We start from the raw sequence: 1153433 nt of genomic DNA, 5'->3' as shown, positions 1-1153433 counted from the left end.
AAAAGTAATGATACATGAATATTTGTATTATTGGTTCATTAGACATAAAAAGTACAAAATTCAAAAAATGTGTTTCATTTATGTACACTCATTAACATCTACTGCCATTTGGCCCATTCCTACCTAGAGCGAATGTACAGGACAGAGCATAATGACGCCATAGAACTTCGAAGGCTATAAATCTACATACAACAAGATCGCTTCATTTTTCTGCCACAGAGAAGCTGGTGGGTTTGAACCTCCAACCTTTTGGTTAACAGCCCCACCCTTAACTCACACCAGGGTTCCTTCATCTGTCTACCAAGAAGTGCAATATTTAACCCACTGAATATGGGTTCTCCTGGCACAGTGACAGATATAGACCTTACCTAGAGCAGACATGAGCAATAATCCTGGCACGTAGGTGCTCTGCTGGATAACTTATGAAAAATTAAAAAGGTATATCACTAATTCATTAAACTCCTATTGCGAACACTTAAAATATAAGGATAATTACCACTGAACAATTACAAGCGATGTTTTATGAAAATAGAGATTGCCATGACTTTTCAAATATTTTTTCTTATGAATAATATTAATATTTGTAGAATCTGATGAAGAGCACACTCTGTCATTGTCTTGAGCTGCTAAATCTTAGCCATTGAGAAAAAGAATCATTAAGCATATAGGTTTGAAAGTCTAAGTCCTCTTTTATTTTACAACCCACATCTTATATTCTTTTTAGCTTTTTGAAGTACTTGACACACATTGTCACAATTTTAAGATCAGAAACTTCTCGATTAGTTGTGAATCAGCTAATTTGCGCATTACAGACCCGAGATAACCAGTTTGTGGCTCAATTAATTTGGCTCATAACCAATCAGTCATTAAAGGCAAAATGCTAATTAATGTGCATTTTAAAATCACAAGATCCATTTTTGGCAAGCAGCGCTGCCTGTAAGTCAATGTTGATATTGGGGATGAAGTGAAAAGTTGCAATCCACGCCTCGTTTGTGCATCGGAATTAAATGAAAGAAAGTATAGAGGAAAAACACAGCGGCAGCTCCGAGGCGAAATGACAGAGGCATTGTGGGGGGGCGGCTCATTGATCACAGCTAATAAGACAAGATGCAGAAACGGGTGCACACCTCGTTTCCCCTCTGCTTAGTATTCATGCACTGTGACCAGACTATGAAAACAAAGGGCATAATTTCTAAGTAATTTATACCTTCACAGAGATGCAGTGTAAGAGCTGGAGAATTGAACAGCTAGACAACTACACCCCCTCGTGTTTTTTAATCAAAGCACTTATGGTTGAGAGGGCGAGGTGGGAGGAAAGAAAACAAATATTAATTGGACTTTTTCCATGTAATGGACCTGGGCCAGACACTTTGCACGCATTACCTCACCAGTTACCCCTCTAGTCTCAAGTAGTTATCCCCATTTTACAGGTGAAGACACTGAGCCTAAGGATGCTAATAAATCACACTGGAATGAGAATCTATGCCTTGTTCTTACTTATATGGCGGTTGTTACCTGTCAGTGCCCTTGCAAACCCCGATTTGTGGAAGGTGAGACTAACATTAAGTTAACCAATAAGCACTGCCATTGAGCCACCTGCAATTCAGTGTCCTGAGAGAGTTTCTGAGGCTAAATCTTTATAGGGCAGCCTCATCTTCCTCCCTGAGCAACTTGTGTGTTTGAACTGCTGGATAGTCCAAAGCTGGCAAGGGGAGAAGAGGTGGTGGAAGGGATGTGGTGGAAATGGTAACACAGAGGAGAGACGGAGACATGTTTCTGCACAGATCTCGCCAGCACAAGGGAAGGTGAAGGGCAGAATAAAACACATTTTCTTACCCATGGAAGAGACCTAGATCAAGGAGGGCACGAAGTGGCTGGGTGGAGAAAGACAGGATGGTCACAGGAGCCCCACAAGGACTGCAGAGAAGCTTGAGTTTGGGGTCTGAGACAAGGGCACAGCATGAAGTCTGAGGTGCTGGCATGCACATACCTTGAAACGGGTGGCCCACTACAGCGGACCAGCCCATAGCAGAAGATCCCCCAGAAAGCCTGCCTATTTGGGAAGTCTACCATTTCTTACAGTTCAAACCCTTCCTGATTATGGTCTGAATTGTGTCCCTGGCCTGAAATCATTCTTGGAAGGAGACCAAGAATCAAGGAGTGGAGATTCTTGAGGAGAACCTTGAATCAAGGAGCCTGCAAGCCTCCTCCGGGTAACAGAAGCACCAAGCTTGAGGTTAGCAGCCAAACGCCTAACTCACAGCGACACCAAGATAAAAACAAAAAACAAAGCCCACTGCCATAGTGGGTTCCTAATCACAGGGAAGCATGGGCTAACTTGTGCTTACTGCCTAATCTGCAGTGAACCATGTCAGAGTTCCCCCACATCAAGAAACTGTCTCTAGGCATATCTGGCATATCTCTGCCAACCACAGCTCCTTACTAGAGAATCAAAGCCGACTCAATTTTACAACCCCTGACAGGAGTAGAGTACTCAGAAAGCAAGGTAAGCACAGACTTACTTATGCTTATTGACTAATCTGTAGTGGACAGCGTCACATGGATTTCACCCAATTCAATTTTACAAATCAATGGTTCATTATCAGTTAATTGGTAAGCACAAGTAAGCCTATGCTCACCTGACTTACCGGGTAATTCACCCCGGGATGAGGATGCAGTTACTAAATCAGGAACCAGCAGAATTCCTGTTCTACATGACCCACAGCAATAATTCCCACTTCTCATAAATGACCCCAAACCTTACAACATATATTTTGGCTGCCATCATTGTTTCCCGCAACTCTGTCTGCGATGTCTAGAGGAGAGGGTTTCGGCAATGGATCTGTTAGGTTTCCAAGTGGGAAATACCTCGGTTCTTGGCTTCACATGATAAAGAATTCATGCCAAAGCCTGGTTTGTGATCCGAGTGGATATTTTAAAATAATTTTATTAGGGACTCATACAACTCTTGTCACAATCCATACATACATCAATTGTGTAAAGCACATCTGTACATTCATTGCCCTCATCATTCTCAAAACATTTGCTCTCCACTTCAGCCCTTGGCATCAGCTCCTCATTTTCCCCTCCCCCTCCATCATGAGCCCGTGATAATTTATAAATTATTATTTTGTCATATCTTGGCCTATCTGACATCTCCCTTCACCCACTTTTCTGTTGTCCATCCCCCAGGGAGGAGATCACATGTAGATCCTTGTAATCGGTTCCCTCTTTCCAACCCGCTCTCCCTCTACCCTCCCAGTATTTCCATTCACACCCCTGGTCCTGAAGGTCTCATCTGCCCTGGATTCCCTGTGTTTCCAGTTCCTATCTGTACCAGTGTGCATCCTCTGGTCTAGCCAGACTTGCAAGGTAGAATTCAGATCATGGTAGTGGGAGGGGGGGAGGAAGCATTTAGGAACTAGGGGAAAGTTGGTATTTTTCATTAGTGCTACATTGCACCTTGACTGCCTTGTCCCCTCCCCGAGACTCCTCTGCAAGGAGATCTCCAGTGGCTGACAAATGGGCTTTGGGTCTCCACACCACACTCCCTCCATCATTCACTATGGTAAGATTTTTTTTTTTTTGTTCTGATGATGTCTTATACCTGATCCCTTCGACACCTCGTGATCACACAGGCTGGTGTGCTTCTTCCATGTGGGCTTTGTTGCTTCTGAGCTAGATGGCCGCTTGTTTACCTTCAAGCTTTTAAGACCCCAGACGCTATACCTTTTGATAGCCAGGCACCATCAGCTTTCTTCACCACATTTGCTTATGCACCCATTTGTCCTCAGCGATCGTATCATGGAGATGAGCACACAATGATATGATTTTTTGTTCTTTGTTGTCTGATAACTGATCCTTTTGGCACCTCGTGATCACACAGGCTGATGTGTTCTTCTATGTGGGCTTTGTTGCTTCTGAGCTAGATGGCCGTTTGTTTACCTTCAAGCCTTTATGATCCCAGACGCTGTATCTTTTGATAGCCGGGCACCATCAGCTTTCTTCACCATATTTGCTTATTCACCCACTTTGTCTTCAGCGGTTGTGTCAGGAAGGTGAGCATCATAGAATGCCAATTTAATAGAAGAAATTATTCCTGCATTGAGGGAGTACTTGAGTGGAGGCCCAAGTGGGTTTTTATGAAGGACAGAAGTTTCAGGTTTTACAGTCACTGAACACAGGAACCTCAGGGAACTGTACACCCACACTTGGCAGCCTGAAGCCAGAGAGAGAGAGAGAGAGAGAGAGAGACCTCTCGAGAGCAGAGCAGAGCAGAAAGTAGAGAAGCAGCCGCAGGGAAAAAGGAGCACTGGTCTCCAGGTTCAGGCCTTTAGGGCCTTTGCTGGGAGGTGTGGTCGACAGTACTGATTGACCCCATTGGCTGAATTAAGCTCACCTGGCCCAGTTTGGGCCCATCCAGGTGTACCGCCTCCCTGGCTCAAGAGTCTGAATTCGGAGCATGCCCTTTACACATCCCTGCTTCTTGCTACCTAACAGATCTACGTATGGTTTCGCTAATGTCCCCTTCCTGCAGCGTTCCTTTCACGTCAACCTCATTTGTACACAAATGACACCACATCATACCTAGTCTTTGCTTAAGAAGTGCCTCAACCTGAAAATGGATAAGCCAAAGCTATTTATCTCTCAGATTCACATCCCTCTTTCTGAGAAAATTACCATTCCTCATGAAAGTTAAAGAGCCAGTTGACTGTAAATTACAAACTGGAAAAGATTTTGAAATACTTGTAAGAGACACTGGGTTAATATCTATTATATAGAGAACTTTTCCAAATCAGAAAGTTACAATATAAAAAAGCTACAAATAAAAAAAACTATCAACAAAATAGTTTTATAGGAGAAATCCAGAAATAGTAATTAGCATGTGACAATATGCAAAATCTATCTCGCTCACTGACATCAAGTTAACGTCAACTCATAATGACCCTATAGGGTAGAATAGAACTGCCTCTGTAGGTTTCAGAAAATGCGGCTCTTTATGGGAGTAAAAAAATCCTCATCTACTAACAAAGAACTATAAACTAAAACAACAAGCCAGTTTGTTTGAAACCAGTATGTATTACAGACCTTTAAAATGAGCATGACTCGACCAAGAAATTCTAACTGTAGGAATGTTTTCAGGCGTGCACACAGATGTTATTGCAGGAGAGTTGACCACACCATGTGTGAAAGCTGTAAACTACCTAATTATCCATCCAGAAAATCTGACACCAAACACCCTGCCATTGAGTCCATACCAACTGATGGCAAGCCCAGAGAACAGAGTAGAGCTACCCCTGGGAGCTTTGGAGACAGTAACGCCTTCAGGCTGTAACTCTGTCTCCTAAGGAAGAGCTGGTGGGTTTGGGGTCAACCCTGTAGTTAGGTAGCAGCCCAACACATGACCCACTCTGCCAGCAGAGCTCCTTGCCCATCTATAAAGCACTGGTACAATAAATGCATCTGGAGATCGAGATACAGGGCAGCCCTAAAGTTAATGTCTGGCATGGGGAGCATGCATGATCTACTTTGAATAAATAAGTAAATCTCTTTCATATCAAACTCATCTAAGCCAATTTAGACATGTGTATTCCATTCAGAGATGACTCTGAGGAAAGAAAACATAAATGTAAGCAAAATAGGATTTAAAATTGTTAGACAGTGAGTACTGGCCTTTTGGGCACTGGCACAAAGACGGGCCTCGCCTACAGCAGATAAGAGGGGCATTTTTGGCAGTTGGGTGCTGTGTGCATTTGGGTCTCTGTGAGTTAAACTCACTCCGTGGAAATGAATTACAACAATTCATCATGAAGGGATTTTCTTTCATCCCCTTTTCTTGGCTCTTTCACTTCATGGCAAGATGAAAATGTGAAAATAAGACCAGAAAAACTGCATGAGTTGAGGTGGGGAGCAGTTGCAATATAACGAGTCTGTCTCCTCAGATGTCTCCAGTCAGGGAGAGTGATCACACAGGTGTCAGCCAGGTGGAAAGTCCACTACCCTGTTGCCATTCTGAGAGAAGGCAGCTGGAGGCCCTGTCTGGAAGAGCGAGAGATTACAGAGCTCCCTCTCTAGCCAGGGTGCCAGGAATGTACTAAGGAGATAAGCCCCACATCTTCAGACTTGGTTTCCTGTCCCCAGTGATTTGCACCTGGACCAGCAAAAAGGACAAAGGAATTTTCTTGGCCACCTAAATGGATTAAGGCAAACCCTCTTGCTAAGGCCTGAACAAGTCACATTGTGATACAAATCATTGCAAATTCATGCGATTGCATTTCTATTCTCCATGCCCCATCTCCACAGAGTTACTGGATGCATCTAGCACCTGATTGGTTGGTGGGATTTCATTATGAAATCCCTAAGGGATCCTGTTGTGGTGTTCCACTTTTGCGTCCCTCAGAGATAATGGTTCGGATCCAACTTCTAATTTAAAAGTGAACACGCCTTGTTACGAGGCAGAAGAAAGGGCAGGTGATCTGTTTCTGTAATGAAACCCCGAGAGAGCTCCGTTCTACTCGGTAACACATGGGGCCACCAGGAGTCAGAAACAGCTCACCTGCTGCAGGACTGTTTTGCTTTTGTGGGTTGTGAGGAGGGGACAGTCCAGGCTAGCAGGGGAAGTGGGAGACAACTCCATCCAGGCCTACTGGTCCAGTGTGGCCAGACAGCTATGTTGGTCTTTAAGGCAACAACACAAAAGCCACATCCTAGCGCAGGGCTTGATTAGAATCCTTGCAAGATGTGCCCCGACACATCCCGATAAGCAGGGACTCTTCACTGCTCCCGCTCGGGAATGCTGTCCTTGAGTTCAGAGAGCCACTTCTTGGTGCGTGTCCCTCAGGAGGAGATCGCAACAACCAAAAGCATCATACAACCATAGTCCCACACCGTGCGCTTCGCCTGAAGGAGAGGAATCCTTTCCAAAGCTAGGAAGACGTCTTAGTTTTCATCTGAAAGGTGCCTTTGTTTCTGAAAGTGACTACTCGTGTGGAAGCAGCTGTGTTTGGAGCCGGAACCTGGGCACACCTGCATGGGGAAGACGGCACCAAGGAACACTTTGGCGTGTCTCCTTAAGCAGGCGTCGTAGTTCTGTCATTAAAGTATGCCAGCGCTGCATGATCACATCAACATGTTGCCAGGGCTTACACATTAGGGACCCATCCTTTTTCTTTCTTTAAAGACAATCAAACCATTTTCATTTCTATGAGAGCAAGTCAAGCTAATAGCCTGGGCACTGCCTCATGTTATTGCTAACACCTAGCAGCCCTTCATAATAGAAATATCTATAAAAACAATCACACTAAGTGGTTTTTACATCGGGACAGCATGGTACAGTGTTCGCCCGGTACAGTCATGGTTTTCAGAAAATGGCTCCAAAATACTCATAAAGGGTGATAGGGAATTAGCTGAAGACTGTGGATTGACAGGCTATCAACAAAATCACACACATTTTTTCATGGCTAAATCACTATTTACTTGATGAACCGAAATGTAATGGCTCTGAAGGAGCCATTTTGCTCTATTGGCTAAATAATGCATGTTTACCAAAACTGGGTAATTATAGAGTCATCATATAAAGTACTGTCTGTGCCTGCCAAGGAACGAGATGGACCTGCGACAGGGTGAGACCTTGAAATTCAGCTACAGTTATTTCTAACTCTGGTGCCACGGACAGCAGTGATTAACTACTCACTGAAGAAAAAACAAAAGGAGAGAAGAGTTCCTGTGTCTCTCACTGTTCAATACTCCCCAGGAGATGAGGCTGCCTGCCAGCTGAATCTGTGATTACAACAAAGTATTTTACTGAAAAGAAGCCGGGGTACCAGCCTCCTTCGTAATACTTGCAGCATATTGATGATCACGGAAGTTCTACCCATGACTTGTGGGGAAAACACAGCATCAAAATAAATCAATTTAGCTGGAAACAAGAACTTTCTTCACTGTAATTTATTGGGAAGTCTAAAAAACATATCCCAATTTCTGCAGCAAAGACAGATTTCCCACATAGGGGAAGATGAAGTAAGTAAGAGGATGAGAGAAAAGGGGGAAAGAGACTGCCAATAGTTGGCAATTTTGACCTATAAAAACTGCAATTTCACATGGTCCCAAAATATTAAAACATGCATGCTGAACATTTAATTTTGATAAATGGAAGTATCCAAATGTAAAAATATAACTGTAAAATGTATAAACAATAACACTCTTAGAGCATTTGGGTAAAAACAAAGTATTACTGGAGAAATTGAAAACACTAAGTTACGAGCCTTGGTTAAGTCCCTATTTAAGGTGCCCTACTATGCACCTACTACGGGTCAGAATCTGCTCAGCAGAGAGGTATATCTCCCATCCCCAAGGGAAAAAACTTACTGGCCTCAATTCCAACGCCTAGCAGCAACCCTCTAAGACAAGTCGGAACTGCCCCAGAGGGTTTCCAAAGAGGTAAGTCTTTATGGTCGCATTCCCTCACAAAGCACGGCAGATGGATGCAAACCACCAACCTTTTCCATTTGCTGTTGAGTCCCTAACCACTGCACCACCAGGGTTCCTGTTTCGGAAACATCATGAAAAAGATAAGAAGCATCCCACTCTGTGTTCCCAGATGGAGGGACACGCATTGGTGCTAAACATTATTGAAAGCGAAAGGAACAAGACTAAGAAAATGTCATTGGATGTAAAGGTGGAGGGCACCGAGGGTGACCTCACGCTATAAACATCCTGGCTGGCTTTGAGTAGTATCACCAGTTTTCCTAAAGGCAAGGAACGCATCTTTGAATCATTCGCTTTTGCATCAACACGTTGCATCCGTAAGTACTTGGATTACCCATGAAAAGAAAAGGTACTTAAAAAATCCAATATTCAGGAAGTACATTCCACAAATCACTAGAGATCCTTAAACTTCTTTTACTGCAGATTAAATAGGTGTGGGAGCTAACGGTTTGTGTCAACTTGGCTGGGCCAGGATTCTAAGTGATTTGGAAGTTCACAACTAGTAACTCCTCATCACTGACCTAACATAATACCATCATAGCCGATCAGTTGTAAGCCCCACAATGGGATCAAATTAGGGCGAATGCAACACTCAGCATCAGATCACAGCCCTGACATAATAAATTGCTCTAGAGATGCGGCTGGCTTCCAAAATAAGATGCTGTAGGGAATTTTTCTTGCTTTGTGTTGAGCCTGAAGCAGGCGTCTATCTTTTTTGGACTTGAGCCAATGCCCGTTCTATTACCTGTTGATCCCAGGAGTCATCTGTTGCCTGCAATCTGATTTGCCGAACTTGGATTCGCTCGCCTCTGCAGTTATAAGTCTAACGGGCTGGTCTTGGGCTCATCTGCCTCTGCAGCCACCACTCTGTGGTTTTCCTGCTTGACACTGGGTTTCTTAGCAACCACAGCTATGTGAGTCAGGAGAAGCCTCCAGCTTCACATCTGACCCACTGACTTAGAACCTCCTGGGACTTGAACTCGCCCATTTCTACAACTGTGTGGACCATTTTCTTGGTATCTAGCTAGCTAGCAATCACTGGGTGGGCTTCTCTAGTGAACCCACTCTGAGACAGTTAGTTATCACCAAAGGATTGGGAGAGGAGCACAGCTTTATGCCAGCATTGGGCCCCACAGCACAACCAAAGCCCCGCACTGCATACAGTCGGAGACCTGTGGTGCTGGATATACAGTCAAATAACGAGGGGCAAATGGTTAGAAAGGTGGGCTCGGGACCCAGATGCAAAAAAGAATGACACGTTTCCATATTGCTCCCAGTGTTGCATCATTTTCCTTTCTGTGTTTCTGAAAGTGAAAACTATATTACCGGTAGTATGAGTTAATCCGAGCACGCAGGTTTATTGCGCCCTGATAGGAAAAAAACGCCAGTTGATAAAATCTAGCTAAGAGGTAGATGTGAGATGAGGGGCAAATAAAACTGCTACACCTCTACGAGGAGCTTTGATGAGGCTCCTGTACCTGAAGGATTCATAAACACAGAAAGAGTACATGCAGCAACTTCCCATGATCTATCGGTGGCCAAATCTCTAATGGTTATGTTGTTAGCTTGGCTTCCCTACCCCACCTTCCCCATGTCATGCCGGAGACCATTCCAAAAGATCAGACAGCAGAAAACACAAACAGAACTGCTTTCCCTTAAGTCAGTTTCTACTGAAAATTACTTTTCAAGACCAAAGAAGTTTTCTTTTTGATTTTGGGGACAATTCCCAGGCCTGTTGAGGAAAGATCATAGAAATTGACCTACAAGGTATTTTATCAAAAAAATGTCATGCTTTGTACAATTACCCTGTGTCTCTGAGAGAAGACACTGGCTAATAAACCTTTCTGGCAATAAGAACAATGTCTTGTAACACTTGACTTTCATTAGCAGCTCCTGCAGAAGATGAAACATCCTGCTTTTGAGGTCAGGGTTAAGAGGCTCGGATTAAATCAAAGGACCGAAAAACAGTGCTGGCTCTCTCCTTGCTTTGCTGATATTAACCTGCAAGAGAGAGATTAAGAGAGGTGGGATTGGGAGAGAGGGAGTATCAGTGTGTGAAGCACCCTTTAAATGACACATAAAAGAACAAAAATTAACTGTTCCTAAGCCCTGAATCTTCAACTTGGCTTAGGTACACATTTGATTGTTGAAAGTCAAAAAAAAAATTTTTTAAGATCAGGCACCTGGTGAGAAGTCTGGCCATTTTGGGTCTTGCTTCCTTAGACTTCCTTAAAATAAATGCAGTTACTAAAAAAGGACGAATTAACTCTAGGGGCAGGGACAATTTCTAAAATGTATGTGTGTTAGTCTGGGTACTTTAGAGAAACAAATCCACAGAAACTCATGTATAAGAGAGAGTTTTATATAAAGGTCAAGGGCACATCAAGAAAACATCCCAACCCAGTGCTGCCCAAGCCCACAAGTCCAACATTAACCCTTATGTCCAACACCAATCCACAAAGTCCTCCTCCATCTCACAAAGCAGACGCAATGACACCGACTGCAGGAGGAAAGCCGAATCAGTGAACGTGTAAGCATCTCAGCTCTGGCAGAGGTCTCCACACGGCTGCTACAGCACTCAGGGCTGCATTGGGGTAGGTCCATGTGGCTTCTCCTCAGGGATGTCTTGTAGGAAGGAAGCCTTGCCAGCTAAAGCAGGGAACTGGCTAAGGCAGCTGCACCCTGGCCTCACCGAGCCATTTATCCCTCAGCCCTTCAATTAACCCCATATGTGTTTATTGGCCAGGTTGGCAGTGTGAGAACATTGATCGATGGGATGATAAAAGTGTATGGAACATTGACTGTGTGCCAGACTCTGTGTTCAGCGTATTTAACCCTCACGCCCACCCTCTAAGTTAGATACCCTTAATAGCCCCGTCTGAATATCAGGAAGCAAAAGATGAAAAAGATACATAACAACTTGTCCAAGGACATGCCTAGGTCAGATCAAGGAACTCTGATACATACACTGAAACCTGTGTAGCGGAACTTGTGGAATTGATTTTTCTCAGTTCCTCAAAACACCAATCTGTGCTTTAATAACATCAGGCCCTTACGTACTGCTTGTAGCAAATACACACACAAAGTTCCACATAGACACGTCTTGGCAAGGTGGAGGGTGGAGGGAAGGTCGGGTAGAAAGGGAGAACCTGTCATAAGGATATATCTATAACCTCCTCCCTGGGGGACGGACAACAGAAAAGTGGGTGAAGGGAGGGAGACGTCGGGCAATGTAAGACATGATAAAATAATAATAATTTACAAATTATCAAGGGTTCATGAGGGAGGGGGAAGTGGGGAGGGAGGGGACAAATGAGGAGCTGATACCAAGGACTTAAGTGGCGGGCAAATGTTTTGAGAATGATGAGGGCAACGAATGTACAAATGTGCTTGACACAATGGATGGATGGATGGATTGTGATAAGAGTTGTACGAGTCCCCAATAAAATGATTTAAAAAACCCAATCAAACAAAACATGCCTACTCAATGGCAAGCCTCAGGTCAACAAGAGAGCTCACACCAATGAACAATCCCATTCCTACCCCAAACCCAACCAACCCTCCTTCACTTCCTTCCTGCCAGCCTCTACTTACGATCCCATAAACTTGTCACTGTTGTTGGGTACCTTCAGGTCAGCTTTGACTCATGTCCATGCTGTGAATAACAACCAAGCACCACCCAGTCCTGTACCATCCTTGTAGTTGTTGTATTTGAACCTGTTTTGCCAGTTATGGTGTCACTCCATCTGGCTGAGGGCCTTCCTCTTGTCCTCTGACCTTCTGCTCTACTTGTGGTGAATTTTTGGAAAAGAACAATGCTAACATGATCGACGTTTTGAAACCAACACAGTGAAAGCACTCAACACCTTCCCAATCTCATTCAACACAATCCATATGCAAGTCTCTGCAAAGACCAAGGAACGGCTTCTAGAACGCACACCAAGTAGGTGTCAGATAAAATTATCCTCAATTGGAGGGATTTCAGAGCAACCACAGCCTAGCAGTTTTGTAACTGACACATGCATATTATTTTTAACTGACACAACATATTATTGTCCTGACAACACAACACCCCACTCCCCGCTGTTGGCTTATCATCTATGACCATGTTTATATGCCCGGGGACATTCTGAATAGGTTTCCTTCGATGAATTGTGAAGTCTCTTTGCAGGCACCTCATAGCTCTCAGTGGCAACTTCCTGTTGTCTGTCTCGCTACCTGGTGACTGAACCACACCTGAGAAGGGAAACTCGATACAAGAATCCTGTTGCTGAGGAAGGAAGTACTCAACTGTGGGCTGAATGATGGCTTCCGACCCTCTGTAAAAGGCCCAATCGTTGTATTAATTTGCAAACAATCCGTATTACATGATGCTGATCAGTGACTTCTGGGGGATTCATACTGCGTTAATCTCGATCTCAGTTCAATCAATCCATCGAGACGCTAGATTTTGATAAATCATCTATATCATCATCATTTCTGCTGCCCTCACTGTATACTCTCCTCTATCACTCAGTTTTCAAAAAGGAAGAAACCCATTTTTCTTTTGCCAACCACTGAGGAGCACGCCCGTGCTCAGTTGCGCTGGCCACCAGCAGGAAGTGCAGAGATGGCCAGGCCATTGTGGCAAACCCCGCTGTACAGACATAGTGTCAGAGCAGAACTGTGCTCTGTGGGCTTTTCAGGAGCTGGCTTTTTCAGAGCAGAATGCCAGGTCTTTGCTTTGAGGCGTGTCTGAAGATTTGAACCTGCAGCCTTTCAGTTGGCAGGCAAACACATTCACCGTGTGTACCAGCCAGGGATTACTGGATATTGTTAGGATGACTTTAATCTGAATGGAGGCCAGGTTGGTCATAGAGAGGGTGTGTGTGGGGGGGGGGGGGGGAGCTCCCAGGCTCCGCACAGCCCTCTGACCAGGGCACTAGATTCAGAGCCATTCAGAAATAAACAATTGTTAGTTAAGCCAAAATATCTGGGAATTTCCTCTACCCCTTTGGTTCTGAAGGCTTCTGAGGGTTGGTTTTTTTTCCCTAGTTAATATAAAAGGTCTTTTTTAATTCTAGGCACTGTTTGAGACATTTGTCCTAGCTCTGGATGGTGGATAGTGGGGAGAGGAGGCAAGCAGGTTCCAATATATCTAACGGCTCTGTATCCTTGTGTGCTAATGGCCTGTCACAACCTAAGAGCTCATAGGAGGACACAGAAATGGATGTCATAGCTTGGCAACAATGGCCACGGACTCTTCTGGCTATGAATTTATTACACTGTGTGCCATCCACTGGTGTGTTGGCAGGGGCTCAAGGAGGCTAGTGCTGTGCGGTGCTGTTCACCCTGGAGACAGGCTTACAGCTCCATCTTGCTTGTCTTCCATCCTCTGTCGAGGCTACACAAGACCACACGATCTCCCAAGTGTCTACCAACCGCACTGCTCTATATTTTCTTCATCGTCCGAATCATGCTTTCTAGAAGTGAAATCCTGAAATGGCTACCAGTGGGCAGGTATAAATTACTACTATTTTCTGAAAAGAGCTCTAGTCAACGGGGGAGATTCAGGGTGTAATCAATCACTACTCACAAAACCACTTATCACTACCACTCCCATTCACCAAAAGCCCACTGTCAGCAAGTCTGTCCTGACTCATAGCAGATCCTACAGAGAGTGTCCAAGGCAGTACATCTTTATGAGAGCGGGAGAGCCTCGTCTTTCTTCCCACCAAATAGCCGGTGGGTTTGTCAGTGCCACCAAGGTTCCAAATGAGACCTCCAAACATTGCAAAAATTAAGGATTAGATTGAAAATCAGAATCTGTTACGGTAGGAGTTCAACAAGGTCCAAAGCAAGGAAGCCTTATTCTTTGGTCTTTTCCAGCACGGGAGAATAAGAAATGATCTCGGGCAGCCCCAGTGATCTATTAAAACAACATTCACCACCCAAAGCCCAGCCGTTTGCCAAGGAGACACTTTAAAGAGGCATAATGTGTTGCCAGAGAGAGCAAGCTTTAATAAACACACAATTAAATAATCTAACAAAACATTGTCTGGTCAGATGGCACCCAGCCTGCAGAACCATCTGGCTGAAGAATGTTCCGAGAATCATCAACCTAAGAACCCAGATTCTACCCAGAAGGCCGCAGGTCAAGGCTTCTAGATACAAACGGCTTCAGGTGAAGAACACAGTGGACAATGCTCCTCTGCGTATTTTCTTCCAGGTTTTGTCGCCTTTCCTCCCTCAGCCTCCATTACTTTCCCATTCAGTTCAATTAAAACAGATTATCACCTTCATGTCACTGTCTATCTATATAGTAGTGAAATGGAAAAAGAATTACAAAAAGGCGAGGTTTCTCTTAGGAGACTTGAAGCAAATTACTTTTCTGACTGAAGGAATTAATTTCCATGCCATTGTGAATAAATATCCTACAAGCGGATGCCCAGTCTTCCCGGGGATTGGTGGTTAATCCAGATCATCTCACCATTCCTTAGAAGGAAAGCCCGCTGGAGCAGGCACTCTATAACAAGCAGGCTGTCTCTGCGGGGCGATTCTCCCTGAGTTCTAAGCCCACCACCACGCAGTCGACTGACTCACTCATGACCATGCTGTACAGGGTGTGTGAGGCTGTCGATCTTTACAGGGCTTCCTCTTCACCGCATTCGACCATCTCTGCAATAACAAGTGCCACGCGGACAGAAGCCGGAGCCCAGAGAGAAGAAAGTCAATAAACTGCCCTCCTTAATCTGATGAACTACGTAACGAGAATCCTGAGAGGAAGTGTAAACTGCTGGCTAATTGCCATGCACTTGCTTGTATGTGTATTAGCTATATGGAAATTTAAATTACTCAGCGTTTTCGTGCCTCTTCCTATTAAGCCAAGCTATAGAAACTGCTGTTTTAGTAAGCCAACATTTCTATGGTCCATTGAATATCAGGGCTCATCTAAGACGCTACGGTTGACAAGTTTATGATTTGGTCTATTGATCCTGTATCCTGAAACTAACTTATTTGTTCTAGTGCAGTTTTTTGTTATGAGGTGGTTGTCATGATTTTGTTAGAAGTTTTAAGCAAAACAGCATGTTACTTATGAATAGGGACATTTATACTCCACTCTTTTAAATTTTTGTTTTATTTCTTTCTCTTGCCTCAACTGAATTCACTAGGACCTGTGTTAGGCTGGGTACATTAGTGAAACAAATCCACAGAAACATATGTATAGTGGAAGTTTTATATAAATGGTAAGTGCACATCAGGAAAACATCCCAACCCAGTGCTGCCCAAGCCCACAAGTCCAACATTAGCCCATTTGTCCAACAACAATCCACGAAGTCCTCCATCTTACAAAACACGTGCAATGATGCCGGCTGCAGGAAGAAAGCCCAATCAGTGGATGTGTAAGCATCTCAGTGCTGGCAGGGGTCTCCACGGCTGCTCCAGCACCCAAGGCTGTCCTTGAACTGGAGACTTGATTTAGTCTAAGCTTTCCAGGGAAAGCAATCCACTGTCCTGGGCAGTAAGAGGTGAGCCCCACCTACAGTGGACCAGAGAGTTGTCTAACAGCTCTGGATGGCTGATGCCAGCAGGGAGATAACTTGACAATCATTTACCTTCAGTTGTAAACAATGTCCTAGGGTTGACATATTTTGGGAAGACAAGCTGGGGACTAGCCTTTTTATATCCCACAACCCATCTTAGGCCTCAAAGTAGCACCCTTGCTTGTCAACATTTTAAAGAGGTTTTGTGCAGCAGATTTACCCAATGCAATGCATCCTTTGAGCTCTGGACTGCTGCTTCCATAAGCATTGATTGTGGGTCCAAGCAAGAAGAAATCATTGACAATTTCAACTTTTCTCCATTTATCATGATGTTACCTATGGTCCAGTTATGAAGACTTTGGGTTTCTTTACATTAAGTTGTAATTCCACAATGAAGGCTGCAATCCTTGATCTTTATCAAGTGCTTCAAGTCCTCCTTTCAGCAAGCAAGGTTGTATCATATGCATATTGTAGGTTAATAATCTAATACTGCTTTCTTCTTCATGTAAGTTAATTTCTCTTATGGTGAGAAGATTCAACCCTGACATACATCTTTCCTGATGTTTTAAATCATTTTATTAGGGGCATTCAACTCTTATCAAAATCCATATATACATCAATTGTGTCAAGCACATTTGTACATATATTGCCATCATCATTCTCAAAACACCTGCTTTCTACTTGACTTTTCCTGATTTTAAACCAGGCAGTAAACCCTTGTTCTTTTTGCTCAACTGCTTCTTGATCCATTTACAAGTTCCCCGTGAGCGCAATGAAGTGTTATGGAATTCCCATACTTCTCAAGGCCATCCACAGTCAAATGCCTTTGCATAGTCAATGCAACACAAGCAAACATCTTTCTGGTACTCTCTGCCTGCAGCCAAGGTCCATCTGACACCAGCAATGATATTCCTTGTTCCATGTCCTCTTCTGAATCCAGTCTGAATCTCTGGCAGCTCCCTGTCAATGTACTGCTGCAACCATTGTTGAATGATTTTAAGCAAAATTTTACTTGAATGAGATATCAATGATATTGTTCTCTAGTCTACACATTCTGTTGGGGCATCTTTCTTTGGAATCGGTACAAATATGGCTGTCTCCCAGTTAGGTGGCCAAGTAGCTGTCTTCTAATTTCTTGGCATAGACTAGTTAGTGGTTCCAGTGCGTCATCAGCTTGTTGAAACATTTCAATGGGTACTCCATCAATTCCTGGAGTCTTGTTTTTGGCTAATGCTTTCAGGGTAGCTTGGACTTCTTCCTTCAGTACTATTGGTTCTTGTCCATATGCTACCTCTTGAAACTGTTGAATGTCAAGTTGTTCTTTTTGGTTTGGTGACTGTGAATTCTTTGCATCTTCTTTTGATGCTTTCTGCATTAGTCAATGTTTTGTCCATAGAATCTTTCAAGGATTCCACTGGGGGCCTTAATTTTTCCTTGAGTTATGTCAGATGAAGGTATAATAAGGGTGTTCTTCCCCTTTGGTTTTCTGCACAGTATTTTTAAATAGGATTTTTGTTAATTTCCACATCTTCAATTATAATAAAAATATTCATTTTTTATTTTGCCTTGAGTCAATTTTGGCAATTTGTATTGTTCTAAAGATTATCCATTTCATCTAAATTGTTGAATTTATTTACATACACTATTCATAATATTCTTTAATTATCCTTTTTAATGTGTAGAAATGAGAGTAATATTCTTCCCTTTTCTTTTTAATGTTAGTAATTTGCATTCCCCACCCCCTCTCTCTTTGTTGAATCGCCTGGTTAAAAAGTTATAACTTTGTGGATATTTTTAAAAAGAACTTTTGGCTTTTGTAAGTGTCTGTATTATATGTATTTAATTTCATTGTTTTCTCCACTGAGTTATTATTTCCTTTCTCCTACTCTATTTTGAGTAAATTCACTCATATTTTTGTGCATTTTTAATCAGAATATATTAATTTTAATCCTTTTTTCCTTTATAATATAAGCATTTAAAAATATAAATCTCACTGCAAACATGGCTTTAACTGCATCGCCAAATTTTTGTTTGTTTGTTTATTTTTAAATCATTTTATTGGGCCTCATACAGCTCTTATCACAATCCATAAAACAGCCATTGTGTCGAGCACATTTTGACATTTGTTGCCATCATCATTCTCAAAACATTTGCTTTCTACTTGAGCCCTTGGTATCAGCTCCTCATTTTTCCCTTTCCTCCCTCATGAACCTTTGATGATTTATAAAAATGTTCATGTCTTAACTAGTGTCTCCCTTCACCCACTTTTCTATTGTCCGTCCCCAAGGGAGGGGGTTATATGTAGACCATTGTGATCAGTTCCGCCTTTCTCTCCCCACCTTCCCCAACCCCTCCTCGTATTGCTGCTCTCATTGGTCCTGGGGGTTTCTTTGTCCTGGATTCCCTGTGATTCAAGCTCTTATTTGTATCCATGTACATGCAGTGGTCTAGCACGATTTGTAAGGAAGAATTGGGGTCATGATAGTGGGGTGGGGGGAAGCATTAAAGAGCTAGAGGAAAGTTGCATGTTTCATCGGTGCTATACTGCATCCTGACTGGTTTGTCTCTTCCTTGTGACCTTTCTGTAAGGGGCTATCCAATTGTCTACAGATGGGCTTGGGTCTCCACTCCACACTCCCCCTCATTCACAGTGACAAGATTTTTGTTCTGGGTCTTGCCTCTCAACATTTTAAATGGTGTATTTGTAATATTATTTAAGTTAAAATCATTTTCCTTAGACACATATTACACTTCAAACATGAAACTCATAAAGAATTATTTTCTGTGAGATATCAGAGAATTATGTGCTACAGTGAATTAATAATTTGGTGAGAAGAGTGCTTTTGGAAGAAGTATGCAAATATAACAAATGGTGGGGCAACTTCTTTTATGAGTATATTTTAAATGTAAATCTAACATAAAGCTACTGGGGAGCACTGCATGAAAACCCATTCACTGCACCGTCAAGCAGAGGCAGCAGACAACAGAAGCCACAGTGCAGAGGGTCAGAGGATCACCAATGTGGCTAAATTTCAAGCATCTTTTAAAAGTAGCACCTGAGAGAATCACTGTAATACTTTCAACTAAGATCGCTGCCAACTATAAACATTACTGTATTGCTCCTGCCTTGTGCTACAATATATGATTTAAGAGAGGAGTCAAACTTTTAAAACGCTGCACATTTTTTTGGTAAAAGACAAGTGTTCTAAATTGGCTGAACTCTGTGGTGAAAAAGGGTATATATTTTGAGGGGGGGAAATCACACATAATCTGTGTGATTTCTGTGTGAACCAAACCAAAACTCCCCCCGCCCCCACCCCACTGCTGCTCATGAGTGAATTCAGAATCACGGCGACACTGCAGGATGGAGTAGAACTCATCCATGGGATTTCTAAGACTGAGAATATTTCTAGAAGCAGAGAGCCTCATCTTTCCTCTTTGGAGTTGCTCATGGGTTTGAACCACTGACTTATCAGTTACAGGTCAACACTTAACCCACTATGACTCCAGAGTGCCTTCTTCAAAGTAAATGTGTCATTTTTAATAGAGTCGAAATCATTTGAAAGATAAACATAGGAATATGTTTCAATTTTCTGTATATGAAACTAAAGTCTCCCACCATTTTAAACCTTTCAAAAAATCTTTCAAACAAAGAATTTTAGTGGGAACTATTTGATTAAAACATAAAAATGCAACATCATCTAGTTAGCAGATCTTAATGACATCAGAAATAGAAATCTATGAGATAGAAATCTACAAGCTGCATTTCAATAAAAGCCCTTGAATAATTAATTGTTGGAATAAAAACGGAGCATCATGAATCAGTAAGAGCAATCAATGATGCATTTTTTCTTATGGATGTAGATATCACTATAAGGTATATAATTTGGCCATGAGAGCCATTAAATGCATTCCATTCCTTTAAAAATCAATGAGACCTTAGAATTTCTATATCACAAAGTAAGGAACCAAGACCATTACAAATAAGAAGCAGATTAATCATATCGCTGTCCTCGGTGTCAAAAAGAACTGATGTGATGTGCTATTAAAAAGGCTGGCGTTCACGGGTTAAAAGCATAAACCGAGTTTGTGTATAAACTCTGCATCAGTAAACACAGAAAGCGTTTTTATTCTCCCTGATGATCACTGGTTTTTACCTATGAACAAGGAGGACACTAAATATACCATGCCCACGGACTTGATGATGGCACCTCGCAATGCCCCTCGTACAACAAAGACTAGAGAAACAGGTTAGTTGGGTAGAGATGGCAACTCCGGAAGCTTGAGCATCAAAGGCAGGACAGAAGAACTATACAGAGTGCCAAGGGGAAGGAGAAACTGTACCAAGAAAGCAGACCTGGAGAACTACTGATCGCCGCTACTGTGCACAGCCAAATGTGCATAGCAGAGTCGAGCAAGCATTCTCAGCCACAGGCCTCATCGCCTGGTACAGATAAGTAAGAGCAACCCTGCATCAAAGCCCTGAAAAAATTGAATGCACTCATTATTCCCCTCCCGCCCCGACACCCACCCCAGTCCTCCATGCACTGGCACCACCGGTGAAAAAACAAGGAATGGCAATGTTCCAACAAATTGATGCGGGGCTGGAAACACTCCCGTGTCTAGGCCGAGAAAGTGAATGACAGCTACCTGGCCAACTAACTAGAAGAGATTCACATTTGTGGCCATTTCAAAGAAAGGAGACATAACAGGATGCACAATCTTATCAACAGCACATATGACTCAAGTGTAACTTTGCTGAAGATGATGTTTCACTGGTGGCAGCAGTACATGAACAGGCAACTGCCAGAGACCAAAGCTGAATTCAGAAGAGGACGTAGACAGAGGAATAAGATGATTAGGATCAGACGAACCTTGGCTGAAGGCAGAAAATGCCAGAAAGATCTTTACTATGCTCTATTAACTATGCAAAGGAATTTGATTGTGTATCATTAAAAAAAACTATGGATAGTAGTGAATCAGGGATGTATATATATACATATATATATTCAAAAGGTGTCATGCTTGGTAAAGTAGAAGGTCAGGACCCTCGGCAAGATTGGCTGACACAGTAGCTACGACAGGCTCACACATAACAACAGGGTGGTGAGGATGGTGCACACAGAGCAGGTTTTCGTTCTCTGTACATAGGTCCCTCTGAATAGAAACTGCCTGTCACCTAACAACGACAGCCGGTTAATACAATAGCACAGATACTCATGCAACAATGTTAGCAAACAGTAATTTACAAGCACATGCATCGGTAATAGGTATGGTAAATAGGAGTAGGAGGGCATAAGGATTCACCCAGCCATAGATCAAGTTTGCTTGGGGACATTTCTACTCACATAATTGTAGAGGCTGTTTGTATTTTGTTGTTGACAATAGAGCACACAAAGGACACTATTATGGAAATTTATTTGACATAAACACTTCATAGAACCAAGTCCCTAGGCTGGAAAGCAGAGGACCACAGACTAGAGGGGTATCTATGCTAATGTTAGTGCCTGGAATCTTAAAAGCTAAAGAGCAGCCAACTACAACTATTGGTCTCTTCCCATCTGGAACAAAAAAGAGTGAAGAAAACTAGCTCTCAAGGGAACACCTACTCTAAAGGTCCCGCACACCACATGAAGCACAGTCCACACAACCCCAAGACCCGAAGAACAAGATGGTGTCAGGCTGCCACTACCAACCATTCTGACTGGGATCACAATAGAGGATCCAAATAGAATGGGAGGGGAAAACAGAATGCAAAAGCACACGCATACACACACACAACCAGAATTACTGGTGTGACACAGTTTGGAAAAACGCCTCCAATGACTGTCATCTTAAGACATCATTCTGACCTGGAACTGAAGCCATTCCCACCTTTCACTCAAATAATAGGCCCATTAAATAAAAATAGCATCTGAGAGGAGTGTGTTCCTTAGAATAATCAATTATATGTCAGATAAATAGAAATAGAGACCTTAGAGCAGAAATGGAAAAAGGAACTGTAAGGAACGCAGCCAATGTCATGAACACTTTATGTACAAATGATGGCTTGAGAAAACAAGAAGATACATCTCTTGGAGGACTGACATGAGAATTAAACAACTCAACATGCATGCCTAATAGAAATATAATGCAAGCTATTAGGTAACTTTAAAATGTGCATTGCCCCATTTTAAAAAGTAAAAAGAAACAAGGAGAAATCAATTTAATAGTATTTAACATAATTTATGACTATATTATCAATGATCGAAAATCATCATTTCAGCATGCGGCACGGGTTGCATTACATGGGCTCAGTAGCTATCTGTGACTAAGCGCCATGTTGACCAGCACATGTCTGAACAGAATGAACATGGGTAATAGTGATGACTTTTACTAGTTTTTACTATTACCACTACTCCTATCACTTCCAGAACATAATATAGTTTCACACTCAAATTCAAACCTGAAATGTATTCCAAGGTAAAACATAATTGTATTATCTTTGCCATTTCTATTCTAGAATCTTGGGAATGGCCTTGAAGGAGGTGGGGGCAGGGAGCGATGAGCAAACAACTCCATAGAGAGGGGAACAACTAGGGAATTAAAAGCAACAGTGAGGAGGACATAGAGGTTCCAGTGGTGTTGGAGCAACAGCAATCTAGCTGAGAGGAATGACTGAGAGGCAGAAGAAGGGCGAGCATGATGGTGGGGCAGGAGGAAGGTAACAGGAAACAGAGGAAAGATCTAGGAAGCAAACCTATGGATAGAGGTATAAACATAGGTGTGTACATATATAAACACATTAATTCATAAAAATAGAGGTATTGGCCTATGTACTTTTATTCATATGGCAATACACCGAGGTGGTGGATGGACTTCGGGCCTCTGCTCATGCCCTCCCTCAATGCAAGAACATTTTGTTCTAATAACTTGGCATCTGGGTGATGCTCACCCTCTGGACACAATTCCTGGAGACAAAATGGGTGCTAAGCAAATATGGAGAAGGAAGCGGATAGTGTCCGGCTATCAAAAGAAATACCAACTGGGGCCTTAAAGGTTTGAAGGTAAACAAGCGGCCACCTAACAGAGAAGCAACAAGTCAACATGGAAGAAGCACACCAGACTATACGATCATAAGGTGTTATCAGAAGACCCCAAACAAACCAACAAAAACTATATTGTTGAGAACAAGGGGGGTTGGAGCAGAGATCCAAAACCCATCTGTAGACAAGGGGACATGCCCTCACAGAAGGGTCACAAGGAAGGGATGAGTCAACAAGTTTGCAGTAAAGTACCAATGAAACACACAATATTTCTCTGGTTCTTTGAGGCTTCCTCACCCTCCCCCCCCCCCACTATCATAACCCCAGTCCTGCCTTTCACTGTGGGCGAGACTGGAACATGTGCACAGGTAGAGATGAGAGGTAAGAGCTCATGACAAACAGAATCCAGAACAGAAATGAGAGTAGTAATTCCAGGAGGGTAGGGAGAAGGTGGGGAGAGAGGAGGGAAGTAAGGGGGAGAACCAATCTCAATGATCAACACATAATCACACCACCCCCCACCCCATGGAGGACAAACAACAGAAACCATGGGGGAAGGGAGACAGTGGTCAGTGTAATATCTGAAGATAATAATAATTTACAATTTTATCAAGGGGTCATGGCAGGGGTGGTGGTAAAATTGGAGCTGATACCAAGGACTCAATAGAAAATAATGATGGCAACATATACACAACTGTGCTTGATATAATTGATGTATGGATTGTTATAAATCCTCAAAGCTATAAGAGCCCCCAATAAAATGATCTTTTAATAAAAAATTAATACTTAAAAAAATTAAAGGAACCAAGGTAGCCTTACTAGATCTAAGCACAGTCCCTGAGGTTGGCTGCACAGACACGATCAGCTACCCCCCAAAGGAAACAAGTGTGGGAACAGTGTGCACTCTGACAGGAGTGCAAAAAGAAATCACTTTCTTGAGCTGCACTTTTGAATTGCTGTGGTTGGGTTTTATCGAGTCAGCTCCGACCCTGTGCACAACAGAATGAAACACCGCACAGTCCTGCTCCATCCTCATAATTGTTTCTGATTTTAAACCATTTAGTATTCCTTTGTTCTTTTTGCACAATTGCCTGTTGCCCCACGTGTAACTTCGGAATGAGCACCATGAAGTGCTCTGGAGTCCCCATTCTTCTCAGAGTTATCCACAGTTTCATATGATCCACACAGTCAAATGCCTTCTGCATAGTCGATAGAACACAAATAAACATCTTTCTGGTATTCTCTGCTTTGATCCAGGATCCACCTGACATCAGCGATGGTGTCCCTTGTTGCACATCCTTTGCTGAATCCAGCCTTAACTTCTGGCAGTTTCCTCTCAATGTACTGCTGCAATCATTGTTGGATGATCATAAGAAAAAATTTATCTGTGTGTGATATTAATAATATTGTTCTATAGTGTATACATTCTGTTGGGTCACCTATCTTTGGAATAGGCACAAATATAGATCTCTTCCAGTTAGTTGGCCAAGTGGCTGTCTTCCAAATTTCCTGACATAGCCAAGTGAGTGCTTCCAGGACTTCTTATGCATAGCTTTGAAGAATCAAACTTTGAGAGTGGAGAAAAAAGCAAATATGTCAACAATCCAAATAAGGGATGATTGGTTGAGAATATTTTATGCTCTAATAAATCCAGAGGACGTCCTACCATAAAGAGTCCCACCAGTGTATGTATAGTGGATATATACAGTGGGAAAAATTTAAATTAAATCTGGAAGGAAAGATATAAAAATCCAATGGATTTTAAGAAGTATTTTATTTTATTTTTATTTTTTAATCATTTTATTAGGGGCTCATACAACTCTTACCACAATCCATACATACATCAATTGTGTAAAGCACATCTGTACATTCATTGCCCTCATCATTCTCAAAACATTTGCTCTCTACCTAAGCCCTTGGCATCAGCTCCTCATTTTTCCCCTCCCTCACTCCCCCCCCTTCATGAGCCCTTGATAATTTATAAATTATTATTTTGTCATATCTTGCCCTGTATGACATCTCCCTTCACCCACTTTTCTGTTGTCCATCCCCCAGGGTGGAGGTCTCATGTAGATCCTTGTAATCGGTTCCCTCTTTCCAACTCACTCTCCCTCTACCCTCCCAGTATCGCCACTCACACCGCTGGTCCTGAAGGTATCATCTGCCCTGGATTCCCTGTGTTTCTAGTTCCTGTCTGTACCAGTGTGCATCCTCTGGTCTAGCCAGACTTGCAAGGTAGAATTCAGATCATGATAGTGCGGGGCGGGGGTGAGGGGTGAGGGTTGGAAGCATTTAGGAACTAGAGGAAAGTTTTATTTTTCATCAGTGCTACATCACACCTTGACTGGCTCATATCCTCCCCTAACATCCCCCCCACCCCCCCACCCCTGCAAGGGGATCTCCAGTGGCTGACAAATGGGCTTTGGGTGTCAACACTACACTCCCACCCTCATTCACTATGGTAAGATTTTTTTTTGTTCTGATGATGCCTTTTACCTGATACCTTCGACACCTCGTGATCACACAGGCTGGTGTGCTTCTTCCATGTGGACTTTGTTGCTTCTGAGCTAGATGGCCGCTTGTTTACCTTAAAGCCTTTAAAACCCCAGACGCTATACCTTTTGATAACCAGGCACCATCATCTTTCTTCACCACACTTGCTTATGCACCCATTTGTCCTAAGCGATTGTATCATGGATGTGTGCACCCAATGATATGATTTTTTTGTTCTTTGATGCCTGATAACCGATCCCTTCAGCACCTCATGATCACACAGGCTGGTGTGTTCTTCCATGTGGGTTTTTAAGAAGTATTTTAAAGAGAATTATTTAACTTATTCATAAATTTTCATTTTTAAATGTTGATATTCCCTTTATTTTGATGTTGCAGATCTATCCCAGGTGCAAAAAAAAGTCCACTTAATAACAACTTAATCGATAAGATATTAATAAATTAAGGATTAATTAAATACAATAAATGAATATAATTAATAACTATCTCAATGAAAACATTTCCATTAATATTGATATGGTTTTCCTCTTTCTGGCTAACATAACTACTTTTTTAATTAAAGAAATTACTGTGGTAAAATATATATGTATATAAATATGTACCACAGTTTTAACCATTTTGTGTACTGGATACATTTGAACTATTTTGTTGGCAAAGAATATTGAAAGTACCATGGAGTATCCAAAGAACAAATAGATCTGTGTTGGGAGAAATACAGCCAGAAGTCTCCTTAGAGTTAAGGATGGCGAGACTTCATCTCACGTGCTCTCAACATGCTATTGGGAGAGGCTAGTCCGCCAAGAAGAAGGGCATCATGCTGGGTAAAGGAGGGGCTGTGAAAAGGAAGGCCCTCCAGGGGGCACACTGGCATGGTGGCTGCCACCATAGACTTGACAGAGGAACAATTGGGAGGAGGGTGGAGATGGATACTAATGGCGTCCATCGTGTTATGCTACCATTACTACTACACAATCCCCAAAGCTTTTCATTACCTCGAACAGAAACTCAGAATCTCTTCAGTAATAACGCCTCTTTCAAGCATACTTTCAATATTGACATGTTTTTTAAAGTGTCTATAGACTGGATCAGAAACTGAAATGAAATCTTACAAAATAGCTGTCTGATCTAAGGCTACTTTAAATGCAATGTATTAGAAGTAGCCTGACATTTTTGCCCTGAATTTACCTTTAATCACTTTCTGAATCCGCCTGCACAATAGCGATCTGATTTTGCAAGACTCACATCCTCAGCGGTTACATTACATGCAGAAGAGAACTCTACAAGTTCAACAAAGGATCCCCACAGAGTCATAGTCCTTTGTGAAATGGAGCTGGAACACTGATTGAACTTGCACCTAAGTTCACACTTCACAAAATTAAAATAGCCCATTGCATGCTGAAGCCAATCTATTAATGGTGGAGAGGTTCTTTTACTTTTCATAATCATATACCCTTTTCCAAGATGAAAGCTGAGAATTTCCTTCTCACTTTTGCAAGATCTTTTGCATATAATTTCCAGAATTCTTGTCCTCTTGGGTCCTTGAATCATTGGTTAATCTATTCTGTCCTAAAAGGTAGCCCACAGGCAAATATACTGTAGGTTAATATGGGCAAGAAAGTAACCTCACTGCCATCGAGTCAATTCTGACTCAGAGAGACACTAGAAGGACAGGGCAGAACGGCCCCTGGGAATTTCTGAGACTGTAACTCTGCACCCATAACGAGTAAAGAGTCACAGTCATGGAAACCCACAGAGGCAGTTCTACCCCGTCCAGAAAGAAAGCCTCGTCTGTCTCCCATGCAGCTGCTGGTGGTTTTGAACTGCATACTCTGTGCTTAGTAGCCCAGTGTGTAACCACTCAGTCCACAAGGCTCTAAGCAAGAAAGTCAGCACACACCAATACAGTTGCTTCTCCTGTTCACACCGTAGCCCCACCACACCTCTTTTCTGGTTGGTGTGGTAAAGAGAATCCCTGCGTGGGACAAATGGTAACTGTTCTTGGCTGCTAACTGGTCAGTTGGAGATTCTAGGCCACCCAGAGGCATCTCAGACAAAAAACTTTTTTATCTACTTCCAAAAAATCAGCCATTGAAAATCCTACAAGTACAGTTCTACTCTGAGCATGATGGGATCCTTATGAGTTAGAATCGAATCGACTTGTTAATGGTAAAGAAACAAAAACAACAACCCCACTTTTGTGTGTGGAATCCGACTTACACATTGTTGTCAGTGCCATCGAGTTGGCTCACACTCATAGCAACCCTACATTCAAAAGAACACAAGGCTGCCCGGGCCGCACCCGCCTCCCTGGTCCCCCACCCGCCTCCCAATTGTTCCTCTGTCAAGCCTATGGTGGCAGCCACTGTGTCAGTGCGCCCCCTGGAGGGCCTTCCTTTTCACAACCCCTCCTTTACCCAGCATGATGCCCTTCTTCTTGGCGGACTAGCCTCTCCCAATAGCATGTTGAGAACACGTGAGATGAAGTCTTGCCATCCTTAACTCTAAGGAGACTTCTGGCTGTATTTCTCCCAACACAGATCTGTTTGTTCTTTGGATACTCCATGGTACTTTCAATATTCTTTGCCAACAACATAGTTCAAATGTATTGATTTTTCTTCAGTCTTATTCATATATGTGTGTGCATATACATATATGTATATATGCATATATTTGAATATATGTTCATATGCATGAATTATCTCTTTGTTAGTGGAGGAAAACTTGCCATTATAAAGCCAATACTTCCAAAACATAGAATCAACTAGTTGCCCTCAAGTTGGCTCTGACACATGGTGGCTCCATGTGTGTCCGAAGATAACTGTGCTCATTAGGGTTTTCAATGGCTCAATTTTCAGCACCGGAGTGTCTGGTCTTTATTCTAAAGCATCTTCGGTTAGGCTCAAATTGCCCACTGAGTATGGAAACTGCCTACCCCACCCAGGGAATCCAAGTTATATATGTAGACTTTAACATAATTGTGGACAGATAGCTGCAAAATGCCTGCCATTTTAGAGTATTATTAAACAAAGGCTACATAATATAATTGTTTTTCTAAGTGGCTAAATTATCATTTCAAAACAATTTGTGCAAGGTGAAATGTTCCCATTATATACCTGATGCATTGTGACACTGAGGTATTTCCTGATTTATTAGAATAGCACTTTCCATCCAGCTTAATTAGATAATTTCTATGCTGGTGTATGTTATATAATGTTGGCATTTCATGTTTTGAATAAGCAATTGGGACTGCTGATATTTTTAATTTCTGATGTTCATCATCAGTAAAAACTGATGCATGAGGTGTTTCCAGTTGTGATTTCTTGAATTGAACTATCCACAAGTCATTTTGCCCATGACCCTGCATATTAAAATGTTAAGTACTTGAATAACTATAGGATTCGAATTTGAAATGGGATTTGGAGTTGCTGATTCCACAGGAAACACTGGTCTGCTTATAAAGGCAAGTGGAGAGAGGGCAAATTACTTCTATTTAGAGCAAAGGAAATACCTAATGTCGACTGAATCAGTCAAGGAACTGATGAGTCTGGCTCCATGCAAAGTCTAGTCATAGAACATGTTTTTAAGATAATAGGACACCCTTTTTTCACATTCACCCAGGAATTCAAACTACATGTTGATAACAGACTTTTAAATAAAGGCCCTGTTCAGGCCTGCTGTACAGGATAATCTAACACCTTGTTGTTGTTGTTGTTGTTGTTATTACGTTCCATTGAGTTGATTCTGATCAGAATGAACCTATAAGACAGGGTAGGACTCTCTCCATGGGGTTTCCCGGGCTGGTATCTTTGAGAGCAGATCTCAAAGGGTTTTCTCCCCTGGAGCAGCTGGTGGCTTTGAAAAAACAACCTATTAGCTACTAGTCGAATGTTTAACTATTGCTGCACCAGGAATCTCAATCTGAACATCTGATTTTCAAACAAGTGATTAATGGATTAGAGAGAATAATTTGTATCCTTTATGGAGAAAAGAAGCTTGATAATCATGTCACCTATAAATTTATTAGCAGACCGTGCTAGATAGATAATTTAGTGTAGACCACACTGTCATAAATGTCAAAAGAATGGATTTAAGGTTAGTGACATTTTCTATTCCACTAAGCCAGCTTGACAATTTTTTTTACAGATTTCACTTGAGAGCTGGGCTTGTTTCCATGAAGCTATTCAAGTTGATGTGTTTTCTTTCTCCCTTCCTCCATTCTGCCCTCAGTCCTCCACAAGCATGTCCTGAGTGCTGACGATAGACCCGTCTTTGGGGATATGATTAGCTCTCCCACTAAGCTGTGACCACTAGGAGATAACTGTGTCTTTGACTCCCCATAGCTGCCTTCATAGGGTTTCCCAGACTGTAAACCTTGAAGAAGACAGAAAGTATACAAATGTTTACTGCTGTTAGCTGCTGTCAAGTCAATTCTGAACCCATGTCTGCAGAGTAGAGTTGTTCCTGGGGATTTTCAAGGCAGATCTGAAGGCCTGTCTTCCCAGGTGTTCTGCGTGAATTTGAACCATCAGTATTTCAGCTGAGCATTTAATCGTTTACATTATTATTCAATAAGCATTACTTGCGTGCTGTGTTAGGCGGGGTTCTGTAGAGAAATAAAACCAGGACACTTATGGATGGATAGATAGATAGATGGATAGATGGATAGATAGATAGATAGATGGATGGATAGATGGATAGATGGATAGATGGATAGATGGATAGATGGATAGATGGATAGATGGATAGATGGATAGATGGATAGATGGATAGATGGATAGATGGATAGATGGATAGATGGATAGATGGATAGATAGATAGATAGATAGATAGATAGATAGATAGATAGATAGATAGACAGATTTGTGCCTAGAGAAGGAATGTAACCGCTAATTGGTCCACACAGCAGTACAGAGGGCTCAGTTCAACTCACTTTCATGGAACAATGAATGTACTGGAAGTCCTTCAACTCAAGTGGGCTGCCAGGTCCAAGGTCAAGGAAGCATATAGCAGAGTCTTCCCTCGGGCAAAGTAGGCAGCGTCTGCCCGCAGGCAGCAACAGCATAGTGAGTCAGCAACAGTCAGTAGCTCAGAAGCTTAGTGAAGCAAGCCTGGATGAGATATAGAACTCAAGCAACGCAAGGCGACATGATCCACCAGCCTCAAGCTGAAGTGAAGTACAAGCCAGTAGTGTGAGGAAGCAGGTCTTGAAAGAGCCTCAAGCTCTAGCAACATGATCCATAGATTGGCTTGGCCCAAAGGGAGCATAGCACACAAGTTGAGGCAGAGAACTAGCTAAAACAGCAGCACACTGGTCCAATCACCAGAGAGCAATAGAGAGATGGGGCAGACCTTCCAGAGCCATTTATCTCCTTGCCCTCCAATCAAACTGAGACTTGATTAATCACACATGTTCCTATTGGCCGGGTTGGCACAATAAACCTAACTACCATGCGTGCTTATGTGGCACACATTGTGCTGGAGAGTGGGTGGGTAATGAAGATGTGAATAAGATACAAGTTCCTCTTTCTCAAGGAACTGTGTTTAGAAAATGAGAAGGATGATATGTGCCCATTATAAAAACCCAAATCCACTACCATCAAGCCGATTCCAACTCATAAAGAGTCTGCAAGACAAGAGTTGAACTGCCCCTCTGAGTTTTCCATGACAGTAAATGTTTATGGGAGCATAAAGCCTCGTTCTCTCCCTTGGAATGGCTGGTGAATTTGAACTGCTGACCTTGCAGTTGGCAGCCTAATGCATAGCCCACCAAAGCACCAGGGTTCCATATAAAACAATTTAGAAATTCAATACTATTTTGCTCTTTATATCTGTTAGTTATGTTTTTCAAATCATGTGATGAACATATGTATTGCCATTGGACGTCCATGTGAAGACTCCTGAAATGGTAAGTGTGCTGCTACCTTCACAGGAGTGCTGGTAGTGCAGTGGTTACAGCACTTGACTGCAAAACAAAAGATCAGAAATTCCAGCCTATTGGCTGCTCCAAGGGAGCAAAGTGTGGGAGTCTGCTTCCATAGAGATCTATAGTCTTGGAAACCCCATGGGGGCAGCTCTACTCTGTCCTTTAGGGTCACTACAAGTCTGCATCAACGCAATGCACATCCCATACTTAAATTTTTGTGACCACTTGTAAATTGTAGCCCAATCATGAACATGAAAGCATAAAGTTGATCTAAAGAAGAAAGTATGTCTTGAGGAAAGAAGACTCTCAGCAAAAGATACTGAAGGGAGAGAACTATCAGCGAAAAGTCATCTGCAGCTCCCACCTCTGTATCCATTTTCTGGTTTGCTCCAAGCTTGGCACCTTTCATAAATACTGACTCAATATTTGAAAGAGCTTCACTATATTTTAGAACATAGTATAGGAGAATAAAAAATCCAATTATGAGCCAACAAGAAATTTCAATGATTAACAAGCAAGAAAAAAAAATCTCCCACCATGGTCAAAGTAAATGCAAAAATGGCTTAAAAAGGACAGCGCAGAAAATGCTAGGAGATACCTCAGTGCTTCACTGCATTGGTTGGGGAAGGGCAATATTTTACATGATTAGGCAGTTATATGGCTGTTAAGCTATAAATTTGCCATTGTGAGGTGGAACTAGAGTTCAAATGACATAGATTCTTCTCTGAAATTTATCTTTGTTGTATAGTTCAAGAGTATTCATCTCTATCTGGGAGAGACACGGAAAGGAATAGGAATTTACCTATTTTTTTAAGTAAATGGTTAAAAATGAGAACACAAAAAATACCTGAGTGGTTACATGTTGGGCTGCAATCCAGAGGTCAGCAGTTCAAAACCACCAGCCACTCTGTGGATGAAAGAGGAGCTTTCTACTCCCATAAGGAGTTACTCAAAACTCACAGTGGCAGGTCCATAAGGTCACTATTGACTGGCACTGACTCGATGGAAGTAAGTCTGAATCTATATGAAAAAAGATCAGAAAAGTCTTGTAGGGAATAACTTCAGTGACTCATTTCCCCCTGCAGTTAAGAGATTGCCTCGGACATTCCCAACAGCAAAATACAAACACAATTTCAGCACTAAAAATAAGAAGTCCCCTGTAATTAAGCACCTACAGATGAGATATTAGAGCTAAGAAGAAAGACAACTCTTCTTCCCTATTTCTCTTATGTCCCTCCCTCCCCTTTCTGCTAGCTGACAGTACCGTAAATGACCACAGAGATTTTCTGTGGTCATCACTGCATTTGTGAAAGCATCCAAAATCGATTGAGCATCTAATATGTGTCAAAGAACCTTGGTGATCCTGTGGTATAAAGGGTAGGCAGCTAACCAAAAGGTCAGCAGTTCAAACCCACTAGCTGTTCCCAGTGAGAAAGATGAGGCTGTCTGCTCCTGTAAAGATTTACAGTCTTGGAAACCATATATAGGGTCACTAGGAGTCCTGGTGGTGTAGTGGTTATTCACTGGGCTGCTAGCCACAAGGTCAGCTGATCGAAATCACCAGCCACTTCTCAAGAGAAAGGTGGGGTTTCCAACTCCCATTAAGAGTTACAAAGTCTCAGAAACCCACAGGGGCAATTCTACCCTGTCCTCTAGGGTCACTATGTGTTGGCATCGACTCACTGGCAGTGAGTTTGGATTGGGTTTGGAGTTGTTAGAACTGAATTAATAGTGTGTATGGATTGTGATAAGAGTTGTATGAGCCCTAATAAAATTATTTTTAAAAGAACTTCCAGAGAAGAAAACAGGCACCCTGCAGCTGTCCAGCAGTCGAACACTCGTGTCCACATCTATGAGGGCATGCCGTGGAAACACTCTCCCATTCGCAATGACCAGAGCATCCCTCCTCCAAAATCACCAGTCCAAGTCTCCCCACTGTCCAACTGCACATTGCGTTCCACTCCATGCCTTCTCCTACTGGAACTGTGTTCTCCCTTTCCTGGGCCTGATGAGCTACGGAACTGAGTACTTTCTCACATTCTCTCCTGGAACACCCACCTTCACTTATCCCTGTTCCTGTGGTGAATCCATGCTCTATGCCAGGCCTCCTCGGTTCATCACCACTGCCATTTGGGATTAGATCACTCTGCATAGGAAAGGTCGTCCTGTTCCCAGTACCTTGACCTCTACCTACTAAACATCAGTAGCCTCCCTGGTAACAGCTGTGACAACCAAAAATGTCTCCAGACCTGGTTGGTTGACCTTCTAGATCATAGGCTCCCAAATCGACTTGATCTATCACTCCCTTTTCAGGAACAGTAAAATAAACATTACTCAGTGGCCCTCTGGAGGGGCCTTGGTAACAGAGTGAGTTATGCTTTGTCCTGCTAATGACAAGATTAAAAGTTCAAATGCACACGCCACTGTGGAGGAGAAAGATGAGGCTTTCGACCACTGTCAGGAGTTACCATCTCGGAAATCCACAGGGGCAGTTTTTCCCTGCCCTTCCCTCTGGGTTGGAATCAACGGAATGGCATTGAGTTTGGAGTTTTTCATCTGCTTTTTTCAGTCCCCTGGGATCCAGTGCCACCCACTCACGTTGGGAAACACTCTGTTACATTAAACATTACTTGGATTCATTGATGGGGGGGGGCAACAATGGTATTTATTCAGTTGGTCTCCACCGGTATTATTCTGTGCTTCTTTGGTTTTACATAACCGCCTCTGTAATGTGAGAGCAGTGAGCATTTGGAAATGAATCGAGAGGCTGTCTAGTTCCGTGCAGAGCCTCTAAGAGCGCCTCTGTGCTTCGATGGAAAGCCTTCCTTCTTTCTGTCTGCACACAGAGCTCTCTGTGACTTACAACAGACAGCCCTCTGATGCGCCAGCAAGAGACCGCGAGCCAAGGGGGGGCTCTGCCACCTCGTGCACCAAGAGTGCCTATCAAGAGACAGCTAGATCAGAAAACCCATTTCTCTCTGATAAAACCAGTAAATCACACACTCGACAAATGAGCCATAGTCTCAAGAAACTTAATATGGAAAGCACCGTAACCACAGTCCCTTTTTTCTCCTTTCATTTTTTAAGGGAGAGAAGCATTTACAGGATAATTTCGTCTCTAAAGCACTAGTTGAGTGATTTTTTTTGGCTGTCTTGTTTCTATTAAGTTCTGTCTTAGAAGAGCACGTTAGAGAGCATCATCTTGTCTCCTTTCAGAACAAAGCTAAAAGCTTTACAGATGCCTTCTCCTACCCCCACCCCAGCCCCCACTCCCTGTCCACTGTTGGCTGCAAAGTTGATTCCCACCTACCCCTTCTCAAACATCCCATTGCCTGGGAACCCTTGCTGGGGAGATCTGCATCTTCTCCCATAACCAGCCCAAGTTGTATAGCCACCTCTACTTCCACAAACTCACTGGCCTTGAGTTGCCTTTACCTCAGCCACCATAGCACTGTGTTTACAAATGCCCCAAGCACTTTGCTCAGCGAGGCCTCTCCTACCTTGCTGTTTTATCTTGCACCCCCCACTTCTTTTTTCTTCTTTTCTAGACATTTATTTTTATTGAGCCCTTGGGATCAGCACCTCTTCCCCCCCCCTCCCTCCCCGCCACCGTGGCCCCTTGATAGATTATATATTGTTATTATGTCCATATCTCACACCTACCGCTAGCTCCCTTCCCCTCTGGTTTCTGTTGTTCTTCCCCCCTGTAGGGGGTGTTTGGGTTATGTGTCATTCGTTGGAATTAGTACCCCTTTCTTCCTCACTTCTCCCCCCACCCCTCACTTACCCCTACCCTTTTGATATCACTATTCCCATTCCTGTTCCTGGGCTCCGTGTGTCCTTTTTATCTCTTGCCTGTACCTATGTACATGCTCCAGTCCAGTCCAGAGTGGGAAGCAGCACTGGGGTCATGGTAGTGTGGGGCGAGGAAGCTTCAAGGAACCAGAAGTATATTGTGTGATCCATCGGTGCTCTACTGCACCCTGATTGACTCATCTCCTCCCTGCGACCCCTCTTTGGGGGGAATGTTCCATTGTCCACAGATGGGCTTTAGGTCTCCACTCCGACCCCCTTCATTCTCACCAACGCATTTTTTATTATTTGCTTATTGTTCGTTTATGAATCTTCTGGCGCCTGTTACCAGGTCTCAGTGACACCTCCTAATCGCACCAGCTGGTGTGCTTCTCCCAGGTGGGCTTGTTTCTTCACTGTTGGATGGCGGCTGGTTTAACTTCAAGCCTTTCAGACCCCAAAGCACCCCCACTTCTTGTGTCGCTGCGATGTCCATTGCCCTTATTTTGTTCTCCTTTCCATTCAAAGACATATCACCCCCAAACAGAAGGGACTTCTTTACCCCATCATTTATTTTGTAAGCTCTAGAAGGATGGGGATGTTAGCATGTCCCGCTCACTAATGTAGTCCCAGCACCTAGAATAGAACAGTGCCTGGCTTATTGCAGTGCATAATAACTATTTGTTGATTGATTCATCTTATCATAATTGTTAGTTCATATGAAAGTATTCATAACTCTCTGGTAGCTTCTGAGTTCCTTGAGGACAGGAATTCTATCTTATTCATCTATGAATCTCGCAGCTATTTTCTACCATCACCATTGTCACAGTACTAAGCAATAGCTAATGACGACACAGTCATTGTCAGCTGTGGCCCCTTTTGGTTGCGACCATGCACATGAGTCTCATCACGTAGGAGACATGCCCTATTAAGACAGCCTTTGTACCAACGCTGAAACTGATCCTAAGGCAATCGACTAAGTAACGTGCTCCACTCACACCACAGGCTTTGCTTTCAAATCCAGGAAGTATCACTTCAGAGCTCATGCCTAACTATTTTTACAACAAAAGTTAGCTGAAGATAAGTGGATCTCTTTAAGCCACAAGACTGCAACCTTTATTTATTTGGACAGGGGAGAAGAGAAGAAAATTAGAGGGACTATCATTAAGCGGCTTTGTCGACCTTTTCTTTGTAAGTCTGAACAATTTCCAAGTGCATCTCTCTGTCCTCTCGATCTTGGCGACTTATGCTATCCCCCACCCCTTTTTTCTGCAGAGCTTTCTCTTTCCCAGCGCTTTAAGTAATCTCCACTCTGACAGCCGTAATCTCTCTGGCTTCCCTGACTGCGCCTCTCCAACACTCAGTGAAGACTTCATTTCTTCTAGCTCACAAACACCGCAGATGGGGTCGGGGAGGGGAAACCACCCCAAGAAGCCTGTTCAGAGACGTGCTCACACTGTACTTTATACTTGTCCTCCTATCCCATTTTCGATCCATTTGCTTCGCTCACCTGGGTCTTCCTTTCTGGCCCTCGTTCTGTGACAGCATCTCCTACAAATCAGCTGCTAAGACGTGACCAGTCGCAGCATGCCCCCTTGTCTTACCACAATGCCTTGCATCATGGTTAGGCTCTACTTTGCCATTTTCCTTCTCTACTCTCACCCCCAAATCTGCCCACATCGTGTCTTACTTTCTACCTTTGGCACTTCCTTCTGGCTGTCCCCCTTGTCCCTCAGACAATAAACAACATCTACTACAACCTTTTCAGTCTGGCCAACTGCTTGACTTGCTGGCCCATCTTTCAACCCGGCGTACCGCTGAGTTAAAGTCAACTCATGGAGACGCGGCGTGGGTCAGAGTAGCACTGTGCTCCAGACGGTGTTCGGTGGCTGAGTTTTTTCAACTCAATCACCAGCCCTTTCTTTCTGGGTGGATTCACCTCTCCAACCTTTCACGGAGCAGCCAGGCACATCAACAGCTACAGTCTATGTTAATTCTCTTGTCTGCATCCTGTCGATTTGGTTTAAATAAAAGACTCCACTGAATCTGTTATTTAGAAAGCCACCAGCAATGATCTAAAGCTTATATCCCATCACCTTATTTCAGCATCACCTTCCTCCACCCTGGCTCATCTGTCTCTAAGCCTCTCCTCATTGAGAAGTCTCCTTCAGGTTCTCCTCCTGTCTATCTCTTTGTGAAATATGTGCCAGGGGAAAATCCAGATGTTCTATGTCCTAGCCTCTCCGCTCCATCCTTAATGGGGTTGAGGGCTTCCCTGCAGACTTGATTAGGCACTGGGTAGGGCCCTTGAGTGTGGCCGGATGGTTCTCTCCCTCCAGAACTGCCAAGAAGACCTGGATTTTACTTCTGGAAGTTCCAACCACGTGCCTTCCATCTTGCTTGATTCTGGGAGGCTTACTGGGCCTGGGTAGTTGACTACGTATGGGCCCTGAAATGCTTCATGGGGTTAGAAACACAATTCTCTAGTATAGCGGTTCTCAACCTGTGGGTCGCAACCCCTTTGGGGGTCTAACGACCCTTTTGCAAGGGTCGCCTAAGGGGTCCTCTATCGATCTTCAGGCGGGTCCGCCCACATGCAGATACACCCACATATGAGTGCCTGGCATGAAGACTGTTATCCATGTTACACCATGCTTCAAGACAAAATTTCATTTATTTATAATTAGAAATAACTATTTTACAATATATTATTACATATTGTTTTGTGATTAATCGCTATGCTTTAATTATGTTTGATTTGTAACAATGAAAATATATCCCGCATATGAGATATTTACATTATGATTCATAACAGTAGCAAAATTACAGTTATGAGGTAGCAACAAAAATAATTTTATGGTTGGCGGGTAGGGGTCACCACACCATGAGGAACTGTATTAAAGGGCCACAGCATTAGGAAGGTTGAGAACCACTGCTCTAGTGGAAAAGAGCCTTTCCCACGTTTGCCTCCATTTTGCTTAAAGACAACGGTAACAAACAACACTCACAGGCCCCGAGGAAGGGAGTAAACTTGTCGAGAACAAGTCTGGTGTGCTTCTGCTGGCCCAGGCTGGTGCTATCATATTGACATCCCACTGTGACACCGAGGAGACAGCTATTCCTCTGTGGGCCTCTCTGCCCCTTTCTTCCTCCTGCTCCATCAGGGGGTGCTGAGCTTCCCGCCTCCATCTACAGAGAACATTTCTTCTCTTCTGTGTTTTCTTCAACCAGTGCTTATGGCCAACAACTTCAAATGCTTCCTCTGCTCAGAGGAACCCCAGGCCCACCACATCATCTGTCTGCCAAACTCTCCTCTAAGATCTTGAATGTTTAATGAAGATTCTACCTCATTTTGGCTACTCTAAAATCAAGCTTGTAAACTCCTTAGATCTACTCCCCTCCTTGTATCTTCTATCGATCTATCTCTATCTACCTATCTATCTATCTATCTATCTATCTATCTATCTATCGTGGCATAATCTTCAAGTCTTTCAGATCTAAAAACATAGATACATGTTTTACTTCTCCCTTTCCCTTCTTTGTTCCCATGTTCCATGTGACAAGATATTAAAATCACTAATTTTAGAAAAGTCTCACAAATTAATCGCATCCGCTTTAGGCTCTCAAATGTACTTCAGGGCCTTGTTACCTCACTGATGCCAATTTAACTCCTTAATGGAGTTCTGTAATACTAATCTCACTTTCTAATACTTTCTATTCAATTCCATCAGAATAGCCTGCCATGGCAATACTGTGAACCTACCCCTCTACTGCCCAGACTGCCAACAGGAGTCGAGACCTCCACTCCGCTTCACCTGGCCTCTAAGTCCCTCTGTAGATTTTCATCAGTATAACTCATTTCACTTACCATTCCTCAATATCTACTTGTGTTCTAAATTGCCACCAAATTGGGCGTGCTGGTTTTACTGCATGATACACTTCCTTCAGATGCAGTGACGAGCTTGGACTCTAGAATCAGAATCAGACAAGGAGCTAAAAGCTATGAGCTGTACTACTCTGGCTGCGTCATCTTGGGTGAGCTACATAACCTTTCTGATCTACAGGCTACACGCGGGTACTCACCTGGCAGGATCGCTCTAAGGCATACATTTCAAAAATTCTGAAAGCAGTAGGAAGGGGAAAAAAATCAATGATCCAAGATTATTCATGACTTTCTTAGTAGGAATGTTTACATGAATATTTTCAGGAAGGGATTCTATATATGGTATGAAAGAATAAATATCAGTCATAATTTACAGATAAGTTAAGTACCGGCCAGTATTTAACCAAGCTCTCATATCAAACTGTCTTGAATATTTTGTTTCTGTAAGGTATTTCTACCCTATCTTCTAGGGTCACTATGCATTGACATCGACTTGGTGGCAGTGAGTTTTGTTTCTGATTTAGTGCCCAGTATAAAATATCACAGAGTGTGCTCAGCAAATATTGTAAAGTAGTTAAATTATTAATAATTGCTTGGATAAGCAGGTATCCTTGATAGAGGATTAAAAATACATTCCATTTTTCTGTTTCTATTTCCAATTTCTTGGCTCTGTTCACAGCGACATTAGTTGATGATAAAATTTATGCTCTTAAATCAATTTCTGTACTCATTGTTCTTCATCATGATCTCAATTACATGCTCACTGGAGTGAACATTTACGGTAGTAAACTATAGGGAGCCATTTGTTTTCCTCTCAGGCTGACCCGTGAATGAATGCTAATTACCATGAAATCCAAACTCATCCTAAGCCATGCTATTATTAAATATTGAAAGCACATTCATTTGGAATGGTGGCTAAAATTTTTAGATGACAATGTTGCCCGTATTTGTCAAAGTCTTTTTTTTAAATCAGCAGGAGAATTCAGCACTTAAAACTGAACTGTTAAGCCCGTTGGTCGGCAGCATGAAACTGAAAGCAATGAGCCTGTTTCGGATCACTGCTTAGCTACTAAGGTCAATAAGACCTTGTTTGTGCCATCTACAGTTTATGCATAAATCTAACAGCATAAACAGATACTTGGCCAATTTACATTCTCTACAGCAACTCTGCATTTACAAATTGTTTCTGTCTTCTGAAAAGAGTGGGGGGCGGGGCAGGGAGAAGGAAGAACAATCTAATTGATTGCCCATAGTGTCTCCCTTACAATTTTCTTAAAAATATCAGGACAGCTGTGTTTCCTTTCAGAGTTCCCTGTCCTCAGATCTGAGTACAATCATGCATTGCTCTGGATACAGAGGCTCCTAAGAAACTCTGTGAAGAAATGAACAACGTTTGCCTTCTGCAGGATGCTTTTTTTTTTTTAATCCACACAGAAATTGCTCTGCAAGGGATCCTGAAAAACTCATCAGCTGCAATTTCCTCTACTTATTCCTGAAGCTCTGTGTGTTTCTTCAAAAGCAAAGGGAAATTCTAATTAAGAGGCATGTTTTTTCTACAGAGATAAAATACGAAAGCTGCTGTGACTGACGGCTAATCATTTTCAGCGTGACTTTGATTCTCCATCTACTATTCATACTAAATGCCAATGAACAGGTTTCAAAGAAGGGGGGGGGCTTTTGTGTGATACAGTTCTGCTTCCCTGAAATAATGCAGAAATATAGGGCTAGCTTTAGAGGGAAAAAATAAGGGATTGAAATTAAATATCCCATCTCTATTATAATATTATGCTTTTTGAAAAGCTGCTTCTTCTGTGAGCAAGAGCTGGCCTATCTTTAAAATCAACTTTTCTGCTGAAAATGAATTAATCTAGCCGGTGGGTTAAATGTAGCGTGGAAATAGGGTTCCTGATCTCACCCACACTCCACCAAAAAAAGTGATTTCAGACATTCATTCAAACATGGGGTTTGTTTATAATGAGAATGATAAGAGCCATAATTGATGGACCTAGGAATACTGTAAACAGTGATATACGTGAGATGGTATATCTCCAAGTAACCATTAATGTTTGTGGTACAGAACACACACACTACAACGGGGAGCAGGGCAGAAAGGTCTCACCGGAGGTGAGGGACAGAAGCAGGAGCACAGTGGTCAACCACACACGCCGGAGCCAGATCAGCCGGGTTCCAGTTTCAACTCAACCTCTGACAGGCTTTGCAAGTTATCTCACTGCTCTCCTGTGAAACCGGCAGAATAATAATACCACTCCTATAGGATCGCGGTACAGATTATATGAGCTAATAGAAAAAGACCTTGACACAGTACCTGACAAAGTATACATGCTGTATAAGTCTTAGCCAGTAATTATACAGCTTATGAGCAGTTAGCGTTCAGAGAAGCAGAGCCAAGAACGAGGGCCTACTAGGGAGCAGGCACATCCAGGGAACTGAAAAACCTGGAGGGACTATGGCACCTACATCACGGCCCTGATCTCACGGTTGATTCAACAACTTCAAACCCACTTAAAATGAAAGACATGAGTCAGTACTCCCTGAGGCTTCACTGATGCTTGCCAGCAACTAGACTCTGGGATTTTTAAATTTTTATTTTATTGGGGGCTCTTACAGCTTTTATCACAATCCATACATATATCCATTGTGTCAAACATATCTGTACATATGTTGTCATCTTTTTCAAAACATTTCTTTCTGCCTGAGCCCCTGGCATCAGCTCGTTTTATGTTCCCTTCTTACCCCCACACTCCCTCCCCCACGTCCCCTTGATAATTTATAAACTATTCTTTTGTTGTTGTTTTCATGTCTTACACCGACCTTCTGTCTCCTTTCATCCACTTTTCTGCTGTCCGTCCCCCTGGGAGCGGGGGCCACATGTCGATCATTGTGATTGGTTACCCCTTAATACCCTCCCCCTACCTTTACCTTCCTAAGATTGCTGCTCCCCTTATTGGTCCTGAGAGGGTTATCTGCTCTGTTTTGCAAGCTCTTCCATAACACACACGATCTCTGAAGACAAAATGGGTGCATACACAAATGTGGTGAGAGCTAATGGTGACCGGCTATCAAAAGATATAGTGTCTGAGGTCTTAAAGACTTGAAGATAAACAAGTGTCCATCTAGCTTAGCAGCAACAAAGCCCACATGGAAGAAGCACACTGACTCGTGTGATCATCAAGTGTTGATGGGATCAGGTATCAGGCATCAAAGTCCCAAAACAAAACAAACAAACAAACAAAAAGCATATCAATGGGAATGAGGGGGAGGGCAGAGTGGAGACCCAAAGTCCATCAGTAGAAAATTAGACACCCCCTGCCAGAAGGGCCACAAGGAAGAGAAAAGCCAGTCAGGGTTCAGTATAACACTGATAAAACACACAACCTTCCTCTAGTTCCTCAGTGTTTCCTCCACCCCCCACCCCCTCACCACCCGCCAACCACCACCATGACCCCAAATCTATCTTACAAATCTGACTCTGGGACTTTTGTCTGGTTTTGGATCCCATAGGGAAGGAATCTGCCTGGGGAAGGAATAAGCCAGGTTTGCCCCCTTTCCTTCCCTTTATCTGACTGTTTTCAAGCTAGTAGCTAATTTTGAAAAGAGACCGTCAGCTCTTCCAGTCCTGGATGCTTTCAAGAAGTAAATTGTTAAGAAGTAAGTGTGCAGTCTAGCCTCCCCTTTTCTTGCAGGGGTTGGGGGTAGGGGTAGATGTACATAAAGCACCGGGAAAAGAAGGAAGGCAGGTTATTGGTTTCAATCTCCAAGGTAAGCATCCTAGCGGCAAACCTGCCCCTCCCCCACCAAACAAAAAGAATGGGGCTTGTTCGGAGAAGAATGTGTATCTACAGAATGCTTTTAGTAGGGTGTATCCAGTCTGCCAAAAGAACAAACAACTCTGGCTTGGAAGAAGTACAGCTGGAATGTTCCTTAAAGGCTAGAATGGCTTTGTCTCACACATTTTGGACGTGTTATCAGGAGAGACCAGTCCCTGTAGAAGGACATCATGTTTGGTAAAGTTATGGGGCAGCAAAACAGAGGAAGACCTTTGACAAGACGGATCAACACAGTGGCTGCCTCGATAGGCTCAAACAGAAGAACAATGGTGAGAATGGCTTAGGACCAGGCAGTGTTTTGTTCTGTTGTGCAAAAGGTCGCAATGAGTCGCAACCGACTTGATGTCACTTAACAAAGGCAACATCTGGTCTAGCGAGAATTGCTAATAACAAAGAATCGATAGATTTATGGGATATAACATGAAAAATATATAGAAAATGTCATATGAGCTATTTCACGCTAGTTCAAACTAGAGATTCTTCGGTGTAAGTGATGCAAACAGTCATCACTTTACTGTTGCTGTCTTGTTCGGTGCTAGTGAGTCCGTTCTGACCCGTGGTGGCCCCACGTAAAAGAGAGCAAAGCACGGTCCGGTCCTGCACTGCCTTCACAACTGTGGCTGCCTTGGAGTCCACTGTGGCAGCCCCTGTGCCAAGCCACCCTGTCGAACAGCTTCCTCTTGTTTGCTGACCTTGTACTTCACCAAGTATGATGCCCTTCTCCGGGGACTGGTCCTCCCTGAAAACACATCCAAAGTGCATGACGGAATCGTGCCACTCTTGCTTCTAAGGCGCATGTGACCGGACTTCTCCCAAGGCAGATAGCAGTCCATGGTCCTTTCAATACTCCATTCTTCAATCTTCCTGATTCATTGTCCATCTTTTGGATCCATGGAAACGGAATTAAAATACAAACGGAAAATGCCACGGTTTGGGTCAGGCACACCTTCATCCTCAAAGTGAAGCCTTTGCTCACTCGCTCAATTCCAGCTTTGTTCTATTATTTAGGCGAGAGCTAAGGGAATCTGAGATCAGTAGCTTTTGGGGGCATCAAAGCGAATGGAGACAGACAGTGAGAGGAGAAAGAGGTGATTCCCTTCCTCTTGCTGTTCCTTAACACCTGGCTACAAAGAACACACAATCCCTGGAAAGGTTTATGCACTTTCTGAAACGGATTTTTTTAAACACTGTAAAATATTTCTGTTTGCTTTGTGTATGTTATTGTGAGCTAGCAAGTCCAGTTCTGCATATTGCTACCACTTTAAAGAAATATTTCTCTGTTTTTATACAACTAAGTTGCACTATTACATAAAAGGAAAATATTTCTCGAACTTGTTTTCAATACCACTCTCGTTTCAATTTTGTGTGGGTGATTAAGTTTCCTATTTGCTCCACCTATTTTCTCTTGGATTATCTGATTACTTCCAATTGCAATGAGAAAAAATTAAGGAATTAAAAGAGGCGAGCACTCTGTTGCTGTTCTATTTCCATTGTTCTGAAACAGTGACTTCTAAGCCTCAATTAGATATCTGATGAACAACTTTAGGGGGAATGCTATCTTTACGTTACAAATAATTAAGACTACTGATTTTGAGCTGGTACAAAACGCCATATACTCTCTTTATCTTCTTATCATCGCTTATCAAAACTTGATTCAACTAAATCCATCTTGCTGGTCTATTGCAAAGAATATCCAGGTAATGTAATCTGCCATTCTAAATAACAACTTCCAGATGTTTAAAATAGTTAATGAACACCTTGTTTATTATGTATTTCACATATAAAGATGAATAATCAATATTATCACCAATAAAAACTACTGGAAACTAGAAATACATTTTTTTAAAGTCAGATGTTAACATTCTCAAAACCAACCGATCGCCAGCAAACACAGGCACAGGGGATAGCCTGTCCCACCAGTCAAGCTCACTTTAACTTTTAATTAAAATATCCCCAGTGAAACTAATCCAGATACAAAGAATAGACATCATAGGTCATAGTCAATGTACTTTTTTCAATTCTGTAGTATTTACATCAAAGAAGAAGGTGTGTTCTCCATCAAAATAATTTCTGGTTGGGTCCCACGATGCTCCCTAAGTCCCAAGTAATTTGAAACTCTTGCACTTCTGAAAAATCACTCCACACTGCATTGAGCTATTAGAGACTTTTGGCATTAGGCCTTTTGCTTTGCCAATTTATCCTTCAAATGCTTCGTTTACATGTTTGTCAACATCCTTCTTAATGCCTCCTTTGCTCAGGTAATACGATCATGTGGTGATTATCTTTGGATGATCGACATTCATCAAAAGCACGTTACTGCACCTATTCTTGTCACTGCTGCAAAACAATGCGCTCTGGGTGCCCTCCGTTTGACTGTGCTTGCCTCTTCGATAAGATGATCTATAACGCACAGATATTGCAGCAGGCTAGTGTGAGGGTGAAAGTATTTCAATTTGCAGGTTGTTATTCTTTTTTCATCAGACCTATATTGACGTTAATTTTTAACTCATTTTCACACCGTTATGCAATGGACTCTCACAGCAATCCTGTGAGAGAGGTATGCTAAGTTCTTCAACAGATAAGGGAAATGCACAGGCTAATAATTTGTCTGGTTAGTGAAGAAATCCAAATCAATTCTCCTGGTTTGGGTTCAAGTATTCTTTCTAATGTACCAAGCCAGTTCTAATTTCAGACAAAGATTAAACTTAAGAAATAGTAATGGAAGATATCAAAATTCTATTTGAAACAGTATCTGTCCACAGTCTCTGATTCTACTTCTTTCAATGTACCACTAAGATACCTAGAAAGACACTCATTTAAATAGGTTAAATATTTTATTGGGGGCTCATACAATTCTTATCACAATCCATACATACTTCCATTGTGTTAAGCACATATGAACATTTGTTGCCAACATCATTCTCAAAACATTTGCCTTCTACTTGAGGCCTTAATATGGGCTGCTCATTTTTCCCCCTCCCTCCCACTCCCCCCTTGCTCATGAACCCTTCATAATTCATAAATTATTATTTTGTCATATATTACACTATCTGACATCTCCCCCCATCCTCTTCTCTTCTGTCCATCCCCCAGAGAGGAGGCTATATGTAGATTCTTGTAATCAGTTCCCTCTTTCTACCCCACATTCCCTCCACCCTCCTGTCATCGCCACTCTCACCACTGGTCCTGGAGGGGTCATCTGTCCTGGATTCCCTGTGTTTCCACTTGCTATCTGTATCAATGTACATCCTCTGGTCTAGCCAGATTTGTAAGGTAGAATTGGGATCATGATAGTTGGGGAGGGGAGAGGAAGCATTTAAGAACTAGAGGAAATTTATATGTTTCATCATTGCTACCCTGTACCCTGACTGGCTCATCTTCTCCCCACAACCCTTCAGTAAGGGGGTGTCCAGTTTCCTACCGCTGGGCTTTGAGTCTCCACTCTGCACTCACCCACATTTACAAAGATATGATTTTTTTGTTCTTTGATGCTTGATACCTGATCACTTCAACAGCTCGTGGTCACACAGGCTGGTGTGCATCTTCCATGTGGGCTTTGTTGCTTCTGAGCTAGATGGCCGCTATTTATCTTAAAGCCTTTAAGACTCCAGACACTATATCTTTTGATAGCCGGGCACCATCAGCTTTCTTCACCACATTTGCTTATGCACACGTTTGGCTTCATTGATCGTATCAGGGAGGTGGGAACCCATTGATATGATTTTTAGTTCTTTGATGTCTGATAACTGGTTCCTTCTACACTTTGTGGTCAGACAGGCTGGTGTGCTTCTTCCATGTGGGCTTTGATGCTTCTCAGCTAGATTGCTGCTTGTTTATCTTCAAGCCTTTAAGACCCCAGATGCTATATCTTTTGATAGCCGGGCACCATCATTTTCTTCACCACCTTTGCTTATGCACACATTTTTCTTCAGCAATCGTGTCGGGAAGGTGTGCATCCTGGAATGCCAATTTCATAGAACAATGTGTTCTTGCATTGAGTAAGTGCTTGAGTGGAGGCCCAATGTCCATCTGCTGCCTTAATACTAAACCTATAAATATATGCATGTAGATCTATTTCCCCACACTCTTATATAAATATATTTACATATGTACATTCCAGTCTTTAGAGCTCTATAAATACCTTTTGTCACCTAGTTCTTTGCCCTATTTCCTTTTACTTTTCTCATATCCGACTATCATGCTCAGCCTTCATTTGGGTTTCAGTAATTTCTCTCGGTTACATTGCCCTTGCTGAATCCCTACCAGACCTCTCACACCCTCCTTGTCACTGATTTTGGATCACTTGTTGCTCCCCTGTCCCTGGGTTGGTCAGCACCACCTCCTTACCCCCACCTACTCCTCTCCCATGACCCCCAGAAAAAATGGTCCCATTGTTTTCTCCTCCAGACTATTCATCCAGTCTATCTTATCAAGAAAGATCTGTAGAGATAATAATATGCAGCAAAAATCAAGCCATAGCAAGATGGGTGATGAATGAGAACACAGCAATGACAACAAAAAAGAAAAACAATTACCCATAGAAGAATAAATTAATTAAAAGAAAAATTTTAAAAAGAAAGAAAATCCTGTAAATAGATCAAGATCTGATTTTTGATCTCTAGGCACGTCCTTCAGTCAGGTCCAATGGGGTACCATGCTCTGGCCCCAGAGTCTGTCCTTTGTACTCCCTCGGAGGCTCCCTGCTCTGCTCCCATGGTTGCTCTGTTGCCAGCTTTTAGTGGTTTGCCTCTGTGTCACAGGGTCAGTCTGGACCAGTCCCGACACTGAGTCTCCAGTGTTGTCCCCCTTAGGGCCCTGGGTCATCAACGGACGGCATGTCTCATAGTGGGATCAGCCATATTGTCCACTCTGTCCCTTGGCTTTTCAGAGCGGGGAGATCGTCCTCCAGGCCTGATGGGCCAGGATGTGCTCCACTCTCTCTTCCTCCCCCTTCATTTTCTCCCATTTGCTCTGATCAGACATGCCCCTCTCCTCTAGCTGCAGCCTCACTGCTGTCCTCTCAAGTAAATTCTTTTGGAGTGAGGGGCAGTTGTCCATGAAGCTGGTATGGGGGCCAAACCCTCAGGTCCCTCCACTGGCTCCCCACTCCTTGCCGGAACGCCGCATTCGTCTGGCACTGGCTTTAAATCTGGTCCCTCTTTCCACAAAGGTAACTTTTTACCAACAACAATTTAAAAAAACCTCTGGTTCCACAGTGGAATTTGAAGGAAATGCTATGGTTCCAATTCCACTGGACTGAGAATCTGAACTTGAGGCTGCTGTATACTTTTGTTACTGTAATGAGATCAGCAACTTTCAGTAAACCTCTAACCCAGGCCCTCGCCTTAGCCTCAATAATCCAGACCTGCACCAACTCAAAACCTACACTCTCTCTCTCTCTGCTGTATATTCTCACTAGATATTGAGATATCGATTCCACTTTCCCTCTTTGGGTAATTTCCCTCTACATTCACTTAAACTCCGTTGTTGTTCTTGGTAGGGGCCATTGAATGGGTCCCACCCCAACAATCCTATGTACACCAGAACGGAACACACTGGCACCCAGACAGTGCCGGGCCCAGGAGGGTGGTGTGATGTGTGTCGAGGGGAAGGACGAGGAGGTCTCAACAACAACAGATGGGATGTGAGGGGGACAGCGCATTTAGAGTTCATTCCACCAGATCAGACTGTTAAACAAGCTTGATATTTAGAGATTCTGAAAGGATTGTGCAACCTGATTTGTGGCAGATGGGGAACTGGTTTGCCACCATGAGAAAGCACCTGTTCAAGTAGCCATCTCAGTGTGCCAGTTTTTGGAAGAAAACAGCATGCCACTCTTGCCCACCACCTTACTCATTTGATGTTGCTCCACGAAGCTTCTTTTTATTTCTGTAAATGAAGAGGGACATGAAAGGACAGCGATGTGACAACATAGAAGAAGTGAAGGAAGAAAAAAAAGGGGGGGAGGTTCTATCAGCCATCCAAACAGATGAGTTTGACAAATGTTTCCAAGAATGGAATCGCAGATTTGACAAATATTTTAAGTGTAATGGAGAGTACGTTGAAGGTGATAAGGTTACTTTGTAAAAAAAAATTAATTACATAGCTTTAGGAAAATCTGGGGGTTTTGGTGGGCACCCCTCGTATACTAGGAGTGCTTCTGAAAGATGCATATCCTAAGAAAGCTGTCATGAGAACAATGTGATAGCATTTTTCTAAAAGGAAACTGTTGACCTGGAAAGAGAACCTCTTCATGCATAATAGTTCTTAACTAATTTCATTTCTGAGAAGCAAAAGAAATAGTCAGACTTGCAAGCAAAAATTATATTGACAGGCAAAATTTGAAATAGTAATAGCATAAACATTCAGAAAGAAAATGGTTAAATCTATTAAAATCATTTGCCTACAAAGAAACAATAGGCACTCTTGTGCTTGCACGACTGTTGTTTAGTCTAACGTGTGACTGCTGTTGTTGTTGTTGGATGTGGAGTTGGCTCCAACTCATCATGACCCCATGTACAACAGAAGGGAAGTTATGATTAGTTTATCTCAAATGGCAAACTCGTCACAAAAGACATAGATGAATGTATTCCTTAATGTGCTCATTACCTAGCCCTAAAATCCCAGGACTGTGGGGACACTGAGTCAGAACTGACTTTCTCTGGCAGCGAGCATGGCGGATAGTATGACATCCAGGCCACGCCCCTTGACAACAAGAGGGGCTTCCCCATTTCCAAGCTCTTTTGCTTCAGAAGACCCAGGCAGCACGTGTATGTGTATGTGTGTGTGTGTGTGCGTGTGTGCACCTTTATTATAGAATGTATTCTATCTACAATTTAAATTATTTTTGTTCTTAGCTGTCCCTCCCAAACAATAAAATCTATACAGGCACAGATTATCTTTTCAAATCCACAAACTCAGAATCTAGCAGGGTGGTAAGGTTTATAGAGTATAACACCTACCCTTAAATTAGCATTACGTGAGAATAATCCTCAAGCGGAGGAGGGGTATGTCCTGCCTCCAACAAGGGGTCAAATATGGCCACATGGTCTCTGATTTACTCCTCACTACGCTTCTATGAGGCAAATGCTCTAATCCCCACTTCGCAGGCGGAGTAACTGTAGCACAAAGGGGTTCCCATTGGAGAGGGGTCCCAACATCATACAATTAGGAAGTAGTCAGGTAAAAATCCAACCCTGTCATGGTCTCCATAAACTATCAAGTTCAGACTTACAGAAAGTTCCACCATGCAGATACTCTGGAATGTCCGCTAAATTATAACTGCCTTGAATGAAGGGCATGCATCTTATGCCCTTTAAAAAATAGGTAAAACATGGAACAAATGTTTTTAACATTTCAACTAGATAGGTTTTTAATTCAATGACATTAATCATATCCACATGATATACAACCATCACCACTATTTACAAACTTTTATGACTCTTAATAAAAACTCAGTACTCCTTGAACCAGTGGTTCTCAACTTTCCTAATGTTGCAACCCTTTCATCCAGGTCCTCATGTGTGGTGACCCCCCCCCAACCATAAAATTATTTTCACTGCTACTTCCTCACTGTAATTTTGCTGCTGCTATGAATCAGGCAACCCCTGTGAAAGGGTCATTTGACAGGGACTGAAGGGGTCGCGACCCACAGGTTGAGAAGCGCTGCCTAAGCAATCGTTCCTACTTGTCCTGCCCCCTCCTCCCTCCACAGCAGCTCCTCTACATTGAACTATTTTAGGCATAAAAATGGAGTCATACAATATTTATCCTTTTGTGTCTACTTACGAAGTGGCTTCAAGACACTTATGGAAAAACAAAATTGAAAGACTGTTCTCTGAGCTGCGTGAGGGCCAGGGTTTCACGGAGAACAGCGTTTGCAAGCTTCATCCGTGTCGCCAAGGCGCAGACCTCTCCATCGCAGCGCAGCACTTTCCTGCCCTGCGCCGGTACTGTCGCTGTCACAGCTGCAGGTTGTGGCTAGCCCGCAGGAAGTAAGTCTACTGATACCGTGATTCCAATATCAGGTGCTCGATTCCTGTCTCCGTGTCACATGTTGGTAATGTTGGCACTATTGGCCACTTGGTCATATGCTAATGCCCACATTATAGACTGTGGTATCGTGCAGACATAACTTTGACATGCACTGGAAATCCAGTAAGTCATATGCCTTGGCTTACTGTAGTATTTACTTTATTGTGGTGATCTGGAACCACAGCCACAATATCTCCAAGGTAGATCTGCCTCCAGACTTCACTTGTCTGTATGGTTCACTAATGCTCCATTATGGGATACTTCACCTTGTTTACCTATTTATCTGCTCACAGAGTTTTCCCCACCATTTGCCTTCATGAATAATGCCGCTATGAACAAGTATCTCAGTCCCTGCTCTCAAAAGAGAATCACTGGGTTCGCACACCCTTTAGATCCCACCAGTGTATTGTAGGTACGTTGTCTAATTTTCCACAGGAAGTGATCACAGAATGCCCACTGGGTCCATTGAATTCCCTGTCAGGCACCGAGGTACCTGGTCAGAGGCTGTCTATCGCATAACAACAACACCAGGGACATGTTCGCCCTGCACACCGCTCAGCTCCTCCTCCGTGAAGACAGCATTGGACACCGTGAAAATGCTCTCAGGTCAGAGGAGGGTTACTCATCCTTTTTTGAGGATCATTCAACATCAGCACACAAGGAAGGTTATAAAACAACCCCATGAGACTCGTGGGGAATCAATGAGAGTAACATACGCATTTCCCAGCAAGTGGTAGATAGACTGGCTATCCCAGTTCATTCTCTCATCTCTTTGTCCTTCTTGGATATCTTCCTGATAGTGTCAGCTTTGACACGGTCCTCTTGGAAACCCTGCCAGCAGTTTCAGGTAACATACTCCCTCTGCTTCCTTCTTACATGGATACCTTGCAGGCCAAGTCCACGATTGTTGGCCTCACGGTCATGAATGTGCTTGCACCTCAGTTACATCTCCATTCATTCCGATCGGGCTCAGGAGGAAACTGAGTTGGTAAAAGATTCTAGGCAACGAGTGGCTGGGTTATTAATGGAAAGCTGTGCATTCGAGCGATTGGCTAGGACTTGACAGCACACTTGTTAAGAGTTGTGAGTCCTTGTGGGAGGATGACAAGGGAAAGGGGATGCTCTTCCAGACGTGTCTGGAGACGAGTTACTCAGAGTCGGAATTCCAGCGGTCACTTATTTCCTGCTTAACCCAAGGAAACTTGTAATTTCCTGAAGCGTCCGTTTCCCACCTCATAAGCCAGGAATAATGTATCCTTCATGTCAACACCCCTGTGAGGAGTAAATGAAGGTTCAGGAAGAGAATGGCCCTGGCCTAGGGTCTAAACACATAATTACCAATGAAGAGGTCTCCTCAAGCCTTCCCAAAGGAGAGTCTTCAAATACCCCATTCAGCCTCAATGTTCTAAACAAAAGCCACAACTTGCAAAAAATGTTGATAAGAAGATAATGATTGGGAGGGAGTTGAAAGAATGGATTTTGATGTAAACAATCTGAATTTGAAACCTTTATCTCCTCTTACTGCGCGACGGTAGACAACTTATTTACCATCTCTGTGCCCCAGTTTATATAACGAGGATAATCACAGCCACTACCTCGCTGGACTGTTCACAGGATGCAAAGAGAAAACCGCTCTGAACACTCAGGAGCATGCCAGGCACATGACAACTCCCTAGTAAAAGGCTAGCTGCCATTATCTCAGGAATATCTTGGGTTTTTTTATACTCTGCCAGTTATCTGATAAATTAAGTATTAACTGCACTATTGAAGTCAGCAATGGAAAACATGGTCCTTCCAGCCAATTCTACATTATTAATGAGCAAAAGTGCAGGAATGAGAAACATTACACTTTTATGCCATAAAATATTAATTCTGAAAATATCTCAGATGTTATTTTTCACTTTGTTCCATAATTTTGTAGCACACTGATGTTATTTTGGTTACGCTTAGAATTTTAATCATTAGAAAAGTAGAGTGGAAAATTTTATTCTGATTTTCCTAAAAAGGAAATATCTCATGAGTATAATCAACACTATTTGGGAAAATTACCTATCTGTATTTATTAGAAATAAAACAATTTTAAATTGTGCACACACACACAGACATCTCTCCTTTCAAACCCAAGGAACTAAAGTAAATGTAAAAAAAACAAACCTCTGCCAGCAAGTCCATTTCGACTCATCACAAAAACAGAGTAGAACTGCCTCTGGGTTTAAGAAGCCTCGTCTTTCTCCATTGCAGTGAATGGTGGCTTCACACTGCCTACCTTGAAGGTATCAACCCAATGGGTAAGCCACTATGCCTGACGGCTTAATTTTCAAGTCTCAACAAAAGACCTAGTAAAATAACAAATTTCAGCAGAACCTAATTTCACCTTATTTATATAGGAAGGAGTCCTGGTAGCATCATGATCTGAACACTGGGCTACTAAACAGACACCTGGCAGGTCAAGGCCAGCCCACCATCCGTTCTGCGGGGACAAGATGCGGCTGTCTGGTCCAGTACAGATTTACAGTCTCGCCAACACTACGGAGCAATCTCTCCTTCATCCTCTCTGGTCACTGTGTGTTGGAATGGACTCCGGAGCAGTGGGCTGGGGTCGGTTTGTTTGTTTATATTTTAAGGAACTGGGCGGTGTTTTCGACTATTGTAGATAGGGTTACTGAATCGGAACACACTGATGGCAGCTAGCGAAGGAGTCCTGGAGAGACAGTGGTTGCGTGCTTGGCTGCCAACTGGAAGGTTGGCAGTTTGAGCCCATCAGTTGCTCTTGGGGAGAAAACGATGGTACTCAGGTTAATAAAGATCAGCATCCTGAAAAGCCCCGAGGGGCGCTCCCATTCTATTACATCACCAGCAATTGGAATCTACCCAGCAGCAAGGGTTGGAAGTTTTCTGCAGGTCGTTCTAGAAAGGCGTGTCCCCTTTTTTTTTTCTGGGACTATATCAGTTTTTAAAACTATGAAATCAAGGACTTTCGAGGCCTATAAGGTAGTATGAGAAAAGGACACAAAACAGTTTAACAAATATTTAGCCAGGGTCTTAGATGTCTAGTTGCCAAGAAAGGTACCATCTACTCATCGGAGTTTTCTAGATCAGAATTGTGGAGCTCAGCTCTGCTTCCTCCTGAAAGATGTTCCTCCCTGATATTGTGAGAAGAAAAAACCACAATGAGAGAACTACCGATTGGAACAAGTGTCATCTGCCCTCCACACGCGTGGGCCAACTCTTCCTTTTATCGTTGGAGAGGAGCCATGGTGATTTAACACGGCTAACCAGAATCAAAAGTCTGTGAGCCTGGTGCCCAGACCAGACTTTACCTGTCAAAGTAGAAGTGTGCCTTCAAGAACAGCACAAGCAGAGTCTATTGACAAAGCCCTGGGCTAAGCAAGGCAGACACTACATTCTATTATGTTTACTTTAATTAGCTTGTGGAACCCTTCCTGTCTCCCAAGTTTTTGTATCTATGAATGGTGGTGGATTAAGAAAAGGGGCTAAAAGGAATAACCAAAATTATCCTTCATGTTTTATTTGTTTGGAATGTCCCGTGGTGAAAATGTGCGGCAGCACTTCCAGTGGGAATAAATAAATACTCGGCCAGACAAGAACTCGCTGGTTGGAAGCTGTTTTTGATAACCTTTTTAGTTTACCCTATTGTTTCTGATTATGCCCACATGACATCCTGCTAAATTCTTCTTCGTTCTTTGCAGTGTTCGACACCTTTTAAATGTTTGTAGACTTTTATTATGACTCCCCTGAGTCACGTCTATGCAAAGCTAGATGCTCTTTGCTCTTTAATCCTTCCCCGTAAATGAATCCGATTTTCCCCTTTATAATTTGCTTTATTTGTTTCTCTTCACTGGAATCTTCCTTTAGTCTGTTTGAGTCTTGTCCTTAATGAGAGGCCCACAGCTGAGCCGCACAAATACCAACAGCAAAAACATGAAATAATTCATAACCTGGTTTTCGTAGGAATTTCATTTGCCTTGATTATTTTCTAAATATTCTCTTTCCCAAATTGAGGCTCTGAAAACATCTGGCACTGGTTACCTCTTTGGCGCCCTTAGATAAAGCGCATTTGTGCTTTGGATTTCTGCTTTTGATTTTCAAATTCTAAGTCTTCCCAAAGGTTATACTCGGATTTGGGGTTTTGTTTTGTTTTGTTTTTTCTTCTCTATTGGTCTCTGTCCTTTTCTACTTGGTAAATACAAATTACTTTCTGGTCTTCTGAACACTGTTGAAATTGACTTGGCTGTTTTTATTTAATGAAAACGTCAGCTTAAATGTGATGCCAAATTCATTTTCCAACATTGCATCCATGGCTCATGAGACTCACATTCGGTACAGCCTTTGAGAAGTGCACACAGACAACATTTTTCTCTCACTTTTTCTTCCCTCCAAGACTCTCAAGGCTCTCTACAAACTAATTAGAGATAAGTATTAGCCAGAAGGTTGGTGAGGTTTCCCACTCACCCAGAGGCACCTTGCAGGGCAGCCTGGTGACTGCTTCTGCAAAGCTGGTGAACACCCTGAGGGGCAGTCCTGTCTGCCCCATCGGGGTCACCAGCAGCTGAACCAGCTTGTTGGCAGCTAACAACAACACTGTGCTCACAAGGCTACGAAAGAGAATCTCACTTTTCCTCCCATTTAATTCATTGTTTGTGCTGCTAACAAACAGGGAGTAAGGGGGGGGGGGGAAGTAACCCAACAACCAAGTGCAGGACCAGGGCCCATCCCCAGGAGAGAAGTCATCTTGGGGCTTCCTTCCATTCAAGAAACAATAAAATCATATGCACTTTATTACTATCAGACTGCGGTGTGGATGAAGGCTTCCAAAGGTTTGTAGAAAACACCAGACTTGACCGCTTAATGCACCTGGTGACAGGTGAGGTGTCAGGGACATCTTGCTGAAGGAGGTAACAATACAAGTCTGCCAGTGAGGAGCAGAAGAGCAGGGTGAGGAGCTCAAAGTCGCCCGAGGAGACTCTCATGTGAAAGGCAGGAAGGTTGGGCTTGAGTTCTTCGCTTATGGCTACAAGAGAACAGGAAGCCATCGTACCTCTCTGGGTCGCACTTGCCTCTCCTGTGAAATGGGGATGACGTAAACAGGGAGAATGTGAGCCATCAACTGAGGCACTCTGGAAGGAAACGTTGTCCCTCTGCTGATCCTGTAGCAGTGCAGGGGGTTCGCCCACTGGCCACTTTTTAAATTGCAAAGCATGTCAAATGAAAGTCCCTGCCTTTCCTGGGACAACTTTACATCTTCTTCCCTGTCCTGATTTCACCGCAGATGAATAGGAAATCGACAACACCAATCTTCACCGGAGCCGAAAACCTCACCTTCCTCCCGAAGAGCGGCTGTGTGTTCAAACTGCCGCCCTTGTGTTTTGCAGCCCACCTGGAAGCCACGACGCCACCACGGTCTCGAGGGGAGCTGTGAGTCTCTCAGCCGGATGGCAGACACACAACGCACGTGACCCACAGAGCACAGCAGTTAGGTGTTTAGCTTGAACGAGGATCACTTTTGGCTATGTGATAGCCATCTTCCCTCGGGTCAGGAAATGGATCGAGCCCTGACACGCTTCCTTTCCTCATTCTTTATACCAAGAAGACAATCCCATTGGGGGTGGACGTAGCATTCAACAAATGCAAAGAGTAGTGTTCATTTTTTACAAGCTGATGACTCGTTCACTTCTGCAGTTCATAAGAGAATTTTGTACAGACCTGACCTTCATAGTAAAAGCAAGCTGAGTTCAGATGGAACTGGGAAACCTATCTAAAAATAGTGACATGAATAAAAAGGAATATCCCTACGGATGCTTTTTGGGCCATCTCCATTTCCCTCCCATCCTTTCAGCTACAGCAGTGGGTCTTGGGTAGCCATGTTCTATAGTGTGACTATAACATCGGAGGGCAACGGAAACACTCTGGACCATTGCCCGTCTCTGGGAATCTTGAATAGGTCCAAGAAAGTTGGTCCTTCTCTGTGTTGTTGAAACCTGTAACACATCAATTCCTAAGACATAGAATTGCATGTTCTCCACCAAGGGGGCCAAGAACAGGGACAACGAAAGAAGAATGAAGAAAAGCAAAAAGTGGTCTTGCTGGTTTTCCGACAGGTCCATCCCTCGATCACACATGGTCTCCTTGTCCTGGGAACCAGAGAAATTCCGCTTTGAGGCATGGCTTTACTTAACCCAAAGAGTTTTATAACTGAAAGAGTCATTCATCATAAATGTGCATGTACAGAAAGGAAAGTTTTATTTCTGAAGTTGTCATAAAATCTAAAGCTGGTTGAACATCATAAAATTAGGAAATAAAAATAAATGTCACCATGGTTTAAATTATTACCTGAAATCACCCAGTGCTCTAGAAGAACCCAGGCTGCGGAGCTTTAGTCTCATAAAGTATTGGCTATTTAGGACCTGGCAGGAATCGAGACAGCAAACACAAAAGAAAGTCAGTATCTCAATGGAGGCAATTGATTTCTTCCACCGGTTACACAATTACTCTCGCCTCTCACTACTGCTAGTCCCCTCAGTCAGCGGGTCCTTCCGAGCACCAAGCGGATAAACTCCTTGGAGAGAGTCTCTACGGTAGAAGTGGAGAAAGACTGAGGGTAGTGGCCAAGAAACTGGCTGCTAGTTTCAAGGGAAATCTAAATGAATGCCTGCAGCGGGGTAAGTGATGTTAAGTGGAGACATGCTGAAGCACTGGATGCGCTGAAAGAACGTAGAAAATATGTGCGCAAACGAAGCTTCCTCCAAGGAAATACAACCGAACCACTGCGAAGCAACGAACCCCTGGGCTTTTCTAACTATGGGCACGTGGACACAGGACAGGGTGAGATTTTTAAAATCTTCTTGTTTGTAACCTACCCTGGAATGAGCCTGGTTACTTAACAAGCTATGCAGTATGTAGTGAAATCACTATGCCTAAAACAAACAAATTCATCGATATCTAATCCATTTTGACTCCTCGTAACCCGCTAGAATAGACTACAACTGTCCCCACTGGGTTTCCGAGGCTGTAAATCTTCACAGAAGCAGCTGCTACGTCGTTCTCCCACAGGGGAGCTCACGCTGCTGATCTTCCAACGAGCAGCGCACACTTGGCCCACTGTGCCCCAAGGCCTCTTGGACCAATTCTGAGCTTCTGTCAAGGGGATCTTTAGAACCTCCTCCTCCTCCTCTGTGTCTTTCAGAGTACAGCTTGGGTGAGCGAGGTGTCAAAATTAGCTCGTCGAGCAAGAACTAGTTACAGCATATGGCAATGTTGCTCCTTAGAATATAATGACTAGTAATTATAACTAATTAATCTCAATTGCCTTATTAAAGCTAATAAGAATTTCCAGGAAATATAAAATCAATCATATGAATACATATATTTTATATTTTCATCTATAATTTCTTTATAAAATCAACCTTCCCAACTAAATTTCCAGATAGAAAATGAACATTAGCCTAAATGTTCAGCATGCCTGCAGAGGATTTTTCTTTTTTTTAAATGGCTATTTTGATAACTTGGTTTTTGTGTATGTTTAAATAGGGTTCTTACAGCAGCAACAAAAACTCTTCTCTGAAGCCTTCTCTTTTAGAACAGCAGTGGTTCTGAACCTTCCTAATGCCGTGACCCTTTAATACAGCTCCTCATGTGGTGGTGAAACCCTCCCAACCATAAACTTATTTCCGTTGCTACTTCATAACCTTAATTTTTCTACAGTGATGAATCGGGCGACCCCTGTGAAAGGGTTGTTCGACTGCCCAAAGGGGTCGCGACCCCAGGTTGAGAACCGCTGATCTACAACCCTAATCTGTGGAGTCCATCATGTTATGATGGATTTACACTGTGAAACCTCAGAACATTAGGTTAGCATTGGTGTTTTGACCTGGGCAAACCGGTTCCTCAACACCATGCGACCGTGGAGTTCTATTTAGGTTTGGATTCATCTGTGATGCATACAAATCAAAGCTACACACGTAAATGTGAAATTGTAGCAATAAACCTGGGGAAGTAAACTGAATTTTCATTTTAAACATTGGTCTCAATTTCTCTACTGGATGAACGCATTTAAACTAAGTCATTTTACTATCTTCCAGTTCAGCGAGGTTAACTCTAGCCTTTTGCTTTATCTTTCTTCCCTCACTCTCCCCATGAAACCCAAGTAACTCTAGTCGTGCGTACTATGAGGCTTACATCAAAAGCAGCATGCGCAAAGGTGTGTTAAGACATAACAAGGATTACTGTGTTCAGCAGTATAAATGGCTTCTTGGCACCCACAGTGAAAATACATAATCCATGTATTTGGACATCACTGCTCCCTGGAGACATTTACCTTTGGAGTCATTTTGCATAAAGCAACAATAAAGATCTCTCAAGTTTGACATTAAAAAAATGGCTATTTCTGATTACCAAAATAAGAAAAAAGTGAACTTGTAAAATTTCAGAGAACTTTTAACATTTTAAGAGAAAATTTAAATTGTCCAGATTTTACCTGGGTTTTTTTTTTTTTTTCAGAAATACCAAATTCCAAACCCCTATTCAGATTAAATCAAATCAGAATGTGCAACTTAATACAATGTATCTAGGACAGCAGTTCTCAACCTGTGGGCCGTGACCCCTTGGGAGCGGGGGAGGATGTCAAACAACCTGTTCACAGGGGTCACCCAATTCATCACAGTAGCAACGCAAATAATTTTATAGTTGTAGGGTCCCCACAACATGAGGAACTGTATGAAAGGGTCGCTGCATTACGAAGGTTGAGAAGCACTGTTCTAGGAGATTTTGAGGTACTTTAAAGTTGAGAACTACTGTGATAGCTAGATAGCCTTTCAGTTTGTCTGCCAAAATATTTAGCCAGAATCGTTGCTATATAATTCACATACCATATGACTCTTCCTTTTTAAACAGTGTGCAAATCCATGGTTTTAGTGTATTTGGAGAAAGGTTTAGCAACTGCTATTATCTTCAGTCTCTAGTCCTTTTATTTCTCTCATTGGATAATCCCAGTTGAGCTTCAATCTCACCGATTCTTTATTCTGCCGGCTCAAATCTATGTTTGTGCGTGTGCGTCTCAAATGAAATTTGCTTTTCAATGATTGTACTTTTCAATTCTGAATAGAACTTCTACATGGTTTTATTTAAAAAACAACTTTATTGATAAGGGACTTTTTCCATATCTTCCTTTAATTCTTTAGCTGTAATTTATTTAGCTTAGCTCTTTGATTTTTCAAAATTTGATTTTAAATCACTGATTTAAAGTCTATCTAAGAAGCCAACATCTTGGCTTCCTCGGAGATCATTTGTACTGGCTCTTTTCTGGGTACAAGCCATACTTTCTTATGTCTTCCTGTGTCTTAGAATCTTCTGTAAATATGTGAACATTTTAAGTAATATGATCTGACAATTTGGCCTATCAAGTTCTGCTTACCCCAGGGTTTGTTGTTCCTATTCTTTCTGGTTTTGTTGTTAGCTTTCATTATAGATTATGTGTAGCCAATAAAGTCTCTCTTCGATTAACTTAGTGATCAGGTAGTGGTTGGACAGAGGTTTCCTTAATTCATTAAGCCAAAAGAATCACACCTCCTCTCTGGGGGGTCTCTGTGTGTATTATGCACATCCTCGGTGGGTTCTCTGTGTGTATTGTGCACATCCTCGGTGGGCTCTCTGTGTGTATTATGCACATCCTCGGTGCTCTGGCAATGTGTAACTTTGACTTAGTGTGATGGTTAATGCTATGTGTTATCTTGGCTAGCTCGTGGGTTTCAGTATTGTGTGTGTGATAGGTAGGTTTATTGTGGCAATCTGGCCAATAGGGACATGTGGGATTAATCAGGTTGCAGTTTGATTGGAGGGTAAAGAGATAAATGGCTCAGGAAGTACCGCCCCTCGCTCTTTTGCTCTCTGGTGACTGGTCCAGAATACAGGTTGCTGTAGCTAGTTCTCTGCCTCAACTTGTGAGCTATACTACCTGCGGGACAACCAACCTGTGGATCGTGTTGCTAGAACTTGAGGTTCCTTTGAGACCTGCTTCGCCACACGGCTGGTGTGTACATTGCTTGAGCTTGAGGCTGGTGGATCCTGTCATCTTGTATTACTTGAGTTCAGTATCCCATCTGGGCCTGCTTTCCTAAGCTCCTGAGCTGCTGACTGTTGGCGATGGGCCCTGCTGTTTGCTGCCTGTGGGCAGACTGCTGCATTGCCCTCGGGAAGCCCCTGCTGTCTGCGTCAATTCACTCATTTAGTGATCTGCTATGACTAGCCTCCATTTTGTCACTGCCAGTCCATTTTAATGAGGAAGGATTAGTGTGGAGTATATCTTTTTTTTAATTCTTTTTTTAAACATTTTATTAGGGGCTCATACAACTCTTATCACAATCCATGCATATACATACATCAATTGTATAAATCACATCTGTACATTCTTTGCCCTAATCATTTTCTTTCTTTCTTTTTTTTCTTTTCTTATTTTACATTTTATTAGGGGCTCATACAACTCTTATCTCAATCCACACATATACATACATCAATTGTATAAAGCACATCCGCACATTCTTTGCCCTGATCACTCTCAAAGCATTTGCTCCCCACTTAAGCCCTCTGCATCAGGTCCTCTTTTTTTTCCCTCCCTCTCCGCTTCCCCCTCCCTCATAAACCCTTGATAATCCACAGATTGTTATTTTGTCATATCTTGCCCTATCTGGAGCCTCCCTTCCCCCCTTCTCTGCCATCCATCTCCCACTTTCCAACCCACTCACCCTCCACTCTCCCAGCCTCGCCCCTCACACCCCTGGTCCTGAAGATATCGTCCACCCTGGATTCCCTGTGCCTCCAGCTCCCATATGCACCAGTGTACAATCTCTGCCCTATCCAGTCCTGCAAGGTAGAATTCGGATCATGGTCTTAATCGATACTACATCGCACCCTGACTGACCCGTCTCCTCTCCTAAACCCCTCTGTGAGGGGATCTCCAGTGGTCGACACTTGGGCCTCGGGTCTCCACTCTGCACTTCCCCCTTCATTCACTATGGTATATATATATAATATATATATATACACACACATATATCTTGAGTAACCACCTTCAAGAAGGCAGGACTCAAGCCACACCTTAACCATGTCACGGGGGTGGGGGGGGAAGGCATGATCTGCATCAAAGATACATATGTAGATACCCTGCCACGGGTCGCACTTCTTCTGTACCCTGAAGGTGGCACCTTATCATCTAGCCTCAAGTTTTTAGGACTTGAGCTAGCAGTCTATCGTCAGGCCTGCCAGTTCTAGTATTCACTTGCTTCTGCAGATCTGTGAGACAAAGGCCTGCCACCGGAACTGCCAATTTTGGAATCTGCCAGCTCTGACAGCCAACAGCCTGCTGTCTCACCTGCTGATTATGGGTTCATCAGCCCCTACAACCACACAAGTTAGGGGAAGCGCCCACGCTGACACCTGACTCATGGATTTAGGCTTCGTCAGCTTCCATAGTCATCTGAGCTATTTTCTTGAGATTGAGCAATCAATAAATTTCTCCCTAAATACACATACACACACACACACACACACAGGATATTCAAAAGATTCATGAAAATGGAGTTAAAAGATAAAGGGGACAATCCATGAACTTCTGTAGGCCCCTAGTAGATATCCGATTATGTAAAGAACTCGTCCTAAATTATTCGGATTTTACCTCCTTTTTGTATATAGTCTCAAAGTCAGCTAGGGTGAGAGATTAGAACTATCTTTTAGCATTAGACTTTCCTGGTAATCCTCAGAGCCCTGTACATAATAAACAAGACTGGAAATCTCCAAAATATTTATGAACATCTTGCTTATTATATTGGTCTTTTAAATTTTGGCCAAATTCTTTGTTTACTCTAAATGGTAGTGCAGCCTCAGGCAACTGTGATATTATTGCCAAATGTTGGGGTTTTTTTAATAAAAAAAAAAACCACCTCTCTGGGAAGGGCAGTGTTTATTTCTTCAGAGTAAGCTCCAAGTCATGTCAAATACTGAAAATACTTTGAGAATAAGGTTTTTCCAGGGACCTGTGAGACAGTCAACTCTTCCAAACCTGGTAGGTCTACGTAAGTGACGTCTATACGGCTCCCACTTACAACTACTGTTTCCAGGGCTGCTAGTACCCAAGGCCACTGCAGAGCAAGAGGGTTGGCTGGGGATGGGGGTGGGGTGGGAAATGGAAATAGGGCAAGGGAAAATGCCACAAAGCTCATGGCTTTTACTGAGATTTATCCACTTTTCTTGTGTAAATGATTGTAAGATTATTGCAATCCTTTACCTAGTTTCTCGAGTTCTGAAAAGGTGATTTCAACAACTTTTTGCCAATGTTCTATTGCTTTTGTGGAGGAGAAAGTTGTATGGAGGGAGATTCTCACACCGCCATTTTGGAAGTGCTCCCTCTGTCCAGTCTTCTAAAACAATAAATATTCAACAAATGACTTGGGCACAAAAAATAGAATGTGACATCTGATCCACATATCATCCACCATACATGCATGCTTTGTTGCACTTCACTTCAGTACTCTTCGTAAATGTAATTTTTATAAATGGAAGGTTTGTGATAGCCGTAGGCTGAGCAAGTCCATCGGAGCCATTTTTTCTGTGTCACATTTTGGCAATTCTCACAGTATTTCCAATGTTTTCATAATGCTAATGCATACCTACTAGAATACCATATAGTATAAACAGAACTTTTGTTTACACTGGTAAATTATTTTAAATCATGGGACTTGCTTTATTGCCATATTTGCTTCATGGGGGTGGTCTGGAACTGAACCCACACTATCTTCAAGGTCGGTTTGTATTAAAATGTAGGTAAGAAAGTTAAGTCACTTTAGTTTATCCTAGCATTGGAGTAAAAGTTACTCTATTTAATTCTCTGCATTAGTAGGTGAATCAGTAAGCAGATGACTGAAGGAATGAGCAGAGTCACACAGGCATAAATGTACATCCTTCCAGCGAGGTCACGTGTCACTAAGAGCAGCAGAATGACTGTCTACCAGGAGACAATCATTATCATGGTGATTTTACCCTAGTAACAAGGCTGGCCTTCAACTTTGCCAATTCAGCTGAAAGCCAGTCTGTCAGCACCTAAGTGGGGCCGCATCTCTTTGACAGCTTCTCATTAACCCAGCTCACAGAGATCAGTGTGTCAACTCATTAATTTACAATAAAGATTAGAAATGCCATATAGACCACACTCGGGGTAGCCACAGGTCTAGTGTAATTTCTCTATACAGGTGTCTTTGTGGGAAGACAAATTCTTTGGAGAAGTTTACTAGGCAATCATAGATTCGAGACAGGAATTGTTTTAAAATTAGAAAATTTAATGACTTTGAGTTATGGAGGCTTGATAATATGGTAATGTCTCCTTCCATGTGCCTGTTGCTCTAGCATAGACTGGAAATAGTAAAAAGATTACCTTACCACATAAGCTCTAAAGTTCTTCTTTGCTCGAGATGGGAGAAGGAGATAGAAGGAGTGGCACTTTTTTGTGCCTCTTCCAGTATTTATAGAGGTGGTTGAACCAGCAAGAAGTTAAGCTGACACAGCCCAGGAAGTGAGGAGAGGGAGGGGGAGTCCTAAAGAGGAAGAGGAAATGGCCCAGTCTGGGAGAATATGGTTCCCTTGAGATTGAGAATGGTGAAACGGGGACACCCTTTGGAAGAATGGGTTCACAGAGAAGTCTATAGTCTCACCCTGGAAACCTTAGAAATCTGATATCTGTTTAGAAGCCCCAGGTTCTTTCTGACCAGTCTAGCTATGCAAATGAAAGTCATGAAAGGCAAAATCCCAGACATCCAATTGCTCTGGACTGGGGAGGCTTTGAGGACTAAGATGCACCTGACCCAAGCCATGGTATTTTCAATCACCTTTAGGCATGTAAAGTTGGACATTGAACAAGGAAGACTGGAGAAGAATTGATGCATTTGGTGTGGTTCTAGAGAAGAATATTGAACGCACCTGAAATTGCTGAAAGGACAACCCCATCTGTCTTGGAGGAAATATGGCCAGAGTGCTCCTTAGAGGCAAGGATGGGGAGACCTCATCTTAACGGGAGAACTCATCTTAAGACCTCATATTGTCAGGAGAGACCAGACCCTGGAGAAGGATGTCATGTGTGGTAAAGTAGAGCGACAGCCAAAATGAGGAAGGCCCTCAAGGACATGTGTTGATACCAAGGCTGCATCAACGAGCTCAACCACAGGAACAATTGTGAGGATGGAGCAGGACCAGACAGTGTTTTGTCCTGTCATGCATAGGGTTGCTACGGACGGGCTCCAACTTGATGAACACTGACAACAACCCCAAAGGGGAAGGCTAGAATGCTTCACCTTTAACGTGCTCAGATCCAACACCACAGCCTGCAGTATGCATCACACCTCAATCTAAAGAAAACAAAAGAACTGAGAACGTGCATAAGTCAGAGGTGGGAAGAAGGAGGAAAAAAGAGTATTCATGAAGTTATTTCCAAAATGATTCATTAAAGGGATCCTCCAGACTTGTGGCAATGTACAACCCTCACAAAAAATCTCTCCGGGTCTAACTGTTCATGTCATTCCCAGGAGGCGTCGTGACACGGTGGTCAGGAGCAGGGGCTGCAGAAGTAGAATATCGGGACTTGTGCTGTGCCTCCTTTTCCTCACCTATGAGAAGGGGCGAAAGGTGTGTCTAGCTCACATAGATCATCACTGCAAATGTTGTTGCGGAGTCCCATCAAGGGGGTTCCAACCCCCAGTTAACCTGTGTTGAACAGAATGCAACACTGAGCAGTCCTGTGCCATCCTCAGAATCTACGTTGGGCACCCACTGCCGCAGTCACTATGTCCCTCTCTCTCGTAGAGGGCCTTCCTCTGCCTTGCTGACCTACTTTATCAAGCACGAGGTCCTTTCCCGGGGACTTATCTCTCCTGACAACATGTCCAGAGTTTGTGAGACGAAGACTCCACATCCTTGCTTCTAAGGAGCCTTCTGGCTGTATTTCTTCCCATGATTGCACATAAGCAGGTTCATCGTTGCTAGCACACAGTAAGGGTGTGACAGGTGTTTGGGTTGTTATTCTGCAGACCTGAGAACATAGTTTTAAGGAGGTTAAGTAAGTGCTGACATCACACAGCAGGTAAGTGCCAGAGCCCTAACGATAATCAGGACCATCTGGCTCTGAGGCCCAGATGTGCACTTTGTGCACCATCTCAGCACAAGAATGCATCTGCTGTTTTTTTATGAGAAGTCTTTGTTGAAATGAGACACAAACCAAAAAAATCCCTTCACGACAGACTCTGACACATATCGCACTGATGGGACAGAACAGAAGTGCCTCATGCGGCCCTTCTTCTAAGGCTGGAAATCTTGCCAGAAGCAGACCCTGCGTCTTTCTCTGGCAAAGCAGCTAGTGGGCTCAGACCACTAACTTTCAGCAACCGATCACTTAACCAATGATCCACCAGGACGCTTTCAAATGAGACACTTCATAAAACCAAGCTCACTGACTTGTGCGGACCCTATAGGACAGCGAGGGGTGGTCCTGTAGGCTTCTGAGGCTGGAAACCTTTACTGGAGCAGAAAGCTTCATCTCTCTGCCTTGTAGGATCTTGGGGTGTTCCAACCGGCGACCTTGCCCAAGGGGTGACCCACCAGGGATCCCTCTTGAACTGGGATATAGAATATGCAAATGACATCCCGGTGTAGGGAAGAAGCGCAATGACAGTCTGGAAAGATCGCGGCCAGGGGCACTCAACGTGGGCCGCACAACGTCCAAGTTCCTGTCGCTTAGGCCACACCCAAGAACAATTAAATCACATTTCCTGGGGCGGGGGGGGGGGGGGGGGAATCCAGGCTTCCATAGTTGTCTGAGCTGTCCAAATGATGCCAAGTTGTAGCTGACCTTGAAAACCATGAGTCAGGGGTCCTAACCCAGTGCACCAAGCCAACTGGAATGCTAGTTTAGCCCAGCTGGCTGGGTCACCCTCCCAGAGTTCTTGACTCAGCAGGTCTGTGGTAGGGCCAACAATTCATAATACAAACAAAATTCATGGGTGATGCCAGGCTTTCTGGCCTAGGAAACACACTTTGAGAGCCGGGACCCTAGACAAACAAGCATACCCTCGTTATCAGATTTACGGGAACAGGTCTGAAGAACCAAGCTGTCCTAGAAGGATATGCATGGAAAATCCATCTGCTGTAAACCTTCTTCACCCAAGTCGCAATGGAGAGGTCTTTTCTTAAAGAGAGTGATTGCACAGTGAGGTGAGAGGGAGTCGGTGAACCAGAATGGAGTCAAGGGAAACGGCGAGGAAGCAGGGAACAAACACACATCTCTCCACGTCACAAGATTTTCCCTAAGGCTAATTCCAACGATGAGCAAAATTTGCATTTCTATGCAAATCTTTGACAGTTTTAATCAAATTGATGTCTCTCATCATTCCAGTCTATCTGTTCCAATGGATGCAGTCATATTTCACCCAAGACTAAGCTTTTAGTAAAAGAGATTGGATTTTTTTGAAAATCAACTTACCATTATTTATTTACCAAAATGCTTTAAAGTCAGTGGCTGGATAGAGGTTCATCAGGCAAAGAAAAACAGGTGTCACAATCTTCATTTTTCATTAATTTTTGTAATCCCATGAAAGCGGTGACTCTATCTGGTTTTCTTACTACTTGGTGCCCAGGGCAAATGCAGCGCCCGCGGCTGTGAACACTCTGTCACTGTGTGCCAGGAGTCCTCACCGTGAAAACAGAGACGAGAAAAATGCTGTGATCTATCAGAACCTGGTAGAAGCACCATACTTGAGTCGCCGTATTTAAGATCTGTTCTTATACACAGTCTTCTCCTAAACTCCTATTTTTAAAGATATTTATAAGTCATTTTCTGGGGGCTCTTACAGCTCTTATAACAATCCACACGCCAATTGTATCAAGCACATTTGTACATATGTTGCCATCATCCTTTCCAAAACATTTTCTTTCTATTTGACACAACCTGCCATTCTTGGCCAGCGCACAGAATAGCATCCACTTTACCGTAGAGTCATGAGTGAATGCCCGGTCTTAACTTTCTCATCATGCTTCATGCTTTTTATTGTGCACAATAGTTAGGTTTTTCCTTGCACTCTGTCTTTTGCAACATGGACTATATTTTGTCTTTTCGATGCTTTCTTTTTGAAGGTTATATTGAAATATAATTTACATACCTTAAAATTCACCTACTTTACACATCCATTTGTAGTCCCTGTGCATTCCGGGAGGTATTGTTTTCTTTCTAATTCTACCTAGAAGCATCTTTCAGCCCATGAGAAAAATGAAGTCTTGATACATGTTACAGTACAGACGGAGCTTGAAGACATCATACAGCCAGAAAGACAGCAATCGCAAGAGGACATATATTGTATGACCTCACTTATGGAAGAAGACAAGAAAAAGCAAATGCATAAAGACTACAGTGCGGAGAGGGGGCTGTGGGAGAGGGGCTGTGGGAGAGGGGGCTGTGGGAGAGGGGCTGTGGGAGAGGGGGCTATGGGAGAGGGGCTGTGGGAGGGGGGAAATAGCACTGAGGGTAGAGGTGCACCGTGATTTACTGTCATTGCTGTCAGCAAGCTAGCGATGTGCTTGTACAACTGAACACTCCATGGAACTCGGTTCCTGGCTTTGGAGGCTTAGGGCCATGGTTTCATGGGGCATTCCACTTAATGCTCCACCTATGGTTAGTGCTCCTGCTCTACTTCCAACTGGTGCACAGTGCATTTGGGGTCCTAAAATCTCACAAATGGAAGAACAAGTGGCCTCTATTCACCAGGAGCAACAGAGGAAGGAGAGTCAGGAATATGAGGGGGCGGAATGTTGAATGTCTGGCCAATAACCCCAATGAACAACTGACTCTGCCATGAATCCAGAAGAACAGGATGGTGCCCAGCTACCATTACGGAGCATTGTGATCAAAGATTCCATAGACGAATCCTGCTCAAAAGCAGAACGGTGGAGGGTTCACGAACTCCTGAACTAGTGCTCCGAGAGCATCTTTAAGCCTTAAACCAAAAATACCTCCAGAAGCCATCTTAAAACGAAATGATAGTTTAGCTTAACTAGTGCATTAGGGGTCTGCCTTGAGCATTGTGATCTTTTGTTAGCTGCCGTGGGTCAGCCCAGCAAGCGTGGTGACCCATGTTGTAACCTACAGTTTTCACTGGCTGATTTTTCAAACGTAGATGACCAGGCCTTCCTTCCATCAATATTAAGTACCATTCTCCCCATGGCAGGCTGAACAAATTGATAGAATCCAAACCAAAACTTCCCTGCCCACTCCCAGAGGCTGACCAGAGTCTTCCAGAGATGAGAAAGGGGGATACCTCACAAGCTTATATTTCATCAGGGCAACCATCATAGAACTGCACACAAGGCGGGGACAGGAGTCCTGCTGCTGAGCCTGTTTAATTCCACTGGCTCAGGTCAAGTCCATCTTAGCAGCACCAAATACACTAGATGTCAGCTCACCTGAGAGGCTAATTGGACTAACACCTTGAAAGGTTACTGCCTTCCACTTTCCCCAGGTAGTGTAACACCTACATCAGCCCCAGTCATTGTCAAAGCATTCTTTATCCCTCCTACACCGGTCCACCATCTCATCTGTAAAATGGGTATGCCCCCCACTGCCATCAAGTCCACTCCTGCTCAGAGCAGCCCTATAGGATGGAGCAGACCTGCCCTCTTTGGGTTTCCCAGGGTGTAGATCATCACAGAGCAGAAAACCTTACCTTCCTCCCATAGAGGTCGACAGATGCAAATTGCTGACCTTCTGAGCCCAATGCATACCTCATGTCACCAGGGCTTCTTAAAATGGGTGAGGTTACTTTAAAAACGTGGAACCAGCCACCTCCCTGTCCACTCTCCTAGGGCACTGATCTGGTTAAATATACACCTCCTGGAGGGAGCCATCAATCTTTGGGATTTCGAGTCAAGTTTTCAAAACATCCAGCAGTTTAATGGGTTTTCCCATGGGGCCATAGCCAGGCTGGGCACAAACAGTCCTGCGGAGTCGACGTCCATTACTCATGCTGCTGGGGGAGTGCAACAAGTGATAGGGCACTCACCACTAGGGGGTGAGGGGCAGCATCAGTGTGTCCACAGCAACTGTACCTGGAAGGGAGAATTAGGAAGACAACATGGGGCTAGACCAGAGGAAGGAGAGGCATGAAGTGGAAGAGGGGAGCCCCACCCAAAACTTGCATCACCCCTACATTGACAACAGCAGCCTGGGACTTTAAGAGGCGGGATGGGGGGGTGAGGGGGGAGTAGAAAGGAGGGTGTGAATGGCTGTGCAGCTCTGGGCCTGCGTCCAAGGTCACTAAATTGGACTGGTGAATTGAGGCGTGAGGTTTTGTATAAACTCAACAACAAAGTAAAATTTAGAAGTAAAAAGAAATGAGCCTATAACACTATCAGCAGAAGAATGAAACCATTTTTCTTAATTCCCCTCCTGAGTTAGAAAATATACATTTGCTATTTTTTTCTCCCTAGTCTTCCTCATACTTGATATTTTAAAAATACTCTCCAAAGTTTACATGTTGTTAATATTTATTATCTGTTTAGAATTAATATGAGTGCATTCGGCTCAATAACCAAACGTACCCGTTCTTAAGACTTAAACGTATGCAATGGTGCCGAAGCCCACGAGGTCTTTCCGACAGAGGAACCTCTTTGTTTGCTTTCTTGGCTTTCGTTCTTGTCTTTACAGACCAAAGAATGTCTGAAGTAAAATTTTCAGAATTGCATATAAATGACATATTTCCTAAGCCATTCCCAATTTGAGAATGTCTTTCTGCTTCCTTCAGAGATAGATGTTTTAGAATTTTTTAATCACAAACGTTTCTCTTAAAGTTCTGTTGCTTAACTTGGTTTTACCTTCATTGTGAGATACCTGTTTTCTTCCCTTATTCGTTACCAAATGATTGGCAGCTCAACTTCTCCTAGGGGGTCCACAGGAGAAAGGCCTGCCATCTACTTCCAAAAGACCACAGCAGCCCCTGAAAATCCTATGGGCCCAGTTCGCTTCTGAAACAGGGGGTTGCCGGGAGTCAGAATCAGTCTTCTGCACTGGTCTTTGACGTTGTGACGATGATAACCCTGCCTATTCCCATGTCAGGATTTCTCTTTCCTCATTAAATTCGCACAGATCCTACTGATATCTTTAGATTATAGCTATTTTCATTATTTTTCCCCCTGAAACATAGTAAACCCTTTCCATCTGCAGACTCAGGTCTTTCTTGAGCCCTGGAAAGTTTCCTTCCATTTATACCTGAGTACGGCCTGTGTTCCATTTGTTCCCGAGTCTGTTTCTTCACAAACACCAAAGTGGTAGGTACTTATTTCTCATTTTCCACAGCTAACATGCTACCTCGTAAGGTGTGTTTACACACACACACACACACAAAGTCCATACAAATACAATATTTTAAATAAAAATACAGTTAATATTGACTTGAGGCTCGCCATTTTCCAGGCACATGGCTTACCTCATTTGATTGTTACAAGATAGCATTGACATGAGTTCCATTATACCCTGTTGTACAGGAGGAAACTTGAAGCTCAGAGAAGAAATAATGACTTGTCCCAGGACGCGCAGCTGGCTTGTGATAAAATTGTGATGACGGACAAGCGGTCTGACAACGGTTATGTGTACTAACAACATGATGAGCATCATGCTGAAACAGCTACTCCTTCGTAGAAAGCACATGTTCCCCACTAGACTTTTGCTAGGGGGCTAGTGCATTATTTCTTCTCTGCTTAGGGACTGTATTCCTCAAATAAGGTCATGATAAGCGGGAAATTAAATTTAGTCAAAGTGGGACAGCACTGTTCCTGCCTATCCCAGACTACGACCACACCTCTCATTAGGAATCTGTCAAGGCAACAGAAGTGTCTGTGCTGAGAACCCCCTCCCCCCTTTAAAGGCCAAACTGAATCTGTGTGTTTACTTGTGACATACTGCCTGCAGGTCGTTGGTGGTGTTCTGCTTAATGGGGCCTTCCCTAGAAGACGCAGGAAGCGAGCCTCCACTAGCCTTGTGTCTGCTCCGCCATCTGCTTCTGCAGGTGCTCTGGGTCCTTGGCTGGGAACAATGAACACTTTGCTCCGAGAGAAAAATCAGTTTTACTACTTCGGGTAGGTCGCATCGCTCTGCTTATCACTATCCTCAAGGGTCCCCTTTACTAGCTTCTTGGCATGAAGGAGGGACTCAGTGGCGAACTTACAAACTTGTGAGGACAGCTTGACATCAGTCATCTGTTTGTTCAGGTTCACACTGGCCTGGAGGAAGGAAAGCCCAAGAAGTGCGGAGTGTCCCTTCCCGACATTGAATTCCCGGGCCAGCCGACCTGGAGGCCCCACTCTGTCCCAGAGCGGCACGCAGGATCTGACAATCAATACAGATTTCCAAATCGGCTGAGATGCGCACCTCGGTGAACTGAAGTTGGCTTGAAACAATAAGCTCCGTATCTCTAGCCCATCGGTCACGATTCTTTTCAAATCCTCTGAGCCAAGATAACAAAATAAAAACAAAAGCCAGCATCCTCAACTGAAATGACTGGTTCCTGGATTAAAGATTTAAGAACAGTATCTTGGATCAAGTGTTTGGAGACTTAAGAATAGCTTGAGCCTAAAATAGAAAGGGAAAACAAAAGATAAACTAGACTCTTGGAAGGCCTCTGCTAAGAAAAATGAAAAGGCAAATTATAGGATGGGAGAAAATATACCTATATAACAAGACTGCTATCAATTTGTATAAATAACTCACAATAAACTCTAAAAGATTTGAGAAGATATTTCACAGAAGTAGATACACTAATGGACTATATTTATAAGGATGTTCAATATCATCACTAGTTATCAGAGGCATGCGAATTAAAATGATGCGAGACCAGTCTACACCCAGACGAATGGTTACAAGCAAAAGGACAGAGGACATCAACTGTTGACAAGTAGACGGAGAAACTAGACTCACATATATTGCTGGTGGGGATATAAAATGGTAGCATCTCTTTTTAAAATAATTCAGCTGTTTTTCTTTAAAAGTTAAATAGGCACTTACTACATCCCCCCCCAAAAATTACATTTCCTTGAATTTTCCCAAGAGCAATGAAAACATGTCAACACAAAGACCTGTACAGAATGTTCAAAGCACTTTATCCGCAATAGCTAAGAACTTAAAATAACATAAATGCCCAAATGTGAACAAATGTGGTACGTCCAAATAAGAGACTACTAGTCAGCAAAGAAAAGACACCAACTCTTGATGAAAACAGACTTGGATGAATCCCAATAACTTCAGGCTCGGCAAAAGAAGCCTAAGACTGCACACACCGCAAACTTCATTTCTATGAGCGTCTCGAAACACACACACAGACCATTTCCTTTGAGTTGATTCCAACTCACAGCGACCTCTAAAACAGGGGGGTCGCTCTCCTCCAGCAGCGTGGCGTGATTTCAGACAGCTGACCTTGACGTCAGCAGTCAAGTGAGTAAGCACTGTGTCTCCAGGCTTCTTCAAATAGAAAGTAAGTTATCTGTATTGACACAAAGTACGTCGCTTGTTGCCTGGAGTCAAGGACCAGGTGACTGACTGAGAAAGTGTGGAAGGGAAGTTAGGTGGGTGATAAAAATGTTCTATTTCTGAGGGCAGGCGGGCGGGCGGGGGAAGGACAGGGAAGAAATGGGGAGCTGATATCAGGGGCTCAAGTGGAAAGAGAATGCTTTGAAAACGATGATGGCGGCATATGTGCAAATGTGCTTGACACACTGGAGGAATGTATGGATCGTGATAATAGATGTAAGAACCCCAAGAAAAGTATTTTTAAAAACAAAAATCAAACTTGCTGCTACGGAGTCAGTGCTGACTCGTAGTGACCCCCTGTGTGTTTTCAAGACTACAACTGATCAGCTGCCTTGATCCCAAGCCAACAATCACTCACCAAACCTGTCCCATTTTTTATTTTCCAGGATCACTTTATTATGTTTCTCCTGTTGTTGGCTTTATATAGAAATTTAATTGAAACTCTTGTTCTGAACATGTGTAATGATATATAGTAAAGGTCAAGAAATGGGTTAAAAAATGTTCTATTTCTTGATGATCCTAGTGTTTACTCTGGTGTGTATATTAGCCAAAACTCAATGAACTGTATACTGGAAATGAGTACCTTCAATGGTATCTAAATTGTACTTCAATAAGGTTGTCTTAATAAAATGGGTTTACAAGAAATTTTATTTGGGAGAAATTCAGACCCGAAAGCAGTTCTGCATCCCAAGTGCCACCAGAAGGATATCTTACCAAAAATTCCAGCAAGTAAACTGTAAGTTTCAAAATAAAAGACAAGTAAAATTATTTTTCATAAGTCACGGGGAGATTTAGAAAGCGCCCTGAATTTCTGCTTTGTTTTGTTTCATTTTCAAAGATATGAAAAAGATTTGCCCTTCCTAGGGGTTATGTAATGTTGAGAAGACACTGTGATAATTCGAGGTGGGGGTGGGTGGGAAATTAAGCAGTCCCTGTCTTGTCAAAGGCCACAGAAAATGGTGAGCGTCAACTTAGGTTAATTGACCCAGTTCCTCGCAGGTGCAAGCTGGTATTTCAGAAAAGCCAATCGAGTTGGCGGCCTTAGACAGGTTCAAGTACTCCAAGCGAGTCTCTGTCATTGCTTTAGAAATCGATTCCAAAGACTGAAAAGGTATAAAGAAGATGATTTCCTAAGCACTCGGTCTGAAATGCTCCCTTCCCCACGCTCTCCCCTTTCCGGAGTGTTCTCGTGAAGGAGCACTGCAGTGAGTCCCCTGTTCCTTTTGCACGGGGGTTACAATCGCCCCCAAGGCTCAAGAAAGCAGAGAGATAAATATAAGTGTTAACAATTAAGTGTGCCTGGGAAAAGGGACTCAGCATCTTCCAGAGTCCCGATGATCTCTTGTCAGTCACCTTTCATAGAGAGGGTTTAACTCAGGCACCTAGCTGGACGACAGGTGAGTCAACACGTGCTTCCCTTTCGTCCTGTGATTAAACAAGGCAGGGAACTTCACAAGATGTCAGAAGGCATCCAGAATGCAGCCTCCTGCCACGCACAAGGAAGAGATTTTTGACCTTCCCACAGACCTAAGGGAGACAGTTGGGGACTGGAAGCCATCCAGATATGTGGGGAAATGTAGCTAATTCATTCTGTTTCCTAATGAAAACCAAGCTTCACATGACATTATATATCAAAACTTTACAATGAACCCAGAGGTACAAATCAAGGTAGCTTACTCTGAAGGACTTCAAGAATCTTCAAGGAAAGGACTAAATGCTCTGAATCTTAGATGGATAATTACTTTTGTTAAAATCGCCAACTTAACCATGCAATCCACCAATGGCTGCTGGCTGGGAAGGATGAGGAGGAACGTCGCCAAGGAGGAATCTCCTTGAAGGTCCAAAGTCATAGAAACTGGCCGGCAGATATGTTGCCAATTCTACTGGCTGCCCAATGCCCAGCTACTTGAAGAGTATACATCTCTTCAAATTTCTGTAGATCAAAACTGTGACTTAGAATGCAACTTTTCACACACCCCTGACACCCCGTTTTATAGCCAGTAAAATCCTACAGCCCATGAAAAGCAGCCAGGCACAACCAGGAGAACAAAAGAGAGGACATTTCCAAGGTTCTTCACCGTTTGGAAATGGCTCGTCGTGAATGATTTCATCTGGCATCTCTGATGCACCGAGAGGTTGTGCGGTCGTCCCTAACTGATGATGTATTTGAGCTACAAGCCACACTAACGACCATTCTTTTTGGTCTGTGTGTATGTTTTGATGTATGTATGTATGTAAGAACTTAAATGTATCGTTGAGTCTATATGTAATGTTTCTAACTTCCAACCCCAAAGACAAATAAAAAATAGATTTATAAAGATACTGATAATAAAAAGTAATAATAGTAAAAAGTTTTTTTTAAAAAAGAGGTACTAGCTTACTTCAGATGTGGGACCATGACGTACTTCAGAGAATTCTTTTTCTGTTTTAATCATTTTATTGGGGCTCTTACAACTCTTATCACAATCCATCCATACATCCACTGTGTCAAGCACATTTGTGCATTCATTGCCCTCATCATTCTCAAAACATTTGCTTTCTACTTGAGCCCTTGGTATCAGCTCATTTTCCCTTCCCTCCCCACCCCCTCACCCTCATGAACCCTTGATAATTTATAAATTAGTATTTTTATTTTTCATGTCTTACACTGTCCAACATCTCCCTTCATCCACATTTCTGTTTGTCCATCCCCCAGGGAAGGGATTATATGTAGATCCTTGTAATCGGTTTTCCCGTTCTACACCACCTTCCCTCCACCCTCCCAGTATCGCTACTGTCATTATTGGCCCTGAGGAATTCATCTGTCCTGGATTCCCTGTGTTTCCAGTTCCTGTCCATCAGACTTCTTGAATGAGAAAAAAACCCTTACATCCCGCTTTCCTCACTGCGGTATCACTACCTGAAAATGTAAAACTTGCTCACAGTCTTTCCTACGTAAAAGGTAACCCTCAGGAGGGCAGGGGCTTGGTGGTACTGACCACCATATCCCTGCCCGCCACCCCACCGGAGCCTAGAAGACAGCGGGACACATAATAACACCCTAAACCAAGCCAGCTGTCAGTGACTCCATCCCAACGCATAGCAAACTCCATGTGTTGCCAGTAGATGCGTACAGCTTTGGAGGCAGACAGCCAGGTTGTCTTTGAAGGCCTCTCTAGCTAGAGTTGGACTTCGAACCCACCTGTTAGTAGTTGAGTGTTTAATCACCAATGCAGGGATTCCCTGATGCGCAGTATATGTCCATGTTGAGTGATTCAAGAAGCTAACGAATGATTAATGAGTGATTTTGTGCTGTACTAATTACCAATAGTATTATTCATGTCCTTCTGCAAACCTAATGTCAGAGTAACAAAAAGGGCATGAATCTAACATTATCAACTGTCATCTGCAGAAGGGTTACCTGATATGTTTTAATGATGCAGGTTCCTAAGGCACACCCTTCAGATTAAATGGAGACTTAGTAAGTTAGAGGTGCCTGGAATTTGTGCAAATATTCTGACATATTTGGGGGAACTGTCAGCTGAGGAAAATGAGGCAAAACGGTTGTGTATAAAAGAGGAAAGTAGGCTGCTATGATTAAGACGTAAGAATATGCAGGTGCTATCATCGCACAGGAATAATGCCTTCCCTGGAAAATAAAGAGATGTCCGGCCATGCAGGTGTCCACCTCTACCCACTCCCATTGAGTTGATTCTGACTCAAGCGGCCAGGGGACAGTGCAAAACTAGTGCATCGCGTTTCCGAAGTTGTCTGTCCCATCTTTTTCGTCAGGCAGGAGTGAGCAAACTTTGGCCAGAGGTCATTGGATATTTATAACATCATTCACACGCCATACAAAATTATCAACTTTTAAATTAACCTGCTATATTTAGGCAAACATGTGATTAAGTTGACCCTTAATGTGATGGCTGGCACGGCTTTTTTTTTCTTTTTTTTTTTTTTGTGAGGCACGTGATGTTAGCTGGTATTGATAACTTTGTGGGCCTTTTACAGCCCACGGGTTGGACGTTCCTCACCCCTGACCTGTGGGCTCCGACACCTCTCTTTCCATGAGCTGTCCAAGGATTCACCTACGCCTCCGAATGCCAGGAGACAAGATGGTGTCTGCGAGGTATCTATGCAACCATTGTTTCTGCAAAACTCTCTTTTTCCTCTCTCGGGTCAAATTTTGCCAACTTAAATGTTAAGATTTTGTTCTTATGTGAAATGTTAACCAATAAAAAAATCAAAACATAAGCAATTTTAAATCTTGGTAGTTTTAGATTGTTTTGATGATATTCATCAAGTACGAATTTTCCCAAGTCAAAGTTTTACAAATTTCAAATAGGTTTAACAACTAGTTGTTTAAACACATTCAATTTCGCCATGGCATTTTTATATTGCACTACTATTTCTATAAACAAACAACCAAAATAGCCAAACTCGCTGCCATAGAGTCAATGCTGACTGACAGCAACCCCGTGGGTTTCCGAGGCTATAACTGTTTGCGGGAGTAGAAAGCCCCGACTTCCTCTCGTGCAGCTGCTGGCAGTTTTGAACTGTTGACCGTGAGGATTGCAGGCCAACAGGTAACCACTATACCACCAGGGCTCCTATAATAAGATAAACTTATAGTTGGTATCTACTACATAAAGCAAGTATCATTAGAAAGACAATGAAATATCTAAATGACAGTAGGGTTAAAACTTTTTATACCAATTCTACTACTTCACTGCACATTTGAAAATCTACCCAAGAAGCTCACAGTGTGGTAGAGGAACCAGCCTTCTAGTAGGTCCCAACATTGCTCACACAGCATTGGTCTCTCACATTCCAACCACAGGGAGCTTGGTTCCTAAACTATCCCATGAGATCAAGTCAGGGCTCTATATGTTTCTAATACCCCTGTGGAATCCTCAGAGAGTACTTATAGTACCGATTTAATTTCCATTTTCATTGATGACTTCTATCCCCTACTCTCCAGTCTGTAAAGAAACTTTGAACCCATTCATAGATAACAGATTCATCTTCAAGGTCCAGAAAGCTCTAAGACATGACTATCCCTGGTTTAGGAATTGAAGTGATACCAGATTGTAACTACAGTCCAAATTAAAAAGCAAAATTAGTTTCAAAAATATTTTAAATGTATGTAATACTTTTGAACCAAGGTTTTCCTAGGTTCATCCAATTAAAATCACATTTCCTTTATTTCACAATTTTCTCCAAACAATGTCCCCTTTTATAATAATGGGTAAAGAAAGACTGTTACAGCTTATTTGATGTTTCTTCAAATAAAATTTAGGTACTGTGTTGTCCCAAATATTTTCCCTACACTAGGATATACCTAATGGATGTGTATATATCATTGAATGAATGGATACACCGAGCTCTTGAATATCAAACTTGGGGTACAGGTCAAGTAAGAAGGAAACATTGGATTCATAAAGTTCATCAGAATTATTTATTGAGACTGTTTTGAACCTTCAATATGTTAATATGCTTTGCCATCAAACATGTGGCATTTCACAAACTTATTTGCCCATGGGACTCATTTTTAAAGAAGGATCTTTTGGGAAATGCATGCTTGAGAGAGGCATTTTCCTTTATTTAGAATTATTATCATCAATGACATATAGAGTGTTTTATTTGGATTAATTAATTATTCAACTATCCACTGGACAATAGATAATAAAATCATTGAATGACATTTCCATAAGCAAACCAACAATGAAGACAAAACAACAAAAACTACCATCGAGTCAATCCCGATTCCTGGTGCTCCTATAGGACAAAGTAGAACTTCCCCAGTGGGTTTCCAAGGCTGCAACTGTTTATGGGAGTAGAAAGCCTCATCTATCTCCTATGGTAGTCTCAAACTGTTGACCTTTCGGATCACAGCCCAACTCTTAACCACTACACTATCAGGGTTCCCAACAAAGAAGACAGCAATTTATGTATTGCCCTTGTCCTTAACAGCTGAAAATTATCACCAAGGACATTGTGGCTACATTTACTGTAGTACTTTGAAATTCATAAACTAATGTTACAACATTACCTCATTGGGGTCTCACACTGCTGTAAGTATTTTTGTTCCTGTTTTACAAATAAGGAATCTGAGACGCCATCACATAAAGTTGTTGCCCAAGTTGTCATCACCAATGAGTGGCAACCCTGAGATTTTAATCACCAGACTTTCTGTCTCAAAGCCCAGAACTTCCTCCTCCATGGCACTTTGTCTCCTCATAATATGTTTTAAGAAGAAATCTGAGCTTTGAGACCAACAACTGTTCCAATGTTTATCACAACCACCTGATGGTGAAAATAATAGGATGTGAGCCATTCTGGACACAGAAGGCACCGATGAATCAAGAGCTATGCTAATTCTTAGATGCAAGTGTAAGATTTATTGCTTCTATTGGTACCACATCGGCAGCATATCTTTATAACTGCAACTCTGAATTTTTATTTCACAGGGTCCCCAACTAGAAAAGGACAAGAACTTTAAAGCCAAACTGCATGGGAAAGCAGCCTCCTCACCAGCATCCAGGCCGCGAGAAGCTGAGTTTTAGTTTTATGTGGGTGACTCTGGTGGGGTAGTGGTTATGAGTTGGGCCACTAACTGAAAGGTCAGCAATTCGAAACCACCAGCAGCTCCATGGAGAAAGCCAGGGCTTTGTGCTCCCCAAGAGGATCACAGTCTTAGAAACCCCTGGGGGGCCTTCTACCTCATCCTATAGGGTCACTATGAGTTAGAATCAACTCAATGACAGTGAATATGGGCAGACACATGTGAGCAATGCCAACTCCCAGAACGAAATCATGTTTGGTGCCGGACACAATGGCTAAAAGCATAGAGTTTTGATTCGCTGTTTGGAAGAGTCATAAATTACCATCAATGATTCTAAAAGGATTAGAATCAGAGTCAATGATTCTAAAGGATTAGACTATACTTAAATGGATGGTAACTTTCATCAGAAAATTCTAATTAGCCTCTACCCATCCACTAACCAACACACACACACACACACACACACACCTTTCAGATTCTCTACTTACAGTGAGATTCTGGTCCAGACTACTAGTATGGAAAATAACCCAGGGAAAATATGTATTTCCTACATGTATATAAAGAGATGAAGGGACATACATATTATATGCATATCCCAGACAGCTTATTCATTAGAAGCACTACTTGTCTACTCAAACGACGCTTCTATATTGTTGTAAGTATACTAAAATGTCACTTCCACATGCTAAACATAGCTCACAAATACCACATAGCCTACTGAACTGTTTATGCATGTGTAACAGCCACACTATGACTCATCTTGGGGAAAAAATGTTGGTCCAATTTGTCAGTTGGGGAAAGTCATGGTAATACTGCCTCAGAGTCTGCAATGAACACATCAAGTCCAACGTGAGAACAGAAAGTAAATGGGAAAAAACAAGCAAACGTGGTGTCATTGGGTGCCATGGCGTGGGTTCAAGGTCACAGTGAGCGTGTGGATCACAGAAGGAAACACTGGCCCATCCTGCTCGAGTGTCACACTCGTTGCTATGGTGGAGTCTACTGTTGCAGCCACTGTGTCGAGCCATCTTGCTGAGGAGCTTCCTCCTTTTCTCTGACCACCCTCTGCTTTACCTTACAAAGTCTAGCCATCCTCTCTTCTAAGAAATAACCTGGTTATACTTCATCTACAAGACAGATTTGTCTGTGTTTCCAGTAGTCTGTGGTACACTCAGTATTCTTTACCAGCAAGACAGAGACACTGATGCTTCTTGCATTGTCCATACTTACTGTCCAGCTTTTGGGTGCACAGGAGGCCAGTGGAAATGTCAGGGCTTGAGTCAGGCTCAGGAAAGTGGTATCTCTGCCCCGCATTGTTTTAAAGAGAACTTCAAAGCTATCCACTGCAGCAGATCTGCCCAACATAAGATATCATCTGCTTTCTTTAACTGCGGATTCCATGGACATTGTGGATCTAACTAAAGTGAAATTCTTAATATCAATCCCTTCTGTGCTGGTCATGCTGCTGCTTTGGGTTTTCTTTGCCTTCATCACTTCCAGCAAGCATGGTTGTGGCGTGTGCATACTGCAGGTTGTTAATGGGCTTCCCTCCTGCCATGATGTTGGATTTTCTTCACACAGTCCAGCTTCTGGAATAATCTGCTCAGCATATGGGGTGAATAAGCACGGTAAAAAATGATAAAAGTCTGATGCATGTCCTTCCTGGTTTTAAACAACACAGTATCACCTCTTCTTTTTGAATAATTGCTTCCTGGTCTGTGGACAAGTTCTGCATAAGGACAAGTAAGTGTTTTGATACTCCCATTTTTTGCAATGTTACCAATAATTCATTATGAGCCATACAGTCCAATGATTTTTGTAGAGTCAATAAAATGATAGTTCTGGTATTAGCTGCTTTCAGCTAAGATACATCTGACAGCAGTAATAATATCTATAGTTTCACACCCTTTTCTAAATTTCACCTGGATTCCTGACAGTTCCATGGCCATGTGCTGCTGCAAACATTTTTAATTACCTCCAACAAATTTTACTTGCAAGGGACAGTAATGGAGAAGCCCTGATGGCATAGTGATTACAAGTTGGAATGCTAACCTCAAGGTCAGTAGTTCGAAACTACCAGAAGCTCCTCTAGAGAAAAATGAGGATTTCTACTCCTCCAAAGAGTCACAGTCTCAGAAACCCACCAGGGCAGTTCTACACTACACTGCCCAAGACATTTGCTATGAGCTGCCATTGACTCAATGGTAGTGAGTTATATTTTTTTTCCGGTGATAGTAATGATATTGGAAAGTCATTTCTGCACTCTGAAGGAGCATCTTTCTTTGGAATGGGCCCAAATATGAATCAAAGTACATAATCAATTATAAAATGCAAAATCATGGGATTACATATACATTACCCTCTTACCTTATAGAGAGTCATGCCCAAACAATTCTGTCCTGATGCCCTAACAGCTTAACTCCCAACTCCTAAGACTAGACTACTGGGGAAGAAAAATGTAAGCTACCTAGTCAGTGAAACTCTATGCAGCAGTGAAAGGCAACTTCTTCTACATGCGACAGCATGGGATGTAACCCAAAAGCCTTACCCGGACAGAAGCTAGACTTTGCCCTACCACTAATTCAATATTGGGTTATAAAGTGCTTTTCGCAATATGTGGTACATAGTGCATACTTAACAAATAATAGAACCAGCACAGAACAGTCTGGCCCAAAGGAGGCACAACTTGGGAACCAGAGAACTTTCAGTCTACAAGGATGCCTTGCAAAGAAAAAACAATACAGAATATGCACTTACAACATATATACACTCTCTAGATGCAGGACAGAGATGCGAGGGCTGGGAATCAGGACCAAAACTGAAAAAGATTTCGGCCGAGGCAGGAACAAAGAAACGAATGGGAGTTCAGGAGTGAGTTAGGCTGCAGACCTGAAGGATGACTATGGGCCATCCGCTTGCGGGTTCCACTTAGAGTCTTTATGAGTGCAGTCGCTATCCAACCAGTAAGTCTGGTCCCCATTAGGACTTTGAGTTTTGTTCTACGTGTTTCTCCAATGGGCTAATGGACCACACAAACATCACTCTGCACAACCCCAAGATCAGAAGAATTAGAAGGTGCCCAACTACCAAGACCAACTGTTCTGAAAGGGATCCTGTGAGAAAGTCCTGGATAGAGTGGGAGGAAACTGAACAGGGCTTTAAACCACCAGCGCTTTTTAAATTCAAATGGTCCTACTGGGGAAAATGAAGTGCAGCCTCCTCCCTGGAAGAGCTGCCTGGCTCGGCTCCTCATTCAGTCCTCCTGAATCCCTCAGTCCACCTACCAAGTTGAAATCACATTCTCCACTGTAAATGAGCTGACAGTTTCACTCAATACAGCTCTCTATGGATAAACAACTCAGCCAGAGCACTGAATTCCCAATGAGAGGAAAACCGGCTCACGGGCACGAAATGCTAGCCAAAGAATTACAAGGACAAATTTCTAAGTGCTTCTGGACTAAAGGCTTAAAGTTCAGAAGTATGAGGGAAAAGTACGCCTTGGGGAATAGCTTCTTCTAGTAAATGAACCATTAAAAAGATGTAATTTATTCCCTGTGTCCTCAGACTATTCGTTACTGTAGCACACCCCTCGCTTCTCCAGTCACACCAGATCCTCAGGACCAAGCGCCTGTATCCGCCAGTCCTGACAACTCTAATTCCATTTGCCTGCATTGTCTAAACCAAAACAAAGTAAGCCAAAGCCTCACACATTTTCGAGTAGGATTGGGAGACGGGGGCAGGGGGTATGTGGCAGTCGAGTTCATCCAGATTTTCCACATTGAAAATCATACATTCATTGTGTTAATGTTTCTGAGCCAATTTCATCTGTAGTCATCAACAAAGCAGCACTCTCCCTATTCTGTCTGCTTAAAATCTGCTTAGCTACAGCCGAAAGGCATACACAACCCATTTCATCTGGCTGAGGAGTAATATGAGAGGAAGGGTTAAAGTTGGATGCTATCAGCATGTAGAAGGCTGGGGTACAACTACAGTGAGTGTGTGTGTTGAGTCATTTCAATTTACGGCACCCCGACATGACAGGGTAGAATTGCCCCACATGGTTTGCTTGGCTGTAGTCTTTCTGAGAGCAGACGGCCAAGTCTTTGCTCCTGCAGTGCAGCTGGTGGGTTCGAACCACCAACCTTTGGGTTAGCAGCTGAGAACTTAACCACTGCACCACCAGGGTTCCTTGGTTGGGTACTCAAAATCAAAAACCAAAACAAAACCCAAAAAACCCTCACTGCCATCAAGTCGCTGTCAGCTAATAGTGACCGTATAGGACAAGGTAGAACTGCCCCTGTGAGTTTCTGAGACTGTTCGTGGGAGTCATTCTCCCATGGAGCGGCGGGTGGTTTCAAACTGCTGACCTCTTGGATTGCTGCCCAATGTGTAAACACTGTGCTCCTAGTTGGGTATGAGTCCTTTAGAAAGAGGAAAGTAAGGTGCTCACTCAGGCTTCCACTAAACATGGGGTGTCTGCCGCCTAAACTGGGGCTTACAGGGCTTCCCTGGTGTTTATAGTTGATGAGGGCCTTCAGAACTTAACCCTTACATAGTTTTGATAATCAAGTGCATAACTCATACTCAATGAATACAGAAAATGTATAGAATTTCTCAAAACATTAAGACTGTCTCTCTGGAATTTTAGTTTGATTCTTAAAACCCACTAAGTCTCACCCCAATATACTAATCAACAAATTCTATAGAAAGTTAAACTACTTCTGAGGTGAAATTCAATCGTAGAATAATGTAGAAAAAGAGCCCCATGTAGCCCAGCCTTCGTGAGGCTAAGATGACATGCTTAAGGACATTCACAGGTGAGCTATGCAGTTTATCATGAGTGTGTAACTAACAGCTATCTAGACTTGGTGGGGGGTGGACGGAGAATACCTACCTTTGGCGGTACAGATTATAGATTTTTTTGTTTTCTCTTCCTTGGCTATTTTTCAAAGTTCAGCAATCCGCAAATAGACTCACCCATTGCAAATACAAATTACCCAGACTATTTTCTGTTTTATTTTCTCTGCATTATATTGAGAATATAATCAAAGCCATAAGCATAATATCGATTCATACAGGCAGGGAATCACGCCCACTATAATGGAGTTAATGCCTCCAACTCCACTTATAAGATAAAGTAGAATTGCCCCCCATTGGGTTGCCAAGGGGGTGAATCTTTACAGAACATTCCCGTGGAGTGGCTGGTGGATTCAGACAACCCTGCTTTCAGTTAGCAGCTGACTCGGGGTGGCCCTTATTTAGGGTTTCCTAGTCTGTGAATCTTTGTGGGGGCCTAAGCCTCATCTTGAACATTAGGATATCATGACGTATTAGGAGGTCAGAAAATGCCTTTGCACGAGACACAGCTGGAAACTAGCCGACCGGTGTGGATCCAGTCATAAAAAGAGAAAGGTAACCCCTGGGTGGGTGTTTGACAAGAGAAAATGGTTCACTTCCTCCGAATTAGATGAGGCCTGAGCATGCCAACCTTGTCTACACCCTGGCCATCACCGTTTTCTTCCGGATTCGACCTTAGTAACACCCTTAACATCACTCTTAGTAACCTTCAGCGTGAGGTCCTTCAATAAAGATGCATCCAGCACTCGCTCCATCCCTGAAAGCATGCTAAGAACTGGGGGAACCAAAATAAAGGAGACCTTTGGTACTGTCCTTGAGCTCAGAGTCTAGCACACTGCTCCCCTCTTCCAAATGTTCTGGAAAAGAGGATGCACCTGTGACTCCATGTCAATCACTCATCAGTCTTGGTATACATCTTGGGCTTGGGCTTCACTGAGTATTTTTCTACCTCCTTGATGTCAAAAACCTCCTTCCATTGTCTCCACACCTTTGGGCCTACTGAACTTTTTGTTCCCTTGGGAAGACTAGAGTAAACCTCAACCCCTCCTGTGATCTTCTCAATCCAATTGGCCCATGGCAAGTCGTTCACAATATGATTCTCTTATTGACTTCACCCTGTTCCTGGGTGTTCAATGGTAAAAGCACCTTCCAGCGGGGTCCATCACAACTATTGCTGTTCAGTTGAGTCCTCCCAGTGCTCCAAAAATGTATTCCTTTCTGCATAACTTGGGTCAGCCTTCACTCAAGTGTTCCGTGAAGGCCATTCCCGTCCTGCCCATATATACCAGGGAGATGATGGAAATTGCCCAGAGCTTTTCTTCTCCTTGACTCTACCTTGTACTCTCCTCCCCTTAATGACCCCTGGAATGATGCTGGCCTTCAATGAGCACGCGCTCTCTGGATCCTAGGCTGTCTTAGAGGGATCCTGAATCTTCCCTCTGGTCGGATGTCTCCTGCCTCTTTCATTGCCTGGTTACAGCAGAAGTCCTCTCTCACCTGGATCTTAAGCATGTTTCTCTTGACTGGCATTTCTCAATCTCAGTACAAAAATTCTGAAGGCCCTTCTAAGACCAAATAGAAACTGCATCAGTCCTGCAGTTGGTCTCTTCTGACGATCCCTTCCTTTACGCCCATGGGCAGATTTCCCCAGAGTCCGCCTCATGCATTCCGTGTGCTTCCACAGGGTGGTGCGCATCCATTCCTCAGCCTTCGGGGTGGCATCGCTGCCCTAGACTCCATGGAGTGAACCTAATCCTTTCTCAAAGCCGCCCTTGACTGACCAGAAACCTCACGCACAGCCCTCTGGCTGCTCGCAGCAGCCTTTGCCCCTCGTCAGCGTTCGGGACAAGTTAGCACACCTCCTTTATTCTCACAGTTCTCATGATACCCCCTTCTGTCTCTGGGGTAGGCATTTTTTGGTGTTAGGTTCTTGGTCGTCTCCTCTTTTCTCCCCACAGTCCCTTCCTTAATGGCTTCCGGTTCCGTTTTCCCATCGCTCCCTCGCAGGGCTTGGTGTCCTGCTGCACAGCTACGAATGCCCTCACGAGGGACCCCTCCCTCCCAGCAGTCACCAACCACTGCACCTGCCGCCAAGCGAGTATCTAACCCCTCTACCAAACCAATGATTTCCGTGACATCATTTTTCTGTCAATGTTGACCCAAATTTCTATACCCTAGGCTCAAACCCATGGCAAGAGTACATTTCAAGCACACGATTTTACATGTGCGTGTGTACCGTGGCTGGGAAGCTGGCGGTGCTCAGCGCATGTTTGTGAGGCGCACTGTGTTTGAGGAAGCAGGTCTGAGGAGTCAGGTGGCTTGTCAGAGGCCTTGCATCCGGACAGAAGGGAAGATGTGTCTCCTGAAATCGTCCTTTGTGGAATTCACTGCCACCTCTGTGATTCAAAAAAACGACTCCACACGGCCATGGAGTCCACCCCAGCTCGGTGACCCTCAAGGACAGGGCAGAACTGCCCCAGTGAGTTTCTGAGACGGTACCTGTTAGTGGGAGTAGAAAACCCTCATCTTTCACCTGAGGAGTGGCTGGTGGTTTCGGACTGCTGCTGACCTTGTGGATCGCAAGCTGACCTTCATCATTTCAGGTCTGGATTGTTATGATACTTTCCTAAATGGTCTCTCAGTGAGGAATAGCAGATGTATACAGAGACAAACACTCTCTCTTTTCACAAATCTTATAATCCAGTCATACCCTAGAGCAGTGGTTCTCAACCTTCCTCACGCCACAACCCTTTCATACAGTTCCTCATGTTGTGGTAACCCCCAACCACAAAATTATTTTTGTTAATACTTCATCACTGTCATTTTGCTACTGTGATGAATGGGCAACCCCCAAGCTCTAAACCATCATCAGTCACCCCAGCTTTGCTCACAATTCTTCTCTCTGAGAACATTCGCCATTCTCTCTGCAGGTCTCTCTCCTCGAGGTCTCCATGCAATGCTAGCTAGCTCTTCTGCCTCACTCGTGAGTTTCTCCCCATTGTTTCAGAAGACCCCTGAGGGTCTCACCTGCTCTCACAAACTCTCCTCTCAGGATCTTCCACTCTGTCAAGAGGTCATTTGAAACAGACTCTGCCTCCTCGCCCCCAGTCAGTATGCTGGGCTCTGTCCAGAGACCTCCGCAAGCTGTAAGTGGCCCGAGTTCCCTTCTGCAGTAGCGGCACTAGAATCTCAGTGAATTCTGAACAGAAGAGAGAAGAATGATGCTCTTTTTGATTCCGTGTCTTGTTTTGTGTCCTAGGATAACAACAGAAACAACATGTGCATTCCCCATAATCTCATAAGGCCAATTGCAAAGACTCGCCCCCTGTCGGCTTACCACAGGGGGTGGTTGACATGTTGCGATGATGGTAGAAGCTATGTCCCTGGCACGTCCACTATCAGCACAGTACCTATCATGGACAGATTTCAGCAGAGGTCCAGACTGAAGCAGATGAGAAAAGCCTGGTAACGACTTCCAAAAAGGAACCATTGAAAAAGGCCAAGGAAAAGTTCATTACCTTTGCCTCCCATTTTCCCGCCCTTTTCAAGGACCCCCCCCCCCTGGCTGATATAGAGCTAGAAGATGAGCCCCTCTGTGGGGGGTCACTCCAAATATGCAATGGCTACAAACACAGACTTGAACATGACCGACATGCGTGAAAAAGGCACCAGACTGGACGTTTATTCCATCATGTACCCATGATCACCGTGAGCCAACGCAATGGCAATGAACAACACTTAGTCCTTAGCCTCGTCATCAGCCGAGGTTGGGAAACAGATACCTCACTCTCCTCTTCATCCCAAAACCTCCTCCAGCCCATGACCCTGTTACAAGCTTGACACACCAGCCCATTCAGCCGACGCCCAGGAGAGCCATCCCTGCCATCAGACACACCTGGACCCCGGCTCTCATGTAGAATTCAATTAAAATCTCCCCACCATCCAGTAGGAGCCATTCATTGTGTTATTTCAATATTCTTAACTAATGGCATCATTTCTGGTTCACTGTGAGCCACAAAAGCAGACATTTTAAAAACTTAGTATTAACTGAGAGTCAATAATTATATCATTTTTAAAAACTTAGTATTAACTGGGAATTAATACATATATCATTCCATAGTTCAATAACATCAAGCAGTATGAGATCTGCTTCCTTTACCCACCCACCCCCATCATACACTCCCCCAGCCCCAAACCCTTATTCTACGTGCTGTTCCTATAGGTTCATCAATCCTGGGTTTCATATATCCAAAATGAGAAAAACATAGCACACAACTTCAAGAGGATGACCCCCGATGACATACACTTCTGGGATAAACCCTTATATGAACAAAAATATAGAAAATGTTGAAAACCAGATCAAGTCCAGTGTATGCCAGAGGGGGATCAACGGACAAAAATCCGTTTAAGTCAGGTTTAGCCCTTCGATCATCTCTCCCATGCACTCTGTTTCAGTACACATTTTCCTCCCGCCCTCAATCACGGATGTAGGGCCCACAAATGAACCTTGGACGCCCCCTGTCATCGACAGCCGCTGCGAACCAGATTCTCACAGTTTAGACTCTGATACCATTCCCTCCTTCTACTTCAGATGAGGTGACTTACACTCCTTCAGTGACTGACAATGAGGTGCTCCTTCCAGGTGGACTGAAAGCAGGCATTATTTATTATTACTTATTTGAGGTACTTAATAATAACAATAATACCTTTTATGTGCATTTTTCCTGTTAAGTCTAACCTTTCTCTAACATCTGCCAGATTAAACATGGGCTGAATTTATAAAGATTTGGTCAGCTTGTGCCTCAAAGCATATCTATCTGTGATAAAGGAGAGAATCAGGCAAGCACGCACACAAACACACACTCAAAGGACTGCCAGAAAATGTTCCTCTATAACTGTCAATATTGCTAGGTGGCTTACGGAAGCAAAAGGACCAATGCTATGGTGCATATTCATTCAGATGGAATGTTGTTTAATTTTCTTTTAGACATTGCAAAAGGTAGCCCGAGAGAGAGAAAAACTGGATCTCATATGTCCCTGATAGTGAAAAACAGAAATCAAATCAACTACTGAAATCCACAAACGAGTGCTCAAATCTCATTTTGGATGAAGCATCAGTAGAAGCATCAACTTCCTACCTTCACTGAAATGCTGTCTACATCTGATCGCAAACGGAATAAACTGATGGGTAGACAGTGGCTGCTCCTTTTAGTTCCCAGCCAATTGCTAACTTGGAGCGCATAAATTAGCACTCGGACCCAAAAGGAGCACTTGTGAAAAATAAAAATGATGGATGGATGGTGATAACAGTTGTATGTGCCCCCAATAAAATGATTAATTAAATAAATAAATTAAAATGAAAAATCCAGGGACGACAGGAGCAACATGACATTAAGCTTGGCATAAATCATAATGACAACAATCAGATTCCCAAGCCATTCTCCTGTGGCCTTCCCCTCACACCTCAAGGATGACGGTAGGCGTGCCACACTGACTTGCAACCTTGCACACTGTCTTGCCCTGAGAGACAAAAGTATAATTTCAACAGAAGAGTTTGGGCCTTTGGACAGCTGAACAGGGCTACACAGAAATAAAAATCTTGGATCTACTCTGAGCTGTGCTCATACTTGATCAAAGCCAGTTCTCTTCTGACAGTGGCTCTCTGAAGCGTGTGTGTGTGTGTGTGTGTGTGTGTGTACGGTTATGCTTTTTTTACATTGATGTTGTTTGGTGGTGTTCCCAGCTCCCAGAGGAACAGCAACCCACGACAAAGAGGTTAGTGGACCACACGCTGAAAAAGACAACTACTCATCAACCAGTCCTCACTGCCACCATCACACTGCACAATGTTTGCCCTGTGCCAACCGCCAGAGGCTCTTCTTCCACATGGAAGAAGGAACTACTGGGCATTGCCTGCCTATCTGTCTCCTCGGCACCTCGGGTCTTCCGAGAAATGGCTGTGTCCTAAGAGACGGCTGATGTGAGCGTGGAAACGCTGCAGAGCACCTCCTTGTCACTCAGCTTCGGACTCCAGGAGACCCGTCCTCAGCTGCCGTCCTTGGTGACTCTGAGTCTTCCTGGGAGCACATAGCACAATCGCCGTTTGAATGAAACACACTCCAAGCCATGAAGATCTGCTTAATAGCTTAAACTTGTTAACTTACTAACAGCAAGAAGAGGAGGCTTGTCAAAGGACTAAAATCAAACCTTCCACGGACGATGACATTGCTCCTCACCAATATCAGGTCCCTTCCCCGGCTTTTCCACTGCAATGGGACAATATAGAGCACATGAAGCCTGGGGGGCACGTGCTCCTGTGAGCAGGGCCTGGGCTACGATGGGGCCAACAAGACGCCCGAGTTGCAGCAGTTAAGAAGTCACTCGTACCCAGGTTCATTGGAATGCAAGTAGGGTTAGCACTTGCCTGACCTTGAGGAGCGCCGTGGGAGTCTTGCTTGCCTCACCCTAGAACCAGTACTACCAGGCAGTGGCTGCCCATCTGCCAGGATTCTCAAGCGAGGACAGAACACAGACATGGAGCCACGGAGCCACTCGTGATGGTGTGCAGTGAGAAAAATAAACTGTGCTTAAGCCACGGAGACAGTGTGGTTTGTCACTGCTGCGTAACCTGCAAACATATGCCCATCTTCTCAACGCTACAAATTAAAGCCTATTTTAAAATGTTACAAACCACCGAACAGGAGGCACCTGCCTTCGAACGAGGCATGGAGGAAGGGGCCAGCCCTCTGCTGGTAGGCAGACCTGAGTCAGCGCGGTTGCCTCAACTCGCAATGGCTAAGAGCCCACACACAACTGGTGCTAAACTCTCTGGTTTCCAGTCTGTGAATTGCAACGCCTGATAGCTACTGAGATTGTTCTTAGAACAAACCAGGCATCTGAGACAAAACCCTTAACACGTCAAACCGGGTAATGATTGTTTCAATATTATGTAATGAGTCTACTCATCCCAGTCCCCTCCTGAAGGACAAGCTGAGGCGTGCTCTGCATATTCCTCAGAGGGTTCCCAGTGACAGGACCCCAAGGGCCCCCGTTGCCCACCCTCTATTAGCTTTCCCTCTCCCCCTCCTGCTCTCCTTGTCCCTTCACCTCTTCCTGAGAACCACCTGCCAGATAAACTGCTTGTCCCCGAGTCCTTGTCTCTGCGACAGCCCTGCAGAGACCCCAATAGTAACTCTGGGAAAAAGAAAACTTGGTGGCATCAGAGAGCAAAGCCCAGGAATGCATCTGCCTCATACTTGGGGCTTTAAAAAGTCCTAGATTAAAACGCATGATCTCTTCATTCCATTTTTCTACAAACTCCATGATGCTCTCTCCTATCTTCCCCCTTGGCCCTGAAGAGCCGAGGTGTAGGCAGGGCCGTATGGTCTGGGCCAACCCTTTAACTTAAGTGGATCCCAAGTTGATTTCTGACCAACGATCAGCTCTTACAACATCAAATCCTACTTCCATTCAGGAGAGGTGCAAGGGTTGTGATGTTTTGTTTTATTTTGTTTTGCTGTTCTCTCTTTTTTATAACCCGAGACATTCATGTATCTCTGATGTCAACATGGTTTCTCTCATTGCTCCAGCATTTGCTTGTTCCTAACCCTTTGCTAAGGAGCCCTGGTGGTGTAGTGAGTCATGGGTTGGGTTGCTAACTGCCAAGGTGGGCAGTTTGGACCTACCAGTCGTTCTGAGGGATGAAGACGAGGCCGCCAGAAATAGGTACCATCTTGGAAAGCCTAGTCACAGAGCCCTGGAGTACAAACCAAGATGTTGGTGGTGGGTTGACCTCACCGCCCTACGCCATAGGCGCAATGCCTATCAACCTCCTGCTGCGAAGATGACCTCAAAGGAGATCCACTGTGTTCGACTCTGTGACACAGAAACTTGACGAGTAGAAAGTGACTCAGTGGCATTGAACTACGACCCTTTGTTACTTTGGCCTCTATTGCAAACGTAGATAATCTTCAAATCTAATTTGTTTGAGCAGAAGCCTATTATTTTACAAGTCAGAGGTGAAGATCATTACCTCCAGGTCCTTTGTGTTATTAATGTGCTAAGGGAGTGTTTACATAACACGTTTCATGAAGAAGCATAAGACACTGTCCACACAGTTATCTTCCAGAGCCCCGCAGAAGCCCATAGAGTGAGGCCAAGGGCTCTTATCCCCTGCATCTACCCTTTCTCTTTGCCCCCACTCCTACGTGGAGAAGCTTAAAAGCAATTAAAAAATTAAAGCTTCTTTACCAAAATCAATCTTGAGAGGTTTTCCAGACGCGATCAGGAATGTGCCTTCCCAATCGACAGCAATGACTGCAGGCCCTTCACACCAGCACAGATTAAAGAAACCCCCAAATCACTAAGAATCTGCGCACTGAATCAATATGCTCTGCTAGAGGCTTCGAAACATGGGCACGATGTATTGTTCTGCATCTTTGAGGGCCCTGAATAATGCTAAGGGGCTTCCTTCCAAAAATTCACAGCAAATTCCATTATGTTTTCTCTCCATCTTTTCCATGAACTTTGTGAGGCCTCCTGGGACAAGAAGGGCCCTGCCCGCACAGAGTTCTGGGAGAGGCCAGTGCACCCAACTGGACAACGACAAGGGCAAGCAAATGGCACGCCTAGCACCTGACTTTGTGATCGTGTGAACCCTTGAACTAGTATTAAAAACAACCTTCTCCTCATAGATGAGGCATGTTCTTTTCTGGTTCTCCTGTTTGTAACCTTGCAAGTCAACACTAAGCTTATAAACCTACACCCCATACCGGCCAGCACCAACTTCTACCCAGAAACCTTGGCACTTTGCTGTTGATCATGGGACTCTTGATTCTAACCTCTGCCTGTAAGTACCCTGGTTATGTCTGGAACTGACCAGCCTGGGATCTTTGCACCTCTTCTTTTGGAATCTGTTCGGTGCCTCTTGGAGTCACTCCTGCCACTGGTGTTCGGGTTTTCAGTCATCACTACTAAGGAGATGGCATCAGCTATGGCTCTCACGGCTAATTTTATGTGGCAAGTGAGCTAGGCTATGGTGCTTAGCTGTTTGGCCAAATGCTAGTCTAGATATTGCTACGAAGACACTTACATGTGGCTAGTAGAGCTGATGTACCCTCCCCAATATGGCTTGGCCACATTCAGTGAGTTGAAGGCATTACTAGCAAAGGCTCAGGCTTACCAAAAGAGGAACTGTCTGCCTCCACAATGTTAACAAAGACCACCTGTACACACACACACACACACTCACACATGGTCACACACTCTCTCTCACATGCACACTCAGAGACATCAAAAAGTTTGTGGAAAACCCCATTATCTCTTAATTCCATTTTTCCATAAACTTTGTGAAGCCCACTCGTATGTATGATATGTATGTATATGGTATGTGTACATATGGTATGTATGTATATGGAATATGCTTGTGGTATAGTACAAGGAGCCCTTAAGCTGCATTACTTAGGAGCTTAGCTGCTAAGGAAAGATTAGCAGGTCAGTCCCACCAGCCGCTCCTGGGGGGCGGGAAGATGTCACGCTTAGTAAAGTCAAAAGTCATCAAAGAAGAGGAAGACCTTCTCCAAGATGGCCTGGCACCATGCTGCAACACGGGCTCAAGCACATCGGTTGTAGGGCTGGCACAGGGCCAGACAGCATTTGTTCTGCTGACTCCATGGGACCTAGCAGCAATCTGTTTCCATAATGGTGACACCCTAGGACACCCCGTGGGACTCTGGCTCCTAGGGTCAGTGTGAGTTGGAATTGACTGGGTGGCACACAACAGCAGCAACATATCGTGTCTGCCATGTGTTAAAAGAGGAGGCTTCAAACAGCTAGTGGGAAAAATTCCATTATATTTTAACTTCATTTTTCCACAAATATCTAGAAGCCCCTTCATATAAATATGGTATTTTTTTTCCACAGGTGGAAAACATATATGGTGTGTGTATATATGTATGTATGTTTTCCACAAACATCTAGAAGCCCCTTCATACATATGGTATGTGTGTATATATACGTATCCCCAAAAAAACGTGAAAAATCTCTACTAGACCGAGCTTTTGTAGGACGTATTTTTCCTGCTGGTGAGCATCGAGCCACTCGCTCTGAGTTAGTGCACCCAGTGGTGTTGCCAGGGAAGGGTCCCTCCGGTCCCAGTGAATTTTTTTGTAAAAGCGCTTTCACTGGAACCTTGTTCTTTGTGACGGCTAATTTAAGAGAACAGTGTGTGGCTGTGAAATTTTGTTTCCTGCTTGGGAAAATGTCACAGAAACTGCTGTAATGTTGAACACAGCTTACAAGGAGAGTGCTAAAGGAAAAACTCAAGTACACGAGTGGCTTTCTCATTTCAAAAAAAGGTGAAATGTCGACTGATGACAAACCTCATGCTGGACGTCCATCAACTTCCTGAATGGACAAAAATGTCAACAAAATCCATGCACTTGTGCTCGAAGACCAATGATGGACCATTGAAAAGATAGGGACGTTATCTGGACTATCTCAGAGCTTGGCTCAGTGGACTTTAGTGGAAGATTTGAAAATGAGAAGGGTCACTGTGAAATATGTGCCTTGTGTTCTGGCTGACCAGGAAAAAGAACATCAATGGGAAACATGCCATACTTTGAAAGAACCGCTCTGAAGTGATCCAAACTTTTTTCCCAAGGTCGTTACTAGTGATGCGACATGCTGCTATTCTTATGACCCCCAAAACGAACATCAATCAAGCCAGTGGAAGACGCCATCGTCACCTTGCCCCCCTTCAAAAAAAAAAGCTCATCGAGTGAAATCAAAGATCAAAACACTGTTCACTTGTTTGTTTGATGTGAGGGGAAGAGCGCATTTGGAGTTTGTTCCACCAGGTCAGACAATCAAGCTTTCTATTTAGAGGTTGTGAAAAAATTGTGTAACAGTGTGCGACAAAAACAGGCCTGATTTGTGGCAGATGGGGACCTAGTTTTGCTACAGTGGCAATTCACCTGTTCACACAGCCATCTCAGTGCACCAATTTCTGGCAAAACACAGGATGCCTCTCTTGCCCCACACACTTTACTCACCTGACCTTGCTCTGTGCAGCTTCTTTTTGTTTCTGCGAAGGAAAGGACAGTGATTTGATGATGTGGAAGAGGTGAAGAAAAAAACAAGGGAGATGCTGTCAGTCCAAACAGATGAGTTTGAAAAAGGTTTCCAAGAATGGATCGCAGATTTGACAAATGTATTAAATGTAATGGAAAGTACTTTGAAGGAGATAAGGTGGTTTTGCAAAAAAAATTAATACAAAGCTTTGAAAAAAATCCCAGTTTGGGGGGACCCTGTGTGTGGGGTGTGTGTGTGTGTGTGTGTGTATCATATTGGTTCTGTTTTTCTAAAGAATCCTGACTAATAGACATTGCTCAGAGCAGCGTTGGCAGACATTTACTGCAAAGAGCCAGATAATTTCAGCTTTTTTGACATAGTCTCTGCCATTGCAGCCAAAAAGCATCCACAGACAACACACAAATGAACAGAAAGGGCCAGGTTCCAATGAAACTGTATTTATGGATAAAAATGTGTCTCATATCATTTTCACATGCCATGACATATTCTCCTTTTGACTCGTGAAAGCAAGTATAGTAGCTGGTCTGTAAATGCTGAGTTTTTCGAAGACTGTACAAAACAGGTGGCAAGACTGATCGGGACATTGGGCTGCAGCTTAATGATTTCAGGATTAAAGGCTAATCAGGGGCTTTTCTTTTTTTTTTTTCTCCAAGATTTCAGACCAGATGATCTCGCCACTTTTAATCTCTCTCAAGTCTTTCTCCAAATTATTCCTCCCTAAATTCGTCTTCATTTTTATCTGGGGCAGGAATCCATATAAATATATAAATGTAAACATACACACCAGGACGCATTTACTTAAAAAAAAAATAAACCCACTCTGGAGATCAACTGTGTCACAGTAGAAAATAAGACCATGAACAGAACAGCCTGGATATGATCACCTACAAGTCTGCCACTGCATGTATATTTCAGGGGCCAGCTGGTCTACCCTCAAGTACACAGAACGCGGTGGCCGCTCTGCCACTCGAGCTAGTTCCTCCCTGGGCCCTGCCTCACATGCCTCGCCTCCCTCTGGGCCTCCCGCTCACTGAGATGAATCTGTGCGCTCTAACCTGCTTCCTTCAAGAGACTCACTTCAAGTTCTTTCCCAGGTTCCTTGCCAGGCACGGCCAAGTGTGACAAGCACAGCTCCCAGCACGCCGACAGGTGGCCGGCAAGGCTCCAGAGAGGAGGGAAAGGGAAGCTGCATTCCAGAGCACAGGGGAGTTCTCTATGTGGGATGACTTGCAGTTACCTAGGTCTTCCTACCAGGAAGCTTTCCTGGCTCAGTCCGTCTCCTCCCAACGGGGCGATATCCTGTGCCTGTTTCTGAGTGCCTCGCTCCGAGGTTCACCATCCCGATGCTCTTCTTTGTGCCTTAGTGGGTGAGACAGTGTGGCATCATGGGAAGCCAACGCTGCCACTGATTGAGTGACTTTGAGCAAGTTACTTACCTTTCTGAGCATCAGTTTTATATGACACGCACACTGCACAAAATGGTTGGCAAAAAGAAAACTGTGATATGGAATGCCTAGCACGTATCCACTCAATGGGTTAGGGGCGTTTCATTCATAAATAATTTTGTTCCCATGAGTGGCTCCTGGGGGGAGGGGGGCATAAGTTCCAAGGTGGCATAAATGTTTTGTGGATGACTATTACCCTAAAAGTTGACAGTTCAAACCCACTCACTGACTCTGGGGAACAAAGGCCTGGTGGTCTAGCGCCGTAAGACTCAAGAAAACTGTGTGGAGCAGCTCTGCTCTGTAACGCTTGGTGTGATCACCAGTCAGGACAGGCTGGTGGCAAGGCATGTCATTAGAGAATGGCCAGCATTAAGACAGGACCCCAACCGTGGCCAACTGCACTCTGCTAGGCTGTGAGTGGATGCAGCTCATCTTTCTCCCGAGCAGCAGCTGGTTGGTTTGAACCTTGGGGTTCGCAGATCGATCTATAGGGCAGCACAGAGCCCAGCATGCCATGGGGGCTTGTTGTTAGCGGGTATATCAGTGGGCAAAGTTCTTTATGCCTAAACCATTACTGTTGCCCTAGGTCCCACATGCAGGACCTGAATGAATCAAAGGATGCCTGAGATTGTGTGTGGGCAGGTGCCATTCTGTGGAATGGACCACATTATACTGTGTTTTTTTTATTTATTACATCATTAACAATGGGAAGATTCATACAAAAAATTTATTTCATCCAAAATCTATTTTCTGAAGGTCGAAACCGTTAACAACGGCAAACAGAATGGTGTCTTCATTGTCTCGTCCTGTTGTCACTCACAGAAATGCTGCAAGTGGGGCCCCTACCAACAGAAATGGAGTTCCACAGGAGGTTACAGAAGCCCTGGTGGCTCACTGTGCAAAGCGCTCAGCTGCTAACCAAAAGGCCAGATGTACAAATGCACCAGCCACTGCCAGGGAGCAAGATGTGGCAGTCTTGGACACACTAAAGAACGGCTCTACTCTGCTCTAGAGGGTCACTATGCGTCAGAATCAACTCGGTAGCAGTGGGTTTGGCTCGGGGGGAGGAGGCTAGACGTGTGAATGGCAGGCACTGGCTGAAGGACAGGCTCTCTCTCACTACAGACTCCAGGGGAAGATGCCCTTGACTGTTCTGCGCTGGTGTTCCTTGGCGGTCTGCTCTGGCTCCGCATCTGTCTCCTCCCATCTCTGTGTCTTGCTGCTGGCTTAATCTACTTGAACATCACAAAATGAAAGACTTCAGATACCCGCTACACTGGTCATAGCCACTGTAACATAAGAAAGAAGACCTATCCCCAAATTGGATTTTAAGTAGAGATATTTTAAAAATAAACAACTTCACTGACATCGAGTTAATGCTGACCCACAGTGACCCCTGTGGGTTTCTGAGATTGTATCTGTTTACAGCACTAGAAGGCCAAATTTTCCTCCCTCGGAGCTATTGCTGGTTTTGAACTGCTGACCATGTGGACCACAGCCCAATGTGTAAACAAGACACTACCAAGATGTCTTCAAGCACAGGAATAGGGGTTAAAAAAACCAAACCCACTGCCATGCAGTCAGTTCCAACTCATAGCGACCCTCGAGGGCAGCTAGAGCTGCCTGTGAGTTTTGAGACTATAACTCTTTACAGGAATAGAGAGGAAAGCCCCGTCTTTCTCCTCCGGAGAGGCGAGAGGTTGTCAATGACCAACCTTGCAGTAAAGCAGCCCAGTGCATAACCACCAATGCACAAGCCAGGCTCCATAAGCAGGCATAGGAGTCAGAATTTACGATATACTTTTGTGGGTGTACAATTTAAACTATAACAAACAGATAATGCTTTTTTTTCATTTAAAAAATTGAATTCGTTTCCTTTTATCAATATGACATCAATGAAGCCCACTTTTGGAACTTCCAACAGTTCTTTCAGGTATCTGAAATCCTGCTTATGCCAATAAATAGCTCGTTCCTAGTGGCTTCCAAAATGTAATGCTGCTCCCCAAAGAGCTGGGAACACTTCCAAGGAGAAACGTCTGTACTGAGGGTGTGTCCTGCATCCAGGTGAGAAGCCTGGACAGAGAGGACATTCCGTGCACCTGCTGCTAATAGGGGCCCCACGCAGCCTCCGCCAGGGGAGGTCCTTTTTACTCTTGGCTGTGGGGCCCTCTCAGCGCCCCTTTCCATGCTGAGCCATAACTCTAGCTGGGAATTCGTCTCTGCCTGTCAGTAGCAACAGATTTGAAAATCATTTCTCCGAACTATCACCAGCGCTAAAGGATCGTCATGCTGACAACCCCTGAAACTGAGCGAGCACTCAGGCTGCCCACAGAGAACAGGACCCACACATCTCGGCTCTCTGTCAAAGGTGAGTCTGAAAAGCATCTATCGGGAAGATAAGAGCCACGGCAGCCAAACTATTACCCTGGAAGCCAAAGACAGCAGCCCAGTTAAACCGGGTTTTCTTCTGGACAGGCCATTCACAACTGGTCTACCCACCCATTCCCACCCCACCCAATCTCTGTGAACCCCACCCAGTCCTCTATTGACTTTATTACCCAACACACTGTCAGGTCCACTTGTAAGCTGGGGATTCAGTACAATAGGCTTGCACACTGTCCACCTCCACTAGGTAAGGGAGCTGAGGCAGGCACTTGTCAAGGAGAGCTGAATGCTCTGCAAAAGCTAGGTAAACACATTCAATTGGCACTTTTAAATTACACCCTACTGCCCACAGTAAGAGGGCTGTTCCAATTTGGGGCCCACTGCAGCCTTTTGTACAGAGAACCACTTAATGATAACTACATTAGATTCTGACTGATTCCCTCTTCCACTGCATTAAGTTGCCTGGCCCCAAAATGTATTTCAAGGAAACATTACTCATGGTGTTGTAATAAAGGTATTTTGTAGATGTGTCTATGACCAGGTGAAAGGCTTTTGTTTGGGGTGTGTTTTTAAATTAAAAGATCATTTTATTGGGCGCTCTTACAGCTCTTATAACAATCCATACATCAACTCTATCAAGTATATTTGCACATATGTTGCCATCATTATTTTCTAAACATTTACTTTCTATTTGAGCCCTTGGTATCATCTCCTCTATCCCTCCCTACCCCCCTCTCACCCCCATGACCCCTTTATAAATTATAAATTATTATTATTTTAACTTACATGTCTTATACCAACCGCTTCCTCCCTTACCCCATGGTTTCTGTTGTGCATCCTCCTGGGTGTGGTGTGTGTGTACATGTGGGGTATGTGTCCATCATTATGATCGGTTCCCCTTCCTCCCCTCTACTCCCCACCTTCCCCCTACCCTCCTGGTATCACTACTCCCATTCCTGTTCCTGGGCTCCGTGTGTCGTGAGCTCTTATCTCTTATCTGTACCTGTGTACATGCTCTGGTCTAGCCTGAAGTGAAACGCAGGACTGGGGTCATGATAGTGGGGGGTGAGGAAGCCTTAAGGAACCAGAGGAATATTGTGTGTTTCATCAGTGCTTTACTGCACCCTGGTTGACTCATTCTTTCTGTCACCCCTTCTGTGAGGGGATGTCACATTGTCTACAGATGAGTTTGGGGTCTCTGCTCTGACCCACCTCATTCTCCACAAGATGGTTTTCTGTTTGTTTGTTTGTTTGTTTGTTTGTTTGTTTGTTTGTTTTAGGTCTTCTAATGCCTGTTACCAGATCCCATGGACACCTCATGATCACACAGCCTGGTGTGTTTCTTCCATGTGAGCTTATTGTTTCTCTGCTAGATGTCCACTTGTTTAACTTCAAGTCTTTTAAGACCCAAGACACTATATCTTTTGATAGCCAGGTACCATCTGCTTTTTTTTTTATCACATTTGCTTATGCACCCATTTTATCTTCAGCCATCAAGCCAGGAAGGCGAGCATCACAGAATGCCAGGTTGTTAGAACAAAGTGTTCTTGCACTGAGGCAGGGCTTGAGCAGAGGCTCAAAGTCCGTCCACTACCTCAGTGTGTTGCCATATAGATGCATGTACATAGGCCAATACCTCTATTTTTATGAACAGTCTTAAGAGTAGAATTAGAAGAAATTCCAACTGTATCCTGATTATGCCAACGTGCCAGCCTGCCCTTCACAACAGTCTAGGCAGTCCTCGCTGTCTCCTCAGGCGACTCATTGGAATAACTCTCTTACTCCATTTCTCCTGCTGGTTCTGTCTAGGGAGGGAAGAGAAACTTAAACACAAAGTACTCGAGTTTTTGACTCTAAGAACATAGACTACAGAAGCCCTGGTGACATAGGGGTTACGAGTTGGGCTGTGATCGGCTTGGTTGGCAGTTCAAAACCACCAGTAGCTCCGTGGGAGAAAGACTGACTTTCTACTTCCATTTACAGTTACAGTCATGGAAACCCCAGGGAGTCACTATGAGTCAGCATTGACTCTATGGCAGTGAGGATGGTTTTGAGGCACAGAAGTAGCCAAAACCAAACCAGTTGCCACTGAGTCAATTCCCACTCCCAATGACCCCAGGAGTGTGTCAGAGAAGAACTAGATGGTTTTCAATGGCTATGATCTTTTAGAAGTAGATCAGCAGGCATTTCTTCCAACGTGCCTAGGGGGAGATTCAAATCACCAAAATTTCAATCAATAGCTGAGTGGTAAGCCTTTTCCATCACCTAAAAGTTAATGCCTACAGATTCCTTGTCTTCAGTTTCCCCAGATGTCTCAGGCTCAGTAACCACTCAGTGTTGAGAGGAGAATAAAAAGCCTGTGTGTCTCTATCCTGAGTTCAGCCTCCTAATTACCGACCTGGTGCGTCAAAGAGGCAAATTCTACCACACAGTTCAGAGACCACTCCGGGTGTTCATCACAGTGCTGCGAGCCCTGGGAACACCAATACCACTGAGGGCTTCCATCTGAAGGCCGGTGTAGGGTTTGGGTTTTCCTGCTCACTTTTGCCTATGAAAATCCTACTCATCCGTTACCGTTCATGTCAAAGATCAGCTACTCAACTGTTTGCCCCAAATCCCCAGTGAAATGACAAGGGCTTCTTTTTGAGCTCCTAGAATTCTGTGTTTCTCTCGCTCTGCTCTTGGTTTCAGTTATCTGTGACGTGGGGCCACCTCCTCACCAACACGAGTTGGCCATCATCTCATCTGGGGGCTCCTGTAATGAGCAGTACAACTTATGGCAGAAAGTGGCTGACTGAGTGGATTAAGTCTTGGCGTCTGGAAGAAACGGGCACCATAGTGTCCATCTTAAATTCTCCTGGGTTAGAACTGGTTTCTTCTGGGCTTCCTTTGTTGTCTGATCTACCACCCCCCACCCCACTCCCCTGGCCGCTCAGATCTGAAAACGCTAATGAATCACCTGAGCTCTGTGGATGCCATAGTCTAAGTGAAACTCTTCCAGACACTCGTGGACTCTGGGAGAGGCAGGTGAGCATGACGTTAGGTGTACCCATCTTCCCAGTCCCATAGATCTTCCCCTCCCATCCTGTATTTCCTAACCTGTGGCTCTGGCCAAATTCAAAAGTGTAGGTTGTTACCCCTTGGTGTCGAGATAGGCTCAAGGACGAGCTGTGGCCAAGGAGAAGAGAAAGCAAAGATGGTTGTTTTCCTGTTTCACGTCTGGCTTTTGTTCCATATTCATATCTCCCTTGGACTGAGCAGTGGCCAAGTCTGGAAACACGACTGTCAGGGGCAAGCCACCCTGTTTGTCATGCCTTGGTCACAGCATGTGTCTTTCTGTCGTGAATGTTATATCCTAATAAGATCACTTTACTGCCACTATATTTGTCCTGCAATCCTGAACACAGACTCTGCTACTAATGCCTGCCATATTGCATATCATTAGCTCCTAATTTGGTACATCTGTGTAATGTATAATATAGTACCAAGATGAAAATGTATCTTTCTGCATTATACAACTTTTCCTATTAAGATGAGAGCGTCTGCTGGCATTGCCTTTGCAGTAAAGCACACTTACTAATCTTTATGTCAGATTAAGGAGAGATTTAAAAATTATTCTAGCAATTTGTCCTGGAAAAATGCTGGTGAGAAGAAATGTCTCCACTAGTTTAGGCCCAAGGAAATCCTCTAGTCAATTAAGATCTGTCGCGGCTATTTGGGAGGATGGGTTTTTTAGGAGATTTTGTTGGAGTTTACAGGGAAGGGTAAATTAATATTTTACTCCAAAGGATCCTGCTTTACAAGCTTGATTCTCCTTGCTTAGAAAGTGTTGAGAATAGGGAACCACATCTGATCTATATTTTTCCAGATATACAGTGGGTGCCTGAAAAAACCCGCAGATCAATAGCCATACCTGAAGCAGTCCTTAACCAATTCTAAATGAGACTGCTTCTAACCAGCTCCTTTCCTTTCAAGGAATCCCACTGGCGGCAGAGAGCCTGTGTCAGAGGAGCATAGACTTCTCCCAGGCACCGCCCCATGCACAGGTTCCATCCATGAGCAGTGCTGGCTTTCGCGCCCTCTCCTGTGAGAGATGGATGCAAGCAACCCTGGGACCCAAGGTGACAGACAGAAGGAACTAGGTCATGTGAGGTACAACTGAGGGAAGTGGGGATGTCGAGGGCCACGTAAACATCATAGGAAAAAGGACACTTGTGAACAATAATCCAAGATAACTTACACGTGGTTCATAGGGCTGTGGAAAGCAGGACCGTGATGGAAGAGTTCAAGTCCGAGAGGCAGTTTGGGGCTCAGAGTAAGCACTCGCTAATAATTGAAAAGTTTAAAGACTAGGTAAAATATTTTCCATTAAACACAGCTTTCTTGCTTTGGTAGGTGATGGAAAATTGACCACACAAACTGAGATATGCTATAATTTTAAACTACTCAGTAGATTTTGAAGACAGTACAGAAAGTTCTGAAATATCTCATTAATAATTTTATACTACTGCATTGGGAAATGACAATATCTTTGATCTATGAAATTTAGTAAGCCCTACTATTGAAATTTACTTGTGATTTAAATTTATTTCAGCTCTCTCATACCTTCTAGAATATTTGAAATTACATGCATAACTTCCTTATGTTTCTTTTTGGACGGTGCTAGTCTAGTAAAAAGGCGAGGGCCCTGGCCGCCATCACCTTTCTTCCCTGAAACTGAGCACACAGTAGCAGTAGACAACATAGAGCTTTCATAAGCATATGAAGAGATTATTTTAAAAATGAATAATTTATAGAAATATAAAATAAAACCAGAGGCTATCATCTTACATAATTAGACCGACCAAAAGGAGGAAACTGGAAGTGCCAAGGACTGGCCAAGGTGAGGGCTCTGGGGGCATTCCTGCATTGCTGGGGGACCTCTGGACTGGAGCAGAGAGGCTGGCTGGTGAACTGGGCCTAGGTGCTCAGCTAGCTGACATGTTCACCAGGGTTCAGCCGGGTTCATCGAGGCAAATGTGCAAAATGCTCATTGGGCGGTTATTCGGTGTGGTGGAGATGTGGAGGGAAGCTACCTGCTAGGTCAATGAGCTGGGCAGATGCTATGCTCTCTGGAATACTATGCACATAGCAGGAACGAGAGAACACATGAACATTCAGCCACCCGGACCTAAGTGTTGCATGTAAAATCCTTAAATCAATAAGCAATGAAAGCAGAACACCACTTAACAGGAAATAGAAAGATACCTTTATGAGAATTCAGACAAGCAAGGGGATGCAGACCAGACCTTAAAATGGTTTGTCAATGGGGAGAGAAAGTATGGGGCGTGGGAAGAGCAGATAAAAGGATGAACCAGAAAACAAACAGAAAAAAGGGAGAGAAATGAAACCCTGCTTTTCTACTCATGAGGAATGGGACTTTGGACAAGTGGTGTAACCTCTCTGAATTTCCCCGCATAAGAAATCCACACGGAGGGAGCAGCAGGAAAGGCACTGTATAGAAAGCCAAAAGCAAACAAACAAGAGAAGCCCCTTACTGCTATAGAGTCGATTTCAACCCCTAACTCCCTGTAGAACAGTATAGAGCTACTCCTATCTGTTTCCAAGAACATAACTCTCAACAGGAGTACAAAGCCTGTCTTTCTCCCAGAGAGGGGCTGGTGGCTTCAGACTGCCAACTTTGTGGATAGCCCAGTGTGTACCCACTACTCTACCAAAGCCCCTTTCAAAGCACCGTGCTTTGACGAAGGCTTTTTTCATCTTCTATTAGACGTTGATGCTCAGTGTTTATCTAACTCCAGGCTAACAGACAATCAACAACCACCACCAAAAAACTTCCATCATTCAGATGCTTGGTGGCTGTAAAGGGTGGCCCTTTACCTTACAGGATTTACTCTCATTTTGCAAATACTTCTTTCCAGAATCTGCTATCTTTATTTATGTACAAATCAATAATTTATCTCTGTATCAGGAACTCAGGCCCAGACCAAGGCATGAGAAAATGTAAAGAAAGACACCTAACACATTTCAATGACAGAATATTAGGAAGTCACGATCCCTCACGTACCTCATCTTCCTCCTTTCGCCCCACCTGACACCATGCTCCAGGAAGAGGGCAGGCCCTGCTTGGTGCCTATTCACAACAGCAGCCTATAATCTTACTTGAAAGCCCAGGTAGTTTTAAAATGTGAACTTGTTGAACATCGGCTACTGACAAGTCTCTTTCTTAACGCTTCTTCAGTGAATGGCCCATAAGCTATCTGGGAGTGATGGGGGCAAAGGGTTATGAACATATTCAGGGTTTGGGGTGCTTCCTGACAAATACACTGCAAATACTCCCACGTGCCCTGCAAATACCAGTCACTACCGATTCACTGCACTGTGAACCTTTGGGGCCTGTGTGACATATGGAGAACCACAGGTGAAGAACGACATTCCCATGTTCCCCTCATAGGCTTCCCACTAAAATTAGGCACCTGACCACTCCAAGGGAAAAAGATAGCTATCTACTTCCATAGAGATTACCATTCTCCGAAACCCTGTGAAACTGTTTTACACTGCCCTAGACTATAGGGTCTCTAGGAGCCCTAGTGGCATGCAATTGGTTATGCATTGGCTGCTAACCACAAGGTCAGCAGTTCAAATCCACCAGCCACTGATGGGAGAAAGACGAGATTATTGCTCCTATAAACAATGGCAGCCTTGGAAACCCACAGCAACCGTTCTCTCCTGTCCAATGGGGTTGCTATGAATCAGAACCGACTAGGGTTTTCTGTGTCCCAATCAACTTGAGGACAGTGGGTGAGCCCAGTTCAGCTGGAGACTCCCTCATGCTCAGCGGTCCATATTGAGCTTTTCTAGACTCCTTTTTTCATAGAATTGGGGGTCCCCAGTTCCTGCAAGAGCATCAGGAGCCTGTGGCTAGTGTCTTCTTCCACTGGTGAGACTAAGGACTCTTGGCTAACGGCTTAGGGTAGGTTATGTGATGTGCCCCACAGAGTACAGAGAAATGTCCGTCCAGTGTAGAAACAGGATTATTGCCTTGAAATCTTTCCTTTGTGTTATAAAATGCCCCCTGATTGTGGTGGACAGGCGAATTCTCAACACTGCTTCATTCAGTATCTCAACGAGTTGGGGGAAGAAGAGAGACTCAGATTTGCAACACAGATTAGGAGACGTATTGCTCTCCAAAGAAAATATACACTATATATGTATGAGCTACCTAAAAACTAGAAGAGACAGGTGAGAAGCAGCAAAGGATCCATTGGAGCAAATCTATATTTTATTTATACAGATAAATAAATGAGTGCTTCAATACAAAGGGATTAAAGCTTTGGGAATAAAAATGAGAAGGGCTAACATTTACATCATTCCTACAATGTACTCCATACTGTTCTGAGGTCATATATAAAATGCTTAAGTATAAATTTTAGAGACATGCTCTGGTATATATTAACTCATTTCCTCATCAGTGAAGAAGGCAAAAGGAAGTAGAGACCTAATTGTACTTAACGTTCCCAAAAAGATGGATTTAGACTCAAGGGGATGTAGAGGTAATAGGAGAAACATTAGTAAGGCCAAGGGAGTATATAGTGGAAACTCCTAGCAATTTTCACAAGAATCAAATCTTGCCTACTGTCAGGCAGATGAGGCTTTATCCCAAGGGGTGTCAATGGAGCCTCCATCTGAAACTAACATAATCACGGATTCATGATTCATTTTCCATAATTGTTCAACTGAACAATTAAAAATGAAATTCATAAGGCTGTTATGTGAGTCTGCAAGTACAATGCTAGACTGCAAATAAATTTTTTTTTCTTTTCACTTCAGTTTTCTTCGAAAGACGTTCTTATCATCCTGACTTGGCACCTACTACCTTCTGATCTGAATGGCCAGCTTCTCCTAGTGCGGACGGGGGCTGCGAAAAGCAGAAGGACTTTTCAAACACTGTGATCCTCTGATCCCTTTAAAAGGAGCCCCGGCAATGCTGAGGCTCAGCGCATGTCCGCTGTCCCTTTGTGCTTGCCCACAGAAAGAGGTTCCTGCTGAACCACTGTAAAGACTGCAGTCTTGGAAACTCAATGGGGTAGTTCCCCTCTCACCTACAGAGTCACTTTGAGTTGGAATTGACTCAACAGCAATGGGTCTGGGGTATTAGAATCTCTTTCTAGACAAAGTTAATCATAAAGACTGATATTGTCAAGAATTTCATTTTACTGTGATCTACAAATATAAGATTTGTTCTTTTACCACAAATTTACCAACTATATAAAATCATAACATTTGTAGAAGAAATTAAATAAGCCCTAATAACCCAAAAAGGGTGTGGGGGCATTGGGAAGGAACCATGACATCAGGCCAATGATGAAGGCTAAAGAGACAGGCACAGCAATCACAAGAACAGGAATTTCCTTGGTTTCCTGCATTTTTACACAGTACTAAACACATATGTCAGATGTCAGGTGGGTATTGGCTGAGAGCAGTGAATACCAGAAAGATATTTGCCTAGTTTTATTGATTATGCCAAGTCATCCAACTGAGTAGGTCAGGAATACCAGAACACTTAATTGAGCTCATGAAGAACTTATACATAGACCAAGAGGCAGTCATCCTAACAAAATGTGCATAAAGCGACTGGGTTAAGTGGCATAGTGGTTACACGTTGGGCTGCTAACAGATAGGTCAGCAGCTCCTGGGGAGAATGATGGCCTTCTCCTCTGAAGATTGACAGTCTTGGAATCCCATGGAGACAGTTCTACCCTGTCCTTGTAGGGTTTCTATGAGTCAGAATCAACTTGATGGCAATGAGGTTTTTTTTTTAATGGCTTAAAAATTAGGAAAAGTGTGAGTCAAGATTATAGTCTTCAGTAATACTTATTCCACCTGTTGGCTGAGCAAATGATCACAGAAGCTGGTCTACAGCAGCATCAGGATTGGAGGAAGGCTAGTCAACAATCTAAACTATGCTGTTGACAGTCTTGCTGACTGGAAGTTCAGAGGACTTACAGCACTTAGTGATGAAGAGCAAAGACTACAATCATCAACGTGGATTACATTTCAACATAAAGAAAGCTGAAATCTTCACAACTGAACTAATAATTAGCTCATGATAAATGGAGACGATGGTGTCAAGAATTTCATTTTACTGTGATCTACAATTAAAGCCTATGGAAGCAGCAGCCGAGGAATCAAGAGACATAATTCACTGGGCAAGTCTGCTGCAAAAGACCTCTTAGAAGTGTTTCAAAGCAGAAATGTCACTTAAGGACAAAGGCGTGTCTGACACAAAAGCCCTGATATTTTCAGTTGCCTCATATGCATGAGAAAGCTGGATCATGAAAACGGAAGGGAGAAGAGGAATTACTGTCGTTGAATCATGGGGTTGGTGAAGAACATTCCAGGTACCATGAACTGTGGGAAAATGAATGAACCTTGGAAGCTGTACATCCAGTATGCTCCTTAGAAGCAAGGGCGGTGTGATTTTGATCAGTAAGACCAGAAGGAGAGTCAACAGAAAAGAAGACTCGCAGTGAGATGAATTAACACGACGGCTGCTGACAATGGGCTTAAACACAGCAATGCTGGTGAGGCGGGGGCAGGACTGGGCAGGATTTTGTTTTCACCGGGGCCACAGTGCCTCAGATCTAACTAGACCACACGTAACAACGACACAACATGGGTGGGGAGTGTTTAAACCATTTGCCTGGGAGGTGCAAATTGTTAACATGCTCGGCTGCTGATCTCCAGGTTGGGGATTCGAGTCTACCCAAAGATGCCTCAGAAGAAAAACCTGGTGACCAACTTCCAAAATATCAGCTATTGAAAGCCTATGGCGCACAGTTCTACTCAGATACACATGGGACAGACAGGAGTCAGGGCGACTGGTCTTAAAGAGGCTAAGTGAATTTCACGTTCTGTGCTTCCGGGGCTCTGCACTAACTCTCGTCACAGCAGGGAAGGCTCTCATCTCACTTACCTGCGTGCCTGCCTCCTCTGAGGTCCCAACTTCTTACACAGTGGCATCTCAGACCTTTTCATCAGCAGGCCCTGCTTTGCTGTCCCTATAATACTTCCCACCCCTCGACAGAGTCTGTGTCTAATTGTTTATGCCTTCCGGTGGAAGTTCGACTCTGCAATGGCAGGAAATCTGCCCAGTGTCCTTCCATATAAACTGCATCTAAACCAGTCAGGCGGTTTTATAGGGGCTCAATAAATATCTGGGGGCAGATGGATCAATGGTTGCATGGATGGATGGATGGATGGATGGATGGATGGATGGATGGATGGATGGATGGATGGATGGAGAGATGACAACTATCCCATTTGGTTTCCTTTCATCAGTCTGGACCTTTATCCTCAGGTTAACATAAGCAAGATTTCAGCACCAGCCCTTCCACCGGAAGGGATGAAACAAGACATTGTGGTAATAGTTATGAATGTAGACCCTGTCTGGATTCGAACCTGGCTTTATCTCTTTCCAGACAGTCACCAATAAAACTGTCAGCACTCATGGAAGATGTGCTAATCTATGCTGTGCAATATGGCAGCCACTGGCAGCCACTAATCACGTGTACATATTGCCTCTTGCAGGGTGGCTGACGTAACTAAGGTACTCAATTTTTAATTTAATTTTAATTTGAGGAAGCCAAAGCACACTACACTGGTCAGAGACACTCTAGTTTTATAATCCAGTCAACATTTCTGTACCTCTTTGTGCTTCTCTTCCTCATTAGTGAAGTGGGAATAACAATAGTATCATGTCATAGGACATTGTTGTGAGGATTAAATTATAAAATACATAGAGTACAGGAACACCTGCCTGGTGTGTATTGAACTCTTGGTAACTAGTTTTATTGTGAACAAAGAGAGCTGGCTTTGCAATAACACTAAACCTTAACTCAGGCATTACAACAATCTAGAGGCAGGAAAAAGAGCAGAAGAAAACATAAGCACTTACTCGTCCATAAAACTGCTTCAAATATGTGATAAACTAAAAAATGGGATAAAGGAGCTCTGAAATGTAAGGAAATGTAAAAGGACAACTGGAATAGAATGTCAACAATTTGGCAATTTCAGTTGACTCTAGATGTTACTCTTTAATAAATAGCAGTTGCCATAGCAGCCAGACATCACAAAGTCATTTCAAAATCAAAGACAAAGAACATCTTCTTAAAGAAACCTTGCGAACAATGTAACCAAGCAAAATCATGAAAGGGTTCCCTTCTATGCCTGCAGTTTATCATAGGGAATAATTCATTTCCCAGCCCTTTCTCCAGCTTTTAATATCTACTTTACAATCGTACCCAAGATTCTACAGTTTTCTTGTTTCGGGTGGCTTGTTTTTGTCTGTGTGTTTTACAAAAACTCACAACAGTGAAAAATGTACAATAATGATTTTGAAAGAAGGGACAGAATGATTATGAGCTATCGCTTCTGACACCTCTTTATTATTGCTCTGGGAAACAGCACACTAAGGTGACTGTATTTTGAAGAAAGCGTAACTGAATTTTTGTATTATTGTGTATTGTCTTTTTGTAAGCTTCTAAATAAAATGCTCTTTCCCAATCAATAAAAGGTTTTTTCATTTAGAAACTTCAGTGGGATTTATCTGTTCCAGAGAATTTGAACATTAAGCCAAATTCACTACGTAAAAAAGAAGAGGAAAGAATATTACTGGACTCCCTGATAGACTGGAGTTTACCTGAGCAGCTTCTCGCCAGCAATCATTACGTACTTGTCAATAATGGAGCAGGGCTGGGGTGACGGCACAAGCTCAGGGCTGCGTCTGTCACGTGCCAGGCCCATCTGTTCAGCTCCTTGAACTCAACGGCTCTCTGCATCTTTTTCCTTGGTCCTCTTTGCCCCCTTCTCCGATGTGACGGTCCTTACCTTGGAGGTTGAGCACTAAAAGCATTTCCTTGGGAAAAAATAATCTATTTACAGTGTTTCCAATATGTTAGCACTCACTTGGGTCTCTAATATGTCTTATTCTTGGGGTGAGGTCAGAAATGACCCATCATCGGGCCTGCGTACTCTGCTGTTAGCAACACCTGCATTTTGCTGAGCTCCTCTGCTCTGGTTGAGGCCATCCAGGATCTCAGTCACTCCATATTCATACACTCAGGATATTACAGCATAAACAAGTTTGGTTCACAGTTCATCATTTTGAACTTTGAAATAAAAATGCAGCCTGCTTTCTTCAAGAGAGCTTAAATCACACAGAAATGATAAGATCTCAAGTTCCACTAACTCCGTGAGAGAAATTAAATAGCTTGATGTTGACTCTTTACTTCTCTGAAAAGAGCCAAGTTCCTGGGTGAGTTCCTGGCCGGGTCCCAGGATGGAGCTTTAAACAGGTGGCATTAATGTGGTGTGTGGGGATGTACGGTAAACCCAACAACAAGCATCCCTGGCAGTGTTTAAATGTCCAGTGGTGTTTCTAACACCCATTCATTCCGACACTAATAAGAGCACCCACGGAGCTGTAATCAACACTGCTACACTGCTTTCTTGTGCCCAGATTATATCATGCTACGGTCCGCAACCCCCCAGCACCAAAAGGAAGGTCAAAAGGGTATTTTCCACAGGAAGGTTCCACAACGTCCTCTGTCCTCCCCTCGTTCCTCCCAAGTCCCCACAAAGGTCTGCAATGCAAAGGGCTGATCTCACATAACACAATGGGACAGCCATGGATTGAACAGATGTGGATCTATTTTATAAATTCAGAGAGAAATAAAATATTGAGGTCTCGGGAGCTTTACAAAGCACCATGGTGGCACGCTGGGTTAGGTGCTGGGTTGCTGAGGTTCAAACCCACCAACTACCGTGCAGGATAGAGATGAGGCTGTCTGTTCCGGCACAGACTGTGTCACTTTGCGTGAGAAATGATGGCAGTGGGGTCGGTTTCGGTTTGGGGAGCATTCATTGTCGTCAAGCTGATGCTGACTCGTGGAGAGCCCATAAGACGGGCAGAACGCCCCCCCCCTTGGAGTTTCCAGACTGTAACTGTATACCTCTATAGAAAGCCCAGGCTTTCTCCCAAGAGGCAGCTGGTGGGTTTGAACTGCTGACTTTGCCCAACTCACAACCACAGCGCCACGGAACCCCTTCCCACCACTTTGTTCCTGACTGACTGTGTATTTGGGATGAGTGCTGACGGTGTTGTAATGGCTAGCATAGGGAAACGAGGCCAGAGAGGCTAATCAACTGTTCTAAGATCAGCCATACCCCTGCCAGGGACGCAATTCAGACTCACAGAAACCCTATAATAAACTTCTCAGGGCTAAAAAAACTTTACAGGAGCAGAGAGCCTCATCTTTCTCCCCAGGAGTGGCTGGTGAGCTTGAACCACCAACCCTGTGGTCAACAGTGCAAAGCTTACCCGGCACCACCACCAGGGCTCCTTAGAGCATATTACTATCTTACGATGAAGGTGCCAGTACACAAACCAAGAGATTCCGGCACCAAAGTTGCCTCTACATTTTTAATACAAATTCTTTCCAATTGCAAGAAGAAAACAACCACAAAGAGCTTCTCAGCATTGAGAGGTGTGTCATCCTACGTGTCCTTTCTAGTCTGCTTAACAGGCACACAGTAGAGTAGGGTAAATTCATAAAAGAAAGAACAAGAAGACTGAGAACTCAGGTACCATGTTTCTGGGATTTCATTTGGTGTTTTCATATTAAAAACTAAGGCATCTACTTCATCACATGCATAAGTCATTGGAAATGAAGATATCTGCCCTTCACGTCTTTGTCACAAATATACAGTTCACCATAGGGGAAGAAAATCACACTGAGTCACAGTGGGAGGCTCATGAGTTTTGAGTAGTTTGTTCAAAGATTCATTACAGTTTTCTGTTTTATACCATTAGCTTTTATGAAATCATTTGCATACATCAATTCACACTTCTCCGACTTTAACTATGGCACTAATTGGTGACTTAGCACCTTGGGGGTAATGGGGCTATAGAGCTAAGTCAAGTCAATGGAATATCATCATCACTTATATTTGGGGGAAGCATGACAGGCAAGATGGCCTCAGAACCCTCCCAAATAGAACATCTAAAGTACTACATAAAAATTCCAAACATCTTTTGAACATGCATGGCTATGCTGATAGGAAAGTAAGAGAACTCCTTAGAGGTAAGGAAACAGACAAAGCCAAGACCAAAGAAGTAACGGAACACTGGAGCTGACATGAACCTGAGGACACCAGCTGATCCCAAGTGAACAAGAGCAGTTCCTCATAGCTTGTGACACGCAGGCAATCATATCATTAGGACATGATTGCTGGGGGGCAAATGAGCATGATTGTGGGAGCACCTCTATGGAATTTCAGGGAGCCCTGGTGATGCAGGGGTTAAGCACTCAGCTGCTAAACAAAACATCTGCAGTTCAAACCCCACTAGCTATTCCCAGGGGAAAAGGTGAGACAGTCTGCCTCCACAGTGGATTTCCCACGTCCGTGGAGTTGATTTGACTCAAAGTACCTCGTGTAAGATGTCTGAGAATGGAAGTCTTCATGGGAGCAGAGAGGCTCATCCTTCTATGCAGCAGCTGGTGGACTTCAATTGCCGACTTTGTGGGTAGCAGTTTCTATAACAGCACCATACCCACCTACAGCCTTGGAAGTCCTAGGGAACAATTCTACTCTGTCCTAGGAGTTGGAATTGATTTGATAGCAAGGGGGTTATGAAACTTAGTAAAAATAACTATATGCTACTGTGATTGGTAGGTTTGTTGTGCCAACATGGCCAATGAACACCTGTGACATTGGTTGTAGGGCAGAGATAAATGGCTCGGCGAGCCTCATCTCTCTCTCTCTCTTGCTCTTTGATCATCAGACCAGTGTGCGTCTGCCTTGCTTGTTCTTTGCCTCCATTTGCAAGCTACACTACCTGTGGGACACCTAACCCGTGGACTGTGTCACTGTCCCTTGGGGTTCCCTCAAGACCTGCTTCACCATGCTACTGGAAGGTACATCTCTTGAGCTGAGGGCTGTCAGACCCTGTCATCTGGCTGACTGTCGGTGGCCTGCTTGCTGTTTGCTGCTTGTGGCTGGATAGCCTGTATTGCTCCACAGAAGACTACCCAGCGGCCCTCAAGACTTGAAGGACTGCAGGTGTACTAGCTGTCTCATGGGAGTGAGTTGCACTGAGCATCTGTACTGCTTTAAAGATTAGTTAACTGTTTATTTCTTATGTTTTCTATCTATATAAATATATATACAAAATTATTCGTGTCCTGGTTTTGTTTCTCTAGAGAACACTGTCTAACACAACTATACTTTTTTTCATGGAAGTGTGTAATGGCTAAAAATTAGTGATATCGATAATAAAATAAATATGTTAGAAAAAGAACCAGAATAAACTTAATGAAAGCAAAAGGAAGAAAATAAAAATAAATATAAAATGCAATGGCATAAAACAGAAAACTGTAAAAACAAACAATTAAACCGGTATATGAAAATTGATAGAGCTTTGACCAACTTTAGGCAAAGCTGATGTCATATTACAAGCATGCCAGTTCTCCCTAAATTGATCTATTCGTTCAAGGCAACACCAATGAAAACCCCAACTGGTGTTTCTGAGTCATGGAACTGATTCTAAAATGCACATTGTTCTTGTTGTTGCTGCCTCGGCTGTTCCTACTCATAGGAAGCCGGGTACGACGGAAAGAAACACCCCAGTGCTGTGTCATCCTTGATTTGACTAAAGCAGTCTTCATGTGATTTCTGGACTGTCGCTTCCACAGGCATTGGTGTGGCTTCCAAGTGAAATGAACTATTTGGCAATGTCACTATTTCCTGTTTATGGTGATGAGGTGTATTGGTCCAGTTGTGACAGGAGTTTGGTTTTCTTTCTGTTGAGGTTTGATCTCCACCAGCATTTCCAATCTTCTTCACTTGCAGTAAGCAAACTGTGTCATCTGCATGCCACAGGTTGCTAATACCTCTTCCTCCATCATGAGGGCTCACTCATCTTTAGAGAACCCTAAAGCGTATCTTTCCTGATTTCAAACCCAGCAATATCCTCTTGCCATGTACAAAATGACTGCCTCTTAGCCTATGTGCAGGCTCTACATAAGCATTCGTGTGCTCTGGAATTCTAATGCTTTACAATGGTCTCCTTAATTAGCTCTGATTCACGCAGTTGAGTGTCTTGCATAGTCAGAGCAACACAAGTAAACCTCTATTTGGTGCTTTCTGCTTTCAACCAGGATCAACTTGCCTTCAGCAGCACTACCTCTCCTCCTAATCCTCCTAGAATCCTGCTACAATTGTTTTTGAACTATCTTCAGCAAAATTTTAATTGTGTGTGACGATAATGATAATGTTCAACAGGTTCCACATTCTTTTGGATCACCTCTCTCTGTAATGGGCACAAATGTGCATCTCTTCCAGGTAGTTAGCATATGGACCAAAATGCACTTGGAACAAAACGATTCTCAAAAATTCTACAGAAGAAGAAGACCAGTATATCTATCCTATCAGATATCAAGATTTACTTTAAAGCTAAAGCAATTGTGATTAAATTTACAGTAAACAAAATATCACACAAATTAAAAGTATAATGGATGGAAGTTTTCTGAAGAAAGAATGTATTTTTCAGTAAGTGATAGTGAAAAAAGAGGTTATCTAAATAGAAAATCCATGTAGAACCCTTCCACATCAAATATGCAAAAACCTACCCTGATCAAGAAAATAAATATGTTAGTTAACGTCTTTAGGAGAAAATATAGGACAGCATGTTTATGAACTTTAAGTAAGGGCAATTTTCTAAATCAAGATAAAATATGCATAATTAAAATGGAAAACAGTGATAAATTTAGCCAATTTAAAGTAAAGAACGTTTGCTCAATTCATCATACAACTCACTTATGGGGGTTTAAAAGTAAGTCATAAAATGGAACAAAATATTTGCCATACATGTAACAGAGAAATTATTGATATTCACAATACAAGGGGATTTCAAAAAGTTAATTCCATGATCTTTCATTTAACTTGTCCATGAACTGTTTGAAACCCTCTTGTATCTAAGGAACTCCAATAAATCAAAAAATAATTTAAAAGGACAAAAGATTTGTCCATACTATGCTTAAGAAGTTATCTGAATAGATCACAAATTTATTTTTAAAATGCTTAGCCACCTTAGTAATTAAGGAAGGAAATGCAAATGAAAAACAATGAGATATCATTAACACATAGTAGATTGGCAATTTGAAAAAGTAAGTGTATTAAAGTGTTGATAAGACTACAGAACAACTAGAACACTCAGACTCTGCTTGTGGGAGTATAAACTGGTACCAAAAAATTGGAAAACAATATGTCATTATCTAGACATAACCTACAATCTAGCAGTTCATACCTAATTATATAGAAAATTGTTAAACAAATACACCAGACTATATATATTTAATTACTATTATTTCATCAGGAAGCTTTTCATAGCAAATCACACACACATACATACACACACACACACACACACACAAAAACAAATCTCTAAGTCATAGGCTACAGTAAAAAGTAAAAAGCAAGCTATTATAATCAAGACAGCCCCAAACTATAGGAATTTCAATATAATTGAAGTTTATTTCTATCTTGTCACATCCTGGCTTAGCGTGGTGGGGCAGTTCCAGAAAATTATTTAGGAACCCATGTTCCTTCCATGTTATTGTTCCACCATCCACCAGGATGCTGTCATCCCTGTATAGTGGAAATTGGATCCCTACCATATACAATTTCCTGTTGCTCATAAGTGGATAAAAGACAAAGCACAGGAAAAAGGTGCAGTATGGGTTAGATGACCCCGAAGTTAAACCCATCACTCCCATTCACTTTCTACTCACCTAAGCTTCACTAGATGGTTACACTTTAGCTACCAAAAAGCCAGGATAGGAAATAAGAGTCTCTAGCCGGGCTGCCATATGCCTAGGGAGAAGGCAGAATATCTTGGGAAGTGAAGGTAATGAGTAATTAGTCAAATAAAAAGGAACTAAGCAAAATAACCCCTCATCAGTAGTTACATGAATATAACTCTAGTCCAAGAATATAACTCTAGTCCAAGACAGAACCATGCAGCAACAAGAGTGAATTGCCGCTGTGTACGTCAGTCAGCATGGATGAGCCTCAAAGCCAAAATATTTAAGAGGAGCAAAGCAAGTTCCCAGAAAATCCATGTATAAACATACAGAAAATTTAAAAACAGGCAAAGCAAAAGAATATGCTGCTTAGAAATAGGTGTGTAGTGAGAAAGCTATGAAGACATTTAGGGTACTATATAACACCGAATTTAGAAATGGCTGCCTATGGTGGGGAAAGAGATAAAATCAGGAAGATGTGTACCAGGTTACTCAAAAGGTGATTTTATTATCACCCTTTAAAACACAAACACACATACATTAAATATCCATAACATGTCTACAAATGAATGAGACAATTCCTTTGGCAAATATTAAATAAAACCAAAATGATGGCTAGTCTAAATAGCATTGTAACTGACAGTAGGGATTATAATGACCTCCTATGCTATTATACAAGTTCAAGCTCTCCTTCCTGTAAGTCACATTCCGACACGCACCTGAGATACTGCTTTCATCTATTTGGGGAATAAATTGCAAATGACTTTTACTGCCATGAGACTAAGAGAAGAAGAATTACACGAGAGGCTCAGTCTTTATTCTGAATAAATCTATCGCAATTAAAACTTTAGTCGTTAGGGGCTCCCTGTTGTAAACATTGGGTTGGTTTTTCAGCGACCTGTAAAAACATCAATTCTTTACTAGCACACACAGGAATGGAACGGCCCTGGTCAACCGAACTCGCATTGATGGTGGAACTTTCCCCCTTGCTTGTCAGCCCATTCAATTTAAATGCAACGTGGCGCCATCGTCAGGCGAGCGTGCTGTCTAGTAAACTACGGTATCCGTACAGATCTGGATTTTGCCTGGCCTGTTTGGGCACACGATGCAGCAATGGGCACTGGGATCAGGCTGAGCATTGGGGTTCAAGAGGGGAAGTCTGGAGAGAATTAAAAAGAACGGCCTCTGACGGCGAGACGGAAAAAGAGCTTGACGCTGATCAGAGAAGTGCGCTGTGCAAGTTTGCTGGTGAACTGTCTGCCCTTCGGGTTTGCAGAGCTGAGCTCATCAGAGCCCGCTCAAACGTGAAGAGGAGAGAGAAGGGAAGAGATACCGTGTGTGCTTGCGAGTAGCTTCCTGTGAGGAAAGCAATGTACAAGTACACCAGAAATTAATACCTTGTCTTTTCTTTTGTTCTGTTTAAGGAAATGAAAACTGAAATCTGTAGGTAGGATTAAGTGGGCCTAAAATCATGCCTTAAAACATAACAGGAACTAAATAATTATAAACAAAAACACTAGGGATGCAGAAGGAGACTTCAAAAAGTTCATAGAAAAGTATAACTAAAAGATCATGGAATTTTTCTACAAACTCTTTGAAGCCCTCATATATATATATGAAACCTACACCCCTAATTCCTTTACTAATATTACTAGTATTACCATGATAAATAAATACAAATATGTCTAATAAATATACTACTAGTTTTAATACTAGTAAAGGAAAACATTAAATCACCATTTATTTTGTTAAGGCAAAAATTAAAATTCAAGGATAATATTGAGGAACCTAATTTCAAAATATTATAGCATTATTTTGTTGGAGATTAAGAATATTCTGCTTTGCTTCTCTAATACTTATTAATATTTCTCTGTCATTTGTAGATTGTCTGGTCCATTCCTATAAGCATATCTCCCAAGTTTTCAGTCTGATCGTGTCAATCAATATTTGCCTATGGCCAAGGTCCATGTTCTGAGTTATCTAAGCATTATTTTAAACTCTGGAAAGTTCTTAAAGTTTTTGCAACAAATGGAATTTCCATATTTTTTAACTTTCAGAATACCCTGGCTGTTGCATAAACCAACCATAATGCATAGTGCATGACCACTAAGATTAAACAACATCAGCATTTCCAAAAATGGGCTGTATTTCCCCCTGAGGGGTTCTGGAATGGTCCACAGGGAGCTGCAAAAGCAGATACCTATACTTTATCCTGGGCTATGGCTACAGTACAAAAGTCTCCAATTGCCAAGGGGGCGCTGAGTAATTTTTTTCTGAAAATGGGGCAATAGGTAGGCCAAAAAAGTTTGGGAACCTATAGTTTAGAGACTTCTGGTACCAGATTCCTACAATAACTTTGGCCTGTCCAAGCTATTCCAAAATGTCCTTCCTCCCCATGTAAGAACAATTCACTTTTACAGCGTGGTCCCGCTCAATACACACCCTCATGAAGGAAACACAGCAGATACGAGTGCTACAGCAAAGTTGGGTGAAAAAACTATATGTTGCCCAACTGTCAGAAAGAAGAGTGTCTGAGGTCTTAAACTCATCTTTTCAAGTGGCCTTGTTCTCTGCCTTTCTCTGTGGTAGCCGCTGACACCTCCCAGTTCTCGCCAGCCTTGGGCCCGCCGCCTCCCGAAGAGAGCTCACCATGCCTTCAATTAAGTTGCAGACTTCTGATGGAGAGATATTTGAAGACAATGTGGAAATTGCCAAGCAATCTGTGACTATCAAAACCATGTTGGAAGATTTGGGGATGGATGATGAAGGAGATGATGATCCGGTTCCTTTACCAAATGTTAATGCAGCAATATTTTAAAAGGTCATTCAGTGGTGCACCCACCACCAGGATGACCCTCCTCCTCCTGAGGATGATGAGAACAAAGAGAAAAGAACAGATGATGTCCCAGTTTGGGACCAAGAATTCCTGAAAGTTGGCCAGGGAACACTTTTTGAACTTATTCTGGCTCCAAACTACTTAGACATCAAAGGTTTGCTTGATGTTACCTGCAAGACCGTTGCTAATATGATCCAGGGGAAACCTCCTGAGGAGATTCGCCAGACCTTCACTATCAAAGACGACTTTCCTGAAGAGGAGGAAGCCCAGGTGCGCAAAGAGAGCCAGTGGTGTGAAGAGAACTGCGAGGTCATGCCTGACACTGTAACACTACTTCTTTCAGTGCTACAGTAGAAGATGTGATCTCTGGACTCTTGAGAAGCCAATGGCTAAAGTGGGAACTAAACGCTTTTCTTGAAGGGTGTGTGTTGGGGAACATGGACAGCCCTTTTTCTTTGGATTCAGGCTATGTACAGTGAAGAAGTACAAAAAAATCAATAAAATTAAATTTTTTTAAATGCATATTTTCAAACCAGCAGTTAGCTAACAGAGATGTCAACTAAGCCCACATGAAAGAAGCACACCAACATGCACGATCCAATGATTATAAATAATAATACCCAAATCCGAAGGACAGAATGGAATCAGAACTTAAATTGTGAAATCCTGGTTGGCAGAAGGCTATGGGTGACAGTGGAGCCCAAAACACATTTGCAGGATCTACACACGGAAAGAGCTCCAGTGAATCCCCTCTGACCATCACCCAGGGATGGGAGCAGCCTGGTTATCAGAGAGTGCTGTAGGGTTGATTATAGCAAATTAAAATGGAAGATTTGACATGAATGATGAAAACTTTGCACCTGGTCTCCCTTTTGGCACACTGAGCTTGATCTTAATACTTTGAGCTTGATATTTTGTTTCTTTAAAAAAAAAACATGGGGTTTATCTCTGTTGTATTTTGTTATTGCTGGTAGCCTTCTTGACTCTGTTATGTATTTGTCTATGTTTTTCGATATATGAAACCCAGGATGGGTGGATCTGTAGAGACAATAACTAGATTCAGGGGTCTTGGGGGCTGCAGCAAGGGGGGTGGAAGGTAATGGGGAGCGAATGCCAAGGAGTACAAGATGGAAGAGAAGGGTTGTCACGGTGATTGCACAACACTGTTTGATATGACTTAACTATTGTATGGTATGCTGTCTGGAGTACAGCCTGATACAATAGTTTGAAAATAAAAAATCCTTCCTCAGATTAAAACCAATGTCCATATTCCTGGTTGGAAATGGCTATGCCGTGTCCCCTTAAAAAAACAGATTCTTGGAAAAAGCCAGTTTAGTTGCAAAGAGTTTTAAATCAGTGGGCCACAGAATTGTTCAATGGGGTTGACGTTTTCTTTGTAGGTAAAGGAGCTTTCCCTCCTAAGGTCTGTGTTCTGTCTCAGTACCTTTCCTTGTTTGCTTTTAATCTCCTATCTTCTCCTACCAGTAGCCTAAGTGAGGAGACAACTCTGGACCTGACCCTGTAAACAGCAATGGTCTTCGAAGCACAGGACGACAGGGCTGGAGCTCCCTCTAGAGCCCATCCTGCTGCTAATGAAGGGGTCTTCTGTACCGTGAACTAGAGCGGGGTAGATCCTAGCCAATTTCCCCGTCCTAGGTCTCCTACTAGAGGTTCTTCTCCGCAGGCTGGGAGGTGTAGGAGCGTATGGGCTGTTCACTAGCACCTATGGACACAGTTGGAAGACTGTGTGACAATTTTCACCAGCATTTCCAAATGCAATGGGTCTGACGCACTGTGCTTACATTGTAAATCCTCCTGTGAACATTAACCTTGGTAGGCATCCTTAAAATAGGATTTGCAAACGTGTACCAAGAAAAGAATCTGTCACCCTCAGGTAGCTTCTGCCTCGTAATGCACCCATTGTACAGAGTAGAACTGCCCCATGAGGTTGTTGAGGCTGTAAGTCTTGACTGAAGCACCTCGCTTCAGCTTTCTCTCACGGAGCAGGGGCAGCCATTGGTTAGCAGCTCAATGTTTAAACTAGTGCACCACCGGGACAACTTAAAAATATTCTTTTGTTTGTTGTTCAAGTCAATGGTTTGGGCCATTGTCATAGATGTCGCTACAGCAAACTTACAGTATGCTGATGACCAAATCTGAAATGAAAACATGCACAAGAACTCGTTTGGGATTTTTCGTTTGTTTATGTAGAAAGGCAAAAGAAGTATAACAAATTTGCATGTTAATGAAACAGAGCAACATAATCTTATTTTAACATAAATTTTAAAATATTAAATGACCACTTTCTTTGCTACAGCAGCAAATATAAAAACTCACCAATATAACATAATACTATTAGAGATTAAGATTACTGTCTGTTGCTTTTGAAATATTTGATAAGCTTTCTCTATCATTTGGAGAACTGAAGAATACATAGATGCTTAAGTCCTGACACAATTAAATGATTATTTGGTCCATGCAGTCATCAAAATATGGCTCCTATTTTTTTTTCCACAAATTTTTTTGGCTGAAGTTATAAAACAGTTAAGATTTATCTCTCAAATAAATTCTTGTTACTTAAAACCACCACTCTAAGCAAATGAAATGGAGAGACAGGACCCTATGAGCATAAAATTAAAATCAATTATAGTTTTGTTAATGATGTTTAAAACCCATTAAGGGAATCATAATGGCATATGTACAACACTGCAACTTATAGAAGGCTCTTACTTTATCTTTCTTGATCCTCAGGTTACTCCTATAAGGTAGGTCTTGAATGTGTGAGTGTGATTCCCAAACTACAAACTGTCCTTCAGCTCACTGTGAGTTCACCTCTTCTGTCTACTGAATTTGCTAACGACTAAACAGTCCTCCAGCCTTCTCTTCAGTAGTAATTAATGATAGCAAGCATGATTAGCATTTTCATAAATGCTTACTATCTGAGAAAATTTCAAAAAATTGATGAACATTTTTCATTGTCTTTTAATTCCATTTGTCCACGAACTTAATGAAGCCCCCATTATATTTGCTCCACTTTAGTTTATATATATCTTCATTGAATCCTCAGACTCAAAAATAAAGTGAGGCTTTATTTTAAGTCTCACTCTACACTGAGGAATTCTGTTACAGAAATCTGCAACACAGCAGTGGTACATTTTGCACTGTGACCTAGTCTCCCACCATATATATATATATATATATATATATATATATATATATATATATATATATATATATATATATATACTGAGCATGTAGATATTTTAAGAAATGAAGGTTTTATTACATTATTTTTCTATCTGTTGACCCAATTGTTATTATCTATTAAATTGGTATCAGGACCATGGTTTGAGAAATACTGCAGTTCTGGCCAATACTATTCCTTGCCCAATCAACAAGAGTGTACATATTCAGCTAATATCTCACATCACATAAATCCAATTAGCTTGTCATCATAAATTTTCTTAAGATGTCCTATATTTTTTCTTTAAAATACACACTGTAACTTCCCTTTCTCCATTCAAGTCATTACAGAAATTCATTTTACTTTACAATCCATAACTAGATTTTCCAAGAAAAACTATAGGAACATGTTCTATCCAAGTTCATAATGATCTTTTCTTTCTTAGGTTGGCTTATCTCAGTCTTGCTACATATTGCCTTTATAAAAGATCCAGTAAGTTCTTGTGGTGAGTGGGCATCGTGACATGATGTTTTTACCCCCATACCTGGCATCTGCACCCAGCTCTACAGAGCAATGCGAATTCTGGCGCTCTACTTGGCCTGCACCGACACTTATGGAAGCCATGTTGTTGTTAGGTGCCGCGGAGTTAGCTGCAATTCCTACTGACCCGATGTGTAACGGAAGGAAGCGATGCCCTTCCTGGTGCCAGCCTCGCCCTTGCTGTCGTTAGAGCAGCCACCGCATCAATCCACGCCACTGAGGTCTTTGTCTCGCTGACCTTCTCTTTTGCCAAGCATGATGTCCTTTCCCAGGGACCGGTCTCTCTCGATGGAGGGACACTGGTGGCCTCGGCTTATGAGTTGGGCTGCTGACCACAAAGTCATCACTTGGAAGCCAGCAGCCACTCTGCAGGAGGAAGATGCGCTTTCTACTCCTGTAAGGAATTAAGTCTTGGAAGCCCACAGGGGCGGGTCTCCCCTGTCCTACTGAGTTCCTGTGAGTTAGAATAGACCTGACGGCAGGGAGGGCTTGGGGAGGGTGGGGGGGGGGGTTGGTTTGTTTGGTCTCTCTTGATAACACGTCCAAAGTAAGTGAGATGAAGTCTTGCCCTCCTGATTTCAAGGCGCACCCTGGCTGTGCTTTCTTGAAGATGGATTGGGCTGCTCTCCTGGAGTCTATGATTCTTTCAGTATTCTTCGCCAGCACCGTAATTTAAGCTGTGGATGATATCAAATTCAACAAGTCTTTGATTTTCTATCAAATTTCACAAACTTTCAACCTTGAGTTTCATCATGTCTTTTCAACTCATACTTCGTTTTACTGCCCCTCTCTAGGGCCCTGCCATGCTTCACAGGATCTGTGTGACTGGTTTTCAAACACTAAGTCACCTGTCAGGTGATGGTACAAGTCTCTTTCTGCTTTACAGCTTACTCTTTATCCTCCCCGAAACCCACGAAGACTCCTGCAGAGCGCCCCGACAGACCATCTCAACAAGAAGCCCAGGCTTTTAGGTAAATGGTTCTATGCTTGAGGCACTCCGCCAAAAGCTAAGGGTGTGTTCCCTTCAAACTCCCATCATCCATTGCTTTTTAATAAGGCACAGAAGGGGAAGAAGCCTAGAGGAGCTCAATTCTACATGTCTGCTTCTGAGTTAAGGCCCCTTTTTCGAACCCAAACTGCCTTCATCCCCACTATCCACTGATCTCCCACCAGCTCTCTCAGCGATTCATCATCCTCTCACAACCCCAGGCATCCAGAAGACTCACTTCATCCAGTTTGTCATTGGGGGCCTTTCTTCTTGAGCGCACAGTCCTCTCATCCTGCTGCAGAATTTGTTTCATTGTGCTGGGCAAGATGGTAGAACGCCGTACGCAAAACCAACCAACGCTGGCTGTTTCACACTAGCAATTCCTATTTTAGAAAGGACGGCTTGCTTTCCGCATTCTGCCTAACGGTAGTCGGATACGGCACCTATCTGATTACCCTCAAGAAGCTATCTTCTTACAAGCTGCTCATTTTTTCTATTTTATTTTAGAAGACAGGCTGCGAGGGCTGTTCATGATTACCCGGAGGACACTTTAATCTATGAGTTGGGCCACGACTTTGTGCACTTGAAGTGGCATAGAAGAGTCGTCAATGATTCTGAGAACGCCATGATATTGTGCAAACATTCTCTTCCTTTCGGTCATTATTAATATCTTCTTGTTATTATTAAGAATAAGGTTGGCTCCATGGTTCTTTTCTCATTTCAAATATCCAGTTGATTCATTAGGATAAGGAAAAAATCACATTAATTAAAGCTGGTGTGACACCCCCCTCCAAAGATCAAATATATTACAGACATTACACTTTAAAACTCTCCCACCTATCATGTATCAAGCCCCCAAATTAGAATTCTCCTGGAGTTTTCTTTGCTTCACACCGGTGTGATCTGCAGTTCTCCCCACTCCTCGCAGTCTCTCTTCTCACCTCACACGCAGAGGTGCACTGAGCCACGTACTGCAGCTAACGCTGTCTGTCAGCTGCTCCTTTATCCATTTAAAATTTGCTCGCTTTGAAAGATTTCTAAGGGATGAGGGTAAGATGTAATACTTGTCTATTGGCCAGGCCATCTGGACCCTGCTTATCAGGTCACTGCATCGAGCCACACAAAAAGAGCCTCGACTAATCACTGTTTCCATGCAGAGCACCTGATGCCACCTTCTGGTCGGGCTTTCATCTCTTACCATTTATTTATAGACGTATTTAAACATTTAGCTAACATTTGTTAACATTTTTTTCCATAGTGGGGAAAGCTGTTGCGTGTACAGCTTGGCTCTAAGAGAAGGGGGCAAAAAGAGAAAAGAAAATGGAACAACTGTACTGTGCCGTATGGGGTGTATGGGCCCCACTGTTTTTCACAGATGTTCCTTTAAAATCTCAATGCTATAAAAAGAGTTCATTTTGACATTTATATTAATATATTTTCCAACATCTCTTCAATTGTCACATTCCTTGTCACGCTACATAAAAGCAAAAAGAAAGAAGTTTTTAAATTCTACTAATCAATTCCAAGTTTGGCATGAAAAAAAAAAATATATATATATACACACACAAACACGTACAATCTGTTGTTAGAAAATGAAAACTGCTTCCCAGTAACCACACACATTCTTCTCACAGCACCTGGCAGTGTTGGAAATGGTCATTTCCGACCTCCTCCATAACTCTGAATTTAAGGTAGAGGATGTAGGGGTTACCCACTGAACTGCTAACCACAAAGTCAGCCGTTCTAAGCCACCAGCCACTCTGTGGGAGAAAGATGGGGCTTTCTACTCCCATAAAGATTTGAAGTCTCAGAAACCCAAAGGGGCAGTTCTGCCCTGTCCTACGGGGTAGCTATGAATCAAAACTGACTCAATGGCAGTGAGTTTTTGGACTAGATCTTGAACAGTACTGTTTACATGCTCAAGTGCTAACCCAAAGTCTTCCTCTCTAACCCACCAGCAACTCCACAGAGAAACATGCGAAGATCTGCTTTCATAAAGATGACAGCTTTGGAAATCCTATGGAATCGTTCTACCGGAGTCCTCCGGGCGTGGGTCCTCCAGGGCAGTGGATTCAGTATTTTATTTTGACAGCTTTTGGAGGAAACGCTCTCACCATTCTGCTCCATACTGGCTACTGTCCTGACCGCTGAGCCTGATTTTGAGTAAATCTCAGCCTTACACCCTCTTGAGCTCTGCACACGCAGGCTGTCCTGGTCCCTGGCAGTGCCAAGGGGAGCATGTCCAACTCTGCCCCAATGCCCCATAAGGAGAGATGGACAAATCTGGAAAATGCATTCTCCAATCCAGGTCTGGATCAGTCCTGAAGGTATGCAAGAAACCAACCAGGACCCTATGCTCCTACTGCTAGGAGGTGGACCCGACCATGTGATTTCTGTGTGCATCAAACCTTGCCTTTAAGGGTGAGTTCTTTTTTGAGAAGTCAATGTCAAAGGAAAGGTTAATGAATCTTCAGATAAAAATTGTTTATCCTTAAGGTTGTGATAAAGACCGTTACCTGTGCATGGGGGAAAGCCTTCATTTGGGAGAAGAACATCACAACTCAGGTTCTCAAGGCACAACCAAGGCCAGCCAAGGATTCCAAAGAGTTCGGGTGTGGTTCACTGCTGCTGCCACCAGCAGCTGAGAAGTATGAGCACCACGTCTTTCAAAGTGTGGGCATCCTTTTTCACCACGGCATGGAGGGAATTTATAACCACTCTGTGCATCTTTCTTCCCCGAATTATTTATTCTGTTTTATTCATCCCCTCTAGAGAACGTATCTCTCGCCTACTATGTGTCAGACACACACCTACGACTGTGCATCGGAACACTGCGGTCCTAACACCACCACCAAGCAGCAGTCCCAGGGCACACAGCGTGCTCAGCGAGTAGGCACCAGACACTGTTCTGGGTGCGCTGGTGGTGTCATGGTTACGTACTGGGCTGCTAACCACAGGTCAGCAATTCAAAGCCACCAAGGAAAAGCGGGCTTTCTATTCCCATAAAGAGTTACAGTCTTGGAAACCCACCAGGGCAGTTCTACCTGGATTTAAAGAGTCCCTGGTACCCTAGAAGACACTGACCGATGATTCTTTCACCGATCTTTTGAAGCACGGGGCGGGGTTCAAAAAGTTTGTGGGAAAATTCCATCGTCTTTTCATTCTATTTTTATTTTCATGAACTTCTCGAAGCCCCTTCAGAGGGATGATTATGTCATCAGTTTGCAAATGAACAACTGAAATAGAGAGAGATTGCTTCCCATGATGGCACTGCTGGCAGATGCGAGAGTCAGGTTGCAAACCTGCATCTTTAGACTGCCCTGTCTCTCGATCTCCATGCTCTATGAACAAAAGCAGACATGGCTTTATGGGTTCTCCAGTGTAATTAGAGAAGACAGACATCAAACAAGCCCCCAAGCACATTTCTAATTTCAAGTGCTGATGAGTGCAATAAGGAAGGGGCAGGGTACCAATGAGTGAGGGGTTCTAACAGGGCAAAGGCTCTCCTCTAGTCTTACTTCTGCGATTCTCACTCTCCACAGAAACACAAGAGTTGGGGGAAACTGACTGGGAGAATGGAGAACGTGACTAAACAATTCATTCCTTCCACAGACCCTTAGCACCTTGGTGGCCCTCCTTTTTGGTACACTCACAATTAATTACAATAAAGGATGGGGATATACACCTTTGTCTAACTGTATCCCTCCTGCCAGGAAGCTTAGCCTTTCTTTACACATAAAACCAAAATTCAGACTCACTGCCCTCAAGTCAATGCTGACTTCCAGTGACCCTATAGGGCAGGGTAGGACTGCCCGGTGCCTTTCCAAGATTGTAACTGATTATGGGGGTAGACAGCCTCGTCTTCCTCGGAGGAGAGGCTGGTGGTTTCTAACTGCCAACCATGCAGATGCAGTCCGACTCATAAACAGGTCACCACCAGGGCTCCATGGTGGACAGGCGTCTACAACAGTTTAAGGTCCACTTTAGTTTTAAGATTATTTTAGTTTAATTTAGGAAAGAAAAAATGTCTTTTGATCTATAATGGTGTAAAAAATTCACCTAGTAACAATGCAAAATAAAGTTTATAGTCAGAAAAACACACATGCAAACCAAACTTAAAATTTCTATGAGACTGATAGACTTGCAAACAGAAATATTAATCTAAAGTACAAGAATATGAGGACAATGAGCCAAGTTCCCAGATGGACATAATTTCCTTTCCATCTTACTGGGTAAAAATGCTTTTTTTCCTTTTATGGTTACAGAAATCACATAGGAAGAAGAAAAACATCTCTATAGATGTGGGGAATTTTGAATCTCTTATTGCTATTGTTTATTTTTGCCTTTACTCATGTATTAACTATTGTAGATAAGTACAGAATTACATCCAGAAGTCTGTGACATATTAGCTTCTAATTCTGTGTTTTCCTGGTTTCACACCCCTGAGACTGTCATGATTTAGAGAGAAGAGGGCGATAGCAAGGTGTTCAGAATAGCAGCATTAATTATGTGTTCTCCACACATCTAAACAGAAGGGAAAAATCATTTTCAAGTCCAATACTTTTTCTGGCCCATTGTTCAGGATCATTTTAAAAAGCATCTTGGTGGTATATTGCCAGAAGAATGTTTCCTGCTTCCATCATTTCAGGATATTATTTCACAGAGGATTTTATTTTACCTATGATTTGTGATACTGTAACATTAAAAGGCATGGATAACCAAATTCACAAGTTAATCATCTGATTCCCAAGGAGGGCTAAATAGCCTTGATAAGGAAATGATACATTAAGTCTCATCTTTCATGTTTAGCAAATTACACTCACCATGAATCTATATGCAGTTAAACTGCAAATATGCAAAAGCTACTTAACACTGAAGAGAGAGCCTAAAATGTGGAAGCTGGACTTGCGGAGCGCAAGCCGTAGCACATTATGTAAAGTTTATTGGTGTCACAGACTCAAAAGAAACACTCGAGTAAACGCAGAGGCACTCTTCGGAAAGAGCTTCTGTCTGCGATGCCTTCCAAATCTCGATACAATCAACTGTGATTCTGATTGTCATGAATGCTTCTTTTATTAATCTATTTATCAGTGCTCTTCTATAGGAACTCGATTGCATACTTCTGTGGTTTATCTAGAGGTCAAATATGAAAGTTTAAAAACTGTGCCTACAACTTAAGGAGCTACACTTCTCCAAAATGGGGGGGGGGGCCTACATCTTCTTTAGTACAAAGTGATCATCACATTTTATAACACATGAAACAGGATATTTAGGCCAAAACCTAAACAGTGACAGTGTATGTAACGATCCACGCACAATTCTTTTTAATTTGAAGATGTGTGTGCCCTATCCCAAGAAGAGGAAATAATAAAATATTGTAATAATTACCATTTTATTAACTTCAAAGCTCCCCCAAAACAGTTTTCTCATTCTTTGTTTTTAAAAGTTAGGTTTAGAATATCAACCAACCCCATTGCCAGTGAGCTGATTCCGGCTCCTAAGAACGCTGTAGGAGAAAGCAGAAGTACTCCCACAGGGGTTCCACGTCTGTAGATCTTGACAGAAGCAGACTGCCTTAACTTTCTCCCGCAGAGAAGCTGGGGGTTTGAATTTCCAACCTTTGGGCTAGCAGCGCCGTGCTTAACCCCTGGACACCTGGGCTCGGATTTTAGAGCACAAAGCCTCATAGAACCAAAAATACTGAAGAATGCGTTGTTAAGAAATCACCTGCAAATTATTTTCAGACCTTTGAAAGAAAAGCTAGTTTGAATCACCGGCCTAAATAGGTCATTTAACTTAGAAAAATTAAAATTAGCTGTGCAGGGTCAATTCTTTTTCTAAAACACCTGCATCCTGCGTGTCCTGTTCTTTTCAAAGTCAAACCAGGGCTACGGACGCATCGAGAATAGCCATGATCCCTGAACTTATATTTACAACCTCACAATTGTTTTGAAGTTGAAACAGACGGAAAAGTTCACTGTATCTGTGAAACCACAGTGGGAGCAGTGGAAGTCAGGGGTGGAAAGACAGACGGAAAGGCAGACATCTTACTTTGCAGGAGGATAATTGGCTGTGGAGAAGGGGGCGGGGGTCTCTACCCACATCCACTCTTTTCAGTCTGCGCTCCTCAGGATCAGCCAAGGCACCCTTACTTTATGCATACACTGCCGTACATATTGTCTCCCCCAAACAAGCTTCTCTCACATCAGACCAGCCCTGTGAGATGACGAATCTTAAAGCTGTCCTCCCAGCACCTTTAAGAACTTAATCATCCAATTAGCACTCTGGTAAACTCAAGGATTACATTTCTACTCCCCAGAAAACCTTCCCAGGCACAAGATAAACGATGAACTCAAGTCTTCCAAACACCAGGACGATCAAATAAGACAGTGTGACGGTCTGAGGCACCCCATACCCCTTTCCCCAGAAGCAGGCCATCCATCAATCAGCCCCCAACGGCGCTGAAACAGGAGAGGGTCAAGACTCCCAAGGTCAAAACCTGCCTCTGGAAGGGAGGGCACCCAAGGAGACTTGGCAGTGAGGGAATCAGCGTCAGGGGCGTTAGAGGAAGGAGTCCGTTTTTGTTTCCGAACTCCTAGGACACCAGAGGAGGTACCCTAGTCCCTCTTCTGGGTTAAGAATAACTTTGCTGCTGGGAGGGGGTGGGGGAGGACTTTCCTGAATCTGTCATTCCAGCTATCCACAATCTATGGTCCACGGGCAAAGTAGGGCTCTCTGCTCACCTCCCCAAAGTCGTTTCCCAAAGAGAGAGCTTGAGAAATCTGGACTCCCTCAAGTCCACTCTCCGGGCACAGGATTACATGGAGGGAGCTTTGCTCTGACAGGGAAGCAAAGGGAAGGCTTGACGTTGGGGCAGTGCTAAGGAACATCCTAAGATGTATTCGGCCCCAGATGAGCAATGACAGGTTTATCATTGCCCCGGGACTGTGGGCACCACGCCCCCTCCAGCCCCTCCACCAAGCCACCCTCCTCCCAGTCCCAGAGAGGAGCCCGGCAAGCGGACTACGCCTTCCAGGTTAACCTCTGCACATCCCACTCTTCCCGGGATCCTTCCCTGGCCCCCTTTCAGCCCCCTCGGAGCGGCCGATTACACCCACGCACACCCACACACCCCTGTCCACACGCGCACACACGCCCTTCTAGTTCGGGGCGGACCTGGCCCAGCCAGCGCCCGGCGCGTGCCTCTGGGGGCGTCCCGGGCGCTGGGAGGTTCGCGCCCGCCCCGGGACCCGGCGGCGGTGCCCTGGCGGGGGAACCCCGGGGGTTCCGGCCGCCCCGAGCGGTTCCAGTGGCCGGGCGCTCGCCGCGCGCCCCGCCGGCGTCCCTCCCACTGGCGCCCCTCCCTCCCTGGCCCGCTCGGCGGAGGTGAGCGCGCACTCACCGGAGGTGAGCTGCATCCAGGCGCAGATCTTGTACACGGTGGCCGTGTTGCAGAAGAAGAAGAGGGTGAAGCAGACGATGCAGGCGATGATGAGCATCATGGAGAGGCCGATGAAGAAGGAGGCGGCTTTGAAGGCGCCCGAGGGCAGCGTGGAGAAGTCCGTGAAGCTGCCCCTGCAGGTCAGCTCCCGGGAGAAGCCGTTGCCGATGCAGTAGTGGAAGAGCCCGAAATAGCCGGCTTGCGGGGTGTCCACGCCGTCGCCGATCCAGTAGGGCTGGATGAAGCACACCACGTTGACGATGGCGAAGCAGATGGTGAAGATGGCCCACAGCACGCCGATGGCCCGCGAGTTCCGCACATAGTTGGTGTGGTACAGCTTGGCAGCCTCCTGAGCCGGGAGCATCGCGGCGGCAGCGGCGGCAGCGGCGGCGGCTCCGGGCATTCTCCCCCTCCTCCTCCACCTCCTCCTCCTCCTTGGCCTCCTCCTCCTCCTCCTCTTCCTCCTCTCCCCGCCTCTCGGCGCGCAGGAGACACCCTCGCCGGGCGGCGCGCGCGGCCAGTGCCCGCTCTCCGCCTCAGCCCGCCAGCACCAGTTTCAGAGTCTGCACCCCGGCTCCCGGAAGGAGGGCGGGGAGCGCCGAGCACCCCTCCGGCTCGCCTGGCCCAGCCTCCCGGCCCCCCTCCCGCCCGCCCTCCTCTGCCCGCCGGCCGGGCTCCAGCCCTTCTCGCCACCCCCCACCCCTTTTCCCGCCGCCGCCGCAGCTGCGGCAGCGGAAGGCGGCAAATCCGGTGCGGGGCAGCGCGGCGCCCGCCCACAGCGCCCCCAACCCCGCCCCCGCCGCCACCCCCCCGCGCCCGAGTTGCCCGGGGCGCCTGGAGGACGGTGACCCCGGGACCGCTCCCGGTGGCAGGCGGGGGTTCTAGTAGCGGCCTTGGAGTTGGGGAGGAGGTCCCTAGGGAGGGAGTGGGGAGCACCTTCAGGGATGCTGGAGGGGCCGGGTTGGGGCTAGGGGCGGGAAGAGGGGTGCACGCGGGGGCGGTTGACAGGGAGCTGATTCCCAGAGCCTTCAGCTCCGCACAGCAACGTGCTTGAACCTCGATTCTCCGCCCAGGCTCCAGAGGCAGCGGCAGGTGCAGGCGAGGGACTTGGGTGCTGGGGGGCAGATAGGGATGGTGAGCCGGCCGAGTAGAGACGTACTGTGCCCCCCAGGGACTGCCTGGTTACAACCACCGAGCTGCCCTCTCCAACACCCCACCCCCCACCCAGCTAACGCCTCCGGTCCAGTCAACTAGGAGGAGCCTAGCAGGCAATAAAGTAAAAGACTGACCTCTGGGGTGGGCTCCAGGCTGCTCAAGGAAGCTGAATCGGGGGTCCCCTTGGCGCTGTGTGTGTGTGTGTGTGTGTGTGTGTGTGTTTTGTTTTGTTTGGGGATTTCCCTCCCCCCATACAGCCAAGTGAAGTGTGACCAATCGATGCCACACACTTTAAGATAGGCCATGGTCCCCACAAATCTTTCCAGAGCTAGGGCCTGTGTGGGCGCCGGGCCACAACACGCCATGGTTTGTTTAGAAACATGAGTGCAGTTGGTTTATTGTCACGTTTATGTCACAAATACTCATTGGCATCTGTGTGTCCAGGCTAAGGACGCCAAGAGGACAACGAGCCAGTGGTGCTGTAATTTTCCAAGCATCTCTACCACTCAAAGCACCGATTCACCAGAGGGTTTGACTAAGGGAATTTTCCCTCAGTAATCCATGTGAAACTCCTTTACAGTTTCATGTGACATTGCTGCTAAACACCTGTCCTCTGGGCTGTTTTCTTACCTGAATATTTTCCCTTTTCCAAACTTTCTATTGCTTTTATAGAGGTCCCTGCCTATCACATCCCATTCATTTCATTCCATTGTTCCTTCAAGAAAGAAACCCAAACACTCAACAGTACTGAAGTGGGCTTGCTCAAGGGCAGTGGCAGGCGTTGGTCACAACCCATTGTGAATCCTGTGGCCATAGGCTTCTCTGGGAAGAGGAGTGAATCCTGCTGAAATTTGACCCCTCCCTAATGCTACACTTATTGGACTCTCTTAATATAATGCAAAAACCAGATAACACAGCCCAGCCCTCCCCCCAAAAAAATCTCCCCCCAGTGGTGGCTTGGTTTGTAGGCCTGTTCCTGGGGTTATTTGGGGCACTGATTCAGAAAATTGCGTTGGCTGGTTGGCATCAGCTCTAGTTTAGTACAACGCAAGCTAGTTTAAATAAAGCCAGCGGCTCTGTTGCAGGCTACCTACTGCTACATTAAAATATCCTGATTTTTATATGGGCGGGCAGAGTGGAGCGTTGTATACAGTGTATGTTCTGCATCTCGAGACCTAGACTTGGTAGGGGAAACTGCTGTCATTTTTGGAATCAGCAGGTCAAACATACCCAGAATCAAGTCTCACATTTGAGGCACCAAAAGGTGTGTTGACTCCTTGATACTTTGGTGACAGTGTATGCAATCTGTCCACTTCCTTACTAGAGGAGTGAGATCAGTGAGATTCCAAGTGGACTATGAAACTGGGATACTTCTGTTTGGGGGCTGGGGGTTCTCAAGAGGTTTGCGGTGCATGCTTGGCTTTTAAATGAAAGTGACCTCATCCCTGAAAATGAAGAAGCCTGGTCATGCTCTATGGCCTTCACCTGATAGCTTGAAAACTTGAGACTGTGTGGAGAGGGAGAAGGTAGAAGGTGTATTAGAGCTTAAATTCTGAGCTCCCTGGTTTGCAAAGAGGCATGGATGGCAGTGACAGCCCCAAATCCATTTGCAGAGTCCCCACATAGATTAAGCCTCCGTTGAATACTTTCTGATCCTTAACCCATGATGTAGACATTCTTGCCCTTGCAGAGTCCCTTGCCTCCTCCCTTCTCTGACCAGCCCAGGAAGGGCCTGTCTCTTATGGGCTGGCCTAGGTGTATCCTTGAGGGAAATCACCATACTGGGGACGGTAAGCATAGTCCAGAGTCATGCCCTATCAGTCTCATACTGACTGCCTTGATCAGAAGGCCCTGGACCAAGTCTTATATGTCTTTCTAGCTTAACAATGTACATATCCCAAACATGACCCCATTCCTGCTTCTGTAGTCTCACTTGTAATCGACGTCTTGACCTGACACCAAGCAGACTTTTGTGAGCGTGTCCTTCTCCCACTCACCACACTGCCCCAAGCCCTATTTATCTCGAGTCTCAATTGTGAACCCTTGGACTTCATTTCCATGCTGATGGTGGTCTCCCTCATCTGAATGTGGGGTCTGTGTCCTTGTCTCCTTTCGGAGCCAATGAACATTCTCATTTGAGACGGGGTCTTTTTTGTATCCTAAAACACAGGGAAAAGCACAAGACACCCTCAGCAATGAAGGAGCTGTGGCTGAAAGTGGGGAGGATGTTCCTAGATGGTCCTATAGGCATGACCTTTGGGTTGCAGTGTTCTTGTGGTAAAAAAAATAAATAATTTTAAAAAAAAAATCAAGCGGATGCTGACTCGGCGTTCCTGTGTGCAACAGAAGAGAGTGCCACCCCGTCCGGCACCGTCCTCACGATTGTCCCTATGCTTGAGATAGTCAGTCCATCTCCGTGAGGGCCTTCCTCTTTCCCTGTCCTTCCACTTTACCAAGCATGAGGTCTTCTCCAGGGACTGCTCTCTCCTGACAACATGCCCAAAGGATGTGAAATGAAGCCTCTCCATTCTAGCATCTAAGGAGCATCTGGCTGTACTTCTTCCAAGACAGATTGGTTTGTTCTTTTGGCCGTCCCAGTACTTTCACTGAGGTTCGCCAGCGCAACAATTCAAAATGTCTCAGTTCCTCTTCTATCCTCTTTATTCAAAGTCCAACTTTCACATGCATATGAGGCCATTGGAGGGGGGGAAAAACAAAACATGGCTTGAATCATGTGCATCTTTGCCTTCAAAGTAGCATCTTTGTTTTTTCGACACTTTAAAGAGGTCTTGGGCAGCAGATATACCCAGTGTAATGGGCCATTTGATCTCTTGACCGCTGCTTCCATGAGCATTAATGGTGCATCAAAGCAAGATGAAATTTGAGTATTAATGATAATGTCTATTAGGCCCAAGCTGTCTAAACTCTGCCATGAGTTGATTGCAATGCATAGCAACCCTATAGAACATGGTAGAAGTGCCCCCGGTTGGTTTCTGAGACTGTCACCCTTGACAGGAGTAGAGAGCCTTTCTCCTGCGGAGAGGTGTAACCGCTACACCATCGGGGCTGCTTTATTCATTAGGCGGGACTTTGAACATCACAAGAGTGAAACAATACCTTGAGACACGCAAATTTGGGTGAATAAGAATGTCTACCAGGTGTGACTGTAGACTCTCAGATTGTCCTTCAAAAATCAGAGGGATTTGGTAGAGGTGGAGAGAAATGCCAAACTATGAGGGAACTCAATGTAACACCTGCAGGTCTCTAATAATATAATCTCTGGTGATGCATCATGAATGCATGGGGGACAGGGAAAGGTCAGAATGTCTGTTAGGTTTCCTTTGTCATCATTGCTCCTGAAGTTGCAGTAAAACCAGAGTCTCTGTACGGAAGGATGAGGAAGCGTGAAGGTAATCAGAGTTATGGGGCCATTTGGCAGGCGTGCATGCAAGAGTAAAGATAGTTTTACAAAGTGAAGTGTCAGTAATTTCCAGTGACTCATCCAAGCCCTCGGAGCACCCAAACTGCTCGTGTGAAGGGGTCGTCCTTAAAATCCATGCCTCAAAGGGATCTCACTGTTCCCATGGAGGCTGGAGATGGAAGGTTGCTGGGAAGAGAGGGCTGAGAATCAAAAGCCCTAGTTTAGCCTTCCATGGTGAAATTGTCTTTGCAGGACAAAGAAAAGACTGGCGAGTGACTCAGATCCACATGTTGTGATTCAAAGACCTTTCTCTATTTGAGTCATCCCCAAGGAAAGTTTTGTTCTTATTCCAGGTTTGGAATTGCCTCTGGGTTGTGCTCAGAACCACTCTGCTAAGGAGCACTCTCTGAGTGTCTGCTATTGACCTCAGCAACCAGATGAATTTCTGATCCAAAGTGTTTCGAGAGACTCTTCCCCTACCCAGTCCTGACCCCAGAACATTTGGGAGGTTGCTCGTTAAGTCGGTCAGGGATGAACTGTACCTTGCCAATGCCCTCTTCCCTCTCTCACCCTGCCCTGTACCTCAGAAGATGTCCCCAGCAGAGCAGTCTCCCAAAAGACTGGAACTAGGCATGAGCTACAATACTCATAAACTCTTCATGTGCCACCAGTGAGCACAGATGGTCCGTCTACCCATCCCCGAACCTCTATCACCAGCGCCCAGCCTTGCCCTTGGCAACTAGGAATCCCAGAGATAGTGCTTTCTACCCTCATCCAAAGCATTTGGCTGACACCATTCAGACTTCAGGAGTTCAGAAAGCTAAACATCTGGGCAACTGATTGCATTAAGCAAATATGTGGCCAGGAACACTGTTTTAGAGGAAGAACTAATAAAATCAGCCTGATTCATACTAAGAAGTTGCTATTGATAGAAAAGTATTTTGAAACCATAACGTGATTCATATGTGCTAAATAACTAGTAGAAGGCAGTGTCATCGACAGCATAGAATTAGAAACACCAAATAAATCTCAAACTTCACTATTAAACATGATCTTCTCCAACTGCCAAAACGCGTCAGTAATGAGATCCATTGCTTCCCCAAACTGTCTCAGTGAATGTTAGAACTAGAACAGAGAAACAACCAAAGAAGTATATTTGGGCCCTACATTCGAATAAAAGATCCTGCATGAGTTAAAGGAACACGCATAGGGATGGCACAAAAGTCCTAGAGGCCAAGATCTAGTTCAGACCCAGGGCCTCTGCTTCACTAAGGGAGCCCACCAGGAGGTCCTTGTTTCCAAAGATGCGTTTTGCGGTCTCCAGAATGATGATGAAGGCAAGGGAGCCGCAGATAAATTCTAAGGTCTTTTTCAGCAATAAAATTCTATTCTCCAAAGGCTCTTCTAAGGTGATGTTATAAAAAAGATAAAAGCCAATACTTAAAAGAAAAAACAAAATTATATGGAACCTATGATGTATCCAACCCGGACGAGAGAGACATTGTATTTCACATTGATAGCACCCTCTGAAATCCCATTGTTAGCATTTTCAGTCAATGGATGCTTAGAATTTTCGGTTGAGTCATTCCTGTGACCTTGGAAAATGGAGAAAGGAAAGCTTTCTAAAAATCCTTACTTAATCAGTTTTTAGGGTTATTATCAAAGTCAGTATCAGATCCCATTCCAGAATACAAAGATTCTTATAATGAAGCTCTTTGTACCCAAGAAAGGCCTCCTTCGTTTTCTTTTAGGGCTTTCGGAAATCGAGAGTTACCTCTTATCTAATCAATCACTAGGTTACCCACGGCAAGGAGACGGATTGAGTGGTTCAACATCTCTTGCAAATCAACATCAAATTGATCGCAGGGCTCTGATCTCATTCCAGCTTGGTCTATGCCACTTTGCAATGAGATGCAGAAACGCCACACAGGGATTAAAACGTATCCAGAAATCCCAGAGTTAATCTGTTATTTTTCCAGTTTGTTTCTGATTTGAACCAAATTCCATGTAACAGTCACCTGTTGTCCAAGTTCCTTGCTAGCATTTTTAAGCCCTTGATGATTTGAGAACAATTCATCTGAGAGTCGATAGTGACCTCTGTCCAAGACCATGACCATCACCCGAGGCATGATGTTTATCATGGAAGGATGTTATGTTCAATTTTAACATTCAGTGTGCAGGTTTACTGCCCTTTAATTATGTATCTGTTTGTCTACACGCTGGTTAAAAAATAGAAATTCTTTCAGCTACTTATTCTAAAACATACTTAAAAGTTTCTTGCCCATGGTGAAACTAGACTGAAAATCAACACTTTCAACTTGGAACGTCTGCCTTTGTACCCTCACTTGTGAGCTCACACATGAACCACTGTTCGGATTCTCTGCTAAGGGCATTTTTATTCACAAAGCTCCCAAGAAATCACTTGGATTCTTTAAACGCCAGACTTAGAAATCTTCCTAAAGTCACATAAACTATAGTTTAAGTCTTATTTCAAATACTTCTCTAAAATAAAGGGGGAGCCACTGAGATGCTATTACCACTGAACTATGCCAGAAAATGTAACCTTGATAATGCATTACTTTTGTTGTGATTGTTAGCTGTACTTTACATCAATTCTCACTCATGACCTGATGTGTGCAGACCGTAATGGGGCCATTGGGTTTTCAAGGCTTTGACCTTTTGAAGGCCATTATCAAGTACCTTTAAATGGCACCACAAGAAACTGCTACCTCTCAGTGACCTCGTTGGGCTGCAGTAAGAATGGTCGGCAGTTCAAAACCACCAGCAGCTTCTAGAGAGAAAGACTGGAATTTCTACTCCAGTAAACAGTTACAATCTTGGAAACTCACAGGGGAGGGACATGAGTTAGGAGTGAGTGACAAAAGGAAGGCCAATCAAGAAATAAATTACTCAAACGTACACACCAACTACTAATGCCAAAGATAAAGCTTTTTACCAGCTTCTGCAGTGGGAAATTGATCAAACATGCAATCAAAATGTACTGATAATTACTGGTGATTCGTGTGAACAATGGAAACAAAGAAGGATCAGTAGTTGGAAAATATGGCCTGGGTCATAGAAACATGATGGAAATTGTGTGAATAAAAATTCAAAAGACTAACAACTTATTCATTGGAAATTCCTTCTATCAATAGCATCAATAGCAACCATTCATGTGGACTTTACTGCACGGAATACACAGGAGTTCAATCAAGTCTAGAGATGAAGAAGCTCATTACGTTCCATCAGAACAAGGTCTCCGCCTGACTTCAGAACATACCATCACTCGTTCATATACAAGTTCAAGTGGAAGCTGAAGAAAATTAAAACAAATCCTCCAGATCTAAAGTATGATCTTAAATAAATCCCGCCTGATTTTACAGACCATCTCAAAAATAGATCTGACATATCAGACACTAATGAGTAAAGCCAGAGGAGTTGTTCAAAGACACCAGAGACATCAAACGTGGAGAAAGCAAGAGAAGATAAAGACAGGGAAGAGATAAAACCCAAATATGTATGTCAGAAGAGATTCTGAAACTTGCTCTTGAATTTAAAACAGCTAAAGCAAAAGGAAGAACTTATGAAGGAAAAGAACTAAGTAGAAGATTTCAAACGGTGGCTCGAAAAGACTAAGTAAAGTATTATAATGAAACGTACAAAGAACTAGAGTGAGAAACCCAACAGTGAGCGTGCTCAGAGTTTCTCAAGCTGAAAGAACTGAAGGGAAAAAAATCCAAGCTTCAAGTTGCAATATTGAAATGGGGCAAGTTGTTGAATGGTGCAGAAAATATCATAAGAAGATGGAAGGACTGCATGGATCCTTGCCCCGAAAGAACTGGTTGGCATTCATTCATTTTTCAGGAGGTAGCTTGAAGACAGAGGCCCAACCTTCAGCGAAGGCAATGGTGAAAAGTAAGGCTCCAGGAATTAACGAAATGTCCATTGAACTGCTTCCACAAACTGGTGTAGCTCTGGAAGAGCTCACTTCTCTCTGGCAAGATATTTGGAAGACATCTACCTGGCCACCTGCCCATTTCAAAGAGAAGAGATGCAACAACATTCTGAAACTTTTTCATATAATATTAAGATCACTTGTAAATAATATTTTGCTAACAGCAATTCATAAACCATTGCAGCAGGACACTGACAAGAAACTACCAGAAATTCAAGTCTGACTTAGAAGCAATTGTGGGCTGATACCAGATGGATCTTGAGTAAAAGCAAAAAATACCAGCGTGATATTTGAGTGTCTTTGATTGACTATGTAAAGGAATTTGTGTGGATCATGAGAAATCCCAGTTAATGTTAGGAAGAAGGGGATTTCCTTCTTTGAAGTGTTCACTTTGAGGGCTAAGGAACGCCAGGCCCAAGCCAGGACACAGTCAACAGCCTCGTGTGCAAATGGAATGAAGAAGCACCATGAATAAAGAAGACTGAAGAACTGATGGCTTTGAATTGTGGTGTCAGAGAAGAATATTGACATGTATTCATGGAGTCTTGCAGTGTGAGCAGATCCTGAGTGAAACAAGGAGAGCAAAAGATGAGGGGAATCTTGGGGAAGAAAGTGCGACAGGTGAGAATGCTAATGACCACAGAGCTAAGAGAGAGCCAGTGAAGGGGGGCGAAGCAACTCACTAGTAGAAAATTCTAGTTGTGTGGATTGAGGGCCCACCCAGAAGGTAAGCCTGTGTTGTAATGGTTGGAGAAGCTGGACTCTGGGCATCCCCCACCCCATTTGAGTAGGGGCAGGAGTCTGGGGAGGAACTAGATGATTAGTTGCATTTATCCAAAAGCATATCAAGAACATGTTGGAAAAACTGGGACCAGAGAAATGTTGCCTTCTCCTGCTTTTTCCAGCATACCTTCCCCATAAATAAGAGTGAGACTCCTCCATTTCTACCAATCTTGTTGCTAGAGACTACCCCCCACCACACAGAAGTCACCCCACACCTGCAAGGTTTGCTCAGGCTGCCTTCTGACACCAAAGCACCCATTACATAGAAACTCAAGCAGACCGTCTGCGGTCCCCATGTGATTGATAGGTCAGTTCTTGGTCTCAGCTAACTCCAGACTCCTGACTACATCTTCCATGAGAAGTACTTCCAGGCATGTGCCATTCTCCTGCCTTACCCTCTGGCATGTATTCCCAGGGCTTGTACCATTGGCAATATTACTATATCACATTTCAGTTTTGTCGTGTTTGTGTGTTTGTGTGTGTGTGTATGTGTGTTTACTTTGGTTTTTGTTAGTTCTTTTTTTCACTTTTTCCTTTTTATTGTATTATTCCCCTCCTCCTTCTTCTTCCTCCTTGATTTTTATCTATCTTGTCACCCTCCCTTTTTTTCCAGTAGAAAATGATTTATTATGTATTTACATACTATTATCTCTTAATATCTCTCTATTTTAAATTCACACAACTATACAACAAAATGTTCAAATCTAACTGTTTGTCACAGAAAAAATAGGATGATTGAACATGAGTCAGTGATTTTGGGTTGAACAAAGTGCCCATGGTCACAAGCAACCCTATATAGACTCTTTGTGAGCATATTGGAAGATTATGTGCATATCTCTTTATTTTCCTTGTGTCACTTTATGAGCTCAGTACTATTGAGCAGAATGATTCCCGTGAGCTAAAAGGAAAAGATGCACTAGAGTCTTTCAGGCCAATGTTTCTACTAGAATATTTAGTTTCTTCCTTAACTAAAGAAGAAACTAAAATCTCCGACAATTTTATCAATGTTAAAATATAGCAGCAAAGAATAATCTGCATGCACCAATCCTTTTTCATGTACTTATGGTGGCTTGTAAGGTGCAGAGATCCTCGAAGCCATGCCACCAATGTTTAAATACCAATTGGGTCACCCAGGTGGACAGGTGTCAGCAGAGATTCAAACCTAAGAACTAACTATGAAGAAGAAATTGGCTGTTCACTTCTGAGAGATTAGTCACTAAAAGCATCATGACTAGCACCAAAGCACTGTCAGATATAATGTCAGAAAATGAGTCCATCATGTTAGAATGCGTTCAAAGTCTGATGATATTTTTATGTAACTATCAATTATTCTTTTTTTGTGGTGGTGCTGTGCAGTAAGTTTTGGTTCAAATCCATCAATGTCACCCTCCTTTTTAAACCTGATTTCCACTTCTTATTTTTATTCTGCCCATTGATAAAAGGATATTATTACTAATAATAGCCTATTAGTCAGCCAATCATATCACACATGCCACTTGCCACTTACCACTCTACCCCATGGACAAGTACCTCAACTTGTTTCTGCACATTGGATCAAAGCTAGATGGTAGACAACCTACCTGCAGTTGCTTTTCACAATCAACAAGCTGAGACTAGTGCCCACACTCCCACCAGTCACGCCACCCAACTGCAGACAGCAGGGGTGCCAAATGGGCATCTAAAATAGCCTAATTGATCCAGTGCTGCCAAATGGGCATCTAAAATAGCCTAATTGCCTCACCTACACAGATGAAGAAGAAAAAAATAGATGTACAAGTCCATACATATCAACAAACGAAACAATATTTCAAAAATGTTCCAAAAACCATAGACATACTTTAATCAAATAAAAAAAAAGCAAGGTGGTGTTTGTAAATGATCCGAATAGAAAACCAGGAAATCTCATTGATAAGGAATTCAAAAGACATACACACACATATTCTTCTTAAAATAGCTCAAGGAAATCACAAACAAATTTAAGAAAAATATAGATAAGACCCTTAGATGAATTCAAGAAAAATCCACAAGAACAAAGTGATAAAATTAATGACAATTAGAAACCACACAAAACAGCAATTAGATATCTAGAATATTTGCAATAAAATGTCAAGGAGAGATGTTGTGGTAATAACTTTTTAAAAAGAATTAATAAAAGACTTGTCCTAGGTTGTGGAAGATGAATGATGTCTCAACTGTTCAACTCTTCTAAGATGCTATTCTGGTCCATTTCCCCCCACTCCTTCCTTGTGTATAGTCCCTCACATCCTTGGGTCCTGAAATTCGCCGTAACGGCTCACAGAAACTCACAAAACTTTGAGGGAATGTTTCATGTGGTGGTGGATGCTGTTCAATCCCAAATCCAAAAGTCAGTCAGAGGTAAGGCGAATGCAGGTTCCAGAACCATAAACCAAAAAATCACAGCAGGTCTTCTTACTTCGACCAAAGTTCAGTGAAGGAACAGAGCCATGGCTTTCCAGGTGAAGCTCTGTGTGCTAGAACTGTTGGTGGTCCCAGGATATACAGCTCATCCAAAGAAAACAAAAGTTTGCATCTTTAGCACACTTTCTACTGTTATTGTCAAACATGCCCCAGTGAAACAAAGGACGTGGCTGGGTTCACACCTTTCACTAAGGTAGAGTCCTACAGATATTCCCAAGGAAACAAAGAGCATGGCTAGGTTCATACCTTCTAATAAAGCCAGGTCTTAATCCTACCCTAATCCTGCCCATTAGAGGATGTCCTGCAAAATGGTTCTGGCATATTGAGTCTAGACTATGATATATCACACAAGGAATTATGGTTAGAAGAGCCATATTAATTGCCTGCCACTCAAATATCACATTAAAAGACTAGAAATACAGACCCTAATCAACTGAAGAATGGTGCCATAAATTGCAAGAGAAATTCCTCGATGCCAATTTGTTTGAGAAAAATTTCAGAAAAGAAACAAAAGAAGAACGTCTAAGAATGATGTGGGACAGAGTAAGGGGAGCCCGGTGCCTGTGATGGGAAGGCCGCACCAGGAGGAAGCAAGCACGTGCATCAAAACAGAGAGAATTGTTGTCAAAGCTTTGCTAGCAAAAAAATTCCCAATAAAATAAAAGACAAAATATATTTACCCAAGAAGTCCAATAAATCCCACACATGATAGACACCAAATGAAAGTCACAAATAATAATCAAACTTTCTACAATAAAAGAGACATACAAAATCTTGAGAGCAGTTCAGATAAGCAAAATGTTACTTACAGCAGGGAACCAATAAGACTAAACTCTGATTTCTCCGTAGGAACCATGCAGAAAAGAGGGAAATGGGATGCATAAGAGGGGGCTTCAAAAGCTTTGTGGAAAGATTAAATTAAGAGATAATGGCATTTTCCCATGATGTTTCTGAAGCTCCCTGATATATAAAACCTTTAAAGAATATTCATGTCAATCAAGAATTGTATGTTCAGCAAAACTGTCCATCAAATACATTGGTGAAATTAGAGCATTTCTAAGTAAACTTAAATTAAGAGAATTTGTAAAAACCAGACTAATCTTACAATAAGAAATGCTAAAGGAAGTGATTTGAACCGGGAACCAATAACATCAGACACCAACCAAGGTTAAGACACATGCAAGATCACCCAGAAGCCAATTCAGGAAAAGAATTCTCAAAATCAGCTTACAAGAGTGAAAATAGAGAATCAGAGCCATCAATCTGCGAACAAGTACATATCAAAAAGAGGGACTAAATGATCTAAGTTCTAAATGGATAGAAAGTCTAGGAGATAACAAGTTGAAAACAAGCTGTTTTAAATGTAAGGAGATAAAAGGAAACCACAAGGTAATTTCAAAAAGAATTCATTAGTCTTTTGAACAAAAATAAAATTATAAGGACTTAGTAAACACAAAATGAACAAAGAAACTGAAAACAATTCTGATAACAAATTGAACTCAATACAGAAAAATTATACAAAGAAATCATCACCACCACAATAAAAAACCAAAAAAAAGTGACAGCAATGAATGCATTCACTTCATTAAATACACTGAATTTGAACAGATTAAATGTACCAGTCAAGAGAAAAGGCAGTAGCAAATAGGATTCAACACACTGTTGCCTACAAGAGACTTATGTTAGACACAAAGTTAAAAAAAATTACGATCAAAAGATGAATAAAAGATATCAAGCTAAAAGCAACTAAAGAAGAGCTAGAGCAGCAATATTAATACCTGGAGAGAAGACTGCAAGGCTATCTGCATATGATGATTAAGGGGCCATTCTACAAGAGTACATGACCATAATAAATATCATGCACTCCATGAAAGATTCCCACAACACATCAATCAGACATTAACAGAATTTCAAAGATAGACAACTCCACAAAAACAATTGGAGACTTTAACTCTGCACTTTTATTCTAAATAATTTTATTGGGGGCTAGTACAACCCTTATCTCAATTCATCCATTGTGTCAAGTACATCTGTACATTTGTTGTCATCATCATTCCCAAAACATTTGCTTTCTGCTGGAGTCCGTTGTATCACCTCCTCATTTTCCCATCCCTCCCCGCTCCCCTCTCCCTCATGAACCCCTGATAATTTACTAAGTATTACTATGTTGTCATATCCTACACTGTCCAACGTCTCCCTTCAACCACTTTTCTGTTGTCCGTCCCCCAGAGAGGAGGTTATATGTAGACCCTTTTAATCGGTTCCCCCTTTCCGCCCCACCCTCCCGGTATCGCCACTCTCACCATTGGTCCTGAAGGGATCATCTGCCCTGGATTCCCTGTGTTTCCAGTTCCTGCCTGTGCCAGTGTACATCCTCTGGTCTAGTCAGATTTTTAAGATAGAATTGGGATCGTGATAGTGTGTGTGGGCGGGGTGGTTAGGATCATTTAGGATCTAGAGGAGAGTTGTATGTTTCATCATTGCCACACTGCACCCTGCCTGGCTCGTCTCCTCCCCACTCCCCTTCTGTAAGGGGATGTCCTGTTGCCTACAGAAGGGTCTTGGGTCCCCACTCTGCACTCGATGATTTGATTTTTTTTGTTCTTTGATGCCTGATACCTGATCTCTTCGACAGCTTGTGGTCACACAGGCTGGTGTGCTACATTCATGTGGACTTTGTTGCTTCTGAGCTAGATGGCCGCTTGTTTGTGTTCAAGCCTCCAAGACCCCAGATGCTATATCTTTTGAGAGTCGAGCACCATCAGCTTTCTTTACCACATTTGCTAATTCACCTACTTTGTCTTCAGCAATCCTGTCAGGAAGGTGAGCAACATGGAATGCCAGTTTAATAGAACCAACTATTCTTACATTGAGGGAGGCCCAATGTCCATCTGCTACCTTAATACTAAACTTAAAAATATATGCACATGGATCTATTTCCCCATCCTCATATAAATATATTTACATATGTACATACCTTTATTTAGACCTCTATATATGCCCTTTGTGGAGGGAGGTCAGATGCTTACAGATATCCTCCCTGAAGGCAGTCACTGCCAGACTGCTGTGTCCCCCACCACAGGGTGGGCCTGTTCCCTGCTGCTGGTGACAATGGACTATTTCTCTCTGAAGCTTACAACCATTAGCTTGGTTCCTGTAGGTGGAGTTCACACCCTACTGATAATAGTCTCTATCCTTGAGCCAAGGAACTGGCCAAACCTGCTCTGTGACATCCGGAGTTAGGCTGCCATCCTGTATCTAGGATCCACCCATCTTGTCACATGTATACCCCAAATCCCTCCTCTTCCTATTGCGTGGATACCCCTAGATCACCCCCTCCCATTACTGTATTACTTATAGCACAAGCCCTTCCTATGACATATGTCTTCCGCTGTAATTAGGGGGCTTGCATGTCCCCAGGGAATATAAAAGCCTAGGTCAGCATTAAATATTCTCTCTCCCGCTTCATGTGGACCACTAAGCAGGACTGAGGTGAGCATGCTACCATGAATTGTGTCTGACCCCATTTATTTCAATATTTCTCTTCTATCTCTCATGCTTTCTATAACTTTTTTTTATTAAAAAACATTTTATTAGGGGCTCATACAACTCTTATCACAATCCATACATATACATACATCAATTGTATAGAACACATCTGTACATTCTTTGCCCTAATCATTTTCTTTTTTTTTAATCTTTTTTTTAAAATTTTAACAATTTATTAGGGGCTCATACAATTCTTATCACAGTTCATACATATACATACATCAATTGTATAAAGCACATCTGTACAGTCCCTGCCCTAATCATTTTTTTCTCCTCTTTTCTTTTTTTACATTTTATTAGGGACCCATACAACTATTATCACCATCCATACATATACATACATCAATTGTATAAAGCACATCCATACATTCCCTGCCCCAATCATTCTCAAAGCATTTGCTTTCCACTTAAGCCCCTTGCATCAGGTCCTCTTTTTTTTTTCCCCCTCCCTCCCCTTTCCCCCCTCCCTCATGTGCCCTTGGTAATTTATACCTCGTTATTTTGTCATATCTTGCCCTATCCGGAGTCTCCCTTCCCCCTTCTCTGCTGTCCCTCTCCCAGGGAAGAGGTCACATGTGGATCCTTGTAATCAGTTCCCCCCTTCCAACCCACTCACCCTCCACTCTCCCAGCATCGTCCCTCACACCCTTGGTCCTGAGGGTATCATCCACCCTGGATTCCCTGTACCTCCAGCCCTCATATGTACCAGTGTACAGCCTCTGCCCTATCCAGTCCTGCAAGGTAGAATTCGGATCATGGTAGTTGGGGGAAGGAAGCATCCAGGATTTGGGGGAAAGCTGTGTTCTTCATCAGTACTACCTCGCACCCTAATTAACCCATCTCCTCTCCTAAACCCCTCTATGAGGGGATCTCCATTGGCCGACACTTGGGCCTTGGGTCTCCACTCTGCACTTCCCCCTTCATTTTTTTTTTAATTTTAACAATTTATTGGGGCTCATACAATTCTTTTCACAGTTCATATATATACATACATCAATTGTATAAAGCACATCTGTACAGTCCCTGCCCTAATCATTTTTTTCTCTTTTCTTCTTTTACATTTTATTAGGGACTCATACAACTCTTACCACAATCCATACATATACATACATCAATTGTATAAAGCACATCCATACATTCCCTGCCCCAATCATTCTCAAGGCATTTGCTCTCCACTTAAGCCCCTTGCATCAGGTCCTCTTTTTTTTCCCCTCCTCCTTCCCCATTCCCCCCTCCCTCATATGCCCTTGGTAATTTATACATCGTTGTTTTGTCATATCTTGCCCTATCCGGAGTCTCCCTTCCCCCCTTCTCTGCTGTCCCTCTCCCAGGGAAGAGGTCACATGTGGATCCTTGTAATCAGTTCCCCCTTTCCAACCCACTCACCCTCCACTCTCCCAGCATCGTCCCTCACACCCTTGGTCCTGAAGGTATCATCCACCCTGGATTCCCTGTACCTCCAACCCTCGTATGCACCAGTGTACAGCCTCTGTCCTATCCAGCCCTGCAAGGTACAATTCGGATCATGGTAGTTGGGGGGAGGAAGCATCCAGGATCCGGGGGAAAGCTGTGTTCTTCATCGATACTACCTCACACCCTAATTAACCCATCTCCTCTCCTAAACCCCTCTATGAGGGGATCTCCATTGGTCGACACTTGGGCCTTGGGTCTCCACTCTGCACTTCCCCCTTCATTTAATATGATATATATATACATATATATACATACATATATACATATACACATATATACACATACATACACACACTTATATCTTTTTTTTTTTTTGCATGATGCCTTATACCTGGTCCCTTGGCACCTCGTGATCGCACTGGCCGGTGTGCTTCTTCCATGTGGGCTTTTTTGCTTCTGAGCTAGATGGCCGCTTATTCACCTTCAAGCCTTTAAGACCCCAGACACTATCTCTTTTGATAGCCGGGCACCATCAGCTTTCTTCACCACATTTGCTTATGCACCCATTTGTCTTCAGCGATCCTATCATGGAGGTGTGCAGTCAATGATATGATTTTTTGTTCTTTGATGCCTGGTAACTGATCCCTTTGGGACCACTCGATCCTACAGGCTGGTGTGTTCTTCCATGTGGACTTTGTTGCTTCTGAGCTAGATGGCCGCTTGTTTATCTTCAAGCCTTTAAGACCCCAGTCACTATCTCTTTTGATAGCCGGGCACCATCAGCTTTGTCAGTGGTTTGTTTTTGTTGTTTTGTTTTCTGGTTGTATACTGTTGCTTTGTTTTCCTCTGTCTTGTTTTCGTGCATGTTAGTGACTCCACAGGTATGTCTGAATAGGACAGGCTGGATGAACTATCTGGAGGAAAAACGGCGGGACTGACAGTTCCGGGGGGACTTGGGGTGGGGGGATAGGGGGGGTAAGGAAGTGGTGTTGACAAACCCAGGGACAGGGGAAAAACATGGGACCCCAAATGGTAGAGAAGGGGGAGTGGCAGGCATGGTGGGAAATGATCAAGGGTAAGTTTGCTTAGAGAAGAGGTATACTCTAGCCCAGGTGGCAATGAAGCATGGTAGTGGGGCAGGAGGAAGGTCAGGGGAGATGGAGGAAAGAGCTAGGAGTCTAGGGGCATTCATGGAGGTCTAGACAAAGACATGTACATGCAAATATATATAGGAAGATGGGGAAATAGATCTATGTGTCTATATTTATAGGTCAAGTATTGGGGTGGCGGAGGGACCTTGGGCCTCTACTCAAACACTCCCTCAATGCATGAATACCTTCTTTTATTAAATTGGAACTCTATGATGCTCACTCTCCCGACACAACGGCTGGAGCCAAAGTGGGTGAACAAGTAAATGTGGTGAAGAAAGCTTTCTATAACTTTACTATATCTTTACTTATTATCACTGTACAATTGCGCTTACTGGGCCCGTAATGTTGTGTTATGTGCTGGCTTCCGCTGGCAGGCCATTACCTCCTAGCTCTTTCATCTATTTCCTTTGACTTTCCTCTTGTCCCACTATCAGGCTCAACCTTCATTTGGGTTTCAGTAATTCCTCTCGGTTACATTACCCTTGATTACACCCTACCAGGTCTCCTACACCCTCCTTACCACCTATTTGGATCACTTGTTATTCCCTTGTCCCTGGGTTTGTTAACACCACTTCCTCTCCCCCACCTCTCCCTCTCCCATGTCGCCCCAAACCATCAATCCTGTTGTTTTCTCCTCCAGATTGTTCATCCAGCCTATCTTATTTAGACAGACCTGCGGAGATAATAACATACACAAAAACAAGACAGAGCAAAACAAAACAACAAAAGAAAATAAAACGTCAACACCAAAAAGCCAATGACCAAAAAAATCAACAGTCACAAAAAAACAAAAGCCTGTATTGGTTCAAGGACTGTTTGTTGCCCTTTAGGAGTGTTTTCCTGTCAAGTCTGATAGGGCTCAAGCCCTGGCCCCAAAGTCTATTTTTGGTATTCCCTGGGGACTTCATTGCTCTGTTCCCTTGCTGTTCTGTTGCACGCCCTTAGTATTTTGCCTCGGTGTGGTGGGATCAGATTGGGTGCAATATCCACACTGTGACTCCAGTGTTGTCCCCTATAGGGCTATGGGTCAGTGAGGGATGTCTGTCTCATAGTGGGACCAGCCATATGGTCTTCTCTGTGGATTGGCTGTTCTGAGCAGGGATATCGTCCTCAAGGGTTGGTGGGCCAGGATGTGCTCCACTTTCTCTTCCTCCCCCTTCATTTGCTCCCATGTGCACTGATCAGACATGTCCCTCTCCCGGAGCTGCATCTTCAGTGCTGTCCTCTGAAATAAATTCTTCTGGGGAAGGGGACAGGTGTCCACATAGTTGAGATTGGGGCCGGCCTCTCAGACCTCTCCACTGATTTCCTGCTCCATGACGGTATGTTGCATTCACATCTTGGAGCACCGAGTTAAAGTCTGGTCCTTCTTTCCCTGTGGAGATATAAACAATACCCTCCCCTTGGGTGGCCTGTGCCCCTGCTACCCATTTCTTTTCTTTTTTCTTTTTTCCTATTCTTCCCTCCTTTTTAGTTGGCTACCATATGCATTCCTGAATTTGGTCCGGCCCCTGCCATACTACCTGGTCCTGACCCCAAGGTCTTTATCTGATATGTCATTGCTAAAAATGTTTTCCCAGGCCTTGGGCTCCCATATTACTCTCTTGGTAAATTCTTTCGATGTACACAGGTGTTTTATCTTCAGTATATCCCACTTGTCACTTTGTGCCTCCTCTGTGTTTGTGTCCTTCCCTATTTCTGATGTCCTATGTATTCTCTGTGCCAAAGTTCTCAATTAGGTCCCAATTCCCTCATTGATGGCCCTAATAGTTTGGGGTTTAACTTCAAGGTCTGTGATCCACTTTGAGTTTATTCTTGTGCATGAAGTGAGATAAGGGTCTTGCTTCATTTTTCTGCAGGTAGATATCCATTTTTTCCAGCACCACTTATTGAAGAGGGCATTTGCTTCCCATTGGATATTTTTTGGGTCCTTATCAAAGATCAGTTGTCTGTATGTTGATGATTTTATTTCTGGGTTTACAGTTCTTTTCCATTGATCTGAGTATCTTTCATTGTACCAATACTATGTAGTTTTGATAGTGTGACTGTATAATATGCGCTAAAGTCAGGTAAAACCAGCCCTCCCACTGTTTTCTTCTTCTTGAGGAGTTCTCTGCTAATTCTGGGCGTCTTCCTTCTCCATATGGAGTTGGTAATCAGTTTTTCTATTTCTTTGAAGAAAGATGAGGGTAATTGTATCAGGATTGCATTAAATTTATATAGTGCCTTGGGCAGAACTGACATCTTTACTATATTGAATCTTCCAATCCACCAGCCTGGTATATTCTTCCATTTGTTGAGGTTGCTCTTGGTTTCTTGTAATAGTGTTCTGTAGTTTTCCCCATATAGATCTTTTGATCTTTTAGTCAGGTACATCCCTAGATATTTCAATTTGTGCTTGGCTATTGTTGAGGGCACTACCTTTTTTTATCCTCTTCTGTGGTATTATGTGATATGTATAACAGTCTAATGGACTTCTGTTTGTTGATCTTGTATCATGCCACTCTGCCAAACTCCTCTATTGCTTCCAGTACTCCCCTTATGTAGCTTTTGGGATTTTCCATATATAAAATCATATAATCTGAAAATAATTATAATTTCACCTCTTCCTTCCCCAGGCGAATACATTTGATGCCCTTTCTTTGCCTTATACTCTTAGTTAAAACCTCCAGTATGATGTTAAATAAGAGGGGGGACAAGGGGCATCCTTGTGTGGTCTCCTTTTCAGTGGGATTGTGTTAGTCTTTTCTCCATTGACTACCACATTGGCTGTTGGTTTTTCATACATAGCGTGTATTGTCTTGAGGAATTTTCCTCCCATTCCTATCTTCTCAAGTGTCTTAAAGAGGAATTCATGTTGGATGTTGTCGAATGCTTTTTCTGTATCTATCAATATTATCATGTGGTTCTTACAGTTTTTCATGTCAATGTGGCGAATGATACTAATGGTCTTTCATATGTTGAACCATCCCTGCATCCCTGGTATGAAACCCACTTGGCCATGATGAATTATTTGTTTTATATACTTTTGTATTCTACTGGCTAGTATTTTGTTAAGGATTTTTGCATCGATGTTCATTAGGGATATTGGCCTGTAGTTCTCGATTCTTATGGGATCCTTTCCCGGTTTTGGTATCAGAGTTATACTAGCTTCATAGAAGGAGTATAGGTGTTTGCCGTCTTTTCCTATGTTCTGGAAGAGTTTGTGTAGGATTGGTGTTAGTTCTTCCCTAAATGCTTGGTAGAATTCCCCAGTGAAGCCATCTGGTCTAGGGGATTTTTTTTGTTGGTAATCCCTTGATAACCTTGTCTATTTCTTCTATTGCTATGGGTCTGTTGAGATTCTTGACATCCATTGGGGATAGTCTAGGAAGGGATTGTTTTTCCAAGAATTTGTTCATGTCTTCCAAGTTGTTGAATTCTATGGAGTCCAATCCTTTGTAGTGCTGTGTCATTATTCTTTTTATTTCATTAGGGTCTGTTTTAATGTCTCCTCTTTCATTCCTCATTCTTGCTATTGAAATTTGTTCCCTCTTTTCTTTGGTTTGGTTTGCCAGCGGTCTGTCAATTATGTTTATCCTTTCAAAAAAATCAACTTTTAGCAGTATTAATTTTTTCCATAGTTTTCTTATTCCTGAATTTCAGCTCTGATTTTTATTATTTCTTTTCCTTTGTTATTAGTAGGACTGTCCTGCTGACTCTGCTCTAGTTGTTGTAAATTTTATGCCAGTATATCAATAATGAGTCTCTCTTCCTTTTTCAGGTGTGCATGTTTGCTATCAAACTTTCTCTGATAACTGCCTTTGCTGTATCCCATAAGTTTTGTTATGTAGTGTTCTCATTCTCATTGGTTTCTAGAAATTTGCTAATTTCATCTCTGATCTGTGCCAGTACGCACTCCTTTTGCAATGAAGAGTTATTCATTCTCCAATTGTTTGCTCTTGTTTTCTTAATATTCCTTTTGGTGATGTTCAGCCTATGGCACAGTGGTCAGAGAGCGAGGTCTGTATGATACCAATATGCTTAAATTTATGTAGATTCACCTTATGCCCCATCATAAATTCTATCTTCAAATATGTGCCATGCGGGCTTCAAAAGAATGTGAACTTATTTGTATTTGGATGAAAAGCTCTGTAAATGTCTACAGGTCAAATTGTCTAATTGTGGTGTTTAGATCTCTAGCCTCCTTGTTGAGTTTCTTTCTCTGTGATCTATCTTCTCAGAGAGTGGTGTATGGGAGTCACCAATTATAATTGTTGAGGTTGTGATTTCTTTTTTCATCTTTTGGAGTTTGGGGTTGACCTATTCAGTGGGTCTCTCAATCAGGGAATATATGTCTAAAATGCTTAGTGGTACTTTGTCTACGAGTCTCGTGAGCATTATATAGTTTCCCTCCTTATCTCTCTTTATGCTTTACACTTTGAGGTCAATTTTATCCGAGATTAAGATCGCAAGCACTGCTTATTTTGAATTGCTGCTTGATTCTCAGCCTAATTTTGTCTGTAGCCTTGAGATGTGTATCTTGTAGGTAGCAGCTTTATGGGTTGTGTTTTCTAAGCCAGTCTACTAGCCTCAGTTTTTAATACCTGAGTTAAGTCCATTGATATTCAGGATTATTAAATCCATCTGTGGACTCTATGATGCCATCTTATACCTTTTGTGTTGGGTGTTTTCCTACCTTCCTTTCTTATTAGTATGTTGTGCATGTGTGTGGATCATTCTTGACTTCTTTCTTCCCTTATGCCAATGCTATTTTGTGGTCTGTTTCTCTTTGTTTACCCTCTCGGTGAGGTTGTTCTTCTATATGATTGTCTCTTATTTATGCTTGGTGAGAGATGTTCTTCTGCCCTACTGGTTCAGCAAGGATCTTTTGTAGGGTTGGGTTTCTCCTAACGTATTCTTTGAGTTATTCCTGTCTTTGGAGACTCTTACTGCTCCATTATCATGATTAATAATTTGGCTGGGTATTCTTGGGTTTGCATTACTTTGCTTCAATTTTGGAATGTGTTACTCCACTCTCTTCTCTTTTTCAGAGTTTCTGCTGATAAGTCTGAGCATATTCTTATTTGGGAAACTTTATATGTGATTGCTTGTTTTTTCCTTCTTGCTCTCATGTTTTTCTCCTTTTCCTCAAAGTTGGATAGTTTAACAATTATGTGCCTTGGTGACTTCTTGTGATTCAGTCTAGCTGGTGTTCTTTCAGCCTCCTAAATGGTTGCATGGTTTTCATTCATTAAGCTGGGGACGTTTTTCTCCAAGAATTCTCTCACTATTGTTGCAGATGACCTCTTTGTTGTGTCTTCCTCTGGATATCCAATTATTCTAATATTGTTCCTCTTCATGGCATCAGACATAGCTCTTAGGTTTTCTTCAGCTTCTCTGATGACTTTATTAGATTTTTGTTCACGTTTGTTAAATTCTGCTTGGCTATCTTCTAGGTCAATAGTGTGGTTCTCTGCTTCCTCCAGTCGATTCTCAAGGTCCGTGTATGCCACTGTTTTGTGTGTGTGTGTGTGTGTGTTTTAATCTCCTCCCTAAGCTCTTGTATTTCCCTTTGATGTATGGACGTTATCTCCTCTATCATTTCATACTTTTTCTGTATTGTTATCCTCATATCCTGTATTACTTCAAGCAGCATTCTGAAAATTTCTTTCTGTGGTAGCTCAATGTCTGCTTCTTCTATGCACGTTGTTAGGTTTAGGACATCAGCCATTGCCTTTTGTTTCTCCTGTTTTTTCATTGAGGTCGTTGGGACTGATTGCTGTTTGCTTTGTGTTGTTTTAGAGGAGCCAGGTGCCATTTTCCAGGGATTCGAAGAATATTGGCTCTCTCTGGGAGACTCATGGGAATTCTTCTTCGAACTGTCTGCAACTAGTTTCACTATGGAATTAGCCTACCACTTTATCCTCCTGTGGCTTCACTCAAGGGGAGTAACCCAGAAGGCTTGTGGGTTGCCTGCTTTAGTGTGAACACCACAAATGGTGGGCGGAATTTTCATGGTCAGGTAGATCACAGAAGAGGTTGGACAGAGGTTTCTGCAGCAGCATGGAATATAGGCGAGTGTTGGCCGAACTACCTTAGGCCATGTGAGGCACTAAGGTAGGCAGGAGGAAGTTCCTTCAGTCACATTGGCCCTCAGAGGACAAACAGAAGCTCCCCCAGTCACACAGGCAGGAATTCACAAGGAAGAAGTTGGGCAGAGTATCCCCTGGTGGAGGGCAGGCAGGCTTTCCTCAGCCTCAGGCTACACTGCACAGGGTGCTCACATAACTGGGTGGAGGGAAGGCATAAATGCGCTAAGCTAAGGGGAGTGGTCTTGAGGTTGGTAGTAAGAGAACAGGAAAGAGACAAAGGGAAAAAAATAACTAAGCCCACTGAGACTGTGGGTGGAAAGAGAGAAGAGAGGGAACCAAATGTAATTATATAGCTGAGACATGATCCCTGTCCTGGGGACTGCAAGGGTTTAATCTCTGTCCCAAGGTTGCAGCAAGCTGTGGCTGTGTTGAGAAAAAGCCCCTGCACCTGCTCCAAATGGTCCTGGCTCTGGTCGAGACAGTGGCAGGGCTAAGATCAATCCCTAGCCAGCCTCCACTGTGGTAAGCCAAAAGTCCTCAGCCCCTCAAAACCTTGTGTGTCTGTGCCTACTAATCTTTATATTGCTCCTCCTGTGATCCAGCAGTGTTGAATTTCCCTCTTAGTAACTCTCCTGGGCTGATTTCTGCGGAGTTCCTCTGGTATGTGTTAGTCACCAACTCTGCACTTTTGATGAATGATAAAACAGTTGGGGGGGGGGGGAACTCAACAAAGAGTTATAAAAGCTCAACAACATAAACAACCAACTTGACTTCATAGACAGAATATTTCATCCACAAATACACAACTCACATACTTCCCCAGTAAACGTGACTTACTATCCAGAATAGACCCTTTGTAAGGCAACAAAGCAAGTGTCAGTAATTTTTAAAACACCAAGATAATATAAATCATCTTTTCACAATGCTACAAAATTAGAAATCAATAAGAAGAAAATCAGAGAGGGAATCAAATACATAGAAACAATAACATCTTGCTAAAAAGAAAACACCTGGCAAATAAGAGAAATTTAATACTTCCAATAAGCAAATGAGAATGAAAACACAACATACCAAAATCAGTGCCTACAGGTCAGCTTATAGAAATAAATGCATACAACAAAAAGAAATAGTGAACAAAAATCAATGCCTCATCCCAACAACTCCAATGATTAAAAAATAACAACAAAAATTAAAAGCTTAAAGTTTCTAGAAGAAAGGTTATCATAAAGATTGCAGCTGAAATAAATTAAACAGAAAATTAATAGAATACTGTCCAATCTGACTTCACCACACCGAGGCAAAACACTAAGGGCCTGGAACAGAACAGCAAGGAGAACAGAGCAATGAAGTCTCCAGGGAATACCAAAAATAGACTTGGGGGCCAGGTCTTGGCTCCCCAACAGATTCAACTAGAAAACACCCCTAAAGGTCAACAAACAGTCCTTGAACTAACTACAAGCTTTTCTTTCTTGTTGTGTTTTGTTTTGTTGTCATTGGATTGTTGTTGTTGCTGTTCTGTTTTATTTTGTTGCTTGGTTTTGCTCTGTCTTGTTTTTGTGCATGCTATTATCTCCGCAGTCTGTCTAAATAAGATAGGCTGGATAAACAATCTGGAGGAGAAAACAACTAGACCAAACAGTTCCGGAGGGACATGGGAGAGGGGGAAGTGGGGGAAAGGTAGTGGTGTTAACAAACCCAGGAACAAGGGAACAACAAGTAATCCAAATTGGTGGTGAGGAGGGTGTAGGAGGCCTGTTAGGTCGTAACCAAGGCTAATGTAACCGAGAGGAATTACTGAAACCCAAATGAAGGCTGAGCATGATAATGGGACAAGAGGGAAGTCAAAGGAAATAGAGGAAAGAGCTAGGAGGCAAAGGGCACTTATATAGATCTAAATACAGGCATGTACATATGTAAATATATTTATATATGAGGATGTGGAAATAGATCTATGTGCATATATGTATAGATTTAGTATTAATAATTGATGATCATTGGACCTCCGCTCAAGTACTCCCTTAATGCAAGAATACTTTGTTCTATTAAACTGGTATACCATAATGCTCACCTTCCCTACACAATCGCTGAAGACAAAGTGGGTAAATAAGCAAATGTGGTGAAGAAAGCTGATGGTGCCCGGCTGTCAAAAGATATAGCATCAGGGGTCTTAAAGGCTTAAAGGTAAACAAGCGGCCATCTAGCTCAGAAGCAACAAAGCCCACATGGAAGAAGCACACCAGCCTGCACGCTCACAAGGTGCCAAATGTATCAGTTATCAGGCATCAAAGAACAAAAAAATTGTATTATTGTGAATGAGGGGGAGTGTGGAGTGGAGACGCAAAACCCATCTGTAGGCAATTAGACATCCCCTTACAGAAAGGTCGTGGGGAGGAGATGAGCCAAGCAGAGTGTAGTGTAGCAATGATGAAACATACATCTTTCCTCTAGTTTTAATATTCTCCCACCCCCCACTATCATGATCTGGCTAGACCATAGGATGTACACTGGCACAGGTAGGAACTGGAAACACAGGGAATCCAGGACAGATGATCACTTCAGGACCAGTGGTGAGAGTGGCGATACTGGCAGGGTGGAGGAAAGGTGGTGTGGATAAGGGGACCAATTACAAGGAACTACATATAGCCTACTCTCTTGGGGGTGAACAACTGAAAAGTGAGTGAAGGGAGACATTGAACAGTGCAAGATATGACAAAATAATCATTTATAAATTATCAAGGGTTCATGAAGGAGGGGGGAGAGGAGATGGAGTGGAAAAAATGAGGACCTGATGCCAAGGGCGTAAGTGGAGAGCAAATGTTTTGAGAATGATGAGGGCAATGAATGTACAAATGTACTTTACACAACTGATGAATGTATGGACTGTGATAAGAATTGTATGAGCCCCTAATAAAATGATTTTTAAAAAGAGAATAGCATGCTTAGAAAAGTAAATAATCAGTGAAAAAGAAGACTCTCAAGAGCTTGAGGGATTGACATAGCGGCTGCAAAGAGGGGGCTCAAACATAGCAATTGTGAGGACGGTGCAAGGCCAACCAGGCCGTTTCATTCCACTGTAGATGGATCACACAAAACGGTGACAGACCAATTGACTTGATGGCACCTAATGACAAAACCATGAGAAAATCCACTACAATAAATTTGAAAACCTAAAAGAAATGGACTATCTTTCTGAAGTCACACAACATATATAAACCAATACAGACTGGGATGAAATTTTTGAGTAACCCAACAACAGAAGACAAAATTTGGGGAGAAACCCTCCCAACAATAAAAAGTCCTGACCCAGATGTTTTCACTGCAGAATTCTACCAGAGAAGAGGTGACACCAATAATTCTACTCAAACTGCTCTACTTCCCAGAACACGATGGAATATTCCTGAATCTATTCTATGAAACAAGCAAGTGTCATATTTTATGACACCCAAACCAGGCAAACCAAACTTGAAAAGAAACCCCACTGTCATCAGGTTGTTTCCAAATCATTGTTGCTGCTGCTGTGGTTGTTAGGTGCCCTCCGGCTGGCTCCCAGTAGCGACCCTCTGTACAACAGAATGAAGGATTGTCAGGTCCTATGCCATCCTCACGCTTCCTCTTATGGTTGAGCCCATGGCTGAAACCACTGTGTCAAGCCATCGTGTCCAGGACCTTCCTCTCTGGCCCTCCTCTTTAGCAAACATGATGTCCTTCTCCAGGAACTGGTCTCTCTTGATAATATGCCCAAAGCACATGAGATGAAGGCCTGTCATCCTTGTCTCTAAGAGGCATTCTGGCTGTACTGCTTCCAAGACAGAGTCCAAGTCACAGCCACCCTGTAGGCCAGTGGTTCTCAACTTTCCTAATGCTGTGATCCATGAAATTATTTTCACTGCTACTTCATCACTGTCATTTTGCTACTGTTATGAATCAGGTAACCCTGTGAAAGGGTCGTTCGACCTCCAAAGGGTTTGCGACCCACAGGTTAAGAACCACTACCATAGGGTTTCTGTTGCCTGGTTAATCTTTATGGAACCAGGTTGCCTCATTTTACTCCCATGGTAGATCTGAACTGTCAACCTTGTGGTTAGTAGTCCAACACTTACCTGATAGTACCATAAAGCCTCTTTAAAGCCAAACAAAGCACTGAAAACAATTACAACCCAATACCCTTCATGAACATAAATGCAAACATCTTCAACAAAATCCTAGTTGATAGAATCCAACACAATATCAAAGTAATGATACATCACAACCAAGTGGAATTCATATCAGATATGCAAGGATGGTTCTACATTTAAAAAAAAACCAACCAATCAATATAGTCCACTACATAAAAAGAATGAAGGAAAAAACCAGATTATCAGATCAATCAATGCAGAAAAACACTTGGTAAAATCGAATGCCTTTTCCTGATAAAATAACCTCTCAGCAAGCTAGAAATAGAAAGAAATTCCTCAACATATTTAAGAGCATATATGTAAAACCGAGTCAGCACTATTCTCAATAGAGAGAGATATTAAAGCATCTCTTTAGCGAATGGGGATCTGACAAGGATGCCCTCTATCCCACCTCTATTCAACATTGTATCATAAGGTCTAGCCCGGGCAACAGGGCAGGAAAGGAAACTAAAAGGCATCTGAATTCATAAGAAAACAGTGAAATTGTCCCTATTTGCAGGTGATATGATACTATATGAAGGAAATACCAGACTCAGCAAGACACTAACACAAAATATCTGGATTACTTTACACCAATAGAATTCTGAAAAAGAACTATGGATGCGGTCGGGGGCGGGGGGGAGATAATTTACAATAGCTGCCCCAAAACGGTAGGCATCTCTGTATTGTTTATTAAGGCTGTATATAACTATATCAAGCAAAGATTTGGACTTTTTAAATTGTATGTAAAAATAAAGTAATATATGCTTAAAACTCTAAAAGCAGTAAATCAAATGAGCTGATTACACTAATCAAAAAACAGAGATTGTCATACTGGCTAGACAACAGTTCAAATGTCCATTAAATGGCAAAGGACAAACAATGTGTTTTATCTATACAGTGGAAGATTATTGCACCATCAAAAGCAATAAATTACTGACACATGCTACTAAATGGATGGATCTCAATAGCCTTAGGTTAACTGAAAGAAAATCCTATAGACAATAGCTCAGTGATTACTGGGAGCTGGAAGTGGGGGCAGGGATGAGCTTGAAATAGACACAGAAAACTTTTTTGGATAATTGAAAAGTTCTCAAACTGAATTAAGTTGACAGGTTGAGCAACTGTAGGAATTAACTGAAAATTATTTAACTACACGTTTATAATTGTGAATTTCATTATACTTAAGCTATCATTTTAATATAGCTATTTTAAAATATAAACTTAATAAATTAAATATATATCAAGTCAACCAAAAATTCTAATGAACATTTACAGGTTATCTTAAAAATATTTTAAAACCATCTTTTTCTTGTATATTATTCATTAATTTATACTAAGGCTACATAAAGACAAGATCAGATCAATAAAATCATTGCTCACTGGAAATTTCACCATGGTTGACAATGCACAGTTTCTTAGAAGCCTTTAATGTCTACGCTACAATATGCCATCTGGTGGCTACATTCGCTCACCAATTGTTTCCCTTCAAACTACTGCAAAACTTATCCTGGAAAAGTTGGCCCGAAATGGGCTTTGACTTTCCTTGGTGCCTAGAATGTAAGCTCCAAAGGAACAGTAATTTGGTCTGATACCTTTCCATGTCCTTAAATGCATGGCATGTGGCCCCTGCCATCTAGCCAGGATTGAGAGAACAAATGAAATTACATATAGTGACCGCTTCTACTCTGTGTTATTGCTTTACAACATTGCTTTGATACATGATAACAGTTCAAGTGATGCTATAACTCTCATTAAATAAGAAATTAATACTCTATAAAAATAACTTCCAAGTACAAGTTAACCCAGGTCCCTACTCCTCACAGAAATGGTGTGTGTGTGTGTGTGTGTGTGTTGTTATTGTCTTTATAACTGGCAAATTAGCTTAGCATGTGTACAGTGGCAGGTGTGGGGTATTCTCATTTTGCCATTTAGTGTGTAGGGGAGCCAGTTGTTGCTTTCCGGTGTTATCAAGTTGGTTTCGATTCATAAGGACAGTGTGTCCAATAGCTGAGACACTGACCTGTTCTGTGCTGTTATCATTATGCTGGAGTCCATTGACAGCCACTGTGTCAGTTCATCTTGCCAAGAGCTTTCTCTTTTTCACTGCCCTTCTAGTTTACCAAGCTTGATGTCCTGCAGGGTTTGACCTCTCTTATTAGTAACTAAGACAAAGTCTCACCAGTTTTGTCTTAAGGAGCTTTCTGAGTGTACTTCCTTCAAGATAGTTTTGTTTGTTCTTCTGAAAGCCTATGGTACTTTCAATATTCTTCACCAACACTGTAATTCAAGTGCATCCATTCTTCCACAGTCTTCCTTAATCAGTGTCCAGCTTTCATGTGCATATGAGGTGATTGAAAATACCAGGGCTTTGTCAAGGACCTCACAGTCCTTAAAGTGACATCTTTGCTCTTCAGCACTTTAAAGAGGTCTTGTGCCATAGATTGCCTAATGTAATAAGCCATTTGATTTTTTTTAGCTGCTGCTTCCTTGGGTGTTGATTGTGGATCCAGATGAAATGAAATCCTTGACATTTTCAGTCTTTTCTCTGTTTATCATGATGTTATCTACTAGTCCAGTTGTGAGGATTTTGTCTTCCTTTAGAAGGAGTTGTCATATTGAAAGATACAGTCTTTGACCTTCATCAGTAAGTCTGTAAGTCCTCCTCCCTTCTGCGAGCAAGGACATGTCATCTGCATATTGCAGAGGCCAGGTATGCCATTCAGTCTTTGATAGTTCGCTCAGCATGGGTGTAATCATAGAGAGCCCTTCCCTGCATCTAACACTGTTTGTCAACACCACTTTCCCATGTGATTTTTCCCCACAGACAGTATATTAGGTAGTCTGAAATATCTCTATATTAATTTAAAATTAACATTTAATTACAACAAAAAATCTTGTAGAAGAATCACAAATGCTCCATGGATCTCAGCTTTAGAAGCAGTATCATAAATCATTGTGTATTTCACCTGGTAATGTTTATCATTATGAATTTTTATGAGTAATTAATTTTATTAGTATCATCACTAAAAACAACATATTGTTTCAACTAATTATTTATTCTATTGGGAGAGATATTCTATTTATTAAATTTGTATGGAATACATCTGCTCTTACATATTTTTTTGGTAAATGTATTCCTGTTTTAGGGTAGAGTACGTCTTTAAAGCTAAAGGGGATTTTTGCCAGGGCTGAAATCTAGGATTCAAAAGAGGGAAATGAAAGATATTCACCAGCAACCTCCTGGCCCATCTCCAGGCAAGGGGGGTGGCAGCTCTTTGGTGAAAAAAGACAGGTTGAAATTCTGAATTCCCCCTTTAGACTGCCAGCTCGGATGCCTTTGCATTTGGGAGTGGAGCATATGCTGAATTCTGATTAATCAACCACATGGATAATTATAGTCCAATTTTTTCCCAGAAGATTCCAAAACGATTTGATTCCCCAAAGTCCTGATATATCAGATAAAGTTGAAAAGACAGACATATTATTCACAGGTATCCAGGTTTGGTTTTTGGTGATCAAGGTTTCATTTATTGATATAAAAATACTCACAATTGCCTGTGAGAGGTCATACACTGTGCTGGTTGCTGGGGTTACAGATTTAAAAGAAAGGCATGCCCTACCTGCAGGAATCTAGTCAAAGAAACAGACAGATCAATTATCCAATGCAATGTGGTAAATCCTCCGGTAGACAGGTTCTTGGAGAACATAGAGGGCAACATCTAGCTAGCCTGAGATCCAAGAAGCCTTTCTTGATGGAGGAGGGGGCTGAATTGATGCAGGCTAGCTGAGGTGAGGAAGCTTCCCCAAAAAGAGGGGCCAATTACACCAAAGACACGAAGGCAGGAGCGAACGAGGGAATTTGGAAATGTACATTGATTCTCTTTCATTCATTCATTCATTCATTCATTCTCCAAGCAATCATTAGCATCTCTTAAATTCAGATGCTGGGCATACTGGATTCAAAGGTAAAGATTCGAACTCAAATACTTTCAAGAAACCAGAATCCCAGCGATTCAGGTGCTTCCTAAATCTACTCATTTCTCTCCATGTACACCACTGGGCTAGTCTACATTATCAATCACCTCTTGCTTGGCCTGCTGCAGTGGCGACATCATCGTTCTTCTTGCTTCCACCTTCTCCTGTTTATCCTTCACACTGAGCACAAGGTACTATTTAAAATACAAATCTGATTATGCCAAGTGCTTACAACACTTCAAAATCTTCTCTGTGCTCTGAGATTAATGGCAAAATGCCTTCATATGCCCCTGCCATGTCTGGACACCAGCCTTTTTAACCTCAACTTATTCTACTCATTCTTTCCCACCCACATCTGCAGCCACACAAATTTTCTGTCGATCCATCTTCTCGCTCATTCCTTCCTTCTGCCATAGACCTTGAGCCGGCTTTGCTCAGCCTTCACATCAAGTTAATTTTGTTTGATTGATTTGGAAAGAAGCTTTAGATTTCTTGGACCTCTTCAAATTCCATCATACCACCAAGGAACTCTCATTTGCACTTTTTGTCACTGCAAGAATCATACATGTTGATTATTTGATTGATGTCTGCTTGCCCACACCATATAGTATTGTTGTTCACCTCTGAAACCTTATCCTATTACAGTGTTCAATAAGCATTTGCGTGAATAAGTGCATATAAAATGGCAGGCTAAATTTTCTAAAAGGGGCCACAAGGATACCTTCCATCCCACAGACTCTTGTTAATACATGTATGACTTTAATGCTTCTCATAAAAAATGCATCACCAAGTTGATTCTGCCTCATAGCAACCCTATAGGGCAAGGGAGCACTACCTCTTTTAGTTTCTGAGGCTGTAAATCTCTACTAGAGAAGAAAGCTTCATCTTTCTCCTATAGAGTAGCTGATGAGTTTGAACTGCTGGCCTTTGGATAGAAGTTCAATTTGAGAGATAACTGGGCCATATAGTAAAAGAAATTCGTAGTGACAAAATATGCAGACTAGGTTATCAAGTTAAGTGGATCAGACTGGATATTTGGTCACAAATGGCTTTTCCATCAGTAATTTCAATAATTCAATAGAGCAGAAACAACCATTAAAATCCACAAAGAAATCATGTTAACATAAAAGTTGTATTCCTTTTCAACTGGTCTAGAACCCAATTCTGCTTTATTTCTTACTTCCTGGCCTTTTTTTGCATCCTTTCTTTTCTATTTCATTTCCTTTTCTCAAACTACTTAAATTTGGAGAATCATACCCTTCCAATCCTAACTAATATAAGATTGAAACCAATGATAATTCTGTGACTGGCAGAGAAGCAGCTTAAAACACGGCTACAGGGGTAATAGAAATACCCAATCAAAGGAATTTACAGCGACGTCTTTCTGAACAGAAGTGCCAGGAATGGTTTATATTCTTGATTTTACTTTTGCATGATCTGTGGCATGTGCCTTCCTGAATAAGGAAAAATTGAGGGATGTTGTAGATTCAATGCAACATGGCTGTTGATTAAGCTGGTGAGGTTTGCATGATTGAGAGTGGGGGGAGTACAGTTTGCTTCTCTCTGCGGTTTGCCTTCAGTGCCACTGCTTCCATCTCCCTATAAAAGGTAAGTGAGTGTCTGCTAGTAGGATCTCAATAGAATATGATCTATGGATAAAGGGACCGGACATTGGGTCTGACTGCCTGGGTTTGAATCCTGGCTTATCATTTATTGGTTGTGTCCCAAGGGTCAAGCAACTTGTTCTTTTCAAGGCTCACTTTCTTTAGCTGTACAATGGGTACAAAATTGTAGCCCCATGTAGAGGGTTAGGAGAAGCACCAGAGGTACACAAGTTACACACTCATCTGCTAACTGGAGGGGAGGTAGTTCAAACTCACCCAGTTGCTCCCTGGGAGAAAGACCTGCCAAACTGCATCCATAAAGATTACCGCTGTTACATGCTGTCAAGTAGATTTGGATTCATAGCAGCCAACCCTCTGTGATGGTGTAGAACTTCTCCATAGGGTTTCTAGGCTGCTGCTGACCAAAAGATTAGCAGTTGGTGCTCTATATGTGAAAGACTTAGTGATTTACTCTTGTAAAGAATTTAGACTTACAAGGAGGAGATAGGGATCCGAGGCAGGGAGGGCGTGTGGGTGTTGGAGCAACAGGAACTAGCTAAGAGGAGGCACCACGAGGCAGAAATAAGGGGAAAGTGACAGTGGGGCAGGAGGAAGGTAAAAGGAAATAGAGGAAGGACCAAGGAAGCAAAGCAATGGATAGAGGTATAAATATAGCAGTGTACACATGTAAATACATTAATCTACAAAAATAGAGGTATTAGTCCATGCACATATATTTATACAGCAATACACTGAGGTAGGGGATGGACTTTGGGCCTCTGCTCTTACCCTCCCTCAATACGAGAGCACTTTGTTCCAAGCAATCAGCAGTCTGGGATGTTGACCCTCCTGATACAATCGCTGAAGGCAAAGCAGGCACATAAGTAAATGTGGTTAAGAGGGTGGATGGTGCCCGGCTATTTAAAGATATAGCATCTGGGGTCTTAAAGGCTTGCAGTCACATAAGCCGCCATTCAGCAGTAAAGCAACAAGTCCACATGAAGAAGCACACCACCGGTGCGATCATGAGGAGTCACAGGGACCAGGTAATAGGCATCAGCAGACACATGAAAATTGTTGAGAACGAGGGGTGCTGGAGTGGAGATCCAAAGCCCATCTGTAGACAATGGAACAATCTTCCCACAGAGGGCCCACAGGATGGGAATGAGCCACCAGGCTGCAGTAAAGCATCAATGAAACAAACTATATTCCTGTTTCCTTGAGGCTCCCTCACCCCCCACTATCATGACCCCAGTGCTGCTTCCCAGTTCAGACTAGACTGGAATATGTACACAGGTATAGAAAGGGATGGGAACTCATGATACACAGAATCCAGGAGTGGGAATGGTGATGCCGGAAGGGTAGGGGGAAGAAAGGGTGAGGAAGGGAGAAAGGGGTAACCGATCGCAATGATCAACAGATAACCATACACCCCTCTACAGGGGGAAGAACCACAGAAACCATGGGGGAAGGGAGACAGCCGTCGGTGTGAGAGATGAAAATAATAACAATGTATAGTCTATCAGGGGCTATGAGTGTGTTGAAGGGGGAGAGGAGGGAGGAAAAAGAGAGCTGGTACCGAGGGTTCAATAGAAAGTAAATGTCTAGAAGAGAATAAGGGCAACATATGTACAAACATGCCTGATTCAATTGATGTATGAATTGTGATAAGAGTTGTATGAGCCCCAATAAAATGATTTAAAATAAAGAATTTAGACTAAAAAAGAAGAAGAATTTAGATTAGAAAGTCTATGAACCAGTTGTCCTCTGTCACATGGGGTTAATAGGAGTTAAAATTAGACTCATGAGCACACTATAACAACAGCTATGGAAGGCTTTTGTGAAGAGTAAAATATATATCCTACATGAGGCATTGAGCAGCCACTTGTCTGTGGAAAGTGTCCAGTAAATACCAGGTCTTAAATTGTATTCATTTTATGACTCATTGCATCTAGTTTCATCCTAGAAGGCCAGTCTCCATGACCTCTATAGAAAGGTGGTGTTTGTGAAACAACCTTGAAAGAAGTGAGTCCATTTATGATTTTCAAAATTTCTTCTCTAAATACTGCTATAAGACAATGTTCTACATCCTACATTGGTGAGTAGCAAATGGTGAGTAGCATGTAATGGCTGTTCAGAGTAAAGAAGTGTGAAAAAATGGAAGATTCATGGGAACAAACAGTGTAATGATCTAATGGACCACTTGAACATCAGTATCCACAACCATGAGACCAGAAGAGTGCCTGGCTACCACACCCAAATGTTGTTACAGGGATCGCATTAGTAGGTCCTGGATAGAATTGAGCAGAGGGATAATGTTGAACTACTCGAAATCCTAAAAGAGACCAGGCTATGATCCCTAATCATCTTTCATATCCATAAATGAACTCACCCCCATGGCTCAACTTTCAGTCCAATAATAGAGAGGTCTGTAAGGGAACAAAAACACTAGTGAGATTGCTCACTAAGATGGGCGGGGGGGGGGGGGGTTAGAAAGGTGGTGCCTTCTTCTCCCTTACACAGGTAAGGTGATGACACCTTAGCGTCATCAACCACTTGAGATCAAAAGAGCAGCTTTCGCCCAAGAACAAGTCAAGAAGTGCTCAGAAAGAAGGAGCGAGGGAAACAGAAATCACGGGGAGGAAGTGGGATAAGTGGTGGTACATTGTGGAAATTACAAGCAGTGACATGAAACAACTCACTGACATCGGGTCCATTCTGACCTATAGCAATCCTTACGGGCTTTTCTAGACATCAAACAAAGTGTAGATGACTTGTTGAATGGAAAAATGATCTGCTCTTCAAACCTTCATCCAATTCACAATGAAAAGGTTTACTGCTGTTGTTTTAAAAGATTGCCTCTCTTTATATATATCTAAATACAGGCATGCACGTATGTAAATATATTTATATATGATGATGGGGAAATACATCTATGTGCATATATTTATAGGTTTAATATTAAGGTAGCAGATGGACATTGGGCCTCCACTCAAGTACTCCCTCAATGCAAGAACACTTTGTTCTATTAAACTGGCATTCCATAATGCTCACCCTCCCGACATGATCACTGAAGATAAAGCGGGTGCTTAGGCAAACGTGGTGAAGAAAGCTGATGGTGCCCAGCTATCAAAAGATATAGAGTCTGGGGTCTTAAAGTCTTGAAGGTAAACAAGTGGCCATCTAGCTCAGAAGCAACAAAGCCCACATGGAAGAAGCATACCAGCCTGTGTGATCACCAGGTCTTGAAGGGATCAGGTATCAGGTATCAAAGAACAAAAAATCATATCATTGTCAATGAGGGGAAGTGTAGAGTGGGGACCCAAAGCCCACCAGTAGTCAACTAGACATCCCCTTACAGAAGGGTCGTGGGGAGGAGATGAGCCAGTCAGGGTGCAGTATAGAAATGATGAAACATACAACTTCCTCTAGTTCTTTAATGCTTCCTCCCCGCCACTGTCATGATCCCAATTCTACCTTACAAATCCAGCTAGACCACAGGATGTACACTAGTACAGATAGGAACTGGAAACACAGGGAATCCGGGACAGATGATCCCTTCAGGGCCAGTGGTGAGAGTGGCAATACTGGGAGGGTGACGGGAAGGTGCAGTAGAAAGGGGGAACTGATTACAAAGATGTACATATAACCCCTCCCTGGGGGACGGCGAACAGAAAGGTGGATGAAAGGAGATGTTGGATGGTGTAAGACATGACAAAATAATAAAAATTTATAAATTATCAAGAGTTCGTGAGGGAAGGGGAGCGGGGAGGGAGGGGGAAAATGAGGAGCTGATACCAAGGGCTCAAGTAGAAAGAAAATGTTTTGAGAATGATGATGGCAATAAATGTACAAATGTGCTTGACACAATGGATGGATGGATGAATTGTGATAAGAGTTGTATGCGCCCCCAATAAAATTATTTTAAAATAAAAATAAAAGATTGCCTCTCACCATATCAAATCACCTCTTTTCCTACTTCTGATGCTGCTTCATGGTGGTTGCAGTTGTACTACAAGTTCACCAGACAAGATGTAACCTTGCCTCAGTTGGTTCTAGCAAGTCACCAAACTAGGATATCATTGAGAAAATGAAGGCTACCGTACACGACATGGCACCATAGTCTTTCCAACAAATTCCCAGAATCACCTGATTTCCTTTCAAGGAAGTATTAAATAAAGCTCCAGGTAAGTGTTTTAAATGTGATCGCTTTCCCTGTGAGAATAAATGGAATATGTTTCTTTACTCAAAGGCTTTGTCTATGCAGTGTGGTGGAGTTTTACCATCTTAAGGCATAACTATCGGATCCGATATAAAAATGAATTAAGGCAAATGAAGACTCAAAATAAATTGTGCTGGGAGACCCAGGACAGTGTAGTCATATAGACAATGAGAACATTTTCTTCAACTCCACTGCCTGACTCGGGCCTGCAATAAGACGTCAGGCTAGAAAAGCATCATGTTTCTATATAGAAGTTAATATAAACAAGTTGACTATTTTTACCACATGATGCAAGCCTATTGGAAGGATAGCGTTAATAAATGTATGATTTAATGTGGGAATGAGGTAATCAGAATTACATTAATAATGAGACTGAACATAGTAACATTCAGCATTATTTCAAGTGCTTCACACACAGTCCTATTTAATCTTTATCACAGTATCATGAGGCAGGCAACATGACTTCCCATTGTACAGATGAGAAAATTGAGATTTAGAGACCTCAAATAACTTACACAGGCCGAGTAGGAGCAAAACTGGGGCTTTTCACATAAGCCTGACTAGGAGCCCTGGTGTCCTCGTGGTTAAGCATTGGGCTATGATCCGCACTACAAGCAGTTCAAAACCACCAGTTGGTTTGAACTTAACTGCTATGTTAGTCTGCCTCCTGAATGATAAAAGCATGTCCTGGACACATATCCATTTCCACGTGCACACTGAGCGGTGGTATAAGAAAAGTATCAAGAGTCAGATGACCTGGATTTAAATTCTGACCCTCTACTTACTAATTGGGGGATCATGAGCAAATTATTTCTTTGGGCTTAACTTTTCTGTAGCTGTGAAAAGACAAGCGTGGTTTAAAGAGCAGGGAGGTCAAGTGTGGCACAAAGTGTCCTTTGCAAATTGGGTTAGGTCTGACTCTATTCCTGGAGATGCTCCTGTGGACAATTTTCTCTCCAGTTCCATTTCCACACAAAGGTGGCCCTTTCCACCAAAGTCCGTTTTAGTTACTGTTTTGTAAAAAGTCTAATTATTTGCACTTGTGACTCTCCAATAATAAATTCTTTTTAAAATTACAGCATTAAATCTATCAAAAAGTTCAGGAATAAATGTAAAGGTTTTGAAATAATCAGCCAAGTTGTGTGCTATTGTGAAGTCAATCAAAATGATTTTACTAGATCAAGTAGCTTTCCACTGAATGGTGAATGACACATAAACATAGTTTTAGTGTTTTCAGGTATACCTTATATCTCCTAGGCATTTTTTTTTTTACCAATTCAAAGCCAATGGAAGTTTGGGGTAACTTCTGCTGGATATCAGGGAGAGGCTTATTGCATATAGGCTCCCACTGAGAATCACTAGGAAAGCATAATTTTTAAACGCATATATTAGTTTTGAAAGCTCTAAGAAGCTGTTAGGGTAGCTAGTATTTGAAATGGTAATGCTGCCAAAGATTTGAGAATTAAAGGAGGCAGAATCATAGAAAACAGGAAACACAAAATCTGCATACTACTTTCCCACCATGATGCTTCTCAATTAAAAAAAGAAGAGGTGGAGGATAAAGGGCTAACAAGCCACCACCACCACCACCCCCCACATACACACAAAATGACTGCAATATTAAGCCAGCTTTTCAGTATTTTCACAGTGATGGGAGACAAACATTAATGTTTACTAACCAAGGATAAGAAACCTAGAAAACTTCTAGGCTTTTAGTAAGCACAGGATCCATAAAAAGACCAAGATATGTAAAATGGTAAATATGCCTTGGATTATCTTGATCTCTTATGTTTTTATGATGCTCTGACTCTGTGACTACCAAAGAACCAGGTAAAATTATCTTTAGAGGAAGATAATATAATCCAAAATAATATACATAGTAATACAAAACCTCCAATAATGTTAGTATAATGTCTGGCATTCAATAAAAATTACTAGAGATTAAAAAAATAGAACCAATCATTGTTCTTGTATGTGATTGTTTTTGTCATAGTATAACTTCCAAAGTAAATCAGAGTCATTCATAATCCATGGACAAGCAGATGGATTCTGGGCTCCACTTAATTCTAGCCCCAATCCAAAAACAGTGCCTATAACATGACCCCGCTCAATACTCGCCTTTGTGAAGAGATCACTGAAGATAAAGGTGCTACGGCAAGATGTGGTGAAAAAGCAGATGGTGCCTGGTGTCAATCTGAATCGTGTCTGGGCTCTTAAAGGCTTATATTCAAACAAGCAGCCACCTAGGGGACCTGTCAACTGAGTCCGCATGGCTGAAGCACGCCAGCCTGTGTGCTCTAAAGATGATGATAACCCAATCCAAACATGATGAAGGGAAGAGGATCTGAGCTTGAAGTGTGGACAGCCAATTTGTGAAAGGCTATGGAGGACAGTGGGGACCCAAAATCCTTCTGCAGAATATCTAGTCTCTGGCAGACCCCCTCTGACCACTGGCGAGGGTCTTGAAAGCTTTACTATCAGATAAATTTTTGTAAACTTGATAATGGTGGATTAACCATGGTATAATATGATACTTGATCAATTACCTCCCTCTTGACCCAACCTGAATTTGCTCTAGGCTTAAATATCGCTTGTTTGTTCCATGGCAGAATTTTCTTCTCTGGTTTTTAAAATATTGTTGATGGTCATTTCTTTTTCACTTTTTATATTTATCTTTATATCATTATAATGATTTTTCTTCTCCTTTCTGTTTCGCTTTGTTTTTACTTCTTAGGCTTTCTGTCAGGTGTACTAGTTTATGAAACAGAGAAGTGGATGCATAGAATGTTTATGGGGAATGGGGTGCTGTGGGGAGGGGAATTGGGGAGCAAACAATGAATGTGGAAGAGGGGAGGGAGCACTGGAACTGACTGTGATGATGTAAATAAAACTTTTTAAAGTGACTTATCCTATGGAATTGTATATGTGTATTTTTTTATATCAAGAAAGCTCCTACTACTAAAAAGAGAAAGTAAATTGACCGGTGCTTACCCTGGAAGAAGGAGACAGAGTTTTGCTTGGGAGGCACTGAGTTTCTGTCAATGATAATGGCATAGTCTGGGAGAGGAGCTCAGTGACGGTTGCACGACACGAAGAGCATAGCCGACGGCACGGAAGTGAGCATGCAGAAGCTGTTTCGCGCTGTGTATTTTGACCCAACTTAAAACAATACTAATTTCACTTATCAAATTGGGTAAAGGAAGAAGAAAATATTCTAAAATTCATTGTGGTGGTGATTGTACAACTCTTCTTGTTATGATTGAACTACTGAATTGTATGGTATATGGAAGAAGGGCCAATAAGACTGTTAAACATGAAAATGAGTAAATAGAACCAATATGACGATGGGGATAGAAACAGAGTTAGTGATGCAGGCATGAAGTCGCCAGGTTTTTCTCTTGTGGAACCGCTGGTGGTGGTCGGGGGAGGGTTTGAGCCGCAGACCTTGCTGTTAGTAGCCATGCATTTGACCAGTGTACTACTCTAGGCTATGAATCCATTGTGACTAGGTTGTGGCGAAAATGTTCCTGTTTTAGGATCAAGAATATAACCCTTTGTTCTTCCAAATCCTACTCGCAGAAGCTTAGGCATCACGTGAGGCCCAGGTGATCTTTACTGGCCTTCTTGACTGAGAAGAAACAATAAACCTTAACATAATTCTACTCTGATTCATCAGGCCTTTTTTGCACATTTTTGGCTAACCCTTGCTATAGGAGTTTCATCTCATATTACTGTTACTGATTTGAGCTTTTGCTGTTGTTGCCCAGTATACTACAGGCATGGCACACTTACAGCCTTATTTGACTCATTCGAAAAATTATAGCCAATCTAGGAAATAAACAGAATCTTGTTTCTTATGACTTTCCACTCTTTGTTATGTTTAGGAATGGAACCCAGAATATTAAAGTAGTAAATATGACAGAGGGAGGCTGGTAGAGTGGTATTTTGATAAAGCTCCCAAATATTCATTGAGACAGGTCAAATGCCAAGAGAGAAAGAAACTACATCGTGTCAGGCAAAACCAGTGATGCATATATGTATATGTGTATAAAAAGAAATTTCTATCAAGAAATGGTTCACACAGTTGTAAAAGTGGGTAAGTCCAATCCAGTTCAAGTCTGTGGGTCAGATGTTAGGCTGGAGGCTTCTCCTGACTCATGTGTCTTTGAGGGGTGATGAACTAGGAAGCATAAAGATAAAGCAGGAATCCCTCAGGCTGGTGGAGGCAAAGTCAAGTGAATCCAAGATGGGCATCCTGCTCATGGCTCCTGGGATCCGCAGGCAATACAGAAGGAGGTCAACAAACCAGATGCAAGGACCAGACCCGGTAGCAGTAACAAGCTTTCCCACAGAGTCAGCTGAAAAAGGAGCAGGACACACCTCCAGAGAGTCCCTCTTCTAATTGCACCACAGCTGTGACCACATCAAGGAGGCTGCACTCCACCACAGCTCCTGGCGGCTCAGAGTTGACTGTGGTGTGTTTGATCACATCATTGGAAATTACTGCAAACTACTGAGAACCCTGTCCTCAGCACGTTGGTACAAAACCTCACCAACACCCACACATCAACTGGGGAACAGGAACCCCAGAATTAGAATAAAATTGAGAATTTCATAAAATAGAAATAATTCTGTTTTACTAGTGATAGAAATTTCTTCAAATATCGATGATCATAGGTCACAAGTGGAATCTATTTTTAATAATAATGAATTAGCATTGATATGTGCTTAATACATGTTACATGTGTCATGGGTTGAATTGTATCCCCTCAAAATAAAGGTCACCTTGGCTGGGCCATGATTCTCCTTGAGCTAGTAGTTATGCAATGATGCAATTCAACAGTTATGTGATGATGTAACCACGCCATGATGCTGTGTAATAAGGCCAGCCAATCAGTTGTACCAGGATTAGGGTAGGATGCAGCCTCCTGAATAGGGTCACAGTACTGATCCAATGGACGGGAAGTATCCTTGAGTATGACCTCCATCCCCTTTTATCTTAGAAGACATCAAAGGAAAGACATGGCAGCAGAGAAGTGGTGATCTGACCACCACCAAAAAAAGGAGTAGAATGTGTCCTTTGGGCTCTGTATCCCTACACTGAGACCCTCCTAGACCCAGGAGAAGATTGATGCCTAGACACATGCCCATCTCCAAGGAATGCCAGCCCCACAGAGGTTGAAAGGAAACAAAGATGTTCCTCCAGAGCCAGGACAGAGGCATTTCTGCCTTTCCCTATTGCTGGCACTATTTCACAGAATTCATACTTCTCGCACCCCAAACTTGTTGAATAAACTTGTGTTTGTTAAAGCCGTTGATCTGTGCCCTCTGTTACGGCAGCAGAAGAGAACTAAGAAAAGGTATTATGCTGATTGCTTTAAGTCCTGTAGCTACCCTAGAAGAGGTGCTGTAATTACAGGTGTCTCCATTTCACAGATGCAAAAATGGAGATTTGGAAATACTGAGTCACTCCCCCATGATGTCTTAGCAAATATTTATCAGTATTGGAATTGGAATTTGGTTCTATTTGGTCCCCCAATCTGCTATCCTAATCAGCATACTTATTACCCATTTAGGAGATGCTAGATACATGTATACTGATTGACTGCTAGAGCTTGAGATGAAAATCCATGTCTGACAGATGAACTGAGATGTATCACTGTAAAATAGCATTAAGGTGGAACAAATATGAGAAATTGAATCGACACGTGATGCTAATCAAGTTTGCGACAGAGATCATCAGTAAGCTCAGCCATGTGCCGTGTTATTTTATGTTTATAGGACCTGAATGTATTGCACATTCATCAAAGATGTCTCTACCCTCTTAACATTCATCAGCATGTTATTTGTTTAGAAACTGAAGGTTGTTGTATGTGCTAACTGAGACTAATTTATAAACATTATGGGTTTTACACATCGTCTGGGACCATTCTTTACTATTTAGTGCCAAGATTAGGAACGAGAGAAAAGGAAGACTGGGAGGCTAGAGGCTCACTTTCCTGTATTACTGTTGCCATGACAACTCCCAGGCTCTTCTCTGATGAGCTGTTGCTATCATTCAAAATAAGAGGGGAAAATCCCTACATTTTGCATTTCTATTTTCTGTAATTAACTTTTTAAGGTGTGTTTGCTGCTTTTACCAATGACCAGACAACGTACAGAGTATGAACAATTCGAGATTGCATTTATTGCTTTCTATAATTTATGCTTTTAAAAAAACACATGAAACAATTGATGCTCTCTCCATTTAAATGCGTCATGTGTTATGGATGAACAAACAAAAACATTAGTTGGTTCTGAAAGTTTATAACAAAATCAATAGGCCACTGCATAAGTGACCAGGACAATGTTTCCTATTTTAGTGCAGTAGATGGTGGAAAGCCAGCTTGCTTGACTGAGTGGCAAAGTAAACAAACACTTTTGTATGGAGTGCGGCTGAAGGGACCATGGGTCTGGCCATCTGACCCTAAATTATCTGTCCTGCTGCGGCCAAACGCAGGATCTAAATGGATACTATTATAATTGTGTTTCTATGGGTCTTGAAAGATTATTTTTTTCTTTAAAAAATAGTTTTGGACTGAAACATACATGTGCAGTATTTGGAATTATATAAATCATAAAAAATAGCAACTACCATAATTGTGAAATGAGCACCCAAGTGTTATTCTTAGTCGCCATCACGTCAATCCTGACCCAAGGACGATGCTGAAGAAGAATCTTTTTATTGTGTTTTTGGTGAGTGTTTACCCGACAGTTTAGGTTCGCCTTTTCCAATTTCCACTCACATCGCTCAATGGCGTTGGTTGCATTTATCCCAATGTGTCACCATTCTCTGTCATTGTGTTTTCTCTGTTCCCTTTCCAGTGTTCCCAAGTCCCTTCCCCTCTATAGACCTCTTTTTACTTTGGAGAAATTCTTGACCTGTTTGTCTTCAGTTGATGGTTTCGAAGGACAGCACTGATCTTCTAGGTAATACACCTTATTTTGTGTCACTGTGCTCTTTCTCTTAAAGGTGATCTCAGAGCACAGGCTGGATTCTAGGTTGAAAGAATGTCTCAGGGGTGGGGGTGGGGAATCTTTTTTTTCTTTCACTGTGTCCATTAGTTTGGTTTGCTTTATAGTTATTTAATAAGAATTTGAGTTCTGTTCCATTATTTCCTCCCATTCGATTCCAGACTAACTATCATGGCCCTGGTCCAAATGGTCAGTGGTAGTACCTGGATGCCATCTACTGCAAGTTCCAGGACAGATGAAGTTGTGGCTCACGTAGATGTCTTTTCCTTGGCATGTTTGATTTCTTTCTTATGGTTTTGCTACTGGTGAGTCCAGCCTTGTGGTTTTGTCTTACGTGGCCACTCGCAAGTTTTTAAGACCCCAGTCTATTTCACTTCGCTGGGATGCAGTTCATGACTTTTGTGAATTTTGCTATGTCACTTGCCCAAATTACCCCATGTAATGATGGTCCTTAAGGCTTCAGACCCAGAAAACTAATGCTGTAAGGTGTTATGTCATCAAGGAATATATGTGCCTGCCTCCCACATATTAATATTTGTGCCTACCTGGAGATCCTGCTTATATCCACTCTCAAGTTGCTGAGTGTTGGAATTGACTCACTGGCAGTGGGTTTGATGGATAGACACATCTACCCATTCTCACTTTTGCATACATCTGTACCTACCCACATTCCAATTTGCCGATACACACCCATAGGTGTGCAAACACTCCTGACTTTGGTTGTGTTGTACTCCTCACATTCACGCCCTTCCCCACCACCCAAAATAACTATAGTCTCTACTGTGTAAAGCACGCTTTGTCCACCTCGTCCCCTCTTCCTGGGAACTGTCAACGAACTTGGTCTCTATTTACCGATTCTTGTCCTACAAAAGAGGGATCTTATAATATTTGTTCTTATGCTTGACCTATTTCACTATGAAGTATGCCCTCCTGGTCTATCCATGCCACAATATGTTTCTCAGACTAGTTGTTGTTCTTTACGATGGCATAATAGTCCATTATATGCAAAGGTCACAGTGTGCTTATCCATTCAAATAATTCTTTGGTTGTTTCCCTTTATTTGCTACTGTGAATAAGGCAGCAACTAGTATATGTGTGTCTATGCCATTATTTTAGGACTCTAGGATATATACCAGGGGCCCTGGTGGTGTAGTGGTTAGGCATAGGGCTGTTAATCACATCGTCGGTAGTTTGAAACCACCAGCTGCTCTTCAAGAGAAAGACGAGGCTTTCTATTACTATAGAGATTTAGAGGCTTGGAAACCACAGAGCTGTTCTACTCTGTTCTATAAGGTCCCAATGAATTGGAATTGACTAGATGGCAGCAAGTGTTTTGGTGGCACCAGGGGTTAGGCAGAACAATGCTACTTGGGAGTCGTTGGTTGGAATTCATGGAATGGTGGCCAATTTCCTGCAGGCAGTGTTTAGGCAAGTCATCTCACCCGGACCACCACAAACGCTTGGGCTCCTTCTTAACACTTGCATGGGGAAGAGGCAGTCTTCGTTCAACTGAGAACATCTAGTTTTTATAAACTATTGTGAGAATTGCTATATTATACTTGTACTTCTAACAATCACAACAGACAATAGTAAAGACCAGTTTATGCCCCCTATCATAAAATGTCCCATCCCAATCGCTGATAGAGCATCAATGATGCTTTACTAGGAAGCCTCAAGACAAAATTGTCATTTAAAAATGTCCATGCTAATTTCAGTTCCATTACATATACACACTTAAAATGGGAAAAAAAGCTGCCAAGTGGGAAGAATAAAATTATAAAGGAATTAAAATATTATATGTTCATGTTTGTAAGAAGCTGAGATGGGGGTAGGCATGGAAAATGAGTGACTGAAAACTAACCCCAGTGTTCTTCCCTATAATGAAAGTGCTTATGTTTGGTATTTGGAAACACATTCCTTCTGGCAATTTCAGTGACTGTTAAATAAAGCCTTTCCATTTTGTCCAAAGAATTGATCGACTGCTAGAAAGAAAAAGCTTAAATCCAAACTTATTTTTATCCTGCGTAACCTTGGACAAATCATCGTTTTATGCATTTATTCACAAAACAAATCTCCAAGCGTTACTAGAAACGCTTGGGGCATCAGAAACCCATAGGATTATTTCTTCCCTGTCCAAAAGGGTCATTATGAGTCGCAATTGACTCCATGGCAATGAGGGTTTTCTTGCTTTTCAATGTACTACGCTCTGACTCATAGCAACCCTATGGGACAGAGTAGAAATGCCCTTGCGGTTTTCAGAGACTGTAAACCTTTACAGGAATAGAAAACCTCCTTGTCAGTTCATCTTTTTCTTGCAGAGCAGCTGGTGCTTTCTAACTGGGCGAGCAGCCCACCGGATAACCCACTTGGCCAGCAGGGTCCCTATGAGTTGGAATCAACTCAGTGGCAGTGAGTGTTTGAGTTGAGTTTGATGTGCTAAGCAGAAACCCTGAAAGCATGGCGGGCTATGCACTGAACTCCGAACCACAAGACCAGCTGTCCAAACCCACCAGCCCCTCGACAGGAGAAAGATGAGGCTGACTACTGCCTCCTGTAAAGTCTTAACATCTAGGAAACCCAAAGAGGCAGTTCCACCCTGTCCAATGGGGTCAGCACGGCTCAGTCCATCCACAGCAGTGAGTGATGTGCCAAGCACGCAACCCTGGTGGTACAACAGTGAAGTGCTCAACTGTTCACCCAAAGGTTGGTGGTTTGCGCCCCCTCGGCAGTTCTGCAGGCACTCTTCTCCAGTGGAGATTACAGCCTAGAGAACCTGGTGGTGCTGTTTTACCTTGTCACATGGCAGCACCAGGGAGAGGAGGGTACTGTGAGTTGAAAATGATTAAATGGCGACCAATAGCAATATATGTCAATTACTGAACAAACATCCTGGTGACAACATTATAATCCTTTCTCTCCATAGAACTAGGGTAAATAGCTGGGTGCAGACAAGTGAAGTGACAAATACAGTGCGCTAAGGGCCAATGACTAAAGTACAGGGTTTCTGAGGCCACCCAAAGGGGACGTCTTCCTTAAGATAAGTGGGAATTAGAGTAGTGTCGTGATGGAAGGAAGTTCCAGGCAGAAGCAAACACCCTGAGATCGATCCAGGGCCCAAGGCAAGGGATTGATCCACCCACTGCCACCTGGTCCTTCCCATTCATGATGACAGTAGATAAGGTTTCTGAGGCGGTCGATCTCTTGTTTTCAACAGCTATTGGCATATAATCCACATATCATATAATTCAATCACATCGACAAGAGTTGTACAATCATCATCACAATCAGTTTTAGAATATTTTCTTCATTCTTGGACTTGTCCTTATTAGCTTCCCATTTGTCCTCAATCTCCCCTGACATGTCCCTAGGGAACCATTAATCCAGTTCCTGACTATAAATTTACCTATCCTGGATTTCATATGTAGAAAAAAACAACAAACCCAAAACTAACAACTACCGGTATGTTAAAATGTTAAAGTTAAAAAAATAAAAAAACTCAATCAGAAACAAAGCAGAAAATATTAAAAATGAGAACAAATTTAAATGGGTCATAAAAGAGATCAAAAGATAGGGTGCTAAATTTTAACCTGACTGTATTTTCAACAATCCACTTTCCAATAATTCTGCATGAGAGCAAGGCTATTACATACCTGGTCCATGGTCAGGTGCTTCACCCACCTGTATTTCCCCTTCACTTTTCCTTCTTTTCTTTTCTTTTCTATTATTTCTTTCTTTCTCCTATCTTTCTTTCTTTCTGTCTTTCACGGAAGCAGCTTTAAAATGGGCCAACAGGGAGATCAAAGGATAAGATGCTACACTGTAACCTAATTATGTCTGCCATGCTGCGGAAGCAGATAGACTCCTGTTCTCTAAAGGTACAGCTAGTGGATTGGAACGCCTGGGGAGGCCTTTCACTGTCCACTCACGGGTTCCCTCCAGACAACCTTGACTCGTGGCAGGGAGTCCATTCACTTAGCCAACAGCATGAGCAGGTGCCTCCAGGCAAGGGTTCACTCAGCACAAAGGAAGTCTTGAGGGGTGGAGCAAGAGGTAAGACAGGGGGAGCAGGTTGGGTTGCTGCAGCAGGTAAAGGTGTTTCCCTGTTAGCGTGGGCCTGCAGCTTCCATTTGAGAAAGACCGTCTGGCTGTGTGTGAGAAAGGGGCCCTGACGGGTCAGTGGTCTGATGCTCCTCCAGGCCCTCCTCTGGAGAGAAATGACACTCTGCCCGGCCCAGGAGATGAGGAGGCAGCTCTAGTCCAACCTGCAGGGCTGCTGTGCATCTGAATCAGCTCAAGTGCATCAGGTCTCTCTCCCTCTGAGCCTCTGTCTCTCCTATGCACCCCCCACCCCGGTCTCTTTTACTCTGTCTCTGTCGCCTTCTCTCAGTTTTTCTTGGTTTGGGTTTGGTGGCACAGCAGTTGAGCACTAGCCGGCTAACTGGAAGGATTGAGGGTAGGAACCTGCCCAGCTGTTCTAAAGGAGAAGGGATCTGGTGACCTGTATCGGGAAGGACACCAGCTTAGCCAACATGACCCGGTAGCTCTGCTCTAGCATGTGTGTCAACAATGGGTCCTATGGCCCCTGACAACAGCAATATGGGAAAATGATGGATTGGAGCAAATATTGCCTAAGTATCACATGATTTGATGAGGCAAATCAAATAAAACATTCCTAATTCTCTAGGTCATTCAGAACAACCACAGATTATAATAATGAGGATAAGCAAGTGTGTATTAGAGGTCAAAGGTAGAGCAGTCCAAGGAGAATGACCAGGCTTTCCACTCCTGTAGGCAGTTACAGTCTCAGAACCTCACAGAGGCCCTTATCCTGTCCTATTGGGTTGTTATGAGTTGACGTCAACTCGATGGCATTGAGTTCTTTTTTCTTCAGTAGCAGAGGCTCTGGTCTCAGCACATTATATCTATCAGCGCATTTTAAACCTAGAACAACTCTGTGCTGCATATTCAGGTATATTCTAATCACTGCTCTGCTTCACAGACAAGAAAGCTGAGGCACAGTATAAAGGTAATACCTAATTTGTCCAAAGTTAATTTGTAAGTGGCATTTTGCCCAGGATTGGGCTATAATTTATTGACTACTGTCTTTTTCATTTTCCAGAAAGTTCCAGAAAGATCTTGTCTGATGGGAAACATTTAAACAAAATGATATCCAACTGTATCTGTATCCAACTGTGGGATGTACTCAATCACAAAGTAGAAAATGTCCAACCTTCTTTCCTTCAGCAAAAACATTTTGTCAGAAACAATAAAGACTTCTAGAATGGGTTATAAGAATGTTGTGAGTTAAAACCTCCCCCAGCCCCCATATTTGAAATGGTTACCCTAATATCTCCACTTTTAGAGTAACAAAATCAGATGGGGGTAAAAAAGATGTAAGCGGTAATGTGAGCCTATGATCATGTTCTTCAGAAATAATTAGGGCTTTCCCCCCTTCTTCAACTCAGAATAATTATTCCTGATTTTTCAACAGAGTTGAAAGTGACTGAGTTCATTGAAAGGATTGAATACACAACAGATAGGAAGTTCGACTTTGATGTTGCAGCTTTGGTAGCTGGAAGTATTGCAATTCTTGTCTGAAATTGCTATCAATAAGCGTTTAAGAAATCAAGTTTCTTGGTAGTGTGGCAATTGAAATGAATAAATTCCTCACATTTATGGTTCTCAGATAAGAAATGGTCCCTGCATATTGGGAGTCATTACTACTAGAATATCAATTCATTAAAACCACCTATATATTTTAATCTAGCAACATTTCCAGCTAATTAAGTAAAGTCATACATGTGGATTCAATTTGGGGAAACTTATTTAATGGAAACTGAAAATATCTCTTATTTTTAAAATTCTTGGGTGAAAATTTGCTTAAGTAAGTTCCTTAAGAGTCTATTTTTCTTTCATTCTTGGTTTTAGGAACTTTGTTGGCACTGTAAAAATCCGGTGACATAGTAGGTTGGTTACGTGTTGAGTGGCTTACCCCCAAGGTCAGCGGTTGAACCCCTTAACCACTCCTCCAGAGAAAGACGATGCTGTCTACTCATTCTAGTCTGTCCTATCGGGTTGCTATGAGTTGAAACACACGGGATGGCAGTGGGTTTTCCGGTGACTCTGTGGGCTAAGCAGTGTACCGCTACAGGACGGGTCATTGGTTCAAACTGAGCAGCCACTCTGACGGAGAGGGATACGGTTGTATACTCCCCTATAGGTGGACCGTCCCAGAAAGCGAAAGGAGCCGTTCTACTGGGTTTGGGTTTGGATTTGGGTGACGCAGTGGCTACGCTCTTGGCTATTTGTTAACTGAAAGGTTGACAGTCCAAACTCACCAGCCACTCTGCGGGACAAAGACGAACATTCTGCCTCCCTGAAAATGACAGAATGACAGTCTGGGAATCACTGTGTGGTCGTTGAAGTCTTTCCTACAGTAGCTATGAGTAGGAATCAACTTGATCACCAGTGAGTCATTTTGACTTTCTTTCTTTTTGTTCTGTCTTCTCTCATCCACTCTCCACATTCCCATTGTTTGTTTGCACCAGGGGAGCAAAGCATCTCTCTGCAGACACGACGTGCACACATCACACTGCACGCCACTGCATTTAGTGTAGGACCCTTCACATCCACTTTTCAACCTGCTGAACTTCTGTCCTGTATATCCTGTATGGGTCCATTGATTTTCATTGTTTAAGTTAATGAATTTACTGCCTTTGGCATAATCCGTAACAAATGGTTACTTGGTCAATAATTAGACCATTTATTCATTTTCTAGTGAACAGTTCGTGATGGGAGTGAGGCGGGTAGCACTTCCGTATCACTTCCCTCTTTCTGGCTCCCTCTTTGTCTCATGTCCTCACCTCAGATGAAGCAGGTTGCCTCGTATGAGCTCTCCTTTAGGGATGGGAAGGTGGCCAGAAACGGAGGGAATTCTCTAGCTATCAACAGGTAAGAAATGGAGGATACTCCGCTCAATAGCTGACAAGGAACTTAACCCTGCCCACAACCAGGTGACTGAATTTGGAAGCGGATCCTTCCCTAGCAGAGTCTTATGATTGCATCATGTCACAACACATTGACTAAACCTGTGAGAGCTCTTCAGCTAGAGAATTCAGCTAACCCATGTTCAGATTCCTGATCCACAGACATGATTAGATGATAAATGTTGTCTGAAACCACTAAAATTTGCGAAAATTGGGGAAAATTTTTATGTAAGTGCTACATTGCTCAAAAAATGCTTAGAGAGATACATTTGTGGAATGGATGTGTGAAATTAAGATATAATTAAAGGGCTGGAGTCTTTGATGAGGAGAACTATAAGGGAGGCTCCATAGAGAAAGGTAAAGGAGCCCTAGTGATGCAATGGTTGTGTGCTGGGCTGGGATCCACAAGGTCAGCAGTTCAAAACCACCTGCCATTCCTTGGGAGAAAGACAGGGCTTTCTACTCCCATTAACAGTGACAGTCTTGGAAACTCACAGAGACCCTGTGCTATAGGGTCCCTATGAGCCAGCATCAACTTGACAGCAGTGAACTAGAGAAGGTGAGACCTCAGCTGAGGCCTGAAGTACCACCGGGAAGGTGAGACTATGGCCACCAGAAGGACTGGCATGTAAAAGGCAGAGAGAAATGTGGTGTCAAGGAGTCCGGAGTGAAGAGAGAGCTTCAAGATGGAGGTCAATGGGGTCACTCCTACATTGAGACAAATGACAGAAAAGTAGTGATTTTTGCAGGTTTGAGGCCACAACTGCTCTGCATACAGGAGATAAGGCCTGGCGGTCTGCTCTGTAAAGATTACAGCCTGGGAAACTCTGGGGGTCAGTTCTTTTCGGTCCCATCGGGTTGCTCTCAGTCCCAACGGGCCCATGGCACACAACCCAACTGGGGTTCTAAGGAAGCATTTTCAATAGCGTGGCTGCCTGTTGCTAGTACCTGCACCAAAACTTAGAGAAACCGAGGCAACGAATGCACACAGCTCCTTCTGGCCTGTGGTTGGGAATGAAAGGAGACTGATGGGAAGGCCTGTCAAGAGGACGCGGGATTCAGCTAAGCCTTTCCTTATTTAAAAGTCACGGGGATTTGAGCAGAGTTCTGTGCTGTGAAGGACTCAGTCGCCAGGGAGAGGAGGCGGGTAGATGTGGAAGAAGGAGATTATTGATGGCCATCAGGTGACAAGCAGGTATCAGAACCTGTAGCGGGATGACAGCATCTACCTCGTTTTCCAAATTTAGTATCTGTGTGACCAGGCATAATTCTTCTTTTGCTCTCATGAAGGCAACCTGTGTGGTTCCATTAGCCTTGATGTTTGCTCTTGAAAACCGAACGTGAGACCTGGAAAGCTCTATTCAGAATCCTGCTTCTGAGACGCACCCCAAACGCCCCAGAGAAGTTCTCGAATCAAAATTTCCAGCTCTGCTGCCAAGGTCCCGTGTGACCCAGCTGCCTTGTTTCTGCTCCTTATCTTCTTAGATCCCTGAGATATTAAATGGACTCCAGAGATCATTGTATTCTCTCTATCGCCTCCAGCTCAGGATAGTTTCGTTCACCTGGTGAGTATGGAATAAACGCGTTGATTGGCTTCTGCTTGATTCTGAGACAAACTTTTTTCTTCTCACACAGGAGAAATGTATCTAAGGGTTTAATCCCTGCAAACTGTAAGCCAAAGATGAGGTCATATGCTAGTATCTAAGAAACCACTTAAAGAGCCTTTGTTCTGTTTCTGGGCAGGTGAAATTGCTGTGGCAACATCTGTGGTTTATGGTAAACAGCACCTCTTCCAGAACATGATGGTGGGTCCCGGCCTTTCCGCAGGATGCAGGGAGAGAAGATGGTCATTGTTCATTCTCTGTGCGTCACTCAGTTGTTTGCAAGTGATCATTAACAGCATGAATAAATTAAATACTAAAATTACGATGGCTAGTTGATGAAGAAATTTGACCTAGAGACAAATCCAGTAACATGTTTCTGCTTGGTTCTAATTTTAGAACTCTTATCGGATGGAGGCAAAACATTGCTCACTTCCATATAAATTGCCGTCAAGCACGTGGCTAGTTTCTTTCTGTGGAGCATTTTTGCTCCACACCTGAATCAATGCCACGTAACCGTCATCCCGTCGGTCCATAAAGGATGATCAAGCCAGCCTGGGGGTGCAGAGGGCAGGCAAACATCTGGAAGAAGGGGGGGCGCACTCAATTCTCCGCGCAGGCACGCTCCCCTCTAGTGGCCAGGCCCTTCGTTGCCCCTCTTCATCCAACTCCTTTCTATCCCGGAGTCTCTCTTCAAAGAACATCCCTGCAAGAAGAAACCCGCCCCGCATCCCCTTCAGCAGCAAAGAAGGGCTTACAAGGCTTCCCCTCCGTCCAGATTCGGCCTCAAGTTACATATCAGTAAAAACCATATATACTCTTGACAACATGGTCTGCCACTGTTTCCCCCCATCGGCAGTCTGGTGGGCAAGCCCTTCTTCCTGAGCCCAGAGGCAGGAGACTAAGGAGTGAGGGGCTGCCTCTTTGAAGTCCTGAAGAACCTAGCTAGCTTCGTTGTGAATTCTCATCACTGAAGGACTCGGGCCCAGTGCCTGCGGGAGCTGTCCATCAACCGAGCCAGAAAGCAGGATTCTTGGCTGCATGGGATCAATAAATATCCCTTGGCCCTTCTGTGAATAGCGGAGATGGTGACCTTGGTGTCACAGAAAATTTCTAATTTGGATAATTACATTCTGCTTCTCCCTGTGGCTCCTGGAAATGGGATTCGTCATTTTCGTCCACCCACCACTGCTGAAGCTGCGCTGGTGAGGGGTCGCCGTGAGTTGTTAAACATCTGCTGCACCCCACTTCGGAGGTGGTTGCCTTTTAATTGAATTTTACTTTAATTGACTCGAACACACCGGCTAGGTAATAAATCTGTTTGCAAAATGTTTTGGAGTCTGTTGTGATAAAATGATACACATAAATATTACAACACAATAATTAGTTTGGTGAACGCTATTTGGGGGGGGTGGGTCTATTTTTGTTAGGATAGATGTTGTGAAGCCAAGATTGCTCCGGGTGTTTTTCAAATGTGTACAATAAAAATGAGCCTGGTTTTTGCTCCACTAAGCTACGTGCTCATTGAACAAACCATTCAATCAATGTGTATGTGTGAACACCTGGTGAGAAAGGAGTGGGCTCTGCCTTTCTTAAAGAGGCGCTAGCTGAGCAGATCTGAGGTCTTGTTTCCACCAGAGATCAGGCCTACTCCTTTGAGGGAGGCCCTGCTGAATACGGAAACACGGGATGAGTCACAAGGTTTTCCTCCCACAAGCCCCCCCCCCTCTTATCAGCCTCATGCAAATACCAAACACCCCACTATAAAATTCTGTGGATGACCCCTTGGCCTGCAAACTTTTGTCTCAAAAGAGACACCAAACTATTTCATATCCTTACCATTTCGTCTTTGAACATTTACCAGGCGCTTCGCCTACAGGATCATTGGCACTATTAAGCCTGTGAGGAAACCCTGATAGATACTAAATTGTCTGTGGTCGCATAGCTAATAAATCTCAGAAATGGGAGTAAATTCTTGCAAAGCATTGCTAATTCCACCTGCCCAGATGTCCTCCTTGGGGATGAGTTAGATAGAGGCCTTATCCCACAGACGAAGGGAAAGGCAGACCCAAAGATTGCTACAATTCCATGGGAATAAACTATCGCCGAGTTGTGTACTCTGTGATGCTAGAGCTCAGGAGACGGATGGACCAACTCTACCTGGAGGCGCCAACATAGGCTCTGGAAAGGTAGAGGGCTGATGAGCCCCAGCATTCAGCATGATTTGATGGAAGGAGCTTGGGGTTCAGAGTCAAGCGGATTGGAGTTTGAATCCTGGTCCTGGCCTTTCATCATTCTATGGATTTGAGCGAGGTTTTTTTTTATATTTAGCATAATTTCTATCATTTTCAGAAAGAGAAGAATAGCTGATATCTAGGAGTATTTGTGTAAGAATAAATAACACAATGCCCAGAACACAGTAGACACTCAGTAATTATTGGAAACACATCCCAAGGTTTCTTAGCATGAGGGTAAAAATTTGGTTTGACTTGAGTTGAGGAACAATGGTGTATTCTGAGTAGCGAGAAAGAAGATTTACACAGATTCTGAAAGGCCACAGGTGTCGAATGAAGAGTTGGAACTATACCCTATGAGAAACCAGAAGCCATTGGCCATTTTTAAGCAGGAGAATGCCAGCTCAGATTTATGTCTGAAAATAGTGCTCATGCCCATGTGAAAGATGAATCAGAGAGGAGCAGGGAGATCAGATAAGAGGCTGCTGTCAAAGGACCGCTGGCAAGCTTTGCGATGCAAAACCTAGATCGTAAATGTAGGAATAGAGAGGAGACATCCCAGAAGTGAAGTAGATGGACATTTTTGACTGATGCAAATTAAAGGTGATTAGAGGTGTTTAATTAATGGGTGTATATAGGTTGTATGACTACTAGCCAGTTCAGAAGGAGAGATTATCTTAGGAAGAAAGGCTATTAATCTTATTGTAGATAACAGAATTTAAGGAGCTTGTGCAACATGCCAGCAGACATTTGTGGCCTAGGTAGAAGTTTGGTGTGATGCTCAGGATGGAGACACTGGCATGAAAGTGAATGTTATATGGTAGGACTTAAGGTCATAGAATGGCCATGGGAGAAAGGAAGTCCAGGGAGGGAGGATCTCTAGGATAGCAACACTGAAATAGTGGGGTGGGGAGCGGGGGCCAAGAATGTAGGGTCTAAAAAAGTCTGATGAACTTTTTGGAAGTGACTTAAAAAGAACAATTCATTGAAGCCAAGGAAACCCAGAAAATCCACACACACACCCCCCCCACACACACACACACTTAGATGAATATTGCAGGGAGGTAGAGATTTTTGTTTTTAATGTGTTTTATTGTTATTTATTTCAGCTTCAGGACCGGTGCATAGCACATAATTCAGTAGATTACATTCTAAATTGAGGTGAAAGAGGTGAAGGAGAATATAATAAATGCAGACTGACAAGACATTTGGGAGGTGAGGACAGAGAGAGTGGTGGCAAAGGGCATATTTTGAGGAGTATCCTTATTAACATGTCTGCAAACAGAAGTAAAGACGTGACTAGAGAGAAAGAAAGGGGGACTATGAAGAAGAGGGGTGATAAGAGGTTTAGAATCCCAGGAGAGGGCTAGGTTGTAGGGGAGAAAGGGATAAAAGTAATGAGAAATCACTTGGGTATTTCAGTGTTTTGAGGTGGAGAGAAAGAAGGTTGGGGGGCGGCTAAGAGGCAAGGTTGTCTGATGAATTTAGAGGGGTTGAGGGTTGGGTTATGGTTAAGCAAAGGGAATAAGGAATAGCTAAGGTGAATCAAGAAAGCAAAAACAAAACTAAAACTAACGGAAGCCTGCCACAAATTAGGGTACCCCATTACTTAGTGGGGCCCTCTGGCCTCAGTAAACACGACTCAGAAGGAGTTTTGAAAAACAGCTCAAAGTTGGGAGGATTGGGAAGTTCAAGGAGGAAATGGTAACTATCTTCAAAGGACAAAACTTTGCGGTGGTTAGGAATTGGGAGACCATTGAGTCAAAAGCCTCATTCAGGGAAGCGGAGTGGTGCTTATTATAAGCTCGGGATCATTGAAGCATTTAAATGTGTAAACTGTTTAAGATTATTTACCATATCAGGAAAGACTCCGAGTCCACTTCAGTTTTACTTTCCCTCCTTTTTTAGCCACTCAGACCAATGTTTAGCTCTGAGGGGTAAGGAATATGAAGAGTTACTAACAATAATTTTTCATGTTTTTTTCTCTTTTGCCCTCCTGGATTCTTGGTCTTAATGCCATTGAGTTTAGCAATGCAAGTGTGGGGGGAAAGGATGTGTCTGAGAGACCAAGAGTATTAAAGAAGAAATGCAGAGTCAAATTAAGTAACATTGTGAGATTCAACTTCTGGCATGCAAAATGAAATAAGGTAAAATGACATTTCTGAAATCTCCCTATTCCTCACATTAGAAAATCAATTGTAAGCTATGATTATGAATGGACACCTGACTTCTGCATGTAAAGTCTGTGATAGTAAAAATCAGCTATACATACAGTGGTTTGTAATAGCAAGTGCACACACATCAAAATCTTATGATCATGATTATTGTACCATTGTGTGAAAGGACTCTTGGTCATGCTTCTGGGTGGATATTGAATTGCTAACCCCAAGGTTGGTGGTTCAAAAACCATCAGTCAATCCAAGGGAGAAAAAGTAGGCTATCCACTAGGTAAAGATTTATAACCTTGGTAACTCTGTACAAAGCCATTATGATTTGGAAGTGATTTGATATCAGTGGGCTTGGGGTGGAGAGGGGTTAATGTTAAAGATGGTTTTGAATATCTCGAAGTATGTCTTTCAGTGTTTTGTTTTGGGGGGATTTGTTTTGTTTTGTTCTAGTGTACAGTACCTATAGATAAGACAAACATTTAACCAACATTTTTAAAATATGAATTATACCTAGCTATTTCAATTTATGTGCAAATTTGACTTCAAGACAGATGTAGGAATAGAACTTGCTGGTAATCTGGCCACTACTCTACTGAGTTGGCGTACTCATCTCAGGGTTGTACCAAAATATAACTGACATAAGACATCCTCCAAAAAGACCCAAGGGCTAGATAGGACCAGTACCAGAGACTCAGGGGTTCTCATCCAATGAGAGATGAAGAAACATCATGTCAGGATGGCATCCCAATTGGGACTTGACCTAGTCCAAGGAGACCAGCCTATGAATTCATTAAACATCACTGAAATAACACTTGTTTAAAAAGAAGAAAATCAACTTTTATTATGAGTGAAGAGTTGATATTTTCTATCACTTCCATTAAATTGTATACATTATTTAAAAAAAATACTAGCCACAGACCAGAGGATGTACACTGGTGCAGATAGGAACTGGAAACACAGGGAATCCAGGAAGGATGATCCCTTCAGTACCAGTGGTGAGAATGGCGATGCCAGGAGGATGGAGGGAGCGTGAGGTAGAGACAGGGAACCGATTACAAGCATCTACATATAACCTCCACCCTGGGGGACAGACAACAGAAAAGTGGGTGAAGGGAAATATCAAACAGTGCAAGATATGACAAAATAATAATTTATAATTCATCAAGGGTTCATGAGGGAGGGAATAGCGAGGAGGGAGGGGAAAATGAGGAGCTGATGTCAGGGGCTTAGGTGGAGAGCAAATGTTTTGAGAATGATGAGGGCAATGAATGTACAAATGTGCTTTACACAATTGATGTATGTATGGATTGTGATAGGAGTTGTATGAACCCCTAATAAAATGATTTTAAAAATACTGGCTACAACCTACTAAATTGGAATTGGATTCACAATACACAAATGGCTTTGATTCTGTTTAAAGAACATTGCTCTGGGATTTTTAGTGAGGATCTATACATGTTTGGTTTTCAGTAGGAGCCCTGGTAGCAGAGTGGTTATGCACTGGACTGCTGACAGAAAGATCAACAGTTCACAAGCACCAGCAGCTTCAAGGTTGAAAGATGGGGCTCTTGACTCCCGTCAAGAGTTACAGTCTCAGAGACTCACAGGACAGGGGCACTTCTACCCTGATCTGACAGGGCCACTATGAGTCAAAAAACATATTGCAGTAGGCAGATGCAGATGGAGGTGGAAAAATTAATTGAAAAACAATGTCTCTGGGTGAAGACCCCCATCATAGCTTTCTGTCCACCAAAGCAGGAGCCTAGAAGATGGAAAAGTGCGAGAGGGAGCTTGAGAACCCAAAAGGCTGTGGGAGAAGCCAAAGCTTTGGAGGGGTTCACCTGGACTCTCACCACAGTGGTTTTCACGACATCTCTGAGAGGAAATCTTCTATCGAAGCTTGACCGGTGCGGTTTGTTGGAGGGAAATAAGCAGGAACCATTGCTGAGAGCAGCAGAGACCTGCAGAGGGCTCTGGCAGTGTGCCAGGTGCTTATTTGAATTGCTGATGGTCGATGATGAGCACCTTTATTTGAATTGTAGATGAGGTAGGATCCAATTTTGGTCTATCAGGGGTGCAGATGTAGAAGGTAGTACATTCAACCCTAGGAAAAAAGGGATCTCACAGATCAAATATTAGTTATTAAAACCCTGGTCAGTTCCCTTCTCTGCCCACACTGTATTTTCCAGACAGGTCTCTACTAAGAAATCCAGCACAGCATTAGGGATTGTCAATTAGGGACTATGAGGAAAGGGATGCAAATGGAGAAGGTCTGCCCAGAGGCCAGGTATTCCAGAGAGAAAGCTTTGGAATAGCTCTATGTTCTAGGGCATTTTTTTTGTAAACTAGAGAAATAAAATGAACACATATTAGCAAAAGAAAAGCCAGAGCCTAATTACTGGGGTAGCTTACAGATTCAAGCAAGCAATTCCACACAGAGAACAAGGCCCAGAAGAGTCTGGGGTCTCAATAACCCGACCAAATAGATGCTCCCTTCAAAAGAACCATCATCGGTTTGGATGAGTTCCTGTATCCTCTGAGCACAGGAGTCAAATTTCTGGAGAAGAGGCTAATGACCTTACTTGGGTCATGCTCCTATCCCTTGGCCAGGGGCCGGCCAGCCCTCTTGCTTGATATACCCACTAAGTCTGTATTCAGTGAGGGTGCAGGAAGAAATTCACCGGGGCACTATTAATAGACAGAAGAAGGGTTGGATTCTGGGCAGGAGGAGACCACGGTGCCCACTGCTTCTGCCTTTGGGGTGCCAGGCTGAGAAAGAAGCCCCAGGAGGCCTGCTTAGACCTGGATGGGTCAGAGCAGCTGACACGAGTTCTGAGAGGGCTGGAATCTCACAGGGCGCATGTCGAAGACAAGTGCGCTTGCCTGTCCGCATTCTTTTCTAGGACTGAATTTGGAATTCAAATCCAGCGTTGTTTGGATGGGAGGAAGATGACTTGACTGGGCTGCTTCAAAAAACGCATCAAAGAAGCGCTTGGTAAACAAATCATACTGTTATTCGGAGGACGTAAATTTTAAAGCTGGAACTCCTCTTCAATACACAACCGGAATAAGTCACAATTAATGGCAAATGCCAGGACATTGCTGAATCTTATTTTTCCCCCTTTTCCTTTTATCCTTTCAAGAGGTGGAAATGTTGATTTCCATGCCTTTGAGCATTAGATCTCACCCCACTCAATTCTTCTGCTCATCGCCTGGCAGGTGATTCCATATTTTAATACTCTAACAATGCAGTTTTGGCTTCCCCCCAAACAAATACAGGTCCTTGTTGGGAGCACTAGAATATTGTAAAATCAAAGCAGAACACAGATTATTAGAAGATAAATACTCCTAAAACGTCACTTTCCTAAATGAGTGAACTTCATACACAATGGAGATAGATCTCTTCAGTAAGATTAAGTAATGTAACACGCAGGCACCAGCATACAAGCCCACACATTCATTTTAGGGCCGTTGCTGTGCGGTGACAGACACAGCAACTAACGCTACCTCCTGAGTGCGGGACCCCAGCTGAGGCTGGAAATGTCCTTTTGTCGTCGGCTGCTCTTCCCCTCAGGACAGAGGCGCACCCTAGGGAAGACTGCTGTTTGCGCAACTGGATTCTTATTAAATCTGTGCTCTTTGCCTCAGAGTCTATTTTTACCACAAAAATTTAAATGCGATTCTGATTGCCACCCACCTGTGATCCCTGCTCCTGCTATTTCCCAATAAGCCACAACTTTGGGTCAAAGACATTATGGATTTATAAGCAAGGTCAACACTATGTGATCTGGATGCTAAGCTGGAATTGCCAAAATATGCAGTTACTTACCCAAATGATCCTTGGAAATTTGAGAGTTAAGAATCTCAGTTTCCAATTCCTGGGCCACTTGGTTTTTTTTGTAGCACAGAGTTCTCTAATGTTGCAGAAGCGTGTGTGACTCTATTTGAGCCAAACCTTATCCACCCTTATAGGAAGAACTATCCCCTTGCTGAAGGCTGATTTCCGCAAATCATGTGAAAGAAGAAAGTGAAAACGCTAATCCCATAGCAACAGAAAGCGTTTAAGAAGGCCGCCATCTTTCTCTACCTGTGATGTTAATCCTCACAGGGATGAGGAGGATAGCTGGAGGATAGGAAAGGGCCTGAGATGACCATCTGCTGACATAAGTGGACTGTCAACAAATCATTCATTCATTCACATTTGGTCACTAGATAATCTTCTACCTTCTGACAAAATACCAATTTAACTGCAAACTGGACTTGAGGGTTTGGGTTTTTTTAATATATATAAGACATGTCATACCTTTCCCTGATTTCAATTTCCTTGAAAAACATGTCAGTGTCATTGAATGAAGGTTAACATGTCAAGGTATGCTGCTCCTCCCTATCATTCTAGAGACGGCTTTATTCCAAAAGACATTTGTTCAAAATGTCTAAGTAGAAAAAATGTGTTGACCTCTACAGAAATTCAAGCAATCTGAGTTTTATCTCAGACTGAAAACAAATCAATCAAACATAAATTTCTCAGATATCCCTGTCTCACAAAGGAACGTCATGTACTTGCCCATGTATTGTATTTAATGCTCATGAATCCTCAGGTATGCGTCCGATTATACTTTCTGCCTTCCGTTTTGTTTTCCAGCTGAGAAACCATGCCATTCTGTTCCCTCTGTTAGCCTTACTTAGATACCAACTCTTCAACATGTTGAAGGTTCAAATTAGAATTTTCCAGATGAAATACGGCATTTGGCATGACTTGAACTAATTCCTGGATGAGGCTCATTTTTATAAAAGGAAAATTACTTTCATACTTCCTGGCTTTCACGTTCCTGAATAAGATTGGTCTTGCATGGGGAATTATAGATGGTTGGTCACTACACAGAACGCTGTAGTGGAACCATAAGATTGGGGTGGAAGCTGTATCTTTTTATCTCCTATATGACTATGTGCCAGAGGGAACAATATTTCCCTGTCTCCACCAGTCTTACTAAGTGCCATGATTTTATCACTTTCATCAGAAATTACAATTGACTTCATGTGGGACTTGTTCTTCCATCGATCTCATGGATCAACTTCAGTCGGGTGCTCTCTCCATGCTTCTCTGTAACTCATGATAGCCCACGAGGCACGTAAAACAAAATACAAATATAACTTTGCAGTGAATTGAAATTACTTGGCATGGCTTTTCTAGTCTCTGTAACACCCGCCTAATGACAGGGTGAGAGTATGCAGAGAAGGTGTCGAGGGCTCTGGGGAGGGGATTAGTCAGTTTTGCCATGCCACGGAGTATTAAAGGAACCAGCTCAGCAGCAGGAACCGAGGAGCTCAGGAAGAGTCACGAGCAGGTGCGATCCCTGTGTGGGGAAGCAGCAGCAGCAGCAGCAATCTTGACAAAGAAGGGGCAGCAGCAAAGACCATAGGGCAGAGCGATGGGCTTCCCCGCCCTTTGAAGGAGTAAAGCTGAGTGCCTGGCAGCTGGAGGCTGGCCTGCAGAGAGCGATGCCCATTGGGCCTTCAATAGTACTACAGTGGCTGTCTAACACTGACCTGAGCAGGGTAGAAGCCAAAGGGTCCAATGGCTGAGAGGCTAAGGAATGAGAGGCATACTAGGGCAAAATGGGATTTCTCCGTCTCCGGAGAAGGTCAGGTGTGCGCCCCGTGCCATTTCCTCAAACTTCTATACAGTTATTAAGAGATGAAAGAAGGCAAACTCCTTGCTGCCTAGCAAACTTGGAGGTAGAAGACTGAAATATTACAAGACTTACAAGACTGAAATCTTACTGGGATCACATAGTCACCTCTTTCCCCCATGGAGCAGTTCCTGGATTTGAACTACTGACTTTGAGGTTAGCAGCTGAGTGCTTGAACCACCAAACCATTGGGACTTTTTCTTAAGAATTAGAGAGCTCTAAAATGATGAAGGCAGTGTCTGGTGTTTGATGCTGTTTGGGCTGTTCCAGAGCTTGAATGGTCACTCGTTGGTTATCCTGCAGTAGGCTTTGATTCATAATGATCTTAATAGAAGAACAAACTCTTGCCTACTCCTGTGCCATCTTCAACGTCGTTGGTTTGTTTAGCAATTCGCTCGATTCTGGAGAGCATTCATGATTCCGTGCTGGACTTTTTTGTAGAGCAGCAGTTCTCAGCCTGTAGGTCACGACCTCTTTGGGGGTTGAATGACCCTTTCTTGGGGGTCTCCCGAATCATAACAGTAGCAAAATTACAGTTATGAAGTAGCAACAAAAATAATTTTATTTTGGGCAGTCACCCACAACATGAGTAACTGTATGAAAGGGTCGTGGCATGAGGAAGGTTGAGAACCGCTGCTGTAGAGAAAGGTAGCTGCCAATCCAAGTATTACAATTCATCAAACCAGCTGATGTTGAGTTGATTCTTTCACTTGGCGACCCCACGGGCCTAAAGTAGAATGGTGCCATAGATGTTACCACCAATCCTTTCTTCTGCCACCCTTTTGCACTACCCAGGGACTCACAACTAAATTGGTTAAGGGACAGAGTGCTTTTTTTCCTGTCTCCCTGAGATGTTGTCCTGTGGTTTTCCTGAAGCACTGGTCCTAAGGGACTATCCCAGACACTTCAATGTCCTTTGATCCCAGCCACCCTGAATAAATGGCGACAGGAACTTGACCTGTAGGGCTGGCCTTCGGTGTCATCTACCTAATTCAGGAGCAAGGAGAAAATAGCCGAATTAAAGTGCAGAATTCTCTTACCCTCAGTGTGGCCTGGAACTCTTTTCACAGCAAGCAAAGTGTCTCACTTCACATCACAGTTAGAAATCAAGGGTAAACACCTGGAAGACTTCAACTTCCATGCGGCTGAGATTCAATCTAGCTGCAAATGCTGCCTGCTCTGGGGGATGGCTTCTGTAGCTTGGGGAAGGCACAAGCTGGACCGGCAGTGAGGATGGCAAGCTGGCAGTGCGGATGCGATACAGGACAAGAGGAGATCTGAGGGAGCTGCATGCTGAGTCAGTGGACAGAGAGGCGAGGCCGTCTGATGAATGTAGAGGTTTGAACGTTGAGTAAGAGTTAGGGAAAGGGAATGAAGAGTGTTGAAGGTGAGCCATCAACGCAAGAAAACTTAGGAGAGGATGGCTTCGGTTAGTTTAGCCCATTACTTAATGGGGCCTTTTGACAGCAGAGAGCAAGGATTAGAGAAAAAGTGGCAATGTTTTTTTCTAGGAGGGGAGGTTAAGCACCCAGGAAGGCAAAATCAGCAAACACAAAGAATTTGAGAGAGGAATAAGGTGTGCCTGGCCCAAGCCATGGTGTTTTTAATCATCTCTTACACATGTGAAAGCTGGGCACTGAATAAAGAAGCCTGGAGAAGAATTGATGCCTTTGAATTACGGTGCTGTCAAAGACTACCGAAACTACCAGAAAACAAACAAATCTGTCTGGGGAAAAATATAGTCCAATGGTTCTTAAAAGCATCGGTGATGAAACTTTGTCTCATGTACTTTGGATATGATATCTGGAGAGACCAGGCCTCGGGAAAGGACATCGTGCTTGGTAAGCTGTAGGGCCATTAAAAAAAAAGTAGACAGGAAGGAAGGAAGGAAGATAGGCAGGCAGGAAGGCAGAAAATGCTCCTCAACAAGATGAATTAGAAAAAAAAATGCTGGAGCAGTGGATTTTAAAAGACCAAGATGGATTGATGCAGTGGCTGCAGAAGCTCTACTATCATGTGCATGGCGTAGGACCAGACAGTGTTTCCTATGGTTATCCATAGGATTGCTGAGAGCTAGAACTGACTCAATGGCACTTAGCAACAACATTGTTATTGTACACATTTAAATATTGTAGACCATACAAGGGTAATTTCCATGTTCTCCGCCGACACCATAATTCAATTGCCTCTATCATTCTGCAGGCTTCCTTCATTGTTCAAGTTTCAATTGCACCTGAGGCACCTGGAAAGCCCCTGGCTTGGGTCAGGCGCACCTCAGGCCTCAAAGTGCATCCTTGTTCTTCAGCACTTCAAGTAGGTCTTGGGCAGCAACTCTGGCCCATTCAATATGCGGGTTGATTTCTTGACACCGCTGCTGCTGTAGTTATTGATTGTGGACCAAGCAAAATGAAATTCTTGACAACTTCCATCTTTCCTCCATTTACTCTGATGCTGTCTATTGATCCCGTTTGAAAATGTCCTTTTCCTTTGTATTCGGTTGTCATCCACACCGAAGGTTGCAGCCTTTGATTTTCATCAACAAGGGTTTCAAGTCCTCCTCCTTTTTCAGCAAGCAGTCTGGGCCATCTGCAGGCTGCCTGCAAGTTGTTACTAAGTCCTCCCCCCATCCTGATGCCAAGCTGTTCTTCATCTCACACAACTTCTCATATTACTTGTGTAGTATGCAGATTGAATATGTACAGTGAAAGGCTAGAAGCCTGACACACCTTTCTTTCTTTGAAAGCACACAGTACTCCCCTTTGCTAATGGAACAACTGTCTCCTGGTCCATGTACAGTTTCTGCACAAGTGCCATGATGTGTTCTGGAATTCCCGTTCTTCCCAATGTTATCCATAATTTGCTACGGTCCCAGTCAAATTCCTTTGTGCAGTGAATAAAACACTATAGAAAGTAAACTTATTTCTCTGCTTCTCTCCAAGATCCACCTGACTTCAGCAACGCTCTTCCTCCCTCTCTGTCTTCTTCTGAACTTGCCTTGAATTCCTGGCAATTCCTTGATCACAGACACATATTTAAATATGTTCTGTTTGGAATAAGCCTCTGCTTATTGAACTGGAAACATAGTAAAAAAACAAAGTACTTTTTTTTTTACTCTCATACCAAGCGCATAGTATTACCAGTAAAACTGGAAGGCAAAAATGTAAAGGCTATTATTTAGATCATGGCGATCTAATTTGTTTGCAAAATAGATTTATGGGTCGCAAATACATAATTTTTAAATTGTTGCGAGGGACAGGATTGGCTCTTGTATCTCAAAAGTTTGCTGACCCCTGCCCTAGAGCAATAAAATACTTCATTATGATACATATGTTTGTGTGTGTGTGTACGTTTGGAATGAACCTGTATGTCATTCAAGACTCCAGTCCACTTCAGTTTTACTTTTGCTTCTTTCCCCCAGCCACTCAGACCAATATTTAGATCTTAGGTGCAAGGAATTTGGGCAGGAATTCTCTCTGGCCAGGGATCTTGGCTTACCTATTTAAAGCAAGTATACAAATGAGAAAGTAAAGGGAAAAGCAGATTATAATTTGACTGAAAATTAAAATAAAATTAAGATAAGGTAAAAAGTTTTGAACAAAAGACTAAACACATTATTTAATGAAAATAATGGTGCTTATTGGCTTCCAATATGAGGTCATTGTAAGGAATTATGGTTTGGTAAAACACAAAAATGACATTAAAACCTTATCACATCCTAATTTTCATAAGATTTTTTATGAAGACTTCCACAATACCTTCATGGTTTGGCTGTAGATATGACAGCCATGAATTAAGCTGTGTGGGTCAGTCATTTCCTAAGCAAATCCTCATAAAGCACACAGCACCACCAGTGGGGAAGCATCCCCTCATCCTTGAACTCATTCTATCCAACAGCATGAAAAGTCCTAAGAAGGCAGATGAACCGCATTTCGGCAGACAAAATTACGAATAACGATGTATGCAACAGGAGAAATTATGTAATGGATTACAATTATAAGAACATAATTCAATACCTCTATGAGCTAGAATACAGGATTTAAATTGTAGGCTGAAATGTAATAGAATTGATGCCAATTAATTATCACAAATTAGGTGATTTAGAACAACAGGCGTGTATTCTTTCACAGTTCTCGAGGCTAGAAATGCAAAGTGAAGAGGTTGGAAGGGCCATGCTCTTGTTGAGTGTTCCAGTGAGAGGTTTCCCTGTGGCAGCTTCACCCTGATCTCGGTTTCCATCTTCACAAAGCTAGTTTTCTCGGTTACTGCCTGTGAGTCAGCCTGTGTCTTCTTTCAATGATGACCCCAGATATATTGTTTTAGAGCCAACCCTATTCCAACATATGACCTTGACTTACCCAACTGCATCTGCAAATACTCCGTTTTCACATAAGGTCACATTCACAGGTACTGGGAGTTACAACTTGAGCATATCTGTTTGGGGACATAAATCAACCCCTAGCAGAGGCCATGTGAGATTGGCTTGGAAACCAAGGGTGCTGGGGAACAGCAGAAGGGAGCGTGGCTGCTAGAAATGAGTAAAAGAGTGCTGCGCGATCCCAGCATGTTGTTGTTCGATGCCACTGAGTTGGCTCACACTTCGGCAACACGACATACAACAGAAGGAGACACTGCCCAGTCCTGTACCGTCCTCACAGTGCCGTACGGGCATCCCTGCGCTAACCCTTGCCAATCCATCGCAGTGAGGGCCTTCCTTTTTCTGCTGCCTCCCAACCAAGCAGGATGCCCTTTCACAGAACTGCTCTCTTCCGATAACACATCCAAAATGTGCGGGATGAAGTTGCACCGTCCTCCTTTCCCAGGAGCACCTGGCCGCCCTTCTTCCGAGACAGTGTTGTTTGCGCTTCTGGCAGTCCATGGTACTTTGAATAGTCTTTAACAACACCTTCATTCAAATGCATCAATTCTTCTGAGTCTTCCTGACCCATTGTCCAGCATTCATATACATGAGGTGATTGAAAAACCAAGGCTTGGGTCAGGAATACCTTAGTCTTCAAAAGATGTTACATCTTTACCTTTTACCACTTTCAGCAGGTCTTGTGCAGCAGATTTGCCCAATGTAACATGTCATTTGATTTCTTAAGGAAATAAAACAAAAAAAGATTATTTTTAACAATTTCACCTACCACTCGCATACCATTCATTTCAATCACATTCATAAGAGCTGTGCAAACATCACTCCATCCAATTCCAGGACATTTCTTCTTCCTGGTACTCATTATTTTCATTATTAGCTCCCCATTTCCTGCCAGCCTCTCCTATCTTGTGCCTTTGAATCTACCGATGCAGTGTTGTCTCTGTAGGTTGACCGCATATGCACCATAACCCAAAATCATGAGAGAAAGCAAGCAAACAGCCTAACCAGGACACCATGAAACAAAGGAGACCTACTGAAAACAACAACATTGGTAACAAAGCACAAACTATTTTAAAACTGGAGCAATCATACATTGGGTCAAGATAAGGTGTCGTATTTGGACCAAACCACAATGGCAGTAATCTACTCTGAAATATCCTTTGTCTTCTGACCAGGCCTTGCCCATCTCTGGTCCATACTCAGAGGAGATTCACCAGTGGTTCTACCCACCTGGGGGACCTTGCAGATGGGTCCTTCGCTGCCTCTGCAAAGCATGTACTCAGATTTTAAGTTCTAATACCATTCCCTTCTCTGGGTTTGGATTTTTACTGTTTATAATTCTTGCACCACACGTTGGTATGCTTCTTCTGAGTGGACTTAGCCGGTGCCTCGTTTAGGTAGTTGCTTGTTTTAAGAGAAACCTTGAAGACCCAGACACTATATTTCCTGGTAGCCAGGCACCCTCTGCTTTCTTCATCACACTTTGCTACAGCACCCATCTCTTCAGAGTAGGTATTGATGCGGGCCATCATTTCTTAGTGTTGATTGTGATCCAAGTAAAATGGAATCCCTAATCATTTTATTAGAGAGCTCTGGGGGGGGGGGGTAGTGGTTCTGTGCTGGGCCCGCAGGTCGAAATCACCCAACAACCCCTCAGGAGAAAGATGGGTCTTTCAACTGCTGCCAACAGTTATTGTCCCAGAAATCCACAGGGGCAGTTCTACCCTGTCCTGGATGACTGCTGTGAGTCAGCATCAAATTAAGGTTTTCTCCACTTATCTGGATATCGTCGAAATCCCATGGTAGCAACTTTAATATGGATTTAGATAGTTGATGTTTTATCCTGCAGAAGTAAGAGTAAATTTGTTTTACATTGCTGCCAATGAAAAAACAAAATTATTAAGGGAACAAATTCCACTTCTATCTTAGAAAGTGCACATCAAGAAGCTCCTCTGCATCAAGGACAGAGGAGTCTGTGGGAGGTCTACATCAGCTTGCAGGCCGTAAGTAAGATATGAAAGTGACACGAAGCCCTAAGGAGAACACAGATTTAGCAGGTAGGAGGATAGACTCATGGTCCCTGAGGCTGAGGTTGCTGAGGAAGACAACCCAAAGGTGACTTAGAAGAAACTCTAGAACCAGGCTGAACCTGGCCTTGTATCTTGGAGGAAGACAAGAAGGAACAAAATGACCAACTGCACCGAAAGCCAAAGAAAGGCCAAGTAAGATGGGAACAGAAAAGCAGCCTTTAGTGACGCACAGGTTTAAGTCATGTGATGAGGACAGAGCCCAATTGCGGACCGTGGTTCAAAAATGAGCCGTGGGAAGAGGGGCAGAGAGTGAAGGGTCAGTTCTCTGAAAGGTCCAGAAGAGGACATGTGGGGCTACAACCAAAATGAGCCTCCGGATCAAGGGGAAACCCTGACTGTTGAGAAGGGACCAATGAAAAGGGAGAGACAGGGAGGACAGAGGATCGGCAGAATAATTCACAGAGCCAGCCCTCCAAGGAAACAGAGGAAGGTGGATCCAGCAACATGACATTAGGATTGCTCTTAGTTAGGAAAAATTCAAACTAGCATGTGAAGCAGAGTTCCTAGAATCATCTTTCTTGGCTGGTTGTGGAAATGTCCGCTAGCCTGCATTTGGACATGGTTGGCGGAGTCTAAAACCTGGTTGGAGAATGATGGGATTTACAAAATGCTTAGTCAACCGGGCTCTGTGTAGTTTACTACCACTCTCTAGAACTATTTTCTTCCAGGTGGAAGAAACTCTACCTCGTTTTCAGAATGAAGGAGAAAATGTTATTTGCATGGCAGCTCTAGGGTAAAAAGAGACATCGGTGGTGGCGGAGGCAGCAGGGGACTTACATAATTGCTTGGGGGGCACAAAAGCTAGGGAAGTGTTGTGTTAGAAATAGTCAATGAAATAAATTACATATTACTGAGGCTTAGCTCAAAGCAATTTTTTCCTAAAGATTTCCAATGCAAATCTGAGTGTCGGAAATATTTTTCAATGGAAAGAATAGTAATTTCACCTCTCCTAGGGTTACTAAACCCTGGTAAATTAGTTGCAAACCTGTATGTCAGTATTGGGTTATTTTTTTAAACCACATTTGTCATGATCTGAGATCTATGAATCTCTGCTGACGACCAGTTTTAACACAATTTAACCTTGGACTTTCCCGCTACTGTGGCATAGGGGAAACCCAGGTACTCCCCAACTCTCACCGACACAGGCCTCAAACTCACAGCCATCAAGTGGATTCCAACGCATCGTGATGCTCATCCAAGTCTCCTGGTCTTTCAGCAGTTACTCAGGAAGTAATAAAGCACGAGTCAGAGCATGGCTGTTTTATAGAGTCATCTACATGTAATATAAATAGCCTGATTACAGACAATCATCCAGATTTGCAAAGGGAGGAAGTTTTAAAACACTGCCATCTACTGTGCTAGCTCCAAATTACATGGGCTTTTTATGAACTATGAAAGCAGACACTAGAGGAAATACCTTGCCAAGTTATACCCAGCTAACTCATTAAACCGTTGAAGATGATTTGAAGTTTTCATTGAATAACTGGTCTTCTTAAGCTTACACTGGAAAGGGCATTTTATACATGTGTTTTTAGGACAGTATCTCAAGTCAGCAGGTTTGTTCGAAGGCAGGATTGAGGAGTTGTATGGACATACTGCTTCTGTCATGGGGGCACTCACTAGGCGTCAGAGTCAACTGCACAGCTGGGGGTCTGGTTCTGGTAGAGCAGGGAGTTCTGGCAGCACAGTAGACTAAGTGCTGAGTTACCACCCATAAGGTTATCTCGTCAAGCCCTAGAGCTTCTGCATGGGAGAAAGATGAGAACTTGCTTCGATAAAGATTTATAGCCTCAGAAACCAGTTCTACTCTGTCCTACCGGGTCACTGTGAATCGGAATTGATGGGACTTTAGTGTTTCTATTAGAGGCCAAGACCTCTAGTGAATCATTGCCTTGAGCACCAAATCCAAGCTTGGTTTACAGAGGAAAGCTGTTAACACAGCTTTCACTGCAACTATGTGTCTTTTTGTCTCACATTCAGCCCTTGAAATGTTCAGTGGAAGGAAAAGCGAATAACTATATCATGGTGCACAAAGTTAATTCATCTTTCTCTGCAGATTTTTATGATAAGAAGTTGCTTCAACAACTGATTTAATTCACCTATTCTATCCAATGGGGTGTGAATACATATATTTGGCAGAGAAATTTTTATGAGAGTATTATCTGTAGGGCCTCTATCATGCTAACATCATGAAAAAGTAAACTTGACTGAATTAAATAAAAAGAATATACGTTCATTGTTAAATCTCCATTCGTCTAGTGATGGGGGTAAAAAAAAATCTCAGTCGTTTTATCTGTTTGCCTCTCACTGAACTGTGTGATCTGTTCTTTGATTTTGTAGTTATTGTCTAATAATACATATTAAGGTGACATATCTCCTGGTTCCCATTTGCAAGACAAATACAAACAAGCAAGATCAATAGCTTGATGACCCCCATGGATCAGAACGTTGGCATCTTAGTGTTTACCCAGTATCTCTCACAGGCTTTGCGGTAGCTGTGTGCCATGAATAGCAAGTTTGCCTTCTTAGAATCTCTGAAAAACCCATATTGATGGAGACAAAAAAAATTAGGCATGACAGGGTGGTGCCCACCCATTCTAAATGTCAATCATTAAACGGCCCATTTTAAAAGTATATAGTAAATTATTCCATAGCATGAAAAGTCGACATTTTAAAAATGAATGCAAACGTCACATAATTGAAGGCTTTACCACTAAGCTAGTAATAAAAAGATTACAAATAATCTATAGTAATTATTTTCAGTTTATAGGGCAAATTAGAATATTCTTTTGATAAAGAGCTTCATTGATTTAGTGTTTAATTTCTGAAATTAAAGATACAAAGTCTTCAGTTTTGATCAACACTCTGACTCTAATTGATTCACTGCTGTTTTCATGAGTCCATTAAGCAAACCCTGAACCAACAAAGGAGGAAGGTAACTGACCTCCTCAGGTCGGGTCGCCTTGTTTACCTGCTGTTCTGGGCATCATGGGAAGGGCCCTTTGGTCAGCACTCACATTAGCCACTGCTGATTCTAGGTTTCAGTTAACTAAGTGAGCAAACAATGCCAATCCAATTTGCTCAAAAACTAATCTAGTTGTTCTCTAGTGTATTCATATAGGCAAATTTAACCCAATCTTTAGAATCTGTTCTTACACATATTCTTTGTCTCATCAGCACAATTTAGAATACTCTTGCAATTCTTTCGGTGTGTGAGTCATTGATTCTTGAGTTTGACTTTATATTTGCCTGTCTTGATCTTGCTAGAATCTGATTCCAGGTGATAAATAGTCTGGAGATAACTGAGGATGATGGAAGTATGGCAGGAGGAGAAACCCCTTCCCCATACAAGGTACCCGAGGTGACAGCATCACAGGGACTTTAAGTACTCTGCCAGAGGGAAGGCATTCTATCTCCTAAGCAGGGCTTGGAGATATGCGTAGGGGCTTAATGCACTCTGAATCATTCAAATCCTTCCAAAAGTTCTCATTCCAATTTTTAAAAAATCTCTATTGTGAATTAGGTGAAGGTTTACAGAACAAATCAGTTTTCCATTCAATAATTCATATACATTTTATTTTCACATTATGCATTGTAATTCTCACGCCATAACATCACATCCCATTTTCTGTTCCCCTTCCTCCTTTCCTAACCTTTCCTGCCCTCTGAACTTGGACCTGGGGCAAATACTTCCCTTTTGAACTCAAATGTTCACCTTATCGACCATTGTTTGTCTGAAAATTGAGCCACCGTCAGTTCAACTCCAGGCCTGGAAGGTGAGCAGGACCATATTCTCAGCGGTTCCAGCAGTCTTTATGACCAGTAAGCTTTGTCGCTTTACCTTTGATTTATGAGTTTTGTTCTGCATCCCCCCTCCTGTCACTCTAGTCAGTGGCGGTAGCCAGGCACGATCTAGTTCTTCAGGTCTCAGAGGGATGGAAGCTGAAGTTCATGTGGTTCCTTGGACTGTTTCCACGCATCTTTGATTTTGTGTATGTGAATGTGTGTGCCATCTGGGGGGAAAGCAATCGTTCCACTTAGATGGCTACACAAGGGTTAAAAACACTAGTCCCAGCTTATTAAAGTGGAGTTTCAAATATTGTCTTTGTGAACTTTGCGTGCCCCCAAGAGCATGGAGGCCCAGGAACTCATTGCCTTGAGGTGTTTGGTAACAGTTAAGAAGTGTTAGTAACGTTGCCCCCTGTATGCTCTATTATACTCACTAATGTATTTGCCAAGACATATAGAAATACTCTCTGTCAACCCTATATGTGCATTTGTGGGATAGTCTCATTGTAATTATAGGGGTCCCATTATTTTCTCTGATTGTCTTAGAAGAAATGGCTGTGATTCAGTCGATGCAGTCAAGAAGTCTAGGTAGGTTACCTAAGGTGCTATCCTGCAACTACCTTTGATGAGAACGTTTCCCTTGGCATAATTATAGGTGCACCACCATTTTATCTTTTTTTAATTAATAAATCTTTTTATTGGGGCTCATACCGCTCTTATCACAATCCGTACATACGTCAATTGAGCAAAGCACCCTTATACATTCACTGCACTCGTCATTCTCATAATTCACCTTCCACTTGGGTTCCTGGAATCAGCTCGGTTACCATTTTCTCTTTTTTTGTGAGCTGAGAAATTAGAAGTTTCCGCCTTTCATTCTCATTTTTGCTTGGAGTTATAAAGTGCAGTGAAAAGCAGTCAGCATAGTCTTAAATTTCTCACAATTTTTTTCCTATGGGCGTCACTTAAAGCATTTCTTTCAATGGCCACTATATTCCATGTGACCATATGCATTAATTTTATTGGCTATTTTAATTAGGTCTTTTGTCACCATGTGCCAGGTGATGCCAGAATTTGTACCTTAATGTTAGCTGGATTTAAGGGTCTCCAACCCCCACTAGACCAGATAATCAATTTTAAGTCTTTCTGAGCCTCTGTTGCCCAAAACCAACTCAGAAATTTATTTCCATATGAAGACTTCATAGCTGAAAATCCTTGTGCTTTAAAATGTTCTCAATACTAATTTCTATTATGACAAATGTCAATAGATATAAATAAGAGGGTAATTGAAGACCAAATGTATGTGTCTTGATGAAAAGTTAACATGATGAGAACAAACTAAAGTTACTATAGGAAGGAAGTGACAGAGTAACACCCACAAGACTAAGCTGGAGGTAGACCCTGAGGCATTATCAGAACAAAAAGTCAAACCATTGTGAATGAGGGGGAGTGCAGATTGGCAACCCAAGACCCATCTGTAGGCAACTGGACGTCCCCTTACAGAAGAGTCTCCTGAAGGACACGAGCCAGTCAGGGTACAGTGTAGCAATGATGAAACATACAACTTTCCTCTAGTTCCTAAATGCTTCCTCCTCCCCAAACTCATCCCAACTATCAGGATTCCAATTCTACCTTACAAATCTGGCTAGAACAGAGGATGTGCAGTGGTACAGATAGCAACTGGAAACACAGGGAATCCAGGACGATGATCCCTTCAGGACCAGTGGTGAGAGTGGCGATACTGAGAGAATGGATGGAAGGTGAGGAAGAAAGGGGGAATGGATTACAAGGATTTACATATGACCTCCTCCCTGAGGGATGGACAACAGAAAAGTGGGTGAAGGGAGACATCAGACAGTGAAAATATGACAAAATAATAATTTATAAATTATCAAGGATTCATGACGGAGTGGGGAGAGGGAAGGGAGGGGTAAAAATGAGGAGCTGATACCAAGCACTTAAGTAGAAAGCAAATGTTTTCAGAATGATCAAGGCAACAAATGTACAAATGTGCTTGACGCAATGGATGTATATGTGGATTGTGATAAGAGTTGTACGAGCCCCAAATAAAATGATTAAACGTTTTTAAAAGCTCTCGATGTGCCAGTGTCCTTAACCTCAGAGTCACCTCTCCTGGCTGTGGCAGGCCACCTGGTGCAGGTCACCAGCTGCTTCTCCAGCCTCTCACTTCGCTCCACTTCTCTGGAAGCCTACTGCTTATAATGACTGGCAGAGTGACTTCTCCATATAACCAACTTGGCAGCTCTATTGGCACGGGCAGCCTCACTTTTGCAAATCTCCCAGGCAACAGGTGGATAATGTAGAAAGAACTGGGGGGGGGGGGGAAGGAAAACACGCAGACTGTGGTGAAGCAGCCAGAGAACTCGCTCCCACACTCTGAAGTGAAGACTCACCTGCAAAATGGGGTGACTGGTGAAACTGAACGTTTAAACACATGACATCCTTTGCCAACTGAGATCATTCGACCACTCGATTCTGCTGGTTGACTTTGCTGTAATGTAGGTCTCCTACTGGGTGCTTTTTTTTTTTTTTTGCATAACTATGAAGTAAAAGTAAGTTGATTATGTCTAGCATGGTGCTGAATTTTATTTTTAAAAGGCAAGAAAAAACGTATCTACATGTTTGTGTGTGCATATATATTTTTAACACAAGCACGCACAATTTCTGCATAGTCTGCAAAGTGCTTGCTCAGTGCTGGGGAGGCTGAGCTCAGTTTCTCATTAGTGTGATCAGGTGCCAGAGCTCCTCCTGACTTCTGACGCTGAGCACCGAGGACAACACCCACGACGCCGGATACAAGAACCTCACAGCCAGAGGTGTGTGCTCATGGTTTCCTCTGAAACATTCCTAACATTCCCAATGGCAGAAAAGCTATGCAAGGTTTGGGAGCTTTCTAGGAATATCAAGAGTCATCATATGTAACTATGGCTATCCACCTGTCTGTGTGTGTGTGCGTATCCACACATGCATGAGGAGGATTCAGAAGGTTTATGGGAAAGTGGAAGCAAAACATAATAGAAAATTTCCATGAACTCTTGGAAGCAGCCGTGTGTGTGTACACATGTGTTGTTATGTGCTAGCAAGTTGGCTCCAACTCACAGCGACTCTTTACAGAACAGAACAAACACTTCTTGATCTTGCACCATCCTAACAATTGCTGCTATGTCTGAGCCCTTTTTTTCTTTAATTAAAAGAAAATGTATTGACAGTGCAATGCTCAATTCTTGGACGTATCCACATGGCTAACATCCCCTCGAGACAGAGAAGATTTTCAGCATGCAGAAATTTCCTTTATTCTTTCCCAAACAAGCCCCGCTCCCATCACTTCTCCTGAGGCCACCAATCTTACAATGTTTAACAAAATTGCTTAATTTTTGCCTTTTTGCTAATATCACCTAAATGAATTCAAATTATGTTTTTACAAATAATGATTATGAAGGAAAGCAGTCAAATTGTGATAGCTAACATATGTTTAGATAGAAATGACTGAAGATCTGAGTGAGAAAATGAATACCTGTCCCCAAAACGGAGGAAACTGAATAACACTGCAATACCCTCGGTGGTGTTCCTAAAGGGAGCAATGAGTAGCAAATGTTTTTTTAATTGCTAAATGTAAATTTCGTTGTTAGCTGTGTTACAGGATGATGCTCTTTAGTTGGCTTAAGCTTTGAGTATAGTGACTATCTAAGTTAGAAGAATGGAGTGGGGAGATGATATCTAAAGCCACGCACAGAGCAAGTGTTAAGGCTGTACATAAATGAGAAACCATACACACATTCACATTTCTCAGAAACTGTTCAATTTTCCACTGTAGAAGATATAAGATTCTGGAACTAATTGCATTAAAAAATTAGAGTTGCCAAAGCAGTCGGCAGGAAATGGGGATATTCATGTTAATGATTTTTAATAAGCATCAGGATAGAATTTTTCCTTACATTGAGCCCTTTTGTTTTAGCCAGTGTGCCAATCCATGCCATTGAGGATCTTCTTTCCTGTCCCAATACTCCACCAAGTGTGATGTTCTTCTCCTGAGACTGGTCTGTCCTGATACTATGTCCAAAGTACTTGAAACGAAGTCTTGTCATTCTGCCTCTTAAGGAGAATTTTGGCCATACTTCTTCCAAATCACAATTGTCTATTCTTTTTGTAACCTATGAGATCTTCAATATTCTTTGCCAACACTCCAGTCCAAAGTATCATTTCTTCTTCCCGCTTCTTTGTCCACCATCCAGCTTTCGCGTGCATGTGAGATGCCTGAAAAGACCGTGACCTGGGCCAGCTGCACCTGAGTCTTCAAAGTGACGGCTTACTGCTGAGCCTGTTAAGGAGGTCCCGCTCAGCCTATGTGCCCGATGCTTCAATGGATTTCATGACTGTCGCTTCCTTGGGTGTTGATTGTAGATCCAATTAACATAAAATCCCTGACAGCTTCGATGTATTTCCCCACCAATCATGACGCTATTTGTTGGTCTAAGGGTGCAGATTTTGGTTTTCTTTATAGCAAAGGTATGAAGCATCTTTGATCTTCATCTGTAAGTGTTTTAAGTCCATTTCCCTTTCAGCACGCAAGGTATTGCGGGTAATATTCCAGCCTTCTTCCCAGTCCCATGCTGCATTCCTTTTCACACACTGAAACTTCTGGATACTTGCTCAGCATTCAGATTGAATAGACAGTAAAGGAATGCAACCGTGGTGCACACCTTTCCTTATTTTAAACCGCCAGTAGCCCTTTGTTCTGTCTGAACAACTGCCTCCTGGTGCATGAACAGGTTTCACTTGAGCACAATTAGGTATTCTGGAAGTCGAGTTTTCCTCTCTGAGTTATTCATAACTTGTTGTTATTCACAGAGTTGACTGCATTGCTTTGTCAGTAAAATTCAAGTCAAGATCCATCTAATATCAACAGTGATCTCCCTCATTCCATGCCCTCTTCTGAATCCAGCTGGGAGTTCTGAAAGTTCCCTACTGATACATATACATAGTAGACTACAGGATACCTAACTTTTATATGCAAAAATAAATAATCATATAAATTGCCTCTTTGTGATAATTATTTGTTGCAGTAGTCTGGGACCAAGCGCAAAATATCTCTGAGCGACACTTGGATATAGGAAAACCCCAAACCTACTGCTGTTGAGTCTATTCCAACTCATGCAGAATCCAAATAATTTATTAAAACCATATCCATCTAAAATCTTTCTCCTGTGGAGCAGCTGGTGGCTTTCAGCATCTGACCTTTGAGTGAGCAGCTACATCTCATAAAAGGCACAGACTCTAATTAAGAAAGATTCCTTCGGGAAATGTATACATGTACAAGTATCAGTCAGAGAGTTTTATTATAAAATCATAGAAATCTCTATTCAACAAAAATATCAAAATGGGATGTGATTGGTCCATATGGTCTCTATGCTTTCGAAGGCGGTGTTTCCATCTCTTTAACCCTCCTCTGGAGAGGTCTGTGCTCTGTGAGGGACACTACATCCAAACAGCGGTTTAGGAATCCCGGGAAAGCTCAAATGGTGTTTATTTTAAATGTTCTTTGAACAAAAAGGAGTCTGAAGGAGCACGGTCAGGGTACAGTGTAGACGGAGCTACTTTTCTACAAGATGCTCAGCGGCCAGCCCTTGCTACGCTCACAAAATGAGCAGGGGCCTTGTTGTGATGGGGTGGGGGTGGGGGGAATCATTCTGGGTACACCTTTCCTTGCCTCTGTCCATTATCACTGTCCTCAATTTCCTTTATACTCCTCATAATAAGCCGCTGTGCTCATTCTGTGTTCTTTGAAGGACTCTAGCAAGATTACACCTTTGGGATCCCAGAATACAGTCACCGTGATCTTCTGAGCTGATTGCTGCGCCTTGAATTGAACTCACACAGCAGATCACTTGGAAGCCACTGTTGTGGTTTGACCTTGGTTTTGAAGTCACCCTGGCAACACTAAGGTAGGTGTATTACTGAAAGAACGCGCCTGCAGGCAGCGACTGATTGCTGCTGCAACTGTCTCAGCTTAAACATGTTTTGTTGAGAGTAAATCATGCATGTATCAATTGAAACCCAATAGCAATACTTTCTGACTTACCGTTTGGTGTCTGTGTGTGTCTAGGTCTATCTGTATGTATAGATAGATTGCATATGCTAACTTTTTCAAATTGGTTAATAATATTTACTTATTTTGAAATGTTATGAAATTTATATAGATTTTAGATGAATATATTTTAAAACTAAATTATTGAGATTTAGATATTGTCATAGTTATAGATTAATAATGCATTTCAAAGTATTACTAAATGCTTAATTAACTTTTGCTACTTCATCAAAATTGTATCATCTGGGATCAGAGAAATTTGATCAGCTCTGATTCTATCATTTTTCAAATTAGGTAACTAAACCCAGAGAAGTCATTCCAGATTATATGACTGGTAAGTGGCACTTGGGACTTGACCCCAGATCTCTGAATTCCTTGTTTTGAGGGCTTCACTTCATTAAAATGTCCTCTGGGCAAGTATAACTTGGCATTGTATTTCGTTTTTTCATTTGACGGGGTGTATAGAAAATAATCCACTACTTGTCTGTCAGTTTGTTGCACTTGGTGGCTTGTGTGATGCTGGGGAAGCTGTGCCGCTGGTATTTCAAATACCAGCAGGGTCCCCCAAAGTGAATGGGTTTCAGTGAAGCTTCCAGACTAAGAACAGACAACGCAGAAGGACTTCCCCACTTCGGAGGAAAGAGCTGCTGAAAACCTTAAGCACAGCTTCAAACATTGTTAGATACAAAAGGCCCAATGAGTGGAAGCAGACCGTGTCAGGGACCGTGCCAGAGGAAGGGCCCCTGGCTCCAAGGGCACTCTGAGGAGGGCTGATTTCTCGGAGTGAAATCGACCATAGTGACAAGAGTCGGGTGAAGTCTGTGGGAGTGGGGCGTTCAGTCTTCATCTGCTGATGGGGCCTGACTCAAAAGAGGGAGGACTCGCTACACAGATCTACTCATCGGAACGTGGAATATGCTAAGTATGATTCTATGCAAATTGGAAGTGGTCAAAATGAAATGGAATGCATTAAGGTCAATGTCCTGAGCACTAATGAGCTGAAATGGACTCATATTGGCCATTTTGAGTCAGAAAATCTAATGGTTTACTAGGCTAGGAATAACACAATCAAGAAGAATGGTATGGCATTCATTGTCAGAAAGGACATTTCAAAATCAATCATGAAGTACAATGCTGTCGGTGATAGGATTATATTATCTACCTACCTTCAAGGAAACCCAATCAATACAACTATTATACAAATGTATTCACCAACCATAAAAGCTAGTGATGCAGAAATTGAAGAATTCTACCAACTTCAGTCAGAAATTGATCAAGCATGCAATCAAGATGCATTGATAATTACTGGTAATGGAATGCAAAAGTTGGAGACAAAGAGGAAGGAAAAGTAGTTGGAAAATATGGTCCTGCTGATAGAAACAAAGCTGGAAATTGCATGACAGAACTTAGCAAAACCAATGACTTTTTCATAGCAAATGCCTTTTTTGCAACGACACAAAAGGCGACAGCACAAGGACTTCTCCAGATGGAATACACAGAAATCAAACGGACTACAGATGTGGGAAGACGTTGGAAAAGCTCAATGTCAGTAGCTAAAACCAGTCCAGGGGCTGACTGTGTAACAGACTATCACTGGCTCAGACGTAAGTTCAGTTTGAAGCTGAAGAACATTGAAACGAGTCCACAGGAGCCAAAATGCAACATTGAGTGTATCCCGCCTAAATGTTGAGAACATCGCAAGAACAGATTTACTGCATTAAACACTCAAGACAGATGGTAGTGCAACCAGAACAAGGGACGGCTGTGTGGCTTAAAATCAGCAAGAGTGTGCCCCGGGATGATATCGCCACCAGACTTCTTCAATGTGAACACTGAGCAAATCAGCAGAGAAGCTGGCAGAGCTGCAGAAGAATGTGGCATCAGGATTGGAGGAAGGCCTACTCACAACCTTCCTTGCTGAAAGTGAGGGCTTGAGACACTTGCTGATGAAAGTCAAGGAATGCCACCTTCAGTCTGGATTATGACTCAATGTAAAGAAGACCAGCATCCTCACAAGTGGGGCCAAAGGTAACATCATGGTAAATGGAGAAAAGGTTGAAGCTGTCAAGGGTTTCATCTTGCTTGGATCCACAGTTTACATGGAAGCAGTAGGCAAGAGCTCAAAAGACACGTTGCAGTCGGCAATCTGCTGGGCAAGACCTCTTCAGAGTGTTCAAGAGTAAGGGTCTTCCGGTTGAAGCAGCAAATAAAACACGACCAGTCATATGCGCTCTAATGTTTATTGCGGCACAATTCACAATAGCAAAGACTTGGAAACAGCCTAAGTTTCCATCGATAGACGAGTGGATTAGCAAACTTTGGCACATACACACAATGGAGTATTATGCAGCACTGAAAAGCACCGATGAGCACATGAAACACGTTATTTCATGGGAAGAGCTGGAAGGAATTATGTCAAGTGAGGTAAGCCAGACCCAAAGGGACAGGTACAACATGAGTCCCCTGAGGTAAGTACAATCAGCATGACAGAAATAGAAGAATAAACATCCATCCCACAATAAACGGGAGGAAGCATAGATAGTTGGAGGGAGGACAGGCCACACCTAGGGAGGTACATGAGAGCCCAGCATAAAGAAGGAGTAGTGGGGTAGAGAGAGGGAGAACCGGGAGGGGGAGAATCTGAATGGATGGTATGGGGGGGGGCAGGGTACTAACCCACCCGGGGGAAAGTATCGGTTGTGTCCCCACAGATCTGGAACATGCATACGGACCCCAACACGACACACCAAACAAGGAGGGCAACGCAAAGTACAGAGGTCTACACAAAGAGGCTGGATGACAAGCCGGCCCAAACCAGAATTAGACCGACCCCCACACTCGAAGGGAATACCACAGAAAACAAAAATAGATCGTCTGGAGTGGGAAAGGAACTGACCCACCACACCACATCCAGAAGGAAGCTGAAACAAAAGAAGGAGAAAGGACGTAGTGGAGTACACCTGGGTCCACCAAGCCCAAAGTCGATAGACCAGCTAGAAGGGCCCGTCATACAGAGAGGACCATTCAGCTGACCACACTACGAGATACGACATCCTGCACCAACACATGGCCCTACATGGGACAGCACCTGAGACACAATGGGGGATGGGCGACTGAGCTGACCCCGCCACACTGAGGCAAACACTGGGGGCGTGCAATGGAGCAGCGGAGGAAGCAGAGCAAAGGGAGCCCGAGGGAGTATAAAGGATGGTCTAAAGGCCAATGAAAGGACCTTGAACTACTAGCAATTTTTCTTTTAATATTTGCTATCTTTTTGCTTAGTCTTTTTTAATTTGTTTTGTTTTTTACCTTGTAAATTTTGTATGTTAGTGGCTTTTCTGCTTATCAGTGTGTCAATGTTGCTTCTGTCAAAGCCATGTTCTTATGGGCCACTTGGGTGCAGTCAAAGTCATAACCATTTGTATGCACATATTACTATGTCAGCAGGTCCACCTAGACAAGATAGGCTGGACAAATAATGAGAGAAGAAAACAACAGGACCAACGGTCCTGGAGGGACATGAGAGTGTGGGAGGTAGGGGAAGGGAGGAGGTGTCGCCCAACACAGGAACAAGGGAACAGCGAATGGTTCTAAACCAGAGGAGGGAGGGGAGGGGAGGACTGGAAGGGAGTGACCAAGAGCAAGGTAACTGAGAGGAACTACTGAATCTAGAATGAAGGCCAAACATGGTAATGGGTTGGGAGGAAAGCGAAAGGAAATAGAGGAAAGGAGTGGGAGGCAAAGTGCATACAGAGAAGCCTAAATACAGACATGTACATATGTAAATATATTTATGATTATGGGGGCAATAGATTTATATGCATATATTTATAGGTTCAGTAATAGGGTAGCAGATGGACATTGGGCCTCCTCATGCATAATCCCCCAATACAATAGCACCTCGCCCTGCTAAGCAGCCATTGCAGGATACCCATCTTCCCGACATGATCACTGAAGACAGCCATGTGTGTAAGCAAATGTGGTGAAGAAAGCTGATGGTGCCCGGCTATCAAAAAAAGATATAGCGTCTGGGGTCTTAAAGGCTTGAAGGCAAATAAGCGGCCATCTAGCTCAGAAGCAACAAAGCCCACAGAGAAGAAGCACACGGCCTAAGCGAACACAAGGTGTTGAATGGACCATGTAGCAGATACAAAGGAACAAAAACAATCATTGTGTGATCACCTTCTTCACATAATGGCTGAAGACGAAAGTGTGCATAAGCAAGTGTGTTGAAGAAGGCGGATGGTGCCCGGCTACTGAGAGATATAGCATCTGGGGACTTAAAGGCTTGAAAGCAAACAAGCGGCCATCTAGCCCAGAAGCAACCGAGCCCACATGGAAGCAGCACACCAACATAGGTGACCATGAAGGACAGAGGAGACCAGGTCTCCAACATCAAAGATGGGGTGGCGGTGAGAATCACATCACCGGGAAAGAGGGGGAGTGCATGATGGGGACCCAATGCCCACCTGTAGAGAGCTGAACACCCCTTCCAGAGGGGTAGTGAGGAGGAGATGGGCCACACAGGGTTCAGTGTAACAACAATGAAACTCAAAACCTTCCTCTAGTTCCTGAACGCTTCCTCCCCTCCCAATCATCATGACCCCAATCCTACCTTGCCTTGCGGACCTGGTTGCACCAGAGGATGTACAGTGGTGCAGTGGGGATCTGGAGGCACAGGGAATCTAGGACAGACGAACCCTTCAACACCAGCGGTGGGAGTGGCGACACCAGGAGGGAAGGGCATGTAGAAAGGGAGAACCGATCTCGGAGATCTATGTGTAACCTCCTCTCTGGGAGATTGTCAAGGGGGAGGCGGGTGAGGGGAGACGCCGGGGAGTATAAGATAAGATATAATAATTATTTATAAACTATCAAGGGACCAGGGGTGGGATCAGGGAGGGAGGGGGATGGGGGGAAAAAAAGGGAAACCGAGCTGATTCCAGGAACCCAAGTGGAAGGTGAATTATGAGAGTGATGAGTGCAACGAATGTATAAGGGTGCTTTGCTCATTTGATGTATGTACAGATTGTGATAAGAGCCTTATGAGCCCCAATAAAAAGATTAAAAAAATAAATTAAAAAAAGAAAATGATTAGGGCAAAGAATGTACGATGTGCTTTATACAATTGATGTATGTATATGTATATGTATGGATTGTGATAAGAGTTGTATGAGCCCCTAATAAAATGTAAATAAATAAATTAAAAAAAAAAAGAGTAAGGGTCTTGCTTTGAGCACTAAGGAGCACCCGACCCAAGTCAGGATATTTTCAATTGCCTCATCTGCATGTGAAAGTTGCCTATTGAATAAAGAAGGCCCACAAAGAAGAATTGATGTATATAAACTGTAGTGTCAGAAAAGAAAAGATTATCGAAAGTATCCAGGACTGCTAAAAGGACAAACACATCTCTCTTGGAAGAGGTACATCCAGAGTGCTCCTTAGGGGTAAGGATGGCCAGACTTTGTTCACAGCCTTTGGACAGACTGTCAGGGGAGACCAGTCCCTGGAGAAGGACATCGTGTTTGATAAAGTGGAGAGGCAGCAATAGAGGGAGGCCCTCGAGGAGATGGATGGACACAGTGGCTGCAGCGATGGCCTCAAGCACAGGAACAATTGTGAGGATGGGGCAGCACTGGGCAGTGTTTCGTTCTGTTGTGCAAAGGGTCGCTATAGGTTGAAACCAACTTGATGACACCTAACAACAACAATAACACAGAAAACAATAAAATAACCTCCAAGTGAGAAAGGAAGTTCACTACTTAAAATATATCGTTTACTCCATCCAATCAACTCAAAATAGTCTCTAGCTAGCTCTTAGAACCTGGGAATTTGCTTTGCCTTTTGAGACTTTTCTTTTATGTGTCCTCCATTCCAGAAAGCATCGTATAGATTATTTTCTTGTTAACAGCTATTTCTGCAGTACCAACCTCTGCTGTTTATATGACGCTTCAGTACCACAGCTTAAGGAGCCCTGGTGGCAAGTGCCCTCAGTTATGCATTGGAGCACTGCCTGCAAGGTTAGCTGTTCAAAGCTACCAGCTGCTTCACTGAGAAAGATGAGTGTTTCTGCTCCCATACAAGATTTGCATCCTTGGAAACCAAACGAGCTGTTTACTGTGCCCGATAGGGTCACCATGGGTTGGAATTGACGAAATGGCAGAGGGGGATGGGGCGGGTTGGTTTAGTATAACACCTTAGTCAGTACTTCATTTTCCATTAAGTTTTTACAATTCTGACAGAACTATGTGATAGAGAATTAGATAGGACCCATTTCAGTTTAATAAAATGGAAAATGTAAGTAAATGGCTTCATATTTTTCTGGTGCAAATTCTCTTTTTATTTAGGCCAGCATGATTATAGTTCTATAAAATAATTTCAGACTATAAAGGCATTACTATGCTAATCCCAAGGAAGTCAATTGGGTTTTATATACTAACTATAACAATCAGTAGTATTTTATAGCTATATGATAGTTGTTATGAATATTAATTGCCACTATCAACTGTTCCTGGCTGCTACCATTTGTTTTCCAGTTCTTTGGCTTTACAGTGAAGGTTCTATAGTGAAAACTGCTGCTTACGAACTTTGCAAGGCAATCTGAAATGCGTCCTTGAATCTTTTTTATTCTCTCTAATCTCATCATTTTATTTTTAATGAACGAGCACTTAGAAGGGTATTTTGGAGTTGAGGACTGATTTTCACACTTCTACTATTCATAAAACACAAGACACGTGCTTTATGTTTCATGTAGTTAACAAATAAAATATACTAATCAGAAAATTCAGATTATTAGGTAAATTGCAGAATAGAAGCCTTATGTTTAGATTAATAGGTACAAATGAATTAATTAATAGGTACAAATTAATCAATACAGTGATTAACAGCTATATATGATCTAAAGAAGTCATGGTGGCACAGCAGGTTAAGTGATGAGCTACTAACTGAAAGCCCACCAGCCATTCCATTGGGCAAAAATGAAGCTGTCTGCTCTGGATAAGATTTACAGCTTCAGAAGCCCAAAAGGCAGCTCTACTCTGTCCTGTGGGCTCACTAGGAGTGGGACTGCCCTCAATAGTAGTGGAATGCATGATCGGTGCCAGGGCTTCTTGACTTTCTCCATTTAGAAAAGACCAGATTCACATTGAATAAGGAAGACCAAAGAAGAATCAATACATCTGAAATGTAGTACTGGAAAAGAATATTGAAAGTCCCAAGGATTGCTGAAAGAACAAACAGATCTGTCTCGGAAGAAGCACAGCCAGACTGTTCCTTGAAGGCAAGGTTGGCAAGACATGGTCTCACATCCGTGTCAGGCGAGACCAGTCCCTGGAGAGAGACACCGTGCTTGGTAAAGTGGAGAGGCAGCGATGGATTGATATGGGGCTGCCACCATGGGCTGAAGCAGAAGAACTATTGGGAGGACAGTGCAGGACCAGGCAGTGTTTCTTATAGAGAAAATAGCTTATTCATCTCCTCCTTCCTGTCCCTCGGTGCCACTAAGAATACTCGGGCCTGTGGCAAAAACAATCAGAACTTGCACCTTCGAGACTCGAAGCCCTCGGAGCTGCAGACAGGGAAGAACTGTGGAAGCAGGCTCTGCTCAGACCTTCCATTCTCAACCATTCTGAAATCAGCGGGGATTTGTTACTTTGAGGAGCTGATAAAAACTGAAGACGCCCTCCCCAGGAAAATGCACCTTAGCGTGTATACACTTTCCAGATCCCTTTATCCAAGAAATCCAGGTTTAGAAGATAGGTAAGGAATAGCTTTCCAGACAGGATCAACAGATTTCAAGGGTGAAAGCGTAAGGCTTTTTCAAGAGGAGAAGCGGACTGGCCCTTCCTCCCCAGTTGTTCTTCTGGTCGCTGTGGGTCACACCTCAATCGATGGCACCTCACAACAGCAACCAACTCGAGACTGAAGACGCTCCTGGAGAGGATCTGCCCGCCGGCGCAAGGGAGAGAGGCCAGCTCTGCAAATGATGCTGAGTGGTGTCTTGAGATTCCACAAGGATCATGTGGATAGATTTTCTCCAGGGACATAGGACAACCAGTGTGTGTGTGGGGGGGGGCGGGGGTTGTTATGAAGAATTTTTTTTAAGAAAATGGATAGGTGCATTAGGAAGACAAAGGCCAGGATTGTTGGCTCTCTCTCATCTATCTCTGTCTGTTATGGTAATATACCAGCTCATGCTTCAAGAGCAGCATTGGCGATACCAAATCCCATCAGAATTTAATCCCGTCCACCCACATCCCTGGTCTTACTCGTTCAGGCTTTTTCTGTTCCCTAGACCCAAAGAACATTTCAAAGGGACACGATTTGAGCCCCTCAAGGGTGCTGCTGCGAGTGCTGGGTAAGTCAGAGACGAGAAGTCTTTGGGGAAGGCTTAGAGAGACGGAAACGTCCCTTTCAGAAGTGTACAGACCTAGACGGAGGAGATGTCAAACAAAAACAACATCACATTTTGATATTTTTGTTGAATAACTATCATTGTATAATGAAACTTCCTGAAATTTCCCCTCATATTGAAATTTCCCAACAATTCTGGTATAACTTAGCCTTCTTTTTCAGATTGAAAACCAACAACCAAAACAAATCAGCCAGGTTTGACGGATGCTTTCCTCCAAACAAAGTTCAGTTTGGTTTACCTAAAATCTACCCATTCCTTATAAGAATCTTTCCATGAGGAGAAGTAGGTAAAAGTCCTGACTTGCAAATAAATTCTAAAGCACATCATGTTTGTCTGGAGGCCGCCTGTGTTCATTTTGATCATAATGCTGTCATTTGCTAGGGGAGGGGTTGAAATGTGATGTGTGTGGGGAGAGGGGGGCAAAGGGTTACCTCACAATGTACAGAGTGTCTGATGGGGCCTTTCTATCGATGTTTGCTTTAGAAACTATCTCCCAGTAAATATGCTGGCATTCTCCAAGCAAACATATGCCTGGGTGTTATTTAATTAACCATGGAGCTATGAACATTGTGAAAATCAAGTTTACATATGTTTTCAAACAACATATTTTAAATAAAATTATTTGCAACCAGAAGAGGAAGCTCATTTATTTATCATTCCTTCAACTATTATCTGTCGAGCAGTTCCCCTGTGTGCCAAGCACTGCACGAAGGCTGGGTGGAAGCTGCAAACCTGGGAGGCCTTTCCATCAAAGAGCCAGTGTCTCCTTAAAAAGTCTTTTTAAAAAGTTGGAGTTCTATTATTATTATTATTATAGTGCCTCTGTGGAATAAACTTTTAATAAATCAATATACAGCATTGAGAAGAAAAGACATAGAAATAGCCTTTCCACTATGTAAATCATTTCTAGATTTTTGGCTGCTCATCTGGTGCATTTAAAAATCCTTCTTGGATAAATGCCTGTCATTCATTCAGAAATTCAACTTTTTCATCGTATCAAGTACATTATGAGATTCAGCCAAAGAAATAGCATGGGTATATTTTTAAGCAGCTTCCAATCTAGTGGAGAGGATCAGAGAGGCTCAAATAAACAGGAGAACTCAAGGCGGTGTGTCAGAAAACTTTCAAAAAAGGGAACATATACTGGATTTTAATTTTAGCCTTTAGGCATCATATCGATTCTGTTGCAAGAACTCAACTTTACCCTTTGAGGTAGTTAGTTCATTGTGCCAACCTGGCCAATAAACACATGTGGGATTAATTGAAGGGCGGAGAGATAAATGGCTCAGCGAGCCTCGCCTTTTTTGTCTCTTGCTCTTTGATCATCGGACCAGTGTGCGGTTGCCTTGCTTGTTCTGTGCCTCAATTTGCAAGCTACCCTACCTGTGGGACACCTAACCCATGGACGGTGTCGCTGTAACTTGAGATTCCTGCAAGACCTGCTTCACCACACCATTGGAATTTACATCTCTTGAGCTGGGGACTGTCAGACCCTGTCATCTGGCTGACTGTGGGTGACCTGCCTTGCTGTTTGCTGCCTGTGCCAGGATAGCCTGAATTGCTCTACAGAGGAGGACCCAGCGGCCCTCAAGACTTGAAGGACTGCCAGTGTCTCACAACTGTCTCACCGGAGTGAGTTGCACCAAGCATTTTGTACTGCTTTATAATTTAATTAACTGTTTATTTCTTATGTTATATATCTATCTGTATAAATATATATATATAATTATTAGCATTCTGGTTTTGTTTCTTTAGAGAACCCTGTCTAAAACAACCTTGTAGCAAGGAACCCTCAAACCAAGCCCATCGCCGAGTTGAACCCTAGAGTTCTGAAAAGGGGGTTGTAGGCCAGGTAAGTTTGAGAAACTATGATCTCAGTGGAGGCAATTTTTCCAAGACACCTATCCTGTTGATGGTAAACATCGTGGTGGATGTAGGCATCACCTTCCTTCCTCCAAACAGTACACAGATCTTTCCCAAAATTATAGTCATCTTCCTAGACAGAGAAGCTACTCTTGAGGCAATGATTTTTTTTAAATCATTTCATTTCTCTGCTGGAACATTCATAAAATCAAAAACAAGCTCCATATTTCCAAAACAAAAATAAACCACCATTCAAATTGTTAATGATCACTGGAGAAGAGTGGGGAGGTCGTCCCGAGGCGGGAGTGGAGTAGGTCGTCTTGGAAGAAAGGCAGTGTGAGAAAGGCCCTAGACGGAAGCAAGGGCAGGGACAGGGGCAGGGACGTAAGAGGATGAAGATGAATCCTCGGAGTTGTCGTTTTAATTTCGTTGGAAACAAGTGTGGCTCATGTAAGGGAGGGGTGAACTCAATGTAACAGGTGTGCAGTAATATAGTCCAGTCAAGACTGGGGTCTATGCTGAAGGAGGCCAAATCGCTCTTGTGAGCCATTTGGCTGTGGTGAGTCATTGAGTGCTGACTCCTAGTGACCCTGTGCACGAGCTAAGGAACCACTGCACCATCCTGCACCAGCCCCACAATTGTCCCTACGCTCGGGCCCATGGTCGCTGCAGCCACTGTGTCAATTCGTCTCCTTGAGGGCCTTCCTCTCTCTCACTGCCCCTCCACTTCACCAAGTTTGAGGTCCTTTCTCCGGGAACTGGTCTCTCCCGACATGTCCAAAGAATGTAAGACCAAGTCTCCCCATTATTGCCTCTAAGGAGTACTCTGGCTGTGCTGCTTCTAAGACAGATTGGTCTGTTCTTCTGACAGTCCATGGTATTTGCAATCTGCTTCTCCAGCACAATTCGAATGCATTGATTATTCAGGCTTCCTTACTCAATGTTCAACTTTCACATGCATAAGAGGGATTTGAAAATATCATGGCTTGGGTCAGGTGCACCTTAGTCCTCAAAGTAACATCTTTGCTTCTCAATGCTCTAAGGAGGTCTGTGTAGATTTACCTAGTGTAACTTGTCTTCAGAACTCTTCACGGTTACTTGAACATTGATTGTGGATCCAAGCAAGACATAATCCTTTATGACTTCAACCTATTCTCCATTTATCATGAAGCTACCTATTGGTCCAGACATGAGGAGTTTAGTCTTCTTTACATCAAGTCATAAATTGAAGAAGAAATTGGCTTTGGAAGAAGTAGCTGATAAAAACGTATGCGTATCATGGAAACATTGTGAGCTACTGAGGTAGGTCGAAGACCTGGTTGTGAATGTCAAATGGAAGTAGAGATTGGAGGGTGACAATTCCTGACCATGCCACCTAGTTGGCTGACAGCACTGCACACAAGACTGGGTGCCTGAGTCCCAGGGCCGGCACTTCGCAGGTGAGCAGAACATCAGAATCTGGAAGCAGGCCTCTCAGCAATAGAGCAACTTGATGTCATAATCCTACACCAGACACTGCTCCCACATCTAGCATATCACCTCTAGTCACCGAGCATCATCCAGGCTATAACCTGTCAATTAACAATACTCGGGCGCTTTGTACTCAATTGTACTCAAATAACAATACTCAGAGACAGTTCAGTGATTGAGCTTTAGAAGACGTGCGCTACTGTTTCTTCCCCCAACTTCATTCCCTGGAGCCTAGACTCCGTCCTGGATCCATGTCTCTAGGTTCACTTGCTGTTTAATCAGTAGTTTTCCTTTCCCTTTCATGGGGGGGAAGTGTAATTTCTACTATTTTATTTTTATTCTTTCATTTCCAGGCCCTGCTTCTTTCTTTCCATCCATTCTGTTGTAATGACTCCTTTCCCCATCAGTTGATTCAATTCAGACCAACAACTTATTGGGAATTGCAATATTCCAGACACTATTCTAAGGTTTGGATATATAATGACGAAGACACAGCATTTGGCTTAGTGAGCTCATAGTCAATGTCATAGTGGGAGTATTTTTTAAAGCATTGATAATACTAATATCTTACATTTGCATAGGAATCTCTGAATGATACAAACAGTTAACATATTTGCTTGCCAACCTAGAAGTTAGAAACATGAGTCCACTCAGTGGCACTTGGAAGAAAAGCCTGGTGATCGATTTCCAAAATACAAAACATTGAAAATTCTATGTAACGCAGTTCTACTCTGATGCACATGGAGTTGTCTTGTCTGCATCGTATTGGTGCATTTGCATAAGCAGGATTACAAACTTAAAAGCCATCAAGGTCTGACAATTCATGTAAATTAATGAAACCTGCCAGGAGTTAAACCTGTTGGAGATTGTCATTTATCAGAAGGTAATGAAATTTTAAAACGCTAAAAACATGTCTATTAAAACCCAATAAGTTTCTGGGCTGTAAATGATGTCAATGGCTTAACATTATACTTTTACTAAAGCAAGCTGTTTTTTTAAAAATTACATTTGACCAATATAAGAAACCGTGAGACAATCTGGGACAGTGGTATCAACCTGTTTATAAACAAGGAAATAGAGGTTATAGTCCCTCTTCTAACTACGTGAATGAAATTGTAATTATTATTCTAGTAAATGATCTAAGATACTTTGTCAGTATAGTAACTCATCTCAGAGGAAAGCTTCCTGTGAGGTTGGGCCGTTTAGAATGCAATGTGTGTAATCGTGTATAATGCCGAATATGACCTTGCTTGTCTGGAACTAGTATTCACTGCCTTGACCTTAATCACCACACTTAACTATCCCAAAGTGCTCTGCATTGGAACAGATCCTGACTCCCAGTGAGCCTGTGGAACAGAGGAGTGCTGCCTGTAGAACTCCCAAGGCTGGAAAACCTTTACTGAAGCCAACGGCCACATCTCACTCCTGTAGAGCCTCTGGTGATTGGAAGCGCTGATCCTTCTGGTTCTCAAGCAAATGCTCTAACCATTGAGCAACCAAGACCCCTTATGCTTAAATGTTGCTGTTATTGTGAAGGGCCTTCCAGTCCGTTTCAACTCATTCATCATAGGATGTACAGCCAAAGAAAACCCCACCAGGGCCCGTCACACCTTCACAGAAATTGCTATGTCTGAGTCCCTTGTTGCAGCCCTGCGTCAATCAATCTCTGGGAGAGTCTGCTTCTTTGCTGCTGCCCTGCTACTTTACCAAGCATGCTGACCTCTCCAGGAACTAGTCCCTCTTGGTAACATGTCCAAAGTCTTGTCCTCGTCAGTCATCAGGAAGTATTCCAGCTGTACTTCTTCCAAGACACAGTTGTTTGTTCTGGCAGTCCATGGTATGCAATATTCTTGGCCAGCACAACTCAAATACGTCAATTCTTACATGTTCTTTATTTACTGTCTAGCTTTCACATACATTTGAGGCAATTGAAAATGCCATGCTCGAGCCAGACACACCTTAGTCTTCAAAGTGCTTTTTAGTACTTCAAAAAGGTCTTTGGTTGAAATTTTCCCAGTGCAACACATTATTTAATTTCTTGCTTAATTGCGTTCATGGTCATTGATTGTAGAATCAAACAAAATGAAGTCCTTGACCACTTCAATATTTTCTCTATTGCGATGTTCATTGGTCCAGCTGTGTTGATTTTTGTTCTCTTTGTGTTGAGGTGGTACAGTAAGTTAAGTATTGGGCTGCTACCCACAAATCAGTTGTTTCAGCCATTTGCTCCACCGGAGCCTCAGAAACCCTGCCCTATAGGGTCACTGTGAGTCAGTATCAACTGGATGGTTATGTGAATATGAATCTCTTCCAGTGGGTTGACCATGTAGTGGTCTTCCAAATTTCTTGCCATGGACCAGTGAACATCTCCAGACTACATCTACCTGTTGACACATGTCAATCAGTATTCGTTAAATGCCTTGTTTGTCTTCAAAATGCCTGTACTTCTTCCAATACCATAGACCATTAGTCATGTAAAACCTCCTGAAATGTCTGGATCTTAATCCATTGGCTTTGGTATCATGGCTCTCTGAATTACTTATATCTTCCTTTGATGCATCCTGTGTTATTCACTGATTAGATTCTGTCAATATTGCAACTTGATGCTTGAAAATATTCTTCAGTTTCTTTCAGCTTAAGAAATGATGAGTGTACTAGTAATTGTTGTTTTTCAAGCTCCAGGTCTTTTCACATTGCATAATATTTTGTCTTCACAAGCCATCCTTGTAAATCTCCTACCCAATTCTTCCACTTCCTCTTAGAAGTGCAAGACACATGGTTCAACTAGAATTTCTTTTCTGTGCGATCTCACGAAACAGGTGTAACTCCTGGCCAGAATAGTAAGATGTTCCAAGATTCCACTTTCCTTCTTTCTTTTTATTTTATTAAAAGATCATTTCATTGGGGGTTCTTATAAATCTTATAACAATCCATACATCAATTGTATCAAGCCTATTTGTACATATGTTGCCACCATTATTTTCTAAACATTTACTTTCTATTGATCCCTTGGTATCAGCTCATTTTTCCCCTCCTCCCATCCTTGCGACCCCTTGATAAATTACAATTATTTTACAATTACAAAAATTATTATTTTCTTATCTTACACTGACCGCTGTCTCCTTCCCTCATACTTTCTGTTGTTTGTCTCCCTGTGGGTGAGGGTTTGGCTATGTATTGATCACTGCAAACAATTCTCCCCTTTCTTGCCTCCTCAAGGAGAAAGCAACAGGACTAACAGTTCTGGAGGGACTTGTGGGGGGAAGGAGGCTGGGGAAGGGAGAGGTGAGCAAACAACACCATAGGCAGAGGAACAACTAGGGAATTAAAATCAACAACAAGGAGGACATAGAGATACTGGGGGTGTTGGAGCAACAGCAATCTAACTGAGAGGAATTACTAAAAGGTGGAAGGATAAGTATGATGGTGGGGCAGGAGGAAGGTAAAAGAAAACAGGAAAGATCTAGGAAGCAAAGCTATGGATAGAGGTATAAACATAGGTGTGTACATATATAAATACATTAATTTATAAAAATAGAGGTATTGGCCTATGCACATATATTTATATGGCAATACACTGAGGTAGTGGATGGACATTGGGCCTCTGCTCATGCCTTCCCTCAATGCAAGAACACTTTGTTCTAACAACCTGGCATTCTGTGATGCTCACCCTTCTGGAATAATTGCTGAAGACAAAATGGGTGCATAGGCAAATGTTGTGACAAAAGTTGATGGTGCCTGGCTATCCAAAGATATAGCATCTGGGGTTCTGAAGTTAAACAAGCAGCCATCTAACAGAGAATCAACAAGCTCACATGGAAGAAGCACACCAGCCTGTGGAATCATGAGGTGTCAATGGGATTGGTAACAATCACCAGAAGACTCGAAATAAAACAAACAGAAAACCATATAGTTGAGAATGAAGGAGGTCAGAGCAGAGACCCAAAACCCATCTGTACACAATGGGACATCCCTCACAGAAGGGTCACAAGGAAGGGATGAGTCAACCAGGGCACAGCACCGATAGAACACACATTTTTCCTCTGGTTCCTGGAGGTTTCCTAACTCTCAACTATCATGACCCCAGTCCTGCCTTTCACTGCAGGCTAGACCAGAGCATGCGCACAGGTATAGATAAGAGATAGAGCTCATGACACACGGAATCCAGAAACAGGAATGGGAATATCAATACCAGGAGGGTAGTGGAGAGGGAGGGAGAAGGTGGGAAGACTCTACTTTCTGACAACAGTAGTGCCAAGTAAAAAATGTAGATTATGGAGATTTGCTGAGAGAAGACACCAGTTCAAACAGTCTTCCACCGGGAAGAGAATCCCAGGAGCAAAAGACCCACTGAATGTAAATCAAAGGCTTGAGAGTCCAAAGGAAAATGCTAATGAAATGACCACTAATGATGAGATATAAACACTTCTCATCTAGAAACTGTATCTGACTAATCAGTGGGGGAATGTCACAGTTTGAGTTTCCTGAGGAGCAAAATTTGAATTTAGTATGCAGATGTTAATAACAAGCATCCTTGAGATCAATACCTGTGGAAAGGAATTAGAGGAAGCAGGCTTGATTGAGGAAGCAGTAGCACTGCAGTTTAGGCTCAGTGACAATTTTGGCTGACCCTAAAAGAAGTTCTGTACTTAAAATGGCAGATTTCAACTTTCCTAGCATTTATAAAAATTTCCATGTCTAAATTTAACACACATATGTGCGTAAATATCTTATTTGGGGCTTCTTGACTCTAGAGACCATTCTGTTGCACTTACTCAGCACCTCAGCCTCAAAGTCTAGAAACTTAGTATTTAGCTTAATAAATATTTCAGGAATGAATGCTCTTTTTGATACTTAGAGACATGTTTGCAGGTGGGAGAATCTTGCAGTTATATTGAGTTCTCTATAGAGATAATTTCCTAGCTTCTGAATGAGATGTCAAGTCTATAGAAATGGAGCATACCTGAGGTTCTTTGAGCTGAAGACCTCTCAGATACTAATTATAATAATTAATAAGATATAATCTAATGTAAGGTAAATTATAATTATTAATAAGAGAATAATGAAAAAAGAGAATAATGATAAATGACACTATTTTCACTACTTTCTTGAAAAATAATTAATCACCAGTCATTAAAGTCCACTGAGAGGAGAAAAAAAAGTAATTAACCAATAAATGAATAAATAAAAGTAACTAACCAGAATTACTATTTAAACTAGAAATGTTATTTTTTTAACCAAATCATTAGCTTTTAACAGTTTGAGCTTCTTTTATACCCTGTTTAAAATGACAGTCATAAACTATCATTTTACCATTAGTAATGTCCAACTCAAGGAGCCATGTTGGCTCAGTGGGTTAAGTACTGGGCTACTGACCACAAAGTCAGAGGGCCCACCAACCACTTCAAAGGTGAAAGATGGAGAAATCTGTTCTCACGAAGATGGATAATCTAAGAACCCCTATGGAGCAACTCTTGGTCCTCTCAAACCTAACCCAACCCAACCCACTGCTGTCAAGCTGATGCTTACAGCAGCAACCCGATGGGACAGGCTTGACTCGCCCTGTGAGTTTTGGAGACTGTAACTTCAGCAGGAAGCCCCATCTTTCTCTCTCAGAGAGGCTGGTGGTTTTGAACTGCTCACCTGGTGGATCACAACCCAACACACAACCACTACCCAACCAGGGTTCCTTGGAGTCAGTTGGATAACAGCAGGTTTGGTTTTACTCTCTTTTTAAATGTCCAATCAGCTCCCTCTGGACCTCCTAACAGGCAGCCCTATCCTTGGACCAAGTTGAATGTTGGCTGTGGTACCACTGACTCAGGCACATACTGGACTTCATTAGAGTGAATGTTAAATGAAAGGGGGAAAGTTACATAGTGAGCAAATGCCTTTATTCTTGTTGATTGGAATCTTAATGCTTTGGTTTCCTTTAAAACATGACTTTTTAAATTATTCTTACATCCAGATGGAGATGTGGTGTTAGTATTCAAAGATCACATCTATTTGTGGCTGATGAATAATGCTTTCTTAAGCAAAAGTCCATTTTAGCCTAATTTTCACATACTTCTCACATTTTCTGAGAGTCATTTCATATCCTAAATATAAAATGCAAAGGAAAGGGGGGGGGTGGTAAAAAGAGGAAAAGGAAATAAGGAGACCATATCACTCAGTTTTGTAGGAAATTTAAATGTCTTTGAACTTTTCTTACATTCTTAAAATATTTTTAAACCAGTGATTACATCAAAAGCCAAAGGTCTGTAAGTTGCTGCTTTGGGCGTGGTAAGAATAGGAGTGATATTTCTAGACTTGAAACGGTCATTCCATGATACCCACCTTCCCGACATGATCGCTGAAGACAAAGCGGGTGCATAAGCAAACGTGGTGAAGAAAGCTGATGGTGCCCAGCTATCAAAACGATACAGTGTATGAGGTCTTTAAAGGCTTGAAGGCAAACAAGTGGCCATCTAGCTCGGAAGCAACAAAGCCCACAGAGAAGAAGCACACAAGCCTAAGTGAACATGACGTGTTGAAGGGATCAGGGAGCAAACACCAAAGAACAAAAACCATCATTGTGGGATCACCTTCCCCATATAAACGCTGAAGATGAATGTGTGCATAAGTAAGTGTGGTGAAGAAGGCTGATGGTGCCCGGGTATTGAGAGATATTGCATCTGGGGTCTTAAAGGCTTGAAAGTAAACAAGCGGCCATCTAGCCCAGAAGCAACAAAGCCCACATGGAAGCAGCACACCAACATGTGTGATCATGAAGGGTTGAAGGGACCAGGTTTCAAACAACAAAGGCGGGGGGGAAATTATATCATCATGAATGAGGGGGGCACGTGATTGGGACCCAATGCCCATCTGTAGACAGCTGGACATCCCTTGCAGAGGGGTAGCGGGGAGGAGATGAGTCATTCAGGGTTCACTGTAGCAACAATGAAACTCAAAACCTTCCTCTAGTTCATGAACGCTTCCTCCCTGCCAATTATCATGATCCTAATTCTACCTTGAGGACCTGGTTTGACCAGAGGATGCACAGTGGTGCAGTAGGGATCTGGAAACACAGGGAATCTAGGCCAGATGAACCCCTCAGGACCAGTGGTGAGAATGGCGACATCGGGAGGGAAGGCGTGTAGAAAGGGGGAACTGATCTCGGGGAGCTACATGTAACCTCCTCTCTGGGAGATGGGCAACAGGAAAGTGGGTGAGGGGAGACGCCGGGCAGTGTAAGATAGGATAGAGTAATAATTTATAAGTTATTAAGGGTTCATGAGGGTGTGGGGAGCGGGGAGGGAAGGTGAAGGAAAAAGGAAAATGAGCTGATTCCAGGAACCCAAGTGGAAGGTGAATTTTGAGAATGACGAGGGCAACCAATGTATAAGGGTGCTTTACTCAATTGATGTATGTATGGATTGTGATAAGAGTTTGTATGAGCCCCAATAAAATGATTTTTTTTTAAAAGAAAGAAACTAAACAAAATAAAATCACACATAAAATGGCAGTACATCAGTTATTCTGACCTTGAGCCTTTATTAGCATTCAGGGTGCCTCTGTGGGCACTTATAAATCAGAGCCAGCTGCCTGAAGACAGTTGTTTCCAACCACTTCTCATGTTTACAAAATAAATGATGAAGATTATGTCCCTCTAAGTAGCATCTTCCTTCTTACCCAGTTGCTTACAGCTTCCTTTCTTGGGTAAGAGAGTCCTAATTTTTCCAAATCGCGAGGTACTGTATATACTCTAGTATAAGCCACCCCAAATATCAGCCAAGGCTCCCGATTTTACCACAAAAACTGCATTAAAATGTGTTGGAATGGCAGGAATAGAAGAATAGACACTTATCTCACAATAACGGGTGGAAGTCAGGGGAGAGCAGGCCACACCCAGGGAGGTACATGAGCATCCAACATAAAAAGGGGTGAAGGGGGAAGAAGGAGGGAGAAGCGGGATGGGGAGAAACTGAGATGATGACATGGGGGAACAGGGCACTAATCCACCCAGGGGGCGAGTATTGATTGTGTCCCCACAGAACTGGAATGCACATACAGACCCCACCATGAGGTGCCAAACCAGGAGGGCAACGTAATGTGTGGAGGAATCCACAAAATGACTGGACTATATGCCCAGCCCCAACCAGAACCAGCCTGACCCCCACCGTGGAAGGGAGTGCCACAGAAAATGAAAACAGATCTTCTGGTGAGGGAAAGAAACTGAGCTACCACACCCAGAAGGAAGCTGAAGCAACTGAAGGGGGAGGAAGGGAGTGGAGCACACCAGGGCCCACCATGCTCAGCGGATGATAGCCCGGCTTGGAGCGGCCAATTCACAGAGAGGGCCATATGGCCGGCCCCACTGCAAGATGCGACATCCTGCACTGATAGATGGCACTAAACGGGCCAGCACCAGAGACACATTGTGGGATGTTTGACCGAGCTGACCCCACCACACTGAGGCAAAACACTGGGGGCGTGCAACAGAACTGCGGGGGGGGGGGGGGGGAAAGAAAGCAAGGAAGTCCAGAGTATCAAAAATAGACGTTTGGGCCAGGGCGTGGCACCCCATCAGACTTGGCCAGAAAACACTCCTAAAGGTCAACAAACAAACCTTGAACTAATGACAGACTTTTCTTTCTTTCTTTCTTCTTTTAGATTTTGTATGTCATTGGGTTTTTGGTTTGTTTGTTTGTTGTTCCTGCCATTGTCGCCTTGTTTTTATGCGTCACTTTGTTTGGTGCTGTCGAGGCCATCTGCAATTTTATGTGCATATTATTATCTCTGCAGGTCTATCTAGATAAGATAAGCTGGATAAACAATGTGGAGAAGAAAACAACTGGACAGATGGTTCCGGGGGGGACATGGGAGAGTGGGAGGTGGGGCAAGGGAAGAAGTGTTAACCAACCCAGGGAAAAGGGACCAACAAGTGATTCAAAACCAATGGCAAGGAGGGGTGGGAGGACTGGTAGGGAGTGATCAAGGGTAATGTAACTGAGAGGAATTACTGAAACTCAAATGAAAGCTGAGCATGGTAGTGGGGCAGGAGGAAAGCAAAAGGGAATAGAGGAAAGAAGTAGGAGGCAAAGGGCATACATAGTGGCCTATATACAGGCAAGCACATCTGTAAATATATTTATTGTTATGGGGGAAATAGATCTATGTGCATACATTTGCAGGTTTAGTAGTAGGGCAGCAGATGGACACTGGGCCTCTACTCACATACTCCCTCAATACAAGAACACTTTGCTCAACTAAACTCTCATTCTATGATACCCACCTTCCGGACACGATTGCTGAAGACAAATGTGTGCATAAGCAAATGTGGTGAAGAAAGCTGATGGTGCCTGGTTATCAAAAGATATAGCCTCTCAGGGCTTAAAGGCTTGAAGGTAAACAAGCTGCCATCTAGCTCAGAAGCAGCAAAGCCCACAGGGAAGAAGCACCCCAGCCTGTGTGATCACGAGGTATTGAAGGGATCAGGGAGCAGACCAAAGAACAAAAACCATCGTTGTGTGCTCACCTTCCCCATATAAACGCTGAAGGCAAATGTGTGCATAAGTAAGTGTGGTGAAGAAGGCTGATGGTGCCCCGCTCTTGAGAGATATAGCATCTGGGGTCTTAAAGGCTTGAAGGTAAACAAGCGGCCATCTAGCCCAGAAGCAACAAAGCCCACACGGAAGAAGTATACCAGCCTGTGTGATCACAAGGGGTCAAAGGGACCAGGTATCAAGCACCAAAGAATAAAATATCATATCATCGTGAATGAGGGGGGGGTGTGTGATAGGGACCCAATGGCCATGTGTAGACAACTGGACATCCCTTGCAGAAGGGTAGTGAGGAGGACATGAGTCACTCAGGGTACAGTGTAGCATCAATGAAACACACAACTTTCCTCTAGTTCTTAAATGCTTCCTCCCTCTCTCCCCACTATCAGGATCCCAATTCTACCTTACAAACCTGGTTAGACCAGAAGATGTACAGTGGTGCAGATAGGAACTGGAAACACAGAGAATCCAGGACAGATGAACCCCTCAAGACCAGTGGTGAGAGTGGTGATACCAAGAGGGAGGAGTGAAGGTGGGATTACAAGGATCTACATTACATATAACCTCCTCCCTGGGGGATGGACAATAGAAAAGTGGGTGAAGGGAGATGTTGGGCAGTGTAATATATGATACAATAATAATTTATAAATTATCATTGGCTCATGAGGGAAGGGGGAGCAGGGAGGGAGGGGGAAGAAAAAAAGAAAAGAAAAATGAGGATCTGATTCCAAGAGCCCAAGCAGAAAACAAATGTTTTGAGAGTGATGAGGGCAACAAATGTATAAGTGTGCTTTACACAATTGACGTACATATGGATTGTGATGAGTTGTATGAGTCCCCAGTAAAATGATTTTTTTAATGTGCTGGGAAAAACTTGGCTTTTACACAAATATATATGGTAGTTAAAATTTGAACTTGCTTATTAAACAATCACTGCTTAGACCCTCTGATGCCTTGCTAAATTATGTCATTAGATTCACACACGAGTTAAAATGGATTGCATCTACAATAAAATCTAAACAAAAGATCTTGCTTCCTCCCCCTCAATCCATATCTATCTATCTATCTATCTATCTATCTATCTATCTATCTATCTATCTATCTACCTATCTGATTCCATACATTTAAAAGAGCAAAACATATCTTTTAAAATCTGACTAGTGAGAGCATGGCACTTTGGTTAGACTTTCCCCTCTGCCCTCTGTTCAATGGGTTGCCTATTCCCAGCTCCATTTGTGCTCCCAGATTTGCATTCCAGCAAAGCTTGTGTTTTCAGCATGACAGAGTCCGCTCCAATCACGGACATGGCCGCAGCCTTCTGCCTCAGCACCATCGCCTGACGGGTCCGATTTCATTAACCTTTTCTAACTGATGGCTGCCTCAGGGTCTGTAGATGAGGTGCCTCTAAATGAGACATATTTTGTGTTTCTCTAATTACAGAACTATCTTGACAATGACAGTCACTGCCTGAAATTACTCACCCCTGTTTCCTTAGAATCTGGAAGAGGGAAAAAAAAATTGTCAAGGCTGACAGTCTACTCTAACATTTCAAAAATAGTGATTTCCTTAGCTGCAAATTGCCTCCTATTTTGCTTTGTCCTTTCTGCCTATTAGGTAGCTGTCCTCCTGCAGCCTTCTTACCCCTTCCCCAAAGGTCTTCACCAATCATTCCAGAACAATATGACCACTGCTCCTTCCCTCTGTGGCCATGGCCCACCTGGAGCCCCCAGAGCATAAAGCGAACATCAGCTTTTGAAAGCCCACTGAGGCGCTGCAGCCATCCCACGACTCTTGCGGGATGGGCCTGGGGGCAGCATAACGAGACCAAGTGACCAAGGCATCAGTCTTCTAGACAAAGATTCCAAGTCCACTCGTCTGCTTAGTGCTCCCATGGAAAACAATTAGCAGCCTAATGAATTCCCTGTGCCGCATACTGAAGGGGGAATGTAGGGAATGAGATCGATCTCTGTGGGCTTTTTTTTTTTTTTTTTAGTGAGAGCAAGATACCCTTTCAATGCAGAATAGAATCTTTGGGAAAGAAGAGGTGACTTAAGGAAAGTCACTGAGGCCACTGATCTTGTGTAAGATCCCTAATTTACATTTAGGCCCCGACGCCAGACAGGACTGAAATGTGCCGCCTCTGGTGGCTACACACATTTGCAAGGACACAAAGCAAATGGAGGCATCTGACTTTTTATACGCTTCTTTTTTTAACAGTCACACTCTTCCTTTCAACAAGTCCGTCTCAAGAAAAGCAACAGTTTGTTATAATGGCAGATCAGCCCATGAGTCTCTGCATTAAGAAAATTGATTGATGCATTAATGAGTAGTGCTTTACTGTAAACCCAATTATTTATAGTGATGGCACATCTTTATTAGCCCTTATCACCACAAGCACAGCATCAACTACTTTATGTCAGTTAACTAAACACTGTAAATCCAGATTCTGCATCTGTCACTAGGTTGGCTGCTAAAAATTCAATCCAGCTGTGATCCTGAACTAGCACAGATGACTGACTATTAGGGGTAGAAAACTTCTTTATTATGAAATACTTTTATTGAGGGCTCTTACATCTCTTAACACAATCCATACATTCATCCAGTGTGTCGAGCACATTTGCACATATGCCACCATCATCATTTTCAAAGCATTCTCTTCCCACTTGAGCCCTTGATTTCAGCTTCCCATTTCTTCTCGGAGATGATCAAGGTCAACACTTACATATCCTGGTTGTGCATCAGGATCATCTACAGTCATTTCAACCCTTTTGTGACACATGGGGCACATGTCACCACCAATATTTTCACCCTCTCAAGTTTCTTCAGAAGCTCCTAGCCCGGTCGCAGCACAGCACATGCTACTGCCTGGTGAGGAGCTGTATACTGCCTGAATTAGAAGAGAAGCTTCATTCTACGAATCCTCCCACCAGTGCCCCTCATAATTCTATCAAAATCTAGATTTCAGCATGCCTTCCATTATTGAAGAGGATCCCTGGTGGCATAGAGCTTGCGCATTGACCTGCGATCATCAAGGTCAGCGGTTCGAAACCACCAGCACCTCTGCAGGAGACAGATGGGACTTTCTACTCCCATAAACAGTTACAGTCTCAGAAACTCACAGGGCAGTTCTCCCCTGTCCTATAAGGTCACTATGAGTTAATAGGGACTCGATGGCAGTGATTTTGGGGTTTTCTATGATCAAAAGGAGACCTGGTGCTACAGTGGGTTAGACAGTGGAATGCTAACCATAAGTTCAGCAATTCAAATCCACCAGCCACTAGGTGGGAGAAAGATGAGTCTGTCTGCTCCTGTAAAACTATACAGTCTCAAAAACCCTTTGAGGTACTTCCACCTTTCCTATGGGGTCACAATGAGTCAGAATCAACTCAATGGCAGAAAGTAATTTGTTAAGAGGGTTAAAATGTACAATGTACTATGTCAGAAACTAATTTGTTAAGAGGGTTAAAATGTACAAGTGCCTGCCTGGCCCTACCCCTGTAGATTTTTTACTCAGGAAGTCTACGATGGAGTTCAGGCAACTGTATTTTTAGAAACTTGACAGGAGACCATGATGGCCAATAAGGACTGTGAGTGACGGATCTTATACGCTTCTCTTATTTCACAGGATGAGCAAAACTGAGCTCTTAAAACAATGTTCCCCACAGTTAGACATTGGCTGTGCAATATTTGTTGTCGTTTGGAGTCATCAGTCAGCGTCAACTCATAATAACCTGATGTCCAATGGAAAGGAACATTTCCCAGTCCCCATCTTGCTCACAATCACTGCTGTGCTGGAACTCTCTGTTGCAGTCACTATGCCAACCCATCAGGAGTGAGCATCTTCCTCTACTTCAGCAAGCATGGTGGCCTTCTCCGGGGGTAACGTGTCCAATGTAGGCAAGGCAAGGTTTTTCCATTCACATTTATAAGGAACACTCTGACCATACTTTTTCCAAGACAGATTTGTCCCGCATAATAATGGTCCATATCGGCAACATTGGGAATAGCCAGGACTGCCACACCAGTCTGTCATAGAGGAGAAATAGCCAGAATGCTCTTTAGAGCTGAGAATGGCAAGACTTCCTCTCATGACCTCTGAGCATGTTACCAGGAGAAATCAGTGTCTGTCTGGTGAAGGACAGCATGCTTGGTAAAAGAGAGGGCCAAAGAGAAGCAGGACGGCCTAACGAGATAGATTGACAGTGACTGCAATAAGGGGCTCAAATACAACCATCACTGTGAGCCTGGTGCAGGGACAGGCCGAGCTGTGTTCTGCTGTGCATGGGTTTGCTGTGAGTCTGAACGAACTCGGCGACACCGTACAGCCACGGGGCAGTCCATGGTATAGTTCAGTCCATGCTCTTCTGGTTGTAAGGGGCAAGCATTTAAACTACATCAATCCAAGAAGAAACTGCATCACCTCGCGTCCTGGGCAAATTCAGGGTAACAATGGGACCAGAGAGCTTCCTTTTTCTCTGAGCTTCTCCATTACGTCCACCAGGACTTCGTATTCTAGCAATTTAGCAACGGCAGTGGAAAGAAAGAGCTTTCCCCCTCTTATCACTGGCACACACAAAAACAATAACAGGGAAAATTCTGACTGGATTAGCTGTTTCATATGTTTCTTCCTCAGACAATCACTATGAACAGAGGATGGAGTTCTCTACTGATGAGACCTCAGTAGTTGAAGTCAACCTTGTATATAAGCATGGTAAAGAGTGGTTCTATTGCCAGAAACAAAGGCTAGAGAAGGCGTTAGACAAGAAACATAATATCTAGTCCATCCATCTACTCCAGTTTCACCTCTAAAACATGCCTCCCCAGGGCTATGTTGTGTTCACTTTCAAGGTTTTAAACCATGTCCTTCAGTGATGACAATAGCATTTTCCTAAGGTTCCTGCCACAAAGCTCTGCTTTCCGACTTTCAACATGTATCGTGAATTGTGTAGGTAGAGCTTTACCTACACGTGTACTTCATCTCACCCATTGCCATCCCCTCCACGAGCCAACGCTTATTCTGCTTTCCCCCGTTACTCACACCCACTCCCTGTTTCCTAACCCTCGGAACTTGGTCACTGGGCAAATGCTACCACTTGGGTCTTTTAAAAAGTTGCTTATTCTACTACAGAGGCATGCTCAGTTCCAGACCTGTACAAAGTTCTGTTTTGCTATGCTCTCTGATAGCTTCCATTCTAGCAAATCTTACTTCATTTTGTAGAAATTCCAAGTCCAGGCTTATTTAAGTATTTTCTTTAAAGATACGTGTGTCTGAATTGGGTGAAGATGTTTAGAGCAAATCGGCTTTGCATTCAACAATTCATACACATTCTGCTTCACGTCACCTATTATAATCCAAATAATGTAGCCTGGGTTATTCCACTTCCTCCCAGTGTTCGCCATTTTCATTCTTCCCTCATTACTACTCCTTCCTGCTGGCTGAATTTTGTCCTCAGAAAAATGCTTCCTTCTTGATCTCACGTGCTTGATTATTCTAAGACATGCAAACTCCCCTGTTGTTACAGTTGGTTCACTGTATACTATTTACTGAGCCACAGGGATGAGTTCATTTCTAGATGTAGAGGGAGCCTCATCTCAGGGTCTCTACCACTGTCTTTCAGACCAGTAATTCTGGTCCTTTGTGTGATTTTTAGTTTTGTTTCACAGTTTTCTCCTACTCTATACAGGATCCTCTATTGCAGTGGTTCTCAATCTTCCTAATGCCATGACCCTTTAATACAGTTCTTCATGTTGTGGTGACCCCAACCATAAAATTATTTTCGTTGCTACTTCGCAAATGTAATTTTGCTACTGTTAAGAATCATAATGTAAATATCCAATATGCAGGATGTATTTTCACCATTACAAATGGAACATAATTAAAACCTAGTGATTAATCACAAAATAATATGTAACTATATATTATGAAATATTTACTTCTAATTACAAATAAATGAAATTTTGTCTTGAAGCATGGTGTGGCATGGGTAACAGTCTTCACACCCGTTACTCATATGTGGGCGTATCTGCATGTGGGCGGACCCCCTCCTGGATAAAGACAGAGGAGCGGTGTCTCGGTTCCTAAGACCATCGGGAATATGTGTTTTCAGATGGTCTTAAGTGACCCCTGTGAAAGGTCACTGGACCCCCAAGGGCGTCGCAACCCACAGGTTGAGAACAGCTGTTCTATTGTGATCCATTTCGGTGTGCTTAGCAGTTGTAGTTCTTCTGGTGTCACGGTTGTGGAGATAGAGGTTCACGCAGTCTATGAGACCTTTGGACTAGTTGACTAAAGATAAAAGAAGAAAAGAACAACAAAAGCCTACCATCTCCAGAAAAGGAAAGGATAATCATTAGAGCAGAAACAAGTGAAACAGCACCAGAAAAACTATAGAAAGAATAGGCAAGTCTAGAATTAGTTCTCAGGGAAAAAAATAACAATATTGACCGACCACAGGCAAATTTATCAGAGGAAAATAAAGAGAAGATGAGAATAACATGAATTAGGAGTAAAATGAGTGATGTTACAATGGAACCAATGGAAATATATAGAATAATAGGAGAATACTGTGAGGAATTGTACTCCACCAAATTTGAAAATCTAGAAGAAATAGGCAAATTTCTAGAATCGCACAACCTACCTAAACTAACACACCCTGAGGTCAAAAATCAGAGCAGACCAATAACAACAGAAGCAAGTGAAGAAGTCATAAAGCTCCAGCCACGAACACTCCTGGTCCTGATGCCTTCGCTGGTAAACTCCAGCAACCCTTCAGAGACTAGCTGACACCAATCTGATTCCAGCTTTTAGATAACACAGAAAAGGAAGGAATATTCGTGGATTCATTCTATGAAACCAGCATAAACCTGACCCTAAATTCAAACAAAGTGCTAAAAAAGAACATTATGGATGAATATCCTTTGTGAACATAACCATAATAATTAACAACAAATCTTAGCCAATAGAATTGAACACCATATCAAAAAAGTAATACATCACAACCAAGGGGGATTCAAACCAGGTATGCAAGAATGGTTCGACAATAATAACAATCCACTACATAAATAAAAATTAAAAGAACCATACTACAACATTAATCAATGCAGAAAAGGCATTTGATAAAATCTAACACACTTTCCTGATAAAATTCTCAGCACAAAATGGGCATTGGGCCTCCACTCAAGTGCTCCCTCAATGCAAGAGCACTTTGTTGTAATAACCTGGCATTCCATGATGTTCACCTTCCCAACAAGATTGCTGAAGACAAAGTGGGCATAAGCAAACGTGGTGAAGAAAGCCGATGGTGCCCGGCTATCAAAAGATATAGTGTCTAGGGGCTTAAAGGCTTGAAGATAAACAAGCGGCCATCTAGTTGAGAAGTAGCAAAGCCCACATGGAAGAAGCATACCAGCCTGTGTGATGATAAGATGTTTAAGGGATCAGGTATCAGGCATCAAAGAACAAAAAATCATATCATTGTGAATAAGGGGGAGTGTGGAGTGAGCAACTAGACATCTGTAAGCAAATGGATATCCCCTACAGAAAGGCCGCAGGGAGGATATGAGCCAGTCAGGGTGCAGTGTAGCAATGTGAAACATACAACTTTCCCCTAGTTCTTTAATGCTCCCTCCCCACCACTATCATGATCCCAATTCTACCTTACAAATATGGCTAGACCAGAGAATTTACACTGGTACAGATAGCAACTGGAAACACAGGGAATCCAGGACAGATTAACCCCTCAGGACCAGTGGTGAGTAAGAGTGATGAGACAGGAAGGGTGGAGGGAAGGTAGAGTAGAAAGGGGGAACCGATTACAAGTATCTACATATAACCCCCACCTGGGGGAAGGACAACAGAAAAGTGGGTGAAGGGAGATGTTAGACAGTGTAAGACATGACAAAATAATAATTTATAAATTATCAAGAATTCATGAGAGAGGAGCAGGGAGGGAGGGAAAAATGAGGAGTTGATACCAAGGGCTCAAGTAGAAAGCAAATGTTTGGAGAATGATGATGGCAACAAATGTACAAATGTGGTTGACACAATGGATGGATGTATGGATTGTGATAGGAGTTGTATGAGCCCCCAATAAAATGATTTTTTAAAATTCTCAATACAATGTAAGAGAGAAATACCTCAACATAATTAGGTGCATATATGCAAAACCAACAGCCAATAATATTTTTAATGGAGAGAGAATGAAATTATTCTCCTTTTGAACAATAAATAGATAGTCTATCACTGCTCCTATTCAAAATTGTATTAGAAGTCCTAGCCAGGGCAATAAGACAATAAAATGGAAAAATAACATCCAAATTATTGAGGAAGAAGTAGCATGATTCCAATTTGTGAATTATATGTTCCTATACCTTCAAAGTCCCACAAGCTGAACAAGGAAACCATTGAAACTAATGGAAAGATACTTCAATTGGCAGGGTACAAGATGAAGATGAAAAAATTAGATTCCTTTACCCCAATAAAGGGAATTCTAAAAAGAAAATAAGGAAAACAATACGATTTATAATAGCTACCCAATAAGTAAAATACTTAGCAATAAACCTAAAGAATAGTTACTAAAATATTTTCAAGACTATGATAATGACTAGTTTGAAAACTAATTTAATTGATAATCAGTTCTACAAATATTATTAATGATCCATTACATAATGCCCATGAATATGCATAGACTTTACAGAGAATTCAAACTGTATGGCAGTTTCTGGCCTCTAACTATCTCCGTAATCCCGGAGAGCCTGCATAGGACAGGGTGGCATAGACGGAAGGAGCTAGAGCCGAGAGCAGAGGAACAGAGCATCCCTGAGAAAGAGCTTTGAGTGGGTGGAGGATACGGAATGGAGCCAGAGATAAGCTCTGAGAACCAAACAAGGGAGTAAGTTGGGTGACTTTCCAAAGCCAGGAAACGAAAAACAAACCAAGGGTAAACAGAAGATGGTCCTAGGTGGCAGCCAGGAAAGGTGAGATAACAACAGTCAGAAGCCTAGTGTGAAGACAATTAGCAAAGAGCTGGAGGAAAGGTCAGAGGAGAACCCAGCAGCAGGTGAAAGTAGGCCAGGGGCTCCTTCGGCAGCTTGTGCGTGGACCCCTGGTGTGATAGAGAGGATAGAAGGCCCATCCTGCTACCACACCTTCTGGAGAGAAAAATGGGAATTTTCCCTAAATATTGCCATGACTTATTGAGTAAATCAGCCGGTGAGCATCGCACCTCCTCCTCAGCCTGCTTCATGAAAATGTGCTCTATGGAGCCAGCATTCCACTAATAATACTGTTAGCAAAAAAGTCTCTGTGGATTAAATTGTGTACACACACACACACACAGGCATGCACACACCCCCCAAGAGCTAACCTGTGAGAATGAGACCTTGATTGGAAAGAGGGTCTTGCTCTGAAGATGTTATCAGTTAAAGTCAGAATGGAGTTGGGTGAGTCCTAATCCTTTCTGAGTAGTGTCATAACAGAGGGTCCCAAAGAGGGATGACACCAGGTGAAGAAACACCTACGGAGAAGCCATCGTGGCACACTGGTAAAGCACTCAGCAGCGATAGCTGAGGAATGGCAAGAGACACTTGGGGCCACCAGAAGTTGGAAGGGACAAAGACTCAACAGAGAGAGGGTATAGCCCTCCAGACCCCCTTAATTCACACTTTTAGGTTTCAAACTGTGAGACAATAAATGTCCATTCTTTGAAAGCGCCGACTCTGTGGCATCTGCTATGACAGCCTGAGGCATCTATGGCCAGGGCACAGAGATTTCAGTTCTCGGATGATGACGAAAGATTCCAAGGTGGCGGTGAGTTCCTACAAGTTTACAGTAACTCCAAGCTCATTGCCATTGAGTCGATCCAGATGCACAGATAGTGGCCTTATAGGACAGGGTAGAATTGCTCCTGTGAGTTTTCAAGACTAACTCTTCATAGAAATGAAAAAGCCTCATCTTTCTCCCATGGACCAGGAGAAACTGCTCACCAACTGTTGACCTTGCAGTTAGGAACCCAATTCATAACCACCATGACACCAAAGTTCCTTGGTGTAAAAAGCATACTGAACATCTCCAAGATAAGCATGTTTTGTGTGTGTGTGTGTGTGTGTGTGTGTGTGCGCGCGTGCGCGTGCGCGCATATACCAGTTGGCATCAAGTAGATTCAGGCCATGGTAGCCCCTTATATCACAGCATAGGAATGCGATCAGTAAGATTTTCATTAATTGCTTATTTCTAATTAGCTCCCTAGGCTTTTCTTCTGAGGCACCTCTGGGTGGACCTGAAGCTCCAACCTTGAGGTCATCAGCCAAGCATGTTCACCATGTACACCACCCAAGACTCCACCTGCACATTGTGCTTGTTTATGTACTTATCCACACTTCACTTGTTCATCAATGCATTTAAAGCAGCTCACATGAACATTTTCTTATACAATAAAGTCCTCTTGTTATGGATGCTTCTTCAAGCTGTGAACATAACCCCAGATGTCTTTCCCACTGTGAAATAGCCGCAAGGAGATCGGCACACATAAGCGCTTTGTCTCTTGATTTTTTTAGACCCTTGTCTGCATCTCTAGGTGCATTTTCTCGTAGGGCATTTCCTTTTGGGAATTAGCTCTGGTCTTCTCAGATAAAGAAATACATTTCATATTGAAATGCCTCCCCATTTCATTTGCTTCCCTGCTTCCTTTTCCCCAACTACATCTTCTTTTTTCATATAAAACTGAGCTCTAATTAGCATGTGGTCTCTACGTGGCAAAACCCCCTTGGTGAGTTGCAAGGCCTGGATAAACGCCCTCCCAACAATCCTTTTCTGTTAATGAGCTGCAGGATGGGAAGCAGGGTGGTAACACTCTGCCTTCCCTACTCTCACCTTTATCTCAAGGACACAGACAACATCCTCACCTTCCCCTTCTGTTCTCAATGTGTGAACAGAGCCCAGCCTAAGGAAGGAAGCTGCTGTTATCCTGGATTTATTGCTTCCTCGTGCAGCAGACTTAGACAGCAGGGAGAGAACCCGTGGGTCCCAGCCTCTCCTTGCAGTTCATTGCTCCTGGCAGTCTCAAGAGAGAGCAGGCCTTCAGATTAAACAACCTCAATAGCAATTCCTCTGCCTGCCTGCTGTGGTCTTCTAGTTCCCCGTGGTTGGGAAGAGGTGACCTGGGTCTGTGAAATGGTTCTCTAGATGAGCCAGTAGGCTTGAAGCGCAGTTCCACAATGACTTTTCCAAAACCCTTGTGTTTGGATCTTTGGGAATTAAAAAGTGTGTAGATTTTCCAAAGGTAACAGGTATATGGAAGAAAAACAAGGTTGTCTACTCCCATACAAGGCTCGAGTCTCAGGGGCCATCCTACCCTGTCCTTTAAAGTCATTATGAGTCTGAATTGACTTGATGGCAGTGAGTTTGAGCAAGGATAAGGTCACCCTCCAGAATCAGATACATGAATATTTCTCTGCTAACACAGGTTCACATGACATAAGACACACATACAAGAGAGGCGATTATTTTTTGGTTAACTCAAGCCGATTTTGCTGCCAAATAAATACCCCCAAAATTACAGTTTTCAGATTTTCACTTGTGGATGTGTGGTCAAGACAGTAGGAGCCCTGGTGATATAGTGCTAAGCCTTTGGTTGCTGCCCGAAAGGCTGGCATGTTGAACCCAGTGCTCTGCAGCTGCTCTGCAGGGGAAGGAAGTGGTATTCTGCTTCCTTAAAGATTCTACAGCCTAAGAGACCTTGTGGAACAGTCCCTCCCGGTCCTATAGAGTCTGGATGTATTGGGATTGACTGGGGAGCCACAGCTGCTATGCATATTAGCTAATAATGGGTTGTTGGAGGAGGGTGGTGCTGGTAGGGTGTTTGGTTGTTTAATCCAGGATTGACCAATCACCTGCTGAGCATGTTGCTTTGCTCTTGGGCCAGGAGTCCTTAATCATACAGGTCTGTTTTTTACTCTGGGAAGTAAAAGCATCTGTTTCTCTGTGATGCGTTTGTTGTCTTTCAGGGTTCTGAGCCTGGCTAAGGGTATGCAAGCTTCTTTGATTTAAATGAGAAAGGATCATTTGTGGAGATAGTTATTTATTCCTCCCCCCCCCCCCCAAATAGAGTCTCCTTATCCCCCAGTTCCTCCCTCTCCGGCATTTGTTTTCCAAAAGCCTGACATCCTTAATGGAGTTTTATTAGAAAGGGAGCGTAAAGAATGACTTTGAGGAATGAGAGATGAGTAGAATGAGAGAGGTTCCGTTTTTCAGGGATTTAGAAGAGGATAGAGGTCAGCAGGTTCCACGGACAATAGGAAAATAAAGCCAGATCTGGGAAGTTGGTAGAATTTGAGTGAGGGATTGGTTCATGGACATCTGGTTTAAGCAAAATTTCACTTGCTTCCTGTGTTAGGTGGGGTTCTCTAGATAAACAAAACAAGGACACATGTGATTAGATAGATAGATAGATAGATAGATAGATAGATAGATAGATAGATAGATAGATAGATTTATACAGCACAAAGGAAAATAACAGGTAATTAGTCACATAGCAGTACAGAGAGCTCAGTTCAACTCACTTCCATGGGACAGTCAATATACTGGAAGTCCTTCCACTCACAAAGGCTGATGGGTCCAAGGTCACGGAAGTAGACAGCCGAGCCTTCCCTCGGGCAATGCAGGCAGAGTTCACCCACAGGCAGCAAACAGCAGGGTGGGTCACCAACTGTCAGTAGTTTAGGAGCTCAGTGAAGCAGGCCCAAATGGGATATCCAACTCAAGCAATGCAAGACAACAGGATCCACCAGTCTCAAGCTCAAGTGATGTCCACACCAGCAGTGTGGCAAAGTAGGTCTTAAATGAACCTCAAGCTCTAGCAACACGATCCACAGGTTGGTGGTCCCACAGGTAGTGTAGCTCACAAGTTGAGGCAGAGAACTAGCTAAAGCAGCTTATTTTGGTCCAATCACCCGAGAACAAGAGAGAGAGGGGCGGGCCTTGCCCAGCCATTTATCTCTTTGCCCTCCAATCAAACTGTGACCTGATTAATCCCACATGTTCCTATTGGCCAGTTGGCACAATAAACCTACCTACCACACTCGCCAAATTGAGAGGAGTCCAGCAAGAACAATTGCATCTGGTGTGAACTGAAGATGGGAGGTTCTAATAATGTCTGTGCTGTGTCAGTTCCTTGGATAGAGACAGCGATTTTCAATATAACTGAGATTTAACATTTTTTCAACCTGATCATAAAAAGGTGAGACTGAAGTCCCATTAAATCTGATTTAAAAAAATAAAAGTGAGGTGATTATTTGGTATGCGTAAGTGTAAAAATGCATATGTGTGTAAATTCATATCCACCTTCATGGGTTTTCTAACCACGCTCTCTCTCTTTTTTGTCTCTTGATTTTTAAGCTGTATTTCCACTTTGCGCCCGATACCTACAGTTTGTATATATCTTTCATTCCTTCTAGGAGCAGAAACTGGGTATGGCAGTGGGAAAACTCTGAACATTCAGTAGTTCTGTGCTCTTTGGTGCTTGGCTGACAGCAAGTGGCCGTGGGAAAAATAAGTATAAATATATCGGAGGCACCTTGGACAAAATCCTCCATAACTGTCAACTATCTGACGCTGCCATCCCTATGGATAGCGTTGTGTCGTTGAAAATAGAGGAGGTGAGAATGACCCTCAGTAACTGCATGACCAGGATGTTTAGGGATGACCTGTATGACTGGAAGGCTTCCCAAATGTCAGAAGATGCTGCTTATGAAGAAGTCGCTAGCAGAGTCTTATGCTATCATTTCACATCTTGAATGGACCACAGCTCTCTGGCTGGAAGCTACAGTCCTCAGTACCCTGCCTCCCATCCCCGAGGGTCTTCTGCAAGAGACCTCGAGGACTTTACAGGCTCTTTTCTCTAGTGACCATTTTCTATATTCCTCTCTTCTGGTCTCCATTGTCCATCAGTTTATTTGTGGTTTCTGGTCAGGAATCTGACATTCTCGTGGACTGGTTTTTGAAGATCTTTTGTTTGCTTTTGGCATTCTGTGTGGTGAGGTAGACAGGGGTGACTTCTACAAGACCACATGGCATGGATAAACTTTACTGGGGACAACTCACAAGTCAAAGGCCCAAAGCAAAGACCTGAAAACCTCAATTCTTTCTCCAGCCACAGAGAGAGACACCGCCCTGGGACGAATGTCGTGAGGGGCTCACCTTTGCCCACCCTTTCTTTTCTTGGGGAAAACAGAACAAACTTGGCAGCGAGGCATCTGCAGATCACGCGGCCTGCAGGAAAAACCTGTCCACTGCTGACATGAGCCCGGTGGAAAAGCGCAGTGTCTTGGAGCCTTGGATCCAAAGAGGTTTCAGCCTCTCGCTGTTGGAGGTGTAGACAGCTCCTGGCCCATCTAGTTTCATTGCCCAGGAAACTAGTACTCTGGGACTCATGTGTATGTAATTCAATTATTGAACTACAATCTCACTGCCCAACTTCCACACTTCTCAGATGTCCGAATGTGAGAGGGTGCAGTCATTTTTACCCACCCCAGCTGCCCTTTTGTGTGCGGGATAGACGGTGCTATGGAACTGAGGGCGGGGCTGAGCCTGCATCCCTTCCTCCGCCTGCGCCCGGAGCTTTGCCGGCCCCGGGTTATTCTGACTCCGCGGGCGACATCTAGAGGCAGAGAGGGTAACTGCAGAGCTAACGGGAGCCATCCTCTCCGGACTCCACTCTTGTCCTTATTCCCAGGTAACCAGCGCTCCTGCTGGAGCTGTGACCGCTTCCTTCCTTCATGTCCCACCCCCTGGGACCCATTCTAGTCTATATTCTGGCTTGCCTTGACCCACTATTCTAGAAGTGTCAGAGGGGCACGTGATAAGCACAGTGTAGACAAACCCAACCCTCTGAAATTCAGTAACTGGAGTTTCTTCCTCCTTTGAGCATCCGCAGTGCCAGCGGGTGGAGACTGCGTGGACCGCCGCATTCCGCGCCCCTGCAGCTCTCTAGTCGCAATAGATCACACCAGACCACTATTCTCGGTGGGCGCCCGATGGGCCTGGTGGTGCAGGGAGGTAACCGAGCTGGATGGATTGGGCCAGGGAAAGAATGTTGTGAATGGGTCACCCCCACTTTCTGGATCCGGAAAACTAGGTTTCCAAACCCTTAGGACCAAAGGGCAAGATTTCTAAAGGACATTGTCCCCCTTTACTGACCTTCCAAAGGGGTTTTGCCCCTGGAAAAAACTGCCCTGGCGTTTCTCTTCTCCATATGCTCCGCCCCTGTTGATGATGCGGATGCCTTGAGTGGTTTTCTGGCTTTGTCTCTCTACTCGACAGCTGCAGCTGCCTGCAGAGACTCAAAAGACTCGGCCCAGAGCCAGAAACTCATCACTGTCCAGGACAAACCCCTCTGCTCAACTGAGGGACTTTCCTAGCTCGGCATGCCATGCCAGAGGGTGCAGCCTCAGGCACAGAGAACGCTCCTTCTGCTCCGGCCAACTACTGAAAGATGGGGCAGGGAAGCCGACTCCCGATGGAGTCACCACCTGTGTGGTGGGTGCCTCTTTTCTGTCGAGGATGTGCAGTTGTTCCTGTCCCTAATCAAGTTCTCTTACTGACTTGGGGTCACCCTTTCCTCTCTTAGTCTCCCTGGTTTCATCCAAGCCCTGGCTTCAGCTAAATTGGAAGCAATTACTGAAATGAAAAAATTAGTGTCTGTTACCGTCCAGCGGTGTGGACCTGCAGTGAGTGACGGCCTGAAGAAAGAGTGGCCAGTGGCCTGATGGTCCAAAGGCAAATTTTATTTCCAAAGTACAGCTTTATATGGAATGAGGCAAGGTAGTATAACAATGACACCATGATAAATTGCTCTAAGGCAGTGGTTCTCAACTTTCCTAAAGCCGTGACCCTTTAATACAGTTCCTCATGCTGTGGTGACCCACCCCCAAACATGAAATTATTTTTGTTGCTACTTCATCACTGTATTTTTGTCACTGTTATGAATCAGGAAACCCCTGTGAAAGGGTTGTTTGACCCCAAAAGGGGTCACGACCCACAAGTTGAGAACCACTGCTCTAAGCACAAATGCTTCCTTGGGACTAATCTTATCTTTACACAGTGTACTCAGGGCATCTCAGAATGGGGGGAAACAAGACCATCATTGCAGCATTCCGGGTTACACAGTGTCCCCAAGCACCCCAGAGAGTCATCAGTAAAACTCAGTGACTATAAGTGTCTAAGTCTAGGTAAGATTTTTCAGCTGAATTTGCAGTGAAGCGTGGGAACAGACGCATCTGATTCTTATTCAAGCTCACATGAGGGCAAAAGGGGCCCTGGCGGTGTGGAGGTTGTGTGTTGGGCCGTGAGCTGTGTCGCCGCAGCTCGAGACAGGAGCCCCTCAGGAGAAAGACTGGGCTTTGTACTCCCAGGAGCCGTCTCGGAAACCTCAAGGGGATCACTATGAGTCAGCACTGGCTCAGTGGCAGTGCGGTTTTAGGGCAAGCAAGGACCCCTGGGGGCACTGTGGGTGAGAGATTGGGTGATGCAAACCCACCAGCAGCGCCTTGTGAGGAAGATAAGGCTGCCTGCCTCTACAGATGGACAGTCTTGGAACCTTAAGAGCATTTCTACTTTAGGTCACTAGGAGACAGAATTGCCTCGATGGCAGAGGGTTGGGTTGGGTTGGGTTTCTTGTTTTGGCTAATCCAAGAAGGGAAGCTGGGTACCATGGTGGTAAAGGCCTCCGGGTGCTCAACCCACGATGTGGCGTGCTGCATTCATAAAGAGTCAGGGCTTTGGAAACCTGGGAGCTGGTCTGCTCTGCCCTCTGGGTCGCTGTGCCTCAGACTCCACTCAAGGACAGCGGCGGGCTCCCTGTCAGAAAAGGCCTGCGACTTCTCAGTGCTTGATCAGCTGCACACGCAGCTGGGGAAGGTAACTGTGATGACGCATGTGCTCAGGGACGGGCGATTTAATCATGTCAGAGTGAGGGCAAATTGATGTCACATTAAAGGCAAGGACCAGGTGGAGCCGTCCCAGTCGTCAGTGCCACCATTCATAGGCCAAGGACTGCCCAGGTATCAAACTAGCCTTTAAGATCTGTCAATATGTTTTACCTAATCACTTCAATACTAGAATTTTCACCTAAGGTAATAATGGAACACAATCAAAGGTCTATATACAAAGGTATTCATAAAAATTGTTATAAAAACCAAAATGGATAATATTTTTAATGTTTAGCTGGCGACTTGTTAAATAAATTAAAGTGGAACCACACAATTAAATATATGTAAATATATAGTCACTAAATAAATTTTTTACACATGTATATTTAGTATGTATCTATATTTGGTAACTATAGCCCTTCATCTCTATATCCATATCTATCATGTTCACAAGAGCCCGCAAGGAGAAAGTCTACCAAGCAGCCCGCTGTGTGATTCCAGTGTGTGGTCTCCTCTGGGCTTCGGCAGCATTTGGCACAGGACGGCCCCTCTCCGTGGTGCTCTCTTGGTTTTCACGACGCCACTTCCCTCGTGTCTAGTCTTCCTGTAATCTCTCTGGCTGCCTTGGTCTTTCCAATCACCTATTCACTAAAAGTGGCTGTTTTTGCAGGTTTCCATAGCCCCCCTTCTTTTATCTCCTGATTCTATCCATACTCCTTGAGTTACTTCACCAATTACCTGAATTTAACAACTATCTAAAAATTAATCACTCTCAAATCCAAACGTTTGGTTCAAATGGTTTCTCTGAGCTCCAGAACCATTTAGCCCACTTGGCATCTCCCTTTGGATGTCTGCCAGGACCCTCACACACTGGCAGTTCCTAACAGAAATTCAATTTCCCTTTCTTCCTCTAACCACACCTAATATCCCTGGTCTCAGGAAGGGTCACCACCTCCATCCATAGCCGAGGCGACATCACTGTCTTCTCCCTCTCCACCCAGACAAGGCTCTCAATGTCACCGTGTCAGCAGCTCTCCGACAGTGGGGTCACGAGTACTGGTGGTGCGAGTCTTTCCATAACCTCCCTCCCTGACCAGGCCGCACACTCCTTAGTAAGGTCCAGCATCCATTGAAATAACGGAATAGTAGGTGATGAAGATAGACATTGATTGAATATACTATTCCTTAGATTATGTAAATAACGTCATTTTCCCATTCCCCCCTTCTGTTCCGCAAATTGCTAATTCACCCTCAAAAAATGTAATTGATATAGGTTCACAAACACTAAACACAAAATTGTAACTAAAGCCCCAGAAGGTCTGACGCAATCAGTGACCATGAAAAAAACTGGCAGTAACAAACCCAGTGATGTGTGTTTGTAGCATGTGCACAGAGTGATGGGGACGCTAGATCTGAAGTGTTATCGTATTGGGTAATAGGGCAACTCTGACGGGAGCACATTAACAACCGGGCAAACCCGCTGTCCTTGATTCACAGCTACCCTGTAGGCGAGTCCATTCAGAATCCCAGGGATACTGTGTGTGTGTGTGTGTGTGTGTGTGTGTCTTTGTAAATCTTCACGGGTGCAGAGAGCCTCATCTTTCCTCCCATGGAGTGGCTGGTGGGTTTGAACTGCTGGCCTTGTGGTTAGCAGGCCAACAGTGCACCACTAGGACAACGCATAAGATCATTCAAAAGGTAAATAAGTGAAGAGTTTTAGTCTTATAGGCATATTGATATGTGTAAACTGGGCTTATATAAACATTTTTAAATTGTATTAGCTAAGAAATATTGTTACAAAACAATAAAATGTATGCTAAAACAGTACACGAAAATGGTACAGGTGGATATTTCAGTATCATTCATCCTGCTGACAATATCACCTAGTATGGCGTGCACCCTGTGAACCCCGGACTCAAGTCACCGCTCTTGGGCCTGATTTTCCTTCTCCGTTTGTTCTCCCTGATGTTGGATTCTTAATCGGCACACCACCGTGTGGCTGAGACACTAGCACAGCACGCATTTCAGGGAGCCTCGGAAACACTCACATGTTTGCCAACACTTTGGGCTGTTGGCCATGTCAGAATTCAGTTCTCATCTGAGGAAGACATAATTTGATAAGAAATACTACGGCGCTAAGACCATCAGACTTCAAGGTTCCAGTCTCCAAAAATAATTGAGAGAAAGTCTATTGCGTGGAGGGGGCACATTAGATTTCCTAAATTTTTTTTTATCTTACCTGGTGGTCATGAGCATTTTTGCTCATGTGTTATTTTGTAATATTTCTCTTAAGAGGAAAGGAAACCTATCCTAAATGCCCCAAACAAGATCACAGATGTAAAAGTGGGAGGCACTTAGTTTGCTTCCAACTCCGTGGGCAGCATTGAACGGTCTCTGTCCACAGACTTTAACTGTACATAGACACTATGCCATGGGGAAAGTATTCACTGTAAAAGAATTATGAAGCTGCTACAAGAAAGAAAGCTCAGCTGCGGAGGACTGGGAACCCAGTAGCGGGATGACATCGGATTATTATTTAATAAGTATGTTAACAAAAAAAGTGCTTTGTGTAAAAGCCTTTGGACTCATGATGTCTGTCACTTAAAGTTCTGAGTCTTTAAATCAAGGAATTAATTTACACCCTGGCAAGAAGGAGAAAGTCTTGCATGAATTTTAATCAATAACTTATCTAAAACAAAACAAGGCCAGAAAATAATAGAAAAGAATTTAAAAGAAATTAATATTTAAAAAAAGGAACCTTGTCAACATGAGAGAAAAATCACAATGTAATTGAATTTCCTTACAAATACAAGTACTTTTATGAGTCAATATATTTTGTGTGTTTGAAATGGGTATGGGGTGGTTGCATACATCTTGGCATGATTTGTCACCTTACTCTGATCCTGCCCTGCCATTCTCTATTTGAATTCTTTATAAGCTCTAAACTAGTTTACTGGCTCAAAGATTTAAATAGTCTCTGCTTCCAACCTTGCCTGTTTCAATGTTGTAATTATTGATCTGCTCCTGTAAAGACTTACAGCAGAGACCACGAAGAAGCCTAAGTGCCTTGGGTAGGAAGCTAGTTTGCAGAATGGGGTGCCCTTTGGGCATTTTTTTAGATATATAGGAACTTACTCATATTTGCTGAAGCAAGACAGAGGTCATGGAGCCACATGGCTGACAGACGGAGGACCAGAGAGAGAGAGATGCCTGCTAGCATAACTACAAAGAACACTGGACAAAAGTACCACATTCTTAATGTTGATGCTTTATCTTGGTTTGTAACCTGTTAACTTTCCTACTAAGTATTGTCTGTGAGTTCTTTGTGGCCACTGCAATGGGTTATCAAACCCAGCAGAGAAATAGAGTGCCATGGGAGAGTTTGGGACGTCACAGTAAAGGAAATTGGAGGTGGGAGCCATGCCCATCCCCTGCCTCCTAAGAATCATCTTTGGGGAGATGTGGAGCTAGACTCTTCTTCCCCTTTGGGTAGCCAGAGGTGGTCAGACATGGTCTCGTGCCATTTCCTCAAATGTCCTACTTGACCTTTACTCTCCAGCCCACTCGGGCTTCTCTAATTTTATCTTTTGGCATTCTTCTCCAACCTCCTTCCTTCCTGTCTCTTCACCTTGTGCCGACCTCCAACACCCTACAGAAATACTTGCAGTTTTTCTAATGTTTTCATTCGTAAACTCTGACTCCCCGCTATAGCTGACCACCCGCCCTCTAGGACGTCTTACATGATCTGTGCATTTCCTCCAGGCTCCCATGGCAGCACTGTTTGGTGCCAGTTCTCTAAGCCCAGTCCCCACAGGGGGAGCCAGATAAAAGGAAATGGTACCTGTGCATGTAGTGAGTCTTGTCACAGGAGAGAACTCTCTGAGTTTATGGAACCTGAATCCTTGGAATAGGCAGTAATCATGCCAGCATCTTGCTACCAAGGGAAACATTATCTTCACTACACTGGACAGAAAGCACGTGTCTGTGCTTCGGAGGAAGACGCGATCTCTGCTTCCAAGACAGTTGGCAACTGTGGCGGGAGGTGGCACCTCTGTCTTCCAAGGCCGAGTTCTGTATGAAACTCCATGAAGAGACCCCATCTGATTTGGGTGGGAGTAATGTCTTCCTGGAGATTCAGAGATGCCAAATTTATAAGGTAGATCTTTTTTCCCCCTCCCCATTTACACATGAGGAAATAAAGCCAGAGAAAAGTAGCATGCCTAAGGTTGTAGTTAACAAATGTTTGAGCCAAGATTTTAACTCGTCTGTTTAATTCTAGAGTCTTTATTTCATTATTTATCTTTGGAATAAGAATAACTCACGAATATTCATGAATAAAGTGAATGTAATCTCTTTCTAAAGTGTTCAATTAGTTTGTCCAATAAATTTTCTTTAGCGATCCAATACTGAACATCCAAAAAGAAGTAATGTAAAAATAATTGATTTTTATGTTGCAGTGGAAAATTTAACTGAATTGCCTTTTCAATTTAATATTGATTTAATTCCACTCTGATACTGGGTTTTTAAAATATTTTACTACATAAATCACTTTTGGATATAGTTCTATTATACTTCTTTATTGCTTTTGTGATATAATTTTAAAATTCTATCTACCAAAAATATATTTGAGTTGAGGTAAATTTCAAAATATTTGTCCTATTTAATGTCATATGTGATTTCTTTTTTTAATCATTTTATTGGGGGTTTGTACAATGCTTATCACAATCTATACATATATCTATTGTGTCAAACACATTTGTACATTTGTTGCCATCATAATTCTCAAACCATTTTCTTTCTACTTGAGCCCTTGGTATCAGCTACTTATTTTTTAATATGTGAATTCTAATATATGTTAATAGCTCTTAGGAAGTATGAGACATTATGAACTGAGGTCCTGTAATAAAAATACATTTAGAAAGCTACTGCTTGATCATTTATCAACTAAAGACAAACTTTAGAGAAAAACTTCTTTGGGCTATATAGAGTCAAAATTCTTTTAAAAAATGTGACAGGAAACACTGTTTCAGAATAAGTATGAGATATAACTTATAGAAGAAAGGATTAACAGTACATTAGCACATAAGCATCAAACACTACTTAAAATAGCAGTTTTAAAAATGAATTATTTCCAGGCTTCTATGTAGCAAACAAAAGGTATACACTCCCAGGGCAATCTTACCCAGAGGACTGATGTAACTACCCAGCCATAGATGACTTTGGCATTGTGTGATGCAGCCCTCTCAAACTTCAGATCTCATTTCTGCAGGGCGTCTGCACCTGGTCATCCTCTTAGTGTTAGGTGTTGCTGAGTGTGTTCAGATTCACAGCAACCAGGTGTTCAACAGAAGAAAGCAGTGCCCCCATCTTCACAATCGCTGTTGTGTTGGAACCCATTGTTGTAACCACTGTGCAAATCCATCTCATTGAGACGCTCTCCTCTAGGGCCTCCTAGCAGACAATGCTCCACTGCTATGCATAGTTTTCTGCTGCTGATTTTTCAGAATTGGTTCCTCTTACTTCCTCCTGTTCTCACAGTCTGGACGCTCCAACGAAACCTTCCCGCAGCAAGGCTGACCCTGCTGGTACTTGAAGTACTGGGGACAGCGCTCCCAGCACCACAGTAAGAGACGGGTCTGAAATGTCGCAGCAGAACAAGGCCTTCTCTTTGAACAGCTGACCTCCCGTTAGCAGCCCAGCACCCACCCCGCAGTGCTACCAGGGCTCCTGCGTGCGTCTGGAGACACTTAAACCTGAATATGACAAAATCGTTCTGTTCATTTCTCAGTCCATAAAGATGAAACTAAATCAATGAACCTGATCTTTGCCCTTTCATTTTTTAGTCCATTGCAGATGAAACTTAAAACAACCTAAGTTAAAACATCTAAATATTATTCCCAGTAAACCCCCGTTCCCTCTTTTCTGGCTCAGTCGTCTTACGAACTGTACTTCTTCTAGAGCTCTCTCGGACTTAGCCCCTTCCTGGTACAGTCAAATGAAACAGAACAAATAAAAACCGACATCCTGGCCATTAGTGGGGGAGCCCTGGCATCGTAGTGGTTACTCATTTGGCTGTGATTGGCAAGATCAGACGTTCAATGTGACTAACAGCTTTGTGGGAGAAAGATGGACTTTCTACTCCCATAAAGTGAGCAGCACTACCCTGCCCTCTAGAGTTGCTATGAGCCTGCATTGACTCGATGGCAGTGAGTTTTTGTTTTGTTTGTTTTTAGGCATTAGTGATCTGAAATGGACTGGTATTGGCCATTTTGAATCAGAAAATCATATGGTTTAGTATGCTGGGAATGAAACAATAAAGAGGAATGGTGTTTAATTCCAAAAGGATTTTTTAAGATATATCTTGAAGTACAATGCCATCGGTCATAGAATTTTATCAGTCTGCCTTCAAGGAAATCCAATCAATGCAATTGTTACTCAAATCTATGTACCTACCACAAAAGCTAGTGATGAAGAAATTGAAGAATTCTACAACGTCTTCAGAGTGAAATCAATCAAACATGCAATCACGATGTATGGATAACTACTGGTGATTGGAAAACAAAAGTTGGAAACAAAGAGGAAGGAGCAGTAGATAGAAAAGAAGTTGGAGATTGTGCTTGCTTCGGCAGCACATATACTAAAATTGGAACAATACAGAGAAGATTAGCATGGCCCCTGCGCAAGGATGACACGCAAATTCGTGAAGCGTTCCATATTAAAAAAAAAGAAGAAGCTGGCGAGCACATGATAGAATTTTGCAAGACCAAAGAGTCCTTGATTGCAAATGCTTTTTTTCAACAACACAAAAGGAGATTGTATATATCTCCTTTTATATATATCATATATATTATATATATTATATATATATATATATAATTTCTCCAGATGGAATGCACAGGAATCAAATTGACTCCATTTGTCAGAAGAGGCGCTCCCTGCTCACTAACAACACAACAGCTAGAAGGAGACCAGGGACTGACTGTGGAACAGACCATCAATTGCTCATATGTTAGTTCAGTTTGAAGCTGAAGGAAATGAAAACAAGTCCACGAGAAAACAAATATGTCCTCGAGTGTATCCCACCTAAATTTTGAGAACATCTCAAGAATAGATCTGCTGCATTAACCACCAATGACAGAAGACCCGATGGGCTGTTGTATGACATCAAGACCATCATTCATGAAGAAAGCAAACGGTCATTAAAAAGACAGGAGAGAAAGTATCAAAATGAGTATCAGATGAGACGGAAACTTGCTGTTATTGAAGAATAGTGAAGTCAAATGGAAGAAACGAAGTCAAGGAGGTGAGCAGAAAATTTCAAAGGGCAGCTTGAGAAGATAAAGTAATATATTATAATGAAATGTGCAAAAACCTAGAAAACCAGAAAAGACAAACACACTCAGCACATCTTAAATGAAATAACAAGAAAAAATTCAAGCCTGGAGTTACAAAATTGAAAGATTCTATGGACAAACTACTGAATGATAGAGAAAGCATTAACAGAAGATGGAAAGGAAATACAGTGTCACTGTACCAAAAAGAATGTCAACATTCAACCATTCTAGAAGGTAGTATATAGTAAGAACCAATGGTAGTGAAGGAAGAAGTTCAAGCTGAACTGAAAGCATTACCCAAAAACAAGGCTCCAGGAATTGATGGAATGCCAATTGAAATGCTTCATCAAGCTGATGAAGCACTGGAAGCACTCATTCATTCGTGTCAACAAATTTGGAAGGCAGTTACTTGGCCAACTCACTGGAAGAGATCCATATTTGTACCCATTCCAAAGTAAGTGACCCCCCAAAAATGCTAAAATAATTCATCTTCAATATCATATGCATGTAATATTTTGCTGAACATCAACCAACAAGGGATGCAGCAATACACTGACAGGGAGCTGCTAGAGGTTCAATCTGAATTTAGAAGAGGATATACAGCAAATGATATTGCTGATGCCAGACGGATCTTGGCTAAAAGCAGAGAAGATGGGAAAGATATTTACTTGTGTTTTATTGACTACGCCAAGGCATTCAAGTCCATGGACTGTAATAAACGATGGATAGCCTTGAGAAGAATGGGAATCCCAGAATATAACATTTGATCATGGGGAACTTGCACATGGACTAAGGGACGGTTGTGGGAACAGAACAAGGGAATACTGCCTGGTTTAAAATCAGGAAAGGTGTGCGACAGGGTTGCATCCTCTCACAATATGTACTCACTCTGTATGCTAGGCAAATAATCAAAGAACTTGGATTGTATGAAGAAGAATCAGGATTGGAGCAAGGTTTATTCACAACCTCTGATAGGCAGATGACCTAACCTTGCTTGTTAAAAATGAGGACTTGAAGCACTTGCTGATCAAGACCAAAGATTGCAGCCTTCAGTATAGATTACAACTTAATGTGAAGAAAATAAACAGCCTCACATCTGGACCAGTAGACAACATCATGATAAACGGAGAAGAATGAAATTGTGAAGAATTTTGTCTTGTTTGCATCCACAATCAATGCGCATGGAAGCAGCAGTCAAGCGATCAAAGAGCACAGTACACAGTAAAGACCTCTTTAAAGTATTGAAAAGCAAGGCTGTTACATTGAGGACTAAAGTGCACCTGACCCAAGCCATGGTATTTTCGATTGCCTCCTATGCACATGAACGTGGGGCATGTCATAAGGAAGACTGAGGTGGAATGGAGCGTCTGAACTGTGGTGCTGGAGAGGAAGACTGAAAATACCATGGACTGTCAGAAGAACAGCCCAACGTGTCTCAGAAGGACAGCCCGAATGCTCCTGAGGCAACGACGGTGACACTGTACCCCTCGTACTTGGCACACGTTTTCAGGAGAGCCCAGACCCTGGTTGGTAAAGCGGAAGAGCAACACAAAGAGGAAGACCTTCAGCAGGAAGGCTGCCCGGAGGGGCGCACACACACAGACAGACAGTTGAGGAAGGAACAGGATCGGCCAGGGGGTCGCTCTGCGTTGGAACCGACTCGACAGCAGCTAACAATAGGGTGCTGTGAGAAGATGGTCGAGTTTTCCATCTTTGTGGAAGCGCCTGGGGCTTTAAACCCGGGACCTCCAGGGGGTCGGGGGAGAGCGGAAGGCGGGGGTATTCCCGGCGGCCCTTTCCCGCGTCCTGCTCTGGGGTGAGGGCGGGCAGGCCTCCGGTGGCGAACCCCGCCCTCCAGCCGCGAAGCACCGCCACGAGAGACGCGGGATAGAAGAGTTTCGGGGCGCGGGAGGCTAGAGCGGCCGTCACGCGCCACGTGCGCGCTGACGTCATAACCCCGCGCCGCCGCGCCGGCCCCGCCCAGCCCCGCAGTCCGGTTTCCGGCGGGAGAGCGGAGCCGGGCCGAGGCCGCGGGACTCTCGGACACGCGGCCGACGGTGGACCGCGGCTTCCCAGCCGTTCTCGCCACCATGCCTCATCTGGAAAATACGGTGCTTTGTCGCGAATCCCAAGTGTCCACCTTGCAGTCCTTGTTTGGAGAGGTATTGTCAGGCCGTCTGCTTTTGGGCGGTCTCGCCGCGTTACGTTTTGCCTTGTTTTACCCCCGTGTTAGCTTGAGGGGCAGCGGGCCGCGTGTTGCAGGGAAGATGGGGGCTATTAGGTTTTTCGCACACCTTCACCTGAGTAACTTCTGATTAGCCCCTTTACGAGAACACTGCGAAGAAGCGCTGGCCTGTAACAGCATAGGCGGGCTTTGGCCCAGAACAAACCAGGGGACTTCAAAAAGTTCGTGGAACAGGGTATTTCCCCACAAACCTCCTCGCCTTGTACACGGATGGAGTTGGTGGGGGTAACCCGGCTGAGCAGCGTTTTATATCGCGAGTGTGTCTGCGGGGTGTTATTCCCATAGAAGTTCACATTCCAGTGAAGTAGTCGGTGCTATTCAAGTGTACGGAGGTGGTTTTAGGAGAACAGTGATGGGCCAAACAGTACTTGGGGGTTAAAAATTCAACAGCGTTGCCAGAACTGCAGGAGCTTGGACGAGGTCTGGTGTCTACTTCTCCCATTGATCTCCCTCCCATAGGTCAGATGAGACCAAGTCAGGTGAAGTGAACACAGCTCCGGAGCCCTTGTAGCGTTCACTTGTTCAGTACATAAGCTACCGGAATTTGGTGGCCTTTGTTTCAGGCTCATTATTCAAATTTAGAATAAGCCTCAGATCTGATCTGTAAGGAGAGTAAATAAGAGTTCAGGGTCAGACTCATTTGTTCTTCCCATTCCCCCAGCACCCTCACCCCTACCCACCATCTTCTTCCATTATCCACCCCAAAAATGGCAGAAGGAAGTCTTAAGGTGGCTTGTGAGAATATTAATGTTCAGTTATACTTATGTATATAGTGTTACTGAGTCATTTTCTTGGTGGGGTACAAATGCATTTCTTCCCTGGAAATGGTAAACCGGGATTCTGTACCATAAGTGCCCCTCCTAAAAATAATATACTTATTAATCACTTAACTGCCTTATCATCTGACAGCTCTGAAAAAAATCATCAGGCAGTGCCTCCTGGACCCTACGCGGGGCTGCATGTGGCCCTTAGGTTCCCTCTATGGGTCACCCCAAATGGTAGACGTGAGGTCCAGTGGTAACCAGGCCACATGTGGGATGGCAGCTGGGTTGCTCATGGAATGCCTTCCCTTGTTCCTCCTCAACATCTCAGTCCTGCCACAGAGGGCACAGGCTGCTGGCAGGAGGGCTCAAGGTCACAGATGGGCATGGCAAGGCCAGGTGAGCATCTGAAGAGACTGGGGAGGTGTATTGGAGGAGGGGACATCAGCATGGAAGACTGGGCATGTCCCTTGACTCGCATTGAGCTTCTTTCCCACAGTGCCCTGATCTTTGACACCTCACCATGTCAATAAGTGAGGAGTACAATGTTTGGGGAAAGTAGGGATGACTACTGTTGATTTAAATGGCTGCTTTGAGCTCAGCAATAACATTTATGAGGATGGCACAGCGGTATGTTCTGGTGCACACAGTTGCTGTGATTCGCAACGGACTTCATGGCACCGAGCAGTAGCAGCAGCATTGACTGAATGGTCCTAGGTTGAGCCAGTGGTTAAATGCTGGACTAACAGAGAGGTTGGTGTTTCAAACCCACCTTGGAAGACAAGCCTGTGGATCTCCTGCTGAAAGGTCACCTCCTAGAAAGCCCAATGGGACAGTTCTCTTGTACACACACACCTGGGTCACCATGAGTTGGAAAGGACTCCATGGCGATGAACAAAAACCACAGTATTGATTTCGTGGTCACACACAGAGAGAGCATTTTGACCTTTGTGGTATTGAATCATGTTTAACATTATTCATATCTTCCCATGTGTGTCAGAGTAGATGTATGTTTCATAGGGTTTTCACTGGCTAAATTTTCAGAATTCGCTGTGTTTTCCTCTGAGGCACTGCTGCATACACGAAAACCTCCAGTTTTGGGTTAGCAGTCAAGGGCGTCAAGTTTATCCTGAAAGTCCTAAGTATCTAAGGTACAGAAGCAGTCTTCCACGTTTTCCCTGTGGAGCAGCTAGCGGGTTTGAACCACAGCCCAATGAGCCCTGTGCCACCTTTGCACCTGTACATGAACAAGCATAAGTATATGATGTATATCAATGTGTCCCCCCCAAAAGGAAAACATCTGAACCTATTGCTGGGTTATTTAGTTGATGCCTGCTCATATCAACCTTTTAGGACAGGGTAGAACTGGCCCCTGAGGTTTCCTAGGCTACAGTCTCTATGAAAACAGACTGACCGGAAGCTTTGCACTGCTAAGTGCAGAGTGGCTGAGGGTTTGAACAGCCAGCATTTTGGTTAACAGCTGAGCTTCCTTTTATAGGAACAGACAATTCATCCTTCCCCTGACCTTGAGATCAGTAGCCCAGCATTTAAGCCACACCATCACTGGGGTTCTTTCTAACAGTGGTGTGTAACCTTCCTAATGCCATGACCCTTTCATGCAGTTCCTCGTGTGGTGGTGACCCCCCCAACCATAACATTATTTTCGTTGCTACTTCATCACTGTAATTTCGCTACTGTTAGGAATGGGGCGACTCCTGTGAAAGGGTCATTCCACACACACCCCAAAGGGGTCACAACCCCCAGGTGAGAACTGCTGCCTTACAGTAATGTATAATGAAGCCCAAACCACTTGCTGCCATCAAGTGGATGCCAACAGTGGCAGCCCTATAGGACAGGGTAGAACTGCCCCTGTGAGCTTCCCAGGCTGTAACTCTATGGGGGGAGTAGAAAGCCCTGTCTCTCTCCCTCGGAGCAACTGGTAGTTTTGAACTGCTGACCTTGCAGTTAGTGGTCTGATGTAACAACTACGCCACCAGGGACTCCTTATAATAATGTATCGTTTGTGATTTGTAAAATCCCTTTTGTAAAAGTTCTATTTGTAAAACATAATTACAGATATTTTACTTACATAAAAGGAAATTCACCTACGGTCGAATTAAGTTTAAATGATGAATCCACTGTATGCTAACTATTGAATTAATTTGGATTGAATGCTGTGTTGTGTTTAACTACATAAAATGTTCTCACGCAAGTTCATAAGTTTCTGTTCTGTTTTGCATGTGTAGACTGATAACAATCTATTCTATCCTAGAGACACCATTTCAGCTTTCCATCCATTTTTATTTATGGACATACAGCCAGTGGAAAGACCTATGTAACACAAACTTTGTTGAAAACCTCAGAGGTAAGAATAACCCAACTAATGTGAATTGACTCAGAATGGAAAGGATATGGAGATCCTTCCAATTCACTTGTTTTCTGAAAGAATGTCTTCTGCATGAAACATTTCTGATCAACTTTTATTTGAATACAGCTCTAGAGACTGTAAAGGTATTCCTTCTCTCTAATTTTCATTCTGTGTATTTAGAAAGAACACCCCAAATAGGAATGCTGTGTTAAAAATATTAAACTTGACGTCTTTTCTATTGTTTCATTTATAATACTGATCATGAGAATTCTGAATGTCCACAAGTCCAAAACCAAACCCATCACCTTTACTCTCTCTTTACAGGTTTCCTATCTCAGTGTATGGCCTCACCATTCACTCAATTGTCCAGACTTACTCTTTCTTAATTCTTGTTGTCTTTACTCATCCAATAAATTGAGGCAGTAAGCGTGCTCTACTATATATCCTTATATCCTTAAAGTCTGTTGCCATTAATTATAGTTAGTGCTGCTCTCTTAGTTCTATTTACCATTATTTCTTTCCTGTAGTTCTGCAACGTTCTCTTACCTGCATTCAATCCATTTTTCACCCTGCAGCCAAAAAAAAAAATGCTCCGCTGCCTTGCTGGTCTTACAAGAAAGACTCTGTATGAGCCAGATTCCGTTTACCTTTCATAGTATAATGACAAATTGGGGACTGGAGAGGCTTAGATTCATGTTCTTGTTCTGGCTTTACCACTTAGTGCCTTCCCCATCTGCAATGCAGGGCTAACAGGGACAGCACTTGGGATTGTCGTGAGAATTGCATGAGTCGAGTGCTTACCGTAGCACCTAGCATATAGTAAGCATGCAATAAAGATGAGTTACTAAAAGGAACAATCATTGCCACTCCCTCTTTGATATCTTAAGTTAGGTGTTGGCAAACTTTTTTTTAAATCATTTTATTGGGGGCTCTACAACTCTTATCACCATCCATCCATCCATCCATCCATCCATCCATCCATCCATCCATCCATCCATCGTGTCAGCACATTTCTACATTTGTTGCCATCATCATTCTCATAACGTTTGCTTTCTACTTGAGCCCTTGGCATCAGCTCCTCATTTTTCCCCTCCCTCCTCGACCAATTCTCCATCTTGAATCCTTGTTAATTTATTTTTTAAAAATTTGTTTCATGTCTTATGTCTGATGTCTCCCTTCACCCACTTTTCTGTTTTCCGCCCCTCAAGGAGGGGGTTATATGTAGATAATTGTGATTGGTTCCCCCTTTCCACCCCACCTTCCCTTACCGTCCAGGGAACACTACTCTCATTATTGGTCTTGAGGGATTTATCTGTCCTGGATTCCCTGTGTTTCCAGCTCTGATCTGTACCAGTGCCTGTATTTAAACCTATAAAACCCTTTGCTTCTTAGTTCTTTCCTCTATTTCACTTTTATTTCACTTTTATTTTCCTCCTGTCCCGCTATCATGCTCAGCCTTCATTTGGGTTTCAGTAATTCCTCTCAGTTACATTGCCTTTGATCAAGCCCTACCAGGCCTCTTACACCTTCCTCACCATTGATTTTGGATCACTTGTTGTTCCCTTGTCCCTGGGTTTGTTAATACCCACTTCCTTTACCCTGCCTCCCCCTCTCCCATATTCCCCTTTCCTCCAGCTTGTTTATCCTGCCTGTTTTTTCTAGATAGACCTGCAGAGATAATAATATGCACACAAAACAAGACAGTGCAAACAAAGCAACAAAAGAAAAACAACAAAACCAATGACAAAAAAGAAAAACCTGTGACTAGTTCAAGGTCTGTTTGTTGACCTTTAGGAGTGTTTTCCAGTTGAGTCTGCTGGGGTATCACACCCTGGCCCCACAGTCTGTTTTTGGTATTCCATGGGAACGTCATTGCTCTGTTCCCCTTGCTGTTCTGTTGCACGCCCTTAGTGGCAAACTTTTTCTTAAGGGCCGGATAGTATTTGTGACCTCTCCAGTCTGCTTGCAACTACTCAGCTCTGCCCTTGCAGTGTGAAGGTCGCAACCGAAGATACGTAAACAAAGTAATCATGACTGTATTTCAGCAAAACTTTATTTACAAAACAGGCAGCCCACACTATGTGCTAACCCCAGTCCTGAGCTCCGAGAATGCGCATTTAGTGTGCCATACTGAACTGCTTTAAGAGTTCCTGCTCTCTTACCTCCTAGCTTTGGCATGTACGGTGCCCTCTGCTTGGAATGGCTTTTCTGTACTTGTTTCTCCTCTGTTACCCCTTTACTTGCCAAATGCCCCTTAATTTTTCCAGATTTCCTTATACCTACACTCGGGATACCTTTCCTGAGTTCACAGTGCTGTGTTAGATGCTCTCTGTTGTACACCCTGTGCACGATCTGTCACAACAGATTTATGTTTCTCTTGGCTCTGACTTTAGTGTGTGCGTTTCGCATCTCCAGGTTGTAAACATTTTTGAGACGATCTCCAGTACCAAGCACAATGTTTGTCACTTCTAGCTTGTGATCCTCCAGAGTACCTATGCATTTTAAAAGCCCAGATGCCAAGAGCCATGCCAGACTCCAGGGTCAGAGTGCACACGAGCCTTGCCCAAGCTTGTACACTGGAGAATGTCCTTCAGGAAGTTGAATAAAAGAATGCAAGCACAGTAAGGAAGTCCTGTATTTGGTGGCCGAGTTCTGTTTTTGAATTTCTCCTGCTGCTTCATCAGTGTGATAAGTGATCATTATCACTGTTTGTGGTACAGGTACACAAAAAGATTTGCCCCTGACACTTAGATTATGCGTGCATTACAGGTCATGATGAGCACAAATATAGGAAGCCAGGCACTTGTGGTGAGATGTAGCCTTTGGTTCATAAGGCAGTGAGGGGAGGTGGTCAGTAGATGCTGGTGAAACTGCCCTAGGAAGTGTAATGCAGCCGGACTGGTACTGTAACTTTGAGAAAGAAATGCCTCCCAATTCACTACAAATAGCTGTAAGTTTTTCTGTGTCAGATGCTACAATTTTCTTCCTCTGATGATTAGTATATCTTTTTAAGGAAAATAGCCTATGGTCTTGAACAAGTCTTTTGCTTTCTTAGTACTCTTAGAATTTTCTCCATTTTGTTGGTTTTCTAAATGAATTATCTCCCATAGTAGAATACTATGGTTTCTGTCCCCAAGTCTCTTGATGTAGAATTGTTTATCCTTTAAGGATATAATCTTAAAATTATAAAAATGACATTCATGCTAAGAATTTTAACACTCAAATGTACTTGCATTTCTGTTGCTGTAAAACTATAAATAACAACCTTTGCCAATTGAACATTGTTCCCGTACCACTCATTCAGAGGGAAAGGCAAACTTGACTTTGTGTGTCTACAGGAAGTGAACAGCAGCCCCAGAAGGGTAGTTGAAGTCAGTTCCATGACGGAGCTACGGAGCATGCAGGGACCGGTAATGGTGGTGCGGCACCCGGACTGACAGCAGTAGGAAGCTGTCCCTGCTGCTAGGCCTGCAGAAGCCATGGGGAGGAGCTGGAACCTGTCTCAGCAGCACTCGTAGAATATAGATTCACAAACGTACCGTATATACTTAAATATAAGCCGAGTTTTTCACCACCTTTTTAATGCAGTTTTTGTGGTAAAATTAGGTGCTTTGGCTAGGGTCCGCTTATACTCGAGTATGTGTGGTACTGACTTACCACCTTCTTTTCATTAAAAAAATTTTTTTTTACAGCTCCCCACTAGCAATGAAAACCCTTTGTTCTGTAGCCCATAGTTCAGGATAAAGTGTAGGTATCTGTTTTTGCAGCCTCCCTGGATTATTTCAGCACTCCCCGGGGGGCAGTGTCGCCCACTTTGGGAAATGCTGTGTTAGAAAAATGGCTGCTCACCTGGAGCTGTCACCTTTGGTGGGAGAACACCAGCACTGTTGAACCATGGGCCATCATGTGGGCAGTCAGGAGTAGATTGACAACTCTTCTCCCTGCCAGCTTCCTTCAGTTGCCTACTAGTTTCTGTTAATGCTGGAGTCCTCCCGGAGCCAGCACATAGGAGAGTCTGAGTGAGCCCTGTGCAGAGCTCAGCCTCCAGGGTCAGAGAGCCGGATGGTGGCGCAGAGCTCTAGAAGAGCGGAAGAATTGCATCCAGCACAGCCCTCATTGTTGACGTGCGCTTTCTTTGCAGTTAACTCTGTTGGTTTTTCTTTTCAGCTCCCACATGTCTTTGTGAATTGTGTTGAATGCTTTACCATACGACTGCTTTTAGAACAAATCTTAAACAAGTTGACTCATTATTCTTCAGAAGATGATTGCTCTACTCAAATGAGCTGTGATACATTTAATGACTTTGTTCGCCTGTTTAAACAAGTAACGAATGTTGAAGGCCTCAAGGATCAGACGGTATATATTGTAAGTAACTTAATGTGGTTATATCATCTCCGACTTGAAAACAGTTGTTTGCTAGTCAATTGCCATGCGTTTGCTTTAAATCCTATTATGTACATCTCAAGGTACTGTTGGGATGCCAGAACATCCCAAATAGATCCCGATCCAAAGGGATCTTCAGGAGAACTTGTGATACACGATGTTGTCAGGTGCCATCAAGTCGGTGGTGACTCATAGTGACCACACGTACAAAAGGATGAAGTACTACCCAGTTGTCAAGCAGAGTGTAGTGTGGGATAGCCACGCGAGGCTGAGTACTGACTGAGCAGCTTCAAGACCTAATAGCTTGGGAGATTGACCTTAAAGAATGCTTAGGGTTTTCTGGGAAGAAACTGCAGAAGACAAATTCACATGGAAGGAATTTTTGTAACTAAAAGGTATGAAGCTAGGCATGAAGGCCAGCAAATGCTAAATAGCCAAGTTTTATAAAGTATAAAAAGAGTAAAACGACTGGGAAGGCAGACTGGGGCCCATTCACTCTTTTAAGTCTCAAATTGACACCAGATTATGTAACTACCACATCTGATATATGCTTTTGCAGAAGGAGCAGTCATTAGCATACCATAAAGTCATTAATTACAGTGAATTAACTATCAAATCAGAAAAATGAACTATTAATTTGCTGCTTCAGCTTTGTATTTCATATGAAAATGGACAAATTGTGGAACAATTTATTAAATTAATCTTTTTGGATTAGAATAAATGGAGATTGATGGGAAAATTGCATAATGGGAATGCTTAGTGGAGTAGCTAATATATATCTTTAGCAGTAAATAATTTTCACTTAATTTTGTCTAAACTGATTAGAAATGAAATATCTTAAGTATGATTACTCTTGTACATTGTCGCAAGCTGTCTATTAATTATAAAACAGGCACAAAACAATTTGGATTGTTCAGGGAAATAATCTATTCCTTGAATTTTAACTTTACTGCTAATTTGAATGATTAAAATTTTCAACTAGGTTTATTAATAAAGTTTGGGGAATTTTTTTATATGTTTGTGTGTGTGTTCTTAAACCCGAGTTCTTTAGAGAAGTGGTTTCAGTTGAGGCCGGAAAATGGACAAGACAAACCTAGGACCTCTGATCTTACTGGAGAGCGTGTTTGGTGCTGACTCGTGGAGGCTCTGTGTTCAGGAGAGGGAAGCACTGCCGCGGTCTGTGCCAGCCTCACAGTTGTTGGTTTTTGAATGCATTGTTGAAACCACTGTGTCTTTCCCGCTCATGGACTGTTTTCCCTTCTTTTTGGTCGATCCTCTACTTTACCAAGCATGTTGTGTTTCTCCAGGGACTGGCTCCTCCTGGTAACATGTCCATAGTTAGTATATAGGAAGCATCTCGCAAGCCACCACCATATGTCAATATAAGACGACGTAGAACTAACTGCCCCTTGAGTTCTAAAACTTTAGAAAGCCCTATCTCTCCCTTGGAGTTGCTGCTGCTTTCAAACTGCTGAGCTTTCCAATTGTAGTCCAGTGCATAACCACTAAGCCACGGGGGCTCCTTGAGTGACACACTAGCAAACTATTAAAGATCACTGATCATTTCAAAAGGGGCAAAGGATAATTTGAAGGGACTTCCACTGGCCAAAGATGAGACAGTTTTATCATCCAAAAGTATAATAAATCCAATAGATGGAATATTCGATTTGATAAAATTTATAAGTATATAACTATAATAAACATTCATATGAAATATTGGGGTTTCGAGATTGAGAATTTATATAACAGGTCAGTACACTGCAGTGTGCTTGAAAATGACCACTGAAAATAACAGATTTTAATCACTGGAACTGTAAATTTTCCTTATTTGGAAAAAGGGTCCTTGTAGATGTTATTTAAGATTTTGAAATAGGGAGATTTCTTTATCCATTAAATAGGGGGCCAGTTCACTGTCCCTCAGAACCGTTGGAAGGCCGGACTATGGTTTAAAAAAAAACCAACTATGAACAAATTCCTTTGCACACTGCACACATCTTATTTTGAAGTAAAAATACAGACGGGGCAAAAACACCCAGCGGTCCCCATAAATGTCCTCAGTGGGCCAGCGGACCGCATGTGGCCCGTGGGCGGTAGTTTGAGGACGCCTGCATTAGACCATAAATGGAAATACAGGTATGTTCATAAGAGATAAAGAGTGAAATTTGACAGCATTAATTACACAGAGAGAAAGCCGATGTGGAGCCAGAGAGGAGAGAGATTTGAAAATGCTTCCCTGAGGATTGGTGCCTTGTCCCCGAACTAGGGAATGCAGGCAGCCATCAGAATCTGGAAGAGGAAGATTCTTCCTGCAATGTGTGTGGTGAGCCTGCTGACACCTTGATTTAGCCCAGTGAAATGTGTTTGGAGCTTGGCCTTCAAAACAGAGAGACTACATCTGTGTTGTTTAACCCTCAATTTGTTACAGCAGCCACAGGATCTTTAGTAGGCACCAACTCGTTATTCTAAAAATTGAAAATTAAATGGAAAGAGTCACATTTATTTATCCCTTCTGCCTTGTGTGAACTCCTTTATTTCTGATAATCAAATGAGAGAAAGTTCTTTTTATAAAAATTCCTGTCAGTATATTTAGAAATTATGATACAAGCTAGTGATTTTGCACCCCTAATGAAATCATGAGAGGATCCCTGACGGTGTAATGGTGACGTGTTGGGCTGCAATCTGCAAAGTGCACAGTTCAAAACCACCAGCTGCTCCACAGGAGAAACACAAAGCTTCCTGCTTCCAGAAGCAGTTGCACATCTCAGAAATTCACAGGTGCAGTTCTGTCCTGTCCTATAGGGTCATTATGAGTTGGCATTGACTTGACAGTGAGTTTGGTTTTGGATGAAATAGCACAGATGCCTTTCTCAGTGGTTAACTCTTTGCCTGTTTGACCCCATCAACCACTTTGTGGGAGAAAAAGATATGGCAGTCTCCTTTGGTAGAGTTGACAGTCTTAGAAACTAGGTTCTACTCTGTTCTATGAGATTACAACATGAGTTGAAAGTGACTCAATGACAATGGATTTTAACAGAAGAATGAACTGTCCCCAGTGATGCAAACATGTAAGTGCTCATTCACCAGCCAAAGGTTGCTGGTTCAAATTCACCCAAAGTACCTTGGAAGGAAGGCTTGGCAACCTGATGGCCACTAACACCAATAACAAATGAAATAATGCATCTCGGCAATGATCCTCAGCCGATGCTGAATCAGAAAGCCTGCCAAGGCACTTTACAATGACTGAATCAGCCTGATAACTTTGGAACCTAGCTTACTAGGGTCCTCAAACTTTTTAAACGGGGCCATTTCACTGTCCCTCGGACCCGTTGGATGGCTGGACCATAATTAAATTAAAAAACTATGAACAAATTCCTATGCACACTGCACATAACTTATTTTGAAGTAAAAAAATAAAACGGGGCAGAAACACCTGGCGGGCTGCATAAATGTCCTCGGCGGGCCGCATGTGGCTGCGGGCCGTAGTTTGAGGGCGCCTGCTCTAGAGCTACATATCGTGCAGCTGTAGTGTTGAAGCAAGAGAAGTTTGTTTTTTTATCATAAAACTCGACATTTTATTCTCTTTCTGGTCCATCCAGTTTGTGGCTTTTTTTTTTGTAAGCACATGATTGACGTTTATTTTTTAATGGAATAAAAATGGTTGTTCATTTATACATAAGAACATTTGGTCAGAGGGTTTTTGGTTGTATGCCTGTAAATGTAGTATGCCTTTTGAATGTAACTATGACTCATTTACTGTAGAAAGACTTGCTGTAAGGAGAAACTTTAAAAAAAAGTTTTTACTCAACCTACTTGAAATATGTTTCTATAAATGTAAAAATCCTAGGGTAATTAACAAATTAGAAAGTAAAATTAACTAGAAATTTAAATGTTCTGTATTATACAGAAAACTTCAAATTGGGCAGTATATTATGTAAATGTTTTATAAAGGACTTTTGGTCAATTTTGAACCTCCATTTCTGTGTTTTGATTTGTTTTTAAGGTTCTAGATAAGGCTGAGTATCTAAGAGATATGGAAGCAAATCTTTTGCCTGGATTTCTTAGGTTACAAGAACTGGTAAGTAAACCAGATGAGAATAGAAGTACAGGTGCTTACGTACTGTTTGTTTTTAAGTGTTCCTATGTGTTTAGTGAAAACAGTAAATGATTTTTATCCTCTTGACACTCATTTTTTTTCTTTAGACTTTGTGAACATTTTCACTGATGCAACCAAAAATGCCTTGAACATTAATAGTTTCCAAACTTCTCTTTGTTATCAGGATTTGGTTAACCCTAATAACTTGATGTAGATAATACAAGGAGGCTTCAAAAAGTTCATAGAAAAATGGAACTAAAGATATGGAATTTTTCCATACATTTTTGGGGATTCACAGATTTTCAAGATTAAGCTCAGAATCTTTTGTAGACTCATTTTTATCTATTATTAGTCACTTTATTCATAGTACTCGTTCAACCCACTGTTGTGCAAAAATGAAATGAGCATGAGCAAAAAAGATTGTAGTAGGAATAGAAAAACTTGTCAAGGAGAACCCAACAGCAGGGCTGCAGGCAGAGCTAGAACTAGAAACAGGACTGCTCAGCCTCTCCAGCTGTCATTGTGAAGTCTGTGACTTAGCTTTGCCTCTCGCTTTCGTTCACATGGCAGCATGAGCAGACCTAGCGCCTCCAAGTTTAATACTGTAATCATCATCGCCCAAAGTGGTGGGTGAAAGCTAGATAACACAGCAAAGCCAGGTTGTACTAGTTTGGCTAAAGCAAACTGGTGAGAAACTTCAGTCTTACCTGCCACAGAGGAACAGGAGCAGGAATACCAAACAGAGAGCTCTGGCTACCTGCTGTTGCTGTTACGGCGGTAGTCACAGAGGGATCTAAGGTTTTGCTTGACAGAGCAGCTCTGTAAGTGTTTTGAGCATAAATAGTCCCTGTATCTAAGCTGAGCTTCCAGGAGGGGCACACAGCAATGCTTTACTGCTAACCGAAAGGTGGGCAGTTCTACCCAGAGGCGCCGTGGAAGGAAGGTCTGGCCATCCACCACTTGACGGTCACATTTATGGAGCACAGTTACACTCTGAAATACATGGGGTCACCACGAGTTTGAATAACTCGGTGGCAGCTTTTTTTTTTTGATGTGTGATTTGAGTGCCAAGTAACATCAGGTAAACTCTTGAGGAGATCAGGTCGAGAGCATTTCTTCCTTTAAAACATTAAGTATATTACTCAAATTTGGGAAACTGGTAGAGGTGTCTGGGAGCCACTGGGATAATTGTGTGCCTAAGACTGCCTCCCTCTTAGTAAGAGTCTGGGGGAAAGTGAGGGCAGGGCAACCAGCACATTAGTCTCAGTCTGGACTTTGATGCCCGAGCCCAGGGATCCTTCTTTCCCCAGGAGTGAGCATATTTCTCTGCCTCCCTTTCCTTTCTGTGTTCCCTTGTTTTGTGTACTCTCCCTCACTATTTCCCATTGTTTTGCTCTTAGCTTCCTTTCCGAGATTCAGAGTACATTCTTGTAATGTTCTCTTGCCCTTCCAGCGCACCAAAGCAAATGCACTGCCACTGAGTCTGTTATGACATACACTCACCCTACAGGACAGGGTAGAAGTGCCCCCTTAGATTTCTAAGACTCGTTCTTTACAGGCGCAGCTACCTAGTGGTTTTGAACTGCTGATCTTGTGGTTAGCAGCCCTATGTATACCACTAGGCCATCCGGGCTCCGCTTTCCCCTTCTATCCAGAACTGAACTGTTTTTCTTATATTCCTTCACAATAGTCTGGCCTGCTGCTTTTAAAAACTTTAATTAGGGACACTGTTTGAAACAAATATTTTAATTCACAGTAATCTCAATTCTGACAGAGAAAATAAGCCCTGTTTTGACACTTCTAAAAACATACTTGATGTTTTAAAATGGATTTCATTTCAGGGAATTCTAGCAAAAGCATTTTTTATATTTATTTGAATAAGAAGTATTTTAAATTATGAATAAAGGGTTCATGTATTGAAAATACTTTTATATGATAGAAGAAAACATTGCCAATATAAAATCTTTTCCTTTCTGCCTGATAAATACCCACTATATGTACCTCACTAATTTGCTGATTTTTTGTTATTGTTTCGTTGGTATTTTGCTGATTTTATAAAATACTTTTGAAACGTATCTTATAGCAAAATCAATCTAATACTTTGTAATCAAGCATTATATTTTTACACGTAATTTTATATGTAATTACATGTCTAGAGCATACTGTTTTATCTCTACAGAAATAAATGAAAGAATTCTTAAAAGTTGATACATTTTAAAGCTGGCTTTAAGAAAGCATTTGAGAGTAAAAGATGTTTTTGATACAGATGGGAAATTTTCTGAGGATTATTAATTTATTGAACTCTGCTGTCTTTGTTAGCCAAAAAGGGTTTTCTTAGTAGTGAAAATTTGTTTGTAAGAAACTACATACAAATTTGAGATTTATAAATTATAAATCACCATGAAAGTATGCTGTAATTTATGAGACTGTATCCTTAGAATATTTGTAGACCAAAACAGCTATCGTGTTTGCGTTGACATCTTGGGAGATATGAAAAGGAGGCAGAGGTTGTGGAGAATTAAAATGTGTGTGGAAAATAATACAGAGGTGTCTACAGGTAATTTATAACTTAGCAAAATTTGGCCATTCTGTAGGATAACTTACACATTGAGCTTGTCTTAATGTTATTTTTGGTTTCATAGTTTTAATTTTTAAATATGCTTTAAAATATATTATAAATATACTCTGAAAGATATTATTTCTGGGACGTCTGTTTTATCCTTGGTAGTTTAGATACTCAGTTATTTGCATATTTTATATGTATTCAATATCAGTTTTACTTAATTTGTGTAAAATAATTGCATGTCTATGTGTTTCTTCAACTCCTGTTCTGAGTTTATGCAGCCATTTTAATGAATGATGCTGAGTTTTGCTTTTTGATTGATTGATTAAAAGCTATGCTTTATTTAAAAATTTTCCAAAAATCTGTTATTCAAGCAAATGTGTTCCTTAATTTCTTTTAAGTCCTTGTGTGACTGTCCTAATGTTGATTGGTATCTGAAATGTCACTTAATCTACACATCTAATCCCCAGTAATTGCGTACAAAAATTTGCAAATGGATAAGCTCCTTGATTAAGTTTTCTAAATATGGCTTATTAATATGCAAAGAAATGAAATGCAAATAAAAGATTCATTGAATCTTTGCTGTATTTCTTTGAAAGAAAAATTCAGTTTGTTCTGCTTAAGAGTTTTAAATGGAAAGTTACTTTTATTTTTCTTTATTTTACAGACTGACAGGAATGTGACTGTTCTCTTTCTCAGTGAAATTGTTTGGGAAAAGTTTCGTCCAAACGCTGGATGCTTTGAGCCTTTCGTTTTATATTTCCCTGATTATAGCATAGGTAAGTTTTATAAAATTGTTTTGGCAAATAACATTCCGTAAAATAGATTTGGTTACACCAAAAATTAAATGAACTTGTTCATACTAGAATACTTGAGTGGCTTAATCTGTCTGGATTGCTGTCAGTCATAAAAAGTTGATTATGTCCTGTACTGATAGAGGTTTTACACTAGAAATATTAGGGTTATTCTCTATGCATAATCATTAAAATATTTTGGTTGAGAAACGTTTAAAGTTGTGCTAACAATGAATGTTTACATTTTTTCAATCAATGCAGTAAGATTTATATAGTAGGGCAAACCTGCATACGAATAAGCATTAGGCTAAACTGGTCAAGTATTTGGGGCTTCAAACAGTTCACAGAAGAATACAATGAAAAATAATGGCATTTTCAAACAAACTTTTCGAAGCTCCCTGTATATATAAATTGTATCAGAATACAATCAGAAATTGTATCATGTACATGGGTTAAATACAATGTGAAAAGTAACTAATCAATTTTATTTGTCCTTTAACACTTAGAAAAACTTTATCATTTTGTATAGGGGTTGTATTTAATCTTAAATTACAGAGATCCTGGTCATTTTTGTTCTTAGATGAACAGAGTAGCTTTTTTTGTGACTAAATAATATTCTTCCTTAGTAATTAGATGTCCAATTTAGAGATTGTGACCCTGAGCATAAGGCACATCGACTGCCATCAAGTCAATCCTACCTCATAGTGACCCTGTGGGACAGAGTAGCATTGTTCCTTACTGTTTTTGAGACTAAATCTTTATGGAAGCAGACAACGTCATCTTTTCTCCTGTAGTTGAAGTGCCTGGGTGGTTTTGAACTGCTAACCTTGCAGTTAACAGCAGAGCAGACAACTGTTCCACCAGAGCTCCTTTGAAGGTAAATAACCAAAAAACCCAGTTGATTCCAACTCATTATATTCCTGGGTTTCTGAGACAAAACCTTTTTGAAGACATACATCCTCATTTTTCTCCCACAGAGCTCCTAATGGATTTGAAATGCTGACCTTGCCGTTAACAGCCTTATGCCTAACCCACAGTGCCACCAGGGCTCCTTTATAAGGTGGACAGCAGGCGATTAAAAAATAAGAAATTACATTTCCTGACCTTGGCCTCATGAACACCAGCCCTCTGAACTAATCAGCTATAAACATTCTTTGCTAAGATTAACACATTTTTCCTGCTTTTAACAAGAACAGCAATTAAGTAACACTTCCTATTATAGCAAATTAGCTGATAGGGGGGAAAAAAAGACAACTCAAAATAGAGTAAGGGAGCCCTTAATTTCAGTAACTTTTTTCCCATGAAAATTAAATAAAAGAAAAATTCAAAAGCAAAGGGCTGAATCACTTTTTACTCATAAGACAACAAAATATACTGTGTTTACTTGTACTTATATCACTCCTGTTCATAGGTAAACATTGTCATGACTCCTTTTGGGGGCTAAGTATTGAAGAAAATTATTTTGTATTTAAGGAAAATTGTAAATGTTGGTTTTGTATATCTTCGTGAAGGTGAATTAAACTATGGTGTATTGAATTAGAGAATTTGATTACAAATTTAAAAAGTAAAGATATAAAGCAGCATAGGTAGAAAGACAAATAATCAAAGTGAGCTTGCTAATTTTAAAAAGTGTAGACTGATAGATTGTTGAAGAGTATGAAGTAGTGGGGTCTAATATTACTAAAGCTTAGCCTCCTTTGAGCGTTCTCATGAAGAGTTACGGTCTCAGACACCCACCAGGGCGGTCCCTGTGAATTGAAGTGGACTTGATGGCAGGAATTGAAGTGGACTTGATGGCAGTGAGTTTGGAGCTTTTTATATCAAATGTGTGTGTTTAAAAAACATACAAAAATTACTGTGATCAGACCCAAAAGTTCAAAAGGAGTCATTTGATAAGCAAAGCAATAGCCGGAATGATCATGGAGCCAGTGATGATCTCAGTGGCGAATGCCATGCCGTCAGACTAAGTCGGTGGTGAGTTCCCTTTAGGAAGCTGGTGCCTGTGGCTCAGTGTGCGCTCCCCTCAGCATCGGCGGGTAAGGCCAGCTTAGAATGAATGCGTGTTCTGGATTCCGCCAATGCAGACGACTCGGCTTTTTGCGGGGGGTGGGTTTTGTGGTTGTTTTTCTTCAACTAGAGTGTAGTACCCTTGGTAAGTTTCTTGGTTTAGTTGTTATGTCAGTCTGGGTTGGTTAAATTATGCTGTGGTAATAAACAACCTGAACACCTCAGTTGCTCATATTTCTTCACATCCGAACCTTTGTGTTATTGCTGCTCCATATTTTCCTGGTACATCTGTAATAAATCCTGTAATACATTATTATTATTTTGAGTTTAAACAGTTGACTCTTAAATAAATACAAAGGTGAGAAAGTAAATGTCATGTTGTTTATCTTGGGATTTTTTGAGCTGCATGATTTGTAAACATGGTCTTCATCAATTTCAATATTGATTTGGACACTAATAAGCTTCTTGACATTTTCTTTAGATGTCATTGTTTTAATTGTTTAGACCAATATACTGTATATACTCGAGTATAAGCTGACCTGAATATCTGCTGAGGCACCTAATTTTACCACAAAACTGCATTAAAATGTGCTGGAAAATGGCTTATATTTGAGTATATACATTGTGTATATATATTTTACATTGAATTTCCTTTTCCTCAGTTTTAAAGTTTGTATTACTTTTCTAATTTTCTAATAATTTCATCATTCCCTAATTATTTCTCATCCTGGATTTATTGTTTGAAACCTTTTTAGTAAAACATTAGCAGTCTCCATGTATAGTACACAGGAGAAGAAAGGCATTAAACTCATATTTTTCCTTCAAATGTATACTGTTGCTTCAAAGTATTTAGTGGTATGTGAAAGATTTTTTCAGTTATCTTTTATATGTGTGTGCTATAAGAAATATGTTTTAGGAGTTTGAATTTTTATACTGGGGTGCTGTGTAAATTAATGAAATTAAACTGTGACAGGGAACCTTCAAAAGATCCTGTCCCATGATCATCCTCCAGAACATTCAGCTGACTTCTATGCTGCCTACATTAACATCCTTCTTGGAGTTTTCTACACAGTCTGCCGGGATTTAAAAGAGCTCAGGCATCTGGTGAGTTACCATGTTGCTTTAAAAATGATATATCTTTAATATTTTCCATTTAGAAATAGTGTGAGATAGGCTAGGAGCTGAATTTTTATCTGGGAAATGTGGGTATGACTTAGTACCATCAAGTTGATTCTGACTCATTGTCACCAGATAGGACAGAGCAGAAATGCCTCGTAGGGCTTCTGAGGTTGTGCATCTGTGGAAGTAGACTGCTTCATCGCTCCCTCAGAGCAGCTGGCGGGTTGAAATGGCTCGTCTGTTGGTTAGCAGTCTAATACTAACACTTAAGAGGACAGTAAGTCTGTGGGTTAGTGTTCATTTGACCTGATCAGAGAACTAACTCATCTGTATAGTGATGTCATTTTAACTTCTTACGTGTTTTCTTCTGCTGCTTTGTACCTAACTACAATAGATGCAGAACTCTGTTCTACATACCTAACTACAATATATGCAGCAACAGAAAAGAAATGTAAAGACCTAATAAGCTATCTTATGTCACTTGGTTCTTTTTTCCTTAACAAATTTCTTTCAGTATTTAGTGATTGTGGTCTTGAATCTAGACAATTTCAGTATGAGCAGATGCTTAAATTGTAGGTCTTTCCTTCGCCACTGACCATGTGTGAATATCTTTATATAAAAGGTTCTTTTTATTGAAAAAAAATTATAATGACTTTATATTCCAAAGACAATTTGGAAACTGATCCTTTTTTTGCTTCAATTGTGGGGCTGTGAAAAGGAAGGTGACAAGACTATCTTTTAGAATATTCCCTTTAAGAAAATATCAGATACTATTTAAGATATTTTGGTTCATGTGACAGAAGCCACCCAAACCACTGCTGTTGGATCCATTCCAATTCATAGCGACCGTAGGCAGCGTTTCTGAGGCGGTACGCCTTTACCGGAGCAGACAGCCTCATCTTCATCCCACAGAACAGCTGGTGGGCTTGAACTACTGCCCTGTGGTTAGCTCTCCAACACTTTCTACAGGACCACCACAGTTCCCTTATGGAGCAGAAAACAGCAATAAAGCTAATATGCCGAAGCCTGGAAAACAGTGACTTTAGAAGTGAAACCTCCTTATTTTTTTTAGCACTTGTTGCTTTTCTTTAAAGTATTACTTAAAAGAACTCGGTGTCTATTTAGATACGTGGTGCAGCAGAGAGCATAGAAGATGCTTATTTTAAATTGTGGGCAGTTAGTACCTTTTTGGAAGTGTAGACTTCAGGCTTCTAGTTTAGATGACTATTTCAAACATCACCTGAGTAGGGAAAAATATAAGCTGTTTTGTTCAAGCTCATTGCTAGCATCGTGGCAGAAGTTGCCTTTGTGGGTTTGATAGCATGGTATCCAAGGATCACTTGAGGTGCTTACAGAGAGGCGCGGGGTCCATGAAATGCTTCTGCGAGAGTTGGAGTTGGGACCAAATACTCACCCTCTCACTTTTCCTGGGAGCTAGCATGCAGTTACCCCTTCTTAACATCACTGCCCATGAGTCTTGTTGAATCTGTATTGGCAGCCATTTCAACGTGTGTTATAAAGCACAAGCAGGATTATTTGGAGAAAGTATTTCTAAGAAAAGAATGTACAGGGAGGAGTAAACTTGGAGACATACCTCGCTTCGTTGAGCTTCGCAAATCCTGTATTTCACTAATACGAGGTTTGAGGTACTCGACGCCTGTCGACAAGTTTTTGGCACCATTCTTTCGATAGCATATATGCAACTTTTAAAAAACATGATATTCATCAACTTGAAGTACAGTTTAAACCTCTACTAGCCCTCTTAAGAAATACAGATATTAAAGAAGATGTTTAAGCATTGGAGAAAAAAATAGCATAAACTTTTAAATTTTCTCCATATATAGTACACAGGAGAATAAAGACATTAAATTCATTTTTCCCTTCAAATATATATTGTTTCAAAGTATATTTTCCTTCAAATATAGTTTCAAAGTATATTAGTGGCATGTGAAAGATTTCTTTAAGTCATCTTGTATATGTGTATGCTTTAAGAAATTTGTTTTAGGAATAAAAATTCTTATAGTAAAACCTTTGAAAACCAGAACCTTTGCAAGGTGGAAACCTGTCAGAATTTTTTCCATAAGTAGAGAATGACAGAAACGTACTAAGGAGCTCTGGTAGTGTAGTGGGTTGGTTATGTGTAGAACTGCTAACCACAAGGTTTTCTGCTCCTCAATAGTTTATGGCCTTGGAAACCCACAGGGGCAGTTGTACTCAGCCCTATAGGGTCACTCTAAATCGAATGAATGTCATGGCTGTGAGTTTGAGAGGAAGATGCTGGCTGCGCCCTGCCAAAGGTGGAAAACTATTGAGACCCAGAGATAGAAGGCATTCAGTTAAGTTTCCACCTCTGGCAGCACGTTTCGCTCAGACTCACTGCCATTAAGTCATTTATAGGTACTTATACTCAAATATAAGCTGACCGGATATCAGCTGGGGCACCCAACTTTACCATAAAAAATGTGCTGAAAAACTTGTCTTACCTGATGCCAAGGGCTAAACTGGAGAGCAAGTGCTTTGAAAATGATGAGGGCAATGAATGTACAGATGTGCTTTACACAATTGATGTATGTATGGATTGTGATAAGAGTTGTATGAACCCTTAATAAAACATTTTAAAAAAAAGAAAAACCAATTACATACTGAAAATTTTAAAAAAAAGAAAGACTATAGAGCAAAATCAGTCTTTCATACCATGGCACTTCCTGTGTAACACCATTAAAAGTCCCATTACCAACACAGTTTAAAAAAAAAACTCGGCTTCTATGTGAGTATATATGGTATTACTTTTTGGAGATAATATTATAAAGTATTATTTTATGGAGACTGTCTCTTTAGGTGGGCATAGTAGGAGGAAAGAAGATACTTCTTTGAATATTCATTTAGCTTCCTCTAAGACAATCCTTATGATAGAACTAAAAAATAATAGTTAAAATTCTTGAAAAGGTCAATTGAAGAAGTTATTTTTATACTGATAAAAGGCCAAACACAGAATAGTTCGTTTTCTAAAATAGACTCTAAGCATGTCATTGATAGTGTGATTTTTTTTTTTTTAAGAGCATCTGTCACATACTGAATTTAGAGGTTACTCAGGGAAATACTTAGAGCTTCACAGACTTTTAGAGTTTAATGCCAAATTTCTGATACCTCTTTATTTTGGGAGCTTGAGGGCTAGTAGCAGTGACTACTAGTAACTTAGTGAACAAGAAAACTCAAAACTAAAGTCAGTGCCATCGAATCTGTTTTGACTCATAAAGACTACAGGACCGGCCAAAACTGCCCCTGGGCTTCTGAGAGCACAAGCCTTTGCAGAGTGGAAAGCCTCATCTTTCTCCCGCCAAGTGCCTGGTGGTTGCACATCGGTTGCCTTCGGTTAGCAGCCCAGGGGGTAACCCACTCTGCGCCCAGGGCTCTTAGTGACTACGAAGGGGGTAGACACATAATAATTAAAGTTTGCCTAGGAGAAGGAGTGCAGGATTTAGTATTAAACTGGTCAAGTGCTGCTACTTCTCAACCAGTCGGTTGTGTCTAAGACCAGTCATGATCTTTGTGTACATTTCTGTTTCCTCATTTCTAAAAGTGGCCCTAAGAATGCCTGCCACAGATGGCTTTGATGAGTATAGAGTGAGATGATCCATGTTAAAGTGCTTGTGAACAACGTCTATAACCTTAGATGGTGTGACTGATAACCCCAACAATATTCACTGGAATAAACTTTTGAAATATTGGTACTTTCTATTTTATTTGTGACTAATGTAAATACTATAGCTGCTTTTCATCTAGCTAGGGCACAACTTTAAGGAAATAAACGTTTTGACCTCAGTTTTGAGGCTGGGGCTAGGTAGAAGGCTGAGAATGTTTGGAGAGCAAGAGGAGCAAGTCCTGGGTTAGGGCGGTGAGAGGTGCTGGCCCCAGGAACCGGCTCCTAGCAGGACTTCCACCTCCCGAGCTGTCACTCTGCAGCTTGGCAGTGGAAGGCCAGACTGCAGGCAGGGTCATGGCGTCTCACATCTCACAGCCTTCGGTGGATGCTTCACACCGTTTTCTATATTTCCTTTGTTAATGAGGGACAAATTGTAAGCGTTCCAAAATGGGTATGCATTTGATCTCTAGCTCTCATGTGAGTACTCAGCATATTTGTAAAGACAGTATGCACTAATGTTTCTATGCACATGGACTGTTTTAGCTTATTTTCCATGTTATCTGTGAGGCATAGATGGTCTCCAAGAAGTAGAATGCAAGATTTCATGATTATAACTTTCATACTCATAACTTCTACACTACACTACCTTTTAAGTATTTGCCCATCTTTATTGAATACCCCAAACCATCTTACATTATTGAGTTAGTTCTGACTCATAGCGACCCTGTGGACAGAGAACTACTCCTGTGAATATCCAGGGCTGGAAACCTTTATGAAAAGCCTCATCTTCTATGGAGCAGCTGGGTGAGTTTGAACTGCTGACCTCATGGTTAGCAGCCCAAAGTGTATGTTCACTTAATTAAGTGGAATTCACTTAAATTAAGCCTTTTATGCAGTTCACTTAATTAATACTTTATACATTTAATTCTTAAAAAAACAAAACCCTATGAATGAAGGTAATGTAAAATTTAATTCCAACTCAAAGGGACTGTATTAGAACAGAGTAGAATGCCCCAAGAGGGTGTCCCAGGCAGTACCCTTTATGCGCGCAGGCTGCCACATTGTTCTGTAGAGGTGCTGATGCGTCACACTGCAGAACACTTTGAGCCCTGTGCCGGCATGGCTTCTGACACCCACCGAATCCCTTCAGAATACATGAAATAGGATTCATTCGGACAATCTCGTCTTTAGGTGCTAGTCAAGATTTGCCACTTACCCAGTGGTGTCACAGCAGTAGAGTCCAGGTAGAAACACACTGCATTTGGCTTTATGTCTCTTGAACTTTCTCCCTGGGAAGTTTCTGACTCGTAGGACCCTGAGACCTGTGAAGCTTAGGGAGCAGTTATTTACTCCATCGCTGTAGACACGTCTGATGTTTCCTCATGGCTAGGTTCAAGTTCTGCCTCTGGCAGGAGCGTGATTCGGTGCTGTTCTCTGCATCCTCTGGTGGCCACAGTATTGCATTGTATCCCGTGAGTGATGTTCACTTGCTGAAGGTGGTGTCTGTTTCTCTTCAGAGTGAATGTGTATTGTACGGTAAAATTTCGTAAAAATCCTGTGCCTCGGCATTTCAATTTATACTCATTTGTGGTTTCCTGTCAGTGTAGAATATTATTCCTATTTTTAAACTAAGGATTACCTGATGGGGTCTGAATGAATCACATGGACCCTATAAAAGCAGAATACGTTTCTCTGCCTAGTCACTAGGGGAAGTTAGAGATTTGAAGCATGGTTTAACTCATCTTTAAAAGGGATTACCCCTCGGGGCAACAAGGAGAGCAGAGATACCAGGAAGGTCAGGGGAGGGTACAGGGAGAAAGGCCAGGAGGATCAGGAGAAGGTTGGGGGAAAAGGAATCAATCACAGGATCAACATAAAACCCCCTCCCAGGGGGACAAATAACAGAAAAGTGGGCAAGGACGATGTAAAATATGGAAAAAATAATTTATAATCCAGGTTTTGTGAGGGAGGGCAGACGGGGGATGGAGGGAGAAGAAATGGTGAGCTGATATCAGGGGCTTAAGCGGGAAGAGAATGCTTTGAAAATGATGGTGGCGGCAGATGTGCTTGTCACACTGGATGAATGTATGGATTGTGATAGATGTATGAGCCCCAATAAAAGCATTTTAAATAAAGGGGATTACAATAATGGCTGCGTCACAGAGTGGTTTGCAGGGCTAAACGACTGGGCACTTAGTAAGGCTTCCCTGCGTGAGGAAGATTCCTGTTAAAATTAGTGTTAATACAGTGTTCTCAGTATTTACTTTGGTTTCTCCAAAGTGTAGGAGGGAAAATGGTTATACTCTAAAAGGCAAAACCGTGCAGGCTTTTTTTTCCTACATGGCTTTGGAGTATGCTTTTATATTTATAGTTAAGTATGTATGTTAGTCTTCTATTCTTGCATGACAAATCGCTACAAACTTAGCAGCTTAGAACAGCACATGTTTTTGTGGGTTTTTTTTTTTACTCTGAGCTATTGCAGGTACTTATTATGTTGCTAGAGTCTCTGCTCAGGGTACTCAGTGGCTAAAATTAATGTTTTGGCTGGACTGAATTCTCTTCTGGGGGTTTTAGAGAAAAAATTGCTTCCAAGCTCTTTCAGATTGCTGACAGAATTTAATTCCTTCTAGTTGTAGAAATGAAGTCCCATTGTGTCAGCCAGCCAGGACCCTCATTCTTTCTATTTGGTCTTCTCTAGCTTTGAGCTAACAATACCCTATAAAGTCCTAGAATCTCTGACTTCTTCATTGAGCAGTCAGGGAAACCTGCTCTCTGATGGGTCCTTCTGATTAATCAGACCCCTGGGATGCTGTCCTTGTCTTGGCGGTTATGCACCATTGAATAGATTCTGACTTGTGAGGACCTAAAAGACAGAATAGATCTGTTCCATTGCATTTCCTAAGCTTAAATCTTTACAAGAGCAACTCGTCTGGTCTGGCATATAGGCTGTAGCTTGAACACCAGCCTTCTGAGTGGCAGCCACGCACTTCACCAGAGTGCCACCAGAGTGCCTTCTCTGTACTCTCCCAGAACCATTTTCCTCTCTGGGATCTTAATTGTATCTGCAAAGTTCTTTCACGGCAGCGCCTACATTAATGTTTGATTGAATAAATAGCAGAAGGTTTATATGACAGCAAAGGCCAAGAATCTTAGGAGCTGTCTTAAAGATCTATTTCTTCACCATACTGGCATGAGATTTGATTCTAAGAAATAATGCAAATGGAATAGTGGAGCCTCCCTGAAAATCTCAGAGGAAGAGCTGGAGAAGCTTTCTGAATTGCTTGGATGTCAGTTGTCTTGCCTCTTTGAGTAAGTAAGGGAAGTAATGCCTTCATTTTACCTGTACAGCTATTGAGGGCGTGGTATCCTTATTCCCTTGTGTGGGGTTTGTATTAACTTTATTTAAAGACTTTGGCCTGTATCTCCTGTTCCCAAGATATCATCTCTTCAAAAACCCCTTGCAGTTGAAGTGTCTTTGGTAAGTACTTAAGACCATACCTAATTAACAAGGTAAGCAAGGTGATGAAATGACTTTGAGGTGGGGACTTGGACAGGCCAGAAAAACCCCATGGCATAATACCTTGTGATCTTTTGGGCTTGATCACGCTTAGGGCAGAGCCCCAGTGAAAGCTGATAGTTGAAGCTTCATGTGTGTCCAGGCTGGTGAAAGACATCAGTGCACGTGGGAGCCTAGTGTATCCTCTGAAATGGGGAAGCTTCATGCTGAGAATCCTCTCTGGTCTCCCCCTGTGTGTTTTTCTTTTTGTATCTTTTTTTTCCCTACAGTAAAACTGTGGTTGGAAGAATAGTACTTTCCATGAGTTCTGAGTCATTCTAGTGAATTATTGCACCCAAAGAAGTAATGGGAGTGAGCAGGTCAGAAATAAAGGCGTTTTTAAAAAGTTGTGTGGAGGGGGGTAAGATAAGCATACAAAGGGTAAACCAAAGCAAACAAAAGAAGAGAGGGTGCCCAGGGAGGACCTGGGGCCGGCGTCCTGAGAAATGGAGAGAAACCTTCTATTTGTGGCCAGCGGTCAGGAGAGTTTGTCCTGCGGCCTGCTGAACTGGCAGCTGGTACCTACTTAGAAGTCTGAAGGACAGTCACTTTTTTTTTTGAATGATTACATTAAAATATATTTTTTACATTAATGTGAGTCTACCCTTCTGCAGTAAAACAACTCAGACTCACTGCTATTAAGTCAATTATGACTCATAGTGACCCTTTAGGACAGAATAGAGTAGTCCCTGTGGGTTTCTGAGGACAGTCACCATTTAACTTGGGACATCTGGCCCAGCTCTGACTAGGGTCCAAGAGATCCTGCATGAACAGCTGATGTCAGAATTGAACAGAGAATAAATAGTAGGGATTTAATTTATGTTGATTATTAGCCTCATAGCTTGGAAGTAAATTCCCAGGTTGTCTCACAGATCCGCAGTCATAAATTCAGTCAGTAGACTCTGGGTCATTGATAGGTTATACTTCCTTTCTTCTCAGCTGTCAAAGGAATGAGTGGTGGTGGTCAGGAATGAAGGATCTAAAAAGTGGTCATATTTGCTTTGCTTGATGCTGCTGCTCCTGGGCTCCAGTGAGCATGCACAAATGTTCATTAAGCACATAGTCCCTGTTTAATATAATTGTGCCTTTCTACCTCTTTCCATTTCTGTGAATAGTAAAGAGCCAATTATGTAATTAAAAGTTAAGGAATAATACGGAAATATGCAGTGGTAGGAGAAATTAATAACATCAAAAATTATCTCAATTCTGTGCAGGTTTTGGAGCTGTTTTGTGATTTTGTTAGTAGCCCATTATTTTCATCTGTGGACAGTCTGGGAAGACTTGACTTTGGATTTTGCTGTAGATAATCATCATATACAGAAGGGAGAATTTTCTTGTATTTAAGAATTAATGTAGAAAGACATGATATTGTAAAGTGCATTGAATAATAGTCAAAATTGTGACTTGTGAGTGTGGTGTGTGTGTGTGTGTGTGTTTAGTACTCAATTGGATTTATGTCTACCTCAATAGGAATTGTGTTTGAACTACTAAATGTACTCATTACATCAAAACATATACCAACACAATTTCTACATTTATAAACAAGGATAGCTTTATATGCTTACAAAGTTCTTGTACAAACACATGAAGAAAATACTCTTTCTTCTCACAGTAATGCATTAAATCTGAAAGATAATATAAAATTATTGCCTTTTAACTGCTCTTTATAAATTACTAAATATTTCAAACAGAGACGAGTTCCCCAGGGAATGCTGAAGGTGGACTTTGGGGCCAGGGCGTGGTGCCCCAACAGACTGGACTGGAAAACACTCCTAAAGGCCAAATGATCTTTGAACTAACTACAAGCTTTTCTTTCTTGTTGCGTTTTGTTTTGTTGGTTTTTTTGTCATTGGCTTGTTGTATATGGTTGCTTGGTTTTCCCCTGTCTTGTGTTTGTGCATGTTATTATCTCTGCAGGTCTGTCTAATAAGATAGGCTGGATGAACGTTCTGGAGAATGAATCAGCGGGGCCGACAGTTCCCAGGGGGACATGGGAGAGGGGAAGGTGGGAGAAAGGAAGTGGTGTTAACAAACTCAGGGACAAGGGAACAACAAGTGATCCAAATTGGTGGTGAGGAGGGTGTTGGGCATGACCAAGGGTAATGTAACAAAGGAATTGCTGAAACCCTGATGGGGACTGAGCCATGATAGTGGGACAGGAGGAAAGTGACCAATTATCAAGGGTTCATGAGGAAGGGGAAGCAGGGAGGGAGGGGAAAAAATGAGGACCCGATGCCAGGGGCTTAAGTGGAGAGCAAATGTTTTGAAAATAATGAGGGCAATGAATGTACTGATATGCTCTACATAATTAATGTATGTATGGATTGTGATAAGAGTATATGAGCCCCTAATAAAACGATTTTTAAAAAATTAAAAGAAAAACTATTTCAGACATGAAGAAGCTAGTATGCTTTTGTCATACTGTTTGTCACAACAGCATCTTAGTGTTCTTCATCAGTGTTTACAACTAAAAATTTGTAGCTGAAGTAAGCAAATTGGCTGAGATGCAAACTTCATCCTTCCCTCTCTGTACACTTAATATTAGTATTAAGCAGATATTCTTTCTGAAACAGAATTGGGGAAACTGTTTGAAGGATTTGGTTTTCAGTTCTCTGTTATACTCTTGGGAGCTGTTGTGGATTAGTGATTATGCGATCCGCCTGGTTTGCAGTTTGCAACCACCAACCGCTCCCAGGTCAGAGAAGACGGCTTTCTGCTCCTGTACACAGTCTTGGAAACCCACAGGGGGTCACTAAGTCAGCATTGACTCGATGGCAGTGAATTCGGTTTGGTTGAGTATTTTAATTTGTGATTGTACTATGTGTAGGTACATCTTTCTTCGAGGTCTCATCATTGAGTCATTTCATTATGAAACTTTGGGGACCAAATTCGTATTAACAAATGGTAATGGTGCATCTTTGCCAATATGTTTTAGGTTACCTTTCAGTAGAACTTCAATTTTGATATATAGACAACTACTAAGTACTTATTTGGTGTTTCTCAAACTTTAGACTTCATAGAATGTCCAGAGAGCTTGTTAAAAAATAAATCCTCGCCCCCAGAGATTTCTGATTCAGTATGTATACTGCTGAGCACTGGGTCTCTAACAACCTCAGGTTTTGCTGCCAATTCCAATACTCGGGGGTGTACCAAAGTACGCAGATCTTGTTCAATTTGTGACAGTGTTCAGACCCTTGGAAAATAAAAAAGGTTCATTCTTTAGACTTGAGGAACTTTTGTGGGATGTTTTATAGTCCTTTGTGACCTATAACCTAAAAGTATATATTATGTTTTATGAGTATTTTATTTATGTTCAGAGGTCCTTCGGAGAGGTCTTCAAAAAGTTTGTGGAAAAATGGGATGAAAAGATAATGGAATTTTTTCCAAAAACTTTTTGACACCTCCTTATATATTACACAGGCTTTAACCAATTTAGAAATCCTTGACATGTTACACAATAACTTTTAGTAGTGATATATTTTTATTTTTGTCTTACAGTAAGCCATAGTACCATTTTATTTTGACAATTGTATTAAAGTGAAATTGTTTGAATTGTAATAAAATTTTTACTTGAAAACCAATTTCAGATTGTGACAGATTGGTTTTTTGTTTTGTTTTTTTGCAGGCAGTACTTAATTTTCCTAAATATTGTGAACCTGTGGTTAAAGGAGAAGGTAATTATATAATTTTACTTACTAATATTTCTTTTGAGGAAACCACCTTATTGGATCTAAATTACTGATTTTTTCCCCCTCCCTTTTGGAGTAGCAAGTGAACGTGATACTCGCAAACTGTGGAGAAATATTGAGCCTCATTTGAAGAAAGCCATGCAGACAGTTTACCTCAGGGAAATATCGAGGTAATTTCCTTCTATATTTTGTGTGTTTTATGTCTGTCTTTTTAATGGGAGGTTTCATCTACTAAAGTGTATGTGTTTTCCTTTACCTTCTCCTTATGAGAGGGGAGGGGGCGTGTTATTAGACTTTAGTAGGGTTGGCTCCTTTTTATTTTAGGGAGGACAGATGATTTTTAACCAATATGGTAATACAGTTTGAAACTAGAGCTATACCTAACAATCACTAATTCTTCTTTAATTTGAAAAGCAAAGGGAAGATCGGTCAGTAGTAGCTTTATTTTTCATCTGTGTTAGGTATTTAATGATACAATGAAACATAGATTATTAAGGAAATGTATAGGGCAAGTCATAAATCTGCGTTTGTGTAATGTGAGAATTCTACAGAGTGAAACTGCTTGGGAGACAAGTGGCAACAGGCTGTGGTGGGAAACGCAGGGTTTGATTTTCATCTCGGCCACTTATGACCACTTTGTTCTTGCAAGCCCCTGAAAGAGTGAAGATATGTGAAAATGATTTGTGATTAATAAACTCTCTTATTACTTTAAACCTATGTTATAAACTGTTTGGAGAAGTTTTTAAATCAGCATGTTTTTCTTGATTTTTGGTTAATTGCAACTTCCCTTCATAAATAACTATAACTTTTTTAGCCACCTCTTACTTTTCATATAATTACCTGATTTAACTATGGAGCAAACCTGACAGTTTCTGGATGAGTAGAAATCATATTGTATTACAATGATACTGTTACTCCTTTCCCATTTTCAGCAACAAAAATTAATTTGATAAAGGTTTTTAGAAATCACAGATGGGCAGCCTGTGATCTGCTCTTCCAGTTTAGTCTGAATTTGGATTCTTGTTAAAATGAAGCTTACATAATAATGAAAGGACTTCTGATGTCCTAGAGGAGAAAGATCAGTGACCTCTCCTCTCTCTCCTCCAGCCCAATACAGCGAGCAAGTAAAACTGCTTCTCCCCTTGCCTGCAGTGTAATTGTTCATCAGAGACTACTGCCTGTGAGTGGTTAGTGGACATGGGACCCAGCAGAGCACCGGTGACTCTTGTGCTGAAGTGAGAAGTCACTGGGAGAGGACAGCGGGAGCAGGGCTGACTCATAGTGTTGGAATGCGGACGCAAGCGGCTCCAGAAAGGGAACCTTGTGCTGAGTGGGGAAAAAAGGCAGACAGCTCAGCCCCGCAGGGTCCAGGCACTGATTTCTAGAGAATCAAAGAAAGTGTTTTTTAAGAGCACATAGGCCTGAGTAAGCATGGCAGTCTTGGGACAAGGAGGCGATTTGGGAAGTCATGACATCCCTTGTAGACTTGGCAATGAAGAGAGAAAAAAGAGCATGAAGTGAAAATGAATGATCTGCCATCCTCTACCCCCCCCAAAAAAAGCAAAATAAAAGGATAAGCTAATTTCTCCCCCTTCAAAATGGTACTTTTAAAAAAAATCATTTTATTGGGGACTCATACAACGCATCACAATCCATCCATCCATTATCTCAAGCACATTTGTACATAATGTTGCCATCATTTTCAAAGCATTTGCTTTCTACTTGAGCCCTTGGTATCAGCTCATCATTTTTCCCTTCCCCTCCCTCCCTCCAATCCTCCCTCCCTCATGAACTCTTGATAATTTATAAATTATTATTTTTTCATGACTTGCACTGTCCGATGTCTCCCTTTACTCCCTTGTTGTCCATCCCCCTGGGAGGGGGTTATAGGTAGGTCATTGTGATCAGTTTCTCCTTTCTCCCCCCCCCCCCCCATCTTCCCCTTACCTTCTGGTATGGCTACTCTATATTGGTCCCAAGGAGTTTATCTGTTTCATATTCCCTGTTTTTCCAGCTCTTATCTCTATCCATGTACATGCTCTAGTCTAGCCAGATTAGTAAGGTAGAATTAGGGTCATGATAGTTCGGGGGAGGAAGCATTAAAGAACCAGAGGAAAGCTGTATGTTTCATCGGTGCTATACTACATCCTGACTGACCCTTCTTCTCCCCACGACCCTTCTATAAGGGAATGTCCAAATTGCTTACAGATTGGCGTTGGGCCTCCACTCCACACACACCCCTCATTAACATTATGATTTTTTTGCTGTGGGTCTTAGATGCCTGATCCCATTGATACCTCGTGGTCACATAGGCTAGTGTGTTTCTTCCATGTGGGCTTTGTTGTTTCTCAGCTAGATAGCTGCTTGTTTATCTTCAAGCCTTTAAGACCCCAGAAGCTATATCTTTTGATAGTCGGGCACCATCACCTTTCTTCACCACATTTGCTTATGCACCTGCTTTGTCTTCAGCAATCATGTTGGGATGGTGAGCATCTCAGTGCCAGATTATTAGAACAAAGTATTCTTTTTATTAAAGAAGGCACTTGAGAATTAAGAAATCTAAGCACTCTAAACCTTTTGGCCTAACTTCATAGAATCACTTATTATTGATCTAAGAAAACAGTAGGCATTTCAAATTAAAGAGAGAAAAATAGAAAAGCTATACAAAGGTATTATAAAAAGAAACAAAATGTGCAAGTTGTGGTTTGAATTGTGTCCTTCCTCCAAAAGATAGTCTGAGTATGACCTTAATAATAAATAAGAATTTGAAGATAGAATCAAGTGGCGATGAGGTATTACTGGGTTAGAGTGAACCCTAAACCCAGTGGCTGACATCCTTATAAGAAGGTTTTGTGGAGTTGGAGGCAGAAATTAGATTCAAGTGTCTACAAGTAAGTGTCACAACCATCAGAATTTAGGAGAGAATCTTGGACAATTTCTCCCTCTGCCCCTGAATCATCTCAGAAAATTGGTAGTTGAAACCCTGGCTCCACCATGACCTAGAAGCTTTGCAACCTTGGTCAGATTGGTTAACCTTTTGAGCCTGCTCTTTTTCGTGTGTTTGCTTTTATAAAAGCAAGAATCGGTACTGTGAGGTTTTAATGTAGTATGTTAATAGCCTTCTCCCTTCTCATTAAAGCTGGTCAGGTTTCCCCTGATATCTTTTGAGATCTTGTTAGATAAGACACCCTATCAACGGAAACTGTTTAGAAGTCTGAGTTATGACAATAAACCTAATTAAGATTTATTTTTATTTACATTCACGAGAAATGAGTGTGGAAATGCTTTAGAATCTGTGAGCACTGTTCATCTGTAAGGGGGAGGAAATGACCGATTTTGGAAGCTTCTCCTCCTCCCTTGCTCCCCACAGGTTCTAGCCACACTTGCGTGTGTGAGAAACATGTGCAGTGTGATTTTGACCTTCTCAGTGTTCTGATCTCTCACTGCAGCGCTGGCCTTTTAAGGGCTGTGTAGAGGTTTTAGAGTTGGATGGCTTCCTTATAGATTGCTGTGTCTAACTGCTTTATTTTTTTTGGTGAGAAGATTATGGACTTATTCAAGGGCATATAACTAAAATTGTCTTTTTCAGTATACTATAGTGTGCTTTCTTATGAATCTTCCATATCATAGTCACTTCATTTTCTTAACTTTCCATACTCTTTAATAGTTCCAGGTGCAAGTAAGGGCAGGGTCTAGGCACATTCAGGATTCAGCCCCACGACTGCCTAGCTGTGTATCCTTGCACAACTAAGCTTTGCGGTTTCTTTTCTGGTATAATGGTGACTAAGGGATGGTTATTGAACTTAGATATCCTGGATAAAAGTTACGTATATCTGATATGGTAACTGGCAGATTGAGAAGTCTTGATAACTTTTAAATTATAATCAGAGAAAGAGATATCAAATAAAAACTACTACCTCGATATTGATTTAAGTTTATTTTTTATATATACAAATGACTTTGTACAAATATAAGCATGTATATTTTGTTGTACACTGCTTTCCTTTTCTTTAAGGAAGCGAATTTATTTCTTCAATAAATCAAGATCTCATGTCTTTTCTGGGATTGTTTTCAGTATAGTTCACCCTCTCCTCACCAATTGACATAGATTCAAAAGACTCTAAACATCGTCAGTATGTGAAAATAGGAGAAATCCACTTCAGGTCACAATAGAAGAAAACTACCACATTACATAACTGTCGAAATGCATAATTACCTAACTGCCCACACACTGAAAATCATGGTCCAGCCAAGTTGACACATAACTTACATACTGGGATTTGCCACTGCCAGGCGTACATTGTTAATGTGCACACTTGAGAGTTGACATTTTAAATGGGAAAAGTCAAGTAACAGGTTGTGGATAAGTAAGGAGTAGGAGTATATTGTTTCATGTATTTTCAGCTCATTTCTACTATTCTATTTTCTTTCAGTTCACAGTGGGAAAAGATACAGAAAGACGACATAGATCCAGGACAACTGAAAGGTATCAAAGGAAGTATTGAGACAAGTTAACCAGAAACCTTATTTAATTGGTTATTGATAGTAAAGATACTAAGATAATACTGTAAGTACCATTTAGTCAGCAAACAAAATTATAAAAGAGAAATTTACTTTTCAAGCAATGATTTTTAGATGAAAGATTTTCCTTTAAGTGAAACTCTAATGGAGAAAAAATAAAAATTCAAATACTAGTGTTGTGTTTTCCGGTCCTATGAAAAGCAATCGATTTCTGTTTTTTCCAAATGCTGGGTTTTTCATTACAGTAATAAGTTACATGACAACTTTATCTCTCATTAATTTTAGGAGAGGAAATCCACTTTTATGTTAACTCACTATCTAAGAAGCAGTATATATTCAATAAATATTACTCCTTTTCCCTTTTATGAATTAGAAGAATACAGAAATACTTATCAGATATGGATCCTTCAGTTAACAATATAGCTGACTAGTGATACATTTATGTATATTAACTTTTACCTTAGATAGAAAGTTATGTGGGCCACAAGTGAAACACATCAAATAGAAATTCATAGTAGACCCCAAATTTTCCATTTTTCTCTGCTGAAGGAAGATAATTGGGGAAAGATTCATAGATCCTTGATGGGAAGGATGGGCAAGATTTGGATGTGAGAAAAGTAATAGATGGAGCAAAGCATGCTCATCATAATGTTTATATTGTTCGTAATTACTACTACCATCATATCTTGTTGCTAGTTGGTGTCACTCTTCGGGCACTCTCTGCTCAGAGGAGGCTATTTTGAGTAAAGAGTGCTCTGAGAAGCCAGAAGTTCCCAAGAGGTACTTCAGTGAGCCTGGTAGTCTAACATGCTTTCTGAACGGCACTCTGTTTTGTAGGTCTCTCAGCATATACTCATGTGGAACTTCCTTATTACTCTAAGTTTATTCTAATTGCTGCCTACCTTGCTTCTTACAATCCAACAAGAACTGATAAACGATTCTTCCTTAAGGTAATAGTAACATAAATTGGTGGGTGGTTTTCTTTTTTTAAAGTGTATTTTTTTAGATTGTTTCTCATTAAATACTATATTCCCTAGCTATCTTTAGATACTTATTCTTGTTACAAATGAGTTTTACATTCCTTGTAGTTAGTTAATTCTCTTTGGTTCTGGGTACTTCTGTTGTGAATTACAGAACAATGTGAAGATCAGTTTTATTTCTTTTGTAGTTGTAATAAAATGATCAGTTACTCAGTAGAGACTATTTCTTTAGTCTTCACCGACTGAGACAGGCATACCAGTATTTTCTCCATTCTGCCGAGCAGGAAACTGAAGCTCAAAGGCATGGTTACTTGCCAGTGTTGGCACGGAGACTTGAGAGTTGCCCTTGTCCATCTGGCATTTGCCGTTGCTGCCGTCATGCTCATCCAGGATGCCTTTTTCTGTTGCTTCATGTGTGCAGCAGCCTCGCTCCATTCTCCGCGTAGCAGCAGGACTATGTGACCATGTCCGTCAGATCGCCCCCTTTCTGGGGCTTCTAACCAAAGGCCTTGAGATAACCTTAGGCTTGTTACTGCTTAACGTGACCTCTGTGGCTCTGTGCTTTCCCCCTGAGCTTTTTCTCCGGCTACAAGGGCGACTACATTCTTCCCCAGTCTCTGTGTTGTGTTCACACTGTCCTTCCCTCACACTCCCAAAATGCTTCCAGCTCTTTCCTACCTTCAAGTCTCTGTTCTTCTGGAAAGGTCCTTCCCCCTTTCAACAGTTAAGTTTTAGTTTAAATGTTTTTGGAGAACCCTTCCGTGAACACTAATTTATAAACCTATTTCACATCACGCTTATTTCCGTTGGGGGCATCAAACAGTTGGTAGTACATTTCAGTTTATAATTTGTCCCTTCTGTTTTTAGTGTCATGAGGACAGGAACCATATCTATACCCAACTCTCCTACCGCCATTGAGCCTCCGGTGCCTTTCAACTGGTTTCTGTGTTAATTACCAATCTACTTTAAGGAATAAATGAAACCCATTTGTCTTACATTCCTTTTTTATAGCATTAAATATGCTGTAATAAATCAACACAGATTCTTTTCCAAATATTGCTATTTTATTTTTGCAAACTCTTTCTGTGCAAAAGGAAAAAGATGAGACTTTCTACTCACGTAAAGAAAATTATAGCGTCTCAGACCCCAGGGGCAGTTCCAGTCTGACGTACGGGGTTGCCATGCGTCAGTGCTGACTCAATGACAGTGAGCTTTTGGGTCTTATGTGTAAAAAGGAGTCCTGGTGGTGCGTGTTTTATATGTTGGGCTGCTAACTGCAAGTTCAGTGGTTCAAGCCTACGAGCCACGCTGCGGGGAAACTTTGAGGCCTGCTGCTCCTATACAGATTTATAGTCTCAGCGATTCTACATGGTCACCATGAGTCAAAATCTATGTGAAGGAAATGGGTTTGATGGTGGTTTTATATGAAAATGTAGTATTATACCGGTCCCAGGCAGTACGTGAAACCAACTTATGTGGACATCTTGTGCACACATGAAACAAAGACTCACATACAACAATTGGTACCATGGCAGCCACATTTTAAACAGTTTGGTTTTAATATAGTACCTTTTCATCTTAAAAATTATTTTCTTGCAGCATCATGGGAAAATCAAAAAAACCAACTTTCTAAAGAAACATGAAAAGGTATTTACATTTTATTTTCTCTAATCGGAAAAATTAAGGACTTTAAGTTACTATCATTAATAAATGTATAATTGCGTCAGTCATTTGGATATTAAAGCGTACTTACTGTGATATGATGTCTTTATTCTGTTGCAATAATTTTTTGTTATGCTTAGTACTGAGATAGAAGCGCATTCCACTGAGCTGGTGTTGGAGGTAAAACTGAATTGACACTCAGCATTCTCTCCTCACCCATATCCCTGGTCCCCACCACAGCTTTTAGTGTAGTTTTACTTTTTCTGATAAAATCTCCATATCTTTCCATTTGTCTATGCTTCTGTCTCAATTTTTCTCAGTTTATCTCAACACTTCGTTTTGACTCCATTTTATCCCCTTCGAACTTTATTTTATTAGATTTATTTCTTCCATTCTTTGTTCTTAATGGTTTTCATTGTCTTTCAGTAGAGGCCATTGAGGAAAAGAGTCCAGTGAGGAAAAGAAATGTAATCTGCTCCACCTGTTGCTAGAACACTTTGATTTTAAGTTGGGATTAAGTTTTTTAGTCATTAATTAAAAAGTACAAAAGCAGAAATCTGCAGAGTATCAGCAGCTTCCTAAACACGTTTTTCACTGATTGCCTCCCTTACGATTCCCAGCACTTGAGCATATGGGTAATTTTTACTCACTTGGTCATTTTGGACTGTCCTCAACGTGATAGTGAAGACAAGACACTCTGTTCTGTCCTGATGTTACAACACCGACCTCTATTTTGTGTGTTCCTCTTACCATGTTTCTGCTCACACCAGGTCATTCATCTTTCTACCCATTGTTATTTACTAACAAGCCCAAGTATTAGGGATAGAAAGGTGAATGAGGCATTTTCCGTTTTATAGACATTTGTTTAGAAAAAGAAAATAAACATACACACTTGGATCATGATGCTAATGGAAAAAGCCAAGCTCTGCATATGCTCTCTCCTCACAGTGACCTCATGAATGTTAGCTATCATTCTTCTCATTTTCCAAAGGAAGAAACTGAGTTTTAAAGGGAAATTGGGTAGCCCAAGGTAACCTAGTGACTAAGGAGTAGAACTAGAACCTGGGAGGGTGTTCATTACCAACCTTGAATTCATACAACTAACATGATTAGTGAAACCAACAAGACAAAGACAAAAACACAATAGAAAAATAAGTAAATGGTATAGAAAAGAAACTTGAATAGCACATAAACTTGCCATAATTCTCATTTACTAATGAGGAAAATGTAAATTAAAGCAACAGTGAGGTTTTATTTCACACTCAGATTTACAAAACTAAAAAAAAATCAACAGATTCCAAGTGGTATTGAGGATGTGGAAAAATATACACCTGTCTGTCCTCCAGCTGGACAAGGTCTGATAAAGGCAACGTGCCAATGCACTGTGTGCTGGTGACGGTCAGGGGGACTATAGAAACAGACTCCTTCTCAGTGGCTAAAACACAGAAGTTTACACATTGGATGTGAGTGAGCGGCCTTCCTTAGGTCAAGCATGGCAGACTCTGAAGTTGTCACCAAGTAATAGTAGTTAGGTGCCATTGAGTCAGCGCTGACCCCTAGCAGCTACACCCACAGAATGAAACAGCTCAGCCTTGCACCGTCCTTACAATTGTTTCTACGCCTGAGCCCACTGGTGCAGCCACTGTCACTGGCCTTCTCTTTCTCGCCACCCACCACTCTCTCAAACATGGTGTCCTTCTCCAGGGCCAGGTCTGTTCTGACAGTATGTCCAAAGGATGTCGTAACAACCCTTGCCGTCCTGCTCCAATACAGATCAGGTTGGCCTCGTGGCAGTCCGTGGGACTTTCTTTGTGCTCCAGCAGCACGGTTCAAATGCATCTCTTCTATGCTTCCTTATTCAGTGACCGACTTTCACATGCATCTGAATACAGAACTCAAAAATTCGGTGGTTGGAAGGCCACCACCTCTGCCCACATTCCACAGCCAGGACTTAGTCCCATTGTCTTCCTTTATGAGAAATATTTTTGTCTTTTGCGTACCCAATAAGATGAAATAAATTGGTGAACATATTGTACTGTCTCTGTCCAATATTTTAACACAGAAGTTTTGCTGAAAGTCATACATGTGCACCGGAAGAAATGTACAAAATTGTGTTTATCTTATTTTTAATAGTGATGCATTTTTAAAAGACAGTAATAGAGTCATAAAATGAAAATCTAGAGTGGCTTAAAGGGGGACTAGATTACATCTATCAATATGGCTAAATCTTACCAATGTAATATTGATATAAATGGTCTGGATATGTCATTAAATCACACAGAGTTATGTGTTCATGAATGCATCTGGATTGCGGCTCCAAACCTGTCTTGAGAATAAAGAGACGCGACAGGAGGGGCACGGGACTAGCTATCTGTAACGTTACCTAGGTTTTATTTATTTGCATGTATGACATGTTAGGATTTAATAAAATGGGTACATTGGTGGTTACTGTATTAACCTCTGAATATTTAAGTAATTAATGAGAGAAGCATATAAAATTTAAGACTTGGAAAGGTGATGTCTAATCTATCTTTTAGATATAAATGAGAAAAAGACTTTGCAATTCTAAGGTGTTTTTCTTATAATTTTTTCATTTAAAAAAGTTATATTGGCATGGAATTCACATATTATATAATCCAGTAATTCAATCATCAAAAGAGTTGTATGATCAATACCACATTCAGTTTTAGACAGTGTCTTCTTTCGTGTACTCATTGCTCTTAGCTCTCCACCCCCCCCCCCACCTTTCTGCCACACCCCTTTACTTTATCTACTGTCTGTAGATGATGTACTTGTGGATTTCTTATCCAAAAGAATGTGCAAAACAAACCACCAACAACAAAATAACAAAAACCAACCGCAAAGTAAAAAGAAAAAACCTCAATTGAAAAGAAAGTAGAAAATATTAAAAACTAGAACATATTTAAAATGAGTCAAAAGGGAGATCAAATATAAACTTTTAAAGTTTAACCTGAAATAATCTACTTTCCAATATACTCTGCATGATAAGGCTAGCCATATCCCTGGTCTATGGTCAGAGGAGATTCGTTGGATGCTTAATCCCTTCACTTTTTAATTTTTTTGGTGACATCTTTGACGATCATAAATGTCTAATTTTTAGGAAGTCCCAGTCATCTGTTTTCTTTTTTAAATTTTAATTTATTTTTAAAATCAGTTTATTGGGGGCTCATACAACTCATCACAATCCACACATACATCAATTGTGTCAAGCACATTTGTACATTCGTTGCCCTCATCATTCTCAAAACATTTGCTCTCCACTTAAGCCCCTGGCACCAGATCCTCATTTTGCCCCCTCTTCCCCCATGTAATTTAAAAATAGATCTTTATTCATATGCATGTACATGTGTTGTTTTCCATTCTATATGTCATTGCTAATATGCTAATATCCACCCAAACCAGCCCACTGACATTGAGTCCTTTCCAACTTAGAGCCATCCTGCAGGAACCTGCAGCCTCATCTTCCTGCCAGAGTGGCCATTCTGAATTGCCAGCCTTGTATTTAGCAGCCCAACATCTCAGCCAACCCACAGTGCCACCAAAATCCAAACTCAGTGCCCCTGAGTTGATTCCAACTCACAGTGACCCTCTAGGATAGAGGAGAAATTGCCACGGCTTTACATCTTTCCAGGAGCAGGCAGTCTCAGATTTCGTCCTGGACTGCCCGGTAGTTTCAAACCGCTGCCCTACGGTTGGCAGTTCAATGTGCAGCCTTCTACTCCACCAGGACTCCTTGCACAGTGCCCCCCACCAAGGATCCACAAAGGATAATTTACATTGTTACGAAAATGATCAGGTAATAGAATGAAACTTGAGTATTATGCCATGTAATTGTACCATATGACTTGCAAGCAAGTATAATATAAACATTTTATAATCTGTCTTTTTGAATAAATTGTATAGTTGGGGGTTTTTTCTAACCACACGGTCAGCAGTTGGAAACCACCAGCCACCCCACAGGAGAAAGTCAGGGCTTTCTCCTCCCATAGAGTGACCGTCTCAGAAACGCACACGGGCAGTTCTAGCCTCCCTAGAGAGTAGCTATCAGTCAGCATTGATTTGATGGCAGTGAGAAACTAATGTTTGTTGTAGTTGATCTTTCGAGAACTATTGATGTCGAACAAATAATAGTTCCCAGATACTCCAGGAATGGTAAGAAGTTAGTAGTAACTATTATTCTCAGTCTGGTGTTCTAAACCCTGTTTTGGTCCTGGATTCTCTTGACAGGTGACTTGACTAATTCACTTACTCTCTGGTACTGCAGTAAAATAGGGTGAGGTTCAGGACCGGGTTGGATGGTCTTTTCGTTATATTTGTTGATACTTACAGTCAGAAAACCTTGAGAACATGGTAAGATAATTGTTTATCCTATCAGGTAAAGTTTAACTAAGACACTCCAGGCTGGACTTAGCACATTCGTAGAGGAACTGTGTATGGTGGAAATATTTTGTTACTGGGATTTTGGCATGCAGAAAGTAAGTGGTCAACAGTGAGAAGAAAATGTATGTGTTTTGTTTGTTTTATTTTAAACTTTATTTCAACGTAACTATGCTTACAGAAATACACTCGTAATGGTTAATAGAGTGCTATGTTCTTTTTTCTTACAGACAAGCAATCATCTCCTTGGACCAAAATCTTTTCCACTGGACAGATTATTAGCAATATTATATAGCATCGTGGACAGTAGAGTTGCTCCCACTGCAAATATCTTCTCCCAGGTAAGCTCAACCACAGAGTGTCAGCTGCCATCTTCCTCTCGGTGGGATCATTCAGGTCATATAAGTAGTAGAATCGCATGTCGTGATTTTGTTGTTGTCAGCATGTTATTTCACCACAGTGATTAATAGTTTGTTAAGTAATTTAATATTTTATATATAGACTCTTTGGAGACCCTTCTAAGTTCATAAACACAAGTATAACTTGTTGGCTCAGGCAACTGAGTACTTCTAGTTTAAATTTTTTATATTTTCAAATAAAAGAATTATAAAATTAAAAGATCCTAATTCTACTGATTTAATAAAGTGGCTTGATGACTAAATGAATGAATTTGTAGAAAAGAAAGAAAATTTTAAAACCTTTTACTTAGAAGGAAGTGTTGTACAGTAATCTTATTCCATATATATATATATACGCGCACACACACCTGAAAGGAAACCAACTTTTCAATAGACGCAGAATGTCCATATCTCAAGAATTTCACTAGGTGGCAGCAGTCTCATAAGAATAGAAAATGTGGAATTAAAAAAAAAAGGAAAAGTTTTCAACGTAAACTTTTTAACCTATTTTACAAAAAGCCTATTTGTTAGAAAAGTAATCTGTTTAAGAACAAAGGTGGCAATGGTTGCATATAGATGGGTACCTCTGAACACGTGCCTTACATCTCTCTCTTAGCATCGATTGACAGTTGCCTTTTTTCTCCATGCATTCATTCATCCATCACAATTACTCTCTTGTCCAGAAGAGAGGCAATGTGGACATACCTATTTATGCTTAACTTTTTAACTGAGAAAACAAAAGACCAAGGATAGATGACTGCATTTCTCCTGGAAGTAGTTACCTGTATGAACACTAGGTGGCAGTATTGGTGCATTCTGGCTCTATGATAAGCTACGAAACCAGCTTTTGCTTGTTTATAATGGCTCAGATACAGGTGTCCTCCACTTTGTGAAAGCTTGCTTTAAGCCATTTTGCGTTTACCAGACACCTGCTACGTGAGTGCCTGTTTTGCCAACTGAAAGCAATCCAGAGAGGACTTTTGCTGGCCGGGAGAAGGCTGAGGGCAAAGGTAGCGTTTGTTTTGCAGCAAGCCCTTAGCCCAGCCCCTAGCCACCGTGGCTTTGCACTGCCTGTGGACAGTGTGCCTTCCTGGTGCTCATGTGGCATGTGGGAGGTTAGTTTTTAGGCCTGGAAGTGCTAAAAAAAAAGTTCCCATATAAATTAATGGCAATTGCTTTTTCATTTTAGGCCATTTCACCTTATGAAAGACTTCCAAGAAGTACTGTACTTTTATATGCCAGGAGAAACCTAGTTTAGTGAAAGCTGTTTGTTAAAAGATGGGCTTTTTAAAAATAAATCTGTTTAAATCTGCTGTTAGGTGCTAGCAGGTAGTTCTTGATACTTTATACAACAGAATAAAACACCTGCCTGGACCTGAGCTAGCCTCAGAATTATTTTTATGCTTAAGCCCATGTTGAAGCCACTGTGTCAATCCATCACTCTTTTGCTAACCTGTTATTTTACCAAATAACATATCCTCCTCTAGGGACTAGTATCAACTAATGACATGTCCAGAGTACATGAGACAAAGTCTCTCCGTCCTTGCTTTTCAGAAGCATTCTGGCTATTAGTCTTCCAAGATAGATTTACTTGTTCTTCTGGCGTTTTAGAGTATATTCTACATTCTTGGCCAACACCATCGTTAAATGGAGTGCTTCTTCAGTCTTACTCATTATCCATTCTTTGAGGTGACTGAGGCTCTCACCGGGCATACAGTGTGTGGTTTGCTCTCTTGATCGCTGCTTCCAGAGGTGGTGGTTTGAGTAAAAGGAAATCCCTGACAATGTCAATCTTTTCTCCATTTAGTTTATTATTTCGTTTGGTACTGCTTACGTTTCTAGTTGTAAGGATTTTAATTTTCTGTATATTGAGGGGCAAGCCGTATTCTTTGATCGTCATTAGTAAGTGTTTTAAGCCTGCTATACTTTCAGCAAGCAAGGTGGTAGCATCTGCATATCACAAGGTGCTGCTGAGCCTTCCGCCAATCCTAGCATTTTGTTTTTCTTTTATAATCAGGCGTCTTGGATGATTTGCTCAGCATATAAATTGAGTAAGTATGATGAAAGGATACAACGGAGGTGACACCTTTCCTGACTTTAAACCACACATTGCCCTGTCTTGTTCAGAGGAAGGCGCTTGGTCTGTGACCGTGTGCTGTGTGAGCATGAGTAAGCGTTCTCGAGCTCCCCAGCTACCCAGTGTTTCCGTAATCTCGTATGACCCACACAGTCAAGCGCCGTGGCCTGGTTAATAAAGCACACGGATAAGTATCATTCTGGTATGACTTGCGTTCCGCCAAGATCTGGCCCTAATCATGATATTCTTACTCTGTGTCCTCTTCAGAATCCACCTGAATCTCGGGCAGTTGCCTGTCAGTGTACTGCTGCCACCATTTTTGTGTTGTCTTCAACAACAGGTTACTTGGTTTTGATATTTAATGATATTGTTTGATAATTTCCATATTCTTTTGGGTCACCTTTCTTTGGAATGGGTACAGATAGTATCTCTTTGAGTCTTTGGACAAATTTCTAAATTTCTTGCCATAAATGAGTAAGTACCTCCTTCGCTTTATCCTGTATTGATAAACTTTTATTGATATTCGGCCAATTCCAGGAGCCTAGTTTTTGGCCAGTGCCTTCTTTCAATACCATTAGTTCTTGATCATATGTTACCTCCTGACACGGTTGAATAGTGACTTGTGTGTTGCTTTGTGTATCTGTCAGTGACTTCATATCTTATCATCTCCTTTTTAAAATGCTTCCTACTTCATTTGATAATTTGAATATAGAATCTTTTAGTATTTTTTTTCCTCTTCGGTTCTTTCAGCATGAGAAATGCCAAAAGTATTCTTTACTTTTGTCTTCCAATTCCTGGTGTATGCACATTTCAGTGTAAAAGTTTCTCTTTCTTTATGAGTGGCCCTTCGAAATTTTCTGTTCAACTTTTTTACCCTATCGCTTCTTCCATTTCCTTTAGCTACTCTGCATTCAAGAGCCAGTTTCAGAGTCTCTTCTGGCATCATTTTGGTCTTTCATCCTCTGTTTAATGACTTTTCTTCATGTATGCCTCTGATATCACCACCCAACTCACCTGTTCTCTCGGTGACTAGTGTTCAGAACGTCCACTCTGTTCTTGGTGTGGTCTCTGAATTAAGTGGGCTATATATACTCAAGGTTGCACTTTGGCTTTCAGGGACTTGCTGTCGTTTTCTTCAGCTTCATCTTAAACTTTCCTTTTCTTCAGCTTCAGCTTGAACTTGCGTGTGAGTAGTTGATGGTGGGTTCCGTCAACTTGGTACCTGACCTTCCACTGACTTACAGTGATGGGTTTTCCCATAATCTCTTTGCACAGATGTAGTGTATTTGATTCCTTCATGAGCCATCGATGAAGTCCGCGTGTATAGTTGCCGTCTATGTTGCTGAGAAAAAGTGGTACCAATGAACCAGTTGCTGGTCTTGCAAAATTCTGTCATGTGACATCCACTATCATTTCTATCACTGCGGCCATATTTTCCAACCAACAAACCTTATTCCTTGTATTCCAATCACCAGAAATTATCAGTGCATCTTGATTACATTACATGCTTGATCAATTTTGATATGCAGATGTTAGTAAAAATCTTCAATTTCTTCATCTTTCCTGCTAGTGGTTTGTGTATACTAATGATATTAAAGTAGTAGTTTATTAAAGAAATCATAAACTAGTAGCTTGAATCTTAAAAATAGACTAGGATTACAACTGAGTAGAGTAATATAATAAACTCAAGCCCATTGCCATGGAGTCAGTTCCTGCTCACAGTGACCTCTCTGCTGCAGAGCCCGGTATGTACGGTTCCTGGCTGTAATCTTCAGGAAGTGACTGCCTTATCTTTCGCCTGAGGAGCAGCTGGTAGATTCGAATCTTTGACTTTCTGGTTCACTTAATTACTCTGTCACCAGGGTTCTTAATAAAATAATGGTTGTATTATATTGTACTTGGCAGTCTTCTCAATTTCTTTATGCCTTTGCTAAATAATAAGATAAAATTATACTCACTAATTTTTTAATCTTAGCAATAAGTGAATACTACCACATTTTTAATTTTGTTAATGCTCAGCTTTATTGAAGTAAAAGATGGTTTTTAAGCTGTTAAGATGACTAGTCTTGTTTAGGAGCCCTGGTGGCGTCGTGGTTACACGGTGGGCTGTGATGTGCAGGGGCGGCAATTCAAAACCACCAGCAGTACCCGGGGGACAGCGGGGCTTTCCACTCCCGCCAGCAGTTACAACCTCAGTCACAGGCGCACAGGAGGGCTGCGCGGAGTCCGCATTGACTCGGTGGCAGTGGGTTTTCAGTCTTACATAGCTTTTACCTTCAGTATAATTTTTCAGTCATTATTTTGGAGCATTGTGTTATTTTCATTCATATAAAATAAATTCAGTCCGTTTGCATTGCCTGAAGGTAAGAGTGGCAGGCATTGTTTGGGGCGTTCTCATTCTTTCCCTCAGATTGGATAGAGGGGATAAGTCGTACAACTCACTGGTCATAGTTCAGTGGTATAGCATAACAGCTCTATTTGATCAGATGTGTTGAATACCATTTATCATCTCGGAAGGAAATATCAATGGATTATCTTTTTTCCAGTATATTAATACCAGGCTGTTTCTTTTTCTACTTTTGTCCTAGAAGAAAAATGCTACTGCTTCCAGAAATTTGGGGGCCTCTGTTGTCGTTTCCATTGGCATTCCTGTGCCTTCTCTTCTTCATGCCCTGCCCCGCGGTACTCTTGCAGTTAGGTTAAGGCAGTCCTTAAGGCGGTCAGATAGACGTTAGTGCTTAATTCACTTTGCCTTTTCAGAGACAATAAATTTGCAAAAGAGCTTATTCTAAAATTGTGACAGATTTCTAAAGTGACTTTTGAAAAAGATCTTAGCTTTAAAGAAGCAGAGGTACTTAATTACTTATATTTTTGTAACATATTATTGACTTTATTTGAGCATTTTAAATTATTTTGGAACGAGTTCACAAATCATTCTTTTGATGACATTTTATCAATTTAGTGAGGTCTAAGCTATTGTAGCTGTTATGTTATTCTACATGTTGTATAAATAACAAGGAAAAGCTGAAAGATAAGGAGTATGTTCTTTTAAAACATGACATTGTATACCATACTGAGAAGTTGCATTTTTTTAGCAGTTAACATCCAGTTTCTAAATATTTCTGTATTTAATGGTCAATTATTTCATAATACTATAGACTATGGTGACTTATTTACTCTTAGTTATAGGTTATTTTAACATTTAGATAGTCATAGACTTTCTACTCTTTTTTAGTTTTCCAAATGAATTTATCATCATTGGGAAAAAATGGTGATTATATTTCTGAAGAGTTTTTTGAAGCAGGTGCGTCATCTCTGATTCACCATAACTCACACTCACTGGCCTTTTCTTCAAATGCAAGAGAGCTATGCCATTTAATATAGTCTGTTTTTCAAAAAAACTAAAGGGATTTTGTTAATAGTATTTTTATTAAATCTCAAATATAACCAAGTTTGACTTCAGGTTTACTCACTGTTTTTCACTTTTCCTCACCTCATTGGAATTAAATATTTCTTTCTGGAAGGTGATTTAACAGATAGTAAGTTGCAACCCCATTCACAGCACTGTAGGTAACGAGAATACAGAGGTGGCCCAAATAGAATTTCTGCATCAAGAGCTGCATTCCCCGCTTGGTGACTTCTCTTGCCCTTCATGTTTACTTGGAACGTTACTAGATTCTAGCTTGTATTGTAGCTAATTATTCGTTTGTCATCAATCAGAAAATAATGGTTATTTTTATTTCTGAAGAGTTTTCACCATAACTCCTTGTCAGTGAGTCACTTGTAACTAACCCTCTATAGGGTTTATGTGTTTATTGACTGGGAGGATAAACTGAAGAACAGATACAGAGAGTAAATACTAGTATGTAAATATTTTAAGGGAATGAATAAATAGAAGGTTTTCACCTGAGGAGCTCCTACTATTTCATAGTTGAGGAAATGGTGCTGGGTCCATATCTGACTTCCACAGACTACCCAAAGTAGGAGGAGAATCCAGCTGCATCTGCCCATGTTCCACATTTCCTGATAATAAACATGCTTGTTTAATCATTTCTTGTGACATGATTTCGATGAAGCAGAGGTCACATGCTCCACCCTCCCACTTCCTTTACCCTGTTCTGACACCAACCATTCCCCACCGCTGCACCTTGGCAATGGCCACTTAGAACTCGCAAACAATATTCATCATTACAGGGGTTTCTTAGGGAAATGAATGGGCTATTATCAAGTCAGGACCACAAAACATTAGTAAGCATACAGTCCTTTTGTGTGCAGTACCTCTTCCGGGCTATGTCGAAAGGTACATCACTCTCTGGTCCTTAGCCCTTAGTCATGGGGTCTCTGCCCTCCCTGGACAGAGTGTTGCAAAGCTCCTCTAGTGATAAACGCCCAACAGGCACCCTACTCCCCACGCCAGCCTCCTGCCTGACAGCTTTGCTCAGTGCTGGTTGTGGGGTTCTCTCCCCCTGCTTTGCAGACAGCTCACTTACACTTCAAGGGGAAACTGACCAACCCCTTCCTTAGCGCTCGCTCCACCTCGTTTGCATGCTCCCACCAACTCTTTCTGTGGGTTACAAAGACTGGCCAGAATGGTGTACTAAGTAATTTCACTTCACTTCAATATTACAGGTAGTTAAATCTCTTCTACCAAGTGATAAAGACATGCTTGCTGAATCATTTTTTTTAATCATTTCTTAAGACACACCTTGAACATACTGTTTTGAACCATCGATGCTTTGAATAGCTGTGTCATAACTTAATTTTAATAATTGCCAGTTAAATTTAGTTATGATATTATCAACAATGTTAACTAAGGATTGGAACCTAGGTTATTATATTCTACGTGACCTAGTAATAAACAATTGTTTTTGTAAAGTTAAGCATTTACATGGCTATATTTCAAATACGTTATAAATAAAGTTATGCTCATTCTTATATATTACTTTTAAAGTACTTTTATAAATTTTAACCCAAGGCACTTTAATCAGATAAGCTGATTCAAAACTTTTTTTACAATTATCAAGCCTCATTTCCTTAAATTGTATACATATTGCATAATATTTTGGTTGATTCATATAAACAGCCTTCAAAAAGTTTGTAAAAACTCATTTTTTAATTCCGTTCTTCCATGAACTTTTTGAAGCTTCCTTGTACTTGTACAAAAAGTCATGAAATTCATTAAGTGCTAGTCACATGCCATTAGACATCACCAGACCCTGCAAACACCCAGCAGCCCTGTGGGGCAAGGCAGCACTGCCCTGCGAGTTCCAGAAGCGGTGAGCCTTTGCTGGGGCAGAAAGCCGCCCCGTTGTCCTGCAGCCCAACCCATAATCCCCTATACCACCAGGCTTTGTTTTCTAGAAATAATAGTTGGTGAAACACTATCTGCATATATTGATTAGAAAGGATTTGAATCTCGTAAATGGTGCCACAGCATAAAGCCTAGCGACAAGATGTTCATGTAACGTGACTTGAGTCTGAGAATTATCCATCTAGAGATTAAATCTGGTGAACAAAGCAGTTCCTTTGCAGTTTCCTTGTGCCTTTGTTTCTGCTATCTGTGTTCCATTGTCTGGATAAATATCCAACCGAGAAACTTGATGCTATTAAGATAAATTATGTAAATCACAGAAACTGTCCCGAATCCTTACATTGTCGAAGAATCGTGCTATGTTTTTTCCTAACTCAGACTGAGATTGTGAGGCATTCCTTTCCAAAGGCAGTAAAGGAGCCTTATTTAAGGCCTACTTCACTGCTGAATAGGTCAGCAGGGTGCTGCTTGGAGGGGCTGTGTCCTCCTCTGGTGCCTCAGAGAGTCACAGCCATACTGCACAGTCTCCACTGGTGCAGCAAATTAGATTCTCAAATCTCTGAACTACACCTGGTGCAGATAGATGACGAGTCTACCCTCAGGTCACTCTGCAGTAGGGGCCTCGTGGAGATTTCCAAACCACTGTTTGGGGATGGTTCAGGTGACGTCCAATCTATTGCACTTGTTCCGTTATTATTGTAAGAGAGATTTGGGTAAGAATTGTCAAGGATCATCAGAAGCATCATATATTTAACTCTACTGTGTTTGAGATGCAAAGATTGTCTTTATTTTCATTCTTAACAGTGTTTGGCCCCACTCTTTTCTTGTCTTCTCGGAATTTGGTGTTAAAATTCTTCAGTGTCGCTACTTTGCTTTTGTGACTGTCAGCCCAGCAGTGTGAATTTTTCCTGAAGTCTGAATAAAATGGAACCATAGCTCCAGAGTGACATGTAAAATACTGCCTGCACAATACAAAGATTGCATAAATTACACTCACAGCTTTTGTATGAAATAATACATCGTACTTTCTTTTTGTAGACAATATTTTGTAAATATCTTCCTCAAAGACTACTATTGCTTCCAGTACATATATCTAATGTGTACCCTTCATTCATTTTGCAAGGGGTGGTGGAAAGAGAAGTGTATTAAAGTTTATTTGGCATGGCACATTTTTTGCTGAAAGCCCCAAAAGGTTTGCATTGGTGGGTGCTTGTGAGAGCACTTTTATTTAATAGATTCAATACTATTAATATAGTGACTGTAATATAGGTAAATACATACATTCCATAGAGCTTTATAACTAGATTGTTTTAAAGGGGAAAAGTAGGTTCCTGTACAAGTTCCAAAGTTGATTGTGGTGGTGATTACACAACCCTTCTTGATATGATTGAGCTATTTAATTATATTTTAAGTTAATTATTGTTCAATAAAGCGATTCAAATAAAAAATAAATTTTAATTTTTTTTTTTAATCTTCCCAATCTCCCTGCCATTGAGTCCGTTCTGACTGGTAGCAACCTTGTAGGACACAATAGACTGTCCCTGTGGGTTTCCCCGGCTGTAACACTTCACAGGAGTAGAGACCCATCGATTGTCCTGTGGAGGGGCTGGGGTTTTGTTTTCGAACTGCCGACTTTGTGGATCACAGCCCAACACTTAACGGCTTCGCCTCCGGGGGCCCCGAAAATATCTCTAGGAAGATGATAAAAGATGTGTTGTTGCTTAAGTCTTTTGATTCTTGTTTAGCCCACACATTTTCGTCCTTTAGACGAGAGTAGCTCACCCGCTCATGGTCAGACTACTTCACGAGTTATGTTGCAGAAACGGCCTTGTCCTTTGTCTCAGATGAAACTTAATTGCTGTGCTTCCTCACCTGTGAGCACTCTGTAGTAGGAGACAGCTGACCCTTGGAGTAGGAAATAATTCTGCCTCTAATTTCAAACTCTTGAAGAAAGGGAAACAGGTTTGCTTAGAGCAGTGTTAATGGCTCCCCTGACTACTGATGACTTTCAAAGTCTGTGTTGCCGGCCTTTATTGCGCCTCTCACGCTGAGACCCCAGTTGCCATGAAGCAACGCTGAAAGGTTCTGTCCGCTGTGTATCAAAACTAAATGAGCATTTGCATTAACTCTTTACCACTGTTTTCAGCTTTATTTAGATCCCAAAAGTACATTATTTGTTCGTTAATGTATTCCTTCATTGTTTATTAAGTATATATCATGTCACAGGCAGATTGTTTTGGTCTAGTAGAAGAGATCATATCATTTCTAGTGTTCTGTCTAGTGAAATGGAGCTGTTATTGTCAACCCCCCTCGTTTTATTTTCTCCTTGTTTTATTTTCTGTTTTGTTGGTCAGCAAAGCCAGTGTATTTTGTCTCCCAAATTTGTCTCTTAAGACCAATTTATTTCTCTGAATCCCACTGCCATTCCGTAGGTTCATACGTCATTATTACTTAGTCTGCTACGCCACCTACCTAAGAGGGCTCCTTATCACCAGGCCCTTTCTAGTTTGTCTCCCATATGATCATTGCATAATCTTAAAGGAATTAGCTTTTCATCTTCTGTTTTTGCTTTTTAAGTGAGCTGCAGAACTAACTCTGCATTTCTAGAGTACTTTTTTTTTAATTCAGTACTTTTATTGGGGGCTCGTACATCTCTTATCACCATCCATACATTCATCTATTGTGTCAAGCACATTTTCACATATGCTGCCATCATCATTTTCAAAGCATTTTCTTTCTACTTGAGCCCTTGATATCAGCTCCTCATTATTTACCCTCCATCCCCCTCCTGCCCTCCCTTGTGAACCCTTGATAAGTTATAGATTATTGTTTTCATATCTTACAACCTCCTCCATCGCCCTTCACCCACTTTTCTGTTGTTCATTCCCCTGGGAGGGGGTTATATGTCGATCCTTGTGATCGATTCTCCCTTTCTCCCCCACCTTCCCCTATCCTCCTGGTATCTCTACTCTCCTTGTTGGCCCTGAGGGGTTTATCTATCATGGATTCCCTGTGTTTCAGGCTCTTATCTGTAGCAGTGTGCATGTTCTGGTCTAATCTGATTTGTAAGGTAGAATTGAGGTCATGATAGTGGGGGGAAGGAAGCGTTATAGAACTAGAGGAAAGTTATGTGTTTTATCGGTGTTATACTGCACCCTAACTGGCTCATCTCTTCCTTGTGACCCTTCTGTGAGGGGATGTCCAACTGTCTACAGAGGGACTTTGAGTCTCCACTCCACACCCCCACACCCCATTCACATTGGGCATGATTTTGTTCTGGGTCTTAGTCCAGAGGATTTCTTAAGTGGCTTTCTTCATAGACTAGCCCCTTTGCACTTTCTTCGTATAGCCGATGCCCCAGCCACAATAAGCCGTGTCCCCTATGAAAACGTGCTCATTGTTGTTCTGTGTCTTTTTAAGTACTCATTTATGCCCCAGGATCCACCTCCCAAATGCCACTTCCCATTAAATGCGTATTGTGCCACTTCCCTTTAGTCATTCCATGCTATAATCAGATATTTGCATTTAAACATACTTCCAAATTACCCCTCATATTACTCGTTCCCATTTGATGATGTTTCCACTGGGACCCTGATTTCTTGGAGGACACAGACCTTGCCTTTCATTTCGTTGTTGCATCTCTTCCACTATGCCTTGAACAAAGGATTCACTTCGTGAACGCCGGCGTTCTCTTCTCAGCTTGTAGTTAGGGTTACGGAAGGTTTGCAGTCACTTGTGTGTTTAAGAGGAACTGTTTTCAGTCATTCAGTTGTGTTAGTAGAAACATACCTGCCGCTTTTTGTTTCCCAGAACGTATTTGAAGCCTAAAAATGGACTCAAACCCTCTTGTTTTAGGAATAGAAATTCATGATGGTTTTACATTGAGTGGCTTTGCATTATTTGCCTTTTCCATGTGCACTGCACCACCCACCTCTGCCTTTTATGTGCACAAATGTTCATTGAACTGTTCATATGTGCCACATGCTCATGAACTATCACATGACCTCAAGTCAGCTCAAACCTGACACTTGTTGGGTTATGTCTTTCCACACACTAACATCTCACATGTTGCTTTATTGAAGTAACTTATTACCTCTCTGACTTTAAAGCTCCTCTAGGACAAGCAGGCATGGGTTAGACACAAATCAATTGACTTATATACTAAGCTATGAAAGTATAAAAATAATGAGCATGTTAAAAAATAATTACAGTTGTAAATTGATTTTCTTTTGTTGGCAGAAAGAAGGTCGTTTATTAGCCCAGGAACAGGTTCACACTTTTTAATATCAGGCATTTCCAGCTGAAGCTTGTTAGTGACTGCTTTTCAGATGAAGGGGGGTGGGGGAATTCTCACTGTGGTACATGAACTCCTATAGTTAAGGCATAAATAATGAGCCCATCTCCTGCATCGATGGGAACAAAGGACACGATGCTACACAGAGCAGAGATTACCTAAGCAAATACTGCACAACTCCATTTAAAGACACCAGTCTGAAAATAGTCTACCTGTAAGGAGGTATTTCTTGGGGAGGTTGGGGTGGGGAGGGTGGATCTTTCTGTCAATATCTAAGCTAGTCATAAGGGGGAAATGTACTTTGATTTTGGATCAGGCAGTTTGATTATTTTAACCCAAAGTAAAATAAAATAATCAGAGTCCATATGCTTCTATTAATATGAAGATTAGGGAAATTCTATTCCCTGTCATAGCAACAGATGCTTCATAGTTTTAGGGTTTTTTGGGTTTTTTTTTTAAACAAGTACTGAAAACCAGAATTTTCAATGTGATGCAAAGCATCTGTAAAAATGTGACTGGAAGCCTAGAGGTAAAGCCACTGACGTCTGGCACAGTTTAGGGGTGCTTTATTTTATGGTTTCAGCAAAAAGAGTAGTTACTTTCAAGAGAAGATCTACTCTCAGCTATGTACCATATATACTCATGTATAAGCTGAGTTTTTCAGCACATTTTTATTGTAATTTTTGTGGTAAAATTTGGTGCCTCGGCTGATATTCGGGTTGGCTTATACTCAGGTATATACAGTAATCCCTAAAAATATGAAAATTATTGGCAAAAGAATATCTTTTTATAGGTAACAATAACAAGTAGTAGGAGTAGTAATAGTCTTCTAACAAAGTTTTAAATTTATATATGTGATTAAAATGACATCCCTTGGAAACAATTTAAGTGTTCTAGGAAAGAACTTATTTTTTATTACTTTTATTTTTAATGTTTGTATATTTATCTTAACTTTTAGTTTATTCACCTATTAAAAAATATAATTTGCAGGTTTTTCTTCAATGAGTGATCTTTCATCTACAAATATATAAGAAGTAATACTTTGGGGAATTGTTTTCAGTGTTGACAACTATTTTCAAATTTAAAGAAATTGTGTTTTCTTCCATAAATTATGTACACAACTTTAAAATACTAAATGTTATGCCTAAGGTAATATACAATCTTATTTATGAAAAATTAATGTCATTGGGTCAGTATTTCCACATTAATTTTTAATACATCAAATGCTAATTTCATTAGCATCATTGCTGATTGTTACTTCGTTATCACTAGGATAGTTTTTTTTCTTTCAGAAATCCTTTTATTGGCTCTTATAGCAATCCATACATCAATTATATCAAGCACATTTATACATGTTGCCATCATTTTAAAAACATTTTCTTTCTACTTGAGCCCTTGGTATCAGCTCCCCTTTTTTACCTTCCTTCCCTACCCTCCCACCCTCATGAGCCCTTGATTATAAATTATTATTCTCATATCTTATACCGTCCGCTGTCTGCCTCTACCCATGTTTCTATTGTTCGTTCCCCTTGTGGTGGGGGAGAGGGGTATACATCGATCATTGCAATTGGTTCCCCCTTTCCCCCCCTTCTCCCCCTACCCTCATGGTATTGCTACTCCCAGTACTGTTCCTGAGAGGTTTATCTGTCCTGGATTCTGTGTGTGGAGGACCCTTATCTGTACCAGTGTGCATGCTCAGGTCTAGTCAGATTTGTAAAGTAGAACTGGGGTCATGATAGACGGGCCGGGGAGGGACACAATAAAGAAGTAGAGGAATACAACAGCTCATCATGGGGGTAGGAAGCCCCCTCTTTCTCCACAGAGCAGCTGGGGTCATGATTGGGGGGCATTAAAGAACTAGAGGAATGCTGTGTGTTTCTTCAGTGCTGTACTGCACCTTGCCTGAGTGTCCTTTCCTTGTGATCCTTCTGTGAGGGGATGTACCAGTTGTCTACATATGGGCTTTGGGTTTCCCCTCCAAACCCCCTCATTCACATAGATGTAATTGTTTTGGGTCTTCTGATACCTGATCCCATTGGCACCTTGTGATTACACAGGCTGGTGTGCTTCTTCCATATGGGCTTGGTTGCTTCTCTGCTAGGTGGCCACTTGTTTAACTTCAAGCCTTTAAAGACCCCAGACACTATCTTTTAATAGCTATGCACCATCAGCTTTCTTTACCACATTTGCTATGTACCCATTTTGCCTAGGACAGTACTTTTGACTATATTTACAAACTTCAAATACAGGATGCCTGGTAAAGTTTACCTGTATTTTATTAGCTATGCAAAGGCATTCAACAAATTACGGATAATGTTGAAAAGAAAGGGAGTTTCCGAACACTTAAGTTGTGTTCACTGGGAACTTGTATATTGAGTGGAACAAGAAGAAACTGTATCCTGACACATTATCTGAGAAGTTGGACTATATGAAGAACATGGCATTGAGATTGGAGAACAAGAAATTAGCCTTTCGTACATGGTCGAAACCTTGCTTCCTAAATATGAAGAGGACTCGAATCACTTACTTAGGAAGATCAGAGACTGTCTTTAGTATGAATTGTACCTTTACATAAAGAAAAGCAAAACCCTTAGAACTGGACCGATAGTAGCAGAGTGATAAAATACAAAAGGATCCCTTAGAACTGGACCGATAGTAGCAGAGTGATAAAATACGAAAGGATTCCTCAGAACTGAACCAATAGTAGCAGAGTGATAAAATACGAACGGGTTTGGACTTGTGGAGGATTCCCTTTGCTTGGGTCCGCAGTTGATGCGCATAGAAGCAGTAATCAGAGAGTCACACGGTGTATTTATTGTGTTGGGTAAATCTGCTGCATAAGTCCTTTAAAATGCTAACGAGAAAAGATGCCATTTTGAGAACTGAGGTGTGCCTGACCCAAGGCATGGCATTTTCACGCATGGTGTTCTCACGCATGTGAAAGCTAGACAGGAAATACGGAGCAGCTGAGAAAAATCGATGCAGGTAGATTGTGGTATTTGTGAGGAGTGCTGAGTGTACCATGGGTTGTCAGAGCAATGAGCAAAGCTGCCTAAAGAAATGCAGTTGTGATGTGCCTTGTATGGGAGGATGGGCACCAGACTACCTTACCTACTTCGTACATGTTAATCCAGAAGGGCCAATTCTTGGAAGAGGGCATTATCCTTGGTGAAAGAGAGTCCGTAGGAAAGACCCACATGAGATGGATGGACACGGTGGCTGCGAGGATCGGCTCAAGCCCAGCCACAATTGTGAAAACGGTGCAGGACTGGATAGTGTTTTGTTCTGTTACACATAGGGTCTCTCACCACAACAAAGATACTTCTTTATCCTTATTGGCACAATTCCACTCACAACTTCTCCACTCACGTCTGTTGTCCCTGTTCTACTGCGTTGCTGACCTCCAGCCTGGGCTTCCTACCTCCTTCGTTGCGGGATGCTGCCACCGTGGTCTTTGTACTGACGTGCTGCTTTCTTCCACAAACTGTTCCTTAGTCTGTCCGGACAGTTCTTCCTTTCCTAATTCCACAGCTCCTATTTGGAGTCCTGTTAGGAACGTAGGCTGTGGATTCAAATACAGGTTTCCTTTGAATCACTATTAATTAATTCAGTTGCTGGGACCAATTTACACAACCTTTCTAAGGCTGTTTCTTCACCTGAGAAAAGAGACTGTTATAAAAGTACTTAACTCATTCATGGAGGGCTAGACTCAGTTACAGTTTTGATCCCTAAGCCACTATCCATGGACACTGATTGCAATTTGTATTGCAGTTTCACCATCCCCCATAAGTTTTGTCCATATCCTGTGCTAGATCTGGAAGGAAGGGACCATTACTAGTCAGTCTGTGCTAGATCTGGAAGGAAGGGACCATTACTAGTCAGTCATTCTCAGGAAATATACAGGACTAAAACTTATGTACTGCCTAGGACAGTGCTTTTGACTATATTTACAAACTTCAAATATAAGATGCCTGGAAAAGTTTACCTGTATTTTATTAGCTATCAGTTGTTTAACATTGAGGGTGGGTGGAGTCTTTAGTCATAATAAAGGAGTCCTGGTGGCATGGGTGTTGGGCTCACAAAGCCTACACGTAGAGTCACAGAGTCAGCATCAACTTAATAGCAGTAGATTAGTTTGTTCTGGTTTTATAGTTGTAATACCATTTGGGAAAATATTTATTAACACTGAAAAATGAATTAATTTGGCCAAACACTTTACTATGTTAGGTATTCTTAAGTGCTTTATTTAGGATTTATTGTTACAACTTTAAAATACTTAAAAATAAATCTTTCTGTTGTGTATTCTTTTTCATTGGGAGTCATGGGTTCAGTCATTTGAAACATGAGCTAAATAAAGTGCTTGGCATATTTGTTTGAGGTGACTGAGTGAGGACTACTAATGTCAGTCCTCCTTTTGCAGTCTGTTTTCCCAACCAGGAAATGAAGCAGTGGTGCTCAGAGACCTCCAAAGGTTGGAGCCCTTATGGGCTGGCTCAGGATTTTATAAAAATTTTAGTTGATAAATTTTTTATGGATTTTATAGCCTAAAGACAAACCAACAAAACTTTCACCGTTTTTAAAAGGAGAGAACGAAAAATATATTTTGAAAAACTGTAGGAATTTAAAAAATAACAGCTGAGTTCTACCTGATGTGATAGATTGGTAACAAGTTGTGCCAGTGACAGGCTTGTGACAATGTGAGATCCTTATGGGTTCACAACATGAGTCACCAGCTAGTAAACCTCTTTGGGGCTAAACCCACAAGTCATAACCCATTTTAATGAAGAAGACACTGCCTGTAAAGGTGAAACTGAGCTACAGGGAGACAGACAGACCTAAGTGACAGGACAAGGGAGAGCAGAAACAGAAATAGTTTTATTAGGGGGAGCTCCAGGACAAGGTTCCATGACCTAGGCCAACAGGTCAGGGAAGTCATGCTCAGGAGCTGGGGGTGCTGTTTTTTAAATGGGTGGTGAGGAATGTATAGCAATTAGCATACGGGGTCTGGAATCTGAGAATTGCTTGTGGGCTCCTTGTGGCTTTCTTTGAACCCAGAGCCTCTTGTTTCACTGGTTATCTTATCTGGCGTCCTCTGCTACTGACCTTTAGGATATACAGGGAAGCATGTGCAGGGCCCTGACCTGCTTCAGCTTAGTCCAAACATTCTAGCCTTTTTAGTGATAAATCTGACTACTTTTAGTAATATGATCTGACTACTTCCTGCTGATATGGGGCAACAGGGGCAGGGCTATGGGCTGGAATGTTCTGAACCAGCATTGGCAGGTAGGGGGCTGTAAGGATGTAACAAGAGTTGGTTAGCATCAGATTGGATATGTCTTTCGTTCTTCTAGGAACTTAAAAGGACAAGGGGTTAAAAGTAACAGCAAGCAAATTATTACCAGGGGTCCTACCAGGGGTATAGCCCAGGACATAGTGGGGTTTGGGAACCAGGAGGTGGTTGCTGCATTGACCCAGCGGTGACTTGATTTACTTGGCCGTGGTTTTTATCACTTCAGCATTTTGCTCTACCACTCCCTACTCATTATTGTAGCAGCAACACTCTTCTAGAAACATACACATACCTTCTTTGTCCGCTGCTAACAGGTCTCCTGCACGATGATTCTGAAGGCTTACCTGTGATAGGGATGTAACCTGTCGCTGTAGGGAGGTGAGAGACTCCGAGGTGGTATACATGACTAGCTAGACTTGTTTATTAAAGTTTTGTGTTTGGAGCATGCTGTGCTCTAATGCTCTACTGGAAATTTTTGTTCCTGTCAGGGAGGAGGTAAAACTGAGGTTTACTAGGACAGGTAGGAATACAGGTATGCGTTGCCTTACTAGTCCTGATTTATTATGATAACAGCACTCTTGAGCTGTTACTGCAGGGAAGCTAGAGAGACTGGGATGGTTTCGGAATGCTGCTCTTCTCGACCTTTGGGTGGGGAGTAACTGTGCGGATTCATACTGACCATATAGGATGAGCTGAGGAACTACATATAGTAACTGGAAAACAAGGTCCTTCTGTGGGAAAATTTACACATTTAGTTATTTGCTCAGCCAAAGTCGGTGGTTCGAGGTCCTTTATGACCCAGCGTCTGTCTAGAGTAAACCCTGAGTGGTGGGGTGAGGCACAGGCTGGATAGACAATAGCAGAATGAGCTACTGGTGCCTTGGAGGAGAGAGAAGTTGGGCTGTATTTGCTTTAGAACTGTTTTAGGAGGGGCTGCAGGTAGAGTCAAACGAATGCTGACAAGTTGGGTTAAGGGGGATGGTGAAAAAGATGTAATAGAGGGTGAGAATGTGGGACAAGAGTATAGGCGTCAGGAACTACAGAGTATATGGGAATAACAGCTTTGTTAATGAGGGGCAGGTCCTGGACCAAGCAATAAGTACCGTTTGGTTTCTTACTGTTGCAGAGGGAGTGGGTAGGAATAATAAGGTTAGGAGATGAGATGGGTCAGTCAAGGTGCGAGGTAGTACCAATGAAGAACACAGCTTTCCCCCAGATCCTGGATGCTTTCTCCCCCCAACTACCATGATCCGAATTCTACCTTGCAGGGCTGGATAGGGCAGAGGTTGTACACTGGTGCGTATGGGGGCTGGAGGCACAGGGAATCCAGGGTAGATGATACCTTCAGGACCAGAGGTGTGGGGGGCAATGCTGGAGAGTGGAGGGTGAGTGGGTTGGAAAGGGGGAACTGATTACAAGGATACACATGTGACCTCCTCCCTGGGAGATGGACGGCAGAGAAGGGGGGAAGGGAGACTCTGGATAGGGCAAGATATGACAAAATAACAATGTATAAATTACCAGGGGCACATAAGGGAGGGGGGAGCAGGGAGCGAGGGGGGGAAAAAAAGAGGACCTGATGCAAAGGGCTTAAGTGAAGAGCGAATGATTGGGGCAGGGAATGTGCGGATGTGCTTTATACAATTGATGTATGTATATGTATGGATCGTGATAAGAGTTGTATGAGCCCCTAATAAAATGTAAAAAAAAGAATGATTAGGGCAAAGAATGTACAGATGTGCTCTATACAATTGATGTATGTATATGTATGGATTGTGATAAGAGTTGTATGAGCTCCTAATAAAATGTTTTTTAAAAAAAAGTTGTTAGAAAGGAGGCATTGCATGATGGGTTAACATCGGGAAGCAACGGGATCTATAGGGCCAGTTCTTCCAGGTCGAGTGAAAGAAGAGGGAGAGGCAAATGTACTGTGAGACCAAAAGTAAGGTGTCAGGAGGTTCCTAACTAATTAAAAATGTTTCTTCCCAAAAGAGGGACCAGGCACGCAGGGATTATAAGAAAGGAATGAGTAAAGGGCTAGTACACCTGGGGCAGGAAGGAGATTGAGGAAGGAATGCCTAGCTCTGAAAATGAGGGCAGGTCAGAAAAGATAGCTTCTGTGTAAGAAGGAAATTTACCCAATATCTTGAGCAATCCGCTAGGCTCAAGGGTGATAAGGGGGTCCAGTTAGGGTTTCTTCAGACTTCGGCCAATCCCAGCAGGGCCAACAGCAGATCAGAAATTGGAAGGACAGTCCCCCCACGTGGAGACACAAAGAGCCTGTCGCTTTTCCAAGGACAGTCGGACTTCCAGTGTCCGCTTTGACTTCGTGCTGGGAAGGGCTTGGTTGAGTTCTAGGCCTAGGGCACTTTTGTGACTAGTGCCCACTTGAAGCAGGTGCCAGGTGGTGGTCGTTGTTCCCATACACCCTTGCCCTGCACAGCCCTTCTGGGGCCTTGGGGGATCGCCGCCACAGGGCTGCTACTAAGGCTTGGGCCTGAAAATTTACCTTCTGCCAGAGCCAGGCATCACGTACTGACTCTGCCTGCTCCTCACGGCGGTTAAAAACCTTAAATGCCACATTCACTGAATCTCGGACCGGGGTTTGAAGGCCTTTTGGGTGAAAGCATTCGTTAAGCAGCTTAAAAGGCAGCTGGGTTCTCGTCAGGCTTTTGGGTGATCTTCTTACGTTTATTCAAATTGACTCCTAAATGGGGAAGGGCCTGCAGCCCAGCCAGGACACACTGAAGCATTATGTCATGACGGGCTCATCTTTCCTTGCCTGTGCTTGATTGCCAACTTGATAACTCTAACCAGGTTTTTGTCTAGGAACCGCCCAGGTCAGGGTTGGTCAAATGAACCTGTTTGGAGTGCTGATGAGCCGCGAGAAACATGCATTCCCTCTTATCTGTGGTCAGGGTAGAGGAAAAGATGACAAAAGTATCATGCCAGGACAGAGCATAAGCTTGACTTAAATATCGAAACACCTTAATATAGGTGGTGGGATCATTCAAAGGGAGCCTAAAATGCTTGTCGATCTGAGATAAATCAGTGAGAGAGAAGGGAACATGAACTAGACCGCTTTCTCAGTCCTGGTCACTCTCCGGAGCAAACAAAGGAGAAAAGGGGGTTTGCGATCACGTGTGCCTGCTAACCGGCAGGGTGAGTGCAGACGGGGTTCCTCCAGTGAGGCGGGTAGATCTGGAGAAGAGGACGTGGGGGCCACAGGTGTGGCCAGAATAGGGAGAGGGTGAGTAGGAGGGGAGACAGGATGTTCAAGCAGGTCTGAAAAGGTAGACATCAGAGGGGGTTCAGAAGCAGGAGGAGAAGAGGAATTTTCTTTCGCCAAGAGGACTTGGGAAGGGGAACAGGAAATACAGAGAAAAGGACGGGAGCGCAGGTCTGGATGTACAGAATCTCAGACTATTTGTGAGTTTACTGGCAGGCAATTAAAGTTGTTCCTTCCTGGAGCTTTCTGACCCCTCTGTCCTGCCAGTCTCAGGGCAGGCGACCACGGATTTGTCCCTAAATCCAGCTACCTTTTAGTAAGGTCAAACAGTAAGGATTTTCAAATTTGTATTTCTTAAGTGAATATTTATACCCTAATTTAATTGTTTTATGTGAAGATATTTTGTGTATTTCTTTGTATCCTGTCAGTATCACCAGTTGCTGTCAAATCAGTTTCAGTTCCAGGTGGCCCTGTGTGTGTCCATCCGTGTAGAACTACTCCATGGGGTTTTCATTAGCTGGTTTGGGGGAAGTTGGTCACCAGGCGTTTCTACCAAGATATCCCCTGGTGAAATCTGGAACCTCTAAACGTTCAGTTAACTACTGAATGTGCTAGCCATTGTACCACCCAGAGACAAATTACAGAAACAAAACATATAAGCTTTTTCTAAATTGGCCTCTGCCCCTTAGAATAGGAGCAATCAGCTTGCTTAGAAATTCCTTTTGAAAGGTAAAGCTTGAATTGGTAATAGGTCCTTTGTACAGTTTGATATGCTGGGTTTGTCCATGGACTCCGGTAGAGCAGAAAGTGCCTGTACTAGACTATTTGGCCCGCCCTATTGCCTGTAGACATGTGCCGTAGCTAATACAGCAGAAGTAAAAACACTGCAAAATATCTGAGGATATTCGTGAAATTCTACCTTAACTAGGTCATAGACAGTTGTGTGGTCTTTTTATTTCTCTGAAAATTTTGTGAAGAATAATTTGGCATACAATTTGAGTTAATGAATCTAATTAGCTATGTAAGGCTATTTGAATCACAGGAAAGTAGGAGTTATAAGAAATATTGTAAGGGAGTACCAGTGCCAGAATCAATGTTTCTGTCTACCTTAAGAGAAGGAAGTGCTGGAGAGAACTGCCTCTGGTAACAAAGGGAGATTAACGTGTGATTTTTACTAAACTATGTCCGCAGATGAGTCCCTTATAGAAAAATGGAAGAGTTGGAATTAATAACCATATTTTGCCATAGGAGATTATGTCAAATCTATCCTGTCTATCCTACCATTCATTAACATTTTAGGCCTACTTTCTCACAATTGATTTCTGCTTGTTACCAAACTGAGAAGGCTATAGAGTTTCGATACCTTGACTTTTAGCAGTACTACCCTCAAAGGCCCTGTTTCCCCTTCTTCCTGTGTTTCATCCTTTTATAGTAAAGGTCCCCATTCACTCGTAATAGATAGGCGCCCATAGCCTACAGTTTATCAATTTAAACCAATCTTTTCAAGTTCACTTTGTCTGATGTTAATAAACCTCACCATTTTTTTTAAGTTACTGTTTGCTTCCTGCGTCTCATTCTGTCCTTTAGAGCTTGTTGTATTGTTAGGTGCAGTCAAGTTGCTGTTCAGTGTAGCAGCCCCCATGTGACAAGGTAGAGTTGCACCTAGAGTCTCCAAGCTGAACGCTTTGGAAGGAGATGGCTGGGTCTCTCTCCCACAAAGCCTCTGGATGTGCCCCAGCTGCCAGCCACTAATGCTGGGCTACCGAGGCTGCTTTAACCTTCAGCCTTGCTGCATTCTTCTGTGGGTCATGTTACCTTAACTCTGGGCAGTCAGAATTTCCAATCTGCCCATTTTTAGCTGCTGCTTTTTTTAAAACTTTTCAGAATTATGATTTAGAAAATTTCCAAAGGGTGTTTCTTTTGCTGATTTTATTTTAACAAATGAATATTTGGCCTTTAAAGGGAACAATGTTAAGAGTGTAAAATCTTTTTAATGGTTTTATTGACATATAATTCACATATCCTACAGTTTAATACTCATATCAAGAATTATACAATCAGGTCTGTCTAAATAAGATAGGCTGGATGAACTATCTGGAGGAAAAACAAAGGGACCGACAGTTCTGGGGGGACTTGGGACAGGGGAAGGTAGGGGATAAGAAAGTGGTGTTAACAAACCCAGGGACAAGGGAACAACAAGGGATCCAAATTGGTGGTGAGGTGGGAGTGGCAGGCCTCGTTGGGAATGATCAAGGGTAAGGTAACGAAGAGGTATAGCTGTAACCCAGGTGGGGACGGAGTATGGTAGTGGGGCAGGAGGAAAGTCAAGGGAGATGGAGGACAGAGTTAGGCAAAGGCCATTTATAGAGGTCTAGACAAAGACATGTACATGCAAATATATGTATGAGGAAAGGGAAATAGATCTACGTGCCTATGTTATGGGTTTAGTATTAAGGTAGCGGAAGGACCTTGGGTCTCTACTCAAGCACTCCCTCAATGTATAAAAACTTTCTTCTATTAAATTGGCATTCTATGATGCTCATCCTCCCGACACAACTGCTGAAGCCAAAGCGGGTGAACAAGCAAATATGGTGAAGAAAGCTGATGGTGCCAGCTATCAAAAGAGATAGCGTCTGGGCTCTTAAAGGCTTGAAGATAAATAAGCGGCCATCTAGCTCAGAAGCAACATAGCCCACATGGAAGAACACACCAGCCTGTATGATCATGTGGTTCCGAAGGGATCAGTATCAGACATCAAAGAACAAAAAATCATATCATTGGGTGCACACCTCCATGATACGATCGCCGAGGACAAACGGGTGCATAAGCAAATGTGATGAAGAAAGCTGATGGTGCCCGGCTATCAAAAGAGATAGTGTCTGGGGTCTTAAAGGCTTGAAGGTGACCAAGCGGCCATCTAGCTCAGAAGCAACAAATCCCACATGGAAGAAGCACACCAGCCTGTGCGATCATGAGGTGTCGAAGGGATCAGGTATAAAACATCATCAGGAAAAAAAAAATCTTACCATAGTGAATGAAGGGGGGAGTGTAGAGTGGAGACCCAACACCCATTTGTCAGCCACTGGAGATCCCCTCACAGAGGGGTCTAGGGGAGGAGATGAGTCAGTCAGGCTGCGATGTAGCACCGATGAAGAATAGAGCTTTCCCCCAGTTCCTGGATGCTTCCTCCCCCCCAACTACCATGATCCGAATTCTACCTTGCAAGTCTGGATAGAGGAGAGGATATACACTGGTGCAGATAGGAGCTGGAGGCACAGGGAATCCAGGCCGGATGATACCTTCAGGACCAGGGGTGTGGGACGATACTGGGAGGGTAGAGGGTGAGTGGGTTGGAAAGAGGGAACCGATTACAAGGATCCACATGTGACCTCCTCCCTGGGGGATGGACAACAGAAAAGGGGGTGAAGGGAGACGCCGGATAAGGCAAGATATGACAAAATAATAATTTATAAATTATCAAGGGTTCAAAAGGGGGGAGGGAGGGGGAAAAAGAGGACTTGATGCAAAGGGCTTAAGTGGAGAACAAATGCTTTGAAAAATGATGAGGGCAAAGAATGTACAGATGTGCTTTATACAATTGATGTATGTATGGATTGTGATAAGAGTTGTATGAGCCCCTAATAAAATGTTTTTTAAAAAAAGAAAATGATGAGGGTGAAAAATGTACAGATGTGCTTTACACAATTGATGTATGTATGGATTGTGATAAGAGTTGTACGAGTCCCTAATAAAATGTTTAATTTATAAAAAAGAATTATACAATCATCACCACAATCAATTTTAGAACATTTTCTCCATTCGTATACTCATTGTCACTAGCTCCCTATTTCCTCCCAACTTCCCAAGACCCATAATCCAATTTCTGCCATTCTTCCAAGACCCATAATCCAATTTGTCTCTATAGATTTACCTTATCTTGGACTTCATATACAGAAAAACACTAAAAACAAAAAGGGGAAAATAGATTAAAAAAAACATCAAAGGAAAAGAAAGCAGAAAATATCAAAACTAGAACAAATTTTAAGTGGATCAAAAGAGAGATTCAGTGATAAGGTGTTCAATTTCAACCTAACTGCATCGACAGTAATCCAACCTCCTGTACGGTGGTTCTCAACCTTCCTAATGCCGCTACCCTTTATAGTACAGTTCCTCATGTTGTGGTGACACCCCAACCATAAAATTATTTTCGTTGCTACTTTGTCACTATAATTTTACTCCTGTTATGAATCAGGCCACCCATGTGAAAGGGTCATTCGACCCCCAAAGGGGTTGCAGCAGCCCACAGGTTGAGAACCACTGCTCTAGTACATTGTGCGTGACCGCAAGGCTGCTCGCATCCCTGGTCTATAGTCAGAGAGGTTTATGCAGAGGTTTCACCTACATGTATTTCCCCTTCCTTGCCTTCAGACAAGCAGCCAGCTAGATGAGACACCACATGAGACCATATGGAAGAAGCACCCCAGCCAGTGTGAACCAAGGATTGATTGTAAATAACAACCCAAATCTGAAGGAGGGAAAGGTCGCAAAGCTTAAATTGTGAACACATGGCTGTGGAAGCCCAAAATCCATTTGCAGGGTCCACTCATGGATTAAGCCACCAGTGAATCCCCTCTCCTCGTTGTTATCAGACAGAGAGCATTTTAAAGTCTGTTATACATACTTTTATTTCTGTTCTCAGTGGTTACTTTTAGAATTACAACATTCATACTTAATCAAGGTGTCATATATACATTCCTTTCAGACATCATACAGCCTTCAGAAAAACTTGACTTCCTTTTTTCCTTTCCCATATTATACCTTACTGACACTGTGTTCTCCAAACCTATTTGTAAGCACACAAGACATTACCAGGAAGCACGTGTTTAAATTTTACTCTAGTAAGTAAGGATTCGTGGGCACAGCTTTTGATTATTCTGAGTTTGGGAACGTGCTTATTTCTTCTTCAAACTTAAAATGATTTTTGGGAAGTGCAGAATTCTGGTTCCCAGCCCTTTTCAGTATATTTGAGAGATTCTTTATTATTGTATGGCTTCTTATAGGAAGTCAGCTTTCAGTGAATGTAGCACTCATTTGAAGGGATCTGATGTTCTCCTCTGGCTACTTTGAAGAGCTTCGCGTTCCCTCCGTGTTCTGCACATTTGGGAATGTGCTGTGTTGATGGGGTTCCCTCTGAGCACCTCGTGCGGGACCTTTGGCATTGACTTCATGGAATGATGCTTTGATCTCCTTTAATAACTGCTCGACCCCCATACAAAGAAGGCTTCTGCCTCGCTTTTTCTCTTCTAGAACCTTAATTAGAAGTGTAATTGATCTCACTGTGACTTTTATCCTTTTAAACCTTTCATAAATCTCCTTTTTTAACCTATTCCTGCATTCTAGATAAATTTCCTCAGAACAGTGTCCTAGTTCGCACTAATTTTTTCCCTCATCTAATGGTGCGTGCATATGAGAAGTCTTCAGAAACTTGATGGATGGAGAATGTGTATTATGGAAAAGCTACATACAGGTTGCGTTTTGGGTGGGAGGGGCAACAAAATCAGCTGGTCCTGACTTCTTATAGCCTGTCCACACTGGCTCGAATCTGAGGCAGTGAGAGGGTAAGACATCAGTTTGAAGAGTCCCCTAGCAGACAACAGGCATTCTGTTAAAATTGAAGCAAAACAAGTTTATAGTGAAACTTGGGTGAAAGAGTGACGAAATTACTGATTTACAAAAGTTTATCAGGACAGTACCCCAAAGAAATCATCGGTCCAAGTGGAAAGCTCATTTCAAAAAGGGGAAACGTTGGTGAAGGTGAAGTATACTGCCGCAGGCTAATCTTAATCAGTGTGTAAGGAAACAATCTTGTTTGTGCCCCAATTGAAGACAGTAGAAAAAATAGCCAATATCAAGAAACATCATTTGGTTCAGGCTGTACATCTCTAACTAAAAAGTTACAGTTAAGCTTTCCCCTGTGTGGCTGCCAAAGCTGTTGTCCCAGATCGTGAAATATACCCAGACCAGCTACAGATAGAACATTTTATGGAAGTTTTAAACATGAAAGAGCAAGAATTTGAAGAATTGTTAATAGGAGATAAAATATGGCTTTATCGGTGCTATCCTGTAGGCAAAGTACAAAGCAACGGCTGGCTACCAAGAGATGGAAGTGGTTTCGTCAAGGCAAATGCAGAATGGTCAGTACCGTAGGTCATGGCAGCATTTGGGGCCATGCTCAAGACATTTGCTGTTGACTTTCTGGAGACTAAAGAACAGTACGCACTGCTGTGAAGTCAGCATAGACTCGGAGTGGCCCTCCAGGACAGGGTGGAACAGCCCCCGGGGAGTTTCCAATGCTGTTCACTCTTTACAGTCGAAAGCCCTGTCTTCCTCATGATTTTGAACTGCAGATATTTCACACCCAGCTCAACTTGTAACCATTACTCAACCAGGGCCCCTCTCAAAGAGCAATTATATTTGTTTAGTATGAGAATGCTAGCCAAAGCTTTAACCAAAACATGCCGGAGAAGGCTTCAGTTAGAGCACCCTTCACCACCACTATGTTCCTGCTTGTTCTTCTTACGAGACAAAAGTTGATAAATGGATTCCGACACCAGAAAAAGGTGAAAACATTGCCAAAGAAGGAAAGAATCATAAAACAAGGAAACATTTCACTTCAACAAAATGTAGTGATTTTAAAGCTGTATGCACTTTATAACAGACCTTTGAAAATTTAAAACAAAATACAAAAGGACTCCTTATAGTGGGAAAATTTTAATCTGGTTTCAATTTGAGTAGATTAGATAGGTAACAAATAAGATTCAAACAACACATTTAAGAAGTTTGATATAACAAGCTTGTAAATAACAATGCACAACAGCTATAAGATACATACATGCGGGGGGAGCAGGGAAGGAGGGGGGAAAAGAGGACTTAATGCAAAGGGCTTAAGTGGAGAGCAAATGCTTTGAAAGTGATTAGGGCAAGGAATGTACAGATGTGCTTTACATAATTGATGTATGTATGGATTGTGATAAAAGTTGTATGAGTCCCTAATAAAATGTTTTTTAAAAAGATACATGCAACACGGAACATATATAAAAGTATTTTAAGACATAACCAATCCCCTGGCTATGGGCAAAGAGACCCCTGATTAGTGGTGGTGCTCTTATATCAGTCAGTGGCAAAACAGACTGGCAGCCCTTTGTTCATCCTAGCTTGATGCCTAGATCGTGACCAGAACTGTTTCATGCCTAGGGCACATTAAAAAAAAAGACATAACCAAATTTGTGATACCAAATTTCAAATCAAAGTCTTGCTTAGTCTTGTATATCTATCATCTGCCCCCTTTAATTTATTAATAAAGTAACGATAGCTGAGCGAATAGTGCATGGTAATGTTCCCTTAAAAATTATAATAGACAACTCATTCACTCTCTCAGTCTCTCCCTCACTAACTCACTCACTCTCTCACCCACTCTCTCACTCACTCTCTCATTTACCCACTCACTCACTCTCACTTACTCATTCACCCACTCTCACTCCCTCACTAACTCACCCACTCTCGTACTCACTCTCCCTCACTAACTCACTCATTCTCACTCACCCACTCTCTCTCTCACTCACTCACCCACCCACTCTCTCACTCACTCACTCTTTCACTCACTCATTCACTCACTCTCTCACTAAAAATAATAAATAAATAATTTAAGAATTTTATAATAGAATGAGAGCCATTATAGGTTAGTAAGGTAAGTGTGCTTTCAAGTTATAAATTCTTGCTAAATTAGCTCCTAGCTCTGGGATTTGGAGAAAGTTACTTAATATCTCTAAGGCTAATATATAAAATGAATACAATAATATCCACCTTGTTGAGTTAGGAACAGTCAGTGAGATGATGAGCATCGAGTACTTTATTTAAAGAACGCTACTGCTATTACTGTCTGTATCCGTGAAGTCTTTGGTGAATGTCTATAAACTAGTAGGACTGAGTGAGTGGTTTAAATTCTTGAGGCATCTGATTGGGTAAGTGTTGCAAATGGAATTCATACTGTTTTTCCATGGAGGAGGAACAGGTCTCCAACATGCCAAAGCTTCGTGCCATTCTTGCCCTCTTTTCCTGTTACCTGTAAGAGTTGAGAAAAGGAAATTAAGAGAAGAGGCTGAATGCTCACAGTTTTAGCTCTTGACTTGTCAGGAGGCGTTTTTGCTTTTGTCAATATTCATCCTTCTGGTGAGAATTCAGTTTTAAAGCAAGGCCAAACTTCAGGGTGAAGGTATACATTTCCTACATCTATCTAATCAGCTGCCAAAGACTGAAGAGCCCTAAATCCACGTGTAAGTGTTTTAATTCCCCCCAGGGAAAGCAGTAGGTCTGATTTCCTGAAGTCTTTAGATAGAAACTCCATGAAATAGTATTTGCTTTATTTGTATTTCTAAAGACCTCTAATGATGTGGCTGAGTCACTAATGAAGCCACGCTAACTGTAGTGGAGTCTTTAAGTGACTGTGTAGTTTGATTCACAAGGACTTAAACATACATACAAACTTGTACCTACACATTTCAAAGTGATCGGGGTGGGTTGTTTAGGGGTGTCTTTTGTCTAATCTTCACATGGCTTCAATTCGATATATATTTCAGAAATAAGGGCATCATGTAATCTCATTGAAACAGTTTTTCATAAAAACAAACGCTTTCTCGGTTTTAGATCACCTCTCTAGTGACTCTCCAGCTGTTAGCCCTCGTTGGCCATGACGATCAGCTTGATGGACCAAAATACAAATGCACCGTGTCTCTGGACTTCATCAGAGCCATTGCAAGGTGAGAGATGAGTAATTGTTAATGTGGGATGTCTCAAATTATGTAAATTACAGGCTAAATATAAAAATTAATTCCCAGTGTAATGTCATTTAAAGGAGAAAAGATTTTTTAAGTGCCAAGAGTAAAGAACCTCCACTGTAGAACGAACCCTCTGATTTACAAATGACACGGAATTGGGAAGAAAAGCTTACAAATGCACAGAATTGAGAAGAAAAGCTAATTGGGGGATGACGCAAGTCAAGATCCTCACAGATAGTAACAGAATAGGATCATGGGTCCTTGGGAACTGTGGGAATTTAGCAGCACCAGTAAACTGAAAAACAAACCAACGTATGGACTCAAACAAGTTGGGAGAGATCTCAGAGCTAAGTCCTAAGTGTTTTAACTATAAGTTCTTAAAATCCTAACGTAGATCGTACCCTCAAAGTCCCACTGGTAGACATACTATCCCTCGTTCAAGGCGAGGGAAATTACAGTTTTGTCGTATGTCCCCATAGGCAGCTCAGATCTGGGGTCCTATGTGCAAGGGGTGTTAGCAACTGGGTGCAAGATGGGAAGACACAGAAAGTGGTAGGACTAGGAAACGTGTCACGCTCATAGCTGGGGCGTTGGGGATGTGAGAGAATGCTGAGGAAGGACAAGTTATTTCCGGAATTGTCATGTGTAAAACGAATTAAGCTTATTCAGAGTTCTGTTTAGAAGTTTTACGGAGGAGAGAGAATGTTTATGAAAATGAGAGCTGTCCAAAGATGTAAGAAATTTCAACAAACCAAAAAAAAAATTTTAATTAATGAGGGTTTTATAGCACAGTCATAGAGTAGAGATTTATTGCAAAGGCATACCAATGATCCTCAAGTTGACCTGTAGATGTGATGGGAAGTTGTTTTGCCATGATTGCCACTGGTCCCTCTATTGCATTGTATTCCTTGTCTAACACTCTACCCTTCATTGTAATGGGATTCATTAGATCCATTTGTCTAATACATATAATATTACAAGGATAATGGTATAACACGTTGATGATTAAATTATAAAAGACTGTGACTTCAAAAAAATGTAAGAAACTTCCTAATGAAATGGTAGACCAGCGGTTCTCAAGCTTCCTAATGCCACAACCCTTTAATACAGTTCCTCATGTGGTGGTGACCCCCAACCATAAAATTATTTTCGTTGCTACTTTATAACTGTCATTTTGCTACTGTTATGAATCAGGCAACCCTGTGAAAGGGTTGTTCTACATCCAAAGGTGTCAGGACCCACAGGTTGAGAACTCTGTGGCAGACCATGCTCAAGCTGTGGCTATGGGAATGAACGTCCACATCTTATGCTTGCAGGTGGACAGTAATCTGTCAGGACTGTAGGTTGAACAAATAGGATTGATTTCCCAACCATCTGACTATGAAGATGCCACTTGAGCATTCTTTTCTTTGAAAATGAATCCATAAAGCTTCACCAGCAGAGTAGGGGGAAGGTGAGAAGAGGAAGGGGAACCAGTCGTCATTATCGATGCATAATCTCCACACACACCCCCAAGGGGCATGAACAACACAAATGTGGATGAAGGGAGACAGCGGTTGGTGTAAGATATGAAAACAATCATTTATCAAGGGGTCACGAGGGTAGAGTGGGGGTGGGGGTTAAATTTGATGCCAAGGGTTCAAGTAGAAAGTAAATGTTTAGAAAATGATGATGGCAACATATGTACAAATATGCTTGATACATTGATATATGGATTGTTATAAGAGCTGTAAGAAACCCCAATAAAAGAATTTTTTTAAATAAATGAAGTGAATCATGAAAGTATTCACATATTTTTCAAAACTCATGAAACATCCCTAAAAATGTTTCTTGACGTGGATGTAGAGTTATAGATCGTCTCTGATACATTTTCCACCTTGAGGCTCTCTAGTCCATGGGTTGGCAGCTATTCTTCCTCTCAAGTTTCTTCTGAATAACAAGTTCTGTTATCATTATGATGCAGGTAGTTGCCACACATTTGGGAAATACAAAGACGCAAAACATAAAATGAATATTATGAAATAGTCATCATGATAAAACCAGGCAACTGTGTACACAAAAGAAATTGGGCAGAAACTTTTTAAATGTTACATTCTCATCATTAAGCTGTACGCATTCTTTTCTAAATAATGATTCTAGAGCATTTATTTTTAAGCGTCTCCATTCAAAGGCATCACTTTGGAACAATGCGTATTTGTTTTAGGGATTTTGCCATTATTCTGAGTGCGTTGGGTTATGTTATATATAACGATTCTTTTATAGCTCAAGGGTTAGTGAATGTCTGATATTGTGATACAGTGAAACAAGTTGAATTTGGTGTTCGGTGATCCACAGCAGCGCAGTAATTATAAAACCTTGCCAGGGCGCATTTTGCTTTTATCATCTCAGGAGGGAGCAGGCACTGGAGATTAGTATCGAACTTCTTTTCTACTTACTTAACCTCTTAATCTTTTTCTCTCTCTTACAACAAACCTATGTACTGAAACATCTCCCATCTCCCACAATACTTCCTCATTGCTTTAAAACTAAAATCTGGTTCTTCCCCAGGGATGTTAATTCCTCTGGAGTTATCACACCCCAACCCTCAGGGCTGGGAGTGCCATTTCTTGTCTATTCCACTCCCCAACTTCTCATAGAAACTTGGATTTATGACTTATATAGTCTGTCTTCATGTCCCTATTCTTATGACCTACTTCCAAGCCAATCACCTAACTTGTTGAAGAATAATTAGTTCACTGCCTTCCTTTCCACCTCTGGTCTTGACTCAGCACATCACAAACCCCAGCATATGTGCCCCGATCACCATTTGCTCTGTTTCACAAAACAAATTGAAAGCATCAGGTTAGAATTCTCCAGTCACCTGTATTGGTGCCCATCTTTTTCATTCCCCTTGTTCAATAGTGTGGGAGTGATGGCTTCCCTCTTCCCATTCATAGTATTTGTCTACCTGTTGTGTGAATTCCACTTCCTCTGGATGTTCCCAGAGCCTGTTTAGTCCTCAGGTGATTTGCCTTTGGGGGCACCCAACACTGGCCAGTCTCTAGAGAGAGACCCTGCGTAGTCTTCTGCGTTTTATCTTTTATTTCTTACCTGTTTTTAACTAAAGCTTAAAACTGTCCACATTACAGCCAGAAAGAATACTGCATAAAATTTTCCAAAACTTTAATGTCACCTTCCTGCTTAGAAGTCTTGGGATAAAAAATAAAATCCTTAATAGAGTGTAAGGCCCAAATGATCCGACCCCTGCCTTGAGGCCCAGCCATATCTGGCACATACAGACCCCTTCTCCTCTCAATGTGAACCCTGTAGCCACGACACTTGTTTTCAGTTGTTCAGAAACCATTCTGCATCCCACCTTTGCGTGTGCTGTCCTTTACCACTTCTCTCCTTCGTCTAGCTCACTGGGGTGTAATGTTCAGGTTCCAAAGGAACTCTTCCTCCCTGGACAAGCCCTCTCAAATCTACCACAGACACCTTCTCAAGCATGTAGGTGGATACTGCTCATTACCCTTGGCTTGTCTTTCTAGAATATAATTTCAAGCTCAAAGAGCACACTGTATCTTAATTATCACGGCCTTACTCAGTGTCTACCACAATACTTTTTACCTACTATATGCTCAATAAATAGTGACCGAATGCATGTTTGGCAGCATAACTGTCGTTGAAAAGGAAACCATTGTGGCTTTGGTTCTGAAGCAGCAAGAACAAGGGTACTTACGGGACTGAGTTTCCTTCCAGATCTCAGCGTGGAGAGAAGTACCCAGGATACTTAGCAAAGAAGTCGTGGTTGTATGCCTAGTTCCAGGCACCTGTGACAGAGAACTAAAATTAGATCACAAAGCACAACTAAAATGTTCAATAATAAGGAATAGATCACTAATTTATACATTTTCATGGAGAAACAATATGTTGTTATTGAAGAACCATATTTTTTAAAAGATTAAAAACAAAATACTCAGGATATGCCTTAAGTGGATAAACCATTTATATGTAAAATTGGTTACATAAAGACACTGAAGGGTGTAAATTTCCTAATTGTCAGATATTGCCACAAAGACAGGCAGGGGCATCTCAGTTAATCACAGACAGTCGTTTGTAACTTTGTCAAGAGTACTAACGGTGGCATCGTAGAGTAGAAGTCAAATTACACTGATTTTAATAACAATTTATGGAAATAAAGGAAGCAAGTAGGTTTAGCAAATCTTGTTCACCATTTGTTGGATGACCCACTGTAAAGAAAACGGTTTGAGGCTTTGCGGATACTGCAGCCAGTATAAGAGAGCCATATAGCTTACCCTCAGGAGCTTACATTCTAGAATTGTGTCATAAGGAAAGTGTATCTGTGCTAAAAGGAATGTTGAATTGTAAGAATGCTGTAATAACTACTTAAAGATGAAGGTTTATTTACAAGCTGATGGAAAAGAACATGTAGAGAAAAGAGTCCGTTGTACAAAAGAGAGATGGATTAAAAGTCTGACATCTGACGTGCGGGCGTGGGATTTAGAACTGGAATTGAAAGAAATAGCCCTGAGTAGCAGAGGTGATCCCATTCCCTTGCAACAAAATGGTGATGCACTTGGAGATTTGGTGGCAAGAAATTGAAGAAGTTGTCTGATCTCGTAGCTTCTGTTTGTCTGTGAAAGAAGAGCCATAATTACTTGCTGAGACTAAGGTCAGAAATAGTAGCTCTCAGAGAGGAATGTGGGCTCATTTAAGTCGCTGCCTTGGAAAGTGGAGGAGAGCACGGGGATAAAAAAGCTTGGGGGGAGGCTGAGGGCCCAGTTGAAGTTGGCATGGGTTTACGGTGGCACCAGTTTTACGTACACTCAGTACTGGCATGGTGAGAGGGGTATTATTAAAGTCACATCGTGGGGGGTTGACCGAGTGCTTTCACTGGAGCCTCACAGGTGCCTGAGTGAAGGGAATAAGCCAGCGGGGAGCTAATGGTACAATGACCTGCCCAGCACAGGTTTTATTCAAGAGAATGTGAACTAGCTATTCCAAGGTGTTGCAGATAGCATGAGGGAAGAGATTGGAGAGTAGAATGGATTTTTCTTTTTAGAAGTAGAGCCTTTTGGAGTGCGGCCGTGAGAGTGAAAAGAAAAGCCAGGGCGCAAGGAACGCAGTGAGCACTGGAGTCACTCGGATGGATGCTGGTCTTGGGAAGGAGAGGCAGAGTGGCTGTCACTCACTCAGAGGTGGTGACAAGGGAGGACGGAACACGGAGAACAGAATGGTCTGAACTCAGAGGAACAGAGCTCTTTCCACAAGGACACAGACCCCACATGACGGGGTGCCTGAGATAGGGGAGAGAGTCTAACCTTTTGGGAGGAAGCTGATGATGGGGCTAGATCCTTTAGAGCCGTGGTTCTCAACCATCCTAATGCCACGACTCTTTTATACTGTCCCTCATGTGGTGGTGACCCCCCCATCCATAAAATTATTTTCATTGCTACTTCATCACTGTCATTTTACTACTGTTATGAGTGAGTCTGGCGACCCCTTTGAAAGGGTCATTCAACAACACCCCCCAGGAGTCGCAACCCACAGGTTGAGAACCACTGCTTTAGAGAGAGCTAGGTGTCCAGTAAGCCAGGAAGAGAAAAATATATTCATTGGAGAGCTAGAGGGAGTAGAGAACTTTATTGACTGTGGGAGAGTGGAAAGGTTTAGAAACCAAAACTGTAAGAGCCTGGTTACAGAGAAAGGGCACAGGATGTGTGGAGATAGAGATAGGGGAAAATAGATGACCGAGAAGCTCGCTAATAATTGTCCTAATGTGTGTGGTATTTAGCAGTTTATGATTGTTTTTAACTTAAGTTTGGAACATAGATCAAAGGCAAAATTGAGTGTTCCATATAATTAATATTAAAGCATTTTAAAATCTGATTAAAAAAATTTTCTTTTATTAAGCTTTTTTTTTGAAGCTTACTTTAGGTAATAATTCATTTGGGTTCTATGGAAGTGAGAATCCTTTCAATATTCTAAAAAGAATTCACTGCCATTGAGTCAATGCCAACTCCAGTTTTTCCAAGGCTGTAACTCTTACAGTAGGAGCTGTGGAACAGTTGGTGGTGGTTTTGAACTGCTGACTTTACGATTAGCAGCCATCTCGTAACCCACTATGCTCAGGGCTCCCCTTTAATATTTAACTATCCAAAGCCTTAAAATTGTGTTTATATGAATTTAATACTCACCTGTCAGGATCCTTGGTGACATAGTGATTACATATTGGGCTGCTAACTGCAAAGTCAGTGATTCAGAACCAATTGGGCTTTCTGCTCTCATAAAGGGCCACGGTCTCAGAACCCCACAGGGGCGCGTCAACCCTGCCCTGGAGGGTCACTGTGAGTCTGCCTCAGCTCATTGGCTGCCATGAGTCACAATTCAGTGGTTGAGAGAGAGGGAGAGAGAGAGAGAGAGAGAGAGAGAGAGAGAGAGAGAGAGAGAGAGAGAGAGAGAGTGTGTGTGTGTGTGTGTGTGTGTGTGTGTGTGTGTGTGTGTGTGTGTGTGTGTGTGTGTGTGTTTCATCTGAGGGTGCACAGAATGCTCGGTGTTAGCATTCTCTCTTATCAGATGGGAGACTCAGGAGTGACTCCCAGCCAGTGCTTCTCAAGCAGAGCCACTAGCCATCTGTCGGTAGAGGCTTGCTATTGCTGGGATGTTGAAAAGGTTTCAGTGGAGTTGACAGACAAGAAAGACAACCTTCTGAGAACCTGCCCCTAAAGACCCTATGGGTCTCAATCACAAGGGTCTGATCTTCTTTTGCCTGGACTCTGAGGCGGGGACCAGCTTGAGGGTGCCAAGTAACAGCAGCATGCATCTGAAGCCATGGGGAATGTATCTAAATTGCAGACCTCCTTCGTAAGCTACACCACTCTCAATGAGTCCATCAATGTTTGTCTCCTAAAACATCGCTATTTTGTTGTGTCATGAAATGCTATGATTTCTGGTATTGCTGTTTTAACAAGGGGGCTCCCTAAAAGGTCATGGAAAAATGGCGTTTAAAGATAATGGAATTCTCCATGAATTAAAAAAAAAATCCCCCTTGTGTTACTCTACCAAAGCCTGCCATTTTGCTAGAAAAATATATATGGGGATCAATTGGGAGTCATGGATTTATATGGGGGTGGGGGCGCAGTGGGAAGGATAGAAAAATAGTGACATCATCATGTAGCTTGGATTATATAGGATTCCATTTGCTTCAGTACTTCACAGAGGCAGAAAAGAGATGAGATGATAAATGAATCACGATACAGTATGTAAATTGTGAAGTGTGTCTACATCAATTTATTCATTCTGTGAAAGAAAATGCAATTGCACAAAGTATGCTATAGTAATATAGAGTACTGAGTGAAATAGAGGAATTCTATTATAACAGTGTTTTTGTTTATATTCTCTTTTGGTACTTTTACATTACATAGACATGCTCCATAGCTATCACAACATAGTTGCAATTCTGTTATCTTAGTCCGTCAACTATTCTGTATGACATCATGTTCACCATTTGTTATAGCTACCTACTATTCTGGCAAATACTGCCCTGTAATTTAGGGTCTCACCTAGTGCTGACCTGTTGGAAGTTAGCCTGTGTTAATTTCTCCCTTTTCTACACTTTTTTCCACTTGAACTAAAAAGATCAATGAAAGTGAGCATTCCTTCTTCCCCTCCGCTAGCGTATAACTTCAAGTCATTGTAGAGGCGTTTTCCTAGAGGGCTGTGAAAGTTCCTTTTCTCCCTTTGCCTGTGGCTAAAAAGAGCTACTGCAGCTGTTTTCTTTATAAAACCCTCAAAAAGAACAACTTTGGGCCAGTACCGTATCGTTTTACACAAGGAAGCTTCCAAACATTCAGGGGACATTTCCACTGTGTTCTAGTTCTGTTTTCCGGATGTTCGAGGTCCTTGGTAGAAGTGCGAGAGTTTCTGGAGGTGAACGAAAGACGAGCGCGTTGAATAGATCAGTGGGCTCGTGGCGGCACCTTCCCTGTCTTCATGCGGGGGGCGGGGCAGGGCAGAAGCTGCCCTTTAACAGTTCTTTTTTGTAGATATTTTTAGTTTTTATTTTTGCTAATGCTTGTAAAAGGATGTTTTTGGCAATGATTTTGTACCATTTGGAAAGCTTTAGCAGTATTTTTATACGACTTGTGGAGGCGATTTTGGGAGGAGACAATTACGGTAATCTTCAGTCCAGCAGCAGGGATCACAGCCACAGCATCTCATTGGAACTATTTTTAAATGTGTTTTCGTAAGCAGTATCTATAGTTCCCCGTCCTAATCTTTTTAATTCGTTAATATGTCAGTCTTATGTTAAAAACTTTTCTAGCAAAATGATAGACAAAAACATGAATTGATCATGGTTTAATAAATAAGAGCATACAATTAGTGAATCTTTATAAGGCTTTTCTCACATGGGTGATTATTTTTGCAAAACTGAATACTTTAAGGCTTCAATTTTATACTTGTTTCAAGATCATTATATCTAATTATTTTGACCATTTATTCGAATAATAAACCTCCAACGCTGAATATTTATAGTGAAGCCTTGAGAAAGGAAAATAATTATATGTCTCTCTCGCTGCTATTTTATCCCGCCTGCCATTCGAATACAAAAATATACATCCACATCGTCTGTGTGTTGTATGGTATTCTTGGATCTCACAGATTTAGTTACCACACAGGCACAGGTCAACCAGTCTGAGAAGCCGGACGAGTGAACACTGCCAATGAAGACAGATGAGCTGTGCACTATGTGATGATGAAACAGGTGTTTGGACGGTAACAATGTTCAGAAGCAAAGAAGATTTAAATCCTGCAGCATCTCTAATTACTTCATTCTGTTTATTAGACAAAAAGATAGCTGAACTTTCTAGAGTATAATTGAATTGAATAGTTTTAACTTTTTCTTTTTTAGAAAAGCAAACTTTATGCATGATAAAAAAAAAATAAACCCCCAAAACAACTTTTTTTAAAAAGTAAGTTTCTAGTGACTTTTTAAAAACCGTTATCAGACTTACCATGCTGCCATGTGAGAGCACTGAAGGACTGGTTAGCCTTCATTATGAATCATGTGCATGTGCTTCCCAGAATCATGCAGATCTGAGCCGTCTAAGGGTGAGGATGCTAACGGATTCTGTTTTTGTTTTATAGGACGGTGAACTTTGACATAATAAAATACTTGTATGATTTCTTGTGAAAACAAGCTTCAAAGCCATATGGACACTGTGACAATGACTAAGCCAAGCTGTGTTCATCCACCTCCTTAGCTGGCCAGGGAGAGGAGTTCTTTGGCTCTATTGGATTTGTCCAAACAGGTGCTGGCCCAGCATGGAAGCTGATGAAAATTCTCTGATTGGTCTGGGTGGATGTGAACAGAAGACTATTTACCAGGGACCCTGGAGTATTTGGAAGCAACGTGTTAATTATAAACAGCAGGGTTTGAGCACAATCTGTTCTGTCTTAATGATGTTATCTTAACACTGAAATTGCCTGAAACCCATTTACTTAGGACGACATTGTGCTCTGTGAACTATCCCCTGCGCTTTGAACGTGCCAGCAGCCCTTGTTGATATGCCCAGCCTTTTCACTTCCTCTCTGCAGGGGCCCCTGTACTTGCTTGCCAAAGCAGATTTTACTAAGGCCACCATTTTAAAAGATCATCGTTGGAAACTATAATAAACATGAGTTCATTTTTCAAATCCAAGCTTGTATGCTTATCCTTCCATTCTGTCTCAAAAGGCAAGGTAGTTTGATATGATACGGGATGAGCCTTTCATCTGGAAGCCCACGTGAAAACTACAGTGTGCTTGTGTGACTCTTTCAGTGACCACTCCACCTAGCTTTTTAATCAGTTGCTTGCTTGCTTAAAAAAAAATTGGTCATTAAAAGTTTCCTAATAAAACTGTTTCTTGTTTTGTCAGCTGTCAACATGAGTTCTGGGTTTTCTGTTCATTTTAAAGTTTTCTCATAGTGTTTGAACGCTTTAAGATTGTTTTAAGCAGATATAAAAGTGCTTAATTACAGAGCCTGGTTTAAATCTCAGTGGCATTTTATTCCTTCATTTTGCTTTATTTTTTTAAGAAAAATTTTCACAGTAGGCTCTCCCAAGATAGAAAGCTTTCTTATGTAGTGATTTCCTAACATTCTCATGTTCCGAGAAAGCAGGTAGTGATCCATTTGCTTTTATTTTAAAGCATGAGTAGGTTGTTGATGGTTGGTCCATGTGGAATGAAATCTTTGACAGCTCCAATTTCATCATTTGCCAGGATGATGTTTATCAGCCCAGTTGTGGGAATGTTTGCTTTCTTTATGTTCCAGTGGATTCCATTCTGAAGGCTCTGGGTGGTATTTGACCTTCACCACTCTATGTGGTATTTGACCTTCACCACTCTATGTGGTATTTGACCTTCACCACTCACTAGTAAGTTCTTCGGGTCATCGTCATTGTCTGCAAGTTTGTGTTGTCCGCGGTTGTTAGAGTCATTCTTTATCCTGATGTCACCTGCTGGGGTCAAAAATCGGCAGCCATGATTTTTGATGATTATTAAGGAACAATCAAAAGTCAATGTGTTACATTGAGCAAACATAAGAAAATTTTGAAAATCACCAGAAGTGAACATTTTATTTGGATAAGTAAGGTATCACTGAGCCAAGCCAGGGCATTTTCAATCCCCTCATCTGCATGAGAAAGCTGGATGTGAAAAAGGAAAAGGATCGATGGATTTGAGGTGTGTTGGCGAAGGATATGGGATGCAGCAGGATTGCTAGAGGAATAAGTAAAGCTGTCTTGGAGGAAGTATTCAGAACGCTCTTTGCAGGGAGGTTGCTGGAGAAGAACAGCCAGTTTGGTAGAGGGTCAGCAGCAGAGGGGCGTAATAGTGTGAAATGAGGCAATGGCTGAGCCTCCCAATGATTGTGGGCGGTGCAGGGCTGGGCAGCATTTGATTCCATTGTAGATGTGGTTGCTATGAGTCAGACTGTACAACTCACACGAAGGGAAAGAGCTTCTGAATCCCCTTGCTTTTTGTCTGGATAAGGGGAATTTTTCTTGCCGAGTATGATGTTCACAGTATGGGTGATAGCATGTCCCCACACTTACCGTCACCTGTTCCTCGGGGGACAGGAAGCTCTGCGCTTCCGGGTGTTTGGAGTATTTGGGAAGGAGATGCTATGTGCAGTGTGGACTCGGTGTAGGTTACTTTTGTACTGAGTGCGATACCGTGAAACTAGAAAGCAGTCTGAGTAGCTGACTCAAGGAAGAGCAATGCCAACTGGACTCGTTTTAACCCTGCCGAGCGTACTATAAAGAGGCACCTTTGCTTTCACCGTGTGTGGCAGTAGGCTAGGTCAGGCTGCTTTTCAGTGCCTTACATTTAAAGGAAGAAACTCGTTTATTTGTGGGGAAAGATTATCAAGTAGGAGAATAAGATTTCTTATAAGTGACATTCCATCCACCTCTCACGGCTCTGCTGTTCAGATCTGTCCTTGCCCAGCAAAGTTCCTCTCTAATGCTATCTGCTACCAGCCCTAAATTTGGCTTCCCTGCCTTGTAACCAGATTTACCCAGCCTCAGACTGGGCCATCAGGCCTTTCCTGTTTGGTAATTTGCTTTCTAGTGGCTTGCTAAATGACTCACTAATTTAATTAATACGTTTAAACAAAGACTTAACAGCTTAATGTGGGTATTAGCATTTTAACAGGGGTCACCTGCAAATGGAATCTCCAATTGGAAGACCTAGCTCTCCAATTAGAAGAGGGAATCTAATTTGGAGGATTATGCTTGCTACTGAGCCACATAACTGTTAAGAATAGAGCTTAAATTACACTCTGCATCTTCACTGTTACCTATAAAAGTTATTCATGGCAGTTCCCAAACTGGGTTCAAATGAGAGTAATAACGCATTTTAAAATATATCCTTTTAAATCTCTCCATGTTTTTCTCCCCGTCTCACCAGGAACTTCTAATGTGATCCCTTTTAGAGAGTTGGTAGTGGTACTCGAGTACCATCTAGTTCTTTTGCCATCAGGGTGTGGAGACTAGTGTTCATTTGGTACATTAGTTCACTGGACTCATTGTTTCCATGGGTCCTAGATGTTCATCACTATCCCCTGTATAGAGAGAGACCAATAATTGCACCTTAGATCCTTCGTGAGCTTCTGGAGCCCCAGTTGCATAGCAATATCTATTGACTTATCTTCATATACTGGCTTTCCCCAACCACAGAGACGGTACTCTTACTTTTAAGTCCTTTTTAGTCGCTGAGACTCTTCATTGCTGGTGCAGTTGTCCCAGCAGCTTGGAAGGGAGTTAGAGGTGGCCGTGCACCAAGGGTGTGAGGAGCCTTGCTGTCCTGCGATACGCATGAGAACGTATGTAGTTGCAGCACAGTCAAGTTCAAATTTAGCGCCCTCTCATTTGTTTGAGCCCCTTTATGAGCCGCTCAGGCTTATTCTGCTTGTTAATAATTTCCACTTTGGTTTTGATTGATGCTTTTCTCTGTTTAACTTTGTTATTCTTACTCTGTTTGTTTTGTGTACATAAACCCCAGGCTAGAGAGATCTCTAGCAGTAGTAAGTGGCTCACTGGTCTGGGTATGGCAGGGGCGGTTGGGGAGAAGTGGGGAGCTGATACCGACAAGTACAAGATGGAAGGAAGTGTTCTAAAGCTATTGTGGGGATGCTTGCACACTCTTCTTGATGGGATTGCACTATTGAATGTATGATATGTGGATTATATGCCAATAAATCTGTTGAAAACAAAAAAAGCATCTTCCCATTTTTCTGATGTCTGAAAAAATTGTTAGAACTTTGAAGCTACTTGAGTGAACAGATTGGATTTTTATTTTTAGAATTTCAGGATTGTGTACTGGGTTCTAATCCACACACAGATTTCCTTACTTTACAGAATCCTGTGGGATAGTAGAAATGGGAACTAAGAAGGATACAATCACATTAGCGATCGGAGGACTTAACGTTGTTTACCTTTAAAGTGTGATGGCTGATCAATTAGTGCTCTACTTCCAGCTGATGTAGTTAACCACCTATTTAATTAATGTGGTCCTAGCAGGGGAAACTCCGACTGTCAGAAGCCTCTTCAGCCTCTCCAAGCATTGCTTCCTGCTTCTACTGTGGAAATGAAGGAAATAATGATAAAGTGAAGCCCGGGAATAACGCCCCTCTCCCAGGTTAAGTATTCAGTAGACCCTCAAATGGTGGAAGGCCTATGGAAACTGCCCATTTGTGCCGTCAGGGAGTTGTAACAGGATCTGGTGTTACCTGAAATCTCATGTCTCATAATGGTTTGGATTTTAAGCCTTTAGCCATGAGGAGAGATTTGCATTGGAGGTAATTAGACCAGAGGTTGGTATTATTCAGCTTCATCTCCTACATGCTCAAAGCTTCATTGCTACAGTGTGGCTGCCTATCATCCTCTCAGATGTGAGTGGTAGGGATAATTTTGCATGTAATTTCAGTCTGCTGACACAATTTGCTTTAAAAAATGCTTCATAGAGCTCAAAGAAATCTTTCCTATTAAGATATCAACATTTTGCTCAAATTTGGCATTAAAAGCCCTGAATACACAGCTAATGTTCACTTTCCAGCAGTGACACATTCATGAGACACAGTGTGAGAAGAAGAAATTTGGTAGAGCAGAGAAAATTATAATCAATCCATTCATTTAACTGCATGTTGATGCACAGTAATGATGGGAATTTTAGAAAGCATTCAACTGTTTGAATGTGTGGTGGTAGCTTTGGCATGGTGGAAATCAGTCGCCTCGGGTAAAGGCATGAACGGTTTGGTTGGGCTTTTGGATAGACCCTGGATCCATGTCATTGCCTCTAAAGAAGAGTAGTGACTGAATACAGTTTTCATAAAAGTATAGTTTAGTCAGGTGTGAAGAATACAACCGTGGACAAAGGAGACAGCTTTGGGCAGGGACAACAGGTGCTCTCAGTGATGGTAGAACCATCCCCTAAGGCGGAATCCTGAGAGGGAGAACTAGGGGTGTGGTGAGAAGATTGCAAGTTCCATTCCACATCATTGAGGTGCTTGTGAGAAATCCCAGTAGAAATGTGAAATATACATGGGAGGGGGGGAGGCAGGGGTAAGGAGGTGGTGGTGACCAACCCAGGGACAAGGGAACAACAAGTGATCCAAACTTAGTGGTAAGGAGGGTGTGAGAGGCCTGGTAAGGGCAATGTAACAAGAGAAATTACTGAAATCCAAATGAAGGCTGAGCATGATAGTTGGACAAGAGGAAAGTAAAAGGAAATAGAGGAAAGAACTAGGAGACAAAGAATATATAGGTCTAAATACAGGCATGTACATATGTAAATATATATTTAAAGGATGGTGGGGAAATAGTTCAATTTGCATATATTTATAGGTTTAATATTAAGGCAGTGGATCCTTTCAAGTACTTACTCAATGCAAGAACACTGTTCTATTAAATTGGCATTCATGATGTGCACCTTCCCGACAAGATCACTGAAGATAAATGTGTACATAAGCAAATATGAAGAAAGCTGATGGTGCCCAGCTATCAAAAGATATAGCATCTGGGTTCTTAAAGGCTTGCAGGTAAACAAGCGGCCATCTAGCTCAGAGATAACAAAGCCCACATGGATGAAGCACACCAGCCTGTGTGACCACAAGGTATCTAAGGGATCAGGTATCAGGCATCAAAAAAACAAAATTATATCATAAATAAGGGTGAGTGCAGAGTGGAAACCCAAAGCCCATCTGTAGGCAATTGGATACCCCTTACTGAAGGGGTGCGGGGAGGAGACAACCAGTCAGGGAGCAGGGTAGCAACAATGAAACACAACTTTACCTCCACCCACACATCATGATCCCAATTCTACCTTACAAATCTGGTTAGACCAGAGGATGTACATTGGTACAGATAGGAACTGGAAACACAAGGGATCCAGGACAGATGATCCCTTCAGGACCAGTGGTGATACTGGGAGGGTGGAGGGAAGCTGGGGTAAAAAGGGGGAACAGATTCCAAGGATCTACATATAAACTTTTGGGTATGGACAACAGAAAAGTGGGTGAAGGGAGACAGGACAGTGTAAGATAATGAAAAAAATAATTCATAAATTATCAAGGTTTCATGATGGAGGGGAAGGGACGGGAGGGGGAAATGGTTGTATGGATTGTGATAAGAATTGTATGAGCCCCCAATAAAATGATTTAATAAAAATAGCAAATATTAGAGTTGTGAATATAAATGGAGTCCCTCGGGTAGAGGAGATATAGAGCACTTGGTCCTGCAAGCTGTGTCCGGTGCAACAGAAAGAAACCAGCTTGGACGTTGGACAGGGAAAGATATGACAAAATAGTAATTTATAAAATTATCAAGGGTTCATAAGGGAGGGAGAGTGGGAGGGAGGGGGAAAATGAGCTGATGTCGGGCTTAGGTGGAGTGCAAATGTTTTGAGAATGATGAGGGCAATGTACAAATGTGCTTTACACAATTGATGTATGTATTTTGACAAAAGTTGTATGAGCCCTTAATAAAATGATTTAAACAAAAAACTAGCTTGATATCAGTTACAGAAAACAAATAGAAGCAAGGCAGTCATCACCTCTGCTCTTGAACTACCACAGAATTTTACTTTTTTCAAATAACAATTCTCCACTCACTTCATATAAACTTCATTCCCTTCAGTGTAGTATCTGGTCCAGATAGGAGAAAACAAATCCACATAGTTCTGTGGAGATTGATAGATCACACACACACACACAGAATTTCATCACACTTGACCAAAAAGCAAACCAAGGTGGGATACAAAGTGAAAACTGGAATGTTGAAGAGGGGATGGTGAAATATTTTTTAACTTGTAGGAATCAGTCCTGGAAACATAATGTTACAGTTATCTGTTACTGGATACCAAGCCACACTAAATTTAGTGGCCTAGCAATAACAGCAACCATTTATGTTGCTCTTGAATCTGCTGTTGGCATGGTATAGGTCCACATAGTATCTACTGCCTTTTGAAGGCTGGCGCCAGGATCACCGAGAGCTTTTTGCTAGGATCGGAAGGCAGAAGGCTCTCGGAGCATTGAGGTCCCACTGCAGACACTGCTCACTTCCTCACACTGTCCCAGGAGAAGCCGTGGTAGCCTTTTCCAACCAGTTCTTCAGTCAGGCTTCGTGTCTACCATTTTGTTTGTCCAGGCAGTTAAAGACCACCTATATTTAAAGAAAAGGGAACTAGACTCTACCTCTTGATGGAAGGAGTGACAAAGAGTTTGTGGACATGCTTTTAAATTACTGCATACATATGAGGCTGAGAATAATATGGAATACGGATGGATGGAGTCTATGTATGGCATCTCAACATGTGAATCCGTGTGGCAGGCCCTGCTGGCCTCTCTCTAGTTCCCTCTTCCCATCTTCCAATGCACAAGAGCCCTGGCTGCAAGGCCACCTGGTTTGGAGCAAGGGAACAAGAGCACTTGTAGGAGATGGGCCTCGAGTTCTTATTCTGCGTGAGGAGGGGGGCCCGGAGAGGTTGGGCAGCACTGCATGATCTGACAGGTTTCAGATTTGTCCCACAGCCATTGAGTCAATTCTGACTCAGGATCACTGGATGTCCTATTGAGGACAGGCTGAAGGGACAGCAGGGCAGCAGGGAGGACAATTGGCAGGCGATTAAAATACTGAGAGAGATCATGGTGGCTCAGATGAAGGTGCCAGCAGTGGAGGTGGGGAGAGTTTGTCAGATTCTGGATATCATTGGCATGAAATGCCTACAAGATTAGCTTGTTAATGAGAAGGCCGTTGTGAAAGAGGTAAGGCTCATCCGGGTTGGTTGGTTTTCTACCTGAGCCATAGCAACTCATCTCGACAAGGGAGAACTGCCCTCGTGGGCTTCTGAGGGCTCCTCTTCCTGCATCAGCTGAACAAGATGGCAATGAGCTGGGTTTGAGAGAGGAAGAAGACTAGCCACTGGAAGTGTTGAGCCTCCTGTCCAAGAACACCCCGCTTCCCTCTGGAAGGTGGAGCTCCGCCCTGGGAGTTGCTCTGACAATGAAATGGCTAAAACTTGTTCATCCTCATCCTTTGGGCAGGTGGGATTGATGGTCACACTCGAACTGCATTTTCTCTTTAATACTAAAGCTTTGACTCTTGACAGTTCTTGCAGTATTAAAAACAGCAGGCAGGAGGTGAATGTGCAGGTCATTTAGAGAATTTCTCAGTGTGTACCATGTTCAGCCTAGACAAAAAGCCCTTGAACACAGTGCATGGGTCAAACATGTTAATCTACCTGAAGCTACTAATACGCATTTACTTTCCACTAGAAGCTGAAAGTATGATTGTGATAACACTTGTACAATTCTACTTGATGCAAAAGATAAACAATTCTACTTAATGAGCTTGAAATGTGGAATTATTAAATCCCAATGAACTTAAAAAGGAAGAAAAGAAGGCTGAAAGTAAAATAGACCATATGCTGAATTTCCTCATGATCTCAAGGTACCCTCTACATGGATCCACGTGTGGGATATTTGCCTATGAATTCCTCTTTTTTTCCCCTAAAAATATGCTTCTAGTTGTATTGTTTGTCCTGCTTGAAATAAAACCCACAATGCGTCACATTTAGTAAGAGGACATGCTTCCAGGTGGGTGCAGGGATTGATGCGCATGGGTTCTCTTGATCTGCACTCGTTAGTAGGACAGCTGTAGGCGGCAGAGCTGAGTGAAACTGACAGGCCGATGTAATGATTAATGCTATGACCACAGCCCCGTCTTTATCAGACACTAATCAGTGGGTCTTTCTGAATAAGGAAGATGAAGGCGAAGCTAGAGGAATTACTGGACACGGTGCTCATTGAGCCAGAAACTGATTGTCTTTTCTTCTTGTACCTCCACCAATAGAAGAGAGTGCTAAATTACACTTGTATTTACACTATTAAAACTCGTAATTGGACATTATGTATTTGACACTGCAGTGATTTATATACTTTATCTTTAATGCTTCAACCAGCTGGTTTCAGAAAGTTAATGGAAAAATTCCGTGATCTTTTGATGCCATTTTCCCCATGAACATTTTGAAGCCCCTCCTTAGACTTTAAGGTGAAAAGTTGATTCACACCAGAGCTGACACTGGAATGCCTTCATCACCATTGTGGTAGGATAATCCAGGACCAGTTGATCTGTAGAGGCAGTAACTGGATTGATCATTGCCTAGGGGCGTGGCAGGGAGACTGGGAGGGGAAATGGAGAACTAACCAGTGAGTACAAGGGGGAACTGTTCTGAAAGAAAATGAGGAGCTGATACCAAGGGCTCAAGTAGAAAGCAAGTGTTTCGAGAATGATGATGGCAACAAATGTACAAATGTGCTTGACACAGTGGATGGATTGTGATAAGAGTTGTACGATCCCCCAATAAAATGATTTTAAAAAAAGAAAGTATTCTAAAATTCATTGTGGTGATGATTGCCCAAATCTTAATATAACTGAACCATTCGATTGTATGATATGTGAAGTATATGCGAAAAACTTTAAAAGTTCCAAAATAGACGGGAGGTGAGACCCTAAAGGGTCCTTGAAGGAGCAAAGGCAGCAGAAGGATGGCCTACCTCATAAGCATGAGAAAATGCGGAGAATTTGGTTTTGTTCCTGAGAGGGCAGGAGAGGACCACTGAGAGGCGTCTGTAAGCCTGGCCTGGGGCAATGTATGGATGAGAGAGTCTAGGAGAAAATGTTTTTGCTTTACAACTCGAGATGTGACTTTAAGTGACCAGTAACCAGTTGACAAGGCAGCAGCTTCATGGTCCTCGTTTTCCTAGTTCAGAGCCCAAATTTATGGAGACAAGAAGAAAAATTATCTCACCGACTTATTGGAGCACAAGGCAACTTTTTTCACCCCTTGGTTTCAAGATCCATTCATCGTTCCTATTGAGGATGCAACTCAATATAGTGGATCTTGGTTTAAGGGGGAATCTGTTATAAAGAGAATCGGGATGGGTTGAATCCTTACAGAACCAATCAGTTTCCCATTCAGCACATTTTGTTTCATGTCCCCACAGTGTCACAGCCCTCGTCCCACTTCTACTCTATGTCCCATGTCGATTCATTCTGTCCCGACCTTCTGAAATACATCTGTGACATCTCAGATGGTGATGACTCTTAGAAGGGCATATCTCCCTAGTGAGATGGTTCACCTTCTAGATCCATCTATTGCTTGGCTAAAAATTGAGTCTCATGGGGGTGAGTTCCGTTGTAGGCCTTGAGAGTAACTAAGGGCCATAGTCTTAGGGATTCTACCAGACTCTGTCTAATCAGTAACCCTAGTCTTATATTTTTTTTAATTTTTCAACAGTTTTATTAACATACAATTCTATGGTTTAAATATATTAAAAAGAGTTTTGCAATCATCACCACAATATTTGAGTATTTATTTTTGTACTCGTGATTATTAGCTCTCTTTTCCCCACAACCTTTCCTGCCATAACCTAAAGTAACTATTATTCTAATTGCCATCTCTGTAGATTTCCTTTTCCTGGATTTCCTGTTTTAAAAAATCATAGCCATAATATCCAAACAAGAATAAAATGAAACAATAAAACCTTAATCCAGAAGAAAACAGTTGAAGATAAACAAGCAGCCATCTAGCTCAAAAGCAACAGAGCCCACATGGAAGAAGCACACTAGCCTGTGTGATCACAGCTGTCGAAGGAATCAGGTATCAAGCACCAAAGAACCAAAAAAACATCATTGTAAATGAGGGTGAGTGCAGAGTGGAGACTCAAAGCCCATCAGTAGGCAACTGGATACCCCTTACTGAAGGGTTGTAGGGAGGAGATGAGCCACTCAGGGTGCAGGTAGCAACAATGAAACATATAACTTTCCTCTAGTTCTTACATGCTTCCTCTCCCACCCCACCCCCACTATCATGATCCCAATTCTACTTTACAAATCTGGCTGGACCAGAGGATGTACATAGGTACAGATAGCAACTGGAAACACAGGGAATCCAGGACAGATGACTCCTTCAGGACCAGTGGTGAGAGTGGCGATGCCTGGAGGGTGGAGGGAATGTGGGGTCGAAAGGGGGAACTGATTACAGGAATCTACATATAACCTCCTCCCTGAGGGATGGGCAGCAGGGAAGAGGGTGGGGGGGAGATGTTGGACAGTGTAATATATGACAAAATAATTTATGAATTATGAAGGGTTCATGAGGGAGGGGGAGGGGAAATGAGCAGCTGATATTAAGGGCTCAAGTAGAAAGCAAATGTTTTGAGAATGATGATGGCAACAAATGTACATATGTGCTTGACACAATGGATATATGTATGGATTGTGATAAGAATTGTACGAGCCCCCAATAAAATGATTTTTTAAAGAAAATCTATTTCAATAAAAACTAGAATAAATTTTAAAATGGGTCAAAATGGAAAACAAATAATTGTTAAAATTTGACCTGACTAAATTGGAATTAATTCCCTTTCTGATGCATTGTCTGAGGTCAAGACTATTCGCATCCCCGGTCAATGGTTGGTCAGAAGAAATTTAATGGAAGCTTAATCCCCGTGGGGCACTCCAAATGGACTTTGGGTTTTCACCATCATCCATCGCCTTCTGCAAACTGGATGCTCAGAACTTAAGCTCTAATACAATCCCTTCCTCTGATCTTGCATATTGTTATTTACAATCTTTGGATCCCGTAGGCTGGTGTGCTTCTCAGTGGGCTTAGCTAATTGGATGACTGCTTGTTTTTTAAGACAAGCTTTTAAGACCTCACATGTTCTTTCTGAGAGTCACAGACCATCTGCTTTGTTCACCACCCTTAGCTATAGTAACTGTATCTGCAGTGGGTACGTGTCCAGCAGGTAGGTCCACATGATAAGAACGGATTGTTCTTGGGTTAGAGCTGATGGTTCAGTGTGAGCTAAGAGTCCGCTGGTACAGCAAAGGCTTATGTATGTCCATGTTCTACTTTAGTAAGCCTGGTCTCTAATGACTCTGAGTTTTGTTCCACATTTCTCTCCCATTTGTATCCATGCCTTTCAAATATGACCCCACACAGAGTGTTTGGTTGCCCGGTCCCATCTTGCTCTTCTGGCTCCAGATTGTGGAGGCTGGGATTTCTGTGGTCCTTGAGTTGGCTGAACTAATTGCTTCCACGCATCTGAGATTTTCTTCATTTTTACTCTGGACAGGGAGAGACAATAGTTGAACTTTATATGGCTGCTGGCAAGCTTTTAAAACCCCAGTCACTACTCACCAAAGCAGGGGTTGCAACGCTGCCTTCATGGAATGTATTCAGGCCAACTGACCATGAGGTCTCCTCAAACTCTGGTCCTGAGTCCCCAGGTCCAGTGACTCCTACCTTCAAGGAACTGGTTGTGGTTAAGACACTTTTTCTGATTCGTCCTCTGTATATCCTACTATATTTGTAGACGTATTTACTGCACATATGAATACACTTGTAAGATTATCCTTTGCCAAACGTGTGTGTGTGTGTGTGTGTGTGTGTGTGTGTGTGTAAAACCCCTGCCCCCTGCCCAGGTATAATCCCATTCTTCCCACACCTGTTCAGTTTGCATATGTATCTTTGAGGAAACTTTATCTTGAATGGTTCACAAGTGTTATTTCCAACCTTATGTCTCGGCAGCACCTTCAAGAGAAGATTCTTATGTTACCAAGCCAATAGCTGTGAGGTGATGTGTTATAATTTAAGATCAGTGGGTCCCATGTCTTAAGTTCAGTACTACATGGTTTGCTATGAAATGGGGCCGGTCTTCTAAGGCAAAGTTATGCGGGATCCTAAGCTAACCAGCCCTCAGGGAGATTTTACTTCCTGTTCTTCCTCTACCCAATTAGTATTTATTACCTGACATTGGATAGCCCAGTTTGGGGGCAGTGTTGCTTTCTGTTGTTCTGGTTTTGCTTTAGTCTCAAGAGCCATATTAATCCGTAGAACCAAACCCAGATATGACTCATATTGAAATTACCGGAAAGCAATTTTTAAAATATGATTAAATTTTTTGTGTGTGTGATTAAAATTTTTAAAGCACCGGTGAAAGAGGTGAAAAACACTCAAGAAGAGGTTAGGAATACCAGCGAAGAGGCGGGAAACTCTAAGAAAGAGTCTCATGGGGATGCTAGAAAATAGAGAGCACGGTATTTATGTGCTGGAGAGCAATATTCTCTCTGAGGATCCAGATTCTGCCTGGAAAATGTCTGTGTGTACTGCAGAAAGAAATCTGTCTTTCCTGTGACAGCCAACTGATCAAAACAAAAATTAGCTTATATTTTAGTATATATACAAACATAAAGTATGTTATGTACATGAATGTGTTTTTCACATTAGAGTGGATTTACAATTGCGCATATGTTATGTGTTTGTGTAGAAATTTGTATTTTTCTTTATAGCTCAAGTCCTGGACAGAAATAATTTTTATTTTCTAAAATCCAAACTAACATACCGTATATACTCGAATATAAGCCGACCTGAGTATAAGCAGAGGTACCTAATTATTACCTGGGAAACCAGAAAAACTGATTGACTCGAGTATAAGCCTAGGGTGGAAGATGCAGAAGCTATTGGTGAGTTTCAATAATCAAAATATATGAAAATAAAATTACTAAAAATTGAGACATCAGTGGGGTAATGTATTTAAATATTTATTTTAAATAAAAAACATAAATAAAAGGACAAGTCATTTAACATTAGTAAACCAGCACAGTAAGTGGAAAATAGGTTCAACAAAAACAATAAGGTATTAAGAGTACTCTTCCCTGAGCTCAATCAGCAACCAAGCTAAAAGGTAAAGCGTTAAAATCCTTCTAAACTGGATTCCTCATCATCCGTATCCCAATGCAGAGCTTCAGCTGGTGTGAGGTCATCACAGACGCTGTCCTCACTGAGATCGCCGTCATCACCATCACTGCTGTCATTTTCATACAAAGCGCAGTCTTCACTGCCATCCATAGCATTACTAATACTACATTTCTGGAAGGCACGTCGCACCTTGTCTTCTGGAATGTCTTCCAATGCATCTCAGACCCACTTTGCTATTAACTCTTTGTCAGGCTTCATGAGATTCCCTCCTTTTGTTAGTCGGGCTTGACCAGATGACATCCATTCATTCCACATCCTTTGCACATGGTCTTTGAAAGGCTTATTCACAGATACACGTCATCGGACGGCTCTGGTTGGTTAGATGTGAGTAAACAAGCATTCACAGCCCTGCCGTGTCAGCCAGGATGAACAGCGCGGAGAAATGGCAATCACCCGCAAGATAACAAGTGCTCCTCCCTTAACCTGGGGGGTTGGGGGGTGGGGAGAGGGAGGCAGCCGGATGTTACACCTCACTGGGGTACCACTGACCCGTGTATAAGCCGAAACTCAGTTTTTCAGCACATTTGCCTATGAATGCAAATGTAAAATAATGGGATTCATTAAAAAATAACCCACAATAGTAAAGATGATGAATACCTTCACTGGGTTCACCAGTGAATTCAAGCCAGCTGAGAAGATAATCTGTATACTTTAATAACAGGTCGTTAGAAAGTATCTAAATTGAAATATGGAGAGGAAAGCACAGAGAAAAGAACGGATTTGCGAATACAGTAGCAGAGGTGTAATATAACAAGAAAGCCCTGGTGGTGCTTTCAGGTGGTGTTGGACTGCTAGCTACAAAGCTGGCAGTTCCAGCCCTCCAGTTGCTCCTCAGTAAAAAGATGAAGCTTTCTGCTCCTAGGAAGATTTACAGCCTTGGAAATACTATACAGGGTCTCTATGAAATGGAATGGACTCAATGACTGTGGATTTGGTTTTTGGTTTGGGGTATCGAGACTGCTTGATTTCTAAAATACAAGGAGACTTCAAAAACTGGATGGAAATGGAATTAAATATAATGTACTTGTTCCAGAAATGTTATAAAGCCCTCCGTATCCTGGAGGGTCTAGTAAACTGAAGCATCATAAGAAGAAAGGAGAGAAAGAAGTAGAAGAATATTTGCAGAAAAATTTTCAAAATTAATGAAAGACACCACCTGGTCCTAGACTCTCAGAGAACACCAACAGGATAGATAATAAACACACAGAGATATACATAAAACCACATATATTGTATTAAAATTACAGATACAAAACTACAATGATTTAGAATTGATGGTGAAGTATTGGTGGAAGAATATATACAAAGATAAACAGAACAGAATAAAGAATAGCCCCACACATTTATAAGCAATTGATGAGTTACAGAGGTGCCAGGAAAATTCAAAGGAGGAAGAACAGTCTTTTCAACAAATATCTTGAAGTAGTTGGATATTGTGGTAGTTGCATAATCTGGTGTCAATTTGAGGATTAAGAGTGAAGGGGTGGAGTCTAGCCTGTCGATCAGCTCATAGACAATGAGGCCTCTGTGTGGGCATGGCCTTCTCCTGAGGATTCTGGGAACTCAGGTATTCCTCCCTGGTGACGGGAGACACTCTCTGCTCATTCCCTGGGAGAGCTAGCAGCTGCGGAGACACATGGAACTATGATAGTGCCCTAAGCGGGAGGAGCCACGTGGAGACCTGCCAGCTGAGATGCTTACAACACCACTGGATCCACAAGACTTCCCACCCACTGGCTTGTGATCTTCCTGCATTAGGCATCATTGCATGTGTTTCTTTAGTCTGAAGAGGACTTTATAGAGTGGTATCAGACATATGGGCTAATATCAGACATATGAACTTGATCTGGATTGGGCTGGGGTGTTTTCTCAATATTTAATCATATATAAACGTCTTTCTTATACACATATGAGTGTCGATGGATTTGTTTCTCTAGTTTACCCGGACTAACACAGTTATCTATATGCAAAACAAATCCAACCAACGAAGAATAACAATTATAACAAAACACTCAAAATTGTGACATATCATACAGCATATATAAAAATAAAGTCAAAATAGATCATACAGCTAAAGTTACAACTTAAAAGTATAAACCTTCTCAAATGCAACAGAAAATCTTTGTGACAGGTTGGCAAATATTTCTTAGGGAGAACACAGAAGAACAAAATGATAAATTGCCCTTAATCAAAATTAAATATTTTCTTCAAAAGATCATGATAAGGAAATGAAAAGGAAAAACCCACAGAAGAGCATATTTACATAATACATATTTGATAAAGAACTGGTCTCCAGGATATAAAAATATTCACACAACTCAATAAAAAACAACCTATTAAAAATTTGACGAAAGATTTTTAACAGACACTTTATTAAAGAAGATATAGTGAGAGCAGATAACCACCTGGCATCATTAATCATTAGGAAAAGGCAAATTAAAACCATAAGCAGATACCACTGCATAAGTGTTAAGATCACTAAAGCAAACAAGCAAGCAAACGGCAGCAGAAACTGACACTACCAAGTTCTGGCAAGGTACAGAGAAACCAAAAATCCTCTTGGTTGTAGGTGGTATTAATGTTAAATCATCCAGCTGCCTTATAAAACCATTCAGGCAGTTTTAGTAAAAATTAAATTATTGAAAATTACCATACAATCTAGTAATTCTACTTCAGAGGTGCTATCCAAAAGAAATGAAACATGTGTCCAAATAAACCTTTACGTGAATGTTTATAGTGGTTGGATCATGAGAAAAGTCTGGAAATGATCCACCAAGGAATGAATGGATAAATAAAGCAGAACATTCATTCATACCAAGGTATAACACTAAACAATGAAAACTAGCAAATCACATGCAATGGCATGGACAGAACTCAAATTGATTATGTTAAATGGGAAAAGCCAGACTCATACTGTCTGATTTCAATTTTAGGACATTTTGGAAAAGACAAAACTATAAGGTAGCAAACAAGTAGCCTGTTGCCAATCCTAGGGTGGAGGGATTGGATTGACCGTGAAAGGCAGGAGGGAAGTGTTTTGTCGGGATTGACATGCTCTTTATCTTAGTTGTGCTACTGGTAAAGACTTCCATGCATTTGTCACAATCCATGGGACAGTACACATAATGAGTTTTGTTGTACACAGAATATGCTTTCATTATGCCTAGATTTTTAAAGAATGACTCAAAAACCTGTTGGGTACAACAAACCCTCTTAAATATAAGTGCAAAGATAGAAAGGAAAAGAAATACGTCATGCAGACAGTGAGGAAAGCAAAATAGTCCAACTGTATTAGTATCAAAGTTGATTTTTCCTTACTAAGAAGTATTTTTCCTTACTAAGAGGTATAGGGGACATTTGATAATGATTTTCTAATGGAAGATTATCTTTATGACCTTTGAGTAGGCAAAAAGATCTTCCCACAAGCACAAACAATAGATGACAAGAGATCAGTGGGGACTCTTTTCCCAGGTTATCAGAGACGACTGGAAAGACAAACTGGTAGGCTGTCGTGTTACAGAGAAAGAGTTGAAAATATAGAACTGCAATAAACATTAAGTCACACAACCCAGTTGCTTTTATAAATCATTTTATTGGGGACTCATACAACTCTTATCACAATCCATACAGACTCAATTGTTTAAAGCACATTTGTACATAAGTTGCCCTCATCCTCAAAACATGTGCTTGCCACATAAGCCCTTGGCATCAGCTCCTCATTTTTGCCCCTCCCTCCCCACTGCCCCCTCCCTCATGAACCCTTGATAATTTATAAATTATTATTTTGCCATACCTTACACTCTCCGGTGTCTCCCTTCACCCACTTTTCTGTTGTCCATCCCCCAGGGAGGAGGTTATATGTAGATCCTTGTAATCGGTTCCCCTTTCCACCCCACCCTCCTGGTGTCACCACTCTCACCACTAGTCCTGCATCATCTGTCCTGGATTCCCTGTGTTTCCAGTGCCTATCTGTACCAGTGTACATCCTCTGGTCTAGCCAGATTTGTAAGGTAGAATTGCAGTCATGAAAGTGGGGTGGGGGTGGGGGGAGGAAAGTTGTATGTTTCATCATTGCTACACTGCACCCTGACTGGCTCATCTCCTTCCCGCAACCGTTCCGTAAGGAGAGGTCCAGTTGCCTACAGATGGGCTTTGGGTTCCCACTCCGTACTCTCCCTCATTCACATTATATGATTTTTTGTTCTTTGATGCCTGATACCTGATCCCTTCAACACATCATGCTCACACAGGCTGGTGTGCTTCTTCCATGTGGGCTTGGTTGCTTCTGAGCTAGGTGGCTGCTGGCTTCCCTTCAAGCCTTTAAGACCCCAGATGCTGTATCTTTCTGTAGCCAGGCACCATTAGCTTTCTTCACCACATTTGCTTATGTACCTGCTTTGTCTTCAGCGATTGTGTCAGGAAGCTAAGCATCATGGAATGCCAGTTTAATAGAACAAAGTGTTCTTGCATTGAGGGAGTACTTGAGTGGAGGCCCAATGTCCATCTGCTACCTTAATACTAAACCTATAAATATATGCACATAGATCTATTTCCCCATCCTCATATATAAATATATTTACATATGAACATGCCTTTATTTAGACCTCTATAAATGTCCTTTGCCTCCTAGCTCTTTCCTCTATTTCCTTTTAATTTCCTCTTGTCCCACTATCAAGCTCAGCCTTCATTTGGGTTTCAGTAATTCCTCTTGGTTACATTACCCTTGATCACGCCCATAATCCAGGTTTTTAAAGGACTGCAAAACTTTTAGCAGGCTCCTCACACACAATGTAACACCTTTTCACTTGATTTCCCTTTGACCCGTTTTAAATTTTTTCTAGTTTTTACTATTTTCTTTTTGATTGAGGTTTTTCTCTCTTTTATTGTGCCGTTGGTTTTGACGTTTAGTTTTTATTTTGTGTGTTTTTCTGCATATGCGTTCCAGATAGGTAAATCTATGGACATAGGGACTGGATTAGTACTTTGGGGCATGCCAGGGAGGACGGGGAAGTGGGGAGGTAGCCACATTGGGCCCCAGGAAGAAGATGTTCTAATATTGAAGGCGGTAGTGCTTGCACAACTCTTTCTAATGTGCTTGAACTCTTGAATTGTGTGGTATGTGAATGATGTGCCAATGAAATGGTTAATCATTAGCATTTGAAAAACTGTCTAACATTATTCTTTAGGGAAAGGCCAATGACAGCTACAATGTGACAAACACTCCACGCACTCCAAACCTAGCTGAAATTATCACGTCAAATAGAGTAAGGACACGGGACACTGCGGCTCACACACTGCTGAAATTATCACGTCAAATAGAGTAAGGACACGGGACATTGTGGCTCACACACTGCTGCTGGGCATGTGGGGAGAGTACTTTAGTCAACTGCTGGGCCCTTTCTTATAAAGACAAACATAGGCCTTTGTCTTAGGATCCGGCCATTCCAATCCTAGATTTTATGTTTGCCCCCAAAGGATGTGTGCTAGAATGTTCCCCGCAGCTTTAGCTATGAGTCAAAACTTTTATGTAAGCATGTTTTTATATAATTGTCCAAAGCAATATATAGGCATACACATAAACTGGGAGAAGTTTTTGAAAGTTGTGTAATCTAATGAACCACTGACACGTTCCACAGTACGGGTGAATCCATAGGCTTCATGCTGAGTGAGACACGTCAGAAACAGAAATACCTTGATAGCCACACAAGCCCATAGAGCGGTCCTGCGCGTGTGATGCTGGTGCTGGTGCTGGTGCTGGTATTGACTGAGAGGAGATACGATGGAGCTTTCTGGGTTATGTAACTGTTCTGTGTCTTGATATAGGTGGTGGTCACATAGGTATATATTACATTTTTAATTAAACAGTATACTTCAAAGTTATACAACTTATTATCTATTTTTTTATACTGCAGGGGAAAACAGAAGAAAAAACCTCCTTTCTAGCAATGGCTCGATGTTCATCGTTAGAAGTCAGTGAGTATACTGGTTCAGTAGAAAATATTCATGTTAATTATTTTTTAAAAAGGAAAGAGCAGGCAAGAAATGGAGAATAGAGAACCCTGAGCTAACTTCTCCCACTTTGAAAAACCCTGGTCCATTTCAACCACCTTGTTAGGGGAGCAGGCCACGCTTCTTTTTGTCACCGAGGTAAGCCCAGTCTTGGGGCTTGAGACGCATAGCTGAGGCACACGTAGGTGAGCTGTGGAGCCAGGATTCAAATGCAAGCAAATTTTACCCCATATGTCAGGCTACAATTATGATGTGGTACAGTTAGGTAGATGAGTATATTCCCAATACCCTATTTAAAGCAGCATGTAACTTAAGTAGAATCTTTGCGTGTTAATCTGGGTAGACAGCGAAACTAATTTCATGGAAATTCATCTGTGTATAAGAAAGAGCTTTATGTGCTCGCTTCAGCAGCACATACACTAAAATTGGAATGATACAGAGAAGATTAGCATGGCCCCTGTGCATGGATGACATGTAAATTCGTGAAACGTTCCATATATTTTTTAAAAGAAACAAAAAGAAAGAGCTTTATATACAAGAGTAATTATATGTTGAGAACACATCCCAGCCCAGTGCAGATCAAGTCCATAAGTCCGATATTAGCCCATATGTCCGATACAAATCAATGACATCCTTTTCAGCCTCACCAAACACATGCAATGATGCCGAATCACAGGCCACTGGGTGGGAAGTCTTGTGGATCCTGTGGTGTTGTAAGCATCTCAGTGTTGGCAGGGGTCTTCTTGTGGTTCCTCCAGCTCAGGGAGGGCACTGGCTGCCATCAGCCTGTCTCCATGTGGCTTGTCAAGGAGGATGTCTCACAGGAACTGAGGCTCAGTCCTGTCAGTAGAGTCTCCAAGGGAGTGAGCCAAGAGAGTGTCTCGGCTCCAAGGAGGAAATGCAGGAGTTCCCAGAATCCTCAGGAGAAGGCCATGCCCACACAGAGGCCTCATTGGCTATGCAATGATTGACAGGCTAGACTCCACCCCTTCACTCCTAATCCTCAAATTGACAAACGATTATATAACTACCACACCTTGAAAAAAAACCATGGATCTGAATTAATGGAAATGTAGACACCAAAAACATACAACTCAAGATTTCAATTTACTTTTGCCAAAAGCAGAGTTTACATGTTTGCATTTTATTGTATTTACTCACACACACACACACACACACACACACACACACACACACACAACCCAAACTCCCTATTGCCATCAAGTGGCTTCTGGCTCACAAACACGTTTACAGTTCTCTCATGTTTTATTCAGACACCTCAAAATGCTTGTGGTGAGGAGCTGGTCTGTTTCTCATTTGAAGCCTTACCAGGGAGGGAATGCCGTCAGAGGGCGCTCTGTAGTGGAAGTGGCAGTGTTCTGCCAGGTATAGACCAGGAGTGTCTCCTTCCCCACTGGATAATGCTCCTGGGTCGTGTTGAGGAACTGTGACTGAAGCTTGTGACCCTGCAAGATCAATCTTTGCTGGGCTTTCAGTCTTCCTGAGCAGACTGTGGGTACCCTGTGGAGTTCAGTTGTCACGGGAACCCAACTAATTGACATGTTGACAGTGAGGGAAAGAAAATATATTGAGCATCACATGCTATTCTTTAAAAACCTCTGACTCCTGGTACTTGGAGATAGAGTCTGAGTACATAAGGGGGAATTGTGGGAAACTGAAGGATTTCTCCCAAGTTGTCTCCCACAATATATGCCACATTTTGCTTGCTACCCATGGCCAAGGTATACACTTGGAGGTCAATAGAAGTAGGTCAGGGGTCATCCTCCCTAAGAGCTATCAGCCTTCTACAGAAAGCAGTCACCACTGTTTATCTCCCAACAAGTAGGACCCACTCCCTTTTGATAAGGATAGTAGTTGACTGTTTCCTTGTAGGAGACCCCAGAGAGGTCAAGCCCATCCAAGGGTGACCAAGGTTAGGCCGCCATCATGAATCTAGGGTCCGCCCTTCTTGTCACATGTATACCCCTAGTCCCTCCCCTTCCTGTTATGCTTTTGTATATTTCCCCTCCTATTGGTTGTATGCCTATGGTACTGCCCCTTCCTTTGATGTGTGGTTACCTGTAATCATGCCCCCCTAAGTAGATATAACCCTTGGTTAGCAATCAACAGGCTCTCCAGCTGACTGCCAGGTCTCTGCCCCACTTTACCTCAACCCACACTGTGTGTGGACCTGGCTGGTAAGATCATGGCCATCCAGGAGGTGAGCATGCTACCATGAAGAAGAAAAAAAACCATTTCCAACTTTTATTTTCCCCAACAGCTTTTTTTAAAAAAAAATCATTTTATTAGGCGCTCATACAACTCTTTTTACAATCCGTACATACATCATTTGTGTCCAGCTCATTTGTACATGTGTTGCCATCATCATTCTCAAAACACCCACTCTCCACTTCCGACTTTTGATGCTGAGACAATGCAATGGACTTAGAAGAACATGGCACAGGTTTGACAATGATTTCCTGAACATCATAGCCTTGTATTAGAAGGTTCACAAACTCGATGAGCAAGAAGGATCTTCCAAAGTTTATATCTAAATAAAATACTCTGACACATAAAAGCCTCTCCCACAGTCATTCTTGTAAATCAATACATCAAAAACACGTATGGGTTAAGCTGTGCAGCCCATAAAAGGACAACTTAACAGTAACATACTAGAGGTAGGAAATGCCGAAAGGCCAAGGTTAGGACTCATGGGTGTTCCAGCTCTGTCCATGTGAACGATGGGAAAAGCGGAGCGTTAATGATATTTGCAGCAGCAGTAGTAAAATTAAATTACAAGTGGACAATAGAGAAAAGACCTGAAAAAAAAATCAACACAAATAGCAACCAAGATGAACAAGAGGGAGAGGAAGACGAGGAAAAAGAGGAGGGAATAAAGAAATGCTGCCTTTCAGAGGATTTCCATTTGACCATCCCTTACTTTAAGGTTCATTCTGCCATGGCTGTGCCTTCATTCATTCAGGCCTGACACCTACCGATGGTATCCTTATAGCCAGGTTCCATTGGCTGTAAGGATGAAAAGAACCCTAACAAACTTGAACGCTAAAATACGTGCTGAGTGATGTGGAACGAGTTATTGGCCTTAACACAGAAGGTTGTGTGGGCCGGGAGTGCGGGGCTTTGTGGGGAGGATGTAAATGCATCAGATTGACCCTATTGCTTCCAAGTTTTCTGCTACCTGTTCTCACAGAAGGTGAAGGGATGACTGCATTCCTGGCTCATTGTTTTATGGAAGATTTTTGAAATGAAGATACAGTTGTTTATACAGAAGAAGCCTTAATAAAGAGAAATTTAAGCTAAAAAAAACACGAAAACAAGCAATTCCAATGGAAAGTAGGACTCATTTGACAAAGCAGTTGCTCTGTCCCTCTGTGCGATGTGGCCAAGCCCAAGGGCCTCGTCAACTCTCACGTTGTACTGTTCACAGTTCAGTCACCTATGGTAAGCTTGTCCCTGTAACTGTCTGCCCCCTTTAGGATGCTGGGAAATTCTGAGACAGCAGTACATTGAGGGGGTCTTTGGCTTAGGACTATGGCATAAACTGTAAGAGGGGAAAGGATAATCACCAAGGAAGAGGAAATTCCCTATAAGGAGAATACACTGTCAATCATGAGAAGGAAGAAATAGATAAAGGAAAACATGTGTCTGTTGGGTTTCACAAGGTGTTGCGGTTAAACCAAGAGCATTACCACTGGATTTGAGGGTGGACGGCAGAAGGCAGAGACTGGAGAAGCAAATCCTGATACGGAAGTAGACAATAAATACTGCTTGCACATTCCAGAATCTCGGGGCTCTGAAAGTCGAGCCAAACCCAAACCAAATCCACTGCCACTCAGTGGGTTCCAACTCACAGAGACCCAATGGGACAGAGCAGTACTGTTCCTTTGGAAGAGAGACTAACGCGTTAGGAGAGCAGAGAGCCTCCTCTTTCTCCTGAGAAATGGCGGGTGTTTTGAACTGCCAGCCTTGTGGTCGGCAGTCCATTCTTGAGGCACTGGGTCTCCTCTGAGTAGAAAACCCAACACCACAGAGCCGGTTCGACTCATAGCGATCCTGTAGAAAGGGGTAGAACAGCCCCAGGGAGCAGAAAGCCTCACCTGCCTCTGGGCGAGAGTCTGGTGGTTTCAAACGGCTGACCTTGGTTATTGACCCAACTGGTCATCCATGTTGCCACCAAGGCTGCCGGTCCTGGGAGTAAAGGGGCTTCTGCCACAGGAAGTACAAGAAAGAACGCGTTTTCTGTCACTTTGGAAGCTGATGGATAATTGTTGGTCCATGCCCCACCTTTTCTAAGGGGTTCGATTTTTCAAAATATGGATGAAGTCAGCATAAGGAATGTATCATGAATATAAAAATAAAATTGACACGTAATTACCTGAGGAAAAGCATATCCTCAGAAATAACACTGCACTCCCCAACACGGCAGCCACTCGCCCCATGTGGCTGCTGAAGTTCAAATGAATTAAAATTAAATAGTCAATTCTCAGTTGCATTGCCTCAAGGCAAGTGACCAATAGTAACGCATGGCCAGTGGCTAGTAGACAGCACAGCTTTCGTCCGTTTTCATCCTTGCCCTGCTAATCAATAGAGCAGCTCCGCGCTCCCCAATACTTCCCCATGCATCTCAGTGTCTGCATGGCCTCCCCCAGTGATCAGCCAGGGACAGACTGCCACGGGGACTCCTATGGGCGCTGTGTGGAGGTGCTGCTGCTGCGGTGGAATGGGAAGAGCCAGGCATGCCATGCCAGCTATTGCTCTCAGAGCCGTCTTACAGTGACACCTTGTTCCCTGTCCAGCCACACTTTTGAAAGTCCTCCCGAAATCTGGTCATTACAAACCTGAGGCCAGAGTTTCACTTTATTTTAACTACACGTGCAAACTGATGTGAAGTCGTTTGCCTACACACTTTCAAATCATCTATTTTACACATCACCTATTGTGTCCTTCCTGGGATACTTGCTTTGTTCAAATATTTCTAAGAGCTGACCACTGTTCCACAAAATCTCGACACTATCAGAGGCATTGTGCTAATTGAGCAGCTAACAGCACCGCCCCCCCCCCCCGTATAAATTCATAGTGATTGTATGTACAGGTGCAAGCATCTGGTTAATTTATTTCATTTTCCAGTATGGAGGGAGATACCTAATTTCTTGTAGGCCTGGTTCTTCTCCTTCCTGCTGTGCTAGGCTACTGTGCTACATTTGTTTTGACCCCAAATGCAAGTTCCAGTCTCTAAAGGTGTTAGCACAAGAGGACAAATGAGGCATTGGAAAGTACTGCTATTCAAAGGGGGCTTGTTTGGATGGGGTTGAGAGCCCTCAGCACCTGACAGCTCTAGCCACCTCTCTCACCTCCGCTGGCTCTCTACCGTGCTCACTCTGCTGCCCCACCCTCGCCCTCTGCTTTTTCTCTCTCTCAAGCCCCGCACAGGCTCCTGCTCTAGCTCGCTGGCTCGTGTTCCCCTGGCCTGTGAGTCTTTATCTGAGAGACTTGGTTCTTCCCCTCACTTAAGTCTCATCCCAGAGTCAGAAGCCTTCCCTGGCCACCTCTGTGAGATCCCTCCGCCCCTGCACTCTAGGAGAATTCTATTCTGCTCCAGTCCTCCTCCCCCTTCCACTCTACTTTGGTTATTGTTTGCTGTCTGCCCCAGGCTCACTTGGGAAGCCTGGCTCCGTCTTGTGCTCTTCCGTACTGGTGCTCAATTAATCTCTTGCAATAAAGAGGGAATCTTAGCTCCCTCTTGCAAAGTGCACAGAGCATTGGCAACTTAGGTGGCACAGGAAGGATTTCTGTTGTTTGTCTATTTAAGGTGGGAAACCATTGTCTAGAACTCTGAAAGAGGTAAAAAACAGCGACTTGTACCAGTATGCACATTCTTCTTTGTTAGACCAAACAATTTTGAAGATTGCTTCTTCTCCTTGGAATGTATCTCCGGTGATACTGCAAGGAAAGCTCTGGTGTTGATACGCTGGCTCCCGGGAAGAGTTTCACAGCTGCCTTACTGCTTATCGCCCGCAGCTCTCTGCCGAGGCCTTCTCTCCAGTGCGCCTTCTGCCAAGCGGTTGTCACAGCATTAATTAAACTGGAAGAATAAAGGCATGGCATGTCATTTCTATATTGGATGCCTTCATGTTATGGACACATCTCCATGGAGAAATCCTGTACATAAACTGAAGGCCAATGCCCGTTATGGTCGCACCGGAGCAGTCAGTCAGGGTATTGTGCGTGTGCGTGTGTGTGCGTTCATACTAAAATGTGAATTATTTTGCATGAATCATATGGGTGCAAACTTTGTGAGAAACCATTTATTTTAAACATCTAGAGAAATAGGAGTTTCTTCCTTTTATATTTTCTCCAAATTATATTTTTCAACCTAAAAACCTTAGGCAGTTTTAAAGTGTCCACATCTCCTTTTGGATGACGGAATCCTATGATACTGTATTCAGGCAAGACACTTGTAACCGTTGCTGTGGAATAAGAGAAAAGACTCTTGTCCACTTCGATCGTGCATAATGGTAACGTTTATAGAGTTATGTTTTAGATGTTCCAGATGCCGTGGGTTCAGCATGTTGCATTTGGAGCAATAGGTTTCTAACAATAGTAAGCATAAGGAATTACTGAAAAATAAACGAGACACAGTAGCCCGGCTGTTCCCCAACAGAAACGAAAAAAGACTGGAAATAGAAGGCTTGATCCCCATATTCAAAATACTAGAACTCACCAAGCTTCCACAGATCCCCTCTGGAGGCCCTCCCAGAGAATGTGGACACAGCAAAGCTCCTGGGCTAGCCCTGCTAGCCCGAGACTGGAGGGGGTGTGATGGTGAGGACTGGTGAGGACAGGGAGACCGCTGCTCCTCAAAGGGTGGCCCCAGGACAGTCACGATTGGCCCGTGGTGACGGAAGTGCAGGAATTGAGAGTAAACACTCAGGATTTGGATAGAACCTTGACAGAGTAATTATACCTCGACTGCTTAAACCTAAAAATAATACATGGTCATTTATTATTATTTTAATTAGTATTTGTTTTTTTGTAATTTTATTTTTCTAGGAACTGATTTTTATGGGACTTTATAAAAGCATTGGTTTGCTGGGAAAATCTTTAAAAGGATCCTTCACCACAGATGATTTTAGAAGCATGAATCAAAATGGACTTGGACTCCCACAGCAAGGGAGGGGCAGGTGGCTTTCTTCTCCTGTGAAAAGTTACAGTCTTGGAAATCCACAGGCTCAGTTCTTCCCTGTCCTACAGGGTCACTGAGAGTCAGAATCAACTCAATGGCAGTGAGTTGAGAATAAAGACAGTAACAAGTCTAAATCAAATTGAACTGCAGAAGCAAATCCACTGCCAACAAGTGTACTCTTAGCATGGTTGAAGTTCAAGCAGAGAAATGCAGGCGACCCAGGCTCCCAGGGTTGGGAGATCAGGTGATTGCTAAGGTCTCTTCCTATCTTTATTCTATGATCGATTTAGTCATTAGAGAAATGTTGTTGTTTGTTAGCTGCCGTCAAGCGAGTTGTGACTCGATCCTCTGTGCACAACACAATGGTGCATGTCCACGTCTCCGCGTCCTCCGAACGGTCCTTTGTTTGAGCCCCTGGTCGCCGCCACCGTGTCCATCCGTCCCGTCGAGGGCCTTCCTTGTTTTTGTTGCCCCTCTACTTTACCAAACATGATGTCATTTAAGAAATAACGTATTATTACATGTTGTGGGTGCTCAGGGCACACCAGTGGATAAAAGCAAAACTGGAGTTTGCATTCTAAGGGGATGAAGCAAAGGATCCACGCAATAAACAAGTACAGTACACAAGTAGAGAGGGCTCAATCCCGGATGGAAATGCCGCTCCAGGGCGTGCGGGGGCAGCTGGTGTCAGATCTGCTGGCAGCTCTCGGCCTCGGGTGTCTTGCTCCTGTTCCAATGCTTTTCACGTGGTCGTTCGCACTCTCCTAAGCTGGCCATCTTCAGGCTGGAGGGCCCTCCTGGCCCCCGTGGACCCTTGTACCCTCGCCAGAGGTAGCGTGTACTTTTTGAGACTAATACCTGAAACTTTCCTTTCCCTCATAAATGTCATTTGGATTTACTATGTCTATAGATATTGTGGTAAGACTAGTCATCGAGGCTTGACATTTAAATAGAATGTTGGAAGGTCATGCGCCGTTAGGCAGATGGGCGTCCCTGGGCAGAGAGGCCCGGGCGAAGGGCGGAGCCACTGAAAGGAGGCTGTAGGAGACGTGCGCTGGGAGCAGATTGAGGCCTGGGCAGTGGAGCAGAGCGCTTACGGAAAGGCATGGATGAAGTTAGAGACTGACTGAAATGTAGATAAGGTGAGGACTTTAAAGACTTTGCCCTTTACTGAGAGTGAAATTGGAAACTGTAGAGTATTTAACCTTGAGGCTAATGGTGACATGCTTTCAAAGGATCACCTTGGTGATTAGAATGCTCTGTCCTGGGAGACCAGATCATGGCTGTTCTCAGGCAGAGACCAGGGTGGTAGCAGAAGGCATTAGAAGTGGGTACAGTCTAGCAATATTGGCATGGTAGAACTATCAGGTTTCCTTGCTTGCTTGGAGGGAGCACGTGGAAGGTAAAAAGGAATTGATCATTTGGGTTTCAAATCTTATTTTATTTTCTGCCATTATATCTTGAGAGATGTGCTGCTGCCCCAGAGAAACTCTTCCCTCCTTTGTATGTAAAGGCTTCTGCGAGGAGCCCAGAATGTAAGCTCTTCTGAAATAAGACAGCGATCAGCATACAACCCCAGTAAGCTAACAACACTTAAAATAACCCCAATTGAAGTACTTTCTGTCCAGTTGACTCTGACTCATCGCGACCCTGTAGGACAGAGTAGAACTGACCATAGGGTTTGCCAGGCTGCCAATCGGTACAGACGCAGAGTGCCACACAGCTTTCTCCCTGGCGGGGTGAACCACGGAAGTGTTGCATGAGCAGCAGAACGGAGGCTTCACCACCGCACTCCCAGACCAAGCCCCCTGCTCTGGGTCTATGTGACTCCCTGCAGCCCTGTCGGGTTTCGGAGCCTCCACATCTTGACAAGAGCAGAGTAGCTGGGGCTTGAATCGCCAACCTTGAGTTTAGCAGCCTAACGCACTGCACCCCGGCTCCTTTCATCAATGCCACCGATGAAAGGTCCATCTCGTGATCTATGTGATATTGACTCACTGTCACTAGTTTTGGTTTATCGCCTAATAGGACTTGGATCCTTAAGCTGCCATATTGGTGAAATTGCTATTTCAGATTTTTTTGGAAATAAAGGAAAACAGTTCTTTAGGGAATTCCTCCTTGCTGCCTTGAAGTCTGTTCTGACTGCTAGAGACTCCATAGGACAGTGTGGAACTGCCCCTGTGGGTTTCTGGGACTTTAATTCGGTATGAGAGTAGAAGCCTCATCTGTCTCCTATGGGGCAACTGGTGGTTTCAAACTGCTGCCCTTGTGGGTAGCAGTTCCAGGTGTAACCACTACATGCCATCAGCACTCCCTCTGGGCTCTGGTGACAGCTCACTGATTGCGAAGAACCCTCACCCAAGGGCTACTTGTAGAAGTGCTGGGCCTTGTTGTAAGATCTACTCATCAGAAAGGCAAACACAAGCTGCATTTTTTAAGGTTCAACCATCCCATTTCTAAAATCTGACCTCGAAATGCCATTTGGCCCGGAGCTCTGACATCAGGAAGTTCGTGGGTTTAACATAGCCTCCTATCCAGAAGAGAGAAAAGCACGCCCACTGGAGGTGTGCCAGGCGCTGGACCAAGCCCGTCACCCACAGGCATGGTCTCACGCCTCACTTCCTCCAGCTTGTCCCTCGGGAGCCCTGCATCACCAAGGACAGACTGGTGAACAGGCTTCATGTTTAAGCAACTTACCTAAGGTCACCCTCAGCTCGGACTCACACTGAGATTGTTTGAGATATAAAAGCAGACAGGGTGTACCGTCTCCCCACTCTCTCTGCCTCAGCATAACTTCACACCTGCCAAAATGATAGTCACTGTCTGTCCCCTGGAACTCTTAACATCTCCGTAGGGAAAAGCAGACTCCAAGCTCTCTCTCCCAGTGGAAAGAGGGACCCACGCGGTTTCTCCCAAAGTCTATAGTTTACTAACCCTGGGACTTCATCTTGGCTCGCTCGAACTTCAGTCAGTTCATCTTCAGCCAAATTTCCTATGAGGCCAGCCAGTAGGTAAGATATAAAAACCACCGAGTCGGCATTAGATGAAACAGAAACACGGGCTGGGGATTCTTGGCATAACGATGGAGCAGGAGGTCCACGGCCTTTGCTGGTGTTTTAACTGGGCTCCTCTTGACACCGAACAGAGAGCATCCCTGTGGCTGGAGACGCAGACCAGCATCTTCTCGGTGGACGAGCAAGCATCACAAATGACCTTTGGGGTTTTCTGAGAGGAGGATTGGCTTGAGGGAGACAATACAAAGCAAGACTCTGTCCACCCACTCTCAGTACCCAACACTGACCAGTGCTTGCTCATGACACACGAAATTCAATGACTGATGTCAGCCATGCTCGCTTTGACTGGCTAAGGACTCAAGGTCGGAAACAACAAATATGGGTCCAGTGGATCTATGTATCCACTCTGTTCCTCCTCCACCTTGATTGCTCCTTCCCTTTCTTTATCCCTCAGCTCCTAGGAGAAGTCCAAAGAAAATCTAAGGGGGAAGATGAGTGAGCAGAACACATGGATCTAGGGCAGTGGTTCTTAACCTTCCTAATGCTGCGACCCTTTCATACAGTTCCTCATGTTGTGGTGACCCCCTGAACCATAACATTATTTTTGTTGCTACTTCATAACTGTCATTTTGCTACTGTTATGAATCAGGCCACCCCTGTGAAAGGGTCGCTTGGCCCCAAAGGGGTCGCGACCCACAGGTTGAGAATCGCTGATGCAGTAGCTGCTGAGGCCTAGTGATTCTCACCCTGGAAGCTGGGTGCCATCAGCAGAGAGGCATCGGGGACAGGTGTGAAGAAGTACCTGTAGGTCCTGGTGGAGGGAGACCAAGAAGCAGTGTAATGGACGAGGAGAGCTGAGAGGAGACAGGTGTAAACAAGACCAAGGGTGTGGGAAGATGGGACGTGGAGGAGAGGAGGAGAGGGATGGGCTGAAAAGGAACGGGTGAGAAAGGGATCCCAGAAATAGCCCTGGAAGGCTGTCCTCTCAGCGCTTGTGTTTCCCCTTTCATCCAGTTCTGGGAGACTTTTCAGTGGGTAGAGGGATGTCTCTCGTTGTTGGGAGGTGCTGTGGAGTTGCTGTCGAGTTGGGTCCCACTCGCAGCCCTACTATGTACAACAGAAAGAAACACTGTCCAGGCCCGCACCAGCCTCTCCATTCCTCCGTTTGAGCCCATTGATGCAGCCACCATGTTGAGCCATCTTTTTTGTTAAGTTTATAGTAAATATGTATTAAAACCTACATATATATCACAGAGCCCAAACCAATAGAAATCAATTGGCAGATATTCTGATATATTATCCTTAAGACAGATAGGTACATATCATTAACAAATAACAAAATAATGCATTAACTCGCAGGAGAATCAATGTTTCACCACACAAACAGAGATGTACTGGATTTCATCTTTGATTCTGTTTTAGAGATACACTTTTAATGATAAAAAATCCAAACCAAACTCCACCTTAAAATAATCTTTATATAGATATAAACTATTAATAATGTTCTCACAGTGTAAACCTGTAGAAACTTTTGAACTCCAGAAATGTTGATCAGTTATCCTTTGGGCCTTAACGTACTGAAAACACATTCTGGGAATCACATCCATGTTTTCAGTCGGTCGGTCCAGCAGACACATTCTGAGAATCACATCCATGTTTTCAGTCGGTCGGTCCAGCAGACACATTCTGAGAATCACATCCATGTTTTCAGTCGGTCGGTCCAGCAGGGAGGAGTCATTCTATTCGTTTTCTTCTTCCTGGGTGGCTCATCCTCTGAGCTGCCGTGTGTGCTGCTGCCGGAGGAGGAGGAGGAGGGAGAGGAGGAGAAGGAGGAGGAGGAGGGAGAGGAGGAGGAGCAGGAGGAGCAGGAGGAGGAGGAGGAAGAGGAGGAGGAGGAGGAGAAGAGGAGGAGGAGGAGGAGGAGGAGCAGGAGGAGAAGAAGAGGAGGAGGAGGAGGAGGAGAGGAGGAGGAGGAGGAGGGAGAGGAGGAGGAGGAGAGGAGGAGGAGGAGGGAGAGGAGGAGGAGGAGGAGGAAGAGGAGGAGGAGGAGGAGGAGGGAGAGGAGGAGGAGGAGGAGGGAGAGGAGGAGGAGGAGGAGGGAGAGGAGGAGGAGGAGGAGGGGGAGGAGAAGAAGAGGAGGAGGAGGAGGAGAAGAGGAGGAGGAGGAGCTTGTGGAGGAGGCTGAAGATGAAGAGCTGGAGGAGCTTTCTTCACGGTCACTGTCCTCCGGGAAGACGAGGGAGCCGTGTCTTCGCCCTCTGATGCAGATTCACGGGCGGAACTGGCACTGCTATTGCTACTGGAACTGGTTACACTCTGAGCCCTTTTTTTCTTTGGTCTTTCTTTCTACATTGGTTTCTGCAATGCTTTGTTGTAATAGTAATCCGTTTTCTTTTTCTTATAAAGCTTTCTTTAGTTTGCTGCTCTCGAAGGCCTATGCAGGTCTTTTCTCTTTCCTTTGCATTCATAAGTCCAATGTCTAAATTCTAAGCATTTCTGACATCTTACATGTTGCCTGCCTCCGGGCTATCAGCCGATGCATGGGAGTGGCCATCTTGGTGCAGCGCCATCATATAGAAGGTCTTCCCCCTTTTTTGATCTACTTTACCAAACATGATGTCCTTCTCCAGGGATTGGTCTCTCCTGACGATCTGTTTGAAGTACACGAGACAAAGTCTCACCATCTTTGCCTCTAAGTCTAAGGAGTATGTTGGCTGGACTTCTTCCAAGACAGAGCTGTTTGTTCTTTTGGCAGTCCATGGTACTGTCAATGTTCTTCGCCAGCTCTATAATTAAAATGCATCTAGTCTTCTTCAATCTTCCTTATTCAATGTAGGTAAATGTCTTGGAAGCTTTTTTGATCTACCTACTGAGCTGTGTTTCCTTAGAGCTTGTGTTAGACAGGGTTCTCTAGAGAAATAAAACCAGGACACTAATAATTATATATATATATTTATGTAGATAGATAACATAAGAAACAAACAGTTAATTAATCTATAGAGCAGTACGAATGGCTCAGTGCAACTCACTTCCGTGAGACAGCTAGTACACCGGCAGTCCTTCAAGTCTTGAGAGCCGTGGGGTAGAACTCTGTAGAGCAATTCAGGCTATCCAAGTACAGGCAGCAAATAGCAAGGGAGGTCACCAACAGTCAGCCAGATGACAGGGTCCGACAGTCCCCAGCTCAAGAGATGTATATTCCAGTAGTGTGGCGAAGCAGTTCTTGCAGAAACCTCAAGTTACAGCGACATAGTCCATGGGTGAGGTGTCCCACAGGTAGTGTAGCTTGCAAATGGAGGCAAAGAACAAGCAAGGCAGCCGCACACTTGTCCGATGATCAAAGAGCAAGAGAGACAGAGGCATGACTCGCCAAGCCATTTATCTCTCTGCCATTCAATTAATCCCACATATGTTCATTGGCCATGTTGGCACAACAAACCTACCTATCACAGAGCTCCACCAACTTCCTTTGCAATGTCACTATCATTTTAACAGGTGGGATAGGAAACTGGCAGTATGGTCAATAAAAGAAGTGTCTCATCCCTTCCCTAGGGGTGTAGTGGTTACGTGTCAGGCTGCTAACCTCAAAAGCCACCAGCCTCTTGGGAGAAAGATAAGGCTTACTACTCCTGTCAAGAGTTACAGTTTGGGAAACCCACAAGGGACAGTTCTGCCCTGTGCTATAGATGGTGATGCAGGGAGTTCGGTTTGAGGTTTTTTTTAGTCCGTTAACGTGTCTGTCTGGCCCTTGCTGGAAGAATCTCAGGGTTGGAGACTACCACTGACGTATGTCGAGGCCCTTGCTAAAGTTCTCTTGCCCTGTGGCCAGTCCTTAGATGATTAATAGAGCTACAAGTGTCATCCTTGGTCAGACACACATGAGTCTACCCTGTGTGACTACTTGTGTAGCAAGTTCCAAAACAAGTAAAAACAGTGGAGGGATAGCGATTGGGTTCGCAGACCAAACAAAAACCCAAACCAAACGCTATCGAGTTGGAAAGCGAGTAGGAATAATGAATGACAAGTCAAGAGGGGCATCTGCGCAGTTGGCTTGTTCTATTTATGGCTCTGAATGATGCTTTAGGCAAGGCTTTCTTTATGAAAATGTGAGTGGGATAATTTGCACTCTTCTCTGTCTGTGTGTGAGGTGTGCATTAATAAAAAGCTTACTTAAAAATTAAAAAAAAGAAAGACAAAGACTTAGATACTCTAGCCCCATCAACGGAAATCAAGGTGGATGGGAGATTCAAATTCTGCAGGAGACCTTTCTCCTGCCGACTCCTTTGCCGGAGCGTGAGTTCACATGGCAGCCAAGGACAGGACGAGCCTCGCTCCCGGCTCCTTTGCGGGAGCGTGAGTTCGCACAGCAGCCAAGGACAGGACGAGCCTGCTCCCTGCAGTCAGTGCACAGGGTATTTTCCGGCGGACTGGCCACGGAGACTCCACAAATCAGCAGAGCAACAGCATGCATCCGTAGATGTGTATAAGTTACAATCTAATTAAGCATCGCTACAGCACCGTGTTCTCTATTATTGATTGTCCCCAAATATTGTTACACTGGAGGGGAACAAAAAGGCTTTTCTGCATCAGTAAGCATTCTGGATGTCAGACCCTGAAAAGTGAATTGTTTCTCTGATTAATTGACTTTAATAATAATAATTTTATTTATATAGAGACCTTGCCAAGGCATTCAGGGAGCTGTAAGGCAGCTCATAATCCATGATTAAAGCATTACCCGAGCCATCTATAAGGAGCCTCCCTCTCCATGTACGACAAAGGGAGGAGATGGATGGGGCTGGGATATGAAGGGGCAGCAGAGGGTGTGGGCTGTAGATTCAGTGTGAGAAGGTGATAAATGCTACATTAGGGGGCGAGGGGGGTTTCCTGGGATTGGCAAAGGAGTGTAATTTAACAGTCGGATTGAAATAGTGGCCCACGGGGAGTCGGCCGGAGCCCTGCGGAGATGTGAGCACTTCCGCCTCGCGCTGCCTGAAGGGAGCACGGGCAGGAATGGTTTCCTGCCAGCGACGTCCTAGACACGAGTGGGATTTTTCATAAAGATTCAAATAGCAAAAGTCAAGGAAACTCGTAAATCATTCCTCACTTCCTGACGTTGGCAGCGGATCTAGATCATTGTGTTTTATGATCAGTTCGCCGTGAAGCCCTGGTAATGTGCAGCCTGATCGGGAAAGGGAGGGTGAAGGTGCCCGGGGGTGTCCACAGGCACTGAGAACGCCTTACGATGAGTTAGGGCATCCTTCCTGCAGACCCCTCTCCCTGCGCCTTCCCCCGCCACACACACACACACACACACACACACACACACACACACACACACACACCTGTCCAACTGCCCCGACCGATGGATGACTTCTCTCCTTGACGGGGCTCGCGGTGAGAGTCTCACACCAGGGGCTGGACTTTGTCCACTACCTGCTACTGTTTGACGTAGCGCATCGTTTTCAGACTAAAGCAGAGCTTCCAAAAACATCGTATGTCCGAGGCTGCAGGCACCGTCTTTGCGCAGAAAGCTGACAGCGGAGGGAGAAGTGCGCCACGCTGGGTTGCGAGTTTAATTCTGATGGAATTTGAGCATCTGAGTAACAAGAAAAGAGAGGTTTCCCTGTAGAAAGAGTAGGAGCAATGAGCAAAACGACAAGTGAGGAGAGGGAAACCAAAGGTGACAGCTTCCTGATGGCGGCCCGCATTCTCCTACAGGCCGTCCACACAAAGGTCTGGGTGAGCGACCGAAGTTTGCTTCTACCCAGAGCGCGGGTCTGGAATTCCATGGCTCACTTCGTTTCTCCTGATCCCTGGGCAAATCAAATGAAATGTGTATCTAATGCTGAGGATACCGTGCCTAGTATCCCATCGCCTCCTATGTTTTCTACAGCAAAAGCAAACATTTTCCTAAGCGGCTTTGTCTGCCTCCTTTGGGTATTGCTCTTGCCTAGGTTGGCTCTGTCATCATGCGCCTTTGTTAGAGGAGAGCTGAAAGATGTTCTGGCAGGGCTGGGGAGGCAGCCAGGGTTGACTGGGCACCCTGGGCAGTGAGTGATTGATGGGTGGGTGAGGAGTCAAGTGAGAGCTAGTGCCCTGGATTGAATGAAAGGGTTTCCATTATGCAGAGAGGGCGAGAGAAAGATGGCGAGAGACTTCATGGAAGGCTGCCATGAGGCCAAAAGAAAGGCAACTTTCTGGGCAAGAAAGCAGACATTCGGGCAAAGAAGGCAACTGTATTCCACCCACTGAGCCAACCAAGGAAAGAAAGAGAGTGACCGCAGGGAGGACGAAGGTAAAAAGCAGGGCCAGGGCGCGGGAGCTTGTAGAACATTAATCTGTATGTGTCCCGTTGTGCAGTTACCCTCCTTTGATATCTGCTCGGCTCTTGATTGCTATTACATAATCACCGACTTTGTAGATTTTTATGTTAACAGTGATTTTTTTAAAGCCTACAGTGGGGGGATTTCTCAGTCTTATCTCTTTGTCTGTTTGCCTTTACCTACCTAAGCAGGTGGCACCTGAAGCTAGGAAGGAAGGGAGAAAACAGAGGGCTGCGGCTGAGTTAGAGCTGGGGTTTCCAGATGATGAGTTGGGGTCCTCTACACGGATTCCTCTGGTGTGATAAGGCTATGTGAACTGTGTCTTTCAGCTCACAGGTTGTGACACATTATTGAGTTGTGCGATCAGTTGGTTGGATTACCCCGTGTTTGGTTTGGTTTTTACAAAAGAAAACAAATTGAATAGAAAGCAGCAGCGTGCAGTGCATGGAGTAGAGAGTTTCCGGAAACGTGTGCTGTTTCCCACACAGCCTGTCTTGGTTACCAAGTGCTGCTCACCAAAGCAGCACCACGTGTGCGGGTTGGCTTTGGTGCCAGAAATGTCCTTTCTCACAGTTCAGGATGCCAGAAGTCCGACATTAGGGCATAGCCCTGGGGCATGGAGGAAGGATGTTCATTGCCTCACTTAGATTAGCACAAGTAATTTGTGATTAGCTGCTAACCTAATGTAAACCAGAGGTGCCGTGGAAGAAAGACCTGGTTATTTGCCTCTTTAGCGATTACAGTCAAGAGAGCACTATAGAGCTGTTTAACTGTAACACATGGGATCGCCATGAACCTGAATGGACTCAATGGCAACAGACTTGGTTTGGTTCAAGTTGTCAGCAGTCCTTGGCATTGCTGAGCTCACAGATTCATCTGCCTCCATCATCACAGAGGGTCTGTTTCTCCCGGGGGTGCCTCTCTGTGTTCTAAGACCCCTCTTAGAAGAGATTAGGTTTAGGATCCACTGTCCTCTGGTACAGCCTAATTAGCATAAAAAAAGACAGCCTAGCTTCTCAGACAGGGCTACATTCTCAGGTGTAGAGATTAGACTTGAATATAATTTTTGGTGGGCATCAGGGAGAACACAGTTCAATTAATAAAACGCATGCATGTACATCCTGCTGTCATAGACTATTCTCTTCAAGGCCATCAAATTACAAATTTTAAAACACAGAAATCTTCAAATCCCAATTCCTTTGGGAAGCATGTTGGATTATAATAATTTTCCACAATAATTTTGCGGCAAACAGAGTCCAGTCTATGAGTTGTTTCAAACCTGCCTAAACGAGGACATGCCCAGACATTGCCCCTAAATAGCAGATTAAATAATTCAACAAGATAGGTAGCGGTAAATATCTTTTGATATGGGTGTTTGCAATAATGCACGTTATTTTTTGAAGGCCAGCTGCACTACATCTTCATCGATCCCACTAACTGTTCTGTCAGTTTATGGCAATGCGTGGGAATCTAGTAGATCAGAGAATTCAAAATATTTTATAATTAAAAAGCCACTGATGGCATACGGTTATGCGTTGGGCTATCACCCAGAATCTCTCTTCTATCTCTCATGCTCTCGATGATGTCACTATAATCTTTACTTATTATTGCTGTACAATTGAGCCTACCGGATCCGTGATGATGTGTTAGGGTTGGTCTACCCTGACACAGAAAGGCCTCAGAAGAAACCCAATCTACGTCTAAAATTTCACGGCCATTGCAAACGCTAACACGCATGGGGGGACCATGAGGTAGAGTTGACCAGACAGCAACCTGTTTGGCCTGTACTTGTCACGGGAAAATGACCCAGGGCCCTATGGTAGATGACTCTGTCACGGGAGAACCAACAGTATTTTCTTAGTCTGTTTTAGACGTAAATCTGTCTTGGTGATGAACTGGATAGTGTAAGGTAGTCGAGAGGCGCCAGAGACCAAATAAATCAAATTAGAGCAAACAGGCTTTATTGGGGAGAAAAACCCAGCCTGGGCAAAGTCCCACGGTCCACAGGGTCTTAGCCGGGGGAGTCACACTTCAGACTATAGGAGTGGTGTTTATATAGCCAGGGAACATGTGACTGGGCTGCCTTGAGTCCACTGTGCTACCTTGAGTCCATATAAGGTAAAGTAGTCAGGAATTGGGAGATACAGGTATGTCCGGGTTTCTGGAATGTAAGGTGTCTTCCTGGTTCCAGTTGTATTCATTCTGGGTGCAGAGCGGCGTGTCGAGACCAAAGTGGGCACTGAGCCAAATGGGCCATGAACAAAACAGGCTGTGAGTACAGAAAGAAAAAAAATCTTGCAAAGCTGCATTACATTAGCCAGCTCTGGTCGGCTCCACAGGTGTGTGTGGCAGATTCAAGGTCACTTATTGCTAGCCTGGCATTGATCTGGCCATACAGGTAGGACCATATCTCAGTATTCATGTATGCACTCATATGAACTGACTCACACACAGATGGTCTTTGGCAAAACCCCGGCCCCTTTTTCTTTTTTCTTTTAAATAGTTTTATTAGGGGTTCATACAACTCTTATCACAATCCATACATACATCAATTGTATAAAGCACATTTGTACATTCATTGCCATCATCATTCTCAAAACATTTGCTCTCTACTTAAGCCCCGGCATCAGGTCCTCATTTTTCCCCTCCCTCCCCACTACTCCCTCCCTCATGAACCCTTGATAATTTATAATAAATTATTTTGTCATATCTTGCCTTGTCCGACATCTCCCTTCACCCACTTTTCTGTTGTCCGTTCCCCAGGGAGGAGGTCACATGTAGATCCTTGTAATTGGTTCCCCTTTTCCAACCCACCCTCCCTCTGCACTCCCAGTATCACCACTCACACCACTGGTCCTGAAGGGATCATCCGCCCTGTATTCTATGTGTTTCTGGTTCCTATCTGTACCAGTGTACATCGTCTGCTCCAGCCAGACTTGCAAGGTAGAATTGGGATCATGATAGTGTGGGGGGAGGAAGCATTTAGGAACTAGAGGAAAGTTGTGTTTTTCATCATTGCTACATTGCACCCTGTCTGGCTTGTCTCCTCCCTGAGACTCCTCTTCAAGGGGATCTCCCGTGGCCTACAAATGGGCTTTGGGTCTCCACTCCGCACTCCCCACCTCATTCACTATGGTAAGATTATTTTGTTCTGATGATGCCTGATAACTGATCCCTTTAACACCTCGTGATCACAGAGGCTGGTGTGCTTCTGCCATGTGGGCTTTGTTGCTTCTGAGCTAGATGTCCACTTGTTTACCTTCAAGCCTTTAAGAACCCAGATGCTATATCTTTTGATAGTCGGCACCATCAGTTTTCTTCGCCACATTTGCTTATTCACCCTCTTTGGCTTCACATTATAAAATCCCAAATGTAATAGAAGAAAGTATTCTTGTATTAAGGGAGTACTTGAGTGGAGGCCCAATGTCCTTCTGCTACCTTAATACTAAACCTAAAAATATAGGCACATAGATCTATTTCCCAATCCTCATATATAAATATATTTGAATATGTAAATGTCTTTATCTAGACCTCTATAAATGCCCCTTGCCTCCCAGCTCTTTCCTCTATTTCCCTTGACTTTACTCCTGTCCCACTATCATGCTCAGTCCCCACCTGGGTTTCAGCAATTCCTCTTGGTTATATTGCCCTTGATCATGCCCAACCAGGCCTCCCACCCGCTCCTCATCACCGATTTGAATCACTCGTTGTAACCTTGTCCCTGGGTTTGTTAACACCACTACCTTTCCCCCTACCCCCCCTCTCCCATGTCCCCTCCAGAACTGTCGGTCCCGTTGTTTTCTCCTCCAGATTGTTCATCCAGCCTATCTTATTTAGACAGACTGCGGAGATAATAGCATGCACAAAAACAAGACAGAGCAAAACCAAGCAACAATATACAACAAAACAACAACAACGACAACAAACCAATGACACAAAAAAACCCCAAAACACAACACAATAAGAAAGAAAAGCTTGTAGTTAGTTCAAGGACTGTTTGTTGGCCTTTAGGAGTATTTTCCAGTCCAGTCTGTTGGAGCACCACACCCTGGCCCCAAAGTCACCTTCAGCATTCCCTGGGAACCTTACCACTCCATTCCCTTGCTGTTCTGTTGCACCCCCTTAATGTTTTGCCTCGGTGTGGGTGTGGTGGGATCAGATCAGGTGCAATTCCCACACTGTCTCCGGTGTTGTCCCCTGTAGAGCTATGGGTCGGTGAGGGGTGTCATGTCTCATAGTGGGGCTGGCCATGTGGTCCTCTCTGTGGACTGGCTGCTCTAATTGAGATCATCTTCCTCAAGGCCTGGTGGGCCAAGATGTGCTCCACTCTCTCCTCCTCCCCCTTCATCGGCACCCATGTGTTCCGATCAGATATGTCCCTCTCCCGGAGTTGCAGATTCAAAGCAGTTTTGAAATAAATTCTTCTGGGGGGAGGCCCCTGCCCCTTTTTCAAGAAGTAACTCAAGCTCTATGGAGGATAGGTCAGCAGTGACCTAGTCATAATAAAGTCAGTTACTTACATCATGATATATTTTATTATTATTTTAGGATTTTTGAAATATCTATTCATGGAATCCCAACAACAGAAACAAAGTCCTCAGTGAAGAGGAGGTAGAGGTAAGTGATGAGATGCAAAACTGTACAGAGGGCCGGGGTGCATACCTGACCCGCTCTGGCTTCCCTATTACCAGAAGGCAGGGTCAGGCATGCCTCCCTGCTTCATTCTTCTTTTACTTAAAAAAAAAAAATCATTTTATTGGGGCCGCTTACAGCTCTTATTACATTCCATACATCAACTACATCAAGTATATTTGTACATATGTTTACATCATCATTTTCTAAACATTTACTTTCTATTTGAGCCCTTGGTATCAGCTCCTCTTTTTTTACCTCCCTCCCCCTTCCCCCCCTCATGACCCCTTGATAAATTATAAATTATTATTGTTTTCATATCTTATACTGACCACTGCCTCCCTTCACCCATGTTTCTGTTGTTCATCCCCCTGGGGGAGGTGGGGTTATGTGTCTGTCAATCATTGTGATCAGTTCCCCCTTCCTCCCCTCCTCCCCCCACTTTCCCCCAACCCTCCTGGTATCTCTACTCCCATTTCTGTTCTTGAGGTGTTTATCTGACCTGGGTTCCGTGTGTCACGAGCTCTTATCTGTATCAGTGTACACGCTCCTGTCTAGCCAGAAATGAAAGGCAGGACTGGGGTCATGATGGTGGGCGGTGAGGAAGCTTCAGAGAACCAGAGGAATATTGTGCATTTCATCGGTGCTACACTGTGCCCTGGTTGACTCATCCCTTTCATAAGACCCTTCTGTGAAGGGATGTCCTATTGTCTACAGATGGGTTTTGGAACTCTGCTTCCTCATTCTCAACAATATGGGTTTTTGTTTTGTTTTGTTTTGGGTCTTCTGGTGCCATGGACATCTCATGATCTCACAGGCTGGTGTACTTCTTTGGTGTGGGCTGCTGCTTCTCTGCTAGATGGCCACTTGTTTAACTTTAAGCTTTTAATACCCCTGTTGCTATATTTTTTGATAACCGAGCACCATTTTTGATAACTTTCTTCACCATATTTGCTAATGCACACATTTTGTCTTCAATTATGTCAGGAACATGAGCATCACAGAGTGCCACATTGTTAGAACAAAGTGTTCTTGCATTGGAAGGCTTGAGCAGAGGACCAACGTCCATCCTCAACGTCCATCCTCAATGTATTGCCATATAAATATATGCACATAGGCTAATACCTCTATTTTAGGGATTAATATATTTACATAAGTGCACACCTATGTTTATACCTCTATCCATAGCTTTGCTTCCTAGATCTTCCCTCTGTTTCTTGTTACCTTTCTCCTGCCCCATCATCACGCTCGCCTTTCTGCCTCTTAGTACTTACTCTCAGCCACATTGCTGTTGCTCCAACACCCCCAGGATCTCTATGTCTTCATTGTTGCTTTTAATCCCCCTGTCTATGGCATTGTTTGCTTACCTCTCCTTTCCCCTACCTCCTCCTCCCACCAGGTCCCTCGGGAACGTCAGTCCCATCGCTTTCTCCTTGGGCTTGCTTCCTATGCCTATCTTATATTGATAGGCAAAGCAACAATGACAGAGACAAAACAAAACGAAAACAAAAGATTGATTAAAAAGAGAGAGAGAGAGAAAAAAAAGAAAGAATCTAGCCAAAGAAGAAGAAGAAGAAGCAGTAAGAAAAAGCATATATAATTCCAGGTCTGTCCACTGACCTTTGGGGGTTCTGGGAACTGCCCCTCCTAGCCTGAAGTCAGCAGTTTCATGGCTTGGCTTTGCTCCCGCTGCTGATCTGTCATGTTCCCTTCTTGGTTCACCCCACTGTGGGGTGGTCAGACTAGACTCACTCTCCACTGTGTGTTTCCAGTACTGTCCTCTGTCACGGTATGCTCCAAGGAGGGGACATCATGTCTCCAGCTGTTGGCCCCACAGCCCTCTCTGTGCCTAATCAGCTCCCTGTAGAGCCGTTATTCTGAGGGACTGGTGTACCAGTATGGGGTCTAGTCCCCTACCAGGTGGGTCTGCACTCACACTCCCATTTCTGTGGTGACATGAACAATACCCTCCCCCTGGGTGGATTAGTGCCCTGTTCCCCCAGTGCCATTATCTCTCTCTTCCCCACCACCTTCTCCGCCCCCAGCCCCTTCTTTGTGTTGGATTGACATGTATATCCTTGGGTTTGGCCTGTCCCCCGCCCAATTGCTATACCTCAGCCCATATACCTACTGTGCTGATTATCCTTACCTCAGTGGACTTGTACTTATCGTTTTGTGATTGGCTAACTTTGCTTACCATAATTCCCTCCATGAGACAATGTGCTTCATGCGATCATCAGTGCTTTTTAGGGATGCGTAGTACTCCATAGTGTGTATGTGCCAGAGTTTACTAATCTACTCGTCTATCAATAGAAATTTAGGTTGCTTCCAATTCTTTGCAATTGTGAGTTATGCCACAATAAACATTGGAGTGCAGGCTACTGGTCTCAGTCTATTGCTTCCCTCCTCTTGGTATATGTCCAGTAGAGGGATGGCTTGGTCATAGGTAACTCAATTTCCATTTGCTTTAAATATTGCCAGATGGCTTTCCACAATGGCTGTATGTGTCTACATGACCACCAGCAGTGGAGACTTCCTATCTAGACACATCCCCTCCAACCTTTGTTGTTCTCTGATTTTCTGATTTGAGCTTTCCTCAAGAGTGTTAGGTGGTATCTCCTAGTTGTTTTAATTTGCATTTCTCTAATAGCTAAAGATCAGGAGCATTTTCTCATATGTTTATTGGTCATTTGGGTCTCCTCCCTAGTGGAACTTCTCTTCCGGTCTTTGGCCCACTCCCCTTCATTCTTCTCTGGCTACTCTAACAACAGCCATTCCTCTCATGGATTGATCAATCTGCTGCTACGCGGGGTTTGATCAATCCATGCAGCAAGGATGCAGTCACCGGTCCACAGACTCACCTGCTCAGCCAGCAGCCAAGTCTCCTCGGTCCTCAGCCTTTGAGTCACGTGACTCCTTGGCCTTTGCCTCTGTGAACCAGAGACTGTTGCTCTGTCTCACAATCCCATAGTCTCAGTGCGGCTCCTCGGCTCTGTCTCCCGGGTCCCTTGCCTCGGCCTCTGGCCCTGGCCTGGCTTCTTTGCTCTGTCCCGTAGTGTCTCTGCCCCAGTCCCTGGTGCCTCTGGTTTGGGCCTCTGCCATTTCAGACAGAGATTCTAGTGGTCCTGGGATTTCTCTCTGTATCAAAAATAGCTCTCATGCACAGAGGAATGGCTTTGAGGAAGGTGTAGTTTTCGTCTTTCAGCAAACAGTTCAAACGAGAGGGAGGCCCTTAGTAGGGTGGACTGACATCCTGCCTGCAACAGCGGGCTCAAGCCCAGGAGCCACTGCCAGGGTGGTGCTGGGCCGGACAGGGCTTCCTGGCGGGGTACACAGGGTCGTACAAGCGGGAACTGATGCAATAGCAGATTGTACCCCATGGAAACAAAGGGTGTGACTTGGCTCACACCCTCCACAAAGGTGGGATCAAACCCCACTTTCATCCTGTCCATTACGTAGCAGAGCGCTCCCTCCAAAACGGGGTTATAGCCACAGGCATACAGTCTGGAATTACAATCCATCATGTAAGGAATTATGGCTAGAAAGCCCTTATTAATGTACTCCACCTCAGGAGGAGACATTGAGAGGAAATAGAGAAATGGGAAAAACTCGATTGTAAGGTTTAGACGTAGGAACCTATCAGAGGAAACCATTTTTAGTCTCAGTCAGTGTTGCCAACTGAAATCTTTGGCAATCACACTTCTGCAAGGTAGTACTTTAAGAGCTTATGCTGACAGATTGAAGCATGATTGTTGCATTTTGAATTTTCATTCGCTGAAAACTCATCTTTCAATCTGTTCCTTCCTTTTCAGTCTTTGGAGCGATGTAGCGCTACTCTCTTTAATAATTAGCAATCAGATTTCTTCAAAAGGGAAAAGAATCCCTTGCAAAATTATCCTTTTTTTTCAAAGTTGCTGATTAAGGAGCACGAGTTCTTGGGAGAGTGTTTGGATCGCTTGCCGTCACGCATCTTTATTCATGAACGCCCTTTGAAAGACAGTCTTGCATGTATTTATATATTTTTTCAAAATGAATATAGTTATTTAAAAATTAAAATAAAGGCCTTGCATCTCATCCTTTGCAACAATTAAAATAGGTTAAAAACAATTGTCCTTGGGAAACAAACCCTGGCTCGGAAACCCTTTGAAATCACTCTTCAGGAAGGTAACAAAAAGAAAAAGAAAGAAACATAATCCTTGCCAAAATCCTAGCTGCCTTCCTTTTTTGTTTGTTTTGCTTTTGTAGAAACCGATAAGCTGATCTGAAACTCATACGGAAATGCAGAAGGACGGCCACCACAGTCTTGAGAAAGAAGAGCAAGTTCTAGGGTTTGGGTTTCCTTCTTTCAAAGCTTCTTGCGGAGCGGCAGGAATCAAGGCGGCAGGGAGGTGGCGGCAGGACAGGTATAGAGATCTATGAGACAGAATCAAAAGCCCGGGAAAAAAGTACGCCACTTGTAGCCAGTTGACCTTTGAAGGGTACCAGTGGGGGGGGGGGCACTATTATCGAATAGTTCTGGGACATTGGAGATCCCCATGCGCAAGGAGGAGTTGGGTCCTTTCCTCAGACCACATGCGGAAAACGAACTCAAAATGGGCCACAGACCGCAGAAATCTTAGAAGATCACCTCGGAGGAACGCCTCACAACTCTGGTTGATGCTCTGGTTCCCTCAATCTGACGCCGAAAGTGCAAGCAGTACGAGAAAAATAGGTAAATGGGACTACACACTCACACACACTATCTCACACACACACACACATACACTCACACAATCACACACACACACTCAAACACACTCACACACATACACTCACACACAATCTCACTCACACACACATATACACACACAGTCACACACACACTCACACACACACTCACACTCACATACACTCACACACACACATATACACTCACACAGTCACACACATACAGTCACACACACTCACACACACACTCACACACTCACATACCCATACACATACAGTCACACACATGCACTCACACACACACACATACACTCACACACTCACAGTCACACACACAGTCACTCACACACACACTCACACACACACAGTACTCAAAGGACACCCTCAGGAAAGTGAACAGATGAGTTACAGAACAAGAGGCAATACTTAGGAGTAGAGGTTTAGTATTTACAACACGCAACCAAACTAAGCCAAAGCCTTTCCGTTGGTGCCAACTCATGGCAATCCTACAGAATAGAGGAGCCCGTCTCGGCGGGCATGCAAGGCTGTCAGTGTCTCGGAAGCAGACTGCTTGCTTTTGTGGGTTCACCTCACTGACATTTTGGTCGGCAGCTCAGTTCTTTAACCACGGCACCACAAGGACTTGAGCCAAGTTCTCAGAAATACTAACCATGGGTCAATCTAGGTGGTAGACACTTACATATTATTCATTGTACTTTGCACTCAACGTTTCTGTATTTTGAAAATGTTCATGAAACCGGGCCAAGGGGTCAGGGGAAGACCGTTTGCCAGCCCACCGAATTTCCATTGTTGCTGCCTAGTTCATCTCGGTGGTTTGTCACCCATAGCCTTGAATTCTCAATTACGTGTCTGTTTATTCAAGAATTGGCTCCCTGATGAGATTGTGAGTCACTTGGACGTGGAGACGTGACTTAGTAGTTCTTCCCTGCCCCCCTTGCACTTAGGATAATAATACCAACATCTACTCTTGTGTTTTATATACCTGAATCACGGGTCGCCCGGAGTCAGTGTCAGGGAGCCAGCGCCAACCCCTCGCAGTCCCTGTGTGCCACGGGACACAGCACGACCCCGGTGCACAGCCATCCTCACGCGGGCCTGCCGTTGCTACCGTGGCTGCAGTCACTGGGCCGATCCATCTCATTGACGGTTTTCCTTCCTTTTTTTCTTTTTTCCCGCGGACTAGATTGGAACTGTCGTAGGCTGGAAATAAAAGAGCTAGATCTTTCTATCCCCTCGCGCTCCCAGCCCTCGTTGACTGTTCAATCATAGCTTCCTTGGGAAAACCTCTGTTTTCAAATGAGGCAATAGGTGATTGGGATGACTGCTGAGAGGTGTCTGCTAGCAGGTAGTGATGTGGACTAAAAGAGAACTCGTCAAGAACTCGACCAAAGGAAAGATTAGTCCTGTGTTTGAAGTGTTCATTTCTAGAGCTTGCAGTGGCTGTAACCAATGAATTATGTCAGATGTAAATGCATTAGTATATGATAATTTGATTTTTTTTAAAGTTTTCTAAATTCAGGACAGACTCTGTGTATTCTTTGCTTTATTACTAGAATTTGTTTTAGAAAAATTTCAAGGCCACTCAGGATTAGATGATGAGTAGCTCACACCTATTATTTTGAGGCTAAATTTGTTTTCTGAGCTGCTGAAGGAAAAATACCTCTGGGCGGTCTTCAGAGAGCAAAAGTAGCTACATTAGGATTAACTAGAAACGTACATCTTGAGGATCTTGAAAGAAATAGCATGCACATGAGTAGATAATCTTGTAAATCGGACCAATGAGCTGACTGAAATCAGGAGACTAGGGAGACTTTGGGGCAGGTGGGGTGGGTGGATGGGGGGAAGTATCAACAAATTTCCTTTCATGCTTCTGTAGTTGTCCCCAGGGTGCCTAGGGTCTGGGCAACTGGTTACCTGGGCCCTGCTGACCACCTATCTCTGAGAGCTTCCTGCCCTCTCCAGCTACAAAGCCTTCTGAGGCCTCTGTAGCCACTCTCACTGGGCAAAGGGCAGTGTCTAAAACAACTCACTGCCATAGAGTCAATGTCGACTCATTGTGAGCCTTGGTGGTGCAGTGGTTATGAGTTGGGCTGTGATCCACTTGGTTGACAGTTCAAAACCACCTGCCAATCCTTGGGAGAAAGACGGGCCTGTCTACTCCCATACATAGTTACAGTCTTGGAAACTCACAAGGGCAGTTCTGTGATTCCCAAGAGGGTCACTATGAGCAGGCAAAGGACAGTATGTGACATAGGTGTTGTCCCTTTCAAACCCTGAGAAAAGCCTTCCAAACTTAGCAGCCATGAGTCTGTTGTGACTCACAGTGAAACTTGGATCACCCTGGCAATACCTATAGCACCTGAGAGCATAAACAGGCCTCCATTTACTCATCCGCCAACAAATAGTCCTCTAGTGCAAGAGTCCCACGTATTCCGTTCCTTCTTCTAACCTACCTGTTAAATAAATGTTAGTGAGTGTTAACTCTGTGCCTTGCCCGTGCCAGGTCCTGGGACTACTAGGATGAAGGAGATTGTGTGTCAGCACTTGAGAAACTCTCCCACAGAGAGACCACTGCCATAAACAATAGAAACAATAGAAAGAAAGGGTTGGGTACTTGGTCTTGGGACTTAACAGAGGTGGTAGACTTCCAGAGACGTTGCCTGGCTGCAGTTCACAGCCGTGTCAGTCCTTACAGTGGCAGCTAAGGTAGACTGGTTTATTGAACCATTACCCCTATGCTCATTGTTGGGATATTTGAAACCAAGAGACCCAATGTAACCCATGTGTACCAATGTGTACGTGTTGGGTGTTATTTAAAGCAAACAAAACCTCCAGAGAATGACTTCTCTTCTGCTAACTGTGTCTTAACTTACCTTCTGGTGCCTTTTCTTACCACCCTGCTCAGATTCCCCTCATGTGCACTGCTTTGGTTTCACTCGTTTGTCCAAACAGATGTGTTGCTTTGAATTGTTACTGCTGCTCGGTGCAGTTAGAGGGCTTTTTCTACGGGAGTCTGAAGAGAGGAGGCCAACTTATTCTTCGGTTTCTGTGTCCTTTTCCTCTTCCACCTTCATCACCTCCTTCAGAATGAAACTTTACCCAAAGCACTCACACAATGACAGCTGATTAGACACATTGGCTGCTTAGTTAAATCCTATGCAATCACACACAACTTCTGCTCCCCACCCCACTTTCCTTGATTTGAGGGTCGCCTGTGATTTCCTCTTAGTGAAAAAATTCTTCCCAATTTTCCCCAAGGGTTGTCTGAGGCCCCTTCACCTCCTTTTGGGTTCAGATACAGAAGAGCCCCAGTAAGCTGCTGGCCAATGAGAGATGCTCCACAGGGCAGGGCTTGGCCCACATGGGAAAGTTGGCCTCGCTTTCCTCTGTCCTTTGTGGGGTATATTTTATTCTTTCTTGTTGCTCTTTTTTATTTTTTAACTGTGTGTGTGTGTGTGTGTGTGTATTAGGTGTGTGTGGGGGGGGGCGGGTTTACATTTCAGAGCATCAATTTTGTATTCATCAACGTAAATTACTTATCAAACCTCCCTATAGTTTGCCTTGCCTCGCTTCATTTCCTCGTCCACTTCCCCCAAGGTGGCACCTATCTATCTACCTTTGAGTCGATTGCTGCCCCTGCTCACCCTTCTCCTACCACTGGTACCGTCCAAGTCTGTTTCTTTGGGTATAAAAACCTTTCTGGGTTTTCCTTCACAACAGTAGTCTCATAACCAGCTGTCCTATGCGATGGACTAATTGCCCTCAGTGTGATGTTCTCTAAGTCCATGCAGGCCATGAGATACTCTACCGCTTCATCGGTCGTCTTTGACAAGGCATAGTGTTCCACCGGGTGCATGTGCCTTTAAAGGTATTTGTCCAGTTTTCCTGTGTATTAAAACCTGTCATTAGATAGGGCTCAAAATTCATTCCCAATAGGATATAATTACAAAAGGGCTTTCAAAAGTTCATGGGAAAAATTTCATGACCTTTTCATTCCATTTTCGAAGAACTATTTGAAGCCTCCTGGGGCGCTGTGAGGGTGGTGTGGGGCTGCTACCGTACAGGTTGCTCTGGGTCAGAATGAACTTGATGGCAGTGGGTTCTTTGGGGGTTAACTGGCTTAAAGGCGCCCTGGGGGCCCAGTGGGCAAGAGCTCGACTGCTAATGGAAAGGCTGCTCTTCGGGAGAAGGACAGGCCAGTCTGCATCCATAAGGATTCACAGCCCTGTGTTTCCATGGGCAGCTCTACTCTGTCCTGACACGGTTTCACCTGGCACTGGGTGAAGGCGTGCAGTGCAGGTTCAGACTTTCTTCCACAGGAAAGAGGGCATTTCTAGTTGGCTTTGTTTCTTTGTCTGTCTGTCTCCGTACCTCCTTAACTTAGAGCTAAAGAGTCCCTGCTGCCTGAGAGGCAACCGTTCAGATCTGAAGTTGGCACTGGTGGCTGCCTTCTTGGTGACAGTGTGGTATTTATGTGAAATGGAGTGGTAATTTCATTTCCTGATCCTTGTACAAAGATGCCCAGTTTGAAAACTCCATCTAACAGATTTGCACCAATAATTAGCACTCTGGAGGAAGTCAGGCACAAGGGATTGAACAGCCCAGGGAATTAAAGGCTCTCTGCCTCGAGTGCTTCCTTTTATTTATTTATTATTATTTTAAATCATTTTATTAGGGGCTCATACAGCTCTTATCATAATCCATACATACATCAACTGTGAAAAGCACATTTGTACATTCATTGCCCTCAACATTCTCAACATTTGCTCTCTACTTAAGCCCCTGGCATCAGCTCCTCAGTTTTCTCCTCCCTCCCTGCTCCCCCCTCCCTCATGAACCCTTGATAATTTATAAATTATTATTTTGTCATATCTTGCCCTGTCCAATGTCTCCCTTCACCCACTCTTCTATTGTTCATCCCCCAGGGAGGAGGTCACATGCAGATCCTTATAATCGGTTCCCCCTTTCCAACCCACCTGCCCTCTACCCTCCCTGTATCACCACTCATACCACTGGTCCTGAAGGGATCATCCGCCCTGGATTCCCTGTGCTTCCAGTTCCTATCTGTACCAGTATACATCCTTTAGTCAAGCCAGACTTGCAAGGTAGAATTGGGATCATGATGGGGGTCGGGGGAAGCATTTAGGAACTAGAGGAAAGTTGTATTTTTCATCATTGCTACATTGCACCCTGACTGGCTCGTCTCCTCCCCTAGACCCCTCTGCAAGGGGATGTCCACTGGCCTACAAATGGGCTTTGGATCTCTACTCTGCACTACCTACCTCATTCACTATTGTAAGATTTTTTTTTTGTTCTGATGATGCCTTATACCCGATCCCTTCGACATCTCGTGATCGCACAGGCTGGTGTGCTTCTTCCATGTGGGCTTTGTTGCTTCTCAGCTAGATGGCCGCTTGTTTACCTTCAAGCCTTTAAGACCCCAGATGCTATATCTTTTGATAGCCAGACACCATCAGCTTTCTTTGCCACATTTGCTTATGCACCCATTTGTCTCCAGCGATCGTATCATGGAGGTGAGCACACAATGATATGACTTTTTGTTCTTTGATGTCTGATAACCGATCCCTTCGGCACCTCGTGATCACACAGGCTTCCTTTTTTACAGAGGGCCGACATATCCTTTGGAAGGAAGGTCTGAGGGGAAGGACAGGAAAGGTTTACTGTGCAGCCTTTCAACTTCTGCTGCGGATAATTGAGTAAGCAAGGGAGTGCCCAGAATCTGATTTTGTAATCGTGGTGAGAACACAGCTTCTGGGCCGAACATATTGACTTGAGAGATAGACATGGCAGGAGAGCCAGGCAAGGCCTGTGTGGTCCTTGGGCTGGACAGCGGTGGCAGCAAGCCCTGTGTGAATTCTAGAGGATGTGAACGTAGCCTCTGATCTGGTTTTAGTGTGAGCTCTGTGTAGATCATGTACTGACTCTTTCCCCATAACGTACCTATCAAGATGTGCACGTTTCTTTCTTTGGAAGCGTAACAGACAGAAAGACAGATGCTGTTGGGCGTGCAGTGCCTGCAAGGAGCTGGACCAGGGTTATGGATCGTCCATGATCACAGGGCTTCTGTAGGAATTCATTTGGTGTTGAACCTGTGACCGTGAAGTTGACTCTGGCTCTTGGCAACTTGTTACAATGTGGATTGGAACTGACTCAGAGGATCATCTTGCCAGTATTCTTTCTGGAAGCAGTTTGCCACACTTTTCTCCATGGTTCCACTGGGTGGATTCAAACTGCCAACTTTCAAAGTGACAGCCGACCACAAACTGCTTGCCCAGATGCTACCCCCACAATGAGTCTCATCAAGCAAATTGTCTTATTTTACCGTGTCCTGCCACCCTCAGTCTGAAGATACCACTGCTTCCTTCTGGGACCCTGTCTAAGACACTCAGTTCCTATTGTCCTCCTGGAGAGAGGGGCAAGAGCTGGGGCCCTGACCCTCTTCTCCCGGCATGCTGGGAGGTAAGGATGCTATGACAAGTGATTGTTTTGGGGTTCTGCTTGTATCCCGGGATGTTGGAATGGTCCAAGCTGTGGGCTGGGTTCAGCAGGATGAGAATGCTCAGGTGCTCTTGCTGTCAGCACTTGAGCTCAGCAGGTCCCAGAGCTTCTCAGGCATCATTCGACTGGCCTGGCATCGTTACAGAGCAGACAGTGATCTGTCCAGGGCACTTCTGCAGCAAGAAAAGAGCACAACTGGAACATGCTTCGCCAGCCTAGCACGTGTGAGCTTTAGAACCTGCCTCGCCACCTATCCCACCCCAGACTGCTTTCCAGTTCTCATAGAAGGTATCTGACTTTTAGCTGTAATTTTCAAAACATAAAACCAAACCCAAACCAGATTCACTACCATGGATTCAATGCCGACTCCAAGCGACCCGATGGGACAGGGAAGACCTGCCCCTGTGAGTTTCTGAGATTGTAACTATTACAGGAACGGAAAGCCCTCGATCCCAGGGAGCAGCGGGTGAATTTGCACCGCTGACTTTGCAGTTAACAGCCCACTGAGTAACCTCCACACTACCAAGACGCCTTGAAACCCAATGCAGCCGCATAAAGAGCACCCACACCCACACAATGTGCCTGATGCACATGGGAAGTGAGCATGTGGCGGTGTGTGTGTGTGTCTATGTGTGTGTGAAGCCTTGTATAGGATCAGTTGTGTAGAAACAGCAGGTGCCAGGCCACGTCCACTATCCATCCATTTTGCACCCCTTCTCCGGTTCTCGCAAGGTGGATGCGGGGAAAGGACTCAGCAGTGGCTTTTGTTGGCCCTGGAGTTGAACCTGGTTGTGTAAGCTTAGAGCTTTGTCAGCAGGTGAGTTCTGACTCACTCAGGTAATAATTGCCCAGGGATGTCTCCAAATGCTATTGATTCATGGACATATAATAGACAAGGTCGCCCTTCCGAGGCCACCCAGCTTATCTCCTTAGGAAAGTGTACACACAACATTATCAACAATGGGCAGGTAGGAAACTACTATGCAAGTTCGGGGAGGTCTGGCTCTATTAGCTATGCTTCTGAGATCTACTGCTAACTGGAATACTGTAGGGAACCCCCTGCTGAGACACCCAGAGCCTCCTTTAGGGCTTGGTGCTCCAGCTGCTGGGGAGCGCTGCTAGCAGGCAGCCCTCATGCTCAGTGCTGTCACCTATTGCCTCCCTTGGAAAAAAGCTGTTTTCCCAAGAGAGCTGAGGGAGTGACAGCTGGTCAAAGGATCTAGCACTTTTACTGCCAACCTACTACATTTCCAGCCTAGTCCGTGAAAAAGAGGAAGGTTCTCAATGAGGTGATTGACACAGTGACTTCAACAATGGTGTCAAACAAGGGAATTGTGCTGAGGACCACTGCGGAAAGGGCAGTGTGTTGTTTGCTTGTTTTTTTTTTTGTTGTTGTTGTTGTACGTAGGATTGGTGTGCGTTGGAAAAGACTCAATGGCTCTAAAGCAGTAACTACAGTCCTGAAGGTGGTCCCATCTTGCCTCCACACGGTTGGCTAAGTTGGGTACTGTTGGTCCTCATGACAGCTTGCCTTCGCTCTCTGCCCAGCCCTGAATCCTTCTACGTCCCTTCTGCAGCTGTCCATCCTGAGAGTCTTTCTCAATAAACCTCCAACCATAAAACCAAACTCACTGCCATTGAATCAGTTCCATCTCGTAGCAAGAGTAGAACTGTCCCTCTGGTTTCTGAAAGCTGTAGCTTTGTACAGGAAGACAGCTTATCTGTCTCCCAAGGAACAACTGCTGGGTTTGATCTGCTGACCTTGTGGTTAGCAACCCTACTATACCCTCAGGGCTCCTTACAGAACAAGAATCTCCACCTTAAAGCCTGCTTTGGCCAAGGATCGAGTGTTCATGGATGAGTTTTACCATCAAATCTCAGCCTTGCCCAACACTCACTCATGGTGTGACCTTGGACAACTCAAAGCCTCTGCGTGCCTCTGTTTTCTCCTTTGTAAAAAGGATCGGGATCCTTATAGTAACTATCAAATAGGATCTGTGATGTCTCCAGTGAGTTTAACCATTAAAAACATGTAATCATATCTAAAAGAGTTCATATTCTTATTGTTTTCCTTGCTTAGGACAAGAAGGAGTCAAAGCAATTGAACAAAGTTTCCACTTGCAAGTAACTCAGTCTTCAGAGGTCATTCACGAATAGAAGTGTCGTTGAGAACCCAAGGCAACACCAAGATGAGCCAGGTAACAGCTAGGACAATTTGGGGCTTTGTCCAAAATGGAACATTGTCCTTTTGGTGACAGATTCGAGAGCAGAAGTGGAAAGATTTCTGAAGGGTCTTGTGGCTAGATGGCTGGATTGCCAGAGGTTTATTCCAAATATGGAAAATGTGGTGCTTTCTTAACTGTTTAGCACATTTATGATTGATCAATTGATGTGACATTTTACCCCTGGATTGCTTCTGGGAGCAGTCAAATAATAACTGAATTTTATTTTTTTAATTTGCTCAATACCTTCTCATCCACCTCCCCTGTCATCCCCCCCCTAACTCCCCTGTGGGGTAAGCACCATTACTCCCACCACACAGGTAAGGAAATAGGTAACGGATTGGCTAAGGGACTTGCCCGTGGTCACCCACATACTAGGGGGAACTGCTGAGCCCCGGTTTCAGGCAGCTTGCGACGGGGCAGATGCTTCCTCTGTGTCCAAGACGGGTGCTGCTTTCCTCTGAGACTCAGCAGATGAGAATGGGATTGAATCTGTTTATGAAGTGATAGCTTTCGATAAGCTACTGTGCCCTTGGGGAGAGGAGCTTGTTTATCATTTCTCATCTTTTCTGTGAAAGCAATTTTTGCAGCATCTCGCGTGCTATCATGAGTCAATGAAGCAGGTGCTCATTAGACCTCCAGGCTGGTGTAACGCTTATTTTGAATTGCTATGTAAGGAAGGGGTGGGGAAGGCGAACACCCTAAACGTTCACTAAAGAGCCCTGGGTGTCATTTACATTCATGTGGAGTTCATTAACCCAAGTTTCCTTAACTGTGCTGTTTCTGAAAACAAGCACATGTTTAAAAGACAGGGAGGTTGTTTAACCAGAAGAAGAACAAGGAGGGCAGGGCGGGGTAGGGAGTGGGGTCGGGAGAGGAGAAGGAATGGGGGAGGAGCAGGAGAAGCAATGGAAGACTCCTTCAGCCTTTTTGTGGTTCTCGATGGTGGTTGAGCAGTTGCTTCTGCCTCGTGGCGACCCCACATGTACGGAGTAGGTAGAACTGTGCCTCGGGCCAACAGATCACCAGGCCTGTCTTCATGGCCCCTTCCTGGGGGGTTCTAACTGCCAACTTAGTGGCTAGTACTCACGCACTGAAAGCCTTAGTGCTCTGAGTGGAAATTCAGGAGACACATTCTAGAGATGGACTAACACGGGGCTTGGCACTGACTCCTGGTGTTCAGCCTTTGTGACTCAACTGAGAAGAGGCTTCGTGGCATTTGTGAGATGTCTGAGTAGAATCATCCAGTTTGTAAGCCAGACAAACAGGCTCTTACAAACAGAGAGAGAGCCTGTGTTGATCTAGAGGATTCCTGAAATCACTGATTTGTTTGAATGGCTCATCTCTGGTCAAGTGTCTGCTGCCGTCCACCAGATGGCAAACATGCGGTCAAAGTGCTGATCCCCGGGATTAATCATTTTCTTCTTTCTCTGCATCAAAGCTCTGTGATACGCCGACTTCCCTTTTTCTGTTGAACTTACAGTATGTTTAGATTTCAGTCAGGAATAGTAAATATTGACTTAAAAGGTCATCGCTTACTCGAGAGAAAGGGTTATCATTAGGAAAACGCACAATTGCAAAATTTTCATTCTACCCCTTTCCATGACAGTGGCTTTTTTTTTAAAAGCTCTTTAAGCTGAAAAAAGGAATTTTCCTAGATTCTATTCACCTTTTTTACTTTCTTATTTCAAATGTTCAAGGCGATTTTCCTGATTCTACAAGAGCACCTTAGCAGTTATTGTGAGCAGAATCTGGAACAAGAAAGAAAGATACAAACTCCACTACCAACAAACCCCACCAGAGGTGCTTTGTGAGTATGACACCTCAGTGCTTAACTATGGGCAAGAGAAGGCGGATTTAAAAAAACCCACATTTTATGATACACATGTCGCCCACATGAAGAGTTTACTCAGTGCGTGACACAAATATTTAACGAATATTAGCTATTAGCACTATTTCATTTATTATTGAATGACCCCTGGTAGTATAGTGGCTTTGTGAGGGGCTGCTAACCACCAGGTCATCAGTTCAAATCCTCAGCTGGTCTGCGGCAGAAAGCTGAGGTTGTCTGCCCCCATAAAGATTCACAGCCTTGAAACCCACGAGAATTCTACTCTGTCTTATAGGATTGCTGTGAGTTAGACCTGACTCAGTGGTAGTCATTTTTTTAAAAAAAAGTTTGAGTTTATGAATGCAATTACAATATTTAACAACATATGCAAATTACGGTGTTCTGTGTGCTTGCAAAAGGAGCCCTGATGGCAGTGGGTTGATGCATTGGGCTCCTCACCACAAGCCTTTGGACCTCACCAGTCGCTCCGTGGGAGAAATAAGAGCTTATTTGATCTCGTAGCTGGGAAAACCCACAGGGGCAGGTCGACTCTGTCCGGTGCAGGTGCTATGAGTTGGAATCGAATGATAGAAGCGAGTTTGATTTTTTGATTTGATGTGTTTGCATAATATAAAGCCTCCCCTACAGATGACAAACTCCAGACCAAAAGGGGCTCATCCATTTTTCTAAGAAATTGATAAACCCTAAACCACATTAAACAGATCATTTGAATGGAATATTAAATATGATTTAAAAAATAGGAATGAAGTCCAAACCAGCTTGACTTATACTTTGCAAATGATAAATATGGTCGCCCTTAAGAATTCATAGGTTCATAATCCCCAGCAAAGTTAAGATAACCCTCCCCCCCCCCTAAAAAATGAGCTCACTGCCATCGAGTCAATGCCAACTCATAGCAACTTTATAGGACAGAGTAGAACTGCCCCTGTGAGTTTCCAAGGCTGTAACTCTTTACGGGAGTGGAAAGCTCCAGTTTTCTTCTGAAGAGTGACTCATAGTTTCGAACTGGTGACCTTTCAGACCACAGCCTAATTTTTAACTACTACGCTACCAGGGATCCATAGTTAAGATTATAAATACAAAATACTTAAAATAATACAATGGAGGACTTAAAAATTCATGGAAGATCTCATTATTTTTTCATTCCATTTTCCTCCAACTTTTTGAAGCCTTCTCATATTTTATACCTACTGTGTGTGTGTGTGTGTGTGTGTAAGTGTGACCACTACATTTTTAAAAGGGCAGCTATACGACTTCCAAATAGTGGCCATGGTCTTTTGAGTTACAGACAACCGGGGAAGCGCATTGCAGAATCACTTTTACTTCTTTTCCTAAATCCCTGCGCCTCTCCCATTTGTCTTTGTAGTTGGGTAACGTGGAGTCAGTCGCAACCCTAGGACAACAGAACAAAGCACTGCCAGGCCTGCCCCGTCTTCACAATAGTCCCTATGTTGGAGGTCCTGCTGGAGCCACTGTGTCCGTCCTTCTTGTTGCGGCCTTCAGTTTTGCTGTCCCTCTTCTCTTCCAAGCAGGCTGTCCTTCTCCAGGGACTGGTCTCTTCGGGAAGTTAGTGAATAGAATTTCTAGGGATGGGTTCCAACTATTTGTACTTTCAAGTCTCATGAACAGTGGGAAGTGAGAACCTGTGTGAAATGATTGTTCCTGTTTCTTTAGACAACGAAGGCCAGCTAGCCTTGTGACACTTTGCTGCCACACTGTTTCAAGCCATAAGCGTCCTGTACCGCTAGCTGTGTCCCTGCTGTGGAATATAAGATGAAAACATCTCTGTAAATCTCACTGTATTCTATTTACACATCACACGTTGAGAGGAAACATACTACATTCTACTTGGTGATTTTTCCTGGGATGGTATACCGTGTTAAAAAAACATTAAGTTTTATAAGCGCAGTGATTTCCCATCCTGCCTTGGGAAGAGCACACTCAGCAAACCTAATTGCAGACCCCACAGACCCCCGTACCCCGACTGGTTACCATTTCCTCCTAAAATATGGTCTCTATTTTTTCCAAAAAGTCTCTAAGGTGAATCTTTGTATGACCCTTTTCTTTCTTTTAAAAAAAAATCATTTTATTGGGGGCTCATACAACTCTTATCACAATTCATACATACATCAACTGTATAAAGCACATTTGTATATTCATTGCCCTCATCATTCTCAAAACATTTCCTGTCCATCTAAGCCCCGGGCATCAGCTCCTCATTTTGTCCCCTCCCTCCCCAATCCCCCATCCCTCATGAAGCCTTGATAATTATAAATTATTATTTTACCATATCTTACACTGTCCGACGTCTCCCTTCACCCACTTTTCTGTTGTCCATCCCCCAGGGAGGAGGTTATATGTAGATCCTTGTAATAGTTTCTCCCTCTCTACCCCACCTTCCCTCTACCCTCCCTGTATCACCACTCTCACCACTGGTCCTAAAGGGTTCATCTGTCCTGGATTCCCTGTGTTTCCAGTTCCTATCTGTACCAGTGTACATCCTCTGGTCTAGCCAGATTTGTAAGGTAGAAATGGGATCATGATAGTGGAGGAGGGGGGAGAATAAGCATTTAGGAACTAGAGGAAAGTTATATGTTTCATTGTTGCTACACTGCACCCTGACTGGCTGTCTCCTCCCCACTACCCTTCTGTAAGGGATTGTCCAGTAGCCTACAGATGAGTTTTGGGTCCCCACCCCACATTCCACTTCATTGACAATGATATGATTTTTGTTCTTTTTTTATTTTTTTATTTTATTTTTGTTCTTGATGCCTGATACCTGATTCCTTTGACACCTCGTGATCACACAGGCTGGTGTGCTTCTTCCATGTGGGCTTTGTTGCTGCTGAGCTAGATGATCGCTTGTTTACCTTCAAGTCTTTAAAACCCCAGATGCCAAATCTTTGGATAGCTGGGCACCATCAGCTTTCTTCACCACATTTGCTTATGCACCCATTTGTCTTCAGCCATTGTGCCAGGAGGGTGAGCATCAGTTTAATAGAACATAGTGTTCTCGCATTGAGTGCGTACTTGAGTGATGGCCTAATGTCCATCTGTTACCTTATTACTAAACCTATATATATGCACATATAGTTCCACATCCTCATATATAAATATATTTACATATGTACATGCCTTTATTTAGACCTCTATATATGCCCTTTGCCTCCTAGCTATTTCCTCTATTTCCTTTGACTTTCCTCTTGTCCCACTATCATGTTCAGCCTTCATTTGGGTTTCAGCAATTCCTTTGTTACATTTCCCTTGGTCACGCACTACCAGGCCTCCTACACCCTCCTCACTACCGATTTTGTATCACTTGTTTTCCCCGTGTCCCTGGGTTTGTTAACACCACTTCCTTTCCCCCGATGTCCCCCGAGAACTCTCGGTCCCGTTGTTTTCTCCTCCAGATTGTTCATCCAGCCTATTTTATTTAGACAAACCTGCAGAGATAATAACACGCACAAAAACAAGACAGAGCAAAACCAAGCAACAAAACAACAAGCCAATGACAAAACAAAGCAAGAAAGAAAAGCTTGTAGTTAGTTCAAGGATTGTTTGTTGGCCTTTAGGAGCGTTTTCCAGTCCAGTCTGTTGGGGCACCATGCCCTGGCCCCAAAGTACACCTTCAGCATTCCCTGGGGACCTCACCACTCAGTTCCTTTGCTGTTCTGTTGTACCCCTTTAGTGTTTTGCCTCGGTGTGGCGGGATCAGATCGGGTGCAATTCCCACACTGTTTCTTTGGTGTTGTCCCCTGTAGGGCTAGGCGTCAGTGAGGGGTATCATGTCTCATAGTGGGGTTGGCCATGTGGTCCTCTCTGTGGACTGGTTGCTCTAATCAGGAACACCATCCTCGAGGTCTGGTGGATTATGATGTGCTCCACTCTCTCCTCCTCCCCCTTCATTTGCTCCCGTGTGCTCTTGATCAGATTTGTCCTCTCCCTGAGCTACAGATTCAGTGCTGTCCTTTGAAATAAATTCTTCTGGGGGGAGGGGCAGGTGTCCACATAGTTGGGATTGGTGCCAGCCTCTCAGACCTCTCCACTGGTTTACTACTCCATGCTGGCATGTTACATTTACATCTTGGAACACTGGGTTGAAGTCTGGTCTCTTTTTCCCTGTGGAGATAAACAATACTCTCTCCTTGGTTGGGTTAGTGCCCTGTGCCCCCGCTACCCATTCCTCTTTTTTTCCCCCTTTTACCCCTACTTTTTAGTTGGCTACCATATGTATTCCTGGATTTGGTCTGGCCCCTGCCATATTACCTGGTCCTCCCCCAAGGAATGTTTGCGGACAGTAGCTTTTTCGACCCCTTTCATAGTCCCATTCTAGTCCACCTGCACATAGGCTTTATGCTTTGATGTGTGGGTTTCTTCGCAGCGTCGTGAAGCTTTGAGATCTTACACACTGGCCTCCGTCTCTCCCTGTAGCAAGCACAACGGGGCCTTTCCGCAAAATGCAATTCCTCTTCTTCGAAGGTTCTTTGACTTTTGGTTATTTTGGCAAACCGTGGTTCTCCTTTACGGTGCCGCAGAGCAGCGTTTTGATCTTCATGACAGCGCAGCAGTAGACGTGCTGTTGTATGTAGTTAATTATCTTGGTGAACATGGTGCCAAGAGCAAAGAAAAGACCCTGAAACCAGTAGATGACACAGAGTCACGTTTTGGCTTCACCCAAATAACTCTCCAAGTTTCCAAGGTAGCCAGTCTCATTTTCACAAAGCATACTCCCTAAATTCCCATGTTTGACTATGTTTCTCTGAAGCTGATACATCCTTTCCCTGGTATCTGTGCTTCATCGAGTGATCACTGCTGAGTGGGAGTATTTAAAGACAATTTTTGGAATGAGCTGATCCCAAAGAGGTCCAGTTAGATGTAGCTTCTGAATTATCACAAACATGAAACAATGTCAGGGTTTGCTCAAATCTTACTCTGCTCATAATTTTAGGAAATATAGGTGCTTCAAGCAAAGGACCAATCATCTTTCCATTCTTTCTTTGTATTGTCTCCCCTTGATATAAGTAAACCGAGAATCTGCTTTCTGTCCTTATTGGTAACTTCCGTCCATGGTTGGGTTTTGTGACATCTTCCCATTTGGTGATGGTAAAGTGGGTTTGCAAAGTAATTAGATCAAAGAAACCATTTTCAGAAAAAGTTTTACCTTGTGGATCTCCACATTGAACAGTTGCATTTGAAATATTTATATAATCCTCAAAAGTTGGTAAAGGTGCTTTTCCATTCATTCTTCTTCAGAATAATTTTCACTGTCGGATACTATAACATTGGTTTGTGTTTGTTTGTTTGCCTTCACGATAGTCACATGCCAGACACATTGCTATCTTCCAGCTGACTCTTATATGTTCCAAAGACCAAAGTTCTGCACAGAGCATGCACTCTGCTACAGACAAGAGCCCACAACACAGGGAATCCAGGATAGATACATCCCCCAGGGCCAACAATGAGAGTAGAGATACCAGGAGGATTAGGGAAGGGTCGGGGGAGAAAGTGGGAATTGATCACAAGGATCAACCTAGAACAACAGAAAAGTGGGTGAGGGGTGACGGAGGATGATGTAAGATATGAAAATAATAATCTATAATTTATCAAGGGCTCATGAGGGAGGGAAGGTAGGGGAGGGAGGGTGAAGAAATGGGGAGTTGATATCAGGGGCTCAAGAAGAGAATGCTTTGAAAATGACGATGGCAGCATATGTGAAAATGTGCTTGACACACTGGATGAATGTATGGATTGTGATAAGAGATGTAAGAGCCCCCAATAAAAGTTTTTTTTTTTTAAGTTCTTCACGGCCTCAGTGCATTGCTTCTGGAACCTTTGCCAGACTAGACGGCGGGGAGAATTCAGAAGAATCATGCACCATGTCTCCGGGGATACTGGTGAGCAGTGAGTGCAAATCACACACAGTAAAGAGGAAACGTGGGGCTGGATGAAATAAGAGACGGACCGTGATATGCCTTGGTTTATCTCACACACGTGCACTTCTTGGATTCATAGCCTAAACCAAGATTACTAAGAATATGATCTAGAACACTTTGATAAAGACCTATATTGCTTTTGGGTTTAAAAACTGCCAAAAGTCATACAGGGGAAATGCGAGTTCATTTGTGATCAGTCAGCAATGCCCGGGCATGTCAGCCCAAGTATACTGGTGAACAGTGAGCAAATGGAGATGCTTGCTCTCGCAACCCCGCCGCCATGCCATGAGAGAGCCAAGGGAGCCCACGTGGAGGGAAACCTAGGTTCCCAGAGCGCAGTCCCAGCTGACAACTAGCCACCAGCCTTCCAGTGAGCCCTCTTGGAAGGAGATTCCCAGGCCGCCCATAGAGCCTTGCACAAACTGCTGATACGTGAGCTAGGTAAACGACTGTTGTTATTTTACACCACGGAGTTTGGGGATGGTTTGTTGTGCAGCAATGCCTGTCTGACAGTTGAGTCTCCCAATGCGTGCCACAAGGCCTTGCACTAACAGTCATGCAAAACATGTTTCCTAAATGAGTATATAAGTGACCAAATACACCGTAAGCAGAAATTGAGGTGAATCTAAAAATATGGTGACTGGATAGGTAGGGTGGTTTCCTGAACTCTTTTGAGACTCAACTGCAGAGAAGTGATGTCAGGCAGATCTTCCAGGAAGCAAGTTCAGTGTCTCCTGGGAATTCTCCATCACTATGGGCTTCCCAGTCACCGGACTCAGACAGGGACCAGAAGAAAGAACCACTGCAGGCAGCAGAGAACATCAACAAAGATGCCATCCTACTTCCCCTGCCTTGGGTCAGCACTGAACCTAGTCTGGCTCTTCCCTCTGTGCCTAACCCCAGGGGCTGCCAGGGACTGCCTCAACCCAGGGCAGTCTCTTTGGGAAGCTGACCTAATGTGCCAGGCATCAGCCTAAAAGTGATTCCAAAGTGAACGTCAGACCTAATCTTCAACTTGATCAACCTCTTAACATCCTGATTATTTTCCTCCACTTCCAATTCTCTATTTGCCAGAACCCGTATCTTGATGGACCAACTGACCAATCTCCAGCTGCAACCTTTGAATCAACTTCCCGACTTCCAATTCTGCCCTCCACTCCATGGTGGTCAGTGGTAAAACTAGCCCGTTCCGCTTACATCGCACATCAAAGCATGAGCTCTGGGTAAGCTCATATTCGGAGGTAATAAATTTGAACACAAATGTAGAAACTCTGGTAGTGTAAGGGGCTACATGGGGGGTGTTAAAAGTCAGGTCAGGTGTTCAAAACAACCAATTCAAAGCAACTTTCTCTGGGGGGGTGGCTAGGTAGGGGGGCAGGGGAAGGGGAGGAAGGAGCCTTTCTACTCCCATGAAGATTTGCAGTCTCTTAAACCCACAAGCTCTACTCCATAAGACACAGTAGACCTTCTCCTTTTTCCCCCAAGGCAAATCTTTTTTAAAAAAATCATTTTATTGGGGGCTCATACAGCTTTTATCACAAGCCATACATCCATCCACTGTGTCTAGCACATTCATACATTTGTTGCCATCATCATTTTCAAAACATTTTCTTTCTACTTGAGCTCTTGGTATCAGCTCCTCATTTCCCGCCCCCCATCCTCCTTCACCCTCCCTCCCTTCCGAAACTTGGATAATTTATAAATTATTATTTCATGTCTAACACTTCAACTCAGTGGGCACAATTTCTCCCTTCACCCACTTTTCTATTGTCCATCCCCCAGGAAGGGGGTTATATGTAGATCACTGTGATTGGTTCCCTCTTTCTCCCCCCATCTTCCCCTTCCCCTCCTGGTATTGCTACTCTCATTATTGGTCCTGAGGGGTTTATCTGTCCTGTATTCCCTGTGTTTCCAGCTCTGATCTGTACCCATGTACATGCTCTGGTCTAGCCGGATTTGTAAGGTAGAATTGGGATCACGATAGTGGGCGGGAGGGAGAAAATGAGGAGCTGATATCAAGGGCTCAAGTAGAAGGAAAATGTTTTGAGAATGATGATGGCAAAAAATGTACAAATGTTCTTGAAACAATGGGTGTATGTATGAATTGTGATAAGAGTTGTATGAGCTCCCAGTAAAATTAATTTTTAAAAAACTAGAGGAAAGTTGTATGTTTCATCGGTGCTATACTGTACCTTGACTGGCTCATCTCTTCCTTGGGACCCTTCTGGCTTTCTTCACCACATTTGCTATGCACCCATTTTGTCTTCAGCGATCGTGTCAGGAAGGTGAACATCACGAAATGCCAAGGTATTAGAATGAAGTGTTCTTGCCTTGAGGGAGTATATGCCTGTATTTAGACCTCTATGAATGTCTGTCTGCTACCTTGAAGCTTAACATATAAATACATGTACATAGATCTATTTCCCTATCATTATATAAAAATATATTTATATATGTGCATGTCTGTATTTAGACCTCTATAAATGCCCTTTGCCTCCTAGCTCTTTCCTCTATTTCCCGAAGGCATATCTTTATGGGATCAGAAAGCCTCGCCTGTGACCTGTGGAGCAGCTGTTAGCTGGAACTGCTGATCATGCCGTTAGCAAGCCCCAGGCAGAAGCCACTCTGCCGCCAGGGCTCCCTGCACGTTGAGAAAGGGAGGCTCTTACAATGTGGGCTGCTCTTGTTAGTAGCCATCGGGTCTGTTCGACAATGTGCATAGTACCTGTCTTCCTAATTATTCCCTCAGGGTCACCTTGGTGTGGGCAAGTCACTTAGTAATGGCCACAGGGTCGCTGTGAGTGGAAATCAACTGCCTGGCACCGAGTTTGGTTTTCTTGGCTCCTTCTTTGGTAAAACGACGGCCTGTTCGCTCGTTTGTTGTTGCTTTAAACAAAGGAGATGGTGTTCATTACAAGAGTCGATTTCTCTCTGGGGAGAGAGGAACTCATAGCTTGGGGAGGAGCGCTAGGGCAGAGGTGCTTGAAAGGCCTCTTGGAAATATATACCCAGACACCCAGACATCGCACCTGTGGACAACGGACTCCCAGCTTTGTCCTCTGGGCGGAGGCGCTCAGGCGCGATTCCCTGCAGCAGGAAGAGCAGGTGGGCTGGCTGAATTGATGCTCTTCCCTCTGAGCCCGGCCTGACAGGGAAAGAGGCGAAAGGAAGGCGTTGTCGGAAATGGGCCGCGTGTGCTCTTTCCTCTCCCGAGAGAAAACCTGTTCACCTGTGGGTTTCACCACTCATAAATTATCAAGTTGCTTCTCCCTGGTGGCGCACGTATCCCCACACCCACACATCAGCTGAGACTGAAGAGAGCTAAATTTACAAAACAGTAAATCAATAAGCATGTGCGAATGGGTAAACAGCGTGATATCCCTTAACTCAATAAGACCATGGCATTACTGTTAATCATCTGTTTTGCAATTTCAGAAGTTTTTGTGGTTTCCCTTCCCCCACTTCTAATTTTATATGATTGCCAGAAGAGGAAATGAGTGAGCGTCCGTCTAGCAGAAGAAAACAGTGGTACTTCAAAGTGGAAAATAAGGAATAAAATTACCCATGATATCTGGAGTGGCGCAGCCATTGCAAGATGCTGTGTTTGTTCACAAGAAATCCTGGCGCTCTCCTTGTCGTTTCGGGTAACGAAGAACCCGGGGAGAGTCAAGCCTGCCAGATGTCTCTCATGGAAATGCCGGTCCTCTAGATGGGGAGTGGAACAGATTAATAAAGACATATCACCGATGAATAAAAATAGCATATCTTCCCGTTCCCTCTCCCAGGGCTCCCCACCAAAACGTGTCCCCAGGCCCACGTGGGCACACTGTTGACAATCCTTAAACAAATAAACATATTTGTGTCGCGCAGTCGCCACCTCCCGGAAAGGGTGGCCTTTTCTTTATTAGACAAATGTCAGCCGAGTCTCATCTGGAATCTTGGCATTGGAATCAGGGCCGAGGCCCACAGTACTTTCAAGAGCAGTGTGCTGGAGGAGAACTTCTGGCAGATGGGAGATTTCATCTGGTGGAAACGTTGATGATGATTATGCACTGCTGGTGTGGGGCACGGGTGTGCAACTGCTAGAATCAGCAGGGTAAAAGTTAAAACAGGCTGTATGGAAGCCGGGCTTTGAGGTAGGCCTCGGTTTCAGTTTCAGTTTCTGTTTCATTCCTGGTCACTGATGCAACACATCACCTGATCCACCTAACCAATGGGACACATTGCCTGACAGCGCCTGATCCAACCTAACCAATGGGACATCGCCTGACATCGCCTGATCCAATCTAACCAATGGGACATCGCCTGACATCACCTGATCCAACCTAACCAATGGGACCCATCGCCTGATGACGCCTTAGCCAATAGAGTTCGAGTGACAGCCCACCAGTGACCGGCCAATAAGGAAAGCACATGCGAACCTACTCCCCAATCACCGCTGGACAATGCTGGCGCCAGAAGTTTTCTCCAATAAGTTTAAAAACAGCAACCCTTGTCCCGCCCCTTGACCGTGGGCCTATAAAAACGCCGGGGGAACAAAGCGCTCAGGGCTGAGTCCCTTTGGAAGCTGGCTCCTCGCTGCACCGGGCAGCGGAGGGAGGAAGCCCTAGCTGGAGCTAGCAAATAAACTCCTTTTGCCGCTTTTGCATCTCAACTGGTCGTATTCTTCCGGGTGCCCAAGGTAAGCTCTCCTTCCTTCCCCGAATCTAACACTGGGAGCTAGCCAAAACTCATTGCTGTCCAGTCAATTCCAGCTCAAAGTGACCTTACAGGACAACGTAGCGCTGCCCCCACGGGGTTTCCAAAGCTGTTATCGTGGCAGGAGCGAGTTGCCATGTCTTTCTCCCACAGCATGGCCACTGGGTTCCGTCCTCGGCGCTCCCTGTAGCCACGGAGCACTCCACCGCTGGGCCCCCAGGGTTCCTCAGTGGAAGCTGTGGTCCTGTGTGTGTGGAAAGAAAGACTACGAGGAAGAGGGAGCTGAGCAACCAAGCAGAACCCAGAGCGATGGCGTAGGATGGAGTCAGCAAGCGTGGACAGCTGGTCTCCCTCTAAACACAGGACCACACACCTCCTAGATGCCCTCAGCATAGCTACTGAATTTCCCTCCTTCGCTCCCATCCATGTATTGGACACTGTCATCTACTCCTCAAACCTCATACAGCCTTTCCCTGTTCTTCATTCCTAGCTCATCACCTAAATGATTTCTTTAATAAGAAAAAGTCTGTTCTGATTCTGCCCCTCAGGACCCCAATTCTGATCCCTGTGGCCCCCTGCAGTACTCCAAGTGGTTCAGAGAAGCAGAGAATGGCTGTGTGCCTTGCCGTTACTGGCTATACTTCCTTCCTGAGGTCCAGCCGCCCTGAGTTCAGTGGGACACTGTGATACTTCATGGCCCGTTTGGGTCTGCTTCGACTGTCTACTACACAAATTCCCAAAGTAGCATACTGGGTGTCTGGCTTGGGCTGAGATGTCACATTCTGAAATGAGAGATAAGGGGTCAGCTAGAAAAAGATAACAGCTTTGTTAGTGATGACTGTTGGCTGGGAGGATGGAACTCAGAAGACTGTAAGGCATTTGATGAATGGCTCCGTCTCTCTCAGATAGCACGGGAATGCTGTGGTTTCCCGGCGGGAGCAGAGCCTTGACTGCTAGGTTTACTCTATGTCCCAGAGCTAGCCTAAGCGCATGCTCCCTGCCTGAAGACATGGCCCAGAGCGACGCGGGGAGGGGAGGGAGGGAGGGACTAGGCTACACAGCCACCATCACTGCTTTGAAAATCAGTCATCAGTAAGAGATTTCTCCTTTTCTCGGGGCAAGTGAACGAAGTGGTGAGAGAATCCAGGTGGCGATGCTAGAACATGCCTCTCCAGGACGAGAAGGTCGTTTCCTGTAGGCCTCCTTGCTGCTGTTTGGTGCCATTGAGTGGAGCTCGGCTCATGGAAACCCTATCAGACAGAGCCCAACTGCTCCAGAAGGCTCAGAATGGCTAGGCCTTTCATGAGCCACTGGTAGGTCCCAACTTCTGTTCCTCCGGGTATCAACTAACTGCCACTAGGGCACCTTTGTTGCCGCTGTGAGCGGCCACGGGGAAAGTTCTAACTCACAGTGACCCTCTGTACAACACAACGAAACTGCCCGGTCCCGAGCCTTCTGACATCCCTTGTTGTGTTTGAGCCCCTTGCAGCAATCGCTGTGTCAGTCCATCTCCTGGGGCCTTCCTCTTTTTCTCCGACCGTCCGCTTTTCCATGCATGGCGTCCTTTCCCAGGCCATGGTCTCTCCTTACAAGTCGGGAGTATAGAGACAAATCTGACCACCCTCGCTTTTGAGGAGCATTTCGTCTACTTCTCGGCAGATCTGTGTGTGCTTCTGGTAGTTCCTGGTGCTGTCCATTCTCTTCCTCAACACAAGAAGTCAAGTGCATCCATGCTTCTTCAGTCTTCCTCAAACTAACACAACCACTTCTATCAGTGGAACAGACTTATCATAACTCTCCATAGGGTTTCTGAGACTGTAAAGCTTCATGGGTGCCTTATGTTCCTCCTCAGGAGTGATGACTGGTGAGTTTGAACCACTGACCTTGCAGTTAATAGGCAACAGTGCACCCTGAGGTCCTAGAGCAGAGCCTGGTAAATTTCATATTCATTGTTATGTCTTCTGCACACAGAGCAATCCCAATGCCATTATGGGGAAAATCAGACACATATGACATTTTTTAAAATAAATTTCTCCACAGAGAACAGCTACAGAAAGTTGACATCCATTCCTGACCAATGCTTCTTAGCCACTTCTCATGGAAGACAATTTTTCTTAATTAGCTACAGGCATATTCTTACATTTACCACAGTCTTTTACAACTCTGTGATACTGTAATCCAGGGGTCCTCAAACTATGGTCCGTGGGCCTCATGCAGCCCACCAAGGACATTTATCCAGCCCGCCGGGTATTTTGGCCTGTTTTGTTTTTTTACTTCAAATAAGATATGTGCAGTGTGCATAGGAATTTGTTCATAGTTTTGTTTTTTTAAACTATAGTCCGGCCCTCCAACGGTCTGAAGGACAGTGAACTGGCCCCCTGTTTAAAAAGTTTGAGGACCTCTGCTGTAATCAATTCTGTGTCTTATGGTCAAGGACTTCTTGCAAGCAATTTTTTATTGTGTTCCATTTAAAATTGCTAAGATCATGTGTCAGAAGACTTTTGGCATAACAATGCGACTTAAAAGTCGTTCTCCACCCTGTTAATTTGCTCTCGAATAGGTAGTATTCTCCAATCTGGGGGTTTTTGTTTATTTGTTTTTTAAAGCAGTCCCTCTTCCTGGGCAGTTATAAGATGTGCCCCATCTGAAGAGACAGATCAAGGAAATATTTGATATAAAAATTCTAGCAGAAAAGCTAGCTCGGCATAGTCTAGGGTCATGGAGACAGGGAGCCCAGGGATTGTATTGGGATTAGATGTTGTTCTTCTCACCTATTAACAAGATTGGAATAATAAGTGAATGTTGATATTTCTTCATCTCCATAGCATAATAACGGATCTAAGCCCTGATGGGGTTGGGCTGCTCTTTGACTAGAAGCCCCAAAGCCACTCCAAAGGAGAAAGATGCAGCTTTCTGATTCAGTAAAGGATTACAGTCTCAAGATCGCAGGGGAACTTCTTCTCTGTCCTAAAGGGCCATTATGAGGCAGAAGCAACTCTACAGCAGTGGCGGTTAGACTTATCCTTAGGAAAAAAGGGCACAAAAAACTTTGTGGCCAGCATGATTTTTAGAGGCTCTACCATAGATTTGAGGAGCCTTGGTGGCCATGAGTTGTGTTGCAAATGTCAAAGTCAGCAGTTCTAAACCACCAGCCATTCTGTGGCAGAAAGACCAGGCTTTCTACCTCCATAGAGTCAGAGTCAGAAACCCACAGGGGCAGTTCGACTCTGCCGTATAGGGTCACGACGAATCGGCATTGCCGTGATGGCAGTGAGTTTGCTTGTTGTACCATAGAGTAAGCAACAGAATTCTTTTTCCTCCTCTGAAAAGAAAGACTTCTTTCCTGGCGTATGCCCAAATGAGTAGTGAAAATGAGATTTGTTCTTAGTAATGAGAAATCTCAATGCCATCTGATATTTGTGGCTGCATTATTTAGAGTAATTAATTACAACAGACAACCCTGAAACCTCAGGGGGTTAGCACAATGAAAGTTTACTTCTCACTTGTATCACAGCCAGTATTGGCCAGGCAGAACTTCATCTTCTATGACATCTGGAATGTGCGCCATCCAAGTTTGTCTCCTCTGGGGAAGAAAGAGATGAAGCAGGGATACCATTCTCACTGGTCTCAGCCTGGAAGTGCCACACACAGAAATCATAGGTCACATTAGTCATATGGCCCCAGCCTAACTGCAAAGAAGACTGGGAGACGCACATGGCTGTTTAATGAGTACAGGCAATGTCGCCAGAGCTAGCTACAGCTCTCTCGTCACTTGGTAAACGCTGGTTTATTGGAGCAAGGAAGCCCTGCTGCTTTGAGAATCCACATTTTATACTTTTCATTCTGTCAGCTCAGAAGGTATTGGCATGCCTGACTTAATCTATAGATACAAGGGGGCTTCAAAAAGGGTGTGAACAGAAAGAAAGGTGTGAAGGGAGGCAATGGACAGTGTATGACATGAAATAATAATAATATATAATTGATCAAAGATTCACAAGGATGGGAAGATGGGGGATGACGGGGGGTAGGGGAGGAGAAAGAGGAGCTGCACCTTCCCGACATAATCGCTGGTCAAAATGGGTGCATAAGCAAATGTGGTGAAGAATGCTGATGGTGTCCGGCTATGGCTATTAAAAGATACAGCATCTGGAGTCTTAAAAGCTTTAAATTAAACAAGCAGCCACCTAGCAGGGAAGCAAAAAGCCCCCATGGAAGAAGCATACCAGCCTGTGTGATCACAAGGTGTTGACAGGATCAGGTCTCAGGCATCAGAAGACCCCAAAAAAGCAAATATCCATGCAAATGATGGGGTCAGAGTGGAGACCCAAAGTCCATCTGTACACAACTGGACATGCCCTCAGAAGGGTCACAGGAAAGAATGAGACAAGGAGAGTGCAGCACAGCCCCGACGGAACACAACCTTCCTCTAGTTCTTCAGTGTTTCTTCCTCCCCACTATCACGACCCCAGTTCTACCTTACAAATCCAGCTAGACTGGAACATGTACACTGGTACAGATAAGAACACTCAACCCCCCCCCCCAAAAAACAACAACCTCTCGACACATGGAATCCAGGACAGATAAACCTCTCAGGAAAGTAATAGGAGTAGCAATACCATGAGGGAAGGGGGAGGTGGGAGGAGAAGGGAGAGCAACAGGGAACCAACTACAATGACCCACATATAACTCCCTCTACCCCCACTGGGATGAACAACAGTAATGCAGGCAAAAGGAGACAGTGGGTGGTGTAAGACATGAAAACAACTTATATCATCAAGGGTTCATGAGGTTGGAAGGGAGGGGGAGGGAGGAGGAAAAAGCTGATACCAAGTGCTCAAACAGAAAGAACATATTTTGAAAATGATGATGGCAACACATGTACAAATGTGCTTGATACAATTTGATGTATGTATACTTATAAGAGTTGTAAAAGCCCACAATAACATTATTTATTAAAAAAATTTTAAAGAGGCACTGATACCAAGGGCTCAAGTAGAAAGAAATTGTTTTGGAAATATTGATGGCAGCATATGTACAAGGGTGCTTGATACTGTTGAATGATGGATTGTTATAAGATTTGGAAGAGCCCCCAGTAAAAATGATTAATTAAAATTTTGTTTTAATAAATTAAATTGTAAAAAAAATTTTTTAAGTGTGCTTGACATACTGGATGAATGTATGGATTGTGATAAGGGATGTAAGAGCCTCCAATAAAAAGTATTTTTAAAATATGTAATAATATATTGTGAAATATTTATTTCTAATTACAAATAAATGAAATTTTGTCTTGAAAAAAAGTGTGTGAAAGTATTTCATTATCTTTTAATTCCATTTTCCACAAAATTTTTGAAGCCCCCTTGTGGAAAATACAATGTCTGCCTTTTACTAAACCTGTTAGTAATAGCTTCTTTTTCCTGGAGAAGATATCCGTGTGTTATGAGCCCTTTCACTTCTCCGATAGCATGACACAGGTCCATTGGCTAGTGCTCTCATGTCAAACTTGGGTCCATCGCAAGGGGTCGGAGAGCCACTGAACGCCTCTTAGCGAATGAGCCTGCAACATAATCTGAGACACTGTTAACATTTGGGGGTGAGACAGATAGCGCAGTTCAGCAATAAACAATCAGTACGCATTGGACTATGGATCTTACATGGGAATCAGAATCCTCTAGACAATGACTGATGACCATTTTTCCTCAAACTCATTAGATATCTTGGTCCAGTGCAGCCACAGTGATCCATCATTGGTAATCTGTCTTCCACCGACAGCGGGGGCAGGATACACTCCCAACCCAAACAGTTCTGAGTCGGTATCATGACAGAAGCCAGCTTCTCAGCATTGGCATCCCAAGCAGGGCCGATCCTCGGTTGTTTGATTTGTGTCACTCTTCAGTAGCAGGTTGAGAGTCTAAATCTATTCACTTGCTTTCCAATAGGTGTTATTCTCCAGTTTTTAAAAAAGTATCCCCTCTGTGTAGTTATAAAAGTCTGAGTTTGTTTAAAAAAAAAAGTCTGAGTTTATTCAAAATCAGGCGACAAGATCTCAGCCAACCTTCAACGACTGCTCTTAACTGTTTTAGAAGGACTTTAGCCATTTCCACCTTGGTTTTCTAAGAAACTCAAAGGGAACAGACACACTGACAGTAAGCTGATATATATATATACATATATATATGTATATGTGTATATATGTATATATGTGTATGTGTGTGTATATATATATATATATATGAAGCCTGCGTCTTGAATGATTTTTGGCTGTTTTGTTTTATTTCTAAACAAATTGTAGGTAATTCAGTACAGTGTTTTGCATCTTCTCAAATTATATTTTTAGCAGAGAAGGCTGATGGCCTCTTATTGTGGTAGCTTATAAGGTTTTAGTGGTACGAAGTTCGCAGCATGTACAGGTCTGGGAATTGTTCATGTGTGTGCACTTTGCATTTTACTTTCAGGTTATCCTGATTCATGACAAAGTCAAGTATAGCATGTTTTTTCAGGAAGTCTATGAAAATGCCTCTGAGGAAGGATACAAGGAAGAATGGGTGTTTAAGAAGAAGGTAGACACGTAAGTCGAGGTTAGGATATTGTTGTTAAGTGCCTTTGAGTTTGTTACAACTCATTGTGAACTCATGAACAACAGGACACAAGACTATCCGGTCATGCACGATCCTCACCATCGGTGCTGTGTTTGAGCTCTTTTTGACAGCCACTGTGTCAATCCATCTTGTTGAAGGTCTTCCACTTTCTTGACTATCCCGGTCTTTACCAAGCATGATACATTTTGCTACGGACTAGTTCCTCCTGATAAGTCCTAAGTACGTGAGATTAAGTCTTGATCCCCTCTTTTCTGAAGAGCAGTCAAACTGTATGACTTCTGTGATAGTTATGTTTGTTCTTCTGGGTACCTGTGCCAAATTCAGTATTCTTGCCCAAACCCCCAGTTCCAATGCATCTATTCTCTGATCTTCCTTATCCATGGTCTAACTTTTACAAGCATGTGAGGGGATAGAAAAAACCATGCCTTAGGCAAGGTACAGCTCAGTCTACAAGGTGACATCTTTGCTTCTCAACACTTTAGAGAGATATTTTGCAGCAGTAAAGGTAAGATTAATCACATGTAATTGTCACATTAAAGATGTGTGACATGTGTTATTCTGAAAAAAGGAGGAGAACACAGTGGTTTAAGCATAGAGACTTGGAATCAAATTTCCTGCTATCAAAATGCATCCCAGCCAGCTACTCGCTAATGTCTCTAAGCCTCTAATTTTTCACTTCCGAAGAGAGGATAATAATAGTATGCACCTCATCCTGTCATTGTGATAGATAACGAGATTGTGCTCACGAAGAAGTTAGCATAATTTTACAGTTAAAGTTAGTACTATTAGTCTCACATTTGCTAGCATAAGAGCCCTTAGCCCAGTGCTGGTGAGGTCCAGAATTATGGTGTATTATGAATCTGAATGACTGCTGGGGCCCGCAGGATGCACAGTCTGTCAAGAGGACAGCCCTTCACTCCATTTGTCAGGGTGTCTGCGCTGGGCCGTCATTTTGCCCAAGTGAAGCAGGCCACTAACAAACTGCTGCACATATCTACAACTCGCTGATGCGGGAAGAGTAAAAAGAAGTGGCATAAAAAGCATCTACATGGATTTTGCAAGCAATCAGTACTTGATGTTGTAATTGGCTGTGCCTTTGAATCAGGGAAAAGCTTACAACATACTTTCACCTGGGCTTCATCCTAGATGCAGTTAAAGCAGAACTTCTAGGGCTAAAGTCACACCTTGGTATGCAGTCATGTGCAACAAACACCTGTTTGGACAACATCCACCTGCATAGGTGTCCTTGGAGAATTAGAGGTACACACAAACTGCTATTCTGTGATGTATATAAAATATTATGTTAAAGGTGTCTCAGTATATCTGGAAGTGTTTTTTATGCATATAAATATGTACTATATACTAAGGCAAATGTTTGGCTGACATTAGATAGGAACTGTCTACTTGTCCCATCTTAATGTGCAACTTGGACTTAAAGACAGGCTTAGGTACAGAACTCATTCACAATCCAGGCATTTTGGTCGTTGGATGTCATCAAGTCTGTTCTCACTCATCGTGACCCCCGTGTGACAGAGGAAACCCTGCCCTATCATGCACCCTCCTCAGTTGTTCTTCTGTTGGAGCTCATCGTTGCAGCCACGCTGTCAGTCCACCTCGTTGAGGGCCTTCCTCTTTGTTGCTGCCCCTCCACTTTGCTAAGCATGATGCCCCTCTCCAGGGTCTGGTCTCTTCTGACCTGTCCAAAGTGAGTGTGTTGAAGGCTCCCCATCCTTGCCATGAAGAAGCCTTCTGGCTATTCTTCCAAGACAGATTTGTTTGTTTTTTGGCAATCCATTGTACTTTCAATACTTTTGACACACATCATAATTCAAATGCATTTATTCTTCAGTTTTCCTTATGCGATGGCCAAGTTTCACAGGTATATGAGGCAATGGAAAGTGTCATAGCTTGGGCCAAGCCCACTTTAGTCCTCAAAGTAACATCCTTGCTATTCAATACTTTAAAGAGGTCTTGTGTAGCACATGCCCCAAACCACTAAATGGCGTGGCTGTCACTCCCTCCCTATTTTTGCATGTACTAATATTTAAATGCATATGAAATGTAACTTGATATTAGGATATATTTATCCTGAAAAGGCTCCTACCAGCATGATATATCAAATTGTCACTTTAGGATTGAAATATAATATTCAGTTTGTAAAAGCAATTTTATTGGCACATAATCCACATATACAATTCAATAGTTCAACCATATCAAGAAGAGTTGTATGATCACTACCATCATCAACTTTAGAACATTTTCTTTCTTGTATTCATTGTTATTCCCTATTTCCCCCATCCTCCCTTTTCATACCCCCAAGAAACTATTAGTCTAGTCTCTATAGATTTATAATATCCGATTCACACCAAGTTGATAAACTGTCACCTGTTAAACTTTGTTATATTATCAACTCCACCTACATTATATGATATGTTATATAACTTTCCCTTACTGTCCAACACTTTTATGAGAATATAATAATTCTCTGTAAGGCAAGCATTATCTCCATAGGGCAAGCTGTTGTCTCTTTTGTTCCCTTCTTATTTTTAAAGCCTGGGATTGTACATGACACAGAATAGATATTCAATGATGGCTGAATTAATGATTAACTCTGTAATAGGAAGACAGTCATCATCATGTTGCAGGGTTGCTGTTTTTTGCTTTTAAATCACTTTAGTTAGGGCTCTTACAGCTCTTACAACAATCTATACATCAATTGTAATAAGCACATTTAGACATATGTTGCCATCATTATTTTCTAGACATTTACTTTCTATTGAGCCCTTGGTATCAGCTCCTCTTTTTCCCCCCTCCCCAAACCTCATGCCCCTTAGTAAACCATAAATTATTATTATTTTCATATCTTTTGTGTGTGTGTTTTTAATACTTTTATTAGGGGCACATACAACTCATCACAATCCATAAATACATCAATTTTGTAAAGCACATTTGTACATTCATTGCCCTCATCATTCTTAAAACATTTGCTCTCTACTTAAGCCCCTGCCATCAGGTCCTCATTTTTTCCCCTCCCTGCCCATGTTCAGTTTTAAATGTGTTCTTTGCCGATAATATTGTCAACCCCAGAAATATATGGGGTCCCATTTATTCAGTGTCTTTATGAACTCATACATGAGTGAAAATAACAATTGTCAGAAAATGAGATACCAAAATGAAGTGGGCAAATGTCCACAAATAGATAATCAAAGCTGATTTAAGATGAATTAGAAAATCTGTAAAGAAATTGAATTAGTAATAAAAACAACTTCCTGCAAAGACTATCGAGGCTGAAATGGCTTCATTGGTGAGTTTTACCAAGTGTTTAAAGAAAATTTCACCCAGTCACACACTTTTCCAACAAGAAGGAGGAGGAGCATTTCTCGAGTCGTGTGTGAAGCCAGTATTATTCTAGCACCCAAACTAAGTAAAGACATCCAGGAAAAAGAACACAGAACAATGTCTTTTATTAACATAGATACAGAAATCCTAAATAAAACACTACAAACGGAATCCTTAAACAGAATTCTGAATCACAACCAAGTAGGACTTATCCTAGAAATACAAGCTGATTCAACATTAAAAAAAAATCCTGTACTACAATTAAACATAATAAAGACAAGAACGCATGATTATTAAAACCTGCAAAGAAAAACATGGAAATTTCCAAAATCTTTTCATGATAAAAACATTGAAATAATAAGAGAAGAAAACTTAACCCGATGAAGGAAATCTATGAAAAACCCACAGCTAACATAATTTTTAATAACGAAAGACTGAAAGCTTTCCCCTTAAGATTAGGAACAAGACAAGGATGTATGCTGTCATCATTTCAATTTAACATTGTACTAGATGTTCTAGCCAGGAAAATGAGACTTTAAAAAGCATCCTGATTGAAGAAGAAAAAGTATCTCCATATATATTCTAATGTCATTTTGAATATGGAAAATACTAAGGAATTCATAAATGCACACCAATTCACACAGAGCCATTTAGATCTAAAAAGTTCAACAGAATTTCAGGATACAAGAACAATATTCAGACACTAATTATATTCACATGTTGCTTTTGTTAGGTGCCGTCGAGCTAGTTCTGGCCCACAGTGACCCGACACAAACAGAAAGAAACACTGCTGTCTTGTGCCATCCTCACATTGTTCTTCCACTTGGCTGTCAGTTAGTTGGACTGTGGTGGCTTGTGTGTTGCTGTGATGCTGGAAGCTGTGTCACTGGTATTTCAAACACCAGCAGGGTCACCCAGAGTGAATAGATTTCAACGGAGCTTCTGGACTAACATAGACAACAAAGAAGGACTCACTTCCCACTTCAGAGGAAGTGGCCGCTGACAAGCTTGTATTTATATACACCATCAAGTAAGAGCTTAAAATAAAATGACTTTACAATAGCATTAAATAGAGTAAGATACATAGGAATAAATTCAACAAAAGATATGCAACACTTATACTCTGAAAATTATAAAATATTGTTATAAGAAATTAAAAATCTCTATGAAAATCAAATGTATTACCAGTTCATGGATTGGAATATTTAGTATTTGTGGTAGTTATATAATTTGGTGTCAATTTGAGACTATTAAGAGTGAAGGGGTGGAGTTTAACCTGTCAATCAGGTCACAGCCTGATGACCTCATTTGGAGGCACAATGGAGATAAATACCTCACTGGAGGCCAGATAACACTTACTCCCTGCAAGACATTCCTGTTGACAAGTCACATGGAGCTACGCTGATAGAGCCAGAGCGCTTGAGCTGGAGAAGCCACATGGAGACCCATGCCAGTGCTGAGATGCTCCCACTACCTCTTGATCCCCAAGACTTTCCACCCACTGGCCTGTGATTGTCCTGCATTTGACGTCATTGCATGGCTGCATGAGTCTGAAGAGGAATTTATGGACTAGTATCTATCAACATATGGGGTAAAATCGGACTTATGGATTTGATCTGGACTGGGCTGGGATGTTTTCTTAATGTATAATTGCTCTTTGATTTAAACCTCTCTTACACACATCTGAGTGTCTATAAATTTTTTCTCTACTCAACCCAGACTAACACATTATTGTTCAAATAGCAGTAATTTTTAGACTGGTGTACAAAATTAACAACCAATCAAAATCCCAGCTTCCTCTTTTGCTCAAATTGATGAGCTGATACTAAAATTGAAATGGAAATGCTAAGGCACTAAAATAATCTTGAAAATAGCAAAGTTGTACAATTCAAGTTCCCAATTTCAAAGCTTACTACTAAATACAGTAATTAAGAGAATATAGTACTATCAAAAATATATACCTAGATCAAAAAGCATAGGACTGACCTTAGAAGAATGGAATTCCAGAACATTTCTTTGTGCTTATGGGGAATTTGTATATGAACCAAATTTGGTTCAATTTGAACCAAAGCAGAGGCTACTCATGGTGCGCCTCAGGGTTGTATCCTCTCACAAATTTAATCTGTATGCTGTGAAAGTAACTAGAGAAGTTGAATTAGATAAAGAAGAACCATGGCATCAGGATTGGAGGAAGGCTTATTATCAACCTGTGATATGCAGATTACACAACCTTGCTTGCTGAAAGTAAAGAGAATTTGAAGCACTTGCTATGGAGATGAAGGATGACAATCTTTGATATGAATTACAACTCAATGTAAAGAAAACCAAAATCGCAATTGGACCAATAGTTAGCATCATGATCAATGGAGAAAAGACTGAAGTTGTCAGGGACTTTTCGTCTTGCTTGGTTCCACCATCAATGGGTGTAGAAGCAACAGTTAATAAATCAAGTGGTTGCAGCCGCTGTGTCTGATCCGTCTAGTCAAGGACCTTCCTCTCTGTCACTGCCTCTCAGTTCCATTAAGCATGATACTCTTTTGCAGGGAATGGTCTCTCCCGATTATATGTCCAAAACATGAGGCAAAGTCTTGGCATCCTCATTGCTAAGGATCATTTGGATGTATTTCTTCCAAGATAGATTTATTTGCTCTTTTTCATACATATAATGTAATAAAGCGCATTGTCTCTCAGTCAACTGTATGTGTTTCAGTTGGGATCTTTGGGGGCGATAAAGCTGCAGGAAGGCTTGTCTTTCGCGGGAAGGCTTTGTCTTTTGGCACTCTTCCAGCTTCTAGCTTGTTCTTTTGAACGAATCTAGTGCTTCCCAAGCCACAGTAGAAAGGAGGTCTTTCTAATGTAACTGAAGTGGAAGGAGGGAGACGTTAATGTAGCACACCGGCTTCGGAGCTGTCCTAAAATTAGCTTTTGTATTGTGAAATGTTGGAAAGATTGCTAGGTTTTTCTACCTTACTATTTGGTGTTCTTCTACCTTCTCCTTTTCCACTCACATGATATGAAGTTCTCCTTCTCTCCCTCTATTTTAGGGGAGTGGGGGCTCACCACAGCATGAATAACTGTATTAAAGGGTAGAGGCATTAGGAAGGTTGAGAACCACTGAGTTAAATGGTGTATAGAGTGATTGCAATCATCTCCAGAAGCAGGATGCAAGACAATGTTGATTCCCTGGTGGGTGGGTAGAGATGGTTTTAACTTCTGAAGGGTTTTTTTTGTTTGTTTTAGGAAGACAAAATAACTTACAGGAAGCAGAACCAGGAGGAATAACTTATAAGTGAGGTTACCAGGATTACCAAAGCATCTAGGAGTAAGTCCTTAGAGATCCAAATGTATTTTAAGAAAACTCACTGCCATTGAGTCGATATCTACACATCGCAACCCTAAAGAACAGGGTAGAACTGCCCTTGTGGTTTCTGACATTGTCAACCTTTAGGAGAGTGGAAAACCTCATCTTGCTCAATGATAAATCTTTGCTATAAGGATCCTGTGTGGATTGGAATATTACGTTGCTTAACTCTGGTGCAATAATGGATTAAATATTCTCTGAATTTTTGCATCTGTGTTTGCATGGTTGAAGGAGAGGTAGATAACCCATACCTCCACTCCCAGATTACCACTGGTCTCTGAATTTCTTCAGTGGGATGGGGAGGAGCTGAGGAGAGCTACTCAACTTTCCCTTCCTTTAAAGTTACAATAATATGAAATTTATTAGCAAAGCAAGTTATTTTTCATTTGTTGATTTTATGCTATCAAGATCATGGATACACACAAGTTCACATAATAGGGGAATCAGTTGTATTAGCTACTTCATGAGATGATTCTTGATTATATTAGACAACAAATACACTTATGATGAAGATGCGAATGATGTCAACTAAGAGGAAGAGAAAGATTGAATTCTGAATTATTACCTTTACAAGAATAAAAGGAAAACATTCAATAATTTAATTCAAATGTCTAAACTCTACCTTCTAAATATTGTAGAGAAACCTAAAAAGCCCTAGGGCCCAAGAAGCTACCTTAGTCCACTCCCAGTAGCATAAATCTCCAGAGATTTGCTACAGCCAACTAGTGGGAATTATGTCCCATGACTACTCAGGACCTCAGAGACTGGAATTCTTAAATTCCTGTCAAAATAACCAACACCATTGCGCTCACACCTCAAGATCTGCAAAATGTTTTATTCTTTTTTTTTTTTTTTACCTGACCAACCTTTATTGTGCAACTCCCCTGACCAGGCCAGCACCGGTGTAGTATGTGAAGATGATTAGGCTAACCGCCATGAGGCCGATTCCCACCACCTGGTCAGTTCCTGTGGCCATTACCCCCTACTTACGACCAAATGTTTGATTCTTGAACTAGTCAGATATCTTGATGATTACATGTGATTTAAAACCAAATTTATATTAAGGCAAAATGACTCTTGTGCCAAAATACTTTAGTGTTGGAAGGGGCCAGGACTCCTTCATTGTTACTGTGTGATGCCAAGGAAAAGTCATTGGTTGAAACTTGTGCGGGGCAAATGCATCTTTCAAGTGTCAGGTTTCATTGGCCCAGTCCCCTACCTCTACCTGTCTTTATATGAAACTTTGATGAAGACTTGAAGACAAAGGCCAGGAGCACAGAGAGGAAACGATACGAGTTCAGCCAAATAGCAGACCCACAATTTACGAAACTCAGCTGTGGTAGGAGGAGGTCTGCTCTCCATCCCTAGATGACTAGAGTCAAGGGTGGTGGACACCAGTGAGCCCACGAGAAGCTTTACTTCCCAAGTGTCCTCTTGCTAGTGGTGGAAACCTTGCTTCAACCAGGGACCAGTCACGGGATCCCACATGAATTGCTTACTCCACTTTTCCTGACAAATGCATCAACTAACATTCTATTCTCATTTAATGTGCAATATTGCTATAAGTTACTGCTAATGACAATCATTAGACGAGCTAACGACCGCTATAAGTTGTAACTTAAATCATCTACAATAAGGATGACACACTGGGTATAAAGAAAAGAGCTCTGCTCCACAGGAGTAGAATAAGCTACAACGATGGACCACCTCACTATATGCTTGCAGTTGTTCCTTGTGGGAACCTCCTGGGTTCACTTTTTCATCTGTGCAAAGCAGGCACTAATAATTCCTCAGGAATCAAGTAAGAATTCAGTAAGTGTTAGCTAGCTTTCGTTATTCAGTTCATAATCTGCTTTTTAACTTCTTGAATTTGAGCAATGGCTTTTCTCCAGTTACCAGAGAGCCCTTTTCTATGCGACATGACTTCACAAAATGGAGACATTTGGAGGTGAATAGTGCTGATGATTGCACAGCGTGATCACGGTAAGTGATCTCATCGAATTGTGCAACTAGAGCAAGTGTTTGTTATATGCACTGGGCATGTGGAGTCCTGCTGGCACAGTGGTGACTGGTTGGGCTGCTAACTACAAGGTCAGCAGTTTGAAACTAGTACTTTCCTCTGCAGGAAAAAGATGAGGCTTTCTTCTCCCATAGAGAGTGATAGTCTCAGAAACCCATAGGAACTGTCATACGTTGCCCTATACGGTTGCTATGAGTCAGAATCAACTCAATGGCAGTGAGATATAGATTAGGAAGAACCCAGGTGGCATAGCAGTTAGAAGTTTACATGCTACCTGAAAGGTTGATTCAAACCCATCACCCACGCTATGGGAGAAAGATGCACTATCTACTTCTGAAAAGATTTACAGCCTCAGAAGCCATGAGGCATTTGTTTCGACCTTTAAGGCCACTATGAAAAAGAATCAAGCCAATGGCAACTAGTTTGGGTTTTGGTAGTGGTAGTGGCTGTTAGGTGCCATTGAGTTGGTTGTGACTCACAGTCACCCTATGCACAACAGAATGAAAATTGTGTGCCATCCTCACAACAGGTGCTGTAATGTGAGGTTGCTCAATGTTGCAGCCGCTGTATCAAGCCATCTCATTGAATAACTTGCTCTTTTTCACTCACTCTCTCTTTTCCCGAGCATGATGTCCTTCTCCAGGGGCTGGTCCCTGTTGATAACAAAGTAGGTCAAAGTTCTTCACCTTCACTTCTTAGCAGCATCCTGGTTGTACTTCTTTCAAGACAGATTTGTTTATTCTTCGGTCAGTCTCCAGTATGGTCTGTATTGTTTGCCAACACCATAATTCAAAGGCATCTGTCCTTCTTTGATCTTCCTTCTTCATTGTCCAACTTTCCCATGCATATGAAGCGAATGAAAATAGCACGACTTGTGTCAGAAGTATCTTACTATTCAAAGTGACCTTTTTGCTTTTAAACATTTTAAAGAGAACATTTGCAGCAGATTTGTTTAATGTAATACATAATTTGATTTATTGACTGCTATTTATATGGGGAGTGGTTGCAGATCCAAATAAAATAAATTCCCTAACAATGTCAATATTTTCTCAATCATAATGTTGCTTATTGATAAAATTTTGAGGACTTTTATTTTCTTTATATTGAGATACAATCCATATTTCTTTCAAGAGAGATTCTTCTTACATCCATGGTAATTACAATATATATATATATATTTGCCAACACCATTATTCAAATACATTAATTCTTTTTCCACCTTTCTTATTCACTGACATCTTTCTCATGCATGGGAGGTGATTCGAAGTATGATAACGTGGTGGCTTCTGCTGCTTTCCCAACTTCAGAGAGGAATCTTGCAAACACACTACTAGTGGCTCTTCTTCCTTGGTGGCTACAAGTTCCTCTCTCTCTGTTTCTGGGATAGTTCTCTCACACCCAGGAGCATTGCAAAATTTATCAATCGCCTCTATTGGTGTTTCGCACATCCTATTTGCATGGTCTCTGTGATTGTCAGCTTTTGTGTCAACTTGGCTATACTTGTAAGAAAATACGGGTGGAGTGCAACCTTTCATTCAGGTCACAGCCTGTTGATGTCTCTTTGGGCTCTGGCCTATTTGACATCTATAAAGAGATACTTCAAAGGCCTCTCCTTGCTGTGTGGATTTTGCATCTGTTGAATCTTTCTCCAGTTCATTGAACTTGAGCCGACAGGCTGCCATATTGCCTGCCAGTTCTGGAAGCTACCAGCAGGCGATCATAACATCTGATCTGCCTCTGCATCTACCACCTATGGTCTTCTTCCCACTCTGTCTTCCGGCCTCCTGGCTTGTCTGCCAGCTTTCCTGCTTCCCAGCCTCCAGCTTTAGCATCTGACGCACTGACTTGAACCAAACTGGATTTAAACACTTGTACAGCTGTGTGAGCCATGTTTCTTGATATAAACATCTCTCGTTACATACATAGATGTGTCACTGGACAGCCATACACAATCTCACTCAATTATCTGGTGGGATTTATAAAGCTGTGGACAGAAGAGCCAACCCAAGTAATTTAATTCGACCACACTAGTGCAGAACTATCGCTCAATATTGTTGTCTTGCTGTGTCTGCCTTCATTCCTGGGAAAAAACAAAGGCCTTGACTTCTCTCTGGGTACAAAGTTCAGTAAATCTAGGTTATGGGGCTCAAGCACAGCTTTGCTACTTGGATTCTTTGTGTTGTTGACTTTTATTTTTATTAGTTGGGGTTTAATGCGTATGACATAGCATTCCGTATTTTAATCACATCAAGTAGAATTGGATAATGGCTACCACGTTTCCAGGCATTCCTTTCCTACATGGACTCCTTGACTCTTGATAATACATTTGTTCGTGGGTGGTGGGAGAACAAAGAGAAGGAAGGAAGGAAGGAAGGAAGGGAGGAAGGAGGGAAGGAGCTAGGGAGAGGAAATCCTAGAGTGAAATTTTCAGGATTTATTCAATGTATCATGGGTGCATGTTGGGCCACTCACCACTAGGTTAGCAATTCGACACCACTGGCTGCTCTGAAGGAGAGAGATGAGGTTTTCTCCTCCCATGAAGAGCGACGGCCTCAGAAACCCACACGGTACTTCTAGTGTCCTGTAGGGTCACCATGAGTCGGACCCACTCATGGTACATTAACGCAAAATCAGTGAATTAGAATCTCTAATTACCTCGGAGAACTATCCTCACTTTGGGCATGTAACATAACCTATTTCCAGGAGTAGATCCCACTATGGTAATACATGGTGTTATAGTCACACACAAGTCCCTCGATGGAGTCCAGATTGGCACAACAATTAAACGTTGAACTATTAACAGAAAGGCTGTCAGTTCGAACCCACTTGGAAGTCCGCCGAACAACAGGCTTGGGATCTGCTCCCCAAAGATCCAGCCTTGAAGACCCCGTGGAGCAGTTCGCATGTGCATCTATGACATTTCCACATACAGCACTGGCTGGATAACTACCGTCATTCAAGGGTGTGTGTACCAGGAGGTGGGGGGTCTCTGTACAGCAATCTTAGAATTCTGCCCTTTGCATCTAGGGGCTTGTTAGAAATGCACATTCTGAGGCTATTGCGTCAGAAGCTCTGGGTGTGGCCTTTTCCCAAGCACTTCATTTCGCCAGACTTTCTGGCAGGTTAGTTTAGAACCACTGCTTTAGACCATAGGCTGAAACAAGCACGCAAGAGCTAATCATGCTAATCATCATACTTAGGGCAGTACTGGACTGTAGTAAGTGGTAAATTGGTAATGGCTGCTTTTTCTTTAACAAAGAGGGGTTTAGGGTAGATAATATGTGTACTTTCCAATTCTAGGGCTTTACGCATGCTAAAGGATAGGTCCCTTCTTCATTAAGTATGAGACATAGACCTGCAGTCTTCCCAAGGCCTCACAACTAGGTAATAAGCAGACGAGAAAGCATGCCATGCCAGGAAGCAGCAGGCAGAAGGCATAACTGAAAATTAACTGCAAAGCCTGAGTATCTCTGCTTCTTAAGAACACAGTGATGTTTCCTGGTTGTGGCAAATTGTGTCAGATGGAAGGGTCTTAAGACTCTTAGCTGCTTTGGCTGTGTAGAAGCTTAGAGCCAGAAGGCAGGTACCTACTGATTCAAATTTCACTTTCAGTTCCAAGTACCATTCCGTCTTTGTGCCTGAAGGGAGAAGGCAAGCATGGGTAACATCCAGTCATTGGCAGGTGAATGCCTAGGGGCAGAGGCAAATCCATTTTTATCTCCCCATCACATTGTTAGTTTTTTTATATCAATTCTGTCAATCCCCAACATTCAGAAACTTATGCCCATGGCTGAAGGGTGTTTTTCTGTATTACTTATAGTATACAGAATGCACGGCCAGCTAAAAATGTGTTCGCCTTTGTGATCAAATAGCCTCAAGAGACTCTGTGACCTGAATTTTCCCTAACTCCTTTTAATCCTTGACTTTTTTTCTTATTGTGCCGAGCGTACAACATTGTAATCATCTTTAACACTTGTGTTAACATGCGCCCTTTGGTTATGGGCTTTTATCTCATGTTGCAAGCTGCCCGGCTGGCTAGTTACACGTTTCTTGTTTTTAAGGATAGTTTAAGAGGATTGATGGGCTAGTTCATTTTATTCGGGATGTCATATTGGGAGGATAAGGCAATGCCTGAGGACCAGCTGCTAAATTGGGCCCTTATTTTCCAAGCTGCAGTAGATCAAAATAATAGTGAGCTCTCGTTTTGGCACTGCGGTTCTCCAAGTGTGGTCTGCAGGTCCTAGGAGTCCTGGGAATGTTTACAGAAAGTCTTCCAGGCCAAATTTACTTCTATAACAGCAACTGAACAATCGATTTGCTTTCCTTGACTTGCCACAATTCCTGCAATGCTGGGATTGGCCTCGTTAGTACCAAAGCCACCTGCTGGTCCCTAACACACGCCAGTGCAGTGGCACCAAGTGTCCTCGTACTCATGCCGCCTTTTCCCACATGCACCAGAAGCTTAGAACTAGCCAAGGCAAGGGAGACTGCGATTCCACTTAAGAATGACCTTGATGACACAATAAAAATGATAAATTTTATGAAATATCTAACCTTAGAAACATCTTTTTAGTCTGTTGCTTTGAGGGAAATCTACAGTAAAATTTTTTGAATTGAGAACTGAACTAGTTGTATGGTTTTTTTTTTAATGAAGTACCATTTTTATTGGAAAGAACTATTGACAACATATAAAGTATAGTTTTTTAAACTTTTAAAAAATAATTTTATTAGGGGCTCGTACAACTCTTTTAAAAAATCATTTTATTAGGGGCTCATACAACTTATCACAATCCATACATATATCAATTGTATAAAGCACATTTGTAAATTCATTGCCCTCTTCATTCTCAAAACATTTGCTCTCCACTTAAGCCCCTGGCATCAGCTCCTCATTTTTCCCCCTCCTTCCCCAAACCTCCATCCCTCATGAAGCCCTGATAATTTATAAATTATTATTTTGTCATATTTTACACAGTCCGATGTCTCCCTTCATCCACTTTTCTGTTGTTCATCCCCCAGGGAGGAGATTATATGTAGATTCCTGTAATCAGTTCCCCCTTTCTACCTGACCCTCCCTCTATCCTCCCGATATCACCAATGTCTCACCACTAGTCCTGAAGGGATCATCTGTCCTGGATTCCCTGTGTTTCCCATTCCTATCTGTACCAGTGTACCTTTTCTGGTCTAGCCAGATTTGTAAGGTAGAATTGGGATCATGATAGTTGGGGGGTGGGGGAAGAAGCATTTAGGAACTAGAGGAAAGTTGTGTGTTTCATCATTGCTACCCTGCACCCTGACTGGCTCATCTCCTCACTGTGACCCTTCTGTAAGGAGATGTCTAGTTACCTACAGATGGGCTTTGGGTCCCCACTCCGCACTCCCCCTCATTCACGATGATATGATTTTTTGTTCTTTGGTGCCTGATACCTCATCCCTTTGACACCTCATGATCACACAGGCTGGTGTGCTTTTTCCATGTGGGTTTTATTGCTTCTGAGCTAGATGGCCGTTTGTTTACCTTCAAGCCTTTAAGACCCCAGATGCTATATCTTTTGATAGCTGGGCTCCATCAGCTTTCTTCACAGCATTTGCTTATGCACCCCCTCTGTCTTCAGTGATTGTCAGGAAGGTGAACATCATGGAATGCCAGTTTAATAGAACAAAGTATTTTTTTTAACTTCTTAAAAATAAACCAAGAAAGTTTGTCACTTAAAAACAAAAGACAAATAACCTGTAGATATTTGTTGCCGGTGTTAAGAATTGAGTTTTCAAGTGAAAATTGTAATTTTCTACTGTGAGCTTCAAAGCTTCTCAATATTTAAATATTTTCCTAATAGGATAAGTGGTGATATTAATAAGCACATTTTTGGATATTGTATTGTAAAATATGAACACTTGGAAGATATGCATAATTCTGTGAAAAATTATTTTCCAAATCACTAATGTATGACATTCAAACTTATGAATGAATAAAAATTATTTGAAATATAAGAGAGACTGATGAATTTTAATGGGGAAGGGTGAAAAAATTTACTGAAATGGCATCACATTCCATATTGCAACCAACTTTTAAGAAACTTCTTAAAAGTTGTTATATTTCGCTGTCATATCTAAGAAGGCTATCAATAATTGAAAAAAGTTATTAAGATGATCCCCCCGTTCCAACTACATCTCTGTATGAGACCTGAACTTTTTCATAGATGGCAACTCAGGAAGTGTCCTGAATCTGTGCCCGACCTCCTCTGGTATACTAAGGAGGAGGAGACTCCAACTCCACATCTGCCCAAAGATGATTCCCAGGAGGCAGAGGCAGACATGCCTCCACCCTCCATCCTTCTTTACCCTGCTCTGACACCCTCTGTCCCTCAAAGTCATGCTACCTTTCTGCAGGATTCTATAATCCATTGCAATCACCACACAGTTCTCCCAGATAATACTCACTATCATGAGGGTCTATTGGGGAAGTTAACAGATTACCTACCATAAGTCAGGATCAGGACTTACACAGACGATACTCACGATTATGGATTGGGAGGGGGTGTCTTATTAGGGAATCTAATAGGGCATCACAAGCCAAGATCAGAAAGCATTAAGGATTCAGTCATTGGTCCACAGCAATACTTCTTTTGTGGTAGTTATACATTTTGTGTCAACTTGAGGGTATTAAGAGTGAAGGAGTGGAGTCTGGCTTGTCAATCAGGCCTGATGATGCCTCCTTGTGGGTATGGCTTTCTCACGAGGATTCTAGGAACTTCTTCTCTCTCTCTTCCTTCATCTTCCTGTTGACAAGCCATGCATAAGCCCCTCTCTCTCTCTGCTTCACCTTCCTGTTGAAGAACCAAACTTGGAGAGCTAAAGGACCTCAGTGGAGACCTGTGCCAACACTGAGATGCTTCCATCAGTGCTTGGATCCACAAGACGTTACACCCATTGGCTTATGGTCTTCTTGCATTTTGCATCATTGTATGTGACTACATGAGTATAAAGAAGAATTTGTGGACTAGTATTGAACTTAAGGTCCAATAGGAGACTTATTGTCTTGATCTGGACTACACTGGGTGTTTACCTGATGTATAACTATTGCTCAATATAAAACTCTCTCGTACCCATATATGAGTGTCAATGAATTTGTTTCTGTAGTCAACCCGGACTAACTAACACATCTCATCATCCCGTTGGCCTGTGCTTCTGTGGGTCAGAAAGCCATCTTTCTGCTCTTCTGTTCTGGCTCATGGTCTCCTTGCCTTGACCTCTGATGTCTCAGGTCTCAGTCTCCTCCAATCCAGACAGAGATCTCAAATCTGCTGCACTGAGGGCCCTTCTTCCAATTGTCCTGGGATTTCGCTCTTCCTGGTGAGACAACTTATCCTTATAGCCAGGGGAGGAGCAACTAAATGACCAATGCCCTCTATTAATGTTATACACACCTGATTTCAACAGTCCCTCTCAACAGTTTGGTGGGAGTTACAGAGACAAAGAGGCAGATTAAGAAAGTTCACTCAACTACAATTAGATATTGAAACTAAAGCATCTAAAACAATTTACTTATAAATATGTTTTTCAAAAATAATAAATTTATTAAATGTTAATATACCTAACGCATTTTAAATAAAAATAATTACACTCTCAAAAAACAAAAATATTAAGCGAGAAGAGATGCATAGTTTTACATTTTTCGCAAATTTCTTTAAGGTCTGAATTACAGAACCAGCATAGATATAGAGTATCGTGGGAAGAAAGGTTGATGTCAGAATAAGTGAAGGAGGATTGAGGGTGGAGACATGTCTGACCTCTGCCTTATAACAACAGGGAAGACAGAGGAGATCAAATATGACCCTCTGGGCCATTTTCTCACTAATATAATTGATATTGGTAGACATTAGCTTGTATCCATTTCCCAGGCGGGCGCTGACAAATTACTACAAACTTACTGGCTTACAACAGTGGTGTCTTCCTCACACACTTCTGAAGGCTAACTGCTGACTCCACCCCATAGCACCTCTACTATGCACAGTAGACCCTGCGCAGTCCCCGCCATGGTCACAATTGTTCCTATGCTTGAGCCCATTGCTGTAGCCACAGCGTCAGCCCATCTTCTCAACCCTTCCTCTCTTGCTGCCCCTCGACCTTACCAAGGATGATATCCTTCTCCAAGAACTTGCTTTCCTGACCACATGCCCAAGGTTTGTAAAACAAAGTCTTGCCATCCTTGCTTCTAAGGAGCACTCTGACCATGCTTTTTCCAGGATAGATTTGTTTGTTCTTTTTTCTGTGCATGGTACCTTCAAGGTTCTTTTTCAGCCCCACACTCAAATGCGTCAATTCTTCTCCAGTCTGCTTTACTCAAGGTCCACCTTTCACGTGCACATGAAGTATTTGAAAGTACCATTGGTTGGGCCAGGTTCACCTTAGTCTTCCAAGTGACATCCTTGTTCTTCAGTACTCTAAAGGCGTATGTGGCCATACATCTGACAAGCAAGGTGTCAGCAGGGTCGTGTTCCTCCAGTGACTCTTGGGGACAATCCTCCTTGCCTCTTACAGTGTCTGGTCTCTTAAGCTGTCCCTGGCTTGTGATAACTCTAATCTCACTGGCTGTGACAGCCATGTCCTCGGTCTTCACATGGTTTGACAGTCCCTGTGTCTTTTACAAAGACAATTATCATTGCATCGAGGGCAAGCCCAGGAATCCAGGATCATATTGTTTTGAGATCCTTAAATCTGCTACATCTGTACAGACTCTTTTATGCGAGTACAGCGCTTTCAAAGGCAGTGGGAATAAGGATGAGAACATAGCTTTTGGGGGAGACACCACTCAACCACCACACTCACAAAAGCACAGCTCTTCGGGCTGCTTTAGAAGTAAACGACAGCACTGGGTACAAGAGGGAAGGAAATGTTCCAAAGTTGATCGTCATGATGATTGTACAACCTTTCTTAATATAACTATTGAATTACATGATATGTTAATTATAGCTCAATGAAACTATTACAAAACAAAATATTTCTATTATCTACATTTAAAAAAAGTGTAAAGGGATCCTGAGACCAGAAAGGGTTGAGAATTTTGCCTTAGCGCACTGAAGTCAATTCAAAGATGTGGTTTCACAGTGTGGTCTATGGAGTTCCAGGCACCGCGATCTGATTCATCCTGCTAGGACGCTACTTTGCTAGGGCCCTGCTTTTCTAAAGGACCCGGACTCCATGTCTGGACTGGTCACATTTTTTTAAGTGATCTTGAGTAATTCTTATAATTTCTTAGAATCTCATTCCCACAGAATAAACTGGACTCATGAGCTCACCGAGCATCATATAAAAGGATTAAAATAATCTTATAAGTAAGATAATTGACTGAAGTACACATTGCAAAGAGCAAATAAGAGTATGGTTATACAGCCATAGAAACCTTTATTAAATAAAAATATTAAAATATCAAGTTATTAGTTCTTTTTTCCCAAAACCACTTTATTAGGAGGTAAGCCAGACATTCAGTAGTTAGTCATATCAAGAAATGTTGTATAATCAGCACCACAGTTTCAAAGCATTTTCTTCCTTCTTGTGCTCCTTGAGATCAGCTCCCCATAACCTCCACCCCCACCTCCCCTGCTGTACTCCCTGGGAACCCTTAACCTAGCGATTGTCTCTCTAGTTTCACCCACCCTAGGTTTCATATACTGAAAACAGAAATATGCATTACTGCATCAAGGTTACAACAATAACAAAACACAACAAAGACATACCCCAGTTTATGAAAACAACAACGGAAACTATTAAAAACCCAATTGTGGTAATTACATAATTTCATGCGAATTTGATAAACATAGGGGTGGAGTCTAGCTTGACAATCAGGTCACAGCCTGATGATGCTCTTTGTGGATGACCTTCTCATGAGGATTCTGAGAACTTCCTCTCATCTCCCTGGAGGGGGCCTCACTCTCTCTCTCTCTCTCTCTCTCTGCTTCACTTCTGTGCAGTTGAGACAGACACTCAGAGAGCTGGAGGAGCCACATGGAGACTCGTGCCAGTGCTAAGATGCTTCCACTGGCATTGGATCCTCAAGACTTTTCACCCACCAGCCTGTGACCTGCCTGCATTTGTCATTATTGCGAGTGTCTGTGAGTCTGAAGAGAAATTTATGGACTAGTATTGGACATATGGGCTAATATTGGAATAATGGACTTGATCTAGACTGGGCTGGGATATTTTCTCAATATAAAATTGTTCTATAATATAAAGCTTTTTCTTACACAAATCTCTGGATTTGGTTCTCTAGTCAACCCAGTCTTACACAGCAATCAAGCTCAAAGTGTGTCAAAAGGGAGGTCAAATGATAATGTTTTAACCATTCAAGTCAGATCTTTTGTTTTTTTTAAATTTTAATCATTTTATTAGGGGCTCATACAACTCGTTTTACAATCCGTACATACATCATTTGTGTCCAGCACATTCGTACATATGTTGCCATCATCATTCTCAAAACACCTGCTTTCTACTTGAGCTCTTGGTATCAGCTCCTCATTTACCCCCTCTCCCTGCTCTCCCTCCCTTGAACCCTGATACCTGATCCCTTGTCATCTCAGAGGCTGGTGTGCATTTTCCATGTAGATTTTGTTGTTTTTTCAGCTAGATGACCCCTTGTTTATCTTCCAGCCTATGGGAACCCAGATTCTATATATTTTGACAACTGGGCACCATCAGCTTTCTTCACTGCACTTGCCCATGCACCCGCTTTGTCTTCAGCATTCACATTGGGGTAGGCTGGTGTGCTTCTTCCCTGTGGGCTTCGTTGTTTCTTAGCTAGATGGCCGTCGATTGTCTTCAAGCCTTTAAGACCCCTGATGCTATATCATTTGATAGCCAGGCACCATCAGCTTTGTTCGCAACCTTTTCTTATACACCTACTTTGTCCTCAGCGACCTAGTCGGGACAGGCCAGTGTGCTTCTTCCATGTGGGTTTTGTGGTCTCTCAGCTTGTTTATCTTCAGGTCTTTAAGACTTCAGGTGCTATATCGTTTGGTAACTGGGCATCATCAGCTCTCTTCACCACATTTGCCCGTGCACCCATTATCTTCAGTGACTTCAGGTGCTATATCTTTTGGTAGCGGGGCACCATCAGCTTTCTTCACCACATTTGCCTGTGTACTCATTGTCATCGTGCCAGGCAGGTGAGCATCTCAGACTGCCGAATTGTTAGAACAAAGTATTCTTGTGTTGAGGAAGTACTTGAGCAGGGGCCCACTGTCCATCTGTTTCCTTAATACTAAACCTATAAATATATGTACATAGATCTATTCCCCCCTCAGATCTTTCATTTTTAATGTATGATAATCATATCTACAAGACTCTGTCTGATAACTAGGCTAGTCCCATCCCTCAATTGTCCCTCAATTATGACCCGAGGGAAAGCACCAGAGGTTTATGCCCTGTGTAGATCCTGCAAATGCATTTTGAATTTCTATCACCATCCACAGCCTTCTGATTCTGGACCTACCTTCCCTCCAGGTCGACATACCTCTGATAGTAGTGTGCCCATCCCTGGAGCCTTCTCAGGAGAATCAATCGCACACTCTTCTTTTCATACCATGTCCAAGGTGCGCTGTCACTGATGGCACAGTCCTAGACACAACTCCCCGGTCTTTGTCTCACCAATGGAGTTTTCTGGTTTTGACAAACTTCTTTGTGTCCTTTGACAAAATTTATCCCCAAATTTTTAATCCCACTCAACAGTCACCACAACCTTCTACATTGACCTCTCTACCTAGAAATTTAATGAACCCAGCCAATCTCCTCCAAAGCCACGGTTTCCACTGGCCCTGCCATCCTCCTCCACCCACTGGAAGAGCTTGTCTTCAGCCAGCTACAATTGCAGAGACGTGGAATACATCATGTATGTATGAACTAGAACTCTAATAGCAACATTTTTCTTTACCTACCCTTGTTTAATTGGACTTTAAAAATAGTTTGGTGATCTATCCATTTCAAAAACTTTCAGGGGAACTTCATGTCATTAGGGTTCTAGACACTATAAACCGCCCCAGCTCCCCCATCAAAGCCTCAGTAGTCATAAAGAGAAACAAAAAGGGAGGCAAAAATAAATAACAGTTATGAATTGCCCAAAAAGAAAGAGAGCTTAGCTATAAAACTCAGATATAAATGAATCTGAAGTGCCCAGAGCCTCTGAAAAATGAAAGCACTTTAAATGAGAGCTGGTCCTCTCTGCCTAAAGGCTGTGGAAGGAAAGAGATGTACAATCCCTTTAAAGTTCTACTAAGCTCCAAATTCCAAAGCTCCACTCCCCCCTTACTTCCTGAAGGCAAGGGCTGGCTCAGAGTTTGCAAACCTCCCTCAAAGGCAGTCCTTCTAGAGCTTTAAAAGTTAAAAGCAAAAATCTTATGCTGTTGTTCGCACAAAGCATCCATTCAAGTCAGGGTAGCTGTGAGCAGACTGTACCCTCGCTGTCCTCCTCAGGAAGCCATGTACCTTCTCAAGCCATCTGGTGCGCCTCTCAGGGCTGCTGCATCTTTTTAAGGGAGGGTATTTCCCCCAAATTAACAGCCCAAACAGTCTGTGCTCAGCTACTAACTGAGTGGAGGGTGGTGTGAATCCTCTCGTAGCACCCCCAGAAGAAAGGTCTGGCTATCCACTTCCCTAACATCACAGCCACTGAAGGCCCATGGAGCTCAGTTCTTCTCTGCAGTACAGGGAGTTGCTGGAGTCTGAACGGACCCTCTGGCAGCCTGTTCATTGCTGTTTTGTTTCGATGAACCTACTCTGTTCAAGGAGCACATGATTAATAATCATGGGTCACCTTTGTTGAATCTTTTCGTGTCAGTTACTGAGCTCAGCAAGACTTCCAACAATGCCCCGAGGCAGCTACTAGGCTAGGATCTGTTTACACACGAGGAAACAGGTGTGGAGCGGCTGAGCACCACACATCCAGACAGTAGTTGCTCTTGGATTCGATCCTGTGATTGTCTGACTTCAGGAGACGTGCTCCCTCATTTTGTCTCATCACCCAGTGAACTCTGAGGCAGAAGAACTCTTCTGGAAGTAGAGCAGAGCGAGAGCCGAGTCAAGTCCTCAGCAGCTCAGTGTTGGTCTCAGAGAACCGGTCTCATAGTCACTCCGAGCTGCTTCTCTGGATCTTCAAAAAACGCCTCCTGCTTCCAGCTAATGGTTGTCCAGCCGAGCTAAGGTAGCCCCCTTCACTGGAGAATCTCAGGAAAGCTGCCTATTCCAAAACCATGCTGCCAAACGTTTTTGCGTCATCACCACCACATCCACACCCCTGTTTCTTTTTCTTTCGGAGGGGCCCATTGGTCAGGACCCAGGGCAGGGTCATGGGGAGGGATTATATAACATGGCCTAGAGCTATAAGCAAACAGTGGTGCCCTTGAACTAATTCTACACTTCTTTCTCATTCTCCAGAACCAGGGCAGCTCTTGTAGACAATATCTAAAGAAGACGTTCTTGCCTTGCCCCAAGGATGGCAGGTGAAAGAAGCACCTGTGTCTGAGGGCGTACAGGTTTTACGATGCCTCCTAGGGATTTCTGCTAGACTTATGCTCTTTCTGGGTTTGGTTTGGTTTGGTTTGTCCTGTTCCCTCGTGCCCTCCGATTGAAGACTGTGAACTACCCCATTGCTCTTCCCTTCACACCCTCACTTCTTACCCCCGGTGGAGTTCATTCTTCTACCTCATACTCTTAATCCTGACACTTGTTTTTAAATCCAGAACTTATTTAAGTCACTTGGGAATTAAATGATCATCGACTTGAGTGGTACAGAGTGGATGTGCTTCCAAAGCATAAGAAAACAATCTGCTGCTTTGCCCAGGGGGATGTCAACCGAGAAGGGACAGCGAAATAAACCTTGATATTCTAGGGAGGAGGAAATGTATCCGTTCTCAGCTCTTTTTTAGGGGGCATTTTTCATTATTATTAGACCTCATCCAACAGAAAGAAAACTCTTTTGAGGTTTGCCAGACTGAATTTATGAGGCAGTTGGGTTATAGAATGCAAACCCAGCAGTTCAGAGTAGATTATCCTGGGTTGCTGTGTTGAGTGACTCCAGTGTTCGACAGCATCCTAAAATATCCACACAGTTGTAATTTTGTTTATTTGATCAAATAAATAGCACATGTGGTTTTCCCCTGACATCACCATGCCTTGGTCATCACCACCATGCTCTGCAGGCAGCTTCATTGATCACACTGATCCCAAATCAAGAAGCTTTCTACCTCAGATAGGAAATGTTAGGTGTCTACTTCAGGACATGCTGCTGTCACCCAGTAAGCATGTATCTGGCACCTCTGATATTAAATCACTAATTTTTCTTAAGAGGGGATTTTGATTCAGAGGAATCCTCCAGGACAGGATATAACTGGGTTGCTGAGATTTTAAGTCTTTATAGAAAGAGAAAGCCTTGTCTTTCTCCTGTTGAGTGGCTGGTGAATTTGAACTGCTGACCCCGTGGTTAGCAAGCCAAAATGTACAGAACTGCCCCTATAAATTTTAGAAGCGACAAATCTTTACAAAAGCTTAAAGCCTTAACATCTCTCCTGTGGATGGCTAGTGGTTTCAAACTGCTGACCTGAAGGTTAGCAGCCCCTCACATAACCCACTGTGCTACCAAAGATCCTTGTACCTCATCTAGGTCTCTACAATTAAGCAGTTAGCAAGAATCCTGCTTGCTACCTTTTAGATTCATTCCCACATCACCTCTCCAGGGTCTTCCTCCAACTGCCTTGCTCAGTTCTAAATGGTAACGTTCTTATTCCAATACATTGTCCCACAGGAGGCAGCAAAAATAGAGAGGCACACTCAGGATTTGGAGTAGACTTGGATTACAATTTGTCTGCCCATCGCTGCTTGTGTGATCTCAGACATTTCATTGAATCACTTTCAACCTCAGTTTCCTCATTCACAGAGTCTGATAACGATACTACTAGCTTTGCTAGGTTCTTGTGAGAACTAAGTAAGAAAAATGTAACAAAGCACCCCAAATAGTGTTGGCACCTGAAGACAGCAACAAATGTTAGTTTCACTCCTACCGCCTCTCCCTCATTGGGTTTTTCCCCCTTCGCCCAGTAATTTGGACTCTACCCTGAGTTATCAGTGAACTGTTCCCCTGTTTTCTTCTACTCTCCTCTTAAGCCTTCTCCAACCTACAGCCTGGTTCTAGAGAGACATTTGTTTGTGGGTCTCTTTCTTTACCCATGTTGCTATGTGCTGTAGAGTTAATTCCCACCGATAGCCATCTGTTTGGCCTCAAGCCCCAAACAACAAGAGACTCCCTGGACATAGCGGCTGAGAGACTGAAAAACTGACCTGGGATCAATCCAAGAGACATAAGTTTGTTTGCACTAGGGAATGTGGTGGTCACATTTTATGCTAATTAAAAAATTAAGTTATAATTATATAACACAATAGTTCAATCATATCAAAAAGGGACGTGTAAATATCATGACAATCAATTGTGGAATGGTTTCCCCCTCCTTCTTTCACACATTGATGGCGATCCCCCATTTCCCCCTCCCTCTTCTTCCATGTCCCTAGGTAATCACCAATCCCATTCCTATCTTTGTATTTCCTTTGATTACAGTGTCCTCATACAGATAACTGTACAGGTCTAGGCAGACGCCAAGCAAGACTCCATCCACAATGGTCATACAAAACTGGGAGAGGTCGCAATCTAAAGGAGGCATAGAATATGAAACGTTTAGAATGAATTCACACTGGGTCCGTAGGGAGATCAAATGATGAGACGTCCCATTCTGGCCTGAGTACAGTTGCTAATATCCCCTTTACAACGTCCACCATCTGATTTTTGAGCTATTGTTTCTAGCCAATGGGCAACGGGGATTCACCAGAGACTCATCCCATGCAGAGACACCGTACATGGATTTTGAGCGGCCACTATCATCTTTGGTTTGCCGCAGTCGGGGCATTTAGGATTTGGGTCCTGGGTTCCCTTTTCCAGGTTTGGATTGTATTATTAGTTACCTTTGGGTCATACAGGTTGGTGTGCTTCTTCCATGTGTACTTAGCTGACTTAGGTGGCTGCTTGTGCTGAGACAAGTCAATAAGACTGCAGGGGCTTTTATTCACAATAGCCGGGCACACCCACTGCCGTCACCACCCTTTTCTATGGAAGCTATGCCTTCAAGGATCTCTTTAGGAGCCTATACAGGCAATGGCATAGTGTTCTCCTAGTAACGCTACGATCAATTAATATTCTCCTAGTAACGCTACGATCAATTAATAGCTCAAATCCATTCTTATAATCATTGTTTCTGTAAGTCCCTGGTTCAATGTTTGGGACATGATTGACATTTTACAGCAGTACATCCTAAATTATCACCTTAGGGTTTAAAGCCATTCAATTGCTAGCAGCATTATTTTAATCAATGATAGAGTGTTATTGAGCAGAGAATTTCACATGCATTGGGAGTCTAGATGTCTTAGGAGCTGGAGTCTGTCTTTGCCTTGGTTTCTATCCTTAGAGTAGTGAACTCATACAGTAGTTGCCCTTCTATGATCGACTAACATCATTCAGCATAATGGTTTCCAGTTCCCTCCATGTCATAAAATGTCTCGGGGTTTCAGCACCATAGTCTTCCACTGTGTAGAGTTTCACTATCTGCTCATCAGCTGAGAGGAATCTGGGTTGTGTCAGCTTCTGGACATTGTGCACTGTGCTGCTGTGAGCATGGTGGCGCATACGTCTGTGTTCTTTCTCTCGTTTCTTTGCGATCTAGGCCCAACAGAGGTATTGCTGAGTCCTATGTTATTTCTATTTCCAGTTGTTTTGGATAATGCCAGTTTGCTTTCCACAATGGTTGCACGTGTCGCAGCCCCACCAGCCATGCATGAGCGGTCCTGTCTGCACACGGCCTCTCTCCCACATGGTCGGTTCTCTGTTTTCACATGCTGCTACGCTTGTGGGTGTGAGGTGGCATCCTTGTTTTGATGGCTAGGGAGTGTGGGCATTTCCTCAGGTGTGTGTTAGTCATGCTCAGGTGTGTTCTCTCTGTTCAGGTCCTTTGTGGTGATTGTTGCCAGGTGCCATCGAGTTCGTTCTCACCCAGTGTGACCCCATGCACATGGCATGACACGCTGCCGGCCCAGACCATGCTCACAGCTGTTCCTGTGTTGAGTCTGTGATTGCAGCCACGTGCCCATCCACCTTGTGGAAGTCTTCCTCTTTCCAACTGCCCCTCTCCTTCACCCACATTCTAATGGAATTGGTTATTTTCTTCTTGTTGAAATGTTACAGAATTCTATATATTTTAGTGACTAGCCCCCACCCCAATCTGTGGCTTCAGATTTTATGCCAACTTGATGGTACCTGTGTGGAGGGATGGGTGGGGTGGAGTCTAACTTGTCAGTTGGATGTTAGCCTCCTTCGGAGTTTGGCCTTTTAATAAAAGACAGTGAAGAACTTCTCTCTCTGTCCCTTTACCCCACCCCACTCCTGCTTGCTGGGATTCTGTGTCTGCCTGCAGGGTGGCGCAATGTGGGTTGCTAGCCCTGGGAGCCGACTTGGGAGCTGTCAGTGCCCTGATATGTTACCACCAACCTTGGATCCACATAATTCTTCCCCCACCAGCCTGTGATTTCCCTGCTTCTCGCTTCCCCTTTCCCATCATCAGCCTGCAGTTACATGAGTCTGAACAGGGCTCCAGTTAGCTTCAGATTCCTGGGCTTGAGTTTGGCCAGGCTGGGATACTTTCCTGATACAAAATTATTTATTGATGTCAAGTTCTTTCTTACATATAGTTCAGTGTCACTGGTTTTGTTTCTCTGGAAAGCCCAGCCTAATGCAATTTAGGCAACCCAGCCTAACACAGGGTGCTCACAGACTTGGAAAGCAGTACTGCATGCAAGGGCAGTCAGTTGAACACAATGGATCACCTCTGGGGATCGGTATGAGGTGGTATTGCTTAGAGAAGAGGTATACTCTAGCCCAGGTGGTGACGAAGCATGGTAGTAGGGCAGGAGGAAAGTCAAGGGAGATAGAGGAAAGAGCTAGGAGACAAAGGGCATTTATGGAGGTCTAGACAAAGACATGTACATGAAAATATATATAGGAGGTTGGGGAAATAGATCTATGTGTCTATATTTATAGGTTAAGTATTAAGGGGGTGGAAGGACCTTGGGCCTCTACTCAAACACTCCCTCAATGCATGAATACCTTCTTTTATTAAATTGGAACTCTATGATGCTCACTCTCCCGACACAACGGCTGGAGCCAAAGTGGGTGAACAAGTAAATGTGGTGAAGAAAGCTGATGGTGCCCGGCTATCAAAAGAGATAGTGACTGGGGTCTTAAAGGCTTGAAGATAAACAAGCGGCCATCTAGCTCAGAAGCAACAAAGTCCACATGGAAGAACACACCAGCCTGTGTGATCAAGTGGCCCCGAAGGGATCAGTTACCAGGTATCAAAGAACAAAATATCATATCATTGACTGCACACCTCCATGATAGGATCGCTGAAGACAAATGGGTGCATAAGCAAATGTGGTGAAGAAAGCTGATGGTGCCCGGCTATCAAAAGAGATAGTGTCTGGGGTCTTAAAGGCTTGAAGGTGAACAAGCGGCCATCTAGCTCAGAAGCAATAAAGCCCACATGGAAGAAGCACACCGGCCAGTGTGATCACGAGGTGCCAAGTGACCAGGTATAAGGCATCATGCAAAAAAAAAAAAGATATAAGTGTGTGTATGTATGTGTATATGTGTGTATATGTATATGTATATATGTATATATATTACCATATTCAATGAAGGGGGAAGTGCAGAGTGGAGACCCAAGGCCCAAGTGTCGGCCAATGGAGATCCCCTCATAGAGGGGTTTAGGAGAGGAGATGGGTCAGTCAGGGTGCGAGGTAGTACCGATGAAGAACACAGATTTCCCCCAGATCCTGGATGCTTCCTCCCCCCAACTACCATGATCCGAATTCTACCTTGCAGGACTGGATAGGGCAGAGGTTGTACACTGGTGCATATGGGGGCTGGAGGCACAGGGAATCCAGGGTGGATGATACCTTCAGGACCAAGGGTGTGAGGGACGATGCTGGGAGAGTGGAGGGTGAGTGGGTTGGAAAGAGGGAACTGATTACAAGGATCCACAAGTGACCTCTTCCCTGGGAGAGGGACAACAGAGAAGTGGGGGGAGGGAGACTCCGGATAGGGCAAGATATGACAAAATAACGATGTATAAATTACCAAGGGCACATGAGGGAGGGGGGAAAGGGGAGGGAGGGGAAAAAAAAAGAGGACCTGATGCAAGGGGCTTAAGTGGAGAGCAAATGCTTTGAGAATGATTGGGGCATGGAATGTATGGATGTGCTTTATACAATTGATGTATGTATATGTATGGATTGTGATAAGAGTTGTATGAGTCCCTAATAAAATGTAAAAAAAGAATTAATACCGAGGTGCCAAAGGGACCAGGTATAAGGCATCATGCAAAAAAGATATATATATATATGTATATGCATATATATTTGTGTGTGTGTATACACACACACACACACACACACACACATATATATATACCATATTGAATGAAGGGGGTAGTGCAGAGTGGAGATCCAAGGCCCAAGTGTCGGCCAATGGAGATCCCCTCATAGAGGGGTTTAGGAGAGGAGATGGGTCAGTCAGGGTGCAAGGTAGTACTGATGAAGAACACAGCTTTCCCCCAGATCTTGGATGCTTCCTCCCCCCAACTACCATGATCCAAATTCTACCTTGCAGGGCTGGATAGGGCAGAGGTTGTACACTGGTGCATATGGGGGCTGGAGGCACAGGGAATCCAGGGTGGATGATACCTTCAGGACCAAGGGTGTGAGGGACGATGCTGGGAGAGTGGAGGGTGAGTGGGTTGGAAAGGGGGAACTGATTACAAGGATCCACATGTGACCTCCTCCCTGGGAGATGGATGGCAGAGAAAGGGGGGAAGGGAGACTCTGGATAGGGCAAGATATGACAAAATAACAATGTATAAATTACCAAGGGCACATGAGGGAGCGGGAAGCGGGGAGGGAAGTGAAAAAAGAAAAAGAGGACCTTATGCAAAGGGCTTACGTGGAGAGCAAATGATTTGAGAATGATTGGGGCAGGGAATGTATGGATGTGCTTTATACAATTGATGTATGTATATGCATGGATTGTGATAAGAGTTGTATGAGCCCCTAATAAAATGTTTTAAAAAAAAAGAAAATTCATTTTGCACTGTTAATGCTGTCTACATAAAATTATAAGCTTTATACACTCTATTTCTATGTCATTTTAAAAAGGTTTCCTTGTCTTTTCATAAAAGTAATAATATAAAGCAATAAGTTATATCTGAATATTTATGGGCTGAATTCATCTAGATTTCTGGGAATTGCCTTGCTACAGTGTATAAATTATTTTTGATATAAAAAAAGAATTAATACCAAACTAGTGCCAAGTTGTTGAAGATTGAAGAAGTCACAAATGTCCAACTTTTCCAAGATGCTAGTCTGCTCAGTTTCCCTCTTCCTTCCCCTCCGTGAGCAGATCCAGGTGGTTGCTGTAATGAGTACACTGAACTCACCAGCTCCCTTACATTTCACTCCAAGAAGGGTGTTTCTGCTGCTGGGCACACACTTTCTTGCTTCAGTGCATCCAATGGCAAACTGTGTGTTAGTCTGGGTGGACCAGAGAAACAAATTCATAAACATGTACTTGTATATAAGAAAGAGGTTTATATACAAGAGTATGTAATTGAATATTGAGAAAACATCCCATCCCATTTCAGATCAAGCCCTAAATCCGGTATTAGCCCATATGGCCAATACCAATCTATAAAGTTGTGTTGAGACTCACGAAACACATGCAATGACAGGAACATCACAGTCCAGTGGGTGGGAAATCTTGTGGATCCAGTGGCGTTGTAAACATCTCAGCACTGGCAGGGTTCTCCATGTGGTTTCCCCAGCACCCAGGGCTGCATCAGGGTAGGTCTGCGTGGCTTCTCCAGCTCCCAGGGAATGGAGTCTATCAGAATACTGTCATGTGTCTTGTCAGTAGAGCGTCTTCAAGGGAGTGAGCAGAAAGTCTCTCCCGCCTCCAAGGAGGAAAAAACAGATTTCCCAGAATTCTTAGGAGAAAGCTATGCCTACACAGAGGTCTCATTGGCTATCTCTGGATTGACAGGATAGGCTCCACCCCTACACTCTTAATCCTCAAATTGATGCCAGATCATGTAACTACCACAAGCTGCTTGCTGAAATTTTTCAAAGAGCAGTCCTTTTCTCTGCAGGTCTTCCTCTCAAATATAAAACTTCTGTTTTCTCAGCAGTTCTGGGTTCTGGGTGGGGCTCAGACTTTCTTTCTAAGCCTTTTACTCTACCTTGGCTTCATTCAAAAAAGCCTTTCCTTTTTAGGCAATTCTTAACTCCCCTTTTAGCATATCTAATCAAATATAGGCTGAAGGTGGACGTACAAGCTCTTGTAATCACAATTAATATCCCGGTGGCATAATGGTTATACATTGGACTACTAACCACAAGGTCAGCAGTTCAGAACCAGCAGCCCCTCTGCAGGCGAAAGACGTGGCTTTCTACTGCCGTGAAGAGTTACCATTTTGGAAATTCACAGTGGAAGTTCTACCATGTCCTTAAGGGTTGCTATGAGTTGGAATCAATTTGTTGCTAGTGAATTTAGTTTGGTGGTTTAATCATGGTAGATTTCCTATAATACAATACCAGGTATTAGAAATATTGAATATCAGTAGCAAAGCCAAATAAACATATAATCCATAACCTTTTAAATAATACTCAAATACAGTAATCTCTTCTCCACCTCTGGACCATATCTAATTATGAAATACGGCCTGGCTAGACTGTTCCAAGACCCAGAACTCTGACGAGATGGGTCCAGTTGGCATTGGTCTCCTATGAATTTCAATCAGCCAGCCCTTTCCCCCCAGAAGCAGCTTTCTTCTCTCAGATGCAGCATATCATTCCTCACATCCATTACAAGTAATGGTCACCAAAATAGCCATTCTAGGAATCAAATGTTTTACTTCTCATGCCTTCTTAGTTCCGTCTCTTAAAACAAACAAACAACCCCCACCCCCATGCTTCTTTGAGTCTGGAGCCATTACAATGAATCTCATCCTCCTCAATAATTGTGCTGCCTTAATTAATATTCTTGATTTCACCTCTCTTGGCTCGGATCTCCATTGCAATGGTTACACAGAATTCACAGATGGAATTCGTGATTAAAGGGCTTATTAAGGAAGTTAACAGGTTGTAGTGCCAGTGAGAAATGCCCAGGGTCGAGTTATTCATCAAGACATATACAAAGTTCTTTCAGGTCTGCAACGACATGCCCGAGGAGCATTTCCCACTCTGCTGAAAGCCTCACCCCGAAGGCACCCAGCTCCAGCTGCGTGGGTCAGCACAGCCAGCTCCCTGAATCAAGGGCCAGAGGCAGCCCACCTTGTAAGCTGGCCCCTGAAGAAAAGCCCTCAGCTTTATTTGCTGCCTGGGTTGGGGAATCCATGCCTGTCTTCCTTCCACGTTATGCCTCCTTGTTTTGCTGCTGCTTCTCTGATGCTATAACTTTTTTTTGGATCCAGTGGGTGGTTCACTGTGTAAGGATCCCATTTCCAGCAAGATCCAGGAGTAGCTCACTTTTTGGACCTGGGAATATCAATTAAGACCACACACTAAGTAATAAATAATTTTGCCTGGTAGAAGTTACTGACACTACGGGTCCTGTGATAGTTAGGTTTTGTGTCAACCTGGTTGGGCCAGGGTTCTCAGTAGTTTGGCAGTAATCCCTATGATGTGATCTGTGGTAGTTAGATCATTTCATGTCAACTTGATAAATAAAAGTGTAGGGATAGAGTCTAGCCTGTCAATCAGGTCGCAGCCTGATGGTGCCTCCTCTGGGCATGGCCTTCTCATAAGGAGGATCCTGGGAACCCCCACCTCTCTGCCTTCACCTTCCTGTTGATGCGCTGAGACCTGCATGAGCCCTGTGATGTGGCCACCAGCATTGGATCCGCACGACTCTGCACCCACCGGCCTCTGAACTTCCTGTTTTCTGCATCATTGCATGTGGCTGTGTGAGTCTGGAGAAGGACTTATGGACTAGTGTCAGACTTAGGGACTTGAGTTGGACTGGGCAGAGATGTTTCATTGATGCACAATTACTTCTTGATATAAAGCTCTTTCTTGTGCATATATGATTGCCTCTGGACTTATTTCGGATTTGTTTCTCTAGTCAACCCTGCCTAACACATGATCTAATAATTCCATGCTGGAATCTAACAATGTAATCAGTTCTGTGAGAGGCAGCAGTTGATTAGGTCACAGACTTTCTGCAAGTGGAAGAAAACTGCCTCAGGGGTGTGGCCTACTCATTTTAAGCAGATTCAGTGGGAAAGCTTGTCACGTTGGCTGGATCTGGATCTGGTTTGTTGTCCTCTGGCCATATTGCCTGCCAATCCTAGGCACTATCGGAAGACAGACAGCATTGGATCTTGGATTCATTCAACTTTGCACCATCTTCTGCTTCTTAGTTCATCAGTTTCTGCAACCACATGAATCAAGCGAAGTCAAAATGGCCTACTTAACTGAAGCGTAACTATGTGGGAGCATTATCCATCCTCCTTACAGATCCTTTAGCACAAGGTGGGACTTCACTTGTGATAGTTAGGTTTATTGTGCCAACCTGGCCATTAGGAGCATGTGGGATTAATCATGTTGCAGTTTGATTGGAAGCCAAAGAGACAAATGGTTCTGCAAGGCCTGCCCCCCTCCCCACTCCCCTCCCCACCTCTCTTGCTCTCTGGTGATCTGAACTGTACCAGAGCATTCATGCTGCACTGTAGCTAGTTCTCTGCCTCAACATGTGAGCTAAATTCCCTGTGCGCCAGGTCAATCCATGGATCATGTTGCTAGAGCTTGAGGCTCCTTAGAGACCTGCTTCATCAATCTGCTGGTGCATACATCACTTAAGCTTGAGGCTGGTGGATTCCTTCGTCTTGAATTGCTTGCGTTGAAAATCCTATCCAGTCCTGCTTTGCCAAGCTCCCAAGCTACTGACTGTTGGGTGACCCACCATGCTGCCTGCTGACTGTGTGCAGACTTTGCCTGCCTTGCCCCAGGGAGGACTCTGCTGTGTGCTTCCTTGACCTTGGACCTGGCAGCCCATGTGAGTCAAAGGACTTCCAGTATATGAACTGTTCCATGGAAGTGAGTTGAACTGAGCCCTCTTAATGCTGTGTGGACTAATTAACTGTTATATTCATATATACAGAGAGATATATAAAATTATAAGTGTCCTGGTTTTCTTTCTCTAGAGAACGCTGCCTAACACATCCCCCTAGACTCAAGTCTTCACAGGAACACATCACTAGGTCTTTTCTCCCACAGAGTTCAAAATGCCGACCTTGGGCTAGCAGCCAAGCACTTCACCATTTGCTACCAGAGCTCCTTCTTTGGCCGGAGGAGATGTGTCTCTGGAGTCCCTTCCTTTCTGTCTAACTTTTCATTCCTATCCAGCTCAAAGTCTAACTCAAGAAATCTTCCTGATTAAATTAGTAGGTGATGAACTGTACACTCCCAGTTGGCATGTTTATTAGCTTAACTCTCTTCTAGTTTAATGTTGCTCCGTGTGGAGTGAAGACATATGATATAACTTTAGTTTGTTTGCCCAGTAGGTTAACCCAATGCAGAAACTGTTTATGCTAATTAAAATGATCCTGTGAATGAAGTCAAAATCACAGGAAAACTTTATAATGAAATTAAGAAAAGGAAAAGATCTTTATTTCTGTGCATTTGACTTAAAACAATGGTTTTAATGGATAAAATACCTGCTCTGATTTATTGACGACAAATGACATTTGACTCTTCAAGAAAGAAACTCCTCCCCAGAGATGTGTCCCTCATGACATGGTGGCTAGTCACTGAGTTCTGTGTCACAATTGCCCCTGTAGTCCATCTAAGATAAATTAAGTCATATACCCAAATTTTCCTTTTAAGGCCAAATTAACCTCTGCTTTAATTTTTTTGATGAAACAATGTGTTTTCAGTAGTAGGGGTATTCTGAGTGAAATTTAACCTTTTTTATATAAGTAGTATCTATTTTGATAAAATTAGTGGGACACCTGTATCCCAAGGGATCTCTGGTGCTGGAGTTGGTGGGTTACATCTGGTTTCTTCAGATAAATGCAGTTATACAGGTTCCCACCAGATGGCAGTGTGCACACAAGTGGAATAACAGCTTCCCAATAAATCCCACAGGTGGAAATGTAGGTGGGTATCACGTGTCCCACGAGTCATAAAGGGGCTAACATTTTCAGGGAAAGGTTTTATTGTTCCATAGAGGAAACTGCCTCTAGCCGAGCCCCAGCCATGAATGAACTCTGTGTAATCTACACCAATTAAACCGAAGTCATGTTTCTTGGCTGCAATAAGTAACCTCCTATGCCAATCAATGCATATCGATCACTTGGCAAAAGGACCCCTGTTGGTCTAATTAGATTGAAAAAAAGTAATCTTTTTCACCACTGTAGAAGAAACTGCTCTGCTGTATATACACGCAGCATCACCTCCCTCTATCACCGAAGCCGTTCAGACTGTGGGAGGCAAAACGGTGAAGTGGAAAGAGCCTTGGGCCTGGACTCTTTTGAACTCCCCAGTCAATCAACAATCAACCCTATGTCAATATGCACGCTGGACATTCTGTGATACGAGGAAATACATTTTAATGTGATTTAGGTCAGTTTGAAAGCATCCTAACTCTTAATATGACTCAAAATGAAGGACAAGGGAAATCTTTAAGTTCTTGTTGATGTCTCAGCTTAAAGATATTACATAAATATACATTCCTGGATAGAACATTTCATAAGAACATTACATCTACCAATTTTGAGTGCAATGGAGTGTGTCTATTCAGGTTCAAGTCTTCATCAGGTTCTTAGCCTTCCGCACAGACCGTCTTGAAGCTGAAGTCTCTGCATCTGTCTCTAACTAGCAACGTATAAGTACAGCTGCTGAATCCAGTGCTTCTCTTCCACATCACCACACACTTTGTCCTCCAACCTTGACTTGTCTCTACTCAACAATCTACCTTCAGATCAAACCAAGTTGTCAAAATTATTTTAATGAAATTTCCCATTGGTGTGTATATCCCAAATCCCTGTATTATTACTATTTTTCGTAGGAAGGTGTCCAAAATCATTAATAATTCTATACCATCCTATTTAATTGTCTCCCTTCCCACAAGAAATAACTGCTTGTAGTATGAATATCAGTAATGCTTATGTAATTGATATGTTTTGACAATTAAGACCATTGTAAAATACAACTGATGGATGTTTCGCAATAAAAAGGTGTCTTTTAAAAATTGTTTTTAAAAAGGGGGAACTTGAGCATTCTTCACAAGAATATTTAAATCCCGTGTTTTTTATTTCACTTTTAGAAAACAAATTAATATAAGTGCATTTTATATAGTGTGATTGCCATCTCATAATTGGAAAATGCCCCACAGTTTCACTGTCTGGGTTTATATTTGTGATTCTAGCAACGTCGATGCCACGTGGCACGGTGAATTGTTGGCAGGTAATGGGAAAAGAGCACGGATGGTCGTGATACGCTGAAATGTCTTGTCACCACAGGCCACATGAGTTCGGTGTCTCAGTGGTCTCATTGGAGGAAGAATTGAGCTATCACATGTTAATAGCATGCCAACCCAAAAGAACCCTTGTCTTAGTATTCAGTTTCATATTAATGTTGCGAGCAGCACACACGTAGTCTGAAACACCCCCGCGCGTCGTAGTAAATCTAAGTTGCTAGCATATTTATTTTTGTAGTTTTGTTCATTTGTCATCAAATTTGTTTCCTGTAGATGAATATGTAAGACAGATAAGCCCCCAATGGAGCCCTGCGTCACTATTGGTAGGCATTGGCTTGCTAACCACAGGTCAGCTGTTTAAATCCGCCAGTGCTGAGATTTACTGTCACTGAGTCGATTCTGACTCATAGTGACCCCATAGGACAGGGTAGAACTGCCCCTGGGGATTGCCAAGACTACTCCTCTTGTACCAGTGTGGAAAGCTTCATCTTTCTCACGAGGAGCAGCTGGTGGTTTCTGAACTGCTGAACTCACAGTTGGCAGCCCATCACAGTGAAGGAGATGCTGCCCAGTTCTAGGTCATCCCCATGATTGGTTGGAGATTGGACGGTTGTGATCTACATAGAGGGTTTTCATTGGTTAATTTTTGGAACAGGTTCCCCAAGCCTTTCTCCCTAGTGTGTCTTAGTTTGTAAGTTCCCAACTATTTTGCTCCTCAGTTTCCTAATGCTTGAAAAGAAGGCATTAATATTATCGACTTCATTCAATTTTATGATGATTAAATGATTTGATGTAGATACTATGCTCCGGGATTATAATGAGTACTGCATGATTTAATTTGTTCTGTGTGCATAGCGTCACTACGGGTCAGAACTGACTCAGTGCTACTTCACAACAACAACTTGTGCTTTAGGAGCTTTGGTGGCATAGTGGCTCCACATTGGGCTGCTAACCACGAGGTTGGCAGTTTGAAACCACCAGCCACTCTGGGAGACGACGATGAGGCTTTCTACTCCGTAAAGAGTTTCAGCCTTGGAAACCCAAATGGGGCAATTCCACCCTGTCCTGACAGGGTTGCTATGAGTCTGAGTTGATTCTGTGGCGGTGAGTTTGGCTCACCTTGTACTCTGACTGCTATGACACCCAATGCTTTAAGTCTCTGCTGAAAGTCCATCAGGTGTGTTTGGTTTTCCTTTACAAGGATACATGAGGACTGGATCGCTTTCTTTTGTAGCCCACAGGTAGTCAGAGTGCAGGCCATTGCACTTTGTCTTTCTTGGCCTTATTCTCAGTTCCATTTTCTCTCCCATCGCTATTTTCTTGTCTTCTTTGCTCAAGCTTTTAATTTATGAAGTCCAGTAGCATTTTATGTGTCTTTGTAAGCTGTATGAAGTTCTTTTGGGTACAGAAAGGGTGGTGTGTAAAAATCAATAAAAATGCGGGTCCACCCTTCGCCTGTGTGAAAGTAGGCCGTATAATAGACAATAAAGCTCACTGGGACATATTACCACATACGGGAAGGATTGCAAGACTCATTTCCTGGACTGTGAGATACTTTCACAGGAGTAGGAGTAATATAATCGACCACAATTATCTTCTGTCTGTTCTGTGAATGTTACAAGTGTCTGTCTAATTTCTGCAGAAAAACCCTGATGAAGTATATTTTCTTCAAGGCTTTTTCTGTTTCTAATTCTTTCACAGTGAGTTCATTGAGCAGCCTCATTGCTTTTCTGTTTTTTATTTACATTTCAGAATTTGGGATGAGTTTTGCTCTTGAGAGGGGAAGACAGGCGCTTCTGAGGAAAAGGCTGTATGGCTGCGGTCCCGCAGAGCAGCACACTAGTCTCGATGACAGATACTTCATTTCCCTTTCCTGTTCTTTTTTGCTCCGTTTTCTGGGCCAGATTGCAGCCTCAAACATTTTGTCCTAAAGTAAATAACTACCCTGAAAGGAATTTTTCACTGCTTATTAGAATTTGCTAAGTGCAATGAGAAATAACATGATTCATCGGTGCTGAAATTTGCTACTTATAGTCCTGGGGAAAACAAAGCCTATCAATGTATTCAGAACGACTTTGTTTTGAAAGTAATTATCGCTTCAGATTTAGAGCTGAGATAGAAGGAAGGATGTGATAACTGCGTTTACAAGCGTTATCCGTATCCATAGGTGCGATTGCTCTCCAATTAGAATTCCCTACTCAAGCTGGTAGTCAACCCTTGGTTCATTTACTTTTCCTCCATACTCTATTTATTTTGATCTGTAATTAAGACAATGTAAACATAAAAATTCAATGTGAGGAGCTCCAAATAATAAATACCTTTAAACATCTCTCTGTGTTCTACATTCAGCTGGTTCAACTACTGTAGCATAGGCTTAAACAAGTAAATGATTTCTTAACAATTATTGTAATTTCTTCCCGCTGAGCTTCCCTATACGCAGAACAGCAGAATATTTATTCTCTTAATAATGCCATCCGTTGCTGTGTGTGACTAAGGGCTGCCTTCTGCTGGAGATGGCTTCACATGGCTTTTCTCAATTCCTTGTGAAATGAACTCCCCAAATTCTAGGTTTCTTTAAGGCCCACGCAGCAAATCCTTTTAACATACAGAGGTTTGTGTATGTTTGGATCAACACGAGACAAAATGAAAAGGCACTGAGTGAGAGGAATGGTGTTCCTAGACATGGAGGATCGACTCAGGAACCCCTTCTGTTTACATTTCACACAGTAACCCAAAGAAAACAAACAAACCAGCTAACCCAATGCCATCTAGTCGATTAGGGTGCATAGCAACCCTATTAATAGCCCATTATTAAAGATTCCCCTCCCAGTCTCAGGGGGATCCTCATATAAGAAACTTTGTTATTATTACTTTTTAATTTTAAAAAATTTAATTCATTTTATTGGGATCTCATAGATATCACAATACTCTATAGTTCAATCACATCAAGCAGTATTGTAAAAATTGCTACCACAATTAATTTCAAAACATTTCCTTCTTGAACTCCTTGATATCAGCTCCCCTTTATCCCCGCCCGCCTCCTCCACTCTACCCCAGGAACCTTTATTTATTTATTTTCCCATGTCTTACACCATCCAACATGTCCATTCACATACAATTTGGTGTTTGTTCCCCTTGAGTGGGGTTATACAGTCATCAATGCTTCCGCTCCCTACTCTTCCCCCACGCCCCGCCCTTGCCCTACTCTCAGGGAACCATTCCTGATGTTAATATTTCTGAAGGGTTATCTATGTTGGCTTTCATGTCTCGAAGGAGCTTAAATATATAATGAACATACACAAGTCTAACATAATTAATGAGGTAAAGCAAATAAAAACCCTAACAGTAAAGTGAGGAAATATTAAAGAACTAGAGACCAGTTATGTGGTTGATCAGTGCTTTACTGCACCCTGGATTCATCATCCCTTCCATGTGGCCCTTCTGAAAGGCACTGTCCAGTTATCTTACAGGTGATAAGAAACTTTAAAGTCAAGAACTAAAGTCATGTATGTGATACAGGAATATTTTAAAGAGCTGTGAGTAAGCAGACTAAGTTAATGTGTAGTTTGCTATTGGCTGTGTTTGGAGAAGTTTCTGTCCCACACAGCATAATGATTTGAAGTAGATCCATTCTTCCCAGTAAAATGTTCCGTGTCATCTGTGAAAAGTCAACGGTTCTTGGAGGGTTAGTTATTCTCCACTACTGGAATTTATTTACCAAAATGCCAAAAATGAATATATGTTTCTTATCCATGAAACAAATACAAGCAGTATAAAATCATATGAAGAACAATTTCTTTTCTCTACTCACATACAAATTCCACTCCAGTCGGTGTACAATGTTCCAGAAACCGTCTATGTATATGGGAACATGTAGTTTTATTTTTTATTTTTTTTTTTTTTAACAATTTATTGGGGCTGATACAATTCTTTACACAGTTCATACATATACATACATCAATTGTATAAAGCACATCTGTACAGTCTTTGCCCTAATCATTTTTTTCTCTTTTCTTCTTTTACATTTTATTAGGGACTCCAACAACTCTTACCACAATCCATACATATACGTACATCAATTGTATAAAGCACATCCATACATTCCCTGCCCCAATCATTCTCAAGGCATTTGCTCTCCACTTAAGCCCCTAGCATCAGGTCCTCTTTTCCCCCCCGCCCCTCCCTCCCCTTTCCCCCCTCCCTCATATGCCCTTGGTAATTCATACCTCGTTATTTTGTCATATATTGCCCTATTCGGGGTCTCCCTTCCCCCTTCTCTGCTGTCCCTCTCCCAGGGAAGAGGTCACATGTGGATCCTTGTAATCAGTTCCCCCTTTCCAACCCACTCACCCTCCACTCTCCCAGCATCGTCCCTCACACCCTTGGTCCTGAAGGTATCATCCACCCTGGATTCCCTGTACCTCCAACCCTCATATGTACCAGTGTACAGCCTCTGTCCTATCCAGCCCTGCAAGGTAGAATTCGGATCATGGTAGTTGGGGGGAGGAAGCATCCAGGATCTGGGGGAAAGCTGTGTTCTTCATCAATACTACCTCACACCCTAGTTAACCCATCTCCTCTCCTAAGCCCCTCTATGAGGGGATCTCCATTGGCCGACACTTGGGCCTTGGGTCTCCACTCTGCACTTCCCCCTTCATTTAATATAATATATATATACACATACATATATACATATACACATATATACACATACATACACACACATATCTTTTTTTTTTTTTTTTGCATGATGCCTTATATCTGGTCCCTTGGGCACCTCGTGATCGCACTGGCCGGTGTGCTTCTTCCATTTGGGCTTATTTGTTTCTGAGCGAGATGGCCGCTTGTTCACCTTCAAGCCTTTAAGACCCCAGACACTATCTCTTTTGATAGCCGGGCACCATCAGCTTTCTTCACCACATTTGCTTGTGCACCCATTTGTCTTCAGCGATCCTATCATGGAGGTGTGCAGTCAATGATATGATTTTTTGTTCTTTGATGCCTGGTAACTGATCCCTTTGGGACCACTCGATCACACAGGCTGGTGTGTTCTTCCATGTGGACTTTGTTGCTTCTGAGCTAGATGGCCGCTTGTTTATCTTCAAGCCTTTAAGACCCCAGTCACTATCTCTTTTGATAGCCGGGCACCATCAGCTTTCTTCACCACATTTACTTGTTCACACACTTTGGCTCCAGCCGTTGTTTCGGGAGAGTGAGCATCATAGAGTTCCAATTTAATAAAAGAAGGTATTCATGCATAGAGGGAGTGTTTGAGTAGAGGCCCAAGGTCCTTCCGCCACCTTAATACTTGACCTATAAATATCGACACAAAGATCTATTTCCCCAACCTCCTATATATATATGCATGTACATGTCTTTGTCTAGACCTCCATGAATGCCCTTTGACTCCTAGCTCTTTCCTCCATCTCCCTTGACCTTCCTCCTGCCCTACTACCATGCTTCATCGCCCCCTGGGCTAGAGTATACCTCTTCTCTAAGCAACCTTACCCTTGATCATTTCCCATCAGGCCTGCCACTCCCCCTTCTCTACCCTTTGGGGTCCCATGTTTTTCCCTTGTCCCTGGGTTTGTTAACACCACTTCCTTACCCCCCCCTACCCCCCACCCCAAGTCCCCCCGGAACTGTCGGTCCCGTTGTTTTTCATCCAGATAGTTCATCCAGCCTGTCCTATTCAGACAGACCTGTGGGGTCACTAACATGCACGAAAACTAGACAGAGGAACACAAAGCAACAGTATACAACCAGACAACAATACAACCAAAACAAACCACTGAAAAAGAACAGAACAAAACAGTTCACAAGAGAAAAGCTTGTAGTTAGTTCAGGGATCTTTGCTGGCCCTTAGGAGCGTTTTCCAGTCCAGTCTGTTGGGGCACCACGCCCTGGCCCCAAAGTCCGCTTTCAGCATTCCCTGGGGACCTTGCCACTCCATTCCCTTGCTGTTCCGCTGCATTCCCCCAGTGATTTGCCTCGGTGTGGTGGGATCAGGTCAGGTGCAATTCCCACACTGTGTCTCCGGTGCTGTCCCCTGTATCGCCCTTAGTCACTGAGGGGCATCATGTCTCATAGTAGGGCCAGCCATGTTGTTCTCTCTGTGGACTGACTGCTCTACTCAGGAACATCATCATCACGGCCTGGTGGGCCAGGCTGTGCTCCACTCTCTCCTCCTGCCCCTTCATCTGCTCCCGTGTGCTCTGATCAAATATGTCCATCTCCCATAGCTGCAGGGTCAATGTCGTCCTTTGGAACAAGTTCTTTTCGGGGGAGGGGCAGGAATCCACTTAATTTATGGTGCTGGGGCCAGCCTCCCAGACCTCTCCACCGGTTCCGTCCTCCACGCCGGGATATTGCATTCACACCTTGCGACACTGGGTTGAAGTCTGGTCCCACTTTCCCTGTGGAGATATAAACCATACCCTCCCCTTGGGTGGATTAATGCCCCATTTCTGTCATGCTGATTGTACTTACCTCAGGGGACTCATGTTGTACCTGTCCCTTTGGGTCTGGCTTACCTCGCTTAACATAATTCCTTCCAGCTCTTCCCATGAAATAACGTGTTTCATGTGCTCATCGGTGCTTTTTAGTGCTGCATAATACTCCATTGTGTGTATGTGCCAAAGTTTGCTAATCCACTCGTCTATCGATGGAAACTTAGGCTGTTTCCAAGTCTTTGCTATTGTGAATTGTGCCGCAATAAACATTGGAGCGCATATGACTGGTCGTGTTTTATTTGCTGCTTCAACCGGGTATATGCCCAGTAGAGGGATGGCTGGGTCGTAAGGTAGATCAATTTCCATTTTCTTTAGGTATCGCCAGATTGCTTTCCACAGTGTCTGTACAAATCTGCACGACCACCAGCAGTGGAGGAGGGTTCCTATTTCACCACAGCCCCTCCAACACTTGTTGCTCTCTGATTTACTGATCTGAGCTAGCCTGAGGGGTGTTAGGTGGTATCTCATGGTTGTTTTGATTTGCATTTCTCTTATGGGAAGGGACTTCGAGCACTTTCTCATATATTTATTGGCCATATTGATCTCCTCTCTAGTGAAAGTTCTTCTCATTTCTTTTGCCCACTTCCTTAGGGGGTTAACTGTTTTCCTCTTTTTGCAGGTCATGATGGTGTTGTAGATTTTAGTAATGAGCCCTTTGTCTGACGTGTCATTACTAAAAATCTTCTCCCAGTCTGTGGGTTGCCTTGTCACCCTCTTGGCAAAGTCTTTCGAGGTGCACAGGTGTTTTATTCTTATTAGATCCCATTTGTTGATTTCCAGATCACCTGTGTGTGTCCCCTTCCCTGTTGCAGTGAGCCCATCTGGATCAGCTTCAATTATGTTCACAAATTACAATCTCTCATGAGGATCTCCCGAAAATAATAATATCCGAATCAGGCACTTCTTCCTCCTTTCTCTATGCTCCTGGTGATGCACAATCTGCAGGCTCACAGCATACAGAACTACCAGTTCCTTACTGTGTGACTCTCCAGGAGAATAACAAATCAATGAACTTTGAAGATAACTATTTTAAGTACAGCATCTACTGAGATCAGGTTTCTAAAAGTTTCCATCCTCACATGTCTCTATAGTTTCCTCTCAGAAAGGTCCAGCAATGTCCATTCTTCCCGCAGAAACTACTGGGATAATCACTGGGATCCTCCTCAGGCCGGGAACATGTAGTTTTAGGGTTTTTTTGTTTTTAATAAGTCATTTTATTGGGGGCTCGTACAACTTTTATCACAATCCATCCATCCATTGTGTCAAGCACATTTGTACAGTTGTTGCCATCATTATTTTGAAAATATTTGCTTTCTACTTGAGACCTTGGTATCAGCTCCTCATTTTTCCCCTCCCTCCCACACCCTCCCTTCATGAACCCTTAATAATTTATTTTTTTTCATATCTTACACTGACCAATGTCTCTCTTTACCCATTTTCCTTTTGTCTGTCCCCTGGGAGAGGGTTAAGGTAGATCATTGTGATTGGTTCCCCCTTTCTCCCCCACCTTCCCCTTCCCCTCCTGGTATTGCTCCTCTCAATATTGGTCCCGAGGGGGTTATGTGTCCTGGATTCCCTGTGTTCCCAGCTTTATCTGTACCCAGGTACATGCTCTGTCCAGCCAGATTTGTAAGGTACAATTAGGGTCATGATAGTGGGGGTGGAGGTGGTTGGAGGAAGCATTAAAGAACTGGAGGAAAGTTGCATGTTTCATCGGTGCTACACTGCACCCTGACTGGCCTGTCTCCTCCCGGACACCCTTCTGTAAGGGGATGTCCAATTGCCTACAGATGGGCTTTGGGTTTCCACTCTGCACTCTAGGTTGTTTTTTTTTTAATGAGACACTGAAAATGGGTGTAATCTACATGATAGTAATCATTTTCTTTGTATTCTCTGGTAAAAGGAAATAGTATTTTCTGCTTTAGTTTGTTTTTTTAAAGAAGGGCTATTTGACACATTACTCTAAAATAATTTTCTTCCTTAATACATGGGCATCCCCCAAAAGATAAAAAGCTTATTTTTTTCCTTTTTAATGGCTGACAAATATTCTTTAGAATGTTTTTTCAATAATTAATTGCCATTATAACAGTGCCACCATTTGTTTGGCACGACATACTGTGGTGGCTTACGTGGTGCTGAGATGCTGAAGGTTATGTCAGTGGTATTCAAATACCAGCAGGGTCATCCACCATGAACAGGTTTCCAGACTAAGAACAGGCTGAACAGGGAATAGGCTTTCCAGTTCTTAAGAATTAGCCACTGAAAACCCTATGGATAACATGGAAATGTTGTCAGTTCCTGAAAATCTGATGAATTTGAGCAGACTATTGTCAAAGGCCATGCCACAAGGTGAGCTTCTCATCTTGGATGGCCCTAACCATATGACAGAGGAAAAGAGGCCTTCTTCCAGTAGAGTCAGCCACGGTGACACTCATATAGAAAACCATGAAGGAGCCAAGTCTTCAGGACCTTCATTTGCTGATGAGGCATGACTCAAAATGAGAAGAAACAACTGCAAATATCAATTAATAATTGGAACTTGGAATGTACAAAGTATGAATCTAGGAAAATTAGAAGTCATCAAAAGTGAAACGGAAGGCATAAAGATTGATATTTCAGATGCTAGTGAGCTGAAATAGACTGGTGTGGACCATTTTGAATCAGAAACTTATATGGGTTACTCTGGCAGGACATTACAAAATCCATCTTGAAGCACAATGCTGTCTGTGATAGGATAATGTCTACATGAATACAAGGAAATCCAATCAATACAGCTATCATTCAAATTGATGCACCAGTCACGAAAGTTAGTGATGAAGAAGTTGGAAGAATTCTACCAACATCTTCATTCTGAAATAGATCAAACATGCCATCAAGATGCATTGATAATTATTGCCAATTGGAATACAGAAGTTGGAACTAAAGAGAAAGGAAGCCAACTACTGGATTGCAGTAGCTGGAAAATATGGTCTTGGTGATAGCAACAGAGCTGGCGATCACATGATAGAATTTTGCAAGACAGTGACTTCTTCAAAGGCCCCCTCCAGATGGAATGTGTGGCAATCAGACAGACAGATGACATCTGTGGGAAGACACAATGTAGAAACTCAATATTGGCAGCTACGACCAGGCCAGAGGTAGACTGTGGAACTGACCATCAGTTGCCCATATATAAGTTCAGATTGAAGCTGAAGAAAATCATAATAAGTCCACGAGAGCCAAAATACTACCCTGAGTCTACCCCGCCTGCATTTCAAGAACATCTCAAGGACAGATTTGATGTCATGATAGAAGATGAACTGTGGGAGAACATCAGGAATATTGTACACGAGGAAAGCAAAGGTCAATGAAAGACAGGAAAGAAGGAAAATAGCGGCGTGGGTGTCCTAGAAATTGACAGAGAAACTTGACACTGAAACTTGCTCTTAATCATAAGAGTAGATAAAGCAAATAGAAGAACTGATTAAGTGAAACAGCTGAAGAGGACATTTAAAAGGGTATCTCAAGAAGACAAAGTAAAATGTTATAATGAAATGTGCAAAGATCTAACACAAAAAAGGAAGAACACACTCAGCATATCCTAAACTCACAGAATTTTAAAAAAAATCAAGCTTCAAGTTGCAAGATTGAAAGATTCTTCAGACAAAATATTGAATGATGAAGGAAGCAGCAAAAGAAGATGGAAAGAAAACAGACTCACTGTTCCAAAAAGAACTACTCAACATTCAAGCAGCTCTACAGGTAGCAGATGAGCAAGAACCGTTGGCGCTGAAGAAAGAAATCTAAGCTACACTGAAAGCATTAGCCAAAAACAAGATTCCAGGAATTAATGGCATACTAACTGAACTGTTTCAACAAGTTGGTTAGGCACTGGAAGCACTCACTTGTCTATGCCAGGAACTTTGGAAGACAGCTACTTGGCCAGTCTTCCAGTCTTCTGACTAGAAGAGATCTATATTTGCACCCGTTCAAAAAAAAAAAAAAGGCTACCCAACAGAATGCACAAAATTTAGAACAGTTATCATTGATATCATATGCAAATACTTTTTTGCTCAAGTGTCCAACAATGATTGCAGCAGTACATTGACAGGGAGCTGCCAGAAATTCAAGCTGGATTCAGAGAGGATACGGAACAAGAAGATCATTGCTGATGTCAGATGGATCTTGACTGAAAAGAGAAAGTACAAGAAAGATGTTTACTTGTGTTTCACTGACTGTTGCCAAGGTACCCAGCTGTGTGGAGCATACCAAGCTATGGATAGTCTTGAGAACAATGGGGATTCCAGAACACTCTTTGTGCTCAAGGGAAGCTGTTTGGCCCAACTATATCTTCGGTAATCGACTTCCCTAAGCACTCTCTCTGAGGACTTGCCTGTTCACATCCCTGGTCAAGAGTCTGCGGGAGTTCAATGCAGGCTGCATCTGCACAGGTCTCTGCAAATGGGCATTCAATGTCATTCATAGCCTCCTGCAATTAAGAAGCTCAGAATGTAAGCTTTAATACAATTCCTTCTTCTGATCTTGTATTTCATTATTTACAGTCCTCGGATAACAACAGGTTGGTCTGCTCCTTCCATGTAGACATAGCTGATATCTCACTCAGATGGCTGCTTATTTTAATACAAGCCTTTAAGACCCCGGTCGCTATTCTTTCTGGTAGCAGGGCACTAAATGATTTCTTTACCACACTTTGCTATAGCATGGAGGGGTGAAGTTTTATAATGTTCAAGCTCACCAGTCATGGTCAATTTTTTATAGTCTTTGTTTTTATTCTTTAATCCAATTTTATGCTTTTCTTCAGGTATACTTCATCATAATTATTGATACTATGAATAATTACTTTCCTATTCCTATTTTTAATTGGTTATTAGCCGAAATGAAGTAAATCTTGGTACTTTTGAATATTACCTCAACTTTATTCTTGTGTCTATAATCATATCTTATGAAATGAGAATAATTTTGGTTTCAAATTTTCTAGTAGTTATATGAACTATTTAATTCTTATGTATAATGCATTAGCTAGACTCCTTGAAATTTTGTTGAAGAACAATGTTGATACGGACATGGCTGCCTTGATCCTCATTTCAATGGAAATGACAAGCATTTTGCGGGTCAGCTTGATGTCGGCTCTTGATTGCGGCAGAGAGTGCTTATTGTTTTCCTTCTGTTTTAGTTAGGGAGTCCTTAATATTAGAAATGGATGTTGAATTTTCATCATGTCTTTTTGATGATTTAGAGAGTTTGAAAAATTAAGATGGATGCTGAATTTTGATCATTCATGTTGTTACCTTAATGACTATCATTTTCATACTCGATTGTTGGTGCGATGGGTATCTTGAAAGATTGTTGAACGTTCAGCTGTCCGTGTATGCCTAGAAAGAATTCAAATGGTTACTCTTTATATTTATTGTTAGATGGCTTTCTATGTAGAATGTTGCTTTATCTACACAAGCAAAAATGATTTTTAATTTTCTTATTTGTACCATGTACTTTTTATTGTGGTAACAGTAGCTGTAACGAGGCGTTTGCCATGGCCACATGCAGTGACATTAACGGTCACGCTGTGCAGCCATTACTACTGTCCAAGGTGCTGCTAGCGACATACGCTTTTCTCTGAGCTGAAATTCATTAAATGATATGAATTATCAACCATTAAAAACTAAACTACCTCAACCTGTAGCTTTTCTTTTCTTTTTTCCCCCAATAATTTTATTGGGGGCTCGCACAACTCTTAGCACAATCCATACATCCATCCATTGTATCAGCACATTTGTACATTTGTTGCCATCATCATTCTCAAAACATTTTATTTCTATGTGAGCCCTTGGTATCAGCTCCTCATATTTCCCCCTCTCTTCCTCCCCCTCCTTCCCTCTTGAATTGTTGATAATTTATAAATTGTTATGATTTTTTTCATGTCTTACACTGTCTGATGTTTCCCTTCACCCACTAAAAAAGAAGTTACCTTTTATTCTTAGGATGGTACACCTTAGCTGGGGCAGGAACACTGATATACTCTAGGACACTTTGAGGTTAACGTTATGTTTCTTTCTTTTTTAATCATTTTATTAGGGCTCATACAGCTCTTATCACAATCCATACACACATCAATTGTGTAAAGCACATTTGTACATTCATTGCCCTCATCCTTCTCAAAACATTTAACATTATGTTTCAACAATAACATTCTTCATAGTCCTCTCTAAAGTCAGCAGTATCCACACATGTGCGCACACACACACACACACATACATACAAACACACACACATACAAACACATACATACAAACACACACATACACACTTTTTTTTCCTTTGACCTGCATATGTGATTGTGATAGGCCCCCCAAGAGCTAAAACTGAGATTCATTCTCAAATTCGGAAAGGGAGAAGGGTTTGTGGGAGAGCCCATTGTTAAATTCTCAGAAAGTACTGCCTGTTGGTATACGCATATAAGGGCTAGGGTTTTATTTCAACAAGCAAAGTTCTAATTTTTTTGAATGCCTCTTTGTTGTGAATTAGGTGGCGGGTTTACATTTCAGACCATCAACTCTGCATTCAGCAGTTCAAACCACTTATCAACCTACCCCTGTACTTTACCCAAATGCCATCCCAGATTGCTCTTTTCACCCAAGTCAACATCTCTCAACCCTCTTGTTCCTTGCTTCAGCCTCCCACCCTCACCCTCTTCACCTTGGTAACTTTCAAAGTCTGTTCCCTTGGGTGTGCACCTCTTTGTCTTGTGTTTCTCTCTCTCTCTTTCTCAGAAAACTTCTGGATTCCCTGTAGCTCCCTAGCCTCTTGCTCTTGCATAAGGATGGACTAATCCCCCTGGTGAGGTGCCCTGGTGGTGCAGTAGGTCACATGTATACATTTAACTGCTAACCACAAGGTCAGTGGTTTGAACCCACCAGTTGCTCTGAGGGAGCACGATGAAGCTGTCTGCTCCCGTATGGATGTAAAGCCTCAGAAACCTTGAGAAGTTCTGCTTGGTCCCCAGAGTCGCCAAGAGTTGGAATCAACTATGTGGCAATGGGTTTAGTCTATCTGGTCAGACAGCGGGTCTGTCTGGGCAGGCCAACGTGCCTTCTTGTGGGATGGGCTCTCCAGAGAGCTTCTGATGGAGAAGCACCTGCCTTTCTGATCTCACCTGAGGTGGAGCTTCTGGTATGCCCTCTATTGGAGACAGTTTTTTTTTGGCGGGGAGGCACTTCTCTGGAGGGATCATAGCTCACCCACCAGGGGAGTCTGCACAATAAAGCTTGGGAGCTATGTGGTATTTTCATCTGAGTGAGGGAGAGTTAGGGAACGAGTCCTTCGATTTCATGCATTACATGTGACGGTCAATCTCAAAAACACGACATTCTCCTTGGGTGGGTTTCGATCCCATATCTGACAGTCACATATGATAAGAGCATAAAATGTAGTCCCTTGGCCAGCTATTACAGCCCAAAGTTGTAAAAGGAATCATCTTGAACAGAGAAAGTAATTATAAATACTTTGGGATTGAATTTTATGTTTACGACAAAGACAGTCGATGGTTTGCATTATTGCATATCTTAGGTTCCTAGTGTATTCCAGATCTAAATACAAAGTGATATGATGTGATAAATCATTATCCAATAGAACAAGGGCGTTCTCATGACCATCAACATTTCAAAAAAATTTTCCAAAAAAAGGCATTTTCAAGACCATTAACACGTTGAAATATACCTTGCGGATGGTTGCTTTGTGAACTAAACTGGAAATTTTACCAGAAAGTGGGAACAACACAATTTTGTAAGATAATTAAATAAGAAAATAATTGAATAAGAAAAAGCCATTAGCCCGCGCGCGTCACCTACTGCCTCCTGGGTCCCAGCCTGCGTCTCCTCCTCTCTCCCTAGCCGCCTTCCTCTTCTGCCCGACCTCAGCCTGTGCTCCTGCCGCCCTCGCTATGGCGACCCGCAGCCCCAGCGTCGTGATCAGTGACAATGAGCCAGGCTATGACCTAGATTTATTTTGCATCCCTAATCATTACGTGGAGGATTTGGAAAAGGTGTTTATTCCTCATGGACTAATTATGGACAGAACTGAACGACTTGCTCGAGACGTGATGAAGGAGATGGGAGGCCATCATATCGTGGCGCTCTGCGTGCTCAAAGGGGGCTATAAATTCTTTGCTGACCTGCTGGATTACATCAAAGCACTGAACAGAAATAGTGATAGATCCATTCCAATGACTGTAGATTTTGAGGATATCATTGACACTGGCCAAACCATGCAAACCCTGCTCTCCCTGGTCAAGAAGCATAACCCAAAGATGGTCAAGGGGGCCAGCTTGCTGGTGAAAAGGACTCCCCGAAGCGTTGGCTATAGGCCAGACTTTGTTGGCTTTGAAATTCCAGACAAGTTTGTGGTGGGATATGCCCTGGACTACAATGAATACTTCGGGGACTTGAATCATGTCTGCGTCATCAGCGAAACTGGAAAAGCCAAATACAAAGCGTAAATGGAGTCCCCGAGCTGCCGCGCCCAAGCGCCGCCAGGTCGGGCGCCCCCGCGCCCCCCCCCCCCCCCCCCCGCAACCATCCCCATTGCAAGTGATCACCGTTTCCAGTCCCGTGACTACCTGCTTACTTCGTACTTTCCCCTGCATGTCCCTTCTCAGAGCGCGCTCCGGCCTGACCCTGAGAGAACGCTTTATTGCACTATGAGCCGGTAGACGCTCGTTTCTCTTTGGGGTTGGCTTATTGTGTGACTTGGGAGAGTCTCCGAAACCAGGCCTCTAAGGGAAGAAAACAAAATTGTCTCCGTCAGAAACATTGAAGAGAGAAGATGTATTAGTTTTTTAATTGGTATTTTACTTTTTTAATTGAAAATAGCCTAGAAGTGATTGATTCATGGTCCTCAGACCACTGGGTGGTTGGGGGCGCTTAGAGGCAGCCAGTCCGCGCATCGGTGACAAACCCTGAGCCGGCTGTGGCCAGGCTCCGTGGGGCCCCAGGTGACTTCTAGCAGGGTGTCAGTGGGAGTGACTGAGATGTCACCCTTGTTCAGATTGTTTCCAGTGAACCTTTGTCAACAGTTGCTTTAAAATATAAATAAATACATTGAGAAGAAAAAAAAAAGAAAAAGCCATTAACAAAATCTGATAATTGAGCACATCTAATACTTTAAGAGTCATAAAACTGGTTACTCTTAAAACCTGGTTGCTGAAAAATCTCAACAATAATAAAGATCTCAATTTAGCTGAATCATTTGTCATCAATATGTCATAAAGAGAGATCTAAAACTGAACTGTAAAAATAAAACAATTTCTTAAAACTGAGCATATACTGACATTATTAGATTTATTAAATGAGATCAGAGTAAGGTTATTTGGCTCTTAGGTTCATGAGTTTTCATAGAAGAAAACTAACAAGTCCTTTAGAATAAATCATCAGAAGCAGAGAGCTAGCCATGCATGCAAATGGACTTATAATTTTGTTAGAGATAGTTGTTTAAAATCCCAGCATCTGGTGTTATAGTCAACATCATTTGTATCACTGGATTATTTTCAAAACCAAGCTGGATTTGAAGAGCTTTAATCTCAGGCCCCGATTCATTTACATATCTTAATTCTGAAGCTACAGCACCCATCTTGTTACAAGCACTTTACCTCGTGTTTTAATAGAAAATGTGTGACTTTTAACACGTCCTTTATGAATTATATAAATGACAGAGTTTGGCTAAATTAAGACCATTTAAGGTATTAGGATTTCTTTAGCATGAGGACCTGCAACATCAGCAGCAAATGTGTGAAACCATGCCTGCCAGTGACCAGTTTTATACATCTTTAAACGTTAGCCTTTTTGTTTGTTTCATTATAAAGCAAATTTTGTAATGGTCTCTCATTAAATTCTTTAATACTATTGAACCATGAAATGGTCATTGAACTATTAGGAAGGAAAGCTATATTATAATAGATTATGTAATGTCGACAAATTTATGTCTTCAGCAGAATGTTAGACCTGTCTCAGACTTCAAGTAATAACCACATTATAGTCAGTCGCTGAGAATTAAAGACAAAAATATGCCATTGTGTCCACCATGTGGAAAATAAAATCTCGTAATATCATAGGCATGGAAGTTGCTTATTATTTCACATTTGGTGCTTTGTTGACAACTGACCTATGACCTATTTGAGATCAAAGTTCATGCAACTGGCAAGTAATGGTCGCTTTATTGTGTGTCTCGCTGACATGTGAAATGCACAAAAACGGAATTCATGGAGATAGATTATTTGGCAAGAATAAGTTCCCTCTAAGCCTTAAAGACTTCTCAAATTCAAATGAGGATTAACAAGAAATGACAAAATAAATTATTAAAGGTGGCCAAATTTACCCCTCCCCCACTCCACAAAGTGCTGAGATTCCTACTTCTTGAATATTTTTATGCCTTTCAGAATGAGTTTCATGGTCCAAGACCCAAACATTCACTAAACATGACAGGAATTTTAGCAGTGGAATCGTGCGACCTAATGTGTTAAATAGGCTTTTCTCTCTAGGCTTATACTAACCGGGATGTGCTACACCGAAGGTGGGGTGGTGGTCAGGGGAGAGAAGTAGATTCTGAATTGGAAGGTTTTGCTCTGGGTGAGTGACATAGAACCCAAATCCGAGCCATGTATACCTGTGATGCCGTGGACCAGAAACCGGCTGCTTCCCACCATGAGCTTCACAGGGAAGTTTCCCTGAAGAGAGAGAAGGCACTTGGCTGGGTTGCATTCCTCCCTCCAGGCAGGAGTCCAGAATGCTGAGGACCAGGTTTCCCTTTCCCTTCAGCACCATTTTCAGGAGGGAGGAAGAATCCCTACACTCTGACGGCTTCCGGCTTCCGGGAGAAAAAGGAAAAGGGGCGAGGTGGGCCCAGACAGATAGTTCAACTTGGGCAGATTTGTTGGTGGGAGCAACATGGCTAGAAAAGGACACGGTTTTTTGAAACAAAACTCTTGGTTTAGTTCTCAGTTCACTAATTCATAGCAGTATGACCTGGGAGAAGTATCTGTCTCTCACGTCCCGTTGCCACACAGCCACGACTGTCTGGGATGGTGTTTCCCATGGCTGTTTTCACAGACAACTGACGGTGTGGCCCTGCACTGTAGCAGTAGGGACGGTGACTTGCAAAACTGGGATTATTGGACTATTTGGACTTTCATTAAAAAAATTCCAACCTCTGACATAGACCATAGACATATTTAGGATGGAAATATGATTTAACTGATTGGTGCTAGGGTGTTAATAACGAATATTTCTCCCTAAAGCACCCAAGAATAATAATTTAGTAACAGTGGCTTGAAGACAAAATTAATTGTAATTATCACAAGTAAAATCTCAGTGGGTATTTCTGGTAGCTACCTTCCTCAAGTCCCACCAGGAGGCATTGCGTTGTCAGCTGCATCAGTCCTTCACTGAAAGCCAAGTTTGAGTTCTCTGTACCCACAATTCCCTCTCATTTCCTTGTTTACTTGAGTTACACTTTCCATCTCGACCCCTTCTAAGATGTGCCACTTTCTGCTTTTCTTAGAAGACACTTCATCTGAATCTCTTCTATGACACTTTTTCCCGCTACAAACATTCCTCAAGACTTGTCATCCCAACCCATTGCTTTCTCTTTCTTCTGGCCTTCAATATGTTGTACCACTGTGCACATTCTACAGTTGATCTAGGTATTTATCACACTGTATTCAACTTACCCACCTCATCCATCGGGCTACGAATCCCTCGGGAGCACAGACCACATCCTTTCCATCTTATATCCTCCGGGCCTAGGGTGGTGCTTGGTAGACAGAAGATGAGCTATATTTAATGAGTCAATTTGTATTCATCTCCCCTTTGCCAAATAAGCAAAATTCTGTCTGTTCGTTTCAATCGGAGCAATGTCCATAAGCAGAGAACTTCAAGAATCCTCAATATTATGAAAAGAAAGTAGGTGAATATCATCAATAATTTTATTCTTATCTGTTACAGCAAATATACTTTGTGAGCACTAATAGCTTTTGGATTTCAGGATATATGTGTGCAGTGAGAAAGTTGCCAATGAGGTCATGTGCTCAGAAAACATGGATTGTAGTTTTCAGAATCCCAGGTGTGCCAAATGCATTGATAATGCGGGCAGTATTTCTCAATAATGAATGTTCCTGAATAATTTTCCTATCATTTTCCAACATTGAATCTAACAATATTAAACAGATTCTTCTTCTTTATTTAACTTTACTGGAAAGCTTTACAGAATTATGTGTTATTCATATAGGACTTGATCTGCAAAAGCAAGCTGAGAATCAGAATAGAAAACACCACAAATTCTACTTAGTTTCATAGAATCCGAGAGCCCTGGCCTCTGTCTTGCAATCATTCAGACCTCCCTGATTAGGGTAACATCCATCTTACCATGACTGCTGCTTCTGAAAACCACTTCTGCTCAGCACTAATCATGAACTAGAATAATCCACTCAGATGTATGAGGGTGCTTCAAAAAGTTTGTGGGAAAAAATCCTATATCTTTTCATTTCATTTTCCCCTGAACTGTCTGAAGTACCTTGTATTGTCAGACCCCCTGCAGCTACTAGACAACCACACGGCACCAAGATGAACCTCCACTGTTAGGCAATGAAAAAACATTCCAAGCTCTAGATGACGTAGTAGATATGTACTTGTTCTGCTCAGCATTCATTTCTCTTCTTCTGGTACATTGTCACTCTCCCTCATGCCCTCCCTCACAGCTCAGTAGTTTAGTGGGTCTCACTGTCTACTCACTCACCCTAGTTTCTGGAGCTATGCCCCACGTTGAGCCAATCATCACTTTCCATCAGAGCGATTGGTTCAGATTGGCATATGAGATGATGCTAAGCCAGTCTAATTAGACTCAACCCTGTAATAGAAATGTGTGGCTGACATTGCCAATGGTTACTATACCGAGCGGGCTTTCTGAGAATGTTCCATTGCAGGAGCGAATAGAGCCAAGAGAGGGAAGCGTGAATGGGGTCCAAGTGACATTGTTTGGGTTGCGCTTGAATGTAGTGCTTGCATCGAGCATGTAAGAGCCTTTCTTATGTTTGGTCATAAAGTGAACATAACTTCATCATCCAATATAAACCTTCAAAAATTCTACTGGAGCCACTTGGTATTAGATGGTTTCGAATTTGCATATCTTTGTTTATGCATAATTGAGATTGGCTCCTAGTCTTCCTTCCCCTTTTTGTCTTGTCTAGATTTAGCAAGTGCCACACAGGCTGCTTCTTCCAGTCCTGTCCTCTATGGAATCCTTGTGCATCTGCCCCCCGCGCAGGACGCGATGTGTCCATATGCACTCTCAAACTGCACTTAATGGAGATTTAAACCAGTCAAGGTGGCCCTCCTAAACGCTCTAATTCTTACGACACCACCTTCTATAAATGCTGTTGTTCAGTATAGGCATTCTTCAGAGATGTCGTGTGTCCTGCCCAGAACACAAAAAAAGTGCAGATCAGAATAAAGTGGGTCACACGATTTTTTGGTCTCCCAGTATATAAAAAAGTTATACTTACTCGTTGCACTGTAGTCTATTAGGTGTGCAATAGCGTTATGAAAAAGCCTGAAGCATTAAGAGAATAAACAAGAGGGAGCACATGCTGTTGAGAAAATGGTGCCCATAGATTTGTGTGTTGCAGGGTTGTTACAAACCTCTACTTGATAGAACACACACACACAGTATTCATGAAGTACAATAAAGCAAAGCACAATAAAATCACACATATATATATATACACACATATATTCCATACTTAATGCTTTTCTTTCTATGTGTATAGCCTTTATTCATGACTATTATTATTAATTATGCATTATGGTTACCATAATTTTGCTCATAATTTCTGTGTCTCAGTCCTTCCTTTATTAAGTAGTATGTCAAAGACTACATAATAAAAATTGAAAAAATAAAGCCTCTATGGGCAGGTTAAATGACAACTTAAGAGTAGAAGAGAAAATTAATTGGAAGCCATATCTGAAGAAATTTTCTTCCACGCAGCACGGAGAGACAATGAGATAGAAAGTACGGGAGAGGATTAGCGGATACAGAGAGGCAAGTGAGCTCATGGGAGAGAATCGCTAGGGTGCAGAGAAGCAAGTATAAAAGAGATCATGACTTACTCACCTCAGTGCATCTGGCTCTTCAGAGACCCCGACCTCATCCGGCCGCCCTGGAGATCTCCATTGGACACATCCAGCGGCAACACGGAGGCTGTAAGTGTACAGTGGACACTGTCTTCAGGGATCTGCGTCCTGGGCAGCGTTCAAGTACAAAATGGGCAAGAGTGGACCTCAGAGTGCAAATGGAAGATAGTGAGACATTCTGTTTTCTCCAAAAAATGCATGGTTTTGCCTTTTACAATTAAAACACGAACCTCATGATATATATACACACACACACATCTATATATACATATCTGTTATTTAGTTTGTGGTATGAGATTAATATGCAAAGTACATAATAACTGTTGCAAGTTGGGCACCGTCCACTTGGGGAACAATGCCCTCAAGTAAGAACAGACGTCATGTGTTAATAGACGTCATGTGTTTTTTATAATGAAAAAATAAACCACAAGTAAAGTACAAACTTTTAAAGCTGGCAGACGTCTCAAATCCTGAAACCATTGCATCGTGTTTTTATTCACGACCTGACCCCCCCCCCTCTTTAGCATATGCTCACACTTCTTTTCCTACATTGTTGTGGCATATTCCCTAATAAATGGCTTCAGATGTCATAGATGCTTGTGTTTGGAAATTTTGCATGAATTTTGAGGGTTCTTAATAAATTCAGAGTCTACAAACCCACTTCCTAGAAGCTCATTCACAGATCGCCGTTCAAAGAGCTTGCACGAACCTAGGGAGACATCGTTTACCTGTTGCAGTAGCCCAAACAGAAGTTTAGAGCGGTTTGGCCATTTAAAGACTTGTTTTTACAAATAAATATGTGTGTGTTTGGTCCATCGTGTGTTTTATTAGATTCTGTGTACATATTCATGGGATGGTGATGAAGGAAACCTATCTCATTAAGGGATCCAAGTGAAATGATTATCCGCCGACCTGGAAAAATGGTGCTTTTCAAAATCAACAACTGTATTAAATTCAAGCTGTTTCCAACCTTCAGACATACACCAGTGACTGTGGACGCTGTATTTCACTGTGGGGTTATTTTCATCTGCCTTGTCTCTATTTCCTCTTTAGCAATGTCTTGAATCTCAGCGTTTTCATGTCTTCTCTCCTGTAGTTTTCATGGGAGCCCTGATGGGGTAGGGGCTCCCTACTGGGCTGTGTTTGGCAAGACTGACAGTTCAACACCAGCAGCAGCTCAGGGGAGAAAGATGGGACTCTCTGCTCTGGTGAACAGGCACTGTCTTGGAAACCCGGCAGGGGAAGTTCTACCCTGTCCAAAAAGGGCTTGTCAGCATTGTGAGTTTGGAATTATTACTGTGGTGTTCATAATTTACAGCTTCTGGGCAATCTTACCTCTCTCTTGTCTTCATGGCATTAGCCACCAAGGTTTTTGTTTCCGTTGTTATGTAATATGGTAGCTTTTGACATTTTGAAACTTCTTCCCATCTTTATTTGTTTATGTTTTTGATGCTGAAATGTAGTAAGTTATGGTTCTTCTAAGTAGTATCTTTTTTTGTGATGTATTGTCAGTTCTAGTCTCTACGCCTGTGATTATAATCCCATTTTGGGGGGAGTTCTCTGTTATGCTAGTGGGCAGGATTAAGGTAGGATGTATTCTGAGTTTCCACTTTCACTAGAAGAAAAAAGAAATCAAGCTTGGAGTTGCAATATCCAAAGATTCAATGGGTTAAAAAAAAAGAGAGATTCAGGAAGCAGCAAAAGAATATGGAAAGAATACACAGAGTCACAGTAACAAAAGGGACTAGTCCACATGCCGCCCTTTCAGAAGGTTCCACTGATTCCTCAGAAGAATCCATGCGCCGAAGGAAGAAGTTCCAGCTCCACAGAAAGCACTAGCCACAAGACAAGGCTCTAAGAACTGATGGAATCCCAATTGAAATGCTTCAATATGCTGAGGAAGCCCTGGAGGCACTCACTTGTCTATGCCAAGAAACGTGGAAGACAGCTTCCTAGCCAACTGAAAGGAAGAGATCCACACTTTATTTATTTAAAAAATTTTATTAGGGGCTCATACAACTCTTATCACAATCCATACATATACATACATCAATTGTATAAAGCACATCCATACATTCCCTGCCCCAATCACTCTCAAGGCATTTGCTCTCCACTTAAGCCCTTTGCATCAGGTCCTCTTTTTTTTTCCCTCCCTCCCCGCTCCCCCTCCCTCATGAGCCCTTGATAATTTATAGATTATTATTTTGTCATATCTTGCCCTATCCGGCATCTCCCTTAACCCCCTTTTCTGTTGTCCGTCCCCCAGGGAGGAGGTCACATGTAGATCCTTGTAATCAGTTCCCCTTTCCAACCCACTCTCCCTCTACTCTTCCAGTATCGCCCCTCACACCACTGGTCCTGAAGGTATCATCCACCCTGGATTCCATGTGCCTCCAGATCCTATCTTCACCAGTGTACAACCTCTGCTCTATCCAGACTTGCAAGGTAGAATTCAGATCATGGTAGTTGGGAGGGTGGGGGAGGAAGCATTTAGGATCTGGGGAAAGCTGTATTTTTCATCGGTGCTACTTCGCACCCTGACTGATTCATCTCCTCCCCTAGGCCCCTCTGTGAGGGATCTCCAGTGGCTGACAAATGGGCTTTGGGTCTCCACTCTGCACTTCCCCCTTCATTCACTATGGTAAGATTTTTAATTTTTTTATGATGCCTTATACCTGATCCCTTTGGCACCACGTGATCGCACAGTCTGGTGTGCTTCTTCCATGTGGGCTTTGTTGCTTCTGAGCTAGATGGCCACTTGTTCACCTTCAAGCCTTTAAGACCCCAGACACTATCTCTTTTGATAGCCGGGCACCATCAGCTTTCTTCACCACATTTACTTGTTCACCCGCTTTGGCTTCAGCAGTTGTGTCGAGCATTGTAGATTGCCAATTTAATAGAAGAAAGTATTCATGCATTGAGGGAGTGCTTGAGTAGAGGCCCAAGGTCCTTCCACCACCTTAATACTAAACCTATAAATATAGGCACATAGGTCTATTTCCCCATCCTCATATATATATATGCATGTACATGTCTTTGTCTAGACCTCTATAAATGCCCTTTGACTCCTTGCTCTTTTCTTCATCTCCCTTGACTTTCCTCCTGCCCTACTACCATGCTCCATCCCCACCTGGGTTACAGCTATACCTCTTCTTTACATAACCTTACCCTTGATCATTCCCTACCAGGCCTGCCACTCCCCCCTCACCACCAATTTGGATCCCATGTTGTTCCTTTGTCCATGGGTTTGTTAACACCACTTCCTTATTCCCCACCTCCTCCTATCCCAAGTCCCCCCAGAACTGTCGGTCCCATTGTTTTTCCTCCAGATAGTTTATCCAACCTGTCTTTTTTAGACAGACCTGTGGAGATAATAACATGCACGAAAACAAGACAGAAGAAAACAAAGCAACAGTATACAACCAGACAACAAAACAACATCAAACCACTGACAAAGAACAAAACAAAACACATCAAGAAATAAAAGCTTGTAATTAGTTCAAGGATCGTTTGTTGGCCTTTAGGATTGTTTTCCAGTCCAGTCCGTTGGGGCACCACACCCTCGCCCCAAAGTTCACTTTCAGCATTCCCCGGGGATCTTGCCACACCATTCCCTTGCTGTTCCGCTGCACTCCCCCAGTGCTTTGCCTCGGTGTGGTAGGATCAGGTCAGATGCAATTCCCACACTGTGTCTCCGGTGCTGTCCCCTGTAGCGCCATGGGTCAGTGAGGGGCTTCATGTCTCATAGTGGGGCCAGCCATGTTGTCCTCTCTTTGGACTGGCTGCTCTAATCAGGAACATAATCCTCACGGCCTGGTGGACCAGGCTGTGCTCCACTCTCTCCTCCTCCCTCTTCATCTGCTCCCGTGTGCTCTGGAGATCCACATTTGTACCCATTCCAAAGAAAGATGATCCATTAGAATGCTCAAATTATAGAACAATATCATTGATATCCCATGCAGGTAAAAGAATTCTGAAGAGCAACAACAATAGCAGCTGTACACTGAGAGAGAGCTGTCAGAAATTCATGCTGGATTCAGAAGAGGATGTAGAACAAGGGATATCATTGCTGATGTCAGATGGATCGTGGTTGAAAGCAGAGAATACTAGAAAGGTGGTTACCTGTGTTTTGTTAACTATGCAAAGTCGTTTGACTGTTGACCATAGCAAACTGTAAAAAGCCTTGAGAAGACAGGAATTCCAGAATGCTCAATTGTGCTCATGCAGAACCTGAGCTTGGAGCAAGATGCAGCTGTGTGGACAGAACAAGAGAATACTTCATGAGTTAAAATCAAGAAAGGTGTGCACAATGGTTATATCTTTTCACCATACTTGTTCAGTCTGGATGCTGAGCAAACAATGATAACAGTAATATATGAAGAACAAAGCAGACTGATTGGAAGAAGGCTTATTAACAATCTGTGCTATGCACATAACACAATCTTGCTAAAGTGAGAATGACATGAAGCACATGCTGAGGAAGATCAAGAATTGCAGCCTTCAGTATGGATTATAACTCAATGTAAAGAAACAAAATTCCTCACAATTGGACCAATAGGTCACATCATGACAAACGGAGAAAAGATTAAAGTTCTCAAGGACTTTGCCTTGCTTGGATCCACCATCGATGCTCATGGAAGCCCTCATGGGACCAAAGGATGCACTGCATTAGGTAAATAGACTGCGCAAGACCTTTTTAAAGTGTTGGAAAGCAAGGAGGCTACTTTGAGGACTAAGCTGTGTCTGACCCAAGCCATGGTATTTTCAGTGGGCTCATATGCATGTGAGTTGATGTGCATAAGGAAGACTTAAGAAGGATCAATGCTTCTGAATTATGGCGCTGGCAAAGACTACTGAGCATATCATACATGTTCTGCCAAAAGAACAAACAACTGGATTTGAAGAGGTACCATTAGAATGTTCCTTCCAAGCAAGGAGGTGAGACTTAGTCTCACATACTTGGGACATGTATGCAGGAGCGATCAATCCCTGGAAAAGGATCTCGTGCGTTGTAGACTACAGGGCCATCAAAAAAGAGGAATTGCCTAGGCAAATGCATTGGCACAGGGCTGCAAAGATGGGTCCCAGCACGTGTGAGGTTGGTGCAAGGCTGGGTGGTGTTTTATTTACTTTGTCGGATGTCGGGTCCCTCTGAGTCTGAACCGACGCCAAGGCACCAAGTAACTCGAACTCTATTCCAAAGTGGGACCCCAGTCACCGCCCTTTGTTTCCTGGAGGGCAGGCTCTGCAGAAAGACAAAAGCCACACGAAGCTACTGTCAAAGCTACTGCTTCTCATAGCTTTTCCAGTTTTACAAAAACATGCGATCATCTGAGCTAATTTCTAAGGCTGTTCTCAGAGTTTTTTGAAGAGGCTCTTGCAAGAAAAGGACCCTCAGCTTAATTGGAAGGTGGTAGTCTAATTTTATTATTTCCATGTGGAGAACCAGTGAGCTCAGCACATTTATTGAAAACTGCATCTTTTCTCTTGTGATCTGCAGGGCCAGTTGCTGTGGATTGAATTTTCATGTTATTGACAAGCTTCCCTGGTTCAAGGCACGTGGTTCTGGTTTCCCTCATGGTTCCCGATCCTGTTAGCCATTTCTTTCACTTTCTACCAGTCCAATAACACAAGAAGGTCAAGTTTCTAGCTGCTTCACAAGAAGAACGCCTTCTAGAATACCGAGTGTTCTATGTTGCCAGCAGCAAAAGTCTTGTCTTTGAAGTTTAAATGTTTAATCATTCCATTTTTCACTTTGAGAATATCTGGCCCTTCTTAGTGGTCTTTTATTTTTAGTTATATTTTGGAAATACCGTCTTCTTTAAATAGTAGAGGCGCACATCATATAATATGTAACGGGTAATTTCAATAGCTGTAGTCTTCTTGGGTCTGATAGTGATGATCTTACTTCTCTTGGCTCAGTGGATTCTGCTTTCCCACAGTATTAGTGATTTATTTTTATTGTGAACATATGTTCAATGCAACTTCATCTGTTATAATTCTTTGAAACCTGACTTGAAGGATGTTTTCCCTCTTTAGAGATGATTTGAATTAACTTCGGCCAGGTGCCTGAGAGTGCCTTTAATCCAGGGCCCATTAAAATTAATTCTTGGTTTGAGATTTTATAAATCACACAGAAGTGTGGATTTGGGCCAACAGCTCTCTTGAGGACCAGACTGGTTTCAAATGTTGATGAGAGAAGTCCTCTGCCATCGCGCCAACACTGTGACAACGGAAGGAGCGTTTGCTCCTAGTTCACCTTCCCAGTGAGACCTCATCCTGGGGAGTGCATCTTAGTTTCCTACCACGGTGCCTCTCAAGCTATCTTGTCGTGACAGACATTTGTCCCCCAGCCCATGACAGACAGATACTTTGGTAAAGGTAACTGAAAAGATTACTAGGTAAATGGAATGCTGCTTGACTGCTACCATGTTGAAAATTTGCTATGGAAGTTTCTTTTTAAACGTGAAAAACTATGGAAATTTCTAAACACTCCCTTAATTTCACTGCATATCTCTCCACATGGACTGGCAACTGCTAGTCTGTGGCCTGGTCTCCATGAGAATCACACACAGATTAGCACTGTTCTACCAACCCTTCCACTGTGGGAAACTCTAAACTTAATCTCCTTTGCCCACACCTCACATCGTGGGCATACCTAGAAATCCAAGGCCTACTGAAATGGGCAGGTGTCTTTAGGTACTGGGTGGATGGGAAGCTTACTTGCTTCCTTCTGTATCCCTTCTTTCATTTAATTTTTGACCTTCTCACTAGTTTCAACACCCTCTTTCTGAACGGACATACATGCACACATTCACCAAAAAAATAGACAAAAATATTTTAACCACATTATAGTTAACCACATTCATCATTCCCCTAATGGAAAATATCTAAAATATTCATACACAATGGATCCATTGTCATTTTCCTCACACAGTAAGACATTATATACTAAGAAAGAACCAATTGTTTATCTTTCAAATAGTTTTATTGAGATATGAAAACATATCATATAACTCCGTAGTTTAGTCATATTAAAAAGGTTGTACAACCACCACCACAATCAACTTCGGCGCATTTTCCTCCTTCTTGTACCCATTGTTGTTGGCTCCCCATCACCCCCACCCCATACCTCCTTTCCGTGCTCCCAGTTAATTATTAATCCAGTTGCTTTCCTCCTAGATCCACTCATCCTGACAGCCATCCTATACAGAAAACCACACAAAGCAGAGACAAAAAGCAGAAAGGACCCAGCAGCAATGACTAAATAGAGAAAAAATCTCAATGGTAAAGAAAGCAAAAAATATTAAAAACAGAACAAAAACAATAAATTCAGCAACAACATGAATGGTTCTCATGAGAATGATGTTTATGCAAAAAAAATCCAGCTGTGAGTATCACATACATTTTATAGTTCTAGTTATGAAAAGTTTCCAACAATGTGCCCTAGTGGCACAAGGCCACGAAGCACTTGGCTGCCGACTCGACGGGCGATGTGAAGCCATCAGGAGAGAATAGACTTAGCGCTGTGCTCTGTAAAGGTTGCAGCCCAGGAAACCCTGAGGCCAGTTCTCCTCTGTCACGCTGGGTCACTATGAGCCATAAATGACTTATCGGCACACACCACCACCCACCTTTGAAAACAGGCAACAATATAGAAGTTCAACGGCAAAAGCGTGCTGTCCTTGGGGAGGCACGATACCTCAAAGGAGTCGTGGGAGCTTCTGCCTAATGGAGTCTGGACGCTGCTTTCTTTCTTTTTTTTCCCCCATTGGGTGTTTATTTGTGAAAATGCCACATGTGTGGACTTTTTCTATGGAATAATTTATTTAATAAAAGGCCTTTTAGCTTATCCAACATCAACTGTAAATCCCTAACTGCAAACACTGGGTAGTTGAGCATCATCTTTAACATCTTTCTCTCCCCTTCAAGCCCATCTCCAATCACCTCATCCATCCCTGAGATCTGGTAGTCCTGTCTCCGACGTGTGATCTAGACCACCGTCTCTCACCTGAGTGACTTGCACAACATCCCATTCCTTTCCCTGCATCTTCTGTTCTCCCAGTCATTCTTGTTTTGTAGCCAGAATGATCTTCCAAACATATACCTTATATACTCGTGTAGAAGCCGAGTTTTTCAGCACATTTTTAATGCCATTTTTTGTTGTAAAATTAGGTGCCTCGGCTGATATTCGGATTGGCTTATACTCGAGAATATACGGTAAATATGATATTATGGCCCTGCTGAAAATGCCCTCGGTGTCTCCCCATTGTTCTCTGGGAAAAGAACAAAATCCTCACTGTAGCCATCGGCCTGCCTTGGGGCCACTGTGAAGACCAGTAGTTCACCTGGGCCAGTGTCCCTTGGTGCTCTTTACTCCAACTGCACTAACCTTTCAAGCCTACAACCGGCCACTTTCCTTTTTACTTAGGACCCTTCTCACAAATGAGTCGTTTGGCCTGATATGTGTTGTCCTTTTCCCTACCAATTTCACCCCAGTGCCTTCTAGTAGGTTGTCTTAGGCTGGGTTTTCTAGGCACCAAAACTAGTGAAATATATACATATGTTTATATTAAAGAAATGCCTCACACAGTTTTTAAGGTGGGAAATTTTCAAGTTCATTGGCCAGGTGTCTAGAAGCCCTGGTGGTTAGGCAATGAGCTGTGATTTGCATGGTCTGCAGTTTGGGACCAGCAGCAGCAACATGTGAGAAAGACTGATCTTTTGACTCCCATGAGCAGTTACTGTCTCAGAAACCAATCCACAGAAGGCTGCTATAAATCAGCATTGGCCCAATGGCTTGATTTGAGTTTAGGGCCAGATGTCAGGCTGGAGGCTGCTTTTGACTTGAGTAACTGCAAGAGCTGATGAATGCAAGATCAACTACTGAGAACCCTGATTGAGCCAAACTGACATAAAACCCTATTCCCCTTCAGAGAATGTATCAGCGTTATAACTCAACAATTGAGTGTCATAACTGATGTGAAATGGTCTCTCGTCCAATAAAACATAAGAGCCATGGAGATGCCTTGTTCACAACAGTTTTCTTCATGCCTAACATAGTGCTTTGAATGTAATAGTTATTAAATTAATATTTGTTGAGTAAATTAATAAGTTAATTTTTATAATGGTATAGATATGGTGTTTGCAGATAAATTGCCAAAAAATAAAATATTTTAAATATTTGTGTGAACCCTGAGAAAAACTCATAATTATGATTATTTTTAAAAACAATTGATTGTGAATTAGGTAGAAGTTTATACTTTAATCATCATCTTTTTATTCAACAATGTAAATAATTTGCCAAACCTCTCAATAGCTTGCTCTGTCCCCTCCCTTTTTGCTCGCCTCCGTCTTGTAATAGATTGTCTTCCCCGTCGCCCAAGTTAGCACCTGTCTACTGGATAGTCTGTTCCCGGGCCTCCTTTACACTACTACCACCGGTGACCATCCAAAGCTGTTTCTTTTGGTATGAAGCCCTTTATCATTTTCTTTTTCATTTGCAACAGTGGGCTTACGCAATATCTGTCCTTTTGTGATTGGCCATCTTCACTCCAGGAGCCCTGACGATGTAGTGGTTTTGCACTGGGCTGCCATTCACAAGGTCCACAGTTCAAAGCCACCAACCACTTCCAGGGAGCAAGATGGGGCTTTCTGTTTCTGCAAATGGTTACAGTCTCAGACACTCATGGTGGCAGTTCTACGCAGTGGCAGGCCTAGAGGCTCCCGATGAGTCCGCATCAACTCTATTGCAGTGAGACGCCTGCTCGGCACAATGCCCTCCCAGTCATTCATGTCTTGAGGAGTATCACAGTTGCATCATTAGCGCTTAGTACTGAGTAATATATATTCCTTTGTGTGTATATATCTCTATCTAAAGGTTCTTTATCCTGTCTGCCACTGGGTAACGTTGTTTCCATCTTGCGATTTTGAATAGTGCTTGATGGACATGGGTGCACATCTGCTCCTGCAACTCATTATTATTATTCTCATACGATTTTTGGCCTTCCAAGAGCTCCCATCCTCTCATTATTCATTTGAAGCCTGTCGCTCATTCCCTGACCCAACTTTTTTTCATCGCATTTGTATGGTCTCTTTTCTGCCTGCTTCCCTGGCTTCATCGGATACTACGCCCTTTCTCTTGTGATGGGTCCAGGCAGCACATCTGAGTAGCCCTGTTCGGGACTTCCTACTGGCGGGGTTTCTAGCTGAACTGCCTTTCCTTCACGTGCTCACAGGACATCCTAACATTTCAGTTTTAATTTCCCTCTTTCGGTGCTTTCTCTGACTCCCCAACCGAATATCTCTTTTTTGACCTCCACATCATCCGGATGGATTTCTTCCTAGTGCTGAGCACTGCACACTGTCTGGCTTGTTAGGGGCCTGCAACTCTCTGAGGGCAAGCACTGCGTCTGCGTCACTCACCACTGTACACACCGCACCTAGCGCTTGCGCATGTCAGAGGCATTTGATAAATATTGATTGAATGCTTGAATGGCTTCGTGAGCAATGCTGTCTAATCGAACTTGCTACGATGGGAATACTGAATAAGCCTGCCTGTACCGCTCAATTCCATAGCTATTAACCACGTGTGACCATCGGACAATTGAAATGTGGCCAGGGTGATTAAAGAATGTGGGCTTTCAATCATGTCGATGTGAGCGAGGCTGGCCAGAGTGGAGAACCAGGGCCCACAGGGAGGGGCCCGCTCGGCCAGGGTGCAGTGTGGCACCAACGAGAAACAAAGCACTGCTCTGGTTCTTTAGTGCCCCCCCCACACACACACACACAAACTGTCATGACCCCAGTTCTGTCCTGCAAATCCGGCTAAAGCAGAGCATGTGCACTGGTGCAGATAAGAGCTCTCCACACATGGAATCCAGGACAGATAACCCCTCGGGACCAATAATGGGAATAACGATTCCATGAGGATAGGGGAAGATTGGGAGAGAAGGGGGAGAAAGAGGGAACCAATTGCAGTGATCGTCGTACCCCCGCCCAGGGGGACAAAGAACAGCAGAAACGTGGATGAAGGGAGACAGCAGATGGCATAAAATATTAAAATAAAAATAATTTATAAATTAGCATGGTTCATGAGGATCGGGGAGGGAGGGGGAAAAAGAGGAGCTGATACAAAGCAAATGTTTTGGAAATGATGATGGCAACCTAATTACAAATGTGCTTGATACAATTGATGGATGGATTATTGTAAGAGCCCCAAATAAAATGAATTATAAAAATAAAAGATGAAACAAACAACAAGAGAATGTGGATTTTAATTAGATTAAAATTTGAATAGGCACATGTGGTTAGGGTCTAGCATATTAATTAGACAGTGTAGCTCCAGAGAAAGCAATTGAGACTGCGGAGAGGTGGTGAGAAGGCCTCTTAGGGGCAGAAATGTCTCAATGGGGACGTAAAGGATGAGGGAGCACGGGAAAGAGGCCGGGTGGGAGGGGTGGCACTGGGGAGGGGCACTGAGGAGGGCGCTGGAAAAGAGAAGTGTTCCGGGGAGAAGAAACAAGTTGCACAAGTCCCAAGATGCGGAGAAAACTTCCAAGTGAAGAATTGGGCTCTGTTTCAGAGGTTTTATGATATAAGGATTTTTATTGACCCATGTTTTATCTAATCTCAGTATTTTATTTCGGATGGCATCAAATAACATATTATGGCTGGGCAGGTATAACAGAGAAATCCCATGTTTTCCAGCAAAGTGTTATCCCATGCAGTGTAGTTAACCCTTCTCTGCTTAAAAGCTTTCATGTCTTCAGACTCCTCCATGTTTTTTGGCAATAGGCTGTATAAGTTTATTAAGTGCGACATTAGGAGGCTTCTGCTCTGATTTCACTTTGCTACTAAAGTGTTGACTGATTTCATTTTGTTCATCTTCTTCATATATAAAATGGTATATACTTGGATTTTACAGATTTTCTATTTGATTTCCTTGTAGTAAATAAGAGTAAAGATTTGTATTTATAAGCGTGTGTGTATATCCATATGTAAAAGAGGATTTCTATTAGCGTTTCAGTTCATATATGCAGGACTTTATCATACACACACACACACACACACACACATACATGAGAGGGTACCCCAAAGCAATGGAATGTTTTTCAAAACTATGTATTAAAATTTGTTTTTCTAAAACAACCTTATCACCTTCCAGTTATTCTCCATTACACTGAATACAGTTTCAAATCTGCTATTCTATTCTTGGAAACATTGTTTCAAACTCCTCTGTTTGGATGGCTGACAGCACCTCCTTTTTTCTTTTCTTTACCTCATCTACATCATCAAATTACTGTCCTTTCATGTCCCTCTTAATTTGTGGAAACTAAAAGAAGTTGCACAGAGTGAGACCAGGTGAGTAAGGTGTGTAGGGCAAGAGAGGTGTGCTGTTTGTTTGTTGTTGTTTTGTTTGTTTTGCCAAAAAGGGGCACACTGAGGTGACTAAGTGAGCAGGTCCATAGTTGTGTTAGCAAAATCAGTCCCCCTTCTGCCACAAATCAGGCCTTTTTTTGTCACACACTCCTCTACTATTTTTTCTGAACCTCTAAATAGAAAGCTTGATGCATAGTCTAACCTGGTGGAATGAACTCCAAATGCACTGCGAGTCGACATCTTTGTCTATTTGGGAAGTTGACAGACGTCCAGAGCAAGGTGTGTCACTGATTGACATTTCACTTTTTTTGAAATGAGAAAACCACTCGTACTCTTGAGTTTTCCCCTTAGCATTGTCTGCAGCATTTTTCCCAAGCAGGAAACAAAATTTCACAGCCACACGCTGTTCTCTGAAATTGGCCATCACAAAAAATGAGGTTCCAGCTAAACTGTGTTTGTGAAAAAAAATCACTGTGAAAGAGAGAATGTTTCCAGGTGACACTACTGGGTGCACTAACTCAGAGCCAGGTATTTTATACTCGCCTCTCAGGAAACATGCGTACTGAGAAAGCTCCACTCCCAGTACAATTCTGGTTTTTTGGGGGGGAGGTACCCAATATATATATATATATGATATACACATATATGCAATTAGTGAACAGGTAAAGAGAAATTTTCAAAGTTATACATATGTCTCAGTCTTACTAGGTTTTCTTTAAAAGGATTCATTCTAAGGATTGATAGGATTTTTTGTTTTTTGATGCCTGATACCCTCATCCCTTTGACACCTCGTGTTTACACAGGCTGGTGTGCTTCTTCCACGTGGACTTTGTTGCTTCTGAGCTAGATGTCTGCTTGTTTATCTCCAAGTTTTAAGAATCCCAGAAGCTATATCTTTTGATAGCGGGGCACCATTAGCTGTCTTCATCACATTTACTTATGCACCCTTTTGTCTTCAATGATCGTGTCGGGAAGGTGTGCATCACGAGATAGGAAATGGCTCGATTTTAAACTCATCTTTCCTCTAAGCTTATTTTTCATACACTCTTGAAATCACTTTTATTTGTGCAGATATTTTTCACACAAATCAATTTTTCTTGAAAAGCCTTTATCTATTTTCCATTCGTTCAGAAGGTTTGTAGAGTTTTGTATACTAGGAAAAAAATTCTTGCAAATATTTCTTATGGCTCACTAGCTAGAAGTAGTGTAAGACTTAGAATACTGGTTGAGGCCTTGGAAGTTTTGTAATCTAACCTAACTTCCCACCATCTTATTGCTTACCAGGTTTGCTTGCTACAAGAGCGTCCACCCCTAGCATTTAAGAAAATTCTACATGTATTCTTGTATATTTCTGATTTATTTAAATATATTTAAGTGATTTAATACATTCATAATAAATAATTGAATTGAATTCACCTAACAGAGTATCATAGATGATATTTAAAGGTACTAGTTAACCCAAAGGATGACAAATGTGGAGTGTACCAGTATCTACTCCCTCTCCTGGCCAGCTCAGCCCCACTCAGGGAGCATTTAAGCAGACTTTGTACCTGTTAGTGAACACTGGAGCTGTCACCAGAGACTTGAGCCTATGTGGCCAAGTGTATAAAAGCCACCTCCATGCATAAAGCAGCGGAATGTTTAACGGTAAGGAAGTGTAAAAAGGGAAAGGTTCAGAAAATAAACTTGGTTAAAAAAAAAAAACGTCAAGGGAAGAGACTAGCAAGAAATGCATGTGTGAGAGTACTTTTCTGTTGAAAGTGGAGAACCTTCTTCTAGTTATGTATAGGAACAGGTAGGCGGTCAGTGATTTAGCAAAGCAATGACCTCAGTTAGGATCCAGATGGCCAGATTTGATCTCAGCTTTTTCTTCTTACTATGTGCCCTTGGACAAACTAATTCTAGGGATTTTACCATCTCCGCTTAAAATGAGTATACTTATAACTCACTTCACAGGATTGTGGAAACCCGACACTGAAGAAAGAATAGCCCTTTTCCCATCCCTCTAACAATATTAATCTTCATTCCCAAAAGGCCGTTTATAGAGGTTTTAGAGCTGGGGCTTTGTAGGAGCAGATTGTCTTAAGATTTGAGGAAGGAATGTGTGTTATAGTCTCCGAGCACAGATATATTACTGCTAAATTCTCTGAAGGCTCTCCTGGCTTCTGAGTAACAGTGTTGGGAGAGTAGGAACCGCATTTCCTTCTTCTAGTAGTACAAGACCATTCCATGAGGAGGCACTGGATAGTCTGATCTTCAACAAAGAGAAAGTAAATACTTTCTCTACTGCTCTCAGGGAAACTCCCTGTTTGGGACTTTATCTTCCTATCTGGACTATAGACAAACTGGCTGAAATGTTATTACTCTGAGAACTTGCTGTGGAATGCAGGGTATGTGACAAGCACTGTATAAAAACCTGCCTGGAATAGGGCTCTGGACCTTGAAGTCCCTTCTTCCCATGCCCCCTACACCTCAATTCTCTCTTATCTTTTATCCCTACTCCTTCTTTTTCAATTGTGACAGTGCCCCTGGGGACCCTTTCTCACAGGATGTTAGCACCTGACTATTGTTGGTGTCATCTATTTGATTTCCACTCACAGCAACCCTATGGGACAAGAGAACTGGCCCCTCAGAGTCTCTTGGCTGTAATCTTTAAAGGAGCAGATTTCCAAGTGTTTCTCCTGGTGTAGTTCTGGGTGTGTTAGAACTACTAACCATTAGGTAAGCAGCCGAGGACTTAACCATTGCACTACGGGGGATCCTTGGGATCAGACCACTTGGCATCAAATGCCAGCTTGCTTTACGAGCTGTGTGATCTTAGGCAAAAGTTCCTTGATCTCTGTGCCTCAGGGTTTTTAAAAAAAATATTGATTTAAATCATTTTATTGGGGACTCTTACAGCTCTTATCTCAACTGATACGTCCATCCATTGTGTTGAGCCCATTTGTACAGGTTGCCATCATCATTTTCAAAACAATTTCTTTCTACTTGAGCCCTTGGTATCAGCCCATTCTCTCCCTCCCCCACAGTCCTTCCCCCATGAACCCTTGATAATGTATAATTTGTTTTCATGTCTTACACTGGCCGCTGTCTCCCTTCACCCACTTTTCTGTTGTCTGTCCCTGTGAGGGGATTATATGTGGATCACTGTGATCGGTTGCCCCCTTCCATACTACTTTAAGTTTACAGCCCCTGCTCCCTGTAGGGTCGTCTGAGTAGGAATCTGCTCCTGGCAGTGGGTGAGTTTCTGCGTAATGATTATGGAGACTAAAGTAGTTCCTATCTGCTACTTAGGACAGAACTTGACACATATACATGCTTTTAAAGTGTTTGCTGAAAACCTGCAGTGGTTTCCTATTGTTTTATAAAACATTTTATTTGGCCAGTGGCTTGGTGGTTATGCGTTCGTTGGGCAGCAATCGGTCCAAAAGATTAGCAGTTCGAAATCACTAGCCTCCTTGGTGAAAGTTGTGGCTTTCTACTCCCGTTAATGGTTTCAGAAACTCTCTAGTGACAGCTCTACCCTGTCCGATAGGGTTCGTATGAGTTGGATGGATGGCAGTGAGAATTATGTGCATACGACTAGACAGAAAGGCTGGCTGTTGGCCTTGCTAGCTGTGAAAGAACCCTGGTAATTTCGTTTCAAGCACTCTTGAACCCATGGTGGTGATGGTACTTGGGTTAAGGTGTAGTCGGCAAGTCCAAAACCTTTGGAGTCAGGGTGCCTTCTTTAGGTCTTTGCCATTGATTGACTTGGGGCAAGGTACCGTCTCTGCCGTGGGAAATGGGGCTCATGCTTGTTTCTCCAATGGTGTGTGGATGAAAGGAGGCCTTGTGCCTGCAGCCTGCACCCAGCACAGAGTTATGGGGATGACTGTGGCCATCGCAGCCAATATATCGAACATGGCCCTGGGGTGGGGGTGGTGGTGAAGGCAAGGAAATCAGAGGCTTCTGAAAGTGGGTTCTTTTTACCTGTCTGAACCCGGTGTGGGTAAAAGAGAAAGAACAATCTCTTCCACGGGCAGTGAAGTAACTACAGGTTTCCCCCTTGGTCGTTGCTTTCCACACTCCATGCCCCTCAAATGCAGGCAAGGGCACTCACCATACCTGTCAATTTCCTAATATCCTCAAGTATCTAGGTTTGGTGGTAAGCCAAGGATGGGTGGGGAGAAGCATTAAAACCTGGCAACCGGCTCCGGCATCTCCGGCCGGCCGCCGCGGGCTACAGTCAGCCGTCTGCGGTTAATGCCCACGGATTATCTCCTTTCCCGCAGTCTCCCGTGCAGCAGCTCACTGCCAACGCTGCCCGGTCCCCGGCAGGGGACATCGGTCAACACTGACGTTTAAAGGAAATAAACACTGCTTAAAAAACACGACACCCCTCTGCTCTCGCAGCACCCAGAAGCAATGAGGAACACAGCAGTCCGGCGGGGCGCGCCTGTCGGGCCTCTGCTCCAGCATCCTCGCTGGCGGCCACACCGGTCCCGACCCCGGTGTCGCAATCACCATTTGCAGGCGCCACTCGAAGCCGCCACTTCCACTCTCTCACACGCTCATTTAAACCAGGCTTCGGAGGAGGCTCCGTGGCCGCGGGAGGGCTGGGTGCGCAGGGGACCCCACAGTTCGGGGCCGCGGGGAAAGCCACGGAACAAGTGCGGGCCGCCGGGGGCTCGGAGGCGGCGAGCCCCGAGGGGCGCGGGACTCGGCGGCGCAGACAAAGAAGCCGGCGCCGGTGCCGGCTTCACCGCCCCCTTTCCCCCTCCCCACGTTCGTCCAGGACCCAGCGGGGCCCAAAGGGGATGGCCTGCGCGCTCTCCACCTCCTGACCGCGCGCGGCGGAGCAGCCCGGTCCCCGGGGCTCTGGGAGCGCGGCGCCCCGCCGGTGCGCCCTGGGCGCGAGCGCAGGGGAGGCGTGCGCCCCGGGCGCGCGAGGTGCTGGCCAGCCAGCGCGGAGGGCGGGGGCGGCGGGCGCGCGCGGGGCGGCGCGCGGGCGGGGGAGCGGCGGGGCACGTGTGGCGGCGGCGGGTGGGACTCGGCGCCCGGGGCTTTAAGAAGGTGCGCAGGGGGGCGGGCGCTTTCCCCGGCTGGCCGGAGGGGCGTCGCGCAGAGGCTGCGCACGGCGGCGGCGGACGGCTGTGGCGCTCTGCGCGCGGGCAGCAGCAGTCCGCACTCTCGGGGCTCAAAGTAACTTTGGGAGCCCGGAGGGCCCGCGAACTCCGGAGAGCGCTCGGCCCGCGGGCCCGGCCCCTTCCTCCCGGCTCCGTCCCCGCGGCTCCTGGCGGCTCCCAAAGTGAATGAGCGCGGGGCGCGCGGCGGCGGCATGGAGCGGAGTTGCTGGGCCGCGCGGACTGTCTTGCTGGCGCTGTGGCTGGGGACGGCCCTGAGGGCGCGAGCGGCGGTGGGCTACTACCCGCGCTTCTCGCCCTTCTTCTTCCTGTGCACCCACCACGGGGAGCTGGAAGGGGACGGGGAGCAGGGCGAAGTGCTCATTTCCCTGCACATCGCCGGCCACCCCACCTACTACGTTCCGGGACAAGAATACCACGGTAGGTGCCCGAGCGGCTGCCGCTGCCCGGCTGGCGACCATTTCAGCCGTGACAGCCCTCATGCCCACCCTGGTTCTGTGGAGGGAGCGGGAACAAAGTTAAGGGAGGGTCAAGTCGCGAGCCGGGCTGGAGCACCGCCACCCCACGCCCCACGGAGCACATCTGTGAATGCGCTGATTCCCAGGCGAACGGGCCGGCCGGTTCCTAGGGGCGCGTGGCTTTCTCCCGCACGCTTCCTCCTCCCCTTCTGGCGGGTTGGATGCGCCTGTGCGCCCCGTTTCCCTAACCCCGAGACTTGCATGGCACACCTTTGTCCGGCTCCCGGTTCCTGGGTGGTTCCGGACCAGCGCAGGGCTTTGCAGACGGGCTGGTGACAGATTAACTGCCGGTCCCCGGCTGCACGCACCTCCCGCTGCCGCAAAGTTCCCGCTGCTCAGCAGCCAGGGGTCCCTCTCCTCTCATTTCTCGCCCAACAGCCCTCCTGAAACGGAGCGCTGGCGGTGGACCGTGCTGTTTAAAATGTCAGCTGTGGATGCTTTTTTTCCGGCGTCCTCTCGTACTTTTAAAACGTTGCCCGTGTTGAGAATGATCACTAGGATATTTGTTAATAATGACTCTTAGCTGCCCAGCTCTGTTCCCAGGTAGCGGGTGGAAGCCACGTTTACAATCAAGAGCCATCATGCAGCCTTTCATCAAAATTACATATTATTGGAGAAGTAAAATTCAGCTCCAAGAAACCCAGCTTAATGTGCTGCATACATTTTTAATGTTTCCAGCCAATAAACGGAATATGTGGGGGGAATATTGCACATTTGTGTTGAGATGCCTCAATATCTCACTTCGTGACCGACACTATTTAAGTCGAATTTCAATATAAAATCCTCTGCCCAGGCACATTGAAACTATTGTCCAGGCCTGTTTTGAAACCGCAGTCCGTGCTGTGTGTCGATCATGGAGAGTTAAAAACTCTCGTGCCATCAATGACGCGGCAGGAGGTAAATCCAAAGGCCGTGCCACTTCCCTTACACACAGACATGACCATCAAGAATTCTTAAGTTTTCTATTAAAAAAAAAAAGACCATCTCTTCTCTGAAAAGATTCCTTAAATATTGGCTTCCTGGAGTTTTACAATAGTGGCTTTACAACTTTCTCGTGGCATGGGGGCAGCCTTGTCTGTAAAACAGGAGTCCAATTTAGTGGAATTTCATTCTTTGGAAAATTAATTTTCTATACATAGCCCATATATAATACAGTGCTTATTACACTCTCTTCCCAAGAATATGCTACACTTTTCTAAGGGAATGAGACTAACTGGAGGGACCAAGTCAGTTTGATAGCAACCCAGACTTAACCGGAGACTGATGTATTGAGCCTTGTCACTACGTGTGACCCATCAAAGAGGTGCTTGCCCGTTACTAACTTGTAGTGAGAGGAGTCCGCTGAGGGGTCTGTGAGTGAATGATGCTGGGCTGAAAGGTATGACTGTCATGTGATGAAACCATATGAAGAAACAAAGACACATACACACACGGCTTTCTGATCCTTCCTAAGGTGCAGGTATAGACAATTTTAAAGCCCTCCAGCGTGTCCTAGCACGATTTTTGTTATGAAGCTAGAAAATCTAAGTTAGCATAAGACACACCATAAGCCAAACCTTTAAACCCAGAGAGGAACGGAAGATACAGAGTAAGAATAAGTGTGATATTGCGTGTTCAGGGGGAAAGTCTCCATTTCTACCATTGTTTCCTATCCTAGTAACGTCTGAATTACAAAACGTCAAATTCATACACATTTGGGAAGACTTTCAGTTACCCTTACCTCTTTTATCAGAAGTATTTAGATTTTGGATCTGGCTATCACTGTAGGCCTCTGTAAGAGTTTTCCTGGACATGTTCTACAGGTAGAAAAAAAAAGGTTTATACATGAAATGATGTTCATGTGTTTCTCTTCCTTTTAGGCTTTGAAAATACATTTTAAAAATTGTACAGTATTTGTAAGAAACTATTTTCTGATAGGATAATTTAGCCAAATATGCCTTTGTGTTTGTTTCCCTGTGATACGTGATCAAAATGGAGGGTCATTCGGCCAAAAATATCCACTTTAAGCTAAGCCATTTGCAGTGTTTTATTTTGAGATTATATCTTCTAATCCCCCCCCAAGGCTGTAGTTTTGTCAGGAAAAAAATCAATTTTATCTATGATTTACTTTGAACTTAACGTTCGGAGGAATGGTGTTTGGGTGCAGAGCTGGGCGGTTTAGGAAGGGCGCGTGTGCCAGGCCCCAGACACACACAGTCCCTGGACATCAGGCTGTGCCATGCCCGCTCAGAGCGGGGCTTTCAGAACGAAGACACAAATAACTGGTTAGAATAAAACTGGTTCAAAAGTATGGGTGCTGTCCTATTCATGGATTTCTACTGAAAGTATTCTTGACAAAAGAGAAATGTATATAATACTAAAGAATTCGCTTGTCTGGCAGTATTGTCACACATCTCCAAAGTTAGGAAGTATCACTATCGACCTATTTGCAACATTAAAGAGCTTTCGTGGCCCAGGGAGTTAAAGCATCGAGCTGTCAAGTAAAAGGTCAGCAGTTCAAACCCACCAGCTGCTCCAGGGGAGACAAAGTGTGTCAGTCTGCTTTGTAAAAGATTCACAGCCTTGGGAATCCTGTTGAGCAGTTTTGTCTTGTCTAGTGGGGTTACTGTGAATCACAGATGCTTCATGGTAACGGGTTTAGGTTATTTGCAGTACAGGTGAATCTACACACTGTATGGTCCCGCATGAACTGTGGTGTCTGCCCATGAGCATCTCGCCATGTCCAAGCTCTGTAAGAGGTTTCATATATGCCGTGTTGAATTAGAAAGGGCTTTAAAAGAATCAAAACAACTCACTGCCATTGCCAATTCCAACTCCTAGTGACCTAGAGGACAGAGTAGAACTGTCCCTTTGGGCTCCCATTGCTGTCACTGTTTACAGAAGAGCTCCTCAGTCGTGTTGAGGAGTGACCTGTAGTTTTGAACTGCTGACTTCAGGTGGTAGCCCAATGAGTAGCCCCCTAGGACATAAAAGCTCCTAGGAAAGTTTTAAGACCTGAGAAAATTTTTTTTCCCAAGGTTTTTCTTTTCTTTCTTTTTTTTTGAAGAAATCCCAAGATACGTTTTATTTTTCCAACATAGTTTCCATACCCCAAACCTGGAATTTCTTTTTTTTTTTTTTGTAGATAGTTTCTAATGGTGGGAAATTAAGCAGGAAATGGGGACTTTCATGGCTAAGCAAAGAGCCATTTCTCTTTCCCAGCTAAACCCAGTGGTGCAGATCTCCTCTTAGTGACCTGGGCAGTGTTGTGTAACTCAGGGACTTTCATGTGTACCCTCCCCTCCCATGGAGATCCCTCTTTCTCACCCCCAGCCCTTGGGTATTAGCCTAGTGCCCCCTTGCTATTAATACTGTATGTGATTTGTCAGTATTAAAATGTCATAGAGGAGTATTAACATTTGAAGTCTTAATTATAACTGTGGGAAGATGTCCTCATTTTTTGTTGTTGAAAAGAATTTCATGAATCACTGAGCAGCCAGAAAATACATATTGGGATAGAAACCATTTTAGATATGGCTGAAATCATGTCAGTTAAGGACTGGCCCCTACTAAGTCACACACCATCCAAAATGAGAATCCGAAAGAGGAGCCTGGGCATTGGTAAAGAGTTACATAGGAAAGCCAATCATAGGTCAAGAATTGGGCCCAAAGCCCTCCAGCTTTATAGCCTGAGTTTATCTAGGTGTCTAAACAGACTTGCAATGGCATAGAGTATGTGAGATGTTCTCTATAGTCAGAAATATGCTCTAAAATAGAGACGGAAGGGGAAAAACAGCTGTAAGCAGAACTCACAGGTGACATGGCCTGATGCTTTAAAAAGGGAATCTTATTTTTACTTTTGTGTAAATCCAGCACCACTATTGATTGTTCTTTCGTGTTTCATTTCCATTCTCTTGTTTATTTAATCATGTTGTAGCATGGGCAGTCAAATTGATTTCCTACGGGTAAGACTGAACATTAACCTAAAGACTGGTTTAATCAGGATGAAGCAATTATGGTGCTTCATTGTAACAATTGCCACTGTTACTGTTCTTCCTGGGTGTGCTCTGGAATCAACTGGTTTGAATGTTGGAAACACATTAGATTCGATTTCTTTTAAAGAAATGATTTTATTTGAAATAATTTGTCATTGCTGAAGGTGCTGAGTTGTTGATCAGGTGTGTGACTATCCTTCTTATGTCTCACATTTTGGAATCGGCATATTCTGAACTCAGAATAATTTGTCAAATGCAATGTATAAGCGAATGGCTGCTGTGTTCTGCTTGTATATGACTATAAAAATTGGGTATTTTTAAAGTGCTTTGTTCTACTTGTCACATATATCATTTTCCCCTCTACAATTTACTTCAAACATATTTTACTGATGTAGTTCAAATTATCTCATATCCCATATAAATCTTACTTCATGTAATTTATATACCCTTCTGAGTTTCAAATTCCCACCATAAATGAAAAACGCAGGTCCTTAATATCATAATTAAAAACATCTTATTTAGACACAAGTTCTTACTTTACTAGTAGCACACTACATTATTAGAAATTTATTTACCTGTAATTTTATAAATCTTTATTTTAGACTATTTTTATATTTTCATTAAAATGGTAAAGAATAATATACCAAACGCTTATCAATGTAATCATGTAAGCATTTTTAATAGACTTATTTTATCTTAGTAAGATTTTCTTCTCAGTTTTAAAAAGTGAAGGGTAAACATTTTAGTAAGAATTTAAGGTCAATATAGTTGACTTCTAATTTGTTATCTTTATTTATTCCTTTCTGGAATTAGTCAACTTTATAAAATGAACTGGAAATACAATAACATCAATTATTTACCATGCATTGCATATTATGCAAAATATTTCTTTGGATTTTTTTCAAATGGTATTTGGAAACCTATTATGTCTTTAATCTTCAAAATAGTTGCTGATGTCCAGCTATCAAAAGATATAGCATCTGGGGTCTTAAAGGCTTGAAGGTAAACAAGCGGTCATCTAGCTCAGACGCAACAAAGCCCACATGGAAGAAGCACATCAGCCTGTGCAATCACAAGGTGTTCATGGGATGAGGTATCAAGCATCATCAGAACAAAAAAATCTTATAGTGAACAGGGGGTGGGAAGTGCGGAGTAGAGACCCAAAGCCCATTTGTAGGCCACTGGACATCCCCTTACAGAAGGGTATTGGGAAGGAGACTAGCCAGTCAGGGTGCGATGTAGCAATGATGAAACATAGAACTTTCCTCTATGTTCTTAAATACTTCCCCCCCACCCCCCCACACACTATCATGATCCCAATTCTACCTTACAAATCTGGCTAGACCAGAGGATGTACACTGGCACAGATAGGAACTGGAAACACAGGGAATACAGGGCGGATGATCCCTTCAGGATCGGTGGTGAGAGTGGCAATACCGGGAGGGTAAAGGGAGGGTGGGGTGGAAAGGGAAAACCGATTACAAGGATCTACATATAACCTCCTCCCTGGGGGATGGACAACAGAAAAGTGGGTGAAGGGAGACGTCAGGCAGTGCAAGATATGACAAAATAATAATTTATAAATTATCAAGGGTTCATGAGGGAGGGGAGAGCAGGGAGGGAAGGGGAAAATTAGGAGGAGATGCCAGGGGCTTGGGTGGAGAGCAAATGTTTTGAGAATCATGAGGGCAATGCATGTACAAATGTGCTTTATACAATTGATGTATGTATGAATTGTGATAAGAGTTGTATGAGCTCCTACTAAAAATGATTTAAAAAATAGTTGCTGATGTACTGGTCCATTCATTTAAAATAGCTTTCCTATGTGAAATGCATAAACAAATTACATGATCAGTATTTTTTTAAACAATTGGGTTTCTAAAGACTTGTAGATAGTCTCAGACAAAAACATAAAGTTCTTTATGTCGTAGAACTAGAAAAGAGAGCCCTGCACTCAGGGAAAGAAGGAAGGGAGAGCATGGAGGTTCACATGGGCAGTTTCACTACTAGTGAGGGCAAGCAATTTGTGTCTGTCTACCTGAATAATGATGTAATGCGCAGGTAAAAAGTGAAATCTAGTTATTGAAGTGTTTGGGTGTCAAGAAACTTCGGTGATTAATTCACTCCCCCTGCCTCCCCGACTGATTTTCGAATCATTTATAGAATAACCAAAGTATGTCACCAACTTCAAGCCGAGACTATTTAAAAACACATTTTCAGAAACTGGAAGTGACTTTTCCTTTCTGGAGATCCCATTATGACCATCCAAACACAGGAGGGTGCTCAGGAGATGGCCCTGCCATGGGATCAGAGAGCGAGTTTCACCTTGGTCTCCCACCGGACCCATCTCAGTGAAGGCAGAGCTTCTAGGGCTGCGCTCAGTTGTTCGGCCAGTTATCTCTAAAAGATGTTTCTCTAAAACCATACATAATTTTGCTCCTCCTTTATTCAGTTCTTTGTAGCACTCAGGTAGAGAAGCTCTGGCGGCCTGGTGGGTTAAACAGTGAGCTGCTGACCATCAGATCAGTGGTTCGAGCTCACAAGGTTCTCCGTGGGGCAGGCTGATTCGCTCACTGTGAGGTGGAATTGACTGGGTAGCAGCAAGTTCGAGTTTGAGGTGAGGAGTACCCAGTGACAGGAGGTGATGGTGGATGTGTGGTACACAGCGGCCCAAATTGGCACAAAAGAACAAAACACTTTGTTACCAAGTGCACGCCGACCCACAGCCACCCGTGGGACAGGGTTCAACTGCCCCCGTGAGTTTCCAAGACTGTAACCTTTTTCCTCTCTCCAAGATTCAGTTGTATTTATTAACTTACTTTTTTGGGGGTAAATTTTAAATTATTTTATTGGGGACTCTTAGAACTCTTATCACAATCAATACATACATCCATTGTGTCATTTGCACATTTGTACATTTGTTGCCCTCATCATTCTCAAATCATTTGCTTTCTACTTGAGCCCTTGGTATCAGCTCATTTGTTTTCCCTCCCTCCCCGCTCCTCCTCCCTCATGAACCCTTGATAATTTAGAAATTATTATTATTTTTCATATCTTACACTATCTGATGTCTCCCTTCACCCGCTTTTCTGTTGTCCATCTACCAGGGAAGAGGGTATATGTGGATCCTTGTAATTGGTTCCCCTTTCTACCCTACCTTCCCTCCACCCTCCAGTATCGCCACTCACACCACTGGTCCTAAAGGGATCATCTTTCCTGGATTCCATGTGTTACCAGTTCCTATCTGTACCAGTGTACAACCTCTGGTTTAGCCATATTTGTAAGGTAGAATTGGATCATTATACTGCGGGGTGTGTGAAAGGGGGGAGGAAGCATTTAAGAACTAGAGGGAAGTTGTGTGTTTCATCATTGCTACCCTGCACCCTGACTGACTTGACTCTTACCCATGACCCCCCTGCAAAGGGATGCCAGATGCCTACATATGAGCCTTGAGTCCCCAGTCTGCGCTCCCCCTCATTTACAATATGATTTTTTGTTCTTTGATGTCTGATACCTGATCCCTTCAACACCTCATGATCACACAGGCTGGTATGCTTCTTCCATGTGGGCTTTGTTGCTTCACAGCTAGATGGCTGCTTCTTTACGTTCAAGTCTTTAAGACCCTAGATGCTATATCTTTTGATAGCCGGGCACCATCAGCTTTCTTCACCACACTTGCTTATGCATACATTTGTCTTCAGCAATCGTGTTGGGAAGGTGAGCATCATGGAATGCCAGTTTAATAGAACAAAGTGTCCTTGTATTGAAGGGAGTACTTGAGTAGGGGCCCAATGTCCATCCGCTACTTAATACTAAACCTATAAATATATGCACATAGATCTATTTCCCCATCATTATATATAAATATATTTACCCTTTAATCTATAAATTATATTTATTATATAAATTATATTATATTATATTTAATCTATACATGCCCTTTGCCTACTAGTTTTTATCTCTATTTCCTTTTATTTTCCTTTTGTCCCACTATCATGCTCAGTCCTCATTTGGGTTTCAGTAATTCCTCTCAGTTACATTGCCCTTGATCAATTCATACCAGGCCTCTTACACCCTCCTTGCCACTGATTTTGAATCACTTGTTCCCTTGTCCCTTGGTTACTTAATATCACTTCCTTTCCCCTTCTAACCCCCTCTGCCGTGTCCCTCTGGAACTATTGGTCCATTGTTTTCTACTCCAGATTGTTTATCCAGCCAATCTTATCTAGATAGACCTGCAGAAATAATAATTTGCTCATAAAAACAAGACAGTGCAAAACAAAGCAACTGAGGAGAACAAGACAACAGCAACAACAACAAAAAAAACCCAAACAAGAACAAAACACCAAAAAAGAAAAGTATATAAATAGTTCAAGGTCTGTTTGTTGACTTGTAGGAGTGTTTTCCGGTCCAGTCTGATGGGGTGCCATGCCCTGGCCCCAAAGTCTATTTTTGGCATTCCCTCAGGACTTCCTTGCTCTGCTCCCCTTGTTCTGTTGTACGCCCTTAGTGTTTGCCTCCATGTGGTGGGCACAAACCCCACACTCTGATCTCCAGTGTTGTCCTATGTAGGGCTATGGGTCAGTGAGGGTGTCCCTGAGACTATTGTCCTCAGGGCTTGGTGGGCCAGGATGTGCTCCACTCCCTTCATCCTCCTTCATTTGCTTCCGCTTCCGTGTGGGCATGGTAGGTCGGTTCCTTTCCACCACTAGAAGGTCTGGTGTCATTCTCTGTGGCACACACTTCCAGGGTGGGGGGCAAGACTGTAACTCTTTACGGAAGTAGAAAGTCCTATTTTTCTCACACGGAGCAGCTGGTGGTTTTGAACTGCTGGCCTTGCAGTTAGCAGCCCTGATGTGTAAACATGACGCCACCAAGGACTAGTTAGCCACCTGTTGAATGGACAGAGATATAGTCCTAGGTATTCTGAGATTCAGAAGTAAACACTTAAAACCCAGGTTGCTTTACTCTTCAATACTGAATCCAACATTCAATTTGCCTTAGAAAAATCAAATTTTATTTTGAAAATAAAATGCACTACATTTTATTGATTGAAGAACTCCTTTAAACTGTAGGAGAACTTAAAAATGCGTTACAGCAAGGTTTTTATATTCCTTTTTTAAAAAGTTTCATGTGAGATGCCATTCCATTAAAAAAATTCTAGGCTAGTTATTTTAGTAGAAATATGGTTTCCTCTTCTTCTAATGGAAAGCCTCTCAGAAGGATGGACGTTGGTCCACACACACAAGGTGGCCCTGGCAGGCAAGGCAATGGTTTCCTAGTAAGTGCTCTGGTTACCTCCGAACTGGGGGAGTAAGAATATGTCACCAGTAGTACTACGTTCACCTGCGACCCAGCTCTCTCCTCTGTTCTTGCTGTACTTCTTTCTCCTTCCATTTTTTCTTCTTCTTCCCAAATGTTTTCTTTGTCTTTCGTCATTTGCTCTTTCCTTGCTTTCTCTCCATATCTGTCTCTTGCACTTTGTATCTTTGTTTCTTTTCTTTTTCTGATTTTTTTCTCTTCCCTTTTGGTTTCCTCTTCCTCCCACCTCTGCTCCTTTTTTCTCCTCTGACTAATCCACTGCCTTTGCGTGGACTCCCATTCAAAGCAGCCTTCTAGCAGAGGGCGGAACCTCCCCACAGTGCTGTGTCTGAGGGCTTTACGGAAGCAGACTGCCGCAGCTTCCTCCCGGAGAATGTCTGGTGGGTTCGGACTGTCGATCTTTGGCGAGCAGTTGAGTCCTTCACCAGGGCGTGATCAGCCCTTCTCTGACCATGACACGAAACATATAGGCACAGTTCAGTGATGGGGCGGGAGAGCAGGCTTTTATCTGGCTTTGAAAAAACCCTGGTTTTGAGGGTGGCATGGAAAGGGGGACCGATTACAGGGATCTACATATAACCTCCTCCCTGGAGGATGGGCAACAGAAAAGCAGGTGAAGGGAGATGTCAGACAGTGTACGATATGACAAAATGATTTATAAATTATCAAGGGTTCATGAGGGAGGGGGGAGTAATGAGGATAATGAGTGTGCAAATGTGTTTTATACAATTGATACATGTATGTATGGGTTGTGATAAGAGTTGTATGAGCCCCCAATAAAATGATTAAAAAAATAAAAAACCCTTTTTCTTAAAATGAGATTGCCCCCTAAAAAATAATCTATAGGTTACTTATTCCTAGTAGAAAAGTGGCCCCACCGTCATGGTATAATCTGTCAGGAGAATTTTCATGCCTGCTGCTGCTCACTTCTGAGTTTGCCATTTTCCCTCACTCCGGTCAAAGCGCAACATTTAAAGTTCCTGCAAATTAGAAAACTGTGCACTGTGTTAATTGAATCCCAAAGGCAACTCAATTTGGGGCTGTCGGAATGCTGAGTGTTCGGGGAATCCTCCCGAAACGTGTGGAAGGCCTCTCTCCATCAGCACCTCCACGAGCCACCTCAGGTCGTCTCACTCGTGCTGGTCTCATAGCCAAAGGCCATTGTTGTGCTTGCAGAGCAGCCCCGAGTGACGCCATCTTTGGTAGCTAGAACCTAACCAACTCCCACACCAAGCTCCCTGCCATCGAGTCGAGCCCACTCCCAGTCACCCTGCAGAACCGAGTAGAGCTGCGCCTGTGGCTTTATGGGAGTAGAAAGCCCCACCTTTCTCCCGTGGAGTGACTGGTGGTTTCAGACTGCTGACTTGCAGTTGGCTGCCCGATGCATAACCCCTACAGCGGACTGACGGCTTCAAGAAGATTGTTCAAGGGATATATGTTGCTCAGGTGTACACCCTGTCGTGTTTCTGGAAGAGGATCTATTTTATTACACTGTACCAAGTGAGTCCTACTGTCTATTCCAGCTCAAGAATGGAATTACCTCATAGCTGAGAGTTCAGACTTAGATCACTAAACAAAGAAGGCTACAGAGGCTTTGGGATGCCGCAGAAACAATGTAAGCTCTGGCCGTGGACAGACTCCTGTGTACAGTCTCACTCTTCATTGTACCCATCTTTTCAAACCCCAGTTTCCTCTTTTCTTCCTTTAAATCATTTTATTGGGGGTTTGTACAACTCTTATCAGAATCCATCCATCCATCTATCCATCCATTCATTGTGTCAAGCACATTTGTACATTTGTTGCCATCATCATTTTCCAAACATTTTCTTTCGACTTGAGACCTTGGTATTAGCTTCTTGTTTTTTACCCTCCCTCTCCCACCTTCCCTCCCTCACGGACCCTTGATAATTTATAAATTATTATTAGTTTTTCATGTTTTACACTGACTGATGCCTCCCTTCACCCACTTTCCTTTTGTCCATTCCCCTGGGAGGGGGTTATATGTAGATTATTGTCATCAGTTCTCCCTACCTTCGCCACCTTCACCTTACCCTCCTGGTATAGCTACTCTCAATATTGGTCCTGAGGGGTTTATCTGTCCTGGATTCTCTGTGTTTCCAGCTCTTATCTGTACCTGTGTACATGTTGTGGTCTAGCTGGATTCGTAAGGTAGAACTGGGGTCATGATAGTGGGGGGGAGGATGCATTAAAGAACTAGAGCAGCAGTTCTCAACCTGTGGGTTGTGACCTCTTTTGGGGTCGAATGACCCTTTTACCGGGGTCGCCCAATTCATAACAGTGGCAAAATTACAGTTATGAAGTAGCAACAGAAATAATTTTATGGTTGGTGGGGTTAACACAGCATGAGGCACTGTATTAAAGGGGTTGTGGCATCAGGAAGGGTGAGAACCACTGATCTAGAAGAAAGTTGTATGAGTTTCTTCTTTTCTAACAGAGCAATGATACTAATATTTTAGGATCCTAATTATCCAATAAGGCCTTGTGAATTCAGCTTCTCTTGCCCCCAACTCACTGGCATCGAGGCAATTCTGACTCACAGCAACTCAATAGGACAGAGTAGAACTGCCCTTTGGGTTTTGAAGACTTTAAATCTTTAACAGGAGTAGATAGCCTCTTCTTTATCCAAGGAGCAGCTCATGGGTTTGAACCCCTGACCTTGTACGTAGCTGCTCAATACCTAATCTCTGATACTGCTACAAATCCTATCTTATGCACAAGTACTTATTAAAAAAACTATCATTATCTAGTACCATCTCCCAACTTTAGGTTGGATGCTATTAATTTTATACACAGATGAGAGCTAGCCACCCAGGCCCTTACATTTTGTGCCTTGTTAAGGCTCTTCTGTATTGCATTTCAAGGGAAACCCCAAATTGAATATTTATTGAGGAGGTTCACTATAGTAGAAAAAATAAAATACCAAATGGTCACCAGATATGCACGATCAGAGAGTGCTCCCTAGCCAAACTAAATACATAGCTTCTCTAGAATCACGATAGAGTTCACTAGGCCTCAGGGGCCGGCTGAGGAAACGTTGATCTAAAAGTGGGGAGTGGTAGACTGGAAGGCTAGTTGCTTTACAGTAAACAGTAGACTGATCAGAATTGCTAAGTGTAGTCAAGTGACTCTCGGGAGATTTTTTTGGGGGGCGGGAGCAGGGTTAGATGATCTTCAGGTAGTTTTCAGGCTCTCTGAAGCTTCTCTGTCTAACTCATGCCAGCTCTCTGATGGGTATTTTCTCTAGCAGGACCAAAGGAGGTTTGTCCTGCTTCTGTATTACACAATGACTCATTTTGTGTCCTACGTTGCTTGTTGCCTACTCAGTCAGCCGTAAAGCCCCTGCCATCAAGTTGATTCCGACTGCGTGACCCAGTGGGTTAGAGTAGAACTATTCCACGGGGTTCCGAGACTGTGGAGCTTTATGGGAGCAGACTGACTCATCCTTTGCCCCCTGGAGTGACTAGTAGGTGTGAACCCCATACCTTGTAGTTAGCAACCCAATCCTTATCTCGCTCTGCCACTCCCTTTATGATCAGCTAGCTGATTTGTTCATAGACACTATGCATTCCGTTAAAAATGGCTCTCTTGCAGCAAGGAATGGCCACGCAGTTAGTGAGAAGAACTCTAAGTCTATTGGGTGGGTCATTGGGAAAGTTATTGATAAACTGATAACAACTGGTTTTAAAAAAAGACTACATATGCTTATGGTTTGCTCTGCCCACATATATTCCAGGCAAGAGATGGGACAGCAGTATTGTGACCTTGAAAATGCTGGTTACATGGTAAGGATGGTGGGGCAGGAGTTTCGAAGGAGTTTAGGTATTTAGGTCTTTGAGTAGCTGTGCCAGCTCTAGACCACCCTCTTCTGGATTTAGGAAAATTCCTCCTCATAAGTCACGTTAGAATGCATGCTCTTTTGGTCAGTCACAATTCTTACCAATTCTTAACATTCCCTTTTGGCCAATCACAATTCTCGATGCCTGTATCATGCTCTGAATCCCTTCAAAGACAAGTGTGACAATGAATATTCGAAACACCCATCAAACAGTCCTACACACGCAGGTGATCATGGGCTTCGTGTTATCTTTTCTAGCACTGCTTATGGGAGGTAATCAAAGCCTGACTTCTAGTTTCTGGGATTTCTCATATGCTGACAGGCGATACTAGTTTGTTTTCTTCACTAAACTTTATTTCCCGACAACCCTAGTTCTCTAAAATGCAGTGTCGCCATTTGTGAATCCTGTTGACTTTTAAAATATTAGATGTATTACACGGGTGTGAGTGGGAACTCTGCCCCAACCTTAACCTTGCTTGTTATGCCTGGCTCAGGCATCAAAACCAAATCCAGGATTGCCAGTTCTCTTGCTTGTTTCTCATTGACAGAGGAAACAGACACCAGAGCTACCTTCTGGAGCGTGTACTCTGGTGCTTTCGGCCGCTTTTGAAATGAATGTTGAAACATCCTAGGATCGTCGTTCCAGTTCTTTCACACTTCCTCTCCCTGCAGAAACACTTCCTGCTTTCTCATCCTGCAAACATTGGGACCTCCCCAGTCTTCCTGGTGGAAGAATATAAAGGAAATGAGCTGGTTTAGAACAAGTGGGTTCACATTCCTATCCCAACCACTGGAATGATCCGAAACAAAGTCCACTCAAGGACTCAAAGACTCAAATAAACACAGCAGCAATAACAGTAACAGACTCTTATGTGCCACTAAAAGGCTTTGCATATTCTAAGTCAAGTCACTCTCTGACCGTATTGTTATTCTTAGTACCTATGCAGTAACCCAAGATCACAAGCCTATCATATTGCCGTGGTATCTATCCTCTTAACCACTGTATATTTACAGTATCCATGATGACAGCAGTCAAGACATCAAAAGACATTGGTGTATCTGCTTTAAAAGGACCCCTGGAGAGTGTTGAAGTACAAAGATGTCGCTTTGAAGACTAAGGTGTAACTGATCCAGATCATGCTATTTTTCATTGTCTCACCTCTTTGCATGAAGGCAGCACTGATGCCTTTGAACTCTGCTGCTGGTGAAGGATATTGAATATACAAGGGATTGCCAGAACAGTGGACGATTAGGTCTTGGAAGAAGTACACGCAGAAGTACAATGTCTCGTGAGAATGTTCTGTAGAAGAGAGGATGGCAAGACTGCCTCCCATGTGCCTTGGACACATTATTAGAAGGAGCCTGACCTTGGCGAAGAGCATCCTGCTTGGTAGAGGGCCAGTAAAGAAATGAGCAAGACCCTCAAAGAGACTGGTGGATACGGTTGCTGTAGCAACGGGCTCAGACATAGGAATGGTTCTGGGGATGACACAGAAGGGGGCAGTATTTGTTCTGTCGTCCATAGGCCTGTAGGGTGGCTATGAGTTGGCATTTAGCAATATTTGTTTTTATAAATGAAGCTTATGTTAGGAAATAAAAAAGAATAAGAGTTAGGAAGGTAATGAAGAGGTGCTGAAGAAAGAGGAACTGAGGAAAAGCAAGAACTCTTTGCCATTCAAAATAAAGATTGAAAAATCAAACCAGATGTGCCAAACAACGTCAGGATACTGTAGTCCTAAAGGTTCTTTGGTGAAACAGCCTTTCTGATAAAGCTGAAAGCAAAGATACACATTTGGTCTAAATGTATGTAGTATACATTTGGTCTAAAAGCATTCACCTACCTTCAAAGTCCAATGACAGAGACAGTTTTAAAATGTGTAAATTTCGCTCATACTTACTTTAGAAGTTTTGATGAGTACAATTTAAAAAGTAAACAGGAGCAATTTTCTCTGGCTCACTAATGACTTTAAGTAGGACCCGAATATAAGAAGCCTGCTTTCAAAAAGTTTGAACTTTCTGGAGCCTCTCTCCTGTGGGCTGAGAGAGAGAGATACTTTAAAAGACTTTCATCGAAGTTCATCTGTTTGTAATACATTTCTTTCTTTACAAAGTTCCTTGCAGGGTGATCAGCCTGCGGGGACAGCTTGTAGCCCGGAATGCTGTGGTACCCAAGGAAAGCCCTTGGGTGAGAAACGATGCTTCCTGCTGTGTCTCACCTGCCCACCACGCAGGATGGCTGCCACCCCTGACACTCAGCCCAGTGACATAGCAACCACCCTGTATGTGCCTTTGTGGAGTTGTTTTTCCCACATGGATCAGATCTTCAAAATTCACATCCTGTTGAGCTCATTCACATGAGATGGGGGTGGAAAGAGCAACTGCTAGGCATCCCCTCCAGCCTTTGCTCCCCCCAAGTTCACTTGCTGTGGAGGACAGAGCTCAGCTCTGGCTTCCTGGAAGCCAGATGATGTAGAGTGTTACTGGGGTCCAGAGCAGGGTGTGCCCCCGCCTTATCCTGTTCCCTTAGATTAAGGCATGTGATTCCTGATTTGTGACAATGTAGCGCATCCCAAAGTTGTGAACTGATGTTCATGGATGTTCACTGACCCCTGTTGCCGTGGAGTGTCCTTGAACTGGTTCTGACTCATAGTGGCCCTCGGTACAGCAGAAGGAAGCAATGTCCAGCCCGTACCATCCTCACGTGACATTGGAGCCCATTGCGGTAGCTACTTTGTCCATCTGTCTTGTGACCCTTCACTGACTGCCATCATGTTGATTCTGATTCACAGTGACCCTATGGCAGAGTAGAACTCTCCGGGCGGGTGTCTGAGGCTGTACATCTTTCTGGGAGTAGAAAGCCTCTTCTTTCTCCTGTTGTGACCCTTGGTAGAAGGCGGGGGGGCAGATTCAGAAGGCGAGCTGCCTGGGCTGAGGGCACAGAGGTTCTCAGAGGGCCTGAAATCAGACCCATGTTCTCGACAATTTGTGTGGAACCTTAAGCAACTCAAAAGACAATAACCTTTATAAAACATTTTCAAGCAGTAATCTCTGCTGATTTTCTCAGGCCTGCCGAAGCAAATGCTTTTGATGGTTTTCTCTCTGTAGCAGCGTAAAGCTGTAACGCTACTGGGCAAATCTGTGTGCATCAGGAGTGGGGTCAGACGTACCTGGTCTGAACTGAAACAAACAAACAAACAAAACTCTCCCTGCCATCAGGTCGATGCCGACTCATAGCAACGCTGCAGAACAGGGTAAAACTGCCCCGTGAATTTCTAAGACTATAACTCTTTATGGGAGTAGCAAGCCTGGTCTTTCCTCTGGGGAGAGCCTGGTGGTTTTGAACTGCTGACTTAGCAGTCAAAACCCAGCTCAAAGCCACTATGCCACCAGAGACCTTTGATCTGAACTGAAGGAGGTAGTAAACCTCTTAGAGCATTTCTTTCAAATGTGAATGTTCTATGCCAACAGTTGAACAGAAACCATGAAGCAGACATTTCTATTCCAAATAAATTGTAAGGTATTTTTAACTTACAGAAAACTACCGTAAGTGAAAATTCAGAATTGGTCTCACTAATGAGTACCCAAGGGACAGATAGCTGTTTTCCCTGAGATAAGACACACATGATCTAGAGATCAAGCTTCTCACAATTGTTAAAATAATACTCATTGATTTGACCTCCATTGCTGAATGGCTCCCTTTTTTAACTTTTTAGTGTGATTTAGGTGGAAATTTACAGAGAAAATTGGTTTTCTATTCAACAATCCATAGATATTTTGTTTTGTGATATTGATAAGAATTCCTACAATGCAACAACACCGTTTCCACCCCCATTGTTTCCTGTTTCTCTTTGTTGTTCTTCCTTGTCCTTTCTTGAACTCTATTCCTGGCAAATGCTGCCCGCTCGATCTTACATGGCTGATTGTTCTAATGAATGCATACCTCCCTAGTGTTTGTTGTTGGTCACTTTATAGGTGTGTGTGTGTGTGTGTGTGTGATGGGGGATAGGTGGGAGGAAGGCGGTGAGTTCAGTTTTTGGACTCAAGGGTGTCTAAGAGCCATAGTCAAGAGTTTCTACAAGTTTCTATCAGATGAGTAGGCCTGCTTTCTTTGATGACTTTAAATTTTGGTACACATTTTCCTCCCAGTGTATTCATGGTGTTCTATTGTGATTCCTTTCAGGGTGGTTGGTAGTGGTAGCTGGACATCATTTGTGTTCTTCTGTTCTCAGGCTGTGGTCTGTGTGATATATTAGTCCTTCAGACTAATGGTTTTTATGTGATTTTCTTCACCCTTCTGGGCTTTGCATGGGCTGAACCTGCCTTCCCAGTGTCACATGCAGTTTAGCATTTGTCCCAACAAAATCCCATACATTGGGATGATGAATTCTATGGTTGTCCCTTCAGGGCCCTAGGGGACCTAGCTGCTCTGGTGCTTTTCTGACCACATACCTTATCACTTTCCTCTTAGCCCTTCACTGATGGCCTCTGTTCTAAACTCCACCTCGGAGTCTTTACACTGGCTGTTCCCTTGCATTACCATTTCCCCGAAAGTAAGACATCCCCGAAAATAAGACCTACTTATAGTTTTGCCTCTTGCTGGAAAAAGGCATCCCACTGAAAATAAGACCTCCCCGAAAATAAGGCCCCCCACACAGCTACCGTAACTCTGGACCATAGCGGTGGGCATTGCTGTGCACCTCACTGTTGGCCACAGTGCAGCCGGAGCAGACAGGAAGTACGAGGTCTCTTTTAATAAAACAATAAAACAAACAATGAATGTGTACCATATTGTTCTTCATGGAAAGATAAGACATCCCCTGAAAATAAGACCTAGCACATCTTTGGGAGCAAAAATAAATATAAGACACTGTCTTATTTTCGGGGAAATAGGGTAGCACACTCTTCCCTAGAGGGCATTGCTTGCTCTCTCTGATTCAGGTCTCTCTTCACAAGTCATCTTCTCAGTTAGCCTTCCCGTGACCACACTGTTGAAAACCGATTCCCTGTCTCCCTAGTACTCTGCATCTCCCTTTCAGACTTGATGTTTAATATTCAAGTATAACACCCACTGTATCATTTGCCTTGTTTCCTCTGTTTCCTTTAGCAGAATGCCTAAAATCACCGTGAAGGCAGGAATTTTCCTGTTTACTCTCAGCATACAGTGTGGGTGCTTCAATGTGTTTATTTACTGATCCGATGGATGGACATAGCCTGTGGGGTCTCCCTATCCACTCTGTAATGACAAATATTGTCAGAATACGGTGAATAAAAAAATGAGATCATTTACAATGATGGATTTGTGAGTACAATTCTTTAAAGAAAAGTGGCCTTTTAAACCTGTGATAATTTTTAAAAAATTTGAACTTAAGGTCATGTTCCTACTTTCCCGCCCTTCAGATTTACAGAATTCCCATGACTTCCGTGAGGCTCAGCACAGCTATTTATAGTAGTTGATGTTGGATGTGTTTTCACTTTAACTATATGTTAGTATATTCAAAAAATTCTCATAGCAATTAGTGACTGCAGTTATTAATAGAAACTATAATAGATTTTAAGTTCTTATTCCCAGAAGCTTTTTTTTAATGCTGTACCATAAATAAATTTGAAGCTGTCTTGATGAATGGGTGGCTTGTATTTAACTTTTCAACTGAATGAGAATAAATAATGGGAAGAACAAGATACCAAAATAGCTTGGCTCTGTGCTCAACAGATATGTGATAACCTTATAGAGAACCCCTGAAATGGAAACGGAAGTTTCCCCAAATTTCTCCAAAGATGTCATCTGCTAAGAGAATCCTATTTAAGCAGTGAGAAATTAAAGGGGGGATAACCAAGCCAAAACCAAACCAAACCAAACTCACTGCCATCCGGTCAGTGCTGACTCCTAGTGGAGCCCCTGAGTCTCTGAGACTGTTAGTGTGGACAGGAGTAGAAAGCCCAGTCTTCCCCCGTGGAGCTGCTCGTGGTTTTGAACTGCAAATCATGTGGATTGTGGCCCAATGTGTGACCACTACATCAGGGGAGTAGCTGCTGAGCACCCTCTTTCTCACTGCCAGTGAGTCAATTCTGATGAATAGTGAACTGCCCCAGTGAGTAACTCTTTATGGAGTAGAAAGCCCCATTTTTCTCCCGTGGAGTGGCTGGTGGTTTTGAACGGCTAACCTTGTGGTTAGCAGCCCAATGCAAACCACTGTGCCATCCATGTTCCTGCTGAGAATCCAAATTTAAAGTTTGCTTCCTGATATCTATAAGGTGAGATGGTCGGAGGTTCCAAACTTGTGAACACCAACAGGAATGTTTAATTTGTGAGAATTGCTCAAATCTTATAGATAAGACAGTGAAATACTTTCCCCACTCCAATCCTAACATATCTGGATCCTGTACGAGCCTTTGAAATCAGAGGGAATTTAACTCTGGGGGACTTAGGGCTGTGGACAGCATTCACTCTCAGGAGCTAAGACCAACTGGTTGGTGACCGAGTTTTACCTTTGCAAGTTGTGTGGTCTTAGGCAAGTGACCTCAGTCCTCTGTGCTGTTTCAGTTTTCTCTTCTGAAAATAAGGATGATGATAGTACCTGCCTCTTAGGATTATAAAATATTAACTATATTATCAGAATAATATCTAGTATAAGAAATAATGTTGTGTTATGACGATGGGATATTGTGATACCTTTTCCTTCTCTCTGAGCACTTGTAGGTCATACTTACGATCATAGAATTGTATGTTTCCCTCTGACTGTCTACAACATGGACTTAAAAAAAATCCGTTTTAGTGGCTGCTTACTATTTGATTATATGACTACTCATACAAGTGTTGGATATGTTAGACATTTTCCTTTTGTTTCAGTGTTGTAACAGGTGCTAAATCCCTTTGAATGCTTTTCAGGTTTTGGCAAAATTCTTCCCAAAATTATGGTTTTTAATTTTTGTCTTCAATTATGATATACAGATCATATTCATACATTTACAAAAGCGGACGTGTCTTTGCTTGCTCATTCTGTCATATTGCTTCTGGGCTTTGAGGGTCTTTGCCTACTCAGAGACTAGTAAATAGTCAAACCAAGAAAGGCAAGGCTTTCTACTGCCATATGGAGTTAAAGTCTCTGAAACTACCTTGTCCTATAGGGTTGCTATGTGTTAGAATTGACTCCATGCTACTGAGTTTCATATTTTTTTCTTTTGGTTTTATTATATCTTAAACTGTGGATTATGGTAACCCGTCTACATTGGTACTGTAGTGATCTCATTGCTGTTTATTTTTTGCAGCAGGTGTGTGTGTGTGAGTGCCCAGTGGGGAAGGATGGCAGTGGGCTTGAGGTTTTTGGCTCATTCTCCAAAGAGCTCTGGTGGTGCAGTGGTTAAAGTGCTTGGCTCTTTACCAGGTCTGCGATTCAAACCCACCAGCTGCTCTGGTGGAGGAGGACCAGGCAGTCTGCTCCTGTAACGATGTCCAGCCTGGGAAACCCTACACAGGAGGTTTGCTATGTCCTATCACAGCTGTTCTCAACCTGTGGGTTGGGACCCCTTTGGGGGTTGACCGACCCTTTCACAGAGGTCTCCCTATTCATATCAGTAGCAAATTGCAGTTATGAAAGAGTGATGAAAATAATGTTATGGTTGGGGGGCTGACCACCACATGAGGTACTGTATTAAAGGGTCGTGGCCTTAGGAAGGTTGAGTGCTTCTATGAGTTGGAATCAAGTGGAGGTCGGGGAAGGGGTGGGGTTGGCTTTGGGAATTCATTCTCCTGCCCAATGGTTGTGAGGGTTCTCATAGTCCGAAACTGCTGGCCTCCTGAAGGCCCTCCCACCAATGGTCTCGTGTGTGCACATGCCAGTCACAAGCGTTCCCAATCTCTTCCGTGGCACACAGATAGCAACTAATGTGCACACATGAGCAGCAGGTGCAGCAGGTGCCTCTGTATCAGAGAGAGTGGTAATTAGCAGGGACCAGACAAGGGTGAAGGGCAAACTGAATTGCGTTCCCCCCTCTGTGGCTCTCAGCCCTCTCCTCTGGTTGATGGGGACACTGGGTCTTATCATGCTTTGTCCTGTCCTAAATTTGGTGGTGGTGAACTTCAGGAATTCCAGTGGATGGGTGCTCCATCTGTTCCAAACAGAAGCCAGGTCACTGGGACCAGTAATTGCAGCGTGGCCTCTGCCCCCGGATTTCTCCTGCATCCCACCCCGCAGTCTTCTCCGTGAGGCAGTGCTTACCTCTTTGCCTGGGGCCCCAAGAAGGGATACCAGTGGGAGCGTCGAAAGCCGATGACATCCTCTCCGACATGGTCTTCCCGACTCAGGCCTTGCAGTACCGGAGAGGAAATGGATCTCAGTCTAAGTCAGCATCTGTGTGGGTCTCCGTAAACACAAATGGGATCCACAGTCAGTTTTTCTCAGTGATGTGTCTTTATTGTCATTTCATGCCAGTGAATGCAGTGTGTTATAGAGGGCACAAAGTATTGCATTTTAGAAATAAAACCATTGAGGTCATGACCTTCGAGTGTATCCTGCTCGTGGCAATCCTATAGGGTGGAGTCGAACTGCCTTACATGGTTTCCAAGGCTATGAATTAGGGTGTCAGCAGACTGCCCCAGCTTCCAGTGAAGTGGCTGGTGGTCTTGAACTGTTGACCTTTTGCTTAGCAGCTAAGTGCTTAACTACTGTGTCACCAAGGCTCATGATTATGTTATATGAGGGGCTTTCAAAACTTGTGGAAAATCGAATGGAAAGATGATAGAATTTTCAAATTTTTCAAAAATTTCAAATTTTTGAAACTCCCTTGTGTAGCAATACCTAGGTATATTTCCTTTTCTCTAGTGTTTACATGCTTGATAATGTATAAGACACTGTAAGGCATTTCTTTTCCATTCATGTTCATTATTTTTTCACTGATGCCAGACTATTTTCACAGCAGAAATGCCTAAAACTGATATTTCTGAATCATAAGATGTTAATATTAAGGACATAATATTAAAACGAGAGAGGAAGCGACTATTGGTGGAGGCCCAGAGACTGAGAAACAGGCCCAGGGTCAATGCAAGAGACGAGTTGATTTGCTGGAGAGGGCTCCCAGCCTGGGAAAGCTGTGCTGCACCCAGAGGTGGCTGGCGAGATGGAACAGGGTCTGCTGGGAGGGCATCTCGGGCTCTTTTTAACCAGGTGACGAACACCTTCGCGAGAGGTGAATGACAGATGCTGTCTGCACCATGATGCCAGGTGCCTAAAAGGATTTGTTGGGGATCTGAAACAACACACACTAGATTGTCCCTGTGACCAAGAGGAAGCGGAAAGCATTCGCAAGGCCTCTCTCTGGCTGCCGGGGGCCTGGCTGAGAACTAGGGAAGTTGAAGGGTGAGCTGGCAGACACACTGGGGGATACGAATGCCCACTTAGCTGAAGTGCAGCCATTTTGGAGCTGTATCTGTCCTCCTTACAGGTTGGTTGTAGATTCACTGTGTTCCCCAGAAATGTGTTGTAAATCCTAGATTCAGTGCCTGTGGACATGGGATGTCTTTGTTAGGTCAATGAGGCAGAGCCAATGTGGGCTGTTTTCAGCCTCTCTCTTCTGAGACAGACACACAAGAGCTTAAAGAAGCAAGGTCGAAAGGCAGTGACCCAGACACATGAAGATTACTCAGAAGCAAACCCTGAACGACACAGGGACGGACGGACCTTCCTCGAGGGCTGTCACTCTACCCCCTGACTTGTGAGAAAGTCAACGTCCGGCTGTACAGCCATTTCCTATGACATTCCTGTTAACAGCAGCGCTAGTGTGGCTTCCAGTAAACCCATGAATCTTAGTGCTGTTGTTGGTATTGTTTCTGCTCTTGGTATTATGCATACCAAGGTTTCCCGAATTTCAAGGTGACAAAAACACACTTGTAACCTTGCTCTTAATTCTTTTAAAATGTTTGATGTTATGTTTTATAACTCTCATGTTCATTTGGAATTCATTCATGTCTGACAAGTGAATTAGTGACTTAACATCTTTTCCCTGTTTTGCCAGTTTTTCTTCTACCATGTTAAAAAGAACATTTTTCTCCCACTAATGTCCAAGTATTCTATTCTATTGTGAAAGTGATCTTTCTAAAAGTACATTTTCTAATTGATCAAATTCAATGAATTCTCCACCATTCTGAAATCCTAATTGAATTTGGTATGGCTGACTTTCTAGGTTTCAGTGAAATAATGGAAATTCATATTAAAAACCGTTGAAGTGTTGTGAGGGCTTCTTCATTATTACTGTTGTGTTTGCTTTTAGGCACAATGTGAACCCGAGGACCTTTAGCAGGTCCAAATAGGCGACGAGATTTGGATGATTCTTTAGAAAGAGGCCCTTTTCTTGGGCCCCCCTTCTATCTTCCCAGCTGGCTCTTAATAGCCTAGGGCCTCTTCCTCTGTTTGCAGGGAATTGGAGACATATCGTAGTGAAAATAATTTATAGGTGGTGAAGAGTAGATTTGCACAAGGAAGGAGTGGTGTCCATTGCCTGTTGGATTCTTCCTGGGGAGATTTTATTTCTTCTTCATTTTTCTCCCCACCGGGGAGCATTGTTATGAAAGGATTCACACATTTCCCATCAGGTTGTGGAATTAGTCCGCACATTTCCCTTTAGTGGAAAGATGTTTGAGTTACTCTAGGGTCAGCAAATGTTCTAACAAAGGGTAGCTTGTTTGTCTTGTTCTTTCAATACTTACAGTGGAAAATAAAGAAACATAAAGGCAATTCCATAGCCATGGCTAGGCTTCTAGTATATTTGTCTCAGAACCAGTTAGGTTTTTACTGTAAAGTAGAATTGCAAGGATATATTTCATGTTTTATATTCTTATTGTCATATGCTAGATGCAGAAATTAAAACTGATTTCAGTAAATTCTAAATCTAAAATTTAGACTTGGTAAATGTACGTAGTGTGTACATGCATATTTATATGCATGCATATATGATTATATTTTGGGGTACCCCCCAAAATGAATTTTCCCCCCAAAGCTATGTAATTGAATTTTTTTTACAAAACAAACTTATCCCCTTCAAAGTGCTCTCCCTTACACTTAACACATTTGTCACAGCTGTGATTCCAGTCTTGGAAACAGTTTTCAAACTCTTCTGTTTGGATGCTGACAGCACCTCCCTCATTTTTTCTTTTTACCTCTCTGGGTCATCAAATCGCTGTCCTTTCATGTCCCTCTGCATTTGCAGAAACAAAAATAAGTCATGAAGCAAGGTCAGGGGAGTAAGCCTTGTGAGGCAAGAGAGGCTTTTAGCCTTTTAGTCCAAACCTGGCGCACTGAGATGACTGTGTGAGCAGGCGCACTGTCGTGGTGCCAAAACCAGTCCCCGTCTGCCACATATCAGGCCTTTTTTGTCGCACACGGTTAGGCAATCTTTTCAGAACCTCTAAACAGAAAGCTTGATTAACAGTCTGACTCGGTGGAACAAACTTCAAATGTTCTATCCCCCTCACATCACAAAAACAAATGAACTTTACCTTGATCTTTGATTTCACTTGAGCTTTTTGGGGAACACGGTGATAATGGCATTTTCCAGTAGCTTGATTGATGTTTGCTTTTGGGGTCATAAGAATAGCACCATACCTTGTCACCAGCAATGACCTTGGGAAAATAAAGTCAAGGTCGCCTTTGAGCTGTTCTTTCAAAGCATGACATGCTTCCACTCAACACCCTTTTTCCTGCTCTGTCAGAAGCCAAGGCACACATTGTGCAGCGACCCTTCTCATCCCCAAATCTTCTGTTAAAGTTCACTGAACCGACTACCGCACCCCTCCAGACAACATCCCCATCTCTTCAGTGGTCCATCATTGGTCTTCGAGCACAAGTGCACGGATTTTGTCCACACTTTCGTCCATTCAAGAAGTTAATGGACGTCCAGAACAAAGTTTTTCATCTGTTGACATTTCACCTTTTCTGAAATGAGAAAACCACTCATACGCTTGAGTTTCATTCCCATAGCACTGTCCTTGTGAGCTGTGTTCAGCATCACAACAGTTTCTGCGGCATTTTTCCCAAGCAGGAAGCAAAATTTCACAGCCGCACACGGTTCTCTTAAATCGGCCATCACAGAAAATGAGGCTGAAGCAAAACTGCTTGTATGAAAAATTTCACCGTGAACAGAGAAGCTTCCCAGGCAACATCACTGGGTGCACTAACTCAGAGTGAGTTGCTAGATGCTTGCCTAGCGGAAAAAATGCATACTATGAAATACCCAGGGGAGCTTTTTCTGATTTTGAGGGGTACCCCCTCTCATATACATGCATGAATTATACAAATGTTAGTCATAAAAGGCAAAAAATAATGATTTAGATCAGTTAAGGTTTTGTTTGTATTCATGAAATAATTATTTAAATATTTTAAATTTTTGCTGTAAAAATATTTCTCAGATATTGATAGTTGTTCATACAAGTGTTCTGAATTCTCTAGATTCGTATGCGAGAAGGACCTTTGCTGTGCTGACGAAAATAAGTAAAACAGCAAAACATTCATTGGATTGCTCTACCTGGGTGATCAGGGATAAATGTCAGACACTGAGTTATCATTGCTATGGATGTCAAGGTTAATTTTAGATGCCCAAATGGATTGCTTGGGTGTATTAGTTGGGACTAGAGTCTGAACTGCTGAGATACCAGAACACAAATAATCCAAAAATAGAACAAAGTCCATCAAAATATAGAAAAACTATGACTTCATTATGTCTGTTTTATTTAAAACCATTACTTTGAACGTAACCTGATTGTTGGTTTTATTTATTTAAATTGCCTTTCCAAAAGTCCACTCTAATGTATTTTTTTTGTTTTATTAGCACTTAATCCACATGTCATACAATTCACTGATTCAGTTGCGTCAAGAAAAGTTAAACAATTATTAACATATTAAATTCTAGAACATTTTCTTGTTCCCTGTACTCATTGTTGTGCATGTAAGTATATATTTTTATAATTGTGGCAAAAATATACATAACAAAACATTCTCCTATTCCACAACTTCTACTTCTATGATTCAATGCCATTGATTATACTCTTCAGGTGTATAACCATAATTGATAATCTTTTCAAAATTACTCCATCATCATTGACGTAGACACAATGTCCCTAAGCAGCAACTCTCCCCTTCAGTCACGGTAACCATTGGTCCTGTTTGGTTTCTTTCCTTCTTTTTTTAATAGTCTTTTTGATACAGTATTCTATAATGTTTGCTTAAATGTTAATTGTGTGGACAAAAGTTTCTCATTTATTTTGAATTCTTTTCAGCATTTATTGTGATGTGTTTATTTATTTGATGTACTGTGTGTTCATTTGTTTATGAGTATCTATAAGCCTGTTTTTTAAAATCCCAATCATTTACATTTGAAAACTAATGTCATAAGATAGTAACTGTAAAATATAATAGCCCCTAGGTCTATAAAAGGAGTTTTAAAATAGTGAGCTTACATGAAAATCTGTTTCAAACATGTCTATGTATGATACTTTATTTTTTGCAGTGATTCGCAGGTTTCAGTATGGTATTTGAACCTGACATCATATTTCAGAGTAGAACTTTTTTCCTATTTTAGAGATAACAAAACAAAATAGAGGGAAAGGATGAAGGACTTGTCCAAAATGTCATTACCTATAGCTGGTAGAGCTGGCATGGGCACTCGAGTTTTTGACTTCAGGTTTCTGGTTATATCATCTATCAGAGCGATGGCATTCAACATTGCTTTTTCACTAACCCTATTCTACAGATAGCCAATGAACTGAAAGCATTTGAGAAAACTTTGGAGACTATAAAATGGAACAATACTATGTTCAATTGGATAATTTATGATTCTCAGTGACTCCAGGTGAGTCCAGGAGCACTGTATGATATCAGGTTTCTAGTGGCTGATCAAGTGCCAATAAATAGCCAGGTCTTTTTTCTGCGGTGCCTCTGCGTGCACTTGGACCACTAGTCTTTTAGTCAGTGATCAACTATGTTAACAGTTATTTCCACCCAAAACCAAACAACCGCACTCACTGCCACGGAGTCAATGCTGACTCATTGGGACCCCCTGTGGGTTTCTGAGACTGTCACTGTTGACAGGAGGAGGAACCCCTGCCTGAGAATTCCTTAAATTAGTGCTTGTGCAGAAAGATGAACAAAATAGCAGACATTTCGTTTCTCACTTAAATTTTTTGGATCATAGAAAGGGGAGAACAAATGAAGTTTCTCATGACTTGATGGGTCCACGTTAATGAAGATTGTGATAACTGTAAGTTAGGCCCTTGATGAGCCCCTGAGGAAGGCTCGATATTTTTGCTGAAAGTAATCTCATCAACTGATTGTGTAGCATTGTATATTCTGCTTGTTGTGATTGAAGTATGGGATATGATTTATGTAATAAATCCCAAATAATAAAAATAAATAAACAGAACAGAACACAAAACGAGGTAGTTGGCTACGTGGGAGAAGCCAATATGAACCTGTCTGTGTGCTGTAGTCAAGAAGTGAGACGCAGCTTGATCTTCAAATTTGGGTGTAATTCATCATGTCGTTTTCAGAACACTATGTTCTTTAAAAAAATGGATATATTTCAGAGAAGGAAATACTATTTTCATGGTTTCTTTCTTGAGTAGCACAATAGATAAATCTACCACAGCATCCTGACAGACCCGTGGATCTTTGTCTGTCTTGGTTACGAGCAGTCAAAGCGTTTGAGAGCCGTGCCTCCCTGTGAGGGCATTCGTGTGCCTGCGGGACACAGCATTTACACAGTCTTTCTGTGCTGGGGTTTCCTCACCTGAAGAAAGGAGAGGGGGACTAGCATTTGCTAAAACAAATTTTCTTTCTTTTGTACTTACTGTGAAATAATCAGAACGCAGAACAATCTTGACACCTGTGCCCTGTCACCTTGACATAACAAATATTACTATTTAGCATATTAGCTCTGATTTCAAAAAGAAATGAAACGATGAGGCTGTAGTTAAGCCTTCCTTGTTCTCCCACCCTGTGCATCTGTCTCCCACCCACTACTCGCCCTGTCTCCAGGGACAGCCAGTGTTCTGAAGCAGGCTGTGTCCACAGGGGGTGTTTTGACGAAAGCTCTCAATTTATAGAACCTGCAATGAACATCATGAAGCCTTGGTTTATCTGTTCATGCGATGGGGATTAAAATATTTGTTTCACAGGGTGATGTGGGAAGGCTTCGTGAAAGTGCTTTATAATTTGAAAAGCAACAGAGAAGTGTAGAGCAGGGCTCTTGTTGTGGTTACAGGGAAGAGGGGACAGGCATCCGAGTTTCTTCCGTTTCTCTCCCTCACGCGTGGTCTTCTGGTTTCTACTCTTGGTGTTGGTCTCTGGCCCATCTAGCGAGGCTGGACTGTTCTCTTGGTTTAAGGTACTATATCCTTAGAAAGAATGGCATTTTATAGGGTTGCAGCCTATACCACATAGCATCGCTAGCTGTCAGAATTGACTTGATACTGGGCTTTGATTTTTCTATACTATAAAATATATTTCTGCACTATACATATTTATACCTTTAATGCTGATTTGCTTTTAAAAACCCTTTCTGGTTTATATTATTATTTCAAAAAAGATTCTGTAAAATTCAGACTCTTCATTATGAGTCTTATTACATTTTGTAGTAGCTCATACACATTTATTAGGCCCCCACCCCCCATCTCTCTCTCTCTCTCTCTCTCTCTCTCTCTAAGATGCCTTTGGGGGATTTGCCCCTTTAACCTTTGTATTTTTGTGGAATTTGACTTCTTGGGAGCTGAGCTGAAGGCTCCTACTGGTCAGGAGCCTCAGGGCAGATTCTGGCAGTCACCTACCTCCCTCATTCCCCTTGGTGGCAGTTGGGCAGGCAAGCAAGAAGTATACAGGACAAAGAGGAAACAAACCCACCAAACTCGCTGCCATTGAATGGATTCTGACTCACAGTGACCCTCTGGGACAGGGCAGAACTGCCCTGTGGGTTTCTGAGCCTGTAACTCTTGGTGGAGTCGAAGGCCTCCTCTTTCTTCCTTGGAGTGGCTGGTGGTTTGGAGTGACTGACCTTGCAGTTAGCAACCCAACACATAATGACCTTGTCACCAGGACTCCTCCTCGTGAGGGAAGGTATCAGGAAAAGGTGGGATTGCTACTGTGACCAAAGATAGAAACAGAGACATCCACAAAGCTGTTTGTGGTGTGGGAAGGAGTTGCGGGGCTAAGGGAGAGATCATGTGTTAGGCTGGGTTCTCTAGAGAAGTACAACCAGGCATTCCGGTATGTGTCTGCTTATAGAAAGAGAAAAAATGGTTTGCCTACTTGGAGACGTGGGTAAACACAGTCTGGTTCCAGTCTGTAGGTCAGATGGAAGCTGAAGGCTCCTCCTGACTCCTGTAGCTGCAGGAGCTGATGAGCAGGAAGCTGGAGGACCACAGGCTGGCGCATGCAAAGCTGAATGAGTGAATCCCAGGTCAGCCGAATACATCCAAGGGCAGCAGTCTGCTGATGGCTCCTGGGATTGGCAGGAGATATAATTGAAGTCAACGAACCAGGTGCAGGATCCAGATCCAGCGGGAGTGAGTGAGCTTCTGTGCACTGTCAGTGTACACTAAGAGCAGGGCACACCCTGGGTGAGACCTCCCTCGAGACTAGACTAGCCGTGTGGCTACTTCACCGAAGAGTGCATCATGGGACTGACCACACTATGCTAGATCGTATCCGGGGTGCATCCGGGCCCAGCCAAGTTGACCTAAGACCGAGCTATCACAGATGGTGGATGTTTTAGGTGAAGGAGAGTGAGAGGTGAGGATGCTGAGGGTTTAGTATACGGAGCAGGGAAATACGTGTTGTTAGAGGAATTAGCTACTGCTTTGTGTGACCAGCTACAGGTATGGAGTGTATTAGAGATGACACATCAAATAACCCAGAAAGGAAGAAAGAAGACAAAAGTGAGCAGGCTTCAAAGAGTTTGTGGAATTAAGAGTGGAATTAAAAGTAATGCAAATTTTCCACAGACTTTTTAAAGTTCTCTTGTGTGTCTCTCTGTGTGTATCTTCCCATTGCTATTAAGTGAATTCTGGCGCATAGTGATCCTTTTGGATAGCGTAGAACTACTGTACCTGGTGCCCAAGGCGGTAAATTCTCCCGGAAGCAGACTGTCACATCTTTCTCCTGCGGAGCCAGTGGTGGATTCAAACCCCACTGGTCTTTTGGTTTTAAGAATCAGTGCCTGTTTTCATTTTGTGGTGAGGACAGGGATGGAAAGACCCCACCAAAAGATCTTTGGGGGTGGTCGGGAGGGGGCTCAGAATTTAAATATGGTCACTAATAAAATAGAGACCCTTCTAGATCCTTGACTAATTCTTTATATACAACATCTCATCTAAATCTCATAATAGCTCTTTGGAATGATACTAAAAATATGAACACTTTACACAGTGAGAGAGTAAGTGGCTTTCCTGCAGTTACAGAGCAAATAAGTGGCAGAGCCTAAGTCAGGCCCATGGGTTGGGTCTAGAGCGTGGACTTGGACTTGCCATCCTGAATGACCTGTGATGGATCTTTCTTAAGCCACGCCCACAGCAACTCATGCACAGCAAGGGCACATTCGGCTTGCATTTGCTTAGCTCTTCAGTTTAAAAGACTACACGATTTCTCCATTGTACATGAGGGAATTTCTCAGCTAGCTTCTGTTCTTTTTTGGTGTGGTCTAGCTCATTTTAGTGCTTATTAACTACCACGGATTATAAATTTGATGAAAATGGGCTGGGGTGGGTGAGGGGGTGCAATTAGAGGGGAGCCCCCATTCATTGAGCTGTTGATTTCAGAGCTGCAGTTTCAGGGTTCTAAAGGTAAAGCAGGAGCTAATGGAAACACTTCTTGAATGATTAGTGCCCATGAGCAGTAATAAAGATGTATTTTGAATTCCTTAGCATTTGAAGCAGACGGAAAAAGACACAGCTTGGGGGAAAAGGGGTCAGTTTCTCCTCGAACTCAGGAGAAGGCTGTGAGTGTCTGCCCACTGTGGTCATCTCCCTCAGATGAGACTACAGGAGCCTGTAACACACATGCCTTTTATTCTTGGATTTCTTGCACAAACAGCATTTGCAATTTCCCGTTCATTAGCACTTTGCTGACCAAACACACAGTCCACATTCATGCTTAAAGGAATTCATCTGCTCTGACAATTTACATATTCCCCTGTGCACATACACCTCCCGAAGCACCAGCTATCCATGAAAGCTTGCCCGAGCTTGCTAGCCATTCCTAGCGATTCCCGAAGAGTCAAATTAGCTCAATGTGAGGAAAGCACAGTAAAGCAGTGTTCTTTCTTAGTTAGTGGTCACTCTACTCCTGTTTTAGAACTAGTTTTATTTATAGAGAGCTGTACTATTCCTTCCTTCCTTCATCCATCCATCTATTCCATTCATTCATCAATCCGTACACACAGCCTGCTAGGTGCTCTCTGTTGTGGAGGTGACAGCCAGGTGTAGGGGTACAAACTAAAATATGACAAGCACATGGGATGTGTAACACGCTAGGTAACAACTTTAAGGTTAAGCTCCCTAGATCAGGGTAGCGGGGCGACGGCTGGGTAGGTGAGCACCAGAACAGGGAACGATAGAAACCCACCTTTGAGACGGTGTCATTCACCTCCTCAGAAGCATCCTGGGGCACACACAGATTTTTGGTCACAAATTCTAACTCCTATTTGAGGAATCTTAAACAGCACTTGAAGCTGAATTCAGAAGAGGACATGAGCTAAGGGTTATCATTGCTGTTTTCAGATGGACCTTGACTGAAAGCCCAGAAGACCAGAAAGAAGTTTATCATGTTTCATTGACTCTGCAAAGGCATTCATTCCACTGTGTAGGTCATAACAAAGGAATGGAAATTCCGGAACACTTCATTTTGCTCATGTGGAACTTGCCCCTAGACCAGGAGACAGCTGTTTATAAACAGGACAGGTGGATGCTGTGTGGCTTAAAATCAGGAAAGGTGTCCTTCCACTACATTTATTCAAATAATCCGGTAAGCTGTACTCTCTGGAGAATGCAGCCTCAGGACTGAAGGGAGACTCATCGACTCTGTGAGATGCAGCTTATTCAACCTTGCTGAACGCCAAGCGTTCTTACAGTACTGACTGCTGAAGATCAGAGAATAAAGCCTCCAGGATGGATTGAGAATGAAACAACAACAAAGGAAACTCATACCTGGGCCAAAAGACTTCATGATAAGCAAAAGGATTGAAGTTTTCAGAGTTTTAATTTTACTTGGGTCAGTAATATCCATGGAAGCAATCGAGAAATCAAGTGACATTTTTTTCTCGGGGCACATCTGCTATATATTCTTTTAAAATGTTAAAAAGCAAAGAGGTCACTTTGAAGCCTAAGGTACTCTTAACCCAAGCCATGTGTTTTCAGTCACCTTATATGATGCAAAACCTGGACAATGAACACGGAAGCTGAAGAGCAACTGATGTGTCTGGAATGCGCTGCTTGAGAAGACTCTCAGCTATAACATGGCTCGCTCAAAGGACGAACAACTTCATTGTCAGAAGTGCCGCTGAAGGCTCCTTAGAAAGGAGGATGGGGAGACTTTCCGTCATGTACTGTGGACATGTAATCAGGAGCGAGCAGTCCCAGGAGCAGGCCTCCGTGCTCGGTAGAGGGGCAGGGACAGAGAGGAAGACCCCCAATGAGATGGCTTGATGCAGTGGTTACAGCAATGGACCCCAGGCTCAGGGATGGCAGTGTGTTTAATCTTGTGGTGTCCAGGTTACTCTGACTTGGTCATCACTTGATGGATTCTAGCAACAGCCTGTTAAAGCCCTGGCGAGTGCTTTGAGAATGCAATCCCCTGCTTTACATAATTCCTCCTCTCATTAACACTGTGAGGTCCATCTCATTCTGCCTATTATGTAGCTGAAGACCTGAGGCCCAAAGAGCTGAACTTCATAGCTTTAGGTCGCCTCCGTAGGGCTGGTAGAGCTGGGATTAGAAATTAAATCAGAGCCTGTTTGTTTCAGAACATACGTTGTATCTTTTATCAAAGTGGTAGAAATTATTGTTCAAGTCAGGAGACCCTAAGTTAGGAGATAAGGGTTTTCTTGGGGGACCCTAGGTGTTAAAGGGTGTAATTGACATCTTACCTGAGCTCTACACTGTTCCAGTGTTCCTAGTAGTCCAAGAAAACCGGGCTATATGAGATTATCCTTTAGTCCAATAAGCTGTTCAAATGTGCTTCTCACAGAAACGTGAGCATTACTTAGCTAACAATCCAGGTGTGACTCTGACATCTTTTAGGTCCCATCTGAAAATATTCAAATATGTAAAACAAATTCAGATGCATTCAAGGACAGAGAGACTGCTTTGAGGGCCAGGGCTAATAGTGGATGGCAGGCATCACACCAAGGTTTTGCTTTTGACTTGGGGCAAGGAAGTGGGGGTGGTGTTTGGGTGTGTGTGTGGAGTGGTGGTGGTAGTGGTGGTGGTGGGGCATCCAGGGCAAATAATTTCCCTTGACTTTGGTTGCAAAAGAGGTTCTGTAATCTGTGCTGGTAGTTCCCAGTAAGTGTGATTGACGGATTGCTGGCTGAAAGGTTGGAAATCTGAGCCCACCTACAAGAAAGGTCTAGCAGTTTACTTCCCAAACGTCAGCCACTGAAAACTCTGGCGCACAGTTCTGCCGCCCTGACTCACACGGGATCCCCATGACTTGGAGTCGACTCACAGCTGTTGTTTGACTTCTGTTTTCGCTGTGTTCTAAGATTGCTGGTAAGGAAAAGGTTAAAGATGACATCTGGTAATGTTTTAGAAAATGTCATACATATTTGCAAAGGACTGCTATTAAGATTGAATCAACAACCTGTCTTAGAATTAGACAACTATTGTAGTAAAAATCTAATATATATATATTTTTTCTAGTTTCAGTCTCTGTGGTAATTATTGGGATTCTACTCATTTTTGTTCAGCAAACACTATAAAAATAAATTGTCTCATGAAATTGGGAAGAGATAGTCTCTTCAACAAATGGTGCTGGCAAAATTGAATTTCCGTTTACAAGACCTATACCTCTTCTCATACAAAAATGAATTCAGGATGGATTAAAGACCTATACGTAAACCCTAGAACTATAGCAGTCATCAGTGAGAAAATAGAAACAAACTTAAGAGCCCTAAGACATAGCATAAACACATTAACATGTATAGTGAGAAACACACACAGAGCCTAAGACAAAATAGAGGGCAGAGGCCTTCTTAAAATAAGACATTGATGGATATTGAAAGACTTCATCAAAAGAGTGAAAGGAACCCATGGACTGCAAATCTTTTTTGACAGTGATACACTGGCCATGTGACTAGTCTCTAAATTCTACAGGAAACTGCAGTATCTCAACAAGAAGATTAATAGTCCAATTAAAAAATGGGCCGACAGTTCACCAAGGAAGACATCTAGGCAACTAGCCAACAAGTGAAGAAATGCTTTAAGATCCTTAGCCATCTGAGAAATGCAAATCAAGACAACAATGAGCTAACTCCTCAAATCGGCACTGCTGGCAGAGTTCAAAGAAATAGAAAGTAGCAAATGCTGGAGAGGGTTTGGAGAGACCGGAGCCCGCCTGCACTGCTGGTGGGACTTTAAAACTGTGGCCACTGTGCACAGTGGCAGGGAGCCTTCTCACATAACTGGGAATAGAAAGTCCACCTGACCCAGCAATCCCTTTACTTGGTATAGACCCTGAAGAAGATCTGTAACTGAACAGATTCTGCATGCCCATGTGCACTGCAGCCCTTTCGCCAGGGCAAGGAGAAGGAAACAATGTAAGTACCCATCAGCGGAAGAATGGATAACCCCACTTTGGGACGAGGACAGAGGGAATGCTCTGCATGGCACCGAAGGACCCTCGTGACCTGCATGGATTCGGAGGACATTATGCTGAGGGAAATTAGTCCGCCACTGAAGGACACAGGGTGTGTAGGACCACTGTGAAAAAGAAAAATGCAACACGAAGGTTCTCCTACCACAAGTAGAGACTTTATGAGGGTTGCTGGGGGAGGGGGACAGGGGGTCTGTGCCAGTGGGAAGACAGTCTTATCTTTCGATGGTCTCTTAGAGGGAGAAGAGAAAAAGGCAAGCTGTTGGGGGTTTGATAAGTTGCTTGAGTTGAATACACAATTGATGATCTGAAGTGTAAAACTACACCTACTTCACAATAAAATGTTTAACACCCCCCCCTTTTTTTCTTCTATACTTCTGAAAATAGTTTGAAAAAGTCTTTTTTTTTTTCCCCTTTTTTTGGTGTGCCGACTCTGTGATGCCATTTTATACCTTTTGTGTTGGGAGTTTTCCTACTTTCCTTTCTCATTAGTGTGTGTTTTGTGTGTGTATCATTCTTGACTTCTTTCCATCCTTAATCCATTGCTATCTTGGGGTCTGTTTTCTCTTTGTTGTGCTCTGGGTAAGGTTGTTCTATGTGTTGGTCTCTTATTTGTGCTTGGTGAGTGTTGTTCTTCTGCCCATACTGAGTCGGCAAGGATCGTTTGTAAGGCTGGGTTTGTTGTAACGTATTTTTTGAGTTTTTCCTTGTCTGGGAAGACTTTTACTTCTCCATTGATCTTGATCGATAATTTGGCTGGGTAGAGTATTCTTGGATTTGCATTGTTTTCCTTCAATTTTTGGAATATGTTACTCCACTCTCTCCTTTTCATAGTTTCTGATGATAGGTCTGAGCATATCCTTATGTGGAAACCTTTATATGTGATTGCTTGCTTTTCCCTAGCTGCTCTCATGATTTTCTCCTTTTCCTCAAAGTTGGATAGTTTAACTATTATGTGCTTTGGTGATTTCTTCTTGGGGTCCCGTCATGCTGGTGGTCTTTCAGTCTCCTGGATGGTTGCTTGGTTTTCATTTATTAGGCTGGGGAAGTTTTCCTCCAAGAATTCTCTCGCTATTGTTGCAGATGACTTCTTTGTTGTGTCTTCCTCCGGTAGGCCAATAATTCTAATGTTGTTCCACTCCATAGCATCAGACATAGCTCTTAGGTTTTCTTCGGCTTCTCTGATGCTCTTATTAGATTTTTGTTCACGTTTATTAAAGTCTGCTTGGCTGTTCTCCAAGACACTGATGCGGTTCTCTGATTCCTCCAATCGATTCTCAAGGAACATGATTCTGCTATTGTTTTTCGTTATCTGCTCCTTAAGCTCCTGTATTTCCCTTTGGTGTATGTCTTTTATCTCCTCTATCGTTTCATCCTTTTTCTGTATTGTTTCCCTCATATCCTGCATGGCTCCAAGCAGCATTCTGATGAGAGTTTCTTTGTATGGCATCTCAATGTCTGCTTCTTCTATGTATGTTGCTATGTTCAGGACATCTTCTGCCTTTGTCTTTTGTTTCTCCTGTTTTTTCATTGAGGTCATTGGGGCTGATGGCTGTTTGCGTTGAGTTGTTTTTGAGGGACCAGGTGCCATTTTCTAGTCTCTGTCTGGAAGACTTATAGGAATGCTCTTTTTTCCTTTTTCTGCCCCATGCAAGACAGATTTCCGCGTAGAGCAGAGTTCCGGAGATCGTTCCAGAGAGCGCGTGATGATGCCAACGCAAGCACCTCCTGGGATCCTCCTCCAGCAGGTGCCAGCGCGCCTGCCCGGATACTGCCAGTTTTCCTTCCCACTTATGGCAGAATTCTAAGTCTTTTGTTAACAGGGTTTTATGCTTCCAGTACTAATATGAAGTGTTAATCTTCTCTTTGGTTTAGCGAATCCCAAGACACCAGAAAATATGTACTCTCCCCTCACTGCCCCTCCCTCCACCTTCTTCCATTCTTCTTCGATGGTCACTTCTAAGCACAGCTTGCAACGTTGGCCAGGACAGTCCTCACACTGCAGTGGTTGCAGTCTTCATCCTTTCCGTCCCACAGGTAGTGCGTGGTCTCTCAGCTCCGGCCTTAGGAATCCCGAACGAACCTTCCTGCTTTTCCAGTTTGCACTGACATTTCAGCTCACCGGAGCCTGCTGAAAGCCTTGCTGTTAACCCCCTGGGGAGCAGATGTAAACAAGGTTTTCCAGTGACCTACACTTTTCGTATCTTCTCCCTGTTAGCCAAGAGCCTACCCAAAGATTAGAGTCTCTCAGTCTGATTCCCAATGTAGAAGTTTGAAAACTATCCCAAAGGGAAGGTTTTTCTCCGTTCTCAACCTGTGGGTCGCAACCCCTTTGGGGGTCGAATGGCCCTTTCACAGGGTCTCCTAATTCATCACAGTAGCAAAATTACAGTGATGAAGTAGCAATGAAAATAATTTTATGGTTGGGTATCCCCACAACATGAGGAACGGTATGAAAGGGTCACGGCATTAGGAAGGTTGAGAACCACTGGTTTATGTATGTTGATATCTCGCTGATGAAAACTTGGTTTTTGTCATTTTTCATAAATTCTTTCTGATTTTGTCCTGGCTTTTCCTATCCTTCAACCTTTCCTTTCTTATATCCTATAATTCAACAACATTGTTACTTATTTTCCTTATTGAACACTTTGAGCATTGAAATAAACTTTACTTTGGTCTTAAAAATTCCAGGCCCCTATTCATTTCACTTAGTGACTTTCCTAGACACTAAAGTAACTCTTTTTTTTTTGTTTGTTTGTTTATTTTTTTATTTTTTTTTTACAAACCCTTGTGTCGAGGGCTGACTTTCAATAGATCGCAGCGAGGGAGCTGCTCTGCTACGTACGAAACCCCGACCCAGAAGCAGGTCGTCTACGAATGGTTTAGCACCAGGCTCCCCACTAAAGTAACTCTTATGACTAACAGCAGCCCTGGAGGTAGAGCTGACAATGTGACTGAAGCATTGAATGTTCCCATAGCAACCAAGCAACCACTGGGTTGTAGCACCCTGCTGTTCATGCAGGATGTGGACAGAGGGCAAACTCAAAGGGGGAATTCTTGGTCCCTCTTCAAACAGCACGCTGGATAAAATAGGATAGAACTGTCCTAAAAACTACATACACAACAAACTTACTGCCATTGAGTTGGTTTGACTCATAGTGACCCTACAAGACAGGGTAGAGCTGCCCCTGTGGGTTTCTGAGACTGTTTATGGGAGAAGGAAGTCTCATCTTTGTCCAGCAGAGCCACTGGTGGCTTAGAACTGCTGGCCTTGTGGTTAGCAGTCAAGCAGATAAACTCAAAACAAATTCAGGAAATCATCAGGTACCCAACACAGAACCGGTAGACAGAATCGTAAAGGAAATGGAAACAACAGTGGTCTGCAGGGGTATCTGTACCTAACGTGTATGCGCCTTAGGAGCCGAGCCTCCTTTAAGTGTGGGTAAGACCCTAAATCTGCACCGTTCACCGCGTAGAATCCTGGGCCAAGAAAGTATCAAGTCTATATCTTCTTATCCCATCGCAGTCCAGAAGGACAGGTGTGAAAAAGAAATAGAGGTGGTGCCTGAGGTCCTCTAACTTCACAAGCGGGGAGGAGAATCACCAGCCTCAGTGTCAGCTGGCCAAGGCTGATTCCTATGAGACCACAGTGAGACATACCTGCACTCTCCACCCACCCCTCCCACCACGCTTTCTGTTCTCCACTGGGTTTGAGAGAGTCTGTGATGGCTCCGTAAACAATACTCAGGGTCAGTGTAAGGGGATTTGAAGGACGCTGACAGGAACCTTGGTGATGTAGTGATTATGCATTGGCTCCTGATCACAAAGTCAGCCGTTTAAAACCACCACCGCTCTGCTGCAGAAAGAGGGGGATTTCTATTGCTGTGAAGGATGGTCCTGCCCGGTCCTATAGGGTCTCTGTCAGTTGGCATTGACTCCATGGCAGTAAGAAGTTAACAGGTTATAAACACCCAGGGCACAATTTCCCTGGCAGGACAACTTCTTAGAGTGCCTGCAGGAAGGCCCCTATCTGTTAGCGGCCTCTCAGCCACGCAGCCCTGCTTGTGCAGTGTTACACAGCTCTTTTATAGCTGCCATCAAATGCTCAAAGAACATGCGCCTCAGCCATGAGCCTTAGCCTAAAGGTGCGTAGCTTGAGCTCCGTGGGTCAGTAGACCCAGCCTCCCCAATTAAGCGCCTGGTGTCACCCTACTCCACAAGCCAGCCTCCTGCCCAAAGACCCTTCAGCTTTATTTGCTCTGTGGGCTGGGAAGTCCACTTGCGTCTCTTGGTTTTGTCAGAGCTGTTTACTGGATCAAGGAGGTTCAATGTGAAGGGATCTCAGGGTCCAAAGAATATGAGTCACTGCTAGCTGTTGCCTCTTGCTGGTACTGAGATATCCCTGTTCTGCGTCTATGATGGTTCATTTGATAAGTTTATAAGTTGACATTCACAATTAATCCTGTTAACAATCACAACTGAATCCTGTCAACATCTCACCCCACCTTCTCTTACCTAGATTCATCAGAAAAGACTTTTTTGTTGGAAGCAACAGAGATTATGACTAGAGAAGCCATATTAAATAATTCAATGTGTTGCAAGAGGGTACAGTCAGTGCAGCAGATGCAGGAGTCAAAGGTGTCATGGCAAAGAATTCTCTAGCTTTCAGGCAACTTTTGAGTCCTTGGTTTGAAAACACACACACACACTGAACATCACTCACCAATCCACTGCTGTAAAGCAGCACCATGTAGGATTAATTTAGGGGTTTAGGATGACAAGGAATTGTCAGGGTGTATCTTATATCTTCCTCTCCCCCCTTTCCTCCCTCACAAAATTTAAGGTTCAGTAGGAAGGCATTTATTTTATTTTAATTTCTACAGAATTAATTCACTCACTGTTCATAGTAGTAACAGACATTGTCACATAAGTATACCATTGGGTAATGAGATCTTTTGAGCTGGAAAATATTTATATATCATCAAATCCAGTTCTGTTGTATGGCATATTAAATTTGGAGCCCAGAAAAATTGGTTGTGTTACCCAAGGTCTCAGGGCTAGACAAAGATAGGAAGGGGAAATTGGCTCCCTGCCACATGGTTATTTGGTAGGACTGAGTGAAATTTGATGATATTGAAATAATACAGGTTGTGGATTCCTGGTGTTCTTATCATCGTTGAAGTTTGAACACCAGATCTGACCTGGTTTTCCGTTCCACTATTGGTGCACAAAATAGTGTACATTATCCAAAATCTGTTTTAAAAGAGATAATCATTGGCTCTTCAACTAAAAAAGCTTTAGTGTTTTAATTGTTTTATCAATGTTGCTAAATAGGTTTTAGAACCAATCTCCCTTTGAAGTCAGCAGGAGCCTTGAAACTCTGATCAACACATTGGATAAGACAGAAAAAGGGAGCAACAAGACCTGATGATTAATCATTGCTCCCAGGCCTACGGGGAGATGGCTGTAATGAGACTGTGACATCACAGAGGAGCAAGACTTCTTCCAGGAAGAGATTAGCAGGGGAACTTCCACCTGTTAATAGGGCTAGAGCACAGGTCCATGTTCAATGCAACATTTTGCCAATTAACCTAACATAGAATTTGTTTTTAAATAAAAAGGCATTTTATTGGAATCTCTCATCCTTCTATGTTAGAGGATGGCATATATAATACAATATAATATAGAATACTATATATAGACCTTTCATCTTTTTCTGAATTAAAAAAATTCTAAAGTACTTCCCAAGGGCAGTGCAAAAGTTTGTGGAGAAATGCCATTCTTTTTTCATTCTACTTTTTTATTAAAACGATGAAACCCTGGATACATGCATTTTTAGTGAACATCCCCCTAATGCTTTAAAGGTAAAGATAATGTTCTCTAGGTCTCTGTTTACCTCAGATGGATTTCTGCCTTGTGAGTCATTTCCAGATGCTGTCCTCTGCACTAACAAGCTTTTAAATATCAGTTTTCTACTTTGTGGACAGCTTGTCGGATAATATAAAGAATCAGACTCAAGGTTCTCGCTGATTCTTGAACTAAACTCTTGACTGCTTAAGAAATTCATCAAAGAATTAAGAAACAAAATAGAACACTGGGGAGCTCAGGACCACACTGTCAGTGGACACCAAAGTCAACGAGCATAACACACACCACACGAAGACCGTGCTCTCTATCCTACTTTGATGGGAAGCTACTGGCGTCTTCAAAGCTCACAGGCAGCTCACTATTTCATGTTTAACTAATGATTGGTCTCTCACTATCTGGAGAAAAGAAGAGTGACGAAAATGAAAGATGCACGTGAACAATTAGTCCAATGGACCAGGTGCCTGGTTGCACTGTCAACTCCTCTGAAAGGGGCCGCATTAGAAGGTCCTGGCTAAAGTGTTAGGGAAAGTGCAACAACTCAGACTCATGCAGAAAGACCAGGCTCACTGGTTCGTGGAGATGAGTGGGACCCTGGAGACTATGGTTCCTAGTCACGCTTCAGGTCTGGAACTCAACTTAACCCAGTGGCTCAATTCTCAGGCAAACGAAAGGCTTTTAAGTGGAACAATAACAGTAGGGATGTATGAACTCATTAGAATAATCAGCCATTTGAGATCACAAGGGCAGTATGTACCCAAGGACAAGCCAGGCTTCCGAAGGGTTAGGAAAGAAGGGGGAGTGGAAGTAGGAAGCACAGGGAGGAAGTCGGATAAATGATGCTACACTGTGGGGATTGCAATCAGTGACACACAGCAAACGATGTATGAATGGTTACATGCCAAAGCTGATGTGCTCTATAAGCCATCACCTAGTTTACAATGAAAGCAACAACAGTAAAAGCCGAAATAGAACAGTAAGCAATAGCAAAACAGCTGCTTTTAAACAAGTTCTTCAAAGCAATCAGTGTCAATAGCACTAAGTCTAGATTAATTTCTCGAGGATGAATGTGACAATAAGTAAATATCTGGCTACTTAAAAGAGAACTAGTGTCTAAAAATGCAAATAGAAGCTCATGGTTGCTTGGTCTACTGCATCTCTTCCGATCTCAGGTGTCCCCATGGGCACAGGATTTTCAAGCCTGTGCCCTTTCAGAAGCAGGTCGCCAGGCCCACCTTCTGGATTCTTCTGGGTGGGGCTAGCGGCCAGCTTTTCCACAGTGGTCCAGTGCTTAGCGCTTATGCTACTCAGGACCTCTGAAGTCTATTGCACTTGGAAGTTTAAGGACTCAAAAGACAAGGTGTAGAGCATAGATGGCTCTGAGGGCAAAATGACATCACATGTGCACACACTCCCCCAAAGACACAAGGAGCATGCTTTCCAGAGATGTTTGATAAGGAAATTCCATTTCCCTCATCTGCATGGAGTGGAGGATGAAGGAGATTGCCTGTGAAAACAGGTTTCTGTACAACACATAGAGATGATCAGCCGGTGTGTCTTTTCAAGACTGTGATTTGGTGGTTTGTCCCATATCCAAATGAGTAATGTAGTGATAAAGCAATTACAATGCTTAAAGAACATACAGTTGTATTTCTTCTAAAAAACATGCTTTATTTTTGTCTCCCTATTTAATTTGGATATTATTCACAGAATAATTTGAAATAGATGTTATTTGCTTTCTGTTAAAGGTATTTGTGTTAGTCTGTGTTGACTAGAGAAACAAATTCATGGACATTTGTGTATAAGAAAGAGCTTTATATAAAAGAACAATTGTTTATTGAGAAAACATCCCCGCCCAGACCAGATCAAGTCCATAAGTCCGATAATAGCTCTTATGTCCCATACTAATCCATAATTACTTTTTAGGCTCACACAGCACATACAATGATGCTGAATGCAATAAGATCACAGGCCAGTGACAGAGGTCTTGTGGATCCAGTGGCAGTGGAAGCATCTCGATGCTCGCATGGGTCTCCACATGTCTCCTCCAGCTCCAGGGCTCTGGCTAGGATCAGTGTGACTCCATGTGTCTTGTCAGCAGGAAGATGAAGCAGAAAGAGTGTGTGTCCTGCCTCCAGGGAGGGAGACAGGAGTCCCCAGAATCCTCAGGAGAAAGCCATGCCCACATAGGGGCCTCATTGACTATGACCTGATTGACAGACTAGACTCCACCCCTTCACTCAAGTTGACAGTGATTATGTAACTGTCACAGTATTTGACTTTTAGTAGTTGTTAAACTGATAAATCAGTTGGTTTAGGTGGCATCAGATTTCTAGTAGATATGATTTTGAGAGAGAGAAAAAAAGGTTCCGGCACTAACACATTGGGAAACACTATTTTGGCTGAACTAGCTAGTGACAAATTTGGCCTTTCAGCTTGATATCATCTTGACAACACTACTTTTCTCTCATTAACAATTTCTTATTTTCTTATTTTTAATTAGTGTTTATCTTTTGAATGCAAAAAGCGGAGTGCATCATCACAGTGGAAAGGAGATGTAAGGAAGGAAATATCTTATAAAAAGGGCCAAAATATTTTGTAAAACTACCTTATTTTAGAACAAATCAGAGTTATTTCCTGGGAGTCAAAGACACTCCCAGCTCACTGCCATCTAATTGATCTGACTCATAGAGACTTCATAGGACAGGACAGAACTGCCCCTGTGGGTTTCTGAGACTGGGACTCTACGAGAGCAGGCAGCCTCATCTTTCTCCCAAACAGTGGTTGGTGGTTTCGAACTGCTGATCTTGCAGTTAGCAAACTAACGTATAATCTACCACATCACCAGGGTTCTGGAAATATTTTTCAGTAACTAGAGAAAATGAATGCTAAAATCATTTGTTAATACTTGACTGATTTCTAAAATGATTGGGGATTATTTTTTTAAATTTAAGTTTCCATAAGTATGAGAGGAACTCTTAGGAACCACACTAGCAATTATTTAGAATGGTTATTTTATGTGGGGTTCTTTTTGACAACTAAACTCATATTGCTGATTTTTTGTGGTCTTAGTTGATCATAATCCTCTTTCATTAGTAGATTTATTAATGAGGTGGTTTATTATTATTAATCATCTACTAGTAGGTTTGCTTTTCTGTAAGGTTTTTAAAATTTTATTTTAGAAAATGGCATAGAATCTCATTAAGTTATATAGTTAATTGTTATAAATTAGTTTGGTATCATTTTTTGTTAGTATTTTGATGCAGAAGTATAAATGCTTCCTACTTAATTTAACTGAACATTCACCATTTATCGTGTAGTTAAATGTCCAATGACAGACAGTGAGAGGTGCCAAGTATGGAAAAACATTTTTTTATTCGATTGTATGTTCCAATTCTCAAATTTATATTCTTGTGATACAATACTGATGAAATTTTTCGCTATGAAATGTTGGGTTGTGGGTTTGGATGATTTAAGTATAAACCATAGAATTGTCTCCTTTCCTCATATGTGAATGGTTAGTGCCAGATTTAGCCTTTCAAATTCATATGATCTTGAGAAAATTACTGTTCCCTCATTGACAGTTTCTTTTTATAAAAAATACTGTCTGTTTTAGATTTTTTACACAAACAATTAAAATTTTAGGATTCAGTTTAATTGTGAGCATAAAAATTGTGAATCAATAAAATGTACACTAATTTATTAATGAGTGCACGTCCCAACTTATGTGACCATAAAATAAAACCCTTGAATTTAGAAATAAACATATCAATTGCAGTATTTTGAAAGATGGTTGATGCTAGCAAGCTAGCTAGATTCATAACTAACCAAAGTACTAGAATGTGATTCTAGTCACAAACATGAGGTTCTAGCATACATTATCCAGACAAGATACATGTAAGTATTAAATGCCCAAAAGTTTCACGCTTTTTCTTTTTAATATTCCTAATGAATTAATGATTATAGTTCAGCAACAATGCTAGACGTTAATATGGATGTAGATTTTAAAAGTTTATGGAAAAGTGGAATGAAAAGATAATGGATTTTTCCCACAAACTTTTTGAAACCATGGCGAACTTACAGATATGCTTATTTACGATTTTGAGTTTATGTCTCAATTTGATTTACTAAAATGAAAAGAATAGTGTTGTTCATCTGATGAAAATAGACAAATTTATAATAAATTCTTTAGTACTTTTAGTTTTGCTGTATAGCTAGACAGAAACAAAATATGTTATTTAAATAAAGGCAAAAAATGTTACCATGTTAAACTCTATGTCGATGGGGAAAAAATTTGGAAATTTCAGAGGAACAAGCTATCAATGATCATTGATGTTTTATTAAGTAACATTTCATAACATCCCCCAGTCAGACCAAGCTGACTGTTACTGAGTCGATCCTGGCTCATATTGGCATGGTGGGTATGAGTGATTTTGCTAACCACCAGGTCAGCATTTGAAACCAGCAGTGGCTCTATGGCAGAACGATGAGACTTCCTGCTCCCATAGGGAATTCCAGCCTCAGAAACGCCCAAGGGCCGTTCCGTCCTGTCCTATGGAATCAGAATGAGATTTCATAATGTACAATGTCATGTCTCATGAAACAGTGTATTCACTGGAGTCAAATGGCTAAACTGGGAAAGAAAATGTTCTTTTTCTGGTTTAATCCTTAATATTGCATGGATGTCACCATGGTTTTGTATTTAATGCACAAAGGTGTGCTCCTGGAGGGTTAAAGGTGCTGAATGTCCTGTAAGAAATAATGAGTCACCATCAATTTGGGATTTCTGAATTATATGTAAGAATCTGACTCATGGCAACCATGAGTTGCCAAGGTCGAATGGCCCCTTTGAGTTTCTAAGACTCTTGATGGGAGTAGAAAACCTCACCTTTTTCTGGTGGTTTTGACTGCTGACCTTGAAGTTAGCAGCTCACAGTGTATGATGATTGTTATTACTGAATTTTTAAGTGACAGCACTAGTTTTAGGATGACTGAGAGGACTTGGAATGAAGATTTTCATTTGGGGGATATTTTATTTTTACAGCTAGTGTTTAGAAGATTTACTGGACTAACATACAGGCACTAACATTTGATTTATCCACAATGCCTTTAGCACCCCACCTTCCTTGGTCTAGAGTTCATGAAATCCAGACTCTTACTAAGCCTCCACAAATAATTCATCGTGAATGAAAAGCAATCACATCCCACATATTCTTACTTTTGCTTACCATGAATGCTTTTGTTGTTGTTATTTTTACGTCTTTGCATCTGGGATAATGTGTGAGCAATTTCATCAAACACTTCCTGCACCACTGTCATGCCTCCTTCTGACTTGGGAAGCACGGTGGGTCCCATGGCCAGCATTCTCAGACATAGTAGCTCCATTGTTCATTCCGTTGTAAGCAGCAGAATAGAGTATAATAATTTCAGAGACTGTAGAAGCACTGAGCATTAAATATTAAACATTTAAATGAGCAGTCCCTGATTAATTTATAATATTCTGAGCAGCTCGTGAATATTTAATACCTATTTCTCGCCTTGATTGGATATTATTTAACTGGATCCCTGGTCACTGCAGGACTAGTTAGTTGCCATTTCTATTCCCAGGCCACGTGAACACAATGATTCGTTTTTATGTTATGTAAATATTGCTTTGAACATCTCACCAGTTTTGTTCCCTGTCACAAGATACAAAGCAGAAAGAACAATTAAAGGCTAATGACATTCATCAAACATCTTAAACCATGATTATCTTTAAAAATAGTAGTTGAGGTTTTTTGCAGAGTTTTAATCAAGTGAAAGTCATCTTGCGGATAACTTTAATCAGACTCATTTCTACCCTGTCGATTCCAGCTCCTGGCAAACGTCATGCATGGCAGCACTTTACCCCTTAAGATTTTTTCATTGGCTGAGTTGTTGAAAGTAGATCACCAGGTCATTATTTTGGGGGGTTGACTTGAACTTCAACCTTTGGGTTAGCAGCTGAATGTGTTAACCATTTGTTCCACCTGGGGACTCCATCTTTACTTTGATTTTGATGTTTTTGGTCCCTGATTATTTCTTCTGCAGATATTATTCAGCATCTGTTACATGTTAGGCACCAGGGAAGCATTCAGCCTTGAAGAAGGCAGACAGTGTCGCTGCTTCAGTAAAGTTTAGAGTCTGTTGTGGGAATTAGAAATTGAACAAATAATTACTCACGCCATTATTTAATTACAATTATGGAAAGTGCTAAACAAGAGGAGTGTGACATTTGTGGGAATATGTAATGGAGTTTGTAAATTGGTCCCAATGAGTCACAATCAGCTGGATGGGGAGGGAGGTTTAGGGGACGTTTCCATGAGGGAAAGCAATTATGCCACGTTTATAAATGATTGTTCTGGGGAAGATCTAAACAGATAAGTACAGTGTTCTGGGTGAATGCTGTCCACAGCACCCATGAAGGTCCTGAGTCCATCATTCTTTGTGGGGAGGGGAGGTGGTGCCAACAGACTCAGGTTTCAAAAATCCAAATAGCATTTAAGATGAGAACTGGATTTCTCTCTAGATTAGGATCAGCTGATTCATTTGTAATAATGGGTTATGCATATTTGTGATCAAGACCAACCCTAAACAAAGGGATCACATGATAGGATTTGAGGATGGGGGCAGGGTGGCGGAATCAATTTGCCCTGCTGTATTTCCCCCTGGTCTTTTCAGAACTTGACCACCCTGAGCGCTTCTAATAATTAATGGTGGTGTTTAGAAATTCCTGCCCTTTCCAACGCATACCCTTTCCAACGCATACCTGCGAGGATGCGTAACCCTTACCATAGTTCCTGCCAGTATTTTAGGGTGGGAGGGGTGTCACTGGAGGCACTGCCAGGCTGTGACGAGTGTCGGACCAGACTCTGCCCCTACCTCCACACAGGAACCATCCGTTGGGCACAGAGTCAATCCATCATAGGCAGCAGCTGCTGTGAATCTTTCCTGACTCCTGGGACTCCACAGGTCAGAGTAGAACTGTGGTCGACACGGCTTTTGAGGGCTGGTTTGTGTGTGTTTGTTTGACATCAAATAGAGTAGAACTGCTCTGTAGAGTTTAGGAGACTAAATATCCGAGCAGACAGCTTTATTGTTCTCTTACAGAGTAGCTGGTGGGTGTGAACAGCCAACCATTGCTTAATACACTGCACCACCAGGGCTCTGAGTAGCTTTTGGGAATGATGTCCAGACATGGTATTTACCTAAAGAAATATTCGTGTCTAACCAATTCTTGCCCCCCCCCACCCCGCCATGACCTAGCTTGGTGTTAGATGAATCCCTGAAATAATCTAGTAGCCATCAACTGCAAATTCATAACCTCACCTATAGTTTTTTGGCTTAAAAAAAAGGCCATGAATTCTCTTATTAGCAGAGAAATAAAAAATATATCTGGAAATCATTGGGGCAAATGTCTTATGGTGAAATCTTACAGCTTAGTGCTGAGAATAGTGAAGTGAGTGGGATTTCAAGTGATTTCCCTTTTCAAGATTTTAAATTCTTTAAAAACTGTGGAATGAGTAGTTATTTTGCGTATAACTAGAGAAATGTGATTTACTCTAGGGCAACAAAACCACTGTTGATATGCCTACATATAAAATGTCCACGAAATAAACGTTTGAAGGCATTCTCGGTGAAAGAAGGACGCACCTGGCTCTGAGATGGGGTTTCTTTTGAATTTGAGGGTGGAAAAGCTAGCTCCCTTTAAAAGACAAAAACAACTTGAATTCCTTTACGTTCTTTGGACAATCTCAACAACATGTATTTGTCTTCATAAGTTTGTTTGTCTAAAAATGTTTTAGGCACCACTCAGGAAAGGGTCAGGATTTATGGTCAGAGCAGGGCTTTCTGTGGGTCTTTCTCACTTTCAGCTGTATGAAAACTCTCCCTTGGCTGCAGTAATGGACGTCTTCTGCAGGGGTGCCATGTCTTAATGGAATTGGATGGTTTTGACTTGGTGGTGAGAGGCCAGGAAGGGAAGGAGAGGAGGCAAAGAGGCCTGGAATCTGAGTGTTTATGAAGTGGAAGCTAACTTCAGTTCATTGCTGGCCTTTGGAAAGAGGTGATTTTAATTTAGCAATGAAGTTTCCTGGCTAGGATTGGATCCAATGTGTTCTTCAGAGTGTTAGATAATAGGGAACAGCTTAACAAAGGAAGGAAATGGTACCCATAGGTGATATCCTATAAAATATGTTTTGCCAATAAAGTCAACTGTAGAAAATGTTGATTTCAGCTCTCTCTTCTCAGTCCATTAAGCTCATCAGTGAACCAGCTACTCACCAACCACATTAAGTGATTTCATCAAATCTGGAAGCAAATAAAAGTAATTTGGTTATTTTTAACATTTAATATTTGCTTAGCTTCTGTGCTTCCTACAAATAGAAAATAGCTAGGAATCCTGAGCCTTTTTGGAGAATTAGCTTATACAGCAGGTCTCCCCCTTAGGGAAAGGTGGGATCGGGTGGGGAGGGGTATCTTCAGGGAACACCTGAGTCAATGGCTCCTGTCCCTGGCGGCTTCCGTTCTCCAGAATCTCCAAATGCATGGACCTTTCTTGCCCAGTTTCTCTGTTGTTATTGTTAGTTGCCAAGAATCAGTTCTGACTCAGAGCACCCCCCAGTGTGCAGCGTAGGACTGCCCCACAGGGCTATGACTTTCAGGAGTCTTGGTTTGGCTCCTGAAGTGTCTTTGGGTGAGTGTGAACCACCAACTTATCTGCTATTGGCTTAGCCCTAACCATTTTTACCACTCAGACATCCCTTCATTTCTCTAATCCAGGGGTCCTCAACCTGTGGCCCGTGGGCCACATGTGGCCCACTGAGGACATTTATCCAGCCCGCCGGGTGTTTTTGCCCCATTTGTTTTTTTTTACCTCAAAATAATATATGTACAGTGTGCATAGGAATTTGTTCATAGTTTTTTTAAACTATAGTCCATCCCTCTAACGGGTCTGAAGGACAGTGAACTGGTCCCCTGTTTAAAAAGTTTGAGCACCCCTGCTCTAATCCTTTGAAAAAGTGGAGCCTGAATAACAGTAACAGCACAGATATGGCACAGAGCAAGGAACCCTGGTGTCTTAGTGGTTATGCATTGGACTGCTAACTACAAGGTTGGTAGTTTGAAACCACCAGCTGCTCCTTGAAGAAAGTCAAGAGTTGGTTTTGTTGTTGTTGTTGTTAGGTGCCCTTGAGTTGTTTCCCACCCATAGTGACTCCGTGCACAACAGAGTCAAACGCGCTGGACCCTGCCCCGTCCTCACAGTTGTTCCTGTGATTGAGCCCATTGAGCCACCGTGGCAGTCATCCTCCTCAAGGGCCTTCCACTTCCCTGCCTCTCTGCTTTGCCAGACACGATGCCCTGTTCCAGGGAGTGGGCTTTTCTGAAAACATGTTCAAAGTATGTAAGATGAAGTCTAGACCGGAGCATGTTCACGCGTATAGATAAGAAAAGGGAGCTCAGGACACATTTCCATGAATCCAGGAACCCGAGTGGGAATAGCAATACCAGAAGGGTAGGGGGAAGGTGGGGAGAGGCTGGGAGAAAGGGAGAACCGATCCCAATGATTGACACATAACCATACACACTACCCCTCCAGGGGGGAAGACAACAGAAAACATGGGGGAAGGGAGACAGGGGTTGGTGCCAGATATGAAAATAATAATAATTTATAATCTATTAAAGGGCCCTGAGGGTGGAGGGGGAGAGGGAGGGAAAAAAGGAGGAGCTGATCCCAAGGGCTCAGTAGAAAGAAAATGTCTAGAAAAGAATGATGGCAACCTATGTACAAACATGCCTGATACAATCAATGTATGGATTGTAATAAGCGTTGTAAGAACCCCCAATGAAATGTTCTTTCAATTGAAAAATAAAAAGATGAAGTCTCCCTTTCTGCCTCTCAGGAGCACTGGCTGTGCTTCTTCCCAGACAGCTTGGTTTGTGCTTTTAGCAGTCTATTGTACTTCCAACATTCTTTCCAGCACCACGATTCAAATGCACCGAGAGTTATGTCTGGGAAGCTGTTTTTAGGCCGGGTTGTCTAGAGAAACAAATCCAGTGGCATTTATATATGTTGAAGAGAGCTTTCTATCCAGAAGTAAGTATATATCAGGAAAACATCACAGCCCAGTCCAGATCAAGTCCATAAATCTGATACTAGTCAATCACAAGCAATGATGCAAAATGCAGGAAGATCACAGGTGAAAAGTCTTGTGGATCCAGTGGCAGTGGACACATCTCCAGGGTCTGGCAGGTCTCCAAGTGGCTCGCCAGCAGGATGGTGAAGCAGAGAGGGAGGTGACCCTCCTTTTGAGCAGGCCACGCCCACAAGGAGGCACCATCAGGCTGTGACCTGATTGGCAGACTAACTCCACCCATACACTTCAAGTTGTCACAAAATTATGAAGCTGCCACAGAAGCCCACGTGGCCAGTTCTCCCCTGCTCTGTAAGTTCATTACGAGGCACATTTGACTCACAGGCAGTGGTGTTTATTTTTTAAGGCCTTAGAAGCTCTGGTGGTGTGGTAAGCTATGCATTGGACTACTAGCTGAGATTAGCAGTTCAAAACCACCAGCTCCTTGGTGGGGGAACTATGAGAGCTTTTACTCCCGTGAAGAGTTATAGCTTCAGAAACCCTCAGGGGCAGTTCCACTGTCCTATCAGGTCACCGTTTATCAGAATGGACTCCGAGGCACTGAGGCTGGTCTTGGTTTTAGCCTCCATTTGAAGAGAAACAGCTTTGTATAATATGAGGGTTAAGGTGACAGACCAAACTGCCAGCTTGCCATACCTCTAGAAACCTGTGGAAAAAAATAGATCTATTTGTTTTCCTTGTCGTAAGGGATCAGGGGACTTCAGGCTAGCCAGGAACTCGGTGAGGGTGCTGTAAGAAATGAGATATGGGCCTGCTAACAGCTGTGGGCCGCAGCGAGCAGGGGCTTGATGCCATAGCACGGTGACCTCGCCGAGCTGGTAATTTCAGTGATGTTACCTGCTACCCCATTTTCAGTAAGAACTCAAGATCTGTTCAATGACAGTTTCAAGGTTTTACCAAGAACCCAACATGTTTCTAACACCTAACACATACTGAGTTTTCTAAAAAGTCTGAATTACTTCCATTCGAAATCACCTTAGTCCTGTTTTATAGACAAGAAACCCACAGGTCATGTAGCCTCAGGCAGTGCAGCCAATGGGGAGCAAAGGTGAGCTTTGAAGCACTCTTGCTTTCTAGGTAAGTAATCCCCCCTCCCACACACCCTAATAAATGAACAAAGCAAATTCTGGGGAAGAGTAAAATAATTTATTTCCTTCCATTTATTAGATTTATAGATGATCTTACTTGGATCAGAGGCAAAAGCAAGAAATTCACATAAAAATAGTCTAATTACAAAATTACTCCTTATATGCTTTGGCTTTGGGAGACACAGGTGTATAAAACTGAAGGGGATCCCCCCCTCAAGTCATAAGATTTGGGAAATGTGATGAGCCAAGAGGGCTCCTCAGAGCCCCTTGCGACATGTCCACACAGCTGTTTTGGAGAAAACTCTGGGTGCTCTGGAAGACTGCTCTAGAAGGAGTCACATGAGTGACAGGTGAGTCCTTATGACATGCTTCTTTGTATAAACAAGCCCCACACTGTGCTCTCTCAGGCGCCGCACTCCTCCGAGAGTCTTGGCACTTGGCTGGTGCAGGGCTAGACCGCTGACTGAACAGTCACCAGGCAGAACCATCAGCGGCTCTGTGGGAACAGCCTTGGAAATTCCATGGACAGTTCTGCGCTTTCCTATAGGACTGCTATGAGTCGGATTGGCTTGATGGCAGTGGGGATCGAGCAGCTAGAAGACAGTATTTGAATAAGTGGAATATAACATAGAGCGAATTCAATTATTGGACATTTTCATGATCCTGTTTATTAATGTTCCTGTTTGTAGAACAGGATTTAGACTAGGACTTGGCTATCATTTTGCCTTAAAAGAAATATAGATGTAAAATTTAAAGAAGATCAAAACTAAAACTAGAATTAAGATGATTTGTTTCAAAAGCGGAGGCAAGTTGGACCTAGAGTTAAAGACTCAGAAACCCATATACAGACTACAGGCTGTAGTCTGCAGAAACCCACAGGGGCAGTTCTGCCTTGTCCTTCAGGGCTGCTAGGAGTCGGGGCTTTGGTTTCCATTCCAGAGGCTTTACCGTTGTTTGTACACAGAAAGGCTATGATCCTAAGGTGGTTTTTCAGGCTTTAACAGTACCTTTGAAGTTTTCAAAGATATCTTGGAGGCCTAAAGTGGCAAGTTTTGAATCCTTTCAGAGATTGGTTCTTTCATAGCTCTAGCATGAAGACAGTGGAACTGAATGCAGAAGAGACTTCCTTGGCAGACGTGAGCCAGTGAGGGTGTGTTGGGGGGTTTCTTTCTTTCTTTGTTGCCAAACGTAATTCCATTGACCATGGATTCTATCCCGGGCCCGCTTCTTTGCATTAGAGGCTGCCAGAACTGGCAGATTGTGCTGGGTTTTATGTAATGGGGACAAATAACCAGTAGTTGTGAGCCTATTAAGGCGAAACCATTTCTGCATGTGCGTCTCCATCTCTGTGGTGGAATGCTCACTTGCAGATGTTACAAGCCTTACAGACATTATTTCCTCTTTTGGAAATACATTTTCCAGAACAGTCTCTGTATCGCAATATACCTGGATGTTAACTTAGAACTTCATCTGGTGTTTATTTTTGCTTGGCATTTTGCTGTCCCTGCGATCCAAATTTCCTCACTTAGCTTATAAATCTCGATTTCCCATGCAGTACGAGCATCGGAGCTCATTATAATTAGAAGGCACTTCCTATCTCATGAGAGCTGTGGCTCAGTTGGGCTACAACCTATTGGGCTGCAAGCCTCAAGGTTGGCAGTTTGAAACCAGCAGCGGCTCCAAGGGAGAAAGGCAGGGCTTTCTACTCCCATAAACAGTTACAGTCTTGGAATCTCAAAAAGCAGTTCTACCCTGTCCCTAGGGATGCTATAAGGATGTCCTATGGAGTCAATATCGACTCGATAGCTGGGAGTGAGTTCAGATCTCACAAAGCCCTACAGATCTTGAGACCCAAACTCCTTCCGAGCAGGAGTACCAGTGTGAAGTTACCAAAGGTACGAGAATAGGACCAAGCAGACTGTGTAAACTCCATTTATAGGCACCAGGTTCAAAAGTCCATTCAGTCACTGAGGTGTACTAACAAGCCGGGCCTGTGGGCACCTTTGGACAGCAGGCCTGCTATTTGCAATCTCTAGTATAGTTGAATCCTCTTGTTTTAAAAAGAAATAGCTGGTTTTTGAAATTTAATTTATGTGAAAATAAATAAACCCTTGTCTAATTTACAATTAAAAAGTTCTTTTACAAAAGAAAAAATAACAAAGAAACAGCTCTTTCTAAGAATGTCATATTTGCTGGAGTTATAGACCAAGTTCTCTAGCTTTGAGTTAATTGATGGATTAAGTGTCCATTGAGAAAGATTTGGATCCATTGACACAGATGATAAGATTAGGAGGTTGCCTAAGGAACTGGAAATAAAAGGAGAGCGAGTTTAGGACAGGCCCTTAAAGAATACTAGCTCTTACAGCAGGGTGGGGAACCTTTTGTTTTGCTCAGGGCTCTTTGGATATTCCTGGGTCATACTGTTCAAGCATGTAACTCACCCCTAATGTGATGGTTTTAACTGCTGTTTGGGGTGAGACCTTTGAAGTTAGCTGGCATTGTTGATGTTGCTGGTCTTATCTGCCCTCTGGTCAGATATACCCCTAGAGCAGGGGTTCTCAACCTTCCTCCTGCTGTGATCCTTTCATACAGTCCCTCATGTGGTGGTGACTCCCAACCACAAAATTACTTTTGTTTGTTGCTACTTCGTAACTGAAATTTTGCTACTGTTATGAATCTGGCAACCCCTCTGTCACAGGTTGAGAACTGCTGCCCTAGAGTTGCAAACCCCAAAATGATGGAGGGCCATTTTCTGTTAGGTAGGAGGAAAACCAAAAAATAGAAATGAGGCTGAGAGAAGAGAGTGTAGAATAGCACAGAAGGACTAAGTAAGATGGTGACTGACAGTTCCAGGAAGATCATGAATGAAAGAGCAGTGAGAGCCATTAGTGCTTCTAATGAGAGCTGTTCTAGTGGAGTGTTTGAGGCGGAAGCTGGATTGGAGCCGACTGAAGAGTGAGTGAGGAGGGGAGGTGACAGAAGTGTGGGTTTGCGCAGACAGGGGAGCTCCTGTGGTTGATACTGAGCAGCTGCGTATGAAGATGGGAAATCTGGCGTGAGGGTGTTGAGGATTGTGGCTGTCCATGGGGGATGCGACTGGAGTCACGGAATTGGAGATGTGAAAAGTTTTGAATTGGCAAGTGTGTGACCTATATTTTTCCAAAAATAAAAAATATGCTACATCTTTTAGAACATTTTATGAGTGAAAATAGTATGATTATAGAGCACCCCAAAAAAAAACCCTCAGAAAATTTAGGAGACTAAATGTACTTTAAAATAAATACTTGATAGGCAGACACATTTTATTTTATGTACCACACTTTTACTGAGCACCTTTCTGTGCTAGTGATTATACTGGGGCAAGAAATGAATCCTGCTGATGGTTTTTCTCTTTTTGTGTAGTCACTATGGTTGCAGATATCAGCCATTCGTTCTTAGGTACGAAAATGCTAGCTAAGTATATCGGTTAAATTACTCCTCTGGGTAGACCCTCTACCCCACTCCCCCACCCCCAAGTATGGATCCTTCGTCAAAGATTGAGATGCTGTCCAGGCAGCAGGTGAGGTGAACACACTTCTCTTTGCCGTCCTGAAGTTCTTTGTGCTCTTGAAGAATGGGCATCCCATGTCAGTGAAGTGTCAGCTGTTCTGACTTTAGAGCCAGGGACTAGGTGCTGCCTCCACCACCAGGGAGCACACACACGCTGCCAGTCAGCACAGTTGCCTAGCAACAGGAGGAGATGCTGATGGCCATCCTTGTGTGGGAACAATATAGTCTCACTCTGTAAGTGCTTAGTGGACTTAGGGATTGTAGGGGCCCCTCACCTCACCTTTGGAAGCTGTGGTCTGAGACTGGGCAGCTGTGCTCGTTGGAAGCTGAATTTGGAAAAGAAAAGGGGTATAGGATATGATCGTCTGGCTACATAGATAAGAACTGAAAAACAGGATTTGGGTTTCTGGCTATGGCTTAAGCACCCAGAATAATGGAATGGACTCCTGGCAAAAGGATAAAGTATTTCTCATGAAGGCAAGAAATAATGTGTTTGGCAGGTGTGTGATTTGCACTGAATTGTAGAAGTGGGAGACAAATGACTAGATAAATAGGAAAAACAAAGCGGATTCTAGAGAGGACACCAGTCACAAAGCAGAAAAAGCCAGACTGTGGAAAATGTACAGACACATGGAAGCTCTGATGCAAGATGGTAATTGATCTAGCTATCACGGACACTTGGGAGTGTCATGCAAGATGGGTCCATTTATGGTCACTAACAGTATGGATTAATAAATGGGAAAACATAAAGAATAAAGAGCAAAAAAACAGCAGGTTTTTTTTCTTTCTTGTATTCCCTGGAGAGATGGTGGGGGCGGCAGCATGGTGTTGCAAGTCCTTCCTGTGGGACGCCCTTGACCCCCCCACCCCCCCATTGATGCTTTTTTTCTGAACACTCGCTGTCTGGTTGGTTCTAACTCATGGTGACTCCATGTGTGTCCGAGTAGACATATGTGCCATCGACATTCCCGTGCCTGCTCTCTGGACACCAAGCACCACGTCTTTCTTTGGAGGCACCTGGAGTGGTCTTGAACCTCTAGCCTTTGTGTAAGAAGCAGCCAAGTGTCTTAGGCACTTGCACTAACCAGGTAGAGAAGGTGAGTGTGTGTGTGTGTGTGTGTGTGTGTGTGTGTGTGTGTGTGTGTGTATGTGTTTCAGAAACCAAAGTGGTCTGGAAAGTCATTGGCTTCTGGAAATCTTGTGGCCTGTGGAGCGTGGGAATCCTCGCTGCAGTTGGAGAAAGCCCTTGGTCTTTGGGAAGCTGAGTAGACCCCTTCTCCTGCACATGTGAGAAATGCTTTCGAGAAGTGAAAGCCCATAATTAGCTGAGTCCTGCAGAAAGGGTGTGTGTGATAGAACGACCTTGCTCGGCCTGAGATAAGTGACGGAGGAAGTCTTCAGCTTGGTAGATATGATGTTGGAGGCTGGTGGGAAAAATCTAACAATTCAAATTCCAGTTTCATCTTTTTCATCAAGAAGGCTATTTTCCCAGTAGAAAAGGCAGAACACAATTACCTTTAGAAATGATTGAAGCTCAAGGCAGCTGAAGAGATAATGAGATTACCTAGACGCTGAAAGAGCTTCAGTTCTCAGTTTTCCAGCCTTGGGCAATTTTTATCCCACAATTAGGCAGTAATTTACCCTCGTGGTCTCTGACCCCCTGGTTCTCTATTTCACAGCTAACAGAAGCACTACAAGTACTTCTTCTTTTTAAAAAAATCATTTTATGGGGACCTCCTACAACTTACCACAATCCATACGTCCATCCATGTGTCAAGCACATTTGTACATTTGTTGCCATCATTCTTCTCAAAACATTTTCTTTCTACTTGAGCCTTGGTACCAGCTCCTCATTTCCCCCTTCCTCCCTCACGAACCCTTGTTCATTTATAAATTATTATTATTTTTTCATGTCTTACACTGTCCAATGTCTCCCTTCACCCACTGTTCGGTTGTCCGTCCCCCAGGGAGGGGGTTATATGTAGATCATTGTGATCAGTTCCCCTTTCCCCCCACCTTCCCCTTATCCCCCTGGTGTCGCTACTTTCATTATTGGTCCTGAGGAGGTTATCTGTCCTGGATTCCCTGTGTTTCCAGCTCTGATCTGTACCAGTGTCCATCATCTGGTCTAGCCAGATTTGTAAGGTAGAATTGGGATCATGATAGTGGGTGGGGAGGAAGCATTAAAGAACTAGAGGAAAGTTGTATGTTTCAAAGGTGCTATACTGCACCCTGACTGGCTCATCTCCTCACTGTAACCGTTCTGTAAGGGGATGTCCAGGAGCAAATGAAGGGAGAGGAAGAGCAAGTGGAACACATCCTGGCTCACCAGCCCTGAGGACGACATTCCCGCTCAGAGCAGCCAAAGCACAAGTACTTCTGATGATACAGATTCCAGAAACCACAGCTCATTTAACTTGATGCATTAGGAAACCCAAACCCAACCCACAGCCACTGAGTTGATTCCAACTCATAGCAACCTTATAGGACAGAGTAGAACTGCCCCCCCCCCCGTGAGTTTCTGAGACCATAAACCTTGACAGGACTAGAAAGCTCCGTCTTTTTAACCTTACAATGACTGGTGGGTTTGAACCACAGACCTTGTGGTAAGTAGCCCAATACATAACCATGTGTGCCACCAGAGTAAATTCTGGAAGTTCTGATGGTCTGGAACACTTACTGATGAAGATGAAGGCTCAGCCTTCAGTCTAAATTAAACTGCACACCAGGTGGCCTTCATTTGCCAAGAACGTCACCACAGGGCTCTGACGTGGCTCTTTAGTGCCCACCCCAGTCCACTGGAGCCTTGGCTGCTCATCTGCATCCTGGGTACGTTTGAGTTCTCGTCAGGTAGAGAAGCCTCACCGGCACAGGTGAGCTCTCCAAGAACAGGTGTCCTGTGAGATCCTCATCTCGTTAAACTGTTTGCACCAGGAGGCAACTGCAGCGCGAGGACGGGCCGAGCGGGTTTTCTGTACTGAAGTCCTCAGTGCCGTCTCAATCCAATGACCAATTCAGCTCCATCGAGGAGAGCCTTCAACCTTCCTTGGAAACTCTTTCCCATGAGGTATAAGTCTGTTGCTTCCCATAGCAGTTGTAATTGGGCTGTTATCCCAGGTACCCCTGTAGACAATTTGCTTGGGATCTGGAGCCCAAACCATCTATTCACACGTGACTCATAGTGGCCCCGAGGACAGAGGCTGCGCATCTCTGCAGAAGCAGACTGTTAACAGTTTTCTTGCGCCGAGAGGCTGGTGGGTTGGAACCACTAACTTTTCAGCGGACAGCCGACTGCTTAACCACGGTGCCACCAAGGCACCTTTGACCTGGATTCCCGGATTTCTATCCAATCAGGAGACCTGTAGGAGGCCTACAGCTGGCTGGGGTGGCGGCGGCTAGGAATCAGAACTTTGACGAGCTTTCCAGATGATGCAAAGCTTTAGTTGTAAAAGTAACATGATGTTTGGGATTATTTGGTTTGCTTAATGGTTCCACTAACTGTCCCTTCTTTGACTAAAAATAATAATAATTCTATTAGTCATGTTGGCAGTTGTTGAATATGAATTCATCTCATATTGAATAGATATTTCAACTATTTTAACTTCTGTTTATAGCTACATCATAAATGAGCATTTCTGTATGTAAATACTTGGAAGCAAAATGTAAAAGTCTATTAAAATGTATATGTCAATTTGCCTTTTGCCCAACTCTAGTTTTCTATCAAGCAAGCCTGCAACTTTTGAATTTACATCAGTTTCCTTAAAAATCAAAATCAGACCCACAGCTAGGATGTGCTAAAGCCTAGAAACCCTGTACCAGAAAATAAAGACTAGCACAGCTGCAAAGCATACTTTGCCCTTTACAAAATCCTTTCATTTGAACAATCTTTCCAAGACAAACCAGCCAGCTTTTCCCTCTACAGTTTTTCACTCCACTATCTGAATACAGAGCACGCCCGTGAAACCCCGTGTAAGCCCACATAGCTGGTGGGAAGCAAAGAAGCAGCTAATTTCTTAAGTTCCAGGAGAACCTGTCTTTGAGCATTCCTCAACCCTATCGATAACCTCCCAGGCCGTACCAAATAACCCCTCAAGAAAACCAAAAGCACCACCAACCCAGTGTTCACAGACAGTGCAAAGCCACGGCAGTGGGGGGTTGGGCTGCTGAGTGGTTCCAGGGTGAGGAGCGTGGTGTTCTGTCCCTCCCGCTGTAAAACAGAAGCAGAACTCCTTTAGCTTTTCTGCTTTTGTCCATCAGCAAGCACCCCCTGCAGATTTCTTTCCTTTAGTGAACACAGGTACTAGAGTAGATCGTCTGTAAAGAAGTATAGGGCTGTAAAGAGAATTTTCAAAAAGTGGGGGATTCCTGCAGTCCATTTCCTGCCAGTAGTTCACACCTGGAGTTTTTCTTTATCCTTTTCTTTCAGAGAAATGTCCTCTGGCTGTATTGAAGAATGCAGATGTATACTAAACTGCAGGGGATTTAGTGATAAGCACATCTTAGTTCATTTTACTGCATTCCATGTTGTCAAATATTGTGTGACATTTTCCACATAGGAAAATATTATAATTATTACATATAATGATAGCTTCATGTTATGCAAATTAGTTATGCATTTCATCCTTCTTGTATAATTTACCTAATAATTATCAGATGCCATCTATCAGTATCAAAGCCACTTAAGTTACTTTGTGATTTTCAAAATCTATTTTTAAAGGAAAGCATTTAGTTACTGCTTATTTGAAGAGCAACGGTGCTAGACCTGACAATTGCCATGGGATTCATGGAACATGATTTTGTGAATGCCAGTCGGAGCATTCACAATTTTGGATTTTATTAATTGGATGTTAAAACATATACGGCAGAGTCTCCTGAAAGTGGACCGCAGTAGCTAGCCAATTGGTTTCTATGGACATATACAGATGGTTAACCAGCATGTTCTCAGTGGACGGATGAGTTGAGTGTGGATACTCACACACACAGACACACAGACACACACACAGGGTCTGATTGCTGAGTAAATGGGAGCTTTCTCATCTTAGATAAATTACAGTGTTTTATAGTCAATTTAACCATGTGCATGCCACATGTGCAATAGATCCCATGTGTATTTAAATGAATTCTTTGATTTTTAGGAGAGTTACTTATAATTAAAGTATAATGAAATAAACATATGGAAACTCCAAGTGACGGCACTCCAGAGAAATCCTTTTAAAATTGTAATATTGTAGTAGCTACAGTCCGTTGAACTCTATTGGGGTTCCATCTTTCTTGAGGTTGTTTCAGTCATTTAAGAAACAAAGTTACTTTGTAATCCTAAAATGCACACATGTATGACATATACATGCACACCAATAGCATTACCCTTGGCATGTTCATGGATGAGCACACAGCTGTTACAAATGTGAAAATATTTTGAAAATTTGCAATGTTATATTGATATATTGAGTGAGAAACAAAAGCATGCATCCATGTGGACATCTGGAGCACTCTGAGGGAGGTGCCCTGTTATTTGTTGTGTGACATCAAAAATTTTTTTCAGTTCTCAGTCAAAAACACATTTTTGGGTCATCAGAGAATACTTCATGTTAAAAAATAAGAAGATAGCATAATAGAAGCAAAAAATTTATAGGCCTTTTTGTATGCATAAAAGCTTAAAACAGTTATTTTTGGCAAAAAATCAAATATGTACTTCTTGTGTAGTTACCTGTATAGCTTATTGTAATTATCTGTATTATGTGCTTGTTAGAATTTCTCATCCTGAGAAAGCTTAGTTAAGACCCATGCCTCAAAAGGGGGAAAAAAAAATCTTAGAATGGCTTTTAAAAGGTTTGGGGTAATAAATCATACAGAATGCTTTCTTTGAAGGCTAATGTTTTCTTGAATTTTCAAAGTTATGGTAAGTTATAGAGATGCTAGCCTTTCCTTCACAAAGGAAAGGACAAAAGGATAAAAACTGAAGAAAAGCGAACATCCCATTCCTAGTCCCATGGCTTTAATAATCCATCGGGTGCAGGGCCAGCAGTCTGGAATTCTCATGTCTGAGTCGCATGCACACTCATCTCAACGCAGCGTATGGAAAACAAGGTCGACTCCAATCACACATGCCAGTAACTCTCGGTGAGAGTTCTCTTTATCACATAATAAAATGTCATTCATAAACAAGATAAAGATTTTTGGTGTTAGAAGTTAAGTTGTATCATTTTGTATGGAATTTTAAAAAATTCAGAGGTAAATTGTAGTACGCAAAAGCAGATAAAAATTCATTCCTGCTCAAACTGCAATTGAGCCTAGAAATAGGCTGAAGTATTATAAGATTGTAGTTTTCTTTTTCGCAGTCAGGAGACCAGAATGAGAAATGTTAAAGAGGCTTCCAAAAATATTGGTCAGAACCTCATTTCAGGTGTTTTATTCTGGCAAAGGTCTGTGTCTAAGTCTGCGAGAAGGTGTTTCGCCTGAATAAGATAGGTGAGATTTTACTGCCGGGGTTAGTGCTTTAAGGAATTCTGTGTGTGCACGCGCACCTGTGTGTGAACAACAACGTGAAACTATAGAGAAATAGGAATGGTTGGTGTCACTGAACACTTTTTTAAAGATCCTTCCAAAGGGCTTAATCGTAAAGTAATACATTCACAGAAAACACATTCACAGAAAACGGTATCCATTTTATCTCCTAAGATGATGTAAAGGAAGAGGTCTCAGTGGATCTCTTTTTATCTCTAGAGGTGCCAGAAGACAAGATTTAGAGGCGTGAGGGTGTGGTTCATCGGAATCTGTAATATGTCAGAATCGGGTTTCACAGGTGCTGCATCCACCCTTCCAGGCAGAAAAGAGCATTTTCTAGCCCCTCGTTCGTGCTTTCGTGCGTCATCACATTTTACGTATGATTGGGTCTCCAGCACTGGTCACAATTGCTGGATCCTGCTCAGCTTTCCCTTCCTTCTGGAGGAGCTGCCCGTGAAGACAAAGGTGGGAGGGAGTTGGCAGGGCGCTCTGCTCCTGCTCTCTGACGTGGGCTGATAGGGTGATAGGGGCTCTGACCTTTCATCTTAGTCCGACATCCACTGCATTTCATCCTCCCTGGAGGCCAATACTTCTGCGCCAAAGCTTTGCTCTCCAAGATTCAGGACACACCTGTGCCACCTGGGGGTGGTCGGGGGTAACCATAGCCATAAAGGGCTGTGATGAGGGTTAGTACAGCAGACATCGACTGAGTTCGTTCTGAGGAATGGCCTACCAAGCAGACTCCCAGAAGGCAGCGGCTTTTAAGTTTTGTTCAGTCAATATCTGACTCATAGGGATCCTGCCTCACTGAGAACTGCCCAATGGGATTTTCTTCATTGCAATCTTTATGGGAACAAATCTCTAAGTATTTTTCCCATTGAAACACTGGGGTGGGGTGGTGGTGTGGTGGTGTGGTTTAAAACATCAACCTTTTTACAAAAAGCATTTTATTGGGGACTCGTACAACTCTTATCACAATCCATATATCCATCCATTTTGTCAGATACTTTTGTACATGTGTTGCCATCATCATTCTCACAACATTTGCTTTCTGCTTGAGCCCTTGGTATCAGTTCCTCATCTTTTTCCCTCCCTCTCTGCTCCCCCACCCTCATGAACCCTTGATAATATATAAATCATTATTATTTTGCCATATTTTACACTGCCCGGCATCTCCCTTCACCCACTTTTCTGTTGTCCAGCCCCCAGGGAGGAGGATATATGTAGATCCTTGTAATCGGTTCCCCTTTCCACTCCACCCTCCCGCCACCCTCCCAGTATCGCCTCTGTCAGCACTGGTCCTGAAGGGATCATCTGTCCTGGATTCCCTGTGCTTCCAGTTCCTATCGGTTCCAGCGTACATCCTCTGGTCTAGCCAGAATTGTAAGGTAGAATTGAGATCATGATATTGGGGTGGGGTGTGGAGCATTTAGAAACTAGAGGAAAGTTGTAGAAATATCAACCTTTCTATTAGTATTTAAAAGCCTAACTATTACACACCTATGGTTCCTTCCCAAGAGGCTATGTTCTTCTAGCTGCAGTGTGGGTGTGATGGTCCGTCTTTACTGCTACCTTCCAATTGAAGATCAAGCCTCACCACCCCTCAGAATTTCTTGGAAAGACACACCCCCATACTTAAGTGAACGCCACTCATCCAGGGTGGGACCATGGCTTCCATTCCTGAGACTCCTTTTGCATGCCACTTTAACGGGACCCTACTTCATCTCCCTTTATTCCGTCCTTCTTGGGGTTAACAAGGATACTCACGGTATTGACCTCATAGGGAGGCTAAAAGGATTGCATCAGTTCACAGCTGTGAAGACTTAGAACAGTACCTGGTCCATAGTTCTCAAATGCTGCTTCGTTGTTATAATTATTGCTATTATTAAAGAGGTCTAGATAACTCTGAAGGGAACAGACTCTTGGCATTTGAGTTGTGAAAAGATGAAAGTTTCTATTTCTATAAAGAGATACAGTTTGGGAAACCCCCAGGGCACAAGGTCAGTTATACCCTGCCCTGTAGGGTCACTGTGAATTGGAATCAATTCTATGGCAGTTAGGTTCGTTTTTGGTTTTTTTAAACTTGATCTCTAGGTTCCAATATCAATTGCAAAGGCTATCCAGAACTTACAGACACAATTCATAATAAAAGGGTTTGTAAAGAAATTAACCAAATTGTAATGGCACAGAAAAATATTCATGATAGTTGTTTATCAGGACACGTTACAGAGTTCTTCCAGATCTGCTATTAAATGTCCTCAGGGCATTGTAGCTCTCTTCTGGATCGAAGAGGTTCGCTGTGTGGGTATCTGGGGTCCAGAGGCCATGCTCCACTCCTGGCTCTTGCTGCTGCTTCCTGGGCTCCTTTCACTAACAACAGAAGGACATTCCAGGAAATCCTGTTCACAATGATGCACAGGTGTATTCCACACCCCACCCCCCCACCCCACCCGCCCTTCTTACCAGGACCTTACAGGATGATCATCTAGGGGGAGTTAGAGACTTTGGCCAGAGGAGCCACGTAAATAATTCACTACCCCTGCAGAAAAGATATAAACCAGCCACCTGGAAGCAGGAAAGTGTGGGTGAGGGGGTGAAACTCGAGAGAGTGACGGGAGACTATGAGAAGTAGATCATGCCCCTTTGTTGGTTGTTGGCGTAAATAGGTAAATCATGAGTGATCAGAGGGCCGACTGTTCAGTTTGCCATGGATTAGATCGTGTTGCCACAGGTGTGTCAACTTGGCTCGGCCAGGGTTTTCAATAATGTAGGGCTGCCCTGCTTGGTGTGATCCAATGTCATGGTGTTATGTGTTATAAGTCATCATCTCTGCCTGTAATTCAGGAGAACGAGGTTCTGTTTATTACGGTCATGCGGCAGGAGTAGGGAGGGCTATAACACCCTTGCTCATAGCCTGATCTGATGCCAGGGAGTTTGCCTGGGGTCCAGTCTACATCATTTTCTAATCTTACAAGAGAGAAGAGAGCTCATTACCAATAGAGATTAGAGCCCGGAGTGGAAGGTGTTCTTTGGATCTGAGGTCCCTGAACTGAGGCCCTCCTAGACTCAGGCAAAGATCCCAAGAACCCATGTAGATTTCCAAGCATGGCCGGAGCCATGGATACAGATGTTTCAAGACCACCAGGATTATTCCCTTAGAATCAACAGAGAGAGGGACCCTTCCTCTTGACGTGGCACCCTAATTAGTTAGCATGGACTTGATGGCAGCACATTTTTTGGAGAGTCTCTTAAACTGAGAGAGAATGCATTTGTTTGTGAAAGCCTCCCACCTGTGTTATTTCGGTTTTTTATGGTCCTTGGGTTCCGTTTACTACTGTGGATTCTGGTCCTCCCTCAGTGGTTCTTAACCTCCAGTTCTTTCTTTTCCATGTTGATGGGTTTTTATTTTTCTTTTACCCTTCCTGGTTGAGGAATGTTATTAAAATACTCAACTTCATATTTGAAAACCATATAAAGCCACATCATAATGGAATTAATGGATGTAATGAGAAGTAGTTCCGGAGTCCTGCTCTGATAGGAGCTTTTTAATGTAAATTATAATGGGTTTTCAGATGTTCTCCATTTAGCGGTACCCAGAGCTAGTGGCACTTTAAAGAAGAATCGTTGGTGGAACACACTAGTGATGAAATGTCGCAGCAAATAAACTCAGTTTATTTCATTTTCAGAGTAATATGTTTGTTCCTCGGGCTATTTAATCTGTTCAGTATTCAAAAGGCAAACAAGTTTTTGTTCATAAGGCAAGACATGGCATCTTTTTAATACAGAAAAATATTAGATTCTGCCGGTGTTTGTCATCTTCAAAACATGGAAAATTATGAAATAGCAATGCCGTAACCAGTGTACCACTACTAACACTTAAATACTAATTTCACCATTTTTACAATTTATTGCCTTCTGTGCTTTCTGAATAAAAACCCATAAAGAAACATGGTTTCAAATATTGTACGTCTTCTTCCCTGCACACATTAATAAGAGTTTTTGTGTGTGAAGCAGTAATGGAATACATTTGAAGTGATAAAAATTTAATGGACCGTAGAGCATTTGTAGGCCAGAGCTTTAGGTTGAAATGCAAACAGCAGTAAATGTCTAAATTTATTTTCTTCCAGACTTTCATCTTACAGTGATTTTCTGCAAGAACGGTCTCCGGGTTTTGTTGGGGACGGTTAATAGAAGCACTACTAGATGATAACTGATTCTGTAATTAGTCATTTTGAGGCAGAGGTACTCTTTGAGCCACTGATAAGAACTGAATTGTGTCCTACATCATGTTTCCATTCCGCTGTCACAGTCCAGCATCCATATTCATAGACTCCCGGTGCTAAGCTCATTGCCAGTTTAACACAGATGTGGGCGAGATATTTACAACCTTTCCAGCCTTTTGATCCTATTCCTTTATTTGAGGAAATGGCAGAGTTACTTCATAGCAGGGGCAATGGTATAAGGCGTCTCAGTGACAAAATTATCTGAAGATTAATTTTGTGTATACCTAAAATATGTCCGTGTACATACTCATACCAAAAGTCCATATTTGTGAAAGAGGCGCAGTTAGGGTTCAGTGTGAGATCCCAACCAAAATTTTCTCAGACATTTTAGATTTGTTAGTGTGGCATCTTCAAAACATAAAATGAAGAAAATTTAGTAAAAGGCTGCATTCTTTCTCACTGGTCCTTCTCGTGTATGGAGGTTAGATCTCTAGCAACTTGGTGTTCTCAGTTGTGTTTTCTGTCTGGTGGATGCTGGGGGTAATGAATGCTTCATGGGAGGATGTTGTTCACGGTGTGCAAACCTGATAAGCACAGTCAAGGACCTGGGTAGGAGAGAATGTTCTCCGGTTCGACTAGAACAAAAGGTGTGTTCAGCTGAAATGGGGAAGTCTGTCTGGGCGATCGGCTCTGATCATAACCTGAGAGTCTTTGAAGATGATTATGTCGACAATTTGGGACTTCAGTTTATGGACAAAACTTCTGAAACAGAAGTCAAAAGATGCTTGGTGAATGAGGAACGAGTATGATTGGATGAAACATTTGCTTTTTGTTTATATGGAACTGTATACATGTTTTATTCTCCCTCTGAAAATATTCTCTTGTGTTCAGAATTGATCAGTGATCCATAGTATTGATACTGTTTTCTCTTTTATTGTAATTAGCACAGCTAGTTCTGTTTGTAATACACAACTATGAAAGGTAACACATTTTATACTAAGACAAAAAGAATCCAAATTTTACCTTGAAAATAATTGAAACCACGAAGTATATCTATGGCAGGCTACATTGTGTAAATGGATATTTACCTATATCAAGTCATCAAATTGTTTGATGATTGCTCATAAGACTTTGCTCTCTGTGTTAGAGTTCTCAAGAGAAGCAATATATATATATATAGTTTTGCTTTCTGTAGGTTTTGTTTGTTGCATACTTTCTTAAATAAAATTTTATTTAAAAAAAGAGTTATAGTCTGCATACATAGTCACTAGTCATCAGAAAGATGCAAATTAAAACCACAAGGAGATGCCACTTCACACCCAAATTTTAAAAAACCCCACAGAAATCAACAAATGCTGGAGAGGATGTGGAGAGATTGGAACTTGTATACACTGCTGATGGACTTGTAAATACATGTAGCCACTGTGGAAAATGATATGGTGATACTGAAAACAACTAGAAATTGAAATCCCATATGACCCAGCAATTCCACTATTATACATACACCCTAAAGAAATAAGAGACACAACCCGGGCGGAGGAGTGCTCTCCCATGTTCATAGCAGCACAGTTCACACTGGTGAGAAACTGAAAGCAGCTCAAATAACCAACAGTGAATGAATGGATAAAGGAACTATGGTACATACACACAATGGAACATTATGCATCCTTAAGAAACAGCGAAGAAAGCATGAAACACTGCATGACATGGGAGGACTTGGAAACCATTATGCTGAGTGAAGCCACTCAATCATAAAAGGACAAATATTGTATGAGTTTACTGCTATAAGAAGAAAAACCAATTAAACAAGTCTTAGGAACCAAAACAGTATTTATGCTGTGTTAAGGTTCTTAGGTTTGTTCCTAGTTTTCTTTGATTACACACGCACACACAGAATTTTAGGCTTCAATCTCTTGATTTAGATCCATTTCGAGTTCATTTTTATATGGTATGAGGTATGGGTCTTGTTTTATTTTTCAACAAACAAATGGATAGCTTTTCCCTATTTAAATGTATATATAATAAGAAATAAACAGCCAATTAGCCTACAGAGCATTGCAAATGGCTCATTGCAACTCACTTCCATGAGACAGTTAATACACTGGCAGTCCTTCAACTCACGAGGCCTGCTGGGTGCAAGTCAAGGAAGCAGACAGCTGAGCCTTCTGTAGACCAATTCAGGCAACCCGGCCACAGGCAGCAAACAGCAGGGCAGGTGACCAGCAGTCAGACAGATGACGGTCTGACAGTCCCCAGCTCAACTGATGTATCCATACACCAGCAGTGTGACAAAGCCGGTCTTGAAGGAACCTCAAACTATAATGAGACAGTCCACAAGTTAGGTGTCCCACAGGTAGTGTAGTTCGCAAGTTGAGGCAGAGAACTAGCTAAGACAACCACGCTCTGGGTCAATCATCAAGGAGCAAGAGACGACAGGCAAGGCTTGCTGAGCCATTTATCTCCCTGCCCTCCAATTAAACTGCAACCTTATTAATCCCACGTGTGTTTATTGGCCAAGTTGGCACAATAAACCTACCTATCACAGTCTCTGAAGCAGATGAATGGTAGGTTTTACCTCATAGTGATGCCGCATTTCAACTTGTGTACAACTGCTAAAATGGGTAGGAACTCAGATAGATACAGCTTTTTCCAAGAGAGAATTGGTTCTAAGTTATTTTTTTTTTTTGCCTTTCTATAATACCAACACGTACATAGGTTCTGGTATATAGTAAGTACTCAATATGCACATAAAACTCAAACCAAACTCCCTGCCAGGGGTCGATGTCTACTCATAGTGACCCTGTAGGACAGGGTAGAACTGCCTGTGGGTTTCTGAGAGGGGGACTTTGACCGGAGTAGAAACTCCATCTTTCTCCCATGGAGCCGCTGGTGGTTTTGAACTGCTGACCTTGCAGTTAGCAGCCCAGCGCACAACCACTGTCCTACTAGGGCTCTTCTTAGTCTGGACAAAGGCTACTTACATTGGATAGATATGCACATGTAAGTATATATTATGTCTATGTAAGTTGTCCTGGGGTGGTACAAATGACTGACAAGTTGGACTGCTAACTGGAAGGTTGGAGGTTTGAGTTCACTCAAGGGCACTTCAGAAGAAAGACCTGGAGATGAACTCCTGGGAAGTCATTGAAAAGTGGAGCAGAGATTTCTTCTTCTTTTAAAAAATCATTTTATTGGGGCTCATACAACTCTTATCAGAATCCATGCATACATCAAATGTGTAAAGCACATTTGTACATTCGTTGCCCTCAGCATTCTCAAAACATTTGCTCTCCACCTAAGCCCTTGGCATCAACTCCTCTTTTTTCTCCCTCCATTCCCCCTCCCTCATGAATCCTTGATAATTTATAAATTATTATTTTGTCATATCTTACACTGTCCAACGTCTCCCTTTACCCACTTTTCTGTTGTCCATCCCCCAGGGAGGAGGTTATATATAGACCCCTGTAATTGGTTCCCCTTTTCCACTCCACCCTCCCTGCACCCTCCTGGTATGGCCACTGTCAGCACTGGTCCTGAAGGGATCATCTGTCCTGGATTCCCTGTGCTTCCAGTTCCCATTTGTACCAGCGTACATCCTCTGGTTTAGGCAGATTTATAAAGTAGAATTGGGATCATGATAGTTGGGTGGGGGTAGAAGAAAGTTGTATGTTTCATTGTTGCTACACTGTACCCTGACTGGCTCGCCTTCTCCCCATGACCCTTCCATAAGGGATGTCCAGTTGCCTACAGATGGGCTTTGAGTCCCCACTCTGTACTCCCCCTCATTCATAATATTATTTTTTGTTCTTTGATGCCTGATACTGGATACCTTCAGCACCTCATGATCATACAGGCTGATGTGCTTCTTCTATGTGGGCTTTGTTGCTTTACAGCTAGATGGCTGCTTGTTTACCTTCAAGCCTTTAAGACCCCAGATGCTATATCTTTTGATAGCCAGGCACCATCAGCTTTCTTCACATTTGCTTATGCACCCGTTTTGTCTTCAGTGATCTTGTTGGGAAGGTGTGCATCATGGAATGCCGGTTTAATAGAACAAAGTGTTCTTGCATTGAGGGAGTACTTGAGTGGAGGCCCAGTGTCCATCGGGGCAGATTTTATTCTGACACATACTAGGTTGCCAAGCTGCAATTGGACTGGTACTTTCTATGTCAGTAGCTTAGTTCTATTTGTTGATAGGTGCCATTGAGTTGGTTCTGATCCATAGTTACCCTTGCAGTCATCTCTCATATCATCTAGCTTCTAGTGCATTAATTAGTGTTTTAGTTTTGATGTCCTAACTGCATTCTTTCCCTCCAGCTTTTTATCTTGAAATATTCTAAAAAGAAAATTAAAAGGCCAGTACTACAACCATCTGCAAAATTACATCTAAACGCCACAATTGCTTGCATCTTACAATGAACTTCCTTTAAAGAGAATTGATACTTGGTAAATATTATTTGTTCTCCATCTTGACATTGGCTATAGTATTTGGCTCATAATTCTAAAGAAGGTATAAAGAGTTTAGTTAGCATTCATCCAGGGCCAATGAATATACAGATGTACTTTACACAATTGATGTATGTATGGATTGTGGTAAGAGTTGTATGAGCCTCTAATAAAATGTTTAAAAAAAAGACTTAAGTAGAGAAAAAAAAAGAATTCATCCAGATACATTCTACCAGTTGCTTATCTTAAAGGCAGTTCAAATATTTAAAATTTGTGTAATTTTCCCTATTCTATACCCCATTTATACTTTACTATATTACCTACTAATGCAAAAGTAGTTTCATATATAACTAATTTTAAAAGAAAATATTCTAAAGTGACATTCACTTTAGAAATTTTCAAATTCTGTCCTTCTAAATCATAGAAACTTACAAAAATATCTGTAGAGGGAATTAGAACTGTTAATATATATTCTGCAGATGAGTAATGTATACACATAAAAATAAAAAAGCACTGCTACTGCGATGATAATTCATACATACACTGGATTATTCCAAAGACTGTAAACATGTCTCTCTGATCAGAGGGTAACTACAGACAAATTTCCTCAGTAATTGTCTCAGCTTCATTAGAGCGCTTTAATCAAAGTAGTGGCTTCCAGGGGGATCTATTATTGTATCAATTAACTGTAAGGCAGAGAAGTCCGCTTAGAAAGTGATAGTGAATGTTTTCAGGGGTGGGGGGAGGATCCCAAGGGCAATGACTTGATAGATTTTCTCAAAGGAGACAGGATGATTATGGGGACTGAAGAAATTACAAGAAAATGGAAAACTACACTGGTGAAAAAAAAGCCAGGAAAGGGATGCTGAGGACCCCCCCTCCCCAGTTCTTGAAGGGTAGCAAGGGGTTTTCTAAGAGCATTTCATTGGGATTTGGGAACATTTACTCCATTCTATATTCATGATCGTATTCTTTCAACTTCTTTTTGTTCCCCAAACTCAGAGAATATTCAAAAGGAATATGATTTAAACCTGGGGGCTTTTTTGATGTGTTATAAATTGAAGATTGCAGAATTCTTTGAGGAAGGATTAGAGCAGTGGTTCTCAACCTCTGGGTTGCGACCCCATTGGGGGATCAAACAACCCTTTCACAGAGGTTGCCTAATACATCCTGCATATCATATATTTACATTATGATTCATAACTATAGCCAAATTACAGTGATGAAGTAGCAATGAAAATAATGGTATGGTTGGGGGGGTCACCACAACACGAGGAACTGTATTAGAGGGTCGTGGCATTAGGAAGGTTGAGAACCACTGTTATAGAAGGATGGAAACACTGCCTTTAGAAGAATCGTGTATACTTGAATATAAGCCAACCCGAGTCTAAGCCGAGGTACCCAATTATTACCTGGAAACCAGAAAAACTGATTGACTCGAGTATCAGCCTAGGGTGGAAAATGCAGGATGTGAATTAACACAGAGACCAGAGGGGAGAGACGGAGCGCAGCCACAGACACATCCTTACTAATTCAGCTGTGGCCGTAAGTGAATCACTACGGGTGCTTCTGCGAATTGGAGCCATCCACGTCATAGGACGGCTCTGATTGGTTAGCTGTGAGTAAACAAACATTCAAAGCCCTGCAGTGTCAGCGGGGCTTTGAATGACCAGCGGAGAAACGACAATCACTGGTGAGATGTTACACCTCACTGGGGTACCACTGACCCGTGTATAAGCTGAACCCCAGTTTTCCAGCACAAAAAATGTTTTGTGCTGAAAAACTCGGCTTATACACGAGTATATATGGTACTTTAATATAGTCCTCTTATTCATTTGAAGCTTATTTATTATAAATAGCAGACAAGATCTTTTTTCTTTCCCTTTAGTTAAACAGGCTCATCATTGGACCAACTGTTATGGTAACGCTAAAAGTTGTAAAATGTCCTCTGAGTTCACATATTAAAATGATCTTACATTCCAAAATGAGCTTTATAAGGAGCTGCCTTAGTGCCGAGTGGACTTTCCCTTCACGGTAAAGCATTCTTTTGCTAGCAGGGAGATTACACTGCCTGGATGATGGCCGCTTGCGGCTGCATGTGAGGAGCCGGGATGGCGTGTGTGAACGAGCCACCGGCTCCGTTCAGACTCAGGGACTATGCAAGGCATGACTACACAGGACTGCCCTGGAGGGCTCCCAAGGCTACATGCGTTCATGGGAGCATGTGTGAACCACAGGCCTTTCAGCTAGCAGCTGACTGCTCAGCTATCGTGCCATCAGGCTGCACGATTTCTTCCCCTCCAACGTTTTAATAGACTAAGACCCCCTCAAAACTCACTGTCCACGAGTCAGTCTCAACTCACAGTGACTCTATGGGACAAAGTAGAACTGCCCTTGTGGGTTTCTGAAATGATCGATCTTTACAGGAGCAGACAGCCTCATCTTTCTCTTGTGCAGCAGCCGGTGGATTTGAACTGTTGACCTTGCATTGAGTAGCTCAATGCATAACCCACTATGCCATCAGAGGAGCTAAAAGAGTGCTTGAAGGTCAAATTACAGCGGAGTAGAGGAGAGTATGCCAGGTTATGTCACACAGACAGAGTAAGGCAGTGCAACTTGGGGCTATTGAAGCTTGCTAGAGACTGTTCAGGAAGCTAGTAGAGGACAAGGTGAGAGAGAGGCCTCAAGGGAAAAACACTGTCTTCTGGGGTCGGGGGTGGGTGGATGGTGGGTGACAACCCAGAGGTATGCACGTAAAAATCACTGCAGAGCACTGGTGGCCAGTGATCAAGTCACTAGAGTGCCCTCGATCCCTGGAACTGCCGAAGAAAACGTTCAGTCTTATGGAGACAGCAGAGATCAAGTAGAAGCTTTTGAGGTTAAAGGTCAAGAGAAGCATGTTCCTAAAGGACTCTGGGTGACAAAGCTCCTGATTGTAAAGGGTTCAGCTTGCCAGCTCCTTCTGCTCATTGTTCTCCAGTGAAAAACCGTGTGGGCTGGAGACCTTCCGAAACTCCCACAGTCTAACAGGGAATCCAAACTGTGTCAGATGGTTTCTAAATACAGAAATTAGACTCATCTTCTGCCCGAGTAAAGGGGACCTTGGGGATCAGAAGATGCCTTAAATCCCCTAAGAGTCTGGGTTACATTTCCTCTTTCTTAAAGAAAGAGGCCGATTTGCAGTTCATATGGGTTGTACATTACATCTGTTCAGCGCTTGTTCTACAGCATCTCAGAAAGCAACATCTATCCCAGTGAAGATTCCAGTTCCTCCCTCCCTCCCCCTGAATACCTTAAAGTCCAAACTCTAGCAAGCAGAGAAATAAGTATAGTCAATCAGTGTCTAACCAGGGGTCTTTTTCTTAAATAATTTGTGTAAACATACACCAGGTGAGAACTGAGGTGTCTTTGAGTCTCTCTTTGGCTAGCCTTTCAGGTCTTTTGGTGTTGATCTGCTCTGCCGTGTACTAAGGAAATCTGCTTTAAAGTGATTTTATAGCTACGTATTTCAGCTTTTACACATCCCATTTATTGCTGTCTTACTCCCTCTCCTGTGTCGTGCATTCCTCCTTTGCATGCTGGGAGTAGTAATAGTACTTCCTTTATAGAAATGGGTTGATAATTGAATGACATAATACCTGTAAACCACTTACCTCAATTTTCAAGTCTCATAACTGTAGCTATTATTTTCTATTAAAGGATGTGAAGGTGATTTATACCAACATCCAGGGCCATTTTTGGTGTCTTATGATGCTGTGATAGATGTGTTGTAGTTATACTTCGTCATATAGATATTGAGGCCACCCAGCTGTAGCACGAGGTTTCCTGGAATTTGAGCCTTCTCACCAAACTTGATGTGCTTCTGTGGTCATGCTCTTTATTCATCACACATCTGGGTTCACGTTCTTCCATGCACACAGTGAGAGCCTACTATTGCACACAAGGACAATCATGTTATGCCCTTTTCCTGACTTCTTTTGTAAAATGGCATCATCTTGCTCTCCGGAATGGAACGCCAGTGCACGCACAACGCAGAAGAGGAACTGATGATCAGTTTTATGGGGTGAACAAAATGAACGGTTAAGAAAACCCGAGGTTCACACAGACGCATTTAATTTGATCCCTCTCTTCCCAGGAATATTCTGATTCTCTGGTATAAAATCACTTGCATGCCTTCTGTAGACTTTGCTCTAAAATCAAAATGTGTGATGGCTGGTTTTTCTTGTTCACAAGGAGAAAAGAGCTGACTGTCTTCATGCATATTAGTCCACTTTTGTTGAGAGCTTCAGGGAATCCATCTATGAAATTCAAACTGACAAAAAGAAAAGATAGTGCATCTTACTGTTCTTTCAGCCCATGTAACTTTGTTTCCCACAGTGTGGGACACATCAATTAAAAATACACACATACGAACGAATGAATGAATGAAAGAAAGGAGAGAAAGTGCTCTCAGTATCGTGCCCAAACTCCCGCAATGCCTTACACGACTTTCAGGGGTTTGGAGGGAAGCGGGGAGAGCTAGCTACTCAATACTGTGCTGTTGTCAGATTATATTTTTACATAGGTGGGCGCTGTGTCAATGAGCGTGGAAAAGTGGAGCTGAAGCTCAAAATTTGAGATCAGCATAGTTTTTAAAATAGAGAAAACACTAAATAAGGGGAATGTAGAAATAACTTGTTAATAATGAGTAAAGATTGTTTTGACTACGTCTGACATGACAGAGCCGTTAACTCATTCTTCCGACTGACGTTGCTTTTTCTGCCTCCCGTTTTAGTGACAATTTCAACAAGCACCTTCTTTGACGGCCTGCTGGTGACAGGACTGTACACGTCTACGAGTGTTCAGACTTCCCAGAGCATTGTGGGGTCCAGCGCTTTTGGATTTGGTAAGTTACCCTGACCCAATGAACCGGTAATTGTGGCCATTTTATGCAGCTACCAATCATATTTGGGGGGACATTGGTTCTAGAAGATAAACACATTCAGCATTTTAGGGCAAATAGAAAGATGGCTGTGTGTTGGAATTCGGGTGCGTTGGAATGAGTAGGGTAGATGTGTCATCAAGTGTGACCTCACTGCTTACCTCTGCTGTTCCCTTGGCTGTGTGGTGTGTGTGTGTGCATTTTCATCTTCTGTTGTTGTGGCAGTTCAGTAACCCACTCCTCCAGATAGTTCTTACAACCCTGTGGTTGGTGAAAGTCATCATATTAAGTGTGTCAAGTAAGCACTGCAGAAAGTTAAAGACAGTGATTTTCATTAAAAGGTTTAAATTCTGTTAAGTGCTTAATACTTAAAACATCTATATGGGGGTAATTGGCTGTGTTGGACAGGGTTCTCTAGAGAAACAAAAGCAGATTGCTAGTAATTATATAAAAATATATTTATAAAGATAGATATATAATTACAAGAAATGAACCGTTAAATTATATACAGATAGATAATACAAGAAATTAACAGTTAAATTATAAAGCAGTGAGACACTAGCAGTCCTTTAAGGCTTGAGAGCTGCGAGTTGCCAGTCCCCTTCTGTAGAGAGAGCTGGGCTATATATATCTAGGCAGCAAACAGCAAGGCAGGTCCCCAACTGTCATCAACTGTCGGTCCCCAGCTCCAGAGATGAACATTCCAATCGTGTGGGTTTAAAGGGACCTCAACTTACAGCGACACAGTCCACAGGCTAGGCATCCCACAGGTAGTGTACCCCTTTAAACTGAGGCACAGAACAAGCAAGCCATTTATCCCTCTGCCCTTCAGTTAATCCTACTTGTGTTTATCGGCCAGGCTGGCACAATAATCTATCGCATTGCCTTCAGTCAGAGACCTGGCAGGTCAGCTAGGCAGAGGTGAGGAGGCAGAAGGCTGCCTGATGGTCACTAATCCCAGAGGATTCTCAGGGTGGAAATCTCTACTTTCCCCATCATGCTGTCAACATGTCAAGCTGGGATTAAGGACAACCACCGCAGCATCAAAAATATACATTTAAACTATTTGTTTATGTATGACATGAGATCATTGCTTGTACTCTAAAACTGGCAAGTTTGCCCCTGGATGTCCTACACCAATGTGTGATAGAATTGCAAGATCAAAGGCAGCCACGGGTTGAAGTCTTATTTTTATGGTGGTAAATAAAGGATTTTTACCTACACTGCTCTGTGAAAGGGCACCTCCTCTGTGTCCAGATGACTCCTTGATTGATGTGAAACACGTTGATGCTGTATCACCGCGCTGTTTCCCTCAGCTGAGACCCAGCTCCTCAGAACTTAAAGGAAACTGGAAGACTTTTAATCGTCATGTTAAATTATTTGACCATTGACAATTTGCCCCATTTCAAAGAGAGATCAGATAAGATCTGTTGGTAGCTTATTAGAAGTCTTAGTTATCATTGGAAAAAATTCCTCTGGCTTCCAGGCCACTTTTTCCTCTGTAGAGAGCAAAAATCAGCTTACAATCACATATATGAGATAAATATATGATACGATAGCTGCTATATTAGAACAAGATCCCCAAGTAGGGTTGACAAATTTTGCACATAGAAATACAAAACAGCTACATTTGAATTTTCGGTAAATGCATATTTTTCTTTAGTGTAAGTCTGTATTGTTTGGAGTCTCAGGGTAGTTCAAATGACTGACACATTTGGCTGCTAACCAAAAACTTGAAGGCTTGAGCTCTCCCCTTGGCATCTTGGAAAGAAGACCCGGTGGTGTAGGTTGGAATATTCAGCCACTGAAAACCCCCGGGAAGCACCGAAAACACTCATTACAAGATATTTCCTATGTAGCTTTCTATCTGTCTCTGAAATGCCGGGATGCCACCCTGAGTTGGAACAGACTCCTTGACAACTGGTCTAATGCAGTACTTTTGGACAAATTACACTGGGTTTTACTCCAGCCCGATCAAGTGAGAACATCTGGAGCATCCGGACTAGCAGCTGGTCATTTGTAAAACTCTCCAGGTGAGGGTCATGCTAGCCTAGGTGAGGACCACTGCCCTGGACCAGCTGCTAGTCCAGCAGCATGAGTGTCACCAGAGAGCTTATTATTGTAGAATCTCAGGCCTCGCTGCTTGGGACCCAGAGATCTTTTCTTTTTTTTAACCAAGTGCTCCAGGTCATTTCAATGCAAACTAAAGTTTGAGAGCCACGAGTCTTAGTCGGAGAGAGGTGCTCATTAAATAACGCTATGACTGTAGAAGCTAGCAAAGACACGCACTGAGTGCTGAGGAAGGATATACCGAAGACTAGACGTAGTCTGCGGTGAGTGGCGTAGCATTCTGTAGGAGTGGCCTCGGAGCTGAGAGCTGAAGGATGGCTAAGAGCTAATTAGCTCAGGGCCTGTGGATGGTGGGAAACAGCATCCTTGACGGAACAGCTTTCCCAAAGACACAGGGTGAGACCTGAGGAACACTCTGAGGAACTGACCTGGAAACTAGAGGAGTGTGTCTGGTTTATACACTAAGGAAGGGTAAAACTATTGTGGTTTTCAGGCTGATGACTCTACCAGCCTTTCCTTCAAGAGATGACTCTGGGGTCAGCACAGAAGCCAGGAGTGGATGCAGGAAGAGTCTGCTGTGATAGGACACCTCTCTGGCAAAGCACAGAAGGAACCCGGGTGCAGGATGGCATAGGCTTCAGTAAGAGACCTTGGGTAGAAGGGCTGCTGCCTGTGCAGTCACACCTGCAGATCCTGTCTCCACCTCTTACTCATTTTGTGTCCCAGTCAAGTCACTTGCCTCTTCAGAGCTAAAGTCTATCTCTATGAAATAGTCATGGTAATCATGCTTGCCTCAAAAGATATTATTGGGTAGCTGTGAACATTAGATGAGATGATTTATGCAAAGCAATTAGCACCCAGGAAACACACAATCAAATGAGCTAATCCAAAATTGTAAATCTTGATAACTGAAGCAGCTGGTATCCTTTAGTCCAGGAGTTTTATGTAATTCCTTAGGGACTGGGGAGAGAGAAAAAAATAGTTCTCAAGTGGAATGACTCATGAGCTTATCTATCTAGATTGTTTGAGAGGACTTGAGTGATGAACGTATGTATCATTTGTCAATTTGGGGGCTTTGGTTGAAGAGAACCATTGATGACCATTCATAATTATGTTGTAAACATATTTTGAAAGCTCATTTAATACACATGTCACCTCAAGCTTTTTGCTAGAAAGCCTTGCAGATAAGAGATAAGAGCTCACAACATACGGAATCCAGGAACAGGAATGTGAATAGCGATACCAAAAGGGTAGGGGTGAGGGGGTGGTGAGGAGCGGTGAAAGGGGAACAGATCACAATGATCGGCACATATTCACACACACCTCTCCAAGAGGAAGAACAATGGAAACCCATGGGGGAAGGAGACAGTGGTCGGTGTGAGATGTGAAAATAATAATAATTTATAATCTTTCAAGGGGTCATAAGGGTGGGGGAGGCATAAAAGAGGAGCTGATACCAAGGGCTCAATAGAAAGTAAATGTCTAGAAAAGAATGATGGAAACATATGTACAAAACATGCCTGATACAATTGATATATAGATTGTAAGAGTTCACAATAAAATTATCTTTTAATAATAATAAAAAACTAAGAATAAAATTGTTAGAAATTATTTACGATACTCAAGCATGAGGACATTTTCTCCAGTGGCTTTGGAATTCAATTTGATTGTGTAAGCAGCATTGGGTTTGAATATCTAGGCAGTTGTCACTGAGATTAGTATGTATTTTTATTAGCTTGAATTGGATTTAGCCTTCTATCGACCTGTGTTGCTGATTTGATGGGTGAAGAGCTCTCTGAGTATGGGCACAGCCCAATGTTGGTAGCTTGATTTCCATAATAAATGTTCCTTCTCCCACTAGGCTTCTGCCATTTCCGTACCATGAGTTTTGTATGGATGTAGAGAGGCAAGAACTTTATAAAGTTCTAAATACCTTTGTGTTTATCTATGATAGTGGTTACTAGTAAGTCCCCAAACAAAACATGATATACCCAAATATGGCTGAACAGATTTAATCTTAAAAAATAATGTTTTTGAGAAGGGGGGAAGGGAGACTCTGGATATGGCAAGATATGACAAAATAACGAGGTATAAATTACCAAGGGCACATGAGGGAGGGGGGAAAGGGGAGGGAAGGAAAAAAAAAAAGAGGACCTGATGCAAGGGGCTTAAGTGGAGAGCAAATGCCTTGAGAATGATTGGGGCAGGGAATGTATGGATGTGCTTTATACAATTGATGTATGTATATGTATGGATGGTGATAAGAGTTGTATGAGTCCCTAATAAAATGTAAAAAAAGAAAAGAGGAGAAAAAAATGATTAGGGCAAAGACTGTACAGATGTGCTTTATACAATTGATGTATGTATATGTATGAACTGTGATAAGAATTGTATGAGCCCCTAATAAATTGTTAAAATTAAAAAAGAAAAGAAAAAAAATAATGTTTTTGAATAGGATGCAGGAAATAAATTCCTTTGAGATAAAATGGTCACTTTGGGAAACGACTCCTTTCATCTTTGGTATTAGGTTGAACATAGTCTTTACATTTTAAAAAGGAAATGAAAGAGATCTAATTTGGTTAGATGAAAAGTAGGTATATTTTAAGAGTTGCTGTGTCTATAGTTTAGCAGTTTTAGTAGCATCAAACTGAAATAACGTGTCACTCTTTGATATAGAACAAAAGAGTTATTGAATACATAATATTAGGCTGTGACTTTTGATGGTATGTTAAGCAAACATGATTTGTTTGGCATTTCCCCAGCAAATTGAGAGAGACTAGCGTGTGATATGCATAACAGGCTGTGACAAATATTGCAAAGTTTAAAGAAGTACTCTTACTTCTAAAAGTTTTTTTTTCCTTCTGAAAGTTTTCATCTCCTTAATTTTAATTGTATAGATTGCACTACACTTACATCCACTGCCCTTTGAATATAGAATGTATGTATTACCAGCCAAAAATAGGCTATAATTATTCTTACGATGCTATTTATAATGTGATTCCACCAACATAGCTACAGTCTTTTATGCAAAACCAGGATTGTTTAAAATGTATGCCTCACTGACCAAAAATAGACAAAAGCCTAATAGCCAGAAATACATCGAAACAATAGCCATGCTAAAGATGACTGTAAGCCAGCAATGCATGATTTGAAATACCGCATTTTGCTTGTCAATGGAAGAAAACATGCTGCACCAGGGAGGTGTGATGTTTAATTATGGATATCTCATTGGGCATCCCAGAAAGAAAGAAAGAAATGCTCCCCTCTCTGTCGTTGGCTTTGAATTCCAGCTCAATCATGTAAATCTTGCAGGCTTATTGTGGTTGCTAAATGAAGAGCTATTTGAATATCCTTTTGTACAAAATTGTTCCATTTCCAGGGGCTGAAATGCATTTTACTCAATATTTAGTGTTCTGGCTCGCAAACCTAGAGATTTTACTCAATTTTCAGTATTCTGGCTCTAAAACCTGAGAATTGGGTTTGCGGTCCTGGAAAATAGCAGCCTCACTTATAATGGTTCGATCTCATGTAAAGTAAACCTTTGTGTAATGCAATGCCTAGATAATTTGCTTAGCTAATGCATCAGCTATGTTAGCAGTTTTCCCTCCGAATCTTTTGTCATTTTCTTTGAGTCACTTCTTTTTCTGTCATTCTCAGGCACCCTAGGTCCAATAATTTGCTACATTACAAAACTTTTAAAACGGTAAGATTTGGTGAAATCTAGGATCTGGGAAATGTAATGAATATTTTCTATCTAGACTCACCCCCCATCCCCGTCCCCACTCCCCTTAAACATTCAGTACATCATGTCATATTTTTAATACATAAGTTACACAAAATTTAATGTTATCAATGTTACATTTTAAATTGTATTAAAATTATAGACCTTAATGATCTCATCCCCTAAACCCCGTCCCGCCAATATAATTTGACACCCTAACTTAACATGAATAGGAGTATATTATGAACAAACTTCAAAGAGTTCCTGGAAAAAAATCCCATTATCTTTCCATTCCATATTAAATGTTATTTAAAAAAACAAATGATTTAAAGGTTTAAAAAAAGACTTCGATTTTCAGTCATTCTAACTACCCACTGTTGGGTTGATTCTAACTCCAAGTGATCCCATATATTGCACCAACTTAGGAGAAATGGGTACTTTGATCCTTGATGTGTTGTTGTTATTGTTAAGTGCTATTGAGTCTATTCTCATAGCGACCTTTCATGTCACAGCAGAACCAAACACTACTGGGCCCTGGGCCATCCTCACAATCATTGCTACGCTTGGGCCCATCTTTGTGAGGATCGTTCCGTTTTTCACTGTCTTCCTGCTTTACCACGCATGATGTCCTGCTCCAGGCATGGTCCCTCCTGATACCACGTCCAAAGCATGTAGACAGAGTCCCACAGCCTTCACTTTCAAGGAGCATTCTGGCTGTACTTCTTTTCGGACAGATGTGTGCATTTGTTTATTGTTTGGCAGGCTGAGCTGTATTTAATAGTTTTCGCCAACACTGGAACTCAATATAGCCATAGACCTCTTCTTCTTTGGTCTTCCTTATTCACTGTTCAGCTTTCAAATGAGGTGATTGAAAGTTTAATCATAAAAATGCAAGATTTATTTAAATGCTATATTTCATTGGCACCAAAAATAAAAGTAAAAGGTTTTATTTAAGCTTTGGTTTCCCTTCACATTATGACTTTCACAACTTGCTAATTATTCTCTCCGACTGCTTCTCTCAAATATTAGCTATAGTTTAGTCTTATGTATCTTGGCTGTGTAACTGGGATATTATAAATGTTCTGAATACATGCATATATTTAGGCTTAGTATCTGTAAAGAAGGACAGTAACTTTGAGCTTCATTAAATCGGAGCCTGTGTAATAGTTGTATTTACTTACTGGCCTAAATTATGCTGCTGTTTTATTCAAGATGAATTTTTCACATTTATTTTGTCTGTCTCATTAGGAGGAAATGCAAAAATAAATGCAATTTAACATACTTGAGGAGCCCAATGCTATGACCTTTTTGCATAGTAAGGTAAATGATCTATAATTAGCAAGAAAACTCCTGGTTAATTAAACAAATTACTTTAGTCAGTGGTACAAGGACTGGAACTGATAGGAAAAATTAGTAACAACTTCATATCTTATTTGTAGGGTATCAACCTAATCAGTTGGGTATGCTCACATTACCCTTAATAAGAGGCATTATCTAATATGTATTCAACATGTGATAAATAATTCAGAAAGTCTCCATCCCTAAATAGCTAGCTTTCAAATATCCACTATCAAGTTGATTTCAACTCGACGATCCTATAAACTCAAGTCTTAAAATAGTCACTTATTAAAATAGTGCATATGAATATACAGTGTTTGAATAAGTTAATGAACAAATTGATAATTAAATAAGACAAGTGTTCAGAAGCAACAGAAGGTCATGAGACTCAGAACACAGTGGAAGAGTTAGTAGAAAAAGGCTACTTAGGAAATGGCTCATTATATGCTCTCTGTGGTCAGGAAATGTTAGTTCCATTCCTGGCCCTGCTGCATGCTAATTTGGGCCCCATCCTGCCCTTCCCCGAGCCTCAGTGCATACGTTCATACAATGACACAGTACTAGTACCGGTTCACAGATTTGTTGTGTACATTAAATGAGGTTAACGTTCAAGTGTTTAGACTGCAGTGTATGTTCAGAATTGTTATTGTTACTGTGCTGTGGAGTCAGTTGCAGCTCATAGTGACCCTGCGCACAACAGAATGCAATACTGTTGCTGATCCCGTGCAGTCCTCACAAGGGTTCATTTGAGCCCATTGTTTCAGCCACTGTCAATCAAGCTTGTTGAGGGACGTCCTCTTTTTCTTTTTAAAAATCATTTTATTAGGGGCTCATACAACTCTTATCACAATCCATACATACACCAATTGCATAAAGCACATTTGTGCATTCATTGCCCTCATCATTCTCAAAACATTTGCTCTCCACTCAAGCCCCTGGCATCAGCTCCTCATTTTCCCCCTCCCTCCCTCCCTCATGAACCCTTGATAATTTATAAATTATTATTTTGTCATATCTTGCCCTGTCCAATGTCTCGCTTCACCCACTCTTCTGTTGTCCATCCCCCAGGGAGGAGCCCATATGTAGATCTCTGTAATCTGTTCCCCCTTTCCACCCCACCCTCCACCCTCCTGGTCTCACTACTGGTCCTAAAGGGATCATCCATCCCGGATTCCCTGTGTTTCCAGTTTCTATCTGTACTTGTGTACATCCTCTGGCCCAGCCAGACTTGCAAGGTAGAATTGGGATCATGATAGTGGGGGGGAGGAAGCATTTAGGAACTAGTGGAAAGCTTCATGTTTCATCACTGCTGCATCACACCCTGACTGGCTTGTCTCCTCCCCAACACCCTTCCATAATGGGATGTCCAATTGCCTACATATGGGCTCTGGGTCTCCACTCCACATTCCCCCTCATTCACAATGATAGGATTTTTTTGTTCTTTGATGCCTGATACCTCATCCCTTCGACACTGCGTGATCACACAGGCTGGTGTGCTTCTTCCATGTGGGCTTTGTTGAGGATTTCCTCTTTTTCAATGATTGGTAGAATGTCCAAGAGGAAACAGAATGACTAATGGTGGGAAGGATGCATCCAATTTCTTACGTGTAGAATTTAGAGCTGGAACTGACCTTCAGTTGAGTCTGGCGTGGTCGCCACCCCTGATGTACAAGGACGCAAACAAGGCCGAGAAAGGGCAGATGGTGGTTGTTACATGGGATGATGGTAAACGAGCGGATTAAACCAAGTATTTTGACCTGCAGTTCAGTTCTTGGCTCCCTTCACCCACCATTTGAGAAGTAATTCGCATATCATAAAAGCCACCATTTAAAAATATGCAATTCCGTGAGTTTTACTATATATGCTAAGGTTTGAAATCCTCTTAATTAAAGAGAATTTCCATCACCCAAAAAGGAAACTTCCTAACTCTTCAAATCAGTTCCACATGCTTCTTCCTTCCATCCTTCAGGAACGGTGCACCCACATCTTGTTGCTGTAGAGGTGCTCATTCAGAGATTTCTTTTGGGGTGAGCCACACAAACCATTGCCTTTGGGTCTGGTTTCTTTCACTTAACACAATCCTCTACAAGTTCATCCAGTAGTAGCCTGTCTCAATACTCTGTTACTTCTTATTACTAAATAATGATCCATTCTATCGATATAATACATTTTTGTTTATTACATTTTGGTAATATGACCTACTATCAGCTGATGGACATTTTGGAATTCTCATGTTCTTCAAAGAAGAAAAAAATCCAACCCACTGCCATTGTGTTCATTCAGATTCATAGTTACCCGACAGGACAGAGGAAAACCCAGTGCCGTCGGGTTTCTGAGACTGCAAATCCTTACAGGAGAAGACAGCTTCATCGTTCTCCTGCAGAGTGACGTGTGGGTCTGAGCCACTTGCAGGGAGCACCCCAGCACATACTGCACCAGCCACCAAGGGTCCTTTAAATGAATTAGGGCTGCACAATTGAAAAAAAAAAGTGTTTAAGGTCCAGGCAAAGCAATATGACCATCAGATTTCTTACATGTTCATCAGTGGTTTTAAAAAAATGCCTGAAGGCCCATGTTCCATGATGCCAGTCTGAAAAAGTAACCGTAGAAATCAAGCTGAACTTACTCAATGCAAGAACACGTTGTTCTATTAAATTGGCATTCTAGGATGCACACCTTCCCGACACGATTGCTGAAGAAAAATGTGTGCAAAGCAAATGTGGTGAAGAAAGCTGATGGTGCCCGGCTATCAAAAGATGTTTGGGGTCTTAAAGGCTTGAAGATAAACAAGCAGCCATCTAGCTCAGAAGTGACAAAGCCCACACGGAAGAAACACACCAGCCTATGTGACCACGAGATGTCAAAGGGACTAGGTATCAAGCATCAAGGAACAAAAAATCGTATCATTGTAAATGTGTTAGTGCAGAGTGGAGACTCAAAGCCCATCGGTAGCCAACCGCACATCCCCTTACTGAAGGGTTGTGGGGAGGAGATGAGCCAGTCAGGGTGCAGGGTAGCAACGATGAAACATATAACTTTCCTCTAATTCCTAAATGCTTCCTCCCCCCCACCCCCCCACTATCATGATCCCAATTCTACTTTACAAATCTGGCTACACCAGAGGATGTACATTGGTACAGATAGCAACCAGAAACACAGGGAATCCAGGACAGATGACTCCTCCAGGACTAGTGGTGATAGTGGCAATGCCTGGAAGGTGGAGGGAATGTGAGGTAGAAAGGGGGAACTGATTACAAGAATCTACATATGGCCTCCTCCCTGGGGGGTGGACAGCAGAGAAGAGGGCAGGGGGAGGCGTCGGACAGTGTAACATATGAAAAAATAATAATTTATGAATTATGAAGGGTTCATGAGGGAGGGGAGAGTGGGGAGGGAGGGGGAAAACGAGCAGCTGATATTAAGGGCTCAAGTGGAAAGCAGATGTTTTGAGAATGATGATGGCAACAAATGTACATATGTTCTTGACACAATGGATGGATGTATGGGTAGTGATAAGAATTGTGCAAGCCCTCAATATAATGATTAAAAAAACTTATTGCTGAATGTAGCTGTAAATATTATTTTGGATACATATGTATCAAATGAGTCACAAGTACAATATACCACCTGTTGTATAGGAGGGTCAAAAAAGTTTAACACCCCCCCAAAAATTATTTATTTAGAAAATGACTACACTTCACTGTATAGAGTTCTTATCTTCTCAAATATAATATTTTCAATGAAAAACATGATTAATTTAGAGATTTTGAAAATAAAGAATTGCCATGAAAAAAAATAGAAAAAAGAAATCAAGCTGAATCACTCGGTTTGTCTGCCTGCTTCCCAGACAAGAGGCACAGGCCTTAGGAGCCGTGTTTTTTACTGTAGGGCCCTAAACCTTCAGTGCCAGTTTTTACACTGTGTGACACAAAAGCTAAGTCTGGCCAATCACGTTTACTCTGCTGGAATTTGGAATGACACCCATCCTTCTCTCCATGAACTGCATCTAAGGTACATGCCAGCATTTGGGGAGCTCTGGACAGCCTTCGGCCACAATGGCCTTGGGAAATCTGAGCAGAGAGAGGCAGAGCTGTCTGAGTTTCTTGAATCTTCCAGGCGTGCAGTTTCGGCTGTTGTCCTAACAGGCTCACCTATTTAGGGGTTCCAGTAACAGAAATAGCTAACATCTATCAAACACGTGATATATGTGATAGGTGTGTTACAGGTATTTCAACTCTCATTATCCTACCCGAACAAAACAATTATCCTTATTTTGTAGATAAATGATCTGAGGGACAAAGAGAGTAAGTAATTTGCCCAAAGTCATGCTTAGGAAGTCAGAAACCTATCATTCAAATGTCAACTCTATAGCCTCTGATTACCCCCCTCCCATGTTAGCTTCAGCCAGCTTGAGGTGGTTTCTACCAGAGAACCTGATTAAGAGCTCTCTCTGCAGTAGGCCTGCATGTCACTCCCCATGTCTCTTGCCCAGCCTCACCCCACTGCTCTCCAGTCACCCGCTGATGCCACACACACAACGTCCACCCTGTGCGCCCCTCAGTACACCCACACACTGCCTCTCAATCCCAGCTCTAGACCCCTGAGGCCATATGCTGCTGAGTGGAGTCCACATCAGCAACCCTGCAGGGGAGTAGAACTGCTCCATGAGCTTCCCAAGACTGGGGTCACCCCCCCATCCCCCTCAACTTCCCCACCCCCCTGGGTCGCTATGAGTCAGAATTGACTCGTCAGCAGTGAGAAATTTATGAGAAACAAACAAAAAAACCCTGTTTTGTTGGCATATAATTCACATATCACACAATTCAATCACACCACCATCCAGGGGACCACCTGGTGCCCTCAAACTGCAGACATGCTGGTTAGCAGCCAGGCGCAAACCACAGCACCAGGGCTTCTGATTTGTTGTTGCGCCCCATCAAGTGGGTTCTGACTCACGTCCGAGTGGAACTGCCCCATAGACTTGCTTTCTAATGCTTTACATCTTTATGAAAGCAGGTGGCCATTGCCTTTCACCCACTGAGGGGCCACTTAGTAGGTTTGAGCTGCTAACTTTTCACTTAGCAACCTAGCTGCTGTTGACCACCGTGCCAGGCGCTGGTTACTCACTCACTCACTCACTCACTCACTCACTCACTCACTCACTCACTCACTCACTCACTCACTGACTTGCTGTCATCGAGGCGATTCGGGTTCCTATAGGGTCCACAGGAAGGGGCCCTGTTGGTTTCTGAGACTGTGACTTTTTTTCTCAAGTCAGAATGATTTTTGAACATTTACTGTGCTTCAGGTGAATGTTTACATTTAAAATTAGTTTTCCAATCAAGAATTCATGCACAAATTGTTCCAGCACATGGGTGCCAATCCCACAATGTGTCAATACACTCCCAGCTTCTCTCCTGGATTCCCAATGTCCAATCATGGACTTTCTCCTTTCCTTCTCATCTTTGATTTGGGCCAGATGCTTCCCTTTTGGTCCCATAGAGTAATGAACATATTTTTCACAGGTTGAATATTTGGTTTCATAGGATTAGCTCTTCTTTAGCTGAGAGGTGGCTTCCAGAGCTGCTCTTGGGTTTCAAGTTGGGAAGTTGTTTTTAAGTAATAGTCTCAAGAGATCCTCCAGTATCTTTCAGACCAGTGAATCTGGTTTTTTTCTTTTGCATTTGAATTTTGCCCCACATTCTTATTTAATAATTCTAACGGAGACCTTCTATACAATGGTCAATATGGGTAGGAGTAGCCAGGCACCATCTAGTTCTGGCCCAGGCTGTGGTTCATGTCACCCATTAGGCCTTTGAACTAATTGCTTCCAGGAAGCTCGTAGCTCTTTATGGGAGTAGAAAACCTCATCTTTCTTGCATGGTGTGGCAGGCAGGGAGTTTCAAACTGTGGGTCTTCCACTGAAACCAGCTCCCCCAGGGCTCCTTGGTTAGGTTCTTGACTTTCCTTTGGCTCTATCTGCTGGGAAGACTGTCCACCCTCTTTTAGGGCTTCTTGCTTTCCTCACCTCCTCTGCTGATCCCTTTTGAGCCCTCCTCTCTGTCTCCATCTTTGGGGAACTTTTCCTTTTTCCTCCATGCTCCACTCTGTTTTCTTAACAGCCTCCATCTGCTCCATATTGAATTTGCTTCTTCAGAAAGTCACTTTTACCGCTATGAGGATGAGAAGGGCTAGTCACCTTGACTCTCAATGGCACCTAACAGTGCTCAGTAATATTCATCGATGAATAACCAATAGAGGCCACTGGGTATTAATGGGATATTTTACTATGGAATGATCATTTGTTTTGTAAATACGTACATGTGAATGCAAATGTCTGTTCATGGGTGAGACAGGAGAGAGAGGCAAGAGAGTCTGTCACACGAAAATAGTTATTTAAATGTATCTAAGTATGTGTATGTATACACATGTGTTTACAATCTGTACATGCTTTTAAAGCCAGACAAAGGTGTACATTTTGTCACCAAAGATCTTGGGAAAATTCATCATCCTGGCTACCACTCTGTCCCTTGCCTTCCTGCACACAGCAGACAGACACCCTTGCTTCCAGAGGGGACAGTGACTGATTAAGTGTCTATTATAGGGTCAGGGAGAAAGGTTTGCTCTCAGGAAGATTTAGAAAGCCCCAGAAACTGTCTAGAGCCATTTTGAGTCAGAATCGACTGGATATCAGTGGGTTTGGTTTTATAGAATCCAGAGGATAGAAAGTATCTCAAGAAAATTTTCAGTTCATAAATGTTCCATGGAAACCACACTCATTGCCATTAAGTTGATTTCAGCTCATAGGACTCCGTAATGGAGGAGAGCTGCCCGACAGGGCTTCCAAGGCTGTCATCTTTATGGAGGCAGACCACCACGTCTTTCACCCACAAAACAGATGGTAGGTGTGGAACTGCTGACCTCTGGATTCGCAGATGAGTGCTTTAATCACTGTGGCGCCAGCATTTCTCTGATGTCTTAGAATAGGTCAGGGTGTTGATCATATATGATGGTGCCTTGGGCCTATGGAAGTGGATCCTGTAGGTCCTGGCTCTTGATTAATCATCTTATCCAGCCTCGCTTGTGCCCCAGGCCACTCCAGAAATAGCTTACTCCTTTCAGCCAAAGCATATTTCTTACATTCCTCCCAGCAATTTACAGGTAGCAGTAACCAATTAATCATCTAAGAATCAAAAGTTCTGCTTCCCATGCCCCTGTATTCTTACCAAACCCTTATTTCCAAAGTAATTTACATGTCAGTTTTCTAAAGACACACCACACAATCTGGATAGAGTAATACAGTCCGGTAGGCAGAACTCACTGAAAAATAATTTGTTAACCAAGTCCCATGCTTCCATGACGGAAGCTATTGCAGCGAATCCCACCCTCATGATGGCAATGGCAGGAAGCAGAGTGGGGCCACATCTAACCCCCTGCAGTTCCCCCGGATAATTGCCACAAAGCAGAGGTCAGACGTGCCTCACCCACCACCCCCTTTAATTGTATTCATTCTACTTCTGTGGTTGGGTTTGATAAGCCACTGGAATGGTCATACAGAATTTAAAGATAATGCTCACCATCATGTGGTTTTATTAGGAAGTTAACAGCTTACAATTCAGGTCAGACAGTTTCTGGCATGTCTGCAGGAAGCTCTCTCTCCGGCCCTCTCCCCTGGATGTGCAATGTTACAAGGACTTTTAGGGTTACCAATATCATGTCACTTCACCCAAAGCCTCAGCCTGCACTATGGCACTCAGCTCCAGCTTTGTGGGTTAGCAAATCCAACTCTCCTAATTAAGTGGCCACACACAGCCTGCTCTGCTGTTTTACTTGTTCTGTGGACTGGGAAGTCCTCTGTTTCATCTTCTGCTCTGGCTCGTGGTTCTGCTGCTGCTGCCTCTGTACCAGGCCTGGTGTCACAGCTGCTCTCTTGGATCAAAGAGATTCAGAGTGTGGGGAATCCCAGGGTCCAAAGGATGTGCTCCATTCCTGGCTCTTCCCATGTGCTGCTAGCAATTCCGCCTTTCTGCTCCTAAAATGCCCGATTTTGTTCCCAGCAGGATGGCGACCACAGTGAATCCGGTCAACCAACCACTCCAAGCTGAATCATATAATTCCATTAAGATACTTTCCTCCACAGCTTACCGAGTGAGGAGCCCTGGTGTGTGGTTACAAGTTGGGCTGCTAACCTCAAGGTCAGCATTCAAAACCACCAGTCTTTCTGAGGGAGACAAACAGGACCTTCCACTCATGTAAAAGTTATAGTCTCTGAAACTCATTGTTCTATAGGGTCATGAGTTGGCATCCACTCAGTGGCAGTGAGTTCCTTCCCAGACCCAGCAGGAAAACCAAGGTTGCTTGGTGAGGGTAGCAACAAGTATACCTAGAAGATCCTTAAATAATTCATGCATTTCAATAGTTAACTTTAAAAAAATCTCTTATCTTTCCAGAAATAATGACTCTACAACTTCTTGGGAATGTATTCTATGATTATTTCAATTGAGAAGATTAAGAAAGAAGTCCTTGTATAAATGTGCTCTGCTTCTAGCCCCTTTCTCATAGAATTTCACTTACAAGGGTTTGTTAAAAAGTAACCAAGTCTCTAGGGGAGGAGATGGGTCAGTCAGGGTGCAATGTAGCACTGATGAAGAATACAGCTTTCCTCAAGTTCCTAAATGCTTCCGGACACCACCCCCCCCCCATCCCAGCCAACTCTGAGGATCCGAATTCTACCTTGCAAGTCTGGATAGAGCAGAGGTTGTACGTACACTGGTGCATATAGAAGCTGGAGGCACAGGGAATCCAGGGTGGATGATACCTTCAGGACCAGGAGTGTGAGGGACGATACTGGGAGGGTAGAGGGAGAGTGGGTTGGAAAGAGGGAACTGATTACAAGGATCTACATGTGACCTCCTCCCTGGGGGACGGACAACAGAAAAGGGGGAGAAGGGAGACGTCGGACAGGGCAAGATATGACAAAATAATAATTTATAAAATATCAAGGGCTCCTGAGGGAGGGGTGAGTGGGGAGGGAGGGGAAAAAAGAGGACTTGATGCAAAGGGCTTAAGTGGAGGGCTAATGCTTTGAAAATGATGAAGGCAAAGAATGTACAGATGTGCTTTATACAATTGATGTATGTGTGGATTGTGATGAGTCGTATGCGCCCCTAATAAAATGTCTAAAGAAAAAAAATACGTAACCAAGTCACTTGTTTTCTTTACTCTAGGCAAAAATCACATTCCTCGTAATACTCATCTGTTTCCTGTCTCCCAAGTCATTTACGTGCCAGTTTTCTCTAGACACACCACAGGATTTAAATAGAGTAACATAGTACAGTAGGCAGAAATCACTGAAAAATAAATTCATTAAAAAGTAAATCCCTGAATTAGAATTCTAGTTGCTGTTTTCTCTTCCTTCTTGTTGTTCTAAGCTGCCGTCCAGTTGGCCTCTGACTGCTGGCCACCCTATGTTTTACAGAGTGAGGCTGCCCCATTGCATGTTCTTGGCCATTATCTTTATGGAAGCAGATTGCCGGGCCAGTCTTCTGTGTTCTCCTCCTTACTTCTGCTCACTCCCATCTAAATCTACCAAAGAATACAATCAGTGCACATTTTTAGCAGGTTCTGGTGGAAGTTGCTGCCACGCCATATAAATTTCGACTTTGGAAATTACTTTGTTGTAATTTTTTTCTGCTTCGGTGTTAAGGATCTATTTCTGAAGTGATTCTTCTGTCTTGGAAAAGTGTAAGCTTACTTGTATGATTAGAGAAGACCTTTACCCTCTTTACCCCTGTGCCTGAGCAGGAAACAAACCAGGACACAGCACTGGGACACCGTGCCTTGCCACTCCAAAGTTTTTAAGAAGAAAATGCTAGAAAATTCATTTCTGCAGATGAAGTCCTATCTCTCACTAGATAAACACAGAGCAGAGAATACTTGTCTCTTTTCTTTTTGAAGCAATCATTTAAAACACCAATTAGGAAACTTGGGTCTTGGCTGATAAGCAGTGTGCTGCTGTTTTCTAGGAGTGTGATACTTTTCAGGGTATGTGACTGACCGTTTCAACAAGACACAGGACCCACGGATGTGCTTCAGGGAGTAGACCTCACTGATCGACCCTGACATGGCAATCATTTTACTTGTAATGTTGTTTATCCTTGAAGTTTCCCAGCCCTTTCCTTGGCTTCCAGATAAATGATAACTGATTATATATATATATATTCCACGTTCCCAATCATTTATTTCTAAGTACGCTTGGATGAAGCAGCAGCTTCTCTTACTGGTTGTTATGATAGTTGGATAGAACAACATAACCTAATTTTATAATTGTATTATTTCCTAGAAATAATTCTAATAGCCATCTTTTAAATATTTTTAAAAATTACAGTGAAAGTATATTCTTGGCATCTTATGGAAAATAGTTCTGGATGTAATATATGAATTTGAAAATAGATATAGGAGTCCACAAGAGGCACTTTACCGAATGCCAGCTCTGTTTCCACTTGTCTTCTGTTTTGTAGCTTGCATTCAACCCACTAATGCTGAATTTCGCATTTAGCCTAATAGACGTGTAGGCTGCTTTCTGAGGCAAGCACACACTAAATTACTGTTTTCAGGGCTCTTGAGTGTCTGAATGGAAAAATACTTGTTAGTGTGGGAGTTGCCATTTTGGAAAACTGAATAGCAAAAATTGTTAATGTTTGGGTAAAAGTTCAGGCTGAGCTCCCTCCTGATTGTCTTCCTGCGAGTTTTCGTACATCTCAACCCTGTTGTCATTATTGCTAATTACTTAGGTTATTTCTGGTTCTCTTTCAGAACTCTAGTACACAGAAGAGAAAATAGATGTCTCCGTCAGAGATATTTTGCCTGTCCTTGTTTTGTTTTTTAAAGCAATTAACTATCTGCATCAGGAGAAGGTTCTTTTCAGCCTAGCTGATGTGAACCAACTTGATATGGGAGCCTTTTAAAGGAAAGAATAGGAAAAATGAAACATGCGTTAGTAATCCAAGGCAGACTCCGTTGGGGGTTGGCTTCTGTTTTTAGACATTGAGACAATGGGCCAGTTCTAGAATAATTACGCGGATGATGAAGTCTAGGCCACCACCCTCTCTCGCGCTCTTTCTTCTAGTCCCTGTTTCAAAAGGGCCTGAGATCAGCACATCTTAGAGTGAACTTAATTGTCTTGTATTCACAGCAGCATTTTGCACACTTGCAGACGTTGGTGATTCGATATATTCATAGGCCTTACACAGAACAAGAGAAGGATGTGTGTTGTTTTAAAAAGCGTGGGGTGTGCTGGTTGAACAAAGGTAAACATGCTTGTTGCTGTTAGGTGCCCTGGGGGGCTCTGCCTCACGGAGGGCTCTGTGCGTGACAGTGCAATGCCACCTGGGCCTGGGCCATCCTCTCAGTTGCCCTTGGGGTTGAGTTGCAGACACTGCCCATCCGACTTGTCAAGGGTCTTTGGGTGTATTTCCTATTGTCTAACTCAACAAAATTGATAATTTTAAAGAATATGATTGGATAGTTTTTAAGTATATTATCTATTTTACAGCCATCACCTCTATCCAATTCTAAAACTTTCCATCACCACAAGAAAAGATCCCCTGTGTCTGTTACCAGTCAATCTCAAATTCACCCTCGCCCACCCTTTGTATCCCTGGCAACCATGAATTTACTTTTTGTCTCTATGGATTTGTTTATTTTGGACATGTCATACAAGTGAAATCACACACTGTCTACCTTCTTTCACTTAGCACAATATCTCTAAGGTTTATCCATATAGTGACAGGTAATAGTAATTTATTCCTGTTTATGGTCAAATGAAATTCAGCGGTATATTATTTATACTGTTTTACTTACCTGTTCATTTTTATAGACATAGGTTTGTCCTAATTTTTTGGCTATCGTGAATAATGCTCCTATGTGCATTCCTGTACAAGTATTTTGTAGACATGTTTTCAACTCTCTCAGGTACATACATAGAAGTGGAATTGCTGGGTCCTATGGTAATGATACGTTTAGGGTTAGAGACTTCTACTGCATTAGTTTACATCCTTACCTCCCTTGTCTGAGGGCCCCAGTTTCTTGTTAAGTCTTCCACAGTTACTGTCTGCTTTTCACTCGCAACATCCCACTGGGGATCAAGTGGTATCTTATTGAGATTTGATTTGTATTTTTATGGTTTATTGTTTATCTTCTGATGCATAATTAAGCAGCAGTTTGTAAGTGATGATCAGTCCTGTGGGGAGAGTGAGAAAGTGGGAGTTCTTGAGTAGGTTTTCATGTTAAGTAGAGCGGCCAGATAATAAATTTGCCAGTTTTCAGATGTCAGTTGAAGACTGGCCTTTCAATAATAAACCACATTTCTAATTTTTTGTCTGGTAGTTTGTTTTGTAAAGTGGAACAAGAGCATAAACTTTTAAAAGATTTTCGAGTGCAGAAATCTTCTAGGTATGTATAATTTTCCTTATGCTATCTTTTAAATGTACCTTTCCACCATAAATTGTAAATATTTTTTGTCAAATATTTCCAAAGTATTTACATTTGTTTGCCTATAAAATAACTTTTCTTTAGAAGTATTCCTTTTTTCTTCTTTAGGTAGCATTTAATGAAATTCATATTAAGTTACAATGGTATAAACAGATTTAGAAACACACAAGTTAGTCACACATTTCTAATGATGAAAGCAAAAAATCAGACATAAAAGCCTCTGCTACCTAGACTTTGGCAACTTCTAAGGCGTAGGGCAAGAGAGAGAAGACAAAGCAATGGACCAGACGGTTGATTGACGCTGTGGGTGAAATGGAAGATAGCAGTCTACAAGAGGGAGAGAAACAAAGAGCAGGTGAATGGTCCACGAGCGAGGGGTTGATAAGGAATTTAAACTGTTCAGTACAAAGTTGATTATTTGAAACGTAAAGCCCCACCCAATTTACAATGAAAAATTGTTTTTAAAAAAGGAGAAACCCTGCTATTTACTGTTCTACATTCAAGGCTGGATGTGACTGGTTACAATGATATTTTCATGATTTTATATTATGTATATGTCATCTGATGAGCTGATGTTACTTATTTGTTTTAACTTTTTATTCTGAATTGGGTGAAGATTTACAGAGCAGTGAAGCAATTTTACATGCAACAAACCAAACACATTTGTTTCATCTCACTGACTGCAGTCCCCTCCTTGTAGTGCTGACCTCTATTCCATGGGCCCCTCCCTGTGCCTCTTCTTTCCGTACCTCCCTTCTGAGTCCTTCAGAACTTGGTCCTTGGCTCCACGATGCCCCTTTGATCTCAAATGACTTGCTAGGTGTGCTTACCTTAGTAGTACTGTCTGTGGTTTATCTGAAAATTGAGCTATGGGGCTGAGAGTTCAGTTCCAGACCGTAGGGGAAATCAGAGGAAATAGTACAGCTAGAGAATTTCTAAATGGAGAGTAAATCAAGTAGATTTAACTTGGGTGAAGGGGAAGGAAAAATACAATAAGAGGGATGTTCGCATTTAAAAAAACGATGGAGGCAGCGTAAAACACTGGAAGTAGTGCTCGAGTTAAAGCAAGAGAGGAAAATACTGTTTTAGACACAATCCTGCAATCATGGTGATTTATACGTAGATGCTTGAATAGACAGAGAGGCTGAATGGTGTGGGAAGAAGGGGAAATATTCACGAATATGATAGAGGATATTTGTACATGGTATTTGTCTTTGCTGCAGAAAACCCACCAATGTGGTAGAGCACCCAGTGACCAAAGTTATGAAACTTCTTAGACATGAAGGAAGACCTTGAACGAATGAGTTGCTGGCCCTGGGGGCTCAGGGCCATAGTCTCAGAGGACACCAAGTTCAATGGGCATAATATAGTCCACAAAGACAATGGTCTGTGACCTACTTTGGTGAGTAGCAACTGGGGTCTTAAAGGCCCATAAGCAACTGTTGGTGTCCCCCTGTTCAGAGGAAAGAAGAGTGTTGAAAATCAAGTCACTCATGGAACAATTAGTCCAGTGGACTAATGGCCACAGTAACATCCGTCTCCCCAATAACTAGATGGTACCCCGCTGCTACTACCAAGTGCTCTGAAGGGGTGACTGTAGAAGGTCTTGAATGGTGTCATCGCGAGGTGCCGTCCCATCAGTTCTGTCCCATAGCAACACTCTACAAAACAGAGCGAGACCTTTCCCAGTCCCGGCCAGCCTCACAATGGCTCCTATGCAGGAGCCATTGTTGCAGGCCTTATGTCAATCCAGCTTGTCAAGGCACCTCTTTTTTGTTGCCTCTCTGTATTACTAAGCATGTTGTCCTTTCCCAGGGACGGGTCTCTCCTGATAAACTGTCCCAAGTACGTCTCACCATCCTTGCCTCTAAGGAGTCCTTCTTCCAAGACAGATTTGTTTATTTTTGACCGTCCACGGTACTTTCCGTATTCCTTGCCAGCACCATCATTCAAATGCATCAGTTCTTCATCAGTCTTCTCTGTTCAGTGTCTGACTTTCACATGCAGATGAGGCAATTGAAAACACCATGGCTAGAGTCAGGCGTACCTTAGTCCTCAAAGTAACTTCCCTGCTTTTCGAAGCCTCTAAAGAGGCCTTGTGAAGCAACAGCTTTACTCTGATATCCTGCCTGCTGCTTCTAAGAACATTGACTGGGTCCAAGCAAGACAGATCCTTGATGACTTCCGTCTTTTCTCCATTTACCCTGATGTTACCTCCTGATGGAGTTGTGAGGATTTTCATCTTCTTTATAGTGAGTTGTAATTCATAGTGAAGACTGCAGTCTATGATCTTCATCCTCAAATGCGTCAAGTCCGCCTCACTTCAGCAAGCCGAGTTGTGTCATCTGCAGGTCCTGGATAGATTGGGAGAAAATTTTGACACAAAGTTGAAAATCATTAATGGAGACCAGGCTTGCTAATCAGATATTGGTGTTATTTTTTAAAATGAACTTATTTATGGTTTTGATTAAAGTAATGTTGATCTGCCTTTTAATATCATATTATGAATAATTTTAATAATACAACAAAATTAAGTTTTAGAACACATGTACCACCTAAGGACATTCTGCATAAAATGAGATATGCAGCTATTAATACATCAGGTAAGTTTGAAAAGTGCACGTGCTGCCTCTGAGTTGATAGGATAGCCACAGGGCTTGCAAGGCTTCTGTCTCGACAGAAGCAGACATCCTCCTGCCACATCGTCCTCCTGGGGAGTGGCCGGTGGGTGTTAAACTAGTAACCTTTTGGGTAGTAGCTGGGTGCTTAACCACTGCAGCCACCGGGGCTCCTGCAAAATGCATACACCTGTGTCGTCGAAACTCTTCTCAAAATATAGACTTACTGCCTTAAACCCAGAGTGTTCTCTTATGCTTCTTCTCCATCCACCTCCCCTCCACCTCCCCGAGGCCGCTGTGGTTTTGATTTTATTCCTCAGTAGTTGAACTTTGCCTGTTGTAGAACTGAAAATAAGTACATCTAGTATGTACATTTTTGTGCAAGGTTTCCTTCACTCATGGCGATGTTTGGGGGGCAGGGGGTGGGGGTGTCATCCATGTTGTGTTTCCGTAGTTCTTCTTTGCTTGGTACTGTAACACTTTGTTTTTCCATCCTTCTAACATTGTGTACAAGGATTCAGCCTCGCTTTTGGTTCGTATGCATTTAGTAGCTGTGAACATCCTTATACACGTCTTTTTCTGAATATAAGTTTTCATTTCTATTGGCTGAATGTCTAGCTGTCTGGGTTTTGTTTATAAATAATTTCCAGACCCCTTTCCCCCAAATGCCTGTACCATTGTTACTCACTCACCAGCATCTATTAGACTTACAGTTGTGCTAGGCCTTTACCTGCAATGCTTGTTAGCGGTCTTCATAATTTTAACCCTTTTGGTGGGGTTGTAGGTAGCTGTTAGGCTGGTAAGCACAAGGTCGGCGGTTCAAACCCACCAGCTGCTCTTCTGGAGGGAAATGGTGAAGTTGACTGTCTGCTGCCGGAAAGATTTACAGCCGTCAGAATCTACACGATGGCAGTGGCATATGTGGTGGACCTCATTGTGGTGATAATTTTTGTTTCCTAGATGGCTAATGATCTTGAGTACTATTTCATGTGTTTATTGGCCATATATTTTCTTTGGTCAAATGTCTATTAAAATCTTATGCCCATTTTAAAAACTAGAGTTTTTTTCTTTTTTGAGTTAGGTATCTTTTTATTATTGAGTCATATGATTTTTATTTTTGTATGTTCTGGATACCAATCCTTTATAAGCTATATGTTTTGTGGATTCCCCTTCCCCCATTCTTAGGCTTACCTGTTCATTTTCTTAATGGTATCTTAGAATGAATAGAAGTTTTGAACTTTAATTAACTCCAATTTAACAGTTCTTTTCTTTTATGGTTACTTCTGATTTGCACTGGGGCAGGCACCATCTTCCTTGACAGAACATAGACGTAGTGATGATGGTATAATAAAACCATAAACCTTTCAGCGCTGCCGGGTATGGAGATCTTTCAATTGCACAGTGTTAGGGTAAATGGACACACATGTGGGTACACAGCAAATACTAGAGTTGGTATACAGTGTTCTTCAGTTTCTCTTGAAATAAGCATGCCCGTTTGAAAATAAGCACTGTACGTTCCCTATGTGGTACAATGATTTACACTTAAAGCTTTTCATTCTACACGTGTGAGCTAATGTGCTACTTTCTAAAGGACCCAAATTGCTCCAGAGACCCTGAGAAGACAGAGATAAGCCAAACAGGCTTGAAGACACTTCTTTCAAACCAGAGACACGTGCTCCAAACCACACAGATGGTAAACTAGGCAGAACTGACCCTGGGCATTCTCCTTAGAGCAGTTGAGGGAAATTCAATTTCCCCATTTGTCTTTTGCTGTTATCTAATACCCTTTGAACTGCCTTTTTAGTTTCTCCTTGTTACAAGTCAACAACCGCCATGTATATTTTAATAGGGATTATCAACCACAATTTGCCCAGAAGATATACAGCTCTCCAAGGCTAATTAGCCAAGTTTAAATAATCACCGAGTTCTGGGATAATTGGAAAGAAACACTGTTTTTCTTGCCAGTGCATAATTACGAATGAACAGGAAGATAAAATATCTGTTTAGAAGTCATATCTGGAAGAATCTGTTAAGAGTTCATTACTTTATGAGTCGGTGCCAAGTCGATGCGGGTCAATAAAGTTTCCAGAGAAAGTCTTTGGTGACATCAATGTATGCCCATGTGGAGATGACCTAGCTGAGCCAGAGCAGAGCACTGGCTGGGCGAAGGCTGTGCTGCTTTGGGTTAGCAGGAGGTGCGTGAGGCAGGCAGTCGTTACACGAAAGAATTAGCGAGGCTTTGGCGCTCTGCATTGAAAACACCAACCGCCAGTTGCTATTCTGCTGCTTACACATAAAGCTTGAGGCTTCATTAATTTGCTTTTCTCTTGATCTGAGTAATTACATGGGCTTTCTCAGCCGTACCATTTCTTTATGAAATTGGGCCACAGCCTCCTCTGTATTTTTCAGCTTATTAACTGTAGGATTTGAGGGCAAGATCTGGGCAGCTGGCATTTCAGAAAGAAAGAAAAGAAAAATTGGACTGCTCATTTTGTTTTGTGTTGATTAATACAGGATTTACTATGATGTTATTCTTTGAAAGATTTGGAAATGCATACATGCGGCCATTTAAACAAGTTAACCTTATCATTAAAGAGTAATACTTTCTAACTTCATTTATTTATTTAAGTTAGACTATTAAGTAAATGGGTGCTGCCAAGCATTTGCTGTACACTGCTTGAAGATTCAACTATTTTAAATTTGTATTTGTTTGGGGAGTTTAAAAAATAGTTACCAGTGCAAAAAATTAAAAATTCACAACATCTTTAAAAATGCATATTTTCTTTAACAATATTTTATAAACTTTATTATTCTGTAAGTTAATTTTGTTTTTATAATTAGAATTTTAAAAGTATTAAATCAGAATTAGAATGTAGAAGTTTTGCAGATAATACAATTCTGACATATTTAAAAGAAGGGAAAACAGTATAGAGAACACCTGGCAAAAACATAGTTTTGAAAGTGCACCAAGGATTGTGGTAAAAATAAAGAATATTCTGCTGATTTCCTGGGAAATAAATGAAAATGCATAAATAAAACTTTGAAGCAGGAAGATTTTAATCCTGCACATGCACTTGCAGTTCATGCCCTGAAATGTTCAGAAGAATGACTAAGGAGCCTTTTAGGGTGAAAATTATTCCTTTATTTTCAGACCTCAGCCATGCATGCGAGTGGTCTCTCCAAGAATGAAAGACAGGGAATAAGTGTTCTGTGATTGTTTTGGTTCATTTCAATGGTTTGTTCTTCTGATAATCTGGAATCCTTAATCTGTTTGTTAACTGACATCAAGTCTGTTCCCTCTCACACTAAACCTGTGTTCAACAGAACCAACCTCTATCTCCTCTTGCACCTGCCTCAAAAACATTGCTCTGATTGAGCATATTGTTGCAACTGCTAGGTCAGCCCATCCTGTTTTTCACTCACCCTCGACTTTACCAAGCATGGTGTCTTTCCCCAGGCCCTTCCTAATAAACAACATGTCTAAAGTATATGAGATGAGTGAACTCTCACCAGGCTTTTAAGCAGTATCGGCACTTCCTGTACTGGCTGGACTTCATTTAAGACAACGTTGTTTGCTCTTCTGAAATCCATGGTATATTGAATATATCTCTATATATTTATCATCTATCTATATCTATATATATATTTGTCCAGAATCCTGATCTCATGCATCATTTCTTCCCCAGTCTAACTTCTTCATTGCCCGCCTTTCACATACGTACGAGGTGATTGGAAACACAATGGCTTGGATCAGGCACACCACAGTCATCAAAGTGACTTCTTTGCTATTCAACATTGTGTTTCCAGTTCCTATATGCACCAGTGTACATCCTCTGGTCTAGCCAGATTTGTAAGGTAGAATTGGGATCATGATGTGGGGGGTGGGGGGGGGGCGGAAGGGAGAGGAAGCATTAAAGAACCAGAGGAAAGTTATATGTTTGATCGTTGCTATACTGCACCCTGACTGGCTCGTCTCCTCCCTATGACCGTTTTGTAAGGGGATGTCTAGTGGCCTTTAAGACCCCAGATGCTATATCTTTTGATAGCTGGGCACCATCAGCTTTCTTCACCACATTTGCTTATGCATCCGCTTTGTCTTCAGCGGCGATCGTTTCGGGAAGGCGAGCATCATGGAATGCCAGTTTAATAGAACAAGGTGTCCATGCATTGAAGGAGTACTTGAGTAGGGGCCCATGTCCATCTGCTACCTTAATACTGAACATATATATATGTACTTCCTTATTGTCATATATAAATATATTTACATATGTAAATGCTTGTATTTAGACCTCTATAAATGCCCTTTGCCTCCTAGTTCTTTCCTCTGTTTCCTTTTACTTTTCTCAGAGTATCTTCTGACGGTCATTATGGCCTTTTCTCTCTTTCCTGTCTTTGAAATAACCTTTTGCTTTCTTCACATAATAGTTTCCCTGATGTTATCTCACAATTCTTTGATCATTAGTATTCAGTGAATTAAATTTGTTCCTGAGATGGTCTCTTGTTCTGGTGGGATTTAAACTCTAACCTCACTGTAATTGCGTTGATTCATATTCATAATGTAGGACAGAATAGAACTGCCCCTTTTGGTTTCTAAGACTTCTTCAATCTTTACGAGATCAGACAGCCTCGCCTGTCCTTCACCGTGTGGTTGATCGGGTTGAACCACTGACTTTGTTGTTCTCATGTCAGTGCTGAGCCTACAGTGCCCCCAGGTATACCCAGGTCATATTTTTGCTCTTGTCGACTTTTGTTTTAGTTTCTTCAGCATTAATTTGAACTCACATATGAGCAATTAATGGCTTGTTCCACAGCTGGTCACAGACCTTGTTATTTTATTTTGTTCTCTTTAGCTCTTTGCTTAGAGGTGTATATTGGGCTATGTTTTGGCTAACTTATGTATTAATGAGAATAACAAGATGAGTCCTGTTTGAGAGGCTCAGAGAGATGGTAGCCAGGCCCTGTTAGGGCTAATGATGTTGAGCTTTCTGTTGTTTCTTTCCAGATGTTGTGATTTGATTCTTGTGAATCACATCAAGTGAACTCCACCTGAATAACCCCTACTTACGTTGTTTTAAAAAATAAACTTGTTTCTTTATTGCAAAATCCTACCATTAGATTTCCATCATTGTTCCCACCAAGCATTCCATGACCTTTTAATCCAAACTTTCCACAAACATTTTGAGATCCCTCTGGTAGCCTGAGATAAGTTATTTCTTAAGGAAATATAGGGCTTAACTGAAGTCTATAATTAAAAGTACATTCTTGAAAAATAAGACTATCCTTAAAAAAGTATACTCGAGTTGATACTTGAAAGGAAATACTGTGGTGAAAATCTAGTGATTTTAATTTTGAACTCACTGCCATCCAGCCAATGCTGACTCATGGTGACCCCGTAGGACAAGATCTAACTGCCCCTGTATGTTTCTGAGACTATAATTCTTTATGAGAGTAGAAAGCCTCATTTTTCTCCTTTGGCGCAGCTGGTGGTTTCCAACTGCTTACCAGCTTGCTGTAGCAGCCAGCACTTAACCTCTGTCCGATCAGGACTCCTTAGTTTGTATCTGGACACTGCTTCATGGACATGTGCAAATGTGGGGAAACACACATAAGCAAGGTGAAAATCTTGAAGGGCTACACCGATTTGCTCAATTGGCATTCATAAAAAGTGAATATATGATTGATGCTAATTTAAAATTATGCTTTTGTTCCCAGAAATTAAAAAATTAAAAATCTTAAATTACCTGATGAACAATGAAAACACTGATAGGATTTTTAAATAGGAAAAGGGAGGTCTCTGAGAGGGATGTGCTGACATTGGCCACCGAGTTCCAACTTGAGACGGATTTGTGAGACTCGGAAGTGCTGGGGGCCGGGGAGTGATTGTGCGGAGGATCCCTGTGGGGAGGACGGGGCGGAGGGGGAGTTCAGTGGAAGAAGAAGGGCGTGCAAAGGGCAAATACATGTTTCTTTGAGAAGTAACTTTGGGGAGCGCTGTCTTTTATTTTCATTTCTTTCTCCCTTTTGACTCCTTAGCTTCTCTTCATTGCTGTTACTTGATTTTTCTTCTGCTGCTGTCACATCATTGCATATTTCTTTTAATTCTCTGTTCACCCTTCATTCCTGTCTTTCACGCTCCCTCCTCCCTGCCCTCTCCACATTCACACTGTCCCTGCTGCATATTTCTCTGGTTGGCTCAAGTTCATTTTTTTACTCTTGTCCCCTTCTCCAGGCCCTCTCTCTGGAAGCAACCCCGTTCCCTTGGATTATTTAGCAATAGAATTTGGATTCCTGGAGCATTTCACATTATCAGGGATGTTCTATGTTTATAACATTTTAAGGTCAGGGAATATATACATATATATTCAATCTCGAGAGGTTTCCAGGAAAATGGCAGACCCGTGTGAAACACTAACATTGTGAGACTTTGTCACATGCCTGGTTATACTATAAAACTAGCGGCCATTGAGTTGATGCCAACTCATAATGACCCTATGCAGGTTAGAACTGCCTGTGTGAATTTCCAAGACTGTAACTATTTGTAGGAGTAGTAAGCCATGTTGTTTTCTGTTGGAGCAGCTGGTGGTTTTGAACTGCTGGCCTTGCAAGTCACAGCTGAATTTGTAACTACTACTCAAATAGGACTTCTGGTTATAAAGGCATATTTAAAGTATATTTTAAAACCAGTGAATAAAGTTTTACTCTTCCCATTCTTAACTTTTCTTTCAAATTCTTGACAAATATTATAAATTCCAAAGTACAAACCATCACAAACATATTTGTGTCATATGTTTTATAAGACATTGGATGTGACCTTGTAAAAAAAGATACCCAGGTATGCTAATATACAACTGTAAAATGGATATGCCTACATATTGCTATGATGAAAACTAGATGAAAAAGAAGCAGATGAAAACTACCTCGTATATACATTTGCTGTCTACAAGTGTTTTCTTTTCTCCCATTTCACCCTTGAACTTTCTACTTACCTGTTGGACAGTCCACTGTGGGGATTGGGTGTTGATCACTGTGGTCATCATGGGAAGTGTTGCTTAACTGGCAGATTACTCTTTACAAGACTTCCCAGTTCATCCTGGGTATCAGCTTCCAGCGGATTGAAAAGTGAGACAGAGAAGGTCCCTCTAACTGTGAGCAGCCTTGGCCTAGAACTTCGGTGTCACTAGCTCTCATCTTCCATTATCCCAGCACACTATGTTCTTCCCTTCCTGTTCATCCTCCCACCCCATCCCCCCTCCGTCGGTGTGGAAGTCTGAAGGTCTAGAGTTCTGAAAAGAGCTGAAAGAGTACAAGTGAAGGGATACAGGATCTGAAGTGGTGGGGGAAGGAACGGAGGCCTGGCGGGTTCTGGAAATGGAGGAATCGGAGGGCTCAATGAACTTGTAGGATTCGTATAGTTCTGCTGAATCAGTGAGTGATGCGTCAATGGCAATGTAAGTGAGAGAGGACTAGCAGACCGGGAGCACCCGAGTGGCGCCGTTGTGCAGGGAGGAGCCCTGAGGTTGCCGTTGGAAGCTTTGGAATGTGACCTGCAAGGGCGGTGATTCCAGGGCACCAGCTTCGACGTGGGAGAAAGGTGACGCTGTTGACGGTCTCAGAAGCTCATGTGAGGTGCCATAGACTTGATGCCGGTACCGAGTGTCCTCTGAAGAGTTTCTCAAGTGGACTGGAGGAGATCGTGACTGGCAGTGAGCTTATCTAGGAGCTGGAAGGAAAAGCTACAGGAGGACTCAACCATTAGCCCTCAACCCCCCTAGGATTTGGGGAGGGGGTCCCTTGAGAGGAGAATGCTGAGCCTGTATACAGTCATTGTGTACCCATTGGAGATGGGCCTCCTGCCTACCGATGGCATTAAGGAACACAGATGACATGGAATGAGAGTTATCATCCTTATGAGTACATGTCTATGATGTGCTGCAAATTGCAAACTAGTATCATGCCTATCATCCTACATAATGTAAGCCTGGGTGTGCCTCTCAGTTGAACACAGGGTCGTTTTTATGATGAAGCAGAGTGGCTAAGAAGGACTCCCGAGAGAGACAAATAACTGAAGAGTGAGCTAGAAATACAAGTTTGAAGGAATTCTGCTGTCAGTTGCTATTACCCACTTTCAGATTTAGCGGGACGTGGCTCTTGACTCGTAGCATTTACTTTAGCTCACATTTCTCTGTAGGAGATGAGCTCAACTAACGGCAAACGAAAGGGCCTCTGGGTCATTAATAATGTGACTACCAAGCACAGTCTCCTACGACTTGAGAGGTATAGTATCCTAGAGTTACAGTAAGAGGAACCATCAGGTCTTGCTTAACTGGAGAGGACACATCCCCTTCCTACTTTTTTTTAAGCCATATTCTGATTGCTACCATTGGACCTAAGCAGATGCAAGACATAGGTCTGCTTATAGCACCATTGGTGAAGACATAAATGCCATCGGGAGAGGGGACCCAGAGGCCCCGAGCCGCCAGCAGAGCATGAACTCTCTTGCCAGGGGAGCCACAGGAAGGCCTGGAGTGAAGTCAGGGAAACACAAGAGAAGAGAGGAATCCATGAACAAAAAGGTCACTGAACTGGAAAGAAGAATTGAATTCGTCGCAACTATTTGGCCTGAGTTGAGAGGAGTCCACATAAAAAGTGCCAGCTAAATCAGTGTTGGAAAGGTCACGTTTTTAGCTGGCACAGACTCCTTGTTGTGCTACCAGATTGGAGTAGGCTGGGAAAATGTTCCTGGTGCCAGGTCTTTAAAAAGGATCTGCGGGTTGGTGGCTCCTAATAGTGCCGGATTCCCCTCTCAAAGAACACTTGCACCGACCTCTGTGGAGCCTATCCCGACTCAGCTAGCCGTGCGACAGCACAGAGTAGAACTGCCGCCAAGGGCATAACTGTTTGTATTAGCAGTCGGCCATGTCTTTCTCGCGGGCCATGACTGGTTGGTGCACACTGCTGACCTTTTGGTTAGTGGAGAAGTGCTTAACCTGGGCACCACTAGGGCTCTGTAACTAGGAATTGAATCTTTGTGGATGACAACAGAAAAACACGTCACAGAATCATACCTACTCTTAACCGTGACAGTCTAGTTTGTGGTTTAAATGCCTCTGCTCTCACACGGTCTCTCACACTAGACCTCTCAGTTTGAAAGAATTAAATCTGCCCTACGTATGCGGGGGGAGCCTTGGACTCCATGTAGCATTAGTGACTGAAGATACGTCAAGGGCCTCTCCTTCAGGAACCTGCACCAGCCCTCTCCTCTCTCACCCGCCTGTCTCTCCCAAGTGTCAAATGATGGGTGGAGTTCCCATTTGCAATAGGAGCACTTTACTTATCACACCTAAGAAGCCTTTGCTGCCTTCTCAGAAGAAAAATAAAGGACGGTGGGCCTTCTGTCCTGTGCTATTCGTGTTCAACACGTGGGGTGGATGCCGCCTGCTACCAACCTTCCCATGTAGCTCAAGAGCTGCTGGCAAAATGAATTACTCCCTGAGTGTCATATCAGAGAACCAAGGGTGTTTTACTGACATGAAATGGGGCACATAGTTCACCTCCCTAAGTAGGCTAAGATCTTGGTGCCCAGAATAATTAACAGGCTTAATGTAAACTGCCTCTGACATTATCACCCTTGATAAATGGAAATCTGTATAATTGGCTGTTTTGGCCTCTGTGTTTTCTCCCTTGTCAGAACCAAGACTGGGTGACAAGGGGTCAGGACAAGAAGCTGCAACTCGTGAAGCTTTGACATGTTGGGGTCACAGTTAGGGGTCACTGGCCAGCAGGCCTGATGAGAATGGGGACTGCTCCCGGGATCAAGAACCAGACGCAGGATGATAAGGGTGTGTCAGTAGGAGCCATCCACAGGGACAAAGCAAGTGGCCAGAAACAGGGACAGCTGCTGTGCACAAAGGTGCCTGGCCCCTGGGGCTCTCACCACGCCGCCTTCTGCTTTGGTGCAAGACTGTGGCTGCTCACGGAGCTGTGAGCTCATGGGCATCACCATCCAGGAGGGTGGCTCTCTGTGTGTTCTATCCCAAACACTGCCATCGAGTTGGTTCTGACACATGGTGACCCTATAGGGCAGGTGGAACGGCCCCTGTGGTGTCCTGAGACTGAGACCGAAACTCTTTAAGCAAGTAGAAAGCCTCACCTTTCTGCAGTTGATACCAGTGAAGAATAGGCCTTGCAGTGACTCTGTTGGAAAATCTTCTTTTCTACCATTTGAGACCATCTCTAGACAAGATGCTCCATAAGTGGTTCTTAGATAACTTGCTGAATGGTTATGTGGGATGAGACAAAGCTGAATGCTCTAAGGGAATTGACATCAAGGGACCTTAAACAGAACACAACAGCTTTCTATTCCGCGTCTGTGGCTTTCCCAGGCTTCACGTGGTCATCCTCCGAGGTGCTGGTCGAAGTGCCAACTTGGGAAAAGCCATTGGAGATCCTTGATAAGGTGGTGTGTGATTCTTCCCTTGGGCGCTAGGCCTTCACTCTTTTTAAAAAAAATGATTTTATTGGGGGCTCATACAACTCTTATCACAATCCGTCCACCCATCCATTGTGTCAAGCACATTTGTACATCTTTTGCCCTCATGATTCTCAAAACACTTGCTTTCTACTTGAGCCCTCACTCTGTAAAGATGTCATTTAAGTTTCTCGGGTTATATTTTCTTTTCATATAGGCTGGTGGTATAGGATTATTCAAGTTAGATGTCAGTTGGGAGACTGGGGATATTTATTTGGGACAAGCCTGAGTTCAACATTTTGGGACAGACCCAGGGATGATTTTCGGGTCTGATGTTGTCCTGGAGCGTCTGGAAGCAATAGGAATTGCTCGCACGCAGGGCAGGTCCCCAAAATGCTGGCATTCCAAGGCCACTAACTGCCTTTTCACTAACTTTTAGACCAAAGGGGTCACAGCTGACTCATGCCACTGAATATTTTCTCCAGAACACTCTGCACTAGTTTAGCCCTGGCTATTGGTCTATTTAATTTTTTTTAAATGTTATGTCTTTATGTATCCTTCTTAGAATTCTACTAATGCCAGAAGCAGAAATGGAGAAATAGAACTTGCTCCATTTTCCCTTAAACTTAACCACCTACTCACCTTCAAAGCAACGACACCAGTGTACACACCAAAACACTTTAGTTAAGACCCTGCACTGTCCTTCCATGGGGCTTTCTGTGGAAGTCCTTTCTGTCTAGACGCTGTTGAGCTCATGTCTGACCACAGGAACCTCTTACTCAGAGAAGATCCAACTCCTAGTTCTCTGTCTCTTCCTCCCAGTCCCCTGGCCACAAAGCAGAACGATGCCACACCCTCCACTCATTGTTCCCTGACGTTTTGTTGTACAGGAGGACTGACGTTCATCCCTCCCCACCCTTTCCTTACATAATTCCCTTTCCAACGTTGGCCAACATGTTTTAGTATCCTCCCATCTATGCATACTTTCCTCTCTTCCAGCCCCTTCTGGTTCGGGGTTGTTTACCATGTCAGGAGCAGAACCCTCCTGGCTGCCCCCTTCTAGGTGCAAAGGCTCGGATGGTTTCTTCTCTTCTCTAGATCTACTGCAGACCCTTGAGAGGACATTCAAGGAACCATCGTTGCTGTGTAACTACTACTTGGCCAACCCCAGTATCGGTATAAATTGTGAGGTTGTCTGGATTGCCACATATTGAAACTAAGCAGATGGTTTTATCTTTCTAGTAAGGAGCCGCTGATGGGTTTGACCTGCAGACCTGGCGGTCACAGTCCGACACTTTACCTGAGATGAAGATTTCCAGCATCCCAGCATCCTGTGTTTTGGGTTTTTCTTTCTTTCTTTTTTTTTTTTTTGAGATCACAATTCAATCATTAATATTTTCTCCTTGATAGTTAGTTCACTTCTAGAACACAGGCCTGGTAACCAGCAGGGGTTCTGGAGTAACTGTCAGTTAATGAATAAAGACCCTGCCGTCTCAGTAGCAGTCCAGATAGAAACAGAATTTGCATGGAGCAGAAAGTCATCTTGCACTGACCCTGATATTGACCTTTTATTGCTTTGTCTTCATTTGTAAGTTGCCTTGCTACATGTATTACTTTTTCCTGATTTCTGTAGCAGTAATAGAATGTTTGCAGATGAGTTCAAGGATGGCAGTTGCCTATAATTCCATGAGTCATAACATCCTACTGGGAAAGCATATATATTTAGTGTTCAGGTAGAGTTATTATTGGATGAAACACATCCTTCCGATACCCCCAAAATATGGCATTTCATTAGCGATTGATAAATTTAACTGACCTTAATTGTTATCACCATTGTTAGTTCATAAATAGCTATCCTTATCTCATAGCTGTTTCCTTGATAAGATTATAACATCATGAGATTTACTTAATTAGAATGACATTTTTTGTGTTCTATCAGAATGACTTTTTGTTCCTTCCAAACAAATAATTCACCAGAGCTTAAAATCAAGATATGCATTAATTTGTGCATGAAAGATAATCCCTTGATTGAAAAAGGCTAATTGGGGTTAGCTTCTGTTAGTACAGAATCAGGAAATAGCTTTGATAGATTTTAGCATATGGATAAATCCCTTTTCCAAACTTCCCATGATATCATTTGGTTGGATACCCTTTGAAGAATTGAATGCATAAAGAAATATCTTATCGGGCACACAGTGTTTGCTCATTTCCTTTTGATATGCATAACAAATTCCCTAGCCTGTTAATAGAGCTTTAATGCATGTGAACCGACGATATGGCGCTCTAACTTATATTTGTTATTGTTTGTTTCTTTATTTTTGCCTGTTTGTTTCAGTTAGGTTTGTGAATACCAAAGAAAAAAATTAAATTGCTTCCTAGCTGCAGACATTAACCATCACTTACTCTTATGGAATTGCTTATGAGTAAATTCATTAGATATTACCAAACCCAATGCTGTTCAGTCTATTTCATTTCAACTCACAGTGACCTACAGGACAGAGTAGAACTACCCCTTAGATTCCCAAGGCTGCAATCACGCTGGAAGCAGACTGCCACATCTCTCTCCCACAGAATGAATGGCTGGTGGCTTCGAACTACTGACCTTTCAGTTACCGTCTATGTCCTTAACCACTTCACCTTTAGGGCTACTTATTAGGTTTTTATATTTGCCTACTTCACAGAAATTATTTTAGAGATCTACTTCTATTTTTAAAGTTGGTATAATTTCCTTTTGGAAGAGTGTGATGGCTTGTAAAATAAAGATAATTTCTTCTAAACAAAGACCCAATTAACCTGACATCAAATGTTTAATTTATAAGAGAATTTCAAGTCAGACATGCCTGTGTCTTGGAAGTGCCAACTCTAAGGGTTTCAAGAGAGTATCTTAATTATTTGACATTAAAAAATTAAAACTTTTAGGAAGTTACTAGAGCAGTGGTTCTCAACCTTCGTGATGCTGTGACCCTTTAATATAGTTCCTCATTTTGTGTTGACCCCAACCATAAAATTATTTTTGTTGCTACTTCATAACTATAATTTTGTTACTGTTAGGAATTGGGTGACCCCTATGAAAGGGTCGATTTACCCCCAAAGGGGTCGTGACCCACAGGCTGTGAACCGTGTACTAGAGTAATATAGAAATGAGAGGATACGAATCTAAACTCTAATGGCAGCAGAAAGACTTTAAAGTTTAAAGGAAGTGATAAAGAAAGTGATAAAGCCACACACACACACACACACACACACACACACACCACACACATGAAGATGAGGAGGAGGAAAGAAAGAAAATCATCAAACCAAGTTGATAGGAACTATAAATAGAATGGATATATTTATGTGAATAAGACAGGAGAAGTCAAAGATGCCGTGCTTTAAGAATGACAATGATAGTGCTTTAGCCAAAACAGTCCATTCGGGCCCCGATTCGGAGATTTGGAAGTTTATGGTTTGTAGAAACAGGAATACACCTCAATGGAAACGCGTGGAAGGAAAGGGAAGGCGTGGAGTGTGGTGGTACAACAGCTGATTAGAGTTGGAACTTCAGATCGGAGGGTTTCCCAGTGAATATAAATGTAAGTAGTATTGGTTCTTATAATGTATCTCTCCCTGTCCTTCAGTTTGTTGGCTTCGCTGTGTATTACTTTAAAGGTACATTTAATTAAAAAGAGAGAAAACAGAGTACATCTAGGGGACTTTGATTGATGGACTCTCTCATTGGCTTATTGGTTAGCTGGTTGATTTTTTATTAATGGGAATTTCATAAGCCAGTAACTGTGTTTGTTTGAATATAGCATTCACCTTCGAGGAACTTATAATCTAGTGAAATGAAATGAAGTACCTATTGCTGCATAACAAACTACCCCAAACTTAGTCACATAAAAAAATAACAATCATTTAGTTGCTTATGAATCTGTAGTTTGGAGAGGGGTTGATGAGAAGCTTACACATGTTCCAGGGGGATGAAGCTGAATTTCCGAGATGACTTCTTCACCCACCAACCTCGGGCCTGATGTGGGGTGGCTGAACTTGGAAGTGGTGCTTCAGCTATGCCTTGAAGGACAAATAAAGAGAGCAAGGGGAAGTAAGAGAAGGAGCAGAGTCTCATACGAAAGGCGGACCAATAGCTTACCGTATGATGCACACTGGATCTCCATGTAAATCGGTATCATACATGGTCAGGAGGAGAGAGATGGGAGTACATGGTTAGTTGTGGGAACTGAAGTTGGGGAGCAGGGAGGAACGCGATCAGAGGGTTCGTGCTGGCTGAACCAGGAAGAGCTGAAAGCAGAAGACGTAGCTGATGCCAATAATGGCTTATTGCGGAAGAGAATGTTGTACGTTTATCCGCAAGAACGAGCAGAAAGTCAGAAAGGAGAGAGAGAGATTTCATAGAAGCCAACGGAAGAGACAGTTTTAAGAAGGCAGGGATAATCAGTAGAGCCAGTTGTCCCCCTTGACCTAGAGAGGTCAAATACATGAGAGGTGAGGTTTAGCAACGAAAAAGGTGGCTGGTGCTTGTAAAACCAATACAGTCGAAGCAGAAACCAGATTACAATGAACTGAGCACTTAATAGTAGAAGGGAAAAGAAAGAGGTCAGGAGTTTGAGGAAAATGAGGTTTAAGAGAGAGTTGGTTTATTTATTTAATGTGGCAGAGGACTTCACATACTTTTATGGGAAAATGAATTGGTAAATAATAAGCAAAATATATTTATTTGTTCTAAATTTATTATTAATTTGGAGTTAACATATATCATTCCATCATTCAATCATATCAAACAGTATTGTACAATTGCTGCCACAGTTTCCAAACATTCTTCTCCTTCCTGGACTCCTTGACATGTCTCCCTTTTACACCCCATCTCTACCACTGTACCCACCCTGTCCCCACTCCAGAAAACCTTATTCTACTTGCAGTCCCTATAGGTTCATCAGTCCTCAGTTATATATACCAAGAAACAGAAAAGCATAGAACACAACTTCAAGAGAGTGACCCCCAATGACATAACTCATCTGAGATAAACCCTAATATAAACCAACAGAAATACAGAAAATGTTGAAAACCAGACCAGGTTTGGATGGGGGGGATCAACTGACAAAGTTTTCACTCTTCAAGTCAGGTGTATGTCTTTGATCTTCTACACTCATCTCTCCAACGCCCTGTTTTTAGTAACTCCTTTCCTCCCATTCCTTAATTATGGATAGCGGGAGATCATCAGAAGCTGGCTTCCTGTGTAGTTCCCACAAATGTATCTTGGGTTCCCACCGTCATCCATAGCCTTCTGCAAACCAGATTCTCATGATTTAGGCTCTAATACGAATCCCTCCTAGGACTTCAGATTATATGATCTATAATCTTTTGGTGACTGACGATGGTGTGCTTCTTCCATGTGGACTTAGTTGACATTTCACTTAGATGATTGCTTGTTTGAACACAGCCTTTAAGACCCAGACATTATTTTATCTGATAGCCAGGCACCATCTAATTTCTTCGCTACATTTTGTTATAGCACCCATATCTTCTGTGTTCCCTGCCTGAGGGTGAGTGTGGAGCCAGGGCCATGATGTAAGAACTAATTTCTCTTAAGTTGGAGCTACTAGTTAGTGGGACCCCAAAATCCATTCCTGGATTTGTGTGTGTGTGGATTTTTTTTAAAATCTGCTTTTGTTTGTTTTTATCTGCGTTTGGTTCCCTTTCAAAACCTCTTTGTTAATTTATGGTAGACTCTTATCACTCATCCCCATAGGGCATAACAATCTTCTGTTAATGTTGTCTTTGATTTGCCCCCAGTACTAATTTTTTAAAGCCCTGTTGAGGGAGGACAGTATAGGTGAAATCCGTATCACAGTACCACCAGAATTATCCACTTGTACAGAATCAGTCTATTTGTGGCTGGATGCTATTTCCACAAACAATGGGGGCTAATTATCAGGGAAGTTTACAGTCATAACCACTGCGAATGTTAGTCAAAAATATATTGATTGAGTGCTCATCATGTCCCTGGGTAAAGAACTGTAAGTCCAGAGAGGGTCAACGGCTTGCTCCAGGTCTCACAACCAGGAAGGAAAGAAGGTATTTGAACCTGTGTCCCACCCTGATCTTAATCACTATGCAGGATGACAACGATTAAGGTGACGATAAGACTATTGCACTGAATTTTGATCAATGAAATAGATATTCACTATTGCAGCCTATAATTATTGGTGTCTTGGTTTTCTTACACTTGAAGCAGTGACTTTATAATAGTAATGGTTTGTGATTGCAACCGCAGGCTAAAAATAAAATAAACGCTGAAAAATAAAACCAGATGTGAACTATTTTGCATGTGTAAGTTTTTTATTGTGATTTAAACCTTTTTTCCATTTCTAAATAAAACCTACTTATACATGACACCTAGGACGTGTAAGGTTTTTTCTTTAGATGTGATTTGCCGCCTTTCTACTTGAGGTGGTAGATGTTAAAGTGCCTTCTTTTAAAATAAGCCATCTGTTTATAGTCTAGAAGTTAGACAGATGAAGAACAAACGAGCTTGGCCTTGGCTAACATGGGGTAGAAATAATTACATTTTTGTCATCTTTCACATCAGTAGGAATGTCTTGTGTAAGTACACTGTAGTATTAAATCCCAGCTTGTTGAAAACACTCATCAGCAGTTTTTGGGCTGTTTTGGTAAACACTCCAGTGATATGTAGGTGAGAAAGATGGCCCCAGGGAAAGGGAGTGAACGATGACTGGGACGAGCCAGCTGGATGATTATGTGTGTGGCAGATCAGTTTGTAGAACAACATTTTTATTTTTCCTGTCAGTATCTTCAGTTGTCAGTACGAAAACTTAGAATTACATCCAAAATAAAATTGGCCCACGGGAAAGACGGCAGTCAAGGTTATCAAAACATTAGAAAACACAGAGGAATCCCACCCGCTCCCAGCACCTGTGAGAAACTGCAAAAAAGAGGGAAAATGCCAATGTTGCCAACTGGGCCATCTGTTTAGGCTAATGTTGGCCTGGTCAGTGTTCGGAATGAGGATGCCTGTCAGGGAGGTTCGCGTGTTGCAGGAAGCATGGATGTTGGCGTTTTGGCAGGTCATTCTCCTTTTGAATCAAAATAGAACAAATGTTTTGGCATTAGAAAGCTTGCATATGGCACACCATCCCTTGACTGGAGTATGCGAGTGTAGCTGGGTTCCCTTGGGTGGCAGGCAGCCTCACAGCCCTTGATAAAAACATCAGAGCCTGCACAAGCCACAGATGTTCTCCCACTACCACCAGCTTCAGCTGTTGGTGCCCGACTTTAAAACAGAGGATGAAGGAATTCAGCAATGTTATTAAAAGCAGCTAATAGTTACCTGTATCAGGGATTGTGTTAGACAATTAGCTCCATTATTCTATGAATGCATTTGAAAGAGGTATAATCTCTTTGGAACTCAAAACCAGAAGAGAGAGTTTGAGCTCAAACACACAGAAAAAGAAGCTGGCTTCTGAGTGCAGAGCTCAGCACCTTAGGCATGCAGATAATGCATGTTTTCATGAGGGCAGGGTTGGGTTGATGGCAGCTTTCAGATGGTCTGGCATTCAGGAAGCGTGAAACCCACCCTTGCTGTAGAGTTGACTCTGACTCGTAGTGACCTAGTGGACGTAGGACCGCGCTGTGGGGTTTCCAAGACGGTAAATATTTACAGGAATAAGCAAGCTCAGCCTTCTCCCTAACGTCTAACCTACTGAACGACCTGGGATCCCGTCAAGACACCTTCAGACTCAAAACTCACTGCCATTGAGTCAGTGACGACTCATAGTGACCTTATAGGCCAGTGTAGAGCTGCCCCTGTGGGCTTCGGAGACTGTAACCTTTCTGGAGTAGAAAGCCTAGTGGCTTTCAAACTGCCGACCTTGCAGGTAGCAGACCCACGCGTAACCACTTCACCTCCAGTGCTCCTTTCCAGACAGCAGAGATGTGTTTAATACCTATTGTTTCACAGAGCATCAGCGGCTCATTCTAAGGTACGTGTGAGCTGCACCCCTTAGGTAAAGGTTTAGTGAGCAGACGAAAGGAGCACATCAGCAGAGCAGGGTTTCTTCTTAGCCGAGACATGAAGGATGTTTAATTGTGTGAGAAGAATTGAGGGAGAAGTTAAATGGGTGACCTGCCAAAGGAGAGGGACCTAAAGGTGGCAAGACCTGAAGATAGGGGGGGGGGGGGGGAGGCAGGGAAGAGCATGCCATTTAGTAATACCGTATATACTCGAGTATAAGCCTACACGAATATCAGCCGAGGCACTGAGTTTTACCACAAAAATGGCATTAAAAATATACCGAAAAACCCGGCTTATACTTGCATACACACAGTAAGTTCCAGAAGTCCTAGAGAGGAGAGGGTAGAGGGGAATCCTGAGAAGAAAGCTGGAATCATCTACCTTGAAAGGTTTTGCAGGCCATGTAGGGGGTTTTCTTTCTTTTTTTTTTTTTAATTAATCACTTTATTGGGGGCTCCAACAGATCCTATAACAATCTATCATTCAATAATATAATAAGGACACTTGTTCATATGTACATTTCAGTGGAGCCATAGTGGTGTAGTGGTTACACGTTGGGCTATGATCCGCCTGGTCAACAGTTCGAAACCACCAGCAGCTCCATGGGAGAAAGACTGGACTTTCTACTCTGTAAACAGGGACAGTCTTGGAAACCCACAGAGGGGTCGCTGTGAGTCAGCGTCGACTCGAAGGCAGTTAGTTTTTGAGAGATGGACAATTAGAGAAGCCCTGGTTAGGGTAGTGGTTACAAGATCTGCAAGGTCAACAGTTCAAAACCACCAGCCGCTCTGAGGGAGAAAGATGGGGCTTTCTACTCTTGGAATCAAACAGGAGCAGTTCCACCCTGTCTCGTGAGTAGCTAGCTATAAGCCAGCCTGGACTCTGGCAGTAAGTGTATTGGTTTTTTAAATGCATATTTAAGTGTGACCAAAAGCTTATTATCTAATAGATCCTTTTGAAAGTACAGAAAGCAACAGTGACTAAAGAAAACAGCGCTTTACAGTCCTTGGGCTCCTACCTTTGATGATGAGGTGAATCCTAAAATGAATGCTCTGTATCTTTATCTTGTGTTGGCTTGCCCTTGCATACAACCTTTCTCAACCATCTGCCCTCAGAGGATGAAACAAGCATCCACTTGGAGTCAGGGGATAAAGAAAAGACATGTTTTGACATTTTATTATTAATTGAATCCTTTAGTGAAATGCCTGTTAGACTTCCTAAAAAAGTATCAGCAATAATAGCCAGTTGTCAAAGAGCGGGCAACACAGAAAGCCGAATCGATAGTGTCTTCGGAGTCCAGAATCAAACAAAGAAATAGCTGCCCTGCACAGGACACCGCAGTTACTGTGGGAGTGCACGTGGTGATCTTGGCTTTAGGACACTTTCTTAAGAATTCTTGCTGAAAAGTGGCTTTTCTGTGATGTTGCATCGACTTGGAGAGGTTCTCCCTCACAGGTGCTTAAAGTATGCATGTTACCCCACGTCTCTGCTTCAGAATCATCTTTCTCCAAGTAAATTTCACCTAGCAGGTCTCAAGGTGATCTAATGCATCAGTTATTAAAGAGAGGTGCAGGGTTTTGAGTTTTAACTGGTTGCAGTCACTGACAACTCCAGACTCTGCCCGGAGGAAAAGTGGGAGTCTTTTCTGTGCTGTGGTCATTTGAGGAGTAAGTCATCGGTTTATGTCTGTGGTGTAGTTTTAACCCGGCATATTAAGTTTGCTTATTGTGATTATTATCTAGCATCTTTTTGGAATGATAATACATCAAATCTCTATTGTATACATTGTACATATTTGATGTATTAAACAATACTTCAAAAAGTGGCCTGCTAAGCCATTTGAAAATTACGATTTCAAAATATGTTCATGTAGCCTGGTTGCGGTGTGAATAATATACAATTATAGTAATGCAAAATTGTGAAGTTAATGGCTGTGATTTCTAATAATAATAAAGTAGACAAACCATTGGTGATGTAACTCCATTATCTTGCTATTTAGAAATGTCAAAATATACAAATGAATTAAACAAATTGTTAAGGAAGGGATTCCTTAACATTCAAAGATGAAATGCTATTCTAGAGAACAGACAAATAAACCCTGGTACACACATACAATGGAATATTATCTCTTAAACGCCGCATGACGTGGATGGATTTGGAAGGTATTATCCTTAGCAAAGTTAATCCATCTCCTACAAATGGTTACCGCATGGCCCCACTGTTACAAAAGAAAAGACTTAGAAAGATGGTTTTCATGCCAAAAGCATGCTTTGAAGGTTGTGGCAAGGGGTGGGAGGAGGGCAGAGGGAGAAAAAGATAGGGCCACATACACAGGGGGCTTACCGGGCTTAACATAAATACACAACTAAGAAAAATCAGATTATCATGAAGATGTAAGATAGTGCTCAAATGGGCTAATGGTGAACAAATCCTTGGAAGCTCGTACCTATCCTAGGGGAAGCTTTGCATTTGGCAGTGTGGCTTGGCCTGTGCTTTGGTGTTGAGCCTCGATCCAAGTAAATCATGAGTCTTCCTCTTTTTCCCCCCTTTTAAGTAGGTCACCCAATTCGAAGCCCCAGGTACAGCAGCATGTACTGGAGCCCATGTATCTTCTTGAAACAGACCTTGGGCCTAACCTCGTCGTGACTCTTCTAAAACCCCCCTCCCCATTTTCCATTTGGAAGCCCAGTGGCTTCAATTCAGGAGGTTTTGCTGCTCTTGTCAGGTGCTGTTCTGACCCATCGTGACCCCGGGTACACCAGAACCACCCGCTTGCCTCGTCCTCTGCCAGTCTCACAGCTGGTGGTGCTGGAGCCACGGAGTCAAGCCAACTAGTCATTTTGGCCATTGCCTCCCCTTCCTTGTCCAGCTCAATGCAGCTCCATCGAAGCCGAGCACTTCCTGCAGAGTCAGTATCGCGAGTGGCACACGGTGTCACGGACAAGGCCTAGATCCAGTATATGACCCAGGCCTAGATCCTGGTGCTTTTCGCTTACCCGGAAAGACAAGACACGTATGAAACAACGTGAGCGTTATAAGACAAGAAAGTCTTACTCTCTGTTGGCTTCAATAGAGGTTCGTGGATGGTGCATTCATGACTGGGGAGGAAGAAGAAATGAGATGGTTGCAATTTTAAGGAAAGACATCTCAGCGAGGATGCAGACTTTGAACTATCTCTAAATGTGTGCATTTCAGCCTAGAGAGAAATCCCTAGACTGAAAAAAGAGAAAGAAATTATATTTTAATGACATGATAGTTGCTAACGACAGTTATTTTGCTCAGCATCCACTTTCTTTCTATTTCAGTCTGTTTTTATCCACACGTGATACTTATACTAAAGGTATTTATAATGGGATTTTTCTGGGAGGCTTTGCTATTTCAGCTGAAGGTCCCTCTACTTTTTCATGTCAGCTTCCATACTGACTCAGTAACAGTAAGTTGACTTTTTGTTCTGAAATTGTAGATCCAGACATCGTGAATGTGTGGTCATTCTAGCATGATAAATACAGCCTTGCGCTTTAGAAATTCCTGGCCGGGAGACATTGTGTGGCACTTGTGTCTTGCACCTCAATAAGTAGAAGTGGTAAGGTAAATAGTAAAAAATACATGTTATAGCCATTACTTATAGTTTGTAACCATTTACTTATGAAAATCATCAGAAGTCTACTGTGTGGAAGCAAGCCAAAAAGTATTGCAACAAATTCATAGAAGCCTTTATTTAGCAGTGCTAGCGAACTGGAGTTGTTGTTTCCTGACATATCCTCCATCCATGTCTGCACACTTCCAAAGTTGATGTTTCCATCCCCCAAACCGTTGCTGAAAGAACTCTGCGCTCTTCAATTTACACCATGTCAAACGACAGTTTCAGACTTCCCAAGGAATGGAAATTGTGTCCCCCTTGAATGTCCTTTGAGCTTGGGAGGCAAGAAGTCCGAGGGGGCAAGACTAGGGGTGTAGCGTGGATGGCTTTTCCCAGTGGAGGTCTCTGTTCTCAGTGGTGGGTGTGGACAAAAAGACTTACACTGCGTGAAGGCATTTATTAAAGATAGATGCCTGCAGGCAGACATGCTGTAGACCACTGTGCCTCCATATGACCTGAGCTTTATAAAGGTAAAAGGACTAATTCAATAAGTCACAACAACTTTAAGAATACATATATTTTGATTGCTTCTCGGCCTTTTAGCTAAGATCAAGTGTAGTAAGAATATATATATTTCTCCTATATATAATTTTCTATAATTTATTATGATATATTCATTATCTACATTTAGAATACTTCAGTATACATCTTTATTTAACAACCTCAGAATTCATGGCACAAAAGTAGAAAGAACTAAGAAATGGGCAAGCCTAAAATCAGAGTTGGAGGTTTATAAAACGCCCGGCCCACAGGGAAGCAGACTGGTTTTCAGCTCTTGCATCTAATTAGTGGAGGATGGGTAGTTCTTCTTTGGATGGTTAGTCCTGTCTCTATCACTAAACTCTGGCGGGAATTTATGACATTAAATCAAGGACAGGTTCTCAGTACACGAAGGTTCTAAAAAGATAGAGAAACAATTCCCAAAGTGAGTGAATGACTTAATAATTTCTATAAAACAGAACTCAATAAAATATATTTAATTCATAATTTTGTGGAGGTAGGTTTAGAAAACATTGTTTTGCCACTTAAATTCATTCTAACACAGGAAGAGAGATTAGGAAACCCCAAATATTAACATAACAAGCTTTCTCTGCATATCCAGTGGTTCAACCAAACTTCTGGCTTGTCCAGTCCCCGATACCCTGTTTTACTGCCCAGCAAAGGGACCCCTGTGCTCGAGGTAACAGAGACACAGGTGGTTTCTGTTATGAAAATTCTGAAGCTCTCTGTATTCGTGTCCATGTGGAACACCATCCCTCTTAAGCATGAGGGTGGCCTTAGGGGTCCCTTTGGGTAGGGCCAATTTTTTTTTTCTCAAAATAGAGCTTTGAGTTTTGTCAAGTACTTGGACCAAGCAGGAGGGCACTTGGCGCCAGGAGGAAAAAAGGCATTGAAACGGGAGGTGGGAGGACACAGTGGACAAATTTGGCTGACTTCACGGCGTTGCCTGGGGTCCGCTCTGGTTTGGAATATGAATTAGGCAGTTTGTGATTGGTACACATTGTCAGATCACAGAAAGAAAATTAGTAGCTTCCCCCTTCTCACTATTCTGTAAAATGAAATCAAGAGTACATCTATTTGTATAGTTACTAAACATGACGGACTCCTGCAGCCAAGAAGAGATTAAGTTTCAGGTGAAAGAAGAAAATATACCAAATCAGGAGCAGCGCTGATTTGTTTAAATAGCAGATTCAAAGGTACGAATCACTGACTTACATATGTCAGTGAAAGACGTGCTGATTTTTCACCTAGGACATATTTGGATATTCCCAGTTACTTTCTAATTTAAATACAATAGTTGCATAGAAAGTTCAATGACTCTGATCCAGCACATTTAAAATGACTTGTAATATATATTCTGGAAAAAACCAACAATGCAGAGACTTCATGATTTCATATTTTCCTGCCCACGGGAAACATAACAAACTTGTATGTGGACATTTATTTTTCAGCAAGGCAATATAATGAACTAATCTTTCTTTAAAGCATTGACATATTGGGGCACTATTATCAAACTGGGAAATATGGCTTATTGAGCTTCACTTTTAAATGAAGGCGCTGCCTCAGGGCTTTAGTGCACTGTCTGCAGCAATAAGAGTGCATAAATCATATTTATTTTGTAACAAGGACCACACTGAAGTGTGTAGCTAAATGTCTTGAGGTAAATACAAACTGTCACTCAGTGGAGGCGGAACTTCTGCACCATCTAGAATCACCATGAGTTGGAATCAACTCAAGGGCAGTGAGTTTCTGTTTGATTCAATTAAGGCTGTGAGGTTGAAGTGATCTAATTTCAGTCATACTAGTTCTCATTTTTAGCTACAGTTACTTAATTTCAAAGTATCAAACAGTTCTGCATATCTCCTGGTATTGTTTAGTAGGTGAAATATATTAACCTATTAAGGCAGTACTTGCAAAGTGCTAATGAGTTTTTTCTCTAATTAACTGATAAAGTCCTATCTACTTTTTTGTTTCCAGAGAGTGCATAAATAGGAATTCTTATGCTTCACTCAGACTTTCTGATATACAAACTATTTTAATCTATGTTATGCTACTTGATCTATATACTATACCATCAATAAAACATCTACAATATTTAACCTCATTTTTCAGGCAAAGAAACCCAAAGCCAGTAGTTGGGTAAATTTAGCAAGGCTTCGTGACTTTGAAATAGCAGTGTTAGTGCTAAATCAAGGTATCTTGACTCTGAATCCAGAGATTTCGGCACACTGCCTCCCTGTGTGTGAATTCCCTATTCCCAGCCCCAGGATAGGCCTAGAAATGCAAGACTAACTGGACTTGGGACCCTGAGCTTGCCACATGGAGCGGAGCTGTGCCATTTAGTTGTTGAAATAAGAAGACTAGAGAAATAAATGGTGCAAGTGATGATTCGATCCACCGCCTAGTCAAAGAGCACGTCCCTCTGAGTAATGGCGAGTCAGGAGGCATGAGTCTATTGTGTCCTCAGCTGTCTGAGTTCTTGCATGGTTCTGATAGTGTGAACATCCCCCTGGGCTGAGTGTAACAATATAGTTTAAGGATGCATCGGCTTTGCACAAAGCGACACTTTCATGCAAGCCAGCAATCTCAGATGGTACTCAGCTAACAGAACAATAATCTCTGCCAATACCGAGCAATTTGGGAGATATTAGAGATAATATTGATTACAAATGATTTTACCTTATGTGAGGTGTAAGATGTCACTCTACCATGCAATGTTTAAGTGAAACATTGTCTTCTGTAGAATTAGTCTAATATGTCCATTTTATCACTCGGGGGGGGGGGGCGGTGAAGAAATGGACAGAAAAGCACTTTGAAAAAAATCACTGCACAGATACAGGATATAAATATTGGGTGGTTTAGTTAATGAAATCCCATGGGGCAAAGTCTTTATACAACCTTTTATATCCTACGATGAAACTAGAGCCCTGGAGATGCCCCCACTTTAAGCCCCATTCCATTGCTTTTATGCAGAAAATCTTCCTCAACACTCCAAGGATGTGTGTCCCATGAAGATGTGGTTAAGGAGAGCACGCCTAGGCAGCCATTGAAGGACCACTCGCTCGCTCAGGAGTGCAGATTCAAGCCACAGCAACCTGTGCTCTGCAGACCTGGGCTCCAGCCTCAGCAGTGTCACTCATAACTCTGTCTGCACAGTCACCTCGCCTTCCTAGGGCTCCATCTCCTCACCTGTACAGAAAGGAGGATGCGAAGTAAAATGATACCAGGGCCTCTTCGGCGCTAACATTCTGCGAGTCACTCATGGGGTGCATGAGATTGCCTTGTAGGTAGAGACTTCATTTTCCCTCCTTATTCTTTGAGCATTTCCCATTCACAATCGTCTTAACACCTTTGTTCAAGATGACTGACTTCTTCTTAGCTGCCGAGCCCATCTCGACTGGTATCCTGCATTGCTGCTTTTCCTTCCCATTCTCCGTTTCTGGGCTTTGCTATTTGAATATTGGATAAAGACGCTCTTCAAATGTGTCTTCCTTTTAGTCTCTCACTGCTGTTCCAGTTTATCAGCTGCCTAGCCTGCTGAATCCTCCATTCCCAATAGCGTTGCTATGAGCTTGAAAATATGCCAGAGTCCCACCCTTCAATCTATGGCTTTCATTAAGTAGGTCCTTACCCTTGTCTGTATAAATCCTGTAGCTCCCTCCAACCCTTTAAGATGAGAGCCATTCCCATAAACCTGGGAAGTACAATGGTTACTTGACGAGGAGATAAGATCAGGTAACAGTGTTCATTGTTACTTTGTCTCTTTGAGTTTATCCCTAAGGTGAAGGAAAGGGTAGGCAGCGGGAAGATTGAACATCTGCAAGTTTGAGGGACACGAAGATAGTTAGACTTTGCTCTTGGTAAACTCATAAGTTAATTCCAGGCTTTCCATCAGCCACACCCACTCTGTTCATAACTCCCGACTCGCTTGGATAAGGCCAATGTGTAGGAAATCCAGGAAACAGAGTGGAATAAATGCAGGTTTAAATTTGCTGATGAAAGAAGTAAAACAAAACAAAACACGAAGGCCTTCCCCCCCTCCCCCCCTGCAGAAAGGCTGACTTTTCATTGTCTGCATCTGAAGTCCTTGACTGTGAGGGAGTTTGAAATACTGTAGCAGCACCTGAGCCTTTGAATTTCCTTTGATACATGTGTAAAGGGAGGATAAAGGTGCCTGGAAAGAAACGGACAGTTTTGGTATTGTGGATTCTCTTGTGGAATTGGCCTCCTCCCCTTATGCCTTGACCTGCTTTCTCGTCTCCTCCCGACCACTCTTCTTTACCCCACCTCTTTTAGCTTTCCCACCTTGTAGGTTGTCTGACTTGTGGCTCCCATTTCCATCTCTTTGTCTAGCACGCAGTAGGTCCCCAGTACAGTGCTATTGAAATGAAAATAAAAATTAGTTTTATTGTGCAAACTTGTCTTTTTAAGTTAAAAGCCAAACATACATCATGATTCATGGATAAGGGCCCATGGGTGAAATGATCGGACTCTAAAAGGCAGAAAGAATAGGGAGAATCTAAACCAAGCCGAGAAAGGATAAAAATCTAAGCCTGTGTATCCAAAGACAGCCAGGAAGCTGTCTCCCAGTAACAGGAGCCAACTTGTGGTATAAAGGATGATCAAAAACCTTTTTGTTTACCTCAGTCTTAACTGTTGGTTACCTTGATGAGGTTCACCAGGAACCAGTATGCGGTTTACCTTTTCAATAAAAGTAATAAATAAAATGAATATATCTTAGTGTTTTATAATACTCTTTTCATCTACTAGTTTTTTTCCTTGGCCTTGATTTTGAAGCAACTCTATATTATAGCAGCCCAATAGTGAATATTTCAGTAAAAATCTCTAAAATCAGGGACACTAAAAAAAATAACAACATTATTATGTCCAAACAAACATTCCTTAATATAAAAAATATACTTATCATGTAAGTGCTCATTCCCAATGAATGTATATATGCAGGGGCTTCAGAAGTTTGTGCAAAATTTCATTATATTTTAATTCCATTTCCATGCACTTTTGAAGCTCCTTTGAATATGGGAATGTGCATGTATGTATAAATATGTCTATATATATAAATAAATGTATTAGTCTGGGTATTTTAGAGAAACAAATCTACAGAAACTCATGTATAAGAGAGAGTTTATATAAAGGGTAAGTGCACATCAAGAAAACATCCCAACCCACTGCTGCCCAAGCCCACAAGTCTAACATTAACCCATATGTCTGATACCAATCCACAAAGTCCTCCTCCAGCTAACAAAACACACCCAATGATGCCGGCTGCAGGAGGAAAGCCAAAGCAGTGAATATATAATCAGCGCTGGCAGGGGTCTCCACATGGCTGCTCCAGCACCCAGGGCTGCATCAGGGTAAGTCCATGTGGCTTCTCCTCAGGGATGCCTCATAGTAAGTGAGTCTTGCCAGCTGAAGCAGGGAACTGGCTAAGGAAGCTGCACCCTGATCTGACCATCAGAGAGCAAGAGACCAGAGAACTCAAAAGGTGAGGCTCACCAAGCTATTTATCCCTCCGCCCTTCAATTAACCCCACATGTGTTTATCGTTCAGGTTGGCACAATAAACTAACTTTCTCCCTCTCCCTCTCCCTCTCCCTCTCCCTCTCCCTCTCCCTCTCCCTCTCCCTCTCCCTCTCCCTCTCCCTCTCCCTCTCCCTCTCCCTCTCCCTCTCCCTCTCCCTCTCCCTCTCCCTCTCCCTCTCCCTCTCCCTCTCCCTCTCCCTCTCCCTCTCCCTCTCCCTCTCCCTCTCCCTCTCCCTCTCCCTCTCCCTCTCCCTCTCCCTCTCCCTCTCCCTCTCCCTCTCCCTCTCCCTCTCCCTCTCCCTCTCCCTCTCCCTCTCCCTCTCCCTCTCCCTCTCCCTCTCCCTCTCCCTCTCCCTCTCCCTCTCCCTCCCCCCCTCGCCCCCGCTCCCCCGCTCCCCCGCTCCCTCGCTCCCTCTCCCCTGCCCTCTCTCCCAGGGATGCATCACTCTTGTACTTTGAACATGTTATCAGAGGGATTAATTTCTGGAGAAAGATATCATGCTTGGTATTGTAGAGAGTCGTTGAAAAAGAGGAAGGCCTTCAGTGAGATGGGTTGGCACAGTGGCTGCAGCCATGGGCTCAGCCATAATGATTGCGAGCACAGCGTAGGACTGGGCAGTGCTTGGCTCTGTTGTGTCCACGATGAGTTGGACACAACTCGATGGCACCTAGTGACAACCACCACCATATATTCATATATTTTTTGAGCCAGAATCCAAATGAAGTCTGAACCTTGTGATTGATTGATGTGTCTCTCAAGCACCTTCTAAATTACACCTCCCCATCTTTTGTTATTTCTGTTGAAGATGTTAGGTCTTGGAGTTGGTTAATTATATACCATGTCCTTCTGATCCCATATTTCCTGTTAGTTGGATTCACATTCACGTTGTCCCCCATCAAAGTCGCTTCAAAGATAATTTGGGGAACTTGATTCAGGAAACATGTAATTTCTACTTTTCTTTTTTTTCCGTGACATTAGTAGCCTTGATAGCCATTGTCAAGAAACATTCCTTCATTATAAGGTCTCACGTCTCTAAGAAGTGAGCCTTGGTTTGCAGTTTTTGCCAGTTTCTGTGGTGTAACTATTCCCATCACAGTCAGTTTAAAGCTATTAATGTGATGTCACTGAATTCAATGTTGGGAAGTGATGCACAATCAGTATTATCAGCCGAGGACAACCTCTAGCATTCCGCTGCTGCTACTTCATAGAGTTGTACTGAGAATCTATTGAAAATAAGCTGCAGGCCATGTAATAAGCAGCGATACATGACTGCACTTGCTGTTTGTTATCACCTGCATCCTAATGAGAATCCTTTTCCATTTGAGTAAGCTCTTCAACAAGTCCTTCCTCATTACCTGTTTTTCTGCATCTAAACACTCCGTTTTCATTACTATCCAAGGACCCATAAGGAAGTTTGATCTAATTCACTGACTTACTTCATGTAATAATTGGCTTCCTACACATTATAATTAAAATAAAAACTTAAATACCTTGATACTTTAGAGAATATAGTAAAAATATTTAATGCATTTGCTTCCCAAAATTCATGAGATTATGAAGTACCATGTGTTTTGAGGATTAGATATAAAGTTATTATTTCAGAGAATTAAAAATCATGTCATTATTAATTACCTACTACTATTGATAGAAATAGCTGGCAATCGGCTATCAAAAGGTATAGCGTCTGGGATATTTTAAAAACACAGAATGTTGAGATGCTAAGCATAAGCTCAGCTGTTCCAAACCACCAGCTGCTCTGGGGGAAAAAGATGAGGCTTTTTACTTCCCTAACGAGTTACAGTCTCAGAGACCCGCAGGGGAAGTTCTGCCCTGTCCTCTAGGTCCACTGGAGTCCGAATGGACTCGATGGCAGCGAGTGAAGTATGGGCAAAGAGACCGAGAAGTAGAAAAGTTAGATATGAAAGCTTTAAAGAGTTGAACTGTGGCGAGCCTAATAGTGATGCAATAGAGTGGCTATTCTTTCACTTGCACTGACCTCAGAGTTATGTGCACACCCACAGAGTGCATAAAGCATGCAGTGTGTAATCTTCTGAACATTTTTTGAATTCCTACATCTTTGCCCTCATTTGCCTCACCAGATTTTAAAATGCATTTGGTTAATCCTTCAAATCTAAAGCCAATAATTTGCCAGTTTACCCAACGACTGGCCATTTTCACGAGGAGCTGAGAAAATATAGAGCAAAGAGATTTTATCTCCGTCCTTCTGTGTTCTTTGTCCTGCAAACAAGCCCTCCTCCAGGCTGGCATTCATTTCAAGGCCAGTCGGACATAACAGGGCCAATTAATTAGGAAATAAGATTTCCATTACGTTGTCAATGCTTATTATAATAAATAGTAAAGCTGTTGAGCACCCCGGTCATGTTACTGGGGTATCTGTGTGTTCTGCTTATTAAAGTGATGGGTAATAAAGGTGGTGAAATAAGAATGTATAATTAAGACTACAGTAATGACCGTGCTGATGTGGGTCTTAAAGAATATGCTCTTGGTGAATCAGCTAAGTGTAATCAAAAGTTATATTTCCCCACTGATATTAGGATTTGTTCAAAGGTGCTTACAACTAGAAATCATCAAGCAAACATATATACTGAAATTCTTCCATGAAAAGTGCCTTATTTCTGAAGGCTTCTAAATCTTAATCCCCATTACAAACCTCCAAAATAGCTGGCTTGATTAATATCTTTTTTTTCTATTTTTTATTAATATTTTTTATTATACTGTTATATATTTAGGAAATATAGTTATCATGTCAAAGCTGAATAGGCTATGTCAAACGACAGGAGCTAACATTTACTAAGTATTAGCAAATGCCAAGTACTATTCTAAAGATTTTGCTTATGGTAACTCACTTAATCTTATAAATAATTGTATAAAAGCAGTATTATTGAAATCGCCATTGCATGGAGGGGAGAAGGGAGCACTAGGAAATTTAAATCACCTGGTCATAGTCATTCAACTAAGTGACAAAGGCAGAATTTGAATCCGGCCCTTGGCATCAGCCCAGTGTGTTTATTTGCTGCACATACTCATTCTATTAAGATGGCATAGTCGGGAATCTGAATATTTTCAAAAAGACCTTTTTCATGGGTATGGCTAACATGCTCAGCGGTTCACCCAAAGGCTGAAGGGAGATTTGAGTCAACCCAGAGGAAAAGCCTGGCAATTCACTTAGAACAACAGAAAATCAGTGATTGGAAACTGTGTGGAGAATAGTCCTCTGATGGAACATCGTGTGTCCACTCCACTGCAACTGGTTGGATGTATGAGATAGAAATACCGGTGAAGCAATAGCTCTCAGCTCACAGGCCCATCGAGTCAGTGCTGACTCATGACGACTCCCTGTGGGCTTTAGAGACTGCAGCTGTTTACGGAGTGAAAAACCCAGTCTTTCTCCTGACTAGCAGCTAGGACTCCCCCAACCCAACAGACTGCCATCAAGTCCATTCTGATTGGTAGCCACTCCAGCAGACAGAGCAGAGCTGCCCTTAGGGTTTCCAGGGCTTTAAATCTTTACAGGAGCAGAAAACCTCAGCTTTCTCCCAGAGTGGGTTTGAACTGCTTGCTGAACTTTGCCGTTTGCAATTTAACTCCTAATCCCCTATACCACCAGGTCTTTGTAAGCAGCTAAAGATAACTGTTAAAAAAAATAGCCAAAAATTTCTGCAAAGCCTAGAGAGGTGGCTTGTCTTCCTCCTTCCTGGTGGCTTGTTTTTCTGGAGTAGAACAACTGATTAGCATATTTTATTCCTGTTGTTAAACGCCAAACCTGTTTGCCACGACTGGATTTGCCTGATTTGCAGTGTTTAGTGCACTGCTTGGCAGTTCTCTAAGGAGCTCTTAGACGTCAGCTGTAAATCATCTGCTCAGCCTCCCTGACTGTGAGCTCAGTACCTCCCACCTGGTGCGCTGGGAACAGGCATCTGATGCTTGCCAGATGTGGGAAGAATCGTGATCAGCCTCGTGGGGCTACACTGCAAATTAGAAGGTGCCTTCGCAGCTCTCTGGACAGGCCCTTACGTGTGCAAATCCTGTTCCTTGTAATTGGAATCGTGTTTGTAAATCCCTGTACACCCAGGTGAGACTGTATGAGACGCCTGCTTGTTGGATGGAAAAGAAAAGACCTGCTTCGCAGGCTGACTTGGCTTTCTCTGAAAAACTGGACCGTGTGGCTGGGCTTTTACAACCGCAGTCTTGTATGCAATTAGGATTTCATAAAAGTGCTTGCAGTGCTTTAAAAAAAGTGAATTCTACATTTAATGATAGTGGTCTTTCCTAGCTATATGGTCAGATTTTAGAGGTGAAAAATGATTTTGATTCATCTCTTGAGCCATCTTTATTTATAAAGATATTATTAAACTCTGACTAATCAGTAATATCTGGTGTAGGAATGGTTGGTTGTATATAGGCATATAACAAGGATAGTATAATATTTACTTTTGTTCAATGCTGCCCTCATATGTGAAGATCTTTAAGTGACAAATAGAATGAGCATTATATTGTAAACACTCATATAATGTCTTTTCGTTTTGTTACCCATTTACTTCCAATATTAATATAATGAATGAGTGGCAACGAGTTATCTTTATTTATAGGAACATATTGATTGAAGCTCATGCTGACTTCTTTTTCCAATGGCAAAACTAAAAATTGCTCTTAAAACTTTGGTCAATAAATATATTTCCTGATGTAAATGATAATTACTCTCTCCCCCTCTTTCTTTCCAATCCTCCACCCCATTATTTTATGCTGTGTTATTTTATAGCTTGAATTCTAGATGTGTTTGATTGTAATAAGTTGCGTCACATACATTAAAATATTTAGGATATTATTTATTTTTGTTCACTTTTAAATTTTATTGTTGTTGAGCATACACACAGTAAAACAAACACCAATTCAACCATTTTTGCATGTTCAATTCAGTAACATTGATTATATTCTTCAAGTTGTGAAACCATTTTCACCATCATTAATTGAGTTGTTTCTCCTCCATTAACATAAAATTAGCATCTCCTAAGGTTCCCTAGTGGAAAGCTGCCTCTTCAAAATAGAGCCTATCATAATGATGTAGATAGAGGACAATGGTCAGGACCCTCAAATGAATTTAGAGAGCATCTCCAGAACAGATCGAATGCATTGAATTCTAGTGACAGAATATTTGATGAGCTCTAATAGCATCATACATGATGAAAACAAAAGGTCATTAAAAGACAGGAAAGAAAAGATCAAAGTGAATGGTAAAAGAGACACTGAAGCTGGCTTTAAAACATAGGGTACAAACACAAAGAGAATACATTGTGAAGTAAAAGCCAACGAGAGATTTTCAAAAGGTGGCTCAAGAAGTCAAAGTGTTATAATGAAATGTGAAGAGACCTGGAGTTTAAAATCCAAAAAGGAAGAACTCGGTCAGCCTATCTCAAGCTGAAAGAGATGAAGAAACACTTCAGGCCTTGAGTTTCAGTATTGAAGGATTCTATGAGGAAAATATTGAATATTGCAGGAAGCATTACAAAATGGAAAGAATACACAAAGTCACTGTACCAAAAGACCTAGTGGACAGTCAAACATTTCAAGAGGTAGCATATGATCAAGAACTGATGGTACTGAAAAAAGAAGTCCAAGATGTAGTGAAGGCTCCAGGAATTGATGGAATACCAATAGAAATGTTTCAACAAGTTGAAGTAGTACTGGAAGCACTCACTAGTCGTTACCTGGCCAACTGATTGAAAGAGACCCATATTTTTACCATTGCAAATAAACATAGCTCAGCAGGATACCATTACCATCACATGCAAGTAAAATGTTACTAAATATAATTCAGAAGTGGTTGCAAAGTATATCAACAGGAGCTTCCAGAAATTCAGGCTGAAGAGAACTTCCTATGAGGGATATCATGACAGAGATCATTGCTGACTTCAGATGGATCTTGACTGACAGCAGGGAAGACCAGAAAGATGATTACTTGTGTTTTATTGACTATGAAAAGACATTTGACTGTGTGGATCATAGCAAACTAGGGATGATCTTGAAAAAAAATGGGGACGACTACATGGTTTAAAATAAAGACAGGTGTTTGACAGGGCAGTGGCCTCACATCGTACGTCTGTAACCTGAATGTGGAACAAGTGGTCTGAGAAGCTGAACTGCGTGAAGAATAGCGCGACATCAGGATTGCTGGAAGGGCTATTGACAAGCTGTGACGTGCAGACGGCACAGCCTGTGTGCTGAAGCGAAGTGAGCCTGGCGCACTTGCTGATGGAAACCAAAGACTAAAGAAGGCCAGTCCTAAATCCTCACAAATGGACCAGTAGACAATGCCGTGACAAACAGAGAAAAGATTGCCAAGGGTTTCATTCTGCTTAGATTTGCAGTCCGTGCTCATAGCAGCTGCAGTCACGAAATCAGGTAAATCCTTAGAGACAATAACGAGAATAAGACACGACAGGGCCGGGCTGGTAACTGGGAGTCGATATCAAGGAGTACAAGAAGGAAGAAACTGTTTTGAAAATGATTGTGATAGCAACTGCATAATACTGACCTATTGAATGGTATGTTTGGATAATGTGTCTAATAAAATGATGTGGAAAAAAGAAAACAACATATCACATTGCACAAATTTGCTGTAGAGGATCACTTTAAAGTGTCGAGCAAGGTTGTCGAGTTGAAAATAGTAAGGTGTACCTGACCCAAGCCATGTATTTTGAATTTCTTCATAGGCATGTGCAAGTTGGATGACGAGTAGGAAGAGAGGAGAAGAGTTGGTATATTTGAATTATGGTGTTGGCCAAGACCACTGAAAGTACCTTGGCCTGCTGCAAGAACAAATGCACCTCCAGACTGCTTCTTAGAAGTGAGGCTGGAGGGATTTTGTCTCGTGCTCTGGACACATTCCGAGGAAAGATCTCTCCCCGGAAAGTGACAGTATTTGGGGGCAAGGAGGTCAGTGAAAAAGAGGAAGGCCCTTCAGGAGCAGCATTGACACTGTGTTTCAAGCCGAGTGCTTGTGAAGACGGCACAGGACTGTGCAGTGCTTAGCTCTGTCGGACGTAGGTTGCTATGAGTCAGAGCTGACTCCCTGGCATTTAATAAGAACAAGAACAGCAAGGTTCCTTTCTAATTTTTCCAGTTGCCGTTGCCATGTGGATCCCGTATAGCTAGTTCTTTAAAAAGTCTAATGCTCAGGCAAACATTTTTTACTAGTTAAGCTAAGCTACCGTTTGGTTTTAAGATTTCTCTCAGGGCAGTAATCTCCGTGGTGCATTCAGCTCTCTTGGCTCCAAATGTCGAGAGCCCACGAGAATTTAAAATTATTTGTTGCATTTTTCTTCTTTTGTCAGAAATCTTCAGTATAATCTTTGATCAAAATGTTCAGTGATGTTAGCCAACACCATTCAGTTTTCTGGTCTCGGGCAGAGGAGGCACTTGTTCTTGGAGGCAATTAACCACATATTCCTGTCCCTGACTCCCTGTTGCTCCAGGCAAATAGAGACCAATTATTGGATGTTGGATGGTCCCTTGCAGACTTTTAAAGACCCCGGGCACTCCATAGTGAACAGTGTGGTAGAACAGAAGCACTGGGCACATTATTCAGTCAATTAACCGCGCTGTCCCCGAAATCATTAAATTCTACGTAACATTTTACAAAAATCACGCAGCAGGAATATACTCCTTTGGGATGATAATTCGAATGGTAGAATTTGAATGAGAAGGTAAAAGCACACAGGGCTCAAAAATTCAGCCATGCTTTATTGGTAAATGAATGAAAATTACGCAGTCAAAATTCTGAAGTTGACATTTAATGACTACTGTACTATTTGAAGAATGTTTTTAGATTTTTCAAATGAATGCATATCCAGGCAATGCCAGTATCTTCCTTTAGTCAAATCAGTATGCTGCTTAACTCCAAGTCATTGTGACAGTTTTTAAAAGAAGAGTATTTTGTGTATTTTTCTTCTTCTAATGTTTTAAGAATGCAGGGACTGAAGCATTTCTAAGGGTGCATTTGTAAACCTGTAACCCCAAGAGCCATAAAACACTCATTTTCCCGATTTAACAAATGATTGCCTCAGTGGTGTCAATTTTAATAAAAGTTGAAAGGATATAATATAGATCATATACGTGATGTGCAAAAATTATTTTGCTTATGATTTGTCTTTCTACAAAAGGGTATTTCTTTCACAGGCATTGTTTGGAGTCAGCTTAGCTGGAAAAAAACATGAAATAAAGTTTATAATCATCATTCATTCATGATATGTCAATCCTTTCATTGGGTATATCTATTGCTACCACAACTTGTACAGATAAAGTGTATGTCATATTGATAATTGTAACATGATACATATTTAAACAGTCTATATATTTTATATTTGGGTGGATTTAGTATTTTATAATGCATTAACTACTTTTGTAAGAAAATAAGAAATAGATTTTCTGAATGAAATCCCTCCCTAGAAAGGAAAAAACAATTAAATGTAAGCTGAAGGCATGGATAGCAATGTGGGGATTCTAAAAAGAAGTTTCACTGTATGAGTTCGCTTTACAAGTTGTGCTCATCACAAGGTCAGCAGTTTGAAACCAGCAGCCGCTCCATGGGAAAAAGATGAGGCTCTCTAATTCCGCAAGGTTTACCCACAGGGTTAATTCTATTCTGTCCTGTATGATTGCTATGTGTCAGAATCCACTCCATGGCAGTGAATGAGTTAAAAAGAAATTTCAGTGATGTCATAATAGTCTGTTTATAGGCCACTTTCTATGTGCAAGGATGTCCCGGTGCTTTAGGGGTTATGGGTTGTGCTGCAAACCACAAGGTCAAAGCCACCACCCTCTTCATGGAAGAAAGGTGAGATTCTCTGCTCCTGAAAAGATGTGCACCCTTGGAAACCCACAGGGGCAGTTGTACAGGGCTGCTGTGAATGGGACTCTACTAGGTCGAAGTAACTTTTTTTTTAATATGTGCAAGGCATGATTCTACATACTTTGAATATATTAACTACGAAACCCAGTGAGGTGGGTACTATTTTCTGTATTTCACAGTGAAGGACACAGAGGCACAGAACATTTGCATGTAATTGATCTAAGGAGATACGTACCATTTGTCAGAACTGGATATGGACCCAGACAGGTTGACTCCCCACTCTTGGCTCGGACCACTGTCATCAAAGTGTTTGTTTTCTGACAGCTGCAAAACAAACAGAATCATTCTTTTTGAGATTAGAGAATATTATGTAAAACAGAAAAACAAACTTAGAAGTGTGTTTATTCATTTAGCAAGCAATTATTGAGGGGCACTGTGGGAAGTTAATAAGTCCAGAATACTCTCAAGAAATCGGATTCAGTTAAGAAATAAAAGTAAATAAACCATGGTAACTTATTTTAACAGGATTGTTTAATCAGGGACATCCATTTGTGAAGTGTTAACACATTAACCCCTTGACAGTCAAATGACGATCTAAGTAAAATGACTCTTCGGGGCACTTGCCCTCTGTGGGGGAACTCAACAGTTTAGACCATGTTGATCTTGGGGCTGTGGTACCTCCAAACGTGGCCTGTGGCATCATCTTGGTACAGGGGAGATGGAACACAGAGGGCTCCACATCCTGCCTCTGTGCTTCGACTGATTTATAGTATATTTAATGTCTACTCAATCACATTATCCTTTTCAACTGTCAAGAGATAGGGGATGGGGGTGGTATGTGGCTATTTGGTGAACAATAAATGCCTTAGTCAAAAGGTAATTGGTATTAAAATAGACACTTGGAGAATGGGAGTTAGACCAGAGTTAGTCATGGAGTTAGAGACCGGTGGAGAGAATTGTGGAACATAAGGCATACTGTGCGGGGCATCCTGTGGAAAGTGCCGTCAGCACCATGGAGAGTTCCCAATATTTAAGTAGTTGTGATAGCATAAGAAGTTGATGGTAAAGTTTTTATTCTGCAACAGTTTATTTCATGAACATGTACTGTGTCACTATGATACAGTGTGTGGATACAAACATTTTTAACACATGACTGGCAGTCTTGTGGAGAAGGCAGATCACAAAGACCTAACACTATTCTTGCATAGGGGAATGAATTATATAGAAACACTTCTTGAGAGCTGATTTAGGATCATATCTGTATTGTAAGTGATGACTAAGGTTCATCCAGTCTCTAGGAAAGGACAACATGCTTGACAAAGTAGACGGTCAGCAAAAACTCGGAAGATGCTCAGTGAGATGACTTCATGCAGTGCCTGCAGCAATGGGCTCAAACATCACAACTGTGAGGCAATGCAAGACAATGGTGGTGGATAAAATTTCTCCAACTGAGATATAACACTATGTTCAGCATCTGAAGCTTGAGGATCATGGGTTATTCATTTTAACAATGCTAACATATAGAGGGAAGTAAACAAGTATTGCCTTTAGGGTTCCAGTGCATTCGGACACGGGTAGCTTCAGAAAAGTTCCCGTCTTGTTACCTTGGCTGCCTTTGTAAAACACAGAAAGACAAGGTCTCGTTGAAGCAGTGGTGTCTGAGGAAGTTTCAGGGCCAGTTCGTTCAATGCAAAGAGGTCAGCTCAAAAGACTATGGCAACCGCTTTTTGGGATTCCAAGGGAGTCACTTTTTCAATGACATTTTCTCAAAATACACAGGCTATATAGATGCCATCATATCATAGGTGGCATTGTAACTCAGGGTAGATCTTGAACTATTGTTTTCAGTGGTGAATAAGATGCAATTGCTCTTGCATTTGCAGAGTAAACCATATGATTGTCTAACTCAGATGGTCAATACTGGTCCATTCCAGCTAACTAATGCCTGGGATATCAATCTTTATGCTTCCATTTAATGTTTGACAACTTACAGTGCTCCTAGATTTATACATTGTACATCCCATGTTACAATTATAAACGATGTTTGCAGTTCAGTATTCTCATTTCCATTCACGTCCCATCAGCAAATGAAGTTCCTAAACACTTTACTCAATCCATGTCTTTAAGGTCGATTCTGTTTTGAGGAGGTAGCTCTTCCAGGTCATATTTGGGCTTATTTAACCCGATGCAGGATCCAGGTCAAGTAACAAGCCAAGTTTGCCACAATGTCCACTTATTTTTTTTTCACAGTGTCCACTTATATTGGAGGAGGCCACACTCCCAAGAAAACAATTCCATTAGGACTGTGATGTCAGTCTGGATGTTGCATTTCACCCATATGTTGTCCTGTTTTGGAGCCTTACGAACATTTGGCTGTGGTTACCTTGTGTTAGGTCCGGTCATGGGGATTACAGGTTAACTGCCAAACCACCAAGAACCCAGTCCTAGACAAGTTGAAACAAAACTTTACTACTAGAACATGGCCCCTCACACTTTTTTATGTCCATAGACTTGTAATGCCAGATGGGTCTTAAATGCTTTTAGTACTTTGAGCTTTTTACAGTTAAATCTGAAACCAAATAATCACAATTCAATGGTATAAAAACGTGTCAATAATGTAGACATAACATTGTGTGTGTGTGTGTGTGTGTGTCTGGTGGGTATGAGGGAGGGTGTGTGTGTGCGTGCTCAATATTCTTCAATATCTTGTAAGACGACTTGAAAGCTATTCTTCTTCTGCCCATTTGCATCAAGCTGGCACTTCACAGATAAGCTGCGACGAGGACGTTTTCAGGACGTTGTGATTACTTTTCAGTGTATAAAATCCTGTTTGGCATTGTTGAGATGTTTGAGTACATTGACCTAGCATAGAAGGCAAATAGCTGGCTGTTCAGTTCTGTAAGTCAACAGAATTCATATTTCACTAAATGGAAAGATTTTAAAAAATGGAAACAAGAAACTCCATAATTCATCTTCTCTATTCATTTACGGCATAACACTAACTTTCCAAAGTAGATTTTTAGAATGCTTTATTTTTTATTAACCAATAGAAACCTTTTGATATTCTTGAAGCAAAATGATAAAAGTAAAAGGGAGTAGAAATCATATGAAATATTTTTGTCATTCGTATCTTACATATTTAAATATAGACAAAACTTAATACTTTTACTAAACTTCCTGACAAAACTTTCACTATTCTTCCAGAAACTGTTTGAAATAGGCTAAAATAATTATTTTTTGGACTTCATCTTGTAGATTACATTTTCCACATAAGAAAACTGCCTTCTTGCAAACCAGCCTGTGCGATCACGAGGTGCCAAAGGGACCAGGTATAAGGCATCATGAAATATATATATATACACCATAGTGAATGAAGGGGGAAGTGCAGAGTGGAGAACCAAAGCAATTTGTCGGCCACTGGAGATCCCCTCACAGAGGGGTTTAGGAGAGGAGATGGGTCAGTCAGGGTGCGATGTAGTACCGATGAAGAACACAGCTTTCCCCCAGATCCTGGATGCTTCCTCCCCCCAACTACCATGATCCGAATTCTACCTTGCAGGGCTGGATAGGGCAAAGGCTGTACACTGGTGCATATGGGAGCTGGAGGCACAGGGAATCCAGGGTGGATGATACCTTCAGGACCAAGGGTGTGAGGGGCGATGCTGGGAGAGTGGAGGGTGAGTGGGTTGGAAAGGGGGAACTGATTACAAGGATCCACATGTGACCTCCTCCCTGGGAGATGGATGGCAGAGAAAGGGGGGAAGGGAGACTCCGGATAGGGCAAGATATGACAAAATAACGATGTATAAATTATCAAGGGCTCATGAGGGAGGGGGGAGCAGGGAGGGAGGGGGAAAAAAGAGGACCTGATGCAAAGGGCTTAAGTGGAGAGCAAATGCTTTGAAAATGATTAGGTCAAAGAATGTACAGATGTGCTTTATACAATTGATGTATGTATATGTATGGATTGTGATAAGAGTTGTGTGAGCCCCTAATAAAATGTTAAAAAAAAGAAAACTGCCTTCTTAATGTAATTTCCATTTAATTGATGATATTCCAGTTATAGATGTCTTAGTTGTTGGAACTCATGAAAATAAGCAAGGACACCTTTGGACCTACTTCAACGCTCTTAGCTGTTAAGTTTTATGCGCCTCCTGGTGACCGTGTGTGCAACAAAGGAAACCCTGCAAGCTCCGGCACATTGTCGGTTGAGCCTATGGTTGTAGCCATTGTGTCAGCCCGTCTCATTGAGAGTCATCCTCTTTTCCCTGACAGTCCACTTTGCCAAGCATGATGCCCTTTATCATGGAAAAATACAAACCGAATGGATTTGAGTAATTCACATCTTTAATCAAAACATTGAATCAATATGTGGATGAATCAGTTTCTCACTATAGTGGTTATTTGTGGTAACAGATCTCTGTTGTGCTTTTTGGCAATTAATAGCTTTCATTTTTATGAGGATATGCATACACATGGGCTCCAAAAAGTTCGTGGAAAATAGAATTAAAGGTAATGGAAATTTTTCACTAACTTTTTGAAGGCCCCCTTGTGTATGTCTATGAGTGTATGTGTGTGTGTATACATACATGGGATTATTTTAGAGATGGAAGATCATAGAAATTCTCGTTGCAGTCTGAAAATCCAAGATATGCACATTAGACACATGAGAAAGTATTCCTGAGGGGTATTGAGTTCATGCAAGGTTTAATCACAAACTTAAAATAACTGAAGACTTGTCAAGGAAGATTGCCTCCCGGAAGGCATTGGCGTATGTGTCACTATCTTAAAAGGATCACAGAGGCAACGATAGAACAATTAGAGATATTGTGAACCTCATCTTAAAGTACAGTGTGGACAAAAGAAAGTCTATCCTTTTGCTCCAACTTTGATTAAGAAGACACATATTGGATATTTGTGCACAAATACTATTTTGAATGAAGTAAATGAGAATCACCCATTATTTTTAAAGAACTAGTTATTTTAAAGGGTTATGTGCATCCAGCAATGGTCGCTGCAGTACACTGCCAGGTTCAGGCAAGTTCATAAAAGGACTTGGAACAAGGGATGTCATTACTGACATCAGATGGATCTTCGCTGAAAGCAGAGAATACCAAAAAGATGTTTACTTGTGTATTGTTTTTTTTTTATTATGCCAAAGCATTTGACCGTGCGGATCATATCAAACTATGGATAGTCTTGAGAAGACTGAGAATTCCAGAAAACTTCATTGTGCTCATGTGAACCTTGCACATGAATCAATTGTAAACAAGGGAATACTGCTTGGTATAGAATCAGGAACAGTGTGTGTTGTATCTTCCCATCACACTTCCTCCATCTGTATGCTGAGCACACAATCAGCGGAGCTGGATTACACAAAGAGGAATGTGGCATCAGGATTGGAAGAAGGCTTATTTACAACCTGCTGTATGCAGATGGCACAATGTTGCTTGCTGAAAGTGAGGAGGACTTGAAACCCTTGCTGATGAAGATCAAGGGTTGCAGGCTTCAGTATAGATTACAACTCAGTGGAAAGATGAAAATCCTCACTATTGGACCAAGTGGAGTAAAGATTGAAGTTGTCAATGCTTTTATCTTGCTTGGATCCACAGTCAGTGCTGGTGAAAGCAGCAGTCATATCAAAAGATGAACTGCATTGGGTAAATTTGCCTGCTGCACAAGACCTCTTTAAAGTATTGAAAAACTGATACCAAGGGCTCAAGTAGAAAGTAATTGTTTTGAGAATGATGAGGGCAACAAATGTACAAATGTGCTTGACATACAATGGATGTATGTGTGGATTGTGATAAGAGTTGTACGAGCTCCCAATAAAATGATTTTTAAAAATTATTGAAAAGGATGTCTTTTGAAGACTAAGGTGTACCTGACTCAAGCCATGGTGTTTCCAACAGCCTCACATGTACGTGAAAGTTGGACATTGAATAAGTAAGATGGTAGAAGAATCCATTCATTTGAAATGTGATGCTGGCAGAGAAAATTGAAAGGACCATGGACTGCCAAAAGGACAACGTCAGTATGGTCAGAGTATTTCTTTAAGAGGCAAGGATGGCAAGATTTTGTCTGATGTACTTTGGACATATTAGAGAGACCCGCCCCTGGAGGACATCATGCTTAGTAAAAAGTAGAAGAATAGCAAAAAAAGAGAGGAAGGCCTTGGGAGATGGAGTGACACAGTGGCTGGAACAGAAGGCTCGAGCACAGGGTACGTGTAGGGACAGCTCCGCACTGAGCAGTGCTCCATTCTGTTGTCGTTAGGGGTCGGCATCCCAACAACAACACACAGAGCTGCTATTGGGATCTTCCTGATCCTTGATCAAGGGTCCTCTTGACTGCATTGCCCTTGACCAAATCCCACCAGGCATCCCCCGCCCTCCTTGCCATTGACTTGAGATCACTTGGTGTTCCTCTGTCCCTGGGTTTGTTGCCTCCCCCTTTCCTTTTCTCCACCCCCGCTTCCACGTCCCCCTGGAACCATCAGTCCCAGTTTCTTTCTCCTCAGGATTATCCTGCCTATCTTACATAGATAGACATGAGGGGAGAGGGGGAAGCCTATAAATAGTTCCAGGTTTGCCTGTTTACTCATGAATGTTTTCTGGTCAAGTCTGATGAGGTGCCAAGCCCTGCCCTCGAAGTCTGTTTTTGAGATTCCTCAGGGACGCCCCTTGCTGCTCTGTTGCACACCTTTTGTGTCCCTCCACTGGGTGGGGGTCAGACGGGGCACAGTTCCTGCACTGTGTCTCCAGTGCTGTCTCCGTAGGGCTATGGGTGAGTGAGCGGACACCATGTCTCTGGGAAAGCTGAATGAAAGTTGAACGTGATAGTGGGACAAGAGGAAAATGAAACGAAAGAAAGGAAAGAACTGGGAGGCAAAGGACATTTATAGAGGTATAAATACTGACATATACATATATAAATATATTGATATATAATGATAGGGACATAGATCTATTTACATATATTTATATGTTAGGTAGTAAGGTAGCAGGCAGACATTGGGCCTCTACTCAAGTCCTCCATCAAAGCAAAAATACTTTGTTCTAATAACCTGGCCTTCTGTGATGCTCACCTTCCTGACGTGATTGCTGAAGACAAAATGGGTGCATAAGCTAATGTGGTGAAGAGAGCTGATAGTGCCTGGCTATTAGAAACATAGTCTCTTGGGTCTTAAAGGCCTGAAGATAAACAAGAGGTCATCTAGCAGTGAAGCAAAAAAGCCCACATGGAAGAAGCACAGCAGCCTGTGTGATCATTAGGTCTCAACTGAATCAGTTATCAGGCATCAGAAGACCAAAACAATCATATGGATTCAAATGAGGGGGAAGGGTGGTCGGAGTGGAGACCCAAAGCCCATCTGTAGACAATTGAACATCCTCTCACAGAAAGGTCACAAGGAAGAGACAAGCCAGCCAGGGTGCAGTTTAGCACCAATGAAACATACAACATTCCTCTAGTTCTTTAATGCTTCCTTCTCCCCACTATCTTGACCCCAGTTCTACTTTAAAAATCCGGCTAGAACTAAGCATGTATAGTGGTACAGATAAGAGCTCTTGACACACGAAATACAGGTCAAATAGGCCCCTCAGGAACAATAATCAGAGTATCAATACCATAAGGGTAGGCAGAAGGTGGGGGGAGAAAGAGGGACCCGATTGCAATGATCAGTGTGTAGCCCAACAGTACCCAGAGTGAGAAACAACAGAAACATGGGTGATGGGAGACGTTGGACTATATAAGATATGAAAATAATAATTTATAATTTATCAAGGGTTCATGAGGATAGGAGGGTGGGGGAGGGAGGTAAGAAGTGAGGAGCTGACACCAAGGGCTCGAGTAGAAAGAAAATGTTTTGAAAAGGATGATGACGACATATGTACAAATGTGCTTGACACAATGGATATATGGATTGTGATAAACAGCTGTAAGAGCCCCTAGTAAATTGATTTTTTTAATAATTAAAAAAAACCATCATTATCATGAAAATAAAACTGGAAAAGAAACAAAGGGATTTAGATGATCTTGACCTCAGGCAGAATCCCTTGGAAAGTGGATTACCTCCACCCTTCTTTGGCCAGCTGAGGGTGGGGCATTCTTTTATAGGGCCTTGGCAGGGTGTGTGCCTGTGGAGGTCACCTGCCTGGGAACATTACAGGTGGTAGGATAGTCATGCACCATGCCCTAGATGTCTTGTCCTGACTGCTTTGGTTGGAAGTCCCTGGGCCAATTTTGCAAGCCCTTGTGTCTAACACAATGCAATGTCCTAACCATAGTCCTCCCCTGCGCTGTCCCACTTAGCACTGTGGTATATGGATCTGCCAACAATCATGAATTACGGGCAGCTGCCTCCTTCCCCTGCCTTATTTAGTTCATGTCCCAACTGAGAATCCTTGGACACCATTGACTTCATGCTAAGGGCCTCGCGCATCCTGATGGCGTGTCTGTGGGTTGTCTTTGCTCCTTTCGAGACTTAATAAATATTCTTTTAAAAGTATTTTTAGGAGGGAGGAGAAAAAAAAAGAGGACCTGATGCAAAGGGCTTAAGTGGAGAGCGAATGCTTTGAGAATGATTGGGGCGAGGAATGTATGGATGTGCTTTATACAATTGATGTATGTATATGTATGGATTGTGATAAGTTGTATGAGTCCCTAATAAAATGTAAAAAAAAAAAAGAATGACGAGGGCAACAAATGTATAAGGGTGCTTTGCTCAATTGATGTATGTATGGATTGTGATAAGAGTTGTATGAGCCCCTAATAAAAATATGTATTAATTTAAAAAATAAATAAAAAAGAAAATGATTAGGGCAAAGAATGTACGAATGTGCTTTATACAATTGATATATGTATATGCATGGATTGTGATAAGAGTTGTATGAGCCTCTAATAAAATGTAAAAAAAAAAGAATGGAAAAAAAGTATTTTTAAGTGATATGGATTGTTCTTGATCTCGGTATTATAACCAGTGTGTGATTATTCAGTTTTCCAATGTATGTATACAATATTCAAAAGGAAGCAGATTTATAACTAAGATGTTTCTAAAAATAACAAGGATTGCTAAAGTCAAAACGGCTGTACATTCTGTGAATCTTCAAAATTTGAAAGAGACACAGCTTTCTTTGCTCAAAGCTAGGTCAGGAAAACCATATTTCTCCAAGTGTTCACTTTGTGCTATAGTCCGGATATCTTGGAAATAGTCTCTTGCTTTGGGGAAGAAGTTTTCCAAGAAAAAAATTTGTATGAGTCACACCCACTGTTGTCACTCACGTCACTTCTGACGCATTGGCCCCGTGGGACAGAGGAGAGCTGCCCCACGGAGTTCCCAGGCTGTACCTCTGCGGGGAGGCCGAGGGCCACATCGCCCACCAGCTGCTTTGAACCACTGACCTTTCCACTGGCAGCTGAGTTCTACAACCACGGCGACAGTGTACACATAAGCACAAGATAAAATAAAAATTGCAGTGTGCCCCTACTATATATTATAAATATTTATAGCTACATGTCTCCTTGTAAAACTCCATATAATCAAGTTTTTATATTATTTTAGTTCCTATTTTCTCTTCCCAATTCACCTTTAAAAAAAACCATGCATCCTATTATCCAGCATGCAGCAAGGAAAGCAGCATTGCAAGTTTAAATTCACTATCAAATTCAAATTACACTTATTCCAAAAATAGCTTTCCAGATCACATACACTAATTAGACGGTATATGTCTTGCATGACACCACAGCCATTAAGGAGATCTCTGTGCATTTGCACTAAATTGGGCTTGAGCGCACACTGGGAGCTGGTGCCGGCTGCTCGCCCTTGCTGGGTGCTCGCGCGCGCACGCGCTCCTCTGCTCACGACGCCTGCCTGTGTGGAACGCCCTAGCAGGTGTCTTCTGTCTTGAAAAATAGCTGCATTCAGAGAGCTGTGCAATGGAAAGGTAGCTAACGGATATGAACTACTGATTCATAGATGGTAAACTGAAGTGTAAGAGAAGATGCACAGTTGTTTCTTCTTTTTTTTTAAACTTTAGCTGGAATGTGGCAGAATTGAAGGGACTTTGTTTGTTTGTTTGTTTGTTTCTAAAATCATTTCATTGGGGACTCGTCCAGCTCTTATCACAATCCATACATTCATCCATTGTGTCAAGCACATTTGTACATTTGTTGCCATCATAATTTTCAAACCATTTTCTTTCTACTTGAGTCCTTGGTAGCAGCTCCTCATTTTCCCCCTCCCTCATGAACCCTTGATAATTTATAATTATATGTCTCCCTTCACCCACATTTCTGTTGTTATATGTAGATCCTTGAGATTGGTTTCTGCTTTATCCCCACACCTTCCCCTTTCCCTCCTGGTATCACTACTCTCATTATTGGTCCTAAGAGGGTTATCTGTCCTGGATTCTCTGTTTCCAGCTCGTATCTGTACCAGTGCACATCCTCTAGTCTAGCCAGATTTGTAAGGTAGAATTGGGATCATGATAGTGAGGGGTGGGGTGGGAGGAAGCATTAAAGAACTAGAAGAAAGTTGTATGTTTCATTGTTGCTACACTACACCCTGACTGGCTTGTCTCCTCCCTGTGACCAAGGGGATGTCCAGTTGTCTACAGATGGGCTTTGGGTCTCCACTCCACACTGCCCCCATTCACAATGATATGATTTTTTTTATTCTTTCATGCCTGATACCTGATGAAGGAGCTGTTTTTTGTAAATTAAAAAAATCAACAAAAATTATTAGCCTTTTCCTCAAGTCTCAGATCCACTCTCCATCTTTTAAGAGAATTTGTTCTGAACATGTAGCAAGAACACTGATTTGAATCCTGGCTCCTCTGTCCACTGCCTTCTTGTTATGTTAGTAAGTTCCTCTGTCTCCATGTGTCTCCATCCTAACTGAGGCAATGGAAAAAATGGCAGCGCCTACCTCATAGGGTTGTTAATATTCAACACAGTATAGTACTTAGCACCTCATCAAGCAATAGATGTTATTATTATGATTGTTCATATTAATGAGATTTTCTCCCCTATTTTGTGTTTCTCATCACCACGTCCGAGTTTAGCCCTTAACTTATATTTTATAGTTTTTCTACTTAGAATGTTAATTTATTCTAGTGTTCTCTCTAGTGAAGGTAATTTTAGGTAGGGACTATGTCCTATGCTGCTTTTATATACCTCAATCAGGACTGACATCGTATTTGGTATAAAATAGAGATTCTTTAAATACTGTGGCTGTGTGTGTGTGTGTGTGTGTGTGTGTGTGTGTGTTTCCCTGATGGTTGATATCAGATAGCCAATGTGAAGATGTTTTCAAAGAAAATGCCAATCAAGATCTGGCAGCAATATAATTGGCTAGTGTTTTGTGTTGAAAAAAATCAAAGACCACTCCACACTCAGACAGCTTGGAAGAACATAAGTTCTTGGAATGTCTGTTTGTGGCAGTTTCAGGAATGGCGAGTAAGAGGATCGGACATTTATATAAATCGCCATGCTCTCTGGAGCCCACTGGGCTGCTAGCTGCCAGTGCAGTTTGAAGGTACCAGCGACTCCCTGGGAGACAGATGAGGCTTTCTAGTCCCACAGAAAGCTACAGTCTTGGAAACCCACAGGGCAGCTCCACTCTGTCCTCTAGGGTCACTAAAAGCCGGAATCGATTTGATGGCAGTGGCTTGAGCTGAGTTGACCAGGTTTTTATGTGTGGTGCTTCTAGGTGATTTTATACTCTATATTGGTGCCATAATTATGTGACTAGTATAAACCCTGGACACTAAGTGTTTTATAAAGGCACATATTTAAAATAGTTTTATTGACATATACTTCCCATATCATACAATTTAATTATTCAATCCATTTAGAAAGAGCTGTTCAAGCACCACAGTCAATTTTAGAGCATTTTTTCCCTTGGACTCATTGTTGGTAGCTCCCCATTATCCCTTATTGTCCCCTGCCATAACCTTAGGTAATTATTAACCCAGTTACCGTCTCTGTAGACTTACGTATCCGATTTCACGTACAGAAAATCATGCAAAACACAAAGTGGAAGCAAACAACAACAGTAACAAAAACCCAACAACTATACTAACTCAGCAAACATAGAAAAGCCTCAACTGAAAGTATAAGATATAAAAAATGGAAACAACTTAAAAATGTGTCAAAAGGGAGATTAAGTGATAAGGTCTTACATTTAGCCTAACTACATCTTCCATAATCAGCTCTACAGTGTTCTGCTAATAGCAAGACTATGTTTATGGACTACCTTCAGAGGGAATTCACTGGAAGCTGAATTCACGTGCAAATAGATCGTAGGCATCTACTTCCATCTTCTACATCTACTTCCATCTGCGTTCTGAAAACCAGGTGTTCACAATTTAAGCTGTTACCATTCCCTCCTTTTGGGTTTGAATGTTCTTACCTACAATCAGGCTGCTGTGCTGCTTCCATGTGGACTTACTTGATACCTCACTTAGGTGGCTGCTTGTTTGAAGACAAGCCTTTAAGACCCCAGACACTGTTCATTCTGACAGTTGGGCACCAGCTAGTTTCTTTGTCGCACTTTGCTGTAGTGCCCTGTGTTCAGTGATCTCCCCTTGAGTAAGGCACATTGCAACGCAAGTGTTTGGCTACACATTACAATTGTGTTGTGAGTTTTGAAAAATGTCTTGCAACCAGGATTTTAAAGATCTCTTCAGGTAGTGCCCCTGTGCAGCCAAGTTTCATGACTGCTGGCCTGTTGGTTGCAAGAATGAGATCTTAGAGCAGGCCTGAAGGCCATCCAGTGATATTGACAGCATAACACCAAGTTTTACTCCACTGAGACATTGAGGCACTTTTTTTTTTCTTTCCCATCATCAGGCTTTTATTGCAAAGCAGATTGCAGAGAGTCCTGGCCAGCCCTCCAGCCCAGCCCTCCAGCCTAGCCCAGCCCTCCAGCCTAGCCCAGCCCTCCAGCCTAGCCCAGCCCTCCAGCCTAGCCCAGCCCTCCAGCCCAGCCCAGCCCCTCCAGCCCAGCCCTCCAGCCCAGCCCAGCCCCTCCAGCCCAGCCCAGCCCCTCCAGCCCAACCCAGCCCCTCCAGCCCAGACCCTCCAGCCCAGCCCTGCAGCCCAGCCCTCCAGCCCAGCCCAGCCCCTCCAGCCCAGCCCAGCCCCTCCAGCCCAGCCCAGCCCCTCCAGCCCAGCCCTCCAGCCCAACCCAGCCCCTCCAGCCCAGCCCAGCCCCTCCAGCCCAACCCAGCCCCTCCAGCCCAGTCCTCCTTGGGCACCCAGTAGGTGCCTGCAGCCAGGAGGCTGCAGGGAGGGTTGTCAGAGGCCTGAGGCACTTTCTAAGAGGCTCTTTGAGGGGTGGGAGATATTTGAACATGACTCCTGCTCTGAAACCCATTTGGTTGGGTTACTTTTCCTTCCCACAGCGTCTGGCTGGGACAGTTCTTCCATTTGGGCCAGGGTGACTCCTGCAGATGTGTCATTTCCATGCTGGGTTGCTGCTGGTAGGAATGGCAATTCCTGAGTCACCGCTGTTGAGTCTCCTTCAGCACTCTGTACTTCCCCTGGGAATCTCTTGCCCTCTCTAATTTTGTGGTTTTTCTAACTTGATGACTTTTGTCTCAAGATGCAGCTTAAAAAAATAAAAACGTATGAGAAAAAGAACACCACTAGATAAGTCAAAACATAGTTAGTTTCTATATTTTTGGCCAGTAAGACTTGCCCTCTCTTATTTTGTGGGGTTTCTAGCTTGATGACTTTTGTCTCAAGATGCAGTTTAAAAAAATAAAAATTTGAATGAGAAAAAGAACACCACTAAGATAAGTCAAAACATAGTTGTTTTCTATTTCTTTGACCAGTAAGACTTGTTTTAAACAACTTTTTAATCAAGAAGAGTCCGTTTTACTAGCTAAAGTAATCCTTATGCTTCAATTTTGTTTGGTTTTTAATCATTTTATTAGGGGCTCATACAACTCTTATCACAATCCATACATACATCAATTGTGTAAAGCACATTTGTACATTCTTTGCCCTCATCATTCTTGAAACATTTGCTCTCCATTTAAGCCCCTGGCATCAGGTCCTCATCTTTTCCACTCCCTTCCCCCTCCCCCATCCCTCATGAACACTTGATAATTTATAAATTATTATTTTGTCATATCTTGACCTGTTCGATGTCTCCCTTCACTCACTTTTCTGTTGTCCGTCCCCCAGAGAGGAAGTCACCTTGTAATTGGTTCCCCCTTTCCAACCCACCCTCCCTCTACCCTCCTAGTATCGCCACTCACACCCCTGGTCCTGAAGGGATCATCTGTCCTGGATTCCCTGTGTTGCCAGTTCCTATCTGTACCAGTGTACATCCTCTGGTCTAGCCAGGTTTGCAAGGGAGAATTCGAATCATGATAGTTGGGGAGAAGGAAGCATTTAGGAACTAGAGGAAAGTTGTATGTTTTATTGTTACTATACTGCACTCTGACTGGCTCGTCTCCTCCCTGTGACCCTTCTGTAAGGGGATGTCCAGTGGCCTATAGATGGGCTTTGGGTCTCTACTCCGCACTCCTCCCCTCATTCACTATGATAAGATGTTTTTGTTCTGATGATGCTTGATATCTGATCCCTTCGACACCTCGTGATCGCACAGGCTGGAGTGCTTCTTCCACGTGGGCTTTGTTGTTTCTGAGCTAGATGGCCACTTGTTTACCTTCAAGACTTTAAGACCCCAGACACTATATCCTTTTGATAGCCAGGCACCATCAGCTTTCTTCACCACATTTGCTTATTCACCCGCTTTGTCTTCAGCGGTTGTGTCAGGAAAGTGAGCATCATAGAATTTCAATTTAATAGAAGAAAGTATTCTTGCAATTACGATTTTGTTTTATAATTAAGTTATTCTCATATATATTAAGAATGCATCAGTTATTTTTTGAATAATATAAGTGTGCCACGCATTGAGCTACATGCTTAGGATTAAAAAAATTAGAGACTTACTTCTCCCGGGGACACAGTGAAGGGCTGTTTAAATGTTGTGATGGAAGAATTATGAATTGATATGATGAATTTTGAGATGCACACCTCTCCAAACATGGGGACAGGGGCAGGGAGGGGGGAAGGAGGTCCTCAAGGGATGGGGCCACGTCTTATTTGTTCATTTTACTCAGCACAGTAAGTAACTCACCTGAATGGTTTCAAACACAGGCTCCATTGAGCTGGATCTTGAAGAGCATGTAGGAATTCCCAGCAGATAAGAAGATGAGTGGGATTTCTGTTTCTCTGGAGTCTGATGGGGAGTCATTGAAGGGATCTGAGCAGAGGACAGTCATAATCATATATGCCTTTTAGAAAGGTTGTTCTGATGTGCAGGAAAACCACTGCCAGCAAGTTGCTTCTGATTGAATGCAACCCCATGCAGAAACTGAGAGCTTCACCTTTCTCCTTCTGAGCAGCTGCTGGATTTGAGCCACCAACCTTCTGGTTGTCAGCCCAGTACCTAACCCACAGCACCACCAGGGTTCCTTGGGAGCAGAGGCCTGTGCTGAGGCCCTGAGGCCATCATCCCTTTGCAAGTGTAGAATGAGAACTTATAACCATCAACCTAAAACAATTTAGAAAAAAATTGTAAAGTTAAATCCTTATCTTGTAAGGACCAAAGCAAAATTCACATACGCTAAAGATGTAAATGTGACAATTACTGAAAGGAAAGTACGTTTTAAAACGTGAAGATTGAGAAGGTACTCATAAGGCACAGACAAAAGCCAAATGTATAAAGGAAAATGAACAGACTTGTCTATCTGTAACGACGCTCAAGAAATACAAATTATGAGACCCAAGGAACTTAATATAGAGAGTAGAGAAACCTAAGTGAAAAGAACATTTAAAGAGTCTTGGGAATGACTGAGCTGCGGCGATATGAGGGTCAGTGGGGACCCATACGAGGAACAAAGTGGATGAGGCAAGTACCACAAAGCAGACATGAGCGGAATCTTGCAGGAGGAATTGCCAAAGTGGTTGAGGTCATTTGAGGAGTGAGAGCTTTCCCTGTAGAGGGTACTGTCTGTGCCAGGTTAGAGGAGGAAGGTGCACGTGGTGGGTGAGTGTGTACATTGTAAGGGGATGGGCAAGACAAAGGCAGAGAGTGCTGAAGCTGAGACTGGACAGAGATAGGAGACAGATCGAAGGGGTTTGTATCCTGTGAACCAGTGTTGTCTAACAGGTGTTCTGCATTGCTGGCACCAATCTATGGTAGCCAGGAGGGTGGCCATTGAGCACTTGAAATGTGGCTGAGTCTACTGAAGAACTGGCATTTTGATTAATATCTAATTTCAGATGATTAAAATTTAAGTAATGACATTGGCCAGTGGCTACTACATTGGACAGTGTGGCTGTAGACGATTGGTGGTGGTGGGTGTCCCACTTAGGGGCTTAGGGAGAAATGCTATGAATGGAATAAAATTTTCTGATTATTTGCAGACACTCGACCATATGTACTGGGCCATTTAATTCTCAACTCTAAGATCTAGGCCAGGGGTCCTCAAACTTTTTAAACAGGGGCCAGTTCACTGTCCCTCAGACCCATTGAAGGGCTGGACTATAGTTTAAAAAAAACTATGAACAAATTCCTGTGCATACTGCACATACATTATTTTGAAGTAAAAAAACCAAATGGTGCAAGAACAACTGGACAGCTGGATAAATGTTCTCAGCGGGCCGCGTGTGGCCCATGGCCATAGTTTGAGGAACCCTGATCTAGGCCGTGGTGCTCTCATGTTGAATGTAAACAATTTCGTGAAAGATCAAGGCCACGCTGAGACTGTGCTGCTGTGAATGCAGACAAAAACACGAGCATGGTGCACATCACAAAATCACCTAGCTTTGCCCTCTCCACGCTAACACAAGAGGCTGCTTCTGCTCTTTGCATTTCCAGTTCACATTTCTCCATGATTAGAATCATTGGGAAAAAATTTTTTTCCTAAGTATAACTGCTATGAACGTATGCTCTCTTAAGAACGCTATCAGGCATCAAATTGACAGCAGGAAGTAGGAGGGAGCGACTCAGCACAGGCGAGAGAGAATGGTTGCCTAAGTTAGACAGTACACATAGAGTTTGTTAGATTGGTTTATGTTTTGCTGTGGGTATTTTCAACAAGTAAAATTTAGGGGGAAAAGGGAAACGTACGCAGCTTTGGAACTCTCCTCATTTTTCATTAACAGCCAACCCAGAAAAAGGACCAACCACCCTTCTCTGAACCTTTCCATAACACTGAGTGGTTTTCCAGAACTAAAATGAGGAAAATTGTGGGCAAATTTGCTCTCCTGACTCCGCAGGTAGCAGCCACACACACCAAGTATTTTAACAAGCTCCGCCTGCCCTCTTCCTGAGATCCCCTCAGGCCCCAGGATAGTTGCTCTTCCTTATTGCAAACAGCTCCCAGGAGCCCAACCTGGTCAGCCTGCAGGTGTCCTCCTGGTGCTCTTTGGTGGTAAGGCTCCAAAAAAGTCAAACCTAAGCAAGCGGTGCCGTAATGCATGCAGCGGACCACTCCCTCCCTCCCAATAACGGTTTACGGGATGGCTTTCCTTCAAGCAGTAGAGTAAAACGCTGCACTCTCTATTGCCAAATAGCGTACGACTTCATGTAAACGCCAAAGAGCATAATGCACCCTAGCTTAGAAAGGAAACCATCCAGAGCATACTGTGCTGCTGTGAGGAGAAGGAAGTGTGTTCTGTTGTCTGTGTAACAGTTTCTCTTCTCTCCCCCCGCAGGGATCATGTCCGACCACCAGTTTGGAAACCAGTTCATGTGCAGTGTGGTAGCCTCTCACGTGAGCCATCTGCCCACAACCAATCTCAGCTTCGTCTGGATCGCTCCACCTGCTGGCACAGGCTGTGTCAATTTCATGTAAGGACCCAAAACCTCTCCCACAAGTGTGTGTGCGCGTGTGTGCGCATGTGTGTTGAGTGAACGTTTATAGAGCGAATGAGAGTTGTTCAGTAACAGTTTGTATGTAAGCATTGTTGTGTGACTTGGTTGCAGCCCCCCAGGGTCACAGGACTCTTCCTCCATGCGTGCCCCCCTTTCTTCCCCTCCTCTCCTGTCTCTTCCTGCCGTTGGAGCTTTATCGCTGCGCACATGCTGTCCTTTTGATCTCAAATGGCTGACTCCTCCGAGCAGCGTGTCTCCCTGTTGTTCAGCTGATAGGCTGTCTGTTGGTTGGGGGAAGCTGAGCCATGGGAGGAAGTTTACTTCCAGGCTTGAGGAGTATGAAGGGCCATATCTCTGGGGTCCACCAGTCTTTATCATAGCAGTAGGCTGGCCTTTTTAAAAAAATTATTATTTTGAGTTTTGGTCCACACTTCCCCAGGAACTCCTGGTGTGAGTCCTTCCAGAGGAGTCAGCGGTAGTCCTCGGCACCTTCCAATTCTTCTGGGGTTCTTGTAGTCTGTTGCCCCTTCGACTAATGGCTTCGATCCAGCTCTGACCTGGACAGGAAGAGACCCATAGTGGTCCCTTAGATGGCCACGCACACGCTTCTAAGATCCCAGTTCCTACTCATCAGAGTATATGAGAAAATTGTCTTTGTATGGACTTTATTAGGCTAGTTAATTTTAGTGTCCCCAAAACCACGGTCCTGAGCCCTCTGGGCCCAGCAGCTCCTTCCCTCCAGGTGTGTGTTCTGGCTAAGAAGGCTTCATGACAGCGCCCTTTGTGTACTATACTGTATTGTGAAAGTTTATACGCAAAGTTGACATTTTCGCCTGGACATTGGTCACGTTTGCACCGTGTGCCAGCATTGTCATTCCCCCTTTCTGGGCGTTCTGCCTCCATCCACCCAGCTTCCCACCCCTTTTCTCATCTTTGATCCATGGAAAATGTTGGCAGTTTGGCTTCATTTAGATGATTATTTGCAAGAGCACGGTACTTAATGTGATTCTTTTCTGCATTCATTTTGGCACTTATAAAAGCAATTTAGATTCTAGCCATGCATCACTTCCTAATTTAAAACACAAATTACTTTTTTGAAAGATGGAACACAATGTAAATCTATCAAAGCATATAGAACTGCCTACTCCTAAATAGATACAGATTTTACTTTAGTCTGTTAAAAAATTAAGCTGAGGGTTTACGGCTTCGCTCAGTTTGGGATATAGCACTCCCCCCTCCCCCCCACCCTGAGGAATAACAGGTATTTTAAGTCTGAACTCAAATGTGTTCTTAGCAGTTTGGAAGGAGAATTTAATGTTTGGTTGGCCAGAATGAATTTTTACTGCAAAAGAAGTATATATACCATCACTCAGGTTTCCCAATGAAATTTTGATGATGCCGTTTTCACTTTTCAGTATTCTTGCTAAATGTGTAAGTCTCTGTTGGCCATAAATCATGACAATGGTGAATGCTGCATAGAGTGTCTGCCTGTTGTTTGTGAGAGATGCTATGTGTTGATTGCTTTTACTAATCAGTGTGTGAGAGAATACAGAAGTGGAAATGGAATATGAAACAATTTACCTGAAATGTTCTGAGCTCACGTCGTGCAGTTTGTTATCTCTGATTCTTAGTGATCTTTTTGTGTGTTTAGGTAGAGATACATAAAACGCCACTATCTGGAATCAGTCAGTATCTAGCAATGCTTGGAGGGGGCGGAGACTCTTTAACAGCCCCTCAAAGTAGGCACTTCGACACTTACTCTTAGACACTTACTGGATACAGGTACTGCCCTATGATTCTCAAACTTGAATACTAAACAAAAACCTATGGCATTTGAATCTCAATTTTATATGATTCCCTCATTTTTAATTAACCTAAAGCTATTTACTTTTTAAGGTAGGAATATTTACTTCTTAAAAATGAAACATTAGCCTGGTTTATATGCCTTTGAGGTGCACTCTATATTTTCATACCATTTGTTAAGTCACACCATCATTAATTTTTTACCTTCTTGTTTTCTCCTTATAATTGGTTTTTGGTTTCTCCAAGATCAGAGACTGCATGTAATATCTTTATATCTCTAATAAGTCCCTAACACTGAACTGGGGACAATACGACTTTATTTTTAAATAGCTAAAAATACAGTGTTTCACTCATCCTGCAACACAAATACTCTCACTTTTTGGACCATTGAATTAGGGCGGCGTCTCACACTGAAATTTGGCAACAACTTTAATATCTTACAATTGATAGTTCTTGGCTTTGACGAAATCCGGGAGCTAGCATTTGTTGTTTACTATGTACCTGGTCAACAAGGTTGTGTTGAAAATTAACCACTGGTGAATTGCCCTTCAGTATCCATTCAGTGTGCTCTCGTATTTTCTCTTAGTTGATTCTTACTACTAATTCTTTGTCAGTTATTTCTGCTGCAAATATTTTTTCTCAGTCTGACTTGCCTTCACACATGTTTAGGATGCCTTTTTAATGAAGAAAGCAGAAAATCTTGGCATTTACTGGACTGATTCTTTCCATCAGGACTACAATGTGGCAGAGTGATGAAAACAATGTTTTAAAAAATTATCAGACAGTTTGGAGAAAATGATGTAACTTGGGAGCAGTTTTCAACATTGTAGGAAACAGTCTACTTCAGAGCTTTTAAAATGCTGCTCCACCTCTCAGAATATTGGCCAATGGACTAGATATACCAGTCTTATCTAAGAACTCAAATAATGCGAGGTGCTCCTTGAATTTTTTGAAATGTGGAGAAACCCATTGACTTAGTTGTTGAACATGGTTTGATCTTGAGATAGATGACATGGGTTCTTTGGGTTTCGGCTATATCCCGTTCCCATCCATTGCCATTCTATTTAGGTTGACCTGCTTGAACAAAGGTACTGGCAAAACTGTAGAATAAAAATGGAGCATAAGAAGGACCAGAAAATAATGAGATATTGTCTGATAATAGTTGTGTAAGCTGAGTCCCTAGGTTTGAAGGCACTAAAAATCATGTCTGGGGAAATAGTATCGACCTTCATAATGTGAATGGTGTTGATGAGGCATGATTCAAAAGGGGGAAGAAACAGCTATAAACAATCAAAAGGAATTGGAGCATGAACTAAGAATCTAGGGAAATTGGAAGTTGTCAAAATTAATTGAAACTCATGAAGATTGATATCTGAGGCATTAGCTGAAATGGACTGGTATCGGCCATTTAGGATCAGACAATCATATGATCTATTCCAGAAGGAACAAATTGAAATGGAATAGCATCCAAAAGAACAGTTCAAGATCCATCCTGAAAGTGCGATACTGTCCATGTGATAGGATACTCTTCTTACAACTAACAGGAAGGCCAGGCAGTACTGTTGTTACTCAGATTTATGTACCAACCAGTAAAACTCAAAAGGGTGAAATTTAAGAAGTCTACCAACCTATTCAGACTGAAATTTATCACCATGATGCATTGATAAGTGCTGGTGACTGGAAGGTGAAAGATGGAAACAAGAAGGATCAGCATTTGGCAAATAGGATCTTGGTGAGAGAATCAACTCTAGACATCTCCCTATAGAATTTTGTAAGACCAGCAACTTATCTATTGCAAATACCCTTTTCAAGAGCATAAGTGATGAATATACACATGGACCTGGCCTTACATAATATCCAGGAATTAAATGAACTGTATCAATGGAAAGAGACAAGGGACATGTTCAAAATCATCAGTCAGAACAAGGCCAGGGATGGACTGTGGGCTAGATCATCAGTTGCTTGTGTGTAAGTTCAAGTTGAACCTGAAGTAAAGGAAAACAACTTCATAGGAGCCACAGTACAACCTTGAAATATATAGTATTTGCATTTCAAGATCTTCTCAAGAATAGACTAGACATAATTGTACCTAACAAGTTTCTGTAATGCTTTTTATACAAAAGCTATGGCTTTTATTTCGATTCTAGTGGCCACATGACACCAAGATTATGGAATTCTGAAAATTCTGGTCAATTGTCTATATTCCTAAAAGTAATACATGTTTCTTTCTAGCGGGAGTTGGCAATTGAGTTACCGCCCGACCCAATCCTGTGATACAGTCAGCATGTGACGTAAACTCCATGATTTCAAAACCTAGTCACCGATTTTAAATTTGTTAAAAACATGATAGTATGCATTATAGACTATTTGAACTAAAATCCAAGATGTGCTATGGTGGCTTTCCCAGTGTAACGTAATTGGCACACTGTCTGAACAAACCACACTTAATGGTCAACCACTTAGCCACATAGTCATTTGGACCATCTGTTTCCTGCCTTTCTCATTAAAAATAAGCCGTTGAGAGTCAGAGAAGGCAGAGAATGGCCTAAGGAGAAGCTTGCCGGTTCTACTGGTACAGCTATATAAAATGAATAAATAAAATGATGCTATCCGTACTTTTATGTTACCTCTTAAAGAAATTTACTTTTGAAATGATAATTTAACTCAGAGATCTGTTTAGTTTCTAAACTCGTATGACATTATGTTTTTACTTTTATAGTTGACGGTAGTGTTTAGTGACTGGTAAACCTCAGATTGAGAGAGACTGAATTAGCCAATAGAATAAAATCTAGAGTCAGGAAAGGGAAACGGGGCTAAGGAGGGAAGCAGAAAGGAGAAGGGAAGCCATCTAACAAACACCACACTCAGTGAGGAAATCTACACAAAGAGTGAGGAAAACAGCGAGAATATTCACACTCATAGTTTTGAAAATGTGCAAGGGGCCAGGTCTTCTTCTAAGTAGTTTGTCTCTTTGAATCTATTTAATCTAAAAGTGGTTCCTGCTATTAGCTCTAGTTTACTAGTGAGGAAATTAGGAGGACAGAGAGGTTAAACGACTGAACGAGTGGGTCCTCTAGTGAAGCAGCAGGATTGCTAAGGGCCTGACTACTAACTGATGTGCTGGTGCTTTAAACGTGCCCAGAGGTGCTTCAAACACGGGCCAGGGGATCTGCTCCCAAGGGGCTGGCCCTGGAAGGAGCTGTTCCAGTGTAAGCACAAGGGGACGCCGTGAGCTCGGGTGGGCGGGAAGGCAGCTAAGTGGACAACAGAGTGGGAACATGGATTCAGAAGACGGACGTCTGATTTCAGGCAAGTGCTGTTTGCCACTTCACTGTCACTGCCATGAAAATGACAACTTGCTTATTTTAGTAAAAAGACTCAGTGTGTCGAGACAGTGAAAATTAAGCCGAGATTACAATGTGTTATCAGAATTCCTCCAACCTAAAAACGGCCTGCATGTGCGATCTATCTTCTTTGGAAACCTCTCTCTCTCTATGTTGTTGTCATTTGCAGCTGACCGTGACCGATAGACAACAGAGCAAAAAGTGCCATCCTCTCAACTTGACCCAGTGTTGCAGGCACTGTGTCCATGGAGTCCTCCCTTTCACTGGTCCACTTTGTCAAGCCGTTGCCCCCAGGGACTGACCCTCCTGATAGCCTGTCTAAAGGACAGGAGACGATATCTCACTCTCTTTGCTTCGAGAACAAACCTGTCTTGGAAGAAATTTAGCCAGAATGCTTCTCAGAGTGAGGCTCTCTGTCTAAGCTTTTGGCTCCTAGCGACCTGGTGTACAACAAAACCAAACACTGCTTGGACCTGCTTGGTCCTCGTAGACCTTGTCAAAGATCTTCCACTTTGGCGTTGCCCCTTTACTTTACCAAGCACGGTGTCCTTCTCCAGGGACCGGTCTCTCCTGACAACGTGTCCAAAGCACCTGCGACGAAGTCTCGCCATCCTAACATCCAAGGAACGTCCTGATCGCCCTTCTCACAGAACAACAGGTGGCCTTAGTGTTAGCTCGTTGTTCAAACAGTGAGAGGCACCACTTGACGGCCGTACAATGTGGAACCAACCACACATGGACTTACTTGTTAAACATGGTTTGATCTTCAGATTTATGGTCCAGGTTCATTCTTTGCCTATTGACTGTATCCCCTCCCCTGTCACAAGGCCAAATTCATTGTCATTCTTTTTAGGCTGAACGGCTTGAACAAAGACACTGGCAAAATTGTAGAATAAAAATGGAGCACAAAGAAAGGCTAGATTCATGCTTAAGCTAGTGGCGACTTAGCCGTACATAACGTCCCTCAAAACTCAGAAGAACAGAAAGAGGCAGGCAATCAATGCTCTACTTTGATACCGAGCACAACAAAGAATGGACTCCGGTCAGCAAAGAGGACCGCAGGTGGACCGTATCTGAACATTTGATCCTTTAAAAGGAGTGTTTACTAAGGGGACTGTGTTTTCCAAAGTACACTAAGCAAGAAAACGGAAACTGCATTTTCGAAATGGAAGCTAGTAGCCGTTTCTGAGCACTGACAGGCTGGGCATAATACAGAGCCAGAGACGTGAAGTGCCGCTTTGAGTGCATCTCAGATGCTTTAATCTTTGATGAGAGTCATTCCATTCTGTCTGGAGGGTGCCTTGGGAAAGCTAGTGTGCTTTTATTTTATTTATTGTGTAAGACGGAAATAATAGTTTTTTCCTAATGGTAAGTCTAGAAGAAAACAAACACTCAAAAAAGGCAAAGGAGACGATACACAGTCCCTTTCCCTTCCCTTCATGTCGCCATGTGAGGGCTCTTGAAGGACACACCAATGAATAGTTGAGGTTCGATAGCCACACGGTGGCTCTTACTGCACCGTCCTGGGTGTACACAGGGCCACCCCTGCACTGGCCACTCCTCACTGGAAACCACAAGGAACACTTTTGGAAACAAAAAGACCAAAGTCACTAAGTCCTAAAGGCATTATGTGTTATAGTTATTTGCAGTTCTCTTAAATAGAAATTTCCAAAATCAGATAGGGGAAGAGATTTGGCTTATTTCTCTATTATTTAGATTGCTGAAACCAGTTTTAGGAGCCCTGAATTTAAAGTTGTATTTTTTTCCCCTTCAAACTGTCAACACAGGAAAACTTAGTGATGACGAAGGTGTCTGGGAAACAGGTGAGTGCATTTCTCTCAGGTGGCTCCAACAAGCCCCTGGTTTGCCAATACCGGTCACTCAGATATTGTAGGCCAGCAGCAGGATAGTATTTGGCTTTGCTCTTAGTAAGGCTTTGCCGACTATTAAGGTGTTATTACAAATACAAAATGAAAAATATTTACATTCTCTTGCTTCGTCCTGATAAGAAATTTTTTTGAAGATCACATTTTGTTATCTTTGATTTATGTGGGAATATCCATATACACATATATAAGCACATATATAAGAAAACACAAAACTGATACATACTATGGTATCTAAATATATATATATTCTAAACTATGGCTGTATCCTTATATGCATCTACACCTACATATTTTCTCTTTTTTTCATAAAATGTGTTTAGAGCTATGCCTTTTGGTATGGCAGCCAACACCATGTGTGACTCTTTAAATTATGATTAATTACATTGTAAGAAAATGGAAACTGCAGTTCCTCGCTTGCACCAGACTCATTTCAAATCCTCAATAACCACATATGACTCGTGATTATTGTACTGCACAGGACAGATATTGAACATTATCTCTATGATGCTGAAATTCTATTGGACAGTGCTTTTCAGAGACTTTACTGAATTATCATTTTTTTCAAATGATACCTTAACATTCATGGAACATGTGATTGTGACCACAGTGGACTCACATATAGGAATAAAAACAAAGCTAAGATTTTTTTTTTGCAGTTTTTCTGTGAACTTGAACCATCATAATTGCTCACCGGGCCAAATAGGACAGTTTAATGTAGAGCTATGTTTCGTTGTTTGTTTTGGTTAATGTTGTTTAAGCAATTGTTTAATTGCCTACTCGTTTGATTTTGTTTGCCACATGCATCACCAGGGCCCACTCCAGTGGTCTGTGCCTTTCTGGCAGCGTTAAGCCAAGTGAGACACAAATTGGCATTGCCTCTCTCCCTTTCTTGCAGTGCTCCATGCTTCGTGCTCCTCCCAAAAAAACAAAAACTCACTCCCATCAAGTCAAGGCTGATTCACAGTAACTCCCCACGGGATTCCAAGATTGTCACTGTTTACAGGAGTAGAAAGCCCGGTTTTCTTGCTCAGAGCTGCTGGTGTTTTCAAACTAGCAACCATGTGGATCACAACCCAGTGCATCACCAGTATACCACCGGGGCTCCTCACTGGCTGCCCTGAATTGAGGTCCCTTCCTCGCCTTCCCCTCAGCCCTGCCCTAGTCTTCATAACCTCATTCTTACTCTGACAATCACAACATAGACCATGCTTTAAGTTGTTGGCCTTTTTCAATGTGCACTTACTCTTGAAAACTTACTATCATATGCCCAATTTGTAAAATTAGTTGGCCTGAAAAGGTTATCATTATTAATGTGAAAATGAGAGCTAATGGAACTTGGATATCATTTTATAGTGATGATGATAAAAATAATAAGCTTCCCTTATTGAGGATAAATGTACTGAGTCACCTTTGTTTTCCCCAGAATCATCTAGTACTTAAGCTGAATACAAAACTAAACTTTCCAATCACCATTTCATACTTCGGCTCTCAGCCACGTTTAGAATAGGAATGACAGAGGTAGCATCCAAGTATATCGCATAGATTTGGGACAATGCGGAGGACCTGGGGGATGACGTCAAGGGCATCTGTATGAAGAAAGGAAGTGACCACGTAAAAAGACAGGGAAGAGAGAAAAGACCAAAATAGTTGTCAGGAAAGACTCTGTAATTTGCTCTTGGATATTGAGAAGCCATAGTGGAGAAGAAATGATGAGATCAATAAACTGAATGGAAAGTTTTAAAGGACAGCTCAAGAAGACAAAATATTTTAATGACGTGTGAAGGTCTGATGTGGGAAAGCAAAAAGAATGCATTCAGCATCTTCAAGCTGAAATAAACTGTAGAAAACATTCAAATCTCAAATTTCAACATTGAAGGATGCAGGATATATCATCAGAAGATGGAAGGAATACAGAGTTAATGAAAATAAGGCTCTAGGAATTGATGGAATACCAATTGAAATGCTTCAAAAATTAATGCAATATTGGAGATGCTTTCTTGTCTGTACCAAGAAATTTGGAAGGCAGTTACCTGGCCCACTGACCAGAAAGAGAGCTGCCAGAAGTTCAAGCTGGACTTAAAAGAGGTTGTAGAACAAAGGATCTCATTTCCAAGGTCAGGTGAATCTTGGCTGAAAACAGAATACCAGAAAGTCGTTTTATTGACTAAACAAACGTATTCAACTGTGAGGATCATAAAATAACTATGAATAATATTGTGAATTATAGGAATTCTAGAACATGTAATTGTGCTCATACGGAACCTGTACACAGACCAAGAGATAGCCCTTTGAACAGAATAAGGTGTTTCTGCATGGTGTAAATCAGGAAAGGTATGCATCCGAGTTGTATCTTTTTACCGTATTTATTCAGTCTGTATACTGAGCAAAAATTCAAGGTCTGGGCTCTATGAAGAACACAGCATCACTGTTGGAGGCGGCTCATTAACAGCCTGGGATGTGCAGACGGACAGGAAAGAGAACTTTAAAGCATTTGCCAATGAAGATCAATGACTATCACATTTAGATGGGCTACACCTCAATGTAAAGACAACAAAAATCCTCAGAACCGAACCAATAAACACCATCATGAAGATGAAGAAAAATTCACATTATCAAGGATTTTATTTTACTTGAATTTAAAATCAACATCAAATGGCATATGACATTAGGCAAATAATCTGCAAAAGACCTTTTTGTCCTGGGTGCAGTAAAGCTTTGATGAAACACACTAGATTCCTCTGGTTCCTTGAGGCTTCCTCATCCCCCACTACCACGACCCCAGTGCTGCTTCTCAATGCAGACTAGACCGGAGCATGTACTCAGGTGTAGAAAGGGATGGGAGCTCACAACACACAGAATCCAGGAACAGGATGGGAATAGTGATGCCAGAAGGGGAGGGAAGGGGAGGGAGGAGGGGGAAAGGAAGAGAGAAAGGGGGAACCGATCGCAATGATTGATACATAACCATACATCCCTCTACAAGGGAAGAACAACAGAAAACATGGGTGAAGGGAGACAGCGGTCGGTGTGAGAGATGAAAATAATAACAATGTACAATCTATCTGGGGGGGGGTGAGGAGGAGGGTGGGGGAAGAGCTGGTACCGAGGGCTCAATAGAAAGTAAGTGTCTACAACCGCTGAAGCCAAAGCGGGTGAACAAGTGAATGTAGTGAAGAAAGCTGATGGTGCCCGACTATCAAAAAAGATAGTGTCTGAGGTCTTAAAGGCTTGAAGATAAACAAGCGGCCATCTAGCTCAGAAGCAACCAAACCCACATGGAAGAACACACCAGCCTGTGTGATCATGTGGTTCTGAAGGGATCAGTTATCAGACATCAGAGAACAAAAAATCATATCATTGGGCACACACCTCCATAATACAATCGCTGAGGACAAACGGGTGCATAAGCAAATGTGGCGAAGAAAGCTGATGGTGCCCGGCTATCAAAAGAGATAGTGTCTGGGGTCTTAAAGGCTTGAAAGTGAACAAGCGGCCATCTAGCTCAGAAGTAACAAAGCCCAGATGGAAGAAGCACACCAGCCTGTACTATCACGAGGTGCCAAAGGGATCAGGTATAAGGCATCATAAAAAAAAAAATCTTACCATAGTGAATGAAGTGGGAAGTGCAGAGTGGAGACTCAAAGCCCATTTTTTGGCCACTGGAGATCCCCTCACAGAGGGGTCTAGGGGAGGAGATGAGTCAGTCAGGGTGCGATGTAGCATCGATGAAGAATACAGCTTTCCTCCAGTTCCTAAATGCTTCCTCCCCCCAACTACCATGATCTGAATTCTACCTTGCAGGACTGGATAGGGCAGAGGTTGTACACTGGTGCATATAGGAGCTGGAGGCACAGGGAATCCAGGGTGGATGATACCTTCAGGACCAGGGGTATGAGGGGTGATACTGGGAGAGTAGAGGGTGAGTGGGTTGGAAAGGTGGAATAGATTACAAGTGACCTCCTCCCTGGGGGACGAACATCAGAGAAGGGAGTGAAGGGAGACGCCGGATAGGGCAGGATATGACAAAATAACAATCTATAAATTATCAAGGAGTCATGAGGGAGGGGAGAGCGGGGAGGGATGGGGAAAAAAGAGGACCTGATGCAAAGGGCTTAAGTGGAGAGCAAATGCTTTGAAAATGATTAGGGCAAAGAATGTACAGATGTGCTTTATACAATTGATGTATGTATATGTATGGATTGTGATAAGAGTTGTATGAGCCCCTAATAAAATGTTTTTTAAAAAAAGAGAAAGAAATGTGCTGGAAGACTCAGCTGATACACAAGTACATGCGATAGGTCTTCCGTGACTTAGAGTGGCTGGCTGCCCACCTTTTGGTTAGCAACTCAGCATTTAACTTGCATTACCAGGGCTCCTTAAAATTAGTGCAGAAAATACAGTGTAATATACGATGGTGTCTAAAATTCTAATACTGCCACAGAGCCGATTCCAGCTCATAGAAACCCCATAGGAGAAGCTTGAAGTGCCCCAGTTTCTGAGACTGTAGCTCTTCAAGGGAGTAGAAAGCTTTGTCTTTCTCACATGGAACAGTGGTGGTTTCAAACTCTTGACCTTTCAGCTAGCAGCCTGATGCATAATCTGCTATGCCATCAGGACTCCTCATGCAATAGTCTAAGTAAACCCAAATGTGCAAGTAATGACAATAAGCAGGTGAACCTCACCAGTTAAAATACTGTGATTTTTCAGAATGCAGTTTTAAAAGTCCATCAATGCACTGTTTCTAAACAGAGAAACCTAAACCTAATTGCAGAAAGCCATTGAAAATAAAGAGATGGGAAACTATATAACAGGCAAATGCTCTCCAAAAGCAGTTTGATTCTGCTGTATTGATTAGGCAAAATAGCTTTGAGAACAAAGTAATAATATTACCTATACTAAGAGTAGTGACCTAAGAATACAATAACATGCATAAAGAGAAAGCAGAAAAAATTTGCTAACTTAAAAAACTGCCTTTGAGGTGCAGACTACTGAGTACAAATTTCCCAACATTTAGATTATGATTAAGACTATTATATTGGGTAAAAATTATTTAAAATATTTTTTAAAATTTTATTGATTGCATGAACGAATGCAGACACCATAAAAGAGTGGGAAGGTAGATGAATGTGCTGGAAATTATGTTAAGATAATTAGGGTTTCTACAGACATGCTTCACTTACCATCCAGGAGACAATTCGTGAACTAGGCCCTTATGAATTTGGGCACTGTGTGAGCACATGTCCGGGCCTCTCCTTTTCTAAGTGTCTCAATCAAGCCTTCAGTCCTGGTGAGGACCATCAATGAGAGAGAATTGCTTTGGCGTTTGGTCCTCAATTAGCAGTTTCTCCCTGTCTCAGAGGTCCTTTTCATATTTTGGTTAGCCTGTGGATTTCAACTTTTTCCCTTTGTTTTGAAAATCATGTAGCAGGCTGATGACCCAGGGAGGTAAAGCGGGCTGCAGGGAGATAACAGACCAGCAGGTGCACGTCTCCTGGGTCCAAGGTCAATGGGAACGTGGCAGGGCATGACAATTCACAGTTTAACAAAGTTTTGTCCATAACTTCCAATTCTGATTTGCAGCTTTTTTCTCTAGCAATTCAAATAACATTACACAGTCCCTATTTGAAATATTAATTCTAAATATTTAAAAATTCTGGAATGGAAATAGATTATAGCTGGGTATTTCATTTTACTTGGATTCACAATCACCACTTACGAAAGCAGCTGCTAAGAAGCCAAATAATGTATTACATTAGGAAAACCTGCTGCAAAAGATCTGTTTATAAATGTATATATATGTGTGTGTGTATGTATATATATGTATATATACATACACACACACATATATACCATATTGAATGAAGGGGGAAGAGCAGAGTGGAGACCCGAGGCCCAAGTGTCGGCCACTGGAGATCCCCTCATAGAGGGGTTTAGGAGAGGAGATGGGTCAGTCAGGGTGCGAGGTAGTTCCGATGAAGAACACAGCTTTCCCCCAGATCCTGGATGCTTCCTCCCCCCAACTACCATGATCCGAATTCTACCTTGCAGGGCTGGATAGGGCAGAGGTTGTACACTGGTACATATGAGGGCTGGAGGTACAGGGAATCCAGGGGGGATGATACCTTCAGGACCAAGGATGTGAGGGGCGATGCTGGGAGAGTGGAGGGTGAGTGGTTTGGAAAGGGGGAACTTATTACAAGGATCCACATGTGACCTCCTCCCTGGGAGATGGACGGCAGAGAAGGGGGAGGAAGGGAGACTCCGGATAGAGCAAGATATGACAAAATAACGATGTATAAATTACCAAGGGCACAAGAGGGAGAGGGGAATGGGGAGGGTGGGGGAAAAAAAGAGGACCTGATGCAAAGGGCTTAAGTGGAGAGCAAATACTTTGAGAATGATTGGGGCAGGGAGTGTGCTGATGTGCTTTATACAATTGATGTATGTATATGTATGGGTTGTGATAAGAGTTGTATGAGCCCCTAATAAAATGTAAAAAAAGAAAGAAAATGATTAGGGCAAAGAATGTACAGATGTGCTTTATGCAATTGGTGTATGTATATGTATGGATTGTGATGAATTGTGTGAGCCCCTAATAAAATGTTTTTTAAAAATCTGTTTAAAACTTTAAAAAATAATGTTGACACTTTGAAGACCACGGTGTGCCTGAACCAAACTGGTATTTTAAATCACCTCAAATACATGGGAGATCGAGGCAATGAATAAGGAAGATCAGAGAAAAGCCAATGCCTTTGAGTTAGGGTGTCGGTGAAGAATATTAAATATACTCTGACCTACCAGAAGATCGGACAAATCTGTCTCGGAAGTACAGTAGAATGTTTATCTCACAGTTTATCTCACAGTTCAGACATGTGATTAGGAGGGACCAGGCCCTGAAGGACGGCAAGGTGAGGCAAGTACAGAGAAACAGAGGAAATTCCTCCATGAGCAAGATGGACACCGTAGCCACGACAACGGGCTCAAAGACAGTGCAGGGGGCCCAGGACCAGGCAGCGTTTTGCTCTGTTGCACCTAAGGTCAGAACTAACTCTACAATACCTAATAGTAATAACATCACTAATACAAGGCTGAAGATTTAAATAAAACAGGCTAGTCAGGCGCTTCCTTCAGGTTAAAGTAGCCAGTGGCCTCTATGTTGGTGGGCTCATAGATGATATCCTGGTCAGACAATAGAACAATGCAGACACAGCAGCTTCTCACCCCCAACACGTGTAACTCAGGCCTCTTGTGTAGAAAGCGATTGCACTGGCAGGTATATGATTGTAATGTGTGTGGGCATGTGTACAACCTAAAAAACATATGCCTTGATAGTCATAATAAATACCTGTGTTATTGGGTTATATATATATATATATATATCTCACAGGGGTAGCTCTACCCTGCCTTATGGGGTTGCTGTGAGTCGGAATCAACTCGATGGCAGTGAGTTATGTGTAGTAGTGAGATTTTATGTCAACCTGTATTCTTTTTTTTTCAATCATTTTATTGGGGCCTCATACAACTCTTGTCACAATCCATACATACATTGTGTCAAGCATATTTGTATATTTGTTGCCATCATCATTCTCTAAAAATTTGCTTTCTACTTGAGCCCTTGGTATCTGCTCATTTTTCCCCTCCCTCCCTCCTCCCCCTCCCTTTTGAACACTTGATAATTTATAAATTATTATTTTGTCACGTCTTACACTGTTTGATGTCTCCCTTCACCCACTTTTCTGTTGTCTGTCCCCCAGGCAGGGGGTTATATGTAGATCTTTATAATCAGTTCCCCCTTTCTACCTGACCTTCCCTCCACCCTCGTGGTATGGCCACTCTCACCACTGGTCCCGAGGGGTTCATCTGTCCTGGATTCCCGAATGAAAGTGTAAGGGTGGAGTCCAACCTCTCAGTCAGATTACAAACTGATGATACCTCTTTGGGGGTGTGACCTTTTCCACAAGAGAGAAACTGGGAATTTCTCTCTCTGGGCCCTTTGCCTTTGTCCTTGCTGGGGCTCTGTCTGCTTCCAGGGGCAGCCCTGTACAGTCTGCTGGCCCTGGGAGCCCACCTCAGTGCCCTGCCATGTTCCCATTGACCTTGGACCGAGGAGACGGACACCTGCTGGTCTGTTATCTCCCTGCAGCCCGCTTTACCTCCCAGCATCATCAGCCTGCTACATGATTTTCAAAAACAAAGGGAAAAAGTTCTCCAAGCTGGTAACGGTTCTACTCCATGGAAATCCACAGGCTAACCAAACATGAAAAGGGCCTCTGTCAGATAGGGAGAAACTGCTAACTGAGGACCAAACAAAAGCAAATCTCTCTCATTGATGATCATCCCCAAGACTCAAGACTGAGGCACTTAAAAAAGAAGAGAACCAGACTGCAATATGGTGCTCACACAATGTCCAAATCTCATAATGTTCTAGTTCACACATTGTCTCCTGGATGCTGTGAATAAGCTTATACCCTTCGTGTATATGGTATGTAGTCCGGCTTCTTGCATTATTTGCTCCGAGTGAGTAAATATGGTGACAGGATACCAGTCCATGTGCAGCGCTCAGCCACCCTTACTGATTCGATAGCTAGCAGGACAGTTCATGATTTAACAAAATTTTATCCATAACTTCACATTCTGTTTTGCAGTTTTTTCTCTAGTAATTCAAATAACATTACACAAACCCCTATTTTAAATAAAAATTTTAAATATTTAAAAACTCTGGAGTGGACATACATTTCAAATTAATATTTTCCTTGTGTTAAAATAGTTCATTTAAATAACATGAAATTAAAGATTAATGTTTAAATACTTTAAAATTCAAATTATGAAAATCCTTGTAAAACTTTGCAGTGAAAACATTCTCAAGCAATATAAAACATAGTTTGAGAAGCAAATATAGTTTGATTTTCTATTTTCTAGAATTTTAAGATAACCTCTTTGCAGTTAACTCCATGTAGATTTACAAGTTTTAAATGTCAACGAAACATAAATATTCAACAAAACAATTCTTTGATGTTCATTTTTGCATGTCGCAACTTTGAGGTCAGGACATGGTTACCAACAGTGATATGTCCTAAGCTGGAACCAAAAATAAACTAGCAAATCCCCATTTGTTCCTACTTACAGTGTGTATAGAGGGGATTACAATGAACACAAACACACTAGTTATCAGGACTGACATACATTTCAAAGAGCAATGTCCCAAAACATTGTACAAAAGATAAACACTGAGAATGCTTCCCATTAAAAATGTGCATTGTGGTTGCAGAGGAGCTGAGATGGTAGGCTGGGTGACGGCCCTGGGCTGTCACTTGGCAGACACTGGCAGTCTGGTTGTGAACTAAGCCACAAAGACTTTAATTCTAACTCCGCCCGCGGGCATTAACGCTCGCATTTGGGATGGCATCCGTATTTGCTAAGTGCAAAGATGGTTCTAAAAGAGCTTGCTCACTTTGAGGATAACAGCTAAAGTATTCTTTAATTTTGGTTACCGCCCAGCTCATCTCAGCACCAAAACGTGGCACGACAGTACTTACATGTCTATGGATCAAAATTAGATGAAAAATTGCTGTTTCTCATCTCCAGAGCTATTTGCTGCACATTTTATAACCCTCAAGATGCCCTTTGTAATATGTGATAACAGAGCCAACTGCAGCATCTGCCTGGAAAGAGATTACTTTAATTATGGACTCAATGTCCTATTTTCTGCAAGTGATCCCCAGAGATAGGCTTCCTGCCGGAGGAGAGCTACAAGGATGCACATTAACGCCTTCCCGTCAGCCACGAAGAGGTGGATGAAGTGAGACAAGGGTGCCCATAAACCACCTTCATTTGCCTCGTCTGTAATGCGATGGACGAATCTATAGTGGTAGGTTGTTAACTACCCCTGCATCTGTCGTGATGGGCTTCTAATGTTAGGGAACCATGTGCTTGGAGAAGAGCAAAAAAGCCTTAAACCAGTCTGCACAGGAAACATGACTGTATTAATTTACAGTCTTCCTTCCCAAACTGAAAAATATATGTGCTTTATCAATCATTCCCTAGAATAACATTAGAGCGTGACGCTAAGTGGCTGTCTCATCAATGGCTGCCTTGGATAACACGTCAAATGCCTCCTTATTAACAATTCATTTGCATTCAGTGTAATAGAGTTACTCATTATGAATTTCATTTAGAATCCATGTGCATGTCCTGTGTATTTCCATGGAAATGCTTTATAACTTAACATTGATTTGACACTATTAATGGACACTTACAGCAAAGAGGTACCTTGTTCTTATTAATTAAATAGGCGGACTCCTTGACAAACAGTTTTTTTATTTTCTTGAGAACTGGTGTGTGAATTTTCTTTTTCAACGCATAGCACACACTCTCCTGGGGTATTTGGGATTTCATCTGCTTTCTCAAAAAGTATAAGCATATTTTACATTTTTAAGAAGATGGGGGATTATGGAAGAATAAGCATGGGAATTAATTTTAAACTTCAAAAGAGGAATTTAAGGGATTTGGCAGGGAATTATTTTATGTGGAGGAGGGGAAACGACAAGAGAAAAATGCACCCACTATCATTTTAGCTGGAGATAGTGTGTCTTGTAAATATTACACATGCATGCTTTTCTGTGTTAGCTTGAGATACGGGTAGTATTTTAGAACTTTGGTAAAGAAATTGAGGCAAATATATCTTAGGGCATTTACTATGGTAACATTTAATACTGAAAATTTAAGTTATATGTACGATAGTTTTCAAGCTTTTTAATTTATAATCCATGCTGCATTATATAATTAAAAAATGTACATAGGCATAAAATTTAATCTACATGCTGAAATCGATAGTTATAAAGATTTTTGTATTGCATGTCTTATCGATGAATGATTAGTCTGTATTATCCATCTATCACCAGAATGTAAAAATAGCAGAAAATTTGTTGCTGTTTTAAGATCTTGAATATTAGGAGTTAAAAATGTCACTTATGGACCAAGGGAAAGTAGAAACCGATTAGAAGGAACAAACAGTGCAAAGAAAATATCTCTGGGTTTTTAAAATTTATTTTGCTTTTAAAAGACAGGTTCTTTTATTTTGTACAGTGGACCTCAGGTTAGCTTCGCAGTCAGATATTCTGCACAAACAAATCGCAAAGGGAGATTTCTAACTAGTCTGCGTGGAAGATAGCAGGATGGCTTCCTGAAGGATCAAATGGGATCAGACTTTTCTCTCGGTTATTTACTCTTTAACGCCAGTCACATCGCGACAACTTCTAATCAGGCGATTTTAAAAAATCTTATCCATTTGCAATCCTAGAGTTATATTGAAATTGTTTAGGTTAATTTTCTGCCAGTTGTTTGTTTATACATTCTGTCTTTCTGAGTTTTACTTTTTCAGTCAGTGTAAAATTAATTTTCAGTTGTTGCATTTTATAGTTCATGTTTGAACTCATATAAAATGCTTGAAATTGAACTTATAACAAAAGAATGACAGTGCACAAATACATGCTGCAGACAGAATCAATTAAATGCTACTTTAAACAGAAACAGAAACAGAAACAATTAATGCTACTTTAAATATAAATTTAAAAATTATTTTATTTTCTAATGATAAATCCATTTTTATTTATTGAAGAAAAATTTAAATATAACCAAACAAGTATGTCTTACTTTCACCCTCCCTCAAAATAAGACAAGTGCTCACCTAGGGTCATGTTTCCCTAGTTGCATGTTCAACTAAAAAAACCAGAAAACAAAGTTGGGGTCTGACTGTACATTCTGTTTTCTAATTTTCTAACCCAAATAGTGAATTTTGTTTTTCTTCATAAATATTCACGTATAGCATCATCTGGGTAAAGTCAAGGCCATTGAGTCGGTGCTGACGCACGGAGACCCCTGTGGGTTTCAGAGACTAGACCGTTTATGGGAGGAGAAAGCCCAGTCTCTCTCCAGTGGAGCTGCTGGTGGTTTTGAACTGCTGACCATGTGCATTGCAGCCCAACATGTGACCATTATGCCATCAGGAATCCCTCATCATTTGGATGGCATTCTATTTTATGGCTGCATCATAATGTAATTTAATCAGTCCCTTATTTATGGACATTTTGCTTATTTCCAGTGCAGTAATTATAATGACTTTATGTTGAACAACCTGGTCTCAAAAGCTCTTTGCACACTTTTAATTGTGATATACTTATTTCATATTAGAGGTAACTATGAAGCCAGCCTGATTAAAATGAAAATCTAAGACACATTCATAAAATGCGTCACCATCAGAAAGACTCCAATGGCAGTTAACCCTTCAACTCATAATGGCAACCCACCTGTAGAGTCCTGTTTGGTCATTATTCATAGGTTATGATACATGCCATTTTCCTAATCATTGTGCTAATTGCCTAGTCATACATTTAATTAAAGCAATGTTGTCCAACATTTTGCAATTTGTTCCATTACATTGTTGGGTTGCAGCGAATGTCTGTTTTAGAAAACAAACAGATTCATTTGAGGAGGAACACATCCCGCCTCCTTCTTCTGTGCTTCCCGTAGAGTATGTAGCCATAAAATTAACTGGTCATAGTGAATAAACTGCTTAGCCTGATGCATATGCTTTAAAAAATCTTTATTTCATTTGTATAATTTGAATATAGGAGCCCTATGGTGTGACAAGTTAAGTGTTGAGCTAATAGCCAAAAGGTTGGTGGTTTGAATCCACTACTCCTCCGAGAGAGAAAGATGAGTCAGCATCAACTTGACAGCAGCCTGTTGGGCTTGGTGTCTGAGTGTTTATTTATTTAGTAAGAAAACGATAAAGCTATAAATTTTACTCAAAACCGAACTCACTAGCATCGAGTTGATCCCATTCGGAATGCCCTCAAAGGGCAGGGTAGAATTGTCCCTGTGGGTTTCTGAGACAGTAAACCCTTTCTGAGAATCGAAGGCCACAGCTTGCTCCTGCAGAGCAGGCGATCCTGGGTCAGCGGCCCAACGAGGAGCCACTGTGCCACCAGGGCTCCGCTATAAATTTCACTAATAAATGAGAATTAGATTTATTATACTCAAGCAAACAAAAAAAATCCAAACCAGCTCCCAGGGAGTTGATTCTGACTCATCGCAGCCTTGTAGAACAGAGTAGAACTAACTGCTCCCCAGGATTTCTAAGATGGTACATCTTCAAGGAGAGAGAACGTCATCTTTCTCCTGCAGAGCGCCACGTCAGCCCTGACTCAGCGAGCCTGCGAACAACAGAGAAGAAAGCTGCTTGGCCCTTTACCCTCCTCACAGTATCCCTAGGGCTGGGCTCATTGTTGGAGCCCCTTTGTCACTGCCTGACCGAGGGTCTTCCTCTTCTTTGGTGAAGCCCCTTTCCTCCTAAGTAAGCATGGTGTCCTTTTCCAGGAAATTGTCTTTCCTGACATCCTGTCCAGAGTTGGTGAGATGAAGTCCCATCCCTCTCTACAAGGAGTGTTCTAGCCGAACTCCCCCCAAGGCAGACCATTCATCCTGTTGGCAGACCCCAGCACCACCATTCAAACACACCAGTTCTTCTCCTAGCTGCCTTATTCATCGTCCAACTGAAAATACCATGCTTGGGTCAGGTGCCCCTTGGTTCTCAAATTGACGTCATTAACACTCAAAAGAGGTCTATACAGCAGATTTGCCCAATCCTATATTACGCCTGACTTCTTGACTACTGCTTGCATGAAGATTATGGATCCAGGAGAAATAAAATCCCTGACAACTTTCTTCTTTTATCATGATGTTGTCCATCGGTCCAGTTTTGAGGTTTTTATTTTCTTTATGTTGAGGTGTCATCTGTACGGAGGCCTTTGATCATCATCGATAAGTGCTTCAAGCTCTCTCTGCTTTCAGCCAGCAAGACTGTGTCATAAATATATCACTGTTTTTACTGCATCTTCCTCCAGTCCTGATGCCTTGTTCTTCCTGTGGAACAGCTTCTCTGATTATTTCCTCAGAACACAGTGAATAAGTATACTGAAAGGACCCGGCCCTGAGACACACCTTTATATCAACCAGTCAGCATCCCTTGGCTCTGTTCAAGCAACCACCTCTGGATCTGTGTACAAAACAAAGAAAGAAAGAAATCCAAACTCATTTGGGATCATGGAAGAAAGATAAAACCAACGATGTGCTTTGAAGCATTTATAGCTTTAAATGTAAACATGTATGTCTTCATTCATGAAAAATGTAGACATTACTCACTCACTCAGTGTCATCCAGCAGATTCTGGCATGGTAGAACAGGGCAGAGTAGACCTTCCACTGTGGGTTTCCGAGACAGTAAATCCTTATGGGTGTGGAAAGCCTCAACTTTATCCCACAGAGCACCTGGTGGTTTTGAACTACTGACCTTCAGGTTAGCGGCCCAAAGCATAATGACTGCATCACCAGTTCCACATGAGCACAATCCCGTGTTGTGGAATCCTCATTCTTCACAGTGTTTTCCACAGCTTTTTATTCTCCACACTGTCGAAGGCCTTTGCATCGTCAGCAAAACACAATTTTTCTGGTACCCTGTGCTGTCAGCCAAGATCCAGTTGACATCAGCAGTGATTGTTCTCATTCCATGTCCTCTTAGGGATCTGTCTATCTTGAATTTCTGGCAATGTGCTGGCAAAGTACTGCTACGACTGCTCTTGAATTGTCTTCAGCAAAATTTTACGTGCATGTGATATTCGTTATATTGACTGATAAATTATGCATTCTGGTGGGAGTGGGCACAGTTATGAATCTCAGCAATCTTACAAATTTCCTTGCATTGATTAATGAGTGAGTTCAGAAGTTATTTGAAACATTCCTATTGGTATTCAGTCAATTGCTGGGGCCTTTTCAGCAATGACTTCAGTTTGAGTCTGGGACTTCTTCTTTCAGTATAATTTGTTCTGCTGCCTCTTGAAATGGTTGGTTTCTGACATTATTTTTGGCACAGTGACTGTGTGTACTCTTTCTATTTTCTTTTTATGCTTCCTGCATCATTAAGTATTATGTATATGTTCACCTAAGAAAGTCCTAAATTATTTAATAATGTAGACTCATCGTAATGTCTTGAGGAATTTTGGTGGCATAGTGATCATGCATTGGGCTATGATCTGAAAGGTCAGCAGTTCAAACCCACCAGCTGCTCTACAGGAAAAAGACAGGGACTTCTACTCCTGTAAATAGGAACAGTCTTGGAAACTCACAGGGGCAGTTCTATAGTGCCCTATAGGGTATCTATGAGTCACTACCAACTAGATGGCAATGAATGAATGAGTTAATGTCTACATTTTTCATTGATGAAGACATATACTTTCAAAAAATTAATACTATAAATGCTTTTAATTACATCCTTGTTTTTAATTTTTCTTCTATAATTCTATGTAGTCATCAGAGGAAATTAAACTCTTAATATAAATATTTTTAAGCTTTTCTCAAAGTGATCCTTCAGATTTCATCTTAGACCTCAGAATTTGCTGTACCAACACAAATCTGAGCACAGTTAGTACTGACCATTTTAACGGCCTATAAAGTTTAAAGGAAAAGCCTTTGGGAATTCTGTCCTTTTGCTGTATTAAAACCAGAGTATTACCACAACAAGACAAGGATAAGCTACACATTTATAACCAGGCATGATGTTTTCGGTACAAAGGAACAAAATCATTGTCAATATGTAGACAACTGTAAAGAAAAGTAAGTAAGAAAGAATAACCTCCGTCGCTTTCAGTATAAAAGACTGGTCCAAATTTCTAAGGGCCATGGAAAGAGGACAGTGAGGACTGGTCACACAGGTAGCACACCTTGGCAATTGGCTGCAACATTAGATGGCATTATTTTTTAGAGTCTTTATTATATAAATCCCAAAGGAAAGGTATTGGAGAGAAAGATACAGAGACTGAAAGAGACACACGTACACACACACAGTAAGCAAACACTGAATGACTATTGTAAATAATATTGTTCTCTTTGGGGAGATAACTTCCAACAAATAGATATTTTTATATTTAATGCAAATTAAAGAATATTTACAGTAAAACATTTTTTATGTGAGGAAACCTCTCTTGAAAGCAATATTCCTTTCTAATTCTGTCTTGAAAAAATACAATAAAACTTAGAGAATGCTTTTAAGTTTTTATATTTTAGAGGAGCCTACAGATAATCATTTCACTTGCAGGCATTATATATAATTGAATTTTAAAAGTCAAAAAGATGGAATCAGAGGATTCAAACTTCAAATACCTTTGAGATAAAGTTTGGTGTTTCAAATCTATTTATACAGAGCTTTTCAGTGCAGCAAAATTTGGGGTGGACATGACCATGACCACACACCATTATTAGAATCTATAGGAAATTCCATTTTCTTTTCTTTTTGGAAATCATTTTATTGGTGTCTCTTACAGCTCATATGACATTCTGTACATCAATTGTATCAAGCATATTTGTACATATGTTGCCATCATCATTTCCAAAACGTTTTCTACTTGCACCCTTGGTACTAGCTGCTCTTTTTTTCCCCTCCCTCCCGCACCCTCCCACCTGCATGTATCCTTGATCAATTATGTATTGTTATTGTTATTTCATATCTTACATTGTCCATTGTCTCCCTTTACCAACATTTCTGCTATCCCGTTTTTGGGGGTGCTATATATCCAATCTTGTGATGGGTTCCCCCTCTCTCACCTTCCCCCTACTCATGATATCACTACTCCCAATACTGTTCCTGAGGGGTTTATCTGTCCTGAATTCCATGTGTTGAGAGTGTTACTAATGTGTGTTCTCTGGTCTAACTAGATTTGTAAGTTAGAACTGGGTCATAGTAGTGAGGGAGGAAGCATTCAGGAACTAGACGAATGATGTATGATTTATTGATGCTATACTGCACCCTGGTTGAATCATCTCTTCCTTATACCACTTCTGTGGCGGGTTTTCCAATTAGCTATAATGGGATTTGGGTCTCTACTCCAACCCCTCTCTTTTGCATCGATATAGTTGTTTGTTTTGGATCTTTTGATAACTTATACCTGTTCCTGTGGACACCTTATGATCACACAGGCTGGTGCGCTTCTCTCCTGGGTGCTTGTTTGCTTCCCTGCTAGGTGGCCACTTGTTTGGATAGCCTTCTTCTGGGGAGGGAGTCAACAGAGCTCGGCTGGGGCTGGCCCCGTTGTCCTCTCTGTTAGTTCACTGCTCCATGCCAGTGTACAGCGCGCAAGGCTTGGAGGTCTGGGATGCAGTCTAGTCCCTGTCTCCCTTTTCCTGTGGAAGCATAAACACCGTCCCTGTGGGTATGTTAGTTTCCTGTTCCCCATCACTCTCATTTTATTTTTCTTAGGAAATACTATTTCCTTATGGAAATTTTGAAAGTAACATACTTCAGTGTGCTAATTGTAGAATTTGGGGTAGATAAATATTTAAATGATAAAGGATCCACCAAGGCAATTATTACTTTAGCACTTTGGCTGCACCTCTGCCAGTTCACAGGAGTGGCTTTTTATAACCCTTAGTGTTAATCGACAGGATTAATTTTAAGTCCAAAGTGTTACAATTTCCAGTTGCTACATTTGTTCACAAAGGATGAATCATTGGCAAATCGAATGTTTAGATTTATAAAATTGCAGTAAACGTTATACTTATGTGCTTAAACCTAGAAGATAAAATGCTTTTTACTTGTTAAGTCAAACTCCTGTCTTTACTTTAAATCTGAAGGAAATTACCTGGTTAAGATAGCCACTCAGCTGTCTATCTTAGAGACCTCAGCACTTGGAGAAAACTTACTCTGTTTGCCTCCAAAGATGGAAACATCTGTTTTTCCCTATGAAATGCACAACATTTTATAAGGTCAAACATAACCGAAACTGCATTTCTGAAATAAATATGTGAAAATGGAAAAAAGAACCTCTATAGCTAAATTAAGTCCAGAAAATGCTCTTTAATAGCACTACAGTATTATTTTTCTGTATTTCTAAAAATTCAGTCACTTTCATGTACGATTTTTTTCAACAGACAAAAGTTGATTGAAGGAGGGTTGGACAGCTCAGAGTGGAAAATCACACAATGATCATTCCAGCATATCTCTGTATTATTTTAAAAGATTGCCTTGGTATCTTCTGTCACCAATTTCTATTGCACCTAGTCATTCCTCTGGGTAGACAAAGATGTAGAGACTCACATTGCTAATGCTACCCCTTTAAAAGGAAACATCATCACATAAATGCACGGAAAATGACAAGGCCCTTATAACCTGGGGTTCCAATGGCAGTGAAAGATCTGAACTGTTATTTAAAGGTGAAAAAGCCTCAAGTCAGAGAGGTCAATTCAACATCACGGAGCGAGGCCGTGGCTGCCGGCAGTAGAACTCACAGCTTCTGCTGCCCTGTTCAGTGGTCTTTGGCCCAAAAGGACATTGTAAATGCAGCTTCACTTTCGCCCTCTCCGTCTCTGCTTCACACATGGATAATGTGACAAGACAGTGAAGCGTATGTTAATTAAATGATCTTCCAGTGACGATGCAACTTATTGTATGATCTGTAAAAGTAAAAACATTAAACAAGAAAATGAAAGAAAACTCTTATTTAAAATATTGCAGTATGGGTTCTACTTATATGCAACATTCAAGAAAAATGGTTGCTACATTGATTAATTCGTACTTTTGAGTGTTTAGGAAAATCACTACTTGGAAGAAAAAGGAGAAAAGAAATAAGAACTATTTCCTTTAGATCCACTTTTGGAGTCAGCGCTGGCACGTTGTGAGGGAAATAGAGAAGCAGGAGACGATGAGAAGTTCAGACAAAAGAAACCTGCATGTCCACCTCTTATTCTCAGGCAGTTTCTTCCTGATAGAACAGCGCCTTTACCCCACGTTTAAGATTCACTGGCTAGCTTCACTTGCTATTCACATGAGCTTCAGTGTTTCGGAGAAGGTTCTTATGGGGAAGGTCATCTTTTCCAACTAGGTACAAATAATAAAGCGTGTGTGTGTGTGTGTGTGTGTGTGCGCGCAGAAGAATATAGATATCTCTTTAACTAAAGATAATGTCTAAATCTAAAGTAGTCAGATTGACTAAACTTGTCATTCATTGGTTTTGCTGCCTCCATTTCTTCATCCAAAGATACTTACTTCCTCTTACCTCTTTTTTAATTCAGTTAAGAAAAAATCATAAAGAAATTTTTACATACCACCTTGATGCTTTTTGGGTATCAGGAACTATAAAGTAACAGAGCATTGCTCCTTGGCTATATTTTATCTGAAGTTTCATGCAGTTTTACTAAGAAGCATGTAAAGTACAAGGATGCAAGTATTACCACATATATAATAGGGGGAAACAAAACACTGGCCAGAGGATTGTGGAAGATAATGGCCATGCATGGAGCAAGACAAGGGTCTCCAGTGACCTGCTCGGGAAATTGAGGTCATGTCAACACTTAATACGTTTACAGTATATACATGTTATTTATTGTGTCTTAGATGGAATATGCTTGAATTTTTCATTATTTACCTGGGAAAAGAGCATATGTCTTAATTATCTAATGCTACTGACTATACCAGAAATGCCTCAGGTGTATGGCTTTAAGAAACATAAATTTGGTTTCCTGCAGGGTAGGAGGCTAGGCGTCTGAGTTCAGAGCCCCCTTCCATGGAGCAGTAGCTCCCTCTCATCCAGCTCTGGGGCATTTAGTCTCCTCAGCTTGCTTCCTGGTTCCTCGGAGAGCTCCACGGAGCTAGCTCCCTCTCACTCTTCCCATCTCTGCTTGTTTGTTTACCCTCTTGTATCTCAAAAGCAACTGACTCAAGAGATGAGGGGTCTACAAAACGTTTGTGGGATGTTGAAATGAAAAGACAATGAAGTTTTCCGAGGAATTTTTGAAGCCCAATGCACATACAATACTACATACATATGTACTATACTAATCCTGCTTCATTAACGTCAAGATGAGAAAGTCTTCCCAGATACGATTATAAGCTCAGGCAGAGAGGCTAGGATTTATAACACATATTTGGGGGGACACAATTCATCCCACAGCAGCAAGGTCAGTGGATTTTTAAATGATATTAAGTGGGGGGATTTTGAGAGAGTGCTAGAGATGGGCAGGGGATCACAGCAGCAGCAAAAACTACAAGCTCATGTATCTTGAGAAGATGTCATTTCAAGCACTTAAAAAAATAAGCTATAATTAGATTGCAACAATGATAAAAATGTCCTAAGATACTATAAGCATAAAATTAGACATGAGCATAAAATATAATTTAAATGCTGCTGTATATTAAGATCATTGTATTCAGTTTTGCCACAAGGATTGGGTGAACAGTGTTGGAGTTTTTTTGGCTGATGAGACCTCATTTTTAGTTTCTTGATTATAGATTAATTCAGAGAAGATTTAAATCCAAATAAAACAAAGTAAGAATATGAAAAAAAGCTTTGGTTATCTGTCTGCTCCGCGACCACATCGACGGGCTAAGCATAAGAACAGTGTGGGGCTGGAGCAGGACCGGCAGTGTTTCGTTGTGTAGACACGGGGTCGTTACACCTCAGAATCGGCTCGATGGCACCCGACAGCCTCCCCAGGAACATCCGGTGCTAGCCAGTTGCAGACACACAGTCTCCTGTCCCCCAGCACATGCGAAGGGAGGGGTGTGTGAAGTTATTTTAGAGTGACTGTTTTAAGTAAAGTTGCTGCTCCAAGGGGTCACATTCAATTGTTTCTCCATTACCTTCTCAAAGAAGACTGCATCTGGAAATGAATTTATTCCAAGCATTGTTGAATCGTCATGCAGCTTAAAGCAGGCCTTTGAATGCTGGCATCGGGTCTGTGCACGTTTGAAAAGCAAGGGCCCAGATGGTCTTGTCCTGGACAAGCCTAGAGACCAAGTTCCTCAAGACCATGGGAGACAGGATCTCTAGGGCGTACTGGTGAGGAAAGAGGAACTTGGGGACAGTCAGTCCTGTGGAGGCAAATGTCTCTGTTCACATCCGAAACTGTGAATTTCTGAGGTGAATCTGAAACCACAGTACCTGTGACCACAGTTACCTAGTTTCCCTGCGGGTCCTGTGGATTAAATAAGGTTAATAGTTAGCCTCATTCTTAGAAGTCTGTTTGTTGCAGTGATGTTATTAGCTTAGTTTAAGGCTTTATGACAGGCCCATTAGATCATTCCCTGAATAGGCGCATTCCTTGGGCACTGGAAACATTTCATTGGTTTTAACACCTGAAATGTGTTTCCTTCTGGATAAGAGAAGTTTTGAGGGTCAATCAAAAATGGCTTTATGTTTGCCAAGAGAAATCCATAATGAATTAATTCTGCTGGATGATTTTTTTACCCTTATAGTTCTAATGCCAAACATTGCCTGTGTTGAATATTATATCAGAGGCATTTATTTACAATCTGGTACATATGTAGTTTGAGCTTCTTAGCATAACTTGCGGGAAATTAATGGCTTGTTATTTATTGCTTAACCACTCTGCAGAAGTGATTTATAGGGCCGTTCTATGCACTGGCGGTTACTTTGCAGTCTCTGTGCCGGCTGTCTCATCAATATCAGTAAATGAATTCACTATGACACAGCTCTGCTACTGTAGTTTTTGATATGAGGGATAACCGACCATAAATCAGGGCCTATGTTTAATTCATAAGATGTACCAATCTCTCATGTAGGCGTGAGTTAGGTTAGGAGATGTCACAAATATGTTTTACAGTACTGCTTGTGATTAAATGCGGGCTCTTCCATAGGATTCTAAGCACCAGTTGAAAATAAGAGCTTGCCTTCCACTCTGCCATCTTTCAGATAAATGTAATTTAGTTTATTTAGCTATGTTTGGTTTCTTTTGTTGCCCCACAAGCGAGCGTGTATTTTAGAAAGTAACACTGAAAGAAGTAAATGAAAGCACTGTTTCTTCAAGTTTGTAATTCTTACACATTTTCTTAAGTAGTTGAATTAAGAATCAATAACTACAGTTGGCTGTTGGAAATCTTATTTTGTGTAATGTCTTAAAAGTAGAGGAATTGTACACTACTGCTGAGTCAAAATAGTTTTTATTATAAGCCTTAAAATTTCTCTTCAGTACTAATTGTAAAAATGCTTTACAGAGTATGAGCAAATAGACATGTTTATCTTTGTTAGTCTAGTTCAAGAAAAAGGTGAGGGGGGAATATTGCAGCTAAATATATAGCGAGGAAATCCAGTCCCTTGTTAGTCGGATGCCAGCAACGAGAGAGAGAGAGAGAGAGAGAGAGAGAGAGAGAGAGAGAGAGAGAGAGAGAGAGAGAGAGAGAGAGAGAGAGAGAGAGGCAGTGGAAGGGAGACAGAGGAAGCGGGGAGAGAGGGAGGGGAAATTCATATAGAAATCAAGATAGTATTTGCTGGTGTTTTATGCTGGTGCTTTCTGCTGAGTTCTTAGGTGAGCAAAATCGGTGAAACACACACACACACACACACACACACACACACACACATACGGAAATCTCGTTTCAAGAAAATGGCTCATACTGTTTTAGAGGCTGGCAAGTCCCAAGTCCATCATACTAGAGCCTTCTCTTGTAGGGTCTGAAGAACCCCAAATTATCAGGTCAGGTGACAGGCTCCTGGCTCCTGTTCAACACTGTAGGTCAGATGATGACAAGTTAAATGTAGGATTTAGAGAGAGAGCTTTGTTAAAACATCCATGTATAGTAGTTGCTGTCCATGCCCTGTGCAGGCCATATCCCCAGGGAAATTCCTTGTACATCACATCAGAACATGGAGAATAATTATGTAGTACTGAGAATCATCGCCTAGCCAAATTGACACCAAACATCAACTATCATGATCTACTCCTTTTCAACTTGGCACCTGTACTCATCTCCGTAAGCCATCGATAATGTCTAAATAAAGACAGTTATAAAGTCCTACACAAACCTAACATGACACGGCTAATGTGTGTATAACCAAAAATATCATAGTCCCATTTACAGTTAGTTTGCTCACATGATAAAATCACATCTGGTACAGTAACTGTGACTGGAGTCACTGCTTAGTTACATAACTTTACAACAATCCACTGTCATTCCCAGAGCCATCTGTTTTTTACACTTGTCAAATAAGTAAAATGAGTGGGAATGTGGTGTATGTACCCTTTAGTACTTCTTGGCTATAACATGGATACCCAATTACTTTAAGAATATTTTAAAAAATCACTCAAACATGGCAGTTTTCTTAAGCCTTAGTTGTCTTCTTCCACAGTACAGAAAGATGGGGCTGACATTTCAACTATATTTAGTGAAAGGTACCCATTTAATCCATACTTCAGTGAACCAGAGGAGCCCTGGTGGCATGGTGGTTCAAAGTTGGGCTGCTAGCTCTAAGGTTAGCAGTTTGAAACCACCAGCCACTCCACTTTATAAGTCTCCTCTTCTAAAGAGTTACAGTCTCAGAAGCTCACAAGGGGCAGTTCTACCTTGCCCAACGGGTAAAAACTATTCATCCTTTTCTGACCTCTTGGGCTGAAATATTTAGTGAAGGATCTGTGCTATTGGGTTCATATCAATAAACTCAAACTGATCCAACTTTATGTTTCTTGCACTATCCCACACCATTAATAGCCATCCTATGAATGATTGCCAGAAGTCGGTTTCTATATATTACAAAAATCAAACACTTATTTTTGGAGTGCAGTGAACTGCCTCCTGGGTCAGTCACTTTGTACTTCACTTCTTGGGGTTCATTGGGATTTAAGTCTAGTTATAGGGCTGGAACCAAAAATAGGTGGTGGGGCGTGCCCTGGGGATGTCTTGTAAGTATGTCAGCAATGTTATGTGAGGCATCTGCTTCCGGTGATGCCCCAAGGAGCACCTCACACACCTCAGACACAGCTGGGACAATCTTATCCGATAGGGTTGTAAGGGATTCTGCTTTCTGGAGAAGGCAATTTGTCAGGCGGAAACGGAGTAATCGCTTCAAATGGGAGTCAGAGGGCAGGGCTTTTTGGGAAGAAGAGCATCTATGGATTTTAGGGGCTGTGGGTTATCAAAAGTTTACGTGTCCTATTTCTTCCCAATCAATGTCCTCACCTTAACTTCAAACTTTATTTGAAGTTGGGAATTCAATTAGCAATGTAATTCGGCTACCCTTATAATAAGACTCTGGCTTTGGTTTTCAGGACTTTCAGTTACTTAAAAAATAAGACTTTCTTCCAGGACACAAGTGGCAGCACCCAGGGCAGGTGTGCAGCACAGTAGCTTTGAGCTCATCCTTCTCTCACCACTGTGTCTAACTAAAGGAGGACGTGCTCCCTGTAGTTCTCATTTTGATAACATAAAGAAGTATCATATATGTAATCACCCAGAGCTTTGTCTCTCACAAATACTTGGTCCATTGTGTGGTGACATTTTGCATACTTCCATTGCCACCTCGCAGCACGGATGAGCTCTTACCTACTACAGAGTCGTCAACACCTTTAAGATGCGCCAGACTTGAAACCCAATTCAAGACACCTGTTCTTTCCATTTGTTCCTCTACGTAGAACCACTCTTTGTATCAAAAAGCGTAGGCTAGGTTCTTTAGACGAGCAAAGCCAATGAAGCTCAAGAAAGCCCTCTTGCAGTTGTGGAGGCTAGCAAGTTCCAACTGGGGGGTCAGCTATCACACATAGCTGGATGCTTCTCCTGACTCATTTGGTTTCAGAGACTGACAACCCTAATTAAAAAAAAAATCATTTTTATTTGGGGCTCTTACAGCTCTCATAACATTCCATACATCAATCGACAACCCTAAATTTGAAGGTCAGGAGACAGACTGCTGGCGCACATCCCAAGGCTCCGGGGTCAGATGGTGAATTTGATTAGAGAGAGAGAGAGACAGAGGCAGAGACCATAGTGAGCAAATGAACCTTTGGCACAATTGTCATATATGTTGGATGGAGGCAACACTCTCGGGGAGTGAATAATTACACAATACTGAGACTCATGACCTAGCCAACTTGCCACATATCATTAACAATTACCCTTGATTTCCTAACAAGGGGGAGAAAAAAAGCAGAAAAGCAATTCTCCGAGAGTGAAGAGAATTTTGCTGCTGTTGTTGCTATCATTGCTTCAATGACCAATAATTATTCTCTGAACCAAATATTCTATGAGTGCACTTTAATCATAGCAGATGAGACATCTCCCCTCCGCCAGGGAGGGGTAATCTGGCTTCACAGTGCAGCAGCCAGGGGTGCTGGCAGAATGGGGGGATTGCCAGGTTGTCTCGCCTCATCACTGGCCCGCTGTGCAGCCCTGTGATCTGCTCTGCTGCCTGTCTCAAAGGAAGAATGTGACACATCTCAAACCAGGAAACTAATTCCGATGTATGCAAAAACCTGACACAGATGTCTTCTCCTTCTTCCTCTGCTTCCACTTGATTAGACTTAGCTCTAGGTCGTGATTATTTTAAGACCCACTTATTTGGAGCTAGCTTTGAAAAGAAGATGGATGAGCTTTCGCTTTCCAAGACCCAAGTGACAAAAGGATGAGAGGAAATGACATTACCTAGTAGTGTAATAAGTAATTGATTTCAAAATGCTTAGGGCCAGGGGCCCAGTAAATGCACACGGGAGAGCAGACGGTGCCCGGGGCATGTCAGCAGACGCGGAAGTAAGCACACGGTGTTAGGGAACAGGTTGCCTCAGAGGACAAGCGATTACTAAAGAAAGGCAGGGGCAGGGGCAGGGTAATTGAAGAGCAGTTCCTTTACGTATGACTTGTACAATTAAGAATTTACTAAAAGATAGAGAATTTTTAAAAAGCAATACCATCCAGAGTGTGTGCTTCCTGGGATACGTATCGTTTAGAAATAGGCATACAGATGGGAGGTAACCAGGCTTTGAAGGCTTATAAAAAAACGCTAGTCTGGTTTTGCTCCCACAAGGGGTCATCAATGTCATATATTTTCGGTTGTGTGTTTTTCCAGTGCTCATGGTCACAAAATGTCTTCCTTTGCTGTTGGCTGCTTTTGCCAGTTCTTGGTATCTCTAGTTTACGTTATCTGTTGGCTTTTCACAAGACTTATATTATAATAGTGTTTGGACCAAAAATGAGCTCTTCATGTTATTGATTGTATACATGCCTTGTACACTTGTGTGCTTTATTTTCTTCCCCAGCCAAATCCTCACCACCCCCTAATTTGGATTTAATATTCACCTTGCTTTTTTTGCTTCAGTTTCCAAATACTGCTTTTCCCCTAGTTGTGTACACCTTCCCTCAGTCCATTTGAACTTGCTGTGTTTTCCATCAGTTTCACCCTGGAGCTTATTTTGCCAGGAGCCTCTCACCTGTGTGCAGGTGGACAGCTGTTCTGCAGGGTATGCTCCCAGCTCCGACCTTGTTTTTCCTGCTGCTGCCTTACTTCTATTTCGGATCTCCAGTTTTCTTTCACATTTTCCTTTTTCAATTTATGAAGAGGCTTCAAAAAGCTTGTGGAAAAACTTGAATGAAGAATAATGGAATTTTTCCATACACCTTTTGAGGCCCCTTTACCTACCCCTGCGAGCCCTTCTACTCCCGCGGGCCCTGTTCTCTTCCATTCGTTGTTCTCAGAAGAGAGCGTATCTGGTGGCTTCCTTTGTAGGAAAAAACCCAAAGTGCTGGGATTCTGTTCTCGGAAAATGTCCTAATTCCCTCCTCCTGTCTAATAGGTCAGATATGGAAAGAGTTCTTGTTTGGAAATGTTTATCTCAGAAATGGAAAGCAGTCTTCTGGCTTCCAGTGTCATAGGAGGAGATCAAAGCCATCCTGATGCTTCACTCTTTCTAGAAACCTTTTTGCTCTTCACAAATTTGTCCAAACTTTTCTTTGATGTCAGATATCTGGATGCACATTGTCTGATGCACATTGGTATGTTTTTAAATTTTGTTGTGCTGGAAACTCAATGAGCCCTTCTAGCTGCGAGATTCTTCATAGCTGGGCGTTTTATGGAGTTAGATCCGTGAAGACTTATCCTGCTTCTATCTACTTTTTCTCTGTTTTCTTCTTTCTCAAATGCAAGATGTTTGACGTCCGAATAGGCCCTATAGTTTACTTTTAGTTCCTATTTTCTAACCTTCTTTCTAATTTCCTCAGTTGTACTTTCTAATTCCTCTATTGGTCATTTAACTCTGCTGTAATATTCTAGATTTTTAGTAATCCTGTTGTTTTTCTTTCTGCTTTTCATACAAATATTTTTATAGCACTTTTTATTCACACTATCTCTATGAAGCTTGTTTTTCCTTTAAATTGCTTGTTTCTGCCCTTTTTTGTTGTGTTTCTTAGTAGTGAATTCCCCCAAAGTCCAATGATTATGGCTGTAGGTATCTTAGAGTGTGTGTGTGTGTGTGTGTGTAGAGGGGTGGGTTGGTATCTTAATTTTCCATATGACTTAAGCGTTCATTTATCTTTGTTTTTAGCATGCCCTTCCCTCAAATGTCCCTGATACTCTGGTTAATAAACCTGTAGTTTTCTGTTTATGTGGTGAGGACTTAAACTGGGCTACAGAGAATTAGAGCCTCAGAGAAGTCAACAGGACCCCCCACTAGTAGTCTGTTTTCAGTCTTGTTTTTATCCTGTCTTCTCAAGGCATCGGGGTGCCACTAATTTCTGCATCTTTTGGTTTGTCCTGTTGGTTCGGGAATTGGTGTTCTTGTGTGTGCCGGCCAGTCTCACCTTAGTCATCGACTTTCTAGATCCTGATGCTTCGACGCTATTGTCATTTTCCCTGTAGTCTTTGCCTTTTGGGCGTGTTCCTCAAAAATAAATCCTCTTTTAAATTTTTGTGAGCTTACAGAAAGAATATTATGTTTGCATTTGCCCCATCACCTCTAAAATTTGGCATCCCTTTAGTTATCATTTAAGATTCAGCTCAGGTACCCCTCCCTCAAGGTCCCCATTCAAGATAGTTGGCACTTCTTTATAAAATGTTAATAGTTTTATGGACATATAATTCACGTACTATACAATTTGATGGTTTAAATATTATTAAAAAGAGCTGTGTAATCAGCACAATCCGGTTTAGAACATTTTCTTTGATATTATTACCCCCCACTTCCTCCTGTTATCCTCTGCCATCATCTGAAGACTGCAGTTGTCATATCTTGTGTCCTCCATTTTTTCTGTGCGGTTGTTGACCTGAAAGCCCTACCCAATTGTCATCCTTTCTCCAGAGGCTGCAGGGAGCTGGTGACACAGTAGGCGCCGGAAGTACTTGTTAAGTGAGTGAATGAGCATGTCGGTTAGACTATCAAGGAAAAATATATTGTTCTGGTTTAATGTGTCCCAGAGAGATTTTTAATGATATTTACAGTTCTGTTTGTAAGGGTGAGGGAGAAAGAAAGAGGAGGCTGTCTGCTCCTGTCGAGATTCACGGGCCCAAAAAAACCAAAGGGAGTTCCAATCAACTCAATGGTCATAGGTTTGGGTCCTTGTTTGTAATTGCTCCTTTTTTAAGGTCAAGAAGAAGAGACGTTGGTATTTGTTATTTCCATATGATTTAGTTTTCTCAGATTTCTTGATGGTGACAGAATTCACATTTTCATTCTCTTTGTTAGTATGTGAAAGAGATTATATTTTATGATTGTCTATAAGGAAAGTACTTGCAGAGAGTGCCACTCCTCACCATGAAGGATGCTTATTTTGTCAGTGGACCACACTGAAGTTACTGCTCCTGCACCCCGGTTCTTCTGGGCACATTTGCTGACGGCTTAAAGTGTTAGTGGAAAGCTTCTTTCTTCCTTTTTGAATGCATATGGTGGCATTACACTCTTCTTACCTGAAAATTAAGCCTACTTTCATTTAACTTTTCTTAAAAATTTACTATATTTTCCTCAACATATAGAGCATTTTTCTCAAGATATGTCAAAACTTCCTGCTGTGATGAAATCTTAATTCCTTTAACTTAGCATTTCAAAATCTACATGTTTTCACATAAATTCTCTTCAAAGCCAAAAGAAACCAAAGTTTCTTATAAACCTATTGAGTCCATGTTTATCCTCCTTGAATCTGGTTAGAGACCCCTGGGTAAGTATTCCATAGTTCTTTATCCAGTGCTTTCTACACTCTCTGTAACCATCCCTTCTTGGTGTCAGCCGTTGGATCACTTCTGACTCACAGTGACTCGGGTACAACAGAACCACAGACTGCTCAGTCCCACAGCGTCCTCATAATTGTTGCTGTGTGTGAGCCCACTGTGCAGCTCTGTGTCCATCCAGGGTCATAATTCCTTTGTTTCTCAGAGCCTCTACCAAGCGTGAGGTCCTTCTCCAGCGATTGGCAATTCAAAACCACCAGCTGCTCCTTGGAAGGAAGACGGGGCTCTCTACTCTTGTAAGTGGTTACAGTCTTGGAAACTCACGGGCAGTTCTGCCCTGTCCTACAGTGTCCACTCGACGGCCGCTCACAGGCCACTGTGAGTCAGAATCGACCCAGCGACAGTGAGTTTAGTTTGCTTAATGACATGTCTAAAGCACATGGGAGGAGTGAGAGCCAGCCTCACTTCTAAGGAGCATTCTGGGTGTACTTCCTCCAAGAAGGATTGGATGTTCTGGCATAGCTAGTGTTGTCAACGTTGACTGGCAACAGCCTAATTCCGAGGCATCGATTCTTCCTCCGTCTTCCGTATCCATTTGCTCGGTTTTCACATGCCTCTGAGGCTCTCGAAATTATCCTGGCTTGGATCGGACACACTTTGATCCTTCAAATGGTATCTTTACTTTCTAAAACTTTAAAGAGGCTCTTGTGCAGCAGACTGACCCAGTGCAATACGGAACTTGATTTCTACATTGATGCTTATGGATCCAAGTAAATTAAAGTCCTCCACAACTTTAATCTTTTCACCACTTACCATGATGCTATCCATTGGAGACGTTGTGAACGTTTTTATGTACTTTACGTTGAGGTGGAATTGATGCTGAAGGTTGTCGTCTTTTTATCCTCGCCAATAAGTGTGTCAAGGCTGCTTCACTTCCAGCTAGCTCAGTTGTGTCGTCTGCTGCTAGTGACTCGTCTCCAGTCTTGTTGCCATGTTCTAGCAGCTTCTAGATTATTTTCATGGCCATGACAGTGGCACTTGCATCCTGTCATCAACAACGATGCACTTCAGGGTTGCTCTTGAAGTGCTCTTTTTCGTGATGAATGTGATCCATTCCTCTGTGATTTGTCATTTCTGCCAGAGGCATACGTTTGATCATCGGATTCAGTTGGCCGATGCTGGTCCGTTTCAGCTCACTGGTGCTTAGGATTTCAACCTTTAGCATCCCATTTCATTTTTTATGGCTTCCAGTGTTTTCAGATCCATCCCTCCTACAGCCCACGTTCATCATTCACTAGTAAACCGGATGTGGACTGTAAGAAGGGTGAATCTAGACCCTCCCTGAGTAGACCTTCATGCGGATAGAATGTACCTCTTGGTATCTTCAGTTACTGCTGCGGCATGACTCAAAAGGAGAAGAATGCGATTAATATTACATGCATGCAGTCTGAATAAGCGCATCGTGGAATGTATGAAATGGGAATCTCGGTCTTCTCATTTTGGGTCATGCCACATCATAACTAAAGGTACCAAAGCTAGACTCTGTCCATATTGGGGTCTACTCTACATTGAGGCGGTCCCTCTTCCTCTAGTCATAGCTTATGTGTCTGCCAATCTGGTTGCATAGCAGATTTTTCCCCCTGTATTCATAAGTTTTTCACTGGCTAATGTTTTGTTGGGTTTTTTTTACAAGTAGATTCTAGGTCCTACTTTCTACTTTGTCTTAACCTGGAAACTCCACAGAAAAGTACTCATACTGGGTTATCCTGTTGGTATATGAAATTCCTATGGCGTAGCTTCCAGCATCTTAGCAACATGTAAACCACCATAGCAGGAAAAACTGATATACAGTTGGTGGAACCATATATATATTTTAGGGAGGTGTAGGAGTGTCTCCTAGTCAATTTAGCACATCCTCAAGAGTATAAGTATTTAGGGCAATATAATAGACATTGAAATGGATGACAGTTTAAATACTGATGACAATTTTGAAAACCTGAAGTTGGCATCACATACAACTGCTTTTTATGTACTTTTATTCATATATGAGCCTAAATGTGTACTTACATGCCATGCACATTCATGTAACGAGAGATGACTTTAATTTTCTACACATATTGAAGCTTTGCCATTTGCATCGGACATGACAATCTGGTAGCTTGATTATCGCACTAGCCTGTGATATAGTCAGTGGTGCTATTGTTCCTGTTTTACCAATGAGGCTCTGCTTGTTAGAGGGAAAACTGAGAGGAGAGTCTAGTCTTCTTTTTACTGGACCCAGAAGTGCTTCTTGAACTGGGAGAGTTTTACACAACCTGTAGGAGCGTTGATTAGATGCCCGGTTAGCGCTTTAAAAACTGTCTGTGCAGGGTACATCCCTGCTGCACCACTGATCAAAAACAGCTGCACACCCTTGACCCACAACCATTTATTCACATCCCACATTAGCAATATCTGAATGTGAGGTTTCTCAACCAAAAGAAGAGAAAATATGTCCTGAAAAGCTACCCCACGTTGAATAATTTTGCCACCCTATTTTCTCACTTTTTTGGCAACTAATATTTAAGATTCAAGGGTTTGATTTGTTCCCCCAGAAGCGATATATTACTATTTTCTACATAATTTCTTAGTGTTAGCATGCCTCAGTTCACTAGGACTATATAAAAGATCTTGCTTCTTATTTCTTAAAGATAATTTGTGGATATCTAGGTATTGTAGAGTGAGGTGTAGTGGTACTACATATTATTTATGACTGTTTATCTTTAAACATATTCCAGCCTGAAAATGGCGTGTAGATTTCACATTTGCATAGCTAATATATGCAGTGTTGTAGCCACACAGTAAGAATGCTCACCTGACAGGCTGTGACCTGCATAGTGTAACAAGTATTATTCTTAATTTGTCAGACATTCAGAGCATAAAGGATGGTTTTTGTTGTTGTTTTGCCCCAGACCACATTTGGTGATTTTTTATTTGAAATAAACATGATACCCAGAAACTTTAGGTGAAATTTGAGATTTTACTCCTCATTAATAGTTTGATTTTATTATCAATTATGGTGATGCTGAATTAGACCTACTTTGGAATAGACCTTACAGGTGTTTGAAATAATCATCTCCTGAGCCCCAAACAGAATCTTTTATAAAATTTTCAGTAAACAAATAAAAGCCTTAGAGAAAAATACATGGACACTTAAAAAATCGTTCCCTACATGAATAGTAAATAAAGGATGTGATACAGCTCTTTCTGCTGGTTGTGACGGTGAAGCTAATTGCGTGGTGGAGACGTCCTTTCCCATCGCTCATCACTTGAAGATCTTAAACATAGCACTCAAAGGATCCCAGTGTGTTTCATAGCCCTGAGATATTTTGGGTGCAGTTTTCACCCTTTATAAAAATTTCCACCTTTGAAAACAGCCAGTGAGCCCCCATTTTAAAGCATTTCCGTACCTGTTGCTAGGAGAGAAGCAGAGGGGGAAATGACAGCTTCCTAAGATCTGAAATCTTGCCAGCTCGTGTTGTCCTGGAAATGTCGTAGTCAAGGTTGTCATCAAGCCTCATAATGATCTTCACTCCTTATAATTTGCAGAAGTGCCTGGAAAACTCTCTGTGTCTGTAAGTGCCGCCTTGACTTATGAACTGAATATCTTAGAGTAGTCTCAAAGGAGTTTGATAGTATGGTCTGGCTATCTGTCTGCCACAGAGGACGGCATAGGGCACACACTCAGTGGTTGTCGAAAGGGTATGTATTTGCCTCCTCCAACCATTGAGCAGGTGAAGTTAGGTCAGTAGTGCTTTCATTCCCAATTATTATCACACAGTCTTATATTAACCAATAAGCTGTTATTCGCCTGATCGCTGGCCTCCAATAGTCCATTTCATTGTAAAAGGACAGTCAGATATTAATTCCATCTGAAGAAATGGTAAGTGACTGCACTAAGTTAAATAAATAAGTAAAGGTTACGATCTATTTAAGAGTGCCAGATAGATTAAGGTGTTCTGCTCATCATCATTTTGAGTACATTAGCACGATCCGTGCTTTTAGTGAATGGCAGGTGAAAAAAGCGGCAAATGGAAATACATTTAGACGGTGTGAGCTTGAGAATAAAGGAGCATTTTTGTATTACAACCACACAGGTGGAGAGGATTTAAATAAAATAAAAGTGAGCTTATTCCTGACCCAGGTTGAGAACTCTTCTTGTATCTCTGCACGGCCTCCATGCTGACCCCATGTAAACTCGCTTTGAAACGGCGCCTGGAAATATTCATCCTGCGTCTTGACTGGAAGCGTGAGGATAAAGCATTATAGGATATATAACCTTGTAAAGCCAAGGCTGTTGGCTTCCTTCATCTTAAAAAGCATCCTATAACTCGAGCTCGTTTTATATATTGTAATCCTGGTGATGTATTTGCATTGGACTGGTAACTGCAAGGTCAGCAGTTCGAAACCACCAACTGCTCTGGGAGAGAAAGATGAGGCTTTCTACTCTCTAAAGACTTACCACATTCAGAAATCCACCGGAGCAGTTCTACTCTGCCTTACAGACTATCTCTGATTTAGGATGGACTTGATGCCTGTAAGTTTGTTTTTGTTTATTTGTTTGTTTTATTCCTGGTTGCTTAGAAGCTCTGGCTTTTCTTTTACTTAGTAAAGGAATATGACAGGGTTCTCATATATGTTCTTTATATGAAAAGTACAGTTTAAAATCCCTGCTTGGATATTTCATATATTGTAAAATACTTATCCCTGAAGCTAATCCGAGCCTTATATGGAACTGACATGCTGGTTTCATAAGGAGACAGCAATTATATTAGTATTTAGAAGTCTAGTTTATTTTCTTAGGGATTTAATGCACAGTGCTCATATTATCCTTTGCAGAATGTGTTCAGAATTTTACGTTAGGGTATCTTGAATTTATGTGACGTCTATGCACATTTATATTAATTTAATTTAAGTCCTGGTGAACCTTGATCTAAGAGTACATCTAATAGATGAAAATCCACATTTCATAGAAAAAGACCAACTAGAGGATGGTGATTTGTTTCATAGTACTAGCTCTTTAGCCAGCTATGTCTCTTGATGCATTGTAAATGTGAATGTCCTCATATGCTTTTCCAGGACTGTATTCTCTTCATTTTGTGCATTTATCTACTTTAGTTTTGTGTATCTGGTCTAACTATCTTAAGTATATTCCTTAAAGTGGCAGCTTTATAACTTAATCAATTTTGTGGCTTTCCTAGGGAATCTGTGGCTAAACTTGGAATGTGTAAAATGTCTTTCTATACTTTTCTTCTCCTCAGTTCTTGCAAGTTATTAATATCTTCTGTGGCGCTTGTCTTGTCTTCTTATTTAATTTCATACACGAACAGCTTTCTCTCCCATCTAAATGATAAACTTCTGATGATAAAAAACAAAGCCCTTGTTTCTCTTTGTATTGTTTTTTATTATTTATTGACTCAGCAAATATATATTGATCATCCATTTTGTACTATGGATAATGTCAGACCCCAGACTTTGCAGCAATGAATAAGTAGGCTTGGTCCTTGCCTATATTATTATTAGTAATTGTTGTAGTGATAATACTAGTGTTATTTAACAATATTAGGTTGTAATTGTTATTTTGACTAACATCTCCTGAGAGCTTACAATGTCCCAGGAGAAGAGTTCTATGTCAATCGTGCATTTTGTTCTTCACTACGGCTCTAGGAGGCACATCTGTCATTAGTGAGATGATCAGATCCCAGAGGCCTCAGGTCCCAGAGCCTGTGCTCTGATCCATTCTGCTATACTTTCCACAAATGACAGATGATGGTGACCAACAGATGCCATGAAGGAAGAGACAGAGTTATAGTGAGCAGTTATAAAAAGGAACTCAACCTAATTGGAGGCTTATGGAGACCTTTCTGAGAGACAGTTAACATTGAACCTCGGAATGACAAGGTGTTGCCCAGCCAAAGAGAGTTGGCACAAAGGTGATTACAAAGCATGTACACTGTCTTGGGGCAGGAGATGGTTGGGTGGTGACTGTGATGGGTGTTGAAGGAATACTGATTTACAAGAACCTGCAGAGCAGAAGCACTGATCTCTCTCTACAGAAGCACAGTTTGTTTGGAGAAAAAAAAAAGACTTCTTCTAATTCTAATTATAGTAGAATGCAACATAAGCAGATATGTTCATATAAAATCCAGATTACTAATACTCAATACATGATTTGTAAAACACCTATATCAAAGCAATGTGATTTCCCTCTGTTTTCCACTCAAAAATTGAAGAGACTTGGAGCATTGAGGCATTTGAACCTATAAACTAGTTACTTAATGTAAATCATCCTGACGTGTTTTCAGTTCATGGTTGCTAGTAAGATTGCAGTTGTACGGATGTTTTTATTGCTGCTGTAAATGGTAATTCTGTTAGGAGGTGTGGTGCTTCTGACACGCTGGGGACTGTGGAAACGGGAAGAGAGGTGGGGACAGGTCTGACATCATCGATCAGTAAACTCACCTTGTGGCAGAGGATGGCCAGGGGCCTTAGGTCAGGCAGAGACCAGCACAGGCCAAGAGACAACGAAGACACTGATGCTGGACTTTCTGTTGATTGCTACCCAGAGCCAGGATGGTGCACACGCTGGAAACCTAGGGGAAGGGTGGTGTGCATCATCCCGCGCTAATATTAGACTTAAGGACTTGGATTCAGCTTAGATGCTTTCTCAATAGTCCATTGCTTTTGTATATAAAGCTCTTTCTTATACACATATGAGTGTCATGGATTTGTTTCTCTCATCTACCCGGACTAAGACAGGTGCCTAGGTAGAAGTCCTAAATTCTGAGACCTTGTGAAAGGCAAAGGGACGTGCTTTAGGGATTCCTTTTGGGAAAGGGACCCTTGCCTGCCTGCCAGTTCAGGAGGTAAGGAACAATAGGGCCTCTGAGAACCATGGCAGGTCTTGTGATACTGTATCTGAGGAGGGTAATTCTACTGCATGGCAGGGATGACGTATTGTTTATACTCTGCATCCATCAGGATTGCTTTAAGAACAGGGAAAGGACTGAGTTACTGGGTAATCAGGAATCTATGGTGGGCGTGTATTCATTGGGATCATCTCAATCAACCTTCCAAGCCCTGATATTCTTATTGTTGCTAGATACTTTCAGAAAAAGATGGTTGCTAACAAGGGAGGTATGAGGGAGCTTCAAAAAGCCCATGGAAAAATTCTATTATCTTTTAATCCTACTTTTCCATAAATGTCTGGGACCTTCCTCGTGTATCCAGTAGCAGAGGGAAGCTCTCACTGAGCAGTGGCTCTGCAGAGAGAGCAGTGAGTCCCAATCCCTCTGCCCGTGGCGGGACAATCAGATAGCTATCTCCACAGAGGATTCCCCCGAGTGAGGCACTGAGCAAGCAAAATGGCGACCGACCAAGGTCACAGATCACTGGGCATGTAGAATCCACAGACAAAGATTTTAATCCGTGACTCAGTCCCATAATTAATGATTTGTTGTTTTCTCTCAAATGAAAATTAGTTTGTCAGATGTAGTAATTGAAGAAGCTAATTACACATAACTGCACAGGACCAGCCCTGGGCAAAATTGAATGTCTGTGGCTTTGATTTGTCACCCCCTTCCGTGGCAGCGTTTCCCCCTTCCCAGGCTCGGTACGCCCTCACGTGCCCAGGATTTTCAGGCAGCTCTTATCTTCCCCTTCCAGAGGAAAATTGATGTGATGAATGAGTTCATACGAGGGTTGGTTGGCAATTTAGAAATTGCACAGGCTGGAATTGTTTTGTATTTACAAAAGGGGTCTCGGTAAATGCCGTGTGGTATTCCGGGTTGGAGCTTGGGAGCAGGGGGGTTATTGGGCACACTGGTAAAATAGGAATGTTACTTTCTTATTGTTGACGAAATGTACCATGAGGATGATAAAAGACAGCAGCATTAGATGGTTCCAGGGTCTCATGGCACTTTCTGCTCTATCATCGCCACTTGTCGATAAATCCAAAAATCATTCCGAAATCAGAAGTTTCTAGTGAACAAAGGACCTCAGAGAGAGAGAACAATGAATTAAAAAAAAAAAAACAACAACACTCAAATTAAGAAATTAAAAAAAATAAATTTCAGATATGCAGATAATAATCACCAATGAAAACCAAAGCCAAAGCAGTTGCCGTCGAGTGGACTTGGGCCCCTGGTGACCCGACACAGGCCAGAGCAGAACTGCTCCACAGGGTTTCAGCGGCTGACCTTTCAGAAGCGGATCTCTAGAGCTTTCTTCCAAAGCACCTCCGAGTGGTTCTGAACCTCCCACTTTGGTTAGCAAGTCAGCATGTGTCCAGTTCGTCGCTCCACAGAGGTCTGTCATAATGACCGCATATGCCCATTTATTTTTTACAGATCCTTAGTTAATACAATTATGGGGGAAAATTCCCTATTTTATAACAATTTAGGGTCTAGGAATTTTATCAGGATCCCTGGTGGCTTCATGGGTTCTACTTTGAGCTGCTAACTGCAAGGTCGGCAGTTCTAAACCACCAGCCACTCTCCAGGAGAAAGATGAGAAGTTCTGCTCCCTTATAGACATACAGTAGAAAACCCACAGGGACAGTTCTGCCCTGTCTTTTAGGGTTGCTATGAGTTGGAATCAATTCAAAGGCAGTGAGTTTGAACTTTTATTGTGCATCTTCTCCACGGTAAGGAATTGGTAGTTTTCTTCTCACTGCAAGAAAATTATGCCGAAGGGCAAAAGTCAAGTTGAGAATAAAATTAGAAAGCACAGCTATTTTCTTCCTTTTTGGGAAGGCTGATTGATTTCAGAAATCTGAGTTAGGTGAATGTTGCTTGATGCGCTGGGAGATAAATCGTTCAGAAGAACCAGGGTCACTTCATTGCCACTGCTTTGAAATGACAGAACTACAAGCTCATCGGCACTTGCAAAGACTTACAGCGGGCTCGTTCTCTGCCCACTGGCAACACGCAAAGTCAAGTCACTATTCTTTATACGACCAGATTTAAAGGGGGAAGCGCTTGCATACCTCCACTCAGCTCGGTGTTCCAAAGGCATTTACTGTGTGTAACTCCAGGGACATTAAAATTAAATAAAGAGTTTAAAAACATGATTTCCCTGTTGGAAAAGGTAAACCGACTAGTTGGCACTGTGTCAGATGAGACACAATGGAAGAGTGTTCTATTATTTATATAAAGTGACTGCTTTGGCAGTTGCTACAGCAGGGAGCCATAATGAACTACAGGAAAATGAAAATGTGATATTTTTTTACACCATTGTGCAAAGATGGAAGACTCGTAGGAAGGTAGAGAATGACATTGTAAGAGCCAAAGCTGTGTTGGAACGGGCTGCCTTGTCACCACTTCGTCCAGAATGTAATTCAAATAGTGCATGTTTACTGAGGCGAAATTGCCAGGATGGCCCATTATTTCTGTGCTATTAGCAAGGGGGCTGGCCTCATAATTCCAAAGGAATTTAAAATACTCCTTTTCTGTGACTTCCTTGTCATGTGTAACTGTACTCTAACCTGCCTTTCTTTAGTTTAGTTGAAAGCTTCCTTCTGCTTCAGTAGAGAAGTTCCTGAAGTTGGATGATTTCTTCATGTCTTCTCAGAAAAGGAATGATCAACAGCACAAAACCCTGGCAATATGTTATTAAACTAAAAAAATTTGATTTGCTAGTTAATTGACTCAATCTTCTTTGCTCTCTTAGGGACTCCCTGGCCTTCGAGTCACTCTTGGCTTTGAGTTTTGATGTTTTTGTCATATATTTTCATCTCTACCATTTACTCATGCTAGGTTTTCTCTAACAGTATAGTGTTCCATTCCAGGAAAGGCATTTAAAATTTATTTATTTTTATTTTAAAAATCATTTTATTGGGTGCTCATATAACTCTTATCACAATCTATATATACATCAACTGTATAAAGCACATTAGTACCTTCTTTACCCTTATAATTCTCAAAATATTTGCTCTCCACAACGATGCATCTTTTTAAAAAAATCTGTTCTGCCACTCTATGGTTTTGTTTTTTTTTAGCACATTTGTACATTCATTGCCCTCATTATTCTCAAAACATTTACTCTCCACTTAAGCACCTGGCATCAGCTCCTCATTTTTCCCCTCCTTCCCCTCCTCCCCCTCCCTCATGAACCCTTGATAATTTATAAATTATTATTTTTTAATATCGTGCCCTGTCTGACATCTCCCTTCACCCACTTTTCTGTTGTCCGTTCCCCAGGGAAGAGGTTATATGTAGATTCTTGTAATCGGTTCCCCCTTTCTAACCCGCCCTCCCTCCACCCTCCCAGCATCACCACTCACACCACTGGTTCTGAAGGGATCATCAGCCCTGGATTCCCTGTGTTTCCAGCTCTTATCTGTACCAGTGTATATCCTCTGGTCTAGTCATATTTGTAAGGTAGAATTTGGATAATGATAGTCGGTGGGGGGGGGTGCCAGAAAGCATTTAGGAACTAGAGGAAAGTTGTGTTTCATGGTTGCTACATTGCACCATGACTGGCTCTTCTCCCCAAGACCCTTCTGTAAGGGGGTGTCCAGCGGCCTACAAATAGGCTTTGGGTCTCCACTCCGCACTCCCCACCTCATTCACAATGATATTTTTTGTTCTGATGATGCCTGATACCTGATCCCTTCGACACCTCGTGATCACACAGGCTGGTGTGCTTCCTCCATGTGGGCTTTGTTGCTTTTGAGCTAGATGGCCGCTTGTTTACCTTCAAGCCTGTAAGACCCTAGCCACTATATCTTTTGATAGCCAGGGACCATCAACTTTCTTCACCACATTTGCTTATTCACCCGCTTTGTCTTCATCAATTGTGTCGGGAAGGTGAGCATCATAGAATGCCAGTTTAATAGAACAAAATATTCTTGCATTGAGGGTGTACTTGAGTGGAGGCCCAATGTTCATCTGCTACCTTAATACTAAACCTATAAATATATGCACATAGATCTATTTCCCCATCTTCATATATAAATATATTTGCATATGTACATGCCTTTATTTAGACTTCTATAAATGTCCTTTGCCTCCTAGCCCTTTCCTCTATTTCCTTTGATTTTCCTCTTGTCCCACTATCATGTTCAGTCTTCATTTGGGTTTCAGTAATTCCTCTTGGTTATATTACCCTTGATCACCTCCTACCAGGCCTCCTACACCCTCCTCACCATCGATTTGGATCACTTCTTGTTCTCTTGTCCCTGGGTTTGTTAACACCACTTCCTTTCCTCCTACTTCCCCCTCTCCCATGTCCTCCCGGAACTTTTGGTTCCATTGTTTTCTCCTCCAGATTATTCATCCAGCCTATCTTATTTAGACAGACCTGCGGAGATAATAACATGCACAAAAACAGGACAGAGAAAAACCAAGCAACAATATACCAATTACCACAAAAATACCAAACACAATAAGAAAGAAAAGTTTGTAGTTAGTTCAAGGATTGTTTGTTGGCCTTTAGGAGTGTTTTCCAATCTAGTCTATTGGGGCACCAAGCCCTGACCCCAAAGTCCAACTTTGGCATTCCTCCAGGAAAGGCCTTTTAAACAAAAACAAAACACACTTCAACTTTCCCATCCTCAAAGGCTATGCTGGTCAAAAGGTGAACTCACCAAAAACACGAAGGACACAAATCAACGTTCCTCAAGCAGAGACTTGGCTGGGCCTTTAAGGATTGTTTGTACAAATACACACTGCAGAGTGTGTCAAGTCTCCCTTTTTCCTTCTTCCCAAAGCAGTGAGGAATGCTGGTTAATGAGAGTTCCACACGATGACTTCAGTAGAAAATGCTGGTCAACCCGAACTCACTGCCATTGAGTCCCCTCCAACCCACAGTGGCTTATGAGACAGGGTTTACCTGCTCCTGCAGGTTTCTGAGACTATGAATCCTTAGGAGAGCAGACAGCCTCCTCATTCTCCATTGGAGTTGCCCTTGGGTTTCAGATACTTGCCTTGAGCTTAGCAGCCTAACATGGAGCTCACTACACCCCTGGGGCTCCTAGTCGATATTAGGGGGTGCTATAAAATGTGAAGGAGGCCTGGTAGACAGTGGTGAATACACTTGGCTTCCAACTGTAAGGTCCGTGGTTTGACCTACCAGCTGCCCTGTAGGAGACCGTTGTGGCAGTCTATTTCAATAATGAATATAGCCTTGGGAACCCTCTGCAGCCATTTTACATTGTCCAGCAAGGTCCCTATGAGTTGGACTTCACTCAGTAATTATGAGTTAGAAGCAAGCTAATGGTACTGAGCTTTAAACAATATATATGCGATAGATGTAATTTAAGCAGCCCTGGTGACATATAGTGGGCCACACTTGAACGGTAACCTCGGTTCAAAATGAGCAGTTGATCTGTGGGAGAAAGATCAAGCCATCAGCCTTCATCCCGCCAATAAACGTTCGTTCTGTTTACTTAAGTTCTGAGATTTATCCAAACTCTGGCACACATGGACTGATCTTGAAGTTCTCATAGGGTTGTTATCTTGCTATAAATATGCTAAATAATTTAATGGGATTTCCAAGAAGCAAAGGGGGGTTGGTGGTGTGTTGGTTAAAGTGCTTGAGTGCGAATTGAAAAGGTGGCTGTTTGAGCCACCAGCTACTACAAGGGGCGGACGATGCGGCGATCCGCTTCTGCGGAGATTTGCAGCCTTGGAAACCTGTGGGGCCGTTCTAGCTGTCCTGCAGGCTCTGTGTGAGTCAAAATCAATCAGTTGGCAGTGGGTTTGGTCTTAGGTTCAGTTAATCATGACATTAATAATGTAATGTGTTTTCTTTCATCTAAATGAGACCCGAGGCAGGTAGGAGAAGCTCTATTTATATATTGTAAAAGAAAAATTATTCTCTCCCTGGGCTCAAAGATGAATATTATATGTAGAAATTAAACTTTGTTTTAATTGAAATTTGGTAGCAATTTGAGGTTTTATAGCTTCCTTGGGCCACCTCCTGCATTCTTTTTAAATTAATCAGTGAAGGATGTCAGTATTTTAAAAATGTTAATTTAGCAAGGTTTTCTGCATTTTTAAAGCAGCAGAATACTTCGTTTTGTCCACTATGATAGCAACCAAAAGAAAAGAGGGTTATACCTAAAACACATGGCTATCCTTAGTAATGGTATCTATCAGCTATTAGTTTATAAATAGCCTTCTAGAATATAAATTTTATTTTTTAAATTTAATAATCTAGGATTCACTTGTCATAGAACTCACTCTTTTAAAGCGTACAGTTCCATTTTAGTAAATGCCCACAGCGGTGCAACCATTACTACTGTTTAATGTGAGGGCATTTTCATTTCCCCAGAAGACACGCCATGCCCCTCAGCAGCCATTCCCACCCTGCTTTCTTCACTTCTGGCCACCATTAATCTCCTTTTTGTCAATGCATTTGCCTATTCTAGACATGTATGTCATATACAGCCTTTTGTGACTGGTCTTTTCCACTTAGCCTACTGTTTACAAGGTTCATCCATGTTGTAGGATATCTTAGTGTTTTATTTACTTTTATTGATGCATAATGCCCTATTCTTTTTGTTTTTTTTTTTAAGGCATGGCATTCCCCCTGGTAATGTATGAAGTTTCCATTGTCTCCATATCCTTGCTAACACTTATTATTGTAGCTTTTTATTTTAGTCATCCTAGTGGACATGAAGGTTCTCTGGTAGGGTACTGGGTTACGTGGTGGGCTGCTAAACACAAGGTCAGCAGTTCAAACCCACCAGCCACTCCTAGGAGAAGATAAGGGTTTTTACTCACATAAAGATTTACAGGGTTAATTCTATGTTGCTGCTATGGGTGAAAATGGACTCAGTGGCAGTGAGTCTGGATTTAGTTAGGAACCCTGATGCACAATGACCAAGCACTCGACTACTAGTAGTTCGGTCCCACCAGCTACTTTATGGGAGAAAAGATCTGTAATCACCTATTACCATAAAGAATGTGGTGTGGGGAAGTTAGGGAGCGGTTCTGCTGTGTCCTGTGGAGTGACTGTGAGTTGGAATCAAATGGACAGCACACAAGTGCTCATGAAATGGTAGCTCATTGTGATTTTCATTTCTCCAATGACAAATGATTAATAAAATAATTTGTCAAAATCTCTAATTCCGTGTGCTTATTGACATTTCATTTGTCAACGTTAGAGATATGCCTATTCAAATGCATTGTCCATAGCTAAACTAAATCATTTGTTTTTTATTGAATTCAAAGAGTTCCTTATAGATGCAAGTCCCTTATCAGATATTTATTCCCAGTTTTTGACTTGTCCCTTCACATCCTTGATGGTATCTGTGTTGTACAAGAGTTTTAATGTTAATAACCCAATTCAGCTATAGTTTCCCTTTCATTGTTTATACTTTGGATGCCACATTTAAGAAACCATTACCAAATCAAAAGTCATAAAGATTTATCTGTATGCTTTCTTCTAAGAGTTTTTAAAACAATAGCAAAAAACTCCCCAAAGCATATGCAGGTATGTATGTATGTAGGCCTATGTGAGTATTAAAAAAGGAGAAACAACCCAACCACTTGCTATCAAGTTGTTTGTATTCAAAAATATTCTTTGGAATTGGTGTGCTCTTGTCACCAGCTTTATCTTTGTGCCGCCTAAGGATACGTCTGAGGCAGGTTAACGTAGAACTGCTTACTTACAAGGTGTTTTAATGACATACCCCCTCTGATAGTTTGCTTTGATAACTTCTGGTGCTTTTAAATTGTGGTTTGAAAGGCACTTGTTTCAAGGTTTTGGAAGGCATTTCTGGAATGCAACTGGTTTAAGAATATTTAGGATGGTATCTAATTAATGCCACCAAATTATACATTTAAAATAATTGAACTGTTTTGCTACATGTATTTCACCACAATTAAAAAATTTAAACATTCAGGATGTTGTTAAATGATGAAAACATGTTGCCATACATAGTTAGTATTACAGTGTATTCATTTGCATATTTAGTAAATGCTTATTGAATATCTATTTCTCAAGAACAATATAAAAAGGGGCTTCAGAAAGTTCGTAGAAATTTTTCATTATCTTTTAATACCATTTTTCCACAAAATTTTTGAAGTCCCTGTGTGTGTGTGTGTGTGTGTGTGTGTGTGTGTGTAGTTTAGACAATGTTGTATGTTGTAGGATCAATTCCAACTCATAATGACACTATAAATAATAGTAAAACTACCCTTTTAGGTTTTTAAGGCTATAAATCTTTATGGAAACAGATTGCCATGCCTTTCTTCTGTGAAGTGGCTAGTGGATTTGAACTACCAACCTTTTGGCTAGCAGCTGAATGCATAACCACTGTGTCACATAGAAGGCACACAATTCAATGAATCAGAAGCTATTTGCTGTGCACCTATCCTATGCCCATGGGACCAAACTAAGAAATGTGAGTGCCTAAAGGAGACCAATCCTTGTCATGCCTTCAGATTCACCATCTTTAAATGGTTACTGAAGAATTAGCCGAGACAGCATGATCTTCTCTTAACACAAAGTTAGACCACTTTGGATGCTGTTCAAAATTAAGGCTCTATTACAAGGGCTTTTCCACCTGGAAGATCCTTGATAAAACTATAAATCCATTTACATTTAGACATTAAACATTTTTCTTTCCTAATAAACAACACTGCAGTTTAGAAATCTTGTTGCTTTCCACTGCCTTCTCCCAGTTAATGTTAGCTGCCTTCTCCAAGGACACGTCCATACTGCTAAGGTAGAAACTCCCTACCTTCTGTAAACATCGTTTTCAACCCTTGGCTCTTATTTTAGTGATGACTACAGTAGACACAAACAACATGGTAAGTTTAAAATTATTCTTTGAAGTTCATCTTCATGATTATCCAACAACTTCAGCCAACACCAGACCAACGTTGGTGCCTTCTAAATTTACCACCATTAACTGCTGTAACTCCTGCTGTTGGTGGGAGCCCAGAGACACTTCCGATTCAGAGTGACCCCACACACAAGAGAACGAAACGCTGCCCTGTCCTTCCTGTCAAGGCCAACTGTAACCAGCATGCCTCTCTTTGTGTCTGTGTGCATACACTTAACGTTGAACTATAGGGTCATAGAGTTTTAGAACTTGAACTTTGGATATCATCTGTCACTCAAATAAGGAAATTAACCAGAAAGATTAAATTACCTGTCCAAAGACAGAGAATTAGTTGGACTTTTCTTGTTTGAAAACCACACTGTATATCTCCATTTTGGTAGTAAGCTTTACTTGTTCACTTAGAAAGACACTAAATTACTCTTAATGGTTAACATATGTCTATTTAAATGGTCTTATTCATATGCTCTTTCTCTTGCTAATGAAAATTACACTTTCTTTAGAAAACAAGGCTAAACCATTTATTTGCGGATCTTCAAGGAAACGTAGCTTTGTTACTACTGGGTAATGATCAGACATTTGTGTTTTTGAAATGGAGAAAATATTTATACATTTCACAGAAGGAATAAAATGTCATGGCTGAGAAATAACAGATGTAATTATAAAAATAACAAGAGGAACAAAACTTTGAAAAGCAAACGGTTGTAAAAATATGCACACACATCTACTCATTTTGTAAATGGCCTTGACATAGTTTGAGTTGAGGATTTAACATCAAAACAAATCCTCCCTGAAATCCTAACCTCATTAGAAAGTATCCCTAATTTGATTCTAAAAAGAGGGTTGGGATCTTTGCCAGTGAATGTATTCCTTTGGATCAAATATACCAAACTCGGACCCCTCTCTTTCCCTTTTCCCTTGTTCCACGTACATTTCCTAGGGGTGGCCTGGGATAGGCATGCTGAAAATACACTAGATTAACATCAGAATGCGGATTAGGAAATGCCTTTCCAGCTGTGACAGGACAAGACAGACTAACATATCAGACTCCACCACTGTAGAATGTTAGGACAAGCAACCCACCACTGTCGGTAAAGCCCATTCTCCTTAGTTTAAACATGACACACGTGGTGTGATTCTGTATGTGTAAATTCACTCATAAGATAAAGCAGTAATACACCTGGGAATGTAGGCACTGCAGCAACTGGGCATTAAATCTCCTTTTTATTCCTTCTTTGGAAACAGCGGCGTTGTTGCCCACTGGAAGCCAATCGTGAGCTGAAAAACATTCTAAATATTTTTGATTCCCACATATATCAAGGCACTATGGCAGGTGCCCTATGGGGGATATAGCTAACTTAATTAATGATTCGTACACCAGAAAGGAGCTCTGGTGGTTAATTAAGTGCTTGGCTGTTAGCTCAAAGTCGGCAGCTTGAATCCACCAGCCACTCCATGAGAGAGATGGCTGTCTGCTTTCAGAAAGATGACAACCTTGAACCCTATGGGGCCCTTCTACTCTGTCCCTCAAGGTCACTAGGACACAGAGCCCACTCCATGGGAGTGGGTTTGACTTTGGGATAGCTATTAGCTTGAACTCTATATTGAATGATGGTCAATAGGTGAGGAGTGATTATTAATATTTTAAGTAATAATTGTATGCTCCAGTTATGAATAAGAAATATATGATGTCTAGGGGATTAAAGAAGTGATCCCCAAAGTCAGACCCTCTAAGTGAGAGTTCTTGATGGCTGCAGTGTCTGTAAGCTTCGCCCCTGCGCCTCACCATGATTCGGGCTTAATCCTCAGTTTGTGGGGCAGACAGTTCAACTAGGAGGACCAGTTTAATATTAGAATATGGCATGTTCTTGGGAACTAGCAACAATGAAGGCTATTTTAAGGACCAAATACGGTGATTCAAAGAATGTTCTTCATTTGGAAGGATCTTTTGAGTTCTTCCAATGATAGATTGTGGTTGCCCAAAGGGATTTTAAAATTACTTATTCAACAGGGGCTCTTGTTGGCAAGCTTGCGCTGCAGTTCTATGCCTCTCCCAAGGTAAGTACTTATTAGGGACTTGTTTAAGAAATTTGGTCTACACCCCACAACAGTGAACACTGAATACGTTTTCTGAACCCCTTTGAAAACTTATTGCTAATTATGGGAAATTAAGTGGAAAATGACCAACATAATTATAAGCATGACAAAAGTGAACAATATGTTCTATAAAACAAAAATTTTGAGAGCATATTATCCTATCACTTATATCATAGCTGTATCTTCTTATAAGAAAATAAAATATTGTGGGCTATACATTCGAGGACGTGACCTCTAGGTTCTGAGTTGGTATGCTTTCATCCATTTTTAAACTATATTGTAATCCCAGAAGATGTGGAAAGAACCGTGATCTTCTGTGAGGAAACCATGAATTATTTCATAGCTCAAAATGTGTTCAATGCAGGTTTGCCACTAGCGACATAACTGCACCCCGGGCCCACATCTCCCAGGACGGGGAGCAGTGGCGCTCCTGTTCTTGCTGCGCATCAGGCCTTCTGCTCTTCTGGAAACTAACGTGCAGGCTGCGGCAGATGTCTAGCCATGCAGCGGCCGCAGGGTTTGGGCTGTTCCGTACTGAAATACGATCTGAGGAATTTATGGTTTGTAAAGAGAGTGGAGCACAAGGACGATCTTTCAGCAGGCAGTGTGCACTTAGTATCTCTGCAGGATTTGGGCAGCAGTGTGGCTGGAAATGGTGGCCAATGTTCTTGGGTTTGAATGAGAGCAGCAGCGAGGGGAAAGTGTGGGTGGAAAGGGGAAGCTTCAATGAGCTAATTAGAAGGAGAGGAATTCACAGAGCATTTGGGGTAAGGGAGCGAGAGAAACGGTCTTTTAGAGCAAGCCGCCTGGGGCTTTCTGGCCAAGTGGTCAAGATTCCAGCAGAAATCAAGTGTGTTCAAAGGAGCTTCAATAAGGGTGCAGCTATGCATGGATCACCGTGTTGGGCTGGAGAATGATCAAGACAAAGGAGCATTTTCTGTCAGACAGAAAACCTGTGTCAGGTGGAAAAACCCGGCTGCCCCTTCAAGTTCCGACTCCCACAGGTTTCAGTGTATTTCGGTAGAGGGCGCTACCACAAAGCCGTCGTTCCTGGCTGAGTCTGTAGGCCACTTTCAGAACTCTCAATCAGTAGCTTGCTGAACACAAAGGAAAACCTCTGTAAACTTAGAGTGTAGTTGCGTGTATGTGTCTGGCATTTCCATAGCTCAAATTTAATTTAAACTAAGCAGGGTTGACTCCTCTGGTAGATTTCATGTGTGGTGTGAGTGGAAAGCCTAATGCTTTTTAATCTCCGGTTATATCTCTTTGCTACCCCTTAGACTTTCACCGCTGTGCCATTTTTTGGCATGGGTATTGAAGTAGAATGATTTCATGGTTTCAGGCTGCTGAACTTTGCTCTCTGGTGAACGCTGACCACTAGGACTCAAGCCTGGGTCCATTTGACAGATGGCTCACAAGGAGTTCGACCTGGGGACTGGGACTAGGGTCCAATAACAATTGATGGGCGATGGGACTCAAGCAGCGTAGGACACAGAAGGGAAATGCACAGCCGTATGGGAGGGAAGGAACCAGAATCTGGGGAGAGAATGGTCCTGACATCCAGCAGGAAGGGACGGTGACCAAAGAGAAAAGCAGGGGCCAAATTGCTCCCTGGTGTCCTTGCACAATGCCTTGCTCACAATCCATCTCCAGTAGCTGACTTGGAATCGAAGTAGTATTTTTGTGGTGGTGATTTTTTCCCCCTGCGGGAAGTTTTGGCCCAAACTAGAGATCTAATGTTGACATCTTTTTATTTTGTCTGACTTATTTTCTGTTTTCCTAAAATCAAGTTTCTTGAGAAGACTTGAATTTTTTTCCTCTTTGAAGTTGGTTTAAATAATGTTTTGTGCTTTAATTTTTTTTTTAAAAATCCATTTTCAGGGAAAACACTTCAGAGAGAAAGCATAAATAATTCTTCCTTTAATAAGACAGTTCCCATTATAGCCATTGAACAACACATCTGCTGCAAGCATGTTCTTTCTTCACAGATCCATGTGCACAGCTCTGATTAGAAGAGGCGAAAGATGCACCTCTCCTTAAAATGGTGAATTATACCCATGGGGGGAGAAGGTATATTTTATTATGACAGAGTTTGTTATTATGAAAGCCATGAATAGCTCTCTCCCTGTTTTTGAAAATGCTTTTTAAAATGTAATTCTCTTTTACAACTCTCTGTGTGATACAATGACTGTTGATTTTAGAAATAAAGTACCTTAAGAACATCTTTCTCCAGCACTAATATCTTTGTTGTGCCACGAAACCTGTTTTATCAAGGTCCCCTAAAAGAAATTTTAATAAGCGTCTCTTTTCCATACCTTTTCTTCTATTTAGGCTTTGCTCCAACCTACTGCTTTTTTGGAATAAGCTTAGATATGCTACAATACTTTTACTAAGTAAAATTAGAAGTTAATTCCAGACTCAGGTGCTGTGGTTTAGCTTAGACCCTGTTGTTCATTTACACTGTTGCTCAGATGCAATGCATTTAAAAAATAATATTCACACAATAAACTTTAACAATGTGGTTCTCAGGAAGTTCTTAGGATATTTTCCTTAAGATTTAAATGGCATTACAAGATTTGGATTAACCTTTTTCTATTTATTTCCAGGGCGACGGCAACACACAGGGGCCAAGTTATTTTCAAAGATGCCTTAGCCCAGCAGTTGTGTGAACAAGGAGGTAAGAAGCACATTTTACTGTTCTGATGCGTCGATTGTATCAAAACTATTCACGGTGGATCTTACTGTTTCATGTTCTCAGTAGCATTCATCACCATTGCAGGTAGTTTTTCCTCCTTACAACCAAATTCTAACCCACCAACTCCATCATAAGTGGGTCTTGATGTAAGTCAACTGATGCCTCATTTTTGTTTTAAGTTTCATTATTAGTGCCTTATCAGTATCTTTATAAACCTGATTTTTAAATATCTTTGGGGGTTAGAATAAGGATGATGATATCAGCATATCATGTACTACAACAATGTATGCAGTAGCTATTATAAATGATAAGATGTACACCCCCCCCAAAAAACAACACCTGATGGTCACAACTGCAGTTTTTTAACTCAAATAGACTGTAAGTAAGGATTGCCTGTACTTGGTCACTATATTTTTAAAATGGTATGATTAACTTCTTACTGTTCTTAATAACTATTAATAATTATTAATAAGCATGTATGGGCTTGTGAAAACACTGTGAACACACTACCTGAGAGAGAACGTGTCCTAGTTTTGTAACTTTCTTTTCTAATGAATTACATTTAGTTGTTGGAAATATAAATCTTAATAGTAACTTCATATTCTACACATTAACTTAACTCTTAAATTTCTTGTCAACATGGTTGAAAATGTTTCTGTGTGCTGCTTTTAATATTTGACCATTTTATACATACAACTGGGTTGAGCATCTGTATGCTTGTTTCTCTTGTGTGAACCAGTAATTTCTGAGTCAGATGTAGGGACTGATTCATTTAAAATGTGATCTTCTATGAGATTATCTTTGACAGGGACTCAGTAAACATGAAAAAGCTTCCTCTCTGAGACAACCCCATACATACCCAGACCCTAATCTATTTGTACCAGATATGCACAGATGATGCATTCATGTGCGCACACACACATACACAAAATGCAGACGTGCAAGCCAGGACCCTTACCTCTAGAGCTAATTCCACACGATTTTGCTTGTGTCGCCTGTATTGCATTCACCACTTTATAACCTCCTAGGGCAGTGCAGGCTGCTGCCCTTGAGAGACTGATTATAGGGCTGGGTCTGAATAATCCGTAGCTCCCTCCCCATGTCACGGAGTTGGCTCAGGCTCTGGGCGACTCTGTAGAAGGTTGCTGAGCCTGTCAGTCTTTATGAGGCCAGAGCTTTCGTCTTTCTCCTACAGAGCAGCTGAGAGATTTGAACCTCCAAACTTGCTGTTAGCAGAGTAGTGCCTAACTCATAGCACCACCAGCATCCTTTAACATTTGACAGCCATCTCCCCATGCCCCCCTCCCAACCAAAGTGCCAGTAGACTTGTACAGAAGCTTGTCTACACATAGGAGAGGATTTCCAAAAAGCTGTGGAGAAGTCCCCCTATCTTTTAATTACAAATGTTTGGAAGTCCCCTCACCTATGTTTGGTTTAAGCATCTTGACATGTGAAACCAGTCATTTTTAGTTCCATGATGTTTTCACTGAACCTCGTACTGCATATGATCAGTTACCAATTTTTGTTTAGATTGACATTTGAGTGAATCAATAACTCAAGAATTACATTCTTGAACATAAAGCAAATTTCCACTCGGTATCTCTGCTCACAAATGTGCAGTGGGCTTTTGATAAAAATAGAGAAAACTATATTGGTTTTCGAAAGGTCTGAAGGAAACGACATTTACATTTACCGCACTGTGATATAGACCTCATCAGTATGGCCTCAATATTATTTATTGGTGATTATGACTGGCACCGATCGAATTGTCTATTCTCATAATTTTGAATCAGAAATCCTCTCTCTAAATGTAGTTGAAACCCACTTAGTATTCTTGGGTTAAGCAAATGTGTCCTCTTTGATTTTTGAAATCGGATGGCCTTGGAGATAGGTTCAGAAACGATTATAAAGTGAATCATTTTCCAAATTATGCACATGTTCACATCACTGAAAATACTAGAGCCACCATAGAGCGGTGAATATTGCCATCCTGAAAACAATTAGTGTCAGAAAGGGTGATGTTGTATTTTATTAACACTCATCATTGCTTAAAATTGGATTTTTATTTTTTTGCGTAAAGAGTTCTCATCTTGGAAACCCACAGGGGCAGTGTCACCCCGTCCAGTGGGGTCTGAATGAGTTCGAATCGACCCGATGGCAGTGTGTTCAGTTAGATTTTGGGATCACAGATGTATAGTTTGAGCATTTAAATTGAAAATAAAGGGCAAAAAAAAGTTTGATGGGAAAAATATCAACCAATGGGACAAGCAAAAGCCTTAAATGATAGCCGTGCACATAAACATGATTTAATGAGACTAGAAGTGAATGTTATTTAAAAAATCCTTACATTGCCCTCTTCAGTAGCACCTAGACACCAGAAGTCTTATCAGTTTAGTCAAGATGGGGTTGGAAAAAATTACCAATGGGAGTGATGCGTTTTCTGCTGTCAGGAAAGCAAAAGAGTGCTATAAAATACATATTTATTTCAGCTCCATCTCCTTTTAATTAAAGCACCAATTTTCTACTCAGATGAAATAGCATCATTTTAACACGGACATCCTTTCTGTGCCCTGGCTGAGGAGTATGAAATATATTATTAAGAGAAAAAAATTAGCAATCACGACATACCACAGCACAGCACCTTCCAATTAGAATGTACTCAGTGTGTTTGCTGATTTTAATTAAATTAAACAATTTAAACAAAGTACGTGTTAATGTGAGACCACATTGATGACTAAGCATACTGAAAAGCCAAAGGATTAGGCACATTCCATTGTTGGATGAGATACAGGTAGTAGTCATTTTCCCAAAAGATATTTATTAAAGAACTTTACTCTGCAAACATTGATCTAGTAGTACCTGCGAGGGCCCGTCCTAGATCCCAGTGCTGAGTATATAAGCGATATACCATTTTCTATTCTCTGGAAGCTCCCAGCCGGATGTCAAATAGCTGATCAGTGGATCCTTGAGGTAGTGAAATTTGCCTGGGGCTTTAGGAAGGATCCCTCCTTTCAGGAAAAAGAAGAGAATGAATTCTCTTTCCCACCGGCCAACTTAGGCCAGGGCCCCCTCCCTCCACGGGGAGATTCTCAATAGTGTCCCTCAAGTGTGTCTGCTATAACGAGCTTTCTGAAGTGGGAGCATCCTTCTACCACGTCCCTCTCTGATACCCTTCAGTACCTTATCTTCATCGGAAACTCTCTGCCACTTACCACAGCAAACAAGGAAACCCATGTGTAATATAGCTTCTCTCTGTTTCTCCCCTTTAATTCTTGTCATCTGCTCAGTCTCACCCTAAAATTCCCTGAATGCACCTCGATTTCCGCGGCCACCTGACCTCTGTGCTGTTGATACTCTCTACACACCTTAATGGACTTCTCGTTCAGTACTAGTCTGTCTGTCTGTCTGTCTGACTCAGGCTTTCAGAAGCCATACATGCAAACCTTTACCAGTAGAGAAAGCTTGTCTGGGGACTCTCATAGGACGTAACTGTACATACGCCCTCAAGCAGAAGAATAATATGAACGGAGACATTTTTAACACTATTGTGTGTCAGACACCCTGCTGAGCCTGCTACAAACATGACTCTTCTTATTCTCGCGGCACCCCTCTGAAGAAGGCATTTGGCATGCCTCTTTGACAGACAGAAAAGCCAAGGCAGGTGGGCGTAACTGACGTGCCCAGGGCGCACAGCAGGGAATTGACAGGTTCGGGATTGGTCTTAGCCACCACCATGCACTGAACCCTTGGAGCCACACAGTCCCGATGCTCAGTATGCTCCCAGCAGAGGTTTATGGACAAGTATGAGGAGGCTTCATAAGATTTGGGCAAAATTCTACTATATTTTATACCATTTTCCCTCAAAGCTTTTGAAGCTCCCTCTGAGAACTGGGATGCTCCTTAGAAGCCAGAGTGGTGAAACGCGTCTCCCATAGCTTGAACGTGTTCTCAAGAAGGACTTCTGCCTGGAGAAAGGCATTGCTTCGTAGAAGTTCAACAACAAAGGAACACCCTCCAGGTGATGGATCAGCAAAGCAGCTCAAACAAAGGGCTCAGACTTGTGAGAGTGATGCAGGATGGGCGTTTCTTTCTGTTGTTCACAGGCCTGTAACCAACCTGAGAGCACCGAACAAGCCCCTACTTGCCTGCCAGTTTGTCATCCTCATGGTGGATCATGTGTTTCTGTGACCCCGGGAGCTGAGACCGGTATTTCAAATGCCAGTAGGGTCACTCAGAGTTTCAGCAGAGCTTCCAGACTAAGAACAGGCGACTAAGAAGGAATAAGCTGCCCACTTCTGAGGAATTCGCCACAGAAAATCTCCCGGAAGGAATCTAAGCGTTTTCAGATACTTAAGACCTCACGAAAAGAAGCAGCCCAGTGCCAGAAAGAATGCCAGAAGGGGACCCCCAGGTCAGAAGCACTCAAACGACAGCCGAGGAAGAGCGGCCTTCGCAAAGTAGGTTTGACCATGACGACGTGGATAAAGCAAACCCTGTGGGAGTCAGCCTCTGGGACCTTCATTTGCTGATGGGGCTGAATGAAAATGAGAACAAACAGCTGCAAACACGAAGTAATCATTGTAACTGGGAATAGAGGAAGTATGAATCTAGGAAAAGTGGAAGTTGTAAAAAATGTAATGCAACACATAAAACTCAACGTTCTGGGCCTTAGTAAGCTGAAATGGACTGATACTGCCCTTTAAAATGGACTACTCTGCCGGGAATGAAACAATCAAAAGGAATGGTGTTGCATTCATCGTCACAAAGGACGTGTTAAGAACTATCTTGAAGTACAATCCTGTCTGTAATAGAATTATGTCTGTCCCCCTCAAGAAAGTCCACTCAGTACAACTATGATCCAAATTTATGTGCCGGCCACCAAACCAGTGGTGGAGAAGTAGAAGAATTCTACCAAAGTCTTCAGTTTGAGGTTGATCAAACTTTAGATCAAGACACACTGATACTTATTGGTGATTGGAATGCAGAAGTTAGGAACAAAGTGGAAGGGACAGTGGTTGGAAAATGCGACTTTGGTGACAGAACTGAGCTGCAGGTCGCATGATGGAATTTTGCGCAGTCATCTCTGTTTTTATCACCAAGTCATGTTTTCCAACCACTGTTCCTGCCCCTGGTTTTCCAGCTTTTGCATTCCAATCACCATCGGTTATCAGAGCACCTTGATTTAAAGTTTGGCCAATTTCAGACTGTTCTCATGGACTTCTCCAGATGGAACACACAGCATCAATTTGACCACACCTGTGGGGAGAAGCTCAGTATCAGCATCTGAAATGAGACCAGGGACTGACTACATAACAGATCACTAATTGCTCATATGCAAGTTCAAGGAGAAACTCAAGAAAATGAAAACAAGTCCATGAGAGCCAATATTCAACTTTGAGTCTATTCCACCTGGATTCTGAGTACATCTCAAGAACAGATTTAATACATTGAACACTGATGACAGAAGACCTGGAACATCAAACATGAAGAAAGCAAAACATCATTAAGAAAACGGGAGAGAAAAGCTCAAAGAGGATGTGAGAAAAGAGTATGAAGTTTGCTCTCAGTCCTAGAGGAACTAGGGAAGAAATAATGAAGTCTAAGGACTGGACAGATCATTCCAGAGGGCAGCTTGAGAAGACAAAGTAAAATATTATGATGAAATGCACAAAAACTTAGAGTTGAAAAACCAAAAAGGTAGAACAAACTCAGTATGTCTTAAGCTGAAAGAACTCAAGAAAATTTCAAACGTTAAGTCTCAATGTTGAGATATCCTATGGGCATCAAAAGAAGTTGGAAAAAGTCATTGCCCCAAAAAGAGCTAATCAACATCCAACCATTTCAAGAGGTAGCATATGAGCAAGAACCAATGATAAAGGAGGAAGGAATTCAAACTACACTGAAAGCATTAGCCAAAAACAAGGCTCCAGGAATTGATGAAACACCAAATGAAATGTTTCAGCAAGTTGATGAATCACTGGAAGTGCTCATTCATCCATACCCCAAAATTTGGAAGATGGCTACTTGTCCAACTGACAGGAAGATACACATATTTGTACCCATTTCAAAGAAAGGTGACATGACAGAATACTCAAACAATATCACTGATATTGATAGAACAGTATCATTGATACCACATGCAAGTAAAATTTTGCTGAAAATCATCCAATAGTTTCATCGGTGCTTGACATGTTGCTGCCAGGGGTTCAGACTGGATTCAGAAGAGCATGTGGAACAAGGCATATCATTGCTGATGTCAAATGGATCTTGGCGGAAAGCATATAATACCAGAAAGATCGTTATTTGTGTTTTATTAGCTATGCCGAAGCATTTGACCGTGTGGACCACTACAAACTATGGACAGCTTTGAGAAGAACGGGAATTCCAGAACACTTCATTGTGCTCATGGGGAATTGTACATGGATCAAGGGACAGTTGTGCCAACAGAACAAGGGGATGCTGCATGGTTTTAAAACAGGAAAAGTATGCTTTAAGGCTGTATATTTTCACCATACTTGTGCAGTATGCATGCTAAGCAATTAATCAGAGAACCTGGATTACATGAAGAAGAATGTGACATCAGGATTGGAGCAAGGCTTATTAACCACCTGCAATATGTAGATGACATAACCTTGCTGGCTGAAAGTGAGAACTTGAAGTACTTGCTAATGAAGATCCAGGATGGCAGCCTCCCGTATGGATGTTAGCTCAATGTAAAGAAGACAAAGATCCTCACAACTAGACCAACGAGAAACATCATGATACATCTAGAAAAGATTTTGCCTTGTTTGGTTCCACAATCAATGCTCATGGAAGCAGAAGCCATGAGATCAAATGATGCATTGCATTAAGTAAATCTGCTGCATAAGATTGCTTTCAAGTGTGAAAAGCAAGGATGTTGTTTTGAGGACTAAGGCATGCCTGACTCAAGCCATGGTGTTATTGTTCACCTCAAATGCATGGGAAAGCTGCACATTGACAGAGGAGGACAGGAGAAGAACAGATACATTTGAATTGTGGTGCTTGCGAAGAATATTGAAAGTTCTGTGGACTGCCAAAAGAAAAATCAAATCTGTCTGGGAAGAAGTATAGTATAGTTAGAAGGTCCTTAGAAGCAAGGATGGCGAGACTTTGTCTTACGTACTTTGAACACCTTGTCGGGAGAGACCAGTCGCTGGAGAAGGACATCATCAGTGAGAAAGGAAGACGTTCCGCAAGATAGATTGATGCAGTGGCTACACTGAAGGACTCCGACATAGGAACAATGTACAGAGGGCACCAGACCGTGCAGGGTCATTCTGCTATGTAATGGGCCCCTATGACTTGGCATTGACTTGATGGCACCTAACAACAACAACAGCAAACAACAAAGAGGGTAGCAGAAAGAGAAAATTGACCCCAAAAAAAGAATGGGTTTTCGCTCTTATTCTCATTATGACAGATTTCCAGTGCTTGGGTTTAGCGTTCATTCTAGTATAAATCAAGTCAATTCCAGCTCGTAGTGACCTCATACAGGGTTTCTAAGGCTGTAAATCTTCATGGGAACAGATAGCCTCTTTTTCTCCCATGAAGTAGCTACTGGGTTTGAACCACCAACCAACTTCGTGGATAGCAGTCCAGCGCTTACCTGAGAGCACCACCAGGGCTCCTTCCTTCCAGCATGGAAATTGGCATAGAATGGAAAGTTAAGGGACAGCTGTGCATGGGATTATTGTAAGACTTTGGTCTGCGTTTAGTGATTGAGGGGAGGGGTTAAAGAAGCAAGATTGTGCTTTGGATTGACTGCTGCCAGGAAGCAGGCGTAATTGTGTAGTAAGTCAATACATCTCCTGCAGGGAGAAGGAAGACAAGAGTGGTGCTAAACTTCAATTGCTGAGGAAATACCAATCACTGGTATTAGCCTGGACCAGGAGCATTTGATAATTTGTAAATTAGATGTGTTCAGGTTGGTCTGTGTTCAAACTGCAGAGTGGACTTGTATTTTTCTCAGTCCATTGTAGGGTGTGAGTGGCCTTGTATGAGTTGGGGGTCTGTGAAATCGTGTTCAATGGTGTACCCAAACCTGGCAGAGAGTGCTTGTCAGACTCCCTTTCTCTCTCCTAAGACAGCAGATGGTTCTACCAGCAGGCTATCATTTGCTTTTGGATTTAAGGTTTACATGAACTTTAGAATCATAAAGAAATGGGTTTGAATATAGACGTTGCCTATGAGATCTTACTTTACAGAGCACCTGGCACAAAGTATGTGCACAGTAAATGATAAAAGGAAGAGAGAATCGCTGGAACAAAATTAGAGTCAAAGGCAGCAAGTACAGTGTCTCAAATCCAGAGCACAGGTACAGTAAGTGACAGAATTATGTTTATTTTGCTTTCAGCTTATTTATATTTTCTAATTCTCTCTCTTTTTTAGTTAATGGTCTTTCATTGGGAAAAAATAGACTAGCATTTACAACTTGGAATGGATGGCAACGGTGGTTTCTTGAAAAGCAGTGTTGATGGTTATGCTGAAGTCCACAGCCAAAGCCTATGCTGCCAGCTCCAGGTCACAGTTCAGAGGGCTTTTGTTTGGATTTGTTTTGTTTTAAAACAAAAGATGTAGGGTTTCTTTTTAAAAACTGTGTGGACAGTGACCGCCTCGCCCTTGAGCACAACTGCAGACATTAAGCTGGTACAGGCTGGCCGGCAGGCAGGCCTCCAGGGGTGTCATGACTGCCTCCAAGCAGTGGGGCTGCATCTCAACAGGCTACCCCCTCCCTCCTCTACACATCATCCTGAGCGACACCCATCTCATATGTGCTGGTTTTCGGTAAACAGCTATGACAATTTAGACTAAACAAATGGAACTATAGCCCATTTAAACAGGTTTTATTTTTCTTTTCAGTTTTCATTTTGAATACCAATGCCTGACTGTGCTCCATTGTCAAGCTGCATGCCTGGAAACCCGGGCAGCCCAGACAGTGTGCATGTTATTAGCAAATGGTACCTGAAGGAGCCCACTAAGTGCTACCCATCAGTAAGGTTCGAGCAAGTGTTGATATTGTAAAACTGATGTGTAGCTTGATCTTTAGGGGACAGGACAATGCATATTTGTGTTTGTGTGTGTGTGTGTGTGTGTGTGTGCGTGCATGTGCATGGACAGGTTAAGTTTCCAGACAGAAGGTACTTTAGGACATTCACTTTTGCTACACAGAAACAAAGAATAAATGAACGTTTTTTGGTAAGGGGTAAGTAAAACTCTTAAATAAAACATCTATTATTTGAGTTATAAAGAAATAGTATGCCCCTGTTGCCCCCACAATCCAAGAGCACAAGAAAGTGGGTGGACCTGTTAATGAGAAGAGGCCACTCTGTTAAATCATGTAGAATAAATCACTTCTCAGGGACCAAAGAAAAGTATGTCGTAGGGACATGTTTAAATACTTATTCCTCCCAACTGAGTACTCCTGGAGGGCAGGAACTAGGACTGAATTTTTGTCTCTCTACATTAAAAAATTATTGGTACAAGCTTAATACACAAGACTTTTGTTAAATTACTGGCTTTTGATAAAGAAATAGTATGATATCAGAAAAGTCACTGTTCCTTCGGAAGAATTTTCTTGAGCTTTCGATACAAAACTCATGAAGTAGTTACACAGGTCATGTTCCTTGCATTGACCTCAGGTTATAAAACTATAGGGACATTATTAAAATTTGAAAAGTTATACTATTTGCTCACAGATTTTCATTTAACATCTAGCAAGTGCCCTCAGTACCCTTGAGACATAGGCCAGGTTTGGGGATGTTTAGATATCTTAAATTCTGAATCCCTCCATAATTGTAGACACCTCTTTAGCCAAGATCTACTTATGTGCCAGTCAGCAAAGGGGGATTATACAGCCAAACAACCTTGAATGTGCCTGGTTTCATTGTTAGCAAAGTAGTAGACCTGCATACTTCCAACCATTTTCAAAGTGAATGGTGCTTAGGTTCATTCATGAGCAGGAAGGAAATGAAGATGTGAATATTCAGAGCTGCTTTCCAAGGGAGAGACAATAAACCATAAATAATAATAATAATAAAAACCTTGACCACTTTCTATGAATTGGTACCTAAAAAACACCTTTTTTTCCAAAGCTATGTATTTAACTTTTTTTTTCTTTCTTTTTTTTTTTTTTTTTACAAAACAACCTTATCACCTTCAAAGTATTATCCATTACGCTGAATACATTTTTCAAATCTGCTATTCCGGTTTTGGAAGCATTTTCAAACTCATCTGTTTGGATGGCTGACAGAACCTCCCTCGTTTTTTCCCTCACCTCTTCTGTGTCATCAAATCCCTGTCCTTTCATGTGCCTCTGAATTCGTGTAAACAAATGAAGTCACATGGAGTGAGGTCAGGTGAGTAAGGGGTGTGAGGCAAGAGAGGCATGCTGTTTTTGCCAAAAACTGGCACCCTGAGATGCCTATGTGCATTGTCATGGTGGCAAAACCAGTCCCCCATCTGCCACAAATCAGGCCTTTTTTTTTCACACACCGTTATGCAATCTTTTCAGAGCCTATAAATAGAAAAGTCGATTAATGGACCTGTTGGAACACACTCCAAATGCATCATGAGTCGACATTTTTGTACATTCAGGAAGCTGACGGGCGTCCAGAAAGGAGGTTTTTCATCAATCAACACTTCACCTTTTTTGAAATGAGAAAACCATTCGTGCACTTGAGTTTTTCTCATCGCGCTGTCCCTGTAAGCTGAGTTCAACATCACAACAGTTTCTGCAGCATTTTCCCGAGCAGGAAACAAAATTTCACAGCCGCACACTGTTCTCTTAAATTAGCCATCACAAAAAGAAAGGTTTGGGAGAAATTACTTTTATGGAAAAAATTAACTGTGACCAGAGAAAACTTTCTCAGGTGACACCACTGAGTGCACTAGCTCAGAGCGAGTTGCTTGACGCTCAGCTAGCTGGAAAAGTGTGTACTATGATAGCTCCGGTTTGCCCAGTGTAATTCCAGGGGTTTGGGTCCCCCTCATATTTCCATGGTCAAAGGTGGTCAATGCTATGGAAGTACAGTTAATACTGAGCAGAGTAAGATGGTAGAGCGAGAGGATGGGGAGGCACAGGGCTGTTTTAAATGAGTAACAAGTCAGGTAGACCTCACTGAGTCGCAGGCAGAAGAAAGTAAAGGTATTAACTCTGCTAATAGCTGGAGTATTGATCAAAGATGTCACTAAGTGATTTTGAGCACAAACACAGTGGCATTCTGGGAATCACTGTGTAAAAAATACCAAAAAAACGAACTGCCATCAAGTCATCACTGGCCCTTATGCACCCCATAAAACGCTTCCCTCAGGATTCTGAGGCGGTAATCGTTCTGGACGGAAAAGACCTCCTTCTCTAGCAGAGGGGCCGAGGGCTTCCAACTGTGGACCTCACGGACAGCCGCCCCATCATAACCCATTCCACACTGGGGTCCTGGAGCCACTGTTAGAGGTAATCAAAACAAAATGTAAAAGTAGTTCAAAGTAGACAAGAAAATGAAAAGAAACAAAGGGGAAATTGGTATTTTTAGGAATTATTATTGAACGATCTAGAAAGAGCTACAAATATATAATAAATATCCCTTTGAGTCACATCAAACAGGTACTCCTGAAAATGAAAATGTATATCATTGTGTGTGTGTGAGAGAGAGAGAGAGAGAGTTAGGAATGATATTTGAATTTAGACTACGATCATAGAATCATAAAGTTCATCTCTGTAGGTTAGGAATGAAGCCAAGAAAAGTATCTCGGCAAAATACACCCCACTTGTAAATGGTAAAATAGAATTCAAACCTCTCAATTTCCAGTTCGACATTGGATTCCATTATACCAGTGGATACATACAATTTTTTTAATTAAAATTTGAAAAGATCCCAGAAACAACCTCAACCGGAGGATGTTTGTCCCCGCTGCTGTCACCCTGAACACGGAGGAGAGAGCGCACCTTCTTCAGAAGCCCCGCACATCCTGGGATTAAGGCAAAGCTGGCGAGGCTCAAGTTGAAGCGAGCACACCCGCAAGGCTGCTGCAGGTCCAGCCCACGCCGTGGTGGAGGATGGGCAGAGCGAATCGTGGCATGTATGTCTATTCACTGGCCTGTGACCTTCTTGGCGTACCCACTTCAAACACACACATTGATTATTTAGCAAGGCCAGATGGCTGGCTTAGCGGCCTGACAGCAGCCATGCCCTGTAGTGCCCCCAAAGGGGGCATGCCATTTACAAAGCACGCTGGGATTCTCTGTTGTTGGGTTGATGGAAGTGGATGTCACCAAAGGCACATGTTTTATGTCAGGAGGAACAGGGTCAGGCTTACAGTTGGAGCAGCAGCCTTGGCTGCTGTCTGTCTGCCAAGCGCAGCGGTTTCACTGCCGTTGTCCAGGGAGTGGTAGCACGGGCGAGCAGGGAGTGGTAGAACGGGCAACCAGTAAGTTCTCCAGGAGTTGCTGGATCATGGTAGTGAGCACTTAAATCAGATTGCAAACTTTCTGGAAGTTCTTAAGCTTGTGTGTTCAGGATCATCAAAAGTTTAACTCTCTGTGAGAGGGGGAAAATATTTGTAAAAGTTCATAAAATTGATGGCATGTGTAATCGATTCCAAGAATGACTCTCCAGCATTTGAGCACTTTATTTTCCTCATTTTACACCCAAATAGAGTACAAACAGTGTACCAGATTTAGCAGAATTTCCCTTGGCTGGGCTTGCATAGGCAATAGCTTCTCATTACTAACTGTCGTTAAATGTGCTGAAGTGCATATTATGTACATATTGGTATTGTGCACTACCTTGGACTTGTGTTTTTCTAATACTTAAAGCTGGGTTTTGTCATATTACTTTAGTAGTGAAGTGAAAATAACGAATGATCCATGTCACTTGAATCTGCCAAATATTAAAACATTTTCTAGCCACATACATCTGTTTCCCCCCATGGCTATTAGACTGCTATCTAGAAAGTTGGCAGTTCAACCCCACCAGCTGCTCCATGGGAGCAAGATGAGGCTGTCTGCTCCCATAAAGCTGTGCAGTGTAGGAAACCTGATAGAGGGCCATTATGAATCAGAAGCAACTTGATGGCAGGGAGGTGCCTCCTATGTTTTTCATTTTGGTTATTGTGTCCTGTAGGAGCTTTGGTGGCATCACAGTGAGGTGCTCAGTTGCTAGCAAAGGTCAGGCGTGTAAACCCACCAGCCACTTGCCCATAGAAAGCTGTGTCTGTGTGCTTCCGGAAGGCGATTCTACAGCCTTGCAAGCCCACCAGGCAGTTCCTTTGCCCTGTAAGGTCCTTGTGAGTCAGAATTCACTTAGTGGTAGCAGGCTTTGTGCCAAACTTCAGTCTCTGTTCATGACATGTCTAGACTCATATTTTACCAACAAGAGGAATGGGCATAGGACACAATCCAAGAACCCACAATCTTGTGTCAAGGGCTGGCAAACCAGTTAGGGCTGGGGCAGACGTCGCCTGTTTCTAAGTGATCCTGAAGTCGGACAGACAATTTAAGTTGGTTAACACCAAACTTAGGGGAGTGCAAAGCTGGCTGTAGTTAAACTTGCTACAGACTTGGTGGATCTACTTTTAAAAATTTCCCAAAGAGTGATGTTTTGGACTGATGCTGTTGATCCCAAGGTGATTGAACATTGATTTAAACAGCCTTCTCTTCAGTTCTGAGGGCTGTATACATCCCCACTTGACAGTTTTATCTAGTCCAAAGTCAAAACAGGAAGATTGATGCTGGAGAAGAATTTGACATTGAGTTCTTCTGAACACCCACAGAAGTGCAAGAACTACTCTTGCTGCTACATAACCTGCTTGATCGCCCATCTTTTGGAGGATGAAGCTTAGTTTGACTATGTGTAATTACTTATCGCTAAGGGGCCAAAGATGCTGAAAATAGTCATGAATCACAATTGTATGTCACCCCATGAAATGTTATTTCATGTAACTTATTAACCCAGCCTTATTTTTAATGTACATGTGACAATCCCATTCTTAATGTAATAATTAATATAGATTTTCGTAACCATGTTTTTAATAGTTAGAATTTAGTAATATTAATTAACACATATCATGCTGTGTTCCCTGAGGGAGTATATGAAGATGTGTGGAGATTGTGTGGCAGTATAATGTGCTTTCACATCCTGCCATGAAGTAGTTTAAAATAGACTAATCCAAGCTACGGTATTTAAATTTAAATGATATTTTTAAAACGAGCATAAATAAGGAAGACTGGAGATTAAATGATGCCTTTGAATTATGGTGTTGGTGAAGAATGTTGAATATTTCTGAACTTCCAGAGAAAAACAACAGCATGTCTTGGAAGAAGTATAGTGAGAATGCTCCTTAGAAGTAAGAATGGCAAGCAAGGCATGTTCTCAGGAGGAACCAATCCCTGGAGAAGGACATCATGTTGGTGAAGTGGAAGACCAGAGAAAAGGAGGAAGATCTTCAGCGAGATGAGTTGATAGTGCCTGCAACAATGGGTCAGACCTGGCAACAGTGATGAAGACGGAGCAAGACCAAGCAGGGTCTCCCTCCGTGGATGTGGTGCTGCCCTGAGAGGGAAGCAATCTGGCAGCAACAGCAACAACAACCATCCCATCCCAAGAGGAGCAGGACCCAAACTCATTGACAGTGGGAAATCAATGCCTGCCCCCTCCTCTGAGACACTGCTCCAGAACACTCTCCCCTCTCCTGCCGCTGGTCTCTATCTCTTCACTGACCCCTTCTCTCAACATATTTTTTGGGGGTCAGAGCTGTTAAGTCCCTAAACAGGAGTTCCCTTATTGACTAATCTGGCTGTCATTCTTCCTCACAGTTCAGTTCTGGAACTAGTGGAGTGTGTTCCTGGACTTCACCCCAAACCACCCATCATCTCCATTCTAAGAAAGAGTCATCTTCTGGCTCCCCAGAGGCCCATGAGATGCCATTTTTAGTCATTTTTCCCTGCAACTAGAGGTCGATCCTCTGAGCTCTTTCCCCACCAACAGACGAGTTTTTGTTTCCCCAGACGTGTCGACTCCCTTTGCCCTGGCCTGCTTTGTTTTTCCCATCAGTATCCCTCCTCCTTCTGATAGGGCTGTCTGCCTCTCTGGGTGACCCTCATCATAGATTTACGTGACAGCCGGTCAGTAGATAACATCCCATTCCCCTCCCTTGACCATTTGATACCAGCTGTTGTGAGCGACCTCCGGACAAGTGACCCTCAGAATACTTACTAGAGAGGATGGTGTACACTTCATTGGCACCAGGCAGCTTCTCCACCATGCTGTCTGGCCTGCCCCGGCCAGCAGCCTGGATGCCCTGCAAGCCTGAGCTTGTGTTCTTCGGCTGCTGTTGCTATAGCAGTGGATCATACAGCATTTGCCCTTTTGTGACTGTCTCCCTTCACTCAACATCATGCTTTCCAGATCCCTCCATGTCTTGAGGAGGTGTTTCATGGTTTCATCGCTGTTCAGGGATGCATAGAAATCCATGTGCGTACAAACCAGAGTTTTTAATCCAGTCTTCTACTGATGGGAATGTAGGCTGTTTCCAGCTTTTTGCTATTGTGAACTGTGCCAAAATGAACATGGGGAGCAGACGTCTGTGTTCTGTTTCTTGCATCTTTTGGTGTATGCTCAGTAATGGTATTGCTGGATCACGTGGTATGTCGATTGTCACCTGTTTCAGGTACTGCCATATCGCCTTCACAGTGGCTGTGCGTATTTACAGGCCCACCAGCAGTGGATAACACTTTCCATCTCGCCACAGCCTCTGCAGCAGTTGTTGTTCTCGGTTTTTTAAACTGGACTACAGTGAGGGCTGTTAGAGAGAGGCCATCTCATGGTTGTTTACACTTGTGTTTCTCGGACGGCTAACGGCCGAGAGCATTTCCTCATGTATCAGCCATTCAAATGTCATCGTTTGTGACTCGTCTGTTCAGGCCCTTAGCCCACCTTCTCAAAAGTGTATTAGTTGTTCTTTTTCTTGATGTAGGCTTATACAATACTGTAGATTTTAGGAATTAGTCCTTTGTCTGTCATGTTGTTACTAAATATCTTTTCCCAGTCTGTGGGCTCTCTTTTTACTCTTGTTAATGACGTTTTTCGATGTACACAAGTGCTTTATTTTTAATAGGTCCCACTCATCTATTTTGTCTTCCACAGAATGTTTCCTTTATTACCTCTGATAACCTGTGTATTCCCTGCACCAGAGCACTTAGATTTGTCCCGATTTCCTCATTTATGAGTCTGATACCTTTGGGTTTTACAGTTAAGTCTTTGATCCATCTTGAGTTTGTTTCTGTGCATGGGGTATGTACAAATGTACTTGATAAAATTAATTTATGGATTGTTTTAGAGCTGTAAGAGCCCCCAATAAAATTATTTACGAGTAGATAACTAGTGCTGGAAAAATTGGATATCTACTCACAGAAGAATGAAACAAGACCAAGATCTCACCCATACCCACTTGAGTAGAGGCCCAATGTCCATCTGCTACTTTCAGCACCATTTATACAGCATCTGCCGCCCATTTACTGCTCTTGGGGCCTTTGTCAAAAATCAGTTGCCCGTATGAGTATGTTTTTATTTCTGGGTTTTCTGTCCTGATCCATTGGTCTGTGTATCTGTCATTATACCAGTACCAGGCTGTTTTGACAACTGTGATGTGACTGTGTAGCAGGTTTTGAGGTCAGGTAGTGCCAGACCACCTACTGTGTTCTTCTTCGTGAGGAGTTCTTTGCCTCTCCTGGGCTTCTTCCCTCTCCATATGAAGTTGGTGATCAGTTTTTCCATTTCTTTGAAGAGTGATGCTGGAATTTGGATTGAGATTGCATTGAATTCAGAGATTGCTTTAGGTAGTGTTGCTATTTTCACAACATTGATGCACAAATCTGGGATATTCTACCATTTGTGCAGATCCCTTTGGTTTCTTGTAGTAATGGTCTGTGGTTTTCTTCATACAGGTCGTTTGGGTTTGGGTTAGGTTTAGTCATAGGTCGTTCAGCTTTTGCTTGGCTGTTGGGAATGGTATTGTTTCCGTGCTATCTTTTTCGGAGTTCTCATCACTGGGATACACAGACCCAGTTGATTTCTGCTTGTTGATCTTGGATCCTGCTACTATTATTTTTTAAACGGTTTTACTGACATGGCTTTTGTGTATCATACAATTAAGTGGTTTAAATATATTAAAAAGAGTTGTGCACTCATCAGCACAGTTTTAGAACATTGTTCTAAACATAGTTTTGTTCTTATATCCATTATTAGCTCCCTATTTCTCCTTAACCTCCTCTGCCATCACCCTAAGAAAATATTTATCTTGTTATGTCTTTATCAATTTACCTATCCTGAGTTCCATGTAAAGAAAATAATACCAAAAAAAAAAAAAGATCCCAGCAACAACCAAATAAAATATCCATCCAAAAGAAAGCAGAAAACAATAAAAAGGGGAGCAAGTTAGAAATGGGTCTAAAGGGGAAACAAATGGTTAATATGTTAAATTTTAATCTATGTCTGCAGTAATCCACTTTTCAATGCACTGTGTGTGCAGACAAGACTTGTCACATCTTTGGTCGATGGGCTGAGGGAATTCAATGTAGGCTTAATTGATATGGGGATTATATCAATGTATTTGGGGCTCTCGCTGTCTTCCTTCATTCTGTGAATCCAATGTCCATTAGCCTCATTTTTATAACCGTCCCACTTTCACTCACTATTGAATTTAATTCTCAAATAGAAATTGGTAGCCCTATGGCATTTTGTTGCCTTGTAATATGTTGACTTTTATATTTACTATTATATTTTTAACTCATTGATCCAGCAGGAATTGGATCATTTTTATATTCCAAGAACCGGCAATAGTTTCTGGTGACTAGTAGGGACTCATATATATTCATATATGGGGCTATAAGAACCACATAGAGCAGGTATAGCTCATTGCTGTCAAGTTGATTCCTTATCGGATCCCCATATGGGTCAGAGTAGACCTGGGCCTTTTAGGTTTCTTTGCGATTTCTGGGTAGAATGGAACCTCTAATATTTTGGTTAGCACCCATGTGAATGACCCAGGGACTACTTTCTAAAATTGTTTAATTACTGTTTTGTCTTTGTTTGTGGGCCAACCTGCACCTCTTGTGTCCTCCAGAAATGTAGTTGCAACCACATTTGGGCATTATGCATGCCTTCTACGTCGATGGTCTTTACTAGAACAGCCCAGCATAACCCACAGTTCAAGAGGTGTTGGTAAATGATGTGTGTGGCATTGTTCAGTATTTCCTGTAAAAGGAACTTCGTGAGAAACTTCTCTGAAGTCTCCATACCTGACACTGTACGAAGGCCTCAGGACATGCATGCTTATCTCATGACTGCATTTTCTGTTCTTTGTCTTCAGCTTTGATTTCTCCATCGTATTGCTTTATTCCATTGTCCCCCCCTCCCCTGCCCCCTTTTTGTAAGCCGCCTGAGACCTTATATTAGAGCAATTCACCTTCTGTATGTGCACATGGAAAGGGCCGTGAAAAGGAACATGAAGTAAGGCAAAAGGAAGAAGGTGGCATTTGTAAAAAGGACTCAGGGGGATTGGGAATAAAGGAGAGTATCAGAGTTTTCTAAAAAGGCGTTTAGCTAGATGGTTTTACTGAATTAATTAGTATCTTTCTACTCCGCAAATAGCTGCAGTCTCGGAAACTCCCAGGGGGAGATTCTACCCTGTCCTTCAGGGCCACCACGTGTCTGCATCAGCTTGATGGCTGTGAGCGACTGGGCAGCAACAAGATGAGGACTTCTGCAGCAGCTGCTCGGTCTCACGGAGTCCATTCCCTTTCGTAGGACCCTGTGTGCCGTGCCCAGGAACGCGGCCTGATCCTGCCCCAGCTTCACAGTTGTTATCTTGGGGTCCATTGTTGCAGTCACGGGGTCAATCCATATCATCGAGGGTCGTCTTTTCCACTCACCCTCTACTTTATCAAATATCCTGTACTTTTACAGGGATAACGCTCCCTTAATAATATGTCTGTACTCATGGGCATTCATGCCTGATCAACTTTTAATTTCTACACTGACTTTTAGGATTATGACTGACGTAGAGGAAACTTTTTCAGGCCATAAAAATAACTCTTAAGAAATAATAATTCTTTTAGTGTGAGTATAGACAATGGTTCTACGGAAAAATACCTTGAACTACCAAAAACAAAAACCGACTCAATGCCATCAAGTCAATTCTGACTCATAGTGACCTTGTAGTAGCAGCTTTCTTGGTCAAGAACCACGGGGGGAGGAGTCTAGGGCTGGTGGTCCAGGACCACTGTCCACAGCATGTAGCTTCCATCTTGAGGAGCCGAGCGGAACTCTCCACTGCTGACCATCTTCCTGCAGCAGAGAGAAGTAAGGGTCTAAGGAGCACATCTTTCCCTAGGGACGGTCCTTAAAATGACTCATGGTACTTCTGGTCTCATCCCTCTGGGCAGAACAGAACTCCTTTGTCACAGGAACCTGTAAGAGAGGCTAAGACTTAGCCCACAGTTAGAAGTATATTTAGGTTACCTGGTTGGTTAAACGCACTGTGTCATCAGGGCTACCTGGGAGCCACAAGTCCAGTTAAAATAAAGGAGCTAATACATAGTTGTAGGCCTCAGGACATTTTTACTAACAGTAGCAACTCGATGGTGATGCTGTTGGGTGAAGATTGCACAGCTACCTGTAAGGTTGATGGTTCAAGCTCCTCAGCCCCACCCTGGGAGAAACATGAGGCCACTTGCACCCCTCAAGATTGACAGCCTTGGAAACCCTCTATAAGCAAGCTGTGAGTTTGGTTTGGGGGCCTTGGTTGTTATTAAACAAGAAGTTGGATTATATGAAGAAGAATGTGATATCATCATTGGAGGAAGGTTTATTAGCCTGCAATATGCAAATGACACAACTTGCTTGCTGAAAGAGAGGAGGAATTAGAGCACCTGCTGATGAAGATCCATGGTTGTAGCTTTCAGTGTGGATGACAACTCAATGTGAGGAAGATCAAAATCCTCACAACTGGACCAATAGTAACATCATGATAAAAGGAGAAAAGGTTGAAGTGGCCAAGGATTTCGCCTTACTTGGGGACGTAATCAATGCTCATGGAAGCAGCAGTCAAGACATCAAAGTATGCATTAGGTAAATCTGCACAAGGCCACTGTAGAGTATTGAGGATCAGGATATTACTCTGAGGACTAAGGTGCGCCTGAGCCAAGCCATGGCTTTCTCCATCGCATCCTATGCCTGTGAAAGTCGCACCCTGGATAAGGAAGGAAGACTGAAGACTGGATCGCTGAAAGGACAGACTGTTCTGTGTTGGAAGAAGTAAGACCAAGGTGTGCCTAAGAGGCAAGGATGGAAAGACTCGTCTTCCATACTTTGGACATATTGTCAGGAGATAGCAGTCCCTGGAGAAGAACATCACGCTGGGTAAGTGTACGGGCAGCAAAAACAAGAAGGGAAGGTCCTGAAGAGAAGGACGGACCCGGGGTCTGCATCAGTGGCCTCAGGCACGGGAGCATTGGTGAGGATGGCTCACGGCCACGTAGTGTTTTGTTCGGTTGTACAGAAGGTTACTCTCGATGCAAGCCTGCTCCAGGGCCCCTAGCCACAACCACAGACAACGGTGATGGGAGCGATGATCCGAACCTTCTCCATTCTTTCTCTTAGTGTCCCTGACGCGCCCGAAGTGTCCGCTTCAGGCTGATCTGTAACTGCTCCCCTTCACCTCCTCCCCTTTGGGAACTTGAGCCTCACGGTGTAAGATGAAAACAAAATCATGCTTCGTAATCATTTAAAAAGACAATGCTCCACCCACATTTCTCAGAGCATATTGTTTTGTAGTCAGATTTTTCACTTGAAAACATTCATTTACACCAGTGTCACATGTTAAGACACGTGACATTTTCCCCGTGAGCATGGGAAGATGGAAGTATCCTAAGAGACAGCGGCAAGCGTCAGTGTCTGGGGTCCAGTGTGGAGAGCTCCTGGTAGTTGAAATCTCTTCAACAGTGTCCTGCCCTCCGGTCACAGGTTTAAAGAGACACCTTAGCTTCGCCCCTGTTTCATTTATCTTCAAGTGTGGGTGATGATCGAGTGTTACGAGACACAAATCAAACAAAAGTGGGAGCTGGGGGGAAGAAGAAAGAAATGTTTCCTAATATTGCTGGTTTGCTGTATAATTTAGCTGTCTTTAAACAGTAAGTAATCGCTTATACTGGTCATAAGTATATTCCTGAACGTAGAAAGAACTTTTTCACTCTAAATTTATAACGTTTTTGGAAGCTTAATTATCATATTTGAAGGTCAAACAGTGCTTTATTGCAATAAAGTACAAAAAGTAATAAAGAAATTATTCCTGGGGAGATAAAAGTCTAGGTTCATAGCTCATTAAATGGTAACTTCACAGACCGTGTCTAATTTGTCATATTTAGCTTTGGAAGTTTAATACATTTGAATTTCAAATTAGGTGAAAAGATACCTGAGGCAAAACTACCTAGGGCCTTTGAATTGCAAAATGATTCAAAGGATACAGTTCCTGTAACAGAGAACTTTCATAATAATTGTCCGTCTATATACATACCGTTTGCCAGGCTCAAAGGTTGTTTTTGTTGTTTTAAAGTAATCAATAGCATAGCACAAAGCTCATTAACCGCTTCCCATTTAATCTGAAAAAGTTTATTTTTAGGACTCGCTTCCTTTTTTGCTATCCAGCAATTTAAACCTACATTTCCCCCTGCTGAATAATTTGTTCAACAAATTGGCTGAAATTGATGAGTACAACTGTGTTTTGTGGTCACATGATTACTTAAAAGTTTTCTTCCGAAATAAATCCACTGACAGAAAAGCATGCTTTTGTCGAAAGACTGACTGTAGGGGGTTGCGAACACAGCCCATTCTCCTGGTAATGCGCGCGCTCGGCGGCGGGATCGTGGGAGAGATGCTGGGCTCCAACTTTGAAAGAGCATAAACACAAATGTTGGAAAAAGTTAAATATTAATATCATGGGAGTCTTTTCTTGACTTTTTTGTCAAGTCGGCGCTCACTGACAATGACCCTGTATACATCAGAATAGAACTACCATATATACTCGTGTATCAGCCGAGTTCTTTCAACACATTTTTAATGCAGTTTTTGTGGTAAAATCGGGTGTTTCGGCTGATACCCGAGTATATACAGTACGTGTCTTATAGGGTTCTTGATGGCTGTGTTTTCATATGGAGACAACCAGACTTTTCTTGTGAGTTGCCGCTAGGTGAGTCTGAGCCTCCAATCTTTAGGCTGGCTGCCCAACTTAAAGCCATGTAATGATCCACATGTACTAAAATAAATGTGCAGTGATTTACACTTTTGAAACCTGATCCAGAAAAACAAGATTGTAAACTCTAAGCTCTAAATAAAATTTTAGATCCTAATCTGGAATTTGAGGTGCTTCCCTCTTGTTTAAGTTTACTGAAATGACCTAATCCTCCATTTTTATCTACAAAGCTCAACTAGTCCTGTCTTGACTAATGCTAGCATCTTCGTGATGAATTAAAACCTGTCAGATGCTGTAAACAATTGGAGATGATAGAGAAACTACATTTAGTAAATGAAAGGTAATATTGTTTACAGTGTAACTTGAATGCCACACAATTGCAATCGTTATTTAATATTGGTTGTATTAAAGCTTTGGGAAGGAAGTGATAATGATTATTTTCATTTGATGAAGGTCAGGTTAATTCAGTAGAAAAATAGTGAGCTATTAGACTCTACACCCAAATATGTAACTTTGGAAGAGACTTGCAACTCTGTGACTGTAGAACTTAAAACCTATCACAAGGATCAATCTAGAAGCCCCTCCCAGGGGGACGAATAATGGAAAAGTGGGTGAGGGGTGATGGAGGATGAAGTAAGATATGGAAAAAAGAATATATAACTTGTCAAGGGTTCATGATGGAGGGTGAGTGGGTGAGGAAGAGGAAAGAAATGGGGAGTGGATATCGGGGCCTCAAGTGGGAAGAGAATGCTTGAAAATGATGGTAGCTGCATAAGTGCAAATGTGCTCGACACACTGGAGGAATGTGTGGATTGTGATAAGAGTGTAAGAGCTCCCAATACAAGTATTTAAACAAACAAACAACAAAATATGGATTACACAGGAAAATAACAGCAATACATATACCTGTTTTTTAAAAAAATAGAATTCAAAGCCAACTCACCAAGTGTGTTACACACTTCAGTTAATTGTACAAGATTTAATGGACAGATAAATTAACTAAAAGTGTTTGTATAGCCATCATTAATACATGAGGGTTTTCTTGGATTTTATTCGTAATGCAGGGTGTACAGCTACAAGCGTTTGTGAATCTACAATTAGCCAAATTTGCTAACACTTTTGTATTCGAATTAAAGGCCAGTGCCTTACAGTGTGAAATTCTATCCCACCTCAATGTGTGGTCTCCTGGGTCTTGCCAATCAAGCAAACACAGAACTGAATTATTGGATTTCCTGAGCAGCGATCTCCCCAGAGACAGTACCTCTTCAAGCACTTGCTTTCAGACTCCTCTCTCACCTAATAGGATCCCCTGAGTGTGTCCTCCCCTGTACAAACCTGGGGTTATCTGATCTGGTCTTAGTGCAACTTCCCAGAGGCCTGGGAGAAACTGGGATGTCTTTTACACTTCTCTTGAAGATGTGTTTGGCCCTTTCTTTAAAGTCAGAACCCATTATTAGAATAATTTCTGTCTATGTCCAAGCCCTAAATTGATATCATCTAAATATCCTGCCTTAAGCCATTTGGCAACTTTACATAGTCATTGGAGTCTGCCTTTCATTTTCAAACTGTGGGGAACCCATGCAACATAGGAGATGGGGTGGGGACAGTCAAGAATCAGTAACAGAGCAGCCTGAGACGGAGATTAAAAACATTTCAGCAACACAGAAAGATGAGTCGAAACCAGTTAGAGTGCGGAGGAGCAAGAGAGGCATTCAAAGAGATGTCACACTGTGCAGACACTTGGGAAGGTGACACATTAGAACCCCCTGGCATGCATTTAGTGAAAGAAAGAGGGAAGGCCTTTGTGCAAATACACACAATTCAAGAATTGAATCATCTATCCATATTCTCCAGTACAAGTCACAGCAGGTACCACCAGCTGAGAGTAGAATTAGTGATATTGAGCTATGTTGTATACCGAGGCTATTCATTCTAATGTTTCTGTAATGTATTTGCTCCAATAGATATGGAAAAGATGGCATACTACCTACACACTTAGAAAAATAATACAGATAGCATATTAGTAGATAGATATGATTATTTACTCAAAGGTGATTAAAAATGAAATCCACAGGTCCAATACTTACACGTGCAAATATTCATCAAATAAGTTTGTACCTTTTCTTTCCTTAAGTTTAATGCACATTAAGTATGGTCCTCTTTTGAGGAAATGATGCCAAGTTCTCTCAGCTAATGGATAGTTTTAAAATACTGGATTTGGCGCCTAGTGGTGCAGTGGTTTAAGTGCTCATCTGGTAATAGAAAGTGGAGAGTTGGATCCCACCAGCAGTTCCACAAGAGAAATCAGCAGCCAGGGGCTTCCGAACTGATCACAGCCATGGAACGCCTATGGGACAGTTCTACTCTGTCTTAAAGGTCACTATGACTTGGTGTCAACTCAGTGGCAATGAGTATTAACTGATTATTTAAGACTATTTAAATTTGAGTTCCACAAATCCCGCTGGGCGTTAATTGGCTGTTGGAACAACTTAGACCATAAAAAATACTAATAGATTTTTGACAATGATTTAATTGTATAGTTTGGCATTTTCCCATAATTTGGATCTTGAAGTAGTCATTTGCCAAAATATAAAATATGACTGAGATGTAGCTTTCAATTCAGTTCAGTATTTATTATATAATCTGTTACCAACTGGTTGGTGGCTTGGGCTGCCATATTTACTGCCTTGAAGAACTGCTTGGGAGAAAAGACAAACTTAGCATAATATAAAAGAATAGTTTAACATGTGAAAATAGAGACTGAACTGTCTGATTAAGACCAATAGTTTCTAAACATGTCTTTCCATCAGAATCTTCTAGGCAGAGTTTTAACCTACACACTCACAGAGAGTCTGATTCAGTGGATCCTTTTTAAACAGAGTCCCCCTACCTGGCCCCCATGATTATGATGTAGGTGTGCAGTGAAAGAAACCATATGCCAAAGTAATTTAGTAATGGTATGGATGAATAGAGATAACTTCTTGAAATTAGAATAAAGTATCTTAAAATTTACCACCAGTGTCAATTAAAATTCAATTGTCGCTCTTCCGCCGGACTCCTCGGCTCTCTTCTGACCGCCGCCGTCATGGCCGAAGCTGACATTGCACTGACTGGACTGGCGGTCCTGGGCCAGAGCCTCCCTGTGAGCATGAACGACCACGGCTCTGTGGTCTGTGCTTTGAACAGGACGGGCTCCAGTGTTGAGGATTCCTTGGCCAATGAGGCAAAGGGCACCAAAGTGGTTGGCGCTCTCTCCGTGAAGGAAATGGTCTCCAAGCTGAAGAAGCCTCGGCGGATGGGCACTGCTGCTGAAGCTGGTCAAGCCGTTGATGATTTCATTGAAAAACTGGTGCCGTTGATGGGTGCTGGTGACATCATCGTCCATGGGGAAATTCTGAGTACAGGGATGCCACAGACGATGTTGGGAGCTCAAGGCCAAGGGGATCGTGTTTGTGGAGAGTGGAGGGAGTGGTGCATAATAAAATGGACATCTTCAGGACCACTGGGCTGCCCGTTGTTACAGTGATCGTTTTCACCCCGACTTTTCCAACTAATAGCCGATTTCTGGTGATTACCATATTTACTCTTCTATGAGCCGAGTTTTTCAGCACAATTTTTATGCCGTTTTTTGTGGTAAAATTAAGGGCCTCTGCTGATATTTGGGTCTGCTTATACTCGAATATATATGGTCATCTTTCCTCGTAGCATGTCCAAAGTAAACGAGCCGAAGTTTTACCACCTCATTTCTGAAACTCGATGTCGTTGAGTGAATGCTGACTCCCAGGAAACCTAAGACGAGTAGAACTATCCCTGTGGGAGGTTTCCAAGACTCACTCTGTGGAAGGACAAAGCCTCGCCTGCCTCCTGCGAACCGCTGACCTGTGGGTACCCGCCCAGAGCACAGCCCACTCTGCCAGCATGGCTCCCCTCATCCCTGATGTGCATGTCTTCCTTCTCCCAGTGATGGTTTCTCTGCACAAGAGTTCGCAGACCTGAGTCCTCGGGTGCGTCAGCTGACCCTCTGGAGCATAGTGTTTGGTGGAGCACAGTGTTTGGTGGAGCGTAGTGTTTGGACGGCGATAGCAGGCTCTCTATAGTTGTTCTTTATGAGGATCACATGTGCCTCCCTTTTTGCACATTCTCTTGATTTCCATAAGAAAGTTGACTTTTTTGTTTTCTTTTTCTTTGCCACTAACTCCACTTCTCCTACCTGTTCCTTAAATATACCTTTCCTTTTTGTCTCATTTCTCCTTTTAGCCTCTATTTTTTTTCTTGGGTAGCTTGGTCTTTTTCATGATAATGACTTCCTGGATGATAAGGTGAAAGAATTCTCTGCTAGCTCTGGGTCAGCTCTGTCCAGTTCTGGTAGCCACATAAGAGAAAATCTAAATGCACAAGGTATATTTAATTAATTTTACTTAACAAATAAAATACTCAAAACATTAAACATTTAAGTATGACAAATGGAATTATAGAAATATTTTAGATTATTTTTAATAGGACGTCTTTAAAATCTGATTTATATTTTGCATCTTAATTATTGCAATTATCAGACATGCTTGATCATTGTTAAGATTTCAAAAAATACACACTTGAAAGTACATTTACATACTCACATCTCCCAAACATTTAAAGTCTTCCGATAACTGAATGGAGTGTCCAAAAGCCGTTTTCCTATAGTATTCATGTCCACATTGACAAAATGTATTAATCACTTTGGAAAATTGGTTTTATTTATAGTCAAAGTATGTTACTTTTGAAACTATTTTGTGTCCATGTCCAGTAAATTCACTCTCTCATGTGTCAAACCAGTGCCGTTGGCATGGATCCACAGGGATGCTATATAAAATGAAAATAACTCAAAAATGATCAAGATCCACAAGGTGTTCTTCAAATTCGTTTGTAATTTTTGCAGTTTCTTTAGAGGATGCTGTCAATTACAATTAAACACTATTACTGCTATATTTTAGAAAAATGGGTCAATTCATTGTTAATGATTTGTATTTTGAGAAGTTTCCATTTCAACATAAATTCTTTGACTTTTCTGGTTCACAAAATTAACTTCCAGTTTTCCTTGATACTTCAAGTTAGCTCGTTCATATGCAATGTGATATTGGTGAGCAAACATCATTCTGCCATTTTCTGTCTTTAATTATTGAATAATGAGCAAATATATCTTTTGTTCTAAAAAGGTCTTCAGTTGGACTTAACAATTAGTAAATGTTGGTAGAACTCTCTAGAAACTCAGACAATACGCATTGTGAAAAAAATGCAAGATTATTAGCTACTTGGCCTTGTATTTCCTCCAAGAGTCCAATGAACTGGCAGTACTTCAGAGCATTTGCATGTTTATGCGTAAAACTATTAACAACTGCATCTGTGACACTGTCGTAGAAAATGGGCATGAAGATTCTTAATCTGTGCCACATGGATATATGTGTCATCTGAAGCAGTGAGACAAACATCAGTCTGGATTTTTTTATCAGCATAGCTGGAGACATAACATGCCTGGGAGAGTGGAAGAGCATTTTCATAACCAGCTGAAATTTAAGTTGTTTGCTGTAATCTGAATTTTATAACTGTATTTTGATTGCCACCAGGTTTTGCTCATGTTGCTTATCCCTTGTCTCTCTCTTTGTTTCTCTCCGTCCAGCTCCAACAGAGGCCTCTGTGCACCCTCAGCTAGGTGAGTGTCGAAGAGCCTGATTTTACCAGGCTAGAGCACGGGTTCTACTTTCCCGCTCCTCCTCCGCAGTGTGGGGAAGTAGCATGGCCGTGAGGAAGCCCTGTTGCTTCTTGGATGTGATAAAGGATTCACTGAATTTAGGGAAATAATGTGTTCATTTCTTCAAACAGTGAACCTGCTTAAATGGAAAAAATCTAATGTTTTTATGAAGGGCACCACAGAAAGTAATCACCTCTCATTTGTTGTTATTATTAATTATTATTTGTAATGCCGTGTATTTAGTGACCCAGAGTTCTTGAGGCAGGGGAAACAGTGGCTCAGAGTACATATTTTAATGTATTTTAAAGAATGTTTTAAAGCAGCGGTTCTCAACCTGTGCGTCACAACCCCTTTGGGGGTTGAACTACCCTTTTACAGGGGTCGCCCGATTCATAACAGTAGCAAAATGACAGTTATGAAGTAGCAACAAAAATAATTTTATGGTTGGGGGGGGGTCACCACAACATGAGGAACTGTATTAAAGGGTCACAGCATTAAGAAGGTTGGGAACCACTCTTTTAAAGATTTAATATTTTAAAAGAGTATATATCTTAACCTTCAAAGCTTTAAGTGACATTGTGCAGGGTACTTAACCTTTCTGTGCCTCGGTGTCCCCATCTGTAAACAGAGGTCATAACCCTACGTATTTTATCGGACCGTTGTCCACTGCCTTAGTACTCATTGCCATTGGGCCATTCTGACTCAGAGAGACCCCATCGGACAGCGGAGAACTGCCCATAGGTTTCCGAGATCATAACCTTGAAGGAAGCTGACTGCCTGTGCTTTTCTCCCTTGGAGCGGCCGGTGGCTCAGACGTCTGGCCTTCTTTCAGCAGGCACTCGAGTGCTCTAACCACCTACCCCCAGGGCTCCTCGTGGGTGCCCTCAGGACCCCGTAGATTTGTATTTGCTGTGTGTGCACAGTAAGTCATATGTGAGCCTTTGGAAAGAACATGGGGAAATGACTCCGGCTTATCCATCGCCTTTGTGAAAAACAGTGATCTCTAAGAGTTAACTTTCTCATGTGAGCCCGTGCCCCTGACTTGCTTTCCAAGCAACTCCCTGCACCACACTACTTAATAGGTAGGCAAGGACGTGTGCTTGCTGGTTCCAGTCTTTTCAGATGTCTCTCACTGTGGGACCTCCAGATAGGTCAGTTATTTGTCTCCTGGGCTTTTCCTTTCAACCTATAAACCCAATTAATTTATTTTTCTCTTTGGAAAATCTGCCTGGAGAAGCTCTACTTTTATGTGATGCTGCAGCTTGGGGCTCCTCTCCTTTGGCAGACGAACGTGAGCACTTCGAAGCATGCCTCCTGGCAGCCGAGACGGCTGGTGACCCGCAGTGGCCTCGCCGCCAGGTTGGGTATCTGCGAGAGCCGCAACCTGTAGGCATTCCAGGCACTGCAGCGAATCGCTGAGAGGCATCATTAAATCAGTCCCATGCACCGAATAAATCACAGTGTTCTCACCAGCGTCCATCCACAGCCTTCCTGCTCTCCTGCCTAAGGCTCCGTGTGAGCCGCCATTCCTCTGCAAGTGTGCTGATTCACTGGTTCCCAGTGACTTCGTTATGTGCTTGCCTGCTGGCACCCCTGGTACAAAGGGGACGGAGCCTGCCACCGGCAGCGATGTCACCAAAGAGAATATGAAATTGTGCTTCCGGATATTTGGAGGAGACTTTAATTACCAGACAGTGTTTGGGGTATGCTAAAAAGCGTAACGTATCCCTTGAGAAAAAGAACTAAAAGTATTGATTTTTTCTGTTATTATTTTTTTTAATTTTCAAAAAGCACATCTTCAGTTGTGCTGATGAGATTGCAGAGGAACATGCTAAGGTATGCACACCACACACGTGTGATTGAGCCCCTTACAGACTTGTCGCTGGTGTGGCAGAAATTTGTGCTGCCGCCATGGTAGATTCACTGAATGCCATCAGACGTGGGTCCCAGCAGGCTCTACCTGACCAGTAAACCTAGTCACTTTTATGATTTTGTGTTTTGGCCCACATTTTTTTCACACTCAATTAGTACTTCACCTCAAAAGGCACCATCTACTCAAGGATGACGGGGGGCGGGGGAAGCACAATGATAATTTTTATGTACTTTATACAGATACATACGTATGTATTTCCATACTTTTAGTTCAGTGATATTTACTATGTTCATCATGTTGCTCAACCATCCCCCCTACCCATCTCCTGTCAACTATCCCCCTACCCGTCTCCTGTTATACATTTAATTTTAATATATTAAGAAAATTATAAAGGAACAGAGAACTTTGATTCCCTGAGATAAACTTCCGAAGCACTGTGGGACTCAGATGCGAGCATATTTTTAAGTACTAGATGAATTTTTTTACAACCTGAGATGTGGTACTGCCATTTTTCACAGGACCTTAAACATGAGCACACTCATAAACTGGCCATGGAATCTTTTTTGTCTTCTACCCCTTTAGTGAAAATGCCCTGTTCTCTGCAGTTCATGGACTCATTCTTTGCTGCTGTCCTGCCCAGAGTTCTTCGAGAGCTGACAGTGGGTCTGTGAGGGATCACGTGTTTAAAGCCACGAATGCTTCTGTCCATGTCTCCTGACTCCTAACACGACTTGCTTACTGGCTTATTTATTTATGTAGATAAATTCCTTTATGTGGTTCAGAGGGGAAACAAAATCAACATAAGAAAACACAGTAAATAAAATATGAATGAATACAGGGAAAGAAAGAATCAGAGCAGGATGGGGTAATAGGAATGGGAAGAAATAGGTCAGTTAATACCAGCAGTTTTAGCGGATTATAAGTGGCCAGGATGTTCTGTCCCTAATGTGCTTCAAAATGGCATCACATCTGTTCTGGGCGGTGCCTTGGACGCCGTGGGAGAGAGTGTGTGTTGAGACATGAGAGACAAGTAAAGGGGGCCCGTTCTTTGTAATTTACTGGTGACCTTGACCTTCCTGCGCTGCATCCCCAGTGACAGTATGGTGGGCTTCTCTTTGGGAACTCTGGTTTCTAGACTTCTAGGTGTCTGAACAGGAACCCTTGGCTCAAATGCTGGCCCCCAAATGGACGGTTTGGAGAATTACAGTCTTGGAAACTCCCAGGGCGCTTCTACCCTGTGCTAGAGGGTCGCAAGGAGTCAGAGTTGACTCAGTGGCAGTGAGTTTGGTATATTTCTATCTAGAGACACCTTCCAAGAAAGGTCAGGCAATTTGCTTCCAAAAGAGTCCAACTTTGGACGCCCGAAGGAGCAATTCTCTCCATGCACGTGGTCCATGAGGCTCAGAAGCAGCTCATTGGCAACTCACAGCAGCTACACGTGTCTAAACCACAGAGGTTTTGCCTGGCCACTCAGTAATTGGGGGACAGAGCAACTAAGCTACTCCTTTAAAATTCCGTTGCAATTCTAAATACTGTTATTCCTCATAAATGCGGCATGACGACACTTTTGTGTATCTATTGTTGTGGTACAATTCTTTTTCTAAAATACTTTGTTATTTTGGTTTTTTCAGCTGAAATTCATAGTGACAGCGTTATTCTACGAGATGACTTTGACTCTTACCAACAACTGGAATTGAATCCAAATATTTGGTAAGTTAAAGGCAGACACTTCACTTTGGCTTGTTTTATGTAAAAAAAGAAAAGAAAAGAACCCAATACTGATTCTCCTAGAAGTAGCTACTTGGACTTCGATCTTTGGTGCTGTGAGAATTTCTAAAACCTGGACTTAACCTAAGCCACCTCATGTCTGTTTGTTGGCATATCTAAGAACTGAATCTACATATCCCTCCATGCCACACAAGTTGTTAGACTTTTTCGCTATTGGTCCATGTTCTTGACATAGAAAATAGCCTGCTTTGATGTATCGAATAACTACATGTCTACAAAATGAGGGCACGGATATGGTTTCTTTGAAATGACCTGGGACTTTGGTCATACTTCTTTCTAGTCTGCCCCGGGAAGCAAAGACTCAAATTCCATAGAAGCTTCTTGAATTTATATAAGTTTCTGTGTGAGTTTGTTGGAGATTTGTCGTATTTTTGCTGATTTCAGAGACTTCTCTGGTGACTCAGTGCTACAGTCAAATCTATTATTTGGAGTCATATCTGAATTTGGACTTTCTGTGATAGTAAATGCCTTGTATAGACAATGGAGAATTCATGATAAATTAGAAACTCTCTAATATAAACTTTCGAGTTGTCATTGAAATCCAAGCAATACTCAAGATTAAAAGAACAATTTCTTTCTTAAATGTCAGCATGTGATACTAATTCCTGCTTTTCTTCTGCCCACTTGTTCAGCTCCTGACAATTATTCTATTTATTTAGCAAATAAATAAGGGATATGGGTTGTTTTTTTCCCCTCTCAAGTATCTTTTTGAAGAAGAGACAGTAAAAGCAACTAAAAAAAAAAAAAAAGATAATCCAGGGGAGAACTCACTAGGTGTAGTAAAGAGAAACCAGGTCCACTGCCTTTTCTTCCATTCGGATTCACGGCCATCCTTTCGGACGGAGGAGAATGACCCACAGGTCGGCCAAGGTTGTAAACCTTCACAAAAGCAGGCCGCCGCATCTCTCTCCTGCTGTCTGGCAGGTTCAAACCGGCAGCCTTTCTGTTGGCAGCCAAGTGCTTGAGCACTGCGCGACCAGAAACCTTTCCAAGTGTGAAACAGGAGTTCTGATACAGGAGAGCTGATTTCTGGGGGGGATTTGAATGTTGAAGATGATATCTGTAGAGAGAGCCTTGGGGCTGCAGTACTAGCAAAAGGACCTTTTACGTCCTATCTAGAAAGAAATATGGATAGTAAAACAGGCTAGACAGAGTCACAGAGTCTTGGAGTCTATATACCATTTAGTCAGAACTTTAATTCTTATGAGTATAACTTCAGTAGAAATATCTTAAAATAAATGAAGAATCCTTATTAAGAAACGTCAAAAAAGAAACAACCTTCCTAAGCACATTTTATCCATGAAAAACCTCCACCTTTGACATTTTGCTTGTTTATATTCCATTAATATAGCCCCAAACCAAACACAGGCAGTCCAGTCATATCTGACTACCATATATACTCGAATATAAGCTGACTACCATATATACTTGAGTATAAGCCGAGGTACCCAAATATTACCTGGGAAACCAGAAAAATGGATTGACTCGAGTATAAGCCTAGGGTGGAAAACGCAGAAGCTATTGGTGAGTTTCAATAATCAAAACAAATGAAAATAAAATTACTAAAAATTGAGACATCGGTGGGGTAATGTATTTAAATATTTATTTTAAATAAAAGACATAAATAAGAGGACAAGTCATTTAACATTAGTAAACCAGCACAGTAAGTGGAAAATGGGTTCAACAAAAACAATAAGATATCAACAATGATACCTTAAGAATACTATTCCCTGAGCTCAATCAGCAACCAAGCTAAAATGTAAAGAGTTCAAATCCTTCAAAACTGGATTCCTCATCACCATCCATATCCCAATGCAGAGCTTCAGCTGGTGTGAGGTCATCATAGATGCTGTCCTCACTGAGATCGCCGTCATCACCATCACTGCTGTCATTTTCATACAAAGCGCAGTCTTCACTGCCATCCATAGCATTACTAATACTACATTTCTGGAAGGCACGTCGCACCATGTCTTCTGGAATGTCTTCCCATGCATCTCGAACCCACTTTGCTATTAACTCTATGTCAGAGTTCATGAGATTCCCTCCTTTTGTTAGTCAGGCTTGATCAGATGACATCCATTCATGCCACATCCTTTGCACACGGTCTTTAAAAGGCTTATTCAAAGATACATCCAGAGGCTGCAGTACAGATGTAAGCCCACCTGGAATAATGGCTAAAGTAACTTTACTAGATTTTGCCAATTTTTTATGTCATCCGATAGGTGGGCTCTGAACATATCCCAAACAAGTAATGATGGCTTTTTCTTTAAGGCTGCTCCTGATCGTTGCTTCCAAATTTCTTCCAGCCATTTTTTCATTCCTTCTTCATCCATCCAGCCTTTAACATGTGCACGCACAGTAATTCTTGGTGGGAAATTGATCTTTTGAGGCAAGGTCTTTCTTTTAAAAATAATGACAGGATGCAGCTGCGTTCCATTAGCCAAACATGATAGAACAACTGTAAAGTGTTTTTTATTCATTTCCTGTGGTTTTGAGAAAAATGGGTTTTTTTCTCTTAAACTTGCCACAGTTCTATTGCTTAGAAGATCAAAAATCATGGCAGTTTCATCCATATTCCCAATATCTGCCAGGTCATAATTATAAATCCTTCTTTGTTTTATAATAAATGACTGGAATGACATAAATTTTTCTTCAAGGTCTTGTGACATTTTCTGGGAAATCTTTGTTCTTTGTCTCAAACATAATAGGCCAAACCTATTCATGAAGCATGTATACCATCCTGCTGACACAGCAAATTTTTCGATGTCTAATGCTTTATATTTGTCATCCTTAGCCATTTGTAGAGCACGTATTTTGACAACACTCCATAACCCATTTATGCAATTCACTCTCTAGAGCCCCATAAGAAGATGTTAAACCACAACAAGCTTTTTTAGCTTTTGGAATCTGTTCCAAGTCAGCCTTCATTTTCCGCCACTCCCTCACTTGCTTTTCGTCAACACAGAATTCCCTACTTGCAATACTGTTATTGCTTTTTTCTGCTCTTGACACAACATTCATTTTGAAACCAGCCTCATATGACCGGCATTTTGGTTTTGGTTCAGGAGTATCCATTTCTAATAGGATAAAAAAATAAGACTTTGAAAAAGAACTTTCATGGTAATGCCCCCACCACCACCCACAACATGTTAGCCGGAAGGAGTGTGGGAGTCCATGTGGGTGGGGATGCAGGATGTGAATTAACACAGAGACCAGAGGGGAGAGATGGAGCGTAGCCGCAGATACATCTTTACCAGTTCAGATGCCTGCGTAAGTGAATCACTACAGGTGCTTCTGTGAATTCGAGCCATCCACATCATAGGACGGCTCTGATTGGTTAGATGTGAGTAAACAAACATTCAAAGCCCTGCAGTGTCAGCGCTCAAGATATTTCTGGGGTACCACTGACCCATGTATAAAGCAAACCTCAGTTTTTCAGCACATTTTTTGAGCTGAAAAACTCGGCTTATACACGAGTATATATGGTAAGTCTTTCAGAGAAGCCGACTCTCATCTTCATCCAGCCAAGCAGCTTGTGCATTTGAACTACCAACCTCTTGGTGAGCAGCCGGATGCCTAACTGCTGCCACCAGGCACCTCTAAATTAATATAAGCAACAAAAACCCCAAACCCACTGCCACTAAGTCAGTGCCCACTTCTGGCAGCCCTGTAGGACAGAGTAGAACCATTGTAGAGGGTTCTGGAGACTGCGTCAGTCTTTAGAGAGCAGACAGACAGCCTCATTTTCCTCTCAAGGAGTAAGCATCTGGCAGGCTGGCAGCCCAGCGCTTAACTAACTGGGCACGCAAGGGCTCCTATCCCATTAATAGAAATATTATCCAATGATTTGTTTCTTTCAAAGCAAATTCATTGCTGTCAAGCTAATTTATTTCCCTCAATGATTTTTTTCTGTCAGATACAAAATGTGACTTTTATGTGGTGAAAATCCCGTTGTTTTTCTTTTAAATCAATAAAGTGTGATTGATTTTACTTCACCCATTTGTATGACTGATTTGAAATATGCTTCCTTGACCAAACTTATGGATTTTGTGTCCTCTTTACTGAAGCTATGGTTTTCCTATTTTTTTCTTAAAAAGAAACAACAACAAAAATCCATCTTTTTCTTTTAACTAAAATGCCATCTATTCCTGTCTTTGATCAAACGTGTTTCAGGGTAATGTTACTTCATCCCGCACTGTCCATCATCCCCGTCGCGTAGCCTCTTTGAGAATAAGATGCAAACAAAACAAAAACGGTGTGACTCTCATGACTTAAGAGGTGGCTGTCATCGGACGATGGCAGAGGCTCTGAGGTTAGCCAGCCTGTGCTCCACTCCAGTAAGTCCCTGCCATTGAGGGCCCGTGAGAAAAGGCAAGAGCGGCACCATCTCTGGGTCCCCTTTCCTCATCACTGAAATGGGAGCAATACCCCAGTGAGGCAGGCTCACGAGCAGGAGAAGCCTGGCATCTGCCTGGGGTCTTGTAGCTTCTCAACACATATGAACTCTGTTCCTCTCTTTTCCCTTTCTCCCTTCCTCTTGTGGTGCATTTGCACATTGGACTACTGGTTTCCTCTAAGCCCAGCTATAATAATCCTAATCATAAAAATTGATACCATTAAAATAACCTTCAGCTGATTCATTTGCCTGAGCCCCTAAGTCCTTCTTCATTATATTTGGAAGATAAACACAAAGCAAACCTTATGTCTAATACAGACACACGCATCAGTGAAAATAGCACGATGGGCAATCATGGGCGAGAACTCCCTACCCCAAACACCAAGTCCACTGTTACCACCGTGGTGCCCACTCACAGTGAGTGCCCTGGGATAGGGTGTCCACACTGGGAGCCCACAGCCTCATCGTTCTCCCGGGAGGGGCTGACGGCTCGGTCCTGCTTGTGCCGCTGTCCTTGCCGCTAGCAGGCCAATGCCTAACCGCAGCAACAGCAGGCTGCTGCTGCAGGGAGAAGCACTATTAATAAATGCTTGGAATGCTGTGAGGACCGTTTAAAAGTTCCCTGAAGTCGGAAACCACCACGCAGTTCAGTCAGACTCCAGTGAAGTATTTCCAATAAAGTAGCTGTGCTCCACCTTGTCCGGGACAGCTTTCGTTTCGGAAGTGTTCGTTATTAGGAAGTCTTCAAGTTCTTGGGATAGATTTTCCTCCTCTTTAATATTTTCCCTGATTTTTACCCCAAACTCACTGCCATCAGGGCGCTCACAGCTCGACAAGCTCACGCTGCCCCCGTGGGTTTCCCGGCCTATAGCTCTGCCCAGGAATGAAACTTCCTCTTTGCACACTGCTGACCGTGAGGTCTGCAGCCTAACGATAATCACTATGCCACGAGAGTAATTAAAAATCCACCAGGTATAATTTAAGTGCCTCGGTCAATTCCCATGACTCACCAAATAATTTCCCACAAGGGAAAAAGATGCTCCTTCTATGAGGACCGTTCTCCCAGGGGTGGGTTTTTGGAAGCTTCATATGCATTATTTAATTTGTAACTTTTTAAAGCAAGGAAAAAGAGAAATTAAGACAGTGATTGAAACAGAACCAAGAAATACTATTTTTATATGAGCTCAATCAATATTGAATGCATTGTCTAGGAACTAAATTTAAGTAGTCAATTTGATTGAGAAATTAAGAAATGCACATGAGGACAAGCCCAACTAAGGAATATGCAAATATAAACATGAAAAAGTAAGGCTTCATCTTGCGCTTAACCCAAAGACCTGTTCTCCCGAAGTAGGGAGTGTTAACGGTGTCTGAATCATTCCAGGAAACCTTCATGCTTCTAAAAGTGAAGCATCATGAATTCTCCCTAGCAATGTGGATATCAGAAAAATGAAACTTTCTTCTGTAAGAGCAGAACCAAGGCCACTGCTGTCTTGTGTATTCCAGCTCTCGGCGACTGCATGTATGTCAGAGGAGAGCCGTGCATGGAGGTTTCCCTGCTGTTAAGTTATGGAGCCTGGGAGGCACGAGTCTTTTGCCTTCATCTGCTAACCCCAAAATTCAAGCCTCCCCCATGCAGCAGACAGGAAAGGCCTGGCAAATTACTCTGCCAAGGTCACAGCCAAGAAACCCTGTGGGGCAGTGGCGATTTGTTACTCCTGTGGTAATCAGGAGTCAAGATTGACCTGAGGGTAATAGGTTCTAATCTTATCAGAGAAGATCGCCAGGCCTTTGTTCATCATTAACACAAGGTGGGTGCAGACTGCCAGTCTTTCAGTTAGCAGCAGAGGACAAACCTTTTTGGAGCTCTCCAGAGACCTTTATCCCTCCACAGCCCAAATTAAATTTTTTATAGTTGCACTTTGACCAGGCTGACAGAACCAATTCAGGCAGTTCTAGTTTCTCCACTCCCTTTTCACTAACAAGATAGCTAAGTTTTGGAGAACTTGAAAGGGAGCCTGGTGGGTTTGGTGGATCACATGTTGGGCTGCTAGCCACAAGGTCAGCAGTTCAAAACCTACCAGCTGCTCTGAAGGAAGAAGATGAAGCTTTCTACGCCCATAAAGATTTACAGCCTTGGAAACTCACAAGGGAAGTTCTGCTTTGTCCTGGGGTCTCTATGAGTCAGAATCAACTCGATGACTGTGTGTTTCAGTCCAAAACAAACAAAAAACAGGAGCCCTGGTGGCACTGTGGGTTAAGTGCTGGGTTGCTGACCTTGGTGACCCTATGGGCAGTTCCCTCAGGATCGACTCCCCCAGACACCCTAGGGGAAGTTCTTCTCTGCCTTCTAGGACAGAGTGGATGCAATGACAGCGAGTACAATTGCCAAGCAGGAGGCGGCAGGGCTGAGTGTCAGATTTCCCATGGACTCACTTGTTCCCGGGTGAGTAACTTCAACTCTTTTGAGTACTTCAGGGATTCTGCTTCCAATCTGCTCCACGCAGCAGCTTCCTACACAATCAAAGCCTCCTTTCAAATTTGCAATATCTGACAGGGATGGAGCACCCAGGAAACAGGGTGCGCATAGGCTAATCTGTAAATAAGCACAGTGAGCCCATGATTATCCTGCTTACTGGGTGATCCACCCCTGGGGGTGCACTCTGGTTCCCCTATCAGGTATCCACTGGTTACTCCACCAACTCATCTAATTCTTGTTCACTGGTCCATACAGGCAGCTTCCGTCCCTGTCCTAACCACGCCTTCAAGGTCAAAAACCAAACTCACGGGCATCGAGTCAGTTCCGACGCATAGTGGCCCTATAACCCAGAAGTCAAGGGAATGCTGCCCTGTGTGTTTCTCACACTGAACTCTTTACTAGAGGAGAAAACCTGGTCTTTCTCCCAGGGAGCGGCTGGTAGTCCTAACCTTCAGACCTGGGCGTGAGCAGCCCATTTGGAGCCATGTTGGAGGACATGGAAACGGTTCTGCTGCTCCTGCTCTGAGCCCATGGGCACCTGTGTGACGCTATGCTCTGCTTCCATCATGTCGCAGCCGTCCTTCTGCCTCCCCGAGATGCAGGGCGTAGGTTCCTTCTGCTGGATTTTCTCCAGGCCTCTTGGGACCTTTATTCACCCCCCCCACCCCCACCCCCAGCTGCTTCTGTTGAAGAGGAGGAGTCAATTACCAATGACAAGGACAACACACCCCTTCACGGCAGCCTAGGCTTGGGAATGTCACTCATGAAAGAGGCTTCTTCTCCATGCTCTGTTGCACTGTTGCTAGACCACACGCAGCTGGACCGCAGAGAGGTTTCGTCAATTCATATGTCATTGAGCCCAAGGGAGGGAGAGTGTGTGTGGAGGAAGCCACACCAATTTTTCCGCCCTGCAGACAGCTCCCTATTTATCAACTCTGTTTAATGTCATTGCTCCACTGACGATTGCCGGCAGTGCCGAGGTCATACAGACAGAGCCCATCACCACCCTTCAGGAAGGAGATGGGAATACAAACTGTATGGAACTACATTTAGGAGGAATGTAAACAGCTACCCCTCTGTTTTACCACTGTAACATTTCTCTTAAGCAGCTACTGTTTGTACCTCCCACACTTGTATTGTTCATTTTTGTGAATTAAGATATTTTGGTATGAGTTAAACACTACCAATAGCTCACATGCTTGGAGGGAAATCAAGGAGCCCGATGGCTCAGTGGTTACACGCTTAGCTGCTGACTGGAATTCAGCAGTGTGAGCCCAGCTGCTCTGTCTGCTTCTATAGAGATTTACAATCCAGGAACTGCCACAGGGCAGTGCTGCACGGCCCGAGGGGTCTCTATGAGTCAGAGTAGACTCAATGACTGTGGGCTATGGGTTTTGGAGAGAAATGTTGATTAAAAAATTACCCAATATTCCAAAACTGAAAACAATCCCCTCTCCCCCTGCGCGCAGCGCGCACGCGCGCACACACACACACAAACCTGTTGCGTAAACATACACTTGAATACTATCAGCATTAAAAGGGAATGGCAGTGATTGCCACTGCATGAATGAATCTCTAGAACAGTCTAGGCTTTGATGATGCCATGTTATAGAAAATCTAGAGTAAGCAAAATGTCTAAAGTGATAGAAATAAATGGTTGTTCGGAGTCAGGGATGGAACTGGGATGATGGACATGGTTAACACCTTGAGAAGATACCGGTTGTCTAGAAGCTTACTTTGGTAAGCACCGGATTGAAGCTGTCACTTGAGACCCGTGTGGGCACGTGTTGGACTACAAACTACAAGTTCAGACACTCAAGTCCACTGGCTTCTCTGGGAGAAGACTGAGCTGTGACTTTGGCAATGGTATGTTTCACTGTGTCTAAATTATTCCTCAATAGAAGAATGAACAACAATGAGAACAGTCAGGAAGGGGAGAAAAGAAAATTTCTCTAATTCATCACCTGGAGTTGCAGAGCCTTAAAAAAAGATTCAGAGAGAGCGTGTTCAAATAGCTTTTTAAAAAAAGGAAAACTTGCTTCAAAATAATTAAAGTTTCTTAAGAACTAGCTTCATCCTCCAAGCAATTACAAAGCCAAGGAGGATTCTTTGTTTTGCTTAAACAGATGCCCCTCCTACTACATGTGTTCTGAGCCTCACAGAGACTTTGGGAGCTGTTCTGTCACCGGCTGTGATGTTCTAGTGCGGCTTGCGGGACTGCTGAAGAACATGCTGGTAACTGACAGCTCGATGGCAACAGATGTTTCCCCTCCAGCGCAGTGGAAACCACAATAATAGCAGGGTGTCCGGCGCAGCAGAGAGCAGGAGGGACAGTGACGACTCCTCAGAAGGTATTTCTCAGATGAGTTGAGTCATGATGCCAACAGGGACCCGGGGCATGAGGAAGAAAGACACAGATGGAGTCCTCTGAGAGGCAGTGGTACACGGAGACCTTCACCCATCAGGTCATCATGCAGAACGCCGGACAAGTTACAGCTCAGCAAGCTAAGCCAAGGGTGGCATCACATGAGGCAGTGTGAATCATTAAAAAACCAGGACCTTTTCATATTTATATGTGAAAGATTCATTTACAGGATCAGGGAAATAGATCAGAGTCTACTGCCCCTTGTATTCTCTATTAATAATTTATTGAAACAGTGAATCTGAAATGGAGTCAAAGGATTAGTAGTGTGGCTTTCTAGAGTACATTTCCTTTCCTTTTTTTAATTGTCTGAAATAAATAATATACAGGTCTGAGATTTTAGAGTAGGGATGACCTAACTGTAGCAGTCTTTACTGACTAGTAGTGTATCTTATTAGGTAAAGGAAGTCAAGCAAGCAGTCAAACCACTGTGCTGGTCATTTGTGTCCAGGAGCCCCTTGTAAACAACAAAAGTCACTGAGAATGCCAGTATAAGTAGAGTTTCCATACCATCAGAAAAGAAATAAGATTTATGAAGAATGACACTGAGAAAGAAATGCAAAAGCGTGTATCCACTCCACAGACAGCAGACCGCAGCCCCAGGGAGCTAGGAGACAGCGGACGACCAGTGGAGGATCGAACTTCCTGCTGTAATTTTCCCAGGAACTTTCTGTAACCTGCTAGTTCCTTCTGGGTCCAACTCATAGCAACTCTGTGTACCACAGAATGAAACTCTGCCGGATCCTGTGCCAGCCTCACAATTGCTATTGGATTTGAGCCAATTGTTTTAGCCACTCTGTCGATCCACGTCATGAAGGGTCTTCCTCTTCGCTCCCAACCTTCTACTTTACCAAGCACAGTGTCCTTCATCGGGGCTCTCCTGATAGCATGCCCAAAGTATGTGGGGAAGCGTCTGGCCACCCTCAATCCTAAGGAGCGGTCTGGCTGTTCTTCTTCCAAGAAAAACGTGTTTGTACTCCTGGCAACCCATGGTATGTTCTTTATTCTCCATCAACACCATAATCCAAATGCATCAGTTCGTTGTCCTTCCTTATTCTTCCATAAGTCGTGCTCATGGAAGCAGCAGCAAAGAGACCAAGCACTGCAATGCAATCTGCTGCACAAGAATTCGGTGAAGGGTTGGAAGGCCAGGATGTTACTTTGATGACTAAGGTGCACTTGACCCAAGCCATGGTATCTTTCCATCACTTCATATCCTTGTAAAAGTTGGATATGGAATAAAGAAGACAGGAGGAAAATCTATGCATATGAACTGTGGTGTTGGAGAAGAATATTAAAAGAACCATGGAATGCCCCCCAAAAAGTAAAAATAAATGGCTCTGTCTTGGAAGACGTACAGCTAAATTGCTCCTCGAGACAAGGAGAGTGAGATCTGGTCTCATGTACGTTGGACATGTTATCAAGAGAGCCCATTTCCTGGAAAAGGATGCCAGGCTCTGTAAAGGAGAAGGACAGGAAAAATGAGAATGGTCTTGGACAACGAGGATTTACATAGTGGCTGCCACATGGTCTCAAGCACAAGACCTATTGTGAGCCTGGCGCAGGTGGTGGTTCGTTTGGCTGCGTGGAGGGTCACGATGCGTCGGGAACAACTCCATAGCACCTAACAACAACAACAGCGTGCCCCCACGTCCACAGGCATCGACGGCAATCAAAAACACCGTGGCTTGAGCCGTCCATGCTGGTCCTCCTCCTTCAGCACAGTGACGCGGTCTCGAGCAGCGATTGACCCAGTGCAGTACATCACTCGATTGCTTGCCTGCTGCTTCCGTGCGCATGTAACATGCCTGACTGCAGCTCTCTCTACATTTTCCTATCTCCTTCCTCTCCATTTCTTCACTTCTTCCCAGTTCGTCTCCCTTTTCTCTTTGATTAAGCACTTAATTTTCACTGTCCTCTCACATTGCTTTCTTGCGCCCTCCCCTTGACCTCCAATTTCCTTTCCTTTCTGGAATGGCTCTGGAGAGGAGCCTCGGGCATAACAGAAAGGTTAACCAGGAGGTGTCCCACTAATAAAATAAGGTGTGACCATGGAGGCATCTTATTTTCTTCTTTCATCTCTGTTTTAGTGAACAGAAACAAGAGCTCATTCAATGGAATTAAATGTCAAGTATATTCGAAATAGGCAAGGAAGTACCCCTCTGAGGTAGCGTGCGGTGAATACTCCATAGTAGGTGGCCAGAATAATATGTGCCGTGGTAGCAGTTTAAAGGGACTATTTTTAACCCAAATCATGTTTGTCTTTGTACTTGCTAACAAAGAAAAGATAAAAACCTTTAAGCTCCCCAGTGAAACAGGAAGAGTTCGCTTACCTTCCCAAGTGAGAGATAATGAGGAAGAATGAGCTGTAAATGGAGTTTGTCATTTTCACGTTGAAAGCATGTGTGAGTTCCTTGGGAAAAAAAAGACCTGACATAGTTGAAGGTGATATTCTCAGGCTTGTAGAGTTAACTCTTCTTACTGTTGTCTAAAAATAGCTCACAGGTACAAAAAGAGTAAGAGTTTTAAAATTTACTTTTCTTCAAGTTACTGTCTGTGAGTATGACTGTATACGTTGCTTGTAAGCAAATAGCGTACTCAATTTATTTTTAGAAAAGATGGCCAAAGGTTGTGTGTTCTGGTTGTTGGCATTTGAATTGAACGCCAGTCCCTCCGGAAGTCGGCTGACTTCCCAGCAGCCCCCGACTGACCTGCAGAGATTCCGTTTCCGCTGGCGGATTCGCCAAGCTCTTTTCTGGCCTCTTGTTGGCAGCTCTGGGGCTCTCGAGTCAGAGATTGTCAAGGCGTGGTCTGTGTCTGGGTGCCAAGAGACTCGTGGTCTCTGAGTAAAGACATTAGAAGAGATTTAATTTCCTCTTTCACTTTTAAAGAATGCATTGAATTGGATGGATTACCTCTTATCATCAGAAGAGTCTGCTGTAAGTGAGTGTAATATCTCCCTTTAAAAACGCTGGTAAAGAGGTAATTCTGACTCCTAGGATGCTGGATTGCTTCTTCCCAGGCTGAGCCCCAGACACTGACCCCGTCAGAGGCAATAACTTATGGGTCGATAATATGATGGCCTTGGTTTGGGGACAAATGGCCTGTGTCTCAAATTAGAATTTGATGATAACTGATTGTCGTGAATTTCCAGGTGATTAACTTGCTTCCGCACTAAAGGCTGAGTGATTCACTATGATCAGCAAGAAGAATGAGCCATATTTTAATACTATTCTCGAGAAAATAATATTTCGCTTGTCTACTTATTGTTATCGGGATGATGCCACCCTCAACCATTCATAAATCTCCAGGTGTGCAGAGAAGTGCCATGTTCTCCTTAATCCACGCCCGCTCGCTTGCTGATGTCCCCAAAGCCTGTGGGAGTCACCAGTTCACTTTAGATGGCTCTCTCGGGTGAATTTCCATACCCAGTACCTTCACACCAGGATGAAGATCACAATCGTGCCTTCAGAAGCGTGCTCTCTGCAGCTCAAAAGCACATCACATACAATTCTTTGTCCAGGGACCTAAGCAGTCACCTAAATAAAATAAATGAAAAACAAAGATAGAGAACTGACAGCAAAATAACAAGCTTCAAAATAGCCAAGGAGCTCATTCCGGTGAAAATGAACCCTCCGTACACAGCAGTTCTTTCACGTTTCTGACCCTCGTCTTGTTGGTTAACAAATACCTGTTGTTACATTTACTGATTCTTTTATGTCTGTGTTACGAGGGAAAAGGTAGTGCATGTATTGCTGTATGAAATAGATGTATTCACATACATTTATATTTGAAATAGAAAGTAATGCGCTATCTAAGGAAGCAGACCACCAAGGGAATGTACTGAATTATTTGTTACTTTATCCAGGGAGTTCACTTTTTACATTTCTTAAAGAATTGGAGGTCTTTACTCTTCTGTGCTACACCAGGGTGGAGCGGGATGAATATTGACAAAGTGCTGAGGAACTTAAATCATGGTGCTGTCTCATCATTTATAAGTTGAGGGATGATGAGATTCCGTGACATTTTGTGTGAATGTGAGACCTATGATAAATAGGCTCAAAGAGGGTTTAAGACATTCAGGTGGTCAGGGTTAGAGAATACCAAGGACTTCCCTTCCAATGTCTTTTAATCATACTGTTCATGTCAGAATAATTCTTGTGGTGGATGATTTATATTAGACATCCTGGTATATCAGATTCCTACTTTCTTTTTTTCATATTGGTACCTATTGAGACAAACATTCAGTATTACTTTTATTTACCGGCAGAGAAGCAATTCATTTCTAATCCTTAGCCTGGGAAGTCATATTCCTATTTAAACATGAAAACCAAACATCTTTTTTAACCTCCTTCCCATAAATCTGTAGAGACATTGTTACCTGGCTTTTCAGAGCCCACCTGTGTCCTGAGAAGATAAGCTAGCAAGAGAGACTGAGTTGCGGGCCCAGCTGTAGGTCTCAGGAACAAGCGGTGCCATTTGCTGCTGTTCTGGCCTGGAGAAAACAAGCACTCATCATCCAGGAAATCAGTCCCCGGATCACAGCAATGTGTAGATATTTTTTCCATAAGGGAAGGTTAGCAACGCGCAGTATGCAGTCTTAACAGAGAACACAGCCTGTGGGTTCAGGACCCTAGCTTCACTTGACCCAATTAAATTGGCGGATACAAGTGTTCTGAGAAAGGGAGCAGGTAGGACTCAAGGAACAGTAGGCACGTAGGTATTGTTTTAAACTCTAGGGGAGTCAGGGGCGACTTTTCTGGGAACTTGGGGGTTAATTCAGGTCTGTAGGTTTCCTGAAGTCGTCACCTCTCTTCCTGGCATGAATCACTGTCTTCCTCTGGGAAGCCATGCCCACCGGTTGATGTCTGTACTGTGTTCTCCATCAGACAGGTCTTCATCATAAATTATGATCTCTCCTCTTCTTTGTGATAATGACATTCATGTGTATAGTTATAAATGTTTAATTAATGAAGAGGAAAAAAATCTTAGGAAAATTCACCTTGGTAGATAGCACATGCTGGTAGGAGCATAAATGAAAACCCATTTGCCTACAGTGATGGAAAAAAAAATATATATATAATGAAGGGTGTTGATCTGAACTTTCCAGAACCCAGATGAAGAACAACAGGACTGTTTACAGTCCTTCCCTTCTCACCTTTGATAGCTTACCATATATACTCGAGTATAAGCTGACCCGAATATCCAACGAGGCACCTAGTTTTACCACAACAACTACGTTAAAAAAGTGCTGAAAAAACTTGGCGTCCATACACGTATGCGGTACTTACTCCAGTGATAGGCACTCTCATAATTCGATCAGATCCTACACTGTTGCATGAGTCCCAAGCTCCTCTCTAACTTCAGCTGTCGCTAATCAAGGCCAGCTGGTCATCTCCACTCATCAGATCCCCAGGAAATAGTTTGCAAGTCCTATAAATCCCTGTTCGTAAGGTCCTCAGCAGCAGCTTCTTCCAAAGTGGGCAGCTGAGTCCTTCCTCGCTATCGGTTCTTCATCTGGAAGCTCCACGGAAACCTGCTCACGTTAGTGACCCTGCTGGCATCTGACACACCAGGGACATCGCTTCCAGCACCACAGCCACACACAAGCCACCAGGGTATGACCAACTGACTGACCAGTAGAAGGATGTTTCCTGGAGGACCAATATTATGACCCGTCATAATATTCTCCATAGCCACCAGAGTACGACCAACTGACTGACCAGTAGAAGGATGTTTCCTGGAGGACCAATATTATGACCCGTCATAATATTCTCCGTTGTATATGCTTGTGAAAGTTGCACATGGAATAAGGAAGACCGTGAAAGAATAGATGCATTTGAATTGCGGTGCTGGAGATGAATATTTAGAGAACCTTGGACTGCTGGAAGGACAGACAGACTGTATTGGATGAAGTACAGCCAGAGTGCTCCTTCGAAGCAAGGATGGCTAGGTCTTACATACTTTGGACGTGTTGTCAGGAGAGACGATGAAGAAAAGATGGTAAACCACAGCAATGCCCTGGCGAAGGATAAAGTCCCTTGCTGAGATGGATTGTCACAGTGGGTGCGATGAGGGCTCCCGCATAGGAACAATTGTGGAGATGGCGCAGGACCAAGCATGCTTTTCCTTCTGTTGAGCATAAGCTCACATGGGGTAGAGCCAGTTCACTGGCACCTAAAACGACATAGTTCTCCATTTTCCCTACCTATTAGGGTAGCCACGAATCACATATTAGTGATTGAGCATGTGAAATGTGGCCAGTCTGAAATATGGTGTGTGTGTGTTACAAAACTAAAATACACCCTACAATTTGAGATGACGGTAAAGAAAAAATAATAAATTATAACAATTTGTTGTAGTTTCTATATAAAAAGAAAATCATTTGAATACATATGTGTGTTAGACAGGGTTCTCTAGATAAACAAAACCAAAATGCTAATCATTTTATATATTTATACAGATAGATAGCTAACATAAGAAATGAACAGTTAATTAAATTATAAGCAGTACAAATGGCTCAGTGAAACTCCTGTGAGACAGTTGTGCGACACTGGCAGTCCTTCAAGTCTTGAAGGCCTTTGGGTTGTCCTCTGTAGAGCAATTCAGGCTATCCGACCACAAGCAGCAAATAGCAAGGCAGTTCACCCACAGTCAGCCAGATGACAGGGTCCGACAGTCCCCAGCTCAAGAGATGTAAACTCCAATGGTGTACGAAGCAGGTCTTGAAGGAACCTCAAATTACAGGGACACAGTCCACAGGTTAGGTGTCCCACAGGTAGTGTAATTTGCAAATTGAGGCACAGAACAAGCGAGGCAGCCACACACTGATCCGATGATCAAAGAGGAAGAGACAAGAAAGGTGAGGCTCGCTGAGCCATTTATCTCTCTGCCCTTCAATTAATACCACGTGTTTATCTGCCAGGTTGGCACAATAAACTAACTACCTTGATAGGGTTAAATAAAATACATCATGAATTTTCATTGCACCTGTTCCTTTTGATTTTTTAATGTAGCTACTAGAAAATTGACTATTACACGTGTGGCTCAAATGATAGTGTTTCTATTAAACCATTTCTAGAGCAGCGGTTCTCAACCTGTGGGTCGTGACCCCTTTGGGGGTCGAATGACCCTTTCACAGGGGTCGCCTGAGAGTCATAGCAGTAGCAAAATGACAGTGATGAAGTGGCAATGAGAATAATGTTATGGTTGGGGGTCACCACCACATGAGGAACTGTATCAAAGGGTCGAGGCATTAGGGAAGTTGAGAACCACTGCTGAGAGTATCTGCACCCCTATTGTATTGTACTTGGATCCCATCAACAGCTTGCAATCTTTTCTATCCCCAATCTGTCATTTGTTGGATTAGTTGTTCTAAAAGTTGGAATTTTAACATGACTTTGGAAACAGAATTTGTATCTAATTCTGTTATTTACTAACTGTGTAACCTTGGACAGTAATTTAATTTCTTTGCTCTCAATGTTAGATTCCTCTAAAACGGGATTAAAAATGGGAGTGTGGGGTTTTATATGAATTAATTGGGGCATTGCTTGCAGAATATCTCGTTATTTGTTGTTAGGTGCTCTTAAGTCTGGCCAGCCTCATAGCGACCCTATCTGTGTCCGACAGCGGGACGCACTGCCCAGGAGGCCCCGTCTGCATATCGTTCTTGTGATCACCCTCATGGCTGCAGCCACTGTGCAGCCGCGTCATCAAGGGGCTTCCTCATTTTTGCTGCCCTTTGGCTTGACCAAGCAGGAGGTCCTTCTCCAGGGTCTGGCCTCTCCTGATAACATGCCCAACATGTGAGAGACAAAGGCTCACCGTCTACTCTTATAAGGAGCATTCTTACTGTAGTTCATCCAAGACAGATTTTTTTTTCATTCTTTTGGCAGTCTGTGGTACTCCTGGTATTCTTGTCCAGCACCATAATTCATATGCGTCTGTTCTTTTTCCGTCTTCCTCAGTCAATGTGGAACTTTCGCGTGCATACGAGGATATTGGACATTCGCATGCATACGAGGATATGTTGAGCTGTCCTCAAAATAACGTCTCTGCTCTTCAGCACCTTTTCTATCACCTACCAAATACACACAAAGCCTTTTATGACCCGCTGCTCACCTCCCAGCCCCATCCCATGTCTTGCCTGTCTCCTCTGTGTTCTGGTGTGGACTCTGCCAGACTGAACCCCTGCACTCAAAGTTCTGTTTTTATAGAATGATGTCTGTGATTTCTAAGATTTCTATCACACTCTCACCTTTTTTGCATGAGTAGCTCCTATTGCTCACTCAAGACAAGTTCTGGGACAATATCCTTTGGACAATTTCCCAGGCTTCTCCTATCTGAGTTAGATAACTTCAAAACAGGTGCACACTCTTTGTTATAAGGAACTAGCAAGGCTTTGAGCTAGTTCAGATGCGGCCAGTGCAGCAAAATCAAAACAGACCTGAATTGTTAACATTTGGGTGAAGAGCATTGGGAATAAATGATAGGATGAAACTCTGGAAGGAGAGGTCAGAAGAGGCGTCGTGAGGCGCGCCTGATGGACAGGTTGGGTTATCCCAGGGCTGTAAAGAACAAGACTGAAGCAGCATGACCACTTCCCGTCTTTGAGGCGTGCACAGTCCTTTCTCACCGTGATGGTCGGGAAGTTCGCTTGCTCTGCAGTATACCCACTGCCTCTGTGTTATAAGAGAAAACCAAAGTTGACACCATAGAGCAATAAATTGATGTTGTCGAGATTTTATCTCATTTAGATCCATAATAAACATTCATGGAAGTAGTCAGGAGATGAGCCATGCATTGCTTTGGGTAAATCTGCTATACAAGACTTCGTTCAGAAGAACAGGTCTGCATTATAGCCTTGTCAATTTAGAAGTTGGGTGACATTGAGAAATGTATTTAACTTCTTGAAGTTCAATTTTCTTAGGAAAGTGTGGTGCTAACTGTCTTGCAAAGAAATTGAGCTATTTAAATGGGCTTTAGAGTATCTGGCAAGTAGTGGAAGAGAATAAATAACTCAGTTTATTGATATACTGTAATGTAATTGTGCATTTCCTTCTCTGCCATTAGACCCGCAATGCAAACTTCTTGAGAAAAGTGACAGTATGTTTGGATTTTGTACAACTAAAGTTTACCACAGTGCCTGTCGGCCCTCAACACAAGTTTAAGTACGAGCATGAATCAATGAGTGATACCCGGCTGCTACTAACTGCCCTGAAAGAGATCACATTAGAAGATCCTGGATAGAGCGGGAGATAAATATGAAACAAAACACAAACTACACAACAGCACAGGCTTACTGGTCAGCTTAAAACTGGAGAGACCCTGGAGGTAATGGCCCTGAGTTACCCTTCGAGTGGGAACGGACCTCACCTCCACGGCTCAGTGTGCAGCCGAATAACAAGTCGTTCCTTAACGGGAACAAGAAGACTAGCGAAGTATGCACACCTTAGAATAAGCAAGCACTTGAGATCTGAAGGGCTACGTTTACACAAGGACAACGTTTGAAAGGTTAAGAACTAAGGAGGGAGGGAAACTAGAAAACAAGGAGAAAGTGGATAAGTAATGCGATCCATTGGGGGATTACAATAGTGAAATGAAACCAAAGTGTGAATTGTTGAGTATGAATCTGAAACTCTATTCTGTAACCTTCCACCTAATTCACAGTAAAATTTTTACGTTAATGAATGAATGATAAAGGAATAAGTGACTTTACAGGCAGCTAAAAGATTAGGGGAGCTGGCGGCATAACAGGTTAGTCATTGCGCAGCTCAGCACTGGGTCAACAGTTCGAACCCACCACCCACTCTAGGAGTCAGATGGGGCTTTCTGTTTCTGGAAAGATTCACAGTCTTGGAAATCCACAGGGACCGTTTGGCTCTGTCCTGTAGAGTCACTATGAGTCAGAATCTACTTCATGACAATGAATTTGGTTTCTAAAGGAAGATTGAATTTGACCACCCAGAGAGATGAGCATTCAGGGTAAATTAAAATAAATTATGTTGACAAACCCTGTCGGACTGTGAGAATTTCAAGCCAAAATCATCTAAGAGACTTTGACAGGAAGCTAATAAATTTGTCCCATCAAGCCTTGGTAAAGCCATTGTACCTCCAGGTGGCAACCCAGTGGGCCAGGCCTAATAATTATGAATTTCTTAAGTTTCTCCAACATGATGCCAATGCCTTTATACATTTTACTTTAAATTTCTGGAGCTATCAGCATGATGAAGATGAGAAAGGTCTGCAGGAGGCGCTGAGCCAGAGGGTGAGAAGAACCATGTCTGGTTTCCCTTTTCCTAGGGATATTACTCTTCCAGCTTTTATTTTCCCACATAATAGAAGTGGTCCTCAAAACACAGCAAGCATGTATCACTAATTCAGTGGTTCTCTTGTGCCAGGCTGTAGGCCATCCATAAAGATAGTCTGATTGAGCCAATACGTAACCACTGCTGTGCTAACTTAAAAGATCTGTGCTTTGAACCCACCAGTAGGTGAAAAGACTTGATGATCAACTCCCATGAAGATAGTCGTTTTGTTCTTGTTGTTAAAAGACATCAAGCAGAGTGGAGACTCAAAGCCCATCAGCAGCCAACCGGACACCCCTTACTGAAGGGTTGTGGGGAGGAGAGCCAGACAGGGTGCAGGGTAGCAACGATGAAACATAATTTTCCTCTAGTTTTTGAGTGCTTCCTACCCCCCCACCTACTATCACGATCCTAATTCTACCTTACAAATCTGGCTAGACAGGGGATGTACATTGGTACAGATAGCAACTGGAAACACAAAGAATCCAGGACAGATGACTCCTTCAGGACCAGTGGTGAGAGTGCCGATGTCTGGAGGGTGGAGGGAACATGGAATAAAAAGGGGGAACTGATTACAAGAATCTTCATATAGCCTTCTCCCTGGGGGATGGACAGCAGAGAAGAGGGCAGAGGGAGACATCGGACAGTGTAACATATGATAAAATAATAACAATTTATTAATTATGAAGGGTACATGAAGTAGGGGGAGTTGGGAGAGAGGGAACGAGCAGCTGATATTAAGGGCTCAAGTGGAAGGTAAATGTTTTGAGAATGATGGCAACAAATGTACATATGCACTTGACACAATGGATGTATGTATGGATAGTGATAAGAATTGTACGAGCCCCCAGTAAAATGATTGTTTTAAAAGAAAGAAAAAAAGACGTCAAATATGATGTAACATTTCGCAACAACTGAACAGAAACACTGTCCAGCGCTGCGCCATCCTCACGGGCATAGGCCGTGGTTGAGCCCGTTGTTGCAGCCACTGTCTTAGCCGTCTTGTTGGCAGGCTTCCTCTTTGGGGCATTCTGTACCAAGCCTGATGTCCTTCTCCAAGACTCGTATCTACTGGCAACATGTTCAAAGTACGTACAGTCAATACTCTCCAGTTTTGTCCCCAAAGACTACTTTGACCCTACTTGCTCCAAGACACATTTCTTTGTTCTTATGTCAGCCCACCGTATATGAAGACTGTTCATAAGCCTTCCTCCACTTCTTCATTTAGGCCAGCTTCTCAGATTATTAGCTCAGTTTACAGATTTAATAAGTATAGTAAAACACAACTTTCTTGATTAAAAACAAAAGCATCCAGCATCCTTTGATCGGTTCAAATGACTGCCTCTTGGTCTTTGTATGGGTTCTGCATGGGCACAATTAAGTTTTCTGGAATTCCCATTCTTCAGAATGTTATCCGTAATTTGTTGTGGTCCACAGAGTTGAATGTCTTTACATATCCATATTCAATGAAACACAAGTAAACCTTTTGTCTGGCATTCTCTGCTTTCAGTCAGGGTCCACCTGACATTGGCAGTGATCTTTCTCACAGAGCATGTCCTTTTCCGAATCCAGCTGGAATGGTCGGCTGCTTCCTGATGATGTGCTGTTTCCGCCTGTTTTTAAGTTGTCTACAGCAGAGTTTTACTTGCATGGGATATTAATGATATTGTTCCATAATGTCCACATTCTGTGGGATCACATCGTCACCATTCATATAGATACTAATTTTCTGGTATACAGTTGATTTGGGCACTGCTGATCTGTACTTAGAGATGGAATGCTTGCTATGGGAACTCAACCAGCAGCCCTCAAACTTGACAGCTCTAATAATGCCTTTAGCCAAAAGTAGCTAGAGGCAAGTGGCAGATGTGCATGGTGAGGTCTAAATGGCCTTTTGATTTTCCTTGTTAAAGTTGATGTTTTTCTCGTCATCTCACCATGACTTGGAGGCCAAATAATCTTTGGTCACTAAAGTGAGAGTTTGTTATAACTGTTGTGCTATTACACTTTTATCCCAACCCCCACTCCTTTGTACGTAGGGGGAACATTATACGTACTCTTTAGAAAACCAGTAGCAAGAAGGTCATGCAATAGGTACTTGTGGGGAAAACAATACTGGTTCTGAAGCAGGTGGAAGCCCAGAGCAATGAATAGCAAATGCTCATAATAAATAATAACAGTTAACTTACTATGTTGCCAAATACTACTCTAAGCCCTGTAGCCGTCAGACTTTAGTGATGCTTCTGTTTATGGATTCAGCTTGTCTGGGTGAAATGCCGAGTAAGAAACGTGTTTGTTGCCCTCATGAAGCTACTGCTCTGCCTACTCTCATGACAAGGACATTTTATCAGAATCTTGATTCACAGCAATCAATCAAAAATCTAAATCTTCTAATAATGTTTTAAGATACTAACATTTTAGAATTCACATAAAAAATTCTGCTCTTGGTTTTTCAGTATTCTTTTTTTCCCCAAAAGAAAAAGAAGTCAAAGGTTCTTGACACTGTTGATCTCTTTGTATTAGAAGATAGCTTAAAATATTAAAATGAAGCCTGTTGTTTCTTCCATGTAGAACACATATCCTGTACCCAGATGCAGTACCAGCATGCACTGGCCGTGTTTAGGTTTGCTGGTTGTGTGTCTGTCTCCTGGCTTTAAGGACTGCCTGAGCTCTTTGCACCCTCTGTCTTTGTGGTACTAGAGTGGGGGATCCAACTCCCTCTCCCTGAAACTCACAGCTGACAGGGCACAATGCAGTGACCTCTGAGGATGGAGTGCCCTTTCCACAGTGTTTGGCCCCTGGAATGTGAAAGTCTTTGAAAACGCTCTTTCTGCATGAAAGAGAGCTCTCGTGTGATGTGAGGTTCAGACAGGGGCAACATCTTTCTCTCGACATGTGAGGTATGTGATAACTGCAGGTGGAGATGTCACCAGTCAGAGCATTGTACATGCTACTGTAACTACGCAGCGTCAAGGCGAGGACATGCAGACCTCCAGCTTCCACTAGATCAAGACGTGAATAAATTTCCTTTTGGGGTGCTTGCCTCCACTTTTCTTAACTACTTCATTTTGTGGAAATATAGTAAAGCCAACTAATAAATTCATTAGCCAAGTGAATGTAATAAGCCAGCATCCAAACTTTGTTTGCATTGTTGTTTGTTAGCACTGATGATCATGTGTATGTTAGCCTGCAGACTAAATAAAATCTGATTCCGTTATTGTTAACATAGTAGAAGGTATGTGTTTATTTGAAGATTGCGCTTCTAATCATTTACACTCAATATAACTCAAAAGAAAAATGTTTACAATTTGAAAATTAGCTTTTTATTTTTGTTCCTTATATGGATGAATATTAATTTGCTTTTTTGACTATTTGTAAACCTTTCGTTGGGCACAGTATATATTACATGTCATTATTGATAGTGAGAGCATCTGCCATTCAGTGCTTACTCTGTTATTTTGTCTTTTTTATACACTGTCTCATTTAATCCACCAAATGAGAGAGGAGATTTGCATTGGTATATTACTAGCTTCACTTTCCAGATCAGGAAATTGAAACTTTAGGCTGCTAAGTAACTCACCCAACATAGCCATTAAGTGGGGAAAGAATAGTATTTAACTGCCTTCAGCTCTTTCTGACTTCAAGTCTTTTCTTTTTCTTTCTTTTTTTTGCTGTCCTGTGTCAGCACTGAATACCATTGGCTACTGTTTTGTGCTGAGTAACGATTACTATTATCTCTGCGCTTAGCTGTGCACGAAGCCACCTGTGTTATACACTACACTCTCAAACTGGGCATGTGGTCTGTGTTCCCATAGGGTGGAGTGTAACAACTGTGAGATTGGAGACCAGTGTGGGGCCATCATGCACGGCAATGCTGTCACCTTCTGTGAGCCGTACGGTCCAAGAGAACTGGTAAGTATATGCTTACCATTCCCAATGCATTCCTACTGATTGTGGCTTTGTTTGTGTTAGACAGTGTAATGTTCTCATGCGGTTCAGACAAATTTTGAAGTACAATTAGATTATGAATTTATACTGTGAGTTCTGATACAAATACCTCAAAACTAGAAGAGATGATTGTATCCTCCATTGCCAAAACACGAGGAACATAAGTAATGTTAATAAGCTCTACTTGTATAGATCGTTGAAATGGTACGTGTTTTCTTGCATACATATTTACCGTAGAAAGAAATGCTTTGAATGAAAATAATGACATCTTATTAAGAAGCCAGATACATTTAATATGAAATTATTAGACTCTTCCTTGATTCCACTTCAGTGTACACTTGAAGTGTGTATTGCATAAAAAAACAAAAACCTAAACTCATTGTCAGCAACTCCATTCTGACTAATAGCAACCTTATAGGGCAGATTAGAACTTCTCTTTGGGTTTTTGAGACTTTAAAAATGTACCCAGGCAAACAGCCTCATTTTTCTTACATGGTGTTGCTGGAGGGTTCAAACTGTCCACCTTGTGGTTAGCACAACACTGTGTAGCCCACTATGCCACCAGGGCCCCGTACACATATGAAGGTAACAGCAAACTCTTGTGATTAGTCTCAGTCCCACGAGGGAAAGCAAACATTGTTGTACTTTTTCACAAGCACAAAGCTCAAGATTAATACTGCCACATATCAATTGCTGAAAGAAAAGCTAAAATTGAGATGCTTAGTCTTCCTTGTGGAAAATTTGCTACCCCTTTAATAATTTCCCCATTGGAAAAATGTATATTAAACAAAGGTAAAAATTATAGCAATGAAACTGTGCGCATCCGTGAATCTCATTAAATCCGCACCTCACTATCTTTAGATAGCATGCTATGCATGACGTTTCTGTGCGGGCATCAGTTTTAAGTTCCAGCGCATGTGACCGTGTGGTTCAGAGTAGAACTGCGCCCAGAGGTCACTACTGGCAGTGGTCTTTCAGTAGTAGATCCTCCGCTTTTCTTCCAAGGAACCTCTGGATAAATTGAAACTACCGGCCTTGCAGTTCGTAGCTGAGTGCTTAATTGCTTGTGCGAATCTGGAACTCACGTAGAAGAGTGGATGGATGTGTAAATAAATAGAACAAGGGGCGTTCAGAAAAATAATGGAAAGTTCCATGATCTTTTCATTGTGTTTTTCCGTGAATTTTGTGAAGCCTCTTAATAGATAGCTGTAATACGGAAAACCATCACTGCCCAGTAGATATCCAGGCGTAGCCATCCTGTAGGACAGAGTAGGGCTCCTCCATAAGGTTTCCAGTGTGAGAAATCCCCATGGAATCAAACTGCTACACTTTCCTTTTGCAGAGCTCCTGGTGAGGTAGAACTGCTCCACAGAATGTGTGTGCCTGTGCATGTGTGTGTGTGTGTGTGTGTGTGTGTGTGTGTGTATGCATGTATTTGTGGACACACAAGTTCCTTATATGAAATGGCATAGTATTTGCATATGACCTACACACATCCTCCCCTATGCTTGAAATCAACTCACTGCCACCTAATCACATCTGTCTCGTTGGGACCCTACACCTAATACACTGTAAATACCACATAAAGAATACTTTATGTTCCCTCGGCCTTTGAGGGATTTTTTGACCACTTAATAGTATTTTTCTCCCTTTGAATATTTTTAATCTGTGCTTAGTTTGATTCCATGAATGCAGAACCGGTGGATCCAGGGTTGAGAATAAGTCTAAAGTATTTCTACTAGCGTTCCAGTCCATGCATTCCTGTGTGCAGTCTAAACAAAGTCTGTTTCAGCACACCTGTGCATTTGTCATGATGGCACACACATTCTTTCAGTAAGACGCTTATTTTAGTTGCCTTTGGATACCTTCAAAAGTAGGTCCCATCAAAACGGTCATTTTCTAGGGGATCAGCTGGGGCAGTAAAGTTCAAGACAGAGAGATCATCTCAGACACTAAGGCATCTGTTTTGGGGGATTCCAAAGGCATAATGTTGATACCTTTTCTCAAAGAACACAGACAATCTCAAGGACTTATTAGGAAAAAGTTTTAACAAAATGGAAAACGGCACTGTTAAGAAAAAGGTCAGAAAAGTTGAGCTGAGGGATTGTTTTGCCCACCCCAGCAATGGACCTACTCCTTCTTTGAAGGTCACAAGGGTTGTCTTAGAAGGCTTTCTGTGGTTGACCTTATCTCAACTGCCCTACAAGCCTGATGTTGCTCCTTCGGGTCTCTTTTCCCCCGAATGCAAAAGACAGTGAGAAGAAACAGAGTGGAGTTCCAGGCAGATGCCACAACTGCTTAGCTCAGATGTCAATTGAAGAGCGTTTACCTCCTCAGGGAAGAGTTCTCTCACTACCGTGGAATCATTGAGGACTCAGAGTGACCCCTCAGGGTTTCTGAGATTCTAACTCTTTGGGGAGGAGGAGAAAGCCCGGTCTTTCTCCTGAGGACCTGCAGGTGGTTTCGAACTGCCAACCACGTGAATTACAGCCCAGTGTGTTAGAGAGTCGGAAGCATTGCCGTGAGAGATGTATAGAAAAACAGTGACTCACATTTTGATATTTTTGTCTGCTTGTTTGTTTAATAATGGTCTACATTCTTTTGAAATGATACTTTTTACTTAGCCTCATACAGTGCTTTGTTCTTAAATTTGCCCTTATTTTATCCTTGCAAGCCCCAAAAATGCCATGTTTGTTTCAAATCATTTTTAAACTTTAGTTCCGTATTACTGAGGCACTTTGGTGGATTAAAGAAATAGTACAAGTGAATGAACGCATCACACTAACAACAAAACCACGTTGGTTTTAGCTAGATTGTGCAGAAACAGGTTACTCTCTTCTAGTGTAAACTGATTATCTTTTGCTGACCAATGATAAATTCTTGGGTCATATGCAAAATGAAACAGGAACATTCTAAATTAGTAGCAATGGAAACCACTTACCATCAGCATGTGGCTAATGAGCCTTTGTTGTGTACTTGCTTTGTGTTTCTGGCATGAAGACGACATTCATTTCACATACTTGAAAGAGCATATAAAAACAATTGTTGGAGTCTGGCTCAATCCTTTTGTCCTAATACTCCTTTTGCAATATTTCTTGCTTTATTCTGCTTTTCGACCTTCCCCTTTGTTCTCCCCAGCTTCTACAGGATGGACTTTGAGTTACAAGTCTTTTTCACCCTTATAAGACACACATTGTGTTTTAAAATGATTAAGTTTTACAATCGTCAAAGACTGGTTTCCATAGTAAAACGTGTATGGGGTGGGGAGAGGGAAGGGGGAAGATAGTACAGAGGATACTAAATAGGCAATTAAAGAGTATGTTGTTATCAAAATGTGAAAGCCAATTAATTTTTGTTCAGTTCTTATTTTATGCTGCATGAATACTCCTTTCATAGGAGTAGATACATTTAATTTATTAAAGGTATGAGCATCAGAACATTGATGAATTGAAGTTTTTAGTTGAAATAGGAACACAAACAGAATTAATTGGATGTAAATTAAAATAATAGGTGCTCATAATTCAAGTCTCAGATGGTGTTACAATATTCCTACAGGCAAATGTAAAGTAAATCATGTTCTTCTTTGTAGACAAAAAAGAAAGAAAGGTTTTCTAGTATGTTTTAAATAATGTACTGACTGTGAATTAATTTTCTATTAACCTGAAAACAAAATTAAAATGTTTTTCAATGAAGTTAATTGAGCTTAGAATTCATTTTTATTTGTGGAAGTGCTTAGCAAATTCTTTGTTTGTTTATTTATATTAATCAATTTTTGGTTTCTATTAATCAATTTTTAACCTAAAAATAAAAAGCCAAAGTTCAAATGGCCATAGCATAAAAATGGAAGTGTCTAATTTTTGGATCCACATATCAAATTGGAGCTTGTTGCTTCACTATATATATTTCAGTTTATTTCACATTGGCTTTGAGATGCTGAATAGACCAGTTTTTGACTATATAATTGATGTGATGTTAGCATTTCAACTGAAAAAGAACATGTTGAAAACATTTTAGGAAAAGAACACCCGTGCAGATTTACATTCCTATCACGTTCTTCCCTAAGATGAGTTTATGTTACAGAGCGGACGGCCACAAAATGGAAACAGCAGAGCTGAAATCCGCTTTTACTCATTAGCATCTTTTCCAAGTTTCAATAATGCCATGCCATCTTTATGCTGTGGAAGCTAAGACATATACTGTGCCAAGCTGTGTTTACAGAAGCCATCAGTTGAATGAGGGGTGAAGGGCTCAATCGTCAGTTTATATACAATTATTTTCATTCAAGTTCACAGATTTGTACAACTTCAACACAGTCCAGCAAAAACGCTTTCCAGTGAGATCTGATAGAAAGTAATGAGTTATCAGAACTCCACTCTGGGAAAACAAACAGAAAAACCTTCATAAGTGTAATTTTCTGAATATCTAAAACAAAAGACCTTGGTAGGCTAATGCTCAACCCCTTCTCCCTGCCACTGACGCAATGCTGACTCACAGTGACCTCACAGGGCAGAGTAGGGTGGCCGCTGGAGCTGCTGGTGGGCTGGAACTGCAGACCTTGTGCTTAGCAACCCAGCACACAGCCCCTTGTTAACTCTGCCTGTTAAGAGGCCCAATGGGCCATTTCCCTGTCTTGAGATTTAGTCAGGCAGCTATTTCATTTCAATAAAAAACAAAATCAGTGAGAGGCAGTGTCTCTCTCAGCCGGGGACCCTGAGCTCCTTTGTGAGTGTAAAATGAAGACGAGATGATCAAACCACTCCTTTAAGAGAACTTGTGCTGCGAACTTAAAATGGAGTTGGTTGTTACTCTGGATTATTCTCACATATTTGCAGATGCGTCAAGTTAGAAAGGTGAACTTAGGCTAAAGGAGGATCAAGCTGGTCTTTAAAATCGGTGTGTGCTGGGCAGAGGTGCAGAATGGCGGGGGCGTGATGCAGAAGACGGTGCGTTCTCCTGTCCGCCCGCTCAGCCCACGGAAGCTTTCTCACATCCACCCAGTTCTCGGGCTCGGGCTCTGTGGTTTGGCAACTATTGGGGGTTTAAGAACACTGATAGGGGCCACTCTTAGTCCCAATCAGTGTGACAGCAATGGGAACTTTGGTAGAAAAATGATCAGACTTTCATGGTGGTATTAAAACTTTATCCAAAGCCCTGTGAGTGTGCCTTCATGCTTTAGAATTTCCCACCAAATGACTTCACTTCGCAGTTTGAAATTACATCTTTGAGCTGACGAGCAATAAATAATTTACAACCCCCAAATGTAAAGATAGATCCAGAGGGCTGTATAGGAGATGCTTCTTGTTATTTTCTTTACTCTTCAGTTTTTTTCCCTAATTATTGACAAATTCACTAATGAACTCAATAGGAAAAGGAGAAGAAACGAAAGCCAGTCATTCCCTTGCCCCTTAGCCTCCCTGATGAAGAAAGCATTTAGAATCAATGGTTAATCCAAGCATACGGTCACCGTCAGTTAGCACATGTAATGTGGAGCCTATTTCCTGCCTCGTGCAGTTTGCTGGTGAAGCGCACAGCTGTGGACTTGACCACACAGGTACCACCAGGATACGGATCGCAGCCCCTCAGGAGAGTTGAAGCATGCACAGCAGTGGGCAAGAAGGGAGGCCCGCACCACGCTTGAGATTCGTGTCTCAACTGAATCCTTCGAAGCAAGTACCCTGCTCATGAGTTTGCCAGCCAGTTCCCTTGACCAATTGTGCGACCTGATCTGCTATCACCTGACTCGTCTTCATTTGTGGACTTAGCTCATGGGAGCTGACAAAGTATAGGGATAACGAAGGATATTTTTGAGACCTGTAGGAAGCGACTGGAAGAGAGCCTATTGTGTCTGCCGCTGCAAACGTGACACCAACTTTCCATTTGATGGGGTGGAAGTCACGGGAGGCACGGGGGGGGAAGGGGTTCTGGAACCCAGCAACAGATTCCTTTAAGATGAAAACCTTAACTCTCATTTTGTTTGAGCTGGAATGGGTCAAAGTCACTCTTCCATAAAATAAGTCAGTTAAAGAGATAAAAGGCCGTTCCTCTTTAGAAGAGGGGAAAATGCCTAAGAAAACGTTTCATGATTCTCCATGAAACAAAGGGAAACAGATTGTTTCTTGGTTCGTTTTGATGTCTTGGAAGGATGTCTTTGAGGTCCTTGCTTCTGTTTACTTTTTGGTAGCAGTCTTGTTGGGAGGTGAGTCTCGCGCGGCTCATTGGTTTCAGTGTACGCGGAGCTGTGTAAGCAGGACCGCGCTGGTCCACAGCCTTAAACAAATGCACCCTTTTCAGGTATCATAAGTCTATTTTCATTTTCACAATAGCTTTTTTCGCCTCCTTTTATCCTTGTCTTCCAACTTTTGTTTAGTGACTTTTTTATGGTGTTTTTTTTTTTAATCACAGGGTGGAGAGGGTCAGGTGGGTGTGTGAAGTTGTTACTGGTCAATCTCTTGAAAGGTTGTCGGTAGATGACACTATTGAAAGAGCCATGATAAATTTACTGTTAGAGCGGAAGCTGGAATCTCACAGCTCGGTTGCCCACAGGGTAACATGTATGTGTTCAGGCACTGATAAAAATAAACAAATGTGGACATACAGCTTCTGCCACTAGATCTTTGTCTTCCCTCCTTGTGCTGCCTTCCATTGCCCTCCCCCCAAACTTACTCCAATTTCTTTTCCTTCTTTTGTAACTCACCTTTGTATATTTTTTCTAGATTACCACCGTCCTTAATACAACTACAGCCTCGGTCCTCCAGTTTTCCATTGGTAAGTGTTTCTAGCAATTGCAATAGTTTTAGTTGGAAATATTTGTTTTAATCATAGTGTACAACCAGGGATGCAGTGAGACTAGTTGAGTTACTTAAAACACTTTAAAGGAAACTGGGTTGTTAAAAAATGACACATTGTGTTCTTTCTCCGTTACATGGTACGAAGAATGCTATCTGTAGCCCGCCGTCTCATAAAATGACTTACACGTGGATTTTGACTATGCTGCAGCAGGATGGCCTTTCTGGTTTGTTTTGCTCATATTACAGCTCACACGCGTTTTCAAGGGGAATGCTGCAAGGAAACAGATCCTGTCTTCTAGATGGGGTCCTGACTTTGTTAATCCTGCTCCCATAACCTGGAGAACTTCCTCATGGCCTCTTGCTGTGACATAGAGCTGTTGGCACCCTGGCAGCTGTGCTCCTGGGTGTCACCCTCCAGCCCCCACTGTCCTTGTCTGTGAGCGTCACCATTAGCAAAGGCAGTTTCCCTCAGGAGCCAGCATTCGATTGCAAGTCTGCGTTCCCACTGCTGGGAGCCCAGTACGGTTGATGGCACCGAAGAGAATTTCCTTCAAGCCCTATCCTTTTTGTCACTGTTGATTGACTTATTTTTTGGTTTTATCTTACATTTATCATTTAAATGTACTTTTAGAAATCTCCTTCTTAATTAGCAATTTTATCATCAAAAGTGAAATAATAATATGTCATCACTCTGGAATGAAACAAAAGAGTGAAAAAATTGAGATTGTTACTTAGAGATTTCATTGGAGGATTTAGATATTGAATTTTGAGAGTAAAATTTGTTGAGACCGAAGAAGAATGTCCGAAGCAAACCATTAGCTGCTTCCTTGTGTGAGGAACAGAATACAGTGGGGAGGCCGTTCCAGGTTGGCTGTGTTTCACGGGGATAGTGCTTGGAGCAGCTTCATTCCTTTCATATGGACGGCATGAAGGCTCCGTGGAGCGTGCACACAACTCTAGAGATGTCACAGTTAGGTGTACGCATTATGAACTGTTGAAGCCACACAACAACCAGATACGGAAATAGCAACTTTATCTAAGTAGCCATTGCATGTGTGGTCAAGTAAAAAATTTTATTAAGAATATATTATAAAAACTGTATGTGGGCAGGTCAACATTTTTGGGTGTGTGTATTATGGAATTCTCTAAACTTATATTAATAAACTCAGAAACCAAACTCATTATTGGTTAGTGATTAGATAGTGGTTAGTCTGTCAGATTTAATGTCACTCCTTAGAAAGTCCTTCAGGGTGCTACATGTTCATTGCACAGCATCATGACTCAGATTTACATGAGAAGTTTTTCGAGGATTCCATCATCCTTTATGGTTTCATTGGCGAGTTATGCTCATAATTATGGACACATAAACCACATTTGGAGAGATGTCTCTTCTTCATGATATTTCCATATTGCTCTTGTAAACATTTTCAACCACATGACAGATGCTGTCCAAAACAGTGCTGAGAGCTCAATATCCAGAAACGGCCATCATTACCAGAGCTGTCGCAAATAAACTCCACTGTGCAGTGCCCTCCTAGTTCTTCCTGAAATACATAAACGTTGATGTTTATATGCACATGTTTGTGTACACACATACATATGTATATAGGGCATCTTGAGCAAATGGATTTTATGCTAAAATGAATTTTTATGCACTCTGAAAAGGCAGTTCTAGAACCTAACATTTATCATATTATCAATAGCTAAATCATCTTGAAAACTATCCCATGATATGCTTAGAAGGTTTCATTTTTCCACCCGAATGAAAGATCTCATCCATTTCTGTGGTGGTGTATCGATCTGCTACAATCCTCACTTGATTCGTCAGATTCCACTTGGAGAATTTATGGTTGTGGCCTTAGGGCCATTTACCGGTTTCCTTTAGATTTCCTCTGGGATAGGAAGAATATTCTGAGATAATGCCCTTGCAAACCACCATCTCACAGACACTTCTAAACTCACTAATGTATCAGGCAGGGCGGGGTCAAAAGGCTACCCTGCTAGAGCCCTGTAGCTGTCCTTTGCTTAACAAAGCCCCACTGAATATATACTGTGTATCCAGCATTGTTAAGCTTAACAACTATATTAAGACCAAAAAAAATCAAGAAAACAGTTATTTCAGCACCTCCTGGTATAGAAGAAGGTGATGGAAACATGTGGGAACGTGAAACCTTTGGAACGTGGTCTGATCATTGTAAACTGAGGTGGGGATGTGTGCAGATCCTCCTGGCAGTAGGACCTGGCTCGGTCCAGCAGTCAATCACATCAGGGAGACTTTTTAAGAGAGAGTAATCTCTGAAAGGCACCCACAGGTTAATGGAAAGGACTGAGAAAAGTTTCCCAGGTGAAGAGACAGAGTGAATACCAGCAAGATCAGGGAGAGTCATTGAGTACCTGACTGGAGCAGAGGCGCTGACTGGGTGGCTTTCAACACTTGTGACCTGAAATTATATCCATCTAGAGAGCTCATCTATGTCGGATGGGGGCGGGTTTCATTTACTTCATAGGGAATAGAAGTCTGCCAAAGGACTTCTGTCTTTCTTGAGCAATAAAGAAAAGCAACGAAACTCTTAAGTCAGACGAACTGGGCAGTTGGCTTAGAGGAGACTCATTTCTTCCTTGATAAAGATCTGCCTTGGCTCACTCATCAAGAATGAACCACATAGATGTTTGCTCGATTTAGCCCAACTCTCTCTTCAACTTAATAGGACTCATTAGTCAAAGCATAAGGTAGGTCATACGTTCCTGGATGAACAAACCCTGGTACATTCACAGAGTGGAATCGTATGCATCCTGTAGAAAACAATGATGAACCTGTCAAACACCCTCAAGACCTGGACCATTCGAGAACATTATGCTTAGCAAAGTTAGTCAATCTCATAGATAAATACTTCATGACACCATGATTATAAAGGAAAAATTTAATATAATCATGTTTTTCATACAAAAGACTTTAAGGAGGCCAGGATGGAGTGGGGGAGGAGGAGGACGACAAGAAGGGGAGTGGGAGGGAGGAGAATGCAAGGGAAGAAACGGGCGCGCACACGCGCAAACACGGCGTTCAATGGGATACTTTGCCAATTCGATGAGGTGGTTTATGCAATGACAGCAAACGTGTTCTTATTTGAATGTATTACATTCCACAAACAAAAGGGGAAAATTAAATAAATACATATACATACAAACAAGTAAGACAAAAATAAAAAGAAAGTTAAACTTTAAAATTAAAGCGAGAGAAGGGTTATAGCCTACAAAATCCTCCAGATTTCTTACCCATCAGACCCAAACAGTGGGCTCAGTGACTGTACAGGGAGGAAAGCAAACGTGAACGTGGCTTGGATGCTTCTGTGGCATACACGTGAGACAGGTTAGCGTTGAACGAACAAACAAACAGAACGCACGCACCCTGAAGAACAAATCGTTTGGTTTGAGCAGTAAATCTGTTTGTCCTTTTTAATATCCTCAGCAATTGCCAAGAGACAAGAAGTAGATGTTCATAAGTATTTCTTGGTTCAGTGACAAGCAACCATTACAGAAACATCAAAGTATTATGTAACTAAGCAGTTCAGAGTGATCAGGTCGACATTTCCTGCCTAGAAACTGGGATCTGAGGATCCTGAGGACCTAATCAGTGGAAAAGAGGGCCCAGAAGAAATCTGAGAATCACAAATAAACTATGCTTTTAGTTAAACAAGTAGAAAAATGTATATATGCCAAAGTTTTTATTGAAGAATGTAATTATTGAACTAGTAATAGGTTAACCATATGAATTATTTGCTCATAATTTAGAGATGTATTACCTGAAAGAAAAGTTTGGTTTTTGATATACTAAAGATTGAGGGATTTGTGTATGTGCAATCCTTTTGACTTTTTTATTTTTACCATCTTGTGACAGAGAAGTAATTCAATCACAAATATACTTATAGATTAATGTATAAAAATAGCCTTAGTTCTGAATTATTCTCTTAGGAACTATAACTTGCTACAGAATATCTGAGAAAAATGAGTTACTCATTTGGCATATGTATTTTGAATAACAAAAATTGAAACACTTTAAAAGCTGGAGATAAATCTCATTGATGGATAGGAAGATTGCTTTGTAAAAGAAATTTGCTTCCCCCCCCCCCTTAAATAGATACATTGAACAAGATGTCACTTGTAATTGATATTATCTTTCGTTCCACATAAGGAAAACAGCTAGATTTCCCCTTGAGCTTAATGCAGAAACATCTTAATTACTCAGAACCCGATTCACCCGAGATACGTATGCTCCCGCTCAACTCTGTCACCACAGAAAGTTCTGGGGGAGTAGAAATTGCGTTTCCTGCTCCTTGGTGTGAATCATGGCGCATTTCCTCCGTGAATTCTCAATGGAATCTATTTCTAACTTACATTCCCTTTTTTTCCCCAAGAGTCAGTCTACCTGGTGAGTTGGACCTTGGAAGATGTATTATGAAATCGTGAAAACAGGAGTGTCTAGAAGCAAGGGACTAATAAAATCTCTGGTGGCTTGAGCTCAAAGCAGACACCAATCAAATGCAGGAGTTTAGAAAGGTTTAATAGTAAACTTAGTTTAAATTACCGTATATACTCGTGTATAAGCTGAGTTTTTCAGCACAAAAAATGTGCTGAGAAACTGGGGTTCAGCTTATACACGGGTCAGTGGTAAACTCATGTATAAACTGGGGTTCGGCTCATACATGGGTCAGTGGTACCCCAGCGAGGTGCAACATCTCACAGGTGATTGCTGTTTCTCCACTGTTCATTCAAAGCCCCGCTGACACTGCAAGGCTTTGAATGTTTGTTTACTCACATCTAACCAATCAGAGCCGTCCTATGACGTGGATGGCTCCAATTCGCAGAAGCGCCTGTAGTGATTCACTTACGCAGGCAGCTGAACTGGTAAGGATGTGTCTGTGGCTGCGCTCCATCTCTCCCCTCTGGTCTCTGTGTTAATTCACATCCTGCATTTCCCACCCTAGGCTTATACTCGAGTCAATCCGTTCTTCTGGTTTCCCAGGTAATAATCAGATACCTCGGCTTATACTCGGGTCGGCTTATATTCGAGTATATACGGTATATGCTTTCTAAAGTTACATACATGTTTTATTTGAGCTTAAGACTCTTAGATTTGAAATATATTTGCACAAGATTTATTTAAGAATTGCCTTTCAGATCTTCAGAAATCTTTATTAACAAAAGAAACTAAAATATTGGTAATATGAAGTATTTCTAAATTATCTAAGTTTAATCACTCAATTAATAGTACTGATTTGTTTAGGAATATGAATGAGGATTCTTTAGAATTTATTTATGTAAATAAAGATGGGTAAGAGTAGATTTCAGATTATTTCACCTCTTTCTGGAGTTAATCTATTTCTATTTAGCTAGTATGCATTTTCAAAGACTAGAATTTTTAAAAGATCTATTTTTAGGTGAGCTTCATGTATATCTTAAATTTCCTTTGCCCTAAATTCTTAAATCCTAGTTTAAGTAACAGGAGAATATTCTTTAATACTGAAAATGCTACTAAAGCAGAAGGTTCTAAAAAATGTTTAGATTAATTACATGTGGTTTTGGCTTATTAAGACTTATAATTAAATAAAAGATTATCTAATTTTTAAAAATCTGAAAGTCAGTACTATACTCTTTCTCTAAAATTTTCAATAGGTTGTCATTCACTTTGATGAGACTTAAAAAGATCAGTGATTCATTCCTAAATATATGCACAGATCCATTCCTCAAATATTTACTGAGGGCTGTTCTGGTAGAGGACTGAAACCAAGAACTGCAGATTGAACAGAAGTCGATCATTGACAGAGGCCAAACACCACTCCTCCGTGAAAACTCCTGCTGCCACAGCTCCCTCTCCCTGAGCACTCACGTCCTCTCTATATTGATGACCCACCTTGTTCTGCTTTGATTCACAGACTGGCCTTTCTGCTTTCACCCTTTACAGCTTCAATACTCCTTGAGGGCCAAAGAATAGCCAAGTTTCCCTCTTAGAATGGAGGGCAGGATTTGGGTCCTTTCAGCTAACTGTATTGAGTTAAACCAATAGGATAGAAAGGGAGCTTGTTTTTGTTTCAGATTAAGGTGCTGTATACATTCTTGACTACTGAGGCAAGAGGGTATAGAATTTTATGCTGCATGAAACCCATGGGGAATGTTTGAATTTCATCTGAGCCAACAATGCCCCCCTTCTTATCCATTAATCAAGGATTCTTGCTCCAGAACGCTTCTGTAAGAGGAAAATGCACAATAGATATTTAATGATACTACATGCACTGTGAGGAAGGTACTGCCCTGCCTTCAAGGAGCTTCCTGTCCAGTAGATGAAAAGCGTCCTTGTAGGAGAAGAAACCAGTTAAGCAGGAGTCTGCGATTGCTAGTGGAGGGTGCAGACTGCAGTGCCCTGAATGCAGAGCAATGGGAGAGTGCAGCTTGTTGGAAAGAGGGGAGGAAGGCCAGAGGCAGGACTTCATCCTTTGGGAGGAGACTGAGGGAGAATGGGTGGTACCACCCATAGCATCAGCATAGCAATGATGGGGTGGGGGTGGGGAGGTGGCTCCCTGCAGGGAGAACTGGGCAGAGGTTGTTAAAAGAACTAGGTCCCAAGATGGCAGCTCAGTCAGCATCCAGTGTGGGAAGTGAAAGAGAGGCTTAAAACCTGCTGCCTAAAGTACAGACTCATCTTCCAAGAAAATGGGCCAGGAGGAGCACTCAGGCGTGCGTGGGTTATGTGGCTCAGCTTTGGGGAAAGGAGGACTGCCCAGCAAGGGAGCTGGCAAAACCTGGCCTTTTGCATTTCTCTGCCTGTGCCCCTCTCACATCGGCACTGGTGGAAGTTTATACTCTGGGCTTGCCAGGAAACTGGCAAAAAGGTGGGTATCTGGAAATGGTGAGAAGGTGGCCTGGACCTTCTATAAATTGGAAGAGAATCAATCCTTACTTCCCTTTGAGAGCAATGGCAGTGAACATGAAGATATACCGGTATTTTTAACAGAGGAAACGGGGACAGGACCAGAGGGAAGAAGAGTACAAAAGGGGAGGCGGACAGCTGTTCGGTTTATGTCCTGTGGTCATTGTCCATCTGTCATAAACTGAAAGAAGTCACCCGTGAGGTTTGAACATTTCAGCCAGGGAAGTGACTGAGGAACCAGCTAGTAAGCACCATAAATCACATCCTCTCGAATTTCTCCAGAAAGAAAGCTTGGCACAGCCAATAGCCTGTTTAATAATAAAGTTCATCCCAGCAAATCGTTACCATTGGCTTCTCTTTAAAAACGAGCAAACATTAACAGTAGGGGGAGAAGAGTTGCAGTTAAAACCTGGCTCTTTTTCTCTCCTTGATGAAAGAAGCCTTTCAAGTTTAAAGAGGTTTTTGGTTTTCCTTTTGTCTTTTTAAAGTAAGTACAGAATATTGTTGAAGATTTTTATTGTTGTGCTTTAGTTGACCTCTCTTAACCCTTAGTATCGGTGTGAATAGCTATCTGAAGTGGAAATTTTGCTTCCTTATAAATAGTTATTTTTATAAGTCCAGCTCGCTGTGTGGGAAACACCCCTATTAAACAGACACCAAAGGCCGTCTACGGGGACTTTTGATGGGCAGCACACAGGGTGGTAGGCACAAACTGTTGGTTTCCATAGCCAAATACTTGTTTGGGATGATCAATGATTTTGGATCTAGTCATTGGGCACGGGGAAGGTGAATGGAGCCTGCATTTCCTGAGTCATGTGTGATAGGATGTGTAAGCATGCTCAGTCATGAGGGACAACAGCTACGAACACTCCTAGTGGGGGCTGGGTGAGACACTGCTCAGGCAGGAGCAACAATCCCTGCTTCGTGCACTGATTTTACCCATGCTCTGAGCATTGCTGAAGCCCATAACCTGGAGACAAAGCCTCCTCTTCCCTTAATAAAGGATTGTATTTCCCTTACAGTCCTTTGAAGTCTGCTACCGAAGTACTCTGTGGCTATTTGAGGTAGAGGAAGATAATAATTGTTATAAAAACAGTTTGCTCTCAAGAGTATCAGGTTAGAAGCTAGCTCACTACTAGAGAACAAACTTGACTACCCTTTTTAATTCCTAAAACTTACAAATTAATGGAACTAGTGAATATAGACCAGACATGTTGCAATGCAATATGCCCAGAAACTTACAGTCTTAAAAATTGTAGGGTTTTATGCTAGAAGAAGACAAACATGAAAACGAAAACACACACTGAACCAGTTCCCCTGGAAATGTCATGGGCTGTACACCAGAAGTCCTCACACTTCTGGGCTTGCCCTGTTGTCAAGATGTTGTTCAACTTGGAGTAGGTGATTGCGAAGCCAGGGGCCAATAGAACCAATCGTCTTAGTGTTTTTCTGAACGAGTCAGCAGAAAGAACTAAAAATCCAAGGCCATGTAGTTCTTGTTCTACGTCGTTGTTGTTGCTGGAAGAACGTGCACGGCTGCCTCCAGTGTAAAAGTCAGGAGTTTGCAGAACTCTCCAAGTGTCAGTCATCTGGATAAATAACGGTCCACGGTTTGTTTGGGGCAGAATTTTTGAAGGCAAATTGTGAAGTAGCAAATACATTTCTACTGAGTTTTTCTATAGTGCTTTGGGATGCAGTGGGAGTGTTTTCCCCCAGGTGAATAGTATTGTCCTCAAAAAAATTACTCTTGCCATAACACATGGGGAATTGCCAGAGCTGCTTATTTTACTAGTACCTTTCTGTTTCTTGTCGCAGCATGAGCCAAGTCCTTTCGTGACGCGCTAGTCCACTGGGAAGTGGAAACCCCCCTGGGAGCAACCAGGCGGAGCTCTTTACCAGCTTCTCTGAAAATCCCCCACTCATCTTTCTGTCTCTCTGTTCATCGACAACCTGCAGTTAATGGTCCTGTCTCCCATTTATTCTTCTAAGATGAAAGTATGTCTCGACAGTGCTAAGATTTGCACCAATCATGGCCAGGAGTTTCCAGGTAGCCAAATGACATCTATTTCATAATTTTATGGTCCTTCTATATCAGATGAGGGCCTCTACACGTTCCTGTTGTCTCTGGGGTCCCAGAATGAGTAATAGCAGTGGCAGCCCTTGTGTTGCAGGGACCCCCAGCCCGGCTCTGTACCCTCGACACTCCTCCAGCCTTCAGTGATTAGGGGCTGGTTGTACTCTCTGAAGGCATGCTTTCTGGCCGGGCGTCCCCCACCTATAAATCCTGCAGCACCAGTTCTCTCCTTCTCGGTGGCCCTGTGCTACATTTGAAAACGACAACTTGCTCTTAAAGCAGACGTTAGGGGAAGGAGGCTGCTCCGGGCAACCCCTTCCAGTCCCCAAGAGGACAGTAGCTCCTTCTATTGTTTCTGCTCTGAAGTACTTTGAAAAGTCCCAGGCTTGCTGGAGAAGGACATAACCAAATAAAAATAAAACTGCCGAGGCCTTGGGAGACTGCAACCCAGGTGATTGATCTTTCTACTATAAAAAGGTAGAGAAATAAAAGTGAAGAGAAAGAGAGGGGCCAGTCTCGCATTCCCAAATCTGTAATTCCAAATTTCAAAGAAGCACTTGAAAATGCTGCTACTTTCTTTTCCCCCTCTGTGATGACCATGCTGGACATGAGCTGAATTCATTTGGCAGGAAGACCTGACTCGGAATGATTTAAGCTCTCTAGAATCTTTATTCTATTTATATAGAATCTTAATTCATTGGACTGTAGAAATATGAATTCATTTGTTTATAAAATTTTCCCCAGACCTTGCTATAGATAATGCATAATGTGTGATATATGTACCATAATACCTTACTGAAATCTGTTAACCAATTAATTCATTTAAATTCTGAAACTCCTCAAACTTGATGGAATTAGGGACCTGCCTGGCTGTTATTCTGAAGAAAGAAATAAAGCTTGAATTCTTAATGAAATAAACTACTAATATTATTGTTTTCTAGGTGACTTTGATTTCATGCCAAATCAAGATATCCTTAAAAATAAGTTTATTTGTGATTTTTTGGGAAACCTCCTGAAGGTATTTGCATTGTATTTATGCTTAAAGGGCTGTTGGCCTCTGAACAGATTCTCTGTTTAATTTGTGCTTCATATTGATTACACATCATTGCTACTTGATCACGTGCTTGTATAGTCTTGACATTGTAAGCTCAGCACCCTTCAGAATTCTCGAGGCCCACAGAAGCACTCAGGTTAGTGAGTCCCAGAAGTCTCAGTTTCTCTGGTTTTTGTTGCTCTCTGGAACATCACTAATGTCAATGTGGTTTCACTCAGGATCATCTCCTCAATGTTCCCAAACATTCCCAAACTAAATAGCATGTTTCTTGTAGAAGCAAACCTAAGCCCACTGCCATTGAGTCTATTCCAACTGAGCTATGAGTGTAAGAAGTTACTTAACACTTGTCTCCTTAATCCTAACTCAATTATGTGATTCATTTTCTTATGAAATATTTTAAGTGAGTCAAACCAGGCTTACATAGTAGCGAAGAAAAATCATTTTAAAATCATCGGTTCTCATTCTCTTGATTGTTGACCTTGTCAAAATGCGTTTGTCACTGTATTGTGTCGTGTTAAGCAATGTGGAAAATGTACTCTGGAGTCTGCGACCCTGCCCATCCTAAGCGGCAGGAACACCTGTGCAGCACAGACTGTCTATAGGTATATGTGTGCGTCTAGGTGATGTGGGGCCTGGTAGCTAGGCAACAGGAGCAGCAGGTAAGGATCTCTTTTAAAAGAATTCAAAAATAAATACAAAGTTACACATTCAAAAATAGGTAAAATGTGAATACTTACTGAGACTGAGAAAAGAAATCACATCAAATTATACATTTTAGAAGCAGACAATACTGCAATCAAATATAGAAATATAACATATTCTCTACTTATCTACTGCCTGAAATGTTGCATAATACTTTTTAAAAAGGGGTTTTGACTGTGTACTCTTAAAATACTTCTGATTATGAGTTAGTCATATTTTGCATAGGGAAAATAGAAAAACAATTCACTCAGTTTCTAGCTCAGTCGACCAGAATAGTTTAACTTCTTAGCTCCTCACTGATAATGTCATGTCAATTTTTAGGATTATTGACATGTTGGAAAAATGTTTATGTCATTTCATTCATTTGCAGATTGTGAGATGTCAGAGCTGAGTGTTTAGTGACTAATCGGAACGATCCTTTGAGTTGATATCCCTCATTAGCAGTTTGTCTCCGGTGTCCTTTAGTCATGCTGTCGAGGAGTCAGCTCAGAGACTATCAGCGTGTTCTGCAGCCCTTTCCTACACAGGGAATGGTACACTCTCCAACAGAAGTGGCTTATGAATCACATAGCTCTATCACATGAAATCCAAAATACCTCTGTCTCCAACTCAAGCGTCCCCTCCCTGGATCCCCAGAGCAACCATGCCACTCCATTTCCCCCTGACCTGAGGCAGAGCGTGAGGCAGGGCAAGAGCCATCTAAAGGCATTGCAAGTGTTAAAGAACACTTTGTACACGTTGCTCAGGCTCCTCCAAGGGCCCAGACAGGTGCTCCTGCAAGTGGGGGACATGGGCCTAGAGCTGAACCTTCATAGTTTGGGAATAAATCTGTTAGGTTTCTCAGGTGGGAAACACCTCGGTTTTTAGCTTCGCACAAGAAAGAATTCGCTCCGAAACCTGGTTGGTGATCCAAGTGGGTTTTTATGAAGGACAGCAGAGTTTGAAGTTTTACAGCCACCGAACATGGGCAACCCATGGGACTGCACACCACATTTGGCTGCCTGAGGCCAGAGAGACTACGGCACAGCCGAGTGGAAGGCAGAGGAGCAGCTGAAATGAGAGCGGTGGTCTTGAAGTTCTGGTCTTTAGGGCCTTTGCTAGAAGGCATGGTCAGCAGTTCTGGTTGACCCCATTGGCTGAATTAAGCCCACCTAGCTAGATTGGGCCAACCCAGGTATACTGGCCACCTAGGTGTACCGCTCACCTGGCTCAGGCTTGAATTGCACCTGGCTCAGGCTTGAATTGGCACATGCCCTGATCCTTTATTAGCTTCTAGCGTCCTGTGGGCCCTTGGCATGTAGAGTAACAACCCCTGGTTCCTGTTTCTAGTGACCTAGCAAATCTGTTAGAATTACTGCTGCATCTTTATTTCTTCCATGTTGTTTTGCACAGAGCCCGAACTTTCCCTTCCAAGTAGTAGTTGAATCTTGTCACCTTTCCTTTATTTGCTAATATTGCATTGCTTTTGCTCACCATAATACTTGTTTTAAAAGCCGCGGGGATTCTGATGTCTGCCACAGCTAGGGTTCCAGTTTTCAACTAGTTGTCATCATTTATGTAAGGTAAAACTTTTATTGCTTGTAGACATTTTTAAGCATTGATTTTTTTAGATTCAAAATATTATAGACTCTACATACTTTTATGACTCATGTTTATTGATAAAACCACATTTGCTGTTGATGTAAATGGAGGGAGAGAAAGCACTAGATTGGGAGTCAGAGCATCTACTCTTTGCCAATGGAAAGCTCCACATCACTTCAGGTACACAATAGAGCTGTCCATTTGCTTATGAAATGAGAGCACTCACCGTCATTGTCTTCCCATTGTGGTCCTAAATCCTAAAGTTGGGTAACAATAATGAATCGCTAGTTAGCCAGGAGTGCATTTGTTCTGGACAAAAGGCTCCTTGTCCCTGAATCTTGGATCTTCCAGGCTCACAGCATGCTGCGGAAGCTGCATCAGTGAGATCCCGTGCAGGAACTCCACTGGGTGATCTGGAATCTACTTCAGACACACTTGTAAGTTGAGGAGTCGGAATGGACATGATGTCTGAGGAAGCAGAAGGCAGCTGTACCAAGTTTGGTGAACTATTGGAAGGCGGACAAATAAGGCCTTGCTCCATCGATGCCCTGTATGCTGTATTAACACATGTATTACTCTAGCAAACGTGTGGGTGACATTCCAATGTATTTTGTAATTGTTTGTTCATGTTTAGGGTGTATCTCAGAGGTGTTATGTCATCGGAGACCACCTCTTGAAGCTGTGTTATATGTTTTTCTGCATATGAAACTCAGGATTGATGAACCTATAGGTTTTGGGGAGCAGAGGGTGGGGTACAGTGAGGATGGGGAGTAAATGGGAGATGCTGTCAAAGAGTCCAGGGAGAAAAAAAAAACTTTGGAAAGTGATTGTGGTAGCAACTGTACAATTCTACTTGAGATGATTGAACTATGGAGTGATATATATATATATATATTCCCAGTTAATAGTAAACAAATAATATCTAAGTATAAAAAAATTAAGGCATAAGAAATATTAACCCACAATCAAGCCCACTGCCACTGAGCCGATTCCAGTGCATAGGCACTTTTGATTAGGTTTTCGAGACTGTGACTCTTACAGAAGTAGACGGCCACACCTTTCCCTCCTGGAGCAGCGGCCACCAGCTGAGCCAACATCCTGTGGACAGCGGTCCACCATGTAGCCCACTGCGTCCCCAGGGCTACTTAGGAAACTCTAAAAGGAATTGCCATGTCTTATTCAACCAATTGTACTTCATTTATACTTTTAGGGTTGTTGGTTTTTTTCCACCAGGGAAAAATGTTAACTAGAGGAGCACCATATTCAATAGAGGTACACAATTACCAATAATCAGGTGAAGTTCCCCAAATAGTGAGAATGCCCAGGTTGAGAAATGAGATGTTGCCTCACTGGCTTTGGATGAGTGTCAGCCTCCTTGTTGGTGGACAGAGACTGTAGGCACCCCATCTTCTTATGCTATTGAAAAGGCACTGCCAAAGAGAATAGAATGCACAACACCATCATGATTATCCGTGTTTCTATTGTGGTCTTGTATGCCCACCAGGAGCTGCTGAAGCACCGTGGTTACGTGCTCCTTTGCTGACCTCAGCGTGGTGGTTCTACCCCATCAGCACCTCCACGGGGGAAAAGCCCAGGCCATCCGATTCTGTCAGGATGTGCAGCGTAGGAAACGCTACGGGACACTTTCTATCCTACAGGGTCCCTGAGTCAGGATCAACTCACAGGCGTGTGACAATACGTGTTAAAAGGCTTTCTTTTTACAGTTTAAGTGAAGACAAACAATAGGAAATATTATGTTCACTCAACAAGGGTTCAGTCTTCACTGTGTGGAGCAAGGATCAAAACATGGGAATTCAGCATTGAGAAAGCAAAATTTTTGTCCTGGTGGAACTGACAAAATAGTGGGAAGCAGTAGGCATCAAACATATGGATTTTTAGGGAGAAGGAAATGCAATGAAACAAATAGAACATCAGCAAGTGAAGACTTCTGAGAGTGTGAGCATTGACAGATTTGAATTGTGCCAAAGAATCGCCAGAGTAGTTGGGGTTAAGTCAATGTCCAGGCTAGGTGATCTTTGACTTCTTCGATGGGAAATGCTGTTCAGAATGTCTGAGTTTGCAAGTTAACTGGAAATTGAGGCCAAAACAATGAGAAGTGGTACTGAACCACAAAAAGTAGGCAGACTTTTAGCATCCAAGTGCCCCTGCTGTAAGTAATGTCTTCAATAGTTGGTTGATTGATTAATAATCTTTTCTTTCCACTTTCCTACAAAGTGGAAAATTACATGTTGTCTATTGATTTTTTTTAATTCTATGTGAGATTATCTTATTGAAATCAAACCAGGGATAAATAATAATAGGCTTTTTCAGTTGTGATTTTAAATTGAGTAAAATGGTTAATTGACCTGTCTAATGTTAAAATGGAATCCTTGATAAAATTATGGCTACATATCTCTCTAATAGTATAAGGATACAGTTATATAGAATGAAGCTTTGTCCATTAAAAAGGTAGGTATAATTTATATTTTAAGGGGCCCTGGTGGTGCTATTAGGTAAGCTTTGAACTGCCAACTACAGGGCCAATAGTTCAAATCCACCATCTGCTCTAAAGGAGGAAGAAGAGGCTCTTTGGTCCTGTAAAGGATTTATCGCCTCAGAAACGCTATCTAGGGTGACTATGAGTAGGAATGACTGTGAAGATTTGCATTTTGTAGTTGTAAGGATTGTTTCTTTATAGTAACATGGTCATGGTAGAAAGATTGCTTCAAAAAGGTTTTATAATCCATTATGGAATTCATTAGTTAGGATACAAATGTGGTTTACACTGGTATCTTAAACTTAATCTTTATTGCATTATTATATCTGGGTAATTCTGTCAACATTATTTGAATTCTCCAACTAGGAAAAATGTTAAAATGCCAGCTTTTTTGAATGGAGGTTTTAAAAATCATTCTAAGAGCCCCTTATGTGGTTTAAAAAAACCATTTTTTCAGAATAAGATAATTCTCTCTTTTCCAAGAGAACCCAGTTAGAAAATAGTCAACATTGATTTGGATGAAAGATAGTTATGAGTTAGTATATAGGGGCAAGGGAAAGTATCCAATTAATCAATATGCGTTAAGGGGGTCCATAGAAAATATATTCATACCACATTACAGTTTAGCACTCTTTAATAAGGCAGGGGGGAGGCAGAATGGTCTAGCACCTCATGATCACCTTATGATATCAAGTGACCTCTTGGCAGAGTGCCTGATCGGGCCAGAAAGCCTGCCTCATGAAATTAGCCTGCCTCAGGACCTAGGGTTCCGCGTTTGCCCGGCTTAATTGTTCTTGTTCGGTGCAATGAAGTCGGCTTTGACTCCTAGCCCCTCTAACAACAGAAGGAAGGGCTGCCTGGTCCTGCCCCATCCTTGCTGTGTTATCTCTGAGCCCAGGGTTGCAGCCGCTGTCTCCATCCACTTCCTCGAGAGTCTTCCCCATTTTCTCTGACTCTGTTTTACCAAGCGTGCTGCCCTATTCCAGGTTCTAGCCTCTTCTGATGACACATCCAAAGTACACGAGAGTAAGTCTTGGCATCCTCGTGTCCAAGAAACATTCTGGCTGTACTTCTTCCAAGACAGACTTATTTGTTCTTCATGTAATCGAATGGTGCTTTGAATGTTCTTTACCAATACTGTAATTCAAACACATCAATTCTTTTCCATTACTTCCTTACTCACTCTCCAACTCTGATGTACATGTGAGAAAATGGACACAGTGGGCTGGGGTCAGGTGCGCTCAGGTCCCTGCCGTGACCTCTTTGCTCTTGAGCACTTGAACGAGGTCTTGTGCAGCACATTTGCTGAATGCCATGCCTTAATCGAGTTCTTGGCTGCTCCTTCCATCAGCATTGTTTGTGATCCAAGTAAATGAAATTCTGGACAGCATTGCCCTTTACTCAGTTTTACATGCTGTCATCTATTGGATTAGGTACGAGGACTTTGGTTGTGTTCATATTGAGTTGCAATATGAGTTCATATATGGACTTTTGTTCATATTTGAGTTGCAATTCATGCTAAATGCTGCAGTCCTTGATCTTAATCCGCAAGTGTTTCAGGTCCCCTTGGCTTTCAGCCAAGGTTGTGTCATCTGCATATTGAGAATTGTTAATAAGTCTTCCTCCAATCTTGATGACACATTCTTTGTCATATAATTCTAGCTTCTCAGATTATTTTCTTAGCATCATGATTGAATAATTATGGTGAACGTGTACAGACTTGTGGTAGTTACATATTCTGTTGTCAATTTGAGACTGTTTAGAGTGAAGGGGTGGAGTTTGGCCTGTCAATCAGGTTGCAGCTTGATGACCTCATCTAGTGGCACTAAGGAGATAAATAGCTCACTAGAGGTAGGGCACATGCTTACTCCATGTGAGACATTCCTGCTCACAAGACCTGTGGAGCTATGCGAGACCCCTGGAGCTGGAGGAGCCACGTGGAGAGGAACATCAATACTGAGATGCTTCCACCGCCATGGTATGCACAGGACTTCCTACCCGCTGACCTGTGATCTTTCTGTATTTGATGTGATTACATGTGTTACGTGGGTCTAGAGAAGCATTTATAGATTGGTATCGGACATATGGGTAAATAACAGATTTATGGACTTGATCTGGACTGTATTGGGATGTTTTCTTAATGTACAATTACTCTTCGTATAAAGCTCTTTCTTATTCACATGAGTGTCTTTGGATTTGTTTCCAGACGAACACAAGACTGGACACACATCTTTCGTGGGCATTGGTAGCGTAGCGGTAACTTGTAGGGTTGCGGTCCTCAAGGATAACGGTTCAGCCCTGCCCTGGGAGAAAGATGGTCCTTTTGACTCCCATAAGGAGTTACAGTCTTGGAAACTCATGAGGGAGTTCTGTAGGATCACTGTGACAAGGTTTCCACTCAATGGCAGTGGATCCAGTTATGGTTTAGTACTCCCTGGTTCTGTTCAAACGACTGCCTCTTGGTCCATGTACAGGTTTCACATAAGCACAATTAAGTGTTCTGGAAGTCCCCTTCGTCTCAATGTTATCCACAGTTTGGTTTGATCCACACGGTCAAGTGACTCTGGATAGTCAGTAAGACATAAGTAAGCATCCTTTTAGTATTCTCTGCTTTCAGCCATGATTCATCTGACATCAGCAATGATGTCCCTTTTTTCATGTCCGCTTCTGATTCATATTTCAATTTCTGACAGCACTCTGTGTACTTCTGAAACCATGTGACTTATCTTCAGCAAAATATTACTTGAATATTAATGATATTGCCCTAGACAGGTTTGCTGAATTTTTCAGTTGGTTCTCCGTCAATTCCTGGAGCCTTGTTTTTACCATTGCTTTCAGGCTGGCTTGAGTTCTTCCTTTAGTGCCATTGTTACTGATCTGCGTCACCTCATGAAATGGTTGGTCATCGACCAGACTTTTCATGGTACAGTAATTCTTTGTATTCTTTCTATCTTATGTTGATGCTTCCTGAATTACTCAGTGTGGTACCCGTGTAATTCTAAAATATTGCAAGCTGAGGCTTAAGTCTGTTTCTTCAGGTCTCTCGATGTGCTGGCCATGATCTTGGTTTCCTAAGCTCATCTTGCAAGGCCCATTTCACTCTCATGCTGTATTTGGTGTTCTCCGTTTGCCTCTTGAAATTTTCTGTTCGGCTCTTTTATTTCATTATTTCTTCCATTTATTTTTGCTACTTTACCTTCAAGAGCAAGTTTCTGAGTCTCTTCTGACGTGCATGTTGGTTTTTTTCTTTCATTTTTTTCCTGTCTTTAGTGACCTCCTTCTTTCTTCCTGCATGATGTTCTTGGTGTCTTCCCACAACTCACAGGGTTGTCAGGCATTAATGTTCAGTGCCGCAAATCTGTTTGCAAAATTCAGGTGGGATATGCTCCAGGTCACATTTTGCTTCTTGTGGACTTGTTTTAATTTTACTCATCCGAATTTGCATGTAAGCCACTGATTGTCTTCTCCACAGTTGACTGATTGTCTTATTTGGGCTGATGATGTTGGGCATCTCCATTGTCTCTTTCCACAGATGTATTCAGTTTGATTCCTCTGAGATCTACTTGTGTAGTCACGGTCCAGATGGTTGGAAAAGGTACCGTGTTGAAGGAGTTACTGGCCTTGCAGGCTTCTTATCATGCAGTCATCAGCGATAGAAAGAGGAGGCTGTCTGCTCTTGTTACTCTCATGCAGCCTCAAGATGCTAAAGTCTAGTCCTCTGTTCTGTCAGGCCTCCACAAGTCCAGATCAGCTCGGTGGAATTGTTTTCTGTTTTCTAACAATTATACAGGCCTTAAGAAATTGGCCTGTTCTTGTTGAATTTTTTCCCCCACTGCTCTGCTCCCAAGATAGCCTCTTTTTAATCAAGTGGCCACCTCTGTTCTTCAATTCATGTATTTCTCAGTGGTGCTAACAAACAGGTTAGTTAATCCTTTGGACCTCAGTTTTCGTTTCTTTATCCAACTTCAACCAGTCCCAACAAATATTAGGAATATAGCCCAACGTGAAAGAAGCCATCGGGAAAAACATCCCACAGCTTCTCTGATACGCCAGAAATTCAATCTCACATTTAGTTCACTAACAAATGCCATTAGATGTTTGCTCCTTTTTCTAGGATAAATTAAGTCATTAATAAAATCAAAATTATTGAACCATGGATAAAATATATTAAATCATAGGAACTCAGAAAGCCTTGGGCATAGAAAATCATACAATGGAGTATTTGATGTTCTTCAGGTCTTTCAAAGGAGGAAACGGACACAGAAAGGATAAGGGTCTTTCCCAAGTTCACAGAGCTTAGAAATGGCGAAGCCCAGGCTCTTACCCTCGCAGCCTGCCCTCAGTGCCCAGTCTCCGGATCCAGATATTATAATTCCTCTCTGAAAACACCTTGTATCAGAAGGAATCCCACTCTATACAGAGAAGAATAAAATTATGAAGAATTACCAATAATGCTAGCAAACATTCTATATATTATCCTGGAGAGTTCTTTGATATGAGAAGAACTAAATAAGATCTGGTTAAGGTTTATGATACATTCTCAGATGCACCCAGCCATCAAATTTTTTTTATTAATTCATTACATGGGAATTTTTAGATGAAGATTTTTCTATAAGATTACAGTTTCATTAGATTTCTTCCTGAACATAAAAGTATGTTTTCCCCCCTTAGGACAAAGTGCTAATGTGCTTAAATATTCAAAAAGAAATTGTTAATCAATTTAAAGAGATAAGATAATGCCTTATTATGAAGAAGATATTATGTTTGAGCAACTATTTGAAAAACTGAGAGTGATTTTCTATGTGGTTTATGATCATTTTGTATGATCTTGCAAACTGTTGATTTCCAATTATACTGGACCATTGTGCTAAGACTTTACTAATAAGTAAAGTAATGCATCTGGTTGTCATTATTTCTCACATTTTCTCTGACTGATAGAAGGATTCAAATTGCACTATAATTATGCATTTAATTTGGCTCTGATATTTTAATTCTGTTTTGGTTACCTACTGATGCCTTAACAACAACAACAAAATACCTCAGTGTGCGGCTTTAAAGAACAAGAATTCATTGTCTCACTGTCTTGGGGACACTAAGTCTAAATCTAAGCTTTGTGGAGGGTCCTTGCTCATGAGTGACCGGAATCAGTGGCCAATGGAAAATATGAAGTCAAAGAGCTAATAGAAATTTTCAAAGGGCAGCCCAAGAAGACAAAGTAAACTATTATAATGAAATGCACAAAGACCTAGAATTTAAACACCCAAATGGGGTTTCCTAGATCATTTCTATCATCATGCAAACAAGATTCCTCCTTTAAAAAAAAAAGTTCTTTGGTCTCACACCCTCTCCTTCCATTTTACTATGACTCCACATTACAACAAAACATCTCAAAAGCATTGTCCAGTTACTGCCTCTACTTCCTCATCTCTCATTCCTGTTCCCCAGAACGGTTCTCAGGCCCTCCACTGAAGCCACTTCTGAGTGGGTCCCTGGAGGCCTCTGTGCTGCCATGCTAGCCTTTCAGTGGATCACCTGTCCAAATTCATTTTACTTGAATGATTTGTGAAACCCTTCACTCCCATTTCAAGAGGCAGCACATGATCAAAGATTAATGATGTTGAAGGAAGAACTCCAAGCTGATTGAATCATTATCCAAAAAGCAAGGCTCCAGGAGTTGATGAGACACCAAGTGAAATATTTCAACAAACTGATGAAGCTCTGTAAGCATTCATTTGCCTGTGCCAAGAAATTTGGAAACAGCTACCTGTCCACCTGACTGGCAGAGATCCAACTCTACTTGTATCCATCCCGAAGAAAGGTGACCCAGCCTTATGGAACAATGTAATTAGCATCTCATGCAAATGAGAATTCGCCGACGATCATCCAACAATGGTTGCAGCAGTACATTGACACAGAGCTGCCAGATATTCATGCTACACTCAGAGGGATGCCATTGCTAATTTTATCTGGAAATCTTGACTGAGAGCAGAGGATACCAGAAAGCTCTTTACTTGTTTCATTGACAATGCAGACATACTTCACCGTGTAAACCACAACAAACGGTGCAAAGCATTGAAAAGAATGGGGATTCTTTTCAAAAACAAAGCACTGAATACTGCTTATGCAGAACCTGTGGATCAAGAGGCAGTTATATGAAGAGAACCAGTAAATTCTCCCTGGGGTTTTAAATCAAGAAAGGTATGCATCAGGATTGTATCCCTTCACCTCACCTGTCCAATCTGTATGCTGCACGATCATCAGAGGAGCGAGATTATGTGCAGAAGGATGCGGTAGCATCAAGATTGGGAAGGGGAAACAAATGGACTGCCATTTAATCAATTCTGACTCATAGTGACCCTGAGTTTTGAGACTGTGTACAGGAGGAGTAGGAGGCTACTAATGGTTTCAGACTGCTGACCTGTGGGTTAGCAGTCCAATGTGCAACCACTGCACCACCAGGGAGGAAGGCTTAAGAACCTGCAATACCCAGATGACATAACCTTGCTTCATTAGCCCTAGGGCTAATGAAGATCAAGGGATACAGTCTTCAGTAAGTATTATAATTCAACGTAGGAAAAGAAAAACACCACTGGACCAATGGGCAACGAAATGATAAATGGAGAAAAGAATTGAAATTGCTGGATTCTGTCTTGCTTGGATCCACTATGAACACTTATGGACGCAGCACCCGAGATCAAATGACTTAGCAGTGGACAAATCTGTTACACACGTGTTGAAAAGCAAGGATGTAATTTGAGGACAAAGGTGTGTCTAGCCCAAGCCGTGGTATAGTCATTTGCTCGTATGCACGTGAAAATTGGACATTGAATAAGGAAAACCAACGATAACCAATGATTTTGAATGATGGTGCTGTGGAGACTATTGAAAGCACCATGGACTGCCAAAAGAACACAGAAATTGGTCTTGAGAGAAGTACAGCCAGAGTGCTCAGCAGTCGAAATGATAGTGAAGGCCTTCTGTTAAGAACATGGGGCCTGGTCTCAGGAGAGACCTTCCCTGGAAGAAGACATCATGCTTGCTAAAACAAAGGGGTGGTGAACATAGAGAACAATTGTGAAGATGACGCAGGGCCAGGTTGCGTTGCGTTTGGTTGTGCACAGGGATGCTGCAAGTTGGAGCCGCCTTTATGGCCCCTGAAAAGACCTGTCTTGAGTTGAGCACCGTGACCTGTAGCCCACGACATCACTAGGCCTCCTCGTAGCTATAGAGCAATGCATGTGTGAAGGTAGAGGGAAAACTCCTAAGACGATAATAGGCCAGGATAAAACTCAGAACAGCTCACTGCCATCAAGTCAATACCAACTCTTAGCAACCCTGTAGGCCCTGTTGTCGTTGGTATAAATACCCAGCATGCTATACGGTAGACTTGACTCAACCACCAATAAATATATGTGACTTATTACAAATAACTCACTTTATCTTTACCACTATCAATTTATTTGCTAATTCAAATTAAGAATTGAGATCCAAGACCAAAGGAAACAGCTCCAATGATGTACCCTAAACACAAAGTAGCCTGCCCTTCTCCAAACTCTGGTTATTCCCATGATCTTATGTTTGTAGAACGTCATGGGACCCAGATTCCTTAGACTGTTGGGGTCCTCAGTAAAATTAGAAGCTTATTAATTTTATTTCCGGAGTGCTACACTTCAGGCTTTCTTAATTACTTTGTAGGTTCCTTGTATCCCAGGGGTATAGGGACAGTCTCTAAGTCCCTCCCCCGCCCCATTTCCAGAGGGGTGGACAGTGATAGCAGTGCTGCATCCGCAGGAGCACTCTCCCTCCTCCTTCCTGGCTGCCTCTGTCAGGTGCCTTCATGTTGGTGGCTCCACTGAAAGGCATGCTGTGCCTCATCTGGTAACTCCTGGGGCTTGCTTGCACTTCCACCACCCCTGGAAGGATCCTGGTTCATAGAAACTAAAGATGGGGCCACTTCAAGTGGTGTTCCAGGCATGTGCCACACTTGCTGTATCTTAAATTCACCGCTGCTTGTACACATGTTGTAGATAAAAATGAAAGTGTGTGAACTTGGCTTCATTTGCTTGTAAGAAACAAAATGCCTGAATCTTTAGACCAGTGAGCCTGGTTTGCATAGTGGATTGTGTGTTGGGCTGCCATTCAAAATCCCCGGCTCCCCCGCAGGGAAAGATGAGGTTTTCTACTCCTGCAGAGTTACTGTCTCAGGAACCCACAGGGGCAGTTTTGCTCTGTCCTATAGGGTTGCTATGAATTGGAATAGACTCAATGGCAGTGGGGTTGGTTTGGGAAAGCTCATCAATGGCTTTCATATTGTGCTTTGGGAGCCATGGCCCTAAATGATTTTCCGTCTCAGTAATACCTGTCAAAAAATTGTTACTTTGAGTGAAAGATTTCATAAGAGTGATTTAAATCAGGGGAAGCATCTCTGAACATGACAGGATGATTGCACATGACTTTTGGGGTTGGCTTTCTATTTCAGTTTTTAATTAAACTTGACAAGTAAACAGCTTTCATTTTAGAGCATTGAAGAAAAAATACCTGATACCTACTTATTATTATCTTCTTGCTGCATAAAAGGTGTTTGGGATGCAGTGTGGTAGCTCAGCACCGCAGAGTTGGGGTGCAGTACTTTGGGGTGACACAAAGCATTTGGAATACAAGAAAGGAGTGAGCACCAATGAACTCCCCTTCCCTCTTACCTCCAGACAGTCATGCAACCATTTTCTCTAGGCAAGGATCAATCAGGTCCTGGTGACCGGGCTTATTCTATGTAACAGTAGAGCCGTCGAGGTGGATTTTAGAAGAGATTATACAGAGAATGTTTTCATCCGTATGTGCAGCACCAGAGATGGCCATAGTAGCTACAGAGCATGAGCTCACACTCACCAGTGGTGGAGACTACGGTGTAGGAACGGACAGCTAACAACATTTAGCATGACATACTTGGTGTTGGACAGGGATCGGTTGCTCACTGGATGGGTGCCTTTTGGACTGGTCGTTGGCAAGGCTGGTAGCCAAGCTGACTGGGTCTCGGGAAGGTAGGTGGGCATGCTTCTTGCAGCTAGGCCCGTGCCCTCTGCCTCTTTTGCCCGAAGAGTGCCTGTCTGGCTGGCTAATTGCATCTTACACCCCAGTCTTGGTTTTCCCATCGTTTGCACCCCTGTGGCAATGTCCGGGCTTTCTTGGCCATCTTTGTACTTGGAAACCCTTTAAGGTGGCCTGAGCTAGTTCTCGTTCTCGGGTTTCCTTTTGGTCCGCTGGTGGACGTGCAACCTATGCGGAGCAGATTGGGGGATTTTTGAAAGATTTCAAGGGGAGGTGACATGATCCAACTCACTTTTAGAGATGGTACTCTGCCAGCAGTGGAGCCGACTTCGGGCAGGTGAGGCTAGCAGTGGAGACCAGGGCCAAGTCCAGTAGGAAGAGCATGAGCACGGCGAGGAGATAAACTAGACTCGTGTTTTGATAGAACACTTAGTGGCTTGGACTTCGAGGAAGAATAAGCCACCTTCCAGGGGCCTTCGCATTTCATGGGTGCATAATTTAATCCCACAATGGTGAGACAACATACGAAAATGGACAGGAAAGAAGTCCTCCGTGTCTTCAAGATCAGATATACAGTTACTTCTATTTTGACGTCTAACAGCTTATCTCCTCTCTGAATGTGAAAACAATGTGCAAGAAATGCTGTGATGTTGGGAATAGTTTGGGTTCTATCCTTTCCTTTTTCAGGAAGTCGTCTTGTACATTTTCCTTGAAGTGCTTGTGGTATCTGAAAGGAAGTGCATGGGTAGCATTTACATTTTCTAGGCGAACTTGAACTTCCCTTTAAAATAGCAGGTTCTCAACTGTGAAAAGAATTGTATCAGCCCCAATAATTTGTTAAAAAATAAAAAATAATTAAAAAAAAAAAAGAAGAAAAGAAAAATAAATAAATAAATAAAATAGCAGGTTCTCTGCCCAGCTTCGCTCTTTCTTGTGTTGATGTTTCTCCCTCCTAATCCTGCCTGCTGCCTGGTCCTGACGCACAGTTTGCTATTTACTTTAAGTAGCTGCTTGTGAAGGCTAGAGTTTAGTTAGCAGTGATTAAAACAGCAGAGGGTGACTTTCTCTTTGTGCTCAGGGTTGCTGGGTCGATTGCCTTTGAATACCCTTTTCTGCCCTGCGGCCTCACCTGGTACATTTGGGCCATGTGACTGTAGCCAGCAAACTGCTGTTTGGCTGTTTTAGCCCATGTGTGAACTTCGACCATCAAAAACTCGCTGTTTTTGTGCTGAGCCCCAGTGAAATAAAATAAACGAGTCTGATTAAAGCTTGGAGCCCGTGAGTACTGCAAATGGGAACCCTGTCAACAGATGTCACTTGCTGAAACCAGCAGATGGGTGGAAAGCTAGACATACGTAAAGTGCACTATTTCTTCTTTTGGGTTCATTTGTCTTTAATGCAGTATGGGAAAACCTCAGCAGTACAGTCACACCAACCTTCTTGTGCATGTTTCCTGGCTGTTTGGGTATTCTAAGGAGATCTTTGAAGTTACCGTCCCACTGTGCAAGATAGCATGAATTCATTGAATATGTCGAAACTTGCTCTTATTTCAAATACTTAAAATAGTAGTGAAGAATAATCACCAAATATTCACAGAAGAGCATAATATATTTTAAATCTCTACTGTTGAAAAATAACTGCCCCCCATCCAAAAGCCAACTAACCAGCCACACACAAAACCCACCGCCATGGGGTGAATTCTGATTCATCGAGCCCATAGATGGTTTCCGAGCCTTTGTCAATCCTGACAGGAGCAGGCAGCCTCCTCTGTCTCTGCAGAGCTGCAGAGACACCTGATCCACAGCACCACCAGGCCTTCTGAATGTTGAGCCATCCTGGAGTATTAGAAGCACATCGGCAATAATTCTCATTTATTTAGTCCTTGAATTTTTAAATGATATTCAGCATTTTTATTCCTCATTCAATTTATGTCGTATGTACCACTTAATGTAATCACCACTAACTGATATTAATTCTCGAGCATCATAATGGTATTATGAATCGTTCTATAATATTTGGAAATTACTTCTCAGCAGAGAAGTATTAAGTGCGTATTTTTCATTTAATTTATCAATGCCTATATCTCTAAAGACATCTGCAATGTGACATTTTCACACTATTTCTGGTTTTTAAATTTTTCTATCAAACAATATCTACCAGATTGGATCAAGAGAAACAGCAGGATAATGGGGGAAGAATGGGGGAATTATTCGATCCATATCTAAGGATTTAGAAAAATACTAGATAAATATGTAAGATGCTTATCAGGAAGGCTACTACCTGATTTCACTGTTTTTAAACTTCATTTTTCTGTTATTGTTGTTTACAGGCTCAGGTTCATGTCGCTTTAGTTACTCAGACCCCAGCATCATCGTGTCGTATACAAAGAACCACACTGTGGATTGGATTCAGCTGGAGAAAATTAGGTTTGTTCTCCTTACTACTGTTTTCATAAATCCTGACACGGGTGTATTTGTATTTCCTTATGTCCACTCATCCTGCCACCACCTTTATTCACTATGGTTTAAAAGTACTTCTGATTGTTTATTATGTTGAAATAGAGAGGGACATGTATTATCACTTGCCCTCTTACTTGCAACAATACTGCTTATAGCAAATGAGTTGCTTTTGCTAAGAGCTTATGGGGACCATGAATCCCGAAGCATCGTCCTCCGTAATGTAAAACAGACCACCCATCCTTTAGGTGGCCTGGCTGTGGCATGGTTTCTTGGCTTGGCGATACGTCAGATAACTACTGAAACCCCTTCCCTTCCTCATGTGATGCTTCTGGTCTTTTTGCATATAATCTCAAGTTCTGTCGTTTCTCTTTTCACTTCTAAAATCCCATTGTCATAATCCTGATGTGACTTTATTAATTTGCTTAAAAAATAAAAATCTCTCAGTGAGAAAAAGAGAAAGAACACTCAAGAAAGAAGAAACTCACTCACATTGAAAAGGTTTGCGGTTAAGTTAGCAAAATTCAAACTACACCTGTTCTGCATAGTTTGAATGGTAAAGTAAAATTTAGCATAGCTACTGTGTTTCAGGTACAAAAGAACAAAATGGAAAAAAGGATACCCTGAACTTTTATGAAGTAGGAATTGTGATTGATTTAGTCCTCAATTAGCATCATTCAAGTAGACCATTTCCCATCGGTTTGTAACAGTTTCGTTTTTGACTCACTAACTTCCTTTCCATATTGAAAAATGGTGATTTATTTAGGAGCAGGATAAATTTAGATTTCTTTCTAACCTACGAGCTTGTGGTACTAACCCAGCCTGTGCCAGATTCTAGCAGTATTCCAGACAGACAGAAGATTCATGATAAGTCTTAATTTCTAGTCCAACAAGCAACTGCGAGAAGTGCTTGCAGTGCATAAATTCTAACTCATTGGGTGCTGCAGGCACCCTGGTGGCACAGTGGTAAAGCACTCCACGTTAACTGAAAGGCCGGTGCTGTGGACCCATCAGCGACTCTGCGGGAGACGGCTGTGGAGGTCTGTTCTGTGGAGATCTAAGTCTGGGGAGTCCCATGGGATAGTTCCACTCTGCCATCTAGGGTGACTGAGAGTGCAAATCGACTCGACTCCACAGTTGCAGGTTTGGTACTTTGTATTATATCTATGCAAACTAAATTCTGACATATTATGCCAATTTTACAAGATTGTATTTTGCTATTCTTTACCATTTCTATTAGAAAGTAGTTATTATGAAAATCCACTCATACGTAATATTATTTATATAAATGACTGTAGTCAAGAAGGAGCCCTGATCTTGTAGTGGGTTTTAATTTGGGAGACTAACAGGGTCCTCAGGTAGAAACCAGCAGCCGCCCTGTGGGAGAAAGCCGAGCCTGTGCACCCGTGGGCAGACTGACAATCTCAGAACCCCAGAGTAGGGAGAACCTACAGGGTGGCCGTGAGTCGGATCCACTCCATGGCACTGAGTTTTCATTTAGATAAATGAGGCAGCATAAATATTGACAGTTTAACCCATATTTCTGCTTTTCTCTTTTTAATATGCTACTTATCATAGTTAAGGCAAATTATAGTTAATACTTCTTGCATGCCCCAAACAAAAAACTGGATATTTTTGATGAAAACAATATTGAAATGACACATTGAATGGCAACATACAAAGGTGGTCTTTCACGGATTCAGTGTCTTTTCCCTCTAAAGGAGACACTTGATTGACACCATCATAGTCATTTGTACAAATTTTCCTCTATCATTGGTGTTAAAACTGAACATATTTTAATCGCCCCTGAAAAATCAAAATATTTCTCATTACTTTAAATTCTTTTTGATGCTAAAGGCATAGTTGTAATGAAATACTTTCAAAGAAAGAGGGATGGGTGACCCACAGAGCTAAAGTGCGCCTCCCGTAACCTACAGTGGCAGTTCTACAGATGTACGAGTGCTTCATGGTCAATGAGAAATAAGACTTCCTTGTGGCCCTTTCAAAGCTGATTCATGGCAAGCCTGGGGTACCACTAGTTTGCATTTTAGTACCACTTTTAATCTTCAGTAAGGCAATCAATTTTACTCTAGCAGGTTTCTACTCTGGTAGAACAAAATGTTTAGTAAAACTATTTTATGATATAGCAGAATGGCTTAGGTTCTAACAGATGTAATATAAAGACCATGTTAAGTTCTATCATGTTTTTAAAGATTGATCTGTGTAAGAGCACTTCATGCTCCTGGCGAGCCTCCCATTTCATATAGCCAATGCACATCAAAATGTACCTGGCTACGAGAAGCAAGGTAAATATGTAAAAGGTGGTTATGAAACATAACTGCATAGAATGGTCTCTAATAGGTACATGATTCCAAAGTAAGATTCAAAATTAATATCCGTATTTTAATTTTCATATTAAAGAATATCTTTATTTCATAATATAAACCAAAGTAAAACTATATGAAGCAATGTGTGCCATTTTCTCCTCACTTGGTCTGTCACGTACATACGGATAGTTCCTGCCTCGTGTAAGAAGTCAACCTCGTGGCGGCTGGCATCACCCAATAGGCAAAGTGTAATCACCAGCAGATAGTAGCGACTGAAAGGATATGAGATTGTTGGGAGTCTGTGATAAGTACAGTCTCTTGGGATGTGATGAAACTGTCCTTTTAATTTGAAAATAAAATTCAGATTTAAGAAAGGAAAAGTGGACATCGTTGGACTTTATCATGGCACTGACCCCTTATTTCACCCTGTATTTCAGAGCCCCTTCCAACATCAGCACAATCATTCATATCCTCTACCTTCCTGAAGACGCCAAAGGCGAGGTTGTCCAGTTTCAGTGGAAGCAGGAAGCCCTCCGTGTAGGCGAAGTGTATGAAGCCTGCTGGGCCTTAGATAATATCCTGCTCATCAATTCAGCTCACAGACAAGTTGTGTTGGAAGATGCTCTCGACCCAGTGGACACAGGCAACTGGCTCTTCTTTCCAGGAGCTACAATTAAGGTTTGGACACTTTTCTTCCTTCTCTTCCGTCTTCAGCCTTAAAGCAAAGTAAACCGAATTAGGAAAGGATAGCTATTTGATGAAGACCTATATTAAAGAAATAGCTATTTCTTATTTGCTCTAGTCTGTCTTTTAAGGACAGAAAAATCATTAATAAACAGTACTCACTTACTCAAGCTTTAGAATGCTATAGACATACAGCACAGAGTCCAGTTTAGTAGTGGCTACGTGTTGGGTTACAATCCGAAAGGTTGACAGTTCAAAACCACCAGCCGCTCCCCAGGAGAAAGACAGGACTTTCAATGCCCAGAAATAGTTACACTCTTGGAAACTCACAGGGCACTTCTGTCCTGTCCTGTACAATCACTCTGAGTCAGCATTGACTTGATGGCAGTGAGTTTGGTATATTTTTGTTTGTTTGTGGGGTTTTTTTTAATTAAGAGTAGATTTGACTGGGAGAGGACAAGTAGAAACCAAGAGGCAATTTGGAATTGGCCAAGTGAGAGGAATAGTGCTTCAGGAATCCAGCATTACAAACAGAGAAATTGGAGAGTAAGGGCAAAAGATAAAAATTTATAGAAAGTTCAAAATACGTAGCTGCAGACGAGATTCTGAATTGAGACTTGTGAGTCTGGAGACATGACCAGAGGCAAGGTCTTCAAGCTCTTTTGAGCCCTGTAGAGGTGGGATTCTATCCTCCAGGTGATAACGGAGTTGTGGAGGCCCTTTAAACAAGAGCCAGATTCGCTGAATCTGGTTTCTGGATTGTTCTTTGATTTGTTTCTGTAGGGGACAGAACAGAAGGGATACAAACCTCATACAGTGGGACCAACTAGGGGACTCAACCATAGCCCTTTGGGCAGTTACACGGGCAGAGTGAGGGGAAAGGCGATGGAGAAATGTGGGCGCGCTTCAGAGGCTTTTAGAAGGGAGAGAAGATCAGGGACTCGTCTGGAAGACATGAGAGTGGCAGGTGTCAAAGACCACTTGAGGTTCTAGCCCAGGCAGCCTGGTGGAGAGCCGCCAAAACAGGAAACCTAGACGGAGGAGCATGCTCACACAGGGAGGCCATGAATTCACTTGGACTTGTAGGCTTTCTTTGAGTATTGTGGGACAGGCTAGAAGAAACACTGGGTCAGACGTTAAATGCCAAAGACAGACTCACATTCCTTTGAGTATGGAAATCGTAGTCTTGCCCAGGGAGTATGTGGATTATGAAATTTTAATTAAGCAATATGAAAAATGCCATTGGGCCCTTAACCGGACCCTTTCACATCATCCTTAAATGCAAATAAAGGACAAATACAGTTTGGAGAACTTTTTAAAATAAAAAAAAAAACCAGAAACTCCCTGGTGCCAAAAACAAAGCAAGAAAAAGCACCAGGAGCAAACAAACCTGTGCTGGGAGGTGAAGCCCCAGGAAGCATCTGGAACGAATCTGAAGAGCTCAGAGGCGTGCTCCCTTCTAAAGGCCTGCAAGCACTTGAAAACCAGTCTAGATTGTTTGGGGAATCCCTAAACCGTCACTCTTGCTTAACTCAGCAGTCCTGAGGTCTTTTACTTGCATTGGATGAAATTCCGCAAATTAACAGTTCCTTGGGCATATAGCACAGGAGGCTGATGGGAAATAGAGAGCCAATAACGAGGAAAACATAAATGAAGAAATTGTTCTAAAACTGATTGTGATGATGAGTATACAATTCATCTTGATATAATTGAACAGTCAAATTTTATGCTACATGAATTGCGTACCCATAAAACTATTGTGGGGGAGTGACCCAAAGTGGCCGGTTAAGAACAGGCATGACCTTTGCTCCGTATAAGAATACAGTCAGTACACCTTGTGGACCAGGAGCTTGTTAAAAAGAACCTACGGACTCCTTTCCTTTAGTTACTGGAAAGAACTTTCATAAGGCCATATCAAGTCATTTCCCACTGCCACTGGGTAGGCGAGGGGTTGCCGCCGTGATTGCTGAGACCTGGCCAGGAGACGAGCAAACCCAGGAACACACGTAGACCTCAGGACCTGGGACTCACATCCTTTCCCCATGTTGATCATTTATCATTTGGTCCCAGTTCACGTGACTGCATCAGCGTACTTCATTGTGTAAGCCATGAGACCAGCCTGAGCAGTTATTCAGCTCGTGAATACATGAGACAAGGGCAGGAGGCGTGGTTTTGCCTCAGTATTAGGTGTAATTAAGCTAGTTGAATGTCGCACATACTGTCGCATATGGCCCCTCCCTCTCTGCACAAACTTCAGGGGTCACACGATTGAGACGGGCCCCGGATCCTACAGGCGGATCCTAGCAGGGATGGTTTCGCTGTCTTTTAGAATCTTTTCTCTGATGCTTTTTAAAACTTGGCCTTTGTCATCGGCATGGTCCCTTTCCTGCTTTCTGACTAAAAAATAAAAACATGAGAAAGAAAAAGAAACCCAGAAAACCCACCAGCCTCTGAGAGCTGACTTGGAGTTTTAGAAATAGACATTTAAAGGCAGTTTCTTTGTCAATATTACTCTTTCTTGATGGCTTCTGCGATAAACACTGAATGTACCCAACTTGGAAGTGCAGCTCAGTGTTTCTATTAGTTTTAAGCACTGCTTTATGTGGAATTTTGGTTTTCGGTGCTCTGTTTATTTGTTTAACATACACAGTATATTTGTTATCTTAATAAGAAATTTCCAAGACACTGCCATCTTGTCTAAATCACGGAGTAAGCAAAACAGCAGTTGAAAAGGTGTGCTTCGTTAAAAAACAGTGCCAATTCCAGGAAAAGTTTTCAAACACAGAACTGTATTTTAATAAGTAATAAGGGCTGCTTTCTAATGTAAGCATACAGTTGACCAAAATAAGACAGATAAGATTCTAAACACTTTAAATATAGTTTCTATATAATTCGATCCTTAGGAACCTGTAAAGAAAGTTCTATCCTAGCCCTATTTTATAGATAGGGAACCTGAACGATAACTTGTCCAAAAGACACTTCTCACCAGGGCCAGGGACTCTAAACTCTTGCTCTAGGTCACCACTCAGCTGTACGCTTAAAAGTTTCGCTGCCATCGAGTTGATTTCTAATCTAGTGCCGCTGTATAGGACAGATTAGAACATCCCTGTCAGTGTCTGAGACTGCAAATCTTTCCCCAAACCGAAAACCTCCTCTTCTGAGGATTGAAACTGCTGCTGTATATAAGTGTGTGTGTGTGTGTGTGTGTGTGTGTGTGTGCGCACGTGCGCGCTTTTTCTTCGTTCTTCACATGCTAAAAAATCTACCCATTTTCTTCCTCATCTCTAACTGACAATAAGCTTAAAGATGGGTGCTTTTCTCAGATTGCTTGGTCTTACTTCAGCTTTGTTCCACGTGTACTGCAGGCTCCTCCCCAGAGATGACTGATTTCTATGCATCATAATGCAACCAGTCCACCCAAGCACCAGTGGCTTCCTTCTATTCCGCATTGTGACAGCTGCTGCTCTTTAAACAGCTCGCGTACTGGTCCCTTTTAAGTATTGATTGCTGGCATAACATGAACATAAATACAGATTAGTATTAAAATATTTTCCTTAGGGAGTCAGGAGCCACTTACAGGAGTCCGCATGGGCGGTGAGCTAAAGTAAGGACCGTGAGACAGAGAAACAGTATCAAAAGAGAAATCAAGAACCTGATGCTAGCAGTCTGGCAACGACAGCCATTGAATGCAAGGATCCTATAAAAGGATGTCACTGACAGGAAGCTCAGCATCACTTTCACACAAACCACATCCTGCAAAGCACGAAATCCCATGCTAATAGATCTTTGAAGCCTCTGACTGTAGTGTTAATAAAACGGGCTTAATTGTTTGAGTTCAAGTCCTGGATTTGCCACGTATTATCTGTGGGATCTTGGTTAGCTGTTCAACCTCTCAGGGTCTTCGTCTTTACGTTTAATAGCATCCACCTCATGTGGTGATAATTAAGAAAATACCTGTAAACCCATTAAAATAGGACCCAGCACTTATAAAGGAAATTTGTGATAGAATAAGCTCTAAAAAGAAGTGACTATTGAGAACAAAGGTGTTTTAAAAGGAGCATAGAAGACAGAGAAGTGAGCTGACACCTCCCACTATGAGATGGGGTAGAGAAAGATAAACTAAACAAATTGTGTCATCCCTGTGTCATTAATTTCACATCAAAATGTCATGCATCAAAGGACTTAGGTTGGACACAAGTATCGCCCTTTGTGTATGTCACCTTTGGCCAGCAGCATAAGAAACCATTTTTATTAGCTTCAAGACCCGATGCCATGTATGTAAGTGTGATATTGATAATGGTTTTTTACTTTCAAATAAATGATCCTCGAGTGTTACTGTTCATAAAACCAAAGGATATAGATAATGAGTATGTAAACTGTCCAGATGATGAATTTGAAAATAGTGTTGGAAGGGGCAGATCAACGACGAAAGGAAAGAGCGAAGTCATTGGCATTCACAGTGCCCAAGAAGCCCTGTTGCCTTCAGATGCCCCTGTCTGTTTCTTAGAGACTGTTGAGCCATTTCATCTGAGCCTGACCTTGTTCGTCTCAACTAGGGCAGAATGATATACAATCAAGCAGAGTAATTAGCTTAAGGAATTTATGTGAGCTGGGAAAGGCAATCATAGGTCAGCAGTTAACTCTGTGCTGGGTTCTAGAAGGCCATTACCATCTGCTGGCTCTTTAGTAATTGATGTGGAATAGACCGACACAGTGTCCGCTTTGAATGCACAACAAAGACTTTTTCTTCTTTTCTTGTTGTGCTTTCTGATTTGGAGTTGGTAAACTGAGGGAGGTTACAGTGTTAAATAACGTCTTCCCATCTGGCCATCTGTGTTTTTCCCATGTCCTTCTTTTTCATGGTGTTGCCTGACTCCACATCCAATGTTTTTCCAGAGAGAACATGCCCAGATGGAAGCAAAGGAGGCTTCATTTTTCCATCCCTGATTCTAATTACTATCATATTTTTTTTATTTCCCATCAAGCCCTCAGCAACCCTTTGTTCACTCCCGAGTAGGCAGCGTTCTGAGTGCCAATGAGCAAAGTCCAAAGTCCCCCGACCACCACCCGCACTAGCTCATCAGGGTCTTCCAGAGCCGACATGCCACAGGTTCAGCAAGGTCAGGAGACCACCTGCCTTAGTGATTGGTTCCAGTGAATTTGCCTTGTTTTACAAAATGCCCTATCCTTTTTACCTTGGGGTGCAATCTCTAGGATCATCAAGAATTTTGAGGGTCACTTGTTCCTGTTTTAAAAATACGAGCTTTCTCACGATTCATCATCACCTGCAGTTACTAGAAGAGCTACCAGGACCTACAATATCACCCCCCTGGTGGTGCCTCTCTCTTGGGAATATCTGGGCATCTGTGCCTTCTCCTTCCTCTGCCACAAGTAAGAGCATCATCATCCTGCCTGCGGTGGGGCAATGATTCATCTCGGGACAGCTCTCAGTCCAAGAGTGTTGGCAGACACTCTGAGTTTTGCCTTCAAGATTTAAAGAATATAAACTGATATTTTAAAACCCCATTTAAGACATATAACATTAAAATGTAGCATTACATTTTGAGTAGGCTTCACAGATTCAGGACTACTATGGCAATAATGATAGTAATAGACATAATAGTATGCGTAATGCTGATAAAGGGTGGCACTAATACAGACTTCCTGGTAGTATAATAGCGGCGCTGTCATGTCACAATGGTTATAGCACTCAGCTGCTAGACAAAAGATTGGCAGTTCAAATCCACCTGCAGCTCTATGGAAGGAAGATGAGGCAGTTTGCTTCTGTGAAACTGTACAGCCTTGGGGACCCTCCAGTTGGACTCCATCCTATAGGGTCACGGTGGGGCAGAATCAACTCGAAGGCAGTGGCTTTGGTTTGGGTGTTTGGTTGATGATAGAAACAATTAAGTACTCAAATAATAAAGGAAAGGTCATCGGTTTAAAGCCGCCCGAGTGGCTGTGCAGGAGAAAGACCTAGCAACTTGCCCCTGTACAGGTTAAAGCTAGAGCCACCTGGGACAGCTGTTCATTGTCCCTTACGGTCACTGAGAGTTGGAAGTGACTCATGGCAACTAACCACAACATGGGACTATGACTGAGAGTCAATAATAGCATTCCTTGGGTGCTTTATTGGGACCAGAAGTGTGAGGAAGACCCTTTATCCTAGATGAGCATCAGGTGTCAGTGAAAAAAGCCAAGCCAGTCGCCATTTGTCCTAATGCATGAGGACCTCGTGTCCATCAGAGCAGAACTATGCTCCACAGAGTTTTCAACGGCTACTCTTTCAGAAGTAGATGATCATTCTTGTAAAGAACTAGCTATTCGATATTTAGCTTTCACTGAATGCTCTAGAAACATCTGAACAATTCCACTGACATATACCTTTCTAACTCCTCACTCATACATTTGAAATCAGTAAATCCCTAATTTCAAATTCAAAGAAAATTATTACTATATGCAAGTGCTTAGGGCAGTGGTTCTCAGCCTTCCTTATGCCACGACCCTTTAATACAGTTCCTCATGTTGTGGTGACCCCCAAACGTAAAATTATTTTCATTTCTACTTTATCACTGTCACTTTGCTACTGTTATGAACCGGGCAACCCCTGTGAAAGGGTCGTGACCCACAGGTTGAGAACTGCTGGCTTGGAGGGCCGGCCTGGATTTGCTGTCTCTGCCAGCTCTCCGGAACTTCCATGCGGAGAGGAACTGCGCAGCCCAGTGGCTGGAAGAAGAACTTAGGGACAAGTGAGTTGGGAAGCGCTCTACGGGAGAGGTTGAATATTATCTGGTGGTCTTTTTCTTTGCCATTTCTTAACTTCTTATTGTGAAGCTAGGTAAGGGCTTTTGTACTCCACTGTTTAAACTACTTAACAAACTTCCTGCTCCACCTGCCCACCTGTCTTTGCTTTCTGTCCCCCCTCCTAGAGTAACATCTTCCCCTTCACTCCAATTAATGCCCTTTGAGACGGAAGAGCCAGTCCTGCCTGTCACAATTTAAAAATCATTCAAGAGCCATAAATATGTTTTCACAAACAAATGAAGTCACTGTTGTCTGAATAATATCCTTTAAAATGTTTAGAAATGAATCTGATTGCTTTATTTTCATTTTACTTCTGTGTCACATATCCACACTGAAAGAGCCGACTGACTCCAGAGCCGTGGTTTGCCCACCTGTGCTCTAGTCTGGTGTGTTACCTTCCCTCCCTTGCCCTCTCTTCCTTTCATGACATCTTGGCCTTGGTTTTCCTTTATAAAAGTGCTCTCATAAATAGTTGTCTTTTGTAGCTGGATAATCTCACTCACCATAAAGTTCTCAGGTCCGTCCATGCCATGAGACCTTTGCAGTTTCCTCCTCCTCCTTAGCAATGCGTGGTGTCCCATTGTGTGTATGTACCAACGTTTATTTCTCTATTCCTCCACTGATGGGCTCATAGGCTTGTTTCCATCTTCTTGTTGTGAACAGTGCTGCGATAGACACGAGTGTGCATGTGTCTGCGCGTACGACGACTCTTACTTCTTTAGCGTATGTACTCAGCAAAGGGGTTGCGGGATCGTATGGGATTTCTAGTCCCAATTTTTTGCTTCCCAGAGTAGTTGCCCAGTTTGCAGAACTTCCCACTCGCTGTAGTGTCTGAGTATCCCAATCTCTGCACATCCTCTTTCACACTTGCTCTTTTCTGTTTTAAGCTTTGCTGTCAATGCTGTGCGCGGCGGCATCTCATCACTGTTCTGATTCATATCTCTTTGATGGCTACTGAATGTGAGAACTTCTTCATATGTTTGTTGGTTGCTCAGAAGTCTTTGTTAATGAACAGTTTTGTTCTTGTCCTTTGCACATCTTAAAAGTTGATTATTCGTCTTACAGTTTTCTATAGATTTTAGAGAAAGTCCCTTGTCCGAGATGTCATTGCCAAAATTTGCTTTTTCCGTCTGTGGGTTCTCATTACTTTTTTGAAATCTTCAATGCACATAAATGTCTTATTTTTAGAAGGTCTCGGCTGTCTGTCTTATCTTCTGTTGTTTATGTTTTCTGTTTTGTTTGATAATATGCTTAAGCCCTATATTAGGGCCCTTGCGTTTGTCCTTATTTCCTCCTTGATAATCTTTATGGTTCTAGGATTTACATTTAAGTCTTTCATTCATCTCGAGTTTGTTTTTGTATATGGGTTGAGGTATGGGGCCTGTTTCATTCTTTTGCTTGTGGAAATACAAATGTGCCAGCACCATGTGTTGAAGAGATGAATGCTTCTGTATTTAATGTATGTTAGCCCTTTGTTGAAGATCAGCTGTCTGTGTGTGGGTAGATTTATTTCTGGGCTCACTGTTCTGTTCCACTGGTCTGTGTATCTGCCGTTGTACCAGTGCCAGGCTGTTTTGACTGTTGTAACTGTGTAATAGATTTTGAGGTCAGGGAAGGAAGTGAGAGGCCTCCTACTTTGTGTTTTTCAGGTAATTCTTTACTTTCCTGGGTCTCTTTCTTTTCCATATTGATTATTAGTTGTTCCATTGATTTAAAAATGATGTTGGCATCTGAATTAGTCTATAGTTATTGATTGCTTTGTGTAATATTGACATTTTCAAAAGGTGAAGTCTTCCTATCCATGAACATGGAATATTCTTCTATTTGTAGGTCTCTTGTGGTTTCTTGTAGTAGTGTTTTATAGTTTACTTCACATAAGTCTTTTGTTATTCTGGTCAACTTTATTCCTAAGTATTTCATCTTTTGTATGGCCATTGTAAATGGTATTACTTTCTTGATTCCCTTTCAGAGATCTCTTCTTTTGGATATAGAAATCTAATTGACTTTTGTATGTTGCTCTTATACATCACATTGCTGAATCTTTCAGTTATTTCCAATCTTTTTCTGGTTGAGTCTCTGAGGTTTTCTATGTTGGGGTTCACTTTTGTTTGTTATTATTTTTTTCTGTTTTCCTCATCTTTCACTAGTACTCCATGAAGCAGAAATTCTGAATGGATCAATATATTATAGAGGGAATAACAGTTGGGAAGTTGCTTCATTTTCTTGGTGTGTTTGCTTCTACCTTTGATGGCAGCCAAAAGTGTTTTTATTTTTTTAGCATTAATCACTCATGACTCCTTTGTGTAGGGGTGGGGTGGGGAGGATGTGTGTGTGAGAGAGAGAGATTTGTTCTTCTCCATTAATATTGTTTATATCTGCTCAGCTAGCCTGTACTCTGATCTTGCAAAAGCATAAATCACTGGCTCCTGTCAGCTGTGGAATTGACCGGCAGATTAAATGCAGATCACGGTGAGATAGGCACTGCTCTGCGTAGGTTTTTTTATTATTTTTTTTAAGGAAACATACCATTCTGATTTCTGTGCCAGCACCTGCTAATCTTTTTTATTTATTACCCTAGTTCATTGTGTGGATAGAAGCAAATTCCATATTATTACTTCTACATATTTATGGCAACTTGAGTTGAGAAATAAGTCAGTGCTAAATGTCACAAATACTGTTGTGAAGTTTTGTTCATTAGACTAGGCTGTGATCTGATAGGGTGAACTTAATGGAAAGTCATTTATTGTTTGTTCAGTATTGAAAATCTATGCCAATGATTAGGAAAAACTAAGTCTACAAATTCTTAGTGTCCGGTCTTAATCTTCTCTCTTCCACTGACGGCTTCCCCTTCACCACATTTGTTGTAGATAAATATCCAATGATAATGGCAATTCTCCAAGCTTAAAAAATACCCCAAGATCCTAGTAAAGACAACAACCATTATACAAGTTAACAACCTATTAAGGAGAAGCATTAAGTCACAGCACAGGAGTCTATTAATTTTCTTATTGCTCTTGTACATTATGCATTTGCCAAATTTATAGTCCCAGTGGACCCTAGACAAGCCTCAAGTCTTGAATAAAATTGGAGTTTTCATTCAGGGCTTCTGCTCTCATCTGTCCAATACTGTTGTCATACATTGCTGAGTTGTTAATGGGGGATTAAGGTCATTTATTATCCAAATTACAGAAAAATGAAATAAATTTGTCTAAAACATTTTGAGTGTTAACAGAGATTGCTGCTAATGGAAAATCTAAGACGAATGATGAAGTAGATGGACACACTCAAAGCAGAGTTCATTTATAAACTGAAACCCTGACGGGCTGTGCCTGCCTTCTACAAATGCTTGATATGTCTCCCGTGCACTATTCCATTGGGAAACTCCGCAAAAGATTTCAGCAACCCTTTGGATGATTTTTTAAAGAGTACAAAAAGCAAGCAAGAAGAAATCAGACAAAAGTGTGCTTTGCAGATCATGGGGCTTGAAAGGCTGTAACTTACAGGATTGGGGTGTTGGCTTTGTAATGAGGATGAACCTGAGCTCAGTAAGACTTGTGGCCAGTCCAGGTTCCCATGTCTCTTTCTATTAAGAGTAGGAGCGTTAACTATGATTTTCTGGCCAGATTCCAGCTTGCTTAATTGCATGCTGTCTGCTTAAATTCCCTTTGCCTGGAATGTGCTTCACTTGGGATGGTCTTATTTGTATCATCATGTTTCACCCGAGGGGTGGGTGCATGATACTATAGAATGAGCCAGAATATAATTGCTTAAGCTAATAGAGGACTTTGGGGATAAAATAACCATAAGTAGCATACTTTCCACAATTTCCCCCCATGTGACCTATTTATATAATAATTAACATGGAAAATTATTAGTGAAAAATGGAAGGGAGCCACATCGCTCTGACTAGAGTGGCTTATGAATGAAGAAATAATTTAATAAAATATCCCCAAAAATCACCATTCATATAAATCCCTGGAAGACCATTGCCAATGTATTTTCTTTCCCCTGAAGCTGAGACTTTTAATCACTGATTGGGTTATTTGAAACGTGAACTAAAGTAAGTAAAATTAGTTTTCATCTCTATAATCTTTAAAAGCAGAGTAACATCTACCATCAGATTTGTACCTAGCCCAGTGCCCAGAAAAATCACTTGTATAGTGACACTCATTAAAGTAATTTTATTGAATAAATGAATTAAGAGGGAGCAAGAAAAAAATGGGGGAGATAATTCGCAAGTACTAAGACCCTAAGAGTCACTAATGTTTAAGGCAGCCATGATACCTAAAGTATCTCAGGTAAGCCTCAAGTTTCCTCCCATTTCATAGGTGAAAAAATAGAGGCTCAGAGAGACCAAATGACCTCCCAAGATACAACAGCTCTGAATTTCAACATCAAGTCTATTTCACTGTAAAACTTGTCCCCTTCTGTATTAACTTGTAACCTCCCAACCTCTGCCTGGTGTCCCTGGCCTTAATTGGAAGAGGCAAGCCTGAAAACTCAGAAGCGGTGAAAGTCAAGTTGATTCTTCTAGACCAGATGAACAACAGCCCTATGGAATGTCACATGCCATCCTTCCTCTCATTGCTCCACTTCAAATCTGTCTCTAGTGCCATTTGGGAGTTGTCATAACTATTGCCCAGTAATTATACACTTGTCACAGAATATACCATAAATTGAATCTTTATGAATCTTAGTCCAAAGTGGTTCAAATGTGAATGCTTAATAAATTCAGAAAATAATGAGAAAAAAGGCCCAAACCGCTCTTTGAGTGCCCTAAAACTCACTCACCCCGGTCAAATCTATTGTGTTGACTGGAGAAAATGCGACCCAGCCCTCCTGCACCTGCGCTGGGCTCGTGGCCACGTTTTCTGGGTTTTCACTGACATTAAATTACCTAGAAAATGAATTTGCGGGGGGAGATGATGGAAATGTATTTTGCCTCATGAAAGAACTCATTCTGTTTTGATATTTTGCTTTCATCCTATAACATGAGTGTCGAGACCTTTAAGGTCCATTGAACCAGGATGTAGACAGTACACATTTCTATATGATAGCTGCTATAGCTCAATAAAAGACACAAAAAATGAAACATAAGCTAGAAATCAGTCGGCTTCTGATCACTTAGTCTCAGATTTCACACAGATTTCTGTACCAATATATATTTTTTTCCATCTAGACAATGGCTAATTTATGGCTCTGCAAAAATGCAATTTTAATTAATTTTATTCATATTATTTCTCTCTCCTCCACACCTCATATCTCATCTGTTTGCATTGCCTAGATTTTTAATTAAAAAACCTCTCCTCTCTAAGGAGCAATCTAAAGTGGCAAAAATAATCACTTAAAATATTACAGTCATTAAATAATTGGCCGTGGTAGAAGCCATGCATTTTCAATTTTTCTACAAACGATGTTTTAGCTTCCTTTTAAAGTGCATTTTGTATCTGAATTGCCTGCCACCAGCCAGCTTGGCTATCAAAAATGGTCTTCCAGCTGGGTGGGCTGAGTGACAACTCCTTAATGGAGGAAATGGATGGCGCTCTGCTCATGTGGAGGAGAAGGCACAGCAGACAGATTTCATTCCATCTGCCACCAGCTCTCTGCAAGCTGCCATTGCCCAAATGCCCCACACCCTCATCCCAACAAAGGGGTATTGTCAAAAACTAAACGGTGAGGCTAGACTGTAGGAGCACCAAGGCCATTAGGCCCCAGGGAGCTAATATTAAGAGGTGCATCAGTGTGCCTCTTTGATGAAAACCTAATTAAACAATGGTGGAGGCAATTGGAAAGACATTTACAAGTCCAGAGGTGAGGTCATTAACATTTTCAGCACAGTATAGGGAGCAACTCTCGGAAAATGCTATCCTGAATTGTGGCCAAGGACTTGTTATACTGAGGAATTTGTACTGCTGTTTCCTGTTGATGCTTTTCTGAATGGCAAATTCTTGTCACTTGGCTACGCTGTGTTCTGCTTGTCAAGTTGAGGAAATCCATTCAGCAGCCAAGTAGGAAAATATTTTTGATGGACAAATAAAAACAAATAAGGAGTGGATTTAAGACCATTTTTAAAAATTGGAAACCTACCAGAAGTATTTTCCACTGGTCAACCCTGAAATGAAATGCAACTTAAAAGTAATTATAACACCATAGCGTGCATTGTTAAGAAGGACAGAAATAGAAAAAATAGAGACAGCTACAGAATTTATACCTTTGTTTTAGCCAAAGTACATGCTGGGGTACCTGTTAGTCATGCTCTCTCCTTAAGGCAGTCAGAGGCTGTGGCTCAAGGATTCACATGGGGTTAATTCATATAACCATTGGTCAAGAAAATCTGATAGGCGTTTTACTATGCTCAAAATAAAATAGTTCTGAATTCCAAAATATTCTTGTTTTTAATCAACCAAATAGCTCACGCATCTCACAAAGTAAATATTTTAATGATTTTTTCAAGCTTAGGTTTTAATTGCTATTGCAAATAAACAACATGAGTTTGACTGTATACTGAAAGAAAATATCTGAATATTAAAATTACTGATAGTAAGCTTAAATTGTTTCATACTGTCAGTGCATGTTGATTTGAATTTTAACATAGTAGATTGATGTTATACAATGCATGTTCATCTGTATGAAAAACGTATGGAATTAGATATCTTCTTCATTGTTTGTCTTATCTTGGGTGTCTGTTAGGTAATCTTTCAAAATTTGGAGGGCTTTAGAGTTCCGGTCTACGATTCTGGTTTAAAATTAAGGAATTTTAAAATATTTTTACCATTCAGTGTTGTGGTATGTGTTTTTTTACATTTTACTGAAGGTTTTAAGTTGCTTTGAAAAATTTTGATGACTATGCTAATGAGAAATGTAGTAAAAGAATATAATGCATTTGAATATTTTTCTATTTAGCTCTTACTGAGAAGAGTAAGGACTGTAATAACTATTGTTAATCTATATGGAAAAGTAAAATATGTTTATCTCGTAGCATTTAGACGTTTCAGACACATCTTTATACAATGTCACCGGTACTTCCAACATCATCTCTAGATGCCCCAGGCCCCCACCTCACGCACTTTGGACCTCAGGAGAGACCAGTCTGGACTGGTCGGTCATTGAAAAAGAGGAAGGTTCTCAAATAACACGTGTGAGGGTGGTGCTGGAGTGGGCAGTGCTGAGTTCTCTCTTATACAAAGGTTCACTGTCGGTCAGAACAGACTCAATGGCAACTAACAGTTATCCTTTACCAAGCATGATGTCATTCAGTACAGAGGTTAACCTTAGCTGTGACTGTCCTTTGTCCTGTTTTTATTTAGCTTCAGTATTAAATATTGTTCTTTTCATTTCAACTGGGTAAAGAACAGCTCATTTCCTTAGAAATAATAAAAATATGCAGAAAACTGTATCATTCTGTCCTTCATGGACACTTCCCCCCAAAACGGATCCTTCTAGTTTTGAGGTCCTGCTAGTATAAGTATTGGTTACCTTGCAATTAAAGTTATAATATTTTTTTCAGATTGATTTCTTCATATTTGTGTCTTATATACTAGCATATTATGTTTATAATAAGAAAATGTGTACTTTGTAGCTAATATGCAATAGTACATCACAAATAGTCTTCAACTAATGTCTGATAACACCAAAATTCACAAAAATTCTTTAAATATATTATACCTTTTATACTACAATTTATTTTAATTTTGTGAGACTAGTCTAATAATTTCCCATCTAGTTTTCTAATGATCTTAATTTTATTGATAAATTTTCTCTCATCCAAATCAAAGTATGCCCAAAATACATTAATACTCACTACCATTGAGTCAATAAGACAGGGTAGAACTGAGTTTCTAAGACTGTAACTAATTACAGGAGTAGAAAGCCTCGTCTGTTTACCGTGGAGCTGGCTGGTGGCTTCGAACTGCTGACTTTGTAGTTAGCAGTGCAGCCCATTAGCATGATACCACTTGGGCTGCTTAAATACATTCATTGTATAAATAATTTAAAAGTAAAATATAATTATGTGTAACAGTCTTAAAACATCAGCAATTTATTGAGGTAAATGTAACCAAAATTAAATAATTTAAGTCTGGCTAGATATGCTGGAAGGCTTTCTATTACATGGTTCATTGTTTTTGTTTTCTTTTAGTGTTATTTCACTGTGATTTTATTTTCTATTTTTTTAATCAAATATCTTAAAATGATCATTTAAATTACTCTCCTTTTACATGTCTAGATATTTCACGTAAATTATTATCGTGGGCAATGGCTTAATATGCGCTTTTCATGTACTCGAGACCAGGAAAATATGGTGCATGGTTGACTAAGATCCCAGGTTGTCAAGGGAGTGGTGAAGGCTTTCGTTTAGAGTGCAGTGGATTTATTATTTAAAAAGCCATCTTTGTGGTCTCTACAGGATACTGTAGCTGGAGAGGATGCTTGGATTTGTCATCACTTGATGATCCTGTTTTCTTTCCAATAAACTCAATTCTAGCCATTGATCAGCATGTGTCAATTAAGTATCCAGTATAATGAGCTCAGGTTAGCGGCCTTGATTAATCTGTAGTTGTTGAAGTGTAAAAAGGATTCTCAAGCAGTGAATGCATGCCTCTCACTCTTTGGTATTATGGAAAACCATGACAAAACCCAGTCGATACAGCTTATGCATTACCCACTGCCATCAATTCCAATTCATAGCAACTGTATAGGACAGAGGACAGCTGCTCCCTCTGGTTGCTGAAGCAGAATGCCTCTTCCTTCTCCTCAAAACAGCTGATGAGATCAAAGTATCAACCTTTCTTTTAGCCCCCAAATTCTTAAGCCATCGTGCCACCAGGGTTCCTTTATGTCTTAGTGTGGTGAATTATTCCCCCCAAGAAACCATAGTCCCACACTCTTGAACTTGTGGATGCTTCTGGAAGCTTTCCCTAATCCGTTAATCTAGTAGATCCTTCTCAACTGCTTTTACCGGCCTTAACTAGTTCAAGTGTTGTAAACATGTCTTTGCACATCGCTTTCTGAGTTTAGAATGCCAGTGCTAACAAAGCAGAATCTGTATTTCTTAGGCAACCAGTTAAAATCTTTCATAGACCAGTTCCAGTCTGTTCTCAAAATCATGCCTACTAATACCCTAGGGATGATATGCCTTTTCTCAGCTTTCTAATTCATTCATATTTGTCATCTAACGTGGATGTAAATCTATTATCACTTTTCTACTACAACTTATTTAATTTAATAAATTTAAGGCCAGCTGAACTCATACTCATCCCCAATATTCATCTAGACCTGCCCTCAGCATGCTGACCCCAGGTTCCCTCATTCATTGTCACTTTCTGTGTTCTGTTTTGTATTAGGGCCTCTGTTGACATGTCTCAACTCGACTTACATGTTTTCAAAAGTTAAGGTTATGAATCTTTGTACTTTAGGTGCTTTCTCTGCAGTACCTTCCACAATGCCTTCCACATAGTGATTTCTTGATAAAAAATTGATTACTTTAAGTGATGTAGCCATCTCAGTCATTCAACTATTAGTCCATATTTTTGAATACATACTAAGAACTGTGCTAAGACCTGGAATACAACAGGAAGCAAAATGGACATGCTCCTTCTCCTGTAAAACTTAGAGTAATTGGGCCCTGCTGCTACATGCTGTCTGATTTTATGTATTTATTTAGATTTCATTTTAAGGATATACAATGCTTAAAAGAATGTTTGATCTTTTATTTATTAGCATTTCTCTCGTCTTATTTCAAGAAATGATTAATGCATACTCACAGTAGTTTTAAAGTTCATAGTGTACTCGGCTCCAGAGGTTCATCTTCCTTAGACTATTGATTTATCTAAGATTCACAAATGTTCACCAGAAAAACATCTCACAAGCACTTGTCTCTTTAATTATTTAAGATCATGGTATTCTTTTGGAGAATAACAAAATTTGTGGTTTCCCAGTCTTCCACTCGGTGTCATACATTTCTTAACAATGGTCAGAAATATTTATTGAAAAGCAAGCTGAAGATAGGCGATCATGACCAAGATTACTTTGACCTTTCTGAATTTCATGTTTTGATTAGCTGGCTAGTCTACTCATATCCCATTTATAGAAAAACTGTGAGAGGCTTGAACAGCAAGCCAGAAATGTATGGAATATTGAAAAGGTCAGTGTGATTTAGCACATAACCGTAGTATTGAAAATATATGTCAAGTCATTATCAAACTTCATTCCTACAACAAGGACTCGGGTAAAGATGGAAATTGTTCCAAATAAAGTATTCTTGTTTCATACTGAAGGTGATAAGGCAAAGTTCAGAATGCCCTCTTGGCTTCTTTTTCAAGATGACTTAATAAGTTAGAAATAAATTGTAAGTGAATTAAGCAAGACAAACAAAAGTGAGGTAACTATCTCTTTTGATCTGAGACTCCATCAGAGTGAATAATCTAATGTAAATAATGTATGTAAAAACTCTGATCCTACACGAGTAAGACAGATCAGTAGCAAACCAATTCAACAGCCGCCCCATGCTCTTTTTATCTACAGCACAGCTGTCAATCCGACGGAAACTCCATTTATTTCCATGGAAATGAAGGCAGTGAGTTCAATTTCGCCACCACCCGGGATGTAGATCTTTCTACTGAGGACATCCAAGAGCAATGGTCGGAAGAATTTGAGAGCCAGCCTCCAGGGTAAGTAACTGTCCTCTCCCGTGCTGTGCACAGCACTTACATTTTCCCACTGGACGTATCTTAAACGCACATTGCTAAATAACAAAAGCTTACTTATATTGACATTCATAATTCTTTTTATGGAGACTCTGGAAGGGGCACACTTATCCTAAACCAGTAAAGAACATTTACTCTCTACTTAATAATCAACTATTTTCGTGTGTTTCAAATATTTGTGATTATAACACCTTTAAATTTCCATTGAATCACTTCAGTCTCAACTTTTGCTGAAAGGCTCCCTTGTTTTGTTGGGATATTTTTATTTATGGTTTTGGAATCAAGGATCATTCTGCTATTGTATTGAGATTTATTTTCAGTTAACTTCCTAGTGTCAGAGATTTATAGATGCTGGTTTTGATGTTCAGTGAAATCTATGGAATTATTTAGGAAGTAACATACTAGCTTTGAAGGATTGACTAAAGAGTCTGGGTGTGAGGCAGAAGTACAAGAGACCCGATGTTGAGGATGGCCAGAAGCAGTGTTTTTCTGGGGCTCCTAATATTTGGTTCTTCTTTGGGATCCAACACCTTTAACGTATCTCCTACTGATTGAGCAGCACTTTTGGAAGTTCAAGAACAAGAAGTTATTAAGTTAAAAGAATCAAAATTTATGAAGTATAGTGAGTACAAAGGAAAATCCAGAAATGTCTTGTTTACCGTGGCCTCTTTCCCCCAATAATTCCTTGTCATCAGAATACCGGGTTCTTATTATTTAGTATATGTTTTATAATAATCTCATTAGTCTGAATTCATTTCATGAAGAATTGGATGGAATTAGCATAATTTAACTATCTACTGTGAGAAACGTTTCGAGGACAGAAGAGTTGAGATATAAATAGTCATGAATCTCTGGTCTCAACATATTAAATCAACACTGGATTGATTACATGACTGAGTGGGAAGAACACCAATATTCATTTTTCACACCCATCTCACTCAACTTTTCTCCTGAAGAGGGCACCAGACATTTGCCAGGACCCCATGTTGCTGTCCTGCACCCCCCCACTCCCCACCCCCACCCCCCGTCACAAGGGGCTCCGACACTCTTGAGAGCTGCACTTCTACCTCCACTGGCCCAATTCGGCACTTTTCTGCCTCAGGAATATGTCTCAGGCCCAGCCCTGACAGTGGCTAGGATAAGTCTGTGGAATGGATCAGGAACTCTGAGTTACTGAAGCCTCTCGGGGCCACCATTGACCACTGTAAGCCTTACATCACTGGCCAGGGCGTTCATTCCACAAAGGCCTGTTCCTCATGAGTTTCCTGTAACCTGGGGCTCCGTGTTCAGTGTGGCCCAGGTGTCTCCATTAGGGACCAGGATCTCCACTGGGGTTAACCTGCTTTCCTTTATAACTTGAATAATGGATGCTCAAGGCCTCATTACTCTTCCTTCACAGACCAGCTCGATCTGAGGGAGCTGAGGACTTGGAGGGCGCACACAAGCCTGCCTGCCTATCTCTTGAGATCACAGTCCCCATCACCACTTCTTTCTTTAAAAAAACATTTTCTTCTTTTTAATCATTTTATTGGGAGCTCATACAACTCTTATCACAATCCATGAATGCATCGATTGTATAAAGCATATTTGTACATTCATTGCCCTCATCATTCTCAAAACACTTGCTCTCCACTTAAGCCTCTGGCTGATATCAGCTCCTCATTTTCCCCCTCTCTCATGAACCCTTGATAATTTATAAATTATTATTTTGTCATATCTTACTCTGTGCGATGTCTCCCTTCACCCACTTTCCTGTTGTCCGTCGCCCAGGGAGGGGGTTATATGTAGATCCTTATAATCAGCTCCTCCTCTCTATTCTGCCCTCCCAGTATTGCTACTCTCACCATTGGTCCTGAAGGGATCATCTGTCCTGGATTCCCTGAGTTTCCAGTTCCTATCTGTACCAGTGTCCATCCTTTGGTCTAGCCAGATTTGTAAGGTAGAATTGGGATCATGATAGTGGTGGGGAGGAAGCATTTAGGAACTAGAGGAAAGTTGTATGTTTTATCGTTGCTACACCACACCCTGACTGGCTCCTCTCCTCCTCACGACCCTTCCATAAGGGAAGTCCAGTTACCTACACACTCCCCCTCATTCACAATGATAAGATTTTTTTGTTCCGATGATGCCTAATACCTGATCCCTTTGACACCTCGTGATCACACAGGCTGGTCCCATCACCACTTCTATATTTCTGGCCTCTGATATGAACAATCTAACTACCCTTCTCAGTTATGAAGTTTGACTGCCTATGAAGGAGCTGATAAGAATCCATTTGAATTAGGGTGTTGGTGGAGGATATGGAACGTTCTGTGGACTGTCGGAAGAACGAAACCTGCTTGGTAGAAGCACAGCCCAAATACTCCTTAGAAGCGTGGGTGATGAGCCTTTGTCTCATGTACTTTGAACATAGTATCATGAAACAGAACGTCACGCTTATTTGTCAATCCCACTTAACAACAATCTGACTTCTTCTCTTAGCTGTTGTATTAACTTGTTTCTGTAAAAGAATGCCAGAAATACATTCCCGGAAATCCTAATGGTATACTCAGATCTCTGTTAATAACACTAGTGAAGATTTGATACAAAACCTCAGAAAATCCCTTCGTGAGTTAAATTCATACATTAATTTATTTGATATTAAAAGCTACCAAACATACTTTACAAAATTGATGTAGTGGTTCAGAGACCTAATTGGCCCCAAATTCCAACTGACAGATCAGGCATTCTGCTTCGCAGAGCACTACTGATAAATGAGAATTTGTGGCTACATTTCCATCAATAATTTTCTAAAACAAAAAAAGCATTAGAGTGCTTGTGCCTAGGAAAGAAGAAGTCAGCGCAAGCTTGTAGGGACCTCAGGGGAAATGCAGTCGCGAAACGACTCCGGTGGTTTCAGTTAAGCTCGCGAGACATTTCTGAGGACTAAGGGTTTACCAAGGTTTGGTCACAGATAGGAGCTGCTGGTACTTTGAGGCATGGTCATTATCATCAGGTGTCTGTTCCAAGAACATGCGATAATGTGCTTGACAAAAGCACCTGTGCCACTCGTTAGCCCGTGGTTCATTCTGCATTCTTACAGTGGTTCAATGCAAAAGGGCCTATTTGCAACATGTTGCCCCTAGGATTTCAAGCCATCTGACTTTACCCAGAATGACCTCGGGCACACACTCACCTGGTAGACCGGCTCTGGAATGGGCTATATATTGGAAAGTTATGAAAGGATAAGGAGAAACCCAACTACTTTCTGTACTTCCAGTGTTGTTTACAATACTGGGGGGGGGGGGGTGTTCCTCCTCATGCTCAACCTGAAGGATGCTATAGTGGCCTAGGAAAAATACTATAATTTTTAATAATGACTTTATAAAAATTCTTTCACAAAAGTACACTTGTGTGAAGCGTAGGTTAAGGGCTAACTGCAACAACAAAAATAGGATAAAGAATTCTGATCTTGAAATTCTTGATGGGTTCTGTTTACTTATCCAAATTTACTGAACAATTGTGTTGTTGTCATCACCCACCACCACACAGAGACTATCATTATAAGCTCACCTGCTAAGCTTGATAGAAATCCAGATAGTATAGCCCCATCCTCTTCAAGACTGTCAGTTGCATTGACTAAATTATTAGCTTTGAGGTAAGTTTTAAATTTTTTTATTTTAATGATAGATTTAAATGATAAATGCAGATATAATATTATCTCTAACTCTTTTAGTTATGTTTCCTGTCTTAAAACTTGATTAGATTAAATAGAATATGTAATCTTCTATACTGTTTTCCAAACACCATGTATATGAATGACTGAGAATAATAAAAAATGAGAGAGTGATAAGAAAGCCATTGTAACGTCTTTTTTGGAAACAACTTTCCCAAGTTGTAATACTCCTGTTTTCAAGACATTCCAGCGAAAATGTTTACTCTTAGATCACAAGGATGCAAGGTCTGCTAGCCTTGCACACCATTAGGCTGACTCAAATCCAACATTGATTAGTTTGTTTTAAGTGGGATTTAAAATTTTTTTTTAACTTTTCCTGAAGAAGACACATCTGTTACTTCAGCAAGAGAGAAGCTTTAATAAATACACTGATAATTTATGTGAACCTTTCTAAACTTTGACTTAACCTTACAAACACATCATTTAATTAGCAGCTACCATATCTCACTTAGCTTAGGCTGTTTTTTAGGAAACACATTTCTATAATACAGAATGTACGTCCTTGTCTTTCATCCCATTGTGTATTTTTACTAGTCAAATAGTTCTTTAGAAGTCTGGTTTACTTGTGGTCATTACCATGGCTTCTAGAATATGGGTTCTGATTTGCTGTGGACATGACCACAAACAAAAATTTCCGGTAAATGTATATGCGTGTGTTTGCTAGCATTCAGCCAACTGGGGACGTCAATTCCTGAGATCTTCACTAATAGGAATATTAAAGCTACACATTTCTGTAGGTGTTACTATATTCAGTAAAATTTTGGTTTTGTGCTAATTTTTCAAAAAACAAAAACGGTCTGTGTCATTGCTGTCACTAAATATTTATGTTACAAAGAAATGCCACAAATATGCCCACTCAAAGTTCAGAGAGGCTATGAAGAATAAGGAATAGAAACAGGAAGCACAGGAGGAAATGGGATAAGTGATGCTATATTGAGGGGATTCCAATCCTTGACATGAAACAGAATGCTTATCAGTTGTTCAATATAAAGCTGATCTGCCCAGTAAACCTTCACCCAATTCACAATGAAAACTTAAAAACCCAAGAAAGTTGCAAACTGCATTGGTGAGAGAAAAAAAAGGAGAATCCCACAAATGGAATGACTATGCAAAGATTGGCTCAAGAAATGTTCCAGTCTCCCCCAAACCGGAAACCCAAACCCACTGCCATTGAGTTGATGACAATACATATGAGCCTTATGTTGGGCTTCCGGTAGAAAGGCTTTACAGAGGAAGACAGTCTTCTCTCTCTCCCACAGGGCCAGCCAGCCTGTTCGAAAGCCTTGGAAATCGTAGTCAATGAGCAAGTGACACTACAGCCGCAAAACAACAGTACATGCACCTTCGTTCATAATTCCAGGGATTGTGAACGCGTCCCACAGAGAGACAGGGAAAGAGCAGATGCGAAGGATGTAAAAGAATTGCTATAACCTCAAATAGAAGCCCTGCTGGTACTGGTTACACTCGGGCTGCGATCCACAAGACCAATGGTTCAAACTTTGTACAGTCTCAGAAACCCGCAGGGGCCATTCTCCCTGCCCTCTAGGGTCACCATAAGTCAGAATTCACTCGACAGGAGTGTTTGTTTTGACTGTAATAGGCGCTATAGGAATACTGGCGGCGTAGTGTGGGCTGCTAACCGCAAAGTCCGCAGTTCAGAGCAGCTAGCCGCTCCTTTCGACAAAGATGAGGCTCTGCTTCTGTAGCCCAAAACATACCGAAAAGAAGACGCGGCAAAAGGTGATAGACACAGGAATCAGATTGGGCTTCTGTGGTCTTCCGAAAAGCTAAGTGTTCCTTCATTCAGGGGATTGTACTCACCCAGACCCCCTCTAAATAGAGGAAACTGAATGTGTACACTTGGAATGGAAAGGTGGGACATCAAAGGGAATGAAGAGCTCACGTAGGAATTCTACCCCAGAGTGGATCTGCACTTTTTCAGTGAGACTAAGATATATTAAGGAGCACTGGTCGTGCAAATGGTTAACTGCTGAGAGCTTGGCAGTTCCAACTCGCTCAGTGGTTCCTGGGGGGAAGCGCTCAGCAATCTGCTCCGTGAAGACAACAGCCACAAACGGTCGGGGGCAATGCTGCTCTGTCCCCTGGCCTCCCTGAGAGTCCAGTCGCTACTTGATGGCACCTAACACGGTAGAATAGGAAAAACACATTTAAGCAGATAACCCAGAAACCGCAAATGTGAGGAAAACCGACTGCGTGCAAAAATGAAGCACCAAACTAAAGCGTGAAGAGCTGGGGAAAATGGAAATAAAATAAACAAGTGGAGTTTGAATTAAATATACAATATCCTTAAAGGGGAAAAAGAGCGTACCACACTTGTGAAACTAGAAACGATTTTTACTTGGAAAAAAACCATCAATTACAGATGTCAAAAATGAAAGAACACATGATTGTTGACAAACTTAATGACCAATTCTCAGTAAAAACCTTTTGCTTAAAAAAAATCCGTTTATAATTAACACGTTTTCCCTGGTGGCACAGTGGTTAGACATTGGACTACTCAACATGGGGCCAACAGTTCGAAACCACCAGCTGCTCTGTAGGAGAAAGAGGGGCTTTCTACCCCCACGAAGAGTTGTATTCTTCTACTTCTTTATTGTGTCCTGCCCCTCTATCATGACCCCAGTTCTACCTTACAAATCTGGCTAGACCAGAGCATGCACACTGGTCAGATAAGAGCTCCTGACATACAGAATCCCTCAGGAGCAGTAATGGGAGTAGCGATTCCATGAGGATGGTGGGAGGAAAGGGGAACCAACCTCAGTGATGGATGTATAACCCCGTCCCCAGGGGGATGACCTATTTGGAATGAGTTTTAAGTACCTCATTATATTCCACGAACTATTTCCTCCTTCCTGCCCTGAAGAATTATGTCACCTCTGACTTGAGTAGTTTTCACAAAAATGCATATATAAGAGTAGAGAGGGGATTCATTTCCATTTATAATTTAGGGTAAGTGAGTAGAAGGTGGATTGATAGTTCAACTGAGTTAACGTTATATTTTGAGTGGTGAATTTCAGAGAGTTTTCTTTCCATTGAGCAGCCTTTAAAAGATTAAAATTTTGTCCAAGATTGATGTTCTGTTAGCTTGCATGTGAAAAAATTACAAATTTATTTGAATTGTCATCTTGATTCATTTTAAAGCAAAAGTAACTGGGAGGGAACAAGACACTGACATGTACTGAAACAGTTATGTCCCTGTGAATACATTATTTTCTCCCAACAATTTTCCAGTCTAGGTTATGTTTTTGTCATATCGATGAGGAAGCTGGGTGCTTTGTACGGTGCTGAAATAAGTATTCCTTATTAGTGTTATTCCAACAGGACTATAAATAAACATGAAGCATGTAATGAAAATCTATAACTAAATTGAATTCGCTTGGCATACAGGGAGACAGAGGAGAAAAATGTGTGAAGTCTAACGTGGGTAAGGAAGCCTTCGGTCAGAGCTCGTTCTTTACTTCGCCTGTAATGTGCGCTGGAGGAAAACCACAAATGGAATGAGGTGGCACTGCTGGCAAGGGAGAGGCCTGACTGGCTCCAAGAGCTCACGATGGAGATGGACTTCATGAACATAAATGGACACAGGAGGTGTTTGCCTGCCGCACATTCCTTCTTAAATGTCAGCGAAAGCATCCCAAACGGAGACCTTAGGGAGCAATGAGCTTACTGAACCTCGGAGAATTCTATTAGATCTGAGCCATGTGAATTTGGTAAATGTGAGATCGTAAAGACAGGTTTAAGTCTATGTCATAGTTCATACTTCAGTTTATCTACTTAGGTGGCTTAGTGTAGTCTGAAGAATATAATAAAGTAAATTTTTCTTATGGAAAATGTGAAACATCCCGTCATCTTTAGTGCCTTTCAGGAAGGTATTAGTAAGGGAAAGCTTTGATTACAATATAGAGCCTTGCTTTCCTATACTTAAATTATTCATATATCCATAAACCTATAATTTATTACCTAAATTTTTATTCTCACTCTAAAATATATAAATGAATGTCCTTTATTTTCTTCGTTCTTTTTCCCTGAATTTTCCCTGAAAATTATTTACTTAGTGCAACACGAAAGTGTGCAGTCACTATCCAACCCCCATTCCTCATGATTAAAATGTTAGCATATATAGAAATGTTCATGTCCATCCCCTAACCCTTCAAAAGCACTTTGCAGACTGTACCACCACGCGGTATTTCTTATTGGACTGTATTGGACATGTATTGAATGCATGTCTTCTAGTCAGTAAATATAAATCTTTATTATTTCTAAAAGATTATGTATCATGAATTATCTAACCAAACCCTCTTTGATGGACAGAATATTGTAATAAAGAACTTTGTGTGCTTGTGCAAGTATTCCTGAAAGACAAATCCCTAAAAGAAATCTATGTGGGTGTTTCTAATTTAGATAGTTACTGCCAAATTTCACTTCAAAGAATATCTATCATTTTCAAAAGTACTGAACTATAAGCTGATTAAAACAATTATATTTATTCGCAAAATGTCTGAAATGGCTAATAACAAAGACCATCAGCTTTTTAAATAAGAAAAAAAATAAACTACTTCAACTTTCAAAAATATCTATCATTTTGTGACATGGAAAAAATAGTCTTATTTAAAAATCTGAATTAAATATTATTGTGACCTATCTCTAAGGCTATCTCTAAGGAACAGGCTTGCCTGAGGTATTTTATTGATTTGAAAACTTTTGTTGCTCAAAGTTCACTTTTTTCTATTTATAATAAATAATAGATTGTAATCTATGTATAATACATAAGCTAGAGACCTTTAAAAGAATTAGTCATCAAAGAATAAATGTAATTGCTATGCTGTAGAGAGCCCTCTCCCCAAAGCAAACATGTCTTCACGTGTGGTTCAGAAAGCACTGTGTTACCCTGAGGAAAGCAGTGTGAGCCACAGAGGAATCACAGTCTTCAGGGGGTGGGTGCCATACCAGTCTGTGTGTTGCAAAACTGATAAGTTTCTCAAACAAGCAGTGGTGGTCTCAAAAGATTTTATGTTGTACTTTCACTTCCTGTGAGTATTAGAGTGGTACAGATCCGGGGATTATAGTATTTTTATAACTGGAAATCACACGTGTATAATTTTATAACCATGACTCCCAAGTCAAGTAGGGTGAGAAGCTTTTTCTGAAGTCCCCCCAGAGTTTATAAAGCTCTGGGGATCCTTCCAGGATACTATCTATCTGGTCAAGCTTGAGCCAATGTACTATATAGGCTCTTATTCTATTTTTAATATAAATGAATTATTTGAAGCAATTAGTTTTACAAAATGGTTCTGCTCCTTTTCAGATTTCTTTCTGCATCCTTCTTTTCAGAGTAGACGAAACTTTTTTCTCACTTGATTATAAGTATTTGGGGTTATAAAGAAAATTGCAGTATTTTTTATTTCCCAAGACAGTGAAAGATGTAGGACTAACAGAACAGTAAGCCTAGATAGGTTAGACTTTAAATATCAAAAGTGCATATGTAGTCTAAAACCTCTCTATATATAGGAGAGGTCATTAAGATCATCAATTTAGAGTAATATAGAAGAGTTATGAATTTAAAGGTACTTATTAAGAAAAAGAGACTCCTGATCTCATCTCTCGTTTGAACAGAAGATCCTTTTAATCCATAATAATTCTTTCTTTTTCTATTTAATTTTTCACTCTATACTCTCATGTAGACAGATGCCTAAAGGAGCCATCATTTGCATCAATTCTTACCTTACCTTGCTTTGTGGGTCAGTAGGCTGAGTGTCTGAATTGGGATAAATGACCAACGACGCAGTGCGAGATTGTCTTACGTGCGTCCAGAAAGGGCTCCTGGCTGACTTTCTCATGGTTCCACGGCTGCCAAAGCTGCTTCCAAAGACTGTTCATGGTGCTCCTTGAACGACTGATATAATCTGTTAAATTGTCACAAAATAGGTATTTTCTCACATTTTCGTTCTATTATAAACTGGATGGTTCCACATAATCCATCCTGACACAGTGCCCTCTTTAGAACGGTAGCTACTAAAATAACAATGAATGAGAACCAGACGCTCAGAATTTTAGACCAACAGGTCGCTTGGCCTCAGGCAAGCCACTTACCTCTCAGTGTCCTAGTTTTCTCCATCTGTAAACAAGTTACTTGTGTGACTAGCCATAGCTAAGTTGCACATGACCAGAAATAAGTAATACAGAGACATATAAATTTTAAGATATTACTCATGATTTCAAACCTTAAATTTCTGTGTTAGAAGGGGTTCCCTAGAAGAAACTGATGTCAAGGAAGTAGCTCACACAGCTATAGAAGTGGGTTGGTCCAGTCTGGTTCAAGATTGTGGGTCAGATGGCAGGGCAAAGTGTCAAGTTGCGGATAACTTCCAGGGTCAGTGCTGGCTGAACCACGAGCTCACGATCAGAGAAGTGGAGTTTGAGGAGCTGTGTGGTCCAGCAGACCCTGCAGAGGGAGAAAGCATTCCCACGGAGCCTACTTAAGTGGGAGCAGGACTCGCCACAGAGGAATCGCCCTTTGGATTGTGCCCAGACTCAGCCCCGACCCAGAGGAGCAGCACCCCATCCTAGTCTTCCCACAGCTGCCTGGTGATACATAGATCCCATCATGGAGTTGATCCCATTGTGCTAGATCACATCCCGAGAGAATCCTGGTCCCAAATCTACCTATAACAATTTCCCTTATCAAGTGCTCCTATACCATGAAAGTATTACATTCAGGTGTATTATATTCAGTGGGTTTGCCCTTTCACAGTGTGTGTAGTAGAAATATGTTTACCCCGGGGCTTTGCATTTGTGTTTGTGAGTGCCCGGAGGGCTTCTCTGGTCTGAATCAATTCATCAGTGGGACACCGGTCCCATTGTGGAGCAGGCTCTGATCACGGAGTGAATGCACTGTGCGCATTTGAATGTGTACGTCTCCAAGGACACTGTAATTATAATGGAATGTGTTTAGATATTTGCTCATTACCTGGAATCTACACCCCCACATCTGTATTTTCAAAATTCATTGCCAAGTATGTCATTTGACTTTCTGTTCTGATTCTGCTTTGTGTAAAGGTGGGACATCTTGGGAGCCGTCATCGGTACAGAGTGTGGAACCATCGAGTCTGGTTTATCCTTGGTCTTCCTCACGGACGGCGAGAGGAAATTATGCACTCCGTACATGGACACTACCGGTTATGGGAACCTGAGGTTTTACTTCGTTATGGGTAGGTATATTTTGGACAAACTTGGTGGACCCAGTTCAGATTTTGGCTGGCATCTATTCCTGGGGAAGTAAAATGGCTCATTGTCTACAATGCAAATTGAAAATATGCAAAAATATGAGTTCTGTTGGCAGAGCCAAATCCTGAGGTGATCATACTGCTTCCGACTAGCCCTGTTGGAATCATTCTGTAAGAGAGCAGGTCTTGGCATGCCGTCGCTAGGTCTAAAGACAGAATGCTTTTAATAACTTCCTCTCTCCTCTCCCTAATGGTCCTGGCTCAAAAGCCAATGGGAGAGAAGCTGAAACAAAGTGACTTCTTTGTTCACAACCTCTAGCTTCCTCCTAAGCAGTCATCATGGGGGTGCGGGGAAGAATCATTGTCCCCCCCCCCCCACATCTCTCCTCACCGCATGACTCCTTCATGAGAGAATGCTGAGAAAGGACCAGGCCGGTAGTACTTTGGGGTCTCCTCTACTTAATAATACTTATTGATGGGCAAGAACATTGTAAAATGTGTCCATAAGACAGAGTTTCCCTTACATTAGTGTAGAGTAAATAAAGAGTTATGGAAAGCTTGGAAATAGCCAAGGAGGAATTCGGGGTTGCAGTTGAGACCCCTCTGATGTATCATATTCGTCAACAAGAGTGCTTTTTCACTGGATGTCATTCCAGAGATGCGAGAAGGCATCACATGCCTTCTCTGTGGAATGACTGGAAAAGCACAGGCAACACCTGCAAGTGAAACAGGAAAAAACATTGTCCACCCTTTGGACTTTGGGGCAAAGGTGTCAGCTCACCAGGACAAGCAGGCCTCCTGAGTCTAAGCTTCTCTAGTAGAGACGTTTCTTACATTCTTCGCCTCAGAGTCCCATGGTCAACTATAGATGGCAGAGTGTGTTCAAGCACATGAGCAGGTGATGCTGCCGCATTTTCAGTAATGATCCCTTTGAGAGCAGGAAAATGTCTGGGCACTGTAAATATGAAGCATAATAAGATAATCTTTCTAAATTTAAGGGCACGAGCACGTTGACTTTGAAATGGTTTGTATACTTAAAAACTAGAGCTTGTTTCCTTTGATTATTTAAATTATTAAATAAGACTGACTCTTATTTTGTTAAAAGTGATTCCTAGGAAACTTTAGTCAAGGGTGAAGGCAAATAGTTTAACTATTTTTCGTTTTTGCTGTTATTGGTATATTTGCATTCTTCTCTTTGTTTCCATAGTAAATCAACTCCATAACGTAATATACAATGCAACATATAATATCTAAGATTAAGTCACCTTTAATATTTTCTGTAACAAACTAGATAATTCATTAATGAACTAAAGTATTATTATGATGGAAAAAAGTCATTTGAATAAGCCCAAAGAAGTACATTATTGCAAAAAAAACAAAACCAACTCTATAGTAAAATTTTAAAAAGAATGCTTATTGAGCATAGACTGAGCTAGGATATATAGAAATACAAATGGCACCTAGTTCACAGAGCTGTTTATTAAATACTTTAGTACATGCATAGCACTTAAAGCAGCACCTAGTAAATAGACTCAAATATATCATTGTATTTATTGATTTTTTAAAAATTATTTAGACAGAGTCCCTATTCTGATGGAGCACATAGGTAAACAAACGTACTACATGTAACTGTGGGAGAATGTGGTTTACTGTAATAGGATGAAAGTGCAGTGGAAGTGCACAGCTAACAGTAGGCTATGCAGTGGAAGGATTAGGCCAAGGAAGGAGATAGTATATGACCGCCACCTTGGAGGGTGGCCGTGATTTGCATTTAAGAGAAGTGAATACCAGCCAAGCCAGCACTTTGAGAAGAGGCTTCTTTTTGCAGGCTAGCATGTGATAGGCTTCTATAGAAAACACCTGGACAACTTTATTAGCTGATAGAGAAGAAAGCAAGTTGGGGAGAGATTCCTGATGTGCTGGTTTTTAAGGAGCGCTTTATTCAGTGTAGTGCCTGCGGAAAAGCAGTATTTGTTTCAGATGTGGTCCAGGTCTCGCTTGCTCGCGCGCTCTCGGACGCTGCCTACAAGCCGTTCTGCCCGGGGTCTTTCCTCTGATCCAGACCATCCTGTTGTGGCAACCATTTCTGGAAAACATTCTCCGTTTGCAAAAGCCCAGTTCAAGCTCTGCTCCCTTCACCCGCCGTTCACCCAGTGGGTCTTCTCTCTGGGCTCGCAGCCATCCCTGTGCCTGGTGCCAGGTTGCCATGAACAAGAAGAAAGTGGGTGTAAGATGCACTTACCTTCTGACACCCATCCATTATGCATTCACTCATTCACTTGTTAAATAGTCCTCGGCAAATATGGCCTGAGCATCTCCTAGGCACTCAGTGTTTTCGTCACTCGCGTCTCTCTTTTCTCCGGGAAGCTGTGTTGTGGTGGCAGCACGACACAGCACAGAGTTCATTGTCATTCTGGTCTCGCAGTCTTGTGTTCCTTGCTAAATCCTGAAACTTTGAAAACTAGGCTTATTTCTCTTCCTACCCTACTGACTGCATAATCCAGCTTGAACACGCTCACTCTGCTGCTATAAACAACTTAAAACTGCTTAACACAGCGTTTTAAATATTTTAAAACGGACCCTCCACCTAGTTTTTATTGAATCTTTCTGGAGCTTAATTACGGTCCAGAATCCCCCCTCACGCCCCCCGTCATCTCTTCCACGGTGCATCAAAAGGTGGGAAGAAGAATCCATATCATTTTGTAGGAGCTGCTGTCACTGAGACGTCACCGAACTGATAAATTGCCCCCTGAGGGACCCTGCAGATTAAGTCTGTCATCGTCTTACAGCCTGGGTTCATTTTGGACTTGCTTCTTCTGTCACTCTGGGGGGTGAGACTCCCGGGTGTAGCCAGTCCTCTTTGAAGGGCATGAACTGCACAGAGGGACGGAACGGGGAGGATTGACAGACAGGCCTATGACGTGAGAGGGAAGAGACTGCGGGTGTGCTGATCTGAGCCCTCCTACTTCCCACCTTTCTTCTTTTTGGATAAGTGTTACATACATGTGCTCAGTGGTCAATACAGTGTTACATTTTCCAAAAGCAAACGTGCTTTTCCTGTGGCTCTTTTAGCCACTGTTGTTTAGAAAGCCTTTAGTGGCTAGAGCCGTCGTAACCCTGAGATATATAATGAAATGCTCAAAAATAGACATTCAACTGCCACAGCTTAAGACTTACTCGACGGATGGGCCCTTGAGCAGTGCACATCTACTGCAAAGAATTCTACATTATTTCTAAATCCAGCTTCTCTCATCACAATCCAGATGTTTTGTAAACATTTATATGACAAGTTTCCTGTTTCTAACATATGTCTCAGGCCAGATTTCAATGTTTTATGAATTTCACCCACTGAGATTTGCCCACTCAAGGCTCGGAAGTGTTTAAAGTAAAATATCGCAAAGTTAAAAACATGCTTTACTAAGTATGTAACTAGCTAAGTTGGGAACCTAACCACTCTTGCCTTCAAATTTCTCACAGTAAAGTGGATCTGTTACTACTTGGCTGACTATATTGCTAAGAGTTCAAAGAAATAGTTTGTACTTCTTGTTACACTTTCACTTTTACATTCAGTGTAAGTACTCAATGTGTACTAGATGGTATTACTCCCACATTATTAATTCTCCAAGAGCTTGTTGCAAAAGAAATCTTGATATAAACAGTACTAGCCATCACCATTTGGCAAAAACAGCTCTTTGCCAAACTAGAAAATCGCCAGTTTCCTTAATAAAACCAAATTATTAATCAGATTTTTTCATAAGTGACTTAAATATGAAATTCATTCTATCCTGAAATGGAATATTTCATATACACCCAGAGACTTTTAGACTAACTTATGCCCAGATACTCCAAGTAATTTTAGATTTAGCATAGGTAACTTTCATTTAAAATATTTGCGCATTATGTAGTATATAAAGACAGTGTTCTGTATCCTCTAGTGAGTTCTTTAAAGCTTGTGCTATCCAAGATGTAATTCTTGGTCTCTTTGTATCAAGAGGGAAAAAAACGTGATGAAAGTTGAAGACACATGGAAACAAGCAGTCCGATGGAATAATGAACATTAGTCTTAAGGACCCTGAAGCCAGAGAACTAGATAGTACCTGGCCACCACCACCAACTAATCAAAAACTAGAAGATCCTCAATAGAGTGGGAGAAAAATATGAAACAAGCTGTGAAGGAAAAAAAAACTATCTAAATTTACTAGTCAGAGACTTGTGACCCCCCCTGAGAAAGACTGTGGCCCGTAGTCACCCTTAAGGTCTGGAACGGAATTTACCCCTGGGCTTAGTTTTCAACCAAACAATAGAAAAGTGCATAAAGGAAACAGTAACACTGGTGAGAAGTGCGTGTCTTAGAATGATCAGCCATTGGAGGTCAAAAGGGCAGCATCTACCCAAGGACAAAGCTCAGAAGGGTCAAGAAAGCAGGCATGGAAATAGGAAATACTGGGAGGAAGTGGGATAAATGATGCTACAGTTGGTGTGTGTGTTGGGGGGGGAGGGTTGCAATCAATGGAATGAAACAAAATGAAATAAAAAGAAATTACACAAATGTGTATGAATTGTTCATAGCAAGACTGATTATCTACTCTGTAAGCCTTCATCCAATTCATAATGTCAAGTTTAAAAATATTTGCATGACATAATTTCAATAGTATACTTCTAAAACAAATTGAATCAATTATTATTGAATTATTAATGTAGATCGTTGAACATTGTCGTATTTATGGACATGCAATACGGATGTCATATAAATAGGGCAGTTAGCCAATCAGGATGGGCTTTCCCGGTGATTTTTTAAAACAGTTTTATTGACATAGCTTCATATTCCATATAATTCAATGAGGGCAGTATAGTCAACTGTGCAGGTGTTTGGTATATAGATTTAAAAAATGGATTTCCTAATGACCCAGAAGTAAGGCCTTGAAGACTGGCTCATGCTATGAAAATGCAGAGAAGGGTTATGGAAAAACCAGAATTTCCCCTTGTTAATAGGCCACTCAAAAAGTACAACTGTTAAACATTGGGGAAGAATTGGTGCTTATGGTATCAAGACAGATATATCTATCATCTAGTCATTTGAATGACAGAATCCAGAGCTCTAATGGCCTGGTGCATCTTGCTTCACCGTAGGACACATCTTACCTAAACAATCCCCTATATTTTGTATTGGTCACTAAGAACACCTCCTTTTATGCTAAGTGGATGATCCATGTGTATACTTCCTATGAGAGTCTTGCTCTCTAACCTCCATCTTCTTTGACGAACATATCTTCTGTTATTAGGATCTTTCTTGATGTATACTATGTTCTCACTTTCTTACCTCTCATTAGACATTAGTAATTTCTCCCTAAAATTACATCCCAGTCACTAAGGTTGAGTTTCAGCGAGATGCTTACATCAGTTGACATCTTCTTGGGTTATTTACATAGGTGGTGAATCTCAACAATTGTTCTAGAATATAATATTCACAACAAAAATGTTCTAAAGATAAATATTAACATTACTGGTATTTGATTGTGGGATTGAAGGAGTTTTTTTGAAATATAATCAAAGAAAAAGAGTTAATGTTTCAGATCAAACCTTGAACATAGAATATTTGGCAAGACATACATGTACCTACCATATTTTAACTCCTATGGGGTAGGTACCAGTCCAAAGGATAAGATAGGTTGAGAGGGACTGCCCAATTGACATGTAATCCTTTAAAATCCAGATTAAGTGGAGTTCACAGAATCCAACAATGGCAGGAGTTATTGCTCAGCTCTGTAGCATATAAATGGGAAGCGTACATGTCGAAGAAGTAAAAGACCTAGCACCTATCCCTAGCTATGCCACCGTTCGTTAAAAGACCTTAAGCTTCAAGTACATGTTCCATTACTCACTTTCATCGTCATCCTGATTGCCTCTCAGTTCTAGAGTTTCATCTTTCCAGTCGGAGGACAGGGAGCAATTACTCTGCGACCCTTCCAACAAATCAAATGAAGTGCCAAATGTAAAAATGAAACATATAAAGTGAGCTATCTTTAAGTACAAATATGTAATATGTGCTAACACATTAAAGCCTCAAAAATCAGTGAGTCACCAAACTCACTTAAAAAAACATAATCGGGTAGAAAGGGGGAACCGATCTCGGAGAGCTACATGTAACCTCCTCGCTGGGGGATGGGCAACAGGAAAGTGGGTGAAGGGAGGTGCTGGGCAGTGTAAGATAAGATAAAATAATAATTTATAAATTATTAAGGGTTCATGAAGGAGAGGGGAGCAGGGAGGGAGGGGGAAGGAAAAAAGGGAAATGAGGAGCTGATTCCAGGAACCCAAGCGGAAGGCAAATTTTGAGAATGATGAGGGCAATGAATGTATGTGTGCTTTACACAATTGATGTATGTATGGATTGTGATAAGAGTTGCATGAGCCCCAATAAAATGATTTTAAAAAAACATAATCAATAGCCTCTGGATTTTGCTATAAAAACCTCAAATAAAAGGAAATGGCTCATTAAAATGAGAAAACACATCTTTGAAAATGGATTAAAATAGAGACATGCCATAGCTGTTAAGGTATACTCTTATTAGAGTAAGCTCTTAGAAAATAGTTACTTTGGCTTTCACCACTGTCCTCTTTGATCTGAACTGTCTTCATAAATGATTTCCTTAGCTCTGGCTACTATTGTTTAGCTTCCTACTTAAGGATGCTCTGGGTGCTATGATTATGCCTTTTGCCAATTTTAAATACAGCTTTATTTTAAGACATTAAGTTTTCCGCTGAGAAAATGGCACTCATAAAATGCAATATTGATTGATGTCTTTTCCCTATGCGCATTCTATGCTCAATATTGAGAATGCCTAGAAATTTAGGATAGCAGCTTTGATTCTGAAATGCAACCCTGTATTTGACATGATTGTGGATACAAGTTGATTCAAGTAATTTAATATTTTTATTTTATGTAGGCGGAATCTGTGACCCTGGAGACTCTCATGAGAATGATGTTATCCTGTACGCGAAGATTGAGGGGAAAAAAGAACACATCGCCTTGGACACGCTGTCTTACTCCTCATATAAGGTAGACATGTCCATCTGTGAGCTTAGTGACCCCATCCCAGGCTCGCTGGGATGAGCCAGGGTCATAAGCATGAAGCACACCCTACATGCAGGCAGCATGTGTTTGCATGGAATTGACCAGCGTTTTGTCACAGAGGCATGGCTTTTTGACATCCACTGCTGCAAGTGGAAAAGCGATGTTTTATCAAGAATGGATAAACAACCAAGAGGAGCCCAATCCTCTGGCTAACAATTCTTCTCCGTCCAAGAAGTGGCTCTGATTATGCAGCCTCACCAGCGTGCTATCATGCACGAGTAGCACATTCTGAGATTTCCTAGGCAGAACAACTTGTGCAAATACCTTTGCTTCATGCCTGACTAATGAGTTACTGAGAATGACCTTCCCTTTCCTCCCATTGGGTGTTTAGGACAGATGCTGACTCTGATTGTTTGCAAAATAATTCTAAACTCGTGGGAGATGCTCTTCACCAGATGTAAACTAATCTTTTCTAGTAGATCTTGGCGCTCAGACTTGTCTACTGGTCTTTAGCTTTCTCTCCACCCTGATGGAACCCCAGGGGCATTAAGAAGCTTGACCATAGCCGACACCTAACATTGCATGGTGCAAGTTAGGAATATAAGAGGTAATGTCAGGCTGAAATAGTAAACAACCAGACAAAGTATGGAGCTCACTCCACATGCTAGGGAAGCCAAGTTATTAGCACTTGAGATTTGGGAATGGACGTACTGACGAGGCAAGGTCATACCTGGTCTGGTTATCTGTGTGCCTCAGACCAAATCATCCAGGCGTGTAAGTATTCCCTAATTTGTTTCCAGCTGTTTCTGCTAAAAACCCAATTCCAATAGACCATGTTTAGAAAATGCCTTTGCCTTGTGCCAAGCCTACACCGGCATCTTTTTTTTTTTTTAACAATTTATTGGAGCTGATACAATTCTTTTCACAGTTCATACATATACATACATCAATTGTATAAAGCACATCTGTACAGTCTTTGCCCTAATCATTTTTTTCTCTTTTCTTCTTTTACATTTTATTAGGGACTCAAACAACTCTTACCACAATCCATACATATACATACATCAATTGTATAAAGCACATCCATACATTCCCTGCCCCAATCATTCTCAAGGCATTTGCTCTCCACTTAAGCCCCTTGCATCAGGTCCTCTTCCCCCCCCCTCCCTCCCCATTCCCCCCTCCCTCATATGCCCTTGGTAATTTATACCTCGTTATTTTGTCATATCTTGCCCTATCCGGAGTCTCCCTTCCCCCCTTCTCTGCTGTCCCTCTCCCAGGGAAGAGGTCACATGTGGATCCTTGTAATCAGTTCCCCCTTTCCAACCCACTCACCCTCCACTCTCCCAGCATCGTCCCTCACACCCTTGGTCCTGAAGGTATCATCCACCCTGGATTCCCTGTACCTCCAACCCTCATATGTACCAGTGTACAGCCTCTGTCCTATCCAGCCCTGCAAGGTAGAATTCGGATCTTGGTAGTTGGGGGGAGGAAGCATCCAGGATCTTGGGGAAAGCTGTGTTCTTCATCGATACTACCTCACACCCTAATTAACCCATCTCGTCTCCTAAACCCCTCTATGAGGGGATCTCCATTGGCACTGGCATCTTTTTAAAGGTGCATATCAGTTTGCCCTCAGACACACAGAGCCTGCTGAGACACACACCGCCAGTACCGCCAGTGTGCTCACTGCACTGCCACTGGGTCCGTCCGACTCCTAAAGCAACCTTACAGGGCACAGTAGAGGTGCCCGTGAGTTTAGGAGACTGAAGGGAGTAAAAACCCACACCTTTTGCTAGCAGAGCTGCTGGTGGTTTCGAACTGCTGACCTTGTGGTTAGCAGCCTGAGAGGGGAAAATTGCAAGGGACCAGGGCATTGCCGGGTGCATAACAGATGCAAGGTGCAGTCGCTGGATAGAACCTGGGAGCACTCACGGAGTCTCAGGGAGATTATGAGGACTTGGTCTGCGGTCGCTGGATAGAACCTGGGAGAACTCACAGAGTCTCGGGGAGATTATGAGGACTTGGTTTGCGGTCGCTGGATAGAACCTGGGAGCACTCACGGAGTCTCGGGGAGATTATGAGGACTTGGTCTGCGGTCGCTGGATAGAACCTGGGAGCACTCACAGAGTCTCGGGGAGATTATGAGGACTTGGTCTGTGGTCACTGGATAGAACCTGGGAGCACTCACAGAGTCTCGGGGAGATTATGAGGACTTGGTCTGTGGTCACTGGATAGAACCTGGGAGCACTCACAGAGTCTCGGGGAGATTATGAGGACTTGGTTTCTGTTATTTTGAAGGTCCCAACGTTGGTTTCTGTGGTCATCAATCCTGAACTTCAGACGCCTGCTACCAAATTTTGTCTCAGACAAAAGAATCATCAAGGATACAGTAGGAATATCTGGGCAGTAGACTTCTTCCATGTCTTACCTGTTCTCCCGACGACGATGTCTCACACGGTACAGTTTTCCATTAATCTAGGCTGTGGAACACATCAACCCGGTAACAGGTAAGGACTCCTATTTGGTAACTTTTGGACTAATTAACATGAGAATGTGGACCGAGCTAGTAACTCAAAGGCAGCTTCCCAGTGGGGTTTTAGCTGCATTGTTAATAAAATACTCATGTGCATAATACACACTTTGCCAAAAAAAGAAAACGTTCTTTAATTAATGCATGGTGTTCGAATGGATAGATTTTAAGTAGCAATCACTTTGTTTTAATCGCTAGGCCTTCTTTGTCAGAAGTGTTTGCATGTACCACAGGTGCCATCTTCTTGGCAGATTACTGAGAGAGATGGACAAGAGAAAAATGGGGGGAAAGTCGACCTCTGTGTCAGTTAGTGACCCCCTAATAATAGGCATGGAAATCAATTAGCACTTCAAGAGCAAGGGCTTCACAGTTTCACTTGCTGAAGTGTTGCTCCTGCCCTTCCTGACTAAGGATTGTATCATCACACCTTCACAGGCAGAAGTGACAGTGTGAGACATGGTAATTGCTTTGCCATCTATCAAATTCAAGAGCACCAACTTGAGTTACCGTGTGTTGTCCTTAAAGCCTAGCTTGTTTGCAAAGCACTAATTTAACCGCTTGCCCTCTGAAGGCTGGTCTGATGTCTGTGAAGGGGAAAACAAGCCTTCCAGAATGAGCACCCTAAACTTTTACACTCGCCCCACAGATCCGGAATGTACTTAGTCAGAGATGAATAACACCATTGTATTTGTTATCTTTGCTCCTTGTCTGCTGTGCTTGCTCTGGTGTCCTCAGTGTCAGCTTGGAATTTTCTACCAACCATGGGCGCTCCTGGTCCCTCCTTCACACCGAGTGTTTACCAGAGACCTGTGCCGGACCCCACCTCCCACACAGCACCGTCTACTCCTCTGAGAACTACAGTGGGTGAGTGAACCAGCTCTGCCGGAAACTGGAAACCAGCCAGTAAGCCCCAGACTCGCAGTGGGGGCATAGTAAATAAGGAGCCTGCCTTCTCTTTTCAACTGATACGGGGCGATCTCATTCATGAATGACATTTTTTCTTTTACTAAAAGAAACAAAGTAATCTCTTTGATAAGCTTGATGGGAGCTCGTCGTTGTGTGATCATTCATAAAGTGCATCATCACTGTAGCTTCATTCATTTCCTCTTTGTGACGCAGCTCTCGTACTTGGGGTAACCTGAAAAGTGTGTGTGACTTTAGAGTCCTGTGGTTATTGCCAACGAGTTTATTTCCCAAACGCTGACTTTGGGGAAATGCAGCACAGAGAAATAGCAGAAGCTCAGGATTTGGAATGAGCGCGCATTTCAAAGGCTGGCTCTGCCCTCTGAAACCTGTAGCATGGCGTTGACTTTCTCCTCACATCGAACTGGAGTCCAGAAAAGCCCGAGGAGCAGTTCTTCCCTGCCCTGTAAGCTCACTGTGACTCAGAATCTGCTCGTGGCTGTGAGTTTGATTTAGTTAACTTTCCGAGTTTATTAATGCAATGCAGCGTGATGCCAAGGTGTACAGAGCCCGACATCACCATCGGGGAAAACACATTCAAAGGATCTGAGCATAAACATGAAGCTGGTTTTGTGCTAAATTTCTTGCAGGTGGAACCGAATAACGATTCCCCTTCCTAACGCAGCCCTCACCCGGGACACCAGGATTCGCTGGAGACAAACGGGCCCGATCCTTGGAAACATGTGGGCAATTGATAATGGTTAGTGTTTATGCCTGCCATAATCACATGCCATTGATGGAGCGTCTTCCTGTCCTTTTGTTCATCAGCACAGATTTAATCACTTTTCTAAGTCCTGGTCTTGCAATTCATTACACATCCTTTCTTCCTTTTCTCCTTTGCATTCTGTTAGCCCATGGTTACACAAAAAGTCAGTAGAGTCAGCGATATTAGATGCTAGACTGTGTCAACATGTATCATTTGAAAATGCATGAAGCTCTGAAACCCAAATTCAAAGTCTTGATGACAGGGGGTATCCTAACATTTTCTTTGAATGTTTTACACAAAATTAACATAAAATCTTACCATGCTGCATGTATTAAAATAACACCCATTCTTCTCTAAGCAACTATCACAACATCTGGCTGGAGTGCTTATCTGTTAGATGCAGACACCACACATAAGAGAAACATCAGTTCCCAAATGCTGGTGAAACTTTTACCTCCTCTTCAGAAGTAGCTTAGAAGGAAAATGGAAAACACATACGCATATACTATGTTATCTTTAATTTTTACATGACCCGGGGGTCATTTTTCATTCTCCCGCATCATTTTCACTTTGGACAATACATCATTAGATGAAATGTTCTAAGTTATTGGGGTGTATGCCTGTGGATGTCATACATTTTTCTGGATGGCCACATTTTCTGTTAGATTTTTGTCATTGAAATTAAATGGTTGACTCCTAGCTCCTATTTTCAGAGAATGTGTACATTTGAGTGAAGGTTATACAACAAGGAAGAAGAAAGGGAGAGAGGAGAGGAAGGAAGGAAAAAATTTCAACACTCAAGTAAATTGAGGGTAGCGATTAATTTGAGATCGAGTTTGTACATTGGTGAAAATTACATCATTGCTTAACGCTGATTTTCCATGTTGTGATGATCTTTTTTTTTAATTTGGGTATTGAGAAACAACAGATTAAATACACTATTGAGATCTGAGGCCAAATAGTTTGCTGATGAGTCAATATGAATTCTGTAAACAATGTCTGTATTCAAAGAAGACCAATTAAAATGCCCAGACTTCAAAGACCCCGTGACTTACACAAACACTGTCAGAGTGTGTCTGTCAAAACAAAAATCTAAAGATGAATGTGTTAACACGGAGCTTCTGCATTTGCAGAACATGCTGAGTTCCATGAGAATGCCTGTGCCTCTTCACCAGCTCCCCGGGATAAAGTTCATGGCCCTGGGGAGCAGGGCGAGCTTGTTGGGCGCAGTCAGGTCGATTCCACTGTGCACACAGAGAAAAGCAGGACCAGGTCCTGCCCACTGTGAGATCATAAGGTGACTTTTCCTGATCCTACATAGGTCCTATAATAGATCTGTAGTCATTTGATAAACATGAAAGAAATTTTAAAACTAGTAATGAAGTAAAGTGTATGGAGAAATCACCAGTTCAGTGAAACACATATGTGTCAGCCTGTGAGGAAACTATCTAAATTCCCCCAGGAAGTGTGTTACAACATGTGTTCACTCCCTCTGAGCAACTGCCGACAGGTGAAATCCTGGTATGAAGTTGAGTGTGGCTGGCAATATGGATTGACGGAGTTCTGTGGGCATCCTAACGAAGGCGTTCACAACCACAGGAAGTCTCTGGCTCCCAACAACCTGCCAGAAATCTCTCTCAGTTCTTCATGAGATTCTCCAGTTATCATATTTCTGCTAGGCATGCTCTTTCCTTCAGGGTGGGGTCAGCACCTCATCGTGTGTCAGGAATGCACTTTGGAAATTACCCCGAAAGTCTTAGCAGATGAAAAGTCTTAGATCAGAGTATGTTGTCCCTTAATTCCCCCCCAAGTTGATTACATTAATGACAATAATGAATAACACTAATCTGTCCTTCCCATTCCCTGAGGAAAAGGGCACTAACTCACACTGTGGACTCCATACTGTAAACTCACTCACACTGTGGACTGCAGTGACTGAATCATTATTAGTAAGGACGGCTGGTGACCAAAATTTTCATTGCAATTTTTTTCATTAATTTGGAAAGATGTATTTATTGCAATGTACTATGATGGAGATTTGTCTTTTAACTCTGACCTGGGTACACTACGGGCAGCAGCCAAAGACCTCCCAGACACGGGGCCACTTGTAGAATAGTCCCCCATTTGGTCATGAAATTTAAGTGTGTTGGGGAAACAATCCATGTTTTCCAGGCCGAAGACTCTTGGAGTCCCTCCCTAATTCCACAGCCCTTGGTGCTCTGTGGAGGAAGGAGGAGGATGAAGGATGCTAATCCCTGGTGGTTATGATGGTCATAACCAGATGGTGCCAGGTGCCATAGTAAGCACGGAATACGTCATTTATTCTCTCCACAAAGGAGAATTACCCTCCATTCTTGGGACAGGGATACCAAGCCCTAAACAGAATACATCATTTATCCAACGGTTCCCAGATGAAACCAGGATTTGAATCCTGAATCCTTGAGCCCCTAAAACCAATACCCTTCACCCCTCCGCCTGCCACGTAACCACTTCCTATGCCAACAGTCCCCTTCACCTGCTGGCTCCCATTGTTGCCCACTTGAATTGCTGCACCGGTTCAGATTCACTGGCTCCAGGGAGTAAGGATTTGTAGGAGTAAACACATCGGAAGATCTGTGCTCTCTTTTAATAGCTTAACTATTTTATCATAATAACAAGACTGAGCAGAACATGATCATGAATGGTAAGGTTTTTTTATGCCTGAAATTGACTATGCAAGATCTTGGTGATTGATCCTCACATCTCTAGTTACTCATTGTTTTTGTGCCCTGTTTCTACTGTATGATGTGTTAGTGATTGTATCGATTATCAAAGGGTTCCAGATCTTTAAATGTATTTAATTCTGAGTATCTCAGAACCTACTGATTATTCAGCTATCAAAAATGCTGTACTCGGCATTCCAAGTAAATAAAATATAGGTTGTGACATCAAATTATCAGGCCAGCATTTAGGGTGCTCTGGGTCAGGATCAACTCGACAACAGTGAGTGTGTTTTTATGTTGGTTTTACGTAGACTTCATGCTTAACAACAGATTTTTCACTTCCTCTTCCCAGAAGGGTGGGATGAATGTGTAGAAAGAGAGGTAACGATTTTCTGCACTCGGCTGTAGACTTTGTTCATTTAAGAATGGGAGTTACGGTTATAACCTCTCTTTTTGGTGACCTATCAAACTGACCCTTTTTCTGTTCTATATTTCTAAACAAACAATATGAGCTGTGGAGAGCATGTAAGACTGAACCACATCTAGTCTGCCTGAAATAGCTCAGGAAAAAGACAGGCGCTCTTAGAGGAAACAAATCCCATGCCCTTCCCTCCTTGCCCGTGGCACATTAACATCTTGTCTGCGTAAAGTAAAACAGGCCAACAGATCGATCGTTTGGAGACTGCCTTGTCACACAACACTCCGTATGCCATCCGAATGTCTGTGCACAACACGACACAGAAATCCCGCCTGGCCCGCAGTGGACCATATTTCATGGTCTTGCTTCGGAATACTGTTTCACCTCCTGATAGTGCTCATCGGTTTTCCAGTTATGTCACTTCTTTTACATAGTCTCTTTTGCTCTGCAGTTTATATTGGCCCATCATGCCTCAAATTCTGCTCTGGCCGAGGACAGTGCACGCGACATGGCTGCAAGTAAGCATTTTAAAATATTATCGATGCTTCTCTTTTTCTGGTGTGTATTTATGCTGAAACCACAAGCCATTGTCATTTGTTTCCATTTCCTCTTTAGGCTTTTGAGGTCTTGTTGTGATTTAAGAACAGGATATTCCAAGTGGGATTTAAGTGTAATAGAACCCCAAATGCACTTTAAGTAGAAGTTAAGTGAAAATTTTAGGAAGCGAAAATGCAAAGGAATTTTACCTATTGTTCCTGAGAATGCCTCTTCGTGTGATGACCGCTTGTTCTAGCTTTGTTACCTTCTTCAGTATGCTATCTTTTCCTAAGCTTGTTCTACTATTTTAAGTCATATTTTAATTTCTAGCATGCTTTGAAGATGGATTTTAAAAATCAGTAATGACCCATGTACCCACTCCTCAAAGGAGATGGGACAGATAAAATTTAACACTTTACAAGGAAATTAATCATCTTTATACATTCTAAATGCTTGATATTTTCTAAATCACTAAATATACTTTTGTGCCCTTACTTCTTAAAGTCATCTAGATCGTCAAAGGGATTCAGGCAATGTTTTACAAAGTATAATATTTAATATGAAGTCTGAAGGTATACACTAAGGTAATGGTGCTGTTTATACCAAGAATAAATATTCATGTTTATTACATTGTTTTTATATTAATATTTAATTTTAAAATAACTAAGAATTCCTGAAACTACAGGCAGCCTTGCTATATACTATTATATTTCAACAAGTGGATTGTCTAGTCTACCTCTTATTGTTCTCCAAGCCAGAACCTTACTTAATTAGCTAACTAATTAATAGGGAATTTGTACATGGGGATTTAATCTGAACATTTAAAAATTACCTATATGAGGCAAGACATTTCCAACACTGAGATTAGTCTATCAGTCTATCTGGCTAACTTTTAAACTGTATTTTATTGAATCGAATCAAAAAGACCATTCTTATTTCTTTCTACACAAAGGAAATTATTCCCAAAGTTTCTATTCTTACAAAACTGAATATGCATCTGAGTTTTATAGAAGAAAGAGTTCCTTTGAATAAACTCCCTAATACCCCCACCCCCAGAAACGCTGACTCAGTAGAACTATATCTGACCCTTTGGCTGGTGTCGGTTTCCCTAATGGTATTATCGTCATTTGTTATCCCTGCCCAAGCCATCCTCTTAGTTAAAGCATTTCAAGAAAAATTAATATAAGGAGCCCAGGCTTTATTGAAAAGTCTGAAATTTTCCTGAAAGGTTTTGAAAACAAATTATTTGAAAAACGATGGCTGCTTTTATTAAAGTAGAAAGCACCGTTTAAAAAAAGACCTGTCTATAATCACCACAGTTATTCTTTATATTTCGTTTTCAGTGCATAATAGCACTGTTTTAGCATTATCTGGTTTTATTGAAGAAGCCAGCTGTGTCATCCTTGATAAGCAGTGACAGAAATCTAAATGGCAACTGTCGATCTTTGGGCATCGTCTTTTCGAAACACTAAACTGTTGCAGAATATTTTCCCCAGTTTGGATTTTGTTGTTGCTCTACATCTGGTGACTCTTTATTTAAATCCCATTACTTTTGTTCATCTTGGGCTGGGCTGGACTGTGAGGCCACCACCTCTTCCAGCAGCATGCGAAATTGCAGAGAGAGTGAAATTCCTATTTTATACTATTTCCAGAAAAACCTACCAAAGCTAGAACCTATAAGGGGGAAACCTGTCAGAGAAAGAAAACCTTCAATATTTTTCAGTAGTAGAGAATTCTAGAAAAGTGGTAAGAATATACTTTGTCAAAGACGGAAAACTTGCAAGACCTGGAAAACCCAAAGCAGTCCCATCAAGCTCTCACAGGCTTCATGCTGTTTCCTTTAAGGAGCTCTCTGGATCTTGAACTTCTGCAGCGTTGAGCTTATCTTTGTGCTCTGCTCCCCTTCAAGCACCGTTCTTTGCTGCCAGGATTCTTCCCCTTCTTTCTACCTGACACTCTCTCTTGTGCACAGCGCAGAGCCCGCATTTCTAAATTGACTGCTCACCAGCCTGGTGTAAGCAGAGGAGAGCGATGGTTAGAAATCTGCCCAGAAGAGCCTCACCCCTGTGGCTTAGCAGTGTGGCTGTTCCCCTCACAATGATGCGCTATTGCAGGGATCTCATGGGGGATATTCCTGGATTTTGTGTCTTTTCTGAAATTGCCAGTTTGTGGCACCCTCCCTCATGTTTTGTTGCCAAATAAAGATTGTTTAACAAGAATGTGAGTGGGATCTTTATCAGCATTCTATCTCACTTTTGTAACCTTTGAGTACATTTTGAAAGCTACTGAAGGGAAATGCCACCGATGTGAGTCATCTCTCAGTGATCACCAGTTCTCCCAATCAAAAGCCTAGGAAGGCACATTTATGGTGCTGAGAACGCACTGCTGGCCCTGAAATGTACTCTGCGGTACGTAGTCTGTCTTGTTGAAGGGACACTAATTCCAGTTGGTGACAGCATGGGGGGTGGACAAATCTGACCTCCTCTGGCTTCCTGTCACCATGTACGTGGTCAGACAGGCCTCCACACTCATTTACCTGTACTGAGACCAGTCCGGTGGCCTCTGCTTCTATGCTGGGTTCCAGAGTTCACTTTAGTGGTCACATGCAGACAGACACACAATGCTGGGTTTTAGGGATGCTCCTAGATCACCACAGGTCCGGAGGGTAGACAATACAGATACAGTCATTGGTCCACAGCAACACCTGTCCTCAGCCAGCAGCCAAGTGTCCCTCCAGTCCTCGGACTCTCTGCCCTGGGGCCCCTGGGCCTCTGCCCCCCACCCCTCACTCTGTCTCACAATCCCATAGTCTTGGCACTGCTCTTCTGTCTGTCTCTTGATTTCCTTACTTTGGCCTCTGGTCTAGGCCTGGCTCCTTTATTCTGTCTCATAGCCGCCACGCCAGTCTGTGGCGCCTCTCGTCCCTGTCTTTGACCCCTCGGATGGAGAGCTACAGCATGCTCTTCCAATGAGCCTGCGACGCTTGTCTCTGTCGGAGATGGTGCTTGTGCACAGAAGAATGGCTTTGAGGCGTGGCTTTTGTCTTTCTGGAGACTGTACACCCAAGGAAACAGAGTAGGTGACTTGGTTCATACCCTCTGCTACAGTCAGGGCTTAATTCCCCCTTAATCATGTCTATTATGTAGCAGAGAGCTCCCTCCAGAATGGCATGAGAGACACAGGGATAGAGTCCAGAATTGCAAGGCATGATGTAAAGAATTATAGCTAGAAAGGCCATATTAATAACTTCATTTCACATATATATATATACCCATCAAATTGATTCTGACTCATAGTGAATGTTCAAGACAGTAGTATTTACAAAAATATTCTGCTACATTTTCTTTCCAAGGAGCGACTAACGGGTTCTGCCAACGTTTCAGGTAGCACTACCAGGGCTGCTTTGAGAAAGTGATAATAAAGTAAATATAAATAATTTGAATTTAATTCCCAATAAGTGAACTCATTAAAACATTCACTTTTTGAGTCAACTGTGATGACATTTTCTCACTGAAAGACTTAGGTTGCTCCATAGATTTCAGCCAGCTGTCGGCGATACGGAGCACTCGAACGCGGCATCCGGCAGGCTGGTGCTGGTGCTGGTGTGCCTGTGCGCAAATGCGTGTCCTTTTCTTCTCCAAGAGCCACTACCGTGGCAACCCCCTGGGAAGGAGCACAGAACTGCAAAAGAGCCCCTCCCCTTTGAACATCAATCCGAGTTTGAAATAGGTAAACCTGGATTTTGCAATAATTACCAAATATTTCAAAAAATCCATCTCACAAGCACAAGGTGTGTTTTTATTCTTGTTCTTAGAAGAAATTTTTTTACAGATACTAGAAGTATTTTATTTGTTTCTTTCGTAAATTTGATGAATGCTGTTATGAGTAATATGATATGTGTGTGCATGTATATGTATATGTGTATCCATATAGACACACATATATATCATAAACCTTTTATAAAGATTTTAAGTTGCAAATGGATATGCCCATAGATGGGTTGCCAGATAAATCAATGGCATGGCTGCAGGTGAGCACTGATTTACTGTTTTAATCACAGCCTTTTTACGACAGAGTTGTGCAAAGACTGCGTGCTTATGGAGAATTTACAGCTGACATGCCCTTGCCAGCTCTTCAGATTCAGTGTTCTCCACAGACTAGGGAGTGTCACTATTCGGGCAAACCTTCCTCTCCCCAAAGAAGACTTGGGAATCTCTAACAAGAAGAGCGCTTTAAGATGTAATCTCACCCTTATTTCTCGCAGGTGTGACCCTGGATTTTCTGGCCCCGCTTGTGAGATGGCATCCCAGACATTCCCAATGTTCATTTCTGAAAGCTTTGGCAGTTCAAGGCTCTCCTCCTACCACAACTTTTACTCTATCCGTGGTGCTGAAGTCAGCTTTGGCTGCGGTGTCTTGGCCAGTGGGAAGGCCCTGGTTTTCAACAAAGACGGGAGACGTCAGTTAATTACGTCCTTTCTTGACAGCTCACAGTCCAGGTAAGTTAGGGCAGAGGGGACATAGATGGGTTCCCAATCTAATGATGAAAATTTAGATATATTTCTTTTCATTGTTCTTTTTGTCAACATCTACTTCTTCCAATGTTTAACCAGGATGGGAGGCAGCTTACAGTTTACTTAGGGTTAATTTGCCCTAGTTTTTAATAAATTAGAAAGCTCGCCAATGGCTTTAATATACTAATGACTGACTCAATTTGTTTTAATATGAAATGTTAGCATCAAAACTCTGTTCTTAAGCCAAGGGCTAGTTAATTATTTATGAAGTTTTATTTATTTGACAGCTTGCAGAGGCTGATTAGATTTACCCTACATTTTCCCTTCCCCCAGTGCCTAATAAATAATGCAGTAAAGGGATGATTGGCATTTTAAGTGAGCATGCACTAGTACATAGTATACAAATACACATAAACATACAGTTATATTTGAATGTATGTTCCTGTGTATAAAACATTGACCTCATCTTCTACATATATGCACACAGATCACAAAAATTATACTTTTCTAAAGAACGACTAGCAGCCTTTTGGTAGTTCATCTAAATTGGTTTGAAATTCTTCTAATACCATGAGAAGAATGATGATTAAATGTTTGTTTCAATGCATGCGCTAATTATAGACTGTTCCACAGGTTTCTCCAGTTCACACTCAGGCTGGGGAGCAAGTCTGTCCTGAGCACATGCAGAGCGCCAGACCAGCCTGGTGAAGGAGTTCTGTTGCATTATTCCTATGATAACGGGATTACCTGGAAACTCCTGGAACACTATTCGTATCTCAGCTACCATGAGCCCAGGTATGTTGCACAGGCAAGAGTAGGATCTCCTTCCCAGAGACATCATAATTCAAATAGTGTGAGATTCTATATGCTTCCCCATTGAGAGGTGGCAAGGACAAAGATTAATGTGTCTGGCTTGCAGTGAACAGCTATCAAGCCACCTCTTTCACCTAATCCATTTGTCCTAGCTGACACCTGATAATTTAAGAAATTCAGTCTTATATTTTGAGCTGTGCATTTAAGTGAAGTATTTTGATGATTAGGTAGAAGAAAAATGGTTAATGTATTTTCCTTTATTGAAAATAATATAAACTTTAAAATAAGGCACTAACTTAAAAATGAATCAACAAATATTTGTTAATAAAATTAAAAGACCAGACAATTAAAAACATGAGTGAGGTGCTATTCATAAAATCTGATAACCAATATTTGTTTAATTTTTGTACTTAATATAACTAGGTAATGAATACACACAAAAATAGCTGACATTGATAGTCTAAGCAAAATGGAGGGTGAAAATCTCTGTAAAATATTTTTCAAACCAGTTCTTAGCTAATATTCATGGAAAATTCCATTATCTCTTCATTCCATTTTTCCATGAATTTTGACCACCACCCCCCCTTGTATAGCCTCAAGCTCTGATTTTGAGGTTCTAATTCTGCGTGGGACAGGGCCATCCCTCAGTGTCAGCAGAATAGAGACTGATTGGTCAGACTGCTGTGGAAGTGCTTGTGAGAGTCCCCCTTCCTGGGCACTGAGACCTGTTTAAAGAGAGCTGAGTTGGGAAAGGGGAGGAAATCTCAATGCAGTGCTCAACGTCAACATACCGTCATGACATTCAGTCAGGGAGACAGAGCGCATACCGTCTCCCTTGCTGAGAGTACATTTTGATCGTGGGAGATGTGGAAAGGTGAGGTTTGGGCCATAGAGGTCTGCCATAGCACTGTGACAAGATGACAAGGTGCAAACAATTTCTCAACGTTTAAGTCTGTGCTTGAGAATGCCCCAAATAGTGCCTGTACAACCCAAAGAGTATAATCACTGGCCCTGAATTATACACGTAGAAGTTGTTGAACTGAAGAGTGTTTTGTTGTTTATATTTTTGCCACAATTAAAAAAGTAATCACATGAAGAAGAGTACAAGGAAGAATAAAGCATTCTAGAGTTGATTGTGGTGATGATTGTACAACTCTTCTTGATATCATTGAATTATGGAATTGTATAAAACATGGAGCTGAAGTGCCAATAAAACTGTTAGGAAAAAAATAACGCCCAAATCTTTGCAAATGGATAAGACTATTTTCATGGAAAATGAAATGATATGTAGCAGAGATAGTAATTAACACTGTATATGAGTTATAAATAGTATACATTATAGAATTACCAGAAGTACCGAGGGTTCTCCTCGATTAGATAACTCATCTTTCCCATTCAATAGGAACACATGAATTCTAAAGAAGCATTTCAGAGAGTCTTCATAGTCAACATTAAAGGAAAATTTAGCAAAAATCAAGATGATAATAATGATGGAAAAGATAAAAATATCAGTGCCCTGAGCCAGCCTGGTGCCCCAGTGGGTTATGGATCGGGCTGCCAACCACAAGGACAGCAGTTAGAAGGCACCAGCCGCTCCGCAAGGGAAACACGAGGCTTTCTGCTCCATTAAAAAGAGTTACAATCTTGTGACCCGCAGGGGAAGTTTTACCCTATCCTGCAGGGTTACTAGAGTCACATTCGACTAGATAGCGGTGAGTTTTCGTAAGTCAACATGGCCTAAAGCACAATGGTTTGTTTTCTTACAAGGATGACCAGCTGCAAGATTCAGTAATCAATATCATGAAATTTAATTAATCATTCTTGATCTGAAAAATAATCACATATTTATTGTGCTACTGCAGAGGTGCGTTTAATCTTGCCCCCACTTGACAGCACCATTTCTCTTCTAGACAGAATCAAGGTGCCGTTTCAGTCGTATGTGTGGGCACAGCTTGAAAGACCGAGACCAAGATAGAGACACGACAGGAGAGTCTGCTAGGGATTGTTGGAAGATACTGTCTGTGAGACTCTTCCTCCAGCCCCCCCTCTTACAAATATTAATAAAAGTGGTAGGCTAGACACACAATCTGGATATTATATATGATAAGTAATGCCAAGCATATACATTCTAAATCACAGAGTTAAATATATCCTGATTGTTTTTAACCACTTGCTATATCTTCTTCAGTTTAAAATACTGCCTATAATTGATGTGAGTTCTATATTGTTCTTCAGTTCCATGGTTGTTTGAAATGAAGTCTGATCTTTAAATTAAATATGCTAGCTTAAATCAGTTTTGAATAATTTGCCTATCCATGATTCATTCAATAAATGAAAGAATTTTATCTGCCTCTTATGTAGGTAATGTAAGGCCTGAAAATAGATCTAAATTGTTCTTTTAATTCAAACTGACTAAAATGGCTTGTGAACTAATTGGTACTTTTGTAATGTAAAACATTACATCGTTGGTGAGACTAAAATTATTCTCTTTTAATTACTAATCTTCATGTTTTTATTCTAAAATTATTGTGGAATCTAATCTTGGTTTATTTTTAATGCCTTGATTATTGTATTACATTTCCTCATTGTTTCTATCATGTCACCCACTTCCATAGTACCTATCTTTATAATGCATTTTTAAAAAGAGATACAGGAATTTAATGCCTTCCTTACAAAGGATTATTGTGACAGGAAATTGACTTAAATGCGTGGCCCCTCCTCTAGGAATATTCTGATCAAACAGTTCTGTGGCTACCGGACAGTGTAATTTATGCCCGTTGTTATTAGATGCCATTGAGTGAATTTTGATGTGGAGTCACCCCAGATGATAAAGTAGAAGTGTCCCCATAGGAGTTTTCTCAATTATCATCTTTGCACAGACTGCCAGGTCTTTTTACATGTCGCTTTCATGTGGTCTCTAATCACCAACCATTTGTGAGGTCATCAGAGATTCCTAGGCCACCTCAAGATATGATATGGTTAAGAGTGTGTTCTCTTGATCCAGGCTACGGAGGCTCATGCCCTCACATTGCTAGTTAGCAGTTGCTTGACCTTAGAATAAACATTACTCAAACTCTTTGTGACTCCATATGACCATCAAAAGAATTGGTTATGCTTTTGTTGTGAAGAAATGGTCTCTAGCCCTTGCTGTACAGATAAGTATTATCCCCATTATACAGAACAAGCTGCTGAGGGAAATTAAATACTCTCCCTGTGGTTTCAGAGACATTAGTCATCAATGTCCGAGTGAGGATTCTAACCCTTAGAGTCTGATGACAAGAGCACACATTCTTCACATCCCTGCCATCAAAATATTGGCCGTTTCAATTGCTTCCAATATATATATACTCGATTTATTTCCTTAAAAGTTGGCTGAGAAATTCTTTTTCGTTGTTACTTTTAAAAAGCACGTTAATGTCTTCCAAAATTATTCGTGTAAAGGACAATAAAAACACAGGACTTTTAACATTTAGATTGATTGGACTCCAAAGGCATTGATAATTTGGTGCTTAGATTGAATGCAATAAAATGCATTGATAATTACTTTTGATTAGAATGCAGGAGTTGGAAACAAAGCACCAGAATCAATAGTTGGAAAACATATCCTTGTTAATAGAAATTATACCAGTGTCATGAAAACCAGCAACCTGTTCATTTGGATACCCTTTTCCAACAACAACATCAAGGGGAACTATACACAAGGGCCTCACTGATGGAATACACAGGAGTGAAATAGACTGTATTTGTGGAAGGAGACAATGAAGATGCCCAATGTCATCAGTCAGAGGTTACAAATTGGCTGCAGAGCAAGCAATTAATGCATCATAAGCAAGTTCAAGTTGAAGCTGAAGAAAATTAAAATAAGGCCACAAGAGCCGAAGTACGACCACCAGTACCTCTCAACTAAACTTAGAGACTATCTCAAGAATATATTTGACACACTAAACATTTAACCATTGACGGTCAGACAAGTTGGGGGTACTGTCAAGGGCATCATACACAAAGAAAACAAAAGGCTCAAAGAAAACACAGGAAAGAAAGAAACCTAACATGGATGTCAGAAGTGACTCTGAAACTTGCTCTTAATTCTAGAGTAGCTAATCAACCCAGTGGTACCTGTTAGACAGGGTTCTCTAGAGAAGCAAAATCAGGACACTTGATAGATAGATAGATGATAGATAGATAGATAGATAGATAGATAGATAGATAGATAGATAGATAACAAGGGAATATAACAGCTAATTAGTCCACACAGCAGTACAGAGGCTCAGTTCAACTCACTTCTGTGGAACAGCTAATATACTAGAAATCCTTCAACCCTCGAAGGCTTCTGGAACCAAGGTCAAGGAAACAGACAACTGAGTCTACCCTAGAGCAATGCAGGCAGTCTGTTCACAGGCAGCAAACAGCAAGGAGGGTCATCAACAGTGTGCAGCTCAGGAGCTCAGTGAAGCAGGCCTGGATGGGATATTGAATTCAAGCAATGCAAACGACAGGATCTGCCAGCCTCGAGCTCAAGCGATGTATACACCAGCAGCATGGCAAACCAGGTCTCAAAGGGACCATAAGCTCTAGCGACACAACCCACAGGTTGGCTGTCCCACAGGTAGTAGAGCTCACAAGTTGAGGCAGAGAACTAGCTAAAGCAGCCACATGCTGGTCCAATCACCAGAGAGTAAGAGATAGGGGTGGGGCTTGCCGAGCCATTTATCTCCTTGCCCTCCAACCAAACTGCGACCTTATTCCCACATGTTCCTGTTGGCCAGGTTGACATAATAAGCCTACCTGTCACAGTCCCTGACAATAAGAACAACAAAGTGAATGGAAGGAATGGTGAAGTAGGAGAGCTGAAGAGAAGTTACCAAATGGCCACTTAAGAAGACAGTAAAATACCATAGTGAAATAAGCAAAGCCCTGGAGTTAGAAAACAAAATGAAAGAAGGAACTCACATTTCTCAGGTTGAAAGAACTAACGAAAAACCTCTGGGCACATGTTGCAATATGGAGGTTCTATGAGCAACATTTAGAATGATAAAGCATGAAGAGAAGATGAAAAATAAACAAGAACTACTGTCCTGAAAAGGATTGCTTGACATTCAACCATTCAGAAAGTGATTTTTAATCAAGAATCAATAGTACTGAAGGAAGAAGTACAAGTTGTAATGAGAGCCTCGGCTAAAAAACAAGGCTTCTGGAATTGACAGACTACTAATTGAGATATTTCAACAAACAGACGCAACACTGGAACTGCTTACTTATCAATCGCAAGCATTTTGGAAGGCAGTCAGCTGACCAACCACCTAGAGGAAATCCCTGTCTGCACCATTCCAAGGAAAGGTGACCCAACAGAATGTGGAACTTACTCAGCAGTATCGTGAATAAAATTTTGCAGAAGATAATTTAGAATCACTTCCGGCAGTGCATCGGCAGGAAACTGCCAGATTCAAGCTGTGCTCTGAGAGAATGTGGAACGCGGGTTATCGTGGCTGATGTGAAACGGATCTTGACTGAAAGAGAAAATACTAGAAGGATGTTTACCTGTACTTTATTTGACAAAGCAAAGAGATTTGATTGTGTGGATCAAAGCACATAATGGATAGCATTTCAAAGAATTTGAATACCAGAACACTCCGTTGAACTTGTGTGGAACTTGTCCCTAGCCCAGTCATCTGAAGAAAATAAGGAGATACTGTGTGGTATAAAATCAGGAAAAAGTGTGTCTCAGGGCTACAGCCTTTTACCATGCTTGTTCAGCCTGTCTCCTGCACAAACAATTCCGCGAAGTAGAACATGGCCGAGGACGGAGAACATGACCTGTGCGATGCATCTGATTCAACCTTGCGTGCTGGACAGGAAGAGAACCCTAAATGCCTAGTGATAAAGACCAAAGGCTAAAGCCTTCAGCATGGATTATGCCTTAACAGAAAGCCAGGCCAAGCCAAACTCGCCGCCATCAGTCCATGCTGACTCAGATTAACCCTACAGGGTTTCTGAGGCTGGATATCTTTAAGAGCACAAATAACCTTCTCTATCTCCCTGGCGACAGATGGTGGGTTGGAGCTGAAGTCCAATGCTAACTCAGCAGTGCCACTAGGGCACCTTTTAATAAGCAAATATTTAGGAAAATAAAGTTTAAAAATTACTAAAATATTTAGTTTAAACTTTATGATTTTCTTCTAATCAAAAAAAAATACCATTGTGGAATAAAATCCAGCAGATTTATAGTATTACCAAACTACAAATATAGCATGACTATGTTTTTATTTTTTCAGTTTAGTGTTTTTTCATTTTTAGTTCTACATTTGCATATTTATTTTTCACTGTTTAAGAAACACCTTTTCTGGTGTTACTAAAAGTTCCACCATTCTCTTAATATTTTAAATGTAAACAATTAGCAGTCATGTAATCCTACCCTATAGTCCCATAAATATGTTATTGAAGGGAAAAACAAATACATGTTTGCATCATTTACAGTATGTAAAAATATCTTTCTAAAATGCAATTTGAAATGTTTCTTTACACAATAAGTAAAAATAAAGCATAATTAAAATTGTGCACATCAATCTAATTTCTCAGTAAATCCTGTTAGACATTGAAATTTTAAAATAATTTATTCTTAAGTTATCCAAGTAGTCACTTGTCTGAAAAAAGTACATCTTCCCACATATAGGGGAAAAAAACCCTGAAGACCACAAAACCACCTCATCAGTGAGTGTTTACTGCAGGTACCTCCCCTGGTATTGAACTGTACACTGATGGAGACAAATGCTCCGTGTGCCGTTTGCGTCCCATCTCAGCAGTGAGTGGACGTGAGCAGCACGGTGCTGTGATTTATGGGGCTTTCAAGCAGGTGTCACTGCAGTGGCAATTAATGTGTGGTTCCTGCTGCTGTGCACCATAATTGCTCCTGGAAATTAGATATTATTCTTAATCTTCTCCCCCATTTGTCAGGTGTAGGATTGTTGTCCTAGCCACCATGACACAGCAAGTGACCTCACACACTGTGCCACACTCCTGGGAGTTAAAAAAGAAATACACCGATCCAACCATACGAAAGCGCTAATATGTGTAACAAGCACCCCAAGATCCCGTACCAGACTGAGATGAATCTGGTCACTTGAGACAACTATGTTTCACTGCAGTTGAGTGAAGGCAAACTCACATTTGGGGAGGTGTTTGGTAGATTTGTCGGACTCAACCAAGAAACTGGAAATCTCAGGTGCTTGGTTTTAGTGGTGGGAGCGCTGTTGGTTTTTTAAAGCTATATGTTGGCCGGGGAGACTGATCCCCAATATAAAGGCTTATATTTTAAGATGCAAAAGTAATCTGAACTTTGACTCTTATTTTTCCCTTTAGAATAATCTCCGTAGAACTACCAGATGATGCAAGACAGTTTGGAATTCAGTTCAGATGGTGGCAACCATATTATTCTTCCCAGGGAGAGGATGTGTGGGCTATTGATGAGATTCTCATGACATCAGTGCTTTTTAATAGCATTAGTCTGGACTTTACCAATCTTGTGGAAGTCACCCAATCCCTGGGGTTCTACCTTGGAAATGTTCAGCCATACTGTGGCCATGACTGGACCCTGTGGTAAGAATTCCATTTTTCCTGTGGTTTATGTTCACATTGCAAGCTACATCAGGGATTAGAACAGGACCGGTGCATTAGCTCGTGAACATTTAGTTACAAACATTCACTAAGCATGAACCACTTGAAAAGCCAGCATTCTGCCTGTAAGTAAGAAGTTTCAGGAAGGGAGACGAAACACAAAGTGCCCAATTTATCAATATTATAAAGTTTCAATATATTTATTAATCTCAAACTTTTACGCTGACACATTTATATATAAAAACTCTTCAAAAAGCACAAAGGACTACCACATTGTCCCTGCTTCTAGACCCACAGTGACCATAGTGATTGTGGTCTCATGAATATTTGACACAATTTCTCACAAGTAGTTCTGTATTTAGGTAGATTTACATAAAGTCCTATAAATTTTCTCAGTTCTAATCTCTCCATAGAGGATCCCTGACTGCACAGTGGTTAAGGACTTGGCTGCAAACCTAAAGGTTGGTGGTTCAAATCCACCAGTCATTTCTCAGGAGAAATATTTACAAACTTGGAGACCCCGTCGGGAAGTCTGCTGTAGGATCACGAAGTCAGAGGCAGCTCATTTACAATGAGCTTTTCTTGCTTTATTTATTTATTTTATGAATAATGTTATGCTTTATTTATTAAGATCTCCTTGTTAAACCCAGAGAGAAGGGAACAACAAGATATCTAAAATCAATGGCCTGAGAGGGTAGAGGGAGGGTAGGTTGGAAAGGGGAAACCGATTACCAGGATATACATATGACTTCCTCCCTGGGGGACGAACAACAGAAAAGCGGGTGAAGGGAGACGTCGAACAGTGCAAGATATGACAAAATAATAATTTATAAATTATCAAGGGTTCATGAGGGAAGGGGAAGCTGGGAGGGAAGGGAAGAATGAGGAGCTGATGCCAGGGGCTTGGGTAGAGAGCGGATGTTTTGAGAATGATGAAGGCAATGAATGTACAAATGTGCTTTACACAATTGATGTATGTATGGATTGTGATAAGAGCTCCTAATAAAACTATTAAAAAGAATTATACAAGCCCCAGTAAAATGATTTTTTTAAAGAAAAGATATTTGCCATAAAAAATCATTGATCTTAAAAAAATAAAATAAAATCAATGGCAAGGAGGGAATAGAATGCCTGGTGGGATTTGACCAAGTGCAATGTAGCTGAGAGGAATTACTGAGAGCCAAATGAAAGTTGAACATGATAATACATTATAATGGGACAGTAGGAAAGTAAAAGGAAATAGAGGAAAGAAGTAGGAGGCAAAAGACATTTATAGAGTTATAAATATAGGCATATATATGTAATTATATTAATATATAATGATAGGGATATAGGTCTATGTACATATATTTATATGTTATATATCATGTTAGCAGATGGACATTGAGCCTCTACTCAAGTCCTCCCTCATCGCAAGAACACTTTGTTCTAATAACCTGGCATTCTGTCATGCTCACCTTCCCACCACAATCGCTGAAGTCAAAATGGGTGCTTAAGTAAATGCGGTGAAGAAAGCTGATGGTGCCTGGCTATTAGAAGATAGAGCATCTGAGGTCTTAAAGGCTTGAAGTTAAACAAGCCGTCATCTAGCAGGGAAGCAACAAAGATCATATGGAAGTAGCACATCAGCCTGTGTGATCATGAGGTGTTGACGTGATCAGGTATCAGGCATCAGAAGACCCAAAACAAATAATCATATCGATATGAACGAGGAGACCCAAAGCCCATCTGTAGACAAATTGGACATCCCTCACAGAAGGGTCACATGGAAGGGACGAGCCAGCCAGGGTGCATTATAGCACTGACAAAACACACAACATTCCTCTAGTTCTTTAATGCTTACCACCCTCACCCAGTCATGACCCCAGTTCTACCTTACAAATCCAGCTAGACCGGAGCACATACCCTAGCATAGATAAGAGCTCTCAACACATGGAATCCAGGACAGATAACCCCTCAGGAACAATAATGGGAGTGTGGAGAAAGTGGCAGGGAAAGGTGGAACTGATCACAATTGATTTATAATATCCGCCAACCCCGAGGGTGATGCACAACAGAAATGTGGGCGAAGGGACGCAGCAGACAATGTACGAAATGAAAAGAATAATAATTTATCAAATGGTCATGAAGGTGGGAAGGTGGGGAGGGAGGGAAAAAGAGGAGCTGATAGCAAGGGCTTAAGTAGAAACAAAATGTTTTGAAAATGATGATGGCAGCCTATGTACAAATGTGCTTAATACAATTGATGAATAAAAGCTGTAAGAGCCCACAATAAAATGATTTAGTCAACAAATAAAAAAGATCTCCTCGCTCAGTCTATTTTATCAAGAAATCTTTGATTATATTAGTTATAGGCTATTCTAATCGAGATGCCTTTTATGGTGAGGGTTTTGTTTTTCTCCAACAACCTTTAAATGTAAACAGTGGTGACAATCATGTTCTCCTACCCTATCGTCCCAATTATTAACGAGATTAAAAACTAAAAATAGCATAAGTTCACACTGTGACTAGCATTTCAGTGGCATCAGTAGGACACTAGTATAGTGAACACTGGGTAGGCAGGTGGTCTTGAGGACCAGAGACCTTTTAAGAAGCTCCTCAGAGGAGGCTTTGTGGGGTCAGGTAATAAAACTAGGACGTTTCAGCCATGGGAAGAGCTTTAGAAAGAGCTTTCTGAGGACAGGAAACTTTGGGGTGCATTGATCCCAAGAGTGACCAAGACATGTTCAAAGAGTAGGGGCGGCCAGTGCTGCTAGAGACCAGGTAGTGAGGAAGCAAATGTCAGGAATGGAGGCCAAAAGATGGGCAGGGGCCGGATCCCTTTGGGCCTCGTCGGCCCACAAATGCTGGCTTGATTCTGAAGCCCACCATCGTCATAACCGCGCTAACCCCGGCCTCCTTTAGGACATTAAATGTGATTGAGGAAAAATTTTCCAAGAAATTTTTACTTTTCTATTGAATCACGATCAGGCCAATTTATCTCCTCCATATGAAGCACGCCAAAAGCTACTGGTTGCAATTGGCTCCAGAGAGCATCTCATAAATGCCCCACCAGCGACCTTATCATAATGAGAAGTAAATTGTACACAACATTGCCCAGAAAATTACCTTTGATGGAAATCGTGCACGTGCAGCCACACGGCAGGGCTAAGTGCGGGCATCAAAACAGCGCTGACACAGTGGAGGACAGCTGGTCACTCTGGCTGTGCGTGCTCGCATATGAGAGAGAATGGCGTTTCTTTTCTATGTGTACATGTTTCTATTGCTGGAAAGTGTATTGAATTACAGGTAAAGCACTTTATTGAATAAGAAAGCTATGTTAAGGCACAATTCTGGGAACTGGAATGGGAATACAGTTTCAAGGAGAAAAGATACCAGAGCCCATGGATGTATTCTTAAAAAATAGATGCTGAACATCAAATCAAAGTGAAATTTACATCATCCTCTATATATTTATTTATGCATTTAATTGAACATTTATTGTAGTTTGGATAAAAGTTTCCAGGGAAAATTAGTTTCCCAGTCAACAATTTAGTCCCTCTTTGAATTTTATTTTACTTTTTCTTGAGGGAGACCACACATCTTTGCTGAATATTAGTGCCCAAGGAGGTCAAAGTTCAACTTGTCCATCAAAGGGGTGCTTTATAGACAGTGCTGGTGGCTGATGATGCTCTTGAGCAATCCAACTTGAAAGAGGTCTTTTGTTTCCAGATGTTTCGCCTTATTAGCAACTTCTGTCCTTCAAATAGAAGTCAGCGCCCCCCCCCCTTTTTTTAAATCATTTTATTGGGGTTCATACAACTCTTAACCACAATCCACACATACATCAATTGTGTAAAGCACACTTATACATTCGTTGCCCTCATCATTCTTGCTTTCTGCTTGGGTTCCTGGAATCAGCTCTTTGTTTTTCAGTTTCCATCCCCCTCCCTCCCCGCTTCCCCCTCCCTCATGAACCCTTGATAATTTATAAATGATTATTTTATCATATTTTACACTGCCAGGCATCTCCCTTCACCCACTTTTCTGTTGTCCACCCCCCAGGGAGGAGGTTATACGTAGATCCTTATAATCAGTTCCCTGTTTTCACCCCTCCTTCCCCCTTCCCTCCCAGTGTCACCACTCTCACCACTGATCCTGAGGTGTTCATCTGTCCTGGATTCCCTGTGTTTCCAGTTCCCATCTGCACCACTATGCATCCTCTGGTCTAATTTTAATGATGTAACTTTTACTTTTAAATCGAATTATCACATGTACCAGAAATTAAACCTTTTTAATAACTATTAACTTTTTTAATATACAAAAATCAGTTGTATTTCTTTATTTTTTTAATCATTTTATTGGGGGCTCATCGTACAACTCTTCCCACAATCCATACATGCATCCATTGTATCAAGCATATTTGTACATTTGTTGCCATCATCATTCTCAAAACATTTTCTGTCTGCTTGAACCCTTGGTATCAGCTCCTCATTTTTCCCCTCCCTCCCCGTTCTCCCGTCCCTCATGAACCCTTGATAATTTATAAATTATTATTATTTTGACATGTCTTACACTGTCCGACGTCTCCCTTTGCCTTCACCCTCTTTTCTGTTGTCCGTCCCCCAGGGAGGGCGTTATATGTAGATCCTTGTGATTGGTTCCCTCTTTCCACCCCACCCTCCCTCCACCCTCCCGTATCACCACTCTCGCCTCAGAATGGCCTTTTCTGGGCGGCAAAGTGGGAGATATAGTAGTAGTCTGTGTGGTTCTTGGGAAGCCTCAGCTGCTTGTTGTTATGGATATTAGCTCTTTGTTCTGGAACCTTCACGGAAAAGAGTAAGGAGATATAAAGCCGTAAACCAAGATGAGCGTTCTTAGAATTCCTTGTTTCCGGACATGGAAGTCGACCTGAATTAGCAGCCATTCAAAGCGGTCGGCCATCATAGACTATCTCCCCGAGTTTGTGCAATAGTCTCCCCGCCCAGCACTTTTAATACAACAAAGAGTCGGATCGCGATGCAAGCCCTGTATGTGTAGTTTCATGAATAGCTCACATCTGCTCAGATGAACTCCAGAGTTGCTGAGCATTTTGATTTAACACTTGGTGTGGCTGTGTGATAGCAGCAGCTGAATTTCTGTGCTTTGATCAAACCCTGAGAACAATATCCTTCCACCCGAGTCTGATGAATACGCTGAAGCCACTGCTTTCGTTGGTAGGGAGACGCTTACTTTGTGGAAGTCCAATCACAGCCACTATAGAAAACCATAAGAAATATAAATAATTGCCCAGTCCCCGTGGGCACCTTGAGCAGCACCGTAGGAGTTTTATTAACAACCACATGTGAGCAATCAGCTCTGGCTCTCTGATCTTCCCTGAACCGCAAAGGCGGTGTCGCGGTTGTGGAACAAGAGAGCGCATACTCTGGCGGTGGAGATGAGACTAGAGGAACACATTAACTCCTTTAATAAGGACATGAAAAATGCTCACTGCTCATTAAAATGAAACAACTTGGACGATGTCAAACTGTTCCCATTTTCTTAGCCAGTGAGTCAGAATAAAGCCCCTTTTAATGACCTTGTTTTTTCTACTGCTGTTGAGGAAGATATTGCACAAGATTCAGTGAGGATGCATTGCAAGGATGTGTCTCACAAACACTTGTTACGATGTTGACATTCAACTGATGGTATTGACCAACCATTTATCATAACCCTCTAGCCCGAAAACACATGATTAGTATTACTCGTTTAATGTAAAGCCTTTGGATCGCAGTATCTTTCTAAGTAATAACTCGTTAAGCATATTTAACCGTGTGAACCCTGCCCTTCAATGACCTTGTGTCTCTCCAGGGAGATTTTGAAATGTATACATGTTCTATACAAATGGCTGGCATCAAATTAATTATTGTTGGCTTTTCCCAGCTGTGAGTTCATTTGGTTCTCATTTTCTAACTCATGACTTTCCATGAGCATGGATTGTTGTTACTGAAACTGTTCTCCAGGGAAAGTTGGACAATTGCTTTTTCATTAGAAGAACTACAGTCAATTTGTTGTAAATCACTTTACAGCACGTCATCTTGAAGTACTTTTTCTCCAGTGGAGAAATAAATTGCTTTTAAACATTGTAGTAATTTCATTTCATCCAGGCACAGTATCTGAAACCAGACCTTTTGGCTAGTCCTTAATACTTCTTACGTTTTAAGATCACTGAGCTAATGAGTTTAACTGAGGTCTATTAACAATTGAACCTAAGGCTACTCGTGATACTTGTGGGATACTTACTTGTGGTGTTCAGTCCTGTCTGATGATCTAGATGCAACAGGTAGCACGGACACTGTCATCATAGTAGTTTGGGTTTCAAATGGTCTGTAACTGCGAAGGGATAGCTGCCGTTACACAGTCGAGTTGGCAGTGATTTTTCATAGTTACGGTGTAGTAGGAAGAAGACAACTTTGAGATCATGGACCTGAGTTGAAGTTCTGGACTGGTCGCTTGAATCTATGAAAATCAAAGCAAACATTATTAACTAATGAGATATTTTGAAGAGTATAATTTAAGAACATTGCATCGAAGTAACTGTACCAAGTAGAAAATCACTGCGCTTTATGACTAAGTAGTATACTAAGCCTCCATAATCATTCTGAGTCTTTTGAGAGAATTTACCAAGATTGTCTCTTTGAGATTTCCTTTTTAAAAGACCCTTGCCATATAACTTCTGAGCTAACCTCTCTGCCTTGCATGGGCCCATGGAAATCACGATCTTTACTTGACCTTACTCTCTGCAGCGTAGTCATACACCCAACACCCACCCCTAGTTAGGATTTATTCCATGAAATACTCTTTATTTGCTTTGATCTTGCTTAAAAGACTGTGGGAAAGATCTGCTCTTTGAGCTAACTGATCTTCATACATTGCTTTGGCCCTCTTCCAGCCAAAAGCTTACTGAAGCCAAGATGGTCATTTAAAATTGCAAATGCTGAACTATGTGAGATCCCAGTTTCGGGGACGATCACATCACTGGTCATTCTATAGTCTTGCCCCTGCCTGTTTCTGGACTTCGGCCGTAGTTAATTCACTCATCAAGGTTGACCGGCTAACCTCTGTCTCAGCATCGAGAGCTTCCAAACGATCTAAAAGCTATTGGGGCAAGATTCCCATGAACTTAATCCAAAGCTTCAATCATTTGGGAAGATGTCCTCTTGGATTTTGTTTAAAATTTTATAGTCACCCTGACTTCAAACATTTTCCAATAGCACAAAATGAGTTTTTAAAGGTGTCTTCACAAGACCAAGACAAGTGTATTACTGAGATGAGGTGCCTGCGTCTATCCACCGATTGCAGAGGCTGCTTGAACAGGTTCTGTTTCGAGTAACCCCAAGCATTTACAGGCTGGAACCCCGATACTTTTTTTTTAAACTTACCCATAGACATATTAGAGAGTGAAGGATTAGGTCTTGCTTATGCAATGGATAAAGTGGTTCTCTGATCCAAGACCAATATTTTGTTAATCTTTAGAGAGTTGATTTTTTATTTTGTTTGTTTTTCAAAGTGAGATTTTTCACACACAAAAAAAACCTTCCTTGGGACTAAGTAGTTGAGTGAAGTTTCAGAAATAAGAAAACAAACGGCCGTGGTTCTTGACAGCAACAGAAATCTATATTTGATCATTTAGAATAGATTCGGGTCTCCTTTGTCGAAATAGAAGTGTGGTCGGCTGAGAGGATTCCTTGCGGTGTTTCACAAAGACTCTTGGCAGACCTTTGTGACTTGGCCCTTCAAGTTGTATCTCTTCTCCTGTCCTGCTGCCTCTGTCTCTCCTCTCACCACACCCCTGCCCCACCCACAGCAGCCTCCGGCCGTCTCTCCAGCTCGCCCTGTGCTGTCTCCCCAGACTAGTTCGCATCGTAGTGCCTCTTCCTAGAGAGCTCTTTCGCTCCTCCTTTGGGGCACTGTACGGAGCCGCTCAGCTTTTCCAGGGACTGAAAAAGTCCAAGAACCAAGTAAAATACACGTTGTCTCAGAAATATAACAATATGGCAGAAGAAAAGTCATAAGTGTTAGTTATATCTACAAACACATGTCAACTTCACTTCTGAATGTAGTCATATTGAAAGCACTTTTTAGGTCAGATTCCTTGTGTTGTGAGAAATCATAGCTAAACATATGTTGAATAAATTACTTAATGAACCGAACCAAAACTTCAGACGCATTGCCATTGAGTCAACTCTGACTGCGCACGACCCTGCCGGCCAGGGTGGAACTGCCCTGGTGGGCTCCCAAGAGGGGCAGTCTTCATGGGAGCACAAAGCCTAGAGGTCCCTCCCTGGGAACTGCTGGTGACGTCAAGTGGCTGACCCCGAGGTGTACAGCCCAACACTAACCCTCTATGCCCCAGGGCCTCTTTTAATAAAAAGCAAGATGATAGAATCAATTTCCATTTTTAATTGAATTTTAATATATGGCTATAGAAAGGTGAGGTTTCCAAAATTATCGACATCCTACAAATTGGTGGTTATTTTTTTAAAAATAGTCCAGCTGAATTTAATTCGCTCTAAGTAGAACATAGAGCTGCACGTGGTTGCAGCGACCAGCGCCCTGCCGCAGTGTCCTAGCGCTGCGAGAAGGTGATAGCTGCAAGTGGCCTTCACAAACAGACTGTTCCGTGGACCAGAAGCCGAAATTCAGGTCGGTTCTAGGGAAAGACTTGAGCTGTGCTGGTTCTGGGAGAAGATCTCCTTTCAGCAACTGCGGGCTCAGCATTCTTTGGCTATCTCTGCCCGTGTGCTGTGGTTCTTCCCCCGCGTCTAGGGGGTTTTCAGATGTTGGGTCCGAAGGGCAATGCTTGTCTCCCAACTCTTCCTTTAGGTGTTCCTGAGGCTGCTCTCTTGCTGCTTGCTTTTGTCTTGCTTCTCTCTCTTAGGGAAGTAAAGGGTGGATGAACATCCCACCCTTGCCCTGCCTCATTAACATAACAAGTAGAAACGCATTCTCATTAAATTGGCATGATCTTGGCTAGCACACTCCCCAAAGGAACTGAAATCACCGCGGTAATGGCTAAAATGGTCAACATGTCACAAAGGGAGGGTAACCAGATCACAGAGGAGAAGACAGCCCCACAATACTGGAAATCATAGCCCAGCCAAGTTGGCATAAACGTTTTGGAGGAATAAACTTCAATCATGACAAGCACGTTTACAACTTCAAACTTGTGTGTGTGTGTGTTTTTTTGGGGGGGGGGGGAGGGCAGGAATCCTCCTGACAGCAAAGCATAACAACAAATTGTGGAGTTACATGTTTGCAACATGTATGGCAGACATGTTGCCTATGTGCCTCACCCTAAAGCAGCGGTTCTCAACCTGTGGGTCGCGACCTCTTTGGGGGTCAAACGACCCTTTCACAGGGATCACCCGATTCATAGCTAATAAAATTACAGTTATGAAGTAGCAATGAAAATAATTTTATGATTGGGGAGGGGGTTCACCACAACATGAGGAACTGTATTAAAGGGTCACAGCAGTAGGAAGGTTGAGAACCAATGCCCTAAAGAGAGAGAGAGAAGAAGAAAACTGCGTGTGGACTGATTCTAGAAGTAGAGAGACCCAAGTAACACTATGGTGTTACCTTTATCATGTTAGAGAACCTGCTAGACTGATCGGGGTAATACAGAACCTACTAGCATCAGAAAATGATGGGCCCTAATTTTTTTTAATTGGACAAGGTGCATGGAAAGATTACTCTCTAAAATCAACAACAAAAAAATAGGCAGTAGACATGGAAAGTTTAACTGCTATAGTAATCAGAGAACTATAGGTTAAAGGAATGCAGGCCTTAGCGTGGCTAAGATGAAAACTTCCTCATGTTCAATATTGGCAAGTAGTAAGAATTGGTACCACAGTCACTGTTAATGTTCTTGATAACTGTAACTTGGCTCAACCTTTTCAAAGGACAGCTGGGCAGTAACTGCTGTGTTTTCACGTGCACATTTGCTTTGACCAAGCAATTCTGCCTCTAGGAATTTAGCCTCAAGAAGTAATTGGACTAGTGTACAAAGCTGTGTAAGGATGTTTAGTGTTTATAAGAGTGACAAATGGAAGCAACCTACAAACCCTCCGTCATTGAGAGGGGCTGGAAACAGTGGCGCCGACAGTGGGCTCAGACGTAACGACAGCTGTGAGAGGGACGCAGAACCCGGCAGTGTTCGGTCTGTCATCCAGAGGATTGCCGTGTGCTGGAGTTGACTGGGAACACCTAACAGAGAGTCTTTAAAATGGCGAGGGCTTCCCATATTCTTGAATGTGGCAAGGAAATCGTTTTTGAGTCAGATTTATCGTGGTTTCATGATTTTTTTAAAGAAAGATATGTGTGAATATGAGTGTCTGTCCTTAGCCCTAGTGGCATAATGGTCTCCCCATTGAGCTTCTATCCACCAGGACAGCAGTTCAAACCCACCTGCTGCTTCTCAGAAGAAAGACGAGGCTCTGTGCTCCTATAGAGATGTAAAGTCTCAGAAACTCAAGGGTCGGCTCTTCTCTGCCCTGTAAGGTTGCCATGAGTTGGCATCAACTCGGTGGCAGTGAGTCTGTTTTGTTTCAAGTAAACATCTGCAGTTCTGCTCCCCACAGATGGTACATGTCAACGTTACGGCACAAGTACTTCCAGATATGTTTTCCTTATGCTTCAAAAAACAACCTCATAGGCGCTTCCAATCAGAACAACAATAATGTGAATTTGGTGAATACAAAATTGAATTCAATAAAAATATTTCCTGGAAAATAGGAGATTACGCAGAGGAGGGGGAGGTGGCAGAGCTGAGTAAGGTCTGCGTACAGGAGCCTTGAATAATAGGCTAGTGTCACCTCCTCTGCCAGCCTGGTGACAGAGCCCACAGCCTGGTAGAGGGCAGACACGAGGCATAGCAATGGAGACATGTTGTCTGTCCTAGGAGAGTTATCCCCTCATGACATCTTGTGCATAGATGCCAGAAGGTTTTTGTTGTTGTTGTTGTTGTTTTGCTTTTAATCATTCGTTTAATTTTTTAGGCTCTCTTACAACTTAACGTGACTCAAGTGGAGCCTCCTGATTCTCAATGCATTCTGTCACCAGAATTTCTCTCCAAACTGTAGGCATGGACTCTTCTTCACTATTCCTGTAACAAGGAAGAAGTTCAGCTTTCTCTTTGTCTTTATGAACAGATCTCATAGGGCCCTGGTCACCTAGTGGTTATGAGTTGGGCTGTGAACCCAGTAGGTGCTCCACAAGAGAAAGAACAGTCACCGTCTCAGCTACCCACAGGGGCAGTCCTGCCCTGCCCTACAGGGTCACTGTGAGTGGGCACCAATGGCAGCAGAGTTTTTGGAGATAGGTATCTTGACTTAAAACAGGAGTAGTTTTGTTTTTTTTTTAAAAATAATTTTATTGGGGGCTCTTCCACAATCCATCCATCCATCCATCCATCCATCCATCCATCCATCCATCTATCCATCCATCCATCCATTGTGTCAATCACATTTGTACATATGTTGCCATCATCATTTTCTTTTTTTTTTTTGTTTATTTTTATTTTTTTTTTCAAGTGAAATATTTTATTTTTCAGATTTTTTTTTAAACAATTTATTAGGGGCTCATACAACTCTTATCACAGTCCATGCATATACATACATCAATTGTATAAAGCACATCTGTACATTCTTTGCCCTAATCATTTTCTCTTGTTTTCTCTTCTTTTCTTTTCTTTTCTTTTTTTTTTTTTACATTTTTTTTTCTTCTTTTACATTTTATTAGGGACTCCAACAACTCTTACCACAATCCATACATATACATACATCAGTTGTACAAAGCACACCCATACACTCCCTGTCCCAATCACTCTCAAGGCATTTGCTCTTCACCTAAGCCCCTTGCATCAGGTCCTCCTTTTTTCCCCCCCTCCCTCCCTTTTCCCCCCTCCCTCATATGCCCTTGGTAATTTATACCTCGTTATTTTGTCATATCTTGCCCTATTCGGGGTCTCCCTTCCCCCCTTCTCTGCTGTCCCTCTCCCAGGGAAGAGGTCACATGTGGCTCCTTGTAATCAGTTCCCCCTTTCCAACCCACTCACCCTCCACTCTCCCAGCATCGTCCCTCACGCCCTTGGTCCTGGAGGTATCATCCACCCTGGATTCCCTGTATCTCCAACCCTCCTATGTACCAGTGTACAGCCTCTGTCCTATCCAACCCTGCAAGGTAGAATTCGGATCATGGTAGTTGGGGGGAGGAAGCATCCAGGATCTGGGGGAAAGCTGTGTTCTTCATCGATACTACCTCACACCCTAATTAACCCATCTCCTCTCCTAAGCCCCTCTGTGAGGGGATCTCCATTGGCTGACACTTGGGCCTTGGGTCTCCACTCTGCACTTCCCCCTTCATTTAATATAATATATATATACACATACATATATACATATACACATAAATACAAAACAGGAGTAGTTTTATAAAGTCAAGGATGCAGACTGAAATAATCTGCCCCCCCCAAAAAAAAAACCAACTCCAGGTGAGTAGGAAATCAAGGTATTTCAAAGAAAAATGCAGACCTTTCCATCAGCCGTGAATAAATTAACAGTCAAGTGAGTCTGTCTTGTGACTGGTCTGGGACTGAAGCACGGAAATCTTGTCTTGTGTTACTTGGCTTCAGGCTAAGGCATAGAGACAGGTGCCCTTTAGAACCTTGAAGCCAGGCGGGCTGATTAGTTATAAATGCAGTCAGCTGGAGGTTAGAACAAAGTGGCAACAAGACTGACTGTGACATCAAGAAAGGTAAACCAGTGTATTTCCTTCTGGTAATATAAAGTTTTCGGATAGGTCGGCCAGGGCTAGGGAGCTGCTTAACAAGGCCCTCGGGGACTCAAGTACTGCAGTGGACCAACCAAGGTGCGAACACACCTTGACTATTTGACACGGTGGCTGCCATGCAGCTGTGTCCGTAGCTGAATCTCTGAGAGGCGATAACCTCTATGAGCAGTTTTCTCTTGAAAAGAAGTAAGAAACCTGCCTTCAAGGAATTTTCAAGGATATTGAACTCAGTAGAGACCCAGTCAAATAAATGTGGGATTTAGTCAATTAGGCACAACCACTGAATCTACATTAGGATTTGTTTTTTAAGTACTTGTGTGTGAATGGGAAGGACCATTTGGAAAACAAAGAAAAAGCAAGGAGAAATTTTAAATCATCTTGTTTCCTACCAGCAAACACAACCACTATTAACTTCCTATCAAACATCCTTTTACATCTTTTCTTAACTGCATCACCGTGTGCAGTACCTTTGTGAAGCTTAGATAATCAAATACCTTTTATCGTGATCATATTACCACCATAAAGTATTCAAACTCTAGGTAAATACTTTGTTCGTGGCCACAGCAATTTATTCCAGGCTCCCCTTTGCCTGCAGTTTGCCACCAGGCTTGATGCCGATTACTATGAGACGTAACCCTGCAGTAGGCATATTTTATAAACTATGAATTCAGGATTTTTTTAGTAGACTAGATTCCCAGAAGTAATATTACAAAAACAAAAAGGAATGGTGATACTCATCAGCAGGATGTGAGCATCAATTTTCAGACATACTCTAAATATTATAAACAACTGCCTCTTTGGTAGGCAGATCATTTAGAATCACATTTATTAGATTGACTAAAGGCCATCTAGAATATAGAAAAGTGTATGTAGGCAAAATGAAATTATTTGGTACATGTTTTAAGTGAAAACTTCCCTCTCTTTCTAAGGCATGGCTGATTTGAATGTTCTGATTTCCGCCTCTGTCTCTTTCAGTTTTACAGGAGATTCCAAGCTAGCCTCAAGCATGCGCTATGTGGAAACCCAGTCGATGCAGATCGGAGCATCCTACATGATTCAGTTCAGTCTGGTGATGGGATGTGGGCAGAGATACACACCGCACATGGACAACCAGGTGAAACTGGAGTATTCGACCAACCATGGCCTCACCTGGCACCTGGTTCAGGAAGTAAGTCTGTTTCCTTTAAAACTCCAGCTGGGCAACATCTTTTGACATGCTAGGCAAAGAAATTGCTGTTCTAGCCCTTTAGATGGTTAGGAAGGAATGATGCTAATTGACATGATGTAAGTAGAATCGGAACGAGATGACAAGAATACCACATTTTCTTTACTGCCCCAAACCCAACCCCACTGCCAGCTAGTCAATTCCTGCTCCTCAGGCCCTCTATAGGGTCCCTGAGAAGCTTGGGCTTTCTCCCACAGACCCCCCAGTGAGTTTAAACTGCCAATCCTTGCGTTAGCTGTCTGAGAGAGGCCTAACCCACAGCACTACCCAGGTTCCTTACCTGGTGCCACAGGAATATGACATTTAAAAGCAAGTGGCTAAACAATATTGGAAACATGAAAGAAAGGAGATGACTCGAGACTGATGTTTTAAATACTATTTTTTTCAAACTCTTTCTCTATAAACATGCCTATGCCTCTCTTCTTAGGAACAGTAAGCCTGTCGTGAATATCCTATCTCCTGGTTTAAGAAAAAGCAAAAAGAACTATCTAGCGATATCTTGGTATAAAAGTGTAGGATTAATCTGATATGGCAGTAAAGACATAAACGCCAGTTATTGAATCATTTGAACAAATGTTAACAAAAGGGGCTGAAATTGGAATTGATTTATTTCTGATTTTATCCATGAGAATTAGGAGACTCTTCATGTTATTGTGGAATCTTGTTTGCATTTCCCCCAAATATTTCAGCTTCATAGGAAGAAAAATCAAGGTTTGTTTCTCTATGGCAGGTGGTTGGAATTCGGGCAGAGAAGTCTCCAAGGGCTTTTTCGGGTGGCTTGGTGGGTGGGTGGGTAAATATGCTGAGCCTGGGGCACTGGAAGCTGAGCTGGACTCTGGCCTGTCTCCCTCTTAGGAATGCCTTCCGAGTATGCCGAGTTGTCAGGAATTTACCTCAGCCAGCATCTACCACGCCAGTGAATTCACACAGTGGAGAAGAGTCACAGTGCTCCTTCCCCAGAAAACTTGGTGAGAGAGTTTTTAAATATGCCTCTTCCTTCAATGGTCACTGTCTCCGTTTCCATGGCTTGACTATCGGGAAACATTCAACACCACAACAAGCTTTTGTTTTTTTCTTCTAAAGGTCTAGATCTTGCTTTTATAACTGAAGATTTATGAAAAATTGCGTTTCTAAAAACATTTAGAAGTTAGGTTTCAGAAGTTTCTTAGCTGCTTCTGGCTTCCCTTTTTCTTTCTGTGAGAGAATTCGATGACTCAATCCCTCTGGATTTCAAGAATCAAAAAGAATGACAGACACGGGAATTGGTAAAATTCCACCTTAACCCAGTTTTGTTTGCAAGGCAGCTTTTTATGTCACAAGCTTTTCCTGGATGCTCTTCCATGGGTGTTTCTCTGGTGACAGCCAGAGACTGAGCAGAGGGCTCCGCTAACCAGGGGAAAGGTGACATTTGGTAGGATGAGAGAGAACCACCCTGCCTCCCACCATGTGATCTGTGTCAGTCTCGTCTGGAGTCCGATGGATTCTTTCATGCACTGTGTGGAAATAGAGCCCAGAGGAGAGAACGGAGTCAGGGAAGCCCGAAGGAGGCCAATGCCAAGGTTAGACAGTAGATGGGGTGCCCTGCCCTCTTACTGTAGCAAAGGAGATGGTCTTCATTTTTGAAGTAAAATTTTAATTACATGCAACTTCCTGGTGGACGAAGAAAGAGAAGATACAAAACAATTATTTCTAGCTTGGAGACTCTAGGTGACCGGTGGCCCCACTGACTGGGCTGGGAAAGGCTTGGGGAGGAATGTTTGGAGGGAGGAAATGAGGCTTCCACTTTTGTGGTGTGACATTTGAGAGAATTATCTGTTTACTCAAGCAGAAATATCAAGAAGACAGATTGACTTGAGACATGAAACGGGATCTACGGGTAGTATTTGAAGACCTGGGACAAACCGATCTTACCTAACAAAGAGCTTTGACTAGAAATTAGGACTGGGTTCTCAGAACAGCCCTCCCAGAAATTAAGGAGCCACGTGATTTTGACAACTCACAGCCTTTTCACGAGATCTCCGTAGTAAAATGAAGAGGTTTAGGTAGATCAACCTCAGGGTCCTTCAAAATTCAAGAATTGTAAAATCCTGTGATTTGTGCAGAAGATCCCAAAGAGATTAATTTTATTTTTCTGTGAGTTCCAAGAGTAAAAGAGAAAACAAATAAATTATTCTGAGGTTAGTTTTATATAAAAGACTCTACCGTAAAAAATTGGTAGATAATCTAGAATATTAGTTTTACAATTCCTTTAACAGATTAGACTATTGCATTGTGTAAGAATTCTTCTGTGTTATTTTTAAGGATGTATCATTATATCCATTGGGATAAAATGCTTGAAATTTGATTTCCACACACTTTTTATAACCAGCTTAGTCATTTCCTAGAGATTCAATTAATGCTTTGTCTAATAAGTTGCTACTTTCTCTGACATCCTATTTTTATGTCTACTGCTGAGACTGTAGTTGGAACTTTAATGTTAATTACATTCCTGACACCTATGATCAGAATTATGAAAAACAGCACCTCAAACGATTAAAATACTAGCCATACTGGGTACAGGGCTCCAGCACTTCATCCATTCTTTCTCCGTTAAATATGCTTTTACTCACTGCCGTCGAGTCGGCTCCAACCCAGCGACCCTACAGGACAGCATAGAACTCTCTCTGTGGGTTTATGAGCCTGTACTCTTTATGGGACTAGTGAAGCCTCATCTTTATCCTGTGGAGCAGCTAGTGGATTTGAACTGCTGACCAGGCTATAGCAGCCCAACATATAACCGCTATACCATCTGGGATCTATCCATTGAATATAGTTCCCCATTATTTAATGATATTAGTTTGTGTTCATTAACATGTAATATACATTTTGAAAAATTATTATAGTAATACAAATAATTGATAGTTTCACCCCCAGAAACATTGTTAACGCTTATGTTTTCCTTGTTGAAGTTTACTTTATAGCCAAGAAAAACTGCCTTGTTAAAAGAATCTTTAAGGTCATTTGGTACTCAAATGTATTGTTGCAGTGTTATTTCTTAGTTCAAAAGATGCCACACTATGTTGAAATTTTGGTACAGTTTCAAATGGTCATTTCTTATCAGTATTAATTAGATGCTTGAGAGAAAATATACTAACCCTTAAACTCTTTATTACCAACAGAGTGCCTTCTGTGTAGTAGATGTGCTTATTAACTGTTGAGTTAAATTAAGTTTTAATTCATACTACTACAATGAACTGAAGAGTTGTTTTATTACAAAGCATATTTTTTTCAAACAAACAAAAATCTAAGTGATTTTCCCCTATTCCTTGTACTTACTTGTAACTTAAAAAGAAAATTAATTCTGCTTTTCCAAGTTTCCTTTAATCCTGGGAAGAGGAAATGAAAATATTTTTAAAAAACAAAACCTTAGTAGGATTGTATTTTTAATATTACTACTGATTAATTCATGAATTAAATATCATTGCTCTATTAAATATGTATATGCATGTATTAAAGTGGTGATTGTCACTTTTTTTATTAAGAATATTTAAGATCTCTGCTCTAAAGATAAAGTACATTTATTCTTTTATACATTCTGGTAACTTTATCACTTAAGCTTATTTCACACTTTTATAAATGATAGTTTGACTCAAGGAGGGAATATAGCTTAGTTCCAACTCTTCTCTAATGTTCTGCTTAGATTCAAACATATGCAACTTCAAATTGAATGCATAGAAGTAAATGGTGGTCTTTGCATTGACAAAAATCTTTTAACTCTGGAAAATGTACTGGATAGGACAACTTGGAATGGGAATATTGAATGTATGCACCTGCTCAGAGAAATTACTTTGTATATGAACTGAGCATTTGTTACCCAATGAAAATTAATTTTGTTTTTATGAGAGACATTTACATAAGAACAGGGCCTAATGAGACTCAAACAGCTGTCAGTTGCTGACTTCATAAACAAATCAACACCTAATGACTGAATGAGTTTCAGAATAACTGGGTAAACGTAATTACAGTAACTGTGAAGGTGGAAAATACAATTTCATCAGCCTTCATTGACCTCAGGTTACCTAACCACCAAGAGATGACTCAGTGATCCTTTATTTCCTCTTGAAGTGTATGTGGGAAAACAAACAAAGGAAAGACTGTCAAGTTCTGTTGTCTTTGGGGTTCCATGGAATTTTAAATGCAAGTCCGTTCCATTTCGTGACCTAACCAACAAAGAATACTTCCACACTTCCAGACTCAGTTCCAAGTGATTTCCTTCCCCAGAGTGCTTAGTTATGAGAGAGAGAGAGAGAGAGAGAGAGAGAGAGAGAGAGAGAGAGAGAGAGAGAGAGAGAGAGAGAGAGAGAGAGAGAGAGAGAGAGAGAGAACTGGTGAATCAAGTATCTGTGGGTGGTCCGGGCGCCATTTAGCAGAGATGCAGCTGCAAACCAGTGAGCTCACACCTTGTGTTCTCACATGTGACCAGCTGGAGATTGCTCACGTGACTTAACTTGTTTCTCACTAAACATGAAGCCAAGATTCAACTTCTTTCTCCCAACCAGCATGTTAACCTTCAGCTTATAATTTTAAATGTAACAAACCGTTGAAATTCTTAAGAAAGTTTCCCTTTTCAATAGCTTATAAGATATATTTAAGGATTGTACATTCAGAAAAACAATTTAGAGCCACTTTTAAAAATAAGAATATAGAATGGGTATACATATGACTAGAAACATAAATAAATTGATAAAGGTAGGACAGATTTCTGAAAAAAATTCTCCAAGTACATTTGAAAATTAAAAGTATCAAAACTTCAAAATTATGTTTGCCGTAGGTTTTGTTTAAAATATATATCTACAAAGAAAGTAAACAGTTGCCTTAGTCAACACACCACCATAGGAATCATTAAATTTGGGAGCTGGAAGAGACTTTATAGATCAGTTTACCCCATCCCTTTATTTAAGAACTAGAAGCTCCAAGGACTTACATTTCTCACTAAAGGTCACCTGGCAGACAAATTGCAGGAGGATGATCCTGGGGGTCACAGAGCATTCTCCCAGCGCGGTCTCCCTCCCAGTGCCTACAGAAGTTGGACACTGTTGCTCCTTCCTGGCCTGTTCATAGACTCTTGGACTCATTCTTTTAGCAAGCTTTTGTTGAGTGAGCACCTATTTTATTCTGTTTCTAAGTGAACTATTGAGGCAAAAGATAGACTTTCTCCCCAAAGAGTTCATGGTCTAGTTATCTATTTTTCTAGACTTGACTCAAACTGTTACCAGTCTAAAAGCTTTCCTTTGCATGACACATAGGACATGGGTTTTACCTCAGCTGCAGAGCTCTATGATCTAAGTCAACACTCCGACTTCCAGAGAACCACTGCTCATGATCCCTTGCTGGTGCGTGCTTCTGTAGGACAGAGAAGAACTAACCGCTAGCATCCCCAGCCTATGATCTTACAGGAGTGGACTGCCGCACATCCCTCCTGCCGAAGCTCTTGGTCAGCAGCCAAGCCCTTACCCGCTGTACCACCAGGGCTCCTTCCATTTGGTAATGGGACCGTGGCAGTTGTGCCGACTGCTGACTGCACATATGAGCTGGTATCCCAGAGGAGGCGCATCTGTCCGGCTGCACCTAGCACGAGGAGCACTGCTGGGCAGCAGACCCGTGTCTGCCGGTTACACCTCAGTGGGTCCTGGAATTAGCCTGCGAGGAATGGAAATGCAACCTATTAGCCACAGATCATTGGTAAAATAAACAATAAAGGCTTAGTCTGGATTTAAACAGTCTGTTAAGTACTAAGGGAGCACTTAATATGTGGATAATTGATGCAGTAGACCTTAATGGATCGTTCAAAGCTGTTAACATCAAGTACATACGTGATAGGGTGCTTAGGGAGGGTTTAATCAATGGAACCGAGCAGGCACATTAATTCTGAAAATCTTTCTCTTTTCTTTTCTTTCATTTTTTTCACTCTGACCAAAGAGAAATAATTACAAATCCCTGAAAATTCCTAAACATGAAAAATAGACTGTGATTATGTGTTTGTGTGTGTATGTATAGATATATCAGCCAATGAATAGAATCCTTTTTGTCATTGCTCGTAAAACCTCCCTTCTTATCAGTATGTCAAAAACACTATGAGTAAATTAATGTTTCAGAATTAATGAGCAGACTCCAGCATCTAGGTTGTCCTGTTTGTGATGTAGGATTGTAGTATGTTCCCGCAGCCCCAAACAGTACCTTCCCAGGGCGTTCTTGTCGGACCTTGAGAACCTGTGCGTTCCTCTCAGGAAGTGTGTGCCCCTTCAGCACTTCACATTTTCATCCATGAAAGACTCCGTTAGCAAATATCTTTGATCTTCAAGTAACATTACTTACTGTGCATCTTTCATCAAACCTCTCTGCAGCAAAACTCCTTTCTTTAAAATCAATCCAATGGAACGAAGATGGAGCTATAAACAATGGAGACAGGCTTCCTTTGAACTTTCCTCCGTGATAGCGTTGTCGAAGGCCACAGTCATGTCGTGCAAATTCAAATAAGGGAAAATGCCTGGTAGCTCAACGAAAGTTGAAAAACAATGGGTGTTGTTTAAAATAGGTGGAACGTTGGCATTCTTTGTACAGGAAGCGCCTGGGTTGCAGACATCTTACGGACAGACGACTCCTAGTGTGTCCTCCCGTTTGAGCCCAGCTCCTACTTCAAAGCACAAACACACTGTCAGCACTGTCATCAGCACTTGCTGCAGGGGCAGCTTTTTAATCACGGAAGAGAGTTCAGCCCTTGTCTTGCACTAGACCAAAATGAAAGTGTTTAAAAGATTTTGAAGGTGGACTCTTTTTTGTGTGTGTCTGCACAGGACATCCCTGGGCTGGACTAAAGTTGAGGCTAATTAAGAACCGTATACACTTGTGTTTAACCTACAGATTCTTAAAGACAAAGTTAGATTCGGTTCACATGTCTGCCCTGGGGACTGCCCGAATGATCACTTAAGAGTTGAAAAAAAAAGTTTGTGTTTGTGATTCTCCTTTGCTGTTAGGTCAAGTGCCACCCGCTTCCGCTGGAGCCAGAGCTATTACACAGCCCAAGACGAGTGGGCGCTGGACAGCATTTACATTGGGCAGCAGTGTCCAAACATGTGCAGTGGACATGGCTGGTGCGACCACGGGACATGCAGGTACATGTGTCTAAAAGCTGTGAGCGATGACCCAGGCTCAAGGCTGTATGTAGGACTCCCATGGAGCTATTGGCATAATTAAGTGAGTAGAATGATAAATAACGAAATAGCCAAAGGAAAAGGAACCTTCTTCCCTTCTTCCTACTTCAGTTGTAAATGATGCGGTTTTATTTCAGGAGGCGCCACACTGTGTATTCCAGATCTCAGTATCTGACCTTAAAGCAAGGACCCCTGGCTTTAAATCTTAGAGTTCATTACTTAGCCCCAAAGTCATCCTTGATAGCTGAGGTTCCCTCTCCTTCCCTAGACAGTTTTAAAGCGGTAGTCGAGCAGCTGCTACGAGGGCTCCTACACTTCACCAGAAGTTCAAGGTTGCATGCATGGGGAGATGGTGATTATCACTAACGAGGGTGAGATAGGAACACACTTGACTGCTGAAAGACTCTAAAGGAGAAGCAATTTAATCAGAACAAGGTGCAGTAAAGCATGGCCAATGCTGTATATTGGTTGGGTAGACAAACATTTATACGTGGCTTGTTAAGGCTCCAAGAAATTCTCTTTCTCCCCCTCCTTCCCTATTCTCACAGACAGACACACATCCACAGCCTTCTGCTTTGCTATGGAGCACTAAATTCTGTCCTCATGATTTCTTTTAAGAAAGGACTCTTTGTTTGTGACATGAAGAACGAGTGCTTATTATTGTCGTGTCCAGTTGAAGATGGTAGAAAAAAATCTATGCACGTTGAGACCTGAGCAAAGATGAAGGGCGCGGGCAGTGTGGGAAGTCAGGTGGTCTCTGCCATTAGAAATGACTCTGTGACTTGTTTGGGTGACCCCGCTCTCTCGCAGGTGTGACCAGGGGTACCAAGGCACCGAGTGCCATCCTGAAGCTGCTCTCCCTTCCACGATTATGTCGGATTTTGAGAACCAGAATGGCTGGGAGTCTGACTGGCAGGAAGTTATTGGGGGAGAAATTGTCAAACCTGAACAAGGATGTGGGGTCATCTCGTCGGGGTCATCTCTGTATTTCAGCAAGGTATGACCGAGAAGGACCGCAGACGTGCGGGCAGGGCCAGGACTGTTTTCATGTGTGCTACGGTTATGGGGCAGGCCGAACTTTTACAAGGAGGCTTCAGAAAGTTCATGGAAAGGGGCCTTAAAGATAAAGGGGATTTTTTGAAGACATGTTTAAGACGCGCTCACGCTCGTTATTTCTTCCCTTCTCAGGCCAGCCATGCGGGGTCTTTGAGTGAGGAAACAAGTAGATGGACATATGGGTGAGGGGCCGGAGTTTGTGGCGGGAAATACTTAGAGGCTCATAGAAGCAGCTCTAGAACAGGCTGCCCATGTTAGTCCAGTTCTGTAACTTGCTAGCTGTCTAAGTTGGAGCAAACTATTTGACCTCCCCATGATTGAACGTTCTCTGTGGCTTAACATTCATCTCAAAATGGAGAAAATTAGATTAACTACATCACCCTGTTATTATGTGCATCCAATGAGTTAATATGTGTAAATCATACAGAATAGTACCTAACAGGTAGAAAATACCTCGATGAAGTGTCTGTTAAATCTCCGTAATACAGTTGAAGAAAGAGGAATATAAGGGGCGGGGACAGTGGGTATGTCAGAGATCTTGGAGCTTATTCTAACATGACATCTGCTGGTGTGCACATGTAGAGCTCGTACTTGCCTTTTGCTGCCTCCTCCATGGCAGCAGCAGGTTGGACAAAGAGACAGGTAAACACCAACTAGAAACTGAAATGCTAGCCACAATCTCTAAGGCGAATTGTCCCGAATACTCCATCCCATGGCCCACGATGGGCCAGGGGACACCACCGTCCTTGGACAGAATCTAGAAAAGATACTCCTTTCTTCTTCCCTCCTCTAAATGTTCACTGTATACAATCTTCAAAGGGACTGGCAAGCTGAATAGATTCAGTCTTCTTACTTGACCATTGTGTCCAAACTTAGGGATTGCCATCCTTTCTCAGCATGCAAGATACTTCTTCCAATCAGAGACCATATCAGCCAATTCAGGGACAAATAGAAATGCCCTACTCTACAGCCGGCAATAAGTACATAGGTGCCGGCTGTGTACTGCAGGATTGCTAGATTGCGAAATCTGTTTGGGCGGAAATCCAAAACAAGATAATTTATGCAAATCCAAAAATAGATGCAGGTTTTGTTTTGCTGCAGGTGCAGAACAAAGAATCAGCAAGTAAACAAGGTAGAGAATGCTCAGAAATCAGAGATGGATTCCATTTCATGATAGTTCCTATCCACCGGCTTTTAAGGTCTCTTGGTCATTATTTTAAAGATGATAAGCCTAGTGTCCAATATTCAATGCATAGATCTGGATGCACTACTTAATTGAGCACAAATGGCAAGATTATGCCTCCAATAAGCATCTATTTTTAAAATTATGAATCCTTCAAGAATATGTAACCATCGGTGTGCCCCACCAATAAACATCCAGGCACATGTGTATATTTGTACATAAACACACACTCAATTTTAACATGAGTATATAAATGGCCTAGCTTCCTTATCACTATTTTTTCCCAGTTAGTTCAAGATGATCTCTTGAGTCAGACGATCTGAGTTGGCATCTGGACTCTAATGGCAGAATGTTAACACCTCTCTATGTCAGTGTCCTCCACTAGAAGTGGGATATTGGAAGGATTAAACGATTGAATGCAAAGAAAGACTAAATAATCATGTTTGACAGATGGAAATATCTCAGTAAGTGCTAGCTGCTATAATTATAGTCTATGAGAATAATTTTCAAATGAGTTATTTAGATTATTTTCTTGTATATGCCTTGCCAGATAAAATCAGTATTTCAGAGTAAAATCTTTCTCTTTGATTCCCAAACCAGTTTCACTGTAAATTTTTGTAGAACATATGTAAGCATCATTGTGTCCTTTTTAAAAAAACGTTTTCCTTTGTTGTATTCTTCAGCTCAGTTTGAATCCTAGTGTAGGCACTCCCTTGATTTTGTGTGGCCAGACAGTGAGGGCTAAGCTGAGACTACTTCAGGAACATCTGAAACAAGGATTTCCAATGTAACAAAACTTGCCCCGATAGTAAGCATCTTTTCTGGTTCGCTGTCACTGAGAGATTGGCATTATGGCCACAGATGTTTATCGTGGAGAAAGGAAAAAAAAAGATTTTTTAAACAGTGTCATAGAAAAATCTGGGGAAGATTTCTGATGGATCAACCATGTTAGTGCCCAGTGATTGGCGTATCTAGAGTCACGTGCTTGCTTCTGTGGAAGGGAGGTGGCATCCGTGGTTGGGAAACTCCCGCTACCAAGCCTAATTGAAGTGGCGAATGGGCCAGTGACCCCAAGAAAGAGGTGTTCTGGGAAAGCAAAGTAATCTCCATCTCTGCTTACATTCGAAGTGACATGAAGCCCGGTCATGCTTACACTACACATTGGTCAGACCCATCTCCTCTCTCGCCTTTCCAAAGTCATGCCTCTAGTCCAGGAACTCATGAGGGCCTAGCTCGGTGTGGACAGAGAGTTTTGCATGTCATGTTCACTCCTGTATCCCTAATACTTAAAATCATACTTGGCTCATAGTAGACAGTAGTTATTGTGAATGAATGAGTAGATGAACTTGTCCATGTGAATCCCATCTTTTCTTCCGTAGACAGTCCATACCACTCCCACATTAATTTATCTAAACACAGCTGTTGCCACCCAATCACGTTCCTACTCAAACTTTTCAAGATGGTCTCTTCAGCAGTGCTACCCACACTATATAATGTTTCCCTTTTCCGAACGTAGGCCCTTGGCTCCACCAGGAAGTTCTCCTCATCATCTGTGCTTACGTCTGTTTCCCTCCCTGCGGGCGCTACCTACCAGACATTGTCTCTACGGCTTGGACCCTGCTGCTTCCATGACGCTCCCTAGGCCTTTGGCACACTGCACAAATCCATCCTGTCTGAATTCCTCTCTCACGTAGCTTCTCTGCATGTATGCTGGCATTGTTTCAGAGGAGTCTTGGTCGGCCCTTTTATATTGTATTCTCCCGATTGGTTTTAAGGTAACTTGAGGGCAGACACAAGATCCTAACTGGACACCTTGTCCTTACTTGTTGACTTTCATTAGAGAGCCTTTTGCATTTATGACAGCAGGAAAAGGCTGTTCTCTCACTACTCTGTGCCTTCAAGGCACACATCTGGCAGTAGCAAATGCCGAGGCGTGAGGCAAGAGCAACACAGGCTCCGCTGGTAAAGTTTACGCGTCCTTTTGGCGGTGCCATGATTCTCAGTGGTTTGGCAGTTATATAATGATGTGGTTTGTCAGTTTTATATTCATGCAATCCTCCTCCATGCACACCTCATGAGAATTTCACATCACGGCCTGGTCTTTGCATAGGGAGGAGAGGGTGTACTGGATCTCAGTGCCCGGAAGAATTCAGAAATGCCAGCCGGTGGGGAAGATCTCAGGAGAAGGTGTTCAGTCAGCAAAAGGCATGTTGGGACTAAGCACGTTACTTCGGTAGCTTTCAGTTGGGTCAGGCTGCAGAAGAACTGACAGACCCCCAATTGGCTAACCGGGCTCAAGAGGAATCAGGACTTGGTCTGGAGCCCTTTGCTGCCATGCTTCTACCACATGTGTCCCGCCCCCAGGTCCAGGGACTAACCATTCCTGAGAGGAGTTAATGAATTTCACTAATTAAATAAAATGGAAACAACAGGCATTTTTATACAGGAATTGTCACCATATTCTTGGTTTTCCAGTGGCCTGTTTCACTCATTAAAGAAGTCTTTAAGGGAAAACAAAGTGAAGGCCATGAAGCGTTTTACGGTTCAAGAGTTACCTGTTAGAACTTGTTTTATGCCTGCTCAACCCTTCAAGCAGTTTAAAACAGAAGGTTGGGAAAACCTGGAGGAAGTTTTCACATTCTAGGAATGAGAGGAGCCAAACTCTTACTTCTACATGCTCAAAGCCACACACCTTGTACGTGAATTTGAGTCTTACATGCATCAATACACTGACCATGGAGGAACAGAGAAACTTCAACGTGTGTTTCCATTAGGACAAACTGTGCCTGAGCATTTCCCGTCTCTTTTTCCCAGACTTCAAACAATATTCCGTATCTCAGGTCACTGAACAAAAGAAAATCAATTGTGCTGTTCTGTAGGGGGGGATGGAGGGGCATGGAACAAAACACTCTTAGTGCCAAACTAAGCATTTGCGTGATATTTTCCATCACTTACAAAAATCCCACAAAACACTTTTCAAAATCCTCTGTAGACTAAAACCGTCACCTCCTGGAAGAACAGCATTTCTCTCTGAATTTCACAATAGACCAATCATTCCAACCAGCTAATTGTGATAATTGGATTTTTATAATTCTCCTCACCTTCGATCTTTATCCTTCTGTCTCATTTCCGCATGCCAAGTTTCTCACGGAGGTTTGCGAAATTGGACTCAACTTGCTTAGTTCAGTAGTCTTGCTTCTCCAAATCATTCTTCCTGTCATGTTCGTGAGGCCTGAAGATACTAGACAGGTTGTAATAATCTCTAAGGTGTTTCTCGTGTATAGTACAAATCAACGAAAGGAACATTTGAAGTACCTGCATGTTATTGGTAAGATTTTCTCCAGTTTACACTTAAACTGTAATGCTCAGCAATGAGTCTGCCTGTGAGTTTTAAGATTCCCTCCAGTATACATGTAAAATTAAGTGTTAAAAAGAATTGCATTTCTGTCTCAGAATGAAGTTTATTTCTCATTTTTCTGGTATGTTCAATTATGATTGGGATCTTTTAACTAGCTATAGTTCTGTTGTTAACCGTGTACTTTTAAAATTAGCCCTTAGTATTTCTCATGTGGCTTATAATAACTAGAACCCTTTCTTAATTAACTTAATAGATTAGAGTAAGGTTTGAATTTTAAGTGTAAGGGGTGTTTTTTCTGTACTGTGCATATTCTCTCAGACTTTCTTTCCCACTTTTAATTGAACCCCTTGGATGCTCTCTGAAACCAGTGCAGGGAAGCCTGTGCCCCAGCTTTGGCAGAATTGGGTGGAGCAATCTCCCAAGCTAACCCTTTTCAGCACCATTCGCATAGACCTAGGGAGACAAATAGGAACAAAGGAAACCTCAGTTTTTATCTGACACCTCCTACAGGACTCTGATGCGCACTGACACACACGCAGACTTTGAAGAAATGCTAGTGGTAGGGGGGAAAGACCTAAAATGGGCCCTCCCACTCTCTCTAGTTTGAGAAGGAGGCAGGCTGAGAGACCATGAGCCCGAGAGACTTGGGTACCATTCTTTTTGTCAAGGAGTCTCCATCTGCCTATTATACTTCAGTCACCATGAGGGAGGTGGGTCAGGGGCTTATCTCTGGAGAAAATGTCCTGTTCAGAAGGCATCCGTGTGGTAGGCAAGTTACATGTGACACGTTATTTCATCAAATTGTCTCATCACCCTATGAGGTCGGTATTACTATCCATCTAGTGCCTTTGAAGAAATAAAAGCCAAGGCGTTCTCCAGCTAATGAACAGTATGAATAGTGAGCTGAGGTTCAAGCCTCCTTCCGAATGATTTCAAAATACATGGTCTTTAATTTTTATTATCCTGCCTGGAGGAAATGCATAGAACACGGAAGGAATGGCGCTATTTGGGTGAAAGAACCTCAACTAATCCTTGATAGAATTAGCAGTTCCCAAGGGTTTTATAACTCAGTTTGCGAGTCGGTGATGTAGAGATGAAGCAAATGGATTCCAAAACCAGAGGAGAATCAGCGAAGTGCTGTAACCTTCTCCTCTCAACTATGTAGGGACAAACCTCCCCACAGAGGTAGGATGTCCTTGTGAAACTGAAGCCGAAGCAGCACCATGCCGACGCCTCGCAGATGACTGAAGCTGTGTGTTTCTGTCCTTTGGAAGGCTGGCAAGCGACGGTTGGTGAGCTGGGATCTGGACACTTCCTGGGTGGACTTCGTCCAGTTCTACGTCCAGCTCGGCGGCGAGAGTCCTGCGTGCAACAAGCCCGACAGCCGAGAGGAGGGCATCCTCCTTCAGTACAGCAACAACGGGGGCATCCAGTGGCACCTGCTGGCAGAAATGTACTTCTCAGACTTCAGCAAACCCAGGTAACCTTCAGCAGACCTGTGGGCCTTCCAGGGGCTCCCCGGCATGGTCAGCATCATGCAGACTGTTGTTCAGGTGTTTCCGAAATGCTCTGAACTGCAGAAAATCGGCAAGCACGTGCCTGAGTAACAGAAGCGGTCAATCAGTGATCATTTGTAATGACAAACAACACGTAAGAATGGCCGCTGAGGTAAGTGTGTGGATGAAAACCGTTTGTGTTCAAGTTGGCATTTTCTCAGGCGTTGCAAAGAATTGTGACTAAAGGAAAAGCAAGGAGATTAACCACTCTTTTTCCCAAAGAAACACTGAAGCAGGAGTGGTCCACGTTCACTGCACGATTAGAAAAGCTGCTTGTTCCATTCGTGGACGTTAAGATGTACGCACAAAATACATTCAGCTGTTAGATTCACCGCAAGATGGGGTTTATTAAAAGGCCTTACACGGCTGCATATTGGGCTAGTCACAGACAATGTAGACGGTGCGAGTGGAGCTCTGTGCCTCCACAGTTTTGTGTCAGCCCTGCTCGGGTCTGTGAGAATATATGGACTAAGATGTCTTACACAGTGACTATTGAAAACTGGGGAAAGTGACTCATGTTTAACATCAGTACCTCTACTGGGCAGTCAGTATATTGATGTGTGTTTTAAGTTATTTCTATTGTAACTGTGTATTATTTTTGAATTTTATACTTATATTCTACATTTCTATATTAAATGACATTGAAATCTACTGAAGAATATCCATCCATTTTAGAATATCCCTTTCTAACCTCCGTATTTTCCCTTTAACGCAAAAATAAATGTTTTCTTTATGTACTGACCCCAAAATAATAACATGTTCAAATTGCTTTGTCTTATTAAAAATATTTTATAACTCTGATATATGCTAAATCTACTACTTAAAATATACCCATTTTTCAGATTAAATGTTTTTTAATTTGACTTTCTGAGACATTGACAGACAGTCAAAAATATGCCTTCCAGGGAATAGAAACTAGAACCAGGGGCAAGTGGATAAAACAGGAGACATGATAGCAAAGAAGAAAATCTGGAGTGTTGGTACACCGCCCTAGGGAGCTCGCTCCGGACGCAGAGGTGGACAGAGAGAATAGTAATGGTGCCCAAATGGCTTAATCAATAACATAAGGTGGCACTGATTTACTTTTTCAAGGAATATAATGGTCAACCTGGAAATAGTAGAGTTCCGTAGAATGATGAGCTAACTGTCAGATAAGAATTCAATAGCTTTTTCGAATCCCAGAAACCTTCCGTCTCAACCTGGACTTAAGGGACCTTTGAACACCATCAAATAGATACAAAGTAGTTTCTTTATGGGCAGTTTTCTGAAGAGTTTCAAACTTTTCACCAAATTCTCAAAAAGTCCTGTGACACTAAAATATATTAGAAATTCTATATTGGAAGGTAGAGGACAAGACCCCATTCAGAGTGGCAAAGACATACATACAAAGAATAACTTTTAACTAATTTTAGTGAGAATTGTCGGGAAGAAAATGACAAAACTTCAATATCTTCTCCACTGTTTTAAAAGAAAACAAATACATGGAAAATAACATATCATCCTACATAGGAAACCTGAATGTTGTGACATAAAGGTATCTCTTAACTATAAATATGTCATTTTTTTATCAGAATCCTAGTGATTATTTGGGGAGCGCATCTCTTGCAATATTAGCCAGCCAAAAAAGAGCTTACATTTAGGGGAGTGGGAATAGAAAATGTTTCTATGTGATATTAAAGCATATTTAAAGCAAAATAATTAAAATGTGTATAAATAGAACAATCAACAAAGCCAAATAGATGATCCAGAAACTAACCCAGATGGGGGTAAAAAATTAAAACTATGAAAGGCAAATAAACTGTCATTGAGAAATAAAAGAGTTATCCAATCAAAATAGTGAAGAAAAAATAGCTAAGATGTTGAACTATTCAATGATGACTTTATATTATCACAGAACTGTTAAAGATTCACTGAAGATTTAAAGATTTGGTTATTGGTGACTATTGGATCTTGCATAAGGGATTGGATGTTTTCAATGCAAATTCCATAGAGGAATTACAAAGGAAAAACTACTTACACACACAGACATAAATGTACCTCCGGCAAGTGTGACACAGCATGTAGATGAAAGCATAAGAAAATGGAAAAGAGGAAATGGATGGAAAAAGAGTATTTACAGCAACTGTAAGGGGCAGAGTTCTGGTCAGCGCTCATGTCAGGGTCTTAAGAAATGATTGAGACAAACACTAAGATTCAATAGAAAGATGAGCAATGGGAAGGAGTGGGCAAGTTGCAACATTGGGAATTCAAATGTTCAATAAATCTAGGTAATGTTCAATAAAAAGCATCCCCCCACACTCCATTCGTCTCAGTTACCCCGAGTGCTCGCACCACGTGGGGATGGACCTGCAGGCTCTCGTGTGGTCCCACAAGAGAAGCCTTTCAGCAAGAAACGTGACAATAGAGTTTTAAAGGTGACTAGATTGTCTTATGCCATTCCTAGGACTCTCTCTTAAAGAGCTAAGGAAGAAACTAAGGTATAGGTAAAGGATTTCATCACAAAATTACTGATAATTGTTCAATAATAATTTCCGTTTATAAAGTTAAATAACATTATAAGTTCCCTCACTACCAGAAAAGAGAGTGGTCCTATGAAACTTTTCATAAACAAAAATGGCATGCAGCGAAAACGCAGTTAGGTTCATTAATACAGAACAACTGTCAGCATTCTCAGACCCAAAAGATAACCTGCCAAATCATGCCAAACAACGCCTTGTCCCTCATATAATACGATCACTAGTGTGCACAGACAAAGTTCAAAATGATGCAGCTTGAAGCTGCTCCGCGGAGGGTAGTTCCCAGGGAGGAGCTGGGGATGGGGCTGAGAAGGCAGGGGCCTCTCCAAGAGCTGACAGCAAAACAAAGGCTAATTTGAGTTGCTCTTTTTTTCATAAATGCAAACATCTTCACATATCTTTCCGTTAGGCAAAACGACTAGTGGAGGTATTTTGTAAAACCAACGTGGGGTAAAGTGAACTTTTGAAAAGTGAGGGGGGCCACTTGGGGATTTTCATAGCACACTATGCTAATTTGTTTACCGAAAAATCATTTCCATCCACATGTTAGCAGTGGCCAACACCATGCAGAGGTGATTAGTTTGTTTCTAATGCATATTTTCCCCACAATAAACAACAATGGCTTTGAAAATTTTACAAACAGCTTCAATGTAATGTGAAGAAATTATTTTTCCTGAATTTTTCTTGACAGGGTTACGAGCATGGGCATGATAGTCAGAAGACCTAATCCAGTAACTCAGACTCAGTAGGAATATTTTGCCTCTTTTCCAGAAGATGCAATTCCAAATGAAATAAACACAACCAAGACCAAACTTACAGCTTTCACCCTCTTGTCTGAGCTGCCGAAACCTTTTAAAAAAATATCAAGAGATCAGATAAAATAAAATATTTCCTGGTTGCTAGCCTTGTTATTTTAACAAGCTGCTAAGAAAAACACAGCTTTCCTTTCCCAACCATAAACCAAAGTTGCTGTTTCGCAGATTCGTCTACCTGGAGCTCCCAGTGGCTGCCAGGACTCCTTGCACCAGGTTCCGCTGGTGGCAACCTGTGTTCTCGGGAGAAGACTATGACCAGTGGGCCCTCGATGACATCATCATTCTCTCCGAGAAGCAGAAGCAGATCATCCCAGTTGTCAACCCAACTTTGCCCCAGGTATTTCCCCTCCGCCGGAGCCCGGTGGAGACAGATGGTCAACCTGGTTGGCCTGAAGCAGCTACTCACTTCAGCAAAGCTGGAATGTTTGACATTGGACGTGTCATTAACGTTTGCTGCTTTGCACCAGTCACTTGGTGGGCGCAAACCCAAAGAGTCGGAGTCTGAGTCCACCTGGAAGCATCTCGGAAAGAGGTCTGGGGATCTGCTTCCAGAAAAATCCGCTGTTAACAGCTCTGTGGAGTGCTACTCAGACACACCTCGGCCACCGTGTGTCCCAGGATCAACTTCCTGACAACTGGTTTTGTTACGGTTGTTGTTTGGGGGTTGTTTTTGGTGTTTACACTTCAATTTTTTATTGTTTCCTATGAGTGTTACTAGTTCACAAATCATTTAGATTTAAAACATATGGTGAAATCTGGCCAAGTCATCAAGAAAGATTATTAGTGTGTTTGTAAATCGACCCTATACATTGTGACAAAATAGTTTCAGTTGTTAAATAATTGGTAGAAAGAATTAATAGTCATGAAAAAAAGTTGATTTAGACATCTTGCTCTTTTTTTTTTTAACCAGAAAATGGTACGTGAACCTGCACGACAATTGAAAATGCCTTTCTGTTTCCAGAGCGATCAAAGTCCCTCTCTGTGTTTTTGTATTGTTTCTGTTAGAACTTCTATGAGAAGCCAGCTTTTGATTACCCACTGAACCAAATGAGCGTGTGGTTGACGTTGGCCAATGAAGGGATGGCTGCAAACGAGACCTTCTGCTCTCTCACGCCATCAGCCATGGTGTTTGGAAAATCAGATGGGGATCGATTTGCAGTAACTCGAGATTTAACTCTGAAACCGGGATATGTGCTACAGTTCAAGGTACTTAGACGCATATGTATTCCCAGAGCAGGTTAGGGAGCAAAACATCTCTGGATTTCAGACTTGAAAGTCACAACAAAAGTTCCGCAATCTTAGAATGACAAAGCTTTTTGGCTTCGTAGTCATAGGAAAACAGCTTGTCCATGGATAATGAGCCTCAGGAATTGTGTCTGTGTCTTGCTTTTTCTTGATTTACTTAGGGAACTCTATGAGAGTTGAAAAGAAAATTGCCTTGTGTAGCTTCAGTCTGATCATGACAATGAATTCCATGATTTCAAATTGTCAAGGCCGCGTCCTCTTCAGCTCACAAGTAATATTTGGGATCTAACAGTTTATTTTATCCTTTTAACTGAAGGATTTTCTAACAATTGCTATGTGGTTGATTCAGTATATTTTGACTTCAGTTATTAACATTCTCTAAACAGTTTGTTGCTTTTCAGCCATGTGGTCATATGTCAACATGGACAGCGAGTATTTACTTTGACAAGCTCTTGTTTCTGAATCCTAATCAAATTTTCATTTGTGTCCATAATGAAATCCCATTGGTGGATTCTGGGGTTGAAAGTAATGCAGTTTTAATGAGCTAGCACGACTACATGGCCCTTAAATAATGGCTGGGTGCAGATGCTTAATAATTTACAAATGGAAGTATTAAAGAGATCAGATGTTTACAGGCAGCGCGCTTCAAACATAATTTCACAGGTCTTTAAACAAGAAGTTAATCATAAATAAGATGATTAATAAAGTGTTCTTTCTTGGATATTGAAGAGACTGATGATCTGTTACATGTGTGCTCACTGCAGTTCATTTCTATAACATTATCCTTCTCTGTTCAGGTGATGTTGCTAACTTGCAATGGAAAAATATCACCTGTAACCTGATACAAATCTATATTCATTTGTTGATGCTATATAAAAAGTTAAAAATAATAACATTACTTGCAAATGCTCTGCACAGTACTCTGCCATTTCTCACCTGACACCTTTTCTACTTAATTAATCACAAAATCATGAGAGTGTAGGTGTTAAAGTCTGCAAGGTGGTATTCTGAAGTTGAAAAAAAATCTAAATATAGAAAACATTAAATGTTGTCGGTAATTTTAAGCAAACACAGGAATGCATAAACTGTAAGAAGAATCCAAATTCTCACATTGCACCAACAGGAAGCTATCGATGTGTGGCAATTCAGTCATAATGGCTACACGTTATAGGTCATGCAGGGATTGGTAATTAATGTTTATCTGAAACCTTTAAAAGGTAGAGGGTATAATATTTACAAAAATGCAGAGTGATGATATTTTTTGACTGCTTTCCATGTATAAGCTCTAGTTACTAGGATTATCAAGATGAAAAATATGGCCCATCCCTGCAAGGGAACTCAAAAACTAGTGAGTGACCCCGAAAGATAAGCCATTGCAGTACAACCATAGCAGTGCGGTCACAGCAGTGGTCTCTAGGTACGGGGGCGTAGCCTGCACAGTGCCTGCTAGAGAAGCTCAAAAAGAGATCTGTCGGGCGGCTAAGTGGATGGCTCCGCCAATAGGAAGATCTTGCCAGCTGAACGACAGGAGAAGAGGAATTGCAGTCAGAGGGAACAGAATGTGAAAATACTCTTAACATGGAACGATGTGGAAATACAAGGGAGCGTGGTAAATTTGAAAACCTCGAGGAGTTTGGAGTCTGTGCCACTCATCTCGAGACCCAGTCAGACTTTGTTTCGGAAGGCTCTTTCTGGCGCCATGTCGATGTGGAAGGAACAGAGCAACCACAGTCAGCTGGTACGTCCATTCAAGCAACATGCATTTCTGAGGCTTTTACTGCGTCCCAGGCCATGAATGCGCCGGCCTCTGAAAAGAAATAGGAATAGGTCATGTGTATTAGGGTTGCGGAAGGGTTGTCAAGGTTGGGTTCACTAAATAAAGCGATAATGGAGAGCGTTCTAGGGGGACATGCGCCAATGCCTTGGAGGGGGAGTGAGATTGGGAAGAAAACCATTACGACCAAAGCAGAGAGAGACACCTCAAACACAGGTGGACGTTGACGTGTGAGTTACAGAAAATGGCTAGCACAAGAGTGACTTGCTATGACTTCGACTCCTAAAGAGGCAAGCGAGATGCTCAATGGAAAAGAAAATAAGTTAGAAGCAACAGGATTGTCAAGTAAAATAAATATTGGATTCTCCCATTAGTTAGGTTTCCTTGCTAATTTCACTGACTTGTTAAAAGCAAAAGCCAGGGTTGCAGTGTATTGGAGAATGGTGAGTGAATTGTCCTACACAACCAGTATGACTTTCTCTCAAGATGTTTTTCTACGTAGTTAGACCCAAACTAAAAGAAAATTTTATTTTCTCTTGTATTTAAAGATAGGGAGACTTGAGCATACACACACACACACAAACACACACCTCTTAATAGGTGTCTCAGTAAATATTTTTTAATATATCAATGAATCCTGAATAGGGTACTTAAGATTTTATACCACATTCTTTTTTTAATCATTTTATTAGAGGCTCATACAACTCTTACCACAATCCATACATATCATCAATTATGGAAAGCACATTTGTACATTCATTGCCCTCATCATTCTCAAAACATTTACTCTCCAGCTAAGCCCCTGGCATCAGCTCCTCATTTTTCTCTTCCCTCTCTGCTCTCCCCTCCCTCATGAACCCTTGATAATTTATAAATTATTATTTTGTCATATCTTGCACTGTTCGACATTTCCCTTCACCCACTTTCCTGTTGTCCATCCCCCAGGGAAGAGGTTATATGTAAATCCTTGTAATCGGTTCCCCCTTCCCAACCCACCCTCCCTCTACCCTCTCGGTATCGTCACTCTCACCGCTGGTCTTGAAGGGATCATCTGCCCTGGATTCCCCTGTTTCCAATTCCTGTCTGTACCAGTTACAACACTTTCTTATCTAATTCTTTTTTTTTTAAGATTTCTATTCTTTAATTGTTAAACTTAATATCAACACTATTTCAAATTATGGGTGGTCACATTCAAATATACTTAGGTTTCACATATTGTTACAGCACAGACTTGTCAGAGAACTGCAATTTCCAATGGCTTGCCTACCTTAGAAACAAGGATTAATATATCTAAGACCAAAAATGCACTCTGTGGGCCGAATGTGGCCATTCTCACCACGTGCGCCCCAAAGACTAGTAATGTGATGACAATTACCTGGTTTTGTTGTTATTAGGTGCCACTGAGTCAGTTCTGACTCAATGCCTTACCCTCTGCACAGCAGAGCGAAGCATCGCCTGTCCACACCAGCCTCACAGTTGCTGCAGTGACCGTGTCAGTCCATCTTGTTAAGAGCCTTCCTCTTTTTACTGCCCTCTGCTTTACAGTGAGACGTCCATTCCTGGTCTCTCCTGGTGACCTGTCCAAAACATGAGGCAGAGGCTCGCTGTCTCTCTTCTAAGGAGCAGTCTGGCTGTGCTCTTCCATGATGAATTGATTAGTTCTTTTGACGGCCCATAGTACTTTCAATAATCTTCTCCTGCACCATAATTCAAATATACCAAATGTTCTTGTGTCTTCCTTTCTCAAGGTCCAATTTTCACATGTGTAGGAGACTATTGAAAATACAAGTCACAGCTTGGATCAGGGGCACCATGGTCCTCAAAGTAACATCCATACTTTTCAACACTTTAAAGAGGTCTTGGGGAGCAGACGGACCCAAGCAATGTGTCCTCTGTCTCTTGATTGCTGCTTCATTAACGTTAATTGTGGATCTAAGCAGGATGAAATCCTGGGCAACTTCAACCTTCTCTCTGTCCATCATGATGGTGTTTGCCGAGTATGAGGATTTTTTTACACTGAGATGCAATCCATGCTTTCGGCTCCAGTCCTCTATGGTACACCTAGTGCTTGATATGTAAATACAAGGCGATTTCAAAAAGTTGGTGGACATTTTTGATTATTTTTCAGTTCTGTTTTCCACAAAGCTTTGGAAGTCTTCTTGTGTATATGTGTAGAATTGCAGACATACACACATATACATCTCACCAAACTTTTATGAGTGTGTGTGTGTGTGTGTGTGTGTGTGTGTGTGTCTGTAAAATAGTTACCCTTGGAACTTGTTATTGAGTATGAAGTCTTTAGGAGTGTATGGAAGGTTAAAATGGAGACTTTCTATAGTTTAGTTTTAATAAACTTTATATCTTACTGTAAATCCAGCATTTTATTATACTTAACTTTGTTAATGTCCTTGGCATTTTCCTACGTAAATTTGAATCGATAAGTCCCATTAAATCTCCACTGGACAAACTCTGAATCTTCCTGAGACGTTGCTTCTCGCTCTGCATATAAGAGGAAGATTAAAAAGTAATTATAAGAAAGAAAGAAGAGGAAGATTACTGAATCTTCTTCCTGAAGGCACCCCACAGGCACAGGATGGAAGGCGGGGCTCTTGACTTGTGGCCCTCTACTTTTCCTTTATCCTTCATTCTTACTCTCTTGAATTCTTTTTGTTCCCTCTTGCATCCATATTTTCTATTATACAAGTTGACTATTCTGATTTATAAAGCCACTTGGCAATTTCTATTATGATTCCAGCCAGCAAATGAAATAAGAGTAGACCATTTGTATAAGCAATGTATAATTAAATAAACATCAGGAAAGGAGTTTAACATTTACAGTGATCAAAAGATGTACCCTAAAACGGCTCTAAAGTTCCTGTGTACGCCTGTTATCTTAGAAAGGAGTTTCAAACTGTACTCATGCCCAGTGTTGCAACACAACTGATCCATTTTGAACCCAATTAATACAAAATGAACACATAACTACTAATTTTAACATGGTTCTACACTTTTAATGCACTTGCTAACAGAAATTTATCTCATATTAACAAATCAAAAAAAAGAGTCTTTTCCATGGTGCAGGTAATAAGAAAATATTACATACAAAGAAAACAAGAGAGGGTAGTACTATAAGAAGTAATGTCAATTATATGATCAAAATGTATAGCTCCATATAGATATCAGGAAAATAAAAACAGTTGTCTTAAAGTGTTGATATTTTGATTGCTTTTTATTGTTATTGTTTTCATTTATGATACTGTTGATTCTTGGAAGAAGGACAGCCAGAAAGCTCCTTAGAAGCAAGGTGGTGAGACTTTGTCTTATATACTTTAGACCTATTACAAGAAGCGACCAGTCCCCAAAAAAGGACGTCATGCTTGGTAAAGTAGAGGCTCATCAAAAATGCAGAAGACTCAGCAGGATGGACTGACACAGTGGCTGCAGCAATAGGGTCAAGCATAACAGTTGTGAGGATGGAGCCAGGGCCAAGGGGTGTTTCATTCTGTTGTGTATAAGATTGCTATGAATCGACACCAGCCCAACGGCACCGAATAACAACAAGTCTATGATGACATTCAGCTACATGAATATGCAAAACAGTAATAGTTTTAGTTCTGGATTCGATTGCTTATTTGATGCTGTGAAGAGCAAAACGGCTCTTTTATCTAAATTGACACTGATTTCTTACTTAGCTTTTGTGTGACAACCAAATAAACAGGTGTGGTCCCCTGGAAGCAGAGAGGACAGCCCTCTGTTCTGGTAACCATCATGTCCTGAAGAGGTGGCTGCTTCTCCATCTTTTGTCTAACTCCATTTATACCCTGTGAGAAGAAAGTTGAAGACCCTCTCATGGCGTCTTACCTTTTGCTTCTTTCTTCCCTCTTACAAATCCCAAGAAGTTTACCAATGAGCAGCCAGCCCAGCTATCTACCAAGAAACACCTACTTGTGCTTGGCTGCTAACCAATATGAGCCCTGGTGGCACAATGCATGAAGCGTTTTACTTCTACCCAATGGGTTAGTGGTTCAAATGCACCAGTGGCTGTGCCGGAGAAAGATGAGGCAGTCTGCTTCCAGAGATATGAATCGTCCTAGGAAACCTCAGGGAAAGCTCTACTCTGTCCCACAGTGCACTAGAAGCAACTCAGTGGCAGTGGGTTTGCTACCAAGATTTATGGTTTGAGTTGCAAGTGCCTCAGAAGGAAGGCATGGTGATTTCACAAAAATCAGCCACTGAAACCCACCCTGTGGAGCAGTGTTCTTCTCCGACTTATATGAGGCCGCCATGGCCCACAGTCCAATCAACAGCAATGGGCTTTCTTGTTTGTTTTTTGTTGTTTGTTCGTTGCATGCCTAAACAGAGAACTGCAGAATCTATGGATCAGTTTCGATTGGAATTGAGCTTCACAAGTCTTATTGCTGCAAATTCAGTGCAGACTGGTAGGGAGGGTCCTGGTTGCTGTAGCATTTGACTTGCTGAATGACTCTTTGAACCACGGCCTTGTGTAACTCTGCCCTTCCTTTAATAGCTAAACATAGGGTGTGCCAACCGATTCAGCAGCACTGCTCCAGTTCTTCTTCAGTACTCTCATGACGCCGGTATGTCCTGGTTCCTGGTGAAAGAAGGCTGTTACCCAGCTTCTGCAGGCAAAGGGTGTGAAGGAAACTCCAGAGAACTCAGTGAGCCCACCGTGTATCACACTGGGGACTTTGAAGAATGGACGAGAATCACCATTGTTATTCCAAGGTCCCTTGCATCCAGGTAAAGAAATCATTCCTGTTTGGTGCCATAGCCCCATTCCTTGGACACACATCTTTACTGAATCTCCCGGGGCCTCAGAGAATGTGCATCTTCTCCAGATGCCTAGCCAAGACGTAATTCTTGAGGAAAAGTGCCCTGGGGAAAACTTGGTGTGGTGGGGGATGGGTGTCTGTGCATACAGTGGGCCTGTAGGTGTATGTGGTCTTTCCGTGTTTTTCTGTGAAGCCCACAGTTTCAAGAGACCAAAATAGAAGGTTGAAGGCCTTATCTGTCACATTGCTAATGACAAATTTTGATAAGGCGTCACTTCTGAGGTCCAATTTCTGGACCAGTGGCCACATACCGCCTTTCAAGCCACACACATTGGTTTTTCAGGATTCTATGGGTTGACTGGTCTCACCTGGCTTCGCTCACGTGGCGATGTTCAGGTGATGGGTTGACGGGGATGGACGGCACTGGTGAGCCCTCCAGTGGACTCTCACTGATAGCCTTGCATCCTCAAAGAGGCCAGAGGGGCTGCTTCCCATGCTTAGGAAGCATTCCAAGAGGGAAGCGCTCGGCAAATAGTTCTTAGGTCTCTAAGTCATGTTGGCTCGTGTCTCATTGGTCAGTCATAGGACACGTCCAGAACCCATTCGGGAGGAAGCTACTCAAAGCAATAAGCACGATAGTATTGGTTACTAATGAGTTGATTTTCAATTCATAGTGACCTCTCTGATAGAGTGGAACTGGAAAATATGATTTGGGGGAGCCTTTATTGTAACAGGAACCCTAGTGGTGTAGTGGTCACACATCAGGCTGCAATCCACATGGTTGGCAGTTCAAAACCACCAGTAGCCCTGAGGGAGAAAGACTAGAGTTTCGACTCCCATAAACAGTTACAGTGTCACAAACCCATAGGGGGTCACTATGAGTCACTCGATGGCAGCAAATTTGTCACTGGGTTTTATTATTTTAAAAGTTCACAGTAATTCAACATGTTCCATGTAGATCATGAAATTTCAAAAGTTTGATTGCTGGGTTTTTTTATACACTGGAAAACTCCTGACTTCATTAGGGTCACCAGTCTTCATGGAATTTTTTATCTCCAGCAAAACTTTCTCAGCCACTGCTCCTAGCACCTAACATGACTGAAGTTTTACATCAGAAATCTGTACCTATCAGCCTTTGTCCACCCATTCCATAAATAGATATTGGGTATTTTTTGGATCCTTGGCTACAATGATGAACTAAACAAAGTAGACAAATTAATGTATCACTTCAATTGCTACTAAATGTCACAAAGGAAAATAAAGCAGCAGTAGGAAGCGACCTTAATGAAAACAGGTGGGTGGAGGATGGTTACATGCTCCGAGTTCAGTAAAATTAGAGTGGTTACAGAAGAAAGAAAACAAACCTTTGGCTTGGGCTATGTTGTTTCCTGCAGGACAGCCAAACAAAAATATAGTATAGACGAAATTTCATTTTTAAATGAAAGCTTGGGAGTTAGGAACCTGAAGCTGGTTAAGTTAAAGCCCATGTTATAGATAAGGAGAAAGTATAACTAGAAAATGATAAGACTTGTAAGGATGGACCATTTGGAGGTCAGGAAGGTGGGAATGATCTGGCAGAGAGATACGAGGGACGCCACAGGCAGACCTGGTACAGTAGCCCTAATAAGTTAGCTCTCTCTGCTGCTCTGCCTGGAGGCACAGTGGATTGTGAGTTGGGGGTGCTAACTGCAAGGTCTGCAGTTCAAAGCAGTGAGTAGCCTAACAGGAGAAAGAGGAGCCTTTCTTTTTACTCCCATAAAGATCTGGGAGTCTCAGAAACCCATGGGGGCATTTCCTCCCTATCTTGTATAACTCTGTCCTTCCTTTAATAGCTAAACATAGGGTTTGCCTATCAATTCACATTATGAGTCAGAATTGACTCAATGACCATGAGTTATTGAGTTGTACTTTGCTCTTGCAAGAGCTCTGGTGGCATAATGGGCTAGCATCCAGCTGCTAACCACAAAGTCAGTGGTTTGAACCCACTGGTCACTCTGCAGGAGAAAGATGAGGCTGTCTGTCTATAAAGATTTAAGGGCTCGGAAAACCCTACTCTGCCTTTCAGGGTCACTACAAGTTGTAATCAACTTGATGGCAGTGGGTTTTTGTGTTGTTTTCAGAAGCTTCCCCAAATCTCCCAAATCCTGGCCTGCTCTCAGAATGGGTTCATTTGGCATAGCTTCGTGAGCTGGGACCTGCCCTGCCTCTGCTCAGTTCGCCCAGGCTCTGAAGTTGTCTGTATAGTAGTGTCCGCCGTGTACTCCATCACTGCTTTCCGCCCATCATGCTTCTGCGGAACTGCAGCTGAACCAAAGCCCTTCCACATAGATGTCCACAGCATGCCACGCAGTCTGGCGGCGTCCACTGGTGCGTCCTTGCTGCAGCGGACAGAGTTTTGCTGCTGGAAGACGTCACCGGGAGAAAGCAGGCAGTGCCATCGGAACCACGGAGCACAAACTTGGCTTGGTTTCCTCACAGCCAGAGAATCATACGTACCGTTGGAGCTGACACTTCCATTGGCTTGATGTTCAGTGAAGTGACCTCATTGGTAAATTTACAGGAAAAGCTTAGTATCACAAAGTGAGTCAGTATTGTGAGGATTCCACTCTTATCAATATTTTCTTGGACCTCAGCTTTTGAAGATGAAATCTAAAATCTCCCCTCATTCAAATCAAACTTCCTGAAGACTTTGAATCCCATCCAGCTTGCTGGTTGGCGGCATTTGTGATGAAGAACCCTCTGTCTCATCACAGGAAATATGTTTCCACTGCAGTCCAAGTAAATAAGCCTCAAGAAGCTGTTATTGATCCTTGTGCGGTATTTTCCACAAACTCACATATCTCCAAATGGAGTGTTAGAAAGCTGTGAATTCCAAGTGTTAAAACGTGGCTCTTTTAGAAATAATTCCAAGCAGATTTTTCTCAGAGCTGCACTCTTAGCTCAGAGAAGTTCGCGTGGCTGTTGCCTGCAGGGGAGAGACCGTGACGGCAGTGAGATGGGTCCTTCCTGTGTGTAGTGGCTGTTACCAGTGTCCACTGGCGGCCCATCTGGTTGTTCACAGGACACAGAATGTGTGTCTCAGAGATTTGAAGATGAGGGAGAAGGCAGAAGGAAATGGGTGGGTGGAGAGCTGCCAGTCTAGACTTCCTCTTACCTACCAGATTCGTGCCAAGAACTCATACACAGAATCCCCCATTTGCCCCTGCAAAGAGCATTCTGTGTGATGGCGTGACATATCCCCAAATAGCCTTTTCTGAAAATACTCGTAAAACCAGTGCAATGGTGGAGTGAAAAAGATCCTTCTGGGTTCCACTTACTAATAAAGAAGGCGCTATGCAAGTACAAGTATATTGTCTTTCGGCCCGTCCAAAATCTGCTGTGCGCACATCTGAGGCGCTTCAGGCAGGCGGGGGAGTGGTTCCACTGGCGTTTCCTTGTTTCCATGGTCAAAGGTGAAGAACGTTCAAACAGCAAATGTCGGTGTCTCTATAGAAGCTATCTACATTTTCCCCACACGCACATGAAAAAGGCCTTCCGGACCATGGCTTCATGGTTTCGAAACCTCTAAGCTGAAGAAGAAATTAGGGAGTTCTGACAACATCTAAGGGAAACGCCTTACGGAGGTTAGATGTGCCTTCCAGTCGGCGTGACCTTCAAGCCTATGTAAGATCTCTTGAATCGTTCTGAGCCGTTCTGTATTTAAGTGCTTGGCTATAAGACCTAAGTGTTGTTCTTCCTGCAGCAAAACCAGATTCCGGTGGATCCAGGAAAGCAGCTCACAGAAAAACGTGCCTGCGTTCGGTCTGGACGGAGTGTACATATCCGAGCCTTGCCCCAGCTCCTGCAGTGGCCATGGGGACTGCGTTTCCGGCGTGTGTTTCTGCGACCTGGGGTATACCGGTAAGGCTGAATGCTGCATATGATGGTTTGTAAAATACTCGCCTCTGCTGACTGTATTTCAGGTTACTTCTCCCAGTCATATAGAATCTGAGTGTGCCGGTCTTTAAGCCTGGGATAGATAGAAATTTACAACCCAAGTGTCTGAAATGCTAAGATGTTTTAAAGTTTTGAACTTCCACAGGAGGAGAAAGGACCCCTGATGGTGTGGTGGTTAAAGCACTCAACTGCCACCCCAATGGTCAGAGGTTTGAGCTCACCAGCTGCCCTTTGGAGACAGATGGGGCAGTTCTCCCAGTCGTGTAGGTGCTATAAGTTGGGATGCACTCAGTGACAGCAGGCTTAGGGAAGAGAGAGAGGGCAGTGGAGGTTCAGGGTAGACTTCTCAGCCGCCATACAGGAAACCTCGCTTTGATTCGTGGCCGATGCACCTGGTGCACAACGTCTGCTAGTCTGTCCTTGGAGGCGTCTATGTGGCTATCGTGCTTAAACAAGTTTCAGCAGAGCTTCCACACTAAGATGGACTAGCGGGGAAAGACTGGCAATCTCCTTCCAGAAAAGCAGTGAGTGAGAAGTTATGGGTCACAACGATCGGATCCTGGAGACGGCACAGGACTGGGAAGTGCTTCATCCCCCTGTGCACGGGGTTGCCATGAGCCAAGAGCAGCCGCCGCCACCACCACCCAAGACGAGACGCATGTCAAGGAAGGACAGCATGATGTCATGATCTCTCCAGCAGAGCTGTGCGTCATTAATACCAGTGACAGCACTGCCCGAGTCCCTACTATGTATCAGGCACTCTGCCAAGTACATTTCCTTTCATCTTACAGAGCCTGACAAGAGCCCAGCATCGTGGGATTGCAACTGTCCCTGGTCACATGTGAAGAAATTGAGGCGTCGGGAGCGTTAGTCACTCTCCCAAGGTCACACAGCTAGGAGTTGCTAACTGGGCTTCCAGCCCTGGGAGCCAGAACCTAAAGCCCCAGCTCCTCATCATTGTGCTGCAGGACCTCTGTGTGATCTTTAAATTGTATATAGATAAGTTTACTTGTAAAGTAAAAAATGCAACATGAAATAATATACACAACATTACCAAAAGAGAAGCTTTCTAAGCGAAGTCGTGTCTGACCACAGTCCACTTTGGATGTTGCTACTAGGAAAAATGAAAAGGCAGCTGAGATTAAAGAGTAAAAATTGGAGAAAACATCATAAGTTTCCAAATGTTTTTAAAGATTTTTTTGTTCTGGAGGCAACTTCAAAAGGATGCATCAGCTTTTCGGTGGCTGGCCTTCATTTGGCGTGTGACCAAAGACAAACATATGTTGCTACAGGCCTTCTGTGGGGAGGCCTATCATGTGTGGTTTCAATGGTAGCTTTTAAAAATCTGGGATTGACTTTCCTTGTTAAATCTGTAGTAGAAGGCCAACACACTAGCCAATAGTATTTGAGATAGTAACTATCACTCCATTCACACAAATCCTCTTACCTAGTGAAAACTAGGTCCGATACGTCTCCTGTTTCCGTTTACTTTCCTCTGGAGGCAGAGAGTGTTTTTGATGACATCGATGGAGATGCTACAGACAGACAGACAACTTGTAGATACAAGTGTTCACAAGAGAAAAGTTACTTTCCCTCCTTTAAGATCCAGACCCACTGCCACTGACTCACGGCCATCCTGTAGGACAGAGTAGAACTGCCCCGCTGGCTTTCTAAGACTAGATCTTTAAGGCAGCAGAAAGCCTCGTCTCTCTCCGACGGAGTGATGTTGCATTTGAACTGCTGACCTTGAGGTGAACAGCCCAAGGAGTAACCCTCTGTGTTACCAGGGCATCTTTCATTCCCATAAGACAACAGAAATAATTCCTTTCCCATATGCTAAAAAAGCTCTTCATGTGTAGTAATTTCAGCAAGAATCCCTTCTAATATATTTCTTTCCTCTGAAGCCGCACAAGGAACCTGTGTGTCTAATATCCCGAATCACAGTGAGATGTTCGACAGGTTTGAGGGGAAGCTCAGCCCCCTGTGGGACAAGATAACTGGCGGCCAGGTTGGGACTGGCTGTGGAACACTTAACGATGGCATGTCTCTCTACTTCAGTGGCCCTGGCAAAAGGGAAGCGAGGACTGTCCCTCTGGACACCAGGAATATCCGGTAAGTGGCTAAAGAGCCCACGAGCATCGTTATTGGCCAGATCACATGGGCTTGAAATGGAAAGATGCAGAATAACCTTAGCTCTCTAATAAAACGAGTCTCCCACAAAAATTCCATCACAATTCATTCACCAGTGTGCCGTCGTCGTTGTTAAGGTATCCCGGTCTAATAAGCATGGGTTTGCTTTCCTGAAGTTTGAGGTAGCTGTGCTCTGTTTGGCTACTTTAATATGTCCTACTTTAATATGTCCTGTGCGGGACCAGTAAATACTTTCTCAACTTGAAGGCTATGTCAAGAAACCAATGTATTCTTACTCATCTAAGTTTATTGGTATTTAGCTATTGAAAAGTTGCACCTCAACCCCCACCCCCACCCCGAATTTAAGATAGCTACACTGACACCTGCTGGTGTGAGGAGTAACTGCCTGGTTTTTAGACAAAATGAAAATAGTAGCACAACTAATACAAAGCTGCCCTTTCCTGTCAGTTACATTAGTTGAGACTCTAGAAGAGAGTAAACTGGGGAACACTTTTGAGATCTTCAGACCTCATTCTCACTAAAATATTGGGATTTGTGGCACATTTTTTCTTCCCCTTCCCCCCTGCATCCTTCTCAGAGAGGCTTGCCCATCTACGCTGGCCACAGTGGATATAGGCACAATTTACATCACATCACATGAGCCCAAGTCAGAAACACATGCGTCATTGTCTGGCCACAAACAAATCTGAGGAGGCTTCAAACAGTTCACAGACAAATTCCATGTGTTCATTTTAAGTCCATGTTTTCTACAAACATTTTAAAGCCCTTTCTACAACATTCACCTTCTTGATAGATTCAGAAATATGCCTTCCTTGTTCTTCTCGAATTTTCAAGGATATTGTTACCTGGATTTATGAAACTCCCATTTCAGTAATCCCATTAAATCATATCAGACTGTCACAATGAAATGGGGTTAGAATTAATGACTTAGAATTAATTTTGCGTATATCATCATTACAGAATAAAGTGAATGCTCGTGCCAATTAACCCTTTCCAAATATTACTGAAGTAATTTGCAATAATCTGTAAGAGTTTCTGCTTGGCATATGCCCTTTGGGCTTAAAAAGTCATATTTAAGAACTATAAGGGAATTTTTGATGTGTCAAAATACAAAGGATTAACTCTAGAATACATCTATGTGAAAGTAGACTACATTTTTCTCCCCAGACTTGTTCAATTTTACATACAAATTGGAAGCAAAACCTCAGGTATCACTTGCACCAAACCAAGAGCAAGAAATGAAGGTAAGCTGCTTGTTTCTGAAAAATTGTGCTGTTGACAAATCAGTCCCTTTCCCTCCCAGCACTTGGCCAGGACTCGATACGCTAACACACGACCCTAAATAACGCATTTGCTTCTTCTCTTCTCCTTCACAGTACAAACTCCTGAGTGGAGCTATGGCCATGTCTCTGACCATTCTTCATCCAGATCCCTAAATCCAGTTAGTTCTGTCCTTGTGTGTAGGCAAGATCAGGGGGCATTCGCTTTGGCTGGTTTGTAGCTTCCCAGAGAGAGAGAAGCCGCAATGCAGAGACAAACGTTCCACGTGAAGGCTGGAAGGAGGGTCACACTCCACGTCCATCCAGAAGCATTCCCAGTAGATCGGGATTCACTGCCGTCCAGCCGATGCTAACCCAAGGCAACCCGATGGGGCAGGGTAGAAGTAACTGTAGTGCTTTGCAGGAATAGAAAGACTCTTCTTTCTCCCAAGGAAGAAATGTCTGGTGGTATTGAACCACTGACTTTGCCTATAGCAGCCCAACACATAGCCTAACCATATCACCAGGGCTTCTAGGATAGGAGCATTAGTTCCTGGTAATAGTATTAACCATTGCTGAGCACCTACTAGGTAGAAGGTATTCTTCTGAGGTGTTGCCTCTGTTCATTCATTCAATCTCCATCATTTCTCTTACTATTTTCTGAAGATCTTTGAAGCAGGCACTTTTCTAAGTGCTGTGGATTCAGTGTCACTGAAAGGCAGGTGCATCTGTCATGATGAGCTAAGTTCTGCTTCAATAACAACCAGTCCTCCAAATCTTTGTGGTTAAAACTATAGTCATTTGTCTCTCTCTCCTGCCACATTTTCATATGGGAGATCTGAAAGCTCGGTTCTACTCTGTCCTCACCCAGGAGTAGGATGCAGCCACCGTCCCGAGCCTGGATTTGCTAGCCACTGCGACGCAGGAGGAGAAAGAGAATGAGGAAGGGAGGAAGACGTACTAGCCACCGTGGTCCAGAGGGTTAGAACCAGAACACTTTGGTGGCCAGCACTAGTGGATCCCAGAGCAAAGTCCTCACTCGTATGGGAACTTATATTCTGGGAGCCAAGCAACAAGTAATAAAGAAATAAGCAAGAACACTTTGAGGTGTAGGAGCTAGACAGAAATAAGCAAGCCAATGACATGGGGAGCCAACATGAGAGGTTTGGAGAGTGTGCGAGGTTCCTGGCCTATATAGACTGACAGGTGAGAGGAGCCTAATGAACGCAAAAGGTGACATGGACACGTGTCTGGCCTCCTCTAATTTGGCCAATGGGAAGTAGAATCAAGACAAGCAGCCCAAGAGTCAAATTTATGAAGTCGGACATGTTTCCCTTCACCAACCTTTCACCAGCCCTCTCCTGGCTCGGCTGCTTGGCCGGGTTTCACAATTCAGTACAATTACAAAGAATTCCGACAGCACCCAACAATTACGGGGCATATTACTGAAGTAACAGGCCTTAGCTCAAGATCAGGAACAACGAAGGATACAATGCTTCTATCAAGAAAGCTGCTTCTCGACCTGCAGGCTGGGCTCTCTCTGGCCCATGGCCCCATAGCCTCTCAGTCTGACCTCTGCCCTGCTCGGCCATGTGCCACACAGCTCTTTAACTCTGACCACACGCGCCCGCAGTAAGTTCCCTGCCCTCTCTCTCATGCCGTGGGTCAACACGCCCACTGAAGTCCTGTGGGCCTGAAAGCCAATGATGTCACACTGATCTCCTGGCTCTACAGCTGCCATGTCTTTGCCACCATTTCCAGTCCATCCTGTCCCTGGTGGAAGTTCTCCATGCAGGGACCCCACATCTAAGAGGCATGCTGTATTCATGGTACTTCTTTCTTGGAGATAGGGAAGCCCCCTTGTGCTCTGGGATTGACTCTCTCTCTCAGCCTAGCAGGATAGTAGAGCTGACCCTCGTTAGGGTTCCAGACCCTGTCTGCATGGTCTCACTCCCCTAGGAGCCAGGCACCTTATTTCCATCATTAACAATCTCTCTGCTCCCCTTGGTGGGCCGCCTGCGCCTGTTTGCATAGTCCTAAGCCGTCATTTTGTGGCTGTTACAAGACCAGGTCCAGAAAGTCCACAGGAAAACAACTCATTGCACCAGGCAGAGGAAGAAACATTTCAATTCAAAGCCACAGAAAGGGAAAGAGCCAGGCGCTTGACAAGCTCAGGTAAAATTTCCAGGCAGGATGCCAGAATGTGAGCAAGAAGAGGTGCCACGGTGTTCTGGGCCTTGAGGCCCTTCCATCAGGGCTGTGACTTGAGTCAATCTGGGGCCCTGGTAGCTGCACTAGAGGCACAGTTGATGTGAGCAAGCAGTAGTGCCAGGAGTTAAAATGGTTGCTGGGGGTTGCTGCCCATGCCCATACCCTAGAGAGGACCCCCACCACCATCACTCCCTACCCCCCAAAATGAACAGAACACCACTGGTCTTAGAGGGCTTGGCATTCAAGCTGCTCAGAAGAGCTGCTCAGCCGCGCCAGCCCCGGGGCTGCTGGACTTTGCTCCAGCTGCCAGGTCCAGGACTTGGTCCCTCTAGGCCACTTGGGCAAAGCAGAGCAGCAGTGGCTTCCCCCACACCTGCCTTCTCTGGGGTCCCACCGATAACTGCCTTGGTCTCTTATTTGCAAAAGTGCTGCAGTGAATTGGGGGGGAGGAGGCCCTTGGAGAACTGGCTTCTTCAGACGTGGGCGACTCTGGGATCCGGGGCCGGACCCGGGGAGGAGCTGCAGGTTACTGTGCACCACAGTCAGAGGGTGCATTTCTGAGCATTGTCGTAAACGTGAAATGTCAGAAAATGAGATAGTCGTTAGGCGAGGAGGCTCTTTTGATAGCTGCTCGCGGTTGGGACTGCGTTACAGTTGAGGCATGCCTCCTGAAAACTACACAGCTGTATCTCCCCCCGTGTGTGGGCTCGGCGTGGGGGTGGAGTATGTGGGAAGCGCCCACTCTTCTTGGACAGAGGCTCTCCACTGTACAGCACCTCGGATGACCAGGTGCCCGGGCGGTCCCTTTAGAAGGAAGCAGCATTCCCTAACTGGTCTTGAGCCTTTTTCTTCAATGGGTGCTAACCATGTGCATCGCATCCCACAGGTGCGCCGCAGCCTTTCGGTGAAAGCGGGTAGTTGAAATGTAAATCTGCCCAATCCTTGGGCAACGGACGCTCTTCCAGTGACGAAAGTCAAGACTTTGCTATTGAGTCAAGTTGAAGCACCAATTTACATATTTGGAATGAAAATCAGAATCAGGCTGTTTTCCTGTAGAGGGAGTTGTAGTTTGAGACGCGAGGTGTTTTACATGCCTCAAGCACCCGGCAGATGAGCCGAAACTGCTTGGTTGATGCGGATGCACAGTGCGTTTGATGACACGCAGCGGATGCGGCGCGGCCGTCGGTGTGAAGCATGGAGATTTCTCGTTGTCTTGTCCCGCATGGGAACCCCTCCCCCACGCTCCTCCCTCACTGCCCTTCAGGACGGTGGCCTGCAGCTCTGCCCAGGGGGCTCGTGCCAGCAGACAGCCGTGACACGTCTGGTAAAGCTCATTAGGAGAAAGGACACAATTTCAAACCAGTCGTTGCGATCCTCTTTGACCAGACGTCTCCTAGTTCCATGTGGAACTGAATTGTGTGTGGGGGGGGGGGCTATTGTAATGTGTGTTCCGGTTCGGTAGATTTGGGATAGCACGCAGCATAACAAATGACCCCACAACTTAGCGGCTTCAAAGAACAGACATGGGATCTTACAGCTTCTTGGAGCAGGATGATGGGGTGATTGTGGCTCATGCTCTCGGGACCAAGCCAGGGGTACAGTTGTCTGAAGCACGTAAGCAAGGACTGGAGAACCTATTTCAAGGATGGCTCACTCTCATGGTTGTTGGCAAGTTCATGGCTTCAGTTCTGTGCCGGCTGTTGGCGAGTGGACTCAGTTCCTTGCTCTGTGGGCCTGTCCATAGGGCTGCCTGAGGGTCCGCCCTCTGTATCAGCATGCATCCCCCAGAGTGAGCTATGGAAAGAAAGAACAAAGTAGAAACTAGTGATGTATGACCCAGTCTCACCTTCACTTCTGTGGCATTCTCCTCCATAGACACAAGTTACCGCCTGGCCCCCCTCAAGGGAAGGGAAGCTCTGCTCTTTGAAGGAAAAGGTGGCAAGGAATTGGTGGGCACACTTTAAAACCACCCCTGGTCAGGCTGATCAGAGTGGTGCAGGTGCTGGTCCTGTGGGTAGATGGCACTTGGAGGACCAGCCAGAGAGAGTTCAATCTCACGATGCCACTGTCCTGGGACTGAATCTACCAGCTGAATAAGTCATCCCCAAATAACGATCTAAAATAGTCTTCCTCTTTGATCTGATTATATGTAAACCGTATCGACCCAAATAACAAATACGTGTTACCGTGTCTTCACTCCCAGTCCATCCAGCTCCCTATTCTGAACAAACTTCAAGGTTGGCAGATGCTCCTCCACTTGAGGAAAGGAAACCAGGAACATCCTGTTTTGAGTTTTCGTCATGAACTTCGGTGACTCCCTTCCCGGAGCACATAGATCTCACCCAGCCCACTGGGACTCTACCTTGAATCTCTACACCTGCATACAGTGTGCCGCCCCCCCAGCGTCCTCCTGTGCTTGGGGCTTACTTTAGCCTCTCATTCAACTTGGTGATTTCTTCCATTGTAAATATAGTAGGTATGATTCTCCTGAGAGTGTCTGATGTTCAGCATATTAGTCATGATTGTGCCTGGCATCAGCCCTTGTCAGATGTGGTGACAGCAATTCCATATGCTATTGATTAGCCTTAAAAGGCTTTCATCCAGCTCGTTAGGCTATCAGAATAGTTCTTGAAACTGTAATTTAGCGAACTCTTTGCCGCTGAGCACCATAAGGGAGTGTAGCTCTGGCCAGTCACTAAGGAGAGAAGGAAATGCTGACGGGCAAGGCGACTTCAAAAGACTCATGGAAAAGTGGAATTAAAAGAGAATGGAATTTGTCTATGAGTTTTTAATAACAATTTAATTGGCATATAATTCATAAATCACACAATTCGAATGGTTCAGCCACATTCCGTGCGCTTTTTGAAGGCCCTTGTATCTACTGAGTGGCATGCAGTTTTCAAAAAAGCTAAATTATAATCAAATAAATGTAACGTTACTAAGACTGCTCCGTAAACGCAAAAACTAGAGAATACCCCATCACAGTTATGCTATGCAATTCCAGCCTCAGGATCAGTTGTGAAACAGGCAATTAGATACCAAAAACCCCAAAGCCCTGCCCACCCCCCTCAAAAAAAATAACCTCTCTAATGATCCTCACAATTTCATCATCAGTATTTTTTCCTTCGCATTTAACATTGTCTTTTCCTCACATCCGCTTTTTTTGTCTTCCAGTCTTTTATTTACATTTTTTCTTTCTTTTTTTTTTTGCAGTTAGTCATTCTTTTTTTTTTTTTTTAACAATTTATTAGGGGCTCATACAATTCTTATCACAGTTCATACATATACATACATCAATTGTATAAAGCACATCTGTACAGTCTTTGCCCTAATCATTTTTTTCTCCTCTTTTCTTTTTTTACATTTTATTAGGGACTCATACAACTCTTATCACCATCCATACATATACATACATCAATTGTATAAAGCACATCCATACATTCCCTGCCCCAATCATTCTCAAGGCATTTGCTCTCCACTTAAGCCCCTTGCATCAGGTCCTCTTTTTTTTCCCCCCCTCCCTCCCCATTCCCCCCTCCCTCATATGCCCTTGGTAATTTATACCTCGTTATTTTGTCATATCTTGCCCTATCCGGAGTCTCCCTTCCCCCCTTCTCTGCTGTCCCTCTCCCAGGGAAGAGGTCACATGTGGATCCTTGTAATCGGTTCCCCCTTTCCAACCCACTCACCCTCCACTCTCCCAGCATCGTCCCTCACACCCTTGGTCCTGAAGGTATCATCCACCCTGGATTCCCTGTACCTCCAGCCCTCATATGTACCAGTGTACAGCCTCTGTCCTATCCAGCCCTGCAAGGTAGAATTCGGATCATGGTAGTTGGGGGGAGGAAGCATCCAGGATCTGGGGGAAAGCTGTGTTCTTCATCAGTACTACCTCGCACCCTAATTAACCCATCTCCTCTCCTAAACGCCTCTATGAGGGGATCTCCATTGGCCGACACTTGGGCCTTGGGTCTCCACTCTGCACTTCCCCCTTCATTTAATATGGTATACATATACATATACACATATGTACACATACATACACACACTTATATCGTTGTTGTTGGTTTTTTGCATGATGCCTTATACCTGGTCCCTTGGCACCTCGTGATCGCACTGGCCGGTGTGCTTCTTCCATGTGGGCTTTTTTGCTTCTGAGCTAGATGGCCGCTTGTTCACCTTCAAGCCTTTAAGACCCCAGACACTATCTCTTTTGATAGCCGGGCACCATCAGCTTTCTTCACCACATTTGCTTATGCACCCATTTGTCTTCAGCGATCCTATCATGGAGGTGTGCAGTCAATGATATGATTTTTTGTTCTTTGATGCCTGGTAATTGATCCCTTTGGGACCACTCGGTCACACAGGCTGGTGTGTTCTTCCATGTGGACTTTGTTGCTTCTGAGCTAGATGGCCGCTTGTTTATCTTCAAGCCTTTAAGACCCCAGTCACTATCTCTTTTGATAGCCGGGCACCATCAGCTTTCTTCACCACATTTCAGATCCGCTTTTAAGATAAAAGTGCCTCAGGGAGAGACAGCACATGAACTCCCTTAGGCTTTAAAACGCCGAGATCGCGCAGCCCTGCTGACGACAGGTGAGGGACATCGACGGACAGGGTAGTTGAGGAAATAGCATGGGGCCACATGTGACCTCCTCTGACTTCACAAGGGAGAGGAAGAATTCAACTCCACACCAGTCCAAAGCGTTTGTCACAGGCAGCAAGCGTGCCTCTGCCCGCCCTCGACTCTCCGCTGGGATGATCATCTGTTGCCATGGCCACGCAGAACTCATGGACCACACATGATTCGAGGGTTTATTAGGGAAGTTAAAGGGTTTCCAAAGATCAAGTTCAAGAACCTTTAAGGGTGCAGTCCTTTGTCCACAGTGCCTCTTCTTGACCATGCCGGCAACCACATCTGGCCCTGTGTCTCAGCATGTAACCCCTCAGTCTCTCCCATTCCATGGGCTGAAAAGCTCCATCCCCACGGGCTCTGCTTCGTGGTGTGGGTGCTGCAGGGTCTGCTGCCTCCACCAGTTCGGGCAGGACTCTTACACATGCCCTGCTGGTGGCTTTTCCTCCTTCGTGGTCATGGGATTTCTTGTGCCTGCTTCTGAAACGACTCCCTCTTAATACCCAGCAGAATGGCAAAACTGACTGGTCCCCAAGCTGCGTCCTCCATACCTTATAGCAAAACAAATACGAAGACGGGACGGAACAACCACAAGCACATCTACGTCTTTGCAGGAGCGGATGGGGGGGGGGGGGCGTGGTACACAAAAAGGAAGGTGGCACTTACATTGCAGGGAGTGGGTTTCTCTGCTACTTAGTCATTTGGCCTCACTCAGGCTTCAGTGACCAAGTTGTGATGGCGTGAAGTGTCGTTAAAAGAAAACGATTCTGCTTACTAGCATTCCAGATGGGGCAGTGCTTACTGTCTGCTCTTCGGCAGCAAGGTGCATGGCTTGATTTTTGTGCTGAGGCGACTGAGATATTGCGTCTTGAGTATTTCATAGTCTGAGACTTGGTACTGTTCAAGATAGAATCTAAAATTCAAATACATGAACTGAGGAGATTTTTATGTACCGCTTACAAGCCTACTCATCGCTCATGCAAAGCTGAATGGTCTTTTAAAGAGCATATGTGCTTTTTCCCTCCATTCCCTGAGAGTAAGTGCATTTAGAAGCTGTTAAGATATTGATGAGCCTTCCGGTCTACTAATCCATTCTTGGGAGTTCGACGATGTGCCCTCGTTCTCTGAGACATAATTTGAACTTTTCTGCTGCAGTCTCGCCATTTGAAAAAAGAACCGTTCCCAGCTTTGCTTTGTCTCTAGGAAGGTTGTCCCAGTAACTGGATTTGTGTCTTTGAACTCAGGGCTGCTTGTTCAGTATTCAAGTGACAATGGGATACTGTGGCATTTGCTCCGAGAACTGGACTTCATGTCATTTCTGGAGCCACAGATCATTTCCATTGACCTGCCACGGGAGGCCAAGACGCCTGCTACAGCGTTTCGATGGTGGCAGCCTCAACATGGTAAGTCACCCCCCCCCCCACATCTTTTGATCAGATTAGATCGTATAGCCAAAGCCGCGTTGTATTGCATGTTTTCTTAATTTGCTGCCAATTTGTAGGTAATTTGATTTCCAATCACAGTAATCAGGCTATTCATATTGCTATGGAATGAGCCTCCTCTAACTGCTTGTTTTCATCTGATTTTAGGGAAGCATTCAGCCCAGTGGGCTTTGGATGATGTCCTTATAGGAATGAATGACAGCTCTCAAACTGGGTTTCAAGACAAATTTGATGGCTCTTTGGATTTGCAAGTCAACTGGTACCGAATCCAGGGAGGCCAAGTGGATATTGACTGTCTCTCTATGGATACTGCTCTGATATTCAGTGAAAATATAGGTACAGATTATCACCTGATAAAGGAGAATACTTGATCAACTAGACAATTAACTGAAACTCAAGAGGAAATTCTCAAATGCAAAATTGTGTGTATAAGTGCTGGTCCTAAGAGAGGCGCCTAGGGACAGGGGTCACTTTGTCCTCTAACACAATTTGGTGAGCCCAGTGACTTGGTTGTTCTTGTGACTGTCTTTCACAGAGCATGGACTATGTAAGAAGCTTTCTTAGACACAGAGCAAGAAGGAAGACATTCCTGTACTTCCTAATTTGCAAATTGACAGACTTAAGACTCTAGGCTGGTCCTTCTGGGTAGTAAAGCTTACTTACCAAGTTAGCAGTCTCTTTTTCTATGTCTATAGCAGAGGTTCCTAACATTTTAGGCTTATTCCCCCCTTTTCAGAAAAAAAACAAAACAATGGCTTAGAAGCACCCCCACACACACACACACACACACATACTAATTATTTAAAATGTGTCCATCATAACTTGTAATCCAGGGTAAAGTATAGCTCTGCTTTTGCAGCCCTTCCTCCCAACCCTGGTCATTCCAATGCCCTCCAGCGGGCAGTATCTCCTTTTCCCCTACCCACCCACCCAACACACACACATACATTGGGAAACACTGGTCTATAGAAACTAAATAACACTGAGTAAAGGTGATTAGTCAAAGCACAAATACAATACTAAAAATAAGCTGTTGTTTTTGTTTGCTATTGAAAATGTTGACTACAAATATCCGTACAGTAAGAGCAAAATTCTAACATACAACTTTCCTCTAGTTCTTTAATGTTTCCTTCCCCCCCCCCCACCCACTATCATGACCCCAATTCTTCCTTATAAATCCAACTAGACCAGAGCACGTACATGGGCACAGATAAGAGTTGGAAACACAGGGACTCTAGGACAGATAAACCCCTCAGGACTAATATTGAGAGTAGCGAGAAGTCAAGAGTAAGGGGAAGGCGGGGGGAGAAAGGGAGAACCAATCACAATGATCTACATAGAACCCCATTCCCAGGGGGATGGACAACAGAAAAGTGGTTGAAGGAAGACATCAATCAGTGTAAGACATGAGAAAATAATAATAATTTATAAATTACCAAGGGTTCATGAGGAAGGGAGGGTGGGGGAGAAAGGGGAAAAATAGAGGATCTAATACCAAGGGCTCAAGTAGAAAGAAAAGTTTTGAAAATAATAATGTCAACAAATGTACAAATGTATTTGACACAGGGGATATGTGTATGCATTGTGAGAAGAGCTGTGAGAGCCCCCAATAAAATGACTTTTTTAAAAAATAGAGGATCTGATACCAAGGGCTCAAGTAGAAAGAAAATGTTTTGAAAATGATGATGGCAGCCTATGTACAAATGTGCTCAATGATGTCAGGATTGTTACAAGAGATGGAAGAGCCCCTAATAAAATGACTTAGAATTTTTTAAAAGTTAGAAATTCTATACTACCATTATCTCGTCTCCTTTTTTCTCTGTAGGAAAACCACGTTATGCTGAGACCTGGGACTTTCACGTGTCCGCATCGACCTTCCTGCAGTTTGAAATGAGCATGGGCTGCAGCAAGCCGTTCGGCAGCTCCCACAGTGTGCAGCTGCAGCATTCGGTCAACAACGGCCGGGACTGGCGCCTCGTCACCGAGGAGTGTGTGCCGCCAACCATCGGCTGTGCGCACTACGCAGAAAGTTCTGTCTACACCTCGGAACGATTCCAGAATTGGAAGCGGATCACCGTCTACCTTCCGCTCTCCGCCGTGTGAGAATTGTCATTTGGCTACATATCAGAACTTTCCGTTTCTGTTGTCTACATTGAAGACAAGCGTGCTGCCAGTCAGGGATTTCATGATTCAGCACATGTGGGATGTGATAGGGAAATAAGATGTACAAGGTGGTTTGGGTTGCAATTTTCAAGTGGGTTTAGAGTGTTCTAGAAGTTTCACGAGTCTAGACTTGTAGGATTCTTTGAGAGCATGATTCGGTTTTAAAACAGCTGTAAAAAGTAAGTCCCTACCAGAAACCAAACAAATAGCTCGCCCCAATGAGCAGTCTGTGAAATTAGCACAGACAGAAGAGGCTCCTTGGCTACTTCTCCAGTCCCCTGTTGCGAGTGTTCATAAGGGATCTCAGACTACAGTCAAGTGTTGACACCCGGCTGGTTTATAGAACTCCCTCACAAAGAGCTCCTGTTGTGTGTAGGCATGTGGATAACGTTTAGGGATTGGAGATGCTTCCAGGAATGAATGTACTGTGATGACTTTTTGAATGATTCCTGGTGGCGCTGACAGTTTGAATCCATCAGCTGCTCCATGGGGTGGGGTGGGGTGGGCACATGAGATTGTCTGCTCCCATGAAGGTTTATAATCTCGTTAGGAAAAAAAAAGATTTTTGTCTCACAGGTCCTACATAGGGTCGCTCTGAGTTAGGACTGACTTGGTGGCAGTGGGTTTGGTTTTTGTTGAGCAGTGGCTGGTTAGAGTGTGCCATCCAGGGATGCTCGCCCCAGAACTGTGTTACTCCTTTTCCCTAGTCTCAGCAGCCTGCACTCCCCAGCATCATCCTGTGTCTGCTGATTTCCTGGTAAACAGTAGTAGAGGCTGCCAGAGAAATCTTGGTAGCATAATGGTTGAACTCTTGGCTGCTCACAAAAAGATTGGTAGTTCAAATCCCCCAGCATTCTGCAGGAGAAAGACGTGGCGAGCTGCCTCTATGAAGACGTGCAGCCTCCACAGCCTTTCGAGCAGTCTCATGTGGAGTTGCTGTGTGTACGCATCACGCCATGCTGGTTCCCAGTCTTGGGGAGCCGGAACCTCAGGAACAGTAGTAAAGGCGGGGGGGGGGGGGGGGAGTGTGCATAGCGCTTCCACTCACAAACCTTACAGCAAAGACCAAGATTCTGTATGTGTTTAGTAAATTTCAAAAACAGAATAAATGAGACCGTTCAATAGCTTCTCTGTCTCACAGTTTTATAATTTGACATAGATGGTGAATAAATAGCATGTGTTCTAGTCTTTGGTTGTGCATGAGTCCAGAAGAAACACCTTCCGATACTTAGTAGAACATCCAGAACAAACCAAACTCACTGCCATTGAGTCCGTGCTGGCTCAGAGCGACCCCCTGTGGGTTTCTGAGACAAACTGTTCTCGGGAGTAGAAAGCCCAGTCGGTCTCCCTCAGAGCTGCTGGTGGTCTCGAACTGCTAATGCAGATCTCAGCCCATCTTGTGACCTCGACAAAAACCAGGGAACTGGACCTGGAGGAAGACACATGAAAGAGGAGGGAATTAAAATCGAGGTCTGTGTGCTTCTAAGGGTCCTTGTCCAACCAATGGTGTGTTTTCGTTCCTTAGTTCTCCCAGGACCCGGTTCAGATGGATCCAGGCCAACTATACTTCAGGGGCTGATTCCTGGGCGATTGATAATGTTGTCCTGGCCTCGGGGTGTCCGTGGATGTGCTCAGGACGAGGGGTTTGTGATGCTGGACGCTGCCTGTAAGTTACTACGACTGGGCAGCCCCTTTCACTGCAATACAAATTTTCAAATGGCTCAAAATTCCAAATGACTGTCAGGACAAATCATGTCTTTTCTTTTTCTTAGGTGTGACCGGGGCTTTGGCGGGCCATACTGTGTTCCTGTTCTTCCTCTGCCCTCCATCCTTAAAGATGATTTCAATGGGAACCTACATCCCGACCTCTGGCCTGATGTCTACGGAGCAGAGAGGGGGAATCTAAATGGTGAAACCATCAAATCTGGGACATCTCTCATCTTCAAAGGGGTCAGCTAAGATTCTCTTTCTCTACACTGGTACTAATTCCTTTCGCTGAAAATGTAGTTGCCTAAATGCATTTCTGAGTCTGTTCACAGGACAGTACTTTGAACCTAGTCATTGTCTTCAAGCCGGAACCTTATTTCCTTTTCTGTTGGCTACCATCCCGTGGATGATCTCCCTCTGTTTTGTTGATCAGTCCTTTCATACTTCATACACCACACACACACAGATAAATTTTTAGGACCTAGGCTGACTTACAAAATATAGTATTTTAGGCTATTAAATATTTATCGTACATGTTTCTCAATGATTTTATGAAAGTCTTTGATTACCCCCCTTTTTTTGCCTTCCTGTCAGCAGCATCATTTGGTGACTGTAAAAACAATGTTACTCTCAGCCATTATTAGTAGAATTTTGTATTTTAGCCTAGCTGCCTAGTTAGAGAGATGTGTTCTTAGGCAGTGGTGTGAAACTCGGTGGCAAGCTGGCAGTCGTCCTTATGAACGCAGGCTGCATTCCGTCTCGCTCAGCAGGGAGAGAGGGGCGATGCGAGGTGTGCAAATGAAATCTTTAACAAAAATCTGCATGGGATCCTATACAACCCTAGTTATTAACACCTAGGCGGTAGAGAATGAGACACCCTGGGGCTTTTTCAATTACAGCTAATAGAGGCTGGTTAGCATCTTGTTTAAATCCAGACCGCATCTCGAGTGTTGGACAGGAAAGAAAATGCAAGGACCTGAGACATTTACAAGTCTCTTAGCATTCTGAGGGACTGAGGAAAGGGAGATGGAACATCTATCTCAGAGTGGAAGCTACCATTTCATTTTGGTGTTCGGTGGATCGTTTATGAGTCTTCTCTATGACTTTCGCTGCCATTACCCTTCACTCACTTCAGATCTGTTTGAAGCGGTGACAAGACCAAAGAAACCGCAGCCCTGTGACTTTTCATGATCGAATATCTCGATCTGATGGAGTTTTGAGCAGCAGGATTAACGTGGTGTCTGTGGTGAGGGTTGGTTGCTGTCAAGTCAAACACGCCTCTGTAGAACAGGGCCAAATTCGGGCCAGGCCTGCTCCCTCCTCACAGTTGTTCTGTCTGGGCCCTTTGCTGCAGCCTCTGTGTCTGTCCATCTCATAGAGGGGCTTCCTCTTTCACGCTGACTCTAGATCCTATATGAGGAAGACATGTAATTTTTTTAAATGTTCCTTTTAACCATCAAAATATAAGTGCAGCCATGCAGTATATGCGTCACACGTGATATTGACAAGGCCTCTTTTGCAAAGATGTCGCTGTGAGAAACACGGTGTGAGGCCCACGCCGTGGTATCTTCGTCGGCTCCTCTGCGCGCTCGAGCCGGAGCATGAAGAAGGACTGAAGAAGACCCGATGCGTGGGAACTGTCGCGTTGGCAGAGTGAGGGATGCACGATGGGTGGCCAGGAACGAATGCCTGTGAACAAGCATAGCTGGAATGCTCCTTGGAAGCATGGGAAGTGAGGCTTTCTCTCATATGCTTTGAACGTGGTATCTGGAGAGACCCGTCCCTGGAGACAGACAGAGGGTCAGCACAGAGAGGAAGACCCCCCATGAGATGGATCGACACAGAGACTTCAGCAACGTGCTCAGACCTAAAACACTGGTGAGGGTGCCCCAGTACTGGACATTGTTTCCTTCTGTGGTACACAGGGTCGTACGAGTCAGAGCTTCACCCCGCCTGTGTGACGTAGACGGGTACTGTGAGTGACCGTTTGAAAAGGACGCGATCGGACTGCTGACCAAGGTCAGCAAGGTCAGCAGTTCCTTGGGAGAATGCTGAAGCTTCCTGTTCCCATGGAGATTTGCTGTCTTGGAACCCACAAGGGCAGTTCCACCCTGCCCTCCAGGGTCACTATGTCAGCATCAATTCAATGGCAGTGCATTGAGCTGAGTCTCTTTATTTTATTTTTTTTATAATTGAAGGAGAAAAGTTATTAAGTCTTTCTTTAAACATTTTATTAGGGGCTCTTTCATGCATACGTCCATTTTGTCAAGCTCGTTTGTACATAGGTTGCCATCATTATTTTCAAAACATTTTCTTTCTACTTGAGCCCTGGTATCAGCTCATCCCCCACCCCTCCTACCCTCCCTTCCTCATGAACCCTTGATAATTTATAATATTTTTTCATGTCTTGAGTCGCTTTTTAATGTTCAAACATTGATGACTGCTATTAACTTTTAAAATAGCTCATTGACTACAAAAGGCTCCTTGCATTTCACTCAAATGGGTCATTAGGGCGAAAGGAATGGGTAAAGAAATACACTGGTGTGAACCAGATTATACGTATCAGCAGAGCCTGACGGTTCCTGCATGTAATTCTCAACATCAGAGCGATGGGCTATAAACAGATACTGCATATCTGAAAGAAGCGTGCTTTCAAATGACAGATCATGCCCACTTTCAACAAAATTTACTTCTACCAGATGCAGGGTGAAATGGATCCTTTTACATGTGATTTTTGTTTGCCCCTTGGAACAATTTTGAATTTACCTTCCATAGGCAAAGGGGGAGAGCAGTCCTGTCCCTTTGCCTTAAGGGGAGAAAGAGAGAGTCTTTAAATGAATCTACCTGACTCTCTATCTCCCCCAACATGTTTGCCCACTAAAGCTGAGGAAGCCATTTTCCCCACAATCTCAAACCGCATGGCACCAAGCTCTGTAGACATGCATTCAAAGTTCTGTGCGTCTGTGAGCGCGTAAGGAACAGTGTTAAGAGGCCGGAAAGATGGCATTGGGATCGTTATGAGGCACGGAAAAAACAAAGATTGGAAAGATCAGGCTTTTCCATGGTGTCCTTCGTAAGTGTGGTCTTTCGTAAGTAAGTGTGAATCCTTCGTAAGTGTGGTCCTTCGTAAGTGTGGTCCTTCGTAAGTGTGAATCCTTTCTTAGTAAAGTCCAGAGGTGAGAATATATAAGTGCTGTTCCCTATCAAACAGTTCTCAAATTCTAAATGGGACATTCTCTGGATTTCTTTGCCCAAAGTGAAAAGATCTAAATATCACTATGTTATAAAGGGTAGAGAATAGATTTTGGAACACCTGGGTCCACATATTGCCATCACCACTAAAAATCATATCACTTTAGTCAAGGTAACTGTTCCTCTGACTTTTACCTTCCTTGTCTGTAACATGAGGATAATATCTTCTTTGGGCACTTTAAATGAATAAAGTATCAATCTTAGCACCCTGCAGTTGAAAGCATTCTGTATGTGTCATTGTCAGCCAAGTGTTGGGCTGCTGACAACAAGGTCAGTGGTTCAAACCCACCAGCCACCCCTGGAGAGACAGATGAGGCTATGTACCCCTGTTGGGATCAAAAGCCCCAGAAACCCTGTATTCTGTGATTTAGAATCGACTCAGTGGCAATGGGTGGGCTTTGTGATAATGACCTGAGCTCTTTTCTCAATGCTAGCGCCTGGGAAACATACTCCATAGGAATGTCACGAAGGAGGAGGAGAGTTCGCTTAAACAACATTTGGTGTTTGTCACCCAGCCCTGCACACACACACACACACACACACACACACACCCAGAAGGACCAATTCTTTCAGAAGTCATAGGTGAGAAACACAAACATCTCTTTGAACCTTGGGACATTAACATCGTAAAATTCCATTTTACTGGCTGTCACACGTCTACATGGAAAAAGAAACAAGCTTTTGAGCTGTCAATCCCTGCCAAGCAGAAATAGTAAATTAGCAGAAAAAATTACCAAGGCTCATGTGATCACTTTCCTCATTCCTCGCTTCTCTGCATGAATGGCTCCAGCGGAGGCGTGGGCTTGCCTTAGTTCTGCCTTATTGAACTTGACCGACCGAGGGGGGTTGCCGTGTCAGCCAGCGCGAGAGCGCCCCGGGGCTGTGGAAGTGAAGGTGGGAGTAGTAGGTTCCTCAGGCTCCTTGGAACCCAGAAGAAGTTACCTATTAGCTTCCGGCTTCCAGCAGAGGCCCTTGGCACACTTCCTGCTTCCTGGTTACTCCCATCATGACATGCTGTGATCAGAGGCTGTTTTTCAGAAGCCCTGTCCATCTGTAATGCTGTCACTGTTTCACTCCTTTCTCTAAAGAATGTCGAGGGAGAAACTGAAATGTGTTCCTCGGGCATAAGGAGTGAAAGCCGCTAGGAGAGGAAGAACAAGGATTGTTCACTATTCCTGTTTAGCTGGGCACAATGTAATTGGTTTTGACTCACAATTTCAGATTCTGTCTCTTGATCATTAGTTATATGAGGGGCCTTCAAAAACTCACTCTGTCCACAAACGTTTTGAAAATTCCATGATTTTTTAAAATTCTATTTGTTCACGAGCTTTGTGGAGCCCCTTCATATGTTTCTTGTTCTTACTTAATGCAATTTTGAGTTGTAAATCGCAGGGAAATAATGTTGTGAATGCACGGGAGGCTTCCTAACGCATAGGCTTTTGTTCCAGGAAGGACTAAGGATGCTTATTTCCAGAGATCTCGACTGTACCAACACTGTGTATGTCCAGTTTTCCCTTCGATTTATAGCCAAAGGTGAGTCATGTCCATGGCCTGCATCAGATTTTCTTTCAGGAAAATTCTCCACGCGCAATTCTGCCTCCACAGAGCAATCGTGGATTTAAGAGCCGCACGTTTTGTTAGATGGAAGAGCTAATATAAATTTTGTGTCAAATGTTCTTTTGTAATGCACATTTATCCTAATAACAATATGGCAGCCACTTTACAGTAATCTCCATGTTTGCTACAGTAACCACGCTAGCTCTAACGTAGTCAAATTGACCCATGGCCCTGCGTCTCCCGCCTAGCTGTATGACTTTTAAGTTTTAAAATTAAGTTAGGGAAAGTTTGGATTTTCTATTATAGATGTGCTCTCTTCTGTGCAAAAAAAAATCCATTTATTGGCATTCTGTTCTTTCATATTCATTGAATAATGTCCTTAGAAAATAATTCCATTGGGATATAATTCATTTTCAAGTAGTTTATTTTGGGTTTGTTTGCCCCTAAGATTTAAATGTTGAGCCTTTTGTAAGATGATAATGTCTGTAGAATAAAAAAAAATGGAAGTACTCTGTCCTCAATAAGCTACAGAAGGGAGACGCATGCGCATATCTACGGGAAAGAGAGGCTTGCCCTTGTCTGGAGATCTAGCAGTAGAGAAAGCCCGTCCTGCCATTGCTTTGAATGGCCCCTCATGCAGCTTTGTACCCTGAAGCGTCTGTGTAATTATGAATCAGCTTAGGCATAGATGCCCAAACAGACAACGAACATTCTGTTTCCCCATTTTCATAACAATACTTCCTATGCCTCTGTTATCCTCTCTCTAGGCGCCCCAGAGAGGTCTCACTCTATCTTATTACAATGCTCCATCAATGGAGGGATCACTTGGCACCTCATGGATGAATTTTACTTCCCGCAAACAACCAGTATACTTTTCATCAATGTTCCCTTGCCATACGTTGCCCAAACCAACGCCACAAGATTCAGGCTCTGGCAACCTTATAATAATGGTAAAATTGCGTGTGCTCTCCTGTGGTCAGAATTGACTGGGATGTGTTCGTTTATTGTCTCTAATGTGGGGTGGGGGGAGTGTCTATCAACTGAGGGTATAGCTGTCCATGACCCGCACATTGTACAGGAAGGAGGCTCCATAAATGTCGACCTTCCTAGTTCTTGATCACCTCTCTGAATTTGAGCAAAATCTCTTGATGATGTAAATGGAGCTCAGCCCTGTCACGGAGCTAATAAGGTTTTTAAAACACAATCTATCATTAGGCACTCAGCAATTGTAACTTCATTGTTGTGGAATTCATTTAGACATACATAATTCTCCTGAGTGTGGCATTTCATTAATAAGGTAGAGCAACAGCATAGCAAAATGCCATGACTAAGCAAGAGGGATTTTAGGCCAAGCTAATCGTGACTTAGATAAAATATTCTTATCACAAAGAGTTATTAGAATTATGCTCTTTCTTCAGTGATAAGTTAAAGTGAGTGTATAATTTAATAGGGTTTTCAAATGGTTACAGAAAGTGATTCTGTAAATTTATAATGTATATTACTTCCTGAATTTCTATTAACTGCTGATTATATAAAGGACCAGATTTTACCAAGTCATGCCATTAGCAGTCTAAGTAATTACTGAGAAACCACAGTAAGGAGATACTTGGCTGAGGTATCACCGAAATAGGTAAGAAAAAAATTTTGATATCCCTAAAAGAGTTCGTTTCCTTTATAACAAGTCAAAAATAAGATTGAAAATGTGACTTACTGTCAACAGAGAAAGCCTGTCTTCTCTAAGTCCATGGCTGTCAGTCAATCCCGACTCCTGTGACTGTCGAGGACAGAGCAGGGTCTCCGAGGCTGTAACCTTGACCGAGGCAGACTGCCTGCCTGACCTTTCTCCCACGGAGCCACTGGGGGGTTCTAACTGTCCAACTGTGGGGTCCCGGCTGGGTGCTTAACCGCTGCACCACCAGGCTCCTTTCTGGCTTCCATAATCACCAAGTGAAAATCCAAGGAGGGAATGGGGCCAGTGTCACAATTCAGAGGCTCATTGGCTTTATGTTGTGTTTGGATCCCTGCTCTGGGTTTTCTTCATGGTTTTGAGCGGTTGCTTCCGAAACAAGGAGAGAGCGCAGTTGGGATTGAGACACAGAGAGAAAGAGGGGCATGTGTTCATGGACGGACTCCCCCTCCTTCTGCACATGCCCACGTGTGGCTCTTATTTGCAGTTTGCATGCGCTTCCCTGAGAGTGGAAGTCCCTGAAGCAGCCCATAGGGGCGCTTTTCCCGCGGCTGCTTGCCAGGATCTTCTCACGTGTGTCAAGTCCAGCCGCGAGCATGTTGACAGAACACCGGCCTGAGTTTCCTGTCCGCCCTTCTCTGTCGACCTCAAACCGCAGCCTAAGTCAGAGTCAAAGCCTTTAACAACCATGCATGAGTTGTCTAGATTTTGCCGGATAGCTTTAGAAATCTCTGGTGCTCTAGCTACCAAGAGAAACATAAGGGAGATAACACCGCACTTCTTGGTTGTGTGCTTTCTAGCAATCAAATGCAATTATGCACAACAGCCATGTTATAATCTCCGTGACCCTCACCTCCCGTGGGCTGAGCATGGATCACAAAGTCAGGTGTTGGCCCTAAAAAGCCAAGAAATAGTCTTTGGGTTGACTGCTTCGCAGACACCTCTGTGGTTCAAACACCCCTCCTCAGCCATCTGTATGTCTTCATCCTTTCGAACATCTTTTAAGAATACAACTCACCGCCCATTCTTGCCACCTGAGATACCACCTCTGCAGCTGTGCCCGGGAGGGCCCAAGGGCAGCGCACCAGTCCCTTCGGGCACCGCTTTCTGAAAGGGGAGGCTGGTCTGGTCTGCAGTGCTGTTTCTCACGGCTGCAGGCTACGTTGCCCCATTTTTTCCATGGTGTGTTGCGTCTCTCTTGGGTAGGAGGGCGTAGGCTTAACCTGGGTCCCCACTTCCTTGGGTCCTCTCGTTCCCTCCAATAAGCAAATGTCTCCATGTGATTTCCATCCCGTGGGGAGAACAACATGCTTTATCCAAAACTGCCTTAGGTAAGAAAGAAGAAATCTGGATCGTTGATGACTTCATTATCGATGGGAACAATTTAAACAATCCTGTGATGCTTCTGGATACCTTTGACTTTGGGCCCAGAGAAGACAATTGGTTTTTCTATCCTGGTGGTAACATCGGTCTGTATTGCCCCTACTCTTCAAAAGGAGCACCGTAAGTGTTGAATCGAGTAGCTAAAAGTCAAATCAGCGCCCTGTACAAATCGCCATCAACCTCTGCCTAAATGAATATCTTGCTGTTTTCCTTGACTCGCAGCGAGGAGGATTCCGCCATGGTGTTTGTTTCTAACGAAGTCGGCGAGCATGCCATTACTACCCGAGATCTGAACGTGAATGAGAACACCATCATACAATTTGAGGTACTTCCTTTGATTGCTCGCACTTTACGTTTTATTGTGGACAAAACCTAGAAAAGAAAATCTCAGATGTTCATGCATGATGAGTTTCCATTTTTGTACAAGGCCATGAGAGGCTTTGGCATCACAATTCATTTTGATTAGCTGAGCCAATTGTGATACAAAACCGAAAACCTATCTCAGTACCACTGAGTCGATTCTGACTCAGAGCGACCCCATGGGGCAGGGTAGAGCTCCCCTGGAGAGTTTCTCAGACTATCACTCTTTACTAGAATACAAAGCCACATTGTTGTTATTTTGTAATCAAGGAACAAAAAATCATATCATTGAAAATGTGGTGAGTGCAGAGTGGAGACTCAAGGCCCAGCGGCAGCCAGCCGGACACCCTTTACTGAAGGGTTGTGGGGAGGAGATGAGCCAGTCAGAGAGTAGGGAAGCAGCGGTGAAACATATAACTCTCCTCTAGTTCTTAAATGCTTCTTCCCCCCACTATCATGATCCCAAGTCTACCTTACACATCTGGCTAGACCAGAGGATGTGCATAGGCATAGATAAGATCTGGAAACACAGGGAATCCAGGACAGATGACTCCTTCAGGACCAGTGGTGAGAGTGGGCATGCCTGGAGGGTGGAGAGAATGTGGGGTAGAAAGGGGGAACTGATTACAAGAATCTACGTATGGCCTCCTCGCTGGGGGAGGGACAGCAGAGAAGAAGGCGGCGGGGTGGAGGGGAGACTTCAAACAGTGGAATATAAGACAAAATAATAATTTATGAATGATGAAGGGTTCATGAGGTAGGGGACAGTGGGAAGGGAGAGGGAAAATAAGCAGCAGATATTAAGGGCTCAAGTAGAAGGTAAATGTTTTGAGAATGATGATGGCAACAAATGTACATATGTGCTTGACACAATGGATGGATGTATGGGTTGTGATAAGAATTATAGGAGCCCCCAATAAAATGATTAAATAAAAAAATATAATTGAAAAAAAAGATCTCTATGCTCCTTATATTTTTCAAGAGACCAGATTAATAATGTGTAGAAGCATAGCCCGCGATGAAAACTCTTAGATGAAGTCACCAGCTGCATTCTACCTGTGCCCACGGTACTCACTTCAGAAGAGCCTGGTTTTCCCCTGCAGCCTTATTTAAAATCACGCCGAACGAAGCTGGCTGTGTATTTTAGTGTTCCTGACTGTCTCTCCTGGAGTAAACCTTTCCATCGCCAAAATCAGAGGCCAGAGGATGTGCTGGAGAATGATTTTTATGGACTTGCTTTAAAAAAAATCATTTTATTGGGGCTCATACACCTCTTATCACTATCCAGCCAGCCAGCCATTGTGTCAGCACATTTGTATGTACTTGCTTAAGGTTTCTGCTACAGCTCCTAATTTTATCTTGTGTTTTACAGTGCTAATAAAAGGTAGCATCTTTGGCCCTCTTAAGAGGCCTGTTATTGAAATGTCTACGTAGAAAGTTTCCGTGTATGTGCGTGTATGTGTTTACATAGACTTGTATGCCTGTGCACACTCATAAGTCCAGGTTGCGTATGTATGTGTGTGTGTGTGTTTACATAGACTTGTATGCCTGTGCACACTCATAAGTCCAGGTTGCGTATGTATGTGTGTGTGCATGTGTGTGTGTTTGCATAGACTTGTATGCCTGTGCACGCTCATAAGTCCAGGTTGCTTATGTATGTGTGTGTGTGCATGTGTGTGTGTTTACATAGACTTGTATGCCTGTGCACACTCATAAGTCCAGGTTGCATATGTATGTGTGTGTGTGTGTGTGTGTTTACATAGACTTGTATGCCTGTGCACACTCATAAGTCCAGGTTGCGTATGTATGTGTGCATGTGTGTGTGTTTGCATAGACTTGTATGCCTGTGCACGCTCATAAGTCCAGGTTGCGTATGTATGTGTGTGTGCATGTGTATGTGTTTGCATAGACTTGTATGCCTATGCACACTCATAAGTCCAGGTTGCGTATGTATGTGTGTGTGTGTGTGTGTGTGTGTGTGTTTACATAGACTTGTATGCCTGTGCACGCTCATAAGTCCAGGTTGCGTATGTATGTGTGTGGCAATGTTTAGTTGCTATGATTGCAAGAAAACAGTTATTTCGATATGAAGGGAGGCATTCATGGAAAATAGCAGTGCATCGTAGTTTCCGTTTCCTTCCCTTGAGAGTGTGGGGAGAGAGAAGCGTGTTCGCTCTCTAAATGGCGAAAGAGCTCTGTGAGTGCTCGCGCGGTGCCAGGGAGTCGCGTCAGTGGGAAGTCGTTTCCTTTTAACATTGAATCTGCATTGATGGCTCTCCGGATGCAATGCTTCTGGGATATTTGGAAGGTATACAAGAAGGACAAGAGAAGGTATTCCTACCTAACAGAATGACAGAAAAGCTGGCAGGTTAGGGCAACAGTCTTTCTGTTAGAATTTTCTCTTCTTGGCCACAAACTGGAGCCAAATGTAAAACTTGGAGGTCTGTCTGGGCCTTTGCTTTACCACTTATTTCGGTTTTGTTTGTTTATTTATAAAGTGAGAGAAAATAACTATGTCATATAGGCCCTTGAGGTTCTTTTTGAAAAATTACTGTTTGAAGGTAATATACAGCATTGATTAAGGAAGACAGAATTCTAGGTTTAAGATTCCAACCAGACAGTTCTCGGGAAAGGGACTCTGGGAAACCATGCCACGTGAATCGTCTCAAGGCTCGATGCTCTGAGTTCATTTGTATCCTCTCTTGTTCTGCTTCCCCAAGATCAATGTTGGGTGCTCCACGGACAGCTCGTCTGCCGATCCCGTCAGACTGGAATTTTCCAGGGACTTCGGGGCGACCTGGCACCTGCTGCTCCCCCTCTGCTACCACAGCAGCAGCCACGTCAGCTCCCTGTGCTCCACGGAGCACCATCCAAGCAGCACCTATTACGCCGGCACCACCCAGGGCTGGAGGAGGGAGGTCGTGCACTTCGGGAAGCTGCACCTGTGTGGGTAAGGGCCCTCGCTGCTGGGTTTGCTTCTCTCTGGGCAGTTAGCTCCCTGAGGTCACCACTGACTCCGGTGGGGATCTGTTCACCCTGCGTTTCTTCCTCGGTTCTCACTCCACGCAGATCAGTGTGCTTGTAATAACTTCTTCCCTCCTTTCTCACCCCCACCCCCCGAGCCTCTTCATAGTTATCGAAGGAGCCCTGGTGGTGTCGGGGTTATGCTTTGAGTTGTGAACCACAAGATTGATTGTTCGAAAGCACAAGCCACTCCTCAGGAGAAAGATGAGGCTTTGTACTCCTGTGAGGATTCCTAGTCTCGGGAAACGCACGGGGGCAGTTCTGTCCTGTCCTACATTGTCGCTGTCAGGTGACACTGACTCGGGTTGCAGTATGTTAGTATGTTTCAGATTTCTATTGCTTGAAGGAGACCCGGTACCATAAGGGGCTACATGTTGGCCTGCTAACCGCAAGGTTGGCAGTTTGAAACCACCAATGCTGCTGCAGAAAAAGATGAGGTGCTCTACTCCTATGAGCATGTACCGTCTCAGAAACTCACAGGGGCCGCCTGCTCGGTCCAGTCGGGTCACTAGAGTCAGAATGGATCCCATGGCAGTGAGTTGGTTTGTGGGTTTTGTATTTCTTACGGACAACACTGAGCTGACATAATCACTAACGTAAGTTTCTAGATAGATTTGAAAAGCACATGATGGACCAGACCACACCTTGTGGTCAAGGTCACCTCCAGATGGGTCTGCTGTTAGACTCATGAGGAGGCCCCAGACATCTGGTTAGTCCCTCACAATGCAGGTAGAATTGTATGACTTTGGAAAACCAGCCTAAGTCTCGCATGCAGGCAGAGTGCATTTAGAGAACCACAGAATATTCTTGTCACCGTATAAAAAAACACTGTTAGCACTCCCCCCTCGGGCATTTCTACTTTTTCCAACTTCCTCGGCATTCTTTTTTTGCATCTCTTTGACTCTTCTGTGGAAAAGCTATCTGGAGGTCAAGGACTTCCACCCTAGTAAAATGAAATGGAAAGTATGGTTCAAAAAATGAAACCAATAATACAAGTGAGCAAAGAGAGGCAGGCAGTAAAGCAGACTGAGCATTGCTGTTTATTCCTGTAGAAGAAATAGCTTATTCTTTCCGTGTATATCCAAAAAGAAGGAAGAGCTAATGTACTTTGAAATTGGAAATAGATTTACATTCCTGATGTGAAAGGAGCATAATTATAAGTCGTGGGTCTTCGAGAAAAGCTACTAATACTTAGTACTTTTCCAAAGGGGTGCAAATGAATTTTCAGTCTGCAGATTCACTGACAGAGCCCATCGACTTCTCCACCCATCAGCACAACTTTGATAATATGATTGCAAAGGACTGGTGATTTATGTTGATGAGCTTGTCATTTACTAGCCGATGCTATTACATCTATATTCTTATAGGAAATCCAAATACTTATGAAATAAGCATTATTACTAAGCAAAAGTCCTCAAGATTCTTTAGACGTGATAGCCAAGGCGCTGGGGGAGTCTGGACAGCCTAAGAATAGATAGGGCTGTTAACACAGACTACTCAAGCAGAAGGCCGCTTCGGGAGCAGAGACCGTCTGTAGAAGTCTCTGGCAGGGGACTGTAACTTGGGAAACCCAGTATCCAAAGTCAGTTGTAAATAGATAACAGCCTTTTTTTAAAAAAAGATTGTGATGGTGCTGAGGAGTTTCACAGGCTGTGGAACAGAAATGTGCGGACCTTATCCTGATCTTGCTGATATGAACATCGCTCCACAATCTGGACGCTTCATTTCCTATCATTCTAATTCCCAATTGCTGGCGAGGGGGAATCAGAACCAATCAACCATGGCCAAAAAGCGGGGTCTTGCATCTGATGCGAGCTTCTCGGGGTCGACACCTGCAGTTTGAAGAAGCGAAGAAGAAGGCCCGAGTGGCCATCCTCTTGAGAACCTACTAGCAGAGGCTTCCAGCAACGTCACCCCCGTGTTGCGGAGAAGCTCGGCCTTTGCTCCTCAGCAGACTGCTAGTCTTCCCCAGATGTCCAGCTAAGAACTAGCCTGAACAGAAAGCGGCGTGAACGATAGGTTGTGGTTCAGAATGCTAGATTGTTTTGATAGCTAATGATGGCTTTAGCCAGTTTCCACATGGAAACAAGATCACGAAGATCTGAGAACCCGAGGCACTGAGTGAAGATATACCTGCCAAGACGGTGTACCAGCATCTTGGAAACTGCATTAGGCAGCGTCCGCCGTGGTAGGTTTGCCCAGTAGATATGGCAGTATCAGAGAGGAATTGGAAGTAGAAAAATGTAGAAATCTGTACATTGATATGTTAATATTGGGGGTCTGTGTAGAACATAACGCCTCCTTCACTTGACAGCATGATCCGTGGTCGTATGCAGAACTTAGTTGGTCATTTGTATTCCACATCATTTATCGTCCACGCCATCATGATTTCTATGAAAAGGGAATGAGTGAAGGAAGCAGGCCTCCTCTCGGAGGGGGATAAGTCTGCTTTTCCAAGCTGCCTTGAAACGTTTCTGTGATGAGAAGAATTTGACTTCAGGGTGTTATCTAGTCCTTGTTTCTTGAAGAGAATTCACACTCTTCTTAAAACCCACATAGGCATGAATTGCTGGAAGGCAAAAGTTATATTTTCTCCAACTCAGTGACCCATTCTTTGGTTGGCATTCAACATAGTACATAAAAGCAATGCAAGTGCTGGGTTCTAAATATATATATAACCAATGTCTAAAATACCCTTTCTGCACACTTACTGGACGCACATGACGTATATTAAATCTTCCTGTGCTGAAAGGATCATATATATATGTATATATATTTTTAGATTCCCCATACAATCAGTTTACATTTGAAGCATCAGCATTGAGCTTTCATCTCAATTCATTCGCATCACCTTGGGGTCCTTTTTGTCTTGAGCCTCTTTTTGGCTTTAAAGCCTCCTCATTGTTTTTGCTTTGTGCAGTGTCATAATGAGTCAACCAAAACCCTATTTCATGAAAGCAGTGCGTGTGCTTGAATTTTAAGTTTATGTTTGAAAAACAGGTCCTTCTGAACACCACTGGCTTGAGAGGACAGATGCTGGCATTCACGGGGGAGAGTGGCCGGGAAATTTTCAAACAGCTTTCAGCAGAGGGGAAACCAGACCCGTCAGCCCATTTATCATAGAGCTTGCCGTCTCTGTGTCAAAGCAGGCGAACAATAAGAAATATCCAACCACGATGGCTCATTTGTATTCAGAACAGTTGAATAAATAAGAAGTTCAAAAATCCCACGTAGGCTTTTTGTCCAAAGGAAAAGTGCAGCCATTTCCCTCAGCTCAGCAGTCTCAAAGTTCCAAAGGCAAGAAGTGCTTCTCACCAACACTAAGCTCTGACAAGCATTTGAAAATAAAGCTGCCATTTTGGGGGCAGCTTAAGATAGCTGGAATCCTGGTCTCAACGGTGAAATCAGGGTTAAAGTCATCTGTGACAACTTGACTCCATCTGCTTGACTATCTCCTGAACTGTAGTTGCGTACCCAATGTGTTTCTCTCCCACCACCTACCGCCATCCTTTGTGCTTGACTCCTGCTTTCTGCTTCTCAAATGAAAACTTGTTCAGAATTCGCTTCATATGAAAATTGGGAACAGAAATAAGAGGACACATCATCTCTCTCTCTCTACCTGCCCCTTTCTAAAATAAGCTCATCTTTTTTGAACTGAGTTTTATACACAATTATTAGTAAACAATTTCTGGACTGCTACCTAAACATGTAGATGATTTCCAAAGAACTGACCGATTGCCAGCATGATCATAGGAAATTCATTTACAGGTTAAAAGAAATAGATGGCTTTTATTTTAAAAGAGAATAAGAAAGGAGACACTTAGAAAAAACATCTGATTTTGTCACTGTTTCTCTTAAAAGTAATCTGTGGGACTCTCTGTTGCTGATAGAATAAAATCCAGAAAGTGACTTTGTTTGATTTATAAGGCCCTTGACAGCAAATTATATCCAACAGCATCTGTTCTATGTCTGAAACACTGAATTGGGCACCGTGAGAGTTAACAAAGGAGAGCATGATGTGGGACTCGGGGAGATTACAGCTAATAGCAGAGGACCACCCTTTAAATAACTTCAGCTGTGACAGCACTAAGACTGGAAACCCCCGGGGTGCGTAAAGGAGGAAGAGAGAAGAAAGAGTGCTACTGAAAGATCGAGATTCTCTCAAAGGCACAAGTGGCTAAGCGCTCAAGGACAAGCCACGAGGATGTTGATTCGATCCCACGTACGGGTATCTAAGCAAACAGCTCTGGCAGTCTGCAGCCCTGAAACCCGTGGAGCAGTATTACTGTGTGCACAGGCGGGAGCCGTGACTCCGTATGGAGTTACAGGGACTGCTTGACCCCAACATCAAAGCTGAACTGTGTGAAAGAGTAGATGGTCAGAGCAGTGGAGAAAGCTTTGCTAAGGAGAGTAAATTCTACAGAAGGTGGGGAGGTCAGGTGGATTTTGAGTGATGTGTAGGACTGGGAAGGAAATTCAGGAAGCAGCGACCTTATTGGCAAAATCTTAGAGATGGGGGAACGGAGTTGGTGTCCCGGAGATGGTGAATCATGTTTCTACTTGGGTGTGGCCCAGCGACCATAACGGGCCATTCTTCACAGATCAGATGTGCGTACTTTGAAGATGCATTGTTCTGCTGATCAGCTTCTCAAAGACTTGCACGTGTTTTCCAGATCTGTGCGTTTCAGGTGGTACCAGGGGTTTTACCCTGCTGGCTCTCAGCCTGTGACATGGGCCATTGATAATGTCTACATCGGTCCCCAATGTGAGGAGATGTGTAATGGCCATGGAAGCTGTATCAACGGGACCAAGTGTATATGCGATCCTGGCTACTCAGGGCCCACCTGCAAAATAAGCACGAAGAATCCTGATTTTCTCAAAGATGATTTTGAAGGTAACTTTTTCCCCATAAATCCCATATAGCTCTGTAAAAGAACTTAACTGTTAAGCACAATTTGTGGTATGGAGATAATCATGAAGTTCCACTGTAAGATTTCATATCCGGGCAATTTTGACCCCTCAAGACTTCATTTAGCCTGACTTTTGTAGAATTCTGTTTTAAAATTACAATCAATGAGCAGGAACAAGCCTTTAATGAAGAAACAAGTGGAGGCGCTTTTTCCGCTTTTTATACCACGTGTCATTTCTGATTAATGATCATTTTTAGAAAATGCCTACAGAGGGTAACTCCTCTTGGATGGATAGAACAACTTTCCTGAAATACATGTCTGTCATTGCTTTGCTACCAACTCATTAACCAGCCTCTCATCACTTTCTGTATCTCAGTCCTACACCTAGAAGCTAGTGTCATCATCTATGAAGATGATGTGACAACATACGAAAATGCACGAGGTCATAATTAGGAAAGTATTTAAATTTTATATTCACTCTAATCAAACGACAGAGAACACGCTCACAAACAACAAGTCTACAAAGAAATATAATGCTTATCTATGTTAAGAGAACGTGACGATGCTTTTACCTTCTCCTTAAGATTATTGTAAAACTGTCATCTTTATGGTTTTGATGGCCATTTTAAAACGAAACCTGGATGAGTGTCTGAAGAGATTTAAGAGCTGGTTTTGTGCGACTATCTTGAATAGGAAATTTTAAACCACATTAAATTTATTCTATTCACTATTAAAGCTATGGTCTCTGAAAAGATGATACCTACATGACGCCATCTTAGCATTTGTAAGGAAACGGTGACGAGGACAGTGGAAAGGCCACTCCACACTCCTTTGCTTTTGCCTTGCACCCTTCCCTCACTGCGTGTGGAGGAGCAGAAAGGAAGGGTCCATAAATGCTAAGGCAAGTCTCCTGCCTCTGGAATGTGCACCTGAAACTACGCCGGCCGTGGCTGACCGTCACAGCAGCGCGGAGTTCCCTGTCCCAGCGTTATGAGGACACATTATTGGCTTCCTGCGCAATCTTCACGGGAACCCTGGTGGCGCATGGGTTACACGTTGCGCTGCCAACCCCAAAGTCAGCAGGTTGAAACCACCAGCAGCTTCCCTGGAGAAAGATGAGGCTTTCTACTCCCCTACGGAGTTACAGCCTTGGGAACCCACAGAGGCAGTTCTACCCTATCCTAAAGGGACACAATGAGTCGAAACTGACGTGATGGGAATGGTTTTGGTTTGGGCGGGGGTCTCGGGGGGAGAGGGGGATGTTAATATCTACACAGTGCATTTACCAACCATGTACCTTTAAAAATATATAATTTGATGGTAGCTGGAATCATAGATGAGCTGCATTTTCTGCTTTTTTCAGGCCAGCTAGAATCTGACAGATTCTTGTTAATGAGTGGGGGGAAGCCATCCCGCAAGTGTGGAATCCTTTCCAGTGGAAACAACCTATTTTTCAATGAAGATGGTTTGCGCATGTTGATGACACGTGACTTGGATTTATCACAAGCTAGGTAATCATGTTTAAGTGCTGTTTCAAAATCACACAGTACTATACAGGCCCGGAGCATAATCAAATCAGAAAGAATCAGAGATCTCAAGGACAAGGCCTTCCCTTGGAAATGCCGAGCTTCTCTCCATTAAAACACAATTTACATAATCTCCACTCTAGAACCAAGAGAGACCTGTGCAATAGCTAACTCAGAAATTAAACCCAGCTCAACACCAAAGTTAATATCTGGTATCGCATGAGAGTGTGACTGGGGAGGAATGACAAGTGTTTAACTTTGAGAAATGAAACTGCATCTTCTTTATATACTTCTAAAAGCCACTGCTCACCCGCACTTCCACTACATAAAAAATTATTTACATTCTTGGCGTATGCTCACTCGAAAGCATAGTTGATAATAGAGTCGTCCTGAAGCTATATGCCCTCAGAGGTGTCTCCATCAGCAATTTCACCTACAAGCATCTGGAATGCAGCCTTGTTCTTTATGAGAATCGCTTTGCCATGATTTGCTAACACCTTCTAAGCAGTCATTTTCCAAATTGAGTACACAGTCACTCAGAGACAAACAGTTTAACACTGGCTCAGAGGGTTATGTCCTGTCAAGATGTGCACCCCAGAGCATTTGATGAGCCAAAACATTAACAGGAAAAAATTTAAAAGGCAATTTAACGTGCGTAAAATGGAACTCCGACCTGTTTCTGCTAGTGAACAAAAAAGATTATGTTTTAGTTGTTGAAATATTTCTGAGTACTCCAAATGCATGTTAGTATATTTTTCCTCTTTTTCTTAGGTCTCATTTATTGTATTATACTTTCGATCATTCTTTATAGAAAATGTAGTTTTCTCATATGAGATGATACATTTTTAGATCTAGATAGCAAAATTTTATTTATTCCTGCACTATTTTAAGCTGATGCTCCTTATTTCTTATTGTCACTGGAAGATGAGGTCTCTTGGTTAGAAATGATTTGGTTTTTCCAATTAAATAATCATGACATAGTTTAGGTGTCACTTGCTTATATTTTTTCCAATATAGGCAATGTGTTAAGAGCTTTTTATGTAAATGAGTGTTTCTGTAAATGTCATTGAGGCACCAACTATGTTGTTGGGTTTTGTTTTGGCTTTTTTTTTTTTCACTAATCCAATGTTAAAAGCTTCTTTATTTATCTCTCCTCTCAGTAGCATGCTGTGTAGGATTTGCATATATTGACCTCGAAATGCTCCATGTAAAATCTCCATTTTCTCAAAGTCATGAGAAAGATAAATGCCCAGCTAGTAAGGTTGGGAGGAACTCATTAGGAATGCATCTTCATATATGGTACTGATAACAATCGTTACAAGCCTCAATAAAGTTCATATATTTGACACGCGTACATTATTGGGTATGTGTGTTCAATTGCACATGACATTTATTCTGCATTACCAGCTAGCACAGCAGCCAGGCCAGGCATTTGGCTTACCTGCCAAAGATAGCATGTGATCTAGTTTTCATTGGCACTCCAGCTGGCTGCTGCTGCTCTGTCCACCTTGTTGCCAGCTGGGAAGGCTGCCGCTGGCTGGTGCCACAATACTTCTTGGCCAGTATCATCCACCCCGGTCCCAGCAACAGTCAGGGGCTGGCATAACCCCCCACCCACCCCACCCCACACACACAGGCAACCCAGTCCCCGGACCAGAAACGAGCCTAGGCTTGACACCTTCCAAGAAACGTCTAGCATTTCACAGAGTGGTGCTACAACTAGTGAATTTAAATGTGCCTCACACAACAATCCCATGAGCTCTGGAAAGGTACCGGTGAAACCTGAGGATGGATGATTTCACCAATAATAAGGTGTGAATAATACTAACGACCTGCTTCCGGGTTCAAATACTAAGGTCAAGAATCCAATTTTATCTTAAATGGATAAAATATACCTTTTAAAACTTTGAACAACCTTGGGATCGTTCCCATCATCTTATAGAATAATCAGAGGGTGTCCTGAATGCCCACTTCCCTTAGACTCTCCTGTGAGAAGTGTCAAGATATGAATGTGGACACAGAACTGAATCTTTTTTTTCAACTTCACGTTGTATTGACTCCCACATTTGAAAGGCAAGGCCAATTTTGACATTGTTGTATTGGACAGCCATCAGATCCTCAGATTCATGTGTGTTTGCCTTATGAATGTCCTCAATTGAATAAGTCTATAGTGAATTTTTCAAATATCAGATTTGTGCAGTTCTTCATGAGACTGGGATGTGGTAAAGGTGCCCCAGACCCGAGAAGCCAGCCTGTACTTCTACAATACTCTCTCAATGGTGGCCTTTCATGGAGCCTCCTGCAAGAGTTCCTCTTCAGCAATTCCAGCAACGTGGGCAGGTACATTGCCCTGGAGATACCACTGAAAGCCCGCTCCGGCTCGACACGTCTCCGCTGGTGGCAACCATCTGAAAACGGGCACTTCTACAGCCCGTGGGTTATTGACCAGGTCAGTCTACTCAAGAATAACTGATATCGTTTTGCCATTTGAACTAAATATGACCTTGGGCATTTAGCCTAGCCTCCTGGTTCAGCAAAGGAAACCCCGAATGGACAGTGACGTGACTGCCCACGGGCACACGGCTAAATTAGATGGAGTTTTGGGTTTCCTTTCATTTTCAGTTGCCTGAGTTTATAAAAACAAAGCACTCGACAGAAGGCATAGGTCCTGCTCACAGAGGATTCTTCCGTGTGGGTAGAAGAACTTTATTCGCGTGATGGGAGGTTTTAATTCTCTGAAAAGGGAAATGTGCAAATTAGTATTGGCTGCTGCATGCGCCGGTTCCCAAATCCTCTTTCTGAGCCTTTGAAGAAAGAAAAATCAGAAATCTCCCCAACCTTCCTTATGGACTGTTTGGCAGGATCTTCATACATAATAAAATACGTATCAAACAGAACTCAGAAGAACCTATTAACAATATATATAGGCCATGCAAAGGTTGGGAACTAAAATGCCTTAGATGCGATTGTCCTCAAATAGAAACTTTACATGGAAAATAATCCCGTGGAAGCCAAGTTTTGCTTGCCCAGCTTGGGCACATGTAGTTTCCAAAGACTCCATTTGGCCACCAAGTCTGTGAATGGTTTTGTCACTCCTTTGATATGTTTTCAGTAGCTTCTTGCCAGATGGGCAAGCAGACCACTTGAAAAGAGCATTCTAAACGGTTCCCTAGCATTACTCTTGCTGTCGAGTGCCAGCTCTGAGCTCTCAGGCTGGCAGATGAAAACAACAAACAAAACCACTGCCCTTTCCAGTATCTTAAGACTAAGGCTGCTTGTGGTTTTCCATACTTGTCAGATCCTTATCGGAGGGAATATTTCTGGGAACACAGTCTTGGAAGATGATTTTACAACACTGGAGAGTAGGAAGTGGCTGCTTCACCCTGGAGGAACCAAGATGCCCGTGTGTGGCTCCACTGGTGATGCCCTAGTCTTCATCGAAAAAGCCAGCACACGCTATGTCGTCACCACAGATATTGCTGTGAATGAGGACTCCTTCCTGCAGATTGATTTCGCTGCCTCCTGCTCAGTCACAGACTCTTGCTACGGTGAGTGTTCGTTTCCATTCGGAGAGGCCAAAGCACGCACCTGAGCATCCGTGGCTCTCTCTGTCCCGCGGGCAACTGTCCTGAAGCCATCACTGTTCTAGACAAGCTTGCATCTAAATTGAACTTTAGAGGTTTAATTAATTTTCAACCATCAGAATGTGAGTTTAATTTTAAGCATCTGCATACAAAGACTTCCTTTATATAAAGTGAATAATAACCCCAATTTCTCTTTCTGTAAACCTTTACTTTGTTAGTATCAGACTTGAGGAATAAAGGATATACTTGAAGTATTTTTCTGTCCAAGGACTTACCACGTGGGAACTCCAGGAATAAGTACCTATATACTCGAGTATAAGCCGACCCAAATATCAGCCACGGCACCTAATTTCACCACAAAAGCTGCATTGAAAATGTGCTGAAAAACTTGGCTTATACACGAGTATATACGGTAATGGAGTCCATGCCTATAATTATACGTCTACGTGTTTTAATTAACCAGGTTGTGATTGCTCTAGTTATGGTCTCCTGTCTGTCTTCTTCAGAACGATGAAATGATGTTCCTAGTTCTCCTTGCCTGGTCTCCTATCTGGATCGCAGTGTGTTCTAGGCCACGCTCACTGTGAGCAGTTTGGATCCTGGGGTCAGCGTGTGTGAGTGTTAGGAAAAATACAAACTGACATCATTGCACGCTTAGACTCTGTGCCTGTCAGGAGTCGGCGGCTCTTTCCACACCGCGCTTCTTACCGGAGGGCTAAACCAGCGCGCACACAGGGCCTTGTTTCGTTTCAAACTCCAAGACAGTGGCATAGGAGTCATTTGGCTTGTTCCAAATGCTGTGTCTACCCCAGAATCCAGATTTTTCATACTCCTATTAGTTTGAATGTAATGGACATATGTTAGGGAGAATCAAAAATGCTCATCCTGTGACAGACTCAGTGAGTTCATTAACCCTAGTCAGTGGGTTAGGGAGCTTGTAACAGAGGGTGGGAAAGTGAAAGATGTGGGTCCTCGCTGTAATAGGTCACCATCTATTGGAGGGGGTACTTCAAAAGGTAAGCCTCTTAGAAATGACCTACTCAGTGCTCTGTATTGTGTCAGTAATGAAGGTTCAAAGGAGAGAGATGCCAGATGGATCGCCACGTTACATGGTTCTAGAAGGCATCACAAAGGACCTTAGTCTAAAGTAGGCCTCAGTGTTTGGAACAGACTGGAGGGGCAGACAGGATGCTTTCAAGGGTGTGTTTGAAGCTAGAAGGACGACATTAGCAAGAAACTGGAGATGGAGTGGGTGACAATGTGAGCAGACAGGCCTGACTAGTGGGTGTTGGCATAGAGCAGAGCGAAGGGTGCTGCCTTTGAAAGCAGGAAGGATTAAAGATCCTAGACGCGGCACCTTCATTACCACAGGAAGTCAGTGGGAGCCCAGGAAAGGGTGACCGCCACACAGTCAACCAGCAGCCCCCACAAACCCAGGGACATGTACATTCTCCTGTAGGCTGGCTCAGTGGGGGGAAGGACAGCCCCCCACAACTAATTGCAGGTTTGATAGGTACAATTATATGGTTAAATATGTGTGTGTGTATGTGTGTGATAATAAAGTCTTAGAAAATAAGGAGAGATTGAAATAATGGAGTTAGACACATTTCATGGTAGCATGCTCACCTCAGCCCTACTCAGTGGTCCACGTGGAGATGGGAGACAAGAGGGCAGGAAAGGGGGAGGGGAAGGAGGACAAAGGGAGAGGGAACAGGGGAGCAGGACTGGGGGAGAGAGCTCTTTATTGCTAACCAAGGCTTATATATCTTGGGGGGCATGCAAGCCCACTAATTGCAGGTAAAGACATACGTCACAAGAAGGGGTTGCACTATAGGTAATACAATGATAAGAGGGGGATGACCTAGGGGTATACATGCAATAGGAAGGGGAGGGACATGTGACAAGAGGGCACATCCTAGATTCAGGATGGCAGCCTAACTTTGGATGTCACCGAGCAGGTCTGACCTGTTCTCTGGCTTTCCATGGAAACCATTATCAGTAGGATGTGAACCCACCTCCAATGGACCAGACTGATGCCTGACTGCCTTCAGGGAGAATATCTCTAAGCATCTGACCTCCCACCAAGTGATGGCAAGTAGCCCCTAGCGTTTGGCATATCTTGGGGGAGACAAAGCTGGGGAAGTCTTTTGTACCCTACAGCTCAGCCTTTGGAGAAAAGTTAAGCTGAAAAATAAAATGAAAACAAAAAGTAGCTATGTGGAATTGGCAACAAATTATGAAAGACCTTAAGCGCCAGACACAAGAATTTGGGCTTGCCAGAATTTGTGAATTGGAGGCATGGAAGCATGGGAGTACAGCGGGTAGTGCTGGATGTGGTCCAGAGAAATGTGCTTGAGAGGCACGGGAGGGGGGGAAGGAACCCCAGTAAAGCAGATGCAGTGCTAATCCCTGTAGGGGGGATGAAGACCTCAACCAAGATGGCTTGCAGAGAACTGGCACATCTCAGATGACCGGGAGGCAATGCCCACAGCTGCAGCAGGAGCAGTAGGTCTCGGGACCAGGACAAGTTGAACATCGGAGGATAAAGGAGAGACCAATGTAAATCACTTCTGGATTCAGAACCCATAAAAAGTGTAAGCGTTGCCATTGAAAAGCTTTAGTATAGAGGAAGAGGTGATCTTTCTGAGGGAAGAGGATGAGTTATCGCTATAAAACATAGGCGGAAGTAGTTCTCAGTGATGTTCGTTACTGAGGAAGCCATAGAGGATGGAACACAAGAGGTTTGTTTCCACTGCTCAGCATGGTAGACCCAACATCCCACACAGTCACCGGTTGTTAAATGAATAAAGTCAACTTTTGAGACCGACATTGGAAGACCTGGGCCCAGAACTAATTGTTAAAACCCTAAGAGCATACACAGAGACTAGACGGCTAGAAACAGTCTGGAAGAATGCTCGTTGCTGGGCCAGTCTGCTAGGGAGTCAGTCAGTATGAGACTAACACCGGAGAGTCTGAGTAGAATTGCATCATCGGGTCCAAGAATCACAGGCTACTCATTCCTGTCCAGTGCGGTAGGGGAGGCAAGTATAATGCCAACTGAGACCAGACCATTGCATTTCACTAGACAAAGCCATTCTTCACCCTAGAGCAGTGGGTGGTCTCCCTGCTGGCTGCACTAGAGAATCACCTGGGGGCTCAGAACTCCTGACACCTTGGCTGTGCCTCACAAGAGTTCCGATTAGGTCTTCTGGGGATGGCGCCCCGACACCAGTGGTCTTGAAAATAATCAAGTAATCTCAGTGTACAGCACCCCGCTTAATAACTGAGTTTACACAGCGCAATTTCAGTTAGGGAGGTAGCCCTGGCATCAGGTTAGAAGGTATTAAACAGAGAGGGTGGTGGTGGTTGTGTGCCATCGAATCAATTCTTACTCACAGCAACTCCATCTGACATCGTAGAACAACCACATAGGATTTTCTAGAATTATGAGTTTTACGGGGCAGGCGGCCTGGGAGCTGCTGGGTGGGATCCCACCATCAACATTTCAATGAGCAGCCGAGCACTTACCTGTTATTCCTCCTAAGGAGGAAGTCAAGGGAGAGAGCAGACAGGGAACATGGGTAGAATGTTCAGAAGCTAAAGGAAAGAGCTACCTTTCCACAGACCTGCATCCTGGCCTCATGCGCTGCCCCGCGTGCTCTGGCCCTCAGTCACCTCCTGACTCTTCTGATAGCCCCGTATATTCCATAGCCAGTAGAACAAAACATATGAGAGGGCTTCAGAAAGTTCAAAGAAAAGTTGAATTCAGAGATACTGGAATTTTTACACAAACTTTTTGAAGTCTTCTCAAACAGGTAAAGAGATTTTCTTGGAAATGTCACCCATACTGGAAGCAAAATTGGCACTAAATTTGAACAATTTGAACTGCAGATCTTGTGATTGATAGTCTCAGGCTTAACCTAACACCACCACCAGAACTCCAGACTTGGCCTCATCTTAAATTATAACTATTATAAGTTATTAAATAATATAAAATTTATATAGTATATATTTATATAATAGATAGTCTATAAATGTTATGTTAAATTATACCATATATTCTCATGTATAAGCCGAGTTTTTCAGCACACTTTTATGCAGTTTTTGTGGTAAAATTAGGTGCCTCGACTGATATTTGGGTTGGCTTATACTCGAGTATATATGGTTAACTAGTTGTGAATTAAACCATGCAAGCTTTAAGCCTCAGAAACTATCGCTTTGTCACAATTGCTCTAAGGTTCGCGTTAGAAGGTGTGGGGCCAAACGGATGTCATGCTTGAGTTGTTCTCCTCTTAAAATAAAAACTATCTCAGTGTGGAAGCTACAAACAATTACTAGTCCTGTGCAGAAAGAAGCCAAGCCAAGCACATTCCAAACAGGAAAATGTTAATATGAAGAGAGGGAATCCAATTGATTTTTCAAAAACCCAAACTCCCTCCCATGGAGTTGATTGCAACTCGTCGCGAGGCTGGAGGACAGGGCAGACCTGTCCCTGTTTGTTGCCCAGACTGTAGCTCTGTGCGGGAGTAGACAGCCTCATCTTTCCCCTGTGGAGGGCCTGATGATTTCAAACGGCTCACCATGTGCTTCACAGCCCACTGTGAACCCCCTATGCCACCAGGACACCTTCTGTAACATGCAGAGAGAAAAACCAAGCCAGGAGTGTCGCAAACAGGGAAAGCAGGGGAGAGAAAGAATGCAATTGACCTCAGGCTGAAATGAAAACAGAGAAAAGCATGCATTGTGATTCTTGGGTCTGGAGACATGTCTTTTTACTTGGAATCATGCTTCCTGTTGCAGCTATTGAGTTGGAATACTCAGTGGATCTGGGACTGTCGTGGCACCCGTTGGTGAGGGACTGTCTGCCTACCAACGTCGAGTGCAGCCGCTATCACCTGCAGCGGATCCTGGTGTCAGATACTTTCAACAAGTGGACCAGAATTACTCTGCCCCTCCCTCCTTATACCAGGTATGGCTGCATTCTGCATGTGCGGGACCAAAGCGTGGTATCGTGTGGCACCTCAGAGTTTAGGAGAGCAGAAACCAGTTTTAATGATGGCGTTGTTCTGTTTTCCCCAAATCCAGGCCTGGGCTGACTTTTAACCCTTGTTATTCTGAAAGAATGGTACATGCAGGAGAACAGGGGGTGGATCACTGAGCTGCTCCCACTTAAACACGTTTAAAATGGGACCATTGGACGCAGAATAGATGTTTTCTGTCCGTCTGCCTACCGGAAATAGAAGAGCACAGAGTAATGCCATAGCCTCATACGTGGATATAGTAAATAAGTTGCCTTAAAATTACTTTCAATGTTTGAAATTTTATTTGGAAAAATTTCTTCTTTTTGTTTTATCTTATTAATTGGGAGTTAATACATGTATCAAATGATTCCATAGTTCATTTGCATAAGCAGAGCCGTACGATTGCTCCCACAATCAGTTTCCAAGCATTCCTTTTCTACATGGATTCCTTGATATCATCTCCCTTTTACACCCCCCACCACCACTGTCTCCCCCACCCCCAGCCCCTGTCCCAGAAACCCTGATTCTACTTGCTAGCCCCATCGGTTCATCAATCCTAGGTTTCATACACCAAAAAAACAAGAAACATCACACAACTTCCAAGAGGGTGACTCCCAATGACAGACCACCTCTGAGATAAGCCCTTATATGAGCAAAGAAAAACAAAAACACAGAAAATGTCGAAAAGCAGATCAGGTTCAGCATGCATCAGAGGAGAGATCAACTGACAAAAAGGTTAACTGTCCAGTCAGAATAATGGGAAAATGTCTTGAGGATTACCATCCACAGCCGACTTTTTTGTCTAAAACAGTGTTCTAATGAAATACAGTGTAAATTTTCATTATATCAATAACAAACGGCAGTGGTTTGGTTAAAATTGCTTAGGGAAATGCTAGTACAGACGTTCAGTGTGAATGAGCTGTGCATTTGCCTTTCTGCTCTGGGTAAAGCCATGGCTTGATGTGATCTGCCAATCCTCTCCCACTATCTGAAGTCAATGCTCACCATAGGAAAGCTTGAAAATGTTGCTGGAAACTCCTTTCCCTCCAAGAGAACAATGATCAACTGCTGCTGTTAAGAAAGAGTCCAAGGAAGCTGTGCCTGGTAGGAGAAGGAGCTAGAGTTTAGCTCATTATTGCTGCCACCTCCCCACAAATGAAGAATGAATAAATCTCCCTAGCAAACCACCATAAAATCCAACCATTCATCTAGGGCATAACTTTTCTTGGATGATCGTAAATGGAATGGTTTCCGTTGCTAACAGCCTAAGGCTGCTGTGCAATTGCTGGCTCAGAGGCACCCAGCTATGTTAACTGTCAGCAGAGCTGCCAGGTTTAAATGAGATACGTGAGATTTTGTTGCTCATTAAAGGTATTGCCATGCATGAATTATTAAGGCGATCTTAATAAGTAAAATAGAAAAGAAGGGAAAAACTCCATTAAGGCAGGCTTCTTTTAAGTCTTTATGAATACTCTGAATTATTACCAAGCTACGACTTGATGTCGTTTTGCAAATAGGCGACATTCTAAAATGTACTCCAGCTAGGCATTATACCCTTGAGCCTTTTCGCTCAAGAAAAGTAATTATTCCTCATTTTTAATGCATCTTTTAATTGTCTCTTGCACGTATCCACAAGGCATTTGACCTGTTCAGCTTCTTGAAAAGTCTTATGAGCATCCATCTACTCCCTCTTGTTGCTGTATTAAAACTGAGCGATCTGTTTACTATCTTTATCTTTGGTGTATACTGTATAATGGCCTTAAAAGTGACACTGCTTTATACCAAGGCCCTTTGGATAATTCAGGGGAAACAAAAGTGCTTGAATGGAGCCCGAGAGCCAGACTGCTTCTCGTCACGTGCCCCCATAGGCCAGAGCCACTAGAACTGCCTGCCAGCTTCAAAGCCCCTTATCCCAAATGCAAGTTGGAATATCTGTAGGGTGTCTCCTCTCTATCCAGTTCCATTTTAAATAGAGTGTTTTCTTGTTTCTCACCTCAGCGTCTGAAAAACCTTTTACATGGAATGCAACATTTATATCATCCTCCCATCCTTTAATTAACATGCAGCTCGTTGCTGTGAGTAGGACGTAAGAATGGCTGTGACAATGTGCCCAGGGCAGCCTTGTCCGCACCCTGCCTCCCTCCCTCATGTCTCCTATGACCATGAGCTCGGACTCCAGCTGAGATGCTGAGCTTTTGGTTGCTGGCACAGTGGTGGTAAAAGTCAATGGAGGCTCGTTGTCTGCCGATTGACAAGTTGCTTATCACACTGAAATGGGCAGTGGCCACCAGTAAAGATTATTCATTGGTCAGTCATCATCAAATAAATATTTCTGAAGCTTTGAATTATATGTAGGTCTATGTAATGACCTAAAGTGATCCCTGCCCTTGAAGAGATTTTAGTTCAGTGGACAAGTAAATTTTAAATCCTTAATCTCCAGTAATCACAGAAGTAAGTATAAAATTACACCTGGGATAAGTGAAGACCAGGCACATCTTGCTTATGAGATCACATATTAATTATTACAAGGTAATTGACTTGATTAAGGAAGTCAATAATGTCACCTTAAAAAAAAAGGTAATTGAGATAAAGTGTGAGGGATGCAAAGGAATTAGCTAAGATCCCTTCAGGCAAGGATAACGATAGAAGGAAGCAGGTGCAGCTACGGAACACGGGGCCAGGCAGAAACTAAGGCAGAGAGAGGTAAGAGGTGGTATTGGGTCACGAAGAACATTATAGGTTGTGTTAAAGATTTTGGATTTTGTGATAGAGACACTGAACCCTCTGTTAAAGTGTTTGGGGACAGGGGAACATGATCACGTGTGCTTTCAGAAACGCTTGTTCTGAGTGGAAAACCAGCTGTAGGCGTAGTTCGGTGTAGTTCAACTGAGTAGGTGCACAGTAGTGGACGGAGGCTGTCTTCAGCTCCTACAGTGAAGGAGGCTACAATCTGGGGAAGTGTACCCAAGAAATAACTTTAAATTATATACATGCTGTACATCATGGAAACTTTAGAAGCTCGCTGAGGAAAGGGCTAGAAATACTGTGGTGTGCGGTGGGAGGTGGTGGTGAATGCCAGAGAGGGTTTCAGAGGGCTTCATGGGCAATGTGAGCCCTGCATGCCAAGGATGGCTAGGAAGTAGGTGGCGGGTGTGTGTGTGTGTGTGTGTGTGTGTGTGTGTGTGTGTGTGTGTGTGCGCGCGCATGTGTGTGTGTGTGTGTGTCAGGGAACGAACGAGCTAAATAAGGAGAATAATGTGCATAAGGCAGAGACTCCTCGCCATGAGCCTGTGAGGAGCTGAGAAGTTACTTTTTAAAACGCATGTCCAGAAGCTGTGGGAGAGACATTGGTTAGAATTGGGATAGTTTACGGTAAGCCTCGGATGAGGCAAAGAGGGGTTGACTTGTGCAGGAAGCAAAGCCTGGGTCTCGTCTCTGAGGGGGGCTGGCGGTAGGAGGACAGAAAGACTCAAGGAACAGAAATCGGCAAGAGCAGGGTGATAATAGTGAGAAATAACATCGGTCTGGGCTAACAGGTAGCACAGAGATGAGGCCGATATTCAAGGGAAAACTATTATAACTCCATCACATACCTCTCTCTCACTGGTCTACTCGGAGCCTGGGGGAAGCAGCAGAGACCTAAACCTCAAGGTGGTTCCCCAAGAGACAATGTGTTTGATGGAGCTCAATGGAGCTGAATTTAATGTGATGCCTGGGAGTCCAAATGGACACATCCCTTTGACAGGGATGTGATGATGGAGCCCAGCGGAAGTTGGTCCACGTGAGAAGCATTGACATGGAGATTGGCATGGAGAAACACCACCAAAGTGAATCTGCCCTCCGGGAAACTGTTTATAAAGAAGAGAGGGGGCCCATACTTAGGAGCAGAGGAAGTAGAAATGCCTAGCCAAAGAACAAGGGATCGAGGCAGTCGTAAAGGTAAACAAAGAATTAGAATAGCATGGTATGCAGAAGTCGTGGAAGAAGACGACATTACCAAGCAAGGAGAAGAGGTCAACCATTTTTTAGCAAGTTCACTTCATGAATTTTGATAGGACGGTGAGCAGTGATCTTCAAAAGATGCCAGAAATAAATACAACTTGTCTGGCCCCCGAGCCCAGGAGCTTAGCCACTGTATTAACATTGCATCTTTCTCTCTGGGCGAAGATACGGTTCTAGGAGAAATAAGAAGGGAGGGGTGCCAGCAGTTCTTGAGAGAGATTGAAAAATGAGATAGGGAGATGCCAAAATCAATTTCATAGTCCCGATCCAAATCTGCCTCCTGCTCTTTGCTAACCCCAGACCTAAAAATAACAGGTGACTCGGGTGGCATGAGTTCTTCAAACGTCACCTGAGAACCAGGGTGAGTCAATGGAAGGGCAGGTAACTCAATGCCACCGAGAAAGCGTGGGGGAGGGGACTGTCCCTGGTAGGCTCAGATGTGACTTGGCTATTTTAAGTCCCAGTTTGTGAAGAGGATCCATTCTCTTCTACTAGCCCTAATGACCTAGCCGATACCACCACTTGTTAAAAATTAACTGCAACATTTTGGGAGCCAGGTGGGTTTAGCTTCCACTTTCAATGTTTGCAAGAAATTCTAGGAAAGGCTACAAACTCACTAAAGGGCAACGAGACTGTGCAAGGCCTTGGGGAGGGCGCCGGTTTGGAGAGGGCTTTATAGCTTTGGGCAGGTAAAAACAATCTGGCGAGGGAGGAAATTGTCCAATGGTATTTCCAACTGTCACAGCAATAAACTAAGAAGAGGTGGTAATAAGGTTCACTGGGTTCTTCTTTGAGAAATAAACATATTCATTTTTAAAAGGGGAGTTATTTGCACATCTCGGTTATTATTTATTTCTCTGTCGTGTCCACTTTAGTGTTATCTTTTTCAAGTTTTCTTGCAAGCATTGACAACACTGCCCATTGTGTCGAACTTTTCAACCAAGTCAGAGAAACACGGGCCTTCTCTTGCAGAGCCATTTCTTAAGCAGCACTTTCATGTTTAGAATTCCACTGCTGTTATTTTACCAAATTCCTACTGGTCTTTCAGGACTACAGAACATAGTAAAATCACTGCATCTGGTGCAAACCATTGAGCTAGTGCTTTTCACACACCAAACTCTGGCATTGGGTTGAAACCAGTTACATCTATTTCCGCGTTGGCTTCTATGGAGAATAAAACTACTTCTCGAACCTACCTTCCCTCGACGCTTTGTCAGTTGCCAACACTGCCCTCAAAGTCTCACTGCAGAAGCTGAGATTTGATTGTATGTGGAACATATCGTTATTATAGATTATGAAGATTCTCTTAACAGAAAACAGAATCCATTCTCCATTGCGAAGATATTTTATAAGTTAAAGGAAAATCCTTCTGATTGAAGGATGGTCCAATGTTTTTGATAACCATAGTGAACTTGCTCAGAACCTTGGTTTTCATTAGTCTTGTTGTTGGGTGCTGTCACGTCAGTTCCAACTCACAGTGACCCTGTGCTCAGCAGAATGAGCTCCTTCGCCATCCTGCAGCTCCTCTGATGCGTGAGCCCAGTGGGTCTTGACCCTCCTAATGCGCTACCCTTTCAGACAGTTCCTCATGTGCTGGTGATCCCCCACCATAAAATTACTTTCAAAATTACTGTAATTTTGCTACTGTTATGAACCGGTGGACCCCTGTGAAAGGGTCATTCGAACCTCTCCCCCCCCCCCCAAAAAAAAAAAGGTCATGACCCACAGGTTGAGAACCACTGTTTGAGCTCCATTGTTGCGGACACTGCGTCAGTCCATCTTGTTGAAGGCCACCTCTTTCCCTGCCCCTCCGCTTCACCAAGCATGATGTCTTTCTCCAGCAACTGGTTTCTCTTGAAAATGTGTCCAAAGTATGTGAGATGAAGTTTTGCATTCCTTGCCTCTAAGGAGCACTCTGACCGTACTTCTTCCAAGACAGATGTGTTTGTTCTTTTGGCACTCCATGGTACTTTCAGTAATCTTCACCAACACAGCAATTCAACTTTCACATGCATATGAGGTAATTGAAAACAGCATGATTTATGTTATTCGTACCTAAGTCCTCAAAGTAACTTCCTGGCTTTTCAACACTTTTTAACGAGGTCTTGTGCAGCAAATTTACCCAATATAATGCATCACTTGATCTCTTGGCTGCTGCTTCCATGAGCACTGATGGTGGATCCAAGCAAGACAAAATCATTAAGAACTTGAATCTTTTCTCCGCTTATCACGAAGTTACCAATTCTTCCAGTTGTGAATTTCTTTACATTGAGTTGTAATCCAGACTGCAATCCTTGATCTTCATCAGCAAGTGCTCCCAAGTTCTCCTCATTTCCAACAAGCACGACTGTTTCATCTGCACATTGCAGATTATTAATAAGCCTCCCTCCAACCCTGATGCCAAGTTCTTTATCATGTAACCCAGCTTCATCGCTAATTAAAATTAACAAAAATAATAGAGCTTTTAGTTTACTTTTAACAGATAGCCATTCTCCTTTGTTTATAATCCTCACATCCAAATTTTACTGTCAATTTGAAAATTAGTCTGGCACCACATTTACCTCTTTTATTTATTTTTATAATGCCTTGATTCATTTGACTTTTCATAATAGGAAAACTCAACATATAAAATCAAACAAAATGTTGTACTCGATGCTCATGTACTCCATCTCTCACCTCCACCAGTGATCAAGTCATGCCAGCTTTGTCTCATCCCTCAGTTCACTCACACCCTCACCGCGTCATTGACACGAATCCCAGCCATCACATTCCTTCATCTAAATATTTCTGTATGCATCACTAAAAAGAAAGGACTTGTCAATAGCAAGCTGTAATATCCTGTAACACCTAAAGGTTTTATAAAAAGGTCTACTTATCATCAAATATACCATGAGGATCTACATTTCCCTGCTTTTCTCATAAAAAGTGTTAATGTTTAGTCAAATCTGAACACAATCCAATATAATTGATTGACATATAACCTAAGTGCCCTATAATTTACAGGTCTGACTGTCTCCCTTTTAAGCTGGGAACTAAGAAACAGGGAAGTTACTGGATTTGACCCAAAACCAGTCAGTAGCTGGACCAGCTTTGTTCCAAAGTTTACATTTTTGTTCTCTCTATGAAGGAATGTTTGGGGGGGGGACTCATTTAATCACTTCTCTTATTAACTCTGAATTGTGCTTTCTGCCTGAGTCTGAGAGGTATTGTGGGGAGCTGGGGTTCTTTATGAGACTACTTGTTTGAGGTTATGTCCTGACACCCCCGCCCCCTGCACGTGCTCAGCTCTCAATCTATCATAAGGAAGTTTAGAGAAAAAAATCAAATCACAGTTTAGATTCTTCTGTGGACAAAATGTTAAATATAATCACTGAGGTCACTTTTCTGCAGTGATCTCTGTTGCCTACACTAAGCTACCATGCGAGTGGTCGATTTGTGGCCCTCGAGTCTGCCTGCCATCCGTGGCAATCAGAATTTTCTGTGTTGAGCCAAGAAAACACTACCATGTGAGTGCAAAAGGATGCGCCAAGTCGGAGTGGTGGGCTCCTCCCGAGCGGTGAAGCATTGGCAGCTCAAACCCACCCAGGAGTTCTTTGGGAGGAAGACCTGGGAGTCCGCTTCCATAAAAACTGCAGCCTTGGAAACCCTGCGAGGCAGTTCCTCTGTGACTTGGGGTCACTGAGAGGCAGAATTGAGGCCACACAGCACCAGACTCAGTTCTCCGGCTAGGGAAGCGGTGTACGTTCCCTCCCTGGCTAGCAGTGCCCACCCTTACAAAACAAACTAATTGTACAAGATAATCTCTAATTTCTCGGGTTTATTTGTTTTGTTTATAGCTCAGTCTTTTCTTCACCAGGGTCTCCCACAGGGCAAGCAAGGTTCCTGGCCGACCTCTTTAGAGCTCTTCATCATGAACCATTCCTTATCAATAACAATTAATAACATATACTGGGTGTTTATGCATCCCTTTAGGGCTAACTTTTCTCCAGTTATGTCTGTAGGTCATTGACAGTGACCTTCTGTCCAATAGAACTGATACATACCGACCTCCCAGAAAACTTGGTGGCACAGTTTAAGCACACAGCTGCTAACTGAAAGGTCAGAAGCTCAAACCTACTAGCCACCCTACGGGACAAAATGCCTGACCGTCTGCTCACTTAAGGACGACAGCCCACAAAGCAGTTTTATTCTCTCTGTAAAGTAGATTCACCTACACAACACACCACAGCTAGCTTTTTCCCAGCCCTGGTCCTTCTAGCCTGGTTGGAGGGGTGTAAAGAACTCTCGTCCTGGGAACTAGAAGCCACCTCAATTTCTTTAATGGAAAAGCTTGATTTTTATCTTACAGACTAAGGACATGCACACCTGAAACAGAATCTCTGACAGTCACAAACAAGAAATGTCCAAGTACTAAGTACATGTTATAGAAGAATGGCTTCTGTCCGGAGCTGACTCTCTCATCTTTTCTGCATCAAGAACCTCAAATGAATGTGCAGTTCCATATGGAATATTCTAGGATGATAGACGAGTTCTGGGGGAAAGTGGTTAAACCATCAAGAGCCGGAGAGTGTGTTTATGAGACCAACAGCACTCTCATAAAGCATGGTTTGGCGCTTAAGGGCGCACCAACGATACGGCCATTACTGCCTCGGATGGTTAACTTTCTCAGATGACAGTTAAAGCAAGGCCAGCTCTGTGGCAGCGCTGTCCCTTCCTTTTATCTGGGCCCTCGGGGCCCCTCAGCACAGGGCAGATTCACCAGGCCTTAAGACTGCAAACAAATTAGGCTCCAGAAAACCCCTTTCTACTCATGAGTGAACACCTGCCAAGTGAGTTTCCAAGTCGGGCTGCTGAGGAAAAGCTGCATTTCAACATTGCGTTTTGTAGGCAACATTCACCACTGTGTTTTAGATATAATTCACACACTGTGCAGTTCACGCACTGAAAGTGTATCATCTAATTGGAGTGCATTTTTCCATGCAACAAAGCCTGTCGCCATCGGCAGTTATTCTCTGGCCTCTGTGTCCCACATGTACCGACGCAACTCAGTCCTCGTACACCACCGACCTACTTTCTGCTCCTCTACATACCCCTATTCTGGACACTTTTTATAAAGGGAATTATGCGATATGTGGTATCTTGTGACTGACGTCTTTCGTGGAACGTTGACGTTCATCCACGCCTTACTATGTGTCCGTACTTTAGTCTTTTTGTGGCTAAATAACATTCCATGGGATGGAGATGCCTCGTTTATTTGCCCACTCATCAGTTGATGGACATTGGCGGTGTTTTCTCCCTTTAGAGCTTGTTTCCCTTTGACTCTTTGATAAGTCTGCTGTGAGCATTCGTGTCCAAGTGTCTGTGTGGGCATCGGCTTCCGTTGGGTGAGGCAGCATGTGCCTAGAGTGGGATTGCTGGCCTTGTTTCCCACGGTGCTCTCCCATCGGACCTTCCCATCAGCAGTGTGCTGCGGCGCCCGTTTCTGCACATCCCCACCACTGTGTAGTACTCTCTCGTTTCTTAGGGCCATCCTGATGTTGTTGCCTTTCATTATAGTTTGTTTTGGGGGTTTTTTTTGTCTTTTTAATTTTTCTTAACAGACTCCGATTTTGCCTAATTTAAGCAAACATAGATCCAACTGATCTTAATTTTTCTTTTTTAATGAACTTGTGTGTCACCAAAGAATCCCAAGTCCATTTCAGTTTTACTCTTCCTCCATTGACAACCACTCGGACCAGTGTTTAGATCGGACAGGTCGGGAATCTTCAGGGTTTTCAAGGCTGTGACCTTCTCTCTCATTTTTAAATTTTTGTTTTATTTCTGCGTGTTTCTTTTTGTTTGTGAAATGCAACACTTACAAAGAAGGACATCTCTGTAGGGGCACAGCCGTCTCAAGTCAAATCAGTGATAGTGTCAAGTCCGTCCTTCTCTCCCTTCCTCCCACCGGCTTTGACCTTTGTTGCCCCCAAAGTTGTCTCCTTTGGGGTGAAAACCGTTTTTCTTTCTCTTTACTTCCCTTGATAACCACGGTGTCATACACTGTTCATCAGGCGGACTTTGCTAAGCATGATGTCTAATGTTGTCCACGTGTTACGGAGTCTGGCACACTCGGCATTGTTTCTTAAGGATCTGTTGTATGCATGTGCTGAGTTTGTTTACCCCTTCCTCTGTAGTCAGAGTTTTTTATTATTTCTATCTTTTTGCTATTATGGAAATGGGCTGTTGTGTGTGTGTGCGTGTCTGTTCGTGTGTTGTCCTTCAGTTCTTCAGGGTGGATGCCGAGGGGCGAGATGGCAAGACTGGGTTGTAAGGAGGCCGCATTGCATTGGGTTAAGGGAGCACCGTGGTGAATGCCCTGTGGTTCCGCAGTTCTGCCGTCCCACCTGCAGCGTAGGAGTGGTCAATCTCCACATCCTCGCCAGCATGGACTCTTTTCTGGTTTGGGTTTTAGAGAATTTTGTCTAAGAGTGTCAGTGTGAGGTGGTTTCGATTTGTATTCCTTTTATTGCTAGCGAACACAAACATTTCTTCATAATATGTTGGTCACTTTAGTAAACTATTTCATGTCTTGTGCCCATTTTTTAAATGGGCTATTTGTATTTTTCTGATTAAAGCGTTTCAGTTCTATAGACTTTGGAAATGAGTCCTTTTTCTGATATATCATTGCTAAATATTGGGATATATCATATCCCAATGTATGCTTTCTCTTTTAACTCTTTTGAGGAAGTGTTTTGATTATACGTAAATATCGTATTTTTCGAAGGTTCTGTCCTCTATTTTGTCTTCTGCAGTGTGAATATTTTTATTATGCTCAGGATTATTATGTTCAGTAAGGTGTTTATGCCTTGTATTCGGGTCCTTAAGTTTGTCTCTAATTTTGCATTGATGGGTCTTATGGTTCTCGGGTTTATATTTAGATATTTAATCCACTTTAAATTCATTTTTATACATGGTATAAGGTATGGGTCTGGTTTCATTCTTTTGCAGATAGAGATCCGTTTTCCAGCACCACTTAATTGAAAAGGCTATCTCTTCCCCCACTTCATGAGTTTTAAGTCCTTTATCAAAAGGCAGGTGTCTGTAAGGACTGGTTGTGTTTCTGGGTTCTCCGTTCTAATCTATTGGACTCCGTGTCCCCCGTGCTTCTCTCAAGACCTGACCTGCCGCCAGCTGTGGTTCTGTTAGCGTTCTTCATCGACCGCAGACTTCAAACGCATCCTGTCTCCTGCGGTCTTCCTTACTCGTCGTCCGGCTTGCCATTGGCAATCCTGTGGATTGGGTCAGGTGTACCTTAATGACACCTTCGCTCTTTACCATTTTAAAGAGATGGCAGGCAGCAGATTCACCCCGTGGTGTTGATGGAGGAAATGGGTGCATTCAGGAAAGAATCGCGAGGAGCCGTTTCAGGGATCGGGGGAAGGAGACAGCCTCGCCGGGGCCATCGGTCCCCCTCTCTAAGCAGCGCAGCGGCTGGTGGTGGCCATCCTGGGAAGGCAGCTTCAGGATGACTAATGACATACGCGGGGGGACCTCACTGAGGCACTTACGGGTCTTGGTTAAAATGGAACGAATTAATTTTCACTGCACCCTGGTGAGGCAGGAATAGCGTTCTCCTCCTTTCCCAGACCGGAGGTGTCAGTGTAGAAACCTAACGTGCAGTGGCCCCTTGACACTGGGGAGCCGTGACAGGACCGGGAACAAGTCCCAGCAACTCAGCCTCCAAGCTCTCCTCGCTCCTGAAAACCTACCGCTTCCTTAGGACATCGGCTAATGCGCGTGCGATTGCTCAGCGGCTACTGAGCGTTAGTAGCGGTAGTGACTCCTGAGGACCAGCCCTCATTACATATGTTAAGTTACTCCCATGGACATGGAATTTACTAGTGACAGACTACACAGTAGAGCCTTCACCTGTCTTGACTCCGATTCGCCAACTCCTGTTTGGTGGGAATCCATCGTTGCCCACACTGAAAATGCCAGCGCTGAAGAACCCCGTAACGTCATCAACGCCAACAGTCTGTGCGAATCTCCCAAGCAGTCTCTGTGTCAGGTGGCTACCCAGACTGTGGTGAAGCACAACCACTGACCAGAACACACCTCGGCTCGTTTGCTAGAAAGGCCCCTTACCCCTGAAACAACCATCATTTTGCTGCCCCCTCCACAAGTGACTCCAGTCCCCACCCACCTGCCAAGGAGATGGCTCATCTTTGACTGTTCCTGGGCAGCCTCCCCGTGACCATCTCAATGCTCTTTCAGCAGCTATGGGGAAGTCCCACCGGTGAGTGTCGTTCACAGGGAAGTGATACCCAAGGAATCTGATCTAGCTTAGAGGAAACTAACGTGAATGCCCAGCAGAACCAAACCCACTGCTATCGGGTCAATTTTGACCCATCCCGGCCCTATGGAACAGGATAGAGGTGCCTCCATGGGGTTTCCAAAGATATAACTCTTTAAGAAAGCAGGTTGGCCCATCTTGCAGTTTAGTGGGCTCAAGTCACTGACGTCAGTGAACAGCCAAGCATTTGACCAGGGTATCACCAGAACTAGTAACATACGGATGGGTACTTTTAATACAGAGTAATGGGCGCTTTGATGGAGCAAGTATAAGGTTTAGGGGAACAAGAAATGTTCTTACCTATTATCCATAGGCACTGAGGATAAAAAGATTTTCTGGGGAAATAGTGAGACATTCACTGCCAATTTAAAACTTGTTGCTTAAAATAAAAGCAAAATATTTATAGAAATGTTGACTAGCTATCAGAATGAAGCCAAGCAATGATATGCTGTTATTTTTAAAAGACTGTTTGTTGCACATCAATCGGCGTTCAGCAACTCGGTGTCATTGAGTCAGTTCTAACTCACAGTCACCCCACAGCCTGGCAGAACTGCCCCACAGGTTTCTGGAGTGCCACTCTGTAGGGATGCAGTGTCTCTTGAGGTGCTTAAAATGAACTGATTGGCAGGGCCCCGGAATTGAACAGCTCCTGGGTCATCTTCACCCTGCTTTCCGTGAGCATGGCGTCCATGACGACCAACTTGCTGTACCCAGAGACTTGGTCACCACTTGCTGCTGCGTCAAAGCTGGCTCTGGTGGTCCCCTGGGTTCCAGATAGAACTGTGTTCCATAGGGTCTAGACGGATCATTTATGAGCAGTGGAATGCCAGGCCTTTCTTCTAAGCTGCCTTTGGGTAGACGCCAATCTCCAACCTCTCCTTTAGCAGCCAAAAGCACTCACTGTTTGCACCACTCCGAGATTCCTGCACTTAGAGAGCGCGGAGAGCATGCTCAACCCTGTGTGCTTGTGCATCGTGCTGAACAAACGAATGGGATCTTGTTCCTTTATGACTGCCTGTGTTCCCAGCAGGAGACAGATGTTTTACAAATCAGTATGCAAGTAAATGTGTGGTTGCAATCATGACAAATACTACAAAGCACAAAAAAATCATTTGCCTTCTGAAAGAATAACATGGATGAAAATTTTTTTTTCAAAATGCCTTTTTATTAAAAAAATCACTTTATTGGGGGTTCTATACCTCTTATAACAATCCATGCATCAACTGTATCAGTCACATTTGTGTGTATGTTCTCATCATTTTCTTTTTTAAATCATTTTATTGTGGGCTTATACAGCTCTTATCACAGGCCATGCATCCATCCATTGTGTCCAGCACATTTGCACATATGGTGCCATCATCATTTTCAAAACATTTTCTTTCTACTTGAGCCCTTGGTATCAGTTCCTCTTTTATCCCTCCCTCCCCTGCCCTCCTATCCTTGTGCACCCTTAATAAATTGTTATTATTTTCATATCTTTTTTTATTTTCATATCTTACAGCATCCAGTCTCCCCTCACCCACATTTCTGTTGTTGACACCCCACATTGTTAAACATTGATCATTATGATCAGTTCCTCCTTTCTCTGCTCACCTTCTGCCTCCTCCCTGGTATTGCTTCTCCCATTTCTGTTTCTAAGAGGTTTATCTGTCCTGGATTCTGTGTGTTGAGATCCCTTATCTGTACCAATGGGCGTGCTGCAGTCTAGCCGGATTTGTACGGGAGAACTGGGGTCGTGATAGTGAGGGGCTGGGGTGGGAAGCATTAAAGAACTGGAGGGATGTTGTGTGTTCCGTCGGTGCTATTCTGCACCCTGGCTGGCTCATTTCTTCCTTTTGACCCTTCTATGAGGGGATGTCCAATTGTCTACAGATGAACTTTGGGCCTCCACTCCGACCATCCTCATTTGCATTGATATGATTGTCTCTTTTGGGTCTTCTAATGTCTGATACCTGATCCCATCAACACCTTGTGATCACACAGGCTGGTGTGCTTCTTCCATGTGGGCTTGTTGCTTCCCTGCTAGATGGCTGCTGGTTTAACTACAAGCCTTTAAGGCCTCAGGGGCTCTATCTTCTAATAGCTGGGCACCGTCAGCTTTCTTTACACTTGCTTGCACACCCACTTTGTCTTCAGGATTGTATCGGGAAGGTGGACATCACAGAATGCCAGGCTATTAGAACAAAGTGTTCTGGCATTGAGGAAGGGCTTGACTAGAGGCCCATAATCTGTTTGGTATCTTAATACTTAACATATAAATATATGTACATGGACCTATATGCATCTCATTATATATTAATATATGCATCTCTATATTTATACATGTCTTTTGCCTCCTAGTTCCTTCCTCTATTCCCTTTTACTTTCCTTCTGTCCCACTGTCATGTTCAATCTTCATTCTGCTCCCGTCATTCCTCTCGGCTACAGTGCACTTGATCGAACCCCACCAGGCGTTCTGTGCCCTCCTTGCCATCAATTTTAGATCTATTGTTGCTCTCTTGTCCCTGTGTTTGTTGGCTCCCCACTCCCTTTCCTCTGCTTTCTCCTCTCCCATGTCCCCCAGGAACCATCAGTCCCATTGTTTTCTCCTCCAGATTGTCTTACATAGAAAGAAAAGAAAAAACAAAAGCCTATAAATATTTCCAGGCCTGTCTGCTGACCCATACAGATGTTTTCTGATCAGGTCCGATGGGGTGCTGAGCCCTGCCCCACAAGTCAGAAATCTCTTTTGGGGGGTTCCTCGGGGACTTTATTGCTTTGCTCCCTTGCTGTTCTGTTGCACTCCCTTCGTGAAACATAATTTTTGAAAAAGAGTCAGGAAGAAACTTCTCTATGACAACCTCACATTTCAAGGACGCCCTGGAGTTAGCCAAGCAGAGAGGAAGACTACCCTGGCTGAAGGGTGGATGGCTCGGTGTGCTTTGAGAACCGAGGAAAGGAGCAGTGTGCCAGACGTCAGAATGGGGTTCAGGGAGGAGGACTCTCTCAAGGTGAGCCTCAGGGGCACTCGCAACAGCGTAGGGTGCAAGTTCGGTGCCTCGGGAAGTCAACAGAGGGTGCTCGGGTAAGAGTCGCTCATGGGATTAAAAAGCAAGAACTTTTGTGGGGAAACAACTACTGCATGGTCTCAAGCCAACACTGCCAAACTATTTATTCTCAGAGAACAGTTTCGCTCTGATTGTAACTGTTTGATAGGTCCTCTTCTATTTCCTAAATTTTGTAAATGTTTTCAGTTTTTAAAAAATAGTTCTTTAATTCTGACTGTTGTCATATCTTTTGCCCTGCCTAGTACAGCTATTCCCCATTCAAATGATAAATGGACTCTTTTTTTAAATTGTTTAATTGAGAGATAATTAATGTATCCTACAACTAAATGGTTCGGTCATACTCTGAAGGGCTGTACAATCATCACCACAGTCAACTTTGGAACAATGTCTTCCTTCTTGTGCACTTGGCTGTGGACTCCCCATGTCCCCTCAAGCTGCCCTTCAGTGACCCTGGTTGCTGTCTGCATAGTTCCACCCACCCTGGCTTCCCTATACAAAATACACACACACACACACAAAACATGAAAGGACTCAGTAACAATGACCAAGGAAAACAGAGAAAAACCTCGATTGAAACAAACCAGATAATATTTTAAAACCAGAATAAATTCAGAATGGATCAAAAGAGAGATCTGATGACAAGGTGTTACATTCCAGCTGAATCCCCTTCAGGACGCCCTAGTCTGTTGTCAGGGCAACTCGTACTCCTAGTCTATGGTCAATGGGGATTCCCTGGAGACTCAGTCCACGTCGGGACCGGCACATGGATTTGGGGCTTCCACTCTGGTCCACTATACTCTGCAAACTGCATGTTTACAGTTTAGGTTCTGGTACTATTCCCTCCTCTGGGCTTAGATGTTATTATTTGTACTCCCTGGATCACACTTGCTTGTGTGGACTTTGCTCTGTGTGAGCTTTGCTTACCCCTCACTTAGATGACTGCTTGTTTTGAGACAAGCCATTAAAACCCCAAAGACTTTTTTCTGATAGTGGAGCACCCTCTGATCTCTTCACCACACTTTGCTATAGCATTCATTTCTTCAGTGATCCCGCCATGAGAGCAAGTACTGAGCAGGATCTTGTCATAAGAACTAATTGTTCTTATATTAGGGCTATGTTCAAGTGAGAGCTCACAATCCATTCAGATCCCTATATTTATATATGTCCCTGGTTCATTTAGACCATCATTATCACTTTGTTGGAGCGCATCATAAATCATCTGCATGGAGCATAAGGTAATTCTATTGATAGTAACATTATTTTAGTCCATGGTATAGAATTAAAAAAAACACTGTTGAGAAAGGAATTTATACGTGGGTAGGGCATCCTTTTAGACTACAGTACATGAATTGCTCGTTTGTACAGCTTTGAGACTTAGTTACACAAAGCATTACCCCAAAACTCAAACTCCCTGCCATGGAGGCAGTGCTGACTCACCACCACTCCCTGTGGGTTTCTGAGACTGAAACTGTACACAGGAGTAGAAAGCCCGGACTTTCTCCAGAGGAACTGCTGGCGGGTTCAAACTGCTGACCATGTGGATCTCAGCCCAATGAGTAACCACTGCTCTACCAGGGCTCCTGCACACAAACTGTAAGGTAGGTAAGGCAGTACTTTCAGTAACACTCATTTACAAAGACAAAATGATGTGTAGTACACTGACGCATGTCACAAAAATGCAGAGAGAATATGAAAACAGCACGTATATGTCGTCCCCGGTTGCCATTCATTGAGCACCCTCAAAGCAATACGTTTGAGCCAAACCAAAGTCCAAGGACCACCAATTCCCTACCCTGAGGACAGATAGCCACCATCTGCTTCTTCTCCCAGTTTTGTTTGAGGATTTCAGTTCCCAAGATCTGCTACCAGTGAGTTTAAGATAAAGTCCAGTTGGCTTAGGGGGGTTTCCAGTTCAAGTCCTTGTGGTGTGGTCTAACGAAGGGGGTTGTGTACATTGAAAGACAGTCTAATGTCCCAGTTGTCTATGTAGCACGTTACTAAAGTCATCTGGTGCTGGATCGAAACTAGATCAAAAGTGCCCATTTAGGAACACACCACCAGGGGATTTCCCCTTGGAGTCTACATAATTAGTGTTAGCAATAAACAGACCCTTAATGACAACGTGTATGACTCAATGAACACAAAATACTATCATTAATGTTCAACTCACTAGAGCTTCAAGGATCATTGGGGTTTTACTGCCATCTAGTGCCTCTGAAATGTATGATTATTTGTCCTGAACAGGACACTTGCCCAAACTGTGAGAGAGATGCTGCTGCTGCTGCTGCTGCTGCTGTGCCCTCAAGTTGGTTCCAGCTCATAGTGACCCTAATTCCAACAGAGGGGATGGCTGCCAGTCCTGCACCCATCTCACAGTTACTCTTCTGGGTGATCCCATTGTTGCAGCCACCCTGCCCATCCACTCCTCCCTTTCCCTTCCCCTTCGCCAAGCATGATGTCCTCTTCCAGGGCACATGAGACACAGTCTTACCAGCCTACATTCTAAGGAGCATTCTGGCTGTACAGACTTGTTTGCTCCTCTGGCATCCTGTAGTATTTTTAACATTTTTCACCAGCACAATAATTCAAATGAATCTATTCTTTTTCAGTCTTCTTGACACAGTCTACAACTTCCACATGCATATAATGCAACTGAAAATAACCTGGCGCGGGTTGGGCATATCTTAGCCCTCAAACGGACATCCTTTGAGAACAAGAGATAAACATACAGTAATATTTCTGCTATAATCTAATCTTGTTTGGGTTTCACTATCATGCTTCAAAATCCATGTAAAATACATCTGGTCTTATTTTATCACCTTGTCCCTTTGTCCATCCAGTTAACTAGGGTCTCACTGACACAGTGCTTTACACCCATGTTGTCTCTGAAGAATTTCGCTGAAAGAATTCCTCAGGAAAGCTGTGTGAAGTGAAGCGGATTGACCACCACACGAAGGCACTGGGCCCATGCCCTACTCCCCAAGGGTTATATGAGCTCCATTTCCTAACTGGCACCTCTAACTTAGCACCCTAGTGTCATGCCACGGTCATTCCCACACAAAATGCGGGGCCCAGTATCCCTCCAAATCTTTTGGTTTCAGTGTTACATTTTATTTCCACTTAGTTTATGTTTACAAGGCTTGCTGAGGTTTAAAAGAAAAGAAAATGACCAGTCTACCCTAGCTCCGTCTGATTTGGTTTCAGTGTTACATTTTATTTCCACTTAGTTTATGTTTACAAGGCTCGCTGAGGTTTAAAAGAAAAGAAAATGACCAGTCTACCCTAGCTCCGTCTGATTTGGTTTTGTTTAGTAGTGTGTGCCCAGAATATGACAGTGGCGAAATGCAGACTTTTCAGAAGGTGAGTGAGAATGGATGGAACGGGTGTGCATTTTTGTGAGTGATCGGCTGCTCTGGGTACTCATTCAGGCAGGCGGAACACGGCCTCTTTCCCACCGCGTCCTTCATTATAACTCTTTTCCCCTCTGAAGGTCCCAAGCCACTCGTTTCCGCTGGCACCAACCAGCTCCTTTTGACAAGCAGCAGACGTGGGCGATAGATAATGTCTACATCGGGGATGGATGCATTGACATGTGCAGTGGCCATGGGAGGTGCACCCAAGGAAACTGCGTGTAAGTGGGGGGGGGGGTTGCCTCCTCCAGCCAAACTGGTGTTGGAATCGCTCCCAGGTGACCTTACAGTCTGTGTTTTTCTGAAATATAATGTCGCGCTAACTGTGGAGTTGATGGGGATTGCATGTTCGTTCTTGCTGAGCAGGGAAGACCTGAGCAATAGCTCTGTCGCCAGGAGAAGGCTGCGTTCTAATGGACTACATTGTACTCCTTCCTGGGTTATTCTGGCACACCTGAGCCTTGAGAGGACATTAGAGAGAGCGCGAGAGTTCAGTATGCTTGGACCAGAAAAGAAGTCATCATAAATGTGTTCCCCCCCTTAGGTCGGAATATATATATATATATTGATACATATATCTTCATAGATATAATGATACAGATTACTCCTGGTTTAACTGGTATATCCCAGTGTTGTTTGCAAATGAGAGTATACAAATGCCTGGTCAATTAATCAAGCATACTTGATAAAGAGGCCACGTGTATGCCTATTAGAAAGCCTTTATATCTTTGGAAGGATACAAAGTGTTTTGTGTGCGTTTTCAAGGATTTGCTATCTGATGGGGTAGTATAAATAAGGACATTTGTAGTCTCTTCTTCGTTAAGCCCCACACACCCGGAAAGAGTCTCTTTTGATTAATGCTTCTTGCCAGTACCCAGATTTACCCTCGACATGCATAAGCTTATTCTTATTCCGAGGGCAGTCAGTCCTTTAGCCAGAAGGCAGATGCCATCCCAAATATCGTCTGCTTTTGGAGTCTGGCATCTTGGTTTCTTACATGGCACCAAACTTCCGTTAGAAAGACTTCATCTCATAAATTATGAGGCCCTACCAGTCCAATTTGGCAGCTCCATTTGTTTATCAGCCAAGACTGTGACAGAGCTTTGAGGGCTATTAGACCGCAAAGAGAAATTGAAGGCTTCCAAACTGGCCAAGAAGAAATAGCACTCTCCACTAGCAGATAATAGGATTCTTTGCATAGAAAACCCCAAAGCCTCAACAAGAAAAGTTGAAAGTTAGAACTAATTGAAAGATTCAGCAGCTGGGCTGGCTACAAGATTAGCATACAAAAACCAACTGGATTCTTGTACACTGAAGAAGAACCATCTCATTTACCGGAGCCACCCAGAGGAGGAGACATGGCTTTAGTAAATTCTTTGAGGTTGCTTCTTTCTCGCCACCTGCAAACATGTCATTAATTACTTTAGGAAAGTCTCAGAAGCCCACAGGAACAGCTCCACGTTGTCCTGTGAGCGGGAATCAGGCAGGCAGGCAGAAGTCATTTAAGGAAGCCCTAGCGGCCCAATGCGTTGGACTCTGGGCTGCTAATAGACACGTCAGCAATGATTTGAAAACATCAAGGAGCTCCCTGGGAGAACAATGAAGTTGAGGCAGTCTGCTTCCTTGAAGGTGTACCCCTGATGCCCTGTGGAAAAGTTCTACTCCGCTCTGGGGTCACTGAGTCAGACTCTACTCAGTGGGAATGGGAGACGTGATTCCTTTCTAACCTAAAGCAGAGGTGAATTCTGGCATACTTTGTGAAGCAAAGTCACCTTGGCCTGACTACTGTGAGACTTTGCTGGATGTTGACCCTGCCTTTCTCTTTCTCCGGGCCCAGCTGTGATGAGAAGTGGGGGGGCCTCTATTGTGATGAGCCTGAGACCTCCCTCCCCACCCAACTCAAAGACAACTTCAATCGAGCTCCATCCAACCAGAACTGGCTGACTGTTAATGGTGGGAAACTGAGTACGGTGTGTGGTGCTGTGGCTTCCGGAATGGCGCTCCACTTCAGTGGGGTGAGTGCTTGTCTGCTGGTGACCCCTGCTGCGCCCCTTAGTGCCCGCCGCCCCCCCCCCAAGTAGATGAGTCCCTAGACGGAGCTTGACCACTCTGAATACCCAGCTCTGCTCTGAGTCTGCACCTTCATACTGATTTCTAGCATGTCCCTAGACCATCTGTTGAAAGGATGCACGTCAGTAAAGGGCATGTTGCAGCACACTTAGAAAAAGGACTTACCTGAATGTCTGCCCTGGGGGAGAAGACCTGCGCTCCCTGTGGAAGGCTTCCATTTGCATCCTTCACCAGGTGTAAACTCTACCAGTTTTTCCCAGAATAGCAGGACTGCCCCCTAGTGGGTGACGGAACCAGCTGCGAAAGCAGATCCCGACACTTCCTCCAGGGTCAGGGGCTACTGTGGCAAGGTTTTTATTTGCCAGGAGGGCACTGAAGAATGTTTCTTGAAGGAAGCGATAGGCCAAGTAAGTTTGGGAACCTCTAACCGCTGCCAACAGATTTTTAAGAAGCAGACAAGCCTGGAAAATGAGCATCCATGGTTACTGAGTTTAGTGACAGTCATCAACCCTTTCTATAATTTAACCAGAAAGAATAATTGCCCATAACTACCTAACATTTATATTTGTAGCAGGTTATTAATGTGAATGGTGGTGGTGTAGGAAACGTTCATTGAGAACTTTTATAATCGTTCCAATTTTGCTGCCAAATCTTAGTCTCTTTAGAATTCCAATTTCTCCAATAACATGATTAGATGCTCTTCATGGGCAAATTAATAAAATATAATCAATTTGTTGTCAGCTCTCTCCTCCCCTGTCATTGATTGTCCTTGTGCCAACTAAGTGCATGACGTACACTGACTATATTCTCCTAAGAATAAAAGAAGAACATTCGGGATTTTTATGGTCATCGCCATTGTCTAAGAATGCAGTGTTAAGAATGCTCTTCCTAGCTTGGCTGGAACGCTAATTAATTGGCTAAAATCCAATGGTCTAGTTTTCCTTATGTGTTCAACTGATTTCTACCTTTCTATGGTAAAGAATTGTTAAGGAAGGCATTAACATCTGTTATAAAAGTTTAACTAAAAAGAGCTATAGCAATCTCCAATTATACTGTTAAGTTACATTAAATATTCTAAAGTTTTTATTAAAGTCACTATTTCAATGTGCTATTCCATTAACAGCTGCTGTTTTAAAAAAGACATAATAGATGGAAATCATTTAAGAAAGGCATAGAACGGTTACTTTAATTCTGGCTCTCATCTTGTGTGTAAGAGGTAGGAGAACATCTTATATTGTCTCACTCTATGTAAGTCTTTAAAGATGAAGTTTAAAAGGTCAGTAACATTCGATGTGCACCTACTGTGTGCTGGCCATCATGCCAGGTGCCAGTGTGGTAAGAGATGGCAGGGGAATCTGGACTGCAATACCTTATGACATGCATGTCAACGGAAACACACACAGGAAGCCAGAGAAAACCTATCCTCTGTCATCACATTCCTTCTCCCCACCTTGGTTCTCATCCTGTGTCTTTTTCTTCTTTCTTACCTTAGGGCTGCAGTCGATTGCTGGTCACAGTGGATCTAAACCTCACAAATGCCGAGTTTATCCAGTTTTACTTCATGTATGGATGCCTGATCACACCGAACAACCGGAACCAAGGGGTTCTCTTAGAGTACTCTGTCGATGGGGGCATCACCTGGAGCCTTCTCATGGAAGTTTTCTATGACCAGTACAGTAAACCTGGGTCTGTATTCCTTTGCTCTCTCATCACCCGTGTGCTCAGCAGCACTGCTTGGTGTGACCTGACAGTAGTCCATCACAGGGACCACAGTAAGAAGGCGGGACACCCCTGAAGGGTTAGTGGGGGTACCAGTTAGCCTAATAACTTCAAGGTCAGCATTTCAGAACCACCAACCACTCCATGGGAACAAGATAAGGCTTTCAGCTCCCAGAAAAAATTCCAGCCTTGGAAGCTTACGGGGGACAGCTCTACTCTGCCCTTTAAGGTCTCCATGGGTCAGAAATGACCCACTGGTAGCAAATTGGCCTTGTTGACACCATGGGCTTCTACTATTCAGGGGGAAAGGGAGAGTGCAGCTGAGAAAATAACAGCCATCTCTGCCCCAGGCAAAGTCCTGTCCTTGAAGTACAGGCAGACACCAGTAAAGAAATCTAAGTGCAAAGTGATGCAAAATACAGCACTTTTCCCTGTGCAAAAAGTGTCGGAGCAGGAAACAGCTGTGAGACCAAGTGCATGATGGTCTTGGGGTCTTTATGGAGGAATTTACCAATCCTCGGGTGTGAGTTCCCAGACTTTCAAAGCGGGGAACACAGGGCGTGAGAAGCCTGGTGTCCACCGGGTCAAAACAGAACAGTCTGATCTACTCTATTTCCCTGAAGGAGAAAACAAATTGACCAAAGGAAAACAGTGGCCATCATTTACTTAGACTTAAAAGAAGCCTTAGATAAATTTCTACTCCAAAGGCTTTTAAACTATAGTCATTGTTTTATCAGAGAAAGGAGACTAATCTAGAAGATGAGGGGGGAGCGAGGGAATGGAGACAAAAGCTCTTTATTCTGAATGAAGCAGCATGGATTTTATGTTCCTCCGGGAATCAAGGGGGGGGTTATATTATTTAATACATTGTAAAGTGTTATTTTTACTGATGAACTAGTAGAAATCAATTACAGAGAAGCTCCGCAAGGTGAGCATACAATTAAAGGGGTGGCTGAGGTGGTTTGAAACTGAGACGGATGCAGAAATGACTGTGGACAACCTTATTTGCTGCAAGAGTGATGGGCTCTAAGCCCTCAGTAACCACTGCTGGGGGCTGGCAGTCACAGTCCATCCACCCCTTCCCTGAGACAGTGACCCATTCGGCTATCAGAGCCTAACACGCAAACTCACTGCTAACGAGTGAATCCAATGTGGAGCACCCCTATCTAGCACTTCCAAGACTTTAAATCCAGGGAAGACAGCTTCCCCTTTCTCCTGAAGAGCTGCTAGGGAGTTTCGAACTAGTAACCTTGAGGTGAGCAGCTCAACGATGATCCCACAGCACCATCGGGGCTCTTTTGTCCAAAGCACAAGATCCAACCAAGAGCATCCTAAGTGTGATGGACGTTGGTTAGTCCCCCCTCGGGAAGATCACCTGCTATCCTAGTCTCTATCTTTCAAGGAAAGCATCAAAGACGGGTGTCGGAATAAACAAGGAGACACCGTGCAAACAACAGTAAATCTGTGAACTCTTTTCCATGGGAAAGACAAAGACTGAGGTGACTGAACGCAGTCGGGCTGGCTGTCAGGTCCTGGACCATTCGCCCTGGACATTAAAGGGGGGCTGGTGAACACTGATAAGAAAATTCAGACTTCAGGTCGAGGAAAGGAAATTGTTCTTTCCTAGCAAAAATTCTTTACCCCAACAATTATAAATTGTGATTATTAAGTTCAAGATGGGTTTGGTACATTGTGAGGGTAGAATTGTGACTGGCAGATATTTTAGACTTTCTTCCTAGCCAGTTAAGGGTCCCGGTAAAGAATGAAGCCATGTTTCCCAGGTCTCTTCTGAGTGACCTAGTCAGGGACAGCATGTGGTCCTGTGGTTTCACTCATCATTCCTTAGTGGTACGGTTTCAGTACACGCATAAGACAAGGTCAGTATCGGAACCTCCAGCAGCTGAAGCCGTAATGACATTTAGAAGGCCAGGTGCCTTCTGAGTAGTGGCCTCAGACCTAAATCCAAACCCACTGCCATCAAGTTCATTCCAATTCACAGCAACCCGATAGAGGGTTGTCAAGAATATAGCCCTTGACCAGAACAAATAGCCCTGTCTTGCTCTAACAGAACAGGTGTGTGGTGAGCATCCCAGCACTTAACCCACTGCACCACCAGCGATCCTTTGAGCCTGCCGTGATAGACTCTGGTCCATGTCATCACGGGCACCCCTGGAAATAGAGGGAAAGCAAGATGCCACAAGGAAGCAGAACAAACCAACCCCTCTGAGACAGCACAAAGCCGATCTTGGCTTATGATGACCAAAGTGCATGTACTCTCGTCCTGGCTCATTCTGCAGATCCAAGGGACCCCGAGGGACCTGGTCCAGGGACTGAGTTACACTGCCTGCTTCAGTGATGCTTGACTTTGTTAATACGCTAGGTTCCCCGTGTTACTGCCACCTGACAGTTTGACAGGCAGGCAGCTTATCAGCCTTTGGAGGGCAGGGAGAATCTCCTGCTGTCTTGGCACCACCACCATTAACAAGCAGCCTCTGCTGCTCGTTGGTCTTTTACACACACACATACCTGACCCAGGCTTTTCCCAAACCCCTCCCTTTTCTTACAGATTTGTGAATATCCTTCTTCCTCCTGACGCAAAAGAGATCGCCACTCGCTTTCGCTGGTGGCAGCCAAGGCACGAGGGACTGGACCAGAATGACTGGGCCATCGACAACGTGCTCATCTCAGGCTCTGCCGACCAGCGGGCCGTCCTGCTGGACACCTTCAGCAGTGCCCCGGTGCCCCAGCACGAGCGCTCCCCCGCCGACGCTGGCCCCGTCGGGAGGATCGCCTTTGACATGTTCATGGAGGACAAAACCACAGGTACGCTTCTCACTGATGCCAAGTACAGAAACCAGTGGGAATGCAGTCGTTTGCACCTGCCATGGAGGGAAATTCTGCACATACTCACACAGTGTGTCGACAAAGGGTTCTTTTATGTGCTCTCCTTTCTCTGCTTGGTGCAGATGCTTACTACACTCGGCTGCTCTCTGAAATGTTGGAGCCTCAGAAGAAACGCCTGGCAGTCTACTTTTCAAAGTAGATGAGATGGTCTACACTGACCCACATGGTCACCATGAGTCACATCGTCTCAAGGAAACGACTATGGCTCTTTTCCGCAGCCTTCCAAATTTACGTTAAAACTAAATATCTTCTTTCACCGAGCCAGCAAGTCTACCTTAATAATTCCCATTCCCTGGTTTCCTTACCAGGACGATTTTACTTTCTTAGAGGAAAAGCATTCATTTCTCTGTTTCCTGGGTCCCACTTTGAGTAGAAAGCCAACATTTCCCCATAATTTTTTTTAAACTATCCCAAGGCAGTCTATGACAGCATTTCCTGTTTCGGGTCGTGTCCAGGCCTTGCTGTGGCTCTTTGACCTCAGTAGGTATCGTTCAGGGATGCTGGTGAGCGAGGCAGGGTCCCTCTCTGCTACTCTCAGTTGTAAGCCTCGGTTTGGTTTTGTTTCACAGCACTGTGTTGGTCACCTTTTTTTGTAAAAGGCTATCTCAGAGGAAGGCTGTGACTTTGTCTTGCCACTTCCTTGGTCTTACTACATAAAACATATCTTCAGGTTAGGTAGTGATATTTAATGAAAACATAGATTAAAATAGGATGCCGCTACAGATTCATCAGAGAACAGAACTACGTCACATCCAAGTCTGCATTTTGCAGGCAAGCTGGATCTATTTTGCCAGACAAAGACTTTTAAGAACCTTCTGGGCATTGAAGCCTCTCTGGGGAGAAAATTGGAAATTTGGGGAGTTTCATCACGTATAATGATGAATCTTTATTTTTGAGGTCATATATGTTCAAAATATGAAACTGAGAAAAGGTAAAAATCACAATAATGAAAATAAATTCATCTGAAGTCTCATCACGCAGAGCATGACCACTGCCAATATTTTGGTTTATTTCCTCAGAGTCATTTTTTACATCGTTATATAAATATAAACACGGCCATCGACTCCATTCTGACTTACCATCACCCTGCAATAGGGTTTCTGAGACAGTAAACCTGTACAGGAGCAAGATAGCCTCATCTTTCTCCCATGGATCAGCTGGTAGATTTGAACTGCTGACTTTGTCATTAGCAGCCCAGTGCCTAACCCACAGAACCACCACAGTTCCTTGGAACTCTATATAGTGCCAACAAAATTATCATCTTACCTCATGTATATTTTGGAGCTTGATTTTTTTTATTCTGATAAATCATTTTATCGGGGCCTCTTACAGCTCTCTGACCATCCAGACATCCATCATGTCAAGCACATTTGTACATGTGTTCCCATCAACATTTCCAAAACATTTTCTTTCTACTTGATCCCTTGGTATCAGCTCCTCTTTTTTCCCCTCCCTCCCTACCCATTTACCCTCATGAACTCTTGATAATTGATACATTATTTTTATTTTCATATTTTACACTGTCCACTATCTCCCTTCACCCATGTTTCTATTGTTTGCCCCCTTTTTCCCTCTTCTCTACCCACCTTCCCCCTACCTTCATGGTATTGCTTCTCTCATTATTGGCCCTGAGGGGCTTATCTCTCCTGGATTCTCTGTGTCAAGAGCTCTTGTCTGTACCACTATACATGCTCTGGTCTAGCCAGATTTGTAAGAACTGGGGTCATGATAGTGGGAGAGGGGAGAGGAAGCCCTAAAGAACTAGAGAAAGGTTGTGTGTTTCATCGGTGCTTTACTGCACCCTGGCTGGCTCGCCCCGTCCTTGTGACCCTGCTGTGAGAGGATGTCCATTGTCCACAGATGGGCTTTGGGTCTCCCCACTCGCTCGCATCAAAGCAGTTGTTTGAGGTCTTCTGATACCTGATCGTACCAAGCACCTCGTGAGCACATGGGTTGGTGTGCCTATTCCATGTGGGCTTTGTTGCTTCCCTGCTGCATAGCCACTTGTTTAACTTCAAGTCCTTAAGACCCCAGACTGTAGTTTGATTTTTTTAACCTAGAATTAAATCCTGATAATTTCCCCATAGCCCTGAGTATCTTTGAAAATATACTTTTAATAGTTGTAAAATATGGCACCATAATTTCATTTCCCATCTCCACATTGTTGAATACTTAAAGATTAATTGTCATTAATACATTCACTTGGCACTATGATACATTGCAAAGACATACTAAATATCACCCTTTTACATAGAAAACAGTGGGGGTTTTGCAGGCACGAGCCCTGGCCCAGGGACCCCGAAGGCGAGGAGCACCCGCCACATGTTCTCCGGGCCCTTCAGGAAGCATGGTGTCGTTCCCTGGCCACATGCAGGCGAGTCTACAAGAAAGGTGACATTGTGGACATCAAGGGCATGGGCACTGTTCAGAAGGGGATGCCGCACAAATGCTACCACAGCAAAACCGGACGTGTCTACCAGGTGACCCAGCACAGTGTCGGCATCGTTGTGAACAAGCAAGTTAAGGGCAAGATCCCCGCCAAGAGAATCAACATGCGCATTGAGCACATTAAGCACTAGAAGAGCCGGGACAGCTTCCTAAAGCGCGTGAAGGAGAACGACCAGGAGGAGGCGGCCCAGGAGGGCACCTGGGTGCAGCTGAAGTGCCAACCTGGCCTGCCATGAGAGGCCCACTTTGTGCGGACCAATGGGAAGGAGCCCGAGCTGCTGGAGCCCCTCCCCTATGATTCCATGGCCTAGTCTGAAATCAAGCTGTCACGGGCAATCAATCAATCAATCAATGAATAAATAAATAAATCCTAAAAAGTTGCTCAACACTAAGTAGTTTTATTCAATTAAGAAGGTTATTGAGATTGAAATCATTTGTTTATCCCCATGTAATAGTTTATATACATAGGTTTAAAATTAGAGAATAAATTTTTTACTATTTCCGTATAAAGTGAATACTGATTTATTTTTCAAGTACTTGGGATATTGACTAAATAGTGGCATGCTATTAGAGTAAGCAATGTCCTAGTTCCTGCTTGGCTTATAAAAACCATCCCGGAAGCGGTAGCATTTACCTATAGACATACTTGCAGATCTTCGGATAGAACAGTGATTAGTCGATTGACATAGGCACCTTTTGTCAGGATCGTACAGAGCTAGCATGAAATGACATGCGCACCCTAGAGTAACCTGACTCAAGGTAGTCATGTTAGAATTCAAATTTCTTTTGAGCCCACGGTCTGTAACGCTGGATTCAAAGCAGCTCCAATCCCTGAGGGGAAAAGCAAGTTGATAAAGGTATTGTGGTAGCCGTCCGAATCCCAGAGATCAGTGGCTTGTTCCATAGGCACAGACTAGATCCAAAAGACACGAGCAGGTGAGGCTGAATTATAATTCAGTTGTCTCATCACAAAGGGCAGGTGTCACAAAGGCTGCTTCTGACCAATGAGGGGCAGACACGTGTAGGACTGCCCACAGTGATCTCCAGAGGTTCAGGCCAGCAGTACAATCAAGCTGAGCAGACCCGAGCCAGAAACACCTGGTCTGGAAACATCATGCCAAGGCACCGGCGCGCTCACAGATCCTACAAGCACAGGCGGTCGTTTCTCTCCCGATCCCAAAGAGCCGAGCTGCAGTTTCCCGTGAGCCGAGTGGAACGTCTCCTGCGGGAAGGAAACTATGCCCAGCGCCTGAGTTCATCGGCCCCTGTGTTTTTCGCTGGTGTGCTCGAGTATCTGACAGCTAACATTCTGGAGATGGCCAGTAATGAAGCCCACATCAACCACCGAATCCGCATCACTCCAGAGCACGTGGGGAGCGCGATGGACAACAACCCGCAACTCGTCCGTCTCGTGGATGTGGCCATGATCGTGCCCGAGACTGCTAAGACGGCCCAAGCAAAGAAGTGAGACTGACCGGAGCCCTCACAGCCTCGACCAGACCCAACCCACTCACAGCGGAAGGTGTCCTGTGCTGTTACCACCAGCAGATGCTACTAATAAAAGGTTTACATCCATGGGGAAAAATAAATGAATGAAAAGTACAATGCATTGTCCAGTCTCTGCTCTGAACACTCAAGGCCACCCAGTTCTCTGGCTTGCACCTGTTCCTCGCCGTTGTGAATGCTGGCCGTCACCCCAGAGAGCACACACCCAGGGGTTGGGGCCTGTGTTGTCTGAGTGTGTCATGAATTCGATGCAGTGTGTGAATTTAGCTATAAACTCTCTAGAATGAAATCATGATGCAAAAATACATATTTTTAGAAGGACATTTGGGGGACATGACAGGAGGCGGGGGGAGAGGGAGAAAGAAGCAGGGTCCACTCTGTGCTCTTCAATTCACAGTCTTACCGGAGAATGAAAACCAGCTGCCCTGAGGTCAGGCTCAAGGCAACCCCCTTCGTGTCTCCTAGGGTTTTCCTTGGCTGCTTTTAAAGAACGACATCACTGGGTCTGCCTTCTGAACACTTGTGAGGGACTCGAACCTGCATCCTCTGGGTTAGCTGCTGAGGCCAGTAACCTTTTGTGCCACTCAGGGGACTCACAGTCTTGCTGCCTAGGTTTTCCTTAGACTCTTCCAGACCTCCTGTTTCAGTCATTTATCAACTGGATGCATCTGCTCCACGTGTAGCTGTTGGTCTGGCGTAAAAGAGGAAAGACCTCTACCTTACACGTTTCAGTGTCTGTTCCCGAGTATTGAGTGGCCAGTACAGATGTGTGCATAGCAATTGTTTTAGAGAGAGTCCTGGTTTCTGGTCATCCTCGGCTAACATTTGATCTTCCTGTTTTCCAAAGGAAGTCATGATTTTATATTTTCAGCACTTAAATGTATTTTTCGTAACAAGTACCACAACATCAAGCTTTACTTTTTCTCAGTTCCTGGGCCTTGTCTAATGAGATGGGCCGCTGAAAAGGTCCAGGTAATTCTCCCAGAATCTGCCCAGAATGTGCCAACTCCCTGCCCTTTCATGTTACAAACATTTCGTCTCCTCCGCTTGATCCTCCTCAGAAAGGTAAATATCTGTCAGAAAGTGATAGATGCAGCTCCCGTATGCATAACGCACATACTTTCCTCCTAGTGCAGATCTGCAGTGCCAGATCTCAACACCTCCAGGATTTGTGTTCCCCAAACTGTGCGCTTGTATCGGTGTTTTGTCTGTGGACTGCATGTAATACATGAGTAATTTCTACTTGAAATCATTCTAGATTTCATCTGAAGTGAAAATGTGATTCTAGTATTTTCATTTGTCACAATTTTTTTAAGTGAATGAGCACTGGCTATTCCACGACGACTGTACAGTAGAGAGCTTCTGTGAGTCCCCTGACGGCGTCATGCTTTGCGGCAGTCATGATGGCAGAGAAGTGTATGCAGTCACCCATGACCTGACTCCCACAGAAGGCTGGATTATGCAATTCAAGGTGAAAGCAATTGGTCTCTATAACATTAATAACAGCACGTAAACAATGTCAAATATGGGGGGTAGGGGGAAGAAATGGGGAGCTGATATCAGGGGCTCAAGTGGGAAGAGATGGTTTGAAAATGATGATGGCGGCATATGTGCAAATGTGCTTGACACACTGGAGAAATGTATGGACTGTGATCAGAGATGTAAGAGCCTGCAATAAAAGTAAGAAAGAAAGAAAAAAAGAATGTTGGCTTTTAGTTCCAGGGGGAGAATATGGGGAAAATTTAATGACAAAGATGATCTAAAATTTCATTAGCTTCATTTGTACTTTGAAAAATAAAATTTGTTATTAAAATAGTATATAATTTATTTATGACTTGATGATTAAGGGTATTTCTTTTCTAAACTATTTCAAGATGAAACTTCCATATGCATGAAGTGTACAGCGGATCAAATGCTGATTCAATAAAAACATGGATCATAAAAACATAGGATACTGATCATAAGTGTCTCAGATACCTCCTAGTATGACTTAGGCAAACTTTCTCATTTAGAAAATATTAAAGCCATAATTGCTCTATCTGTCTTTTCATGAGAGCATTTTAATGTGTATGGAGGAAGCAAATTAATAGAAAATAAACCCATGATTAGCATTATTGCCAACATCAACTTCATATTTTGGCCAAGATTAAATATCAACCCATTTATCCTGCCTACCTAAATTTTACTATACCAGCAACAATGTCACATTAAGTCTGTCTCCCTTAACAAAGAGTGTTGGGGAGTATTAAAAGTACTTTCTGCTGTCACTTCGTTGCATTTCAGTGGTATAGTTGAAGGTGATTTATTGAGAGTCATAAATTGCACAACAAGATAGCAAAATTAGTAAAGCTGTGAGCCATCCTTCTTGGTCAAGCATCTTGCCAAGGAGAAGTGCCAGACCATTAACACAACAAAGAGCAATTTGTAAGAGCGGCCCAGGCCTTCCAAGGCAGTCAGCCAGGCTTCTGCTTCTCTCCAAACTCCCAAACAGTACATTTGGCACTTCCTATCATCCGTCACCTTGGGCAACCACGGCAAGGCTGCCGTCCTCCCGCAGGACAAAGAGGGACCCTGAAAGCACGGAGGGCTGGGGAGCAGCATATGCCAGGTGGTCAGCAACGTCCTTGATGCCGAGTTCGCAGAGCAGAAAAACAGCTTTAATGTCTTTCATGTTTTAATACCCTGACAGTGTCGTTTTTCTACATTTATTAGATTGCCGTTGGATGTAAAGTGCCTGAAAAAATCACCCAGAATCAAATTCATGTGCAGTATTCCATGGACTTTGGTGTGAGCTGGAGTTACCTGGTGCCCCAGTGCTTGCCTGCTGACCCCAAATGCTCTGGGAGTGTTTCTCAGCCATCTGTGTTCTTTCCAACAAAAGAATGGAAAAGGATCACCTACCCACTACCTGAAGGCTTAGTGGGAAAGTAAGTTTAAACTTTTAAAAATTAAACCTGCTTCCAACCTGCCAGAAGTAGATTGGGAGCCCGGTTGTTAAGCTTGGAATTACGTGTAATTGTGGGGAAAGTTGCTTTGTCCTCCAAAATTCTAAAGACCCTCAAATTCATAAACTACATGATAAACGAACTTCGGAAGACCTCTGGTTATAATTCTCGAGCTGGAAGAGCGGTTCTTCCATATTGCACACCTGCCTTTCTTTAAATGGGGTGAAGCAGTCGTGATGCCCTTGGTGCCCTGAGAAAAGATGTCCCCTACCTATCACCTTGTCCTCTGTAGGCCATCATGCTCCATAGACTGCATGCTACCTGCACAAAGCCTAACTCTTCATGCTGCTTGTACAAGGTTTCCTGTTTCCCTCATCGAAGCGGTCTGGTTTATACCTGTAGAGCAAAGTAATTAGCCAAGAGCAGTGTTGAGCCAAGGTGATTAAACTAGTCTTTGCAAAGTGTGTGGATATGTTCACTTAGGGCAATTCCAAAGCTTCAATGTTCCCTTCGACGGTAAAATGAGCTGAAGAGATACATTAAAGGAACTGCCAGGAGCCCCCGCTGCAGTAATGCTGCAGTCCAGCCACCTGAGGAAAGGACTTGGGAAAGAAGGTGCTCCGGCACCAGAAAGACAGAGGCTTTGGGAAAGGTGTTCACATGGGACAGGACCACTCAGGTGTTTGAAATGAATTTAATTGCTTTGAGACAGTGCAAGGCAAACTGGCTCAAATAAAAAAGAAATTTATCATGTCAATAATACAAATCCCAATGGTGAGTGAGTGGGTTCTGGGATTGCTTAATTTTCCAGGCTCATCCTTGCCTTCAAGCACATTGTTCTCGCTCTTGTATTTTTACCCCACCGGCACCAGTTCACCTTCTGAAGACAAGATGACTGCCAGCCAACTGGAAGAAAATGCTTTCTTACCCATGTGCCGTGGGAGCAAGTGACAGTTACTTCTCTTCCTAAGAAAGCCAGACGAATCACCTCCTTGCCTCTCATTGGTCAACATTAACTCAAGAGTCCCATTCCTGAGCCAGTCTCATCTGGATGCTGGGCACTGAATGACAAACATCAGTCATTCTCCCCTCTTATCCTCTTTTTAATCATGATACATGCTCTTTTATACTAAGGCATGATTTTTTCAAATAATGAAGCATAATTCATGTGGAGAAATAGCACAGATCTTAAATGCCCAACTCTGTGAGTTGTGGTCATGGGCAAGCCTGCTAATGGCCACAGAAAACAAGATATAGAAAATGTGCATCACCTCAGAAGCTTGCTTTCGCCATTTCGGATTCTATTCCCAATACCATGGTGTATCTCAGAGTAAATATGCGGCTTGTTTATGTGCAGGACGACAAATGAAGAACAACGGCGACATTAAGCTCTCAGGGAAATTGTCTTTTAATACGACTCTTTCAACATTGTGTTCTACGGCTCAGTGGCTATAAGAACAATGCTCACGTTAGGGGATTCAGAGGTCGCTCGTCCCCAGCTGCCCAAGGCTGTGCGCAGACCACAGAGCTCCCTCAAGAGTTTCCTTCTGCAAAATCGCCCAGTCCATGCCTCGGAAGGGGGTCGGCACCAAGGGAATCACGCCAGCTCATAAGAAACCTGACTGAGGATAGTTTCAGTGTTGCATATTTTTATGTTTTTATTGTTTGCCATACAGATTCCATTTTATTTCCTTTTGCTTTTAAACGTGTCTCGGGTATTCTAAAATTCACATAAAATGAGTCTTTCAAGTTCCATTTCTAGAAGTAGACAAGCAATGAAGTGGAAGTCAGAAAACATTTGTTATTTACCCATTTCATCCTGTCAAAATGTCTTACATCTTTTTGGCTCTTGACTACTCTGTGCACATGCAGGAAAGTGGGCCTGAATAAAGTTAATGTTTCCCCCTCTATTTCTTTTGTGCTGTGAATAGTCCAGTCAGGTTCCGGTTCTATCAAACGTACTCAGACATGCAGTGGGCGATCGATAACTTCTACCTGGGCCCTGGATGCTTGGACAACTGCAAAGGTCACGGAGACTGCTTAAAGGAACAGTGCATCTGTGACCCAGGGTACTCTGGGCCCAACTGCTACCTGACTCACACCCTGAAGGTAATGTAAACGCCTCTGCTGGAAATGTGGGCTTGTGTGCAGGGCCCTGACTTAAGAACCAACGGATGTGGGAGGCCAGAAATCTCTTAACAATGTCTTTTGAGGCCCCAGTAAATAAGTTCTTTGGATGGAAACCAAGAAATGTGTCTTAAAATTCTTTTACACAAGAATATCATCATTGAAATCCAGTACAGTTTACTACAATTATAAAATAACCTGCTTAGATTAAAAGCACAAATAATGTGTTTAAAAAGGGTTCACACTTTGTCACAAGCCCGAACCTAGAACATCAGTTCTTGGAAGGCAGCTCCATTCACCACTATTCTACCAACGCTGCACATCAGTTCTTGTGATGTGACATTGCTCAATACTTATGCTTATGAAAGGGCCACTTAAGATAGGGGAGGTAAAGCAAAATGTGGTGAAGAAATCAAAAGGTGCCCAGCTATCAGAAAGAAGTGTCTGGAGTTAAAAGCTCGTCTTAAAATGAGCAGTCAACTGAGGTGTCAGCTAAACCTACCCAAAAGAAGCACATCAGCTTGTGCGATCCAAGGACTGTGACTAATAAGATTCAAGATCAGAGGAGGGAAAATCTGAGCACTCGATTTGCACACAGTGAAAATCCCAAATCCATTTCAGAACCCCCCTGGGGATTAAACCTCCATTTGAATTCCCTCAGACCATTAACTCCAAAGGAAATCCAAACTCAGTGGCCCCGGTGGGTTTCCGAGACTGTACCTGTTTACCAGAGTAGAAAGTCCGGTCTCTCCCAAGGAGCTGCTGGTGGTTTTGAAAGGCTGACCATTCAGATCACAGACCATCTTGTAACCACTACATCACCAGGGCTGGACAGACCACTGCTAGGAAGACAGACAGACGGCATCAGAAAGGGAATTAGTGCAGGTATAGTTGGTTAACGTCTAACATCTATGGCGTGTTTTCCCTTTGGACCCATTTCATATCTGTTCTAGTCTTAATCATTTTCTTTCTTTTGGACTGAGGTTTTCCTGTGTTTTGTTTTGTTATTGTTGTTGTTTTTATGATTCTCTTTATATGAGCCCAGGGTGCACAATTCTGGACACACAGTAACAAGATCAGTACTCTCTGACGGCTGTGCCAGAGGAGTTTGGGGGAATGGGAATCTAATAACAGAACAGTGAAGACAATACTCTACAGTTGGTCATGGTGATGACTGCGCGACTCTTCAATATATTCAAACCGTTCAGTCGCATGTCAAGAAGACTTTTCCCAAAACCATTTTATTGGGAGCTCATGCGGGTATCATGTCTTTTCATAGTTCAATCACATCTGCAGTGTCGTACAATTGCTACTATGATCAGTTTCAAAACATTCTCTTCCTTCTTAGACTCCTTGACATCAACCCCATTTACCCCACCTCCACCACTGACCCCCCAAAGACCCTTACTCTACTTGCTGTCTCTATAGGTTCATCAATCCCGGGTTTCATATACTGAAAAACAGAAAAACATACAACAAAAATTCAACAGAGTTACCCCCAATGATAAAATACATCTGAGATAAACCCCAATATGAACAAACAATAAAATACAGAAGATGCTGAAAACCAGGTTAGGTCCAACATGCATCAGACAGGGGATCAACTGACAAGGTTTTAACCATTCAACCATATCATTTTGATCTTCTGTAGTCATCTCTCTAAGGTCCTCTGTTTGGTAACCAATTCTTCCCGTCCCTCTCTGGTGGATAAAGGGAAATCGCCAGATACTTATTCCCTAAGTAGATCTCACAGTGTATCTTGAGCTTCCACTGTTATTCAAGCCTTCTGCAAGCCAGAATCTCACAGCTTGGGCTCTGACACTATTCCCTCGTTTGGCTACGGATTATATTATTTACGATCCTTCGGTCACTGATGTTGGTGTACATCTTCCATGTGGACTTGGTTAAAACCAACATCTCACTTAGATGGCTGCTTGTTTGGAAACAAGCCTTTAAGACCCCAGAGGCTTTAAAAAACAACTCTGATTAGCTGTGCACCATCTAATTTCTTGACCACCCTTTGCCATATCTTCTGCGTCTCCTTCCTGAAGGCAAGTATAGAGACAGGCCATGATGGAAGAAGTATGTAATTGTTCTTCAATTGGAGCTAGGATGTAGTGTGTGCAAGCCCAGAACCCATTCCCGAGTCTGTTTTTTATCTGCCTTTGGCTACCTTTAGAGACCCCCTTGTTAATTTATGGTAGAGAGTCTTATCTTTCATCTCCCTGGAGCATAAAGATCTTCCATTAATATTTAATTTTTTATTAATCACTTTATTGAGGGCTCTTTCAGCTCTCATAACAATCCATACATCCATCCATTGTGTCAAGCATATTGTGCATATGCTGCCAGCATTATTTTCAAAATGTTTTCTTTCTGCTTGAGCCCTTGGTATCTGCTCATTTTTTCCCATCCCTCTCCCATCCTCCTTCCCTCATGAACCCTTGATAATTTATAAATTATTATTTTCATATCTTACACCAACCACTGTCTCCCTTCACCCACTTTTCTGGTGTTATAAGTTGATAATTGTGATCAGTTCCCCCTTTCTCCCCCTACCTTTGCCCTACTCCCTGTAACTATTCTCATTATTGTTCCCGAGGGTTTATCTGTCCTGGGTTCCCTGTGTTGTGGGCCCTTTTCTATACCAGTGTACCTGCTCTGATCTAGCCGGATTTGGAAGGTAGAATTGGGGTCATGATAGTACAGGCGAGGAAGCATTAAAGAACTAGAGGAATGTTGTGTTTCATCGGTGCTGTCTCGTCCCTTCCTTGTGACCCTTCTGTGAGGGGTGTCCAGTTGTCTACAGATAGGCTATGGGTCCCCACTCTGCCCTCCACCTCATTTGCATGGATATGATTTCTCAGGGTCTTTGATGCCTGATACCTGATCCCATCGACACCTCATGATCACACAGGCTGGTGTACTTCTTCCATGTGGGCTCTGTTGCTTCTCAGCTAGATGGCCGCTTGTTTATCTTCAAGTCTTTAAGACCCCAGCCACTATATCTTTTGATAGCTTGGCACCATCAGCTTTCTTCACCACATTTGCTTATGCACTCATTTTGTTTTCAGTGATCGTGTCAGGAAGGTGAGCATCACAGAATGCCAGGCTATTAGAACAAATGTTCTTGCATACTCCTGAGGGAGCACTTGAGTAGAGGCCCAATGTCTGTCTGCTACCTTAATATCAGACCTATTTCCCTATTGTTCTATATAAATATAACCCCACCACACCAAGGTGAAACACGAAGGGCACTCAACAGAGCAGCAAGAGGAACAAAGCAATGAAGAACCTGAGGAATCACAAAAATAGACTTTGGAGCAGGGCCTGTCACCTCATCAGCCTTGACTGGAAAAACACTCGTAAAGGTCAACAGACAGACCTAGAACAATTTATAGGCTTTTCTTTTTTGTTGTTGTTTTGTTTTTGTGTTTGATACTGTTTTTGCATGTCTATCTAGATAAGATAGGTGTGATGTACAGTCCCAAGGAGAAACAATGGACCAATGGTTCCAGGGGGTACACAAAAGAGGGGGAGGTGGGGGAGAGAAATGGGGGAGCCAACAAACCCAGGGACAGGGGAACAACATGTAATCTAAAACAATGGTGAGGCGGGCGTAGGATGCTTGGTGGGGCTTGATCAAGTGCAGTGTAGCCAAAAGGAATTAGTGAAAGCTGAATGAAAGTCAGACATGATAGTGTGACAAGAGGAAAGTAAAAGGAAATAGAGGAAAGAACTAGGAGGCAATGGACCTTTATAGGCATATAAATACAGTCACATACATATGTAAATATATTAATATATAACAATCTTCCATTAATATTGTCATTGAGTAGATCCGGGTATGAATTTTTTAAAGCACTGTTAGTAGAGGGATATGGGGCCAATGTAGGCTAAAACTATATTTTAAAGGTCCAGAAGGAAACTTTTCACCATCTTAATAATAATGGTTTTATAGTACACATAAATGTCAAATGTTATCCCCTTGCATTACTTTCAATATGTATCCTTTATTGTATATAATTATATATTAATAAAATATTTTTAAAATTATAAACAGTTTAACAATCAATATTAAGCCTTTTTTACTTCATTTTTCAATGAAAGCATTGTTGGAGGTACTGCTGTGGTTGTTATAGGTACTTTATCACAGACCAACTTTGCCAACCTATTGCTGAAATATGGTTGTATTTTAAGACCAGAGAGCTCATTCTTGAAAGCTGTATCTTAATTATTATTTAATATACAAGGCACGTACAGTTGCTCAACACGCTTTCCACATGGGCACTCTGTTCCTGAGAGTTCATATAATGCATTTATAATAATAGATAAATGACTAAGCCAAAGAGCAAAACTCTCCCATTTATGAGAGTTATATAATTCAAACAAAATCTATTTTGTATTTTTGTTTCTATAATTCTTCAACAATTTTGGTTTTGTTCAATATCAATATGGTAGCAATGCTGACTAGTACCTGAAGATGCTATTCCACTTGTTACCAAATGAAATCATTGTATGAAATGCACAGCTTCAGGTAATGAGTAAACGAAATAAAATTACAGTTTGGTTCACGGACATGAAATTGTTAGCATTTCTCATTTGGAAACGAGGTGAACAGATCTCTAAGATAAGCTGTTATTAAAATATTTCTTATGGGAATGCACGTGCTTAAGTATGCATTTCTTTTGATTCATGTTTTCACTTGGAAGTCTTTTTTAAAAATTGTGATTATTTTCTAACTAACAATGAATGAAGGTAAAACTGAATTGTGACTTCATCTGCTTAACTGTAGAGCTCATTTTGGTCGATGTTTAGGTAAGTGGTTTCATCTAACTGACGTTGACTTCCATGGAAAGGTAGCAACTTAACAAATACCCTTTTAAGAGTGAAACAGTAGAGTGCATGGACACATGTCCAAGCACGCTTGCTGAAAGCACAACTATAAAAAAGTGTTCTCATGACATAGGCTCCTTTAAAAAAATCGTTCTTCAACCCAGTGCAACATTCTGTAATGGACAAAATGAGAATGTCCTATTGTTTTTCCGTCTATGGAAAATGACTTAAAATCGGCTCCAATCAATTTTTTAAGTTCAAGATATAACTCTGTACTTTCTGTAATTATGATCGGAACTTGTTATTTTTTGCCATGCCCGCTGATTTTGTCCAGACTTTCCTGAAGGAACGCTTCGACAGTGAGGAGATCGAGCCTGACTTATGGATGTCCTTAGAGGGCGGGGCCACGTGCACAGAGTGTGGCGTTCTTGCTGAGGACACAGCGCTCTATTTTGGGGGCTCCACTGTGAGACAAGCTGTCACTCAAGATTTGGATCTCAGAGGTGCAAAGTAAGTCTGTTTCTGTGTTTGGTTTTTTTATGACAATGTTAACAACTCAGCCTCAAAGCCAGAGACGTGAGTGTAGAGAAGTCTGAAGCCAAAGTGTTTTCGTGTTTTCGCTGGAGGTCTTCTGATGACTCATTCTAATGAACAGTCTGTGTTCGTATTCAGATTCCTGCAGTACTGGGGGCGCATCGGTAGCGAGAACAACATGACCTCTTGCCATCGACCCATCTGCCGGAAGGAAGGTGTACTCTTGGACTATTCCACTGATGGAGGCAAGTTTTGGGGAGGGAGCCGCGCATCATGGAGCGGGTCCCCAAATGCTCTCCTTGACCCCTCAGTAAAAAGTCTCTCAAGCTGTGCCGGCTTTACAATGTGGAGGACGTGTTAAAAGCATGGTGTCACAGAAGAAAGCGACAGACCTCAGTGCCATTACATGATCATACATGTTTCTTCTATGCACACAATCTGCAGGGAGATGAGAAATGCATTCAGAACTAACCTCCATAAAGTGATTGTGGTGAAGGCACAATTCCTTTTAATATATTCACGCCATTGAGCATCGGTGGCATATGAATTGCTTGCTGATGAAACTTAAAATTTAAGCACATAGTAAAATTTAGAAGAAAGGTAAAGAAAAAATCATGAAAGAAACGCCAACCTTGATGATTAAAATAATCTCAATGGCTTAACTGTGCTTGAGTATCATGATAAAGTTTTAAAAATTAAATTTCATGTGATTTTTCTATGTGAAAGATAATTGTAGAGCATTTGTAAAGCCTTGAGCAAAAATAATATCTATAAGAAAATCCCGTCAAATATGAAAGAAGATTGTGCCAATTCTGAGATTACTGTAATAAAATTGTTTGACTACTTGAAGTAATTGTAACTAGATCAATAACACGAATAGGTCTTTAGAAAATCTGCTTTAACAGATAAATAGTATTCTTTAAAACTACCATAGAAAAATCATCCTAAAGTATGTCAGTATATTTGAAAAATTTTTTAAGTAGTTTTAACGTTGCACCCACAATTTTATCAATTGAATAATGATTAATTTCAGCTCTGTCCAATAGCTCTAAATTGTGGTAGAATTTGGAATTAATATTTTAAACACTGGTTAGAAATTCTTCTCTGAAAACATGTTAAATGTGGATATAATTCATTATTCATTAAAAGAAATGCATACAGGAATCGAGGGTAAAAATTTTAAGCCAACATATATTTTATTTTGGTGACCTTATTTTTGGCTCTACTCTACATAGATCCGGTTCCATGATCGTTCAGTGAAGGGTGAGGCTCTTTCTAAACGCCCCTCCTCTGGCATCCTCAGCCTCGCTTTGAGACCATCTTTAAAAGTGGCAAGTGCCAGTAATAAAGTCACCTCCCTTGGCTTCCCAGTCCTGCTGGAAGAGGTCCCTGGCGGTCTCCGGTTTTCCCGGTGTGCGGGCTGTTTGGTGTGTTTGTTTTCCTGAATGTACTATATTGGTAAATTTCTTATTCCAGGAATTACATGGACTCTGCTTCATGAGATGGATTACCAGAAATACATTTCTGTTAGACACGACTATATCCTCCTCCCGGAGGGTGCTCTGAGCAACACTACACGGCTTCGCTGGTGGCAGCCTTTCGTGATCAGCAATGGCGTTGTGGTCTCCGGGGTTGAGCGTGCTCAGTGGGCGCTGGACAACATTTTAATCGGAGGAGCAGAGATCAACCCGAGTCAGCTGGTGGACACGTTCGATGACGGTAATAGAGACGACATTGATCTTTGTTTCGTTGGTTTTCTTCCCGGGAGCCTTTCTTCTGCTTGTTTGCAGATGAATTTCTCCTGTGGGAAAAGCATTTAGAAGAATCCGCTCACTTATTCACAGCTCAACAAATGCTCACTATTGTTTTCTCCAGTGGTTTTGAAATCTTCAAGGTTGGGCACGTCTTGAAATGTCAACTGAAAAAGATGTAATAAACCTGCTAATAACAAAATGTCTACCTTTTAAGATTATTTGAAATGTTAATATTCCCAAATTTCTAAACCCCAGAAATATCTATGGAACTAGTTTTAAAAGTATACCAAGGAGGCTTTTGTCCATGGTGCAAGCTACTGATGCTGGCCCAGTACATTTCAAAAAATTGGATGTTCCTTATAACAGCACTTAAGATTTTTGTCTAAATTTGTTTTCTCCTCTTAGATTTATATACTATACCATCTCAAATCTTAAAGGGTAAGCAAAAGCCTTTAAGTCATTCGGCAGTAAACAAGTCAGTTCTGGAAAATAACATGCAATGTTGCTTCCAATTTACCTTCACAGAAGGCACTTCCCATGAAGAAAATTGGAGTTTTTACCCCAATGCCGTCCGGACAGCCGGATTCTGTGGCAATCCATCCTTCCACCTCTACTGGCCAAATAAAAAGAAGGACAAGACTCACAATGCTCTCTCCTCCCGGGAACTGATTGTACAGCCAGGATACATGATGCAATTCAAAGTAAGGGGAATGGCTGAACGCAGAGTATGGCACCAGATTCGGGCAATGGGGGAGGCTCTTGCTTACTTAAACAACTTATGATTTACTTCACTTCATTAGATCTTGACCTTATAAACAAAAGAAATAATCTCTCTCAAAGGTCTTAACTCAAGCATGAATACTTGAACAATGATAAAAATCATTGAGTATGTTTGTTGTTGATGTTTAAGCGCCATAGAATCGATTACAACTCATAGTAACCTTGTTTACAAAGAATGAAATACTACCTGTGTTAGTCTGGGTAGACTAGAGAAACAAACCCATCGACACTCGTATGTGCTTAAGAAAGAGCTTTATCTACTAGAGCAGTTGAATATTGAGAAAGCATTCCCAGCCCAGTTCAGATCAAATCCATAATCCATTATGAGCTCATATGTGCGATACCAATCTATAAAGTCCTCTTCAGACTCACGAAACACATGCAATGACACCAAATGCAGGAAGATCACAGGCCATTGGGTGGGAAGACTTGTGGATCCAGTGGTGCTGTAAGCATCTCAGCGCTGGCAGGGGTCTCCACATGGCTTCTCCAGGTCTATGGCTCTGGCTGCATCAGGGGAGGTTCATGTGGCTTCTCCTCAGGGATGTCTCTCAGGAAGTGATCAGAGAGAGTGTGTCTCCCGCCTGCAGAGAGGAAATCCCATAATCCTCAGGAGAAGGCCATGCCCACACAGAGGCCTCATTGACTATACCCTGATTGAAAGACTACACTCCACTGCTACACTCTTAATTCTCAAATTGACATCAGATTATGTAACTACCACACTACTGAGTCCTATGCCAACCTCACAACATGAGCACAGCCACTGTTATCAGTCCATCTCTTCCTCTTTTTAACTGACCTTCTATTCTACCAAGCGTGATGTCCTTTTCAAGGGACTGGTCTCTCCTGATAGCATGTCCAAAGTACATTAGATGAATCTTGTTAGTGGAGATAGTAAAACAAAAAAAGCAGTGCTATAACTTTTAAAGACGATTGTTAATACCTCGCATGTGTGTTTATACCTTGAGTTCAATTCTCAAATCTGGAGTTCAGTTCCCAAACCTGAGCTCAAAGAGAAAACTCACGTAAGCTCCTCGGCCTGCACTCAGCTCTGTCACTCTGTTGTCCTCTTTCTCATTCCTTTGCTTTCACTCACTCGCACACATCTCGCTCACTCGCTCGCTCGCTCTCGCTCTTTCTCTCTCTGCCTGTTTTCGTGCATCAAGCCATTTTGTTGCTTAAGATAAACCTTTTCTTGTCATTGTTCTTTCATCTCCGGCTTCTAAACATGAACCTATATATACATTAACCCAGCTGGAATTCCCCAAATCATGAAACACTCAACAAGGACTCTCAAGGGTTTTAAACTAGCCAGCCCCAACCAGGCATAAAAGGTGGTTTATAGACACTCATTGGGGGATGGGGACAGGGGGGTAAGGTAGAGCAATGGCGTCAGTATCTTTCTCACTGTGAAACACTTCTGAAAAGGCACTGCAGAAACACAGCTTATTATTGCAAAGACAAGGATCAGCTTTTGTAATGGCCTCATTGTAGAAGATGCTTTGTCAGGACAGTTAATAATAAGAACCTTTCTTTAAAAAATAAAAATGTACATAGCATTTTCCTCAGAGATCAAATACAACCGCTCTGTCAAGACTCTTCTTAATCTACTGGCATAAAGGACATTTAAGGTCTTATCTGGTGACATACCACCCTAAGTCCAAGCCATGCCCCCCAAGAGTGAGGGCCCCTTCCATCGGGTCCATATCGCAGACGCCATATTTGATTCAATTAGGGGGCTTTTCTTATACTGCTCTTGTTAACTCAGAACTGACGAAACTTGAAACGTTCTCCTCTAATTCACATTTTTAAATACATAGAAATAATATTTTATGTTTTCTGGCTAATTAATTTTTTATTATCATAGCTATTTTATTATTAATCGACTTGTCAGTTAATTTGGTTGTTTGGTTGGCAATTAGCTTGGCCTTAGGTTTGCTGTGGACTAACTATGATTTAATAATAAATTTATTATAAGTGCATGGATAATTAGTACCTTATTTAATCAATGAAGTCACCATAGGTTTTCTAACCCTCCAAGGACAGTCGACATCTCTTCGCCTAGTGTGACATTCTTTTGGGCCCATTTGTCTTCCCCACATATACTGTTAACCTTTTAAACTCATGAAGTAAATAAAAAATAATGCTTTAAAAACTCTCAGTTCGTTCCCCCAGGAAAACGTGCTTATCCTGAGCAGCTCCAAACGCGCACTCGCGGTCCTGTCAGGCTGCCTGTGGGACATTGTTTGACCCCTGTGGGCAGAGGAGAGAGGTGGACTCTCGTGCATGACACTCGGGGTCGCGGGGCCGTTCTGGCGCGTGCTGACTGTTCATGTTGTTTCAGATTGTGGTTGGCTGTGAAGCCACCTCTTGTGGCGACCTCCATTCTGTGATGCTGGAGTACACTAAGGATGCCAGGTGAGTGGCAGGAGGGTTTGCACGTCATCACACCTTGAACATAGGACGCAAATGCTTGCCAGGGTGTAAGGCAGCTGTGTGACGGTTCGTAGACATTTCATTGATACAGATTTAAAATTTGCACTTAGTTCTAAATTTCTCTTCAAACCAAGGAAAAGCCTTTTTTTTTTTTTTAAATGAGGCTGTAGCCAACACACTTGGCACTTTTAAATCAGACCCTAGGTCTGTCCTCCAAATAGAAGGTTATTTTTTTCTTTTCCATGCTGCTTATTTGCAAACACTCCTAACAAAATGTGAATTCAATGGAAGATCTGAACAGGCTTCAGCCATAGCCACACCCCTTACAGCATCTTTGCAACATGGAAAGACGCTTGGCCAAACAGAGTTACTCTCTCGGTGTGCAGACGGCCTTGCCTCCTGCTGCCACTTGGAGAAATAAATGCTAGGACCCCGAGTGGGTAGACAGAGAAGTTTGTCACTGCACTCCAGGTCTATTTCTGAGGGGAAAATCCACAGAAAGAAGCTGCTAAAATACACAGCCTGGCATGCTGTTGTTTTTACTGGTGTCTGTATCGGAATATATCTTGTATAAAATTATTTTCAAATTTTTCTTTTTATTGTATATCATTCTAAATAGGTCAGTTATTGACTATTTTAACTTAACCAACCCTTAAAGTGTTACCTGGACAGTCAATAGGCCATACACTTCTCTTAAGATCTAAGGTGATGTCTTTGGTTCCTGCAGGTCCGATTCCTGGCAGCTCGTTCAAACCCAGTGCCTGCCTTCTTCCTCCAACAGCGTCGGCTGTTCCCCCTTCCAGTTCCACGAAGCCACCATCTACAACTCCATCAACAGCTCCAGCTGGAGGAGAATCACCCTCCAGCTGCCCGACCATGTCTCCTCCAGGTAGGCTTCAGGTTAAGGCAAATCTTACGGAATTCTGGCGTTCTCTGCGGAGCCCACCCAGTAAACTGACACCAGTGGGAACTGAGGCCCAAATTTAAGTTGCAGCCCTGGGTCCACCTACCTCCTCCCTTCCTTTCTGTGCCCTCAAATGGCAATTGCACGCTCCAAGCAGAAAGAGGAAGAACTAGAAGAGGGTTGGTAAATGCATCATAGATCCCAGGTTCTCTTTTGACTAAATACCATGGCAATGGTCAAACTGAGTCACAAGCCTGGAATCTCAGGTGCCAGACAAAGACCTGGAATTCCCCCCCAGTTCCACCTTCTCAAGGTTCTACCTGACCAGTGTCTGCCTTCCCGAAGGCTGTGCTTCTCAGCCAAGACACAAGGAGCCTCAGAGGTGTGCAGGCTGCGCTGGGCAGGTACACGAGGCCCAGGAACAGCACAAGGATGTGCAGCCCTCCAGCACCTGCGTTCATGTCACGCAAAGATTTCAAGTACGGTTCCATTCCTAAGAAAACTGACGCCCTTACAATAGAAGAGGGTAGGCTTGTCACATAAGTCCCGGGAAGGCACCAGATTTCAGGGAAGCTTGTCCAATCTGAGACGGACAGGTCCTCTGACCTCTGCCCACAGAGTGATCCAGGGGATACTGGGGCAGCCCGCTCTTGGACACAGTCCTGTCTCCAGAGGCTGGAGGCTGGCTGCCGTCTGCGACATGGCAGCCTGCTGAACCTTTTCTGCTTTCTGTGGGGGTGGTTTTCAGTGCCACACAGTTCCGCTGGATCCAGAAGGGGGAAGAGATGGAGAAGCAGAGCTGGGCCATCGACCACGTCTACATCGGAGAGGCTTGCCCCAAGCTCTGCAGCGGCCACGGCTACTGCACCACCGGTGCCGTCTGCATCTGCGATGAAAGTTTCCAAGGTCTGAATCCCTGTCCCCATGCTGTCACTTGGGATCCCGGACAAGTTCCAGTCATCCTCACTCTTAGACCAGCGGTTCTCCACCTTCCTAATGCCGCGACCCTTTCATACAGTTCCTCATGTTGTGGTGACCCCCAACCATAAATTTTCATTGCTACTTCATCACTGTAATTTTGCTACTGTTATGAATTGTAATGTAAATATCTGATATACAGGATGTATTAGACACCCCCTGTGAAAAGGTCATTGAACCCCCAAAGGGGTCACGACCTGCAGGTTGAGAACCGCTGTCTCAGACCAAAGTCCGCTAGAACATGGACAGCCCGAGGAGTTGAGGTCGAAAATTCACCTCGATCTTGGGGTTATTATTTATCCTTGGAATGAATGATCAAGGACCATTTTCTGATACTCTTATAAGTCTTTTCCAAAAATATGGGCGATATCTTCTCAGAGCACTCTTCAGGCCTTCATATTCCCCATCTCTCACCTGCACCCCGGGCCCACACCCACCCCAACACTTTAGTGCCAAGAGTGCACCACGCTCTTTCCTAGCCCACCTGCCCTTTCCTAGATGCCTTGCGAACACCATTCTCGCACGGCCTACTCCGGCAGCACTTGGCACTTTTCCGAAGACTTAGCCGACAACCCCAAAGGTTTCAGCTTTCCATCACACTGAAAAGTCTTTGGGAACTCATAAAAAATTTTTTTCTTGCCTGAACAGTTAGAGGCTGGGTATATGTTTGGAAGTGAGTGACTAAGCACACCCTAGAAAACTGGCATACAACACTCGGCGTCTTTGTTTGCGGTGAATTCGTGCACAGGCTAATGAGTCACATGGTCCCGCCCATTCATTCATCGGCATCATGTAGAATTGATAAGTTAGCTATGGTAAACATTGCTATTCCCATTTGATCAATGAAGAAACGGAAACTCAGAGAGGTTACCTGAATTGATAGTATGTGAGAAAAAAGCATTTCTCTAGTTCTTTCCCATCAGCATTCCTTTCGCTCGTGAGCAGAGCTTTCTCTAAAGAAGAGTGGAATTCTGCCATCTTGCCCAAGTATATGTGGTACCACCCACGTATACCTGAATTCCAGAGCAGGACCTACTTTTGCTGATTGATTTTTAGAGGTAACCAGTACAAACTGCTGCACACACTTGATATTAGGAATTGCTTGGCCATCTTCTTTCTCCTGTAGACCCTCCCTGCTGTTGAGGTCTGTCTCTGCGTTAACCAGAACATTCCAACTCTAAGCAAATGAACGGACCACATGTCTTACACCAAATTGTGGGGATTTGGAGTGTGTTCCCTGCCTTGATACGAAAAAACACTTGTTGGCCTTTTGATTCTAAACTAGTGTAGACATTTAGAAAAGATGTATGGCTCAAGCCAAAGGAATATGCAAGTAGATATGAGGGAGCTTCCAAAAATTTGTAGAAAAATGGAGCTGAAAAGTAATGGTATTTTCCCCAAGCCTTCTTGTGTCTATTTGCTAACAAGTGCCAATATCTCAGCTCAGCGGTCTACAAGAGACACACTTCCCGCTGATCCGTGATACATTTATTCCTCCCAGCCACACTATAGTATCTCTGAAAAGTATTAGGAACCGTGCTAGGCACTGGGAATTCAACAGCAGAATGGGATGCAGATTCAGCTGACAAGAATCACCAAAGTAGAGCTTGAAGGACAACAGGAAGAGGGTGCCCTTGGTTTTCTGTGACAGAATCATGCGGGGGGTGGGGTGGGGTGGGGGCGAGTGAAGTGGGCTCCTTCTTGCCAGCCTGAGACCCATCACGGATGCAGAAGTAGGCCCAGCCAGGTGCTGCAGTGCTTCAACGACAGCGGATTAACACAGGCACGCCTCAGCAAACATGAACCCAAAGAGAATGAAGCTTTTTTGCCCCAGCAACATAAACCAGTAATTGCCCAAATGAAAGAGGCATTTCATTCCTGGGAGTCTCTATCTGCTGGGTACTTGCCATTCTGAAAGCGACAGCAGTGGATTCACACTGAACTCTTCCTCATCTTGGATAACTCCTCTGGCTTCAGCTCATCTTTGTGACTCTTCCTTTCTCTCCAGGTGATGACTGCTCCATTTTCAGTCGAGATCTTCCCAGCTACATTAAAGACAACTTTGAGTCAGCGAGGGTCACCGAGGCAAACTGGGGAACCATTCAAGGCGGAGTGATAGGAAGCGGCTGTGGGCAGCTGGCACCCTATGCCCACGGAGACTCGCTCTATTTTAATGGCTGTCAGATACGACAAGCTGCTACCAAGCCTCTGGATCTCACTCGAGCCAGGTAACCAAACCCTGCACTCAGGTCCAGACGTCATGAGTCTGGGTATTGACAGCTGCCGCTTAGCTCTGATCATGAGCGTGACGGCACAAATGGAACTCGCCATGGGGACCCAGCTAACATTTAACTTGGGAGCCAGAAATAAGCTTTCACAACTCAGAATGATGTCTTGCTTAAATTTCTTTTAGGACTACTTTGTGGGGTTTTTTTGTTTGTTTTGTTTTTTACATCACAGGTTGAGTGACTATAAATGATAAAATATTAGTGTAAAAAAGTTAACTACAAGGGGAAAGTAAAAGAACTGAGACCAAGGGTTCAAACAGAAAGAAAATGTCTAGAAAAGGATGATGGCAACATAGGTACAAATGTGCTTGGTACAATTGATGTTATAAGAGCTCCCAATAAAATGGTTTATTAATTTTAATATAAGGAAAGACTCCAAGGCTTTAACCAAGTGCTGGAAGAGCACATATTCCTGAGAGATGTCACATATTCCTGAGAGATGTCAGTAGCTCTTAGGGAATACGGTTTGATCCCTTAGAATGGAGAGGGTTCACTTGAATCTTTCCACTTTGGAAAACATTAGTGATGTTATTTAGTTTTAGATGAATACATAATAAATTAACTCCTGCCTGGTAACAATGGAGATGCCAGACATGTTGCGTCCACCCATCCTGGTTGATTTTTTTTTAATCAGAAAAAAGAAAGGCGCTCAACCTAGAGACAGCCTGGAGCGGTGCCTTGGCTCCTCATGCACATATTATCCGCGCTTGAGCCGTTAACAACTGCACGCCATGTTGTATGAGCGGCTGACTTTTAAGTCACTTTATGAACTCAGGGTGTTTAAGTCCCACTCTTCATTTGAACCCCTGCTCTAACTGGGACTACTCTGGTACCCGCTAACCCTCTTCGGAGGATGCACTGCTCATGCCTGCAAACCCTGTCTCCGGAGCAAGGGCGCCTGTGAACGGCGAAGGGGCATGCTGCAGAGGCGAGCAGGCTGGCCAGAGCCAGTGTGTCTCCCACTCCGTGTGCCCTCCCTGCCCGTCTGCAGGCTTCCTTTTCCTAAAAGAGACGCGGCCATTTGTCCTCGTAATACCTCTTGGTTAAAGATGCTTTCCCCCATGTTTTCCAGCAAAATCATGTTTGTTTTGCAAATCGGGAGCACCTCCCAGACAGACAGCTGTAACAGCGACCTGAGCGGCCCCCACGCCGTGGACAAGGCTGTGCTGCTGCAGTACAGTGTCAACAACGGGGTCAGCTGGCACGTCATCGCACAGCACCAGCCCAAGGACTTCACCCAGGCCCAGAGAGTCTCCTACAACGTCCCCCTGTAAGTGGCCTCAGTGGCAAGGCCAGGTCTCTCAGGGGAGCCCTGATGACCACAGTCTGAGCTAGAAAAAAGCATGAAGGCCACAGAGAACCAGCGAAACAATCCAGATTAGCTGCCGCCGCCAAGGCCAAGTCAGTCCCAAGGGATGGCGCCCTCATGGGTCAGAGAGTACAGCTGCACCCGGTGGCTTCCCCAGGACTGAGGTTGGGAAGGAGAATCTCCAGACATGTTCTTCCAGGGTGCCTCTGGGTGGGCTCAAACCACCAACCCCTAGGTGAGCAGCAGAGCACATCACTATTTGTACCGCCAGGGGACTCCCAATGAGCACCGGGCCCAAAGTGTTAAAGTGACTGAGACAAAGCCACAAAAGTAGGTAATGACAAAAGCAAGATCAATCTGTCCAAAGTTTTGTTCCTATTTTGTCTTAGGACAAGGGGCAAGAAATTAAAATGAGGAAATAGAGATAACAACTAAATTCCAGAGCACTTCCTTGCATATTTCCCTCTCTTAGCATATACTCTGGTCTTTAAAATACAGTCTTTCATATTAGCAGCTGGATGCACTCATTGGAAGGTGCCCTGATGTGCAGTGGTTAAGCACCCAGCTGCTGATCAGAAGGTTGGTGGTTCAAACTCACCCAGCATCTTTGGGGAGGAAGGCCTGGCAATCTGCTCGCAGAGATGACAGCCTGAAAACCCTCCGGCCACTTCTCCTGTCACATGGAGTCATGGGACAAGGGAAGAAGTGATCCCAATTCAGTGGTGAGGAGGGTGTAGGAGACCTGGTAGGGTTTGATCAGGGCAATGTAACTGGGAGGAATTACTGAAATCCAAATGAAGGCTGAACATGATAGTGAGATAAAAGAAAGTTGAAGGAAATAGAGGAAAGAGCTAGGAGGCAAAGGGCATTTATAGAGGTCTAAATACAGGTATGTGCATATGTAAATATACTTATATATGATGGGGAAACAGATCTACATGCATAGTTTTATAGGTTTAGTATTAAGGTAGCAGATGGACATCGGGCCTCCACTCAAGTACTCCCTCAACGCAAGAACACATTGTTTCTATTAAATTTGCATTCCATGATGGTCACCTTCCCAACACAATTGCTGAAGACAAATGGGTGCATAAGCAAATGTGGTGAAGGAAGCTAATGGTGCCTGGCTATCAAAAGATATAGCGTCTGGGGTTTTAAAGGCTTGACTGTAATAAACAAGTAGCCATCTAGCTCAGAAGCAACAAAGCCCACATGGAAGAAGCACACCAGCCTGTGTGACCACGAGGTGTCGAAAGGATCAGGTATCAGGCATCAAAGAACAAAAAATCATATCATTGTGAATGAGGGGGGTGCAGATTGGGGTTCCAAAGCCCTTCTGTAGGCAACTGAATGTCTCCTTATAGAAGGGTCATGGGAGGAGACGAGCCAGTCAGAGTTCAGTGTAGCAACGATGAAACACACAACTTTCCTCTAGTTCCTAAATGCTTCCTTCCTACCCCCACTCTCACTATCATGATCCCAATTCTACCTTACACATCCAGCTCGACCAGAGGATGTGCACTGGTACAGATAGGAACCAGAAATACAGGGAATCCAGGACAGATAAACCCCTCAGGACCAGTGGTGAGAGGGGCAATACTGGGAGGGTGGGGTGGAAAGGGGGAACCGATTACAAGGATCTACATATAACCTCCTCCCTGGGGGATAGACAACAGAAAAGTTGGTGAAGGGAGACATCAGACACTGTAAGATATGACAAAATAAAAATTTATCAATTATCAAGGGTTCATGAGGGAGGGGAGTGGGGAGGGAGGAGGAAATGAGCTGATATCAAGGGCTCAAGTAGAAAGCAAATGTTTTGAGAATGATGATGGCAACAAATGTGCAAATGTGCTTGACACAATGGATGTATGTACAGATTGTGATAAGAGTTGTACGAGCCCCCAATAAAATGATTTTTTTTTAAAAAAAGGACTCTCTGGAACCCAGCAACAACCCCACCTGGTTGAAAATTTGCTGAGGACAAGTACCTGTGGCCCTCTTGTTTCACAGTAGCCCCTAACTCAGTGGCACACAGAGGGACTTCATGGTTGCTGACTGACTATATTGCCGTCCCAGTTCCTAACAGAGCTACAGGAAGAAGGACAAGGGGTGTGCAGCCATCCGAAGGCCCATGAGTGGCCCATGAAAACTAAGGCGATTACCCAAGACCTGAACAAATCTCAACGCCATGCCCAATGTTTTGTTAATTTAATTATGTTAATTTAAGTGGTTCCGTGCTGTTCATTTGGCTCCAGCTCACAGCAACACTATCGCGGCAGAGTAGCTACCCTCCTATAAGTCTAGAAACCGCATACGAGAAAGTACTCTGTATTCTAATAGTAGCCTTTGTCTCCTGTCTGTCACCCAGGGAGGCCCGGATGAAAGGAGTCTTGCTGCGCTGGTGGCAGCCACGCCACAATGGCACAGGTCATGATCAGTGGGCTTTGGACCATGTGGAGGTCGTCCTGTGAGTATCTGACACATCGCCTCCATGCCCATTGCAGACAGGTTTGAAATTCCTTGAACACAGCCTGCTCCTTAACTCAGTAAGAATGGCTCCCGATGAGAATCCCCACACTTTGGTGCTCTTCGGCAACTGCAAGTGGAGCTCGAGTTGACAGTAGAGTACCAGCCCTGGAACAGCATTCAGGGTGTCTTAGAGAACTTCAGTAGGCAAAGCGTTAATTTAAGGATTTGACAATTTTGGGTAAATTGGATAAAACAGGAGTCTTCGGGTAAATGGGAAACAGTGTCCTATGCTAGATCTGAGTTGCCTTACACAGAGAATTGCACCCTCTCAGAGAAGGGATGTGTCACTGTCCAGAGTTGCCAATTGCAAACACCTATCTTAGCCACGGAGGCCTGGGGCATTCTTCCATGTGGTGTCACGGTGGCAACTAGAACAAAGAATGGGTCTCAGATCTTTCTCACCGACCCCGGCACCTGTCAAGGGGTTCCCCTACGATCCCTCCCCGTATAATCAGGCTGTTCCCTCGGAGAGATGACTTGCTTTTTCTCTAACAATCTAGTTCCTGTAAAACTGGAATCCCTGTGTCTCGGCGGGTTCGAACTGATGGCTCCAAGTGGTTGGACAGGAGAGGCGGATCTTCTCGGTAGATAGGTTCAAATGTTCATTCTGTTTACCAGAGCAAAAAGGAAATCTGCCCTTTTGCTGATTTCTGTCATTCTGAGAGCAAATGTAAATGATTTCTTGGTAGGAAAACTACCAGATTTGTTTTCTCTCGATCATAGCCTTGAGCTGACGTTTTCCGTCTTGAGTTAGCGCTCGTCTTGGTTCTCACGGAGGCACCTGCTTGCATGGCATCCATATCAACCCCCCAGAGCAATGACCCCACACGAGTCCCCCCCAGTGCGCGCTGCTGCTTTCGGACACCTTGCGGGGCTCTGCCTCTACAGGACAAAGTGAGAGTGGAAATCACAATATGAGGCTGATGTGCTGCTTAGTTATTGATCACCTCAGAAGACAGCACCATAAGGGAACAGAATCCCCTGGGCTCTGAGAGAAATGAATGAAGGGCAAGGCCACCGAGAAATGTTTAAATTGATGGAAAACTAACTTTCTAGGGGTTTCTAGTCGCCCTGGCCACTTTCCGTTTAGACGAGCACTTCCCGAGCTTCTTGGACATCAGCATCACTGGGGAGCTATGACAGCATCGATGCACACCCTCCCTCACACCAAGACCCCTCCCTAGAGAAGGTGGTTTAAATTGACCTGGCGAGCATCACATGGTTTCAAAAGCACCACTGGTGATGCTAATATGTAGGCGGAAACGCTGACTGAGAATCAGTCATCTTTCCATTTTCTTACCAAGAAAATTTATATCCATGGAGACTTCCTGTGTCTGGCAAAACACAATCAATTCTTAGGGAAATGTGAAAACTTGACAATTCTCAGAAGCAAGCAGAATGCTAATTGTTCCCTTGAGTAGACATAGCAAATTCTTAACACATCAGCATGTGAGTACATGCTTCTCCTCCCACCCAGCCAAGCAACTGCAGGTACCCACAAGCAGCGTGCTGTGATTACAGGACCAGGTCCAAATGATAGGAAATACTACGAACCCATGTTCTGGTATTTTTAGACCTATCGCCTGTACTTGTAAAGATGTTATTTTCTTCTGTTGTCATAATTTTTAATAATGTGAAGAATATATTACTTCACGGGGCTCTGTCTGTTCTCACCCTGCACTCACTCACTGCTATCGAGTCAATGCTGACTCATAACCATCTTACAGGACCAGGATAGAACTGCCCCTGTGGGTTTCTGAGCCTGTAGCTCTTTGTGGGAGTCGAAAGCCCTGTCCTTCCAAGGAGCAGCAGGTGGTTTGGAACTCCTAACCTTGAGGAGCACAGCCCAGCTCATGACCAGCTCGTGCCAACAGGGCTCCTTTACCAACTACACGATTGTTTCAAATTCTCAAAGGCATTAAAACCGTCTGACTGAAGTTACCGTAGCTGCATGTGAGTTGTTACATCATCTGAGTTGCAGTTCACATCTTTCCGAGACTAATGTAAGATTTGTACTTTTCTGTGTGGTTGATGTTATTCAATGCCATCAAGTTGGTTCCAGCTCACGGCGATCATGTGCGCTACAGAGTGAAACTGCTTAATCCTGTGCCAGTTTCCTAAATCTTGCTGTTGGAGTCCTTCATTGCAGCCATTGTGCCAATCCATCCTTTGGGGTCTTCTACTTTGTCAAGGGCCCTCTGCTTCACCTGGCATGATGTCCTCCTCCAGAGCCTGGCCTCCGAGTGCGTGAGATGCACTCTCGCCATCCTGGCTTCTAAGGAGCGTTCTGGCTACGTTTCTTCGAAGACAGATTTGTTCGTTTTTCTGGTAGTCCATAGTACTTTCAGAATTCTTTGCCAATTACCCTAAGTTCTAATCCCAGCCTTCTCCCGCATATGAAGTGATTAAAAATGCCATGGCTTGGGCCAAGTGTGCCTTAGTCTTCAAAGTGAGTCTCTGCCTTTTAATACGACGAAGGGGTCTTTTGCAGCAGATGCACCCAGTGCGTGTGTATCACCTGATTTCTTAACTGATGCTTCATTGGGTGTTACTTATAGAGCCATGTAAAATGAAATCCTTGGTAACTTCAGTCTTTTCTGTGTTTATCATGATACGACTTACTGGTCCAGTTCTGAGAGTCTTGGTTTTCTTTGTGTTTAGGCTGTAATCTTTCATCTTCTTCAGTAAGTGCTTCAAGTCCTTTTTAGATTCAGCGAGCAAGATCGTACCATGGCATGTGGCAAGTTGGGAAAGCTTCCGCCAGTTCTAATGGCACATTCTTCTAAGATCCACCTTCTCGAACCATCTGCTTCACAGAGATATTGGCTAAATGTCGTAAAAGGATACCGTTCTGACACACGCCCTTCCTGGTTTTAAGCCATGCGGTATCTCATGTTGTGTTCCAACCTCTTGGTGTCCAAACAGATTCGGCTAAGCATAATGAAATGTCTGGCAATTCCTGTTCTTTGCAAAGTTTTCCATACTCTGATATGATCCCCACAGTCAAATAGGCGATAAAACACAGGTCAATCTCTTGCTGGTATTCTGTGCTTTCAGACAAGGTCCATCTGACATTGGATCACCTTCATTCCATGTCCGATTCTGAATACAGCTTGAATTTCTAAAGGTTACCTGTTGATGATCTGCTGCAACTATTTTTTAATTCTCTTCAGTGAGATTTTAGTTGACTTTGATAGTAATGACATTGTTGGATAATTTGTGCATTTTTTGAAACACTTTCCTTTGAAAAGGGCATGAATATAAATCTCTCCCAGTTTTTGGCCAGATAGCTGTCTTGCAAATGTCTCGATGTGAGCACTTCCGGTGTTGCATCTAGTTGTTGAAACGTCTCAGTTGGTATTTCGTCAATTCCCGGAGCCTTGTTGTTGACCTGTGCCTCAGTTTAGCTTGGGCTTCTTTCAATACCATCCGTTTTGAAATGGTTGAACAGGGACAACGTCTTTGGTACAGTACCTCTGTGTGCTTCTTCCGTTTTTGCAAATGCCTCCTGAATTGCCAAGAGTTTGCTCATACAATAGAACTCAACATTGCAACCGGGGCTTCACTGTGTCTGCAGCTCCCCCAGCTTGAGACATGCCATGCACGTTCTCCGCCTCGGCTGTCCCCCATGCCACATCTGTGCCCTTTTCACTTAAGTCCTTCCCTTGTCTTCCGGAACCTTTTTACTTCATCATTTCTTCAGCTACTGTATGTTCAAGAGCAAGTTTCAGAGTCCCTTCTGACATCCATTTGGGCCTTCCTTTCTTTTCTAACGATCTTTTGTTTTCTTCATGTGTGATGTCCTGATGTCACCCCCAACCCATCTAATCTTCAGCCACTAGTGTAAGTGTGTCAAAGCCATCCTTGAGATGAGCTCTAAATTCAGGGAGGATGTACTCGATGTCATTCGTTGGTCCTCATGGACTCAGTTTCATTTTTTTTCAGCTTCAAATTGAACTTGCAAAGATCAGTTGACAGCTTTTCCTGAAGTCAGCCCCGGACTACTCTGTATGATGAGATTTATTTCCCCCATCATCTCTTCCCACAGACGTAGTCAGTGTGACTACCGTGCATCCCATCTGGTGAGGTCTGTGTGAATAGTCACCATCTTTGCTGTTTAAGAAGGATATTTGTATCGAATAGGTCTTTGATCTTGCAAAATTCGATCATGCGCTTTCCAGCATCATTTACATCACCAGGCCATGCTTTCAAACTATTGATCTTCCTTTGTTTCCATCCCACATGTGTCAGTCAACGGGAATTATCGATGCATCTGGATCGAAAGTTTGATCAATTTCAGCTGCAGAAGGTAGTAAGCATCTTCCGTTCTTCACCTTTGGCGTTGTGCTTGGTGCATAGATTTGGATCACATTGTTATTAATTGGTCTTCCTTGTAGGTGTGCGTACCCTGTTCTGCCCTGGCAGCGTTGTGCTCTAGGGTTGATTCTGCAGTGTTCTTTGTGACATGAGTGTGAGGGCATGCCTCTTCAATTCGTCATTCATGCCTGCATCACAGGCCAGGTACTTGTTCAATTCAAAGTGGTCAAAACAAGTTCATTTCAGCTCATTAAGGCCTAGGGTCTCTATCTTCAAGCGTTCCATTGCATTTTTGTATCTGCCGAGGTGCCTAGGTTCGTACTTCATGCATTCCAGGTTCCCATTATTAAGGAGTGTTTGCAGTTTGCTTCTGCTTATTTAGGATTGTGCCACATCGGGACATGAAGGTCTTGAAAGCTTGGCGCCCTCTCGGTCACTACGCAGAGTCTACGCTATGCTGAGGAGGACTCTTTCCCCAGGTGGATGTTGAGGGCCTTCCCACCTTTGGGGCTCATCTTCTGCACTCTATCAGCCAGTGCTCCACCACAATTCAGACGGATTTCACTAGCTCAGTTTCTCTAAGCAGATTGCCAGGCCCTCGTTCCTAGTCTGTCTTTGTCTGATAGCTCTGCTGAAGCCCACCCACCATGGGTGACCGTGCCAGGATTTGAAACACTGGAGGTATAATTTCCAGCAGCACATGCACCACCATAACATGATAGACTGACAGATGGGTGCAGAAATATCTATGTGTGTGTGTGTGTGCACGTGCTTAAATACACACATGTATAAATACACACACATATATATCACCATGTTTCATGTACCTATAATACATATATAATTTCAAAAGCAAGTGCTATCTCTTCAATGACATGTCAAAAATTTGTTAAAATTAAAGGAGTTTTTAATTTTCTCACTTTGGGGGAGGATAAATACCTCAAGAAGCTGAATTTAAGAAATAAGCTGTTTGAGAAATACAATACTAAGAAATTGTGTTTTTCATCACTATGGTTCCGTTGCTTCACGTTTTACTCTTTCTATGCTATTGCGCCTTTTCAGATTACTTCTTTTCATAAAAGTTACAGAAAACTTTACAACATTCATTAATGGACATGCACTGGGCAGCCCTATGGATTAATTACTTTAATTCTTTCATTTTATTTGAATAAAATAAATGAAAAGTACCAGATATTTGATAACAATAAAATATTATAATCTCACAGGGGACCTTTCATCCAAATAAGGCACAAGATAGCTAATCTTCACGTATGATTTGCAAATATTATTCATTTTAACTTGCCACAATAGATGGATATTTAGAAAATCTCCTTACCTGTACTTTTACATAAGAATTTTTAGTCATGAAACTAGTACTATTAATTCCTTGAGTGTGGCAGGACAAAGGAGCAGGCTGAGGTGCATGTCTTATAAGATGCAAAATAGACTACTAATATGTTTTTGCAACTAATGGTTGGGGCAAGCAGTTCATTTAAGAAATTTTAGAAATATATTTTATTCTTTAAGAGTGACCTTAATCTAGTTTTATTTACCAGAGCTTGCTTTCAAGCATGTGCACCAAGGACACATGCTAAAAACGCCAAGAAAGAAAAATAGTGGTCACGCATGGTATCTTACATTGAATTTAATCTCCATTCTGCCCATATTAACCACGAAGATATGTAGGTTTGAGGAGAGAAAATTTAATACTTTGAAAATATTTCAATTTAAAATTACATCCTAAATGAACTAGATTAAAAAAAATAATAACAAACCACTGCCGTTGAGTTGACTCCAAGTCTCTTCGACCTGTAGGATAGAGTCGAGCTTCCCAGCAGGGTTCCTCCCGGTGTAAGTCTTGGTGGAAGCAGATTGCCACAGCTTTCTACTGCAGAGCAGCTAAGGGGGTGAACTGCCGCCCTTTTTGTTAGCAGCCAAACACCAAAGCCTTCTCAGTGAGTAGAATAGATATTTTTAAATGAATGAGTTAATCCTAAAATATTACATGTGGAAGGATTTGAGGTTCATAAATATGGATAATACAGTATGACAAGGCCCACACCTTGAAGATAAAAACCACACTTTTAGAATTTAACCAGCAAAGTCACTTTTGAAGAAAATCATCCCAGCCTGGTAATAAGCTTCAATAAAGCCTGCACATGAAATGCACTTCATGATTAGATTCTACTAACCCATCGTATACCAAATAAACTGAATTGACAGATCATTTTCCCAGCCTCACTAGCTTACGAAAAGCCCTCATTCTGTAGACCGTGGATGATGTAGCCATCATTGTAATCATTGAAAATCGAGAGTCAGAAATCCAGTCTCTCTGGACCCATTTGCTAGTGTAGAATATTTGTTTTTTAGCACGTGTTTATGAATACTCTGGGCAGATCCCTCACAAGATCCATGCTGGTGGGGTTCTTCTTAGGATGAAAGAGAATGCTTTGTTTTAACCTGGTTTTGTTGGCTACTCATACTTCTATCCTAAGAATCTACCTCACCCAACTATGCATTTCATTCACACATCACATTTCCCGTGTGTGTCTAAGTCACACCTGTCATGTGTATAATGAAGTGGGCCAATTTTTGCATGTGTACCTTGAAAACAAATTGCTCAGTGAAGAGCTAGCCGTTGTAAAGTGATTTATTGGAAAGTGAATTAGTACCACATGTACTGAGACCCCAAAACCAACATATTGCTAACTATGGTCTTTAAACTCATTTATCACATTTTAATAATATGAGTTCCATCATGACCATCCCCTCATGCTACTCATTATCAAGAAACTGTCACTTTTTTGGCACAAATGATTTATGGAGACCAATATATTACATTTGTTGCAAAGCATATTTATCCTTTACAAAATTTTGACTGCTTTATTTTTGTACTTTTAAAAGTCTGTTCCTTAATATATTTGGGAATAAGTATTTCCTAAAATGTAAATTGATAAATCAGATGTTAAAATTCATAATAGTGGTTTATAATACACTATTACTTTAACAATTGTATTTAATATGTAACATTTATGCCAAATGTAGTACTTACTATAGCTACGTGTACCTTAACATATGGTTATGAGCAAATATTGCATGTTGCATTACATAGAAAAGTAAAATATATGTGTATACTGAATTATAGAAGAATAAGAAATAACTTCTTTAATTTTTATTTTCAAAAGAGATGAAAAGCCCTATATTGCGTCTAAACCTGATCAGACTTTTATGACTAATCAGAGCGCTGCATGCGTTGAAAGGCATTTTTTAACTTGTGTTATATTTCATTATTTGCTGTCATTGGTTTTCCACTAGAGTAAGGTAAGTCCTCTTGCTAAATCTGAGCAATTGCTCACTAATCGTTTCAGCAGCTTCACCTCCGTTCACTGAGAAGGTTTGCAGACGGCCTTTGCAACGGAAAACTTTCTTTGGAAAAAGAAGTGAAAAATGGAATTTGAAACCTAGACCCATGGAAACTCGGAGGTCCAAATTGAGATAACTGCTGTATGTAATTCATGCCATGTTAGGCACAGCCGCATGGTCCAGGGTGCCAACCAGTACCCTTCACTGGGCAACAAGGTGGACTTAGCCACTCCTCTGTCCTGAGCAACATACTGGGTACCCTTCATTCGCCCACAGGATATGAGTTTGTTACAAGGGAAAAAATGAACATAGAAATGTAGGCCAAGAGGTCGGGGCTCTGGTTAAATGTAATCTCCTTCCCAAGATGAGCCCTGCTGGAGATATGTGAGGCCACCTGGACTTTGTCCATTTAAGTTAATAAATGAATGTATGATAACAAAAGACTTGGCAGAGTGAAGTGGATTAATTCAAAAACTGGGGAGGTATACATCCCTCTACGTGCAACCTGCCATCCATAACAGGCACTTATATTTGTCTTCTAGTTGAAATATAGTTAAACTTAAGAAAAAAGATATTTATTAAATACCTACATACTGCACTAGAAGTTTATACTTAAAACTTCTGGGTGAGCACGAAATAAGAAATATGGAGTATTTTTGAGATATGTGTGCCTTACACTTACTTACGTGTAGGCTTCCTGAAACTTCATGATTAGAAAGTAAACCATGTGGCATCTTTTGTGAGAGGGATGTTTATTGCGCAGTTCTGAGCAGAGGTTTCCTATTTTACACTCATCAGTATTTCTAAGAGTCCTAATGCATCCTTATTTCTGCAGTCACATACATTGTTATTTGTTTACCATACATTTTTGTGTTAAATCAGTTATTGATGACTACAAATGCCTAAAGTTCTATGTGCTAAAATTCACTTCTAGCAATTTCCCATCCTCTTCATATCCTTTAGATTCCCATGAAGTTCAATGACGTTTTTTCACAAAAACAAATGAGCTAAACATCTGTTTAACTCACACTTCAACCTCTTACAGTGTTTCACTAATTGTTATTTGCTTGCGCTCCATCAGTAAATTAGCGAGCTACGATCCCGGCTCCAGTCAATGGGAACAGTTCAAAAGCACAGTTACTCATTCGTTGAGAATCTTGCTCTATCCACAGTCTCTGGGCAGAACCAGGGAAGTACGGCATAAGCCCATACACTGTTGAAGCTCCCTCAGAGTTCATGGACATTGTAAAAACCCTATCCAAGAAGCCCTTGCTGGCCAATCTCTCTTCTTTCAATGACTTACTCCTAATGAGAGAATTTTTAAATGAATCCCATTCTGCCGTGGTCAACGCAGATTGATGTCACATGGCATAGTTATGTTCCCTGAAATAAATGTTACCTATTTTCAGTGAACTTAAATAACAAAATTGCTCTCCCCTCTTAACTGCAGTGAAGAAATAAATCTTAAATATTCCATTAAATCTGCTATTACACCAGCTGCAAACTATAGCTATGGTTCCACAAATCTCAAAGGCTCACAGAACCGCTCGACACACACACAAATGTAAACACAACATCGTGAAAGTTGTTCTAGTGCCCCGACGGGATAGGTTGGCCACTTAGAAGTCACAGAACCTAAAGCTGGGTCCTCTGATTAAACAGTCACAGGCGGTATTTTGGACACTTTATTAGATTCCGCCCTGACTGGCTGCAAAGGTGTTTCACATGCAAACTGCCTATTTGTTTCCAGGATGACCGTTTGAGGTGACTACATGAACATGTGTAGCATGTGTAGCAAACGCATTACTCAACATTCGTAGCAATCCAGAGATAGGCTTCACAAATTTCATGGGAAAGTGGAATAAAAAATATTGGGATTGGCCCGCAAACTTTTGAAGCCTTCTCATGTGACTCAAAATAAGAGTACCTGCTGAATGAACATGGCCCCTAAATTGGATGAAAGCATCCACCGCTGGCCTAACTGTCAGGATATGTAAGAACTGTCACCCGCTAATATTTATTTTCTTACATAGAAAATGGAGGCTTTACGTCAGCCCCATAGTAAATAATTCCATGGAGAAACTTTGTTAAAACACATGAAACGTGCATGTCAACATCTGATCAAATGAGTGTTCCTTCCTTCCCATATATTGAGGCAGCGCCCACATCAATCTCAGGTGCATTGCTATAACTAAATGTCTTGAATGTTCTGAGTTTCTATGTTTATTCACTGTCAACTATTTCACATACTTTACAATCGGAGTGATTCGTATATCTTTAACATGCTTTCAACAGGCTCCTTTGTATCGCTTTGACTCTGTAGTTATTCCCTGGAGTTAAAGCGTATTGACTTACAGTGGGAGTCCAGTCAGTAAGTCCCCAGAAGCCCAACAAGCATGGCCTGGCCTGACCGCTACAGCTCGGCCGGGGCCTCGGTGCTCTTGTCGGGTGGGGGGTGGGGGGTTTAACCTGCCCCTGCAGCAAGGGGCCCAAACAGGCCAAGCAGAGAAGGAGCACTACAGGAGTCCAAAGCAGGATGAAATTTTGTTTAATGTGAATTTAGGAAGTGACTGAGGATAAGCCAATGAAGCTGGTCGATGAGGCATGTAGAAAAGACTTGTCACTTGTTAATAGAGTAGTCTGCAGAGGAGTGTAGTCAACGGAAAAAGGGAAAAACCAGCTGAGAAACAGAAAGATTAACCAATGTCGAGGACTTGAGACATCTATCTAAGTTACCTCATAGACAAGAGGATGATACACGGGTTTTGAACAAGGAAAAGCCAGCAATTTAGGGGAAATAAGCTGAAATGTGTGTGTGTGTGGATAATGATACGCACAAGCATACACACATGCATACACACAATGACACCTGTAGTTATACTTGGCTAGTATTGTGTAGTCTCTTGAATGGATCCTCTTGCCTTAGAGGAAAGAATGGAGGTGAGAAGGACAATTTCAGGGCACTGGCACGGCTCCAAGGAGCCCTGGCGGTGCTGTGCTCACACGGTGACCACTGACCCCAGGGTGAGCAATTCCAAACCACCAGCCACTCGCTCCAAGGGAGAAAAGGGAAGCTTTCTGCTCCCATAAAGAGTGACAGGCTTGGAAATCCACAGGGACAGTTCGCCCTGCCCTGCAGGGTTTCTGTGAGTCAATTGACTCGATGGCAGTGAGTTCTGTTTGGTGACTCCTTCCCAAGATTGTGGGAAGAAGGAAGTAAGGGATCTTGTTTCCTGGTACTTGATTAATGCAGGATGTCCTCTTTTAAAAAGACCAACATCTCGATTTTAAATAGCTAGCAATGAGTACTTATAGCAACCAATAAATGGTAAAAAGGAGTTTCACGCTTCAACTCTGACATGGAAACTGATGGGAATAAACAATACATGTAATATTGCCACATTGACGGAGGGGAGGTGAAGTCGGGGAGCTCGCTAAAGATAAAAAATGAATTCGTGGGGAAGGTCTATTTCTGAACAAGAGCTTCAGATTACATTCTGTAGTTTCTAGCATTTTGACAATATAAAAACCCAGGATGAAAAGAAATTAACATTTTATTTGCGTCTACGAAATATATGCCTATTTGATGTTTATCTTTTTATCAGGTTTTCAGTGAAGAGGCTACTGCTTGTTGATTACATGTTTAGTTTATGGTATTTTATAAATTTATTTTCTAACAAGTCAATTCCAGTCTTCTTAAAGCTTCTCTATTTCAATGTGACGAGTATGAAAGCCAAGGTTTAAAGGCTCATTTCGCACCTGGCGTGGTAAATGCCGCGCACTGACTGCACGGTCGGCCCGGAGAGTAGTACACTGCTCGGTGCCACACTGCCCGGCCCCCCGCCCCCCCCCCACCCACCCATCCTAACTCCAGCTCGCACCATCCTGACCTTGATCATCACATGGCATTGTCTTTCCCAGAAGCATTTCCTCACTCCATGAAGTTGAGTAGGAGAGGGCTTTGAGATCACCCCAGTTTTCAGGTGAAATGGAGCATATTTGTAAGCACGCACTCATAACCCATATACCGATGCCACAACAGATAGGTTGCCACTCAGGCCTCTGTGAGATAGGGCTGTTTTTCTTGTCAGTGACACTAGGAAGTACTGGTCCGTTTAAAAACACATTTGCCCTGTAGGGGCTTTCAAAGCTACTACCAGCCCGTGTCCTGTCCTCATGGCTCGCTGCATCCCTCTAGGGCAGAGTAGAGCTGCGCCCTGGCCCCCAAGACGATAGATCCTGCCGAGAGCAAAAGGCCTTATCTTCCTCCCCAGGAGTTGCTGGTGGTTTCAAACCGCTGACGTTGCAGTTAGCAGCCCAACACCAGCCTGGTATCACACACATTATAGAAGGAGGGGGATTCAGAGAGTTTGTGGGGAAATTCCATTCTTTTTCATTCCATTTTCCACCAGCTTTTTTTTTCCACCAGCTTTTTGAGGCTCCCATATAGGTATGTGTCTTCCTCCCCTTATCTCCCATCTTCTTCCACAGTAAGCAGCTATGGGAATAGTCTATAAACTTGGCCTGATGAAAGAGAGACACCTCTGAAAGAGAGTTCATAAAAGACTAAGAAAGTATAATTGATTGTAAAGAGCCGCTTATTGTTTGAGAAAGACAATGGTATCCAATATTATGGGGGGGAAGTTCTCATTTCGGTCCCCTAAGAGTGTATAAAATTTGGAAGGTCAGGTAGACTTAACTAACATGATTTGACTACATACATTTCAATAAGGATGTTTGCTAAAGGGCAGATTGTTTTCCTACTTTTAAAGACGTATTTAAATAAGCCCATAGGAGATGAACCCTCTCTTAAGATGAGATCCACTCAAGTACAGGTGTCCACAGAGTTCAAGAGGAAAATTAAATTAGATATCCAGAAATAGTCTGAGCCCGCTTTTTTGTTCTAAATCAAGGGAATGTACATCTTACCTGGTCTGGAGCTCCCTCATGAAAAGAACGGGGTTTTTTTTGTTGCAAAGACAAAAGCAATAAATCGTGGTGTCAGACTTCGGGTACTTTGTCCCTGACGGGTTATGTCTGCGTGATCTGTTAAGCCTACCCTTTCTCAAGTACTACCAGAGTCACTAGGATGTAGTCACGCAGGTTTTGCTTTCGATGATGGGACTTACACGCTCTCTCTCCTTCCCTCCTGCCTCCGCACTCTGGTCCGAACAGCACTCGCAAACAAAATTACATGATGAATTTTTCACGACAACATGGGCTCAGGCACTTCTACGACAGAAGACGCAGGTCACTCAGACGCTACCCATGAAGAAGCAGAACGTTGATTTGTCCTTTCAACGTGTGATGTGTCGCTGCCCCCCTCCTCCTGTTAATCTCGCACTGCATCTGCTGTCAGGACATTTCCACGGAGGACTTGGTGATGAACCGGAAGCCCTCTGGGGACAGAGTGAAAACCACTTTCCCACACTGTGAACTCATGACAAGTGACTTATTTTCTCTGAAGTAAATGTCCTCATGTATCCGTGAAAATTGTGACCTGTTGTGATATCAGTTACAGTGGCAGTATTGAAAGTAAGACATAGTTTAACAGGAAAAAAAGAAAAAAGTTTAAGCACAAAAATGTTTAAGATATTTTATGTTTTAAATGGCATTTAGTGCAGTATTTAACATTCTTGGTCACAAAGTTATTTAAGTGGACTGTATTTTAGCTACATATCATGTTTTCTATGATTAAATTATCGCTGTTCGTCCTTTATGTATTCTCTTCTACAATATAACACCTGGACACTGTATTTACTTGTTATGTTGCAATATTTTGCTGCTGAATTTTGGGCCACTTAGACTCTGACAAAAGTTAACTGAAGTCCTTACTCAACAAGATAGTTGTGAAGACATTGTGTTCCTTTAATAGACTCCTAAAGATGTATGTTGGTTTAGCGTTGTTTTGTGCATAAGGAGAAAAGTGCTTGACCTTGAAATATTTTCTACTTAAAAGCTGTGGGTGAAGGCCCTGATTCCCCAAAGGAGTTCCCATTTCCTTGTGGAGAGATCCTTGTTTCTCAAGTGCTCCCTGGCTGGCTCACTGACAGACAGTAGCTGCCGTTTTGTGTCTGTGGTGACAAGAGTGATTTGTAAAACAGTGGATGTTCTTTCATGGTGTTCTTCCTCCTCGGGGCTTGTCTTTTCCTGCGGGATATCCACCCATACCTTCTGATGCAGTTGCACCAACACCAGCAACGTGACAATGGTCCTGCAACCCTGACCTGTCCATTAACACCGCTAAAAGGTGGCACTCTCCGGTGGGCCACGCTGAAAGCCCATGCTTACAGTAATTAAAAAGTTGTCCAAAAACCATTTGAAGTTGCTTTCTCTTTATTCCTCTCGGATGGAAGTTTGGAAGCCTGCTCGGGTTTGGAAAGGACAAGGTCAAACACCCTATCTGTCACTTCATCCTGACGGAGCACTTAGGAAGCCACGCGTTTTTCATTTAGTCGTCTTTGTTGTAATGTTGGCTCAGGTTCTGGTTGGAGGACATTAGGAAAAGCCTGCGTGCCCCTGTCAGACCAAGGCAGGAAATTCCAGGGTGCAGATGAAGGAGCCATCTGCCAAAGCACCACCCTGTCGTGGAATTTTCATGGAAGGAGACCCCTTAGAGCCCCGCTGGCAGCTGCAAATCCTTTCCCCTCCCTCCTACTTGCCCACCTGTGGTCTCTGCCCACTCCCTTTGTTGCTTTACCCTCCTCTCCTGCTGAGCTCACAACTGGCTCTCCACTCCACAACAGATAGGCACGGACTGCTCTGCTCGGGTCCCCCCAATGGGGGCCGGGAGTCCAGGGCTCCATCTCTCCCCTTCCCTTCTCTCCTCTCCTCCCAGGCAGCCCGGATTCTCTGACTCCCTGGAGTCCGTGACTCCCTCCCAGCAAGCGAAGAATAAACTACCCCTGTTCTTTCTCTGGCGGTGTATCTTTCCGGCGAACTTCACACTGGTTTCTCACTGGGTGTGTCTCCGTGCGTGCTCCGTCATCACACTGAGCAAAATCAATAGGGAACTCGGCAAGGATACAGTCTGACGCAGTGAGGGTCTCCTCAGAACACTCAGCGGTATTTCCTGAGTGCTTCCCATGTGCCCCGCACTGGCGGGAGGGCGGGGGGTGTATCTGTTAAGGATAAAGAGGTAACTGACACTTTGCCCTTATCTCCATTATCAGCTACATAAAAACAGACTGACATTGTTGAATTTGGTGACTTGCCAGAGGTGGTGTGTTTTGGGGGTTTTTTTTTGGTCTACGAAAAACATTTTAAGAAATGGCACAACTAATGCTGAGCCTAAATAGATGAAACAATGATCTTTTGAAAAATACCAGCCTTCCAGGCAGAGCCCGTTGACTCCCTTCAGTAGGAAATAAGTCCCTTTTCTTTCAGCCCCTCCCCCTACATGTGAGTTCTCAGACATCTACTTCCAGAGGCCACCTGGGAAGGGGACGTGGAGCGTGGTCGTGGTGCAAAAGGACGCAGAATCTCGACCCAAGGGACACTGACACAATTTCGTGGTAAAGGATGTTCACCAAATAAGTACACACTTAAACTTACAATTTCAAGTGTGGAATATGTCCCACCCAGCAATCAACATGCCTTGACAAACATTTATTTAGCATCCACGTCTATGGTTAAGAGATTTTAGGTGGGATACATGGGGTAAGTCAAAAGGGACTGCTGTAAAGTCATAGAATACTAGACAACATGATCACAATGTGTTCCTTCGCAAGACTTACTGACTTTGGGGAACAAACAGAAACCTCGGGGCTGTAGGATGGATAGAGTAAGGTTTTCCCCAGGGAATTCTCAAAGGAGCGCCTTCACTACCCTTGAAGAGTGAGCAGCTACGATGTCAACATGGAAAAACATCCTCAGTTCGACTATCTGGTTCTTTTTCTTACCAGAGCAGTTTTAGATTTTTCTTAAAACATCTTCCCAGGAAGCCCCTGAGTCATTAAAGAACATCTGGGAATATGATCTTTTTTATTGAAGATGACTTCTTTGTTGCTGCTCAATGCCATCGAATCAACTCTGGCTCATAGCAGCGCCTAACACACGGAATGAAACAGCCCAGTTCTAACCACGCACTGCACCCTCCTCACCCTTGTTACGTTGAGCCCATTGTTGCAGCCAGTGTTCACCAATCCACCTCCTAGATGGTCTTCCTGTTTTTCACTGACACCCCCCCCCCATTTTACCGAGCATGGTCCTGGTTCCTCCTGGGGACATGTCCAAACAACATGAGATGAAGGCTCACCATCCTTACTTGTAAGGAACATTCTGAGTTCTTCAGCATCATAGTTCAAGTAAATCCATTCTTACTTAGTCGATTCACTGTCCAACTTTCACATGCATATGAGGTGTTTGAAGATACAATGGTTTGGATCACTCAGTTACACTTAGTCCTCCAAGACAGAATTGCTGGTGCTTTGGGCAGCCCGTTGCTAGTTTCAATATTCTTCACTATAACTCGGATGCAGCGGTCCTTTGGTTCCTTTACAGTCCACCTTTGACATGCATATGAAGCGACAGAAAATACCATGACTTGGAAAAAGAGCACTTTAGTCCTCAAAGTGACATCCTTGCTTTGCCACACTTTAAAGAGGTCGTCTGCAGCAGATTGACCCAGTGCAATAGGTGGTTGATTTCCTGACTGCTGCTTCCATGATGTTATCTAATTGTCCAATGGTGAGGATTTGGGTTTACCTTCCATTGTCATCCACACCGAAGGCTGCAGTCCTTGATCTTCATCAGCAAGTGCTTCACGTCCTCATTACTTCTAGCAAGCCAGGCTGTGTGAAGGCTGTCATGTGCATATGGAAGATGATTAATGAACCTTCCTCCAATCCTGATGCTAGTTCATGTAGTCCAGTGTCTTGGATTATCTACTCAGCATGTAGACTGAATAAATACAGTGAAAGAAATCAATGTACAATCCTGATGCATACTTTTCCAGATTTTAAACCGTGCGATACTTGCCCCTTGCTCTGTGGACAGGTCCCCGATAGTCTCCATAATTTTAATGATCAACATAATCGAATGTGTTGATAGTCAAGTAAACATTTTTTTCCTGGTATTCCCTGCTGTCAGCCAAGCTCCACCTGTCATCAGAGTGAAATCCCTTATTCTATGTCACCTTCTGAATCCAGGTTGAATTTCTGGTAGCTCCCTATCAGCTGGAACTACTGTTGAATGTTTTTCAGCAAAATTTTATTGGCTTGTGAAACCAAAGATAATGATAATTCTCACACTTTGTGTGGTCACCTTTCTTTAGAATGGGTATAACTATGGATCTCTTCCAGTCAGGTAGCTAGCTGTCTTCCAAATTTCTTGGCATAGATGAGTTAGTGCTTCTAGTACTTCGCAAGCTTGTTGGAATGTTTCAACTGGTATTCTGTCAGTTGCTTTCACTTGGACTTCTTCCTTCGGTAACATCAGTCCTCGATCATATGCCAACTCTAGAAATAGTTGGATGTCAACTGCTACTTTCTGCACAGTGACGGTGTACCCCTTCCATCTTCTTTTGGCGCTTCCGGCATCGTTCAGTACTGGCACTCCAGTCTGAATGTGGCCTTCATTTCTGTCCGTGTGAGACATGCTGAGCAAGTTCCCTTTACGCTACCCAACGCCATGTCTTCGCACATTTCATTCTACGACTTGACCGTGTTTTCTTGAGCTGCCCTATGACATTTTCTAGTCAGTTCTTTGACTTCTTCATTTCTTCCATTTGCTTTAGCTAATCTATGTTCAAGAGCAAGTGTGAGAGTCTCTTCTAATGTCCACTTTCCTCTCTTGTCTTTGTAATGGCACTTTGCTTTCTTTATCATGATGCACTTGATGTCATCCCACCACTTTCAGGTCCCCTGCCATTAGTGCTCCATGTGTCAGACCTGTTCTTGAGATATTCCGGGAATTCGGGTGGGGCATACTCGGGTCAAAATTGAGGTCTCGTGGACTTGCTTTCATTTTCTTCAACTTCAACTTGTTCGGTGGTAGCTGTTAGATGCTGTCGAGTCAGTTCCAACTGCTAGGGTCCCGCTGTGCTGCAGAGCGAAATGCTGCCCCGTCCTGGGCCACCCCCACAACTGATGTACGCTGGTTGCTGCAGCCATTGTCGGTCCATCTTGTCGAAGGCTTCCTCCTTTTCACTGTCCCCCCTCCACTTTCCCAAGCATGATGTCCTTTTCCGGACTCTGGTCTCGCCTGACAACATGTCCAAAGTAAATGACAAGCACTCTTGCCATTCTTGCTTCTCAGGCGTATTCTGGCTGTACTTCAACTTGAATTTACATATGAGCGATTGATTGTTTGTTCTTCCACAGTCCACCCCGGCCTCATTTCAGCTGCTAATATTCAGCTTCTCCATCATCTCTTCCCACAAATGTAGTCAATTTGATTCCCATGTATTCTGTCTAGTGAGGTCCATGTAAACATTTACCATTTATGTTCCTGGAAAAGGTATTTGCGGTAAATAATTTGTTGGTCTTGCAAAATTCTGTCATGCAAGCTCCCGCTTCATTTCTATCACCAAAGTAATATTTTCCAACTACTCTCCCTCCTTCTTTGTTTCCAGTTTTCACATTATAATCATCAGTAATCATTAATGCATCTTGAATGCATGTTTAATCAATTTCAAATAGAAAACATTGGTAGAATTCTTCCGTTTCTTCATCAATCTCTTTAGTGGCCAGTGCATAGATTTGAGCAGTAAGTGTATTAACTGAACGCCCTGGTAGAGGCAGACATATTGTTCCATCACAGGCAGTGTTCTGCTTAAGATAGATCTTAAAGAATTCTTTTTAATGGTGACTGCAAAGGCATTCCTCCTGCATCTGTCATTCCCCTCATGGTAAAGAACATGATTGGCTGACTCGAAGTGGTCAGTGCCAGACCATTCCAGCCCACTAATGCCTGCGTTATAGATCTTTATGTGTCCCTGTCTTCTGTAACAACTTTCACTTTCCTAGACTCACACTTGGTACATTCCATGGTCGCATTACTAATGGGTGTTTGCAGCTGTTTGTTCCCCAAAGCTTTAGTCCATACGTGTCAACTTGAGGAGGCAACTCTTCCCCGGGTGCGTTTTGAGTGCTTCCCAACCGGAAGAAACCCATTCTGGCGCTGACACTATTTTGCTGTTGGCCATGAAGCTATTCCGCGGCTAATTCCTCAGAAGAGCATGACCTAGACTTCTTCACAGTCTGTTTTTAGTGTGGAAGCTCTGCTGAAGCCTGTTCACCCTGGGTGACCCTGCTGGCGATTTAAACACTGGGCGGAGCTCCCAGCCTCCCAACATGCAAGCCACCACCACGGACCACCCGAGAGACAAATGGGTGGATTGCTCCTTTGGGATTCCAAAACACAGTCACCGCACCTTTTGACGGACCTTTCTGTCCTGAATTGACCTAGCCCAGCAGACCCTCTCAGAAGTGACTGGTTCTTTGGACCCGTGCTCTTGAAGGCACCCTGCTGAGACGAAGCAAAATGTATTACTGACAGTACCCACCGACCACAGAGACGTGTTTAAGCATGTTGTGCTCAGAACAAACCCCAGGAAACTGGAACCCCAGGAACGATATTTACTTATTTCCCCTCACATCATAATGAGCCCTGGGGGTACAACCATGCAGTGCTTGGCTGCTAACCGAAAGATTGGCTGATCCCAAACCACCCAAAACTCTGAAGGAGGAAGACCGGGTAATCTGCTTCTGTAAAGACTGTGGGGGGTGGGGTTGGGGGGATGGCGGTGTTTGGGAGCTCTCAAGTGGATTCCAAGGCACAGGGACCCATGTGACAGAGGAGAGCTGCCCCGCATCTGGCTTGATGGCTACAGAAACAGAAGGCCATGTCTCTGGGGAAGCTGCTGGATGGGCCTGAGTCACCGAGCCTAGCCCTGCACCACCGCCCTCCCTGCGCTCTGAACCCTGGGAAGAAGACAGCCTAGAAGGCCAGCGGGACGGGCTCCTCGGGCGTCTGAGGCGCTGTGCATCAGAAACGACTGGACGATGCCCACCAACAAGGGGAATGGGGTGCCCGTCCTCAATTTGTAGTCTACTCGGAAACAGAATCACCAACACACAAACAATCCAAGGAAAGTTGTAGCAGTACAAGGGTGTACAAGATCTAATGAACATTAAAAAGACGAAGAAGAAGAGCTCTTTCTGGAAATGGAAGTAAGAAGAGAAGGGTGAATGGAGAAAATCTTTACCTTGGAGAGGGAGAGACCCTAACCAGTCCAATAAACAAGAAAGCTTATTTCAGAGGTACATTACCCGGCTTCTGACTCCTGAGCAAAACTGGCCTGTTTCTTCAGGAAACGCACTTGCAAACAACTCTCTCCGTGCCATCCGGTCAGTCCTGACTCGTGGCACCCCTCTAGGACAGAGTAGAGCGGCCCCGTGGGCTCTAGGCTGCATGCTTGCAGGGAAGAGCGCAGGCGGTGCCATTACACCTGCAGAGTGCCCGCAGACAACGACGATGTTCACTAATGTGTGCACCGATAGTAAAGACAGAGATGCAAGTTATGGAACCATGCATACAAATTCACGAGAGTGGTTACCTCAGATGAGGGAATAAGAGAAGGGGCACGAATATTTTTAAATATATTTGAATATATTAAGTAAAAATTACACGTGTGACAAAATCTTAAGGTTTGAATAAATTGTATGCACAGGGTTGGTTTTGTTCCTTATCCCATGTGAAAAATCTAAAACAAAAGCACACACACAATCTAAAGCACTGTACTCGTGAAAATGAAAGAATAGGCAACCGGCAGACTCAATGGGGCAAGAATACAGTCTAGAGACAGTGCGACCTACGCAAATCACCAAGGCAGGCACCCACTTGGCCCCTGAGCGTCCCACACATCAGTCAAATGTGAGGAAGGTCGGTGAGGCGCCTGAAGGAATGGGCAGGGGCCGCTTTTGTTGGGGAGGCAGGAGCCGGCAAGTGTGGGGACCCATTCCTCATCTTAACAAAGTTCTGTTCTGGTCAGGAGACATCTGGGAAACATGGGTGAGTTCCCGGCAGGTGACTTTTGCTCCGTGCGCTCTGGCTGAGGTCAAGCGAGGTTGGAGGAGGGGAAGGCAAGAAGCAGGAGGCAGAGGGGGCCTGGGACGAGAGCTGAGCAGCAGTCGCAGAAGGACTTGAAACCATCTGCCCGAAGTTCCACACAGGATTCAGAGTCCGCACTCTCTTACCCAGCAGAGTAGGGAAAGCCACCATGCACTGACTCACCGTCTAGAGAACGCGTCCACTCTTAGGAAAAGATGTCCAGTTCACAGGTGAGAAGGTCTTGTCACTACTATTCCATCTCCCATTAGGTGCTCTGGGTGCTCGTGATGAGTGAATTGTCACAGCTTGTTCTTTTCTCTTTTAGACGCAACATGAATGGAGACTGATCATGCCTTTCTGCCCCGGGAGACCATGCAGTGACCCCGGGAAGGCTCGCCATCCACCAGGGGTCTCATTACCTTACAGCAGGGTGTGTGCTCGGCCATCCAGCAGTCACTCCAATGCAGCAGAGAAAGAGGAGCTCTTAGGAAACCATACGTTCTATAACGCGAGTGCTGGTAGAATGATAATACAGGGATACATATGTGAATCATGAAAGGGCCCAAAGACATGTGTAAGAAGTAGCGCCTCGGTGAACCACATGACAGTACACTAACTCACACAAAATTGTTATCATAGTAATTCCTTGATATTCCTGTTGACAGAAGACAAACAAGCTTGTGATGTGTTAAGACACTTAAATATCTCTGTACTTACCGAAACAGACACTGAACAACGCCTTTCAGGACTAAAGAAGAAACCAACTGCTTCTAATTCTAAAGTAGCCATTTTTGTATTAACAACCACAAAATCAACTCAATTCCAACTCATAGTGATCCTTCAGGACGGAGTAGAAACTAGGTTTTCCAAGGCTGTAGACCGTTTTTGGAAGCTTTGCAGTAATGATGAGTGTGATCTAAAGTGGAATTCTTTGGTTTGTCCCTCAGTTTTCTGATTGTCGTGAAACACTTAGATCTTTGGGTGGTGGTATAGTGGTTACAAGTTGGCATTCCCAAAGGTCAGCAGTTCAAAACCACTGGCCGCTCCCTGGGAGAAAGGTCTCCCATAAAGAGTGACTGTCTTGGAACCTCACAGGGGAAGTTTTACCCTGTCTTGTAGGTCACTATGAATTAGCATCCAGTCGATGGCAGTGAGTTTCGTCATCTTTGGATCTTAGTGAAACAACAAAGGAAGAAGGTCAGGGCCACTCTCCCTGAAGCACAATTCCACACCACCAGAGCCCTGCACAAGTTCCCAAATCACAGCAGAGCAGCCTGGATCAAGTGCTACAGATGTCAATCAGTTTTCTTGTGAAAGGAAAAAAAGATAGCACAGATTGAATGTAATGCCAAACACGGTGGTGAGTAATTATATATTCAGCTCACAAAAATAGCTAAAAAGAATAAATTGTAACTTTTTCCTAGGGGATTTATACTTATACTTGAATAACCTTTCTTTTTGAAGGTACATATGTACTGAAACATTTGCCATTTGGACCTTCTTTACATGTAAAATTCCATGACATCAATTAGGTGTGCAATCGTCAGAATGAACTATTTACAGATTTCTCCATCACCTTTAGAAGCTCAGTGTCCCCTAAACCTGCCCCTAGTAACACTAGTCAACTCTGGTTTCTACACACGTCCCTATTGTAGATGCTGTATATATGCCTCTGTGTTAGTCCGGGTAGACTAGAGAAACAAATTCATAGACATTCATTGTAAGATAGAGCTTTATATCAAAGAGCAATTGTATATTAAGAGAACATCCCAGCCCAGCCAAGTCTAAGTTCCTAAGTCCAACATTAGTCCATATGTCCAATACTAGTCTATAAATTCCTCTTCAGACTCACACAACACAGGCAATGACCCTGAGTGCAAGATGATCACAGGCCAGTGGGTGGAAAGTCTGTGGATCCAGTGGCAGTGGAAGCATCTTAGTGCTGGCGTGGGTCTCCACGTGGCTTTTCCAGCTCCAAGGCTCTGGGTGCCCTCAGCATAGCTCCATATGGCTTGTCAACAGGAAGACGCAGAAATTAGGAGTTCCCAGAAACCTCAGGAGAAGGCTATACCCACACAGAGGTCTCATTGGCTTTGACTTGATTGATAGGCTAGACTCCACCCCTCTGCAAGTTGACAGGAGATTATGTAACTGCCACAGCCTCCGAAATTACAAAATTGTGTATGTGCAGGTTATTCATTGCAACATGATTTTTTACTAAAGAAGATTGGAAAGTAAATGTTCAAATATACATGATTGTTGGGATAACTGATATATATATACACACTGTAGTACTATGTAGTTATATATAGTACTATATATGTATATATGGAAGAGTTGTATAAGGTCATATGGAACTAAATTCAAAAGAGCATACAGAACATGCCACCTTTTCTACAGGAAAAAGAGGGAATAAGATTTGTCTTGGGAAACTAGAGAAACTGAGTAAGAAAGAGAGGGAGAGGCAACAAGAGATTGATTTACCTTAAGGAATTGGCTCAAAAGTTCAAACCCATAGACAGGTAGCATCCTGGAGAGTCCTGCAGACGTACCACAGAGAGTCCTGGCAAAAATGTTAGTCAGAGGCACAGGACACCTGGAAGAAATCCCTTTCCAAGTGAATGAGAGATACATTATATTATGGAAGGTGATTAGATTGCTTTATGGGACAGCAATTGAACTAGTGTTTGGACCAACCACCAGGAAATGGATACATATATCCATTTAGATTTCCAAAGGAAACAGAAAAGATCAGTAAAAAACTGCAGTATCAGTTACAGGTAGTGATGCTTCTCTGAGTGTATCTTTTGTGCAGTTTTCACTTTTGGAATCTTATTAATATTCTAACAACTAACATGGATATTTTAAAAAACTAAAATCCAACCCACAAGAAATGGTGGAAATCCTTAAACTAAAAGACGAGGCTCTTTGCGTTTGGGTGCAAAGCCCAGGTAGACAATGCACCCGGGACAATCGCAGTCCTGGTGGCTAACACTGGTCCACTGTTTCATGTAGTACTAGACACGGTTCTTAAAATCTCACCTAGAGATCGTCTGGAATGAATAGCAGTAGCCAACACAGGATTGCAGTAGTGATAGAATTTAAAGCACATAAAGAATTTAAAACAATGGCTATGGTTGTACTATCTACCTGGATCCTGCATCAAAAAGTCAAGTAAATCTCCAAGTTATGAAAGTCCAATTTATGGACGACTGTTATGTGAATTTATCCTCACTTTGAAACAACTGAACTCACCCCTCCTGGGAGCAAACTCTTCATCCCGACCATCTTCACTTGCTGCACCCGCAGCTCTAAAATCGCTGCGGAGGCTTCCCGTCTTTTCTGCACTGACCAGGCATTTGCAATAAGCCACTGCTGTCGAGTCATAGCGACCTTGGAGGACACCGGAGGACTGCTTCCGAGGGTTTCTGAGACTTTCATTCTTTTAAAAAGCAAATTGCCTCATCTTTCTCCCTTGGAGTCCTTGGTGGGTTCAAACCACCAGCCTTTGGGGTTAGCTGCCAAATGCTTCAACCTCTGCGCCACCTATAAGAATCATATGCCCCTGTTCCGTCTTTACCAATAAAGTCTTTTGAAAGACACACTTAGGAAGAGATCTCGGGTGGACCCTGTAATCTACAATCCACTGTCTATTCTGCTGGCACTCCAAGTGCCATCTCTAAACCGCCTGGTTGGGGCCTGGTTAGAAATGCGTATTTCACCTCCAGACCTACTGACTCAATAGCTGCATGTTTTACAAGATCCCAGGTAATTGGTACATACATTATAGATGAAGAAGTACTGGGCTACAGGGCATGTCACGTGTCCAAAGAAAGCCATCAGAAATTCATTCCACAGGAGACCCAACTCATCTCCAGTAACATTCTCCTAGCATTCGTTCACAACTGTTCAGAAACTTGAAAAAAAATCAAAACTGATTTTGCACACCAGGCCCAGATAGCTGTAGCTCCTCTGCATGGGGTGTGGGGAAACCTGGAAGGTTCTGGAACTTTGGAAGAGTGTGCCCAGGCGTGGAGGATGGAATTGTGTTTTTAGTACATCCTCCCTGATGCAGGAACCGCCTGATTAGAAGTGGATTAATGAATTAGCCCAATGAATTGGACTGCTAACCACAGATCCAAGGGTCAGACTCACCGGCTATCAGCTCCCTTAAGGAATTGAAACCCTAACGAAGTTCTACTCTGTCCTACAAGGTTGGAATTCAATGGCAGTGTGTAGTGTGGAGGTGGTGTTACTCAAAGCAGGGCTTTTCAGCTGGAAGAATCAAAACTAAACTAAACTCACTGCAAACAGTCCATGCTGACTCACAGAGGCCCCTGTGGGTTTCCCAGACTGTAACTGTTTATAGGAGTAGAAAGCCCAGTCTTTCTCCCTAAGAGCTGGGGTGGTTTTGAACTGCTGTCCATGCAGATCACAGCCCAATGCGTCCAGGGTGTCATTGGCCAGAAGACCAGCTGTGAAATAGGTAGCTCATCACCTACATGACTACAGTGTGCCCAGAGAGCAGGGGTGGGGGTGGGGGTGACCCCGATGAACCAACTGTAACTACTGCTAAGTCATCAAAAAGGGAAATAAGATAGCGACATAGGTTTCTACCCTCAACTTCTTGGGTACAGGCCTGTGGTCACCCTGCCCCATGGCATCTTAATGGTTACAAATGGGCTCGTTCTTTTTCCCTTTCCTCCCATCATCCATCTGTCCTCCATGATTCCTTTCATAGAAGCAGCTTGTTCCACGGTGCATGGCAGGAGTGGAGACCTAACGCCCATTTGTAGACGATTAGACATCCCTTTACAGAAGGGTCACAAGGAGGAGATGAGCCAGTCAGGGTGCAGTATAGCATTAATGAAACATACAACTTTCCTCTAGTTCTTTAATGCTTCCCTGACTCCCCCACCCCCACTAGCATGACCTCAATTCTACCTTACAAATCCGGCTAGACCAGAGCATGCACATTGCTACAGACAGATAAGAGCCCGGGCCACAGGGAATCCAGGACAGGGCCAGCAATAGACTAGAGGTAACCGGAGGGTTAGGGGAAGGTGGGGAGAAAGGGGGAATTATTCACAAGGATTGACATATAACCCCCTCCAACGGGGACGAACAACAGAAAAGTGGGTGAAGGGAGACAGCGGCTGATGTAAGATATGAAAATAATTTATCATTTGTCAAAGGTTCACGAGGGAGAGAAAAAATAAGCTGATATCAAGGGCTCACATAGAAAGAAAATGCTTTGAACGTGACACGGCAACCTATGTGCAAACGTGCTTGACACAATGGGTGAATGTATGGATTGTGAGAAGGCTGTGAAAGCCCCCGGTAAAGGTATTTAATTAAGAAAAAAAGCAGCTTGTTATGTTCCTTTACTAAACAGGCAATAAAAGCCTTCAAGCCGATTCCAACTCATCGCCACCCTGCAGGACAGGGTAGAACTTTCCCTCTGGGTTTCGGAGACGTTAAATGTTTTAGGAAGTACACAGCCTGCCGGTTCTCTTGTGGAGCAGCGTGTGGGTTTGCGCCCTGACCTTTGCAGCTCAGTGGGTAGCCCACCCACCAAGCCTGTCCTTCATGAGAATGCCTGGAAATGGAGTAATTCCCTCACCTGCGTGGCTTTGAAGCACAAATTAACAGTCAATACCGGCAAGGAAACTGAAGGCAGCTCTAAGTAACTGACAATATGTAGATCTAGACATCGGTTTTTATAATATACACATACAGGAAGGGGCTTCGAAACGTTTGGGGCGAACTGCAATTAAAAGATGATGGGACCTTCTGGCACGCGTTTGAAAAATGCATCCATCGCTGTTACTCTGCTCCGCTTTACAAGCTTCCTGCGCCCTCCGAGGCTCCGCGGGGCTTAGATTTTCCGAGGGCTCGCATGGGAGGCGTGTCCCCGTCTTCACCCTCCGGACCCACGCGAAGGCCTCCTTCCCGGCGCAGAGCGGCGGGTGCCGGCTGGAGGCGTTCGCCGGCTGCCCGGCGGGAGCAGGTGGGCCTGGCCCGCAGAAAGTTCTAGGCGGGGGCGTGGCGGCGGGGGCCCGCGGAGGAGGCGTGGCGGGAGCGGGGCTGCGCGGGGTTCCGGGCCCGCGGAGGGGGCGTGGCGGGGGGGGCTGCGCGGGGTCCCGGGGCCCGTGGAGGGGGCGTGGCGGCGGGGGACCCGCGGAGGGGGCGTGGCGGGGCGGGGCTGCGCGGGGTCCCGGGGCCCGTGGAGGGGGCGTGGCGGCGGGGGACCCGCGGAGGGGGCGTGGCGGGGCGGGGCTGCGCGGGGTCCCGGGGCCCGTGGAGGGGGCGTGGCGGCGGGGGACCCGCGGAGGGGGCGTGGCGTGGCGGGGCTGCGCGGGGTCCCGGGGCCCGCGGAGGGGGCGTGGCGGCGGGGGCGGGGCTGCGCGGGGTCCCGGGACCCTCGGAGAGGGCGTGGCGCGGGCGGGGCTGCGCGGGGTCCCGGGGCCCGCGGAGGGGGCGTGGCGGCGGGGGGCGGGGCTGCGCGGGGTGCCGGGGCCGCTGGGGGCGGGGCGGGGCGGCGCGGGTAACCGGAGCGGCGCGGGCGCGGCGCCCACACTGCCCGGCCGCCTGTCGGACGCAGAGCCCGCGCGCGCGGAGGCAGCGGCGGCGGCGGCGGCGGCTCCGGGAGCGCGGGCGGCGGCGGCTCCGCCCAGGGCAGCGCCGGCCGGTGAGTGCGCGCGGCGGGCGCCGGGGAGGGGACCTCGGGAGCCGGGACCCCGGAGATGCCCGCAGGCTCCAGGACAGGGGCGCGGCCGTGCTCTCCGGCGTCTCTCGCTGTCGCTGCCTGTGCTGGGCAGGACCTCGCGGTCTCTATCAGCCTTTCCTGGAACCTAGGGCCCGCACTGGACGTGCCCACCTGGCCCCGTCCCGGCACCCGGGCAGTGGCTTCTGCACCCTCTGCAGCGACAGCGGGGACGGTTTTACCAGCAGCGACACCCCTTTCCTTCTCGTGGTCCCTCCAGGGCTAAGTCAGCCCTGGCTGTGCCCGTATCTCTCTGCTAACTTCTCCAGCTCCCTGGGAGGCTTCCCGGACACTTTCAACCCCATGCTGTGCTGGCCAGAGGCCGCCTTAGTTCTACATCTGTGTGTGTGTGTGTGTGTGTGTGTGTGTGTGTGTGTGTGTGTGTGTGTGTGTATCACGACGTACACATACATATCATGAGCATATATATCGCTTTAAATGTAGCATATATATCGCTTTAAATGAATCTATTTAAAACCGACAAGGATGATGCTTTCTCTGGAGAGCAGGCACCTCTGCAAAGGAAGTAGGTGCTAAGGGTCTTCCAGCCCTAAAATCTGCACCTGGTGGTTTCCTCTAGTAATCCCTTTCTCTCCTGGGGAGTGAGCGGAATCTCTTCCATGGGAGGAGTCTTCAAATAGCGCGTAGAAAGATAAGGGGGGCTTTTAAAAATATATATAAGCCTCCTTATAAAAGGAGATAGCAAGTATTCTAGAGTCAGACAGCTCCTGCCTGTATTTCTATTTTGACAGCAGGTTAAAAAAAATCGGTATCTGATTGGCGAAACCTCACCGGGTGTACAGTCTGGGCCAGGTGTGCTGGGCACTTGGAGTGACTTCAGTGGTAGTGGGTTGGTGACCAGTCACCAGGTCAGCAGTTTGAAACCACTTTCGCTCTGCCAGAGAAAGATGAGGCTTTCTGTTCCAGCACAGATGTAAAGTCCTGGAAAGCCACAGAGGCCGTTCCACCCTGTCCTATAGGGATTCCATGACAGTGAGCTTGGTTTTGGAAAACCCGGAAGATTTTAAAAACAAACAGCAAGTGTCTGCTAGCTATGAAGAGGGACGCTTTCCAATACTTCCTGACTCCGGGAAGATTGGCTTCTTTAGCCTTCTGCAGTGGAGATTTTTAAAAGCACTAGTGGGGGTTCTAGAGGGTGCTGTGAGTCAGGATGAACTGGATGGCAGTCGCCTAAAGTTTGGCGGTTCACACCAGCCTGGGTCTGCCACAGAAAGACCCTGTGGTCTGCGTCTGCGGAGCTACAAGCCAGTGCTACTCCATCACTTGGGGTAACGAAGTCAAACTGTCTCAGTGCGCCTAACAACAGAAATGATCCAGGCTCTTGCATTGACACAATTGGGCAACATTTTCTCAGGGCTGAGAGTTTGCTTTTTCTTCTTGGAAAACCTTACTAGCTATAAAAATGTTGTTTCCTCCAGGCTTCGGGTTTGGTCGAGTGCAAACGTAGAGAAACACTGAAGGATGCACTCACTGTAAAAGCCCACGTCACTGTCATCCAGTCCACGCTGACTCATGGTGACCCTGTAGGACAGGGTAGAACTATCCCTGCAGCTCTCAGAGACTCGCTCTGCGCCAGGGTGGGAAGCCCCTTCTCTCTCCCTAGGTGGTTTTGAGCTGCTTGTGGTTAGCAGCCACCAGCTCCTGATAGTCTGCACTGGGAGAGACACTCTGGTCGCTCATCAGCTTCTAGCCAGGGCCTGCCACTTGCTAGCTAACTATAGCTGTCCTTCGGTGCCCTGGAGTGGGTTGCTTTCCATCTGTGGATGTGCAGGCAGAGACTAGAGTAGGAGAGCAAGAGTCAAACTAATTTGCATGAGAAAGAAACTTGGGGTGAAGACTCCCTAGGTAAGGTTGCTATGGCTGATACCTTAAGTGCATTGCTGGAAAGCACTCTGGTCTATTAAGTAACACCTGAAGCCCCAATTCTGTTACATAGCATTTCTTTTTCTCTCTCTCTTTAACTACTCCGAAACTATACAGAGTTACACGGTCCTCATTAATTTATGAGCGATACCAAAAGAATTGACTCAATCCAGCGAGTATTGGAGTATCGTCCGAGGACCAGTCTCTTCTCAGCTGCGAGAATGAATGAGAGAAGAGGGTCAGCCGACAGTGCTGCCGCTGGGTTCGTGCCGGCGTGTACTGCCCAGTAAAAAGCAAAATCAGCAGTTTTCATCTGATTTTAAAAACTGTTTCTCCTGGCTCCCAACCACCATTTTTATCAACTATTTTGGTTTGTTTGTTTTTATCCTAACCATTTCATCAACTACGTTGGGTTTTCTACATGAGAGAAATTGCAAAGTAAATGCTTTTCTAAGAACTGCTATGTCTGAGCTCAGAAGATATGCCCGTCTCCCTGCCGTGTGCATCATTGTTGATGAATAAAGTGAAATATCAACAAAAAGCTTAAGACATGGATTGTTCTTTTCTCTGGTTTCAAACCAGTGAAATCTTGTACATCAAAGACTGAATCAGCATGGGGAAGTGGACCGCCAGCCCCCACCCAAGTTATATTTCATATGCATGATCTCTTGGGGATAGGGCTAGTGGTGGAATTCAAATTCTTTAACGAATTTGGTGCCCTAATGACCGTTTTAAGTATTTTTTGATGACATACCAAAAGATAGTTTATTAGTTCATACAGTTCATACTGAAGCAAGAACAGTAAAAGAGGTACCTTTTTAAAAAAGAGTAAGAAATGTTGATTTGTGATTTCCATACTGGGCCACTGTCCAGACGCCCACCTTAAAGAACCTTGATCACACATGCCATTTTAACAACTGGTTTGCAAAAATCAACAAAAATTGGGTATCTGTTCTGCCCAGCTGGTGTGAACCAGCTGAATCCATTCAGTTCCAATTTTCACAAAATCTTGCAATTCCTTCATTTGGAGAATTCCAGGGATTCCTTTTATAAAAGTTTTCATTGTAGGCCCTCAAAACCACCATCTTCTCCCTCGGCTTCACCTTTGAGAGCAGTTGCATTTGGGAGAACAATCTGGGCAGAGGGCATAAGGCTTTGAAAAAACCCCAAACCTGGAAAATGTTAGGGCCTTTATTCCCAGAATAAAAACGTACACACACATTCAAAATATTGCATTGCTTCAGACGTCACGCGCCTCCAGGTTATGCAGCCTTGCTTGAGAACAGTGCGCTTGTTCAAGGTAAGCAAGGGGTCCCCTTGCGGCAGAGGCCTGGCCGGGGCAACTGGCACCGGTCCCAGGTGGCTGAAGGGAAACGCGAGGTAAGCACGGATGTGGGGAGATCCACAAACGTGTCATGGTTAGTTGGTCGTTAACTAAGTGACTGATTTCATTTACTTTCAAGTTCAATAAAGAGCTGTCCTTTTGAATCCATAAGCTGTCTGTGGACAAATGAGGGGTGATTGGATTACTTGTGACGGATGAGCCCTATTCACTTTTGAATTGATCAAGATCCGCTTCTGTTATGAACTTTATAAAGACGTCTTATTTTTCCCTGTTTTTTTGCTCTACTCGAGGAAAGTACTGAGAGGACTGGCTGGCAGTACTGACGAGCAATTCAGGACACAGTGTCTCACGTACCACCTTTCGTAGCCACACTCACACACACACACACACACACACACACACACATTTCATTATGTAAATCTTGTTCATGCTTCACGCCAGCCCACTGAGATAGCAATGACTGTGTCTTGGGAGAACGGGCTTGGTGTTAGGAATGGAAGGACAGCGTTAAGAGATATTTTGGACTTAAATTTGTTCAAAGAATCCACCAATAGCTGCTAGATTAACTGTCATTTCCTCTTCCCTGCTCAGGGCAGAGGCTTGCGGCCTTCCCTCTCCAGCTCTGAGCCCGGTGACCGACGGTTCGCTGACCTGCCCTGGCGCTCCCCGGTGGGCTGCCCATTTGATCTGCGTAAGTAGAGGCCACCTGAGCAAAATGGGTGTGTGTGTGCTGGATCAAAGAATTTCTGACTCACACACCCTCCGCTGAGTTGGAAGAAAAGAATCAGAGTGAATATGCCACAACCATCACAGCTGAACTGATCCCTAGATATTGGCAACTATGGTGTCACAGGGAGACATGTATGTGATGAATAAATCCCTGGAAATCATGCTTTGAACGCAAGCTCTGCCACTGACGACGTCTGTGTGATCGTGGCAAGTTGCAAATCTATTAAATTCTTTGAGCCTCAATTTTTCCACAAATATGGACAAGTCAAAAAGTGCTGCTATTAGTGTTTCCGTTAATGCATGCGCAGGTTTATTCCAAACAAAGGATGTTTGGAATAAACATCTCTGCAATCGGTGGAGGGCTGCAGACAAGTTCTTTCAGGTATGCATGCCTTAATCCCACTAAAAAAAACAAACATCACTGCCATCAAGTGGATGCTGCCCCATAGCCACCCTATAGGACGGGTTAGAACTGACCCTGTGGCTTTCTGAGACTGTAACTCTTCACAGAAGTAGAAAGCTCAACTTTCTCCCAAGGAGCAGCTAGTGGTTTGGAACTGCTGACCTTGGACTTAGAAGCACCATGTATGAGCACCATGCCACCTGGGCTGCTTTAGTCCTAGTAGGCTGCCTTTTAAATAAATAAATAACGCCAGCCAGAGCAGTGGCTTTGGCAGGAAATCTTCTGGGCCAGTTCGATTCCCGGCACAAAGGTCAGCTCCGAAGGTTACAGTGACTGCTTCGGGGTGATACCACAGGGAAAGACTTGACAGATTTGCTTGAAGGACACAGGTAGATCATGTAGGTTTCTTGGGAAGAAGTTTTAAAAAAATTGGAAGAGAAAAAAAAAAAGACAGGAGAAGTTCCTATTCCTGACAATGCAACTGCACAGGAGAATTTCCTCGGGAAACGTTACCGTACCCACCCCATACTCTGATCTTCTCTTGAGACCTCTTTTGTTCCCCAAACCTCAGAGAACACTTAAACACAGTTTGAGTCCCTTGGGATGCCCCAACTGCAGCGTGGGCTTGGTGGAAATCAAGGAGCACAGAACTCTTCAGAGAAGAGAGTGGAAACACTGCCTCCAGCCGTGTGTAGACCTAGATGAGGCACATTTCAAGAAACAATAGCTTCTCATTTTGATATTTTTGTTTAGTGGAGGTTGGTATATTTTTTCCTAGCAATGCTTTTTTGGCCTACTCTCATAGAAGATGTATAGTTCCATTAAAAAATTGGTAAGTTTTCTTGTTTGTCTTCAAAAATGCTGGTGCAGAGCTTCTGGACTGGTCTAAAGTAGGTCTAGAAAATACTAATATGCAGCCAAGGTTAGGGATCACTGAGCTAATTAGAGAGCATTATGAAGTCGACGATGGCAGATATAGTTAGGTTAAAATGCAATAGTTTATCATTTGATCTCTCTTTTGGCCCATTTTAAAGTTGTTTCAGCTTCTAGTATTTTCAGCTTTTTTTAATTGAGGTTTTCCTAGTCATTGTTTTTATTGTGTGTTTGCTTGCTTCTTGTTTGTGTGTTGTATGATTTTCTGTGTATGAAATCCAGGACAGGGAGATAGAAGGAGGCAATAACTGGATAGGGGCATGGGAGGGAAGGCTAGGGGGACACGGGGAGCTCCCAGCCATGAAAAGGAAAAGAGAATGTTCTGAAATTGATTTGAGGGTGACTGTGAACATCTTCTTAATATGAGTGCATGATAAAATTGTATGACATTTGAAGTATATACCAATAACACTGTTATACATATATAAACAAATCACTGCGCTAAGTTGTCACTGAGAACTGATTCTAAGATTGTGTCAACAAAGGCTAGAATCCGTGTTCATGTGCAGTCATGTGTATACACTCCGCGGCACTGAAGCCTAAACCTGCCTTTCGAAGAGCAGTGCCTGTTATTCAGCTTAATTCAAGGAAGTGCTGTGCCTTCCCAGCAGTCGTTTTCCCACAATCCCTTGCAGAGTTCTCTGCACTCAGTGTATTTTGAAGGACTGAACTGGGTGTAACCCTGCCCGTCCCCAGTTATCAGCTGTTCCTAAAGGCCCCCAGAGGAGATCCTATCTCCTCTCTCGGTGTCTGTGCCAGGCTTCAGTAGCCTATTGAAATTTTTGCCTCAATATCAACTGTGACTTGTTGGGGTGGGAGGGAAGGTGTCAGCAAGGGACAAGGATGATCGCCTTGATCGTTGCTGAAATGTGAGCATCTGTGTCCAAACAGAGATAAAAAATGATCCTCACACCTTCTCAGGTAGTGGTGGACTATTGGGTTACCTGAACCGGGGTAGGAAAAAAAGAGCACGTTGTTTACTTAATCATTTGCTGGGACCTCACTTTGTGGTCATTACATTGCAAATTCGGTAGAAGCTCTTACACTTTGAAAATAATTCTTAGATTTGGGGCCATAACATATCAAGGTGTGGTCCACACAAGTTATTTCCATGTGTCCTACTCTTTCACCCCCTTAATTCTCCAGAACCCAAAGCACTTATAGGCAGAGAAAAACACCTGACTATGTGTAGTATGGATGTCAGTCACATGATTAAAAGAGAGAGACATGTGCTGATCCCAGATGGGAAGGCACTAAGGAGGAGAAGGAGGTCATTCTTTACCTACTGCTCAGAAGGAATTGGTGTAGCATTAGTACCCTAGGAAACAGTGGGCGCTGTCTCTGTAACTTTACCTAAATTATTAAACCTAAGAGCTCATCTCTGTGTTTCCCTATAAGCATTTATCCCCACAAATCTATTTTTTAAATATTTTTATTGACATCGTACTCATTCCAGTGTATCTATCCACATTCGGTTCTGTTGGTCAATCCCATCAGGTGAGATTATATAATCATCAATGCTATACCAACTCCTCCCCACCCCCACCCCGTCTAATTTTTGCAGTAGGAAAAATAGAGCTGTGCTGTCCTTGGTATTCTCATTAGTTCGCGTAGGATTATCTTTAGTTTTCGTCTTTATTTCTCCCAAACAATGAACCCTTATAAAGTAACTAAAAATGATTTTTAAAATTTCTTAACTTCCTGTTTGGTTGTTTACTTTCAATACCGATCTCCAAAGTTAGCAGGGATTTTCTTCCTCCCTGCTTTTCCTTCAGTGAATTATTTCGTCAGCACATAGCTAATGAGTTCGGACTATGACCCTGCCCTCACGTAGCTTGCATTCTGAGTGCAGAGGGGAGGAATGTAAACAGGGAAGCGCAATCTGCCGGATGTCAAGGTGGCTCTAATTCAAAGGTACTCACTCTACTTCAGCAGAAGGAAGCACTGCCGGGTCGTGCTCCGTCCTTACCATCGTTGTGAAGTTTGAGCCCACTGTTGCAGCCACTGCACCAATCCATCGCCTTGAGATTCTTTCTCTTCTTTGGTCACCTCATACTTTACCAAGATATCGTTTGCAAACTTAAAAACAAGCAAGCACCAACTCCTTCCCATTGAGTAGATTCCAACTCAGAGAGCCCCTGTAAGACAGTAGAACTGACCCCGTGAGTCTCTGAGATTGTAAATCTTGCAGGAAAAGAAAGCCTTGTCTTTCTTCCCTGGAGTAGCTGGTGGGTTTGAACTGCCACCCTTGCCCTTAGCAGCTAAATGCTTACCCACTGTGACACCTGGATTCCTCATACAATATGTGAGATGATAATAAATGCTACGCAGGAAGAAGCCAAGAAGGCAGTGGAGTTTGGTCGTTGCCATTTTGAAAATAGTGTCAGAAAAGGCTTACCCTAAGGAAGTGACATTGAATGTAGACCTGAAGGTGAGAAAAGTTGTGAGGCCTATCTGGGAGTATAGCATTCTAGCTAGTACCAAGGCCCTGAGCCGGTGTGCCCTTGGAGAGTTGACAAAACAGCTAGAGCAGAGCAAGGAAGCAGGAGGAAATGACATCAGCAAAGAAAAGGGGCAGGTTTTTTTTAAACGTTTGGTTTATGCATTATTTTATTAAAATTTGTTTTGGTTTTCAACATTAAAAAATTAAAAGCATATTTATAAAAATGTAATTTCAACTCCTCTTTAGAGGATGGAAGTCATGCTATGACATAAATGAACTTAGAAAGTTCATGCTGAGTGAAACCAGTCAGACACTGAAGAACAGATATTGTATAATCCTATTTATATAAAATATCTAGACTAGGCAAATGCCTCGAGACCAGTGTTTATTAATGAGGTTAAAATTGCCAGGGATGTCTCAGGGGTGAAATGAGGAGTCATTGCTTGGCGGAGGTGGGGGTGTGTGTCCGAATTTTGTTAAGAGATGAAAACCATGTGGGAATGGTTACTGGTCAGGTTGTACAACATGGCGTGCTTAGTTACCATCATTGCCTGGTGCCTGTAAAACTGGGGAGCCGACACCATTGTGAAGTGCTTCTGAAATGGTTCTGATAGAAATGCTCTCCTGCAATGCGGCACTAGTAGAGGGGGTGCTGTGTGAGGCTTCCGAATAGATGGAAACGATGTGGTAGAGCTCGGGGCGGAGTGTGCCCAGGGAGGACTGTGGCAGGATTGGCTGTGTAGAAGACTGGGTAGAGAACCAGGGAACATTCTTGGATAATGCAAATGTTCTCTCTATAGCCCAGTAAAACTCACTTCACTTATGTGTAGTCCTCTCTATAAATTGAGTCTTAATGTAAAGAAAACATTTAAGTGGACAGCTGACCCGACATTCAGCTACAGCTAATAGCAGATGACCACTGTGGGCGGAGCATATGCTTGCCAGACTGATACAGACACACCTGGTCCACCTCAGTCACTGTCATTGTCCACCTGACCCATTCAGATGGTGCAAGTTGTGATGCCTTCAATGGACTCCTACTAGTTCCGGTTTCAGCTGCTATTGGAGAACAAGTCTAAGGGCCTGATATGCTTAATTGGCAATAATCTCTTCTCCCCAGGAGTGTGTGTCAAGCATGTCACACAAACAAGCATGGCGACTTGGCGCAGTCACGCAGCTTCCCTACATCCTCTCCCAAAGCAGGGTGTGCTCTACTTTAGGGATTCTCGGTGATGCCTGGGCAGAGCTCATTTTTCCTCAAATGCCAAGGGCTTCTGCAAAGGTGTTTGCAGACTCCTCCCAGACGGGCTCGCGAAAGCACCTTTTACTCCTGTTGTCTGCATTGGACACTTATGCAGCTTTTGACTGTGGAAAACTTAGAAAGGAAATCCCAAGAAGAAAATAAAATTAGCCTTCATTTCACCCGCTAAATGTAACCTCTCTTCATTGTTCTATTGGGAATGCTTTAATATCCTTGACCATACAACTTAGATTAAGCACACGCTCAATTGACCAGTTTGTAAAGTGGAAACTCATAACCAGCCAGGCACTATTTGGCCGCGCAGTCCCCCTCTCTCTGTTCTAGAGCTCCGTCTAAATGGCTGTCAAATGCACTGTGCTGAATTGACCCGACAACGATGGGTTGGGTTCTTTTGTAGAATTACACTGAGTGGGAAAATTCTGAAGAGATTGGGGAGGCAAATGTGTGGAGGCGAGCTGATGGATGGAAACAGGTCAGCAGCCAGCATAAGAAGGACTGTGGGTGATGGGAGTAGGGTGGCTGGGAAGAGGATCCCAGGGAAGCTGTGGGCTTGGAATCAAGGTGCACAGAGAGCAAGTGCAGATGGAAAGTCTTCAGGGTTGAGCCAGACTTTCTGCTCCTAACAGACTGACAGACAGCCGTGGAGACCCACGGGGGCAGTTCTGCTGTGTCTCACAGGGTCCCTGTGAGTCGAAATCAGTGTGGTGGCCTCGCGTGTTTGAGGGAAGGAGGGCAGAGCTGGGGCTTCAAATATAAGTGCTGGCACTCAGGGCAAACCCTATCGCACTCCAAGAAGGGGGTGTGCCCTAACCTCAAAGCCAGCTCCTCCCTCAGCCCCATCCCCAGCCCCCACCCCTCCTGATGGGATGGAAGCAGTCAACAAAGCCCCCTCGGGACACAAAGCCTGCTAGTCACCCTTATATTCAGGGAACAGGCCTCTTCTGGAAAATATATCTAAATGATAGATTTGACCCCAGATCAACAGAATAGTCCATTTGATTCTTAGTCTTAAAAGAAAAACATATGGTCGCGTATATCCTGACATACATAGAAAACCTGGGATGTTATAAAGCAGCTCCAATAACGACTGCTTTGAGAGGAGAGATTACTGAGGGTGAAAGAAAGTGACAGTAATCTAAGACACGCACGCACGTGCACGCGCACGCACACAAACGCACCATTCCCCACAGAGTAGTTAACACGATACCGGTTTTTTGGTTTTATTTTGTTTTGATACTGTTTTATAGCACAAACAGAATGCCATGAAGAAAACGAGGGATCCGCCAAGTGTTTTCTGAAGGCCAATGGACCAAGCACAAGTCACCCTCTTGATATCCTAGAACTCCATTTATATGGCTATAAAATTGTTGCTAAAATATAAACTATTTGTTATAGATTTAGATATCTACAATGTATAAATTTCCTAATTGAAAAATAGCAGTACACAAAGTAAAAATTATACGAAGCTAAACGTTTAGAAAATAATGATGGCAACATGTGTACAAATATGCTTGATCCAATTGAGGTATGGATTGTAAGAAGAGCTGTAAGATCTTTTAGAAATTAGACCTAACAGTACAATTTTAATATTTAGAGCAATCGTTCTCTATCCTAGAGGACATCTGGAAAGGTATTAGTTTCTGGAAGGTGGAATTATCATTTAGTGTCAAGGGCAAAGATGCTAATTACACTCAAATAAATGTATTCCTCCAAGGTGATTTTATTTCCTAGTACCCCATACTATAGAGCAAGTTGAACTCCCCCCGTGTCTTGTTTCTAAGGCTGTCGTCTGCATGGAGAGGAGCCCTGGTGGGTTAGTGGGTCATGCATTGGTCTGCTAACCTCAAGGTCAGCAGTTCAAAACCTCCAGCCATGCCACAGGAGAGAGAGGAAGCTTTCTAATCCTGTAGAGTGATAGCCTTGGACACCCGCAGAGGCAGTGCTCCCCTGTCCTCAGGGTCACTGTCAGTCGGACTCAACTCCACGGCAGAGAGAGGGAAGCTCTGTGAGCTTCCTATCTTCTCCCACGGTGTTGGTGGGCTAGAACGCCCAAGTGTGGGGTTAGCAACCAAGCCCCTGGTGACTGCACCGCACACCCACTGCCACCGAGTCCATTTGACTCACAGTGAACTTACCGGGGGCTTCCCAGACTCTGGATCGTTATGACAGCAGCCTGCCTTACCTTTCTCCCAAGGAGGGGTTTGTGCATTTGACGCACCAGCCGTGTGCTTAGCAGTCCAAAGCCCAACCCGAGACACCACCAGGGCTCCTTATAAGAAGAGCCCCATGAAATGCTCAGTACAGCCCCCCACAAATCACATTCAGAATCCCAACAGCATGCGTGTGGAAACATTCATATGTGTAGTTACAAGTACACCCACCAGGAAACACACGATTTCGCAAAAATCAGCGAATGCCTGCAGAGTAATGAGGAAATAGCTATATTGTGGGGTGGGTAGGGAACAGTGGCTGTCTGGTAGCAGTTATTCCACAATACTTACTTTCTTGTCGTGCATGTATTATTGTGACTGAAAGTTAAAATATTACTCAGAGAAAAAGAAACCACTGATCTTCTATTTTCACTTGAAGTGTAATTTTAAGTGAGACCTTTATAGAGAATTTGTCTCCTTGAGATATTGCCGTCCCTCAAGTAGAAAGAAAACGTTTTGGAAATGTTGATGGCAACATAGGTACAGTGTTCTTAATATAATTGAATGGCGGATTGTTATAAGATTTGTAAGAGCCCCCCAATAAAATGATTGATTAAAAAAAGATATTTGCTCTTCAGACTTGAACACCAATTTGAATTACGGAGCTTCTTACCCAAAAGAAAATTCTGGAGACATTTCTTATGAGTATTAATGATCCTTCAAGTGTTCCTAGTTGGGAAAATAAATCTTGTCATTTCTGTTTTATAGAGGTACAGCAAATTAGTGCTGGGAGGGATTTTTTTAATCATTTTATTGGGGCTCATACAACTCTTATCACAATCCACACATACATCAATTGTGTAATGCACATCTATACATTGGTTGGCCTCATCATTCTTGGGCTCCCGGAATCAGCTCCTCATTTTCCTTTTTCCCCTCCCCCTATCCCCCCACTCCTCCCTCCCTCATGAACCCTTGATAATTTATAGAGGGATACAATTTCTTTTATGGAATGCAATATGAATTTTTTCCAGCAGAGTGATTTTGATCAGAAGTCCCATATAGGACAAAGGCTTGGGATAGGGTCAAATCACTGGTGTTTGGAATCTGCCTTTCGTGGTGGTTCGAGTCATGACCCTCCTTGACTTCTGCGATGCTGCTCATGTTGCCCTGAAAGCACAATTTCTAGTGTTTGGGACATATTCCATTAACTGTCACCTTTTCACTTCACAGTGCAGAATCACATGCCATCTCTCTTGCCTTCGTCCATTGTTCAAGACCAGTTCAAATTCAGTGTCCTCTCTGAAGGTTTTCTCCCTCTCTCTTCAGCCTTGCTCTGTTTTGTTAAAACCACCATCCTGTGTAAGCAACACATCATGGTTCATGGAACGACATGCTCATAACTACTGGAACTTCAGTAAAATCACACGAACACTTGGGCAGAACTGATCTGATACGTGGATAATGAGGCAGCACTGGACGAGAGAGAGATCTCAGAAGTGAGACACCTCAGTTCCAGGAGGGGGAAAATGAGGAGCTGATAGCAAGGGCTCAAGTAGAAAGAAAATGCTTTGAAAATGATAGTGGCAACATATGTACGAATGTACTTGACACAATGGATGGATGTATGGATTGTGACAAGAGCTGTCAGTAAAAGTATTTAATGAAAAGAGAGAGAGAGAGCTGTCAGTTCCAATCCCAGCCTAGCTACTACTCCACTGCACCCTCAGATACCTCCTCTGAAAAGTGAGGATGATCGTGTCCTTCCACGGATGCTGTGATTCCTTGGTAGCACCACCTCAAGCGCTGTTAACTACTCTGATCCGCCATGTTCTGCTTCTACTCGTTCCTTTTTAAACCCATCAGCTGTTTTTATGTGCTCACTTTATAGTTGATCAAGTACTTATAATCAGCCTCAAAGATTTGTTATTTTTTATTGTTGCACCATAACTTACACGGGTCAAGAGGGGCGGTGAGCTCAGTCACGGGACATGTGGAGGAAAAGGAGCCCTCTTGGTGCTGTTGGCTAAGCGCCGTGCTGTTAAGCACAAGGACAGTGGTTCAAACTCACCCGGCCCTCCGTAGGAGAAAGATGAGGCTGTTCCAGTAAAGTTTTACCAAGCCTCGTAAACCACATCTAGAGCTTCTTTGAGTCTGAATCAATTTGATGGCAATGCATTGTATTATTATTAAATACTTTTATTGAGGGCTCTTACCTCTCATCACAATCCATACATTCATCCAGTGTGTCAAGCACATTTGTACTTATGCCGCCATCATCATTTTCAAAGCATTCTCTTCCTACTTGAGGCCCTGATATCAGTTCCCCATTTCTTCCTCCTTCCCCCGCCTGCCCTCCCTCATGAACCCTTGATAAGTTATAGATTATTATTTTCATTTCTTACATCGTCCTCCAACGCCCCTCACCCACTTTTCCATTATTCGTCCCCCTGAGAGGGGGTTATAGGTTGATCCTTGTGATTGATTCCCTCTTTCTTCCCCCGTACCCTCCCCTAATCCTCCTGGTATCTCTACTCTCCTTGTTGGCCCTGAGGGTTTATCTATCCTGGATTCCCTGTGTTGCAGGCTCTTATCTGCAGCAGTGTGCATGCTCTGGTCTGATCTGATTTGTAAGGTAGAATTGAGGTCATGATAGTAGGGAGAAGGAAGCACCAAAGAACTAGGGAAAGTTGAGTGTTTCCTCAGCGCTATACTGCACCCCGACTGGCTCACTGCCTCCCTTGTGACCCCTCGGTATGGGGGTGTCCAGCTGTCTACAGATGGGCACTGGGTGCCCACTCGGCAATGGGTTTGTACAGGTGGCGCAGTCTGCTCCTTTAGAGATTTACAGCCTTGAAAACACCGGACAGATGCGCTGGAATCAACGTGATGGCAGTAGTACATAGAAAAATACTTGATAACCATTAAAAATATGTTTAGGAAGTTTTTTTAAGAAGGCAGAATGTTTATATCACAATGTTAAGTAAAAGTAAAGAAATTAAAATGTGCAACTGTTAATATATTGTATGTACATAGCATATGCATCTATAATATACATTTAAGACGTATCACTTATACATGGAGGGAGATTTCCACAGTGGTCATATATTAATTACTTTTATAAGAAAAAAGTAACATGTTACACATATGGAGGTATTTGATCTTGTTTCCTAAATGTTGGCATTTCCTTGTCAATAGTGTCTTGGTCCTAGTTCCAAAATTTCCTGTGTTCCCTAATAGAAACTAAAAGCAAACCCCCCATGGTGATTCTACATAGCAGGGTGGGGACTGTCTGGCTCACAGGATGAATAAGGCCCGCAGCAAACCTCACAGGCCTCACCAAGGATGCGCAACTCCAGCCTTCTAGCCATTCTTAACATCCAAACTCACTGGCATCTCGATGAGGCCAACTCAGCGATCCTGCAGGGTAAGGTAAATCTACCTGCTTCTTTGAGGTTCCAAGACTCTAACTCTTTACAGGAGTAGAAAGCCCTGTTTTTCTCCCTCGGAGTGGTTAGTGGTTTTGAACTGCTGACCTTGAATGAGTTAAGACCAATGCTTAACCCCCTATACCTTGAAGACTCCTTATAAATGTATTAGCTATTCAAAAAAGTAATCAAAATAAAGGAAAATTATCTTTAAAACAGCTTAGTTAGTACATAATTTACATGTCATACAATTCAATAGTTCAATCCTATCAATAAAGGAAAATTAGTATTCACGTGTATACATGAGCAAGCTGAGAATGAATGAAATTAATTACCCTGACCCAGGAGTAATAATAGCAAAACCAGACTCACTGCCATCAAGTCGCTTCATGACTACTAGCAACTCTGTAGGGTGGGACAGAACTACCCTTGTGGATTTCTGAGACCGTAATTCTTTACAGGTAAAAAGCCCCTTCTTTCTCCCATAGAGTAACTGGTAGTTTCCAACTGCCGACCGATCGGAACGCACTCCATCACCAGAGCTCCCTCGTGGTAGTCACTGTTACCCTTGCTTAGCCCTGGCTGTGTGCCAGGCACCATGAGAAGGATTTCAGAAATCCTCTCCCTCCGTTCATTTCTCAAAGCTCCATTATGAGGTTCTGTTATCATCTCAGTGTTACAGTCGAAGAATCCGAAGAGAACATATAATTTATTACCCAAAATCTAGCAACTTTTGGGTGTAATAACTATACCAAGTCAACCAGCATATACAATTTAAGCGTGCCTTGCTTAACCACCCACTCACATCAAACCCATCCCTACTCACAGTGCCTCTTCAGGATGGAGTCGACTGCTCCACAGTTTCCCAGGCTATAAATCTTTATGGTACCAAGCTGCCTCATCCTTCTCCCTCAGGTGGCTACTTAGCAGCCCAGTGCTTAACCTACTGCACCACCAGGGCTCCTTGTCCTACTGAGAGAAGCCAAAGTGCTTTGGCAGAGGAACTTACGGGAGGAGGATATGTATAAATAAGAAGAGGGAAGGAGTAGACACAGCACCAAATGAAATACTCCAGGACCTGGCCTGCAGCATTCTGGTAGACTCACATAGCACTCCACCCGCTGCCCGTGAGGCTGGGTGCTGGGTGCTCAGACACAGTGGTCCCTGCCATTACCTCACTTCAGGACGAGCTGGACCTTTTGCTCTTGCTGCATATGGGACCACTGCAATTAATCGGTGATTGTTCATAAGGAAACCAGTTACTATGTCCTGGTTATGCTAAGAACCAAAGAAATATAAAGAAAAAGAAACACCTTTTACATGACCTGGGAGCAGAAACCTGAAGGGCAGTTTCACTCTGAAAGCTGAAGGGTTTCTATGAGTTGGCAGGGGGCTGGGTTGGGTTTAATAAATCATTGTCACTGTACAAAAATGAACAGTATTAGGATTTTGCTCTGATAGAACTCAGTCTTATTTCTCACCACAATGTACACCCATCAGATTCAATCACTATAGATACCAAAGTTATGACATCAGACTTTCTAGAAGGCTTGAGACATCAGTGATTTAAGCTTCCCAAGTGATTCTGATGAGCTTCCGGGTACGGACACACCTGGTCTAGATGACCCTGTCGTACCGGCGCAGAACACCTGAGACACTGTGGTCGCGGACCCGGGCTGACCCACAGCCTGACTTTCGATTGAGAACATCTGCTGCAAAACCAGAGTAGATCTCCACTGTTGGCAGACAACCTCACACTCTCGGCTTGAAGTTTAAAATTTACCACAGTGTCAGGAGAATTCTTACTTCTCAAGAGCGCTGCCTGTTATATACTATGGTGACTTTAATGGGAAACAAGGTTTGTGTCTTATGTTGGAATGTGTGACTTAACCCATCAAACTGACTGACTCACGGGGCCCCCAGATGGGTCAGAGGAGAACTGGGCTCCATCGGGTTTTCAACCGCTGACATTGCAGAAGTAGAACACCAGACTTTTCTTTTGTGATGCCTCGGGGTGGATTTGAACATGGACCCTTTCGCTTGGCAGCCGAGCACATTGTTTGTGCCACCAGGGAATTCCTGTGGGAGTGTCCCCAAACCCCCTTGCCATCGAGACCATCCAACACGTACTGGTCCAATAGTACAGAGCAGAACTGCCCCTGTGGGGCTCTGAGACTGTACATCTTAGCGGGAGTAGAAAGCTTCATGTTTCTCCCAAGAAACGGCCAATGGTTTCGAACTGCTGACCTGGTGGTTAGCAGCCCAACACATAACCCACTGTGCCACCGAGGCACCGCGCATGAGTGTGGATGTGTCCTACCCGGGAGGAGGCTAAATCGGCTGATACCCAAGTGTACTCTTAGATCTAGCGCTCGGTGATGAAAGATGTTCTCACGGGTTTAAGGCCCGTTTCTTCCATAGCAGTGATCAGTGGACGCGAGCCTCGAGGTCAGTTTGCTTTTGTCAGTAATACTGTCTGTGACAAGACTGCCCGAGATCTGTCCTCATTGGCCATCTTGGATATGGCTGTTCTCTTGCGAGTGGGAGTGTCATTAGTTTCACACCTGGATGATTTATAATTTCAATCAGCACACCAGAAGCTCATTATGTGTCAGATACGAGCTTGGTCATTTGATCTTTCAAGTTATGGCCTTGGTTACTCTGCCTCTCTGCCTGTGATAAGGTGGCTATCGATAGCCTCTGGGACTTTAATTATTTAATCATCATTGAAGTGCATAAAAGGTCCCCCAAGGGGACATTCTTTCATTACAGCACCCTCTTCCTCTCCAGGCCTTCCCCTTCACAACAGGCTTCCCCTCTCAGGTGAGACAGCCCTGCCTGAGTTGCCAACGTTTCTCGAGAAGAGACAGACTGTACGTAGGGTCCTACCAGCTCAGAAAGATTGCAAGCCTTCCCTTTTTTGGTCTCTTCCTAACCCATAGAGAAGTAGGGTGCCCAATTTAGCAAAGAAAAATATAGAATGCCTTGTTGAATTTGAATTTCAGGTACGTATAAAACAATTTTTAGTATAGTTTGTCCCATGTAAAATTTGGTTCGGAAGACACTTATGCTAAAACAGAGAGAGAATATTTGTCTGAATATTTATCTGAAAGTCAGAATTGAGTGCCCTGTGTTTTTCAGAGGAGACCCAACAAAGAGGGTATGTTTGGATGTTTGTCCAAGTCCATGTAAGGGTTGAGACCTAGGCTTCTTTGAGATTTGCTCCCAGTGTAAACCTGGCATTCAGTGGCTGTGACTGCAACTGAATCTACGGAAGCGTGGCAGTCGTTGCCCTTCCCGCCTACACACGGCTCCCTTTTGATGTGAGACTGTAAGCACAGAAACAAGATTTGCCTGAGAAACTAAGGCAACTCTTTCTGTTTTTTATGAGCTTCTACTAAATATTTCAAAGATGCACATGAGTACAGATATCATTCTTTGCACACAAGTTATACCCCAGTCTGCCCCCCCCCGCCCCATTTGTGTGGGTGTGTGCCATCCCCTAAGTCAGGCTGTGAGACCTGGCAGCACAGCACGTCAGCATCACCCAGAGAGCTTTCCAAACTCTCCATCCTTGCCTGCCTCCCGAACCAATGAAGTCAGGATCATTGGCAGCAGAATATTTAAAGCTGCCGGGCGATTCCATTGTGCAGCCAAACCTGGTAACCAACCATTTCCCAAAATGAAAATGGCAAATTCAAAGTGGTACTTAATGGCTAAATCATGTGTATGTGTTTAAAATGCCTCTTTGAAATTGATGTCACATATTTTCCATCAGTATATCATATCACATCCTGTCACTCACTGCTGCCACCTGGGTGCCAACTCACACCCACTCTGCGGGACAGAGTTGAGGTCCGCTGTAGGGACCCAGGGTTGGATCCTCACAGAAGTAGATCTCCTCAGAGTAACTGGTAGGACTGAACTGCCGACCTTCATTCACTGCGCCTCCAAACCAAAGCTCACTGCCATTGAGCTAATTCCGACGCACAGCGACTATAGGGCCGGGTAGAGCTGCTCCTGCGGGTTTCCAAGACAGTCTTCCTGAGAGCAGAGGCTCACCTTTCTCCAGAGGAGCACTGGTGTTTCAGAGCTGTTGACTTCGTGGTTAGCGGACCAGTGTGTAACCACCGTGCCGCCAGGGCTCCTGCTACTGCATTTCCGGGACTCCTGTAGTATTCTGTGTTGTGTTGTATTATATCATCAAATCACATTTCTAAAGCTTACAATAAAATGATCTCATTTGACTCGAATCACGCCACTGATTCATCATTTATTTTCAAAAGGTCCATGGCGGGTTTTCGTTCTCTGCTGTCTCTGTTGTTTTCCTGCGTCTTTCTCTCGTGTGTTTCTCTGCCGCGTAGGTTATAAGCCAGTGGCTTTCGATTTCTTGGACTCACGGTGTTGCCAAGGCAGCTCTGACCTGGTGACCCTGGACGCCACAGAGGGAAGCGCTGACCTGTCAGGAGCCATGCCCACCAGGCTCGTGAGGTTTGCGCCCTTGGTTGCAGCCACTGTGTCAGTGTCAGTGTCCATCCATCTTGTTGAGCATCATCCTCTTTTTGCTGACTGGACACCAAGCACCGTGTCCTTGTCCAGGGATTGGTCTCTCCGGATAGTCCATTTCCTTCATAAAGTCTTCAAATTTTCCTAGAGGGATGCTTCAAGTATTCCATGTTACAATCATTAATGCATGTTTGAAGCTGTTTCTTGTCACTCTGCTCGGTCTTCATCGGTAAAGGAAGGCCCTGAAAGCTTTCCTCCATCCAGTTCAGTGAGGTCAGCTCTACCTTAGGAAGCCGCTCTTTCTTAATCACATTTCAGTGCCCGCCTGCTTAACATCTTCTGCTGTTATTCACGAGGTTTTCAGTGGTTGATCCCTCAGAAGGGGACAGCCGGTGCCTTCTTCCTCACCGTTCATACTCTAGAAGAGCCATTGAACCTGGGTTCCTTGGGTGACCCTGCCGGCATTTGAAATGTTGTGCCTCAGCTTCCAGCATCACGGCAACATGCTAGTCGCCACCTGTGACAAGCAAGTGGTGACTAGAGGCACGATTTAAAACACCCAAACTCCCTGCCATCAAAATGATTCAGACTCATAGTGACTCTCTAGGACAGGGTCAACTCTCCTGTGGGTTCTGAGACTCCTTTTATACATGTAGAAAGTCTCATCTTCTCCGGATGGTGGGTTTGAACTGCTGACCTTGCAGTTAGCAGCCTAACTACTTGGGGGGCGGACCCAACCCTTGTTTTTCATTTTTATTGTGGTAAAATGTAGAGAACGCTTTTGGCAATTCAGCATTTTTCCTGCATTGCATTTGTTGTTGTTAGGCACCCCCGGGCTGGTTCAGCATCCAGGTAGCCCCACAGACGGAGTAGAACTTCCTCACGGGGTTTTCTAGGCTGAAATCTTCCTAGAAATAGAGCGCCAGGCCTTTCTGTTGTGTAGCTGAGTTTGTTCTTTTCTAGGCAGAGCAAAGAGACCCCAAATTCGCATATAACTTATGACTTACAGAAGGAAAAAAATCCTACCTAAAATAAAAGATAGGCAATATAAAGGAGAGTAATATTGGTAAGGTTTTACAGAAACATGGCCACTTTAATAGGACATGGAGTTCAGGGAAATGGTCACAAAAGAACTGTGGATGGCAGGTCAATACCTCACAGTTGGGAACAGACTGAAGACCTGGGAAAGCGACCGTGACTGGGCTATTTAAATAGAAACCATTGTAGACAGAAAGTCTTACACGATTGGTTCAGGACCAAGGCAGTTAGGATCTGGCTCATGATCATGTGACTCCTAGTACCCCAGACTCCATCAAGGGCGCACCCAGGCAAGGCCCTAAGAGCTGGGCTGCACCCCACTCCCGCTCCTGGACGACAGCAATCCAACACCCTCTGCCTGCAGGCGAAGCTAGTCACTCTGCCTTTAGTGGTCAGATGGAATTCACTGGAGCTGGGTTACTGTGGAGACTCACAGGGAAATAAGGCTTTCACTGCAAAGCGCAGCTTCCCGTAACCACCACTTTGAGTTCTAATACAGTTTGAACCAGCAGCCTGTTAGCAGAGCAGCCAAATTCAGGAGTTTGCTCAATGAAACTAATTACACCCATCCCCCCACCTTTTGTTTTAAGTTTGAAGCTTTCTGCTGCTAGCTTCGAGGTTAACAGTTTGAAAACACCAGCTGCTTAGCAGGAGAAAGACTGGGCTTTCTACTCTACTCACACATCACCCAACGGTTGAAACATAGTGAAGAGAACTGTGTGATATCACCATGACAGTTTTAGAACATTTTCTACTTTCCTGTGCTCGTTATTAGCTCCACATTTCCCCTAGCCCCCCAAAACTATTAATCTAGTTATTCTCGCCATAGATTCACCTACCTGGATTTCATAGAAAGGAAAACATGAAAGAATAAAAAACAAAAACTCAGTAACAATAACAAAATAGTGCTTTAGAGAAACCCCAATTGACAAACTCGTGTCTGAATTTATGAGGAGTTGCCAACTGTTTCTTTGAAGCAGTTTTATCTACGCTTATATTCACAACATCAGTGGAAAGGGCTTCCAGTTTCTCTACTTTTTGGCCAACAGTTGTGTTCTTTATTAGTAGTAATGAAGTGATAGCTCATAGTTTTTTTTTGCATATCATACAATTTAATTGTTCACTAATATTAAGGTTTGTCCACATGAAAGTCCATCTGGAAAAAGCACACCAGCCTGTGTGATCCAAGGATTGTAATGATGAAATCCCGATCTGAAGGAGGGAATGGTAACAGCATTTAGATTATGAATACCCGTTTTGTAGAAGGCTATGGATGGTAGTGGAAGCCCCCAAATCCATTGGCTGTGTCGCCACATCGTCTATTGTGAATACCCTCTGAACAGCGTCAAGGATGTGAACAGTTCTGCCATCAGGCAGAGAACAGTGCAAAGGCAAGTATCGCAGATGTAGTCAGGGTAAAATATAATACCCTATAATTTGATCTCCCTTTGGACTTACCATATATACTCATGTATAAGCCGAATTTTTCAGCACAAAAATTGTGCTGAAAAACTGGGGTTCAGCTTATACACGGGTCAGTGGTACCCCAGCGAGTACAGCGTCTATGATGACCTCACACTAGCTGAAACTCTGCACTGGGATACGGATGATGAGGAGGAATCCAGTTTTGAAGGATTTGAACTCTTTACATTTTAGCTTGGTTGCTGATTGAGCTCAGGGAATAGTACTCTTAAGGTATCATTGTTGATACCTTATTGTTTTTGCTGAACCTATTTTCTACTTACTGTGCTGATTTACTGATGTTAAATGACTTGTCCTTTTATTTATGTTTTTTTATTTAAAATAAATATTGAAATACATTACCCCACTGATGTCTCAATTTTTAGTAATTTTATATTTATTTGTTTTGATTATTGAAACTCACCAATAGCTTCTGCATTTTCCACCCTAGGCTTATACTCGAGTCAATCAGTTTTTCTGGTTTCCCAGGTAGTAATTAGGTACCTCGGCTTATCCTCAGGTCGGCTTATATTCGAGTATATGCGGTATTTTAAAGTTGTTTCAGTTTTCAATATTTTCTGCTTTCTCTTTGACTGAAGGTTATCTAAGTTTTGTCTAGTCATAGTTATTGGGGTTTTCTTTGGTTGCTTTGTATGGTTTTGTACAGTTGCATTTTGTTTTGCATGGTTTTCTGTGTAAGAATCCAGGATAGGTAGGTCTACAGAGACAGTAACTGCACAAGGTTGTGGCAGAGGAAGATGGGGGAAAATGGGAGCTAATAGCAATGAGTATGAGGGCAAAGTGTCCTGGGATTGATCATGGTGATCATTCCATTGTTTTTCAAAGCACCTGGGATATTCTTTGTGGACATGATAAAGCTTAGTTCTAAGCCATAGGATAGTTTAAGGTAGAATAACAAGTCTCAAAGTGTTAATATACTATCAGAGGCTTAGGGCCAATTTGTGGTGGTTGTGTCCATTCCAATTTATAGAGGCCTGTAGAACTCCCTCCTGGGATTTCCCAGACTGTGATCTTTATGGGAGCGAGGGCTCGCTCTTCTGGTCGGTTCTAATGAAGCTCGTCACTGTCGCACCACGTGGACTCCCGAGGGTCCCTTTAAGGACATAGTTCTTCCTCTTCCCACTGATCTTGCGCCTTTCCTGTGGTCCCGATCATAAAGTTGGTTGGAGTCTGGTGATTCCCAATTCCCTTTCCGTGGACCCAAACCCAACTGACAAGAATATTTAGCCATGAATTTAATACGATTTTTATTAGAAGTGTACAAATGGCCCATTTATTTCCCTAGAAGGGAATATATAACATGGTTTTTATTGATTTTTTTTTAAATTTCGGTTATTAGTGCTTTTAAGGACTGGGCATGGTTAGATACTCTAAAGCAGCAGTTCTCAACCTGTGGGTCGCGACCCCCTTGGGGATCAAACCACCCTTTCACAGGGGTCGCCCGATTCATAACAGTAGCAAAATTACAGTGATGAAGTAACAACAGAAATCATGTTATGGTTGGGGGGTCACCCCAACATGAGGAGCTGTATGAAAGGGTCGCAGCGTGAGGAAGGTGGAGAACCGCCGCTCCAAAGTGTCCAGAGATGAAAAAAGCATCCTCAGAGATGCGCAGAGCGCCACAAGGAGGAGACGCTGGAAACAGCCATCCCTGGGACTTTGCCATCGAAATGGACTCTTTTTTTTCTCCTCTAGTGTCACCGGGAAATGCTTGCTTCCGGCTGTTGATGAATCATCTCAGAGGACGATGGATCATGCTGAGGAGAATGACATCCTTGCGGCCGCCCAGAAGTACTGTGTGGACAGGCCTATCTTCAGTCATCCCGTCCTCCAGGAACGGCTGCACACGAAGGACAAGGTGTCCGACTCCATTGGGGATAAGCTGAAACAAGCATTCACGTATGTCGCGTTTCCTTTGTACGGGGTCGACTTATAAGTCGAGAAAGCTCTCTCTAGGGAAGTGGATAAAAGAATGATGGTGGGCACTCGGCTCTGTCCACACTGTCCCGTTGGTGGTAGGTGTCTGAGTGGTCACGGGCGTCCTGGTGCGTGTCACCTCCTTTGCTAAAGAGAAACCCCACAAGTGGATGGCTTTGGCCAGCAGAAGGGTTTCCTCGCCTTTCAGGGGACAAGTACCTGCATTCAGGGCGCCGCTCCAGGAGAAGGCTTCTCTTCTCGCTGCTGGCTATAGAGGAAAGTCCTTGTCTCCATCTTCCCCTGGCTCTAGGAGGTTGTCAGCTCGGATCCGGGCAGAAGGATACCGAGAAGAGCCAGGTCAAGCTCTTCCCTCAGGGGCTGGAACACTGTCATTTGTCCAGCTCAGGCATCTGTGCCGGTGGTTAGCACCTGGAATCTAAGTGCCCAGCGTAAAGTCCCCTCCGGGTCCTATTCTCTGCTCACTTCTATCTACGTTTACCTCTTTTAAGATAAAAGATGATCCATGCCACCGCCCCCCCAGGAAAACTTCCCTTAGATCAGGGCTGTGACCTAATTTAGTGTTGTATTCCGCCCCCCCTTTAATCCCCTTTCAACTTGTTGACTGATCACTTCAGATCACACAATGACACATGATTACATATTACATAGCTACCATATTACATCATTAGTAAGCTGCTAAACCACTGAGAAAGATGATCCAGCCAAGTTGACATATATTTTTGAGGGACCCAACTCAATGCATGGCAAATCCTTACTATAGCTTACATCTATGAAAGTGTTTGTGTAAAAATCCCACTTCCCAATCACCTTCAATGTATTTACCTTTTCTCTGGAATGTCCCAGGAGTGCCCCAACCACGCTGTCCTTTTGTCCACCTCAGGCATCTATGCCATTGGTTAGCACCTTGAATCCACATCCCCCACATATAGTGTCAAGGACCCTCCATGTCCTGTTCTCTGCATTTTGGAGCCTACGTGTTACACTGCTAGATTACAGACTTAGGAATGTTAGTACAGGTGGAACTCATGCTGTCCTGTTGATTGTCCCCAAACTCCAAACCAAACCACTGAACGATGCCTCCTGGACCCACACTGTGCTCAGTTAATCTTCATAGCTACCCTATACTCCAGATGTTACACTCAGGAGGAGTTAAAGATGTTGACACCATTGCCAGACTGTCTGGGTTTTCATTCTGGTCTCACCATGACCCGCTGTGTTCTTGGTCATGGTCGTTGCTAGGCGCCCTTGCGTGGGTTCCCACCCATAGCTGCCCTATGCACCACAGAACCAGACTCTGCACAGTCCTGTGACTGGGTACTAATCGGAGTACTCACTTCATAGGCTACTGGGGGCGGTGGGGTGTTCAATACATTCCTGTATGTAAAGTGCTAAGTGTGCTATGTAACTGATAGCTACTGTTGATACCTCAATTTTCCAAACAAAGACACTGGTATCAAATCCAATTTTTTTTTTCATCCAAACTTAGTGCTTTTGCCATAGATGCCTTATGCTTTGCTAACAAGATCTTCCTTTATCTCAGTACGAGGTCCTCTAAAGCTCCAAGACACCATGTAAAATAGCATGTGTGCTCTAATAAAACACTGTCTTCTGCAAGGAAAAGAGGGCGTATCTGTCACTCACAGGCATGGCTGTCATAGTAGTAGCCGAGCTGTACTCGTCTGTCCCTATTTCTGATTCAGTCACTTCTTGGATTACCAGCTGAGACATAGTCTGTGTATCAAAGTGAATTGGACCATTTGGAGACTCGATGCAAGTCCCTGAGGTCTTTGTTTGTTGGTTAGTCTGAACGTTTTATCATTTGGGTAAATTTAACAAAGCAAGTTTGCTTGCATGCAGCAGCTCATACACATGTTGCTTCATGACATTGATGCAGTCCAGTGGTGTGGCAGCATTCTCCCTACTTCCTCCCTGTGCATCCTGTCTCCATTTGGCCATCTTTCATCTTCCTTCAAGTACCCTGATCTTTATCTTGGGCAAGTGTTACCCTTTTTGTCCTGCATGGTTGATTGTTCTGAGGAGTGCACGCCTCGTTGGTATTATTGCTCACCTTCTACACCTGGCTGTGGTATGGGTGAAAATGGAGCTACATGGTGAGTTTAGTCCCATGCCTGAAGAGTGACTGAGGCCATGGCCTCAGGTATTCTACCACAGGTACCTCAGGGATTCTGCGCCGTCAGACCCGGTAACCTGGTCGGGCTCTTGTTTTTGTTTTGCCTTCTCCTTCACCCATGTTAGAATGTGTCTACCTTCTAAGACTGATCTTTATTTATGATTCTGAGTGTTGTTCCCTGTTTTCCTCCCACTCTTCCAAGGACTTTCTGTTGCGATCCCTTTCAGAATAGTGGGTAGTGGGAGCCGAGCACCATCTAGTTCTTCTGGTCTCAGGGTCATAGAGGCTGAGTGTCACGTAATCGCTTAGTTCTTTGCATGAATCGTGTTCATGTGTCTTTGATTTTCTTCACTCTGTGCTTCAGAGGAGGAGAGACCAATCATTGCACCGTAGATCACTGCGCACTCGCTTCGAAGATCCCAGTCACTACACACCACAGTAGGGCTGTCTTTGTGAACTCTGTTACACCAATTGAGTTAGCTGTGCCCGAGACTGGGATCCTAACCCTCCTCGGCCTAGTTCAGGGCCTTGATTATGGTGTTCTACCTAACCAAATCAGCTAGACATGGTAACTGAGCATTGAACACATGTTAATAAAGTTCGGTGATACCTATATAAATGCCCTTTATCTTGTGAGAACGGGAAAAACCTAAATGGGCAGAGGCTGGTCAGTGATTCCATATCAAAATTAACCTCATCAGTAAATAATTCTCTTTTCTGCCAACATAAAGAATACACTAAGTATTTCTGTAAAATAAAATCTCAATGACTTCAAATTTAAATTTTTCTTATTTGTCCTAGTCAGTTTGTAGAGAATCATATATTTATATAATTGGTTCCATGATAATGCTCTATAATTATATATATATATATATATATATATATATATATATATATATATATATATATATATATGGAAGCTCTTCTTGCCCCTGATTTCTGCAGAGTAAAAAGCCCCTCCTTGGCACCAAGTCTGCGTCCCTTATCATTCCAGAGCATGTGACTGCTGGTGGAGGCACTGAGTCTATTCTGATTCACAGTGACCCCATGTGTAACAGGAGGCAACCCTGCCCGGTCCTCCACCAGCCCCGCAATCGCTGTCGGGTTTGCGCCCAGTGTTGCAGCCACTGTGAATCCATCTCATTGGGGGTCTTCCTCATTTTCACTTACCCTCAACTTTACCAACTAGGATGTCTTTATGAAGAACTGCTCTCTCTAAAGGAAAAATGCTTTGCTGTGAATTCCATGGGAATATTCCTCACTTACAGTTTCATTTCTTTCTTTGTCCTCCCAGATGTACCCCTAAGAAGATAAGAAATATCATTTACATGTTTCTACCCATAACTAAGTGGTTGCCCGCATATAAGTTCAAGGAGTATGTACTGGGTGACTTGGTCTCAGGGATAAGCACAGGAGTGCTCCAGCTTCCGCAAGGTTAGTAATGTCCGGATTCCTCTCTTTTTCCTCATTATTGTTTCCTCAATTTGCTTGGGTTTTTTTTCTACTTCTTTCATCATGATTATAAACTTACAGTTTTTATGTTTGTAAAAATAATTTTTATGTATCATTCAAGTAACCTTTGACTATCTAAAGAAATTATTGAAACTTTTAACTCCTAAAAGGTCCCAGGGATATTCGTAATAAAATATGGTGAACTCATTCATCAGATCAGTACTTGTTGAGACTAGCTGGGGTTGCTTTACTTCAATATTTTGCTATAGTCGTTGTCAGACTCCTTGGCTCCTAAGCCCACATTCTAACAATAAAGAACTGTGATATACCGAGGAGCCCTGGTGGTGTAGCGGCTCCTCATTCAGCTGCCTACGGGAAGGTCCGTGGTTCGAGTCCATTGGTGACTCTGTGGGCGCAGCTCGATCGCCTCGGGGTTGTCTGTTTTGACTAAGATAAATGGAACGCTCCCGGGTCTGTGACTTTACTTGAAACGTCCCCGTGAAGGAGGACATTGTCGTTCACTCAGTGGGGAGCAGGGCTATGCAGAGCCGTGCGAAGGCACTGTGGGATTTCAGTCTGAACTCCCCTCTCTCCGCTCTGCCTTCCACCCCCAGGGCTAGCCTTTGCCATGCTGGCCGCCGTGCCACCGGTGTTCGGCCTGTACTCCTCGTTTTACCCTGTCATCATGTACTGCTTCTTCGGGACCTCCAGACACATCTCCATAGGTAAAAGCCTGCGCGGATGTCTCAGTGCCGTCATGGGTTCCCAAGTTTGGAAATTTCCCAAAGAGATCACATGGTCATTAGTGGGGCATCTGCTTAAGAATGGTGTTGCTGCATACATAATGGGTGTTTTTAATGCCCCTCCACCCCATCCCATAGGATGAGCTAATCCTCTGGGCATGGCCAAGAGACCCAATTTTCTTCTATGCCAAGAACAGCTGTTGAAATCTGTGAAATAAGATTAAGTGCTTCATTTCTTAACACAGTTTGTATGCATCTAGTATATCTTTTTATTTATTCCAATAATCGTACTTCAAGTTTCTGATTACTGTGCCTGTTCTTTTTTTATTTTTATCATATTTTAGGTCTTGAATTGTACATATCTTTAGCGTATTTAAGATCAGATGCATATGAATGTCATAAGAGTGTTAGCACTGCATGAGATTCCAACCAGCTTACGCACACACACACACACACACACACACACACACTAGGGTTGGCTGAACCTGTCTTTCTCTCTCACCCCCTCCCTCTTTATCCTCTCCCCCTTCTCTCTTCCTCTCATTGTCTCCCCTCCCGTTTCCCTCCCTTCCTCCTTGTGGTCCCAGACTTCTAGCTTGACCGTTCTTACCCGTGGTGCTCAGGACACCAACACAAACAGTGAAACTCTCCAGACAGACGCTGCATCACTCTGTGACCTAGCCTCAGAAGTCACTTGCTATCGCTTTGACGGCAATTGTGATGTTGCTGCTGCTTCTGCTGGCAAGCCACAAGCCCACTCAGACACCACAAGGAGAGAAGAGGTTTCCTCTCTCCTTTGGATGACAAAGGGACACCATTCCAACGAGCATATCAGTGGGGAGTGGGGGAGGGGGGAGAGTATGTCAATGGGACAGACGATTGTGGTCATTTCTGGAAAATACAATCGATCACCAAAAACCCCACCTTACACAACAGAAGCAGAATGCCAGAGGAGGGCAGTGGAGCTTTATTTCCAGGCTAGCTCTTTGTGCAGACCGCGTGTCTTTGGCACAAAGACAATAACTGCATTTGATACATTAAGAGAGTTTCCTTGGGGAGGAAGCGGGCAAGAATGAGGACCTGATATCAAGGGCTTAAGTGCAGAGCAGATGTTTTGAGAATGATGAGGGCAACGAATGTGCAAATATGCTTGACACAACTGATGTATGTGTGGATTGTGATGAGAGTTGTATGAGCCCCTAATAAAATGATTTTTAAAAAGAGAGAGTTTCCTTGGACTCCTGAGCAGTGGTCATTGTGTGTCGTTATTTCAGGGCCCTTCGCGGTGATTAGCCTGATGATTGGTGGCGTGGCTGTTCGCTTGGTACCGGATGACATCGTGATTCCAGGAGGCGTCAATGCGACCAACGGCACAGAAGCCAGAGATGCCTTGAGAGTGAAAGTCGCCATGTCGGTGACCTTACTTTCAGGAATCATTCAGGTAAGGATCCGAGACGGGGACATGGGCCCTGGCTGCTCACGTGCTCTCCACAGAGCACTCTGGGTCCGTCTGACTGCATGGTGGCCTGAGACCCGGGTCATGGTATCGTGAGAGCACCGCTGCACCCGTGCGCCCTCCTCGCCACCGCTGGCACTGAGGAGCAGCCGGGGAACTTTGAAAGCACAGCTGGTTCAGCGTTTGGCTGTAACCAGAAAGCCACGAGCCACTCCACAGGAGAAGAGATGGCGATCTGCTTCTAGTAAGATGAAGGTATAGGAAACCGGCAGGACAGGACGATTCTACGCTGTCCTCTGGGGCTCCTCACTGCAGGGCAGCTAAGCTCGGTGGCAGAGGGGTCGGAAGAGCCAACTTGAAAAGCCTCGCGGCTAACCCTCCTGAAGCACTCAACTGCTAACCTGACCACCATGCCCCGGGGGGCGCCCTGGGGCTGGAGCCTGTAGGGTCCCAGCCTAGGAAACCCCGGGGGAGAAGGTCCACCTGATCCTAGGGGACCGGTCCCAGTTGAAATTGCCCCCAGAGCATCCAACAGCAGCAGCAAGCTTTGGCTGGGTCCACGGAAGATCCCCAAAGCGAGGCGAGCTGAGCTACCAGCATGGGGACGCATGGATGAACAGCAGGTGCTGAGGCGCCGCAGGGGAGCTAAGCACGTCCACAGGTCCGCTGTGCAGGGGGCTGTGATGGCCAATGCTTTGTGGGGTGCCAAGCCCTCGCTGTGCTCAGTGAAACCAGTGACTAATTGGTGCCTCACTGATGCAGAGAGCAAGAGCAAATGTCCCAGAGAAAAGCTGTGGTGTGTTTTCTGTGGGTTTCAGCTTCCTGGTCTCCCATGTGATTTATCTGTTTCTTTGTCATTAAAAAAATAGTTTTGCCTAGGTGTCTGCAGGTTTGGATTTGTAGCCATCTACCTCACGGAGCCGCTGGTCCGCGGCTTTACCACCGCCGCCGCCGTGCACGTCTTCACCTCCATGCTGAAGTACCTGTTTGGCGTCAAAACCAAGCGCTACAGCGGCATCTTTTCCGTGGTGTATGTACGTAAGCAGCCTCCTGGTTTTTCTTTCATTGCCTTCCCCTCTTTTCTTCTTCACTCTCAAGTCTCATTATGCCCCCCCACTCCCACCCCTCCCAGGATCCCTGTAAAACAAAGTGCCTCTGGACGTTTCTTCTCAGAACATTCAGGCCCAACGCTCATTTTATGACGGTGTGATTCTGTCTATTTCACAGTAGTCTTCAGTGGGGGGTCTTTATCTGGCGATTATATTCCAGCCTAATTAGCTGAAGAAACCACCGTTCCTCAAGACCCAATGATGTACTCGAGGGAAGGACACAAATAATTTAAAGGCAGAGTGGGAGAAGGTGTGGCTCTGAAAAACTGCTAACCCCAGCAGACAACAAGCAAGCAAGGCTATAAAATGAAGATTTAACGAACACAATTAACCAGCTTTGGCTAATCAAATATATAGAGACTTGTACTCTGCTCAGAAAATATAGATTATTGGCAAGCACAAATGGAACAATGGCAGCAAGTTATCATGGATTAAGCCATGAAATCTAAAAAGTCTATCTTTTTTCACCTGGTACAATCTAATTAGACATCCATAACTAATTATAGCTTTAGAATCCCGCACGTGAGGCAGGGGTGGGGGTGGGGAGACATACTTCTAAACAGGCTGTGGATAAAATGGAAATTATAACCTAGTTAGGACTAGATAACAGTGAACGTACTACATATTAACCCTTGTGAGGTGTGAGTAAAGCCATCCTTCTGTAGGTAGATACACGCCTACTCTTGACCTTGGCCCTGGTGGGTGCTGGGATGCAGCAGGGAGGGAAGGAGCCACGGCTCTGCCTCTCTCTAGCGTTCAGTTCTGCGGGAAGACAGCTATTAAGCCATAAACACTGGCGGCATGCTTCTTCCTCCAAGATTTCCCTAAATGCGTTGTCACAGAGAGCTACACCCCACAATCACACCAGCACATGCTCCCGGCAAGAGAAAGGAGGATGTGTGCCTAGGCTCCTCGGTTTCTAATAAGCACTCCCTACTTCCTGAGAATTTCCCTTCTCACCACAGATATTCTGAATCAGAATTGGCATGTTAGCAAGATCCCTAATAATTCCCTGATTTTCTCTCTAGTTCTCCTGGTTCTGTTACAAACTTCAACACTTCTTTTTTTTTTAATTACAGTTTATTGGCACTTCTTCCATACATCATACAAGTCAATAATTCAGTCATATCAAGAAGAGTTGTATAATAGTCTTGCCACAATCAATTTTAGCACATTTTCTTCAACCCTCCTTTGGCTTCAAAGCCCACCCAATCTCTCTCCCACCTACTGACAAATGATTTCTGCCTGCTGCCGCTCCTACATGCTTCTCCATGTGTTTGCTTTTGGATTGATTTGTTGCTACTACTGCTTAATTATTTCCTGACGCTCAGGATTCAGGTTCAGCTTTACGTTTCTGGATGCTCTAATACAGTGGTTCTCAACCTGTGGGTCGTGACCCCTTTGAGGGGGTGGGAGGTGGTGTCAAAGGACCCTTTTGGAGGGGTCGCCTAACACATACTTATGTGTTTTCCGATGGTCTTAGAAACCAAGACGCCACTCCTCTATCCATATCCAGGCAGGTCCACCCACAATGCAGATATGCCTGTATACAAGTACTTGGTGTGATGACATAACCAACCCCATCACAAATACAGGTGTATGTGACAGGGTGGGCACCATAATGTCCTTATGCAGAGCAGTCACACGTGTGTAGAGAGCAGCTACTGTGTTGAAAGCAGTATTGGAGGTAAAAAACGACACTTCATGAATTATAGTTAGATATTGTTTTTGTGATTAATCACTATGCTTTAATTATGTTCGATCTGTAACAATGAAAACATATCCTGCATATCAGATATTTACATTGCAATTTATAACAGTACCAAAATTACAGTGTTGAAATAGCAACGAAAATCATTTTATGGTTGAGAGGGGTTCCCCACAACATGAGGAACCATAGAAAGGGTCGCGGCACTAGGCAGGTTGAGAACCGCTGCTCTACTACTGCATTATGACATCGGCAGAATGAACAAAAGAGAGGGGTGGCGAACAAAAGTGTTATAAGGTTGTTGGCTACGAATTGCCACTATCAAATTATGAGGTTGAGTGGAAGTGGGGGAAGCAACCAAGCACTCACATTCAGCTGGGGCGCTCGATCTGGAAGCATCCAGGATGGAATGGCTGGTGTGAAGTAGTGCACTAGAGACTGTTCGGGGCCATTTCTTGATCTAAACACCCAGTGTTCGCTGTGTTACAGAGTACAGTTGCTGTGTTGCAGAATGTTAAAAACCTCAACGTGTGTTCCCTAGGCGTTGGGCTGATGGTTTTTGGTTTGCTGTTGGGTGGCAAGGAGTTTAATGAGAGATTTAAAGAGAAATTGCCAGCACCGATTCCTTTGGAGTTTTTTGCGGTAAGTGACTCAACCCAATGACTTGTCTAACTTCTCCACCGTAGACACCTATTTCTGTAACAGCTGACTCTTTCTGTCCGGACTTTCAAAGTGGATGGGGAAAAACAAGGAGGTAGAGAATCCCCCACCACCACTCAGTTCTGCTAAGAGAAGGTCAGAATCTGTGGACATGAACTTGAAAAAAATACACTGACAAAAAGCTTTCAAGTGCAGACATAGGATTTTAAAGACACATGAGAAAGCCACACACATGCATTTTGACATTATCTCTGAGTGGTGGGATTTTGGAAGATTTGTGTTTCTTATTTTTCAGAATCTGATTTTTTAATGGATATGTATTATCTTAACCACCCCCTGACCCCATCACACAAATAAACCCAAACCCATTGCTGTCAAGTCATTTTCAAATGTAACAACTTAGTGCATCATTTTAAAGAATGATACCCATAAATTGAAAGGACAAATATTGTAGTCTTCTTAAATAACTGCCACTGTTCTTTAATGGGATGGGTATGCGTGTGAGTACTGCGCAGCTTCTCAGGTCTGAGAATCAGATTGGCCCCATCTACCCTCAACATGACACGGTGGGTACACCCAGGGCTTACTAACCAAAAGGTCAGCAGTTTGAACCCACCAGCTACTCTCTGCGAGAAAGCTGAGGCTATTTGCTCCCGGAAATATTTCCAGGGATCACAGTGAGTAGGAATCTACTTGATGGCGCTGTGTTTGGGACCCTCCACATTAGATCCACATGGATTTTTTGTGAAGGACCAAAAAATCCACAGTTAAAATCCACCAGCTTGTTCCACAGGCAAAAAAAAAAACTCCAGAGTTCTACTTCCACAAATATTCCGAATGGAAACCCTGTGTGATAGAGGTAATGTGTGCTGTAGAGCCACTGTGAGTTGAAATCCACTCAACAACATACGACCATCCAACCACTGGAAGCCCGGCTGTGCCCAAGCCCGTCGTTTTCCCAAGGAATGGGCGTGCAGATGGAAAGTGACGTCCCTCGAGGGAATGCTGTCACATTACGGGGCTACGACCAGTCTGTCAAAATCTGGGTGCATTGTTGAATGGGAATCCAGTTTTCTCTACAAACGTTCATCCAAATGACAATAAAGAGGTTTCCTGGAAAGTTTGTACAATGTCTGAAGTCAGTTTTTTCTGACAGATGCCACTTTTCTCTGAAGCATTGTATTGTCCCATGGTGTCCCTTTGCATGCTCTCAGGTGCCCTGGAGACAGAGTTCAGGAACAAGACTAAAGAAAAAGCCCAGGTGTCTGATGCACGTTTAGCCAAGCGTTCCAGCCACAGAAATAAGGACTGGTGTAGGTGACAAAGCAGCCTTTCCTTTGACGTCTTTCCACCATTTGGTTTTGTCCCAAGAGCAAGATTATCTCTTTCTCTTGGGGGTGCCTGCCATTCCTGATTCCTCTTGGAGTCTAAGAGCTGGTTCTCAGCTCCCTTGTGTTAGAAAGAAGAGAGCTCTCTACCATCAAGTTGATTCTTAGCTCATAATGACCATATGAGACCGGGTAGAACCATCCTTGTGGATTTCCAAGGCGATAAATCTACAGGAGCAGAAAGCCTCGTCTTTCTCCCATGGAGTTCCTGGTAGATTTGAACCACCAGCGTTTCCTTTAACAGCCAAGCCAGAATGGCAGCAGTGGTTTTAGTTGCCTGGCTTGGGTCATTAGTTGTGTCCATTTCCCCAGATTCCTGTAGCAGATTCCTTATAGTTTCCCAGGGCAACCGTTTTCATTGTCATCATTGCTGTTCAATGCAACCGAGTCAGTTTTCACGTATAGAGACTGTGTGATAGACTACAACTGTCAACAGAGATAGATGTGTTTGAATCATGGTGCTGGTGAAGAATATTGAAATAGCATGGACTGCTAGAAGGACAAGCCACCCTGTCTTGAAAGAAGGACGGCAAGAGTGCTTCTTGGAGGCAAAGACAACTTGGACATGTTAGGAGAGACTGGTCCCCGGATTAGGACATCATGCTTGGTAAAGTGCAGGGGGCAGCAGAAAAGAGGAAGGCTCTCAACGAGATGGACTGATGCGGGGACTGCAGCCAGGGGCTCGGGCATGGGAACGATTGTGAAGATGGTGCAGGACTTGGGCGGGGTTTTGTCCTGTTGTGTATTGGTTCCCCGTGGATCGGAGTGACCCAATGGAACCTAACAACAGCAGCAACAACATAGGGGTTCAGACTGTAATCTGTACGGGAGCCAACAGGCAGGTCTTTCTCCTTTGGAGCTTCTGTGTGGGTTCAAACTGCCCATCTTTTGCTTAGCAGTAGACTGCTTAGCCATCGCTCTGCCATCGCTCCTATCGTTGTAATTATGGTCTGGTAATCATACCTCAGGACAGTGTTCTTAAGATACTTCATCAAAACCTTCAGAGCCACAGGTAAGAGAAGCCATACTGGAGAGTTCGGGGAGACTCTTCATGACTCCCTGAAGCACAAGACTTGTTTTTGGTAATAAAAATCTCTGCAACTTTTACATCCCATTTCATAAAGCATCTACTTGTTAGTAGGAAAACTGCAGTTTAAATTACTTGCCATAGAATGAAACCGATGGACCAGGAACCTGGGCCGGTATCCCCTGTGGACTTGACTATCCTACACACACTATCAATTTCTCACTAAGTGCAATTGGAGATGGAACACAACAGAAAAGCGGCCCAAAGCACTTGTGTTTTTGGTCTTTCCAGCTGCTGATTTGAACAATGACTTTACTGTATGATTGGTTCCCTGGTGGTGTAGTGGTTAGGCATTGGGCTGTGATCCACATGGCCAGGAGTTCAAAACCACCAGGCACTCCTCCAGAGAAAGACAGGGCTCTCTACTCCCATGAACAGTTACAGTCTCAGAAACTCCCAAAGGCAGTTCTACCCTGCCCTACAGGGTTACTATGAGTTGGCATCGACTCTTGGCAATGAGAGAGAGAGAGAGAGAGAGAGAGAGAGAGCAGTGGCCACCACTTGTGAGGGTCTAGTGCCCTTCTTTCTTCTGTGCAGGCAAACCCACTGAGAACGTTCTACAGCAATGCTGTCGTGGTGTGTCAAGGAGTCCATTTCAGCACGTAACAGCAACTCCATGCTAAACACTAGAACTTCCCCCACAGAGTTTTCCGGACTGTCCTCTTTATGGAAGCAAATCTCCAGGTCTGTCTTTCCCTCATGGAGCCGCTGAGTGGTTTTGAACTACAAACCTTACAGTTCGCAGTGGAGCACTTGTCCATGACCCCGGGGGCTCCTCTATAGAGCAGTCATTCCTGGGAATGAAGAAGATTACTGTCAACCTCTCTGGTATTCTTTCCTTCTTGTAGCTCACGAAGGGTTGTACTTCACACCCCGACTAAATCTACGCCCCGGCAGTCCAGCATGGCCCGCGTCCGGTGACGTGTGCTTCCACTGAGACCCTGAAACGAGTGAAGACCACTGTGGGTCACTGATGGGGGGCCCTAGTCTAGCCACACTTGTGCAGCTGTCCTCCTAAGAGGCCCCGGGGAGTCTGAGAGCACCCATGTGTCTCATAACGGTACACCATCATTGTACACAATACTACGTCATCAGATGTATTAGTGGGCTGCGTTTGGGGTTATTTATGACATCCTGGTCAGGGACTCTTTGTATCTTTGCCAAAAGAAAGCCAACACCTGAGAGGTTTTACAGCCCTTCCACAGGGGTCACCCAGTTCATCACAGTAGCAAAATTAGAGTGATGAAGTAGCAACGAAAATCATGTTATGGTTGGGGGGTCACCACAACAGGAGCTGTATGAAGGGTTGCGACATTAGGAAGGTTGAGAACCACTGCTTTATGGCCTCTTTCAGCTAACCAAACAGCACAGAACAAAAGAGGGCCCGCCTACAGGAAACGGTCGCTTTAATTTTAATTATGTGGGATGGGAGATTTGCTGGGATGAACTGTCGTTATTGGCTTTCCAAAGGAACCTTAAAAACAAGAACGGGTTTGGGCTTGACTGACATATCCGTGGGAGCTCGTTTTTCAGTGAGTGCTTGCATCTCCGCGTGTGAAGGTGCATTGGGAGTTGTGTCTATTTCAGGTGGTCATGGGGACTGGCATTTCCGCTGGGTTTAACTTGAAAGACTCGTACAACGTGGATGTTGTTGGAACACTTCCTCTGGGGTAGGCGATTTGGTTTATTTTCCGTCACAGTGTGGCTACAATAATCAAGGAGTGCTGTTGCAATGAAAATAGATCTTTTCCCCCCAACACATCAGAGAACTCACAGTTGGTGTGCGTGTGAGTGTGTGACTTTGTCTTTTATTTTGTGTTTTTTTTCTTATTGTTTAGCAGTTGACAATTATTAAAAACTCTAACAGCATGGCATGGTAATTGAGAACTTCAGCTTCCTTGTCAGAACAACCTGAACCCTAGCAGCATGCCCTTGAGCAAATGCCTTAGTTTCTCAAATCTGGCAGCTGGACACGATAATTACCGTACATACTCGAGTATCAGCCGATCCGAATATCAGCCGAGGCACTTAATTTTGCCACAAAAACTGCATTAAAAATGTGCTGGAAAACTCGGCTTACAGACGAGTCTATACGGCAATATGTGTGGGCGGTGTGAGCAGCAGGAGACAATGCATGTAAAGCATGGCGTGGTGCAGTTACTCCCGGGCACATGACACAGAGTGAGCAGTTCAGCTATGTTCATCGAATGTAACTGGCTGTCTCTGCTAGTTTCAAATCATGATTTACTTATTTTCCTCCATCTATATTATGTAAGGCTTTATATTTTTAATGTATGATTCACTTTATATTCAAAGGAACAAAAGTGGCTTCTAAGAATCTCCTTGTCTTCCTGTCCATCTCTGACACTGGTTGCCTCTCTCTGAGTCTGTGTCTCTTTCTCTTTCCTTTACGTCTCCGTCTCTCTGACTCTTTCTCCCCTCACCGTCTGTACTTTCTCCAAAAGACTGTCCCTATGCACAGACAGACATTTCCCCAGATGTTGGACATTGATGGCATCCAGCCTGTTCAAGCCATCTGCTTTTCATGACAATTGGTATCCTGAACCTTTCATTTAGCACAATTCTATGTAAATAATAATAGCACAATAAGAGCACCTTGCTTTCCTATTGGGGTTTATAATTTATAAAATACTTTATACCCACCATCTTAGTTGACGCGTACAGTAACCAATTAACAAGGTAGATCACTATCCCCACTTTACAGGTAAGAGAGCTCACTGATTCTCACTTGTTCCGCATATGCTTATTGAGGGCTAGTCTGTGCCTGGGACACAGCAATTAAAAAGAAAAAGGAAAGTCCTTATAGTCTACTGAGGGAAATAGATCATAATCCAGTAAACAAATCCTAAGAAGGCTGTGAAGAAAGTGAAGCCAGGAAAGGGAGAGGCGAGCCTGCCGGTGCAGTCCCAAGGTAGATGTTGGAGAGACATGGAGGAAGGTCAGGACCTTGCTGGTGAGTCCCAGGCTGCACTCGGAACTCAGTCTGTCCGTTACCTCACACCAGGCTCGAACAGAAAGTCGTGTAATGGGCATTAGTCTTTGATTGGATCCAAAAGGTAATCCTATTCAGTTACTAGTTGCACCTAATTTGATTAAATAGGAAATTCTTATATTTAGATTTCTGTGTTTTTTAAAAAACAATAACACACTGATAGGTTAAATCCATAAACCATCGAATTTCCACCTAAGACTTGCCATTTATATTATTTTTTTACTTTTTTTAATCGTTTTATTAGAGGCTCATACAACTCTTATCACAATCCATACATACATCAATTGTGTACACATCTGTACATTCATTGCCCTCATCATTTTCAAAACATCTGTTCTTCACTTAAGCCCTTGGCATCAGTTCCTCTTTTTCCCCCTCCCTCCCCACTCTCCCCTGCCTCATGAGCCCTTGATAATTTATAAATTATTATTTCATCATATCTTGCCCTGTCCGACATCTCCCATCACCCACTTTTCTGTTGCCTGTCCCCCAGGGAGGGGGGTCACATGTAGATCCTTGTAATCTGTTTCCTCTTTCCACACCATGCTCCCTCTATCCTCCCAGTATCGCCACTCACACCCCTGGTCCAGAAGGTATCACCCACCCTGGATTCCCTGTTTTTCCATTTGCTATCTGTACCAGTGTACATCCTCTGGTCTAGCCAGACTTGCAAGGTAAAAATCGGATCATGATAGTGGGAGGTGGGAGGTGGGGGGCAGGAAGCATTTAGGAACTAGAGGAAAGTTGTATTTTTCGTTGGTGCTACGTCGCACCTTGACTGGCTCATCTCCTCCTCTAGACCCCTCTGCAAGGGGATTTCCAGTGGCCGACAAATGGGCTTTGGGTCTCCACTCTGCACTTCCCCCTTCATTCACTATGGTAAGATTTTTTTTGTTCTGATGATGCCTTATACCTGATCGCTTCGACACTTCGTGGTCACACAGGCTGGTGTGCTTCTTCCATGTGGGCTTTTTGCTTCTGAGCTAGATGGGCCCTTGTTTACCCTCAAACTTTTAAGACCCCAGATGCTATATCTTTTGATAGCCGGGCACCATCAGCTTTCTTCGCCACAGTTGCTTGTGCACCCGTTTGTCTTCAGCGATTGTATCATGGAGGTATGCACCCAATGATATGATTTTTTTTCTTTGATGCCTGACACAGGCTGGTGTGTTCTTCCATGTGGGCTTTGTTGCTTCTGAGCTAGATGGCCCCTTGTTTACCCTCAAACTTTTAAGACCCCAGACGCTATATCTTTTGATAGCCAGGCACCATCAGCTTTCTTCATCACATTTGCTTATTCACTCGCTTTGTCTTCAGCAGTTGTGTAGGGAAGGTGAGCATCATAGAATGCCAATTTAATAGAAGAATGTATTCTTGCATTGAGGGAGTACTTGAGTGAAGGCCCAATGTCCTTCTGATACCTTAATACTAAACCTATAAATATAGGCACATATATCTATTTCCCCATCCTCATATATAAATATATTTGCATATGTACATGTCTTTATCTAGACCTCTATAAATGCCCTTTGCCTCCTAGCTCTTTCCTCTATTTCCCTTGACTTTCCTCCTGTCCCACAATCATGCTGCCCCACCTGGGTTTCAGCAATACCTCTTGATTACATTACCCTTGATCATGCCCTACCAGGCCTCCCATACCCACCTCATCCCAGTTTGGATCACTTGTTGTTCCCTTGTCCCTGAGTTTGTTAACATCACTTCCTTCCCCCCCCCCCCTTCCCCTCTCCCATGTCTCCCCGGAACTGTTGGTCCCATTGTTTTCTCCTCCACATTGTTCATCCAGCCTATCTTACTTAGACAGACCTGCGGAGATAATAACATGCACAAAAACAAGACAGAGCAAAACCAAGCAACTATATACAACAAAACAATAACAACAACAAACCACTGACAAAGAACAAAACAAAGCACAACAAGAAAGAAAATCTTGTAGTTAGTTCAGGGATCGTTTGTTGGCCTTTAGGAGTGGTTTCCAGTCCAGTCTGTTGGGGTACCACGTCCAGGCCCCAAAGTCCACCTTCATCATTCCCTGGGGACCTTGCCACTCTATTCCCTTGCTGTTCTGTTGCACACCCCAGTGCTTTGCCTCGGTGTAGCAGGATCAGGTCGGGCACAATTCCCATACTGTGTAGGGCCATGGGTCAGTGATGGATGTCATGTCTCATAGTGGGGCTGGCTCTCTGTGGACTGGCTTCTCTAATTGGAGTCATTGTCCTCAAGGCCTGGTGGGTCAAGATGTGTTCCACTGTCTCCTACTCCCCCTTCATCTGCTCCCGTGTGCTCCATTCAGATATGTCCCTCTCCCGGAGCTGCAGACTCAATGCCATCCTTTCAAATATATTCTGGGGGGAGGGCCAGGCATCCACTTAGTACTTGGTACTGGGGCCAGCCCCCCAGACCTCTCCCCTGGTTCCCTACTCCACACCAGAATGTTGCATTCACACTTTGGGGCACTGGGTTGGAGTCTGGTCCTTCTTTCCCTGTGGAGAGATAAACAATACCCTCCCCTTGGGTGGGTTAACACCCCATGCCCCTGCTACCCATTTCTTCCTTATTTTCATCTTTCACCTTTTTTTCCCCTTTCCTTACCTCTTCCCCAGTTGTCTACCATGTGCACCCCTGCATTTGATCTGGTCCCTGCCATACTACACGGTCCCACATGTGGGAAAGCTGACTTTTTTTTTAAGAACATTTTATCATACTAGAACTTGGCCACAGAGAAAGTTTATCTTTTGGAAACTTGGCTCAAAATGAAGAAGGAAACAAAATGTACCTGCTTACCTCTCCACATACACTCATACTGCCTCCATTATCTGTGAATTTGTATAACAGACAATGACTTCAAACAGCCATGATTCATTTGTTCACAGTTCTTCAGTTGAGGCCAGGCCTGCTGGGTGGTTCTTCCGCTGGTTGCACCTGTGTCTCTCCACAGCTGCAGATGTCTGCGGGCACGACTGATGCTGGAGGATTGTACTCGCGGGCCTGACTCCACAACGGGAACGTCTGAAACAGCTGAGGGCTAGCTGCCACCTTGTCTCCACAGGCATCTCCAGTAGGTCAGGTTAGCCAGACACCTTTACGTGGGAGCTCAGAGCAAAAGCAACCAGGCCGGGCCTCTTCACCCACTTGTACAACATCACCACTGCCACATTCTGTTGGTCAAAGTGAGTCACAAGGCCAAACTAATTTCAATGCACATATCTGTACATAAGAGGAATGGCATGCACACACAAGGATGCGAGGGTGGGTGGTCATATTTGCAGCAAACTACCACCTATCTGCACATACAAATAAATACATAGAAAGCTGCAGAATCAGAAAGTGACTGCTCTGAATCCCAATCGTGGCAATAGGTCTTGTTTCTTTGTTGCTTTTCTTACTCCTTCTACAATACATCCTTTCTCCTTCACTATCCCTCGGGCCCAAGCCTGACGCGAGGCCTTCCCTTCCAGTTCACCGTGATGCGGCAAAGTGCACGGGAAATGAGTGTCATAGTCAGGTTGCCGGGACCGAACTCCATAGTCCAACTTGGGCAAACCTCTTAGAATCTACAAGCCCCATTTCTTTACCTGTGAATGTGGAGATTATGTGATCTCTTCAATAGGATTGTTGTGAAAATAAATAAGAAGACATACATAAATCATCTAGCATATACTTGAGGCCTAACAGGTGGTAGGGGCTTCTCTCACCCCAGAATGTGAGGTGTCCTGGTCATTAGCTGAGCTCCAAGACACTAACAGGAACAGGTGCGTGCGGATGGAGGTCCTCCTGGCTTTTGTTGCACTTCCGTTGCACAGGAGATGAGCTCTTTGACCTGGTACAGTGGCTTAACCCTCAGCACCTCATTTTCCTCCTCTGTAAAATGAGGATTATAATAGTTCCTACCTCTGATGCCACAGAGCTAATTAGAGATAATTAAATGTACATGGAACCCGGAATATATGACCAACCAAGCCAAACTCCTGCCACCCAGTGAGTGCTGACTCGGAGCGACCTCGTGTGGGTGTCCGAGACTAACTGTTTCCTGGAGTAGAAAGTGCAGTCTTTCTGGAATAGATGACGCACCTAATAAATGTTTCTGTCACTGTATTCATGGTTATTGTTCGTTAATTAGTTATTGTTAGTATTTCAGTGAATCGGGACAGGGTGCCTTTGCAAATTCTATTGTCGCCCCCCCACCCCTATAACATTCCAGGAGCCCTTATTTTATCACTGCCGGTAGGATAAGGTCCCAGACTATGAGAATAAGGCCACACAACCATTTTCCCGTTTGGGGGTTCCAGAAGTCACACTTTTGGACCCTTCCAAAGTCAAGCAATTCCAAGGCGAGACCTCAGGATTTTACTATTCCTCCTCCTTGTTGGAAACCCTTAGAATGTGACACTACTATGGGAAGAGGTGACAGACGCTCACGTCAAACAGAGAGAGTAGTTCTAGTTCTCTTCAGATGCCCGACCACCCTCCTCGCTCTGACTGGTTGGACCGTCTTGTGGCGTCTGAGCACTTTGCTGACCCTTTTGTCTTCCTGGTTCTGTCTCGTAATTACACTTGCTGAACAGTGTGCCATGAGGTAGGAAGTCACGCCTTTCATAAATAAACTGTCTCTGATCTCTGCTGACAACCCCCCAAGAAGAAAGCCTGGGCTCCAGGATTTGGCCTGGACAGAACCACTTTCCAGGAGGACTTGCCTTTGTGCCGAATAAAAGCTAACAAGTATCTAAGCTCTGATCACCTCGTTTGCTGAGAATTTCCCCTAGCATGTCCCCTCGCATTGCATGTGTTCCTCCCAATAGTCCCAACTTAACTTCAGCTTGACCCTTCAGGCTCCTCCCTCCAGCCAATCCGGACACCAGCCTCTTCCACCTGGTGTACGTGGACGCCATCGCCATCGCCATCGTTGGATTTTCAGTGACCATCTCAATGGCCAAGACGCTGGCTAATAAGCATGGCTACCAGGTTGACGGCAATCAGGTAAAGTCGTCAGTTCCTGCAGTTGTTTCATAGCAGTACACACATCATACTGGCTACGGAAGGCAAATGAACTTGACCTACCAATCTCAGTAGACAAACTTTTACCTGCCTAATGGACATATTGGGAGCATGGACTTATTCAACACTACAAGTTTTTGTTATTTATGTAGGTGAGAGAAACAGGGCCCCGAGGCGCAGAGTCCTGCCTTACTTCAGAGGTAGGGGCCCAGCCAGGGAAGTGAAATCTCTGATCGGACACTTACTGGTTACCATACGCCTACCGATGGCACTCTTAATTGTAAAGCCCCTGGCCTGGGATTAGATGTGTTTCCAGAATTCTTTCTTCCCCACTGGGAAGCCTTCTCTTTTTTCCCTACCTTTGAGTATGTGATTCACTGCTGAACTGCCACGACACTCTTGGCCACCAGCTTTCAGAACCCACCCAGCGTGAGCTACAATGTTGGCAGGGAAATACCTATTTCAACATTATGTGCATCTGTAGGAGAGATTAAATGTCCCACATTCATACAAGATGCAGTGATCATGCTAGGCAGCCCCTAGGAGGTACGCCTGGGAGCAAGACTCACTGGTCCCAGGAAAACACTGGCATGCACTTCTTGATGAGCAGTAGCTCAGGCACTTAAAAGAAGTGAGTTGTCCTATATATACACCAAGTAGTTTCTCTTAAATAGCCAGAATAGTTTGTCCTTTTTGCTGCCATGGTTTAAAAAAAAAAATAGCTTAATTTGCTGGGTAGTGCTTGGGAAGGAGCCTGGTTAGGGAAACACAGCATTTGTTCCCCCCCAGCATGGAATATGCATTAATTCCCTTTTTAACTCCTGCTGAACAAATGCTCCCATGTGAGAAGAGGTGGAAGAGGCACCGTGTACTGTTGGGAATGGGTATCAAGTCTTACTTTAGTTCCTAAAGAATGACCAATGTCTTCTGTGCTTTGCTTCCACCTGGTCCAGGAGCTCATTGCACTGGGGCTGTGCAATTCCATCGGCTCACTCTTCCAGACCTTTTCCATTTCATGTTCCCTATCGCGGAGCCTTGTTCAGGAGGGAACTGGTGGGAAGACGCAGGTGTGTATCCAGCTGGCCTCGAAGGACCAGTGATTTGGGTGGTAATTAAAATGTGAACCCCTTGACTCTATGCTGAACCCACACAAAGCTACCCTACCTGCAGATCCATACTCCGCCGAGCTGTGTTTTGAGTCAGGAGGCATGATTGGGTGGAAGCCAATCGTAATGAATGGATTCTGTAGAAAAGAGGTTTATTCTCCAGTGAAAAACAAAGTTATGCAATGTGCCCTGCTCCTAGTCAATGTCCGAGTTTAAACTTGGAACACTGCCTGGAGACCCAGAGACTGAGTGGGCGGGATGCCAACCCAGGATTGCCCGACAGGCCTTTCTGCTGGATCGAAAGGGCCAATACCTGATGTCTGCTATGGCAGCTTAATTTCTAAAACAAAGGCAATTTCCTTGGCCAGACTTGCCACATTTCCATGTGCCCAAGAGTCACAGTCACGTGTGAGGAGCGACTGCCATGCTGGACAGCGAACACTTGTCTGAGCTCTTTTGGCCTTTGAATCGCTGATCTGCACTAGACATGTGCTTGCTTCAACTTCCAGCAACGGCATTTAAATGACTGTTTAAATACAGTCAGAGTATCTAAACAGTCGGCGTCTCCTTAAAAGGTTTGTGAAGAAGAGCAAAACCTTCAAAGAAGGGTGTGGCAGAGTAGTAGGTTTACGCCATAGTTTCCTTGATCTCTGTGTCCTTGACCTTCCCACACTGATGATCAAAAGAGTAAGACCCACGTATGTCCCGCCTCTTACTCGCGTCTCCTAAAGCCCCTTCCATGTGTCTTCTCTCGTTCAGCTTGCAGGTTGTTTGGCCTCGCTAATGATTCTTCTGGTGATATTGGCCACGGGATTCCTCTTTGAGTCATTACCCCAGGTGTGTAGTGTGGACTCGGTGCGAGGTTTCCTGTGTGCCAAGACCCTGTGATTGTATTGCTCCTGTGTGTGGCTATCATGAGGAGTTCATACTGCAAGCCTAGCTAGGGGGAGTAAAGAAGTGGCCCTTGCTCCACACTTGGTACTAGCCACCGTCCACAGGGCCTTGGGAAAGCCATGCCAACTTCTCAGGGCCTCACTTTTCTTATTTACAAAGTGGAAGGTTGGACTGATTGACTCCAAAATCCCTTCTCTCTTTGGCCTTCTATGACCTGAGGTGACTTATAGTCAAAAGCACTTATTTGCTAATATGTTCATGTAGGATAGGTTAAGAATCGAGAGTAGAGCAAAGAAGAATCACAAAAACCACGGGGGAAATAATTCCTGAGTGCTGAGTTGAATTCTGAACTTCTTGACACCAGTACGGTTTGCTATTAGGATCTGAGCTTAGTGGTTTTCCAAGACCCAGGTTAGGTGACCAAAGGCTGGAAATCCAGGGTCCGTGACCCCAAACGTGGCACCACAGCCACAGAGCAAGGGAATCCTGTTAGCGCAAAGGCATGGGCAGAGGCCGTGGAATGAGCAAGAGGAGGACACTGAAGAGCCGGCAGAGGGCAGCTTGGGGCTCAGAGGGAGGCAAACGTGCATGTGCTGTGTTTCAGGCTGTGCTGTCGGCCATTGTGATCGTCAACCTGAAAGGGATGTTTATGCAGTTCTCAGACCTCCCCTTCTTCTGGAGAACCAGCAAAATAGAGTTGGTAAGTAAAGAAGCTGAGAGTCAGGTGAATGCGACTTAGCAACAAATGGAGCAGTCCTGATGAAAATATGAGAAATAGAAATTAGTAGTCCTTATCTGCAGTCTCCAAGTAGGCAAAATAAAGTTCATTTCATAGTTTTGGTTAATTACCATTGAGTGTGTGTGCGTGTGTGTGTGACTCTTACTACATCGCAGATGTGTTTTTGATGTAAAGCTTTCTGTTGTTTGTCTAGACCATCTGGCTTACCACCTTTGTCTCCTCTTTGTTTCTGGGACTGGACTATGGTCTGATTACTGCTGTGATCATAGCTTTGATGACTGTCATCTACAGAACACAAAGGTCAGTGGGCCAAATGGGCTGGGGGTGGGTGTCTCAGGTGCGATAAGACGAGCCCTGGCTTTGAATGTGGACTGGGGCGTGAATCTGTGGAAGCTGAGCCCTTGCGTGTGAGAGGAAGCTATAAGACTCATGGCATCTGTGGACTGGATCAAGCAAAACTGCCAAATAAAAAATTCAGTGTAATTTTGCCATGTGCCCTGCCGTGTATGACCTTAGCGCAGACACAGACCCTGAGTTATCATTGGTAGGTCTTCCTTGTCTTTTCCTTCATCCTCAACTATTATCACCTGTCATTTCTCCTGCCTAGTAGTAAGCTGAGCCCACTGGGAAGATATATAGTAACCTCTAATTTTTTAAAAAATGTTCATGATAAAGAAATCACCATAAGGAAAAGGAAGAAAAAGATGTAAACATAATATCCTAATGCGAGGTAAACTGGGCTTAATCCTAGCTGGGTCCTTGATTGGCGCTGTGGTTGGACGGAACCCATGTGAACTTTGTTCCTGCATCACGTAGAAAGAACTAAGCGCGTTACCCCAGGGTCGCAGTAAGGTGCTCAGAGAAGACCGATGCAAAGGTCACATTCGACTGTGCACCCAGATGAGGATGCCCTTCCCTCTTTAACACGAGGGGAAACAAAAGCGGGACCAGTCCATTTTGCCTATGACCAATCATGGTTTTCAAAGCTTTACAGAACACCTTACCTTTACAGAACACCAAGCTCTGACTGTGGGGCATTGAAAGAGCATGGGATGCGGACACTGAAGCTTTACCATGTTGTTCTTCACTCTCCATAAAAAATGGGCATGTTGCTCATCAAAAATGACAGGAAAGGGTTGAGAAACGTGGGATGCTAAGCTCAAGAGAAGAATTAAGTTAGTTCTTAACAAATTTTAACACTACTGCCCACGTTTATCAAAAAGTCCTCTTCACCACCACCACCACCACCCAGCCCCCCACTTTTGTAAAGATCAGTATTGGTTCTGATGAGAGTCCCTTACAGGAGAGTTTTATTGAGCCGTTGGGTTTTCTAGAAGGAGTCCTGGTGGCATAATGGTTATGTGCGGGCTGCTGACTGCAAGCTGAGCAGTTGCAAACCACAGTCATTCTGCGGAAGAAAGGCCGGGTTTTCTACTCCCATAAGGGATCACAGTCTTGGAACTTAAAGGGTCAGTTCTACCCTGTCCTATAATGTTGCTATGAATTGGCATCAACTCAACAGCAATGAGTTTAGAGTTTTCTATATGACTTTTGTTAATCTACAACATAGAATTTGAGATATTTGTTATTTTTGTTTTCTCTAAAGTTCTAAGGGTTTCTTAGGATTTTAGAGTTGGACAAGTTTTTAATGTTATACTTCTATTACTCACTAAAAAAGTCATTTCATGGTTTGATCTTAGTTGATGATTTTTCTCTTAAGAAAAGTAGAACGTTTCAAAGTGAAGGGGAAACATTCCTGTAGGTGAATCAGCCTTGAATGTGGCCTTATGGGAAAGTGAGAGGAGACGAGAAGGCTCCAGCTGGGGAAGCAGCCAGCCTAGAGAGCTGGAGTGTCTGTCTCAGTTCCCGGGTGCTGCTTTGACGGAAGGGACGCTTTCACAGAAGTTTATTCTCTCACCACCCGGGTGGGTAGGAATTCAAATTTAAAGGGCCGGCTCTAGGGGAAGATTATCTTGTCTCTGGGGAAAATCCTTATCTCCTTTCCACTCCTGTTTCGTGGACCCTTGGTTATTTTCATGTAACATGGCATTTGTACTTCCCCATCTCTGCCTACGTGCTCAGTTTTCTCTTTTAGACCTTAAACGAGCTGGATTTTAGACATGCCCTACACTAATATTGTCTTATTAAGATAATCAAAACCCAAACCACTGCCCTCAGGTTGATTCTGACCTATGGCACAGAGTAGAATTTTTCCATAGGGTTTCAGAGGCTGTAAATCTTCACAAAGCAGACTGCCTCATCTTTCTCTCCTCGACCTTCGGATGGGCTCAAACCACTGACCTCTCCGTCGTTAGTAGCCCAATGCTTAATTTAAAGAAACGTTTCCTCACATGGGATTGTCAGAACTCTGGGGTACCAGCCTCCACAGTTGAATGGGTCAATGGGGCAGTTGTGTAATTGAGGGGCCTAATTAAAGAGACGTCGGACAAGATAGAGCATGCGAGTGTTCACTTCTGGGACCGCCATGACTTCAGCAGCCAGGTCCTCGCAGGGAGAGAGACTATATTTCCAACAAGACTTATATACCTGCAGGGGGCGTGCAAGCCCCTGTAATTACAGGTAACCACATACCTAACAAAGTGGGCTGTACCCTAACCCGGCCTAAAGGTCCCGGAGTATATTGGAGAAGTAACCTAACACCAGTGCCCAGGGGGGCAGGTAAAGGGGGAGGGGCTGTCCTCAGAGCCTAGAGAGCAATAGCCCAGGTCTGTTCCTTTAGGTAAAGCTGCCAGCTACGTAGCAATCAGCCTTGTTCTTGTAAGAGGTAGCTTTCAGGTAGCACTGTTATGGGAGGATATAGTGGGGAACAGTATTAACTATGAGAATGTGATTGGGACTCATCTCCAACTCACAAGGGGGAAGGCCTCCCTCCACCCCAGAAACCCAGCCTGCCCGACTCCCTAATACTTGAGACTACAGGACTCATCCATATACACTCTCTTCCCGTTCTCTACTCCCCACAAACAACAGACACCCAAAAATCAAAACCAAACTCACTGCCATCCAGTCACTTCTGGCTCGGCGAGAGATAAGTACAGATGAATAGTCCTATAAGCCCACACGGGCGCTTCTACTCTGCCCTACAGGTTGCTATGAGTCAGAGTGACCACTGGCTTAGGGGTTCCAGCTTACAACACATGCATTAGGAGGGCCACAGTGAGGCCAGGAAGTCGGTGTGTGAAAGAAGTTCACAGCGGGGGATGATGGTTCTAGATCCTGGATGACCTCGAATAGCCTGTCGAGCAGATTAAGGTTTTAGACTCTGAGAGTCAGAGGAATTTTTTTAGGCAAGGATAAAATCTAAAGTTCTACAAGACTCTCTGCTCTTCTCCCGAATCTGCTGAACCTTCAGGTCCCCGAGCTCTCCCTGTCTTCTCCCCCGGTGCTTGCTCTAAGCTGTTCTTCTGGGCCTTGTCCCATCCCTACCAGGAAAGGCTCAGCTTGGAGATTAGTGCCCAGGACTCTTCCCCTATCACTCATCTCTACTCCATGCTCACAAATCTGAATGTGAACATCCTACTAAGCACCCCTGACCTGGTGTCTACGATGTCAGTCATCGGTCTTGTGTTTGTGTGCAGACATTCCTAGACTGAGAGCCCCTTGATGGTAGGGCCATTAGCCTAGAGCCCGGCACCAGGCGCACAGTGAGCGCTGAAGCCTGTGGAGGAAATCTAACCAGAAGAACGGCTACCGTTTGTATTGCACTTGCTGTGTATTCCCACTGGCAGAGCACTTTCACATACATGCTAGGAAGCAGCAGGGCCTAGTGACAAGACGGTGGGATTTCAAATCAAGGATCTTGGACCTTCTTCTGACTCCACCCGGCTCTTTGGCCTTGAACAACTCATCTAACGCCCGTGACTCTCAGTTTCTCAAAGACATAATGTCAGTGTTAAGTCCGGGGGATGCTTCAGAGGATATAACAGGTAATACCAAGTGCTCAGTAAGTAGACCTGTCATCACTGCAGTAACCACTCTGAGCCAGACTGCCCGAGTGCGCTATAGCAAGCATGTGAAAGTGCTTTAAGCTTGAGTACAGAATGCAAAGCTGCTTGCTGGGTGGAGGCCCTTGACGGCATTCAGAGAATGCACACTACCCCATGTGCCTGGAACTAGAAGAGAATTAGCCCTGTCAGAAACGATTATTTAAAAACCTATTCAAACTAAAAAACATACAAACAAAAACCTATTCAAACGAAATGTAAGAAAACAGGTTAATTTAAATGAGAATTCGTTTTATTCCCACCTCCTCAGTTGAACTCCCGCTTCCCCTCCGGAGTCAATGATTAGCCTTAGAAAGAAGAAATCCCTTCTCCAATCAGAGGATGTGGAATGTGTGGCTATGTTCGTGGTGGGTGGTGTGGTGTGCTCTGTGTGTTTGGAGTGTTTGTACCGGATGTGGAGGATTGCGTGTGTCGGAGTGGGCGTGGCATGTGTGTAGTATTTTTGGTAGATGTAGATTGATGTGTATGTGCTTTGTTGGGTGTGAGTGTATATGAAGTGTGACATGAGGCTGTGTGTGATAGTCATGTACTCTTTTTTTACTAGGGGCTCATACAACTCTTATCACAATCCATACTTACATCAATTGTGTAAAGCACATGTGTACATTCATTAACTCATCATTCTCAAAATATTTGCTCTCCACTTAAGCCCCTGGCATCAGATCCTAATTTTTACCCTCCCTCCCCACTCCCACTTCCCTCATGAACCCTTGATAATTTATAAATTATTATTTTGTCATATCTTTCCCTGTCCAACGTCTCCCATCACCCACTTTTATGTTGTCCGTCCCCTAGGAAGGAGGTCACATGCAGATCCTTGTAATCGGTTCCCCCTTTCCATCCCACCTTCCTTCTACCCTCCTAGTATGGCCACTCAAAGGCTTGAAGGTAAACTAGCAGGCATCTAGCTCAGAATGCTCGCTGAAGACAAATGGGTGCATAAGCAAATGTGGCAAAGAAAGCTGATGGTGCCCGGCTATCAAAAGATATAGCATCTGGGGTCTTAAAGGCTTGAAGGTAAACAAGCGGCCATCTAGCTCAGAAGCAACAAAGCCCACATGGAAGAAGCACACCAGCCTGTGTGATCACAAGGTGTCAAAGGGATCAGGTATCAGGCATCATCAGAACAACTAATCTTACCATAGTGAATGAAGGGGGGAGTGTGGAGTGGAGACCCAAAGCCCATTTGTAGGCCCCAGGACACCCCTTTGCAGAGGGGTCTCAGGGAGGAGATGAGCCAGTCAGAGTGCGATGTAGCAGCGATGAAAAATACAACTTTCCTCTAGTTCCTAAATGCTCCCCGCCCCCCCCACTATCATGATCCCAATTCTACCTTGCAAATCGGGCTAGACCAGAGGATGTACACTGGTACAGATAGGAACTGGAAACAGGGAATCCAGGGCAGATGATCCCTTCACGTTGTACTCTTAAAGTGGTGCTGGGAACATGCTAAGGGTGGGGCCCTTCTGCAAAGGCACATGTAACAATCGAGCTTTCGTACACTTATTGACAAATCCCTGGATGGCATGCTAACGTGTAAAATCATGTTTAAATCGTATTTTAATACACTCACTCTCTGTCTCCAGTCCTAGCTACAAAGTCCTTGGACAGCTTCCTGATACAGATGTATATATTGATATAGATGCCTATGAGGAGGTAAGGCCCGCTTCTCACATCTTTAAGTGGCTGTACGTATTTGATGTTCTCGGCACTATTTTCACCAAAGTCAGGAGTGGTGATAGAGATGGAAATGTAGTGGCCTAATAGAAAGGCTGCAATTTCTATTTCTTTTCCAGATTCAGTTATATAGTTTATAAAACCATAATATTAATGATTCTGCTTATTAATATTTATTTTTATGAGGATAAATATAAATTTTATAAATAAAGTATACATTTCTAGAATATTAAATTGTTGGAGAAGATAGTTTGTATGCACATGATTTTCTACTGATGAATGTAAACCAAAGACAGAATATTGATTTTTAACCGTTTAAGAGATCATTGATGGGGCACGGCACTCTCTCAACTTAATTTTAATATATTAAATTATAGTTTAAAATACCCTTGATTTTCTCTTGCAGGACCACAACGATGTTGATGAAATATTATTAGACTAATTTCATGTATGTTTTCTTTTATGTTTGCATTGAAATGCTTAGGCCCACTGTAGCCTATTGGGAAATGAGGCTGATGTTAGGATTGCTATCTGTCCTCGCTGCAAAGTTATTTGCTGAATTCCTTTACTTTTAAACTGCAGCCTAGCAGGCTGCCAGCCTCCTGATAAGACCTCACTGTGCCACTCATGTCTTCCCACACTTCCTGATGCAAACAGCATGCTCCTGCCGGTGCTCCTGTATTTACCTGCATTCCACAGGCTGGCTGGCAGCCTCTCCCCTCCCCTGTCTCTTTTCTCTTTCATGGTTTCCCAGGTCTCTCTTATTTGTGTTTTGTGGTGATGATGAGACTAAGACAGACTGTTTAAAGGAATAAATGGGAAGAGGTGCATTTTAACAACTTCTCAGTATTCTTTCTTCCAGAGCATGATTAGGTGGGAGATAATGTGACATTATTTTACATTGGTATTAATTGTTGAATTGGGGAAAGAAGACAATTGTAGTTTTGATTCTGGAATGTTTCTCTGTATTAATTCGTTGATATTCTACTCCTCAGGTGAAAGAAATTCCTGGAATTAAAATATTCCAAATAAATGCCCCGATTTATTATGCAAATAGTGACTTGTACAGCAGTGCATTAAAAAGAAAGGTGAGTCACAGGAAATTACGGAGGGCTTGTATCGGAGGAGGGGCCCTGAGGAGCTGGCAGGTGGGGATGTGAGAGCAACATAATTGACTCCGTATATCCTGTTATACTATTTTATTTGCACTTATCATATGTGGGGGTGTGTGTGTATGTATGTGTGTGTGTTTTCTGATAGTTTAAAACATTTTTTTAAATAAAGTAAGGAAAATAATTTTAGGTTTCTTACCAGGAATCATAAGGGTTTTTTGGTCAGGGTTAGAGCTCAACCCCACACTATCCAATAGATAGGAAAACACCCCTAGGTCGACACACTGGGTCAATTATATGTGAGAAACTGGAAGATTACATGTAAGAAGCTGTGTTTGAAAATTATACTCCAAAAGTTCTCCAGTATTTTAGTTTTGGCTATTGTATTAAGACTGAAAATCAGAAAAGTTACTAATGCATTTTTAACTTTTAAAAAATATCCTTTTGGCATTTATGGAGGTCTAGACAAAGACATGTACATGCAAATATGTATAGGAGGATGGGGAAATAGATCTATGTGTCTATATTTATAGGTTAAGTATTAAGGTGGCGGAAGGACCTTGGGCCTCTACTCAAACACTCCCTCAATGCATGAATACTTTCTTTTATTAAATTGGAACTCTGTGATGCTCACTCTCCCGACACAATTGCTGGAGCCAAAGTGGGTGAACAAGTAAATGTGGTGAAGAAAGCTGATGGTGCCCGGCTATCAAAAGAGATAGTGACTGGGGCCTTAAAGGCTTGAAGATAAACAAGCGGCCATCTAGCTCAGAAGCAACAAAGTCCACATGGAAGAACACACCAGCCTGTGTGACCGAGTGGTCCCGAAGGGAGCAGTTATCAGGCATCAAAGAACAAAAAATCATATCATTGACTGCACACCTCCATGATAGGATCGCTGAAGACAAATGGGTGCATAAGCAAATGTGGTGAAGAAAGCTGATGGTGCCCGGCTATCAAAAGAGATAGTGTCTGGGGTCTTAAAGGCTTGAAGGTGAACAAGCGGCCATCTAGCTCAGAAGTAACAAAGCCCACATGGAAGAAGCATACCAGCCTGTGCGATCACGAGATGCCAAAGGGACCAGGTATAAGGCTTCATGCAAAAAAAAAAAGATATGTGTGTATATGTATATATATGTGTGTGTGTGTATGTATATATATGTGTATATATATATACATATATATATATACCATATTGAAGGGGGAAGTGCAGAGTGGAGACCCAAGGCCCAAGTGTCAGCCACTGGAGATCCCCTAATAGAGGGGTTTAGGAGAGGAGATGGGTTAATTAGGGTGCGAGGTAGTACTGATGAAGAACACAGCTTTCCCCCAGATCCTGGATGCTTCCTCCCCCCAACTACCATGATCCGAATTCTACCTTGCAGGGCTGGATAGGGCAGAGGTTGTACACTGGTGCATATGAGGGCTGGAGGCACAGGGAATCCAGGGTGGATGATACCTTCAGCACCAAGGGTGTGAGGGGTGATGTTGGGAGAGTGGAGGGTGAGTGGGTTGGAAAGGGGGAACTGATTACAAGGATCTACATGTGACCTCCTCCCTGGAAGAGGGACGGCAGAGAAGGGGGGGAAGGGAGACTCCGGATAGGGCAAGATATGACAAAATAACGATGTATAAATTACCAAGGGCATATGAGGGAGTGGGGAGCAGGGAGGGAGGGGAAAAAAAAGGAGGACCTGATGCAAAGGGCTTAAGTGGAGAGCAGATGCTTTGAGAATGATTGGGGCAGGGAATGTGCGGATGTGCTTTATACAATTGATGTATGTATATGTATGGAATGTGATAAGAGTTGTATGAGCCCCTAATAAATTGTTTTAAAATATATATATCCTTTTAGGAAACAGGAAAGATCTAGAAGGCAAAAGCCATATAGAGAGGTATAAATATAGGCATGCATATATGTAAATATATTAATATGTAAAGATAGTGATACTAGTCTATGTACATACATTTATATGTTAAATTATTAAGGTAGCAGACAGACTTTGAGCCTCTACTTAAGTCTTCCCTCAACACAAAAACACTTTGCTCTAATAACCTGGCATCGTCTGCCATGATCACTACCAACAAAGTGGGTGCATCAGGGTGTTGACAGGATCAGGTATCAGAAGAGCAAAACCAAACAATTATATCAATGTGAATGAGGGTGAGTGCGTTGTGGAGACCCACAGACAATTGGTCATCCCCTCGCAGAAGGGTCACACGGAATAGACAACTCAGTAGAGCACTGACGAAACACAACATTCCTCTGGCTCTTGAATGCTGCCTCACACACTTCCCCCCAATAATGAGCCCAGTTTCCCTCAGAACTCTGCTAGACTGCATTATGTACATCCGGGAGTGAAAGCCCTGAGAAACAGTGTTGGGAATATTGATATGACAAGGGGGGGGGGAGGGGGATAGAGGGGGAAGGCGGAGAAAGGGGGAATTGATAGCAAGGATGGATGTATAAGCCCCACCCCCTGAGGGGGGCAAATAACAGAAACGTGGGTGAAAGGATACAGTGGATGGTATAAGATATGACAAATATATATCTATAATTTATGAGGGGTTCATGAGGGTGGGAAAGGGAGGGAAAAATGAGGAGCTGATACCAAGGACTCAAGTAGAAAGAAATTTTGAAAATGATGATGGCAACAATGTACAAGTTTGCTTGATATAATTGATTTATGGGTTGTTATAATATTTGTAAGAGCCCCCAATAATATGATTTTTTTAAATTCTTTAAGTGAATTTCTGTTGTCCTGTGTAGTCTAAAATAATGTTGAACCAAAATTGGCCCTCTGCCCAAACAGACCCATCCTGTGTTCAGCAGCGTCTGAACTGTCTGTGGAAGCCGAGGATGCAGTCATCATAGGACATGGATACACTAGGACCCTCTGCTTTGTCATGCGGTTGTTACACAGGATAGTACGTTCGTAACTTCAGATTGTATGGTTTTATTACCATAGTAAGGAAGGGTCGATAGACACATATGTGATAGTTTAAAATGTTTTTTATGAAACACTTGTGACTCCCTCGTAATATATAACACAGATCAGGGAAGAGAACTTGGGGGAGAACTTGGCATAGCAAACACGTACGTACAAAGATTAGAAGTCGCATTGCAGTTTGCGAGTTCTTGAGGTCCATTGGAGCCCAGGCGGCGTCCGTGGTAAAGTGTTGAGCTGCAGCCTACAAGGTCAGCAGTTCGCAACCATCTGAGGCTCGGCGGGGCAGTTCTGCCTTGTCCTGTCGGGTCGCTATGAGTCTGGGTGGACTCAATGGCAGTCAGTTCAGTTTTGAGTTTGAGATCCACTAAGTGATTGTGCACCTACCGCTCTTCCGGACAGACGGGCGTGAACCCAGCCCTCATCATGAGCGCACGGAGAAAGGCCATGAAGAAGTATGCAAAGGAAGTCGGAAATGCCAACATGGTCAACGCCACTGTAGCCAAAGCGGTGAGTGGTCTCCTGGCTGTAATTTTCTCTGTGCTCTTGATCTGCAGTGCAACCACCTAGGAAAGCGTAGAAATAGTCCTTTCTGTATTAAAGGTGCCTGTGCAGGGGAGAGTCGGCTACAAGAAAACTCTGAGCATAAGTAGTGATGTCAGTCAGTCCAAGACAGCATTGTTTCAAAGAATAGAAATCACGGGAAGCAACAGGCTAGAGGGCCATAGGTATTAACTTGGGTAAAGAGGAAGGTGTTCCCTAGCAGAGAGAGAGAGGTGGGAAAAGGAAGGGTGGTGGTGGTGGTGGCATTGTGAATCAGGCAAGCCAGGAGAAGGGCTAATAAGTGAGGATCTGAGTTACCCCCACCCGCTTCACAATAACAAGCCAGGTGGAAAGCAGACTGCAAACCACAGTACCTCAGTCAATTTTACCATTCGTACTTTATTGAAGATTTCATTTTAAAAGCGTAAAGGCAGCTTTTTGTTATTTAGGATCATGGTAGCTTGTAACCTGGCATGCTAAAGCTACTGGGACTGTTTTAGAAATTAGGGACAAATAGATATGACTACAAAGGAGAAGGACTCATAGGATTAAAAGAAGTGGAGGAGAAAGAAACTGGACAAAAGTGGAATGTTAGACTTGTCTCCTTTTGGTGCTGTCCAAGGCTGAACTATGACAAATGGTTTAGATGGCATCTCGTGGAGCCTGTCGCTTGAGAACAGAAAGGTAGATTCTGACTTTCCCTTATCAATCTTTCTGAGAACTAAAAGCAAGCATTGCTCATGGAGCTCAGGGTTGATTTCATGCTTGCCACAGGATGGAGAAGCTGATGGAGAAGATGGTACCAAGCCTGAAGAGGACGACGAGATAAAATATCCCCCAATTGTCATCAAAAGCACATTTCCCGAAGAGATGCAGAGATTCATGCCTCCGGGGGATACCATCCACACCGTCATTCTAGATTTCACGCAGGTCAATTTTGTTGATTCTGTTGGAGTGAAAACTCTGGCAGGGGTAAGCATCGCCTTAGACAAGTCCCGGAGTGAGTATGTCTGGGCTCAGTCCCTCCCGTCAAACTAGAGTGGTTTGGAGTTTGCGTTGTCCAACTTTTCATTCTTTTTTGTTTGGTTGGTTTCTCAATGTTTGAGGATGAAAAGTTTCAAAAATATAAAAATGTAAAGAGTATGGTGTTAAAGAATCTTCCTGTACCTAGGCCTCAGCTCAACCATTAGCAGTGATGGTCAACCTTGTTTCATTCATCTTCGAGCACACCCCAGTCCTCCCATCCAGTACATACCTCGAGGAGAGGAGTCCCTTACTATGCTGCCTTTATTAGTACAAGCCAAATGTATCATAGTCCCCAATATTTCTAGCTATCACTGCCTGTATAAAAATCTACATAAGTACAAAACTGGTTTTAGATAAGCTCAAAAATACTCACTGAATGAAAGTAGCCCAAATGAATGAACCAGTTCCCTTTATCTATGAAGTACTGATTGATAGGAAGAGATGTCCATCTGATGGAAAGCAAGAGAAACTAAACTGTGTTTCAATCTTATTACAGATTGTCAAAGAATATGGCGATGTCGGTATTTATGTGTACCTAGCAGGCTGCAGTGGTGAGTAGACTTCTGGATAATGGGAGACGTTCTAGCATCTTGGTTTTGTTACTCTAGCTTAAGAACTCCATTTGTAAATATCTCCCTTCACTTTTGCTTTTGGTACAAAATAAAATGACTGAACATCACTCTAAAACCAGCTTTGAAATTAGCCGCCGTGTTAGTCTGGGTTGACTAGAGAAACAAATCCAGGGAGACACTCATATGTGTGTAAGAGAGCGTTTTATATTAAAGAGTAATTGTATACTGAGAAAACATCCCAGCCCAGTCCAGATCCAGTCCATAAATCCAATATTAGCCCATGTGTCCGGTACCAGTCTGTAAGTTCCTCTTGAGAGTCACGTAACACATGCAATGATGCCGAATGCAGGAAAATCACAGGCCAGTGGGTGGAAAGTCTTGTGGATCCAGTGGTGGTGGAAGCATCTCAGTGCTGGCATGGGCCTCCACGTGGCTCCTCCAGCTCCAGGGCTCTGGCTCCATGAGTGTAGCTCCATGTGGCTTGTCAACAGGAATGTCTCGCTGGGAGACAAATCAGAGAGTGTGTCTGGCCTCCAGAGGGCTATTTATCTCCATAGCGTGTCCAAATGAGGTCATCAAGCTGCACCTCCTTGACAAGCTAAACTCCACCCCTTCACTTTTAATAGTTTCAAGTTGACACTAGCTTATGTAACTACCACAGCTACTTACCCTGCTCATTGTAGGAGACCCCAAAACTGGAACTGGAGAAGGAGAGCACGCACATCGTTGTTCTGGAATAGGATGTTTGGGTAATCATTCCACGACTACCGTCAATATACTATCATTATGTCAAAGTATCACGTACCTTGTTTTTCTACCACATGGTTTTGGAATAGCTTCTTTGCGATTTTTGTTGCCGCTAAATGTTGGTTAAAACCATGTTTAACAATGAAGTCTATGGAAAGATACCACTTTTCACCTGCCAGACAGACTGAAATGTCAAGTGTCTAACAACAAAGGCAGACTGTGGGGGGTGGACTCACACACTGCTTACAGGTAGGGGTGCAAAGGGCTGGCTGTCAGTGTCTTTCAAAATGCCAAACACATGGTTAACCCAGTGTATTGGACAGGGTTCTCTAGAGAGACAAACCAGATTGCTAGGCGTCCCACAGGTAGTGTACCCCTTTAAACTGAGGCACAGAACAACCAAGGTGAGGCCCACCGAGCCATTTATCCCTCTGCCCGTCAGTTAATCCTACTTGTGTTTATCGGCCAGGCTGGCACAATAAACTATAGCACCCAATGAAGCCAGCAATGTGCTGCCCCTCCTCAGATTGCACATGGCTGTATCATTGCAGCATTGTCTATCAAAACAAGACTGATAACGCCTGGAGCTTAGGGGACCAGGGAAGTAAACGAGGGTCCCTCCATACAGTAGAATGCCGTGCTCTGGTCTCACTGCCTTCAAGGTGAAACCCTCTCATGGTGACCCTCTAGCACAGGGTAGAACTGCCCCTAGAGTTTCTGGGATTGCATTCGCTTATAGGAGTAGAAGAGGGACTGGTGGTCTCAAACTGGGGACTTTGTGGATCGCAGCCCAGTGAGTAACCACTGCACCTCCAGACTTCCTATGCAGTGCTTAAAAAATAAAATTAAATGATTTAGGAAAACCAGCAATAGAGTACATCTAGTATGCTATCTTTGGGGCAGGGCAAAGAGGGAATGTATTTACGTTCATACTCATGCAGCTCCTTAAAAGCAGCTTCCGGGGACTTGCGGGTATGGTGTGGCATTATTAAAATTATCTTATTATTAAACTATCTTAGCTTGCCTTTCTAAGGAGTGTTGGTATTTCAGGTATCAGCGGCTACCTGTCTTTTCTCCTGACTGCGCGGGTCTGACATCCCGGGAGAGGCGCGCCTAACGTTCTTTTCTTCTCCACAGCTCAAGTCGTGAACGACCTCACGCGAAATAACTTTTTTGAAAATCCTGCTTTATTGGATCTGCTGTTCTATAGCATTCATGATGCAGTCTTAGGCAGCCAAGCCCGAGAGGCCCTTGCTGAACAAGAAGCCACGGCCCTTCCACCCCAGGAGGACTCTGAGCCCAACGCCACTCCAGAGGCCTAGAGGAGGGATTCAGCCTGGGCACCGTTAAGAGCCTCTTGTGAAATCACAATTTTCCACATGTTAAATACTAGACACTAGGATCTTTTTCTAAGGCTCCAGACTAGTAGTCAGGGCTTGATTTGGAGGGTGAATGGCGTGTGGCAAGATGTATCTTACGTGTGTGTGTGTCTGTGATTTTTAAAATTGACTATTTCAAGGATAATTCAAATTGGCCTCTTGCCTGCATTGATGATGCAGTGATGTTTCTCTCACGTTTTAGTATTATCTTTGCAAACCAAGCACATAAGAGTGTTTCCTCTACGCGCTTCACCTACCAAAGGGATGTGCTATCTGTCACCAGAGGAATGGGGTTTAGGCATTTCTTGGCCTACAGACCTTCTGTCATTTTCCACATGGTCTCATTTTAAAATCATCTTATTTTAGAAGCAGTAGAAGTGCAGCGTAGAAAGTTATAAAAAGTAGACAACAAAAATAATGTCGAATTTCTCTGGGCAACTACCATGATTACCACCTTAGTGCATAGCTTTCAGGTCTTCTTTGCATTTCTATATGTTTCTGGACTAAAAATAATTATCTAGTGTTTCGTGGTCTATTTTTGTCAGTCAACGTCATCAAGTTCCCATTCCAAAATATTTTTTACCTCAATTGACTAATACTGATCATCCCACACTTGCAGTTGACGCATCTGAACCGCGAGTCATTCTGTGATCACATGCGACCGCTAGTTGCATCCTTTGGCGTTCTTTACATGTGTTTTCATCTACCTTGGGCCCGCCCATCAGACATTGGCTAAAGACACCAGAGCGGTTGTCCTGCAGAATCCTGGGAATGTGTCTAGTTCCTCTCGCGTGGTGTTTAGCTTGTTCCTTTGTTCCCTGAGCTACCTGCAATCTCGACGTTATATCCAGAGTCTCCGTGGAATCAAGTTACATACTTTTTTGGCTAGAATATATCGTAGTGATAATGTAGGCCTTGTGTGTCTCTCATCGGAAAGCACAGGCTATGGTTGGCCTACGATGGATGACACCGATAGGCCGCTGGTCAGCGTCGTCTTAGTCCTCCATTGTAGTCTCTGTGACTTTCCAAACCAGACTCACTGCCATTGAGTCCGCGCCCACTCACTGTGATGAGGGAGTTGTCTCTATGGTGTTCCATTCAGATGAATGCAGTGGGCAATCATGTGGGAGCTTTCCCAGCAGCCGATGACCCTCCACGAAGTCGGTCATTGTTAGGGTGGGTGGCTATTGTCCCTCGCCTTCTCTTTCCGTTGCTGTTTCAACGACAGCTTTTCTTTTCCGCTGAGCTATTTGCACGAGTTCGCATTGGAAAGGCCAGCTGAATGTTTTATTACTTACATTTAACTTACCAACTTTCAGACGAGGGAGCTGGTTTAATAGTTACGTTAAAATGTCAGCGCATTTGTGTTTTAAAAATGTTTCTTCCTTAAGTATAGAGACTCATACATCATTAATGTGTTCCAGTCCATTTTAGCTATTCTTTTTTTAAAAATCATTTTATTGGGGGCCCTTACAGCTCTTATCACAATCCATACACACATCTGTTTTGTCAAACACATCTGTATTAGCTATTCTTTCCGATGGTCAAATTGTCGAAGCTGTGGTCAGAGCCCCTAGAAGTTTTGTTGTTGTTGTTAATATTTTTTAATAGAGCTAATTGCACCCCGCATCCCACCCCAGCTTGATTTAGTATCTTCCTTAGCAGGCCTCAACAGTTAGCAATTTGTTACACAACTCAGTTTTAAGCTTTATGGATAGGGAGGTAACCTTTAAGCCAATTTGTCCTTGGAAAATTCATTCTTCTAATTATTTGTCAGCTCGCTGTGTGGCACTGTGGGCTCGGCTTTGGGCTGCAGACCACAGGGTTGACAGTTCAAACCCGACAGCTGCTCTGCAGGAAAAGATGAAGCTGTCAGCTCCTGCCAAGATTTGGCGTCACGGCGAGTTGGCATTGGGGTTTGGTGGCCTTTATCCGCTCACCGTACGTCAAAGTGCAGGCATTAGCCAACCTGTTAACATTTCTGTGTAACAGTGAGTTTGTCTTCTCCATGTTTTCCTATTGTTTCCATCTTGATGAAGACAATAATGCCAGGAGAAGCGAGATCAGAGCCCAGGGGAAAATGTATTAGCATAGGTCTGCTTGGGAAACCAAATCCCAGATATGTGCAGTTTTGTTTTGATGCCTGTCATGCGGTTTCTCATCAGCTTTATTAAGCTCTAGTGTGAAAAGAGATTTGGCATCTCATTATTTCACCTGTAGTCATCACACACAAGATCAGGTATGTGTGATTCTGGCCCAGACTACCTTCTCGAAGAACACGCAGTTGTAGAACCTCAGCCAGGAACTTTTGTAAAAGGCCCATCACTTCCACCAGCCATCATCGCAGAGGTGAGGATTTTAACAACTGGAGGCTTTGTAGATGCTTCACTGCACATTCTTTAGCACCAGTTTTGCACACATGCTTGCCCCACAGGACATACTCAAGCCCTTGTTGTTGGGAGATTTAAAATAGTGTACAGAAAAAGTATTTGTGTTTGTAACTTGTAAACTTATATTGAACTTTTCTGTCTTCTAACTTTTGATTTTGAACAGAATCCCACCATGTATATAAAAAGCACTTAAGTCTTACAGAAAGTGGGAAATTTTATTTTTTGTTTTAGCATGCATCTGAGCATGTGAGTGTATTTCAAAAGTGTTATTTTATCTACATATAAATATGTTGGGATGTTTTATTTGGAATTTTATTTCAACAGTAGAGAATTTCTGATCTTTTTTCCCTATACCTTTTTATTCCGTAAAGGAATTCATGTGTAAGCCCATCTCTTATTTCTGAATGCTAAAAGCTGTCAGTGTGTGCCTTTTCAGGTTTCAGCCTGGCCAGAGACTTGGGTGTAATCCACCTTGATATAGGAACTCACTAGCCGGGTTTGCTGGCACTGTGAGAAAGCCCTGCTTTCAGGCAGGTCCCACAGAAAAGACTCTTTCTCAAATTCTGCACAGCTGCTGATGTCTGCCCCTGGTGAAATGGGATCTATTGGAAAATAATCTTGAACTAGAGGCCAGGAATCCCCAAATTGAAGTCATACACATCAGCTCGGTATAATCATGCAGCAGCTAATGGTGGGCTCCAACTACCAATGTCAATGGCAGAACTTGGACACAGTAAAGGCTATGGATCTTTAAACCCTGGGAATAGCTCATCGTGGTTTTCTGCTAACGTCTAAAGCATAAACTTACCCATTTCATGTGGTTTGATCCTGCCCCCTTACCTGTGCAGCAAGAGGAGGCAGCTGCCTCTGAGGGTGCTTTAGGGGGAAATGTCTGCCCTCCTGTGGGCATGGAGGGTAGTACATCTAGAGCAGCGGTTCTCAACCTGTGGGTCGCAACCCCTTTGGGGGTTGAACAACCTTTTCACAAGGGTGGCCCGATTAATAACAGTAGCAAAATTTAGTTATGAAGTAGCAACAAAAATGTTATGGTTGGGGGCGGTTACCACATGAGGAACTGTATTAAAGGGTCTTGGCATTGGGAAGGTTGAGAACCACTGATCTAGAGCATCTGCCCTGGGCAGGTGGGCGTGTTTTTCTGTGTGATGGGAAATGGGTGGGGGTGGGGAGTGGGGTGATGGCTTTGTGTGGGGATGAGGGGGAGGGAGGGAAAGGCTTTTATTATATCTGACCCTCTAAGATAGTCAACCAACTTAAATTCTCAAAGTAAGCTTTTTTCTTTTTCATGTGTGCCTGAATGCTGTAGTGAGCGCAGAAATGCTGTTGGTTCTTGTTCCGGGATTTTTCATGGTTACGTATATTTAGATTCCTGATCATATGGTCTGAGAGCTTTAGCTAGTAATTCTCCAAGTGTCCAGCCAACCCAAACACACGCTATGGTTTGACCCCTCTGAAATGCCAACAACGAAAGGGTTGAAAACTAGCTGTTTGTCTAGATTTAGCCATGGTTGAACATCTCAGAACTCCATGCTCCTTCCAAGAAGGCTTACAGCTTTGTCACTGCACTGCTGCTAAGCATCTCACTCTATGTGAGACCAAAGCTTCCCCAACTTTCTTGGCTGACCTCCCCTTTTCAGCAAAATAAATATCCCTCACCACCCTGCTGACAGTGAAAACCAAGCTGTACCAGATCAGCCTGAGAAGCTTCATGAGAAGTGAATTTTTATAAATTCTTGTCTGTTTAAAAATGTTTTAACCAAAAGCACATGCATACTTTCTAAAGGAACCTAGCAGTGTATTTTCCTTAAATCATGAACTTCCCATCTCTACCCATTTATAAAAACATATATGCACACACATATAAGCTAGGAGTGAATTTGTTAAATAGAAAATTCTATTTGCATATAGTTGGGTCAAAATACCCAACTTTTTCAAATTCATTATTTGATGGGTGGCCAGTTAGATTTCCATCATGTAACTGTCAGTTTAGCATCTTAGGCCTGAGCTACCTCAACACGTGTAAGTTATCTTTAAATGGCATATATGTATATATATATGAAGATTTCAGTGTCTTCCAAATACATATATTTATCTAATCAAAGCATTACAAAATGTACTGTTCAGTAATTCATTGGAGTATATTCTATTGGAAGCTTAAATTTGGAAATGGTTCAGTTTGATACCTCAAGAAAGAATAGGGCAGGGTGAGAAAACACAAATATTTCCTGACTAATTTTACATAAATAAAAGAATGTGTGCTGGATTTTTTAAATGTATTTAAATATTTATTTTAAATAAAAAACAAATAAAAGGACAAGTCATTTAACATTAGTAAACCAGCACAGTAAATGGAAAATAGACCCAACAAAAACAATAAGGTGTCGACAATGATACCTTAAGAGTACTATTCCCTGAGCTCAATCAGCAACCAAGCTAAAATGTAGAGTTAAAATACTTCAAAACTGGATTCCTCCTCATTATCCGTATCCCAATGCAGAGCTTCAGCTGGTGTGAGGTCATCATAGACGCTGTCCTCACTGAGATCGCCATCACCATCACTGCTGTCATTTTCATACAAAGCGCAGTCTTCACTGCCATCCATACCATTACTAATACTACATTTCTGGAAGGCACGTCTGTGTGCTGGATTTTATGAGGGCTTTTTCTGCTTGAAAACTTTTAAGTTGAAATATTTCAAAGCAACACTTACAGCATTTTCTATGTGGTCAACTTTTCCTTCCATGAATTAAAAAGATATTCAGCTCTATTTTGATTATTTACTTATGAATATTGAACCGCAATAAAAATCTTCTTTATTGTGCATGGGTCTCAGTGTGTGGGATGATACTATGGCACAGCGGGACAGGTTTGTTGGTGGTTGCACAGAATTAACTTTAAGCAGTTCCTTTGAGGATTCTAATACCATCTTAAATACCTGATTTCAATCCTAAAGTCTTAACAGTTTTACCCAATTTATAAAATAAAAAAACTACTTCTCTGTATTAAGCCAATTCCGTAACTGCACATACACTTCTGCATCATCTGAACCACTTATCATTGGAATCATTCATTTTGTTTTATATTTGCCGTTTGACTAGTGAAATTATACATAACCCTTATTTTTGTAAAATTTAGAGACCAAAAAGTATGTATATAAGCATATAGCATTACACACACACACCCTTGACCCTCCTTCCATTGCCCAGTATTGTCTTCTACTTTCCTCCCAGAAGTTATTACTACCTCTTTGATGTGATTCCTTTTACCCCCAAAACAAACCGTTATCAAGTTGATTCTGACCCATAGCAAGATGTTCCCAGGCAGTAAACCTTGACTAGAACAGACAGCCTCATCTTCCTCCTGAGGCACAGCTGGTGGATTTGAACTGCCGACTTGTTGGTTAGCATCTCAACACTTAACCCAAAGTGCCATTTGAAAACTTTTTTTTCCCCAACCTTTTGTTTTTATTTCAGAGGTTTTTTTAAGGCTGATTTTACCTTGTAAATTGTTTTCATGTCCACGTAACCATTTGAAAACCATTTTAAAAACTAATTCTGCTTGATTGATTTGAAGGGCACTTGCAAAGTAAAGCAGGGCGTCAGTGTTTCTTCCACTTGACAAAGTTCGACCAGAGCTTTCTTTCAGGAGGGCCAGTCTAGAGGGTTATTTTATTGAGGATGAGAAGAATAGCGATTGCTCCTGTAGGCGACACTCTTGGTCTTGAATTTTAGCTCAGCTACTAAGTCAAGTAGTTTCTCTATCCATTACAGCAAGATCCTTTAGATTCAACTCACTGGACAGATGGGGACACAAGGAGACTATGTACAACACCCACCACGTGCCTAGCAGAAGTCAGCATGTTGTAAGTGAAACGCCCAAATACTCGATTTAAAAAAAAAAATCCACGTTGTAATAAAAATTCCTGCCTAATGCCTTTAAGCATTACCTTTTACTATGGGCCCACGAGTCACTCTGTGGGAGAAAGATGCAATATTTGGCTTGTATAAGATTACAGTCTTAGTAACCCTGCAGGCACTTTTATTCTGCCCAGTCGGGCTGTTATGAACCTGAACTGACTCACTGGCAGTAGGTCTGGTTTTCTGATCCTAATGTAATACAGAAAAAAGAGAGCTGGAAAAAGCATGTGATTTTGAAATCATTTATTTTTATGTGCATGGCTTACAAGCCTATGCAAAGTTAGGATTGCAACAAAAGAAGTTTCCATTTGACAGACTTCAGGGCTCAGTTGTAAGTCATGTAGCGGGGAGTAGCACTGAATTTAGCATAGGATTTAATGACCTTATTAACAGCTTCTAAGAAATCCTTCTCAGTAGCAATTTTTCGCCGTGCTCTGATTGCAAACATGCCGGCTTCTGTGCAGACACTTCTAATTTCAGCACCTTTAAAAGAAAAAATACGTAGGCTTAACTAAAATCATCTGACAGACCAATAAATATATTTTATAAAGTCTACCTACCAGTGCTATTTGGACACAGTCGTGCTAACAATTCAAACCGGATATCTCTTTCAACACTCATTGAGCGAGCGTGAATCTTAAAGATGTGAGTCCGACCCTAAAAATTAAAGAATTGACAGATAGTAAATGAAATAAGTAAATAAATCACAGGAGACAACTCTTCAAGAACTCTTTTCTTTGAAATGGGCCTCACCTCCAGATCTGGTAAGCTAAATTCAATCTTCCTATCCAACCTTCCCGGTCTCATCAGTGCTGGATCCAAAGTGTCGGGTCTGTTCGTGGCCATCAGCACTTTAATATTGCCCCGAGGATCAAAGCCATCCAGTTGATTGATCAGTTCCAACATCGTTCTCTGCACTTCATTGTCACCCCCAGCACCATCGTCAAACCGAGCCCCTGAAAACACGAGAAGTGAACTAAGCCTGTCTGCTGGGCACAGCACTCTATGTAACCTGCAAACGAAATCTCAGCTCACACCACGCTTTCCAGGAAACACGCACATCCTGCTTCTGGGCAGATCCCACTTCGGAAAATTCTGCTTTGCACAAATTAGAAAGTGAATCTTTACTTTCAAAAGGACTCAGCATATTATTTCTACAGATCTATCTAGATAAGATAGACTGGATGAATAGTCTGGAGGAGAAAACAACGGGACCAATGGTTCCGGTGGGACATGGGAGGGGGGGGGAGAGGGTAAGGAGGTGGTGCTGACCAACCCAAGGACGGGAGCAACAAGTGATCCAAAATCAGTGGAAAGGAGGGTGTGAGAGGCCTGGTAGGGATTCAGCAAGGGCAAGGTAACCGAGAGAAATTACTGAAACCTCAATGAAGGCTGAGCATGATAGTTGAACAAGAGGAAAGTGTAAGGAAATAAGAGGAAAGAACTAAGTATTTACATGGGTCTAAAGACTGGAATGTACATATGTAAATATATTTATATAAGAGTGTGGGGGCAAACAGATTTATGTGCATATATTTATAGGTTTAAGGCAGCATTGGGCCTCCACTCAAGCACTTACTCAATGCAAGAACACGTTCTATTAAATTGGCATTCCAGGATGCACACCTTCCTGACACGATTGGTGAAGAAAAATGTGTGCATAAGCAAATGTGGTGAAAGCTGATGGTGCCCAGCTATCAAAAGATATAGCGTCTGGGGTCTTAAAGGCTTGAAGGTAAACAAGCGGCCATCTAGCTAAGAAAAGCCCACATGGAAGAAGCACACCAGCCTGTCTGACCACGAGGTATAGAAGGGACCAGTCATCAGACATCAAAGAACTAAAAATCGTATCAGTGGGTGCCCACCTTCCTGATAAGATCACTGAAGACAAATGGGTGCATAAGCAAATGTGAAGAAAGCTGATGGTTCCTGGCTATCAAAAGATATAGCGCCTGGGGTCTTGGAGGCTCGAAGATAAACAAGTGGTCATCTAGTTCAGAAGCAACAAAGCCCACATGGAAGAAACATACCAGCCTATATGACCTAGAGCTGTCGAAGGGACCAGGTATCAAGCATCAAGGAACAAAAAAAAAAAAATCGTATCATTGTAAATGGGTGAGTGCAGAGTGGAGACTCAAAGCCCACTGGCAGCCAACCAGACACCCCCTTACTGAAGGGTTGTGGGGAGGAGATGAGCCAGTCAGGGTTCAGGGTAGCAACAAAGAAACATATAACTTTCTTCTAGTTCTTAAATACTTCCTCCACCCCACTATCATGACCCCAATTCTACCTTACAAATCTAGCTAGACCAGAGGATATACACTGGTACAGATAGCAACTTGAAACACAGGGAATCCAGGACGGATGACTCCTTCAGGCCCAGTGGTGAGAGAGGCGATGCCTGGAAGGTGGAGGGAACGTGGGATAGAAAGGGGGAACTGATTACAAGAAACTACATAGAGCCTCCTCCCTGGGGTATGGACAGCAGAGAAGAGGGCAGAGGGAGACGTCATACAGTGTAACATATGACAAAATAATAATTTATGAATTATGAAGGGTTCATGAGGTAGGGAGAGTGGGGAGGGAGGGAGGGGGAAAATGAGCAGCTGATATTAGGGGCTCAAGTGGAAGGCAAATGCTTTGAAAATGATGATGGCAACAAATGTACATATGCGCTTGACACAATGGATCTATGTAAGGATACATACATGGATGGATGGATGGATGGATGGATAAGAATTATACGAGCCCCCAATAAAATGATTAAAATTAAAAAGTACTTAGCATTGATTCATTTAACATAGGTACCTTTAAGTATTTTGAAATTTTGCTTTGTTTTTTTCCAAATTACTAAAAACACCTTTTTAATGTAACACAATATACACCTACCTGGCTTGAGCAACTGGACAATATGTAAATTTTAGCACTATAAATAGCATTTAATTGCATGTAGGAAACTTTATTATTCTGTAAGAATATTATTTTATGCTATTCTAAATTTCCTAAAGCTGTCCTTTAAAATATAGCTAAGTCTACTATTAAACTAATTTGGACACACTATAGAATGCTAGGCTCATGTCAGTATCTCTTTCATTTCAACCCAAAGAGTAAAAATGAAAAATCAAGAACCTCCAAATTTTACTTTTAATTGTACAAATATATACTATCATATTACCATACTTGTTAAAAATTTATAACTGAGATTAAAGTATACAGAGAAATTCTATTGTCTTCCTTCTCCCTATTACATCATCTTAAGCACAATTCACTTTGGAAGGCACTGCTTCAGTTTCCAGACATCCATCACACCTAGTGTAACTTAATTATCAAAGTAACTCAAGAGTCCCAACACTGACTCAATACATTCTGATCAAATCATGGCCTTTGAAAACATTAACTGAATGTTCAAATCCAACTTGGCCCCAAACCAAACCAAACTTACTGTCACCAAGTCAATTCTGACTCACCATGCCCCTATCAGGATATCTGCACGGGTTTCCAAGACAGGACCCTTCCCAACTACCCGGGGTTCCTTCTCACTTTCTGGTACAAGCGACAACTGTCAATGCCTACAGGGCAGTTTAGAATTTTCACAGTCTATCACATTACTTAACTTGAACCTTTAAGAAATTCATGAAACAAGCAAAACAGGAACTATAATTCCCTTAAGATGAATAGACCAAGGTTCAGAGATTAGTTAAAATAGCATGCCTAGATCACAGAGTTAATACAGTATTTCATTAACTATCTGGTCAGCAGTAACACGACTTTACAAAATGTACACCAAGGAAATCACCACCTCAGCACTTTAACGCAAGGATCCGATGATAAGGGGACGGGGAACCTCATGACCAGAACTAGAACAACCACAAGAAAACTATTCGGACTGTTGGTGCACCCTTAAGAATGTAAGTAATGCCGTCGAACAACCTGTGCAAAGGGTTCCGAGGAAACCTAAAACGCTGGGTGCCCCTCACCCAACAATGAAATATTATCATCACCAAAACAAAAAAGGGAAAGAAAACCTACCGCTGCCAATGAGATTCCACCCCAGGGCTTTCTAATCATAGTGATTAAAGATCTATCCCAGTTTAGATGTCAAAATGTGCCTTTTAAAGGTTCATTAAGTGCAAAGTAGTTTTCTAAAATATTATTCATACCTCCAATAGCATCAATTTCATCAAAAAATATAAGGCAGGCCTTTTTGGTTCTGGCCATTTCAAAGAGCTCACGAACCATTCGAGCACCCTAATGAGAAAAAAAGAAAGTCTGAATTAGTTTTAAAATCTTGTAAACTACAATACAAATTGTGCTTCAAACTTTTCAAATTCCTAACAAGAGTCTCAACCATAACCTTTAACGTTTTAAAAAAATACTAACCTTCATGATCTACTTACCGAATAGCAAGTTATTAAACTTAGTAATAACAAGGTGATATATGCATAGATACATGTGAATATACACGCCTCCACACACAATTTTTGTCCGATCTTTCAAGTTAGATCATTAAACACTGATATAAAGTGAAAATATACTTTTGAATTAATCTGTAGAACATATCTAGGATATTTGTCTTATAGACCAGAGACCTGTCAAAGATGACATTCTTCTGAGTAGGAAGATACTGATTAAAATTTCTGTGTGTGTCTACAGGTAGCCCAGCTCACAAAGGAGATCTGTTTTTCACTTTGTCTGCAAGGGGGATTTGTAGCAAATTCAGAACAGGGACACATGGTTCTGATGTAGCTGACTTTATTGCAAGGAATCCTTTCCAGTAATTTAAAAGCTGCACGTAAGGCAGTGAACTTGTCTGTGATGAAGAATTAGGGGTTAGCACAATCATTTCAAAGTGAAGGCAAATTTACTGAATATTAAAGAGCAGGTGATAAGCTGCCCACAAGTCGGACATCCATAACCCGGAGACTGCCTGTATTTCCAAATGTTAACAAAGGGTGACAGATGGCGTCTGGGTTTCTAAACTGCTAATTACACTCACTCACTGAAGAAATGTCAAGCCTCAGTCATTCAAGGTGGAGTTGCCATTTTACTTTCACTCATGCTTCCCATCTGGTTCAGAGCTGCTGTTCCTTGACTGCGGGGAGTTTACTTTACCTCACCAACGTACTTCTGTACAAGTTCGGATCCAATCACTCGAATGAAGCAAGCATCAGTCCTATTAGCCACTGCTCGGGCACAAAGGGTCTTGCCTGTACCTGGTGGACCGAAGAGCAGCACGCCCTTTGGAGGCTCAATGCCAAGGTTAACAAACCTCTCTGGCTGTAACGGAGACAAAATTTTTACACGTTACTTCTGTGTATAATAAAAACAAGACTAGTTCTACATCACTATATTTAAAACAACCTTTTTATATCCATAAGCTACATACCAAACCCAAACCCAGACCCATTGCTGTCACTTCTAATTCAGAACAGGCCTACAGGGCAGAGCAGAAGCGCTAAGCAGTCCCTGAGGCTGTGAGTTCATGGAAGCAAGAGTCTCCCGCTTGCAGAGCAGCAGGTGGGGTCAAAGCTTTGGTCAGCAGTCCGACGTACAGCCCACTTTGCGACCAGGGCTCCGCACATCTACATAGGAAATCTCACTCTGAGACATAAGCTTCACATTAGACTCACATCAACACCGAGTGCTTTCAAAGATCCTTCCAATATACAGGCTTAATATTTCCCTCCTACCCGAACTTAAAAAATAAAAATCCATGTTTTAAGAGCAAGAGTGGCATCTAATACCCAGTTTTCCACTATCTTCTCAAGCTATTGCGCTTGAAGAATTAGAGCACATGGTTTCATCGAAACGACTTTAGAGCATATTTAAAACACTGCTAACGGGTCAAACCTCCACCTCCTCTCTCCCTCCACATAGCAATTTTGTTGCTGTGTTAAACGTGCTTGACCATTCGATCCTCTCTTCTGGATGTCTCTGGAACTTACCAATGCTCGATATTTCTTCTGTAATTCCCTCCACTTAAAAATTGTCATTAAGGAAACATTGAATTTTAAGAACAATCTAATAAAGAGGCAAGTTCAGTGCTCAATACATGAAAGATTATCACATCTTTATGCAATGATATTTAAAATGTTACAGATTAAGCCACTTACATGAAGTAGTGGGGTTTCAACTACTTCTCGAAGCTTCTCAATCTGTTCCTTACAGCCACCAACATCACTGTATGTGACATCAGGTTTTTCTTCCACCTACAGAGGGTGAAAACGCACAGCATACTGCCACTGATTTTCCACCACTAGTTGAAGTGAACCATGCAGTAAGAGCCCTGGAGCCTTTAAAGGAAAGGCAGACGTCTAGCCAGAATTTAAATACAACTACAATAGATCGCCCTGAACCCACTGTGAATTAAATGTTGAATAATGCTAAAAAGTGAAGGTCCAACAAGTAAAACAATGACTAACAGGCATTCTTATCTGACAAAATGTTAAACTTTCAGCAACTCTGACAGAGTAAACCTATATATAACTTAACAATTTGTTAGTTGGAGGTCTCAAACTTTCTTGAGAGGCCTCCAGGGTTAAAGGCACGTCACTCTTTTTCCCTTCCCGATTTGGGTACCTGCATCATGGTGACTGTTGGATCAATCTTAGGAGGCAGCGGGATATGAATTTGATACTTGTTTCTGTCCACACTAAGGAAGTAAATTAAAAAAAAGAGAAATTCACGAACACATTCAAGTTTTCCATGCATTTTTACTTTTTATCTTTTATCCTCCAACCTGTACTTTTAAAAAGCACAAGAGAGTCTCAAAGGTTATACCAAGATAAAACAGCACTAAAACTCAGGACACCAAGCCGCTGCATAAAGTGGAAAACAGTCTACACAGCAGTGAGGAAACCTTTGAAGTCAGGAAAGAGACAGAAAGTAATATTCGGAGGGAATTAAGTGCTCTAGACACATTAACTCACGCAGCAATCAGAACTAAACTAAATGTACCTAAATTAGTAAGCCTATTCCAAACACAGGCTAGTCAACTTACCGCTAACTCTCGAATTCTGCACTGACTTTATACGTTCTGAAGCTATTCACAAAAATCACTAGGGGAGATGGGCTCATGCAAAGACGCAGAAGCAAAGACATTCAACTATGATACCTTACTTGTTCCATGTACTCATTCACTGAAAACAGAGTCAAGAATGTGAATGTGACTTGGTGCCTTTAATGAAAGAAGAGTATTTGCTGTAAATAGAAATCTTACCCAACTCTCATTCCTTCTTCAATGTCAGTAGGGGCCACCTGATCGCTCAGGTCCACCACAAACTTGGCAAACTGTTTCACGTTGATAATGTACTTTGGGTCCTCTGAATCCGCATTGATTATCTTTGTACACCTAACACAGCAAAAGGTTTGATTAAGAGAGGAATCTAGAGCACAGACCATGAATGCAGGTAACTGAATTCTCCCTGAGACGACGGAACACTGACCAGCTAGAGCCACAGCTAGCAGACCACTGCTAAGGCCCCTTTCTGTAACATGTGCTCAACTGAGGCCATCAACTGCCACCACTCATAAATATTAAACACACATTCCCCTGACCTAAATGACATCATCAGCTCTCCAATTTCTTGATTTTCACAATTATGTTCCTTTCTTTTTAATAGACCCCTCGACACCTGAAGATGCTTTTTCTTTTCCCTGACAATCATCTTGTTTTATGTCAAGTTTCATAATAAGTATGTTTTCATCCTTCCGACTTCGTATTTCAAATCCAGTTCTATACTGTTGCCATTTTCAATTCAAATGTACTCATCTTCTTTCGGTTTGATCTGCAGAAGATGAATTTATATTACTGTATACTGTATGATATAAAATCCTTAACTCCCTTTCCTCTTCTACAGTGTCTGTTTACGAAATAAGCACAAACATGAACTCATGTTAGAAGGCTACGTACTACGTAAGCTGTAGGACTAGAAAGAGAGAAGCAGAGAACTTCTCAGTGTGCTTATACCGATCCAAAATCCAGGCTTAGCGTATGAGAGCCACATGTCGCACTGGTAAGCAGTGTCACTGGCTCTTTATCCCCCACCAAAGAGTGCCAAACAAGCATTACAAATGGAGGGGAAAAGAGAAGAAAATAATGATCTTGGAAGAGACAAAAATCTTTGGAACTTAATTTCTTTAGTGAGAAGAAAACGTCTTACAACAACCAAAACCACAGCCACTGCCATCAAGTCAATTCCCATGCCTGGAGAGCCGACACGGGGTCCCACAGGTTTCCAAAACTGCACAGGAAAAGGCAGACTCATCGTTCCTCCTTCTAGAGGCTACAGACCACCTCCTTAAACAAAGTAGGACATTAAACAAAACACAAACAAAAACCTCCACACATCAACAAAAAACCCAGACATGTGCAAGCAAGAATCCTTGAAAGCTTGAAAAATTTAAGGAAATCTCCTAGACAGCAGCAAAAAGGAGAAGATAGAAAAAGATAAGCATATTAGAAGAGCCTTGGTAGCTCAGTGGTTACAAATCGGGCTGTGATTTGAGAAGAAACCAGGAAATCCAATATCCAAATATTAGAAGTCCAGAAGAAAAAAATCGGGAAAACAATGATTAACAAATAGTTTTGAGGTACTTAACCAAATAGAAGAACATGACAAGAGTGCCAGTGCAATGGGTATAAAAAGACCAGAACCAGTGTACATCACTAAGGGATTTCAGAACCGTGAGACAAGAGATCCCTACAACTAAAGACACAGCAAAACACCCAAGTCAGATGTGCTACACTGAGAATCAGAATGGTTTCTGATTAACAACACACTGGGAGGAGGAGGACATCTTAAAAATTCTGCAAGAAACACAACTTTATTCCCAGCCACGATATTCCAATTCACCTCTTTTCAGGAAGTTCTTACCAGGGACTATATCCAATATAAATGAAGGAAGTAAACCATGAAAGAAAACATCATGGTGCAAAAGCAACAAGAAAGGCAAAAGGCCTCTCCTGGTTAGGGAGGTCACAAGATGATTGTAATTCCCGGGCACAAGGGTGGGTGACCAGTTCAAACTGAAGCAGGCCTGAAGATACTGGGAAAGACTTCCTCAAGAAGGATGTAGCTGGGGTATAACTGAGAGAATACCTGATGGATTGGGTATTCAACAAGCAATTTAGATCATCAGAAAAAAAGCTAAGGGTTAAGAAGTTAGTAACATACATAGAAAACCCAGCAAATGAACTGTCTCGGGAGACATCAACATCAACTGGCACAACACAGTCCATGAAGACAATGTTGTCCATCCTACTTTGGTCAGGAGGTGTGATTACTGGCCTCTTGCTGTCTGGAGCAAAGAAGAGTGAAAAAAAACCAAAGACTCAAGGAAGCAATTTGCCCAAATGATTACTCAACCACATGAGTCAAAGCCTCTATTACCCAGAGACCAGACAAACTAGATGGTGCCTGGCTACTGCTACCAATCATTCTTATCAGGATCATAATAGAAGGTCCTAGAAAGAGTGGGAGGGGAAAAAATTACAACAAAACTCAAAATCATAAAAAAGACCAGATGGACTGGTCTGACAGAGACTAGTAAGTAGAACCCAAGACAGTGGCTCTTAGACAACTTTATTTTTCCTCCCCGAAGGGAGTGCACCTTTCCTGGAAGTACTGCAATACCAGGTCAATGTGTGGAGTGGACGGAGCAAGTTCCTATTCTATCTCCTAATTCCAAAAATCCATTTAATATGTTGTCCTCAGATAGAAGATGTATCAGATACTAAACTGACAAGAACAGATACTACACTTGATCTTAGCCAAAAGATCGAGAAGCGATTTAGACAAGTTTTCAAGCCTGTATCTGAACCTATCCATGGGACTACCTTTCATTCAGACAATACACAGGTCTATACAGTGAATAACATTACTACGGAAGGACATACTCCTTAGTACAAACGAGCAGCACTTGCCCAAACAATAAAGCCCAAGAGGCAGGAAAGGATCAATGAAACAAGCCCAGGGGAGGGAGGAGAGGGCTGCAACGGTGAGGAGACCACGGCCGGTGCAATAGAGGGTGGCCTTAGAAAGCCGGTTGGGGTCATTAGGAGTCAGCATTGACTTGACAGCAACGGGTCAGGTTTTAGTAAGTATTTAAAAGAAAAATACCTATCACTAGTCGGCAGCGACAGGGGAAAAAAGTACAATGAGATATTTTTGCCCAAATGGGAAAAGTTTAAAAGACTGCTAATCACATATATTACACTGATACTAGAAAGTAGGCATTTGTCCCAACTTCTTAGTGTATAAGCAAGTCAGACCAATATTTTTTAGATTTTCAAAACTGCAACTCTAGGAAACAACCCTACAGAAATGCAAATACATAAACAGAGAAATATCTAATTTGAGTGTTCGCTTAACACTGTTACAGAAATTGGAAACAACCATACATGCTAACTAAGGAATAGTACAGTTGTTTGAAAAACAGAAAGAAAAGAAAAACCCCTAAAGAATGTAAAACTATATTAAAAACCATGGGAAGAGTTCTAAAACATGCTGTTACGATTTCTTCTTTTAAAAACCAGATATTTCTCTGTAGACATGTATGTATATAAAGACACACATGAGGAGGAGGAGAGCCAAAGAAGTATCAGCAGCTAAGGCTGCCAAAGGGGCACTGAGTGGGGGGATGGAATGGGAGACTTTCCTATTCTGGCTCTGGATTTTTCTCATTTTAATCTTTTACACGATTAAACCTCATGTACTTTGCAAATAAACTTTTAAGGAATGGGGTTTTAACCCCAGACACTTTGTAGCAGTTTTTTTCCAATTTACTTGGAATTTAGAATAAAAACTCCTTATGAACTAGACTGCATTATCCCCAGACCCTCGGAAGTGGTTGAAAGCAGAGATGAAAATGAAATGCCAGAGCACTGCGCATACCTTGCAACCTGTAACGGCTGCTCACTCTGGAGTGTTTGCTTATCTGCAGCCAAATCCCAGAGGGCAGGTGGGGCCAGGCCAGTGTCAGACTCCTTAATACCTACAGTGAGGAAGATTGTAAATTCACTGAAATGAATGCATCAACCTAAGACAGTTTTCAGCCTGAGCATTTCTGGCATTCTGGAACGAATACCTTCTTTTGGTAGAGGGCTGCCCCGGCCATTGCACGGTGCTTAGCAGCAAACCTGGTCTGTAGCCACGAATGCTACAGCACCTTCCCTACCTTCCAGCCCACCCCACCAGCACCACCAGAGTCCAGACTGCCAAAGGTCCCCCTGGTGAGCAAAATCACCCCAGTTCAGAACTGAAAGTAATCACCAAGTCAGCACTTGCTGTACTTGAAGTTTTTTGTGCAAGTCAAACTCTCTAAACCTTCACTACTGGAGTCTCAAGGGGGAAAATACAATACAACTTCAAGCACCAGGCAAATGCCTACTGACATTAAGCCTTTGTAAGATCCAATTTTACTCATTAAAAAAAAATCTGACTTGCTAATTATTTAATGGCTTTAAGTAAGAAACATGACGTGCTTAGAAGGTAGGCTACTTCCTAGCTGAGTGTGAAAGGTGATCTACCTGTTTATTAAGGTGATCTACTTTTACCAGATAGGAAAATTATTAGTTAGAAAAAAACAAGTTCATCAATGAGGAAAATTGTATTTAAACTCTTTTGACATTACATTAGAGAAGAAGATGAGAGAATAGTCACCTACCAGTGAGCTCATTAATTTTCTTGAGAAGTTGCTGGATGTCATCTTCAACCTGCTTGATCTGCCGAGAGTACGTGCTCTGGCCCTAGGATATAAAGACCAGTTTAATTAGAACATCTGATATCACCAATTAAACCTCAGGTAGAAACTTGACGGTTAAAGTCTTAAAACTATCAATATCCCAAAGCATGCGAAATAAAAGCAGAGAAAATTTTAAGAAACATTTTAGAACCAGTACCTGCCCTTGCCCACCAACAACTCAATATTATAAGAGAATAAAATTTGTCTTAAAATTACCATTTTTCTGTGCATTTAAACTTTCCACTTCAGCTCTAACTCAGTAAAGTATAATTTAAACAGAGCAAATACCTATGTGAAATATTTCATGTATAATTTATATAGTGTTAATGTTTTGTGCCATTAAGCCAATTGACTCATACAACACTTCCATTACAAATAATGCTCTCTGACCTGCTCCACATAGAAACTTTGAGTAGCTTTTTTCGGTGACGATGATTGTAAGTAACTAGATAGAATTCTAACTATCTTAGAGGGTCAATACCACATACACTACCGACATTTTGTATATATTAAAAGAACTTCCCAACAGACTGGACTGGAGAACACTCCTAAAGGCCAACAAGCAATCCTTGAACTAACTACAAACTTTTCTTTCTTGGTAAAAAAAAAAAAAAAGGACTTACATAGGTTTTCAGCAAGGCAATATCCCCCTCGTCCAAAGCTAAAAGGAGAGAGAGAAATGAGATTCAAACAAAACACGCTAGCACTAATCAATCAATATCATTTTCTGCTCAATTCAAACTGCAAATTGAGTGCCAAACACTGAACAACGATCTGATGGTACAAATACAACCATCAGATCTGGACTCAAGGAATTTACTCGTACATCTAATAGGAGGGTGAGAGGTAAGAAAACATTTAATAAATATGATCACAAATCTTATAAACTTTATATACTACATATATTTATAAACTTTATATACGACATATTTAGATAGACCACACTATAGCCATATGATGATTTAAAATAGAGACATCAAAATAACACAGAACAGTGCTTTTAAGAAATACTGCTAAGTAAATCAGATAGGTTTTTTAAAAAAGCCTATGCAATGTGCATTTGCTTTTCTAAAAAAAAATTCTGTAAACAAATGTGGAAGGAGACCAGCCTGTACTGGTGTCTGTATATGTTAACAGAGATCATCTTGTGATGGAAGGTCTGTGAGTGATCTTCACTTTCTTCTCCGCGTGTGCGTGCGCGCGTGTGTGTGTGTGTGTGTGTGTCTGTTTCAAAGAAAATGTTTTGGTTTTTAAATCTTGAATGTTAAGCAGTTTTCACAGGGCAGGGGGGACTTAAAAGAACAAAACAAAACACGAGCAGAGGTAGGAGAAAGCCCATTTGGCTGAAATAGAGTCTATGTCCTAGGGGGAGGTCCCAAGGTGCTGACTTGTTCATAAGGTCGGAGTTCCATGTCAATCCACAGGTGCCTCAGAAAAAGGCTTGGAACTTTACACCAGAAAAACCAACTACTGAAAAACGGTATGGGGCACAGTTCTATTCTGACACCTGTGGGGTCGCCCTAAGCTGGAATCAACTCTACAGCAGCTGGTTTTGATGGTAGTTTGGGACCCTAGTGAAGTGGGTCTTGACATCAGAGTGCTTTACGTTAGCAAGAAGTAGCTAAGATACAGAAGACGATTTGGAAGGTTAGAGGGCAGAGACTTTAAGTGGCTCATCTAGGATAGTGACAGTGAATGAGAAAGAAAGGGATGGATGAAAAGTCTCTGTCGCAGAAGAATCTACAGAGAATGGCAAGTGACTGTGACCAGAAGCTGTGGAAGGGAAGTGGCTCCCAAACTCTGTACTTCAGAGGAACAGAAGCAAAGAGGGAAGAAAACCAAGAAGCTTCAATAAAAAGAAGTCAAGGGAGTCAGAGAACTCAACAATATTAAGAGCATAAAGATTAGAACTGAAAAAAGGCTGTCCGGTTTGGTCCTTAAGAACCACAGATCAATGTCAACATTTGTAGGGACAGAAACCAAACCACACGGAGTTATAACCTGCAAGCAGTGAAAAGAACTGCGGTTGTACATTGAGAGAAGGATTGAGCGCTTTCACCCACCGTGTTTTTAGGACACAGTGCATACTCACGCATTTATAGGGTAGTGGGTGGGGGCTGGGGGGATTCATGGGGAAACAAACAGGAGAGGTGGTGATCGGTGCTCTAGGAACTGAAGTCCCAGAGGAGGAAGGGATAGGGTCTGGAACACAGACAGAATTTGGTTCCCAAAACTAAATTCTCTGCCATCGAATCAATGCCAAGATCATGTGCCACGGCAATCAAGGTAAAAAGGCCAAAGGTTGTAATGGAAGGAGAGACAGAAACGTTAAAAACAACTGGGAAAGGAAGGAGCTTTGTGGAATTAAGAAATCTAAAAAAAAAAAAAAAGAAAAGAAATCTAATACTGATCAATTTTTTAGGTGACTGAAGTGCATTCACGAAGGAAATCATGAGAACTAAGGTGATCAGATTCTCAACAGAGCTGCTAATGGCCTTCAATGACATGACAAAACATGAATAAAGCGCATAAAGAACACGAACAAACCTGGGATTTAAAGTACCTCGAAACTAGTCCTAACAGGGTCACATATTTGCTAGGGAACTTTGAAAATGTGACATTTTTGAACCTTGGTTTCGCATCTGAAAAATAACAAGACAATTTCTGCCTCACAGTGATCGTACAAATTAAATATGATAAGGACGAAGCAGCACATAAAATCATATACAGATGCTAGTCATGAGTGCACGCAAGGGTTAAACAAACATACATGGAGAATGATAATGGGCTCAGAGAAATAAACTGCAAACCCAAAGCTAAATCTGAGACCCAGCCATTCCTGCTGATCAATCTCCTCCCTCTCTCTCTTCCAATCAATGCTGACTCAATGAGACCCCCTGTGGGCTCCCAAGACTACTGGTTTATGGAGTAGAAAACCCAGTCTTTCTCCTGCTGAGCCGCCTGGCAATACTGAATGCAGCAACCCAACACATCACCGCTACAGCACTTGGGCTCCTTCGCCTTCAAATGGGTGACATGAATGCCTTTGAGGTTTTTCAGTGTCATAGAGGAAGAACTGAGGGCATCCAGGGCAGATAAACCTCTCAGGACCAATGAGAATAGCGATACCAGGAGGGGAAGAGAAAGGTGGGGGAGGGGAAACAGATCACAATGATCTACATTAACCCTTTCTGGGGGATGGACAACAGAAAAGTGAGTGAAGGGAGATATCAGTGTAAGACATGAAAAAAATAATAATTTATAAATTATCAAGGGTACATGAGGGAGGGAGGGGAAAAATAAGTAGCTGATACCAAGGGCTTAAGTAGAAAGTAAATGTCTTGAAAATGATGATGGCAACATAGGTACAGATGTGCCCGACACAATGGATGCGTGTATGGGTTGTGATAAGAGCTGTCCAAGTCCCCAATAAAACGCTTTTTTAAAAAGGAGTAAGAGTTGAGCACGAATAAAAGCAGAGAGGAAATGCTGTGTGTGGAGGGTAGAGTTGAAGACCGGGTGCCAGGAGAGCTGTACCATTGTCTAGCAAAGAAAGACTATGAGGGGAAGGTTACATCACTTAAAGATAGCTTACAGAGAACAAAAGGAGAAACCCCCATTTATGAAGACCAGGCTGCAAAAAGATATCGGCAAACCGTGCGCAGACCTCAAGTCCTACAGGTGGGGCTGTCAACTGGTATCTCCAGGGAAGAAGCATTTGGTAGAATCGATTACAATTCTATTTATAAGATGTACCCGACAGCTTATGTTTTACACACGTGGTAAAAAGTTTTATACTCAGCGATTTGTAAGCGCAACAGATTGAAAGAAAACAAACAGTGCTTGTCAATAATAACAATTAAATATTATTGTCCTCCCACATAATGGAGTACGAAGCAAACGCAGAGACACCCGACAACACGGGCTCTTTATCTAATGCACCACTCTTTCTCCGCTCGATTAAACCTAAGAAACAGCGAGGTGTAAGCTCAGTATGATACAGGGACGGGAGAGGCGAGTATACATGCAAAGCATCACGGCCTGTCATCGGGGCTGTCTCCCGAGAAAGAGGGTGCTTGGGGACAAGGATGGAAAACTTGTTAGTGCCTCCGTTTCTGCCTTTCGAGTGTGAACGGTTTTTCTGTGCTCCGTAGTGCAAGCAATTCCTCTTCAAAAGAGCACGATGTTCGGCGCGTGGGGGCGTCCACACGGCACACTTCGGGGCGGGAACGGGCGGCAGAACCGAGGCCCGGCTGAGCGGACGCTGCAAGGCGGCGGCGAGCCGGGCTTGCGTGGCCGGCGGAGTACCCGCTTCCTCCGGCGCTGAGGACCAGCACTCCGACCAGGGGGCCAGGAAACGCAGCCTGAGCGTGCGCTGACCGAGGTTTAGAAAAGGCAGCCGGTGTAAAGCCACTAGCAACACCCGGGGCCCGAGAGCCGGGCCGGAAGCAGGACTCCCGCCTCGCCCCGCCTCGCCCCGCCTCGCCCCGACCTCCTGCCTCGCTCAACAGACCTCGGATGGGCTTGTCCTCCTTCTCCTCCTCCTTGGTTTTCCGCTGATCCGCTCCGAGGTAGTCCGGCATTGTGGAGACGCTACGTGCCTCAACTGCTCACGATTACGCGGCACCTTCTTCGCTTCCGGCGCTGCCTTCGGTTTCCCCGCCCCCACCGGAAGTGGAACGCGGCGTCGCCGGCCCGTGTTCCGGCGCGCGCCGGAAGGCGGCGCTGCAGGCCGCGCCCGAGGCTCCGCTCCCCTGGAGTGCCCGGGTGACCACTGGCGCGTAGGAAGGGATTTCCCTGTGAGAGGGGGCGTCCGTCTTCTTTCCTCCGGCTCCCTGAGCAACAAACATCAGATTGACACAGAGTTTGATCCTCATTCGGTCGGTTTTGTGCCACAAAACCCTAGCCTAACTCGCTGCCAGCGCTCCTGGGCCAGCCCCAGCCACCCACAGGGCCGCGCAAAACTAGACAGCTCCTTCAGGGCGAGGAGCGCCTGGCCTGGGCTTACAGCCTCACCTGATCACTGCGCCACTAGGGCTCCTGCGCCTCTGTTGCACGTCAGCCTTGGGTAGTTTCCTTCATATCCGACCTTGACTACGTGCACACTTGACCTTCACCTTCCAGCAGGTGGGGGCATTGAATGAGTTTTTAAGGTACCTGGACTGTTACATGTGCAGCGAGCAGTGGCTAGATGTACAGAGAGGAAAAGTAAATCGTTCATTACATAGAGGCAAAAAGTTTTCGAAATTTGAACTTGACGCTTAAGAAGGGTACTTTCATCACAGAAAGGAGTGAAGAAGTAAAAACAAATAGTATGGAGCAAGTGGAGTAAGATTACTACTTAATCCTTGTTTTAACGCATTACTACAGAAAGGTTAAGAAAAAGGTTTGTGAGGATACGATTAGTTCAGCTTTTGAAGTGCCGGTTTCAAAGTACCATTTTGACATGCAGCAGATGTACAGACCAATTCAACGTGACAAACGGCTAAAATGCACTCTCTTGAGAAGGAGTGGGGAGCTGTTTTTGCTTCAAGAGCCATTTGTATATTTATAGCATCATTCGCAGGGCATACAAAATTATCAACTTAAAAATGAGCCTTCTGTATTGGGGCAAACACGTAAGGTGACAACTAGATCGGCTTCTCTTGATGAGGCTTGTGGTGTTAGTTGGTATTAATGATTTCCCAGTTCTTGTAAGGCCCTTGAGCCAGACGTTCTTCAACCCTGCTCTCCAAAAACCAAACTCACTGCCATCGAATTGATTCTGACTCAGTGACACAGGGCAGGATGTCTCGGGGTTTCCAGGACTCTCGCTCTTCACCGGAGGAGGAAGCATCTTCTTTCTGTCGGAGAGTTTGACCATGGTAAAGGTTGGCAGGCCCACTCAGCAACCAGGACTCCCTCCTGTTCAAGCAGCATAAAAATTCAGCTAGACCTGGATAGCCTCTAGAGGCGGTTTCTTCTACAAATACTAGGATTAAATGAGATCAGAAAGGTAAACGACTTAGTAACAGGAAAACAAACACCCGCTTCTAGGTGAACATAAATGCATCACAGGTACATGTATTATATATTTATTATAAATATAAACATGTTTATATATTGCGTGTAATACATGTGCGTTTGATTATCGTTTTCTATAAGAAGTGAAGGTAATGTCTGGTAAGTGTGGGACAACTAACTAGCTGATGGTGAGAGAACGGTGAGGCTTTCCCTAAGGACTTACAGCCCTGAAAACCTACAGGGGCTGTTCCACTCAGTCCTGTAGAATCACTGCCAGTCAAAAGTGACTGCTCACAGTGAGTGAATCTACTCCCATAAAGATACGGTAACCCTATATAAGGTCACTCTAAGGGCAAGGTGGAACCAGGTGAGGTCTGCTTTGGTAAAGATTTAGTCTCTCGGAAAGCCAATGTAGGATAAAACTGAGTCAGAATCGACAAGCTGGAAGTGAGTTTAAGTACAGATGAATATACTACAGAAGTCACCTTCACCTCTCCAAATTTGAATTATCAAGATGACAAGTATAATTACAAGTAGAGCTACTGGTAAAACCGGTGGTTAGAGTCAAACTTCACACTAACAATCTTAAACAGAACATGGAAATCTCAGTTTTAGAAAGTTGTTTTTTACGTCTTTCATTCAAACGAGGAAACTAATCATTTTTCGCTCGTGTATTGTTAGGTCTAGGAACTGTTCTTTCGCGAGTCCTCGCCCCAGCCGGATCCGAGCGAGTGAGGAACAAGCCCCTGCAGGCGCTGGCAGCAGGGGGACGGGATTTTCTGCGGCACCACGTAGACGTCATCCCGGAAGTGGTTATTGGCCGTCTCCATGCGCCGGTTCCTGGGCGTCGTAAAGCCAAGGCGCGAGGCTCGGACGAGAAGCTAGACCCGGAGGGAACGCCCGGTACCCTCCGCCCGGGACGCGCAACGCGACGCCGGCGGGCCTGGGCCGGCGCCATCATGCTGCTGCTGCCGAGCGCCGCGGACGGTCAGGGCACCGCCGTCGTCCACGCTCTGACCTCGGGTACGTGCCCACCCGCCCCGACCCCTTACCGCGCAGCCACCCCTACTTCTGGACGCTTGCCGACGGACCCGGAGCCGCTCCCTCATTGACCCTGGCCACTCACTCCCGTGCAAGGAGAGCGGCGGCTTTGTTGCTCCTTGCTGTGCAGTAATCCTCCTCCAGCGTGGAAGCGGGCTAGCCGCTGGCCCTCCGGGTTCTCCCACGCCTCCCTTCTCATTCATAGATTCCGCTGAATGGTGCTGGGCCGAGACCCCAGGACTCCAGAAAAGTCCCCACAGGTATCTCCTGGTTTACGGAGAAGAGGGTGCCCCGTAGCGAGCACCCCACATGCCTGGGGCCGTGCAAAGCCTTGCTTGCTACCAGCTCTCTATTAAACACATTTTTACCCCCCTACCTTTGCCTCTACTTTGTTTTGTAAATGTCAGCAATCAAACACGCTTCTGGTATGCCACGTTAAAAGACCCTTGCCGGTGCGACTGGTTAAGATTTGTGTGGACATTTTGAAAAGTACACGTGAAGTTGCCCTGCTGTTGTTGATTCTTAGATACACAGCCTTGGGACAGTGTAAACTTAGTCTCCCTTTCAATGTTATCCGTTAATTCCAATTCTCATCCATTTAAACGTTCCGCATGGCTTTGGGATTCGGAATGGGCCTCCTGGGACCTGTTGTGTTTGTGCTTAGAAAAGTCTGTCTGATAATCGTTCATCCAGGCTCTAGAGGAAAAAGCTTGAATGGCAATGTTCTTAAAAGCCACTTCCACACGAACCAAGTAGGATTACACGTGCATAGGAGGGGGCTTCAAAAAAAATATCAAATGATCAAATGGGAAAATAGAATGAAAATATAGCATTTGAATTCTCTCCTGTGGAGAAAATCTTAATTTTCCAAACCAATTAATACATGGAGGGAAAAGACCAAACCGTGACTACCAGGTGACTTATTACTAGAAATTTTTGTTGTTGCTTTTTTGTGAAGTAGGAAATCAAAACTAAGGCGTTCACGGTTTTTTCCAAATGACCTTTTGAACTCTACAGTGATTTACCTCCACAGCCCAGGAATAAAGTGTCACTCACTCCTGGACTTCAGCTTGTGATTTCCAAAGTGCTTTTAGAGTTTCTCATTCAGTCTTCCTGGGAAATACGTGAAGCGGGTATTATTCCCTTCTTAGAGTTGAAGCCATCTCTCACTCATTTCAGAACACATAGCCATGAACTGTAGGAACGGGACTAAACCCACAGCTTCAGTTTTCACACCGAAAGCATGCTCCACTCGATCCCCATAGGTGCTTGGGAAATTATCTTTCAAAATAAGTCATTGCTAGTGAAATCTACAGATCAGTATCTGAGATGTTTTGAGGGTTTTTTGTTTTTTTGGGGGTGTGTGTGTGTGTGTGTGTGTTTTAAAAAGAAACTAGCTCCTGGTGATACTTTACCAGTGTTTATTGCTTTACTACAATTATTGGTTTAAAAGCTAGGTGGTTCTCCAATTTTTTCCCCTCTTTTCCACCACCTTCTCCTTTAGGAAACAGTTGGTTTGTTGCTGACACTGCTGCTACTCATGTTATATTATTGCACTTATTTTCTTTGTTGATGCCCTTAATATATATATGTGTGTATATATATATACATATATATACTGATGCTCTCACTGTTCTGGTCGTATTTCCTGACAAGAAGTGCTGCCTTGGAGCAGATTTATTCTGTGCATTACATTTATTCTGCACCTCTCAACGTTTCAATCACAGCCTCTACACTCTATCAAGTGGAACCTGTGGGAAGATGGTTTGAAGCATTTATTAAGAGGAGAAACAGAAATGTTTCGGCCTCTTTCCAGGAACTGGAGGATAAGAAAGAATTATCAGAGGAATCCGAAGATGAAGAGCTGCAGCTGGAAGAGTTCCCCATGCTGAAGACTCTGGATCCCAAAGACTGGAAGGTATATACGGTCTGAGGTCTTTGTTCATTCAGATGCTTTGTTAGACCGGGACAATTTTTCTGTGAGCTTTCCAACAGTAAATTGTGTTTTGAGATAGTACAAATCATGAATACCTGTTTATTGTCGAATCCTGAGAGGAGAAATTCAGGAAGATTTAACCGAAAAGATGGTATCTGAGCAAGACTTGAAGAACAAATGGCCGTTTTTGATGCAGTCAGGGAGCAAGGGCACAGGGCGGAGGGAATGGGAATGCAAAGACACAGAGGAGTTGAAGGGCTTGTGTGTTGCTCTTCGGGATGAGTGAAGAACAGGATAGGGTATGTGAGAGATGGTGCTGAGAAATAGTGCCCTTTTGATGCCATACAAAGAAGGGAATGCAGACTCTTTTTCTGGGTAGTAGGGATTCATCAAAAATGTCTAAGCTATTTTTTTTTAAGAATTCTCTTGGCAGTATAGAAATCGTCTGAGGGAGTGGGGCTGGCATCAAGTGCACAGTGTGCTGGGGCTCAGGCACTTATTCAAGTTGTTAATGTAAGACTTGTGCCGACTATAGGTCTGGGTTTTGAGAAAGGGGACAAGTTTTTATTTGGGGTGCGTGTGGTGGCATTAGAATCTGCAGGCCTTGCTCCTTGGCTGTGTAGTACAAGAGTAAGAATGGGAGGTATTCAGGCCATTCTGGCTCACATGATCTGCTAAGATTGTAAGGCCAGCAACAAAACAGGGTGGGTCCAACCTCGTTAGACTGATTTACAAGGGGGACAGAGAATCAAACCACATCAGTCCAAGGCCAGTTCCTTTAAGGCAGAAGTCAGGCGTGCCTCCACCTGCAAAACTTGTTACCAATTCCGACATTAACGGTCCATCCTACTGCATGCTCTGCTTTTCAGCTGGGTTTGCTAATTCATTACATTGACCACACAGAACATAGAGTTGTAGGCTTTATGAGGGAAGTGAACAGGATTAGAACTGCTCAGGATACAGCTAGTTGGCCTGGACAGCATCTTCTCAGCCTTGTCTGCAGGCACACCTCTCCCTGATCCTTGGCCTTTTCCCTACTGGAGTCAGGCAGTGTTACAGAGCTCTTAAGCTATGAGCCTCACCCTGAAGGCACTCAGCTCTATCTCTATTAGCAAACCTAGCTCCCCAAGTGCCTGAAGACACCCAGTTGCACAAAGGAGCCTCCTGCCTGAAGACACTCAGATTTACTTGCTCTGTGGTCGGGACACCTACCACTGTCTCTTGAGCTGGTACTTGGCTCTGCTGCTGCCACTCCTATGGTGCACTGCTGTCTGTCCTTGAATCAGGGATATTTGGTGTACGGGGTTCTTTTTTTTTTTTTACTGATTTTATTGGGGGCTCATACAACTCCTATCACAATCCTTACACACATCCATTGTGTCAAGCACATTTGGATATACAGGGATCTTTAAGGATACGCTGCACTCTTAGCTCTTCTCTAAATGTTAAACACATACGTTGTTGAGATGGCACATTGGATACCCGGCAAGATTGCAAAATTAACAAATTGGACATTTCTACAACCATAATTAGTTCTGTTAACACTTAAAACTGAAGGCAATAATTCTATCAGTGTGTTATTCATCCCCATCAAGAAAAAGTAGTTTGGTGGGAGTTAAAAAGACCCATGGCTGATCATTGGACTCCCCTGGGGATCTGGTGAAACCATAGATCCCTGGCTCTTTTGAAGAGCCAGCCTGATGAATCACAATCCCTAGGGGAAGGAGCACTGCAGTAGCTAACACTAGGATGTAAGAAAAGGACGAATGTTTATGTTGAACTTCAGTTGTGTTAACACCAAAGTAGCTGTCATGTGGTGAGGTTGTCTAGTAGATAGGTGGAAACTGGTCTGTGGCTCTGGAGGGGTAACCATCAAAGGCATTGGAAGTCATGAGTCTGAAGGCCTAGTCAGGGATCTGAAGGGGTAACCACAAAAGACATTGGAAGGCACTGAGTCTGAAGGCCTAGTCAGGACTCTGGAGAATGGAAGGGCATCCACCAGGGATGTATTAATAAACAGACATTTTGAAACCACCAGCCGCTCTGAGGGAGCAAAGACAGGGCTTTCTACTCCCATAGAGTCCGTCTCCCAAACTCACAGGGGCAGTTTTACCCTGTCCTATAGGGTCGCTGTGAGTTTGGTTTTGGGAATATAATACTTAAGAATCTCTGGTGGCACAGTGGTTAAGAACTTGTCCGCTAACCAAAAGGTTAGTAGTTTAAGCCCATCTCTGCTGAAGTAAGCTGCAGTCTGCTTCAATGAAGATTGTGGCCTTGGAAACACCATGGTTTCCTACAGGTTCACTCTGAGTCAGAATTGACGCAATGACAGCAGGTTAATATGAATATTTCCGTCTGTATGGTGTGGGGTTAGAAAGCCTGAATTCAATGTGGTTCTGCCACTGAATGCCCTGAAACCCCAGGAAAGCTACTCAGCTCCTCATTGCTGCATTCCCCTGTGTGGTGAAATAAGACTGCTAACCTTGTCATCTCAGGATTGTAATGTGATGCACTAAGCCTAGAGCTACCAACATGATAAACACTAGAAAAACAGTGGATAATGGAAGTTCCAATCTCAGGTTGTTATAGGGATTAAAATAGATTTAATTATTTTAATCATTTTATTGGGGCTCGTACAATTCTTACCACAATCCATACATGCATCCATTGTGTCGAGCACATTTGAACACTTGTTGCCCTCATCATTCTCAAACATTTGCTTTCTACTTGAGCCCTTAATATCAGCTCCTCATTTTCCCTTCCTTCCCCTCTACCTCCTCCCTCATGAGCCCTTGATAGTTTATAAATTATTATTTTGTCATATCTTACTCTGTCTGATGTCTCCCTTCACCCACCCTCCCTCCAGGTATTGCCACTCTCACCACTGGTCCTAAAAGGGTCATTTGTCCTGGATTCCCTGTGTTTCCAGTTCCCTTCTGTACTAATGTATATCCTTTGGTCTAGCCAGATTTGTAAGGTAGAATGGGAGGGGAGAGAGTAAGCATTTAAAAACTAGAGGAAAGTTGTATGTTTCATTGTTGTTACCCTGTACCCTGACTGGCTCGTCTCCTCCCCACAACCCTTCTGTAAGAGGATGTCCAGTTGCCTACTGATGGGCTCTGGGTCTCCATTCTGTACTCACCCTCATTTACAATGATGTGATTTTTTTTGTTCTTTGATGCCTGATACCGGATCCCTTTGATACCTTGTGGTCACACAAGCTGGTGTGCTTCTTCCATGTGGGCTTTGATGCTGCTGAGCTAGATGCCTGCTTGTTTATCTTCAAGCCATTAAGACCCAAACGCTATATCTTTTGATAGCCGGGTACCATCAGCTTTCTTCACATTTGCTTATGCACCCATTTGTCTTCAGTGATAATATTGGGGAAGTGAGCACCCACTGATATGATTTTTTGTTCTTTGATGTCTGATACCTGGTCCCTTCTACACCTCTTGGTCACACAGGATAGTGTGCTTCTTCCATGTGGGCTTTGATGCTGCTGAGCTAGATGGCTGCTTGTTTTACCTGCAAGCCTTTAAGACCCCAGATGCTATATTTTTTGATAACTGGGCACCATCAGCTTTTTTCACCACATTTGCTTATGCACACATTTGTCTTCATCATCGTGTTGGCAAGGTGTGCATCAAGGAATGCCAATTTAATAGGACAAAGTGTTCTTGCATTGAGTAAGTACTTGAGTGGAGGCCTAATGTTCATCTGCTGCCTTAATACTAAACCTATAAATATATGCATGTAGACCTATTTCCCCAGCATCCCATATAAATATATTTACTTATGTACATGCCTGTATTTAGACCTCTATAAATACCCTTTGTCTACTAGTTCTTTCCTCTATTTCCTTTTACTTTCCTCTTGTCCCACTGTCATGCTCAGCCTTCATTTGGGTTTCAGTAATTTCTCTCGGTTATATTACCCTTGATGAATCCCTACCAGGCCTCTCACACCCTCCTTGCCACTGATTTTTGGATCACTTATTGCTCCCTTGTCCCTGGGTTTGTCAGTACCACACCCGTGCCCCCGCCTCCCCCTTTCCCAATCCCCCCTCCCCCAACCATCAGTCTCATTGTTTCCTCCTCCAGACTGTTCATCCAGTCTATCTTATGTAAATAGAGCTGCAGAGATAATAAAATGCACCCCCCCAAAAAAAGGCATAGCAAGACAAAGCGACAAAAGAGAACACAGTGATGACAACAACAAAAAGAAAACCAATGATCCATAAAAGAATACATTAATTAAAAAGAAAAAAAAATTTTTTTAAGAAAGAAAAACCTGTAAATAGATGAAGGTCTAATTTTTTATCTCTAAGCATGTCCTTCAGTCATGTCCGATGGGGTACCATGCTCTGGCCCCAGAGTCTATCTTTTGCATTCCCTCAGGAGCTCCCTGCTCTGTTCCCCCTGTTGCTCTGCCACGTGCCTTTAGTGTTTTGCCTTGGTGTCACGGGGTCAGTTGGGGCCAATCCTGACCCTGAGTCTCCAGTGTTGTCCCCCGTAGGGCCATAGGTCAGCAAGGGACTGCTTGTCTCATAGTGGGATCAGCCATATGGTCCACTCTGTGCATTGGCTGTTCAGAGACAGGATATTGTCCTCTGGGCCAGGTGGGCCAGGATGTGCTCCACTCTCTCTTTCTCCCCATTCATTTGCTCCCATGTGCTCTGATCAGACTTGCCCCTCTCCCCTAGCTGCAACTTCAGTGTTGTCCTGTAAAGTAAATTATTCTGGGAGGAGGGGCAGTTGTCCACATAGCTGTTGTGGGGGAGGTTTAATTTTTAAAAACCTCATTAAGTTCATTCCAACTCGTAGCAACCCCATAGGACAGGGTAGAACTGCCCCTGTGGGTTCCTGAGACTATAAATCTTTATAGGAGTAGCAAGCCCCATCTTTCTCCCCAAAGAGATAAAGACATATGTACTATATTAAAAAGGGAAACAACCACTGGAGATCCCCTCACAGAGGGGTTTAGGAGAGGAGATGGGTCGGTCAGGGTGCGATGTAGTACCGATGAAGAACACAGCTCTCCTCCAGATCCTGGATGCTTCCCCCCAACCACCATGATCCGAATTCTACCTTGCAGGACTGGATAGGGCAGAGGTTGTACACTGGTGCATATGGGAGCTGGAGGCACAGGGAATCCAGGGTGGATGATACTTTCAGGACCAGAGGTGTGAGGGGCGATACTGGGAGAGTGGAGGGTGAGTGGGTTGGAAAGGGGGAACCGATTACAAGGATCCACATGTGACCTCCTCCCTGGGAGACGGACGGCAGAGAAGGGGGGGAAGGGAGACTCTTGATAGGGCAAGATATGACAAAATAGCAATCTATAAATTGTCAAGGGCTCATGGGTGGGGGGAGAGGACCTGATGCAGAGGGCTTAAGTGGAGAGCAAATGCTTTGAAAATGATTATGGCAAAGAATGTGCGGATGTGCTTTATACAATTGATGTATGTATATGTATGGATTGTGATAAAAGTTGTATGAGCTCCTAATTTAAAAAATCAATAAAAAGGGAAACAAGCACTCCAGTGTTAGTCACTTCTGCTACTGCTATCCTGATAATCAATTTTGAAAGAAAAGGACCAAACACTAGAAATGTGAATATTTGAGGGATGAAAAGAGGAAGGAAATAGCAAAGACTACCAAGGAAATGGGGAAGAAGAAAATTACAAAAAAGACAATTGTTACTTCAACAAGCCTTACGAAGGACAAAACTGAACGAGGGTCCCACTGCGCCCAGGGCTAGTCACCTACAAGTTGAAGAGTGAGGTGCTAGGTTTTGCAAATAAGTTTCAGTAAGATAGTTGATGGCAAGAGGTTATGGAGAACTGAGCTGGTGAAGTAGATATCTTAAGAGTGAAAATATTCTTAAAGATGGGTGTGAAGAAAAAGAACAGTAGCCCAAGCAGGGTCACTAGGAAATAGGGTGAGATTGTTGAGCTTGTTTGTAGATTGAAAGAACAGGAGCTATGTGACAAAGAGTCCAGTCCTTGAAACAGAATAAAGATCATGTCAGCAAAGGGTCACTGTCAGTCAGCTAGTTGTTTCATTCACGAAATACAGATCGAGCACCTGCTGTATGTCACCCTCTGTTCTCAGTGCTGAGCGTACTGTGCTCAACCCCAGTGTCACTGCTCCTCCATAACTGATGTTCCAGACTAGAAGTAAACAAGAAGAACCGGGCCAGTAAGGGCTGGAAAAGGCCTAGAACAGGCTACTGTGATAGAGTCCAGGTGAGTGCTTTAGCTTTAGTAGACAGGAAATGCCTAAGGAGTTGACATCTAAAATAAGACCTGACTGGTATGCAAAGAACAGGGAGAACCATATGCCAGAGCTGTATAGAGGCCATAAGACTGAAAGGAGCCAGGGACTTAAAGAAGGCAGGAAGGGCAAAGAGGTAAGGGCTCCTAGTTGGTGGAGTACCATTGGAGAGTTTCAAGCTCTGAAATTTTTCCAGTCCTTTGAAAGGAACCAAAAAGCAGCTGCAAAAAGCATCTGAGATGGGGGAACCAGGGCTTATTTTAGGTAGGGTGAGACCTGAAGGAAGAGTTGGGGAAGAATAAACCAGGCAGGCCAGGATAGCTCAGCCTGGTTCATGATCTGTGATGGGTAACCAGGAGAAAGAATGACAGGCCCTAAGGTGAGGGAGAGATGGAGGAGCTAGTTTATAAGAAGAAAGTATCAAGGGCAAAGAGGTAAATCTCACCCTCTGAGTAATGAATGTGCCCAAATCACAGAAGCAAAGCCAGCAAAAGGAGGGATGCTTTTGACTGTGATAAATCAGGCTGTTATTCACATGATTCCAACAGCCAGGGACACCAGCACCCGAAATCAGACTTCTACCTGATACCCTGGATGACCCAACCCAGGCCCAGGTAGCCACGAATGGAACCAAAGGGAACACTGGGTAGAGAGTTCACTGCTGACATCATGCTGCGTGTCTGAAGAAGTTCTGGCCAAGCCATCTGTGGCAGGGCCGCCATACCTGCTGGAAGACAGCAGCGATTGTCCAAGGTGTGACAACCAAGTTCACGAGCAAGTCCATGAGAATTGTAGAAGTTGGACCACACATTAGAAGAAATTATATTTAAACTCATGCCTGGACTATGACAAAAAGAACTTAAGCATGACTCTAAATCTTGGAGGAAAAAATAAGCCTTACGAAAACAAACGAGATGCTATTATAAACGTGGACAGATATAAATATGAAAATCAGGATTACAAAGACAAACAGAAGTGACCCATGAATTGCTAAGTCTGTATTGTTTACATACTAATAGACTACCAGGACATTGTAGTAAAGGACTTAATGAAGAAACTCGCCTCATATTCCTACACCGGTAGCTGTGTGAACTACTTAAACATTTCTCCATTTAAAGAGGAAACTTCTAACTTGGATGTGCTGTGAACTGTTGAACTGATAAGCAAATAGCATAGTGTGGAATTCATCTCTGGCACGATGATGACTAAGCGGTGAAAACGCATAAGCCATAAATATGGATAAAAAATTCACTTGTTAGGCCAACGGACTTGATCCCATTGAAGGGAATCTTGCCCTTCATTACCCACCAACAGATTGTACAACCAGCAGTTTAGACTAGAAGAACACAACCCGATTTCCAGCTTGCAAATAAGGTCTTTGTCATGTTGCATCTATGTTGTTATGTTGTTGCTGTGAAGAGCAAATCAAGTGCCTGTTGGGTACTGAACTGTTTGCATAAGGTATCTGTGCTATCACACCGTGTGTGCCCCATAGTTGAAGTAAATGTACAGTGATATTTTGCTTGCCTGTACCAAGACACTTGCAATGTTGGACCATACCAGTATAGCGACTTTTTAAAGGATATAAAGGGGAAAAAACCCTTGAGGATTGAGCTACACAAGTCATCACGACTCCGGTAGAGGTGGCTGGAAAGAGCTGCTGCGTGATGGCAGGAGAACAAGGCGAACAGACTTAGCCAGACACCAAGGGAAGAGACTGTTGCCACATCGGAGAGTCGAAGTCCCGAGATGGCATAGGGACCTTGGATTTGGCGCCTGGAAATTGGTAGTGGAGAGAGCTATTGCACAGCATCTGAGTGGGGTTGGCAGACCCTGAACGGGACGGGGTGAATTGAAAGTGAGGAGAGGGGCTCAGATAGTGAATCGCTTCTGCAAGACGCCTGACCTGGGTGGGGAGCAGAGAAAGGGAGCAATAACTGGACAAGGGAGAATATGTAAAGCAGAAGTACACATACTGATGAAAATCAAGTTTAAATTGAGGAGATATATTTAAAAGATGCTAATTTTCAGAAGCCTAGAGAGGATGGAATTCAGAACCCAAATAAACATTTAAGTTGCCTTAGGAGAAAGGCACTTTCTCAACTGTGCGTGGAGTTAGGTGAGCAGACGTCAGCTGTGGCACTGTGCAGGGTTTCTTAGACTGAGTCTTACAGAAGCAGCAACCTCACCTTTCTCCCGGGTGCTGGGCCGCCAGCCTTCGGTTACGGGCCAGTGCCTAACCCGCAGCATCACCAAGGCACTGGAATAGTACCTTAGAGAGGGCAGAAGTAACTGATCACAACTAAGTGTGATTGCTAGGCAGAATGAAGGGGCTCGTATCAAGTTTGCAATCCTGACATTTAAAGTGTAATTTGTCTTCCCCATTTCTTCCAACTTGATGGTTCCCAATCAGTGGCTGAAATTATTCCCCCAAATTCTATGTAAATGTATTCTTTAAGGAATCTCAACATCTAAATCCAATAGGATGTTACCCTAGCTACTTCCTATCCAGAGACATTTCACCATTTCCACTAAGCCGACCTTGGGTACCGCCTGTGTCTGTGAGTACCCCCTCTGGGCAGTGCGCACGGGCCCACCCTACTGGGGCTTTTGTAAAGCTCCTCCTGGTTGCGCATCTTCTGGCTGTTACGGACAGCCATAGGACATTCTCCAAACCAAGCTCACTGACATCAAGTCAGTTCCAACCCACAGTGACCTTACTAGGCATTTAAAAAAGAAAACTTGTATGCTCAAATTAGTTTAGAAAATGGGGGCTTTGCAGATTTCCTCTTTGCTGGAATGATTGGCTTTCATTATAGGACTTCTCAGAGCCTGTAAGCTGATAACACTTGTGAGTCGTTGATAGTCATATAGCAGTCAACACATCTCAAGCTGGTGGACCACAGAACCCATTTCTACAAATCCTCAGAAGATTGCTACTGTGGAATTGTTGCTTTGTGAAACACTGTTGAGGATACAAAACACAAGGAAATACTGCTCTATTTCAAATCTGACTCCACTTTATCTTTATTAGAACCAGGATCATTATGCAGTTCTCGGACTTGGCCACGTAAGATACAAAGCTACACAGAGACAGATCAAAGCAGCTCGTAAGTACTTGGTTATTTTGGAATAATCATATATCTGACATGAAATGCTTTTTGAATATGATATGTAAATCATAGTCTATAACCATAACTCTAGATGTTGGAGCATGTTGTATTGTCAAAGCAATGTATAACCACAGTCTTTGCCTTCAAAACTAGAGGGGAAAATGCATTTCAAGCTCATGTGTGAACTTTCTCCTTAGGGATAAGAAAGTGTGTGTGTGTGTGTGTGTGTGTGTGTGTGTGTGTGTGTGTGTGTGTGTGAGAGAGAGAGAGAGAGAGAGAGAGAGAGAGAGAGAGAGAGAGAGAATATTTCCTCAATGGCAGTCTTAAAAAGTAACGTAGTAAGATTCTGGCTCTCTTCAAAAGTCTGAGCAAGCATTAGGACTCAGAGGACGCTGTATCCTTGCTTAGGTTCAGTGTTCTTTTGCGGTTTAGGTTACACCTTTGTGGACGCCACCTTCTCACCCCTGTTCCAGAAAGGGTTGTCTGATGCTTTGTTGTCATTTTCCTTCACGATGCTTACAGTGGTCGTAATTCCTTGCACGTGTATTCCGTTTACCTACTGGCAAATGTTCATGAGTGAGGTGAAGGAGATTTCTTTTCTGTGTTTTGTCTGAAGAGAATGTTCTGTCCGCTGCTCTAGAGAATGAATAGGTTGGAGGGGACAAGACGAGCCATATAGGATGGAATAGGAAGTCAAGAAAGGAAACCATTTGGAGGAAGAAAAAGGCTGAGTGGAATTCTGTGTTGAGAAACACTAGACTAGACTAAGCATATAGATGAACTTAAAGTTTTCTTTAGTATTTACATTTTGGAAAAAACATGAGACATTTTCTAACAAGAAGGAATTTAGCAGATTATTTTAGATTTGTGATTAGATTTCTTAAAAGACATAGTTTTACCCAAAGCATTTGCTAATCCATATGAATAGTCTATAAAATATATATCAGGAACATTCATTTGTTATGGAAAAATATTTGCAAAATCATGTCATGAGACATACTGCCACACAAGTACCATATGTGTTGATAAGCACACATTTGTGAAAGAATCAGAAGTTTCTCCACACTACGAAAATAGTGTCTAAGGTGAAGAAATTCACTTTCTCCTCAATTGAAAAAATTACAATAAATTATAAAGAAACATTTATTTGATTATGTTAAATCAATTCTTTATTTTGCAGGGGGGCATTATAGATAATAAGTTGTGAATATTTTATAGTCAAGAGCAGGCATCCTCGAACTACGGCTCACGGGCCACATGCGGCCCACTGAGGACATTTATCCGGCCTAATGGGTGTTTTTGCCTGTTTGTTTTTTTACTGCAAAATAAGATATGTGCAGTGTGCATAGGAATTTGTTCATAGTTTTGTTTTTTTTTTTAACTATAGTCTGGCCCTCCAGTGGGTCTAAGGGACAGTGAACTGGCCCCCTGTTTAAAAAGTTTGAGGACCCCTGGTCAAGAGAAAGGAATCTTGGTTGTGCTATGGGTTGAGCATTGAGTTGTAACCCAACTGTTGGTGGTTTGCTCCTCTGGAGAGCAGACCTGGCATTCTGCCCCAGTGAAGGTTGCAGTCTGAGAAATGCCACAGGATGGTTCTGCTCTGTCCTGTGCCGTTAGGATTGATTCAGGAGCAGGGTCTTTGTTGTTGTTGCTGCTGCCAAGAGTGTTGGTTTTGTGGCCCAGAGTTTTGCGATTCCATTGCAGACATTACCTACACCAAGGAACACTTGAACTCAGCCTGTGCTACTTTTGTTGAATTGGCTATCAGTTTCTTTTATCTGTCTCAAGAAAGAAGACAAGTGCTCTTTCACTGCTCTGTGAAAGTCTAGTCCAATCTGAAAATACGAAGAAACCAGGTTTTCACTAGGTTTGCTGGAGCTAGCAAAGTATAACCTAAATAGTATGTGTGTCTTCACCACATTGGAGTTCCTTCTAGTTCTTGCATCCTGTTATAAATGTACACAATTTAGTTTGATATATTTTGAATTTCTATAATGAAAAGTAGGAGATCAGTTAAGACTGAATACAGTAATTTTTTTCCTTGCCTGCTTTACCTGAAGAGAATAAATTAGTAGAGAACTTGGGTTATGGGTTAAGATAAAGAATTTGGATACGAAAAGTGGTATCTGATTGCTAATATAATTTCATTTTTGAAGTAAAAACTGCCATACATGCAAATTATATGTATGGATTTAGTCCTCTTTGCATGAAAGTAAAAGACTTTGGTAAATTGAATTTTGTATATTATAATAATTTTGCTAAAGTATGTCTAATAGTTCAAAATGAGATATGTCATATTTTAAATCCTTTTTTTAAAATCCTTTTGCTAAAACCCCCTAAAAAATGTCAGTTATCTGTCTGTTTGGAGGCCACGCCCAACCCCAACCAAACTTACTGCCATTGAGTCAACTCGGACTCATATGTCTATGTAGGACAGAGTAGAACTGCTCCTTAGGGACCCAAGACTAGGTCTGCGAGCGCATGCTGCCGGATCTGTCTCCTGTGGAGCAGCCGGGGGATGAGCCAGCAGCCCTGCAGCCCAGCACTTCGCCCACGTCGCCAGCAGGGCTCCTTTATTTAGACTCAGAAGGAAGACAGTCTGGGATGTCCATAAATATGTAACAGCTGGCCCCAAGTTACGCTGGTTTCTTTTTCACACTGCGTGTTCTGTGAGCTCTGACCCTTTTTTCTCTAATGGGATTACATGTCCATCGTTGACAAGCATAGGCCCTTTCAAAATCCTATAATATGCATAAGGGATTAAAGGAAGAAAAATCAACGTGGAAAAAAGGAGTGCAGCCTAAGAGGAAACTGTACCAGAAATTGATGACATCTTCTCACTCAGACTTAATTTATCATAAGGCTCAAAGAAAACTTGTGAACTGTTGTCAGGAGAAACGAAGGCACTGCACTGGGGGTGGAGTAGGCATTGCAGAAAGCTGTCTGGGGAGAAGTAAGTACAGATTGCCTAGAAACGAAAAACATGAGAACACTAGTTAAAATTACAAAGGCTGACTTTAATTAAACTCAAACCCACTGCCACTGAGTCGATACCGACTCATAATGATGTATATCAGGTTTCCTAGGAGCAGACAGCCTCATCTTTCTCCCAAGATTTATAATGAAAAAGCAAAACCCTAAGGAATGTTCCCAAGGTTTCGAAGAAAAAACAGATGAGATGCTAGATTTCTCTCAACAAGTCAGAATAAATCTCACAGAGACAAAAATTACAAAGAAAAAACCTTCCTGATTTCTAAGGAGATTCATATTTTGGGGTAAATTAGGTTTTACTAATCAAGATATGCTTGAAATTCCAAGGAGACCATTGTGAGTGAAGACGGGCTGAAGACAACGCGTTCTGCTGGTAATTGACACCGGGTCACGGTGATGGTGCCCACTAGTGGCGGACCCAGCGTGCCTCCAAACCACTGGGTACCATTTGATGCTTGTTCCTGGCCACACAGCTCTAAACCTAGTCATCTGGTGCTCACAGGAATTCTATGCCTCTTGAGTGTTAGGGCTCACTTGTATTTATAAGAAAAATCTCTGACCTGAAACACCTCCCACCCTCACAAAAAATGTATTTGTCACAGTTTCTGGTCCTGTAGAGTGTCTGTTGGAATGACTCGGCTTAGTGTGTACATAAAAAGATGTGTGCAGGAATGTTCATAATAACCTTATTCAAAAACTGGAAACCACCCAAATGTTCAGTAACAGAAGAGAACAGCAGGCTGGGATCTGTTGGCACAATGGAATACTGCTCAGCAGTAAGAAACTGGAAGAATTACTGGTATACACAAGAATGTGAATGAGTCTTATTATGGTGGAGTAGAAGAAACCAGACAGACAATATGCTTCCACATCTAGTCTTTGGCTACAGAAGTCAGCAAGGTTGTTCAGGTGATAGGGGTGTGATACCAGGTCAAGGTCAAGGACGTTGTGTCTTGATGATGGCAGTGCTGTATCTGGTTTGTAGCTATATGAGTTTGTACAGTTGTCAGTCCCATTGTGCATAAAACCTAAAAATTTTCATTACATCTCAGTTTTAAAAAATAAATACATTTAAACAAACTAACTAAAAGAACTGCTTGGGAAATTAAATATACATCTTTAGGCTTAGAAGGGACAAAATATATTGATAGATTTGCTATGTTGGAGCCTTAGAGTTGGCAGCCAGGGCTGTCTGTACCTGCAGTAAGTTCACTGCCTCAAACTATTACCTTTTTCTTTTTTTTTTTAAGGAAGAAAAAAAATAACTTTTAAAAGAATAGCACTAAAGAAGAGGGAGGGGGAAATGGAGGCAGTAATATCCCCAAATTTATTTTATCAAAGGAAAAAGCAAATCATGAACTAAGCCTGTGGGTCTCGGCCTCTTTGGGGGTGGAACGACCCTTTCACAAGGGTCGCCCGATTCATAATAGTAGCAAAATGACAGTTATGAAGTAGCAACGAAAGTAATTTTATGGTTGGGGGGTCACCACAACATGAGGAACTGTATTAAAGGGTCGCAACATTAAGAAGTTTGAGAACCACTGAGCAAAGGACGACAGATGAAAAAAACCATAGATTTCTTTGAGAGCAATGTTTATATACAAATGTTTGGAAATTGATCTTTCTGAAATTATCAGAATTACCCCTTAAAATACACTTTTTTAGGCCTATCTGATTAAAAGAATCACAAATCAAATTCAATAGAGTGTTAAAAGAATAGTTCCCACAAACAGTAGGTTTTCCTTCATTTGTTTGGAGCTTCCCGTTGCCACCATTTGATTCTGACAGGTAGCAACCCCATAGGATAGCGTAGAGCGGCTCTGTAATATTTTCAAGGCTGTAAATCTTTATGGGAACAAGGAGCCTCATCTTTGTTCCTCCCAGCAGCTAGTGGGTTCAAGTCACTAAGCTTTTGGTTGACAGCCCAGTGCTTAACCCACTGTGCCACTCATGGCTTAGCTTAAGGTGACCAGATGTTAACACTGGTAAAGCGGCTCACCAGCCAGGACACCACTGACAAAACTCATATCCTGGCGAAATAGCCACATGGCCGCCGAAAACCTTATACTCTAGCTTGCCGTGGATTCTTTCCAAAAATCGGGTCTGTCCCGCCAAAAGTGGGATGTCTGGTCACCTTACTTAGCTAGATAATACTCTCTGATCTGCATGATTTGCTAAGTAGATGGTGAAGGTGCACAGATAATTCCCATGCCTCATCAACAAACAGCATGCGCTACGCTGATAAAAGTACTTCAGGCCCTAGTCGTCTACGTGGGCAGCACTGGTGGGCTGCCTGTACAATCCAAGAGGGAAGTCGTCTCCCGCTGTTGCTCGGCTTTTAGGGACGTGTGGGCCAGTGAATGAGGGAGAACTGGGGCAGGGAGGTTCCCAGCGCTTGGGGCCCAACTTAAAATGGTCCTTTCACCCTCTCTGGGACTTCCACCGGTAAGAAGTAAATGTTTTGTCACAGGAGACTTTTTTTTAAATACCAATGTTGGAAATGGTCTCTGTTTAGCTCATTTTGAGTTTTAGTTTTTTGATGCCGAAAATGACAAGTTATCTGAATCTGACTTACATTGTAGATAAAGCGATGGTTTTGAAGCATCACCCAGACAAACGGAAAGCAGCCGGTGAACCCATCAAGGAGGGAGATAATGACTACTTCACTTGCATAACTAAAGGTAAGGGGGATTTTCCAGTAAGGAATTCCCAGTATGGATTGGGTTTTCTGTGTAGGATAGGTTTCATTGAACTCTGCTGAAACACTTAACAGCTTTTAGTGACATCAGGTGGTTGGTTTCTAGCCCCCTCTAGAACCGTACTACTCAAAGGCACATCTGCAGCAGCAGCAGCAGCAAGCCCTGGCAGCTTGTCAGAAAGGCAGGACCGCAGGCTCCCTCCCAGACCGTCCAAGTCCGAGTCCGCACGGAGGTTAAGGAACGAGCTCCTTTGGGGGTGCTTAGGGGACTTCATCAGAGAGCCTGGTGCTGAGTGATAGGAAACTGATCCCGTCTAACATTTCCCATTCCAAGCGCTTTGTGGGCCTACGCGGTCCCCAGATGCTCTACTCATTTAAATCAAGAGGTGGTCTGTGTCACGGTGCAGAGTCACGGCTACTTCCTGTTATTTACTTAGCCTGTAGCTTTGTTAAGCGAACTAATACAGGGAAGCATCATTTCTAAACGGTCCCCTGTACGATTTTATATTTGGATACCAACTTTTTTTGTCTAATTAGATACACATTTCTTTAATTGGCCTACTTTTAAACAGCACTCAAAAGCCTAAGAGCCTTTGCTTCTTTCTAACCTTGGGAATCTTAACAATTTCCTGGCTCCTCCTTTTTCCTCAGAGTGATCTATTTTCTTGCAGGGTGAGTACTTTGATTTGTGCACCATGGGTACTTTACTTAGTTGTTATATCGGCTGGTCAGTACAGCTAGTAGGACTAGAGCTGCCACTGCCTGAATGAAGCCTACCCCACCCGAAACACGCATTTCTAACTATGAAAAGTATAACTTTTTTAAAGGGGGAAAATGTTTTCTCACAGTAAAAAAAAATGTACAGAGTCATGGTGATGTGACTTTGTCATTTTTTCCCCTCAGCTTATGAGATGTTGTCTGATCCAGTGAAAAGACGAGCATTTAACAGTGTAGATCCTACTTTTGATAATTCAGTTCCTTCCAAAAGTGAAGCAAAAGACAATTTCTTCGAAGTGTTTTCCCCCGTGTTTGAGAGGAATTCCAGGTGGGTTAAGGCACTGCCTTTCGGTCTTTACCTCTGCCGGCTTCCTTCTTGTGCTCTAACACGTTCTGCTCTTTTCTTCTGCTCTGAGGGGTTTGTGTCTGTATTTTTTCCATGAGAATATTTCCATAGTGTCTTCCTCATCTTTTTAAAATATTGAGCCCCTCTGGTGAGTTCAGTTCTCATTTATTTTACCCTCTAAACAGGAGTTCTGCCTTTCTGTAGTGAATTTCCCTTAGAATTCATGGGACATTTTTCTGCTGTTTTATTTCTTTTGGATAAGAAAGCAGTAGCAGGCTTTGTGTAGTGCAGGATCCTCCAACTACAGCCCGCGGGCCATGTACGGCCCACTGAGGACCTTTATCTGGCCCACAAGGTGTTTTTGCCCCGTTTGTTTTTTCACTTCAAAATAAGATATGTGCAGTGTGCATAGGAATTTGTTCATAGATTTTTTTTTAAATGTAGTCTGGCCCTCCAACGGGTCTGAGAGACAGTGAACTGGCCCCTGTTTAAAAAGTTTGAGGACCCCTGGTGTAGTGGGAGAAGAGTGATATTTAGGGGACAGTAGTTTCCCACCTTTGTGCTTCCTCTTGAATAATGAGCACCTGCAACTGCATTTGCTTGATTAGCAATGAAGAAAAATTTTATTCATTGAGTTTCTGATTTTTATACTATGGCTTTGGCAAAAGAAATGGATTTCTAGCTGAGACTAGAACCTGTACCATTTACTTCATTCAAATTAAATTTTTAAATAGTGCATATTAGTATTAGCATACCGTTTGGTCCCATCTGCCCAGGAAGAGTTTTGTTTGTTTGTTTGTTGTTTGTTTGAATTGCACATCTTGGCAGTACATTGAGATCACCTGGAGAGTTGACAGCTCCTGGTGCGTGGGTCTCACTCCCAGAGCCTCTGATTTAGTTGATTTGTAGTGGATATAGTGTTTTTATTGTTGTTGAAATGTAATTTCTTTTTGCTGAGACCACACAGCAGAACACATACCAATTCAGCAGTTTCTACATGTACAGTCCATTGCCATTGATTACCTTCTTCAGTTATATAACCATTGCTCCTCTCCTTTTTGAGTTCACCCTTCCCCACTAACATAAACTCACTGTCCCCCAGCTTCCTATATAGTCTTTCAAGTTGCTTTTGTTGTCAATTTTATCCCATATCTCCACTGCCATCAAGTTTATGCTGACTTGTGGTAACCATATAGAAGCAGATAGCCTCAGCTTTCACCCACCGACCGGCTGGTGGATTTGAACTGCCAACCCCTGCGGTCAGCATATTGATAAATTTTGAAAGAACACAAAACTCAAGGCAGACATTTACTAGTAAGTGAAACCATTGTTTGGTTTTAAGTAGGCCTTGGGGTGATTTTTTTTTTAATTCATGATTCATAGGCCATCCAATTGAGTGAGTTGAAAATATTAAGAAGCATTGTGCGATCATCACCACAGTCCACTGCAGAGCATTTTCTTCTTTTTGCTTCTCATTATTATTAACTCCTTTTTCCCCACCCACCTCCCAGCTGATCATTTTCACCAGAAGTGCAACTATTCCCTTCATCTTTTCACCTCACATTTATTTTATAGCAGTATTGAAGGTGGTAAAAGTGTATTACATACTTCTGAGGAGTAATTTCATAGGCATGGAAATAGGGGCCTCAGAATTGTCTTCAAGGGTGAGAAGTCAACTGCTGAGTGAAGTCAGACTGCGGCTCGATGGCAGCAGTGATGAGGGAGGACGCAGCCGTTGCCTCCTTTTCATGCTCAGCCTCGTAAAAAGGCTAGACCTGCAGTCGGCCCCTTGCCGCCTGGTCAGGCCAGCAGTGGGTGAGCTAGGAGGGGCCTAGCGCCTTCTAGCCTGCAACGGCCACACCACACTTTTCTAACCCTGAAGGTGACCTGATGTTCAGGACTGCTCCTCCCTTCCCATTCAAGGCTCTCCTTCACCGCAGTGTCCGGGCCCACTGCTGGCCTCCCAGAGCCACAGTCTGCGTGATGACTGAAAAGCATTTGTGTGTGTGTGTGTTTGTGTGTGTGTGTGTGTGTGTGTGTGTGTGTGTGTGTACAAATTATTCTGACTCAAACTTTTATATAAAATTTTCAAATCAAACTTTTATCTCTCTTAAAATTTTAGATGGTCAAATAAAAAAACTGTTCCCAAACTTGGTGATATAAATTCATCATTTGAAGCTGTAGATGCATTTTACTCCTTCTGGTGAGTATACTTAGGTCTGTGATGCTTTAAGGACAAATATTTAATGAGCCCTTGATTCAGTACCAGTTGTCGGGGAGTCATTTTCAACTCAGGGGCTCCATAGGGTTTTCCAGGGTTCGTTTTCTTTCTTTTTTGTTTAAATCGTTTTATTAGGGGCTCATACAACTCTTATCACAATCCATACATATACATACATCAATTGTATAAAGCACATCTGTACATTCTTTGCCCTCATCATTCTAGGAACATTTGTTCTCCACTTAAGCCCCTGGCATCAGCTCCTCATTTTTCCCCCTCCCTCCCTGTTCCCCCTCCCTCATGAACCCTTGATAATTTATAAATTATTATTTTGTCATATCTTGCCCTGTCGGACGTCTCCCTTCACCCACTTTTCTGTTGTCTGTTCCTCAGGGAGGAGGTCATATGTAGATCCTAGTAATCGGTTCCCTCTTTCCAACCCACTCTCCTTTACCCTCCCAGCATCGCCACTCACACCCCTGGTCCTGAAGGTATCATCCTTCCTGGATTCCCTGTGTTTCCAGTTCCTATCTGTACCACTGTGCATCCTTTGGTCTAGCCAGACTTGCAAGGTAGAAATCGAATCATGATGGGGTGGGGGGGGGGGGAGAAGCATTTAGGAACTAGAGAAAGTTGTACTTTTCATCGGTGCTACATCGCACCTTAACAGGCTCGTCTCCTCCCCTAGACCCCTCTGCAAGGGGATCTCCAGTGGCAGACAAATGGGCTTTGGGTCTCCACTCTGCACTGCCCCCCTCATTCACTATGGTAAGATTTTTTTTTTTGTTCTGATGATGCCTTATACCCGATCCCTTCAACACCTCATGGTCACACAGGCTGGTGTGCTTCTTCCATGTGGGCTTTGTTGCTTTTGAGCTAAATAGCAGCTTGTTTACCTTCAAGCCTTTAAGACCCCAGACGCTATATCTTTTCATAGCCAGGCACCATCAGCTTTCTTCGCCACATTTGCTTATGTACCCATTTGTCCTCAGCTATCCTATCATGGAGGTGTGCACCCAATGATAGGATTTTTTGTTCTTTGATGCCTGATAACTGATCCCTTCAGCACCTCGCGATCACACAGGCTAGTGTGCTTCTTCCATGTGGGCTTTGTTGCTTCTCAGCTAGATGACCGCTTGTTTACCTTCAAGCTTTTAAGACCCCAGATGTTATATCTTTTGATAGCCGGCACCATCAGCTTTTTTCATCACATTTGCTTATTCACTCGCTTTGTCTTCAGTGGTTGTGTAGGGAAGGTGAGTATCATAGAATGCCAATTTAATAGAAGAACAATTCTTGCATCGAGGGAGTACTTGAGTGGAGGCCCATTGTCCTACCTTAATACTAAACCTATAAATATAAGCACATAGATCTATTTCCCCATCCTCATATATAAATATATTTACTTATGTACATGTCTTTATCTAGACCTCTATAAATGCCCTTTGCCTCCCAGCTCTTTCCTCTATTTCCCTTGATTTTCCTCCTGTCCCACTATCGTGCTCAGTCCCTACCAGGATTTCAGCTATACCTCTTCATTACATTACCCTTGATCATGCCCTACCAGGCCTGCCGCACCTACCTCACCACCAATTTGGATCACTTGTTGTTCCCTTGTCCCTGGGTTTGTTAACACCACTCCCTTTCCCCCCACCTTCCCTTCTCCCATGTCCCCCGGGACTGTCGGTCCTGTTGTGTTCTCCTCCAGAATGTTCATGCAGCCTGTCTTATTTAGACAGACCTGCGGAGATACTAACATGCACAAAAACAAGACAGAGCAAAACCAAGTAACAGTATACAACAAAACAACAATAGCAAAGCACTGACAAAGAACAAAACACAACAAGAAAGAAAAGCTTGTAGTTAGTTCAGGGATCGTTTGTTAGCCTTTAGGAGTGTCTTCCAGTCCAGTCTGTGAGGGCACCACGCCCTGGCCCCAAAGTCCACCTCCAGCATTCCCTGGGGACCTTGCCACTCCATTCCCTTGGTGTTCCGCTGCACTCCCCAGTGCTTTGTCTAGGTATGGCGGGATCAGGTCAGGGGCAATTCCCACACTGTCTCCCGTGCTGTCCCCCACAGGGCCATGGATCAGTGAGGGGCATCATGCCTCATGGTGGAGCTGGCCATGTGGTCCTCTCTGTGGACTGGCTGCTCTAATTGGGGTCATCGTCCTCAAGGTCTGGTGGGATAGGATGTGTTCCACTCTCTTACTCCCCCTTCGTCTGCTCCCATGTGCTCTGATCTGTTATGTCCCTCTCCCAGACCTGCAGATTCAATGCTGTCCTTTGAAATAAATTCTGTGGGGAGGGCCAGGCGTCCACTTAGTATTGGGTACTGGGGCCAGCCCCCCAGACCTCTCCACTGGTTCCCAACTCCATGCTGGAAGTTGCAGTCACACCTTGGGGCACTGGGTTGAAGTCTGGTCCAGGGTTCGTTTGTCCAAGGCACCTCTAGGTGGACTGGAAACACTAACTGTTTGAGATTAGCACCCTGGCATGTTAGCTGTCTACTCCCCCCAGAGAGTCCTTGTTTTATTAAGTCCCAGTTTAGTTGCTGTGTGAAGCGTTTCCCACAACTTCTATTGAATAAAGTCATATTATTTAGAACTTATTAAAGGTTTTTACACAATGTTGCATATTCCTTGTGCAATATTTACACTTTTATGATTTTTTAGTCTTTTCTAGATAATAAGCATACTATAATTTTATTACAAGTGTTTGTGTAATCTTCCTAATAATTTTCCTATTATAAGTACTTGTGTATGGATCTAAATATAACCTCCCTGGGGGACAGACAACAGGGAAGTGGGTGATGGGAGACATCAGACAGTATAAGATATGACAAAATAATAATTTATAAATTATCAAGGGTTCCTGAGGAAGTGGGGAGGGAAAGGGAAAAAGGAGCTGATTCCAAGGGCTTAAGTAGAAAGCAGATATTTTGGGAATGATGAGGGCAACAAATGTACAAATGTGCTTGACATGCATTGGATGGATGTATGGATTGTGATAAGACTTGTATGAGCCCCCAATAAAATGATTTTTTTTAAAGTACTTGTATACATGAGTGCCTATAACTAATCCATTAATTTCTAATAAAGGTAATGTGAATTTGTATTATATATGATGTCTTTTCATTAGGTGTGTAGAAAATAGGAAAATGTGCAATTGCTATAGAACAAAGTGATAAAATTTGGTTACATCAGTTGTAGTTGCTTTTATCTACAGAGGCAGAATGACCTTTGTGTAAGAGTTATCTTGATCCCTTGGTGGTGGCAGACAGCTCAGATGCTGCAGAAGGAGCTGTGGCAATGAGCTTCTCATAAATTAGCGTTGAAAATTGTACAGGCCTAGTCTACTCTGACCTCCCCCTGGGGGCCTGCAGAGGTCAGAATCAACTCAACGGTAAGTGGAAATAGGTAGGAAACCTTTTTCTGCTGAGGGCCATTTGGAAATTTTAACATTCTCTTGCCATATTGGTCAAATAAACAGGTATTCAATCCAGCCTTAATGTGCTGGCTGAACTGTGAGGAGTTTTTTTTAAATTTCATGGCACTTACAATTCATTTTTGAAATATTAAAAAATAATTAACCATACTGTCTGCCTGCACTAGACCCCAAGAAGATGGGAGGGAAGAGGATTTATTAAGCCCATCTTGTTAAACTGACTCTTAAATTCATTTGTGTCTGAACTAATTTTGAAAGGCAGTTTTTCTTTCATTTGAATTAGCTTGATTTCCTTTTTGTTTTTATTAGGTATAATTTTGATTCTTGGAGAGAATTTTCCTATTTGGACGAAGAAGAAAAAGAAAAGGCAGAATGGTATGTAATCCTGTCATCAATAAAGAAAAATGTTTAATAATTTCCTTGGTTCTTTGGTACTGTATGTGATGAACTGAACAGAGAGAATCTATTTTTTTGTCTAGTCTTTTAAAATGGACTTTTGATGTTTTAAATTTCTTTCTTATAAGGTTAAGGTAGATGGGGTCTTGTCAGCAGTTGAAGAACATAACTGCCAATAAAGCTCTTAGAGTAAATTATTCTCGTTGCTTAACCTAGGTTTTACTTCAATTTTCCAGGAGTGTGTGTAAGGAAAACCTCTTGACAGAAATGACAAAACAATCCCTGAAAATTAATACTAAGTAGATGGCAGTAAATTTGTTTTTATGGTTTTAGAAATAGTTTTCCGGTCATACCAACTAAGCAGTAGCTTGTTTTCTGTTTTAAATTTTATAGTCGTGATGAGAGACGATGGATTGAAAAGCAGAATAGAGCAACAAGAGCACAGAGGAAAAAAGAAGAAATGAACAGAATAAGGACGCTGGTTGGTGAGTTTGCTTTTTTTTTGTTTGTTTAAGTTTTTAAATTGGATAAATATTCAAATGACTTTTTTTCTGGCAGATAATGCCTATAGCTGTGACCCAAGGATAAAAAAGTTCAAGGAAGAGGAAAAGGCCAAGAAAGAAGCAGAGAAGAAAGCGAAAGCAGAAGCAAAGCGGAAGGAGCAAGAAGCTAAAGAAAAGGTGAGGTGTCTATGGACGGCACTGACGTGAAGCGTTCCTGAACCTGTGTAAAGCTGTGACCTCAGAACAGACTAGGGATGCTTGACAAAGTGATACCGTGATCGGAGGCTCTACCAACACATTTGTATTGAGGAAAAACAGAATGTTTATAATTAGTAAACATACATTTTCTACTGAAAGGGTCCCACCTGTTTTCCCCAGTTCAGCCTTCAGTAAGTGAAAGTCTGTCACCTTTTTCTCATTAACTAAAAAGTTGAGGTTTTTTAGTACAATTAGTGAAAATTTCCAAGTCCCAAGTTTTCCTATTAAATTCATTTTATTCCTCATTTTAAAGCAAAGACAAGCCGAATTAGAAGCTGCTCGGTTAGCAAAGGAGAAAGAAGAAGAGGAAGTTAGACAACAAGCATTATTAGCAAAGAAGGAGAAAGATATACAGAAAAAAGCCATTAAGAGGGAAAGACAAAAACTTCGAAATTCATGCAAGGTAGGTAAGATTGTGATTGAACTAAATCAGGCAACAATTATATAAAGATGCTGATTAAACTTTTAAATATTTCCAAACTTATACTCCACATGTGAAAGAGTTGTATGTTTGACCTCAATATATATAGTTTATTATAGTATTCCATAGTTCAGTCACATTAAGCATTATTATACAATTGCTGCCACAGTCAGTTTCAAACATTTTCTTCTTATTGGGGACTCCTACCGCTCTTATAACAATCCATACATATCTTACACCGACTGCTGTCTCCCTTCCCCCACGGTTTCTGTTGTGCAACCCCCTGGTGGTGGTGGGTGGGTGGGTTATGTGTTGATCCTTGCAAGCGATTTCCCCTCCTCCCCTCCACTCTCCACCTTCCCCCTAGGCTCCTGACACCCCTATTCCCATTTCTGTTCCATGTGTCCTGAGCTCTTATCTATACCTGTGTATATGCTCCGATCTAGTCTTCAGTGGAAGGCAGGACTGAGGTCATGATAGTGGGGGGTGAGGAAGCCTCAAGGACTCAGAGGAATATTGTGTGTTTCATCAATGCTGTACTGCACCCAGCTCATCCCTTCCTTGTGACCCTTCTGTAAGGGGGATGTCCCATTGTCTACAGATGGGTTTTAGGTCCCTGCTCTGACCCTCTCATTTTAAAAAATATGATTGCTTGTTTGTTTTTGGTTCTTCTGATGCCTTTTTCCATCGACACCTCATGATCGCACAGGCTGGTGTGTTTCTTCTTTGTGGGCTTGTTGCTTTCCTGCTGGATGGCCACTTGCTTATCTTCAAGCCTTTAAGACCAGACGCTATATCTTTTGATAGTCGGGCACCATCTGCTTTCTTCACCACATTTGCTTATGCACCCGCTTTGTCTTCAGCAATCATGTCGGGAGGGTGACCGTCACGGAATGCCAGGTTGTTAGTACAAAGTTCTTGCATTAAGGCAAGGGTTGAATGGATGCCAAAGTCCATCCAGTACCTCAGTGTATTGCCATATAAATATATGTATATAGTCCAGTACCTCTATTTTATGACTTAATGTATTTACATATGCACACACTTATAAAACATTTTCTTCTTGAACTTCTTGATATCAGCACTGCTAGAATCCCCCACCCCGTATGTATTTATTTTGCTACATCTTACAGCGTCCGTCATGTCCAGTTACATACAATTCTGTTGTTTGCTCCCCATGAGTGGGGGTATACAGTCATCAATGCTATCAGTGCCCTATTCCCCTCCTCCTCCTCTTACTCCTCCTCCTCCCCCCCTCTTCTTCCTCCTCGTATGCCCCCCCCACCTAGCCCCCTCACTTCCCTTTCCTTCAGGGAACCATTACCCCTGTTCCAGCTTCTGAAAGGTTTGTCTATCTTGGCTTTCATGTATCGAATTATTTTAATTATACAAATGAATATACACAAATCTAACATAATTAATGAGGTAAAACAAAATAAAAACCATAATAGTGAGGGGAGGAAATATTAAAGAACTAGAGCAGGCGTCCTCAAACTACGGCCTGCGGGCCACATGCAGCCCGCCGAGGACCTTTATCTGCCCACCAGGTGTTTTTGCCCCGTTTGTTTTTTCACTTCAAATAAGATACGTGCAGTGTGCGTAGGAATTTGTTCATAGATTTTTTTTTTTTAAACTGTAGTCCGGCCCTCCAGCAGGCCTGAGGGACAGTGAACTGGCCCCCGTTTAAAAAGTTTGAGGACCCCTGGACTAGAGGATAGTAATGTGTTTCATTAGTGCTATTCCACACCCTGGATTTGTCATCCCTTCTGGGTGGCCCTTCAGAGCACTGTCCAGTTATCTTACGGGTGCGTTTTGGGCCTCCACTGCGTGCGTCCCTACTCTTCTACATTGATTTGGTTGCATGTTTTTGAACTTCTTATACCTTTTCACATCGATACCTCATCACACAGGCTGCTGTGCTTCTTTCATGTGGGCTTTGTTGCTAGATGGCCGATTATTTGAGTACAAGTCTCTAAGACCCTAGACACAACATCTTTTAATAGCCAAGCACCATCAGCTTTCTTCACCACCTTTATTTATGCACCCATTTTGTCTCCAGCAATCGTGTCAGGAAGATGAGTGTCATACAATGCCACTTATTTTTTGCACTGAGGTCAGATTTAAGTAGAGACCCAAAGTCCATCTGCTTCCTTGTTAAATTTGCAGTTATCTACATATGTAAACAAATATACATACATATACCTATTTATTTTCTTGATTCTTCTTTTTTCTTTCCTTCTCCATTATGTTTATCCATCATTCACCTCTCAGTAGTTCCTCTCATACATCCTCCCACCATCAATTTCAGAACTCTATTCCCCTGTACGTGTCATTGGCTCCACCCCCCCACCCCACCCCCCGCCTTCTGCCCTCTCATGGCCCCAGGACCTGTTGGTACAGCACTGTCTCCTCAGTATTGCCTATCCTGCCTATCTTGTATAGATGAACACACAAAAGAAAAACGAGAGAAAAAGAACATACAAGTAGTCACAAGTCTATCAGGGATCCTGACACAAAGCAGATGCATGTCTCTGTTACATCGAGAGTACATGTTCTAATCCATCAGTCCATTCTGCTTTTCTTTCAGGGTAAAATATATCTTTTTGGAAGTTAATTTATTTAAAAATCTTACGTATGCCTTTCGTTGTCCAATTCTTTATTATTATTATTAACATAACCATCGTGCCATTAGAAAACTTAAAACATTTTCTGCTCAGTATCCTAGGACCCAATCACTCAAATTTCTGAAAATTGTTTTTTTTTTATAGTTGACTTATTCCGATTTGGATACAAATAAAGCCAATAAATTGAAATCTTCAGTTGTCAACCTCTCATGAATATTAGGGGACCTTAAAGAGGTCAGGGGAAACTGGAATTTGAAAGATTGGGGATTTTTCCACACATTTTGTGAAACCACTTCATTTGTGTCTTAAGATCTACTTATTCCATGATGAGGAGCCCTGGTGTCTTAGTGGGGTTATGGATTGAGTATCTAACCAGTGTCAGTGGTTCAAATCCACCAGTCTTCCCAAGGCAGAAAGATGAGGCTTTCTTCTCCCATAAATATTTAAAGTCTCAGAAACTGAAAGGAGCAATTTTGTTCTGTCTTGTAGGGTTGATGTGAGTCAGAATTGACTCAATGACAGTGAGTTTGGTTTTGGTTTTTGATCTTATAGTAGGTCCCCATCACCACTTTGTTATTAATTTATTGGAGAAATCACACCACTTGTTTTTAGCATATTCCACAACTTGGTTTTAGCCAGTTATTTCCTGTGATATAAAATTAATTTTTATCCTAGTAAATCCATTCTTTTAGAAGTTGAACTTCGGTGGATTTTACAGAGCTCTAAATTCTTTTATGTTTCATTTGCATGAGTACTAGTCATTTACATTCAAATACAGCCTTCACTGTAAAATATTAACCAAACATCCCCAGAATTTTTGAAATGCAGTTTTAATCCAAGAGAAGCCCCTTAGGTTTTAAACTGGTGAAGTCAGAGCAGTGTTGGTCCTTATTAAATAGTACTATAAAAAAATGTTGTGAAATTCCAGGTTAGGTAGTGACACAGAGTTGTGTGTGTACTGTATGTACCGCTGTCGTTAAGGTAAAGGAAATAAGTAAATGCTTTACTGTGTATAGAAAAACATCTTTCATATGACTCAAGAGACTAGATATTAGTGCTTCGTCTCTAGTATGAGGACACATAGTGTCAGAGGAGACCAGCGTCCCCCAACCAAAGGGCCAGTAAGCACAATTACATAGCGATAGTACCTAGCTTATGTAAAGTCACAGAGGATAGGGAAGATAGAATAAAATACAGGAGTCAGACACATTTTATGGTAGCTTGCTCACCACAGCTCCTCTTGATGCACCACGTGGAACTGGGAAAAGGGAGAGTCTTTACTATCTTGGGACATTTATAGGTCACCTTAAGATGTGCATATTCAGTAGTTTGGAGGTACCTACATCAAGGTCCCTGAGCTCACAGGTGAGGAACCTCATACCTGCATTGGAAGTGTCCTGGTGGGAAGAGAGAGCAAAAGATTGTCTGCTTCTACAGGGAGATGGAATCAACCCTGTGCTCACTTTAAGGCAGCAGAGCTGTTGAGGGACGAATCTGTGGGAATGATATTTAAAGCAGGATAATGTACTTTCACTTTAACTTAAAGTGGTTTTAAGTTTTCAGAAAGTGGACAATTCGATTAGTGAGAAAGGAAGGGGCCAGGAAAAAATACATCGAGGCTTTTTCATCCCCCCAGGGCATCTGCTTATTCTCCAAGGGTAACAATGGCTGTCCTACAGGAATCGCGCTGAGAAATTGTCTCATCCCCCTTACGGCTCTGCTCTTGCCCCTGCAGACTTCTTTTCAGTCCCTAAATTCAAGGAACGCATCCGGATGCAGGGATGCCCGCACTGCTGTTTTGACATGGTGTGCGTCAGAATGCCAAATGTTTTGAGAAAGCTGTTGGTAGGTGCTGTGGAGTGGATCAACTCCAACTCATAGTGACCCTGTCCGAGTACAACCTGGCAGCTGGCTGGGGCACCCTACGAGTCAGAGGGAGCAGAGGCCATGGCAGCACAGCCTGGCTTCCAGAAGGCAGCCTGGAGATCCTCCTCGAGAGAAAGAGAGAGGAGGCTGGTGTAGCCACTGCTGCCTTGCCTCCTACCTCAATGAGTCCGGTAGTCAAGTGTTTGCTATTGTTGGCCAACACAATAACCAACGAGGGGGTAAAGTATTTCTAAGCCACCAGCTGCTTGGTGGGAAAAGGCATGGCAGTCCGCCTCTACAGATTCACAGCCTTGGAAACGCTCTCTGTCCTCTAAGAATCAGAATGGACTCAATGGTGAAGGGTTTGTTTTAGTTGCTGGAAGAAACCAGTAGTGCTTTTGGAAGCCTAAGGAAGGGTCAACAGTCAATAAGAGACACATTGATTGGAACCCAAGTGCATGGATCCGGGAAGCAGGGAGAGTGGAGGGCGCTGATTGTGTAAAGAAGCATGGGACTTGAGGGGTTCCATCCTGAGCATTAGCAGAACTGCTGCTAATTTCTCCTTTTTTCTTCATCATGAGTGCTATTTTTTTATTTCACTAGATTTTGTACTTCAAACACTAACAGGACAGACAGCCTAACAAAAGCATTTAAATCTGAACAGTGATGATTTCTCCATCTTGTTCAGTCCCTGAGGACTTACTCTGACATGACACCTAAAGGCCCACCTGCCATCCACTTTCTCCTGTTTGCTCACTGCCCCTGGTGTACTGCCTGTGTAGCTAGCTGGTCAGGAGGCCATCATGCAAGGTCACCTCAGGAGCTTCTATGAAAAGTCCATGCACGGTAATTGTGTTGTTGGATGTATTCTTATTGCCGGATACAAGATGAAAATGTTCGTGTTTGTGCTTCTAGACCTGGAATCACTTTTCTGACAATGAGGCCGAGCGGGTTAAAATGATGGAAGAAGTGGAAAAACTGTGTGATCGACTTGAACTTGCAAGGTATACCTATAGAACAGCTTGTGGATGTCTTCCACCATGCTTAGGGTAACATGTCATCCCTTTTCTCTTTAGCTTGCAGTGCTTGAATGAAACGCTCACATCAGCTACAAAAGAAGTAGGAAAGGCTACTCTGGAAAAACAGGTAATAGGAGAATACATACCTTCTGCCTGTACTCGGCACTGCAGCCGGCTTATAGTACCTCCTCTGTTTCACTCTTTCCCACTTCAGGTCCAAGTTGCTAAGAACAAAGTGTTACTTTTGTGTCCCCTCTCACTGGATTTTGTTTATAGAAAATGCTGTTGTAAAATTCGTTTGGATTTAACGTCAGTGGTTGGTACTGTGTATACTATTTGATTTGTAGTACCTCCTATCAGTCGATAGTTTTCTTCCCTAGAATAATGACATTTAGAGCCAAAAGAGACCTATATTCTTCCTGTCCTACACTTCTTATTTTCTACTGAGGAAACAGGTCCATTCAACAGCTACTAATAATTAATACCTACTAGACGTCTAGGGTGCTTAGTTACTTTTGGAGAAGACATGCCTAATGTTAATGCTACCACAACTGAATTAATAATAGTTACGTCGCAGAGAAAAGGTTTCAGAGGCAGAAGGTGGAAAGTGCATAGTACGTGCAATCAGGTAGGTGGGGAATCGCCGAGCTCAGAATTGAGTGCTCAGGGCCGTCTCAGTGAAGAGTTTAGAACCGCCTTGGGGAGAGACCGTGTTCAAGCGAAGGAACGAGGAGGTCAAGCCAGCAGCATTAAATATAAAACAGAGGTGGAACTCGAACGCCAGTGCAGAGTATGGGTGTTTTTTCATACCAAAATGATCGATTTCTGTTACTGCATACCTTTGAGTACTAGAGCAATCAACAGTGTACTACTAATCTGGCATTTGCAAGCAAGATGCATTAAATAAATGGAAGTGACTATAAAAATCTCACTCTAAGGTACTAAACTATTTTTAAAAAGTATTGAAACTAGAAAAAAATGTTCAAGTTAGAATTATTGAGACTTGGTGATTGGCTCTGAAGATTAAAAACCAAAAATAATCAGTTGGCATCCAGCCATTTCCAGGACATAGCATATGACCAGGAACCAGTGGTCTTGAAGGAAGACAACGCCTGAGCTGCACTGAAGGCATTAGCAAAAAACAAGACTCCAGGAAGTAACCGAATGTGACAGGTTTCAGCAAGTGGATGCAGCACTGAGAGCACTCACTCATCTGTGCCCAGAAATTGGGAAGACAGCCACCTGGCAAACCGACAAGAAAAGACCCGTATTTGTGCCCATTACACAGAAAGGTGAGCCAGGAGAATACAGAATTATTGAGCAATATCATTAATATTACACACAAGTAAAATTTTGCTGAAGCAGATTATTGGCATTTCAATTATAAGAAATTATATGTAACAGTGCAATGAGTAGGAATTCCAGGATACTTAATTGTCCTCATGTGAAACCTCATTCAGACAGAACACGGGCGTACCGTGTGGTTTAATTGGGAACAGTGTGCTGAGGTGCATCGTTCACCATAGCTATTTGATCGGTGTGCTGAGCAGGTAATGAGACGCTGCACTGTATGCACTGCACGAAGAATGTAGCGTCAGCACTGGAGGAAGACTCGTTAACAGCGTGGGATAGGCAGATGAAATGACCTTGTTTGCTGAAAGCAAGAAGACTTGAAGCACTGAACTGATGAAGGTCAGATACTACCGCCCTCTCAGTATGGATTACACCTCAACATAGAGAAAGCAGAAATCCTCCCAGCTGTACCAATAAGTAACATAATGGTAAATGAAGGAGAAATCAATGTTATCAAGAATTTCATTTTACTTGGTGGGTTCATAGTCAATCTCCATGGAACTAGCAGTCAAGAAATCAAATGTATTGCATTTGGGCATATCTGCTGCAGAAGACCTCTTTAAAGTGTGAGCTATGTTACTTTGAGGAGTAAGATGCACCTGCTTGAGTCATTATATTTTCTTTTTCCTCATTTGTAAGTGAAAATCTGTAATGCATAAAGTACACCAAAGAACTGTGATTTTGGCAAAGAATATTCAAAGTACCACAGGCTGGTAGAAGAACAAGAAACTGTCGTGGAAGGACAGCCAGATGCTCCTTAAAAGTCAGGGCAGCAAGAGTTCGTCCCACATAGTTGGGAGAAGGTTATTAGGGGAGGCCAGTCCCTGGAAAAGGACGTCTTGCCTGGTGGAGAGTCCGTGAAAAAGAGGAAATTGCTCAAAGAGAAGAACTGACACCGTGGCTGCAACAGAGGCTCAAACAGCAACGGTGTGGAGCAGTTTCATTCTGTTGAACGCCGGGTCTGTATGAGCTGCACCCAACTCTGGCCCCTAAGAGCAGCAGCAGCAAGGACTGAAAGGGAGACAGGAGTCAAAGACCAGCTAAGGCAATAAGCTGCTGACAGAAGAAATGAGGTCCAGGTCATCTTTAGTGGGAGACACCAGGCATGTTTGAAAACACTGTAAATGGGAAAGCTTCCAGATGAAACAGAGACCACTAGGCCTATATCTTTTCTATGGAGCATCAATGAGATTGCCAAATGTACCGTATACACTCGTGTATAAGCCGAGTTTTCCAGCATATTTTGAATGCAGTTTCTATGGTAAAATTAGGTGCCTCAGCTGATACTCAGGTCAGCTTATACTCAAGTATATACAGTAGTTAAGAGCTTAGAGGTTTGAAACCGCCTAGTGCGTGACCATAAGACTTGACAAATAGCATCAAAGCAAGTTAATGTTGTATGACACAAGTACAGCACAGGGCAGCCAGGGTTGAGTCATGGTACCTCAATGTGGCCACATGACACCATGTGGCCTGGATGCCAGAGTGAAAGCACGTGCCAGTGGGGAAGTTGGTTTAGGATGAGTGTAGGGTCAGAGCGGGCTAGCCTTAGAAGTAGAGAACCAGAGAGCCCTAGCCAGAAAAATGAGTGTGGAGTAGCAACATGCTTTTAAGTCCCTAATTTACCTATGTTTGTATAGATAGGAGATATAAATGAGCAAATTAGAAAAGAGAAAGAAGAAGCTGAGGCCCGTATGCGACAGGCATCTAAGAATGCTGAGAAGTCAACTGGCGGAGGTGGGAATGGCGGTAAAAATTGGCCCGAAGATGATCTGCAGTTATTGATTAAAGCTGTGAACCTCTTCCCTGCTGGAACAAATTCAAGGTACACTGGTTTTAACTGAACAGCTTATAAACACACCCACGAGCTGGTTATAGGTAATGTAGAATAACACCCACTAGCAGCATTGGTAATAGCAGAAACTACCCGATATGCAATATTCAGTGTCGCAGTGGAAGTTTGAAAAGCAAGGTCCAAATGGAAACAGCTGGTCTTCTCCATCTCTCTCTCTCTCTCTCTCTCTCTCATACACACACACACACACACACCACTTACGTTCTGTAGTTCTGTAACAGGAAACCACCTACTCCTCCATTGTTGCTTCCCAATTCATACTGGAGCTTACTTTGAGTCTACCAGGTTTGTGTTTAGAATTCAGATCTTCGCAACCCAACCTTCTTTTGTCTGTACATGAGGAACTACTGCTGTTTTTCTTGATTCACTATCTCAAGATGGCAATATGGAAAATTGCATGCTTTTATCACACAATCTATACGGTTTTGTACAAACTTTATTCCAAGATAACATGCCATTGTGTAAACATGAAAAACAAACTGTAGGCAGTAGTAATTACACCACTAGTTGAGCCAGGCCTATAGGACAAGTTGAACTAACTAGTTGAGCTCAACTAACTCCCTCCTGCCATAAAAAATAAGGGTGCTGGTTTTTATTGTTTGTTACCCTGTCGCCATCATTAAACGATTCTATTGGTTGTTGTAGATGGGAAGTTATTGCCAATTACATGAACATACATTCATCATCTGGTGTCACGAGAAATGCCAAGGATGTTATTGGCAAAGCAAAGAGTCTCCAAAAACTTGGTGAGTTAATTGAGAGAAATCAATTTCTTTGCTATCTTAAATACTTTTTAAAACGTGTAATTTATTGACTTTAATGTATTAAACCACTTGTCAGATCCTCATCAAAAAGATGACATAAACAAAAAGGCTTTTGATAAATTTAAAAAGGAACACGGAGTGGTACCCCAAGCAGACGATGCAACACCTTCAGAACGGTTCGAAGGTACGTAAAGCATTTTCCACAGCCATGGATCGACTGCAGCGAACGCGCATCAATCAAATGTTGTAGCTCATTCTTTTCACATGCTATCGGGCTATGTTTTGTTCGCTGGGTTTTACTAATCAGTGCAAAACGCAAGCAGGGTATTTGGGGATGTACAACACATAAGCACACCATTCTAAACCCTTTTAAAAACCCAACATTTGTAACACTATTAACCATGTTGCTGGATCTAAGCGCCTTCAGGGAGACTTGTTTTCATGATGGGGGCAGACCAGACCCTCGGAGCGGTTTCTCAAGCAGTTCGCTTTCCCGTGGGGGAGGGGAGAGCCTGGGGAGGGCAGGCGGCCTTCACCTGTTAGGAGCAGCTACTCACAGGAATGGTGCACACGGTTTGTATGGAGGTGGTAGTATAAAAAGCTGATAAGAGGAACAGGACATTCCCAGCTTTTCCCACAAAAAAAGATCGGTGGTGTTGAGGTGGGCATCAGACTAATTAAAAGGTGACTTAAGGGCTTCTTGGAATTTTAAAGCTAATTTGTAAGCTTCTCAATTCTTTAATTCCAGATAACTAAGAAAACCCACTCATTGCCATGACCCTGTATGACTGACTGGGTAGAACTTCCCGGTGAATTGCTGAGGCTCTTAGGGGCGTAGAATAGAAAGCTGCTCGGTCTCGCCCTTATCTTGAATACTAACTGGTGGTTTCACAGTGCTTACCTTACAGATCGAAACCCAATGCATAATCAGGTCCTCTTAGGTGCCATTTTGAATATGTCAGGTGCGTGTTTTTAACCTGTCACGCTTCTTAAACTGGGTTTAAGAAATCTTTGGTTTCTAGGCTTAAGTGGAATCTTTGAGGATGAAATTTCAGAATACTGATATTCTGGGTCAGCGTTTCCCTCCGTGGGCAATGCTGCCCCTGGGGGTGGCAGGGACAAAAGGGAACTGCAGAACCCGCTGGCTACCCTGTTTCCGGGGATATTAGTATGAACCATTTTCATTGCCAGGGAATATGGAGTTGTTATTTTGTTTTCCTGAAAACAAAATAAATTTGGAAACCTGTGCTTTAGGTGCTATTGCATTTTTTTTATGATTTTTTCCATTTTATTGCAGTGAAATTATTTTTTCTTAGTGTCTAACGTTCACATGCATATGAGGCAATTAAATCAGGTATATCTTACTCTTCAATGTAACATCCTTGCTTTTCAACATTTTTTTTGTTTTGTTTTGTTTTCTCTTTTCTTCTTTTACATTTTATTAGGGACTCATACAACTCTTACCACAATCCATACATATACATACATCAATTGTATAAAGCACATCCATACATTCCCTGCCCCAATCATTCTCAAGGCATTTGCTCTCCACTTAAGCCCCTTGCATCAGGTCCTCTTTTTTTTCCCCCCTCCCTCCCCATTCCCCCCTCCCTCATATGCCCTTGGTAATTTATACATCATTGTTTTGTCATATCTTGTCCTATCCGGAGTCTCCCTTCCCCCCTTCTCTGCTGTCCCTCTCCCAGGGAAGAGGTCACATGTGGATCCTTGTAATCAGTTCCCCCTTTCCAACCCACTCTCCCAGCATCGTCCCCCACACCCTTGGTCCCAAAGGCATCATCCACTCTGGATTCCCTGTACCTCCAACCCTCATATGCACCAGTGTACAGCCTCCGTCCTATCCAGCCCTGCAAGGTAGAATTCGGATCATGGTAGTTGGGGGGAGGAAGCATCCAGGATCCGGGGGAAAGCTGTGTTCTTCATCGATACTACCTCACACCCTAATTAACCCATCTCCTCTCCTAAACCCCTCTGTGAGGGGATCTCCATTGGTCGACACTTGGGCCTTGGGTCTCCACTCTGCACTTCCCCCTTCATTTAATATATCTATATATACATATATATACATACATATATACATATACACATATATACACATGCATACACACACTTATATCTTTTTTTTTTTTTTGGCATGGTGCCTTATACCTGGTCCCTTGGGCACCTCATGATCGCACTGGCCGGTGTGCTTCTTCCATGTGGGCTTATTTGCTTCTGAGCTAGATGGCCGCTTGTTCACCTTCAAGCCTTTAAGACCCCAGACACTATCTCTTTTGATAGCCGGGCACCATCAGCTTTCTTCACCACATTTGCTTATGCACCCATTTGTCTTCAGCAATCCTATCATGGAGGTGTGCAGTCAATGATATGATTTTTTGTTCTTTGATGCCTGGTAACTGATCCCTTTGGGACCACTCGATCACACAGGCTGGTGTGTTCTTCCATGTGGACTTTGTTGCTTCTGAGCTAGATGGCCGCTTGTTTATCTTCAAGCCTTTAAGACCCCAGTCATTATCTCTTTTGATAGCCGGGCACCATCAGCTTTCTTCACCACATTTACTTGTTCACCCACTTTGGCTCCAGCTGTTGTGTCGGGAGGGTGCTATTGCATTTTCACTGCACGATCTGAAACTGCCTGCCAGTGTCACCTCCTAACCAAAGAGCCAAATCAACTGCTTACCGCTTAATGTTCGCTTTTTCCTACCAGGACCAGTGTCAGTGTTGGCTGTGTACACTTGCAACCTTAAAATGAATGTATTCCGAGAAAACATTATATTTGCTAGTGATATATTGAGTAGCCGTAGCCACAGTGGTCCTCAGCACTGGCCGGAGCCTTCAGGGTGTGAACAGGCAGAACATTAGCCGTAATTGCTGCCCTGTCCTCAGAGCGAGCTGCATGCTTCACTTTGGTCAGACGTGTTTTCTGTAAAACGGGAATGGTTGTTGATGCAGCTGAAGTCTTCATTAAGTGTGAGGTAGTTCGTTTCCTGTCCTAATCTCCACTAGCCAAACTCTACCATAAACTTAAATGGGTTTCTTTAGTTTGAGGCCTAGTGAGTAAAGTATTACGTTGTAAAGGATTGGCACTATAAATCAGGTTTAAACTAGTTTTTTATACTTGACATTTAATTTTCTGCAATTCATTAGCATAAGCCTTTTTTTTCATCTCTCATGAACACTTTGACTTTTTGCTGTGTCTCACCTCTAAAGGGGAGTTCAGTAGTACATTCCAGTGTTGAATGGGCACTTGGCAATTAAGAGTGGGTTTTCTTTCAAATAACTTTTCTTAAGCAGCTCCATGCACAGATCTCACCCCGTGGACGACGGAAGAGCAGAAGCTTTTGGAGCAAGCTCTGAAAACCTACCCAGTGAACACACCCGAGAGATGGGAGAAGATCGCGGAAGCAGTGCCTGGCAGGACCAAGAAAGACTGCATGAAGCGATACAAGGTTGTCGATAGCACTGCTGCTCACAGTCTTCTTGATCACTTCGGTTAAGGACCTGGGCAGTAATGTCAGCAGTAGCCATGGGTCCAGTGTTTGTATACGTCAAACGCAACCTAGAAATTCCTCAAGAAACCTCCCTAGTTCTTGAAATTAGTGAAACTGACCTTAGGTATTGTAATTATGAGGGGGCTCCAAAAAGTTAATGGAAAAAATAAAATGGTAAGATAATTTCTCCCTAAGCTTTTAAAAAGCCACCTGTAGATTTGTCCCCATTTGATGCCAAACATACTTGTGCAGTCTGTTCACAAATTCTGACTCCTCCCTCCTCCCTCCCCCAGGAACTCGTTGAGATGGTCAAAGCAAAGAAGGCTGCTCAAGAGCAAGTGCTGAATGCCAGCCGAGCCAAGAAATGACTCCGGGACAGTCTCCGCTGTGTGCATTTTTATAATAAAACTGAAAATACTGTACAGATTCTGATTCTTATCACATGGATGGTGATTGAGAGTGCTGCTGCCAGCATAACTGACTAGCATGCTGCAGCGCTTAGGACAGCTACTTGGTTTATCCTTTAAAAGCTTTGAATGATACATTTCACTCAAATTTCTAAGTACAACATGTTCATTTTCATTTTTTCCTAAGACTACAGCGTAAACCTTGCATGTCCATCTGCTAGTTTTATCAAATGTGTGTTGAAAATGTTTTGAAGATCACTTTAACCACGAGCCCAGCACATGTTACTGCAAATCCTGTTAAAATCTGGTAGTTGCTCAATGGGACCTAAGGATTAAAAAGAAGATAATTAAAACAAAGAAGTTTAAGAATGGAAAGCAATGCTCGTGGCCACTGTCACAGAAGAGCCCGACTTACCCACGGCAGCAACAGCTGGACTCTTGTCGTAAATGTACTTGGTGCACACTTCTCGCACCATCTCAGCAGTGACGGCCTGGAAGGAGAGAGTACGCGCATTCAGAGCTGTTTATACTGAAGCAAATTCTATGCCAACAACACTGAAGACTGAGGTTGAATTTTGGGTAATTATTTTTTACCCTTTAAAACAAGGATTCTTGTAACAAGGATCTTTTTTTACACCAGACCCAAGTTATCGCAAGACTACTTACATCAATTCTTGCTTCAAGCTCAGGAATGGGAATTCTTCTATTATAACATAACATTTGCCTACCAATATCTTCACAAATTGGAGTCGAGCCTGTGGAAAGGGAAAGGGAAAGCTTGAGTACTAGAACACAGATCCATATAGGAAACGAGAATGTCCGCCTTTGTTCTTACCATCGAGTTGTAACAACATGTTTGTTTTCAGAAGATTTTTGGCTCTTGCAACTTCATTCTCGGTGACACTTGTACAAAGCCGCATCCTAAAGGACATTTGGAAAATGTACATACTAAACCAACAATGAGAGCTTGATGGTTTTAAAAAGTCATCACCTTCATAAAATGTTAGCAATGGCCCCTGTAGTTAGGCAGAAAGCATATTATTGATGCTATACTTTTCCCTAGCACTGCTAATTTCTCAAAATAGACAACTTGCGTAATGATAGGCAAAGGTCCCAGTACAATAGAAAAATTAGTTCATGTGTTCAGACATGCTAAAATCTTTGAGACTAAATCCCCCTGATCTGATAATCTAGAGTAGGGGTCCTCAAACTTTTTTAATGAGGAGCCAGTTCACTGTAAAACAAAACTATGAACAAATTCTTATGCACAATGCACAGATCTTATTTTGAAGTGAAAACAGGGCAAAAACACCAGCGGCCTAGATAAATACCCTCGGCGGGCTGCATGTGGCCCACGGGCCGTAGTTTAAAGACCCCTGATCTGGAGGATGGGGCCAGAGATAATTGGGTTTTCAAAAGAATCCAGTTGAATTTAATTAACAAACCCAGTATTCTAGATTTGGGAAGTGATGATATAAAGGAATCATAGTTTTCTACTACCTCTCAACATTTCTGCTTCTGTCCATTGACTGAAGATGCTAGTCTTGAAGAAAACACTGCATTTTTCTTTCAGTAATGGCAATTTAAGAATAAGTAAGGCAATTTAAAATACTGCCTTTCCAAGCCAGGTAAGATACCTTACAGACTTTTCCCCCCAGCAACTTCTAGTTGGCATTTAAACATGTCAAACTTTCAGATCTTTTATCTGTAATAATCAGTTTCTAATAAACAGGCTTAGTTAGAAGAAAACCAAGATTAGAGACCATTTCTAAAACAGGATCCTTCTTGATAGGTTGTTTGTCTACAGAGCCCTCTGGATGTCCTCAAACTAAGGTTGCCTGGTCGTAGTGAGTTACATGGGCTACCAAGCAGGGAGCAATTTGGGAGAAAGATGCGGCTCTCTACAGCTCTACCCTGCCCCCTAGAGTTGGAACAGACAATGGCAATGAGGTGTTTCTTTTAAAACTAGCAAGGGTTTAGGAAAGGAGAGATGCGTGGTGTAAAAGGAAATCATCTAGCAACCAGTTTTCTCAATAAAGATGATTGTAGGAACAGAACCTATGGCTAGAAAACATTTTGAGTCTACTTGACATCTCTTCATTTTGACAAAAGTTTTGCTTTTAACAAAAGGTTAGCTTAGATACTTGGCAGCCACTGCTCATGTTTGGTTCATTAAATGTGAAAACAAAATCACTGACGACAAAAGAGGAATCCTACACAAAGACTGACATTACTCAGCTTTTGGCTCACCATTCCTTTTGAACAATATGTAGCATGTCTGCAATGGTGGCTGGTTCACACACCATATAGAGTCCCCACAATCCTGTATCTGTGTAGGAAGTGTTGAAAGACTGGAAGCTATGGCAGAGGTTGCCGTGACAGGTGAGCTGGGCCAGCTTGCTAGATAAGTTCTAAAAACAAAGAAAACAAAAGTCCAAGAGAATTATGGGTATATGTCAAAAAAAACCAGAAAGATAAGGCCAATAGCGAACTGCCCACGAGGCGGAGTTCTCACTTTTATGTAGGAACATCTCAGTAACTGAAGTTATAATTCATTGTGCCGTTCAACCCAATACATCCTGGGAAATATTCTCAATGGAAAATCAGTGGCTAATATAGTAACTGCTCCTACTTCTAAAATGAATTTTTAGGCGTACTGGCTACCTACATATTCAAAATTATATTGCAGGTAAAATCTCGGGCATTGGTATGAAGTTGTTTTGGGTTAATCTTTGAGCATATTTTGAACTAACAGTTAGGGCAATCACTCAGACTCCATATACATATGCCCTTTATTCAGATTCCATTTGCTTTATCACTCTACACATACACAGAGTGCTTTCAACTATTAGTGTCTGCTGCAGGTACTACGGTCCTTTACCCCTAAGTACAATGGTTAAAATCAGATCATTAACACTGTAATATTAACTAACTAATCTGTTATTCAAATTTTGTCCAATACCCCATTGACAAACTACATGGCAAAAGAAATTTCTGGTCACGAACCAGTGTTCCATTTGTACTTCAAAAGGCTAGATTCTTAGGAACAACTTGTACTTGGAAAAACAGGGGACAACCATCCATTTAGTACAAGAAAGCTACCATTCCTCCGCCAAAAGAGCGATCCCAGTTGCCAATCAGTGTGTTTGCGACCATGAGAGACAGAGTGTCTGGATGCGCCCAGCCAACAGCTTCGACAGCGATCGCCAGGTGTGCCAGAGGCATCTTGTCATCTCGCACACGAATCTAGTTACAGGAGACAAACTAGTTAAGAAACATTGTAGGGCAAGTTAAATACATTCGACAGTCAGGTTAACTGCAAAGTTAACATGGAAATGTTCACTAAGAACCGTCAAGGCTAGGTTACATTTTGTAGTTAAATCCAAAAGAATTTCAAGAGGGAAAAAACAAGTTCACCACCAGACTTCTATTTGAAACTGCAGATTTCACAACAGACAACTTACCTGATCAAAGAGGTAAATTGTTTCACTGGTGGGAATTCATCTTTGTCAATGTGAATTGTTCTGATTTAAACCAACACTGGCACGATAGGCTGATCTTTGTACTGTTGATGCTATAGTTCCACACGGGGGCCAACTTCAGACCTCTTCCTGCATACTACACTGAGCATCATCCCTGATGTGACAAGCCAGATAAGCTTGAGCAGATTCCACGCAAGATTTGAAGCGGCCAGTGCTCCCCAAAGTGCACACTGGGCGGAACTTAGCTAAGAGCACCCCTAATGTGAAAGTATCAACATTTGAATAGCTTTTTTGTTGAGACTACTTGTATGCTTTACAGTATTTAAATGCCACAGCTAAAACATAAAAAAAAAATCAAATTACAACACTGTTTTTAAAAACCCTGCTTCCTTAGGGAAAACAAGTAAAATAGATGGTTAAATAATATGGGATAGGTAGAAATGTAAGCAAATGGGTCCATCTTAATCTTTTTTAGATTTTAGTTTATTTTTTTTATTCCTATTAGAAAACGCACATTTTGTCCACTCATAAGTACGACACAAGAGGCCCACAGCCAAATACTAGCTTAGGAAAGACTTGTCCTACCTCACTTCCTGTGAACTTGCAGGGAGGCAGAACTGGTATCTCTCCTGTGTTGCTGGACAGAGAGTCTCCAAAGTGCAACTTGGCTAACTGAAGCAGTTCATCATGGGAAACTCCTACATGGAAGAAAAACATTTTCACATGCAGCCACCAGCGAACCATGCAATCTAGCCTCGGGTTACACTCAGCTCTAGGCAGCATCGTGTGGTACAGGTCACACCTGAACCACTGATATTCCCAAGAAGTCACTTCATCCCACGAACGGTGGGCATGTTACCAGGAGAGGCCAGTCTCTGGAAAAGGGGCCTGTGGAAAGTGGAGGGTGACAGGTGACAGGTGATGGTTGTGCCCGAGCTGCATTAGCTGGGGAAACCAACCCAGGCTCACGCGTGGAGCTCCTACCCTCAGAAGCACCCCGCCCCCACTCAGAAGCACCCCGCCCCCACCTTCAATACTCCTTAAGTACTTTGTTCAAAAGTCTACTCAGAACAACTCGAATCTTAATTCTTTAATTGTAATTTAAATTTACCAGGGAACAAGAGGACACCCCACCTAGTTTCAATGTGCTTCAGCAAAACTGGAAGCCCATTCAAAGTACTGCTTGCTTCAACAGTCAGGAAACTGGGCACAATCTGGTGTCACTTTTCCTTCATGGGCTCCCTTAGGAGCCTTCTCTTGATGGCCTCACACATTTGGATTCTTAATATGCTCTCTCCTGGCTCCCTGTACACTCCCACTACTCATCCATGAGGAGAGCTGGGGATGAACAAGCAAGAATGAGTGGACAGCATATGCACTGCACTCGATCATAGGTGGAGTTGGCACTCAAAACCACTAAAAATCTCAAGAGATTCTCAAGTTCTAGGTCACTATCCAGGAGTAACTGCAGCACAGTCACTCATTTGTCCTCCTCTCGCAGAACTCCACGTGCATGGTACAGTGGGTCACGCCCTGGAGCTGCAAGTCACAAGGTCACCATTTCAAGCCCATCAGCTGCTGCTCCCACAGAGACGAACGCTCTCAGAGACCTTCGGGGCAGTTTGCCCACCATCAGAATCCACTACATGGAAGAAGGTGATTGAGTATGACACTTGGGCACTGAAAGGTGTAGATTTTTCCATAAATGAGAAATGGGAATTCTGGCAGCAGTGCTGCATCTTCCCCTCACTCAACTTAAACAAACCATTTACTTCGTACACTCAAAACTCATAGGGTGTCTCCCAACAAATCAAACTGGTAGGTGTCGTAGAAATTAACTCCAGCGGCTTATGACATTCACACAGACTTCAATGACTGACCTCCAGCAGCAGCAAGCACGATTCGTGGCCCCTTATAATGTGTAGTTATATAGTCCACCAAGTCCTTCCTACTGATAGACCTGCAGACAGAAGAGGTCCGTTTCAGAGAAACATATCACTTTTATGTAATATACTTGAAATAAAACTGGCCCTCACAGGTACTTTCCGAGATCCATCTAATCAGAGAGTATAGGCTGTCGGGGCTGTTTTGACCACAGCGACCCCAGGTGACAAAGTAAAACTGCACCGCAGGCTTGTCTAGGCCGCCATAGGCACAGGAGCAGCTGTGGCTTTGCGTTCAGTGTGAACCAGCAACCTTTCCGTTGGCAGCAAAGCTCTTAAACCCTGTGCCCCTAGAACCCGGGCAGCATGTCCTGGCGAACTTGCAGGCTGTAGAGCAAGAAAGAAGGCAGATTCGATACCCACTGCTCTTTCCTCCAGAAGCAGCTTGGAGCTCAGAAACTTGGGAATGAGGTGAAGCTAAACTACAGCTGACTACAATGTCAGTCAGATTCCTGGGGACGAGGCATTATTCATTAATGCATAATAAATTATAGTATGAAATATACATTTTGAATGTTAATCTTCACAACCCAATTTTTTCTCAAAAAACCTGGGAACGAAGACCTACTTGATATTTTCAGTTGGCCCCAAAATTGTGCGTCCAAGTGCCGTATTCTGATAAGCTGTGGCATGAAGATAATCAAAAACAACTTCTTGTAAGTTGGTTTCGACTTCCTGCATTTCTCTAAGGATCACACCACGCTCACGCTCAATCTCTGCTTCTCCCAATGTACTGTTTTGTATGATGTCAGCAAGAATCTCTACAGCTGGTGGAAAAGAAAATGGAAAAAACACGTCAAGAATCTCAACTTCCAGTATTAAAATCTATTAAAGCACTATCAGAAACCATACACTGTGTCACTCTGTACTGCTTATATCATTAGACTAAGAAATACCTTTTCTATGCATTCTATACAGTCTAACTGTGCTACTGAAGAGCTCTGAGAAACGGCCTTCCTTTGCTGGAGGTCCTACTTCACTTGTAATGACCCTTCGGCCAGTGCTACACTGCCCTGCAAACCTGCCCGTGAAGGTACGTGGTTCTAGGGGAGTCACCACGTATAAGTGCTGTGTGAGAACACAGCGGCTAAGGAGGGGCCGCGTCACCAAGTGCCTATTTCCAAGTTCCCCAGGCAGAGAAGCTGCTACACAGGGAAGCTCTAAAATGTTCCCCTGGAAAAAGCTACTGTACAAAAATATTCCTGGGGTGAGGTCCAGGTAGCATGGCAGGGGCCAGACCAAATCCAGGGGCACATATGGTAGCCAACTAAAAAGGTGGGGGGAGGAATGGGTAGCAGAGGAACAGGGCACTAATCTGCCCAAGTGGAGGGTATTGTTTATACTTCCACAGGGAAGAGAGACCAGGAGACCAGACTTCAACCCAGTGCTCCAAGATGTGAATGCAATATACTGCCATGAAGCAGGGAACCAGCAGAGGGGTCTGAGGAGCCAGCCCCAATCCCAACTACGTGGACAGCCGCCCTTCCTCTCAGAATAATTACTTCAGAGGACAGCACTGAAGCTACAACTCAGGGAGAGGGACATGTCTGATCAGAGCACATGGGGTAGGAAGAGAGAGTGGAGCACATCCTGGCCCACCAAGCCTTGACGATAAGATTCCCGCTCAGAGCAGCCAATGCACAGAGAAGACCGTATGTCCAGCTCCACTATGAGACACGACATCCCTCACTGACCCATATCCCTAAAGGGGACAACATTGGAGACGCAGTGTGGGAATTGCACCTAATCTGACCCCACCACAGCGAAGCAAAACACTAAGGGCATGTAACAGAACAGCAAGAACAGAGCAGCAAATACCAAAAACAGACTTTGGGCCCAGGGTGTGGCACCCCATCAGACTTGACCAGAAAACACTCCTAAAGGTCAACAAACAGACCTTGAACTATTTACAGGCTTTTCTTTTTTTTTTTGGTCATTGTTTTATTTTGTTGTCGTCATTGTTTTGTTTTCTTTTGTCGCTTTACGTTGCTGTCTTGTTTTTTGTACAGGTCTATCTAGAGAAGATAGGCTGGATAAACAGGCTGGAGAAAACAATGGGAACCAAATGATTCCGGGTAGACATGGGAGAGGGGAGGTGGGGGAAAGAAGTGGTGTTAACCAACCCAAGGACAAGGGAACAAGTGATCCAAAATCAGTGGCAAGAAGGGTGTAAGAAGGGTAGGGCGTGACCAAGGGCAGTGTAGCCGAGAGGAACTACTGAAACCCACATGAAGGCTGAGCATGACTGTGGGGCACGAGGAAAGTCAAAGGAAACAGAGGAAAGAACTAGGAGGCAAAGGCATTTATAAAGGTTTAAATATAGGCATGTACATAAGTAAATGTATTTATATATGAGGATGGAGAAATAGACCTATGTGCATACATTTATAAGCTTAATATTAAGGTAGCAGATGGGCATTGGGCCTCCACTCAAGTACTCCCTCAATGCAAGAACACTTTGTTCTATTAGACTGGCATTCCATTATGCTCACCTTCCCAACATAACCACTGAAGACAGCGGGTAAATAAGCAAATGTGATGAAGAAAGCTGATGGTGCCCGGCTATCAAAAGATATGGCATCTGGGGTCTTAAAAGATTGAAGGTAAACAAGCAGCCATGTAGCTGAGAAGCAACAAAGCCACATGGACAAAGCACACCAGCCTGTGTGATCACGAGGTATCAATAGGATCAGGTATCAGGCATCAAAGAACAAAAATTCTTATCATTGTGAATGAGGGAGTGCAGATAGGGGACCCAAGAACCATCTATAGGCAACTGGATATTCCTTTACAAAAGGGTCGCAGGGAGGAGACGAGCCAGTCAGGGGACAGTGTAGCAATGATGAAACATACAACTTTCCACTAGTTCTTAAATGCTTCTTCCTCCCCACTATCATGATCCCAATTCTACCTTACAAATCCAGTTAGACCAGAGGACGGTACAGATAGGAACTGGAAACACAGGGAATCCAGGACAGATGAATCCTTCAGGAGCAGTGGTGAGAGTGGCGATACTGGGAGGGTGGAGGGAAGGTGGGGTAGAAAGGGGGAACTAATTACAAGGATCTATATATACCCTCCTCCCTGGGTAAAGGGAGATGTCGGACAGAGCAAGATATGACAAAATAGTAATTTATAAATTATCAAGGGTTCATGAAGGAGGGAAGGGAAAAATGAGCTGATACCAAGGACTCAAGTGGAGAGCAAATGTTTTGAGAATGATGATGGCAACAAATGTACTTGACACAATTGATGTATGAATGGATTGTGATAAGAGTTGTATGAGCCCCAAATAAAATTATCAAAAACAAAAAAAGTTCCTCTTATATAATTAGTGTCCTCCCAAATATCCTTCCCCACTTAATCTAGTCAAACTTCACCCTTCTAGTCAATACTAGCTAAACTCTTGCCATTAGCAAAGGCACGGGTGAGTAAATGATGACAGCAGAGCCCGGCGGTTAACATCTGAAGAAAAGGACACACACTGAACAGGAGGTAAGGCCAAGGCTCAAGAGCGGCTCTGGGGAAACTTAGGAACCCCTCAAATTCTTACAGCAAAAATAACCCTAATTTTCAAAAACCCTAGAATGAAGCAAAGAATACCCTATTGGGACGCTGAGCAATTTTTATCAGAAAAACTACACATTTCCCAAAAGGAAGGAGAAATGCCGGAATATTACTCCCAAACTAGGCTTCCGAGTGAGGCAACAATCCCTTCAAGATGTCCCTCTGCCAGGGACTCTGTCGTCAGCCAGGAGCCAAGAGAAAGGGGCACACAGCCAGACCGTAGTTTGCTTTCCTCTTCCTTTTCTCTCCCCTCTCTTTTCCCTGCTCCCCTCGGGGTCAACGAGGAAAAGGAGGGCCCAGGATAAGTGACCGCTTAAAGAAACCTGGTCTCGTCCTTTTCCTTGGTCCTTAACCATTTCTGAGACAAAAACCCTTAAGGAAATCACAAAGAGGCCTAGAGATATTTCTGTAGTTCACACCACCAGATCCTCCCATGTCACTGTTCAGCGCTAACGTCAAGAACCATGTCACAATCTGTTGTGCTAAAGGGGACGGAGTTTGTTTTCCTTCGTGGTCTGGGCAAGGCCAGCGGATGTCGTGAATGTGAGTCAGTAGATTGCACTGAAGACACTGCAGCTGAGCCTGTTAACTATAATCTTGGGCAAGTCCGCCTGAGCCTCAATTTTCACTCCCACAAGGAGGAGACTCCTCTACCGCCCACACAAGGCCGCGGTCTCTAAGGTACAAACCCGCTTGTGTGAGGTGCCATTTAAACGAGGAACAAAAGCCTGGTCGGAGTGCAAAGTGTCAACGTCATAAATGAACACAAACTGTGTTGATGCGGCTGCTGGGTCCTGGCCGTTGATCCTGACTCAGGGACCCTGGTGAGAAAGCAGGAGTGGCTGTAATCCTCAGGGAAGCAAACTGCCAGGCCTTTCGCTCCCCGGAGAAGCTGGGTAGGCTCCAACTGACCACCTTTCCACGGCAGCCTTGAGGCATAAGTCTTTCTCTAAATGATTCAGCACTAAGCTGTGAGCACAAACTGAGACGTGTCTACAGTGTATTCTTCTGGGAAAATGTTCTGTGTATTAACCTTTCTTTTAGAAATTCCAAACACATTTGATCCAAGATTCTACAAAAGAATCCTTATCGGGGGAAGAAAATTATGCTCCCAAAATCTTAAGAAAACTCAGACTTTCTGGAACTACTGAGGTTGGCTAACCCTCTGAAACGGATGTTCCAAGATCATCTTTTAATCTATAACAAAAATAACCCCTTGAAGGAAGTCCACGGGCCTGAGGCCGCACTGTTCAGCATGCAAGACCACCTGGGCTTTGAAGATGCTAAAGATCATGATGCCAAAGTTTTCCAAAAATTTGTCCCAAAGAATGGATATGGAAAAACCACAAGGATCACAACTACAACTGCAACTTGAACCACAAATTACACTGGTGTAACTGCGGATGAAAGTTCAAGTCCTTTACTATGGTAAACTGAGGACTTGGGAGAATGTATTTGATCTTTTTTCTGCACTCACAACCAGGAGCATAGAAAACTAGCCCTGTTTTGAGATAGAAATGTTTTCAAATACACGTGCTCCAGGGCCAATAATGTGCCCCCATTAAGAAGCAGTCTTAAAGATGACACCTTAAAAGATGAGTCGTTTCTGTCTGCCTACTTCACTATACCTGAAGCTCATCGGTAGATTCGAGCAATTAGGTTCTTGGCCAACTTCCGTAGCATGCAGCAAATTGTTTTGCTATCTCTTGCCGATACTGATCAGAGACGATCCCTGGGAAGGGGGGGGGCAGGGGTGTCCAGGTAGCAATAGGTCAAGATGATTAACCTCATTGCTGGTTTATTATGTTACCCGGTTATGATACCGATTATTGATTATGTTATATGTTGGCTGTATGACGTGCATGCCTTATGAAAGATCTGTAAGTCCCATTTTGCCCATTGGAAAATACATCCACTCTCTCAGTCCTGACATGGGACGAGGAGCCCTTGTGCCCCATTGTCTGTCTGTCTTTATTATTTTCCACAATCACAAAGTCACTCCTGAGGACATGTTTGAGTGCTGGGGCCTCCATGCCCCAACACTTTACTGTGATAGTTAAGAATTCCTCATGGCTTCAAGTGTGGTACCCAACATTTTTGGAAAGAAAAATGAAGAATTGGTCATGAGGATACAAATAGAAGAAGTGAAGAAAATATTTTTGACATTGATAACCTTCATTACATATAATATGTGATATGTAAAAAAATATAGCAGGTAGAATATAATTTATGCTATAACATATAGTGTGTGTGTGTGTGTCCTCTACAGTTGTCTTTAAACCAAACAGTACACTGGCCTATTAAATAATGTTTGCCGTGACATCATGTTCGCCTAAGGAATCAAATTAACAAGAGCAACTCCAAAGGTGAGACAGGAGGCCTGGGAGGCAGTGAGCTCATGCTAATGGGAGAAAAGCAGTTCTGGCAAAGAGGGAGAGAACAGAGGCACAGCACGAAAAACAGAATCAAGTGAATGCTCCCGGTCGGCAATGTTCCGCTCCGCGCATGGTGCCACGTGCACGCTCAGCAACAAAGAAAAAGACACTGCAATCACCCGGCAATCATAGCTGCAACACACTGCCATGCCACAAGGCCAAACTCGTTCTTTCACGTCTACAAGACAAGAATAAAACCTCCGATCTACTTTAGTACTATAAAAAGAATCACTGGTAGTTTTTAAAATATCTGCTTGTTTTACTCAAGAAAAATAGTATTTTAGCCACATAGGAATAAAATAAAAATGACTACAAATATCTTACTGCATAAGGATGACTCTGGAGGAAGCACCTTTGGCCCAAGTATGAGGGCCCAGTTGACAAAAGTCTCCAAGTCTCTTCACACTGGAGACTATTTGTCACCCTCAGAGAACACACAGAAACGGGTGTCTTCTCCCCCAGCAGTGGGCGCCTGCCTTCCTATTTCTGTGGGTTACGATTTCACACGGGGCACAGCTGGGGCCCAAGTCCACTCAACAGAAGGTATCAAAAGACTCTCACAAGCCGTAATACCAACAGCACTAAGGTACTTCTGACCATCTGGTGAACGTGACCTGGCTGCAGTAAAACATGGGACAATACCTCTGGGTAAATCCTTCGCGAATGCTTTGGCATAGTACACAGTCTGCTCTCTGGAAGTATAAGCGTTGAGATGAGCCCCCATATTTTCAATCTCAAGTTCCAGATCTAACTGGGACCTCTTTTTGGTGCCCTGAAATACAAGGGAGGGAAACACATGATGTTGACACCCTCTCATCTGCTCACCGCTTCAGAGAAGGAAGACAGAGGGCAGCGCCCTCAGTGGCTTCATGAAAGAGGCCACGTTTGGTTTCTCAAGTCCAGCAGGCTTCAGAAATGGTAGTCGCCCAGATGAACCTTCAAATCCTTGTTTCAACTCTGCAAAGCCAGCATCAGTCCTATCAGATTCCTGTCCTAGACAGGAATTTTTGAAAAGTAGTGAAAACTGAGACACGGCATGCTATTGAAGAGTGGTTCTCCTTGCCTTGGAGGAATGGGATTTTACGCTCAGTGCCTCTTACAGAAAGTACATTTTTTATCAAATAAATCTGACAACTCGCCTTGAAAGCCATATGTTCCAGAAAGTGAGCGGTTCCATTATTCTTCTCATTTTCATATCGACTTCCAGCGTCAATCCAAAGACCAACCTGCAGGTAACCCAGTAACAATTGGGTTAAGAAAGGCATTTCCTAATGGGGTTGGAGGTGGGGATGGTCTACTTTTAATATGTACACTAGGTTTTCTGGACCTGGGTGAACTGTCAGTTCATTTCTATGGACTGAGGAATTTCATATTTTGGTCATCAGGCCACTGCTGGGTGCTACACACACACACATCTCCCCGACAGCTCCCCCTCGGACCCAGATTCTCAGCCTCACTCACTGCCATAGCCAGGTGGCAACTGTGGCAGAAAACGGAGGCCCAACTCGTGGCTCTGGCATGTATTAGCTCCACAACCTTGGCCAGAACCACTGAGCCTGCCTGCTCAGCTGTCAAACAGGCATAGTGAGGGCAGCCGCAAGGAGGGTTTCAAAGATCACGCAGGACAGCATGGCTGAGAACCGGCATCGCTCCAACGGGGCTGTGGGAACCACAGGAAGACACGGAGACCCACGCAGATATGGAAGACTCACCGGGGAGAGGCACAAAACGCTGAGCATATGCCAAGGCAAAACGACTGCTACCAGTGTTCAGCCAGCAGCCATGCATCCCGGAAGAGGCGATGCTGGAAAGCACCAATTTGCCCTCTGCTAAGAGCAGCCACACAAAGCACGAGGGCTGCCCAAGTCACTCACCGTGCACGTCGAGAGTCCAGAGTCTTCAGAGGCCACTCGGAGTCCATTTTCCAAACATGTGACTCGGGTCTCAGGCACATTCAGCACAACTTGTGTCGCGGCCTGTGTACTTCTCAATCTGCCGCCTCCAAAATGCAGTGCCTGCAAGGGTGAGAGACAGAGGAAGAAAGAAACACGTTACAAGTCCCATAGTAAGTGCTGAACTCCAATTCAAATCTCAGGATAAACTCTCTTTACTTTAAGCCACTGGGATCCACTCCCTTGCCTGGGAGGAACAAGGCACTTAACCAGCCACTCTCCACAACGGCAATGAGTCAGAACACGCTCTTCCCGCATGGAAGGAGCCCTGGTGGGCCAGCAGCCACTGGGCTGCTCGCCACAAGGTGGGCAGTCCCACCCCACCAGCCAGTCCTCAGGAGAAACTGGGAGGCCTTCTGCTTCCACATAGACTTACCGGCCTCAGAAACCGAGGTACACTTCTACTCTGCTCTAGAGTGCCCTGCTCCGCCCTACAGTGTTGACAAGCAAGGGTGTTACTTTGAGGACTGAGATGTCCCTGTCCCAAGCCATGGTACTTTCAATCGCCTCGTATACACGTGAAATTTGAATTTCACTGTGACATTGAGTAAGGGACACTGATGAAAAACCGATGCTTTGAATTATGGTGACAAAGAATAATATAAGGTACCATGGACGGCCAAAAGGACCGACAAATCTGTCTTGGAAGAAGTACAGTCAGGGTGCTCCTTATAGAGTTAAGGATGGCAAGGCTTCGTCTCACGTACTTCGAACAGGTTATCAGGAGACCAGCCCTGGGAAAGGACATCATGGTGGGTAAAAGGGCAAAAAGAACAGGAAGGCCTCGATGCGATGGACTGACGCTGCGGCTGCAGCAATGGCCGTAACCCATAAGTGTGAGGATGGAGCATGCCAGTCAGGTTCTTCTGTTGTCCATCGGGTCCCTATCAGTCACACGGGCTCGATAGCCCCTCACAAGCACCACAGCATTGGACCACTGTGAGTTGAAATCGACTCAGCAACACTCCCCTTTGGGGAGCTTTGTGATAAACTTGGTCAATGACTTTCCTGGAAATGTTTCATGTTCAATATGAAGGGATACAACAGATGGCTAAGTGCACGCCTCAAAAAAAAAAAAAGGAGAAAAAAATACTTATAGCTCAAAATTCACTGTTACAGTCTATTTCAATTCATGGCAAACCTAGAGCACAGATTGGAACTGGCCCCGTGGGTTTCCACAGCTGTAAATCTTCATTGGAGTAGACAGCCTCATCTTTCACCCATGAAGCAGCCAAGGGATCCGAACCCAAGACCTTGTGTTAGCAGCTCCAAGCACAGCATACTACACCGCCAAGGGTCACATAGCATAAAAATGAGTCAGGTTTACAATGCTCAAAAAAAAGCAAATTTTGAACGAGGAAGCAAGGAAGAGGAACGGTTCTCAAGAGAATGTTTCTTGGCTGAGGTGATTCGTGGCTATGGACTCTTCGCCTTCTCGTTTCTTTAAATGAGATGGAAGTCCCAAATCCTTTGAAGAAAGCTATGGCCTCTCTCAGAACCCATAGCCAACGATGACGGTTGACGTCGACTCCCTCGGGGTCACAGGAAGCTCCACAGAAGGTCAGCCTCAGACACCAGCGTCTCCTAATTCGCAGCCAACCGCCTTTTGGTGGTGAGCATGCTGCTGGTGGCGGCTTTGGGCTAGACGCGGATCTGATGCAAGCTACCCCAGGCGTGCGGGCGGGCTGCGGAGCGGGGCTCTCAGGGAAGTACGCTTAAAGGAAGCCGGTCGCCAGGCCTTTTTGACGCTGGGCCGTCGGGCGGGTGGTGCCCCCCAGTTTTAAGGCTAGCAGCAGTCATGCCAGGGCATACCAGAGTTTCCGACGGGCCTGTTGTAATGGAATTTCCCCCCAGGAACTTGCGGCCGCCCCCTCGTGCACTCTCTATAACGACTCCCCGGTTAGTGGTTCGGGGGTGAGCAGGCCCACCGGGGTCACCCCACCGACACCGGCCGGTCACGCGCGCCCTGGGATGAAACTGACGAAACCTGGTGCCCCGCGCAAAGGCCGCTGCTTCTCCAGCCGCGCCACCCAAGCCGAAGCCTCGACACGGGGGCGACGCTCACCCGGCCTGCGGCGCCGCCGACCAGGAGCCTCCGGGGGAAGCCCGTCAGCGGGCGCCGTACCGCCGGGGCCAGGACCGCCCGAACCGCCGCCGCCGCCGCCATCCCTGCTAGGGGCGGGCTCGAAGATGTGCTTCCGGGGCAGCCGGAACTTGTCCCAGAGAGGGCAGTGGGCTCCGCCTTGTGGTCATGTTGGGAATGACACTCCGCGCGACGGGCTAGCCACCAGGGTACGGAAGCCCCAATACAAGTAGTCGCGGGGAGCACAGTGTGCAGACGTCTCTGTACCATCCATTTCTTTTATCAACAGCCGACGGTGTGCAGGGAACAGATGTGGAGGAGTTAAAGTACAACCTATCATCCCACTGTAAGGTGGAAAGAATTCAGAGAAAGGGGGAGTGAAATCCATGAGTCACCGCCCTTAAAAGAAATCTTCAAGGGGAACGAACAACAGAAACGTGGGTGAAAGGAGACAGAGGACGGTGTAAGATTTGAAAACAACAATAATAATTTACAATTTATCAAGGGTTCACGAGGTGGGAAGGGAGGGGAGACAAAAAAAGAGCTAGAATAGAAAGAAATATTTGAAAATGATGATGGCAACATATGTACAACTGTGCTTGATACAATTTATGTTTGGATTGTTATAAGAGCCCCCAATAAAACGATTTGTAAAGAAAAGAAAAAGACCTCTTCCGGAGGAGAGTTAGGGGTGATGGACAGTGGAAGAAGAATCTAGTTGGACCCTTCTAACCGCGGAGGTTTGTGGGGAAAGTGCTCTTGGCCAGGGGACAAACTGCTGGGAGAGGTGAACTTTACAGGCCGCATTTACGCTCCTCTTGGTGGGTTTGCCATGAAATTGCCTTTTCTCGTGGTTTCTCACCTACTTCTCATACTACCTTCTTGTGTTAGTCTGGGTAGACTAGAGAAACAAATTCATAGCCACTCATGTGTATAAGAAAGATCTTTATATACAAGAGCAATTGAATATTGAGAAAACATTCTGGCCCACCCCAAATCAAGTCCATTTGCCCGATACCAATCTATAAATTCCTCTTCAGACTCACAAAACACATGCAATGACGCCAAATGCAGGAAGATCACAGGCCAGTGGGTGGAAAGTCTTGTGGATCCAGTGGCGGTGTAAGTATCTCAGCACTGGCGTGGGTTTCCACGTGGCTCCTTCAGCTCCAGGGCTCCACCGGGTCTTCTCAAAAGGAATGTCTTGCAGGGAGTGAGCCTGTGTCCTGCCTCCAGCGAGGTAGTTATCTCCTTAGTGCCTCTAAATGAGGTCATCAAGCTGTGACCTGACTGACGGGCTAAAACGCCACCCCTTCCCTCTTAAGTCTCAAATTGGCGACAGATTATGTAACTACCACACTTCTCCTTCACCTTCGTGGGCTCCCCTACCCGTTGCTGTCAGGTACCTTGAGTTGGTTCTCACTCAAATCCACCTTATGTACAACAGAGCTGAACTACCTCGCAGTCATTTCTGTGCTTGAGCCGACTGCTGCAGCCTCGATGCCGTCCATCGCACTGAGGGGCTTCCTCATAGGCTCTGACCCTCCGCTTTACAGCGCGTGGAAGCCTTCTCCAGGGGTCTGTCCCACCTGATTACATGTCCAAAGTGCATTTGGGGAAGGATCACCATTCTCTCTTCTTAGGAGCTCTCTGGCTGTACTTCTTCCAAGAGAGGTTTCTTCATTTTTCTGGTAACCGTTGCCCTGGAGTCAATCCTGACTCATGGCGAGCCTAGAAGACAGAGTGGAACTGCTCCTTGGGCTTTCAGAGGCTGTAACTCTTCACGGGAGCAAATAGTTTCATCTTTCTCCTGAAGAGCTGCTGGCGGGTTTGAACCACTGACCTTGCTGTTAGAAGTCTGATGCCAACAGGGTTCCTTGCTACATCACTGAAAAAAAACAAAACACGGCCATAGGACAAAGTAGGACGGCCCCTGGAAGTTTCTGGGACTGTTAACTCTTTACAGGAATTGAAAGCCTCATCTTTTTCCCCGGTGGAGTGATTGGTGACCTTGAGATTAGCATCCCAACATGTAACCGCTGCACGGCCAGGGTTCCTGGGACTCCTTGTTCTTCTGGTAGTCCACAGTTGGTCCTCTTCACCAACACCCAAACTCAAAGTGTTGATCCTCCTTCAGTCTTCCTTCCTTACTCGTTGTCTAGCGTTCACATGCACTTGAACTGATTACAAACTCCATGCTCGGGTAGCTGTGCTTGCAGAGGCTTTGTGGAACAGCTTTGCATGTTTGAGATCGTGACTAAACGTCCGTGAGCGTTGATTGTGGACCCAAGGAAAATGAAATCCGGGACATGCTCAGGCTGTATTCATTTATTGCAATGTTGACAATCGATTTAGTCATGGATTTCGGTTGTCTTGTGTCCAGGTATATTGCATACTGATGGCGGTAGTCTTTGATCTTCATCAGTAAGCACTTCAAGCCCTCTTTGCTTCAGTGAGCAAGGTTATTGCATCTGTGTAGTTCAGGTTTTTAATGAGTCTTCCTCCGTCCTGATAAACATTCTTCTTCATATTGTCCGGTTTCTCAAAATCTTTGCTCATCATACAAGCTGAATAAGTATAGTAAAAGGACACAATCCTGATGCACACCTTTCCTGGTTTCAAACCATTCCATACCCCTTGTTCTGTTTGAAGGATCGTCGCTTGGTTGATGCACAGGCTCCACGTGAATGTTCATTCTTTGTCATGCTTTGCCTGAAGTGCTATGATTCACACAGAGGGCCTTTGCATGGTCAATACAACAAATGTTTTTTGTTCCTATATCCCTTAATTAATTTAAAAATAGCAAGCTCTGTTTTAATTATGACGTAGCTACAATTGTTTTTCTCATGTTACAGATATGGAAAAGAGGTCAAATACCCTGCCTAAGGGCATGCTAATGCAAAGAATACCCAATTCCTCCCAGCGGGACCACCAACAGACAGCATGTGACATGGAGGAAGGATCGGCGTTGCCGGGGATGTCTTCCTGCTTGGATTCACAACCAATGCCCACGGAAGCGGCAGTCAGGCAGGCAAAGGATGCCTATTGCCTTGAGTCGATCTGCTCCCCAACACCTCTTTCAAGTGTCGAAGACCAAGGATGTCACTGTGTGTCTGACCCAAGCCAGGGTATTTACAATCACCTCTTATGGGCTCGTGGAAGCTGGGCATTGAATAAGGAAGGTTGAAGACGATTTGATGCATTTCATTTATGGTGGCGACCAAGAATTTTCAAAGTACCACGAACTGCCCAAAGAGCAAACAAATCTATCTGGGAAGAAGTCCAGCCAGAATGCTCCTTAGAAGCAAGACGGTGGGATGTCTCTTGTGCTTTGGACAGCTTATCAAGAGAGACCAGTCCCTGGAGAAGGACAGCTTGGTAAAGAAGAAGGGCAGCAAACAAAGATGGATGGCTTGACCCAGCGACTGGAACAGTATGCTCAAGCAGAACGATTGTGGGGATGGCACAGGACCGGGCAGTGTTTCACTCTGTTGTACATAGAGAGGGCCGCTGTGAGTCGGTGCTGACTTAATGGCACCTAACAACAACAACCACAAAGCTCATGCTGCTAATAATCAGCTGTCTGACTCACAAGTCTGGGTTCTCAAGTACAATACCGCATTATCTACACGTTGGTGTTCCCCAGAGTTTGGGCCTGAGTCTAGGCCTTCTCTTTTATGACATGATCTCTCATTTCTACCCCTGGCAATTCTACCCAAACCCTCCTCTTTAGCTCCAGCCCCACTTAACTCTCTGATTCCTGCACAATTGCACTGAACAGCCCATTGGCATCTCCGTCTCAGCTTGCCAGCTAGAATTCACTGCCTTGCCCCTACATATCGCTCTATGTTTCCAACATTAAAATTTGAATGGTTTGTGCATCTCCTCCCCCTTTCCCACCTCCAGCTATTTCAACCCTTTTCCGAGCCTCATGGCCAC

The 1153433-nt window shown here is 42.8% G+C and overlaps 6 protein-coding genes, 5 non-coding genes and 3 pseudogenes across 16 annotated transcripts; 11 read left to right on the top strand and 3 right to left on the bottom strand.

Moving 5' to 3' along the window:
* Positions 1-120483: 120483 nt before the first annotated feature.
* On the top strand, positions 120484-121023 carry LOC142456104 (S-phase kinase-associated protein 1 pseudogene; annotated as a pseudogene).
* Positions 121024-257597: 136574 nt separating this feature from the next.
* Positions 257598-257704, top strand: LOC142457475 (U6 spliceosomal RNA). Its single transcript, XR_012786204.1, has one exon. It is a non-coding gene; the product is annotated as a U6 spliceosomal RNA (small nuclear RNA).
* A 2597-nt stretch (positions 257705-260301) lies between these two features.
* ORC5 (origin recognition complex subunit 5) lies at positions 260302-340233 on the top strand. Of its 2 annotated transcripts, XM_075558515.1 has the most exons (14): positions 260302-260480; positions 263597-263689; positions 267860-268057; positions 272076-272150; positions 275399-275510; positions 278506-278636; positions 289476-289524; positions 289619-289709; positions 293973-294025; positions 294898-295010; positions 296640-296687; positions 301331-301441; positions 330403-330515; positions 339681-340233. In XM_075558515.1, exons 1-14 carry the CDS (start codon positions 260409-260411, stop codon positions 339724-339726), a joined length of 1305 nt encoding a protein of 434 aa, XP_075414630.1. In that variant the 5' UTR covers positions 260302-260408; the 3' UTR covers positions 339727-340233. The 2 variants fall into 2 exon arrangements, with proteins under 2 accessions (XP_075414630.1, XP_075414631.1); XM_075558516.1 differs by lacking the exon at positions 296640-296687.
* LOC142457650 (small nucleolar RNA SNORA48) lies at positions 328819-328962 on the top strand. Its single transcript, XR_012786349.1, has one exon. It is a non-coding gene; the product is annotated as a small nucleolar RNA SNORA48 (small nucleolar RNA).
* A 19569-nt stretch (positions 340234-359802) lies between the features above and the next one.
* Positions 359803-359909, top strand: LOC142457483 (U6 spliceosomal RNA). Its single transcript, XR_012786211.1, has one exon. It is a non-coding gene; the product is annotated as a U6 spliceosomal RNA (small nuclear RNA).
* A 102897-nt stretch (positions 359910-462806) lies between these two features.
* LOC142456516 (hypoxanthine-guanine phosphoribosyltransferase pseudogene) lies at positions 462807-463484 on the top strand (annotated as a pseudogene).
* Positions 463485-486635: 23151 nt separating this feature from the next.
* On the top strand, positions 486636-996611 carry RELN (reelin). The gene is made up of 64 exons (XM_075558514.1): positions 486636-487075; positions 562792-562902; positions 639968-640103; positions 696683-696753; positions 724688-724720; positions 728264-728342; positions 751840-751936; positions 758686-758737; positions 784965-785061; positions 787856-788096; positions 805428-805573; positions 816402-816553; positions 823516-823628; positions 825945-826153; positions 826912-827040; positions 827730-827839; positions 831417-831483; positions 835767-836000; positions 836649-836810; positions 844185-844421; positions 858225-858417; positions 859330-859442; positions 865488-865625; positions 866475-866661; positions 872536-872741; positions 876314-876485; positions 877154-877354; positions 883696-883928; positions 887703-887860; positions 889801-890008; positions 891215-891291; positions 899395-899553; positions 899740-899928; positions 901418-901691; positions 903281-903421; positions 903528-903705; positions 908163-908247; positions 909039-909221; positions 911290-911461; positions 911564-911666; positions 914422-914651; positions 919399-919619; positions 920999-921146; positions 923352-923610; positions 924460-924709; positions 929546-929714; positions 948638-948778; positions 950395-950572; positions 952120-952313; positions 954913-955169; positions 960521-960675; positions 961917-962131; positions 964081-964258; positions 969447-969622; positions 969785-969891; positions 971123-971365; positions 971926-972101; positions 974528-974601; positions 975347-975508; positions 976272-976429; positions 978510-978729; positions 979862-980059; positions 982470-982568; positions 995486-996611. The coding sequence occupies exons 1-64, from the start codon at positions 486850-486852 to the stop codon at positions 995580-995582; spliced, it is 10377 nt and encodes a 3458-aa protein (XP_075414629.1). The 5' UTR covers positions 486636-486849; the 3' UTR covers positions 995583-996611.
* On the top strand, positions 809891-810011 carry LOC142457627 (small nucleolar RNA SNORA32). Its single transcript, XR_012786329.1, has one exon. It is a non-coding gene; the product is annotated as a small nucleolar RNA SNORA32 (small nucleolar RNA).
* On the top strand, positions 957564-958009 carry LOC142456515 (large ribosomal subunit protein eL21-like; annotated as a pseudogene).
* Positions 996612-1033478: 36867 nt separating the features above from the next.
* On the top strand, positions 1033479-1070140 carry SLC26A5 (solute carrier family 26 member 5). 4 transcript variants are annotated; one of them, XM_075557659.1, is made up of 18 exons: positions 1033479-1033630; positions 1037095-1037234; positions 1037867-1037977; positions 1039270-1039436; positions 1040321-1040485; positions 1042758-1042910; positions 1046991-1047073; positions 1053264-1053411; positions 1054383-1054496; positions 1055295-1055372; positions 1056034-1056129; positions 1056362-1056468; positions 1061780-1061849; positions 1062866-1062958; positions 1066333-1066440; positions 1067248-1067445; positions 1067996-1068050; positions 1069956-1070140. In XM_075557659.1, exons 1-18 carry the CDS (start codon positions 1033479-1033481, stop codon positions 1070138-1070140), a joined length of 2223 nt encoding a protein of 740 aa, XP_075413774.1. The 4 variants fall into 4 exon arrangements, with proteins under 4 accessions (XP_075413774.1, XP_075413773.1, XP_075413777.1 ...); XM_075557658.1 differs by having other exon boundaries at positions 1066333-1066444; positions 1067225-1067445; XM_075557662.1 differs by lacking the exon at positions 1056034-1056129.
* Positions 1070141-1076764: 6624 nt separating this feature from the next.
* Positions 1076765-1092939, bottom strand: PSMC2 (proteasome 26S subunit, ATPase 2). Its single transcript, XM_075558513.1, has 12 exons — positions 1092781-1092939; positions 1088891-1088928; positions 1088190-1088271; positions 1087418-1087517; positions 1083742-1083873; positions 1083102-1083174; positions 1082636-1082731; positions 1081635-1081799; positions 1080683-1080770; positions 1077276-1077478; positions 1077083-1077179; positions 1076765-1077005 (listed from the first exon to the last, which is right to left on the bottom strand). Exons 1-12 carry the CDS (start codon positions 1092848-1092850, stop codon positions 1076848-1076850), a joined length of 1302 nt encoding a protein of 433 aa, XP_075414628.1. The 5' UTR covers positions 1092851-1092939; the 3' UTR covers positions 1076765-1076847.
* Positions 1086124-1086314, bottom strand: LOC142457438 (U2 spliceosomal RNA). Its single transcript, XR_012786184.1, has one exon. It is a non-coding gene; the product is annotated as a U2 spliceosomal RNA (small nuclear RNA).
* A 2127-nt stretch (positions 1092940-1095066) lies between the features above and the next one.
* DNAJC2 (DnaJ heat shock protein family (Hsp40) member C2) lies at positions 1095067-1134040 on the top strand. 2 transcript variants are annotated; one of them, XM_075558508.1, is made up of 17 exons: positions 1095067-1095293; positions 1097039-1097229; positions 1106557-1106632; positions 1112209-1112307; positions 1113228-1113369; positions 1115510-1115590; positions 1119364-1119429; positions 1119844-1119935; positions 1120009-1120130; positions 1120465-1120614; positions 1126038-1126126; positions 1126199-1126268; positions 1129135-1129319; positions 1129995-1130095; positions 1130190-1130297; positions 1133426-1133583; positions 1133919-1134040. In XM_075558508.1, exons 1-17 carry the CDS (start codon positions 1095230-1095232, stop codon positions 1133991-1133993), a joined length of 1869 nt encoding a protein of 622 aa, XP_075414623.1. In that variant the 5' UTR covers positions 1095067-1095229; the 3' UTR covers positions 1133994-1134040. The 2 variants fall into 2 exon arrangements, with proteins under 2 accessions (XP_075414623.1, XP_075414624.1); XM_075558509.1 differs by having other exon boundaries at positions 1095068-1095293; positions 1133429-1133583.
* Positions 1134007-1149613, bottom strand: PMPCB (peptidase, mitochondrial processing subunit beta). The gene is made up of 13 exons (XM_075558510.1): positions 1149477-1149613; positions 1147334-1147474; positions 1146599-1146685; positions 1146102-1146231; positions 1140026-1140224; positions 1139395-1139474; positions 1138100-1138212; positions 1137135-1137278; positions 1136283-1136443; positions 1134868-1134953; positions 1134699-1134787; positions 1134448-1134523; positions 1134007-1134357 (listed from the first exon to the last, which is right to left on the bottom strand). The coding sequence occupies exons 1-13, from the start codon at positions 1149576-1149578 to the stop codon at positions 1134293-1134295; spliced, it is 1473 nt and encodes a 490-aa protein (XP_075414625.1). The 5' UTR covers positions 1149579-1149613; the 3' UTR covers positions 1134007-1134292.
* Between the last annotated feature and the right edge of the window lie 3820 nt (positions 1149614-1153433).

This window comes from Tenrec ecaudatus, chromosome 9 (assembly GCF_050624435.1).
Source record: "Tenrec ecaudatus isolate mTenEca1 chromosome 9, mTenEca1.hap1, whole genome shotgun sequence".
NCBI classification, from domain to species: Eukaryota; Metazoa; Chordata; class Mammalia; order Afrosoricida; family Tenrecidae; genus Tenrec; species Tenrec ecaudatus.
The sequence above is the reverse complement of the archived record's forward strand: the minus strand, read 5'-3'. Positions and strand labels throughout refer to the sequence as shown.

Coding starts and splice junctions, on each gene's coding strand:
- ORC5 (XM_075558515.1), top strand. CDS start 260,409: ATGCCTCATCTGGAAAATACGGTGCTTTGTCGCGAATCCCAAGTGTCC. Junction 275,511..278,505: donor TTTCCCTGATTATAGCATAG/GTAAGTTTTATA, acceptor AAACTGTGACAG/GGAACCTTCAAAAGATCCTG. Junction 278,637..289,475: donor TAAAAGAGCTCAGGCATCTG/GTGAGTTACCAT, acceptor GTTTTTTTGCAG/GCAGTACTTAATTTTCCTAA.
- RELN (XM_075558514.1), top strand. CDS start 486,850: ATGGAGCGGAGTTGCTGGGCCGCGCGGACTGTCTTGCTGGCGCTGTGG. Junction 487,076..562,791: donor TCCGGGACAAGAATACCACG/GTAGGTGCCCGA, acceptor CTCCCGTTTTAG/TGACAATTTCAACAAGCACC. Junction 924,710..929,545: donor AGTCACAGACTCTTGCTACG/GTGAGTGTTCGT, acceptor TTCCTGTTGCAG/CTATTGAGTTGGAATACTCA.
- SLC26A5 (XM_075557658.1), top strand. CDS start 1,033,479: ATGGATCATGCTGAGGAGAATGACATCCTTGCGGCCGCCCAGAAGTAC. Junction 1,033,631..1,037,094: donor AAGCTGAAACAAGCATTCAC/GTATGTCGCGTT, acceptor TTGTCCTCCCAG/ATGTACCCCTAAGAAGATAA. Junction 1,061,850..1,062,865: donor ATATAGATGCCTATGAGGAG/GTAAGGCCCGCT, acceptor TCTACTCCTCAG/GTGAAAGAAATTCCTGGAAT.
- PSMC2 (XM_075558513.1), bottom strand. CDS start 1,092,850: ATGCCGGACTACCTCGGAGCGGATCAGCGGAAAACCAAGGAGGAGGAG. Junction 1,087,518..1,088,189: donor GAAAATTAATGAGCTCACTG/GTAGGTGACTAT, acceptor TCCTCACTGTAG/GTATTAAGGAGTCTGACACT. Junction 1,077,479..1,080,682: donor TGAAATTGATGCTATTGGAG/GTATGAATAATA, acceptor TCGTGTTTTCAG/GGGCTCGGTTTGACGATGGT.
- DNAJC2 (XM_075558508.1), top strand. CDS start 1,095,230: ATGCTGCTGCTGCCGAGCGCCGCGGACGGTCAGGGCACCGCCGTCGTC. Junction 1,112,308..1,113,227: donor CTTCACTTGCATAACTAAAG/GTAAGGGGGATT, acceptor TTTTCCCCTCAG/CTTATGAGATGTTGTCTGAT. Junction 1,126,127..1,126,198: donor GATCGACTTGAACTTGCAAG/GTATACCTATAG, acceptor TTTTCTCTTTAG/CTTGCAGTGCTTGAATGAAA.
- PMPCB (XM_075558510.1), bottom strand. CDS start 1,149,578: ATGGCGGCGGCGGCGGCGGTTCGGGCGGTCCTGGCCCCGGCGGTACGG. Junction 1,138,213..1,139,394: donor CGTGCTTGCTGCTGCTGGAG/GTCAGTCATTGA, acceptor TCTTCCATGTAG/GAGTTTCCCATGATGAACTG. Junction 1,134,954..1,136,282: donor CATATTGTTCAAAAGGAATG/GTGAGCCAAAAG, acceptor AATGTCCTTTAG/GATGCGGCTTTGTACAAGTG.